Below are 1,153,433 nucleotides of genomic sequence, written 5' to 3' on the forward strand. Positions count from 1 at the left end.
GCTCGTCTTGCATCTCCCAAGACGAAAGGATGTCTGAATCCCCTGTGGAGACCACAGAGAAAGACCTAGTTCCCCACTTCATCGCGACCGGAGGCCTCACATCCTTTGAAAACTCCAGAGGGACGCGGAGATCAGTGCCTCCAAAGGAGACGATGCCTGACTCCTCGTGAAACTTGATAGGAGTCCCAGGATTACTGTGGCACGTGGAAAGGGACACTTGGTCTCCCGCCTCAGCTGGAGAGGCATCCCAATTGCCCTGCCAAGCCTCGAGGAGAATCCCGAGTTGTCCCTCACAATTAGGCAGAAGTCCTGACATCCCTGAACAAACAGGTGTGTGGAAGGGCCATCCCCGTCGTAACTCGAGAATATACCCCAGGTTCCCGCCGCAACTCGAGAAAAACCATGAGACTTCCCCTCGCAACGAGATGAGGCCCGATTCCCCTGCACTGCGTGCAGAGCAATGCCGTGTTGCACATCACACAGGAAAGGAGCCTTGATTTCCTTGATGGCACTCCAGAGAAACCCCAAGAACACTGTTTCAAGGCTAGAGGGATCCTGAGGTCACTCTAGCAACACGAAAGAGCTCCGTGGACCAAAATTCCACTCGAGATGAGAGGTTAGTCTCTGCCTTCGACTCCAGAGGAATACCACCTTACCACACGCACCTCAAGAGGAGGCTTCTCTCAGCTCTAGGTATGTGAGAGGGACCCTGAGTTTGCGGCCTCAAGTGGAATGGACACCGCGATGCCCTGACTCGAAATAAGGCCGGATATCCCTGCAGTGATTTGAATGCAGGCTCGTCTTGCATCTCCCAAGAGGAAAGGATGTCTGAATCCCCTGTGGAGACCACAGAGAAAGACCTAGTTCCCGACCTCATCGCGACCGGAGGCCTCACATCTTTTAAAAACTCCAGAGGGATGCGGAGATCAGTGCCTCCAAAGGAGACGATGCCTGACTCCTCGTGAAACTTGATAGGAGTCCCAGGATTCCTGTGGCACGTGGAAAGGGACTCTTGGCCTCCCGCCTCAGCTGGAGAGGCTTCCCAATTGCCCTGCCAAGCCTCGAGGAGAATCCCAAGTTGTCCCTCGCAACTAGGCAGGAGTCCTGACGTCGCTGAACAAACACGTGTGTGGAAGGGCCATCCCCGTCGTAACTCGAGAATATACCCCAGGTTCCCGCCGCAACTCGAGGAAAACCATGAGACTTCCCCCTCGCCGCGAGATGAGGCCCGATTCCCCTGCACTGCGTGCAGAGCAATGCCGTGTTGCACATCACACAAGAAAGGAGCCTTGATTTCCTTGATGGCACTCCAGAGTAAGCCCAAGAACACTGTTTCAAGGCTATAGGGATCCTGAGGTTACAGTAGCAACACGAAAGAGCTCCGTGGACCACAAGTCAACTCGACATGAGAGGTTATTCCCTGGCTTCGACTCCAGAGGAATACCACCTTACCACAAGCACCTCAAGAGGAGGCTTCTCTCAGCTCTAGGTATGTGAGAAGGACCCTGAGTTTGCGGCCTCAAGTGGAGTGGACACCGCAATCCCCTGACTCGAAATAAGGCCGGATATCCCTGCAGTGACTTGAATGCAGGCTCGTCTTGCATCTCCCAAGACGAAAGGATGTCTGAATCCCCTGTGGAGACCACAGAGAAAAACCTAGTTCCCCACCTCATCGCGACCGGAGGCCTCACATCCTTTGAAAACTCCAGAGGGACGCGGAGATCAGTGCCTCCAAAGGAGACGATGCCTGACTCCTCGTGAAACTTGATTGGAGTCCCAGGATTCCTGTGGCACGTGGAAAGTGACCCTTGATCTCACGCCTCAGGTGGAGAGGCGTCCCATTTGCCCTGCCAAGCCTCGAGGAGAATCCCGAGTTGTCCCTCTCCTGTAGGCAGGAGTCCTGACGTCGGTGAACAAACACGTGTGTGCAAGGGCCATCCCCGTCGTAACTCGAGAATATACCCCAGGTTCCCGCCGGAACTCGAGAAAAACCATGAGACTTCCCCCTCACCGCGAGATGAGTCCCTATTCCCCTGCACTGCATGCAGAGCAATGCCGTGTTGCACATCACACAGGAAAGGAGCCTTGATTTTCAGGATGGCACTCCAGAGAAACCCCAAGAACAATGTTTCAAGGCTAGAGGGATCCTGAGGTCATGTAGCAACACGAAAGAGCTCCGTGGACCAAAATTCCACTCGAGATGAGAGGTTAGTCCCTGGCTTCGACTCCAGAGGAATACCACCTTACCACAAGCACCACAAGAGGAGGCTTCTCTCAGCTCTAGGTATGTGAGAGGGACCCTGAGTTTGCGGCCTCAAGTGGAATGGACACCGCGATGCCCTGACTTGAAATAAGGCCGGATATGCCTGCAGTGACTTGAATGCAGGCTCGTCTTGCATATCCCAAGACGAAAGGATGTCTGAATCCCCTGTGGAGACCACAGAGAAAGACCTAGTTCCCCACCTCATCGCGACCGGAGGCCTCACATCCTTTGAAAACTCCAGAGGGATGCGGAGATCAGTGCCTCCAAAAGAGACGATGCCTGACTCCTCGTGAAACTTGATAGGAGTCCCAGGATTCCTGTGGCACGTGGAAAGGGACCCTTGGTCTCCCGTCTCAGCTGGAGAGGCGTCCCTATTGCCCTGCCAAGCCTCGAGGAGAATCCCGAGTTGTTCCTCGAAACTAGGAAGGAGTCGTGACGTCGCTGAACAAACAGGTGTGTGGAAGGGCCATCCCCGTCGTAACTCGAGAATATACCCCAGGTTCCCGGCGCAACTCGAGAAAAACCATGAGACTTCCGCCTCGCCGCGAGATGAGGCTCGAATCCCCTGTACAGCGCGCAGGGCAATGCCGTGTTGCACATCACACAGGAAAGGAGCCTTGATTTCCTTGATGGCACTCCAGAGAAACCCCAAGAACACTGTTTCAAGGACAGAGGAATCCTGAGGTCACTGTAGCAACACAAAAGAGCTCCGTGGACCAAAAGTCAACTCGAGATGAGAGGTTAGTCTCTGCCTTCGACTCCAGAGGAATACCACCTTACCACAAGCACTTCAAGAGGAGGCTTCTCTCAGCTCTAGGTATGTGAGAGGGACCCTGAGTTTGCGGCCTCAAGTGGATTGGACAGCGCGATGCCCTGACGCAAAATAAGGCCGGATATGCCTGCAGTGACTTGAATGCAGGCTCGTCTTGCATCTCCCAAGACGAAAGGATGTCTGAATCCCCTGTGGAGACCACAGAGAAAGACCTAGTTCCCCACTTCATCGCGACCGGAGGCCTCACATCCTTTGAAAACTCCAGAGGGACGCGGAGATCAGTGCCTCCAAAGGAGACGATGCCTGACTCCTCGTGAAACTTGATAGGAGTCCCAGGATTACTGTGGCACGTGGAAAGGGACACTTGGTCTCCCGCCTCAGCTGGAGAGGCATCCCAATTGCCCTGCCAAGCCTCGAGGAGAATCCCGAGTTGTCCCTCACAATTAGGCAGAAGTCCTGACATCCCTGAACAAACAGGTGTGTGGAAGGGCCATCCCCGTCGTAACTCGAGAATATACCCCAGGTTCCCGCCGCAACTCGAGAAAAACCATGAGACTTCCCCTCGCAACGAGATGAGGCCCGATTCCCCTGCTCTGCGTGCAGAGCAATGCCGTGTTGCACATCACACAGGAAAGGAGCCTTGATTTCCTTGATGGCACACCAGAGAAACCCCAAGAACACTGTTTCAAGGCTAGAGGGATCCTGAGGTCACTCTAGCAACACGAAAGAGCTCCGTGGACCAAAATTCCACTCGAGATGAGAGGTTAGTCTCTGCCTTCGACTCCAGAGGAATACCACCTTACCACACGCACCTCAAGAGGAGGCTTCTCTCAGCTCTAGGTATGTGAGAGGGACCCTGAGTTTGCGGCCTCAAGTGGAATGGACACCGCGATGCCCTGACTCGAAATAAGGCCGGATATCCCTGCAGTGATTTGAATGCAGGCTCGTCTTGCATCTCCCAAGAGGAAAGGATGTCTGAATCCCCTGTGGAGACCACAGAGAAAGACCTAGTTCCCGACCTCATCGCGACCGGAGGCCTCACATCTTTTAAAAACTCCAGAGGGATGCGGAGATCAGTGCCTCCAAAGGAGACGATGCCTGACTCCTCGTGAAACTTGATAGGAGTCCCAGGATTCCTGTGGCACGTGGAAAGGGACTCTTGGCCTCCCGCCTCAGCTGGAGAGGCTTCCCAATTGCCCTGCCAAGCCTCGAGGAGAATCCCAAGTTGTCCCTCGCAACTAGGCAGGAGTCCTGACGTCGCTGAACAAACACGTGTGTGGAAGGGCCATCCCCGTCGTAACTCGAGAATATACCCCAGGTTCCCGCCGCAACTCGAGGAAAACCATGAGACTTCCCCCTCGCCGCGAGATGAGGCCCGATTCCCCTGCACTGCGTGCAGAGCAATGCCGTGTTGCACATCACACAAGAAAGGAGCCTTGATTTCCTTGATGGCACTCCAGAGTAAGCCCAAGAACACTGTTTCAAGGCTATAGGGATCCTGAGGTTACAGTAGCAACACGAAAGAGCTCCGTGGACCACAAGTCAACTCGACATGAGAGGTTATTCCCTGGCTTCGACTCCAGAGGAATACCACCTTACCACAAGCACCTCAAGAGGAGGCTTCTCTCAGCTCTAGGTATGTGAGAAGGACCCTGAGTTTGCGGCCTCAAGTGGAGTGGACACCGCAATCCCCTGACTCGAAATAAGGCCGGATATCCCTGCAGTGACTTGAATGCAGGCTCGTCTTGCATCTCCCAAGACGAAAGGATGTCTGAATCCCCTGTGGAGACCACAGAGAAAAACCTAGTTCCCCACCTCATCGCGACCGGAGGCCTCACATCCTTTGAAAACTCCAGAGGGACGCGGAGATCAGTGCCTCCAAAGGAGACGATGCCTGACTCCTCGTGAAACTTGATTGGAGTCCCAGGATTCCTGTGGCACGTGGAAAGTGACCCTTGATCTCACGCCTCAGGTGGAGAGGCGTCCCATTTGCCCTGCCAAGCCTCGAGGAGAATCCCGAGTTGTCCCTCTCCTGTAGGCAGGAGTCCTGACGTCGGTGAACAAACACGTGTGTGCAAGGGCCATCCCCGTCGTAACTCGAGAATATACCCCAGGTTCCCGCCGGAACTCGAGAAAAACCATGAGACTTCCCCCTCACCGCGAGATGAGTCCCTATTCCCCTGCACTGCATGCAGAGCAATGCCGTGTTGCACATCACACAGGAAAGGAGCCTTGATTTTCAGGATGGCACTCCAGAGAAACCCCAAGAACAATGTTTCAAGGCTAGAGGGATCCTGAGGTCATGTAGCAACACGAAAGAGCTCCGTGGACCAAAATTCCACTCGAGATGAGAGGTTAGTCCCTGGCTTCGACTCCAGAGGAATACCACCTTACCACAAGCACCACAAGAGGAGGCTTCTCTCAGCTCTAGGTATGTGAGAGGGACCCTGAGTATGCGGCCTCAAGTGGAATGGACACCGCGATGCCCTGACTTGAAATAAGGCCGGATATGCCTGCAGTGACTTGAATGCAGGCTCGTCTTGCATATCCCAAGACGAAAGGATGTCTGAATCCCCTGTGGAGACCACAGAGAAAGACCTAGTTCCCCACCTCATCGCGACCGGAGGCCTCACATCCTTTGAAAACTCCAGAGGGATGCGGAGATCAGTGCCTCCAAAAGAGACGATGCCTGACTCCTCGTGAAACTTGATAGGAGTCCCAGGATTCCTGTGGCACGTGGAAAGGGACCCTTGGTCTCCCGTCTCAGCTGGAGAGGCGTCCCTATTGCCCTGCCAACCCTCGAGGAGAATCCCGAGTTGTTCCTCGAAACTAGGAAGGAGTCGTGACGTCGCTGAACAAACAGGTGTGTGGAAGGGCCATCCCCGTCGTAACTCGAGAATATACCCCAGGTTCCCGGCGCAACTCGAGAAAAACCATGAGACTTCCGCCTCGCCGCGAGATGAGGCTCGAATCCCCTGTACAGCGCGCAGGGCAATGCCGTGTTGCACATCACACAGGAAAGGAGCCTTGATTTCCTTGATGGCACTCCAGAGAAACCCCAAGAACACTGTTTCAAGGACAGAGGAATCCTGAGGTCACTGTAGCAACACAAAAGAGCTCCGTGGACCAAAAGTCAACTCGAGATGAGAGGTTAGTCTCTGCCTTCGACTCCAGAGGAATACCACCTTACCACAAGCACTTCAAGAGGAGGCTTCTCTCAGCTCTAGGTATGTGAGAGGGACCCTGAGTTTGCGGCCTCAAGTGGATTGGACAGCGCGATGCCCTGACGCAAAATAAGGCCGGATATGCCTGCAGTGACTTGAATGCAGGCTCGTCTTGCATCTCCCAAGACGAAAGGATGTCTGAATCCCCTGTGGAGACCACAGAGAAAGACCTAGTTCCCCACTTCATCGCGACCGGAGGCCTCACATCCTTTGAAAACTCCAGAGGGACGCGGAGATCCGTGCCTCCAAAGGAGACGATGCCTGACTCCTCGTGAAACTTGATAGGAGTCCCAGGATTACTGTGGCACGTGGAAAGGGACACTTGGTCTCCCGCCTCAGCTGGAGAGGCATCCCAATTGCCCTGCCAAGCCTCGAGGAGAATCCCGAGTTTTCCCTCACAATTAGGCAGAAGTCCTAACATCCCTGAACAAACAGGTGTGTGGAAGGGCCATCCCCGTCGTAACTCGAGAATATACCCCAGGATCCCGCCGCAACTCGAGAAAAACCATGAGACTTCCCCTCGCCACGAGATGAGGCCCAATTCCCCTGCTCTGCGTGCAGAGCAATGCCGTGTTGCACATCACACAGGAAAGGAGCCTTGATTTCCTTGATGGCACTCCAGAGAAACCCCAAGAACACTGTTTCAAGGCTAGAGGGATCCTGAGGTCACTGTAGGAAGAAGAAAAACCTCCGTGGACCAAAATTCAACTCGAGATGAGAGGTTAGTCCCTGGCTTCGACTCCAGAGAAATACCATCTTACCACAAGCACCTCAAGAGGAGGCTTCTCTCAGCTCTAGGTATGTGAGAGGGACCCTGAGTTAGCGGCCTCAAGTGGAATGGACACCGCGATGCCCTGACTCGAAATAAGGCCGAATATCCCTGCAGTGTCTTGAATGCAGGCTCGTCTTACATCTCCCAAGACGAAAGGATGTCTGAATCCCCTGTGGAGACCACAGAGAAAGACCTAGTTCCCCACCTCATCGCGACCGGAGGCCTCACATCCTTTGAAAACTCCAGAGGGTCGCGGAGATCAGTGCCTCCAAAGGAGACGATGCCTGACTCCTCGTGAAACTTGACAGGAGTCCCAGGATTCCAGTGGCACGTGGAAAGGGACCCTTGGTCTCCCGCCTCAGCTGGAGAGGCGTCCCAATTGCCCTGCCAAGCCTCGATTAGAATCCCGAGTTGTCCCTCGCAACTAGGCCAGAGTCTTGACGTCGCTGAACAAACAGGTGTGTGGAAGGGCCATCCCTGTCGTAACTCGAGAATATACCCCAGGTTCCCGCCGCAACTCGAGAAAAACCATGAGACTTCCCCCTCGCCGCGAGATGAGGCCCGATTCCCCTGCACTGAATGCAGAGCAATGCCGTGTTGCCCATCACACAGGAAAGGAGCCTTGATTTCCTTGATGGCACTCCAGAGAAACCCCAAGAACAATGTTTCAAGGCTAGAGGGATCCTGAGGTCACTGTAGCAACACTAAAGAGCTCCGTGGACCACAAATCAACTCGAAATGAGAGGTTAGTCCCTGGCTTCGACTCCAGAGGAATACCACCTTACCACAAGCACCTCAACAGGAGGCTTCTCTCACCTCTAGGTATGTGAGAGGGACCGTGAGTTTGCGGTCTCAAGTGGAATGGACACCGCGATGCCCTGACTCGAAATAAGGCAGGATATCCCTGCAGTGACTTGAATGCAGGCTCGTCTTGCATCTCCCAAGACGAAAGGATGTCTGAATTCCCTGTGGAGACCACAGAGAAAGACCTAGTTCCCCACCTCATCGCGACCGGAGGCCTCACATCCTTTGAAAACTCCAGAGGGACTTGGAGATCAGTGCCTTCAAAGGAGACGATGCCTGACTCCTCGTGAAACTTGATAGGAGTCCCAGGATTCCTGTGGCACGTGGAAAGGGACTCTTGGCCTCCCGCCTCAGCTGGAGAGGCTTCCCAATTGCCCTGCCAAGCCTCGAGGAGAATCCCAAGTTGTCCCTCGCAACTAGGCAGGAGTCCTGACGTCGCTGAACAAACACGTGTGTGGAAGGGCCATCCCCGTCGTAACTCGAGAATATACCCCAGGTTCCCGCCGCAACTCGAGGAAAACCATGAGACTTCCCCCTCGCCGCGAGATGAGGCCCGATTCCCCTGCACTGCGTGCAGAGCAATGCCGTGTTGCACATCACACAGGAAAGGAGCCTTGATTTCCTTGATGGCACTCCAGAGTAAGCCCAAGAACACTGTTTCAAGGCTATAGGGATCCTGAGGTTACAGTAGCAACACGAAAGAGCTCCGTGGACCACAAGTCAACTCGACATGAGAGGTTAGTCCCTGGCTTCGACTCCAGAGGAATACCACCTTACCACAAGCACCTCAAGAGGAGGCTTCTCTCAGCTCTAGGTATGTGAGAAGGACCCTGAGTTTGCGGCCTCAAGTGGAGTGGACACCGCAATCCCCTGACTCGAAATAAGGCCGGATATCCCTGCAGTGACTTGAATGCAGGCTCGTCTTGCATCTCCCAAGACGAAAGGATGTCTGAATCCCCTGTGGAGACCACAGAGAAAGACCTAGTTCCCCACCTCATCGCGACCGGAGGCCTCACATCCTTTGAAAACTCCAGAGGGACGCGGAGATCAGTGCCTCCAAAGGAGACGATGCCTGACTCCTCGTGAAACTTGACTGGCGTCCCAGAATTCCTGTGGCACGTGGAAAGTGACCCTTGATCTCACGCCTCAGGTGGAGAGGCGTCCCATTTGCCCTGCCAAGCCTCGAGGAGAATCCCGAGTTGTCCCTCTCCTGTAGGCAGGAGTCCTGACGTCGGTGAACAAACACGTGTGTGCAAGGGCCATCCCCGTCGTAACTCGAGAATATACCCCAGGTTCCCGCCGGAACTCGGGAAAAACCATGAGACTTCCCCCTCACCGCGAGATGAGGCCCTATTCCCCTGCACTGCATGCAGAGCAATGCCGTGTTGCACATCACACAGGAAAGGAGCCTTGATTTTCAGGATGGCACTCCAGAGAAACCCCAAGAACAATGTTTCAAGGCTAGAGGGATCCTGAGGTCATGTAGCAACACGAAAGAGCTCCGTGGACCAAAATTCCACTCGAGATGAGAGGTTAGTCCCTGGCTTCGACTCCAGAGGAATACCACCTTACCACAAGCACCACAAGAGGAGGCTTCTCTCAGCTCTAGGTATGTGAGAGGGACCCTGAGTTTGCGGCCTCAAGTGGAATGGACACCGCGATGCCCTGACTTGAAATAAGGCCGGATATGCCTGCAGTGACTTGAATGCAGGCTCGTCTTGCATATCCCAAGACGAAAGGATGTCTGAATCCCCTGTGGAGACCACAGAGAAAGACCTAGTTCCCCACCTCATCGCGACCGGAGGCCTCACATCCTTTGAAAACTCCAGAGGGATGCGGAGATCAGTGCCTCCAAAAGAGACGATGCCTGACTCCTCGTGAAACTTGATAGGAGTCCCAGGATTCCTGTGGCACGTGGAAAGGGACCCTTGGTCTCCCGTCTCAGCTGGAGAGGCGTCCCAATTGCCCTGCCAAGCCTCGAGGAGAATCCCGAGTTGTTCCTCGAAACTAGGAAGGAGTCGTGACGTCGCTGAACAAACAGGTGTGTGGAAGGGCCATCCCCGTCGTAACTCGAGAATATACCCCAGGTTCCCGGCGCAACTCGAGAAAAACCATGAGACTTCCGCCTCGCCGCGAGATGAGGCTCGAATCCCCTGTACAGCGCGCAGGGCAATGTTGTATTGCACATCACACAGGAAAGGAGCCTTTATTTCCTTGATGGCACTCCAGAGAAACCCCAAGAACACTGTTTCAAGGCTAGAGGGATCCTGAGGTCACTCTAGCAACACGAAAGAGCTCCGTGGACCAAAATTCCACTCGAGATGAGAGGTTAGTCCCTGGCTTCGACTCCAGAGGAATACCACCTTATCACACGCACCTCAAGAGGAGGCTTCTCTCAGCTCTAGGTATGTGAGAGGGACCCTGAGTTGGCGGCCTCAAGTGGAATGGACACCGCGATGCCCTGACTCGAAATAAGGCCGGATATGCCTGCAGTGACTTGAATGCAGGCTCGTCTTGCATCTCCCAAGACGAAAGGATGTCTGAATCCCCTGTGGAGACCACAGAGAAAGACCTAGTTCCCCACCTCATCCCGACCGGAGGCTTCACATCCTTTGAAAACTCCAGAAGGACGCGGAGATCAGTGCCTCCAAAGGAGACGATGCCTGACTCCTCGTGAAACTTGATAGGAGTCCCAGGATTCCTGTGGCACGTGGAAAGGGACGCTTGGTCTCCCACCTCAGCTGGAGAGGCGTCCCACTTGCCCTGCCAAGCCTCGAGGAGAATCCCGAGTTGTCCCTCGCAACTAGTCAGGAGTCCTGACGTCGCTGAACAAACACGTGTGTGGAAGGGCCATCCCCGTCGTAACTCGAGAATATACCCCAGGTTCCCGCCGCAACTCGAGAAAAACCATGAGACTTCCCCCTCGCCGCGAGATGAGGCCCGATTCCCCTGCACTGAATGCAGAGCAATGCCGTGTTGCCCATCACACAGGAAAGGAGCCTTGATTTCCTTGATGGCACTCCAGATAAACCCCAAGAACAATGTTTCAAGGCTAGAGGGATCCTGAGGTCACGGTAGCAACACGAAAGAGCTCCGTGGACCAAAAATCAACTCGAGATGAGAGGTTAGTCCCAGGCTTCGACTCCAGAGGAATACCACCTTACCACAAGCACCTCAAGAGGAGGCTTCTCTCAGCTCTAGGTATGTGAGAGGCACCCTGAGTTTGCGGCCTCAAGTGGAATGGACACCGCGATTCCCTGACTTGAAATAAGGCCGGATATCCCTGCAGTGACTTGAATGCAGGCTCGTCTTGCATCTCCCAAGACGAAAGGATGTCTGAATCCCCTGTGGAGACCACAGAGAAAGACCTAGTTCCATACCTCATCGCGACCGGAGGCCTCACATCCTTTGAAAACTCCAGAGGGACGCGAAGATCAGTGCCTCCAAAGGAGACGATGCCTGACTCCTCGAGAAACTTGACAGGAGTCCCAGGATTCCAGTGGCACGTGGAAAGGGACCCTTGGTCTCCCGCCTCAGCTGGAGAGGCGTCCCAATTGCCCTGCCAAGACTCGAGGAGAATCCCGAGTTGTCCCTCGCAACTAGGCCAGAGTCTTGACGTCGCTGAACAAACAGGTGTGTGGAAGGGCCATCCCTGTCGTAACTCGAGAATATACCCCATGTTCCCGCCGCAACTCGAGAAAAACCATGAGACTTCCCCCTCGCCGCGAGATGAGGCCCGATTCCCCTGCACTGCGTGCAGAGCAATGCCGTGTTGCACATCACACAGGAAAGGAGCCTTGATTTCCTTGATGGCACTCCAGAGAAACCCCAAGAACACTGTTTCAAGGCTAGAGGGATCCTGAGGTCACTGTAGCAACACGAAAGAGCTCCGTGGACCACAAATCAACTCGAGATGAGAGGTTAGTGCCTGGCTTCGACTCCAGAGGAATACCACGTTACCACAAGTACCTCGAGGAGGCTTCTCTCATCTCTAGGTATGTGAAAGGGACCCTGAGTTTGCGGCCTCAAGTGGAATGGACACCGCGATGCCCTGACTCGAAATAAGGCCGGATATCCCTGCAGTGACTTGAATGCAGGCTCGTCTTGCATCTCCCAAGACGAAAGGATGTCTGAATCCCCTGTAGAGACCACAGAGAAAGACCTAGTTCCCCACCTCATCGCGACCGGAGGCCTCACATCCTTTGAAAACTCCAGAGGGACGCGGAGATCAGTGCCTCCAAAGGAGACGATGCCTAACTCCTCGTGAAACAGGATAGGAGTCCCAGGATTCCTGTGGCACTTGGAAAGGGACCCTTGGTCTCCAGCCTCAGCTGGAGAGGCATCCCAATTGCCCTGCCAAGCCTCGAGGAGAATCCCGAGTTGTCCCTTGAAACTAGGCAGAAGTCCTGACGTCGCTGAACAAACAGGTGTGTGGAAGGGCCATCCCCGTCGTAACTCGAGAATATACCCCAGGTTCCCGCCGCAACTCGAGAAAAACCACGAGACTTCCCCCTCGCCGCGAGATGAGGCCCGATTCCCCTGCACTGCGTGCAGAGCAATGCCGTGTTGCACATCACACAGGAAAGGAGCCTTGATTTCCTTGATGGCACTCCAGAGAAACCCCAAGAACACTGTTTCAAGGCTAGAGGGATCCTGTGGTCACTGTAGCAACAAGAAAGAGCTCCGTGGACCAAAATTCAACTCGAGATGAGAGGTTAGTCCCTGGCTTCGACTCCAGAGGAATACCACCTTACCACAAGTACCTCAAGAGGAGGCTTCTCTCAGCTCTAGGTATGTGAGAGGGACCCTGAGTTTGCGGCCTCAAGTGGATTGGACACCGCGATGCCCTGACTTGAAATAAGGCCGGATATGCCAGCAGTGACTTGAATGCAGGCTCGTCTTGCATCTCCCAAGATGAAAGGATGTCTGAATCCCCTGTGGAGACCACAGAGAAAGACCTAGTTCCCCACCTCATCGCGACCGGAGGCCTCACAGCCTTTGAAAACTCCAGAGGGACGCGGAGATCAGTGCCTCCAAAGGAGACGATGCCTGACTCCTCGGCAAACTTGATAGGAGTCCCAGGATTCCTGTGGCACGTGGAAAGGGACCCTTGGTCCCCCCCCACAGCTGGAGAGGCGTCCCAATTGCCCTGCCAAGCCTCGAGGAGAATCCCGAATTGTCCCTCGCAACTAGGCAGGCGTCCTGACGTCGCTGAACAAACACGCGTGTGGAAGGGCCATCCCCGTCGTAATTCGAGAATATACCCCAGGTTCCCGCCGCAACTCGAGAAAAACCATGAGACTTCCCCCTCGCTGCGAGATGAGGCCCGATACCCCTGCACTGCGTGCAGAGCAATGCCGTGTTGCACATCACACAGGAAAGGAGCCTTGATTTCCTTGATGGCACTCCAGAGAAACCCCAAGAACAATGTTTCAAGGCTAGAGGGATCCTGAGGTCACTGTAGCAACACGAACGAGCTCCGTGGACCACAAATCAACTCGAGATGAGAGGTTAGTCCCTGGCTTCGAATCCAGAGGAATACCACCTTACCACAAGCACCTCAAGAGGAGGCTTCTCTCAGCTCTAGGTATGTGAGAGGCACCCTGAGTTTGCGGCCTCAAGTGGAATGGACACAGCGATGCCCTGACTCGAAATAAGGCCGGATATCCCTGCAGTGACTTGAATGCAGGCTCGTCTTGCATCTCCCAAGACGAAAGGATGTCTGAATCCCCTGTGGAGACCACAGAGAAAGACCTAGTTCCCCACCTCATCGCGACCGGAGGCCTCACATCCTTTGAAAACTCCAGAGGGACGCGGAGATCAGTGCCTCCAAAGGAGACGATGCCTGACTCCTCCTGAAACTTGATAGGAGGCCCAGGATTCCAGTGGCACGTGGAAAGGGACCCTTGGTCTCCCGCCTCAGCTGGAGAGGCGTCCCAATTGCCCTGCCAAGCCTCGAGGAGAATCCCGAGTTGTCCCTCGCAACTAGGCCGGAGTCTTGACATCGCTGAACAAACACGTGTGTGGAAGGGCCATCCCCGTCGTAACTCGAGAATATACCCCAGGTTCCCGCCGCAACTCGAGAAAAACCATGAGATTTCCCCCTCGCCGCGAGATATGGCCCGATTCCCCTGCACTGCGTGCAGAGTAATGCCGTGTTGCACCTCACACAGGAAAGGAGCCTTGATTTCCTGGATGGCACTCCAGAGAAACCCCAAGAACACTGTTTCAAAGCTAGAGGGATCCTGAGGTCACTGTAGCAACACGAAAGAGCTCCCTGGACCAAAAATCAACTCGAGATGAGAGGTTAGTCCCTGGCTTCGACTCCAGAGGAATACCACCTTACCACAAGCACCTCAAGAGGAGGCTTCTCTCAGCTCTAGGTATGTGAGAGGGACCCTGAGTTTGTGGCCTGAAGTGGAATGGACACCGCGATGCCCTGACTCGAAATATGGCCGTATATTCCTGCAGTGACTTGAATGCAGGCACGTCTTGCATCTCCCAAGACGAAAGGATGTCTGAATCCCCTGTGGAGACCACAGAAAAAGACCTAGTTTCCCACCTCATCGCGACCGGAGGCCTCACATCCTTGGAAAATTCCAGAGGGATGCGGAGATTAGTGCCTCAAAAGGAGTCGATGCCTGACTCCTCGTGAAACTTGATAGGAGTCGCAGGATTCCTGTGGCACGTGGAAAGGGACCCTTGGTCTCCCGCCTCAGCTGGAGAGGCGTCCCAATTGCCCTACCAAGCCTCGAGGAGAATGGCGAGTTGTCCCTCGCAACTAGGCAGGAGTCCTGACGTCGCTGAACAAACAGGTGTGTGGAAGGGCCATCCCTGTCGTAACTCGAGAATATACCCCAGGGTCCCGCCGCAACTCGAGAAAAACCATGAGACTTCCCCCTCGCCGCGAGATGAGGCCCGATTCCCCTGCACTGCGTGCAGAGCAATGCCGTGTTGCACATCACACAGGAAAGGAGCCTTGATTTCCTTTATGGCACTCCAGAGAAACCCCAAGAACACTGTTTCAAGGCTAGAGGGATCCTGAGGTCACTGTAGCAACAAGAAATAACTCCGTGGACCAAAATTCAACTCGAGATGAGAGGTTAGTCCCTGGCTTCGACTCCAGAGGAATACCACCTTACCACAAGCACCTCAAGAGGAGGCTTCTCTCAGCTCTAGGTATGTGAGAGGGACCCTGAGTTTGCGGCCTCAAGTGGAATGGACACAGCGATGCCCTGACTCGAAATAAGGCCGGATATCCCTGCAGTGACTTGAATGCAGGCTCGTCTTGCATCTCCCAAGACGAAAGGATGTCTGAATCCCCTGTGGAGACCACAGAGAAAGACCTAGTTCCCCACCTCATCGCGACCGGAGGCCTCACATCCTTGGAAAACTCCAGAGGGACGCAGAGATCAGTGCCTCCAAAGGAGACGATGCCTGACTCCTCCTGAAACTTGATAGGAGGCCCAGGATTCCAGTGGCACGTGGAAAGGGACACTTGGTCTCCCGCCTCAGCTGGAGAGGCGTCCCAATTGCCCTGCCAAGCCTCGAGGAGAATCCCGAGTTGTCCCTCGCAACTAGGCCGGAGTCTTGACGTCGCTGAACAAACACGTGTGTGGAAGGGCCATCCCCGTCGTAACTCGAGAATATACCCCAGGTTCCCGCCGCAACTCGAGAAAAACCATGAGATTTCCCCCTCGCCGCGAGATATGGCCCGATTCCCCTGCACTGCGTGCAGAGCAATGCCGTGTTGCACCTCACACAGGAAAGGAGCCTTGATTTCCTGGATGGCACTCCAGAGAAACCCCAAGAACAATGTTTCAAGGCTAGAGGGATCCTGAGGTCACTGTAGCAACACGAACGAGCTCCGTGGACCACAAATCAACTCGAGATGAGAGGTTAGTCCCTGGCTTCGTCTCCAGAGGAATACCACCTTACCAAAAGCACCTCAAGAGGAGGCTTCTCTCAGCTCTAGGTATGTGAGAGGCACCCTGAGTTTGCGGCCTCAAGTGGAATGGACACCGCGATGCCCTGACTCGAAATAAGGCCGGATATCCCTGCAGTAACTTGAATGCAAGCTCGTCTTACATCTCCCAAGACGAAAGGATGTCTGAATCCCATGTGGAGACCACAGAGAAAGACCTAGTTCCCCACCTTATTGCGACCGGAGGCCTCACATCCTTTGAAAACTCCAGAGGGACGCGGAGATCAGTGCCTCCAATGGATACGATGCCTGACTCCTCCTGAAACTTGATAGGAGGCCCAGGATTCCAGTGGCACGTGGAAAGGGACACTTGGTCTCCCGCCTCAGCTGGAGAGGCGTCCCAATTGCCCTGCCAAGCCTCGAGGAGAATCCCGAGTTGTCCCTCGCAACTAGGCAGGAGTCCTGACGTCGCTGAACAAACATGTGTTTGTAAGGGCCATCCCCGTCGTAACTCGAGAATATACCCCAGGTTCCCGCCGCAACTCGAGAAAAACCATGAGACGTCCCCCTCGCCGCAAGCTGAGGCCCGATTCCCCTGAACTGCGTGCACAGCAATGCCGTGTTGCACATCACAGAGGAAAGGAGCCTTGATTTCCTTGATGGCAATCCAGAGAAACCCCAAGAAAACTTTTCCAAGGCTAGAGGGATCCTGAGGTCACTGTAGCAACAGGAAAGAGCTCCCTGGACTAAAAGTCAACTCGAGATGAGAGGTTAGTCCCTGGCTTCGACTTCAGAGGAATACCACCTTACCACAAGCACCTCAAGAGGAGGCTTCTCTCAGCTCTATGTATGTGAGAGGGACCTAAGGTTTGCGGCCTCAAGTGAAATGGACACCGCGATGCCCTCACTTGAAATAAGGCCGGATATCCCTGCAGTGACTTGAATGCAGGCTCGTCTTGCATCTCCCAAGACGAAAGGATGTCTGAATCCCCTGTGGAGACCACAGAGAAAGACCTAGTTTCCCACCTCATCGCGACCGGAGGCTTCACATCCATTGAAAACTCCAGAGGGACGCGGAGATCAGTGCCTCCAAAGGAGACGATGCCTGACTCCTCCTGAAACTTGATAGGAGTCCCAGGATTCCGATGGCACGTGTAAAGGGACCCTTGGTATCCCACCTCAGCTGGAGAGGCGTCCCAATTGCCCTGCCAAGCCTCGAGGAGAATCCCGAATTGTCCCTCGCAACTAGGCAGGCGTCCTGACGTCGCTGAACAAACACGCGTGTGGAAGGGCCATCCCCGTCGTAACTCGAGAATATACCCCAGGTTCCCGCCGCAACTCGAGAAAAACAATGAGACTTCCCCCTCGCTGCGAGATGAGGCCCGATACCCCTGCACTGCGTGCAGAGCAATGCCGTGTTGCACATCAAACAGGAAAGGAGACTTGATTTCCTTGATGGCACTCAAGAGAAACCCCAAGAACAATGTTTCAAGGCGAGAGGGATCCTGAGGTCACTGTAGCAACACGAAAGAGCTCCGTGGACCACAAATCAACTCGAGATGAGAGGTTAGTCCCTGGCTTCGACTTCAGAGGAATACCACCTTACCACCAGCACCTCAAGAGGAGGCTTCTCTCAGCTCTAGGTATGTGAGAGGCACCCTGAGTTTGCGGCCTCAAGTGGAATGGACACCGCGATGCCCTGACTCGAAATAAGGCCGGATATCCCTGCAGTGACTTGAATGCAGGCTCGTGTTTTATCTCCCAAGACGAAAGGATGTCTGAATTCCCTGTGGAGACCACAGAGAAAGACCTAGTTCCCCACCTCATGGCGACCGGAGGCCTCACATCCTTTGAAAACTCCAGAGGTACGCGGAGATCAGTGCCTTCAAAGGAGACGATGCCTGACTCCTCCTGAAACTTGATAGGAGGCCCAGGATTCCAGTGGCACGTGGAAAGGGACCCTTGGTCTCCCGCCTCAGCAGGAGAGGCGTCCCAATTGCCCTGCCAAGCCTCGAGGAGAATCCCGAGTTGTCCCTCCCAACTAGGCAGGAGTCCGGACGTCGCTGAAGAAACACTTTTTTGGAAGGTCCATCCCCGTCATAATTCGACAATATACCCCAGGTTCCCGCCGCAACTCGAGAAAAACCATGAGACTTCCCCCTCGCTGCGAGATGAGGCCTGATTCCCCTGCACTACGTGTAGAACAATGCCGTATTGCATATCACACAGGAAAGGAGCCTTGATTTCCTTGATGGCACTCCAGAGAAACCCCAAGAACACTGTTTCAAGGCTAGAGGGATCCTGAGGTCACTGTAGCAACAAGAAAGAGCTCCGTGGACCACAAATCAACTCGAGATGAGAGGTTAGTCCCTCTCTTTGACTCCAGAGGAATACCACCTTAACACAAGCACCTCAAGAGGAGGCTTCTCTCAGCTCTAGGTATGTGAGAGGGACCCTGAGTTTTCGGCCTCAAGTGAAATGGAAATTGCGATGCCCTGACTCGAAATAAGGCCGGATATCCCTGCAGTGACTTGAATCCAGGCTCGTCTTGCATCTCCCAAGATGAAAGGATGTCTGAATCCCCTGTGGAGACCACAGAGAAAGACCTAGTTCCCCACCTCATCGCGACCGGAGGCCTCACATCCTTTGAAAACTCCAGAGGGACGCGGAGATCAGTGCCTCCAAAGGAGACGATGCCTGACACCTCGTGAAACTTGATAGGAGTCCCAGGATTCCTGTGGCACGTGGAAAGGGACCCCTGGTCTCCCGCCTCAGCTGGAGAGGCGTCCCAATTGCCCTGCCAAGCCTCGAGGAGAATCCCGAGTTGTCCCTCGCAACTAGGCAGGAGTCCTGACGTCGCTGAACAAACACGTGTGTGGAAGGGCCATCCCAGTCGTAAGTCGAGAATATACCCTAGGTATCCGCCGCAACTCGAGAAAAACCATGAGACTTCCCCCTCGCCGCAAACTGAGGCCCGATTCCCCTGCACTGCGTGCACAGCAATGCCGTGTTGCACATCACACAGGAAAGGAGCCTTGATTTCCTTGATGGCACTCCAGAGAAAACCCAAGAACACTGTTTCAAGGCTAGAGGGATCCTGAGGTCACTGTAGCAACACGAAAGAGCTCCGTGGACCAAAAATCAACTCTAGATGAGAGGTTAGTCCCAGGCTTCGACTCCAGAGGAATACCAGCTTAACACAAGCACCTCAAGAGGAGTCTTCTCTCAGCTCTAGGTATGTGAGAGGGACCCTGAGTTTGCAGCCTCAAGTGGAATGTACACCGCGATGCCCTGACTCGAAATAAGGCCGGATATGCCTGCAGTGACTTTAATGCAGGCTCGTCTTGCATCTCCTAAGACGAAAGCATGTCTGAATCCCCTGTGGAGACCACAGAGAAAGACCTAGTTCCCCACCTCATCGTGACCGGAGGCCTCACATCCTTGGAAAACTCCAGAGGGATGCGGAGATCAGTGCCTCCAAAGGAGACGATGCCTGACTCGTCGTGAAACTTGATAGGAGTTCCAGGATTCCTGTGGCACGTGGAAAGGGACCCTTGGTCTCCCGCCTCAGCTGGAGAAGAGTCCCAATTGCCCTGCCAAGCCTCGAGGAGAATTCCGAGTTGTCCCTCGCAACTAGGCAGGAGTCCTGACGTCGCTGAAGAAACACGTTTGTGGAAGGGCCATCCCCGTCGTAACTCGAGAATATACCCCAGGTTCCCGCCGCAACTCGAGAAAAACCATGAGACTTCCCCCTCGCCGTGAGCTGAGGCCCGATTCCCCTGCACTGCGTGCAGAGCAATGCCGTGTTGCACATCACACAGGAAAGGAGCCTTGATTTCCTTGATGGCACTCCAGAGAAACCCCAAGAACACTGTTTCAAGGCTAGAGGGATCCTGAGGTCACTGTAGCAACACGAAAGAGCTCCGTGGACCAAAAATCAACTCGAGATGAGAGGTTAGTCCCAGGCTTCGACTCCAGAGGAATACCACCTTAACACAAGCACCTCAAGAGGAGGCTTCTCTCAGCTCTAGATATGTGAGAGGGACCCTGAGTTGGCAGCCTCAAGTGGAATGGACACCACGATGCCCTGACTCGAAACAAGGCCGGTTATCCCTGCAGTGACTTGAATGCAGGCACGTCTTGCATTTCCAAAGATGAAAGGATGTCTGAATCCCCTGTGGAGACCACAGAGAAAGACCTAGTTCCCCACCTCATCGCGACCGGAGGCCTCACATCCTTTGAAAACTCCAGAGGGACGCGGAGATCAGTGCCTCCAAAGGAGACGATGCCTGACTCCTCGTGAAACTTGATAGGAGTCCCAGGATTTCTGTGGCACGTGGAAAGGGACCCTTGGTCTCCCTCCTCAGCTGGAGAGGCGTTCCAATTGCCCTGCCAAGCCTCGAGGAGAATCCCAAGTTGTCCCTCGCAACTAGGCAGGAGTCCTGACGTCGCTGAACAAACACGTGTGTGGAAGGGCCATCCCCGTCGTAAGTCGAGAATATACCCTAGGTTTCCGCCGCAACTCGAGAAAAACCATGAGACTTACCCCTCGCCGCGAGATGAGGCCCGATTTCCCGGCAATGCGTGCAGAGCAATGCTGTATTGCACATCACACAGGAAAGGAGCCTTGATTTCCTTGATGGCACTCCAGAGAAACCCCAAGAACAATGTTTCAAGGCTTGAGGGATCCTGAGGTCACTGTAGCAACACGAAAGAGCTCCGTGCACCAAAAATCAACTCGAGATGAGAGGCTAGTCCCTCTCTTCGACGCCAGAGGAATACCACCTTACCAAAAGCACCTCAAGAGGAGGCTTCTCTCAGCTCTAGGTATGTGAGAGGGACCCTGAGTTTGCGGCCTCAAGTGGAATGGACAACGAGATGCCCTGACTCGAAATAAGGCCGGATATGCCTGCAGTGACTTGAATGCAGGCTCGTCTTACATCTCCCAAGACGAAAGCATGTCTGAATCCCCTGTGCAGACCACAGAGGAAGACCTAGTTCCCCACCTCATCGCGACCGGAGGCCTCACATCCTTGGAAAACTCCAGAGGGATGCGGAGATCAGTGCCTCCAAAGGAGTCGATGCCTGACTCATCGTGAAACTTGATAGGAGGTCCAGGATGCCTGTGGCACGTGGAAAGGGACCCTTGGTCTCCCGCCTCAGCTGGAGAGGCGTCCCAATTGCCCTGCCAAGCCTCGATGAGAATCCCGAGTTGTCCCTCGCAATTAGGCAGGAGTCCTGACGTCGCTGAACAAACACGTGTGTGGAAGGGCCATCCCCGTCGTAACTCGAGAATATACCCCAGGTTCCCGCCGCAACTCGAGAAAAACCATGAGACTTCCCCCTCGCCGCGAGATGAGGCCCGATTCCCCTGCACTGCGTGCAGAGCAATGCCGTGTTGCACATCACACAGGAAAGGAGCATTGATTTCCTGGATGGCACTCCAGAGAAACCCCAAGAACACTGTTTCAAGGCTAGAGGGATCCTGAGGTCACTGTAGCAACATGAAAGAGCTCCGTGGACCAAAAGTCAAATCGAGATGAGAGGTTAGTCCCTGGCTTCGACTCCAGAGGAATACCACCTTACCACAAGCACCTCAAGAGGAGGTTTCTCTCAGCTCTAGGTATGTGAGAGGGACCCTGAGTTTGCGGCCTCAAGTGGAATGGACACCGCGATGCCCTGACTCGAAATAAGGCCGGATATGCCTGCAGTGACTTGAATGCAGGCTTGTCTTGCATCTTCCAAGACGAAATGATTTCTGAATCCCCTGTGGAGACCACAGAGAAAGACCTAGTTCCCCACCTCATCGCGACCGTAGGCCTCACATCCTTGGAAAACTCCAGAGGGATGCGGAGATCAGTGCCTCCAAAGGAGACGATGCCTGACTCATTGTGAAACTTGATAGGAGTCCCAGGATTCCTGTGGCACAAGCAAAGGGACCCTTGCTCTCCCGCCTCAGCTGGAGAGGCGTCCCAATTGCCCTGCCAAGCCTCGAGGAGAATCCCAAGTTGTCCCTCGCAACTAGGCAGGAGTCCTGACGTCGCTGAACAAACACGTGTGCGGAAGGGCCATCCCCGTCATAACTCGAGAATATACCCCAGGTTCCTGCCGCAACTCGAGAAAAACCATGAGACTTCCCCCTCGCCGCGAGATGAGGCCCGATTCCCCTGCACTGCGTGCAGAGCAATGCCGTGTTGCACATCACACAGGAAAGGAGCCTTGATTTCCTTGATGGCACTCCAGAGAAACCCCAAGAACACTGTTTCAAGGCTAGAGGGATCCTGAGGTCACTGTAGCAAGACGAAAATCCTCCATGGACCACAAATCAACTCGAGATGAGAGGTTAGTCCCTGGCTTCGACTCCAGGGGAATACCACCTTACCACAAGCACCTCAAGAGGAGGCTTCTCTCAGCTCTAGGTATGTGAGAGGGACCCTGAGTTTGCGGCCTCAAGTGGAATGGACACCGCGATGCCCTGACTCGAAATAAGGCCGGATATCCCTGCAGTGACTTGAATGCAGGCTCGTCTTGCATCTCCCAAGACGAAAGGATGTCTGAATCCCCTGTGGAGACCACAGAGAAAGACCTAGATTCCCACATCATCGCGACCGGAGGCCGCACATCCTTGGAAAACTCCAGAGGGACGCGGAGATCAGTGCCTCCAAAGGAGACGATGCCGGACTCCTCGTGAAACTTGATAGGAGTCCCAGGATTCCTGTGGCACGTGGAAAGGAACCCTTGGTCTCCCGCCTCAGCTGGAGAGGCGTCCCAATTGCCCTGCCAAGCCTCGAGGAGAATCCCGAGTTGTCCCTCGCAACTAGGCAAAAGTCCTGACGGCGCTGAACAAACATGTGTGTGGAAGGGCCATCCCCGTTGTAACTCGAGAATATACCCCAGCTTCCCGCCGCAACTCGAGAAAAACCATGAGACTTCCCCCTCGCCGCGAGATGAGGCCCGATTCCCCTGCACTGCGTGCAGAGCAATGCCGTGTTGCACATCACACAGGAAAGGAGCCTTGATTTCCTTGATGGCACTCCAGAGAAACCCCAAGAACACTGTTTCAAGGCTAGAGGGATCCTGAGGTCACTGTAGCAACACGAAAGAGCTCCGTGGACCAAAAGTCAAATCGAGATGAGAGGTTAGTCCCTGGCTTCGACTCCAGAGGAATACCACCTTACCACAAGCACCTCAAGAGGAGGTTTCTCTCAGCTCTAGGTATGTGAGAGGGACCCTGAGTTTGCGGCCTCAAGTGGAATGGACACCGCGATGCCCTGACTCGAAATAAGGCCGGATATGCCTGCAGTGACTTGAATGCAGGCTCGTCTTGCATCTTCCAAGACGAAATGATTTCTGAATCCCCTGTGGAGACCACAGAGAAAGACCTAGTTCCCCACCTCATCGTGACCGTAGGCCTCACATCCTTGGAAAACTCCAGAGGGATGCGGAGATCAGTGCCTCCAAAGGAGACGATGCCTGACTCATCGTGAAACTTGATAGGAGTCCCAGGATTCCTGTGGCACGAGCAAAGGGACCCTTACTCCCCCGCCTCAGCTGGAGAGGCGTCCCAATTGCCCTGCCAAGCCTCGAGGAGAATCCCAAGTTGTCCCTCCCAACTAGGCAGGAGTCCTGACGTCGCTGAACAAACACGTGTGCGGAAGGGCCATCCCCGTCATAACTCGAGAATATACCCCAGGTTCCTGCCGCAACTCGAGAAAAACCATGAGACTTCCCCCTCGCCGCGAGATGAGGCCCGATACCCCTGCACTGCGTGCACAGCAATGCCGTGTTGCACATCACACAGGAAAGGAGCCTTGATTTCCTTGATGGCACTCCAGAGAAACCCCAAGAACACTGTTTCAAGGCTAGAGGGATCCTGAGGTCACTGTAGCAAGACGAAAATCCTCCATGGACCACAAATCAACTCGAGATGAGAGGTTAGTCCCTGGCTTCAACTCCAGAGGAATACCACATTACCACAAGCACCTCAAGAGGAGGCTTCTCTCAGCTCTAGGTATGTGAGAGGGACCCTGAGTTTGCGGCCTCAAGTGGAATGGACACCGCGATGCCCTGACTCGAAATAAGGCCGGATATCCCTGCAGTGACTTGAATGCAGGCTCGTCTTGCATCTCCCAAGACGAAAGGATGTCTGAATCCCCTGTGGAGACCACAGAGAAAGACCTAGATTCCCACATCATCGCGACCGGAGGCCGCACATCCTTGGAAAACTCCAGAGGGACGCGGAGATCAGTGCCTTCAAAGGAGACGATGCCTGACTCCTCGTGAAACTTGATAGGAGTCCCAGGATTCCTGTGGCACGTGGAAAGGGACCCTTGGTCTCCCGCCTCAGCTGGAGAGGCGTCCCAATTGCCCTGCCAAGCCTCGAGGAGAATCCCGAGTTGTCCCTCGCAACTAGGCAAAAGTCCTGACGGCGCTGAACAAACATGTGTGTGGAAGGGCCATCCCCGTTGTAACTCGAGAATATACCCCAGCTTCCCGCCGCAACTCGAGAAAAACCATGAGACTTCCCCCTCGCCGCGAGATGAGGCCCGATTCCCCTGCACTGCGTGCACAGCAATGCCGTGTTGCACATCACACAGGAAAGGAGCCTTGATTTCCTTGATGGCACTTCAGAGAAACCCCAAGAACACTGTTTCAAGGCTAGAGGGATCCTGAGGTCACTGTTGCAAGACGAAAATCCTCCATGGACCACAAATCAACTCGAGATGAGAGGTTAGTCCCTGGCTTCGACTCCAGAGGAATACCACCTTACCACAAGCACCTCAAGAGGAGGCTTCTCTCAGCTCTAGGTATGTGAGAGGGACCCTGAGTTTGCGGCCTCAAGTGGAATGGACACCGCGATGCCCTGACTCGAAATAAGGCCGGATATGCCTGCAGTGACTTGAATGCAGGCTCGTCTTGCATCTCCCAAGACGAAAGGATGTCTGAATCCCCTGTGGAGACCACAGAGAAAGACCTAGATTCCCACATCATCGCGACCGGAGGCCGCACATCCTTGGAAAACTCCAGAGGGACGCGGAGATCAGTGCCTCCAAAGGAGACGATGCCTGACACCTCGTGAAACTTGATAGGAGTCCCAGGATTCCTGTGGCACGTGGAAAGGGACCCTTGGTCTCCCGCCTCAGCTGGAGAGGCGTCCCAATTGCCCTGCCAAGCCTCGAGGAGAATCCCGAGTTGTCCCTCGCAACTAGGCAGGAGTCCAGACGTCGCTGAACAAACACGTGTGTGGAAGGGCCATCCCCGTCGTAACTCGAGAATATACCCTAGGTTTCCGCCGCAACTCGAGAAAAACCATGAGACTTCCCCCTCGCCGCAAGCTGAGGCCCGATTCCCCTGCACTGCGTACACAGCAATGCCGTGTTGCACATCACACAGGAAAGGAGCCTTGATTTCCTTGATGGCAGTCCAGAGAAACCCCAAGAACACTGTTTCAAGGCTAAAGGGATCCTGAGGTCACTGTAGCAACACGAAAGAGCTCCGTGGACCAAAAATCAACTCTAGATGAGAGGTTAGTCCCAGGCTTCGACTCCAGAGGAATACTAGCTTAACACAAGCACCTCAAGAGGAGTCTTCTCTCAGCTCTAGGTATGTGAGAGGGATACTGAGTTTGCAGCCTCAAGTGGAATGTACACCGCGATGCCCCGACTCGAAATAAGGCCGGATATGCCTGCAGTGACTTTAATGCAGGCTCGTCTTGCATCTCCCAAGACGAAAGCATGTCTGAATCCCCTGTGCAGACCACAGAGAAAGACCTAGTTCCCCACCTCATCGCGACCGGAGGCCTCACATCCTTTGAAAACTCCAGAGGGAAGCGGAGATCAGTGCCTCCAAAGGAGACGATGCCTGACTCCTCGTGAAACTTGATAGGAGTCCCAGGATTTCTGTGGCACGTGGAAAGGGACCCTTGGTCTCCCGCCTCAGCTGGAGAGGCGTTCCAATTGCCCTGCCAAGCCTCGAGGAGAATCCCAAGTTGTCCCTCGCAACTAGGCAGGAGTCCTGACGTCGTTGAACAAACACGTGTGTGGAAGGGCCATCCCCGTCGTAAGTCGAGAATATACCCTAGGTTTCCGCCGCAACTCGAGAAAAACCATGAGACTTCCCGCTCGCCGCGAGATGAGGCCCGATTTCCCTGCAATGCGTGCAGAGCAATGCCGTATTGCACATCACACAGGAAAGGAGCCTTGATTTCCTTGATGGCACTCCAGAGAAACCCCAAGAACACTGTTTCAAGGCTAGAGGGATCCTGAGGTCACTGTAGCAACACGAAAGAGCTCCGTGCATCAAAAATCAACTCGAGATGAGAGGCTAGTCCCTCTCTTCGACTCCAGAGGAATACCACCTTACCAAAAGCACCTCAAGAGGAGGCTTCTCTCAGCTCTAGGTATGTGAGAGGGACCCTGAGTTTGCGGCCTCAAGTGGAATGGACACCGCGATGCCCTGACTCGAAATAAGGCCGGATATGCCTGCAGTGACTTGAATGCAGGCTCGTCTTGCATCTCCCAAGACGAAAGCATGTCTGAATCCCCTGTGCAGACTACAGAGGAAGACCTAGTTCCCCACCTCATCGCGACCGTAGGCCTCACATCCTTGGAAATCCAGAGGAATGCGGAGATCAGTGCCTCCAAAGGAGTCGATGCCTGACTCATCGTGAAACTTGATAGGAGGTCCAGGATTCCTGTGGCACGTGGAAAGGGACTCTTGGTCTCCCGCCTCAGCTGGAGAGGCGTTCCAATTGCCCTGCCAAGCCTCGAGGAGAATCCCGAGTTGTCCCTCGCAACTAGGCAGGAGTCCTGTCGTCGCTGAACAAACACGTGTGTGGAAGGGCCATCCCCGTCGTAAGTCGAGAATATACCCTAGGTTTCCGCCGCAATTCGAGAAAAACCATGAGACTTCCCCCTCGCCACGAGATGAGGCCCAATTTCCCTGCAATCCGTACAGAGCAATGCCGTATTGCACATCACACAGGAAAGGAGCCTTGATTTCCTTGATGGCACTCCAGAGAAACCTCAAGAACACTGTTTCATGGCTAGAGGGATCCTGAGGTCACTGTAGCAACACGAAAGAGCTCCGTGGACCACAAATCAACTCGAGATGAGAGGTTAGTCCGTCTCTTTGACTCCAGAGTAATACCACCTTAACACAAGCACCTCAAGAGGAGGCTTCTCTCAGCTCTAGGTATGTGAGAGGGACCCTGAGTTTGCGGCCTCAAGTGGAATGGACACCGCGATGCCCTGACTCGAAATAAGGCCGGATATGCCTGCAGTGACTTTAATGCAGGCTCGTCTTGCATCTCCCAAGACGAAAGCATGTCTGAATCCCCTGTGCAGACCACAGAGGAAGACCTAGTTCCCCACATCATCGCGACCGGAGGCCTCATATCCTTGGAAAACTCCAGAGGGAGGTGGAGATCAGTGCCTCCAAAGGAGACGATGCCTGACTCATTGTGAAACTTGATAGGAGGTCCAGGATTCCTCTGGCACGTGGAAAGGGACTCTTGGTCTCCCGCCTCAGCTGGAGAGGCGTCCCAATTGCCTGCCAAGCCTCGAGGAGAATCCCGAGTTGTCCCTCGCAATTAGGCAGAAGTCCTGACGTCGCTGAACAAACACCTGTGTGGAAGGACCATCCCCGTCGTAACTCGAGAATATACCCCAGCTTCCCGCCGCAACTCGAGAAAAACAATGAGACTTCCCCCTCGCCGCGAGATGAGGCCCGATTCCCCTGCACTGCGTGCAGAGCAATGCCGTGTTGCACATCACACAGGAAAGGAGCCTTGATTTCCTTGACGGCACTCCAGAGAAACCCCAAGAACACTGATTCAAGGCTAGAGGGATCCTGAGGTCACTGTAGCAGCACGAAAGAGCTCCGTGGACCAAAAATCAACTCTAGATGAGAGGTTAGTCCCAGGCTTCGACTCCAGAGGAATACCAGCTTAACACAAGCACCTCAAGAAGAGTCTTCTCTCAGCTCTAGGTATGTGAGAGGGACCCTGAGTTTGCAGACTCAAGTGGAATGGACACCGCGATGCCCTGACTCGAAATAAGGCCGGATATGCCTGCAGTGACTTAAATGCATGCTCGTCTTGCATCTCCCAAGACGAAAGCATGTCTGAATCCCCTGTGCAGACCACAGAGAAAGACCTAGTTCCCCACCTCATCGCGACCGGAGGCCTCACATCCTTGGAAAACTCCAGAGGGATGCGGAGATCAGTGCCTCCAAAGGAGACGATGCCTGACTCATCGTGAAACTTGATAGGAGTCCCAGGATTCCTGTGGCACGTGGAAAGGGACCCTTGGTCTCCCGCCTCAGCTGGAGAGGCGTCCCAGTTGCCCTGTCAAGCCTCGAGGTGAATCCCGAGTTGTCCCTCGCAACTAGGCTGGAGTCCTGATGTCGCCGAAGAAACACGTGTGTGGATGGGCCATCCCCGTCGTAACTCGAGAATATACCCCAGTTTCCCGCCGCAACTCGAGAAAAACCATGAGACTTCCCCCTCGCCGTGAGCTGAGGCCCGATGTCCCTGCAATGCGTACAGAGCAATGCCGTGTTGCACATCACACAGGAAAGGAGCCTTGATTTCCTTGATGGCACTCCAGAGAAACCCCAAGAACACTGTTTCAAGGCTAGAGGGATCCAGAGGTCACTGTAGCAACACTAAAGAGCTCCGTGCACCAAAAATCAACTCGAGATGAGAGGCTAGTCCCTCTCTTCGACTCCAGAGGAATACCACCTTACCACAAGCACCTCAAGAGGAGGCTTCTCTCAGCTCTATGTATGTGAGAGGGACCCTGAGTTTGCGGCCTCAAGTGAAATGGACACCGCGATGCCCTGACTCGAAATAAGGCCGGATATGCCTGCAGTGACTTGAATGCAGGCTCGTCTTGCATCTCCCAAGACGAAAGGATGTCTGAATCCCCTGTGGAGACCACAGAGAAAGACCTAGATTCCCACATCATCGCGACCGGAGGCCGCACATCCTTGGAAAACTCCAGAGGGACGCGGAGATCAGTGCCTCCAAAGGAGACGATGCCTGACTCCTCGTGAAACTTGATAGGAGTCCCAGGATTCCTGTGGCACGTGGAAAGGGACCCTTGGTCTCCCGCCTCAGCTGGAGAGGCGTCCCAATTGCACTGCCAAGCCTCGAGGAGAATCCCGAGTTGTCCCTCGCAACTAGGCAAAAGTCCTGACGGCGCTGAACAAACATGTGTGTGGAAGGGCCATCCCCGTTGTAACTCGAGAATATACCCCAGGTTCCCGCCGCAACTCGAGAAAAACCATGAGACTTCCCCCTCGTCGCGAGATGAGGCCCAATTCCCCTGCACTGCGTGCAGAGCAATGCCGTGTTGCACCTCACACAGGAAAGGAGCCTTGATTTCCTTGATGGCACTCCAGAGAAACCTCAAGAACACTGTTTCAAGGCTAGAGGGATCCTGAGGTCACTGTAGCAACACGAAAGAGCTCCGTGGACCACAAATCAACTCGAGATGAGAGGTTAGTCCCTGGCTTCTACTCCAGAGGAATACCACCTTACCACAAGCACCTCAAGAGGAGGCTTCTCTCAGCTCTAGGTATGTGAGAGGGACCCTGAGTTTGCGGCCTCAAGTGGAATGGACACCGCGATGCACTGACTCGAAATAAGGCCGGATATGCCTGCAGTGACTTGAATGCAGGCTCGTCTTGCATCTCCCAAGACGAAAGGATGTCTGAATCCCCTGTGGAGACCACAGAGAAAGACCTAGTTCCCGACCTCATCGCGACCGGAGGCCTCACATCCTTTGAAAACTCCAGAGGGACGTGGAGATCAGTTCCTCCAAAGGAGAAGATGGCTGACTCTTCGTGAAACTTGATAGGAGTCCCAGGATACCTGTGGCACGTGGAAAGGGACCCTTGGTCTCCCGCCTCAGCAGGAGAGGCGTCCCAATTGCCCTGCCAAGCCTCGAGGAGAATCCCGAGTTGTCCCTCCCAACTAGGCAGGAGTTCGGACGTCGCTGAAGAAACACGTGTTTGGAAGGTCCATCCCCGTCATAATTCGAGAATATACCCCAGGTTCCCGCCGCAACTCGAGGAAAACCATGAGAGTTCCCCCTCGCCGTGAGCTGAGGCCCGATTCCCCTGCACTACGTGTAGAGCAATGCCGTATTGCACATCACACAGGAAAGGAGCCTTGATTTCCTTGATGGCACTCCAGAGAAACCCCAAGAACACTGTTTCAAGGCTAGAGGGATCCTGAGGTCACTGTAGCAACACGAAAGAGCTCCGCGGACCACAAATCAACTCGAGATGAGAGGTTAGTCCCTGGCTTCGACTCCAGAGGAATACCACCTTACCACAAGCACCTCAAGGGGAGGCTTCTCTCAGCTCTAGGTATGTGAGAGGGACCCTGAGTTTGCGGCATCAAGTGGAATGGACACCGCGATGCCCTGACTCGAAATAAGGCCGGATATGCCTGCAGTGACTTGAATGCAGGCTCGTCTTGCATCTCCCAAGACGAAAGGATGTCTGAATCCCCTGTGGAGACCACAGAGAAAGACCTAGTTCCCCACCTCATCGCGACCGGAGGCCTCACATCCTTTGAAAACTCCACAGGGACGCGGAGATCAGTTCCTCCAAAGGAGACGATGCCTGACTCCTCGTGAAACTTGATAGGAGTCCCAGGATTTCTGTGGCACGTGGAAAGGGACCCTTGGTCTCCCGCCTCAGCTGGAGAGGCGTCCCAATTGCCCTGCCAAGCCTCGAGGAGAATCCCGAGTTGTCCCTCGCAACTAGGCAGGAGTCCTGACGTCGCTGAAGAAACACGTGTGTGGAAGGGCCATCCCCGTAGTAACTCGAGAATATACCCCAGGTTCCCGCCGCAACTCGAGAAAAACCATGAGACTTCCCCCTCGCCGTGAGCTGAGGCCCGATTCCCGTGCACTGCGTGCAGAGCAAAGCCGTGTTGCACATCACACAGGAAAGGAGCCTTGATTTCCTTGATGGCACTCCAGAGAAACCCCAAGAACACTGTTTCAAGGCTAGAGGGATCCTGAGGTCACTGTAGCAACACGAAAGAGATCCGTGGACCAAAAATCAACTCGAGATGAGAGGTTAGTCCCAGGCTTCGACTCCAGAGGAATACCACCTTAACACAAGCACCTCAAGAGGAGGCTTCTCTCAGCTCTAGGTATGTGAGAGGGACCCCGAGTTTGCGGCCTCAAGTGGAATGGACACCGCGATGCCCTGACTCGAAATAAGGCCGGATATGCCTGCAGTGACTTGAATGCAGGCTCGTCTTGCTTCTCCCAAGACGAAAGGATGTCTGAATCCCCTGTGGAGACCACAGAGAAAGACCTAGATTCCCACATCATCGCGACCGGAGGCCGCACATCCTTGGAAAACTCCAGAGGGACGCGGAGATCAGTGCCTCCAAAGGAGACGATGCCTGACTCCTCGTGAAACTTGATAGGAGTCCCAGGATTCCTGTGGCACGTGGAAAGGGACCCTTGGTCTCCCGCCTCAGCTGGAGAGGCGTCCCAATTGCCCTGCCAAGCCTCGAGGAGAATCCCGAGTTGTCCCTCGCAACTAGGCAAAAGTCCTGACGGCGCTGAACAAACATGTGTGTGGAAGGGCCATCCCCGTTGTAACTCGAGAATATACCCCAGGTTCCCGCCGCAACTCGAGAAAAACCATGAGACTTCCCCCTCGCCGCGAGATGAGGCCCGATTCCCCTGCACTGTGTGCACAGCAATGCCGTGTTGCACATCACACAGGAAAGGAGCCTTGATTTCCTTGATGGCAGTCCAGAGAAACCCCAAGAACACTGTTTCAAGGCTAGAGGGATCCTGAGGTCACTGTAGCAACACGAACGAGGTCCGTGGACCAAAAATCAACTCTAGATGAGAGGTTAGTCCCAGGCTTCGACTCCAGAGGAATACCAGCTTAACACAAGCACCTCAAGAGTAGTCTTTTCTCAGCTCTAGGTATGTGAGAGGGATCCTGAGTATGCGGCCTCAAGTGGAATGGACACCGCGATGCCCTGACTCTAAATAAGGCCGGATATGCCTGCAGTGACTTTAATGCAGGCTCGTCTTGCATCTCCCAAGACGAAAGCATGTCTGAATCCCCTGTGCAGACCACAGAGAAAGACCTAGTTCCCCACCTCATCGCGACCGGAGGCCTCACATCCTTGGAAAACTCCACAGGGACGCGGAGATCAGTTCCTCCAAAGGAGACGATGCCTGACTCCTCGTGAAACTTGATAGGAGTCCCAGGATTTCTGTGGCACGTGGAAAGGGACCCATGGTCTCCCGCCTCAGCTGGAGAGGCGTCCCAATTGCCCTGCCAAGCCTCGAGGAGAATCCCAAGTTGTCCCTCGCAACTAGGCAGGAGTCCTGACGTCGCTGAAGAAACACGTGTGTGGAAGGGCCATCCCCGTAGTAACTCGAGAATATACCCCAGGTTCCCGCCGCAACTCGAGAAAAACCATGAGACTTCCCCCTCGCCGTGAGCTGAGGCCCGATTCCCCTGCACTGCGTGCAGAGCAATGCCGTGTTGCACATCACACAGGAAAGGAGCCTTGATTTCCTTGATGGCACTCCAGAGAAACCCCAAGAACACTGTTTCAAGGCTAGAGGGATCCTGAGGTCACTGTAGCAACACGAAAGAGCTCCGTGGACCAGAAATCAACTCGAGATGAGAGGTTAGTCCCAGGCTTCGACTCCAGAGGAATACCACCTTAACACAAGCACCTCAAGAGGAGGCTTCTCTCAGCTCTAGGTATGTGAGAGGGACCCCGAGTTTGCGGCCTCAAGTGGAATGGACACCGCGATGCCCTGACTCGAAATAAGGCCGGATATGCCTGCAGTGACTTGAATGCAGGCTCGTCTTGCATCTCCCAAGACGAAAGCATGTCTGAATCCCCTGTGGAGAACACAGAGAAAGACCTAGTTCCCCACTTCATCGCGACCGGAGGCCTCACATCCTTTGAAAACTCCAGAGGTACGCGGAGATCAGTTCCTCCAAAGGAGACGATGCCTGACTCCTCGTGAAACTTGATAGGAGTCCCAGGATTTCTGTGGCACGTGGAAAGGGACCTTTGGTCTCCCGCCTCAGCTGGAGAGGCATCCCAATTGCCCTGCCAAGCCTCAAGGAGAATCCCGAGTTGTCCCTCGCAACTAGGCCGGAGTCCTGACGTCGCTGAACAAACACGTCTGTGGAAGGGCCATCCCCGTCGTAACTCGAGAATATACCCCAGCTTCCCGCCGCAACTCGAGAAAAACCATGAGACTTCCCCCTCGCCGCGAGATGAGGCCCGATTCCCCTGCACTGCGTGCACAGCAATGCCGTGTTGCACATCACACAGGAAAGGAGACTTGATTTCCTTGATGGCACTCCAGAGAAACCCCAAGAACACTGTTTCAAGGCTAGAGGGATCCTGAGGTCACTGTAGCAAGACGAAAATCCTCCATGGACCACAAATCAACTCGAGATGAGAGGTTAGTCCCTGGCTTCGACTCCAGAGGAATACCACCTTACCACAAGCACCTCAAGAGGAGGCTTCTCTCAGTTCTAGGTATGTGAGAGGGAGCCTGAGTTTGCGGCCTCAAGTGGAATGGACACCGCGATGCCCTGACTCGAAATAAGGCCGGATATGCCTGCAGTGACTTGAATGCAGGCTCGTCTTGCATCTCCCAAGAGGAAAGGATGTCTGAATCCCCTGTGGAGACCACAGAGAAAGACCTAGTTCCCCACCTCATCGCGACCGGAGGCCTCACATCCTTGGAAAACTCCAGAGGGATGCGGAGATCAGTTCCTCCAAAGGAAACGATGGCTGACTTCTCGTGAAACTTGATAGGAGTCCCAGGATACCTGTGGCACGTGGAAAGGGACACTTGGTCTTCCGCCTCAGCAGGAGAGGCGTCCCAATTGCCCTGCCAAGCCTCGAGGAGAATCCCGAGTTGTCCTTCGCAACTAGGCAGGAGTCCGGACGTTGCTGAAGAAACACGTGTTTGGAAGGTCCATCCCCGTCATAATTCGAGAATATACCCCAGGTTCCCGCCGCAACTCGAGAAAAACCATGAGACTTCCCCTTCGTCGTGAGATGAGGCCCGATTCCCCTGCACTACGTGTAGAGCAATGCCGTATTGCACATCACACAGGAAAGGAGCCTTGATTTCCTTGATGGCACTCCAGAGAAACCCCAAGAACACTGTTTCAAGGCTTGAGGGATCCTGAGGTCACTGTAGCAACACGAAAGAGCTCCGTGGACCACAAATCAACTCGAGATGAGAGGTTAGTCCCTCTCTTTGACTCCAGAGGAATACCACCTTACCACAAGCACCTCAAGAGGAGGCTTCTCTCAGCTCTAGGTATGTGAGAGGGACCCTGACTTTGCGGCCTCAAGTGGAATGGACATCGCGATGCCCTGACTCGAAATAAGGCCGGATATCCCTGCAGTGACTTGAATGCAGGCTCGTCTTGCATCTCCCAAGATGAAAGGATGTCTGAATCCCCTGTGGAGACCACAGAGAAAGACCTAGTTCCCCACCTCATCGCGACCGGAGGCCTCACATCCTTTGAAAACTCCAGAGGGACGTGGAGATCAGTGCCTCCAAAGGAGACGATGCCTGACACCTCGTGAAACTTGATAGGAGTTCCAGGATTCCTGTGGCACGTGGAAAGGGACCCTTGGTCTCCCGCCTCAGCTGGAGAGGCGTCCCAATTGCCCTGCCAAGCCTCGAGGAGAATCCCGAGTTGTCCCTCGCAACTAGGCAGGAGTCCTGACGTCGCTGAAGAAACACGTGTGTGGAAGGGCCATCCCCGTCGTAACTCGAGAATATACCCCAGGTTCCCGGCGCAACTCGAGAAAAACCATGAGACTTCCCCCTCGCCGTGAGCTGAGGCCCGATTCCCGTGCACTGCGTGCAGAGCAATGCCGTGTTGCACATCACACAGGAAAGGAGCCTTGATTTCCTTGATGGCACTCCAGAGAAACCCCAAGAACACTGTTTCAAGGCTAGAGGGATCCTGAGGTCACTGTAGCAACACGAAAGAGTTCCGTGGACCAAAAATCAACTCGAGATGAGAGGTTAGTCCCAGGCTTCGACTCCAGAGGAATACCACCTTAACACAAGCACCTCAAGAGGAGGCTTCTCTCAGCTCTAGGTATGTGAGAGGGACCCTGAGTTTGCGGCCTCAAGTGGAATGGACACCGCGATGCCCTGACTCGAAATAAGGCTGGTTATCCCTGCAGTGACTTGAATGCAGGCACGTCTTGCATCTCCAAAGATGAAAGGATGTCTGAATCCCCTGTGGAGACCACAGAGAAAGACCTAGTTCCCCACCTCATCGCGACCGGAGGCCTCACATCCTTTGAAAACTCCAGAGGGACGCGGAGATCAGTTCCTCCAAAGGAGACGATGCCTGACTCCTCGTGAAACTTGATAGGAGTCCCAGGATTCCTGTGGCACGTGGAAAGGGACCCTTGGTCTCCCGCCTCAGCTGGAGAGGCGTTCCAATTGCCCTGCCAAGCCTCGAGGAGAATCCCAAGTTGTCCCTCGCAACTAGGCAGGAGTCCTGACGTCGCTGAACAAACACGTGTGTGGAAGGACCATCCCCGTCGTAAGTCGAGAATATACCCCAGGTTCCCGCCGCAACTCGAGAAAAACCATGAGACTTCCCCCTCACCGCGAGCTGAGGCCCGATTCCCCTGCACTGCGTGCAGAGCAATGCCGTGTTGCACCTCACACAGGAAAGGAGCCTTGATTTCCTTGATGGCAGTCCAGAGAAACCCCAAGAACACTGTTTCAAGGCTAGAAGGATCCTGAGGTCACTGTAGCAACACGAAAGAGCTCCGTGGACCAAAAATCAACTCTAGATGAGAGGTTAGTCCCAGGCTTCGACTCCAGAGGAATACCAGCTTAACACAAGCACCTCAAGAGGAGTCTTCTCTCAGCTCTAGGTATGTGAGAGGGGCCCTGAGTTTGCAGCCTCAAGTGGAAAGGACACCGCGATGCCCTGACTCGAAATAAGGCCGGATATGCCTGCAGTGACTTTAATGCAGGCTCATCTTGCATCTCCCAAGACGAAAGCATGTCTGAATCCCCTGTGCAGACCATAGAGAAAGACATAGTTCCCCACCTCATCGCGACCGGAGGCCTCACAAACTTGGAAAACTCCAGAGGGACCCGGAGATCAGTTCCTCCAAAGGAGACGATGCCTGACTCCTCGTGAAACTTGATAGGAGTCCAAGGATTTCTGTGGCACGTGGAAAGGGACCCTTGGTCTCCCGCCTCAGCTGGAGAGGCGTTCTAATTGCCCTGCCAAGCCTCGAGGAGAATCCCAAGTTGTCCCTCGCAACTAGGCAGGAGTCCTGACGTCGCTGAACAAACAGGTGTGTGGAAGGGCCATCCCCGTCGTAACTCGAGAATATACCCCAGGTTCCCGCCGCAACTCGAGAAAAACCATGAGACTTCCCCCTCGCCGCGAGATGATTCCCGATTTCCCTGCAATGCGTGCAGACCAATGCCGTGTTGCACATCACACAGGAAAGGAGCCTTGATTTCCTTGATGGCACTCCAGAGAAACCCCAAGAACACTGTTTCAAGGCTAGAGGGATCCTGAGGTCACTGTAGCAACACGAAAGAGCTCCGTGCACCAAAAATCAACTCGAGATGAGAAGCTAGTCCCTCTCTTCGACTCCAGAGGAATACCACCTTACCACAAGCACCTCAAGAGGAGGCTTCTCTCAGTTCTAGGTATGTGAGAGGGACCCTGAGTTTGCGGCCTCAAGTGGAATGGACACCGCGATGCCCTGACTCGAAATAAGGCCGGATATGCCTGCAGTGACTTTAATGCAGGCTCGTCTTGCATCTACCAAGACGAAAGCATGTCTGAATCCCCTGTGCAGACCACAGAGGAAGACCTAGTTCCCCACCTCATCGCGACCGTAGGCCTCACATCCTTGGAAAACTCCAGAGGGATGCGGAGATCAGTGCCTCCAAAGGAGACGATGCCTGACTCATCGTGAAACTTGATAGGAGTGCGAGGATTCCTGTGGCTCGTGGAAAGGGACCCTTGGTCTCCCGCCTCAGCTGGAGAGGCGTCCCAATTGCCCTGCCAAGCCTCGAGGAGAATCCCGAGTTGTCCCTCGCAACTAGGCAGGAGTCCTGACGTCGCTGAACAAACACGTGTGTGGAAGGGCCATCCCCGTCGTAAGTCGAGAATATACCCCAGGTTCCCGCCGCAACTCGAGAAAAACCATGAGACTTCCCCCTCGCCGCGAGCTGAGGCCCGATTCCCCTGCACTGCGTGCAGAGCAATGCCGTGTTGCACCTCACACAGGAAAGGAGCCTTGATTTCCTTGATGGCAGTCCAGAGAAACCTCAAGAACACTGTTTCAAGGCTAGAGGGATCCTGAGGTCACTGTAGCAACACGAAAGAGCTCCGTGGACCAAAAATCAACTCTAGATGAGAGGTTAGTCCCAGGCTTCGACTCCAGAGGAATACCAGCTTAACACAAGCACCTTAAGAGGAGTCTTCTCTCAGCTCTAGGTATGTGAGAGGGGCCCTGAGTTTGCAGCCTCAAGTGGAAAGGACACCGCGATGCCCTGACTCGAAATAAGGCCGGATATGCCTGCAGTGACTTTAATGCAGGCTCATCTTGCATCTCCCAAGACGAAAGCATGTCTGAATCCCCTGTGCAGACCACAGAGAAAAACATAGTTCCCCACCTCATCGTGACCGGAGGCCTCACATCCTTGGAAAACTCCAGAGGGATGCGGAGATCTGTGCCTCCAAAGGAGACGATGCCTGACTCATCGTGAAACTTGATAGGAGTCCCAGAATTCCTGTGGCATGTGGAAAGGGACCCTTGGTCTCCCGCCTCAGCTGGAGAGGCGTCCCAATTGCCCTGCCAAGCCTCGAGGAGAATCCCGAGTTGTCCCTCGCAACTAGGCAGGAGTCCTGACGTCGCTGAAGAAACACGTGTGTGGAAGGGCCATCCCCGTCGTAAGTCGAGAATATACCCCAGGTTCCCGGCGCAACTCGAGAAAAACCATGAGACTTCCCCCTCGCCGTGAGCTGAGGCCCGATTCCCGTGCACTGCGTGCAGAGCAATGCCGTGTTGCACATCACACAGGAAAGGAGCCTTGATTTCCTTGATGGCACTCCAGAGACACCCCAAGAACACTGTTTCAAGGCTAGAGGGATCCTGAGGTCACTGTAGCAACACGAAAGAGTTCCGTGGACCAAAAATCAACTCGAGATGAGAGGTTAGTCCCAGGCTTCGACTCCAGAGGAATACCACCTTAACACAAGCACCTCAAGAGGAGGCTTCTCTCAGCTCTAGGTATGTGAGAGGGACCCTGAGTTTGCGGCCTCAAGTGGAATGGACACCGCGATGCCCTGACTCGAAATAAGGCTGGTTATCCCTGCAGTGACTTGAATGCAGGCACGTCTTGCATCTCCAAAGATGAAAGGATGTCTGAATCCCCTGTGGAGACCACAGAGAAAGACCTAGTTCCCCACCTCATCGCGACCGGAGGCCTCACATTCTTTGAAAACTCCAGAGGGACGCGGAGATCAGTTCCTCCAAAGGAGACGATGCCTGACTCCTCGTGAAACTTGATAGGAGTCCCAGGATTCCTGTGGCACGTGGAAAGGGACCCTTGGTCTCCCGCCTCAGCTGGAGAGGCGTTCCAATTGCCCTGCCAAGCCTCGAGGAGAATCCCAAGTTGTCCCTCGCAACTAGGCAGGAGTCCTGACGTCGCTGAACAAACACGTGTGTGGAAGGACCATCCCCGTCGTAAGTCGAGAATATACCCCAGGTTCCCGCCGCAACTCGAGAAAAACCATGAGACTTCCCCCTCACCGCGAGCTGAGGCCCGATTCCCCTGCACTGCGTGCAGAGCAATGCCGTGTTGCACCTCACACAGGAAAGGAGCCTTGATTTCCTTGATGGCAGTCCAGAGAAACCCCAAGAACACTGTTTCAAGGCTAGAAGGATCCTGAGGTCACTGTAGCAACACGAAAGAGCTCTGTGGACCAAAAATCAACTCTAGATGAGAGGTTAGTCCCAGGCTTCGACTCCAGAGGAATACCAGCTTAACACAAGCACCTCAAGAGGAGTCTTCTCTCAGCTCTAGGTATGTGAGAGGGGCCCTGAGTTTGCAGCCTCAAGTGGAAAGGACACCGCGATGCCCTGACTCGAAATAAGGCCGGATATGCCTGCAGTGACTTTAATGCAGGCTCATCTTGCATCTCCCAAGACGAAAGCATGTCTGAATCCCCTGTGCAGACCATAGAGAAAGACATAGTTCCCCACCTCATTGCGACCGGAGGCCTCACATCCTTGGAAAACTCCAGAGGGACCCGGAGATCAGTTCCTCCAAAGGAGACGATGCCTGACTCCTCGTGAAACTTGATAGGAGTCCAAGGATTTCTGTGGCACGTGGAAAGGGACCCTTGGTCTCCCGCCTCAGCTGGAGAGGCGTTCTAATTGCCCTGCCAAGCCTCGAGGAGAATCCCAAGTTGTCCCTCGCAACTAGGCAGGAGTCCTGACGTCGCTGAACAAACAGGTGTGTGGAAGGGCCATCCCCGTCGTAACTCGAGAATATACCCCAGGTTCCCGCCGCAACTCGAGAAAAACCATGAGACTTCCCCCTCGCCGCGAGATGATTCCCGATTTCCCTGCAATGCGTGCAGACCAATGCCGTGTTGCACATCACACAGGAAAGGAGCCTTGATTTCCTTGATGGCACTCCAGAGAAACCCCAAGAACACTGTTTCAAGGCTAGAGGGATCCTGAGGTCACTGTAGCAACACGAAAGAGCTCCGTGCACCAAAAATCAACTCGAGATGAGAAGCTAGTCCCTCTCTTCGACTCCAGAGGAATACTACCTTACCACAAGCACCTCAAGAGGAGGCTTCTCTCAGTTCTAGGTATGTGAGAGGGACCCTGAGTTTGCGGCCTCAAGTGGAATGGACACCGCGATGCCCTGACTCGAAATAAGGCCGGATATGCCTGCAGTGACTTTAATGCAGGCTCGTCTTGCATCTACCAAGACGAAAGCATGTCTGAATCCCCTGTGCAGACCACAGAGGAAGACCTAGTTCCCCACCTCATCGCGACCGTAGGCCTCACATCCTTGGAAAACTCCAGAGGGATGCGGAGATCAGTGCCTCCAAAGGAGACGATGCCTGACTCATCGTGAAACTTGATAGGAGTGCGAGGATTCCTGTGGCTCGTGGAAAGGGACCCTTGGTCTCCCGCCTCAGCTGGAGAGGCGTCCCAATTGCCCTGCCAAGCCTCGAGGAGAATCCCGAGTTGTCCCTCACAACTAGGCAGGAGTCCTGACGTCGCTGAACAAACACGTGTGTGGAAGGGCCATCCCCGTCGTAACTCGAGAATATACCCCAGGTTCCCGCCGCAACTCGAGAAAAACCATGAGACTTCCCCCTCGCCGCGAGCTGAGGCCCGATTCCCCTGCACTGCGTGCAGAGCAATGCCGTGTTGCACCTCACACAGGAAAGGAGCCTTGATTTCCTTGATGGCAGTCCAGAGAAACCCCAAGAACACTGTTTCAAGGCTAGAGGGATCCTGAGGTCACTGTAGCAACACGAAAGAGCTCCGTGGACCAAAAATCAACTCTAGATGAGAGGTTAGTCCCAGGCTTCGACTCCAGAGGAATACCAGCTTAACACAAGCACCTTAAGAGGAGTCTTCTCTCAGCTCTAGGTATGTGAGAGGGGCCCTGAGTTTGCAGCCTCAAGTGGAAAGGACACCGCGATGCCCTGACTCGAAATAAGGCCGGATATGCCTGCAGTGACTTTAATGCAGGCTCATCTTGCATCTCCCAAGACGAAAGCATGTCTGAATCCCCTGTGCAGACCACAGAGAAAGACATAGTTCCCCACCTCATCGTGACCGGAGGCCTCACATCCTTGGAAAACTCCAGAGGGATGCGGAGATCTGTGCCTCCAAAGGAGACGATGCCTGACTCATCGTGAAACTTGATAGGAGTCCCAGAATTCCTGTGGCATGTGGAAAGGGACCCTTGGTCTCCCGCCTCAGCTGGAGAGGCGTCCCAATTGCCCTGCCAAGCCTCGAGGAGAATCCCGAGTTGTCCCTCGCAACTAGGCAGGAGTCCTGACGTCGCTGAAGAAACACGTGTGTGGAAGGGCCATCCCCGTCGTAACTCGAGAATATACCCCAGCTTCCCGAAGCAACTCGAGAAAAACCATGAGACTTCCCCCTCGCCGTGAGCTGAGGCCCGATTCCCCTGCACTGCGTGCAGAGCAATGCCGTGTTGCACATCACACAGGAAAGGAGCCTTGATTTCCTTGATGCACTCCAGAGAAACCCCAAGAACACTGTTTCAAGGCTAGAGGGATCCTGAGGTCACTGTAGCAACACGAAAGAGCTCCGTGGACCAAAAATCAACTCTAGATGAGAGGTTAGTCCCAGGCTTCGACTCCAGAGGAATACCACCTTAACACAAGCACCTCAAGAGGAGGCTTCTCTCAGCTCTAGGTATGTGAGAGGGACCCCGAGTTAGCGGCCTCAAGTGGAATGGACACCGCGATGCCCTGACTCGAAATAAGGCCGGTTATCCCTGCAGTGACTTGAATGCAGGCACGTCTTGCATCTCCAAAGACCAAAGTATGTCTGAATCCCCTGTGGAGACCACAGAGAAAGACCTAGTTCCTCACCTCATCGCGACCGGAGGCCTCACATCCTTTGAAAACTCCAGAGGGACCCGGAGATCAGTTCCTCCAAAGGAGACGATGCCTGACTCCTCGTGAAAGTTGATAGGAGTCCCAGGATTTCTGTGGCACGTGGAAAGGGACCCTTGGTCTCCCGCCTCAGCTGGAGAGGCGTTCCAATTGCCCTGCCAAGCCTCGAGGAGAATCCCAAGTTGTCCCTCGCAACTAGGCAGGAGTCCTGACGTCGCTGAACAAACAGGTGTGTGGAAGGGCCATCCCCGTCGTAACTCGAGAATATACCCCAGGTTCCCGCCGCAACTCGAGAAAAACCATGAGACTTCCCCCTCGCCGCGAGATGATTCCCGATTTCCCTGCAATGCGTGCAGACCAATGCCGTGTTGCACATCACACAGGAAAGGAGCCTTGATTTCCTTGATGGCACTCCAGAGAAACCCCAAGAACACTGTTTCAAGGCTAGAGGGATCCTGAGGTCACTGTAGCAACACGAAAGAGCTCCGTGCACCAAAAATCAACTCGAGATGAGAAGCTAGTCCCTCTCTTCGACTCCAGAGGAATACCACCTTACCACAAGCACCTCAAGAGGAGGCTTCTCTCAGTTCTAGGTATGTGAGAGGGACCCTGAGTTTGCGGCCTCAAGTGGAATGGACACCGCGATGCCCTGACTCGAAATAAGGCCGGATATGCCTGCAGTGACTTTAATGCAGGCTCGTCTTGCATCTACCAAGACGAAAGCATGTCTGAATCCCCTGTGCAGACCACAGAGGAAGACCTAGTTCCCCACCTCATCGCGACCGTAGGCCTCACATCCTTGGAAAACTCCAGAGGGATGCGGAGATCAGTGCCTCCAAAGGAGACGATGCCTGACTCATCGTGAAACTTGATAGGAGTGCGAGGATTCCTGTGGCTCGTGGAAAGGGACCCTTGGTCTCCCGCCTCAGCTGGAGAGGCGTCCCAATTGCCCTGCCAAGCCTCGAGGAGAATCCCGAGTTGTCCCTCGCAACTAGGCAGGAGTCCTGACGTCGCTGAACAAACACGTGTGTGGAAGGGCCATCCCCGTCGTAAGTCGAGAATATACCACAGGTTCCCGCCGCAACTCGAGAAAAACCATGAGACTTCCCCCTCGCCGCGAGCTGAGGCCCGATTCCCCTGCACTGCGTGCAGAGCAATGCCGTGTTGCACCTCACACAGGAAAGGAGCCTTGATTTCCTTGATGGCAGTCCAGAGAAACCCCAAGAACACTGTTTCAAGACTAGAGGGATCCTGAGGTCACTGTAGCAACACGAAAGAGCTCCGTGGACCAAAAATCAACTCTAGATGAGAGGTTAGTCCCAGGCTTCGACTCCAGAGGAATACCAGCTTAACACAAGCACCTTAAGAGGAGTCTTCTCTCAGCTCTAGGTATGTGAGAGGGGCCCTGAGTTTGCAGCCTCAAGTGGAAAGGACACCGCGATGCCCTGACTCGAAATAAGGCCGGATATGCCTGCAGTGACTTTAATGCAGGCTCATCTTGCATCTCCCAAGACGAAAGCATGTCTGAATCCCCTGTGCAGACCACAGAGAAAGACATAGTTCCCCACCTCATCGTGACCGGAGGCCTCACATCCTTGGAAAACTCCAGAGGGATGCGGAGATCTGTGCCTCCAAAGGAGATGATGCCTGACTCATCGTGAAACTTGATAGGAGTCCCAGAATTCCTGTGGCATGTGGAAAGGGACCCTTGGTCTCCCGCCTCAGCTGGAGAGGCGTCCCAATTGCCCTGCCAAGCCTCGAGGAGAATCCCGAGTTGTCCCTCGCAACTAGGCAGGAGTCCTGACGTCGCTGAAGAAACACGTGTGTGGAAGGGCCATCCCCGTCGTAACTCGAGAATATACCCCAGCTTCCCGAAGCAACTCGAGAAAAACCATGAGACTTCCCCCTCGCCGTGAGCTGAGGCCCGATTCCCCTGCACTGCGTGCAGAGCAATGCCGTGTTGCACATCACACAGGAAACGAGCCTTGATTTCCTTGATGCACTCCAGAGAAACCCCAAGAACACTGTTTCAAGGCTAGAGGGATCCTGAGGTCACTGTAGCAACACGAAAGAGCTCCGTGGACCAAAAATCAACTCTAGATGAGAGGTTAGTCCCAGGCTTCGACTCCAGAGGAATACCACCTTAACACAAGCACCTCAAGAGGAGGCTTCTCTCAGCTCTAGGTATGTGAGAGGGACCCCGAGTTAGCGGCCTCAAGTGGAATGGACACCGCGATGCCCTGACTCGAAATAAGGCCGGTTATCCCTGCAGTGACTTGAATGCAGGCACGTCTTGCATCTCCAAAGACCAAAGTATGTCTGAATCCCCTGTGGAGACCACAGAGAAAGACCTAGTTCCTCACCTCATCGCGACCGGAGGCCTCACATCCTTTGAAAACTCCAGAGGGACGCGGTGATCATTTCCTCCAAAGGAGACGATGCCTGACTCCTCGTGAAAGTTGATAGGAGTCCCAGGATTTCTGTGGCACGTGGAAAGGGACCCTTGGTCTCCCGCCTCAGCTGGAGAGGCGTTCCAATTGCCCTGCCAAGCCTCGAGGAGAATCCCAAGTTGTCCCTCGCAACTAGGCAGGAGTCCTGACGTCGCTGAACAAACAGGTGTGTGGAAGGGCCATCCCCGTCGTAACTCGAGAATATACCCCAGGTTCCCGCCGCAACTCGAGAAAAACCATGAGACTTCCCCCTCGCCGCGAGATGATTCCCGATTTCCCTGCAATGCGTGCAGACCAATGCCGTGTTGCACATCACACAGGAAAGGAGCCTTGATTTCCTTGATGGCACTCCAGAGAAACCCCAAGAACACTGTTTCAAGGCTAGAGGGATCCTGAGGTCACTGTAGCAACACGAAAGAGCTCCGTGCACCAAAAATCAACTCGAGATGAGAAGCTAGTCCCTCTCTTCGACTCCAGAGGAATACCACCTTACCACAAGCACCTCAAGAGGAGGCTTCTCTCAGTTCTAGGTATGTGAGAGGGACCCTGAGTTTGCGGCCTCAAGTGGAATGGACACCGCGATGCCCTGACTCGAAATAAGGCCGGATATGCCTGCAGTGACTTTAATGCAGACTCGTCTTGCATCTACCAAGACGAAAGTATGTCTGAATCCCCTGTGGAGACCACCGAGAAAGACCTAGTTCCCCACCTCATCGCGACCGTAGGCCTCACATCCTTGGAAAACTCCAGAGGGATGCGGAGATCTGTGCCTCCAAAGGAGACGATGCCTGACTCATCGTGAAACTTGATAGGAGTCCCAGAATTCCTGTGGCATGTGGAAAGGGACCCTTGGTCTCCCGCCTCAGCTGGAGAGGCGTCCCAATTGCCCTGCCAAGCCTCGAGGAGAATCCCGAGTTGTCCCTCGCAACTAGGCAGGAGTCCTGACGTCGCTGAAGAAACACGTGTGTGGAAGGGCCATCCCCGTCGTAAGTCGAGAATATACCCCAGGTTCCCGGCGCAACTCGAGAAAAACCATGAGACTTCCCCCTCGCCGTGAGCTGAGGCCCGATTCCCGTGCACTGCGTGCAGAGCAATGCCGTGTTGCACATCACACAGGAAAGGAGCCTTGATTTCCTTGATGGCACTCCAGAGAAACCCCAAGAACACTGTTTCAAGGCTAGAGGGATCCTGAGGTCACTGTAGCAACACGAAAGAGTTCCGTGGACCAAAAATCAACTCGAGATGAGAGGTTAGTCCCAGGCTTCGACTCCAGAGGAATACCACCTTAACACAAGCACCTCAAGAGGAGGCTTCTCTCAGCTCTAGGTATGTGAGAGGGACCCTGAGTTTGCGGCCTCAAGTGGAATGGACACCGCGATGCCCTGACTCGAAATAAGGCTGGTTATCCCTGCAGTGACTTGAATGCAGGCACGTCTTGCATCTCCAAAGATGAAAGGATGTCTGAATCCCCTGTGGAGACCACAGAGAAAGACCTAGTTCCCCACCTCATCGCGACCGGAGGCCTCACATTCTTTGAAAACTCCAGAGGGACGCGGAGATCAGTTCCTCCAAAGGAGACGATGCCTGACTCCTCGTGAAACTTGATAGGAGTCCCAGGATTCCTGTGGCACGTGGAAAGGGACCCTTGGTCTCCCGCCTCAGCTGGAGAGGCGTTCCAATTGCCCTGCCAAGCCTCGAGGAGAATCCCAAGTTGTCCCTCGCAACTAGGCAGGAGTCCTGACGTCGCTGAACAAACACGTGTGTGGAAGGACCATCCCCGTCGTAAGTCGAGAATATACCCCAGGTTCCCGCCGCAACTCGAGAAAAACCATGAGACTTCCCCCTCACCGCGAGCTGAGGCCCGATTCCCCTGCACTGCGTGCAGAGCAATGCCGTGTTGCACCTCACACAGGAAAGGAGCCTTGATTTCCTTGATGGCAGTCCAGAGAAACCCCAAGAACACTGTTTCAAGGCTAGAAGGATCCTGAGGTCACTGTAGCAACACGAAAGAGCTCTGTGGACCAAAAATCAACTCTAGATGAGAGGTTAGTCCCAGGCTTCGACTCCAGAGGAATACCAGCTTAACACAAGCACCTCAAGAGGAGTCTTCTCTCAGCTCTAGGTATGTGAGAGGGGCCCTGAGTTTGCAGCCTCAAGTGGAAAGGACACCGCGATGCCCTGACTCGAAATAAGGCCGGATATGCCTGCAGTGACTTTAATGCAGGCTCATCTTGCATCTCCCAAGACGAAAGCATGTCTGAATCCCCTGTGCAGACCATAGAGAAAGACATAGTTCCCCACCTCATTGCGACCGGAGGCCTCACATCCTTGGAAAACTCCAGAGGGACCCGGAGATCAGTTCCTCCAAAGGAGACGATGCCTGACTCCTCGTGAAACTTGATAGGAGTCCAAGGATTTCTGTGGCACGTGGAAAGGGACCCTTGGTCTCCCGCCTCAGCTGGAGAGGCGTTCTAATTGCCCTGCCAAGCCTCGAGGAGAATCCCAAGTTGTCCCTCGCAACTAGGCAGGAGTCCTGACGTCGCTGAACAAACAGGTGTGTGGAAGGGCCATCCCCGTCGTAACTCGAGAATATACCCCAGGTTCCCGCCGCAACTCGAGAAAAACCATGAGACTTCCCCCTCGCCGCGAGATGATTCCCGATTTCCCTGCAATGCGTGCAGACCAATGCCGTGTTGCACATCACACAGGAAAGGAGCCTTGATTTCCTTGATGGCACTCCAGAGAAACCCCAAGAACACTGTTTCAAGGCTAGAGGGATCCTGAGGTCACTGTAGCAACACGAAAGAGCTCCGTGCACCAAAAATCAACTCGAGATGAGAAGCTAGTCCCTCTCTTCGACTCCAGAGGAATACTACCTTACCACAAGCACCTCAAGAGGAGGCTTCTCTCAGTTCTAGGTATGTGAGAGGGACCCTGAGTTTGCGGCCTCAAGTGGAATGGACACCGCGATGCCCTGACTCGAAATAAGGCCGGATATGCCTGCAGTGACTTTAATGCAGGCTCGTCTTGCATCTACCAAGACGAAAGCATGTCTGAATCCCCTGTGCAGACCACAGAGGAAGACCTAGTTCCCCACCTCATCGCGACCGTAGGCCTCACATCCTTGGAAAACTCCAGAGGGATGCGGAGATCAGTGCCTCCAAAGGAGACGATGCCTGACTCATCGTGAAACTTGATAGGAGTGCGAGGATTCCTGTGGCTCGTGGAAAGGGACCCTTGGTCTCCCGCCTCAGCTGGAGAGGCGTCCCAATTGCCCTGCCAAGCCTCGAGGAGAATCCCGAGTTGTCCCTCGCAACTAGGCAGGAGTCCTGACGTCGCTGAACAAACACGTGTGTGGAAGGGCCATCCCCGTCGTAAGTCGAGAATATACCCCAGGTTCCCGCCGCAACTCGAGAAAAACCATGAGACTTCCCCCTCGCCGCGAGCTGAGGCCCGATTCCCCTGCACTGCGTGCAGAGCAATGCCGTGTTGCACCTCACACAGGAAAGGAGCCTTGATTTCCTTGATGGCAGTCCAGAGAAACCCCAAGAACACTGTTTCAAGGCTAGAGGGATCCTGAGGTCACTGTAGCAACACGAAAGAGCTCCGTGGACCAAAAATCAACTCTAGATGAGAGGTTAGTCCCAGGCTTCGACTCCAGAGGAATACCAGCTTAACACAAGCACCTTAAGAGGAGTCTTCTCTCAGCTCTAGGTATGTGAGAGGGGCCCTGAGTTTGCAGCCTCAAGTGGAAAGGACACCGCGATGCCCTGACTCGAAATAAGGCCGGATATGCCTGCAGTGACTTTAATGCAGGCTCATCTTGCATCTCCCAAGACGAAAGCATGTCTGAATCCCCTGTGCAGACCACAGAGAAAGACATAGTTCCCCACCTCATCGTGACCGGAGGCCTCACATCCTTGGAAAACTCCAGAGGGATGCGGAGATCTGTGCCTCCAAAGGAGACGATGCCTGACTCATCGTGAAACTTGATAGGAGTCCCAGAATTCCTGTGGCATGTGGAAAGGGACCCTTGGTCTCCCGCCTCAGCTGGAGAGGCGTCCCAATTGCCCTGCCAAGCCTCGAGGAGAATCCCGAGTTGTCCCTCGCAACTAGGCAGGAGTCCTGACGTCGCTGAAGAAACACGTGTGTGGAAGGGCCATCCCCGTCGTAACTCGAGAATATACCCCAGCTTCCCGAAGCAACTCGAGAAAAACCATGAGACTTCCCCCTCGCCGTGAGCTGAGGCCCGATTCCCCTGCACTGCGTGCAGAGCAATGCCGTGTTGCACATCACACAGGAAAGGAGCCTTGATTTCCTTGATGCACTCCAGAGAAACCCCAAGAACACTGTTTCAAGGCTAGAGGGATCCTGAGGTCACTGTAGCAACACGAAAGAGCTCCGTGGACCAAAAATCAACTCTAGATGAGAGGTTAGTCCCAGGCTTCGACTCCAGAGGAATACCACCTTAACACAAGCACCTCAAGAGGAGGCTTCTCTCAGCTCTAGGTATGTGAGAGGGACCCCGAGTTAGCGGCCTCAAGTGGAATGGACACCGCGATGCCCTGACTCGAAATAAGGCCGGTTATCCCTGCAGTGACTTGAATGCAGGCACGTCTTGCATCTCCAAAGACCAAAGTATGTCTGAATCCCCTGTGGAGACCACAGAGAAAGACCTAGTTCCTCACCTCATCGCGACCGGAGGCCTCACATCCTTTGAAAACTCCAGAGGGACCCGGAGATCAGTTCCTCCAAAGGAGACGATGCCTGACTCCTCGTGAAAGTTGATAGGAGTCCCAGGATTTCTGTGGCACGTGGAAAGGGACCCTTGGTCTCCCGCCTCAGCTGGAGAGGCGTTCCAATTGCCCTGCCAAGCCTCGAGGAGAATCCCAAGTTGTCCCTCGCAACTAGGCAGGAGTCCTGACGTCGCTGAACAAACAGGTGTGTGGAAGGGCCATCCCCGTCGTAACTCGAGAATATACCCCAGGTTCCCGCCGCAACTCGAGAAAAACCATGAGACTTCCCCCTCGCCGCGAGATGATTCCCGATTTCCCTGCAATGCGTGCAGACCAATGCCGTGTTGCACATCACACAGGAAAGGAGCCTTGATTTCCTTGATGGCACTCCAGAGAAACCCCAAGAACACTGTTTCAAGGCTAGAGGGATCCTGAGGTCACTGTAGCAACACGAAAGAGCTCCGTGCACCAAAAATCAACTCGAGATGAGAAGCTAGTCCCTCTCTTCGACTCCAGAGGAATACCACCTTACCACAAGCACCTCAAGAGGAGGCTTCTCTCAGTTCTAGGTATGTGAGAGGGACCCTGAGTTTGCGGCCTCAAGTGGAATGGACACCGCGATGCCCTGACTCGAAATAAGGCCGGATATGCCTGCAGTGACTTTAATGCAGGCTCGTCTTGCATCTACCAAGACGAAAGCATGTCTGAATCCCCTGTGCAGACCACAGAGGAAGACCTAGTTCCCCACCTCATCGCGACCGTAGGCCTCACATCCTTGGAAAACTCCAGAGGGATGCGGAGATCAGTGCCTCCAAAGGAGACGATGCCTGACTCATCGTGAAACTTGATAGGAGTGCGAGGATTCCTGTGGCTCGTGGAAAGGGACCCTTGGTCTCCCGCCTCAGCTGGAGAGGCGTCCCAATTGCCCTGCCAAGCCTCGAGGAGAATCCCGAGTTGTCCCTCGCAACTAGGCAGGAGTCCTGACGTCGCTGAACAAACACGTGTGTGGAAGGGCCATCCCCGTCGTAAGTCGAGAATATACCACAGGTTCCCGCCGCAACTCGAGAAAAACCATGAGACTTCCCCCTCGCCGTGAGCTGAGGCCCGATTCCCGTGCACTGCGTGCAGAGCAATGCCGTGTTGCACATCACACAGGAAAGGAGCCTTGATTTCCTTGATGGCACTCCAGAGAAACCCCAAGAACACTGTTTCAAGGCTAGAGGGATCCTGAGGTCACTGTAGCAACACGAAAGAGTTCCGTGGACCAAAAATCAACTCGAGATGAGAGGTTAGTCCCAGGCTTCGACTCCAGAGGAATACCACCTTAACACAAGCACCTCAAGAGGAGGCTTCTCTCAGCTCTAGGTATGTGAGAGGGACCCTGAGTTTGCGGCCTCAAGTGGAATGGACACCGCGATGCCCTGACTCGAAATAAGGCTGGTTATCCCTGCAGTGACTTGAATGCAGGCACGTCTTGCATCTCCAAAGATGAAAGGATGTCTGAATCCCCTGTGGAGACCACAGAGAAAGACCTAGTTCCCCACCTCATCGCGACCGGAGGCCTCACATTCTTTGAAAACTCCAGAGGGACGCGGAGATCAGTTCCTCCAAAGGAGACGATGCCTGACTCCTCGTGAAACTTGATAGGAGTCCCAGGATTCCTGTGGCACGTGGAAAGGGACCCTTGGTCTCCCGCCTCAGCTGGAGAGGCGTTCCAATTGCCCTGCCAAGCCTCGAGGAGAATCCCAAGTTGTCCCTCGCAACTAGGCAGGAGTCCTGACGTCGCTGAACAAACACGTGTGTGGAAGGACCATCCCCGTCGTAAGTCGAGAATATACCCCAGGTTCCCGCCGCAACTCGAGAAAAACCATGAGACTTCCCCCTCACCGCGAGCTGAGGCCCGATTCCCCTGCACTGCGTGCAGAGCAATGCCGTGTTGCACCTCACACAGGAAAGGAGCCTTGATTTCCTTGATGGCAGTCCAGAGAAACCCCAAGAACACTGTTTCAAGGCTAGAAGGATCCTGAGGTCACTGTAGCAACACGAAAGAGCTCTGTGGACCAAAAATCAACTCTAGATGAGAGGTTAGTCCCAGGCTTCGACTCCAGAGGAATACCAGCTTAACACAAGCACCTCAAGAGGAGTCTTCTCTCAGCTCTAGGTATGTGAGAGGGGCCCTGAGTTTGCAGCCTCAAGTGGAAAGGACACCGCGATGCCCTGACTCGAAATAAGGCCGGATATGCCTGCAGTGACTTTAATGCAGGCTCATCTTGCATCTCCCAAGACGAAAGCATGTCTGAATCCCCTGTGCAGACCATAGAGAAAGACATAGTTCCCCACCTCATTGCGACCGGAGGCCTCACATCCTTGGAAAACTCCAGAGGGACCCGGAGATCAGTTCCTCCAAAGGAGACGATGCCTGACTCCTCGTGAAACTTGATAGGAGTCCAAGGATTTCTGTGGCACGTGGAAAGGGACCCTTGGTCTCCCGCCTCAGCTGGAGAGGCGTTCTAATTGCCCTGCCAAGCCTCGAGGAGAATCCCAAGTTGTCCCTCGCAACTAGGCAGGAGTCCTGACGTCGCTGAACAAACAGGTGTGTGGAAGGGCCATCCCCGTCGTAACTCGAGAATATACCCCAGGTTCCCGCCGCAACTCGAGAAAAACCATGAGACTTCCCCCTCGCCGCGAGATGATTCCCGATTTCCCTGCAATGCGTGCAGACCAATGCCGTGTTGCACATCACACAGGAAAGGAGCCTTGATTTCCTTGATGGCACTCCAGAGAAACCCCAAGAACACTGTTTCAAGGCTAGAGGGATCCTGAGGTCACTGTAGCAACACGAAAGAGCTCCGTGCACCAAAAATCAACTCGAGATGAGAAGCTAGTCCCTCTCTTCGACTCCAGAGGAATACTACCTTACCACAAGCACCTCAAGAGGAGGCTTCTCTCAGTTCTAGGTATGTGAGAGGGACCCTGAGTTTGCGGCCTCAAGTGGAATGGACACCGCGATGCCCTGACTCGAAATAAGGCCGGATATGCCTGCAGTGACTTTAATGCAGGCTCGTCTTGCATCTACCAAGACGAAAGCATGTCTGAATCCCCTGTGCAGACCACAGAGGAAGACCTAGTTCCCCACCTCATCGCGACCGTAGGCCTCACATCCTTGGAAAACTCCAGAGGGATGCGGAGATCAGTGCCTCCAAAGGAGACGATGCCTGACTCATCGTGAAACTTGATAGGAGTGCGAGGATTCCTGTGGCTCGTGGAAAGGGACCCTTGGTCTCCCGCCTCAGCTGGAGAGGCGTCCCAATTGCCCTGCCAAGCCTCGAGGAGAATCCCGAGTTGTCCCTCGCAACTAGGCAGGAGTCCTGACGTCGCTGAACAAACACGTGTGTGGAAGGGCCATCCCCGTCGTAAGTCGAGAATATACCCCAGGTTCCCGCCGCAACTCGAGAAAAACCATGAGACTTCCCCCTCGCCGCGAGCTGAGGCCCGATTCCCCTGCACTGCGTGCAGAGCAATGCCGTGTTGCACCTCACACAGGAAAGGAGCCTTGATTTCCTTGATGGCAGTCCAGAGAAACCCCAAGAACACTGTTTCAAGGCTAGAGGGATCCTGAGGTCACTGTAGCAACACGAAAGAGCTCCGTGGACCAAAAATCAACTCTAGATGAGAGGTTAGTCCCAGGCTTCGACTCCAGAGGAATACCAGCTTAACACAAGCACCTTAAGAGGAGTCTTCTCTCAGCTCTAGGTATGTGAGAGGGGCCCTGAGTTTGCAGCCTCAAGTGGAAAGGACACCGCGATGCCCTGACTCGAAATAAGGCCGGATATGCCTGCAGTGACTTTAATGCAGGCTCATCTTGCATCTCCCAAGACGAAAGCATGTCTGAATCCCCTGTGCAGACCACAGAGAAAGACATAGTTCCCCACCTCATCGTGACCGGAGGCCTCACATCCTTGGAAAACTCCAGAGGGATGCGGAGATCTGTGCCTCCAAAGGAGACGATGCCTGACTCATCGTGAAACTTGATAGGAGTCCCAGAATTCCTGTGGCATGTGGAAAGGGACCCTTGGTCTCCCGCCTCAGCTGGAGAGGCGTCCCAATTGCCCTGCCAAGCCTCGAGGAGAATCCCGAGTTGTCCCTCGCAACTAGGCAGGAGTCCTGACGTCGCTGAAGAAACACGTGTGTGGAAGGGCCATCCCCGTCGTAACTCGAGAATATACCCCAGCTTCCCGAAGCAACTCGAGAAAAACCATGAGACTTCCCCCTCGCCGTGAGCTGAGGCCCGATTCCCCTGCACTGCGTGCAGAGCAATGCCGTGTTGCACATCACACAGGAAAGGAGCCTTGATTTCCTTGATGCACTCCAGAGAAACCCCAAGAACACTGTTTCAAGGCTAGAGGGATCCTGAGGTCACTGTAGCAACACGAAAGAGCTCCGTGGACCAAAAATCAACTCTAGATGAGAGGTTAGTCCCAGGCTTCGACTCCAGAGGAATACCACCTTAACACAAGCACCTCAAGAGGAGGCTTCTCTCAGCTCTAGGTATGTGAGAGGGACCCCGAGTTAGCGGCCTCAAGTGGAATGGACACCGCGATGCCCTGACTCGAAATAAGGCCGGTTATCCCTGCAGTGACTTGAATGCAGGCACGTCTTGCATCTCCAAAGACCAAAGTATGTCTGAATCCCCTGTGGAGACCACAGAGAAAGACCTAGTTCCTCACCTCATCGCGACCGGAGGCCTCACATCCTTTGAAAACTCCAGAGGGACGCGGTGATCATTTCCTCCAAAGGAGACGATGCCTGACTCCTCGTGAAAGTTGATAGGAGTCCCAGGATTTCTGTGGCACGTGGAAAGGGACCCTTGGTCTCCCGCCTCAGCTGGAGAGGCGTTCCAATTGCCCTGCCAAGCCTCGAGGAGAATCCCAAGTTGTCCCTCGCAACTAGGCAGGAGTCCTGACGTCGCTGAACAAACAGGTGTGTGGAAGGGCCATCCCCGTCGTAACTCGAGAATATACCCCAGGTTCCCGCCGCAACTCGAGAAAAACCATGAGACTTCCCCCTCGCCGCGAGATGATTCCCGATTTCCCTGCAATGCGTGCAGACCAATGCCGTGTTGCACATCACACAGGAAAGGAGCCTTGATTTCCTTGATGGCACTCCAGAGAAACCCCAAGAACACTGTTTCAAGGCTAGAGGGATCCTGAGGTCACTGTAGCAACACGAAAGAGCTCCGTGCACCAAAAATCAACTCGAGATGAGAAGCTAGTCCCTCTCTTCGACTCCAGAGGAATACCACCTTACCACAAGCACCTCAAGAGGAGGCTTCTCTCAGTTCTAGGTATGTGAGAGGGACCCTGAGTTTGCGGCCTCAAGTGGAATGGACACCGCGATGCCCTGACTCGAAATAAGGCCGGATATGCCTGCAGTGACTTTAATGCAGGCTCGTCTTGCATCTACCAAGACGAAAGTATGTCTGAATCCCCTGTGGAGACCACCGAGAAAGACCTAGTTCCCCACCTCATCGCGACCGTAGGCCTCACATCCTTGGAAAACTCCAGAGGGATGCGGAGATCAGTGCCTCCAAAGGAGACGATGCCTGACTCCTCGTGAAACTTGATAGGAGTCCCAGGATTTCTGTGGCACGTGGAAAGGGACCCTTGGTCTCCCGCCTCAGCTGGAGAGGCGTCCCAATTGCCCTGCCAAGCCTCGAGGAGAATCCCGAGTTGTCCCTCGCAACTAGGCAGGAGTCCTGACGTCGCTGAAGAAACACGTGTGTGGAAGGGCCATCCCCGTCTTAACTCGAGAATATACCCCAGGTTCCCGCCGCAACTCGAGAAAAACCATGAGACTTCCCCCTCGCCGCGAGCTGAGGCCCGATTCCCCTGCACTGCGTGCAGAGCAATGCCGTGTTGCACTTCACACAGGAAAGGAGCCTTGATTTCCTTAATGGCACTCCAAAAAAACCCCAAGAACACTGTTTCAAGGCTAGAGGGATCCTGAGGTCACTGTAGCAACACGAAAGAGCTCCGTGGACCACAAATCAACTCGAGATGAGAGGTTAGTCCCTGTCTTCTACTCCAGAGGAATACCACCTTACCACAAGCACCTCAAGAGCAGGCTTCTCTCAGCTCTAGGTATGTGAGAGGGACCCCGAGTTAGCGGCCTAAAGTGGAATGGACACCGCGATGCCCTGACTCGAAATAAGGCCGGATATGCCTGCAGTGACTTGAATGCAGGCTCGTCTTGCATCTTCCAAGACGAAAGCATGTCTGAATCCCCTGTGCAGTTCACAGAGAAAGACCTAGTTCCCCACATCATCGCGACCGGAGGCCTCACATCCTTGGAAACCTCCAAAGGGATGCGGAGATCAGTACCTCCAAACGAGACGATGCCTGACTCATCGTGAAACTTGATAGGAGTTCCAGGATTGCTGTGGCACGTGGAAAGGGACCCTTGGTCTCCCGCCTCAGCTGGAGAGGCGTCCCAATTGCCCTGCCAAATCTCGAGGAGAATCCCGAGTTGTCCCTCGCAACTAGGCCGGAGTCCTGACGTCGCTGAACAAACACGTCTGTGGAAGGGCCATCCTCGTCGTAACTCGAGAATATACCCCAGCTTCCCGTCGCAACTCGAGAAAAACCATCAGACTTCCCCCTCACCGCGAGCTGAGGCCCGATTCCCCTGCACTGCGTGCAGAGCAATGCCGTGTTGCACATCACACAGGAAAGGAGCCTTGATTTCCTTGATGGCAGTCCAGAGAAACCCCAAGAACACTGTTTCAAGGCTAGAGGGATCCTGAGGTCACTGTAGCAACACGAACGAGCTCCGTGGACCAAAAATCAACTCTAGATGAGAGGTTAGTCCCAGGCTTCGACTCCAGAGGAATACCAGCTTAACACAAGCACCTCAAGTGGAGTCTTCTCTCAGCTCTAGGTATGTGAGAGGGACCCTGAGTAGGCGGCCTCAAGTGGAATGGACACCGCGATGCCCTGACTCTAAATAAGGCCGGATATGCCTGCAGTGACTTTAATGCAGGCTCGTCTTGCATCTCCCAAGACGAAAGCATGTCTGAATCCCCTGTGCAGACCACAGAGAAAGACCTAGTTCCCCACCTCATCGCGACCGGAGGCCTCACATTCTTTGAAAACTCCAGAGGGACGCGGAGATCAGTGCCTCCAAACGAGACGATGCCTGACTCCTCGTGAAACTTGATAGGAGTCCCAGGATTCCTGTGGCACGTGGAAAGGGACCCTTGGTCTCCCGCCTCAGCTGGAGAGGCGTCCCAATTGCCCTGCCAAGCCTCGAGGAGAATCCCGATTTGTCCCTCGCAACTAGGCAGGAGTCCTGACGTCGCTGAAGAAACACGTGTGTGGAAGGGCCATCCCCGTCGTAACTCGAGAATATACCCCAGGTTCCCCCCGCAACTCGAGAAAAACCATGAGACTTCCCCCTCGCCGTGAGCTGAGGCCCGATTCCCCTGCACTGCGTGCAGAGCAATGCCGTGTTGCACATCACACAGGAAAGGAGCCTTGATTTCCTTGATGGCACTCCAGAGAAACCCCAAGAACACTGTTTCAAGGCTAGAGGGATCCTGAGGTCACTGTAGCAACACGAAAGAGCTCCGTGGACCAAAAATCAACTCTAGATGAGAGGTTAGTCCCAGGCTTCGAATCCAGAGGAATACCACCTTAACACAAGCACCTCAAGAGGAGGTTTCTCTCAGCTCTAGGTATGTGAGAGGGACCCCGAATTAGCGGCCTCAAGTGGAATGGACACCGCGATGCCCTGACTCGAAATAAGGCCGGTTATCCCTGCAGTGACTTGAATGCAGGCACGTCTTGCATCTCCAAAGACGAAAGGATGTTTGAATCCCCTGTGCAGACCACAGAGAAAGACCTAGTTCCCCACCTCATCGCGACCGTAGGCCTCACATCCTTGGAAAACTCCAGAGGGATGCGGAGATCAGTGCCTCCAAAGGAGACGATGCCTGACTCATCGTGAAACTTGATAGGAGTCCCAGGATTCCTGTGGCTCGTGGAAAGGGACCCTTGGTCTCCCGCCTCAGCTGGAGAGGCGTTCCAATTGCCCTGCCAAGCCTCGAGGAGAATCCCAAGTTGTCCCTCGCAACTAGGCAGGAGTCCTGACGTCGCTGAACAAACAGGTGTGTGGAAGGGCCATCCCCGTCGTAACTCGAGAATATACCCCAGGTTCCCGCCGCAACTCGAGAAAAACCATGAGACTTCCCCCTCGCCGCGAGATGATTCCCGATTTCCCTGCAATGCGTGCAGACCAATGCCGTGCTGCACATCACACAGGAAAGGAGCCTTGATTTCCTTGATGGCACTCCAGAGAAACCCCAAGAACACTGTTTCAAGGCTAGAGGGATCCTGAGGTCACTGTAGCAACACGAAAGAGCTCCGTGCACCAAAAATCAACTCGAGATGAGAAGCTAGTCCCTCTCTTCGACTCCAGAGGAATACCACCTTACCACAAGCACCTCAAGAGGAGGCTTCTCTCAGTTCTAGGTATGTGAGAGGGACCCTGAGTTGGCGGCCTCAAGTGGAATGGACACCGCGATGCCCTGACTCGAAATAAGGCCGGATATGCCTGCAGTGACTTTAATGCAGGCTCGTCTTGCATCTACCAAGACGAAAGCATGTCTGAATCCCCTGTGCAGACCACAGAGGAAGACCTAGTTCCCCACCTCATCGCGACCGTAGGCCTCACATCCTTGGAAAACTCCAGAGGGATGCGGAGATCAGTGCCTCCAAAGGAGACGATGCCTGACTCCTCGTGAAACTTGATAGGAGTCCCAGGATTTCTGTGGCACGTGGAAAGGGACCCTTGGTCTCCCGCGTCAGCTGGAGAGGCGTCCCAATTGCCCTGCCAAGCCTCGAGGAGAATCCCGAGTTGTCCCTCGCAACTAGGCAGGAGTCCTGACGTCGCTGAAGAAACACGTGTGTGGAAGGGCCATCCCCGTCGTAACTCGAGAATATACCCCAGGTTCCCGCCGCAACTCGAGAAAAACCATGAGACTTCCCCCTCGCCGCGAGATGAGGCCCGATTCCCCTGCACTGTGTGCAGAGCAATGCCGTGCTGCACATCACACAGGAAAGGAGCCTTGATTTCCTTAATGGCACTCCAGAGAAACCCCAAGAACACTGTTTCAAGGCTAGAGGGATCCTGAGGTCACTGTAGCAACACGAAAGAGCTCCGTGGACCAAAAATCAACTCGAGATGAGAGGTTAGTCCCTGGCTTCGACTCCAGAGGAATACCACCTTACCACAAGCACCTCAAGAGCAGGCTTCTCTCAGCTCTAGGTATGTGAGAGGGACCCTGAGTTTGCGGCCTCAAGTGGAATGGACACCGCGATGCCCTGACTCGAAATAAGGCCGGATATGCCTGCAGTGACTTGAATGCAGGCTCGTCTTGCATCTTCCAAGACGAAAGCATGTCTGAATCCCCTGTGGAGACCACAGAGAAAAACGTAGTTCCCCACCTCATGGCGACCGGAGGCCTCATCCTTGGAAAACTCCAGAGGGACGCGGTAATCAGTGCCTCCAAAGGAGACGATGCCTGACTCCTCGTGAAACTTGATAGGAGTCCCAGGATTCCTGTGGCACGAGGAAAGGGACGCTTGGTCTCCGGCCTCAGCTGGAGAGGCGTCCCAATTGCCCTGTCAAGCCTCGAGGAGAATCTCAAGTTGTCCCTCCCAACTAGGCAGGAGTCCGGACGTCGCTGAACAAACACGTGTTTGGAAAGGCCATCCCCGTCGTAACTCCAGAATATACCCCAGCTTCCCGCCGCAACTCGAGAAAAACCATGAGACTTCCCCCTCGCCGCGAGATGAGGCCCGATTCCCCTGCACTGCGTGCAGAGCAATGCCGTATTGCACATCACACAGGAAAGGAGCCTTGATTTCCTTGATGGCACTCCAGAGAAACCCCAAGAACACTGTTTTAAGGCTAGAGGGATCCTGAGGTCACTGTAGCAACACGAAAGAGCTCCGTGGACCACAAATCATCTCGAGATGAGAGGTTAGTACCTCTGTTTGACTCCAGAGGAATACCACCTTAGCACAAGCACCTCAAGAGGAGGCTTCTCTCAGCTCTAGGTATGTGAGAGGGAGCCTGAGTTTGCGGCCTCAAGTGGAATGGACACCACGATGCCCTGACTCGAAATAAGGCCGGATATCCCTGCAGTGACTTGAATGCAGGCTTGTCTTGCATCTCCCAAGACGAAAGGATGTCTGAATCCCCTGTGGAGACCACACAGAAAGAACTAGTTCCCCACCTCATCGCGACCGGAGGCCTCACATACTTTGAAAACTTCAGAGGGACGCGGAGATCAGTGTCTCCAAAGGAGACGAAGCCTGACTCCTCGTGAAACATGATTGGAGTCCCAGGATACCTGTGGCACGTGGAAAGGGACCCTTGGTCTCCCGCCTCAGCTGGAGAGGCGTCCAAATTGCCCTGCCAAGCCTCGAGGAGAATCCCGAGTTGTCCCTCGCACCTAGGCAGGAGTCCTGACGTCGCTGAACAAACACGTGTGTGGAAGGGCCATCCCCGTCGTAACTCGAGAATATACCCCAGGTTCCCGCCGCAACTCGAGAAAAACCATGAGACTTCCCCCTCGCCGCGAGATGAGGCCCAATTCCCCTGCACTGTGTACAGAGCAATGCCGTGTTGCACCTCACACAGGAAAGGAGCCTTGATTTCCTTGATGGCACTCCAGAGAAACCCCAAGAACACTGTTTCAAGGCTAGAGGGATCCTGAGGTCACTGTAGCAACACGAAAGAGCTCCGTGGACCAAAAGTCAACTCGAGATGAGAGGTTAGTCCCTGGCTTCTACTTCACAGGAATACCACCTTAGCACAAGCACCTCAAGAGGAGGCTTCTCGCAGCTCTATGTATGTGAGAGGGACCCTGAGTTTGCGGCCTCAAGTGGAATGGACACCGCGATGCCATGACTCGAAATAAGGCCGGATATTCCTGCAGTGACTTGAATGCAGGCTCGTCTGGCATCTCCCAAGACGAATGGATGTCTGAATCCCATGTGGAGACCACAGAGAAAGAACTAGTTCCCCACCTCATCGCGACCGGAGGCCTCACATCCTTTGAAAACTCCAGAGGGACGCGGAGATCAGTGCCTCCAAAGGAGACGATGCCTGACTCCTCGTGAAACTTGATAGGAGTCCCAGGATTCCTGTGGCACGTGGAAAGGGACCCTTGGTCTCCCGCCTCAGCTGGAGAGGCGTCCCAATTGCCCTGCCAAGCCTCGAGGAGAATCCCGAGTTGTCCCTCGCAACTAGGCAGGAGTCCTGACGTCGCTGAACAAACACGTGTGTGGAAGGGCCATCCCTGTAGTAACTCGAGAATATACCCCAGGTTCCCGTCGCAACTCGAGAAAAACCATGAGACTTTCCCCTCGCCGCGAGATGAGGCCCGATTCCCCTGCACTGCGTGCAGAGCGATGCCGTGTTACACATCATAGAGGAAAGGAGCCTTGATTTCCTTGATGGCACTCCAGAGAAACCCCAAGAACACTGTTTCAAGGCTAGAGGGATCCTGAGGTCACTGTAGCAACACGAAAGAGCTCCGTGGACCAAAAGTCAACTCGAGATGAGAGGTTAGTCCCTGGCTTCCACTTCACAGGAATACCACCTTACCACAAGCACCTCAAGAGGAGGCTTCTCTCAGCTCTATGTATGTGAGAGGGACCCTGAGTTTGCGGCCTCAAGTGGAATGGACACCGCGATGCCCTGACTCGAAATAAGGCCGGATATCCCTGCAGTGACTTGAATGCAGGCTCGTCTTGCATCTCCCAAGATGAATGAATGTCTGAATCCCATGTGGAGAACACAGAGAAAGACCTAGTTCCCCACCTCATCGCGACCGGAGGCCTCACATCCTTTGAAAACTCCAGAGGGACGCGGAGATCAGTGCCTCCAAAGGAGACGATGCCTGACTCCTCGTGAAACTTGATAGGAGTCCCAGGATTCCTGTGGCACGTGGAAAGGGACCCTTGGTCTCCCGCCACAGTTGGAGAGGCGTCCCAATTGCCCTGCCAAGCCTCGAGGAGAATCCCGAGTTGTCCCTCGCAACTAGGCAAGAGTCATTACGTCGCTGAACAAACACGTGTGTGGAAGGGCCATCCCCGTCGTAACTCGAGAATATACCCCAGGTTCCGGCCGCAACTCGAAAAAAACCATGAGACTTCCCCCTCGCCGCGAGATGAGGCCCGATTCCCCTGCACTGCGTGCAGAGCAATGCCGTGTTGCACATCACACAGGAAAGGAGCCTTGATTCCCTTGATGGCACTCCAGAGAAACCCCAAGAACACTGTTTCAAGGCTAGAGGGATCCTGAGGTCACTGTACCAACATGCAAGAGCTCCGTGGACCAAAAATCAACTCGAGATGAGAGGTTAGTCCCTGGCTTCGCCTCCAGAGGAATACCACCTTACCACAAGCACCTCAAGAGGAGGCTTCTCTCAGCTCTAGGTTACTGAGAGGGACCCTGAGTTTGCCGCCTCAAGTGGAATGGACACCGCGATGCCCTGACTCGAAATAAGGCCGGATATCCCTGCAGTGACTTGAGTGCAGGCTCGTCTTTCATCTCCCAAGACGAAAGGATGTCTGAATCCCCTGTGGAGACCACAGAGAAAGACCTAGTTCCCCACCTCATCGCGACCGGAGGCCTCACATCCTTGATAAACTCCAGAGGAACGCGGAGATCAGTGCCTCCAAAGGAGACGATGCCTGACTCCTCGTGAAACTTGATAGGAGTCCCAGTATTCCTGTGGCACGTGGAAAGGGACACATGGTCTCCCGCCTCAGCTGGAGAGGCGTCCCAATTGCCCTGCCAAGCCTCGAGGAGAATCCCGAGTTGTCCCTCGCAACTAGGCAGGAGTCCTGACGTCGCTGAACAAACACGTGTGTGGAAGGGCCATCCCCGACGTAACTCGAGAATATACCCCAGCTTCCCGCCGCAACTAGAGAAAAACCATGAGACCTCTCCCTCGCCGCGAGATGAGGCCCGATTCCCCTGCACTGCGTGCAGAACAATGCCGTGTTGCACATCACACAGGAAAGGAGCCTTGATTTCCTTGATGGCACTCCAGAGAAACCCCAAGAACACTGTTTCAAGGCTAGAGGGATTCTGAGGTCACTGTAGCAACACGAAAGAGCTCCGTGGACCAGAAATCAACTCGAGATGAGAGGTTAGTCCCTGGCTTCGACTCCAGAGGAATACCACATTACCACAAGCACCTCAAGAGGAGGCTTCTCTCAGCTCTAGGTATGTGAGAGGGACCCTGAGTTTGCGGTGTCAAGTGGAATGGACACCGCGATGCCCTGACTCGAAATAAGGCCGGATATCCCTGCAGTGACTTGAATGCAGGCTCGTCTTGCATCTCCCAAGACGAAAGGATGTCTGAATCCCCTGTGGAGACCACAGAGAAAGACCTAGTTCCCCACCTCATCGCGACCGGAGGCCTCACATCCTTGGAAAACTCCAGAGGGACGCGGAGATCAGTGCCTCCAAAGGAGACGATGCCTGACTCCTCGTGAAACTTGATAGGAGTCTCAGGATTCCTGTGGCACGTGGAAAGGGACCCTTGGTCTCCCGCCTCAGCTGGAGAGGCGTCCCAATTGCCCTGCCAAGCCTCGAGGAGAATTCCGAGTTGTCCCTCGCAACTAGGCAGGAGTCCTGACGTCGCTGAACAAACACGTGTGTGGAAGGGCCATCCCCGTCGTAACTCGAGAATATACCGCAGCTTCCCGCCGCAACTCGAGAAAAACCATGAGACTTCCCCCTCGCCGCAAGATGAGGCCCGATTCCCCTGCACTGCGTGCAGAGCAATGCCGTGTTGCACATCACACAGGAAAGGAGCCTTGATTTCCTCGATGGTACTCCAGAGAAACCCCAAGAACAATGTTTCAAGGCTAGAGGGATCCTGAGGTCACTGTAGCAACACGAAAGAGCTCCGGGGACCAAAAATCAACTTGAGATGAGAGGTTAGGCCCTGGCTTCTACTCCAGAGGAATAGCACCTTACCACAAGCAACTCAAGAGGAGGCTTCTCTCAGCTCTAAGTATGTGAGAGGGACCCTGAGTTTGCGGCCTCAAGTGGAATGGACACCGCGATGCCCTGACTCGAAATAAGGCCGGATATGCCTGCAGTGACTTGAATGCAGGCTCGTCTTGCATCTCCCAAGACGAAAGGTTGTCTGAATCCCCTGTGGAGACCACAGAGAAAGACCTAGTTCCCTACCTCATCGCGACCGGAGGCCTCACATCCCTTGAAAACTCCAGAGGGACGCGGAAATCAGTGCCTCCAAAGGAGACGATGCCTGACTCCTCGAGAAACTTGTTAGGAGTCCCAGGATTCCTGTGGCACGTGGAAAGGGACACTTGGTCTCCCGCCTCAGCTGGAGAGGCGTCCCAATTGCCCTGCCAAGCCTCGAGGAGAATCCCGAGTTGTCCCTCGAATCAAGGCAGGAGTCCTTACGTCACTGAACTAACCTGTGTGGAAGGGCCAACCCCGTCGTAACTCCAGAATATACCCCAGGTTCCCGCCGCAACTCGAGAAAAACCATGAGACTTCACCCTCGCCGCGAGATGAGGCCCGATTCCCCTGCACTGCGTGCAGAGCAATGCCGTGTTGCACATCACACAGGAAAGGAGCCTTGATTTCCTTGATGGCACTCCAGAGAAACCCCAAGAACACTGTTTGAAGGCTAGAGGGATCCTGAGGTCACTGTAGCAACACGAAAGAGCTCCGTGGACCAAAAATCAACTCGAGATGAGAGGTTAGTCCCTGACTTCGACTCCAGAGGAATACCACCTTAGCACAAGCACCTCAAGAGGAGGCTTCTCTCAGCTCTAGGTATGTGAGAGGGAGCCTGAGTTTGCGGCCTCAAATGGAATGGACCCCACGATGCCCTGACTCGAAATAAGGCCGGATATCCCTGCAGTGACTTGAATGCAGGCTTGTCTTGCATCTCCCAAGAAGAAAGGATGTCTGAGTCCCATGTGGAGACCACAGAGAAAGACCTAGTTCCCCACCTCATCGCGACCGGAGGCCTCACATACTTTGAAAACTCCAGAGGGACACGTAGATCAGTGTCTCCAAAGGAGACGAAGCCTGACTCCTCGTGAAACATGATTGGAGTCCCAGGATTCCTGTGGCACGTGGAAAGGGACCCTTGGTCTCCCGCCTCAGCTGGAGAGGCGTCCCAATTGCCCTGCCAAGCTTCCAGGAGAATCCTGGGGTGTCCCTCGCAACTAGGCAGGAGTCCTGACGTCGCTGAACAAACACGTGTGTGGAAGGGCCATCCCCGACGTAACTCGAGAATATTCCCCCGGTTCCCGCCGCAACTCGAGAAAAACCATGAGACTTCACCCTCGCCGCGAGATGAGGCCCGATTCCCCTGCACTGCGTGCAGAGCAATGCCGTGTTGCACCTCACACAGGAAAGGAGCCTTGATTTCCTTGATGGCATTCCAGAGAAACCCCAAGAACAATGTTTCAAGGCTAGAGGGATCCTGAGGTCACTGTAGCAACACGAAAGAGCTCCGTAGACCAAAAATCAACTCGAGATGAGAGGTTAGTCCCTGGCTTCGACTCCAGAGGAATACCACCTTACCACAAGCACCTCAAGAGGAGGCTTCTCTCAGCTCTAGGTATGTGAGAGGGACCCTGAGTTTGCGGCCTCAAGTGGAATGGACACCGCGATGCCCTGACTCGAAATAAGGCCGGATATTCCTGCAGTGACTTGAATGCAGGCTCGTCTTGCATCTCCCAAGGCGAATGAATGTCTGAATCCCATGTGGAGACCACAGAGAAAGACCTAGTTCCCCACCTCATCGCGACCGGAGGCCTCACATCCTTTGAAAACTCCAGAGGGACGTGGAGATCAGAGCCTCCAAAGGAGACGATGCCTGACTCCTCGTGAAACTTGATAGCAGTCCCAGGATTCCTCTGGCACGTGGAAAGGGACCCTTGGTCTCCCGCCTCAGCTGGAGAGGCGTCCCAATTGCCCTGCCAAGCCTCGAGGAGAATCCCGAGTTGTCCCTCGCAACTAGGCAGGAGTCCTGACGTCGCTGAACAAACACGTGTGTGGAAGGGCCATCCCCGTCGTAACTCGAGAATATACCTCAGGTTCCCGCCGCAACTCGAGAAAAACCATGAGACTTCCCCCTCGCCGCGAGATGAGGCCCGATTCATCAGCACTGCGTGCAGAGCAATGCCGTGTTGCACTTCACACAGGAAAGGAGCCTTAATTTCCTTGATGGCACTCCAGAGAAACCCCAAGAACACTGTTTCAAGGCTGGAGAGATCCTGAGGTCACTGTAGCAACACGAAAGAGCTCCGTGGACCAAAAATCAACTCGAGATGAGAGGTTAGTCCCTGGCTTCGACTCCAGAGGAATACCACCTTACCACAAGCACCTCAAGAGGAGGCTTCTCTCAGCTCTAGGTATGTGAGAGGGACCCTGAGTTTGCGGCCTCAAGTGGAATGGACACCGCGATGCCCTGACTCGAAATAAGGCCGGATATTCCTGCAGTGACTTGAATGCAGGCTCGTCTTGCATCTCCCAAGGCGAATGAATGTCTGAATCCCATGTGGAGACCACAGAGAAAGACCTAGTTCCCCACCTCATGGCGACCGGAGGCCTCACATCCTTTGAAAACTCCAGAGGGACGCGGAGATCAGTGCCTCCAAAGGAGACGATGCCTGACTCCTCGTGAAACTTGATAGGAGTCCCAGGATTCCTGTGGCACGAGGAAAGGGACACTTGGTCTCCCGCCTCAGCTGGAGAGGCGTCCCAATTGCCCTGCCAAGCCTCGAGGAGAATCCCGAGGTGTCCCTCGCAACTAGGCAGGTGTCCTGACGTCGCTGAACAAACACGTGTGTGGAAGGGCCATCCCCGTCGTAACTCGAGAATATACCCCAGGTTCCCGTCGCAACTCGAGAAAAACCATGAGACTTCCCCCTCGCCGCGAGATGAGGCCCGATTCCCCTGCACTGCGTGCAGAGCAATGCCGTGTTACACATCACAGAGGAAAGGAGCCTTGATTTCCTTGATGGCACTCCAGAGAAAGCCCAAGAACACTGTTTCAAGGCTAGAGGGATCCTGAGGTCACTGTAGCAACACGAAAGAGCTCCCTGGACCAAAAGTCAACTCGAGATGAGAGGTTAGTCCCTGGCTTCTACTTCACAGGAATACCAGCTTACCACAAGCACCTCAAGAGGAGGCTTCTCTCAGCTCTAGGTATCTGAGAGGGACCCTGAGTTTGCGGCCTCAAGTGGAATGGACACCGCGATGCCCTGACTCGAAATAAGGCGGGATATCCCTGCAGTGACTTGAGTGCAGGCTCGTCTTGCATCTTCCAAGATGAAAGGATGTCTGAATCCCCTGTGGAGACCACAGAGAAAGACCTAGTTCCCCACCTCATCGCAACGGGAGGCCTCACATCCTTGGAAAACTCCAGAGGGATGCGGAGATTAGAGCCTCCAAAAGAGACGATGCCTGACTCCTCGTGAAACTTGATAGGAGTCCAAGGATTCCTGTGGCACGTGGAAAGGGACACGTGGAAAGGGACACTTGGCCTCCCGCCTCAGCTGGAGAGGCGTCCCAATTGCCCTACCAAGCCTCGAGGAGAATCCCGAGTTGTCCCTCGCAACTAGGCAGGAGTCCTGACGTCGCTGAACAAACACGTGTGTGGAAGGGCCATCCCTGTCGTAACTCGAGAATATACCCCAGGTTCCCGCCGCAACTCGAGAAAAACCATGAGACTTCCCCCTCGCCGCAAGATGAGGCCCGATTCCCCTGCATAGCGTGCAGAGCAATGCTGTGTTGCACATCACACAGGAAAGGAGCCTTGATTTCCTTTATGGCACTCCAGAGAAACCCCAAGAACACTGTTTCAAGGCTAGAGGGATCCTGAGGTCACTGTAGCAACAAGAAATAACTTCGTGGACCAAAATTCAACTCGAGATGAGAGGTTAGTCCCTGGCTTCGACTCCAGAGGAATACCACCTTACCACAAGCACCTCAAGAGGAGGCTTCTCTCAGCTCTAGGTATGTGAGAGGGACCCTGAGTTTGCGGCCTCAAGTGGAATGGACACCGCGATGCCCTGACTCGAAATATGGCTGTATATTCCTTCAGTGACTTGAATGCAGGCTCGTCTTGCATCTCCCAAGGCGAAAGGATGTCTGAATCCCCTGTGGAGACCACAGAGAAAGACCTAGTTCCCCACCTCATCGCGACCGGAGGCCTCACATCCTTTGAAAACTCCAGAGGGATGCGGAGATTAGTGCCTCCAAAGGAGACGTTGCCTGACTTCTCGTGAAACTTGATAGGAGTCCCAGGATTCCTGTGGCACGTGGAAAGGGACCCTTGGTCTCCCTCCTCATCTGGAGAGGCGTCCCAATTGCCCTGCCAAGCCTCGCGGAGAATCCCGAGTTGTCCCTCGCAACTAGGCAGGAGTCCTGACGTCGCTGAACAAACAGGTTTGTGGAAGGGCCATCCCTGTCGTAACTCGAGAATATACCCCAGGTTCCCGCCGCAACTCGCGAAAAACCATAAGACTTCCCCCTCGCCGCGAGATGAGGCCCGATTCCCCTGCACTGCGTGCAGAGCAATGCCGTGTTGCACATCACACAGGAAAGGAGCCTTGATTTCCTTGATGGCACTCCAGAGAAACCCCAAGAACACTGTTTCAAGGCTAGAGGGATCCTGTGGTCACTGTAGCAACAAGAAATAACTCCGTGGACCAAAAATCAACTCGAGATGAGAGGTTAGTCCCTGGCTTCGACTCCAGAGGAATACCACCTTACCACAAGCACCTCAAGAGGAGGCGTCTCTCAGCTCTAGGTATGTGAGAGGGACCCTGAGTTTGCGGCCTCAATTGGAATGGACACCGCGATGCCCTGACTCGAAATAAGGCCGGATATCCCTGCAGTGACTTGAATGCAGGCTCGTCTTACATCTCCCAAGATGAAAGGATGTCTGAATCCCCTGTGGAGACCACAGAGAAAGACCAAGTTCCCCACCTTATTGCGACCGGAGGCCTCACATTCTTTGAAAACTCCAGAGGGACGCGGAGATCAGTGCCTCCAAAGGAGACGATGCCTGACTCCTCGTGAAACTTGATAGGAGTCCCAGGATTCCTGTGGCACGTGGAAAGGGACCCTTGGTCTCCCCCCTCAGCTGGAGAGGCGTCCCAATTGCCCTGCCAAGCCTCGAGGAGAATCCCGAGTTGTCCCTCGCAACTAGGCAGGAGTCTTGACGTGGCTGAACAAACAGGTGTGTGGAAGGGCCATCCCCGTCGTAACTCGAGAATATACCCCAGGTTCCCGCCGCAACTCGAGGAAAACCATGAGACTTCCCCCTCGCCGCGAGATGAGGCCCGATTCCCCTGCACTGCGTGCAGAGCAATGCCGTGTTGTACATCACACAGGAAAGGAGCCTTGATTTCCTTGATGGCACTCCAGAGAAAACCCAAGAACAATTTTTCAAGGCTAAAGGGATCCTGAGGTCACTGTAGCAACAGGAAAGAGCTCCGTGGACCAAAAGTCAACTCGAGATGAGAGGTTAGTCCCTGGCTTCGACTTCAGAGGAATACCACCTTACCACAAGCACCTCAAGAAGAGGCTTCTCTCAGCTCTAGGTATGTGAGAGGGACCCAGAGTTTGCGGCCTCAAGTGGAATGGACACCGCGATGCCCTGACTTGAAATAAGGCCGAATATGCCTGCAGTGACTTGAATGCAGGCTCATCTTGCATCTCCCAAGACGAAAGGATGTCTGAATCTCCTGTGGAGACCACAGAGAAAGACCTAGTTCCCCACCTCATCGCGACCGGAGGCCTCACATCCTTTGAAAACTCCAGAGGGACGCGGAGATTAGTGCCTCCAAAGGAGACGATGCCTGACTCCTCGTGAAACTTGATAGGAGGCCCAGGATTCCAGTGGCACGTGGAAAGGGACCCTTGGTCTCCCGCCTCAGCTGGAGAGGCGTCCCAATTGCCCTGCCAAGCCTCGAGGAGAATCCCGAGTTGTCCCTCGCAACTAGGCAGGAGTCTTGACGTCGCTGAACAAACAGGTGTGTGGAAGGGCCATCCCTGTCGTAACTCGAGAATATACCCCAGGTTCCCGCCGCAACTCGAGAAAAACCATGAGACTTCCCCCTCGCCGCGAGATGAGGCCCGATTCCCCTGCACTGCGTGCAGAGCAATGCCGTGTTGCACATCACACAGGAAAGGAGCCTTGATTTCCCTTATGGCACTCCAGAGAAACCCCAAGAACACAGTTTCAATGCTAGAGGGATCCTGTGGTCACTGTAGCAAAAAGAAATAACTTCGTGGACCAAAATTCAACTCGAGATGAGAGGTTAGTCCCTGGCTTCAACTCCAGAGGAATACCACCTTACCACAAGCACCTCAAGAGGAGGCTTCTCTCAGCTCTAGGTATGTGAGAGGGACCCTGAGTTTGCGGCCTCAAGTGGAATGGACACCGCGATGCCCTGACTCGAAATATGGCTGTATATTCCTTCAGTGACTTGAATGCAGGCTCGTCTTGCATCTCCCAAGGCAAAAGGATGTCTGAATCCCCTGTGGAGACCACAGAGAAAGACCTAGTTCCCCACCTCAAAGCGACCGGAGGCCTCACATCCTTTGAAAGCTCCAGAGGGACGCGGAGATCAGTGCCTCCAAAGGAGACGATGCCTGACTCCTCGTGAAACTTGATAGGAGTCCCAGGATTTCTGTGGCACGTGGAAAGGGACCCTTGGTCTCCCGCCTCAGCTGGAGAGGCGTCCCAATTGCCCTGCCAAGCCTCGAGGAGAATCCCGAGTTGTCCCTCGCAACTAGGCAGGAGTCCTGACGTCGCTGAACAAACACGTGTGTGGAAGGGCCATCCCCGTCGTAAGTCGAGAATATACCCTAGGTTTCCGCCGCAACTCGAGAAAAACCATGAGACTTCCCCCTCGCCGCGAGATGAGGCCCGATTCCCCTGCACTGCGTGCACAGCAATGCCGTGTTGCACATCAAACAGTAAAGGAGCCTTGATTTCCTTGATGGCAGTCCAGAGAAACCCCAAGAACACTGTTTCAAGGCTAGAGGGATCCTGAGGTCACTGTAGCAACACGAAAGAGCTCCGTGGACCAAAAATCAACTCTAGATGAGAGGTTAGTCCCAGGCTTCGACTCCAGAGGAATACCAGCTTAACACAAGCACCTCAAGAGGAGTCTTCTCTCAGCTCTAGGTATGTGAGAGGGACCCTGAGTTTGCAGCTTCAAGTGGAATGGACACCGCGATGCCCTGACTCGAAAAAAGGCCGGATATGCCTGCAGTGACTTTAATGCAGGCTCGTCTTGCATCTCCCAAGACGAAAGCATGTCTGAATCCCCTGTGGAGACCACAGAGAAAGACCTAGATTCCCACATCATCGCGACCGGAGGCCTCACTTCCTTGGAAAACTCCAGAGGGATGCGGAGATCAGTGCCTCCAAAGGAGACGATGCCTGACTCCTCGTGAAACTTGATAGGAGTCCCAGGATTCCTGTGGCACGTGGAAAGGGACCCTTGGTCTCCCGCCTCAGCTGGAGAGGCGTCCCAATTGCCCTGCCAAGCCTCGAGGAGAATCCCGAGTTGTCCCTCGCAACTAGGCAAAAGTCCTGACGGCGCTGAACAAACATGTGTGTGGAAGGGCCATCCCCGTTGTAACTCGAGAATATACCCCAGGTTCCCGCCGCAACTCGAGAAAAACCATGAGACTTCCCCCTCGCCGCGAGATGAGGCCCGATTCCCCTGCACTGCGTGCACAGCAATGCCGTGTTGCACATCACACAGGAAAGGAGCCTTGATTTCCTTGATGGCACTCCAGAGAAACCCCAAGAACACTGTTTCAAGGCTAGAGGGATCCTGAGGTCACTGTAGCAACACGAAAGAGCTCCGTGGACCACAAATCAACTCGAGATGAGAGGTTAGTCCCTGGCTTCTACTCCAGAGGAATACCACCTTACCACAAGCACTTCAAGAGCAGGCTTCTCTCAGCTCTAGGTATGTGAGAGGGACCCTGAGTTTGCGGCCTCAAGTGGAATGGACACCGCGATGCCCTGACTCGAAATAAGGCCGGATATGCCTGCAGTGACTTGAATGCAGGCTCGTCTTGCATCTCCCAAGACGAAAGGATGTCTGAATCCCCTGTGGAGACCACAGAGAAAGACCTAGTTCCCCACCTCATCGCGACCGGAGGCCTCACATCCTTTGAAAACTCCAGAGGAACGCGGAGATCAGTGCCTCCAAAGGAGACGATGCCTGACTCATCGTGAAACTTGATAGGAGTCCCAGGATACCTGTGGCACGTGGAAAGGGACCCTTGGTCTCCCGCCTCAGCAGGAGAGGCGTCCCAATTGCCCTGCCAAGCCTCGAGGAGAATCCCGAGTTGTCCCTCCCAACTAGGCAGGAGTCCGGACGTCGCTGAAGAAACACGTGTTTGGAAGGTCCATCCCCGTCATAAATCGAGAATATACCCCAGGTTCCCGCCGCAACTCGAAAAAAACCATGAGACTTCCCCCTCGCGCGAGATAAGGCCCGATTCCCCTGCACTACGTGCACAGCAATGCCGTATTGCACATCACACAGGAAAGGAGCCTTGATTTCCTTGATGGCACTCCAGAGAAACCCCAAGAACACTGTTTCAAGGCTAGAGGGATCCTGAGGTCACTATAGCAACACGAAAGAGCTCCGTGGACCACAAATCAACTCGAGATGAGAGGTTAGTCCCTCTCTTTGACTACAGAGGAATACCACCTTACCACAAGCACCTCAAGAGGAGGCTTCTCTCAGCTCTAGGTATGTGAGAGGGACCCTGAGTTTGCGGCCTCAAGTGGAATGGACATCGCGATGCCCTGACTTGAAATAAGGCCGGATATGCCTGCAGTGACTTGAATGCAGGCTCGTCTTGCATCTCCCAAGATGAAAGGATGTCTGAATCCCCTGTGGAGACCACAGAGAAAGACCTAGTTCCCCACCTCATCGCGACCGGAGGCCTCACATTCTTTGAAAACTCCAGAGGGACGCGGAGATCAGTTCCTCCAAAGGAGACGATGCCTGACTCCTCGTGAAACTTGATAGGAGTCCCAGGATTTCTGTGGCACGTGGAAAGGGACCCTTGGTCTCCCGCCTCAGCTGGAGAGGCGTTCCAATTGCCCTGCCAAGCCTCGAGGAGAATCCCAAGTTGTCCCTCGCAACTAGGCAGGAGTCCTGACGTCGCTGAACAAACACGTGCGTGGAAGGGCCATCCCCATCGTAACTCGAGAATATACCCCAGTTTCCCGCCGCAACTCGAGAAAAACCGTGAGACTTCCCCCTCGCCGCGAGCTGAGGCCCGATTCCCCTGCACTGCGTGCACAGCAATGCCGTGTTGCACATCACACAGGAAAGGAGCCTTGATTTCCTTGATGGCAGTCCAGAGAAACCCCAAGAACAGTGTTTCAAGGCTAGAGGAATCCTGAGGTCACTGTAGCAACACGAAAGAGCTCCTTGGACCAAAAATCAACTCTAGATGAGAGGTTAGTCTCAGGCTTCGACTCCAGAGGAATACCAGCTTAACACAAGCACCTCAAGAGGAGTCTTCTCTCAGCTCTAGGTGTGTGAGAGGGACCCTGAGTTTGCGGCCTCAAGTGGAATGGACACCGCGATGCCCTGACTCGAAATAAGGCCGGATATGCCTGCAGTGACTTTAATGCAGGCTCGGCTTGCATCTCCCAAGACGAAAGGATGTCTGAATCCCCTGTGCAGACCACAGAGAAAGACCTAGTTCCCCACCTCATCGCGACCGGAGGCCTCACATCCTTTGAAAACTCCAGAGGGACGCGGTGATCATTTCCTCCAAAGGAGACGATGCCTGACTCCTCGTGAAACTTGATAGGAGTCCCAGGATTTCTGTGGCACGTGGAAAGGGACTCTTGGTCTCCCGTCTCAGCTGGAGAGGCGTTCCAATTGCCCTGCCAAGCTTCGAGGAGAATCCCAAGTTGTCCCTCGCAACTAGGCAGGAGTCCTGACGTCGCTGAACAAACACGTGTGTGGAAGGGCCATCCCCGTCGTAACTCGAGAATATACCCTAGGTTTCCGCCGTAACTCGAGAAAAACCATGAGACTTCCCCCTCGCCGCGAGATGAGGCCCGATTCCCCTGCACTGCGTGCAGAGCAATGCCGTGTTGCACATCACACAGGAAAGGAGCCTTGATTTCCTTGATGGCACTCCAGAGAAACTCCAAGAACACTGTTTCAAGGCTAGAGGGATCCTGAGGTCACTGTAGCAACACGAAAGAGTTCCGTGGACCAAAAATCATCTCGAGATGAGAGGTTAGTCCCTGGCTTCGACTCCAGAGTTATACCACCTTAACACAAGCACCTCAAGAGGAGGCTTCTCTCAGCTCTATGTATGTGAGAGGGACCCTGAGTTTGCGGCCTCAAGTGGAATGGACACCGCGATGCCCTGACTCGAAATAAGGCGGGTTATCCCTGCAGTGACTTGAATGCAGGCACGTCTTGCATCTCCAAAGATGAAAGGATGTCTGAATCCCCTGTGGAGACCACAGAGAAAGACTTAGTTCCCCACCTCATCGCGACCGGAGGCCTCACATCCTTTGAAAACTCCAGAGGGACGCGGAGATCAGTTCCTCCAAAGGAGACGATGCCTGACTCCTCGTGAAACTTGATAGGAGTCCCAGGATTTCTGTGGCACGTGGAAAGGGACCCTTGGTCTCCCGCCTCAGCTGGAGAGGCTTTCCAATTGCCCTGCCAAGCCTCAAGGAGAATCCCAAGTTGTCCCTCGCAACTAGGCAGGAGTCCTGACGACGCTGAACAAACACGTGTGTGGAAGGGCCATCCCCGTCGTAAGTCGAGAATATACCCTAGGTTTCCACCGCAACTCGAGAAAAACCGTGAGACTTCCCCCTCGCCGCGAGCTGAGGCCCGATTCCCCTGCACTGCGTGCACAGCAATGCCGTGTTGCACATCACACAGGAAAGGAGCCTTGATTTCCTTGATGGCAGTCCAGATAAACCCCAAGAACACTGTTTCAAGGCTAGAGGGATCCTGAGGTCACTGTAGCAACACGAAAGAGCTCCTTGGACCAAAAATCAACTCTAGATGAGAGGTTAGTCTCAGGCTTCGACTCCAGAGGAATACCAGCTTAACACAAGCACCTCAAGAGGAGTCTTCTCTCAGCTCTAGGTATGTGAGAGGGACCCTGAGTTTGCAGCCTCAAGTGGAATGGACACCGCGATGCCCTGACTCGAAATAAGGCCGGATATGCCTGCAGTGACTTTAATGCAGGCTCGTCTTGCATCTCCCAAGATGAAAGCATGTCTGAATCCCCTGTGCAGACCACAGAGAAAGACCTAGTTCCCCACCTCATCGCGACCGGAGGCCTCACATCCTTGGAAAACTCCAGAGGGATGCGGAGATCAGTGCCTCCAAAGGAGACGATACCTGACTCATCGTGAAACTTGATAGGAGTCCCAGGATTCCTGTGGCACGTGGAAAGGGACCCTTGGTCTCCCGCCTCAGCTGGAGAGGCGTCCCAATTGCCCTGCCAAGCCTCGAGGAGAATCCCGAGTTGTCCCTCGCAACTAGGCAGGAGTCCTGATGTCGCTGAAGAAGCACGTGTGTGGATGGGCCATCCCCGTCGTAACTCGAGAATATACCCCAGGTTACCGCCGCAACTCGAGAAAAACCATGAGACTTCAGCCTCACCGTGAGATGAGGCCCGATTCCCATGCACTGCGTGCAGAGCAATGCCGTGTTGCACATCACACAGGAAAGGAGCCTTGATTTCCTTGATGGCACTCCAGAGAAACCCCAAGAACACTGTTTCAAGGCTAGAGGGATCCTGAGGTCACTGTAGCAACACGAAAGAGCTCCGTGGACCAAAAATCAACTCGAGATGAGAGGTTAGTCCCAGGCTTCGACTCCAGAGGAATACCACCTTAACACAAGCACCTCAAGAGGAGGCTTCTCTCAGCTCTAGGTATGTGAGAGGGACCCCGAGTTTGCGGCCTCAAGTGGAATGGACACCGCGATGCCATGACTCGAAATAAGGCTGGTTATCCCTGCAGTGACTTGAATGCAGGCACGTCTTGCATCTCCAAAGATGAAAGCATGTCTGAATCCCCTGTGGAGACCACAGAGAAAGACCTAGTTCCCCACCTCATCGCGACCGGAGGCCTCACATCCTTTGAAAACTCCAGAGGGACGCGGAGATCAGTTCCTCCAAAGGAGACGATGCCTGACTCCTCGTGAAACTTGATAGGAGTCCCAGGATTTCTGTGGCACGTGGAAAGGGACCCTTGGTCTCCCGCCTCAGCTGGAGAGGCGTCCCAATTGCCCTGCCAAGCCTCGAGGAGAATCCAGAGTTGTCCCTCGCAACTAGGCAGGAGTCCTGACGGCGCTGAACAAACACGTGTGTGGAAGGGCCATCCCCGTCGTAACTGGAGAATATACCCCAGATTCGCGCCGCAACTCGAGAAAAACCATGAGACTTCCCCCTCGCCGCGAGATGAGGCCCGATTCCCCTGCACTGCGTGCAGAGCAATGCCGTGTTGCACATCACACAGGAAAGGAGCCTTGATTTCCTTGATGGCACTCCAGAGAAACCCCAAGAACACTGTTTCAAGGCTAGAGGGATCCTGAGGTCTCTGTAGCAATACGAAAGAGCTCCGTGGACCAAAAATCAACTCTAGATGAGAGGTTAGTCCCAGGCTTCGACTCCAGAGGAATACCAGCTTAACACAAGCACCTCAAGAGGAGTCTTCTCTCAGCTCTAGGTATGTGAGAGGGACCCTGAGTTTGCGGCCTCAAGTGGAATGGACACCGCGATGCCCTGACTCGAAATAAGGCCGGATTTGCCTGCAGTGACTTGAATGCACGCTCGTCTTGCATCTCCCAAGACGAAAGCATGTCTGAATCCCCTGTGCAGACCACAGAGAAAGACCTAGTTCCCCACCTCATCGCGACCGGAGGCCTCACATCCTTGGAAAACTCCAGAGGGATGCGGAGATCAGTGCCTCCAAAGGAGACGATACCTGACTCATCGTGAAACTTGATAGGAGTCCCAGGATTCCTGTGGCACGTGGAAAGGGACCCTTGGTCTCCCGCCTCAGCTGGAGAGGCGTCCCAATTGCCCTGCCAAGCCTCGAGGAGAATCCCGAGTTGTCCCTCGCAACTAGGCAGGAGTCCTGATGTCGCTGAAGAAGCACGTGTGTGGATGGGCCATCCCCGTCGTAACTCGAGAATATACCCCAGGTTACCGCCGCAACTCGAGAAAAACCATGAGACTTCAGCCTCACCGTGAGATGAGGCCCGATTCCCATGCACTGCGTGCAGAGCAATGCCGTGTTGCACATCACACAGGAAAGGAGCCTTGATTTCCTTGATGGCACTCCAGAGAAACCCCAAGAACACTGTTTCAAGGCTAGAGGGATCCTGAGGTCACTGTAGCAACACGAAAGAGCTCCGTGGACCAAAAATCAACTCGAGATGAGAGGTTAGTCCCAGGCTTCGACTCCAGAGGAATACCACCTTAACACAAGCACCTCAAGAGGAGGCTTCTCTCAGCTCTAGGTATGTGAGAGGGACCCCGAGTTTGCGGCCTCAAGTGGAATGGACACCGCGATGCCATGACTAGAAATAAGGCTGGTTATCCCTGCAGTGACTTGAATGCAGGCACGTCTTGCATCTCCAAAGATGAAAGCATGTCTGAATCCCCTGTGGAGACCACAGAGAAAGACCTAGTTCCCCACCTCATCGCGACCGGAGGCCTCACATCCTTGGAAAACTCCAGAGGGATGCGGAGATCAGTGCCTCCAAAGGAGACGATGCCTGACTCATCGTGAAACTTGATAGGAGTCCCAGGATTCCTGTGGCACGTGGAAAGGGACCCTTGGTCTCCCGCCTCAGCTGGAGAGGTGTCCCAATTGCCCTGCCAAGCCTCGAGGAGAATCCCGAGTTGTCCCTCGCAACTAGGCAGGAGTCCTGATGTCGCTGAAGAAGCACGTGTGTGGATGGGCCATCCCCGTCGTAACTCGAGAATATACCCCAGATTCGCGCCGCAACTCGAGAAAAACCATGAGACTTCCCCCTCGCCGCGAGATGAGGCCCGATTCCCCTGCACTGCGTGCAGAGCAATGCCGTGTTGCACATCACACAGGAAAGGAGCCTTGATTTCCTTGATGGCACTCCAGAGAAACCCCAAGAACACTGTTTCAAGGCTAGAGGGATCCTGAGGTCTCTGTAGCAACACGAAAGAGCTCCGTGGACCAAAAATCAACTCTAGATGAGAGGTTAGTCCCAGGCTTCGACTCCAGAGGAATACCAGCTTAACACAAGCACCTCAAGAGGAGTCTTCTCTCAGCTCTAGGTATGTGAGAGGGACCCTGAGTTTGCGGCCTCAAGTGGAATGGACACCGCGATGCCCTGACTCGAAATAAGGCCGGATTTGCCTGCAGTGACTTGAATGCACGCTCGTCTTGCATCTCCCAAGACGAAAGCATGTCTGAATCCCCTGTGCAGACCACAGAGAAAGACCTAGTTCCCCACCTCATCGCGACCGGAGGCCTCACATCCTTGGAAAACTCCAGAGGGATGCGGAGATCAGTGCCTCCAAAGGAGACGATGCCTGACTCATCGTGAAACTTGATAGGAGTCCCAGGATTCCTGTGGCACGTGGAAAGGGACCCTTGGTCTCCCGCCTCAGCTGGAGAGGCGTCCCAATTGCCCTGCCAAGCCTCGAGGAGAATCCCGAGTTGTCCCTCGCAACTAGGCAGGAGTCCTGACGTCGCTGAACAAACACGTGTGTGGAAGGGCCATCCCCGTCATAACTCGAGAATATACCCCACGTTCCTGCCGCAAGTCGAGAAAAACGATGAGACTTCCCCCTCGCCGCGAGAGGAGGCCCGATTCCCCTGCACTGCGTGCACAGCAATGCCGTGTTGCACATCACACAGGAAAGGAGCCTTGATTTCCTTGATGGCACTCCAGAGAAACCCCAAGAACACTGTTTCAAGGCTAGAGGGATCCTGAGGTCACTGTAGCAACACGAAAGAGCTCCGTGGACCACAAATGAACTCGAGATGAGAGGTTAGTCCCTGGCTTCTACTCCAGAGGAATACCACCTTACCACAAGCACCTCAAGAGCAGGCTTCTCTCAGCTCTAGGTATGTGAGAGGGACCCTGAGTTTGCGGCCTCAAGTGGAATGGACACCGCGATGCCCTGACTCGAAATAAGGCCGGATATGCCTGCAGTGACTTGAATGCAGGCTCGTCTTGCATCTCCCAAGACGAAAGGATGTCTGAATCCCCTGTGGAGACCACAGAGAAAGACCTAGTTCCCCACCTCATCGCGACCGGAGGCCTCACATCCTTTGAAAACTCCAGAGGGACGCGGAGATCAGTTCCTCCAAAGGAGACGATGCCTGACTCCTCGTGAAACTTGATAGGAGTCCCAGGATACCTGTGGCACGTGGAAAGGGACCCTGGTCTCCCGCCTCAGCAGGAGAGGCGTCCCAATGGCCCTGCCAAGCCTCGAGGAGAATCCCGAGTTGTCCCTCCCAACTAGGCAGGAGTCCGGACGTCGCTGAAGAAACACGTGTTTGGAAGGTCCATCCCCGTCATAATTCGAGAATATACCCCAGGTTCCCGCCGCAACTCGAAGAAAACCATGAGACTTCCCCCTCGCCGTGAGATGAGGCCCGATTCCCCTGCACTACGTGTAGAGCAATGCCGTATTGCACATCACACAGGAAAGGAGCCTTGATTTCCTTGATGGCACTCCAGAGAAACCCCAAGAACACTGTTTCATGGCTAGAGGGATCCTGAGGTCACTGTAGCAACACGAAAGAGCTCCGTGGACCACAAATCAACCCGAGATGAGAGGTTAGTCCCTCTCTTTGACTCCAGAGGAATACCACCTTCCCACAAGCACCTCAAGAGGAGGCTTCTCTCAGCTCTAGGTATGTGAGAGGGACCCTGAGTTTGCGGCCTCAAGTGGAATGGACACCGCGATGCCCTGACTCGAAATAAGGCCGGATATGCCTGCAGTGACTTGAATGCAGGCTTGTCTGGCATCTCCCAAGACGAAAGGATGTCTGAATCCCCTGTGGAGACCACAGAGAAAGACCTAGTTCCCCACCTCATCGCGACCGGAATCCTCACATCCTTTGAAAACTCCAGAGGGACGCGGAGATTAGTTCCTCCAAAGGAGACGATGGCTGACTCCTCGTGAAACTTGATAGGAGTCCCAGGATACCTGTGGCACGTGGAAAGGGACCCTTGGTCTCCCGCCTCAGCAGGAGAGGCGTCCCAATTGCCCTGCCAAGCCTCGAGGAGAATCCCGAGTTGTCCCTCCCAACTAGGCAGGAGTCCGGACGTCGCTGAAGAAACACGTGTTTGGAAGGTCCATCCCCGTCATAATTCGAGAATATACCCCAGGTTCCCGCCACAATTCGAGAAAAACCATGAGACTTCCCCTTCGCCGTGAGTTGAGGCCCGATTCCCCTGCACTACGTGTAGAGCAATGCCGTATTGCACATCACACAGGAAAGGAGCCTTGATTTCCTTGATGGCACTCCAGAGAAACCCCAAGAACACTGTTTCAAGGCTAGAGGGATCCTGAGGTCACTGTAGCAACACGAAAGATCTCCGAGGACCACAAATCAACTCGAGATGAGAGGTTAGTCCCTCTCTTTGACTCCAGAGGAATACCACCTTACCACAAGCACCTCAAGAGGAGGCTTCTCTCAGCTCTAGGTATGTGAGAGGGACCCTGAGTTTGCGGCCTCAAGTGGAATGGACATCGCGATGCCCTGACTCGAAATAAGGCCGGATATCCCTGCAGTGACTTGAATGCAGGCTCGTCTTGCATCTCCCAAGATGAAAGGATGTCTGAATCCCCTGTGGAGACCACAGAGAAAGACCTAGTTCCCCATCTCATCGCGACCGGAGGCCTCACATCCTTGGAAAACTTCAGAGGGACGCGGAGATCAGTGCCTCCAAAGGAGACGATGCCTGACACCTCGTGAAACTTGATAGGAGTCCCAGGATTCCTGTGGCACGTGGAAAGGGACTCTTGGTCTCCCGCCTCAGCTGGAGAGGCGTCCCAATTGCCCTGCCAAGCCTCGAGGAGAATCCCGAGTTGTCCCTCACAACTAGGCAGGAGTCCTGACGTCGCTGAACAAACACGTGGGTGGAAGGGCCATCCCCGTCGTAAGTCGAGAATATACCCTAGGTTTCCGCCGCAACTCGAGAAAAACCATGAGACTTCCCCCTCGCCGCGAGCTGAGGCCCGATTCCCCTGCACTGCGTGCAGAGCAATGCCGTGTTGCACATCACACAGGAAAGGAGCCTTGATTTCCTTGATGGCAGTCCAGAGAAACCCCAAGAACACTGTTTCAAGGCTAGAGGGATTCTGAGGTCACTGTAGCAACACGAAAGAGCTCCGTGGACCAAAAATCAACTCTTGATGAGAGGTTAGTCCCAGGCTTCGACTCCAGAGGAATACCAGCTTAACACAAGCACCTCAAGAGGAGTCTTCTCTCAGCTCTAGGTATGTGAGAGGGACCCTGAGTTTGCAGCCTCAAGTGGAATGGACACCGCGATGCCCTGACTCGAAATAAGGCCGGATATGCCTGCAGTGACTTGAATGCACGGTCGTCTTGCATCTCCCAAGACGAAAGCATGTCTGAATCCCCTGTGGAGACCACAGAAAAAGATCTAGTTCCCCACCTCATCGCGACCGGAGGCCTCACATCCTTGGAAAACTCCAGAGGGACGCGGAGATCAGTGCCTCCAAAGGAGACGATGCCTGACTCATCGTGAAACTTGATAGGAGTTCCAGGATTCCTGTGGCACGTGCAAAGGGACCCTTGGTCTCCCGCCTCAGCTGGAGAGGCGTCCCAATTGCCCTGCCAAGCCTCGAGGAGAATCCCGAGTTGTCCCTCGCAACTAGGCAGGAGTCCTGACGTCGCTGAACAAACACGTGTGTGGAAGGGCCATCCCCGTCGTAACTCGAGAATATACCCCAGGTTCCCGCCGCAACTCGAGAAAAACCATGAGACTTCCCACTCGCCGTGAGCTGAGGCCCGATTCCCCTGCACTGCGTGCAGAGCAATGCCGTGTTGTACATCACACAGGAAAGGAGCCTTGATTTCCTTGATGGCACTCCAGAGAAACCCCAAGAACACTGTTTCAAGGCTAGAGGGATCCTGAGGTCACTGTAGCAACACGAAAGAGTTCCGTGGACAAAAAATCAACTCGAGATGAGAGGTTAGTCACAGGCTTCGACTCCAGAGGAATACCACCTTAACACAAGCACCTCAAGAGGAGGCTTCTCTCAGCTCTAGGTATGTGAGAGGGACCCTGAGTTTGTGGCCTCAAGTGGAATGGACACCGCGATGCCCTGACTCGAAATAAGGCCGGTTATCCCTGCAGTGACTTGAATGCAGGCACGTCTTGCATCTCCAAAGATGAAAGGATGTCTGCATCCCCTGTGGAGACCACAGAGAAAGACCTAGTTCCCCACCTCATCGCGACCGGAGGCCTCACATCCTTTGAAAACTCCAGAGGGACGCGGAGATCAGTTCCTCCAAAGGAGACGATGCCTGACTCCTCGTGAAACTTGATAGGAGTCCCAGGATTTCTGTGGCACGTGGAAAGGGACACTTGGTCTCCCGCCTCAGCTGGAGAGGCGTTCCAATTGCCCTGCCAAGCCTCGAGGAGAATCCCAAGTTGTCCCTCGCAACTAGGCAGGAGTCCTGACGTCGCTGAACAAACACGTGTGTGGAAGGGCCATCCCCGTCGTAAGTCGAGAATATACCCCAGGTTTCCGCCGCAACTCGAGAAAAACCATGAGACTTCCCCCTCGCCGCGAGATGAGGCCCGATTCCCCTGCACTGCGTGCACAGCAATGCCGTGTTGCACATCACACAGGAAAGGAGCCTTGATTTCCTTGATGGCACTCCAGAGAAACCCCAAGAACACTGTTTCAAGGCTAGAGGGATCCTGAGGTCACTGTAGCAAGACGAAAATCCTCCATGGACCACAAATCAACTCGAGATGAGAGGTTAGTCCCTGGCTTCTACTCCAGAGGAATACCACCTTACCACAAGCACCTCAAGAGGAGGCTTCTCTCAGCTCTAGGTATGTGAGAGGGACCCTGAGTTTGCGGCCTCAAGTGGAATGGACACAGCGATACCCTGACTCGAAATAAGGCCGGATATGCCTGCAGTGACTTGAATGCAGGCTCGTCTTGCATCTCCAAAGACGAAAGGATGTCTGAATCCCCTGTGGAGACCACAGAGAAAGACCGAGATTCCCACATCATCGCGACCGGAGGCCGCACATCCTTGGAAAACTCCAGAGGGACGCGGAGATCAGTGCCTCCAAAGGAGACGATGCCTGACTCCTCGTGAAACTTGATAAGAGTCCCAGGATTCCTGTGGCACGTGGAAAGGGACCCTTGGTCTCCCGCCTCAGCTGGAGAGGCGTCCCAATTGCCCTGCAAAGCCTCGAGGAGAATCCCGAGTTGTCCCTCGCAACTAGGCAAAAGTCCTGACGGCGCTGAACAAACATGTGTGTGGAAGGGCCATCCCCGTTGTAACTCGAGAATATACCACAGGTTCCCGCCGCAACTCGAGAAAAACCATGAGACTTCCCCCTCGCCGCGAGATGAGGCCCGATTCCCCTGCACTGCGTGCAGAGCAATGCCGTGTTGCACATCACACAGGAAAGGAGCCTTGATTTCCTTGATGGCACTCCAGAGAAACCCCAAGAACACTGTTTCAAGGCTAGAGGGATCCTGAGGTTACTGTAGCAACACGAAAGAGCTCCGTGGACCACAAATCAACTCGAGATGAGATGTTAGTCCCTCTGTTTGACTCCAGAGGAACACCACCTTACCACAAGCACCTCAAGAGGAGGCTTCTCTCAGCTCTAGGTATGTGAGAGGGTCCCTGAGTTTGCGGCCTCAAGTGGAATGGACACCGCAATGCCCTGACTCGAAATAAGGCCGGATATGCCTGCAGTGACTTGAATGCAGGCTCGTCTTGCATCTCCCAAGACGAAAGGATGTCTGAATCCCCTGTGCAGACCACAGAGAAATACCTAGTTCCCCACCTCATCGCGACCGGAGGCCTAACATCCATTGAAAACTCCAGAGGGACACGGAGATCAGTTCCTCCAAAGGAGACGATGCCTGACTCCTCGTGAAAATTGATAGGAGTCCCAGGATACCTGTGGCACGTGGAAAGGGACACTTGGTCTCCCGCCTCAGCTGGAGAGGCGTCCCAATTGCCCTGCCAAGCCTCGAGGAGAATCCCGAGTTGTCCCTCGCAACTAGGCAGGAGTCCTGACGTCGCTGAAGAAACACGTGGGTGGAAGGGTTATCCCCGTCGTAACTCGAGAATATACCCCAGGTTCCCGCCGCAACTCGAGAAAAACCATGAGACTTCCCCCTCGCCGCGAGCTGAGGCCCGATTCCCCTGCACTGCGTGCAGAGCAATGCCGTGTTGCACCTCACACAGGAAAGGAGCCTTGATTTACTTGATGGCACTCCAGAGAAACCCCAAGAACACTGTTTCAAGGCTCGAGGGATCCTGAGGTCACTGTAGCAACACGAAAGCGCTCCGTGGACCAAAAATCAACTCGAGATGAGAGGTTAGTCCCTGGCTTCGACTCCAGAGGAATACCACCTTAGAACAAGCACCTCAAGAGGAGGCTTCTCTCAGCTCTAGGTATGTGAGAGGGACCCTGAGTTTGTGGCCTCAAGTGGAATGGACATCGCGATGCCCTGACTCGAAATAAGGCCGTATATCCCTGCAGTGACTTGAATGCAGGCTCAGCTATCATCTCCCAAGTCGAATGGATGTCTGAATCCCCTGTGGAGAGCAAAGAGAAAGACCTAGTTCCCCACCTCTTCGCGACCAGAGGCCTCACATACTTTGAAAACTCCAGAGGGACGCGGAGATCAGTGCCTCCAAAGGAGACGATGTCTGACTCCTCGTGAAACTTGATAGGAGTCCCAGGATTACTGTGGCACGTGGAAAGGGACCCTTGGTCTCCCGCCTCAGCTGGAGAGGCGTCCCAATTGCCCTGCCAAGCGTCCAGGAGAATCCTGAGTTGTCCCTCGCAACTAGGCCGGAGTCTTGATGTCGCTGAACAAACACGTGTGTGGAAGGGCCATCCCCGTCGTAACTCGAGAATATACCCCCGGTTCCCACCGCAACTCGAGAAAAACCATGAGACTTCCCCCTCGCCGTGAGATGAGGCCCGATTCCCCTGCACTGCGTGCAGTGCAATGCCGTGTTGCACTTCACACAGGAAAGGAGCCTTGATTTCCTTGATGGCACTCCAGAGAAACCCCAAGAACACTGTTTCAAGGCTGAAGGGATCCTGAGGTCACTGTAGCAACACGAAAGAGCTCCGTGGACCAAAAATCAACTCGAGATGAGAGGTTAGTCCCTGGCTTCGACTCCAGAGGAATACCACCTTAGCACAAGCACCTCAAGAGGAGGCTTCTCTCAGCTCTAGGTATATGAGAGGGAGCCTGAGTTTGCGGCCTCAAGTGGAATGGACACCACGATGCCCTGAATCGAAATAAGGCCGGATATCCCTGCAGTGACTTGAATGCAGGCTTGTCTTGCATCTCCCAAGACGAATGGATGTCTGAATCACCTGTGGAGAGCACAGAGAAAGACCTAGTTCCCCACCTCATCGCGACCGGAGGCCTCACATCCTTGATAAACTCCAGAGGGACGCGGAGATCAGTGTCTCCAAAGGAGACGATGCCTGACTCCTCGTGAAACTTGATAGGAGTCCCAGGATTCCTGTGGCACGTGGAAAGGGACCCTTGGGCTCCCGCCTCAGCTGGAGAGGCGTCCCAATTGCCCTGCCAAGCCTCGAGGAAAATCCCGAGTTGTCCCTCGCAATTAGGCAGGAGTCCTGACGTCGCTGAACAAACACGTGTGTGGAAGGGCCATCCCCGTCGTAACTCGAGAATATACCCCAGGTTCCCGCCGCAACGAGAGAAAAACCATGAGACCTCTCCTTCGCCGCGAGATGAGGCCCGATTCCCCTGCACTGCGTGCAGAGCAATGCCGTGTTGCACATCACACAGGAAAGGAGCCTTGATTTCCTTGATGGCACTCCAGAGAAACCCCAAGAACACTGTTTCAAGGCTAGAGGGATCCTGAGGTCACTGTAGCAACACGTAAGAGCTCCGAGGACCACAAATCAACTCGACATGAGAGGTTAGTCCCTGGCTTCTACTTCACAGGAATACCACCTTATCACCAGCACCTCAAGAGGAGGCTTCTCTCAGCTCTAGGTATGTGAGAGGGACCCTGAGTTTGCAGCCTAAAGTGAAATGGACACCGCGATCCCTGACTCGAAATAATGCCGGATATCCCTGCAGTGACTTGAATGCATGCTCGTCTTGCATCTCCCAAGACGAAAGGATGTCTGAATCCCCTGTGGAGACCACAGAGAAAGACCTAGTTCCCCACCTCATCGCGACCGGAGGCCTCACATACTTGGAAAACTCCAGAGGGACGCGGAGATCAGTTCCTCCAAAGGAGACGATGCCTGACTCCTCGTGAAACTTGATAGGAGTCCCAGGATTCCTGTGGCACGTGGAATGGGAACCTTGGTCTCCCGCCTCAGCTGGAGAGGCATCCCAATTGCCCTGCCAAGCCTCGAGGAGAATCCCGAGTTGTCCCTCACAACTAGGCACGAGTCCTGACGTCGCTGAACAAACACGTGTGTGGAAGGGCCATCCCCATCGTAACTCAAGAATATACCCCAGGTTCCCGCCGCAACTCGAGAAAAACCATGAGACTTCCCCCTCGCCGCGAGATGAGGCCCGATTCCCCTGCACTGCGTGCAGAGCAATGCCGTGTTGCACATCACACAGGAAAGGAGCCTTGATTTCCTTGATGGCACTCCAGAGAAACCCCAAGAACACTGTTTCAAGGCTAGAGGGATCCTGAGGTCACTGTAGCAACACGAAAGAGCTCCGTGGACCAAAAATCAACTCGAGATGAGAGGTTAGTCCCTGGCTTCGACTCCAGAGGAATACCACCTTACCACAAGCACCTCAAGGGGAGGCTTCTCTCAGCTCTAGGTATGTGAGCGGGACCCTGAGTTTGCGGCCTCAAGTGGAATGGACACCGCGATGCCCTGACTCGAAATAAGCCCGGATATGACTGCAGCGACTTGAATGCAGGCTCGTCTTGCATCTCCCAAGACGAAAGGATGTCTGAATCCCGTGTGGAGACCACAGAGAAAGACCTAGTTCCCCACCTCATCGCGACCGGAGGCCTCACATCCTTGGAAAACTCCAGAGGGACGCGGAGATCAGTGCCTCCAAAGGAGACGATGCCTGACTCCTCGTGAAACTTGATAGGAGTCCCAGGATTCCTGTGGCACGTGGAAAGGGACCCTTGGTCTCCCGCCTCAGCTGGAGAGGCGTCCCAATTGCACTGCCAAGCCTCGAGGAGAATTCCGAGTTGTCCCTCGCAACTAGGCAGGAGTCCTGACGTCGCTGAACAAACACGTGTGTGGAAGGGCCATCCCCGTCGTAACTCGAGAATATACCCCAGGTTCCGACCGCAACTCGAGAAAAACCATGAGACTTCCCCCTCGCCGCGAGATGAGGCCCGATTCCCCTGCACTGCGTGCAGAGCAATGCCGTGTTGCACATCACACAAGAAGGAGCCTTGATTTCCTACTCCAGAGAACTCCAGAGAAACCCCAAGAAAACTGTTTCAAGGCTAGAGGGATCCTGAGGTCACTGTAGCAACACGAAAGAGCTCCGTGGACCAAAAATAAACTCGAGATGAGAGGTCAGTCCCTGGCTTCGACTCCAGAGGGATACCACCTTACCACAAGCACCTCAAGAGGAGGCTTCTCTCAGCTCTAGGTATGTGAGAGGGACCCTGAGTTTGCTGCCTCAAATGGAATGGACACCGCGATGCCCTGACTTGAAATAAGGCCGGTTATGCCTGCAGTGACTTGAATGCAGGCTCGTCTTGCATCTCCCAAGACGAAAGGATGTCTGAATCCCCTGTGGAGACCACAGAGAAAGACCTAGTTCCCCACATCATCGAGAACGGAGGCCTCACATCCTTGGAAAACTCCAGAGGGACGCGGAAATCAGTGCCTCCAAAGGAGACGATGCCTGACTCCTCGTGAAACTTGATAGGAGTCCCAGGATTCCTGTGGCACGTGGAAAGGGACCCTTGGTCTCCCGCCTCAGCTGGAGAGGCGTCCCAATTGCCCTGCCAAGCCTCGAGGAGAATCCCGAGTTGTCTCTCGCAACTAGGCAAGAGTCCTGACGTCGCTGAACAAACACGTGTGTGGAAGGGCCATCCCAGTCGTAACTCGAGAATATACCCCAGGTTCCAGCCGCAACTCGAGAAAAACCATGAGACTTCCCCTTCGCCGCGAGATGAGGCCCGATTCCCCTGCACTGCGTGCAGAGCAATGCCGTGTTGCACATCACACAGGAAAGGAGCCTTGATTTCCTTGATGGCACTCCAGAGAAACCCCAAGAACACTGTTTCAAGGCTAGAGGGATCCTGAGGTCACTGTAGTAACATGAAAGAGCTCCGTGGACCAAAAATCAACTCGAGATGAGAGGTTAGTCCCTGGCTTCGCCTCCAGAGGAATACCACCTTACCACAAGCACCTCAAGAGCAGGCTTCTCTCAGCTCTAGGTATCTGAGAGGGACCCTGAGTTTGCCGCCTCAAGTGGAATGGACACCGCGATGCCCTGACTCGAAATAAGGCCGGATATCCCTGCAGTGACTTGAGTGCAGGCTCGTCTTGCATCTTCCAAGATGAAAGGATGTCTGAATCCCCTGTGGGGACCACAGAGAAAGACCTTGTTCCCCACCTCATCGCGACCGGAGGCCTCACATCCTTGATAAACTCCAGAGGGACGCGAAGATCAGTGCCTCCAAAGGAGATGATGCCTGACTCCTCGTGAAACTTGATAGGAGTCCCAGGATTCCTGTGGCACGTGAAAGGGACCCTTGGTCTCCCGCCTCAGCTGGAGAGGCGTCCCAATTGCCCTGCCAAGCCTCGAGGAGAATACCGAGTTGTCCCTCGCAACTAGGCAGGAGTCCTGACGTCGCTGAACAAACACGTGTGTGGAAGGCCCATCCCCGTCGTAACTCGAGAATATACCCCAGCTTCCCGAAGCAACTAGAGAAAAACCATGGGACCTCTCCCTCGCTGCGAGATGAGGCCCGATTCCCCTGCACTGCGTGCAGAGCAATGCCGTGTTGCACATCACATAGGAAAGGAGCCTTGATTTCCTTGATTGCACTCCAGAGAAACCCCAAGAACACTGTTTCAAGGCTAGAGGGATTCTGAGGTCACTGTAGCAACACGAAAGAGCTCCGTGGACCAAAAATCAACTCGAGATGAGAGGTTAGTCCCTGGCTTCGACTCCAGAGGAATACCACCTTACCATAAGCACCTCAAGAGGAGGCTTCTCTCAGCTCTAGGTATGTGAGAGGGACCCTGAGTTTGCGGCCTCAAGTGGAATGGACACCGCGATACCCTGACTCGAAATAAGGCCGAATCCATGCAGTGACTTGAATGCAGGCTCGTCTTGCATCTCCGAAGACGAAAGGATGTCTGAATCCCCTGTGGAGACCACAGAGAAAGACCTAGTTCCCCACCTCATCGCGACCGGAGGCCTCACATCCTTTGAAAATTCCAGAGGGGACGCGGAGATCAGTGCCTCCATAGGTGACGATGCCTGACTCCTCGTGAAACTTGATAGGAGTCCCAGGATTCCTATGGCACGTGGAAAGGGACCCTTGGTCTCCGGCCTCAGCTGGAGATGCGTCCCAATTGCCCTGCCAAGCCTCGAGGAGAATCCCGAGTTGTCCCTCGCAACTAGGCAGGAGTCCTGACGTCGCTGAACAAACACGTGTGTGGAAGGGCCATCCCCGTCGTAACTCGAAAATATACCCCAGGTTCCCGCCGCAACTCGAGAAAAACCATGAGACTTCCCCATCGCCGCGAGATAAGGCTCGATTCCCTGCACTGCGTGCAGAGTAATGCCGTGTTGCACATCAAACAGGAAAGGAGCCTTGATTTCCTTGATTGCACTCCAGAGAAACACCAAGAACACTGTTTCAAGGCTAGAGGGATCCTGAGGTCACTGTAGCAACACGAAAGATCTCCGAGGACCACAAATCAACTCGAGATGAGAGGTTAGTCCCTGGATTCGACTCCAGAGGAATACCACCTTATCACAAGCACCTCAAGAGGAGGCTTCTCTCAGCTCTAGATATGTGAGAGGGACCCTGAGTTTGCAGCCTCAAGTGAAATGGACACCGCGATCCCTGACTCGAAATAAGGCCGGATATGCCTGCAGTGACTTGAATGCATGCTCGTCTTGCATCTCCCAAGACGAAAGGATGTCTGAATCCCCTGTGGAGACCACAGAGAAAGACCTAGTTCCCCACCTCATCGCGACCGGAGGCCTCACATACTTGGAAAACTCCAGAGGGACGCGGAGATCAGTGCCTCCAAAGGAGACGATGCCTGACTCCTCGTGAAACTTGATAGGAGTCCCAGGATTCCTGTGGCACGTGGAATGGGAACCTTGGTCTCCCGCCTCAGCTGGAGAGGCATCCCAATTGCCCTGCCAAGCCTCGAGGAGAATCCCGAGTTGTCCCTCACAACTAGGCACGAGTCCTGACGTCGCTGAACAAACACGTGTGTGGAAGGGCCATCCCCATCGTAACTCAAGAATATACCCCAGGTTTCCGCCGCAACTCGAGAAAAACCATGAGACTTCCCCCTCGCCGCGAGATGAGGCCCGATTCCCCTGCACTGCGTGCAGAGCAATGCCGTGTTGCACATCACACAGGAAAGGAGCCTTGATTTCCTTGATGGCACTCCAGAGAAACCCCAAGAACACTGTTTCAAGGCTAGAGGGATCCTGAGGTCACTGTAGCAACACGAAAGAGCTCCGTGGACCAAAAATCAACTCGAGATGAGAGGTTAGTTCCTGGCTTCGACTCCAGAGGAATACCACCTTACCACAAGCACCTCAAGGGGAGGCTTCTCTCAGCTCTAGGTATGTGAGAGGGACCCTGAGTTTGCGGCCTCAAGTGGAATGGACACCGCGATGCCCTGACTCGAAATAAGCCCGGATATGACTGCAGCGACTTGAATGCAGGCTCGTCTTGCATCTCCCAAGACGAAAGGATGTCTGAATCCCGTGTGGAGACCACAGAGAAAGACCTAGTTCCCCACCTCATCGCGACCGGAGGCCTCACATCCTTGGAAAACTCCAGAGGGACGCGGAGATCAGTGCCTCCAAAGGAGATGATGCCTGACTCCTCGTGAAACTTGATAGGAGTCCCAGGATTCCTGTGGCACGTGGAAAGGGGACACTTGGTCTCCCGCCTCAGCTGGAGAGGCGTCCCAATTGCACTGCCAAGCCTCGAGGAGAATCCAGAGTTGTCCCTCGCAACTAGGCAGGAGTCCTGACGTCGCTGAACAAACACGTGTGTGGAAGGGCCATCCCCGTCGTAACTCGAGAATATACCCCAGGTTCCGACCGCAACTCGAGAAAAACCATGAGACTTCCCCCATCGCCGCAAGATGAGGCCCGATTCCCCTGCACTGCGTGCAGAGCAATGCCGTGTTGCACATCACACAAGAAGGAGCCTTGATTACCTTGATGGCACTCCAGAGAAACCCCAAGAACACTGTTTCAAGGCTAGAGGGATCCTGAGGTCACTGTAGCAACACGAAAGAGCTCCGTGGACCAAAAATAAACTCGAGATGAGAGGTCAGTCCCTGGCTTCGACTCCAGAGGGATACCACCTTACCACAAGCACCTCAAGAGGAGGCTTCTCTCAGCTCTAGGTATGTGAGAGGGACCCTGAGTTTGCTGCCTCAAATGGAATGGACACCACGATGCCCTGACTTGAAATAAGGCCGGTTATGCCTGCAGTGACTTGAATGCAGGCTCGTCTTGCATCTCCCAAGACGAAAGGATGTCTGAATCCCCTGTGGAGACCACAGAGAAAGACCTAGTTCCCCACATCATCGAGAACGGAGGCCTCACATCCTTGGAAAACTCCAGAGGGACGCGGAAATCAGTGCCTCCAAAGGAGACGATGCCTGACTCCTCGTGAAACTTGATAGGAGTCCCAGGATTCCTGTGGCACGTGGAAAGGGACCCTTGGTCTCCCGCCTCAGCTGGAGAGGCGTCCCAATTGCCCTGCCAAGCCTCGAGGAGAATCCCGAGTTGTCTCTCGCAACTAGGCAAGAGTCCTGACGTCGCTGAACAAACACGTGTGTGGAAGGGCCATCCCAGTCGTAACTCGAGAATATACCCCAGGTTCCAGCCGCAACTCGAGAAAAACCATGAGACTTCCCCTTCGCCGCGAGATGAGGCCCGATTCCCCTGCACTGCGTGCAGAGCAATGCCGTGTTGCACATCACACAGGAAAGGAGCCTTGATTTCCTTGATGGCACTCCAGAGAAACCCCAAGAACACTGTTTCAAGGCTAGAGGGATCCTGAGGTCACTGTAGTAACATGAAAGAGCTCCGTGGACCAAAAATCAACTCGAGATGAGAGGTTAGTCCCTGGCTTCGCCTCCAGAGGAATACCACCTTACCACAAGCACCTCAAGAGCAGGCTTCTCTCAGCTCTAGGTATCTGAGAGGGACCCTGAGTTTGCCGCCTCAAGTGGAATGGACACCGCGATGCCCTGACTCGAAATAAGGCCGGATATCCCTGCAGTGACTTGAGTGCAGGCTCGTCTTGCATCTTCCAAGATGAAAGGATGTCTGAATCCCCTGTGGGGACCACAGAGAAAGACCTTGTTCCCCACCTCATCGCGACCGGAGGCCTCACATCCTTGATAAACTCCAGAGGGACGCGAAGATCAGTGCCTCCAAAGGAGATGATGCCTGACTCCTCGTGAAACTTGATAGGAGTCCCAGGATTCCTGTGGCACGTGGAAAGGGACCCTTGGTCTCCCGCCTCAGCTGGAGAGGCGTCCCAATTGCCCTGCCAAGCCTCGAGGAGAATACCGAGTTGTCCCTCGCAACTAGGCAGGAGTCCTGACGTCGCTGAACAAACACGTGTGTGGAAGGCCCATCCCCGTCGTAACTCGAGAATATACCCCAGCTTCCCGAAGCAACTAGAGAAAAACCATGGGACCTCTCCCTCGCCGCGAGATGAGGCCCGATTCCCCTGCACTGCGTGCAGAGCAATGCCGTGTTGCACATCACATAGGAAAGGAGCCTTGATTTCCTTGATTGCACTCCAGAGAAACTCCAAGAACACTGTTTCAAGGCTAGAGGGATTCTGAGGTCACTGTAGCAACACGAAAGAGCTCCGTGGACCAAAAATCAACTCGAGATGAGAGGTTAGTCCCTGGCTTCGACTCCAGAGGAATACCACCTTACCATAAGCACCTCAAGAGGAGGCTTCTCTCAGCTCTAGGTATGTGAGAGGGACCCTGAGTTTGCGGCCTCAAGTGGAATGGACACCGCGATACCCTGACTCGAAATAAGGCCGAATCCATGCAGTGACTTGAATGCAGGCTCGTCTTGCATCTCCGAAGACGAAAGGATGTCTGAATCCCCTGTGGAGACCACAGAGAAAGACCTAGTTTCCCACCTCATCGCGACCGGAGGCCTCACATCCTTTGAAAATTCCAGAGGGACGCGGAGATCAGTGCCTCCATAGGTGACGATGCCTGACTCCTCGTGAAACTTGATAGGAGTCCCAGGATTCCTATGGCACGTGGAAAGGGACCCTTGGTCTCCGGCCTCAGCTGGGGATGCGTCCCAATTGCCCTGCCAAGCCTCGAGGAGAATCCCGAGTTGTCCCTCGCAACTAGGCAGGAGTCCTGACGTCGCTGAACAAACACGTGTGTGGAAGGGCCATCCCCGTCGTAACTCGAAAATATACCCCAGGTTCCCGCCGCAACTCGAGAAAAACCATGAGACTTCCCCATCGCCGCGAGATAAGGCTCGATTCCCCTGCACTGCGTGCAGAGTAATGCCGTGTTGCACATCAAACAGGAAAGGAGCCTTGATTTCCTTGATTGCACTCCAGAGAAACACCAAGAACACTGTTTCAAGGCTAGAGGGATCCTGAGGTCACTGTAGCAACACGAAAGATCTCCGAGGACCACAAATCAACTCGAGATGAGAGGTTAGTCCCTGGATTCGACTCCAGAGGAATACCACCTTATCACAAGCACCTCAAGAGGAGGCTTCTCTCAGCTCTAGATATGTGAGAGGGACCCTGAGTTTGCAGCCTCAAGTGAAATGGACACCGCGATCCCTGACTCGAAATAAGGCCGGATATGCCTGCAGTGACTTGAATGCATGCTCGTCTTGCATCTCCCAAGACGAAAGGATGTCTGAATCCCCTGTGGAGACCACAGAGAAAGACCTAGTTCCCCACCTCATCGCGACCGGAGGCCTCACATACTTGGAAAACTCCAGAGGGACGCGGAGATCAGTGCCTCCAAAGGAGACGATGCCTGACTCCTCGTGAAACTTGATAGGAGTCCCAGGATTCCTGTGGCACGTGGAATGGGAACCTTGGTCTCCCGCCTCAGCTGGAGAGGCATCCCAATTGCCCTGCCAAGCCTCGAGGAGAATCCCGAGTTGTCCCTCACAACTAGGCACGAGTCCTGACGTCGCTGAACAAACACGTGTGTGGAAGGGCCATCCCCATCGTAACTCAAGAATATACCCCAGGTTTCCGCCGCAACTCGAGAAAAACCATGAGACTTCCCCCTCGCCGCGAGATGAGGCCCGATTCCCCTGCACTGCGTGCAGAGCAATGCCGTGTTGCACATCACACAGGAAAGGAGCCTTGATTTCCTTGATGGCACTCCAGAGAAACCCCAAGAACACTGTTTCAAGGCTAGAGGGATCCTGAGGTCACTGTAGCAACACGAAAGAGCTCCGTGGACCAAAAATCAACTCGAGATGAGAGGTTAGTTCCTGGCTTCGACTCCAGAGGAATACCACCTTACCACAAGCACCTCAAGGGGAGGCTTCTCTCAGCTCTAGGTATGTGAGAGGGACCCTGAGTTTGCGGCCTCAAGTGGAATGGACACCGCGATGCCCTGACTCGAAATAAGCCCGGATATGACTGCAGCGACTTGAATGCAGGCTCGTCTTGCATCTCCCAAGACGAAAGGATGTCTGAATCCCGTGTGGAGACCACAGAGAAAGACCTAGTTCCCCACCTCATCGCGACCGGAGGCCTCACATCCTTGGAAAACTCCAGAGGGACGCGGAGATCAGTGCCTCCAAAGGAGATGATGCCTGACTCCTCGTGAAACTTGATAGGAGTCCCAGGATTCCTGTGGCACGTGGAAAGGGACACTTGGTCTCCCGCCTCAGCTGGAGAGGCGTCCCAATTGCACTGCCAAGCCTCGAGGAGAATTCCGAGTTGTCCCTCGCAACTAGGCAGGAGTCCTGACGTCGCTGAACAAACACGTGTGTGGAAGGGCCATCCCCGTCGTAACTCGAGAATATACCCCAGGTTCCGACCGCAACTCGAGAAAAACCATGAGACTTCCCCCTCGCCGCAAGATGAGGCCCGATTCCCCTGCACTGCGTGCAGAGCAATGCCGTGTTGCACATCACACAAGAAGGAGCCTTGATTTCCTTGATGGCACTCCAGAGAAACCCCAAGAACACTGTTTCAAGGCTAGAGGGATCCTGAGGTCACTGTAGCAACACGAAAGAGCTCCGTGGACCAAAAATAAACTCGAGATGAGAGGTCAGTCCCTGGCTTCGACTCCAGAGGGATACCACCTTACCACAAGCACCTCAAGAGGAGGCTTCTCTCAGCTCTAGGTATGTGAGAGGGACCCTGAGTTTGCTGCCTCAAATGGAATGGACACCACGATGCCCTGACTTGAAATAAGGCCGGTTATGCCTGCAGTGACTTGAATGCAGGCTCGTCTTGCATCTCCCAAGACGAAAGGATGTCTGAATCCCCTGTGGAGACCACAGAGAAAGACCTAGTTCCCCACATCATCGAGAACGGAGGCCTCACATCCTTGGAAAACTCCAGAGGGACGCGGAAATCAGTGCCTCCAAAGGAGACGATGCCTGACTCCTCGTGAAACTTGATAGGAGTCCCAGGATTCCTGTGGCACGTGGAAAGGGACCCTTGGTCTCCCGCCTCAGCTGGAGAGGCGTCCCAATTGCCCTGCCAAGCCTCGAGGAGAATCCCGAGTTGTCTCTCGCAACTAGGCAAGAGTCCTGACGTCGCTGAACAAACACGTGTGTGGAAGGGCCATCCCAGTCGTAACTCGAGAATATACCCCAGGTTCCAGCCGCAACTCGAGAAAAACCATGAGACTTCCCCTTCGCCGCGAGATGAGGCCCGATTCCCCTGCACTGCGTGCAGAGCAATGCCGTGTTGCACATCACACAGGAAAGGAGCCTTGATTTCCTTGATGGCACTCCAGAGAAACCCCAAGAACACTGTTTCAAGGCTAGAGGGATCCTGAGGTCACTGTAGTAACATGAAAGAGCTCCGTGGACCAAAAATCAACTCGAGATGAGAGGTTAGTCCCTGGCTTCGCCTCCAGAGGAATACCACCTTACCACAAGCACCTCAAGAGCAGGCTTCTCTCAGCTCTAGGTATCTGAGAGGGACCCTGAGTTTGCCGCCTCAAGTGGAATGGACACCGCGATGCCCTGACTCGAAATAAGGCCGGATATCCCTGCAGTGACTTGAGTGCAGGCTCGTCTTGCATCTTCCAAGATGAAAGGATGTCTGAATCCCCTGTGGGGACCACAGAGAAAGACCTTGTTCCCCACCTCATCGCGACCGGAGGCCTCACATCCTTGATAAACTCCAGAGGGACGCGAAGATCAGTGCCTCCAAAGGAGATGATGCCTGACTCCTCGTGAAACTTGATAGGAGTCCCAGGATTCCTGTGGCACGTGGAAAGGGACCCTTGGTCTCCCGCCTCAGCTGGAGAGGCGTCCCAATTGCCCTGCCAAGCCTCGAGGAGAATACCGAGTTGTCCCTCGCAACTAGGCAGGAGTCCTGACGTCGCTGAACAAACACGTGTGTGGAAGGCCCATCCCCGTCGTAACTCGAGAATATACCCCAGCTTCCCGAAGCAACTAGAGAAAAACCATGGGACCTCTCCCTCGCCGCGAGATGAGGCCCGATTCCCCTGCACTGCGTGCAGAGCAATGCCGTGTTGCACATCACATAGGAAAGGAGCCTTGATTTCCTTGATTGCACTCCAGAGAAACTCCAAGAACACTGTTTCAAGGCTAGAGGGATTCTGAGGTCACTGTAGCAACACGAAAGAGCTCCGTGGACCAAAAATCAACTCGAGATGAGAGGTTAGTCCCTGGCTTCGACTCCAGAGGAATACCACCTTACCATAAGCACCTCAAGAGGAGGCTTCTCTCAGCTCTAGGTATGTGAGAGGGACCCTGAGTTTGCGGCCTCAAGTGGAATGGACACCGCGATACCCTGACTCGAAATAAGGCCGAATCCATGCAGTGACTTGAATGCAGGCTCGTCTTGCATCTCCGAAGACGAAAGGATGTCTGAATCCCCTGTGGAGACCACAGAGAAAGACCTAGTTTCCCACCTCATCGCGACCGGAGGCCTCACATCCTTTGAAAATTCCAGAGGGACGCGGAGATCAGTGCCTCCATAGATGACGATGCCTGACTCCTCGTGAAACTTGATAGGAGTCCCAGGATTCCTATGGCACGTGGAAAGGGACCCTTGGTCTCCGGCCTCAGCTGGAGATGCGTCCCAATTGCCCTGCCAAGCCTCGAGGAGAATCCCGAGTTGTCCCTCGCAACTAGGCAGGAGTCCTGACGTCGCTGAACAAACACGTGTGTGGAAGGGCCATCCCCGTCGTAACTCGAAAATATACCCCAGGTTCCCGCCGCAACTCGAGAAAAACCATGAGACTTCCCCATCGCCGTGAGATAAGGCTCGATTCCCCTGCACTGCGTGCAGAGTAATGCCGTGTTGCACATCAAACAGGAAAGGAGCCTTGATTTCCTTGATTGCACTCCAGAGAAACACCAAGAACACTGTTTCAAGGCTAGAGGGATCCTGAGGTCACTGTAGCAACACGAAAGATCTCCGAGGACCACAAATCAACTCGAGATGAGAGGTTAGTCCCTGGATTCGACTCCAGAGGAATACCACCTTATCACAAGCACCTCAAGAGGAGGCTTCTCTCAGCTCTAGATATGTGAGAGGGACCCTGAGTTTGCAGCCTCAAGTGAAATGGACACCGCGATCCCTGACTCGAAATAAGGCCGGATATGCCTGCAGTGACTTGAATGCATGCTCGTCTTGCATCTCCCAAGACGAAAGGATATCTGAATCCCCTGTGGAGACCACAGAGAAAGACCTAGTTCCCCACCTCATCGCGACCGGAGGCCTCACATACTTGGAAAACTCCAGAGGGACGCGGAGATCAGTGCCTCCAAAGGAGACGATGCCTGAATCCTCGTGAAACTTGATAGGAGTCCCAGGATTCCTGTGGCACGTGGAATGGGAACCTTGGTCTCCCGCCTCAGCTGGAGAGGCATCCCAATTGCCCTGCCAAGCCTCGAGGAGAATCCCGAGTTGTCCCTCACAACTTGGCAAGAGTCCTGACGTCGCTGAACAAACACGTGTGTGGAAGGGCCATCCCCATCGTAACTCAAGAATATACCCCAGGTTCCCGCCGCAACTCGAGAAAAACCATGAGACTTCCCCCTCGCCGCGAAATGAGGCCCGATTCCCCTGCACTGCGTGCAGAGCAATGCCGTGTTGCACATCACACAGGAAAGGAGCCTTGATTTCCTTGATGGCACTCCAGAGAAACCCCAAGAACACTGTTTCAAGGCTAGAGGGATCCTGAGGTCACTGTAGCAACACGAAAGAGCTCCGTGGACCAAAAATCAACTCGAGATGAGAGGTTAGTCCCTGGCTTCGACTCCAGAGGAATACCACCTTACCACAAGCACCTCAAGAGGAGGCTTCTCTCAGCTCTAGGTATGTGAGAGGGACCCTGAGTTTGCGGCCTCAAGTGGAATGGACACCGCGATGCCCTGACACGAAATAAGGCCGGATATGACTGCAGCGACTTGAATGCAGGCTCGTCTTGCATCTCCCAAGACGAAAGGATGTCTGAATCCCGTGTGGAGACCACAGAGAAAGACCTAGTTCCCCACCTCATCGCGACCAGAGGCCTCACATCCTTGGAAAACTCCAGAGGGACGCGGAGATCAGTGCCTCGAAAGGAGATGATGCCTGACTCCTCGTGAAACTTGATAGGAGTCCCAGGATTCCTGTGGCACGTGGAATGGGAACCTTGGTCTCCCGCCTCAGCTGGAGAGGCGTCCCAATTGCCCTGCCAAGCCTCGAGGAGAATTCCGAGTTGTCCCTCGCAACTAGGCAGGAGTCCTGACGTCGCTGAACAAACACGTGTGTGGAAGGGCCATCCCCGTCGTAACTCGAGAATATACCCCAGATTCCCGCCGCAACTCGAGAAAAACCATGAGACTTCCCCCTCGCTGCGAGATGAGGCCCGATTCCCCTGCACTGCGTGCAGAGCAATGCCGTGTTGCACATCACACAGGAAAGGAGCCTTGATTTCCTTGATGGCACTCCAGAGAAACCCCAAGAACACTGTTTCAAGGCTAGAGGGATCCTGAGGTCACTGTAGAAACACGTAAGAGCTCCGAGGACCACAAATCAACTCGACATGAGAGGTTAGTCCCTGGATTCGACTCCAGAGGAATACCACCTTATCACAAGCACCTCAAGAGGAGGCTTCTCTCAGCTCTAGGTATGTGAGAGGGACCCTGAGTTTGTGGCCTCAAGTGAAATGGACACCGTGATCCCTGACTCGAAATAAGGACGGATATCCCTGCAGTGACTTGAATGCATGCTAGTCTTGCATCTCCGAAGACGAAAGGATGTCTGAATCCCCTGTGGAGACCACAGAGAAAGACCTAGTTCCCCACCTCATCGCGACCGGAGGCCTCACATACTTGGAAACCTCCAGAGGGACGCGGAGATCAGTGCCTCCAAAGGAGACGATGCCTGACTCCTCGTGAAACTTGATAGGAGTCCCAGGATTCCTGTGGCACGTGGAATGGGAACCTTGGTCTCCCGCCTCAGCTGGAGAGGCATCCCAATTGCCCTGCCAAGCCTCGAGGAGAATCCCGAGTTGTCCCTCACAACTAGGCACGAGTCCTGACGTCGCTGAACAAACACGTGTGTGGAAGGGCCATCCCCATCGTAACTCAAGAATATACCCCAGGTTCCCGCCGCAACTCGAGAAAAACCATGAGACTTCCCCCTCGCCAAGAGATGAGGCCCGATTCCCCTGCACTGCGTGCAGAGCAATGCCGTGTTGCACATCACACAGGAAAGGGGCCTTGATTTCCTTGATGGCACTCCAGAGAAACCCCAAGAACACTGTTTCAAGGCTAGAGGGATCCTGAGGTCACTGTAGCAACACGAAAGAGCTCCGTGGACCAAAAATCAACTCGAGATGAGAGGTTAGTCCCTGGCTTCGACTCCAGAGGAATACCACCTTACCACAAGCACCTCAAGGGAAGGCTTCTCTCAGCTCTAGGTATGTGAGAGTGACCCTGAGTTTGCGGCCTCAAGTGGAATGGACACCGCGATGCCCTGACTCGAAATAAGGCCGGATATGCCTGCAGTGACTTGAATGCAGGCTCGTCTTGCATCTCCCAAGACGAAAGGATGTCTGAATCCCGTGTGGAGACCACAGAGAAAGACCTAGTTCCCCACCTCACCGCGACCGGAGGCCTCACATCCTTGGAAAACTCCAGAGGGACGCGGAGATCAGTGCCTCCAAAGGAGATGATGCCTGACTCCTCGTGAAACTTGATAGGAGTCCCAGGATTCCAGTGGCACGTGGAAAGGGACACTTGGTCTCCCGCCTCAGCTGGAGAGGCGTCCCAATTGCCCTGCCAAGCCTCGAGGAGAATTCCGAGTTGTCCCTCGCAACTAGGCAGGAGTCCTGACGTCGCTGAACAAACACGTGTGTGGAAGGGCCATCCCCGTCGTAACTCGAGAATATACCCCAGGTTCCGACCGCAACTCGAGAAAAACCATGAGACTTCCCCCTCGCCGCAAGATGAGGCCCGATTCCCCTGCACTGCGTGCAGAGCAATGCCGTGTTGCACATCACACAAGAAGGAGCCTTGATTTCCTTGATGGCACTCCAGAGAAACCCCAAGAACACTGTTTCAAGGCTAGAGGGATCCTGAGGTCACTGTAGCAACACGAAAGAGCTCCGTGGACCAAAAATAAACTCGAGATGAGAGGTCAGTCCCTGGCTTCGACTCCAGAGGGATACCACCTTACCACAAGCACCTCAAGAGGAGGCTTCTCTCAGCTCTAGGTATGTGAGAGGGACCCTGAGTTTGCTGCCTCAAATGGAATGGACACCGCAATGCCCTGACTTGAAATAAGGCCGGATATGCCTGCAGTGACTTGAATGCAGGCTCGTCTTGCATCTCCCAAGACGAAAGGATGTCTGAATCCCCTGTGGAGACCACAGAGAAAGACCTAGTTCCCCACATCATCGAGAACGGAGGCCTCACATCCTTTGAAAACTCCAGAGGGACGCGGAAATCAGTGCCTCCAAAGGAGACGATGCCTGACTCCTCGTGAAACTTGATAGGAGTCCCAGGATTCCTGTGGCACGTGGAAAGGGACCCTTGGTCTCCCGCCTCAGCTGGAGAGGCGTCCCAATTGCCCTGCCAAGCCTCGAGGATATTCCCGAGTTGTCTCTCGCAACTAGGCAAGAGTCCTGACGTCGCTGAACAAACACGTGTGTGGAAGGGCCATCCCCGTCGTAACTCGAGAATATACCCAAGGTTCCCGCCGCAATTCGAGAAAAACCATGAGACTTCCCCCTCGCCGCGAGATGAGGCCCGATTCCCCTGCACTGCGTGCAGACCAATGCCGTGTTGCACATCACACAGGAAAGGAGCCTTGATTTCAGTGATGGCACTCCAGAGAAACCCCAAGAACACTGTTTCAAGGCTAGAGGGATCCTGAGGTCACTGTAGTAACATGCAAGAGCTCCGTGGACCAAAAATCAACTCGAGATGAGAGGTTAGTCCCTGGCTTCGCCTCCAGAGGAATACCACCTTACCACAAGCACCTCAAGAGCAGGCTTCTCTCAGCTCTAAGTATCTGAGAGGGACCCTGAGTTTGCCGCCTCAAGTGGAATGGACACCGCGTTGCCCTGACTCGAAATAAGGCCGGATATCCCTGCAGTGACTTGAGTGCAGGCTCGTCTTGCATCTTCCAAGATGAAAGGATGTCTGAATCCCCTGTGGGGACCACAGAGAAAGACCTTGTTCCCCACCTCATCGCGACCGGAGGCCTCACATCCTTGATAAACTCCAGAGGGACGCGAAGATCAGTGCCTTCAAAGGAGATGATGCCTGACTCCTCGTGAAACTTGATAGGAGTCCCAGGATTCCTGTGGCACGTGGAAAGGGACCCTTGGGCTCCCGCCTCAGCTGGAGAGGCGTCCCAATTGCCCTGCCAAGCCTCGAGGAGAATACCGAGTTGTCCCTCGCAACTAGGCAGGAGTCCTGACGTCGCTGAACAAACACGTGTGTGGAAGGGCCATCCCCGTCGTAACTCGAGAATATACCCCAGCTTCCCGAAGCAACTAGAGAAAAGCCATGAGACCTCTCCCTCGCCGCGAGATGAGGCCCGATTCCCCTGCACTGCGTGCAGAGCAATGCCGTGTTGCACATCACATAGGAAAGGAGCCTTGATTTCCTTGATGGCACTCCAGAGAAACCCCAAGAACACTGTTTCAAGGCTAGAGGGATTCTGAGGTCACTGTAGCAACACGAAAGAGCTCCGTGGACCAAAAATCAACTCGAGATGAGAGGTTAGTCCCTGGCTTCGACTCCAGAGGAATACCACCTTACCACAAGCACCTCAAGAGGAGGCTTCTCTCAGCTCCAGGTATGTGAGAGGGACCCTGAGTTTGCGGCCTCAAGTGGAATGGACACCGCGATACCCTGACTCGAAATAAGGCCGGATCCATGCAGTGACTTGAATGCAGGCTCGTCTTGCATCTCCGAAGACGAAAGGATGTCTGAATCCCCTGTGGAGACCACAGAGAAAGACCTAGTTCCCCACCTCATCGCGACCGGAGGCCTCACATCCTTTGAAAATTCCAGAGGGACGCGGAGATCAGTGCCTCCATAGGTGACGATGCCTGACTCCTCGTGAAACTTGATAGGAGTCCCAGGATTCCTATGGCACGTGGAAAGGGACCCTTGGTCTCCCGCCTCAGCTGGAGAGGCGTCCCAATTGCCCTGCCAAGCCTCGAGGGGAATCCCGAGTTGTCCCTCGCAACTAGGCAGGAGTCCTGACGTCGCTGAACAAACACGTGTGTGGAAGGGCCATCCCCGTCGTAACTCGAGAATATACCCCAGGTTTCCGCCGCAACTCGAGAAAAACCATGAGACTTCCCCATCGCCGCGAGATGAGGCCCGATTCCCCTGCACTGCGTGCACAGCAATGCCGTGTTGCACATCACACAGGAAAGGAGACTTGATTTCCTTGATGGCACTCCAGAGAAACCCCAAGAACACTGTTTCAAGGCTAGAGGGATCCTGAGGTCACTGTAGCAAGACGAAAATTCTCCATGGACCACAAATCAACTCGAGATGAGAGGTTAGTCCCTGGCTTCGACTCCAGAGGAATACCACCTTACCACAAGCACCTCAAGAGGAGGCTTCTCTCAGCTCTAGGTATGTGAGAGGGACCCTGAGTTTGCGGCCTCAAGTGGAATGGACACCGCGATGCCCTGACTCGAAATAAGGCCGGATATGCCTGCAGTGACTTTAATGCAGTCTCGTTTTGCATCTCCCAAGACGAAAGCATGTCTGAATCCCCTGTGCAGACCACAGAGGAAGACCTAGTTCCCTACCTCATCGCGAGCGTAGGCCTCACATCCTTGGCAAACTCCAGAGGGATGCGAAGATCAGTGCCTCCAAAGAAGACGATGCCTGACTCATCGTGAAACTTGATAGGAGTCCCAGGATTCCTGTGGCACGAGGAAAGGGACCCTTGCTCTCCCGCGTCAGCTGGAGAGGCGTCCCAATTGCCCTGCCAAGCCTCGAGGAGAATCCCGAGTTGTCCCTCCCAACTAGGCAGGAGTCCTGACGTCGCTGAACAAACACGTGTGTGGAAGGGCCATCCCCGTCGTAACTCGAGAATATACCCCATGTTCCTGCCGCAACTCGAGAAAAACCATGAGACTTCCCCCTCGCCGCGAGATGAGGCCCGATTCCCCTGCACTGCGTGCACAGCAATGCCGTGTTGCACATCACACAGGAAAGGAGACTTGATTTCCTTGATGGCACTCCAGAGAAACCCCAAGAACACTGTTTCAAGGCTAGAGGGATCCTGAGGTCACTGTAGCAAGACGAAAATTCTCCATGGACCACAAATCAACTCGAGATGAGAGGTTAGTCCCTGGCTTCGACTCCAGAGGAATACCACCTTACCACAAGCACCTCAAGAGGAGGCTTCTCTCAGCTCTAGGTATGTGAGAGGGACACTGAGTTTGCGGCCTCAAGTGGAATGGACACAGCGATACCCTGACTCGAAATAAGGCCGGATATGCCTGCAGTGACTTGAATGCAGGCTCGTCTTGCATCTCCCAAGACGAAAGGATGTCTGAACACCCTGTGGAGACCACAGAGAAAGACCTAGATTCCCACATCATCGCGACCGGAGGCCGCACATCCTTGGAAAATTCCAGAAGGACGCGGAGATCAGTGCCTCCAAAGGAGACGATGCCTGACTCCTCGTGAAACTTGATAGGAGTCCCAGGATTCCTGTGGCACGTGGAAAGGGACCCTTGCTCTCCCGTCTCAGCTGGAGAGGCGTCCCAATTGCCCTGCCAAGCCTCGAGGAGAATCCCGAGTTGTCCCTCGCAACTAGGCAGGAGTCCTGACGTCGCTGAACAAACACGTGTGTGGAAGGGCCATCCCCGTCATAACTCGAGAATATACCCCACGTTCCTGCCGCAACTCGAGAAAAACCATGAGACTTCCCCCTCGCCGCGAGATGAGGCCCGATTCCCCTGCACTGCGTGCACAGCAATGCCGTGTTGCACATCACACAGGAAAGGAGCCTTGATTTCCTTGATGGCACTCCAGAGAAACCCCAAGAACACTGTTTCAAGGCTAGAGGGATCCTGAGGTCACTGTAGCAAGACGAAAATCCTCCATGGACCACAAATCAACTCGAGATGAGAGGTTAGTCCCTGGCTTCAACTCCAGAGGAATACCACCTTACCACAAGCACCTCAAGAGGAGGCTTCTCTCAGCTCTAGGTATGTGAGAGGGACCCTGAGTTTGCGGCCTCAAGTGGAATGGACACAGCGATACCCTGACTCGAAATAAGGCCGGATATGCCTGCAGTGACTTGAATGCAGGCTCGTCTTGCATCTCCAAAGACGAAAGGATGTCTGAATCCCCTGTGGAGACCACAGAGAAAGACCGAGATTCCCACATCATCGCGACCGGAGGCCGCACATCCTTGGAAAACTCCAGAGGGACGCGGAGATCAGTGCCTCCAAAGGAGACGATGACTGACTCCTCGTGAAACTTGATAGGAGTCCCAGGATTCCTGTGGCACGTGGAAAGGGACCCTTGGTCTCCCGCCTCAGCTGGAGAGGCGTCCCAATTGCCCTGCCAAGCCTCGAGGAGAATCCCGAGTTGTCCCTCGCAACTAGGCAAAAGTCCTGACGGCGCTGAACAAACATGTGTGTGGAAGGGCCATCCCCGTTGTAACTCGAGAATATACCACAGGTTCCCGCCGCAACTCGAGAAAAACCATGAGACTTCCCCCTCGCCGCGAGATGAGGCCCGATTCCCCTGCACTGCGTGCAGAGCAATGCCGTGTTGCACATCACACAGGAAAGGAGCCTTGATTTCCTTGATGGCACTCCAGAGAAACCCCAAGAACACTGTTTCAAGGCTAGAGGGATCCTGAGGTTACTGTAGCAACACGAAAGAGCTCCGTGGACCACAAATCAAATCGAGATGAGATGTTAGTCCCTCTGTTTGACTCCAGAGGAACACCACCTTACTACAAGCACCTCAAGAGGAGGCTTCTCTCAGCTCTAGGTATGTGAGAGGGTCCCTGAGTTTGCGGCCTCAAGTGGAATGGACACCGCACTGCCCTGACTCGAAATAAGGCCGGATATGCCTGCAGTGACTTGAATGGAGGCTCGTCTTGCATCTCCCAAGACGAAAGGATGTCTGAATCCCCTGTGCAGACCACAGAGAAAGACCTAGTTCCCCACCTCATCGCGACCGGAGGCCTAACATCCATTGAAAACTCCAGAGGGACACGGAGATCAGTTCCTCCAAAGGAGACGATGCCTGACTCCTCGTGAAACTTGATAGGAGTCCCAGGATACCTGTGGCACGTGGAAAGGGACACTTGGTCTCCCGCCTCAGCTGGAGAGGCGTCCCAATTGCCCTGCCAAGCGTCCAGGAGAATCCTGAGTTGTCCCTCGCAACTAGGCCGGAGTCTTGATGTCGCTGAACAAACACGTGTGTGGAAGGGCCATCCCCGTCGTAACTCGAGAATATACCCCCGGTTCCCACCGCAACTCGAGAAAAACCATGAGACTTCCCCCTCGCCGTGAGATGAGGCCCGATTCCCCTGCACTGCATGCAGTGCAATGCCGTGTTGCACTTCACACAGGAAAGGAGCCTTGATTTCCTTGATGGCACTCCAGAGAAACCCCAAGAACACTGTTTCAAGGCTAGAGGGATCCTGAGGTCACTGTAGCAACACGAAAGAGCTCCGTGGACCAAAAATCAACTCGAGATGAGAGGTTAGTCCCTGGCTTCGACTCCAGAGGAATACCACCTTAGCACAAGCACCTCAAGAGGAGGCTTCTCTCAGCTCTAGGTATATGAGAGGGAGCCTGAGTTTGCGGCCTCAAGTGGAATGGACACCACGATGCCCTGAATCGAAATAAGGCCGGATATCCCTGCAGTGACTTGAATGCAGGCTTGTCTTGCATCTTCCAAGACGAAAGGATGTCTGAATCCCCTGTGGAGACCACAGAGAAAGACCTAGTTCCCCACCTCATCGCGACCGGAGGCCTCACAGACTTTGAAAACTCCAGAGGGATGCGGAGATCAGTGCCTCCAAAGGAGACGATGCCTGACTCCTCGTGAAACATGATTGGAGTCCCAGGATTCCTGTGGCACGTGGAAAGGGACCCTTGGTCTCCCGCCTCAGCTGGAGAGGCGTCCCAATTGCCCTGCCAAGACTCGAGGAGAATCCCGAGTTGTCCCTCACAACTAGGCAGGAGTCCTGACGTCGCTGAACAAACACGTGTGTGGAAGGGCCATCCCCATCATAACTCGAGAATATAGCCCAGGTTCCCGCCGCAACTCGAGAAAAACCATGAGCCTTCCCCTCGTCGTGAGATGAGGCCCGATTCCCCTGCACTGCGTGCAGAACAATGCCGTGTTGCACCTCACACAGGAAAGGAGCCTTGATTTCCTTGATGGCACTCCAGAGAAACCCCAAGAACACTGTTTCAAGGCTAGAGGGATCCTGAGGTCACTGTAGCAACACGAAAGAGCTCCGTGGACCAAAAATCAACTAGAGATGAGAGGTTAGTCCCTGGCTTCGACTCCAGAGGAATACCACCTTAGAACAAGCACCTCAAGAGGAGGCTTCTCTCAGCTCTAGGTATGTGAGAGGGACCCTGAGTTTGCGGCCTCAAGTGGAATGGACACCGCGATGCCCTGACTCGAAATAAGGCTGGATATTCCTGCAGTGACTTGAATGCAGGCTCGTCTTGCATCTCCCAAGACGAATGGATGTCTGAATCACCTGTGGAGAGCACAGAGAAAGACCTAGTTCCCCACCTCATCGCGACCGGAGGCCTCACATCCTTGATAAACTCCAGAGGGACGCGGAGATCAGTGTCTCCAAAGGAGACGATGCCTGACTCCTCGTGAAACTTGATAGGAGTCCCAGGATTCCTGTGGCACGTGGAAAGGGACCCTTGGGCTCCCGCCTCAGCTGGAGAGGCGTCCCAATTGCCCTGCCAAGCCTCGAGGAGAATCCCGAGTTGTCCCTCGCAACTAGGCAGGAGTCCTGATTTCGCTGAACAAACACGTGTGTGGAAGGGCCATCCCCGTCGTAACTCGAGAATATACCCCAGGTTCCCGCCGCAACTCGAGAAAAACCATGAGACCTCTCCTTCGCCGCGAGATGAGGCCCGATTCCCCTGCACTGCGTGCAGAGCAATGCCGTGTTGCACATCACACAGGAAAGGAGCCTTGATTTCCTTGATGGCACTCCAGAGAAACCCCAAGAACACTGTTTCAAGGCTAGAGGGATCCTGAGGTCACTGTAGCAACACGTAAGAGCTCCGAGGACCACAAATCAACTCGACATGAGAGGTTAGTCCCTGGCTTCTACTTCACAGGAATACCACCTTATCACAAGCACCTCAAGAGGAGGCTTCTCTCAGCTCTAGGTATGTGAGAGGGACCCTGAGTTTGCAGCCTAAAGTGAAATGGACACCGCGATCCCTGACTCGAAATAATGCCGGATATCCCTGCAGTGACTTGAATGCATGCTCGTCTTGCATCTCCCAAGACGAAAGGATGTCTGAATCCCCTGTGGAGACCACAGAGAAAGACCTAGTTCCCCACCTCATCGCGACCGGAGGCCTCACATACTTGGAAAACTCCAGAGGGACGCGGAGATCAGTTCCTCCAAAGGAGACGATGCCTGACTCCTCGTGAAACTTGATAGGAGTCCCAGGATTCCTGTGGCACGTGGAATGGGAACCTTGGTCTCCCGCCTCAGCTGGAGAGGCATCCCAATTGCCCTGCCAAGCCTCGAGGAGAATCCCGAGTTGTCCCTTACAACTAGGCACGAGTCCTGACGTCGCTGAACAAACACGTGTGTGGAAGGGCCATCCCCATCGTAACTCAAGAATATACCCCAGGTTCCCGCCGCAACTCGAGAAAAACCATGAGACTTCCCCCTCGCCGCGAGATGAGGCCCGATTCCCCTGCACTGCGTGCAGAGCAATGCCGTGTTGCACATCACACAGGAAAGGAGCCTTGATTTCCTTGATGGCACTCCAGAGAAACCCCAAGAACACTGTTTCAAGGCTAGAGGGATCCTGAGGTCACTGTAGCAACACGAAAGAGCTCCGTGGACCAAAAATCAACTCGAGATGAGAGGTTAGTCCTTGGCTTCGACTCCAGAGGAATACCACCTTACCACAAGCACCTCAAGGGGAGGCTTCTCTCAGCTCTAGGTATGTGAGAGGGACCCTGAGTTTGCGGCCTCAAGTGGAATGGACACCGCGATGCCCTGACTCGAAATAAGGCCGGATATGACTGCAGCGACTTGAATGCAGGCTCGTCTTGCATCTCCCAAGACGAAAGGAAGTCTGAATCCCGTGTGGAGACCACAGAGAAAGACCTAGTTCCCCACCTCATCGCGACCGGAGGCCTCACATCCTTGGAAAACTCCAGAGGGACGCGGAGATCAGTGCCTCCAAAGGAGATGATGCCTGACTCCTCGTGAAAGTTGATAGGAGTCCCAGGATTCCTGTGGCACGTGGAAAGGGACACTTGGTCTCCCGCCTCAGCTGGAGAGGCGTCCCAATTGCACTGCCAAGCCTCGAGGAGAATTCCGAGTTGTCCCTCGCAACTAGGCAGGAGTCCTGACGTCGCTGAACAAACACGTGTGTGGAAGGGCCATCCCCGTCGTAACTCGAGAATATACCCCAGCTTCCCGCCGCAACTCGAGAAAAACCATGAGACTTCCCCCTCGCCGCAAGATGAGGCCCGATTCCCCTGCACTGCGTGCAGAGCAATGCCGTGTTGCACATCACACAAGAAGGAGCCTTGATTTCCTTGATGGCACTCCAGAGAAACCCCAAGAACACTGTTTCAAGGCTAGAGGGATCCTGAGGTCACTGTAGCAACACGAAAGAGCTCCGTGGACCAAAAATAAACTCGAGATGAGAGGTCAGTCCCTGGCTTCGACTCCAGAGGGATACCACCTTACCACAAGCACCTCAAGAGGAGGCTTCTCTCAGCTCTAGATATGTGAGAGGGACCCTGAGTTTGCTGCCTCAAATGGAATGGAAACCGCGATGCCCTGACTTGAAATAAGGCCGGATATGCCTGCAGTGACTTGAATGCAGGCTCGTCTTGCATCTCCCAAGACGAAAGGATGTCTGAATCCCCTGTGGAGACCACAGAGAAAGACCTAGTTCCCCACATCATCGAGAACGGAGGCCTCACATCCTTTGAAAACTCCAGAGGAACGCGGAAATCAGTGCCTTCAAAGGAGACGATGCCTGACTCTTCGTGAAACTTGATAGGAGTCCCAGGATTCCTGTGGCACGTGGAAAGGGACCCTTGGTCTCCCGCCTCAGCTGGAGAGGCGTCCCAATTGCCCTGCCAAGCCTCGAGGAGAATCCCGAGTTGTCTCTCGCAACTAGGCAAGAGTCCTGACGTCGCTGAACAAACACGTGTGTGGAAGGGCCATCCCAGTCGTAACTCGAGAATATACCCCAGGTTCCGGCCGCAACTCGAGAAAAACCATGAGACTTCCCCCTCGCCGCGAGATGAGGCCCGATTCCCCTGCACTGCGTGCAGAGCAATGCCGTGTTGCACATCACACCGGAAAGGAGCCTTGATTTCCTTGATGGCACTCCAGAGAAACCCCAAGAACACTGTTTCAAGGCTAGAGGGATCCTGAGGTCACTGTAGTAACATGCAAGAGCTCCGTGGACCAAAAATCAACTCGAGATGAGAGGTTAGTCCCTGGCTTCGCCTCCAGAGGAATACCACCTTACCACAAGCACCTCAAGAGCAGGCTTCTCTCAGCTCTAGGTATCTGAGAGGGACCCTGAGTTTGCCGCCTCAAGTGGAATGGACACCGCGATGCCCTGACTCGAAATAAGGCCGGATATCCCTGCAGTGACTTGAGTGCAGGCTCGTCTTGCATCTTCCAAGATGAAAGGATGTCTGAATCCCCTGTGGAGACCACAGAGTAAGACCATGTTCCCCACCTCATCGCGACTGGAGGCCTCACATCCTTGATAAACTCCAGAGGGATGCGGAGATCAGTGCCTCCAAAGGAGACGATGCCTGACTCCTCGTGAAACTTGATAGGAGTCCCAGGATTCCTGTGGCACGTGGAAAGGGACCGTTGGTCTCCCGCCTCAGCTGGAGAGGCGTCCCAATTGCCCTGCCAAGCCTCGAGGAGAATACCGAGTTGTCCCTCGCAACTAGGCAGGAGTCCTGACGTCGCTGAACAAACACGTGTGTGGAAGGGCCATCCCCGTCGTAACTCGAGAATATACCCCAGCTTCCCGAAGCAACTAGAGAAAAACCATGAGACCTCTCCCTCGCCGCGAGATGAGGCCCGATTCCCCTGCACTGCGTGCAGAGCAATGCCGTGTTGCACATCACATAGGAAAGGAGCCTTGATTTCCTTGATGGCACTCCAGAGAAACCCCAAGAACACTGTTTCAAGGCTAGAGTGATTCTGAGGTCACTGTAGCAACACGAAAGAGCTCCGTGGACCAAAAATCAACTCGAGATGAGAGGTTAGTCCCTGGCTTCGACTCCAGCGGAATACCACCTTACCACAAGCACCTCAAGAGGAGGCTTCTCTCAGCTCTAGGTATGTGAGAGGGACCCTGAGTTTGCGGTCTCAAGTGGAATGGACACCGCGATACCCTGACTCGAAATAAGGCCGGATCCCTGCAGTGACTTGAATGCAGGCTCGTCTTGCATCTCCCAAGACGAAAGGATGGCTGAATCCCCTGTGGAGACCACAGAGAAAGACCTTGTTCCCCACCTCATCGCGACCGGAGGCCTCACATCCTTTGAAAATTCCAGAGGGACGCGGAGATCAGTGCCTCCAAAGGAGACGATGCCTGACTCCTCGTGAAACTTGATAGGAGTCCCAGGATTCCTATGGCACGTGGAAAGGGACCCTTGGTCTCCGGCCTCAGCTTTAGAGCTGTCCCAATTGCCCTGCCAAGCCTCGAGGAGAATCCCGAGTTGTCCCTCGCAACTAGGCAGGAGTCCTGACGTCGCTGAACAAACACGTGTGTGGAAGGGCCATCCCCGTCGTAACTCGAGAATATACCCCAGGTTCCCGCCGCAACTCGAGAAAAACCATGAGACTTCCCCATCGCCGCGAGATCAGGCCCGATTCCCCTGCACTGCGTGCAGAGAAATGCCGTGTTGCACATCACACAGGAAAGGAGCCTTGATTTCCTTGATGGCACTCCAGAGAAACCCCAAGAACACTGTTTCAAGGCTAGAGGGATCCTGAGGTCACTGTAGCAACACGAAAGAGCTCCGTGGACCAAAAATCCACTCGAGATGAGAGGTTAGTCCCTGGCTTCGACTCCAGAGGAATACCACCTTACCACAAGCACCTCAAGAGGAGGCTTCTCTCAGCTCTAGGTATGTGAGAGGGACCCTGAGTTTGCGGCCTCAAGTGGAATGGACACCGCGATGCCCTGACTCGAAATAAGGCCGGATATGACTGCAGCGACTTGAATGCAGGCTCGTCTTGCATCTCCCAAGACGAAAGGATGTCTGAATCCCCTGTAGAGACCTCAGGGAAAGACCTAGTTCCCCACCTCATCGCGACCGGAGGCCTCACATCCTTGGAAAACTCCAGAGGGATGCGGAGATCAGTGCCTCCAAAGGAGACGATGCCTGACACCTCGTGAAACTTGATAGGATTCCCAGGATTCCTGTGGCACGTGGAAAGGGACCCTTGGTCTCCCGCCTCAGCTGGAGACGCGTCCCAATTGCCCTGCCATGCCTCGAGCAGAATCCTGAGTTGTCCCTCGCAACTAGGCCGGAGTCATGACGTCGCTGAACAAACAGGTGTGTGGAAGGGCCATCCCCGTCGGAACTCGAGAATATACCCCAGCTTTCCGTGCAACTCGAGAAAAACCATGAGACTTCCCCCTCGCCACAAGATGAGGCCCGATTCCCCTGCACTGCGTGCAGAGCAATGCCGTGTTGCACATCACACAGGAAAGGAGCCTTGATTTCCTTGATGGCACTCCAGAGAAACCCCAAGAACACTGTTTCAAGGCTAGAGGGATCCTGAGGTCACTGTAGCAACAAGAAAGCGCTTCGTGGACCAAAAGTCAACTCGAGATGAGAGGTTAGTCCCTGGCTTCGACTCCAGAGGAATACCACCTTACCACAAGCCCCTCAAGAGGAGGCTTCTCTCACCTCTAGGTATGTGAGAGGGACCCTGAGTTTTTGGCCTAAAGCGGAATGGACACCGCGATGCCCTGACTCGAAATAAGGCCGGATATCCCTGCAGTGGCTTGAATGCAGGCTCGTCTTGCATCTCCCAAGACGAAAGGATATCTGAATCCCCTGTGGAGACCACAGAAAAAGACCCAGTTCCCCACTTCATCGCGACCGGAGGCCTCACATTCTTTGAAAACTCCAGTGGGAGGCGGAGATCAGTGCCTCCAAAGGAGACGATGCCTGACTCCTCGTGAACTTGATAGGAGTCCCAGAATTCCTGTGGCACGTGGAAAGGGACCCTTGGTCTCCCGCCTCATTTGGAGAGGCGTCCCAATTGCCCTGCCAAGCCTCCAGGAGAATCCCGTGTTGTCCCTCGCAACTAGGCAGGAGTCCTGACGTCGCTGAACAAACACGTGTGTGGAAGGGCGATCCCCGTCGTAACTCGAGAATATACGCCAGGTTCCCGCCGCAACTCGAGAAAAACCATGAGACTTTCCCCTCGCCGCGAGATGAGGCCCGATTCCCCTGCACAGCGTGCAGAGCAATGCCGTGTTGCACATCACACAGGAAAGGATCCTTGATTTCCTTGATGGCACTGCAGAGAAACCCCAAGAACACTGTTTCAAGGCTAGAGGGATCCAGAGGTCACTGTAGCAACAAAAAAGAGCTCCGTGGACCACAAATCAACTGGAGATGAGAGGTTAGTGCCTGGCTTCGACTCCAGAGGAATACCACCTTACCACAAGCACCTCAAGAGGAGGCTTTTCTCAGCTCTAGGTATGTGAGAGGACCCTGATTTTGCGGCCTCAAATGGAGTGGACACCGCGATGCCCTGACTCGAAGTAAGGCCGGATATCCCTGCAGTGACTTGAATGGAGGCTCGTCTTGCATCTCTAAAGACGAAAGGAGGTCTGAATCCCCTGTGGAGACCACAGAGAAAGACCTAGTTCCCCACCTCATCGCAACCGGAGGCCTCACATCCTTGGAAAACTCCAGAGGGACGCGGAGATCAGTGCCTCCAAAGGAGACGATGCCTGACTCCTCGTGAAACTTGATAGGATTCCCAGGATTACTGTGGCACGTGGAAAGGGACCCTTGGTCTCCCGCCTCAGCTGGAGAGGTGTCCCAATTGCCCTGCCAAGCCTCGAGGAGAATCCCGAGTTGTCCCTCGCAACTAGGCCGGAGTCCTGACGTCGCTGAACAAACACGTGTGTGGAAGGGCCATCCCCGTCGTAACTCGAGATTATACCCCAGGTTCCTGGGGCAATTCGAGAAAAACCATGAGACTTCCCCCTCGCCGCTAGATGTGGCCGGATTCCCCTGCACTGCATGCAGAGCAATGCCGTGTTGCACATCACACAGGAAAGGAGCCTTGATTTCCTTGATGGCACTCCAGAGAAACCCCAAGAACACTGTTTCAAGGCTAGAGGGATCCTGAGGTCACTGTAGCAACACGCAAGAGCTCCGTGGACCAAAAATCAACTCGAGATGAGAGGTTAGTCCCTGGCTTCGACTCCAGAGGAACACCACCTTACCACAAGCACCTCAAAAGGAAGCTTCTCTCAGCTCTAGGTATGTGAGAGGGACCCTGAGTAGGCGGCCTCAGTGGAATGGACAGCGCGATGCACTGTCTCGAAATAAGGCCGGATATGCCTGCAGTGACTTGAATGTAGGCTCGTCGTGCATCTCCCAAGACGAAAGGATGTCTGAATCCCCTTTGAAGACCACAGAGAAAGACCTAGTTCCCCACCTCATCGCGACCGGAGGCCTCACATCCTTTGAAAACTCCAAAGGGACGCGGAGATCAGTGCCTCCAAAGGAGACGATGCCTGACTCCTCGTGACACTTGATAGGAGTCCCAGGATTCCTGTGGCACGTGGAAAGGGACCCTTCGTCTCCCGGCTCAGCTGGAGAGGCGTCCCAATTACCCTGCCAAGCCTCGAGGAGAATCCCGAGTTGTCCCTCGCAACTAGGCCGAGTCCTGACGTCGCTGAACAAACACGTGTGTGGAAGGGCCATCCCCGTCGTAACTCGAGAATATACCCCAGGTTCCCGCCGCAGCTCGAGAAAAACCAGGAGACTTCCCCCTTGCCGCGAGATGTGGCCCGATTCCTCTGCACTGCGTGCAGAGCAATGCCGTGTTGCACATCACACAGGAAAGGAGCCTTGATTTCCTTCATGGCACTCCAGAGAAATCCCAAGAACACTCTTTCAAGGCTAGAGGGATCCTGAGGTCACTGTAGCAACACGAAAGAGCTCCGTGGACCAAAAATCAACTCGAGATGAGAGGTTAGTCCCTGGCTTCGACTCCAGAGGAATACCACCTTACCACAAGCACCTCAAGAGGAGGCTTCTCTCAGCTCTAGGTATGTGAGAGGGACCCTGAGTTTGCGGCCTCAAGTGGAATGAACACCGCGATGCCCTGACTCGAAGTAAGGCCGGATATCCCTGCAGTGACTTGAATGGAGGCTCGTCTTGCATCTCTAAAGACGAAAGGAGGTCTGAATCCCCTGTGGAGACCACAGAGAAAGACCTACTTCCCCACCTCATCGCAACCGGAGGCCTCACATCCTTGGAAAACTCCAGTGGGACGCGGAGATCAGTGCCTCCAAAGGAGACGATGCCTGACTCCTCGTGAAACTTGATAGGATTCCCAGGATTACTGTGGCACGTGGAAAGGGACCCTTGGTCTCCCGCCTCAGCTGGAGACGCGTCCCAATTGCCCTGCCATGCCTCGAGGAGAATCCTGAGTTGTCCCTCGCAACTAGGCAGGAGTCCTGACGTCGCTGAACAAACACGTGTGTGAAAGGGCCATCCCCGTCGTAACTCAAGAATATACCCCAGGTTCCCGCCGCAACTCGAGAAAAACCATGAGACTTCCCCCTCACCGCGAGATCAGGCCCGATTCCAATGCACTGCGTGCAGAGCAATGCCGTGTTGCACATCACACAGGAAAGGAGCCTTGATTTCCTTGATGGCACTCCAGAGAAAGCCCAAGAACACTGTTTCAAGGCTAGAGGGATCCTGAGGTCACTGTAGCAACACGTAAGAGCTCCGTGGAGCAAAAATCAACTCGAGATGAGAGGTTAGTCCCTGGCTTCGACTCCAGAGGAATACCACCTTACCACAAGCACCCCAAGAGGAGGCTTCTCTCAGCTCTAGGTATGTGAGAGGGACCCTGAGTTTGCGGCCTCAAGTGGAATGGACACCGCGATGCCCTGACTCGAAATAAGGCCGGATATGCCTGCAGTGACTTGAATGCAGGCTCGTCTTGCATCTCCCAAGACGAAAGGATGTCTGAATCCCCTGTAGAGACCACAGGGAAAGACCTAGTTCAACACCTCATCGCGACCGGAGGCCTCACATCCTTTGAAAACTCCAGAGAGACGCGGAGATCAGTGCCTCCAAAGGAGACGATGCCTGACTCCTCGTGAAACTTGATAGGAGGCCCAGGATACCTGTGGCACGTGGAAAGGGACCCTTGGTCTCCCGCCTCAGCTGGAGAGGCCTCCCAATTGCCCTGCCAAGCCTCGAGGAGAATCCCGAGTTGTCCCTCGCAACTAGGCCGAGTCCTGACGTCGCTGAACAAACACGTGTGTGGAAGGGCCATCCCCGTCGTAACTCGAGAATATACCCCAGGTTCCCGCCGCAGCTCGAGAAAAACCATGAGACTTCCCCCTCGCCGCGAGATGAGGCCCGATTCCTCTGCACTGCGTGCAGGGCAATCCCGTGTTGCACATCACACAGGAAAGGAGCCTTGATTTCCTTGATGGCACTCCAGAGAAAGCCCAAGAACACTGTTTCAAGGCTAGAGGGATCCTGAGGTCACTGTAGCAACACGAAAGAGCTCCGTGGACCAAAAATCAACTCGAGATGAGAGGTTAGTCCCTGGCTTCGACTCCAGAGGAATACCACCTTACCACAAGCACCTCAAGAGGAGGCTTCTCTCAGCTCTAGGTATGTGAGAGGGACCCTGAGCTTGCGGCCTCAAGTGGAATGAACACCGCGATGCCCTGACTCGAAGTAAGGCCGGATATCCCTGCAGTGACTTGAATGCACGCTCGTCTTGCATCTCTAAAAACGAAAGGAGGTCTGAATACCCTGTGGAGACCACAGAGAAAGACCTAGTTCCCCACCTTATCGCGACCGGAGGCCTCACATCCTTGGAAAACTCCAGAGGGACGCGGAGATCAGTGCCTCCAAAGGAGACGATGCCTGACTCCTCGTGAAACTTGATAGGAGTCCCAGGATTTCTGTGGCACGTGGAAAGGGACACTTGGTCTCCCGCCTCAGCTGGAGAGGCGTCCCAATTGCCCTGCCAAGCCTCGAGCAGAATCCCGAGTTGTCCCTCGCAACTAGGCCGGAGTCCTGACGTCGCTGAACAAACAGGTGTGTGGAAGGGCCATCCCCGTCGGAACTCGAGAATATACCCCAGCTTTCCGAGCAACTCGAGAAAAACCATGAGACTTCCCCCTCGCCACAAGATGAGGCCCGATTCCCCTGCACTGCATGCAGAGCAATGCCGTGTTGCACATCACACAGGAAAGGAGCCTTGATTTCCTTGATGGCACTCCAGAGAAACCCCAAGAACACTCTTTCAAGGCTAGAGGGATCCTGAGGTCACTGTAGCAACAAGAAAGCGCTTCGTGGACCAAAAGTCAACTCGAGATGAGAGGTTAGTCCCTGGCTTCGACTCCAGAGGAATACCACCTTACCACAAGCACCTCAAGAGGAGGCTTCTCTCAGCTCTAGGTATGTGAGAGGGACCCTGAGTTTTTGGCCTCAAGCGGAATGGACACCGCGATGCCCTGACTCGAAATAAGGCCGGATATCCCTGCAGGGGCTTGAATGCAGGCTCGTCTTGCATCTCCCAAGACGAAAGGATGTCTGAATCCCCTGTGGAGACCACAGAGAAAGACCCAGTTCCCCACTTCATCGCGACCGGAGGCCTCACATCCTTTGAAAACTCCAGTGGGAGGCGGAGATCAGTGCCTCCAAAGGAGACGATGCCTGACTCCTCGTGAAACTTGATAGGAGTCCCAGGATTCCTGTGGCACGTGGAAAGGGACCTTTGGTCTCCCGCCTCAGCTGGAGAGGCGTCCCAATTGCCCTGCCAAGCCTCGAGGAGAATCCCGAGTTGTCCCTCCCAAGTAGGCAGGAGTCCTGACGTCGCTGAACAAACACGTGTGTGGAAGGGCCATCCCCGTCGTAACTCGAGAATATAAACCAGGTTCCCGCCGCAACTCGAGAAAAACCATGAGACTTACCCTTCACCGCGAGATGAGGCCCGATTCCCCAGCACTGCGTGCAGAGCAATGCCGTGTTGCACATCACACGGGAAAGGAGCCTTGAAATCCTTGATGGCACTCCAGAGAAAGCCCAAGAACACTGTTTCAAGGCTAGAGGGATCCTGAGGTCACTGTAGCAACACGAAAGAGCTCCGTGGACCAAAAATCAACTCGAGATGAGAGGTTAGTCCCTGGCTTCGACTCCAGAGGAATACCACCTTACCACAAGCACCTCAAGAGGAGGCTTCTCTCAGCTCTAGGTATGTGAGAGGGACCCTGAGCTTGCGGCCTCAAGTGGAATGAACACCGCGATGCCCTGACTCGAAGTAAGGCCGGATATCCCTGCAGTGACTTGAATGCACGCTCGTCTTGCATCTCTAAAAACGAAAGGAGGTCTGAATACCCTGTGGAGACCACAGAGAAAGACCTAGTTCCCCACCTTATCGCGACCGGAGGCCTCACATCCTTGGAAAACTCCAGAGGGATGCGGAGATCAGTGCCTCCAAAGGAGACGATGCCTGACTCCTCGTGAAACTTGATAGGAGTCCCAGGATTTCTGTGGCACGTGGAAAGGGACACTTGGTCTCCCGCCTCAGCTGGAGAGGCGTCCCAATTGCCCTGCCAAGCCTCGAGCAGAATCCCGAGTTGTCCCTCGCAACTAGGCCGGAGTCCTGACGTCGCTGAACAAACAGGTGTGTGGAAGGGCCATCCCCGTCGGAACTCGAGAATATACCCCAGCTTCCCGAGCAACTCGAGAAAAACCATGAGACTTCCCCCTCGCCACAAGATGAGGCCCGATTCCCCTGCACTGCGTGCAGAGCAATGCCGTGTTGCACATCACACAGGAAAGGAGCCTTGATTTCCTTGATGGCACTCCAGAGAAACCCCAAGAACACTCTTTCAAGGCTAGAGGGATCCTGAGGTCACTGTAGCAACAAGAAAGCGCTTCGTGGACCAAAAGTCAACTCGAGATGAGAGGTTAGTCCCTGGCTTCGACTCCAGAGGAATACCACCTTACCACAAGCACCTCAAGAGGAGGCTTCTCTCAGCTCTAGGTATGTGAGAGGGACCCTGAGTTTTTGGCCTCAAGCGGAATGGACACCGCGATGCCCTGACTCGAAATAAGGCCGGATATCCCTGCAGGGGCTTGAATGCAGGCTCGTCTTGCATCTCCCAAGACGAAAGGATGTCTGAATCCCCTGTGGAGACCACAGAGAAAGACCCAGTTCCCCACTTCATCGCGACCGGAGGCCTCACATCCTTTGAAAACTCCAGTGGGAGGCGGAGATCAGTGCCTTCAAAGGAGACGATGCCTGACTCCTCGTGAAACTTGATAGGAGTCCCAGGATTCCTGTGGCACGTGGAAAGGGACCCTTGGTCTCCCGCCTCAGCTGGAGAGGCGTCCCAATTGCCCTGCCAAGCCTCGAGGAGAATCCCGAGTTGTCCCTCCCAAGTAGGCAGGAGTCCTGACGTCGCTGAACAAACACGTGTGTGGAAGGGCCATCCCCGTCGTAACTCGAGAATATAAACCAGGTTCCCGCCGCAACTCGAGAAAAACCATGAGACTTACCCTTCACCGCGAGATGAGGCCCGATTCCCCAGCACTGCGTGCAGAGCAATGCCGTGTTGCACATCACACAGGAAAGGAGCCTTGAAATCCTTGATGGCACTCCAGAGAAAGCCCAAGAACACTGTTTCAAGGCTAGAGGGATCCTGAGGTCACTGTAGCAACACGAAAGAGCTCTGTGGACCACAAATCAACTCGAGATGAGAGGTTCGTCCCTGGCATCGACTCCAGAGGAATACCACCTTACCACAAGCACCTCAAGAGGAGGCTTCTCTCTGCTCTAGGTATGTGAGAGGGACCCTGAGTTTGCGGTCTCACGTAGAATGGACAACGCGATGCCCTGACTCGAAAGAAGGCCGGATATCACAGCCGTGATTGAATGCCAGCTCGTCTTGCATCTCCAGAGACGAAAGGATGTCTGAATCCCCTGTGGAGACCACAGAGAAAGACCTAGTTCCCCACCTCATCGCGACCGGAGGCCTGACATCCTTGGAAAATTCCAGAGGGACGCAGAGATCACTGCCTTCAAAGGAGACGATGCCTGACTACTCGTGAAACTTGATAGGAGTTCCAGGATTCCTGTGGCACATGGAAAGGGACCCTTGGTTTCCCGCCTCAGCTGGAGAGGCGTCCCAATTGCCCTGCCAAGCCTCGAGGGGAAGAATACCGAGTTGTCCCTCGCAACTAGGCAGGAGTCCTGACGTCGCTGAACAAACACGTGTGTGGAAGGGCCATCCCCGTTGTAACTCGAGAATATACCCCAGGTTCCCGCTACAACTCGAGAAAACCCATGAGACTTCCCCCTCGCCGTGAGATAAGGCCCGATTTCCCTGCACTGCGTGCAGAGCAATGTCCTGTTGCAAATCAAACTGGAAAGGAGCCTTGTTTTCATTGTTGGCACTCCAGAGAAACCCCAAGAACACTGTTTCAAGGCTAGAGGGATCCTGAGGTCACTGTAGCAACACGAAAGAGCTCCGTGGACCAAAAATCAATTCGAGATGAGAGGTTAGTCCCTGGCTTCGACTCCAGAGGAATACCACCTTACCACAAGCACCTCAAGAGGAGGCTTCTCTCAGCTCTAGGTATGTGAGAAGGACCCTGAGTTTGCGGCCTCAAGTGGAATGGACACCGCGATGCCCTGACTCTAAATAAGGCCGGATATGCCTGCAGTGACTTGAATGGAGGCTCGTCTTGCATCTCCCAAGACGAAAGGATGTCTGAATCCCCTGTGGAGACCACAGGGAAAGACCTAGTTCAACACCTCATCGCGACCGGAGGCCTCACATCCTTTGAAAACTCCAGAGGGACGCGGAGATCAGTGCCTCCAAAGGAGACGATGCCTGACTCCTCGTGAAACTTGATAGGAGTCCCAGGATTATTGTGGCACGTGGAAAGGGACACTTGGTCTCCCCCCTCAGCTGGAGAGGCGTCGAAATTGCCCTGCCAAGCTTCGAAGAGAATCCCGTGTTGTCCCTCGCAACTAGGCAGGAGTCCTGACGACGCTGAACATACACGTCTGTGGAAGTGCCATCCCCGTCGTAACTCGAGATTATACCCCAGGTTCCCGCTGCAACTCGAGAAAAACCATGAGACTTCCCCCTCGCCACGAGATGAGGCCCGATTCCGCTGCACTGCGTGCAGACCAATGCCGTGTTGCACATCACACAGGAAAGGAGCCTTGATTTCCTTGATGGCACTCCAGAGAAACACCAAGAACACTGTTTCAAGGCCAGAGGGATCCTGAGGATACTGTAGCAACACGAAAGAGCTCCGTGGACCAGAAATCAACTCGAGATGAGAGGTTAGTCCCTCTCTTCGACTCCAGAGGAATACCACCTTACCACAAGCACCTCAAGAGGAGGCTTCTCTCAGCTCTAGGTATGTGAGAGGGACCCTGAGTTTGCGGCCTCAAGTGGAATGGACACCGCGATGCCCTGACTCGAAATAAGGCCGGATATGCCTGCAGTGACTTGAATGCAGGCTCGTCTTGCATCTCCCAAGACGAAAGGATGTCTGAAATCCCTGTGGAGACCACAGAGAAAGACCTAGTTCCCCACCTCATCGCGACCGGAGGCCTCACATCGTTGGAAAACTCCAGAGGGACGCGGAGATCAGTGCCTCCAAAGGAGACGATGCCTGACTCCTCGTGAAACTTGAAGGAGTCCCAGGATTCCTGTGGCACATGGAAAGGGACACTTGGTCTCCTGCCTCAGCTGGAGAGGAGTCCCAATTGCCCTGCCAAGCCTCGAGGAGAATCCCGAGTTGTCCCTCCCAAGTAGGCAGGAGTCCTGACGTCGCTGAACAAACACGTGTGTGGAAGGGCCATCCCCGTCGTAACTCGAGAATATAAACCAGGTTCCCGCCGCAACTCGAGAAAAACCATGAGACTTCCCCCTCGCCGCGAGATGAGGCCCGATTCCCCTGCACTGCGTGCAGAGCAATGCCGTGTTGCACATCACACAGGAAAGGAGCCTTGATTTCCTTGATGGCACTCCAGAGAAACCCCAAGAACAATGTTTCAAGGCTAGAGGGACCCTGAGGTCACTGTAGCAACACGAAAGAGCTCCGTGGACCAGAAATCAACTCGAGATGAGAGGTTAGTCCCTCTCTTCGACTCCAGGGGAATACCACCTTACCACAAGCACCTGAAGAGGAGGCTTCCCTCAGCTCTAGGTATGTGAGAGGGACCCTGAGTTTGCGGCCTCAAGTGGAATGGACACCGCGATGCCCTGACTCAAAATAAGGCCGGATATGCCTGCAGTGACTTGAATGCAGGCTTGTCTTGCATCTCCCAAGACGAAAGGATGTCTGAATCCCCTGTGGAGACCACAGAGAAAGACCTAGTTCCCCACCTCATCGCGACAGGAGGCCTGACATCCTTGGAAAATTCCAGAGGGACGCGGAGATCAGTGCCTCCAAAGAAGACGATGCCTGACTCCTCGTGAAACTTGATAGGAGTCCCAGGATTCCTGTGGCACGTGGAAAGGGACCCTTGGTATCCCGCCTCAGCTGGAGAGGAGTCCCAATTGCCCTGCCATGTCTCGAGGAGAATCCCGAGTTGTCCCTGGCAACTAGGCAGGAGTCCTGACGTCGCTGAACAAACACGTGTGTGGAAGGGCCATCACCGTCATAACTCGAGAATATACCCCAGGTTCCCGCCGCAACTCGAGAAAAACCATGAGACTTCCCCCTCGCCGCGAGATGAGGCCCGATTCCCCTGCACTGCGTGCAGAGCAATGCCGTGTTGCACATCACACAGGAAAGGAGCCTTGATTTCCTTGATGGCAGTCCAGAGAAAGCCCAAGAACACTGTTTCAAGGCTAGAGGGATCCTGAGGTCACTGTAGCAACACGAAAGAGCTCCGTGGACCAAAAATCAACTCTAGATGAGAGGTAAGTCCCTGGCTTCGACTCCAGAGGAATACCACCTTACCACAAGCACCTCAAGAGGAGGCTTCTCTCAGCTCTAGGTATGTGAGAGGGATCCTGAGTTTGCGGCCTCAAGTGGAATGGACACCGCAATGCCCTGACTCGACATAAGGCCGGATATGACTGCAGTGACTTGAATGCAGGCTCGTCTTGCATCTCCCAAGACTAAAGGATGTTTGAATCCCCTGTGGAGACCACAGAGAAAGACCTAGTTCACCACCTCATCGCGACCGGAGGCCTCACATCCTTTGAAAACTCCAGAGGGACGCGGAGATCAGTGCCTCCAAAGGAGACGATGCCTGATTCCTCGAGAAACTTGATAGGAGTCCCAGGATTCCTGTGGCACGTGGAAAGGGACCCTTGGTCTCCCGCCTCAGCTGGAGAGGCGTCCCAATTGCCCTGCCATGTCTCGAGGAGAATCCCGAGTTGTCCCTCGCAACTAGGCAGGAGTCCTGACGTCGCTGAACAAACACGTGTGTGAAAGGGCCATCCCCGTCTGAACTCGAGAATATACCCCAGGTTCCTGCCACAACTCGAGAAAAACCATGAGACTTCCCCCTCGCCGCGAGACGAGGCCGGATTCCCCTGCACTGCGTGCAGAGCAATGCCGTGTTGCACATCACACAGGAAAAGAGCCTTGATTTCCTTGATGGCACTCCAGAGAAACCCGAAGAACACTGTTTCAAGGCTAGAGGGATCTTGAGGTCACTGTAGCAACACGAAAGAGCTCCGTGGACCAAAAATCAACTCGAGATGAGAGGTTCCTCCCTGGCTTCGACTCCAGAGGAATACCACCTTACCACAAGCACCTCAAGAGGAGGCTTCTCTCAGCTCTAGGTATGTGAGAGGGACCCTGAGTTTGTGGCCTCAAGTGGAATGGACAACGCGATGCCCTGACTCGAAAGAAGGCCGGATATCCCAGCCGTGATTGAATGCAGGCTCGTCTTGCATCTCCCAGGACGAAAGGATGTCTGAATCCCCTGTGGAGACCACAGAGAAAGACCTAGTTCCCCAACTCATCGCGACCGGAGGCCTGACATCCTTGGAAAACTCCAGAGGGACGCAGAGATCACTGCCTTCAAAGGAGACGATGCCTGCCTACTCGTGAAACTTGATAGGAGTCCCAGGATTCCTGTGGCACGTGGAAAGGGACCCTTGGTCTCCCGCCTCAGCTGGAGAGGCGTCCCAATTGCCCTGCCAAGCCTCGAGGAGAAGAATACCGAGTTGTCCCTCGCAACTAGGCAGGAGTCCTGACGTCGCTGAACAAACACGTGTGTGGAAGGGCCATCCCCGTTGTAACTCGAGAATATACCCCAGGTTCCCGCCGCAACTCGAGAAAAACCATGAGACTTCCCTCTCGCCGCGAGATGAGGCCCGATTCCCCTGCACTGCGTGCAGAGCAATGCCGTGTTGCACATCACACCGGAAAGGAGCCTTGATTTCCTTGATGGCACTCCAGAGAAACCCCAAGAACACTGTTTCAAGGCTAGAGGGATCCTGAGGTCACTGTAGCAACACCAAAGAGTTCCGTGGACCACAAATCAACTCGATATGAGAGGTTAGTGCCTGGCTTCGACTCCAGAGGAATACCACCTTACCACAAGCACCTCAAGAGGAGGCTTGCTCACCTCTAGGTATGTGAGAGGGACCCAGAGTTTGCGGCCTCAAGTGGAATGGACACCGCGATGCCCTGACTCGAAATAAGGCCGGATATGCCTGCAGTGACTTGTTGCAGGCTCGTCTTGCATCTCCCAAGACGAAAGGATGTCTGAATTCCCTGTGGAGACCACAGAGAAAGACCTAGTTCCCCACCTCATCGCGACCGGAGGCCTCACATCCTTTAAAAACTCCAGAGGGACGCGGAGATCAGTGCCTCCAAAGGAGACGATGCCTGACTCCTCGTGAAACTTGATAGGAATCCCAGGATTCCTGTGGCACGTGGAAAGGGACCCTTGGTCTCCCGCCTCAGCTGGAGAGGCGTCCCAATTGCCCTGCCAAGCCTCGAGGAGAATCCCGAGTTGTCCCTCGCAACTAGGCAAAAGTCCTGACGTCACTGAACAAACACGTGTGTGGAAGGGCCATCCCCGTCCTAACTCGAGAATATACCCCAAGTTCCCGCCGCAACTCGAGAAAAACCATGAGACTTCCCCCTCGCCGCGAGATGAGGCCCGATTCCCCTGCACTGCGTGCAGAGCAATGCCGTGTTGCACATCACACAGGAAAGGAGCCTTGATTTCCTTGATGGCACTCCAGAGAAACCCTAAGAACACTGTTTCAAGGCTAGAGGAATCCTGAGGTCACTGTAGCAACACGAAAGAGCTCCGTGGACCAAAAATCAACTCGAGATGAGAGGTTAGTGCCTGGCTTCGACTCCAGAGGAATACCACCTTACCACAAGCACCTCAAGAGGAGGCTTCTCTCAGCTCTAGGTATGTGAGAGGGCCCCTGAGTTTGCGGCCTCAAGTGGAATGGACACCATGATGCCCTGACTCGAAATAAGGCCGGATATGCCTGCAGTGACTTGAATGGAGGCTCGTCTTGCATCTCCCAAGACGAAAGGATGTCTGAATCCCCTGTGGAGACCACAGAGAAAGACCTAGTTCCCCACCTAATCGCGACCGGAGGCCTCACATCCTTTGAAAACTCCAGAGGGACACGGAGATCAGTGCCTCCAAAGGAGACGATGCCTGACTCCTCGTGAAACTTGATAGGAGTCCCAGGATTTCTGTGGCACGTGGAAAGGGACCCTTGGTCTCCTGCCTCAGCTGGAGAGGTGTCCCAACTGCCCTGCCAAGCCTCGAGGAGAATCCCGAGTTGTCCCTCGCAACTAGGCAGGAGTACTGACGTCGCGGAACAAACAGGTGTGTGGCAGGGCCATCCTCGTCGTAACTCGAGAATATACCCCAGCTTCCCGCCGCAACTCGAGAAAAACCATGAGACTTCCCCCTCGCCGCGAGATGAGGCCCGATTCCCCTGCACTGCGTGCAGAGCAATGCCCTGTTGCACATCACACAGGAAAGGAGCCTTGATTTCCTTGATGGTACTCCAGAGAAACCCCAAGAACACAGTTTCAAGGCTAGAGGGATCCTGAGGTCACTGTAGCAACACAAAAGAGCTCCGTGGAGCAAAAATCAACTCGAGATGAGAGGTTAGTCCCTGGCTTCGACTCCAGAGGAATACCACCTTACCACAAGCACCTCAAGAGGAGCCTTCTCTCAGCTCTAGGTATGTGAGAGGGACCCTGATTTTGCGGCCTCAAGTGGAATGGACACCACGATGCCCTGACTCGAAATAAGGCCGGATATGCCTGCAGTGACTTGAATGCAGGCTCGTCTTGCATCTCCAAGACGAAAGGATGTCTCAATCCCCTGTGGAGACCACAGAGAAAGACCTAGTTCCCCACCTCATTGCGACCGGAGGCCTCACATACTTTGAAAACTCCAGAGGGACGCGAAGATCAGTGCCTCCAAAGGAGACGATGCCTGACTCCTCATGAAACTTGATAGGAGTCCCAGGATTCCTGTGGCACGTGGAAAGGGACCCTTGGTCTCCCGCCTCAACTGGAGAGGCGTCCCAATTGCCCTGCCAAGCCTCGAGGAGAATCCCGAGTTGTCCCTCGCAACTAGGCAGGAGTCCTGACGTCGCTGAACAAACAGGTGTGTGGAAGGGCCATCCCCGTCATAACTCGAGAATATACCCCAGGTTCCCGCCGCAACTCGAGAAAAACCATGAGACTTCCCCCTCGCCGCGAGATGAGGCCCGATTCCCCTGCACTGCGTGCAGAACAATGTCGTGTTGCATATCACATAGGAAAGGAGCCTTGATTTCCTTGATGGCAATCCAGAGAAAGCCCATGAAAACTGTTTCAAGGCTAGAGGGATCCTGAGGTCACTGTAGCAACACGAAAGAGCTCCGTGGACCACAAATCAACTCGAGATGAGAGGTTAATGCCTGGCTTCGACTCCAGAGGAATACCACGTTACCACAAGCACCTAAGAGGAGCCTTCTCTCATCTCTATGTATGTGAGAGGGACCCTGACTTTGTGGCCTCAAGTGGAATGGACACCGCGATGCCCTGACTCGAAATAAGGCCGGATATGCCTGCAATGACTTGAATGCAGGCTCGTCTTGCATCTCCCAAGACGAAAGGATGTCTGAATCCCCTGTGGAGACCACAGAGAAAGACCTAGTTCCCCACCTCATCGCGACCGGAGGCCTCACATCCTTTGAAAACTCCAGAGGGACGCGAAGATCAGTGCCTCCAAAGGAGACGATGCCTGACTCCTAATGAAACTTAATAGAAGTCCCAGGATTCCTGTGGCACGTGGAAAGGGACACTTGGTCTCCCGCCTCAGCTGGAGAGGCGTCCCAATTGCCCTGCCAAGCCTCGAGGAGAACCCCGAGTTGTCCCTCGCAACTAGGCAGGAGTCCTTACGACGCTGAACAAACACGTGTGTGGAAGGGCCATCCCCGTCATAACTCGAGAATATACCCCAGGTTCCCACCGCAAGTCGAGAAAAACCATGAGACTTCCCCCTCGCCGCGAGATGAGGCCCGATTCCCCTGCACTGCGTGCAGAGCAATGCCGTGTTGCACATCACACAGGAAAGGAGCCTTGATTTCCTTGATGGCACTCCAGAGAAACCCCAAGAACACTGTTTCAAGGCTAGAGGGATCTTGAAGTCACTGTAGCAACACGAAAGAGCTCCGTGGACCAAAAATCAACTCGAGATGAGAGGTTCCTCCCTGGCTTCGACTCCAGAGGAATACCACCTTACCACAAGCACCTCAAGAGGAGGCTTCTCTCAGCTCTAGGTATGTGAGAGGGACCCTGAGTTTGTGGCCTCAAGTGGAATGGACAACGCGATACCTGACTCGAAAGAAGGCCGGATATCCCAGCCGTGATTGAATGCAGGCTCGTCTTGCATCTCCCAGGACGAAAGGATGTCTGAATCCCCTGTGGAGACCACAGAGAAAGACCTAGTTCCCCACCTCATCGCGACCGGAGGCCTGACATCCTTGGAAAACTCCAGAGGGACGCAGAGATCACTGCCTTCAAAGGAGACGATGCCTGCCTACTCGTGAAACTTGATAGGAGTCCCAGGATTCCTGTGGCACGTGGAAAGGGACCCTTGGTCTCCCGCCTCAGCTGGAGAGGTGTCCCAATTGCCCTGCCAAGCCTCGAGGAGAAGAATACCGAGTTGTCCCTCGCAACTAGGCAGGAGTCCTGACGTCGCTGAACAAACACATGTGTGGAAGGGCCATCCCCGTTGTAACTCGAGAATATACCCCAGGTTCCCGCCGCAACTCGAGAAAAACCATGAGACTTCCCTCTCGCCGCGAGATGAGGCCCGATTCCCCTGCACTGCGTGCAGAGCAATGCCGTGTTGCACATCACACCGGAAAGGAGCCTTGATTTCCTTGATGGCACTCCAGAGAAACCCCAAGAACACTGTTTCAAGGCTAGAGGGATCCTGAGGTCACTGTAGCAACACGAAAGAGCTCCGTGGACCACAAATCAACTCGATATGAGAGGTTAGTGCCTGGCTTCGACTCCAGAGGAATACCACCTTACCACAAGCACCTCAAGAGGAGGCTTGCTCACCTCTAGGTATGTGAGAGGGACCCTGAGTTTGCGGCCTCAAGTGGAATGGACACCGCGATGCCCTGACTCGAAATAAGGCCGGATATGCCTGCAGTGACTTGTTGCAGGCTCGTCTTGCATCTCCCAAGACGAAAGGATGTCTGAATCCCCTGTGGAGACCACAGAGAAAGACCTAGTTCCCCACCTAATCGCGACCGGAGGCCTCACATCCTTTGAAAACTCCAGAGGGACGCGGAGATCAGTGCCTCCAAAGGAGACGATGCCTGACTCCTCGTGAAACTTGATAGGAGTCCCAGGATTCCTGTGGCACGTGGAAAGGGACACTTGGTCTCCTGCCTCAGCTGGAGAGGTGTCCCAATTGCCCTGCCAAGCCTCGAGGAGAATCCCGAGTTGTCCCTCGCAACTAGGCAGGAGTACTGACGTCGCTGAACAAACAGGTGTGTGGCAGGGCCATCCTCGTCGTAACTCGAGAATATACCCCAGGTTCCCGCCGCAACTTGAGAAAAACCATGAGACTTCCCCCTCGCCGCGAGATGAGGCCCGAGTCCCCTGCACTGCGTGCAGAGCAATGCCCTGTTGCACATCACACAGGAAAGGAGCCTTGATTTCCTTGATGGCACTCCAGAGAAACCCCAAGAACACTGTTTCAAGGCTAGAGGGATCCTGAGGTCACTGTAGCAACACAAAAGAGCTCCGTGGAGCAAAAATCAACTCGAGATGAGAGGTTAGTCCCTGGCTTCGACTCCAGAGGAATACCACCTTACCACAAGCACCTCAAGAGGAGCCTTCTCTCAGCTCTAGGTATGTGAGAGGGACCCTGAGTTTGCGGCCTCAAGTGGAATGGACACAACGATGCCCTGACTCGAAATAAGGCCGGATATGCCTGCAGTTACTTGAATGCAGGCTCGTCTTGCATCTCCAAGACGAAAGGATGTCTCAATCCCCTGTGGAGACCACAGAGAAAGACCTAGTTCCCCACCTCATTGCGACCGGAGGCCTCACATACTTTGAAAATTCCAGAGGGACGCGAAGATCAGTGCCTCCAAAGGAGACGATGCCTGACTCCTCATGAAACTTGATAGGAGTCCCAGGATTCCTGTGGCACGTGGAAAGGGACCCTTGGTCTCCCGCCTCAACTGGAGAGGCGTCCCAATTGCCCTGCCAAGCCTCGAGGAGAATCCCGAGTTGTCCCTCGCAACTAGGCAGGAGTCCTGACGTCGCTGAACAAACAGGTGTGTGGAAGGGCCATCCCCGTCATAACTCGAGAATATACCCCTGGTTCCCGCCGCAACTCGAGAAAAACCATGAGACTTCCCCCTCGCCGCGAGATGAGGCCCGATTCCCCTGCACTGCGTGCAGAACAATGCCGTGTTGCACATCACATAGGAAAGGAGCCTTGATTTCCTTGATGGCAATCCAGAGAAAGCCCATGAAAACTGTTTGAAGGCTAGAGGGATCCTGAGGTCACTGTAGCAACACGAAAGAGCTCCGTGGACCACAAATCAACTCGAGATGAGAGGTTAATGCCTGGCTTCGACTCCAGAGGAATACCACCTTACCACAAGCACCTCAAGAGGAGCCTTCTCTCATCTCTATGTATGTGAGAGGGACCCTGAGTTTGCGGCCTCAAGTGGAATGGACACCGCGATGCCCTGACTCGAAATAACGCCGGATATGCCTGCAGTGACTTGAATGCAGGCTCGTCTTGCATCTCCCAAGACGAAAGGATGTCTGAATCCCCTGTGGAGACCACAGAGAAAGACCTAGTTCCCCACCTAATCGCGACCGGAGGCCTCACATCCTTTGAAAACTCCAGAGGGACGCGGAGATCAGTGCCTCCAAAGGAGACGATGCCTGACTCCTCGTGAAACTTGATAGGAGTCCCAGGATTCCTGTGGCACGTGGAAAGGGACCCTTGGTCTCCCGCCTCAGCTGGAGAGGCGTCCCAATTGCCCTGCCAAGCCTCGAGGAGAATCCCGAGTTGTCCCTCGCAACTAGGCATGAGTCCTGACGTCACTGAACAAACACGTGTGTGGAAGGGCCATCCCCGTCGTAACTCGAGAATATACCCCAGGTTCCCGCCGCAACTCGAGAAAAACCATGAGACTTCCCCCTCGCCGCGAGATGAGGCCCGATTCCCCTGCACTGGGTACAGAGCAATGCCGTGTTGCACATCACAGAGGAAAGGAGCCTTGATTTCCTTGATGGCACTCCAGAGAAACCCCAAGAACACTGTTTCAAGGCTAGAGGGATCCTGAGGTCACTGTAGCAACACGAAAGAGCTCCGTGGACCACAAATCAACTCGAGATGAGAGGTTAGTCCCTGGCTTCGACACCAGAGGAATACCACCTTACCACAAGCACCTCAAGAGGAGCCTTCTCTCAGCTCTATGTATGTGAGAGGGACCCTGAGTTTGCGGCCTCAAGTGGAATGGACACCGCGATGCCCTGAATCGAAATAAGGCCGGATATGCCTGCAGTGACTTGAATGCAGGCTCGTCTTTCATCTCCCAAGACGAAAGGATGTCTGAATCCCCTGTGGAGACCACAGAGAAAGACCTAGTTCCCCACCTCATCGCGACCGGAGGCCTCACATCCTTTGAAAACTCCAGAGGGACGCGAAGATCAGTGCCTCCAAAGGAGACGATGCCTGACTCCTAATGAAACTTGATAAGAGTCCCAGGATTCCTGTGGCACGTGGAAAGGGACCCTTGGTCTCCCGCCTCAGCTGGAGAGGCGTCCCACTTGCCCTGCCAAGCCTCGAGGAGAATCCCGAGTTGTCCCTCGCAACTAGGCAGGAGTCCTGACGTCGCTGAACACACAGGTGTGTGGAAGGGCCATCCCCGTCATAACTCGAGAATATACCCCTGGTTCCCGCCGCAACTCGAGAAAAATCATGAGACTTCCCCCTCGCCGTGAGATGAGGCCCGATTCCCCTGCACTGCGTGCAGAGCAATGCCGTGTTGCACATCACACAGGAAAGGAGCCTTGATTTCCTTGATGGCACTCCAGAGAAAGCCCATGAACACTGTTTCAAGGCTAGAGGGATACTGAGGTCACTGTAGCAACACGAAACAGCTCCGTGGACCGAAAATCAACTCGAGATGAGAGCTTAGTCCCTGGCTTCGACTCCAGAGGAATACCACCTTACCACAAGCACCTCAAGAGGAGGCTTCTCTCAGCTCTAGGTATGTGAGAGGGACCCTGAGTTTGCGGCCTCAAGTGGAATGGACACCGCGATGCCCTGACTCGAAATAAGGCCGGATATGCCTGCAGTGACTTGAATGCAGGCTCGTCTTGCATCTCCCAAGACGAAAGGATGTCTGAATCCCCTGTGGAGACCACAGAGAAAGACCTAGTTCCCCACCTCATTGCGACCGGAGGCCTCACATCCTTTGAAAACACCAGAGGGACGCGGAGATCAGTGCCTCCAAAGGAGACGATGCCTGACTCCTCGTGAAACTTGATAGGAGTCCCAGGATTCCTGTGGCAGGTGGAAAGGGACCCTTTGTCTCCCGCCTCAGCTGGAGAGGCGTCCCAATTGCCCTGCCAAGCCTCGAGGAGAATCCCGAATTGTACCTCGCAACTATGCAGGAGTCCTGACGTCGCTGAACAAACACGTGTGTGGAAGGGCCATCCCCATTGTAACTCGAGAATATAACTCAGTTGCCCGCCGCAACTCGAGAAAAACCATGAGACTTCCCCCTCGCCGCGAGATGAGGCCCGATTCCCCTGCACTGCATGCAGAGCAATGTCCTGTTGCAAATCACACAGGAAAGGAGCCTTGTTTTCCTTGTTGGCACTCCAGAGAAACCCCAAGAACACTGTTTCAAGGATAGAGGGATCCTGAGGTCACTGTAGCAACACGAAAGAGCTCCGTGGATCACAAATCAACTCGAGATGAGAAGTTAATCCCAGGCTTCGACTCCAGAGGAATACCACCTTCCCAGAAGCACCTCAAGAGGAGGCTTCTCTCAGCTCTAGGTATGTGAGAGGGACCCTGAGTTTGCGGCCTCAAGTGGAATGGACACCGCGATGCCCTAACTCGAAATAAGGCCGGATATGCCTGCAGTGACTTGAATTCAGTCTCGTCTTGCATCTCCCAAGACGAAAGGATGTCTGAATCCCCTGTGGAGACCACAGAGAAAGACCTAGTTCCCCACCTCATCGCGACCGGAGGCCTCACATCCTTTGAAAATTCCAGAGGGACGCGAAGATCAGTGCCTCCAAAGGAGAAGATGCCTGACTCCTCGTGAAACTTGATAGGAGTCCCAGGATTCCTGTGGCACGTAGAAAGGGACCCTTGGTCTCCCGCCTCAGCTGGAGAGGCGTCCCAATTGCCCTGCCAAGCCTCGAGGAGAATACCGAGTTGTCCCTCGCAACTAGGCAGGAGTCCAGACGTCGCTGAACAAACACGTGTGTGGAAGGGCCATCCCCGTCGTAACTCGAGAATATACCCCAGCTTCCCGCCGCAACTCGAGAAAAACCATGAGACTTGACCCTCGCCGCCAGATGAGGCCCGATTCCCCTGCACTGCGTGCAGAGCAATGCCCTGTTGCACATCACACAGGAAAGGAGCCTTGATTTCCTTGATGGCACTCCAGAGAAACCCCAAGAACACTGTTTCAAGGATAGAGGGATCCTGAGGTCACTGTAGCAACACGAAAGAGCTCCGTGGACCACAAATCAACTCGAGATGAGAGGTTAGTCCCTGGCTTCGACTCCAGAGGAATACCACCTTACCACAAGCACCTCAAGAGGAGGCTTCTCTCAGCTCTAAGTATGTGAGAGGGACCCTGAGTTTGCGGCCTCAAGTGGAATGGACACCGCGATGCCCTGACTCGAAATAAGGCCGGATATGCCTGCAGTGACTTGAATGCAGGCTCGTCTTGCATCTCCCAAGACGAAAGGATGTCTGAATCCCCTTTGAAGACCACAGCGAAACACCTAGTTCCCCACCTCATCGCGACCGGAGGCCTTACATCCTTTGAAAACTCCAGAGGGACGCGGAGATCAGTGCCTCCAAAGGAGACGATGCCTGACTCCTCGTGAAACTTGATAGGAGTCCCAGGATTCCTGTGGCACGTGGATCGGCACCCTTGTCTCCCGCCTCATCTGGAGAGGCCTCCCAATTGCCCTGCCAAGCCTCGAGGAGAATCCCGAGTTGTCCCTCGCAACTAGGCTGGAGTCCTGACGTCGCTGAACAAACACGTGTGTGGAAGGGCCATCCTCGTCGTAACTCGAGAATATACCCCAGGTTCCCGCCGCAACTCGAGAAAAACCATGAGACTTCCCCCTCGCCGCGAGATGAGGCCCGATACCCCTGCAATGCGTGCAGAGCAATGCCGTGTTGCACATCACACAGGAAAGGAGCCTTAATTTCCTTGATGGCACTCTAGAGAAAGCCCAAGAACACTGTTTCAAGGCTAGAGGGATCCTGAGGTCACTGTAGCAACACCAAAGAGCTCCGTGGACCACAAATCAACTCGAGATGAGAGGTTAATGCCTGGCTTCGACTCCAGAGGAATACCACCTTACCACAAGCACCTCAAGAGGAGGCTTCTCTCAGCTCTAAGTATGTGTCAGGGACCCTGAGTTTGCGGCCTCAAGTGGAATGGACACCGCGATGCCCTGACTCGAAATAAGGCCGGATATGCCTGCAGTGACTTGAATGCAGGCTCGTCTTGCATCTCCCAAGACGAAATGATGTCTGAATCCCCTGTGGAGACCACAGAGAAAGAGCTAGTTCCCCACCTCATCGCGACCTGAGGCCTCATTTCCTTTGAAAACTCCAGAGGGATGCGGAGATCAGTGCCTCCAAAGGAGACGATGCCTGACTCCTCGTGAAACTTGATAGGAGTCCCAGGATTCCTCTGGCACGTGGATAGGGACCCTTGGTCTCCCGCCTCAGCTGGAGAGGCCTCCCAATTGCCCTGCCAAGCCTCGAGGAGAATCCCGAATTGTCCCTCGCAACTAGGCAGGAGTCCTGACGTCGCTGAACAAACACGTGTGTGGAAGGGCCATCCCCGTCATAACTCGAGAATATACCCCAGGTTCCCGCCGCAACTCGAGAAAAACCATGAGACTTCCCCCTCGCCGCGAGATGAGGCCCGATTCCCCTGCACTGCGTGCAGAGCAATGCCGTGTTGCACATCACACAGGAAAGGAGCCTTGATTTCCTTGATGGCACTCCAGAGAAAGCCCAAGAACACTGTTTCAAGGCTAGAGGGATCCTGAGGTCACTGTAGCAACACGAAAGAGCTCCGTGGACCACAAATCAACTCGAGATGAGAGTTTAGTGCCTGGCTTCGACTCCAGAGGAATACCACCTTACCACAAGCACCTCAAGAGGAGGCTTCTCTCAGCTCTAGGTATGTGAGAGGGACCCTGAGTTTGCGGCCTCAAGTGGAATGGACACCGCGATGCCCTGACTAGAAATAAGGCCGGATATGCCTGCAGTGACTTGAATGCAGGCTCGTCTTGCATCTCCCAAGACGAAAGGATATCTGAATCCCCTGTGGAGACCACAGAGAAAGACCTAGTTCCCCACCTCATCGCGACCGGAGGCCTCACATCCTTTGAAAACTCCAGAGGGACGCGGAGATCATTGCCTCCAAAGAGACGATGCCTGACTCCTCGTGAAACCTGATAGGAGTCCCAGGATTCATGTGGCCCGTGGAAAGGGACCCTTGGTCTCCCGCCTCAGCTGGAGAGGCGTCCCAATTGCCCTGCCAAGCCTCGAGGAGAATTCCGAGTTGTCCCTCGCAACTAGGCAGGATTCCTGACATCGCTGAACAAACACGTGTGTGGAAGGGCCATCCCCGTCGTAACTCGAGAATATACCCCAGGTTCCCGCCGCAACTCGAGAAAAATCATGAGACTTCCCCCTCGCTGCGAGATGAGGCCCGATTCCCCTGCACTGCGTGCAGAGCAATTCCGTGTTGCACATCAAACATGAAAGGAGCCTTGATTTCCTTGATGGCACTCCAGAGAAAGCCCAAGAACACTGTTTCAAGGCTCGAGGGATCCTGAGGTCACTGTAGCAACAGGAAAGAGCTCCCTGGACCACAAATCAACTCGAGATGAGAGGTTAGTGCCTGGCTTCGACTCCAGAGGAATACCACCTTACCACAAGCACCTCAAGAGGAGGCTTCTCTCAGCTCTAGGTATGTGAGAGGGACCCTGAGTTTGCGGCAACAAGTGGAATGGACACCGCGATGCCCTGACTCGAAATAAGGCCGGATATGCCTGCAGTGACTTGAATGCTGGCTGGTCTTGCATCTCCCAAGACGAAAGGATGTCTGAATCCCCTGTGGACACCACAGAGAAAGACCTAGTTCCCCACTTCATCGCGACCGGAGGCCTCACATCCTTTGAAAACTCCAGAGGGACGCGGAGATCAGTTCCTCCAAAGGAGACGATGCCTGACTCCTCGTGAAACTTGATAGGAGTCCCAGGATTCCTGTGGCACATGGAAAGGAACACTTGGTCTCCCGCCTCAGCTGGAGAGCCGTCCCACTTGCCCTGCCAAGCCTCGAGGAGAATCCCGAGTTGTCCCTCGCAACTAGGCAGGAGTCCTGACGTCGCTGAACAAACAGGTGTGTGGAAGGGCCATCCTCGTCGTAACTCGAGAATATACCCCAGGTTCCCGCCGCAACTCGAGAAAAACCATGAGACTTCCCCATCGCCGCGAGATGAGGCCCGATTCCCCTGCACTGCGTGCAGAGCAATGCCGTGTTGCACATCACACAGGAAAGGAGCCTTGATTTCCTTGATGGCACTCCAGAGAAACCCCAAGAACATTGTTTCAAGGCTAGAGGGATCCTGAGGTCACTGTAACAACACGAAAGAGCTTCGTGGACCACAAATCAACTCGAGATGAGAGGTTAGTATCTCTCTTCGACTCCAGAGGAATACCACCTTTCCACAAGCACCTCAAGAGGAGGCTTCTCTCAGCTCTAGGTATGTGAGAGGGACCCTGAGTTTGCGGCCTCAAGTGGAATGGACACCGCGATGCCCTGACTCGAAATAAGGCCGTACATGCCTGCAGTGACTTAAATGCAGGCTCGTCTTGCATCTCCTAAGACGAAAGGATGTCTGGATCCCCTGTGGAGACCACAGAGAAAGACCTAGTTCCCCACCTCATCGCGACCGGAGGCCTCACATCCTTTGAAAACTCCAGAGGGATGCGGAGATCAGTGCCTCCAAAGGAGACGATGCCTGACTCCTCCTGAAACTTGATAGGAGTCCCAGGATTCCTCTGGCACGTGGAAAGGGACTCTTGGTCTCCCGCCTCAGCTGGAGAGGCGTCCCAATTGCCCTGCCAAGCCTCGAGGAGAAACCTGAGTTGTCCCTCCAACTAGGCAGGAGTCCTGACGTCGCTGAACAAACTCGTGTGTGGAAGGGCCATCCCCGTCGTAACTCGAGAATATACCCCAGGTTCCCACCTCAACTCGAGAAAAACCATGAGACTTCCCCCTCGCCGCGAGATGAGGCCCGATTCCCCTGCACTGCGTGCAGAGCAATGCCGTGTTGCACATCACACAGGAAAGGATCCTTGATTTCCTTGATGGCACTCCAGAGAAACCCCAAGAACACTGTTTCAAGGCTAGAGGGATCCTGAGGTCACTGTAGCAACAAGAAAGAGCTCCGTGGACCACAAATCAACTCGAGATGAGAGGTTAGTCCCTGGCTTTGACTCCAGAGGAATACCACCTTACCACAAGCACCTCAAGAGGAGGCTTCTCTCAGCTCTAGGTATGTGAGAGAGACCCTGAGTTTGCAGCCTCAAGTGGAATGGACACCGCGATGCTCTAACTCGAAATAAGGCCAAATATCCCTGCAGTGACTTGAATGCAGGCTCGTCTTGCATCTCCCAAGACGAAAGGATGTCTAAATCCCCTGTGGAGACCAAAAAGAAAGACCTAGTTCCCCACCTAATCGCAACCGGAGGCCTCACATCCTTTGAAAACTCCAGAGGGACTCGGAGATCAGTGTCTCCAAAGGAGATGATGCCTGACTCCTCGTGAAACTTGATAGGAGTCACAGGATTCATGTGGCACGTGGAAAGGGACACTTGGTCTCCCGCCTCAGCTGGAGAGGCGTCCCAATGCCCTGCCAAGCCTCGAGGAGAATCCCGAGTTGTCCCTCCCAACTAGACAGGAGTCCTGACGTCGCTGAACAAACACGTGTGTGGAAGGGCCATCCCCGTCGTAACTCGAGAATATACCCCCGGTTCCCACCGCAACACGAGACAAATAATGAGACTTCCCCGTTGCCGCGAGATGAGGCCAGATTCCCCTGAACTGCATGCAGAGCAATTCCGTTTTGCACATCACACAGGAAAGGAGCCTTGATTTCCTTGATGGCACTCCAGAGAAAGCCCAAGAACACTGTTTCAAGGCTAGAGGGATCCTGAGGTCACTGTAGCAACACGAAAGAGCTCCGTGGACCAAAAATCAACTCGAGATGAGAGGTTAGTCCCTGGCTTTGACTCCAGAGGAATACTACCTTACCACAAGCACCTCAAGAGGAGGCTTCTCTCAGCTCTAGGTATGTGAGAGGGACCCTGAGTTTGCGGCCTCAAGTGTAATGGACACCGTGATGCCCTGACTCGAAAGAAGGCTGGATAACCCTGCAGTGAATTGAATGCAGGCTCGTCTTGCATCTCCCAAGACGAAAGGATGTCTGAATCCCCTCTGGAGACCACAGAGAAAGACCTAGTTCCCCACCTCATCGCGACCGGAGGCCTCACATCCTTGGAAAACTCCAGAGGGACGCGGAGATCAGTGCCTCCAAAGGAGACAATGCCTGACTCCTCGTGAAACTTGATAGGAGTCCCAGGATTCCTGTGGCACGTGGAAAGGGACCCTTGGTCTCCCGCCTCATTTGGAGAGGCGTCCCAATTGCCCTTTCAAGCCTCGAGGAGTATCCCGAGTTGTCCCTCGCAACTAGGCAGGAGTCCTGACGTCGCTGAACAAACACGTGTGTGGAAGGATCATCCCCGTCCTAACTCGAGAATATACCCCAGGTTCCCACCTCAACTCGAGAAAAACCATGAGACTTCCCCCTCGCCGCGAGATGAGGCCCGATTCCCCTGCACTGCGTGCAGAGAAACTCCGTGTTGCACATCACACATGAAAGGAGCCTTGATTTCCTTGATGGCACTCCAGAGAAACACCAAGAACACTGTTTCAAGGCTAGAGGGATCCTGAGGTCACTGTAGCAACACGAAAGAGCTCCGTGGACCAAAAATCAACTCTAGATGAGAGGTTAGTCCCTGGCTTCGACTCCAGAGGAATACCACCTTACCACAAGCACCTCAAGAGGAGGCTTCACTCAGATCTAGGTGTGTGAGAGGGACCCTGAGTATACGGCCTCATGTGGAATGGACACCGCAAAGCCCTGACTCGAAATAAGGCCGGATATCCCTGCAGTGACTTGAATGCAGACTCGTCTTGCATCTCCCAAGACGAAAGGATGTCTCAATCCCCTGTGAAGACCACAGAGAAAGTCCTAGTTCCCCACCTCATCGCGACCGGAGGCCTCACATCCTTTGAAAACTCCAGAGGGACGCAGAGATCAGTGCCTCCAAAGGAGACGATGCCTGACTCCTCGTGAAACTTGATAGGAGTCCCAGGATTCCTGTGGCACGTGGAAAGGGACCCTTGGTCTCCCGCCTCAGCTGGAGAGGCGTCCCACTTGCCCTGCCAAGCCTCGAGGAGAATCCCGAGTTGTCCCTCGCAACTAGGCAGGAGTCCTGACGTCGCTGAACAAACACGTGTGTGGAAGGGCCATCCTCGTCGTAACTCGAGAATATACCCCAGGTTCCCGCCGTAACTCGAGAAAAACCATGAGACTTCCCCCTCGCCGCGAGATGAGGCCCGATACCCCTGCAATGCGTGCAGAGCAATGCCGTGTTGCACATCACACAGGAAAGGAGCCTTAATTTCCTTGATGGCACTCTAGAGAAAGCCCAAGAACACTGTTTCAAGGCTAGAGGGATCCTGAGGTCACTGTAGCAACACCAAAGAGCTCCGTGGACCACAAATCAACTCGAGATGAGAGGTTAGTCCCTGGCTTCGACTCCAGAGGAATACCACCTTACCACAAGCACCTCAAGAGGAGGCTTCTCTCAGCTCTAAGTATGTGTCAGGGACCCTGAGTTTGCGGCCTCAAGTGGAATGGACACCGCGATGCCCTGACTCGAAATAAGGCCGGATATGCCTGCAGTGACTTGAATGCAGGCTCGTCTTGCATCTCCCAAGACGAAATGATGTCTGAATCCCCTGTGGAGACCACAGAGAAAGAGCTAGTTCCCCACCTCATCGCGACCTGAGGCCTCATTTACTTTGAAAACTCCAGAGGGATGCGGAGATCAGTGCCTCCAAAGGAGACGATGCCTGACTCCTCGTGAAACTTGATAGGAGTCCCAGGATTCCTCTGGCACGTGGATAGGGACCCTTGGTCTCCCGCCTCAGCTGGAGAGGCCTCCCAATTGCCCTGCCAAGCCTCGAGGAGAATCCCGAATTGTCCCTCGCAACTAGGCAGGAGTCCTGACGTCGCTGAACAAACACGTGTGTGGAAGGGCCATCCCCGTCATAACTCGAGAATATACCCCAGGTTCCCGCCGCAACTCGAGAAAAACCATGAGACTTCCCCCTCGCCGGGAGATGAGGCCCGATTCCCCTGCACTGCGTGCAGAGCAATGCCGTGTTGCACATCACACAGGAAAGGAGCCTTGATTTCCTTGATGGCACTCCAGAGAAAGCCCAAGAACACTGTTTCAAGGCTAGAGGGATCCTGAGGTCACTGTAGCAACATGAAAAAGCTCCGTGGACCACAAATCAACTCGAGATGAGAGTTTAGTGCCTGGCTTCGACTCCAGAGGAATACCACCTTACCACAAGCACCTCAAGAGGAGGCTTCTCTCAGCTCTAGGTATGTGAGAGGGACCCTGAGTTTGCGGCCTCAAGTGGAATGGACGCCGCGATGCCCTGACTCGAAATAAGGCCGGATATGCCTGCAGTGACTTGAATGCAGGCTCGTCTTGCATCTCCCAACATGAAAGGATGTCTGAATGCCCTGTGGAGACCACAGAGAAAGACCTAGTTCCCCACCTCATCGCGACCGGAGGCCTCACATCCTTTGAAAACTCCAGAGGGACGCGGAGATCAGTGCCTCCAAAGGAGACGATGCCTGCCTACTCGTGAAAATTGATAGAAGTCCCAGGATTCCTGTGGCACGTGGAAAGGGACACTTGGTCTCCCGCCTCAGCAGGAGAGGCGTCCCAATTGCCCTGCCAAGCCTCGAGGAGAATCCCGAGTTGTCCCTCGCAACTAGGTAGGAGTCCTGAAATCGCTGAACAAACACGTGTGTGGAAGGGCCATCCCCGTCGTAACTCGAGAATATACCCCAGGTTCCCACCGCAACTCGAGAAAAACCATGAGACTTACCCTCGCCGCGAGATGAGGCCCGATTCCCCTGCACTGCGTGCAGAACAATGCCGTATTGCACATCACACAGGAAAGGAGCCTTGATTTCCTTGATGGCACTCCAGAGAAAGCCCAAGAACACTGTTTCAAGGCTAGAGGGATCCTGACGTCACTGTAGCAACAGGAAAGAGCTCCCTGGACCACAAATCAACTCGAGATGAGAGGTTAGTGCCTGGCTTCGACTCCAGAGGAATACCACCTTACCACAAGCACCTCAAGAGGAGGCTTCTCTCAGCTCTAGGTATGTGAGAGGGACCCTGAGTTTGCGGCAACAAGTGGAATGGACACCGCGATGCCCTGACTCGAAATAAGGCCGGATATGCCTGCAGTGACTTGAATGCTGGCTGGTCTTGCATCTCCCAAGACTTAAGGATGTCTGAATCCCCTGTGGACACCACAGAGAAAGACCAAGTTCCCCACCTCATCACGACCGGAGGCCTCACATCCTTTGAAAACTCCAGAGGGACGCGGAGATCAGTGCCTCCAAAGGAGACGATGCCTGACTCCTCGTGAAACTTGATAGGAGTCCCAGGATTCCTGTGGCACGTGGAAAGGGACACTTGGTCTCCCGCCTCAGGTGGAGAGGCGTCCCAATTTCCCTTTCAAGCCTCGAGGAGTATTCCGAGTTGTCCCTCGCAACTAGGCAGGAGTCCTGACGTCGCTGAACAAACACGTGTGTGGAAGGATCATCCCCGTCCTAACTCGAGAATATACCCCAGGTTCCCGCCGCAACTCGAGAAAAGCCATGAGACTTCCCCCTCGCCGCGAGATGAGGCCCGATTCCCCTGCACTGCGTGCAGAGAAACTCCGTGTTGCACATCACACAGGAAAGGAGCCTTGATTTCCTTGATGGCACTCCAGAGAAACACCAAGAACACTGTTTCAAGGCTAGAGGGATCCTGAGGTCACTGTAGCAACACGAAAGAGCTCCGTGGACCAAAAATCAACTTGAGATGAGAGGTTAGTCCCTGGCTTCGACTCCAGAGGAATACCACCTTACCACAAGCACCTCAAGAGGAGGCTTCTCTCAGATCTAGGTGTGTGAGAGGGACCCTGAGTATACGGCCTCAAGTGGAATGGACACCGCAAAGCCCTGACTCGAAATAAGGCCGGATATCCCTGCAGTGACTTGAATGCAGGCTCGTCTTGCATCTCCCAAGACGAAAGGATGTCTGAATCCCCTGTGGAGAACACACAGAAAGACTTATTTCCCCACCTCATCGCGACCGGAGGACTCACAACCTTTGAAAACTCCAGAGGGATGCGGAGATCAGTGCGTCCAAAGGAGACGAAGCCTGACTCCTCGTGAAACTTGATGGGAGTCCCAGGATTCCTGTGGCACGTGGAAAGGGACACTTTGTCTCCCGCCTCAGCTGCAGAGGCGTCCCAATTGCTCTGGCAAGCCTCGAGGAGAATCCTGATTTGTCCCTCGCAGCTAGGCAGGAGTCCTGAAGTCGCTGAACAAACACGTGTGTGGAAGGGCCATCCCCGTCGTAACTCGAGAATATACCCCAGGTTCCCGCCGCAATTCGAGAAAAACCATGAGACTTCCCCCTCGCGGCGAGATGAGGCCCGATTCCCCTTCACTGCGTGCAGAGCAATGCCGTGTTGCACATCACACAGTAAAGGAGCCTTGATTTCCTTGATGGCACTCCAGAGAAAACCCAAGAACACTCTTTCAAGGCTAGAGGGATAATGAGGTCACTGTAGCAACACGAAAGAGCTCAGTGGATCAAAAAACAACTCGAGATGAGAGGTTAGTCCCTGGATTCGACTCCAGAGGAATACCACCTTACCACAACCACCTCAAGAGGAGGCTTCTCTCAGCTCTAGGTATGTGAGAGGGACCCTGAGTTTGCGGCCTCAAGTGGAATGGACACGGTGATGTCCTGACTCGAAATAAGGCCGGATATGCCTGCAGTGACTTGAATGCAGGCTCGTCTTGCATCTGGCAAGACGAAAGGATGTCTGAATCCCCTGTGGAGACCACAGAGAAAGACCTAGTTCCCCACCTCATCGCGACCGGAGGCCTCACATCCTTTGAAAACTCCAGAGGGACGCGGAGATCAGTGCCTCCAAAGGAGACGATACCTGACTCCTCGTGAAACTTGATAAGAGTCCTAGGACTCCTGTGGCACTTGGAAAGGGACCCTTGGTCTCCTGCCTCAGCTGCAGAGGCGTCCCAATTGCCCTTTCAAGCCTCGAGGAGAATCCCGAGTTGTCCCTCGCCACTAGGCAGGAGTCCTGACGTCGCTGAACAAACACGTGTGTGGAAGGGCCATCCCCGTCGTAACTCGAGAATATAACCCAGGTTCCCGCCGCAACTCGAGAAAAACCATGAGACTTCCCACTCGCCGCGAGATGAGGCACAATTCCCCTGCACTGCATGCAGAGAAATTCCGTGTTGCACATCACACATGAAAGGAGCCTTGATTTCCTTGATGGAATTCCAGGGAATCCCCAAGAACACTGTTTCAAGCCTAGACGGATCCTGAGGTCACTGTAGCAACACGAAAGAGCTTCGTGGACCAAAAATCAACTCGAGGTGAGAGGTTAGTCCCTGGCTTCGACTCCAGAGGAATACCACCTTACCACAAGCACCTCAAGAGGAGGCTCTCTCAGCTCTAAGTATGTGAGAGGGACCCTGAGTTTGTGGCCTCAAGTGGAATGGACACCACGATGCCCTGACTCGAAATATGGCCGGATATCTCTTCAGTGACTTGAATATAGGCTCGTCTTGCATCTCCCAAGACGAAAGGATGTCTGAATCCCCTGTGGAGACCACAGAGAAAGACCTAGTTCCCCACCTCATCGCGACCGGAGGCCTCACATCGTTTGAAAACTCCAGAGGGACTCGGAGATCAGTGTCTCCAAAGGAGACGATGCCTGACTCCTCGTGAAACTTGATAGGAGTTCCAGGATTCCTGTGGCACGTGGAAATGGACCCTTGGTCTCCCGCCTCAGCTGGAGAGGCGTCCCAATTGCCCTGCCAAGCCTCGAGGAGAATTCCGAGTTGTCCTTCGCAACTAGGCAGGAGTCCTGACGTCGCTGAACAAACACGTGTGTGGAAGTGCCATCCGCGTCGAAACTCGATAATATACCCCAGGTTCCCGCCGTAACTCGAGAAAAACCATGAGACTTCCGCCTCGCCCCGAGATGAGGCCCGAGTGCCCTGCACTGCGTTCAGAGCAATTCTGTGTTGCACATCACACATGAAAGGAGCCTTGATTTCCTTGATGACACTCCAGAGAAACCCCAAGAATACTGTTTCAATTCTAGAGGGATCCTGAGGTCACTGTAGCAACACGAAAGAGCTCCGTGGACCAAAAATCAACTCGAGATGAGAGGTTAGTCCCTGGCTTTGACTCCAGAGGAATACCACCTTACCACAAGCACCTCAAGAGGAGGCTTCTCTCAGCTCTAGGTATGTGAGAGGGACCCTGAGTTTGCGGCCTCAAGTGGAATGGACACCGCGATGCCCTGACTTGAAATAAGGCCGGATATGCCTGCAGTGACTTGAATGCTGGCTCGTCTTGCATCTCCCAAGACGAAAAGATGTCTGAATCCCCTGTGCAAACCACAGAGAAAGACCTAGTTCCCCACCTCATCGCGACCGGAGACCTCACTTCCTTTGAGAACTCCAGAGGTACGCGGAGATCAGTGCCTCCAAAGGCGACGATGCCTGACACCTCGTGAAACTTGATAGGAGTCCCAGGATTACTGTGGCACGTGCAAAGGGACCCTTGGTCTCCGGCCTCAGATGGAGAGGCGTCCCAATTGCCCTGCCAAGCCTCGAGGAGAATCCCGAGTTGTCCCTCGCAACTAGGCAAGAGTCCTGACGTCGCTGAACAAACACGTGTGTGGAAGGATCATCCCCGTCCTAACTCGAGAATATACCCCTGGTTCCCGCCGCAACTCGAGAAAAGCCATGAGACTTCGCCCTCGCCGCAAGATGAGGCCCCATTCCCCTGCACTGCGTGCAGAGAAACTCCGTGTTGCACATCACACATGAAAGGAGCCTTGATTTCCTTGATGGCACTCCAGAGAAACACCAGGAACACTCTTTCAAGGCTAGAGGGATCCGGAGGTCACTGTAGCAACACGAAAGAGCTCCGTGGACAACAAATCAACTCGAGATGAGAGGTTAGTCCCTGGCTTCGACTCCAGAGGAATACCACCTTACCACAAGCACCTGAAGAGGAGGCTTCTCTCAGATCTAGGTGTGTGAAAGGGACCCTGAGTATGCGGCCTCAAGTGGAATGGACACCGCGATGCCCTGACTAGAAATAAGTCCGGATGTGCCTGCAGTGACTTGAATGCAGCCTCGTCTTGCATCTCCCAAGACGAAAGGATGTCTGAATCCCCTGTGGAGACCACAGAGAAAGACCTAGTTCCCCACCTCATCGCGCCCGGAGGCCTCACATCCTTTGAAAACTCCAGAGGGACGCCGAGATCAGTGCCTCCAAAGGGAACGATGCCTGACTCCTCGTGAAACTTGATAGGATTCCCAGGATTCCTGTGGCACGTGGAAAGGGACCCTTGGTCTCCCGCCTCAGGTGGAGAGGCGTCCCAATTGCCCTGCCAAGCCTCGAGGAGAATCCCGAGTTGTCCCTCGCAACTAGGCAGGAGTCCTGACATCGCAGAACAAACACGTGTGTGGAAGGGCCATCCCCATCGTAACTCGAGAATATACCCCAGGTTCCCGCCGCAACTCGAGAAAAACCATGAGACTTCCCCCTCGCCGCGAGATGAGGCCCGATTCCCTTGCACTGCGTGCAGAGCAATGCCGTGTTGCACATCACACAGGAAAGGAGCCTTGATTTCCTTGATGGCCCTCCAGAGAAACCCCAAGAACACTGTTTCAAGGCTAGAGGGATCCTGAGGTCACTGTAGCAACACGAAAGAGCTCCGTGAACCAAAAATCAACTCGAGATGCGAGGTTAGTCCCTGGCTTCGACTCCAGAGGAATACCACCTTACCACAAGCACCTCAAGAGGAGGCTTCTCTCAGCTCTAGGTATGTGAGAGGGACTCTGAGTTTGCGGCCTCAAGTGGAATGGACACCACGATGCCCTGACTCGAAATAAGGCCGGATATTCCTGCAGTGACTTGAATGCAGGCTAGTCTTGCATCTCCCAAGACGAAAGGATGTCTGAATCCCCTGTGGAGACCACAGAGAAAGACCTAGTTCCCCACCTCATCGCGACCGGAGGCCTCACATCCTTTGAAAATTCCAGAGGGACGCGGAGATCAGTGCCTCCAAAGGTGACGATGCCTGAATCCTCGTGAAACTTGATAGGAGTCCCAGTATTCCTGTGGCACGTGGAAAAGGACCCTTGGTCTCCCGCCTCAGCTGGAGAGGCGTCCCAATTGCCCTGCCAAGCCTCGAGGAGAATCCCGAGTCGTCCCGCGACACTAGGCAGGAGTCCTGACGTCGCTGAACAAACACGTGTGTGGAAGGGCCATCCCCGTCGTAACTCGAGAATATAGCCCAGGTTCCCGCCGCAACTCGAGAAAAGCCATTAGACTTCCCCCTCGCCGCGAGATGAGGCCCGAATCCCCTGCACTGCGTGCAGAGAAACTCCTTGTTGCACATCACACATGAAAGGAGCCTTGATGTCCTTGATGGCAATCCAGAGAAACACCAAGAACACTGTATCAAGGCTAGAGGGATCCTGAGGTCACTGTAGCAACACGAAAGAGCTCCGTGGACCAAAAATCAACTCGAGATGAGAGGTTATTCCCTGGCTTTGACTCCAGAGGAATACCACCTTACCACAAGCACCTCAAGAGGAGGCTTCTCTCAGCTCTAGGTATGTGAGAGGGACCCTGAGTTTGTGGCCTCAAGTGGAATGGACACCGCGATGCCCTGACTCGAAATAAGGCCGGATATGCCTGCAGTGACTTGAATGCAGGCTCGTCTTGCATCTCCCAAGACGAAAGGATGTCTGAATTCCCTGTGGAGACCACAGAGAAAGACCTAGTTCCCCACCTCATCGCGACCGGAGGCCTCACATCCTTTGAAAACACCAGAGGGACGCGGAGATCAGTGCCTCCAAAGGAGACGATACCTGACTCCTCGTGAAACTTGATAAGAGTCCTAGGACTCCAGTGGCACTGGGAAAGGGACACTTGGTCTCCTGCCTCAGCTGCAGAGGCGTCCCAATTTCCCTTTCAAGCCTCCAGGAGAATCGCGAGTTTTCCCTCGCAACTAGGCAGGAGTCCTGACGTCGCTGAACATACACGTGTGTGGAACGGCCATCCCCATCGTAACTCGAGAATATACCCCAGGTTCCCGCTGCAACTCGAGAAAAACCATGAGACTTCCCACTCGCCGTGAGATGAGGCCCAATTCCCCTGCACTGCATGCAGAGCAATTCCGTGTTGCACATCACACATGAAAGGAGCCTTGATTTCCTTGATGGCATTCCAGGGAATCCCCAAGAACACTGTTTCAAGCCTAGAGGGATCCTGAGGTCACTGGAGCAACACGAAAGAGCTTCGTAGACCAAAAATCAACTCGAGGTGAGAGGTTAGTCCCTGGCTTCGACTCCAGAGGAATACCACCTTACCACAAGCACCTCAAGAGGAGGCCTCTCTCAGCTCTAGGTATGTGATAGGGACCCTGAGTTTGCGGCCTCAAGTGGAATGGACACGGTGATGCCCTGACTCGAAATAAGGCCGGATATCTCTGCAGTGACGTGAATGCAGGCTCGTCTTGCATCTCCCAAGACAAAAGGATGTCTGAACCCCTGTGGAGACCACAGAGAAAGACCTAGTTCCCCACCTCATCGCGACCGGAGGCCTCACATCCTTTGAAAACTCCAGAGGGCCTCAGAGATCAGTGTCTCCAAAGGAGACGATGCCTGACTCCTCGTGAAACTTGATAGGAGTTCCATGATTCCTGTGGCACGTGGAAAGGGACCCTTGGTCTCCCGCCTCAGGTGGAGAGGCGTCCCAATTGCCCTGCCAATCCTCGAGGAGAATCCCGAGTTGTCCCTCGCAACTAGGCAGGAGTCCTGACATCGCAGAACAAACACGTGTGTGGAAGGGCCATCCCCATCGTAACTCGAGAATATACCCCAGGTTCCTGCCGCAACTCGAGAAAAACCATGAGACTTTCCCCTCGCCGCGAGATGAGGCCCGATTCCCCTGCACTGCGTGCACAGCAATGCCGTGTTGCACATCACACAGGAAAGGAGCCTTGATTTCCTTGATGGCCCTCCAGAGAAAGCCCAAGAACACTGTTTCAAGGCTAGAGGGATCCTGAGGTCACTGTAGCAACACGAAAGAGCTCCGTGGACCAAAAATCAACTCGAGATGCGAGGTTAGTCCCTGGCTTCGACTCCAGAGGAATACCACCTTACCACAAGCACCTCAAGAGGAGGCTTCTCTCAGCTCTAGGTATGTGAGAGGGACTCTGAGTTTGCGGCCTCAAGTGGAATGGACACCACGATGCCCTGACTCGAAATAAGGCCGGATATGCCTGCAGTGACTTTAATGCAGGCTCGTCTTGCATCTCCCAAGACGAAAGGATGTCTGAATCCCCTGTGGAGACCACAGAGAAAGACCTAGTTCCCCACCTCATCGCGACCGGAGGCCTCACATCCTTTGAAAATTCCAGAGGGACGCGGAGATCAGTGCCTCCAAAGGAGACGATGCCTGACACAACGTGAAACTTGATAGGAGTCCCAGGATTCCTGTGGCACGTGGAAAGGGACCCTTGGTCTCCCGCCTCAGCTGGAGAGGCGTCCCAATTGCCCTGCCAAGCCTCGAGGAGAATCCCGAGTCGTCCCTCGACACTAGGCAGGAGTCCTGACGTCGCTGACCAAACACGTGTGTGGAAGGGCCATCCCCGTCGTAACTCGAGAATATACCCCAGGTTCCCGCCGCAACTCGAGAAAAGCCATGAGACTTCCCCCTTGCCGCGAGATGAGGCCCGAATCCCCTGCACTGCGTGCAGAGAAACTCCGTGTTGCACATCACACATGAAAGGAGCCTTGATGTCCTTGATGGCAATCCAGAAAAACACCAAGAACACTCTTTCAAGGCTAGAGGGATCCTGAGGTCACTGTAGCAACACGAAAGATCTCCGTGGACCAAAAATCAACTCGAGATGAGAGGTTATTCCCTGGCTTTGACTCCAGAGGAATACCACCTTACCACAAGCACCTCAAGAGGAGGCTTCTCTCAGCTCTAGGTATGTGAGAGCGACCCTGAGTTTGCGGCCTCAAGTGGAATGGACACCGTGATGCCCTGACTCGTAATAAGCCCGGATATGCCTGCAGTGACTTGAATGCAGGCTCTTCTTGCATCTTCCAAGACGAAAGGATGTCTGAATCCCCTGTGGAGACCACAGAGAAAGACCTAGTTCCCCACCTCATCGCGACCGGAGGCCTCACATCCTTTGAAAATTCCAGAGGGACGCGGAGATCAGTGCCTCCAAAGGTGACGATGCCTGACACAACGTGAAACTTGATAGGAGTCCCAGTATTCCTGTGGCACGTGGAAAGGGACCCTTGGTCTCCCGCGTCACCTGGAGAGGCGTCCCAATTGCCCTGCCAAGCCTCGAGGAGAATCCCGAGTTGTCCCTCGCAACGAGGCAGGAGTCCTGACGTCGCTGAACAAACACGTGTGTGGAAGGGCCATCCCCGTCCTAACTCGAGAATATACCCCAGGTTCCCGCCGCAACTCGAGAAAAACCATGAGACTTCCCCCTCGCCGCGAGATGAGGCCCGATTCCCCTGCACTGCGTGCAGAGCAAAGCCCTGTTGCACATCACACAGGAAAGGAGCCTTGATTTCCTTGATGGCACTCAAGAGAAACCCCAAGAACTCTGTTACAAGGCTAGAGGGATCCTGAGGTCACTGTAGCAACACGAAAGAGCTCCGTGGACCAAAAATCAACTCGAGATGAGAGGTTAGTCCCTGGCTTCGACTCCAGAGGAATACCACCTTACCACAAGCACCTCAAGAGGAGGCTTCTGTCAGCTCTAGGTATGTGAGAGGGACCCTGAGTTTGCGGCCTCAAGTGGAATGGACACCGCGATGCCCTGACTCGAAATAAGGCCGGATATCCCTGCAGTGACTTGAATGCAGGCTCGTCTTGCATCTCCCAAGACGAAAGACTGTCTGAATCCCCTGTGGAGACCACAGAGAAAGACCTAGTTCCCCACCTCATCGCGGCCGGAGGCCTCACATCCTTTGAAAACTCCAGAGGGACGCGGAGATCAGTGCCTCCAAAGGAGACGATGCCTGACTCCTCGTGAAACTTGATACTAGTCCCAGGATTCCAGTAACACGTGGAAATGAAACCTTGGTCTCCCCCCTCAGCTGGAGAGGCGTCCCAATTGCCCTGCCAAGCCTCGAGGAGAAACCTGAGTTGTCCCTCCAACTAGGCAGGAGTCCTGACGTCGCTGAACAAACTCGTATGTGGAAGGATCATCCCCGTCCTAACTCGAGAATATACCCCTGGTTCCCGCCGCAACTCGAGAAAAGCCATGAGACTTCGCCCTCGCCGCGAGATGAGGCCCCATTCCCCTGCACTGCGTGCAGAGAAACTCCATGTTGCACATCACACATGAAAGGAGCCTTGATTTCCTTGATGGCACTCCAGAGAAACACCAGGAACACTCTTTCAAGGCTAGAGGGATCCGGAGGTCACTGTAGCAACACGAAAGAGCTCCGTGGACAACAAATCAACTCGAGATGAGAGGTTAGTCCCTGGCTTCGACTCCAGAGGAATACCACCTTACCACAAGCACCTCAAGAGGAGGCTTCTCTCAGATCTAGGTGTGTGAAAGGGACCCTGAGTATGCGGCCTCAAGTGGAATGGACAGCGCAATGCCCTGACTCGAAATAAGGCCGGATATCCCTGCAGTGACTTGAATGCAGGCTCGTCTTGCATCTCCCAAGACGAAAGGATGTCTGAATCCCCTGTGGAGACCACAGAGAAAGACTTACTTCCCCACCTCATCGCGACCAGAGTACTCACATCCTTTGAAAACTCCTGAGGGATGCTGAGATCAGTGCGTCCAAAGGAGATGATGCCTGACTCGTCGTGAAACTTGATAGGAGGCCCAGGATTCCTGTGGCACCTGGAAAGGGACCCTTGGTCTCCCGCCTCAGGTGGAGAGGCGTCCCAATTGCCCTGCCAAGCCTCGAGGAGAATCCCGAGTTGTCCCTCGCAACTAGGCAGGAGTCCTGACGTGCCTGAACAAACACGTGTGTGGAAGGGCCATCCCCATCGTAACTCGAGAATATACCCCAGGTTCCCGCCGCAACTCGAGAAAAACCATGAGATTTCCCCTCGCCGCGAGATGAGGCCCGATTCCCCTTCACTGCGTGCAGAGCAATGCCGTGTTGCACATCACACAGGAAAGGAGCCTTGATTTCCTTGATGGCCCTCCAGAGAAAGCCCAAGAACACTGTTTCAAGGCTAGAGGGATCCTGAGGTCACTGTAGCAACACGAAAGAGCTCCGTGGACCAAAAATCAACTCGAGATGCGAGGTTAGTCCCTGGCTTCGACTCCAGAGGAATACCACCTTACCACAAGCACCTCAAGAGGAGGCTTCTCTCAGCTCTAGGTATGTGAGAGGGACTCTGAGTTTGCGGCCTCAAGTGGAATGGACACCACGATGCCCTGACTCGAAATAAGGCCGGATATCCCTGCAGTGACTTGAATGCAGGCTCGTCTTGCATCTCCCAAGACGAAAGGATGTCTGAATGCCCTGTGGAGACCACAGAGAAAGACCTAGTTCCCCACCTCATCGCGACCGGAGGCCTCAAGCCTTTGAAAATTCCAGAGGGACGCGGAGATCAGTGCCTCCAAAGGTGACGATGCCTGACACAACGTGAAACTTGATAGGAGTCCCAGTATTCCTGTGGCACGTGGAAAGGGACCCTTGGTCTCCCGCCTCAGCTGGAGAGGCGTCCCAATTGCCCTGCCAAGCCTCGAGGAGAATCCCGAGTCGTCCCTCGACACTAGGCAGGAGTCCTGACGGCGCTGACCAAACACGTGTGTGGAAGGGCCATCCCCGTCGTAACTCGAGAATATAGCCCAGGTTCCCGCCGCAACTCGAGAAAAGCCCTGAGACTTCGCCCTCGCCGCGAGACGAGGCCCCGTTCCCCTGCACTGCGTGCAGAGAAACTCCGTGTTGCACATCACACATGAAAGGAGACTTGATTTCCTTGATGGCACTCCAGAGAAACACCAGGAACACTCTTTCAAGGCTAGAGGGATCCTGAGGTCACTGTAGCAACACGAAAGAGCTCCGTGGACCACAAATCAACTCGAGATGAGAGGTTAGTCCCTGGCTTCGACTCCAGAGGAATACCACCTTACCACAAGCACCTCAAGAGGAGGCTTCTCTCAGATCTAGGTGTGTGAGAGGGACCCTGAGTATGCGGCCTCAAGTGGAATGGACACCGCGATGCCCTGACTCGAAATAAGGCCGGATATCCCTGCAGTGACTTGAATGCAGGCTCGTATTGCATCTCCCAAGACCAAAGGATGTCTGAAACACCTGTTGAGACCACAGAGAAAGACCTAGTTCCCCACCTCATCACGACCGGAGGCCGCACATCCTTTGAAAACTCCAGAGGGACGCGGAGATCAGTGCCTCCAAAGGAGACGATACCTGACTCCTCGTGAAACTTGATAAGAGTCCTAGGACTCCTGTGGCACTTGGAAAGGGACCCTTGGTCTCCTGCCTCAGCTGCAGAGGCGTCCCAATTGCCCTTTCAAGCCTCGAGGAGAATCCCGAGTTGTCCCTCGCAACTAGGCAGGAGTCCTGACGTCGCTGAACAAACACGTGTGTGGAAGGGCCATCCCCATCGTAACTCGAGAATATAACCCAGGTTCCCGCCGCAACTCGAGAAAAACCATGAGACTTCCCACTCGCCGCGAGATGAGGCGCAATTCCCCTGCACTGCATGCAGAGCAATTCCGTGTTGCACATCACACATGAAAGGAGCCTTGATTTCCTTGATGACACTCCAGAGAAACCCCAAGAATACTGTTTCAATTCTAGAGGGATCCTGAGGTCACTGTAGCAACACGAAAGAGCTCCGTGGACCAAAAATCAACTCGAGATGAGAGGTTAGTCCCTGGCTTTGACTCCAGAGGAATACCACCTTACCACAAGCACCTCAAGAGGAGGCTTCTCTCAGCTCTAGGTATGTGAGAGGGACCCTGAGTTTGCGGCCTCAAGTGGAATGGACACCGCAATGCCCTGACTCGAAATAAGGCTGGATATCCCTGCAGTGACTTAAATGCTGGCTTGTCTTGCATGTCCCAAAACGAAAGGATGTCTGAATCCCCTCTGGAGACCACAGAGAAAGACCTAGTTCCCCACCTCATCGCGACCGGAGGCCTCACATCCTTTGAAAACTCCAGAGGGAAGCGGAGATCAGTGCCTCCAAAGGAGACAATGCCTGACTACACGTGAAACTTGATAGGAGTCCCAGGATTCCTGTGGCACTTGGAAAGGTACACTTGGTCTCCCGCCTCAGCTGGAGAGGCGTCCCCATTGCCCTGGCAAGCCTCGAGGAGAATCCCGAATTGTCCGTCGCAACTAGGCAGGAGTCCTGACGTCGTTGAACAAACACGTGTGTGGAAGGGCCATCCCCGTCGTAACTCGAGAATATACCCAGGTTCCCGCCGCAACTCGAGAAAAACCATGAGACTTCCCCCTCACCACGAGATGAGGCCCGATTCCCCTGCACTGCGTGCAGAGCACCTCCGTGTTGCACATCACACAGGAAAGGAGCCTTGATTTCCTTGATGGCACTCCAGAGAAACCCCAAGAACACTGTTTCAAGCCTAGAGGGATCCTGTGGTCACTGTAGCAAGAAGTAATAACTCCGTGGACCAAAATTCAACTCGAGATGAGAGGTTAGTCCCTGGCTTCGACTCCAGAGGAATACCACCTTACCACAAGCACCTCAAGAGGAGGCTTCTCTCAGCTCTAGGTATGTGAGAGGGACCCTGAGTTTGCGGCCTCAAGTGGAATGGACACCGCGATGCCCTGACTTGAAATAAGGCCGGATATGCCTGCAGTGACTTGAATGCTGGCTCGTCTTGCATCTCCCAAGACGAAAGGATGTCTGAATCCCCTGTGCAAACCACAGAGAAAGACCTAGTTCCCCACCTCATCGCGACCGGAGACCTCACTTCCTTTGAGAACTTCAGAGGTACGCGGAGATCAGTGTCTCCAAAGGCGACGATGCCTGACTCCTCGTGAAACTTGATAGGAGTCCCAGGATTCCTGTGGCACGTGGAAAGGGACCCTTGGTCTCCGGCCTCAGATGGAGAGGCGTCCCAATTGCCCTGCCAAGCCTCGAGGAGAATCCCGAGTTGTCCCTCGCAACTAGGCAAGAGTCCTGACGTCGCTGAACAAACACGTGTGTGGAAGGATCATCCCCGTCCTAACTCGAGAATATACCCCTGGTTTCCGACGCAACTCGAGAAAAGCCATGAGACTTCGCCCTTGCCGCAAGATGAGGCCCCATTCCCCTGCACTGCGTGCAGAGTAACTCCGTGTTGCACATCACACATGAAAGGAGCCTTGATTTCCTTGATGGCACTCCAGAGAAACACCAGGAACACTCTTTCAAGGCTAGAGGGATCCGGAGGTCACTGTAGCAACACGAAAGAGCTCCGTGGACAACAAATCAACTCGAGATGAGAGGTTAGTCCCTGGCTTCGACTCCAGAGGAATACCACCTTACCACAAGCACCTCAAGAGGAGGCTTCTCTCAGATCTAGGTGTGTGAAAGGGACCCTGAGTATGCGGCCTCAAGTGGAATGGACACCGCAATGCCCTGACTCGAAATAAGGCCGGATATCCCTGCAGTGACTTGAATGCAGGCTCGTCTTGCATCTCCCAAGACGAAAGGATGTCTGAATCCCCTGTGGAGACCACAGAGAAAGACTTACTTCCCCACCTCATCGCGACCAGAGGACTCACATCCTTTGAAAACTCCTGAGGGATGCTGAGATCAGTGCGTCCAAAGGAGATGATGCCTGACTCGTCGTGAAACTTGATAGGAGGCCCAGGATTCCTGTGGCACGTGGAAAGGGACCCTTGGTCTCCCGCCTCAGGTGGAGAGTCGTCCCAATTGGCCTGCCAATCCTCGAGGACAATCCTGATTTGTCCCTCGCAGCTAGGCAGGAGTCCTGACGTCGCTGAACAAACATGTGTGTGGAAGGACCATCCCCGTCGTAACTCGAGAATATACCCCAGGTTCCCGCCGCAACTCGAGAAAAGCCATGAGACTTCCCCCTCGCCGCGAGATGAGGCCCCATTCCCCTGCACTGCGTGCAGAGCAATTCCGTGTTGCACATCACACATGAAAGGAGCCTTGATTTCCTTGATGGCACTCCAGAGAAAATTCAAGAACTCTGTTTCAAGGCTAGAGGGATCCTGAGGACACTGTAGGAACAAGAAAGAGCTCCGTGGATCAAAAATAAACTCGAGATGAGAGGTTAGTCCCTGGATTGGAGTCCAGAGGAATACCACCTTACCACAAGCACCTCAAGAGGCGGCTTCTCTCAGCTCTAGGTATGTGAGAGGGACCCTGATTTTGCGGCCTAAAGTGGAATGGACACCGCAATGCCCTGACTCGAAATAAGGCCGGATATCCCTGCAGTGACTTGAATGCAGGTTCGACTTGCATCTCCCAAGACGAAAGCATGTCTGAATCCCCTGTGGAGATCACAGAGAAAGACCTAGTTCGCCACCTCATGGCGACCGGAGGCCTCACATCCTTTGAAAACTACAGAGGGACGCAGAGATCAGTGCCTCCAAAGGAGACGATGCCTGACTCCTCGTGAAACTTGATAGGAGTCCCAGGATACCTGTGGCACGTGGAAAGGGACCCTTGCTCTCCCGCCTCAGCTGGAGAGGCGTCCCAATTGCCCTGCCAAGCCTAGAGGAGAATCCCGAGTTGTCCCTCGCAACTAGGCAGGAGTTTTGACGTCGCTGAACAAACACGTGTGTGGAAGGGCCATCCCCGTCGTAACTCGAAAATATACCCCAGGTTCCCGCCGAAATTCGAGAAAAACCATGAGACTTCCCCCTCGCCGCGAGATGAGGCCCGATTCCACTGCACTGCGTGCAGAGCAATGCCGTGTTGCACATCACACAGGAAAGGAGCCTTGATTTCCATGATGGCACTCCAGAGAAAGCCCAAGAACACTGTTTCAAGGCTAGAGGGTTCCTGAGGTAACTGTTGCAAGACGAAAGAGCTCCATGGACCAGAAATCAACTCGAGATGAGAGGTTAGTCCCTGGTTTCGACTCCAGAGGAATACCACCTTACCACAAGCACCTCAAGAGGAGGCTTCTCTCAGCTCTAGGTATGTGAGAGGGACACTGAGTTTGCGGCTTCAAGTGGAAGGAACACCACGATGCCCTGACTCGAAGTAAGGCCGGGTATCCCTGCAGTGACTTGAATGCAGGCTCGTCTTGCATCTCCCAAGATGAAAGGATGTCTGAATCCCCTGTGGAGACCACAGAGAAAGACCTACTTGCCCACCTTATCGTGACCGGAGACCTCACATACTTTGAAAACTCCAGAGGTACGCGGAGATCAGTTCTTCCAAAGGCGACGATGCCTGACTCCTCGTGAAACTTGATAGGAGTCCCAGGATTCCTGTGGCACGTGGAAAGGGACCCTTGGTCTCCCGCCTCAGATGGAGAGGCGTCCCAATTGCCCTGCCAAGCCTCGAGGAGAATCCCGAGTTGTCCCTCGCAACTAGGCAGGAGTCCTGACGTCGCTGAACAAACACGTGTGTGGAAGGATCATCCCCGTCCTAACTCGAGAATATACCCCATGTTCCTGCCGCAACTCGAGAAAAGCCATGAGACTTCGCCCTCGCCGCGAGATGAGGCCCCATTCCCCTGCACTGCGTGCAGAGAAACTCCGTGTTGCACATCACACATGAAAGGAGCCTTGATTTCCTTGCTGGCACTCCAGAGAAACACCAAGAACACTCTTTCAAGGCTAGAGGGATCCTGAGGTCACTGTAGCAACACGAAAGAGCTCCGTGGACCACAAATCAACTCGAGATGAGAGGTTAGTCCCTGGTTTCGACTCCAGAGGAATACCACCTTACCACAAGCACCTCAAGAGGAGGCTTCTCTCAGATCTAGGTGTGTGAGAGTGACCCTGAGTATGCGGCCTCAAGTGGAAAGGACACCGCAATGCCCTGACTCGAAATAAGGCCGGATATCCCTGCAGTGACTTGAATGCAGGCTCGTCTTGCATCTCCCAAGACGAAAGGATGTCTGAATCCCCTGTGGAGACCACAGAGAAAGACTTACTTCCCCACCTCATCGCGACCGTAGGACTCACATCCTTTGAAAACTCCACAGGATGCGGAGATCAGTGCCTCCAAAGGAGACGATGCCTGACTCCTCGTGAAACTTGATAGGAGTCCCAGGATTCCTGTGGCACGTGGAAAAGGACCCTTGGTCTCACGCCTCAGCTGGAGAGGCGTCCCAATTGCCCTGCCAAGCCTCGAGGAGAATCGCGAGTTTTCCCTCGCAACTAGGCAGGAGTCCTGACATCGCAGAACAAACACGTGTGTGGAAGGGCCATCCCCATCGTAACTCGAGAATATACCCCAGGTTCCCGCCGCAACTCGAGAAAAACCATGAGACTTCCCCCTCGCCGCGAGATGAGGCCCGATTCCCTTGCACTGCGTGCAGAGCAATGCCGTGTTGCACATCACACAGGAAAGGAGCCTTGATTTCCTTGATGGCCCTCCAGAGAAAGCCCAAGAACACTGTTTCAAGGCTAGAGGGATCCTGAGGTCACTGTAGCAACACGAAAGAGCTCCGTGGACCAAAAAGCAACTCGAGATGCGAGGTTAGTCCCTGGCTTCGACTCCAGAGGAATACCACCTTACCACAAGCACCTCAAGAGGAGGCTTCTCTCAGCTCTAGGTATGTGAGAGGGACTCTGAGTTTGCGGCCTCAAGTGGAATGGACACCACTATGCCCTGACTCGAAATAAGGCCGGATATCCCTGCAGTGACTTGAATGCAGGCTAGTCTTGCATCTCCCAAGACGAAAGGATGTCTGAATCACCTGTGGAGACCACAGAGAAAGACCTAGTTCCCCACCTCATCGCGACCGGAGGCCTCACATCCTTTGAAAATTCCAGAGGGACGCGGAGATCAGTGCCTCCAAAGGTGACGATGCCTGAATCCTCGTGAAACTTGATAGGAGTCCCAGTATTCCTGTGGCAAGTGGAAAGGGACCCTTGGTCTCCCGCCTCAGCTGGAGAGGCGTCCCAATTGCCCTGCCAATCCTCGAGGAGAATCCCGAGTCGTCCCGCGACACTAGGCAGGAGTCCTGACGTCGCTGAACAAACACGTGTGTGGAAGGGCCATCCCCGTCGTAACTCGAGAATATAGCCCAGGTTCCCGCCGCAACTCGAGAAAAGCCATGAGACTTCCCCCTTGCCGCGAGATGAGGCCCGAATCCCCTGCACTGCGTGCAGAGAAACTCCTTGTTGCACATCACACATGAAAGGAGCCTTGATGTCCTTGATGGCAATCCAGAGAAACACCAAGAACACTGTATCAAGGTTAGAGGGATCCTGAGGTCACTGTAGCAACACGAAAGAGCTCCGTGGACCAAAAATCAACTCGAGATGAGAGGTTATTCCCTGGCTTTGACTCCAGAGGAATACCACCTTACCACAAGCACCTCAAGAGGAGGCTTCTCTCAGCTCTAGGTATGTGAGAGGGACCCTGAGATTGCGGCCTCAAGTGGAATGGACACCGCGATGCCCTGACGCGAAATAAGGCCGGATATGCCTGCAGTGACTTGAATGCAGGCTCGTCTTGCATCTCCCAAGACGAAAGGATGTCTGAATTCCCTGTGGAGACCACAGAGAAAGACCTAGTTCCCCACCTCATCGCGACCGGAGGCCTCACATCCTTTGAAAACACCAGAGGGACGCGGAGATCAGTGCCTCCAAAGGAGACGATACCTGACTCCTCGTGAAACTTGATAAGAGTCCTAGGACTCCTGTGGCACTGGGAAAGGAACCCATGGTCTCCCGCCTCAGCTGGAGAGGGGTCCCAATTTCCCTTTCAAGCCTCCAGGAGAATCCCGAGTTGTCCCTCGCAACTAGGCAGGAGTCCTGACGTCGCTGAACATACACGTGTGTGGAACGGCCATCCCCATCGTAACTCGAGAATATACCCCAGGTTCCCGCTGCAACTCGAGAAAAACCATGAGACTTCCCACTCGCCGTGAGATGAGGCCCAATTCCCCTGCACTGCATGCAGAGCAATTCCGTGTTGCACATCACACATGAAAGGAGCCTTGATTTCCTTGATGGCATTCCAGGGAATCCCCAAGAACACTGTTTCAAGCCTAGAGGGATCCTGAGGTCACTGGAGCAACACGAAAGAGCTTCGTAGACCAAAAATCAACTCGAGGTGAGAGGTTAGTCCCTGGCTTCGACTCCAGAGGAATACCACCTTACCACAACCACCTCAAGAGGAGGCTTCTCTCAGCTCTAGGTATGTGAGAGGGACCCTGTTTTTGCGGCCTCAAGTGGAATGGACACGGTGATGCCCTGACTCGAAATAAGGCCGGATATCTCTGCAGTGACGTGAATGCAGGCTCGTCTTGCATCTCCCAAGACGAAAGGATGTCTGAATCCCCTGTGGAGACCACAGAGAAAGACCTAGTTCCCCACCTCATCGCGACCGGAGGCCTCACATCCTTTGAAAACTCCAGAGGGACTCAGAGATCAGTGTCTCCAAAGGAGACGATGCCTGACTCCTCGTGAAACTTGATAGGAGTTCCAGGATTCCTGTGGCACGTGGAAAGGGACCCTTGGTCTCCCGCCTCAGGTGGAGAGGCGTCCCAATTGCCCTGCCAATCCTCGAGGAGAATCCCGAGTTGTCCCTCGCAACTAGGCAGGAGTCCTGACATCGCAGAACAAACACGTGTGTGGAAGGGCCATCCCCATCGTTACTCGAGAATATACCCCAGGTTCCTGCCGCAACTCGAGAAAAACCATGAGACTTCCCCCTCGCCGCGAGATGAGGCCCGATTCCCCTGCACTGCGTGCAGAGCAATGCCGTGTTGCACATCACACAGGAAAGGAGCCTTGATTTACTTGATGGCCCTCCAGAGAAAGCCCAAGAACACTGTTTCAAGGCTAGAGGGATCCTGAGGTCACTGTAGCAACACGAAAGAGCTCCGTGGAACAAAAATCAACTCGAGATGCGAGGTTAGTCCCTGGCTTCGACTCCAGAGGAATACCACCTTACCACAAGCACCTCAAGAGGAGGCTTCTCTCAGCTCTAGGTATGTGAGAGGGACCCTGAGTTTGCGGCCTCAAGTGGAATGGACACCGCGATGCCCTGACTAGAAATAAGTCCGAATATGCCTGCAGTGACTTGAATGCAGCCTCGTCTTGCATCTCCCAAGACGAAAGGATGTCTGAATCCCCTGTGGAGACCACAGAGAAAGACCTAGTTCCCCACCTCATCGCGACCGGAGGCCTCACATCCTTTGAAAACTCCAGAGGGACGCCGAGATCAGTGTCTCCAAAGGGGACGATGCCTGACTCCTCGTGAAACTTGATAGGAGTCCCAGGATTCCTGTGGCACGTGGAAAGGGACCCTTGGTCTCCCGCCTCAGGTGGAGAGGCGTCCCAATTGCCCTGCCAAGCCTCGAGGAGAATCGCGAGTTCTCCCTCGCAACTAGGCAGGAGTCCTGACATCGCAGAACAAACACGTGTGTGGAAGGGCCATCCCCATCGTAACTCGAGAATATACCCCAGGTTCCCGCCGCAACTCGAGAAAAACCATGAGACTTCCCCCTCGCCGCGAGATGAGGCCCGATTCCCTTGCACTGCGTGCAGAGCAATGCCGTGTTGCACATCACACAGGAAAGGAGCCTTGATTTCCTTGATGGCCCTCCAGAGAAAGCCCAAGAACACTGTTTCAAGGCTAGAGGGATCCTGAGGTCACTGTAGCAACACGAAAGAGCTCCGTGGACCAAAAATCAACTCGAGATGCGAGGTTAGTCCCTGGCTTCGACTCCTGAGGAATACCACCTTACCACAAGCACCTCAAGAGGAGGCTTCTCTCAGCTCTAGGTATGTGAGAAGGACTCTGAGTTTGCGGCCTCAAGTGGAATGGACACCACGATGCCCTGACTCGAAATAAGGCCGGATATCCCTGCAGTGACTTGAATGCAGGCTAGTCTTGCATCTCCCAAGACGAAAGGATGTCTGAATCACCTGTGGAGACCACAGAGAAAGACCTAGTTCCCCACCTCATCGCGACCGGAGGCCTCACATCCTTTGAAAATTCCAGAGGGACGCGGAGATCAGTGCCTCCAAAGGTGACGATGCCTGAATCCTCGTGAAACTTGATAGGAGTCCCAGTATTCCTGTGGCACGTGGAAAGGGACCCTTGGTCTCCCGCCTCAGCTGGAGAGGCGTCCCAATTGCCCTGCCAAGCCTCGAGGAGAATCCCGAGTCGTCCCTCGACACTAGGCAGGAGTCCTGACGTCGCTGACCAAACACGTGTGTGGAAGGGCCATCCCCGTCGTAACTCGAGAATATAGCCCAGGTTCCCGCCGCAACTCGAGAAAAGCCATGAGACTTCCCCCTTGCCGCGAGATGAGGCCCGAATCCCCTGCACTGCGTGCAGAGAAACTCCTTGTTGCACATCACACATGAAAGGAGCCTTGATGTCCTTGATGGCAATCCAGAGAAACACCAAGAACACTGTATCAAGGTTAGAGGGATCCTGAGTTCACTGTAGCAACACGAAAGAGCTCCGTGGACCAAAAATCAACTCGAGATGAGAGGTTATTCCCTGGCTTTGACTCCAGAGGAATACCACCTTACCACAAGCACCTCAAGAGGAGGCTTCTCTCAGCTCTAGGTATGTGAGAGGGACCCTGAGTTTGCGGCCTCAAGTGGAATGGACACCGCGATGCCCTGACTCGAAATAAGGCCGGATATGCCTGCAGTGACTTGAATGCAGGCTCGTCTTGCATCTCCCAAGACGAAAGGATGTCTGAATTCCCTGTGGAGACCACAGAGAAAGACCTAGTTCCCCACCTCATCGCGACCGGAGGCCTCACATCCTTTGAAAACACCAGAGGGACGCGGAGATCAGTGCCTCCAAAGGAGACGATACCTGACTCCTCGTGAAACTTGATAAGAGTCCTAGGACTCCTGTGGCACTGGGAAAGGGACACTTGGTCTCCCGCCTCAGCTGGAGAGGGGTCCCAATTTCCCTTTCAAGCCTCCAGGAGAATCCCGAGTTGTCCCTCGCAACTAGGCAGGAGTCCTGACGTCGCTGAACATACACGTGTGTGGAACGGCCATCCCCATCGTAACTCGAGAATATACCCCAGGTTCCCGCTGCAACTCGAGAAAAACCATGAGACTTCCCACTCGCCGTGAGATGAGGCCCAATTCCCCTGCACTGCATGCAGAGCAATTCCGTGTTGCACATCACACATGAAAGGAGCCTTGATTTCCTTGATGGCATTCCAGGGAATCCCCAAGAACACTGTTTCAAGCCTAGAGGGATCCTGAGGTCACTGGAGCAACACGAAAGAGCTTCGTAGACCAAAAATCAACTCGAGGTGAGAGGTTAGTCCCTGGCTTCGACTCCAGAGGAATACCACCTTACCACAACCACCTCAAGAGGAGGCTTCTCTCAGCTCTAGGTATGTGAGAGGGACCCTGAGTTTGCGGCCTCAAGTGGAATGGACACGGTGATGCCCTGACTCGAAATAAGGCCGGATATCTCTGCAGTGACGTGAATGCAGGCTCGTCTTGCATCTCCCAAGACGAAAGGATGTCTGAATCCCCTGTGGAGACCACAGAGAAAGACCTAGTTCCCCACCTCATCGCGACCGGAGGCCTCACATCCTTTGAAAACTCCAGAGGGACTCAGAGATCAGTGTCTCCAAAGGAGACGATGCCTGACTCCTCGTGAAACTTGATAGGAGTTCCAGGATTCCTGTGGCACGTGGAAAGGGACCCTTGGTCTCCCGCCTCAGGTGGAGAGGCGTCCCAATTGCCCTGCCAATCCTCGAGGAGAATCCCGAGTTGTCCCTCGCAACTAGGCAGGAGTCCTGACATCGCAGAACAAACACGTGTGTGGAAGGGCCATCCCCATCGTTACTCGAGAATATACCCCAGGTTCCTGCCGCAACTCGAGAAAAACCATGAGACGTCCCCCTCGCCGCGAGATGAGGCCCGATTCCCCTGCACTGCGTGCAGAGCAATGCCGTGTTGCACATCACACAGGAAAGGAGCCTTGATTTCCTTGATGGCCCTCCAGAGAAAGCCCAAGAACACTGTTTCAAGGCTAGAGGGATCCTGAGGTCACTGTAGCAACACGAAAGAGCTCCGTGGACCAAAAATCAACTCGAGATGCGAGGTTAGTCCCTGGCTTCGACTCCAGAGGAATACCACCTTACCACAAGCACCTCAAGAGGAGGCTTCTCTCAGCTCTAGGTATGTGAGAGGGACTCTGAGTTTGCGGCCTCAAGTGGAATGGACACCACGATGCCCTGACTCGAAATAAGGCCGGATATCCCTGCAGTGACTTGAATGCAGGCTCATCTTGCATCTCCCAAGACGAAAGGATGTCTGAATCCCCTGTGGAGACCACAGAGAAAGACCTAGTTCCCCACCTCATCGCGACCGGAGGCCTCACATCCTTTGAAAACTCCAGAGGGACGCGGAGATCAGTGCCTCCAAAGGTGACGATGCCTGACACAACGTGAAACTTGATAGGAGTCCCAGTATTCCTGTGGCACGTGGAAAGGGACCCTTGGTCTCCCGCCTCAGCTGGAGAGGCGTCCCAATTGCCCTGCCAAGCCTCGAGGAGAATCCCGAGTCGTCCCTCGACACTAGGCAGGAGTCCTGACGTCGCTGACCAAACACGTGTGTGGAAGGGCCATCCCCGTCGTAACTCGAGAATATAGCCCAGGTTCCCGCCGCAACTCGAGAAAAGCCATGAGACTTCCCCCTCGCCGCGAGATGAGGCCCGAATCCCCTGCACTGCGTGCAGAGAAACTCCGTGTTGCACATCATACATGAAAGGAGCCTTGATGTCCTTGATGGCAATCCAGAAAAACACCAAGAACACTCTTTCAAGGCTAGCGGGATCCAGAGGTCACTGTAGCAACACGAAAGAGCTCCGTGGACCAAAAATCAACTCGAGATGAGAGGTTATTCCCTGGCTTTGACTCCAGAGGAATACCACCTTACCACAAGCACCTCAAGAGGAGGCTTCTCTCAGCTCTAGGTATGTGAGAGCGACCCTGAGTTTGCGGCCTCAAGTGGAATGGACACCACGATGCCCTGACTCGAAATAAGCCCGGATATGCCTGCAGTGACATGAATGCAGGCTCTTCTTGCATCTTCCAAGAAGAAAGGATGTCTGAATCCCCTGTGGAGACCACAGAGAAAGACCTAGTTCGCCACCTCATCGCGACCGGAGGCCTCACCTCATTTGAAAACTCCAGAGGGACGCGGAGATCAGTGCCTCCAAAAGCGACGATGCCTGACTCCTCGTGAAACTTGATAGGAGTCCCAGGATTCCTGTGGCACATGGAAAGGGACCCTTGGTCTCCCGCGTCACCTGGAGAGGCGTCCCAATTGCCCTGCCAAGCCTCGAGGAGAATCCCGAGTTGTCCCTCGCAACGAGGCAGGAGTCCTGACGTCGCTGAACAAACACGTGTGTGGAAGGGCCATCCCCGTCGTAACTCGAGAATATACCCCAGGTTCCCGCCGCAACTCGAGAAAAACCATGAGACTTCCCCCTCGCCGCGAGATGAGGCCCGATTCCCCTGCACTGCGTGCAGAGCAAAGCCCTGTTGCACATCACACAGGAAAGGAGCCTTGATTTACTTGATGGCACTCAAGAGAAACCCCAAGAACACTGTTTCAAGGCTAGAGGGATCCTGAGGTCACTGTAGCAACACGAAAGAGCTCCGTGGACCAAAAATCAACTCGAGATGAGAGGTTAGTCCCTGGCTTCGAATCCAGAGGAATACCACCTTACCACAAGCACCTCAAGAGGAGGCTTCTGTCAGCTCTAGGTATGTGAGAGGGACCCTGAGTTTGCGGCCTCAAGTGGAATGGACACCGCGATGCCCTGACTCGAAATAAGGCCGGATATCCCTGCAGTGACTTGAATGCAGGCTCGTCTTGCATCTACCAAGACGAAAGACTGTCTGAATCCCCTGTGGAGACCACAGAGAAAGACCTAGTTCCCCACCTCATCGCGGCCGGAGGCCTCACATCCTTTGAAAACTCCAGAGGGAAGCGGAGATCAGTGCCTCCAAAGGAGACGATGCCTGACTCCTCATGAAACTTGATACTAGTCCCAGGATTCCAGTAGCACGTGGAAATGAAACCTTGGTCTCCCACCTCAGCTGGAGAGGCGTCCCAATTGCCCTGCCAAGCCTCGAGGAGAAACCTGAGTTGTCCCTCCAACTAGGCAGGAGTCCTGACGTCGCTGAACAAACTCGTGTGTGGAAGGGCCATCCCCGTCGTAACTCGAGAATATACCCCAGGTTCCCACCTCAACTCGAGAAAAACCATGAGACTTCCCCCTCGCCGTGAGATGAGGCCCGATTCCCCTGCACTGCGTGCAGAGCAATGCCGTGTTTCACATCACACAGGAAAGGAGCCTTGATTTCCTTGATGGCACTCCAGAGAAACCCCAAGAACACTGTTTCAAGGCTAGAGGGATCCTGAGGTCACTGTAGCAACAAGAAAGAGCTCCGTGGACCACAAATCAACTCGAGATGAGAGGTTAGTCCCTGGCTTTGACTCCAGAGGAATACCACCTTACCACAAGCACCTCAAGAGGAGGCTTCTCTCAGCTCTAGGTATGTGAGAGAGACCCTCAGTTTGCGGCCTCAAGTGGAATGGACACCGCGATGCTCTACCTCGAAATAAGGCCAAATATCCCTGCAGTGACTTGAATGCAGGCTCGTCTTGCATCTCCCAAGACGAAAGGATGTCTGAATCCCCTGTGGAGACCAAAGAGAAAGACCTAGTTCCCCACCTCATCGCGACCGGAGGCCTCACATCGTTTGAAAACTCCAAAGGGACTCGGAGATCAGTGTCTCCAAAGGAGATGATGCCTGACTCCTCGTGAAACTTGATAGGAGTCACAGGATTCATGTGGCACGTGGAAAGGGACCCTTGGTCTCCCGCCTCAGCTGGAGAGGCGTCCCAATTGCCCTGCCAAGCCTCGAGGAGAATCCCGAGTTGTCCCTCCCAACTAGGCAGGAGTCCTGACGTCGCTGAACAAACACGTGTGTGGAAGGGCCATCCCCGTCGTAACTCGAGAATATACCCAGGTTCCCGCCGCAACTCGAGATAAACCATGAGACTTCCCCCTCACCACGAGATGAGGCCCGATTCCCCTGCACTGCGTGCAGAGCACCTCCGTGTTGCACATCACACATGAAAGGAGCCTTGATTTCCTTGATGGCACTCCAGAGAAAACCCAAGAGCGCTGTTTCAAGGCTAGAGGGATCCTGAGATCACTGTAGCAACACAAAAGAGCTCCGTGGACCACAAATCAACTCGAGATGAGAGGTTAGTCCCTGGCTTTGACTCCAGAGGAGTATCACCTTACCACAAGCACCTCAAGAGGAGGCTTCTCTCAGCTCTAGGTATGTGAGAGGGACCCTGAGTTTGCGGCCTCAAGTGGAATGAACACCGCGATGCCCTGACTTGAAATAAGGCCGGATATGCCTGCAGTGACTTGAATGCTGGCTCGTCTTGCATCTCCCAAGACGAAAGGATGTCTGAATCCCCTGTGCAAACCACAGAGAAAGACCTAGTTCCCCACCTCATCGCGACCGGAGACCTCACTTCCTTTGAGAACTCCAGAGGTACGCGGAGATCAGTGCCTCCAAAGGCGACGATGCCTGACACCTCGTGAAACTTGATAGGAGTCCCAGGATTCCTGTGGCACGTGGAAAGGGACCCTTGGTCTCCGGCCTCAGATGGAGAGGCGTCCCAATTGCCCTGCCAAGCCTCGAGGAGAATCCCGAGTTGTCCCTCGCAACTAGGCAAGAGTCCTGACGTCGCTGAACAAACACGTGTGTGGAAGGATCATCCCCGTCCTAACTCGAGAATATACCCCTGGTTCCCGCCGCAACTCGAGAAAAGCCATGAGACTTCGCCCTCGCCGCGAGATGAGGCCCCATTCTCCTGCACTGCGTGCAGAGAAACTCCGTGTTGCACATCACACATGAAAGGAGCCTTGATTTCCTTGATGGCACTCCAGAGAAACACCAGGAACACTCTTTCAAGGCTAGAGGGATCCGGAGGTGACTGTAGCAACACGAAAGAGCTCCGTGGACAACAAATCAACTCGAGGTGAGAGGTTAGTCCCTGGCTTCGACTCCAGAGGAATACCACCTTACCACAAGCACCTCAAGAGGAGGCTTCTCTCAGATCTAGGTGTGTGAAAGGGACCCTGAGTATGCGGCCTCAAGTGGAATGGACACCACAATGCCCTGACTCGAAATAAGGCCGGATATCCCTGCAGTGACTTGAATGCAGGCTCGTCTTGCATCTCCCAAGACGAAAGGATGTCTGAATCCCCTGTGGAGACCACAGAGAAAGACTTACTTCCCCATCTCATCGCGATCAGAGGACTCACATCCTTTGAAAACTCCTGAGGGATGCTGAGATCAGTGCGTCCAAAGGAGATGATGCCTGACTCGTCGTGAAACTTGATAGGAGGCCCAGGATTCCTGTGGCACCTGGAAAGGGACCCTTGGTCTCCCGCCTCAGGTGGAGAGGCGTCCCAATTGGCCTGCCAATCCTCGAGGACAATCCTGATTTGTCCCTCGCAGCTAGGCAGGAGTCCTGACGTCGCTGAACAAACACGTGTGTGGAAGGACCATCCCCGTCATAACTCGAGAATATACCCCAGGTTCCCGCCACAACTCGAGAAAAGCCATGAGACTTCCCCCTCGCCGCGAGATGAGGCCCGATTCCCCTGCACTGCGTGCAGAGCAATTCCGTGTTGCACATCACACATGAAAGGAGCCTTGATTTCCTTGATGGCACTCCAGAGAAAATCCAAAAACTCTGTTTCAAGGCTAGAGGGATCCTGAGGACACTGTAGGAACAAGAAAGAGCTACGTGGATCAAAAATAAACTCGAGATGAGAGGTTAGTCCCTGGATTGGAGTCCAGAGGAATACCACCTTACCACAAGCACCTCAAGAGGCGGCTTCTCTCAGCTCTAGGTATGTGAGAGGGACCCTGATTTTGCGGCCTAAAGTGGAATGGACACCGCGATGCCCTGACTCGAAATAAGGCCGGATATCCCTGCAGTGACTTGAATGGAGGTTCGTCTTGCATCTCCCAAGCCGAAAGCATGTCTGAATCCCCTGTGGAGACCACAGAGAATGACCTAGATCCCCACCTCATCGCGACCGGAGGCGTCACATCCTTTGAAAACTCCAGAGGGACTCAGAGATCAGTGTCTCCAAAGGAGACGATGCCTGAATCCTCGTGAAACTTGATCGGAGTTCCAGGATTCCTGTGGCACGTGGAAAGGGACCCTTGGTCTCACGCCTCAGGTGGAGTGGCGTCCCAATTGCCCTGCCAAGCCTCGAGGAGAATCCCGAGTTGTCCCTCGCAACTAGGCAGGAGTCCTGACGTGCCTGAACAAACACGTGTGTGGAAGGGCCATCCCCATCGTAACTCGAGAATATACCCCAGGTTCCCGCCGCAACTCGAGAAAAACCATGAGACTTCCCCTCGCCGCGAGATGAGGCCCGATTCCCCTTCACTGCGTGCAGAGCAATGCCGTGTTGCACATCACACAGGAAAGGAGCCTTGATTTCCTTGATGGCCCTCCAGAGAAACCCCAAGAACACTGTTTCAAGGCTAGAGGGATCCTGAGGTCACTGTAGCAACACGAAAGAGCTCCGTGGACCAAAAATCAACTCGAGATGCGAGGTTAGTCCCTGGCTTCGACTCCAGAGGAATACCACCTTACCACAAGCACCTCAAGAGGAGGCTTCTCTCAGCTCTAGGTATGTGAGAGGGACTCTGAGTTTGCGGCCTCAAGTGGAATGGACACCACGATGCCCTGACTCGAAATAAGGCCGGATATCCCTGCAGTGACTTGAATGCAGGCTCGTCTTGCATCTCCCAAGACGAAAGGATGTCTGAATCCCCTGTGGAGACCACAGAGAAAGACCTAGTTCCCCACCTCATCGCGACCGGAGGCCTCACATCGTTTGAAAATTCCAGAGGGACGCGGAGATCAGTGCCTCCAAAAGTGACGATGCCTGACACAACGTGAAACTTGATAGGAGTCCCAGTATTCCTGTGGCACGTGGAAAGGGACCCTTGGTCTCCCGCCTCAGCTGGAGAGGCATCCCAATTGCCCTGCCAAGCCTCGAGGAGAATCCCGAGTCGTCCCTCGACACTAGGCAGGAGTCCTGACGTCGCTGACCAAACACGTGTGTGGAAGGGCCATCCCCGTCGTAACTCGAGAATATAGCCCAGGTTCCCGCCGCAACTCGAGAAAAGCCATGAGACTTCGCCCTCGCCGCGAGACGAGGCCCCGTTCCCCTGCACTGCGTGCAGAGAAACTCCGTGTTGCACATCACACATGAAAGGAGACTTGATTTCCTTGATGGCACTCCAGAGAAACACCAGGAACACTCTTTCAAGGCTAGAGGGATCCTGAGGTCACTGTAGCAACACGAAAGAGCTCCGTGGACCACAAATCAACTCGAGATGAGAGGTTAGTCCCTGGCTTCGACTCCAGAGGAATACCACCTTACCACAAGCACCTCAAGAGGAGGCTTCTCTCAGATCTAGGTGTGTGAGAGGGACCCTGAGTATGCGGCCTCAAGTGGAATGGACACCGCGATGCCCTGACTCGAAATAAGGCCGGATATCCCTGCAGTGACTTGAATGCAGGCTCGTCTTGCATCTCCCAAGACCAAAGGATGTCTGAAACACCTGTTGAGACCACAGAGAAAGACCTAGTTCCCCACCTCATCACGACCGGAGGCCGCACATCCTTTGAAAACTCCAGAGGGACGCGGAGATCAGTGCCTCCAAAGGAGACGATACCTGACTCCTCGTGAAACTTGATTAGAGTCCTAGGACTCCTGTGGCACTTGGAAAGGGACCCTTGGTCTCCTGCCTCAGCTGCAGAGGCCTCCCAATTGCCCTTTCAAGCCTCGAGGAGAATCCCGAGTTGTCCCTCGCAACTAGGCAGGAGTCCTGACGTCGCTGAACAAACACGTGTGTGGAAGGGCCATCCCCATCGTAACTCGAGAATATAACCCAGGTTCCCGCCGCAACTCGAGAAAAACCATGAGACTTCCCACTCGCCGCGAGATGAGGCGCAATTCCCCTGCACTGCATGCAGAGCAATTCCGTGTTGCACATCACACATGAAAGGAGCCTTGATTTCCTTGATGGCATTCCCGGGAATCCCCAAGAACACTGTTTCAAGCCTAGACGGATCCTGAGGTGACTGTAGCAACACGAAAGAGCTCCGAGGACCAAAAATCAACTCGAGGTGAGAGGTTAGTCCCTGGCTTCGACTTCAGAGGAATACCACCTTACCACAAGCACCTCAAGAGGAGGCTTCTCTCAGCTCTAAGTATGTGAGAGGGACCCTGAGTTTGTGGCCTCAAGTGGAATGGACACCACGATTCCCTGACTTGAAATATGGCCGGATATCCCTTCAGTGACTTGAATACAGGCTCGTCTTGCATCTCCCAAGACGAAAGGATGTCTGAATCCCCTGTGGAGACCACAGAGAAAGACCTAGTTCCCCACCTCATCGCGACCGGAGGCCTCACATCGTTTGAAAACTCCAGAGGGACTCGGAGATCAGTGTCTCCAAAGGAGAGGATGCCTGACTCCTCGTGAAACTTGATAGGAGTTCCAGGATTCCTGTGGCACGTGGAAAGGGAGCCTTGGTCTCCCGCCTCAGCTGGAGAGGCGTCCCAATTGCCCTGCCAAGCCTCGAGGAGAATTCCGAGTTGTCCTTCGCAACTAGGCAGGAGTCCTGACGTCGCTGAACAAACACGTGTGTGGAAGGGCCATCCGCGTCGAAACTCCATAATATACCCCAGGTTCCCGCCGTAACTCGAGAAAAACCATGAGACTTCCGCCTCGCCCCGAGATGAGGCCCGAGTGCCCTGCACTGCGTTCAGAGCAATTCCGTGTTGCACATCACACATGAAAGGAGCCTTGATTTCCTTGATGACACTCCAGAGAAACCCCAAGAATACTGTTTCAATTCTAGAGGGATCCTGATGTCACTGTAGCAACACGAAAGAGCTCCATGGACCAAAAATCAACTCGAGATGAGAGGTTAGTCCCTGGATTGGAGTCCAGAGGAATACCACCTTACCACAAGCACCTCAAGAGGCGGCTTCTCTCAGCTCTAGGTATGTGAGAGGGACCCTGATTTTGCGGCCTAAAGTGGAATGGACACCGCGATGCCCTGACTCGAAATAAGGCCGGATATCCCTGCAGTGACTTGAATGCAGGTTCGTCTTGCATCTCCCAAGACGAAAGCATGTCTGAATCCCCTGTGGAGACCACAGAGAATGACCTAGTTCCCCACCTCATCGCGACCAGAGGCCTCACATCCTTTGAAAACTCCAGAGGGACTCAGAGATCAGTGTCTCCAAAGGAGACGATGCCTGACTCCTCGTGAAACTTGATCGGAGTTCCAGGATTCCTGTGGCACGTGGAAAGGGACCCTTGGTCTCCCGCCTCAGGTGGAGAGGCGTCCCAATTGCCCTGCCAAGCCTCGAGGAGAATCCCGAGTTGTCCCTCGCAACTAGGCAGGAGTCCTGACGTGCCTGAACAAACACGTGTGTGGAAGGGCCATCCCCATCGTAACTCGAGAATATACCCCAGGTTCCCGCCGCAACTCGAGAAAAACCACGAGACTTCCCCCTCGCCGCGAGATGAGGCCCGTTTCCCCTGCACTGCGTGCAGAGCAATGCCGTTTTGCACATCACACAGGAAAGGAGCCTTGATTTCCTTGATGGCACCCCAGAGAAACCCCCAGAACACTGTTTCAAGGCTAGAGGGATCCTGAGGTCACTGTAGCAACAAGAAAGAGCTCCGTGGACCCCAAATCAACTCGAGATGAGAGGTTAGTCCCTGGCTTCGACTCCAGAGGAATACCATCTTACCACAAGCACCTCAAGCGGAGGCTTCTCTCAGCTCTAGGTATGTGAGAGGGACCCTGAGTTTGCGGCCTCAAGTGGAATGGACACCGCAATGCCCTGACTCGAAATAAGGCCGGATATCCCTGCAGTGACTTGAATGCAGGCTCGTCTTGCATCTCCCAAGACAAAAGGATGTCTGAATCCCCTGTGGAGACCACAGAGAAAGACCTAGTTCCCCACCTCATCGTGACCGGAGGCCTCACATCCTTTGAAAACTCCAGAGGGACGCGGAGATCAGTGCCTCCAATGGAGACGATGCCTGACTTCTCGTGAAACTTGATAGGAGTCCCAGGATTCCTGTGGCACGTGGAAAGGGACCCTTGGTCTCCCGCCTCAGGTGGAGAGGCATCCCAATTTCCCTGCCAAGCCTCGAGGAGAATCCCGAGTTGTCCCTCGCAACAAGGCAGGAGTCCTGACGTCGCTGAACAAACACGTGTGTGGAAGGGCCATCCCCGTCGAAACTCGAGAATATAGCCCAGGTTCCCGCCGCAACTCGAGAAAAACCATGAGACTTCCCCCTCGCCGCCAGATGAGGCCCGATTCCCCTGCACTGCGTGCAGAGCAATGCCGTGTTGCACATCACACAGGAAAGGAGCCTTGATTTCCTTGATGGCACACCAGAGAAAGCCCAAGAACACTGTTTCAAGGCTAGAGGGATCCTGAGGTCACTGTAGCAACACGAAAGAGTTCTGTGGACCCCAAATCAACTCGACATGAGAGGTTAGTCCCTGGCTTCGACTCCAGAGCAATACCACCTTACCACAAGCACCTCAAGAGGAGGCTTCTCTCAGCTCTAGGTATGTGAGAGGGACCCTGAGTTTGCGGCCTCAAGTGGAATGGACACCGCGATGCCCTGTCTCGAAATAAGGCCGGATATTCCTTCACTGACTTGAATGCAGGCCCGTCTTGCATCTCCCAAGACGAAAGGATGTCTGAATCCCCTGTGGAGACCACAGAGAAAGACCTAGTTCCCCACCTCATCGCGACCGGAGGCCTCACATCCTTTGAAAACTCCAGAGAGACGTGGAGATCAGTACCTCCAAAGGAGACGATGCCTGACATCTCGTGAAACTTGATAGGAGTCGCAGGATTCCTGTGGCACGTGGAAAGGGACCCTTGGTCTCCCGCCTCAGCTGGAGAGGCGTCCCAATTGCCCTGCCAAGCCTCGAGGAGAATCCCGAGTTTTCCCTCGCAAATAGGCAGGAGTCCTGACGTCGCTGAACAAACACGTGTGTGGAAGGGCCATCCCCGTCGTAACTCGAGAATATACCCCAGGTTCCCGCCGCAACTCGAGAAAAACCATGAGACTTCCCCCTCGCCGCGAGATGAGCCCCGATTCCCCTGCACTGCGTGCAGAGCAATGCCGTGTTGCACATCACACAGGAAAGGAGCCTTGATTTCCTCGATGGCACTCTAGAGAAACCCCAAGAACACTGTTTCAAGGCTAGAGGCATCCTGAGGTCACTGTAGCAACACGAAAGAGCTCCGTGGACCGCAAATCAACTCGAGATGAGAGTTTTGTCCCTGGCTTCGACTCCAGAGGAATACCACCTTACCACAAGCACCTCAATGGGAGGCTTCTCTCAGCTTAGGTATGTGAGAGGGACCCTGAGTTTACGGCCTCAAGTGGAATGGACACCGCGATGCCCTGACTCGAAATAAGGCCGGATATCCCTTCAGTGTCTTGAATGCTGGCTCGTCTTGCATCTCCCAAGACCAAAGGATGTCTGAAACCCCTGTGGAGACCACAGAGAAAGACCTAGTTCCCCACCTCATCACGACCGGAGGCCTCACATCCTTTGAAAACTCCAGATTGATGCAGAGATCAGTGCCTCCAAAGGAGACGATGCCTGACTCCTCCTGAAACCTGATAGGAGTCTCAGGATACCTGTGGCACGTGGAAAGGGACCCTTGGTCTCCCGCCTCAGCTGGAGAGGCGTCCCAATTGCCCTGCCAAGCCTCGAGGAGAATCCCGAGCTGTCCCTGGCAACTAGGCAGGAGTCCTAATGTCGCTGAACGAACACGTGTGTGGAAGGGCCATCCCCGTCGTAACTCGAGAATATACCCCAGGTTCCCACCGCAACTCGAGAAAAACCATGAGACTTCCCCCTCGCCGCGAGATGAGGCCCGATTCCCCTGCACTGCGTGCAGAGCAATGCCGTGTTGCACATCACACATGAAAGGAGCCTTGATTTCCTTGATGGCACTCCAGAGAAAATCCAAGTACTCTGTTTCAAGGCTAGAGGGATCCTGAGGACACTGTAGCAACAAGAAAGAGCTCCGTGGATCAAAAATAAACTCGAGATGAGAGGTTAGTCCCTGGATTGGAGTCCAGAGGAATACCACCTTACCACAAGCACCTCAAGAGGCGGCTTCTCTCAGCTCTAGGTATGTGAGAGGGACCCTGAGTATGCGGCCTCAAGTGGAATGTACACCGCGATGCCCTGACTTGAAATAAGGCCGGATATCCCTGCAGTGACTTGAATGCTGGCTCGTCTTGCATCTCCCAAGACGAAAGGATGTCTGAATCCCCTGTGCAGACCACAGAGAAAGACCTAGTTCCCCACCTCATCGCGACCGGAGACCTCACATCCTTTGAGAACTCCAGAGGTACGCGGAGATCAGCGCCTCCAAAGGAGACGATGCCTGACTCCTCGTGAAACTTGATAGGAGACCCAGGATTCCTGTGGCACGTGGAAAGGAACCCATGGTCTCCCGCCTCAGCTGGAGAGGCGTCCCAATTGCCCTGCCAAGCCTCGAGGAGTATCCCGAGTTGTCCTTGGCAAATAGGCAGGAGTCCTCACGTCGCTGAAAAAAACACGTGTGTGGAAGGGCCTTCCCCGTCATAACTCGAAAATATACGCCAGGTTCCCGCCGCAACTCGAGAATAACCATGAGTCTTCCCCCTCGCCGCGAGTTGAGGCCCGATTCTCCTGCACTGCGTGAGGAGTAACTCCGTGTTGCACATCACTCATGAAATGAGCCTTGATTTCCTTGATGGCACTCCAGAGAAACACCAAGAACACTGTTTCAAGGCTAGAGGGATGCTGAGGTCACTCTAGCAACACGAAAGAGCTCCGTGGACCAAAAATCAACTCAAGATGAGAGGTTAGTCCCTGGCTTCCACTCCAGACGAATACAACCTTAACACAGCACCTCAAGAGGAGGCTTCTCTCAGCTCTAGGTATGTGAGAGGGACACTGAGTTTGCGGCTTCAAGTGGAATGGACACCACGATGCCCTGACTCGAAATAAGGCCGGGTATCCCTGCAGTGACTTGAATGCAGTTTCGTCTTGCATCTCCCAAGATGAAAGGATGTCTGAATCCCCTGTGGAGACCACAGAGAATGACCTACTTGCCCACCTCATCTCGACCGGAGACCTTACATACTTTGAAAACTCCAGAGGTACGCGGAGATCAGTTCTTCCAAAGGCGACGATGCCTGACTCCTCGTGAAACTTGATAGGAGTCCCAGGATTCCTGTGGTACGTGGAAAGGGACCCTTGGTCTCCCGCCTCAGATGGAGAGGCGTCCCAATTGCCCTGCCAAGCCTCGAGGAGAATCCCGAGTTGTCCCTCGCAACTAGGCAGGAGTCCTGACGTCGCTGAACAAACACGTGTGTGAAAGGATCATCCCCGTCCTAACTCGAGAATATACCCCAGGTTCCCGCCGCAACTCGAGAAAAGCCATGAGACTTCCCCCTCGCCGCGAGATGAGGCCCGATTCCCCTGCACTGCCTGCAGAGCAATGCCGTCTTGCACATCACACAGGAAAGGAGCCTTGATTTCCTTGATGGCACTCCAGAGAAACCCCAAGAACACTGTATCAAGGCTAGAGGGATCCTGAGGTCACTGTAGCAACACGAACGAGCTCCGTGGACCAAAAATCAACTTGAGATGAGAGGTTAGTCCCTGGCTTCAACTCCAGAGGAATACCACCTTACCACAAGCACCTCAAGAGGAGGCTTCTCTCAGCTCTAGGTATGTGATAGGGACCCTGAGTTTGCGGCCTCAAGTGGAATGGACACCGCAATGCCCTGACTCGAAATAAGGCCGGATATCCCTGCAGTGACTTGAATGCAGGCTCGTCTTGCATCTCCCAAGATGAAAGGATGTCTGAATCCCCTGTGGAGACCACAGAGAAAGACCTAGTTCCCCACCTCATCGCGACCGGAGGGATCACATCCTTTGAAAACTCCACAGGATGCGGAGATCAGTGCCTCCAAAGGAGACGATGCCTGACTCCTCGTGAAACTTGATAGGAGTCCCAGGATTCCTGTGGCACGTGGAAAGGGAATCTTGGTCTCACTCCTTAGCTGGAGAGGCGTCCCAATTGCCTTGCCAAGCCTCGAGGAGAATCCCGAGTTGTCCCTCGCAACTAGGCAGGAGTCCTGACGTCGCTGAAGAAACACGTCTGTGGAAGGGCCATCCCCGTCCTAACTCGAGAATATACTCCAGGTTCCCGCCGCAACTCGAGAAAAGCCATGAGACTTCGCCCTCGCCGCGAGATGAGGCCCCGTTCCCCTGCACTGCATGCAGAGAAACTCCGTGTTGCACATCACACATGAAAGGAGACTTGATTTCCTTTATGGCACTCCAGAGAAACACCAAGAACACTCTTTCAAGGCTAGAGGGATCCTGAGGTCACTGTAGCAACACGAAAGAGCTCCGTGGACCACAAATCAACTCGAGATGAGAGGTTAGTGCCTGACTTCGACTCCAGAGGAATACCACCTTACCACAAGCACCTCAAGAGGAGGCTTCTCTCAGATCTAGGTGTGTGAGAGGGACCCTGAGTATGCGGCCTCCAGTGGAATGGACACCGCGATGCCCTGACTCGAAATAAGGCCGGATATCCCTGCAGTGACTTGGATGCAGGCTCGTCTTGCATCTCCCAAGACGAAAGGATGTCTGAATCCCCTGTGGAGACCACAGAGAAAGACTTACTTCCACACCTCATCGCGACCGGAGGACTCACATCCTTTGAAAATTCCTGAAGGATGCTGAGATCAGTGCGTCCAAAGGAGACGATGCCTGACTCGTCGTGAAACTTGATAGGAGTCCCAGGATTCCTGTGGCACCTGGAAAGGGACCCTTGGTCTCCCGCCTCAGCTGGAGAGGCGTCCCAATTGCCCTGCCAAGCCTCGAGGAGAATCCCGAGTTGTCCCTCGCAACTAGGCCGGAGTCCTGACGTCGCTGAACAAACAGGTGTGTGGAAGGGCCTTCCCCGTCGTATCTCGATAATATACCCCAGGTTCCCGCCGCAATTCGAGAAAAACCATGAGACTTCCCCCTCGCCGCGAGATGAGGCCCGTTTCCCCTGCACTGCGTGCAGAGCAATGCCGTGTTGCACATCACACAGGAAAGGAGCCTTGATTTCCTTGATGGCACTCCAGAGAAACCCCCAGAACACTGTTTCAAGGCTAGAGGGATCCTGAGGTCACTGTAGCAACAAGAAAGAGCTCCGTGGACCCCAAATCAACTCGAGATGAGAGGTTAGTCCCTGGCTTCGACTCCAGAGGAATACCACTTTACCACAAGCACATCAAGAGGAGGCTTCTCTCAGCTCTAGGTATGTGAGAGGGACCCTGAGTTTGCGGCCTCAAGTGGAATGGACACCGCCATGCCCTGACTCGAAATAAGGCCGGATATCCCTGCAGTAACTTGAATGCAGGCTCGTCTTGCATCTCCCAAGACGAAAGGATGTCTGAATCCCCTGTGGAGACCACAGAGAAAGACCTAGTTCCCGACCTCATCGCGACCGGAGGCCTCACATCCTTTGAAAACTCCAGAGGGACGCGGAGATCAGTGCCTCCAAAGGAGACGATGCCTGACTCCTCGTGAAACTTGATAGGAGTCCCAGGATTCCTGTGGCACGTGGAAAGGGACCCTTGGTCTCACTCCTTAGCTGGAGAGGCGTCCCAATTGCCTTGCCAAGCCTCGAGGAGAATCCCGAGTTGTCCCTCGCAACTAGGCAGGAGTCCTGACGTCGCTGAACAAACACGTGTGTGGAAGGATCATCCCTTTCCTAACTCGAGAATATACCCCAGGTTCCCGCCGCAACTCGAGAAAAGCCATGAGACTTCGCCCTCGCCGCGAGATGAGGCCCCGTTCCCCTGCACTGCGTGCAGAGCAATGCCGTGTTGCACATCACACATGAAAGGAGACTTGATTTCCTTGACGGCACTCCAGAGAAACACCAAGAACACTCTTTCAAGGCTAGAGGGATCCTGAGGTCACTGTAGTAACACGAAAGAGCTCCGTGGACCACAAATCAACTCGAGATGAGAGGATAGTCTCTGGCTTCGACTCCAGAGGAATACCACCTTACCACAAGCACCTCAAGAGGAGGCTTCTCTCAGATCTAGGTGTGTGAGAGGGACCCTGAGTATGCGGCCTCAAGTGGAATGGACACCGCGATGCCCTGACTCGAAATAAGGCCGGATATCCCTGCAGTGACTTGAATGCAGGCTCGTCTTGCATCTCCCGAGACGAAAGGATGTCTGAATCCCCTGTGGAGACCACAGAGAAAGACTTACTTCCCCACCTCATCGCGACCGGAGGACTCACATCCTTTGAAAATTCCTGAGGGATGCTGAGATCAGTGCGTCCAAAGGAGACAATGCCTGACTCGTCGTGAAACTTCATAGGAGTCCCAGGATTCCTGTGGCACGTGAAAAGGGACCCTTGGTCTCCCGCCTCAGCTGGAGAGGCGTCCCAATTGCCCTGCCAAGCCTCGAGGAGAATCCCGAGTTGTCGCTCGCATCTAGGCCGGAGTCCTGACGTCGCTGAACAAACAGGTGTGTGGAAGGGCCTACCCCGTCGTATCTCGATAATATACCCCAGGTTCCCGCCGCAATTCGAGAAAAACCATGAGACTTCCCCCTCGCCGCGAGATGAGGCCCGTTTCCCCTGCACTGCGTGCAGAGCAATGCCGTGTTGCACATCACACAGGAAAGGAGCCTTGATTTCCTTTATGGCACTCCAGAGAAACCCCCAGAACACTGTTTCAAGGCTAGAGGGATCCTGAGGTCACTGTAGCAACAAGAAAGAGCTCCGTGGACCCCAAATCAACTCGAGATGAGAGGTTAGTCCCTGGCTTCGACTCCAGAGGAATACCACTTTACCACAAGCACATCAAGAGGAGGCTTCTCTCAGCTCTAGGTATGTGAGAGGGACCCTGAGTTTGCAGCCTCAAGTGGAATGGACACCGCCATGCCCTGACTCGAAATAAGGCCGGATATCCCTGCAGTGACTTGAATGCAGGCTCGTCTTGCATCTCCCAAGACGAAAGGATGTCTGAATTCCCTGTGGAGACCACAGAGAAAGACCTAGTTCCCGACCTCATCGCGACCGGAGGCCTCACATCCTTTGAAAACTCCAGAGGGACGCGGAGATCAGTGCCTCCAAAGGAGACGATGCCTGACTCCTCGTGAAACTTGATAGGAGTCCCAGGATTCCTGTGGCACGTGGAAAGGGACCCTTGGTCTCCCGCCTCAGCTGGAGAGGCGTCCCAATTGCCCTGCCAAGCCTCGAGGAGAATCCTGAGTTGTCACTCGTAACTAGGCAGGAGTCCTGATGTCGCTGAACAAACACGTGTGTGGAAGGGCCATCCCCGTCGTAACTCGAGAATATAGCCCAGGTTCCCGCCGCAATTCGAGAAAAACCATGAGACTTCCCCCTCGCCGCGAGATGAGGCCCGATTCCCCTGCACTGCGTGCAGAGCAATGCCGTGTTGCACATCACACAGGAAAGGAGCCTTGATTTCCCTGATGGCACACCAGAGAAAGCCCAAGAACACCTTTTCAAGGCTAGAGGGATCCTGAGGTCACTTAGCAACACGAAAGAGTTCTGTGGACCCCAAGTCAACTCGACATGAGAGGTTAGTCCCTAGCTTCGACTCCAGAGGAATACCACCTTACCACAAGCACCTCAAGAGGAGGCTTCTCTCAGCTCTAGGTATGTGAGAGGGACCCTGAGTTTGCGGCCTCAAGTGGAATGGACACCGCGATGCCCTGACTCGAAATAAGGCCGGATATGCCTGCAGTGACTTGAATGCAGGCCCGTCTTGCATCTCCCAAGACGAAAGGATGTCTGAATCCCCTGTGGAGACCACAGAGAAAGACCTAGTTCCCCACCTCATCGCGACCGGAGGCCTCACATCCTTTGAAAACTCCAGAGAGACGTGGAGATGAGTACCTCCAAAGGAGACGATGCCTGACTCCTCCTGAAACTTGATAGGAGTCCCAGGATTCCTGTGGCACGTGGAAAGGGACCCTTCGTCTCCCGCCTCAGCTGGAGAGGCGTCCCAATTGCCCTGCCAAGCCTCGAGGAAAATCCCGAGTTGTCCCTCGCAACTAGGCAGGAGTCCTGACGTCGCTGAACAAACACGTGTGTGGAATGGCCATCCCCGTCATAATTCGAGAATATACCCCAGGTTCCCGCCGCAACACTAGAAAAGCCATGAGACTTCCCGCTCGCCGCGAGATGAGGCCCGATTCCCCTGCACTGCGTGCAGAGCAATGCCGTGTTGCACATCACACAGGAAAGGAGCCTTGATTTCCTTGATGGCACTCCAGAGAAACCCCAAGAACACTGTATCAAGGCTAGAGGGATCCTGAGGTCACTGTAGCAACACGAAAGAGCTCCGTGGACCAAAAATCAACTTGAGATGAGAGGTTAGTCCCTGGCTTCGACTCCAGAGGAATACCACCTTACCACAAGCACCTCAAGAGGAGGCTTCTCTCAGCTCTAGGTATGTGTGAGGGACCCTGAGTTTGCGGCCTCAAGTGGAATGGACACCGTGATGCCCTGACTCGAAATAAGTCCGGATATCCCTGCAGTGACTTGAATGCAGGCTCGTCTTGCACCTCCCAAGACGAAAGGATGTCTGAATCCCCTGTGGAGACCACAGAGAAAGACCTAGTTCCCCACCTCATCACGACCGGAGGGCTCACATCCTTTGAAAACTCCACAGGATGCGGAGATCAGTGCCTCCAAAGGAGACGATGCCTGACGACTCGTGAAACTTGATAGGAATCCCAGGATTCCTGTGGCACGTGGAAAGGGACCCTTGGTCTCACTCCTTAGCTGGAGAGGCGTCCCAATTGCCTTGCCAAGCCTCGAGGAGAATCCCGAGTTGTCCCTCGCAACTAGGCAGGAGTCCTGACGTCGCTGAACAAACACGTGTGTGGAAGGATCATCCCTTTCCTAACTCGAGAATATACCCCAGGTTCCCGCCGCAACTCGAGAAAAGCCATGAGACTTCGCCCTCGCCGCGAGATGAGGCCCCGTTCCCCTGCACTGCATGCAGAGAAACTCCGTGTTGCACATCACACATGAAAGGAGACTTGATTTCCTTGATGGCACTCCAGAGAAACACCAAGAACACTCTTTCAAGGCTAGAGGGATCCTGAGGTCACTGTAGCAACACGAAAGAGCTCCGTGGACCACAAATCAACTCGAGATGAGAGGATAGTCCCTGGCTTCGACTCCAGAGGAATACCACCTTACCACAAGCACCTCAAGAGGAGGCTTCTTTCAGATCTAGGTGTGTGAGAGGGACCCTGAGTATGCGGCCTCAAGTGGAATGGACACCGCGATGCCCTGACTCGAAATAAGGCCGGATATCCCTGCAGTGACTTGAATGCAGGCTCGTCTTGCATCTCCCAAGATGAAAGGATGTCTGAATCCCCTGTGGAGACCACAGAGAAAGACTTACTTCCCCACCTCATCGCGACCGGAGGACTCACATCCTTTGAAAATTCCTGAGGGATGCTGAGATCAGTGCGTCCAAAGGAGACAATGCCTGACTCGTCGTGAAACTTGATAGGAGTCCCAGGATTCCTGTGGCACGTGAAAAGGGACCCTTGGTCTCCCGCCTCAGCTGGAGAGGCGTCCCAATTGCCCTGCCAAGCCTCGAGGAGAATCCCGAGTTGTCCCTCGCATCTAGGCGGGAGTCCTGACGTCGCTGAACAAACAGGTGTGTGGAAGGGCCTTCCCCGTCGTATCTCGAGAATATACCCCAGGTTCCCGCCGCAATTCGAGAAAAACCATGAGACTTCCCCCTCGCCGCGAGATGAGGCCCGTTTCCCCTGCACTGCGTGCAGAGCAATGCCGTGTTGCACATCACACAGGAAAGGAGCCTTGATTTCCTTGATGGCACTCCAGAGAAACCCCCAGAACACTGTTTCAAGGCTAGAGGGATCCTGAGGTCACTGTAGCAACAAGAAAGAGCTCCGTGGATCCCAAATCAACTCGAGATGAGAGGTTAGTCCCTGGCTTCGACTCCAGAGGAATACCACCTTACCACAAGCACCTCAAGAGGAGGCTTCTCTCAGCTCTAGGTATGTGAGAGGGACCCTGAGTTTGCGGCCTCAAGTGGAATGGACACCGCCATGCCCTGACTCGAAATAAGGCCGGATATGCCTGCAGTGACTTGAATGCAGGCTCGTCTTGCATCTCCCAAGACGAAAGGATGTCTGAATCCCCTTTGGAGACCACAGAGAAAAACCTAGTTCCCGACCTCATCGCGACCGGAGGCCTCACAACCTTTGAAAACTCCAGAGAGACGTGGAGATCACTGCCTCCAAAGGAGACAATGCCTGACTCCTCGTGAAAATTGATAGGAGTCCCAGGATTCCTGTGGCACGTGGAAAGGGACCCTTGGTCTCCCGCCTCAGCTGGAGAGGCGTCCCAATTGCCCTGCCAAGCCTCGAGGAGAATCCCGAGTTGTCCCTCACAACTAGGCAGGAGTCCTGACGTCCCTGAACAAACACGTGTGTGGAAGGGCCATCCCCGTCGTAACTGGAGAATATACCCCAGGTTCCCACCGCAACTCGAGAAAAACCATGAGACTTCCCCCTCGCCGCGAGATGAGGCCCGATTCCCCTGCACTGCGTGCAGAGCAATGCCGTGTTGCACATCACACATGAAAGGAGCCTTGATTTCCTTGATGGCACTATAGAGAAAGCACAAGAACTCTGTTTCAAGGCTAGAGGCATCCTGAGGTCACTGTAGCAACACGAAGGAGCTCCGTGGACCACAAATCAACTGGAGATGAGAGTTTTGTCCCTGGCTTCGACTCCAGAGGAATACCACCTTACCACAAGCACCTCAAGAGGAGGCTTCTCTCAGCTCTAGGTATGTGAGAGGGACCCTGAGTTTGCGGCCTCAAGTGGAATGGACACCGCCATGCCCTGACTCGAAATAAGGCCGGATATCCCTGCAGTGACTTGAATGCTGGCTCGTCTTGCATCTCCCAAGATGAAAGGATGTCTGAATCCCCTGTGCAGACCAAAGAGAAAGGCCTAGTTCCCCACCTCATCGCGACCGGAGACCTCACATCCTTTGAGAACTCCAGAGGTACGCGGAGATCAGTGCCTCCAAAGGAGACGATGCCTGACTCCTCGTGAAACTTGATAGGAGACCCGGGATTCCTGTGGCACGTGGAAAGGAACCCATGGTCTCCCGCCTCAGCTGGAGAGGGGTCCCAATTGCCTTGCCAAGCCTCGAGGAGTATCCCGAGTTGTCCTTGGCAAAAAGGCAGGGGTCCTCACGTCGCTGAACAAACACGTGTGTGGAAGGGCCTTCCCCGTCATAACTCGAAAATATACGCCAGGTTCCCACCGCAACTCGAGAAAAACCATGAGACTTCCCCCTCGCCGCGAGTTGAGGCCCGATTCTCCTGCACTGCGTGCAGAGTAACTCCGTGTTGCACATCACTCATGAAATGAGCCTTGATTTCCTTGATGGCACTCCAGAGAAACCCCAAGAACACTGTTTCAAGGCTAGAGGGATCCTGAGGTCACTGTAGCAACATGAAAGAGCTCCGTGGACCAAAAATCAACTCGAGATGAGAGGTTAGTCCCTGGCTTCCACTCCAGACGAATACCACCTTACCACAAGCACCTCAAGAGGAGGCTTCTCTCAGCTCTAGGTATGTGAGAGGGACACTGAGTTTGCGGCTTCAAGTCGAATGGACACCACGATGCCCTGACTCGAAATAAGGCCGGGTATCCCTGCAGTGACTTGAATGCAGTTTCGTCTTGCATCTCCCAAGATGAAAGGATGTCTGAATCCCCTGTGGAGACCACAGAGAAAGACCTACTTGCCCACCTCATCGCGACCGGAGACCTCACATACTTTGAAAACTCCAGAGGTATGCGGAGATCAGTTCTTCCAAAGGCGACGATGCCTGACTCCTCGTGAAACTTGATAGGAGTACCAGGATTCCTGTGGTACGTGGAAAGGGACCCTTGGTCTCCCGCCTCAGCTGGAGAGGCGTCCCAATTGCCCTGCCAAGCCTCGAGGAGAATCCCAAGTTGTCCCTCGCAACTAGGCAGGAGTCCTGACGTCGCTGAACAAACACGTGTGTGGAAGGATCATCCCCGTCCTAACTCGACAATATACCCCAGGTTCCCGCCGCAACTCGAGAAAAGCCATGAGACTTCCCGCTCGCAGCGAGATGAGGCCCGATTCCCCTGCACTGCGTGCAGAGTAATGCCGTGTTGCACATCACACAGGAAAGGAGCCTTGATTTCCTTGATGGCACTCCAGAAAAACCCCAAGAACACTGTATCAAGGCAAGAGGGATCCTGAGGTCACTGTAGCAACACGAAAGAGCTCCGTGGACCAAAAATCAACTCGAGATGCGAGGTTAGTCCCTGGCTTCGACTCCAGAGGAATACCACCTTACCACAAGCACCTCAAGAAGAGGCTTCTCTCAGCTCTAGGTATGTGAGAGGGACCCTGAGTTTGCGGCCTCAAGTGGAATGGACACCACGATGCCCTGACTCGAAATAAGGCCTGATATCCCTGCAGTGACTTGAATGCAGGCTCGAATTGCATCTCCCAAGACGAAAGGATGTCTGAATCCCCTGTGGAGACCACAGAGAAAGACCTAGTTCCCAACCTCTTCACGACCGGAAGCCTCACATCCTTTGAAAACTCCAGAGGGACACGTAGATCAGTGCCTCCAAAGGAGACGATGCCTGACTCCTCGTGAAAGTTGTTAGGAGTCCCAGGATTCCTGTGGCACGTGGAAAGGGACCCTTGGTCTCCCGCCTCAGATGGAGAGGCGTCCCAATTGCCCTGCCAAGCCTCGAGGAGTATCCCGAGTTGTCCTTGGCAAATAGGCAGGAGTCCTCACGTCGCTGAACAAACACGTGTGTGGAAGGGCCTTCCCCGTCATATCTCGAAAATATACTCCAGGTTCCCGCCGCAACTCGAGAATAACCATGAGACTTCCCCCTCGCCGCGAGTTGAGGCCCGATTCTCCTGCACTGCGTGAGGAGTAACTCCGTGTTGCACATCACTCATGAAATGAGCCTTGATTTCCTTGATGGCACTCTAGAGAAACACCAAGAACACTGTTTCAAGGCTAGAGGGATGCTGAGGTCACTCTAGCAACACGAAAGAGCTCCGTGGACCAAAAATCAACTCAAGATGAGAGGTTAGTCCCTGGCTTCCACTCCAGACGAATACAACCTTAACACAGCACCTCAAGAGGATGCTTCTCTCAGCTCTAGGTATGTGAGAGGGACACTGAGTTTGCGGCTTCAAGTCGAATGGACACCACGATTCCCTGACTCGAAATAAGGCCGGGTATCCCTGCAGTGACTTGAATGCAGTTTCGTCTTGCATCTCCCAAGATGAAAGGATGTCTGAATCCCCTGTGGAGACCACAGAGAATGACCTACTTGCCCACCTCATCTCGACCGGAGACCTCACATACTTTGAAAACTCCAGAGGTACGCGGAGATCAGTTCTTCCAAAGGCGACGATGCCTGACTCCTCGTGAAACTTGATAGGAGTCCCAGGATTCCTGTGGTACGTGGAAAGGGACCCTTGGTCTCCCGCCTCAGATGGAGAGGCGTCCCAATTGCCCTGCCAAGCCTCGAGGAGAATCCCGAGTTGTCCCTCGCAACAAGGCAGGAGTCCTGACGTCGCTGAACAAACACGTGTGTGAAAGGATCATCCCCGTCGTAACTCGAGAATATACCCCAGGTTCCCGCCGCAACTCGAGAAAAGCCATGAGACTTCCCCCTCGCCGCGAGATGAGGCCCGATTCCCCTGCACTGCCTGCAGAGCAATGCCGTCTTGCACATCACACAGGAAAGGAGCCTTGATTTCCTTGATGGCACTCCAGAGAAACCCCAAGAACACTGTATCAAGGCTAGAGGGATCCTGAGGTCACTGTAGCAACACGAAAGAGCTCCGTGGACCAAAAATCAACTTGAGATGAGAGGTTAGTCCCTGGCTTCGACTCCAGAGGAATACCACCTTACCACAAGCACCTCAAGAGGAGGCTTCTCTCAGCTCTAGGTATGTGAGAGGGACCCTGAGTTTGCGGCCTCAAGTGGAATGGACACCGCAATGCCCTGACTCGAAATAAGGCCGGATATCCCTGCAGTGACTTGAATGCAGGCTCGTCTTGCATCTCCCAAGATGAAAGGATGTCTGAATCCCCTGTGGAGACCACAGAGAAAGACCTAGTTCCCCACTTCATCGCGACCGGAGGGATCACATCCTTTGAAAACTCCACAGGATGCGGAGATCAGTGCCTCCAAAGGAGACGATGCCTGACTCCTCGTGAAACTTGATTGGAGTCCCAGGATTCCTGTGGCACGTGGAAAGGGAATCTTGGTCTCACTCCTTAGCTGAAGAGGCGTCCCAATTGCCTTGCCAAGCCTCGAGGAGAATCCCGAGTTGTCCCTCGCAACTAGGCAGGAGTCCTGACGTCGCTGAAGAAACACGTGTGTGGAAGGATCATCCCCGTCCTAACTCGAGAATATACTCCAGGTTCCCGCCGCAACTCGAGAAAAGCCATGAGACTTCGCCCTCGCCGCGAGATGAGGCCCCGTTCCCCTGCACTGCGAGCAGAGAAACTCCGTGTTGCACATCACACATGAAAGGAGACTTGATTTCCTTTATGGCACTCCAGAGAAACACCAAGAACACTCTTTCAAGGCTAGAGGGATCCTGAGGTCACTGTAGCAACACGAAAGAGCTCCGTGGACCACAAATCAACTCGAGATGAGAGGTTAGTGCCTGGCTTCGACTCCAGAGGAATACCACCTTACCACAAGCACCTCAAGAGGAGGCTTCTCTCAGATCTAGGTGTGTGAGAGGGACCCTGAGTATGCGGCCTCCAGTGGAATGGACACCGCGATGCCCTGACTCGAAATAAGGCCGGATATCCCTGCAGTGACTTGAATGCAGGCTCGTCTTGCATCTCCCAAGACGAAAGGATGTCTGAATCCCCTGTGGAGACCACAGAGAAAGACTTACTTCCACACCTCATCGCGACCGGAGGACTCACATCCTTTGAAAATTCCTGAAGGATGCTGAGATCAGTGCGTCCAAAGGAGACGATGCCTGACTCGTCGTGAAACTTGATAGGAGTCCCAGGATTCCTGTGGCACCTGGAAAGGGACCCTTGGTCTCCCGCCTCAGCTGGAGAGGCGTCCCAATTGCCCTGCCAAGCCTCGAGGAGAATCCCGAGTTGTCGCTCGCATCTAGGCCGGAGTCCTGACGTCGCTGAACAAACAGGTGTGTGGAAGGGCCTTCCCCGTCGTATCTCGATAATATACCCCAGGTTCCCTCCGCAATTCGAGAAAAACCATGAGACTTCCCCGTCGCCGCGAGATGAGGCCCGTTTCCCCTGCACTGCGTGCAGAGCAATGCCGTGTTGCACATCACACAGGAAAGGAGCCTTGATTTCCTTGATGGCACTCCAGAGAAACCCCAAGAACACTGTTTCAAGGCTAGAGGGATACTGCGGTCACTGTAGCAACAAGAAAGAGCTCCGTGGACCCCAAATCAACTCGAGATGAGAGGTTAGTCCCTGGCTTCGACTCCAGAGGAATACCACTTTACCACAAGCACATCAAGAGGAGGCTTCTCTCAGCTCTAGGTATGTGAGAGGGACCCTGAGTTTGCGGCCTCAAGTGGAATGGACACCGCCATGCCCTGACTCGAAATAAGGCCGGATATCCCTGCAGTGACTTGAATGCAGGCTTGTCTTGCATCTCCCAAGACGAAAGGATGTCTGAATCCCCTGTGGAGACCACAGAGAAAGACCTAGTTCCCGACCTCATCGCGACCGGAGGCCTCATATCCTTTGAAAACTCCAGAGGGACGCGGAGATCAGTGCCTCCAAAGGAGACGATGCCTGACTCCTCGTGAAACTTGATAGGAGTCCCAGGATTCCTGTGGCACGTGGAAAGGGACCCTTGGTCTCCCGCCTCAGCTGGAGAGGCGTCCCAATTGCCCTGCCAAGCCTCGAGGAGAATCCTGAGTTGTCACTCGTAACTAGGCAGGAGTCCTGATGTCGCTGAACAAACACGTGTGTGGAAGGGCCATCCCCGTCGTAACTCGAGAATATAGCCCAGGTTCCCGCCGCATTCGAGAAAAACCATGAGACTTCCCCCTCGCCGCGAGATGAGGCCCGATTCCCCTGCACTGCGTGCAGAGCAATGCCGTGTTGCACATCACACAGGAAAGGAGCCTTGATTTCCCTGATGGCACACCAGAGAAAGCCCAAGAACACTGTTTCAAGGCTAGAGGGATCCTGAGGTCACTTAGCAACACGAAAGAGTTCTGTGGACCCCAAATCAACTCGAAATGAGAGGTTAGTCCCTGGCTTCGACTCCAGAGGAATACCACCTTACCACAAGCACCTCAAGAGGAGGCTTCTCTCAGCTCTAGGTATGTGAGAGGGACACTGAGTTTGCAGCCTCAAGTGGAATGGACACCGCGATGCCCTGACTCGAAATAAGGCCGGATATCCCTTCAGTGACTTGAATGCAGGCCCGTCTTGCATCTCCCAAGACGAAAGGATGTCTGAATCCCCTGTGGAGACCACAGAGAAAGACCTAGTTCCCCACCTCATCGCGACCGGAGGCCTCACATCCTTTGAAAACTCCAGAGAGACGTGGAGATCAGTACCTCCATAGGAGACGATGCCTGACTCCTCGTGAAACTTGATAGGAGTCCCAGGATTCCTGTGGCACGTGGAAAGGGACCCTTGGTCTCCCGCCTCACCTGGAGAGGCGTCCCAATTGCCCTGCCAAGCCTCGAGGAGAATCCCGAGTTGTCCCTCGCAACTAGGCAGGAGTCCTGACGTCGCTGAACAAACACGTGTGTGGAATGGCCATCCCCGTCATAATTCGAGAATATACCCCAGGTTCCCGCCGCTACTCTAGAAAAGCCATGAGACTTCTCGCTCGCCGCGAGATGAGGCCCGATTCCCCTGCACTGCCTGCAGAGCAATGCCGTGTTGCACATCACACAGGAAAGGAGCCTTGATTTCCTTGATGGCACTCCAGAGAAACCCCAAGAACACTGTATCAAGGCTAGAGGGATCCTGAGGTCACTGTAGCAACACGAAAGAGCTCCGTGGACCAAAAATCAACTTGAGATGAGAGGTTATTCCCTGGCTTCGACTCCAGAGGAATACCACCTTACCACAAGCACCTCAAGAGGAGGCTTCTCTCAGCTCTAGGTATGTGTGAGGGACCCTGAGTTTGCGGCCTCAAGTGGAATGGACACCGTGATGCCCTGACTCGAAATAAGTCCGGATATCCCTGCAGTGACTTGAATGCAGGCTCGTCTTGCATCTCCCAAGACGAAAGGATGTCTGAATCCCCTGTGGAGACCACAGAGAAAGACCTAGTTCCCCACCTCATCACGACCGGAGGGCTCACATCCTTTGAAAACTCCACAGGATGCGGAGATCAGTGCCTCCAAAGGAGACGATGCCTGACGACTCGTGAAACTTGATAGGAGTCCCAGGATTCCTGTGGCACGTGGAAAGGGACCCCTGGTCTCACTCCTTAGCTGGAGAGGCGTCCCAATTGCCTTGCCAAGCCTCGAGGAGAATCCCGAGTTGTCCCTCGCAACTAGGCAGGAGTCCTGACGTCGCTGAACAAACACGTGTGTGGAAGGATCATCCCTTTCCTAACTCGAGAATATACCCCAGGTTCCCGCCGCAACTCGAGAAAAGCCATGAGACTTCGCCCTCGCCGCGAGATGAGGCCCCGTTCCCCTGCACTGCGTGCAGAGAAACTCCGTGTTGCACATCACACATGAAAGGAGACTTGATTTCCTTGATGGCACTCCAGAGAAACACCAAGAACACTCTTTCAAGGCTAGAGGGATCCTGAGGTCACTGTAGCAACACGAAAGAGCTCCGTGGACCACAAATCAACTCGAGATGAGAGGTTAGTCCCTGGCTTCGACTCCAGAGGAATACCACCTTACCACAAGCACCTCAAGAGGAGGCTTCTCTCAGATCTAGGTGTGTGAGAGGGACCCTGAGTATGCGGCCTCCAGTGGAATGGACACCGCGATGCCCTGACTCGAAATAAGGCCGGATATCCCTGCAGTGACTTGAATGCAGGCTCGTCTTGCATCTCCCAAGACGAAAGGATGTCTGAATCCCCTGTGGAGACCACAGAGAAAGACTTATTTCCCCACCTCATCGCGACCGGAGGACTCACATCCTTTGAAAATTCCTGAGGGATGCTGAGATCAGTGCGTCCAAAGGAGACAATGCCTGACTCGTCGTGAAACTTGATAGGAGTCCCAGGATTCCTGTGGCACGTGAAAAGGGACCCTTGGTCTCCCGCCTCAGCTGGAGAGGCGTCCCAATTGCCGTGCCAAGCCTCGAGGAGAATCCCGAGTTGTCCCTCGCATCTAGGCGGGATTCCTGACGTCGCTGAACAAACAGGTGTGTGGAAGGGCCTTCCCCGTCGTATCTCGAGAATATAGCCCAGGTTCCCGCCGCAATTCGAGAAAAACCATGAGACTTCCCCCTCGCCACGAGATGAGGCCCGATTCCCCTGCACTGCGTGCAGAGCAATGCGGTGTTGCACATCAAACAGGAAAGGAGCCTTGATTTCCTTGATGGCACTCCAGAGAAACCCCCAGAACACTGTTTCAAGGCTAGAGGGATCCTGAGGTCACTGTAGCAACAAGAAAGAGCTCCGTGGATCCCAAATCAACTCGATATGAGAGGTTAGTCCCTGGCTTCGACTCCAGAGGAATACCACCTTACCACAAGCACCTCAAGAGGAGGCTTCTCTCAGCTCTAGGTATGTGAGAGGGACCCTGAGTTTGCGGCCTCAAGTGGAATGGACACCGCGATGCCCTGACTCGAAATAAGGCCGGATATCCCTGCAGTGACTTGAATGCAGGCTCGTCTTGCATCTCCCAAGATGAAAGGATGTCTGAATCCCCTGTGGAGACCACAGAGAAAAACCTAGTTCCCCACCTCATCGCGACCGGAGGCCTCACAACCTTTGAAAATTCCAGAGAGACGTGGAGATCACTGCCTCCAAAGGAGACGATGCCTGACTCCTCGTGAAAATTGATAGGAGTCCCAGGATTCCTGTGGCACGTGGAAAGGGACCCTTGGTCTCCCGCCTCAGCTGGAGAGGCGTCCCAATTGCCCTGCCAAGCCTCGAGGAGAATCCCGAGTTGTCCCTCACAACTAGGCAGGAGTCCTGACGTCCCTGAACAAACACGTGTGTGGAAGGGCCATCCCCGTCGTAACTGGAGAATATACCCCAGGTTCCCACCGCAACTCGAGAAAAACCATGAGACTTCCCCCTCGCCGCGAGATGAGGCCCGATTCCCCTGCACTGCGTGCAGAGCAATGGCGTGTTGCACATCACACAGGAAAGGAGCCTTGATTTCCTTGATGGCACTCTAGAGAAACCACAAGAACTCTGTTTCAAGGCTAGAGGCATCCTGAGGTCACTGTAGCAACACGAAGGATCTCCGTGGACCACAAATCAACTGGAGATGAGAGTTTTGTCCCTGGCTTCGACTCCAGAGGAATACCACCTTACCACAAGCACCTCAAGAGGAGGCTTCTCTCAGCTCTAGGTATGTGAGAGGGACCCTGAGTTTGCGGCCTCAAGTGGAATGGACACCGCGATGCCCTGACTCGAAATAAGGCCGGATATCCCTGCAGTGACTTGAATGCTGGCTCGTCTTGCATCTCCCAAGACCAAAGGATGTCTGAAACCCCTGTGGAGACCACAGAGAAAGACCTAGTTCCCCACCTCATCACGACCGGAGGCCTCACATCCTTTGAAAACTCCAGATTGACGCAGAGATCAGTGCCTCCAAAGGAGACGATGCCTGACTCCTCCTGAAACCTGATAGGAGTCTCAGGATTCCTGTGGCACGTGGAAAGGGACCCTTGGTCTCCCGCCTCAGATGGAGAGGCGTCCCAATTGCCCTGCCAAGCCTCGAGGAGAATCCCGAGCTGTCCCTGGCAACTAGGCAGGAGTCCTGATGTCACTGAACAAACACGTGTGTAAAAGGGCCATCCCCGTCGTAACTCGAGAATATACCCCAGGTTCCCGCCGCAACTCGAGTAAAACCATGAGACTTCCCGCTCGCCGCGAGATGAGGCCCGATTCCCCTGCACTGCGTTCAGAGCAATGCCGTGTTGCATATCACACAAGAAAGGAGCCTTGATTTCCTTGATGGCACTCCAGAGAAAATCCAAGTACTCTGTTTCAAGGCTAGAGGGATCCTGAGGACACTGTAGCAACAAGAAAGAGCTCCGTGGATCAAAAATAAACTCGAGATGAGAGGTTAGTCCCTGGATTGAAGTCCAGAGGAATACCACCTTACCACAAGCACCTCAAGAGGCGGCTTCTCTCAGCTCTAGGTATGTGAGAGGGACCCTGAGTATGCGGCCTCAAGTGGAATGTACACCGCGATGCCCTGACTTGAAATAAGGCCGGATATCCCTGCAGTGACTTGAATGCAGGCTCGTCTTGCATCTCCCAAGACGAACGGATGTCTGAATCCCCTGTGGAGACCACAGAGAAAGACCTAGTTCCCCACCTCATCGCGAGCGGAGGCCTCACATCCTTTGAAAACTCTAGAGGTACGCGGAGATCAGTGCCTCCAAAGGAGACGATGCCTGACTCCTCGTGAAACTTGATAGGAGTCCCAGGATTCCTGTCGCACGTAGAAAGGGAACCTTGTCTCCCGCTTCAGCTGAAGAGGCGTCCCAATTGCCCTGCCAAGCCTCGAGGAAATCCCGAGTTGTCCCTCGCAACTAGGCAGGAGTCCTGACGTCGCTGAACAAACACGTGTGTGGAAGGGCCATCCACATCGTAACTCGAGAATATACCCCAGGATCCCGCCGCAACACGAGAAAACCCATGAGACTTCCCCCTCGCAGTGAGATGAGGCCCGATTCCACTGCAATGCGTGCAGAGCAATTCCGTGTTGCACATCACACATGAAAGCAGCCTTGATTTCCTTGATGGCACTCCAGGGAAAGCCCAAGAACACTGTCTCAATGCTTGAGGGATCCTGAGGTCACTGTAGCAAAAAGAAAGAGCTCCGTGGACCAATAATCAACTCGAGATGAGAGGTTAGTCCCTGGCTTCGACTCCAGAGGAATACCACCTTACCAGAAGCACCTCAAGAGGAGGCTTCTCTCAGCTCTAGGTATGTGAGAGGGACCCTGAGTTTGCGGCCTCAAGTGGAATGGAAACGGGGATGCCCTGACTCGAAATAATGCCGGATATTCCTGTAGTGACTTGAATGCAGGCTCGTCTTGCTTCTTCCAAGACGAAAGGATGTCTGAATCCCCTGTGGAGACCACAGAGAAAGACCTAGTTCCCCACCTCATCGCCAGTGGAGGCCTGACATCCTTTGAAAACTCCAGAGGTACGGGGAGATGAGTGCCTCCAAAGGAGACGATGCCTGACTCGTCGTGAAACTTAATAGGAGTCCCAGGATTCCTGTGGCACGTGGAAAGGGACACTTGGTCTCCCGCCTCAGCTGGCGAGGCGTCCCAATTGCCCTGCCAAGCCTAGAGGAGAATCCCGAGTTGTCCCTCGCAACTAGGCAGGAGTCTTGACGTCGTTGAACAAACACGTGTGTGGAAGGGCCATCCCCGTCGTAACTCGAGAATATATCCCAGGTTGCCTCCACAACTCGAGAAAAAACATGAGACTTCCGCCTCGCCGCGAGATGAGGACCGATTCCCCTGCACTGCGTGCAGAGCAATTCCGTGTTGCACATCACACATGAAAGGAGCCTTGATTTCCTCGATGGCACTCCAGAGAAACCCCAAGAACACTGTTTCAAGGCTAGAGGGATCCTGAGGTCACTGTAGCAACACAAAAGAGCTCCGTGGACCACAAATCAACTCGAGATGAGAAGTTAGTCCCTGGCTTCGACTCCAGAGGAATACCACCTTACCACAATCACGTCAAGAGGAGGCTTCTCTCAGCTCTAGGTATGTGAGAGGGACCCTGAGTTTGCGGCCTCAAGTAGAATGGACACGGGGATGCCATGACTCGAAATAAGGCCGGATATCCCTGCAGTGACTTGAATGCAGGCTGGTCTTGCATCTCCCAAGACGAAAGGATGTCTGAACCCCTGTGGAGACCACAGAGAAAGAACTAGTTCCCCACCTCATCGCGACCGGAGGCCTCACATCCTTTGAAAACTCCAGAGGGACACGGAGATCAGTGCCTTCAAAGGAGACGATGCCTGACTCCTCATGAATCTTGATAGGAGTCCCAGGATTCTTGTGGCACGTGGAAAGGGACCCTTGGTCTCCCGCCTCAGCTGGAGAGGCGTCCCAATTGCCCTGCCAAGCCTCGAGGAGAATCCCGAGGTGTCCCTCGCAACTAGGCAGGAGTCCTGACGTCGCTGAACAAACACTTGTGTGGAAGGGCCATCCCCGTCGTAACTCGAGAATATACCCAAGGTTGCCGCCGCAACTCGAGAAAAACCATGAGACTTCCCCCTCGCAGCGAGATGAGGCCCGATTCCCCTGCACTGCGTGCAAACCAATACCGTGTTGCACATCACACAAGAAAGGAGCCTTGATTTCCTTGATGGCACTCCAGGGAAAGCCCAAGAACACTGTCTCAAGGCTGGAGGGATCCTGAGGTCACTGTAGCAACAAGAAAGAGCTCCGTGGACCAATAATCAACTCGAGATGAGAGGTTAGTCCCTGGCTTCGACTCCAGAGGAATTCCACCTTACCAGAAGCACCTCAAGAGGAGGCTTCTCTCAGCTCTAGGAATGTGAGAGGGACCCTGAGTTTGCGGCCTCAAGTGGAATGGAAACGGGGATGCCCTGACTCGAAATAAGGCCGGATATTCCTGTAGTGACTTGATGCAGGCTCGTCTTGCTTCTCCCAAGACGAAAGGATGTCTGAATCCCCTGTGGAGACCACAGAGAAAGACCTAGTTCCCCACCTCATCGCCAGCGGACGCCTGACATCCTTTGAAAACTCCAGAGTTACGCGGAGATCAGTGCCTCCAAAGGAGACGATGCCTGACTCGTCGTGAAACTTAATAGGAGTCCCAGGATTCCTGTGGCACGTGGAAAGGGACCCTTCGTCTCCCGCCTCAGCTGGAGAGGCGTCCCAATTGCCCTGCCAAGCCTCGAGGAGAATCCCGAGTTGTCCCTCGCAACTAGGCAGGAGTCTTGACGTCGTTGAACAAACACGTGTGTGGAAGGGCCATCCCCGTCGTAACTCGAGTATATATCCCAGGTTGCCTCCACAACTCGAGAAAAAACATGAGACTTCCGCCTCGCCGCGAAATGAGGACCGATTTCCCTGCACTGCGTGCAGAGCAATTCCGTGTTGCACATCGCACATGAAAGGAGCCTTGATTTCCTTTTTGGCACTCAGGAGAAACCCCAAGAACGCTGTTCCATGGCTGGAGGGATCCTGAGGTCACTGTAGCAACACGAAAGAGCTCCGTGGACCAAAAATCAACTCGAGATGAGAGGTTAGTCCCTGGCTTCGACTCCAGAGGAATACCACCTTACCACAACCACCTCAAGAGCAGGCTTCTCTCAGCTTTAGGTATGTGAGAGGGACCCTGAGATTGTGGCCGCAAGTGGAATGGACACCGCGATGCCCTGACTCGAAATAAGGCCGAATATCCCTGCAGTGACTTGAATGCAGGCTCGTCTTGCATCTCCCAAGACGATAGGATGTTTGAATCCCCTGTGGAGACCACAGAGAAAGACCTAGTTCCCCATCTCATCGCGACCGGAGGCCTGACATCTTTGAAAACTCCAGAGGGACGCGGAGATCAGTGCCTCCAAAGGAGACGATGCCTGACTCCTCGTGAAACTTGATAGGAGTCCCAGGATTCCTGTGGCACGTGGAAAGGGACCCTTGGTCTCCCGCTTCAGGTGGAGAGGCGACTTAATTGCCCTGCCAAGCCTCGAGGAGAATCCCGAGTTGTCCCTCGCAACTAGGCAGGAGTCCTGACATCGCTGAACAAACACGTGTGTGGAAGGGCCATCCCCGTCGTAACTCGAGAATATACCCCAGGTTCCCGCCGCAACTCGAGAAAAACCATGAGACTTCCCCCTCGCCGCGAGATGAGGCCCGATTCCCCTGCACTGCGTGCAGAGCAATGCCGTCTTGCACATCACACAGGAAAGGAGAATTGATTTCCTTAATGGCACTCCAGAGAAACCCCAAGAACACTGTTTCATGGCTAGAGGGATCCTGAGGTCACTGTAGCTACAGAAAAGAGCTCCATGGACCAAAAGTCAATTCGAGATGAGAGGTTAGTCCCTGGCTTCGACTCCAGAGAAATACCAGCTTACCACAAGCACCTCAAGAGGAGGCTTCTCTCAGCTCTAGTTTTGTGAGAGGGTCCCTGAGTTTGCGGCCTCAAGTGGAATGGACACCGTGATGCCCTGACTCGAAATAAGGCCTAATATCCCTGCAGTGACTTGAATGCAGGCTCGTCTTGCATCTCCCAGGACGAAAGGATGTCTGAATCCCCTGTGGAGACCACAGAGAAAGACCTACTTCCAAACCTCAACGCGACCGGAAGCCTCACATCCTTTGAAAACTCCAGAGGGACGCTGAGATCAGTGCCTCCAAAGGAGACGATGCCTGACTCCTCGTGAAACTTGATAGGAGTCCCAGGATTCCTGTGGCACGTGGAAAGGGACCCTTGGTCTCCCGCCTCAGCTGGAGAGGCGTCCCAATTGCCCTGCCAAGCCTCGAGGAGAATCCCGAGTTGTCCCTCGCAACTAGGCAGGAGTCCTGACGTCGCTGAACAAACACGTGTGTGGAAGGGCCATCCCCGTCGTAATTCGCTAATATACCCCAGGTTCCCGCCGCAACTCGAGAAAAACCATGAGACTTCCTCCTCGCAGCGAGATGAGGCCCGATTCCCCTGCACTGCGTACCGAGCAATGCCGTGTTGCACATCACACAGGAAAGGAGCCTTGATTTCCTTGATGGAACTCCAGAGAAAGCCCAAGAGCACTGTTTCAAGGCTAGAGGGATCCTGAGGTCGCTGTAGCAACACGAAAGAGCTCCGTGTACCAAAAATCAACTCGAGATGAGAGGTTAGTCCTTGGCTTTGACTCCAGAGGAATACCACCTTACCACAAGCACCTCAAGAGGCGGCTTCTCTCAGCTCTAGGTATGTGAGAGGGACCCTGAGTATGCGGCCTCAAGTGGAATGTACACCGCGATGCCCTGACTTGAAATAAGGCCGGATATCCCTGCAGTGACTTGAATGCAGGCTCGTCTTGCATCTCCCAAGACGAACGGATGTCTGAATCCCCTGTGGAGACCACAGAGAAAGACCTAGTTCCCCACCTCATCGCGAGCGGAGGCCTCACATCCTTTGAAAACTCTAGAGGTACGCGGAGATCAGTGCCTCCAAAGGAGACGATGCCTGACTCCTCGTGAAACTTGATAGGAGTCCCAGGATTCCTGTCGCACGTAGAAAGGGAACCTTGTCTCCCGCTTCAGCTGAAGAGGCGTCCCAATTGCCCTGCCAAGCCTCGAGGAAATCCCGAGTTGTCCCTCGCAACTAGGCAGGAGTCCTGACGTCGCTGAACAAACACGTGTGTGGAAGGGCCATCCACATCGTAACTCGAGAATATACCCCAGGATCCCGCCGCAACACGAGAAAACCCATGAGACTTCCCCCTCGCAGTGAGATGAGGCCCGATTCCACTGCAATGCGTGCAGAGCAATTCCGTGTTGCACATCACACATGAAAGCAGCCTTGATTTCCTTGATGGCACTCCAGGGAAAGCCCAAGAACACTGTCTCAATGCTTGAGGGATCCTGAGGTCACTGTAGCAAAAAGAAAGAGCTCCGTGGACCAATAATCAACTCGAGATGAGAGGTTAGTCCCTGGCTTCGACTCCAGAGGAATACCACCTTACCACAAGCACCTCAAGAGGAGGCTTCTCTCAGCTCTAGGTATGTGAGAGGGACCCTGAGTTTGCGGCCTCAAGTGGAATGGAAACGGGGATGCCCTGACTCGAAATAATGCCGGATATTCCTGTAGTGACTTGAATGCAGGCTCGTCTTGCTTCTTCCAAGACGAAAGGATGTCTGAATCCCCTGTGGAGACCACAGAGAAAGACCTAGTTCCCCACCTCATCGCCAGTGGAGGCCTGACATCCTTTGAAAACTCCAGAGGTACGGGGAGATGAGTGCCTCCAAAGGAGACGATGCCTGACTCGTCGTGAAACTTAATAGGAGTCCCAGGATTCCTGTGGCACGTGGAAAGGGACACTTGGTCTCCCGCCTCAGCTGGCGAGGCGTCCCAATTGCCCTGCCAAGCCTCGAGGAGAATCCCGAGTTGTCCCTCGCAACTAGGCAGGAGTCTTGACGTCGTTGAACAAACACGTGTGTGGAAGGGCCATCCCCGTCGTAACTCGAGAATATATCCCAGGTTGCCTCCACAACTCGAGAAAAAACATGAGACTTCCGCCTCGCCGCGAGATGAGGACCGATTCCCCTGCACTGCGTGCAGAGCAATTCCGTGTTGCACATCACACATGAAAGGAGCCTTGATTTCCTCGATGGCACTCCAGAGAAACCCCAAGAACACTGTTTCAAGGCTAGAGGGATCCTGAGGTCACTGTAGCAACACAAAAGAGCTCCGTGGACCACAAATCAACTCGAGATGAGAAGTTAGTCCCTGGCTTCGACTCCAGAGGAATACCACCTTACCACAATCACGTCAAGAGGAGGCTTCTCTCAGCTCTAGGTATGTGAGAGGGACCCTGAGTTTGCGGCCTCAAGTAGAATGGACACGGGGATGCCATGACTCGAAATAAGGCCGGATATCCCTGCAGTGACTTGAATGCAGGCTGGTCTTGCATCTCCCAAGACGAAAGGATGTCTGAACCCCTGTGGAGACCACAGAGAAAGAACTAGTTCCCCACCTCATCGCGACCGGAGGCCTCACATCCTTTGAAAACTCCAGAGGGACACGGAGATCAGTGCCTTCAAAGGAGACGATGCCTGACTCCTCATGAATCTTGATAGGAGTCCCAGGATTCTTGTGGCACGTGGAAAGGGACCCTTGGTCTCCCGCCTCAGCTGGAGAGGCGTCCCAATTGCCCTGCCAAGCCTCGAGGAGAATCCCGAGGTGTCCCTCGCAACTAGGCAGGAGTCCTGACGTCGCTGAACAAACACTTGTGTGGAAGGGCCATCCCCGTCGTAACTCGAGAATATACCCAAGGTTGCCGCCGCAACTCGAGAAAAACCATGAGACTTCCCCCTCGCAGCGAGATGAGGCCCGATTCCCCTGCACTGCGTGCAAACCAATACCGTGTTGCACATCACACAAGAAAGGAGCCTTGATTTCCTTGATGGCACTCCAGGGAAAGCCCAAGAACACTGTCTCAAGGCTGGAGGGATCCTGAGGTCACTGTAGCAACAAGAAAGAGCTCCGTGGACCAATAATCAACTCGAGATGAGAGGTTAGTCCCTGGCTTCGACTCCAGAGGAATTCCACCTTACCAGAAGCACCTCAAGAGGAGGCTTCTCTCAGCTCTAGGAATGTGAGAGGGACCCTGAGTTTGCGGCCTCAAGTGGAATGGAAACGGGGATGCCCTGACTCGAAATAAGGCCGGATATTCCTGTAGTGACTTGATGCAGGCTCGTCTTGCTTCTCCCAAGACGAAAGGATGTCTGAATCCCCTGTGGAGACCACAGAGAAAGACCTAGTTCCCCACCTCATCGCCAGCGGACGCCTGACATCCTTTGAAAACTCCAGAGTTACGCGGAGATCAGTGCCTCCAAAGGAGACGATGCCTGACTCGTCGTGAAACTTAATAGGAGTCCCAGGATTCCTGTGGCACGTGGAAAGGGACCCTTCGTCTCCCGCCTCAGCTGGAGAGGCGTCCCAATTGCCCTGCCAAGCCTCGAGGAGAATCCCGAGTTGTCCCTCGCAACTAGGCAGGAGTCCTGACATCGCTGAACAAACACGTGTGTGGAAGGGCCATCCCCGTCGTAACTCGAGAATATACCCCAGGTTCCCGCCGCAACTCGAGAAAAACCATGAGACTTCCCCCTCGCCGCGAGATGAGGCCCGATTCCCCTGCACTGCGTGCAGAGCAATGCCGTCTTGCACATCACACAGGAAAGGAGAATTGATTTCCTTAATGGCACTCCAGAGAAACCCCAAGAACACTGTTTCATGGCTAGAGGGATCCTGAGGTCACTGTAGCTACAGAAAAGAGCTCCATGGACCAAAAGTCAATTCGAGATGAGAGGTTAGTCCCTGGCTTCGACTCCAGAGAAATACCAGCTTACCACAAGCACCTCAAGAGGAGGCTTCTCTCAGCTCTAGTTTTGTGAGAGGGTCCCTGAGTTTGCGGCCTCAAGTGGAATGGACACCGTGATGCCCTGACTCGAAATAAGGCCTAATATCCCTGCAGTGACTTGAATGCAGGCTCGTCTTGCATCTCCCAGGACGAAAGGATGTCTGAATCCCCTGTGGAGACCACAGAGAAAGACCTACTTCCAAACCTCAACGCGACCGGAAGCCTCACATCCTTTGAAAACTCCAGAGGGACGCTGAGATCAGTGCCTCCAAAGGAGACGATGCCTGACTCCTCGTGAAACTTGATAGGAGTCCCAGGATTCCTGTGGCACGTGGAAAGGGACCCTTGGTCTCCCGCCTCAGCTGGAGAGGCGTCCCAATTGCCCTGCCAAGCCTCGAGGAGAATCCCGAGTTGTCCCTCGCAACTAGGCAGGAGTCCTGACGTCGCTGAACAAACACGTGTGTGGAAGGGCCATCCCCGTCGTAATTCGCTAATATACCCCAGGTTCCCGCCGCAACTCGAGAAAAACCATGAGACTTCCTCCTCGCAGCGAGATGAGGCCCGATTCCCCTGCACTGCGTACCGAGCAATGCCGTGTTGCACATCACACAGGAAAGGAGCCTTGATTTCCTTGATGGAACTCCAGAGAAAGCCCAAGAGCACTGTTTCAAGGCTAGAGGGATCCTGAGGTCGCTGTAGCAACACGAAAGAGCTCCGTGTACCAAAAATCAACTCGAGATGAGAGGTTAGTCCTTGGCTTTGACTCCAGAGGAATACCACCTTACCACAAGCACCTCAAGAGGCGGCTTCTCTCAGCTCTAGGTATGTGAGAGGGACCCTGAGTATGCGGCCTCAAGTGGAATGTACACCGCGATGCCCTGACTTGAAATAAGGCCGGATATCCCTGCAGTGACTTGAATGCAGGCTCGTCTTGCATCTCCCAAGACGAACGGATGTCTGAATCCCCTGTGGAGACCACAGAGAAAGACCTAGTTCCCCACCTCATCGCGAGCGGAGGCCTCACATCCTTTGAAAACTCTAGAGGTACGCGGAGATCAGTGCCTCCAAAGGAGACGATGCCTGACTCCTCGTGAAACTTGATAGGAGTCCCAGGATTCCTGTCGCACGTAGAAAGGGAACCTTGTCTCCCGCTTCAGCTGAAGAGGCGTCCCAATTGCCCTGCCAAGCCTCGAGGAAATCCCGAGTTGTCCCTCGCAACTAGGCAGGAGTCCTGACGTCGCTGAACAAACACGTGTGTGGAAGGGCCATCCACATCGTAACTCGAGAATATACCCCAGGATCCCGCCGCAACACGAGAAAACCCATGAGACTTCCCCCTCGCAGTGAGATGAGGCCCGATTCCACTGCAATGCGTGCAGAGCAATTCCGTGTTGCACATCACACATGAAAGCAGCCTTGATTTCCTTGATGGCACTCCAGGGAAAGCCCAAGAACACTGTCTCAATGCTTGAGGGATCCTGAGGTCACTGTAGCAAAAAGAAAGAGCTCCGTGGACCAATAATCAACTCGAGATGAGAGGTTAGTCCCTGGCTTCGACTCCAGAGGAATACCACCTTACCAGAAGCACCTCAAGAGGAGGCTTCTCTCAGCTCTAGGTATGTGAGAGGGACCCTGAGTTTGCGGCCTCAAGTGGAATGGAAACGGGGATGCCCTGACTCGAAATAATGCCGGATATTCCTGTAGTGACTTGAATGCAGGCTCGTCTTGCTTCTTCCAAGACGAAAGGATGTCTGAATCCCCTGTGGAGACCACAGAGAAAGACCTAGTTCCCCACCTCATCGCCAGTGGAGGCCTGACATCCTTTGAAAACTCCAGAGGTACGGGGAGATGAGTGCCTCCAAAGGAGACGATGCCTGACTCGTCGTGAAACTTAATAGGAGTCCCAGGATTCCTGTGGCACGTGGAAAGGGACACTTGGTCTCCCGCCTCAGCTGGCGAGGCGTCCCAATTGCCCTGCCAAGCCTCGAGGAGAATCCCGAGTTGTCCCTCGCAACTAGGCAGGAGTCTTGACGTCGTTGAACAAACACGTGTGTGGAAGGGCCATCCCCGTCGTAACTCGAGAATATATCCCAGGTTGCCTCCACAACTCGAGAAAAAACATGAGACTTCCGCCTCGCCGCGAGATGAGGACCGATTCCCCTGCACTGCGTGCAGAGCAATTCCGTGTTGCACATCACACATGAAAGGAGCCTTGATTTCCTCGATGGCACTCCAGAGAAACCCCAAGAACACTGTTTCAAGGCTAGAGGGATCCTGAGGTCACTGTAGCAACACAAAAGAGCTCCGTGGACCACAAATCAACTCGAGATGAGAAGTTAGTCCCTGGCTTCGACTCCAGAGGAATACCACCTTACCACAATCACGTCAAGAGGAGGCTTCTCTCAGCTCTAGGTATGTGAGAGGGACCCTGAGTTTGCGGCCTCAAGTAGAATGGACACGGGGATGCCATGACTCGAAATAAGGCCGGATATCCCTGCAGTGACTTGAATGCAGGCTGGTCTTGCATCTCCCAAGACGAAAGGATGTCTGAACCCCTGTGGAGACCACAGAGAAAGAACTAGTTCCCCACCTCATCGCGACCGGAGGCCTCACATCCTTTGAAAACTCCAGAGGGACACGGAGATCAGTGCCTTCAAAGGAGACGATGCCTGACTCCTCATGAATCTTGATAGGAGTCCCAGGATTCTTGTGGCACGTGGAAAGGGACCCTTGGTCTCCCGCCTCAGCTGGAGAGGCGTCCCAATTGCCCTGCCAAGCCTCGAGGAGAATCCCGAGGTGTCCCTCGCAACTAGGCAGGAGTCCTGACGTCGCTGAACAAACACTTGTGTGGAAGGGCCATCCCCGTCGTAACTCGAGAATATACCCAAGGTTGCCGCCGCAACTCGAGAAAAACCATGAGACTTCCCCCTCGCAGCGAGATGAGGCCCGATTCCCCTGCACTGCGTGCAAACCAATACCGTGTTGCACATCACACAAGAAAGGAGCCTTGATTTCCTTGATGGCACTCCAGAGAAAGCCCATGAACACTGTTTCAAGGTTAGAGGGATCCTCAGGTCACTGTAGCAACACGAAAGAGCTCCGTGGACCACAAATCAACTCGAGATGAGAGGTTAGTCCCTGGATTCGACTCCAGAGGCAAACCACCTTACCACAAGCACCTCAAGAGGAGGCTTCTCTCAGCTCTAGGTATGTGAGAGGGACCTGAGTATGCGGCCTCAAGTGGAATGTATACCGCGATGCCCTGACAAGAAATAAGGCGGATATCCCTGCAGTGACTTGAATGCAGGCTCGTCTTGCATCTCCCAAGACGAAAGGATGTCTGAATCCCATGTGGAGACCACAGAGAAAGACCTAGTTCCCCACCTCATAGCGACCGGAGGCCTCACATCCTTTGAAAACTCCACAGGGACGCGGAGATCAGTGCCTCCAAAGGAGACGATGCCTGACTTCTCGTGAAACTTCATAATAGTCCCAGGATTCCTGTGGCACGTGGAAAGGGAACCTTGGTCTCCCGCCTCAGCTGGAGAGGCGTCCCAATTGCCTTGCCAAGCCTCGAGCAGAATCCCGAGTTGTCCCTCGCAACTAGGCAGGAGTCCTGACATCGCTGATTAAACACATGTGTGGAAGGGCCATCCCCGTCGTAACTCGAAAATATACCCCAGGTTCCCGCCTCAACTCGAGAAAAACCATGAGACTTCCCCCTCGCCGCGAGATGAGGCCCTATTCTCCTGCACTGTGTGCAGAGCAATGCCGAGTTGCACATCACACAAGAAAGGAGCCTTGATTTCCTTGATGGCACTCCAGAGAAAGCCCAAGAACACTGTTTCAAGGCTAGAGGGATCCTGAAGTCACTGTAGCAACACGAAAGTGCTCTGTGGACAAAAAATCAACTCGAGATGATAGGTTAGTCCCTGGCTTCGACTCCAGAGGAATACCACCTTACAACAAGCACCTCAGGAGGAGGCTTTTCTCAGCTCTAGGTATGTGAGAGGGACTCTGAGTTTGTGGCCTCAAGTGGAATGGACACCGCGATGCCCTGACTCGAAATAAGGCCGGATATCCCTGCAGTGACTTGAATGCAGCTCGTCTTGCATCTCCCAGGACGAAAGGATGCCTGAATCCCCTGTGGAGCCCACAGAGAAAGACCTAGCTCCCCACGTCATTGCGACCGGAGGCCTCACATCCTTTGAAAACTCCAGAGGGACGCGGAGATCAGTGCCTCCAAAGGAGACGAGGCCTGACTCCTCGTGAAACTTGATAGGAGTCCCAGGATTCCTGTGGCACGTGGAAAGGGAAACTTGGTCTCACTTCTTAGCTGGAGAGGCGTCCCAATTGCCTTGCAAAGCCTCGAGCAGAATCCCGAGTTGTCCCTCGCAACTAGGCAGGAGTCCTGACATTGCTGAAGAAACACGTGTGTGAAAGGGCTATCCCCGTCGTAACTCGAGAATATACCCCAGGTTCCCGCCTCAACTCGAGAAAAACCATGAGACTTCCCCCTCGCCGCGAGATGAGGCCCGATTCTCCTGCACTGTGTGCAGAGCAATGCCGTGTTGCACATCACACAGGAAAGGAGCCTTGATTTCCTTGATGGCACTCCAGAGAAAGCCCAAGAACACTGTTTCAAGGCTAGAGGGATCCTGAAGTCACTGTAGCAACACGAAAGAGCTCCGTGGACCAAAAATCAACTCGAGATGATAGGTTAGTCCCTGGCTTCGACTCCAGAGGATTCCCACCTTACCACAAGCACCTCAGGAGGAGGCTTCTCTCAGCTCTCGGTATGTGAGAAGGACCCTGAGTTTGCGGCCTCAGGTGGAATGGACACCGCGATGCCCTGACTCGAAATAAGGCCGGATATCCCTGCAGTGACTTGAATGCAGGCTCGTCTTGCATCTCCCAAGACAAAAGGATGTCTGAATCCCCTTTGGAGACACAGAGAAAGACCTAGTTCCCAACCTCATCGCGACCGGAGGTCTCACATCTTTGGAAAACCCCAGATGGACGCGGAGATCAGTGCCTCCAAAGGAGACCATGCCTGACTGCTCGTGAAACTTGATAGGAGTCCCAGGATTCCTGTGGCACGTGGAAAGGGAACCTTGGTCTCCCGCCTCAGCTGGAGAGGCCTCCCAATTGTCCTGCCCAGCCTAGAGGAGAATACCGAGTTTTCCCTCGCAACTAGGCAGGAGTCCTGACGTCGCTGAACAAACACGTGTGTGGAAGGGCCATCCCCGAAGTAACTCGAGAATATACCCCAGGTTCCCGCCGCAACTCGAGAAAAACCATGAGACTTCCCCCTCGCCGCGAGATGAGGCCCGATTCCCCTGCACTGCATGCAGAGCAATGCCGTGTTGCACATCACACAGGAAAGGAGCCTTGATTTCCTTGATGGCACTCCAGAGAAAGCGCAAGAACAGAGTTTCAAGGCTAGAGGGATCCTGAGGTCACTGTAGCAACACGAAAGAGCTCCGTGGACCACAAATCATCTCGAGATGAGAGGTTAGTCCCTGGCTTCGACTGCAGAGGAATCCCACCTTACCAGAAGCACCTCAAGAGGAGGCTTCTCTCAGCTCTAGGTGTGTGAGAGGGACCCTGAGTTTGTGGCCTCAAGTGGAATGGACACCGCGATGCCCTGACTCGAAATAAGGCCGGATATCCCTGCAGTGACTTGAATGCAGGCTCGTCTTGCATCTCCCAAGACGAAAGGATGTCTGAATCCCCTGTGGAGCCCACAGAGAAAGACCTAGCTCCCCACGTCATCACGACCGGAGGCCTCACATCCTTGGAAAACTCCAGAGGGACGCGGAGATCAGTGCCTCCAAAGGAGTCGATGCCTGACTCCTCGTGAAACTTGATAGGAGTGCCAGGATTCCTGTGCTACGTGGAAAGGGACCCTTGGTCTCCCGGCTCAGCTGGAGAGGCGTCCCAATTGCCCTGCCAAGCCTCGAGGAGAATCCCGAGTTGTCCCTCGCAACTAGGCAGGAGTCCTGACGTCGCTGAACAAAAACGTGTGTGGAAGGGCCATCCCCGTCGTAACTCGAGAATATAACCCAGGTTCCCACCGCAACTCGAGAAAAACCATGAGACTTCCCACTCGCCGCGAGATGAGGCCCGATTCCCCTGCACTGCGTGCAGAGTAATGCAGTGTTGCCCATCACACAGGAAAGGAACCTTGATTTCCTTGATGGCACTCCAGAGGAAACCCAAGAACACTGTTTCAAGGCTAGAGGGATCCTCAGGTCACTGTAGCAACACGAAAGAGCTCCGTGGACCAAAAATCAACTCGAGATGAGAGGTTAGTCCCTGGCTTCGACTCCAGAGGAATACCACCTTACCACAAGCACCTCAAGAGGAGGCTTCTCTCAGCTCTAGGTATGTGAGAGGGACCCTGAGTTTGGGGCCTCAAGTGGAATGTATACCACGATGCCCTGACAAGAAATAAGGCGGATATCCCTGCAGTGACTTGAATGCAGGCTCGTCTTGCATCTCCCAAGACGAGAGGATGTCTGAATCCCCTGTGGAGACCACAGAGAAAGACCTAGTTCCCCACCTCATCGCGACCGGAGGACTCACATCCTTGGAAAACTCCAGAGGGACGCGGATATCAGTGCCTCCAAAGGAGACGATGCGTGACTCTTCGTGAAACTTGATAGGAGTTCCAGGATTCCTGTGGCACGTGGAAAGGGAACCTTGGTCTCCCGCCTCAGCTGGAGAGGCGTCCCAATTGCCCTGCCAAGCCTCGAGGAGAATCCCGAGTTGTCCCTCGCAACTAGGCAGGAGTCCTGACGTCGCTGAACAAACACGTGTGTGGAAGGGCCATCCCCGTCGTAACTCGAGAATATACCCCATGTTCCTGCCGCAACTCGAGAAAAACCATGAGACTTCCCCCTCGCCGCGAGATGAGGCCCGATTCCCCTGCACTGCGTGCAGAGAAATGCCGTGTTGCACATCACACAGGAAAAGACCCTTGATTTCCTTGATGGCACTCCAGAGAAAGCCCAAGAACACTGTTTCAAGGCTAGAGGGATCCTGAGATCACTGTAGCAACACGAAAGAGCTCCGTGGAACACAAAACAACTCGAGATGAGAGGTTAGTCGCTGGCTTCGACTCCAGAGGAATACCACCTTACCACAAGCACCTCAAGAGGAGGCTTCTCTGAGCTCTAGGTATGTGAGAGGGACTCTGAGTTTGCGGCCTCAAGTGGAATGGACACCGCGATGCCCTGACTCGAAATAAGGCCGGATATCCCTGCAGCGACTTGAATGCAGGCTCGTCTTGCATCTCCCAAGACGAGAGGATGTCTGAATCCCCTGTGGAGACCACAGAGAAAGACCTAGTTCCCCACCTCATCGCGACCGGAGGACTCACATCCTTGGAAAACTCCAGAGGGACGCGGATATCAGTGCCTCCAAAGGAGACGATGCGTGACTCTTCGTGAAACTTGATAGGAGTTCCAGGATTCCTGTGGCACGTGGAAAGGGAACCTTGGTCTCCCGCCTCAGCTGGAGAGGCGTCCCAATTGCCCTGCCAAGCCTCGAGGAGAATCCCGAGTTGTCCCTCGCAACTAGGCAGGAGTCCTGTCGTCGCTGAACAAACACGTGTGTGGAAGGGCATCCCTGTCGTAACTCGAGAATATACCCCATGTTCCCGCCGCAACTCGTGAAAAACCATGAGACTTCCCCCTCGCCGCGAGATGAGGCCCGATTCCCCTGCACTGCGTGCAGAGCAATGCCGTGTTGCACATCACACAGGAAAGGAGCCTTGATTTCCTTGATGGCACTCCAGAGAAAGCCAAAGAACACTGTTTCAAGGCTAGAGGAATCCTGAAGTCACTGTAGCAACAGGAAAGAGCTCTGTGGACCAAAAATCAACTCGAGATGAGAGGTTAGTCCCTGGCTTTGACTCCAGAGGAATACCACCTTACCAAAAGCACCTCAAGAGGAGGCTTCTCTCAGCTCTAGGTGTGTGAGAGGGACCCTGAGTTTGTGGCCTCAAGTGGAATGGACACCGCGATGCCCTGACTCGAAATAAGGCCGGATATCCCTGCAGTGACTTGAATGCAGGCTCGTCTTGCATCTCCCAAGACGAAAGGATGTCTGAATCCCCTGTGGAGCCCACAGAGAAAGACCTAGCTCCCCACGTCATCACGACCGGAGGCCTCACATCCTTGGAAAACTCCAGAGGGACGCGGAGATCAGTGCCTCCAAAGGAGTCGATGCCTGACTCCTCGTGAAACTTGATAGGAGTCCCAGGATTCCTGTGGTACGTGGAAAGGGACCCTTGGTCTCCCGGCTCAGCTGGAGAGGCGTCCCAATTGCCCTGCCAGCCTCGAGGAGAATCCCGAGTTGTCCCTCGCAACTAGGCAGGGGTCCTGACGTCGCTGAACAAACACGTGTGTGGAAGGGCCATCCCCGTCGTAACTCGAGAATATAACCCAGGTTCCTGCCGCAACTCGAAAAAAACGATGAGACTTCCCACTCGCCGCGAGATGAGGCCCGATTCCCCTGCACTGCGTGCAGAGTAATGCAGTGTTGCCCATCACACAGGAAAGGAACCTTGATTTCCTTGATGGCACTCCAGAGGAAACCCAAGAACACTGTTTCAAGGCTAGAGGGATCCTCAGGTCACTGTAGCAACACGAAAGAGCTCCGTGGACCAAAAATCAACTCGAGATGAGAGGTTAGTCCCTGGCTTCGACTCCAGAGGAATACCACCTTACCACAAGCACCTCAAGAGGAGGCTTCTCTCAGCTCTAGGTATGTGAGAGGGACCCTGAGTTTGCGGCCTCAAGTGGAATGTATACCACGATGCCCTGACAAGAAATAAGGCGGATATCCCTGCAGTGACTTGAATGCAGGCTCGTCTTGCATCTCCCAAGACGAGAGGATGTCTGAATCCCCTGTGGAGACCACAGAGAAAGACCTAGTTCCCCACCTCATCGCGACCGGAGGACTCACATCCTTGGAAAACTCCAGAGGGACGCGGATATCAGTGCCTCCAAAGGAGACGATGCGTGACTCTTCGTGAAACTTGATAGGAGTTCCAGGATTCCTGTGGCACGTGGAAAGGGAACCTTGGTCTCCCGCCTCAGCTGGAGAGGCGTCCCAATTGCCCTGCCAAGCCTCGAGGAGAATCCCGAGTTGTCCCTCGCAACTAGGCAGGAGTCCTGTCGTCGCTGAACCAACACGTGTGTGGAAGGGCATCCCTGTCGTAACTCGAGAATATACCCCATGTTCCCGCCGTAACTCATGAAAAACCATGAGACTTCCCCCTCGCCGCGAGATGAGGCCCGATTCCCCTGCACTGCGTGCAGAGCAATGCCGTGTTACACATCACACAGGAAAGGAGCCTTGATTTCCTTGATGGCACTCCAGAGAAACCTCAAGAACACTGTTTTAAGGCTAGAGGGATCCTAAGGTCACTGTAGCAACACGAAAGAGCTCCGTGGACCAAAAATCACTCGAGATGAGAGGTTAGTCCCTGGCTTCGACTCCAGAGGAATACCACCTTACCAGAAGCACCTCAAGAGGAGGCTTCTCTCAGCTCTAGGTATGTGAGAGGGACCCTGAGTTTGCGGCCTCAAGTGGAATGGACACCGCGATGCCCTGACTCGAAATAAGGCCGGATATGCCTGCAGTGACTTGAATGCAGGCTCGTCTTGTATCTCCCAAGATGAAAGGATGTCTGAATCCCCTGTGGAGACCACAGAGAAAGACCTAGTTCCCCACCTCATCGCGACCGGAGGCCTCACATCCTTTGAAAACTCCAGAGGGACGCGGAGATCAGTGCCTCCAAAGGAGACGATGCCTGACTCCTCGTGAAACTTGATAGGAGTCCCAGGATTCCTGTGGCACGTGGAAAGGGACCCTTGGTCTCCCGCCTCAGCTGGAGAGGCGTCCCAATTGCCCTGCCAAGCCTCGAGGAGAATCGCGAGTTGTCCCTCGCAAATAGGCAGGAGTCCTGAAGTCGCTGAGCAAACAGGTGTGTGGAAGGGCCATCCCCGTCGTAACTCGAGAATATACCCCAGGTTCCCGCCGCAACTCGAGAAAAGCCATGAGACTTCCCCCTCGCCGCGAGATGAGGCCCGATTCCCCTGCACTGCATGCAGAGCAGTACCGTGTTGCACATCACACAGGAAAGGAGCCTTGATTTCCTTGATGGCACTCCAGAGAAAGTCCAAGAACACTGTTTCAAGGCTAGAGGGATCCTGAGGTCACTATAGCAACACGAAAGAGCTCCGTGGACCAGAAATCAACTCGAGAAGAGAGGTTAGTCCCTGGCTTCCGCTCCAGAGGAATACCACCTTACCACAAGCACCTCAAGAGGAGGCTTCTCTGAGCTTTAGGTATGTGAGAGGGACCCTGAGTTTGCGGCCTCAAGTGGAATGGACACCGCGATGCCCTGACTCGAAATAAGGCCGGATATCCCTGCAGTGACTTGAATGCAGGCTCGTCTTGCATCTCCCATGATGAAAGGATGTCTGAATCCCCTGTGGAGACCACAGAGAAAGACCTAGTTCCCCCCCTCATCGCGACCGGAGGCCTCACATCCTTGGAAAACTCCAGAGGGACGCAGAGATCAGTGCCGACAAAGGAGACGATGCCTGACTCCTCGTGAAACTTCATAGGAGTCCCAGGATTCCTATGGATCGTGGAAGGGAAGCCTTGGTCTCCCGCCTCAGCTGGAGAGGCGTCCCAATTGCCCTGCCAAGCCTCGAGGAGAATCCCGAGTTGTCCCTCGCAACTAGGCAGGAGTCCTGACGTCGCTGAACAAACACGTGTGTGGAAGGGCCATCCCCGTCGTAACTCGAGAATATACCCCATGTTCCTGCCGCAACTCGAGAAAAACCATGAGACTTCCCCCTCGTCGCGAGATGAGGCCCGATTCCCCTGCACTGCGTGCAGAGAAATGCCGTGTTGCACATCACACAGGAAAGGACCCTTGATTTCCTTGATGGCACTCCAGAGAAAGCCCAAGAACACTGTTTCAAGGCTAGAGGGATCCTGAGGTCACTGTAGCAACACGAAAGAGCTCCGTGGAACACAAAACAACTCGAGATGAGAGGTTAGTCGCTGGCTTCGACTCCAGAGGAATACCACCTTACCACAAGCACCTCAAGAGGAGGCTTCTCTCAGCTCTAGGTATGTGAGAGGAACCCTGAGTTTGCGGCCTCAAGTGGAATGGACACCGCGATGCCCTGACTCGAAATAAGGCCGGATATCCCTGCAGTGACTTGAATGCAGGCTCGTCTTGCATCTCCCAAGACGAAAGGATGTCTGAAAGCCCTTTGTAGACCACAGAGAAAGACCTAGTTCCCCACCTCATCGCGACCGGAGGTCTCACATCTTTGGAAAACCAAAGATGGACGCGGAGATCAGTGCCTCCAAAGGAGACCATGCCTGACTGCTCGTGAATCTTGATAGGAGTCCCAGGATTCCTGTGGCACGTGGAAAGGGAACCTTGGTCTCCCGCCTCAGCTGGAGAGGCCTCCCAATTGCCCTGCCCAGCCTAGAGGAGAATACTGAGTTGTTCCTCGCAACTAGGCAGGAGTCCTGACGTCGCTGAACAAATACATGTGTGGAAGGGCCATCCCCATAGTAACTCGAGAATTTAACCCAGGTTCCCTCCGCAACTCGAGAAAAACCATGAGACTTCCCCCTCGCCTCGAGATGAGGCCCGATTCCCCTGCACTGCGTGCAGAGCAATGCCATGTTGCACAACACACAGGAAAGGAGCCTTGATTTCCGTGATGGCACTCCAGAGAAACCCCAAGAACACTGTTTCAAGGCAGAGGGATCCTGAGGTCACTATAGAAACAAGAAAGAGCTCCGTTGATCCAGAAATCAACTCGAGATGAGAGGTTAGTCCCTTGCTTCGACTCCAGGGGAATACCACCTTACCACAAGCACCTCAAGAGGAGGCTTCTCTCAGCTCTAGGTATGTGAGAGGGACCCTGAGGTTGCGGCCTCAAGTGGAATGGACACCGCGATGCCCTGACTCGAAATAAGGCCGGATATCCCTGCAGTGACTTGAATGCAGGCTCGTCTTTCATCTCCCAAGACGAAAGGATGTTTGAATCCCCTGTGGAGACCACAGAGAAAGACCTAGTTCCCCACCGTATGGCGACCGGAGGCCTCACATCCTTGGAAAACTCCAGAGGGACTCGCAGATCAGTGCCTCCAAAGGAGACGATGCCTGACTCTTCGTGAAACTTGATAGGAGTCCCAGGATTCCTGTGGCACGTGGAAAGGGACCCTTGGTCTCCCGCCTCAGCTGGAGAGGCGTCCCAATTGCCCTGCCAAGCCTCGAGGAGAATCCCGAGTTGTCCCTCGCAACTAGGCAGGAGTCCTGACGTCGCTGAACAAACACGTGTGTGGAAGGGCCATCCCCGTCTTAACTCGAGAATCTACCCCAGGTTCCCACCGCAACTCGAGAAAAACCATGAAACTTCCCTCTCGCCGCGAGATGAGGCCCGATTCCCCTGCACTGCGTGCACAGCAATGCTGTGTTGCACATCACACAGGAAAGGAGCCTTCATTTCCTTGATGGCACTCCAGAGACAGCCCAAGAACACTGTTTCAAGGTTAGAGGGATCCTGAGGTCACTGTAGCAACACGAAAGAACTCCGTGGACCACAAATCAACTCGAGATGAGAGGTTAGTCCCTGGATTCGACTCCAGAGGCAAACCACCTTACCACAAGCACCTCAAGAGGAGGCTTCTCTCAGCTCTAGGTATGTGCGAGGGACCCTGAGTTTGCGGCCTCAAGTGGAATGGACACCGCGATACCCTGACAAGAAATAAGGCGGATATCCCTGCAGTGACTTGAATGCAGGCTCGTCTTGCATCTCCCAAGACGAAAGGATGTCTGAATCCCATGTGGAGACCACAGAGAAAGACCTAGTTAACCACCTCATCGCGACCGGAGGCCTCACATCCTTTGAAAACTCCAGAGGGACGCGGAGATCAGTGCCTCCAAAGGAGACGATGCCTGACTTCTTGTGAAACTTGATAGGAGTCCCAAGATTCCTGTGGCATGTGGAAAGGGACCCTTGGTCTCCCGCCTCAGGTGGAGAGGCTTCCCAATTGCCCTGCCAAGCCTCCAGGAGAATCCCGAGTTGTCCCTCGCAACTAGGCAGGAGTCCTGACGTCGCTGAACAAACACGTGTGTGGAAGGGCCATCCCCGTCGTAACTCGAGAATATAACCCAGGTTCCCGCCGCAACTCGAGAAAAACCATGAGACTTCTGCCTCCCCGCGAGATGAGGCCCGATTCCCTGCACTGCGTGCAGAGCAATGCCGTGACGCACATCACACAGGAAAGGAGCCTTGATTTCCTTGATGGCACTCCAGAGAAACCCAAAGAACACTGTTTCAAGGCAGAGGGATCCTGAGGTCACTGTAGTAACACGAAAGAGCTCCGTGGATCCAAAAATCAACTCGAGATGAGAGGTTAGTCCCTGGCTTCGACTCCAGAGGAATACCACCTTACCACAAGCACCTCAAGAGGAGGCTTCTCTCAGCTATAAGTATGTGAGAGGGACCCTGAGTTTGCGGCCTCAAGTGGAATGGACACCGATTTGCCCTGACTGAAAATAAGGCCGGATATCCCTGCAGTGACTTGAATGCAGGCTCGTCTTGCATCTCCCAAGACGAAAGGATGTCTGAATCCCCTGTGGAGACAACAGAGAAAGACCTAGTTACCCACCTCATCGCCACCGGAGGCCTCACATGCTTTGAAAACTCCAGAGGGACGCGGAGATCAGTGCCTCCAAACGAGACGATGCCAGACTCCTCGTGAAACTTGGTAGGAGTCCCAGGATTCCTGTGGCACGTGAAAAGGGACCCTTGGTCTCCCGCCTCAGCAGGAGCGGCGTCCCAATTGCCCTGCCAAGCCTGAAGGAGAATCCCGAGTTTTCCCTCGGAAGTAGGCAGGAGTCCTGACGTCGCTGAACAAACACGTGTGTGGAAAGGCCATCCCCGTCGTAACTCGAGAATATAGCCCCGGTTCCCGCCGCAACTCGAGAAAAACCATGAGACTTCCCCCTCGCTGTGAGATGAGGCCCGATTCCCCTGCACTGCGTGCAGAGCAATGCCGTGTTGCACATCACACAGGAAAGGATCCTTGATTTCCTTGATGGCACTCCAGAGAAACCGCAGGAACACTGTTTCAAGGCTAGAGGGATCCTGAGGTCACTGTAGCAACACGAAAGAGCGCCGTGGACCACAAATCAACTCGAGATGAGAGGTTAGTCCCTGTCTTCGACTCCAGAGGAATACCACCTTACCACAAGCACCTCAAGAGGAGGCTTCTCTCAGCTCTAGGTATGTGAGAGGGACCCTGAGTTTGCGGCCTCAAGTGGAATGGACACCGCGATGCCGTGACTCGAAATAAGGCAGGATATCCCTGCAGTGACTTGAATGCAGGCTCGTCTTGCATCTCCCAAGACGAAAGGATGTCTGAATCCCTTTCGGAGACCACAGAGAAAGACCTAGTTCCCCACCTCATCGCGACTGGAGGTCACACATCCTTGGAAAACCCCAGAGGGACGCGGAGATCAGTGCCTCCAAAGGAGCCGATGCCTGACTCCTCGTGAAACTTGATAGGAGTCCCAGGATTCCTGTGGCACGTGGAAAGGGACCCTTGGTCTCCCGCCTCAGCTGGAGAGGCGTCCCAATTGCCCTGCCAAGCCTCGAGGAGAATCCCGAGTTGTCCCTCGCAACTAGGCAGGAGTCCTGACGTCGCTGAACAAACACGTGTGTGGAAGGGCCATCCCCGTCGTAACTCGAGAATATACCCCAGGTTCCCGCCGCAACTCGAGAAAAACCATGAGACTTCCCCCTCGCCGCGAGATGAGGCCCGATTCCCCTGCACTGCGTGCAGAGCAATGCCGTGTTGCACATCACACAGGAAAGGAGCCTTGATTTCCTTGATGGCACTCCAGAGAAAGCCCAAGAACATTGTTTCAAGGCTAGAGGGATCCTGAGGTCACTGTAGCAACACGAAAGAGCTCCGTGGACCAAAAATCAACTCGAGATGAGAGGTTAGTCCCTGGCTTCGACTCCAGAGGAATACCACTTTACCACAAGCACCTCAAGAGGAGGCTTCTCTCAGCTCTAGGTATGTGAGAGGGACCCTGAGTTTGCGGCCTCAAGTCGAATGGACACCGCGATGCCCTGACTCGAAATAAGGCCGGTTATCCCTGCAGTGACTTGAATGCAGGCTCGTCTTGCATCTCCCAAGACGAAAGGATGTCTGAATCCCCTGTGGAGACCACAGAGAAAGACCTAGTTCCCCACCTCATCGCGACAGGAGGCCTCACATCCTTTGAAAACACCAGAGAGACGCGGAGATCAGTGCCTCCAAAGGAGACGATGCCTGACTCCTCGTGAAACTTGATAGGAGTCCCAGGATTCCTGTGGCACGTGGAAAGGGACCCTTGGTCTCCCGCCTCAGCTGGAGAGGCGTCCCAATTGCCCTGCCAAGCCTCGAGGAGAATCCCGAGTTGTCCCTCGCAACTAGGCAAGAGTCTTGACATCGCTGAACAAACACGTGTGTGGAAGGACCATTCCCGTCGTAACTCGAAAATATACCCCAGGTTCCCGCCGCAACTCGAGAAAAACCATGAGACTTCCCCCTAGCCGCGAGATGAGGCCCGATTCCCCTGCACTGCGTGCAGAGCAATGCCGTGTTACACATCACACATGAAAGGAGCCTTGATTTCCTTGATGGCACTCCAGAGAAACCTCAAGAACACTGTTTCAAGGCTAGAGGGATCCTGAGGTCACTATAGCAACACGAAAGAGCTCCGTGGACCAGAAATCAACTCGAGAAGAGAGGTTAGTCCCTGGCTTCAACTCCAGAGGAATACCACCTTACCACAAGCACCTCAAGAGGAGGCTTCTCTGAGCTTTAGGTATGTGAGAGGGACCCTGAGTTTGCGGCCTCAAGTGGAATGGACACCGCGATGCCCTGACTCGAAATAAGGCCGGATATCCCTGCAGTGACTTGAATGCAGGCTCGTCTTGCATCTCCCATGATGAAAGGATGTCTGAATCCCCTGTGGAGACCACAGAGAAAGACCTAGTTCCCGCCCTCATCGCGACCGGAGGCCTCACATCCTTGGAAAACTCCAGAGGGACGCGGAGATCAGTGCCTCCAAAGGAGACGATGCCTGACTCCTCGTGAAACTTGATAGGAGTCCGAGGATTCCTGTGGCACGTGGAAAGGGACCCTTGGTCTCCCGCCTCAGCTGGAGAGGCGTCCCAATTGCCCTGCCAAGCCTCGAGGAGAATCCCGAGTTGTCCCTCACAACTAGGCAGGAGTCCTGACGTCGCTGAACAAACACGTGTGTGGAAGGGCCATCCCCGTCTTAACTCGAGAATATACCCCAGGTTCCCGCCGCAACTCGAGAAAAACCATGAGACTTCCCCCTCGCCGCGAGATGAGGCCTGATTCCCCTGCACTGCGTGCAGTGCAATGCCGTGTTGCACATCACACAGGAAAGAAGCCTTGATTTCCTTGATATCACTCCAGAGAAACCCCAAGAACACTGTTTCAAGGCTAGAGGGTTCCTGAGGTCACTGTAGAATCCCGAAAGAGCTCCGCGGACCACAAATCAACTCGAGATGAGAGGTTAGTCCCTGGCTTGGACTCCAGAGGAATACCACCTTACCACAAGCACCTCAAGAGGAGGCTTCTCTCAGCTCTAGGTATGTGAGAGGGACCCTGAGTTTGTGGCCTCAAGTGGAATGGACACCGTGATGCCCTGACTCGAAATAAGGCCGGATATCCCTGCAGTGACTTGAATGCAGACTCGTCTTGCATCTCCCAAGACGAAAGGATGTCTGAATCCCCTGTGGAAACCACAGAGAAAGAATCTATTTCCCCACCTCATCGCGACCGGAGGCCTCACATCCTTTGAAAACTCCTGAGGGACGCGGAGATCAATGCCTCCAAAGGAGACGATGCCTGACTCCTGGTGAAACTTGATAGGAGTCCCAGGATTCCTGTGGCACGTGGAAAGGGACCCTTGGTCTCCCGCCTCAGCTGGAGAGGCGTCCCAATTGCCCTGCCAAGCCTCGAGGAGAATCCCGAGTTGTCCCTCACAAGTAGGCAGGAGTCCTGACGGCGCTGAACAAACACGTGTGTGGAAGGGCCATCCCCGTCGTAACTCGAGAATATACACCAGGTTCCCGCCGCAACTCGAGAAAAACCATGAGACTTCCCCCTCGCTGCGAGATGAGGCCCGATTCCCCTGCACTGCGTGCAGAGCAATGCCGTGTTGCACATCACACAGGAAAGGAGCCTAGATTTCCTTGATGGCACTACAGGGAAACCCTCAGTACACTGTTTCAAGGCTAGAGCGATCCTGAGGTCACTGTAGCAACACGAAAGAGCTCCGTGGACCACAAATCAACTAGAGATGAGAGGTTAGTCCCTGGCTTCGACTCCAAAGGAATACCACCTTACCACAAGCACCTCAAGAGGAGGCTTCTCTCAGCTCTAGGTATGTGAGAGGGACCCTGAGTATGCGGCCTCAAGTGGAATGGACACCGCGATGCCCTGACTCGAAATAAGGCCGCATATCCCTGCAGTGACTTGAATGCAGGCTCGTCTTGCATCTTCCAAGACGAAAGGATGTCTGAATCCCCTGTGGAGACCACAGAGAAAGACCTAGTTCCCCAACTCATCACGACCGGAGGCCTCACATCCTTGAAAAACTCCAGAGGGACGCGGAGATTAGTGCCTCCAAAGGAGACGATGCCTGACTCCTCGTGAAAGTTGATAGGAGTCCCAGGATTCCGGTGGCACGTGGAAAGGGACCCTTGGTCTCCCGCCTCAGCTGGAGAGGCGTCCCAATTGCCGTGCGAAGCCTCGAGGAGAATCCCGAGTTGTCCCTCGCATCTATGCCGGTGTCCTGACGTCGCTGAACAAATAGGTGTGTGGAAGGGCCATCCCCGTCGTATCTCGATAATATACTCCAGGTTCCCACCGCAACTCGAGAAAAACCATGAGACTTCCCCCTCGCCGCGAGATGAGGCCCGATTCCCCTGCACTGCGTGCAGAGCAATGTCGTGTTGCACATCAGACAGGAAAGGAGCCTTGATTTCCTTGATGGCACTCCAGAGAAGGCCCAAGAACACTGTTTCAAGGCTAGAGGGATCCTGAGGTCACTGTAGCAACACGAAAGGGCTCCGTGGACCAAACATCAACTAGAGATGAGATGTTAGTTCCTGGCTTCGACTTCAGAAGAATACCTCCTTACCACAAGCACCTCAAGAGGAGGCTTCTCTCAGCTCTAGGTATGTGAGAGGGACCCTGAGTTTGCGGCCTCAAGTGGAATGGACACCGCGATGCCCTGACTCAAAATAAGGCCGGATATGCCTGCAGTGACTTGAATGCAGGCTCGTCTTGCATCTCCCAAGACGAAAGGATGTCTGAATCCCCCGTGGAGACAACAGAGAAAGACCTAGTTCCCCACCTCATCGCCACCGGAGGCCTCACATGCTTTGAAAACTCCAGAGGGACGCGGAGATCAGTGCCTCCAAAGGAGACGATGCCTGACTCCTCGTGAAACTTGATAGGAGTCCCAGGATTCCTGTGGCACGTGAAAAGGGACCCTTGGTCTCCCGCCTCAGCTGGAGCGGCGTCCCAATTGCCCTGCCAAGCCTGGAGGAGAATCCCGAGTTTTCCCTCGCAAGTAGGAAGGAGTCCTGACGTCGCTGAACAAACACGTGTGTGGAAAGTCCATCCCCGTCGTAACTCGAAAATATACCCCAGGTTCCCGCCGCAACTCGAGAAAAACCATGAGACTTCCCCCTCGCCGTGAGATGAGGCCCGATTCCCCTGCACTGTGTGCAGAGCAATGCCGTGTTGCACATCACACAGGAAAGGATCCTTGATTTCCTTGATGGCACTCCAGAGAAACCCCAGGAACACTGTATCAAGGCTAGAGGGATCCTGAGGTCACTGTAGCAACACGAAAGAGCTCCGTGGACCAAAAATCAACTCGAGATGAGAGGTTAGTCCCTGGCTTCGACTCCAGAGGAATACCACTTTACCACAAGCACATCAAGAGGAGGCTTCTCTCAGCTCTAGGTATGTGAGAGGGACCCTGAGTTTGCGGCCTCAAGTGGAATGGACACCGCGATGCCCTGACTCGAAATAAGGCCGGATATGCCAGCAGTGACTTGAATGCAGGCTCGTCTTGCATCTCCCAAGACGAAAGGATGTCTGAATCCCCTGTGGAGACCACAGAGAAAGACCTAGTTCCCCACCTCATCGCGACCGGAGGCCTCACATCCTTTGAAAACTCCAGAGGGACGCGGAGATCAATGCCTCCAAAGGAGACGATGCCTGACTCCTCGTGAAAATTGATAGGAGTCCCAGGATTCCTGTGGCACTTGGAAAGGGACCCTTGGTCTCCCACCTCAGCTGGAGAGGCGTCCCAATTGCCCCGCCAAGCCTCGAGGAGAATCCCGTGTTGTCCCTCGCAACTAGGCAGGAGTCCTGACATCGCTGAACAAACACGTGTGTGGAATGGCCATCCCCGTCGTAAGTCGAAAATATACTACAGGTTCCCACCACAACTCGAGAAAAACCATGAGACTTCCCCCTCGCCGCAAGATGAGGCCCAATTCCCCTGCACTGCGTGCAGAGCAATGACGTCTTGCACATCACACAGGAAAGAGCTCCGTGGACCACAAATCAACTCGAGATGAGAGGTTAGTCCCTGGCTTCGACTCCAGAGGAATTCCACCTTACCACAAGCACCTCAAGAGGAGGCTTCTTTCAGCTCTAGGTATGTGAGAGGGACCCTGAATTTGCGGCCTCAAGTGGAATGGACACCGCGATGCCCTAACTGGAAATACGGCCGGATATGCCTGCAGTGACTTGAATGCAGGCTCGTCTTGCATCTCCCAAGACGAAAGGATGTCTGAACGCCCTTTGGAGACCACAGAGAAAGACCTAGTTCCCCACCTCATCGCCACCGGAGGCCTCACATCCTTGGAAAACTCCAGAGGGACGCGGAGATCAGTGCCTCCAAGGAGACGATGCCTGACTCCTCGTGAAACTTGATAGGAGTCCCAGGATTCCTGTGGCACGTGGAAAGGGACCCTTGGTCTGCCGCCTCAGCTGGAGAGGCGTCCCAATTGCCCTGCCAAGCCTCGAGGAGAATCCCGAGTTGTCCCTTGCAACTAGGCAGGAGTCCTGAGGTCGCTGAACAAACACGTGTGTGGAAGGGCCATCCCCGTCGTAACTCGAGAATATACCCCAGTTTCCTGCCGCAAGTCGAGAAAAACCATGAAACTTCCCCCTCACCGTGAGATGAGGCCCGATTCTCCTGCACTGCGTGCAGAGCAATGCCGTTTTGCACATCACACAGGAAAGGAGCCTTGATTTCCTTGATGGCACTCCAGAGAAAGCCCAAGAACACTGTTTCAAGGCTAGAGGGATCCTGAGGTCACTGTCGCAACACGAAAGAGCTCCGTGGACCAAAAGTCAACTCGAGATGAGAGGTTAGTCCCTGGCTTGGACTCCAGAGGAATACCACCTTACCACAAGCACCTCAAGAGGAGGCTTCTCTGAGCTCTAGGTATGTGAGAGGGACTCTGAGTTTGTGGCCTCAAGTGGAATGGACACCGCGATGCCCTGACTCGAAATAAGGCCGGATATCCCTGCAGTGACTTGAATGCAGGCTCGTCTTGCATCTCCCAAGAAGAAAGGATGTCTGAATCCCCTGTGGAGACCACAGAGAAAGACCTAGTTCCCCACCTCATCGCGACCGGAGGCCTCACATCCTTTGAAAACTCCAGAGGTACGCGGAGATCAGTGCCTCCAAAGGAGACGATGCCTGACTCCTCGTGAAAATTGATAGGAGTCCCAGGATTCCTGTGGCACTTGGAAAGGGACCCTTGGTCTCCCGCCTCAGCTGGAGAGGCGTCCCAATTGCCCCGCCAAGCCTCGAGGAGAATCCCGAGTTGTCCCTCGCAACTAGGCAGGAGTCCTGACATCGCTGAACAAACACGTGTGTGGAATGGCCATCCCCGTCGTAAGTCGAGAATATACTACAGGTTCCCACCACAACTCGAGAAAAACCATGAGACTTTCCCCTCGCCGCAAGATGAGGCCCAATTCCCCTGCACTGCGTGCAGAGCAATGACGTCTTGCACATCACACAGGAAAGAGCTCCGTGGACCAAAAATCAACTCGAGATGAGAGGTTAGTCCCTGGCTTCGACTCCAGAGGAATACCACCTTACCACAAGCACCTCAAGAGGAGGCTTCTCTGAGCTTTAGGTATGTGAGAGGGACCCTGAATTTGCGGCCTCAAGTGGAATGGACACCGCGATGCCCTAACTGGAAATACGGCCGGATATGCCTGCAGTGACTTGAATGCAGGCTCGTCTTGCATCTCCCAAGACGAAAGGATGTCTGAATCCCTTTCGGAGACCACAGAGAAAGACCTAGTTCCCCACCTCATCGCGACCGGAGGCCTCACATCCTTGGAAAACTCCAGAGGGACGCGGAGATCAGTGCCTCCAAAGGAGCCGATACCTGACTCCTCGTGAAACTTGATAGGAGTCCCAGGATACCTGTGGCACGTGGAAAGGGACCCTTGGTCTCCCGCCTCAGCTGGAGAGGCGTCCCAATTGCCCTGCCCAGCCTAGAGGAGAATACTGAGTTGTCCCTCGCAACTAGGCAGGAGTCCTGACGTCGCTGAACAAATACATGTGTGGAAGGGCCATCCCCATAGTAACTCGAGAATATACCCCAGGTTCCCACCGCAACTCGAGAAAAACCATGAGACTTACCCCTCGCCGCGAGATGAGGCCCGATTCGCCTGCACTGCGTGCAGAGCAATGCCATGTTGCACAACACACAGGAAAGGAGCCTTGATTTCCTTGATGGCACTCCAGAGAAACCCCAAGAACACTGTTTCAAGGCAGAGGGATCCTGAGGTCACTATAGTAACAAGAAAGAGCTCCGTGGATCCAAAAATCAACTCGAGATGAGAGGTTAGTCCCTTGCTTCGACTCCAGAGGAATACCACCTTACCACAAGCACCTCAAGAGGAGGCTTCTCTCAGCTCTAGGTATGTGAGAGGGACCCTGAGTTTGCGGCCTCAAGTGGAATGGACACCGCGATGCCCTGACAAGAAATAGGGCGGATATCCCTGCAGTGACTTGAATCTAGGCTCGTCTTGCATTTCCCAAGACGAAAGGATGTCTGAATCCCTTTCGGAGACCACAGAGAGAGACCTAGTTCCCCAGCTCATTGCGACTGGAGGTCTCACATCCTTGGAAAACCCCAGAGGGACGCGGAGATCAGTGCCTCCAAAGGAGCCGATGCCTGACTCCTCGTGAAACTTGATAGGAGTCCCAGGATTCCTGTGGCAAGTGGAAAGGGACCCTTGGTCTCCCGCCTCAGCTGGAGAGGCGTCCCAATTGCCCTGCCAAGCCTCGAGGAGAATCCCGAGTTGTCCCTCGCAAATAGGCAGGAGTCCTGAAGTCGCTGAGCAAACAGGTGTGTGGAAGGGCCATCCGCGTCGTAACTCGAGAATATACCCCAGGTTCCCGCCGCAACTCGAGAAAAGCCATGAGACTTCCCCCTCGCCGCGAGATGAGGCCCGATTCCCCTGCACTGCATGCAGAGTAGTACCGTGTTGCACATCACACAGGAAAGGAGCCTTGATTTCCTTGATGGCACTCCAGAGAAAGTCCAAGAACACTGTTTCAAGGCTAGAGGGATCCTGAGGTCACTATAGCAACACGAAAGAGCTCCGTGGACCAAAAATCAACTCGAGATGAGAAGTTAGTCCCTGGCTTCAACTCCAGAGGAATACCACCTTACCACAAGCACCTCAAGAGGAGGCTTCTCTCAGCTCTAGGTATGTGAGAGGGACCCTGAGTTTGCGGCCTCAAGTGGAATGGACACCGCGATGCCCTGACTCGAAATACGGCCGGATATGCCTGCAGTGACTTGAATGCAGGCTCGTCTTGCATCTCCCAAGAAGAAAGGATGTCTGAATCCCCTGTGGAGACCACAGAGAAAGACCTAGTTCCCCACCTCATCGCGACCGGAGGCCTCACATCCTTGGAAAACTCCAGAGGGACGCGGAGATCAGTGCCTCCAAGGAGACGATGCCTGACTCCTCGTGAAACTTGATAGGAGTCCCAGGATTCCTGTAGCACGTGGAAAGGGACCCTTGGTCTCCCGACTCAGCTGGAGAGGCGTCCCAATGGCCCTGCCAAGCCTCGAGGAGAATCCCGAGTTGTCCCTGGCAACTAGGCAGCACTCCTGCCGTCGCTGAACAAACACGTGTGTGGAAGGGCCATCCCCGTCGTAACTCGAGAATATACCCCAGGTTTCAGCCGCAACTCGAGAAAAACCATGAGACTTCCACCTCGCCGCGAGATGAGGCCCGATTCCCCTGCACTGCGTGCAGAGCAATGCCGTGTTGCACATCACACAGGAAAGGAGCCTTGATTTCCTTCATGGCACTCCAGAGAAACCCCAAGAACAGTGTTTCAAGGCTAGAGGGATCCTGAGGTCACTGTAGCAACACGAAATAGCTCCGTGGACCAAAAATCAACTCGAGATGAGAGGTTAGTCCCTGGCTTCGACTCCAGAGGAATACCACCTTACCACAAGCACCTCAAGAGGAGGCTTTTCTCAGCTCTAGGTATGTGAGAGGGACCCTGAGTTTGCGGCCTCAAGTGGAATGGACACCGCGATGCCCTGACTCGAAATACGGCCGGATATGCCTGCAGTGACTTGAATGCAGGCTCGTCTTGCATCTCCCAAGACGAAAGGATGTCTGAATCCCTTTCGGAGACCACAGAGAAAGACCTAGTTCCCCACCTCATCGCGACCGGAGGCCTCACATCCTTGGAAAACTCCAGAGGGACGCGGAGATCAGTGCCTCCAAAGGAGCCGATGCCTGACTCCTCGTGAAACTTGATAGGAGTCCCAGGATACCTGTGGCACGTGGAAAGGGACCCTTGGTCTCCCGCCTCAGCTGGAGAGGCGTCCCAATTGCCCTGCCAAGCCTCGAGGAGAATCGCGAGTTGTCCCTCGCAAATAGGCAGGAGTCCTGAAGTCGCTGAACAAACACGTGTGTGGAAGGGCCATCCCCGTCGTAACTCGAGAATATACCCCAGGTTCCCGCCGCAACTCGAGAAAAACCATGAGAATTCCCCTTCGCCGCGAGATGAGGCCCGATTCCCCTGCACTTCGTGCAGAGAAATGCCGTGTTGCACATCACACAGGAAAGGAGCCTTGATTTCCTTGATGGCACTCCAGAGAAAGCCCAAGAACACTGTTTCAAGGCTAGAGGGATCCTGAGGTCACTGTAGCAACACGAAAGAGCTCCGTGGACCAAAAATCAACTCGAGATGAGAGGTTAGTCCCTGGCTTCAACTCCAGAGGAATACCACCTTACCACAAGCACCTCAAGAGGAGGCTTCTCTCAGCTCCTAGGTATGTGAGAGGGACCCTGAGTTTGCGGCCTCAAGTGGAATGGACACCGCGATGCCCTGACTCGAAATAAGGCCGGATATCCCTGCAGTGACTTGAATGCAGGCTCGTCTTGCATCTCCCAAGACGAAAGGATGTCTGAATCCCCTGTGGAGACCACAGAGAAAGACCTAGTTCCCCACCTCATCGCGAACGGAGGCCTGACATCCTTTGAAAACTCCAGAGGGACGCGGAGATCAGTGGCTCCAAAGGAGACGATGCCTGACTCCTCGTGAAACTTGATAGGAGTCCCAGGATTCCTGTGGCACGTGGAAAGGGACCCTTGGTCTCCCGCCTCAGCTGGAGAGGCGTCCCAATTGCCCTGCCAAGCCTCGAGGAGAATCCCGAGTTGTCCCTTGCAACTAGGCAGGAGTCCTGAGGTCGCTGAACAAACACGTGTGTGGAAGGGCCATCCCTGTCGTAACTCGAGAATATACCCCAGTTTCCCGCCGCAACTCGAGAAAAACCATGAGACTTCCCCCTCACCGCGAGATGAGGCCCGATTCCCCTGCACTGCGTGCAGAGCATTGCCGTTTTGCACATCACACAGGAAAGGAGCCTTGATTTCCTTGATGGCACTCCAGAGAAAGCCCAAGAACACTGTTTCAAGGCTAGAGGGATCCTGAGGTCACTGTCGCAACACGAAAGAGCTCCGTGGACCAAAAGTCAACTCGAGATGAGAGGTTAGTCCCTGGCTTGGACTCCAGAGGAATACCACCTTACCACAAGCACCTCAAGAGGAGGCTTCTCTCAGCTCTAGGTATGTGAGAGGGACTCTGAGTTTGTGGCCTCAAGTGGAATGGACACCGCGATGCCCTGACTCGAAATAAGGCCGGATATCCCTGCAGTGACTTGAATGCAGGCTCGTCTTGCATCTCCCAAGAAGAAAGGATGTCTGAATCCCCTGTGGAGACCACAGAGAAAGACCTAGTTCCCCACCTCATCGCGACCGGAGGCCTCACATCCTTTGAAAACTCCTGAGGGACGCGGAGATCAATGCCTCCAAAGGAGACGATGCCTGACTCCTCGTGAAACTTGATAGGCGTCCCAGGATTCCTGTGGCACGTGGAAAGGGACCCTTGGTCTCCCGCCTCAGCTGGAGAGGCGTCCCAATTGCCCTGCCAAGCCTCGAGGAGAATCCCGAGTTGTCCCTCGCAACTAGGCAGGAGTCCTGACGTCGCTGAACAAACACGTGTGTGGAAGGGCCATCCCCGTCGTAACTCGAGAATATACCCCAGGTTCCCGCCACAACTCGAGAAAAACCATGAGACTTCCCCCTCGCTGGAGATGAGGCCCGATTCCCCTGCACTTCGTGCAGAGAAATGCCGTGTTGCACATCACACAGGAAAGGAGACTTGATTTCCTTGATGGCACTCCAAAGAAACCCCAAGAACACTGTTTCAAGGCTAGAGGGATCCTGAGGTCACTGTCGCAACACGAAAGAGCTCCGTGGACCAAAAGTCAACTCGAGATGAGAGGTTAGTCACTGGCTTCGCCTCCAGAGGAATACCACCTTACCACAAGCACCTCAAGAGGAGGCTTCTCTCAGCTCTAGGTATGTGAGAGGAACCCTGAGTTTGCGGCCTCAAGTGGAATGGACACCGCGATGCCCTGACTCGAAATAAGGCCGGATATCCCTGCAGTGACTTGAATGCAGGCTCGTCTTGCATCTCCCAAGACGAAAGGATGACTGAATCCCCTGTGGAGACCACAGAGAAAGACCTAGTTCCCCACCTCATCGCGACCGGAGGCCTCACATCCTTTTAAAACTCCAGAGGGAGGCGGAGATCAATGCCTCCAAAGGAGACGATGCCTGACTCCTCGTGAAACTTGATAGGAGTCCCAGGATTCCTGTGGCACGTGGAAAGGGACCCTTGGTCTCCCGCCTCAGCTGAAGAAACGTCCCAATTGCTCTGCCAAGCCTCGAGGAGAATCCCGAGTTGTCCCTCGCAACTAGCCAGGAGTCCTGCCGTCGCTGAACAAACACGTGTGTGGAAGGGCCATCCCCGTCGTAACTCGAGAATATACCCCAGGTTCCCGCCGCAACTCGAGAAAAACCATGAGACTTCCCCCTCGCCGCGAGATGAGGCCCGATTCCCCTGCACTGCGTGCAGAGCAATGCCGTGTTGCACATCACACAGGAAAGGAGCCTTGATTTCCTTGATGGCACACCAGAGAAAGCCCAAGAACACTGTTTCAAGGCTAGAGGGATCCTGAGGTCACTGTCGCAACACGAAAGAGCTCCGTGGACCACAAATCAACTAGAGATGAGAGTTTAGTCCCTGGCTTGGACTCCAGAGGAATACCACCTTACCACAAGCACCTCAAGAGGAGGCTTCTCTGAGCTCTAGGTATGTGAGAGGGACCCTGATTTGCGGCCTCAAGTGGAATGGACACCGCGATGCCCTGACTCGAAATAAGGCCGGATATCCCTGCAGTGACTTGAATGCAGGCTCGTCTTGCATCTCCCAAGACGAAAGGATGTTTGAATCCCCTGTGGAGACCACAGAGAAAGACCTAGTTCCCAACCTCATCGCGACCGGAGGCCTCACATCCTTTGAAAACTCCAGAGGGACGCGGAGATCAGTGCCTCCAAAGGAGACGATGCCTGACTCCTCGTGAAACTTGATAGGAGTCCCAGGATTCCTGTGGCACGTGGAAAGGGACCCTTGGTCTCCCGCCTCAGCTGGAGAGGCGTCCCAATTGCCCTGCCAAGCCTCGAGGAGAATCCCGAGTTGTCCCTCGCAACTAGGCAGGAGTACTGACGTCGCTGAACAAACACGTGTGTGGAAGGGCCATCCCCGTCGTAACTCGAGAATATACCCCAGGTTCCCGCCGCAACTCGAGAAAAACCATGAGACTTCCCCCTCGCAGCGAGATGAGGCCCGATTCCCCTGCACTGCGTGCAGAGCAATGCCGTGTTGCACATCACACAGGAAAGGAGCCTTGATTTCCTTGATGGCCCTCCAGAGAAAGCTCAAGAACACTGTTTCAAGGCGAGAGGGATCCTGAGGTCACTGTAGCAACACGAAAGAGCTCCGTGGACCACAAATCAACTCGACATGAGAGGTTAGTCCTTGGCTTCGACTCCAGAGGAATACCATCTTACCACAAGCACCTCAAGAGGAGGCTTCTCACAGCTCTAGGTATGTGAGAGGGACCCTGAGTTTGCGGCCTCAAGTGGAATGGACACCGCGATGCCCTGTCTCGAAATAAGGGCGGATATGCCTGCAGTGACTTGAATGCAGGCTCGTCTTGCATCTCCCAGGATGAAAGGATGTCTGAATCCCGTGTGGAGACCACAGAGAAAGACCTAGTTCCCCACCTCATCGCGACCGGAGGCCTCACATCCTTTGAAAACTCCAGAGGGACGCGGAGATCAGTGCCTCCAAAGGAGACGATGCCTGACTCCTCGTGAAACTTGATAGGAGTCCCAGGATTCCTGTGGCATGTGGAAAGGGACACTTGCTCTACCGCCTCAGCTGGAGAGGCGTCCCAATTGCCCTGCCAACCTCGAGGAGACTCCCGAGTTGTCCCTCGCAACTAGGCAGGAGTCCTGACGTCGCTGAACAAACACGTGTGTGGAAGGGCCATCCCCGTCGTAACTCGAGAATATACCCCAGGTTCCCGCCGCAACTCCAGAAAAACCATGAGACTTCCACCTCGCCGCGAGATGAGGCTCGATTCCCCTGCACTGCGTGCAGAGCATTGCTGTGTTGCACATCACACAGGAAAGGAGCCTTGATTTCCTTGATGGCACTCCAGAGATAGCCCAAGAACACTGTTTCAAGGCTAGAGGGTTCCTGAGGTCACTGTAGCAACATGAAAAAGCTCCTTGGATCACAAATCAACTCGAGATGAGAGGTTAGTCCCTGGCTTCGACTCCAGAGGAATACCACCCTACCACAAGCACCTCAAGAGGAGGCTTCTCTCAGCTCTAGGTATGTGAGAGGGCCCCTGAGTTTGCAGCCTCAAGTGGAGTGGACATCACGATGCCCTGTCTCGAAATAAGGGCGGATATGCCTGCAGTGACTTGAATGCAGGCTCGTCTTGCATCTCCCAAGACGAAGGGATGTCTGAATCCCCTGTGGAGACCACAGAGAAAGACCTAGTTCCCCACCTCATCGCGACCGGAGGCCTCACATCCTTTTAAAACTCCAGAGGGACGCGGAGATCAGTGCCTGTAAAGGAGACGATGCCTGACGCCTCGTGAAACTTGATAGGAGTCCCAGGATTCCTGTGGCACGTGGAAAGGGACCCTTGGTCTCCCGCCTCAGCTGGAGAGGCGTCCCAATTGCCCTGCCAAGCCTCGAGGAGAATCCCGAGTTGTCCCTCGCAACTAGGCAGGAGTCCTGACGTCGCTGAACAAACACGTGTGTGGAAGGGCCATCCCCGTCGGAATTCGAGAGTATACCCCAGGTTCCCGCCGCAACTCGAGAAAAACCATGAGACTTCCCCCTCGTCGCGACATGAGGCCCGATTCCCCTGCACTGCGTGCAGAGCAATTCCGTGTTGCACATCACACATGAAACTAGCCCTGATTTCCTTGATGGCACTCCAGAGAAAACCCAAGAACACTGTTTCAAGGCTAGAGGGATCCTGAGGTCACTGTAGCAACACGAAAGAGATCCGTGGACCACAAATCAACTCAAGATGACAGGTTAGTTCCTGACTTCGACTCCAGAGGAATACCACCTTACAACAAGCACCTCAAGAGGAGGCTTCACTATGCTCTATGTTTCTGAGAGGGACCCTGAGTTTGCGGCCTCAAGTGGAATGGACATGGGATGCCCTGACTCGAAATAAGGCTGGATATCCCTGCAGTGACTTGAATGCAGGCTCATCTTGCATCTCCCAAGACGAAAGGATGTTTGAATCCCCTGTGGAGACCACAGAGAAAGACCTAGTTCCCCACCTCATCGAGACCGGAGGCCTCACATCCTCTGAAAACTTCAGAGGTATGCGGAGATCAGTGCATCGAAAGAAGACGATGCCTGACTCTTCGTGAAACTTGATAGGAGTCCCAGGATTCCTTTGGCACGTGGAAAGGGACCCTTGGTCTCCCGCCTCAGCTGAAGAAACGTCCCAATTGCTCTGCCAAGCCTCGAGGAGAATCCCGAGTTGTCCCTAGCAACTAGGCAGGAGTCCTGACGTCGCTGAACAAACACTTGTGTGGAAGGGCCATCCCCGTCGTAACTCGAGAATATACCCCAGGTTCCCGCCGCAACTCGAGAAAAACCATGAGCCTTCCCCCTCGCCGCGAGATGAGGCCCGATTCCCCTGCACTGCGTGCAGAGCAATTCCGTGTTGCACATCACACTGGAAAGGAGCCTTGATTTCCTTGATTGCACTCCAGAGAAAGGCCAAACACTGTTTCAAGGCTAGAGGGATCCTGAGGTCACTGTAGCAACATGAAAGAGCTCCGTGGATCAAAAATCAACTAGAGATGAGAGGTTAGTCCCTGGCGTCGACTCCAGAGGAATACCACCTTATCACAAGCAGCTCAAGAGGAGGCTTCTCTCAGCTCTAGGTATGTGAGAGGGACCCTGAGTTTGCGGCCTCAAGGGGAATGGACACCGCCATGCCCTGACTTGAAATAAGGCTGGATATCCCTGCAGTGACTTGAATGCAGGCTCGTCTTTCATCTCCCAAGAGGAAAGGATGTCTGAATCCCCTGTGGAGACCACAGAGAAAGACCTAGTTCCCCACCTCATCGCGACCGGAGGCCTCACATCCTTTGAAAACTCCAGAGGGACGCGGAGATCAGTGCCTCCAGAGGAGACGATGCCTGACTCCTCGAGAAACTTGATAGGAGTCCCAGGATTCCTTGGCACGTGGAAAGGGACCCTTGGTCTCCCGCCTCAGCTGGAGAGGCGTCCCAATTGCCCTGCCAAGCCTCGAGGAGAATCCCGAGTTGTCCCTCACAACTAGGCAGGAGTCCTGACGTCGCTGAACAAACACGTGTGTGGAAGGGCCATCCCCGTCTTAACTCGAGAATATACCCCAGGTTCCCGCCGCAACTCGAGAAAAACCATGAGACTTCCCCCTCGCCGCGAGATGAGGCCTGATTCCCCTGCACTGCGTGCAGTGCAATGCCGTGTTGCACATCACACAGGAAAGAAGCCTTGATTTCCTTGATATCACTCCAGAGAAACCCCAAGAACACTGTTTCAAGGCTAGAGGGATCCTGAGGTCACTGTAGAATCTCGAAAGAGCTCCGCGGACCACAAATCAACTCGAGATGAGAGGTTAGTCCCTGGCTTGGACTCCAGAGGAATACCACCTTACCACAAGCACCTCAAGAGGAGGCTTCTCTGAGCTCTAGGTATGTGAGAGGGACCCTGAGTTTGTGGCCTCAAGTGGAATGGACACCGTGATGCCCTGACTCGAAATAAGGCCGGATATCCCTGCAGTGACTTGAATGCAGACTCGTCTTGCATCTCCCAAGACGAAAGGATGTCTGAATCCCCTGTGGAGACCACAGAGAAAGAATCTATTTCCCCACCTCATCGCGACCGGAGGCCTCACATCCTTTGAAAACTCCTGAGGGACGCAGAGATCAATGCCTCCAAAGGAGACGATGCCTGACTCCTGGTGAAACTTGATAGGAGTCCCAGGATTCCTGTGGCACGTGGAAAGGGACCCTTGGTTTCCCGCCTCAGCTGAAGAGGCGTCCCAATTGCCCTGCCAAGCCTCGAGGAGAATCCCGAGTTGTCCCTCACAAGTAGGCAGGAGTCCTGACGGCGCTGAACAAACACGTGTGTGGAAGGGCCATCCCCGTCGTAACTCGAGAATATACACCAGGTTCCCGCCGCAACTCGAGAAAAACCATGAGACTTCCCCCTCGCTGCGAGATGAGGCCCGATTCCCCTGCACTGTGTGCAGAGCAATGCCGTGTTGCACATCACACAGGAAAGGAGCCTAGATTTCCTTGATGGCACTACAGGGAAACCCTCAGAACACTGTTTCAAGGCTAGAGGGATCCTGAGGTCACTGTAGCAACACGAAAGAGCTCCGTGGACCACAAATCAACTAGAGATGAGAGGTTAGTCCCTGGCTTCGACTCCAGAGGAATACCACCTTACCACAAGCACCTCAAGAGGAGGCTTCTCTCAGCTCTAGGTATGTGAGAGGGACCCTGAGTATGCGGCCTCAAGTGGAATGGACACCGCGATGCCCTGACTCGAAATAAGGCCGCATATCCCTGCAGTGACTTGAATGCAGGCTCGTCTTGCATCTCCCAAGACGAAAGGATGTCTGAATCCCCTGTGGAGACCACAGAGAAAGACCTAGTTCCCCAACTCATCACGACCGGAGGCCTCACATCCTTGAAAAACTCCAGAGGGACGCGGAGATTAGTGCCTCCAAAGGAGACGATGCCTGACTCCTCGTGAAACTTGATAGGAGTCCCAGGATTCCGGTGGCACGTGGAAAGGGACCCTTGGTCTCCCGCCTCAGCTGGAGAGGCGTCCCAATTGCCGTGCGAAGCCTCGAGGAGAATCCCGAGTTGTCCCTCGCATCTATGCCGGTGTCCTGACGTCGCTGAACAAATAGGTGTGTGGAAGGGCCATCCCCGTCGTATCTCGAGAATATACTCCAGGTTCCCACCGCAACTCGAGAAAAACCATGAGACTTCCCCCTCGCCGCGAGATGAGGCCCGATTCCCCTGCACTGCGTGCAGAGCAATGTCGTGTTGCACATCAGACAGGAAAGGAGCCTTGATTTCCTTGATGGCACTCCAGAGAAGGCCCAAGAACACTGTTTCAAGGCTAGAGGGATCCTGAGGTAACTGTAGCAACACGAAAGGGCTCCGTGGACCAAACATCAACTCGAGATGAGAGGTTAGTTCCTGGCTTCGACTTCAGAGGAATACCTCCTTACGACAAGCACCTCAAGAGGAGGCTTCTCTCAGCTCTAGGTATGTGAGAGGGACCCTGAGTTTGCGGCCTCAAGTGGAATGAACACCGCGATGCCCTGACTCAAAATAAGGCCGGATATGCCTGCAGTGACTTGAATGCAGGCTCGTTTTGCATCTCCCAAGACGAAAGGATGTCTGAATCCCCCGTGGAGACAACAGAGAAAGACCTAGTTCCCCACCTCATCGCCACCGGAGGCCTCACATGCTTTGAAAACTCCAGAGGGACGCGGAGATCAGGGCCTCCAAAGGAGACGATGCCTGACTCCTCGTGAAACTTGATAGGAGTCCCAGGATTCCTGTGGCACGTGAAAAGGGACCCTTGGTCTCCCGCCTCAGCTGGAGCGGCGTCCCAATTGCCCTGCCAAGCCTGGAGGAGAATCCCGAGTTTTCCCTCGCAAGTAGGAAGGAGTCCTGACGTCGCTGAACAAACACGTGTGTGGAAAGTCCATCCCCGTCGTAACTCGAGAATATACCCCAGGTTCCCGCCGAAACTCGAGAAAAACCATGAGACTTCCCCCTCGCCGTGAGATGAGGCCCGATTCCCCTGCACTGTGTGCAGAGCAATGCCGTGTTGCACATCACACAGGAAAGGATCCTTGATTTCCTTGATGGCACTCCAGAGAAACCCCAGGAACACTGTTTCAAGGCTAGAGGGATCCTGAGGTCACTGTAGCAACACGAAAGAGCTCCGTGGACCAAAAATCAACTCGAGATGAGTGGTTAGTCCGTGGCTTCGACTCCAGAGGAATACCACTTTACCACAAGCACATCAAGAGGAGGCTTCTCTCAGCTCTAGGTATGTGAGAGGGACCCTGAGTTTGCGGCCTCAAGTGGAATGGACACCGCGATGCCCTGACTCGAAATAAGGCCGGATATGCCAGCAGTGACTTGAATGCAGGCTCGTCTTGCATCTCCCAAGACGAAAGGATGTCTGAATCCCCTGTGGAGACCACAGAGAAAGACCTAGTTCCCCACCTCATCGCGACCGGAGGCCTCACATCCTTTGAAAACTCCAGAGGGACGCGGAGATCAATGCCTCCAAAGGAGACGATGCCTGACTCCTCGTGAAAATTGATAGGAGTCCCAGGATTCCTGTGGCACTTGGAAAGGGACCCTTGATCTCCCGCCTCAGCTGGAGAGGCGTCCCAATTGCCCCGCCAAGCCTCGAGGAGAATCCCGAGTTGTCCCTCGCAACTAGGCAGGAGTCCTGACATCGCTGAACAAACACGTGTGTGGAATGGCCATCCCCGTCGTAACTCGAGAATATACTACAGGTTCCCACCACAACTCGAGAAAAACCATGAGACTTCCCCCTCGCCGCAAGATGAGGCCCAATTCCCCTGCACTGCGTGAGGAGCAATGACGTCTTGCACATCACACAGGAAAGAGCTCCGTGGACCAAAAATCAACTCGAGATGAGAGGTTAGTCTCTGGCTTCGACTCCAGAGGAATACCACCTTACCACAAGCACCTCAAGAGGAGGCTTCTCTCAGCTCTAGGTATGTGAGAGGGACCCTGAATTTGCGGCCTCAAGTGGAATGGACACCGCGATGCCCTAACTGGAAATACGGCCGGATATGCCTGCAGTGACTTGAATGCAGGCTCGTCTTGCATCTCCCAAGACGAAAGGATGTCTGAACGCCCTTTGGAGACCACAGAGAAAGACCTAGTTCCCCACCTCATCGCCACCGGAGGCCTCACATCCTTGGAAAACTCCAGAGGGACGCGGAGATCAGTGCCTCCAAGGAGACGATGCCTGACTCCTCGTGAAACTTGATAGGAGTCCCAGGATTCCTGTGGCACGTGGAAAGGGACCCTTGGTCTGCCGCCTCAGCTGGAGAGGCGTCCCAATTGCCCTGCCAAGCCTCGAGGAGAATCCCGAGTTGTCCCTTGCAACTAGGCAGGAGTCCTGAGGTCGCTGAACAAACACGTGTGTGGAAGGGCCATCCCCGTCGTAACTCGAGAATATACCCCAGTTTCCCGCCGCAACTCGAGAAAAACCATGAAACTTCCCCTTCACCGTGAGATGAGGCCCGATTCTCCTGCACTGCGTGCAGAGCAATGCCGTTTTGCACATCACACAGGAAAGGAGCCTTGATTTCCTTGATGGCACTCCAGAGAAAGCCCAAGAACACTGTTTCAAGGCTAGAGGGATCCTGAGGTCACTGTCGCAACACGAAAGAGCTCCGTGGACCAAAAGTCAACTCGAGATGAGAGGTTAGTCCCTGGCTTGGACTCCAGAGGAATACCACCTTACCACAAGCACCTCAAGAGGAGGCTTCTCTGAGCTCTAGGTATGTGAGAGGGACTCTGAGTTTGTGGCCTCAAGTGGAATGGACACCGCGATGCCCTGACTCGAAATAAGGCCGGATATCCCTGCAGTGACTTGAATGCAAGCTCGTCTTGCATCTCCCAAGAAGAAAGGATGTCTGAATCCCCTGTGGAGACCACAGAGAAAGACCTAGTTCCCCACCTCATCGCGACCGGAGGCCTCACATCCTTTGAAAACTCCAGAGGGACGCGGAGATCAATGCCTCCAAAGGAGACGATGCCTGACTCCTCGTGAAAATTGATAGGAGTCCCAGGATTCCTGTGGCACTTGGAAAGGGACCCTTGGTCTCCCGCCTCAGCTGGAGAGGCGTCCCAATTGCCCCGCCAAGCCTCGAGGAGAATCCCGAGTTGTCCCTCGCAACTAGGCAGGAGTCCTGACATCGCTGAACAAACACGTGTGTGGAATGGCCATCCCCGTCGTAAGTCGAGAATATACTACAGGTTCCCACCACAACTCGAGAAAAACCATGAGACTTCCCCGTCGCCGCAAGATGAGGCCCAATTCCCCTGCACTGCGTGCAGAGCAATGACGTCTTGCACATCACACAGGAAAGAGCTCCGTGGACCAAAAATCAACTCGAGATGAGAGGTTAGTCCCTGGCTTCGACTCCAGAGGAATACCACCTTACCACAAGCACCTCAAGAGGAGGCTTCTCTGAGCTTTAGGTATGTGAGAGGGACCCTGAATTTGCGGCCTCAATTGGAATGGACACCGCGATGCCCTAACTGGAAATACGGCCGGATATGCCTGCAGTGACTTGAATGCAGGCTCGTCTTGCATCTCCCAAGACGAAAGGATGTCTGAATCCCTTTCGGAGACCACAGAGAAAGACCTAGTTCCCCACCTCATCGCGACCGGAGGCCTCACATCCTTGGAAAACTCCAGAGGGACGCGGAGATCAGTGCCTCCAAAGGAGCCGATACCTGACTCCTCGTGAAACTTGATAGGAGTCCCAGGATACCTGTGGCACGTGGAAAGGGACCCTTGGTCTCCCGCCTCAGCTGGAGAGGCGTCCCAATTGCCCTGCCAAGCCTCGAGGAGAATCCCGAGTTGTCCCTCGCAACTAGGCAGGAGTCCTACCGTCGCTGAACAAACACGTGTGTGGAAGGGCCATCCCCGTCTAACTCGAGAATATACCCCAGGTTCCCGCCGCAACTCGAGAAAAACCATGAGACTTCCCCCTCGCCGCGAGATGAGGCCCGATTCCCCTGCACTGCGTGCAGAGCAATGGCGTGTTGCACATCACACAGGAAAGGAGCCTTGATTTCCTTGATGGCACTCCAGAGAAAGCCCAAGAACACTGTTTCAAGGCTAGAGGGATCCTGAGGTCACTGTAGCAACACGAAAGAGCTCCGTGGACCACAAATCAACTCGAGATGAGAGGTTCGTCCTTGGCTTCAACTCCAGAGGAATACCACCTTACCACAAGCACCTCAAGAGGAGGCTTCTCTGAGCTTTATGTATGTGAGAGGGACCCTGAGTTTGCGGCCTCAAGTGGAATGGACACCGCGATGCCCTGACTCGAAATAAGGCCGGATATCCCTGCAGTGACTTGAATGCAGGCTCGTCTTGCATCTCCCAAGACGAAAGGATGTCTGAAAGCCCTTTGGAGACCACAGAGAAAGACCTAGTTCCCCACCTCATCGCGACCGGAGGCCTCACATCCTTGGAAAACTCCAGAGGGACGCGGAGATCAGTGCCTCCAAGGAGACGATGCCTGACTCCTCGTGAAACTTGATAGGAGTCCCAGGATTCCTGTGGCACGTGGAAAGGGACCCTTGGTCTGCCGCCTCAGCTGGAGAGGCGTCCCAATTGCCCTGCCAAGCCTCGAGGAGAATCCCGAGTTGTCCCTTGCAACTAGGCAGGAGTCCTGAGGTCGCTGAACAAACACGTGTGTGGAAGGGCCATCCCCGTCGTAACTCGAGAATATACCCCAGTTTCCCGCCGCAACTCGAGAAAAACCATGAAACTTCCCCCTCACCGTGAGATGAGGCCCGATTCTCCTGCACTGCGTGCAGAGCAATTCCGTTTTGCACATCACACAGGAAAGGAGCCTTGATTTCCTTGATGGCACTCCAGAGAAAGCCCAAGAACACTGTTTCAAGGCTAGAGGGATCCTGAGGTCACTGTCGCAACACGAAAGAGCTCCGTGGACCAAAAGTCAACTCGAGATGAGAGGTTAGTCCCTGGCTTGGACTCCAGAGGAATACCACCTTACCACAAGCACCTCAAGAGGAGGCTTCTCTGAGCTCTAGGTATGTGAGAGGGACTCTGAGTTTGTGGCCTCAAGTGGAATGGACACCGCGATGCCCTGACTCGAAATAAGGCCGGATATCCCTGCAGTGACTTGAATGCAGGCTCGTCTTGCATCTCCCAAGAAGAAAGGATGTCTGAATCCCCTGTGGAGACCACAGAGAAAGACCTAGTTCCCCACCTCATCGCGAACGGAGTCCTCACATCCTTTGAAAACTCCAGAGGGACGCGGAGATCAATGCCTCCAAAGGAGACGATGCCTGACTCCTCGTGAAAATTGATAGGAGTCCCAGGATTCCTGTGGCACTTGGAAAGGGACCCTTGGTCTCCCGCCTCAGCTGGAGAGGCGTCCCAATTGCCCCGCCAAGCCTCGAGGAGAATCCCGAGTTGTCCCTCGCAACTAGGCAGGAGTCCTGACATCGCTGAACAAACACGTGTGTGGAATGGCCATCCCCGTCGTAAGTCGAGAACATACTACAGGTTCCCACCACAACTCGAGAAAAACCATGAGACTTCCCCGTCGCCGCAAGATGAGGCCCAATTCCCCTGCACTGCGTGCAGAGCAATGACGTCTTGCACATCACACAGGAAAGAGCTCCGTGGACCAAAAATCAACTCGAGATGAGAGGTTAGTCCCTGGCTTCGACTCCAGAGGAATACCACCTTACCACAAGCACCTCAAGAGGAGGCTTCTCTGAGCTTTAGGTATGTGAGAGGGACCCTGAATTTGCGGCCTCAAGTGGAATGGACACCGCGATGCCCTAACTGGAAATACGGCCGGATATGCCTGCAGTGACTTGAATGCAGGCTCGTCTTGCATCTCCCAAGACGAAAGGATGTCTGAATCCCTTTCGGAGACCACAGAGAAAGACCTAGTTCCCCACCTCATCGCGACCGGAGGCCTCACATCCTTGGAAAACTCCAGAGGGACGCGGAGATCAGTGCCTCCAAAGGAGCCGATACCTGACTCCTCGTGAAACTTGATAGGAGTCCCAGGATACCTGTGGCACGTGGAAAGGGACCCTTGGTCTCCCGCCTCAGCTGGAGAGGCGTCCCAATTGCCCTGCCAAGCCTCGAGGAGAATCCCGAGTTGTCCCTCGCAACTAGGCAGGAGTCCTACCGTCGCTGAACAAACACGTGTGTGGAAGGGCCATCCCCGTCTAACTCGAGAATATACCCCAGGTTCCCGCCGCAACTCGAGAAAAACCATGAGACTTCCCCCTCGCCGCGAGATGAGGCCCGATTCCCCTGCACTGCGTGCAGAGCAATGGCGTGTTGCACATCACACAGGAAAGGAGCCTTGATTTCCTTGATGGCACTCCAGAGAAAGCCCAAGAACACTGTTTCAAGGCTAGAGGGATCCTGAGGTCACTGTAGCAACACGAAAGAGCTCCGTGGACCACAAATCAACTCGAGATGAGAGGTTAGTCCCTGGCTTCAACTCCAGAGGAATACCACCTTACCACAAGCACCTCAAGAGGAGGCTTCTCTGAGCTTTATGTATGTGAGAGGGACCCTGAGTTTGCGGCCTCAAGTGGAATGGACACCGCGATGCCCTGACTCGAAATAAGGCCGGATATCCCTGCAGTGACTTGAATGCAGGCTCGTCTTGCTTCTCCCAAGACGAAAGGATGTCTGAATCCCCTGTGGAGACCACAGAGAAAGACCTAGTTCCACACCTCATCGCGACCGGAGGCCTCACATCCTTTGAAAACTCCAGAGGGAGGCGGAGATCAATGCCTCCAAAGGAGACGATGCCTGACTCCTCGTGAAACTTGATAGGAGTCCCAGGATTCCTGTGGCACGTGGAAAGGGACCCTTGGTCTCCCGCCTCAGCTGGAGAAGCGTCCCAATTGCCCTGCCAAGCCTCGAGGAGAATCCCGAGTTGTCCCTCGCAACTAGCCAGGAGTCCTGCCGTCGCTGAACAAACACGTTTGTGGAAGGGCCATCCCCGTCGTAACTCGAGAATATACCCCAGGTTCCCGCCGCAACTCGAGAAAAACCATGAGACTTACCCCTCGCCGCGAGATGAGGCCCGATTCCCCTGCACTGCGTGCAGAGCAATGCCGTGTTGCACATCACACAGGAAAGGAGCCTTGATTTCCTTGATGGCCCTCCAGAGAAAGCCCAAGAACACTGTTTCAAGGCTAGAGGGATCCTGGGGTCACTGTAGCAACACGAAAGAGCTCCGTGGACCAAAAATCAACTCGAGGTGAGAGGTTAGTCCCTGGCTTCGACTCCAGAGGAATACTACCTTACCACAAGCACCTCAAGAGGAGTCTTCTCTCAGCTCTAGGTATGTGAGTGGGACCCTGAGTTTCCGGCCTCAAGTGGAATGGACACCGTGATGCCCTGACTCGAAATAAGGCCGGATATGCCTGCAGTGACTTGAATGCAGGCTCGTCTTGCATCTCCCAAGACGAAAGGATGTCTGAATCCCCTGTGGAGACCACAGAGAAAGACGTAGTTATCGTGACCGGAGGCCTCACATCCTTGGAAAACTCCAGAGGGACGCAGAGATCAGTGCCGACAAAGGAGACGATGCCTGACTCCTCGTGAAACTTCATAGGAGTCCCAGGATTCCTGTGGATCGTGGAAGGGAAGCCTTGGTCTCCCGCCTCAGCTGGAGAGGCGTCCCAATTGCCCTGCCAAGCCTCGAGGAGAATCCCGAGTTGTCCCTCGCAACTAGGCAGGAGTCCTGACGTCGCTGAACAAACACGTGTGTGGAAGGGCCATCACCGACGTAACTCGAGAATATACCCGATGTTCCTTCCGCAACTCGAGAAAAACCATGAGACTTCCCCCTCGTCGCGAGATGAGGCCCGATTCCCCTGCACTGCGTGCAGAGAAATGCCGTGTTGCACATCACACATGAAAGGAGCCTTGATTTCCTTGATGGCACTCCAGAGAAACCCCAAAAACACTGTTTCAAGGCTAGAGGGATCCTGAGGTCACTGTAGCAACACGAAAGAGCTCCGTGGAACACAAAACAACTCGAGATGAGAGGTTAGTCGCTGGCTTCGATTCCAGAGGAATACCACCTTACCACAAGCACCTCAAGAGGAGGCTTCTCTCAGCTCTAGGTATGTGAGAGGGACCCTGAGTTTGCGGCCTCAAGTGAAATGGACACCGCGATGCCCTGACTCGAAATAAGGCCGGAAATCCCTGCAGTGACTTGAATGCAGGCTCGTCTTGCATCTCCCAAGACGAAAGGATGTCTGAAAGCCCTTTGGAGACCACAGAGAAAGACCTAGTTCCCCACCTCATCGCGACCGGAGGTCTCACATCTTTGGAAAACCAAAGATGGACGCGGAGATCAGTGCCTCCAAAGGAGACGATGCCTGACTGCTCGTGAATCTTGATAGGAGTCCCAGGATTCCTGTGGCACGTGGAAAGGGACCCTTGGTCTCCCGCCTCAGCTGGAGAGGCGTCCCAATTGCCCTGCCAAGCCTCGAGGAGAATCCCGAGTTGTCCCTCGCAACTAAGCAGGAGTCCTGACGTCGCTGAACAAACACGTGTGTGGAAGGGCCATCCCCGTCGTAACTCGAGATTATACCCAAGGTTCCCGCCGCAACTCGTGAAAAACCATGAGACTTACCCCTCGCTGCGAGGTGAGGCCCGATTCACCTGCAATGCGTGCAGAGGAATTCCGTGTTGCACATCACACAGGAAAGGAGCCTTGATTTCCTAGATGGCACTCCAGAGAAACCCCAAGAACACTGTTTCAAGGCTAGAGGGATCCTGAGGTCACTGTAGCAAGACGAAAGAGCTCCGTGGACCAAAAATCAACTCGAGAAAATAGGTTAGTCCCTGGCTTCGACTCCAGAGGAATACCACCTTACCAGAAGCACGTAAAGAGGAGGATTCTCTCAGCTCTAGGTATGTGAGAGGGACCCTGAGTTTGTGGCCTCAAGTGGAATGGACACCGTGATACCCTGACTCGAAATAAGGCCGGATATCCCTGCAGTGACTTGAATGCAGGCTCGTCTTGCATCTCCCAAGACGAAAGGATGTCTGAATCCCCTGTGGAGACGACAGAGAAAGACCTAGTTCCCCACCTCATCGCGACTGGAGGCCTCACATCCTTTGAAAACTCCAGAGGGACGCGGAGATCAGTGCCTCCAAAGGAGACGATGCCTGACTCCTCGTGAAACTTGATAGGAGTCCCAGGATTCCTGTGGCACGTGGAAAGGGACCCTTGGTCTCCCGCCTCAGATGGAGAGGGGTCCCAATTGCCCTGACAAGCCTCCAGGAGAATACCGAGTTTTCCATCACAACTAGGCAGAAGTCCTGCCGTCGCTGAACAAACACGTGTGTGGAAGGGCCATCCCCATCGTAACTCGAGAATATACCCCAGGTTCCCGCCGCAACTCGATAAAAACCATGAGACTTCCCCCTCGCCGCGAGATGAGGCCCGATTCCCCTGCACTGCGTGCAGAGCAATTCCTTGTTGCACATCACACATGAAAGGAGCCTTGATTTACTTGATGGCACTCCAGAGAAACCCCAGAACACTGTTTCAAGCCTAGAGGGATCCTGAGGTCACTGTAGCAACACGAAAGAGCTCCGTGGACCACGAATCAACTCGAGAAGAGAGGTTAGTCCCTGGCTTCAACTCCAAAGGAATACCACCTTACCACAAGCACCTCAAGAAGAGGCTTCTCTCAGCTCTAGGTATGTGAGAGGGACCCTGAGTTTGCGACCTCAAGTGGAATGTACACCGCGATGCCATGACTCGAAATAAGGCCGGATATCCCTGCAGTGACTTGAATGCAGGCTCGTCTTGCATCTCCCAAGACGAAAGGATGTCTGAATTCCCTGTGGAGACCACAGAGAAAGACCTAGTTCCCCACCTCATCGCGACCGGAGGCCTCACATCCTTTGAAAACTCCAGAGGGACGCGGAGATCAGTGCCTCCAAAGGAGACGATGCCTGACTCCTCGTGAGACTTGATAGGAGTCCCAGGATTCCTGTGGCTCGTGGAAAGGGACACTTGGTCTCACGCCTCAGCTGGAGAGGCATCCCAATTGCCCTGCCAAGCGTCGAGGTCAATCCCAGTTGTCCCTCGTAACAAGGCAGGAGTCCTGACGTTGCTGAACAAACACGTTTGTGGAAGGGCCATCCCCGTCGTAACTTGAGAATATACCCCAGGTTCCCGCCACAACTCGAGAAAACCATGAGACTTCCCCCTCGCCGCGAGATGAGGCCCGATTCCCCTGCACTGCGTGCAGAGCAATTCCGTGTTGCACATCACACATGAAAGGAGCCTTGATTTCCTTGATGGCACTCCAGAGAAACCCAAAGAAGATGGTTTCAAGGCTAGAGGGATCCTGCGGTCACTGTAGCAACACGAAAGAGCTCCGTGGACAAAAATCAACTCGAGATGAAAGGTTAGTCCCTGGCTTCGTTTCCAAGGGAATACCACCTTACCACAAGCACCTCAAGAGGAGGCTTCTCTCAGCTCTAGGTATGTGAGATGGACCCTGAGTTTGCGGCCTCAAGTGGAATGGACACCGCGATGCCCTGTCTCGAAAAAAGGCCGGATGTCCCTGCAGTGACTTGAATGCAGGCTCGTCTTGAATCTCCCAAGACGAAAGGATGTCTGAATGCCCTGTGGAGACCACAGAGAAAGACCTCGTTCCCCACCTCATCGCGACCGGAGGCCTCACATCCTTTGAAAACTCCAGAGGTACGCGGAGATCAGTGCCTCCAAAGGAGATGATGCCTGACTCCTCGTGAAACTTGATAGGAGTCCCAGGATTCCTGTGGCACGTGGAAAAGGACACTTGGTCTCCCGCCTCAGCTGGAGAGGCGTCCCAATTGCCCTGCCAAGCCTCGAGGAGAATCCCGAGTTGTCCCTCGCAACTAGGCATGAGTCCTGACGTCGCTGAATTAACACGTGTGTGGAAGGGAAATCCCCGCCGCAACTCGAGAAAAACCATGAGACTTCCCCCTTGCCGCGAGATGAAGCCCATTTCCCCTGGACGGCGTGCAGAGCAATTCCGTGATGCACATCACACATGAAACGAGCCTTGATTTCCTTGATGGCACTCCAGAGAAACCCCAAGAACACTGTTTCAAGGCTAGAGGGATCCTGAGGTCACTGGAGCAACACGAAAGAGCTCCGTGGACCCAGAATCAACTCGAGATGAGAGGTTAGTCCCTGGCTTCGACTCCAGAGAAATACCACCTTACCACAAGCACCTCAAGAGGAGGCTTCTCTCAGCTCTAGGTATGTGAGAGGGACCCTGAGTTCGCGGCCTCAAGTGGAATGAACACCGTGATACCCTGACTCGAAATAAGGCCGGATATCCCTGCAGTGACTTGAATGCAGGCTCGTCTTGCATCTCCCAATACGAAACGACGTCTGAATCCCCTGTGGAGACCACAGAGAAAGACCTAGTTCCCCACCTCATCGCGACCGGAGGCCTCACATCCCTTGAAAACTCCAGAGGAACGCGGAGATCAGTGCCTCCAAGAGACGATGCCTGACTCCTCGTGAAACTGGATAGGAGTCCCAGGATTCCTGTGGCACGTGGAAAGGGACACTTGGTCTCCCGCCTCAGCTGGAGAGGCGTCCCACTTGCCCTGCCAAGCCTCGAGGAGAATCCCGAGTCATCCGTCGCAACTAGGCAGGAGTCCTGACGTCGCTGAACAAACACGGGTTTGGAAGGGCCATCCCCGTCGTAACTCGAGAATATACCCCAGGTTCCCGCCGTAACTCGAGAAAAAACATTAGACTTCCCCCTCGCCGCGAGATGAGGCCCGATTCCCCTGCACTGCGTGCAGAGCAATGCCGTTTTGCACATCACACAGGAAAGGAGCCTTGATTTCCTTGATGGCACTCCAGAGAAAGCCCAAGAACACTGTTTCAAGGCTAGAGGGATCCTGAGGTCACTGTGGCAACACGAAAGAGCTCCGTGGACCAAAAATCAACTCGAGATGAGAGGTTAGTCCCTGGCTTCGACTCCAGAGGAATACCTCCTTACCACAAGCACCTCAAGAGGAGGCTTCTCTCAGCCTTAGGTATGTGAGAGGGACCCTGAGTTTGCGGCCTCAAGTGGAATGGAAACCGTGATGCCCTGACTCGAAATAAGGCTGGATATCCCTGCAGTGACTTGAATGCAGGCTCGTCTTGCATCTCCCAAGACGAAAGGATGTCTGAATCCCCTGTGGAGACCACAGAGAAAGACCTAGTTCCCCACCTCATCGCGACCGGAGGACTCACATCCTTTGAAAACTCCAGAGGGAGGCGGAGATCTGTGCCCCAAAGGAGACTATGCCTGACTCCTCGTGAAACTTGATAGGAGTCCCAGGATTCCTTTGGCACGTGGAAAGAGACCCTTGGTCTCCCGCCTCATCTGGAGAGGCGTCCCAATTGCCCTGCCAAGCCTCGAGGAGAATCCTGAGTTGTCCCTCGCAACTAGGCAGGAGTCCTGACCTCACTGAACAAACACGTGGGTGGAAGGGCCATCCCCGTCGCAACTCGAGATATTACCCCAGGTTCCCGCCGCAACTCGAGAAAAACCATGAGACTTACCCCTCGCCACGAGATGAGGCTTGATTCCCCTGCACTGCGTGCAGAGCAATTTCGTGTTGCACATCACACATGAAAGGAGCCTTAATTTCCTTGATGGCACTCCAGAGAAACCCCAAGAACACTGTTTCAAGGCTAGAGGGATCCTGACGTCACTGTAGCAACACGAAAGAGCGCCGTGGACCAAGAATCAACTCGAGATGAGAGGTTAGTCCCTGGCTTCGACACCAGAGAAATACCACCCTACCACAAGCACCTCAAGAGGAGGCTTCTCTCAGCTCTAGGTATGTGAGAGGGACCCTGAGTTTGCGACCTCAAGTGGAATGTACACCGCGATGCCATGACTCGAAATAAGGCCGGATATCCCTGCAGTGACTTGAATGCAGGCTCGTTTTGCATCTCCCAAGACGAAACGATCACTGAATCCCCTGTGGAGACCACAGAGAAAGACCTAGTTCCCCACCTCATCGCGACCGGAGGCCTCACATCCTTTGAAAACTCCAGAGGTACGCGGAGATCAGTGCCTCTAAAGGAGACGATGCCTGACTACTTGTGAAACTTGATAGGAGTCCCAGAATTCCTGTGGCACGTGGAAAGGGACACTTGGTCTCCTGCCTCAGCTGGAGAGGCTTCCCAATTGCCCTGCCAAGCCTCGAGGAGAATCCCGAGTCATCCGTCGCAACTAGGCAGGAATCCTGACGTAGCGGAACAAACACTTGTGTGGAAGGGCCATCCCCGTCGTAACTCGAGAATATACCCCAGGTTCCCGCCGCAACTCGTGAAAAACCATGAGACTTCCCCCTCGCCACAAGATGAGGCCCGATTCCCCTGCACTGCGTGCAGAGCAATATCGTGTTGCACATCACACAGGAAAGGAGCCTTGATTTCCTTGATGGCCCTCCAGAGAAAGCCCAAGAACACTGTTTCAAGGCTAGAGGGATCCTGAGGTCACTGTAGCAACACGAAAGAGCTCCGTGGACCACAAATCAACTCGAGATGACAGGTTAGTCATTGGCTTCGACTCCAGAGGAATACCACGTTACCACAAGCACCTCAAGAGGAGGCTTCTCTCAGCTCTAGGTATGTGAGAGGGACCCTGAGTTTGCGGCCTCAAGTGGAATGGACACCGCGATGCCCTGACTCGAAATAAGGCCGGATATCCCTGCAGTGACATGAATGCAGGCTCGTCTTGCATCTCCCAAGACGAAAGGATGTCTGAATCCCCTGTGGAGACCACAGAGAAAGACCTAGTTCCCCACCTCATTGCGACCAGAGGCCTCACATCCTTTGAAAATTCCAGAGGGACGCAGAGATCAGTGCCTCCAAAGGAGACAATGCCTGACTCCTCGTGAAACTTGATCGGAGTCCCAGGATTCCTGTGGCACGTGGAAAGGGACCCTTGGTCTCCCGCCTCAGCTGGAGAGGCGTCCCAATTGCCCTGCCAAGCCTCGAGGACAATCCCGAGTTGTCCCTCGCAACTAGGCAGGAGTCCTGACGTCGCTGAACAAACACGTGTGTGGAACGGCCACCCCGTCGTAACTCGAGAGTATACCCCAGGTTCCCGCCGCACCTCGAGAAAAACCATGAGACTTCCCCCTCGCCGCGAGATGAGGCCCGATTCCCCTGCACTGCGTGCAGAGCAATTCCTTGTTGCACATCACACATGAAAGGAGCCTTGATTTCCTTCATGGCACTCCAGAGAAAGTCCAAGAACACTGTTTCAAGGCTAGAGGGATCCTGAGGTCACTGTAGCAACACGAAAGAGCTCCGTGGACCAAGAATCAACTCGAGATGAGAGGTTAGTCCCTGGCTTCGACACCAGAGGAATACCACCCTACCACAAGCACCTCAAGAGGAGGCTTCTCTCAGCTCTAGGTATGTGAGAGGGACCCTGAGTTTGCGACCTCAAGTGGAATGTACACCGCGATGCCATGACTCGAAATAAGGCCGAATATCCCTGCAGTGACTTGAATGCAGGCTCGTCTTGCATCTCCCAAGACGAAAGGATGTCTGAATCCCCTGTGGAGACCACAGAGAAAGACCTAGTTCCCCACCTCATCACGACTGGAGGCCGCACATCCTTTGAAAACTCCAGAGGGACGTGGAGATCAGTGCCTCCAAAGGAGACGATGCCTGACTCCTCGTGAAACTTGATAGGAGTCCCAGGATTCCTGTGGCACGTGGAAAGGGACACTTGGTCTCCCGCCTCAGCTGGAGAGGCGTCCCAATTGCCCTGCCAAGCCTCGAGGAGAATCCCGAGTTGTCCCTCGCATCAAGGCAGGAGTCCTGACGTCGCTGAACAAACACGTGTGTGGAAGGGCCATCCCTTTCGTAACTCGAGAATATACCCCAGGATCCCGCCGCAACTCAAGAAAAACCATGAGACTTCCACCTCGCCGCGAAATGAGGCCCTATTCCCCTGGACTGCGTGCAGAGCAATGCCATGTTGCACATCACACAGGAAAGGAGCCTTGATTTCCTTGATGGCACTCCAGAGAAAGCCCAAGAACACTGTTTCAAGGATAGAGGGATCCTGAGGTCACTGTGGCAACACGAATGAGCTCCGTGGACCAAAAATCAACTCGAGATGAGAGGTTAGTCCCTGGCTTCGACTCCAGAGGAATACCTCCTTACCACAAGCACCTCAAGAGGAGGCTTCTCTCAGCTCTAGGTATGTGAGAGGGACCCTGAGTTTGCGGCCTCAATTGGAATGGACACCGCAATTCCCTGACTCCAAATAATGCCGTATATCCCTGCAGTGACTTGAATGCAGGCTCGTCATGCATCTCCCAAGGGGAAAGGATGTCTGAATCCACTGTGGAGACCACAGAGAAAGACCTAGTTCCCCACCTCATCGGGACCGGAGGCCTCACATCCTTTGAAAACTCCAGAGGTACGCGGAGATCAATGCCTCCAAAGGAGAGATGCCTGACTCCTCGTGAAACTTGATAGGAGTCCCAGGATTCCTGTGGCACGTGGAAAGGGACCCTTGTTCTCAAGCCTCAGTTGGAGAGGCGTCCCAATTGCCCTGCCAAGCCTCGAGGAGAATCCCGAGTTGTCCCTCACAACTAGGCAGGAGTCCTGACGTTGCTGAACTAACACGTGTGTGGAAGGGCCATCCCTGTCGTAACTTGAGAATACGCCCCAGGTTCCCGCCGCAACTCGAGAAAAATCATGAGACTTCCCCCTCGCCACGAGACGAGGCCCGATTCCCCTGCACTGCGTGCAGAGCAATTCCGTGTTGCACATCACGCATGAAAGGAGCCTTGATTTCCTTGATGGCACTCGAGAGAATGCCCAAGAACACTGTTTCAAGGCTAGAGGGATCCTGAGGTCACTGGAGCAGCACGAAAGAACTCCGTGGACCAGAAATCAACTCGAGATGACAGTTTTGTCCCTGGCTTCGACTCCAGAGGAATACCACCTTACCACAAGTACCTCAAGAGAAGGCTTCTCTCAGCTCTAGGTATGTGAGAGGGACCCTGAGTTTGCGGCCTCAAGTGGAATGGACACCGAGATGCCCTGACTGGAAATAAGGCTGGATATCCCTGCAGTGACTTGAATGCAGGCTCGTCTTGCATCTCCCAAGACGAAAGGATGTCTGAATCCCCTGTGGAGACCACAGAGAAAGACCTAGTTCCCCACCTCATCGCGACCGGAGGCCTCACATCCTTTGAAAAGTCCAGAGGTACGCGGAGATAAGTGCTTATAAAGGAGACGATGCCTGACTCCTCGTGAAACTTGATAGGAGTCCCAGGATTCCTGTGGCACGAAGGGACCCTTGGTCTCCCGCCTCAGCTGGAGAGGCGTCCCAATTGCCCTGCCAAGCCTCGAGGAGAATCCCGAGTTGTCCCTCGCAACTAGGCAGGAGTCCTGACGTCGCTGAACAAACACGTGTGTGGAAGGGCCATCCCCGTCGTAACTCGAGATATACAAAAGGTTCCCGCCGCAACTCGTGAAAAACCATGAGACTTACCCCTCGCTGCGAGGTGAGGCCCGATTCACCTGCAATGCGTGCAGAGCAATTCCGTGTTGCACATCACACAGGAAAGGAGCCTTGATTTCCTTGATGGCACTCCAGAGAAACCCCAAGAACACTGTTTCAAGGCTAGAGGCATCCTGAGGTCACTGTAGCAAGACGAAAGAGCTCCGTGGACCAAAAATCAACTCGAGAAAATAGGTTAGTCCCTGGCTTCGACTCCAGAGGAATACCACCTTACCAGAAGCACCTAAAGAGGAGGATTCTCTCAGCTCTTGTTATGTGAGAGGGACTCTGAGTTTGCGGCCTCAAGAGGAATGGACACCGCAATGCCCTGACTCGAAATAAGGCCGGATATCACTGCAGTGACTTGAATGCGGGCTCGTCTTGCATCTCCCAAGACGAAAGGATGTCTGAATCCCCTGTGGAGACCACACAGAAAGATTGTGTTCCCCACCTCATCGCGACCGGAGGCCTCACATCCTTTGCAAACTCCAGAGGGACGTGGAGATCAGTTCCTCCGAAGGAGACGATGCCTGACTCCTCGTGAAACTTGATAGGAGTCCCAGGATTCCTGTGGCACGTGGAAAGGGACCCTTGGTCTCCCGCCTCAGCTGGAGAGGCGTCCCAATTACCCTGCCAAGCCTCGAGGAGAATCCCGAGATGTCCCTCGCAAATAGGCACGAGTCCTGACGTCGCTGAACAAACACGTGTGTGGAAGGGCCTTCCTCGTCATAACTCGAGAATATTCCCCAGGTTCCCGCCGCAACTCGAGAAAAACCATGAGACTTCCCCCTCGCCGCGAGATGAGGCGCAATTCCCCTGCCCTGCGTGCAGAGCAATGCCGTTTTGCACATCACACAGGAAAGGAGCCTTTATTTCCTTGATGGCACTCCAGAGAAACCCCAAGAACACAGTTTCAAGGCTAGAGGGATCCTTAGGTCACTGTAGCAGCACAAAAGAGCTCCGTGGACCAAAAATCAACTCGAGATGAGTGGTTAGGCCCTGGTTTCGACTGCAGAGGAATACCACCTTACCACAAGCACCTCAAGAAGAGGCTTCTCTCAGCTCTAGGTATGTGAGAGGGACCCTGAGTTTCCGCCCTCAAGTGGAATGGACACCGCGACGCCCTGACTCGAAATAAGGCCGGACATCCCTGCAGTGAATTGAATGCAGGCTCATCTTGCATCTCCCAAGACGAAAGGATGTCTGAGTCCCCTGTGGAGACCACAGAGAAATACCTAGTTCCCCACCTCATCGCAACCGGAGGCCTCACATCCTTTGAAAACTCCAGAGGTACGCGGAGATCAGTGCCTCCAAAGGAGACGATGCCTGACCCCTCGTGAAACTTTATAGGAGTCCCAGGATTCCTGTGGCACGTGGAAAGGGACACTTGGTCTCCCGCCTCAGCTGGAGAGGCGTCCCAATTGCCCTGCCAAGCCTCGAGGAGAACCCGAGTTGTCCATCACAACTAGGCAGGAGTCCTGACGTCGCTGAACAAACACGTGTGTGGAAGGGCCATCCCCGTCGTAACTCGAGAATATACCCCAGGTTCCCACCGCAACTCGAGAAAAACCATGAGACTTCCCCCTCGCCGCGAGATGAGGCCCGATTCCCCTGCACTGCGTGCAGAGCAATGCCGAGTTGCACATCACACAGGAAAGGAGCCTTGATTTCCTTGATGGCACTCGAGAGAATCCCCAAGAACAGTGTTTCAAGGCTAGAGGGATCCTGAGGTCACTGTAGCAACACGAAAGAGCTCCATGGACCAAGAATCAACTCGAGATGAGAGTTTAGTCCCTGGCTTCGACTCTATAGGAATACCACCTTACCACAAGCACCTCAAGAGGAGGCTTTTCTCAGCTCTAGGTATGTGAGAGGGACCCAGAGTTTGCGGCCTCAAGTGGAATGGACACCACGATGTCCTGACTCGAAATAATGCCGGATATCCCTGCAGTGACTTGAATGCAGGCTCGCCTTGCATCTCCCAAGAGGAAAGGATGTCTGAATCCCCTGTGGAGACCACAGAGAATGACCTAGTTCCCCACCTCATCGCGACCTGAGGCCTCACATCCTTTGAAAATTCCAGAGTTACGCGGAGATCAGTGCCTCCAAAGGAGACGATGCCTGACTCCTCGTAAAACTTGATAGGAGTCCCAGGATTCCTGTGGCACGTGGAAAGGGACCCTTGTTCTCAAGCCTCAGCTGGAGAGGCGTCCCAATTGCCCTGCCAAGCATCGAGGAGAATCCCGAGTTGTCCCTCACAACTAGGCAGGAGTCCTGACGTTGCTGAACTAACACGTGTGTGGAAGGGCCATCCCTGTCGTAACTTGAGAATACGCCCCAGGTTCCCGCCGCAACTCGAGAAAAATCATGAGACTTCCCCCTCGCCACGAGACGAGGCCCGATTCCCCTGCACTGCGTGCAGAGCAATTCCGTGTTGCACATCACGCATGAAAGGAGCCTTGATTTCCTTGATGGCACTCGAGAGAATGCCCAAGAACACTGTTTCAAGGCTAGAGGGATCCTGAGGTCACTGGAGCAGCACGAAAGAACTCCGTGGACCAGAAATCAACTCGAGATGACAGTTTTGTCCCTGGCTTCGACTCCAGAGGAATACCACCTTACCACAAGTACCTCAAGAGAAGGCTTCTCTCAGCTCTAGGTATGTGAGAGGGACCCTGAGTTTGCGGCCTCAAGTGGAATGGACACCGAGATGCCCTGACTGGAAATAAGGCTGGATATCCCTGCAGTGACTTGAATGCAGGCTCGTCTTGCATCTCCCAAGACGAAAGGATGTCTGAATCCCCTGTGGAGACCACAGAGAAAGACCTAGTTCCCCACCTCATCGCTACCGGAGGCCTCACATCCTTTGAAAAGTCCAGAGGTACGCGGAGATAAGTGCTTATAAAGGAGACGATGCCTGACTCCTCGTGAAACTTGATAGGAGTCCCAGGATTCCTGTGGCACGAAGGGACCCTTGGTCTCCCGCCTCAGCTGGAGAGGCGTCCCAATTGCCCTGCCAAGCCTCGAGGAGAATCCCGAGTTGTCCCTCGCAACTAGGCAGGAGTCCTGACGTCGCTGAACAAACACGTGTGTGGAAGGGCCATCCCCGTCGTAACTCGAGATATACAAAAGGTTCCCGCCGCAACTCGTGAAAAACCATGAGACTTACCCCTCGCTGCGAGGTGAGGCCCGATTCACCTGCAATGCGTGCAGAGCAATTCCGTGTTGCACATCACACAGGAAAGGAGCCTTGATTTCCTTGATGGCACTCCAGAGAAACCCCAAGAACACTGTTTCAAGGCTAGAGGCATCCTGAGGTCACTGTAGCAAGACGAAAGAGCTCCGTGGACCAAAAATCAACTCGAGAAAATAGGTTAGTCCCTGGCTTCGACTCCAGAGGAATACCACCTTACCAGAAGCACCTAAAGAGGAGGATTCTCTCAGCTCTTGTTATGTGAGAGGGACTCTGAGTTTGCGGCCTCAAGAGGAATGGACACCGCAATGCCCTGACTCGAAATAAGGCCGGATATCCCTGCAGTGACTTGAATGCGGGCTCGTCTTGCATCTCCCAAGACGAAAGGATGTCTGAATCCCCTGTGGAGACCACACAGAAAGATTGTGTTCCCCACCTCATCGCGACCGGAGGCCTCACATCCTTTGCAAACTCCAGAGGGACGTGGAGATCAGTTCCTCCGAAGGAGACGATGCCTGACTCCTCGTGAAACTTGATAGGAGTCCCAGGATTCCTGTGGCACGTGGAAAGGGACCCTTGGTCTCCCGCCTCAGCTGGAGAGGCGTCCCAATTACCCTGCCAAGCCTCGAGGAGAATCCCGAGATGTCCCTCGCAAATAGGCACGAGTCCTGACGTCGCTGAACAAACACGTGTGTGGAAGGGCCTTCCTCGTCATAACTCGAGAATATTCCCCAGGTTCCCGCCGCAACTCGAGAAAAACCATGAGACTTCCCCCTCGCCGCGAGATGAGGCGCAATTCCCCTGCCCTGCGTGCAGAGCAATGCCATTTTGCACATCACACAGGAAAGGAGCCTTTATTTCCTTGATGGCACTCCAGAGAAACCCCAAGAACACAGTTTCAAGGCTAGAGTGATCCTGAGGTCACTGTAGAAACATGAAAAAGTTCCATGGACCAAAAATCAACTCGAGATGAGAGGATAGTCCCTGGCTTCGACTCCAGAGGAATACCACCTTACCACCATCACTTCAAGGGGATTCTTCTCTCAGCTCTAGGTCTGTGAGAGGGACCCTGAGTTTGCGGCCTCAAGTGGAATGGACACCGCGATGCCGTGACCCGAAATAAGGCCGGATATGCCTGCAGTGACTTGAATGCAGGCTCGTCTTGCATCTCCCAAGACGAAAGGATGTCTGAATCCCCTGTGGAGACCACAGAGAAAGACCTAGTTCCCCACCTCATCGCGACCGGAGGCCTCACATCCTTTGAAAACTCCAGAGGTACGCGGAGATCAGTGCCTCCAAAGAAGACGATGCCTGACTCCTCGTGTAACTTGATAGGAGTCCCAGGATTCCTGTGGCACGTGAAAAGGGACCCTGGGTCTTCCCCCTCAGCTGGAGAGGCGTCCCAATTGCCCTGCAAAGCCTCGAGGAGAATTCCGAGGTGTCCCTCTCAACTAGGCAGGAGTCCTGACGTTGCTGAACAAACACGTGTGTGGAAGGGCCATCCCCGTCGTAACTCGAGAATATACCCCAGGTTCCCGCCGCAACTCGAGAAAAACCATGAGACTTCCCCCTCGCCGCGAGATGAGGCCCGATTCCCCTGCACTGCGTGCAGAGCAATTCCCTGTTGCACATCACACAGGAAAGGAGCCTTGATTTCCTTGATGGCACTCCAGAGAAACCCAAGAACACTGTTTCAAGGCTAGAGGGATCCAGAGGTCACTGTAGCAACACAAAAGAGCTCCGTGGAACAAAAATCAACTCGAGATGAGAGGTTAGTCCCTGGCTTCGACTCCAGAGGAATCCCACCTTACCACAAGCACCTCAAGAGGAGGCTTCTCTCAGCTCTAGGTATGTGAGAGGGACCCTGAGTTTGCGGCCTCAAGTGGAATGGACACCGCGATGCCGTGACTCGAAATAAGACCGGATATTCCTGCAGTGACTTAAATGCAGGCTCGTCTTGCATCTCCCAAGACGAAAGGATGTCTGAATCCCCTCTTGAGACCAGAGAGAAAAACCTAGTTCCCCACCTCATCGCGACCGGAGGCCTCACATCCTTTGAAAACTCCAGAGGGACGCGGAGATCAGTGCCTCCAAAGAAGACGATGCCTGACTCCTCGTGTAACTTGATAGGAGTCCCAGGATTCCTGTGGCACGTGGAAAGGGACCCTGGGTCTTCCGCCTCAGCTGGAGAGGCGTCCCAATTGCCCTGCCAAGCCTCGAGGAGAATCCCGAGGTGTCCCTCTCAACTAGGCAGGAGTCCTGACGTTGCTGAACAAACACGTGTGTGGAAGGGCCATCCCCGTCGTAACTCGAGAATATACCCCAGGTTCCCGCCGAAACTCGAGAAAAACCATGAGACTTCCCCCTCACCGCGAGATGAGGCCCGATTCCCCTGCACTGCGTGCAGAGCAATTCCGTGTTGCACATCACACATGAAAGGAGCCTTGATTTCCTTGATGGCACTCCAGAGAAACCCCAAGAACACTGTTTCAAGGCTGGAGGGATCCTGAGGTCACTGTAGCAACACGAAAGAGCTCCGTGGACCAAATATCAACTCGAGATGAGAGGTTTTTCCCTGGCTTCGAGGAATACCACCTTACCACAAGCACCTCAAGAGGAGGCTTCTCTCAGCTCTAGGTATGTGAGAGGGACCCTGAGTTTGCGGCCTCAAGTGGAATGGATACAGCTATGCCCTGACTCGAAATATGGCGGATATTCCTGCAGTGACTTGAATGCAGGCTCGTCTTGCATCTCCCAAGACGAAAGGATGTCTGAATCCCCTGTGGAGACCACAGAGAAAGACCTAGTTCCCCACCTCATTGCGACCGGAGGCCTCACATCCTTTGAAAAGTCCAGAGGTACGCGGAGATAAGTGCTTATAAAGGAGTCGATGCCTGACTCCTCGTGAAACTTGATAGGAGTCCCAGGATTCCTGTGGCACGAAGGGACCCTTGGTCTCCCTCCTCAGCTGGAGAGGCGTCCCAATTGCCCTGCCAAGCCTCGAGGAGAATCCCGAGTTGTCCCTCGCAACTAGGCAGGAGTCCTGACGTCGCTGAACAAACACGTGTGTGGAAGGGCCATCCCCGTCGTAACTCGAGAATATACCCCAGGTTCCCGCCGCAACTCGAGAAAAACCATTAGACTTCCCCCTCGCCGCGAGATGAGGCCCGATTCCCCTGCAGTTCGTGCAGAGCAATTCCGTGTTGCACATCACACATGAAAGGACCCTTGATTTCCTTGATGGCACTCCAGAGAAACCCCAAGAACACTGTTTCAAGGCTAGAGGGATCCTGAGGTCACTGTAGCAACACGAAAGAGCTCCGTGGACCAAAAATCAACTCGAGATGAGAGCTTAGTCCCTGGCTTCGACTCCAGAGGAATACCACCTTACCACAAGCACCTCAAGAGGAGGCTTCTCTCAGCTCTAGGTATGTGAGAGGGACCCTGAGTTTTCGTCCTCAAGTGGAATGGACACCGCTATGCACTGACTCGAAATAAGGCCGGATATCCCAGCAGTGACTTGAATGCAGGCTCGTCTTGCATCTCCCAAGACGAAAAGATGTCTGAATCCCCTGTGGAGACCCCAGAGATAGACCTAGTTCCCCACCTCATCGCGACCGGAGGCCTCACATCATTTGAAAACTCCAGAGGTACGCGGAGATCAGTGCCTCCAAAGGAGACGTTGCCTGACTCCTCGTGAAACTTGATAGGAGTCCCAGGATTCCTGTGTCACATGGAAAGGGATTCTTGGTCTCCCGCCTCATCTGGAGAGGCATCGCAATTGCCCTGCCAAGCCTCGAGGAGAATCCCGAGTTGTCCCTCGCAAGTAGGCAGGAGTCCTGACGTCGCTGAACAAACACGTGTGTGGAAGGGCCATCCCCGTTGTAACCCGAGAATATACCCCAGGTTCCCACCGCAACTCGAGAAAAACTATGAGACTTCCCCTCGCTTCGAGATGAGGCCCGATTCCCCTGCACTGCGTGCAGAGCAATGCCGTGTTTCACATCACACATGAAAGGAGCCTTGATTTCCTTGATGGCACTCCAGAGAAACGCCAAGAACACTGTTTCAAGGCTAGAGGGATCCTGAGGTCACTGTAGCAACACTAAACAGCTCCGTGGACCAAAAATCAACTCGAGATGAGAGGTTAGGCCCTGGCTTCGACTCCAGGGGAATCCCAACTTACCACAAGCACCTCAAGAGGAGGCTTCTCTCAGCTCTAGGTATGTGAGAGGGACCCTGAGTTAGCAGCCTCAAGTGGAATGGACACCGCGATGCCCTGACTCGAATTAAGGCCGGATATCCCTGCAGTGACTTGAATGCAGGCTCGTCTTGAATCTCCCCAGACGAAAGGATGTCTGAATCCCCTGTGGAGACCACAGAGAAAGACCTAGTTCCCCACCTCATCGCGACCGGAGGCCTCACATCCTTTGAAAACTCCAGAGGTACGCGGAGATCAGTGCCTCCAAAGGAGACGATGCCTGACTCTTCGTGAAACTTGATAGGAGTCCCAGGATTCCTGTGGCTCGTGGAAAGGGACCCTTGGTCTCCCGCCTCAGCTGGAGAGGCATCCCAATTGCCCTGCCAAGCCTCGAGGAGAATCCCGAGTTGTCCCTCGCAACTAGGCAGGAGTCCTGACGTCGCTGAACAAACACGTGTGTGGAAGGGCCATCCCCATCGTAACTCAAGAATATACCCCAGGTTCCCGCCGCAACTCGAGAAAAACCATGAGACTTCCCCCTCGCCAAGAGATGAGGCCTGATTCCCCTGCACTGCGTGCAGAGCAATGCCGTGTTGCACATCACACAGGATAGGAGCCTTGATTTCCTTGATGGCACACCAGAGAAAGCCCAAGAACACTGTTTCAAGGCTAGAGGGATCCTGAGGTCGCTGTAGCAACACTAAAGAGCTCCGTGGACCACAAATCAACTCGAGATGAGAGGTTAGACCCTGGGTTCGACTTCAGAGGAATACCACCTTACCACAAGCACCTCAAGAGGAGGCTTCTCTCAGCTCTAGGTATGTGAGAGGGACCCTGAGTTTGCGGCCTCAAGTGGAATGGACACCGCGATGCCCTGACTCGAAAAAAGTCCGGATATCCCTGCAGTGACTTGAATGCAGGCTCGTCTTGCATCTCCCAAGACGAAAGGATGTCTGAATTCCCTGTGGAGACCACAGAGAAAGACCTAGTTCCCCACCTCATCGCGAACGGAGGCCTCACATCCTTTGAAAACTCCAGAGGTACGCGGAGATCAGTGCCTCCAAAGGAGACGATGCCTGACTCCTCGTGAAAATTGATAGGAGTCCCAGGATTCCTGTGGCACGTGGAAAGGGACCCTTGGTTTCCCGCCTCAGCTGGAGAGGCGTCCCAATTGCCCTGCCAAGCCTCGAGGAGAATCCCCAGTTGTCCCTCGCAACTAGGCAGGAGTCCTGACGTCGCTGAAGAAACACGTGTGTGGAAGGGCCATCCCCGTCGTAACTCGAGAATATACCCCAGGTTCCCGCCGCAACTCGAGAAAAACCATGAGACTTCCCCCTCGCCGCGAGATGAGGCCCGATTCCCCTGCACTGCGTGCAGAGCATTGCCGTGTTGCACATCACACAAGAAAGGAGCCTTGATTTCCTTGATTGCACTACAGAGAAACCCAAAGAACACTGTTTCAAGGCTAGAGGGATCCTGAGGTCACTATAGCAACACGAAGGAGCTCCGTGGATGAAAAATCAACTCGAGATAGAGGTTAGTCCCTGGCTTTGACTCCAGAGGAATACCACCCTACCACAAGCACCTCAAGAGGAGGCTACTCTCAGCTCTAGGTATGTGAGAGGGACCCTGAGTTTGCGGCCTCAAGTGGAATGGACACCGCGATGCCCTGACTCGAAATAAGGCCGGATATCCCTGCAGTGACTTGAATGCAGGCTCGTCTTGCATCTCCCAAGACGAAAGGATGTCTGAATTCCCTGTGGAGACCACAGAGAAAGACCTAGTTCCCCACCTCATCGCGACCGGAGGCCTCACATCCTTGGAAAACTCCAGAGGGACGCGGAGATCAGTGCCTCCAAAGGAGACAATGCCTGACTCCTCGTGACACTTGATAGGAGTCCCAGGATTCCTGTGGCACGTGGAAAGGGACCCTTCGTCTCCCGCCTCAGGTTGAGAGGCGTCCCAATTGCCCTGCCAAGCCTCGAGGAGAATCCCGAATTGTCCCTCGCAACTAGGCAGGAGTCCTGACGTCGCTGAACAAACAAGTGGGTGGAAGGGCCATCCCGGTCGTAACTCGAGAATATACCCCAGGTTCCCGCTGCAACTCGAGAAAAACCATGAGACTTCCCCCTCGCAGCGAGATGAGGCCCGATTCCCCTGCACTACGTGCAGAGCAATGTCGTGTTGCACATCACACAGGAAAGGAGCCTTGATTTCCTTGATGGCACTCCACAGAAACCCCAAGAACAGTGTTTCAAGGCTAGAGGGATCCTGAGGTCACTGTAGCAACATGAAAGAGCTCCGTGGACCAAAAATAAACTCGAGATGAGAGGTTAGTCCCTGGCTTCGACTCCAGAGGAATACCACCTTACCACAAGCACCTCAAGAGGAGGCTTCTCTCAGCTCTAGGTATGTGAGAGAGACCCTGAGTTTGCGGACTCAATTGCAATGGACACCGCGATGCCCTGACTGGAAATAAGGCCGGATATCCCTGCAGTGACTTGAATGCAGGCTCGTCTTGCATTTCCCAAAACGAAAGGATGTCTGAATCCCCTGTGGAGACCACAGAGAAAGATCTAGTTCCCCACCTCATGGGGACCGGAGGCCTCACATCCTTTGAAAACTCCAGAGGGACGCGGAGATCAGTGCCTCCAAAGGAGACGATGCCTGACTCCTCGTGAAACTTGATAGGAGTCCCAGGATTCCTGTGGCACGTGGAATGGGAATCTTGGTCTCCCGCCTCAGCTGGAGAGGCGTCCCAATTGCCCTGCCAAGCCTCGAGGAGAATCCCGAGTTGTCCCTCGCAACTAGGCAGGAGTCCTGACGTCGCTGAACAAACACGTGTGTGGAAGGGCCATCCCCGTCGTAACTCGAGAATATACCCCTGGTTCCCGCCGCAACTCGAGAAAAACCACGAGACTGCCCCCTCGCCGCGAGATGAGGCCCAATTCCCCTGCACTGCGTGCAGAGCAATGCCGTGTTGCACATCACACAGGAAAGGAGCCTTGATTTCCTTGATGGCACTCCAGAGAAAGCCCAAGAACACTGTTTCAAGGCTGGAGGGATCCTGAGGTCACTGTAGCAACACTAAAGATCTCCGTGGACCACAAATCAACTCGAGATGAGAGGTTAGTCCCTGGCTTCGACTCCAGAGGAATACCACCTTACCACAAGCACCTCAAGAGAAGGCTTCTCTCAGCTCTAGGTATGTGAGAGGGACCCTGAGTTTGCGGCCTCAAGTGGAATGGACACCAGGATGCCCTGACTCGAAGTAAGGCCGGATATCCCTGCAGTGACTCGAATGCAGGCTCGTCTTGCATCTCCCAAGACGAAAATATGTCTGAATCCCCTGTGGAGACCACAGAGAAAGACCTAGTTCCCCACCTCATCGCGACCGGAGGCCTCACATCCTGTGAAAACTCCAGAGGGACGCGGAGATCAGTGCCTCCAAAGGAGACGATGCCTGACTCCTCGTGAAACTTGATAGGAGTCCCAGGATTTCTGTGGCACGTGGAAAGGGACCCTTGGTCTCCCGCCTCAGCTTGAGAGGCGTCCCAATTGCCTTGCCAAGGCTCGAGGAGAATCCCGAGTTGTCCCTCGCAACTAGGCAGGAGTCCTGACGTCGCTGAACAAACACGTGTGTGGAAGGGCCATCCCCGTCGTAACTAGAGAATGTACCCCAGGTGCCGCCGCAACTCGAGTAAAACCACGAGACTTCCCCCTCGCCGCGAGATGAGGCCCGATTTCCCTGCACTGCGTGCAGAGCAATGCCGTGTTGCACATCACACAGGAAAGGAGCCTTGATTTCCTTGATGGCACTCGAGAGAAAGCCCAAGAACACTGTTTCAAGGCTAGGGGGATCCAGAGGTCACTGTAGCAACAGGAAAGAGCTTCGTGGACCAAAAATCAACTCGAGATGAGAGGTGAGCCCCTGGCTTCGACTCCAGAGGAATACCATCTTACCACAAGCACCTCAAGAGGAGGCTTCTCTCAGCTCTAGGTATCTGAGAGGGACGCTGAGTTTGCGGCCTCAAGTGGAATGGACACCGCGATGCCCTAACTCAAAATAAGGCCGGATATGCATGCAATGACTTGAATGCAGGCTCGACTTGCATCACCCAAGACGAACGGATGTCTGAATCCCCTGTGGAGACCACAGAGGAAGACCTAGTTCCCCAACTCATCGCGACCGAAGGCCTCACATCCTCTGAAAACTCCAGAGGGACGCGGAGATCAGTGCCTCCAAAGGAGACGATGCCTGACTCCTCGTGAAACTTGATAGGAGTCCCAGGATTCCTGTGGCATGTGGAAAGGGACACTTGATCTCCCGCCTCAGCTGGAGAGGCGTCCCGATTGCCCTGCCAAGCCTCGAGGAGAATCCCGAGTTGTCCCTCGCAACTAGGCAGGAGTCCTGACGTCGCTGAACAAACAGGTGTGTGGAAGGGCCATCCCCGTCGTAACTCGAGAATATACCCCAGGTTCCCCCCGCAACTCGAGAAAACCCATGAGACTGCCCCCTCGCCGTGAGATGAGGCCCGATTCGCCTGCACTGCGTGCAGAGCAATGCCGTGTTGCACATCACACAGGAAAGGAGCCTTGATTTCCTTGATGGCAATCCAGAGAAAGCCCAAGAACACTGTTTCAAGGCTAGAGGGATCCTGAGGTCACTGTAGCAACACAAAAGAACTTCGTGGACCACAAATCAACTAGATATGAAGGTTAGTCCCTGGCTTCGACTCCAGAGGAATACCACCTAACCAAAAGCACCTCAAGAGGAGGCTTCTCTCAGCTCTAGGTATGTGAGAGGGACCCTGAGTTTGCGGCCTCAAGTGGAATGGACACCGCGATGCCTTGACTCAAAATAAGGCCGGATATGCCTGCAATGACTTGAATGCAGGCTCGTCTTGCATCTCCCAAGACGAAAACCTGTCTGAATCCCCTGTGGAGACCACAGAGAAAGACCTAGTTCCCCACCTCATCGCGACCGGAGGCCTCACATCCTTTGAAAACTCCAGAGGGACGCGGAGATCAGTGCCTCCAAGGGAGACGATGCCTGACTCCTCGTGACACTTGATAGGAGTCCCAGGATTCCTGTGGCACATGGAAAGGGACCCTTGGTCTCCCGCCTTAGCTGGAGAAGCATCACAATTGCCCTGCCAAGCCTCGAGGAGAATCCCGAGTTGTCCCTCGCAACTAGGCAGGAGTCCTGACGTCGCTGAACAAACACGTGTGTGGAAGGGACATCCCCGTCGTAACTCGAAAATATACCCCAGGTTCCCGCCGCAACTCGAGAAAAACCATGAGACTTCCCCCTCGCTGCGAGATGAGGCCCGATTCCCCTGCACTGCATGCAGAGCAATGCCGTGTTGACCATCACACAGGAGAGGAGCCTTGATTTCCTTGATGGCACTCCAGAGAAAGCCCAAGAATACTGTTACAAGGCTAGAGGGATCCTGAGGTCACTGTAGCAACACGAAAGAGCTCCGTGGCCCACAAATCAACTCAAGATGAGAGGTTAGTCCCTGGCTTCGACTCCAGAGGAATACCACCTTACCACAAGCACCTCAAGAAGAGGCTTCTCTCAGCTCTGGGTATGTGAGAGGGACCCTGAGTTTGCGGCCTCAAGTGTAATGGACACCGCGATGCCCTGACTCGAAATAAGGCCGGATATGCCTGCAGTGACTTGAATGCAGGCTCGTCTTGCATCTCCCAAGACGAAAGGATGTCTGAATCCCCTGTGGAGACCACAGAGAAAGACCTAGTTCCCCACCTCATCGCGACCGGAGGCCTCACGTCCTTTGAAAACTGAAGAGGGAGGCGGAGATCAGTGCCTCCAAAGGAGACGATGCCTGACTCCTCGTGAAACTTGATAGGAGTCCCAGGATTCCTGTGGCACGTGGAAAGGGACACTTGGTCTCCCACCTCAGCTGGAGAGGCGTCCCAATTGCCCTGCCAAGCCTCGAGGAGAATCCCGAGTTGTCCCCCGCAACTAGGCAGGAGTCCTGACGTCGCTGAACAAACAGGTGTGTGGAAGGGCCATCCCCGTCGTAACTCGAGAATATACCCCAGGTTCCCGCCGCAACTCGAGAAAAACCATGAGACTTCCCCCTCGCCGCGAGATGAGGCCCGATTCCCCTGCACTGCGTGCAGAACAATGCCGTGTTGCATATCACACAGGAAAGGAGCCTTAATTTCCTTGATGGCACTCCAGAGAAACCCCAAGAACACTGTTTCAAGGCTAGAGGGATCCTGAGGTCACTGTAGCAACACAAAAGAGCTCCGTGGACCACAAATCAACTCGAGATGAGAGGTTTGTCCCTGGCTTCGACTCCAGAGGAATACCACCTTACCACAAGCACCTCAAGAGGAGGCTTCTCTCAGCTCTAGGTATGTGAGAGGGACCCTGAGTTTGCGGCCTCAAGTGGAATGGACACCACGATGCCCTGACTCGAAGTAAGGCCGGATATCCCTGCAGTGACTCGAATGCAGGCTCGTCTTGCATCTCCCAAGACGAAAATATGTCTGAATCCCCTGTGGAGACCACAGAGAAAGACCTAGTTCCCCACCTCATCGCGACCGGAGGCCTCACATCCTGTGAAAACTCCAGAGGGACGCGGAGATCAGTGCCTCCAAAGGAGACGATGCCTGACTCCTCGTGAAACTTGATAGGAGTCCCAGGATTTCTGTGGCACGTGGAAAGGGACCCTTGGTCTCCCGCCTCAGCTTGAGAGGCGTCCCAATTGCCTTGCCAAGGCTCGAGGAGAATCCCGAGTTGTCCCTCGCAACTAGGCAGGAGTCCTGACGTCGCTGAACAAACACGTGTGTGGAAGGGCCATCCCCGTCGTAACTAGAGAATGTACCCCAGGTGCCGCCGCAACTCGAGTAAAACCACGAGACTTCCCCCTCGCCGCGAGATGAGGCCCGATTTCCCTGCACTGCGTGCAGAGCAATGCCGTGTTGCACATCACACAGGAAAGGAGCCTTGATTTCCTTGATGGCACTCGAGAGAAAGCCCAAGAACACTGTTTCAAGGCTAGGGGGATCCAGAGGTCACTGTAGCAACAGGAAAGAGCTTCGTGGACCAAAAATCAACTCGAGATGAGAGGTGAGCCCCTGGCTTCGACTCCAGAGGAATACCATCTTACCACAAGCACCTCAAGAGGAGGCTTCTCTCAGCTCTAGGTATCTGAGAGGGACGCTGAGTTTGCGGCCTCAAGTGGAATGGACACCGCGATGCCCTAACTCAAAATAAGGCCGGATATGCATGCAATGACTTGAATGCAGGCTCGACTTGCATCACCCAAGACGAACGGATGTCTGAATCCCCTGTGGAGACCACAGAGGAAGACCTAGTTCCCCAACTCATCGCGACCGAAGGCCTCACATCCTCTGAAAACTCCAGAGGGACGCGGAGATCAGTGCCTCCAAAGGAGACGATGCCTGACTCCTCGTGAAACTTGATAGGAGTCCCAGGATTCCTGTGGCATGTGGAAAGGGACACTTGATCTCCCGCCTCAGCTGGAGAGGCGTCCCGATTGCCCTGCCAAGCCTCGAGGAGAATCCCGAGTTGTCCCTCGCAACTAGGCAGGAGTCCTGACGTCGCTGAACAAACAGGTGTGTGGAAGGGCCATCCCCGTCGTAACTCGAGAATATACCCCAGGTTCCCCCCGCAACTCGAGAAAACCCATGAGACTGCCCCCTCGCCGTGAGATGAGGCCCGATTCGCCTGCACTGCGTGCAGAGCAATGCCGTGTTGCACATCACACAGGAAAGGAGCCTTGATTTCCTTGATGGCAATCCAGAGAAAGCCCAAGAACACTGTTTCAAGGCTAGAGGGATCCTGAGGTCACTGTAGCAACACAAAAGAACTTCGTGGACCACAAATCAACTAGATATGAAGGTTAGTCCCTGGCTTCGACTCCAGAGGAATACCACCTAACCAAAAGCACCTCAAGAGGAGGCTTCTCTCAGCTCTAGGTATGTGAGAGGGACCCTGAGTTTGCGGCCTCAAGTGGAATGGACACCGCGATGCCTTGACTCAAAATAAGGCCGGATATGCCTGCAATGACTTGAATGCAGGCTCGTCTTGCATCTCCCAAGACGAAAACCTGTCTGAATCCCCTGTGGAGACCACAGAGAAAGACCTAGTTCCCCACCTCATCGCGACCGGAGGCCTCACATCCTTTGAAAACTCCAGAGGGACGCGGAGATCAGTGCCTCCAAGGGAGACGATGCCTGACTCCTCGTGACACTTGATAGGAGTCCCAGGATTCCTGTGGCACATGGAAAGGGACCCTTGGTCTCCCGCCTCAGCTGGAGAGGCGTACCAATTGCCCTGCCAAGCCTCGAGGAGAATCCCGAGTTGTCCCTCGCAACTAGGCAGGAATCCTGACGTCGCTGAACAAACAGGTATGTGGAAGGGCCATCCCCGTCGTAACTCGAGAATATACCCCAGTTTCCCGCCGCAACTCGAGAAAAACCATGAGACTTCCCCCTTACCGCGAGATGAGGCCCGATTCCCCTGCACTGCGTGCAGAGCAATGCCGTGTTGCACATCACACAGGAAAGGAGCCTTGATTTACTTGATGGCACTCCAGAGAAACCCCAAGAACACTGTTTCAAGGCTAGAGGGATCCTGAGGTCACTGTAGCAACACGAAAGAGCTCCGTGGACCACAAATCAACTCGAGATGAGAGGTTACTGCCTGGCTTCCACTCCAGAGGAATACCACCTTACCACAAGCACCTCAAGAGGAGGCTTCTCTCAGCTCTAGGTATGTGAGAGGGACCCTGAGTTTGCGGCCTCAAGTGGAATGGACACCGTGATGCCCTGACTCAAAATAAGGCCGGATATGCCTGCAATGACTTGAATGCAGTCACCTTGCATCTCCCAAGACGAAAGGATGTCTGAATCCCCTGTGGAGACCACAGAGAAAGACCTAGTTCCCCACCTCAATGTGACCGGAGGCCCCACATCCTTTGAAAACTGAAGAGGGACGCGGAAATCAGTTCCTCCAAAGGAGACGATGCCTGACTCCTCGTGAAACTTGATAGGAGTCCCAGGATTCCTGTGGCACGTGGAAAGGGACCCATGGTTTCCCGCCTCAGCTGGAGAAGCATCACAATTGCCCTGCCAAGCCTCGAGGAGAATCCCGAGTTGTCCCTCGCAACTAGGCAGGAGTCCTGACGTCACTGAACAAACACGTGTGTGGAAGGGACATCCCCGTCGTAACTCGAAAATATACCCCAGGTTCCCGCCGCAACTCGAGAAAAACCATGAGACTTCCCCCTCGCTGCGAGATGAGGCCCGATTCCCCTGCACTGCATGCAGAGCAATGCCGTGTTGCACATCACACAGGAGAGGAGCCTTGATTTCCTTGATGGCACTCCAGAGAAAGCCCAAGAATACTGTTACAAGGCTAGAGGGATCCTGAGGTCACTGTAGCAACACGAAAGAGCTCCGTGGCCCACAAATCAACTCAAGATGAGAGGTTAGTCCCTGGCTTCGACTCCAGAGGAATACCACCTTACCACAAGCACCTCAAGAAGAGGCTTCTCTCAGCTCTGGGTATGTGAGAGGGACCCTGAGTTTGCGGCCTCAAGTGTAATGGACACCGCGATGACCTGACTCGAAATAAGGCCGGATATGCCTGCAGTGACTTGAATGCAGGCTCGTCTTGCATCTCCCAAGACGAAAGGATGTCTGAATCCCCTGTGGAGACCACAGAGAAAGACCTAGTTCCCCACCTCATCGCGACCGGAGGCCTCACGTCCTTTGAAAACTGAAGAGGGACGCGGAGATCAGTGCCTCCAAAGGAGACGATGCCTGACTCCTCGTGAAACTTGATAGGAGTCCCAGGATTCCTGTGGCACGTGGAAAGGGACACTTGGTCTCCCACCTCAGCTGGAGAGGCGTCCCAATTGCCCTGCCAAGCCTCGAGGAGAATCCCGAGTTGTCCCCCGCAACTAGGCAGGAGTCCTGACGTCGCTGAACAAACAGGTGTGTGGAAGGGCCATCCCCGTCGTAACTCGAGAATATACCCCAGGTTCCCGCCGCAACTCGAGAAAAACCATGAGACTTCCCCCTCGCCGCGAGATGAGGCCCGATTCCCCTGCACTGCGTGCAGAACAATGCCGTGTTGCATATCACACAGGAAAGGAGCCTTAATTTCCTTGATGGCACTCCAGAGAAACCCCAAGAACACTGTTTCAAGGCTAGAGGGATCCTGAGGTCACTGTAGCAACACAAAAGAGCTCCGTGGACCACAAATCAACTCGAGATGAGAGGTTTGTCCCTGGCTTCGACTCCAGAGGAATACCACCTTACCACAAGCACCTCAAGAGGAGGCTTCTCTCAGCTCTAGGTATGTGAGAGGGACCCTGAGTTTGCGGCCTCAAGTGGAATGGACACCACGATGCCCTGACTCGAAATAAGGCCGGATATGCCTGCAGTGACTTGAATGCAGGCTCGTTTTGCATCTCCCAAGACGAAAGGATGTCTGATTCCCCTGTGGAGACCACAGAGAAAGACCTAGTTCCCCACCTCATCACGACCGGAGGCCTCACATCCTTTGAAAACTCCAGAGGGACGTGGAGATCAGTGCCTCCAAAGGAGACGATGCCTGACTCCTCGTGAAACTTGATAGGAGTCCCAGGATTCCTGTGGCACGTGGAAAGGGACACTTGGCCTCCCACCTCAGCTGGAGAGGCGTCCCAACTGCCCTGCCAAGCCTCGAGGAGAATCGCAAGCTGTCCCTCGCAAGTAGGCAGGAGTCCTGACTTCGCTGAACAAACACGTGTGTGGAAGGGCCATCCCCGTCGCAACTCGAGAATATACCCCAGGTTCTCGCCGCAACTCGAGAAAAACCATGAGACTTCCCCCTCGCCGCGAGATGAGGCCCGATTCCCCTGCACTGCATGCAGAGCAATGCCCTGCTGCACATCACACAGAAAGGAGCCTTGATTTCCTTGATGGCACTCCAGAGAAACCCCAAGAACACTGTTTCAAGGCCAGAGGGATCCTGAGGTCACTGTAGCAACACGAAAGAGCTCCGTGGACCAAAAATCAACTCGAGATGAGAGGTTAGTCCCTGGCTTCGACTCCAGAGGATTACCACCTTACCACAAGCACCTCAAGAGGAGGCTTCTCTCAGCTCTAGGTATGTGAGAGGGACCCTGAGTTTGCGGCCTCAAGTGGAATGGACACCGAGATGACCTGACTCGAAATAAGGCCGGATATGCCTACAGTGACTTGAATGCAGGCTCGTCTTGCATCTCCCAAGACGAAAGGATGTCTGAATCCCCTGTGGAGACCACAGAGAAAGACCTAGTTCCCCACCTCATCGTGACCGGAGGCCTCACATCCTTTGAAAACTGAAGAGGGATGCGGAGATCAGTGTCTCCAAAGGAGACGATGCCTGACTCCTCGTGAAACTTGATAGGAGTCCCAGGATTCCTGTGGCACGTGGAAAGGGACATTTGGTCTCCCGCCTCAGCTGGAGAGGCGTCCCAATTGCCCTGCCAAGCCTCGAGGAGAATCCTGAGTTGTCCCTCGCAACTAGGCAGGAGTCCTGACGTCGCTGAACAAACAGGTGTGTGGAAGGGCCATCCCCGTCGTAACTCGAGAATATATCCCAGGTTCCTGCCGCAACTCGAGAAAAACCATGAGACTGCCCCCTCACCGTGAGATGAGGCCCGATTCGCCTGCACTGCGTGCAGAGCAATGCCGTGTTGCACATCACACAGGAAAGGAGCCTTGATTTCCTTGATGGCAATCCAGAGAAAGCCCAAGAACACTGTTTCAAGGCTAGAGGGATCCTGAGGTCACTGTAGCAACACAAAAGAGCTTCGTGGACCACAAATCAACTAGATATGAAGGTTAGTCCCTGGCTTCGACTCCAGAGGAATACCACCTAACCAAAAGCACCTCAAGAGGAGGCTTCTCTCAGCTCTAGGTATGTGAGAGGGACCCTGAGTTTGCGGCCTCAAGTGGAATGGATACCGTGATGCCTTGACTCAAAATAAGGCCGGATATGCCTGCAATGACTTGAATGCAGGCTCGTCTTGCATCTCCCAAGACGAAAACCTGTCTGAATCCCCTGTGGAGACCACAGAGAAAGACCTAGTTCCCCACCTCATCGCGACCGGAGGCCTCACATCCTTTGAAAACTCCAGAGGGACGCGGAGATCAGTGCCTCCAAGGGAGACGATGCCTGACTCCTCGTGACACTTGATAGGAGTCCCAGGATTCCTGTGGCACGTGGAAAGGGACCCTTGGTCTCCCGCCTCAGCTGGAGAGGCGTACCAATTGCCCTGCCAAGCCTCGAGGAGAATCCCGAGTTGTCCCTCGCAACTAGGCAGGAATCCTGACGTCGCTGAACAAACAGGTGTGTGGAAGGGCCATCCCCGTCGTAACTCGAGAATATACCCCAGTTTCCCGCCGCAACTCGAGAAAAACCATGAGACTTCCCCCTTACCGCGAGATGAGGCCCGATTCCCCTGCACTGCGTGCAGAGCAATGCCGTGTTGCACATCACACAGGAAAGGAGCCTTGATTTCCTTGATGGCACTCCAGAGAAACCCCAAGAACACTGTTTCAAGGCTAGAGGGATCCTGAGGTCACTGTAGCAACACGAAAGAGCTCCGTGGACCACAAATCAACTCGAGATGAGAGGTTACTGCCTGGCTTCCACTCCAGAGGAATACCACCTTACCACAAGCACCTCAAGAGGAGGCTTCTCTCAGCTCTAGGTATGTGAGAGGGACCCTGAGTTTGCGGCCTCAAGTGGAATGGACACCGCGATGACCTGACTCGAAATAAGGCCGGATATGCCTACAGTGACTTGAATGCAGGCTCGTCTTGCATCTCCCAAGACGAAAGGATGTCTGAATCCCCTGTGGAGACCACAGAGAAAGACCTAGTTCCCCACCTCATCGTGACCGGAGGCCTCACATCCTTTGAAAACTGAAGAGGGATGCGGAGATCAGTGTCTCCAAAGGAGACGATGCCTGACTCCTCGTGAAACTTGATAGGAGTCCCAGGATTCCTGTGGCACGTGGAAAGGGACATTTGGTCTCCCGCCTCAGCTGGAGAGGCGTCCCAATTGCCCTGCCAAGCCTCGAGGAGAATCCTGAGTTGTCCCTCGCAACTAGGCAGGAGTCCTGACGTCGCTGAACAAACAGGTGTGTGGAAGGGCCATCCCCGTCGTAACTCGAGAATATATCCCAGGTTCCCGCCGCAACTCGAGAAAAACCATGAGACTTCCCCCTTACCGCGAGATGAGGCCCGATTCCCCTGCACTGCGTGCAGAGCAATGCCGTGTTGCACATCACACTGGAAAGGAGCCTTGATTTCCTTGATGGCACTCCACAGAAACCCCAAGAACACTGTTTCAAGGCTAGAGGGATTCTGAGGTCACTGTAGCAACACAAAAGAGCTCCGTGGACCACAAATCAACTCGAGATAAGAGGTTTGTCCCTGGCTTCGACTCCAGAGGAATACCACCTTACCACAAGCACCTCAAGAGGAGGCTTCTCTCAGCTCTAGGTATGTGAGAGGGACCCTGAGTTTGCGGCCTCAAGTGGAATGAACACCAAGATGCCCTGACTCGAAATAAGGCCGGATATGCCTGCAGTGACTTGAATGCAGGCTCGTCTTGCATCTCCCAAGACGAAAGGATGTCTGAATCCCCTGTGGAGACCACAGAGAAAGACCTAGTTCCCCACCTCATCGCGACCGGAGGCCTCACATCCTTGAAAATTCAAGAGGGACGCGGAGATCAGTGTCTCCAAAGGAGACGATGCCTGACTCCTCGTGAAACTTGATAGGAGTCCCAGGATTCCTGTGGTACGTGGAAAGGGACCCTTGTTCTCCCGCCTCAGCTGGAGAGGCGTCCCACTTGCCCTGCCAAGCCTCGAGGAGAATCCCGAGTTGTCCCTCGCAACTAGGCAGGAGTCCTGACGTCGCTGAACAAACACGTGTGTGGAAGGGCCATCCCCGTCTTAACTCGAGAATATACCCCAGGTTCCCGCCGCAACTGGAGAAAAACCATGAGACTTCCCCCTCGCCGCGAGATGAGGCCCGATTCCCCTGCACTGCGTGCAGAGCAATGCCATGTTGCACATCACACAGGAAAGGAGCCTTGATTTCCTTGATGGCACTCCAGAGAAACCCCAAGAACACTGTTTCAAGGCCAGAGGGATCCTGAGGTCACTGTAGCAAAACGAAAGAGCTCCGTGGACCAAAAATCAACTCGAGATAAGAGGTTAGTCCCTGGCTTCGACTCCAGAGGAATACCACCTTACCATAAGCACCTCAAGAGGAGGCTTCTCTCAGCTCTAGGTATGTGAGAGGGACCCTGAGTTTGCGGCCTCAAGTGGAATGGACACCGCGATGCCCTGACTCGAAATAAGGCCGGATATGCCTGCAGTGACTTGAGTGCAGGCTCGTCTTGCATCTCCCAAGACGAAAGGATGTCTGAATACCCTGTGGAGACAACAGAGAAAGACCTAGTTCCCCACCTCATCGCGACCGGAGGCCTCACATCCTTTGAAAACTCCAGAGGGACGCGGAGATCAGTGCCTCCAAAGGAGACGATGCCTGACTCCTCGTGAAACTTGATAGGAGTCCCAGGATTCCTGTGGCACGTGGAAAGGGACCCTTGGTTTCCCGCCTCAGCTGGAGAGGCATCACAATTGCCCTGCCAAGCCTCGAGGGGAATCCCGAGTTGTCCCTCGCAACTAGGCAGGAGTCCTGACGTCGCTGAACAAACACGTGTGTGGAAGGGACATCCCCGTCGTAACTCGAGAATATACCCCAGGTTACCGCCGCAACTCGAGAAAAACCATGAGACTTCCCCCTCGCCGCGAGATGAGGCCCGATTCCCCTGCACTGCATGCAAAGCAATGCCGTGTTGCACATCACACAGGAGAGGAGCCTTGATTTCCTTGATGGCAGTCCAGATAGAGCGCATGAAAACTGTTTCAAGGCTAGAGGGATCCTGAGGTCACTGTAGCAACACGAAAGAGCTCCGTGGACCCCAAATCAACTCGAGATGAGAGGTTAGTCCCTGGCTTCGACTCCAGAGGAATACCACCTTACCACAAGCACCTCAAGAGGAGGCTTCTCTCAGCTCTAGGTATGTGAGAGGGACCCTGAGTTTGCAGCCTCAAGTGGAATGGACACCGCGATGCCCTGACTCGAAATAAGGCCGGATATGCCTGCAGTGACTTGAATGCAGGCTCGTCTTGCATCTCCCAAGACGAAAGGATGTCTGAATCCCCTGTGGAAACCACAGAGAAAGACCTAGTTCCCCACCTCATCGCGACCGGAGGCCTCACATCCTTTGAAAACTCCAGAGGGACGCATAGATCAGTGCCTCCAAAGGAGACGATGCCTGACTCCTCGTGAAACTTGATAGGAGTCCCAGGATTCCTGTGGCACGTGGAAAGGGACCCTTGGTTTCCCGCCTCAGCTGGAGAAGCATCACAATTGCCCTCCCAAGCCTCGAGGAGAATCCCGAGTTGTCCCTCGCAACTAGGCAGGAGTCCTGACGTCGCTGAACAAACACGTGTGTGGAAGGGCCATCCCCGTCGTAACTCGAGAATATACCCCAGGTTCCCGCCGCAACTCGAGAAAAACCATGAGACTTCCCCCTCGCCGCGAGATGAGGCCCGATTCCCCTGCACTGCGTGCAGAGCAATGCCGTGTTGCACATGACACAGGAAAGGAGCCTTGATTTCCTTGATGGCACTCCAGAGAAACCCCAAGAACACTGTTTCAAGGCCAGAGGGATCCTGAGGTCACTGTAGCAACACGAAAGAGCTCCATGGACCACAAATCAACTCGAGATGAGAGGTTAGTCCCTGGCTTCAGCTCCAGAGGAATACCACCTTACCACAAGCACCTCAAGAGGAGGCTTCTCTCAGCTCTATGTATGTGAGAGGGACCCTGAGTTTGCGGCCTCAAGTGGAATGGACACCGCGATGTCCTGACTCGAAATAAGGCCGGATATGCCTGCAGTGACTTGAATGCAGGCTCGTCTTGCATCTCCCAAGACGAAAGGATGTCTGAATCCTCTGTGGAGACCACAGAGAAAGACCTAGTTCCCCACCTCATTGCGACCGGAGGCCTCACATCCTTTGAAAACTCCAGAGGGACGCGAATATCAGTGCCTCTACAGGAGACGATGCCTGACTCCTCGTGAAACTTGATAGGAGTCCCAGGATTCCTTTGGCACGTGGAAAGGGACCCTTGGTCTCCCGCCTCAGCTGGAGAGGCGTCCCAGTTGCCCTGCCAAGCCTCGAGGAGAATCCCGAGTTGTCCCTCGCAACTAGGCAGGAGTCCTGACGTCGCTGAAAAAACACGTGTGTGGAAGGGCCATCCTCATCGTAACTCGAGAATATACCCCAGGTTCCCGCCGCAACTCGCGAAAAACCATGAGACTTCCCCCTCGCCGCGAGATGAGGCCCGATTCCCCTGCACTGCATGTAGAGCAATGCCCTATTGTACATCACACAGGAAAGGAGCCTTGATTTCCTTGATGGCAGTCCAGATAGAGCGCATGAACACTGTTTCAAGGCTAGAGGGATCCTGAGGTCACTGTAGCAACACGAAAGAGCTCCGTGGACCAAAAATCAACTCGAGATGAGAGGTTAGTCCCTGGCTTCGACTCCAGAGGAATACCACCTTACCACAAGCACCTCAAGAGGAGGCTTCTCTCAGCTCTAGGTATGTGAGAGGGACCCTGAGTTTGCGGCCTCAAGTGGAATGGACACCGCGATGACCTGACTCGAAATAAGGCCGGATATGCCTGCAGTGACTTGAATGCAGGCTCGTCTTGCATCTCCCAAGACGAAAAGATGTCTGAATCCCCTGTGGAGACCACAGAGAAAGACCTAGTTCCCCACCTCATCGCGACCGGAGGCCTCACATCCTTGAAAATTCAAGAGGGACGCGGAGATCAGTGTCTCCAAAGTAGACGATGCCTGACTCCTCGTGAAACTTGATAGGAGTCCCAGGATTCCTGTGGCACGTGGAAAGGGACCCTTGTTCTCCCGCCTCAGCTGGAGAGGCGTCCCACTTGCCCTGCCAAGCCTCGAGGAGAATCCCGAGTTGTCCCTCGCAACTAGGCAGGAGTCCTGACGTCGCTGAACAAACACGTGTGTGGAAGGGCCATCCCCGTCCTAACTCGAGAATATACCCCAGGTTCCCGCCGCAACTCGAGAAAAACCATGAGACTTCCACCTCGCCGCGAGATGAGGCCCGATTCCCCTGCACTGCGTGCAGAGCAATGCCGTGTTGCACATCACACAGGAAAGGAGCCTTGATTTCCTTGATGGCACTCCAGAGAAACCCCAAGAACACTGTTTCAAGGCTAGAGGGATCCTGAGGTCACTGTAGCAACACGAAAGAGCTCCGTGGACCACAAATCAACTCGAGATGAGAGGTTAGTCCCTGGCTTCGACTCCAGAGGAATACCACCTTACCACAAGCACCTCAAGAGGAGGCTTCTCTCAGCTCTAGGTATGTGAGAGGGACCCTGAGTTTGCAGCCTCAAGTGGAATGGACACCGCGATGCCCTGACTCGAAATAAGGCCGGATATGCCTGCAGTGACTTGAATGCAGGCTCGTCTTGCATCTCCCAAGACGAAAGGATGTCTGAGTCCCCTGTGGAGATCACAGAGAAAGACCTAGTTCCCCACCTGATCGTGACCGGAGGCCTCACATCCTTTGAAAACTGAAGAGGGACGCGGAGATCAGTGCCTCCAAAGGAGACGATGCCTGACTCCTCGTGAAACTTGATAGGAGTCCCAGGATTCCTGTGGCACGTGGAAAGGGACACTTGGTCTCCCGCCTCAGCTGGAGAGGCGGCCCAATTGCCCTGCCAAGCCTCGAGGAGAATCCCGAGTTGTCCCTCGCAACTAGGCAGGAGTCCTGACGTCGCTGAACAAACACGTGTGTGGAAGGGCCATCCCCGTCGCAACTCGAGAATATACCCCAGGTTCCCGCCGCAACTCGAGAAAAACCATGAGACTTCCCCCTCGCAGCGAGATGAGGCCCGATTCCCCTGCACTGCATGCAGAGCAATGCCCTGTTGCACATCACACAGGAACGGAGCCTTGATTTCCTTGATGGCACTCCAGAGAAACCCCAAGAACACTGTTTCAAGGCTAGAGGGATCCTGAGGTCACTGTAGCAACACGAAAGAGCTCCGTGGACCAAAAATCAACTCGAGATGAGAGGTTAGTCCCTGGCTTCGACTCCAGAGGAATACCACCTTACCACAAGCACCTCAAGAGGAGGCTTCTCTCATCTAGGTATGTGAGAGGGACCCTGAGTTTGCGGCCTCAAGTGGAATGGACACCGCGATGACCTGACTCGAAATAAGGCCGGATATACCTCCAGTGACTTGAATGCAGGCTCGTCTTGCATCTCCCAAGACGAAAGGATCTCTGAATCCCCTCTGGAGACCACAGAGAAAGACCTAGTTCCCCACCTCATCGCGACCGGAGGCCTCACATCCTTGAAAATTCCAGAGGGACGCGGAGATCAGTGCCTCCAAAGTAGACGATGCCTGACTCCTCGTGAAACTTGATAGGAGTCCCAGAATTCCTGTGGCACGTGGAAAGGGACACTTGGTCTCCCGCCTCAGCTGGAGAGGCGTCCCAATTGCCCTGCCAAGCCTCGAGGAGAATCCCGAGTTGTCCCTCGCAACTAGGCAGGAGTCCTGACTTCGCTGAACAAACACGTGTGTGGAAGGGCCATCCCCGTCGTAACTCGAGAATATACCCCAGGTTCCCGCCGCAACTCGAGAAAAACCATGAGACTTCCCCCTCGCAGCTAGATGAGGCCCGATTCCCCTGCACTGCGTGCAGAGCAATGCCGTGTTGCACATCACACAGGAAAGGAGCCTTGATTTCCTTGATGGCACTCCAGAGAAACCCCAAGAACACTGTTTCAAGGCCAGAGGGATCCTGAGGTCACTGTAGCAACACGAAAGAGCTCCGTGGACCAAAAATCAACTCGAGATGAGAGGTTAGTCCCTGGCTTCGACTCCAGAGGAATACCACCTTACCACAAGCACCTCAAGAGGAGGCTTCTCTCAGCTCTAGGTATGTGAGAGGGACCCTGAGTTTGCGGCCTCAAGTGGAATGGACACCGCGATGCCCTGACTCGAAATAAGGCCGGATATGCCTGCAGTGACTTGAATGCAGGCTCGTCTTGCACCTCCAAGACGAAAGGATGTCTGAATCCCCTGTGGAGACCACAGAGAAAGACCCAGTTCCCCACCTCATTGCGACCGGAGGCCTCACATCCTTTGAAAACTCCAGAGGGAAGCGAAGATCAGTGCCTCTAAAGGAGACGATGCCTGACTCTTCGTGAAACTTGATAGGAGTCCCAGGATTCCTGTGGCACATGGAAAGGGACCCTTGGTCTCCCGCCTCAGCTGGAGAGGCGTCCCACTTGCCCTGCCAAGCTTCGAGGAGAATCCCGAGTTGTTCCTCGCAACTAGGCAGGAGTCCTGACGTCGCTGAACAAACACGTGTGTGGAAGGGCCATCCCCATCGTAACTCGAGAATATACCCCAGGTTCCCGCCGCAACTCGCGAAAAACCATGACACTTCCCCCTCGCCGAGAGATGAGGCCCGATTTCCCTGCACTGTGTGTAGAGCAATGCCCTGTTGCACATCACACAGGAAAGGAGCCTTGATTTCCTTGATGGCAGTCCAGATAGAGCGCATGAACACTTTTTCAAGGCTAGAGGGATCCTGAGGTCACTGTAGCAACACGAAAGAGCTCCGTGGACCAAAAATCAACTCGAGATGAGAGGTTAGTCCCTGGCTTCGACTCCAGATGAATACCACCTTACCACAAGCACCTCAAGAGGAGGCTTCTCTCAGCTCTAGGTATGTGAGAGGGACCCTGAGTTTGCGGCCTTAAGTGGAATGGACACCACGATGCCCTGACTCGAAATAAGGCCGGATATGCCTGCAGTGACTTGAATGCAGGCTCGTCTTGCATCTCCCAAGACAAAAGGATGTCTGAATCCCCTGCGGAGACCACAGAGAAAGACTTAGTTCCCCACCTCATCGCGACCGGAGGCCTCACATCCTTTGAAAACTCCAGAGGGACGCGGAGATCAGTGCCTCCAAAGGAGACGATGCCTGACTCCTCGTGAAACTTGATAGGAGTCCCAGGATTCCTGTGGCACGTGGAAAGGGACCCTTGGTCTCCCGCCTCAGCTGGAGAGGCGTCCCAACTGCCCTGCCAAGCCTCGAGGAGAATCACGAGCTGTCCCTCGCAACTAGGCAGGAGTCCTGACGTCGCTGAACAAACAGGTGTGTGGAAGGGACATCCCCGTCGTAACTCGAGATTATACGCCGGGTTACCGCCGCAACTCGAGAAAAACCATGAGACTTCCCACTCGCCGCGAGATGAGGCCCGATTCCCCTGCACTGCATGCAGAGCAATGCCGTGTTGCACATCACACAGGAGAGGAGCCTTGATTTCCTTGATGGCACTCCAGAGAAAGCCCAAGTATACTGTTTCAAGGCTACAGGGATCCTGAGGTCACTGTAGCAACACGAAAGAGCTCCGTGGACCACAAATCAACTCGAGTTGAGAGGTTAGTTCCTGGCTTCGACTCCAAAGGAATACCACCTTACCACAAGCACCTCAAGAGGAGGCTTCTCTCAGCTCTAGGTATGTGAGAGGGACCCTGAGTTTGCGGCCTCAAGTGGAATGGACACCGCGATGACCTGACTCGAAATAAGGCCGGATATGCCGGCAGTGACTTGAATGCAGGCTCGTCTTGCATCTCCCAAGACGAAAGGATGTCTGAATCCCCTGTGGAGACCACAGAGAAAGACCTAGTTCCCCACCTCATCGTGACCGGAGGCCTCACATCCTTTGAAAACTGAAGAGGGACGCGGAGATCAGTGCCTCCAAAGGAGAAGATGCCTGACTCCTCGTGAAACTTGATAGGAGTCCGAGGATTACTGTGGCACGTGGAAAGGGACCCTTGGTCTCCCGCCTCAGCTGGAGAGGCGTCCCAATTGCCCTGCCAAGCCTCGAGGAGAATCCCGAGTTGTCCCTCGCAACTAGGCAGGAGTCCTGACGTCGCTGAACAAACACGTGTGTGGAAGGGCCATCCCCGTCGTAACTCGAGAATATACCCCAGGTTCCCGCCGCAACTCGCGAAAAACCATGAAACTTCCCCCTCGCTCCGAGATGAGGCCCGATTCCCCTGCACTGCGTGCAGAGCAATGCCGTGTTGCACATCACACAGGAGAGGAGCCTTGATTTCCTTGATGACACTCCAGAGAAACCCCAAGAACACTGTTTCTAGGCTAGAGGGATCCTGAGGTCACTGTAGCAACACGAAAGAGTTCCGTGGACCAAAAATCAACTCGAGATGAGAGGTTAGTCCCTGGCTTCGACTCCAAAGAAATACCACCTTACCACAAGCACCTCAAGAGGAGGCTTCTCTCAGCTCTAGGTATGTGAGAGGGACCCTGAGTTTGCGGCCTCAAGTGGAATGGACACCGCGATGCCCTGACTCGAAATAAGGCCGGATATGCCTGCAGTGACTTGAATGCAGGCTCGTCTTGCATCTCCCAAGACGAAAGGATGTCTGAATCCCCTGTGGAGACCACAGAGAAAGACCTAGTTCCCCACCTCATCGCGACCGGAGGCATGACATCCTTTGAAAACTCCAGAGGGAAGCGGAGATCATTGCCTCCAAAGGAGTCGATGCCTGACTCCTCGTGAAACTTGATAGGAGTCCCAGGATTCTTGTGGCACGTGGAAAGGGATGCTTGGTCTTCCGCCTCAGCTGGAGAGGCGTCCCAATTGCCCTGCCAAGCCTCGAGGAGAATCCCGAGTTTTCCCTCGCAACTAGGCGGGAGTCCTGACGTCGCTGAACAAACACGTGTGTGGAAGGGCCATCCCCGTCGTAACTCGAGAATATACCCCAGGTTCCCACCGCAACTCGAGAAAAACCATGAGACTTCCCCCTCGCCGCGAGATGAGGCCCGATTCTCCTGCACTGCGTGCGGAGCAATGCCGTGTTGCACATCACACATGAAAGGAGCCTTGATTTCCTTGATGGCACTCCAGAGAAACCCCAAGAACACTGTTTCAAGTCTAGAGGGATCCTGAGGTCACTGTAGCAACACGAAAGCGCTCCGAGGACCAAAAATCAACTCGAGATGAGAGATTATTCCCTGGCTTCGACTCCAGAGGAATACCACCTTACCACAAGCACCTCAAGAGGAGGCTTCTCTCAGCTCTAGGTATGTGAGAGGGACCCTGAGTTTGCGGCCTCAAGTGGAATGGACACCGCGATGCCCTGACACGAAATAAGGCCGGATATGCCTCAGTGACTTGAATACAGGCTCGTCTTGCATCTCCCAAGACGAAAGGATGTCTGAATCCCCTGTGGAGACCACAGAGAAAGACCTAGTTCCCCACCTCATCACGACTGGAGGCCGCACATCCTTTGAAAACTCCAGAGGGACGTGGAGATCAGTGCCTCCAAAGGAGACGATGCCTGACTCCTCGTGAAACTTGATAGGAGTCCCAGGATTCCTGTGGCACGTGGAAAGGGACCCTTGGTCTCCCGCCTCAGCTGGAGAGGCGTCCCAATTGCCCTGCCAAGCCTCGAGGAGAATCCCGAGTTGTCCCTCGCAACTAGGCAGTAGTCCTGACGTTGCTGAAGAAACACGTGTGTGGAAGGGCCATCCCCGTCGTAACTCGAGAATATACCCCAGGTTCCCTCCGCAACTCAAGAAAAACCATGAGACTTCCGACTCGCCGCGAGATGAGGCCCGAATCCCCTGCACTGCGTGCAGAGCAATGCCGTGTTGCAAATCACACAGGAAATGAGCCTTGATTTCCTTGATGGCACTCCAGAGAAAGCCCAAGAACACTGTTTCAAGGCTAGAGGGATCCTGAGGTCACTGTAGCAACACGATAGAGCTCTGTGGACCACAAATCAACTTGAGATGAGAGGGTGGTCCCTGGCTTTGATTCCAGAGGAATACCACCTTACCACAAGCACCTCAGGAGGAGGCTTCTGTCAGCTCTAGGTATGAGAGAGGGATCCTGAGTTTGCGGCCTCAAGTGGAATGGACACCGCAATGCCCTGACTCGAAATAAGGCTGGATATGCCTGCAGTAACTTGAATGCCGGCTCGTCTTGCATCTCCCAAGACGAAAGGATGTCTGAATCCCCTGTGGAGACCACAGAGAAAGACCTAGTTCCCCACCTCATCGCGACCGGAGGCCTCATATCCTTTGAAAACTAAAGAGGGAAGCGGAGATCAGTGCCTCCAAAGGAGACGATGCCTGACTCCTTGTGAAACTTGATAGGAGTCCCAGGATTCCTGTGGCACGTGCAAAGGGACCCTTGGTCTCCCGCCTCAGCTGGAGAGGCGTCCCAATTGCTCTGCCAAGATTCGAGGAGATTCCCGAGCTGTCCGTCGCAACTAGGCAGAAGTCCTGACATCGCTGAACAAACACGTGTTTGGAAGGGCCATCCCTGTTGTAACTCGAGAATATACCCCAGGTTCCCGCCACAACTCGAGAAGAACCATGAGACTTCCCCCTCGCCGCGAGATGAGGCCCGATTCCCCTGCACTGCGTGCAGAGCAATGCCGTGTTGCACATCACACAGGAGAGGAGCCTTGATTTCCTTGATGACACTCCAGAGAAACCCCAAGAACACTGTTTCTAGGCTAGAGGGATGCTGAGGTCACTGTAGCAACACGAAAGAGTTCCGTGGACCAAAAATCAACTCGAGATGAGAGGTTAGTCCCTGGCTTCGACTCCAAAGGAATACCACCTTACCACAAGCACCTCAAGAGGAGGCTTCTCTCAGCTCTAGGTATGTGAGAGGGACCCTGAGTTTGCGGCCTCAAGTGGAATGGACACCGCGATGCCCTGACTCGAAATAAGGCCGGATATGCCTGCAGTGACTTGAATGCAGGCTCGTCTTGCATCTCCCAAGAAGAAAGGATGTCTGAATCCCCTGTGGAGACCACAGAGAAAGACCTAGTTCCCCACCTCATCGCGACCGAGGCCTCACATCCTTTGAAAACTCCAGAGGTACGCGGAGATCAGTGCCTCCAAAGGAGACGATGCCTGACTCCTCGTGAAACTTGATAGGAGTCCCAGGATTCCTGTGGCACGTGGAAAGGGACCCTTGGTCTCCCGCCTCAGCTGGAGAGGCGTCCCAATTGCCCTGCCAAACCTCGAGGAGAAGAATCCCGAGTTGTCCCTTGCAACTAGGCAGGAGTCCTGATGTCGCTGAACAAACACCTGTATGGAAGTGCCATCCCCGTCGTAACTCGAGAATATACCCCAGGTTCCCACCGCACCTCGAGAAAAACCATGAGACTTCCCCCTCGCCACCAGATGAGGCCCGATTCCCCTGCACTGCGTGCAGAGCAATGCCGTGTTGCACACCTCACAAGAAAGGAGCCTTGATTTCCTTGATGGCACTCCAGAGAAACCCCAAGAACACTGTTTCAAGGCTAGAGGGATCCTGAGGTCACTGTAGCAACACGAAAGAGCTCCGTGGACCACAAATCAACTCGAGATGAGAGGTTATTCCCTGGCTTCGACTCCAGAGGAATACCACCTTACCACAAGCACCTCAAGAGGAGGCTTCTCTCAGCTCTAGGTATGTGAGAGGGACCCTGAGTTTGCGGCCTCAAGTGGAATGGACACCGCGATGCCCTGACTCGAAATAAGGCCGGATATGCCTGCAGTGACTTGAATGCAGGCTCGTCTTGCATCTGCCAAGACGAAAGGATGTCTGAATCCCCTGTGGAGACCACAGAGAAAGACCTAGTTCCCCACCTCATCACGACCGGAGGCCTGACATCCTTTGAAAACTCCAGAGGGACGCGGAGATCATTGCCTCCAAAGGAGTCGATGCCTGACTCCTCGTGAAACTTGAGAGGAGTCCCAGGATTCTTGTGGAACGTGGAAAGGGATGCTTGGTCTTCCGCCTCAGCTGGAGAGGCGTCCCAATTGCCCTGCCAAGCCTCGAGGAGAATCCCGAGTTTTCCCTCGCAACTAGGCGGGAGTCCTGACGTCGCTGAACAAACACGTGTGTGGAAGGGCCATCCCCGTCGTAACTCGAGAATATACCCCAGGTTCCCACCGCAACTCGAGAAAAACCATGAGACTTCCCCCTCGCCGCGAGATGAGGCCCGATTCCCCTGCACTGCGTGCAGAGCAATGCCGTGTTGCACATCACACAGGAAAGGAGCCTTAATTTCCTCAATGGCACTGCAGAGAAACCCCAAGAACACTGTTTCAAGGCTAGAGGGATCCTGAGGTCACTGTAGCAACATGAAAGAGCTCCGTGGACCAAAAGTCAACTCGAGATGAGAGGTTAGTCCCTGGCTTCGACTCCAGAGGAATACCACCTTACCACAAGCACCTCAAGAGGAGGCTTCTCTCAGCTCTAGGTATGTGAGAGGGAGCCTGAGTTTGCGACCTCAAGTGGAATGGACACCGCGATGCCCTGACTCGAAATAAGGCCAGACATCCCTGCAGTGACTTGAATGCAGGCTCGTTTTGCATCTCCCAAGACGAAAGGATGTCTGAATCCCCTGTGGAGACCACAGAGATAGACATAGTTCCCCACCTCATCGCGACCGGAGGCCTCACATCCTTTGAAAACTAAAGAGGGAAGCGGAGATCAGTGCCTCAAAAGGAGACGATGCCTGACTCCTCGTGAAACTTGATAGGAGTCCCAGGATTCCTGTGGCACATGGAAAGGGACCCTTGGTCTCCCGCCTCAGCTGGAGAGGCGTCCCAATTGCCCTGCCAAGCCTCGAGGAGAATCCCGAGTTGTCCGTCGCAACTAGGCAGGAGTCCTGACATCGCTGAACAAACACGTGTGTGGAAGGGCCATTCCCGTCGTAACTCGAGAATATACCCCAGGTTCCCGCCGCAACTCGAAAAAAACCATGAGACTTCCCCCTCGCCGCGAGATGAGGCCCGATTCCCCTGCACTGCGTGCAGAGCAATGCCGTGTTGCACATCACACAGGAGAGGAGCCTTGATTTCCTTGATGGCACTCCAGAGAAACCCCTAGAACACTGTTTCAAGGCTAGAGGGATCCTGAGGTCACTGTAGCAACACGAAAGAGCTCCGTGGACCAAAAATCAACTCGAGATGAGAGGTTAGTCCCTGGCTTCTACTCCAGAGGAATACCACTTTTCCACAAGCACCTCAAGAGGAGGCTTCTCTCAGCTCCAGGTATGTGAGAGCGACACTGAGTTTGCGTCCTCAAGTGGAATTGACACCGCGATGCCCTGACTCGAAATAAGGCAGGATATGCCTGCAGTGACTTGAATGCAGGCTCGACTTGCATCTCCCAAGACGAAAGAATGTCTGAATCCCCTGTGGAGACCACAGAGAAAGACCTAGTTCCCCACCTCATCGCGACCGGAGGCCTCATATCCTTTGAAAACTCCAGAGAGAAGCGGAGATCAGTGCCTCCAAAGGAGACGATGCCTGACTCCTCATTAAACTTGATAGGAGTCCCAGGATTCCTGTGGCACGTGGAAAGGGACCCTTCGTCTCCCGCCTCAGGTGCAGAGGCGTCCCAATTGCCCTGCCAAGCCTCGAGGAGAATCCCGAGTTGTCCCTCGCAACTAGGCAGGAGTCCTGACGGCGCTGAACAAACACGTGTGTGGAAGGGCCATCCCCGTCGTACCTCGAGAATATACCCCAGGTTCCCACTGCAACTCGAGAAAAACCATGAGACTTCCCCCTCGCCACGAGATGAGGCCCGATTCCCCTGCACTGTGTGCAGAGCAATGCCGTGTTGCACATCACACAGGAAAGGAGCATTGATTTCCTTGATGGCACTCCAGAGAAACCCCAAGAACACTGTTTCAAGGCTAGAGGGATCCGGAGATTACTGTAGCAACATGAAAGAACTCCGTGGACCAAAAATCAACTCGAAATGAGAGGTTATTCCCTGGCTACGACTCCAGAGGAATACCACCTTACCACAAGCACCTCAAGAGGAGGCTTCTCTCAGCTCTAGGTATGTGAGAGGGACCCTGAGTTTGCGGCCTCAAGTGGAATGGACACCGCGATGCCCTGACTCGAAATAAGGCCGGATATGTCTGCAGTGACTTGAATGCAGGCTCGTCTTGCATCTCCCAAGACGAAAGGATGTCTGAATCCCCTGTGGAGACCACAGAGAAAGACCTAGTTCCCCACCTCATCGCGACCGAAGGCCTGACATCCTTTGAAAACTCCAGAGGGACGCGGAGATCATTGCCTCCAAAGGAGTCGATGCCTGACTTCTCGTGAAACTTGATAGGAGTCCCAGGATTCTTGTGGCACGTGGAAAGGGATGCTTGGTCTTCCGCCTCAGCTGGAGAGGCGTCCCAATTGCCCTGCCAAGCCTCGAGGAGAATCCCGAGTTTTCCCTCGCAACTAGGCGGGAGTCCTGACGTCGCTGAACAAACACGTGTGTGGAAGGGCCATCCCCGTCGTAACTCGAGAATATACCCCAGGTTCCCACCGCAACTCGAGAAAAAACATGAGACTTCCCCCTCGCCGCGAGATGAGGCCCGATTCCCCTGCACTGCGTGCAGAGCAATGCCGTGTTGCACATCACACAGGACAGGAGCCTTAATTTCCTTAATGGCACTGCAGAGAAACCCTAAGAACACTGTTTCAAGGCTAGAGGGATCCTGAGGTCACTGTAGCAACACGAAAGAGCTCCGTGGACCAAAAATCAACTCGAGATGAGAGGTTAGTCCCTGGCTTCGACTCCAGAGGAATACCACCTTACCACAAGCACCTCAAGAGGAGGCTTCTCTCAGCTCTAGGTATGTGAGAGGGACCCTGAGTTTGCGACCTCAAGTGGAATGGACACCGCGATGCCCTGACTCGAAATAAGGCCAGACATCCCTGCAGTGACTTGAATGCAGGCTCGTCTTGCATCTCCCAAGACGAAAGGATGTCTGAATCCCCTGTGGAGACCACAGAGAAAGACCTAGTTCCCCACCTCATCGCGACCGGAGGCCTCACATCCTTTGAAAACTCCAGAGGGACGCGAAGATCAGTGCCTCCAAAGGAGTCGATGCCTGACTCCTCGTGAAACTTGATAGGAGTCCCAGGATTCCTGTGGCACGTGGAAAGGGACCCTTGGTCTCCCGCCTCAGGTGGAGAGGCGTCCCAATTGCCCTGCCAAGCCTCGAGGAGAATCCCGAGTTGTCCCTCGCAACTAGGCATGAGTCCTGACGGCGCTGAACAAACACGTGTGTGGAAGGGACATCCCCGTCCTAACTCGAGAATATACCCCAGGTTCCCACCGCAACTCGAGAAAAACCATGAGACTTCCCCCTCGCCGCGAGATGAGGCCCGATTCCCCTGCACTGCGTGCAGAGCAATGCCGTGTTGCACATCACACAGGAAAGGAGCCTTGATTTCCTTGATGGCACTCCAGATAAACCCCAAGAACAGTGTTTCAAGGCTAGAGGGATCCTCAGGTCACTGTAGAAACACGAAAGAGCTCCGTGGACCAAAAATCAACTCGAGATGAGAGGTTAGTCCCTGGCTTCGACTCCAGTGGAACACCACCTTTCCAGAAGCACCTCAAGAGGAGGCTTCTGTCAGCTCTAGGTATGTGAGAGGGACCCTGAGTTTGCGGCCTCAAGTGGAATGGACACCGCGATGCCCTGACTCGAAATAAGGCCAGATATCCCTGCAGTGACTTGAATGCAGGCTCGTCTTGCATCTCCCAAGACGAAAGGATGTCTGAATCCCCTGTGGAGACCACAGAGAAAGACCTAGTTCCCCACCTCATCGCAACCGGAGGCCTCACATCCTTTGAAAACTAAAGAGGGAAGCGGAGATCAGTGCCTCAAAAGGAGACGATGCCTGACTCCTCGTGAAACTTGATAGGAGTCCCAGGATTCCTGTGGCACATGGAAAGGGACCCTTGGTCTCCCGCCTCAGCTGGAGAGGCGTCCCAATTGCCCTGCCAAGCCTCGAGGAGAATCCCGAGTTGTCCGTCGCAACTAGGCAGGAGTCCTGACATCGCTGAACAAACACGTGTGTGGAAGGGCCATTCCCGTCGTAACTCGAGAATATACCCTAGGTTCCCGCCGCAACTCGAAAAAAACCATGAGACTTCCCCCTCGCCGCGAGATGAGGCCCGATTCCCCTGCACTGCGTGCAGAGCAATGCCGTGTTGCACATCACACAGGAGAGGAGCCTTGATTTCCTTGATGGCACTCCAGAGAAACCCCTAGAACACTGTTTCAAGGCTAGAGGGATCCTGAGGTCACTGTAGCAACACGAAAGAGCTCCGTGGACCAAAAGTCAACTCGAGATGAGAGGTTAGTCCCTGGCTTCTACTCCAGAGGAATACCACTTTTCCACAAGCACCTCAAGAGGAGGCTTCTCTCAGCTCCAGGTATGTGAGAGCGACACTGAGTTTGCGGCCTCAAGTGGAATTGACACCGCGATGCCCTGACTCGAAATAAGGCAGGATATGCCTGCAGTGACTTGAATGCAGGCTCGACTTGCATCTCCCAAGACGAAAGGATGTCTGAATCCCCTGTGGAGACCACAGAGAAAGACCTAGTTCCCCACCTCATCGCGACCGGAGGCCTCACATCCTTTGAAAACTCCAGAGAGAAGCGGAGATCAGTGCCTCCAAAGGAGACGATGCCTGACTCCTCATTAAACTTGATAGGAGTCCCAGGATTCCTGTGGCACGTGGAAAGGGACCCTTCGTCTCCCGCCTCAGCTGCAGAGGCGTCCCAATTGCCCTGCCAAGCCTCGAGGAGAATCCCGAGTTGTCCCTCGCAACTAGGCAGGAGTCCTGACGTCGCTGAACAAACACGTGTGTGGAAGGGCCATCCCCGTCGTACCTCGAGAATATACCCCAGGTTCCCACTGCAACTCGAGAAAAACCATGAGACTTCCCCCTCGCCACGAGATGAGGCCCGATTCCCCTGCACTGTGTGCAGAGCAATGCCGTGTTGCACATCACACAGGAAAGGAGCATTGATTTCCTTGATGGCACTCCAGAGAAACCCCAAGAACACTGTTTCAAGGCTAGAGGGATCCGGAGATTACTGTAGCAACATGAAAGAACTCCGTGGACCAAAAATCAACTCGAAATGAGAGGTTATTCCCTGGCTACGACTCCAGAGGAATACCACCTTACCACAAGCACCTCAAGAGGAGGCTTCTCTCAGCTCTAGGTATGTGAGAGGGACCCTGAGTTTGCGGCCTCAAGTGGAATGGACACCGCGATGCCCTGACTCGAAATAAGGCCGGATATGTCTGCAGTGACTTGAATGCAGGCTCGTCTTGCATCTCCCAAGACGAAAGGATGTCTGAATCCCCTGTGGAGACCACAGAGAAAGACCTAGTTCCCCACCTCATCGCGACCGAAGGCCTGACATCCTTTGAAAACTCCAGAGGGACGCGGAGATCATTGCCTCCAAAGGAGTCGATGCCTGACTCCTCGTGAAACTTGATAGGAGTCCCAGGATTCTTGTGGCACGTGGAAAGGGATGCTTGGTCTTCCGCCTCAGCTGGAGAGGCGTCCCAATTGCCCTGCCAAGCCTCGAGGAGAATCCCGAGTTTTCCCTCGCAACTAGGCGGGAGTCCTGACGTCGCTGAACAAACACGTGTGTGGAAGGGCCATCCCCGTCGTAACTCGAGAATATACCCCAGGTTCCCACAGCAACTCGAGAAAAAACATGAGACTTCCCCCTCGCCGCGAGATGAGGCCCGATTCCCCTGCACTGCGTGCAGAGCAATGCCGTGTTGCACATCACACAGGAAAGGAGCCTTAATTTCCTTAATGGCACTGCAGAGAAACCCTAAGAACACTGTTTCAAGGCTAGAGGGATCCTGAGGTCACTGTAGCAACACGAAAGAGCTCCGTGGACCAAAAATCAACTCGAGATGAGAGGTTAGTCCCTGGCTTCGACTCCAGAGGAATACCACCTTACCACAAGCACCTCAAGAGGAGGCTTCTCTCAGCTCTAGGTATGTGAGAGGGACCCTGAGTTTGCGACCTCAAGTGGAATGGACACCGCGATGCCCTGACTCGAAATAAGGCCAGACATCCCTGCAGTGACTTGAATGCAGGCTCGTCTTGCATCTCCCAAGACGAAAGGATGTCTGAATCCCCTGTGGAGACCACAGAGAAAGACCTAGTTCCCTACCTCATCGCGACCGGAGGCCTCACATCCTTTGAAAACTCCAGAGGGACGCGGAGATCAGCGCCACCAAAGTAGACGATGCCTGACTCCTCGTGAAACTTGATAGGAGTGCCAGGATTCCTGTGGCACGTGCAAAGGGACACTTGGTTTCCCACTTCAGCTGGAGAGGCGTCCCAATTGCCCTGCCAAGCCTCGAGGAGAATCCCAAGTTGTCCCTCGCAACTAGGCAGGAGTCCTGACGTCGCTGAACAAACATGTGTGTGGAAGGGCCATCCCCGTCGTAACTCGAGAATATACCCCAGGTTCCAGCCGCAACTCGAGGAAAACCATTAGACTTCCCCCTCGCCGCGAGATGAGGCCCGATTCCCCTGCACTGCGTGCGGAGCAATGCCGTGTTGCACATCACACATGAAAGGAGCCTTGATTTCCTTGATGGCACTCCAGAGAAACCCCAAGAACACTGTTTCAAGTCTAGAGGGATCCTGAGGTCACTGTAGCAACACGAAAGCGCTCCGAGGACCAAAAATCAACTCGAGATGAGAGATTATTCCCTGGCTTCGACTCCAGAGGAATACCACCTTACCACAAGCACCTCAAGAGGAGGCTTCTCTCAGCTCTAGGTATGTGAGAGGGACCCTGAGTTTGCGGCCTCAAGAGGAATGGACACCGCGATGCCCTGACACGAAATAAGGCCGGATATGCCTCAGTGACTTGAATACAGGCTCGTCTTGCATCTCCCAAGACGAAAGGATGTCTGAATCCCCTGTGGAGACCACAGAGAAAGACCTAGTTCCCCACCTCATCGCGACCGGAGGCCTCACATCCTTTGAAACTCCAGAGGGACGCGGAGATCAGTGCCTCCAACGGAGATGATTCCTGACTCCTCGTGAAACTTGATAGGAGTCCCAGGATTCCTGTGGCACGTGGAAAGGGACCCTTGGTCTCCCGCCTCAGCTGGAGAGGCGTCCCAATTGCCCTGCCAAGCCTCGAGGAGAATCCCGAGTTGTCCCTCGCAACTAGGCAGTAGTCCTGACGTTGCTGAAGAAACACGTGTGTGGAAGGGCCATCCCCGTCGTAACTCGAGAATAAACCCCAGGTTCCCTCCGCAACTCAAGAAAAACCATGAGACTTCCGACTTGCCGCGAGATGAGGCCCGAATCCCCTGCACTGCGTGCAGAGCAATGCCGTGTTGCAAATCACACAGGAAATGAGCCTTGATTTCCTTGATGGCACTCCAGAGAAAGCCCAAGAACACTGTTTCAAGGCTAGAGGGATCCTGAGGTCACTGTAGCAACACGATAGAGCTCTGTGGACCACAAATCAACTTGAGATGAGAGGGTGGTCCCTGGCTTTGATTCCAGAGGAATACCACCTTACCACAAGCACCTCAAGAGGAGGCTTCTGTCAGCTCTATGTATGAGAGAGGGATCCTGAGTTTGCGGCCTCAAGTGGAATGGACACCGCAATGCCCTGACTCGAAATAAGGCTGGATATGCCTGCAGTAACTTGAATGCCGGCTCGTCTTGCATCTCCCAAGACGAAAGGATGTCTGAATCCCCTTTGGAGACCACAGAGAAAGACCTAGTTCCCCACCTCATCGCGACCGGAGGCCTCATATCCTTTGAAAACTAAAGAGGGAAGCGGAGATCAGTGCCTCCAAAGGAGACGATGCCTGACTCCTTGTGAAACTTGATAGGAGTCCCAGGATTCCTGTGGCACGTGCAAAGGGACCCTTGGTCTCCCGCCTCAGCTGGAGAGGCGTCCCAATTGCTCTGCCAAGATTCGAGGAGATTCCCGAGCTGTCCGTCGCAACTAGGCAGGAGTCCTGACATCGCTGAACAAACACGTGTTTGGAAGGGCCATCCCTGTTGTAACTCGAGAATATACCCCAGGTTCCCGCCGCAACTCGAGAAGAACCATGAGACTTCCCCCTCGCCGCGAGATGAGGCCCGATTCCCCTGCACTGCGTGCAGAGCAATGCCGTGTTGCACATCACACAGGAGAGGAGCCTTGATTTCCTTGATGACACTCCAGAGAAACCCCAAGAACACTGTTTCAAGGCTAGAGGGATCCTGAGGTCACTGTAGCAACACGAAAGAGTTCCGTGGACCAAAAATCAACTCGAGATGAGAGGTTAGTCCCTGGCTTCGACTCCAAAGGAATACCACCTTACCACAAGCACCTCAAGAGGAGGCTTCTCTCAGCTCTAGGTATGTGAGAGGGACCCTGAGTTTGCGGCCTCAAGTGGAATGGACACCACGATGCCCTGACTCGAAATAAGGCCGGATATGCCTGCAGTGACTTGAATGAAGGCTCGTCTTGCATCTCCCAAGAAGAAACGATGTCTGAATCCCCTGTGGAGACCACAGAGAAAGACATAGTTCCCCACCTCATCGCGACCGAGGCCTCACATCCTTTGAAAACTCCAGAGGTACGCGGAGATCAGTGCCTCCAAAGGGGACGATGCCTGACTCCTCATTAAACTTGATAGGAGTCCCAGGATTCCTGTGGCACGTGGAAAGGGACTCTTGGTCTCCCGCCTCAGCTGGAGAGGCGTCCCAATTGCCCTGCCAAGCCTCGAGGAGAATCCCGAGTTGTCCCTCCCAACTAGGCAGGAGTCCTGACGTCGCTGAACAAACACGTGTGTGGAAGGGCCATCCCCGTCGTAACTCGAGAATATACCCCAGGTTCCCGCCGCAACTCGGGAAAAACCATGAGACTTCCCCCTCGCCACGAGATGAGGCTCGATTCCCCTGCACTGCGTGCAGAGCAATGCCGTTTTGCACATCACACAGGAACGGAGCATTGATTTCCTTGATGGCACTCCAGAGAAACCCCAAGAACACTGTTTCAAGGCTAGAGGGATCCTGAGGTCACTGTAGTAACACGAAAGAGCTCCGTGGACCAAAAATCAACTCGAGATGAGAGGTTATTCCCTGGCTTCGACTCCAGAGGAATACCACCTTACCACAAGTACATCAAGAGGAGGCTTCTCTCAGCTCTTGGTATCTGAGAGGGACCCTGAGTTTGCGGCCTCAAGTGGAATGGACACCGCGATGCCCTGACTTGAAATAAGGCCTGATATCCCTGCAGTGACTTGAATGCAGGCTCGTCTTGCATCTCCCAAGACGAAAGGATGCCTGAATCCCCTGTGGAGATCACAGAGAAAGACCTAGTTCCCCACCTCATCGCGACCGGAGGCCTCACATCCTTTGAAAACTCCAGAGGGACGCGAAGATCAGTGCCTCCAAAGGAGTCGATGCCTGACTTCTCGTGAAACTTGATAGGAGTCCCAGGATTCCTGTGGCACGTGGAAAGGGACCCTTGGTCTCCCGCCTCAGGTGGAGAGGCGTCCCAATTGCCCTGCCAAGCCTCGAGGAGAATCCCGAGTTGTCCCTCGCAACTAGGCAGGAGTCCTGACGGCGCTGAACAAACACGTGTGTGGAAGGGACATCCCCGTCGTAACTCGAGAATATACCCCAGGTTCCCACCGCAACTCGAGAAAAACCATGAGACTTCCCCCTCGCCGCGAGATGAGGCCCGATTCCCCTGCACTGCGTGCAGAGCAATGCCGTGTTGCACATCACACAGGAAAGGATCCTTGATTTCCTTGATGGCACTCCAGAGAAACCCCAAGAACACTGTTTCAAGGCTAGAGGGATCCTGAGGTCACTGTAGAAACACGAAAGAGCTCCGTGGACCAAAAATCAACTCGAGATGAGAGGTTAGTCCCTGGCTTCGACTCCAGTGGAACACCACCTTACCACAAGCACCTCAAGAGGAGGCTTCTGTCAGCTCTAGGTATGTGAGAGGGACCCTGAGTTTGCGGCCTCAAGTGGAATGGACACCGCGATGCCCTGACTCGAAATAAGGCCGAATATCCCTGCAGTGACTTGAATGCAGGCTCGTCTTGCATCTCCCAAGACGAAAGGATGTCTGAATCCCCTGTGGAGACCACAGAGAAAGACCTAGTTTCCCACCTCATCGCGACCGGAGGCCTCACATCCTTTGAAAACTAAAGAGGGAAGCGGAGATCAGTGCCTCAAAAGGAGACGATGCCTGACTCCTCGTGAAACTTGATAGGAGTCCCAGGATTCCTGTGGCACATGGAAAGGGACCCTTGGTCTCCCGCCTCAGCTGGAGAGGCGTCCCAATTGCCCTGCCAAGCCTCGAGGAGAATCCCGAGTTGTCCGTCGCAACTAGGCAGGAGTCCTGACATCGCTGAACAAACACGTGTGTGGAAGGGCCATCCCCGTCGTAACTCGAGAATATACCCTAGGTTCCCGCCGCAACTCGAAAAAAACCATGAGACTTCCCCCTCGCCGCGAGATGAGGCCCGATTCCCCTGCACTGCGTGCAGAGCAATGCCGTGTTGCACATCACACAGGAGAGGAGCCTTGATTTCCTTGATGGCACTCCAGAGAAACCCCTAGAACACTGTTTCAAGGCTAGAGGGATCCTGAGGTCACTGTAGCAACACGAAAGAGCTCCGTGGACCAAAAATCAACTCGAGATGAGAGGTTAGTCCCTGGCTTCTACTCCAGAGAAATACCACTTTTCCACAAGCACCTCAAGAGGAGGCTTCTCTCAGCTCCAGGTATGTGAGAGCGACACTGAGTTTGCGGCCTCAAGTGGAATTGACACCGCGATGCCCTGACTCGAAATAAGGCCGGATATGCCTGCAGTGACTTGAATGCAGGCTCGACTTGCATCTCCCAAGACGAAAGGATGTCTGAATCCCCTGTGGAGACCACAGAGAAAGACCTAGTTCCCCACCTCATCGCGACCGGAGGCCTCACATCCTTTGAAAACTCCAGAGGGACGCGGAGATCAGTGCCTCCAAAGGAGACGATGCCTGACTCCTCATTAAACTTGATAGGAGTCCCAGGATTCCTGTGGCACGTGGAAAGGGACCCTTCGTCTCCCGCCTCAGCTGCAGAGGCGTCCCAATTGCCCTGCCAAGCCTCGAGGAGAATCCCGAGTTGTCCCTCGCAACTAGGCAGGAGTCCTGACGGCGCTGAACAAACACGTGTGTGGAAGGGCCATCCCCGTCGTACCTCGAGAATATACCCCAGGTTCCCACTGCAACTCGAGAAAAACCATGAGACTTCCCCCTGGCCGCGAGATGAGGCCCGATTCCCCTGCACTGCGTGCAGAGCAATGCCGTGTTGCACATCACACAGGAAAGGAGCATTGATTTCCTTGATGGCACTCCAGAGAAACCCCAAGAACACTGTTTCAAGGCTAGAGGGATCCGGAGATTACTGTAGCAACATGAAAGTACTCCGTGGACCAAAAATCAACTCGAAATGAGAGGTTATTCCCTGGCTACGACTCCAGAGGTATACCACCTTACCACAAGTACATCAAGAGGAGGCTTCTCTCAGCTCTAGGTATGTGAGAGGGACCCTGAGTTTGCGGCCTCAAGTGGAATGGACACCGCGATGCCCTGACTTGAAATAAGACCGGATATCCCTGCAGTGACTTGAATGCAGGCTCGTCTTGCATCTCCCAAGATGAAAGGATGTCTGAATCCCCTGTGGAGACCACAGAGAAAGACCTAGTTCCCCACCTCATCGCGATCGGAGGCCTCACATCCTTTGAAAATCCCAGAGGGACGCGGAGATCATTGCCTCCAAAGCAGTCGATGCCTGACTCCTCGTGAAACTTGATAGGAGTCCCAGGATTCCTGTGGCACGTGGAAAGGGACCCTTGGTCTCCCGCCTCAGCTGGAGAGGCGTCCCAATTGCCCTGCCAAACCTCGAGGAGAAGAATCCCGAGTTGTCCCTTGCAACTAGGCAGGAGTCCTGATGTCGCTGAACAAACACCTGTATGGAAGGGCCATCCCCGTCGTAACTCTAGAATATACCCCAGGTTCCCGCCGCAACTCGAGAAAAACCATGAGACTTCCCCCTCGCCGCGAGATGAGGCCCGATTCCCCTGCACTGCGTGCAGAGCAATGCCGTGTTGCACATCACACAAGAAAGGAGCCTTGATTTCCTTGATGGCACTCCAGAGAAACCCCAAGAACACTGTTTCAAGGCTAGAGGGATCCTGAGGTCACTGTAGCAACACGAAAGAGCTCCGTGGACCACAAATCAACTCGAGATGAGAGGTTAGTCCCTGGCTTCGACTCCAGAGGAATACCACCTTACCACAAGCACCTCAAGAGGAGGCTTCTCTCAGCTCTAGGTATGTCAGAGGGACCCTGAGTTTGCGGCCCCAAGTGGAATGGACACCGCGATGCCCTGACTCGAAATAAGGCCGGATATGCCTGCAGTGACTTGAATGCAGGCTCGTCTTGCATCTCCCAAGACGAAAGGATGTCTGAATCCCCTGTGGAGACCACAGAGAAAGACCTAGTTCCCCACCTCATCGCGACCGGAGGCCTCACATCCTTTGAAAACTCCAGAGGGAAGCGGAGATCATTGCCTCCAAAGGAGTCGATGCCTGACTCCTCGTGAAACTTGATAGGAGTCCCAGGATTCCTGTGGCACGTGGAAAGGGATGCTTGGTCTTCCGCCTCAGCTGGAGAGGCGTCCCAATTGCCCTGCCAAGCCTCGAGGAGAATCCCGAGTTTTCCCTCGCAACTAGGCGGGAGTCCTGACGTCGCTGAACAAACACGTGTGTGGAAGGGCCATCCCCGTCGTAACTCGAGAATATACCCCAGGTTCCCGCCGCAACTCGAAAAAAACCATGAGACTTCCCCCTCGCCGCGAGATGAGGCCCGATTCCCCTGCACTGCGTGCAGAGCAATGCCGTGTTGCACATCACACAGGAAAGGAGCCTTAATTTCCTTAATGGCACTGCAGAGAAACCCCAAGAACACTGTTTCAAGGCTAGAGGGATCCTGAGGTCACTGTAGCAACACGAAAGAGCTCCGTGGACCAAAAGTCAACTCGAGATGAGAGGTTAGTCCCTGGCTTCGACTCCAGAGGAATACCACCTTACCACAAGCACCTCAAGAGGAGGCTTCTCTCAGCTCTAGGTATGTGAGAGGGACCCTGAGTTTGCGGCCTCAAGTGGAATGGACACCGCGATGCCCTGACTCGAAATAAGTCCTGATATGTCTGCAGTGACTTGAATGCAGGCTCGTCTTGCATCTCCAAAGACGAAAGGATGTCTGAATCCCCTGTGGAGACCACAGAGAAAGACCTAGTTCCCCACCTCATCGCGATCGGAGGCCTCACATCCTTTGAAAATTCCAGAGGGACGCGGAGATCATTGCCTCCAAAGCAGTCGATGCCTGACTCCTCGTGAAACTTGATAGGAGTCCCAGGATTCCTGTGGCACGTGGAAAGGGACCCTTGGTCTCCCGCCTCAGCTGGAGAGGCGTCCCAATTGCCCTGCCAAACCTCGAGGAGAAGAATCCCGAGTTGTCCCTTGCAACTAGGCAGGAGTCCTGATGTCGCTGAACAAACACCTGTATGGAAGGGCCATCCCCGTCGTAACTCGAGAATATACCCCAGGTTCCCGCCGCAACTCGAGAAAAACCATGAGACTTCCCCCTCGCCGCGAGATGAGGCCCGATTCCCCTGCACTGCGTGCAGAGCAATGCCGTGTTGCACATCACACAAGAAAGGAGCCTTGATTTCCTTGATGGCACTCCAGAGAAACCCCAAGAACACTGTTTCAAGGCTAGAGGGATCCTGAGGTCACTGTAGCAACACGAAAGAGCTCCGTGGACCACAAATCAACTCGAGATGAGAGGTTAGTCCCTGGCTTCGACTCCAGAGGAATACCACCTTACCACAAGTACATCAAGAGGAGGCTTCTCTCAGCTCTAGGTATGTGAGAGGGACCCTGAGTTTGCGGCCTCAAGTGGAATGGACACCGCGATGCCCTGACTCGAAATAAGACCGGATATCCCTGCAGTGACTTGAATGCAGGCTCGTCTTGCATCTCCCAAGATGAAAGGATGTCTGAATCCCCTGTGGAGACCACAGAGAAAGACCTAGTTCCCCACCTCATCGCGATCGGAGGCCTCACATCCTTTGAAAATTCCAGAGGGACGCGGAGATCATTGCCTCCAAAGCAGTCGATGCCTGACTCCTCGTGAAACTTGATAGGAGTCCCAGGATTCCTGTGGCACGTGGAAAGGGACCCTTGGTCTCCCGCCTCAGCTGGAGAGGCGTCCCAATTGCCCTGCCAAACCTCGAGGAGAAGAATCCCGAGTTGTCCCTTGCAACTAGGCAGGAGTCCTGATGTCGCTGAACAAACACCTGTATGGAAGTGCCATCCCCGTCGTAACTCGAGAATATACCCCAGGTTCCCGCCGCAACTCGAGAAAAACCATGAGACTTCCCCCTCGCCACGAGATGAGGCCCGATTCCCCTGCACTGCGTGCAGAGCAATGCCGTGTTGCACATCACACAAGAAAGGAGCCTTGATTTCCTTGATGGCACTCCAGAGAAACCCCAAGAACACTGTTTCAAGGCTAGAGGGATCCTGAGGTCACTGTAGCAACACGAAAGAGCTCCGTGGACCACAAATCAACTCGAGATGAGAGGTTAGTCCCTGGCTTCGACTCCAGAGGAATACCACCTTACCACAAGCACCTCAAGAGGAGGCTTCTCTCAGCTCTAGGTATGTGAGAGGGACTCTGAGTTTGCGGCCTCAAGTGGAATGGACACCGCGATGCCCTGACTCGAAATAAGGCCGGATATGCCTGCAGTGACTTGAATGCAGGCTCGTCTTGCATCTCCCAAGACGAAAGGATGTCTGAATTCCCTGTGGAGACCACAGAGAAAGACTTAGTTCCCCACCTCATCGCGACCGGAGGCCTGACATCCTTTGAAAACTCCAGAGGGAAGCGGAGATCATTGCCTCCAAAGGAGTCGATGCCTGACTCCTCGTGAAACTTGATAGGAGTCCCAGGATTCCTGTGGCACGTGGAAAGGGATGCTTGGTCTTCCGCCTCAGCTGGAGAGGCGTCCCAATTGCCCTGCCAAGCCTCGAGGAGAATCCCGAGTATTCCCTCGCAACTAGGCGGGAGTCCTGACGTCGCTGAATAAACACGTGTGTGGAAGGGCCATCCCCGTCGTAACTCGAGAATATACCCCAGGTTCCCACCGCAACTCGAGAAAAACCATGAGACTTCCCCCTCGCCGCGAGATGAGGCCCGATTCCCCTGCACTGCGTGCAGAGCAATGCCGTGTTGCACATCACACAGGAAAGGAGCCTTAATTTTCTTAATGGCACTGCAGAGAAACCCCAAGAACACTGTTTCAAGGCTAGAGGGATCCTGAGGTCACTGTAGCAACATGAAAGAGCTCCGTGGACCAAAAGTCAACTCGAGATGAGAGGTTAGTCCCTGGCTTCGACTCCAGAGGAATACCACCTTACCACAAGCACCTCAAGAGGAGGCTTCTCTCAGTTCTAGGTATGTGAGAGGGACCCTGAGTTTGCGACCTCAAGTGGAATGGACACCGCGATGCCCTGACTCGAAATAAGGCCAGACATCCCTGCAGTGACTTGAATGAAGGCTCGTCTTGCAGCTCCCAAGACAAAAGGATGTCTGAATCCCCTGTGGAGACCACAGAGAAAGACATAGTTCCCCACCTCATCGCGACCGGAGGCCTCACATCCTTTGAAAACTCCAGAGGGACGCGGAGATCAGCGCCACCAAAGGCGAAGATGCCTGACTCCTCGTGAAACTTGATAGGAGTCCCAGGATTCCTGTGGCACGTGCAAAGGGACCCTTGGTATCCCACTTCAGCTGGAGAGGCGTCCCAATTGCCCTGCCAACCTCGAGGAGAATCCCGAGTTGTCCCTCGCAACTAGGCAGGAGTCCTAACGTCGCTGAACAAACATGTGTGTGGAAGGGCCATCCCCGTCGTAACTCGAGAATATACCCCAGGTTCCCGCCGCAACTCGAGGAAAACCATTAGACTTCCCCCTGGCCGCGAGATGAGGCCCGATTCCCCTGCACTGCATGCGGAGCAATGCCGTGTTGCACATCACACATGAAAGGAGCCTTGATTTCCTTGATGGCACTCCAGAGAAACCCCAAGAACACTGTTTCAAGTCTAGAGGGATCCTGAGGTCACTGTAGCAACACGAAAGCGCTCCGAGGACCAAAAATGAACGCGAGATGAGAGATTATTCCCTGGCTTCGACTCCAGAGGAATACCACCTTACCACAAGCACCTCAAGAGGAGGCTTCTCTCAGCTCTAGGTATGTGAGAGGGACCCTGAGTTTGCGGCTTCAAGTGGAATGGACACCGCGATGCCCTGACACGAAATAAGGCCGGATATGCCTCAGTGACTTGAATACAGGCTCGTCTTGCATCTCCCAAGACGAAAGGATGTCTGAATCCCCTGTGGAGACCACAGAGAAAGACCTAGTTCCCCACCTCATCGCGACCGGAGGCCTCACATCCTTTGAAACTCCAGAGGGACGCGGAGATCAGTGCCTCCAACGGAGATGATTCCTGACTCCTCGTGAAACTTGATAGGAGTCCCAGGATTCCTGTGGCACGTGGAAAGGGACCCTTGGTCTCCCGCCTCAGCTGGAGAGGCGTCCCAATTGCCCTGCCAAGCCTCGAGGAGAATCCCAAGTTGTCCCTCGCAACTAGGCAGTAGTCCTGACGTTGCTGAAGAAACACGTGTGTGGAAGGGCCATCCCCGTCGTAACTCGAGAATATACCCCAGGTTCCCTCCGCAACTCAAGAAAAACCATGAGACTTCCGACTCGCCGCGAGATGAGGCCCGAATCCCCTGCACTGCGTGCAGAGCAATGCCGTGTTGCAAATCACACAGGAAATGAGCCTTGATTTCCTTGATGGCACTCCAGAGAAAGCCCAAGAACACTGTTTCAAGGCTAGAGGGATCCTGAGGTCACTGTAGCAACACGAAAGAGCTCTGTGGACCACAAATCAACTTGAGATGAGAGGGTGGTCCCTGGCTTTGATTCCAGAGGAATACCACCTTACCACAAGCACCTCAAGAAGAGGCTTCTGTCAGCTCTAGGTATGAGAGAGGGATCCTGAGTTTGCGGCCTCAAGTGGAATGGACACCGCAATGCCCTGACTCGAAATAAGGCTGGATATGCCTGCAGTAACTTGAATGCCGGCTCGTCTTGCATCTCCCAAGACGAAAGGATGTCTGAATCCCCTGTGGAGACCACAGAGAAAGACCTAGTTCCCCACCTCATCGCGACCGGAGGCCTCACATCCTTTGAAAACTAAAGAGGGAAGCGGAGATCAGTGCCTCCAAAGGAGACGATGCCTGACTCCTCGTGAAACTTGATAGGAGTCCCAGGATTCCTGTGGCACGTGGAAAGGGACCCTTGGTCTCCCGCCTCAGCTGGAGAGGCGTCCCAATTGCCCTGCCAAACCTCGAGGAGAAGAATCCCGAGTTGTCCCTTGCAACTAGGCAGGAGTCCTGATGTCGCTGAACAAACACCTGTATGGAAGTGCCATCCCCGTCGTAACTCGAGAATATACCCCAGGTTCCCGCCGCAACTCGAGAAAAACCATGAGACTTCCCCCTCGCCACGAGATGAGGCCCGATTCCCCTGCACTGCGTGCAGAGCAATGCCGTGTTGCACATCACACAAGAAAGGAGCCTTGATTTCCTTGATGGCACTCCAGAGAAACCCCAAGAACACTGTTTCAAGGCTAGAGGGATCCTGAGGTCACTGTAGCAACACGAAAGAGCTCCGTGGACCACAAATCAACTCGAGATGAGAGGTTAGTCCCTGGCTTCGACTCCAGAGGAATACCACCTTACCACAAGCACCTCAAGAGGAGGCTTCTCTCAGCTCTAGGTATGTGAGAGGGACTCTGAGTTTGCGGCCTCAAGTGGAATGGACACCGCGATGCCCTGACTCGAAATAAGGCCGGATATGCCTGCAGTGACTTGAATGCAGGCTCGTCTTGCATCTCCCAAGACGAAAGGATGTCTGAATTCCCTGTGGAGACCACAGAGAAAGACCTAGTTCCCCACCTCATCGCGACCGGAGGCCTGACATCCTTTGAAAACTCCAGAGGGAAGCGGAGACCATTGCCTCCAAAGGAGTCGATGCCTGACTCCTCGTGAAACTTGATAGGAGTCCCAGGATTCCTGTGGCACGTGGAAAGGGATGCTTGGTCTTCCGCCTCAGCTGGAGAGGCGTCCCAATTGCCCTGCCAAGCCTCGAGGAGAATCCCGAGTATTCCCTCGCAACTAGGCGGGAGTCCTGACGTCGCTGAACAAACACGTGTGTGGAAGGGCCATCCCCGTCGTAACTCGAGAATATACCCCAGGTTCCCACCGCAACTCGAGAAAAACCATGAGACTTCCCCCTCGCCGCGAGATGAGGCCCGATTCCCCTGCACTGCGTGCAGAGCAATGCCGTGTTGCACATCACACAGGAAAGGAGCTTTAATTTCCTTAATGGCACTGCAGAGAAACCCCAAGAACACTGTTTCAAGGCTAGAGGGATCCTGAGGTCACTGTAGCAACATGAAAGAGCTCCGTGGACCAAAAGTCAACTCGAGATGAGAGGTTAGTCCCTGGCTTCGACTCCAGAGGAATACCACCTTACCACAAGCACCTCAAGAGGAGGCTTCTCTCAGTTCTAGGTATGTGAGAGGGACCCTGAGTTTGCGACCTCAAGTGGAATGGACACCGCGATGCCCTGACTCGAAATAAGGCCAGACATCCCTGCAGTGACTTGAATGAAGGCTCGTCTTGCAGCTCCCAAGACAAAAGGATGTCTGAATCCCCTGTGGAGACCACAGAGAAAGACATAGTTCCCCACCTCATCGCGACCGGAGGCCTCACATCCTTTGAAAACTCCAGAGGGACGCGGAGATCAGCGCCACCAAAGGCGAAGATGCCTGACTCCTCGTGAAACTTGATAGGAGTCCCAGGATTCCTGTGGCACGTGCAAAGGGACCCTTGGTATCCCACTTCAGCTGGAGAGGCGTCCCAATTGCCCTGCCAAGCCTCGAGGAGAATCCCGAGTTGTCCCTCGCAACTAGGCAGGAGTCCTGACGTCGCTGAACAAACATGTGTGTGGAAGGGCCATCCCCGTCGTAACTCGAGAATATACCCCAGGTTCCCGCCGCAACTCGAGGAAAACCATTAGACTTCCCCCTGGCCGCGAGATGAGGCCCGATTCCCCTGCACTGCGTGCGGAGCAATGCCGTGTTGCACATCACACATGAAAGGAGCCTTGATTTCCTTGATGGCACTCCAGAGAAACCCCAAGAACACTGTTTCAAGTCTAGAGGGATCCTGAGGTCACTGTAGCAACACGAAAGCGCTCCGAGGACCAAAAATGAACTCGAGATGAGAGATTATTCCCTGGCTTCGACTCCAGAGGAATACCACCTTACCACAAGCACCTCAAGAGGAGGCTTCTCTCAGCTCTAGGTATGTGAGAGGGACCCTGAGTTTGCGGCTTCAAGTGGAATGGACACCGCGATGCCCTGACACGAAATAAGGCCGGATATGCCTCAGTGACTTGAATACAGGCTCGTCTTGCATCTCCCAAGACGAAAGGATGTCTGAATCCCCTGTGGAGACCACAGAGAAAGACCTAGTTCCCCACCTCATCGCGACCGGAGGCCTCACATCCTTTGAAACTCCAGAGGGACGCGGAGATCAGTGCCTCCAACGGAGATGATTCCTGACTCCTCGTGAAACTTGATAGGAGTCCCAGGATTCCTGTGGCACGTGGAAAGGGACCCTTGGTCTCCCGCCTCAGCTGGAGAGGCGTCCCAATTGCCCTGCCAAGCCTCGAGGAGAATCCCGAGTTGTCCCTCGCAACTAGGCAGGAGTCCTGACGTCGCTGAACAAACAGGTGTGTGGAAGGGCCATCCCCGTCGTAACTCGAGAATATACCCCAGGTTCCCGCCGCAACTCGGGAAAAACCATGAGACTTCCCCCTCGCCACGAGATGAGGCTCGATTCCCCTGCACTGCGTGCAGAGCAATGCCGTGTTGCACATCACACAGGAAAGGAGCATTGATTTCCTTAATGGCACTCCAGAGTAACCCCAAGAACACTGTTTCAAGGCTAGAGGGATCCTGAGGTCACTGTAGCAACACGAAAGAGCTCCGTGGACCAAAAATCAACTCGAGATGAGAGGTTATTCCCTGGCTTCGACTCCAGAGGAATACCACCTTACCACAAGTACATCAAGAGGAGGCTTCTCTCAGCTCTTGGTATCTGAGAGGGACCCTGAGTTTGCGGCCTCAAGTGGAATGGACACCGCGATGCCCTGACTTGAAATAAGGCCTGATATCCCTGCAGTGACTTGAATGCAGGCTCGTCTTGCATCTCCCAAGACGAAAGGATGTCTGAATCCCCTGTGGAGACCACAGAGAAAGACCTAGTTCCCCACCTCATCGCGACCGGAGGCCTCACATCCTTTGAAAACTCCAGAGGGACGCGAAGATCAGTGCCTCCAAAGGAGTCGATGCCTGACTCCTCGTGAAACTTGATAGGAGTCCCAGGATTCCTGTGGCACGTGGAAAGGGACCCTTGGTCTCCCGCCTCAGGTGGAGAGGCGTCCCAATTGCCCTGCCAAGCCTCGAGGAGAATCCCGAGTTGTCCCTCGCAACTAGGCAGGAGTCCTGACGTCGCTGAACAAACACGTGTGTGGAAAGGCCATCCCCGTCGTAACTCGAGAATATACCCCAGGTTCCCGCCGCAACTCGGGAAAAACCATGAGACTTCCCCTCGCCACGAGATGAGGCTCGATTCCCCTGCACTGCGTGCAGAGCAATGCCGTGTTGCACATCACACAGGAAAGGAGCATTGATTTCCTTGATGGCACTCCAGAGAAACCCCAAGAACACTGTTTCAAGGCTAGAGGGATCCTGAGGTCACTGTAGCAACACGAAAGAGCTCCGTGGACCAAAAATCAACTCGAGATGAGAGGTTATTCCCTGGCTTCGACTCCAGAGGAATACCACCTTACCACAAGTACATCAAGAGGAGGCTTCTCTCAGCTCTTGGTCTCTGAGAGGGACCCTGAGTTTGCGGCCTCAAGTGGAATGGACACCGCGATGCCCTGACTTGAAATAAGGCCTGATATCCCTGCAGTGACTTGAATGCAGGCTCGTCTTGCATCTCCCAAGACGAAAGGATGTCTGAATCCCCTGTGGAGACCACAGGGAAAGACCTAGTTCCCCACCTCATCGCGACCGGAGGCCTCACATCCTTTGAAAACTCCAGAGGGACGCATAGATCAGTGCCTCCAAAGGAGACGATGCCTGACTCCTCGTGAAACTTGATAGGAGTCCCAGGATTCCTGTGGCACATGGAAAGGGACCCTTGGTCTCCCGCCTCAGCTGTAGAGGCGTCCCAATTGCCCTGCCAAGCCTCGAGGAGAATCCCGAGTTGTCCCTCGCAACTAGGCAGGAGTCCTAACATCGCTGAACAAACACGTGTGTGGAAGGGCCATCCCCGTCGTAACTCGAGAATATACCCCAGGTTCCCACCGCAACTCGAGAAAAACCATGAGACTTCCCCCTCGCCACGAGATGAGGCCCGATTCCCCTGCACTGAGTGCAGAGCAATGCCGTGTTGCACATCACACAGGAGAGGAGCCTTGATTTCCTTGATGGCACTCAAGAGAAACCCCTAGAACACTGTTTCAAGGCTAGAGGGATCCTGAGGTCACTGTAGCAACACGAAAGAGCTCCGTGGACCAAAAATCAACTCGAGATGAGAGGTTAGTCCCTGGCTTCTACTCCAGAGGAATACCACCTTTCCACAAGCACCACAAGAGGAGGCTTCTCTCAGCTCCAGGTATGTGAGAGCGACACTGAGATTGCGGCCTCAAGTGGAATTGACACCGCGATGCCCTGACTCGAAATAAGGCAGGATATGCCTGCAGTGACTTGAATGCAGGCTCGACTTGCATCTCCCAAGACGAAAGGATGTCTGAATCCCCTGTGGAGACCACAGAGAAAGACCTAGTTCCCCACCTCATCGCGACCGGAGGCCTCACATCCTTTGAAAACTCCAGAGGAACGCGGAGATCAGTGCCTCCAAAGGAGACGATGCCTGACTCCTCGTGAAACTTGATAGGAGTCCCAGGATTGCTGTGGCACATGGAAAGGGACCCTTGGTCTCCCGCCTCAGCTGGAGAGGCGTCCCAATTGCCCTGCCAAACCTCGAGGAGAAGAATCCCGAGTTGTCCCTTGCAACTAGGCAGGAGTCCTGATGTCGCTGAACAAACACGTGTATGGAAGGGCCATCCCCGTCGTAACTCGAGAATATACCCCAGGTTCTCGCCGCAACTCGAGAAAAACCATGAGACTTCCCCCTCGCCGCGAGATGAGGCCCGATTCCCCTGCACTGCGTGCAGAGCAATGCCGTGTTGCACATCACACAGGAAAGGAGCCTTAATTTCCTTAATGGCACTGCAGAGAAACCCCACGAACACTGTTTCAAGGCTAGAGGGATCCTGAGGTCACTGTAGCAACACGAAAGAGCTCCGTGGACCAAAAGTCAACTCGAGATGAGAGGTTAGTCCCTGGCTTCGACTCCAGAGGAATACCACCTTACCACAAGCACCTCAAGAGGAGGCTTCTCTCAGCTCTAGGTATGAGAGAGGGACCCTGAGTTTGCGGCCACAAGTGCAATGGACACCGCGATGCCCTGACTCGAAATAAGGCCGGATATCCCTGCAGTGACTTGAATGCCGGCTCGTCTTGCATCTCCCAAGACGAAAGGATGTCTGAATCCCCTGTGGAGACCACAGAGAAAGACCTAGTTCCCCACCTCATCGCGACCGGAGGCCTCACATCCTTTGAAAACTAAAGAGGGAAGCGGAGATCAGTGCCTCCAAAGGAGATGATGCCTGACTCCTCGTGAAACTTGATAGGAGTCCCAGGATTCCTGTGGCACATGGAAAGGGACACTTGGGCTCCCGCTTCAGCTGGAGAGGAGTCCCAATTGCTCTGCCAAGCCTCGAGGAGAATCCCGAGCTGTCCGTCGCAACTAGGCAGGAGTCCTGACATCGCTGAACAAACACGTGTTTGGAAGGGCCATCCCCGTTGTAACTCGAGAATATACCCCAGGTTCCGGCCGCAACTCGAGAAGAACCAAGAGACTTCCCCCTCGCCGCGAGATGAGGCCCGATTCCCCTGCACTGCGTGCAGAGCAATGCCGTGTTGCACATCACACAGGAGAGGAGCCATGATTTCCTTGATGGCACTCCAGAGAAACCCCAAGAACACTGTTTCAAGGTTAGAGGGATCCTGAGGTCACTGTAGCAACATGAAAGAGCTCCGTGGACCAAAAATCAACTCGAGATGAGAGTTTAGTCCCTTCCTTCTACTCCAGAGGAATACCACCTTACCACAAGCACCTCAAGAGGAGGCTTCTCTCAGCTCTAGGTATGTGAGAGGGACCCTGAGTTTGCGACCTCAAGTGGAATGGACACCACGATGCCCTGACTTGAAATAAGGCCGGATATGCCTGCAGTGACTTGAATGCAGGCTCGTCTTGCATCTCCCAAGACGAAAGGATGTCTGAATCCCCTGTGGAGACCACAGAGAAAGACCTAGTTCCCAACCTCATCGCGACCGGAGGCCTCACATCCTTGAAAAACTCCAGAGGGAAGCGGAGATCAGTGCCTACAAAGGAGACGATGCCTGACTCCTCGTGAAACTTGATAGGAGTCCCAGGATTCCTGTGGCACGTGGAAAGGGACCCTTGATCTCGTGCCTCAGCTGGAGAGGCGTCCCAATTGCCCTGCCAAGCCTCGAGGAGAATCCCGAGTTGTCCCTCCCAACTAGGCAGGAGTCCTGACGTCGCTGAACAAACACCTGTGTGGAAGGCCCATCCCTGTCGTAACTCGAGAATATACACCAGGTTCCCGCCGCAACTCGAGAAAAACCATGAGACTTGCCCCTCGCCGCGAGATGAGGCCCGAATCCCCTGCACTGCGTGCCGAGCAATGCCGTGTTTCACATCACACAGGAAAGGAGCCTTGATTTCCTTGATGGCACTCCAGAGAAAGCCCAAGAATACTGTTTCAAGTCTAGAGGGATCCTGAGGTCACTGTAGCAACACGAAAGAGCTCCGTGGACCAAAAATCAACTCGAGATGAGAGGTTAGTCCCTGGCTTCGACTCCAGAGGAATACCACCTTACCACAAGCACCTCAAGAGGAGGCTTCTCTCAGCTCTAGATATGTGAGAGGGACCCTGAGTTTGCGGCCTCAAGTGGAATGGACACCGCGATGCTCTGACTCGAAATAAGGACGGATATGCCTGCAGTGACTTGAATGCAGGCTCGTCTTGCATCTCCCAAGACGAAAGGATGTCTGAATCCCCTGTGGAGACCACAGAGAAAGACCTAGTTCCCCACCTCATCACGACCGGAGGCCTCACATCCTTTGAAAACTCCAGAGGGACGCGAAGATCAGTGCCTCCAAAGGAGTCGATGCCTGACTCCTCGTGAAACTTGATAGGAGTCCCAGGATTCCTGTGGCACGTGGAAAGGGACCCTTGGTCTCCCGCCTCAGGTGGAGAGGCGTCCCAATTGCCCTGCCAAGCCTCGAGGAGAATCCCGAGTTGTCCCTCGCAACTAGGCAGGAGTCCTGACGGCGCTGAACAAACACGTGTGTGGAAGGGACATCCCCGTCGTAACTCGAAAATATACCCCAGGTTCCCGCCGCAACTCGAGAAAAACCATGAGACTTCCCCCTCGCCGCGAGATGAGGCCCGATTCCCCTGCACTGCGTGCAGAGCAATGCGTGTTGCACATCACACAGGAAAGGAGCCTTGATTTCCTTGATGGCACTCCAGAGAAACCCTAAGAACACTGTTTCAAGGCTAGAGGGATCCTGAGGTCACTGTAGCAACACGAAAGAGCTCCGTGGACCAAAAATCAACTCGAGATGAGAGGTTAGTCCCTGGCTTCGACTCCAGTGGAACACCACCTTACCACAAGCACCTCAAGAGGAGGCTTCTGTCAGCTCTAGGTATGTGAGAGGGGACCCTGAGTTTGCGGCCTCAAGTGGAATGGACACCGCGATGCCCTGACTCGAAATAAGGCCGGATATCCCTGCAGTGACTTGAATGCAGGCTCGTCTTGCATCTCCCAAGACGAAAGGATGTCTGAATCCCCTGTGGAGACCACAGAGAAAGACCTAGTTCCCCACCTCATCGCGACTGGAGGCCTCACATCCTTTGAAAACTAAAGAGGGAAGCGGAGATCAGTGCCTCAAAAGGAGACGATGCCTGACTCCTCGTGAAACTTGATAGGAGTCCCAGGATTCCTGTGGCACATGGAAAGGGACCCTTGGTCTCCCGCCTCAGCTGGAGAGGCGTCCCAATTGCCCTGCCAAGCCTCGAGGAGAATCCCGAGTTGTCCGTCGCAATTAGGCAGGAGTCCTGATGTCGCTGAACAAACACCTGTATGGAAGGGCCATCCCCGTCGTAACTCGAGAATATACCCCAGGTTCCCGCCGCAACTCGAGAAAAACCATGAGACTTGCCCCTCGCCGCGAGATGAGGCCCGAATCCCCTGCACTGCGTGCCGAGCAATGCCGTGTTGCACATCACACAGGAAAGGAGCCTTGATTTCCTTGATGGCACTCCAGAGAAAGCCCAAGAACACTGTTTCAAGTCTAGAGGGATCCTGAGGTCACTGTAGCAACACGAAAGAGCTCCGTGGACCAAAAATCAACTCGAGATGAGAGGTTAGTCCCTGGCTTCGACTCCAGAGGAATACCACCTTACCAAAAGCACCTCAAGAGGAGGCTTCTATCAGCTCTAGGTATGTGAGAGGGACCCTGAGTTTGCGGCCTCAAGTGGAATGGACACCGCGATGCCCTGACTCGAAATAAGGACGGATATGCCTACAGTGACTTGAATGCAGGCTCGTCTTGCATCTCCCAAGACGAAAGGATGTCTGAATCCCCTGTGGAGACCACAGAGAAAGACCTAGTTCCCCACCTCATCGGGACCGGAGGCCTCACATCCTTTGAAAACTAAAGAGGGAAGCGGAGATCAGTGCCTCCAAAGGAGACGATGCCTGACTCCTCGTGAAACTTGATAGGAGGCCCAGGATTCCTGTGGCACATGGAAAGGGACCCTTGGTCTCCCGCTTCAGCTGGAGAGGAGTCCCACTTGCTCTGCCAAGCCTCGAGAAGAATCCCGAGCTGTCCGTCACAACTAGGCAGTAGTCCTGACATCGCTGAACAAACACGTGTGTGGAAGGGCCATCCCCGTTGTAACTCGAGAATATACCCCAGGTTCCCGCCGCAACTCGAGAAGAACCAAGAGACTTCCCCCTCGCCGCGAGATGAGGCCCGATTCCCCTGCACTGCGTGCAGAGCAATGCCGTGTTGCACATCACACAGGAGAGGAGCCTTAATTTCCTTGATGGCACTTCAGAGAAACCCCAAGTACACTGTTTCAAGGTTAGAGGGATCCTGAGGTCACTGTAGCAACATGAAAGAGCTCCGTGGATCAAAAATCAACTCGAGATGAGAGTTTAGTGCCTGGCTTCGACTCCAGAGGAATACCACCTTACCACAAGCACCTCAAGAGGAGGCTTCTCTCAGCTCTAGGTATGTGAGAGGGACCCTGTTTGCGGCCTCAAGTGGAATGGACACCGCGATGCTCTGACTCGAAATAAGGCCGGATATGCCTGCAGTGACTTGAATGCAGGCTCGTCTTGCATCTCCCAACACGAAAGGATGTCTGAATCCCCTGTGGAGACCACAAAGAAAGACCTAGTTCCCCACCTCATCGTGACCGGGAGGCCTCACATCCTTGAAAACTCCAGAGGGACGCGGAGATCAGTTGCCTCCAAAGGAGACGATGCCTGACTCCTCGTGAAACTTGAGAGGAGTCCCAGGATTCCTGTGGCACGTGGAAAGAGACTCTTGGTCTCCCGCCTCAGCTGGAGAGGCGTCCCACTTGCCCTGCCAAGCCTCGAGGAGAATCCCGAGTTGTCCCTCGCAACTAGGCAGGAGTCCTGACGGCGCTGAACAAACTCGTGTGTGGAAGGGCCATCCCTGTCGTAACTCGAGAATATACCCCAGGTTCCCGCCGCAACTCGAGAAAAACCATGAGACTTCCCCCTCACCGCGAGATGAGGCCCGATTCCCCTGCACTGCGTGCAGAGTAATGCCGTTTTGCACATCACACAGGAAAGGAGCCTTGATTTCCTTGATGGCACTTCAAAGAAACCCCAAGAACACTGTTTCAAGGCTAGAGGGATCCTGAGGTCACTGTAGCAACACGAAAGAGCTCCGTGGACCACAAATCAACTGAAGATGAGAGGTTAGTCCCTGGCTTCGACTCTAGAGGAATACCACCTTACCACAAGCACCTCAAGAGGAGTCTTCTCTCAGCTCTAGGTATGTGAGAGGGACCCTGAGTTTGCGGCCTCAAGTGGAATGGACACCGCGATGCCCTGACTCGAAATAAGGCCGGATATGCCTGCAGTGACTTGAATGCAGGCTCATCTTGCATCTCCCAAGACGAAAGGATGTCTGAATTCCCTGTGGAGACCACAGAGAAAGACCTAGTTCCCCACCTCATCGCGACCGGAGGCCTCACATCCTTTGAAAACTCCAGAGGGACGCGGAGATCAGTGCCTTCAAAGGAGATGATGCCTGACTCCTCGTGAAACTTGATAGGAGTCCCAGGATTCCTGTGGCACGTGGAAAGGGACCCTTGGTCTCCCGCCTCAGCTGGAGAGGCGTCCCAATTGCCCTGCCAAGCCTCGAGGAGAATCCCGAGTTGTCCGTCGCAACTAGGCAGGAGTCCTGACATCGCTGAACAAACACGTGTGTGGAAGGGCCATCCCCGTTGTAACTCGAGAATATACCCCAGGTTTCCGCCGCAACTCGAGAAGAACCAAGAGACTTCCCCCTCGCCGCGAGATGAGGCCCGATTCCCCTGCACTGCGTGCAGAGCAATGCCGTGTTGCACATCACACAGGAGAGGAGCCATGATTTCCTTGATGGCACTCCAGAGAAACCCCAAGAACACTGTTTCAAGGTTAGAGGGATCCTGAGGTCACTGTAGCAACATGAAAGAGCTCCGTGGACCACAAATCAACTCGAGATGAGAGGTTAGTCCCTGGCTTCGACTCCAGAGGAATACGACCTTACCAAAAGCACCTCAAGAGGAGGCTTCTCTCAGCTCTTTGTATGTGAGAGGGACCCTGAGTTTGCGGCCTCAAGTGGAATGGACACCGCGATGCCCTGACTCGAAATAAGGCCGGATATGCCTGCAGTGACTTGAATGCAGGCTCGTCTTGCATCTCCCAAGGCTAAAGGATGTCTGAATCCCCTGTGGAGACCACAGAGAAACACCTACTTCCCCACCTCATCGCGACCGGAGGCCTCACATCCTTTGAAAACTCCAGAGGTACGCGGAGATCAGTGCCTCCAAAGGAGACGATGCCTGACTCCTCGTGAAACTTGATAGGAGTCCCAGGATTCCTGTGGCAGGTGGAAGGGGACCCTTGGGCTCCCGCCTCAGCTGGAGAGGCGTCCCACTTGCCCTACCAAGCCACGAGGAGAATCCTGAGTTGTCCCTCCCAACTAGGCAGGAGTCCTTACGTCGCTGAACAAACACGTGTGTGGAAGGGCCATCCCCGTCGTAACTCGAGAATATACCCCAGGTTCCCGCCGCAACTCGCGAAAAAATATGAGACTTCCCCCTCGCCGCGAGATGAGGCCCGATTCCCCTGCACTGCGTGCAGAACAATGCCGTGTTGCACATCACACAGGAAAGGAGCCTTGATTTCCTTGATTACACTCCAGAGAAAGCCCAAGAACACTGTTTCAAGGCTAGAGGGATCCTGAGGTCACTGTAGCAACAAGAAAGAGCTCCGTGGACCACAAATCAACTCGAGATGAGAGGTTGGTCCCTGGCTTTGATTCCAGAGGAATACCACCTTACCACAAGCACCTCAAGAGGAGGCTTCTGTCAGCTCTAGGTATGAGAGAGGGACCCTGAGTTTGCGGCCTCAAGTGCAATGGACACCGCGATGCCCTGACTCGAAATAAGGCCGGATATCCCTGCAGTGACTTGAATGCCGGCTTGTCTTGCATCTCCCAAGACGAAAGGATGTCTGAATCCCCTGTGGAGACCACAGAGAAAGACCTAGTTCCCCACCTCATCGCGACCGGAGGCCTCACATCCTTTGAAAACTAAAGAGGGAAGCGGAGATCAGTGCCTCCAAAGGAGACGATGCCTGACTCCTCGTGAAACTTGATAGGAGTCCCAGGATTCCTGTGGCACGTGGAAAGGGACCCTTGGTCTCCCGCCTCAGCTGGAGAGGCGTCCCAATTGCCCTGCCAAGCCTCGAGGAGAATCCCGAGTTGTCCCTCGCAACTAGGCAGGAGTCCTGACGTCGCTGAACAAACACGTGTGTGGAAGGGCCATCCCTGTCGTAACTCGAGAATATACTCCAGGTTCCCGCTGCAACTCGGGAAAACCATGAGACTTCCCCCTCGCCGCGAGATGAGGCCCGATTCCCCAGCACTGCGTTCAGAGCAATGCCATGTTGCACATCACACAGGAAAGGAACCTTGATTTCCTTGATGGCACTCCAGAGAAAGCCCAAGAACACTGTTTCAAGGCTAGAGGGATCCTGAGGTCACTGTAGCAACACGAAAGAGCTCCGTGGACCACAAATCAACTCGAGATGAGAGGTTAGTCCCTGGCTTCGACTCTAGAGGAATACCACCTTACCACAAGCACCTCAAGAGGAGGCTTCTGTCAGCTCTAGGTATGTGAGAGGGACCCTGAGTTTGCGGCCTCCAGTGGAATGGACACCGCGATGCCCTGACTCGAAATAAGGCCGGATATGCCTGCAGTGACTTGAATGCAGGCTCGTCTTGCATCTCCCAAGGCTAAAGGATGTCTGAATCCCCTGTGGAGACCACAGAGAAACACCTACTTCCCCACCTCATCGCGACCGGAGGCCTCACATCCTTTGAAAACTTCAGAGGTACGCGGAGATCAGTGCCTCCAAAGGAGACGATGCCTGACTCCTCGTGAAACTTGATAGGAGTCCCAGGATTCCTGTGGCAGGTGGAAGGGGACCCTTGGGCTCCCGCCTCAGCTGGAGAGGCGTCCCACTTGCCCTACCAAGCCTCGAGGAGAATCCCGAGTTGTCCCTCGCAACTAGGCAGGAGTCCTTACGTCGCTGAACAAACACGTGTGTGGAAGGGCCATCCCCGTCGTAACTCGAGAATATACCCCAGGTTCCCGCCGCAACTCGAGAAAAACCATGAGACTTCCCCCTCGCCACGAGATGAGGCCCGATTCCCCTGCACTGCGTGCAGAACAATGCCGTGTTGCACATCACACAGGAAAGGAGCCTTGATTTCCTTGATGGCACTCCAGAGAAAGCCCAAGAACACTGTTTCAAGGCTAGAGGGATCCTGAGGTCACTGTAGCAACAAGAAAGAGCTCCGTGGACCACAAATCAACTCGAGATGAGAGGTTGGTCCCTGGCTTTGATTCCAGAGGAATACCACCTTACCACAAGCACCTCAAGAGGAGGCTTCTGTCAGCTCTAGGTATGAGAGAGGGACCCTGAGTTTGCGGCCTCAAGGGCAATGGACACCGCGATGCCCTGACTCGAAATAAGCCCGGATATCCCTGCAGTGACTTGAATGCCGGCTTGTCTTGCATCTCCCAAGACGAAAGGATGTCTGAATCCCCTGTGGAGACCACAGAGAAAGACCTAGTTCCCCACCTCATCGCGACCGGAGGCCTCACATCCTTTGAAAACTAAAGAGGGAAGCAGAGATCAGTGCCTCCAAAGGAGACGATGCCTGACTCCTCGTGAAACTTGATAGGAGTCCCAGGATTCCTGTGGCACATGGAAAGGGACCCTTGGTCTCCCGCTTCAGCTGGAGAGGAGTCCCACTTGCTTTGCCAAGCCTCGAGGAGAATCCCGAGCTGTCCGTCGCAACTAGGCAGTAGTCCTGACATCGCTGAACAAACACGTGTGTGGAAGGGCCATCCCCGTTGTAACTCGAGAATATACCCCAGGTTCCCGCCACAACTCGAGAAGAACCAAGAGACTTCCCCCTCGCCGCGAGATGAGGCCCGATTCCCCTGCACTGCGTGCAGAGCAATGCCGTGTTGCACATCACACAGGAAAGGAGCCTTGATTTCCTTGATGGCACTCCAGAGAAACCCCAAGAACACTGTTTCAAGGTAAGAGGGATCCTGCGGTCACTGTAGCAACATGAAAGAGCTCCGTGGACCAAAAATCAACTCGAGATGAGAGTTTAGTGCCTGGCTTCGACTCCAGAGGAATACCACCTTACCACAAGCACCTCAAGAGGAGGCTTCTCTCAGCTCTAGGTATGTGAGAGGGACCCTGAGTTTGCGGCCTCAAGTGGAATGGACACCGCGATTCCCAGACTCGAAATAAGGCTGGATATGCCTGCAGTGACTTGAATGCATGCTCGTCTTGCATCTCCCAAGACGAAAGGATGTCTGAATCCCCTGTGGAGACCACAAAGAAAGACCTAGTTCCCCACCGCATCGCGACCGGAGGCCTCACATCCTTTGAAAACTCCAGAGGGACGCGGAGATCAGTGCCTCCAAAGGAGACGATGCCTGACTCCTCGTGAAACTTGATAGGAGTCCCAGGATTCCTGTGGCACGTGGAAAGAGACTCTTGGTCTCCCGCCTCAGCTGGAGAGGCGTCCCACTTGCCCTGCCAAGCCTCGAGGAGAATCCCGAGTTGTCCCTCGCAACTAGGCAGGAGTCCTGACGGCGCTGAACAAACTCGTGTGTGGAAGGGCCATTCCTGTCGTAACTCGAGAATATACCCCAGGTTCCTGCCGCAACTCGAGAAAAACCATGAGACTTCCCCCTCGCCACGAGATGAGGCCCGATTCCCCTGCACTGCGTGCAGAGCAATGCCGTTTTGCACATCACACAGGAAAGGAGCCTTGATTTCCTTGATGGCACTCCAAAGAATCCCCAAGAACACTGTTTCAAGGCTAGAGGGATCCTGAGGTCACTGTCGCAACACGAAAGAGCTCCGTGGACCACAAATCAACTGAAGATGAGAGGTTAGTCCCTGGCTTCGACTCTAGAGGAATACCACCTTATGACAAGCACCTCAAGAGGAGGCTTCTGTCAGCTCTAGGTATGTGAGAGGGACCCTGAGTTTGCGGCCGCAAGTGGAATGGACACCGCGATGCCCTGACTCGAAATAAGGCCGGATATGCCAGCAGTGACCTGAATGCAGGCTCGTCTTGCATCTCCCAAGACGAAAGGATGTCTGAATCCCCTGTGGAGACCACAGAGAAAGACCTAGTTCCCCACCTCATCGCGACCGGAGGCCTCACATCCTTTGAAAACTCCAGAGGGACGCGGAGATCAATGCCTCCAAAGGAGACGATGCCTGACTCCTCGTGAAAATTGATAGGAGTCCCAGGATTCCTGTGGCACTTGGAAAGGGACCCTTGGTCTCCCACCTCAGCTGGAGAGGCGTCCCAATTGCCCCGCCAAGCCTCGAGGAGAATCCCGAGTTGTCCCTCGCAACTAGGCAGGAGTCCTGACATCGCTGAACAAACACGTGTGTGGAATGGCCATCCCCGTCGTAAGTCGAAAATATACTACAGGTTCCCACCACAACTCGAGAAAAACCATGAGACTTCCCCCTCGCCGCAAGATGAGGCCCAATTCCCCTGCACTGCGTGCAGAGCAATGACGTCTTGCACATCACACAGGAAAGAGCTCCGTGGACCACAAATCAACTCGAGATGAGAGGTTAGTCCCTGGCTTCGACTCCAGAGGAATTCCACCTTACCACAAGCACCTCAAGAGGAGGCTTCTTTCAGCTCTAGGTATGTGAGAGGGACCCTGAATTTGCGGCCTCAAGTGGAATGGACACCGCGATGCCCTAACTGGAAATACGGCCGGATATGCCTGCAGTGACTTGAATGCAGGCTCGTCTTGCATCTCCCAAGACGAAAGGATGTCTGAACGCCCTTTGGAGACCACAGAGAAAGACCTAGTTCCCCACCTCATCGCCACCGGAGGCCTCACATCCTTGGAAAACTCCAGAGGGACGCGGAGATCAGTGCCTCCAAGGAGACGATGCCTGACTCCTCGTGAAACTTGATAGGAGTCCCAGGATTCCTGTGGCACGTGGAAAGGGACCCTTGGTCTGCCGCCTCAGCTGGAGAGGCGTCCCAATTGCCCTGCCAAGCCTCGAGGAGAATCCCGAGTTGTCCCTTGCAACTAGGCAGGAGTCCTGAGGTCGCTGAACAAACACGTGTGTGGAAGGGCCATCCCCGTCGTAACTCGAGAATATACCCCAGTTTCCTGCCGCAAGTCGAGAAAAACCATGAAACTTCCCCCTCACCGTGAGATGAGGCCCGATTCTCCTGCACTGCGTGCAGAGCAATGCCGTTTTGCACATCACACAGGAAAGGAGCCTTGATTTCCTTGATGGCACTCCAGAGAAAGCCCAAGAACACTGTTTCAAGGCTAGAGGGATCCTGAGGTCACTGTCGCAACACGAAAGAGCTCCGTGGACCAAAAGTCAACTCGAGATGAGAGGTTAGTCCCTGGCTTGGACTCCAGAGGAATACCACCTTACCACAAGCACCTCAAGAGGAGGCTTCTCTGAGCTCTAGGTATGTGAGAGGGACTCTGAGTTTGTGGCCTCAAGTGGAATGGACACCGCGATGCCCTGACTCGAAATAAGGCCGGATATCCCTGCAGTGACTTGAATGCAGGCTCGTCTTGCATCTCCCAAGAAGAAAGGATGTCTGAATCCCCTGTGGAGACCACAGAGAAAGACCTAGTTCCCCACCTCATCGCGACCGGAGGCCTCACATCCTTTGAAAACTCCAGAGGTACGCGGAGATCAGTGCCTCCAAAGGAGACGATGCCTGACTCTTCGTGAAAATTGATAGGAGTCCCAGGATTCCTGTGGCACTTGGAAAGGGACCCTTGGTCTCCCGCCTCAGCTGGAGAGGCGTCCCAATTGCCCCGCCAAGCCTCGAGGAGAATCCCGAGTTGTCCCTCGCAACTAGGCAGGAGTCCTGACATCGCTGAACAAACACGTGTGTGGAATGGCCATCCCCGTCGTAAGTCGAGAATATACTACAGGTTCCCACCACAACTCGAGAAAAACCATGAGACTTTCCCCTCGCCGCAAGATGAGGCCCAATTCCCCTGCACTGCGTGCAGAGCAATGACGTCTTGCACATCACACAGGAAAGAGCTCCGTGGACCAAAAATCAACTCGAGATGAGAGGTTAGTCCCTGGCTTCGACTCCAGAGGAATACCACCTTACCACAAGCACCTCAAGAGGAGGCTTCTCTGAGCTTTAGGTATGTGAGAGGGACCCTGAATTTGCGGCCTCAAGTGGAATGGACACCGCGATGCCCTAACTGGAAATACGGCCGGATATGCCTGCAGTGACTTGAATGCAGGCTCGTCTTGCATCTCCCAAGACGAAAGGATGTCTGAATCCCTTTCGGAGACCACAGAGAAAGACCTAGTTCCCCACCTCATCGCGACCGGAGGCCTCACATCCTTGGAAAACTCCAGAGGGACGCGGAGATCAGTGCCTCCAAAGGAGCCGATACCTGACTCCTCGTGAAACTTGATAGGAGTCCCAGGATACCTGTGGCACGTGGAAAGGGACCCTTGGTCTCCCGCCTCAGCTGGAGAGGCGTCCCAATTGCCCTGCCCAGCCTAGAGGAGAATACTGAGTTGTCCCTCGCAACTAGGCAGGAGTCCTGACGTCGCTGAACAAATACATGTGTGGAAGGGCCATCCCCATAGTAACTCGAGAATATACCCCAGGTTCCCACCGCAACTCGAGAAAAACCATGAGACTTACCCCTCGCCGCGAGATGAGGCCCGATTCCCCTGCACTGCGTGCAGAGCAATGCCATGTTGCACAACACACAGGAAAGGAGCCTTGATTTCCTTGATGGCACTCCAGAGAAACCCCAAGAACACTGTTTCAAGGCAGAGGGATCCTGAGGTCACTATAGTAACAAGAAAGAGCTCCGTGGATCCAAAAATCAACTCGAGATGAGAGGTTAGTCCCTTGCTTCGACTCCAGAGGAATACCACCTTACCACAAGCACCTCAAGAGGAGGCTTCTCTCAGCTCTAGGTATGTGAGAGGGACCCTGAGTTTGGGGCCTCAAGTGGAATGGACACTGCGATGCCCTGACTGGAAATACGGCCGGATATCCCTGCAGTGACTTGAATGCAGGCTCGTCTTGCATCTCCCAAGATGAAAGGATGTCTGAATCCCCTGTGGAGACCACAGAGAAAGACCTAGTTCCCCACCTCATCGTGACCGGAGGCCTCACATCCTTTGAAAACTCCAGAGGGACGCGGAGATCAGTGCCTCCAAAGGAGACGATGCCTGACTCCTCGAGAAACTTGATAGGAGTCCCAGGATTCCTTGGCACGTGGAAAGGGACCCTTGGTCTCCCGCCTCAGCTGCAGAGGCGTCCCAATTGCCCTGCCAAGCCTCGAGGAGAATCCCGAGTTGTCCCTCGCAACTAGGCAGGAGTCCTGACTTCGCTGAACAAACACGTGTATGGAAGGGCCATCCCCGTCATAACTCGAGAATATACCCAAGGTTCCCGCGGCAACTCGAGAAAAACCATGAGACTTCCCCCTCGCCGTGAGATGAGGCCCGATTCCCCTGCACTGCGTGCAGAGCAATGCCGTGTTGCACATCACACAGGAAAGGAGCCTTAATTTCCTTGATGGCACTCCAGAGAAAGCCCAAGAACACTGTTTCAAGGCTAGAGGGATCCTGAGGTCACTGTAGCAACACCAAAGAGCTCCGTGGACCACAAATCAACTCGAGATGAGAGGTTAGTCCCTGGCTTCGACTCCAGAGGAATACCACCTTACCACAAACACCTCAAGAGGAGGCTTCTCTCAGCTCTAGGTATGTGAGAGGGACCCTGAGTTTGCGGCCTCAAGTGGAATGGACACCGCGATGCCCTGACTCGAAATAAGGCCGGATATCCCTGCAGTGACTTGAATGCAGGCTCGTCTTGCAACTCCCATGACGAAGGGATGTCTGAATCCCCTGTGGAGACCACAGAGAAAGACCTAGTTCCCCACCTCATCGTGACCGGAGGCCTCACATCCTTTGAAAACACCAGAGGGACGCGGAGATCAGTGCCTCCAAAGGAGACAATGCCTGACTCCTCGTGAAACTTGATAGGAGTCCCAGGATTCCTGTGGCACGTGGAAAGGGAACCTTGGTATCCCACCTCAGCTGGAGAGGCCTCCCAATTGTCCTGCCTAGCCTCGAGGAGAATCCCGAGTTGTCCCTCGCAACTAGACACGAGTCCTGACGTGGCTGAACAAACACGTGTGTGGAAGGGCCATCGCCGTCGTAACTGGAGAATATACCCCAGGTTACCGCCGCAACTCGACAAAAACCATGAGACTTCCTCCCGCCGCGAGATGAGGCCCGATTCCCCTGCACTGCGTGCAGAGCAATGCCGTGTTGCACATCACACAAGAAAGGAGCCTTGATTTCCTTGATGGCACTCCAGAGAAACCCCAAGAACACTGTTTCAAGGCTAGAGGGATCCTGAGGTCACTGTAGCAACACGAAAGACCTCCGTGGACCAAAAATCAACTCGAGATGAGAGGTTAGTCCCTGGCTTCGAATCCAGAGGATTACTACCTTACCACAAGCACCTCAAGAGGAGGCTTCTCTCAGCTCTAGGTATGTCAGAGGGACCCTGAGTTTGCGGCCTCAAGTGGAATGGACACCGCGATGCCCTGACTCGAAATACGGCCGGATATCCCTGCAGTGACTTGAATGCAGGCTCGTCTTGCATCTCCCCAGACGAAAGGATGTCTGAATCCCCTGTGGAGACCACAGAGAAAGACCTAGTTCCCCACCTCATCGCGACCGGAGGCCTCACATCCTTTGAAAACTCCAGAGGGACGCGGAGATCAGTGCCTCCAAAGGAGACGATGCCTGACTCCTCGTGAAATTTGATAGGAGTCCCAGGACTGCTGTGGCACGTGGAAAGGGACCCTTGGTCTCCCGCCTCAGCTGGAGAGGCGTCCCAATTTCCGTGCCAAGCCTCGAGGAGAATCCCGAGTTGTCCCTCACAACTAGGCAGGAGTTCTGACGTCGCTGAACAAACACGTGTGTGGAAGGGCCATCGCCGTCGTAACTCGAGAATATCCCCCAGGTTCCCGAAGCAACTCGAGAAAAACCATGAGACTTCCCCCTCGCCGTGAGATGAGGCCCGATTCCCCTGCATTGCTTGCAGAGCAATGACGTGTTGCACATCACACAGGAAAAGAGCCTTGATTACCTTGATGGCACTCCAGAGAAACCCCAAGAACACTGTTTCAAGGCTAGAGGGATCCTGAGGTCACTGTAGCAACACGAAAGAGCTCCGTGGAGCAAAAATCAACTCGAGATGAGAGGTAAGTCCCTGGCTTCGACTCCAGAGGAATACCACCTTACCACAAGCACCTCAAGAAGAGGCTTCTCTCAGCGCTAGGTTTGTGAGAAAGACCCTGAGTTTGCGGCCTCAAGTGGAATGGACACCGCGATGCCCTGACTCGAAATAAGGCCGGATATCCCTGCAGTGACTTGAATGCAGGCTCGTCTTGCATCTCCCAAGACGAAAGGATGTCTGAATCCCCTGTGGAGACCACAGAGAAAGACCTAGTTCCCCACCTCATCGCGACCGGGGGCCTCACATCCTTTGAAAACTCTAGAGGGACGCAGAGATCAGTGCCTCCAAAGGAGACGATGCCTGACTCCTCGTGAAACTTGATAGGAGTCCCAGGATTCCTGTGGCACGTGGAAAGGGACCCTTGGTCTCCCGCCTCAGCTGGAGAGGCGTCCCAATTGCCCTGCCAAGCCTCGAAGAGAATCCCGAGCTGTCCCTCGCAACTACGCAGGAGTCCTGACGTCGCTGAACAAACACGTGTGTGGAAGGGCCATCACCATCGTAACTCGAGAATATACCCCAGGATCCCACCGCAACTCGAGAAAAACCATGAGACTTCCCCCTCGCCGCGAGATGAGGCCCGATTTCCCTGCACTGCGTTCAGAGCAATGCCGTGTTGCATATCACACAGGAAAGGAGCCTTGATTTCCTTGATCACACTCCACAGAAAGCCCAAGAACACTGTTTCAAGTCTAGAGGGATCCTGAGGTCACTGTAGCAACACGAAAGAGCTCGGTGGACCACAAATCAACTCGAGATGAGAGGTTAGTCCCTGGGTTCGACTCCAGAGCAATACCACCTTACCACAAGCATCTGAAGAGGAGGCTTCTCTCAGCTCTAGGTATGTGAGAGGGACCCTGAGTTTGCGGTCTCAAGTGGAATGGACACCGCGATGCCCTGACTCGAAATAAGGCCGGATATCCCTGCAGTGACTTGAATGCAGGCTCGTCTTGCATCTCCCAAGACGAAAGGATGTCTGAATCCCCTGTGGAGACCTCAGAGAAAGACCTAGTTCCCCAACTCATCGCGACCGGAGGCCTCACATCCTTTGAAAACTCCAGAGGGACACGGAGATCAGTGTCTCCAAAGGAGACGATGACTGACTCCTCGTGAAACTTGATAGGAGTCCCAGGATTCCTGTGGCACGTGGAAAGGGACCCTTGGTCTCCCGCCTCAGCTGGAGAGGCGTCTCAATTGCCCTGCCAAGCCTCGAGGAGAATCCCGAGTTGTCCCTCGCAACTAGGCCGGAGTCCTGACGTGCCTGAACAAACACGTGTGTGGAAGGGCCATCCCCGGCGTAACTCGAGAATATACCCCAGGTTCCCGCCGCAACTCGAGAAAAACCATGAGACTTCCCCCTCGCCCCGAGATGAAGCCCGATTCCCCTGCACTGCGTGCAGAGCAATGCCGTTTTGCACATCACACAGGAAAGGAGCCTTGATTTCCATGATGGCACTCCAGAGAAAGCCCGAGAACACTGTTTCAAGGCTAGAGGGATCCTGAGGTCACTGTAGCAACACGAAAGAGCTCCGTGGACCAAAAATCAACTCGAGATGAGAGGTTAGTCCCTGGCTTCGACTCCAGAGGAATACCACATTACCACACGCACCTCAAGAGGAGGCTTCTCTCTGCTCTAGGTATGTGAGAGGGACCCTGAGTTTGCGGCCTCAAGTGGAAGGGACACCGCGATGCCATGACTCAAAATAAGGCCGGATATCCCTGCAGTGACTTGAATGCAGGCTCGTCTTGCATCTCCCAAGGCGAAAGGATGTCTGAATCCCCTGTGGAGACCACAGAGAAAGACCTAGTTCCCCACCTCATCGCGACCGGAGGCCTCACATCCATTGAAAACTCCAGAGGGAGGCTGACATCAGTGCCTCCAACGGAGACGGTGCATGACACCTCATCAAACTTGATAGGTGTCCAGGATTACTGTGGCACATGGAAAGGAACCCTTGGTCTCCCGCCTCAGCTGGAGAGGCGTCCCAATTGCCCTGCCAAGCCTCGAGGAGAATCCCGAGTTGTCCCTCGCAACTATGCAGGAGTCCTGACGTCCTTGAACAAACACGTGTGTGGAAGGGCCATCCCCGTCGTTACTCGAGAATATACCCCAGGTTCCTGCCTCAACTCGAGAAAAACCATGAGACTTCCCCCTCGTCACGAGATGAGGCCCGATTCCCCTGCACTGCGTGCAGAGCAATGCCGTGTTGCACATCACACAGGATAGGAGCCTTGATTTCCTTGATCGCACTCCAGAGAAAGCCCAAGAACACTGTTTCAAGGCTAGAGGGATCCTGAGGTCACTGTAGCAACACGGAAGAGCTCCGTGGACCAAAACTCAACTGGAGATGGGAGGTTAGTCCCTGGGTTCGAGTCCAGAGCAATACCACCTTACCACAAGCATCTCAAGAGGAGGCTTCTCTCAGCTCTAGGTATGTGAGAGGGACCCTGAGTTTGCGGCCTCAAGTGGAATGGACACCGCGATGCCCTGACTCGAAATAAGGCCGGATATCCCTGCAGTGACTTGAATGCAGGCTCGTCTTGCATCTTCCAAGACGAAAGGATGTCTGAATCCCCTGTGGAGACCACAGAGAAAGACCTAGTTCCTCACCTCATCGCGACCGGAGGCCTCACATCCTTTGAAAATTCCAGAGGGACGCGGAGATCAGTGTCTCCAAAGGAGGCGATGACTGACTCCTCGTGAAACTTGATAGGAGTCCCAGGATTCCTGTGGCACGTGGAAAGGGACACTTGGTCTCCCGCCTCAGCTGGAGAGGCGTCCCAATTGCCCTGCCAAGCCTCGATGAGAATCCCGAGTTGTCCCTCGCAACTAGGCAGGAGTCCTGACGTGCCTGAACAAACACGTGTGTGGAATGGCCATCCCCGGCGTAACGCGAGAATATACCCCAGGTTCCCGCCGCAACTCGAGAAAAACCATGAGACTTCCACCTCGCAGCGAGACGAGGCCCAATTCCCCTGCACTGCGTGCAGAGCAATGCCGTGTTGCACATCACACAGGAAAGGAGCCTTGATTTCTTTGATGGCACTCCAGAGAAAGCCCAAGAACACTGTTTCAAGGCTAGAGGGATCCTGAGGTCACTGTAGCAACACGAAAGAGCTCCGTGGACCAAAAATCAACTCGATATGAGAGGTTAGTCCCTGGCTTCGACTCCAGAGGAATACCACCTTACCACAAGCACCTCAAGAGGAGTCTTCTCTCAGCTCTAGGTATGTGAGAGGGACCCTGAGTTTGCGGCCTCAAGTGGAATGGACACCGCGATGCCCTGACTCGAAATAAGGCCGGATATGCCTGCAGTGACGTGAATGCAGGCTCGCCTTGCATCTCCCAAGACGAAAGGATGTCTGAATCCCCTGTGGAGACCACAGAGAAAGACATAGTTCCCCACCTCATTGCGACCGGAGGCCTCACATCTTGGAAAACTCCAGAGGACGTGGAGATCAGTGCCTCCAAAGGAGACGATGCCTGACTCCACGTGAAACTTGATAGGAGTCCCAGGATTTCTGTGGCACGTGGAAAGGGACACTTGGTCTCTCGCCTCAGCTGGAGAGGCGTCCCAATTGTCCTGCCAAACCTCGAGGAGAATCCCGAGTTGTTCCTCGCAACTAGGCAGGAGTCCTTACGTCGCTGAACAAACACGTGTGTGGAAGGGTCATCGCCGTTTTAACTCGAGAATATACCCCATGTTCACGCCGCAACTCGAGAAAAACCATGAGACTTCCAGCTCGCCGCGAGATGAGGCCCGATTCCCCTGCACTGGGTGCAGAGCAATGCCGTGTTGCACATCACACAGGAAAGGAGCCTTGATTTCCTTGATGGCAGTCCAGAGAAAGCCCAAGAACACTGTTTCAAGGCAGGAGGGATCCTGAGGTCACTGTAGCAACACGAAAGAGCTCCGTGGATCAAAAATCAACTCGAGATGTGAGGTTAGTCCCTGGCTTCGACTCCAGAGGAATACCACCTTACCACAAGCACCTCAAGAGGAGGCTTCTCTCAGCTCTAGGTATGTGAGAGGGACCCTGAGTTTGCGGCCTCAAGTGGAATGGACACTGCGATGCCCTGACTCGAAATCAGGCCGGATATCCCTGCAGTGACTTAAATGCAGGCTCTCCTTGCATCTCCCAAGATGAAACGATGTCTGAATCCCCTGTGGAGACCACAGAGAAAGACCTAGTTCCCCACCTCATCGCGACCAGGAGGCCTCACATCCTTTGAAAACTCCAGAGGGATGCGGGGATCAGTGCCTCCAAAAGAGACGTTGCCTGACTCCTCGTGAAATTTGATAGGAGCCCCAGGATTACTGTGGAACGTGGAAAGGGAACCTTGGTCTCCCGCCTCAGCTGGAGAGGCGTCCCAATTGCCCTGCCAAGCCTCGAGGAGAATCCCGAGTTGTCCCTCGCAACTAGGCAGGAGTCCTTACGTCGCTGAACAAACACGTGTGTGGAAGGGCCATCCCCGTCGTAACTCGAGAATATATCCCAGGTTCCCGCCGCAACTCGAGAAAAACCATGAGACTTCCCCCTCGCAGCGCGATGAGGCCCGATTCCCCTGCACTGCGTGCAGAGCAATGCCGTGTTGCACATCACACAGGAAAGGAGCCTTGATTTCCTTGATGGCACTCCAGAGAAACCCCAAGAACACTGTTTCAAGGCTAGAGGGATCCTGAGGTCACTGTAGCAACAAGAAAGAGCTCCGTGGACCAAAAATCAACTCGAGATGAGAGGTTAGTCCCTGGCCTCGACTCCAGAGGAATACCACGTTACCACAAGCACCTCAAGAGGAGGCTTCTCTCAGCTCTTTGTATGTGAGAGGGACCCTGAGTTTGCGGCCTCAAGTGGAATGGACACCGCGATGCCCTGACTCGAAATAAGGCCGGATATGTCTGCAGTGACTTGAATGTAGGCTCGTCTTGCATCTCCCAAGACGAAAGGATGTCTGAATCCCCTGTGGAGACCACAGAGAAAGACCTAGTTCCCCACCTTATCGCGACCGGAGGCCTCACATCCTTCGAAAACTCCAGAGGGACGCGGAGATCAGTTCCTCCAAAGGAGACGATGCCTGACTCCTCTTGAAACTTGATAGGAGTCCCAGGATTCCTGTGGCACGTGGAAAGGGACCCTTGGTCTCCCGCCTCAGCTGGAGAGGCGTCCCAATTGCCCTGCCAAGCCTCGAGGAGAATCCCGAGTTGTCCCTCGCAACTAGGCAGGAGTCCTGACGTCGCTGAACAAACACGTGTGTGGAAGGGCCATCCCCGTCGTAACTCGAGAATATACCCCAGGTTCCCGCCGCAACTCGAGAAAAACCATGAGACTTCCCCCTCGCCGCAGGACGAGGCCCGATTCCCCTGCACTGCGTGCAGACCAATGCCGTGTTGCACATCACACAGGAAAGGAGCCTTGATTTCTTTGATGGCACTGCAGAGAAAGCCCAAGAACACTGTTTCAAGGCTAGAGGGATCCTGAGGTCACTGTAGCAACACGAAAGAGCTCGGTGGACCAAAAATCAACTCGACATGAGAGGTTAGTCCCTGCCTTCGACTCCAGAGGAATACCACCTTACCACAAGCACCTCAAGAGGAGGCTTCTCTCAGCTCTAGGTGTGTGAGAGGGACCCTGAGTTTGCGGCCTCAAGTGGAATGGACACCGCGATGCCCTGACTCGAAAGAAGGCCGGATATTCCTGCAGTGACTTGTATGCAGGCTCATCTTGCATATCCCAAGACGAAAGGATGTCTGAATTCCCTGTGGAGACCACAGAGAAAGACCTATTTCCCCACCTCATCGCGACCGAAGGCCTCACATCCTTTGAAAATTCCAATGGGACGCGGAGATCAGTGCATCCAAAGGAGACGATGCCTGACTCCTCATCAAACTAGATAGGAGTCCCAGGATTCCCGTGGCACGTGGAAAGAGACACTTGGTCTCCCGCTTTAGCTGGAGAGGCGTCCCAATTGCCCTGCCAAGCTTCGAGGAGAATCCCGGGTTGTCCCTCGCAACCAGGCAGGAGGCCTGACGTCGCTGAACAAACACGTGTTTGGAAGTGCCATCCCCCTCGTAACTCGAGAATATACCCCACGTTACCGCCGCTGCTCGAGAAAAACCATGAGACTTCCCCCTCGCCGCGAGATGAGGCCCGATTCCCCTGCACTGCGTGCAGAGCAATGCTGTGTTGCACATCACACAGTAAAGGAGCCTTGATTTCCTTTATGGCACTCCACAAAAAGCCCAAGAACACTGTTTCAAGGCTAGAGGGATCCTGAGGTCACTGTAGCAACACGAAAGAGCTCCGTAGACCACAAATCAACTCGAGATGAGAGGTTAGTCCCTGGCTTCGACTCCAGAGGAATACCACCTTACCACAAGCACCTCAAGAGGAGGCTTCTCTCAGCTCTAGGTATGTGAGAGGGACCCTGAGTTTGCGGCCTCAAGTGGAATGGACACCGCGGTGCCCTGACTCGAAATAAGGCCGGATATCCCCGCAGTGACTTGAATGCAGGCTCTTCTTGCGTCTCCCAAGAAGAAAGAATGTCTGAATCCCCTGTGGAGACCACAGAGAAAGACCTAGTTCCCCACCTCATCGCGACCGGAGGACTCACATCCTTGGAAAACTCCAGAGGACGTGGAGATCAGTGCCTCCAAAGGAGACGATCCCTGACTCCTCGTGAAACTTGATAGGAGTCCCAGGATTCCTGTGGCACGTGGAAAGGGACCCTTGGTCTCCCGCCTCAGCTGGAGAGGCGTCCCAATTGCCCTGCCAAACCTCGAGGAGAATCCCGAGTTGTCCCTCGCAACTAGGCAGGAGTCCTGACGTCGCTGAACAAACACGTGGTTGGAAGGGTCATCGCCGTTTTAACTCGAGAATATACCCCAGGTTCACGCCGCAACTCGAGAAAAACCATGAGATTCCCGCTCGCCGCGAGATGAGGCTCGATTCCCGTGCACTGCGTGCAGAGCAATGCCGTGTTGCACATCACACAGGAAAGGAGCCTTGATTTCTTTGATGGCACTCCAGAGAAAGCCCAAGAACACTCTTTCAAGGCTACAGGGATCCTGAGGTCACTGTAGCAACACGAAAGACCTCCGTGGACCAAAAATCAACTCGAGATGAGAGGTTAGGCCCTGGCTTCAACTCCAGAGGAATACCACCTTACCACAAGCACCTCAAGAGTAGGCTTCTGTCAGCTCTAGGTATGTGAGAGGGACCCTGAGTTTGCGGCCTCAAGTGGAATGGACACCGCGATGCCCTGACTCGAAATCAGGCCGGATATCCCTGCAGTGACTTGAATGCAGGCTCGCCTTGCATTTCCCAAGACGAAACGATGTCTGAATGCCCTGTGGAGACCACAGAGAAAGACCTAGTTCCCCGCCTCATCGCGACCAGGAGGCCTCACATTCTTTGAAAACTCCAGAGGGATGCGGGGATCAGTGCCTCCAAAAGAGACGATGCCTGACTCCTCGTGAAACTTGATAGGAGCCCCAGGATTATTGTGGCACGTGGAAAGGGACGCTTGTTCTCCCGCCTCAGCTGGAGAGGCGTCCCAATTGCCCTGCCAAGCCTCGAGGAGAATCCCGAGTTGTCACTCGCAACTAGGCAGGAGTCCTGACGTCGCTGAACAAACACGTGTATGGAAGGGTCATCGCCGTTTAAACTCGAGAATATACCCCAGGTTCCCACTGCAACTCGAGAAAAACCATGAGACTTCCCCCTCGCCGCCAGATGAGGCCCGATTCCCCTGCACTGCGTGCAGAGCAATGCCGTGTTGCACATCACACAGGAAAGGAGCCTTGATTTCCTTGATGGCACTCCAGAGAAACCCCAAGAACACTGTTTCAAGGCTAGAGGGATCCTGAGGTCACTGTAGCAACAAGAAAGAGCTCCGTGGACCAAAAATCAACTCGAGATGAGAGGTTAGTCCCTGGCCTCGACTCCAGAGGAATACCACGTTACCACAAGCACCTCAAGAGGAGGCTTCTCTCAGCTCTTTGTATGTGAGAGGGACCCTGAGTTTGCGACCTAAAGTGAAATGGACACCGCGATGCCCTGACTCGAAATAAGGCCGGATATGTCTGCAGTGACTTGAATGTAGGCTCGTCTTGCATCTCCCAAGACGAAAGGATGTCTGAATCCCCTGTGGAGACCACAGAGAAAGACCTAGTTCCCCACCTTATCGCGACCGAAGGCCTCACATCCTTCGAAAACTCCAGAGGGACGCGGAGATCAGTGCCTCCAAAGGAGACGATGCCTGACTCCTCGGGAAACTTCATAGGAGTCCCAGGATTCCTGTGGCAGGTGGAAAGGGACCCTTGGTCTCCCGCCTCAGCTGGAGAGGCGTCCCAATTGCCCTGCCAAGCCTCGAGGAGAATCCCGAGTTGTCCCTCCCAACTAGGCAGGAGTCCTGACGTCGCTGAACAAACACGTGTGTGGAAGGGCCATCCCCGTCGTAACTCGAGAATATACCCCAGGTTCCCGCCGCAACTCGAGAAAAACCATGAGACTTCCCCCTCGCCGCAGGACGAGGCCCGATTCCCCTGCACTGCGTGCAGACCAATGCCGTGTTGCACATCACACAGGAAAGGAGCCTTGATTTCTTTGATGGCACTGCAGAGAAAGCCCAAGAACACTGTTTCAAGGCTAGAGGGATCCTGAGGTCACTGTAGCAACACGAAAGAGCTCGGTGGACCAAAAATCAACTCGACATGAGAGGTTAGTCCCTGCCTTCGACTCCAGAGGAATACCACCTTACCACAAGCACCTCAAGAGGAGGCTTCTCTCAGCTCTAGGTGTGTGAGAGGGACCCTGAGTTTGCGGCCTCAAGTGGAATGGACACCGCGATGCCCTGACTCGAAAGAAGGCCGGATATCCCTGCAGTGACTTGTATGCAGGCTCATCTTGCATATCCCAAGACGAAAGGATGTCTGAATTTCCTGTGGAGACCACAGAGAAAGACCTATTTCCCCACCTCATCGCGACCGAAGGCCTCACATCCTTTGAAAATTCCAATGGGACGCGGAGATCAGTGCATCCAAAGGAGACGATGCCTGACTCCTCATCAAACTAGATAGGAGTCCCAGGATTCCCGTGGCACGTGGAAAGGGACACTTGGTCTCCCGCTTTAGCTGGAGAGGCGTCCCAATTGCCCTGCCAAGCTTCGAGGAGAATCCCGGGTTGTCCCTCGCAACCAGGCAGGAGGCCTGACGTCGCTGAACAAACACGTGTTTGGAAGTGCCATCCCCCTCGTAACTCGAGAATATACCCCAGGTTACCGCCGCTGCTCGAGAAAAACCATGAGACTTCCCCCTCGCCGCGAGATGAGGCCCGATTCCCCTGCACTGCGTGCAGAGCAATGCTGTGTTGCACATCACACAGGAAAGGAGCCTTGATTTCCTTGATGGCACTCCAGAGAAATCCCAAGAACACTGTTTCAAGGCTAGAGGGATCCTGAGGTCACTGTAGCAACACGAAAGAGCTCCGTGGACCAAAAGTCAACTCGCGATGAGAGGTTAGTCCCTGGCTTCGACTCCAGAGGAATACCACCTTACCACAATCACCTCAAGAGGAGGCTTCTCTCAGCTCTAGGTATGTGAGAGGGACCCTGAGTTTGCGGCCTCAAGCAGAATGGACACCGGGATGCCCTGACTCAAAATAAGGCCGAATATCCCTGCAGTGACTTGAATGCAGGCTCGTCTTCCATCTGCCAACACGAAAGGATGTCTGAATCCCCTGTGGAGACCACAGAGAAAGACCCAGTTCCCCACCTCATTGCGACCGGAGGCCTCACATCCTTTGAAAACTCCAGAGGGACGCGGAGATCAGTGCCTCCAAAGGAGACGATGCCTGACTCCTCGTGAAACTTGATAGGAGGCCCAGGATTCCTGTGGCACGAGGAAAGGGACCCTTAGTCTCCCGCCTCAGCTGGAGAGGCGTCCCAATTGCCCTGCCAAGCCTCGAGGAGAATCCTGAGTTGTCCCTCGCAACAAGGCAGGAGTCCTGACGTCGCTGAACAAACACGTGTGTGGAAGGGCCATCCCCGTCGTAACTCGAGAATATACCCCAGGTTCCCGCCGCAACTCGAGAAAAACCATGAGACTTCCCCTTCGCCGCGAGATGAGGCCCGATTCCCCTGCACTGCGTGCAGAGCAATGCCGTGTTGCACATCACAGATGAAAGGAGCCTTGATTTCCTTGATGGCACTCCACAGAAAGCCCAAGAACACTGTTTCAAGGCTAGAGGGATCCTGAGGTCATTGTAGCAACACGATAGAGCTCCGTGGACCACAAATCAACTCGAGATGAGAGGTTAGTCCCTGGCTTCGACTCCAGAGGAATACCACCTTACCACAAGCACCTCAAGAGGAGGCTTCTGTCAGCTCTAGGTATGTGAGAGGGACCCTGAGTTTGCGGCCTCAAGTGGAATGGACACCGCGATGCCCTGACTCAAAATAAGGCCGGATATGCCTGCAGTGACTTGAATGCAGGCTCGTCTTGCATCTCCCAAGACGAAAGGATGTCTGAATCCCCTGTGGAAGCCACAAAGAAAGACCTAGTTCCCCACCTCATCGTGACCGGAAGCCTCATATCCTTTGAAAAGTCAAGAGGAACGCGGAGATCAGTGCCTCCATAGGAGACGATGCCTGACTCCTCGTGAAACTTGATAGGAGTCCCAGGATTCCTGTGGCACGTGGAAAGGGACCCTTGGTCTCCCGCCTCAACTGGAGAGGCGTCCCTATTGCCCTGCCAAGCCTCGAGGAGAATCCTAAGTTGTCCCTCGCAACTAGGCAGGAATCCTGACGTCGCTGAATAAACAGGTGTGTGGAAGGGCTATCCCCGTCGTAACTCAAGAATATACCCCAGGTTCCCGCCGCAACTCGAGAAAAACCATGAGACTTCCCCCTCGCCGCGAGATGAGGCCCGATTTCCCTGCACTGCGTTCAGAGCAATGCCGTGTTGCATATCACACAGGAAAGGAGCCTTGATTTCCTTGATCACACTCCACAGAAAGCCCAAGAACACTGTTTCAAGTCTAGAGGGATCCTGAGGTCACTGTAGCAACACGAAAGAGCTCGGTGGACCACAAATCAACTCGAGATGAGAGGTTAGTCCCTGGGTTCGACTCCAGAGCAATACCACCTTACCACAAGCATCTGAAGAGGAGGCTTCTCTCAGCTCTAGGTATGTGAGAGGGACCCTGAGTTTGCGGTCTCAAGTGGAATGGACACCGCGATGCCCTGACTCGAAATAAGGCCGGATATCCCTGCAGTGACTTGAATGCAGGCTCGTCTTGCATCTCCCAAGACGAAAGGATGTCTGAATCCCCTGTGGAGACCTCAGAGAAAGACCTAGTTCCCCATCTCATCGCGACCGGAGGCCTCACATCCTTTGAAAACTCCAGAGGGACACGGAGATCAGTGTCTCCAAAGGAGACGATGACTGACTCCTCGTGAAACTTGATAGGAGTCCCAGGATTCCTGTGGCACGTGGAAAGGGACCCTTGGTCTCCCGCCTCAACTGGAGAGGCGTCTCAATTGCCCTGCCAAGCCTCGAGGAGAATTCCGAGTTGTCCCTCGCAACTAGGCAGGAGTCCTGACGTGCCTGAACAAACACGTGTGTGGAAGGGCCATCCCCGGCGTAACTCGAGAATATCCCCCAGGTTCCAGCCGCAACTCGAGAAAAACCATGAGACTTCCCCCTCGCCCCGAGATGAAGCCCGATTCCCCTGCACTGCGTGCAGAGCAATGCCGTTTTGCACATCACACAGGAAAGGAGCCTTGATTTCCATGATGGCACTCCAGAGAAAGCCCGAGAACACTGTTTCAAGGCTAGAGGGATCCTGAGGTCACTGTAGCAACACGAAAGAGCTCCGTGGACCAAAAATCAACTCGAGATGAGAGGTTAGTCCCTGGCTTCGACTCCAGAGGAATACCACATTACCACACGCACCTCAAGAGGAGGCTTCTCTCTGCTCTAGGTATGTGAGAGGGACCCTGAGTTTGCGGCCTCAAGTGGAAGGGACACCGCGATGCCATGACTCAAAATAAGGCCGGATATCCCTGCAGTGACTTGAATGCAGGCTCGTCTTGCATCTCCCAAGGCGAAAGGATGTCTGAATCCCCTGTGGAGACCACAGAGAAAGACCTAGTTCCCCACCTCATCGCGACCGGAGGCCTCACATCCATTGAAAACTCCAGAGGGAGGCTGACATCAGTGCCTCCAACGGAGACGGTGCATGACACCTCATCAAACTTGATAGGTGTCCAGGATTACTGTGGCACATGGAAAGGAACCCTTGGTCTCCCGCCTCAGCTGGAGAGGCGTCCCAATTGCCCTGCCAAGCCTCGAGGAGAATCCCGAGTTGTCCCTCGCAACTATGCAGGAGTCCTGACGTCCTTGAACAAACACGTGTGTGGAAGGGCCATCCCCGTCGTTACTCGAGAATATACCCCAGGTTCCTGCCTCAACTCGAGAAAAACCATGAGACTTCCCCCTCGTCACGAGAAGAGGCCCGATTTCCCTGCACTGCGTGCAGAGCAATGCCGTGTTGCACATCACACAGGATAGGAGCCTTGATTTCCTTGATCGCACTCCAGAGAAAGCCCAAGAACACTGTTTCAAGGCTAGAGGGATCCTGAGGTCACTGTAGCAACACGGAAGAGCTCCGTGGACCAAAACTCAACTCGAGATGAGAGGTTAGTCCCTGGGTTCGAGTCCAGAGCAATACCACCTTACCACAAGCATCTCAAGAGGAGGCTTCTCTCAGCTCTAGGTATGTGAGAGGGACCCTGAGTTTGCGGCCTCAAGTGGAATGGACACCGCGATGCCCTGACTCGAAATAAGGCCGGATATCCCTGCAGTGACTTGAATGCAGGCTCGTCTTGCATCTTCCAAGACGAAAGGATGTCTGAATCCCCTGTGGAGACCACAGAGAAAGACCTAGTTCCTCACCTCATCGCGACCGGAGGCCTCACATCCTTTGAAAATTCCAGAGGGACGCGGAGATCAGTGTCTCCAAAGGAGGCGATGACTGACTCCTCGTGAAACTTGATAGGAGTCCCAGGATTCCGGTGGCACGTGGAAAGGGACACTTGGTCTCCCGCCTCAGCTGGAGAGGCGTCCCAATTGCCCTGCCAAGCCTCGATGAGAATCCCGAGTTGTCCCTCGCAACTAGGCAGGAGTCCTGACGTGCCTGAACAAACACGTGTGTGGAATGGCCATCCCCGGCGTAACGCGAGAATATACCCCAGGTTCCCGCCGCAACTCGAGAAAAACCATGAGACTTCCCCCTCGCAGTGAGACGAGGCCCAATTCCCCTGCACTGCGTGCAGAGCAATGCCGTGTTGTACATCACACAGGAAAGGAGCCTTGATTTCTTTGATGGCACTCCAGAGAAAGCCCAAGAACACTGTTTCAAGGCTAGAGGGATCCTGAGGTCACTGTAGCAACACGAAAGAGCTCCGTGGAACAAAAATCAACTCGATATGAGAGGTTAGTCCCTGGCTTCGACTCCAGAGGAATACCACCTTACCACAAGCACCTCAAGAGGAGTCTTCTCTCAGCTCTAGGTATGTGAGAGGGACCCTGAGTTTGCGGCCTCAAGTGGAATGGACACCGCGATGCCCTGACTCGAAATAAGGCCGGATATGCCTGCAGTGACGTGAATGCAGGCTCGCCTTGCATCTCCCAAGACGAAAGGATGTCTGAATCCCCTGTGGAGACCACAGAGAAAGACATAGTTCCCCACCTCATTGCGACCGGAGGCCTCACATCTTGGAAAACTCCAGAGGACGTGGAGATCAGTGCCTCCAAAGGAGACGATGCCTGACTCCACGTGAAACTTGATAGGAGTCCCAGGATTCCTGTGGCACGTGGAAAGGGACACTTGGTCTCTCGCCTCAGCTGGAGAGGCGTCCCAATTGTCCTGCCAAACCTCGAGGAGAATCCCGAGTTGTTCCTCGCAACTAGGCAGGACTCCTTACGTCGCTGAACAAACACGTGTGTGGAAGGGTCATCACCGTTTTAACTCGAGAATATACCCCAGGTTCACGCCGCAACTCGAGAAAAACCATGAGACTTCCAGCTCGCCGCGAGATGAGGCCCGATTCCCCTGCACTGCGTGCAGAGCAATGCCGTGTTGCACATCACACAGGAAAGGAGCCTTGATTTCCTTGATGGCAGTCCAGAGAAAGCCCAAGAACACTGTTTCAAGGCAGGAGGGATCCTGAGGTCACTGTAGCAACACGAAAGAGCTCCGTGGACCAAAAATCAACTCGAGATGTGAGGTTAGTCCCTGGCTTCGACTCCAGAGGAATACCACCTTACCACAAGCACCTCAAGAGGAGGCTTCTCTCAGCTCTAGGTATGTGAGAGGGACCCTGAGTTTGCGGCCTCAAGTGGAATGGACACCGCGATGCCCTGACTCGAAATAAGGCCGGATATGTCTGCAGTGACTTGAATGTAGGCTCGACTTGCATCTCCCAAGACGAAAGGATGTCTGAATCCCCTGTGGAGACCACAGAGAAAGACCTAGTTCCCCACCTTATCGCGACCGGAGGCCTCACATCCTTCGAAAACTCCAGAGGGACGCGGAGATCAGTGCCTCCAAAGGAGACGATGCCTGACTCCTCTTGAAACTTGATAGGAGTCCCAGGATTCCTGTGGCACGTGGAAAGGGACCCTTGGTCTCCCGCCTCAGCTGGAGAGGCGTCCCAATTGCCCTGCCAAGCCTCGAGGAGAATCCCGAGTTGTCCCTCGCAACTAGGCAGGAGTCCTGACGTCGCTGAACAAACACGTGTGTGGAAGGGCCATCCCCGTCGTAACTCGAGAATATACCCCAGGTTCCCGCCGCAACTCGAGAAAAACCATGAGACTTCCCCCTCGCCGCAGGACGAGGCCCGATTCCCCTGCACTGCGTGCAGACCAATGCCGTGTTGCACATCACACAGGAAAGGAGCCTTGATTTCTTTGATGGCACTGCAGAGAAAGCCCAAGAACACTGTTTCAAGGCTAGAGGGATCCTGAGGTCACTGTAGCAACACGAAAGAGCTCGGTGGACCAAAAATCAACTCGACATGAGAGGTTAGTCCCTGCCTTCGACTCCAGAGGAATACCACCTTACCACAAGCACCTCAAGAGGAGGCTTCTCTCAGCTCTAGGTGTGTGAGAGGGACCCTGAGTTTGCGGCCTCAAGTGGAATGGACACCGCGATGCCCTGACTCGAAAGAAGGCCGGATATTCCTGCAGTGACTTGTATGCAGGCTCATCTTGCATATCCCAAGACGAAAGGATGTCTGAATTCCCTGTGGAGACCACAGAGAAAGACCTATTTCCCCACCTCATCGCGACCGAAGGCCTCACATCCTTTGAAAATTCCAATGGGACGCGGAGATCAGTGCATCCAAAGGAGACGATGCCTGACTCCTCATCAAACTAGATAGGAGTCCCAGGATTCCCGTGGCACGTGGAAAGGGACACTTGGTCTCCCGCTTTAGCTGGAGAGGCGTCCCAATTGCCCTGCCAAGCTTCGAGGAGAATCCCGGGTTGTCCCTCGCAACCAGGCAGGAGGCCTGACGTCGCTGAACAAACACGTGTTTGGAAGTGCCATCCCCCTCGTAACTCGAGAATATACCCCAGGTTACCGCCGCTGCTCGAGAAAAACCATGAGACTTCCCCCTCGCCGCGAGATGAGGCCCGATTCCCCTGCACTGCGTGCAGAGCAATGCTGTGTTGCACATCACACAGTAAAGGAGCCTTGATTTCCTTTATGGCACTCCACAAAAAGCCCAAGAACACTGTTTCAAGGCTAGAGGGATCCTGAGGTCACTGTAGCAACACGAAAGAGCTCCGTGGACCACAAATCAACTCGAGATGAGAGGTTAGTCCCTGGCTTCGACTCCAGAGGAATACCACCTTACCACAAGCACCTCAAGAGGAGGCTTCTCTCAGCTCTAGGTATGTGAGAGGGACCCTGAGTTTGCAGCCTCAAGTGGAATGGACACCGCGGTGCCCTGACTCGAAATAAGGCCGGATATCCCCGCAGTGACTTGAATGCAGGCTCTTCTTGCGTCTCCCAAGAAGAAAGAATGTCTGAATCCCCTGTGGAGACCACAGAGAAAGACCTAGTTCCCCACCTCATCGCGACCGGAGGACTCACATCCTTGGAAAACTCCAGAGGACGTGGAGATCAGTGCCTCCAAAGGAGACGATCCCTGACTCCTCGTGAAACTTGATAGGAGTCCCAGGATTCATGTGGCACGTGGAAAGGGACCCTTGGTCTCCCGCCTCAGCTGGAGAGGCGTCCCAATTGCCCTGCCAAACCTCGAGGAGAATCCCGAGTTGTCCCTCGCAACTAGGCAGGAGTCCTGACGTCGCTGAACAAACACGTGGTTGGAAGGGTCATCGCCGTTTTTACTCGAGAATATACCCCAGGTTCACGCCGCAACTCGAGAAAAACCATGAGATTCCCGCTCGCCGCGAGATGAGGCCCGATTCCCCTGCACTGCGTGCAGAGCAATGCCGTGTTGCACATCACACAGGGAAGGAGCCTTGATTTCTTTGATGGCACTCCAGAGAAAGCCCAAGAACACTCTTTCAAGGCTACAGGGATCCTGAGGTCACTGTAGCAACACGAAAGACCTCCGTGGACCAAAAATCAACTCGAGATGAGAGGTTAGTCCCTGGCTTCAACTCCAGAGGAATACCACCTTACCACAAGCACCTCAAGAGTAGGCTTCTGTCAGCTCTAGGTATGTGAGAGGGACCCTGAGTTTGCGGCCTCAAGTGGAATGGACACCGCGATGCCCTGACTCGAAATCAGGCCGGATATGCCTGCAGTGACTTGAATGCAGGCTCGCCTTGCATTTCCCAAGACGAAACGATGTCTGAATGCCCTGTGGAGACCACAGAGAAAGACCTAGTTCCCCACCTCATCGCGACCAGGAGGCCTCACATTCTTTGAAAACTCCAGAGGGATGCGGGGATCAGTGCCTCCAAAAGAGACGATGCCTGACTCCTCGTGAAACTTGATAGGAGCCCCAGGATTATTGTGGCACGTGGAAAGGGACGCTTGTTCTCCCGCCTCAGCTGGAGAGGCGTCCCAATTGCCCTGCCAAGCCTCGAGGAGAATCCCGAGTTGTCACTCGCAACTAGGCAGGAGTCCTGACGTCGCTGAACAAACACGTGTATGGAAGGGTCATCGCCGTTTAAACTCGAGAATATACCCCAGGTTCCCACTGCAACTCGAGAAAAACCATGAGACTTCCCCCTCGCCGCCAGATGAGGCCCGATTCCCCTGCACTGCGTGCAGAGCAATGCCGTGTTGCACATCACACAGGAAAGGAGCCTTGATTTCCTTGATGGTACTCCAGAGAAACCCCAAGAACACTGTTTCAAGGCTAGAGGGATCCTGAGGTCACTGTAGCAACAAGAAAGAGCTCCGTGGACCAAAAATCAACTCGAGATGAGAGGTTAGTCCCTGGCCTCGACTCCAGAGGAATACCACGTTACCACAAGCACCTCAAGAGGAGGCTTCTCTCAGCTCTTTGTATGTGAGAGGGACCCTGAGTTTGCGACCTAAAGTGAAATGGACACCGCGATGCCCTGACTCGAAATAAGGCCGGATATGTCTGCAGTGACTTGAATGTAGGCTCGTCTTGCATCTCCCAAGACGAAAGGATGTCTGAATCCCCTGTGGAGACCACAGAGAAAGACCTAGTTCCCCACCTTATCGCGACCGAAGGCCTCACATCCTTCGAAAACTCCAGAGGGACGCGGAGATCAGTGCCTCCAAAGGAGACGATGCCTGACTCCTCGTGAAACTTCATAGGAGTCCCAGGATTCCTGTGGCAGGTGGAAAGGGACCCTTGGTCTCCCGCCTCAGCTGGAGAGGCGTCCCAATTGCCCTGCCAAGCCTCGAGGAGAATCCCGAGTTGTCCCTCCCAACTAGGCAGGAGTCCTGACGTCGCTGAACAAACACGTGTGTGGAAGGGCCATCCCCGTCGTAACTCGAGAATATACCCCAGGTTCCCGCCGCAACTCGAGAAAAACCATGAGACTTCCCCCTCGCCGCAGGACGAGGCCCGATTCCCCTGCACTGCGTGCAGACCAATGCCGTGTTGCACATCACACAGGAAAGGAGCCTTGATTTCTTTGATGGCACTGCAGAGAAAGCCCAAGAACACTGTTTCAAGGCTAGAGGGATCCTGAGGTCACTGTAGCAACACGAAAGAGCTCGGTGGACCAAAAATCAACTCGACATGAGAGGTTAGTCCCTGCCTTCGACTCCAGAGGAATACCACCTTACCACAAGCACCTCAAGAGGAGGCTTCTCTCAGCTCTAGGTGTGTGAGAGGGACCCTGAGTTTGCGGCCTCAAGTGGAATGGACACCGCGATGCCCTGACTCGAAAGAAGGCCGGATATCCCTGCAGTGACTTGTATGCAGGCTCATCTTGCATATCCCAAGACGAAAGGATGTCTGAATTCCCTGTGGAGACCACAGAGAAAGACCTATTTCCCCACCTCATCGCGACCGAAGGCCTCACATCCTTTGAAAATTCCAATGGGACGCGGAGAGCAGTGCATCCAAAGGAGACGATGCCTGACTCCTCATCAAACTAGATAGGAGTCCCAGGATTCCCGTGACACGTGGAAAGGGACACTTGGTCTCCCGCTTTAGCTGGAGAGGCGTCCCAATTGCCCTGCCAAGCTTCGAGGAGAATCCCGGGTTGTCCCTCGCAACCAGGCAGGAGGCCTGACGTCGCTGAACAAACACGTGTTTGGAAGTGCCATCCCCCTCGTAACTCGAGAATATACCCCAGGTTACCGCCGCTGCTCGAGAAAAACCATGAGACTTCCCCCTCGCCGCGAGATGAGGCCCGATTCCCCTGCACTGCGTGCAGAGCAATGCTGTGTTGCACATCACACAGGAAAGGAGCCTTGATTTCCTTGATGGCACTCCAGAGAAATCCCAAGAACACTGTTTCAAGGCTAGAGGGATCCTGAGGTCACTGTAGCAACACGAAAGAGCTCCGTGGACCAAAAGTCAACTCGCGATGAGAGGTTAGTCCCTGGCTTCGACTCCAGAGGAATACCACCTTACCACAATCACCTCAAGAGGAGGCTTCTCTCAGCTCTAGGTATGTGAGAGGGACCCTGAGTTTGCGGCCTCAAGCAGAATGGACACCGGGATGCCCTGACTCAAAATAAGGCCGAATATCCCTGCAGTGACTTGAATGCAGGCTCGTCTTCCATCTGCCAACACGAAAGGATGTCTGAATCCCCTGTGGAGACCACAGAGAAAGACCCAGTTCCCCACCTCATTGCGACCGGAGGCCTCACATCCTTTGAAAATTCCAGAGGGACGCGGAGATCAGTGCCTCCAAAGGAGACGATGCCTGACTCCTCGTGAAACTTGATAGGAGGCCCAGGATTCCTGTGGCACGAGGAAAGGGACCCTTAGTCTCCCGCCTCAGCTGGAGAGGCGTCCCAATTGCCCTGCCAAGCCTCGAGGAGAATCCTGAGTTGTCCCTCGCAACAAGGCAGGAGTCCTGACGTCGCTGAAGAAACACGTGTGTGGAAGGGCCATCCCCGTCGTAACTCGAGAATATACCCCAGGTTCCCGCCGCAACTCGAGAAAAACCATGAGACTTCCCCTTCGCCGCGAGATGAGGCCCGATTCCCCTGCACTGCGTGCAGAGCAATGCCGTGTTGCACATCACAGATGAAAGGAGCCTTGATTTCCTTGATGGCACTCCACAGAAAGCCCAAGAACACTGTTTCAAGGCTAGAGGGATCCTGAGGTCATTGTAGCAACACGATAGAGCTCCGTGGACCACAAATCAACTCGAGATGAGAGGTTAGTCCCTGGCTTCGACTCCAGAGGAATACCACCTTACCACAAGCACCTCAAGAGGAGGCTTCTGTCAGCTCTAGGTATGTGAGAGGGACCCTGAGTTTGCGGCCTCAAGTGGAATGGACACCGCGATGCCCTGACTCAAAATAAGGCCGGATATGCCTGCAGTGACTTGAATGCAGGCTCGTCTTGCATCTCCCAAGACGAAAGGATGTCTGAATCCCCTGTGGAAGCCACAAAGAAAGACCTAGTTCCCCACCTCATCGTGACCGGAAGCCTCATATCCTTTGAAAAGTCAAGAGGAACGCGGAGATCAGTGCCTCCATAGGAGACGATGCCTGACTCCTCGTGAAACTTGATAGGAGTCCCAGGATTCCTGTGGCACGTGGAAAGGGACCCTTGGTCTCCCGCCTCAACTGGAGAGGCGTCCCTATTGCCCTGCCAAGCCTCGAGGAGAATCCTAAGTTGTCCCTCGCAACTAGGCAGGAATCCTGACGTCGCTGAATAAACAGGTGTGTGGAAGGGCTATCCCCGTCGTAACTCAAGAATATACCCCAGGTTCCCGCCGCAACTCGAGAAAAACCATGAGACTTCCCCCTCGCCGCGAGATGAGTCCCGATTCCCCTGCACTGCATGCAGACCAATGCCGTGTTGCACATCACATAGGAAAGGAGAATTGATTTCCTTGACTGTACTCCAGAGAAACCCCAAGAGGACTGTTTCAAGGCTAGAGGGATCCTGAGGTCACTGTAGCAACACGAAAGAGCTCCGTGGACCAAAAATCAACTTGATATGAGAGGTTAGGCCCTGGCTTCGATTCCAGAGGAATACCACCTTACCACAAGCACCTCAAGAGGAGGCTTCTCTCAGCTCTAGGTATGTGAGAGGGATCCTGAGTTTGCGGCCTCAAGTGGAATGGACACCGCGATGGCCTGACTCGAAATAAGGCCGGATGTCCCTGCAGTGACTTGAATGCAGGCTCATCTTGCATCTCCCAAGACGAAAGGATGTCTGAATCCCCTGTGGAGACCACAGAGAAATACCTAGTTCCCCACCTCATCGCGACTGGAGGCCTCACATCCTTTAAAAACTCCAGAGGGACGCAGAGATCAGTGCCTCCAAAGGAGACGATGCCTGACTCCTCGTGAAACTTGATAGGAGTCCCAGGAGTCCTGTGGCACGTGGAAAGGGACCCTTGGTCTCCCGCCTCAGCTGGAGAGGCGTCCCAATTGATCTGCCAAGCCTCGAGGAGAATCCTGAGTTGTCCCTCGCAACTAGGCAGGAGTCCTGATGTCGCTGAACTAACACGTGTGTGGAAGGGCCATCCTCGTCGTAACTCAAGAATATACCCCAGGTTCCCGCCGCAACTCGAGAAAAACGATGAAACTTCCCCCTCGCCGCCAGATGAGGCCCGATACCCCTGCACTGCGTGCAGAGCAATGCCGTGTTGCACATCACACAGGAAAGGAGCCTTGATTTCCTTGATGGCACTCCAGAGAAACCCCAAGAACACTGTTTCAAGGCTAGAGGGATCCTGAGGTCACTGTAGCAACACGATAGAGCTCCGTGGACCACAAATCAACTCGAGATGAGAGGTTAGTCCCTGGCTTCGACTCCAGAGGAATACCACCTTACCACAAGCACCTCAAGAGGAGGCTTCTCTCAGCTCTAGGTATGTGAGAGGGACCCTGAGTTTGCGGCCTCAAGTGGAATGGACACCGCGATGCCCTGACTCGAAATCAGGCTGGATATCCCTGCAGTGACTTGAATGCAGGCTCGTCTTGCATCTCCCAAGACAAAAGGATGTCTGAATCCCCTGTGGAGACCACAGAGAAAGACCCAGTTCCCCACCTCATCGTCACCGGAGGCCTCACATCCTTTGAAAACTCCAGAGGGACGCGGAGATCAGTGCCTCCAAAGGAGACGATGCCTGACTCCTCGTGAAATTTGATAGGAGTCCCAGGATTCCTGTGGCACGTGGAAAGGGACACTTGGTCTTCCGCCTCAGCTGGAGAGGCGTCCCAATTGCCCTGCCAAGCCTCGAGGAGAATCCCGAGTTGTCCCTCGCAACTAGGCAGGGTCCTGACGTGGCTGAACAAACACATGTGTGGAAGGGCCATCCCCGTCGTAACTCGAGAATATACCCCAGGTTCCCGCCGCAACTCGAGAAAAACCATGAGACTTCCCCCTCGCAGCGAGACGAGGCCCGATTCCCCTGCACTGCGTGCAGAGCAATGCCGTGCTGCACATCACACAGGAAAGGAGCCTTGATTTCTTTGATGGCACTCCAGAGAAAGCCCAAGAACACTGTTTCAAGGCTAGAGGGATCCTGAGGTCACTGTAGCAACATGAAAGAGCTCCGTGGACCAAAAATGAACTCGAGATGAGAGGTTAGTCCCTGGCTTCGAATCCAGAGGAATACCACCTTACCACAAGCACCTCAAGAGGAGGCTTCTCTCAGCTCTAGGTGTGTGAGAGGGACCCTGAGTTTGCGGCCTCAAGTGCAATGGACACCGCGATGCCCTGAGTCGAAATAAGGCCGGATATGCCTGCAGTGACTTGAATGCAGGCTTGCCTTGCATCTCCCAAGACGAAAGGATGTCTGAATCCCCTGTGGAGACCACAGAGAAAGACATAGTTCCCCACCTCATTGCGACCGGAGGCCTCACATCTTGGAAAACTCCAGAGGACGTGGAGATCAGTGCCTCCAAAGGAGAGGATGCCTGACTCCACGTGAAACTTGATAGGAGTCCCAGGATTCCTGTGGCACGTGGAAAGGGACACTTGGTCTCTCGCCTCAGCTGGAGAGGCGTCCCAATTGTCCTGCCAAACCTCGAGGAGAATCCCGAGTTGTTCCTCGCAACTAGGCAGGAGTCCTTACGTCGCTGAACAAACACGTGTGTGGAAGGGTCATCGCCGTTTTAACTCGAGAATATACCCCAGGTTCACGCCGCAACTCGAGAAAAACCATGAGACTTCCAGCTCGCCGCGAGATGAGGCCCGATTCCCCTGCACTGCGTGCAGAGCAATGCCGTGTTGCACATCACACAGGAAAGGAGCCTTGATTTCCTTGATGGCAGTCCAGAGAAAGCCCAAGAACACTGTTTCAAGGCTGGAGGGATCCTGAGGTCACTGTAGCAACACGAAAGAGCTCCGTGGACCAAAAATCAACTCGAGATGTGAGGTTAGTCCCTGGCTTCGACTCCAGAGGAATACCACCTTACCACAAGCACCTCAAGAGGAGGCTTCTCTCAGCTCTAGGTATGTGAGAGGGACCCTGAGTTTGCGGCCTCAAGTGGAATGGACACCGCGATGCCCTGACTCGAAATCAGGCCGGATATCCCTGCAGTGACTTGAATGCAGGCTCTCCTTGCATCTCCCAAGATGAAACGATGTCTGAATCCCCTGTGGAGACCACAGAGAAAGACCTAGTTCCCCACCTCATCGCGACCAGGAGGCCTCACATCCTTTGAAAACTCCAGAGGGATGCGGGGATCAGTGCCTCCAAAAGAGACGTTGCCTGACTCCTCGTGAAACTTGATAGGAGCCCCAGGATTACTGTGGAACGTGGAAAGGGAACCTTGCTCTCCCGCCTCAGCTGGAGAGGCGTCCCAATTCCCCTGCCAAGCCTCGAGGAGAATCCCGAGTTGTCCCTCGCAACTAGGCAGGAGTCCTTACGTCGCTGAACAAACACGTGTGTGGAAGGGCCATCCCCGTCGTAACTCGAGAATATATCCCAGGTTCCCGCCGCAACTCGAGAAAAACCATGAGACTTCCCCCTCGCAGCGCGATGAGGCCCGATTCCCCTGCACTGCGTGCAGAGCAATGCCGTGTTGCACATCACACAGGAAAGGAGCCTTGATTTCTTTGATGGCACTCCAGAGAAAGCCCAAGAACACTGTTTCAAGGCTAGAGGGATCCTGAGGTCACTGTAGCAACACGAAAGAGCTCCGTGGACCAAAAATCAACTCGAGATGAGAGGTTAGTCCCTGGCTTCGAATCCAGAGGAATACCACCTTACCACAAGCACCTCAAGAGGAGGCTTCTCTCAGCTCTAGGTATGTGAGAGGGACCCTGAGTTTGCGGCCTCAAGTGGAATGGACACCGCGATGCCCTGACTCGAAATAAGGCCGGATATCCCTGCAGTGACGTGAATGCAGGCTCGCCTTGCATCTCCCAAGACGAAAGGACGTCTGAATCCCCTGTGGAGACCACAGAGAAAGACCTAGTTTCCCACCTCATCGCGACCAGGAGGCCTCACATTCTTTGAAAACTCCAGAGGGATGCGGGGATCAGTGCCTCCAAAAGAGACGATGCCTGACTCCTCGTGAAACTTGATAGGAGCCCCAGGATTATTGTGGCACGTGGAAAGGGACGCTTGTTCTCCCGCCTCAGCTGGAGAGGCGTCCCAATTGCCCTGCCAAGCCTCGAGGAGAATCCCGAGTTGTCACTCGCAACTAGGCAGGAGTCCTGACGTCGCTGAACAAACACGTGTATGGAAGGGTCATCGCCGTTTAAACTCGAGAATATACCCCAGGTTCCCACTGCATCTCGAGAAAAACCATGAGACTTCCCCCTCGCCGCCAGATGAGGCCCGATTCCCCTGCACTGCGTGCAGAGCAATGCCGTGTTGCACATCACACAGGAAAGGAGCCTTGATTTCCTTGATGGCACTCCAGAGAAACCCCAAGAACACTGTTTCAAGGCTAGAGGGATCCTGAGGTCACTGTCGCAACAGGAAAGAGCTCCGTGGACCAAAAATCAACTCGAGATGAGAGGTTAGTCCCTGGCCTCGACTCCAGAGGAATACCACGTTACCACAAGCACCTCAAGAGGAGGCTTCTCTCAGCTCTTTGTATGTGAGAGGGACCCTGAGTTTGCGGCCTCAAGTGAAATGGACACCGCGATGCCCTGACTCGAAATAAGGCCGGATATGTCTGCAGTGACTTGAATGTAGGCTCGTCTTGCATCTCCCAAGACGAAAGGATGTCTGAATCCCCTGTGGAGACCACAGAGAAAGACCTAGTTCCCCACCTTATCGGGACCGGAGGCCTCACATCCTTCGAAAACTCCAGAGGGACGCGGAGATCAGTGCCTCCAAAGGAGACGATGCCTGACTCCTCTTGAAACTTGATAGGAGTCCCAGGATTCCTGTGGCACGTGGAAAGGGACCCTTGGTCTCCCGCCTCAGCTGGAGAGGCGTCCCAATTGCCCTGCCAAGCCTCGAGGAGAATCCCGAGTTGTCCCTCCCAACTAGGCAGGAGTCCTGACGTCGCTGAACAAACACGTGTGTGGAAGGGCCATCCCCGTCGTAACTCGAGAATATACCCCAGGTTCCCGCCGCAACTCGAGAAAAACCATGAGACTTCCCCCTCGCCGCAGGACGAGGCCCGATTCCCCTGCACTGCGTGCAGACCAATGCCGTGTTGCACATCACACAGGAAAGGAGCCTTGATTTCTTTGATGGCACTGCAGAGAAAGCCCAAGAACACTGTTTCAAGGCTAGAGGGATCCTGAGGTCACTGTAGCAACACGAAAGAGCTCGGTGGACCAAAAATCAACTCGAGATGAGAGGTTAGTCCCTGGCCTCGACTCCAGAGGAATACCACCTTACCACAAGCACCTCAAGAGGAGGCTTCTCTCAGCTCTAGGTGTGTGAGAGGGACCCTGAGTTTGCGGCCTCAAGTGGAATGGACACCGCGATGCCCTGACTCGAAAGAAGGCCGGATATCCCTGCAGTGACTTGTATGCAGGCTCATCTTGCATATCCCAAGACGAAAAGATGTCTGAATTCCCTGTGGAGACCACAGAGAAAGACCTATTTCCCCACCTCATCGCGACCGAAGGCCTCACATCCTTTGAAAATTCCAATGGGACGCGGAGATCAGTGCATCCAAAGGAGACGATGCCTGACTCCTCATCAAACTAGATAGGAGTCCCAGGATTCCCGTGGCACGTGGAAAGGGACACTTGGTCTCCCGCTTTAGCTGGAGAGGCGTCCCAATTGCCCTGCCAAGCTTCGAGGAGAATCCCGGGTTGTCCCTCGCAACCAGGCAGGAGGCCTGACGTCGCTGAACAAACACGTGTTTGGAAGTGCCATCCCCCTCGTAACTCGAGAATATACCCCAGGTTACCGCCGCTGCTCGAGAAAAACCAGGAGACTTCCCCCTCGCCGCGAGATGAGGCCCGATTCCCCTGCACTGCGTGCAGAGCAATGCTGTGTTGCATATCACACAGTAAAGGAGCCTTGATTTCCTTTATGGCACTCCACAAAAAGCCCAAGAACACTGTTTCAAGGCTAGAGGGATCCTGAGGTCACTGTAGCAACACGAAAGAGCTCCGTGGACCACAAATCAACTCGAGATGAGAGGTTAGTCCCTGGCTTCGACTCCAGAGGAATACCACCTTACCACAAGCACCTCAAGAGGAGGCTTCTCTCAGCTCTAGGTATGTGAGAGGGACCCTGAGTTTGCGGCCTCAAGTGGAATGGACACCGCGGTGCCCTGACTCGAAATAAGGCCGGATATCCCCGCAGTGACTTGAATGCAGGCTCTTCTTGCGTCTCCCAAGAAGAAAGAATGTCTGAATCCCCTGTGGAGACCACAGAGAAAGACCTAGTTCCCCACCTCATCGCGACCGGAGGACTCACATCCTTGGAAAACTCCAGAGGACGTGGAGATCAGTGCCTCCAAAGGAGACGATCCCTGACTCCTCGTGAAACTTGATAGGAGTCCCAGGATTCATGTGGCACGTGGAAAGGGACCCTTGGTCTCCCGCCTCAGCTGGAAAGGCGTCCCAATTGCCCTGCCAAACCTCGAGGACAATCCCGAGTTGTCCCTCGCAACTAGGCAGGAGTCCTGACGTCGCTGAACAAACACGTGGTTGGAAGGGTCATCGCCGTTTTAACTCGAGAATATACCCCAGGTTCACGCCGCAACTCGAGAAAAACCATGAGATTCCCGCTCGCCGCGAGATGAGGCCCGATTCCCCTGCACTGCGTGCAGAGCAATGCCGTGTTGCACATCACACAGGAAAGGAGCCTTGATTTCTTTGATGGCACTCCAGAGAAAGCCCAAGAACACTCTTTCAAGGCTACAGGGATCCTGAGGTCACTGTAGCAACACGAAAGAGCTCCGTGGACCAAAAATCAACTCGAGATGAGAGGTTAGTCCCTGGCTTCAACTCCAGAGGAATACCACCTTACCACAAGCACCTCAAGAGTAGGCTTCTGTCAGCTCTAGGTATGTGAGAGGGACCCTGAGTTTGCGGCCTCAAGTGGAATGGACACCGCGATGCCCTGACTCGAAATCAGGCCGGATATCCCAGCAGTGACTTGAATGCAGGCTCGCCTTGCATTTCCCAAGACGAAACGATGTCTGAATGCCCTGTGGAGACCACAGAGAAAGACCTAGTTCCCCACCTCATCGCGACCAGGAGGCCTCACATTCTTTGAAAACTCCAGAGGGATGCGGGGATCAGTGCCTCCAAAAGAGACGATGCCTGACTCCTCGTGAAACTTGATAGGAGCCCCAGGATTATTGTGGCACGTGGAAAGGGACGCTTGTTCTCCCGCCTCAGCTGGAGAGGCGTCCCAATTGCCCTGCCAAGCCTCGAGGAGAATCCCGAGTTGTCCCTCGCAACTAGGCAGGAGTCCTGACGTCGCTGAACAAACATGTGTATGGAAGGGTCATCGCCGTTTAAACTCGAGAATATACCCCAGGTTCCCACTGCAACTCGAGAAAAACCATGAGACTTCCCCCTCGCCGCCAGATGAGGCCCGATTCCCCTGCACTGCGTGCAGAGCAATGCCGTGTTGCACATCACACAGGAAAGGAGCCTTGATTTCCTTGATGGCACTCCAGAGAAACCCCAAGAACACTGTTTCAAGGCTAGAGGGATCCTGAGGTCACTGTAGCAACAAGAAAGAGCTCCGTGGACCAAAAATCAACTCGAGATGAGAGGTTAGTCCCTGGCCTCGACTCCAGAGGAATACCACGTTACCACAAGCACCTCAAGAGGAGGCTTCTCTCAGCTCTTTGTATGTGAGAGGGACCCTGAGTTTGCGACCTAAAGTGAAATGGACACCGCGATGCCCTGACTCGAAATAAGGCCGGATATGTCTGCAGTGACTTGAATGTAGGCTCGTCTTGCATCTCCCAAGACGAAAGGATGTCTGAATCCCCTGTGGAGACCACAGAGAAAGACCTAGTTCCCCACCTTATCGCGACCGAAGGCCTCACATCCTTCGAAAACTCCAGAGGGACGCGGAGATCAGTGCCTCCAAAGGAGACGATGCCTGACTCCTCGTGAAACTTCATAGGAGTCCCAGGATTCCTGTGGCAGGTGGAAAGGGACCCTTGGTCTCCCGCCTCAGCTGGAGAGGCGTCCCAATTGCCCTGCCAAACCTCGAGGAGAATCCCGAGTTGTCCCTCGCAACTAGGCAGGAGTCCTGACGTCGCTGAACAAACACGTGTGTGGAAGGGCCATCCCCGTCGTAACTCGAGAATATACCCCAGGTTCCCGCCGCAACTCGAGAAAAACCATGAGACTTCCCCCTCGCCGCAGGACGAGGCCCGATTCCCCTGCACTGCGTGCAGACCAATGCCGTGTTGCACATCACACAGGAAAGGAGCCTTGATTTCTTTGATGGCACTGCAGAGAAAGCCCAAGAACACTGTTTCAAGGCTAGAGGGATCCTGAGGTCACTGTAGCAACACGAAAGAGCTCGGTGGACCAAAAATCAACTCGACATGAGAGGTTAGTCCCTGCCTTCGACTCCAGAGGAATACCACCTTACCACAAGCACCTCAAGAGGAGGCTTCTCTCAGCTCTAGGTGTGTGAGAGGGACCCTGAGTTTGCGGCCTCAAGTGGAATGGACACCGCGATGCCCTGACTCGAAAGAAGGCCGGATATCCCTGCAGTGACTTGTATGCAGGCTCATCTTGCATATCCCAAGACGAAAGGATGTCTGAATTCCCTGTGGAGACCACAGAGAAAGACCTATTTCCCCACCTCATCGCGACCGAAGGCCTCACATCCTTTGAAAATTCCAATGGGACGCGGAGATCAGTGCATCCAAAGGAGACGATGCCTGACTCTTCATCAAACTAGATAGGAGTCCCAGGATTCCCGTGACACGTGGAAAGGGACACTTGGTCTCCCGCTTTAGCTGGAGAGGCGTCCCAATTGCCCTGCCAAGCTTCGAGGAGAATCCCGGGTTGTCCCTCGCAACCAGGCAGGAGGCCTGACGTCGCTGAACAAACACGTGTTTGGAAGTGCCATCCCCCTCGTAACTCGAGAATATACCCCAGGTTACCGCCGCTGCTCGAGAAAAACCATGAGACTTCCCCCTCGCCGCGAGATGAGGCCCGATTCCCCTGCACTGCGTGCAGAGCAATGCTGTGTTGCACATCACACAGGAAAGGAGCCTTGATTTCCTTGATGGCACTCCAGAGAAATCCCAAGAACACTGTTTCAAGGCTAGAGGGATCCTGAGGTCACTGTAGCAACACGAAAGAGCTCCGTGGACCAAAAGTCAACTCGCGATGAGAGGTTAGTCCCTGGCTTCGACTCCAGAGGAATACCACCTTACCACAATCACCTCAAGAGGAGGCTTCTCTCAGCTCTAGGTATGTGAGAGGGACCCTGAGTTTGCGGCCTCAAGCAGAATGGACACCGGGATGCCCTGACTCAAAATAAGGCCGAATATCCCTGCAGTGACTTGAATGCAGGCTCGTCTTCCATCTGCCAACACGAAAGGATGTCTGAATCCCCTGTGGAGACCACAGAGAAAGACCCAGTTCCCCACCTCATTGCGACCGGAGGCCTCACATCCTTTGAAAATTCCAGAGGGAAGCGGAGATCAGTGCCTCCAAAGGAGACGATGCCTGACTCCTCGTGAAACTTGATAGGAGGCCCAGGATTCCTGTGGCACGAGGAAAGGGACCCTTAGTCTCCCGCCTCAGCTGGAGAGGCGTCCCAATTGCCCTGCCAAGCCTCGAGGAGAATCCTGAGTTGTCCCTCGCAACAAGGCAGGAGTCCTGACGTCGCTGAACAAACACGTGTGTGGAAGGGCCATCCCCGTCGTAACTCGAGAATATACCCCAGGTTCCCGCCGCAACTCGAGAAAAACCATGAGACTTCCCCTTCGCCGCGAGATGAGGCCCGATTCCCCTTCACTGCGTGCAGAGCAATGCCGTGTTGCACATCACAGATGAAAGGAGCCTTGATTTCCTTGATGGCACTCCACAGAAAGCCCAAGAACACTGTTTCAAGGCTAGAGGGATCCTGAGGTCATTGTAGCAACACGATAGAGCTCCGTGGACCACAAATCAACTCGAGATGAGAGGTTAGTCCCTGGCTTCGACTCCAGAGGAATACCACCTTACCACAAGCACCTCAAGAGGAGGCTTCTGTCAGCTCTAGGTATGTGAGAGGGACCCTGAGTTTGCGGCCTCAAGTGGAATGGACACCGCGATGCCCTGACTCAAAATAAGGCCGGATATGCCTGCAGTGACTTGAATGCAGGCTCGTCTTGCATCTCCCAAGACGAAAGGATGTCTGAATCCCCTGTGGAAGCCACAAAGAAAGACCTAGTTCCCCACCTCATCGTGACCGGAAGCCTCATATCCTTTGAAAAGTCAAGAGGAACGCGGAGATCAGTGCCTCCATAGGAGACGATGCCTGACTCCTCGTGAAATTTGATAGGAGTCCCAGGATTCTTGTGGCACGTGGAAAGGGACACTTGGTCTTCCGCCTCAGCTGGAGAGGCGTCCCAATTGCCCTGCCAAGCCTCGAGGAGAATCCCGAGTTGTCCGTCGCAACTAGGCAGGGTCCTGACGTCGCTGAACAAACACATGTGTGGAAGGGCCATCCCCGTCGTAACTCGAGAATATACCCCAGGTTCCCGCCGCAACTCGAGAAAAACCATGAGACTTCCCCCTCGCAGCGAGACGAGGCCCGATTCCCCTGCACTGCGTGCAGAGCAATGCCGTGCTGCACATCACACAGGAAAGGAGCCTTGATTTCTTTGATGGCACTCCAGAGAAAGCCCAAGAACACTGTTTCAAGGCTAGAGGGATCCTGAGGTCACTGTAGCAACATGAAAGAGCTCCGTGGACCAAAAATGAACTCGAGATGAGAGGTTAGTCCCTGGCTTCGAATCCAGAGGAATACCACCTTACCACAAGCACCTCAAGAGGAGGCTTCTCTCAGCTCTAGGTGTGTGAGAGGGACCCTGAGTTTGCGGCCTCAAGTGCAATGGACACCGCGATGCCCTGACTCGAGATAAGGCCGGATATCCCTGCAGTGACGTGAATGCAGGCTCGTCTTGCATCTCCCAAGACGAAAGGATGTCTGAATCCCCTGTGGAGACCACAGAGAAAGACCTAGTTCCCCACCTCATCGCGACCGGAAGCCTCATATCCTTTGAAAAGTCAAGAGGTACGCGGAGATCAGTGTCTCCATAGGAGACGATGCCTGACTCCTCGTGAAACTTGATAGGAGTCCCAGGATTCCTGTGGCACGTGGAAAGGGACCCTTGGTCTCCCGCCTCAGCTGGAGAGGCGTCCCAATTGCCCTGCCAAGCCTCGAGGAGAATCCCGAGTTGTCCCTCGCAACTAGGCAGGAATCTTGACGTCGCTGAACAAACACGTGTGTGGAAGGGCCATCCCCGTCGTAACTCGAGAATATACCCCAGGTTCCCGCCGCAATTCGAGAAAAACCATGAGACTTCCCCCTCGCCGCGAGATGAGGCCCGATTCCCCTGCACTGCATGCAGACCAATGCCGTGTTGCACATCACATAGGAAAGGAGACTTGATTTCCTTGACTGTACTCCAGAGAAACCCCAAGAGGACTGTTTCAAGGCTAGAGGGATCCTGAGGTCACTCTAGCAACACGAAAGAGCTCCGTGGACCAAAAATCAACTTGAGATGAGAGGTTAGGCCCTGGCTTCGATTACAGAGGAATACCACCTTACCACAAGCACCTCAAGAGGAGGCTTCTCTCAGCTCTAGGTATGTGAGAGGGATCCTGAGTTTGCGGCCTCAAGTGGAATGGACACCGCGATGGCCTGACTCGAAATAAGGCCGGATGTCCCTGCAGTGACTTGAATGCAGGCTCATCTTGCATCTCCCAAGACGAAAGGATGTCTGAATCCCCTGTGGAGACCACAGAGAAATACCTAGTTTCCCACCTCATCGCGACTGGAGGCCTCACATCCTTTAAAAACTCCATAGGGACGCAGAGATCAGTGCCTCCAAAGGAGACGATGCCTGACTCCTCGTGAAACTTGATAGGAGTCCCAGGAGTCCTGTGGCACGTGGAAAGGGACCCTTGGTCTCCCGCCTCAGCTGGAGAGGCGTCCCAATTGATCTGCCAAGCCTCGAGGAGAATCCTGAGTTGTCCCTCGCAACTAGGCAGGAGTCCTGATGTCGCTGAACTAACACGTGTGTGGAAGGGCCATCCTCGTCGTAACTCAAGAATATACCCCAGGTTCCCGCCGCAACTCGAGAAAAACCATGAAACTTCCCCCTCGCCGCCAGATGAGGCCCGATACCCCTGCACTGCGTGCAGAGCAATGCCGTGTTGCACATCACACAGGAAAGGAGCCTTGATTTCCTTGATGGCACTCCAGAGAAAGCCCAAGAACACTGTTTCAAGGCTAGAGGGATCCTGAGGTCACTGTAGCAACACGAAAGAGCTCCGTGGACCAAAGATCAACTCGAGATGAGAGGTTAGTCCCTGGCTTCGACTCCAGAGGAATACCACCTTACCACAAGCACCTCAAGAGGAGGCTTCTCTCAGTTCTAGGTATGTGAGAGGGACCCTGAATTTGTGGCCTCAAGTGGAATGGACACCGCGATGCCCTGACTCGAAATAAGGCTGGATATCCCTGCAGTGACTTGAATGCAGGCTCGTCTTGCATCTCCCAAGACGAAAGTATGTCTGAATCCCCTGTGGAGACCACAGAGAAAGACCTAGTTCCCAAGGTCATTGGGACAGGAGGCCTCACATCCTTTGAAAACTCCAGAGGGACGCGGAGATCAGTGCCTCCAAAGGAGACGATGTCTGACTCCTCGTGAATTTTTATAGGAGTCCCAGGATTCCTGTGGCACGTGGAAAGGGACCCTTGGTCTCCCGCCTCAGCTGGAGAAGCGTCCCAATTGCCCTGCCAAGCCTCGAGGAGAATCCCGAGTTGTCCCTCGCAACTAGGCAGGAGTCCTGACGTCGCTGAACAAACACGTGTTTGGAACGGCCATCCCGTCGCAACTCGAGAAAAACCATGAGACTTCCCCCTCGCCGCGAGATGAGGCCCGATACCCCTGCACTGCGTGCAGAGCAATGCCGTGTTGCACATCACAGAGGAAAGGAGCCTTGATTTCCTTGATGGCACTCCAGAGAAACCCCAAGAACACTCTTTTAAGGCTAGAGGGATCCTGAGGTCACTGTAGCAACACGATAGAGCTCCATGGACCACAAATCAACTCTAGATGAGAGGTTAGTCCCTGGCTTCGAATCCAGAGGAATACCACCTTATCACAAGCACCTCAAGAGGAGGCTTCTCTCAGCTCTAGGTATGTGAGAGGGACCCTGAGTTTGCGGCCTGAAGTGGAATGGACACCGCGATGCCCTGACTCGAAATAAGGCCGGATATCCCTGCAGTGACTTGAATGCAGGCTCGTCTTGCATCTCCCAAGACGAAAGGATGTCTGAATCCCCTATGGAGACCACAGAGAAAGACCTAGTTCCCCACCTCATCGCGACCGGAGGCCTCACATCCTTTGAAAACTCCAGAGGGACGCGCAGGTCAGTGCCTCCAAAGGAGACGATGCCTGACTCCTCGTGAAACTTGATAGGAGTCCCAGGAGTCCTGTGGCACGTGGAAAGGGACCCTTGGTCTCCCGCCTCAGCTGGAGAGGCGACCCAATTTCCCTACCAAGCCTCGAGGAGAATCCCGAGTTGTCCATCGCAACTACGCAGGAGTCCTGACGTCGCTGAACAAACACGTGTGTGGAAGGGCCATCCCCGTCGTTACTCGAGAATATACCCCAGGTTCCCGCCACAACTCGAGAAAAACCATGAGACTTCCCCCTCGCCGCGAGATGAGGCCCGATTCCCCTGCACTGCGTGCAGAGCAATGCCGTGTTGCACATCACACAGGAAAGGAGCCTTGATTTCCTTGATGGCACTCCAGAGAAATCCCAAGAATACTGTTTCAAGGCTAGAGGGATCCTGAGGTCACTCTAGCAACAGGAAAGAGCTCCGTGGTCCAAAAATCAACTCGAGATGAGAGGTTAGTCCCTGGCTTCGACTCCAGAGAAGTACCACCTTACCACAAGCACCTCAAGAGGAGGCTTCTCTCAGCTCTAGGTATGTGAGAGGGACCCTGAGTTTGCGGCCTCAAGTGGAATGGACACTGCGATGCCCTGACTCGAAACAAGGCCGGATATCCCTGCAGTGACTTGAATGGAGGAACTTCTTGCATCTCCCAAGACGAAAGTATGTCTGAATCCCCTGTGGAGACCACAGAGAAAGACCTAGTTCCCCACCTCATCGCGATCGGAAGCCGCACATCCTTTGAAAAGTCCAGAGGGATGAAGAGATCAGTGCCTCCAAAGGAGACGATGCCTGACTCCTCGTGAAATTTGATAGGAGTCCAGGATGCCTGTGGCACGTGGAAACGGACCCTTGGTCTCCCGCCTCAGCTGGAGAGGCGTTCCAATTGCCCTGCCAAGCCTCAAGGAGAATCCCGAGTTGTCCCTCGCAACTAGGCAGGAGTCCTGACCTCGCTGAACAAACACGTGTGTGGAAGGGCCATCCCCGTCGTAACTCGAGAATATACCCCAGGTTCCCACCGCAACTCGAGAAAAACCATGAGACTTCCCCCTCACCGCGAGATGAGGCCCGATTCCCCTGCACTGCGTGCAGAGCAATGCCGTGTTGCACATCACACAGGAAAGGAGCCTTGATTTCCTTGATGGCACTCCAGAGAAACCCCAAGAACACTGTTTCAAGGCTAGAGGGATCCTGAGGAAACTGTAGCAAAACGAAAGCGCTCCGTGGACCACAATTCAACTCGAGATGAGAGGTTAGTCCCTGGCTTCGACTCCAGAGGAATACCACCTTACCACAAGCACCTCAAGAGGAGGCTTCTCTCAGCTCTAGGTATGTGAGAGGGACCCTGAGTTTGCGGCCTCAAGTGGAATGGACACCGCGATGCCCTGACTCGAAATAAGGCCGGATATCCCTGCAGTGACTTGAATGCAGGCTCGTCTTGCATCTCCCAAGACGAAAGGATGTCTGAATCCTTTGTGGAGACCGCAGACAAAGACCTGGTTCGCCACCTCATCGCGACCCGAGGCCTCACATCCTTTGAAAACTCCAGAGGGACGCGGAGATCAGTGCCTCCAAAGGAGACGATGCCTGACTCCTCGTGAAACTTGATAGGAGTCCCAGGATTCCTGTGGCACGTGGAAAGGGACCCTTGGTCTCCCGCCTCAGCTGGAGAGGCGTCCCAATTGCCCTGCCAAGCCTCGAGGAGAATCCCGAGTTGTCCCTCGCAACTAGGCAGGAGTCCTGACGTCGCTGAACAAACACGTGTGTGGAAGGGCCATCCCCGTCGTAACTCGAGAATCTACCCCAGGTTCCCGCCGCAACTCGAGAAAAACCATGAGACTTCCCCCTCGCCGCGAGATGAGGCCCGATTCCCCTGCACTGCGTGCAGAGCAGTGCCGTATTGCACATCACACAGGAAAGGAGCCTTGATTTCCTTGATGGCACTCCAGAGAAACCCCAAGAACACTGTTTCAAGGCTAGAGGGATCCTGAGGTCACTGTAGCAACACGAAAGAGCTCCGTGGACCAAAAATCAACTCGAGATGAGAGGTTAGTCGCTGGCTTCGACTCCAGAGGAATACCACCTTACCACAAGCACCTCAAGAGTAGGCTTCTCTCAGCTCTAGGTATGTGAGAGGGACCCTGAGTTTGCGGCCTCAAGTGGAATGGACACCGCGATGCCCTGACTCGAAATAAGGCCGGATATGCCTGCAGTGACTTGAATGCAGGCTCGTCTTGCATCTCCCAAGACGAAAGGATGTCTGAATCCCCTGTGGAGACCACAGAGAAAGACCTAGTTCCCCACCTCATCTCGACCGTGAGAGGGTAACAGGCAGGAAGGCCAGGGGTCTCCAAATGGAGGAAAGAGGCTGTAAGTGCCAGACATTTTTCTCTCTCTTAAATGGCAAGAAGAAACAAACCAGCGATCTGTTTTTCATTCTCTATACAAATTTAAAAGGAGGTTTCTCTTAACATTCTGTGTTGCCATGACACCTGGTCTCACCTAAAGCTAACCACTCTCAAACTTTGAGTTAACCAATACATGCCTTTTTCGTATGGAAATGTGGTCTTAAGCTATGTTAACGAACCCCAGACTCAATCTTCAAGTTGGTTCTGCTAAAAGGCCTAACTTACTTCCTCAGGTATTGTTCTCCTAATCTATGTAAACGGAACTATTTGTTGGTATTCTGCCCTTCTAAAAGATTCAAGTCAATCGTTTTATGGCCGGGGATGAATTATCTGATGCCATTCTAAATTTTATGACATTCCTTTCATTTCATTAACAGACTGTGAGTGACTATATAACATACAGCTAAAGACTAGGAGGGGGGTACTCTTTTGCCCCCTTCTGATGCCTATGTCAGAAGCTTTCCCTATCTCCTTTATACTTTAATAAAACTTTATTACACAAAAGCTCTGAGCGATCCAGCCTCGTCTCTGGCCCCGGATTGAATTCGTCTCCTCCGGAGGCCAAGAATCCCGCGTCTTATCGTTCAGCAACAACCTTTCATCTTGGGGGCTCGTCCGGGATCCTTCAGGACAAGGTAAGGATGCTTGGAGCTCTAGTTCTTTGTTCTCCTAGCGAACACGTTTTCCGCTGTACTTTACTAACTCTATGGTGTTCTTGTGTAAATGAATGGAACGCCCTGCGCGAATCAAGTGAGGAGCCCTGCTCTGTGGTCCCGCGGTGACCTCATAAGGCTATGGCAAAAACCTGTCGGGGGTTTATACCGACCTGCCAACGCCAAGAGGCAACCAATGTCTCCTTCGGGAACTGACCAGAAACGGGCAAAGCGTGTGGACCGAACTCTCCTTTCTCGGTCAAACTTTTCGGTCTCTTTGACCATTTCATAGCTCCTTGGGAATTAGAAGTACTAACCTTATCTATCGGATGATAGACTTTCAAGGGACTTGTGACCTATGTTACTGCTATACTGTGGTCTAGGTCTCAAACTTGGATTGGTAGTCAGGAAGCGCCTAGCCTCACAAGGCATGGAAAGTTTAGAAGCTAGATGGAGCTCTAACTCCCAGAGCATCTCTGAGGTTAAAGGTTACTCGGATTGGAACTGCAATGTTTTTTTCCTTTGGTAACACTGGCTCTTAGTGGACCAGAGGAGGCTCTTATACCGGTGTGGTGACGCTTGGAAGGAACATCTCAGTTTCATGTTTGTATCGGTCTTATTGCGGTCAGGAATGTACTGAGGGTCGTGCACAGGCACTCAGGTGATGAATGTGTCCCCCAGAGGCCTTAGTTTGGGAAGCATTCCAGAAGGTTACTCTGATTGCGCCCCGGGTGGCATCAGAGGCAAGCGAGGTGAAGGGCTGGACGTCAGTCAGGGATACCATCAGGTCTACCCCTGGTGCATCCCCACCCCGTCTTGGTGGTAGAACCGTGAGGGACGAGTGTGACGCCTGCGTCGGTAAGAGACAGACTAAGTCCGACCAGGAAGGAAAAGCTTCTGGTGTAACGTCTGTCTACACCCCCATCTAGAGCAGGGAGGGACGCCTCCGGTAGAAAAAATGGCGCTGGTCGCTTTTTTTTCTCTCTTACAGATGGGAGCTAACAATTCCAGCCTCACTCTTTTGAACTGTATCCTAAAAAACTGGGATAGATTTGATCCCCAGGGCTTAAAGAAGACACACCTGGTCTTCCTATGTGATACTGCATGGCCGCGGTCCCCACTGGGAGTCAGGCGGTCCCAGCTACAGAACCAGACTGGGACTATAACACTGCTAAAGGAAGATGGGATCAGAGTCATTTTGTCAGATGTATTCTTGAAGGACTCAGACAGGCGCGTTCTAAGACTTTAAACTATGGCAAACTGGCAGACATAGAAAAGGAGGAGAAAGAAGCTCCTGGTAAATTCCTAGATAGACTGAGAGAAGCCCTTCGCAGATTCACTGAGATTGATCCCGAAAGTGAAGAGGGGAAAGTGATCTTAAAGGATAGATTTCTCACTCAGTCGGCTCCAGATATTCGCCGTAAGTTATCAAAACGGGCGTATGGACCAAATCAGTCTTTAGATAATCTGTTACAACTGGCTCAGACAGTCTATTATGGTAGGGAATATGAGGAAAAGAAAGAAAGGCAGAGAAAGACGAAGGAAAAGGCGGAAGCCCTCGCAATGGCTATGAAAACCGTTCTTAAGCAGCCTGAGAAAAATGCCCAGAGGGACCCAGGTGAAAAGGGATGGGCTTGCTATTGCTGTGGAAAGGAGGGGCATCTCAAGCGGGATTGCCCTCAGGCATCTAAGCCGCCCCCGGCTCCATGTCCGGTCTGCAAGGGACCACACTGGAGGAGAGACTGCCCCCAGAGGCGTAGGTCTCAGGGGTCTGACTCTCAAGACAATCAGGACTGAAGGTGCCCGGGGGTCCCCACACAAGCTCCCGTCCTAATTACACCTGAGGAACCCCGGGTATTAATAACAGTGGGAGGCCAATCCGTCAATTTCCTTTTAGATACTGGGGCAACTTACTCCGTGCTTACTGAAGCCCCTGGCCCACTTTCTTCCCGATCCGCTTCCGTAATGGGACTGTCTGGACGAGCCAAAAGGTATTACTTCAGTTATTCTCTATCATGCAACTGGGATTCTGTGCTATTTTCACACGAGTTTCTTATCGTGCCAGAATCACCCTCACCCCTTTTGGGGAGGGATATACTGAGCAAAGTCCATGCCTCTGTTTTCATGAATATGGAGCCTTCCCTTTCTCTCCCTTTACTTGAACAAAATGTGAATCCTAGAGTATGGGCTGATGGAAAATCTGTGGGTCGAGCACAAAATGCTATTCCTGTAGTTGTCAAGCTCAAGGACCCACACTTATTCCCACATAAGAAGCAGTATCGACTGAAACCTGAGGTTAAGGAAGGGTTAAAACCCATCATTGAGAATTTAAAGGAACAGGGACTATTAGTTCCCTGTAACAGTCCATGCAACACTCCTGTTTTGGGTGTAAAAAAATCAAATGATAAATGGAGATTAGTTCAAGATTTACGAATAATAAATGAGGCTGTGGTTCCTTTACACCCTGTGGTGCCTAATCCTTATACTCTACTGTCTGAAATTCCTGAACGAGCCAAATATTTTTCAGTAATTGATTTAAAAGATGCCTTCTATTCAGTGCCTTTGGCGGAGGAAAGTCAATTTCTATTTGCCTTTGAAGACCCCACACAGCCAGCTTCCCAGTTAACCTGGACAGTTTTGCCGCAGGGATTTCGTGACAGTCCTCACTTATTTGGACAAAGTTTGTCACGAGATCTACAAAACTTTAATAGCTCTGAAGCGGTAGTGTTACAATATGTAGATGATATTTTGCTCTGTGCTGAGACAGAGGAAGCTTGTTCACGAGCCTCAGAAGATTTCTTAAACTTTCTGGCAGGCTGCGGTTACAAGGCATCAAGAGAAAAGGCTCAGCTTTGTCAACAATCTGTTAGATATCTGGGCCTAATCATCTCAGAAGGGACTAGGGCCATAGGCCCTGAGAGAATTAAACCTATACTAAACCATCCCCTACCTATGACTTTAAGACAATTGAGAGGATTTTTGGGAATCACAGGCTACTGTCGTATTTGGATTCCGAGCTATGGGGAACTTGCCCGGCCTTTATATAAACTTATAGCTGAAACTCAGCAGGCCCAAACCGACAAACTGGTTTGGTCTCCAGATACTCAAAAGGCTTTTAAGGTTCTTCAGACTGCTCTCCTGCAAGCTCCAGCTTTGAGTTTGCCCACAGGGTCAGAATTTAACCTGTTTGTCACTGAAAGAAAAGGTATGGCCTTGGGAGTTTTGACACAACCCTGGGGGCCTCACCAGCAACCTATTGCTTATCTAAGCAAAGAATTAGATGTAATTGCACGTGGGTGGCCCCACTGCCTAAGAGTAATTGGGGCAACGGCTTTATTAGCACCTGAAGCTTTAAAAATAATTAATGGGCGAAACCTTACCGTACTGACTTCTCATGATGTGAGTGGAATCTTAAATTCTAAGGTTAATATTTGGATGACAGACAGTAGGCTTCTTAAATATCAGTCACTGTTGTTAGAAGGACCAGTAACTAAGCTTAAAGTTTGTGGAAATTTAAATCCTGCCACTTTCCTTCCTGAGAAGGAAGATGAAACACCTGATCACGATTGTTCCCAATTCCTAACCTTAAACTATGCAGCTCGGGAGGATCTAATGGATACCCCATTAGACAATCCTGACATGGAAATATTTACAGACGGCAGTTCTTTTGTTCGGGATGGAAAGTGCAAAGCAGGTTACGCTGTGGTGACTGCTGAACAGGTTTTAGAAGCAAAATCTCTCCCCCAGGGAACCAGTGCCCAGTTAGCGGAGCTTGTGGCTCTGACCCGAGCTCTAGAGTTAAGCAAAGGGCAGCGAGTGAATATCTACACTGATTCTAAGTATGCTTATTTGACTTTACATGCTCATGCTGCAATATGGAAAAAAAGACAGTTTAAAACAGCAACAGGAGAACCTATTAAGCATTTCAGAGAGATTGAGAGACTTTTAACTGCTATCTATTGTCCTAAAGAAGTAGCGGTTATGCATTGCAAAGGGCACAACAGGGATGGGAGTAAAGTAGCTGCCGGTAACCTGTTAGCTGACTCTCAAGCCAAAAAAGTGGCACTTTACGAAACCCCCTCCCTACATATGCCTTTGATCTGGACAGGTCCTGTGGAACAGGAAAAACCACAATATACTGAGGAAGAATTAGAAAGATATGAGAAAAGAGGAGCAAAGATTACTGATAAAGGATGGTTACAGTCCGAGGATGGACGATTAATAATTCCTGAAAATGCTCAGTGGAAAATTCTTAAGGGTTTACACCAGAGTTTTCATTTGGGTGTAGAAAGTACTTACCAGATGGCTTCTCGTTTGTTTGAAGGTAAAAATATAATGAAAACTTTAAAGAACATTATCAAACGGTGTGAGGTATGTCAGAAAAATAACCCAAAGACTGAAAAACTAGCAAAATCTGGATTACAACGAAAGGGAAAGTATCCTGGAGAAGACTGGGAAATTGATTTTACTCATATGCCAAAAGCTAATGGATATTCTTGCTTACAAGTTTGGGTGGATACTTTTACTGGATGGATTGAGGCGTTCCCCTGTCGTAGTGAACAAGCTAAAGAGGTTATAAAGATTTTAATCCATGAAATTATCCCCAGGTTTGGGCTGCCACGGAGCCTTCAGAGCGACAATGGTTCTGCCTTTAAAGCTGCTGTAACTCAGGGGGTGTCTAAAGCTCTAGGAATAGAGTATCACTTACACTGTTCCTGGAGACCCCAATCCTCAGGAAAGGTTGAAAAAGCTAATGACATTATCAAAAGACATCTGCGCAAATTAACTCAAGAAACGCAGGACAACTGGATTAAAGTCCTACCCATAGCTTTAATGAGGGCTCGAACTGCCCCAAAAAAGGAGGGACTGTCCCCCTTTGAATGTATTTATGGAAGGCCTTTCTTACGCACAGACATTGTTATAGATCCTGAGGCCTTAGAGTTAACTAATTATGTAACTCAACTCTCAGCTTTTCAACAGGCATTAAAAGAACTCCGAGAGACGACTCCTGACCCAGCCTCTGAATCCAACAAGCCTCTATTTGAGCCAGGAACCGAGGCCCTCATAAAAACATTGGGATCTGGGGGCTCATCCCTCTAGCCCCTCTGGGAAGGCCCTTACCAGGTTATTCTTTCTTCTCCCACAGCTGTCAAAGTCCCAGGAATTGATTCGTGGGTACATCACACTCGAGTCAAGAGGTGGCACCCTGACCAGAACTAAGTGATGTCATTTTATGTTTTACTTTCTATGCTCTGACTTTGTATGTTTCAGATGGGCCTGATAATCTATGTGAGCCTACTTCTGCTGACTCCAGAAATCCTGAGTCTGCCCTTTGATCCTCAAGACAATGCCTTCCTGTCCTGGGCTCACTCCTATGCTGCATTCCACAATCGGTCTAACTGCTGGGTCTGTGGAGCACTCCCCTCTTCATCAGTGGAAGGCTTCCCGTGGTGGACATCTCCACTTCAAGGAAAAGACTTTCTCCAAGTCTGCGAATACCTTCGACAACAATCACATGTGATGCCTCTTCTTCGTCTGATGACATCTAACAACCCTAGAATGGACTGGTGCAATACTTTGTACCTTAACTATGGACATAATGTGACTTTTAATTTTGATTATACACTGTCTCAGTTTGATCACTATTTTGCTGCACATAAGACAAATAGGTCTAGATCTGATGGTTTTTTACCTGACGTTTATCAAATATGGGATGAGGTTATATGGCTAACTCCTGAAAAGGGACGTCTAATATCTACTGCCCCTATATGCTGGGAACAAGCAGAGCCATCCCCCAAAGTTAGCCAGCAACTTAATTACACTGATTGGAAACAATTGGGATTTTTACCTCAAGAAATATGTAACGTAATCATTCCCGTGTTTTCCAATCCCAGTTCAGGACCTCCCTTTGTCTGGCCAGGCACTAATTGGGACTGGGTATCTCAGTCACGCTGGCTTGCCCCAAACGGGACTTACTGGATATGTGGCTCTTAACTATGGGCTTGGCTTCCCCCTGGCTGGATAGGGAAATTCACCCTGGGTCTAGCCTTTACTCATGGTTTTATATTTTCAGAGCTTCCAGAAAAGCCTGCTAATTTACCCCACCTTAAAACTCGGTGGGCAAGGTCTGTATTTCACTGGTATGATTATTTGGCTGCAGTATTTGTCCCCTCTTTGGGAACTACAGATGTTATGCTACGAGTAGATGCTTTGACTAATTTTACTCAACAGGCATTACAAGATTCTCAAAAAGCTATTTCAGCTCTTAATGCTGAACAAGCACAAATCAGAAAGGTGGTTTTACAAAACAGATTGGCTTTAGATATTCTGACAGCTGCACAAGTAGGAACTTGTGCCATCATTCATACTCAATGCTGCACATATATACCTGATATGAGCACTAATGTTACTCATTTTACTAAACACATGAACAAGATGATTGGGGCCATGGATACTCCTGAAGACTCAATTGCCTCACTTTGGGAGACGTTAACTAGTTCCCCATGGTGGAAAACTATCTTAATTACAATAATTCTGATTGTTTTGTTTTTGCTGTTTGCTCCCTGCATCTGTAACTGTGTAACTAGATTTGTTTCTAGTCGCATGAAAGCTTTTAAGTTACAAATGGTTGCTCAAACTCCTGCTATCACTGCAGCTTCTTCCGACTACTATTTGGGGCCCCTGGATCAGACATCCTCATTATGAGGATTAGGAGAATATGTTGCCTCACCAATTTAGGGACAACGCCCCTTGTCAGCTCGGAAGCAGTTATGGAATGGAAATGACGCCCCTTTTCCCTAGGCAACATAATTCTCCTAAAAGAAAAGCGGGGAATGAGAGGGTAACAGGCAGGAAGGCCAGGGGTCTCCAAATGGAGGAAAGAGGCTGTAAGTGCCAGACATTTTTATCTCTCTTAAATGGCAAGAAGAAACAAACCAGCGATCTGTTTTTCATTCTCTATACAAATTTAAAAGGAGGTTTCTCTTAACATTCTGTGTTGCCATGACACCTGGTCTCACCTAAAGCTAACCACTCTCAAACTTTGAGTTAACCAATACATGCCTTTTTCGTATGGAAATGTGGTCTTAAGCTATGTTAACGAACCCCAGACTCAATCTTCAAGTTGGTTCTGCTAAACGGCCTAACTTACTTCCTCAGGTATTGTTCTCCTAATCTATGTAAACGGAACTATTTGTTGGTATTCTGCCCTTCTAAAAGATTCAAGTCAATCGTTTTATGGCCGGGGATGAATTATCTGATGCCATTCTAAATTTTATGACATTCCTTTCATTTCATTAACAGACTGTGAGTGACTATATAACATACAGCTAAAGACTAGGAGGGGGGTACTCTTTTGCCCCCTTCTGATGCCTATGTCAGAAGCTTTCCCTATCTCCTTTATACTTTAATAAAATTTTATTACACAAAAGCTCTGAGCGATCCAGCCTCGTCTCTGGCCCCGGATTGAATTCGTCTCCTCCGGAGGCCAAGAATCCCGCGTCTTATCGTTCAGCAACAACCTTTCAACCGGAGGCCTCACATCCTTGGAAAACTCCAGAGGGATGCGGAGATCAGTGCCTCCAAAGGAGACGATGCCTGACCCCTCGTGAAACTTGATAGGAGTCCCAGGATTCCTGTGGCATGTGGAAAGGGACGCTTAGTCTCCCGCCTCAGCTGGAGAGGCGTCCCAATTGCCCTGCCAAGCCTCGAGGAGAATCCCGAGTTGTCCGTCGCAACTAGGCAGGAGACCTGACGTCGCTGAACAAACACGTGTGTGGAAGGGCCATCCCCGTCGTAACTCGAGAGTATACCCCAGGTTCCCGCCGCAACTCGAGAAAAACCATGAGACTTACCCCTCGCCGCGAGATGAGGCCCGATTCCCCTGCACTGCGTGCAGAGCAATGCCGTGTTGCACATGACACAGGAAAGGAGCCTTGATTTCCTTGATGGCACTCCAGAGAAAGCCCAAGAACACTGTTTCAAGGATAGAGGGATCCTGAGGTCACTGTAGCAACACGAAAGAGCTCCGTGGACCAAAAATCAACTCGAGATGAGAGGTTAGTCCCTGGCTTCGACTCCAGAGGAATACCACCTTACCACAAGCACCTCAAGAGGAGGCTTCTCTCAGCTCTAGGTATGTGAGAGGGACCCTGAGTTTGCGGCCTCAAGTGGAATGGACACCGCGATGCCCTGACTCGAAATAACGCCGGATATGCCTGCAGTGACTTGAATGCAGGCTCGTCTTGCATCTCCCAAGACGAAAGGATGTCTGAATCCCCTGTGCAGACCACAGAGAAAGAACTAGTTCCCCACCTCATCGCAACCGGAGGCCTCACATCCTTTGAAAACTCCAGAGGGAAGCGGAGATCAGTGCCTCCAAAGGAGACGATGCCTGACTCCTCGTGAAACTTGATAGGAGTCCCAGGATTCCTGTGGCACGGGGAAAGGGACCCTTGGTCTCCCGCCTCAGCTGGAGAGGCGTCCCAATTGCCCTGCCAAGCCTCGAGGAGAATCCCAAGTTGTCCCTCGCAACTAGGCAGGAGTTCTGACGTCGCTGAACAAACACGTGTGTGGAAGGGCCATCCCCGTCGTAACTCGAGAATATACCCCAGGTTCCCGCCGCAACTCGAGAAAAACCATGAGACTTCCCGCTCGCCGCGAGATGAGGCCCGATTCCCCTGCACTGCGTGCAGAGCAATGCCGTGTTGCACATCACACAGGAAAGGAGCCTTGATTTCCTTGATGGCACTCCAGAGAAAACCCAAGAACACTGTTTCAAGGCTAGAGGGATCCTGAGGTCACTGTAGCAACACAAAAGAGCTCCGTGGACCACAAATCAACTCGAGATGAGAGGTTAGTCCCTGGCTTCGGCTCAAGAGGAATACCACCTTACCACAAGCACCTCAAGAGGAGGCGTCTCGCAGCTCTAGGTATGTGAGAGGGACCCTGAGTTTGCGGCCTCAAGTGGAATGGACACCGCGATGCCCTGACTCGAAATAAGGCCGGATATGCCTGCAGTGACTTGAATGCAGGCTCGTCTTGCATCTCCCAAGACGAAAGGATGTCTGAATCCCCTGTGGAAACCACAGAGAAAGACCTAGTTCCCCACCTCATCGCGACCGGAGGCCTCACATCCTTTGAAAACTCCAGAGGGACGCGGAGATCAGTGCCTCCAAAGGAGACGATGCCTGACTCCTCGTGAAACTTGATAGGAGTCCCAGGATTCCTGTGGCACGTGGAAAGGGACCCTTGGTCTCCAGCCTCAGCTGGAGAGGCGTCCCAATTGCCCTGCCAAGCCTCGAGGAGAATCCCGAGTTGTCCCTCGCAACTAGGCAGGAGTCCTGACGTCGCTGAACAAACACGTGTGTGGAAGGGCCATCCCCGTCGTAACTCGAGAATATACCCCAGGTTCCCGCCGCAACTCGAGAAAAACCATGAGACTTCCCCCTCGCCGCGAGATGAGGCCCGATTCCCCTGCACTGCGTGCAGAGCAATGCCGTGTTGCACATCACACAGGAAAGGAGCCTTGATTTCCTTGATGGCACTCCAGAGATACCCCAAGAACACTGTTTCAAGGCTAGAGGGATCCTGAGGTCACTGTACCAACACGAAAGAGCTCCGTGGACGAAAAATCAACTCGAGATGAGAGGTTAGTCCCTGGCTTTGACTCCAGAGGAATACCACCTTACCAAAAGCACCTCAAGAGGAGGCTTCTATCAGCTCTAGGTATGTGAGAGGGACCCTGAGTTTGCGGCCTCAAGTGGAATGGACACCGCGATGCCCTGACTCGAAATAAGGCCGGATATCCCTGCAGTGACTTGAATGCAGGCTCGTCTTGCATCTCCCGAGATGAAAGGATGTCTGAATCCCCTGTGAAGACCACCGAGAAAGACCTAGTTCGCCACCTCATCGCGACCGGAGGCCTCACATCCTTTGAAAACTCCAGAGGGACGCGGAGATCAGTGCCTCCAAAGGAGACGATGCCTGATTCCTCGTGAAACTTGATAGGAGTCCCAGGATTCCTGTGGCATGTGGAAAGGGACCCTTGGTCTCCCGCCTCAGCTGGCGAGGCGTCCCAATTGCCCTGCCAAGGCTCGAGGAGAATCCCGAGTTGTCCCTCGCAACTAGGCAGGAGTCCTGACGTCGCTGAACAAACACGTGTGTGGAAGGGCCATCCCCGTCTTAACTCGAGAATATACCCCAGGTTCCCGCCGCAACTCGAGAAAAACCATGAGACTTCCCCCTCGCCGCGAGATGAGGCCCGATTCCCCTGCACTGCATGCAGAGCAATGCCGTATTGCACATCACACAGGAAAGGAGCCTTGATTTCCTTGATGGCACTCCAGAGAAACCCCAAGAACACTGTTTCAAGGCTAGAGGGATCCTGAGGTCACTGTAGCAACACGAAAGAGCTCCGTGGACCACAAATCAACTCGAGATGCGAGGTTAGGCCCTGGCTTCTACTCCAGAGGAATACCACCTTACCACAAGCACCTCAAGAGGAGGCTTCTCTCAGCTCTAGGTATGTGAGAGGGACCCTGAGTTTGCGGACTAAAGAGGAATGGACACCGCGATGCCCTGACTCGAAATAAGGCCGGATATTCCTGCAGTGACTAGAATGCAGGCTCGTCTTGCATCTCCCAAGACGAAAGGATGTCTGAATCCCCTATGGAGACCACAGAGAAAGACCTAGTTCCCCACCTCATCGCGACCGGAGGCCTCACAGCCTTTGAAAACTCCAGAGGGACGCGGAGATCAGTGCCTCCAAAAGAGACGATGCCTGACTCCTCGTGAAACTTGATAGGAGTCCCAGGATTCCTGTTGCACGTGGAAAGGGACCCTTGGTCTCCCGCCTCAGCTGGAGAGGCGTCCCAATTGCCCTGCCAAGCCTCGAGGAGAATCCCGAGTTGTCTCTCGCAACTAGGCAGGAGTCCAGACGTCGCTGAACAAACACGTGTGTGGAAGGGCCATCCCCGTCGTAACTCGAGAATATACCCCACGTTCCCACCGCAACTCGAGAAAAACCATGAGACTTCCCCCTCGCCGCGAGATGAGGCCCGATTGCCTTGCACTGCGTGCAGAGCAATGCCGTGTTGCACATCACACAGGAAAGGAGCCTGGATTTCCTTGATGGCACTCCAGAGAAACCCCAAGAACACTGTTTCAAGGCTGGAGGGATCCTGAGGTCACTGTAGCAACACAAACAGCTCCGTGGACCAAAAATCAACTCGAGATGAGAGGTTAGTCCCTGGCTTCGACTCCAGAGGAATACCACCTAACCACAAGCACCTCAAAAGGAGGCTTCTCTCAGCTCTAGGTATGTGAGTGGGACCCTGAGTTTGCGGCCTCAAGTGGAATGGACACCGCGAGGCCCTGACTCGAAATAAGGGCAGATATCCCTGCAGTGACTTGAATGCAGGCTCGTCTTGCATCTCCCAAGACGAAAGGATGTCTGAATTCGCTGTGGAGACCACAGAGAAAGACCTAGTTCCCCACCTCATCGCGACCGGAGGCCTCACATCCTTGGAAAACTCTAGAGGGATGCGAAGATCAGTGTCTCCAAAGGAGACGATGCCTGACTCCTCGTGAAACTTGATAGGAGTCCCAGGATTGCTGGGGCAGTTGGAAAGGGTCACTTGGTCTCCCGACTCAGCTGGAGAGGCGTCCCAATTGCTCTGCTAAGCCTCGAGGAGAATCCAGAGTTGTCCCTCGCAACTAGGCAGGAGTCCTGACGTCGCTGAACAAACACGTGTGTGGAAGGGCCATCCCCGTCGTAACTCGAGAATATACCCCAGGTTCCCGCCGCAACTCGAGAAAAACCATGAGGCTTCCCCCTCGCCGGGAGATAAGGCCTGATTCCCCTGCACTGCGTGCAGAGCAATGCCGTGTTGCACATCACACAGGAAAGGAGCCTGGATTTCCTTGATGGCACTCCAGAGAAACCCCAAGAACACTGATTCAAGGCTAGAGGGATCCTGAGGTCACTGTAGCAACACGAAAGAGCTCCTTGGAACAAAAATCAACGCGAGATGAGAGGTTAGTCCCTGGCTTCGACTCCAGAGGAATACCACCTTACCACAAGCACCTCAAGAGGAGGCTTCTCTCAGCTCTAGGTATGTGAGAGGGACCCTGAGTTTGCGGACTCAAGTGGAATGGACACCGCGATGCCCTGACTCGAAATAAGGCCGGATATCCCTGCAGTGACTTGAATGCAGGCTTGTCTTGCATCTCCCAAGACGAAAGGATGTCTGAATCCCCTGTGGAGACCACAGAGAAAGACCTAGTTCCCCACCTCATCCCGACCGGAGGCCTCACATCCTTGGACAACTCCAGAGGGACGCAGAGATCAGTGCCTCCAAAGGAGACGATGCCTGACTCCTCGTGAAACTTGATAGGAGTCCCAGGATTACTGTGGCACGTGGAAAGGGACCCTTGGTCTCCCGCCTCAGCTGAAGAGGCGTCCCAATTGCCCTCCCAGCCTCGAGGAGAATCCCGAGTTGTCCCTCGCAACTAGGCAGGAGTCCTGACGTCGCTGAACAAACACGTGTGTGCAAGGGCCTTCCCCGTCGTAACTCGAGAATATACCCCAGGTTCCCGCCGCAACTCGAGAAAAACCATGAGACTTCCCCCTCGCCGCAAGATGAGGCCCGATTCCCCTGCACTGCATGCAGAGCAATGCCTTGTTGCACATCACAAAGGAAAGGAGCCTTGATTTCCTTGATTGGACTCCAGAGAAAGCCCAAGAACACTGTTTCAAGGCTCGAGGGATCCTGAGGTCACTGTAGCAACACGAAAGAGTTCCGTGGACCAAAAATCAACTCGAGATGAGAGGTTAGTCCCTGGCTTCGACTCCAGAGGAATACCACCTTACCACAAGCACCCCAAGAGGAGGCTTCTCTCAGCTCTAGGTATGTGAGAGGGACCCTGAGTTTGCGGCCTCAAGTGGAATGGACACCGCGATGCCCTGACTCGAAATAAGGCCGGATATGCCTGCAGTGACTTGAATGCAGGCTCGTCTTTTATCTCCCAAGACGAAAGGATGTCTGAATCCCCTGTGGAGACCACAGAGAAAGACCTAGTTCCCCACCTCATTGCGACCGGAGGCCTCACAGCCTTTGAAAACTCCAGAGGGACGCGGAGATCAGTGCCTCCAAAGGAGACAATGCCTGACTCCTCGTGAAACTTGATAGGAGTCCCAGGATTCCTGTGGCACGTGGAAAGGGAACCTTGGTCTCCCGCCTCAGCTGGAGAGGCGTCCCAATTGCCCTGCCAAGCCTCGAGGAGAATCCCGAGTTGTCCCTCGCAACTAGGCAGGAGTCCTGACGTCGCTGAACAAACACGTGTGTGGAAAGGCCATCCCCGTCGTAACTCGAGAATATACCCCAGGTTCCTGCCGCAAATCGAGAAAAACCATGAGACTTCCCCCTCGCCGCGCGATGAGGCCCGATTCCCCTGCACTGCGTGCAGAGCAATGCCGTGTTGCACATCACACAGGAAAGGAGCCTTGATTTCCTTGATGGCACTCCAGAGAAAGCCCAAGAACACTGTTTCAAGGCTCGAGGGATCCTGAGGTCACGGTAGCAACACAAAAGAGCTCCGTGGACCAAAAATCAACTCGAGATGAGAGGTTAGTCCCTGGCCTCGACTCCAGAGGAATACCACCTTACCACAAGCACCTCAAGAGGAGGCTTCTCTCAGCTCTAGGTATGTGAGAAGGACCCTGAGTTTGCAGCCTCAAGTGGGATGGACACCGCGATGCCCTGACTCGAAATAAGGCCGGATATCTCTGCAGTGACTTGAATGCAGGCTCGTCTTGCATCTTCCAAAACGAAAGGATGTCTGAATCCCCTGTGGAGACCACAGAGAAAGACCTAGTTCCCCACCTCATCGCGACCGGAGGCCTCACATCCTTGGAAAACTCCAGAGGGACGCGGAGATCAGTGCCTCCAAAGGAGACGATGCCTGACTCCTCGTGAAACTTGATAGGAGTCCCAGGATTCCTGTGGCACGTGGAAAGGGACCCTTGGTCTCCCACCTCAGCTGGAGAGGCGTCCCAATTGCCCTGCCAAGCCTCGAGGAGAATCCCGAGTTGTCCCTCGCAACTAGGCAGGAGTCCTGACGTCGCTGAACAAACACGTGTGTGGAAGGGCCATCCCCGTCGTAACTCGAGAATATACCCCAGGTTCCCGCCGCAACTCGAGAAAAACCATGAGGCTTCCCCCTCGCCGCGAGATGAGGCCCGATTCCCCTGCACTGCGTGCAGAGCAATGCCGTGTTGCATATCACACAGGAAAGGAGCCTGGATTTCCTTGATGGCACTCCACAGAAAGCCCAAGAACACTGATTCAAGGCTAGAGGGATCCTGAGGTCACTGTAGCAACACAAAGAGCTCCGTGGACCAAAAATCAACTCGAGATGAGAGGTTAGTCCCTGGCTTCGACTCCAGAGGAATACCACCTAACCACAAGCACCTCAAAAGGAGGCTTCTCTCAGCTCTAGGTATGTGAGTGGGACCCTGAGTTTGCGGCCTCAAGTGGAATGGACACCGCGAGGCCCTGACTCGAAATAAGGGCAGATATCCCTGCAGTGACTTGAATGCAGGCTCGTCTTGCATCTCCCAAGACGAAAGGATGTCTGAATTCGCTGTGGAGACCACAGAGAAAGACCTAGTTCCCCACCTCATCGCGACCGGAGGCCTCACATCCTTGGAAAACTCTAGAGGGATGCGAAGATCAGTGTCTCCAAAGGAGACGATGCCTGACTCCTCGTGAAACTTGATAGGAGTCCCAGGATTCCTGTGGCACGTGGAAAGAGTCACTTGGTCTCCCGCCTCAGCTGGAGAGGCGTCCCAATTGCCCTGCCAAGCCTCGAGGAGAATCCAGAGTTGTCCCTCGCAACTAGGCAGGAGTCCTGACGTCGCTGAACAAACACGTGTGTGGAAGGGCCATCCCCGTCGTAATTCGAGAATATACCCCAGGTTCCCGCCGCAACTCGAGAAAAACCATGAGCCTTCCCCCTCGCCGGGAGATAAGGCCTGATTCCCCTGCACTGCGTGCAGAGCAATGCCGTGTTGCACATCACAAAGGAAAGGAGCCTGGATTTCCTTGATGGCACTCCAGAGAAACCCCAAGAACACTGATTCAAGGCTAGAGGGATCCTGAGGTCACTGTAGCAACACGAAAGAGCTCCGTGGAACAAAAATCAACGCGAGATGAGAGGTTAGTCCCTGGCTTCGACTCCAGAGGAATACCACCTTACCACAAGCACCTCAAGAGGAGGCTTCTCTCAGCTCTAGGAATGTGAGAGGGACCCTGAGTTTGCGGACTCAAGTGGAATGGACACCGCGATGCCCTGACTCGAAGTAAGGCCGGATATCTCTGCAGTGACTTAAATGCAGGCTCATCTTTCATCTCCCAAGACGAAAGGATGTCTTAATCCCCTGTGGAGACCACAGAGAATGACCTAGTTCCCCACCTCATCCCGACCGGAGGCCTCACATCCTTGGAAAACTCCAGAGCGATGCAGAGATCAGTGCCTCCAAAGGAGACGATGCCTGACTCCTCGTGAAACTTGATAGGAGTCCCAGGATTCCTGTGGCACGTGGAAAGGGACCCTTGGTCTCCCGCCTCAGCTGAAGAGGCGTCCCAATTGCCCTGCCAAGCCTCGAGGAGAATCCCGAGTTGTCCCTCGCAACTAGGCAGGAGTCCTGACGTCGCTGAACAAACACGTGTGTGCAAGGGCCATCCCCGTCGTAACTCGAGAATATACCCCAGGTTCCCGCCGCAACTCGAGAAAAACCATGAGACTTCCCCCTCGCCGCAAGATGAGGCCCGATTCCCCTGCACTGCATGCAGAGCAATGCCTTGTTGCACATCACAAAGGAAAGGAGCCTTGATTTCCTTGATGGGACTCCAGAGAAAGCCCAAGAACACTGTTTCAAGGCTCGAGGGATCCTGAGGTCACTGTAGCTACACGAAAGAGTTCCGTGGACCAAAAATCAACTCGAGATGAGAGGTTAGTCCCTGGCTTCGACTCCAGAGGAATACCACCTTACCACAAGCACCTCAAGAGGAGGCTTCTCTCAGCTCTAGGTATGTGAGAGGGACCCTGAGTTTGCGGCCTCTAGTGGAATGGACACCGCGATGCCCTGACTCGAAATAAGGCCGGATATCCGTGCAGTGACTTGAATGCAGGCTCGTCTTGCATCTCCCAAGACGAAAGGATGTCTGAATCCCCTGTGGAGACGACAGAGAAAGACCTAGTTCCCCACCTCATCGCGACCGGAGGCCTCAAGCCTTTGAAAACTCCAGAGGGACGCGGAGATCAGTGCCTCCAAAGGAGACAGATGCCTGACTCCTCGTGAAACTTGATAGGAGTCCCAGGATTCCTGTGGCACGTGGAAAGGGACCCTTGGTCTCCCGCCTCAGCTGGAGAGGCGTCCCAATTGTCCTGCCAAGCCTCGAGGAGAATCCCGAGTTGTCCCTCGCAACTAGGCAGGAGTCCTGACGTCGCTGAACAAACACGTGTGTGGAAAGGCCATCCCCGTCGTAACTGGAGAATATACCCCAGGTTCCCGCCGCAACTCGAGAAAAACCATGAGGCTTTCCCCTCGCCGCGAGATGAGGCCCGATTCCCCTGCACTGCGTTCAGAGCAATGCCGTGTTGCACATCACACAGGAAAGGAGCCTTGATTTCCTTGATGGCACTCCAGAGAAAGCCCAAGAACACTGTTTCAAGGCTAGAGCTATCCTGAGGTCAATGTAGCAACACCAAAGAGCTCCGTGGACCAAAAATCAACTCGAGATGAGAGGTTAGTCCCTGGCTTGGACTCCAGAGGTATACCACCTTACCACAAGCACCTCAAGAGGAGGCTTCTCTCAGCTCTAGGTATGTGAGAGGGACCCTGAGTTTGCGGCCTCAAGTGGAATGGACGCCGCGATGCCCTGACTCGAAATAAGGGCAGATATCCCTGCAGTGACTTGAATGCAGGCTCGTCTTGCATCTCCCAAGACGAAAGGACGTCTGAATCCCCTGTGGAGACCACAGAGAAAGACCTAGTTTCCCACCTCATCGCGACCGGAGGCCTCACATCCTTGGAAAACTCCAGAGGGATGCGGAGATCAGTGCCTGCAAAGGAGACAATGCCTGACTCCTCGTGAAACTTGATAGGAGTCCCAGGATTCCTGTGGCACGTGGAAAGGGACCCTTGGTCTCCCACCTCAGCTGGAGAGGCGTCCCAATTGCCCTGCCAAGCCTCGAGGAGAATCCCGAGTTGTCCCTCGCAACTAGGCAGGAGTCCTGACGTCGCTGAACAAACACGTGTGTGGAAGGGCCATCCCCGTCGTAACTCGAGAATATACCCCAGGTTCCCGCCGCAACTCGAGAAAAACCATGAGGCTTCCCCCTCGCCGCGAGATGAGGCCCGATTCCCCTGCACTGCGTGCAGAGCAATGCCGTGTTGCATATCACACAGGAAAGGAGCATGGATTTCCTTGATGGCACTCCACAGAAAGCCCAAGAACACTGATTCAAGGCTAGAGGGATCCTGAGGTCACTGTAGCAACACAAAAGAGCTCCATGGACCAAAAATCAACTCGAGATGAGAGGTTAGTCCCTGGCTTCGACTCCAGAGGAATACCACCTAACCACAAGCACCTCAAAAGGAGGATTCTCTCAGCTCTAGGTATGTGAGTGGGACCCTGAGTTTGCGGCCTCAAGTGGAATGGAAACCGCGAGGCCCTGACTCGAAATAAGCGCAGATATCCCTGCAGTGACTTGAATGCAGGCTCGTCTTGCTTCTCCCAAGACGAAAGGATGTCTGAATTCGCTGTGGAGACCACAGAGAAAGACCTAGTTCCCCACCTCATCGCGACCGGAGGCCTCACATCCTTGGAAAACTCTAGAGGGATGCGAAGATCAGTGTCTCCAAAGGAGACGATGCCTGACTCCTCGTGAAACTTGATAGGAGTCCCAGGATTCCTGTGGCACGTGGAAAGGGTCACTTGGTCTCCCGCCTCAGCTGGAGAGGCGTCCCAATTGCCCTGCCAAGCCTCGAGGAGAATCCAGAGTTGTCCCTCGCAACTAGGCAGGAGTCCTGACGTCGCTGAACAAACACGTGTGTGGAAAGGCCATCCCCGTCGTAACTCGAGAATATACCCAAGGTTCCCGCCGCAACTCGAGAAAAACCATGAGACTTCCCCCTCGCCGCGAGATGAGGCCCGATTCCCCTGCACTGCGTGCAGAGCAATGCCTTGTTGCACATCACACAGGAAAGGAGCCTGGATTTCCTTGATGGGACTCCAGAGAAAGCCCAAGAACACTGTTTCAAGGCTCGAGGGATCCTGAGGTCACTGTAGCAACACGAAAGAGCTCCGTGGACCAATAATCAACTCGAGATGAGAGGTTAGTCCCTGGCTTCGACTCCAGAGGAATAGCACCTTACCACAAGCACCTCAAGAGGAGGCTTCTCTCAGCTCTAGGTATGTGAGAGGGACCCTGAGTTTGCGGCCTCAAGTGGAATGGACACCGCGATGCCCTGACTCGAAATAAGGCCGGATATCCCTGCAGTGACTTGAATGCAGGCTCGTCTTGCATCTCCCAAGACGAAAGGATGTCTGAATCCCCTGTGGAGACCACAGAGAAAGACCTAGTTCCCCACCTCATCGCGACCGGAGGCCTCAAGCCTTTGAAAACTCCAGAGGGACGCGGAGATCAGTGCCTCCAAAGGAGACAGATGCCTGACTCCTCGTGAAACTTGATAGGAGTCCCAGGATTCCTGTGGCACGTGGAAAGGGACTCTTGGTCTTCCGCCTCAGCTGGAGAGGCGTCCCAATTGTCCTGCCAAGCCTCGAGGAGAATCCCGAGTTGTCCCTCGCAACTAGGCAGGAGTCCTGACGTCGCTGAACAAACACGTGTGTGGAAAGGCCATCCCCGTGGTAACTGGAGAATATTCCCCAGGTTCTCGCCGCAACTCGAGAAAAACCATGAGGCTTCCCCCTCGCTGCGAGATGAGGCCCGATTCCCCTGCACTGCGTGCAGAGCAATGCCGTGTTGCACATCACACAGGAAAGGAGCCTTGATTTCCTTGATGGCACTCCAGAGAAACCCCAAGAACACTGTTTCAAGGCTAGAGGGATCCTGAGGTCACTGTAGCAACACGAAAGAGCTCCGTGGACCAAAAATCAACTCGAGATGAGAGGTTAGTCCCTGGCTTCGACTCCAGAGGAATACCACCTTACCACAAGCACCTCAAGAGGAGGCTTCTCTCAGCTCTAGGTATGTGAGAGGGACCCTGAGTTTGCGGCCTCAAGTGGAATGGACACCGCGATGCCCTGACTCGAAATAAGGTCAGATATCCCTGCAGTGACTTGAATGCAGGCTCGTCTTGCATCTCCCAAGACGAAAGGACGTCTGAAACCCCTGTGGAGACCACAGAGAAAGACCAAGTTCCCCACCTCATCGCGAACGGAGGCCTCACATCCTTGGAAAATTCCAGAGGGACGTGGAGATCAGTGCCTCCAAAGGAGACGATGCCTGACTCCTCGTGAAACTTGATAGAAGTCCCAGGATTCATTTGGCACGTGGAAAGGGTCACTTGGTCTCCCGCCTCAGCTGGAGAGGCGTCCCAATTGCCCTGCCAAGCCTCGAGGAGAATCCCGAGTTGTCCCTCGTAATTAGGCTGCAGTCCTGACGTCGCTGAATAAACACGTGTGTGGAAGGGCCATCCCCGTCGTAATTCGAGAATATACCACAGGTTCCCGCCGCAAATCGAGAAAAACCATGAGACTTCCACCTCGCTGCGAGATGAGGCCCGATTCCCCTGCAGTGCGTGCAGAGCACTGCCGTGTTGCACATCACACAGGAAAGGAGCCCTGATTTCCTTGATGGCACTCCAGAGAAAGCCCAAGAACATTGTTTCAAGGCTCGAGGGATCCTGAGGTCACTGTAGCAACACAAAAGAGCTCCGTGGACCAAAAATCAACTCGACATGAGAGGTTAGTCCCTGGTCTCGACTCCAGAGGAATACCACCTTACCACGAGCACCTCAAGAGGAGGCTTCTCTCAGCTCTAGGTATGTGAGAAGGACCCTGAGTTTACGGCCTCAAGCGAAATGGACACCGAGATGCCCTGACTCGAAATAAGGTCGGATATCCCTGCAGTGACTTGAATGCAGGCTCGTCTTGCATCTCCCAAGACGAAAGGATGTCTGAATCCCCTGTGGAGACTACAGAGAAAGACCTAGTTCCCCACCTCATCGCGACCGGAGGCCTCACATCCTTTGAAAACTCCAGAGGGACGCGGAGATCAGAGCCTCCAAAGGAGACAATGCCTGACTCCTCCTGAAACTTGATAGGAGTCCCAGGATTCCTGTGGCACGTGGAAAGGGACCCTTGGTCTCCCGCCTCAGCTGGAGAGGCGTCCCAATTGCCCTGCTAAGCCTCGAGGAGAATCCCGAATTGTCCCTCGCAACTAGGCAGGAGTTCTGACGTCGCTGAACAAACACGTGTGTGGAAAGGCCATCCCCGTCGAAACTCGAGAATATACCCCAGATTCCTGCCGCAACTCGAGAAAAACCATGAGGCTTCCCCCTCGCCGCGAGATGAGGCCCGATTCCCCTGCACTGCGTGCAGAGCAATTCCGTGTTGCACATCACACAGGAAAGGAGCCTGGATTTCCTTGATGGCACTCCAGACAAACCCCAAGAACACTGCTTCACGGCTACAGGGATCCTGAGGTCACAGTAGCAACACGAAAGAGCTCCGTGGAACAAAAATCAACGCGAGATGAGAGGTTAGTCCCTTGCTTCGACTCCTGAGGAATATCACTTTACCACAAGCACTTCAAGACGAGGCTTCTCTCAGCTCTAGGTATGTGAGAGGGACCCTGAGTTTGCGGCCTCAAGTGGAATGGACACCGCGATGCCCTGACTCGAAATAAGGCCGGATATCCCTGCAGTGACTTGAATGCAGGCTCGTCTTGCATCTCCCAAGAAGAAAGGATGTCTGAATCCCCTGTGGAGACCACAGAGAAAGACCTAGTTCCCCACCTCATCGCGACCGGAGGCCTCACAGCCTTTGAAAACTCCAGAGGGACGCGGAGATCAGTGCCTCCAAAGGAGACGATGCCTGACTACTCGTGAAACTTGATAGGAGTCCCAGGATTCCTGTGGCACGTAGAAAGGGACCCTTGGTCTCCCGCCTCAGCTGGAGAGGCGTCCCAATTTCCCTGCCAAGCCTCGAGGAGAATCCCGCGTTGTCCCTCGCAACTAGGCAGGAATCCTGACGTCGCTGAACAAACACGTGTGTGGAAAGGCCATCCCCATCGTAACTCGAGAATATACCCCAGATTCCCGCCGCAACTCGAGAAAAACCATGAGGCTTCCCCCTCGCCGCGAGATGAGGCCCGATTCCCCTGCACTGCGTGCAGAGCAATGCCGTGTTGCACATCACACAGGAAAGGAGCCTGGATTTCCTTGATGGCACTCCAGAGAAACCCCAAGAACACTGCTTCACGGCTACAGGGATCCTGAGGTCACTGTAGCAACACGAAAGAGCTCCGTGGAACAAAAATCAACGCGAGATGAGAGGTTAGGCCCTGGCTTCGACTCCAGAGGAATTCCACTTTACCACAAGCACCTCAAGAGGAGGCTTCTCTCAGCTCTAGGTATGTGAGAGGGACCCTGAGTTTGCGGCCTCAAGTGGAATGGACACCGCGATGCCCTGACTCGAAATAAGGCCGGATATCCCTGCAGTGACTTGAATGCAGGCTCGTCTTGCATCTCCCAAGAGGAAAGGATGTCTGAATCCCCTGTGGAGACACAGAGAAAGACCTAGTTCCCCACCTCATCGCGACCGGAGGCCTCACAACCTTTGAATACTCCAGAGGGACGCGGAGATCAGTGCCTCCAAAGGAGACGATGCCTGACTCCTCCTGAAACTTGATAGGAGTCCCAGGATTCCTGTGGCACGTGGAAAGGGACCCTTGGTCTCCCGCCTCAGCTGGAGAGGCGTCCCAATTGCCCTGCCAAGCCTCGAGGAGAATCCCGAGTTGTCCCTCGCAACTAGGCAGGAGTCCTGACGTCGCTGAACAAACACGTGTGTGGAAGGGCCATCCCCGTCGTAACTCGAGAATATACCACAGGTTCCCGCCGCAAATCGAGAAAAACCATGAGACTTCCACCTCGCTGCGAGATGAGGCCCGATTCCCCTGCAGTGCGTGCAGAGCACTGCCGTGTTGCACATCACACAGGAAAGGAGCCCTGATTTCCTTGATGGCACTCCAGAGAAAGCCCAAGAACATTGTTTCAAGGCTCGAGGGATCCTGAGGTCACTGTAGCAACACAAAAGAGCTCCGTGGACCAAAAATCAACTCGACATGAGAGGTTAGTCCCTGGTCTCGACTCCAGAGGAATACCACCTTACCACGAGCACCTCAAGAGGAGGCTTCTCTCAGCTCTAGGTATGTGAGAAGGACCCTGAGTTTACGGCCTCAAGCGGAATGGACACCGAGATGCCCTGACTCGAAATAAGGTCGGATATCCCTGCAGTGACTTGAATGCAGGCTCGTCTTGCATCTCCCAAGACGAAAGGATGTCTGAATCCCCTGTGGAGACTACAGAGAAAGACCTAGTTCCCCACCTCATCGCGACCGGAGGCCTCACATCCTTTGAAAACTCCAGAGGGACGCGGAGATCAGAGCCTCCAAAGGAGACAATGCCTGACTCCTCCTGAAACTTGATAGGAGTCCCAGGATTCCTGTGGCACGTGGAAAGGGACCCTTGGTCTCCCGCCTCAGCTGGAGAGGCGTCCCAATTGCCCTGCTAAGCCTCGAGGAGAATCCCGAATTGTCCCTCGCAACTAGGCAGGAGTTCTGACGTCGCTGAACAAACACGTGTGTGGAAAGGCCATCCCCGTCGAAACTCGAGAATATACCCCAGATTCCTGCCGCAACTCGAGAAAAACCATGAGGCTTCCCCCTCGCCGCGAGATGAGGCCCGATTCCCCTGCACTGCGTGCAGAGCAATTCCGTGTTGCACATCACACAGGAAAGGAGCCTGGATTTCCTTGATGGCACTCCAGACAAACCCCAAGAACACTGCTTCACGGCTACAGGGATCCTGAGGTCACAGTAGCAACACGAAAGAGCTCCGTGGAACAAAAATCAACGCGAGATGAGAGGTTAGTCCCTTGCTTCGACTCCAGAGGAATATCACTTTACCACAAGCACTTCAAGACGAGGCTTCTCTCAGCTCTAGGTATGTGAGAGGGACCCTGAGTTTGCGGCCTCAAGTGGAATGGACACCGCGATGCCCTGACTCGAAATAAGGCCGGATATCCCTGCAGTGACTTGAATGCAGGCTCGTCTTGCATCTCCCAAGAAGAAAGGATGTCTGAATCCCCTGTGGAGACCACAGAGAAAGACCTAGTTCCCCACCTCATCGCGACCGGAGGCCTCACAGCCTTTGAAAACTCCAGAGGGACGCGGAGATCAGTGCCTCCAAAGGAGACGATGCCTGACTACTCGTGAAACTTGATAGGAGTCCCAGGATTCCTGTGGCACGTAGAAAGGGACCCTTGGTCTCCCGCCTCAGCTGGAGAGGCGTCCCAATTTCCCTGCCAAGCCTCGAGGAGAATCCCGCGTTGTCCCTCGCAACTAGGCAGGAATCCTGACGTCGCTGAACAAACACGTGTGTGGAAAGGCCATCCCCATCGTAACTCGAGAATATACCCCAGATTCCCGCCGCAACTCGAGAAAAACCATGAGGCTTCCCCCTCGCCGCGAGATGAGGCCCGATTCCCCTGCACTGCGTGCAGAGCAATGCCGTGTTGCACATCACACAGGAAAGGAGCCTGGATTTCCTTGATGGCACTCCAGAGAAACCCCAAGAACACTGCTTCACGGCTACAGGGATCCTGAGGTCACTGTAGCAACACGAAAGAGCTCCGTGGAACAAAAATCAACGCGAGATGAGAGGTTAGTCCCTGGCTTCGACTCCAGAGGAATTCCACTTTACCACAAGCACCTCAAGAGGAGGCTTCTCTCAGCTCTAGGTATGTGAGAGGGACCCTGAGTTTGCGGCCTCAAGTGGAATGGACACCGCGATGCCCTGGCTCGAAATAAGGCCGGATATCCCTGCAGTGACTTGAATGCAGGCTCGTCTTGCATCTCCCAAGAGGAAAGGATGTCTGAATCCCCTGTGGAGACACAGAGAAAGACCTAGTTCCCCACCTCATCGCGACCGGAGGCCTCACAACCTTTGAATACTCCAGAGGGACGCGGAGATCAGTGCCTCCAAAGGAGACGATGCCTGACTCCTCCTGAAACTTGATAGGAGTCCCAGGATTCCTGTGGCACGTGGAAAGGGACCCTTGGTCTCCCGCCTCAGCTGGAGAGGCGTCCCAATTGCCCTGCCAAGCCTCGAGGAGAATCCCGAGTTGTCCCTCGCAACTAGGCAGGAGTCCTGACGTCGCTGAACAAACACGTGTGTGGAAGGGCCATCCCCGTCGTAACTCGAGAATATACCCCAGGTTCCCGCCGCAACTCGAGAAAAACCATGAGGCTTCCCCCTCGCCGCGAGATGAGGCCCGATTCCCCTGCACTGCGTGCAGAGCAATTCCGTGTTGCACATCACACAGGAAAGGAGCCTTGATTTCCTTGATGGCACTCCAGAGAAACCCCAAGAACACTGTTTCAAGGCTACAGGGATCCTGAGGTCACTGTAGCAACACGAAAGAGCTCCGTGGACCAAAAATCAACTCGAGATGAGAGGTTAGTCCCTGGCTTCGACTCAAGAGGAATACCACCTTACCACAAGCACCTCAAGAGGAGGCTTCTCTCAGCTCTAGGTATGTGAGAGGGACCGTGAGTTGGCGGCCTCAAGTGAAATGGACACCGCGATGCCCTGACTCGAAATAAGGCCGGATATCTCTGCAGTGACTTGAATGCAGGCTCGTCTTGCATCTCCCAAGACGAAAGGATGTCTGAATCCCCTGTGGAGACCATAGAGAAAGACCTAGTTCCCCACCTCATCGCGACCGAAGGCCTCACATCATTGGAAATCTCCAGAGGGATGCGGAGATCAGTGCCTCCAAAGGAGACGATGCCTGACTCCTCGTGAAACTTGATAGGAGTCCCAGGATTCCTGTGGCACGTGGAAAGGGACCCTTAGTCTCCCGCCTAAGCTGGAGATGCGTCCCAATTGCCCTGCCAAGCCTCGAGGAGAATCCCGAGTTGTCTCTGGCAACTAGGCAGGAGTCCTGACGTCGCTGAAAAAACACGTGTGTGGAAAGGCCATCCCCGTCGTAACTCGAGAATATCCCACAGGTTCCCGCCACAACTCGAGAAAAACCATGAGATTTCCCCCTCACCGCGAGATGAGGCCCGATTCCCCTGCACTGCATGCAGAGCAATTCCTTGTTGCACATCACAAAGGAAAGGAGCCTTGATTTCCTTGTTGGGACTCCAGAGAAAGCCCAAGAATACTGTTTCAAGGCTCGAGGGATCCTGAGGTCACTGTAGCAACACGAAAGAGCTCCGTGGACCACAAATCAACTCGAGATGAGAGGTTAGTCCCTGGCTTCGACTCCAGAGAAATACCACCTTACCACAAGCACCTCAAGAGGAGGCTTCTCTCAGCTCTAGGTATGTGAGAGGGACCCTGAGTTTGCGGCCTCAAGTTGAATGGACACCGCGATGCCCTGACTCGAAATAAGGCCGGATATCCCTGCAGTGACTTGAATGCAGGCTCATCTTGCATCTCCCAAGACGAAAGGATGTCTGAATCCCCTGTGGAGACCACAGAGAAAGACCTAGTTCCCCACCTCATCGCGACCGGAGGCCGCACAGCCTTTGAAATCTCCAGAGGGACGCGGAGATCAGTGCCTCCAAAGGAGACGATGCCTGACTCCTCGTGAAACTTGATAGGAGTCCCAGGATTCATGTGGCACGTGGAAAGGGACCCTTGGTCTCCCGCCTCAGCTGGAGAGGCGTCCCAATTGCCCTGCCAAGACTCGAGGAGAATCCCGAGTTGTCCTTCGCAACTAGGCAGGAGTCCTGACGTCGCTGAACAAACACGTGTGTAGAAGGGCCATCCCTGTCGTAACTCGAGAATATACCCCAGGTTTCCGCCGGAACTCGAGAAAAACCATGAGACTTTCCCCTCGCCGCGAGATGAGGCCTGATTCCCCTGCACTGCGTGCAGAGCAATGCTGTGTTGAACATCACAAAGGAAAGGAGCCTTGATTTCCTTGATGGCACTCCAGAGATACCCCAAGAACACTGTTTCAAGGCTAGAGGGATCCTGAGGTCACTGAAGCAACACGAAAGAGCTCCGTGGACCACAAATCAACTCGAGCTGAGAGGTTAGTCCCTGGCTTCGACTCCAGAGGAATACCACCTAACCACAAGCACCTCAAGAGGAGGCTTCTCTCAGCTCTAGGTATGTGAGAGGGACCCTGAGTTTGCGGCCTCAAGTGGAATGGACACCGCGATGCCCTGACTCGAAGTAAGGCCAGATATCCCTGCAGTGACTTGAATGCAGGCTCGTCTTTTATCTCCCAAGACGAAAGGATGTCTGAATCCCCTGTGGAGACCACAGAGAAAGACCTAGTTCCCCACCTCATCGCGACCGGAGACCTCACATCCTTTGTAAACTCCAGAGGGACGCGGAGATCAGTGCCTCCAAAGGAGACGATGCCTGACTCCTCGTGAAAATTGATAGCAGTCCCAGGATTCCTGTGGCACGTGGAAAGGGGCCCTTGGTCACCCGCCTCAGCTGGAGAGGCGTCCCATTTGCCCTGCCAAGCCTCGAGGAGAATCCCGAATTGTCCCTCACAACTAGGCAGGAGTCCTGACGTCGCAGAACAAACACATGTGTGGAAGGGCCATCCCCGTCGTAACTCGAGAATATACCCCAGGTTCCCGACGCAACTCGCGAACAACCATGAGATTTCCCCCTCCCCGCGAGATGAGGCCCGATTCCATTGCACTGCATGCAGAGTAATTCCGTGTTGCACATCACACATGAAAGGAGACTTGATTTCCTTGATGGCACTCCAGAGAAACCCCAAGAACACGGTTTCAAGGCTAGAGGGATCCTGAGGTCACTGTCGCAACACGAAAGAGCTCCGTGGAACACAAATCAACTCGAGATGAGAGGTTAGTCCCTGGTTTCGACTCCAGACAAATCCCACCTTACCACAAGCACCTCAAGAGGAGGCTTCTCTCAGCTCTAGGTATGTGAGAGGGACCCTGAGTTTGTGGCCTCAAGTGGAATGGACACCGCAATGCCCTGACTCGAAATAAGGCCAGATATCCCTGCAGTGACTTGAATGCAGGCTCGTCTTGCATCTCCCAAGAAGAAAGGATGTCTGAATCCCCTGTGGAGACCACAGAGAAAGACCTAGTTCCCCACTTCAACGCAACCGGAGGCCTCACATCCTCTGGAAACTGCGGAAGTATGCGGAGATCAGTGCCTGAAAAGGAGATGATGCCTGACTCCTCGGGAAACTTGATAGGAGTCCCAGGATTCCTGTGGCACGTGGAAAGGGACCCTTGGTCTCCCGCCTCAGCTGGAGAGGCGTCCCAATTGCCCTGCCAAGCCTCGAGGAGAATCCCGAGTTGTCCCTCGCAACTAGGCAGGAGTTCTGACGTCGCTGAACAAACACGTGTGTGGAAAGGCCATCCCCGTCGAAACTCGAGAATATACCCCAGATTCCTGCCGCAACTCGAGAAAAACCATGAGGCTTCCCCCTCGCCGCGAGATGAGGCCCGATTCCCCTGCACTGCGTGCAGAGCAATTCCGTGTTGCACATCACACAGGAAAGGAGCCTGGATTTCCTTGATGGCACTCCAGACAAACCCCAAGAACACTGCTTCACGGCTACAGGGATCCTGAGGTCACAGTAGCAACACGAAAGAGCTCCGTGGAACAAAAATCAACGCGAGATGAGAGGTTAGTCCCTTGCTTCGACTCCTGAGGAATATCACTTTACCACAAGCACTTCAAGACGAGGCTTCTCTCAGCTCTAGGTATGTGAGAGGGACCCTGAGTTTGCGGCCTCAAGTGGAATGGACACCGCGATGCCCTGACTCGAAATAAGGCCGGATATCCCTGCAGTGACTTGAATGCAGGCTCGTCTTGCATCTCCCAAGAAGAAAGGATGTCTGAATCCCCTGTGGAGACCACAGAGAAAGACCTAGTTCCCCACCTCATCGCGACCGGAGGCCTCACAGCCTTTGAAAACTCCAGAGGGACGCGGAGATCAGTGCCTCCAAAGGAGACGATGCCTGACTACTCGTGAAACTTGATAGGAGTCCCAGGATTCCTGTGGCACGTAGAAAGGGACCCTTGGTCTCCCGCCTCAGCTGGAGAGGCGTCCCAATTTCCCTGCCAAGCCTCGAGGAGAATCCCGCGTTGTCCCTCGCAACTAGGCAGGAATCCTGACGTCGCTGAACAAACACGTGTGTGGAAAGGCCATCCCCATCGTAACTCGAGAATATACCCCAGATTCCCGCCGCAACTCGAGAAAAACCATGAGGCTTCCCCCTCGCCGCGAGATGAGGCCCGATTCCCCTGCACTGCGTGCAGAGCAATGCCGTGTTGCACATCACACAGGAAAGGAGCCTGGATTTCCTTGATGGCACTCCAGAGAAACCCCAAGAACACTGCTTCACGGCTACAGGGATCCTGAGGTCACTGTAGCAACACGAAAGAGCTCCGTGGAACAAAAATCAACGCGAGATGAGAGGTTAGGCCCTGGCTTCGACTCCAGAGGAATTCCACTTTACCACAAGCACCTCAAGAGGAGGCTTCTCTCAGCTCTAGGTATGTGAGAGGGACCCTGAGTTTGCGGCCTCAAGTGGAATGGACACCGCGATGCCCTGACTCGAAATAAGGCCGGATATCCCTGCAGTGACTTGAATGCAGGCTCGTCTTGCATCTCCCAAGAGGAAAGGATGTCTGAATCCCCTGTGGAGACACAGAGAAAGACCTAGTTCCCCACCTCATCGCGACCGGAGGCCTCACAACCTTTGAATACTCCAGAGGGACGCGGAGATCAGTGCCTCCAAAGGAGACGATGCCTGACTCCTCCTGAAACTTGATAGGAGTCCCAGGATTCCTGTGGCACGTGGAAAGGGACCCTTGGTCTCCCGCCTCAGCTGGAGAGGCGTCCCAATTGCCCTGCCAAGCCTCGAGGAGAATCCCGAGTTGTCCCTCGCAACTAGGCAGGAGTCCTGACGTCGCTGAACAAACACGTGTGTGGAAGGGCCATCCCCGTCGTAACTCGAGAATATACCACAGGTTCCCGCCGCAAATCGAGAAAAACCATGAGACTTCCACCTCGCTGCGAGATGAGGCCCGATTCCCCTGCAGTGCGTGCAGAGCACTGCCGTGTTGCACATCACACAGGAAAGGAGCCCTGATTTCCTTGATGGCACTCCAGAGAAAGCCCAAGAACATTGTTTCAAGGCTCGAGGGATCCTGAGGTCACTGTAGCAACACAAAAGAGCTCCGTGGACCAAAAATCAACTCGACATGAGAGGTTAGTCCCTGGTCTCGACTCCAGAGGAATACCACCTTACCACGAGCACCTCAAGAGGAGGCTTCTCTCAGCTCTAGGTATGTGAGAAGGACCCTGAGTTTACGGCCTCAAGCGGAATGGACACCGAGATGCCCTGACTCGAAATAAGGTCGGATATCCCTGCAGTGACTTGAATGCAGGCTCGTCTTGCATCTCCCAAGACGAAAGGATGTCTGAATCCCCTGTGGAGACTACAGAGAAAGACCTAGTTCCCCACCTCATCGCGACCGGAGGCCTCACATCCTTTGAAAACTCCAGAGGGACGCGGAGATCAGAGCCTCCAAAGGAGACAATGCCTGACTCCTCCTGAAACTTGATAGGAGTCCCAGGATTCCTGTGGCACGTGGAAAGGGACCCTTGGTCTCCCGCCTCAGCTGGAGAGGCGTCCCAATTGCCCTGCTAAGCCTCGAGGAGAATCCCGAATTGTCCCTCGCAACTAGGCAGGAGTTCTGACGTCGCTGAACAAACACGTGTGTGGAAAGGCCATCCCCGTCGAAACTCGAGAATATACCCCAGATTCCTGCCGCAACTCGAGAAAAACCATGAGGCTTCCCCCTCGCCGCGAGATGAGGCCCGATTCCCCTGCACTGCGTGCAGAGCAATTCCGTGTTGCACATCACACAGGAAAGGAGCCTGGATTTCCTTGATGGCACTCCAGACAAACCCCAAGAACACTGCTTCACGGCTACAGGGATCCTGAGGTCACAGTAGCAACACGAAAGAGCTCCGTGGAACAAAAATCAACGCGAGATGAGAGGTTAGTCCCTTGCTTCGACTCCAGAGGAATATCACTTTACCACAAGCACTTCAAGACGAGGCTTCTCTCAGCTCTAGGTATGTGAGAGGGACCCTGAGTTTGCGGCCTCAAGTGGAATGGACACCGCGATGCCCTGACTCGAAATAAGGCCGGATATCCCTGCAGTGACTTGAATGCAGGCTCGTCTTGCATCTCCCAAGAAGAAAGGATGTCTGAATCCCCTGTGGAGACCACAGAGAAAGACCTAGTTCCCCACCTCATCGCGACCGGAGGCCTCACAGCCTTTGAAAACTCCAGAGGGACGCGGAGATCAGTGCCTCCAAAGGAGACGATGCCTGACTACTCGTGAAACTTGATAGGAGTCCCAGGATTCCTGTGGCACGTAGAAAGGGACCCTTGGTCTCCCGCCTCAGCTGGAGAGGCGTCCCAATTTCCCTGCCAAGCCTCGAGGAGAATCCCGCGTTGTCCCTCGCAACTAGGCAGGAATCCTGACGTCGCTGAACAAACACGTGTGTGGAAAGGCCATCCCCATCGTAACTCGAGAATATACCCCAGATTCCCGCCGCAACTCGAGAAAAACCATGAGGCTTCCCCCTCGCCGCGAGATGAGGCCCGATTCCCCTGCACTGCGTGCAGAGCAATGCCGTGTTGCACATCACACAGGAAAGGAGCCTGGATTTCCTTGATGGCACTCCAGAGAAACCCCAAGAACACTGCTTCACGGCTACAGGGATCCTGAGGTCACTGTAGCAACACGAAAGAGCTCCGTGGAACAAAAATCAACGCGAGATGAGAGGTTAGTCCCTGGCTTCGACTCCAGAGGAATTCCACTTTACCACAAGCACCTCAAGAGGAGGCTTCTCTCAGCTCTAGGTATGTGAGAGGGACCCTGAGTTTGCGGCCTCAAGTGGAATGGACACCGCGATGCCCTGGCTCGAAATAAGGCCGGATATCCCTGCAGTGACTTGAATGCAGGCTCGTCTTGCATCTCCCAAGAGGAAAGGATGTCTGAATCCCCTGTGGAGACACAGAGAAAGACCTAGTTCCCCACCTCATCGCGACCGGAGGCCTCACAACCTTTGAATACTCCAGAGGGACGCGGAGATCAGTGCCTCCAAAGGAGACGATGCCTGACTCCTCCTGAAACTTGATAGGAGTCCCAGGATTCCTGTGGCACGTGGAAAGGGACCCTTGGTCTCCCGCCTCAGCTGGAGAGGCGTCCCAATTGCCCTGCCAAGCCTCGAGGAGAATCCCGAGTTGTCCCTCGCAACTAGGCAGGAGTCCTGACGTCGCTGAACAAACACGTGTGTGGAAGGGCCATCCCCGTCGTAACTCGAGAATATACCCCAGGTTCCCGCCGCAACTCGAGAAAAACCATGAGGCTTCCCCCTCGCCGCGAGATGAGGCCCGATTCCCCTGCACTGCGTGCAGAGCAATTCCGTGTTGCACATCACACAGGAAAGGAGCCTTGATTTCCTTGATGGCACTCCAGAGAAACCCCAAGAACACTGTTTCAAGGCTACAGGGATCCTGAGGTCACTGTAGCAACACGAAAGAGCTCCGTGGACCAAAAATCAACTCGAGATGAGAGGTTAGTCCCTGGCTTCGACTCAAGAGGAATACCACCTTACCACAAGCACCTCAAGAGGAGGCTTCTCTCAGCTCTAGGTATGTGAGAGGGACCGTGAGTTGGCGGCCTCAAGTGAAATGGACACCGCGATGCCCTGACTCGAAATAAGGCCGGATATCTCTGCAGTGACTTGAATGCAGGCTCGTCTTGCATCTCCCAAGACGAAAGGATGTCTGAATCCCCTGTGGAGACCATAGAGAAAGACCTAGTTCCCCACCTCATCGCGACCGAAGGCCTCACATCATTGGAAATCTCCAGAGGGATGCGGAGATCAGTGCCTCCAAAGGAGACGATGCCTGACTCCTCGTGAAACTTGATAGGAGTCCCAGGATTCCTGTGGCACGTGGAAAGGGACCCTTAGTCTCCCGCCTAAGCTGGAGATGCGTCCCAATTGCCCTGCCAAGCCTCGAGGAGAATCCCGAGTTGTCTCTGGCAACTAGGCAGGAGTCCTGACGTCGCTGAAAAAACACGTGTGTGGAAAGGCCATCCCCGTCGTAACTCGAGAATATCCCACAGGTTCCCGCCACAACTCGAGAAAAACCATGAGATTTCCCCCTCACCGCGAGATGAGGCCCGATTCCCCTGCACTGCATGCAGAGCAATTCCTTGTTGCACATCACAAAGGAAAGGAGCCTTGATTTCCTTGTTGGGACTCCAGAGAAAGCCCAAGAATACTGTTTCAAGGCTCGAGGGATCCTGAGGTCACTGTAGCAACACGAAAGAGCTCCGTGGACCACAAATCAACTCGAGATGAGAGGTTAGTCCCTGGCTTCGACTCCAGAGAAATACCACCTTACCACAAGCACCTCAAGAGGAGGCTTCTCTCAGCTCTAGGTATGTGAGAGGGACCCTGAGTTTGCGGCCTCAAGTTGAATGGACACCGCGATGCCCTGACTCGAAATAAGGCCGGATATCCCTGCAGTGACTTGAATGCAGGCTCATCTTGCATCTCCCAAGACGAAAGGATGTCTGAATCCCCTGTGGAGACCACAGAGAAAGACCTAGTTCCCCACCTCATCGCGACCGGAGGCCGCACAGCCTTTGAAATCTCCAGAGGGACGCGGAGATCAGTGCCTCCAAAGGAGACGATGCCTGACTCCTCGTGAAACTTGATAGGAGTCCCAGGATTCATGTGGCACGTGGAAAGGGACCCTTGGTCTCCCGCCTCAGCTGGAGAGGCGTCCCAATTGCCCTGCCAAGACTCGAGGAGAATCCCGAGTTGTCCTTCGCAACTAGGCAGGAGTCCTGACGTCGCTGAACAAACACGTGTGTAGAAGGGCCATCCCTGTCGTAACTCGAGAATATACCCCAGGTTTCCGCCGGAACTCGAGAAAAACCATGAGACTTTCCCCTCGCCGCGAGATGAGGCCTGATTCCCCTGCACTGCGTGCAGAGCAATGCTGTGTTGAACATCACAAAGGAAAGGAGCCTTGATTTCCTTGATGGCACTCCAGAGATACCCCAAGAACACTGTTTCAAGGCTAGAGGGATCCTGAGGTCACTGAAGCAACACGAAAGAGCTCCGTGGACCACAAATCAACTCGAGCTGAGAGGTTAGTCCCTGGCTTCGACTCCAGAGGAATACCACCTAACCACAAGCACCTCAAGAGGAGGCTTCTCTCAGCTCTAGGTATGTGAGAGGGACCCTGAGTTTGCGGCCTCAAGTGGAATGGACACCGCGATGCCCTGACTCGAAGTAAGGCCAGATATCCCTGCAGTGACTTGAATGCAGGCTCGTCTTTTATCTCCCAAGACGAAAGGATGTCTGAATCCCCTGTGGAGACCACAGAGAAAGACCTAGTTCCCCACCTCATCGCGACCGGAGACCTCACATCCTTTGTAAACTCCAGAGGGACGCGGAGATCAGTGCCTCCAAAGGAGACGATGCCTGACTCCTCGTGAAAATTGATAGCAGTCCCAGGATTCCTGTGGCACGTGGAAAGGGGCCCTTGGTCACCCGCCTCAGCTGGAGAGGCGTCCCATTTGCCCTGCCAAGCCTCGAGGAGAATCCCGAATTGTCCCTCACAACTAGGCAGGAGTCCTGACGTCGCAGAACAAACACATGTGTGGAAGGGCCATCCCCGTCGTAACTCGAGAATATACCCCAGGTTCCCGACGCAACTCGCGAACAACCATGAGATTTCCCCCTCCCCGCGAGATGAGGCCCGATTCCCTTGCACTGCATGCAGAGTAATTCCGTGTTGCACATCACACATGAAAGGAGACTTGATTTCCTTGATGGCACTCCAGAGAAACCCCAAGAACACGGTTTCAAGGCTAGAGGGATCCTGAGGTCACTGTCGCAACACGAAAGAGCTCCGTGGAACACAAATCAACTCGAGATGAGAGGTTAGTCCCTGGTTTCGACTCCAGACAAATCCCACCTTACCACAAGCACCTCAAGAGGAGGCTTCTCTCAGCTCTAGGTATGTGAGAGGGACCCTGAGTTTGTGGCCTCAAGTGGAATGGACACCGCAATGCCCTGACTCGAAATAAGGCCAGATATCCCTGCAGTGACTTGAATGCAGGCTCGTCTTGCATCTCCCAAGAAGAAAGGATGTCTGAATCCCCTGTGGAGACCACAGAGAAAGACCTAGTTCCCCACTTCAACGCAACCGGAGGCCTCACATCCTCTGGAAACTGCGGAAGTATGCGGAGATCAGTGCCTGAAAAGGAGATGATGCCTGACTCCTCGGGAAACTTGATAGGAGTCCCAGGATTCCTGTGGCACGTGGAAAGGGACCCTTGGTCTCCCGCCTCAGCTGGAGAGGCGTCCCAATTGCCCTGCCAAGCCTCGAGGAGAATCCCGAGTTGTCCCTTGCAACTAGGCAGGAGTCCTGACGTCACTGAACAAACACGTGTGTGGAAGGGCCATCCCCGTCGTAACTCGAGAATATACCCCAGGTTCCCACCGCAACTCGAGAAAAACCATGAGACTTCCCGCTCGCCGCGAGATGAGGCCCGATTCCCCTGCACTGCGTGCAGAGCAATGCCGTGTTGCACATCACACAGGAAAGGAGCCTTGATTTACTTGATGGCACTCCAGAGAAAGCCCAAGAACACTGTTTCAAGGCTAGAGGGATTCTGAGGACACTGTAGCAACACGAAAGAGTTCCGTGGACCAAAAATCAACTCGAGATGAGAGGTTAGTCCCTGGCTTGGACTCCAGAGGAACACCACCTTACCACAAGCACCTCAAGAGGAGGCTTCTCTCAGCTCTAGGTATGTGAGAGGGACCCTGAGTTTGCGGCCTCAAGTGGAATGGACACCGCGATGCCCTGACTCGAAGTAAGGCCAGATATCCCTGCAGTGACTTGAATGCAGGCTCGTCTTGCATCTCCCAAGACGAAAGGATGTCTGAATCCCCTGTGGAGACCACAGAGAAAGACCTAGTTCCCCACCTTATTGCGACCGGAGGCCTCACATCCTTGGAAAACTCCAGAGGGATGCGGAGATCAGTGCCTCCAAAGGAGACGATGTCTGACTCCTAGTGAATACTGAGAGGAGTCCCAGGATTCCTGTGGCACGTGGAAAGGGACCCTTTGTCTCCCGCCTCAGCTGGAGAGTCGTCCCAATTGCCCTGCCAAGCCTCGAGGAGAATCCCGAATTGTCCCTCACAACTAGGCAGGAGTCCTGACGTCGCTGAACAAACACGTGTGTGGAAGGGCCATCCCCGTCGTAACTCGAGAATATACCCCAGGTTCCCGCTGCAACTCGAGAAAAACCATGAGACTTTCCCCTCGCCGCGAGATGAGGCCCGATTCCCCTGCACTGCGTGCAGAGCAATGCCGTGTTGCACATCACACAGGCAAGGAGCTTTGATTTCCTTGATGGCACTCCAGAGAAAGCCCAAGAACACTGTTTCAAGGCTAGAGGGATCCTGAGGTCACTGTAGCAAGACGAAAAACCTCCGTGGACCAAAAATCAACTCGATATGAGAGGTTAGTCCCTGGCTTCGACTCCAGAGGAATACCACCTTACCACAGGCACCTCAAGAGGAGGCTTCTCTCAGCTCCAGGTATGTAAGAGGGACCCTGAGTTTGCGGCCTCAAGTGGAATGGATACCGCAATGCCCTGACTCGAAATAAGGCCGGATATCCCTGCAGTGACTTGAATGCAGGCTCGTTTTGCATCTGCCAAGACGAAAGTATATCTGAATCCCCTGTGGAGACCACAGAGAAAGACCTAGTTCCCCACCTCATGGCGACCGGAGGCCGCACATTCTTTGAAAACTCCAGAGGGTCGCGGAGATCAGTGCCTCCAAAGGAGACGATGCCTGACTCCTCGTGAAACTTGATAGGAGTCCCAGGATTCCTGTGGCACGGGGAAAGGGACCCTTGGTCTCCCGCCTCAGCTGGAGAGGCGTCCCAATTGCCCTGCCAAGCCTCGAGGAGAATCCCGAGTTGTCCCTCGCAACTAGGCAGGAGTCCTGACGTCGCTGAACAAACACGTGTGTGGAAGGGCCATCCCCGTCGTAACTCGAGAATATACCCCAGGTTCCCGCCGCAACTCGAGAAAAACCATGAGACTTAACCCCTCGCCACGAGATGAGGCCCGATTCCCTGCACTGCGTGCAGAGCAATGCCGTGTTGCACATCACACAGGAAAGGAGCCTTGATTTCCTTGATGGCACTCCAGAGAAACCCTAAGAACACTGTTTCAAGGCTAGAGGGATCCTGAGGTCACGGTAGCAACACGAAAGAGCTCCGTGGACCAAAAATCAACTCGAGATGAGAGGTTAGTCCCTGGCTTCGACTCCAGAGGAATACCACCTTACCACAAGCACCTCAAGAGGAGGCTTCTCTCAGCTCTAGGTATGTGAGAGGGACCCTGAGTTTGCGGCCTCAAGTGGAATGGACACCGCGATGCCCTGACTCGAAGTAAGGCCAGATATCCCTGCAGTGACTTGAATGCAGGCTCGTCTTGCATCTCCCAAGACGAAAGGATGTCTGAATCCCCTGTGGAGACCACAGAGAAAGACCTAGTTCCCCACCTTATTGCGACCGGAGGCCTCACATCCTTGGAAAACTCCAGAGGGACGCGGAGATCAGTGCCTCCAAAGGAGACGATGTCTGACTCCTAGTGAAAATTGAGAGGAGTACCAGGATTCCTGTGGCACGTGGAAAGGGACCCTTGGTCTCCCGCCTCAGCTGGAGAGGCGTCCCAATTGCCCTGCCAAGCCTCGAGGAGAATCCCGAATTGTCCCTCACAACTAGGCAGGAGTCCTGACGTCGCTGAACAAACACGTGTGTGGAAGGGCCATCCCCATCGTAACTCGAGATTATACCCCAGGTTCACGCCGCAACTCGAGTAAAACCATGAGACTTCCCCCTCGCCCAGAGATGAGGCCCGATTCCCCTGAGCTGCGTGCAGAGCAATGCCGTGTTGCACATCACACAGGAAAGGAGCCTTGATTTACTTGATGGCACACCAGAGAAAGCCCACGAACACTGTTTCAAGGCTAGCGGGATCCTGAGGTCACTGTAGCAACACGAAAGAGCTCCATGGACCAAAAATCAACTCGAGATGAGAGGTTAGTCCCTGGCTTCGACTCCAGAGGAATACCACCTTACGAGAAGCACCTCAAAAGGTTGCTTCTCTCAGCTCTACGTATGTGAGAGTGACCCTGAGTTTGCGACCTCAAGTGAAATGGACACTGAAATGCCCTGACTCGAAATAAGGCCGGATATTCGTGCAGTGACTTGAATGCAGGCTCGTCTTGCATCTCCCAAGACGAAAGGATGTCTGAATCCCCTGTGGAGACCACAGAGAAAGACCTAGTTCCCCACCTCATCGCGACCGGAGGCCTCAAGCCTTTGAAAACTCCAGAGGGACGCGGAGATCAGTGCCTCCAAAGGAGACAGATGCCTGACTCCTCGTGAAACTTGATAGGAGTCCCAGGATTCCTGTGGCACGTGGAAAGGGACTCTTGGTCTTCCGCCTCAGCTGGAGAGGCGTCCCAATTGTCCTGCCAAGCCTCGAGGAGAATCCCGAGTTGTCCCTCGCAACTAGGCAGGAGTCCTGACGTCGCTGAACAAACACGTGTGTGGAAAGGCCATCCCCGTGGTAACTGGAGAATATTCCCCAGGTTCTCGCCGCAACTCGAGAAAAACCATGAGGCTTCCCCCTCGCTGCGAGATGAGGCCCGATTCCCCTGCACTGCGTGCAGAGCAATGCCGTGTTGCACATCACACAGGAAAGGAGCCTTGATTTCCTTGATGGCACTCCAGAGAAACCCCAAGAACACTGTTTCAAGGCTAGAGGGATCCTGAGGTCACTGTAGCAACACGAAAGAGCTCCGTGGACCAAAAATCAACTCGAGATGAGAGGTTAGTCCCTGGCTTCGACTCCAGAGGAATACCACCTTACCACAAGCACCTCAAGAGGAGGCTTCTCTCAGCTCTAGGTATGTGAGAGGGACCCTGAGTTTGCGGCCTCAAGTGGAATGGACGCCGCGATGCCCTGACTCGAAATAAGGTCAGATATCCCTGCAGTGACTTGAATGCAGGCTCGTCTTGCATCTCCCAAGACGAAAGGACGTCTGAAACCCCTGTGGAGACCACAGAGAAAGACCAAGTTCCCCACCTCATCGCGAACGGAGGCCTCACATCCTTGGAAAATTCCAGAGGGACGTGGAGATCAGTGCCTCCAAAGGAGACGATGCCTGACTCCTCGTGAAACTTGATAGAAGTCCCAGGATTCATTTGGCACGTGGAAAGGGTCACTTGGTCTCCCGCCTCAGCTGGAGAGGCGTCCCAATTGCCCTGCCAAGCCTCGAGGAGAATCCCGAGTTGTCCCTCGTAATTAGGCTGGAGTCCTGACGTCGCTGAATAAACACGTGTGTGGAAGGGCCATCCCCGTCGTAATTCGAGAATATACCACAGGTTCCCGCCGCAAATCGAGAAAAACCATGAGACTTCCACCTCGCTGCGAGATGAGGCCCGATTCCCCTGCAGTGCGTGCAGAGCACTGCCGTGTTGCACATCACACAGGAAAGGAGCCCTGATTTCCTTGATGGCACTCCAGAGAAAGCCCAAGAACATTGTTTCAACGCCAGGGGGATCCTGAGGTCACTGTAGCAACACAAAAGAGCTCCGTGGACCAAAAATCAACTCGACATGAGAGGTTAGTCCCTGGTCTCGACTCCAGAGGAATACCACCTTACCACGAGCACCTCAAGAGGAGGCTTCTCTCAGCTCTAGGTATGTGAGAAGGACCCTGAGTTTACGGCCTCAAGCGGAATGGACACCGAGATGCCCTGACTCGAAATAAGGTCGGATATCCCTGCAGTGACTTGAATGCAGGCTCGTCTTGCATCTCCCAAGACGAAAGGATGTCTGAATCCCCTGTGGAGACTACAGAGAAAGACCTAGTTCCCCACCTCATCGCGACCGGAGGCCTCACATCCTTTGAAAACTCCAGAGGGACGCGGAGATCAGAGCCTCCAAAGGAGACAATGCCTGACTCCTCGTGAAACTTGATAGGAGTCCCAGGATTCCTGTGGCACGTGGAAAGGGACCCTTGGTCTCCCGCCTCAGCTGGAGAGGCGTCCCAATTGCCCTGCTAAGCCTCGAGGAGAATCCCGAATTGTCCCTCGCAACTAGGCAGGAGTTCTGACGTCGCTGAACAAACACGTGTGTGGAAAGGCCATCCCCGTCGAAACTCGAGAATATACCCCAGATTCCTGCCGCAACTCGAGAAAAACCATGAGGCTTCCCCCTCGCCGCGAGATGAGGCCCGATTCCCCTGCACTGCGTGCAGAGCAATTCCGTGTTGCACATCACACAGGAAAGGAGCCTGGATTTCCTTGATGGCACTCCAGACAAACCCCAAGAACACTGCTTCACGGCTACAGGGATCCTGAGGTCACAGTAGCAACACGAAAGAGCTCCGTGGAACAAAAATCAACGCGAGATGAGAGGTTAGTCCCTTGCTTCGACTCCAGAGGAATATCACTTTACCACAAGCACTTCAAGACGAGGCTTCTCTCAGCTCTAGGTATGTGAGAGGGACCCTGAGTTTGCGGCCTCAAGTGGAATGGACACCGCGATGCCCTGACTCGAAATAAGGCCGGATATCCCTGCAGTGACTTGAATGCAGGCTCGTCTTGCATCTCCCAAGAAGAAAGGATGTCTGAATCCCCTGTGGAGACCACAGAGAAAGACCTAGTTCCCCACCTCATCGCGACCGGAGGCCTCACAGCCTTTGAAAACTCCAGAGGGACGCGGAGATCAGTGCCTCCAAAGGAGACGATGCCTGACTACTCGTGAAACTTGATAGGAGTCCCAGGATTCCTGTGGCACGTAGAAAGGGACCCTTGGTCTCCCGCCTCAGCTGGAGAGGCGTCCCAATTGCCCTGCCAAGCCTCGAGGAGAATCCCGCGTTGTCCCTCGCAACTAGGCAGGAATCCTGACGTCGCTGAACAAACACGTGTGTGGAAAGGCCATCCCCATCGTAACTCGAGAATATACCCCAGATTCCCGCCGCAACTCGAGAAAAACCATGAGGCTTCCCCCTCGCCGCGAGATGAGGCCCGATTCCCCTGCACTGCGTGCAGAGCAATGCCGTGTTGCACATCACACAGGAAAGGAGCCTGGATTTCCTTGATGGCACTCCAGAGAAACCCCAAGAACACTGCTTCACGGCTACAGGGATCCTGAGGTCACTGTAGCAACACGAAAGAGCTCCGTGGAACAAAAATCAACGCGAGATGAGAGGTTAGTCCCTGGCTTCGACTCCAGAGGAATTCCACTTTACCACAAGCACCTCAAGAGGAGGCTTCTCTCAGCTCTAGGTATGTGAGAGGGACCCTGAGTTTGCGGCCTCAAGTGGAATGGACACCGCGATGCCCTGACTCGAAATAAGGCCGGATATCCCTGCAGTGACTTGAATGCAGGCTCGTCTTGCATCTCCCAAGAGGAAAGGATGTCTGAATCCCCTGTGGAGACACAGAGAAAGACCTAGTTCCCCACCTCATCGCGACCGGAGGCCTCACAACCTTTGAATACTCCAGAGGGACGCGGAGATCAGTGCCTCCAAAGGAGACGATGCCTGACTCCTCCTGAAACTTGATAGGAGTCCCAGGATTCCTGTGGCACGTGGAAAGGGACCCTTGGTCTCCCGCCTCAGCTGGAGAGGCGTCCCAATTGCCCTGCCAAGCCTCGAGGAGAATCCCGAGTTGTCCCTCGCAACTAGGTAGGAGTCCTTACGTCGCTGAACAAACACGTGTGTGGAAGGGCCATCCCCGTCGTAACTCGAGAATATACCCCAGGTTCCCGCCGCAACTCGAGAAAAACCATGAGACTTCCCCCTCGCCGCGAGATGAGGCCCGATTCCCCTGCACTGCGTGCAGAGCAATTCCGTGTTGCACATCACACAGGAAAGGAGCCTTGATTTCCTTGATGGCACTCCAGAGAAACCCCAAGAACACTGTTTCAAGGCTACAGGGATCCTGAGGTCACTGTAGCAACACGAAAGAGCTCCGTGGACCAAAAATCAACTCGAGATGAGAGGTTAGTCCCTGGCTTCGACTCAAGAGGAATACCACCTTACCACAAGCACCTCAAGAGGAGGCTTCTCTCAGCTCTAGGTATGTGAGAGGGACCGTGAGTTGGCGGCCTCAAGTGAAATGGACACCGCGATGCCCTGACTCGAAATAAGGCCGGATATCTCTGCAGTGACTTGAATGCAGGCTCGTCTTGCATCTCCCAAGACGAAAGGATGTCTGAATCCCCTGTGGAGACCATAGAGAAAGACCTAGTTCCCCACCTCATCGCGACCGAAGGCCTCACATCATTGAAAATCTCCAGAGCGATGCGGAGATCAGTGCCTCCAAAGGAGACGATGCCTGACTCCTCGTGAAACTTGATAGGAGTCCCAGGATTCCTGTGGCACGTGGAAAGGGACCCTTAGTCTCCCGCCTAAGCTGGAGATGCGTCCCAATTGCCCTGCCAAGCCTCGAGGAGAATCCCGAGTTGTCTCTGGCAACTAGGCAGGAGTCCTGACGTCACTGAAAAAACACGTGTGTGGAAAGGCCATCCCCGTCGTAACTCGAGAATATCCCACAGGTTCCCGCCACAACTCGAGAAAAACCATGAGATTTCCCCCTCGCCGCGAGATGAGGCCCGATTCCCCTGCACTGCATGCAGAGCAATGCCTTGTTGCACATCACAAAGGAAAGGAGCCTTGATTTCCTTGTTGGGACTCCAGAGAAAGCCCAAGAATACTGTTTCAAGGCTCGAGGGATCCTGAGGTCACTGTAGCAACACGAAAGAGCTCCGTGGACCACAAATCAACTCGAGATGAGAGGTTAGTCCCTGGCTTCGACTCCAGAGAAATACCACCTTACCACAAGCACCTCAAGAGGAGGCTTCTCTCAGCTCTAGGTATGTGAGAGGGACCCTGAGTTTGCGGCCTCAAGTTGAATGGACACCGCGATGCCCTGACTCGAAATAAGGCCGGATATCCCTGCAGTGACTTGAATGCAGGCTCATCTTGCATCTCCCAAGACGAAAGGATGTCTGAATCCCCTGTGGAGACCACAGAGAAAGACCTAGTTCCCCACCTCATCGCGACCGGAGGCCGCACAGCCTTTGAAATCTCCAGAGGGACGCGGAGATCAGTGCCTCCAAAGGAGACGATGCCTGACTCCTCATGAAACTTGATAGGAGTCCCAGGATTCATGTGGCACGTGGAAAGGGACCCTTGGTCTCCCGCCTCAGCTGGAGAGGCGTCCCAATTGCCCTGCCAAGACTCGAGGAGAATCCCGAGTTGTCCTTCGCAACTAGGCAGGAGTCCTGACATCGCTGAACAAACACGTGTGTAGAAGGGCCATCCCTGTCGTAACTCGAGAATATACCCCAGGTTTCCGCCGGAACTCGAGAAAAACCATGAGACTTTCCCCTCGCCGCGAGATGAGGCCTGATTCCCCTGCACTGCGTGCAGAGCAATGCTGTGTTGAACATCACAAAGGAAAGGAGCCTTGATTTCCTTGATGGCACTCCAGAGATACCCCAAGAACACTGTTTCAAGGCTAGAGGGATCCTGAGGTCACTGAAGCAACACGAAAGAGCTCCGTGGACCACAAATCAACTCGAGCTGAGAGGTTAGTCCCTGGCTTCGACTCCAGAGGAATACCACCTAACCACAAGCACCTCAAGAGGAGGCTTCTCTCAGCTCTAGGTATGTGAGAGGGACCCTGAGGTTGCGGCCTCAAGTGGAATGGACACCGCGATGCCCTGACTCGAAGTAAGGCCAGATATCCCTGCAGTGACTTGAATGCAGGCTCGTCTTGCATCTCCCAAGACGAAAGGATGTCTGAATCCCCTGTGGAGACCACAGAGAAAGACCTAGTTCCCCACCTCATCGCGACCGGAGACCTCACATTCTTTGAAAACTCCAGAGGGACGCGGAGATCAGTGCCTCCAAAGGAGACGATGCCTGACTCCTCGTGAAAATTGATAGCAGTCCCAGGATTCCTGTGGCACGTGGAAAGGGGCCCTTGGTCACCCGCCTCAGCTGGAGAGGCGTCCCATTTGCCCTGCCAAGCCTCGAGGAGAATCCCGAATTGTCCCTCACAACTAGGCAGGAGTCCTGACGTCGCAGAACAAACACATGTGTGGAAGGGCCATCCCCGTCGTAACTCGAGAATATACCCCAGGTTCCCGACGCAACTCGCGAACAACCATGAGATTTCCCCCTCCCCGCGAGATGAGGCCCGATTCCCTTGCACTGCATGCAGAGTAATTCCGTGTTGCACATCACACATGAAAGGAGACTTGATTTCCTTGATGGCACTCCAGAGAAACCCCAAGAACACGGTTTCAAGGCTAGAGGGATCCTGAGGTCACTGTAGCAACACGAAAGAGCTCCGTGGAACACAAATCAACTCGAGATGAGAGGTTAGTCCCTGGTTTCGACTCCAGACAAATCCCACCTTACCACAAGCACCTCAAGAGGAGGCTTCTCTCAGCTCTAGGTATGTGAGAGGGACCCTGAGTTTGTGGCCTCAAGTGGAATGGACACCGCAATGCCCTGACTCGAAATAAGGCCAGATATCCCTGCAGTGACTTGAATGCAGGCTCGTCTTGCATCTCCCAAGAAGAAAGGATGTCTGAATCCCCTGTGGAGACCACAGAGAAAGACCTAGTTCCCCACTTCAACGCAACCGGAGGCCTCACATCCTCTGGAAACTGCGGAAGTATGCGGAGATCAGTGCCTCAAAAGGAGATGATGCCTGACTCCTCGGGAAACTTGATAGGAGTCCCAGGATTCCTGTGGCACGTGGAAAGGGACCCTTGGTCTCCCGCCTCAGCTGGAGAGGCGTCCCAATTGCCCTGCCAAGCCTCGAGGAGAATCCCGAGTTGTCCCTTGCAACTAGGCAGGAGTCCTGACGTCACTGAACAAACACGTGTGTGGAAGGGCCATCCCCGTCGTAACTCGAGAATATACCCCAGGTTCCCACCGCAACTCGAGAAAAACCATGAGACTTCCCGCTCGCCGCGAGATGAGGCCCGATTCCCCTGCACTTCATGCAGAGCAATGCCGTGTTGCACATCACACATGAAAGGAGCCTTGATTTCCTTGATGGCACTCCAGAGAAAGCCCAAGAACACTGTTTCAAGGCTCGAGGGATTCTGAGGTCACTGTAGCAACACGAAAGAGCTCCGTGGACCAAAAATCAACTCGAGATGAGAGGTTAGTCCCTGGCTTCGACTCCAGAGGAATACCACCTTACCACAAGCACCTCAAGAGGAGGCTTCTCTCAGCTCTAGGTATGTGAGAGGGACCCTGAGTTTGAGGCCTCAAGTGGAATGGACACCGCGATGTCCTGACTCGAAATAAGGCCGGATATCCCTGCAGTGACTTGAATGCAGGCTCGTCTTGCATCTCCCAAGAGGAAAGGATGTCTGAATCCCCTGTGGAGACTACAGAGAAAGACCTAGTTCCCCACCTCATCGCGACCGGAGGCCTCATATCCTTTGAAAACTCCAGAGGTACGCGGACATCAGTGCCTCCAAAGGAGACGATGCCTGACTCCTCGTGAAAATTGATAGGAGTCCCAGGATTACTGTGGCACGTGGAAAGGGACCCTTGGTCTCCCGCCTCAGCTGGAGAGGCGTCCCAATTGCCCTGCCAAGCCTCGAGGAGAATCCCGAGTTGTCCCTCGCAACTAGGCAGGAGTCCTGACGTCGCTGAACAAACGCGTGTGTGGAAGGGCCATCCCCGTCGCAACTCAAGAATATACCCCAGGTTCCCGCCGCAACTCGAGAAAAACCATGAGACTTCCCCCTCGCCGCGAGATGAGGCCCGATTCCCCTGCACTGCGTGCAGAGCAATTCCGTGTTGCACATCACACAGGAAAGGAGCCTGGATTTCCTTGATGGCACTCCAGACAAACCCCAAGAACACTGCTTCACGGCTTCAGGGATCCTGAGGTCACAGTAGCAACACGAAAGAGCTCCGTGGAACAAAAATCAACGCGAGATGAGAGGTTAGTCCCTTGCTTCGACTCCAGAGGAATATCACTTTACCACAAGCACTTCAAGACGAGGCTTCTCTCAGCTCTAGGTATGTGAGAGGGACCCTGAGTTTGCGGCCTCAAGTGGAATGGACACCGCGATGCCCTGACTCGAAATAAGGCCGGATATCCCTGCAGTGACTTGAATGCAGGCTCGTCTTGCATCTCCCAAGAAGAAAGGATGTCTGAATCCCCTGTGGAGACCACAGAGAAAGACCTAGTTCCCCACCTCATCGCGACCGGAGGCCTCACAGCCTTTGAAAACTCCAGAGGGACGCGGAGATCAGTGCCTCCAAAGGAGACGATGCCTGACTACTCGTGAAACTTGATAGGAGTCCCAGGATTCCTGTGGCACGTAGAAAGGGACCCTTGGTCTCCCGCCTCAGCTGGAGAGGCGTCCTAATTGCCCTGCCAAGCCTCGAGGAGAATCCCGCGTTGTCCCTCGCAACTAGGCAGGAATCCTGACGTCGCTGAACAAACACGTGTGTGGAAAGGCCATCCCCATCGTAACTCGAGAATATACCCCAGATTCCCGCCGCAACTCGAGAAAAACCATGAGGCTTCCCCCTCGCCGCGAGATGAGGCCCGATTCCCCTGCACTGCGTGCAGAGCAATGCCGTGTTGCACATCACACAGGAAAGGAGCCTGGATTTCCTTGATGGCACTCCAGAGAAACCCCAAGAACACTGCTTCACGGCTACAGGGATCCTGAGGTCACTGTAGCAACACGAAAGAGCTCCGTGGAACAAAAATCAACGCGAGATGAGAGGTTAGTCCCTGGCTTCGACTCCAGAGGAATTCCACTTTACCACAAGCACCTCAAGAGGAGGCTTCTCTCAGCTCTAGGTATGTGAGAGGGACCCTGAGTTTGCGGCCTCAAGTGGAATGGACACCGCGATGCCCTGACTCGAAATAAGGCCGGATATCCCTGCAGTGACTTGAATGCAGGCTCGTCTTGCATCTCCCAAGAGGAAAGGATGTCTGAATCCCCTGTGGAGACACAGAGAAAGACCTAGTTCCCCACCTCAGCGCGACCGGAGGCCTCACATCCTTTGAATACTCCAGAGGGACGCGGAGATCAGTGCCTCCAAAGGAGACGATGCCTGACTCCTCCTGAAACTTGATAGGAGTCCCAGGATTCCTGTGGCACGTGGAAAGGGACCCTTGGTCTCCCGCCTCAGCTGGAGAGGCGTCCCAATTGCCCTGCCAAGCCTCGAGGAGAATCCCGAGTTGTCCCTCGCAACTAGGTAGGAGTCCTTACGTCGCTGAACAAACACGTGTGTGGAAGGGCCATCCCCGTCGTAACTCGAGAATATACCCCAGGTTCCCGCCGCAACTCGAGAAAAACCATGAGACTTCCCCCTCGCCGCGAGATGAGGCCCGATTCCCCTGCACTGCGTGCAGAGCAATTCCGTGTTGCACATCACACAGGAAAGGAGCCTTGATTTCCTTGATGGCACTCCAGAGAAACCCCAAGAACAGTGTTTCAAGGCTACAGGGATCCTGAGGTCACTGTAGCAACACGAAAGAGCTCCGTGGACCAAAAATCAACTCGAGATGAGAGGTTAGTCCCTGGCTTCGACTCAAGAGGAATACCACCTTACCACAAGCACCTCAAGAGGAGGCTTCTCTCAGCTCTAGGTATGTGAGAGGGACCGTGAGTTGGCGGCCTCAAGTGAAATGGACACCGCGATGCCCTGACTCGAAATAAGGCCGGATATCTCTGCAGTGACTTGAATGCAGGCTCGTCTTGCATCTCCCAAGACGAAAGGATGTCTGAATCCCCTGTGGAGACCATAGAGAAAGACCTAGTTCCCCACCTCATCGCGACCGAAGGCCTCACATCATTGAAAATCTCCAGAGCGATGCGGAGATCAGTGCCTCCAAAGGAGACGATGCCTGACTCCTCGTGAAACTTGATAGGAGTCCCAGGATTCCTGTGGCACGTGGAAAGGGACCCTTAGTCTCCCGCCTAAGCTGGAGATGCGTCCCAATTGCCCTGCCAAGCCTCGAGGAGAATCCCGAGTTGTCACTGGCAACTAGGCAGGAGTCCTGACGTCGCTGAAAAAACACGTGTGTGGAAAGGCCATCCCCGTCGTAACTCGAGAATATCCCACAGGTTCCCGCCACAACTCGAGAAAAACCATGAGATTTCCCCCTCGCCGCGAGATGAGGCCCGATTCCCCTGCACTGCATGCAGAGCAATGCCTTGTTGCACATCACAAAGGAAAGGAGCCTTAATTTCCTTGTTGGGACTCCAGAGAAAGCCCAAGAATACTGTTTCAAGGCTCGAGGGATCCTGAGGTCACTGTAGCAACACGAAAGAGCTCCGTGGACCACAAATCAACTCGAGATGAGAGGTTAGTCCCTGGCTTCGACTCCAGAGAAATACCACCTTACCACAAGCACCTCAAGAGGAGGCTTCTCTCAGCTCTAGGTATGTGAGAGGGACCCTGAGTTTGCGGCCTCAAGTTGAATGGACACCGCGATGCCCTGACTCGAAATAAGGCCGGATATCCCTGCAGTGACTTGAATGCAGGCTCATCTTGCATCTCCCAAGACGAAAGGATGTCTGAATCCCCTGTGGAGACCACAGAGAAAGACCTAGTTCCCCACCTCATCGCGACCGGAGGCCGCACAGCCTTTGAAATCTCCAGAGGGACGCGGAGATCAGTGCCTCCAAAGGAGACGATGCCTGACTCCTCGTGAAACTTGATAGGAGTCCCAGGATTCATGTGGCACGTGGAAAGGGACCCTTGGTCTCCCGCCTCAGCTGGAGAGGCGTCCCAATTGCCCTGCCAAGACTCGAGGAGAATCCCGAGTTGTCCTTCGCAACTAGGCAGGAGTCCTGACGTCGCTGAACAAACACGTGTGTAGAAGGGCCATCCCTGTCGTAACTCGAGAATATACCCCAGGTTTCCGCCGGAACTCGAGAAAAACCATGAGACTTTCCCCTCGCCGCGAGATGAGGCCTGATTCCCCTGCACTGCGTGCAGAGCAATGCTGTGTTGAACATCACAAAGGAAAGGAGCCTTGATTTCCTTAATGGCACTCCAGAGATACCCCAAGAACACTGTTTCAAGGCTAGAGGGATCCTGAGGTCACTGAAGCAACACGAAAGAGCTCCGTGGACCACAAATCAACTCGAGCTGAGAGGTTAGTCCCTGGCTTCGACTCCAGAGGAATACCACCTAACCACAAGCACCTCAAGAGGAGGCTTCTCTCAACTCTAGGTATGTGAGAGGGACCCTGAGTTTGCGGCCTCAAGTGGAATGGACACCGCGATGCCCTGACTCGAAGTAAGGCCAGATATCCCTGCAGTGACTTGAATGCAGGCTCGTCTTGCATCTCCCAAGACGAAAGGATGTCTGAATCCCCTGTGGAGACCACAGAGAAAGACCTAGTTCCCCACCTCATCGCGACCGGAGACCTCACATCCTTTGAAAACTCCAGAGGGACGCGGAGATCAGTGCCTCCAAAGGAGACGATGCCTGACTCCTCGTGAAAATTGATAGCAGTCCCAGGATTCCTGTGGCACGTGGAAAGGGGCCCTTGGTCACCCGCCTCAGCTGGAGAGGCGTCCCATTTGCCCTGCCAAGCCTCGAGGAGAATCCCGAATTGTCCCTCACAACTAGGCAGGAGTCCTGACGTCGCAGAACAAACACATGTGTGGAAGGGCCATCCCCGTCGTAACTCGAGAATATACCCCAGGTTCCCGACGCAACTCGCGAACAACCATGAGATTTCCCCCTCCCCGCGAGATGAGGCCCGATTCCCTTGCACTGCATGCAGAGTAATTCCGTGTTGCACATCACACATGAAAGGAGACTTGATTTCCTTGATGGCACTCCAGAGAAACCCCAAGAACACGGTTTCAAGGCTAGAGGGATCCTGAGGTCACTGTAGCAACACGAAAGAGCTCCGTGGAACACAAATCAACTCGAGATGAGAGGTTAGTCCCTGGTTTCGACTCCAGACAAATCCCACCTTACCACAAGCACCTCAAGAGGAGGCTTCTCTCAGCTCTAGGTATGTGAGAGGGACCCTGAGTTTGTGGCCTCAAGTGGAATGGACACCGCAATGCCCTGACTCGAAATAAGGCCAGATATCCCTGCAGTGACTTGAATGCAGGCTCGTCTTGCATCTCCCAAGACGAAAGGATGTCTTAATCCCCTGTGGAGACCACAGAGAAAGACCTAGTTCCCCACTTCAACGCAACCGGAGGCCTCACATCCTCTGGAAACTGCGGAAGTATGCGGAGATCAGTGCCTCAAAAGGAGATGATGCCTGACTCCTCGGGAAACTTGATAGGAGTCCCAGGATTCCTGTGGCACGTGGAAAGGGACCCTTGGTCTCCCGCCTCAGCTGGAGAGGCGTCCCAATTGCCCTGCCAAGCCTCGAGGAGAATCCCGAGTTGTCCCTTGCAACTAGGCAGGAGTCCTGACGTCACTGAACAAACACGTGTGTGGAAGGGCCATCCCCGTCGTAACTCGAGAATATACCCCAGGTTCCCACCGCAACTCGAGAAAAACCATGAGACTTCCCGCTCGCCGCGAGATGAGGCCCGATTCCCCTGCACTTCATGCAGAGCAATGCCGTGTTGCACATCACACATGAAAGGAGCCTTGATTTCCTTGATGGCACTCCAGAGAAAGCCCAAGAACACTGTTTCAAGGCTCGAGGGATTCTGAGGTCACTGTAGCAACACGAAAGAGCTCCGTGGACCAAAAATCAACTCGAGATGAGAGGTTAGTCCCTGGCTTCGACTCCAGAGGAATACCACCTTACCACAAGCACCTCAAGAGGAGGCTTCTCTCAGCTCTAGGTATGTGAGAGGGACCCTGAGTTTGAGGCCTCAAGTGGAATGGACACCGCGATGTCCTGACTCGAAATAAGGCCGGATATCCCTGCAGTGACTTGAATGCAGGCTCGTCTTGCATCTCCCAAGAGGAAAGGATGTCTGAATCCCCTGTGGAGACTACAGAGAAAGACCTAGTTCCCCACCTCATCGCGACCGGAGGCCTCATATCCTTTGAAAACTCCAGAGGTACGCGGACATCAGTGCCTCCAAAGGAGACGATGCCTGACTCCTAGTGAAAATTGATAGGAGTCCCAGGATTACTGTGGCACGTGGAAAGGGACCCTTGGTCTCCCGCCTCAGCTGGAGAGGCGTCCCAATTGCCCTGCCAAGCCTCGAGGAGAATCCCGAGTTGTCCCTCGCAACTAGGCAGGAGTCCTGACGTCGCTGAACAAACGCGTGTGTGGAAGGGCCATCCCCGTCGCAACTCAAGAATATACCCCAGGTTCCCGCCGCAACTCGAGAAAAACCATGAGACTTCCCCCTCGCCGCGAGATGAGGCCCGATTCCCCTGCACTGCGTGCAGAGCAATGCCGTGTTGCACATCACACAGGAAAGGAGCCTTGATTTACTTGATGGCACTCCAGAGAAATCCCAAGAACACTGTTTCAAGGCTAGAGGGATTCTGAGGACACTGTAGCAACACGAAAGAGTTCCGTGGACCAAAAATCAACTCGAGATGAGAGGTTAGTCCCTGGCTTGGACTCCAGAGGAACACCACCTTACCACAAGCACCTCAAGAGGAGGCTTCTCTCAGCTCTAGGTATGTGAGAGGGACCCTGAGTTTGCGGCCTCAAGTGGAATGGACACCGCGATGCCCTGACTCGAAGTAAGGCCAGATATCCCTGCAGTGACTTGAATGCAGGCTCGACTTGCATCTCCCAAGACGAAAGGATGTCTGAATCCCCTGTGGAGACCACAGAGAAAGACCTAGTTCCCCACCTTATTGCGACCGGAGGCCTCACATCCTTGGAAAACTCCAGAGGGATGCGGAGATCAGTGCCTCCAAAGGAGACGATGTCTGACTCCTAGTGAAAACTGAGAGGAGTCCCAGGATTCCTGTGGCACGTGGAAAGGGACCCTTTGTCTCCCGCCTCAGCTGGAGAGTCGTCCCAATTGCCCTGCCAAGCCTCGAGGAGAATCCCGAATTGTCCCTCACAACTAGGCAGGAGTCCTGACGTCGCTGAACAAACACGTGTGTGGAAGGGCCATCCCCGTCGTAACTCGAGAATATACCCCAGGTTCCCGCTGCAACTCGAGAAAAACCATGAGACTTTCCCCTCGCCGCGAGATGAGGCCCGATTCCCCTGCACTGCGTGCAGAGCAATGCCGTGTTGCACATCACACAGGCAAGGAGCTTTGATTTCCTTGATGGCACTTCAGAGAAAGCCCAAGAACACTGTTTCAAGGCTAGAGGGATCCTGAGTTCACTGTAGCAAGACGAAAAACCTCCGTGGACCAAAAATCAACTCGAGATGAGAGGTTAGTTCCTGGCGTCGACTCCAGAGTAATACCACCTTAGCAAAAGCACATCAAGAGGAGGCTTCTCTCAGCTCTAGGTATGTGAGAGGGACCCTGAGTTTGCGGCCTCAAGTGGAATGGACACCGCAATGCCCTGACTCGAAATAAGGCCGGATATCCCTGCAGTGAATTGAATGCAGGCTCGTTTGCATCTCCCAAGACGAAAGGATGTCTGAATCCCCTCTGGAGATCACAGACAAAGACCTAGTTCCCCACCTCAACGCGACCGGAGGCATCACATACTTTGAAAACTCCAGAGGGACGCGGAGATCAGTACCTCCAAAGAAGACGATGCCTGACTCCACGGGAAACTTGATAGGAGTCCCAGGATTCCTGTAGCACGTGGAAAGGGACCCTTGGTCTCCCGCCTCAGTTGGAGAGGCGTCCCAATTGCCCTGCCAAGGATCGAGGGGAATCCCGAGTTGTCCCTCGCAACTAGGCAGGAGTCCTGACGTCGCTGAACAAACACGTGTGTGCAAGGGCCATCCCTGTCGTCACTCGAGAATATACCCCAGGTTCCCGCCGCAACTCGAGAAAAACCATGAGACTTCCCCCTCGCCGCGAGATGAGGCCCGATTCCCTTGTACTGCGTGCAGAGCAATTCCGTGTTGCACATCACACATGAAAGGAGCCTTGATTTAATTGATGGCACTACAGAGAATCCCCAAGAACAATGTTTCAAGGCTAGAGTGATCCTGAGGTCACTGTAACAACACGAAAGAGATCCGTGGACCAAAAATCAACTCGATATGAGAGGTTAGTCCCTGGCTTCGACTCCAGAGGAATACCACCTTACCACAGGCACCTCAAGAGGAGGCTTCTCTCAGCTCCAGGTATGTAAGAGGGACCCTGAGTTTGCGGCCTCAAGTGGAATGGATACCGCAATGCCCTGACTCGAAATAAGGCCGGATATCCCTGCAGTGACTTGAATGCAGGCTCGTTTTGCATCTGCCAAGACGAAAGTATATCTGAATCCCCTGTGGAGACCACAGAGAAAGACCTAGTTCCCCACCTCATGGCGACCGGAGGCCGCACATTCTTTGAAAACTCCAGAGGGTCGCGGAGATCAGTGCCTCCAAAGGAGACGATGCCTGACTCCTCGTGAAACTTGATAGGAGTCCCAGGATTCCTGTGGCACGGGGAAAGGGACCCTTGGTCTCCCGCCTCAGCTGGAGAGGCGTTCCAATTGCCCTGCCAAGCCTCGAGGAGAATCCCGAGTTGTCCCTCGCAACTAGGCAGGAGTCCTGACGTCGCTGAACAAACACGTGTGTGGAAGGGCCATCCCCGTCGTAACTCGAGAATATACCCCAGGTTCCCGCCGCAACTCGAGAAAAACCATGAGACTTCCCCCTCGCCACGAGATGAGGCCCGATTCCCTACACTGCGTGCAGAGCAATGCCGTGTTGCACATCACACAGGAAAGGAGCCTTGATTTCCTTGATGGCACTCCAGAGAAACCCTAAGAACACTGTTTCAAGGCTAGAGGGATCCTGAGGTCACGGTAGCAACACGAAAGAGCTCCGTGGACCAAAAATCAACTCGAGATGAGAGGTTAGTCCCTGGCTTCGACTCCAGAGGAATACCACCTTACCACAAGCACCTCAAGAGGAGGCTTCTCTCAGCTCTAGGTATGTGAGAGGGACCCTGAGTTTGCGGCCTCAAGTGGAATGGACACCGCGATGCCCTGACTCGAAGTAAGGCCAGATATCCCTGCAGTGACTTGAATGCAGGCTCGTCTTGCATCTCCCAAGACGAAAGGATGTCTGAATCCCCTGTGGAGACCACAGAGAAAGACCTAGTTCCCCACCTTATTGCGACCGGAGGCCTCACATCCTTGGAAAACTCCAGAGGGACGCGGAGATCAGTGCCTCCAAAGGAGACGATGTCTGACTCCTAGTGAAAATTGAGAGGAGTACCAGGATTCCTGTGGCACGTGGAAAGGGACCCTTGGTCTCCCGCCTCAGCTGGAGAGGCGTCCCAATTGCCCTGCCAAGCCTCGAGGAGAATCCCGAATTGTCCCTCACAACTAGGCAGGAGTCCTGACGTCGCTGAACAAACACGTGTGTGGAAGGGCCATCCCCATCTTAACTCGAGATTATACCCCAGGTTCACGCCGCAACTCGAGTAAAACCATGAGACTTCCCCCTCGACCAGAGATGAGGCCCGATTCCCCTGAACTGCGTGCAGAGCAATGCCGTGTTGCACATCACACAGGAAAGGAGCCTTGATTTACTTGATGGCACACCAGAGAAAGCCCACGAACACTGTTTCAAGGCTAGCGGGATCCTGAGGTCACTGTAGCAACATGAAAGAGCTCCATGGACCAAAAATCAACTCGAGATGAGAGGTTAGTCCCTGGCTTCGACTCCAGAGGAATACCACCTTACGAGAAGCACCTCAAAAGGTTGCTTCTCTCAGCTCTACGTATGTGAGAGTGACCCTGAGTTTGCGACCTCAAGTGAAATGGACACTGAAATGCCCTGACTCGAAATAAGGCCGGATATTCGTGCAGTGACTTGAATGCAGGCTCGTCTTGCATCTCCCAAGACGAAAGGATGTCTGAATCCCCTGTGGAGACCACAGAGAAAGACCTAGTTCCCCACCTCATTGCGACCGGAGGCCTCACATCCTCTGGAAACTGCGGAGGTATGCGGAGATCAGTGCCTCAAAATGAGACGACGCCTGACTCCTCGGGAAACTTGATAGGAGTCCCAGGATTCCTGTGGCACGTGGAAAGGGGCCCTTGGTCTCCCGCCTCAGCTGCAGAGGCGTCCCAATTGCCCTGCCAAGCCTCGAGGAGAATCCGGAGTTGTCCCTCGCAACTAAGCAGGAGTCCTGACGTCGCTGAACAAACACGTGTGTGCAAGGGCCATCCCCGTCGTCACTCGAGAATATACCCCAGGTTCCCACCGCAACTCGAGAAAAACCATGAGACTTCCCCCTCGCCGCGAGATGAGGCCCGATTCCCCTGCACTTCATGCAGAGCAATTCCGTGTTGCACATCACACATGAAAGGAGTCTTAATTTCCTTGATGGCCCTCCAGAGAAAGCCCAAGAACACTGTTTCAAGGCTAGAGGGATTCTGAGGTCACTGTAGCAACACGAAAGAGTTCCGTGGACCAAAAATCAACTCGAGATGAGAGGTTAGTCCCTGGCTTCGACTCCAGAGGAATACCACTTTACCACAAGCACCTCAAGAGGAGGCTTCTCTCAGCTCTAGGTATGTGAGAGGGACCCAGAGTTTGCGGCCTCAAGTGGAATGGACACCGCAATGCCCTGACTCGAAATAAGGCCGAATATCCCTGCAGTGACTTGAATGCAGGCTCGTCTTGCATCTCCCAAGTCGAAAGGATGTCTGAATCCCCTGTGGAGACCACAGAGAAAGACCTAGTTCCCCACCTCATCGCGACCGGAGGCCTCACATCCTTTGAAAAGTCCAGAGGGACCCGGAGATCAGTGCCTCCAAAGGAGACGATGCCTGACTCCTCGTGAAACTTGATAGGAGTCCCAGGATTCCTGTGGCATGTGGAAAGGGGCCCTTAGTCTACCGCCTCAGCTGCAGAGGCGTCCCAATTGCCCTGCCAAGCCTCGAGGAGAATCCCGAGTTGTCCCTCGCAACTAGGCAGGAGTCCTGACGTCGCTGAACAAACACGTGTGTGGAAGGGCCATCCCCGTCACAACTCGAAAATATACCCCAGGTTCCCGCAGCAACTCGAGAAAAACCATGAGACTTCCCCCTCGCCGCGAGATGAGGCCCGATTCCCCTGCACTGCGTGCAGAGCAATGCCGTGTTGCACATCACACAGGAAAGGAGCCTTGATTTCCTTGATGGCACACCAGAGAAAGCCCAAGAACACTGTTTCAAGGCTAGCGGGATCCTGAGGTCACTGTAGCAACACAAAAGAGTTCCGTGGACCAAAAATCAACGCGAGATGAGAGGTTAGTCCCTGGCTTCGACTCCAGAGGAATACCACCTTACGAGAAGCACCTTAAAAGGAGGCTTCTCTCAGCTCTAGGTATGTGAGAGTGACCCTGAGTTTGCGACCTCAAGTGAAATGGACACTGAAATGCCCTGACTCGAAATAAGGCCGGATATTCGTGCAGTGACTTGAATGCAGGCTCGTCTTTCATCTCCCAAGACGAAAGGATGTCTGAATCCCCTGTGGAGACCACAGAGAAAGACCTTGTTCCCCACCTCATCGCGACCGGAGGCCTCACATCCTCTGGAAACTGCGGAGGTATGCGGAGATCAGTGCCTCAAACGGAGACGACGCCTGACTCCTCGGGAAACTTGATAGGAGTCCCAGGATTCCTGTGGCACGTGGAAAGGGGCCCTTGGTCTCCCGCCTCAGCTGGAGAGGCGTCCCAATTGCCCTGCCAAGCCTCGAGGAGAATCCCGAATTGTCCCTCACAACTAGGCAGGAGTCCTGACGTCGCTGAACAAACACGTGTGTGGAAGGGCCATCCCAGTCGTAACTCGAGAGTATACCCCAGGTTCCCGCCGCAACTCGAGAAAAACCATGAGACTTTCCCCTCGCCGCGAGATGAGGCCCGATTCCCCTGCACTGCGTGCAGTGCAATGCCGTGTTGCACATCACACAGGCAAGGAGCTTTGATTTCCTTGATGGCACTCCAGAGAAAGCCCAAGAACACTGTTTCAAGGCTAGAGGGATCCTGAGGTCACTGTAGCAAGAAGAAAAACCTCCGTGGACCAAAAATCAACTCGAGATGAGAGGTTAGTCCCTGGCGTCGACTCCAGAGGAATACCACCTTACCACAAGCACCTCAAGAGGAGGCTTCTCTCAGCTCTAGGTATGTGAGAGGGACCCTGAGTTTGCGGCCTCAAGTGGAATGGACACCGCGATGCCCTGACTCGAAATAAGGCCAGATATGCCTGCAGTGCCTTGAATGCAGGCTCGTCTTGCATCTCCCAAGACGAAAGTATGTCTGAATCCCCTGTGGAGACCACAGAGAAAGACCTAATTCCCCACTTCATCGTGACCGGAGGCCTCACATCCTTGGAAAACTCCAGAGGGACGCGGAGATCAGTGCCTCCAAAGGAGACGATGTCTGACTCCTAGTGAAAATTGAGAGGAGTACCAGGATTCCTGTGGCACGTGGAAAGGGACCCTTGGTCTCCCGCCTCAGCTGGAGAGGCGTCCCAATTGCCCTGCCAAGCCTCGAGGAGAATCCCGAATTGTCCCTCACAACTAGGCAGGAGTCCTGACGTCGCTGAACAAACACGTGTGTGGAAGGGCCATCCCCATCTTAACTCGAGATTATACCCCAGGTTCACGCCGCAACTCGAGTAAAACCATGAGACTTCCCCCTCGACCAGAGATGAGGCCCGATTCCCCTGAACTGCGTGCAGAGCAATGCCGTGTTGCACATCACACAGGAAAGGAGCCTTGATTTACTTGATGGCACACCAGAGAAAGCCCACGAACACTGTTTCAAGGCTAGCGGGATCCTGAGGTCACTGTAGCAACATGAAAGAGCTCCATGGACCAAAAATCAACTCGAGATGAGAGGTTAGTCCCTGGCTTCGACTCCAGAGGAATACCACCTTACGAGAAGCACCTCAAAAGGTTGCTTCTCTCAGCTCTACGTATGTGAGAGTGACCCTGAGTTTGCGACCTCAAGTGAAATGGACACTGAAATGCCCTGACTCGAAATAAGGCCGGATATTCGTGCAGTGACTTGAATGCAGGCTCGTCTTGCATCTCCCAAGACGAAAGGATGTCTGAATCCCCTGTGGAGACCACAGAGAAAGACCTAGTTCCCCACCTCATTGCGACCGGAGGCCTCACATCCTCTGGAAACTGCGGAGGTATGCGGAGATCAGTGCCTCAAAATGAGACGACGCCTGACTCCTCGGGAAACTTGATAGGAGTCCCAGGATTCCTGTGGCACGTGGAAAGGGGCCCTTGGTCTCCCGCCTCAGCTGCAGAGGCGTCCCAATTGCCCTGCCAAGCCTCGAGGAGAATCCGGAGTTGTCCCTCGCAACTAAGCAGGAGTCCTGACGTCGCTGAACAAACACGTGTGTGCAAGGGCCATCCCCGTCGTCACTCGAGAATATACCCCAGGTTCCCACCGCAACTCGAGAAAAACCATGAGACTTCCCCCTCGCCGCGAGATGAGGCCCGATTCCCCTGCACTTCATGCAGAGCAATTCCGTGTTGCACATCACACATGAAAGGAGTCTTAATTTCCTTGATGGCCCTCCAGAGAAAGCCCAAGAACACTGTTTCAAGGCTAGAGGGATTCTGAGGTCACTGTAGCAACACGAAAGAGTTCCGTGGACCAAAAATCAACTCGAGATGAGAGGTTAGTCCCTGGCTTCGACTCCAGAGGAATACCACTTTACCACAAGCACCTCAAGAGGAGGCTTCTCTCAGCTCTAGGTATGTGAGAGGGACCCAGAGTTTGCGGCCTCAAGTGGAATGGACACCGCAATGCCCTGACTCGAAATAAGGCCGAATATCCCTGCAGTGACTTGAATGCAGGCTCGTCTTGCATCTCCCAAGTCGAAAGGATGTCTGAATCCCCTGTGGAGACCACAGAGAAAGACCTAGTTCCCCACCTCATCGCGACCGGAGGCCTCACATCCTTTGAAAAGTCCAGAGGGACCCGGAGATCAGTGCCTCCAAAGGAGACGATGCCTGACTCCTCGTGAAACTTGATAGGAGTCCCAGGATTCCTGTGGCATGTGGAAAGGGGCCCTTAGTCTACCGCCTCAGCTGCAGAGGCGTCCCAATTGCCCTGCCAAGCCTCGAGGAGAATCCCGAGTTGTCCCTCGCAACTAGGCAGGAGTCCTGACGTCGCTGAACAAACACGTGTGTGGAAGGGCCATCCCCGTCACAACTCGAAAATATACCCCAGGTTCCCGCAGCAACTCGAGAAAAACCATGAGACTTCCCCCTCGCCGCGAGATGAGGCCCGATTCCCCTGCACTGCGTGCAGAGCAATGCCGTGTTGCACATCACACAGGAAAGGAGCCTTGATTTCCTTGATGGCACACCAGAGAAAGCCCAAGAACACTGTTTCAAGGCTAGCGGGATCCTGAGGTCACTGTAGCAACACAAAAGAGTTCCGTGGACCAAAAATCAACGCGAGATGAGAGGTTAGTCCCTGGCTTCGACTCCAGAGGAATACCACCTTACGAGAAGCACCTTAAAAGGAGGCTTCTCTCAGCTCTAGGTATGTGAGAGTGACCCTGAGTTTGCGACCTCAAGTGAAATGGACACTGAAATGCCCTGACTCGAAATAAGGCCGGATATTCGTGCAGTGACTTGAATGCAGGCTCGTCTTTCATCTCCCAAGACGAAAGGATGTCTGAATCCCCTGTGGAGACCACAGAGAAAGACCTTGTTCCCCACCTCATCGCGACCGGAGGCCTCACATCCTCTGGAAACTGCGGAGGTATGCGGAGATCAGTGCCTCAAACGGAGACGACGCCTGACTCCTCGGGAAACTTGATAGGAGTCCCAGGATTCCTGTGGCACGTGGAAAGGGGCCCTTGGTCTCCCGCCTCAGCTGGAGAGGCGTCCCAATTGCCCTGCCAAGCCTCGAGGAGAATCCCGAATTGTCCCTCACAACTAGGCAGGAGTCCTGACGTCGCTGAACAAACACGTGTGTGGAAGGGCCATCCCAGTCGTAACTCGAGAGTATACCCCAGGTTCCCGCCGCAACTCGAGAAAAACCATGAGACTTTCCCCTCGCCGCGAGATGAGGCCCGATTCCCCTGCACTGCGTGCAGTGCAATGCCGTGTTGCACATCACACAGGCAAGGAGCTTTGATTTCCTTGATGGCACTCCAGAGAAAGCCCAAGAACACTGTTTCAAGGCTAGAGGGATCCTGAGGTCACTGTAGCAAGAAGAAAAACCTCCGTGGACCAAAAATCAACTCGAGATGAGAGGTTAGTCCCTGGCGTCGACTCCAGAGGAATACCACCTTACCACAAGCACCTCAAGAGGAGGCTTCTCTCAGCTCTAGGTATGTGAGAGGGACCCTGAGTTTGCGGCCTCAAGTGGAATGGACACCGCGATGCCCTGACTCGAAATAAGGCCAGATATGCCTGCAGTGCCTTGAATGCAGGCTCGTCTTGCATCTCCCAAGACGAAAGTATGTCTGAATCCCCTGTGGAGACCACAGAGAAAGACCTAATTCCCCACTTCATCGTGACCGGAGGCCTCACATCCTCTGGAAACTGCGGAGGTATGCGGAGATCAGTGCCTCAAAAGGAGATGACGCCTGACTCCTCGGGAAACTTGATAGGAGTCCCAGGATTCCTGTGGCACGAGGAAAGGGGCCCTTGGTCTACCGCCTCAGCTGCAGAGGCGTCCCAATTGCCCTGCCAAGCCTCGAGGAGAATCCCGAATTGTCCCTCACAACTAGGCAGGAGTCCTGACGTCGCTGAACAAACACGTGTGTGGAAGGGCCATCCCCGTCGTAACTCGAGAATATACCCCAGGTTCCCGCCGCAATTAGAGAAAAACCATGAGACTTCCCCCTCGCCGCGAGATGAGGCCCGATTCCCCTGCACTGCGTGCAGAGCAATGCCGTGTTGCACATCACACAGGAAAGGAGCCTTGATTTCCTTGATTGCACAACAGAGAAAGCCCAAGAACACTGTTTCAAGGCTAGAGGGATCCTGAGATCACTGTAGCAACATGAAAGAGCTCCGTGGACCAAAAATCAACTCGAGATGAGAGGTTAGTCCCTGGCTTCGACTCCAGAGGAATACCACCTTACCACAGGCACCTCAAGAGGAGGCTTCTCTCAGCTCAAGGTATGTAAGAGGGACCCTGAGTTTGCGGCCTCAAGTGGAATGGATACCGCAATGCCCTGACTCGAAATAAGGCCGGATATCCCTGCAGTGACTTGAAGGCAGGCTCGTTTTGCATCTGCTAAGACGAAAGGATATCTGAATCCCCTGTGGAGACCACAGAGAAAGACCTAGTTCCCCACCTCATCACGACCGGAGGCCGCACATCCTTTGAAAACTCCAGAGGGACGCGGAGATCAGTGCCTCCAAAGGAGACGATGCCTGACTCCTCGTGAAACTTGATAGGAGTCCCAGGATTCCTGTGTCACGTGGAAAGGGACCCTTGGTCTCCCGCCTCAGCTGGAGAGGCGTCCCAATTGCCCTGCCAAGCCTCGAGGAGAATCCCGAGTTGTCCCTCGCAACTAGGCAGGAGTCCTGACGTCGCTGAACAAACACGTGTGTGGAAGGGCCATCCCCGTCGTAACTCGAGAATATACCCCAGGTTCCCGCCGCAACTCGAGAAAAACCATGAGACTTCCCCCTCGCCACGAGATGAGGCCCGATTCCCTACACTGCGTGCAGAGCAATGCCGTGTTGCACATCACACAGGAAAGGAGCCTTGATTTCCTTGATGGCACTCCAGAGAAACCCTAAGAACACTGTTTCAAGGCTAGAGGGATCCTGAGGTCACGGTAGCAACACGAAAGAGCTCCGTGGACCAAAAATCAACTCGAGATGAGAGGTTAGTCCCTGGCTTCGACTCCAGAGGAATACCACCTTACCACAAGCACCTCAAGAGGAGGCTTCTCTCAGCTCTAGGTATGTGAGAGGGACCCTGAGTTTGCGGCCTCAAGTGGAATGGACACCGCGATGCCCTGACTCGAAGTAAGGCCAGATATCCCTGCAGTGACTTGAATGCAGGCTCGTCTTGCATCTCCCAAGACGAAAGGATGTCTGAATCCCCTGTGGAGACCACAGAGAAAGACCTAGTTCCCCACCTTATTGCGACCGGAGGCCTCACATCCTTGGAAAACTCCAGAGGGACGCGGAGATCAGTGCCTCCAAAGGAGACGATGTCTGACTCCTAGTGAAAATTGAGAGGAGTACCAGGATTCCTGTGGCACGTGGAAAGGGACCCTTGGTCTCCCGCCTCAGCTGGAGAGGCGTCCCAATTGCCCTGCCAAGCCTCGAGGAGAATCCCGAATTGTCCCTCACAACTAGGCAGGAGTCCTGACGTCGCTGAACAAACACGTGTGTGGAAGGGCCATCCCCATCTTAACTCGAGATTATACCCCAGGTTCACGCCGCAACTCGAGTAAAACCATGAGACTTCCCCCTCGACCAGAGATGAGGCCCGATTCCCCTGAACTGCGTGCAGAGCAATGCCGTGTTGCACATCACACAGGAAAGGAGCCTTGATTTACTTGATGGCACACCAGAGAAAGCCCACGAACACTGTTTCAAGGCTAGCGGGATCCTGAGGTCACTGTAGCAACATGAAAGAGCTCCATGGACCAAAAATCAACCCGAGATGAGAGGTTAGTCCCTGGCTTCGACTCCAGAGGAATACCACCTTACGAGAAGCACCTCAAAAGGTTGCTTCTCTCAGCTCTACGTATGTGAGAGTGACCCTGAGTTTGCGACCTCAAGTGAAATGGACACTGAAATGCCCTGACTCGAAATAAGGCCGGATATTCGTGCAGTGACTTGAATGCAGGCTCGTCTTGCATCTCCCAAGACGAAAGGATGTCTGAATCCCCTGTGGAGACCACAGAGAAAGACCTAGTTCCCCACCTCATTGCGACCGGAGGCCTCACATCCTCTGGAAACTGCGGAGGTATGCGGAGATCAGTGCCTCAAAATGAGACGACGCCTGACTCCTCGGGAAACTTGATAGGAGTCCCAGGATTCCTGTGGCACGTGGAAAGGGGCACTTGGTCTCCCGCCTCAGCTGCAGAGGCGTCCCAATTGCCCTGCCAAGCCTCGAGGAGAATCCGGAGTTGTCCCTCGCAACTAAGCAGGAGTCCTGACGTCGCTGAACAAACACGTGTGTGCAAGGGCCATCCCCGTCGTCACTCGAGAATATACCCCAGGTTCCCACCGCAACTCGAGAAAAACCATGAGACTTCCCCCTCGCCGCGAGATGAGGCCCGATTCCCCTGCACTTCATGCAGAGCAATTCCGTGTTGCACATCACACATGAAAGGAGTCTTAATTTCCTTGATGGCCCTCCAGAGAAAGCCCAAGAACACTGTTTCAAGGCTAGAGGGATTCTGAGGTCACTGTAGCAACACGAAAGAGTTCCGTGGACCAAAAATCAACTCGAGATGAGAGGTTAGTCCCTGGCTTCGACTCCAGAGGAATACCACTTTACCACAAGCACCTCAAGAGGAGGCTTCTCTCAGCTCTAGGTATGTGAGAGGGACCCAGAGTTTGCGGCCTCAAGTGGAATGGACACCGCAATGCCCTGACTCGAAATAAGGCCGAATATCCCTGCAGTGACTTGAATGCAGGCTCGTCTTGCATCTCCCAAGTCGAAAGGATGTCTGAATCCCCTGTGGAGACCACAGAGAAAGACCTAGTTCCCCACCTCATCGCGACCGGAGGCCTCACATCCTTTGAAAAGTCCAGAGGGACCCGGAGATCAGTGCCTCCAAAGGAGACGATGCCTGACTCCTCGTGAAACTTGATAGGAGTCCCAGGATTCCTGTGGCATGTGGAAAGGGGCCCTTAGTCTACCGCCTCAGCTGCAGAGGCGTCCCAATTGCCCTGCCAAGCCTCGAGGAGAATCCCGAGTTGTCCCTCGCAACTAGGCAGGAGTCCTGACGTCGCTGAACAAACACGTGTGTGGAAGGGCCATCCCCGTCACAACTCGAAAATATACCCCAGGTTCCCGCAGCAACTCGAGAAAAACCATGAGACTTCCCCCTCGCCGCGAGATGAGGCCCGATTCCCCTGCACTGCGTGCAGAGCAATGCCGTGTTGCACATCACACAGGAAAGGAGCCTTGATTTCCTTGATGGCACACCAGAGAAAGCCCAAGAACACTGTTTCAAGGCTAGCGGGATCCTGAGGTCACTGTAGCAACACAAAAGAGTTCCGTGGACCAAAAATCAACGCGAGATGAGAGGTTAGTCCCTGGCTTCGACTCCAGAGGAATACCACCTTACGAGAAGCACCTTAAAAGGAGGCTTCTCTCAGCTCTAGGTATGTGAGAGTGACCCTGAGTTTGCGACCTCAAGTGAAATGGACACTGAAATGCCCTGACTCGAAATAAGGCCGGATATTCGTGCAGTGACTTGAATGCAGGCTCGTCTTTCATCTCCCAAGACGAAAGGATGTCTGAATCCCCTGTGGAGACCACAGAGAAAGACCTTGTTCCCCACCTCATCGCGACCGGAGGCCTCACATCCTCTGGAAACTGCGGAGGTATGCGGAGATCAGTGCCTCAAACGGAGACGACGCCTGACTCCTCGGGAAACTTGATAGGAGTCCCAGGATTCCTGTGGCACGTGGAAAGGGGCCCTTGGTCTCCCGCCTCAGCTGGAGAGGCGTCCCAATTGCCCTGCCAAGCCTCGAGGAGAATCCCGAATTGTCCCTCACAACTAGGCAGGAGTCCTGACGTCGCTGAACAAACACGTGTGTGGAAGGGCCATCCCAGTCGTAACTCGAGAGTATACCCCAGGTTCCCGCCGCAACTCGAGAAAAACCATGAGACTTTCCCCTCGCCGCGAGATGAGGCCCGATTCCCCTGCACTGCGTGCAGTGCAATGCCGTGTTGCACATCACACAGGCAAGGAGCTTTGATTTCCTTGATGGCACTCCAGAGAAAGCCCAAGAACACTGTTTCAAGGCTAGAGGGATCCTGAGGTCACTGTAGCAAGAAGAAAAACCTCCGTGGACCAAAAATCAACTCGAGATGAGAGGTTAGTCCCTGGCGTCGACTCCAGAGGAATACCACCTTACCACAAGCACCTCAAGAGGAGGCTTCTCTCAGCTCTAGGTATGTGAGAGGGACCCTGAGTTTGCGGCCTCAAGTGGAATGGACACCGCGATGCCCTGACTCGAAATAAGGCCAGATATGCCTGCAGTGCCTTGAATGCAGGCTCGTCTTGCATCTCCCAAGACGAAAGTATGTCTGAATCCCCTGTGGAGACCACAGAGAAAGACCTAATTCCCCACTTCATCGTGACCGGAGGCCTCACATCCTCTGGAAACTGCGGAGGTATGCGGAGATCAGTGCCTCAAAAGGAGATGACGCCTGACTCCTCGGGAAACTTGATAGGAGTCCCAGGATTCCTGTGGCACGAGGAAAGGGGCCCTTGGTCTACCGCCTCAGCTGCAGAGGCGTCCCAATTGCCCTGCCAAGCCTCGAGGAGAATCCCGAATTGTCCCTCACAACTAGGCAGGAGTCCTGACGTCGCTGAACAAACACGTGTGTGGAAGGGCCATCCCCGTCGTAACTCGAGAATATACCCCAGGTTCCCGCCGCAATTAGAGAAAAACCATGAGACTTCCCCCTCGCCGCGAGATGAGGCCCGATTCCCCTGCACTGCGTGCAGAGCAATGCCGTGTTGCACATCACACAGGAAAGGAGCCTTGATTTCCTTGATTGCACAACAGAGAAAGCCCAAGAACACTGTTTCAAGGCTAGAGGGATCCTGAGATCACTGTAGCAACATGAAAGAGCTCCGTGGACCAAAAATCAACTCGAGATGAGAGGTTAGTCCCTGGCTTCGACTCCAGAGGAATACCACCTTACCACAGGCACCTCAAGAGGAGGCTTCTCTCAGCTCAAGGTATGTAAGAGGGACCCTGAGTTTGCGGCCTCAAGTGGAATGGATACCGCAATGCCCTGACTCGAAATAAGGCCGGATATCCCTGCAGTGACTTGAAGGCAGGCTCGTTTTGCATCTGCTAAGACGAAAGGATATCTGAATCCCCTGTGGAGACCACAGAGAAAGACCTAGTTCCCCACCTCATCACGACCGGAGGCCGCACATCCTTTGAAAACTCCAGAGGGACGCGGAGATCAGTGCCTCCAAAGGAGACGATGCCTGACTCCTCGTGAAACTTGATAGGAGTCCCAGGATTCCTGTGTCACGTGGAAAGGGACCCTTGGTCTCCCGCCTCAGCTGGAGAGGCGTCCCAATTGCCCTGCCAAGCCTCGAGGAGAATCCCGAGTTGTCCCTCGCAACTAGGCAGGAGTCCTGACGTCGCTGAACAAACACGTGTGTGGAAGGGCCATCCCCGTCGTAACTCGAGAATATACCCCAGGTTCCTGCCGCAACTCGAGAAAAACCATGAGACTTCCCCCTCGCCGCGAGATGAGGCCCGATTCCCTGCACTGCATGCAGAGCAATGCCGTGTTGTACATCACACAGGAAAGGAGCCTTGATTTCCTTGATGGCACTCCAGAGAAACCCCAAGAACACTGTTTCAAGGCTAGAGGGATCCTGAGGTCACGGTAGCAACACGAAAGAGCTCCGTGAACCAAAAATCAACTCGAGATGAGAGGTTAGTCCCTGACTTCGACTCCAGAGGAATACCACCTTACCACAAGCACCTCAAGAGGAGGCTTCTCTCAGCTCTAGGTATGTGAGAGGGACCCTGAGTTTGCGGCCTCAAGTGGAATGGACACCGCGAGGCCCTGACTCGAAATAAGGCCAGATATCCCTGCAGTGACTTGAATGCAGGCTCGTATTGCATCTCCCAAGACGAAAGGATGTCTGAATCCCCTGTGGAGACCACAGAGAAAGACCTAGTTCCCCACCTTATTGCGACCGGAGGCCTCACATCCTTGGAAAACTCCCGAGGGACGCGGAGATCAGTACCTCCAAAGGAGACGATGTCTGACTCCTAATGAAAATTGAGAGGAATACCAGGATTCCTGTGGCACGAGGAAAGGGGCCCTTGGTCTCCCGCCTCAGCTGCAGAGGCGTTCCAATTGCCCTGCCAAACCTCGAGGAGAATCCGGAGTTGTCCCTCGCAACTAAGCAGGAGTCCTGACGTCGCTGAACAAACACGTGGCTGGAAGGGCCATCCCTGTCTTCACTCGAGAATATACCCCAGGTTCCCACCGCAACTCGGGAAAAACCATGAGACTTCCCCCTCGCCGCGAGATGAGGCCCGATTCCCCTGCACTTCATGCAGAGCAATTCTGTGTTGCAAATCACACATGAAAGGAGCCTTGATTGCCTTGATGGCACTCCAGAGAAAGCCCAAGAACACTGTTTCAAGGCTAGAGGGATCCTGAGGTCACTGTAGCAACAGGAAAGAAATCCGTGGACCAAAAATCAACTCGATATGAGAGTTTAGTCCCTGGCTTCAACTCCAGAGGAATACCACCTTACCACAAGCACCTCAAGAGGAGGCTTCTCTCAGCTCTAGGTATGTGAGAGGGACCCTGAGTTTGCGGCCTCAAGTGGAATGGACACCGCGATGCCCTGACTCGAAATAAGGCCGGATATCCCTGCAGTGACTTGAATGCAGGCTCGTCTTGCATCTCCCAAGACGAAAGGATGTCTGAATCCCCTGTGGAGACCTCAGAGAAAGACCTAGTTCCCCACCTCATCGCGACCGAAGGCTTCACATCCTTTGAAAACTCCAGAGGGACGCGGAGATCAGTGCCTCCAAAGGAGACGATGCCTGACTCCTCGTGAAACTTGATAGGAGTCCCAGGATTCCTGTGGCACGTGGAAAGGGATCCTTGGTCTCCCGCCTCAGCTGGAGAGGCGTCCCAATTGCCCTGCCAAGCCTGGAGGAGAATCCCGAGTTGTCCCTCGCAACTAGGCAGGAGTCCTGACGTCGCTGAACAAACACGTGTGTGGAAGAGCCATCCCCGTCGTAACTCGAGAATATACCCCAGGTTCCCGCATCAACTCGAGAAAAACCATGAGACTTCCCCCTCGCCGCGAGATGAGGCCCGATTCCCCTGCACTGCGTGCAGAGCAATGCCGTGTTGCACATCACACAGGAAAGGAGCCTTGATTTCCTTGATGGCACTCCAGAGAAACCCCAAGAACACTGTTTCAAGGCTAGACGGATCCTGAGGTCACTGTAGCAACACGAAAGAGCTCCGTGGACCAAAAATCAACTCGAGATGAGAGGTTAGTCCCTGGCTTCGACTCCAGAGGAATACCACCTTACCACAAGCACCTCAAGAGGAGGCTTCTCTCAGCTCTAGGTATGTGAGAGGGACCCTGAGTTTGCGGCCTCAAGTAGAATGGACACCGCGATGCCCTGACTCGAAATAAGGCCGGATATCCCTGCAGTGACTTGAATGCAGGCTCGTCTTTCATCTCCCAAGACGAAAGGATGTATGAATCCCCTGTGGAGACCACAGAGAAAGACCTAGTTCCCCACCTCATCCCGCCCGGAGGCCTCACATCCTTTGAAATCTCCAGAGGGATGCGGAGATCAGTGCCTCCAAAGGAGACGATGCCTGACTCCTCGTGAAATTTGATAGGAGTCCCAGGATTCCTGTGGCACGTGGAAAGGGACACTTGGTCTCCCGCCTCAGCTGGAGAGGCGTCCCAATGGCCCTGCCAAGCCTCGAGGAGAATCCCGAGTTGTCCCTCGCAACCTGGCAGGAGCCCTGACGTCGCTGAACAAACACGTGTGTGGAAGGGCCATACCCGTCGTAACTCGAGAATATACCCCAGGTTTCCGCCGCAACTCGAGAAAAACCATGAGACTTCCCTCTCGCCGTGAGATGTGGCCCGATTCCCCTGCACTGCATGCAGAGCAATGCCGTGTTGCACATCACACAGGAAAGGAGCCTTGATATCCTTTATGGCACTCCAGAGAAACCCCAAGAACACTGTTTCAAGGCTAGAGGGATCCTGAGGTCACTGTAGCAACATGAAAGAGCTCCGTGGACCACAAATCAACTCGAGATGAGAGGTGAGTCCCTTGCTTCGACTCCAGAGGAATACCACCTTACGACAAGCACCTCAAGAGGAGGCTTCTTTCAGCTCTAGGTATGTGATAGGGACCCTGAGTTTGCGGCCTCAAGTGGAATGGACACCGCGATGCCCTGACTCGAAATAAGGCCGGATATCCCTGCAGTGACTTGAATGCAGGCTCGTCTTGCATCTCCCAAGATGAAAGGATGTCTGAATCCCCTGTGGAGACCACAGAGAAAAACCTAGTTCCCCACCTCATCGCGAGCGGAGGCCTCACATCCTTTGAAAACTCCAGAGGGACGCGGAGATCAGTGCCTCCAAAGGAGACGATGCATGACTCCTCGTGAAACTTGATAGGAGTCCCAGGATTTTTGTGGCACGTGGAAAGGGACACTTGGTCTCCCGCTTGAGCTGGAAAGGCGTCCCTATGGCCCTGCCAAGCCTCGAGGAGAATCCCGAGTTGTCCCTCGCAACCAGGCAGGAGTCCTGACTTAGCTGAACAAACACCTGTGTGGAAGGGCCATCCCCGTCGTAACTCGAGAATATACCCCAGGTTTCCGCCGGAACTCGAGAAAAACCATGAGACTTCCCCCTGGCCACGAGATGTGGCCCGATTCCCCTGCACTGCGTGTAGAGCAATGCCGTGTTGCACATCACACAGGAAAGGAGCCTTCATTTCCTAGATGGCACTCCAGAGAAACCCGAAGAACACTGTTTCAAGGCTCGAGGGATCCTGAGGTCACTGTAGCAACACGAAAGAGATCCGTGGACCAAAAATCAACTCGAGATGAGAGGTTAGTCCCTGGCTTCGACTCCAGAGGAATACCACCTGACCACAAGCACCTCAAGAGGAGGCTTCTCTCAGCTCTAGGTATGTGAGAGGGACCCTGAGTTTGCGTCCTCAAGTGGAATGGACACCGCGATGCCCTGACTCGAAATAAGGCCGGATATGCCTGCAGTGACTTGAATGAAGGCTCGTCTAGCATCTCCCAAGACGAAAGGATGTCTGAATCCCCTGTGGAGACCACAGAGAAAGACCTAGTTCCCCACCTCATCACGCCCGGAGGCCTCACATACTTTGAAAACTCCAGAGGGACGCGGGGATCAGTGCCTCCAAAGAAGACGATGCCTGATTCCTCGTGAAACTTGATAGGAGTCACAGGATTCCTTTGACACGTGGAAAGGGACACTTGGTCTACCGCCTCAGCTGGAGAGGCGTCCCAATTGCCGTGCCAAGCCTCGAGGAGAATCCCGAGTTGTCCGTCGCAACTAGGCAGGAGTCCTGACATCACTGAACAAACACGTGTGTGGAAGGGTCATCCCCGTCCTAACTCGAGAATAAACCCCAGGTTCCCGCCGCAACTCGAGAAAAACCATGAGACTTCCCCCTGGCAACGAGATGTGGCCCGATTCCCCTGCACTGCATGCCGAGCAATGCCGTGTTGCACATCACACAGGAAAGGAGCCTTGATTTCCATGATGGCACTCCAGAGAACCCCGAAGAACACTGTTTCAAGGCTAGAGGGATCCTGAGGTCACTGTAGCAACACGAAAGATCTCCGTGGACCAAAAATCAACTCGAGATGAGAGGTTAATCCCTGGCTTCGACTCCAGAGGAATACAACCTTACCACAAGCACCTCAAGAGGAGGCTTCTCTCAGCTCTAGGTATGTGAGAGGGACCCTGAGTTTGCGGCCTTAAGTGGAATGGACACCGCGATGCCCTGACTCGAAATAAGGCCGGATATGCCTGCAGTGACTTGAATACAGGCTCGTCTTGCATCTCCCAAGACGAAAGGATGTCTGAATCCCCTGTGGAGACCACAGAGAAAGACCTAGTTCCCCACCTCATCGCGACTGGAGGCCTCACATCCTTTGAAAACTCCAGAGGGACTCGGAGATCAGTGCCTCCCAAGGAGACGATGCCTGACTCCTCGTGAAATTTGGTAGGAGTCCCAGGATTCCTGACGCACGTGGAAAGGGACCCTTGGTCTCCCGCCTCAGCTGGAGAGGCGTCCCACTTGCCCTGCCAAGCCTCGGGGAGAATCCCGAGTTGTCCCTCGCAACTAGGCAGGAGTCCTGACATCGCTGAACAAACACCTGTGTGGAAGGGCCATCCCCGTCGTAACTCGAGAATATACCCCAGGTTTCCGCCGCAACTCGAGAAAAACCATGAGACTTCCACCTGGACACGAGTTGTGGACCGATTCCCCTGCACTGCGTGCAGAGCAATGCCGTGTTGCACATCACACAGGAAAGGAGCCTTGATTTCCTTGATGGCACTCCAGAGAAACCCGAAGAACACTGTTTCAAGGCTCGAGGGATCCTGAGGTCACTGAGGCAACACAAAAGAGATCCGTGGACCACAAATCAACTCGAGATGAGAGGTTAGTCCCTGGCTTCGACTCCAGAGGAATACCACCTTACCACAAGCACCTCAAGAGGAGGCTTCTCAGCTCTAGGTATGTGAGAGGGACCCTGAGTTTGCGTCCTCAAGTGGAATGGACACCGCGATGCCCTGACTCGAAATAAGGCCGGATATCCATGCAGTGACTTGAATGCAGGCTCGTCTTGCATCTCCCAAGACGAAAGGATGTCTGAATCCCCTGTGGAGACCCCAGAGAAAGACCTAGTTCCCCACCTCATCGCGACCGGAGGTCTCACATCCTTGGAAAACTCCAGAGGGACGCGGAGATCAGTGCCTGCAAAGGAGATGATGCCTGACTCTTCGTGAAACTTGATAGGAGTCCCAGGATTCCTGTGGCAGGTGGAAAGGGACCCTTGGTCTCCCGCCTTAGCTGGAGAGGCGTCCCACTTGCCCTGCCAAGCCTCGGGGAGAATCCCGAGTTGTCCCTCGCAACTAGGCAGGAGTCCTGACATCGCTGAACAAACACGTGTGTGGAAGGGCCATCCCCGTCGTAACTCGAGAATATACCCCAGTTTACCACTGCAACTCGAGAAAAACCATGAGACTTCCCCCTCGCCACGAGATGAGGCCCGATTCCCCTGCACTGCGTGCAGAGCAATGCCGTGTTGCACATCACACATGAAAGGAGCCTTGATTTCCTTGATGGCACTCCAGAGAAACCCCAAGAACACTGTTTCAAAGCTAGAGGGATCCTGAGGTCACTGTAGCAACACGAAAGAGCTCCGTGGACCAAAAATCAACTCGAGATGAGAGGTTCGTCCCTGGCTTCGACTCCAGAGGAATACCACCTTACCACAAGCACCTCAAGAGGAGGCTTCTCTCAGCTCTAGGTATGTGAGAGGGACCCTGAGTTTGCGGCCTCAAGTGGAATGGACACCGCGATGCCCTGACTCGAAATAAGGCCGGATATCCCTGCAGTGACTTGAATGCAGGATCGTCTTGCATCTCCAAAAGACGAAAGGATGTCTGAATCCCCTGTGGAGACCACAGAGAAAGACCTAGTTCCCCACCTCATCGCGACCGGAGGCTTCACATCCTTTGAAAACTCCAGAGGGACGCGGAGATCAGTGCCTCCATAGGAGACGATGCCTGACTCCTCGTGAAATTTGATAGGAGTCACAGGATTCCTTTGGCACGTGGAAAGGGAACCTTGGTCTCCCGCATCAGCTGGAGAGGCGTCCCAATTGCCCTGCCAAGCCTCGAGGAGAATCCCGAGTTGTCCGTCGCCACTAGGCAGGAGTCCTGGCTTCGCTGAACAAACACGGGTGTGGAAGGGGCATCCCCGTCGTAACTCGAGAATATACCCCAGGTTCCCGCCGCAACTCGAGAAAAACCATGAGACTTCACCCTCGCCGGGAGATGAGGCCCGATTCCCCTGCAATGCGTGCAGAGCAATGCCGTGTTGGACATCACACAGGAAAGGAGCCTTGATTTCCTTGATGGCACTCCAGAGAAAGCCCAAGAAAACTGTTTCAAGGCTAGAGGGATCCTGAGGTCACTGTAGCAACACAAAAGAGCTCCGTGGACCAAAAATCAACTCGAGATGAGAGGTTAGTCCCTGGCTTCGACTACAGAGGAATACCACCTTACCACAAGCACCTCAAGAGGAGGCTTCTCTCAGCTCTAGGTATGTGAGAGGGACCCTGAGTTTGCGGCCTCAAGTGGAATGAACACCGCTATATGCTGACTCGAAATAAGGCCGGATATGCCTGCAGTGACTTGAATACAGGCTCGTCTTGCATCTCCCAAGACGAAAGGATGTCTGAATCCCCTGTGGAGACCACAGAGAAAGACCTAGTTCCCCACCTCATCGCGACCGGAGGCCTCACATCCTTTGAAAACTCCAGAGGGATGCGGAGATCATTGCCTCCAAAGGAGACGATGCCTGACTCCTCATTAAACTTAATAGGAGTCCCAGGATTCCTGTGGCACGTGAAAAGGGACCCTTGGTTTCCCGCTTCAGCTGGAGAGGCGTCCCAATTGCCCTGCCAAGCCTCGAGGAGAATCCCGAGTTGTCCCTCGCAATTAGGCAGGAGTCCTGACGTCGCTGAACAAACAGGTGTGTGGAAGGCCCATCCCCGTCGTAACTCGAGAATATATCCCAGGTTCCCGCCGCAACTCGAGAAAAACCATGAGACTTCCCCCTCGCCGTGAGATGAGGCCTGATTCCCCTGCACTGCGTGCAGAGCAATGACCTGTTGCACATCACACAGGAAAGGAGCCTTGATTTCTTTGATGGCACTCCAGAGAAAACGCAAGAACACTGTTTCAAGGCTAGAGGGATCCTGAGGTCACTGTAGCAACAGGAAAGAGCTCCGTGGACCAAAAATCAACTCGAGATGAGAGGTTAGTCCCTCTCTTCGACTCCAGAGGAATACCACCTTACCACAAGTACCTCAAGAGGAGGCTTCTCTCAGCTCTAGGTATGTGAGAGGGACCCTGAGTTTGCGGCCTCAAGTGGAATGGACACCGCGATGCCCTGACTCGAAATAAGGCCGGATATGCCTGCAGTGACATGAATGCAGGCCCGTCTTGCATCTCCCAAGAAGATAGGATGTCTGAATCCCCTATGGAGACCACAGAGAAAGACATAGTTCCCCACCTCATCACGACCGGAGGCCTCACATCCTTTGAAAACTCCAGAGGGACGCGGAGATCAGTGCCTCCAAAGGAGACGATGCCTGACTCCTCGTGAAACTTGATAGGAGTCCCAGGATTCCTGTGGCACGTGGAAAGGGACCCTTGGTCTCCCGCCTCAGCTGGAGAGGCGTCCCAATTGCCCTGCCAAGCCTCAAGGAGAATCCCGAGTTGTCCCTCGCAACTAGGCAGGAGTCCTGACGTCGCTGAACATACACGTGTGTGGAAGGGCCATCCCCGTCTTAACTCGAGATTATACCCCAGGTTCCCGCCGCAACTCAAGAAAAACCATGAGACTTCCCCCTCGCAGCGAGATGAGGCCCGATTCCCCTGCACTGCATGCGGAGCAATGCCGTGTTGCACATCACACAGGAAAGGAGCCTTGATTTCCTTGATGGTACTCCAGAGAATGCCCAAGAACACTGTTTCAAGGCTAGAGGGATCCTGAGGTCACTGTAGCAACAGGAAAGAGCTCCGTGTACCAAAAATCAACTCGAGATGAGAGGTTAGTCCCTCTCTTCGACTCCAGAGGAATACCGCCTTACCACAAGCACCTCAAGAGGAGGCTTCTCTCAGCTCTAGGTATGTGAGAGGGACCCTGAGTTTGCGGCCTCAAGTGGAATGGACACCACGATGCCCTGACTCGAAATAAGGCCGGATATGCCTGCAGTGACATGAATGCAGGCTCGTCTTGCATCTCCCAAGAAGAAAGGATGTCTGAATCCCCTGTGGAGACCACAGAGAAAGACCTAGTTCCCCACATCATCGCGACCGGAGGCCTCACATCCTTTGAAAACTCCAGAGGGACGCGGAGATCAGTGCCTCCAAAGGAGACGATGCCTGACTCCTCGTGAAACTTGATAGGAGTCCCTGGATTCCTGTGGCACGTGGAAAGGGACCCTTGGTCTCCCGCCTCAGCTGGAGAGGCGTCCCAATTGCCCTGCCAAGCCTCGAGGAGAATCCCGAGTTGTCCCTCGCAACTAGTCAGGAGTCCTGACGTCGCTGAACAAACACGTGTGTGGAAGGGCCATCCCCGTCTTAACTCGGGATTATACCCCAGGTTCCCACTGCAACTCGAGAAAAACGATGAGACTTCCCCCTCGCCGCGAGATGAGGCCCGATTCCCCTGCACTGCGTGCGGAGCAATGCCGTGTTGCATATCACACAGGAAAGGAGCCTTGATTTCCTTGATGGCACTCCAGAGAAAGCCCAGGAACACTGTTTCAAGGCTTGAGGGATCCTGAGGTCACTGTAGCAACACGAAAGAGCTCCGTGGACCACAAATCAACTCGAGATGAGAGGTTAGTACCTGGCTTCGACTCCAGAGGAATACCACCTTACCACAAGCACCTCAAGAGGAGGCTTCTCTCAGCTCTAGGTATGTGAGAGGGACCCTGAGTTTGCGGCCTAAAGTGGAATGGGCACCGCGATGCCCTGACTCGAAATAAGGCCTGATATGTCTGCAGTGACTTGAATGCAGGCTCGTCTTGCATCTCCCAAGACGAAAGGATGTCTGAATCCCCTGTGGATTCGACAGAGAAAGACCTAGTTCTCCACCTCAAAGCGACCGGAGGCCTCACATCCTTTGAAAACTCCAGAGGGACGCAGAGATCAGTGCCTCCAAAGGAGACGATGCCTGACTCCTCGTGAAACTTGATAGGAGTCCCAGGATTCCTGTGGCACGTGGAAAGGGACCCTTGGTCTCCCGCCTCAGCTGGAGAGGCGTCCCAATTGCCCTGCCAAGCCTCGAGGAGAATTCCGAGTTGTCCCTCGCAACTAGGCAGGAGTCCTGACGTCGCTGAACAAACAGGTGTGTGGAAGGCCCATCCCCGTCGTAACTCGAGAATATACCCCAGGTTCTCTTCGCAACTCGAGAAAAGCCATGAGACTTCCCCCTTGTCGCGAGATGAGGCCCGATTCCCCTGCACTGCGTGCAGAGCAATGCCGTGTTGCATATCACACAGGAAAGGAGCCTTGATTTCCTTGATGGCACTCCAGAGAAACCCCAAGAACACTGTTTCAACGCCAGGGGGACGCTGAGGTCACTGTAGCAACACGAAAGAGCTCCGTGGACCAAAAATCAACTCGAGATGAGAGGTTAGTCCCTGGCTTGGACTCCAGAGGAATACCACCTTACCACAAGCACCTCAAGAGGAGGCTTCTCTCAGCTCTAGGTCTGTGAGAGGGACCCTGAGTTTGCAGCCTCAAGTGGAATGGACACCGCGATGCCCTGACTGATATAAGGCCGGATATGCCTGCAGGGACTTGAATGCAGGCTCGTTTGCATCCCCCAAGACGAAAGGATGTCTGAATCCCCTGTGGAGACCACAGAGAAAGACCTAGTTCCCCACCTCATCGCGACCGGAGGCCTCACATCCTTTGAAAACTCCAGAGGGACGCGGAGATCAGTGCCTCCAAAGGAGACGATGCCTGACTCCTCGTGAAACTTGATAGGAGTCCCAGGATTCCTGTGGCACGTGGAAAGGGACCCTTGGTCTCCCGCCTCAGCTGGAGAGGCGTCCCAATTGCCCTGCCAAGCCTCGAGGAGAATCCCGAGTTGTCCCTCGCAATTAGGCAGGAGTCCTGACGTCGCTGAACAAACACGTGTGTGGAAGGGCCATCCCCGTTGTAACTCGAGAATATACCCCAGGTTCATGCCGCAACTCGAGAAAAACCATGAGACTTCCCCCTCGCCGCGAGATGAGTCCTGATTCCCCTGCACTGAGTGCAGAGCAATGACCTGTTGCACATCACACAGGAAAGGAGCCTTGATTTCCTTGATGGCACTCCAGAGAAACCCCAAGAACAGTGTTTCAAGGCTAGAGGGATCCTGAGGTCACTGTATCAACACGAAAGAGCTCCGTGGACCAAAAATCAACTCGGGATGAGAGGTTAGTCCCTGGCTTCGACTCTAGAGGAATACCACCTTACCACAAGCACCTCAAGAGGAGGCTTCTCTCAGCTCTAGGTATGTGAGAGGGACCCTGAGATTGCGGCCTCAAGTGGAATGGACACCGCGATGCCCTGACTCGAAATAAGGCCGGATATGCCTGCAGTGACTTGAATGCAGGCTCGTCTTGCATCTCCCAAGAGGAAAGGATGTCTGAATCCCCTGTGGAGACCACAGAGAAAGACCTAGTTCCCCACCTCAAAGCGACCGGAGGCCTCACATCCTTTGAAAGCTCCAGAGGGACGCGGAGATCAGTGCCTCCAAAGGAGACGATGCCTGACTCCTCGTGAAACTTGATAGGAGTCCCAGGATTCCTGTGGCACGTGGAAAGGGAACCTTGGTCTCCCGCCTCAGCTGGAGAGGCGTCCCAATTGCCCTGCCAAGCCTCGAGGAGAATCCCGAGTTGTCCCTCGCAACTAGGCAGGAGTCCTGACGTCGCTGAACAAACACGTGTGTGGAAGGGCCTTCCCCGTCGTAACTCGAGAATATACCCCAGGTTCCCGCCGCAACTCGAGAAAAACCATGAGACTTCCCCCTCACCGTAAGATGAGGCCCGATTCCCCTGCACTGCGTGCAGAGCAATGCCCTGTTGCATATCACACAGGAAAGGAGCCTTGATTTCCTTGATGGTACTCCAGAGAAAGCCCAGGAACACTGTTTCAAGGCTTGAGGGATCCTGAGGTCACTGTAGCAACACGAAAGAGCTCCGTGGACCACAAATCAACTCGAGATGAGAGGTTAGTGCCTGGCTTCGACTCCAGAGGAATACCACCTTACCACAAGCACCTCAAGAGGAGGCTTCTCTCAGCTCTAGGTATGTGAGAGGGACCCTGAGTTTGCGGCCTAAAGTGGAATGGGCACCGCGATGCCCTGACTCGAAATAAGGCCTGATATGTCTGCAGTGACTTGAATGCAGGCTCGTCTTGCATCTCCCAAGAAGAAAGGATGTCTGAATCCCCTGTGGAGACGACAGAGAAAGACCTAGTTCCCCACCTCATCGCGACCGGAGGCCTCACATCCTTTGAATACTCCAGAGGGACGCAGAGATCAGTGCCTCCAAAGGAGACGATGTCTGACTCCTCGTGAAACTTGATAGGAGTCCCAGGATTCCTGTGGCACGTGGAAAGGGACCCTTGGTCTCCCGCCTCAGCTGTAGAGGCGTCCCAATTGCCCTGCCAAGCCTCGAGGAGAATCCCGAGTTGTCCCTCGCAACTAGGCAGGAGTCCTGACGTCGCTGAACAAACACGTGTGTGGAAGGCCCATCCCCGTCGTAACTCGAGAATATACCCCAGGTTCCCTCCGCAACTCGAGAAAAACCATGAGACTTCCCCCTTGCCGCGAGATGAGGCCCGATTCCCCTGCACTGCGTGCAGAGCAATGCCGTGTTGCATATAACACAGGAAAGGAGCCTTGATTTCTTTGATGGCACTCCAGAGAAACCCCAAGAACACTGTTTCAAGGCCAGTGGGACGCTGAGGTCACAGTAGCAACACGAAAGAGCTCCGTGGACCAAAAATCAACTCGAGATGAGAGGTTAGTCCCTGGCTTGGACTCCAGAGGAATACCACCTTACCACAAGCACCTCAAGAGGAGGCTTCTCTCAGCTCTAGGTCTGTGAGAGGGACCCTGAGTTTGCGGCCTCAAGTGGAATGGACACCGCGAAGCCCTGACTCGAAATAAGGCCGGATATGCCTGCAGTGACTTGAATGCAGGGTCGTCTTGCATCTCCCAAGAAGAAAGGATGTCTGAATCCCCTGTGGAGCCCACAGAGAAAGACCTAGTTCTCCACCTCAAAGCGACCGGAGGCCTCACATCCTTTGAAAACTCCAGAGGGACGCGGAGATCAGTGCCTCCAAAGGAGACGATGCCTGACTCCTCGTGAAACTTGATAGGAGTCCCAGGATTCCTGTGGCACGTGGAAAGGGACCCTTGGTCTCCCGCCTCAGCTGGAGAGGCGTCCCAATTGCCCTGCCAAGCCTCGAGGAGAATTCCGAGTTGTCCCTCGCAACTAGGCAGGAGTCCTGACGTCGCTGAACAAACAGGTGTGTGGAAGGCCCATCCCCGTCGTAACTCGAGAATATACCCCAGGTTCCCTACGCAACTCGAGAAAAACCATGAGACTTCCCCCTTGCCGCGAGATGAGGCCCGATTCCCCTGCACTGCGTGCAGAGCAATGCCGTGTTGCATATCACACAGGAAAGGAGCCTTGATTTCCTTGATGGCACTCCAGAGAAACCCCAAGAACACTGTTTCAACGCCAGGGGGATCCTGAGGTCACTGTAGCAACACGAAAGAGCTCCGTGGACCAAAAATCAACTCGAGATGAGAGGTTAGTCCCTGGCTTGGACTCCAGAGGAATACCACCTTACCACAAGCACCTCAAGAGGAGGCTTCTCTCAGCTCTAGGTCTGTGAGAGGGACCCTGAGTTTGCAGCCTCAAGTGGAATGGACACCGCGATGCCCTGAGTGATATAAGGCCGGATATGCCTGCAGGGACTTGAATGCAGGCTCGTTTGCATCTCCCAAGACGAAAGGATGTCTGAATCCCCTGTGGAGACCACAGAGAAAGACCTAGTTCCCCACCTCATCGCGACCGGAGGCCTCACATCCTTTGAAAACTCCAGAGGGACGCGGAGATCAGTGCCTCCAAAGGAGACGATGCCTGACTCCTCGTGAAACTTGATAGGAGTCCCAGGATTCCTGTGGCACGTGGAAAGGGACCCTTGGTCTCCCGCCTCAGCTGGAGAGGCGTCCCAATTGCCCTGCCAAGCCTCGAGGAGAATCCCGAGTTGTCCCTCGCAATTAGGCAGGAGTCCTGACGTCGCTGAACAAACACGTGTGTGGAAGGGCCATCCCCGTCGTAACTCGAGAATATACCCCAGGTTCCTGCCGCAACTCGAGAAAAACCATGAGACTTCCCCCTCGCCGCGAGATGAGTCCTGATTCCCCTGCACTGAGTGCAGAGCAATGACCTGTTGCACATCACACAGGAAAGGAGCCTTGATTTCCTTGATGGCACTCCAGAGAAACCCCAAGAACAGTGTTTCAAGGCTAGAGGGATCCTGAGGTCACTGTATCAACACGAAAGAGCTCCGTGGACCAAAAATCAACTCGGGATGAGAGGTTAGTCCCTGGCTTCGACTCTAGAGGAATACCACCTTACCACAAGCACCTCAAGAGGAGGCTTCTCTCAGCTCTAGGTATGTGAGAGGGACCCTGAGATTGCGGCCTCAAATGGAATGGACACCGCGATGCCCTGACTCGAAATAAGGCCGGATATGCCTGCAGTGACTTGAATGCAGGCTCGTCTTGCATCTCCCAAGAGGAAAGGATGTCTGAATCCCCTGTGGAGACCACAGAGAAAGACCTAGTTCCCCACCTCAAAGCGACCGGAGGCCTCACATCCTTTGAAAGCTCCAGAGGGACGCGGAGATCAGTGCCTCCAAAGGAGACGATGCCTGACTCCTCGTGAAACTTGATAGGAGTCCCAGGATTTCTGTGGCACGTGGAAAGGGAACCTTGGTCTCCCGCCTCAGCTGGAGAGGCGTCCCAATTGCCCTGCCAAGCCTCGAGGAGAATCCCGAGTTGTCCCTCGCAACTAGGCAGGAGTCCTGACGTCGCTGAACAAACACGTGTGTGGAAGGGCCTTCCCCGTCGTAACTCGAGAATATACCCCAGGTTCCCGCCGCAACTCGAGAAAAACCATGAGACTTCCCCCTCGCCGCGAGATGAGGCCCGATTCCCCTGCACTGCGTGCAGAGCAATGCCATGTTGCATATCACACAGGAAAGGAGCCTTGATTTCCTTGATGGCACTCCAGAGAAACCCCAAGAACACTGTTTCAAGGCCAGGGGGATCCTGAGGTCACTGTAGCAACACGAAAGAGCTCCGTGGACCAAAAATCAACTCGAGATGAGAGGTTAGTCCCTGGCTTGGACTCCAGAGGAATACCACCTTACCACAAGCACCTCAAGAGGAAGCTTCTCTCAGCTCTAGGTATGTGAGAGGGACCCTGAGTTTGCGGCCTCAAGTGGAATGGACACTGCGATGCCCTGACTCGAAATAAGGCCGGATATGCCTGCAGTGACTTGAATGCAGGGTCGTCTTGCATCTCCCAAGAAGAAAGGATGTCTGAATCCCCTGTGCAGACCACAGAGAAAGACATAGTTCCCCACCTCATTGCGACCGGAGGCCTCACATCCTTTGAAAACTCCAGAGGGACGCGGAGATCAGTGCCTCCAAAGGAGACGATGCCTGACTCCTCGTGAAACTTGATAGGAGTCCCAGGATTCCTGTGGCACGTGGACAGGGACCCTTGGTCTCCCGCCTCAGCTGGAGAGGCGTCCCAATTGCCCTGCCAAGCCTCGAGGAGAATCCCGAGTTGTCCCTCGCAACTAGGCAGGAGTCCTGACGTCGCTGAACAAACACGTGTGTGGAAGGGCCATCCCCGTCGTACTTCGAGAATATACCCCAGGTTCCCGCCGCAACTCGAGAAAAACCATGAGACTTCCCCCTTGCCGTGAGATGAGGCCCGATTCCCCTGCACTGCGTGCAGAGCAATGCCTTGTTGCATATCACACAGGAAAAGAGCCTTGATTTCCTTGATGGCACTCCAGAGAATCCCCAAGAACACTGTTTCAAGGCCAGCGGGATCCTGAGGTCACTGTAGCAACAGGAAAGAGCTCCGTGGACCAAAAATCAACTCGAGATGAGAGGTTAGTCCCTGGCTTGGACTCCAGAGGAATACCACCTTACCACAAGCACCTCAAGAGGAGGCTTCTCTCAGCTCTAGGTCTGTGAGAGGGACCCTGAGTTTGCGGCCTCAAGTGGAATGGACACCGCGAAGCCCTGACTCGAAATAAGGCCGGATATGCCTGCAGTGACTTGAATGCAGGCTCGTCTTGCATCTCCCAAGACTAAAGGATTTCTGAATCCCCTGTGGAGACCACAGAGAAAGACCTAGTTCTCAACATCATCGCGACCGGAGGCCTCACATCCTTTGAAAACTCCAGAGGGACACGGAGATCAGTGCCTCCAAAGGAGACGATGCCTGACTCCTCGTGAAACTTGATAGGAGTCCCAGGATTCCTGTGGCACGTGGAAAGGGAACCTTGGTCTCCCGCCTCAGCTGGAGAGGCGTCCCAATTGCCCTGCCAAGCCTCGAGGAGAATCCCGAGTTGTCCCTCGCAACTAGGCAGGAGTCCTGACGTCGCTGAACAAACACGTGTGTGGAAGGGCCATCCCCGTCGTACTTCGAGAATATACCCCAGGTTCCCGCCGCAACTCGAGAAAAACCATGAGATTTCCCCCTCGCCGCGAGATGAGGCCCGATTCCCCTGCACTGCGTGCAGAGCAATGCCCTGTTGCACATCACACAGGAAAGGAGCCTTGATTTCCTTGATGGCACTCCAGAGAAAGCCCAAGAACACTGTTTCAAGGCTAGAGGGATCCTTTGGTCACTGTAGCAACACGAAAGAGCTCCATGGACCACAAATCAATTCGAGATGAGAGGTTAGTGCCTGGCTTCGACTCCAGAGGAATACCACCTTACCAGAAGCACCTCAGGAGGAGGCTTCTCTCAGCTCTAGGTATGTGAGAGGGACCCTGAGTTTGCGGCCTCAAGTGGAATGGACACCGCGATGCCCTGTCTCGAAATAAGTCCTGATATGTCTGCAGTGACTTGAATGCAGGCTCGTCTTGCATCTCCAAAGACTAAAGGATGTCTGAATCCCCTGTGGAGACCACAGAGAAAGACCTACTTCCCCACCTCATCGCGACCGGAGGCCTCACATCCTTTGAAAACTCCAGAGGGACGCGGAGATCAGTGCCTCCAAAGGAGACGATGCCTGACTCCTCGTGAAACTTGATAGGAGTCCCAGGATTCCTGTGGCACGTGGAAAGGGAACCTTGGTCTCCCGCCTCAGCTGGAGAGGCGTCCCAATTGCCCTGCCAAGCCTCGAGGAGAATTCCGAGTTGTCCCTCGCAACTAGGCAGGAGTCCTGACGTCGCTGAACAAACAGGTGTGTGGAAGGCCCATCCCCGTCGTAACTCGAGAATATACCCCAGGTTTCCTCCGCAACTCGAGAAAAACCATGAGACTTCCCCCTTGCCGCGAGATGAGGCCCGATTCCCCTGCACTGCGTGCAGAGCAATGCCGTGTTGCATATCACACAGGAAAGGAGCCTTGATTTCCTTGATGGCACTCCAGAGAAACCCCAAGAACACTGTTTCAACGCCAGGGGGATCCTGAGGTCACTGTAGCAACACGAAAGAGCTCCGTGGACCAAAAATCAACTCGAGATGAGAGGTTAGTCCCTGGCTTGGACTCCAGAGGAATACCACCTTACCACAAGCACCTCAAGAGGAGGCTTCTCTCAGCTCTAGGTCTGTGAGAGGGACCCTGAGTTTGCAGCCTCAAGTGGAATGGACACCGCGATGCCCTGACTGATATAAGGCCGGATATGCCTGCAGGGACTTGAATGCAGGCTCGTTTGCATCTCCCAAGACGAAAGGATGTCTGAATCCCCTGTGGAGACCACAGAGGAAGACCTAGTTCCCCACCTCATCGCGACCGGAGGCCTCACATCCGTTGAAAACTCCAGAGGGACGCGGAGATCAGTGCCTCCAAAGGAGACGATGCCTGACTCCTCGTGAAACTTGATAGGAGTCCCAGGATTCCTGTGGCACGTGGAAAGGGACCCTTGGTCTCCCGCCTCAGCTGGAGAGGCGTCCCAATTGCCCTGCCAAGCCTCGAGGAGAATCCCGAGTTGTCCCTCGCAACTAGGCAGGAGTCCTGACGTCGCTGAACAAACACGTGTGTGGAAGGGCCATCCCCGTCGTACTTCGAGAATATACCCCAGGTTCCCGCCGCAACTCGAGAAAAACCATGAGACTTCCCCCTTGCCGTGAGATGAGGCCCGATTCCCCTGCACTGCGTGCAGAGCAATGCCTTGTTGCATATCACACAGGAAAAGAGCCTTGATTTCCTTGATGGCACTCCAGAGAATCCCCAAGAACACTGTTTCAAGGCCAGCGGGATCCTGAGGTCACTGTAGCAACAGGAAAGAGCTCCGTGGACCAAAAATCAACTCGAGATGAGAGGTTAGTCCCTGGCTTGGACTCCAGAGGAATACCACCTTACCACAAGCACCTCAAGAGGAGGCTTCTCTCAGCTCTAGGTCTGTGAGAGGGACCCTGAGTTTGCGGCCTCAAGTGGAATGGACACCGCGAAGCCCTGACTCGAAATAAGGCCGGATATGCCTGCAGTGACTTGAATGCAGGCTCGTCTTGCATCTCCCAAGACTAAAGGATTTCTGAATCCCCTGTGGAGACCACAGAGAAAGACCTAATTCCCAACATCATCGCGACCGGAGGCCTCACATCCTTTGAAAACACCAGAGGGACACGGAGATCAGTGCCTCCAAAGGAGACGATGCCTGACTCCTCGTGAAACTTGATAGGAGTCCCAGGATTCCTGTGGCACGTGGAAAGGGAACCTTGGTCTCCCGCCTCAGCTGGAGAGGCGTCCCAATTGCCCTGCCAAGCCTCGAGGAGAATCCCGAGTTGTCCCTCGCAACTAGGCAGGAGTCCTGACGTCGCTGAACAAACACGTGTGTGGAAGGGCCATCCCCGTCGTACTTCGAGAATATACCCCAGGTTCCCGCCGCAACTCGAGAAAAACCATGAGATTTCCCCCTCGCCGCGAGATGAGGCCCGATTCCCCTGCACTGCGTGCAGAGCAATGCCCTGTTGCACATCACACAGGAAAGGAGCCTTGATTTCCTTGATGGCACTCCAGAGAAACCCCAAGAACACTGTTTCAAGGCTAGAGGGATCCTGAGGTCACTGTAGCAACACGAAAGAGCTCCGTGGACCACAAATCAACTCGAGATGAGAGGTTAGTGCCTGGCTTCGACTCCAGAGGAATACCACCTTACCAGAAGCACCTCAGGAGGAGGCTTCTCTCAGCTCTAGGTATGTGAGAGGGACCCTGAATTTGCGGCCTCAAGTGGAATGGACACCGCGATGCCCTGACTCGAAATAAGTCCTGATATGTCTGCAGTGACTTGAATGCAGGGTCGTCTTGCATCTCCAAAGACGAAAGGATGTCTGAATCCCCTGTGGAGACCACAGAGAAAGACCTAGTTCCCCACCTCATCGCGACCGGAGGCCTCACATCCTTTGAAAACTCCAGAGGGACGCGGAGATCAGTGCCTCCAAAGGAGACGATGCCTGACTCCTCGTGAAACTTGATAGGAGTCCCAGGATTCCTGTGGCACGTGGAAAGGGAACCTTGGTCTCCCGCCTCAGCTGGAGAGGCGTCCCAATTGCCCTGCCAAGCCTCGAGGAGAATTCCGAGTTGTCCCTCGCAACTAGGCAGGAGTCCTGACGTCGCTGAACAAACAGGTGTGTGGAAGGCCCATCCCCGTCGTAACTCGAGAATATACCCCAGGTTCCCTCCGCAACTCGAGAAAAACCATGAGACTTCCCCCTTGCCGCGAGATGAGGCCCGATTCCCCTGCACTGCGTGCAGAGCAATGCCGTGTTGCATATCACACAGGAAAGGAGCCTTGATTTCCTTGATGGCACTCCAGAGAAACCCCAAGAACACTGTTTCAACGCCAGGGGGATCCTGAGGTCACTGTAGCAACACGAAAGAGCTCCGTGGACCAAAAATCAACTCGAGATGAGAGGTTAGTCCCTGGCTTGGACTCCAGAGGAATACCACCTTACCACAAGCACCTCAAGAGGAGGCTTCTCTCAGCTCTAGGTCTGTGAGAGGGACCCTGAGTTTGCAGCCTCAAGTGGAATGGACACCGCGATGCCCTGACTGATATAAGGCCGGATATGCCTGCAGGGACTTGAATGCAGGCTCGTTTGCATCTCCCAAGACGAAAGGATGTCTGAATCCCCTGTGGAGACGACAGAGGAAGACCTAGTTCCCCACCTCATCGCGACCGGAGGCCTCACATCCGTTGAAAACTCCAGAGGGACGCGGAGATCAGTGCCTCCAAAGGAGACGATGCCTGACTCCTCGTGAAACTTGATAGGAGTCCCAGCATTCCTGTGGCACGTGGAAAGGGACCCTTGGTCTCCCGCCTCAGCTGGAGAGGCGTCCCAATTGCCCTGCCAAGCCTCGAGGAGAATCCCGAGTTGTCCCTCGCAATTAGGCAGGAGTCCTGACGTCGCTGAACAAACACGTGTGTGGAAGGGCCATCCCCGTCGTAACTCGAGAATATACCCCAGGTTCCTGCCGCAACTCGAGAAAAACCATGAGACTTCCCCCTTGCCGCGAGATGAGGCCCGATTCCCCTGCACTGCGTGCGGAGCAATTCCGTGTTGCACATCACACAGGAAAGGAGCCTTGATTTCCTTGATGGTACTCCAGAGAAACCCCAAGAACACTGTTTCAAGGCTAGAGGGATCCTGAGGTCACTGTAGCAACACGAAAGAGCTCCGTGGACCAAAAATCAACTCAGGATGAGAGGTTAGTCCCTGGCTTCGACTCTAGAGGAATACCACCTTACCACAAGCACCTCAAGAGGAGGCTTCTCTCAGCTCTAGGTATGTGAGAGGGACCCTGAGATTGCGGCCTCAAATGGAATGGACACCGCGATGCCCTGACTCGAAATAAGGCCGGATATGCCTGCAGTGACTTGAATGCAGGCTCGTCTTGCATCTCCCAAGAGGAAAGGATGTCTGAATCCCCTGTGGAGACCACAGAGAAAGACCTAGTTCCCAACATCATCGCGACCGGAGGCCTCACATCCTTTGAAAACTCCAGAGGGACGCGGAGATCAGTGCCTCCAAAGGAGACGATGCCTGACTCCTCGTGAAACTTGATAGGAGTCCCAGGATTCCTGTGGCACGTGGAAAGGGACCCTTGGTCTCCCGCCTCAGCTGGAGAGGCGTCCCAATTGCCCTGCCAAGCCTCGAGGAGAATCCCGAGTTGTCCCTCGCAACGAGGCAGGAGTCCTGACGTCGCTGAACAAACACGTGTGTGGAAGGGCCATCCCCGTCGTACTTCGAGAATATACCCCAGGTTCCCGCCGCAACTCGAGAAAAACCATGAGATTTCCCCCTCGCCGCGAGATGAGGCCCGATTCCCCTGCACTGCGTGCAGAGCAATGCCCTGTTGCACATCACACAGGAAAGGAGCCTTGATTTCCTTGATGGCACTCCAGAGAAACCCCAAGAACACTGTTTCAAGGCTAGAGGGATCCTGAGGTCACTGTAGCAACACGAAAGAGCTCCGTGGACCACAAATCAATTCGAGATGAGAGGTTACTGCCTGGCTTCGACTCCAGAGGAATACCACCTTACCAGAAGCACCTCAAGAGGAGGCTTCTCTCAGCTCTAGGTATGTGAGAGGGACCCTGAGTTTGCGGCCTCAAGTGGAATGGACACCGCGATGCCCTGACTCGAAAAAAGGCCGGATATCTCTGCAGTGACTTGAATGCAGGCTCATCTTGCATCTCCCAAGACGAAAGGATGTCTGAATTCCCTGTGGAGACCACAGAGAAAGAACTAGTTCCCCACCTCATCGCGACCGGAGGCCTCACATCCTTTGAAAACTCCAGAGGGACGCGGAGATCAGTGCCTCCAAAGGAGACGATGCCTGACTCCTCGTGAAACTTGATAGGAGTCCCAGGATTCATTTGGAACGTGGAAAGGGACACTTGGTCTCCCGCCTCAGCTGGAGAGGCGTGCCAATTGCCCTGCCAAGCCTTGAGGAGAAACCCGAGTTGTCCCTCGCAACTAGGCAGGAGTCCTGACGTCGCTGAACAAACACGTGTGTGGAAGGGCCATCCCCGTCGTAACTCGAGAATATACCCCAGGTTCCCGCCGCAACTCGAGAAAAACCATGAGACTTCCCCCTCGCCACGAGATGAGGCCCGATTCCCCTGCACTGCGTGCAGAGCAATGACGTGTTGCACATCACACAGGACAGGAGACTTGATTTCCTTGATGGCACTCCAGAGAAACCCCAAGAACACTGTTTCAAGGCTAGAGGGATCCTGAGGTCACTGTAGCAACACGAAAGAGCTCCGTGGACAAAAAGTCAACTCGAGATGAGAGGTGAGTCCCTGGCTTCGACTCCAGAGGAATACCACCTTACCACAAGCACCTCAAGAGGATGCTTCTCTCAGCTCTAGTTATGTGAAAGGGACCCTGAGTTTGCGGCCTCAAGTGGAATGGACACCGCGATGCCCTGACTCGAAATAAGGCCGAATATGTCTGCAGTGACTTGAATGCAGGCTAGTCTTGCATCTCCCAAGACGCAAGGATGTCTGAATCCCCTGTGGAGACGACAGAGAAAGACCTAGTTCCCCACCTCATGGCGACTGGAGGCCTCACATCGTTGGAAAACTCCAGAGGGATGCGGAGATCAGTTCCTCCAAAGGAGAGGATGCCTGATTCCTCGTGAAACTTGATAGGAGTACCAGGATTCCTGTGGCACGTGGAAAGGGACCCTTGGTCTCCCGCCTCAGCTGGAGAGGCGTCCCAATTGCTCTGCCAAGCCTCGAGGAGAATCCTGAGTTGTCCCTCGCAACTAGGCAGGAGTCCTGACGTCGCTGAACAAACACGTGTGTGGAAGGGCCATCCCCGTCCTAACTCGAGAATATAACCCAGGTTCCCGCCGCAACTCGAGAAAAACCATGAGACTTCCCCCTCGCCGCGAGATGAGGCCCGATTCCCCTGCACTGCGTGCAGAGCAATGCCGTGTTTCACATCACACAGGAAAGGAGCCTTGATTTCCTTGATGGCACTCCAGAGAAAGCCCAAGAACACTGTTTCAAGGCTAGAGGGATCCTGAGGTCACTGTAGCAACACGAAAGAGCTCCGTGGACCACAAATCAACTCGAGATGAGAGGTTAGTGCCTGGCTTCAACTCCAGAGGAATACCACCTTACCACAAGCACCTCAAGAGGAGGCTTCTCTCAGCTCTAGGTATGTGAAAGGGACCCTGAGTTTGCGGCCTCAAGAGGAATGGACTCCGTGAGGCCCTGACTCGAAATAAGGCCGGATATGCCTGCAGTGACTTGAATGCAGGCTCGTCTTGCATCTCCCAAGACAAAAGGATGCCTGAATCCCCTGTGGAGACCACAGAGAAAGACCTAGTTCCCCACCTCATCGCGACCGGAGGCCTCACATCCTTTGAAAACTCCAGAGGGACGCGGAGAACAGTGCCTCCAAAGGAGACGATGCCTGACTCCTCGTGAAACTTGATAGGAGTCCCAGGATTCCTGTGGCACGTGGAAAGGGAACCTTGGTCTCCCGCCTCAGCTGGAGAGGCGTCCCAATTGCCCTGCCAAGCCTCGAGGAGAATCCCGAGTTGTCCCTCGCAACTAGGCAGGAGTCCTGACGTCGCTGAACAAACACGTGTGTGGAAGGGCCATCCCCTTCGTACTTCGAGAATATACCCCAGGTTCCCGACGCAACTCGAGAAAAACCATGAGATTTCCCCCTCGCCGCGAGATGAGGCCCGATTCCCTTGCACTGCGTGCAGAGCAATGCCCTGTTGCACATCACACAGGAAAGGAGCCTTGATTTTCTTGATGGCACTCCAGAGAAACCCCAAGAACACTGTTTCAAGGCTAGAGGGATCCTGAGGTCACTGTAGCAACACGAAAGACTCCGTGGACCACAAATCAACTCGAGATGAGAGGTTAGTGCCTGGCTTCGACTCCAGAGGAATACCACCTTACCAGAAGCACCTCAAGAGGAGGCTTCTCTCAGCTCTAGGTATGTGAGAGGGACCCTGAGTTTGCGGCCTCAAGTGGAATGGACACCGCGATGCCCTGACTCGAAATAAGGCCTGATATGTCTGCAGTGACTTGAATGCAGTCTCGTCTTGCATCTCCCAAGACGAAAGGATGTCTGAATTCCCTGTGGAGACCACAGAGAAAGACCTAGTTCCCCACCTCATCGTGACCGGAGGCCTCACATCCTTTGAAAACTCCAGAGGGACGCGGAGATCAGTGCCTCCAAAGGAGACGATGCCTGACTCCTCGTGAAACTTGATAGGAGTCCCAGGATTCCTGTGGCACGTGGAAAGGGACCCTTGGTCTCCCGCCTCAGCTGGAGAGGCGTGCCAATTGCCCTGCCAAGCCTTGAGGAGAAACCCGAGTTGTCCCTCGCAACTAGGCAGGACTCCTGACGTCGCTGAACAAACACGTGTGTGGAAGGGCCATCCCCGTCGTAACTCGAGAATATACCCCAGGTTCCCGCCGCAACTCGAGAAAAACCATGAGACTTCCCCCTCGCCGTGAGATGAGGCCCGATTCCCCTGCACTGCATGCAGAGCAATGCCGTGTTGCACATCACACAGGACAGGAGCCTTTATTTCCTTGATGGCACTCCAGAGAAACCCCAAGAACACTGTTTCAAGGCTGGAGGGATCCTGAGGTCACTGTAGCAAGACGAAAGAGCTCCGTGGACAAAAAGTCAACTCGAGATGAGAGGTGAGTCCCTGGCTTCGACTCCAGAGGAATACCACCTTACCACAAGCACTTCAAGAGGAGGCTTCTCTCAGCTCTAGGTATGTGAGAGGGACCCTGAGTTTGCGGCCTCAAGTGGAATGGACACCGCGATGCCCTGACTTGAAATAAGGCCGGATATGCCTGCAGTGACTTGAATGCAGGCTCGTCTTGCATCTCCTAAGACGAAAGGATGCCTGAATCCCCTGTGGAGACCACAGAGAAAGACCTAGTTCCCCACCTCATCGCGACCGGAGGCCGCACATCCTTTGAAAACTCCAGAGGGACGTGGAGATCAGTGCCTGTAAAGGAGACGATGCCTGACTCCTCGTGAAACTTGATAGGAGTCCCAGGATTCCTGTGTCACGTGGAAAGGGACCCTTGGTCTCCCGCCTCAGCTGGAGAGGCGTCCCAATTTCCCTGCCAAGCCTCGAGGAGAATCCCGAGTTGTCCCTCGCAACTAGGCAGGAGTCCTAACGTCGCTGAACAAACACGTGTGTGGAAGGGCCATCCCCGTCGTAACTCGAGAATATACCCCATGTTTCCGCCGCAACTCGAGAAAAACCATGAGACTTCCCCCTCCCCGCGAGATGAGGCCCGATTCCCCTGCACTGCGTGCAGAGCAATGCCCTGTTGCACATCACACAGGAAAGAAGCCTTGATTTCTTTGATGGCACTGTAGAGAAACCCCAAGAACACTGTTTCAAGGCTAGAGGGATCCTGAGGTCACTGTAGCAACACGAAAGTGCTCCGTGGACCACAAATCAACTCGAGATGAGAGGTTAGTCCCTCTCTTCGACTCCAGAGGAATACCACCTTACCACAAGCACCTCAACAGGAGGCTTCTCTCAGCTCTAGGTATGTGAGAGGGACCCTGAGTTTGCGGCCTCAAGTGGAATGGACACCACGATGCTCTGACTAGAAATAAGGCCCTATATGCCTGCAGTGACTTGAATGCAGGCTCGTCTTGCATCTCCCAAGACGAAAGGATGTCTGAATTCCCTCTGGAGACCACAGAGAAAGACCTAGTTCCCCACCTCATCGCGACCGGAGGCCTCACATCCTTTGAAAACTCCAGAGGGACGCGGAGATCAGTGCCTCCAAAGGAGACGATGCCTGACTCCTCGTGAAACTTGATAGGAGTCCCAGGATTCCTGTGGCACGTGGAAAGGGACCCTTGGTCTCCCGCCTCAGCTGGAGAGGCGTCCCAATTGCACTGCCAAGCCTCGAGGAGAATCCCGAGTTGTCCCTCACAACTAGGCAGGAGTCCTGACGTCGCTGAACAAACACGTGTGTGGAAGGGCCATCCCCATCATAACTCGAGAATATACCCCAGGTTCCCGCCGCAACTCGAGAAAAACCATGAGACTTCCCCCTCGCCGCGAGATGAGGCCCAATTCCCCTGCACTGCGTGCAGAGCAATACCGTGTTGCACATCACACAGGGAAGGAGCCTTGATTTCCTTGATGACACTCCAGAGAAAGCCCAAGAACACTGTTTCAAGGCTAGAGGGATCCTGAGGACACTGTAGCAACACGAAAGAGCTCCGTGGACCACAAATCAACTCGAGATGAGAGGTTAGTCCCTGGCTTCGACTCCAGAGGAATACCACCTTACCACAAGCACCTCAAGAGGAGGCTTCTCTCAGCTCTAGGTATGTGAGAGGGACCCTAAGTGTGCGGCCTCAAGTGAAATGGACACCACGATGCCCTGACTCGAAATAAGGATGGATATGCCTGCAGTGACTTGATGCAGGCTCGTCTTGCATCTCCCAAGACGAAAGGATGTCTGAATCCCCTGGGAGACCACAGAGAAAGAACTAGTTCCCCACCTCATCGCGACCGGAGGCCTCACATCCTTTGAAAACTCCAGAGGGACGCAGAGATCAGTGCCTAAAAAGGAGACGATGCCTGACTCCTCGTGAAACCTGACAGGAGTCCAGGGATTCATGTGGCAAGTGGAAAGGGACATTTGGTCTCCCGCCTCAGCTGGAGAGGCGTCCCAGTTGCCCTGCCAAGCCTTGAGGAGAATCCCTAGTTGTCCCTCGCAACTAGGCAGGAGTCCTGACGTCGCTGAACAAACACGTGTGTGGAAGGGCCATCCCCGTCGTAACTCGAGAATATACCCCAGGTTCCCGCCGCAACTCGAGAAAAACGATGAGACTTCCCCATCGCCGCAAGATGAGGCCCGATTCCCCTGTACTGCGTGCAGAGCAATGCCGTGTTGCACATCACACAGGAAAGGAGCCTTGATTTCCTTGATAGCACTCCAGAGAAACCCCAAGAACACTGTTTCAAGGCTAGAGGGATCCTGAGGTCACTGTAGCAACACGAAATAGCTCCATGTACCAAAAATCAACTCGAGATGAGAGGTTAGTCCCTAGCTTCGACTCCAGAGGAATACCACCTTACCACAAGCACCTCAAGAGGAGGCTTCTCTCAGCTCTAGGTATGTGAGAGGGACCCTGAGTTTGCGGCCTCAAGTGGAATGGACTCCGCGATGCCCTGATTCGAAATAAGGCCGGATATGCCTGCAGTGACTTGAATGCAGGCTCGTCTTGCATCTCCTAAGACGAAAGGATGCCTGAATCCCCTGTGGAGACCACAGAGAAAGACCTAGTTTCCCACCTCATCGCGACCGGAGGCCTCACAACCTTGGAAACCTCCAGAGGGACGCGGAGATCAGTGCCTCTAAAGGAGACGATGCCTGACTCCTCGTGAAACTTGATAGGAGTCCCAGGATTCCTGGGTCAGGTGGAAAGGACCCTTGGTCTCCCGCCTCAGCTGGAGAGGCTTCCCAATTTCCCTGCCAAGCCTCGAGGTGAATACCCACTTGTCCCTCGCAACTAGGCAGGAGTCCTGACGTCGCTGAACAAACACGTGTGTGGAAGGGCCATCCCCGTCGTAACTCGAGAATATACCCCAAGTTCCCGCCGAAACTCGAGAAAAACCATGAGACTTCCCCCTCGCCGCGAGATGAGGCCCGATTTCCCTGCACTGCGTGCAGAGCAATGCCGTGTTGCATATCACACAGGAAAGGAGCCTTGATTTCCATGATGGCACTCCAGAGAAACCCCAAGAACACTGTTTCAAGGCTAGAGGGATCCTGAGGTCACTGTAGCAACACGAAAGAGCTCCGTGGACCAAAGATCAACTCGAGATGAGGGGTTAGTCCCTGGCTTCGACTCCAGAGGAATACCACCTTACCACAAGCACCTCAAGAGGAGGCTTCTCTGAGCTCTAGGTATGTGAGAGGGACACTGAGCTTGCGGCCTCAAGTGGAATGGACACCGCGATGCCCTGACTCGAAATAAGGCCGGATATGCCTGCAGTGACTTGAATGCAGGCTCGTCTTGCATGTCCCAAAACGAAAGGATGTCTGAATCCCCTGTGGAGACCACAGAGAAAGACCTAGTTCCCCACCTCATCGCGAGCGGAGGCCTCACATCCTTTGAAAACTCCAGAGGGACGCGGAGATCAGTGCCTCCAAAGGAGACGATGCCTGACTCCTCGTGAAACTTGATAGGAGTCCCAGGATTCCTGTGGCACGTGGAAAGGGATCCTTGGTCTCCCGCCTCAGTTGGAGAGGCGTCCCACTTGCCCTGCCAAGCCTCGAGGAGAATCCCAAGTTGTCCCTCGCAACTAGGCAGGAGTCCTGACGTCGCTGAACAAACACGTGTGTGGAAGGGCCATCCCCGTCGTAACTCGAGAATATACCCCAGGTTCCCGCCGCAACTCGAGAAAAACCATGAGACTTCCCCCTCGCCGCGAGATGAGGCCCGATTCCCCTGCACTGCGTGCAGAGCAATGCCGTGTTGCACATCACACAGGAAAGGAGCCTTGATTTCCTTGATGGCACTCCAGAGAAACCCCAAGAACACTGTTTCAAGGCTAGAGGGATCCTGAGGTCACTGTAGCAACACGAAAGAGCTCCGTGGACCAAAAGTCAACTCGAGATGAGAGGTGATTCCCTGGCTTCGATTCCAGAGGAATACCACCTTACCACAAGCACCTCAAGAGGAGGCTTCTCTCAGCTCTAGGTCTGTGAGAGGGACCCTGAGCTTGCGGCCTCAAGTGGAATGGACACCGCGATGCCCTGACTCGAAATAAGGCCGGATATCCCTGCAGTGACTTGAATGCAGGCTCGTCTTGCATCTCCCAAGACGAAAGGATGTCTGAATCCCCTGTGCAGACCACAGAGAAAGACATAGTTCCCCACTTCATCACGACCGGAGGCCTTACATCCTTTGAAAACTCCAGAGGGACGCGGAGATCAGTGCCTCCAAAGGAGACGATGCCTGACTTCTCATTAAACTTAATAGGAGTCCCAGGATTCCTGTGGCAGGTGGAAAGGGACACTTGGTCTCCCGCCTCAGCTGGAGAGGCGTCCCAATTGCCCTGCCAAGCCTCGAGGAGAATCCCGAGTTGTCCCTCGCAACTAGGCAGGAGTCCTGACGTCGCTGAACAAACACGTGTGTGGAAGGGCCATCCCCGTCGTAACTCGAGAATATACCCCAGGTTCCCGACGCAACTCGAGAAAAACCATGAGACTTACCCCTCGCCGCGAGATGAGGCCCATTTCCCCTGCACTGCGTGCAGAGCAATGCCGTGTTGCACATCACACAGGAAAGGAGCCTTGATTTCCTTGATGGTACTCCAGAGAAAGCCCAAGAACACTGTTTCAAGGCTAGAGGGATCCTGAGGTCACTGTAGCAACACGAAAGAGCTCCGTGGACCACAAATCAACTCGAGATGAGAGGTTAGTGCCTGGCTTCGAATCCAGAGGAATACCACCTTACCACAAGCACCTCAAGAGGAGGCTTCTGTCAGCTCTAGGTATGTGAGAGGGACCCTGAGTTTGCGGCCTCAAGTGGAATGGACACCACGATGCCCTGACTCGAAATAAGGCCGGATATTCCTGCAGTGACTTGAATGCAGGCTCGTCTTGCATCTCCCAAGACGAAAGGATGTCTGAATCCCCTGTGGAGACCACAGAGAAAGACCTAGTTCCCCACCTCATCGCGACCGGAGGCCTCACATCCTTTGAAAACTCCAGAGGGACGCGGAGATCAGTGCCTCCAAAGGAGACGATGCCTGACTCCTCGTGAAACTTGATAGGAGTCCCAGGATTCCTGTGGCACGTGGAAAGGGACTCTTGGTCTCCCGCCTCAGCTGGAGAGGCGTGCCAATTGCCCTGCCAAGCCTTGAGGAGAATCCCGAGTTGTCCCTTGCAACTAGGCAGGAGTCCTGACGTCGCTGAACAAACACGCGTGTGGAAGGGCCATCCCCGTCGTAACTCGAGAATATACCCCAGGTTCCCACCGCAACTCGAGAAAAACCATGAGACTTCCCCCTCGCCGCGAGATGAGGCCCGATTCCCCTGCACTGCGTGCAGAGCAATGCCGTGTTGCACATCACACAGGACAGGGCCTTGATTTCCTTGATGGCACTCCAGAGAAACCCCAAGAACACTGTTTCAAGGCTAGAGGGATCCTGAGGTCACTGTAGCAACACGAAAGAGCTCCGTGGACCACAAATCAACTCGAGATGAGAGGTTAGTGCCTGGCTTGGACTCCAGAGGAATACCACCTTACCACAAGCACCTCAAGAGGAGGCTTCTCTCAGCTCTAGGTATGTGAGAGGGACCCTGAGTTTGCAGCCTCAAGTGGAATGGACACCGCGATGCCCTGACTTGAAATAAGGCCGGATATCCCTGCAGTGACTTGAATGCAGGCTCGTCTTGCATCTCCGAAGACGAAAGAATGTCTGAATCCCCTGTGGAGACCACAGAGAAAGACCTAGTTCCCCACCTCATCGCGACCGGAGGCCTCACATTCTTGGAAAACTCCAGAGGGACGCGGAGATCAGTGCCTCCAAAGGAGAGGATGCCTGATTCCTCGTGAAACATGATAGGAGTCCCAGGATTCCTGTGGCACGTGGGAAGGGACCCTTGGTCTCCCGCCTCAGCTGAAGAGGCGTCCCAATTGCCCTGCCAAGCCTCGAGGAGAATCCCGAGTTGTCCCTCGCTACTAGGCAGGAGTCCTGACGTCGCTGAAGAAACACGTGTGTGGAAGGGCCATCCCCGTCGTAACTCAAGAATATACCCCAGGTTCCCACCGCAACTCGAGAAAAACCATGAGACTTCCCCCTCACCGCGAGATGAGGCCCGATTCCCCTGCACTGCGTGCAGAGCAATGCCGTGTTGCACATCACACAGGAAAGGAGCCTTGATTTCCTTGATGGCACTCCAGAGAAAGCCCAAGAACACTGTTTCAAGGCTAGAGGAATCCTGAGGTCACTGTAGCAACACGAAAGAACTCCGTGGACCAAAAATCAACTCGAGATGAGAGGTTAGTCCCTGGCTTCGACTCCAGAGGAATACCACCTTACCACAAGCACCTCAAGAGCAGGCTTCTCTCAGCTCTAGGTATGTGAGAGGGACCCTGAGTTTGCGGCCTCAAGTGGAATGGACATCGCGATGCCCTGACTCGAAATAAGGCCGGATATCCCTGCAGTGACTTGAATGCAGGCTCGTCTTGCTTCTCCCAAGACGAAAGGATGTCTGAATCCCCTGTGGAGACCACAGAGAAAGACCTAGTTCCCCACCTCATCGCGAAAGGAGGCCTCACATCCTTGGAAAACTCCAGAGGGACGCGGAGATCAGTGCCTCCAAAGGAGACGATGCCTGACTACTCGTGAAACTTGATAGGAGTCCCAGGATTCCTGTGGCACGTGGGAAGGGACCCTTGGTCTCCCGCCTCAGCTGGAGAGGCGTCCCAATTGCCCTGCCAAGCCTCGAGGAGAATCCCGAGTTGTCCCTCGCTACTAGGCAGGAGTCCTGACGTCACTGAAGAAACATGTGTGTGGAAGGGCCATCCCCGGCGTAACTCGAGAATATACCCCAGGTTCCCGCCACAACTCGAGAAAAACCATGAGACTTCCCCATGGCCACGAAATGAGGCCCGATTCCCCTGCACTGCGTGCAGAGCAATGCCGTGTTGCACATCACACAGGAAAGGAGCCTTGACTTCCTTGATGGCACTCCAGAGAAACCCCAAGAACACTGTTTCAAGGCTAGAGGGATCCTGAGGTCACTGTAGCAACACGAAAGAGCTCCGTGGACCAAAAATCAACTCGAGATGAGAGGTTAGTCCCTGGCTTCGACTCCAGAGGAATACCACCTTACCACAAGCACCTCAAGAGGCGGCTTCTCTCAGCTCTAGGTATGTGAGAGGGACAGTGAGCTTGCGGCCTCAAGTGGAATGGACACCGCGATGCCCTGACTCTAAATAAGGCCGGATATGCCTGCAGTGACTTGAATGCAGGCTCGTCTTGCATGTCCCAAAACGAAAGGATGTCTGAATCCCCTGTGGAGACCACAGAGAAAGACCTAGTTCCCCACCTCATCGCTACCGGAGGCCTCACATCCTTTGAAAACTCCAGAGGGACGCGGAGATCAGTGCCTCCAAAGGAGACGATGCCTGACTCCTCGTGAAACTTGATAGGAGTCCCAGGATTCCTGTGGCACGTGGAAAGGGATCCTTGGTCTCCCGCCTCAGCTGGAGAGGCCTCCCACTTGCCCTGCCAAGCCTCGAGGAGAATCCCAAGTTATCCCTCGCAACTAGGCAGGAGTCCTGACGTCGCTGAACAAACACGTGTGTGGAAGGGCCATCCCCGTCGTAACTCGAGAATATACCCCAGGTTCCCGCCGCAACTCGAGAAAAACCATGAGACTTACCCCTCGCCGCCAGATGAGGCCCGATTCCCCTGCACTGCGTGCAGAGAAATGCCGTGTTGCACATCACACAGGAAAGGATCCTTGATTTCCTTGATGGCACTCCAGAGAAACCCCAAGAACACTGTTTCAAGGCTAGAGGGATCCTGAGGTCACTGTAGCAACACGAAAGAGCTCCGTGGACCAAAAGTCAACTCGAGATGAGAGGTGAGTCCCTGGATTCGATTCCAGAGGAAAACCACCTTACCACAAGCACCTCAAGAGGAAGCTTCTCTCAGCTCTAGGTATGTGAGAGGGACCCTGAGTTTGCAGCCTCAAGTGGGATGGACACCGCGATGCCCTGACTCGAAATAAGGCCGGATATCTCTGCAGTGACTTGAATGCAGGCTCGTCTTGCATCTTCCAAAACGAAAGGATGTCTGAATCCCCTGTGGAGACCACAGAGAAAGACCTAGTTCCCCACCTCATCGCGACCGGAGACCTCACATCCTTGGAAAACTCCAGAGGGACGCGGAGATCAGTGCCTCCAAAGGAGACGATGCCTGACTCCTCGTGAAACTTGATAGGAGTCCCAGGATTCCTGTGGCACGTGGAAAGGGACCCTTGGTCTCCCACCTCAGCTGGAGAGGCGTCCCAATTGCCCTGCCAAGCCTCGAGGAGAATCCCGAGTTGTCCCTCGCAACTAGGCAGGAGTCCTGACGTCGCTGAACAAACACGTGTGTGGAAGGGCCATCCACGTCGTAACTCGAGAATATACCCCAGGTTCCCGCCGCAACTCGAGAAAAACCATGAGGCTTCCCCCTCGCCGCGAGATGAGGCCCGATTCCCCTGCACTGCGTGCAGAGCAATGCCGTGTTGCACATCACACAGGAAAGGAGCCTGGATTTCCTTGATGGCACTCCACAGAAAGCCCAAGAACACTGATTCAAGGCTAGAGGGATCCTGAGGTCACTGTAGCAACACAAAGAGCTCCGTGGACCAAAAATCAACTCGAGATGAGAGGTTAGTCCCTGGCTTCGACTCCAGAGGAATACCACCTAACCACAAGCACCTCAAAAGGAGGCTTCTCTCAGCTCTAGGTATGTGAGTGGGACCCTGAGTTTGCGGCCTCAAGTGGAATGGACACCGCGAGGCCCTGACTCGAAATAAGGGCAGATATCCCTGCAGTGACTTGAATGCAGGCTCGTCTTGCATCTTCCAAGACGAAAGGATGTCTGAATTCGCTGTGGAGACCACAGAGAAAGACCTAGTTCCCCACCTCATCGCGACCGGAGGCCTCACATCCTTGGAAAACTCTAGAGGGATGCGAAGATCAGTGTCTCCAAAGGAGACGATGCCTGACTTCTCGTGAAACTTGATAGGAGTCCCAGGATTCCTGTGGCACGTGGAAAGGGTCACTTGGTCTCCCGACTCAGCTGGAGAGGCGTCCCAATTGCCCTGCTAAGCCTCGAGGAGAATCCAGAGTTGTCCCTCGCAACTAGGCAGGAGTCCTGACGTCGCTGAACAAACACGTGTGTGGAAGGGCCATCCCCGTCGTAACTCGAGAATATACCCCAGGTTCCCGCCGCAACTCGAGAAAAACCATGAGCCTTCCCCCTCGCCGGGAGATAAGGCCTGATTCCCCTGCACTGCGTGCAGAGCAATGCCGTGTTGCACATCACAAAGGAAAGGAGCCTGGATTTCCTTGATGGCACTCCAGAGAAACCCCAAGAACACTGATTCAAGGCTAGAGGGATCCTGAGGTCACTGTAGCAACACGAAAGAGCTCCGTGGAACAAAAATCAACGCGAGATGAGAGGTTAGTCCCTGGCTTCGACTCCAGAGGAATACCACCTTACCACAAGCACCTCAAGAGGAGGCTTCTCTCAGCTCTAGGAATGTGAGAGGGACCCTGAGTTTGCGGACTCAAGTGGAATGGACACCGCGATGCCCTGACTCGAAGTAAGGCCGGATATCTCTGCAGTGACTTAAATGCAGGCTCATCTTTCATCTCCCAAGACGAAAGGATGTCTTAATCCCCTGTGGAGACCACAGAGAATGACCTAGTTCCCCACCTCATCCCGACCGGAGGCCTCACATCCTTGGAAAACTCCAGAGGGACGCAGAGATCAGTGCCTCCAAAGGAGACGATGCCTGACTCCTCGTGAAACTTGATAGGAGTCCCAGGATTCCTGTGGCACGTGGAAAGGGACCCTTGGTCTCCCGCCTCAGCTGAAGAGGCGTCCCAATTGCCCTGCCAAGCCTCGAGGAGAATCCCGAGTTGTCCCTCGCAACTAGGCAGGAGTCCTGACGTCGCTGAACAAACACGTGTGTGCAAGGGCCATCCCCGTCGTAACTCGAGAATATACCCCAGGTTCCCGCCGCAACTCGAGAAAAACCATGAGACTTCCCCCTCGCCGCAAGATGAGGCCCGATTCCCCTGCACTGCATGCAGAGCAATGCCTTGTTGCACATCACAAAGGAAAGGAGCCTTGATTTCCTTGATGGGACTCCAGAGAAAGCCCAAGAACACTGTTTCAAGGCTCGAGGGATCCTGAGGTCACTGTAGCTACACGAAAGAGTTCCGTGGACCAAAAATCAACTCGAGATGAGAGGTTAGTCCCTGGCTTCGACTCCAGAGGAATACCACCTTACCACAAGCACCTCAAGAGGAGGCTTCTCTCAGCTCTAGGTATGTGAGAGGGACCCTGAGTTTGCGGCCTCTAGTGGAATGGACACCGCGATGCCCTGACTCGAAATAAGGCCGGATATTCCTGCAGTGACTTGAATGCAGGCTCGTCTTTCATCTCCCAAGACGAAAGGATGTCTGAATCCCCTGTGGAGACCACAGAGAAAGACCTAGTTCCCCACCTCATTGCGACCGGAGGCCTCACAGCCTTTGAAAACTCCAGAGGGACGCGGAGATCAGTGCCTCCAAAGGAGACGATGCCTGACTCCTCGTGAAACTTAATAGGAGTCCCAGGATTCCTGTGGCACGTGGAAAGGGACTCTTGGTCTCCCGCCTCAGCTGCAGAGGCGTCCCAATTGCCCTGCCAAGCCTCGAGGAGAATCCCGAGTTGTCCCTCGCAACTAGGCAGGAGTCCTGACGTCGCTGAACAAACACGTGTGTGGAAAGGCCATCCCCGTCGTAACTCGAGAATATACCCAAGGTTCCCGCCGCAACTCGAGAAAAACCATGAGACTTCCCCCTCGCCGCGAGATGAGGCCCGATTCCCCTGCACTGCGTGCAGAGCAATGCCTTGTTGCACATCACACAGGAAAGGAGCCTGGATTTCCTTGATGGGACTCCAGAGAAAGCCCAAGAACACTGTTTCAAGGCTCGAGGGATCTTGAGGTCACTGTAGCAACACGAAAGAGCTCCGTGGACCAATAATCAACTCAAGATGAGAGGTTAGTCCCTGGCTTCGACTCCAGAGGAATAGCACCTTACCACAAGCACCTCAAGAGGAGGCTTCTCTCAGCTCTAGGTATGTGAGAGGGACCCTGAGTTTGCGGCCTCAAGTGGAATGGACACCGCGATGCCCTGACTCGAAATAAGGCCGGATATCCGTGCAGTGACTTGAATGCAGGCTCGTCTTGCATCTCCCAAGACGAAAGGACGTCTGAATCCCCTGTGGAGACCACAGAGAAAGACCTAGTTCCCCACCTCATCGCGAGCGGAGGCCTCACATCCTTTGAAAACTCCAGAGGGACGCGGAGATCAGTGCTTCCAAAGGAGACGATGCCTGACTCCTCGTGAAACTTGATAGGAGTCCCAGGATTCCTGTGGCACGTGGAAAGGGATCCTTGGTCTCCCGCCTCAGCTGGAGAGGCGTCCCACTTGCCCTGCCAAGCCTCGAGGAAAATCCCAAGTTATCCCTCGCAACTAGGCAGGAGTCCTGACGTCGCTGAACAAACACGTGTGTGGAAGGGCCATCCCCGTCGTAACTCGAGAATATACCCCAGGTTCCCGCCGCAACTCGAGAAAAACCATGAGACTTACCCCTCGCCGCCAGATGAGGCCCGATTCCCCTGCACTGCGTTCAGAGCAATGCCGTGTTGCACATCACACAGGAAAGGATCCTTGATTTCCTTGATGGCACTCCAGAGAAACCCCAAGAACACTGTTTCAAGGCTAGAGGGATCCTGAGGTCACTGTAGCAACACGAAAGAGCTCCGTGGACCAAAAGTCAACTCGAGATGAGAGGTGAGTCCCTGGATTCGATTCCAGAGGAAAACCACCTTACCACAAGCACCTCAAGAGGAAGCTTCTCTCAGGTCTAGGTATGTGAGAGGGACCCTGAGTTTGCAGCCTCAAGTGGGATGGACACCGCGATGCCCTGACTCGAAATAAGGCCGGATATCTCTGCAGTGACTTGAATGCAGGCTCGTCTTGCATCTTCCAAAACGAAAGGATGTCTGAATCCCCTGTGGAGACCACAGAGAAAGACCTAGTTCCCCACCTCATCGCGACCGGAGGCCTCACATCCTTGGAAAACTCCAGAGGGACGCGGAGATCAGTGCCTCCAAAGGAGACGATGCCTGACTCCTCGTGAAACTTGATAGGAGTCCCAGGATTCCTGTGGCACGTGGAAAGGGACCCTTGGTCTCCCACCTCAGCTGGAGAGGCGTCCCAATTGCCCTGCCAAGCCTCGAGGAGAATCCCGAGTTGTCCCTCGCAACTAGGCAGGAGTCCTGACGTCGCTGAACAAACACGTGTGTGGAAGGGCCATCCCCGTCGTAACTCGAGAATATACCCCAGGTTCCCGCCGCAACTCGAGAAAAACCATGAGGCTTCCCCCTCGCCGCGAGATGAGGCCCGATTCCCCTGCACTGCGTGCAGAGCAATGCCGTGTTGCATATCACACAGGAAAGGAGCCTGGATTTCCTTGATGGCACTCCACAGAAAGCCCAAGAACACTGATTCAAGGCTAGAGGGATCCTGAGGTCACTGTAGCAACACAAAGAGCTCCGTGGACCAAAAATCAACTCGAGATGAGAGGTTAGTCCCTGGCTTCGACTCCAGAGGAATACCACCTAACCACAAGCACCTCAAAAGGAGGCTTCTCTCAGCTCTAGGTATGTGAGTGGGACCCTGAGTTTGCGGCCTCAAGTGGAATGGACACCGCGAGGCCCTGACTCGAAATAAGGGCAGATATCCCTGCAGTGACTTGAATGCAGGCTCGTCTTGCATCTCCCAAGACGAAAGGATGTCTGAATTCGCTGTGGAGACCACAGAGAAAGACCTAGTTCCCCACCTCATCGCGACCGGAGGCCTCACATCCTTGGAAAACTCTAGAGGGATGCGAAGATCAGTGTCTCCAAAGGAGACGATGCCTGACTCCTCGTGAAACTTGATAGGAGTCCCAGGATTCCTGTGGCACGTGGAAAGGGTCACTTGGTCTCCCGACTCAGCTGGAGAGGCGTCCCAATTGCCCTGCTAAGCCTCGAGGAGAATCCAGAGTTGTCCCTCGCAACTAGGCAGGAGTCCTGACGTCGCTGAACAAACACGTGTGTGGAAGGGCCATCTCCGTCGTAACTCGAGAATATACCCCAGGTTCCCGCCGCAACTCGAGAAAAACCATGAGCCTTCCCCCTCGCCGGGAGATAAGGCCTGATTCCCCTGCACTGCGTGCAGAGCAATGCCGTGTTGCACATCACAAAGGAAAGGAGCCTGGATTTCCTTGATGGCACTCCAGAGAAACCCCAAGAACACTGATTCAAGGCTAGAGGGATCCTGAGGTCACTGTAGCAACACGAAAGAGCTCCGTGGAACAAAAATCAACGCGAGATGAGAGGTTAGTCCCTGGCTTCGACTCCAGAGGAATACCACCTTACCACAAGCACCTCAAGAGGAGGCTTCTCTCAGCTCTAGGAATGTGAGAGGGACCCTGAGTTTGCGGACTCAAGTGGAATGGACACCGCGATGCCCTGACTCGAAGTAAGGCCGGATATCTCTGCAGTGACTTAAATGCAGGCTCATCTTTCATCTCCCAAGACGAAAGGATGTCTTAATCCCCTGTGGAGACCACAGAAAATGACCTAGTTCCCCACCTCATCACGACCGGAGGCCTCACATCCTTGGAAAACTCCAGAGGGACGCAGAGATCAGTGCCTCCAAAGGAGACGATGCCTGACTCCTCGTGAAACTTGATAGGAGTCCCAGGATTCCTGTGGCACGTGGAAAGGGACCCTTGGTCTCCCGCCTCAGCTGAAGAGGCGTCCCAATTGCCCTGCCAAGCCTCGAGGAGAATCCCGAGTTGTCCCTCGCAACTAGGCAGGAGTCCTGACGTCGCTGAACAAACACGTGTGTGGAAGGGCCATCCCCGTCGTAACTCGAGAATATACCCCAGGTTCCCGCCGCAACTCGAGAAAAACCATGAGACTTCCCCCTCGCCGCAAGATGAGGCCCGATTCCCCTGCACTGCATGCAGAGCAATGCCTTGTTGCACATCACAAGGGAAAGGAGCCTTGATTTCCTTGATGGGACTCCAGAGAAAGCCCAAGAACACTGTTTCAAGGCTCGAGGGATCCTGAGGTCACTGTAGCTACACGAAAGAGTTCCGTGGACCAAAAATCAACTCGAGATGAGAGGTTAGTCCCTGGCTTCGACTCCAGAGGAATACCACCTTACCACAAGCACCTCAAGAGGAGGCTTCTCTCAGCTCTAGGTATGTGAGAGGGACCCTGAGTTTGCGGCCTCTAGTGGAATGGACACCGCGATGCCCTGACTCGAAATAAGGCCGGATATTCCTGCAGTGACTTGAATGCAGGCTCGTCTTTCATCTCCCAAGACGAAAGGATGTCTGAATCCCCTGTGGAGACCACAGAGAAAGACCTAGTTCCCCACCTCATTGCGACCGGAGGCTTCACAGCCTTTGAAAACTCCAGAGGGACGCGGAGATCAGTGCCTCCAAAGGAGACGATGCCTGACTCCTCGTGAAACTTAATAGGAGTCCCAGGATTCCTGTGGCACGTGGAAAGGGAACCTTGGTCTCCCGCCTCAGCTGCAGAGGCGTCCCAATTGCCCTGCCAAGCCTCGAGGAGAATCCCGAGTTGTCCCTCGCAACTAGGCAGGAGTCCTGACGTCGCTGAACAAACACGTTTGTGGAAAGGCCATCCCCGTCGTAACTCGAGAATATACCCAAGGTTCCCGCCGCAACTCGAGAAAAACCATGAGACTTCCCCCTCGCCGCGAGATGAGGCCCGATTCCCCTGCACTGCGTGCAGAGCAATGCCTTGTTGCACATCACACAGGAAAGGAGCCTGGATTTCCTTGATGGGACTCCAGAGAAAGCCCAAGAACACTGTTTCAAGGCTCGAGGGATCTTGAGGTCACTGTAGCAACACGAAAGAGCTCCGTGGACCAATAATCAACTCAAGATGAGAGGTTAGTCCCTGGCTTCGACTCCAGAGGAATAGCACCTTACCACAAGCACCTCAAGAGGAGGCTTCTCTCAGCTCTAGGTATGTGAGAGGGACCCTGAGTTTGCGGCCTCAAGTGGAATGGACACCGCGATGCCCTGACTCGAAATAAGGCCGGATATCCGTGCAGTGACTTGAATGCAGGCTCGTCTTGCATCTCCCAAGACGAAAGGATGTCTGAATCCCCTGTGGAGACCACAGAGAAAGACCTAGTTCCCCACCTCATCGCGACCGGAGGCCTCAAGCCTTTGAAAACTCCAGAGGGACGCGGAGATCAGTGCCTCCAAAGGAGACAGATGCCTGACTCCTCGTGAAACTTGATAGGTGTCCCAGGATTCCTGTGGCACTTGGAAAGGGACCCTTGGTCTCCCGCCTCAGCTGGAGAGGCGTCCCAATTGTCCTGCCAAGCCTCGAGGAGAATCCCGAGTTGTCCCTCGCAACTAGGCAGGAGTCCTGACGTCGCTGAACAAACACGTGTGTGGAAAGGCCATCCCCGTCGTAACTGGAGAATATACCCCAGGTTCCCGCCGCAACTCGAGAAAAACCATGAGGCTTCCCCCTCGCCGCGAGATGAGGCCCGATTCCCCTGCACTGCGTTCAGAGCAATGCCGTGTTGCACATCACACAGGAAAGGAGCCTTGATTTCCTTGATGGCACTCCAGAGAAAGCCCAAGAACACTGTTTCAAGGCTAGAGCTATCCTGAGGTCAATGTAGCAACACGAAAGAGCTCCGTGGACCAAAAATCAACTCGAGATGAGAGGTTAGTCCCTGGCTTCGACTCCAGAGGAATACCACCTTACCACAAGCACCTCAAGAGGAGGCTTCTCTCAGCTCTAGGTATGTGAGAGGGACCCTGAGTTTGCGGCCTCAAGTGGAATGGACGCCGCGATGCCCTGACTCGAAATAAGGTCAGATATCCCTGCAGTGACTTGAATGCAGGCTCGTCTTGCATCTCCCAAGACGAAAGGACGTCTGAATCCCCTGTGGAGACCACAGAGAAAGACCTAGTTTCCCACCTCATCGCGACCGGAGGCCTCACATCCTTGGAAAACTCCAGAGGGATGCGGAGATCAGTGCCTCCAAAGGAGACAATGCCTGACTCCTCGTGAAACTTGATAGGAGTCCCAGGATTCCTGTGGCACGTGGAAAGGGACCCTTGGTCTCCCACCTCAGCTGGAGAGGCGTCCCAATTGCCCTGCCAAGCCTCGAGGAGAATCCCGAGTTGTCCCTCGCAACTAGGCAGGAGTCCTGACGTCGCTGAACAAACACGTGTGTGGAAGGGCCATCCCCGTCGTAACTCGAGAATATACCCCAGGTTCCCGCCGCAACTCGAGAAAAACCATGAGCCTTCCCCCTCGCCGGGAGATAAGGCCTGATTCCCCTGCACTGCGTGCAGAGCAATGCCGTGTTGCACATCACAAAGGAAAGGAGCCTGGATTTCCTTGATGGCACTCCAGAGAAACCCCAAGAACACTGATTCAAGGCTAGAGGGATCCTGAGGTCACTGTAGCAACACGAAAGAGCTCCGTGGAACAAAAATCAACGCGAGATGAGAGGTTAGTCCCTGGCTTCGAATCCAGAGGAATACCACCTTACCACAAGCACCTCAAGAGGAGGCTTCTCTCAGCTCTAGGAATGTGAGAGTGACCCTGAGTTTGCGGACTCAAGTGGAATGGACACCGCGATGCCCTGACTCGAAGTAAGGCCGGATATCTCTGCAGTGACTTAAATGCAGGCTCATCTTTCATCTCCCAAGACGAAAGGATGTCTTAATCCCCTGTGGAGACCACAGAGAATGACCTAGTTCCCCACCTCATCCCGACCGGAGGCCTCACATCCTTGGAAAACTCCAGAGGGACGCAGAGATCAGTGCCTCCAAAGGAGACGATGCCTGACTCCTCGTGAAACTTGATAGGAGTCCCAGGATTCCTGTGGCACGTGGAAAGGGACCCTTGGTCTCCCGCCTCAGCTGAAGAGGCGTCCCAATTGCCCTGCCAAGCCTCGAGGAGAATCCCGAGTTGTCCCTCGCAACTAGGCAGGAGTCCTGACGTCGCTGAACAAACACGTGTGTGCAAGGGCCATCCCCGTCGTAACTCGAGAATATACCCCAGGTTTCCGCCGCAACTCGAGAAAAACCATGAGACTTCCCCCTCGCCGCAAGATGAGGCCCGATTCCCCTGCACTGCATGCAGAGCAATGCCTTGTTGCACATCACAAAGGAAAGGAGCCTTGATTTCCTTGATGGGACTCCAGAGAAAGCCCAAGAACACTGTTTCAAGGCTCGAGGGATCCTGAGGTCACTGTAGCTACACGAAAGAGTTCCGTGGACCAAAAATCAACTCGAGATGAGAGGTTAGTCCCTGGCTTCGACTCCAGAGGAATACCACCTTACCACAAGCACCTCAAGAGGAGGCTTCTCTCAGCTCTAGGTATGTGAGAGGGACCCTGAGTTTGCGGCCTCTAGTGGAATGGACACCGCGATGCCCTGACTCGAAATAAGGCCGGATATTCCTGCAGTGACTTGAATGCAGGCTCGTCTTTCATCTCCCAAGACGAAAGGATGTCTGAATCCCCTGTGGAGACCACAGAGAAAGACCTAGTTCCCCACCTCATTGCGACCGGAGGCCTCACAGCCTTTGAAAACTCCAGAGGGACGGGGAGATCAGTGCCTCCAAAGGAGACGATGCCTGACTCCTCGTGAAACTTAATAGGAGTCCCAGGATTCCTGTGGCACGTGGAAAGGGAACCTTGGTCTCCCGCCTCAGCTGCAGAGGCGTCCCAATTGCCCTGCCAAGCCTCGAGGAGAATCCCGAGTTGTCCCTCGCAACTAGGCAGGAGTCCTGACGTCGCTGAACAAACACGTGTGTGGAAAGGCCATCCCCGTCGTAACTCGAGAATATACCCAAGGTTCCCGCCGCAACTCGAGAAAAACCATGAGACTTCCCCCTCGCCGCGAGATGAGGCCCGATTCCCCTGCACTGCGTGCAGAGCAATGCCTTGTTGCACATCACACAGGAAAGGAGCCTGGATTTCCTTGATGGGACTCCAGAGAAAGCCCAAGAACACTGTTTCAAGGCTCGAGGGATCTTGAGGTCACTGTAGCAACACGAAAGAGCTCCGTGGACCAATAATCAACTCAAGATGAGAGGTTAGTCCCTGGCTTCGACTCCAGAGGAATAGCACCTTACCACAAGCACCTCAAGAGGAGGCTTCTCTCAGCTCTAGGTATGTGAGAGGGACCCTGAGTTTGCGGCCTCAAGTGGAATGGACACCGCGATGCCCTGACTCGAAATAAGGCCGGATATCCGTGCAGTGACTTGAATGCAGGCTCGTCTTGCATCTCCCAAGACGAAAGGATGTCTGAATCCCCTGTGGAGACCACAGAGAAAGACCTAGTTCCCCACCTCATCGCGACCGGAGGCCTCAAGCCTTTGAAAACTCCAGAGGGACGCGGAGATCAGTGCCTCCAAAGGAGACAGATGCCTGACTCCTCGTGAAACTTGATAGGAGTCCCAGGATTCCTGTGGCACGTGGAAAGGGACCCTTGGTCTCCCGCCTCAGCTGGAGAGGCGTCCCAATTGTCCTGCCAAGCCTCGAGGAGAATCCCGAGTTGTACCTCGCAACTAGGCAGGAGTCCTGACGTCGCTGAACAAACACGTGTGTGGAAAGGCCATCCCCGTCGTAACTGGAGAATATACCCCAGGTTCCCGCCGCAACTCGAGAAAAACCATGAGGCTTCCCCCTCGCCGCGAGATGAGGCCCGATTCCCCTGCACTGCGTTCAGAGCAATGCCGTGTTGCACATCACACAGGAAAGGAGCCTTGATTTCCTTGATGGCACTCCAGAGAAAGCCCAAGAACACTGTTTCAAGGCTAGAGCTATCCTGAGGTCAATGTAGCAACACGAAAGAGCTCCGTGGACCAAAAATCAACTCGAGATGAGAGGTTAGTCCCTGGCTTCGACTCCAGAGGAATACCACCTTACCACAAGCACCTCAAGAGGAGGCTTCTCTCAGCTCTAGGTATGTGAGAGGGACCCTGAGTTTGCGGCCTCAAGTGGAATGGACGCCGCGATGCCCTGACTCGAAATAAGGTCAGATATCCCTGCAGTGACTTGAATGCAGGCTCGTCTTGCATCTCCCAAGACGAAAGGACGTCTGAATCCCCTGTGGAGACCACAGAGAAAGACCTAGTTTCCCACCTCATCGCGACCGGAGGCCTCACATCCTTGGAAAACTCCAGAGGGATGCGGAGATCAGTGCCTCCAAAGGAGACAATGCCTGACTCCTCGTGAAACTTGATAGGAGTCCCAGGATTCCTGTGGCACGTGGAAAGGGACCCTTGGTCTCCCACCTCAGCTGGAGAGGCGTCCCAATTGCCCTGCCAAGCCTCGAGCAGAATCCCGAGTTGTCCCTCGCAACTAGGCAGGAGTCCTGACGTCGCTGAACAAACACGTGTGTGGAAGGGCCATCCCCGTCGTAACTCGAGAATATACCCCAGGTTCCCGCCGCAACTCGAGAAAAACCATGAGGCTTCCCCCTCGCCGCGAGATGAGGCCCGATTCCCCTGCACTGCGTGCAGAGCAATGCCGTGTTGCATATCACACAGGAAAGGAGCCTGGATTTCCTTGATGGCACTCCACAGAAAGCCCAAGAACACTGATTCAAGGCTAGAGGGATCCTGAGGTCACTGTAGCAACACAAAGAGCTCCGTGGACCAAAAATCAACTCGAGATGAGAGGTTAGTCCCTGGCTTCGACTCCAGAGGAATACCACCTAACCACAAGCACCTCAAAAGGAGGCTTCTCTCAGCTCTAGGTATGTGAGTGGGACCCTGAGTTTGCGGCCTCAAGTGGAATGGACACCGCGAGGCCCTGACTCGAAATAAGGGCAGATATCCCTGCAGTGACTTGAATGCAGGCTCGTCTTGCATCTCCCAAGACGAAAGGATGTCTGAATTCGCTGTGGAGACCACAGAGAAAGACCTAGTTCCCCACCTCATCGCGACCGGAGGCCTCACATCCTTGGAAAACTCTAGAGGGATGCGAAGATCAGTGTCTCCAAAGGAGACGATGCCTGACTCCTCGTGAAACTTGATAGGAGTCCCAGGATTCCTGTGGCACGTGGAAAGGGTCACTTGGTCTCCCGACTCAGCTGGAGAGGCGTCCCAATTGCCCTGCTAAGCCTCGAGGAGAATCCAGAGTTGTCCCTCGCAACTAGGCAGGAGTCCTGACGTCGCTGAACAAACACGTGTGTGGAAGGGCCATCCCCGTCGTAACTCGAGAATATACCCCAGGTTCCCGCCGCAACTCGAGAAAAACCATGAGCCTTCCCCCTCGCCGGGAGATAAGGCCTGATTCCCCTGCACTGCGTGCAGAGCAATGCCGTGTTGCACATCACAAAGGAAAGGAGCCTGGATTTCCTTGATGGCACTCCAGAGAAACCCCAAGAACACTGATTCAAGGCTAGAGGGATCCTGAGGTCACTGTAGCAACACGAAAGAGCTCCGTGGAACAAAAATCAACGCGAGATGAGAGGTTAGTCCCTGGCTTCGAATCCAGAGGAATACCACCTTACCACAAGCACCTCAAGAGGAGGCTTCTCTCAGCTCTAGGAATGTGAGAGGGACCCTGAGTTTGCGGACTCAAGTGGAATGGACACCGCGATGCCCTGACTCGAAGTAAGGCCGGATATCTCTGCAGTGACTTAAATGCAGGCTCATCTTTCATCTCCCAAGACGAAAGGATGTCTTAATCCCCTGTGGAGACCACAGAGAATGACCTAGTTCCCCACCTCATCCCGACCGGAGGCCTCACATCCTTGGAAAACTCCAGAGGGACGCAGAGATCAGTGCCTCCAAAGGAGACGATGCCTGACTCCTCGTGAAACTTGATAGGAGTCCCAGGATTCCTGTGGCACGTGGAAAGGGACCCTTGGTCTCCCGCCTCAGCTGGAGAGGCGTCCCAATTGCCCTGCCAAGCCTCGAGGAGAATCCCGAGTTGTCCCTCGCAACTAGGCAGGAGTCCTGACGTCGCTGAACAAACACGTGTGTGCAAGGGCCATCCCCGTCGTAACTCGAGAATATACCCCAGGTTCCCGCCGCAACTCGAGAAAAACCATGAGACTTCCCCCTCGCCGCAAGATGAGGCCCGATTCCCCTGCACTGCATGCAGAGCAATGCCTTGTTGCACATCACAAAGGAAAGGAGCCTTGATTTCCTTGATGGGACTCCAGAGAAAGCCCAAGAACACTGTTTCAAGGCTCGAGGGATCCTGAGGTCACTGTAGCTACACGAAAGAGTTCCGTGGACCAAAAATCAACTCGAGATGAGAGGTTAGTCCCTGGCTTCGACTCCAGAGGAATACCACCTTACCACAAGCACCTCAAGAGGAGGCTTCTCTCAGCTCTAGGTATGTGAGAGGGACCCTGAGTTTGCGGCCTCTAGTGGAATGGACACCGCGATGCCCTGACTCGAAATAAGGCCGGATATTCCTGCAGTGACTTGAATGCAGGCTCGTCTTTCATCTCCCAAGACGAAAGGATGTCTGAATCCCCTGTGGAGACCACAGAGAAAGACCTAGTTCCCCACCTCATTGCGACCGGAGGCCTCACAGCCTTTGAAAACTCCAGAGGGACGCGGAGATCAGTGCCTCCAAAGGAGACGATGCCTGACTCCTCGTGAAACTTAATAGGAGTCCCAGGATTCCTGTGGCACGTGGAAAGGGAACCTTGGTCTCCCGCCTCAGCTGCAGAGGCGTCCCAATTGCCCTGCCAAGCCTCGAGGAGAATCCCGAGTTGTCCCTCGCAACTAGGCAGGAGTCCTGACGTCGCTGAACAAACACGTGTGTGGAAAGGCCATCCCCGTCGTAACTCGAGAATATACCCAAGGTTCCCGCCGCAACTCGAGAAAAACCATGAGACTTCCCCCTCGCCGCGAGATGAGGCCCGATTCCCCTGCACTGCGTGCAGAGCAATGCCTTGTTGCACATCACACAGGAAAGGAGCCTGGATTTCCTTGATGGGACTCCAGAGAAAGCCCAAGAACACTGTTTCAAGGCTCGAGGGATCTTGAGGTCACTGTAGCAACACGAAAGAGCTCCGTGGACCAATAATCAACTCAAGATGAGAGGTTAGTCCCTGGCTTCGACTCCAGAGGAATAGCACCTTACCACAAGCACCTCAAGAGGAGGCTTCTCTCAGCTCTAGGTATGTGAGAGGGACCCTGAGTTTGCGGCCTCAAGTGGAATGGACACCGCGATGCCCTGACTCGAAATAAGGCCGGATATCCGTGCAGTGACTTGAATGCAGGCTCGTCTTGCATCTCCCAAGACGAAAGGATGTCTGAATCCCCTGTGGAGACCACAGAGAAAGACCTAGTTCCCCACCTCATCGCGACCGGAGGCCTCAAGCCTTTGAAAACTCCAGAGGGACGCGGAGATCAGTGCCTCCAAAGGAGACAGATGCCTGACTCCTCGTGAAACTTGATAGGAGTCCCAGGATTCCTGTGGCACGTGGAAAGGGACCCTTGGTCTCCCGCCTCAGCTGGAGAGGCGTCCCAATTGTCCTGCCAATCCTCGAGGAGAATCCCGAGTTGCCCCTCGCAACTAGGCAGGAGTCCTGACGTCGCTGAACAAACACGTGTGTGGAAAGGCCATCCCCGTCGTAACTGGAGAATATACCCCAGGTTCCCGCCGCAACTCGAGAAAAACCATGAGGCTTTCCCCTCGCCGCGAGATGAGGCCCGATTCCCCTGCACTGCGTTCAGAGCAATGCCGTGTTGCACATCACACAGGAAAGGAGCCTTGATTTCCTTGATGGCACTCCAGAGAAAGCCCAAGAACACTGTTTCAAGGCTAGAGCTATCCTGAGGTCAATGTAGCAACACGAAAGAGCTCCGTGGACCAAAAATCAACTCGAGATGAGAGGTTAGTCCCTGGCTTCGACTCCAGAGGAATACCACCTTACCACAAGCACCTCAAGAGGAGGCTTCTTTCAGCTCTAGGTATGTGAGAGGGACCCTGAGTTTGCGGCCTCAAGTGGAATGGACACCGCGAGGCCCTGACTCGAAATAAGGGCAGATATCCCTGCAGTGACTTGAATGCAGGCTCGTCTTGCATCTCCCAAGACGAAAGGATGTCTGAATTCGCTGTGGAGACCACAGAGAAAGACCTAGTTCCCCACCTCATCGCGACCGGAGGCCTCACATCCTTGGAAAACTCTAGAGGGATGCGAAGATCAGTGTCTCCAAAGGAGACGATGCCTGACTCCTCGTGAAACTTGATAGGAGTCCCAGGATTCCTGTGGCACGTGGAAAGGGTCACTTGGTCTCCCGCCTCAGCTGGAGAGGCGTCCCAATTGCCCTGCCAAGCCTCGAGGAGAATCCAGAGTTGTCCCTCGCAACTAGGCAGGAGTCCTGACGTCGATGAACAAACACGTGTGTGGAAAGGCCATCCCCGTCGTAACTCGAGAATATACCCAAGGTTCCCGCCGCAAATCGAGAAAAACCATGAGACTTCCCCCTCGCCGCGAGATGAGGCCCGATTCCCCTGCACTGCGTGCAGAGCAATGCCTTGTTGCACATCACACAGGAAAGGAGCCTGGATTTCCTTGATGGGACTCCAGAGAAAGCCCAAGAACACTGTTTCAAGGCTCGAGGGATCCTGAGGTCACTGTAGCAACACGAAAGAGCTCCGTGGACCAATAATCAACTCGAGATGAGAGGTTAGTGCCTGGCTTCGACTCCAGAGGAATAGCACCTTACCACAAGCACCTCAAGAGGAGGCTTCTCTCAGCTCTAGGTATTTGAGAGGGACCCTGAGTTTGCGGCCTCAAGTGGAATGGACTCCGCGATGCCCTGACTCGAAATAAGGCCGGATATCCCTGCAGTGACTTGAATGCAGGCTCGTCTTGCATCTCCCAAGACGAAAGGATGTCTGAATCCCCTGTGGAGACCACAGAGAAAGACCTAGTTCCCCACCTCATCGCGACCGGAGGCCTCAAGCCTTTGAAAACTCCAGAGGGACGCGGAGATCAGTGCCTCCAAAGGAGACAGATGCCTGACTCCTCGTGAAACTTGATAGGAGTCCCAGGATTCCTGTGGCACGTGGAAAGGGACTCTTGGTCTTCCCCCTCAGCTGGAGAGGCGTCCCAATTGTCCTGCCAAGCCTCGAGGAGAATCCCGAGTTGTCCCTCGCAACTAGGCAGGAGTCCTGACGTCGCTGAACAAACACGTGTGTGGAAAGGCCATCCCCGTGGTAACTGGAGAATATTCCCCAGGTTCTTGCCGCAACTCGAGAAAAACCATGAGGCTTCCCCCTCGCCGCGAGATGAGGCCCGATTCCCCTGCACTGCGTGCAGAGCAATGCCGTGTTGCACATCACACAGGAAAGGAGCCTTGATTTCCTTGATGGCACTCCAGAGAAACCCCAAGAACACTGTTTCAAGGCTAGAGGGATCCTGAGGTCACTGTAGCAACACGAAAGTGCTCCGTGGACCAAAAATCAACTCGAGATGAGAGGTTAGTCCCTGGCTTCGACTCCAGAGGAATACCACCTTACCACAAGCACCTCAAGAGGAGGCTTCTCTCAGCTCTAGGTATGTGAGAGGGACACTGAGTTTGCGGCCTCAATTGGAATGGACGCCGCGATGCCCTGACTCGAAATAAGGTCAGATATCCCTGCAGTGACTTGAATGCAGGCTCGTCTTGCATCTCCCAAGACGAAAGGACGTCTGAAACCCCTGTGGAGACCACAGAGAAAGACCAAGTTCCCCACCTCATCGCGAACGGAGGCCTCACATCCTTGGAAAATTCCAGAGGGACGTGGAGATCAGTGCCTCCAAAGGAGACGATGCCTGACTCCTCGTGAAACTTGATAGAAGTCCCAGGATTCATTTGGCACGTGGAAAGGGTCACTTGGTCTCCCGCCTCAGCTGGAGAGGCGTCCCAATTGCCCTGCCAAGCCTCGAGGAGAATCCCGAGTTGTCCCTCGTAATTAGGCTGGAGTCCTGACGTCGCTGAATAAACACGTGTGTGGAAGGGCCATCCCCGTCGTAATTCGAGAATATACCACAGGTTCCCGCCGCAAATCGAGAAAAACCATGAGACTTCCCCCTCGCCGCGAGATGAGGCCCGATTCCCCTGCACTGCGTGCAGAGCAATGCCTTGTTGCACATCACACAGGAAAGGAGCCTGGATTTCCTTGATGGGACTCCAGAGAAAGCCCAAGAACACTGTTTCAAGGCTCGAGGGATCTTGAGGTCACTGTAGCAACACGAAAGAGCTCCGTGGACCAATAATCAACTCAAGATGAGAGGTTAGTCCCTGGCTTCGACTCCAGAGGAATAACACCTTACCACAAGCACCTCAAGAGGAGGCTTCTCTCAGCTCTAGGTATGTGAGAGGGACCCTGAGTTTGCGGCCTCAAGTGGAATGGACACCGCGATGCCCTGACTCGAAATAAGGCCGGATATCCGTGCAGTGACTTGAATGCAGGCTCGTCTTGCATCTCCCAAGACGAAAGGATGTCTGAATCCCCTGTGGAGACCACAGAGAAAGACCTAGTTCCCCACCTCATCGCGACCGGAGGCCTCAAGCCTTTGAAAACTCCAGAGGGACGCGGAGATCAGTGCCTCCAAAGGAGACAGATGCCTGACTCCTCGTGAAACTTGATAGGAGTCCCAGGATTCCTGTGGCACGTGGAAAGGGACCCTTGGTCTCCCGCCTCAGCTGGAGAGGCGTCCCAATTGTCCTGCCAATCCTCGAGGAGAATCCCGAGTTGCCCCTCGCAACTAGGCAGGAGTCCTGACGTCGCTGAACAAACACGTGTGTGGAAAGGCCATCCCCGTCGTAACTGGAGAATATACCCCAGGTTCCCGCCGCAACTCGAGAAAAACCATGAGGCTTCCCCCTCGCCGCGAGATGAGGCCCGATTCCCCTGCACTGCGTTCAGAGCAATGCCGTGTTGCACATCACACAGGAAAGGAGCCTTGATTTCCTTGATGGCACTCCAGAGAAGGCCCAAGAACACTGTTTCAAGGCTAGAGCTATCCTGAGGTCAATGTAGCAACACGAAAGAGCTCCGTGGACCAAAAATCAACTCGAGATGAGAGGTTAGTCCCTGGCTTCGACTCCAGAGGAATACCACCTTACCACAAGCACCTCAAGAGGAGGCTTCTTTCAGCTCTAGGTATGTGAGAGGGACCCTGAGTTTGCGGCCTCAAGTGGAATGGACACCGCGAGGCCCTGACTCGAAATAAGGGCAGATATCCCTGCAGTGACTTGAATGCAGGCTCGTCTTGCATCTCCCAAGACGAAAGGATGTCTGAATTCGCTGTGGAGACCACAGAGAAAGACCTAGTTCCCCACCTCATCGCGACCGGAGGCCTCACATCCTTGGAAAACTCTAGAGGGATGCGAAGATCAGTGTCTCCAAAGGAGACGATGCCTGACTCCTCGTGAAACTTGATAGGAGTCCCAGGATTCCTGTGGCACGTGGAAAGGGTCACTTGGTCTCCCGCCTCAGCTGGAGAGGCGTCCCAATTGCCCTGCCAAGCCTCGAGGAGAATCCAGAGTTGTCCCTCGCAACTAGGCAGGAGTCCTGACGTCGCTGAACAAACACGTGTGTGGAAAGGCCATCCCCGTGGTAACTGGAGAATATTCCCCAGGTTCTTGCCGCAACTCGAGAAAAACCATGAGGCTTCCCCCTCGCCGCGAGATGAGGCCCGATTCCCCTGCACTGCGTGCAGAGCAATGCCGTGTTGCACATCACACAGGAAAGGAGCCTTGATTTCATTGATGGCACTCCAGAGAAACCCCAAGAACACTGTTTCAAGGCTAGAGGGATCCTGAGGTCACTGTAGCAACACGAAAGTGCTCCGTGGACCAAAAATCAACTCGAGATGAGAGGTTAGTCCCTGGCTTCGACTCCAGAGGAATACCACCTTACCACAAGCACCTCAAGAGGAGGCTTCTCTCAGCTCTAGGTATGTGAGAGGGACACTGAGTTTGCGGCCTCAATTGGAATGGACGCCGCGATGCCCTGACTCGAAATAAGGTCAGATATCCCTGCAGTGACTTGAATGCAGGCTCGTCTTGCATCTCCCAAGACGAAAGGACGTCTGAAACCCCTGTGGAGACCACAGAGAAAGACCAAGTTCCCCACCTCATCGCGAACGGAGGCCTCACATCCTTGGAAAATTCCAGAGGGACGTGGAGATCAGTGCCTCCAAAGGAGACGATGCCTGACTCCTCGTGAAACTTGATAGAAGTCCCAGGATTCATTTGGCACGTGGAAAGGGTCACTTGGTCTCCCGCCTCAGCTGGAGAGGCGTCCCAATTGCCCTGCCAAGCCTCGAGGAGAATCCCGAGTTGTCCCTCGTAATTAGGCTGGAGTCCTGACGTCGCTGAATAAACACGTGTGTGGAAGGGCCATCCCCGTCGTAATTCGAGAATATACCACAGGTTCCCGCCGCAAATCGAGAAAAACCATGAGACTTCCCCCTCGCTGCGAGATGAGGCCCGATTCCCCTGCAGTGCGTGCAGAGCACTGCCGTGTTGAACATCACACAGGAAAGGAGCCCTGATTTCCTTGATGGCACTCCAGAGAAAGCCCAAGAACATTGTTTCACGGCTACAGGGATCCTGAGGTCACTGTAGCAACACGAAAGAGCTCCGTGGAACAAAAATCAACGCGAGATGAGAGGTTAGTCCCTGGCTTCGACTCCAGAGGAATTCCACTTTACCACAAGCACCTCAAGAGGATGCTTCTCTCAGCTCTAGGTATGTGAGAGGGACCCTGAGTTTGCGGCCTCAAGTGGAATGGACACCGCGATGACCTGACTCGAAATAAGGCCGGATATCCCTGCAGTGACTTGAATGCAGGCTCGTCTTGCATCTCCCAAGAGGAAAGGATGTCTGAATCCCCTGTGGAGACACAGAGAAAGACCTAGTTCCCCACCTCATCGCGACCGGAGGCCTCACAACCTTTGAATACTCCAGAGGGACGCGGAGATCAGTGCCTCCAAAGGAGACGATGCCTGACTCCTCCTGAAACTTGATAGGAGTCCCAGGATTCCTGTGGCACGTGGAAAGGGACCCTTGGTCTCCCGCCTCAGCTGGAGAGGCGTCCCAATTGCCCTGCCAAGCCTCGAGGAGAATCCCGAGTTGTCCCTCGCAACTAGGTAGGAGTCCTTACGTCGCTGAACAAACACGTGTGTGGAAGGGCCATCCCCGTCGTAACTCGAGAATATACCCCAGGTTCCCGCCGCAACTCGAGAAAAACCATGAGACTTCACCCTCGCCGCGAGATGAGGCCCGATTCCCCTGCACTGCGTGCAGAGCAATTCCGTGTTGCACATCACACAGGAAAGGAGCCTTGATTTCCTTGATGGCACTCCAGAGAAACCCCAAGAACACTGTTTCAAGGCTACAGGGATCCTGAGGTCACTGTAGCAACACGAAAGAGCTCCGTGGACCAAAAATCAACTCGAGATGAGAGGTTAGTCCCTGGCTTCGACTCAAGAGGAATACCACCTTACCACAAGCACCTCAAGAGGAGGCTTCTCTCAGCTCTAGGTATGTGAGAGGGACCGTGAGTTGGCGGCCTCAAGTGAAATGGACACCGCGATGCCCTGACTCGAAATAAGGCCGGATATCTCTGCAGTGACTTGAATGCAGGCTCGTCTTGCATCTCCCAAGACGAAAGGATGTCTGAATCCCCTGTGGAGACCATAGAGAAAAACCTAGTTCCCCACCTCATCGCGACCGAAGGCCTCACATCATTGAAAATCTCCAGAGGGATGCGGAGATCAGTGCCTCCAAAGGAGACGATGCCTGACTCCTCGTGAAACTTGATAGGAGTCCCAGGATTCCTGTGGCACGTGGAAAGGGACCCTTAGTCTCCCGCCTAAGCTGGAGATGCGTCCCAATTGCCCTGCCAAGCCTCGAGGAGAATCCCGAGTTGTCTCTGGCAACTAGGCAGGAGTCCTGACGTCGCTGAAAAAACACGTGTGTGGAAAGGCCATCCCCGTCGTAACTCGAGAATATCCCACAGGTTCCCGCCACAACTCGAGAAAAACCATGAGATTTCCCCCTCGCCGCGAGATGAGGCCCGATTCCCCTGCACTGCATGCAGAGCAATGCCTTGTTGCACATCACAAAGGAAAGGAGCCTTGATTTCCTTGTTGGGACTCCAGAGAAAGCCCAAGAATACTGTTTCAAGGCTCGAGGGATCCTGAGGTCACTGTAGCAACACGAAAGAGCTCCGTGGACCACAAATCAATTCGAGATGAGAGGTTAGTCCCTGGCTTCGACTCCAGAGGAATACCACCTTACCACAAGCACCTCAAGAGGAGGCTTCTCTCAGCTCTAGGTATGTGAGAGGGACCCTGAGTTTGCGGCCTCAAGTTGAATGGACACCGCGATGCCCTGACTCGAAATAAGGCCGGATATCCCTGCAGTGACTTGAATGCAGGCTCATCTTGCATCTCCCAAGACGAAAGGATGTCTGAATCCCCTGTGGAGACCACAGAGAAAGACCTAGTTCCCCTCCTCATCGCGACCGGAGGCCGCACAGCCTTTGAAATCTCCAGAGGGACGCGGAGATCAGTGCCTCCAAAGGAGACGATGCCTGACTCCTCGTGAAACTTGATAGGAGTCCCAGGATTCATGTGGCAAGGTGGAAAGGGACCCTTGGTCTCCCGCCTCAGCTGGAGAGGCGTCCCAATTGCCCTGCCAAGACTCGAGGAGAATCCCGAGTTGTCCTTCGCAACTAGGCAGGAGTCCTGACATCGCTGAACAAACACGTGTGTAGAAGGGCCATCCCTGTCGTAACTCGAGAATATACCCCAGGTTTCCGCCGGAACTCGAGAAAAACCATGAGACTTTCCCCTCGCCGCGAGATGAGGCCCGATTCCCCTGCACTGCGTGCAGTGCAATGCCGTGTTGCACATCACACAGGCAAGGAGCTTTGATTTCCTTGATGGCACTCCAGAGAAAGCCCAAGAACACTGTTTCAAGGCTAGAGGGATCCTGAGGTCACTGTAGCAAGAAGAAAAACCTCCGTGGACCAAAAATCAACTCGAGATGAGAGGTTAGTCCCTGGCGTCGACTCCAGAGGAATACCACCTTACCACAAGCACCTCAAGAGGAGGCTTCTCTCAGCTCTAGGTATGTGAGAGGGACCCTGAGTTTGCGGCCTCAAGTGGAATGGACACCGCGATGCCCTGACTCGAAATAAGGCCAGATATGCCTGCAGTGCCTTGAATGCAGGCTCGTCTTGCATCTCCCAAGACGAAAGGATGTCTGAATCCCCTGTGGAGACCACAGAGAAAGACCTAATTCCCCACTTCATCGTGACCGGAGGCCTCACATCCTCTGGAAACTGCGGAGGTATGCGGAGATCAGTGCCTCAAAAGGAGATGACGCCTGACTCCTCGGGAAACTTGATAGGAGTCCCAGGATTCCTGTGGCACGAGGAAAGGGGCCCTTGGTCTCCCGCCTCAGCTGGAGAGGCGTCCCAATTGCCCTGCCAAGCCTCGAGGAGAATCCCGAGTTGTCCCTCGCAACTAGGCAGGAGTCCTGACGTCGCTGAACAAACACGTGTGTGGAAGGGCCATCCCCGTCACAACTCGAAAATATACCCCAGGTTCCCGCAGCAACTCGAGAAAAACCATGAGACTTCCCCCTCGCCGCGAGATGAGGCCCGATTCCCCTGCACTGCATGCGGAGCAATGCCGTGTTGCACATCACACAGGAAAGGAGCCTTGATTTCCTTGATTGCACAACAGAGAAAGCCCAAGAACACTGTTTCAAGGCTAGAGGGATCCTGAGATCACTGTAGCAACACGAAAGAGCTCCGTGGACCAAAAATCAACTCGAGATGAGAGGTTAGTCCCTGGCTTCGACTCCAGAGGAATACCACCTTACCACAGGCACCTCAAGAGGAGGCTTCTCTCAGCTCCAGGTATGTAAGAGGGACCCTGAGTTTGCGGCCTCAAGTGGAATGGATACCGCAATGCCCTGACTCGAAATAAGGCCGGATATCCCTGCAGTGACTTGAAGGCAGGCTCGTTTTGCATCTGCCAAGACGAAAGGATATCTGAATCCCCTGTGGAGACCACAGAGAAAGACCTAGTTCCCCTCCTCATCACGACCGGAGGCCGCACATCCTTTGAAAACTCCAGAGGGACGCGGAGATCAGTGCCTCCAAAGGAGACGATGCCTGACTCCTCGTGAAACTTGATAGGAGTCCCAGGATTCCTGTGGCACGTGGAAAGGGACCCTTGGTCTCCCGCCTCAGCTGGAGAGGCGTCCCAATTGCCCTGCCAAGCCTCGAGGAGAATCCCGAGTTGTCCCTCGCAACTAGGCAGGAGTCCTGACGTCGCTGAACAAACACGTGTGTGGAAGGGCCATCCCCGTCGTAACTCGAGAATATACCCCAGGTTCCTGCCGCAACTCGAGAAAAACCATGAGACTTCCCCCTCGCCGCGAGATGAGGCCCGATTCCCTGCACTGCATGCAGAGCAATGCCGTGTTGTACATCACACAGGAAAGGAGCCTTGATTTCCTTGATGGCACTCCAGAGAAACCCCAAGAACACTGTTTCAAGGCTAGAGGGATCCTGAGGTCACGGTAGCAACACGAAAGAGCTCCGTGGACCAAAAATCAACTCGAGATGAGAGGTTAGTCCCTGACTTCGACTCCAGAGGAATACCACCTTACCACAAGCACCTCAAGAGGAGGCTTCTCTCAGCTCTAGGTATGTGAGAGGGACCCTGAGTTTGCGGCCTCAAGTGGAATGGACACCGCGAGGCCCTGACTCGAAGTAAGGCCAGATATCCCTGCAGTGACTTGAATGCAGGCTCGTATTGCATCTCCCAAGACGAAAGGATGTCTGAATCCCCTGTGGAGACCACAGAGAAAGACCTAGTTCCCCACCTTATTGCGACCGGAGGCCTCACATCCTTGGAAAACTCCAGAGGGACGCGGAGATCAGTACCTCCAAAGGAGACGATGTCTGACTCCTAGTGAATTGAGAGGAGTACCAGGATTCCTGTGGCACGTGGAAAGGGACACTTGGTCTCCCGCCTCAGCTGGAGAGGCGTCCCAATTGCCCTGCCAAGCCTCGAGGAGAATCCCGAATTGTCCCTCACAACTAGGCAGGAGTCCTGACGTCGCTGAACAAACACGTGTGTGGAAGGGCCATCCCAGTCGTAACTCGAGAGTATACCCCAGGTTCCCGCCGCAACTCGAGAAAAACAATGAGACTTTCCCCTCGCCGCGAAATGAGGCCCGATTCCCCTGCACTGCGTGCAGTGCAATGCCGTGTTGCACATCACACAGGCAAGGAGCTTTGATTTCCTTGATGGCACTCCAGAGAAAGCCCAAGAACACTGTTTCAAGGCTAGAGGGATCCTGAGGTCACTGTAGCAAGAAGAAAAACCTCCGTGGACCAAAAATCAACTCGAGATGAGAGGTTAGTCCCTGGCGTCGACTCCAGAGGAATACCACCTTACCACAAGCACCTCAAGAGGAGGCTTCTCTCAGCTCTAGGTATGTGAGAGGGACCCTGAGTTTGCGGCCTCAAGTGGAATGGACACCGCGATGCCCTGACTCGAAATAAGGCCAGATATGCCTGCAGTGCCTTGAATGCAGGCTCGTCTTGCATCTCCCAAGACGAAAGGATGTCTGAATCCCCTGTGGAGACCACAGAGAAAGACCTAATTCCCCACTTCATCGTGACCGGAGGCCTCACATCCTCTGGAAACTGCGGAGGTATGCGGAGATCAGTGCCTCAAAAGGAGATGACGCCTGATTCCTCGGGAAACTTGATAGGAGTCCCAGGATTCCTGTGGCACGAGGAAAGGGGCCCTTGGTCTCCCGCCTCAGCTGCAGAGGCGTCCCAATTGCCCTGCCAAACCTCGAGGAGAATCCGGAGTTGTCCCTCGCAACTAAGCAGGAGTCCTGACGTCGCTGAACAAACACGTGGCTGGAAGGGCCATCCCTGTCTTCACTCGAGAATATACCCCAGGTTCCCACCGCAACTCGAGAAAAACCATGAGACTTCCCCCTCGCCGCGAGATGAGGCCCGATTCCCCTGCACTTCATGCAGAGCAATTCTGTGTTGCAAATCACACATGAAAGGAGCCTTGATTGCCTTGATGGCACTCCAGAGAAAGCCCAAGAACACTGTTTCAAGGCTAGAGGGATTCTGAGGTCACTGTAGCAACACGAAAGAGTTCCGTGGACCAAAAATCAACTCGAGATGAGAGGTTAGTCCCTGGCTTCGACTCCAGAGGAATACCACCTTACCACAAGCACCTCAAGTGGAGGCTTCTCTCAGCTCTAGGTATGTGAGAGGGACCCTGAGTTTGCGGCCTCAAGTGGAATGGACACCGCGATGCCCTGACTCGAAATAACTCCGGATATCCCTGCAGTGACTTGAATGCAGGCTCGTCTTGCATCTCCCAAGACGAAAGGATGTCTGAATCCCCTGTGGAGACCACAGAGAAAGACCTAGTTCCCCACCTCATCGCGACCGGAGACCTCACATCCTTTGAAAACTCCAGAGGGACGCGGAGATCAGTGCCTCCAAAGGAGACGATGCCTGACTCCTCGTGAAAATTGATAGCAGTCCCAGGATTCCTGTGGCACGTGGAAAGGGGCCCTTGGTCTCCCGCCTCAGCTGGAGAGGCGTCCCAATTGCCCTGCCAAGGCTCGAGGGAATCCCGAGTTGTCCCTCGCAACTAGGCAGGAGTCCTGACGTCGCTGAACAAACACGTGTGTGCAAGGGCCATCCCCGTCGTCACTCGAAAATATACCCCAGGTTCCCGCCGCAACTCGAGAAAAACCATGAGAATTCCCCCTCGCCGCGAGATGAGGCCCGATTCCCTTGTACTGCGTGCAGAGCAATTCCGTGTTGCACATCACACAGGAAAGGAGCCTTGATTTCCTTGATGGCACACCAGAGAAAGCCCAGGAACACTGTTTCAAGGCTAGCGGGATCCTGAGGTCACTGTAGCAACACAAAAGAGCTCCGTGGACCAAAAATCAACTCGAGATGAGAGGTTAGTCCCTGGCTTCGACTCCAGAGGAATACCACCTTACCACAAGCACCTCAAAAGGAGGCTTCTCTCAGCTCTAGCTATGTGAGAGTGACCCTGAGTTTGCGACCTCAAGTGAAATGGACACTGAAATGCCCTGACTCGAAATAGGCCGGATATGCCTGCATGACTTGAATGCAGGCTCGTCTTGCATCTCCCAAGACGAAAGGATGTCTGAATCCCCTGTGGAGACCACAGAGAAAGACCTAGTTCCCCACCTCATCGCGACCGGAGGCGTCACATTCTCTGGAAACTGCGGAGGTATGCGGAGATCAGTGCCTCAAAAGGAGTCGACGCCTGACTCCTCGGGAAACTTGATAGGAGTCCCAGGATTCCTGTGGCACGTGGAAAGGGGCCCTTGGTCTCCCGCCTCAGCTGCAGAGGCGTCCCAATTGCCCTGCCAAGCCTCGAGGAGAATCCCGAGTTGTCCCTCGCAACTAAGCAGGAGTCCTGACGTCGCTGAACAAACAAGTGTGTGGAAGGCCCATCCCCGTCGTCACTCGAGAATATACCCCAGGTTCCCACCGCAACTCGAAAAAAACCATGAGACTTCCCCCTCGCCGCGAGATGAGGCCCGATTCCCCTGCACTTCATGCAGAGCAATACCGTGTTGCACATCACACATGAAAGGAGCCTTGATTTCCTTGATGGCACTCCAGAGAAAGCCCAAGAACACAGTTTCAAGGCTAGAGGGATCCTGAGGTCACTGTAGCAAGACGAAAAACCTCCGTGGACCAAAAATCAACTCGAGATGAGAGGTTAGTCCCTGGCGTCAACTCCAGAGGAATACCACCTTAGCACAAGCATCTCAAGAGGAGGCTTCTCTCAGCTCTAGGTATGTGAGAGGGACCCTGAGTTTGCGGCCTCAAGTGGAATGGACACCGCGATGCCCTGACTCGAAATAAGGCCGGATATCCCTGCAGTGACTTGAATGCAGGCTCGTCTTGCATCTCCCAAGACGAAAGGATGTCTGAATCCCCTGTGGAGACCACAGAGAAAGACCTAGTTCCCCACTTCATCGCGACGGAGGCCTCACATCCTTTGAAAACTCCAGAGGGACACGGAGATCAGTGCCTCCAAAGGAGACGATGCCTGACTCCTCGTGAAAATTGATAGCAGTCCCAGGATTCCTGTGGCACGTGGAAAGGGACCCTTGGTCTCCCGCCTCAGCTGGAGAGGCGTCCCAATTGCCCTGCCAAGGCTCGAGGGTAATCCCGAGTTGTCCCTCGCAACTAAGCAGGAGTCCTGACGTCGCTGAACAAACACGTGTGTGCAAGGGCCATCCCTGTCGTCACTCGAGAATATACCCCAGGTTCGCGCCGCAACTCGAGAAAAACCATGAGACTTCCCCCTCGCCGCGAGATGAGGCCCGATTCCCTTGTACTGCGTGCAGAGCAATTCCGTGTTGCACATCACACATGAAAGGAGCCTTGATTTACTTGATGGCACTCCAGAGAAACCCCAAGAACAATGTTTCAAGGCTAGAGGGATCCTGAGGTCACTGTAGCAACACGAAAGAGATCTGTGAACCAAAAATCAACTCGATATGAGAGGTTAGTCCCTGGCTTCGACTCCAGAGGAATACCACCTTACCACAAGCATCTCAAGAGGAGGCTTCTCTCAGCTCTAGGTATGTGAGAGGGACCCTGAGTTTGCGGCCTCAAGTGGAATGGATACCGCAATGCCCTGACTCGAAATAAGGCCGAATATCCCTGCAGTGACTTGAATGCAGGCTAGTCTTGCATCTCCCAATTCGAAAGGATGTCTGAATCCCCTGTGGAGACCACAGAGAAAGACCTAGTTCCCCACCTCATCGCGACCGGAGGCCTCACATCCTTTGAAAAGTCCAGAGGGACGTGGAGATCAGTGCCTCCAAAGGAGACGATGCCTGACTCCTCGTGAAACTTGATAGGAGTCCCAGGATTCCTGTGGCACGTGGAAAGGGACCCTTGGTCTCCCGCCTCAGCTGGAGAGGCGTCCCAATTGCCCTGCCAAGCCTCGAGGAGAATCCCGAGTTGTCCCTCGCAACTAGGCAGGAGTCCTGACGTTGCTGAACAAACACGTGTGTGGAAGGGCCATCCCCGTCGCAACTCGAGAATATACCCCAGGTTCCCACCGCAACTCGAGAAAAACCATGAGACTTCCCCCTCGCCGCGAGATGAGGCCCGATTCCCCTGTACTGCGTGCAGAGCAATGCCGTGTTGCACATCACACAGGAAAGGAGCCTTGATTTCCTTGATGGCACACCAGAGAAAGCCCAAGAACACTGTTTCAAGGCTAGCGGGATCCTGAGGTCACTGTAGCAACACGAAAGAGCTCCGTGGACCAAAAATCAACTCGAGATGAGAGGTTAGTCCCTGGCTTCGACTCCAGAGGAATACCACCTTACCACAAGCACCTCAAGAGGAGGCTTCTCTCAGCTCTACGTATGTGAGAGTGACCCAGAGTTTGCGACCTTAAGTGAAATGGACACTGAAATGCCCTGACTCGAAATAAGGCCGGATATGCCTGCAGTGACTTGAATGCAGGCTCGTCTTGCATCTCCCAAGACGAAAGGATGTCTGAATCCCCTGTGGAGACCACAGAGAAAGACCTAGTTCCCCACCTAATCGCGACCGGAGGCCTCACATCCTCTGGAAACTGCGGAGGTATGCGGAGATCAGCGCCTCAAAAGGAGACGACGCCTGACTCCTCGGGAAACTTGATAGGAGTCCCAGGATTCCTGTGGCACGTGGAAAGGGGCCCTTGGTCTCCCGCCTCAGCTGCAGAGGCGTCCCAATTGCCCTGCCAAGCCTCGAGGAGAATCCGGAATTTTCCTTCGCAACTAAGCAGGCGTCCTGACGTCGCTGAACAAACACGTGTGTGCAAGGGCCATCCCCGTCGTCACTCGAGAATATACCCCAGGTTCCCACCGCAACTCGAGAAAAACCATGAGACTTCCCCCTCGCCGCGAGATGAGGCCCGATTCCACTGCACTTCATGCAGAGCAATTCTGTGTTGCACATCACACATGAAAGGAGCCTTGATTTCCTTGATGGCACTCCAGAGAAAGCCCAAGAACACTGTTTCAAGGCTAGAGGGATTCTGAGGTCACTGTAGCAACACGAAAGAGTTCCGTGGACCAAAAATCAACTCGAGATGAGAGGTTAGTCCCTGGCTTCGACTCCAGAGGAATACCAACTTACCACAAGCACCTCAAGAGGAGGCTTCTCTCAGCTCTAGGTATGTGAGAGGGACCCTGAGTTTGCGGCCTCAAGTGGAATGGACACCGCGATGCCCTGACTCGAAATAACTCCGGATATCCCTGCAGTGACTTGAATGCAGGCTGCTCTAGCATCTCCCAAGACGAAAGGATGTCTGAATCCCCTGTGGAGACCACAGAGAAAGACCTAGTTCCCCACCTCATCGCGACCAGAGACCTCACATCATTTGAAAACTCCAGAGGGATGCGGAGATCAGTGCCTCCAAAGGAGACGATGCCTGACTCCTCGTGAAAATTGATAGGAGTCCCAGGAATCCTGTGGCACGTGGAAAGGGGCCCTTGGTCTCCCGCCTCAGCTACAGAGGCGTCCAAATTGCCCTGCCAAGGCTTGAAGGAATCCCGAGTTGTCCCTCGCAACTAGGCAGGAGTCCTGACGTCGCTGAACAAACACGTGTGTAGAAGGGCCATCCCCGTCGTCACTCGAGAATATACCCCAGGTTCCCGCCGCAACTCGAGAAAAACCATGAGAATTCCCCCTCGCCGCGAGATGAGGCCCGATTCCCTTGTACTGCGTGCAGAGCAATTCCGTGTTGCACATCACACATGAAAGGAGCCTTGATTTACTTGATGGCACTACAGAGAAACTCCAAGAACACTGTTTCAAGGCTAGAGGGATCCTGAGGTCACTGTAGCAACAGGAATGAGATCCGTGGACCAAAAATCAACTCGATATGAGAGTTTAGTCCCTGGCTTCAACTCCAGAGGAATACCACCTTACCACAAGCACCTCAAGAGGAGGCTTCTCTCAGCTCTAGGTATGTGAGAGGGACCCTGAGTTTGCGGCCTCAAGTGGAATGGACACCGCGATGCCCTGACTCGAAATAAGGCCGGATATCCCTGCAGTGACTTGAATGCAGGCTCGTCTTGCATCTCCCAAGACGAAAGGATGTCTGAATCCCCTGTGGAGACCTCAGAGAAAGACCTAGTTCCCCACCTCATCGCGACCGGAGGCTTCACATCCTTTGAAAACTCCAGAGGGACGCGGAGATCAGTGCCTCCAAAGGAGACGATGCCTGACTCCTCGTGAAACTTGATAGGAGTCCCAGGATTCCTGTGGCACGTGGAAAGGGATCCTTGGTCTCCCGCCTCAGCTGGAGAGGCGTCCCAATTGCCCTGCCAAGCCTGGAGGAGAATCCCGAGTTGTCCCTCGCAACTAGGCAGGAGTCCTGACGTCGCTGAACAAACACGTGTGTGGAAGAGCCATCCCCGTCGTAACTCGAGAATATACCCCAGGTTCCCGCATCAATTCGAGAAAAACCATGAGACTTCCCCCTCGCCGCGAGATGAGGCCCGATTCCCCTGCACTGCGTGCAGAGCAATGCCGTGTTGCACATCACACAGGAAAGGAGCCTTGATTTCCTTGATGGCACTCCAGAGAAACCCCAAGAACACTGTTTCAAGGCTAGACGGATCCTGAGGTCACTGTAGCAACACGAAAGAGCTCCGTGGACCAAAAATCAACTCGAGATGAGAGGTTAGTCCCTGGCTTCGACTCCAGAGGAATACCACCTTACCACAAGCACCTCAAGAGGAGGCTTCTCTCAGCTCTAGGTATGTGAGAGGGACCCTGAGTTTGCGGCCTCAAGTAGAATGGACACCGCGATGCCCTGACTCGAAATAAGGCCGGATATCCCTGCAGTGACTTGAATGCAGGCTCGTCTTTCATCTCCCAAGACGAAAGGATGTATGAATCCCCTGTGGAGACCACAGAGAAAGACCTAGTTCCCCACCTCATCCCGCCCGGAGGCCTCACATCCTTTGAAAACTCCAGAGGGATGCGGAGATCAGTGCCTCCAAAGGAGACGATGCCTGACTCCTCGTGAAATTTGATAGGAGTCCCAGGATTCCTGTGGCACGTGGAAAGGGACACTTGGTCTCCCGCCTCAGCTGGAGAGGCGTCCCAATGGCCCTGCCAAGCCTCGAGGAGAATCCCGAGTTGTCCCTCGCAACCTGGCAGGAGCCCTGACGTCGCTGAACAAACACGTGTGTGGAAGGGCCATACCCGTCGTAACTCGAGAATATACCGCAGGTTTCCGCCGCAACTCGAGAAAAACCATGAGACTTCCCTCTCGCCGTGAGATGTGGCCCGATTCCCCTGCACTGCATGCAGAGCAATGCCGTGTTGCACATCACACAGGAAAGGAGCCTTGATATCCTTGATGGCACTCCAGAGAAACCCCAAGAACACTGTTTCAAGGCTAGAGGGATCCTGAGGTCACTGTAGCAACATGAAAGAGCTCCGTGGACCACAAATCAACTCGAGAAGAGAGATGAGTCCCTTGCTTCGACTCCAGAGGAATACCACCTTACGACAAGCACCTCAAGAGGAGGCTTCTTTCAGCTCTAGGTATGTGATAGGGACCCTGAGTTTGCGGCCTCAAGTGGAATGGACACCGCGATGCCCTGACTCGAAATAAGGCCGGATATCCCTGCAGTGACTTGAATGCAGGCTCGTCTTGCATCTCCCAAGATGAAAGGATGTCTGAATCCCCTGTGGAGACCACAGAGAAAAACCTAGTTCCCCACCTCATCGCGAGCGGAGGCCTCACATCCTTTGAAAACTCCAGAGGGACGCGGAGATCAGTGCCTCCAAAGGAGACGATGCATGACTCCTCGTGAAACTTGATAGGAGTCCCAGGATTTTTGTGGCACGTGGAAAGGGACACTTGGTCTCCCGCTTGAGCTGGAAAGGCGTCCCTATGGCCCTGCCAAGCCTCGAGGAGAATCCCGAGTTGTCCCTCGCAACCAGGCAGGAGTCCTGACTTCGCTGAACAAACACCTGTGTGGAAGGGCCATCCCCGTCGTAACTCGAGAATATACCCCAGGTTTCCGCCGGTACTCGAGAAAAACCATGAGACTTCCCCCTGGCCACGAGATGTGGCCCGATTCCCCTGCACTGCGTGCAGAGCAATGCCGTGTTGCACATCACACAGGAAAGGAGCCTTGATTTCCTTGATGGCACTCCAGAGAAACCCGAAGAACACTGTTTCAAGGCTCGAGGGATCCTGAGGTCACTGGGGCAACACAAAAGAGATCCGTGGACCACAAATCAACTCGAGATGAGAGGTTCGTGCCTGGCTTCGACTCCAGAGGAATACCACCTTACCACAAGCACCTCAAGAGGAGGCTTCTCAGCTCTAGGTATGTGAGAGGGACCCTGAGTTTGCGTCCTCAAGTGGAATGGACACCGCGATGCCCTGACTCGAAATAAGGCCGGATATCCATGCAGTGACTTGAATGCAGGCTCGTCTTGCATCTCCCAAGACGAAAGGATGTCTGAATCCCCTGTGGAGACCCCAGAGAAAGACCTAGTTCCCCACCTCATCGCGACCGGAGGTCTCACATCCTTGGAAAACTCCAGAGGGACGCGGAGATCAGTGCCTGCAAAGGAGATGATGCCTGACTCTTCGTGAAACTTGATAGGAGTCCCAGGATTCCTGTGGCAGGTGGAAAGGGACCCTTGGTCTCCCGCCTTAGCTGGAGAGGCGTCCCACTTGCCCTGCCAAGCCTCGGGGAGAATCCCGAGTTGTCCCTCGCAACTAGGCAGGAGTCCTGACATCGCTGAACAAACACATGTGTGGAAGGGCCATCCCCGTCGTAACTCGAGAATATACCCCAGTTTACCGCTGCAACTCGAGAAAAACCATGAGACTTCCCCCTCGCCGCGAGATGAGGCCCGATTCCCCTGCACTGCGTGCAGAGCAATGCCGTGTTGCACATCACACATGAAAGGAGCCTTGATTTCCTTGATGGCACTCCAGAGAAACCCCAAGAACACTGTTTCAAGGCTAGAGGGATCCTGAGGTCACTGTAGCAACACGAAAGAGCTCCGTGGACCAAAAATCAACTCGAGATGAGAGGTTCGTCCCTGGCTTCGACTTCAGAGGAATACCACCTTACCACAAGCACCTCAAGAGGAGGCTTCTCTCAGCTCTAGGTATGTGAGAGGGACCCTGAGTTTGCGGCCTCAAGTGGAATGGACACCGCGATGCCCTGACTCGAAATAAGGCCGGATATGCCTGCAGTGACTTGAATGCAGGCTCGTCTTGCATCTCCCAAGACGAAAGGATGTCTGAATCCCCTGTGGAGCCCACAGAGAAAGACCTAGTTCCCCACCTGAAAGCGACCGGAGGCCTCACATCCTGTGAAAACTCCAGAGGGACGCAGAGATCAGTGCCTCCAAAGGAGACGATGCCTGACTCCTCGTGAAATTTGATAGGAGTCCCAGGATTCCTGTGGCACGTGGAAAGGGACCCTTGGTCTCCCGCCTCAGCTGGAGAGGCGTCCCAATTGCCCTGCCAAGCCTCGAGGAGAATCCCGAGTTGTCCCTGGCAACTAGGCAGGAGTCCTGACGTCGCTGAACAAACAGGTGTGTGGAAGGCCCATCGCCGTCGTAACTCGAGAATATACCCCAGGTTCTCTCCGCAACTCGAGAAAAACCATGAGACTTCCCCCTCGCCGCGAGATGAGGCCCGATTCCCCTGCACTGCGTGCCCAGTTATGCCGTGTTGCACATCACACAGGAAAGGAGCCTTGATTTCCTTGATGGTACTCCAGAGAAACCCGAAGAACACTGTTTCAAGGCTAGAGGGATCCTGAGGTCACTGTATCAACACGAAAGAGCTCCATGGACCAAAAATCAACTCGGGATGAGAGGTTAGTCCCTGGCTTCGACTCCAGAGGAATACCACCTTACCAGAAGCACCTCAAGAGGAGGCTTCTCTCAGCTCTAGGTCTGTGAGAGGGACCCTGAGTTTGCAGCCTCAAGTGGAATGGACACTGCGAAGCCCTGACTGAAATAAGGCCGGATATCCGTGCAGTGATTTGAATGCAGGCTCGTTTTGCATCTCCCAAGACGAAAGGATGTCTGAATCCCCTGTGGAGACCACAGAGAAAGACCTAGTTTCCCACCTCATCACGACCGGAGGCCTCACATCCTTTGACAACTCCAGAGGGACGCGGAGATCAGTGCCTCCAAAGGAGACGATGCCTGACTCCTCGTGAAACTTGATAGGAGTCCCAGGATTCCTGTGGCACGTGGAAAGGGACCCTTGGTCTCCCGCCTCATCTGGAGAGGCGTCCCAATTGCCCTGCCAAGCCTCGAGGAGAATCCCGAGTTGTCCCTCGCAATTAGGCAGGAGTCCTGACGTCGCTGAACAAACAGGTGTGTGGAAGGCCCATCCCCGTCGTAACTCGAGAATATATCCCAGGTTCCCGCCGCAACTCGAGAAAAACCATGAGACTTCCCCCTCGCCGTGAGATGAGGCCTGATTCCCCTGCACTGCGTGCAGAGCAATGACCTGTTGCACATCACACAGGAAAGGAGCCTTGATTTCTTTGATGGCACTCCAGAGAAAACGCAAGAACACTGTTTCAAGGCTAGAGGGATCCTGAGGTCACTGTAGCTACACGAAAGAGCTCCGTGGACCAAAAATCAACTCGAGATGAGAGGTTAGTCCCTCTCTTCGACTCCAGAGGAATACCACCTTACCACAAGCACCTCAAGAGGAGGCTTCTCTCAGCTCTAGGTATGTGAGAGGGACCCTGAGTTTGCGGCCTCAAGTGGAATGGACACCGCGATGCCCTGACTCGAAATAAGGCCGGATATGCCTGCAGTGACATGAATGCAGGCCCGTCTTGCATCTCCCAAGAAGAAAGGATGTCTGAATCCCCTGTGGAGACCACAGAGAAAGACATAGTTCCCCACCTCATCACGACCGGAGGCCTCACATCCTTTGAAAACTCCAGAGGGACGCGGAGATCAGTGCCTCCAAAGGAGACGATGCCTGACTCCTCGTGAAACTTGATAGGAGTCCCAGGATTCCTGTGGCACGTGGAAAGGGACCCTTGGTCTCCCGCCTCAGCTGGAGAGGCGTCCCAATTGCCCTGCCAAGCCTCAAGGAGAATCCCGAGTTGTCCCTCGCAACTAGGCAGGAGTCCTGACGTCGCTGAACATACACGTGTGTGGAAGGGCCATCCCCGTCTTAACTCGAAATTATACCCCAGGTTCCCGCCGCAACTCGAGAAAAACCATGAGACTTCCCCCTCGCAGCGAGATGAGGCCCGATTCCCCTGCACTGCATGCGGAGCAATGCCGTGTTGCACATCACACAGGAAAGGAGCCTTGATTTCCTTGATGGTACTCCAGAGAATGCCCAAGAACACTGTTTCAAGGCTAGAGGGATCCTGAGGTCACTGTATCAACACGAAAGAGCTCCGTGGACCAAAAATCAACTCGAGATGAGAGGTTAGTCCCTGGCTTCGACTCCAGAGAAATACCACCTTACCACAAGCACCTCAAGAGGAGGCTTCTCTCAGCTCTAGGTATGTGAGAGGGACCCTGAGTTTGCGGCCTCAAGTGGAATGGACACCGCGATGCCCTGACTCGAAATAAGGCCGGATATGCCTGCAGTGACTTGAATGCAGGCTCGTCTTGCATCTCCTAAGACGAAAGGATGCCTGAATCCCCTGTGGAGACCACAGAGAAAGACCTAGTTCCCCACCTCATCGCGACCGGAGGCCTCACATCATTTGAAAACTCCAGAGGGACGCGGATATCAGTGCCTCGAAAGGAGACGATGCCTGACTCCTCGTGAAACTTCATAGGAGTCCCAGGATTGCTGTGTCACGTGGAAAGGGACCCTTGGTCTCCCGCCTAAGCTGGAGAGGCGTCCCAATTGCCTTGCCAAGCCTCGAGGAGAATCCCGAGTTGTCCCTCGCAACTAGGCAGGAGTCCTAACGTCGCTGAACAAACACGTGTGTGGAAGGGCCATCCCCGTCGTAACTCGAGAATATACCCCAGGTTCCCGCCGCAACTCGAGAAAAACCATGAGACTTCCCCCTCGCCGCGAGATGAGGCCGATTCCCCTGCACTGCGTGCAGAGCAATGCCCTGTTGCATATCACACAGGAAAGGAGCCTTGATTTCCTTGATGGTACTCCAGAGAAAGCCCAGGAACACTGTTTCAAGGCTTGAGGGATCCTGAGGTCACTGTAGCAACACGAAAGAGCTTCGTGGACCACAAATCAACTCGAGATGAGAGGTTAGTCCCTGGCTTGGACTCCAGAGGAATACCACCTTACCACAAGCACCTCAAGAGGAGGCTTCTCTCAGCTCTAGGTCTGTGAGAGGGACCCTGAGTTTGCAGCCTCAAGTGGAATGGACACTGCGAAGCCCTGACTGAAATAAGGCCGAATATGCCTGCAGTGACTTGAATGCAGGCTCGTCTTGCATCTCCCAAGACGAAAGGATGTCTGAATCCCCTGTGGAGACCACAGAGAAAGACCTAGTGTCCCAACTCATCGCGACCGGAGGCCTCACATCCTTTGAAAACTCCAGAGGGACGCGGAGATCAGTGCCTCCAAAGGAGACGATGCCTGACTCCTCGTGAAACTTCATAGGAGTCCCAGGATTCCTGTGGCACGTGGAAAGGGACCCTTGGTCTCCCGCCTCAGCTGGAGAGGCGTCCCAATTGCCCTGCCAAGCCTCGAGGAGAATCCCGAGTTGTCCCTCGCAACTAGGCAGGAGTCCTGACGTCGCTTAACAAACACGTGTGTGGAAGGGCCATCCCCGTCGTAACTCGAGAATATACCCCAGGTTCCCGCCGCAACTCGAGAAAAACCATGAGACTTCCTCCTCGCCGCGAGATGAGGCCTGATTCCCCTGCACTGCGTGCAGAGCAATGACCTGTTGCACATCACACAGGAAAGGAGCCTTGATTTCTTTGATGGCACTCCAGAGAAACCGCAAGAACACTGTTTCAAGGCTAGAGGGATCCTGAGGTCACTGTAGCAACAGGAAAGAGCTCCGTGGACCAAAAATAAACACAAGATGAGAGGTTAGTCCCTCTCTTCGACTCCAGAGGAATACCGCCTTACCACAAGCACCTCAAGAGGAGGCTTCTCTCAGCTCTAGGTATGTGAGAGGGACCCTGAGTTTGCAGCCTCAAGTGGAATGGACACCACGATGCCCTGACTCGAAATAAGGCCGGATATGCCTGCAGTGACATGAATGCAGGCTCGTCTTGCATCTCCCAAGAAGAAAGGATGTCTGAATCCCCTGTGGAGCCCACAGAGAAAGACCTAGTTCCCCACCTCATCGCGACCGGAGGCCTCACATTCTTTGAAAACTCCAGAGGGACGCGGAGATCAGTGCCTCCAAAGGAGACGATGCCTGACTCCTCGTGAAACTTGATAGGAGTCCCTGGATTCCTGTGGCACGTGGAAAGGGACCCTTGGTCTCCCGCCTCAGCTGGAGAGGCGTCCCAATTGCCCTGCCAAGCCTCGAGGAGAATCCCGAGTTGTCCCTCGTAACTAGTCAGGAGTCCTGACGTCGCTGAACAAACACGTGTGTGGAAGGGCCATCCCCGTCTTAACTCGAGATTATACCCCAGGTTCCCACCGCAACTCGAGAAAAACCATGAGACTTCCCCCTCGCCGCGAGATGAGGCCCGATTCCCCTGCACTGCGTGCCCAGTTATGCCGTGTTGCACATCACACAGGAAAGGAGCCTTGATTTCCTTGATGGTACTCCAGAGAAACCCGAAGAACACTGTTTCAAGGCTAGAGGGATCCTGAGGTCACTGTATCAACACGAAAGAGCTCCATGGACCAAAAATCAACTCGGGATGAGAGGTTAGTCCCTGGCTTCGACTCCAGAGGAATACCACCTTACCAGAAGCACCTCAAGAGGAGGCTTCTCTCAGCTCTAGGTCTGTGAGAGGGACCCTGAGTTTGCAGCCTCAAGTGGAATGGACACTGCGAAGCCCTGACTGAAATAAGGCCGGATATGCCTGCAGTGATTTGAATGCAGGCTCGTTTTGCATCTCCCAAGACGAAAGGATGTCTGAATCCCCTGTGGAGACCACAGAGAAAGACCTAGTTTCCCACCTCATCGCGACCGGAGGCCTCACATCCTTTGAAAACTCCAGAGGGACGCGGAGATCAGTGCCTCCAAAGGAGACGATGCCTGACTCCTCGTGAAACTTGATAGGAGTCCCTGGATTCCTGTGGCACGTGGAAAGGGACCCTTGGTCTCCCGCCTCAGCTGGAGAGGCGTCCCAATTGCCCTGCCAAGCCTCGAGGAGAATCCCGAGTTGTCCCTCGCAACTAGTCAGGAGTCCTGACGTCGCTGAACAAACACGTGTGTGGAAGGGCCATCCCCGTCTTAACTCGGGATTATACCCCAGGTTCCCACCGCAACTCGAGAAAAACGATGAGACTTCCCCCTCGCCGCGAGATGAGGCCCGATTCCCCTGCACTGCGTGCGGAGCAATGCCGTGTTGCATATCACACAGGAAAGGAGCCTTGATTTCCTTGATGGCACTCCAGAGAAAGCCCAGGAACACTGTTTCAAGGCTTGAGGGATCCTGAGGTCACTGTAGCAACACGAAAGAGCTCCGTGGACCACAAATCAACTCGAGATGAGAGGTTAGTGCCTGGCTTCGACTCCAGAGGAATACCACCTTACCACAAGCACCTCAAGAGGAGGCTTCTCTCAGCTCTAGGTATGTGAGAGGGACCCTGAGTTTGCGGCCTAAAGTGGAATGGGCACCGCGATGCCCTGACTCGAAATAAGGCCTGATATGTCTGCAGTGACTTGAATGCAGGCTCGTCTTGCATCTCCCAAGACGAAAGGATGTCTGAATCCCCTGTGGAGACGACAGAGAAAGACCTAGTTCCCCACCTCATCGCGACCGGAGGCCTCACATCCTTTGAAAACTCCAGAGGGACGCAGAGATCAGTGCCTCCAAAGGAGACGATGCCTGACTCCTCGTGAAACTTGATAGGAGTCCCAGGATTCCTGTGGCACGTGGAAAGGGACCCTTGGTCTCCCGCCTCAGCTGTAGAGGCGTCCCAATTGCCCTGCCAAGCCTCGAGGAGAATCCCGAGTTGTCCCTCGCAACTAGGCAGGAGTCCTGACGTCGCTGAACAAACAGGTGTGTGGAAGGCCCATCCCCGTCGTAACTCGAGAATATACCCCAGGTTCCCTCCGCAACTCGAGAAAAACCATGAGACTTCCCCCTTGCCGCGAGATGAGGCCCGATTCCCCTGCACTGCGTGCAGAGCAATGCCGTGTTGCATATAACACAGGAAAGGAGCCTTGATTTCTTTGATGGCACTCCAGAGAAACCCCAAGAACACTGTTTCAAGGCCAGTGGGACGCTGAGGTCACTGTAGCAACACGAAAGAGCTCCGTGGACCAAAAATCAACTCGAGATGAGAGGTTAGTCCCTGGCTTGGACTCCAGAGGAATACCACCTTACCACAAGCACCTCAAGAGGAGGCTTCTCTCAGCTCTAGGTCTGTGAGAGGGACCCTGAGTTTGCGGCCTCAAGTGGAATGGACACCGCGAAGCCCTGACTCGAAATAAGGCCGGATATGCCTGCAGTGACTTGAATGCAGGCTCGTCTTGCATCTCCCAAGACGAAAGGATGTCTGAATCCCCTGTGGAGCCCACAGAGAAAGACCTAGTTCTCCACCTCAAAGCGACCGGAGGCCTCACATCCTTTGAAAACTCCAGAGGGACGCGGAGATCAGTGCCTCCAAAGGAGACGATGCCTGACTCCTCGTGAAACTTGATAGGAGTCCCAGGATTCCTGTGGCACGTGGAAAGGGACCCTTGGTCTCCCGCCTCAGCTGGAGAGGCGTCCCAATTGCCCTGCCAAGCCTCGAGGAGAATTCCGAGTTGTCCCTCGCAACTAGGCAGGAGTCCTGACGTCGCTGAACAAACAGGTGTGTGGAAGGCCCATCCCCGTCGTAACTCGAGAATATACCCCAGGTTCCCTCCGCAACTCGAGAAAAACCATGAGACTTCCCCCTCGCCGCGAGATGAGGCCCGATTCCCCTGCACTGCGTGCAGAGCAATGCCGTGTTGCATATCACACAGGAAAGGAGCCTTGATTTCCTTGATGGCACTCCAGAGAAACCCCAAGAACACTGTTTCAACGCCAGGGGGATCCTGAGGTCACTGTAGCAACACGAAAGAGCTCCGTGGACCAAAAATCAACTCGAGATGAGAGGTTAGTCCCTGGCTTGGACTCCAGAGGAATACCACCTTACCACAAGCACCTCAAGAGGAGGCTTCTCTCAGCTCTAGGTCTGTGAGAGGGACCCTGAGTTTGCAGCCTCAAGTGGAATGGACACCGCGATGCCCTGACTGATATAAGGCCGGATATGCCTGCAGGGACTTGAATGCAGGCTCGTTTGCATCTCCCAAGACGAAAGGATGTCTGAATCCCCTGTGGAGACCACAGAGAAAGACCTAGTTCCCCACCTCATCGCGACCGGAGGCCTCACATCCTTTGAAAACTCCAGAGGGACGCGGAGATCAGTGCCTCCAAAGGAGACGATGCCTGACTCCTCGTGAAACTTGATAGGAGTCCCAGGATTCCTGTGGCACGTGGAAAGGGACCCTTGGTCTCCCGCCTCAGCTGGAGAGGCGTCCCAATTGCCCTGCCAAGCCTCGAGGAGAATCCCGAGTTGTCCCTCGCAATTAGGCAGGAGTCCTGACGTCGCTGAACAAACACGTGTGTGGAAGGGCCATCCCCGTCGTAACTCGAGAATATACCCCAGGTTCCTGCCGCAACTCGAGAAAAACCATGAGACTTCCCCCTCGCCGCGAGATGAGTCCTGATTCCCCTGCACTGAGTGCAGAGCAATGACCTGTTGCACATCACACAGGAAAGGAGCCTTGATTTCCTTGATGGCACTCCAGAGAAACCCCAAGAACAGTGTTTCAAGGCTAGAGGGATCCTGAGGTCACTGTATCAACACGAAAGAGCTCCGTGGACCAAAAATCAACTCGGGATGAGAGGTTAGTCCCTGGCTTCGACTCTAGAGGAATACCACCTTACCACAAGCACCTCAAGAGGAGGCTTCTCTCAGCTCTAGGTATGTGAGAGGGACCCTGAGATTGCGGCCTCAAATGGAATGGACACCGCGATGCCCTGACTCGAAATAAGGCCGGATATGCCTGCAGTGACTTGAATGCAGGCTCGTCTTGCATCTCCCAAGAGGAAAGGATGTCTGAATCCCCTGTGGAGACCACAGAGAAAGACCTAGTTCCCCACCTCAAAGCGACCGGAGGCCTCACATCCTTTGAAAGCTCCAGAGGGACGCGGAGATCAGTGCCTCCAAAGGAGACGATGCCTGACTCCTCGTGAAACTTGATAGGAGTCCCAGGATTTCTGTGGCACGTGGAAAGGGAACCTTGGTCTCCCGCCTCAGCTGGAGAGGCGTCCCAATTGCCCTGCCAAGCCTCGAGGAGAATCCCGAGTTGTCCCTCGCAACTAGGCAGGAGTCCTGACGTCGCTGAACAAACACGTGTGTGGAAGGGCCTTCCCCGTCGTAACTCGAGAATATACCCCAGGTTCCCGCCGCAACTCGAGAAAAACCATGAGACTTTTCCCCTCGCCGCGAGATGAGGCCCGATTCCCATGCACTGCGTGCAGAGCAATGCCGTGTTGCATATCACACAGGAAAGGAGCCTTGATTTCCTTGATGGCACTCCAGAGAAAGCCCAGGAACACTGTTTCAAGGCTTGAGGGATCCTGAGGTCACTGTAGCAACACGAAAGAGCTCCGTGGACCACAAATCAACTCGAGATGAGAGGTTAGTGCCTGGCTTCGACTCCAGAGGAATACCACCTTACCACAAGCACCTCAAGAGGAGGCTTCTCTCAGCTCTAGGTATGTGAGAGGGACCCTGAGTTTGCGGCCTAAAGTGGAATGGGCACCGCGATGCCCTGACTCGAAATAAGGCCTGATATGTCTGCAGTGACTTGAATGCAGGCTCGTCTTGCATCTCCCAAGACGAAAGGATGTCTGAATCCCCTGTGGAGACCACAGAGAAAGACCTAGTTCCCCACCTCATCGCGACCGGAGGCCTCACATCCTTTGAAAACTCCAGAGGGACGCAGAGATCAGTGCCTCCAAAGGAGACGATGCCTGACTCCTCGTGAAACTTGATAGGAGTCCCAGGATTCCTGTGGCACGTGGAAAGGGACCCTTGTGTCCCGCCTCAGCTGTAGAGGCGTCCCAATTGCCCTGCCAAGCCTCGAGGAGAATCCCGAGTTGTCCCTCGCAACTAGGCAGGAGTCCTGACGTCGCTGAACAAACAGGTGTGTGGAAGGCCCATCCCCGTCGTAACTCGAGAATATACCCCAGGTTCCCTCCGCAACTCGAGAAAAACCATGAGACTTCCCCCTTACCGCGAGATGAGGCCCGATTCCCCTGCACTGCGTGCAGAGCAATGCCGTGTTGCATATAACACAGGAAAGGAGCCTTGATTTCTTTGATGGCACTCCAGAGAAACCCCAAGAACACTGTTTCAAGGCCAGTGGGACGCTGAGGTCACTGTAGCAACAAGAAAGAGCTCCGTGGACCAAAAATCAACTCGAGATGAGAGGTTAGTCCCTGGCTTGGACTCCAGAGGAATACCACCTTACCACAAGCACCTCAAGAGGAGGCTTCTCTCAGCTCTAGGTCTGTGAGAGGGACCCTGAGTTTGCGGCCTCAAGTGGAATGGACACCGCGAAGCCCTGACTCGAAATAAGGCCGGATATGCCTGCAGTGACTTGAATGCAGGCTCGTCTTGCATCTCCCAAGACGAAAGGATGTCTGAATCCCCTGTGGAGCCCACAGAGAAAGACCTAGTTCTCCACCTCAAAGCGACCGGAGGCCTCACATCCTTTGAAAACTCCAGAGGGACGCGGAGATCAGTGCCTCCAAAGGAGACGATGCCTGACTCCTCTTGAAACTTGATAGGAGTCCCAGGATTCCTGTGGCACGTGGAAAGGGACCCTTGGTCTCCCGCCTCAGCTGGAGAGGCGTCCCAATTGCCCTGCCAAGCCTCGAGGAGAATTCCGAGTTGTCCCTCGCAACTAGGCAGGAGTCCTGACGTCGCTGAACAAACAGGTGTGTGGAAGGCCCATCCCCGTCGTAACTCGAGAATATACCCCAGGTTCCCTCCGCAACTCGAGAAAAACCATGAGACTTCCCCCTTGCCGCGAGATGAGGCCCGATTCCCCTGCACTGCGTGCAGAGCAATGCCGTGTTGCATATCACACAGGAAAGGAGCCTTGATTTCCTTGATGGCACTCCAGAGAAACCCCAAGAACACTGTTTCAACGCCAGGGGGATCCTGAGGTCACTGTAGCAACACGAAAGAGCTCCGTGGACCAAAAATCAACTCGAGATGAGAGGTTAGTCCCTGGCTTGGACTCCAGAGGAATACCACCTTACCACAAGCACCTCAAGAGGAGGCTTCTCTCAGCTCTAGGTCTGTGAGAGGGACCCTGAGTTTGCAGCCTCAAGTGGAATGGACACCGCGATGCCCTGACTGATATAAGGCCGGATATGCCTGCAGGGACTTGAATGCAGGCTCGTTTGCATCTCCCAAGACGAAAGGATGTCTGAATCCCCTGTGGAGACCACAGAGAAAGACCTAGTTCCCCACCTCATCGCGACCGGAGGCCTCACATCCTTTGAAAACTCCAGAGGGACGCGGAGATCAGTGCCTCCAAAGGAGACGATGCCTGACTCCTCGTGAAACTTGATAGGAGTCCCAGGATTCCTGTGGCACGTGGAAAGGGACCCTTGGTCTCCCGCCTCAGCTGGAGAGGCGTCCCAATTGCCCTGCCAAGCCTCGAGGAGAATCCCGAGTTGTCCCTCGCAATTAGGCAGGAGTCCTGACGTCGCTGAACAAACACGTGTGTGGAAGGGCCATCCCCGTCGTAACTCGAGAATATACCCCAGGTTCCTGCCGCAACTCGAGAAAAACCATGAGACTTCCCCCTCGCCGCGAGATGAGTCCTGATTCCCCTGCACTGAGTGCAGAGCAATGACCTGTTGCACATCACACAGGAAAGGAGCCTTGATTTCCTTGATGGCACTCCAGAGAAACCCCAAGAACAGTGTTTCAAGGCTAGAGGGATCCTGAGGTCACTGTATCAACACGAAAGAGCTCCGTGGACCAAAAATCAACTCGGGATGAGAGGTTAGTCCCTGGCTTCGACTCTAGAGGAATACCACCTTACCACAAGCACCTCAAGAGGAGGCTTCTCTCAGCTCTAGGTATGTGAGAGGGACCCTGAGATTGCGGCCTCAAATGGAATGGACACCGCGATGCCCTGACTCGAAATAAGGCCGGATATGCCTGCAGTGACTTGAATGCAGGCTCGTCTTGCATCTCCCAAGAGGAAAGGATGTCTGAATCCCCTGTGGAGACCACAGAGAAAGACCTAGTTCCCCACCTCAAAGCGACCGGAGGCCTCACATCCTTTGAAATCTCCAGAGGGACGCGGAGATCAGTGCCTCCAAAGGAGACGATGCCTGACTCCTCGTGAAACTTGATAGGAGTCCCAGGATTTCTGTGGCACGTGGAAAGGGAACCTTGGTCTCCCGCCTCAGCTGGAGAGGCGTCCCAATTGCCCTGCCAAGCCTCGAGGAGAATCCCGAGTTGTCCCTCGCAACTAGGCAGGAGTCTTGACGTCGCTGAACAAACACGTGTGTGGAAGGGCCTTCCCCGTCGTAACTCGAGAATATACCCCAGGTTCCCGCCGCAACTCGAGAAAAACCATGAGACTTCCCCCTCGCCGCGAGATGAGGCCCGATTCCCCTGCACTACGTGCAGAGCAATGCCATGTTGCATATCACACAGGAAAGGAGCCTTGATTTCCTTGATGGCACTCCAGAGAAACCCCAAGAACACTGTTTCAAGGCCAGGGGGATCCTGAGGTCACTGTAGCAACACGAAAGAGCTCCGTGGACCAAAAATCAACTCGAGATGAGAGGTTAGTCCCTGGCTTGGACTCCAGAGGAATACCACCTTACCACAAGCACCTCAAGAGGAAGCTTCTCTCAGCTCTAGGTATGTGAGAGGGACCCTGAGTTTGCGGCCTCAAGTGGAATGGACACCGCGATGCCCTGACTCGAAATAAGGCCGGATATGCCTGCAGTGACTTGAATGCAGGGTCGTCTTGCATCTCCCAAGAAGAAAGGATGTCTGAATCCCCTGTGCAGACCACAGAGAAAGACATAGTTCCCCACCTCATTGCGACCGGAGGCCTCACATCCTTTGAAAACTCCAGAGGGACGCGGAGATCAGTGCCTCCAAAGGAGACGATGCCTGACTCCTCGTGAAACTTGATAGGAGTCCCAGGATTCCTGTGGCACGTGGAAAGGGACCCTTGGTCTCCCGCCTCAGCTGGAGAGGCGTCCCAATTGCCCTGCCAAGCCTCGAGGAGAATCCCGAGTTGTCCCTCGCAACTAGGCAGGAGTCCTGACGTCGCTGAACAAACACGTGTGTGGAAGGGCCATCCCCGTCGTACTTCGAGAATATACCCCAGGTTCCCGCCGCAACTCGAGAAAAACCATGAGACTTCCCCCTTGCCGTGAGATGAGGCCCGATTCCCCTGCACTGCGTGCAGAGCAATGCCTTGTTGCATATCACACAGGAAAAGAGCCTTGATTTCCTTGATGGCACTCCAGAGAATCCCCAAGAACACTGTTTCAAGGCCAGCGGGATCCTGAGGTCACTGTAGCAACAGGAAAGAGCTCCGTGGACCAAAAATCAACTCGAGATGAGAGGTTAGTCCCTGGCTTGGACTCCAGAGGAATACCACCTTACCACAAGCACCTCAAGAGGAGGCTTCTCTCAGCTCTAGGTCTGTGAGAGGGACCCTGAGTTTGCGGCCTCAAGTGGAATGGACACCGCGATGCCCTGACTGATATAAGGCCGGATATGCCTGCAGGGACTTGAATGCAGGCTCGTTTGCATCTCCCAAGACGAAAGGATGTCTGAATCCCCTGTGGAGACCACAGAGAATGACCTAGTTCCCCACCTCATCGCGACCGGAGGCCTCACATCCGTTGAAAACTCCAGAGGGACGCGGAGATCAGTGCCTCCAAAGGAGACGATGCCTGACTCCTCGTGAAACTTGATAGGAGTCCCAGGATTCCTGTGGCACGTGGAAAGGGACCCTTGGTCTCCCGCCTCAGCTGGAGAGGCGTCCCAATTGCCCTGCCAAGCCTCGAGGAGAATCCCGAGTTGTCCCTCGCAACTAGGCAGGAGTCCTGACGTCGCTGAACAAACACGTGTGTGGAAGGGCCATCCCCGTCGTACTTCGAGAATATACCCCAGGTTCCCGCCGCAACTCGAGAAAAACCATGAGACTTCCCCCTTGCCGTGAGATGAGGCCCGATTCCCCTGCACTGCGTGCAGAGCAATGCCTTGTTGCATATCACACAGGAAAAGAGCCTTGATTTCCTTGATGGCACTCCAGAGAATCCCCAAGAACACTGTTTCAAGGCCAGCGGGATCCTGAGGTCACTGTAGCAACAGGAAAGAGCTCCGTGGACCAAAAATCAACTCGAGATGAGAGGTTAGTCCCTGGCTTGGACTCCAGAGGAATACCACCTTACCAGAAGCACCTCAAGAGGAGGCTTCTCTCAGCTCTAGGTCTGTGAGAGGGACCCTGAGTTTGCGGCCTCAAGTGGAATGGACACCGCGAAGCCCTGACTCGAAATAAGGCCGGATATGCCTGCAGTGACTTGAATGCAGGCTCGTCTTGCATCTCCCAAGACTAAAGGATTTCTGAATCCCCTGTGGAGACCACAGAGAAAGACCTAGTTCCCAACATCATCGCGACCGGAGGCCTCACATCCTTTGAAAACTCCAGAGGGACACGGAGATCAGTGCCTCCAAAGGAGACGATGCCTGACTCCTCGTGAAACTTGATAGGAGTCCCAGGATTCCTGTGGCACGTGGAAAGGGAACCTTGGTCTCCCGCCTCAGCTGGAGAGGCGTCCCAATTGCCCTGCCAAGCCTCGAGGAGAATCCCGAGTTGTCCCTCGCAACTAGGCAGGAGTCCTGACGTCGCTGAACAAACACGTGTGTGGAAGGGCCATCCCCGTCGTACTTCGAGAATATACCCCAGGTTCCCGCCGCAACTCGAGAAAAACCATGAGATTTCCCCCTCGCCGCGAGATGAGGCCCGATTCCCCTGCACTGCGTGCAGAGCAATGCCCTGTTGCACATCACACAGGAAAGGAGCCTTGATTTCCTTGATGGCACTCCAGAGAAAGCCCAAGAACACTGTTTCAAGGCTAGAGGGATCCTGAGGTCACTGTAGCAACACGAAAGAGCTCCGTGGACCACAAATCAATTCGAGATGAGAGGTTCGTGCCTGGCTTCGACTCCAGAGGAATACCACCTTACCAGAAGCACCTCAAGAGGAGGCTTCTCTCAGCTCTAGGTATGTGAGAGGGACCCTGAGTTTGCGGCCTCAAGTGGAATGGACACCGCGATGCCCTGACTCGAAATAAGTCCTGATATGTCTGCAGTGACTTGAATGCAGGCTCGTCTTGCATCTCCAAAGACGAAAGGATGTCTGAATCCCCTGTGGAGACCACAGAGAAAGACCTAGTTCCCCACATCATCGCGACCGGAGGCCTCACATCCTTTGAAAACTCCAGAGGGACGCGGAGATCAGTGCCTCCAAAGGAGACGATGCCTGACTCCTCGTGAAACTTGATAGGAGTCCCAGGATTCCTGTGGCACGTGGAAAGGGACCCTTGGTCTCCCGCCTCAGCTGGAGAGGCGTCCCAATTGCCCTGCCAAGCCTCGAGGAGAATTCCGAGTTGTCCCTCGCAACTAGGCAGGAGTCCTGACGTCGCTGAACAAACAGGTGTGTGGAAGGCCCATCCCCGTCGTAACTCGAGAATATACCCCAGGTTCCCTCCGCAACTCGAGAAAAACCATGAGACTTCCCCCTTGCCGCGAGATGAGGCCCGATTCCCCTGCACTGCGTGCAGAGCAATGCCGTGTTGCATATCACACAGGAAAGGAGCCTTGATTTCCTTGATGGCACTCCAGAGAAACCCCAAGAACACTGTTTCAACGCCAGGGGGATCCTGAGGTCACTGTAGCAACACGAAAGAGCTCCGTGGACCAAAAATCAACTCGAGATGAGAGGTTAGTCCCTGGCTTGGACTCCAGAGGAATACCACCTTACCACAAGCACCTCAAGAGGAGGCTTCTCTCAGCTCTAGGTCTGTGAGAGGGACCCTGAGTTTGCAGCCTCAAGTGGAATGGACACCGCGATGCCCTGACTGATATAAGGCCGGATATGCCTGCAGGGACTTGAATGCAGGCTCGTTTGCATCTCCCAAGACGAAAGGATGTCTGAATCCCCTGTGGAGCCCACAGAGAAAGACCTAGTTCCCCACCTCATCGCGACCGGAGGCCTCACATCCGTTGAAAACTCCAGAGGGATGCGGAGATCAGTGCCTCCAAAGGAGACGATGCCTGACTCCTCGTGAAACTTGATAGGAGTCCCAGGATTCCTGTGGCACGTGGAAAGGGACCCTTGGTCTCCCGCCTCAGCTGGAGAGGCGTCCCAATTGCCCTGCCAAACCTCGAGGAGAATCCCGAGTTGTCCCTCGCAACTAGGCAGGAGTCCTGACGTCGCTGAACAAACACGAGTGTGGAAGGGCCATCCCCGTCGTACTTCGAGAATATACCCCAGGTTCCCGCCGCAACTCGAGAAAAACCATGAGACTTCCCCCTTGCCGTGAGATGAGGCCCGATTCCCCTGCACTGCGTGCAGAGCAATGCCTTGTTGCATATCACACAGGAAAAGAGCCTTGATTTCCTTGATGGCACTCCAGAGAATCCCCAAGAACACTGTTTCAAGGCCAGCGGGATCCTGAGGTCACTGTAGCAACAGGAAAGAGCTCCGTGGACCAAAAATCAACTCGAGATGAGAGGTTAGTCCCTGGCTTGGACTCCAGAGGAATACCACCTTACCACAAGCACCTCAAGAGGAGGCTTCTCTCAGCTCTAGGTCTGTGAGAGGGACCCTGAGTTTGCGGCCTCAAGTGGAATGGACACCGCGATGCCCTGACTGATATAAGGCCGGATATGCCTGCAGGGACTTGAATGCAGGCTCGTTTGCATCTCCCAAGACGAAAGGATGTCTGAATCCCCTGTGGAGACCACAGAGAAAGACCTAGTTCCCCACCTCATCGCGACCGGAGGCCTCACATCCGTTGAAAACTCCAGAGGGACGCGGAGATCAGTGCCTCCAAAGGAGACGATGCCTGACTCCTCGTGAAACTTGATAGGAGTCCCAGGATTCCTGTGGCACGTGGAAAGGGACCCTTGGTCTCCCGCCTCAGCTGGAGAGGCGTCCCAATTGCCCTGCCAAGCCTCGAGGAGAATCCCGAGTTGTCCCTCGCAACTAGGCAGGAGTCCTGACGTCGCTGAACAAACACGTGTGTGGAAGGGCCATCCCCGTCGTACTTCGAGAATATACCCCAGGTTCCCGGCGCAACTCGAGAAAAACCATGAGACTTCCCCCTTGCCGTGAGATGAGGCCCGATTCCCCTGCACTGCGTGCAGAGCAATGCCTTGTTGCATATCACACAGGAAAAGAGCCTTGATTTCCTTGATGGCACTCCAGAGAATCCCCAAGAACACTGTTTCAAGGCCAGCGGGATCCTGAGGTCACTGTAGCAACACGAAAGAGCTCCGTGGACCAAAAATCAACTCGAGATGAGAGGTTAGTCCCTGGCTTGGACTCCAGAGGAATACCACCTTACCACAAGCACCTCAAGAGGAGGCTTCTCTCAGCTCTAGGTCTGTGAGAGGGACCCTGAGTTTGCGGCCTCAAGTGGAATGGACACCGCGAAGCCCTGACTCGAAATAAGGCCGGATATGCCTGCAGTGACTTGAATGCAGGCTCGTCTTGCATCTCCCAAGACTAAAGGATTTCTGAATCCCCTGTGGAGACCACAGAGAAAGACCTAGTTCCCAACATCATCGCGACCGGAGGCCTCACATCCTTTGGAAACTCCAGAGGGACACGGAGATCAGTGCCTCCAAAGGAGACGATGCCTGACTCCTCGTGAAACTTGATAGGAGTCCCAGGATTCCTGTGGCACGTGGAAAGGGAACCTTGGTCTCCCGCCTCAGCTGGAGAGGCGTCCCAATTGCCCTGCCAAGCCTCGAGGAGAATCCCGAGTTGTCCCTCGCAACTAGGCAGGAGTCCTGACGTCGCTGAACAAACACGTGTGTGGAAGGGCCATCCCCGTCGTACTTCGAGAATATACCCCAGGTTCCCGCCGCAACTCGAGAAAAACCATGAGATTTCCCCCTCGCCGCGAGATGAGGCCCGATTCCCCTGCACTGCGTGCAGAGCAATGCCCTGTTGCACATCACACAGGAAAGGAGCCTTGATTTCCTTGATGGCACTCCAGAGAAAGCCCAAGAACACTGTTTCAAGGCTAGAGGGATCCTGAGGTCACTGTAGCAACACGAAAGAGCTCCGTGGACCACAAATCAATTCGAGATGAGAGGTTCGTGCCTGGCTTCGACTCCAGAGGAATACCACCTTACCAGAAGCACCTCAGGAGGAGGCTTCTCTCAGCTCTAGGTATGTGAGAGGGACCCTGAGTTTGCGGCCTCAATTGGAATGGACACCGCGATGCCCTGACTCGAAATAAGTCCTGATATGTCTGCAGTGACTTGAATGCAGGCTCGTCTTGCATCTCCAAAGACGAAAGGATGTCTGAATCCCCTGTGGAGACCACAGAGAAAGACCTAGTTCCCCACATCATCGCGACCGGAGGCCTCACATCCTTTGAAAACTCCAGAGGGACGCGGAGATCAGTGCCTCCAAAGGAGACGATGCCTGACTCCTCGTGAAACTTGATAGGAGTCCCAGGATTCCTGTGGCACGTGGAAAGGGACCCTTGGTCTCCCGCCTCAGCTGGAGAGGCGTCCCAATTGCCCTGCCAAGCCTCGAGGAGAATTCCGAGTTGTCCCTCGCAACTAGGCAGGAGTCCTGACGTCGCTGAACAAACAGGTGTGTGGAAGGCCCATCCCCGTCGTAACTCGAGAATATACCCCAGGTTCCCTCCGCAACTCGAGAAAAACCATGAGACTTCCCCCTTGCCGCGAGATGAGGCCCGATTCCCCTGCACTGCGTGCAGAGCAATGCCGTGTTGCATATCACACAGGAAAGGAGCCTTGATTTCCTTGATGGCACTCCAGAGAAACCCCAAGAACACTGTTTCAACGCCAGGGGGATCCTGAGGTCACTGTAGCAACACGAAAGAGCTCCGTGGACCAAAAATCAACTCGAGATGAGAGGTTAGTCCCTGGCTTGGACTCCAGAGGAATACCACCTTACCACAGGCACCTCAAGAGGAGGCTTCTCTCAGCTCTAGGTCTGTGAGAGGGACCCTGAGTTTGCGGCCTCAAGTGGAATGGACACCGCGATGCCCTGACTGATATAAGGCCGGATATGCCTGCAGGGACTTGAATGCAGGCTCGTTTGCATCTCCCAAGACGAAAGGATGTCTGAATCCCCTGTGGAGACCACAGAGGAAGACCTAGTTCCCCACCTCATCGCGACCGGAGGCCTCACATCCTTTGAAAACTCCAGAGGGACGCGGAGATCAGTGCCTCCAAAGGAGACGATGCCTGACTCCTCGTGAAACTTGATAGGAGTCCCAGGATTCCTGTGGCACGTGGAAAGGGACCCTTGGTCTCCCGCCTCAGCTGGAGAGGCGTCCCAATTGCCCTGCCAAGCCTCGAGGAGAATCCCGAGTTGTCCCTCGCAACTAGGCAGGAGTCCTGACGTCGCTGAACAAACACGTGTGTGGAAGGGCCATCCCCGTCGTACTTCGAGAATATACCCCAGGTTCCCGCCGCAACTCGAGAAAAACCATGAGACTTCCCCCTTGCCGTGAGATGAGGCCCGATTCCCCTGCACTGCGTGCAGAGCAATGCCTTGTTGCATATCACACAAGAAAAGAGCCTTGATTTCCTTGATGGCACTCCAGAGAATCCCCAAGAACACTGTTTCAAGGCCAGCGGGATCCTGAGGTCACTGTAGCAACAGGAAAGAGCTCCGTGGACCAAAAATCAACTCGAGATGAGAGGTTAGTCCCTGGCTTGGACTCCAGAGGAATACCACCTTACCACAAGCACCTCAAAAGGAGGCTTCTCTCAGCTCTAGGTCTGTGAGAGGGACCCTGAGTTTGCGGCCTCAAGTGGAATGGACACCGCGATGCCCTGACTGATATAAGGCCGGATATGCATGCAGGGACTTGAATGCAGGCTCGTCTTGCATCTCCAAAGACGAAAGGATGTCTGAATCCCCTGTGGAGACCACAGAGAAAGACCTAGTTCCCCACCTCATCGCGACCGGAGGCCTCACATCCTTTGAAAACTCCAGAGGGACGCGGAGATCAGTGCCTCCAAAGGAGACGATGCCTGACTCCTCGTGAAACTTGATAGGAGTCCCAGGATTCCTGTGGCACGTGGAAAGGGAACCTTGGTCTCTCGCCTCAGCTAGAGAGGCGTCCCAATTGCCCTGCCAAGCCTCGAGGAGAATTCCGAGTTGTCCCTCGCAACTAGGCAGGAGTCCTGACGTCGCTGAACAAACAGGTGTGTGGAAGGCCCATCCCCGTCGTAACTCGAGAATATACCCCAGGTTCCCTCCGCAACTCGAGAAAAACCATGAGACTTCCCCCTTGCCGCGAGATGAGGCCCGATTCCCCTGCACTGCGTGCAGAGCAATGCCGTGTTGCATATCACACAGGAAAGGAGCCTTGATTTCCTTGATGGCACTCCAGAGAAACCCCAAGAACACTGTTTCAACGCCAGGGGGATCCTGAGGTCACTGTAGCAACACGAAAGAGCTCCGTGGACCAAAAATCAACTCGAGATGAGAGGTTAGTCCCTGGCTTGGACTCCAGAGGAATACCACCTTACCACAAGCACCTCAAGAGGAGGCTTCTCTCAGCTCTAGGTCTGTGAGAGGGACCCTGAGTTTGCAGCCTCAAGTGGAATGGACACCGCGATGCCCTGACTGATATAAGGCCGGATATGCCTGCAGGGACTTGAATGCAGGCTCGTTTGCATCTCCCAAGACGAAAGGATGTCTGAATCCCCTGTGGAGACGACAGAGAAAGACCAAGTTCCCCACCTCATCGCGACCGGAGGCCTCACATCCGTTGAAAACTCCAGAGGGACGCGGAGATCATTGCCTCCAAAGGAGACGATGCCTGACTCCTCGTGAAACTTGATAGGAGTCCCAGGATTCCTGTGGCACGTGGAAAGGGACCCTTGGTCTCCCGCCTCAGCTGGAGAGGCGTCCCAATTGCCCTGCCAAGCCTCGAGGAGAATCCCGAGTTGTCCCTCGCAATTAGGCAGGAGTCCTGACGTCGCTGAACAAACACGTGTGTGGAAGGGCCATCCCCGTCGTAACTCGAGAATATACCCCAGGTTCCTGCCGCAACTCGAGAAAAACCATGAGACTTCCCCCTCGCCGCGAGATGAGGCCCGATTCCCCTGCACTGCGTGCGGAGCAATTCCGTGTTGCACATCACACAGGAAAGGAGCCTTGATTTCCTTGATGGTACTCCAGAGAAACCCCAAGAACACTGTTTCAAGGCTAGAGGGATCCTGAGGTCACTGTAGCAACACGAAAGAGCTCCGTGGACCAAAAATCAACTCAGGATGAGAGGTTAGTCCCTGGCTTCGAATCTAGAGGAATACCACCTTACCACAAGCACCTCAAGAGGAGGCTTCTCTCAGCTCTAGGTATGTGAGAGGGACCCTGAGATTGCGGCCTCAAATGGAATGGACACCGCGATGCCCTGACTCGAAATAAGGCCGGATATGCCTGCAGTGACTTGAATGCAGGCTCGTCTTGCATCTCCCAAGAGGAAAGGATGTCTGAATCCCCTGTGGAGACCACAGAGAAAAACCTAGTTCCCAACATCATCGCGACCGGAGGCCTCACATCCTTTGAAAACTCCAGAGGGACGCGGAGATCAGTGCCTCCAAAGGAGACGATGCCTGACTCCTCGTGAAACTTGATAGGAGTCCCAGGATTCCTGTGGCACGTGGAAAGGGACCCTTGGTCTCCCGCCTCAGCTGGAGAGGCGTCCCAATTGCCCTGCCAAGCCTCGAGGAGAATCCCGAGTTGTCCCTCGCAACTAGGCAGGAGTCCTGACGTCGCTGAACAAACACGTGTGTGGAAGGGCCATCCCCGTCGTACTTCGAGAATATACCCCAGGTTCCCGCCGCAACTCGAGAAAAACCATGAGATTTCCCCCTCGCCGCGAGATGAGGCCGGATTCCCCTGCACTGCGTGCAGAGCAATGCCCTGTTGCACATCACACAGGAAAGGAGCCTTGATTTCCTTGATGGCACTCCAGAGAAACCCCAAGAACACTGTTTCAAGGCTAGAGGGATCCTGAGGTCACTGTAGCAACACGAAAGAGCTCCGTGGACCACAAATCAATTCGAGATGAGAGGTTAGTGCCTGGCTTCGACTCCAGAGGAATACCACCTTACCACAAGCACCTCAAGAGGAGGCTTCTCTCAGCTCTAGGTATGTGAGAGGGACCCTGAGTTTGCGGCCTCAAGTGGAATGGACACCGCGATGCCCTGACTCGAAAAAAGGCCGGATATCTCTGCAGTGACTTGAATGCAGGCTCATCTTGCATCTCCCAAGACGAAAGGATGTCTGAATTCCCTGTGGAGACCACAGAGAAAGAACTAGTTCCCCACCTCATCGCGACCGGAGGCCTCACATCCTTTGAAAACTCCAGAGGGACACGGAGATCAGTGCCTCCAAAGGAGACGATGCCTGACTCCTCGTGAAACTTGATAGGAGTCCCAGGATTCATTTGGAACGTGGAAAGGGACCCTTGGTCTCCCGCCTCAGCTGGAGAGGCGTGCCAATTGCCCTGCCAAGCCTTGAGGAGAAACCCGAGTTGTCCCTCGCAACTAGGCAGGAGTCCTGACGTCGCTGAACAAACACGTGTGTGGAAGGGCCATCCCCGTCGTAACTCGAGAATATACCCCAGGTTCCCGCCGCAACTCGAGAAAAACCATGAGACTTCCCCCTCGCCGCGAGATGAGGCCCGATTCCCCTGCACTGCATGCAGAGCAATGCCGTGTTGCACATCACACAGGACAGGAGACTTGATTTCCTTGATGGCACTCCAGAGAAACCCCAAGAACACTGTTTCAAGGCTAGAGGGATCCTGAGGTCACTGTAGCAACACGAAAGAGCTCCGTGGACAAAAAGTCAACTCGAGATGAGAGGTGAGTCCCTGGCTTCGACTCCAGAGGAATACCACCTTACCACAAGCACCTCAAGAGGATGCTTCTCTCAGCTCTAGTTATGTGAAAGGGACCCTGAGTTTGCGGCCTCAAGTGGAATGGACACCGCGATGCCCTGACTCGAAATAAGGCCGAATATGTCTGCAGTGACTTGAATGCAGGCTAGTCTTGCATCTCCCAAGACGCAAGGATGTCTGAATCCCCTGTGGAGACGACAGAGAAAGACCTAGTTCCCCACCTCATGGCGACTGGAGGCCTCACATCGTTGGAAAACTCCAGAGGGATGCGGAGATCAGTTCCTCCAAAGGAGAGGATGCCTGATTCCTCGTGAAACTTGATAGGAGTACCAGGATTCCTGTGGCACGTGGAAAGGGACCCTTGGTCTCCCGCCTCAGCTGGAGAGGCGTCCCAATTGCTCTGCCAAGCCTCGAGGAGAATCCCGAGTTGTCCCTCGCAACTAGGCAGGAGTCCTGACGTCGCTGAACAAACACGTGTGTGGAAGGGCCATCCCCGTCCTAACTCGAGAATATAACCCAGGTTCCCGCCGCAACTCGAGAAAAACCATGAGACTTCCCCCTCGCCGCGAGATGAGGCCCGATTCCCCTGCACTGCGTGCAGAGCAATGCCGTGTTGCACATCACACAGGAAAGGAGCCTTGATTTCCTTGATGGCACTCCAGAGAAAGCCCAAGAACACTGTTTCAAGGCTAGAGGGATCCTGAGGTCACTGTAGCAACACGAAAGAGCTCCGTGGACCACAAATCAACTCGAGATGAGAGGTTAGTGCCTGGCTTCAACTCCAGAGGAATACCACCTTACCACAAGCACCTCAAGAGGAGGCTTCTCTCAGCTCTAGGTATGTGAAAGGGACCCTGAGTTTGCGGCCTCAAGAGGAATGGACTCCGTGAGGCCCTGACTCGAAATAAGGCCGGATATCCCTGCAGTGACTTGAATGCAGGCTCGTCTTGCATCTCCCAAGACAAAAGGATGCCTGAATCCCCTGTGGAGACCACAGAGAAAGACCTAGTTCCCCACCTCATCGCGACCGGAGGCCTCACATCCTTTGAAAACTCCAGAGGGACGCGGAGAACAGTGCCTCCAAAGGAGACGATGCCTGACTCCTCGTGAAACTTGATAGGAGTCCCAGGATTCCTGTGACACGTGGAAAGGGAACCTTGGTCTCCCGCCTCAGCTGGAGAGGCGTCCCAATTGCCCTGCCAAGCCTCGAGGAGAATCCCGAGTTGTCCCTCGCAACTAGGCAGGAGTCCTGACGTCGCTGAACAAACACGTGTGTGGAAGGGCCATCCCCTTCGTACTTCGAGAATATACCCCAGGTTCCCGCCGCAACTCGAGAAAAACCATGAGATTTCCCCCTCGCCGCGAGATGAGGCCCGATTCCCTTGCACTGCGTGCAGAGCAATGCCCTGTTGCACATCACACAGGAAAGGAGCCTTGATTTTCTTGATGGCACTCCAGAGAAACCCCAAGAACACTGTTTCAAGGCTAGAGGGATCCTGAGGTCACTGTAGCAACACGAAAGACTCCGTGGACCACAAATCAACTCGAGATGAGAGGTTAGTGCCTGGCTTCGACTCCAGAGGAATACCACCTTACCAGAAGCACCTCAAGAGGAGGCTTCTCTCAGCTCTAGGTATGTGAGAGGGACCCTGAGTTTGCGGCCTCAAGTGGAATGGACACCGCGATGCCCTGACTCGAAATAAGGCCTGATATGTCTGCAGTGACTTGAATGCAGTCTCGTCTTGCATCTCCCAAGACGAAAAGATGTCTGAATTCCCTGTGGAGACCACAGAGAAAGACCTAGTTCCCCACCTCATCGTGACCGGAGGCCTCACATCCTTTGAAAACTCCAGAGGGACGCGGAGATCAGTGCCTCCAAAGGAGACGATGCCTGACTCCTCGTGAAACTTGATAGGAGTCCCAGGATTCCTGTGGCACGTGGAAAGGGACCCTTGGTCTCCCGCCTCAGCTGGAGAGGCGTGCCAATTGCCCTGCCAAGCCTTGAGGAGAAACCCGAGTTGTCCCTAGCAACTAGGCAGGACTCCTTACGTCGCTGAACAAACACGTGTGTGGAAGGGCCATCCCCGTCGTAACTCGAGAATATACCCCAGGTTCCCGCCGCAACTCGAGAAAAACCATGAGACTTCCCCCTCGCCGCGAGATGAGGCCCGATTCCCCTGCACTGCATGCAGAGCAATGCCGTGTTGCACATCACATAGGACAGGAGCCTTGATTTCCTTGATGGCACTCCAGAGAAACCCCAAGAACACTGTTTCAAGGCTAGAGGGATCCTGAGGTCACTGTAGCAAGACGAAAGAGCTCCGTGGACAAAAAGTCAACTCGAGATGAGAGGTGAGTCCCTGGCTTCGACTCCAGAGGAATACCACCTTACCACAAGCACCTCAAGAGGAGGCTTCTCTCAGCTCTAGGTATGTGAGAGGGACCCTGAGTTTGCGGCCTCAAGTGGAATGGACACCGCGATGCCCTGACTTGAAATAAGGCCGGATATGCATGCAGTGACTTGAATGCAGGCTCGTCTTGCATCTCCTAAGACGAAAGGATGCCTGAATCCCCTGTGGAGACCACAGAGAAAGACCTAGTTCCCCACCTCATCGCGACCGGAGGCCGCACATCCTTTGAAAACTCCAGAGGGACGTGGAGATCAGTGCCTGTAAAGGAGACGATGCCTGACTCCTCGTGAAACTTGATAGGAGTCCCAGGATTCCTGTGTCACGTGGAAAGGGACCCTTGGTCTCCCGCCTCAGCTGGAGAGGCGTCCCAATTTCCCTGCCAAGCCTCGAGGAGAATCCCGAGTTGTCCCTCGCAACTAGGCAGGAGTCCTAACGTCGCTGAACAAACACGTGTGTGGAAGGGCCATCCCCGTCGTAACTCGAGAATATACCCCAGGTTCCCGCCGCAACTCGAGAAAAACCATGACACTTCCCCCTCCCCGCGAGATGAGGCCCGATTCCCCTGCACTGCGTGCAGAGCAATGCCCTGTTGCACATCACACAGGAAAGAAGCCTTGATTTCTTTGATGGCACTGTAGAGAAACCCCAAGAACACTGTTTCAAGGCTAGAGGGATCCTGAGGTCACTGTAGCAACACGAAAGTGCTCCGTGGACCACAAATCAACTCGAGATGAGAGGTTAGTCCCTCTCTTCGACTCCAGAGGAATACCACCTTACCACAAGCACCTCAAGAGGAGGCTTCTCTCAGCTCTAGGTATGTGAGAGGGACCCTGAGTTTGCGGCCTCAAGTGGAATGGACACCACGATGCCCTGACTAGAAATAAGGCCCTATATGCCTGCAGTGACTTGAATGCAGGCTCGTCTTGCATCTCCCAAGACGAAAGGATGTCTGAATTCCCTCTGGAGACCACAGAGAAAGACCTAGTTCCCCACCTCATCGCGACCGGAGGCCTCACATCCTTTGAAAACTCCAGAGGGACGCGGAGATCAGTGCCTCCAAAGGAGACGATGCCTGACTCCTCGTGAAACTTGATAGGAGTCCCAGGATTCCTGTGGCACGTGGAAAGGGACCCTTGGTCTCCCGCCTCAGCTGGAGAGGCGTCCCAATTGCACTGCCAAGCCTCGAGGAGAATCCCGAGTTGTCCCTCACAACTAGGCAGGAGTCCTGACGTCGCTGAACAAACACGTGTGTGGAAGGGCCATCCCCGTCGTAACTCGAGAATATACCCCAGGTTCCCGCCGCAACTCGAGAAAAACCATGAGACTTCCCCCTCGCCGCGAGATGAGGCCCAATTCCCCTGCACTGCGTGCAGAGCAATACCGTGTTGCACATCACACAGGGAAGGAGCCTTGATTTCCTTGATGACACTCCAGAGAAAGCCCAAGAACACTGTTTCAAGGCTAGAGGGATCCTGAGGTCACTGTAGCAACACGAAAGAGCTCCGTGGACCACAAATCAACTCGAGATGAGAGGTTACTCCCTGGCTTCGACTCCAGAGGAATACCACCTTACCACAAGCACCTCAAGAGGAGGCTTCTCTCAGCTCTAGGTATGTGAGAGGGACCCTAAGTGTGCGACCTCAAGTGAAATGGACACCACGATGCCCTGACTCGAAATAAGGCCGGATATGCCTGCAGTGACATGAATGCAGGCCCGTCTTGCATCTCCCAAGAAGAAAGGATGTCTGAATCCCCTGTGGAGACCACAGAGAAAGAACTAGTTCCCCACCTCATCGCGACCGGAGGCCTCACATCCTTTGAAAACTCCAGAGGGACGCAGAGATCAGTGCCTAAAAAGGAGACGATGCCTGACTCCTCGTGAAACCTGACAGGAGTCCAGGGATTCATGTGGCAAGTGGAAAGGGACATTTGGTCTCCCGCCTCAGCTGGAGAGGCGTCCCAGTTGCCCTGCCAAGCCTTGAGGAGAATCCCTAGTTGTCCCTCGCAACTAGGCAGGAGTCCTGACGTCGCTGAACAAACACGTGTGTGGAAGGGCCATCCCCGTCGTAACTCGAGAATATACCCCAGGTTCCCGCCGCAACTCGAGAAAAACCATGAGACTTCCCCATCGCCGCAAGATGAGGCCCGATTCCCCTGTACTGCGTGCAGAGCAATGCCGTGTTGCACATCACACAGGAAAGGAGCCTTGATTTCCTTGATGGCACTCCAGAGAAACCCCAAGAACACTGTTTCAAGGCTAGAGGGATCCTGAGGTCACTGTAGCAACACGAAATAGCTCCATGTACCAAAAATCAACTCGAGATGAGAGGTTAGTCCCTGGCTTCGACTCCAGAGGAATACCACCTTACCACAAGAACCTCAAGAGGAGGCTTCTCTCAGCTCTAGGTATGTGAGAGGGACCCTGAGTTTGCGGCCTCAAGTGGAATGGACTCCGCGATGCCCTGATTCGAAATAAGGCCGGATATGCCTGCAGTGACTTGAATGCAGGCTCGTCTTGCATCTCCTAAGACGAAAGGATGCCTGAATCCCCTGTGGAGACCACAGAGAAAGACCTAGTTTCCCACCTCATCGCGACCGGAGGCCTCACAACCTTGGAAACCTCCAGAGGGACGCGGAGATCAGTGCCTCTAAAGGAGACGATGCCTGACTCCTCGTGAAACTTGATAGGAGTCCCAGGATTCCTGGGTCAGGTGGAAAGGACCCTTGGTCTCCCGCCTCAGCTGGAGAGGCTTCCCAATTTCCCTGCCAAGCCTCGAGGTGAATACCCACTTGTCCCTCGCAACTAGGCAGGAGTCCTGACGTCGCTGAACAAACACGTGTGTGGAAGGGCCATCCCCGTCGTAACTCGAGAATATACCCCAAGTTCCCGCCGAAACTCGAGAAAAACCATGAGACTTCCCCCTCGCCGCGAGATGAGGCCCGATTTCCCTGCACTGCGTGCAGAGCAATGCCGTGTTGCATATCACACAGGAAAGGAGCCTTGATTTCCATGATGGCACTCCAGAGAAACCCCAAGAACACTGTTTCAAGGCTAGAGGGATCCTGAGGTCACTGTAGCAACACGAAAGAGCTCCGTGGACCAAAGATCAACTCGAGATGAGGGGTTAGTCCCTGGCTTCGACTCCAGAGGAATACCACCTTACCACAAGCACCTCAAGAGGAGGCTTCTCTGAGCTCTAGGTATGTGAGAGGGACACTGAGCTTGCGGCCTCAAGTGGAATGGACACCGCGATGCCCTGACTCGAAATAAGGCCGGATATGCCTGCAGTGACTTGAATGCAGGCTCGTCTTGCATGTCCCAAAACGAAAGGATGTCTGAATCCCCTGTGGAGACCACAGAGAAAGACCTAGTTCCCCACCTCATCGCGAGCGGAGGCCTCACATCCTTTGAAAACTCCAGAGGGACGCGGAGATCAGTGCCTCCAAAGGAGACGATGCCTGACTCCTCGTGAAACTTGATAGGAGTCCCAGGATTCCTGTGGCACGTGGAAAGGGATCCTTGGTCTCCCGCCTCAGTTGGAGAGGCGTCCCACTTGCCCTGCCAAGCCTCGAGGAGAATCCCAAGTTGTCCCTCGCAACTAGGCAGGAGTCCTGACGTCGCTGAACAAACACGTGTGTGGAAGGGCCATCCCCGTCGTAACTCGAGAATATACCCCAGGTTCCCGCCGCAACTCGAGAAAAACCATGAGACTTCCCCCTCGCCGCGAGATGAGGCCCGATTCCCCTGCACTGCGTGCAGAGCAATGCCGTGTTCAACATCACACAGGAAAGGAGCCTTGATTTCCTTGATGGCACTCCAGAGAAACCCCAAGAACACTGTTTCAAGGCTAGAGGGATCCTGAGGTCACTGTAGCAACACGAAAGAGCTCCGTGGACCAAAAGTCAACTCGAGATGAGAGGTGAGTCCCTGGCTTCGATTCCAGAGGAATACCACCTTACCACAAGCACCTCAAGAGGAGGCTTCTCTCAGCTCTAGGTATGTGAGAGGGACCCTGAGTTTGCGGCCTCAAGTGGAATGGACACCGCGATGCCCTGACTCGAAATAAGGCCGGATATCCCTGCAGTGACTTGAATGCAGGCTCGTCTTGCATCTCCCAAGACGAAAGGATGTCTGAATCCCCTGTGCAGACCACAGAGAAAGACATAGTTCCCCACTTCATCACGACCGGAGGCCTTACATCCTTTGAAAACTCCAGAGGGACGCGGAGATCAGTGCCTCCAAAGGAGACGATGCCTGACTTCTCATTAAACTTAATAGGAGTCCCAGGATTCCTGTGGCATGTGGAAAGGGACACTTGGTCTCACGCCTCAGCTGGAGAGGCGTCCCAATTGCCCTGCCAAGCCTCGAGGAGAATCCCGAGTTGTCCCTCGCAACTAGGCAGGAGTCCTGACGTCGCTGAACAAACACGTGTGTGGAAGGGCCATCCCCGTCGTAACTCGAGAATATACCCCAGGTTCCCGCCGCAACTCGAGAAAAACCATGAGACTTCCCCCTCACCGCGAGATGAGGCCCATTTCCCCTGCACTGCGTGCAGAGCAATGCCGTGTTGCACATCACACAGGAAAGGATCCTTGATTTCCTTGATGGTACTCCAGAGAAAGCCCAAGAACACTGTTTCAAGGCTAGAGGGATCCTGAGGTCACTGTAGCAACACGAAAGAGCTCCGTGGACCACAAATCAACTCGAGATGAGAGGTTAGTGCCTGGCTTGGACTCCAGAGGAATACCACCTTACCACAAGCACCTCAAGAGGAGGCTTCTCTCAGCTCTAGGTATGTGAGAGGGACCCTGAGTTTGCAGCCTCAAGTGGAATGGACACCGCGATGCCCTGACTTGAAATAAGGCCGGATATCCCTGCAGTGACTTGAATGCAGGCTCGTCTTGCATCTCCGAAGACGAAAGAATGTCTGAATCCCCTGTGGAGACCACAGAGAAAGACCTAGTTCCCCACCTCATCGCGACCGAAGGCCTCACATTCTTGGAAAACTCCAGAGGGACGCGGAGATCAGTGCCTCCAAAGGAGAGGATGCCTGATTCCTCGTGAAACATGATAGGAGTCCCAGGATTCCTGTGGCACGTGGGAAGGGACCCTTGGTCTCCCGCCTCAGCTGAAGAGGCGTCCCAATTGCCCTGCAAAGCCTCGAGGAGAATCCCGAGTTGTCCCTCGCTACTAGGCAGGAGTCCTGACGTCGCTGAAGAAACACGTGTGTGGAAGGGCCATCCCCGTCGTAACTCAAGAATATACCCCAGGTTCCCACCGCAACTCGAGAAAAACCATGAGACTTCCCCCTCACCGTAAGATGAGGCCCGATTCCCCTGCACTGCGTGCAGAGCAATGCCGTGTTGCACATCACACAGGAAAGGAGCCTTGATTTCCTTGATGGCACTCCAGAGAAAGCCCAAGAACACTGTTTCAAGGCTAGAGGGATCCTGAGGTCACTGTAGCAACACGAAAGAACTCCGTGGACCAAAAATCAACTCGAGATGAGAGGTTAGTCCCTGGCTTCGACTCCAGAGGAATACCACCTTACCACAAGCACCTCAAGAGCAGGCTTCTCTCAGCTCTAGGTATGTGAAAGGGACCCTGAGTTTGCGGCCTCAAGTGGAATGGACATCGCGATGCCCTGACTCGAAATAAGGCCGGATATCCCTGCAGTGACTTGAATGCAGGCTCGTCTTGCTTCTCCCAAGACGAAAGGATGTCTGAATCCCCTGTGGAGACCACAGAGAAAGACCTAGTTCCCCACCTCATCGCGAAAGGAGGCCTCACATCCTTGGAAAACTCCAGAGGGACGCGGAGATCAGTGCCTCCAAAGGAGACGATGCCTGACTACTCGTGAAACTTGATAGGAGTCCCAGGATTCCTGTGGCACGTGGGAAGGGACCCTTGGTCTCCCGCCTCAGCTGGAGAGGCGTCCCAATTGCCCTGCCAAGCCTCGAGGAGAATCCCGAGTTGTCCCTCGCTACTAGGCAGGAGTCCTGACGTCACTGAAGAAACATGTGTGTGGAAGGGCCATCCCCGTCGTAACTCGAGAATATACCCCAGGTTCCCGCCACAACTTGAGAAAAACCATGAGACTTCCCCATGGCCACGAAATGAGGCCCGATTCCCCTGCACTGCGTGCAGAGCAATGCCGTGTTGCACATCACACAGGAAAGGAGCCTTGACTTCCTTGATGGCACTCCAGAGAAACCCTAAGAACACTGAATCAAGGCTAGAGGGATCCTGAGGTCACTGTAGCAACACGAAAGAGCTCCGTGGACCAAAAATCAACTCGAGATGAGAGGTTAGTCCCTGGCTTCGACTCCAGAGGAATACCACCTTACCACAAGCACCTCAAGAGGCGGCTTCTCTCAGCTCTAGGTATGTGAGAGGGACACTGAGCTTGCGGCCTCAAGTGGAATGGACACCGCGATGCCCTGACTCTAAATAAGGCCGGATATCCCTGCAGTGACTTGAATGCAGGCTCGTCTTGCATGTCCCAAAACGAAAGGATGTCTGAATCCCCTGTGGAGACCACAGAGAAAGACCTAGTTCCCCACCTCATCGCGACCGGAGGCCTCACATCCTTTGAAAACTCCAGAGGGACGCGGAGATCAGTGCCTCCAAAGGAGACGATGCCTGACTCCTCGTGAAACTTGATAGGAGTCCCAGGATTCCTGTGGCACGTGGAAAGGGATCCTTGGTCTCCCGCCTCAGCTGGAGAGGCGTCCCACTTGCCCTGCCAAGCCTCGAGGAGAATCCCAAGTTATCCCTCGCAACTAGGCAGGAGTCCTGACGTCGCTGAACAAACACGTGTGTGGAAGGGCCATCCCCGTCGTAACTCGAGAATATACCCCAGGTTCCCGCCGCAACTCGAGAAAAACCATGAGACTTACCCCTCGCCGCCAGATGAGGCCCGATTCCCCTGCACTGCGTGCAGAGCAATGCCGTGTTGCACATCACACAGGAAAGGATCCTTGATTTCCTTGATGGCACTCCAGAGAAACCCCAAGAACACTGTTTCAAGGCTAGAGGGATCCTGAGGTCACTGTAGCAACACGAAAGAGCTCCGTGGACCAAAAGTCAACTCGAGATGAGAGGTGAGTCCCTGGATTCGATTCCAGAGGAAAACCACCTTACCACAAGCACCTCAAGAGGAAGCTTCTCTCAGCTCTAGGTATGTGAGAGGGACCCTGAGTTTGGGGCCTCAAGTGGAATGGACACCGTGATGCCCTGACTCGAAATAAGGCCGGATATGCCTGCAGTGACTTGAATGCAGGCTCGTCTTGCATCTCCCAAGACGAAAGGATGTCTGAATCCCCTGTGCAGACCACAGAGAAAGACATAGTTCCCCACTTCATCACGACCGGAGGCCTTACATCCTTTGAAAACTTCAGAGGGACGCGGAGATCAGTGCCTCCAAAGGAGACGATGCCTGACTCCTCATTAAACTTAAAAGGAGTCCCAGGATGCCTGTGGCACGTGGAAAGGGACCCTTGGTCTCCCGCCTCAGCTGAAGAGGCGTCCCAATTGCCCTGCCAAGCCTCGAGGAGAATCCCGAGTTGTCCCTCGCAACTAGGCAGGAGTCCTGACGTCGCTGAACAAACACGTGTGTGGAAGGGCCATCCCCGTCGTAACTCGAGAATATACCCCAGGTTCCCGCCGCAACTCGAGAAAAACCATGAGACTTCCCCCTCTCCGCGAGATGAGGCCCATTTCCCCTGCACTGCGTGCAGAGCAATGCCGTGTTGCACATCACACAGGAAAGGAGCCTTGATTACCTTGATGGTACTCCAGAGAAAGCCCAAGAACACTGTTTCAAGGCTAGAGGGATACTGAGGTCACTGTAGCAACACGAAAGAGCTCCGTGGACCACAAATCAACTCGAGATGAGAGGTTAGTGCCTGGCTTCGACTCCAGAGGAATACCACCTTACCACAAGCACCTCAAGAGGAGGCTTCTCTCAGCTCTAGGTATGTGAGAGGGACCCTGAGTTTGCGGCCTCAAGTGGAATGGACACCGCGATGCCCTGACTTGAAATAAGGCCGGATATGCATGCAGTGACTTGAATGCAGGCTCGTCTTGCATCTCCTAAGACGAAAGGATGCCTGAATCCCCTGTGGAGACCACAGAGAAAGACCTAGTTCCCCACCTCATCGCGACCGGAGGCCGCACATCCTTTGAAAACTCCAGAGGGACGTGGAGATCAGTGCCTGTAAAGGAGACGATGCCTGACTCCTCGTGAAACTTGATAGGAGTCCCAGGATTCCTGTGTCACGTGGAAAGGGACCCTTGGTCTCCCGCCTCAGCTGGAGAGGCGTCCCAATTTCCCTGCCAAGCCTCGAGGAGAATCCCGAGTTGTCCCTCGCAACTAGGCAGGAGTCCTAACGTCGCTGAACAAACACGTGTGTGGAAGGGCCATCCCCGTCGTAACTCGAGAATATACCCCAGGTTCCCGCCGCAACTCGAGAAAAACCATGACACTTCCCCCTCCCCGCGAGATGAGGCCCGATTCCCCTGCACTGCGTGCAGAGCAATGCCCTGTTGCACATCACACAGGAAAGAAGCCTTGATTTCTTTGATGGCACTGTAGAGAAACCCCAAGAACACTGTTTCAAGGCTAGAGGGATCCTGAGGTCACTGTAGCAACACGAAAGTGCTCCGTGGACCACAAATCAACTCGAGATGAGAGGTTAGTCCCTCTCTTCGACTCCAGAGGAATACCACCTTACCACAAGCACCTCAAGAGGAGGCTTCTCTCAGCTCTAGGTATGTGAGAGGGACCCTGAGTTTGCGGCCTCAAGTGGAATGGACACCACGATGCCCTGACTAGAAATAAGGCCCTATATGCCTGCAGTGACTTGAATGCAGGCTCGTCTTGCATCTCCCAAGACGAAAGGATGTCTGAATTCCCTGTGGAGACCACAGAGAAAGACCTAGTTCCCCACCTCATCGCGACCGGAGGCCTCACATCCTTTGAAAACTCCAGAGGGACGCGGAGATCAGTGCCTCCAAAGGAGACGATGCCTGACTCCTCGTGAAACTTGATAGGAGTCCCAGGATTCCTGTGGCACGTGGAAAGGGACCCTTGGTCTCCCGCCTCAGCTGGAGAGGCGTCCCAATTGCACTGCCAAGCCTCGAGGAGAATCCCGAGTTGTCCCTCACAACTAGGCAGGAGTCCTGACGTCGCTGAACAAACACGTGTGTGGAAGGGCCATCCCCGTCGTAACTCGAGAATATACCCCAGGTTCCCGCCGCAACTCGAGAAAAACCATGAGACTTCCCCCTCGCCGCGAGATGAGGCCCAATTCCCCTGCACTGCGTGCAGAGCAATACCGTGTTGCACATCACACAGGGAAGGAGCCTTGATTTCCTTGATGACACTCCAGAGAAAGCCCAAGAACACTGTTTCAAGGCTAGAGGGATCCTGAGGTCACTGTAGCAACACGAAAGAGCTCCGTGGACCACAAATCAACTCGAGATGAGAGGTTACTCCCTGGCTTCGACTCCAGAGGAATACCACCTTACCACAAGCACCTCAAGAGGAGGCTTCTCTCAGCTCTAGGTATGTGAGAGGGACCCTAAGTGTGCGACCTCAAGTGAAATGGACACCACGATGCCCTGACTCGAAATAAGGCCGGATATGCCTGCAGTGACATGAATGCAGGCCCGTCTTGCATCTCCCAAGAAGAAAGGATGTCTGAATCCCCTGTGGAGACCACAGAGAAAGAACTAGTTCCCCACCTCATCGCGACCGGAGGCCTCACATCCTTTGAAAACTCCAGAGGGACGCAGAGATCAGTGCCTAAAAAGGAGACGATGCCTGACTCCTCGTGAAACCTGACAGGAGTCCAGGGATTCATGTGGCAAGTGGAAAGGGACATTTGGTCTCCCGCCTCAGCTGGAGAGGCGTCCCAGTTGCCCTGCCAAGCCTTGAGGAGAATCCCTAGTTGTCCCTCGCAACTAGGCAGGAGTCCTGACGTCGCTGAACAAACACGTGTGTGGAAGGGCCATCCCCGTCGTAACTCGAGAATATACCCCAGGTTCCCGCCGCAACTCGAGAAAAACCATGAGACTTCCCCATCGCCGCAAGATGAGGCCCGATTCCCCTGTACTGCGTGCAGAGCAATGCCGTGTTGCACATCACACAGGAAAGGAGCCTTGATTTCCTTGATGGCACTCCAGAGAAACCCCAAGAACACTGTTTCAAGGCTAGAGGGATCCTGAGGTCACTGTAGCAACACGAAATAGCTCCATGTACCAAAAATCAACTCGAGATGAGAGGTTAGTCCCTGGCTTCGACTCCAGAGGAATACCACCTTACCACAAGCACCTCAAGAGGAGGCTTCTCTCAGCTCTAGGTATGTGAGAGGGACCCTGAGTTTGCGGCCTCAAGTGGAATGGACTCCGCGATGCCCTGATTCGAAATAAGGCCGGATATGCCTGCAGTGACTTGAATGCAGGCTCGTCTTGCATCTCCTAAGACGAAAGGATGCCTGAATCCCCTGTGGAGACCACAGAGAAAGACCTAGTTTCCCACCTCATCGCGACCGGAGGCCTCACAACCTTGGAAACCTCCAGAGGGACGCGGAGATCAGTGCCTCTAAAGGAGACGATGCCTGACTCCTCGTGAAACTTGATAGGAGTCCCAGGATTCCTGGGTCAGGTGGAAAGGACCCTTGGTCTCCCGCCTCAGCTGGAGAGGCTTCCCAATTTCCCTGCCAAGCCTCGAGGTGAATACCCACTTGTCCCTCGCAACTAGGCAGGAGTCCTGACGTCGCTGAACAAACACGTGTGTGGAAGGGCCATCCCCGTCGTAACTCGAGAATATACCCCAAGTTCCCGCCGAAACTCGAGAAAAACCATGAGACTTCCCCCTCGCCGCGAGATGAGGCCCGATTTCCCTGCACTGCGTGCAGAGCAATGCCGTGTTGCATATCACACAGGAAAGGAGCCTTGATTTCCATGATGGCACTCCAGAGAAACCCCAAGAACACTGTTTCAAGGCTAGAGGGATCCTGAGGTCACTGTAGCAACACGAAAGAGCTCCGTGGACCAAAGATCAACTCGAGATGAGGGGTTAGTCCCTGGCTTCGACTCCAGAGGAATACCACCTTACCACAAGCACCTCAAGAGGAGGCTTCTCTGAGCTCTAGGTATGTGAGAGGGACACTGAGCTTGCGGCCTCAAGTGGAATGGACACCGCGATGCCCTGACTCGAAATAAGGCCGGATATGCCTGCAGTGACTTGAATGCAGGCTCGTCTTGCATGTCCCAAAACGAAAGGATGTCTGAATCCCCTGTGGAGACCACAGAGAAAGACCTACTTCCCCACCTCATCGCGAGCGGAGGCCTCACATCCTTTGAAAACTCCAGAGGGACGCGGAGATCAGTGCCTCCAAAGGAGACGATGCCTGACTCCTCGTGAAACTTGATAGGAGTCCCAGGATTCCTGTGGCACGTGGAAAGGGATCCTTGGTCTCCCGCCTCAGTTGGAGAGGCGTCCCACTTGCCCTGCCAAGCCTCGAGGAGAATCCCAAGTTGTCCCTCGCAACTAGGCAGGAGTCCTGACGTCGCTGAACAAACACGTGTGTGGAAGGGCCATCCCCGTCGTAACTCGAGAATATACCCCAGGTTCCCGCCGCAACTCGAGAAAAACCATGAGACTTCCCCCTCGCCGCGAGATGAGGCCCGATTCCCCTGCACTGCGTGCAGAGCAATGCCGTGTTCAACATCACACAGGAAAGGAGCCTTGATTTCCTTGATGGCACTCCAGAGAAACCCCAAGAACACTGTTTCAAGGCTAGAGGGATCCTGAGGTCACTGTAGCAACACGAAAGAGCTCCGTGGACCAAAAGTCAACTCGAGATGAGAGGTGAGTCCCTGGCTTCGATTCCAGAGGAATACCACCTTACCACAAGCACCTCAAGAGGAGGCTTCTCTCAGCTCTAGGTATGTGAGAGGGACCCTGAGTTTGCGGCCTCAAGTGGAATGGACACCGCGATGCCCTGACTCGAAATAAGGCCGGATATCCCTGCAGTGACTTGAATGCAGGCTCGTCTTGCATCTCCCAAGACGAAAGGATGTCTGAATCCCCTGTGCAGACCACAGAGAAAGACATAGTTCCCCACTTCATCACGACCGGAGGCCTTACATCCTTTGAAAACTCCAGAGGGACGCGGAGATCAGTGCCTCCAAAGGAGACGATGCCTGACTTCTCATTAAACTTAATAGGAGTCCCAGGATTCCTGTGGCATGTGGAAAGGGACACTTGGTCTCACGCCTCAGCTGGAGAGGCGTCCCAATTGCCCTGCCAAGCCTCGAGGAGAATCCCGAGTTGTCCCTCGCAACTAGGCAGGAGTCCTGACGTCGCTGAACAAACACGTGTGTGGAAGGGCCATCCCCGTCGTAACTCGAGAATATACCCCAGGTTCCCGCCGCAACTCGAGAAAAACCATGAGACTTCCCCCTCACCGCGAGATGAGGCCCATTTCCCCTGCACTGCGTGCAGAGCAATGCCGTGTTGCACATCACACAGGAAAGGATCCTTGATTTCCTTGATGGTACTCCAGAGAAAGCCCAAGAACACTGTTTCAAGGCTAGAGGGATCCTGAGGTCACTGTAGCAACACGAAAGAGCTCCGTGGACCACAAATCAACTCGAGATGAGAGGTTAGTGCCTGGCTTGGACTCCAGAGGAATACCACCTTACCACAAGCACCTCAAGAGGAGGCTTCTCTCAGCTCTAGGTATGTGAGAGGGACCCTGAGTTTGCAGCCTCAAGTGGAATGGACACCGCGATGCCCTGACTTGAAATAAGGCCGGATATCCCTGCAGTGACTTGAATGCAGGCTCGTCTTGCATCTCCGAAGACGAAAGAATGTCTGAATCCCCTGTGGAGACCACAGAGAAAGACCTAGTTCCCCACCTCATCGCGACCGAAGGCCTCACATTCTTGGAAAACTCCAGAGGGACGCGGAGATCAGTGCCTCCAAAGGAGAGGATGCCTGATTCCTCGTGAAACATGATAGGAGTCCCAGGATTCCTGTGGCACGTGGGAAGGGACCCTTGGTCTCCCGCCTCAGCTGAAGAGGCGTCCCAATTGCCCTGCAAAGCCTCGAGGAGAATCCCGAGTTGTCCCTCGCTACTAGGCAGGAGTCCTGACGTCGCTGAAGAAACACGTGTGTGGAAGGGCCATCCCCGTCGTAACTCAAGAATATACCCCAGGTTCCCACCGCAACTCGAGAAAAACCATGAGACTTCCCCCTCACCGTAAGATGAGGCCCGATTCCCCTGCACTGCGTGCAGAGCAATGCCGTGTTGCACATCACACAGGAAAGGAGCCTTGATTTCCTTGATGGCACTCCAGAGAAAGCCCAAGAACACTGTTTCAAGGCTAGAGGGATCCTGAGGTCACTGTAGCAACACGAAAGAACTCCGTGGACCAAAAATCAACTCGAGATGAGAGGTTAGTCCCTGGCTTCGACTCCAGAGGAATACCACCTTACCACAAGCACCTCAAGAGCAGGCTTCTCTCAGCTCTAGGTATGTGAAAGGGACCCTGAGTTTGCGGCCTCAAGTGGAATGGACATCGCGATGCCCTGACTCGAAATAAGGCCGGATATCCCTGCAGTGACTTGAATGCAGGCTCGTCTTGCTTCTCCCAAGACGAAAGGATGTCTGAATCCCCTGTGGAGACCACAGAGAAAGACCTAGTTCCCCACCTCATCGCGAAAGGAGGCCTCACATCCTTGGAAAACTCCAGAGGGACGCGGAGATCAGTGCCTCCAAAGGAGACGATGCCTGACTACTCGTGAAACTTGATAGGAGTCCCAGGATTCCTGTGGCACGTGGGAAGGGACCCTTGGTCTCCCGCCTCAGCTGGAGAGGCGTCCCAATTGCCCTGCCAAGCCTCGAGGAGAATCCCGAGTTGTCCCTCGCTACTAGGCAGGAGTCCTGACGTCACTGAAGAAACATGTGTGTGGAAGGGCCATCCCCGTCGTAACTCGAATATACCCCAGGTTCCCGCCACAACTTGAGAAAAACCATGAGACTTCCCCATGGCCACGAAATGAGGCCCGATTCCCCTGCACTGCGTGCAGAGCAATGCCGTGTTGCACATCACACAGGAAAGGAGCCTTGACTTCCTTGATGGCACTCCAGAGAAACCCTAAGAACACTGAATCAAGGCTAGAGGGATCCTGAGGTCACTGTAGCAACACGAAAGAGCTCCGTGGACCAAAAATCAACTCGAGATGAGAGGTTAGTCCCTGGCTTCGACTCCAGAGGAATACCACCTTACCACAAGCACCTCAAGAGGCGGCTTCTCTCAGCTCTAGGTATGTGAGAGGGACACTGAGCTTGCGGCCTCAAGTGGAATGGACACCGCGATGCCCTGACTCTAAATAAGGCCGGATATCCCTGCAGTGACTTGAATGCAGGCTCGTCTTGCATGTCCCAAAACGAAAGGATGTCTGAATCCCCTGTGGAGACCACAGAGAAAGACCTAGTTCCCCACCTCATCGCGACCGGAGGCCTCACATCCTTTGAAAACTCCAGAGGGACGCGGAGATCAGTGCCTCCAAAGGAGACGATGCCTGACTCCTCGTGAAACTTGATAGGAGTCCCAGGATTCCTGTGGCACGTGGAAAGGGATCCTTGGTCTCCCGCCTCAGCTGGAGAGGCGTCCCACTTGCCCTGCCAAGCCTCGAGGAGAATCCCAAGTTATCCCTCGCAACTAGGCAGGAGTCCTGACGTCGCTGAACAAACACGTGTGTGGAAGGGCCATCCCCGTCGTAACTCGAGAATATACCCCAGGTTCCCGCCGCAACTCGAGAAAAACCATGAGACTTACCCCTCGCCGCCAGATGAGGCCCGATTCCCCTGCACTGCGTGCAGAGCAATGCCGTGTTGCACATCACACAGGAAAGGATCCTTGATTTCCTTGATGGCACTCCAGAGAAACCCCAAGAACACTGTTTCAAGGCTAGAGGGATCCTGAGGTCACTGTAGCAACACGAAAGAGCTCCGTGGACCAAAAGTCAACTCGAGATGAGAGGTGAGTCCCTGGATTCGATTCCAGAGGAAAACCACCTTACCACAAGCACCTCAAGAGGAAGCTTCTCTCAGCTCTAGGTATGTGAGAGGGACCCTGAGTTTGGGGCCTCAAGTGGAATGGACACCGTGATGCCCTGACTCGAAATAAGGCCGGATATGCCTGCAGTGACTTGAATGCAGGCTCGTCTTGCATCTCCCAAGACGAAAGGATGTCTGAATCCCCTGTGCAGACCACAGAGAAAGACATAGTTCCCCACTTCATCACGACCGGAGGCCTTACATCCTTTGAAAACTTCAGAGGGACGCGGAGATCAGTGCCTCCAAAGGAGACGATGCCTGACTCCTCATTAAACTTAAAAGGAGTCCCAGGATGCCTGTGGCACGTGGAAAGGGACCCTTGGTCTCCCGCCTCAGCTGAAGAGGCGTCCCAATTGCCCTGCCAAGCCTCGAGGAGAATCCCGAGTTGTCCCTCGCAACTAGGCAGGAGTCCTGACGTCGCTGAACAAACACGTGTGTGGAAGGGCCATCCCCGTCGTAACTCGAGAATATACCCCAGGTTCCCGCCGCAACTCGAGAAAAACCATGAGACTTCCCCCTCTCCGCGAGATGAGGCCCATTTCCCCTGCACTGCGTGCAGAGCAATGCCGTGTTGCACATCACACAGGAAAGGAGCCTTGATTACCTTGATGGTACTCCAGAGAAAGCCCAAGAACACTGTTTCAAGGCTAGAGGGATACTGAGGTCACTGTAGCAACACGAAAGAGCTCCGTGGACCACAAATCAACTCGAGATGAGAGGTTAGTGCCTGGCTTCGACTCCAGAGGAATACCACCTTACCACAAGCACCTCAAGAGGAGGCTTCTCTCAGCTCTAGGTATGTGAGAGGGACCCTGAGTTTGCGGCCTCAAGTGGAATGGACACCGCGATGCCCTGACTCGAAATAAGGCCGGATATGCCTGCAGTGACTTGAATGCAGGCTCGTCTTGCATCTCCCAAGACGAAAGGATGTCTGAATTCCCTGTGGAGACCACAGAGAAAGACCTAGTTCCCCACCTCATCGCGACCGGAGGCCTCACATCCTTTGAAAACTCCAGAGGGACGCGGAGATCAGTGCCTCCAAAGGAGACGATGCCTGACTCCTCGTGAAACTTGATAGGAGTCCCAGGATTCCTGTGGCACGTGGAAAGGGACCCTTGGTCTCCCGCCTCAGCTGGAGAGGCGTCCCAATTGCCCTGCCAAGCCTCGAGGAGAATCCCGAGTTGTCCCTCGCAACTAGGCAGGAGTCCTGACGTCGCTGAACAAACACGTGTGTGGAAGGGCCATCCCCGTCGTAACTCGAGAATATACCCCAGGTTCCCGACGCAACTCGAGAAAAACCATGAGATTTCCCCCTCGCTGCGAGATGAGGCCCGATTCCCCTGCACTGCGTGCAGAGCAATGCCCTGTTGCACATCACACAGGAAAGGAGCCTTGATTTCCTTGATGGCACTCCAGAGAAAGCCCAAGAACACTGTTTCAAGGCTAGAGGGATCCTGAGGTCACTGTCGCAACACGAAAAAGCTCCGTGGACCACAAATCAACTCGAGATGAGAGGTTAGTGCCTGGCTTCGACTCCAGAGGAATACCACCTTACCACAAGCACCTCAAGAGGAGGCTTCTCTCAGCTCTAGGTATGTGAGAGGGACCCTGAGTTTGCGGCCTCAAGTGGAATGGACACCGCGATGCCCTGACTCGAAATAAGGCCGGATATCCTTGCAGTGACTTGAATGCAGGCTCGTCTTGCATCTCCCAAGACGAAAGGATGTCTGAATCCCCTGTGGAGACCACAGAGAAAGACCTAGTTCCCCACCTCATCGCAACCAGAGGCCTCACATCCTTTGAAAACTCCAGAGGAACACGGAGATCAGTGCCTCCAAAGGAGACGATGCATGACTCCTCGTGAAACTTGATAGGAGTCCCAGGATTCCTGTGGCATATGGAAAGGGACCCTTCGTCTCCCGCCTCAGCTGGAGAGGCGTCCCAATTGCCCTGCCAAGCCTCGAGGAGAATCCCGAGTTGTCCCTGCAACTAGGCAGGAGTCCTGTCGTCGCTGAACAAACATGTGTTTTAAAGGGCCATCCCCGTCTTAACTCGAGAATATACCCCAGGTTCCCGCCGCAACTGGAGAAAAACCATGAGACTTCCCCCTCGCCGCAAGATGAGGCCCGATTCCACTGCACTACGTGCAGAGGAATGCCGTGTTGCACATCACACAGGAAAAGGGCCTGGATTTCCTTGATGGCACTCCAGAGAAACCCCAAGAACACTGCTTCAAGGCTACAGGGATCCTGAAGTCACTGTAGCAACACGAAAGAGCTCCGTGGACCAAAAATCAACTCGAGATGAGAGGTTAGTCCCTGGCTTCGACTCCAGAGGAATACCACTTTACCACAAGCACCTCAAGAGGAGGCTTCTCTCAGCTCTATGTATGTGAGAGGGACCCTGAGTTTGCGGCCTCAAGTGGAATGGGCACCGCGATGCCCTGACTCGAAATAAGACCGGATATCCCTGCAGTGACTTGAATGCAGGCTCGTCTTGCATCTCCCAAGACGAAAGGATGTCTGAATCCCCTGTGGAGACCACAGAGAAAGACCTAGTTCCCCACCTCATCGCGACAGGAGGCCTCACATCCTTGGAAAACTCCAGAGGGACACGGAGATCAGTGCCTCCAAAGGAGACGATGCCTGAGTCCTCATGAAACTTGATAGGAGTACCAGGATTCCTGTGGCACGTGGAAAGGGACCCTTGGTCTCCCGCCTCAGCTGGAGAGGCGTCCCAATTGCCCTGCCAAGCCTCGAGGAGAATCCCGAGTTGTCCCTCACAACTAGGAAGGTGTCCTCACGTCGCTGAACAAACACGTGTGTGGAAGGGCCATCCCCGTCGTAACTCGAGAATATACCCCAGGTTCCCACCGCAACTCGAGGAAAACCATGAGACTTCCCCCTCGCCGCGAGATGAGGCCCGATTCCCCTGCACTGCGTGCAGAGCAATGCCGTGTTGCCCATCACACAGGAAAGGAGCCTTGACTCCCTTGATGGCACTCCAGAGAAAGCCCAAGAACACTGTATCAAGGCTAGAGGGATCCTGAGGTCACTGTAGCAACAAGAAAGAGCTCCGTGGACCAAAAATCAACTCGAGATGAGAGGTTAGTCCCTGGCTTCGACTCCAGAGGAATACCACCTTAACACAAGCACCTCAAGTGGAGGCTTCTCTCAGCTCTAGGTATGTGAGAGGGACCCTGAGTTTTTGGCCTCAAGCGGAATGGACATTGCGATGCCCTGACTCGAAATAAGGCCGGATATGCCTGCAGTGACTTGAATGCAGGCTCGTCTTGCATCTCCCAAGACGAAAGGATGTCTGAATCCCCTGTGGAGCCCACAGAGAAAGACCTAGTTCCCCACCTCATCGCGACCGGAGGCCTCACATCCTTGGAAAACTCCAGAGGGACGCGGAGATCAGTGCCTCCAAAGGAGACGATGCCTGACTACTCGTGAAACTTGCTAGGAGTCCCAGGATTCCTGTGGCACGTGGGAAGGGACCCTTGGTCTCCCGCCTCAGCTGGAGAGGCGTCCCAATTGCCCTGCCAAGCCTCGAGGAGAATCCCGAGTTGTCCCTCGCAACTAGGCAGGTGTCCTGACGTCGCTGAAGAAACATGTGTGTGGAAGGGCCATCCCCGTCTTAACTCGAGAATATACCCCAGGTTCCCGCCGCAACTCGAGAAAAACCATGAGACTTCCCCATCGCCACGATATGAGGCCCGATTCCCCTGCACTGCGTGCAGAGCAATGCCGTGTTGCACATCACACAGGAAAGGAGCCTTGGCTTCCTTGATGGCACTCCAGAGAAAGCCCAAGAACACTGTATCAAGGCTAGAGGGATCCTGAGGTCACTGTAGCAAAACGAAAGAGCTCCGTGGAACAAAAATCAACTCGAGATGAGAGGTTAGTCCCTGGCTTCGACTCCAGAGGAATACCACCTTACCACAAGCACCTCAAGAGGAGGCTTCTCTCAGCTCTAGGTATGTGAGAGGGACCCTGAGTTTGCGGCCTCAAGTGGAATGGACACCGCGATGCCCTGACTCGAAATAAGGCCGGATATCCCTGCAGTGACTTGAATGCAGGCCCGTCTTGCATCTCCCAAGACGAAAGGATGTCTGAATCCCCTGTGGAGACCACAGAGAAAGACTTAGTTTACCACCTCATCGCGACCGGAGGCCTCACATCCTTTGAAAACTCCAGAGGGATACAGAGATCAGTGCCTCCAAAGGAGACGATGCCTGACTCCTCGTGAAACTTGATAGGAGTCCCAGGATTCCTGTGGCACGTGGAAAGGGACACTTGGTCTCCCGCCTCAGCTGGAGAGGCGTCCCAATTGCCTTGACAAGCCTCGAGGAGAATCCCGAGTTGTCCCTCGCAACTAGGCAGGAGTCCTGACGTCGCTGAACAAACATTTGTGTGGAAGGGCCATCCCCGTCTTAACTCGAGAATATACCCCAGGTTCCCGCCGCAACTCGAGAAAAACCATGAGACTTCCCCCTCGCCGCGAGATGAGGCCCGATTCCCCTGCACTGCGTGCAGAGCAATGCCGTGTTGCACATCACACAGGAAAGGAGCCTTGATTTCCTTGATGGCACTCCAGAGAAACCCCAAGAACACTGTTTCAAGGCTAGAGGGATCCTGATGTCACAGTAGCAACAATAAAGAGCTCCGTGGACCAAAAATCAACTCGAGATGAGAGGTTAGTCGCTGGCTTCAACTCCAGAGGAATACCACCTTACCACAAGCACCTCAAGAGGAGGCTTCTCTCAGCTCTAGGTATGTGAGAGGGACCCTGAGTTTGCGGCCTCAAGTGGAATGGACACCGCGATGCCCTGACTCGAAATAAGGCCGGATATCCTTGCAGTGACTTGAATGCCGGCTCGTCTTGCATCTCCCAAGACGAAAGGATGTCAGAATCCCTTGTGGAGACCACAGAGAAAGACCTAGTTCCCCACCTCATCGCGACCGGAGGCCTCACATCCTTTGAAAACTCCAGAGGAACACGGAGATCAGTGCCTCCAAAGGAGACGATGCATCACTCCTCGTGAAACTTGATAGGAGTCCCAGGATTCCTGTGGCATATGGAAAGGGACCCTTGGTCTCCCGCCTCAGCTGGAGAGGCGTCCCAATTGCCCTGCCAAGCCTCGAGGAGAATCCCGAGTTGTCCCTGCAACTAGGCAGGAGTCCTGACGTTTCTGAACAAACATGTGTGTTGAAGGGCCATCCCCGTCTTAACTCGAGAATATACCCCAGGTTCCCGCCGCAACTGGAGAAAAACCATGAGACTTCCCCCTCGCCGCAAGATGAGACCCGATTCCCCTGCAGTGCGTGCAGAGCAATGCCGTGTTGCACATCACACAGGAAAGGAGCCTTGATTTCCTTGATGGCACTCCACAGAAACCCCAAGAACACTGTTTCAAGGCTAGAGGGATCCTGAGGTAACTGTAGCAACATGAAAGAGCTCCGTGAATCAAAAATCAACTCGAGATGAGAGGTTAGTCCCTGGCTTCGACTCCAGAGGAATACCACCTTACCACAAGCACCTCAAGAGGAGGCTTCTCTCAGCTCTAGGTATGTGAGAGGGACCCTGAGTTTGCGGCCTCAAGTGGAATGGACACCGCGATGCCCTGACTCGAAATAAGGCCGGATATGTCTGCAGTGACTTGAATGCAGGCTCGTCTTGCATCTCCCAAGACGAAAGGATGTCTGAATCCCCTGTGGAGACCACAGAGAAAGACCTAGTTCCCCACCTCATCGCGACCGGAGGCCTCACATCCTTGGAAAACTCCAGAAGGACGGGGAGATCAGTGCCTCCAAAGGAGACGATGCCTGACTTCTCGTGAAAATTGATAGGAGTTCCAGGATTACTGTGGCACGTGGAAAGGGACCCTTGGTCTCCCGCCTCAGCTGGAGAGGCATCTTAATTGCCCTGCCAAGGCACGAGGAGAATCCCGAGTTGTCCCTCACAACTAGTCAGGAGTCCTGACGTCGCTGACAAACACGTGTGTGGAAGGGCCATCCCCGTCGTAACTCGAGATTATACCCCAGGTTCCCGCCGCAACTCAAGAAAAGCCATGAGACTTCCCCCTCGCCGCGAGATGAGGCCCGATTCCCCTGCACTGCGTGCAGAGCAATGGCGTGTTGCACATCACACAGGAAAGGAGCCTTGATTTCCTTGATGGCACTCCAGAGAAACCCCAAGAACACTGTTTAAAGGGAGAGGGATACTGAGGTCACTGTAGCAACACGAAAGAGCTCCGTGGACCAAAAATCAACTCGAGATGAGAGGTTATTCCCAGGCTTCAACTTCAGAGGAATACCACCTTACCATAGCACCTCAAGAGGAGGCTTCTCTCAGCTCTAGGTATGTGAGAGGGACCCTGAGTTTGCGGCCTCAAGTGGAATGGACACCGCGATGCCCTGACTCGAAATAATGCCGGATATCCCTGCAGTGACTTGAATGCAGGCTCGTCTTGCATCTCCCAAGAAGAAAGGATGTCTGAATCCCCTGTGGAGACCACAGAGAAAGACCTAGTTCACCACCTCATCGCGACCGGAGGCCTCACATCCTTTGAAAACTCCAGAGGAACACGGAGATCAGTGCCTCCAAAGGAGACGATGCCTGACCCCTCGTGAAACTTGCTAGGAGTCCCAGGATACCTGTGGCACGTGGAAAGGGACCTTTGGTCTCCCACCTCAGCTGGAGAGGCGTCCCAATTGCCCTGCCAAGCCTCGAGGAGAATCCCGAGTTGTCCCTCGCAACTAGGTAGGAGTACTGACGTTGCTGAACAAACACGTGTGTGGAAGGACCATCCCCGTCGTAACTCGAGAATATACCAAAGGTTCCCGCCGCAATTCGAGAAAAACCATGAGACTTCCCCCTTGCCGCAAGATGAGGCCTGTTTCCCCTGAACTGCGTGCAGAGCAATGCCGAGTTGCACATCACACTGGAAAGGAGCCTTGATTTCCTTGATGGCACTCCAGAGAAACCCCAATAACACTGTTTCAAAGCTAGAGGGATCCTGAGGTCACTGTAGCAACACAAAAGAGCTCCGTGGACCAAACATCAACTCGAGATGAGAGGTTAGTCCCTGGCTTCGACTCCAGAGGAATACCACCTTACCACAAGCACCTCAAGAGGAGGCTTCTGTCAGCTCTTGGTATGTGAGAGGGACCCTGAGTTTGCGGCCTCAAGTGGAATGGACACCGCGATGCCCTGACTCGAAATAAGGCCGGATATCCCTGCAGTGACTTGAATGCAGGCTCGTCTTGCATCTCCCAAGACGAAAGGATGTCTGAATCCCCTGTGGAGACCACAGAGAAAGACCTAGTTCCCCACCTCATCGCGACCGGAGGCCTCACATCCTTTGAAAAATCCAGAGGGATGCGGCGATCAGTGCCTCCAAAGGAGACGATGCCTGACTCCTCGTGAAACTTGATAGGAGTCCCAGGAATCCTGTGGCACGTGGAAAGGGAGCCTTGGTCTCCCGCCTCAGCTGGAGAGGCGTCCCAATTGCCCTGCCAAGCCTCGAGGAGAATCCCGAGTTGTCCCTCGCAACTAGGCAGGAGTCCTGACGTCGCTGAACAAACACGGGTGTGGAAGGGGCATCCCCGTCGTAACTCGAGAATATACCCCAGGTTCCCGCCGCAACTCGAGAAAAACCATGAGACTTCCCCCTCGCCGCGAGATGAGGCCCGATTCCCCTGCACTGCGTGCAGAGCAATGCCGTGTTGCACATCACACAGGAAAGGAGCCTTGATTTCCTTGATGGCACTCCAGAGAAAGCCCAAGAACACTGTTTCAAGGGAGACGGATCCTGAGGTCACTGTAGCAACACGAAAGAGCTCCGTGGACCAAAAATCAACTCGAGATGAGAGGCTATTCCTTGGCTTCAACTCCAGAGGAATACCACCTTACCACAAGCACCTCAAGAGGAGGCTTCTGTCTGCTCTAGGTATGTGGGAGAGACCCTGAATTTGCGGCCTCAAGTGGAATGGACACCGCGATGCCCTGACTCGAAATAAGGCCGGATATCCCTGCAGTGACTTGAATGCAGGCTCGTCTTGCATCTCCCAAGACGAAAGGATGTCTGAATCCCCTATGGAGACCACAGAGAAAGACCTAGTTCACCACCTCATGCGACGGGAGGCCTCACATCCTTTGAAAACTGCAGAGGGACGCGGCGATCAGTGCCTCCAAAGGAGACGATGCCTGACTCCTCGTGAAACTTGATAGGAGTCCCAGGATTCCTGTGGCACGTGGAAAGGGACCCTTGGTCTCCCGCCTCAGCTGGAGAGGCGTCCCAATTGCCCTGCCAAGCCTCGAGGAGAATCCCGTGTTGTCCCTCGCAACTAGGAAGGAGTCCTGACGTTGCTGAACAAACACGTGTGTGGAAGGGCCATCCCCGTCGTAACTCGAGAATATACCCCAGGTTCCCGCCGCAATTCGAGAAAAACCATGAGACTTCCCCCTTGCCGCGAGATGAGGCCTGTTTCCCGTGCACTGCATGCAGAGCAATGCCGTTTTGCACATCACAATGGAAAGGAGCCTTGATTTCCTTGATGGCACTCCAGAGAAACCCCAATAACACTGTTTCAAAGCTAGAGGGATCCTGAGGTCACTGTAGCAACTAGAAAGAGCGCCGTGGACCACAAATCAACTCGAAATGAGAGGTTAGTCCCTGGCGTCGACTCCAGAGGAATACCACCTTACCACAAGCACCTCAAGAGGAGGCTTCTCTCAGCTCTAGGTATGTGAGAGGGACCCTGAGTTTGCGGCCTCAAGTGGAATGGACACCGCGATGCCCTGACTCGAAATAAGGCCGGATATGCCTGCAGTGACTTGAATGCAGGCTCCTCTTGCATCTCCCAAGACGAAAGGATGTCTGAATCCCCTGTGGAGACCACAGAGAAAGACCTAGTTCCCAACCTCATCACGACCGGAGGCCTCACATCCTTTGAAAACTCCAGAGGGTCGCGGAGATCAGGGCCTCCAAAGGAGACGATGCCTGACTCCTCGTGAAACTTGATAGGAGTTCCAGGATTCCTGTGGCACGTCGAAAGGGACCCTTGGTCTCCCGCCTCAGCTGGAGAGGCGTCCCAATTGCCCTGCCAAGCCTGAGGAGAATCCCGAGTTGTCCCTCGCAACTAGGCAGGAGTCCTGCCGTCGCTGTACAAACACGTGTGTGAAGGGCCATCCCCGTCGTAACTCGAGAATATACCCCAGATTCCTGGCGCAACTCGAGGAAAACCATGAGAATTCCCCCTCGCCGCCAGATGAGGCCCGATTCGCCTGCACTGCGTGCAGAGCAATGCCGTGCTGCACATCACACAGGAAAGGAGCCTTGATTTCCTTGATGGCACTCCAGAGAAAGCCCAAGAACACTGTTTCAAGGCTAGAGGGATCCTGAGGTCACTGTAGCAACACGAAAGAGCTCCGTGGACCAAAAATCAACTCGAGATGAGAGGTTAGTCACTGGCTTCGACTCCAGAGGTAGACCACCTTACCACAAGCACCTCAAGAGGAGGCTTCTCTCAGCTCTAGGTATGTGAGAGGGATCCTGAGTTTGCGACCTCAAGTGGAATGGACACCGCGATGCCCTGACTCGAAATAAGGCCGGATATCCCTGCTGTGACTTGAATGCAGGCTCGTCTTGCATCTCCCAAGACGAAAGGATGCCTGAATCCCCTGTGGAGACCACAGAGAAAAACCTAGTTCCCCACGTTATCGCGAACGGAGGCCTCACATCCTTTGAAAACTCCAGAGGGACGCGGAGATCAGTGCCTCCAAAGGAGACGATGCCTGACTCCTCATGAAACTTGATAGGAGTTCTAGGATTCCTGTGGCTCGTGGAAAGGGACCCTTGGTCTCCCGCCTCAGCTGGAGAGGCGTCCCAATTGCCCTGCCAAGCCTGAGGAGAATCCCGAGTTGTCCCTCGCAACTAGGCAGGAGTCCTGCCGTCGCTGTACAAACACGTGTGTGAAGGGCCATCCCCGTCGTAACTCGAGAATATACCCCAGGTTCCCGGCGCAACTCGAGGAAAACCATGAGAATTCCCCCTCGCCGCCAGATGAGGCCCGATTCCCCTGCACTGCGTGCAGAGCAATGCCGTGATGCACATCACACAGGAAAGGAGCCTTGGTTTCCTTGATGGCACTCCAGAGAAAGCCCAAAAACACTGTTTCAAGGCTAGAGGAATCCTGAGGTCATTGTAGCAACACGAAAGAGCTCCGTGGACCACAAATCAACTCGAGATGAGAGGTTAGTCCCTGGCTTCGACTCCAGAGGAATAGCACCTGACCACAAGCACCTCAAGAGGAGGCTTCTCTCAGCTCTATGTATGTGAGAGGGACCCTGAGTTTGCGGCCTCAAGTGGAATGGACACCGCGACGCCCTGACTGGAAATAAGGCCGGATATCCCTGCAGTGACTTGAATGCAGGCTCCTCTTGCATCTCCCAAGACGAAAGGATGTCTGAATCCCCTGTGGAAACCACAGAGAAAGACCTAGTTCCCAACCTCATCGCGACCGGAGGCCTCACATTCTTTGAAATCTCCAGAGGGTCGCGGAGTTCAGGGCCTCCAAAGGAGACGATGCCTGATTCCTCGTGAAACTTGATAGGAGTTCCAGGATTCCTGTGGCACGTGGAAAGGGACCCTTGGTCTCCCGCCTCAGCTGGAGAGTTTTCCCAATTGCCCTGCCAAACCTCGAGGAGAATCCCGAGTTGTGCCTTGCAACTAGGCAGGAGTCCTGACGTCGCTGAACAAACACGTGTGTGAAAGGGCCATCACCGTGCTAACTCGAGAATATACCCCAGGTTCCCGCCGCAACTCGAGAAAAACCATGAGACTTCCCCCTCGCCCCGAGATGAGGCCCGATTCCCCTGCACTGCGTGTAGAGCAATGCCGTGTTGCACATCACACAGGAAAGGAGCCTTGATTTCCTTGATGGCACTCCAGAGAAACCCCAAGAACACTGTTTCAAGGCTAGAGGGATCCTGAGGTCACTGTAGCAACAAGAAAGGGCTGCGTGGACCACAAATCAACTCGAGATGAGAGGTTATTCCCTGGTTTCGACTCCAGAGGAATACCACATTACTACAAGCACCTCAAGAGGAAGCTTCTCTCAGCTCTAGGTATGTGAGAGGGACCCTGAGTTTGCGGCCTCAAGTGGAATGGACACCGCGATGCTCTGACTCGATATAAGGCCGGATATCCCTGCAGTCACTTGAATGCAGGCTCGTCTTGCATCTCCCAAGACGAAAGGATGCCTGAATCCCCAGTGGAGACCACAGAGAAAGACCTAGTTCCCCACCTCATCGCGACCGGAGGCCTCAAATCCTTTGAAAACTCCAGAGGGACGCGGAGATCAGTGCCTCCTAAGGAGACGATGCCTGACTCCTCGTGAAACTTGATAGGAGTCCCAGGATTCCTGTGGCACGTGGAAAGGGACCCTTGGTCTCACGCCTCAGCTGGAGAGGCATCCCAATTGCCCTGCCAAGCCTCGAGGAGAATCACGAGTTGTCCCTCACAACTAGGCAGGAGTCCTGACATCGCTGAACAAACACTTATGTGGAAGGGCCATCGCCGTCGGAACTCGAGATTATACCCCAGTTTCCCACCGCAACTCGAGAAAAACCATGAGACTTCCCCCTCGCCGCGAGATGAGGCCCAATTCCCCTGCACTGCGTGCAGAGCAATGCCGTGTTCCACATCACACAGGAAAGGAGCCTTGATTTCCTTTATGGCACTCGAGAGAAACCTCAAGAACACTGTTTCAAGGCTAGAGGGATCCTGAGGTCACTGTAGCAACACGAAAGAGCGCCGGGCACCACAAATCAACTCGAGATGAGAGGTTAGTCCCTGGCTTCGACTTCAGAGGAATACCACCTTACCAAAAGCACCTCAAGAGGAGGCTTCTCTCAGCTCTAGGTATGTGAGAGGGACCCTGAGTTTGCGGCCTCAAGGGGAATGGACACCGCGATGCCCTGACTCGAAATAATGACGGATATCCCTGCAGTGACTTGAATGCAGGCTCGTCTTGCATCTCCCAAGACGAAAGGATGTCTGAATCCCCTGTGCAGACCACAGAGAAAGACCTAGTTCCCCACCTCGTCGCGACCGGAGGCCTCACATCCTTTGAAAACTCCAGAGGGACGCGGAGATCAGTGCCTCCAAAGGAGACGATGCCTGACTCCTCGTGAAACTTGATAGGAGTCCCAGGATTCCTGTGGCATGTGGAAAGGGACACTTGGTCTCCCGCCTCAGCTGGAGAGGCATCCCAATTGCCCTGCCAAGCGTCGAGGACAATCCCGAGTTGTCCCTCGCAACTAGGCAGGAGTCCTGACGTCGCTGAACAAACACGTGTGTGGAAGGGCCATCCCCGTTGTAACTCGAGAATATACCCCAGGTTCCCGCCGCAACTCGAGAAAAACCATGAGAATTCCCCCTCGCCGCGAGATGAGGCCCGATTCCCCTGCACTGCATGCACAGCAATGCCGTGTTGCACATCACACAGGAAAGGAGCCTTGGTTTCCTTGATGGCACTCCAGAGAACGCCCAGGAACAGTGTTTGAAGGCTAGAGGGATCCAGAGGTCACTGTAGCAACACGAAAGAGCTCCGTGGACCAAAAATCAACTCGAGATGAGAGGTTAGTCCCTGGATTCGACTCCAGAGGAATACCACCTTACCACAAGCACCTCTAGAGGAGGCTTCTCTCAGCTCTAGGTATGTGAGAGGGACCCTGAGTTTGCGGCCTCAAGTGGAATGGGCACCGCGATGCCCTGACTCGAAATAATGCCGGGTATCCCTGCAGTGACTTGAATGCAGGCTCGTCTTGCATCTCCCAAGACGAAAGGATGTCTGAATCCCCTGTGGAGACCACAGAGAAAGACCTAGTTCCCCACCTCGTCGCGACCGGAGGCCTCACATCCTTTGAAAACTCCAGAGGGACGCGGAGATCAGTGCCTCCAAAGGAGACGATGCCTGACTCCTCGTGAAACTTGATAGGAGTCCCAGGATTCCTGTGGCACGTGGAATGGGACGCTTCGTCTCTTGCCTCAGCTGGAGAGGCGTCCCAATTGCCCTGCCAAGCCCCGAGGAGAATCCCGAGTTGTCCCTCGCAACTAGGCAGGAGTCCTGACGTCGCTGAACAAACACGTGTTTGGAAGGGCCATCCCCGTCGTAACTCGAGAATATACCCCAGGTTTCCGCCGCAACTCGAGGAAAACATGCAACTTCGCACTCGCCGCGAGATGAGGCTCGATTCCCCTGCACTGCGTGCAGAGCAATGCCGTGTTGCACATCACACAGGAAAGGAGCCTTGATTTCCTTGATGGCACTCCAGAGAAAGCCCAAGATCACTGTTTCAAAGCTAGAGGGATCCTGAGGTCACTGTAGCAACATGAAAGAGCTCCGTGGACCAAAAATCAACTGGAGATGAGAGGTTAGTCCCTGGCTTCGACTCCAGAGGAATACCACCTTACCACAAGCACCTCAAGAGGAGGCTTCTCTCAGCTCTAGGTATGTGAGATGGACCCTGAGTTTGCGGCCTCAAGTGGAATGGACACCGTAAGGCCCTGACTCGAAATAAGGCCTGATATGTCTGCAGTGACTTGAATGCAGGCTCGTCTTGCATCTCCCAAGACGAAAGGATGACTGAATCCCCTGTGGAGACCACAGAGAAAGACCTAGTTCCCCACCTCATCGCGAGCGGAGTCCTCACATCCTTGGAAAACTCCAGAAGGACGGGGAGATCAGTGCCTCCAAAGGAGACGATGCCTGACTCCTCGTGAAACTTGATAGGAGTCCCAGGATTCCTCTGGCACGGGGAAAGGGACCTTTGGTCTCCCGCCTCAGCTGGAGAGGCATCCCAATTGCCCTGCCAAGGCTCGAGGAGAATCCCGAGTTGTCCCTCGCAACTAGGCAGGAGTCCTGACGTCGCTGAACAAACACGTGTGTGGAAGGGCCATCCCCGTCGTAACTCGAGAATATACCCCAGGTTCCTGCCGCAACTCGAGAAAAACCATGAGACTTCCCCCTCGCCGCGAGATGAGGCCCGATTCCCCTGCACTGCGTGCAGAGCAATGCCGTGTTGCACATCACACATGAAAGGAGCCTTGATTTCCTTAATGGCACTCGAGAGAAACCTCAAGAACACTGTTTCAAGGCTAGAGGGATCCTGAGGTCACTGTAGCAACACGAAAGAGCGCCGTGGACCAAAAATCACCTCGAGATGAGAGGTTAGTCCCTGGCCTCGACTCCAGAGGAATACCACCTTACCACAAGCACGTCAAGAGGAGGCTTCTCCAGCTCTAGGTATGTGAGAGGGACCCTGAGTTTGCGGCCTCAAGTGGAATGGACACCGCGATGCCCTGACTTGAAATAAGGGCGGATATCCCTGCAGTGACTTGAATGCAGGCTCGTCTTGCATCTCCCAAGACGAAAGGATGTCTGAATCCCCTGTGGAGACCACAGAGAAAGACATAGTTCACCACCTCATCGCGACCGGAGGCCTCACATATTTTGAAAACTCCAGAGGGTCGCGGAGATCATTGCCTCCAAAGGAGACGATGCCTGACTCCTCGTGAAACTTGATAGGAGTCCCAGGATTCCTGTGGAACGTGGAAAGGGACCCTTGGTCTCCCGCCTCAGCTGGAGAGGCGTCCCAATTACCCTGCCAAGCCTCGAGGAGAATCCCGAGTTGTCCCTCGCAACTAGGCAGGAGTCCTCACGTCGCTGAAGAAACACGTGTGTGGAAGGGCCATCCCCGTTGTAACTTGAGAATATACCCCAGGTTCCCGCCGCAACTCGAGAAAAACCATGAGAATTCCCCCTCGCCGCGAGATGAGGCCCGATTCCCCTGCACTGCGTGCACAGCAATGCCGTGTTGCACATCACACAGGAAAGGAGCCTTGGTTTCCTTGATGGCACTCCAGAGAACGCCCAGGAACAGTGTTTCAAGGCTAGAGGGATCCAGAGGTCACTGTAGCAACACGAAAGAGCTCCGTGGACCAAAAATCAACTCGAGATGAGAGGTTAGTCCCTGGATTCGACTCCAGAGGAATACCACCTTACCACAAGCACCTCAAGAGGAGGCTTCTGTCAGCTCTAGGTATGAGAGAGGGACCCTGAGTTTGCGGCCTCTAGTGGAATGGACACCACGATGCCCTGACTCGAAATAAGGCCGGATATCCCTGCAGTGACTTGAATGCAGGCTCGTCTTGCATCTCCCAAGACGAAAGGATGTCTGAATCCCCTGTGGAGACCACAGAGAAAGACCTAGTTCCCCACCTCATCGCGACCGGAGGCCTCACATCCTTGAAAAACTCCAGAGGGACGCGGAGATCAGTGCCTCCAAAGGAGACAATGTCTGACACCTCGTGAAACTTGATAGGAGTCCCAGGATTCCTGTGGCAGGTGGAAAGGGACACTTGGTCTCCCGCCTCAGCTGGAGAGGCGTCCCAATTGCCCTGCCAAGCCTCGAGGAGAATACCGAGTTGTCCCTCGCAACTAGGCAGGAGTCCTGACGTCGCTGAACAAACACGTGTGTGGAAGGGCCATCCCCGTCGTAACTCGAGAATATACCCCAGGTTCCTGCCGCAACTCGGAAAAACCATGAGACTTCCCCCTCGCCACGAGATGAGGCCCGATTCCCCTGCACTGCATACAGAACAATGAAGTGTTGCACATCACACAGGAAAGGAGCCTTGATTTCCTTGATGGCACTCCAGAGAAACCCCCAGAACACTGTTTCAAGGCTAGAGGGATCCTGAGGTCACTGTAGCAACACGAAAGAGCTCCGTGGACCAAAAATCAACTCGAGATGAGAGGTTAGTCCCTGGCTTCGACTCCAGAGGAATACCACCTTACCACAAGCACCTCAAGAGGAGGCTTCTCTCAGCTCTAGGTATGTGAGAGGGACCCTGAGTTTGCGGCCTGAAGTGGAATGGACACCGCGATGCCCTGACACGAAATAAGGCCGGATATGCCTGCAGTGACTTGAATACAGGCTCGTCTTGCATCTTCCAAGATGAAAGGATGTCTGAATCCCCTGTGGAGACCACAGAGAAAGACCTAGTTCCCCACCTCATCACGACCGGAGGACTCACACCCTTGGAAAACTCCAGAGGGATGCGGAGAACAGTGCCTCCAAAGGAGACGATGCCTGACTCCTCGTGAAACTTGATAGGAGTCCCAGGATTCCTGTGGCACGTGGAAAGGGACCCTTGGTCTCCCGCCTCAGCTGGAGAGGCGTCCCAATTGCCCTGCCAAGCCTCGAGGAGAATCCCGAGTTGTCCCTCGCAACTAGGCAGGAGTCCTGACGTCGCTGAAGAAACACGTGTGTCGAAGGGCCATCCCCGTCGTAACTCGAGAATATACCAAAGGTTCCCTCCGCAACTCGAGAAAAACCATGAGACTTCCCCCTCGCCACGAGATGAGGCTCGAATCCCCTGCACTGCGTGCAGAGCAATGCCGTGTTGCACATCACACAAGAAATGAGCCTTGATTTCCTTGATGGCACTCCAGAGAAACCCCAAGAACACTGTTTCAAGGCTAGAGGGATCCTGAGGTCACTGTAGCAACAAGAAAGAGCTCCGTGGCCACAAATCAACTCGACACGAGAGGTTGGTCCCTGGCTTCGACTCCAGAGGAATACCACCTTACCACAAGCACCTCAAGAGGAGGCTTCTCTCAGCTCTAGGTATGTGAGAGGGACCCTGACTTTGCGGCCTCAAGTGGAATGGACACCGGGATGCCCTGACTCGAAATAAGGCCGGATATCCCTGCAGTGACTTGAATGCAGGCTCGACTTGCATCTCCCAAGATGAAAGGATGTCTGAATTCCCTGTGGAGACCACAGAGAAAAACCTAGTTCCCCACCTCATCGCGACAGGAGGCCTCACATCCTTTGAAAACTCCAGAGGGACGCGGATATCATTGCCTTCAAAGGAGACGATGCCTGACTTCTCCTGAAAATTGATAGGAGTCCCAGGATTCCTGTGGCACGTGGAAAGGGACCCTGGGTCTCCCGATTTAGCTGGAGAGGCGTCCCAATTGCCCTGCCAATCCTCGAGGAGAAGAATCCCGAGTTGTCCCGCTCAACAAGGCAGGAGTCCTGACGTCGCTGAACAAACACCTGTGTGGAAGGGCCATCCCCGTCGTAACTCGAGAATATACCCCAGGTTCCCGCCGCAACTCGAGAAAAACCATGAGACTTCCCCCTCGCCGCGAGATGAGGCCCGATTCCCCTGCACTGCATGCAGAGCAATGCCGTGTTGCACATCACACAGGAAAGAAGCCTTGATTTCCTTGATGGCACTCCAGAGAAACACCAAGAACACTGTTTCAAGGCTAGAGGGATCCTGAGGTCACTGTAGCAACAGGAAAGAGCTCTGTGGACCAAAAATCAACTCGAGATGAGAGGTTAGTCCCTGACTTCGACTCCAGAGGAATACCACCTTACCACAAGCACCTCTAGAGGAGGTTTCTCTCAGGTCTAGGTATGTGAGAGGGACCCTGAGTTTGCGGCCTCAAGTGGAATGGACACCGCGATGCCCTGACTCGAAATAAGGCCGGATATGCCTGCAGTGACTTGAATGCAGGCTCGTCTTGCATCTCCCAAGACGAAAGGATGCCTGAATCCCCTGTGGAGACCACAGAGAAAGACCTAGTTCCCCACCTCATCGCGACCGGAGGCCTCACATCCTTGGAAAACTCCAGAGGGTCGCGGAGATCAGTGCCTCCAAAGGAGAAGATGCCTGACTCCTCGTGAAACATGATAGGAGTCCCAGGATTCCTGTGGCACGTGGAAAGGGACGCTTCGTCTCCCGCCTCAGCTGGAGAGGCGTCCCAATTGCCCTGCCAAGCCCCGAGGAGAATCCCGAGTTGTCCCTCGCAACTAGGCAGGAGTCCTGACGTCGCTGAACAAACACGTGTGTGGAAGGGCCATCCCCGTCGTAACTCGAGAATATACCCCAGGTTCCCGCCGCAACTCGAGAAAAACCATGCGACTTCCCCCTCGCCGCGAGATGAGGCCCGATTCCCCTGCACTCCGTGCAGAGCAATGCCGTGTTGCACTTCACACAGGAAAGGAGCCTTGATTTCCTTGATGGCACTTCAGAGAAAGCCCAAGAACACTGTTTCAAGGCTAGAGGGATCCTGAGGTCACTGTAGCAACAGGAAAGGGCTCCGTGGACCAAAAATCAACTCGAGATGAGAGGTTAGTCCCTGCCTTCGACTCCAGAGGAATACCACCTTAACACAAGCACCTCAAGAGGAGGCTTCTCTGAGCTCTAGGTATGTGAGAGGGACCCTGAGTTTGCGGCCACAAGGGGAATGGACACCGCGATGCCATGATTCGAAATAAGGCCGGATATGCCTGCAGTGACTTGAAAGCAGGCTCGTCTTGCATCTCCCAAGACGAAAGGATGTCTGAATCCCCTGTGGAGCCCACAGAGAAAGACCTAGTTCCCAACCTCATCGCGACCGGAGGCCTCACATCCTTTGAAAACTCCAGAGGGTCGCGGAGATCAGTGCCTCCAAAGGAGAAGATGCCTGACTCCTCGTGAAACTTGATAGGAGTTCCAGGATTCCTGTGGCACGTGGAAAGGGACCCTTGGTCTCCCGCCTCAGCTGGAGAGGCGTCCCAATTGATCTGCCAAGCCTCGAGGAGAATCCCGAGTTGTGCCTCGCAACTAGGCAGGAGTCCTGACGTCGCTGAACAAACACGTGTGTGGAAGGGCCATCCCCGTCCTAACTCGAGAATATACCCCAGGTTCCCGCCGCAACTCGAGAAAAACCATGAGACTTCCCCCTCGCCCCGAGATGAGGCCCGATTCCCCTGCACTGCGTGTAGAGCAATGCCGTGCTGCACGTCACACAGAAAAGGAGCCTTGATTTCCTTGATGGCACTCCAGAGAAACCCCAAGAACACTGTTTCAAGGCTAGAGGGATCCTGAGGTCACTGTAGCAACAAGAAAGGGCTGCGTGGACCACAAATCAACTAGAGATGAGAGGTTAGTCCCTGGCTTCGACTCCAGAGGAATACCACCCTACCACAAGCACCTCAAGAGGAAGATTCTCTCAGCTCTAGGTATGTGAGAGGGACCCTGAGTTTGCGGCCTCAAGTGGAATGGACACCGCGATGCCCTGACTCGAAATAAGGCCGAATATGCCTGTAGTGACTTGAATGCAGGCTCGCCTTGCATCTCCCAAGACGAAAGAATGCCTGAATCCCCAGTGGAGACCACAGAGAAAGACCTAGTTCCCCACCTCATCGCGACCGGAGGCCTCACATCCTTTGAAAACTCCAGAGGGACGCGGAGATCAGTGCCTCCAAAGGAGACGATGCCTGACTCCTCGTGAAACTTGATAGGAGTCCCAGGATTCCTGTGGCACGTGGAAAGGGACCCTTGGTCTCCCGCCTCAGCTGGAGAGGCGTCCCAATTGCCCTGCCAAGCCTCGAGGAGAATCCCGAGTTGTCTCTCGCAACTAGGCAGGAGTCCTGACGTCGCTGAACAAACACGTGTGTGGAAGGGGCATCCCCGTCTGAACTCGAGAATATACCCCAGGTTCCCGCCGCAACTCGAGAAAAACCATGAGAATTCCCCCTCGCCGTGAGATGAGGCCCGATTCCCCTGCACTGCGTGCAGAGCAATGCCGTGTTGCACATCACACAGGAAAGTAGCCTTGATTTCCTGGATGGCACTCCAGAGAAACCCCAATAACACTGTTTCAAGGCTAGAGGAATCCTGAGGTCACTGTAGCAACACGAAAGAGCTCCGTGGACCACAAAGCAACTCGAGATGAGAGGTTAGTCCTTGGCTTCGACTCCAGAGGAATACCAGCTTACCACAAGCACCTCAAGTGGAGGCTTCTCTCAGCTCGAGGTATGTGAGAGGGACCCTGAGTTTGCGGCCTCAAGTGGAATGGACACCGCGATGCCCTGACTGGAAATAAGGCCGGATATCCCTGCAGTGACTTGAATGCAGGCTCGTCTTGCATCTCCCAAGACGAAAGGATGTCTGAATCCCCTGTGGAGACCACAGAGAAAGACCTAGTTCCCCACCTCATCGCGACCGGAGGCCTCACATCCTTGGAAAATTCCAGGGGGTCGCGGAGATCAGTGCCTCCAAAGGAGACGATGCCTGACTCCTCGTGAAACTTGATAGGAGTCCCAGGATTCCTGTGGCACGTGGAAAGGGACCCTTGGTCTCCCGCCTCAGCTGGAGAGGCATCCCAATTGCCCTGCCAAGCCTCGAGGACAATCCCGAGTTGTCCCTCGCAACTAGGCAGGAGTCCTGACGTCGCTGAACAAACACGTGTGTGGAAGGGCCATCCCCGTTGTAACTCGAGAATATACCCCAGGTTCCCGCCGCAACTCGAGAAAAACCATGAGACTTCCCCCTCGCCGCGAGATGAGGCCCGATTCCCCTGCACTGCGTGCAGAGCAATACCGTGTTGCACATCACACAGGAAAGGAGCCTTGATTTCCTTGATGGCACTCCAGAGAAAACGCAAGAACACTGTTTCAAGGCTAGAGGGATCCTGAGGTCACTGTAGCAACACGAAGGAGCTCCGTGGATCAAAAATCAACTCGAGATGAGAGGTAAGTCCCCGGCTTCGACTCCAGAGGAATACCACCTTACCACAAGCACCTCAAGAGGAGGCTTCTCCCAGCTCTAGGTATGTGAGAGGGACCCTGAGTTTGCGGCCTCAAGTGGAATGGACACCGCGATGCCCTGACTGAAAATAAGGCCGGATATCCCTGCAGTGACTTGAATGCAGGCTCGTCTTGCATCTTCCAAGACGAAAGGATGTCTGAATCGCATGTGGAGACCACAGAAAAAGACCTAGTTCCCCACCTCATGGCGACCGAAGGCCTCACATCCTTGGAAAACTCCAGAGGGACGGGGAGATCAGTGCCTCCAAAGGAGACGATGCCTGACTCCTCGTGAAACTTGATAGGAGTCCCAGGATTCCTGTGGCACGTGGAAAGGGACACTTCGTTTCCCAGCTCAGCTGGAGAGGCGTCCAAATTGCCCTGCCAAGCCTCGAGGAGAATCCCGAGTTGTCCCTCGCAGCTAGGCAGGAGTCCTGACGTCGCTGAACAAACACGTGTGTGGAAGGGCCATCCCCGTCGTAACTCGAGAATTTACCCCAGGTTCCTGTCGCAATTCGACAAAAACCATGAGACTTCCCCCTCGCCGGACATGAGTCCCGATTCCCCTGCACTGTGTGCAGAGCAATGCCGTGTTGCACATCACACAGGAAAGGAGCCTTGGTTTCCTTGATGGCACTCCAGAGAACGCCCAGGAACAGTGCTTCAAGGCTAGAGGGATCCTGAGGTCACTGTAGCAACAGGAAAGAGCTCTGTGGACCAAAAATCAACACGAGATGAGAGGTTAGTCCCTGACTTCGACTCCAGAGGAATACCACCTTACCACAAGCACCTCTAGAGGAGGTTTCTCTCAGGTCTAGGTATGTGAGAGGGACCCTGAGTTTGCGGCCTCAAGTGGAATGGACACCGCGATGCCCTGACTCGAAATAAGGCCGGATATCCCTGCAGTGACTTGAATGCAGGCTCGTCTTGCATCTCCCAAGACGAAAGGATGTCTGATTCCCCTGTGGAGACCACAGAATAAGACCTAGTTCCCCACCTCATCGCGACCGGAGGCCTCACATCCTTTGAAATCTCCAGAGGGACGCGGAGATCAGTGCCTCCAAAGGAGACGATGCCTGACTCCTCGTGAAACTTGATAGGAGTCCCAGGATTCCTGTGGAACGTGGAAAGGGACGCTTCGTCTCCCGCCACAGCTGGTGAGGCGTCCCAATTGCCCTGCCAAGCCCCGAGGAGAATCCCGAGTTGTCCCTCGCAACTAGGCAGGAGTCCTGACGTCGCTGAACAAACACGTGTGTGGAAGGGCCATCCCCGTCGTAACTCGAGAATATACCCCAGGTTCCCGCCGCAACTCGAGAAAAACCATGCGACTTCCCCCTCGCCGCGAGATGAGGCCCGATTCCCCTGCACTCCGTGCAGAGCAATGCCGTGTTGCACTTCACACAGGAAAGGAGCCTTAATTTCCTTGATGGCACTTCAGAGAAAGCCCAAGAACACTGTTTCAAGGCTAGAGGGATCCTGAGGTCACTGTAGCAACAGGAAAGGGCTCCGTGGACCAAAAATCAACTCGAGATGAGAGGTTAGTCCCTGCCTTCGAACCCAGAGGAATACCACCTTACCACAAGCACCTCAAGAGGAGGCATCTCTGAGCTCTAGGTATGTGAGAGGGACCCTGAGTTTGCGGCCACAAGGGGAATGGACACCGCGATGCCGTGACTCGAAATAAGGCCGGATATCCCTGCAGTGACTTGAATGCAGGCTCGTCTTGCATCTCCCAATACGAAATGATGTCTGAATCCCCTGTGGAGCCCACAGAAAAAGACCTAGTTCCCAACCTCATCGCGACCGGAGGCCTCACATCCTTTGAAAACTCCAGAGGGTCGCGGAGATCAGTGCCTCCAAAGGAGACGATGCCTGACTCCTCGTGAAACTTGATAGGAGTCCCAGGATTCCTGTGGCACGTGGAAAGGGACCCTTGGTCTCCCGCCTCAGCTGGAGAGGTTTCCCAATTGCCCTGCCAAGCCTCGAGGAGAATCCCGAGTTGTGCCTCGCAACTAGGCAGGAGTCCTGACGTCGCTGAAGAAACACGTGTGTGGAAGGGCCATCCCCGTCCTAACTCGAGAATATACCAAAGGTTCCCGCCGCAACTCGAGAAAAACCATGAGACTTCCCCCTCGCCCCGAGATGAGGCCCGATTCCCCTGCACTGCGTGTAGAGCAATGCCGTGCTGCACGTCACACAGGAAAGGAGCCTAGATTTCCTTTATGGCACTCCAGAGAAACCCCAAGAATACTGTTTCAGGGCTAGAGGGATCCTGAGGTCACTGTAGCAACAAGAAAGGGCTGCGTGGACCACAAATCAACTAGAGATGAGAGGTTAGTCCCTGGCTTCGACTCCAGAGGAATACCACCCTACCACAAGCACCTCAAGAGGAAGCTTCTCTCAGCTCTAGGTATGTGAGAGGGACCCTGAGTTTGCGGCCTCAAGTGGAATGGACACCGCGATGCCCTGACTCGAAATAAGGCCGGATATGCCTGTAGTGACTTGAATGCAGGCTCGTCTTGCATCTCCCAAGACGAAAGGATGCCTGAATCCCCAGTGGAGACCACAGAGAAAGACCTAGTTCCCCACCTCATCGCGACCGGAGGCCTCACATCCTTTGAAAACTCCAGAGGGACGCGGAGATCAGTGACTCCAAAGGAGACGATGCCTGACTCCTCATGAATCTTGATAGGAGTCCCAGGATTCCTGTGGCACGTGGAAAGGGACCCTTGGTCTCCCGCCTCAGCTGGAGAGGCGTCCCAATTGCCCTGCCAATCCTCGAGGAGAATCCCGAGTTGTCTCTCGCAACTAGGCAGGAGTCCTGACGTCGCTGAACAAACACGTGTGTGGAAGGGCCATCCCCGTCTGAACTCGAGAATATACCCCAGGTTCCCGCCGCAACTCGAGAAAAACCATGAGAATTCCCCCTCGCCGCGAGATGAGGCCCGATTCCCCTACACTGCGTGCACAGCAATGCCGTGTTGCACATCACACAGGAAAGGAGCCTTGATTTCCTGGATGGCACTCCAGAGAAACCCCAATAACACTGTTTCAAAGCTCGAGGGATCCTGAGGTCACTGTAGCAACACGAAAGAGCTCCGTGGACCACAAAGCAACTCGAGATGAGAGGTTAGTCCTTGGCTTCGACTCCAGAGGAATACCAGCTTACCACAAGCACCTCAAGTGGAGGCTTCTCTCAGCTCGAGGTATGTGAGAGGGACCCTGAGTTTACGGCCTCAAGTGGAATGGACACCGCGATGCCCTGACTCGAAATAAGGCCGGATATCCCTGCAGTGACTTGAATGCAGGCTCGTCTTGCATCTCCCAAGACGAAAGGATGCCTGAATCCCCTGTGGAGACCACAGAGAAAGACCTAGTTCCCCACCTCATCGCGACCGGAGGCCTCACATCCTTGGAAAATTCCAGGGGGTCGCGGAGATCAGTGCCTCCAAAGGAGACGAAGCCTGACTCCTCGTGAAACTTGATAGGAGTCCCAGGATTCCTGTGGCACGTGGAAAGGGACGCTTCGTCTCCCGCCTCAGCTGGAGAGGCGTCCCAATTGCCCTGCCAAGCCCCGAGGAGAATCCCGAGTTGTCCCTCGCAACTAGGCAGGAGTCCTGACGTCGCTGAACAAACACGTGTGTGGAAGGGCCATCCCCGTCGTAACTCGAGAATATACCCCAGGTTCCCGCCGCAACTCGAGAAAAACCATGCGACTTCCCCCTCGCCGCGAGATGAGCCCCGATTCCCCTGCACTCCGTGCAGAGCAATGCCGTGTTGCACTTCACACAGGAAAGGAGCCTTGATTTCCTTGATGGCACTTCAGAGAAAGCCCAAGAACACTGTTTCAAGGCTAGAGGGATCCTGAGGTCACTGTAGCAACAGGAAAGGGCTCCGTGGACCAAAAATCAACTCGAGATGAGAGGTTAGTCCCTGCCTTCGACCCCCGAGGAATACCACCTTACCACAAGCACCTCAAGAGGAGGCTTCTCTGAGCTCTAGGTATGTGAGAGGGACCCTGAGTTTGCGGCCACAAGGGGAATGGACACCGCGATGCCGTGACTCGAAATAAGGCCGGATATCCCTGCAGTGACTTGAATGCACGCTCGTCTTGCATCTCCCAATACGAAATGATGTCTGAATCCCCTGTGGAGCCCACAGAAAAAGACCTAGTTCCCAACCTCATCGCGACCGGAGGCCTCACATCCTTGGAAAACTCCAGAGGGTCGCGGAGATCAGTGCCTCCAAAGGAGACGATGCCTGACTCCTCGTGAAACTTGATAGGAGTCCCAGGATTCCTGTGGCACGTGGAAAGGGACCCTTGGTCTCCCGCCTCAGCTGGAGAGGTTTCCCAATTGCCCTGCCAAGCCTCGAGGAGAATCCCGAGTTGTGCCTCGCAACTAGGCAGGAGTCCTGACGTCGCTGAAGAAACACGTGTGTGGAAGGGCCATCCCCGTCCTAACTCGAGAATATACCAAAGGTTCCCGCCGCAACTCGAGAAAAACCATGAGACTTCCCCCTCGCCCCGAGATGAGGCCCGATTCCCCTGCACTGCGTGTAGAGCAATGCCGTGCTGCACGTCACACAGGAAAGGAGCCTTGATTTCCTTTATGGCACTCCAGAGAAACCCCAAGAATACTGTTTCAGGGCTAGAGGGATCCTGAGGTCACTGTAGCAACAAGAAAGGGCTGCGTGGACCACAAATCAACTAGAGATGAGAGGTTAGTCCCTGGCTTCGACTCCAGAGGAATACCACCCTACCACAAGCACCTCAAGAGGAAGCTTCTCTCAGCTCTAGGTATGTGAGAGGGACCCTGAGTTTGCGGCCTCAAGTGGAATGGACACCGCGATGCCCTGACTCGAAATAAGGCCGGATATGCCTGTAGTGACTTGAATGCAGGCTCGTCTTGCATCTCCCAAGACGAAAGGATGCCTGAATCCCCAGTGGAGACCACAGAGAAAGACCTAGTTCCCCACCTCATCGCGACCGGAGGCCTCACATCCTTTGAAAACTCCAGAGGGACGCGGAGATCAGTGACTCCAAAGGAGACGATGCCTGACTCCTCATGAATAGGAGTCCCAGGATTCCTGTGGCACGTGGAAAGGGACCCTTGGTCTCCCGCCTCAGCTGGAGAGGCGTCCCAATTGCCCTGCCAATCCTCGAGGAGAACCCCGAGTTGTCTCTCGCAACGAGGCAGGAGTCCTGACGTCGCTGTACAAACACGTGTGTGGAAGGGCCATCCCCGTCTGAACTCGAGAATATACCCCAGGTTCCCGCCGCAACTCGAGAAAAACCATGAGAATTCCCCCTCGCCGCGAGATGAGGCCCGATTCCCCTACACTGCGTGCACAGCAATGCCGTGTTGCACATCACACAGGAAAGGAGCCTTGATTTCCTGGATGGCACTCCAGAGAAACCCCAATAACACTGTTTCAAAGCTCGAGGGATCCTGAGGTCACTGTAGCAACACGAAAGAGCTCCGTGGACCACAAAGCAACTCGAGATGAGAGGTTAGTCCTTGGCTTCGACTCCAGAGGAATACCAGCTTACCACAAGCACCTCAAGTGGAGGCTTCTCTCAGCTCGAGGTATGTGAGAGGGACCCTGAGTTTACGGCCTCAAGTGGAATGGACACCGCGATGCCCCTGACTCGAAATAAGGCCGGATATCCCTGCAGTGACTTGAATGCAGGCTCGTCTTGCATCTCCCAAGACGAAAAGGATGTCTGAATCCCCTGTGGAGACCACAGAGAAAGACCTAGTTCCCCACCTCATCGCGACCGGAGGCCTCACATCCTTGGAAAATTCCAGGGGGGTCGCGGAGATCAGTGCCTCCAAAGGAGACGAAGCCTGACTCCTCGTGAAACTTGATAGGAGTCCCAGGATTCCTGTGGCACGTGGAAAGGGACGCTTCGTCTCCCGCCTCAGCTGGAGAGGCGTCCCAATTGCCCTGCCAAGCCCCGAGGAGAATCCCGAGTTGTCCCTCGCAACTAGGCAGGAGTCCTGACGTCGCTGAACAAACACGTGTGTGGAAGGGCCATCCCCGTCGTAACTCGAGAATATACCCCAGGTTCCCGCCGCAACTCGAGAAAAACCATGCGACTTCCCCTCGCCGCGAGATGAGGCCCGATTCCCCTGCACTCCGTGCAGAGCAATGCCGTGTTGCACTTCACACAGGAAAGGAGCCTTGATTTCCTTGATGGCACTTCAGAGAAAGCCCAAGAACACTGTTTCAAGGCTAGAGGGATCCTGAGGTCACTGTAGCAACAGGAAAGGGCTCCGTGGACCAAAAATCAACTCGAGATGAGAGGTTAGTCCCTGCCTTCGACCCCAGAGGAATACCACCTTACCACAAGCACCTCAAGAGGAGGCTTCTCTGAGCTCTAGGTATGTGAGAGGGACCCTGAGTTTGCGGCCACAAGGGGAATGGACACCGCGATGCCGTGACTCGAAATAAGGCCGGATATCCCTGCAGTGACTTGAATGCAGGCTCGTCTTGCATCTCCCAATACGAAAATGATGTCTGAATCCCCTGTGGAGCCCACAGAAAAAGACCTAGTTCCCAACCTCATCGCGACCGGAGGCCTCACATCCTTTGAAAACTCCAGAGGGTCGCGGAGATCAGTGCCTCCAAAGGAGACGATGCCTGACTCCTCGTGAAACTTGATAGGAGTTCCAGGATTCCTGTGGCACGTGGAAAGGGACCCTTGGTCCTCCCGCCTCAGCTGGAGAGGTTTCCCAATTGCCCACTAAGCCTCGAGGAGAATCCCGAGTTGTCCCTCGCAACTAGGCAGGAGTCCTGACGTCGCTGAACAAACACGTGTGTGGAAGGGCCATCCCCGTCCTAACTCGAGAATATACCAAAGGTTCCGCGCCGCAACTCGAGAAAAACCATGAGACTTCCCCCTCGCCCCGAGATGAGGCCCGATTCCCCTGCACTGCGTGTAGAGCAATGCCGTGCTGCACGTCACACAGGAAAGGAGCTTTGATTTCCTTTATGGCACTCCAGAGAAACCCCAAGAATACTGTTTCAGGGCTAGAGGGATCCTGAGGTCACTGTAGCAACAAGAAAGGGCTGCGTGGACCACAAATCAACTAGAGATGAGAGGTTAGTCCCTGGCTTCGACTCCAGAGGAATACCACCCTACCACAAGCACCTCAAGAGGAAGCTTCTCTCAGCTCTAGGTATGTGAGAGGGACCCTGAGTTTGCGGCCTCAAGTGGAATGGACACCGCGATGCCCTGACTCGAAATAAGGCCGGATATGCCTGTAGTGGACTTGAATGCAGGCTCGTCTTGCATCTCCCAAGACGAAAGGATGCCTGAATCCCCAGTGGAGACCACAGAGAAAGACCTAGTTCCCCACCTCATCGCGACCGGAGGCCTCACATCCTTTGAAAACTCCAGAGGGACGCGGAGATCAGTGACTCCAAAGGAGACGATGCCTGACTCCTCATGAATCTTGATAGGAGTCCCAGGATTCCTGTGGCACGTGGAAAGGGACCCTTGGTCTCCCGCCTCAGCTGGAGAGGCGTCCCAATTGCCCTGCCAATCCTCGAGGAGAATCCCGAGTTGTCTCTCGCAACTAGGCAGGAGTCCTGACGTCGCTGAACAAACACGTGTGTGGAAGGGCCATCCCCGTCTGAACTCGAGAATATACCCCAGGTTCCCGCCGCAACTCGAGAAAAACCATGAGAATTCCCCCTCGCCGCGAGATGAGGCCCGATTCCCCTACACTGCGTGCACAGCAATGCCGTGTTGCACATCACACAGGAAAGGAGCCTTGATTTCCTGGATGGCACTCCAGAGAAACCCCAATAACACTGTTTCAAAGCTCGAGGGATCCTGAGGTCACTGTAGCAACACGAAAGAGCTCCGTGGACCACAAAGCAACTCGAGATGAGAGGTTAGTCCTTGGCTTCGACTCCAGAGGAATACCAGCTTACCACAAGCACCTCAAGTGGAGGCTTCTCTCAGCTCGAGGTATGTGAGAGGGACCCTGAGTTTACGGCCTCAAGTGGAATGGACACCGCGATGCCCTGACTCGAAATAAGGCCGGATATCCCTGCAGTGACTTGAATGCAGGCTCGTCTTGCATCTCCCAAGACGAAAGGATGCCTGAATCCCCTGTGGAGACCACAGAGAAAGACCTAGTTCCCCACCTCATCGTGACCGGAGGCCTCACATCCTTGGAAAATTCCAGGGGGTCGCGGAGATCAGTGCCTCCAAAGGAGACGAAGCCTGACTCCTCGTGAAACTTGATAGGAGTCCCAGGATTCCTGTGGCACGTGGAAAGGGACGCTTCGTCTCCCGCCTCAGCTGGAGAGGCGTCCCAATTGCCCTGCCAAGCCCCGAGGAGAATCCCGAGTTGTCCCTCGCAACTAGGCAGGAGTCCTGACGTCGCTGAACAAACACGTGTGTGGAAGGGCCATCCCCGTCGTAACTCGAGAATATACCCCAGGTTCCCGCCGCAACTCGAGAAAAACCATGCGACTTCCCCCTCGCCGCGAGATGAGGCCCGATTCCCCTGCACTCCGTGCAGAGCAATGCCGTGTTGCACTTCACACAGGAAAGGAGCCTTGATTTCCTTGATGGCACTTCAGAGAAAGCCCAAGAACACTGTTTCAAGGCTAGAGGGATCCTGAGGTCACTGTAGCAACAGGAAAGGGCTCCGTGGACCAAAAATCAACTCGAGATGAGAGGTTAGTCCCTGCCTTCGAACCCAGAGGAATACCACCTTACCACAAGCACCTCAAGAGGAGGCATCTCTGAGCTCTAGGTATGTGAGAGGGACCCTGAGTTTGCGGCCACAAGGGGAATGGACACCGCGATGCCGTGACTCGAAATAAGGCCGGATATCCCTGCAGTGACTTGAATGCAGGCTCGTCTTGCATCTCCCAATACGAAATGATGTCTGAATCCCCTGTGGAGCCCACAGAAAAAGACCTAGTTCCCAACCTCATCGCGACCGGAGGCCTCACATCCTTTGAAAACTCCAGAGGGTCGCGGAGATCAGTGCCTCCAAAGGAGACGATGCCTGACTCCTCGTGAAACTTGATAGGAGTCCCAGGATTCCTGTGGCACGTGGAAAGGGACCCTTGGTCTCCCGCCTCAGCTGGAGAGGTTTCCCAATTGCCCTGCCAAGCCTCGAGGAGAATCCCGAGTTGTGCCTCGCAACTAGGCAGGAGTCCTGACGTCGCTGAAGAAACACGTGTGTGGAAGGGCCATCCCCGTCCTAACTCGAGAATATACCAAAGGTTCCCGCCGCAACTCGAGAAAAACCATGAGACTTCCCCCTCGCCCCGAGATGAGGCCCGATTCCCCTGCACTGCGTGTAGAGCAATGCCGTGCTGCACGTCACACAGGAAAGGAGCCTAGATTTCCTTTATGGCACTCCAGAGAAACCCCAAGAATACTGTTTCAGGGCTAGAGGGATCCTGAGGTCACTGTAGCAACAAGAAAGGGCTGCGTGGACCACAAATCAACTAGAGATGAGAGGTTAGTCCCTGGCTTCGACTCCAGAGGAATACCACCCTACCACAAGCACCTCAAGAGGAAGCTTCTCTCAGCTCTAGGTATGTGAGAGGGACCCTGAGTTTGCGGCCTCAAGTGGAATGGACACCGCGATGCCCTGACTCGAAATAAGGCCGGATATGCCTGTAGTGACTTGAATGCAGGCTCGTCTTGCATCTCCCAAGACGAAAGGATGCCTGAATCCCCAGTGGAGACCACAGAGAAAGACCTAGTTCCCCACCTCATCGCGACCGGAGGCCTCACATCCTTTGAAAACTCCAGAGGGTCGCGGAGATCAGTGCCTCCAAAGGAGAAGATGCCTGACTCCTCGTGAAACTTGATAGGAGTTCCAGGATTCCTGTGGCACGTGGAAAGGGACCCTTGGTCTCCCGCCTCAGCTGGAGAGGTTTCCCAATTGCCCACTAAGCCTCGAGGAGAATCCCGAGTTGTGCCTCGCAACTAGGCAGGAGTCCTGACGTCGCTGAACAAACACGTGTGTGGAAGGGCCATCCCCGTCCTAACTCGAGAATATACCAAAGGTTCCCGCCGCAACTCGAGAAAAACCATGAGACTTCCCCCTCGCCCCGAGATGAGGCCCGATTCCCCTGCACTGCGTGTAGAGCAATGCCGTGCTGCATGTCACACAGGAAAGGAGCCTTGATTTCCTTTATGGCACTCCAGAGAAACCCCAATAACACTGTTTCAAGGCTAGAGGAATCCTGAGGTCACTGTAGCAACACGAAAGAGCTCCGTGGACCACAAAGCAACTCGAGATGAGAGGTTAGTCCTTGGCTTCGACTCCAGAGGAATACCAGCTTACCACAAGCACCTCAAGTGGAGGCTTCTCTCAGCTCGAGGTATGTGAGAGGGACCCTGAGTTTGCGGCCTCAAGTGGAATGGACACCGCGATGCCCTGACTGGAAATAAGGCCGGATATCCCTGCAGTGACTTGAATGCAGGCTCGTCTTGCATCTCCCAAGACGAAAGGATGTCTGAATCCCCTGTGGAGACCACAGAGAAAGACCTAGTTCCCCACCTCATCGCGACCGGAGGCCTCACATCCTTGGAAAATTCCAGGGGGTCGCGGAGATCAGTGCCTCCAAAGGAGACGATGCCTGACTCCTCGTGAAACTTGATAGGAGTCCCAGGATTCCTGTGGCACGTGGAAAGGGACCCTTGGTCTCCCGCCTCAGCTGGAGAGGCATCCCAATTGCCCTGCCAAGCCTCGAGGACAATCCCGAGTTGTCCCTCGCAACTAGGCAGGAGTCCTGACGTCGCTGAACAAACACGTGTGTGGAAGGGCCATCCCCGTTGTAACTCGAGAATATACCCCAGGTTCCCGCCGCAACTCGAGAAAAACCATGAGACTTCCCCCTCGCCGCGAGATGAGGCCCGATTCCCCTGCACTGCGTGCAGAGCAATACCGTGTTGCACATCACACAGGAAAGGAGCCTTGATTTCCTTGATGGCACTCCAGAGAAAACCCAAGAACACTGTTTCAAGGCTAGAGGGATCCTGAGGTCACTGTAGCAACACGAAGGAGCTCCGTGGATCAAAAATCAACTCGAGATGAGAGGTAAGTCCCCGGCTTCGACTCCAGAGGAATACCACCTTACCACAAGCACCTCAAGAGGAGGCTTCTCCCAGCTCTAGGTATGTGAGAGGGACCCTGAGTTTGCGGCCTCAAGTGGAATGGACACCGCGATGCCCTGACTGAAAATAAGGCCGGATATCCCTGCAGTGACTTGAATGCAGGCTCGTCTTGCATCTTCCAAGACGAAAGGATGTCTGAATCGCATGTGGAGACCACAGAAAAAGACCTAGTTCCCCACCTCATGGCGACCGAAGGCCTCACATCCTTGGAAAACTCCAGAGGGACGGGGAGATCAGTGCCTCCAAAGGAGACGATGCCTGACTCCTCGTGAAACTTGATAGGAGTCCCAGGATTCCTGTGGCACGTGGAAAGGGACACTTCGTTTCCCACCTCAGCTGGAGAGGCGTCCAAATTGCCCTGCCAAGCCTCGAGGATAATCCCGAGTTGTCCCTCGCAGCTAGGCAGGAGTCCTGACGTCGCTGAACAAACACGTGTGTGGAAGGGCCATCCCCGTCGTAACTCGAGAATTTACCCCAGGTTCCTGTCGCAATTCGACAAAAACCATGAGACTTCCCCCTCGCCGGACATGAGTCCCGATTCCCCTGCACTGCGTGCAGAGCAATGCCGTGTTGCACATCACACAGGAAAGGAGCCTTGGTTTCCTTGATGGCACTCCAGAGAACGCCCAGGAACAGTGCTTCAAGGCTAGAGGGATCCTGAGGTCACTGTAGCAACAGGAAAGAGCTCTGTGGACCAAAAATCAACACGAGATGAGAGGTTAGTCCCTGACTTCGACTCCAGAGGAATACCACCTTACCACAAGCACCTCTAGAGGAGGTTTCTCTCAGGTCTAGGTATGTGAGAGGGACCCTGAGTTTGCGGCCTCAAGTGGAATGGACACCGCGATGCCCTGACTCGAAATAAGGCCGGATATCCCTGCAGTGACTTGAATGCAGGCTCGTCTTGCATCTCCCAAGACGAAAGGATGTCTGATTCCCCTGTGGAGACCACAGAATAAGACCTAGTTCCCCACCTCATCGCGACCGGAGGCCTCACATCCTTTGAAATCTCCAGAGGGACGCGGAGATCAGTGCCTCCAAAGGAGACGATGCCTGACTCCTCGTGAAACTTGATAGGAGTCCCAGGATTCCTGTGGAACGTGGAAAGGGACGCTTCGTCTCCCGCCACAGCTGGTGAGGCGTCCCAATTGCCCTGCCAAGCCCCGAGGAGAATCCCGAGTTGTCCCTCGCAACTAGGCAGGAGTCCTGACGTCGCTGAACAAACACGTGTGTGGAAGGGCCATCCCCGTCGTAACTCGAGAATATACCCCAGGTTCCCGCCGCAACTCGAGAAAAACCCTGCGACTTCCCCCTCGCCGCGAGATGAGGCCCGATTCCCCTGCACTCCGTGCAGAGCAATGCCGTGTTGCACTTCACACAGGAAAGGAGCCTTAATTTCCTTGATGGCACTTCAGAGAAAGCCCAAGAACACTGTTTCAAGGCTAGAGGGATCCTGAGGTCACTGTAGCAACAGGAAAGGGCTCCGTGGACCAAAAATCAACTCGAGATGAGAGGTTAGTCCCTGCCTTCGAACCCAGAGGAATACCACCTTACCACAAGCACCTCAAGAGGAGGCATCTCTGAGCTCTAGGTATGTGAGAGGGACCCTGAGTTTGCGGCCACAAGGGGAATGGACACCGCGATGCCGTGACTCGAAATAAGGCCGGATATCCCTGCAGTGACTTGAATGCAGGCTCGTCTTGCATCTCCCAATACGAAATGATGTCTGAATCCCCTGTGGAGCCCACAGAAAAAGACCTAGTTCCCAACCTCATCGCGACCGGAGGCCTCACATCCTTTGAAAACTCCAGAGGGTCGCGGAGATCAGTGCCTCCAAAGGAGACGATGCCTGACTCCTCGTGAAACTTGATAGGAGTCCCAGGATTCCTGTGGCACGTGGAAAGGGACCCTTGGTCTCCCGCCTCAGCTGGAGAGGTTTCCCAATTGCCCTGCCAAGCCTCGAGGAGAATCCCGAGTTGTGCCTCGCAACTAGGCAGGAGTCCTGACGTCGCTGAAGAAACACGTGTGTGGAAGGGCCATCCCCGTCCTAACTCGAGAATATACCAAAGGTTCCCGCCGCAACTCGAGAAAAACCATGAGACTTCCCCCTCGCCCCGAGATGAGGCCCGATTCCCCTGCACTGCGTGTAGAGCAATGCCGTGCTGCACGTCACACAGGAAAGGAGCCTAGATTTCCTTTATGGCACTCCAGAGAAACCCCAAGAATACTGTTTCAGGGCTAGAGGGATCCTGAGGTCACTGTAGCAACAAGAAAGGGCTGCGTGGACCACAAATCAACTAGAGATGAGAGGTTAGTCCCTGGCTTCGACTCCAGAGGAATACCACCCTACCACAAGCACCTCAAGAGGAAGCTTCTCTCAGCTCTAGGTATGTGAGAGGGACCCTGAGTTTGCGGCCTCAAGTGGAATGGACACCGCGATGCCCTGACTCGAAATAAGGCCGGATATGCCTGTAGTGACTTGAATGCAGGCTCGTCTTGCATCTCCCAAGACGAAAGGATGCCTGAATCCCCAGTGGAGACCACAGAGAAAGACCTAGTTCCCCACCTCATCGCGACCGGAGGCCTCACATCCTTTGAAAACTCCAGAGGGACGCGGAGATCAGTGACTCCAAAGGAGACGATGCCTGACTCCTCATGAATCTTGATAGGAGTCCCAGGATTCCTGTGGCACGTGGAAAGGGACCCTTGGTCTCCCGCCTCAGCTGGAGAGGCGTCCCAATTGCCCTGCCAATCCTCGAGGAGAATCCCGAGTTGTCTCTCGCAACTAGGCAGGAGTCCTGACGTCGCTGAACAAACACGTGTGTGGAAGGGGCATCCCCGTCTGAACTCGAGAATATACCCCAGGTTCCCGCCGCAACTCGAGAAAAACCATGAGAATTCCCCCTCGCCGCGAGATGAGGCCCGATTCCCCTACACTGCGTGCACAGCAATGCCGTGTTGCACATCACACAGGAAAGGAGCCTTGATTTCCTGGATGGCACTCCAGAGAAACCCCAATAACACTGTTTCAAAGCTCGAGGGATCCTGAGGTCACTGTAGCAACACGAAAGAGCTCCGTGGACCACAAAGCAACTCGAGATGAGAGGTTAGTCCTTGGCTTCGACTCCAGAGGAATACCAGCTTACCACAAGCACCTCAAGTGGAGGCTTCTCTCAGCTCGAGGTATGTGAGAGGGACCCTGAGTTTACGGCCTCAAGTGGAATGGACACCGCGATGCCCTGACTCGAAATAAGGCTGGATATCCCTGCAGTGACTTGAATGCAGGCTCGTCTTGCATCTCCCAAGACGAAAGGATGCCTGAATCCCCTGTGGAGACCACAGAGAAAGACCTAGTTCCCCACCTCATCGCGACCGGAGGCCTCACATCCTTGGAAAATTCCAGGGGGTCGCGGAGATCAGTGCCTCCAAAGGAGACGAAGCCTGACTCCTCGTGAAACTTGATAGGAGTCCCAGGATTCCTGTGGCACGTGGAAAGGGACGCTTCGTCTCCCGCCTCAGCTGGAGAGGCGTCCCAATTGCCCTGCCAAGCCCCGAGGAGAATCCCGAGTTGTCCCTCGCAACTAGGCAGGAGTCCTGACGTCGCTGAACAAACACGTGTGTGGAAGGGCCATCCCCGTCGTAACTCGAGAATATACCCCAGGTTCCCGCCGCAACTCGAGAAAAACCATGCGACTTCCCCCTCGCCGCGAGATGAGGCCCGATTCCCCTGCACTCCGTGCAGAGCAATGCCGTGTTGCACTTCACACAGGAAAGGAGCCTTGATTTCCTTGATGGCACTTCAGAGAAAGCCCAAGAACACTGTTTCAAGGCTAGAGGGATCCTGAGGTCACTGTAGCAACAGGAAAGGGCTCCGTGGACCAAAAATCAACTCGAGATGAGAGGTTAGTCCCTGCCTTCGACCCCCGAGGAATACCACCTTACCACAAGCACCTCAAGAGGAGGCTTCTCTGAGCTCTAGGTATGTGAGAGGGACCCTGAGTTTGCGGCCACAAGGGGAATGGACACCGCGATGCCGTGACTCGAAATAAGGCCGGATATCCCTGCAGTGACTTGAATGCAGGCTCGTCTTGCATCTCCCAATACGAAATGATGTCTGAATCCCCTGTGGAGCCCACAGAAAAAGACCTAGTTCCCAACCTCATCGCGACCGGAGGCCTCACATCCTTTGAAAACTCCAGAGGGTCGCGGAGATCAGTGCCTCCAAAGGAGACGATGCCTGACTCCTCGTGAAACTTGATAGGAGTCCCAGGATTCCTGTGGCACGTGGAAAGGGACCCTTGGTCTCCCGCCTCAGCTGGAGAGGTTTCCCAATTGCCCTGCCAAGCCTCGAGGAGAATCCCGAGTTGTGCCTCGCAACTAGGCAGGAGTCCTGACGTCGCTGAAGAAACACGTGTGTGGAAGGGCCATCCCCGTCCTAACTCGAGAATATACCAAAGGTTCCCGCCGCAACTCGAGAAAAACCATGAGACTTCCCCCTCGACCAGAGATGAGGCCCGATTCCCCTGAACTGCGTGCAGAGCAATGCCGTGCTGCACGTCACACAGGAAAGGAGCCTTGATTTCCTTTATGGCACTCCAGAGAAACCCCAAGAATACTGTTTCAGGGCTAGAGGGATCCTGAGGTCACTGTAGCAACAAGAAAGGGCTGCGTGGACCACAAATCAACTAGAGATGAGAGGTTAGTCCCTGGCTTCGACTCCAGAGGAATACCACCCTACCACAAGCACCTCAAGAGGAAGCTTCTCTCAGCTCTAGGTATGTGAGAGGGACCCTGAGTTTGCGGCCTCAAGTGGAATGGACACCGCGATGCCCTGACTCGAAATAAGGCCGGATATGCCTGTAGTGACTTGAATGCAGGCTCGTCTTGCATCTCCCAAGACGAAAGGATGCCTGAATCCCCAGTGGAGACCACAGAGAAAGACCTAGTTCCCCACCTCATCGCGACCGGAGGCCTCACATCCTTTGAAAACTCCAGAGGGACGCGGAGATCAGTGACTCCAAAGGAGACGATGCCTGACTCCTCATGAATCTTGATAGGAGTCCCAGGATTCCTGTGGCACGTGGAAAGGGACCCTTGGTCTCCCGCCTCAGCTGGAGAGGCGTCCCAATTGCCCTGCCAATCCTCGAGGAGAATCCCGAGTTGTCTCTCGCAACGAGGCAGGAGTCCTGACGTCGCTGTACAAACACGTGTGTGGAAGGGCCATCCCCGTCTGAACTCGAGAATATACCCCAGGTTCCCGCCGCAACTCGAGAAAAACCATGAGAATTCCCCCTCGCCGCGAGATGAGGCCCGATTCCCCTACACTGCGTGCACAGCAATGCCGTGTTGCACATCACACAGGAAAGGAGCCTTGATTTCCTGGATGGCACTCCAGAGAAACCCCAATAACACTGTTTCAAAGCTCGAGGGATCCTGAGGTCACTGTAGCAACACGAAAGAGCTCCGTGGACCACAAAGCAACTCGAGATGAGAGGTTAGTCCTTGGCTTCGACTCCAGAGGAATACCAGCTTACCACAAGCACCTCAAGTGGAGGCTTCTCTCAGCTCGAGGTATGTGAGAGGGACCCTGAGTTTACGGCCTCAAGTGGAATGGACACCGCGATGCCCTGACTCGAAATAAGGCCGGATATCCCTGCAGTGACTTGAATGCAGGCTCGTCTTGCATCTCCCAAGACGAAAGGATGCCTGAATCCCCTGTGGAGACCACAGAGAAAGACCTAGTTCCCCACCTCATCGCGACCGGAGGCCTCACATCCTTGGAAAATTCCAGGGGGTCGCGGAGATCAGTGCCTCCAAAGGAGACGAAGCCTGACTCCTCGTGAAACTTGATAGGAGTCCCAGGATTCCTGTGGCACGTGGAAAGGGACGCTTCGTCTCCCGCCTCAGCTGGAGAGGCGTCCCAATTGCCCTGCCAAGCCCCGAGGAGAATCCCGAGTTGTCCCTCGCAACTAGGCAGGAGTCCTGACGTCGCTGAACAAACACGTGTGTGGAAGGGCCATCCCCGTCGTAACTCGAGAATATACCCCAGGTTCCCGCCGCAACTCGAGAAAAACCATGCGACTTCCCCCTCGCCGCGAGATGAGGCCCGATTCCCCTGCACTCCGTGCAGAGCAATGCCGTGTTGCACTTCACACAGGAAAGGAGCCTTGATTTCCTTGATGGCACTTCAGAGAAAGCCCAAGAACACTGTTTCAAGGCTAGAGGGATCCTGAGGTCACTGTAGCAACAGGAAAGGGCTCCGTGGACCAAAAATCAACTCGAGATGAGAGGTTAGTCCCTGCCTTCGACCCCAGAGGAATACCACCTTACCACAAGCACCTCAAGAGGAGGCTTCTCTGAGCTCTAGGTATGTGAGAGGGACCCTGAGTTTGCGGCCACAAGGGGAATGGACACCGCGATGCCGTGACTCGAAATAAGGCCGGATATCCCTGCAGTGACTTGAATGCAGGCTCGTCTTGCATCTCCCAATACGAAATGATGTCTGAATCCCCTGTGGAGCCCACAGAAAAAGACCTAGTTCCCAACCTCATCGCGACCGGAGGCCTCACATCCTTTGAAAACTCCAGAGGGTCGCGGAGATCAGTGCCTCCAAAGGAGACGATGCCTGACTCCTCGTGAAACTTGATAGGAGTTCCAGGATTCCTGTGGCACGTGGAAAGGGACCCTTGGTCTCCCGCCTCAGCTGGAGAGGTTTCCCAATTGCCCACTAAGCCTCGAGGAGAATCCCGAGTTGTGCCTCGCAACTAGGCAGGAGTCCTGACGTCGCTGAACAAACACGTGTGTGGAAGGGCCATCCCCGTCCTAACTCGAGAATATACCAAAGGTTCCCGCCGCAACTCGAGAAAAACCATGAGACTTCCCCCTCGCCCCGAGATGAGGCCCGATTCCCCTGCACTGCGTGTAGAGCAATGCCGTGCTGCACGTCACACAGGAAAGGAGCTTTGATTTCCTTTATGGCACTCCAGAGAAACCCCAAGAATACTGTTTCAGGGCTAGAGGGATCCTGAGGTCACTGTAGCAACAAGAAAGGGCTGCGTGGACCACAAATCAACTAGAGATGAGAGGTTAGTCCCTGGCTTCGACTCCAGAGGAATACCACCCTACCACAAGCACCTCAAGAGGAAGCTTCTCTCAGCTCTAGGTATGTGAGAGGGACCCTGAGTTTGCGGCCTCAAGTGGAATGGACACCGCGATGCCCTGACTCGAAATAAGGCCGGATATGCCTGTAGTGACTTGAATGCAGGCTCGTCTTGCATCTCCCAAGACGAAAGGATGCCTGAATCCCCAGTGGAGACCACAGAGAAAGACCTAGTTCCCCACCTCATCGCGACCGGAGGCCTCACATCCTTTGAAAACTCCAGAGGGACGCGGAGATCAGTGACTCCAAAGGAGACGATGCCTGACTCCTCATGAATCTTGATAGGAGTCCCAGGATTCCTGTGGCACGTGGAAAGGGACCCTTGGTCTCCCGCCTCAGCTGGAGAGGCGTCCCAATTGCCCTGCCAATCCTCGAGGAGAATCCCGAGTTGTCTCTCGCAACTAGGCAGGAGTCCTGACGTCGCTGAACAAACACGTGTGTGGAAGGGCCATCCCCGTCTGAACTCGAGAATATACCCCAGGTTCCCGCCGCAACTCGAGAAAAACCATGAGAATTCCCCCTCGCCGCGAGATGAGGCCCGATTCCCCTACACTGCGTGCACAGCAATGCCGTGTTGCACATCACACAGGAAAGGAGCCTTGATTTCCTGGATGGCACTCCAGAGAAACCCCAATAACACTGTTTCAAAGCTCGAGGGATCCTGAGGTCACTGTAGCAACACGAAAGAACTCCGTGGACCACAAAGCAACTCGAGATGAGAGGTTAGTCCTTGGCTTCGACTCCAGAGGAATACCAGCTTACCACAAGCACCTCAAGTGGAGGCTTCTCTCAGCTCGAGGTATGTGAGAGGGACCCTGAGTTTACGGCCTCAAGTGGAATGGACACCGCGATGCCCTGACTCGAAATAAGGCCGGATATCCCTGCAGTGACTTGAATGCAGGCTCGTCTTGCATCTCCCAAGACGAAAGGATGCCTGAATCCCCTGTGGAGACCACAGAGAAAGACCTAGTTCCCCACCTCATCGCGACCGGAGGCCTCACATCCTTGGAAAATTCCAGGGGGTCGCGGAGATCAGTGCCTCCAAAGGAGACGAAGCCTGACTCCTCGTGAAACTTGATAGGAGTCCCAGGATTCCTGTGGCACGTGGAAAGGGACGCTTCGTCTCCCGCCTCAGCTGGAGAGGCGTCCCAATTGCCCTGCCAAGCCCCGAGGAGAATCCCGAGTTGTCCCTCGCAACTAGGCAGGAGTCCTGACGTCGCTGAACAAACACGTGTGTGGAAGGGCCATCCCCGTCGTAACTCGAGAATATACCCCAGGTTCCCGCCGCAACTCGAGAAAAACCATGCGCCTTCCCCCTCGCCGCGAGATGAGGCCCGATTCCCCTGCACTCCGTGCAGAGCAATGCCGTGTTGCACTTCACACAGGAAAGGAGCCTTGATTTCCTTGATGGCACTTCAGAGAAAGCCCAAGAACACTGTTTCAAGGCTAGAGGGATCCTGAGGTCACTGTAGCAACAGGAAAGGGCTCCGTGGACCAAAAATCAACTCGAGATGAGAGGTTAGTCCCTGCCTTCGACCCCAGAGGAATACCACCTTACCACAAGCACCTCAAGAGGAGGCTTCTCTGAGCTCTAGGTATGTGAGAGGGACCCTGAGTTTGCGGCCACAAGGGGAATGGACACCGCGATGCCGTGACTCGAAATAAGGCCGGATATCCCTGCAGTGACTTGAATGCAGGCTCGTCTTGCATCTCCCAATACGAAATGATGTCTGAATCCCCTGTGGAGCCCACAGAAAAAGACCTAGTTCCCAACCTCATCGCGACCGGAGGCCTCACATCCTTTGAAAACTCCAGAGGGTCGCGGAGATCAGTGCCTCCAAAGGAGAAGATGCCTGACTCCTCGTGAAACTTGATAGGAGTTCCAGGATTCCTGTGGCACGTGGAAAGGGACCCTTGGTCTCCCGCCTCAGCTGGAGAGGTTTCCCAATTGCCCACTAAGCCTCGAGGAGAATCCCGAGTTGTGCCTCGCAACTAGGCAGGAGTCCTGACGTCGCTGAACAAACACGTGTGTGGAAGGGCCATCCCCGTCCTAACTCGAGAATATACCAAAGGTTCCCGCCGCAACTCGAGAAAAACCATGAGACTTCCCCCTCGCCCCGAGATGAGGCCCGATTCCCCTGCACTGCGTGTAGAGCAATGCCGTGCTGCATGTCACACAGGAAAGGAGCCTTGATTTCCTTTATGGCACTCCAGAGAAACCCCAAGAATACTGTTTCAGGGCTAGAGGGATCCTGAGGTCACTGTAGCAACACGAAAGAGCTCCGTGGACCACAAAGCAACTCGAGATGAGAGGTTAGTCCTTGGCTTCGACTCCAGAGGAATACCAGCTTACCACAAGCACCTCAAGTGGAGGCTTCTCTCAGCTCGAGGTATGTGAGAGGGACCCTGAGTTTACGGCCTCAAGTGGAATGGACACCGCGATGCCGTGACTCGAAATAAGGCCGGATATTCCTGCAGTGACTTGAATGCAGGCTCGTCTTGCATCTCCCAAGACGAAAGGATGCCTGAATCCCCTGTGGAGACCACAGAGAAAGACCTAGTTCCCCACCTCATCGCGACCGGAGGCCTCACATCCTTGGAAAATTCCAGGGGGTCGCGGAGATCAGTGCCTCCAAAGGAGACGATGCCTGACACCTCGTGAAACTTGATAGGAGTCCCAGGATTCCTGTGGCACGTGGAAAGGGACTCTTGGTCTCCACCCTCAGCTGGAGAGGCGTCCCAATTGCCCTGCCAAGCCTTGAGGAGAATCCCGAGTTGTCCCTCGCAACTAGGCAGGAGTCCTGACGTCGCTGAACAAACACGTGTGTGGAAGGGCCATCCCCGTCGTAACTCGAGAATATACCCCAGGTTCCCGCCGCAACTCGAGAAAAACCATGAGACTTCCCCCTCGCCGCGAGATGAGGCCCGATTCCCCTACACTGCGTGCACAGCAATGCCGTGTTGCACATCACACAGGAAAGGAGCCTTGATTTACTTGATGGCACTCCAGAGAACGCCCAGGAACAGTGTTTCAAGGCTAGAGGGATCCAGAGGTCACTGCAGCAACACGAAAGAGCTCCGTGGACCAAAAATCAACTCGAGATGAGAGGTTAGTCCCTGGATTCGACTCCAGAGGAATACCACCTTACCACAAGCACCTCTAGAGGAGGTTTCTCTCAGCTCTAGGTATGTGAGAGGGACCCTGAGTTTACGGCCTCAAGTTGAATGGACACCGCGATGCCCTGACTCGAAATAATGCCGGATATCCCTGCAGTGACTTGAATGCAGGCTCGTCTTGCATCTCCCAAGACGAAAGGATGTCTGAATCCCCTGTGGAGACCACAGAGAAAGACCTAGTTCCCCACCTCATCGCGAGCGGAGTCCTCACATCCTTGGAAAACTCCAGAAGGACGGGGAGATCAGTGCCTCCAAAGGAGACGATGCCTGACACCTCGTGAAACTTGATAGGAGTCCCAGGATTCCTGTGGCATGGGGAAAGGGACCCTTGGTCTCCTGCCTCAGCTGGAGAGGCATCCCAATTGCCCTGCCAAGTCTCGAGGAGAATCCCGAGTTGTCCCTCGCAACTAGGCAGGAGTCCTGACGTCGCTGAACAAACACGTGTGTGGAAGGGCCATCCCCGTCGTAACTCGAGAATATACCCCAGGTTCCCGCCGCAACTCGAGAAAAACCATGAGACTTCCCCCTCGCCGCGAGATGAGGCCCGATTCCCCTGCTCTGCGTGCAGAGCAATGCCGTCTTGCACATCACACAGGAAAGGAGCCTTGATTTCCTTAATGGCACGCGAGAGAAACCTCAAGAACACTGTTTCAAGGCTAGAGGGATCCTGAGGTCACTGTAGCAACACGAAAGAGCTCCGTGGACCAAAAATCAACTCGAGATGAGAGGTTAGTCCCTGGCTTCGAATTCAGAGGAATACCACCTTACCACAAGAACCTCAAGAGGAGGCTTCTCTCAGCTCTAGGTATGTGAGAGGGACCCTGAGTTTGCGGCCTCAAGGGGAATGGACGCCGCGATGCCCTGACTCGAAATAAGGCCGGATATCCCTGCAGTGACTTGAATGCAGGCTCGTCTTGCATCTCCCAAGACGAAAGGATGTCTGAATCCCCTGTGGAGACCACAGAGAAAGACCTAGTTCCCAACCTCATCGCGACCGGAGGCCTGACATCCTTTGAAAACTCCAGAGGGTCGCGGAGATCAGTGCCTCCAAAGGAGACGATGCCTGACTCCTCGTGAAACTTGATAGGAGTCCCAGGATTCCTGTGGCACGTGGAAAGGGACCCTTGGTCTCCCGCCTCAGCTGGAGAGGTTTCCCATTTGCCCTGCCAAGCCTCGAGGAGAATCCCGAGTTGTGCCTCGCAACTAGGCAGGAGTCCTGACGTCGCTGAACAAACACATGTGTGGAAGGGCCATCCCCGTTGTAACTCGAGAATATACCCCAGGTTCCCGCCGCAACTCGAGAAAAACCATGAGACTTCCCCCTCGCCCCGAGAAGAGGCCCGGTTCCCCTGCACTGCGTGTAGAGCAATGCCGTGCTGCACGTCACACAGGAAAGGAGCCTTGATTTCCTTTATGGCACTCCAGAGAAACCCCAAGAACACTGTTTCAAGGCTAGAGGGATCCTGAGGTCACTGAAGCAACACGAAAGAGCTGCGTGTACCACAAATCAACTCGAGATGAGAGGTTAGTCCCTGGCTTCGACTCCAGAGGAATACCACCTTAACACAAGCACCTCAAGAGGAAGCTTCTCTCAGCTCTAGGTATGTGAGAGGGACCCTGAGTTTGCGGCCTCAAGTGGAATGGACACCGCGATGCCCTGACTCGAAATAAGGCCGGATATGCCTGTAGTGACTTGAATGCAGGCTCGTCTTGCATCTCCCAAGACGAAAGGATGCCTGAATCCCCAGTGGAGACCACAGAGAAAGACCTAGTTCCCCACATCATCGCGACCGGAGGCCTCACATCCGTTGAAAACTCCAGAGGGACGCGGAGATCATTGCCTCCAAAGGAGACGATGCCTGACTTCTCCTGAAAATTGATAGGAGTCCCAGGATTCCTGTGGCACGTGGAAAGAGACCCTGGGTCTCCCGATTTAGCTGGAGAGGCGTCCCAATTGCCCTGCCAAGCCTCGAGGAGAAGAAACCCGAGTTGTCCCTCGCAACTAGGCAGGAGTCCTGCCGTCGTTGAACAAACACCTGTGTGGAAGGGCCATCCTCGTCGTAACTCGAGAATATACCCCAGGTTCCCGCCGCAACTCGAGAAAAACCATGAGACTTCCCCCTCGGCGCGAGATGAGTCCTGATTCCCCTGCACTGCATGCAGAGCAATGCCGTGTTGCACCTCACACAGGAAAGGAGCCTTGATTTCCTTGATGGCACTCCAGAGAAACCCCAAGAACACTGTTTCAAGGCTAGAGGGATCTTGAGGTCACTGTAGCAACACGAAAGAGGTCCGTGGACCACAAATGAACTCGAGATGAGAGGTTAGTCCCTGTCCTCGACTCCAGAGGAATACCACCTTACCACAAGCACGTCAAGAGGAGGCTTCTCCAGCTCTAGGTATGTGAGAGGGACCCTGAGTTTGCAGCCTCAAGTGGAATGGACACCGCGATGCCCTGACTCGAAATAAGGCCGGATATCTCTGCAGTGACTTGAATGCAGGCTCGTCTTGCATCTCCCAAGACGAAAGGATGTCTGAATCCCCTGTGGAGACCACAGAGAAAGACCTAGTTCCCCACCTCATCGCGACCGGAGGCCTCACATCCTTGGAAAACTCCAGAGGGACGCGGAGATCAGTGCCTCCAAAGGAGACGATGCCTGACTACTCGTGAAACTTGATAGGAGTCCCAGGATTCCTGTGGCACGTGGAAAGGGACCCTTAGTCTCCCGCCTCAGCTGGAGAGGCGTCCCAATTGCCCTGCCAAGCCTCGAGGAGAATCCTGCGTTGTCCCTCGCAACTAGGCAGGAGTCCTGACGTCGCTGAACAAACTCGTGTGTGGAAGGGCCATCCCCGTCGTAACTCGAGAATATACCCCAGGTTCCCGCCGCAACTCGAGAAAAACCATGAGACTTCCCCCTCGCCGTGAGATGAGGCCCAATTCCCCTGCACTGCGTGCAGAGAAATGCCGTGTTGCACATCACACAGGAAAGGTGCCTTGATTTCCTTGATGGCACTCCAGAAAACACCAAGAACACTGTTTCAAGGCTAGAGGGATCCTGAGGTCACTGTAGGAAGACGAAAAAGCTCCGTGGACCAAAGTTCAACTCGAGATGAAATGTTAGTCCTTGGCTTCGACTCCAGAGGAATACCACCTTACCACAAGCACCTCAAGAGGAGGCTACTCTCAGCTCTAGGTATGTGAGAGGGACCCTGAGTTTGTGGCCTCAAGTGCAATGGACACCGCGATGCCCTGACTCGAAATAAGGCCGGATTTCCCTTCAGTGACTTGAATGCAGGCTCGTCTTGCATCTCCCAAGACGAAAGGATGTCTGAATCCCCTGTGGAGACCACAGAGAAAGACCTAGTTCCCCACCTCATCGCGACCGGAGGCCTCACATCCTTTGAAAACTCCAGAGGGACGCGGAGATCAGTGCCTCCAAAGGAGATGATGCCTGATTCCTCGTGAAACTTGATAGGAGTCCCAGGATTCCTGTGGCACGTGGAAAGGGACCCTTGGTCTCCCGCCTCAGCTGGAGAGGCGTCCCAATTGCCCTGCCAAGCATCGAGGAGAATCCCGAGTTGTCGCTCGCAACTAGGCAGGAGTCCTGATGTCGCTGAACAAACACGTGTGTGGAAGGGCTATCCCCGTCGTAACTCGAGAATATACCCCAGGTTCCCGCCGCAACTCGAGAAAAACCATGAGCCTTCCCCCTCGCCGCGAGATGAGGCCCGATTCCCCTGCACTGCGTGCAGAGCAATGCCGTGTTGCACATCACACAGGAAAGTAGCCTTGATTTCCTTGATGGCACTCCAGAAAACACCAAGAACACTGTTTCAAGGCTAGAGGGATCCTTAGGTCACTGTAGCAAGAAGAAAAAGCTCCGTGGACCAAATATCAACTCGAGATGAGATGTTAGTCCTTGGCTTCGACTCCAGAGGAATACCACCTTACCACAAGCACCTCAAGAGGAGACTTCTCTCAGCTCTAGGTATGTGAGAGGGACCCTGAGTTTGCGGCCTCAAGTGCAATGGACACCGCGATGCCCTGACTCGAAATAAGGCCGGATTTCCCTGCAGTGACTTGAATGCAGGCTCGTCTTGCATCTCCCAAGACGAAAGGATGTCTGAATCCCCTGTGGAGACCACAGAGAAAGACCTAGTTCCCCACCTCATCGCGACCGTAGGCCTCACATCCTTTGAAAACTCCAGAGGGACGCGGAGATCAGTGCCTCCAAAGGAGACGATACCTGACTCCTCGAGAAACTTGATAGGAGTCCCAGGATTCCTGTGGCACGTGGGAAGGGACCCTTGGTCTCCCGCCTCAGCTGGAGAGGCGTCCCAATTGCCCTGCCAAGCCTCGAGGAGAATCCCGACTTGTCCCTCGCAACTAGGCAGGAGTCCTCACGTCGCTGAACAAACACGTGTGTGGAAGGGCCATCCCCGTCGTAACTCGAGAATATACCCCAGGTTCCCGCCGCAACTCGAGAAAAACCATGAGACTTCCCCCTCGCCGCGAGATGAGGCCCGATTCCCCTGCACTCCGTGCAGAGCAATGCCGTGTTGCACTTCACACAGGAAAGGAGCCTTGATTTCCTTGATGGCACTTCAGAGAAACCCCAAGAACACTGTTTCAAGGCTAGAGGGATCTTGAGGTCACTGTAGCAAACACGAAAGAGCTCCGTGGACCACAAATCAACTCGAGATGAGAGGTTAGTCCCTGGCCTCGACTCCAGAGGAATACCACCTAACCACAAGCACCTCAAGAGGAGGCTTCTCTCAGCTCTAGGTATGTGAGAGTGACACTGATTTTGCGGCCTGAAGTGGAATGGACACCGCGATGCCCTGACTCGAAATAAGGCCGGATATGCCTGCAGTGACTTGAATGCAGGCTCGTCTTGCATCTCCCAAGACGAAAGGATGTCTGAATTCCCTGTGGAGACCAGAAAGAAAGACATAGTTCCCCACCTCATCGCGACCGGAGGCCTCACATCCTTTGAAAACTCCAGAGGGACGCGGAGATCAGTGCCTCCAAAGGAGACGATGCCTGACTCCTCGTGAAACTTGATAGGAGTCCCAGGATTCCTGTGGCACGTGGAAAGGGACCCTTGGTCTCCCACCTCAGCTGGAGAGGCGTCCCAATTGCCCTGCCAAGCCTCGAGGAGAATCCCCAGTTGTCCCTCGCAACTAGGCAGGAGTCCTGACGTCGCTGAACAAACACGTGTGTGGAAGGGCCATCCCCGTCGTAACTCGAGAATATACCCCAGGTTCCCGCCGCAACTCGAGAAAAACCATGAGACTCACCCCTTGCGCAAGATGAGGCCCGATTTCCCTGCACTGCCTGCAGAGCAATGCTGTGTTGCACATCACACAGGAAAGGAGCCTTGATTTCCTTGATGGCACTCCAGAGAATCCCCAAGAACACTGTTTCAAGGCTAGAGGGATCCTGAGGTCACTGTAGCAACACGAAAGAGCTCCGTGGACCACAAATCAACTCGAGATGAGAGGTTAGTCACTGGCTTCGACTCCAGAGAAACACCACCTTACCACAGGCACCTCAAGAGGAGGCTTCTCTCAGCTCTAGGTACATGAGAGGGACCCTGAGTTTGCGGCCTCAAGTGGAATGGACACCGCGATGCCCTGACTCGAAATAAGGCCGGATATGCCTGCAGTGACTTGAATGAAGGCTCGTCTTGCATCTCCCAAGACGAAAGGATGTCTGAATCCCCTGTGGAGACCACAGAGAAAGACCTAGTTCCCCACCTCATCGCGACCGGAGGCCTGACATCCTTTGAAAACTCCACAGGGACGCGGAGATCAGTGCCTCCAAAGGAGACGATGCCTGACTCCTCCTGAAACTTGATAGGAGTCCCAGGATTCCTGTGGCACGTGGAAAGGGAGCCGTGGTCTCCCGCCTCAGCTGGAGAGGCGTCCCAATTGCCCTGCCAAGCCTCGAGGAGAATCCCGAGTTGTCCCTCGCAACTAGGCAGGAGTCCTGACGTCGCTGAACAAACACGTGTGTGGAAGGGCCATCCCCGTCGTAACTCGAGAATATACCCCAGGTTCCCGCCGCAACTCGAGAAAAACCATGAGACTTCCCCCTCGCCGCGAGATGAGGTCCGATTCCCCTGCACTGCGTGCAGAGCAATGCCGTGTTGCACAACACACAGGAAAGGAGCCTTCATTTCCTTGATGGCACTCCAGAGAAGCCGAAGAACACTGTTTCAAGGCTAGAGGAATCCTGAGGTCACTGTAGCAACACGAAAGAGCTCTGTGGACCACAAACCAACTCGAGATGAGAGGTTAGTCCTTGGCTTCGACTCCAGAGGAATACCAACTTACCACAAGCACCTCAAGAGGAGGCTTCTCTCAGCTCTAGGTATGTGAGAGGGACCCTGAGTTTGCGGCCTCAAGTGGAATGGACACCGCGATGCCCTGACTCGAAATAAGGCCGGATATTCCTGCAGTGACTTGAATGCAGGCTCGTCTTGCATCTCCCAAGAGGAAAGGATGTTTGAATCACCTGTGGAGACCAAGAGAAAGACCTAGTTCCCCACCTCATCGGGACCGGAGGCCTCACATCCTTTGAAAACTCCACAGGGACGCGGAGATCAGTGCCTCCAAAGGAGACGATGCCTGACTCCTCGTGAAACTTGATAGGAGTCCCAGGATTACTGTGGCACGTGGAAAGGGACACTTGATCTCCCACCTCAGCTGGAGAGGCGTCCCAATTGCCCTGCCAAGCCTTGAGGAGAATCCCGAGTTGTCCCTCTCAACTAGGCAGGAGTCCTGACGTCACTGAACAAACACGTGTGTGGAAGGGCCATCCCCATCGTAAGTCGAGAATATACCCCAGGTTCCGCCGCAACTCGAGAAAAACCATGAGACTTCCCCCTCGCCGCGAGATGAATCCCGATTCCCCTGCACTGCGTGCAGAGCAATGCCGTGTTGCACATCACACAGGAAAGGAGCCTTGATTTCCTTGATGGCACTCCAGAGAAAGCCCAAGAACACTCTTTCAAGGCTAGAGGGATCCTGAGGTCACTGTAGCAACACGAAAGTGCTCCGTGGACCAAAAATCAACTCGAGATGAGAGGTTAGTCCCTGGCTTCGACTCCAGAGGAATAGCACCTTACCACAAGCACCTCAAGAGGAGGATTCTCTCAGCTCTAGGTATGTGAGAGGGACCCTGAGTTTGCGGCCTCAAGTTGAATGGACACCACAATGCCCTGACTCGAAATAAGGCCGGATATCTCTGCAGTGACTTGAATGCAGGCTCGCCTTGCATCTCCCAAGACGAAAGGATGTCTGAATCCCCTGTGGAGACCACAGAGAAAGACCTAGTTCCCCACCTCATCGCGACCGGAGGCCTCACATCCTTGGAAAACTCCAGAGGGACGCGGAGATCAGTGCCTCCAAAGGAGACGATGCCTGACTCCTCGTGAAACTTGATAGGAGTCCCAGGATTCCTGTGGCACGTGGAAAGGGACCCTTGCTCTCCCGCCTCAGCTGGAGAGGCGTCCCAATTGCCCTGCCAAGCCTCGAGGAGAATCCCGAGTTGTCCCTGGCAACTAGGCAGGAGTCCTGACGTCGCTGAACAAACAGGTGTGTGGAAGGGCCATCCCCGTCGTAACTCGAGAATATAACCCAGGTTCCCGCCGCAACTCGAGAAAAACCATGAGACTTCCCCCTCGCCGCGAGATGAGGTCCGATTCCCCTGCACTGCGTGCAGAGCAATGCCGTGGTGCACATCACACAGGAAAGGAGCCTTCATTTCCTTGATGGCACTCCAGAGAAACCCCAAGAACACTGTTTCAAGGCTAGAGGGATCCTGAGGTCATAGTAGCAACACCAAAGAGCTCCGTGGATCAAGAATCAACTAGAGATGAAAGGTTAGTCCCTGGCTTCGACTCCAGAGGAATACCACCTTACCACAAGCACCTCAAGAGGAGGCTTCTCTCAGCTCTATGTATGTGAAAGGGACGCTGAGTTTGCGGCCTCAAGTTGAATGGACACCGCAATGCCCTGACTCGAAATAAGGCCGGATATCCCTGCAGTGACTTGAATGCAGGCTCTCCTTGCATCTCCCAAGACGAAAGGATGTCTGAATCCCCTGTGGAGACCACAGAGAAAGACCTAGTTCCCCACCTGATCGCGACCGGAGGCCTCACATCCTTGGAAAAATCCACAGGGACGCGGAGATCAGTGCCTCCAAAGGAGACGATGCCTGACTCCTCGTGAAACTTGATATGAGTCCCAGGATTCCTGTGTCACGTGGAAAGGGAGCCGTGGTCTCCCGCCTCAGCTGGAGAGGCGTCCCAATTGCCCTGCCAAGCCTCGAGGAGAATCCCAAGTTGTCCCTCGCAACTAGGCAGGAGTCCTGACGTCGCTGAACAAACACGTGTGTGGAAGGGCCATCCCCGTCGTAACTCGAGAATATACCCCAGGTTCCCGACGCAACTCGAGAAAAACCATGAGACTTCCCCCTCGCCGCGAGATGAGGTCCGATTCCCCTGCACTGCGTGCAGAGCAATGCCGTGTTGCACAACACACAGGAAAGGAGCCTTCATTTCCTTGATGGCACTCCACAGAAGCCGAAGAACACTGTTTCAAGGCTAGAGGAATCCTGAGGTCACTGTAGCAACACGAAAGAGCTCCGTGGACCACAAACCAACTGGAGATGAGAGGTTAGTCCTTGGCTTCGACTACAGAGGAATACCACCTTACCACAAGCACCTCAAGAGGAGGCTTCTCTCATTTCTAGGTATGTGAGAGGGACCCTGAGTTTGCGGCCTCAAGTGGAATGGACACCGCGATGCCCTGACTCGAAATAAGGCCGGATATCCCTGCAGTGACTTGAATGCAGGCTCGTCTTGCATCTCCCAAGAGGAAAGGATGTTTGAATCACCTGTGGAGACCAAGAGAAAGACATAGTTCCCCACCTCATCGCGACCGGAGGCCGAACATCCTTTGAAAACTCCACAGGGACGCGGAGATCAGTGCCTTCAAAGAAGACGTTGCCTGACTCCTCGTGAAACTTGATAGGAGTCCCAGGATTACTGTGGCACGTGGAAAGAGACACTTGATCTCCCGCCTCAGCTGGAGAGGCGTCCCAATTGCCCTGCCAAGCCTTGAGGAGAATCCCGAGTTGTCCCTCTCAACTAGGCAAGAGTCCTGACGTCGCTGAACAAACACGTGTGTGGAAGGGCCATCCCCGTCGTAAGTCGAGAATATACCCCAGGTTCCGCCGCAACTCGAGAAACCATGAGACTTCCCCCTCGCCGCGAGATGAAGCCCGATTCCCCTGCACTGTGTGCAGAACAGTGCCGTGTTGCACATCACACAGGAAAGGAGCCTTGATTTCCTTGATGGCACTCCAGAGAAACCCCAAGAACACTGTTTCAAGGCTAGAGGGATCCTGAGGTCACTGTAGCAACACGAAAGAGCTCCGTGGACCAAAAATCACCTCGAGATGAGAGGTTAGTACCTGGCTTCGACTCCAGAGGAATACCACCGTATCACAAGCAGCTCAAGAGGAGGCTTCTCTCAGCTCTAGGTATGTGAGAGGGTACCTGAGTTTGCAGCCTCAAGTTGAATGGACACCACAATGCCGTGACATGAAATAAGGCCGGATATCCCTGCAGTGACTTGAATGCAGGCTCGTCTTGCATCTCCCAAGACGAAAGGATGTCTGAATCCACTGTGGAGACCACAGAGAAAGACCTAGTTCCCCACCTCATCGCGACCGGAGGCCTCACATCCTTGGAAAACTCCAGAGGGACGCGGAGATCAGTGCCTCCAAAGGAGACGATGCCTGACTCCTCGTGAAACTTGATAGGAGTCCCAGGATTCCTGTGGCACGTGGAAAGGGAGCCGTGGTCTCCCGCCTCAGCTGGAGAGGCGTCCCAATTGCCCTGCCAAGCCTCGAGGAGAATCCCGAGTTGTCCCTGCAACTAGGCAGGAGTCCTGACGTCGCTGAACAAACACGTGGGTGGAAGGGTCATCCCCGTCGTAAGTCGAGAATATACCCCAGGTTCCGCCGCAACTCGAGAAACCATGAGACATCCCCCTCGCCGCGAGATGAAGCCCGATTCCCCTGCACTGCGTGCATAGCAATGCCGTGTTGCATATCACACAGTAAAGGAGCCTTGATTTTCTTGATGGCACTCCAGAGAAAGCCCAAGAACACTGTTGCAAGGCTAGAGGGATCCTGAGGTCAGTGTAGCAACACGAAAGTGCTCCGTGGAGAAAAAATCAACTCGAGATGAGAGGTTAGTCCCTGGCTTCGACTCCAGAGGAATAGCACCTTACCACAAGCACCTCAAGAGGAGGCTTCTCTCAGCTCTAGGTATGTGAAAGGGACCCTGAGTTTGCGGCCTCAAGTCGAATGGACACCGCAATGCCCTCACTCGAAATAAGGCCGGATATCCCTGCAGTGACTTGAATGCAGGCTCGCCTTGCATCTCCCAAGACGAAAGGATGTCTGAATCCCCTGTGGAGACCACAGAGAAAGACCTAGTTCCCCACCTCATCGCGACCGGAGGCCTCACATCCTTTGAAAACTCCAGAGGGACGCGGAGATCAGTGCCTCCAAAGGAGACGTTGCCTGACTCCTCCTGAAACTTGATAGGAGTCCCAGGATTCCTGTGGCACGTGGAAAGGGAGCCGTGGTCTCCCGCCTCAGCTGGAGAGGCGTCCCAATTGCCCTGCCAAGCCTCGAGGAGAATCCCGAGTTGTCCCTCGCAACTAGGCAGGGGTCCTGATGTCGCTGAACAAACACGTGTGTGAAAGGGCCACCCCCGTCGTAAGTCGAGAATATACCCCATGTTCCGCCGCAACTCGAGAAACCATGAGACTTCCCCCTCGCCGCGAGATGAAGCCCGATTCCCCTGCACTGCGTGCAGAGCAATGCCGTGTTGCACATCACACAGGAAAGGAGCCTTGATTTCCTTGATGGCACTCCAGAGAAAGCCCAAGAACACTGTTTCAAGGCTAGAGGGATCCTGAGGTCACTGTAGCAACACGAAAGTGCTCCGTTGACCAAAAATCAACTCGAGATGAGAGGTTAGTCCCTGGCTTCGACTCCAGAGGAATACCACCTTACCACAAGCACCTCAAGAGGAGGCTTCTCTCAGCTCTAGGTATGTGAGAGGGACCCTGAGTTTGCGGCCTCAAGTGGAATGGACACCGCAATGCCCTGACTCGAAATAAGGCCGGATATCCCTGCAGTGACTTGAATGCAGGCTCGCCTTGCATCTCCCAAGACGAAAGGATGTCTGAATCCCCTGTGGAGACCACAGAGAAAGACCTAGTTAACCACCTCATCGCGACCGGAGGCCTCACATCTTGGAAAACTCCAGAGGGACGCGGAGATCAGTGCCTCCAAAGGAAACGATGCCTGACTCCTCGGGAAACTTGATAGGAGTCCCAGGATTCCTGTGGAACGTGGAAAGGGACACTTGGTCTCCCGCCTCAGCTGGAGAGGCGTCCCAATTGCCCTGCCAAGCCTCGAGTAGAATCCCGAGTTGTCCCTCGCAACTAGGCAGGAGTCCGGATGTCGCTGAACAAACACGTGTGTGGAAGGGCCATCCCCGTCGTAACTCGAGAATATACCCCAGGTTCCGTGGCAACTCGAGAAAACCCATGAGACTTCCCCCTCGCCGCGAGATGAAGCCCGATTCCCCTGCACTGTGTGCAGAACAGTGCCGTGTTGCACATCACACAGGAAAGGAGCCTTGATTTCCTTGATGGCACTCCAGAGAAACCCCCAGAACACTGTTTCACGGCTAGAGGGATCCTGAGGTCACTGTAGCAACACGAAAGAGCTCCGTGGACCAAAAATCACCTCGAGATGAGAGGTTAGTACCTGGCTTCGACTCCAGAGGAATACCACCGTATCACAAGCAGCTCAAGAGGAGGCTTCTCTCAGCTCTAGGTATGTGAGAGGGAACCTGAGTTTGCGGCCTCAAGTTGAATGGACACCACAATGCCGTGACATGAAATAAGGCCGGATATCCCTGCAGTGACTTGAATGCAGGCTCGTCTTGCATCTCCCAAGACGAAAGGATGTCTGAATCCCCTGTGGAGACCACAGAGAAAGACCTAGTTCCCCACCTCATCGCGACCGGAGGCCTCACATCCTTGGAAAACTCCAGAGGGACGCGGAGATCAGTGCCTCCAAAGGAGACGATGCCTGACTCCTCCTGAAACTTGATAGGAGTCCCAGGATTCCTGTGGCACGTGGAAAGGGACCCTTGGTCTCCCGCCTCAGCTGGAGAGGCGTCCCAATTGCCCTGCCAAGGCTCGAGGAGAATCCCGAGTTGTCCCTGCAACTAGGCAGGAGTCCTGACGTCGCTGAACAAACACGTGTGTGGAAGGGCCATCCCCGTCGTAAGTCGAGAATATACCCCAGGTTCCGCCGCAACTCGAGAAACCATGAGACATCCCCCTCGCCGCGAGATGAAGCCCGATTCCCCTGCACTGCGTGCAGAGCAATGCCGTGTTGCATATCACACAGTAAAGGAGCCTTGATTTTCTTGATGGCACTTCAGAGAAAGCCCAAGAACACTGTTGCAAGGCTAGAGGGATCCTGAGGTCAGTGTAGCAACACGAAAGTGCTCCGTGGACCAAAAATCAACTCGAGATGAGAGGTTAGTCCCTGGCTTCGACTCCAGAGGAATAGCACCTTACCACAAGCACCTCAAGAGGAGGCTTCTCTCAGCTCTAGGTATGTGAAAGGGACCCTGAGTTTGCGGCCTCAAGTCGAATGGACACCGCAATGCCCTCACTCGAAATAAGGCCGGATATCCCTGCAGTGACTTGAATGCAGGCTCGCCTTGCATCTCCCAAGACGAAAGGATGTCTGAATCCCCTGTGGAGACCACAGAGAAAGACCTAGTTCCCCACCTCATCGCGACCGGAGGCCTCACATCCTTTGAAAACTCCAGAGGGACGCGGAGATCAGTGCCTCCAAAGGAGACGATGCCTGACTCCTCCTGAAACTTGATAGGAGTCCCAGGATTCCTGTGGCACGTGGAAAGGGAGCCGTGGTCTCCCGCCTCAGCTGGAGAGGCGTCCCAATTGCCCTGCCAAGCCTCGAGGAGAATCCCGAGTTGTCCCTCGCAACTAGGCAGGAGTCCTGACGTCGCTGAACAAACACGTGTGTGGAAGGGCCATCCCCGTCGTAACTCGAGAATATACCCCAGGTTCCCGCCGCAACTCGAGAAAAACCATGAGACTTCCCCCTCGCCGCGAGATGAGGTCCGATTCCCCTGCACTGCGTGCAGAGCAATGCCGTGTTGCACAACACACAGGAAAGGAGCCTTCATTTCCTTGATGGCACTCCAGAGAAGCCGAAGAACACTGTTTCAAGGCTAGAGGAATCCTGAGGTCACTGTAGCAACACGAAAGAGCTCTGTGGACCACAAACCAACTCGAGATGAGAGGTTAGTCCTTGGCTTCGACTCCAGAGGAATACCAACTTACCACAAGCACCTCAAGAGGAGGCTTCTCTCAGCTCTAGGTATGTGAGAGGGACCCTGAGTTTGCGGCCTCAAGTGGAATGGACACCGCGATGCCCTGACTCGAAATAAGGCCGGATATTCCTGCAGTGACTTGAATGCAGGCTCGTCTTGCATCTCCCAAGAGGAAAGGATGTTTGAATCACCTGTGGAGACCAAGAGAAAGACCTAGTTCCCCACCTCATCGGGACCGGAGGCCTCACATCCTTTGAAAACTCCACAGGGACGCGGAGATCAGTGCCTCCAAAGGAGACGATGCCTGACTCCTCGTGAAACTTGATAGGAGTCCCAGGATTACTGTGGCACGTGGAAAGGGACACTTGATCTCCCACCTCAGCTGGAGAGGCGTCCCAATTGCCCTGCCAAGCCTTGAGGAGAATCCCGAGTTGTCCCTCTCAACTAGGCAGGAGTCCTGACGTCACTGAACAAACACGTGTGTGGAAGGGCCATCCCCATCGTAAGTCGAGAATATACCCCAGGTTCCGCCGCAACTCGAGAAAAACCATGAGACTTCCCCCTCGCCGCGAGATGAAGCCCGATTCCCCTGCACTGCGTGCAGAGCAATGCCGTGTTGCACATCACACAGGAAAGGAGCCTTGATTTCCTTGATGGCACTCCAGAGAAAGCCCAAGAACACTCTTTCAAGGCTAGAGGGATCCTGAGGTCACTGTAGCAACACGAAAGTGCTCCGTGGACCAAAAATCAACTCGAGATGAGAGGTTAGTCCCTGGCTTCGACTCCAGAGGAATAGCACCTTACCACAAGCACCTCAAGAGGAGGATTCTCTCAGCTCTAGGTATGTGAGAGGGACCCTGAGTTTGCGGCCTCAAGTTGAATGGACACCACAATGCCCTGACTCGAAATAAGGCCGGATATCTCTGCAGTGACTTGAATGCAGGCTCGCCTTGCATCTCCCAAGACGAAAGGATGTCTGAATCCCCTGTGGAGACCACAGAGAAAGACCTAGTTCCCCACCTCATCGCGACCGGAGGCCTCACATCCTTGGAAAACTCCAGAGGGACGCGGAGATCAGTGCCTCCAAAGGAGACGATGCCTGACTCCTCGGGAAACTTGATAGGAGTCCCAGGATTCCTGTGGCACGTGGAAAGGGACCCTTGCTCTCCCGCCTCAGCTGGAGAGGCGTCCCAATTGCCCTGCCAAGCCTCGAGGAGAATCCCGAGTTGTCCCTGGCAACTAGGCAGGAGTCCTGACGTCGCTGAACAAACAGGTGTGTGGAAGGGCCATCCCCGTCGTAACTCGAGAATATAACCCAGGTTCCCGCCGCAACTCGAGAAAAACCATGAGACTTCCCCCTCGCCGCGAGATGAGGTCCGATTCCCCTGCACTGCGTGCAGAGCAATGCCGTGGTGCACATCACACAGGAAAGGAGCCTTCATTTCCTTGATGGCACTCCAGAGAAACCCCAAGAACACTGTTTCAAGGCTAGAGGGATCCTGAGGTCATAGTAGCAACACCAAAGAGCTCCGTGGATCAAGAATCAACTAGAGATGAAAGGTTAGTCCCTGGCTTCGACTCCAGAGGAATACCACCTTACCACAAGCACCTCAAGAGGAGGCTTCTCTCAGCTCTATGTATGTGAAAGGGACGCTGAGTTTGCGGCCTCAAGTTGAATGGACACCGCAATGCCCTGACTCGAAATAAGGCCGGATATCCCTGCAGTGACTTGAATGCAGGCTCTCCTTGCATCTCCCAAGACGAAAGGATGTCTGAATCCCCTGTGGAGACCACAGAGAAAGACCTAGTTCCCCACCTGATCGCGACCGGAGGCCTCACATCCTTGGAAAAATCCACAGGGACGCGGAGATCAGTGCCTCCAAAGGAGACGATGCCTGAATCCTCGTGAAACTTGATATGAGTCCCAGGATTCCTGTGTCACGTGGAAAGGGAGCCGTGGTCTCCCGCCTCAGCTGGAGAGGCGTCCCAATTGCCCTGCCAAGCCTCGAGGAGAATCCCAAGTTGTCCCTCGCAACTAGGCAGGAGTCCTGACGTCGCTGAACAAACACGTGTGTGGAAGGGCCATCCCCGTCGTAACTCGAGAATATACCCCAGGTTCCCGACGCAACTCGAGAAAAACCATGAGACTTCCCCCTCGCCGCGAGATGAGGTCCGATTCCCCTGCACTGCGTGCAGAGCAATGCCGTGTTGCACAACACACAGGAAAGGAGCCTTCATTTCCTTGATGGCACTCCACAGAAGCCGAAGAACACTGTTTCAAGGCTAGAGGAATCCTGAGGTCACTGTAGCAACACGAAAGAGCTCCGTGGACCACAAACCAACTGGAGATGAGAGGTTAGTCCTTGGCTTCGACTACAGAGGAATACCACCTTACCACAAGCACCTCAAGAGGAGGCTTCTCTCATTTCTAGGTATGTGAGAGGGACCCTGAGTTTGCGGCCTCAAGTGGAATGGACACCGCGATGCCCTGACTCGAAATAAGGCCGGATATCCCTGCAGTGACTTGAATGCAGGCTCGTCTTGCATCTCCCAAGAGGAAAGGATGTTTGAATCACCTGTGGAGACCAAGAGAAAGACATAGTTCCCCACCTCATCGCGACCGGAGGCCGAACATCCTTTGAAAACTCCACAGGGACGCGGAGATCAGTGCCTTCAAAGAAGACGTTGCCTGACTCCTCGTGAAACTTGATAGGAGTCCCAGGATTACTGTGGCACGTGGAAAGGGACACTTGATCTCCCGCCTCAGCTGGAGAGGCGTCCCAATTGCCCTGCCAAGCCTTGAGGAGAATCCCGAGTTGTCCCTCTCAACTAGGCAAGAGTCCTGACGTCGCTGAACAAACACGTGTGTGGAAGGGCCATCCCCGTCGTAAGTCGAGAATATACCCCAGGTTCCGCCGCAACTCGAGAAACCATGAGACTTCCCCCTCGCCGCGAGATAAAGCCCGATTCCCCTGCACTGCGTGCAGAGCAATGCCGTGTTGCATATCACACAGTAAAGGAGCCTTGATTTCCTTGATGGCACTCCAGAGAAAGCCCAAGAACACTGTTGCAAGGCTAGAGGGATCCTGAGGTCAGTGTAGCAACACGAAAGTGCTCCGTGGAGAAAAAATCAACTCGAGATGAGAGGTTAGTCCCTGGCTTCGACTCCAGAGGAATAGCACCTTACCACAAGCACCTCAAGAGGAGGCTTCTCTCAGCTCTAGGTATGTGAAAGGTACCCTGAGTTTGCGGCCTCAAGTCGAATGAACACCGCAATGCCCTCACTCGAAATAAGGCCGGATATCCCTGCAGTGACTTGAATGCAGGCTCGCCTTGCATCTCCCAAGACGAAAGAATGTCTGAATCCCCTGTGGAGACCACAGAGAAAGAACGAGTTAACCACCTCATCGCGACCGGAGGCCTCACATCCTTGGAAAACTCCAGAGGGACGCGGAGATCAGTGCCTCTAAAGGAGACGATGCCTGACTCCTCGTGAAACTTGATAGGAGTCCCAGGATTCCTGTGGAACGTGGAAAGGGACACTTGGTCTCCCGCCTCAGCTGGAGAGGCGTCCCAATTGCCCTGCCAAGCCTCGAGTAGAATCCCGAGTTGTCCCTCGCAACTAGGCAGGAGTCCTGATGTCGCTGAACAAACACGTGTGTGGAAGGGCCATCCCCGTCGTAACTCGAGAATATACCCCAGGTTCCGCGGCAACTCGAGAAAACCCATGAGACTTCCCCCTCGCCGCGAGATGAAGCCCGATTCCCCTGCACTGTGTGCAGAACAGTGCCGTGTTGCACATCACACAGGAAAGGAGCCTTGATTTCCTTGATGGCACTCCAGAGAAACCCCAAGAACACTGTTTCAAGGCTAGAGGGATCCTGAGGTCACTGTAGCAACACGAAAGAGCTCCGTGGACCAAAAATCACCTCGAGATGAGAGGTTAGTACCTGGCTTCGACTCCAGAGGAATACCACCTTACCACAAGCACCTCAAGAGGAGGATTCTCTCAGCTCTAGGTATGTGAGAGGGAACCTGAGTTTGCAGCCTCAAGTTGAATGGACACCACAATGCCGTGACATGAAATAAGGCCGGATATCCCTGCAGTGACTTGAATGCAGGCTCGTCTTGCATCTCCCAAGACGAAAGGATGTCTGAATCCACTGTGGAGACCACAGAGAAAGACCTAGTTACCCACCTCATCGCGACCGGAGGCCTCACATCCTTGGAAAACTCCAGAGGGACGCGGAGATCAGTGCCTCCAAAGGAGACGATGCCTGACTCCTCGTGAAACTTGATAGGAGTCCCAGGATTCCTGTGGCACGTGGAAAGGGACCCTTGGTCTCCCGCCTCAGCTGGAGAGGCGTCCCAATTGCCCTGCCAAGCCTCGAGGAGAATCCCGAGTTGTCCCTGCAACTAGGCAGGAGTCCTGACGTCGCTGAACAAACACGTGGGTGGAAGGGTCATCCCCGTCGTAAGTCGAGAATATACCCCAGGTTCCGCCGCAACTCGAGAAACCATGAGACATCCCCCTCGCCGCGAGATGAAGCCCGATTCCCCTGCACTGCGTGCATAGCAATGCCGTGTTGCATATCACACAGTAAAGGAGCCTTGATTTTCTTGATGGCACTCCAGAGAAAGCCCAAGAACACTGTTGCAAGGCTAGAGGGATCCTGAGGTCAGTGTAGCAACACGAAAGTGCTCCGTGGACCAAAAATCAACTCGAGATGAGAGGTTAGTCCCTGGCTTCGACTCCAGAGGAATAGCACCTTACCACAAGCACCTCAAGAGGAGGCTACTCTCAGCTCTAGGTATGTGAAAGGGACCCTGAGTTTGCGGCCTCAAGTCGAATGGACACCGCAATGCCCTCACTCGAAATAAGGCCGGATATCCCTGCAGTGACTTGAATGCAGGCTCGCCTTGTATCTCCCAAGACGAAAGGATGTCTGAATCCCCTGTGGAGACCACAGAGAAAGACCTAGTTCCCCACCTCATCGCGACCGGAGGCCTCACATCCTTTGAAAACTCCAGAGGGACGCGGAGATCAGTGCCTCCAAAGGAGACGATGCCTGACTCCTCCTGAAACTTGATAGGAGTCCCAGGATTCCTGTGGCACGTGGAAAGGGAGCCGTGGTCTCCCGCCTCAGCTGGAGAGGCGTCCCAATTGCCCTGCCAAGCCTCGAGGAGAATCCCGAGTTGTCCCTCGCAACTAGGCAGGAGTCCTGATGTCGCTGAACAAACACGTGTGTGAAAGGGCCATCCCCGTCGTAAGTCGAGAATATACCCCATGTTCCGCCGCAACTCGAGAAACCATGAGACTTCCCCCTCGCCGCGAGATGAAGCCCGATTCCCCTGCACTGCGTGCAGAGCAATGCCGTGTTGCACATCACACAGGAAAGGAGCCTTGATTTCCTTGATGGCACTCCAGAGAAAGCCCAAGAACACTGTTTCAAGGCTAGAGGGATCCTGAGGTCACTGTAGCAACACGAAAGTGCTCCGTTGACCAAAAATCAACTCGAGATGAGAGGTTAGTCCCTGGCTTCGACTCCAGAGGAATAGCACCTTACCACAAGCACCTCAAGAGGAGGCTTCTCTCAGCTCTAGGTATGTGAGAGGGACCCTGAGTTTGCGGCCTCAAGTGGAATGGACACCGCAATGCCCTGACTCGAAATAAGGCCGGATATCCCTGCAGTGACTTGAATGCAGGCTCGCCTTGCATCTCCTAAGACGAAAGGATGTCTGAATCCCCTGTGGAGACCACAGAGAAAGACCTAGTTAACCACCTCATCGCGACCGGAGGCCTCACATCCTTGGAAAACTCCAGAGGGACGCGGAGATCAGTGCCTCCAAAGGAAACGATGCCTGACTCCTCGTGAAACTTGATAGGAGTCCCAGGATTCCTGTGGAACGTGGAAAGGGACACTTGGTCTCCCGCCTCAGCTGGAGAGGCGTCCCAATTGCCCTGCCAAGCCTCGAGTAGAATCCCGAGTTGTCCCTCGCAACTAGGCAGGAGTCCTGATGTCGCTGAACAAACACGTGTGTGGAAGGGCCATCCCCGTCGTAACTCGAGAATATACCCCAGGTTCCGCGGCAACTCGAGAAAACCCATGAGACTTCCCCCTCGCCGCGAGATGAAGCCCGATTCCCCTGCACTGTGTGCAGAACAGTGCCGTGTTGCACATCACACAGGAAAGGAGCCTTGATTTCCTTGATGGCACTCCAGAGAAACCCCCAGAACACTGTTTCACGGCTAGAGGGATCCTGAGGTCACTGTAGCAACACGAAAGAGCTCCGTGGACCAAAAATCACCTCGAGATGAGAGGTTAGTACCTGGCTTCGACTCCAGAGGAATACCACCGTATCACAAGCAGCTCAAGAGGAGGCTTCTCTCAGCTCTAGGTATGTGAGAGGGAACCTGAGTTTGCGGCCTCAAGTTGAATGGACACCACAATGCCGTGACATGAAATAAGGCCGGATATCCCTGCAGTGACTTGAATGCAGGCTCGTCTTGCATCTCCCAAGAAGAAAGGATGTCTGAATCCCCTGTGGAGACCACAGAGAAAGACCTAGTTCCCCACCTCATCGCGACCGGAGGCCTCACATCCTTGGAAAACTCCAGAGGGACGCGGAGATCAGTGCCTCCAAAGGAGACGATGCCTGACTCCTCCTGAAACTTGATAGGAGTCCCAGGATTCCTGTGGCACGTGGAAAGGGACCCTTGGTCTCCCGCCTCAGCTGGAGAGGCGTCCCAATTGCCCTGCCAAGCCTCGAGGAGAATCCCGAATTGTCCCTGCAACTAGGCAGGAGTCCTGACGTCGCTGAACAAACACGTGTGTGGAAGGGCCATCCCCGTCGTAAGTCGAGAATATACCCCAGGTTCCGCCGCAACTCGAGAAACCATGAGACATCCCCCTCGCCGCGAGATGAAGCCCGATTCCCCTGCACTGCGTGCAGAGCAATGCCGTGTTGCATATCACACAGTAAAGGAGCCTTGATTTTCTTGATGGCACTTCAGAGAAAGCCCAAGAACACTGTTGCAAGGCTAGAGGGATCCTGAGGTCAGTGTAGCAACACGAAAGTGCACCGTGGACCAAAAATCAACTCGAGATGAGAGGTTAGTCCCTGGCTTCGACTCCAGAGGAATAGCACCTTACCACAAGCACCTCAAGAGGAGGCTTCTCTCAGCTCTAGGTATGTGAAAGGGACCCTGAGTTTGCGGCCTCAAGTCGAATGGACACCGCAATGCCCTCACTCGAAATAAGGCCGGATATCCCTGCAGTGACTTGAATGCAGGCTCGCCTTGAATTTCCCAAGACGAAAGGATGTCTGAATCCCCTGTGGAGACCACAGAGAAAGACCTAGTTCCCCACCTCATCGCGACCGGAGGCCTCACATCCTTTGAAAACTCCAGAGGGACGCGGAGATCAGTGCCTCCAAAGGAGACGATGCCTGACTCCTCCTGAAACTTGATAGGAGTCCCAGGATTCCTGTGGCACGTGGAAAGGGAGCCGTGGTCTCCCGCCTCAGCTGGAGAGGCGTCCCAATTGCCCTGCCAAGCCTCGAGGAGAATCCCGAGTTGTCCCTCGCAACTAGGCAGGAGTCCTGACGTCGCTGAACAAACACGTGTGTGGAAGGGCCATCCCCGTCGTAACTCGAGAATATACCCCAGGTTCCCGCCGCAACTCGAGAAAAACCATGAGACATCCCCCTCGCCGCGAGATGAGGTCCGATTCCCCTGCACTGCGTGCAGAGCAATGCCGTGTTGCACAACACACAGGAAAGGAGCCTTCATTTCCTTGATGGCACTCCAGAGAAGCCGAAGAACACTGTTTCAAGGCTAGAGGAATCCTGAGGTCACTGTAGCAACACGAAAGAGCTCCGTGGACCACAAACCAACTCGAGATGAGAGGTTAGTCCTTGGCTTCGACTCCAGAGGAATACCAACTTACCACAAGCACCTCAAGAGGAGGCTTCTCTCAGCTCTAGGTATGTGAGAGGGACCCTGAGTTTGCGGCCTCAAGTGGAATGGACACCGCGATGCCCTGACTCGAAATAAGGCCGGATATTCCTGCAGTGACTTGAATGCAGGCTCGTCTTGCATCTCCCAAGAGGAAAGGATGTTTGAATCACCTGTGGAGACCAAGAGAAAGACCTAGTTCCCCACCTCATCGGGACCGGAGGCCTCACATCCTTTGAAAACTCCACAGGGACGCGGAGATCAGTGCCTCCAAAGGAGACGATGCCTGACTCCTCGTGAAACTTGATAGGAGTCCCAGGATTACTGTGGCACGTGGAAAGGGACACTTGATCTCCCACCTCAGCTGGAGAGGCGTCCCAATTGCCCTGCCAAGCCTTGAGGAGAATCCCGAGTTGTCCCTCTCAACTAGGCAGGAGTCCTGACGTCGCTGAACAAACACGTGTGTGGAAGGGCCATCCCCGTCGTAAGTCGAGAATATACCCCAGGTTCCGCCGCAACTCGAGAAACCATGACACTTCCCCCTCGCCGCGAGATGAAGCCCGATTCCCCTGCACTGCGTGCAGAGCAATGCCGTGTTGCACATCACACAGGAAAGGAGCCTTGATTTCCTTGATGGCACTCCAGAGAAAGCCCAAGAACACTGTTTCAAGGCTAGAGGGATCCTGAGGTCACTGTAGCAACACGAAAGTGCTCCGTGGACCAAAAATCAACTCGAGATGAGAGGTTAGTCCCTGGCTTCGACTCCAGAGGAATAGCACCTTACCACAAGCACCTCAAGACGAGGCTTCTCTCAGCTCTAGGTATGTGAGAGGGACCCTGAGTTTGCGGCCTCAAGTCGAATGGACACCGCAATGCCCTGACTCGAAATAAGGCCGGATATCCCTGCAGTGACTTGAATGCAGGCTCGCCTTGCATCTCCCAAGACGAAAGGATGTCTGAATCCCCTGTGGAGACCACAGAGAAAGACCTAGTTCCCCACCTCATCGCGACTGGAGGCCTCACATCCTTGGAAAACTCCAGAGGGACGCGGAGATCAGTGCCTCCAAAGGAGACGATGCCTGACTCCTCGTGAAACTTGATAGGAGTCCCAGGATTACTGTGGCACGTGGAAAGGGACACTTGGTCTCCCGCCTCAGCTGGAGAGGCGTCCCAATTGCCCTGCCAAGCCTCGAGTAGAATCCCGAGTTATCCCTCGCAACTAGGCAGGAGTCCTGATGTCGCTGAACAAACACGTGTGTGGAAGGGCCATCCCCGTCGTAACTCGAGAATATACGCCAGGTTCCGGGGCAACTCGAGAAAACCCATGAGACTTCCCCCTCGCCGCGAGATGAAGCCCGATTCCCCTGCACTGTGTGCAGAACAATGCCGTGTTGCACATCACACAGGAAAGGAGCCTTGATTTCCTTGATGGCACTCCAGAGAAACCCCAAGAACACTGTTTCAAGGATAGAGGGATCAAGAGGTCATTGTAGCAACACGAAAGAGCTCCGTGGACCAAAAATCACCTCGAGATGAGAGGTTAGTACCTGGCTTCGACTCCAGAGGAATACCACCGTATCACAAGCAGCTCAAGAGGAGGCTTCTCTCAGCTCTAGGTATGTGAGAGGGACCCTGAGTTTGCGGCCTCAAGTTGAATGGACACCACAATGCCGTGACTTGAAATAAGGCCGGATATCCCTGCAGTGACTTGAATGCAGGCTCGCCTTGCATCTCCCAAGAGGAAAGGATGTCTGAATCCCCTGTGGAGACCACAGAGAAAGACCTAGTTCCCCACCTCATCGCGACCGGAGGCCTCACATCCTTTGAAAACTCCAGAGGGACGCGGAGATCAGTGCCTCCAAAGGAGACGATGCCTGACTCCTCGTGAAACTTGATAGGAGTCCCAGGATTCCTGTGGCACGTGGAAAGGGAGCCTTGGTATCCCGCCTCAGCTGGAGAGGCGTCCCAATTGCCCTGCCAAGCCTCGAGGAGAATCCCGAGTTGTCCCTCGCAACTAGGCAGGAGTCCTGACGTCGCTGAACAAACACGTGTGTGGAAGGGCCATCCCCGTCGTAACTCGAGAATATACTCCAGATTCCCGCCGCAACTCGAGAAAAACCATGAGACTTCACCCTCGCAACGAGATGAGGCCCGATTCCCCTGCACTGCATGCAGAGCAATGCCGTGTTGCACATCACACAGGAAAGGAGCCTGGATTTCCTTGATGGCACTCCAGAGAAACCTCAAGAACACTGTTTCAAGGCTAGAGGGTTCCTGAGGTCACTGTAGCAACACGAAAGAGCTCCGTTGACCAAAAATCAACTCGAGATGAGAGGTTAGTCCCTGGCTTCGAATCCAGAGGAATACCACCTTACCAGAAGCACCTCAAAAGGCTTCTCTCAGCTCTAGGTATGTGAGAGGGACCCTGAGTTTGCGGCCTCAATTGGAATGGACACCGCGATGCCCTGACTCGAAATAAGCCGGGTATCCCTGCAGTGACTCGAATGCAGGCTCGTCTTGCATCTCCCAAGACGAAAGCATGTCTGAATCCCCTGTGGAGACCACAGAGAAAGACCTAGTTCCCCACCTCATCGCGACCGGAGGCCTCACATCCTTTGAAAACTCCAGAGGGACGCGGAGATCTGTGCCTCCAAAGGAGACGATGCCTGACTCCTCGTGAAACTTGATAGGAGTCCCAGGATTCCTGTGGCACGTGGAAAGGGACCCTTGGTCTCCCGCCTCAGCTGGAGAGGCGTCCCAATTGCCCTGCCAAGCCTCGAGGAGAATCCCGAGTTGTCCCTCGCAACTAGGCAGTAGTCCTGACGTCGATGGACAAACACGTGTGTGGAAGGGCCATCCCCGTCGTAACTCGAGATTATACCCCAGGTTCCCGCCGCAACTCGAGAAAAACCATGAGACTTCCCCCTCGCCGCGAGATGAGGCCCGATTCCCCTGCACTGCGTGCAGAGCAATGCCGTGTTGCACATCACACAGGAAAGGAGCCTTGATTTCCTTGATGGCACTCCAGAGAAATCCCAAGAACACTGTTTCAAGGCTAGAGGGATCCTGAGGTCACTGTAGCAACACGAAAGAGCTCCGAGGACCAAATATCAACTCGAGATGAGAGGTTAGTCCCTTGCTTCGACTCCAGAGGAATACCACCTTACCACAAGCACCTCAAGAGGAGGCTTCTCTCAACTCTAGGTATGTGAGAGGGACCCTGAGTGTGCGGCCTCAAGTGGAATGGACACCGCGATGCCCTGACTGGAAATAAGGCCGGATATCTCTGCAGTGACTTGAATGCAGGCTCCTCTTGCATCTCCCAAGATGAAAGGATGTCTGTATCCCCTGTGGACACCACAGAGAAAGACCTAGCTCCCCACTTCATCGCGACCAGAGGCCTCACATCCTTTGAAAACTCCAGAGGGACGCGGAGATCAGTGCCTCCAAAGGAGACGATGCCTTACTCCTCGTGAAACTGGATAGGAGTCCCAGGATTCCTGTGGCACGTGGAAAGGGACAGTTGGTCTCCCGCCTCAGCTGGAGAGGCGTCCCAATTGCCCTGCCAAGCCTCGAGGAGAATCCCGAGTTGTCCCTCGCAACTAGGCAGGAGTCCTGACGACGCTGAACAAACACGTGTGTGGAAAGGCCATCCCGTCGTAACTCGAGAATATACCCAAGTTTCCCGCCGCAACTCGAGAAAAACCATGAGACTTCCCCCTCGCCGCGAGATGAGGCCCGATTCCCCTGCACTGCGTGCAGAGCAATGCCGTGTTGCACATCACACAGGAAAGAAGCCTTGATTTCCTTGATGGCACTCCAGAGAAAGCCCAAGAACACTGTTTCAAGGCTAGAGGGATCCTGAGGTCACTGTAGCAACACGAAAGAGCTCCGTGGACCACAAAACAACTCGAGATGAGAGGTTAGTCCCTGGCTTCGACTCCAGAGGAATACCACCTTACCACAAGCACCTCAAGAGGAGGCTTCTCTGAGCTCTAGGTATGTGAGAGGGACCCTGAGTTTGAGCCTCAAGGGGAATGGACACCGCGATGCCCTGACTCAAAATAAGGCCGGATATGCCTGCAGTGACTTGAATGCAGGCTCGTCTTGCATCTCCCAAGACGAAAGGATGTCTGAATCCCCTGTGGAGACCACAGAGAAAGACCTAGTTCCCCACCTCATCGCGACCGGAGGCCTCACATTCTTTGAAAACTCCAGAGGGATGCGGAGATCAGTGCCTCCAAAGGAGACGATGCCTGACTCCTCGGGAAACTTGATAGGAGTCCCAGGATTTCTGTGGCACGTGCAAAGGGACACTTGGTCTCCCGCCTCAGCTTCAGAGGCGTCCCAATTGCCCTGCCAAGCCTCGAGTAGAATCCCGAGTTTTCCCTCGCAACTAAGCAGGAGTCCTGACGTCGCTGAACAAACGGGTGTGTGGAAGGGCCATCCCCGTCGTAACTCGAGAATATACCCCAGGTTCCCGCCGCAACTCGAGAAAAACCATGAGACTTCCCCCTCGCCGTGAGATGAGGCCCGATTCCCCTGCACTGCGTGCAGAGCAATGCCGTGATGCACATCACACAGGAAAGGAGCCTTGATTTCCTTGATGGCACTCCAGAGAAACCCCAAGAACACTGTTTCAAGGCTAGAGGGATCCTGAGGTCACTGTAGCAACACGAAAGAGCTCCGTGGACCAAAAATCAACTCGAGATGAGAGGTTAGTCCCTGGCTTCGACTCCAGAGGAATACCACCTTACCACAAGCACCTCAAGAGGAGGCTTCTCTCAGCTCTACGTATGTCAGAATGGACCCTGAGTTTGCGGCCTCAAGTGGAATGGACACCGCGATGCCCTGACTCGAAATAAGGCCGGATATCCCTGCATTGACTTGAATGCAGGCTCATCTAGCATCTCCCAAGACGAAAGGATGTCTGAATCCCCTGTGGAGACCACAGAGAAAGACCTAGTTCCCCACCTCATCGCGACCGGAGGCCTCACATCCTTTGAAAACTCCAGAGGGACGCGGAGATCAGTGCCTCCAAAGAAGACGATGCCTGACTCCTCGTGAAACTTGATAGGAGTCCCAGGATTCCTGTGGCACGTGGAAAGGGACCCTTGGTCTCCCGCCTCAGCTGGAGAGGCGTCCCAATTGCCCTGCCAAGCCTCGAGGAGAATCCCGAGTTGTCCCTCGCAACTAGGCAGTAGTCCTGACGTCGCTGGACAAACGGGTGTGTGGAAGGGCCATCCCCGTCGTAACTCGAGATTATACCCCAGGTTCCCGCCGCAACTCGAGAAAAACCATGAGACTTCCCCCTCGCCGCGAGATGAAGCCCGATTTCACTGCACTGCGTGCAGAGCAATGCCGTGTTGCACATCACACAGGAAAGGAGCCTTGATTTCCTTGATGGCACTCCAGAGAAATCCCAAGAACACTGTTTCAAGGCTAGAGGGATCCTGAGGTCACTGTAGCAACACGAAAGAGCTCCGAGGACCAAATATCAACTCGAGATGAGAGGTTAGTCCCTTGCTTCGACTCAAGAGGAATACCACCCTACCACAAGCACATCAAGAGGAGGCTTCTCTCAACTCTAGGTATGTGAGAGGGACCCTGAGTGTGCGGCCTCAAGTAGAATGGACACCGCGATGCCCTGACTGGAAATAAGGCCGAATATCTCTGCAGTGACTTGAATGCAGGCTCGTCTTGCATCTCCCAAGATGAAAGGATGTCTGAATCCCCTGTGGACACCACAGAGAAAGACCTAGCTCCCCACTTCATCGCGACCAGAGGTCTCACATCCTTTGAAAACTCAAGAGGGACGCAGAGATCAGTGCCTCCAAAGGAGACGAAGCCTGACTCCTCGTGAAACTTGATAGGAGTCCCAGGATTCCTGTGGCACGTGGAAAGGGACCCTTGGTCTCCCGCCTCAGCTGGAGAGGCGTCCCAATTGCCCTGCCAAGCCTTGAGGAGAATCCCGAGTTGTCCCTCGCAACTAGGCAGGAGTCCTGACGACGCTGAACAAACACGTGTGTGGAAAGGCCATCCCCGTCGTAACTCGAGAATATACCCCAGGTTCCCGCCGCAACTCGAGAAAAACCATGAGACTTCCCCCTCGCCGCGAGATGAGGCCCGATTCCCCTGCACTGCGTGCAGAGCAATGCCGTGTTGCACATCACACAGGAAAGAAGCCTTGATTTCCTTGATGGCACTCCAGAGAAAGCCCAAGAACACTGTTTCAAGGCTAGAGGGATCCTGAGGTCACTGTAGCAACACGAAAGAGCTCCGTGGACCACAAAACAACTCGAGATGAGAGGTTAGTCCCTGGTTTCGACTCCAGAGGAATACCACCTTACCACAAGCACCTAAAGAGGAGGCTTCTCTGAGCTCTAGGTATGTGAGAGGGACCCTGAGTTTGAGCCTCAAGTGGAATGGACACCGCGATGCCCTGACTCAAAATAAGGCCGGATATGCCTGCAGTGACTTGAATGCAGGCTCGTCTTGCATCTCCCAAGACGAAAGGATGTCTGAATCCCCTGTGGAGACCACAGAGAAAGACCTAGTTCCCCACCTCATCGCGACCGGAGGCCTCACATCCTTTGAAAACTCCAGAGAGAAGCGGAGATCAGTGCCTCCAAAGGAGACGATGCCTGACTCCTCGTGAAACTTGATAGGAGTCCCAGGATTCCTGTGGCACGTGGAAAGGGAGCCTTGGTCTCCCGCCTCAGCAGGAAAGGCGTCCCAATTGCCCTGCCAAGCCTCGAGGAGAATCCCGAGTTGTCCCTCGCAACTAGGCAGGAGTCCTGACGTCGCTGAACAAACACGTGTGTGGAAGGGCCATCCCCATCGTAACTCGAGAATATACCCCAGGTTCCCACCGCATCTCGAGAAAAACGATGAGACTTCTCCCTCGCCGCGAGATGAGGCCCGATTCCCTGCACTGCGTGCAGAGCAATTCCGTGATGCACATCACAAAGGAAAGGAGCCTTGATTTCCTTGATGGCACTCCAGAGAAACACCAAGAACACTGTTTCAAGGCTAGAGGGATCCTGAGGTCACTGTAGTAACTCGAAAGAGCTCCGTGGACAAAAAATCAACTCGAGATGAGAGGTTTGTCCCTGGCTTCGACTTTAGAGGAATACCACCTTACCACAAGCACCTCAAGAGGAGGCTTCTCTCAGCTCTAGGTATGTGAGAGGGACCCTGAGTTTGCGGTCTCAAGTGGAATGGACACCGCGATTCCCTGACTCTAAATAAGGCCGGATATCCCTGCAGTGACTTGAATGCAGGCTCGTCTTGCATCTCCCAAGACGAAAGGATGTCTGAATCCCCTGTGGAGACCACAGAGAAAGACCTAGTTCCCCACCTCATCGCGACCGGAGGCCTCACATTCTTTGAAAACTCCAGAGGGACGCGGAGATCAGTGCCTCCAAAGGAGACGATGCCTGACTCCTCGGGAAACTTGATAGGAGTCCCAGGATTCCTGTGGCACGTGCAAAGGGACACTTGGTCTCCCGCCTCAGCTGGAGAGGCGTCCCAATTGCCCTGCCAAGCCTCGAGGAGAATCCCGAGTTTTCCCTCGCAACTAGGCAGGAGTCCTTACGTCGCTGAACAAACGGGTGTGTGGAAGGGCCATCCCCGTCCTAACTCGAGAATATACCCCAGGTTCCCGCCGCAACTCGAGGAAAACCATGAGACTTCCCCCTCGCCGTGAGATGAGGCCCGATTCCCCTGCACTGCGTGCAGAGCAATGCCGTGTTGCACATCACACAGGAAAGGAGCCTTGATTAAGAACACTGTTTCAAGGCTAGAGGGATCCCTGAGGTCACTGTAGCAACACGAAAGAGCTCCGTGGACCAAAATCAACTCGAGATGAGAGGTTAGTCCCTGGCTTCGACTCCAGAGGAATACCACCTTACCACAAGCACCTCAAGAGGAGGCTTCTCTCAACTCTAGGGTATGTGAGAGGGACCACTGAGTGTGCGGCCTCAAATGGAATGGAAACCGCGATGCCCTGACTCGAAATAAGGCCGGATATGCCTGCAGTGACTTGAATGCAGGCTCGTCTTGCATCTCCCAAGACGAAAGGATGTCTGAATCCCCTGTGGAGACCACAGAGAAAGACCTAGTTCCCCACCTCATCGCGACCGGAGGCCTCACATCCTTTGAAAACTCCAAGAGAGACGCGGAGATCAGTGCCTCCAAAGGAGACGAATGCCTGACTCCTCGTGAAACATTGATAGGAGTCCCAGGATTCCTGTGGCACGTGGAAAGGGGACACTTGGTCTCAAACCTCAGATCGAGAGGTGTCCCAATTGCCCATGCCAAGCTGGAGGAGAATCCTGAGTTGTCCCTCACAACTAGGCAGGAGTCCTAACGTCGGCTGAACAAACACGTGTGTGGAAAGGCCATCCCCGTCGTAACTCGAGAATATACCCCAGGTTTCCCGCCACAACTCGAGAAAAACCATGAGACTTCCCCCCTCACCGTAAGATGAGGCCCCGATTCCCCTGCACTGCGTGCAGAGCAATGCCGTGTTGCACATCACAGAGGAGAGAGGAGCCTTGATTTCCTTGATGGCACTCCAGAGAAAGCCCAAGAACACTGTTTCAAGGCTAGAGGGATCCTGAGGTCACTGTCGCAACACAAAGAGCTCCGTGGGACCAAAAATCAACTAGAGATGAGAGAGGTTAGTCCCTGGCTTCGATTCCAGAGGAATAACCACCTTACCACAAACACCTCAAGAGGAGGCTTCTCTCAGCTCTAGGTATGTGAGAGGGACCTGAGTTTGCGGCCTCAAGTGGAATGGACACCGCGATGCCCTGACTCGAAATAAGGTCGGATATACCTGCAGTGACTTGAATGCAGGCTCGTCTTGCATCTCCCAAGATGAAAGGATGTCTGAATCCCCTGTGGAGACCACAGAGAAAGAACTCGTGTCCCCACCTCATGTCGCGACACAGGCCTCACATCCTTTGAAAACTCCAGAGGGGACGCGGAGATCAGTGCCTCCAAAGGAGACGATGCCTGACTCCTCGTGAAACTTGATAGGAGTCCCAGGATTCCTATGGCAGGTGGAAAGGGACCCTTGGTCTCCCGCCTCAGCTTGGAGAGGCGTCCCAATTGCCCTGCCAAGCCTCAAGGAGAATCACGAGTTGTCCCTCGCAACTAGGCAGGAGTCTTGATGTCGCTGAACAAACACGTGTGTGTGAAGAGCCATCCCCATCGTAACTCGAGAATATACCCCAGGTTCTCACCGCAACTCGAGAAAAACCATAAGGACTTCCCCACTCTCGCGAGATGAGGCGCCGATTCCCGTGCACTGCATGCAGAGCAATGCCGTGTTGCACATCACAGAGGAAAGGAGCCTTGATTTCCTTGATGGCACTCCAGACAAAGCCCAAGAACACTGTTTCAAGGCTAGAGGGATCCTGAGGTCACTGTAGTAACACGAAAGAGCTTCGTGGACCAAAAATCAACTCGAGAATGAGAGGTTAGTCCCCTGGCTTCGATGCGAGAGGAATACCACCCTACCACAAGCACCTCTACAGGAGGCTTCTCTCAGCTCTAGGAATGTGAGATGGGACCCAGAGTTTGCGGTCTCAAGTGGAATGGACACCGCGATGCCCTGACTAGAAATAAGGCCGGATATCCCTGCAGTGACTTGAATGCGAGGCTCGTCTTGCAATCTCCAAGACGAAAGGATGTCTGAATCCCTGTGGAGACCACAGAGAAAGACCTAGTTCCCCACCTCATCGCGACCGGAGGCCTCCACATTCTTTGAAAACTCCAGAGGGAAGCGGAGATCAGTGCCTCCAAAGGAGACGATGCCTGACTCCTCGGGAAAATTGATAGGAGTCCCAGGATTCCTGTGGGCACGTGAAGAAAGGGACCCTTGGTCTCCCGCCTCAGCTGGAGACGCGTCCCAATTGCCCTGCCTAGCCTCGAGGAGAATCCCGAATTTTCCCTCGCAACTAGGCAGGAGTCCTGACGTCGCTGAACAAACACGTGTGTGGAAGGGCCATCCCTGTCGTAACTCGAGAATATACCCCAGGTTCCCGCCGCAACTCGAGAAAAACCATGAGACTTCCCCCTCGCCGCGAGATGAGGCCCGATTCCCCTGCACTGCGTGCAGAGCAATTCCGTGTTCCACATCACAAAGAAAGGAGACTTGATTTCCTTGATGGCACTCCAGAGAAACCCCAAGAACACTGTTTCAAGGCTAGAGGGATCCTGAGGTCACTGTAGAAAATGAAAGAGCTCGTGGACCAAAAATCAAATCGAGATGAGAGTTAGTCCCTGGCTTCGACTTCACAAAATACCACCTTACACAAGCACTTCAAGAGGAGGCTTCTCTCAGCCCTAGTTATGTGAGAGGGGACCCTGAGTTACGGCCTCAAGTGGAATGGACACCGCGATGCCCTGACTCGAAATAAGGCCGGATTTCCCCTGCAGTGACTGAATGCAGGCTTTGTCTTGCATCTTCCAAGACGTAAGGATGGTCTGAATCCCCTGTGGAGACCACAGAGGAAAGACCTAGTTCCCCACCTCATCGCGGACCGAGGCCTCTCATCCTTGCAAAAACTCCAGAGGGACGCGGAGATCAGTGCCTCCAAAGGAGATGATGCCTGACTCCTCGTGAAACTTGATAGGAGTCCCAGGATTCCTGTGGCACGTGGAAAGGAACCCTTGGTCTCCCGCCATCAGCTGAGATGCGTCCCAATTGCCCTGCCAAGATTCGAGGAGAATCCCGAGTTCTCCCTCGCAACTAGGCAGGAGTCCTGACGTCGCTGAACAAACACGTGTGTGGAAGGGCCAACCCCGTCGTAACTCGAGAATATAACCCCAGGTTCCCGCCGCAACTCGAGAAAAACCATGAGAATTCCCCCTCGCCGCGAGATGAGGCCCGAGTTCCCCTGCACTGCGTGCAGAGCAATGCCGTGTTGCACATCACACAGGAAAGGAGCCTTGATTCCTTGATGGCCCTCCAGAGAAACCCCAAGAACACTGTTTCCAGGCAGAGGGATCCTGAGGTCACTGTAGCAACACAAAAGAGCTCCGAGGACCAAAATCAACTCGAGATGAGAGGTTAGTCCCTGGCTTCGACTCCAGAGGAATACCACCTTACCACAAGCACCTCAAGAGGAGGCTTCTGTCAGCTCTAGGTATGTGAGAGGGACCCTGAGTTTGCGGCCTCAAGTGGAATGGACACCGCGATGCCCTGACTCGAAATAAGGCCGGATATGGCCTGCAGTGACTTGAATGCAGGCTCGTCTTGCATTTCCAAGACGAAAGGATGTCTGAATCCCCTGTGGAGACCACAGAGAAAGACCTAGTTCCCCACTCATCGCGACCGGAGGTCTCACATTCTTTGAAAACTCCAGAGGGGACGCGGAGATCAGTGCCTCCAAAGGAGACGATGCCTGACTCCTCGGAAACTTGATAGGAGTCCCAGGATTCCTGTGGCACGTGCAAAGGGACACTTGGTCTCCCGCCTCAGCTGGAGAGGCGTCCCAATTGCCCTGCCAAGCCTCGAGAGAATCCCGAGTTTTCCCTCGCAACTAGGCAGGAGTCCTTACGTCGCTGAACAAACGGGTGTGTGGAAGGGCCATCCCCGTCGTAACTCGAGATATACCCCAGGTTCCGCCGCAACTCGAGAAAAACCATGAGACTTCCCCCTCGCCGTGAGATGAGGCCCGATTCCCCTGCACTGCGTGCAGAGCAATGCCGTGTTGCACATCACACAGGAAAGGAGCCTTGATTTCCTTGATGGCACTCCAGAGAAAGCCCAAGAACACTGTTTCAAGGCTAGAGGGATCCTGAGGTCACTGTAGCCAACACGAAAGAGCTCCGTGGACCAAAAATCAACTCGAGATGAGAGGTTAGTCCCTGGCTTCGACTCCAGAGGAATACCACCTTACCACAAGCACCTCAAGAGGAGGCTTCTCTCAACTCTAGGTATGTGAGAGGGACCCTGAGTGTGCGGCCTCAAATGGAATGGAAACCGCGATGGCCCTGACTCGAAATAAGGCCGGATATGCCTGCAGTGACTTGAATGCAGGCTCGTCTTGCATCTCCCAAGACGAAAGGATGTCTGAATCCCTGTGGAGACCACAGAGAAAGACCTAGTTCCCCACCTCATCGCGACCGGAGGCCTCACATCCTTTGAAAACTCCAGAGAGACGCGGAGATCAGTGCCTCCAAAGGAGACGATGCCTGACTCCTCGTGAAACTTGATAGGAGTCCCAGGATTCCTGTGGCACGTGGAAAGGGACACTTGGTCTCAAACCTCAGATCGAGAGGTGTCCCAATTGCCCTGCCAAGCCTGGAGGAGAATCCTGAGTTGTCCCTCACAACTAGGCAGGAGTCCTAACGTCGCTGAACAAACACGTGTGTGGAAGGCCATCCCCGTCGTAACTCGAGAATATACCCCAGGTTCCCGCCACAACTCGAGAAAAACCATGAGACTTCCCCCTCACCGTAAGATGAGGCCCGATTCCCCTGCACTGCGTGCAGAGCAATGCCGTGTTGCACATCACAGAGGAAAGGAGCCTTGATTTCCTTGATGGCACTCCAGAGAAAGCCCAAGAACACTGTTTCAAGGCTAGAGGGATCCTGAGGTCACTGTCGCAACACAAAAGAGCTCCGTGGACCAAAAATCAACTAGAGATGAGAGGTTAGTCCCTGGCTTCGATTCCAGAGGAATACCACCTTACCACAAACACCTCAAGAGGAGGCTTCTCTCAGCTCTAGGTATGTGAGAGGGACCCTGAGTTTGCGGCCTCAAGTGGAATGGACACCGCGATGCCCTGACTCGAAATAAGGTCGGATATACCTGCAGTGACTTGAATGCAGGCTCGTCTTGCATCTCCCAAGATGAAAGGATGTCTGAATCCCCTGTGGAGACCACAGAGAAAGAACTCGTTCCCCACCTCATCGCGACCACAGGCCTCACATCCTTTGAAAACTCCAGAGGGACGCGGAGATCAGTGCCTCCAAAGGAGACGATGCCTGACTCCTCGTGAAACTTGATAGGAGTCCCAGGATTCCTATGGCAGGTGGAAAGGGACCCTTGGTCTCCCGCCTCAGCTTGGAGAGGCGTCCCAATTGCCCTGCCAAGCCTCAAGGAGAATCACGAGTTGTCCCTCGCAACTAGGCAGGAGTCTTGATGTCGCTGAACAAACACGTGTGTGGAAGAGCCATCCCCATCGTAACTCGAGAATATACCCCAGGTTCTCACCGCAACTCGAGAAAAACCATAAGACTTCCCCCTCTCCGCGAGATGAGGCCCGATTCCCGTGCACTGCATGCAGAGCAATGCCGTGTTGCACATCACAGAGGAAAGGAGCCTTGATTTCCTTGATGGCACTCCAGACAAAGCCCAAGAACACTGTTTCAAGGCTAGAGGGATCCTGAGGTCACTGTAGTAACACGAAAGAGCTTCGTGGACCAAAAATCAACTCGAGATGAGAGGTTAGTCCCTGGCTTCGATGCGAGAGGAATACCACCTTACCACAAGCACCTCTACAGGAGGCTTCTCTCAGCTCTAGGAATGTGAGAGGGACCCAGAGTTTGCGGTCTCAAGTGGAATGGACACCGCGATGCCCTGACTAGAAATAAGGCCGGATATCCCTGCAGTGACTTGAATGCAGGCTCGTCTTGCATCTCCCAAGACGAAAGGATGTCTGAATCCCCTGTGGAGACCACAGAGAAAGACCTAGTTCCCCACCTCATCGCGACCGGAGGCCTCACATTCTTTGAAAACTCCAGAGGGAAGCGGAGATCAGTGCCTCCAAAGGAGACGATGCCTGACTCCTCGGGAAAATTGATAGGAGTCCCAGGATTCCTGTGGCACGTGAAAAGGGACCCTTGGTCTCCCGCCTCAGCTGGAGACGCGTCCCAATTGCCCTGCCTAGCCTCGAGGAGAATCCCGAATTTTCCCTCGCAACTAGGCAGGAGTCCTGACGTCGCTGAACAAACACGTGTGTGGAAGGGCCATCCCTGTCGTAACTCGAGAATATACCCCAGGTTCCCGCCGCAACTCGAGAAAAACCATGAGACTTCCCCCTCGCCGCGAGATGAGGCCCGATTCCCCTGCACTGCGTGCAGAGCAATTCCGTGTTCCACATCACAAAGAAAGGAGACTTGATTTCCTTGATGGCACTCCAGAGAAACCCCAAGAACACTGTTTCAAGGCTAGAGGGATCCTGAGGTCACTGTAGAAAATGAAAGAGCTCCGTGGACCAAAAATCAAATCGAGATGAGAGTTTAGTCCCTGGCTTCGACTTCACAAAATACCACCTTACACAAGCACTTCAAGAGGAGGCTTCTCTCAGCCCTAGTTATGTGAGAGGGACCCTGAGTTTACGGCCTCAAGTGGAATGGACACCGCGATGCCCTGACTCGAAATAAGGCCGGATTTCCCTGCAGTGACTTGAATGCAGGCTTGTCTTGCATCTTCCAAGACGTAAGGATGTCTGAATCCCCTGTGGAGACCACAGAGAAAGACCTAGTTCCCCACCTCATCGCGACCGGAGGCCTCTCATCCTTGCAAAACTCCAGAGGGACGCGGAGATCAGTGCCTCCAAAGGAGATGATGCCTGACTCCTCGTGAAACTTGATAGGAGTCCCAGGATTCCTGTGGCACGTGGAAAGGAACCCTTGGTCTCCCGCCTCAGCTGGAGATGCGTCCCAATTGCCCTGCCAAGATTCGAGGAGAATCCCGAGTTCTCCCTCGCAACTAGGCAGGAGTCCTGACGTCGCTGAACAAACACGTGTGTGGAAGGGCCAACCCCGTCGTAACTCGAGAATATAACCCAGGTTCCCGCCGCAACTCGAGAAAAACCATGAGAATTCCCCCTCGCCGCGAGATGAGGCCCGATTCCCCTGCACTGCGTGCAGAGCAATGCCGTGTTGCACATCACACAGGAAAGGAGCCTTGATTTCCTTGATGGCCCTCCAGAGAAACCCCAAGAACACTGTTTCCAGGCCAGAGGGATCCTGAGGTCACTGTAGCAACACAAAAGAGCTCCGAGGACCAAAAATCAACTCGAGATGAGAGGTTAGTCCCTGGCTTCGACTCCAGAGGAATACCACCTTACCACAAGCACCTCAAGAGGAGGCTTCTGTCAGCTCTAGGTATGTGAGAGGGACCCTGAGTTTGCGGCCTCAAGTGGAATGGACACCGCGATGCCCTGACTCGAAATAAGGCCGGATATGCCTGCAGTGACTTGAATGCAGGCTCGTCTTGCATTTCCCAAGACGAAAGGATGTCTGAATCCCCTGTGGAGACCACAGAGAAAGACCTAGTTCCCCACCTCATCGCGACCGGAGGCCTCACATCCTTTGAAAACTCTAGAGAAAAGCGGAGATCAGTGCCTCCAAAGGAGACGATGCCTGACTCCTCGTGAAACTTGATAGGAGTCCCAGGATTCCTGTGGCACGTGGAAAGGGAGCCTTGGTCTCCCGCCTCAGCTGGAGAGGCGTCCCAATTGCCCTGCCAAGCCTCGAGGAGAATCCCGAGTTGTCCCTCGCAACTAGGCAGGAGTCCTGACGTCGCTGAACAAACACGTGTGTGGAAGGGCCATCCCCATCGTAACTCGAGAATATACCCCAGGTTCCCACCGCATCTCGAGAAAAACGATGAGACTTCTCCCTCGCCGCGAGATGAGGCCCGATTCCCTGCACTGCGTGCAGAGCAATTCCGTGTTGCACATCACAAAGGAAAGGAGCCTTGATTTCCTTGATGGCACTCCAGAGAAACACCAAGAACACTGTTTCAAGGCTAGAGGGATCCTGAGGTCACTGTAGCAACACGAAAGAGCTCCGTGGACGAAAAATCAACTCGAGATGAGAGGTTAGTCCCTGGCTTCGACTCCAGAGGAATACCACCTTACCACAAGCACCTCAAGAGGAGGCTTCTCTCAACTCTAGGTATGTGAGAGGGACCCTGAGTGTGCGGCCTCAAATGGAATGGAAACCGCGATGCCCTGACTCGAAATAAGGCCGGATATGCCTGCAGTGACTTGAATGCAGGCTCGTCTTGCATCTCCCAAGACGAAAGGATGTCTGAATCCCCTGTGGAGACCACAGAGAAAGACCTAGTTCCCCACCTCATCGCGACCGGAGGCCTCACATCCTTTGAAAACTCCAGAGAGACGCGGAGATCAGTGCCTCCAAAGGAGACGATGCCTGACTCCTCGTGAAACTTGATAGGAGTCCCAGGATTCCTGTGGCACGTGGAAAGGGACACTTGGTCTCAAACCTCAGATCGAGAGGTGTCCCAATTGCCCTGCCAAGCCTGGAGGAGAATCCTGAGTTGTCCCTCACAACTAGGCAGGAGTCCTGACGTCGCTGAACAAACACGTGTGTGGAAAGGCCATCCCCGTCGTAACTCGAGAATATACCCCAGGTTCCCGCCACAACTCGAGAAAAACCATGAGACTTCCCCCTCACCGTAAGATGAGGCCCGATTCCCCTGCACTGCGTGCAGAGCAATGCCGTGTTGCACATCACAGAGGAAAGGAGCCTTGATTTCCTTGATGGCACTCCAGAGAAAGCCCAAGAACACTGTTTCAAGGCTAGAGGGATCCTGAGGTCACTGTCGCAACACAAAAGAGCTCCGTGGACCAAAAATCAACTAGAGATGAGAGGTTAGTCCCTGGCTTCGATTCCAGAGGAATACCACCTTACCACAAACACCTCAAGAGGAGGCTTCTCTCAGCTCTAGGTATGTGAGAGGGACCCTGAGTTTGCGGCCTCAAGTGGAATGGACACCGCGATGCCCTGACTCGAAATAAGGTCGGATATACCTGCAGTGACTTGAATGCAGGCTCGTCTTGCATCTCCCAAGATGAAAGGATGTCTGAATCCCCTGTGGAGACCACAGAGAAAGAACTCGTTCCCCACCTCATCGCGACCACAGGCCTCACATCCTTTGAAAACTCCAGAGGGACGCGGAGATCAGTGCCTCCAAAGGAGACGATGCCTGACTCCTCGTGAAACTTGATAGGAGTCCCAGGATTCCTATGGCAGGTGGAAAGGGACCCTTGGTCTCCCGCCTCAGCTTGGAGAGGCGTCCCAATTGCCCTGCCAAGCCTCAAGGAGAATCACGAGTTGTCCCTCGCAACTAGGCAGGAGTCTTGATGTCGCTGAACAAACACGTGTGTGGAAGAGCCATCCCCATCGTAACTCGAGAATATACCCCAGGTTCTCACCGCAACTCGAGAAAAACCATAAGACTTCCCCCTCTCCGCGAGATGAGGCCCGATTCCCGTGCACTGCATGCAGAGCAATGCCGTGTTGCACATCACAGAGGAAAGGAGCCTTGATTTCCTTGATGGCACTCCAGACAAAGCCCAAGAACACTGTTTCAAGGCTAGAGGGATCCTGAGGTCACTGTAGTAACACGAAAGAGCTTCGTGGACCAAAAATCAACTCGAGATGAGAGGTTAGTCCCTGGCTTCGATGCGAGAGGAATACCACCTTACCACAAGCACCTCTACAGGAGGCTTCTCTCAGCTCTAGGAATGTGAGAGGGACCCAGAGTTTGCGGTCTCAAGTGGAATGGACACCGCGATGCCCTGACTAGAAATAAGGCCGGATATCCCTGCAGTGACTTGAATGCAGGCTCGTCTTGCATCTCCCAAGACGAAAGGATGTCTGAATCCCCTGTGGAGACCACAGAGAAAGACCTAGTTCCCCACCTCATCGCGACCGGAGGCCTCACATTCTTTGAAAACTCCAGAGGGAAGCGGAGATCAGTGCCTCCAAAGGAGACGATGCCTGACTCCTCGGGAAAATTGATAGGAGTCCCAGGATTCCTGTGGCACGTGAAAAGGGACCCTTGGTCTCCCGCCTCAGCTGGAGACGCGTCCCAATTGCCCTGCCTAGCCTCGAGGAGAATCCCGAATTTTCCCTCGCAACTAGGCAGGAGTCCTGACGTCGCTGAACAAACACGTGTGTGGAAGGGCCATCCCTGTCGTAACTCGAGAATATACCCCAGGTTCCCGCCGCAACTCGAGAAAAACCATGAGACTTCCCCCTCGCCGCGAGATGAGGCCCGATTCCCCTGCACTGCGTGCAGAGCAATTCCGTGTTCCACATCACAAAGAAAGGAGACTTGATTTCCTTGATGGCACTCCAGAGAAACCCCAAGAACACTGTTTCAAGGCTAGAGGGATCCTGAGGTCACTGTAGAAAATGAAAGAGCTCCGTGGACCAAAAATCAAATCGAGATGAGAGTTTAGTCCCTGGCTTCGACTTCACAAAATACCACCTTACACAAGCACTTCAAGAGGAGGCTTCTCTCAGCCCTAGTTATGTGAGAGGGACCCTGAGTTTACGGCCTCAAGTGGAATGGACACCGCGATGCCCTGACTCGAAATAAGGCCGGATTTCCCTGCAGTGACTTGAATGCAGGCTTGTCTTGCATCTTCCAAGACGTAAGGATGTCTGAATCCCCTGTGGAGACCACAGAGAAAGACCTAGTTCCCCACCTCATCGCGACCGGAGGCCTCTCATCCTTGCAAAACTCCAGAGGGACGCGGAGATCAGTGCCTCCAAAGGAGATGATGCCTGACTCCTCGTGAAACTTGATAGGAGTCCCAGGATTCCTGTGGCACGTGGAAAGGAACCCTTGGTCTCCCGCCTCAGCTGGAGATGCGTCCCAATTGCCCTGCCAAGATTCGAGGAGAATCCCGAGTTCTCCCTCGCAACTAGGCAGGAGTCCTGACGTCGCTGAACAAACACGTGTGTGGAAGGGCCAACCCCGTCGTAACTCGAGAATATAACCCAGGTTCCCGCCGCAACTCGAGAAAAACCATGAGAATTCCCCCTCGCCGCGAGATGAGGCCCGATTCCCCTGCACTGCGTGCAGAGCAATGCCGTGTTGCACATCACACAGGAAAGGAGCCTTGATTTCCTTGATGGCCCTCCAGAGAAACCCCAAGAACACTGTTTCCAGGCCAGAGGGATCCTGAGGTCACTGTAGCAACACAAAAGAGCTCCGAGGACCAAAAATCAACTCGAGATGAGAGGTTAGTCCCTGGCTTCGACTCCAGAGGAATACCACCTTACCACAAGCACCTCAAGAGGAGGCTTCTGTCAGCTCTAGGTATGTGAGAGGGACCCTGAGTTTGAGCCTCAAGTGGAATGGACACCGCGATGCCCTGACTCGAAATAAGGCCGGATATGCCTGCAGTGACTTGAATGCAGGCTCGTCTTGCATTTCCCAAGACGAAAGGATGTCTGAATCCCCTGTGGAGACCACAGAGAAAGACCTAGTTCCCCACCTCATCGCGACCGGAGGCCTCACATCCTTTGAAAACTCTAGAGAAAAGCGGAGATCAGTGCCTCCAAAGGAGACGATGCCTGACTCCTCGTGAAACTTGATAGGAGTCCCAGGATTCCTGTGGCACGTGGAAAGGGAGCCTTGGTCTCCCGCCTCAGCTGGAGAGGCGTCCCAATTGCCCTGCCAAGCCTCGAGGAGAATCCCGAGTTGTCCCTCGCAACTAGGCAGGAGTCCTGACGTCGCTGAACAAACACGTGTGTGGAAGGGCCATCCCCATCGTAACTCGAGAATATACCCCAGGTTCCCACCGCATCTCGAGAAAAACGATGAGACTTCTCCCTCGCCGCGAGATGAGGCCCGATTCCCTGCACTGCGTGCAGAGCAATTCCGTGTTGCACATCACAAAGGAAAGGAGCCTTGATTTCCTTGATGGCACTCCAGAGAAACACCAAGAACACTGTTTCAAGGCTAGAGGGATCCTGAGGTCACTGTAGCAACACGAAAGAGCTCCGTGGACGAAAAATCAACTCGAGATGAGAGGTTAGTCCCTGGCTTCGACTCCAGAGGAATACCACCTTACCACAAGCACCTCAAGAGGAGGCTTCTCTCAGCTCTAGGTATGTCAGAATGGACCCTGAGTTTGCGGCCTCAAGTGGAATGGACACCGCGATGCCCTGACTCGAAATAAGGCCGGATATCCCTGCATTGACTTGAATGCAGGCTCATCTAGCATCTCCCAAGACGAAAGGATGTCTGAATCCCCTGTGGCGACCACAGAGAAAGACCTAGTTCCCCACCTCATCGCGACCGGAGGCCTCACATCCTTTGAAAACTCCAGAGGGACAGGGAGATCAGTGCCTCCAAAGAAGACGATGCCTGACTCCTCGTGAAAGTTGATAGGAGTCCCAGGATTCCTGTGGCACGTGGAAAGGGACCCTTGGTCTCCCGCCTCAGCTGGAGAGGCGTCCCAATTGCCCTGCCAAGCCTCAAGGAGAATCACGAGTTGTCCCTCGCAACTAGGCAGTAGTCCTGACGTCGATGGACAAACACGTGTGTGGAAGGGCCATCCCCGTCGTAACTCGAGATTATACCCCAGGTTCCCGCCGCAACTCGAGAAAAACCATGAGACTTCCCCCTCGCCGCGAGATGAAGCCCGATTTCACTGCACTGCGTGCAGAGCAATGCCGTGTTGCACATCACACAGGAAAGGAGCCTTGATTTCCTTGATGGCACTCCAGAGAAATCCCAAGAACACTGTTTCAAGGCTAGAGGGATCCTGAGGTCACTGTAGCAACACGAAAGAGCTCCGAGGACCAAATATCAACTCGAGATGAGAGGTTAGTCCCTTGCTTCGTCTCCAGAGGAATACCACCTTACCACAAGCACCTCAAGAGGAGGCTTCTCTCAACTCTAGGTATGTGAGAGGGACCCTGAGTGTGCGGCCTCAAGTAGAATGGACACCGCGATGCCCTGACTGGAAATAAGGCCGGATATCTCTGCAGTGACTTGAATGCAGGCTCGTCTTGCATCTCCCAAGATGAAAGGATGTCTGAATCCCCTGTGGACACCACAGAGAAAGACCTAGCTCCCCACTTCATCACGACCAGAGGCCTCACATCCTTTGAAAACTCCAGAGGGACGCAGAGATCAGTGCCTCCAAAGGAGATGATGCCTGACTCCTCGTGAAACTGGATAGGAGTCCCAGGATTCCTGTGGCACGTGGAAAGGGACCCTTGGTCTCCCGCCTCAGCTGGAGAGGCGTCCCAATTGCCCTGCCAAGCCTTGAGGAGAATCCCGAGTTGTCCCTCGCAACTAGGCAGGAGTCCTGACGACGCTGAACAAACACGTGTGTGGAAAGGCCATCCCCGTCGTAACTCGAGAATATACCCCAGGTTCCCGCCGCAACTCGAGAAAAACCATGAGACTTCCCCCTCGCCGCGAGATGAGGCCCGATTCCCCTGCACTGCGTGCAGAGCAATGCCGTGTTGCACATCACACAGGAAAGAAGCCTTGATTTCCTTGATGGCACTCCAGAGAAAGCCCAAGAACACTGTTTCAAGGCTAGAGGGATCCTGAGGTCACTGTAGCAACACGAAAGAGCTCCGTGGACCACAAAACAACTCGAGATGAGAGGTTAGTCCCTGGCTTCGACTCCAGAGGAATACCACCTTACCACAAGCACCTAAAGAGGAGGCTTCTCTGAGCTCTAGGTATGTGAGAGGGACCCTGAGTTTGAGCCTCAAGTGGAATGGACACCGCGATGCCCTGACTCAAAATAAGGCCGGATATGCCTGCAGTGACTTGAATGCAGGCTCGTCTTGCATCTCCCAAGAGGAAAGGATGTCTGAATCCCCTGTGGAGACCACAGAGAAAGACCTAGTTCCCCACCTCATCGCGACCGGAGGCCTCACATCCTTTGAAAACTCCAGAGAGAAGCGGAGATCAGTGCCTCCAAAGGAGACGATGCCTGACTCCTCGTGAAACTTGATAGGAGTCCCAGGATTCCTGTGGCACGTGGAAAGGGAGCCTTGGTCTCCCGCCTCAGCTGGAGAGGCGTCCCAATTGCCCTGCCAAACCTCGAGGAGAATCCCGAGTTGTCCCTTGCAACTAGGCAGGAGTCCTGACGTCGCTGAACAAACACGTGTGTGGAAGGGCCATCCCCATCGTAACTCGAGAATATACCCCAGGTTCCCACCGCATCACGAGAAAAACGATGAGACTTCTCCCTCGCCGCGAGATGAGGCCCGATTCCCTGCACTGCGTGCAGAGCAATTCCGTGATGCACATCACAAAGGAAAGGAGCCTTGATTTCCTTGATGGCACTCCAGAGAAACACCAAGAACACTGTTTCAAGGCTAGAGGGATCCTGAGGTCACTGTAGTAACTCGAAAGAGCTCCGTGGACCAAAAATCAACTCGAGATGAGAGGTTTGTCCCTGGCTTCGACTTTAGAGGAATACCACCTTACCACAAGCACCTCAAGAGGAGGCTTCTCTCAGCTCTAGGTATGTGGGAGGGACCCTGAGTTTGCGGTCTCAAGTGGAATGGACACCGCGATGCCCTGACTCGAAATAAGGCCGGATATCCCTGCAGTGACTTGAATGCAGGCTCGTCTTGCATCTCCCAAGACGAAAGGATGTCTGAATCCCCTGTGGAGACCACAGAGAAAGACCTAGTTCCCCACCTCATCGCGACCGGAGGCCTCACATTCTTTGAAAACTCCAGAGGGACGCGGAGATCAGTGCCTCCAAAGGAGACGATGCCTGACTCCTCGGGAAACTTGATAGGAGTCCCAGGATTCCTGTGGCACGTGCAAAGGGACACTTGGTCTCCCGCCTCAGCTGGAGAGGCGTCCCAATTGCCCTGCCAAGCCTCGAGGAGAATCCCGAGTTTTCCCTCGCAACTAGGCAGGAGTCCTTACGTCGCTGAAAAAACGGGTGTGTGGAAGGGCCATCCCCGTCGTAACTCGAGAATATACCCCAGGTTCCCGCCGCAACTCGAGAAAAACCATGAGACTTCCCCCTCGCCGCGAGATGAGGCCCGATTCCCCTGCACTGCGTGCAGAGCAATGCCGTGTTGCACATCACATAGGAAAGGAGCCTTGATTTCCTTGATGGCACTCCAGAGAAAGCCCAAGAACACTGTTTCAAGGCTAGAGGGATCCTGAGGTCACTGTAGCAACACGAAAGAGCTCCGTGGACCAAAAATCAACTCGAGATGAGAGGTTAGTCCCTGGCTTCGACTCCAGAGGAATACCACCTTACCACAAGCACCTCAAGAGGAGGCTTCTCTCAACTCTAGGTATGTGAGAGGGACCCTGAGTGTGCGGCCTCAAATGGAATGGAAACCGCGATGCCCTGACTCGAAATAAGGCCGGATATGCCTGCAGTGACTTGAATGCAGGCTCGTCTTGCATCTCCCAAGACGAAAGGATGTCTGAATCCCCTGTGGAGACCACAGAGAAAGACCTAGTTCCCCACCTCATCGCAACCGGAGGCCTCACATCCTTGGAAAACTAAAGAGGGACGCGGAGATCAGTGCCTCCAAAGGAGACGATGCCTGACTCCTCGTGAAACTTGATAGGAGTCCCAGGATTCCTGTGGCACGTGGAAAGGGACACTTGGTCTCAAACCTCAGATGGAGAGGTGTCCCAATTGCCCTGCCAAGCCTCGAGGAGAATCCTGAGTTGTCCCTCACAACTAGGCAGGAGTCCTGACGTCGCTGAACAAACACGTGTGTGGAAAGGCCATCCCCGTCGTAACTCGAGAATATACCCCAGGTTCCCGCCACAACTCGAGAAAAACCATGAGACTTCCCCCTCGCCGCGAGATGAGGCCCGATTCCCCTGCACTGCGTGCAGAGCAATGCCGTGTTGCACATCACAGAGGAAAGGAGCCTTGATTTCCTTGATGGCACTCCAGAGAAAGCCCAAGAACACTGTTTCAAGGCTAGAGGGATCCTGAGGTCACTGTCGCAACACAAAAGAGCTCCGTGGACCAAAAATCAACTCGAGATGAGAGGTTAGTCCCTGGCTTCGATTCTAGAGGAATACCACCTTACCACAAACACCTCAAGAGGAGGCTTCTCTCAGCTCTAGGTATGTGAGAGGGACCCTGAGTTTGCGGCCTCAAGTGGAATGGACACCGCGATGCCCTGACTCGAAATAAGGTCGGATATACCTGCAGTGACTTGAATGCAGGCTCGTCTTGCATCTCCCAAGATGAAAGGATGTCTGAATCCCCTGTGGAGACCACAGAGAAAGAACTCGTTCCCCACCTCATCGCGACCACAGGCCTCACATCCTTTGAAAACTCCAGAGGGACGCGGAGATCAGTGCCTCCAAAGGAGTCGATGCCTGACTCCTCGTGAAACTTGATAGGAGTCCCAGGATTCCTATGGCAGGTGGAAAGGGACCCTTGGTCTCCCGCCTCAGCTTGGAGAGGCGTCCCAATTGAGCTGCCAAGCCTCAAGGAGAATCCCGAGTTGTCCCTCGCAACTAGGCAGGAGTCTTGATGTCGCTGAACAAACACGTGTGTGGAAGAGCCATCCCCATCGTAACTCGAGAATATACCCCAGGTTCTCACCGCAACTCGAGAAAAACCATGAGACTTCCCCCTCTCCGCGAGATGAGGCCCGATTCCCGTGCACTGCATGCAGAGCAATGCCGTGTTGCACATCACAGAGGAAAGGAGCCTTGATTTCCTTGATGGCACTCCAGAGAAAGCCCAAGAACACTGTTTCAAGGCTAGAGGGATCCTGAGGTCACTGTAGTAACACGAAAGAGCTTCGTGGACCAAAAATCAACTCGAGATGAGAGGTTAGTCCCTGGCTTCGATTCGAGAGGAATACCACCTTACCACAAGCACCTCTACAGGAGGCTTCTCTCAGCTCTAGAAATGTGAGAGGGACCCAGAATTTGCGGTCTCAAGTGGAATGGACACCGCGATGCCCTGACTAGAAATAAGGCCGGATATCCCTGCAGTGACTTGAATGCAGGCTCGTCTTGCATCTCCCAAGACGAAAGGATGTCTGAATCCCCTGTGGAGACCACAGAGAAAGACCTAGTTCCCCACCTCATCGCGACCGGAGGCCTCACATTCTTTGAAAACTCCAGAGGGACGCGGAGATCAGTGCCTCCAAAGGAGACGATGCCTGACTCCTCGGGAAAATTGATAGGAGTCCCAGGATTCCTGTGGCACGTGAAAAGGGACCCTTGGTCTCCCGCCTCAGCTGGAGACGCGTCCCAATTGCCCTGCCTAGCCTCGAGGAGAATCCCGAATTTTCCCTCGCAACTAGGCAGGAGTCCTGACGTCGCTGAACAAACACGTGTGTGGAAGGGCCATCCCTGTTGTAATTCGAGAATATACCCCAGGTTCCCGCCGCAACTCGAGAAAAACCATGAGACTTCCCCCTCGCCGCGAGATGAGGCCCAATTCCCTTGCACTGCGTGCAGAGCAATTCCGTGTTCCACATCACAAAGAAAGGAGACTTGATTTCCTTGATGGCACTCCAGAGAAACCCCAAGAACACTGTTTCAAGGCTAGAGGGATCCTGAGGTCACTGTAGAAAATGAAAGAGCTCCGTGGACCAAAAATCAACTCGAGATGAGAGTTTAGTCCCTGGCTTCGACTTCACAAAATACCACCTTACCACAAGCACCTCAAGAGGAGGCTTCTCTCAGCCCTAGTTATGTGAGAGGGACCCTGAGTTTACGGCCTCAAGTGGAATGGACACCGCGATGCCCTGACTCGAAATAAGGCCGGATTTCCCTGCAGTGACTTGAATGCAGGCTTGTCTTGCATCTTCCAAGACGTAAGGATGTCTGAATCCCCTGTGGAGACCACAGAGAAAGACGTAGTTCCCCACCTCATCGCGACCGGAGGCCTCTCATCCTTGCAAAACTCCAGAGGGACGCGGAGATCAGTGCCTCCAAAGGAGATGATGCCTGACTCCTCGTGAAACTTGATAGGAGTCCCAGGATTCCTGTGGCACGTGGAAAGGAACCCTTGGTCTCCCGCCTCAGCTGGAGATGCGTCCCAATTGCCCTGCCAAGATTCGAGGAGAATCCCGAGTTCTCCCTCGCAACTAGGCAGGAGTCCTGACGTCGCTGAACAAACACGTGTGTGGAAGGGCCAACCCCGTCGTAACTCGAGAATATAACCCAGGTTCCCGCCGCAACTCGAGAAAAACCATGAGAATTCCCCCTCGCCGCGAGATGAGGCCCGATTCCCCTGCACTGCGTGCAGAGCAATGCCGTGTTGCACATCACACAGGAAAGGAGCCTTGATTTCCTTGATGGCCCTCCAGAGAAACCCCAAGAACACTGTTTCCAGGCCAGAGGGATCCTGAGGTCACTGTAGCAACACAAAAGAGCTCCGTGGACCAAAAATCAACTCGAGATGAGAGGTTAGTCCCTGGCTTCGACTCCAGAGGAATACCACCTTACTACAAGCACCTCAAGAGGAGGCTTCTGTCAGCTCTAGGTATGTGAGAGGGACCCTGAGTTTGCGGCCTCAAGTGGAATGGACACCGCGATGCCCTGACTCGAAATACGGCCGGATATCCCTGCAGTGACTTGAATGCAGGCTCGTCTTGCATCTCCCAAGACGAAAGGATGTCTGAATCCCCTGTGGAGACCACAGAGAAAGACCTAGTTCCCCACCTCATCGCGACCGGAGGCCTCACATCCTTTGAAAACTCCAGAGAGAAGCGGAGATCAGTGCCTCCAAAGGAGACGATGCCTGACTCCTCGTGAAACTTGATAGGAGTCCCAGGATTCCTGTGGCACGTGGAAAGGGAGCCTTGGTCTCCCGCCTCAGCTGGAGAGGCGTCCCAATTGCCCTGCCAAGCCTCGAGGAGAATCCCGAGTTGTTCCTCACAACTAGGCAGTAGTCCTGACGTCGATGGACAAACACGTGTGTGGAAGGGCCATCCCCGTCGTAACTCGAGATTATACCCCAGGTTCCCGCCGCAACTCGAGAAAAACCATGAGACTTCCCCCTCGCAGCGAGATGAGGCCCGATTCCCCTGCACTGCGTGCAGAGCAATGCCGTGTTGCACATCACACAGGAAAGGAGCCTTGATTTCCTTGATGGCACTCCAGAGAAATCCCAAGAACACTGTTTCAAGGCTAGAGGGATCCTGAGGTCACTGTAGCAACATGAAAGAGCTCCGAGGACCAAATATCAACTCGAGATGAGAGGTTAGTCCCTTGCTTCGACTCCAGAGGAATACCACCTTACCACAAGCACATCAAGAGGAGGCTTCTCTCAACTCTAGGTATGTGAGAGGGACCCTGAGTGTGCGGCCTCAAGTGGAATGGACACCGCGATGCCCTGACTGAAAATACGGCCGGATATCTCTGCAGTGACTTGAATGCAGGCTCGTCTTGCATCTCCCAAGATGAAAGGATGTCTGAATCCCCTGTGGACACCACAGAGAAAGACCTAGCTCCCCACTTCATCGCGACCAGAGGCCTCACATCCTTTGAAAACTCCAGAGGGACGCGGAGATCAGTGCCTCCAAAGGAGACGATGCCTGACTCCTCGTGAAACTGGATAGGAGTCCCAGGATTCCTGTGGCACGTGGAAAGGGACCCTTGGTCTCCCGCCTCAGCTTGGAGAGGCGTCCCAATTGCCCTGCCAAGCCTTGAGGAGAATCCCGAGTTGTCCCTCGCAACTAGGCAGGAGTCCTGACGACGCTGAACAAACACGTGTGTGGAAAGGCCATCCCCGTCGTAACTCGAGAATATACCCAAGGTTCCCGCCGCAACTCGAGAAAAACCATGAGACTTCCCCCTCGCCGCGAGATGAGGCCCGATTCCCCTGCACTGCGTGCAGAGCAATGCCGTATTGCACATCACACAGGAAAGAAGCCTGGATTTCCTTGATGGCACTCCAGAGAAAGCCCAAGAACACTGTTTCAAGGCTAGAGGGATCCTGAGGTCACTGTAGCAACACGAAAGAGCTCCGTGGACCAAAAATCAACTCGAGATGAGAGGTTAATCCCTGGCTTCGACTCCAGAGGAATACCACCTTACCACAAGCACCTCAAGAGGAGGCTTCTCTCAGCTCTAGGTATGTGAGAGGGACCCTGAGTTAACGGCCTCAAGTGGAATGGACACCGCGATGCCCTGACTCGAAATAAGGCCGGATATGCCTGCAGTGACTTGAATGCAGGCACGTCTTGCATCTCGCAAGACGAAAGGATGTCTGAATCCCCTGTGGAGCCCACAGAGAAAGACCTAGTTCCCCACCTCATTGCGACCGGAGGCCTCACATCCTTTGAAAACTCCAGAGGGACGCGGAGATCAGTGCCTCCAAAGGAGACGATGCCTGACTCCTCGTGAAACTTGATAGGAGTCCCAGGATTCCTGTGGCATGTGGAAAGGGACCCTTGGTCTCCCGCCTCAGCTGGAGAGGCATCCCAATTGCCCTGCCAAGCCTCAAGGAGAATCCCGAGTTGTCCCTCGCAACTAGGCAGTAGTCCTGACGTCGCTGAACAAACACGTGTGTGGAAGGGCCATCCCCTTCGTAACTCGAGAATAGACCCCAGGTTCCCGCCGAAACTCGAGAAAAACCATGAGACTTCCCCCTCGCCGCGAGATGAGGCCCGATTCCCCTGCACTGCGTGCAGAGCAATGCCGTGTTGCACATCACACAGGAAAGGAGCCTTGATTACCTTGATGGCACTCCAGAGAAACCTCAAGAACACTGTTTCAAGGCTAGAGGGATCCTGAGGTCACTGTAGCAACACGAAAGAGCTCCGTGGACCAAAAGTCAACTCGAGATGAGAGGTTAGTTCCTGGCTTCGACTCCAGAGGAATACCACCTTACCACAAGCACCTCAAGAGGAGGATTCTCTCAGCTCTAGGTATGTGAGAGGGACCCTGAGTTTACGGCCTCAAGTGGAATGGACACCGCGATGCCCTGACTCGAAATAAGGCCGGATTTCCCTTCAGTGACTTGAATGCAGGCTTGTCTTGCATCTCCCAAGACGTAAGGATGTCTGAATCCCCTGTGGAGACCACAGAAAAAGACCTAGTTCCCCACCTCATCGCGACCGGAGGCCGAACATCCTTGGAAAACTCCAGAGGGACGCGGAGATCAGTGCCTCCAAAGGAGACGATGCCTGACTCCTCGTGAAACTTGATAGGAGTCCCAGGATTCCTGTGGCACGTGGAAAGGGACCCTTGGTCTCCCGTCTCAGCTGGAGAGGCGTCCCAATGGCCCTGCCAAGTCTCGAGGAGAATCCCGAGTTGTCCCTCGCAACTAGGCAGGAGTCCTGACATCGCCGAACAAACACGTGTGTGGAAGGGGCATCCCCATCGTAACTCGAGAATATACCCCAGGTTCCCGCCGCAACTCGAGAAAAACAATGAGACTTCCCCCTCGCCGCGAGATGAGGCCCGATTCCCCTGCACTGCGTGCAGAGCAATGCAGTGTTGCACATCACACAGGAAAGGAGTCTTGATTTCCTTGATGGCACTCCAGAGAAAACCCAAGAACACTGTTTCAAGGCCAGAGGGATCCTGAGGTCACTGTAGCAACACAAAAGAGCTCCGTGGACCAAAAATCAACTCGAGATGAGAGGTTAGTCCGTGGCTTCGACTCCAGAGGAATACCACCTTACCACAAGCACCTCAAGAGGAGGCTTCAATCAGCTCTAGGTGTGTGAGAGGGACCCTGAGTTTGCGGCCTCAAGTGCAATGGACACCGCGATGCCCTGACTCGAAATAAGGCCGGATATGCCTGCAGTGACTTGAATGCAGGCTCGTCTTGCATCTCCCAAGACGAAAGGATGTCTGAATCCCCTGTGGAGACCACAGAGAAAGACCTAGTTCCCCACCTCATCGCGATCGGAGGCCTCACATCCTTTGAAAATTCCAGAGGGACGCAGAGATCAGTGCCTCCAAAGGAGACGATGCCTGACTCCTCGTGAAACTTGATAGGAGTCCCAGGATTCCTGTGGCACGTGGAAAGGGAACCTTGGTCTCCCGCCTCAGCTGGAGAGGCGTCCCAATTGCCCTGCCAAGCCTCGAGGAGAATCCCGAGTTGTCCCTCGCAACTAGGCCGGAGACCTGACGTCGATGAACAAACACGTGTGTGGAAGGGCCATCCCCATCGTAACTCGAGAGTATACCCCAGGTTCCCGCCGCAACTCAAGAAAAACAATGAGACTTCCCCCTCGCCGCGAGATGAGGCCCGATTCCCCAGCACTGCGTGCAGAGCAATGCCGTGTTGCACATCACACAGGAAACGAGCCTTGATTTCCTTGATGGCACTCCAGAGAAAGCCCAAGAACACTGTTTCAAGGCTAGAGGGATCCTGAGGTCACTGTAGCAACACGAAAGAGCTCCGTGGACCAAAAATCAACTCGAGATGAGAGGTTAATCCCTGGCTTCGACTCCAGAGGAATACCACCTTACCACAAGCACCTCAAGAGGAGGCTTCTCTCAGCTCTAGGTATGTGAGAGGGACCCTGAGTTAACGGCCTCAAGTGGAATGGACACCTCGATGCCCTGACTCGAAATAAGGCCGGATATGCCTGCAGTGACTTGAATGCAGGCACGTCTTGCATCTCGCAAGACGAAAGGATGTCTGAATCCCCTGTGGAGCCCACAGAGAAAGACCTAGTTCCCCACCTCATTGCGACCGGAGGCCTCACATCCTTTGAAAACTCCAGAGGGTCGCGGAGATCAGTGCCTCCAAAGGAGACGATGCCTGACTCCTCGTGAAACTTGATAGGAGTCCCAGGATTCCTGTGGCATGTGGAAAGGGACCCTTGGTCTCCCGCATCAGCTGGAGAGGCATCCCAATTGCCCTGCCAAGCCTCAAGGAGAATCCCGAGTTGTCCCTCGCAACTAGGCAGTAGTCCTGACGTCGCTGAACAAACACGTGTGTGGAAGGGCCATCCCCTTCGTAACTCGAGAATAGACCCCAGGTTCCCGCCGCAACTCGAGAAAAACCATGAGACTTCCCCCTCGCCGCGAGATGAGGCCCGATTCCCCTGCACTGCGTGCAGAGCAATGCCGTGTTGCACATCACACAGGAAAGGAGCCTTGATTACCATGATGGCACTCCAGAGAAACACCAAGAACACTGTTTCAAGGCTAGAGGGATCCTGAGGTCACTGTAGCAACACGAAAGAGCTCCGTGGACCAAAAGTCAACTCGAGATGAGAGGTTAGTTCCTGGCTTCGACTCCAGAGGAATACCACCTTACCACAAGCACCTCAAGAGGAGGATTCTCTCAGCTCTATGTATGTGAGAGGGACCCTGAGTTTACGGCCTCAAGTGGAATGGACACCGCGATGCCCTGACTCGAAATAAGGCCGGATTTCCCTTCAGTGACTTGAATGCAGGCTTGTCTTGCATCTCCCAAGACGTAAGGATGTCTGAATCACCTTTGGAGACCACAGAGAAAGACCTAGTTCCCCACCTCATCGCGACTGGAGGCCTCTCATCCTTGCAAAACTCCAGAGGGACGCGGAGATCAGTGCCTCCAAAGGAGATGATGCCTGACTCCTCGTGAAACTTGATAGGAGTCCCAGGATTCCTGTGGCACGTGGAAAGGGACCCTTGGTCTCCCGCCTCAGCTGGAGATGCGTCCCAATTGCCCTGCCAAGATTCGAGGAGAATCCCGAGTTCTCCCTCGCAACTAGGCAGGAGTCCTGACGTCGCTGAACAAACACGTGTGTGGAAGGGCCAACCCCGTCGTAACTCGAGAATATAACCCAGGTTCCCGCCGCAACTCGAGAAAAACCATGAGAATTCCCCCTCGCCGCGAGATGAGGCCCGATTCCCCTGCACTGCGTGCAGAGCAATGCCGTGTTGCACATCACACAAGAAAGGAGCCTTGATTTCCTTGATGGCCCTCCAGAGAAACCCCAAGAACACTGTTTCAAGGCCAGAGGGATCCTGAGGTCACTGTAGCAACACAAAAGAGCTCCGTGGACCAAAAATCAACTCGAGATGAGAGGTTAGTCCCTGGCTTCGACTCCAGAGGAATACCACCTTACCACAAGCACCTCAAGAGGAGGCTTCTGTCAGCTCTAGGTATGTGAGAGGGACCCTGAGTTTGCAGCCTCAAGTGGAATGGACACCGCGATGCCCTGACTCGAAATAAGGCCGGATATCCCTGCAGTGACTTGAATGCAGGCTCGTCTTGCATCTCCCAAGACGAAAGGATGTCTGAATCCCCTGTGGAGACCACAGAGAAAGACCTAGTTCCCCACCTCATCACGACCGGAGGCCTCACATCCTTTGAAAACTCCAGAGGGACGCGGAGATCAGTGCCTCCAAAGGAGACGATGCCTGACTCCTCGTGAAACTTGATAGGAGTCCCAGGATTCCTGTGGCACGTGGAAAGAAACCCTTGGTCTCCCGCCTCAGCTGGAGACGCGACCCAATTGCCCTTCCAAGCCTCGAGGAGAATCCCGAGTTGTCCCTCGCAACTAGGCAGGAGTCCTGACGTCGCTGAACAAACAGGTGTGTGGAAGGGCCATCCCCGTCGTAACTCGAGAATATACCCCAGGTTCCCGCCGAAACTCGAGAAAAACCATGAGACTTCCCCCTCGCCGCGAGATGAGGCCCGATTCCCCTGCACTGCGTGCAGAGCAATGCCGTGTTGCACATCACACAGGAAAGGAGCCTTGATTACCTTGATGGCACTCCAGAGAAACCCCAAGAACACTGTTTCAAGGCTAGAGGGATCCTGAGGTCACTGTAGCAACACGAAAGAGCTCCGTGGATCAAAAGTCAACTCGAGATGAGAGGTTAGTTCCTGGCTTCGACTCCAGAGGAATACCACCTTACCACAAGCACCTCAAGAGGAGGATTCTCTCAGCTCTAGGTATGTGAGAGGGACCCTGAGTTTACGGCCTCAAGTGGAATGGACACCGCGATGCCCTGACTCGAAATAAGGCCGGATTTCCCTGCAGTGACTTGAATATAGGCTTGTCTTGCATCTCCCAATACGTAAGGATGTCTGAATCCCCTGTGGAGACCACAGAGAAAGACCTAGTTCCCCACCTCATCGCGACCGGAGGCCGAACATCCTTGGAAAACTCCAGAGGGACGCGGAGATCAGTGCCTCCAAAGGAGACGATGCCTGACTCCTCGTGAAACTTGATAGGAGTCCCAGGATTCCTGTGGCACGTGGAAAGGGACCCTTGGTCTCCCGCCTCAGCTGGAGAGGCGTCCCAATTGCCCTGCCAAGCCTCGAGGAGAATCCCGAGTTGTCCCTCGCAACTAGGCCGGAGACCTGACGTCGATGAACAAACACGTGTGTGGAAGGGCCATCCCCATCGTAACTCGAGAATATACCCCAGGTTCCCACCGCAACTCAAGAAAAACAATGAGACTTCCCCCTCGCCGCGAGATGAGGCCCGATTCCCCTGCACTGCGTGCAGAGCAATGCCGTGTTGCACATCACACAGGAAACGAGCCTTGATTTCCTTGATGGCACTCCAGAGAAAGCCCAAGAACACTGTTTCAAGGCTGGAGGGATCCTGAGGTCACTGTAGCAACACGAAAGAGCTCCGTGGACCAAAAATCAACTCGAGATGAGAGGTTAATCCCTGGCTTCGACTCCAGAGGAATACCACCTTACAACAAGCACCTCAAGAGGAGGCTTCTCTCAGCTCTAGGTATGTGAGAGGGACCCTGAGTTAACGGCCTCAAGTGGAATGGACACCGCGATGCCCTGACTCGAAATAAGGCCGGATATGCCTGCAGTGACTTGAATGCAGGCACGTCTTGCATCTCGCAAGACGAAAGGATGTCTGAATACCCTGTGGAGCCCACAGAGAAAGACCTAGTTCCCCACCTCATTGCAACCGGAGGCCTCACATCCTTTGAAAACTCCAGAGGGACGCGGAGATCAGTGCCTCCAAAGGAGACGATGCCTGACTCCTCGTGAAACTTGAAAGGATTCCCAGGATTCCTGTGGCATGTGGAAAGGGACCCTTGGTCTCCCGCCTCAGCTGGAGAGGCATCGCAATTGCCCTGCCAAGCCTCAAGGAGAATCCCGAGTTGTCCCTCGCAACTAGGCAGTAGTCCTGACGTCGCTGAACAAACACGTGTGTGGAAGGGCCATCCCCTTCGTAACTCGAGAATATACCCCAGGTTCCCGCCGAAACTCGAGAAAAACTATGAGACTTCCCCCTCGCCGCGAGATGAGGCCCGATTCCCCTGCACCGCGTGCAGAGCAATGCCGTGTTGCACATCACACAGGAAAGGAGCCTTGATTACCTTGATGGCACTCCAGAGAAACCCCAAGAACACTGTTTCAAGGATAGATGGATCCTGAGGTCACTGTAGCAACACGAAAGAGCTCCGTGGACGAAAAATCAACTCGAGATGAGAGGTTAGTCCCTGGCTTCGACTCCAGAGGAATACCACCTTACCACCAGCACCTCAAGAGGAGGCTTCTCTCAGCTCTAGGTATGTGAGAGGGACCCTGAGTTTGCGGCCTCAAGTGGAATGAACACCGCGATGCCCTGACTCGAAGTAAGGCCGGATATCCCTGCAGTGACTTGAATGCAGGCTTGTCTTGCATCTCCCAATACGTAAGGATGTCTGAATCCCCTGTGGAGACCACAGAGAAAGACCTAGTTCCCCACCTTATCGCGACCGGAGGCCGAACATCCTTGGAAAACTCCAGAGGGACGCGGAGATCAGTGCCTCCAAAGGAGACGATGCCTGACTCCTCGTGAAACTTGATAGGAGTCCCAGGATTCCTGTGGCACGTGGAAAGGGACCCTTGGTCTCCCGCCTCAGCTGGAGAGGCGTCCCAATTGCACTGCCAAGCCTCGAGGAGAATCCCGAGTTGTCCCTCGCAACTAGGCCGGAGACCTGACGTCGATGAACAAACACGTGTGTGGAAGGGCCATCCCCATCGTAACTCGAGAATATACCCCAGGTTCCCACCGCAACTCAAGAAAAACAATGAGACTTCCCCCTCGCCGCGAGATGAGGCCCGATTCCCCTGCACTGCGTGCAGAGCAATGCCGTGTTGCACATCACACAGGAAACGAGCCTTGATTTCCTTGATGGCACTCCAGAGAAAGCCCAAGAACACTGTTTCAAGGCTGGAGGGATCCTGAGGTCACTGTAGCAACACGAAAGAGCTCCGTGGACCAAAAATCAACTCGAGATGAGAGGTTAATCCCTGGCTTCGACTCCAGAGGAATACCACCTTACAACAAGCACCTCAAGAGGAGGCTTCTCTCAGCTCTAGGTATGTGAGAGGGACCCTGAGTTAACGGCCTCAAGTGGAATGGACACCGCGATGCCCTGACTCGAAATAAGGCCGGATATGCCTGCAGTGACTTGAATGCAGGCACGTCTTGCATCTCGCAAGACGAAAGGATGTCTGAATACCCTGTGGAGCCCACAGAGAAAGACCTAGTTCCCCACCTCATTGCAACCGGAGGCCTCACATCCTTTGAAAACTCCAGAGGGACGCGGAGATCAGTGCCTCCAAAGGAGACGATGCCTGACTCCTCGTGAAACTTGAAAGGATTCCCAGGATTCCTGTGGCATGTGGAAAGGGACCCTTGGTCTCCCGCCTCAGCTGGAGAGGCATCCCAATTGCCCTGCCAAGCCTCAAGGAGAATCCCGAGTTGTCCCTCGCAACTAGGCAGTAGTCCTGACGTCGCTGAACAAACACGTGTGTGGAAGGGCCATCCCCTTCGTAACTCGAGAATATACCCCAGGTTCCCGCCGAAACTCGAGAAAAACTATGAGACTTCCCCCTCGCCGCGAGATGAGGCCCGATTCCCCTGCACCGCGTGCAGAGCAATGCCGTGTTGCACATCACACAGGAAAGGAGCCTTGATTACCTTGATGGCACTCCAGAGAAACCCCAAGAACACTGTTTCAAGGATAGATGGATCCTGAGGTCACTGTAGCAACACGAAAGAGCTCCGTGGACGAAAAATCAACTCGAGATGAGAGGTTAGTCCCTGGCTTCGACTCCAGAGGAATACCACCTTACCACCAGCACCTCAAGAGGAGGCTTCTCTCAGCTCTAGGTATGTGAGAGGGACCCTGAGTTTGCGGCCTCAAGTGGAATGAACACCGCGATGCCCTGACTCGAAGTAAGGCCGGATATCCCTGCAGTGACTTGAATGCAGGCTCGTCTTGCATCTCCCAAGACGAAAGGATGTCTGAATCCCCTGTGGAGACCACAGAGAAAGACCTAGTTCCCCACCTCATCGCGACCGGAGGCCGAACATCCTTGGAAAACTCCAGAGGGACGCGGAGATCAGTGCCGCCAAAGGAGACGATGCCTGACTCCTCGTGAAACTTGATAGGAGTCCCAGGATTCCTGTGGCACGTGGAAAGGGACCCTTGGTCTCCCGTCTCAGCTGGAGAGGCGTCCCAATGGCCCTGCCAAGTCTCGAGGAGAATCCCGAGTTGTCCCTCGCAACTAGGCAGGAGACCTGACGTCGCTGAACAAACACGTGTGTGGAAGGGCCAACCCCGTCGTAACTCGAGAATATACCCCAGGTTCCCGCCGCAACTCGAGAAAAACCATGAGAATTCCCCCTCGCCGCGAGATGAGGCACGATTCCCCTGCACTGCGTGCAGAGCAATGCCGTGTTGCACATCACACAGGAAAGGAGACTTGATTTCCTTGATGGCCCTCCAGAGAAACCCCAAGAACACTGTTTCAAGGCCAGAGGGATCCTGAGGTCACTGTAGCAACACAAAAGAGCTCCGTGGACCAAAAATCAACTCGAGATGAGAGGTTAGTCCCTGGCTTCGACTCCAGAGGAATACCACCTTACCACAAGCACCTCAAGAGGAGGCTTCTGTCAGCTCTAGGTATGTGAGAGGGACCCTGAGTTTGCGGCCTCAAGTGGAATGGACACCGCGATGCCCTGACTCGAAATAAGGCCGGATATCCCTGCAGTGACTTGAATGCAGGCTCGTCTTGCATCTCCCAAGACGAAAGGATGTCTGAATCCCCTGTGGAGACCACAGAGAAAGACCTAGTTCCCCACCTCATCACGACCGGAGGCCTCACATCCTTTGAAAACTCCAGAGGGACGCGGAGATCAGTGCCTCCAAAGGAGACGATGCCTGACTCCTCGTGAAACTTGATAGGAGTCCCAGGATTCCTATGGCACGTGGAAAGAAACCCTTGGTCTCCCGCCTCAGCTGGAGACGGGACCCAATTGCCCTGCCAAGCCTCGAGGAGAATCCCGAGTTGTCCCTGGCAACTAGGCAGGAGTCCTGACGTCGCTGAACAAACACGTGTGTGGAAGGGCCATCCCCATCGTAACTCGAGAATATACCCCAGGTTCCCGCCGCAACTCAAGAAAAACAATGAGACTTCCCCCTCGCCGCGAGATGAGGCCCGATTCCCCTGCACTGCGTGCAGAGCAATGCCGTGTTGCACATCACACAGGAAACGAGCCTTGATTTCCTTGATGGCATTCCAGAGAAAGCCCAAGAACACTGTTTCAAGGCTGGAGGGATCCTGAGGTCACTGTAGCAACACGAAAGAGCTCCGTGGACCAAAAATCAACTCGAGATGAGACGTTAATCCCTGGCTTCGACTCCAGAGGAATACCACCTTACAACAAGCACCTCAAGAGGAGGCTTCTCTCAGCTCTAGGTATGTGAGAGGGACCCTGAGTTAACGGCCTCAAGTGGAATGGACACCGCGATGCCCTGACTCGAAATAAGGCCGGATATGCCTGCAGTGACTTGAATGCAGGCACGTCTTGCATCTCGCAAGACGAAAGGATGTCTGAATCCCCTGTGGAGCCCACAGAGAAAGACCTAGTTCCCCACCTCATTGCAACCGGAGGCCTCACATCCTTTGAAAACTCCAGAGGGACGCGGAGATCAGTGCCTCCAAAGGAGACGATGCCTGACTCCTCGTGAAACTTGATAGGAGTCCCAGGATTCCTGTGGCATGTGGAAAGGGACCCTTGGTCTCCCGCCTCAGCTGGAGAGGCATCCCAATTGCCCTGCCAAGCCTCAAGGAGAATCCCGAATTGTCCCTCGCAACTAGGCAGTAGTCCTGACGTCGCTGAACAAACACGTGTGTGGAAGGGCCATCCCCTTCGTAACTCGAGAATATACCCCAGGTTCCCGCCGAAACTCGAGAAAAACCATGAGACTTCCCCCTCGCCGCGAGATGAGGCCCGATTCCCCTGCACTGCGTGCAGAGCAATGCCGTGTTGCACATCACACAGGAAAGGAGCCTTGATTACCTTGATGGCACTCCAGAGAAACCCCAAGAACACTGTTTCAAGGCTAGAGGGATCCTGAGGTCACTGTAGCAACACGAAAGAGCTCCGTGGACCAAAAGTCAACTCGAGATGAGAGGTTAGTCCCTGGCTTCGACTCCAGAGGAATACCACCTTACCACAAGCACCTCAAGAGGAGGATTCTCTCAGCTCTAGGTATGTGAGAGGGACCCTGAGTTTACGGCCTCAAGTGGAATGGACACCGCGATGCCCTGACTCGAAATAAGGCCGGATATCCCTGCAGTGACTTGAATGCAGGCTCATCTTGCATCTCCCAAGACGAAAGGATGTCTGAATCCCCTGTGGAGACCACAGAGAAAGACCTAGTTCCCCACCTCATCACGACCGGAGGCCTCACATCCTTTGAAAACTCCAGAGGGACGCGGAGATCAGTGCCTCCAAAGGAGACGATGCCTGACTCCTCGTGAAACTTGATAGGAGTCCCAGGATTCCTGTGGCACGTGGAAAGGGACCCTTGGTCTCCCGCCTCAGCTGGAGAGGCGTCCCAATTGCCCTGCCAAGCCTCGAGGAGAATCCCGAGTTGTTCCTCACAACTAGGCAGTAGTCCTGACGTCGATGGACAAACACGTGTGTGGAAGGGCCATCCCCGTCGTAACTCGAGATTATACCCCAGGTTCCCGCCGCAACTCGAGAAAAACCATGAGACTTCCCCCTCGCCGCGAAATGAGGCCCGATTCCCCTGCACTGCGTGCAGAGCAATGCCGTGTTGCACATCACACAGGAAAGGAGCCTTGATTTCCTTGATGGCACTCCAGAGAAATCCCAAGAACACTGTTTCAACGCTAGAGGGATCCTGAGGTCACTGTAGCAACACGAAAGAGCTCCGAGGACCAAATATCAACTCGAGATGAGAGGTTAGTCCCTTGCTTCGACTCCAGAGGAATACCACCTTACCACAAGCACCTCAAGAGGAGGCTTCAATCAGCTCTAGGTGTGTGAGAGGGACCCTGAGTTTGCGGCCTCAAGTGCAATGGACACCGCGATGCCCTGACTCGAAATAAGGCCGGATATGCCTGCAGTGACTTGAATGCAGGCTCGTCTTGCATCTCCCAAGACGAAAGGATGTCTGAATCCCCTGTGGAGACCACAGAGAAAGACCTAGTTCCCCACCTCATCGCGACCGGAGGCCTCACATCCTTTGAAAATTCCAGAGGGACGCAGAGATCAGTGCCTCCAAAGGAGACGATGCCTGACTCCTCGTGAAACTTGATAGGAGTCCCAGGATTCCTGTGGCACGTGGAAAGGGAACCTTGGTCTCCCGCCTCAGCTGGAGAGGCGTCCCAATTGCCCTGCCAAGCCTCGAGGAGAATCCCGAGTTGTCCCTCGCAACTAGGCCGGAGACCTGACGTCGATGAACAAACACGTGTGTGGACGGGCCATCCCCATCGTAACTCGAGAGTATACCCCAGGTTCCCGCCGCAACTCAAGAAAAACAATGAGACTTCCCCCTTCCGCGAGATGAGGCCCGATTCCCCAGCACTGCGTGCAGAGCAATGCCGTGTTGCACATCACACAGGAAACGAGCCTTGATTTCCTTGATGGCACTCCAGAGAAAGCCCAAGAACACTGTTTCAAGGCTAGAGGGATCCTGAGGTCACTGTAGCAACACGAAAGAGTTCCGTGGACCAAAAATCAACTCGAGATGAGAGGTTAATCCCTGGCTTCGACTCCAGAGGAATACCACCTTACCACAAGCACCTCAAGAGGAGGCTTCTCTCAGCTCTAGGTATGTGAGAGGGACCCTGAGTTAACGGCCTCAAGTGGAATGGACACCTCGAAGCCCTGACTCGAAATAAGGCCGGATATGCCTGCAGTGACTTGAATGCAGGCACGTCTTGCATCTCGCAAGACGAAAGGATGTCTGAATCCCCTGTGGAGCCCACAGAGAAAGACCTAGTTCCCCACCTCATCGCGACCGGAGGCCTCACATCCTTTGAAAACTCCAGAGGGACGCGGAGATCAGTGCCTCCAAAGGAGACGATGCCTGACTCCTCGTGAAACTTGATAGGAGTCCCAGGATTCCTGTGGCATGTGGAAAGGGACCCTTGGTCTCCCGCATCAGCTGGAGAGGCATCCCAATTGCCCTGCCAAGCCTCAAGGAGAATCCCGAGTTGTCCCTCGCAACTAGGCAGTAGTCCTGACGTCGCTGAACAAACACGTGTGTGGAAGGGCCATCCCCTTCGTAACTCGAGAATAGACCCCAGGTTCCCGCCGAAACTCGAGAAAAACCATGAGACTTCCCCCTCGCCGCGAGATGAGGCCCGATTCCCCTGCACTGCGTGCAGAGCAATGCCGTGTTGCACATCACACAGGAAAGGAGCCTTGATTACCATGATGGCACTCCAGAGAAACCCCAAGAACACTGTTTCAAGGCTAGAGGGATCCTGAGGTCACTGTAGCAACACGAAAGAGCTCCGTGGACCAAAAGTCAACTCGAGATGAGAGGTTAGTTCCTGGCTTCGACTCCAGAGGAATACCACCTTACCACAAGCACCTCAAGAGGAGGATTCTCTCAGCTCTAGGTATGTGAGAGGGACCCTGAGTTTACGGCCTCAAGTGGAATGGACACCGCGATGCCCTGACTCGAAATAAGGCCGGATTTCCCTTCAGTGACTTGAATGCAGGCTTGTCTTGCATCTCCCAAGACGTAAGGATGTCTGAATCACCTTTGGAGACCACAGAGAAAGACCTAGTTCCCCACCTCATCGCGACTGGAGGCCTCTCATCCTTGCAAAACTCCAGAGGGACGCGGAGATCAGTGCCTCCAAAGGAGACGATGCCTGACTCCTCGTGAAACTTGATAGGAGTCCCAGGATTCCTGTGGCACGTGGAAAGAAACCCTTGGTCTCCCGCCTCAGCTGGAGACGCGACCCAATTGCCCTGCCAAGCCTCGAGGAGAATCCCGAGTTGTCCCTGGCAACTAGGCAGGAGTCCTGACGTCGCTGAACAAACAGGTGTGTGGAAGGGCCATCCCCGTCGTAACTCGAGAATATACCCCAGGTTCCCGCCGAAACTCGAGAAAAACCATGAGACTTCCCCCTCGCCGCGAGATGAGGCCCGATTCCCCTGCACTGCGTGCAGAGCAATGCCGTGTTGCACATCACACAGGAAAGGAGCCTTGATTACCTTGATGGCACTCCAGAGAAACCCCAAGAACACTGTTTCAAGGCTAGAGGGATCCTGAGGTCACTGTAGCAACACGAAAGAGCTCCGTGGACCAAAAGTCAACTCGAGATGAGAGGTTAGTTCCTGGCTTCGACTCCAGAGGAATACCACCTTACCACAAGCACCTCAAGAGGAGGCTTCTCTCAGCTCTAGGTATGCGAGAGGGACCCTGAGTTTACGGCCTCAAGTGAAATGGACACCGCGATGCCCTGACTCGAAATAAGGCCGGATTTCCCTGCAGTGACTTGAATGCAGGCTTGTCTTGCATCTCCCAATACGTAAGGATGTCTGAATCCCCTGTGGAGACCACAGAGAAAGACCTAGTTCCCCACCTCATCGCGACCGGAGGCCGAACATCCTTGGAAAACTCCAGAGGGACGCGGAGATCAGTGCCTCCAAAGGAGACGATGCCTGACTCCTCGTGAAACTTGATAGGAGTCCCAGGATTCCTGTGGCACGTGGAAAGGGACCCTTGGTCTCCCGCCTCAGCTGGAGAGGCGTCCCAATTGCCCTGCCAAGCCTCGAGGAGAATCCCGAGTTGTCCCTCGCAACTAGGCCGGAGACCTGACGTCGATGAACAAACACGTGTGTGGAAGGGCCATCCCCATCGTAACTCGAGAATATACCCCAGGTTCCCGCCGCAACTCAAGAAAAACAATGAGACTTCCCCCTCGCCGCGAGATGAGGCCCGATTCCCCTGCACTGCGTGCAGAGCAATGCCGTGTTGCACATCACACAGGAAACGAGCCTTGATTTCCTTGATGGCACTCCAGAGAAAGCCCAAGAACACTGTTTCAAGGCTGGAGGGATCCTGAGGTCACTGTAGCAACACGAAAGAGCTCCGTGGACCAAAAATCAACTCGAGATGAGAGGTTAATCCCTGGCTTCGACTCCAGAGGAATACCACCTTACAACAAGCACCTCAAGAGGAGGCTTCTCTCAGCTCTAGGTATGTGAGAGGGACCCTGAGTTAACGGCCTCAAGTGGAATGGACACCGCGATGCCCTGACTCGAAATAAGGCCGGATATGCCTGCAGTGACTTGAATGCAGGCACGTCTTGCATCTCGCAAGACGAAAGGATGTCTGAATCCCCTGTGTAGCCCACAGAGAAAGACCTAGTTCCCCACCTCATTGCAACCGGAGGCCTCACATCCTTTGAAAACTCCAGAGGGACGCGGAGATCAGTGCCTCCAAAGGAGACGATGCCTGACTCCTCGTGAAACTTGAAAGAATTCCCAGGATTCCTGTGGCATGTGGAAAGGGACCCTTGGTCTCCCGCCTCAGCTGGAGAGGCATCCCAATTGCCCTGCCAAGCCTCAAGGAGAATCCCGAGTTGTCCCTCGCAACTAGGCAGTAGTCCTGACGTCGCTGAACAAACACGTGTGTGGAAGGGCCATCCCCTTCGTAACTCGAGAATATACCCCAGGTTCCCGCCGAAACTCGAGAAAAACTATGAGACTTCCCCCTCGCCTCGAGATGAGGCCCGATTCCCCTGCACTGCGTGCAGAGCAATGCCGTGTTGCACATCACACAGGAAAGGAGCCTTGATTACCTTGATGGCACTCCAGAGAAAGCCCAAGAACACTGTTTCAAGGCTAGAGGGATCCTGAGGTCACTGTAGCAACACGAAAGAGCTCCGTGTACCAAAAATCAACTCGAGATGAGAGGTTAGTCCCTGGCTTCGACTCCAGAGGAATACCACCTTACCACAAGCACCTCAAGAGGAGGATTCTCTCAGCTCTAGGTATGTGAGAGGGACCCTGAGTTTACGGCCTCAAGTGGAATGGACACCGCGATGCCCTGACTCGAAATAAGGCCGGATATGCCTGCAGTGACTTGAATGCAGGCACGTCTTGCATCTCGCAAGACGTAAGGATGTCTGAATCCCCTGTGGAGACCACAGAGAAAGACCTAGTTCCCCACCTCATCGCGACCGGAGGCCGAACATCCTTGGAAAACTCCAGAGGGACGCGGAGATCAGTGCCTCCAAAGGAGACGATGCCTGACTCCTCGTGAAACTTGATAGGAGTCCCAGGATTCCTGTGGCACGTGGAAAGGGACCCTTGGTCTCCGGCCTAAGCTGGAGAGGCGTCCCAATTGCCCTGCCAAGTCTCGAGGAGAATCCCGAGTTGTCCCTCGCAACTAGGCAGGAGTCCTGACATCGCCGAACAAACACGTGTGTGGAAGGGGCATCCCCGTCCTAACTCGAGAATATACCCCAGGTTCCCGCCGAAACACGAGAAAAACCATGAGACTTCCCCCTCGCCACGAGATGAGGCCCGATTCCCCTGCACTGCATGCAGAGCAATGCCGTGTTGCACATCACACATGAAAGGTGCCTTGATTTCCTTGATGGCACTCCAGAGAAACCCCAAGAACACTGTTTCAAGGCTAGATGGATCCTGAGGTCACTGTAGCAACACGAAAGAGCTCCGTGGACGAAAAATCAACTCGAGATGAGAGGTTAGTCCCTGGCTTCGACTCCAGAGGAATACCACCTTACCACCAGCACCTCAAGAGGAGGCTTCTCTCAGCTCTAGGTATGTGAGAGGGACCCTGAGTTTGCGGCCTCAAGTGGAATGAACACCGCAATGCCCTGACTCGAAGTAAGGCCGGATATCCCTGCAGTGACTTGAATGCAGGCTCGTCTTGCATCTCCCAAAACGAAAGGATGTCTGAATCCCCTGTGGAGACCACAGAGAAAGACCTAGTTCCCCACCTCATCGCGACCGGAGGCCTCACATCCTTGGAAAACTCCAGAGGGACGCGGAGATCAGTGCCTCCAAAGGAGACGATGCCTGACTCCTCGTGAAACTTGATAGGAGTCCCAGGATTCCTGTGGCACGTGGAAAGGGACCCTTGGTCTCCCGTCTCAGCTGGAGAGGCGTCCCAATGGCCCTGCAAAGTCTCGAGGAGAATCCCGAGTTGTCCCTCGCAACTAGGCAGGAGTCCTGACATCGCCGAACAAACACGTGTGTGGAAGGGGCATCCCCATCGTAACTCGAGAATATACCCCAGGTTCCCGCCGCAACTCGAGAAAAACCATGAGACTTCCCCCTCGCCACGAGATGAGGCCCGATTCCCGTGCACTGCGTGCAGAGCAATGCCGTGTTGCACATCACACAGGAAAGGAGTCTTGATTTCCTTGATGGCACTCCAGAGAAAACCCAAGAACACTGTTTCAAGGCCAGAGGGATCCTGAGGTCACTGTAGCAACACAAAAGAGCTCCGTGGACCAAAAATCAACTCGAGATGAGAGGTTAGTCCCTGGCTTGGACTCCAGAGGAATACCACCTTACCACAAGCACCTCAAGAGGAGGCTTCAATCAGCTCTAGGTGTGTGAGAGGGACCCTGAGTTTGCGGCCTCAAGTGGAATGGACACCGCGATTCCCTGACTCGAAATAAGGCCGGATATGCCTGCAGTGACTTGAATGCAGGCTCGTCTTGCATCTCCCAAGACGAAAGGATGTCTGAATCCCCTGTGGAGACCACAGAGAAAGACCTAGTTACCCACCTCATCGCGACCGGAGGCCTCACATCCTTTGAAAATTCCAGAGGGACGCAGAGATCAGTGCCTCCAAAGGAGACGATGCCTGACTCCTCGTGAAACTTGATAGGAGTCCCAGGATTCCTGTGGCACGTGGAAAGGGAACCTTAGTCTCCCGCCTCAGCTGGAGAGGCGTCCCAATTGCCCTGCCAAGCCTCGAGGAGAATCCCGATTTGTCCCTCGCAACTAGGCCGGAGACCTGACGTCGATGAACAAACACGTGTGTGGAAGGGCCATCCCCATCGTAACTCGAGAGTATACCCCAGGTTCCCGCCGCAACTCAAGAAAAACAATGAGACTTCCCCCTCGCCGCGAGATGAGGCCCGATTCCCCAGCACTGCGTGCAGAGCAATGCCGTGTTGCACATCACACAGGAAACGAGCCTTGATTTCCTTGATGGCACTCCAGAGAAAGCCCAAGAACACTGTTTCAAGGCTAGAGGGATCCTGAGGTCACTGTAGCAACACGAAAGAGCTCCGTGGACCAAAAATCAACTCGAGATGAGAGGTTAATCCCTGGCTTCGACTCCAGAGGAATACCACCTTACCACAAGCACCTCAAGAGGAGGCTTCTCTCAGCTCTAGGTATGTGAGAGGGACCCTGAGTTAACGGCCTCAAGTGGAATGGACACCTCGATGCCCTGACTCGAAATAAGGCCGGATATGCCTGCAGTGACTTGAATGCAGGCACGTCTTGCATCTCGCAAGACGAAAGGATGTCTGAATCCCCTGTGGAGCCCACAGAGAAAGACCTAGTTCCCCACCTCATCGCGACCGGAGGCCTCACATCCTTTGAAAACTCCAGAGGGACGCGGAGATCAGTGCCTCCAAAGGAGACGATGCCTGACTCCTCGTGAAACTTGATAGGAGTCCCGGGATACCTGTGGCATGTGGAAAGGGACCCTTGGTCTCCCGCATCAGCTGGAGAGGCATCCCAATTGCCCTGCCAAGCCTCAAGGAGAATCCCGAGTTGTCCCTCGCAACTAGGCAGTAGTCCTGACGTCGCTGAACAAACACGTGTGTGGAAGGGCCATCCCCTTCGTAACTCGAGAATAGACCCCAGGTTCCCGCCGCAACTCGAGAAAAACCATGAGACTTCCCCCTCGCCGCGAGATGAGGCCCGATTCCCCTGCACTGCATGCAGAGCAATGCCGTGTTGCACATCACACAGGAAAGGAGCCTTGATTACCATGATGGCACTCCAGAGAAACCCCAAGAACACTGTTTCAAGGCTAGAGGGATCCTGAGGTCACTGTAGCAACACGAAAGAGCTCCGTGGACCAAAAGTCAACTCAAGATGAGAGGTTAGTTCCTGGCTTCGACTCCAGAGGAATACCACCTTACCACAAGCACCTCAATAGGAGGATTCTCTCAGCTCTAGGTATGTGAGAGGGACCCTGAGTTTACGGCCTCAAGTGGAATGGACACCGCGATGCCCTGACTCGAAATAAGGCCGGATTTCCCTTCAGTGACTTGAATGCAGGCTTGTCTTGCATCTCCCAAGACGTAAGGATGTCTGAATCCCCTTTGGAGACCACAGAGAAAGACCTAGTTCCCCACCTCATCGCGACTGGAGGCCTCTCATCCTTGCAAAACTCCAGAGGGACGCGGAGATCAGTGCCTCCAAAGGAGATGATGCCTGACTCCTCGTGAAACTTGATAGGAGTCCCAGGATTCCTGTGGCATGTGGAAAGGGACCCTTGGTCTCCCGCCTCAGCTGGAGATGCGTCCCAATTGCCCTGCCAAGATTCGAGGAGAATCCCGAGTTCTCCCTTGCAACTAGGCAGGAGACCTGACGTCGCTGAACAAACACGTGTGTGGAAGGGCCAACCCTGTCGTAACTCGAGAATATACCCCAGGTTCCCGCCGCAACTCGAGAAAAACCATGAGAATTCCCCCTCGCCGCGAGATGAGTCCCGATTCCCCTGCACTGCGTGCAGAGCAATGCCGTGTTGCACATCACACAGGAAAGGAGCCTTGATTTCCTTGATGGCCCTCCAGAGAAACCCCAAGAACACTGTTTCAAGGCCAGAGGGATCCTGAGGTCACTGTAGCAACACAAAAGAGCTCCGTGGACCAAAAATCAACTCGAGATGAGAGGTTAGTCCCTGGCTTCCACTCCAGAGGAATACCACCTTACCACAAGCACCTCAAGAGGAGGCTTCTGTCAGCTCTAGGTATGTGAGAGGGACCCTGAGTTTGCAGCCTCAAGTGGAATGGACACCGCGATGCCCTGACTCGAAATAAGGCCGGATATCCCTGCAGTGACTTGAATGCAGGCTCGTCTTGCATCTCCCAAGACGAAAGGATGTCTGAATCCCCTGTGGAGACCACAGAGAAAGACCTAGTTCCCCACCTCATCACGACCGGAGGCCTCACATCCTTTGAAAACTCCAGAGGGACGCGGAGATCAGTGCCTCCAAAGGAGACGATGCCTGACTCCTCGTGAAACTTGATAGGAGTCCCAGGATTCCTGTGGCACGTGGAAAGGGACCCTTGGTCTCCCGCCTCAGCTGGAGAGGCGTCCCAATTGCCCTGCCAAGCCTCGAGGAGAATCCCGAGTTGTCCCTCGCAACTAGGCCGGAGACCTGACGTCGATGAACAAACACGTGTGTGGAAGGGCCATCCCCATCGTAACTCGAGAATATACCCCAGGTTCCCGCCGCAACTCAAGAAAAACAATGAGACTTCCCCCTCGCCGCGAGATGAGGCCCGATTCCCCTGCACTGCGTGCAGAGCAATGCCGTGTTGCACATCACACAGGAAACGAGCCTTGATTTCCTTGATGGCACTCCAGAGAAAGCCCAAGAACACTGTTTCAAGGCTGGAGGGATCCTGAGGTCACTGTAGCAACACGAAAGAGCTCCGTGGACCAAAAATCAACTCGAGATGAGAGGTTAATCCCTGGCTTCGACTCCAGAGGAATACCACCTTACAACAAGCACCTCAAGAGGAGGCTTCTCTCAGCTCTAGGTATGTGAGAGGGACCCTGAGTTAACGGCCTCAAGTGGAATGGACACCGCGATGCCCTGACTCGAAATAAGGCCGGATATGCCTGCAGTGACTTGAATGCAGGCACGTCTTGCATCTCGCAAGACGAAAGGATGTCTGAATCCCCTGTGTAGCCCACAGAGAAAGACCTAGTTCCCCACCTCATTGCAACCGGAGGCCTCACATCCTTTGAAAACTCCAGAGGGACGCGGAGATCAGTGCCTCCAAAGGAGACGATGCCTGACTCCTCGTGAAACTTGAAAGAATTCCCAGGATTCCTGTGGCATGTGGAAAGGGACCCTTGGTCTCCCGCCTCAGCTGGAGAGGCATCCCAATTGCCCTGCCAAGCCTCAAGGAGAATCCCGAGTTGTCCCTCGCAACTAGGCAGTAGTCCTGACGTCGCTGAACAAACACGTGTGTGGAAGGGCCATCCCCTTCGTAACTCGAGAATATACCCCAGGTTCCCGCCGAAACTCGAGAAAAACTATGAGACTTCCCCCTCGCCTCGAGATGAGGCCCGATTCCCCTGCACTGCGTGCAGAGCAATGCCGTGTTGCACATCACACAGGAAAGGAGCCTTGATTACCTTGATGGCACTCCAGAGAAAGCCCAAGAACACTGTTTCAAGGCTAGAGGGATCCTGAGGTCACTGTAGCAACACGAAAGAGCTCCGTGTACCAAAAATCAACTCGAGATGAGAGGTTAGTCCCTGGCTTCGACTCCAGAGGAATACCACCTTACCACAAGCACCTCAAGAGGAGGATTCTCTCAGCTCTAGGTATGTGAGAGGGACCCTGAGTTTACGGCCTCAAGTGGAATGGACACCGCGATGCCCTGACTCGAAATAAGGCCGGATATGCCTGCAGTGACTTGAATGCAGGCACGTCTTGCATCTCGCAAGACGTAAGGATGTCTGAATCCCCTGTGGAGACCACAGAGAAAGACCTAGTTCCCCACCTCATCGCGACCGGAGGCCGAACATCCTTGGAAAACTCCAGAGGGACGCGGAGATCAGTGCCTCCAAAGGAGACGATGCCTGACTCCTCGTGAAACTTGATAGGAGTCCCAGGATTCCTGTGGCACGTGGAAAGGGACCCTTGGTCTCCGGCCTAAGCTGGAGAGGCGTCCCAATTGCCCTGCCAAGTCTCGAGGAGAATCCCGAGTTGTCCCTCGCAACTAGGCAGGAGTCCTGACATCGCCGAACAAACACGTGTGTGGAAGGGGCATCCCCGTCCTAACTCGAGAATATACCCCAGGTTCCCGCCGAAACACGAGAAAAACCATGAGACTTCCCCCTCGCCACGAGATGAGGCCCGATTCCCCTGCACTGCATGCAGAGCAATGCCGTGTTGCACATCACACATGAAAGGTGCCTTGATTTCCTTGATGGCACTCCAGAGAAACCCCAAGAACACTGTTTCAAGGCTAGATGGATCCTGAGGTCACTGTAGCAACACGAAAGAGCTCCGTGGACGAAAAATCAACTCGAGATGAGAGGTTAGTCCCTGGCTTCGACTCCAGAGGAATACCACCTTACCACCAGCACCTCAAGAGGAGGCTTCTCTCAGCTCTAGGTATGTGAGAGGGACCCTGAGTTTGCGGCCTCAAGTGGAATGAACACCGCAATGCCCTGACTCGAAGTAAGGCCGGATATCCCTGCAGTGACTTGAATGCAGGCTCGTCTTGCATCTCCCAAAACGAAAGGATGTCTGAATCCCCTGTGGAGACCACAGAGAAAGACCTAGTTCCCCACCTCATCGCGACCGGAGGCCTCACATCCTTGGAAAACTCCAGAGGGACGCGGAGATCAGTGCCTCCAAAGGAGACGATGCCTGACTCCTCGTGAAACTTGATAGGAGTCCCAGGATTCCTGTGGCACGTGGAAAGGGACCCTTGGTCTCCCGTCTCAGCTGGAGAGGCGTCCCAATGGCCCTGCAAAGTCTCGAGGAGAATCCCGAGTTGTCCCTCGCAACTAGGCAGGAGTCCTGACATCGCCGAACAAACACGTGTGTGGAAGGGGCATCCCCATCGTAACTCGAGAATATACCCCAGGTTCCCGCCGCAACTCGAGAAAAACCATGAGACTTCCCCCTCGCCACGAGATGAGGCCCGATTCCCGTGCACTGCGTGCAGAGCAATGCCGTGTTGCACATCACACAGGAAAGGAGTCTTGATTTCCTTGATGGCACTCCAGAGAAAACCCAAGAACACTGTTTCAAGGCCAGAGGGATCCTGAGGTCACTGTAGCAACACAAAAGAGCTCCGTGGACCAAAAATCAACTCGAGATGAGAGGTTAGTCCCTGGCTTGGACTCCAGAGGAATACCACCTTACCACAAGCACCTCAAGAGGAGGCTTCAATCAGCTCTAGGTGTGTGAGAGGGACCCTGAGTTTGCGGTCTCAAGTGGAATGGACACCGCGATTCCCTGACTCGAAATAAGGCCGGATATGCCTGCAGTGACTTGAATGCAGGCTCGTCTTGCATCTCCCAAGACGAAAGGATGTCTGAATCCCCTGTGGAGACCACAGAGAAAGACCTAGTTACCCACCTCATCGCGACCGGAGGCCTCACATCCTTTGAAAATTCCAGAGGGACGCAGAGATCAGTGCCTCCAAAGGAGACGATGCCTGACTCCTCGTGAAACTTGATAGGAGTCCCAGGATTCCTGTGGCACGTGGAAAGGGAACCTTAGTCTCCCGCCTCAGCTGGAGAGGCGTCCCAATTGCCCTGCCAAGCCTCGAGGAGAATCCCGATTTGTCCCTCGCAACTAGGCCGGAGACCTGACGTCGATGAACAAACACGTGTGTGGAAGGGCCATCCCCATCGTAACTCGAGAGTATACCCCAGGTTCCCGCCGCAACTCAAGAAAAACAATGAGACTTCCCCCTCGCCGCGAGATGAGGCCCGATTCCCCAGCACTGCGTGCAGAGCAATGCCGTGTTGCACATCACACAGGAAACGAGCCTTGATTTCCTTGATGGCACTCCAGAGAAAGCCCAAGAACACTGTTTCAAGGCTAGAGGGATCCTGAGGTCACTGTAGCAACACGAAAGAGCTCCGTGGACCAAAAATCAACTCGAGATGAGAGGTTAATCCCTGGCTTCGACTCCAGAGGAATACCACCTTACCACAAGCACCTCAAGAGGAGGCTTCTCTCAGCTCTAGGTATGTGAGAGGGACCCTGAGTTAACGGCCTCAAGTGGAATGGACACCTCGATGCCCTGACTCGAAATAAGGCCGGATATGCCTGCAGTGACTTGAATGCAGGCACGTCTTGCATCTCGCAAGACGAAAGGATGTCTGAATCCCCTGTGGAGCCCACAGAGAAAGACCTAGTTCCCCACCTCATCGCGACCGGAGGCCTCACATCCTTTGAAAACTCCAGAGGGACGCGGAGATCAGTGCCTCCAAAGGAGACGATGCCTGACTCCTCGTGAAACTTGATAGGAGTCCCGGGATACCTGTGGCATGTGGAAAGGGACCCTTGGTCTCCCGCATCAGCTGGAGAGGCATCCCAATTGCCCTGCCAAGCCTCAAGGAGAATCCCGAGTTGTCCCTCGCAACTAGGCAGTAGTCCTGACGTCGCTGAACAAACACGTGTGTGGAAGGGCCATCCCCTTCGTAACTCGAGAATAGACCCCAGGTTCCCGCCGCAACTCGAGAAAAACCATGAGACTTCCCCCTCGCCGCGAGATGAGGCCCGATTCCCCTGCACTGCATGCAGAGCAATGCCGTGTTGCACATCACACAGGAAAGGAGCCTTGATTACCATGATGGCACTCCAGAGAAACCCCAAGAACACTGTTTCAAGGCTAGAGGGATCCTGAGGTCACTGTAGCAACACGAAAGAGCTCCGTGGACCAAAAGTCAACTCAAGATGAGAGGTTAGTTCCTGGCTTCGACTCCAGAGGAATACCACCTTACCACAAGCACCTCAATAGGAGGATTCTCTCAGCTCTAGGTATGTGAGAGGGACCCTGAGTTTACGGCCTCAAGTGGAATGGACACCGCGATGCCCTGACTCGAAATAAGGCCGGATTTCCCTTCAGTGACTTGAATGCAGGCTTGTCTTGCATCTCCCAAGACGTAAGGATGTCTGAATCCCCTTTGGAGACCACAGAGAAAGACCTAGTTCCCCACCTCATCGCGACTGGAGGCCTCTCATCCTTGCAAAACTCCAGAGGGACGCGGAGATCAGTGCCTCCAAAGGAGATGATGCCTGACTCCTCGTGAAACTTGATAGGAGTCCCAGGATTCCTGTGGCATGTGGAAAGGGACCCTTGGTCTCCCGCCTCAGCTGGAGATGCGTCCCAATTGCTCTGCCAAGATTCGAGGAGAATCCCGAGTTCTCCCTTGCAACTAGGCAGGAGACCTGACGTCGCTGAACAAACACGTGTGTGGAAGGGCCAACCCTGTCGTAACTCGAGAATATACCCCAGGTTCCCGCCGCAACTCGAGAAAAACCATGAGAATTCCCCCTCGCCGCGAGATGAGTCCCGATTCCCCTGCACTGCGTGCAGAGCAATGCCGTGTTGCACATCACACAGGAAAGGAGCCTTGATTTCCTTGATGGCCCTCCAGAGAAACCCCAAGAACACTGTTTCAAGGCCAGAGGGATCCTGAGGTCACTGTAGCAACACAAAAGAGCTCCGTGGACCAAAAATCAACTCGAGATGAGAGGTTAGTCCCTGGCTTCCACTCCAGAGGAATACCACCTTACCACAAGCACCTCAAGAGGAGGCTTCTGTCAGCTCTAGGTATGTGAGAGGGACCCTGAGTTTGCAGCCTCAAGTGGAATGGACACCGCGATGCCCTGACTCGAAATAAGGCCGGATATCCCTGCAGTGACTTGAATGCAGGCTCGTCTTGCATCTCCCAAGACGAAAGGATGTCTGAATCCCCTGTGGAGACCACAGAGAAAGACCTAGTTCCCCACCTCATCACGACCGGAGGCCTCACATCCTTTGAAAACTCCAGAGGGACGCGGAGATCAGTGCCTCCAAAGGAGACGATGCCTGACTCCTCGTGAAACTTGATAGGAGTCCCAGGATTCCTGTGGCACGTGGAAAGAAACCCTTGGTCTCCCGCCTCAGCTGGAGACGCGACCCAATTGCCCTGCCAAGCCTCGAGGAGAATCCCGAGTTGTCCCTGGCAACTAGGCAGGAGTCCTGACGTCGCTGAACAAACACGTGTGTGGAAGGGCCATCCCCATCGTAACTCGAGAATATACCCCAGGTTCCCGCCGCAACTCAAGAAAAACAATGAGACTTCCCCCTCGCCGCGAGATGAGGCCCGATTCCCCTGCACTGCGTGCAGAGCAATGCCGTGTTGCACATCACACAGGAAACGAGCCTTGATTTCCTTGATGGCATTCCAGAGAAAGCCCAAGAACACTGTTTCAAGGCTGGAGGGATCCTGAGGTCACTGTAGCAACACGAAAGAGCTCCGTGGACCAAAAATCAACTCGAGATGAGAGGTTAATCCCTGGCTTCGACTCCAGAGGAATACCACCTTACAACAAGCACCTCAAGAGGAGGCTTCTCTCAGCTCTAGGTATGTGAGAGGGACCCTGAGTTAACGGCCTCAAGTGGAATGGACACCGCGATGCCCTGACTCGAAATAAGGCCGGATATGCCTGCAGTGACTTGAATGCAGGCTCGTCTTGCATCTCCCAAGACGAAAGGATGTCTGAATCCCCTGTGGAGACCACAGAGAAAGACCTAGTTCCCCACCTCATCGCGACCGGAGGCCTCACATCCTTGGAAAACTCCAGAGGGACGCGGAGATCAGTGCCTCCAAAGGAGACGATGCCTGACTCCTCGTGAAACTTGATAGGAGTCCCAGGATTCCTGTGGCACGTGGAAAGGGACACTTTTACTCCGGCCTCACCTGGAGAGGCATCCCAATTGCACTGCCAAGCCTCGAGGAGAATCCCGAGTTGTCCCTCGTAACTAGGCAGGAGTCCTGACTTACTGAACAAACACGTGTGTGGAAGGGCCATCCCCGTCTTAACTCGAGAATATACCCCAGGTTCCCGCCGCAACTCGAGAAAAACCATGAGACTTTCCCCTCGCCGCGAGATGAGGCCCGATTCCCCTGCACTGCGTGCAGAACAATGCCGTTTGGCACCTCACACAGGAAAGGAGCCTTGATTTCCTTGATGGCACTCCAGAGAAAGCCCAAGAACACTGTTTCAAGGCTAGAGGGATCCTGAGGTCACTGTAGCAACACGAAAGAGCTCCGTGGACCAAAAATCAACGAGATGAGAGGTTAGTCCCTGGCTTCGACTCCAGAGAAATACCACCTTAACACAAGCAACTCAAGAAGAGGCTTCTCTCAGCTCTAGGTATGTGAGAGGGACCCTGAGTTTGTGGCTTCAAGTGAAATGGACACCGCGATGCCCTGACTCGAAATAAGGCCGGATATCCCTGCAGTGACTTGAATGCAGGCTCGTCTTGCATCTCCCATGACGAAAGGATGTCTGAATCCCCTGTGGAGACCACAGAGAAAGACCTAGTTCCCCACCTCATCGCGACCGGAGGCCTCACATCCTTTGAAAACTCCACAGGGACGCGGAGATCAGTGCCTCCAAAGGAGACGATGCCTGACTCCTCGTGAAACATGATAGGAGTCCCAGGATTCCTGTGGCACGTGGAAAGGGACACTTGGTCTCCCGCCTCAGCTTCAGAGGCGTCCCAATTGCCCTGCCAAGCCTCGAGGAGAATCCCGAGTTGTCCCTCGCAACTAGGCAGGAGTCCTGACGTCGCTGAACAAACAGGTGTGTGGAAGGGCCATCCCCGTCGTAACTCAAGAATATACCACAGGTTCCTGCCGCAACTCGAGAAAAACCATGAGACTTCCCCCTCGCCGCGAGATGAGGCCCGATTCCCCTGCACTGCATGCAGAGCAATGCCTTGTTGCACATCACACAGGAAAGGAGCCTTGATTTCCTTGATGGCACTCCAGAGAAACCCCAAGAACACTGTTTCAAGGCTAGAGGGATCCTGAGGTCACTGTAGCAACACGAAAGAGCTCCGTGGACCAAAAGTCAACTCGAGATGAGAGGTTAGTCCCTGGCTTCGACTCCAGAAGAATACCACCTTACCACAAGCACCTCAAGAGGAGGCTTCTCTCAGTTCTAGGTATGTGAGAGTGACCCTGAGTTTGCGTCCTCAAGTGGAATGGACACCGCGATGCCCTGACTCGAAATAAGGCTGGATATGCCTGCAGTGACTTCAATTCAGGCTCGTCTTGCATCTCCCAAGACGAAAGGATGTCTGAATCTCCTGTGGAGACCACAGAGAAAGACCTAGTTCGCCACCTCATCGCGACCGGAGGCCTCACATCCTTTGAAAACTCCAGAGGGACGCGGAGATCAGTGCCTCCAAAGGAGACGATGCCTAACTCATCGTGAAACTTGATAGGAGTCCCAGGATTCCTGTGGCACGTGGAAAGGGACTCTTGGTCTCCCGCCTCAGCTGGAGAGGCGTCCCAATTGCCCTGCCAAGCCTCGAGGAGAATCCCGAGTTGTCCCTAGCAACTAGGCAGAAGTCCTGACGTTGCGGAACAAACATGTGTGTGGAAGGGCCATCCCCGTCGTAACTCGAGAATATACCCCAGGTTCCCGCCGCAACTCGAGAAAAACCATGAGACTTCCCCCTCGCCGCGAGATGAGGCCCGATTCCCCTGCACTGCGTGCAGAGCAATGCCCTGTTGCACATCACACAGGAAAGGAGCCTTGATTTCCTTGTTGGCACTCCAGAGAAACCCCAAGAACACTGTTTCAAGGCTAGAGGGATCCTGAGGTCACTGTAGCAACACGAAAGAGCTCCGTGGACCAAAAATCAACTCGAGATGAGAGGTTAGTCCCTGGCTTCGACTCCAGAGCAATACCACCTTACCACCAGCACCTCAAGAGGAGGCTTCTCTCAGCTCTAGGTATGTGAGAGTGACCCTGAGTTTGCGACCTCAGGTGGAATGGACACCGCGATGCCCTGACTCGAAATAAGGCCGGATATCCCTGCAGTGACTTGAATGCAGGCTCGTCTTGCATCTCCCAAGACGAAAGGATGTCTGAATCTCCTGTGGAGACCACAGAGAAAGAACTAGTTCCCCACATCATCCCGACCGGAGGCCTCACATCCTTTGAAAACTCCAGAGGGACGCGGAGATCAGTGCCTCCAAAGGAGAGGATGCCTGACTCATCGTGAAACTTGATAGGAGTCCCAGGATTCCTGTGGCACGTGGAAAGGGACACTTGGTCTCCCTTCTCGGCTGGTGAGTCGTCCAAATTGCCCTGCCAAGACTCGAGGAGAATCCCGAGTTGTCCCTCGCAACTAGGCAGGAGTACTGACGTCGCTGATGAAACACGTGTGTGGAAGGGCCATCCCCGTCGTAACTCGAGAATATACCCCAGGTTCCCGCCGCAACTCGAGATAAACCATGAGACTTCACTCTCGCCGCGAGATGAGTCCCGATTCCCCTGCACTGCGTGCAGAGCAATGCCGTGCTGCACATCACACAGGAAAGGAGCCTTGATTTCCTTGATGGCACTCCAGAGAAACCCCAATAACACTGTTTCAAGGCTAGAGGGATCCTGAGCTCACTGTAGCAACAAGAAACAGCTCCGTGGACCAAAAATCAACTCGAGATGAGAGGTTAGTCCCTGGCTTCGACTCCAGAGGAATACCGCCTTACAACAAGCAACTCAAGAGGAGGCTTCTCTCAGCTCTAGGTATGTGAGAGGGACCCTGAGTTTGCGGCCCCAAGTGGAATGGACACCGCGATGCCCTGACTCGAAATAAGGCAGGATATGCCTGCAGTGACTTGAATGCAGGCTCGTCTTACATCTCCCAAGACGAAAGGATGTCTGAATCCCCTGTGGAGACCACAGAGAAAGACTTAGTTCCCCACCTCATCGCGACCGGAGGCCTCACATCCTTTGAAAACTCCAGAGGGACGCGGAGATCAGTGCCTCCAAAGGAGACGATGCCTGACTCCTCATGAAATTTGATAGGAGTCCCAGGATTCCTGTGGCACGTGGAAAGGGACCCTTGGTCTCCCGCCTCAGCTGGAGAGGCGTCCCAATTGCACTGCCAAGCCTCGAGGAGAAGAATCCCGAGTTGTCCCTCGCAACTAGGAAGGAGTCCTTACGATTCTGAACAAACACGTGTGTGGAAGGGCCATCCCCGTCGTAACTCGAGAATATACCCCAGGTTCCCACCGCAACTCGAGAAAAACCATGAGACTTCCCCCTCGCCGCGAGATGAGGCCCGATTCCCCTGCACTGCGTGCAGAGCAATGCCGTGTTGCACATCACACAGGAAAGGAGCCTTGATTTTCTTGATTGCACTGCAGAGAAAGCCCAAGAACACTGTTTCAAGGCTAGAGGGATCCTGAGGTCACTGTAGCAACACGAAAGAGCTCCATGGACCAAAAGTCAACTCGAGATGAGAGGTTAGTCCCTGGCTTCGACTCCAGAGGAATACCACCTTACCACAAGCACCTCAAGAGGAGGCTTCTCTCAGCTTTAGGTATGTGAGAGGAACCCTGAGTTTGCGGCCTCAAGTGGAATGGACTCCGCGATGCCCTGACTCGAAATAAGGCCGGATATCCCTGCAGTGACTTGAATGCAGGCTAGTCTTACATCTCCCAAGACGAAAGGATGTCTGAATCCGCTGTGGAGACCACAGAGAAAGACCTAGTTCCCCACCTCATCGCGACCGGAGGCCTCACATCATTTGAAAACTTCAGAGGGACGCGGAGATCAGTTCCTCCAAAGGAGACGATGCCTGACTCCTCATGAAACTTGATAGGAGTCCCAGGATTCCTGTGGCACGTGGAAAGGGACCCTTGGTCTTCCGCCTCACCTGGAGAGGCGTCCCAATTGCCCTGCCAAGCCTCGAGGAGAAGAATCCCGAGTTGTCCCTCGCAACTAGGCAGGAGTCCTGCCGTCGCTGAACAAACACGTGTTTGGAAGGGCCATCCCCATCGTAACTCGAGAATATACCCCAGGTTCCCGCCGCAACTCGAGAAAAACCATGAGACTTCCCCTTCGCCACGAGATGACGTCCGATTCACTACACTGCGTGCAGAGCAATGCGGTCTTGCACATCACACAGGAAAGGAGCCTTGATTTCCTTGATGGCACTCCAGACAAACCCCAAGAACACTGTTTCAAGGCCAGAGGGATCCTCAGGTCACTGTAGCAACAGGAAAGAGCTCCATGGACCAAAAGTCAACTCGAGATGAGAGGTTAGTCCCTGGCTTCGATTCCAGAGGTATACCACCTTACCACAAGCACCTCAAGAGGAGGCTTCTCTCAGCTCTAGGTATGTGAGAGGGACCCTGAGTTTGTGGCCTCAAGTGCAATGGACACCGCGATGCCCTGACTCGAAATAAGGCCGAATTTCCCTGCAGTGACTTGAATGCAGGCTCGTCTTGCATCTCCCAAGACGAAAGGATGTCTGAATCCCCAGTGGAGACCACAGAGAAAGACCTAGTTCCCCACCTCATCGCGACCGGAGGCCTCACATCCTTTGAAAACTCCAGAGGGACGCGGAGATCAGTGCCTCCAAAGGACACGATGCCTGACTCCTCGTGAAAATTGATAGGAGTCCCAGGATTCCTGTGGCACGTGGAAAGGGACCCTTGGTCTCCCGCCTCAGCTGGAGAGGCATCCCAATTGCCCTGCCAAGCCTCGAGGAGAATCCCGAGTTGTCCCTCGCAACTAGGCAGGAGTCCTGACGTCGATGAATAAACAGGTGTGTGGAAGGGCCATCCCTGTCGTAACTCGAGAATATACTCCAGGTTCCCGCCGGAACTCGAGATAAACCATGAGACTTCCCCCTCGCCGCCAGGTGAGGCGCGATTCCCCTGCACTGCGTGCAGAGCAATGCTGTGTTGCACATCACACAGGAAAAGAGCCTTAATTTCCTTGATGGCACTCCAGAGAAACCCCAAGAACACTGTTTCAAGGCTAGAGGGATCCTGAGGTCACTGTAAGAACACGAAAGAGCTCCGTGGACCACAAATCAACTCGAGATGAGAGGTTAGTCCCTGGCTTCGACTCCAGAGGAATACCACCTTACCACAAGCACCTCAAGAGGAGGCTTCTCTCAGCTCTAGGTATGTGAGAGTGACCCTGAGTTTGCGTCCTCAAGTGGAATGGACACCGCGATGACCTGACTCGAAATAAGGCTGGATATGCCTGCAGTGACTTCAATTCAGGCTCGTCTTGCATCTCCCAAGACGAAAGGATGTCTGAATCTCCTGTGGAGACCACAGAGAAAGACCTAGTTCGCCACCTCATTGCGACCGGAGGCCTCACATCCTTTGAAAACTCCAGAGGGACGCGGAGATCAGTGCCTCCAAAGGAGACGATGCCTAACTCATCGTGAAACTTGATAGGAGTCCCAGGATTCCTGTGGCACGTGGAAAGGGACTCTTGGTCTCCCGCCTCAGCTGGAGAGGCGTCCCAATTGCCCTGCCAAGCCTCGAGGAGAATCCCGAGTTGTCCCTAGCAACTAGGCAGAAGTCCTGACGTTGCGGAACAAACATGTGTGTGGAAGGGCCATCCCCGTCGTAACTCGAGAATATACCCCAGGTTCCCGCCGCAACTCGAGAAAAACCATGAGACTTCCCCCTCGCCGCGAGATGAGGCCCAATTCCCCTGCACTGCGTGCAGAGCAATGCAGTGTTGCACATCACACAGGAAAGGAGCCTTGATTTCCTTGTTGGCACTCCAGAGAAACCCCAAGAACACTGTTTCAAGGCTAGAGGGATCCTGAGGTCACTGTAGCAACACGAAAGAGCTCCATGGACCAAAAGTCAACTCGAGATGAGAGGTTAGTCCCTGGCTTCGACTCCAGAGGAATACCACCTTACCACAAGCACCTCAAGAGGAGGCTTCTCTCAGCTTTAGGTATGTGAGAGGAACCCTGAGTTTGCGGCCTCAAGTGGAATGGACTCCGCGATGCCCTGACTCGAAATAAGGCCGGATATCCCTGCAGTGACTTGAATGCAGGCTAGTCTTACATCTCCCAAGACGAAAGGATGTCTGAATCCGCTGTGGAGACCACAGAGAAAGACCTAGTTCCCCACCTCATCGCGACCGGAGGCCTCACATCATTTGAAAACTTCAGAGGGACGCGGAGATCAGTTCCTCCAAAGGAGACGATGCCTGACTCCTCATGAAACTTGATAGGAGTCCCAGGATTCCTGTGGCACGTGGAAAGGGACCCTTGGTCTTCCGCCTCACCTGGAGAGGCGTCCCAATTGCCCTGCCAAGCCTCGAGGAGAAGAATCCCGAGTTGTCCCTCGCAACTAGGCAGGAGTCCTGCCGTCGCTGAACAAACACGTGTTTGGAAGGGCCATCCCCATCGTAACTCGAGAATATACCCCAGGTTCCCGCCGCAACTCGAGAAAAACCATGAGACTTCCCCTTCGCCACGAGATGACGTCCGATTCACTACACTGCGTGCAGAGCAATGCGGTCTTGCACATCACACAGGAAAGGAGCCTTGATTTCCTTGATGGCACTCCAGACAAACCCCAAGAACACTGTTTCAAGGCCAGAGGGATCCTCAGGTCACTGTAGCAACAGGAAAGAGCTCCATGGACCAAAAGTCAACTCGAGATGAGAGGTTAGTCCCTGGCTTCGATTCCAGAGGTATACCACCTTACCACAAGCACCTCAAGAGGAGGCTTCTCTCAGCTCTAGGTATGTGAGAGGGACCCTGAGTTTGTGGCCTCAAGTGCAATGGACACCGCGATGCCCTGACTCGAAATAAGGCCGAATTTCCCTGCAGTGACTTGAATGCAGGCTCGTCTTGCATCTCCCAAGACGAAAGGATGTCTGAATCCCCAGTGGAGACCACAGAGAAAGACCTAGTTCCCCACCTCATCGCGACCGGAGGCCTCACATCCTTTGAAAACTCCAGAGGGACGCGGAGATCAGTGCCTCCAAAGGACACGATGCCTGACTCCTCGTGAAAATTGATAGGAGTCCCAGGATTCCTGTGGCACGTGGAAAGGGACCCTTGGTCTCCCGCCTCAGCTGGAGAGGCATCCCAATTGCCCTGCCAAGCCTCGAGGAGAATCCCGAGTTGTCCCTCGCAACTAGGCAGGAGTCCTGACGTCGATGAATAAACAGGTGTGTGGAAGGGCCATCCCTGTCGTAACTCGAGAATATACTCCAGGTTCCCGCCGGAACTCGAGATAAACCATGAGACTTCCCCCTCGCCGCCAGGTGAGGCGCGATTCCCCTGCACTGCGTGCAGAGCAATGCTGTGTTGCACATCACACAGGAAAAGAGCCTTAATTTCCTTGATGGCACTCCAGAGAAACCCCAAGAACACTGTTTCAAGGCTAGAGGGATCCTGAGGTCACTGTAAGAACACGAAAGAGCTCCGTGGACCACAAATCAACTCGAGATGAGAGGTTAGTCCCTGGCTTCGACTCCAGAGGAATACCACCTTACCACAAGCACCTCAAGAGGAGGCTTCTCTCAGCTCTAGGTATGTGAGAGTGACCCTGAGTTTGCGTCCTCAAGTGGAATGGACACCGCGATGACCTGACTCGAAATAAGGCTGGATATGCCTGCAGTGACTTCAATTCAGGCTCGTCTTGCATCTCCCAAGACGAAAGGATGTCTGAATCTCCTGTGGAGACCACAGAGAAAGACCTAGTTCGCCACCTCATTGCGACCGGAGGCCTCACATCCTTTGAAAACTCCAGAGGGACGCGGAGATCAGTGCCTCCAAAGGAGACGATGCCTAACTCATCGTGAAACTTGATAGGAGTCCCAGGATTCCTGTGGCACGTGGAAAGGGACTCTTGGTCTCCCGCCTCAGCTGGAGAGGCGTCCCAATTGCCCTGCCAAGCCTCGAGGAGAATCCCGAGTTGTCCCTAGCAACTAGGCAGAAGTCCTGACGTTGCGGAACAAACATGTGTGTGGAAGGGCCATCCCCGTCGTAACTCGAGAATATACCCCAGGTTCCCGCCGCAACTCGAGAAAAACCATGAGACTTCCCCCTCGCCGCGAGATGAGGCCCAATTCCCCTGCACTGCGTGCAGAGCAATGCAGTGTTGCACATCACACAGGAAAGGAGCCTTGATTTCCTTGTTGGCACTCCAGAGAAACCCCAAGAACACTGTTTCAAGGCTAGAGGGATCCTGAGGTCACTGTAGCAACACGAAAGAGCTCCGTGGACCAAAAATCAACTCGAGATGAGAGGTTAGTCCCTGGCTTCGACTCCAGAGGAATACCACCTTACCACCAGCACCTCAAGAGGAGGCTTCTCTCAGCTCTAGGTATGTGAGAGTGACCCTGAGTTTGCGACCTCAGGTGGAATGGACACCGCGATGCCCTGACTCGAAATAAGGCCGGATATCCCTGCAGTGACTTGAATGCAGGCTCGTCTTGCATCTCCCAAGACGAAAGGATGTCTGAATCTCCTGTGGAGACCACAGAGAAAGACCTAGTTCCCCACATCATCCCGACCGGAGGCCTCACATCCTTTGAAAACTCCAGAGGGACGCGGAGATCAGTGCCTCCAAAGGAGAGGATGCCTGACTCATTGTGAAACTTGATAGGAGTCCCAGGATTACTGTGGCACGTGGAAAGGGACACTTGGTCTCCCTTCTCGGGTGGAGAGTCGTCCAAATTGCCCTGCCAAGACTCGAGGAGAATCCCGACTTGTCCCTCGCAACCAAGCAGGAGTCCTGACGTCGCTGATGAAACACGTGTGTGGAAGGGCCATCCCCGTCGTAACTCGAGAATATACCCCAGGTTCCCGCCGCAACTCGAGAAAAACCATGAGACTTCACTCTCGCCGCGAGATGAGTCCCGATTCCCCTGCACTGCATGCAGAGCAATGCCGTGCTGCACATCACACAGGAAAGGAGCCTTGATTTCCTTGATGGCACTCCAGAGAAACCCCAATAACACTGTTTCAAGGCTAGAGGGATCCTGAGGTCACTGTAGCAACAAGAAACATCTCCGTGGACCAAAAATCAACTCGAGATGAGAGGTTAGTCCCTGGCTTCGACTCCAGAGGAATACCGCCTTACAACAAGCAACTCAAGAGGAGGCTTCTCTCAGCTCTAGGTATGTGAGAGGAACCCTGAGTTTGCGGCCTCAAGTGGAGTGAACACCGCGATGCCCTGACTCGAAGTAAGGCCGGATATCCCTGCAGTGACTTGAATGCTGGCTGGTCTTGCATCTCCCAAGACGAAAGGATGTCTGTATCCCCTGTGGAGACCACAGAGAAAGACCTAGTTACCCACCTCATCGCGACCGGAGGCCTCACATCCTTTGAAAACTCCAGAGGGACGCAGAGATCAGTGCCTCCAAAGGAGACGATGCCTGACTCCTCGTGAAACTTGATAGGAGTCCCAGGATTCCTGTGGCACGTGGAAAGGGACCCTTGGTCTCCCGCCTCAGCTGGAGAGGCGTCCCAATTGCCCTGCCAAGCCTCGAGGAGAATCCCGAGTTGTCCCTCGCAACTAGGCCGGAGACCTGACGTCGATGAACAAACACGTGTGTGGAAGGGCCATCCCCATCGTAACTCGAGAATATACCCCAGGTTCCCGCCGCAACTCAAGAAAAACAATGAGACTTCCCCCTCGCCGCGAGATGAGGCCCGATTCCCCTGCACTGCGTGCCGAGCAATGCCGTGTTGCACATCACACAGGAAACGAGCCTTGATTTCCTTGATGGCACTCCAGAGAAACCCCAAGAACACTGTTTCAAGGCTAGAGGGATCCTGAGGTCACTGTAGCAACACGAAAGAGCTCCGTGGACCAAAAGTCAACTCGAGATGAGAGGTTAGTCCCTGGCTTCGACTCCAGAGGAATACCACCTTACCACAAGCACCTCAAGAGGAGGATTCTCTCAGCTCTAGGTATGTGAGAGGGACCCTGAGTTTACGGCCTCAAGTGGAATGGACACCGCGATGCCCTGACTCGAAATAAGGCCGGATATGCCTGCAGTGACTTGAATGCAGGCACGTCTTGCATCTCGCAAGACGTAAGGATGTCTGAATCCCCTCTGGAGACCACAGAGAAAGACCTAGTTCCCCACCTCATCGCGACCGGAGGCCGAACATCCTTGGAAAACTCCAGAGGGACGCGGAGATCAGTGCCTCCAAAGGAGACGATGCCTGACTCCTCGTGAAACTTGATAGGAGTCCCAGGATTCCTGTGGCACGTGGAAAGGGACCCTTGGTCTCCGGCCTCAGCTGGAGAGGCGTCCCAATTGCCCTGCCAAGTCTCGAGGAGAATCCCGAGTTGTCCCTCGCAACTAGGCAGGAGTCCTGACATCGCCGAACAAACACGTGTGTGGAAGGGGCATCCCCATCGTAACTCGAGAATATACCCCAGGTTCCCGCCGCAACACGAGAAAAACCATGAGACTTCCCCCTCGCCACGAGATGAGGCCCGATTCCCCTGCACTGCATGCAGAGCAATGCCGTGTTGCACATCACACATGAAAGGTGCCTTGATTTCCTTGATGGCACTCCAGAGAAACCCCAAGAACACTGTTTCAAGGCTAGATGGATCCTGAGGTCACTGTAGCAACACGAAAGAGCTCCGTGGACGAAAAATCAACTCGAGATGAGAGGTTAGTCCCTGGCTTCGACTCCAGAGGAATACCACCTTACCACCAGCACCTCAAGAGGAGGCTTCTCTCAGCTCTAGGTATGTGAGAGGGACCCTGAGTTTGCGGCCTCAAGTGGAATGAACACCGCGATGCCCTGACTCGAAGTAAGGCCGGATATCCCTGCAGTGACTTGAATGCAGGCTCGTCTTGCATCTCCCAAGACGAAAGGATGTCTGAATCCCCTGTGGAGACCACAGAGAAAGACCTAGTTCCCCACCTCATCGCGACCGGAGGCCTCACATCCTTGGAAAATTCCAGAGGGACGCGGAGATCAGTGCCTCCAAAGGAGACGATGCCTGACTCCTCGTGAAACTTGATAGGAGTCCCAGGATTCCTGTGGCACGTGGAAAGGGACACTTTTCCTCCGGCCTCACCTGGAGAGGCATCCCAATTGCACTGCCAAGCCTCGAGGAGAATCCCGAGTTGTCCCTCGTAACTAGGCAGGAGTCCTGACTTACTGAACAAACACGTGTGTGGAAGGGCCATCCCCGTCTTAACTCGAGAATATACCCCAGGTTCCCGCCGCAACTCGAGAAAAACCATGAGACTTCCCCCTCGCCGCGAGATGAGGCCCGATTCCCCTGCACTGCGTGCAGAGCAATGCCGTGTTGCACATCACACAGGAAAGGAGCCTTGATTTCCTTGATGGCACTCCAGAGAAAGCCCAAGAACACTGTTTCAAGGCTAGAGGGATCCTGAGGTCACTGTAGCAACACGAAAGAGCTCCGTGGACCAAAAATCAACGAGATGAGAGGTTAGTCCCTGGCTTCGACTCCAGAGAAATACCACCTTACCACAAGCACCTCAAGAAGAGGCTTCTCTCAGCTCTAGGTATGTGAGAGGGACCCTGAGTTTGTGGCTTCAAGTGAAATGGACACCGCGATGCCCTGACTCGAAATAAGGCCGGATATCCCTGCAGTGACTTGAATGCAGGCTCGTCTTGCATCTCCCATGACGAAAGGATGTCTGAATCCCCTGTGGAGACCACAGAGAAAGACCTAGTTCCCCACCTCATCGCGACCGGAGGCCTCACATCCTTTGAAAACTCCAGAGGGACGCGGAGATCAGTGTCTCCAAAGGAGACGATGCCTAACTCATCGTGAAACTTGATAGGAGTCCCAGGATTCCTGTGGCACGTGGAAACGGACTCTTGGTCTCCCGCCTCAGCTGGAGAGGTGTCCCAATTGCCCTGCCAAGCCTCGAGGAGAATCCCGAGTTGTCCCTAGCAACTAGGCAGAAGTCCTGACGTTGCGGAACAAACATGTGTGTGGAAGGGCCATCCCCGTCGTAACTCGAGAATATACCCCAGGTTCCCGCCGCAACTCGAGAAAAACCATGAGACTTCACTCTCGCCGCGAGATGAGTCCCGATTCCCCTGCACTGCGTGCAGAGCAATGCCGTGCTGCACATCACACAGGAAAGGAGCCTTGATTTCCTTGATGGCACTCCAGAGAAACCCCTATAACACTGTTTCAAGGCTAGAGGGATCCTGAGCTCACTGTAGCAACAAGAAACAGCTCCGTGGACCAAAAATCAACTCGAGATGAGAGGTTAGTCCCTGGCTTCGACTCCAGAGGAATACCGCCTTACAACAAGCAACTCAAGAGGAGGCTTCTCTCAGCTCTAGGTATGTGAGAGGGACCCTGAGTTTGCGGCCTCAAGTGGAATGAACACCGCGATGCCCTGACTCGAAGTAAGGCCGGATATCCCTGCAGTGACTTGAATGCTGGCTCGTCTTGCATCTCCCAAGACGAAAGGATGTCTGTATCCCCTGTGGAGACCACAGAGAAAGACCTAGTTACCCACCTCATCGCGTCCGGAGGCCTCACATCCTTTGAAAACTCCAGAGGGACGCAGAGATCAGTGCCTCCAAAGGAGACGATGCCTGACTCCTCGTGAAACTTGATAGGAGTCCCAGGATTCCTGTGGCACGTGGAAAGGGACCCTTGGTCTCCCGCCTCAGCTGGAGAGGCGTCCCAATTGCCCTGCCAAGCCTCGAGGAGAATCCCGAGTTGTCCCTCGCAACTAGGCAGGAGTCCTGACGTCGCTGAACAAACACGTGTGTGGAAGGGCCATCCCCGTCGTAACTCGAGAATATACCCCAGGTTCCCGCCGCAACTCGAGAAAAACCATGAGACTTCCCCCTCGCCGCGAGATGAGGCCCGATTCCCCTGCTCTGCGTGCAGAGCAATGCCGTCTTGCACATCACACAGGAAAGGAGCCTTGATTTCCTTAATGGCACGCGAGAGAAACCTCAAGAACACTGTTTCAAGGCTGGAGGGATCCTGAGGTCACTGTAGCAACACGAAAGAGCTCCGTGGACCAAAAATCAACTCGAGATGAGAGGTTAATCCCTGGCTTCGACTCCAGAGGAATACCACCTTATAACAAGCACCTCAAGAGGAGGCTTCTCTCAGCTCTAGGTATGTGAGAGGGACCCTGATTTAACGGCCTCAAGTGGAATGGACACCGCGATGCCCTGACTCGAAATAAGGCCGGATATGCCTGCAGTGACTTGAATGCAGGCTCGTCTTGCATCTCCCAAGACGAAAGGATGTCTGAATCCCCTGTGGAGACCACAGAGAAAGACTTAGTTCCCCACCTCATCGCGACCGGAGGCCTCACATCCTTTGAAAACTCCAGAGGGACGCGGAGATCAGTGCCTCCAAAGGAGACGATGCCTGACTCCTCATGAAATTTGATAGGAGTCCCAGGATTCCTGTGGCACGTGGAAAGGGACCCTTGGTCTCCCGCCTCAGCTGGAGAGGCGTCCCAATTGCACTGCCAAGCCTCGAGGAGAAGAATCCCGAGTTGTCCCTCGCAACTAGGAAGGAGTCCTGACGATTCTGAACAAACACGTGTGTGGAAGGGCCATCCCCGTCGTAACTCGAGAATATACCCCAGGTTCCCACCGCAACTCGAGAAAAACCATGAGACTTCCCCCTCGCCGCGAGATGAGGCCCGATTCCCCTGCACTGCGTGCAGAGCAATGCCGTGTTGCACATCACACAGGAAAGGAGCCTTGATTTTCTTGATTGCACTGCAGAGAAAGCCCAAGAACACTGTTTCAAGGCTAGAGGGATCCTGAGGTCACTGTAGCAACACGAAAGAGCTCCATGGACCAAAAGTCAACTCGAGATGAGAGGTTAGTCCCTGGCTTCGACTCCAGAGGAATACCACCTTACCACAAGCACCTCAAGAGGAGGCTTCTCTCAGCTTTAGGTATGTGAGAGGAACCCTGAGTTTGCGGCCTCAAGTGGAATGGACTCCGCGATGCCCTGACTCGAAATAAGGCCGGATATCCCTGCAGTGACTTGAATGCAGGCTAGTCTTACATCTCCCAAGACGAAAGGATGTCTGAATCCGCTGTGGAGACCACAGAGAAAGAACTAGTTCCCCACCTCATCGCGACCGGAGGCCTCACATCATTTGAAAACTTCAGAGGGACGCGGAGATCAGTTCCTCCAAAGGAGACGATGCCTGACTCCTCATGAAACTTGATAGGAGTCCCAGGATTCCTGTGGCACGTGGAAAGGGACCCTTGGTCTTCCGCCTCAGCTGGAGAGGCGTCCCAATTGCCCTGCCAAGCCTCGAGGAGAAGAATCCCGAGTTGTCCCTCGCAACTAGGCAGGAGTCCTGCCGTCGCTGAACAAACACGTGTTTGGAAGGGCCATCCCCATCGTAACTCGAGAATATACCCCAGGTTCCCGCCGCAACTCGAGAAAAACCATGAGACTTCCCCTTCGCCACGAGATGACGTTCGATTCACTACACTGCGTGCAGAGCAATGCGGTCTTGCACATCACACAGGAAAGGAGCCTTGATTTCCTTGATGGCACTCCAGACAAACCCCAAGAACACTGTTTCAAGGCCAGAGGGATCCTCAGGTCACTGTAGCAACAGGAAAGAGCTCCATGGACCAAAAGTCAACTCGAGATGAGAGGTTAGTCCCTGGCTTCGATTCCAGAGGTATACCACCTTACCACAAGCACCTCAAGAGGAGGCTTCTCTCAGCTCTAGGTATGTGAGAGGGACCCTGAGTTTGTGGCCTCAAGTGCAATGGACACCGCGATGCCCTGACTCGAAATAAGGCCGGATTTCCCTGCAGTGACTTGAATGCAGGCTCGTCTTGCATCTCCCAAGACGAAAGGATGTCTGAATCCCCAGTGGAGACCACAGAGAAAGACCTAGTTCCCCACCTCATCGCGACCGGAGGCCTCACATCCTTTGAAAACTCCAGAGGGACGCGGAGATCAGTGCCTCCAAAGGACACGATGCCTGACTCCTCGTGAAAATTGATAGGAGTCCCAGGATTCCTGTGGCACGTGGAAAGGGACCCTTGGTCTCCCGCCTCAGCTGGAGAGGCATCCCAATTGCCCTGCCAAGCCTCGAGGAGAATCCCGAGTTGTCCCTCGCAACTAGGCAGGAGTCCTGACGTCGATGAATAAACAGGTGTGTGGAAGGGCCATCCCTGTCGTAACTCGAGAATATACTCCAGGTTCCCGCCGGAACTCGAGATAAACCATGAGACTTCCCCCTCGCCGCCAGGTGAGGCGCGATTCCCCTGCACTGCGTGCAGAGCAATGCTGTGTTGCACATCACACAGGAAAAGAGCCTTAATTTCCTTGATGGCACTCCAGAGAAACCCCAAGAACACTGTTTCAAGGCTAGAGGGATCCTGAGGTCACTGTAAGAACACGAAAGAGCTCCGTGGACCACAAATCAACTCGAGATGAGAGGTTAGTCCCTGGCTTCGACTCCAGAGGAATACCACCTTACCACAAGCACCTCAAGAGGAGGCTTCTCTCAGCTCTAGGTATGTGAGAGTGACCCTGAGTTTGCGTCCTCAAGTGGAATGGACACCGCGATGACCTGACTCGAAATAAGGCTGGATATGCCTGCAGTGACTTCAATTCAGGCTCGTCTTGCATCTCCCAAGACGAAAGGATGTCTGAATCTCCTGTGGAGACCACAGAGAAAGACCTAGTTCGCCACCTCATTGCGACCGGAGGCCTCACATCCTTTGAAAACTCCAGAGGGACGCGGAGATCAGTGCCTCCAAAGGAGACGATGCCTAACTCATCGTGAAACTTGATAGGAGTCCCAGGATTCCTGTGGCACGTGGAAAGGGACTCTTGGTCTCCCGCCTCAGCTGGAGAGGCGTCCCAATTGCCCTGCCAAGCCTCGAGGAGAATCCCGAGTTGTCCCTAGCAACTAGGCAGAAGTCCTGACGTTGCGGACAAACATGTGTGTGGAAGGGCCATCCCCGTCGTAACTCGAGAATATACCCCAGGTTCCCGCCGCAACTCGAGAAAAACCATGAGACTTCCCCCTCGCCGCGAGATGAGGCCCAATTCCCCTGCACTGCGTGCAGAGCAATGCAGTGTTGCACATCACACAGGAAAGGAGCCTTGATTTCCTTGTTGGCACTCCAGAGAAACCCCAAGAACACTGTTTCAAGGCTAGAGGGATCCTGAGGTCACTGTAGCAACACGAAAGAGATCCGTGGACCAAAAATCAACTCGAGATGAGAGGTTAGTCCCTGGCTTCGACTCCAGAGGAATACCACCTTACCACCAGCACCTCAAGAGGAGGCTTCTCTCAGCTCTAGGTATGTGAGAGTGACCCTGAGTTTGCGACCTCAGGTGGAATGGACACCGCGATGCCCTGACTCGAAATAAGGCCGGATATCCCTGCAGTGACTTGAATGCAGGCTCGTCTTGCATCTCCCAAGACGAAAGGATGTCTGAATCTCCTGTGGAGACCACAGAGAAAGACCTAGTTCCCCACATCATCCCGACCGGAGGCCTCACATCCTTTGAAAACTCCAGAGGGACGCGGAGATCAGTGCCTCCAAAGGAGAGGATGCCTGACTCATTGTGAAACTTGATAGGAGTCCCAGGATTACTGTGGCACGTGGAAAGGGACACTTGGTCTCCCTTCTCGGGTGGAGAGTCGTTCAAATTGCCCTGCCAAGACTCGAGGAGAATCCCGACTTGTCCCTCGCAACCAAGCAGGAGTCCTGACGTCGCTGATGAAACACGTGTGTGGAAGGGCCATCCCCGTCGTAACTCGAGAATATACCCCAGGTTCCCGCCGCAACTCGAGAAAAACCATGAGACTTCACTCTCGCCGCGAGATGAGTCCCGATTCCCCTGCACTGCATGCAGAGCAATGCCGTGCTGCACATCACACAGGAAAGGAGCCTTGATTTCCTTGATGGCACTCCAGAGAAACCCCAATAACACTGTTTCAAGGCTAGAGGGATCCTGAGCTCACTGTAGCAACAAGAAACAGCTCCGTGGACCAAAAATCAACTCGAGATGAGAGGTTAGTCCCTGGCTTCGACTCCAGAGGAATACCGCCTTACAACAAGCAACTCAAGAGGAGGCTTCTCTCAGCTCTAGGTATGTGAGAGGAACCCTGAGTTTGCGGCCTCAAGTGGAATGAACACCGCGATGCCCTGACTCGAAGTAAGGCCGGATATCCCTGCAGTGACTTGAATGCTGGCTCGTCTTGCATCTCCCAAGACGAAAGGATGTCTGTATCCCCTGTGGAGACCACAGAGAAAGACCTAGTTACCCACCTCATCGCGACCGGAGGCCTCACATCCTTTGAAAACTCCAGAGGGACGCAGAGATCAGTGCCTCCAAAGGAGACGATGCCTGACTCCTCGTGAAACTTGATAGGAGTCCCAGGATTCCTGTGGCACGTGGAAACGGACCCTTGGTCTCCCGCCTCAGCTGGAGAGGCGTCCCAATTGCCCTGCCAAGCCTCGAGGAGAATCCCGAGTTGTCCCTCGCAACTAGGCCGGAGACCTGACGTCGATGAACAAACACGTGTGTGGAAGGGCCATCCCCATCGTAACTCGAGAATATAGCCCAGGTTCCCGCCGCAACTCAAGAAAAACAATGAGACTTCCCCCTCGCCGCGAGATGAGGCCCGATTCCCCTGCACTGCGTGCAGAGCAATGCCGTGTTGCACATCACACAGGAAACGAGCCTTGATTTCCTTGATGGCACTCCAGAGAAACCCCAAGAACACTGTTTCAAGGCTAGAGGGATCCTGAGGTCACTGTAGCAACACGAAAGAGCTCCGTGGACCAAAAGTCAACTCGAGATGAGAGGTTAGTCCCTGGCTTCGACTCCAGAGGAATACCACCTTACCACAAGCACCTCAAGAGGAGGATTCTCTCAGCTCTAGGTATGTGAGAGGGACCCTGAGTTTACGGCCTCAAGTGGAATGGACACCGCGATGCCCTGACTCGAAATAAGGCCGGATATGCCTGCAGTGACTTGAATGCAGGCACGTATTGCATCTCGCAAGACGTAAGGATGTCTGAATCCCCTCTGGAGACCACAGAGAAAGACCTAGTTCCCCACCTCATCGCGACCGGAGGCCGAACATCCTTGGAAAACTCCAGAGGGACGCGGAGATCAGTGCCTCCAAAGGAGACGATGCCTGACTCCTCGTGAAACTTGATAGGAGTCCCAGGATTCCTGTGGCACGTGGAAAGGGACCCTTGGTCTCCGGCCTCAGCTGGAGAGGCGTCCCAATTGCCCTGCCAAGTCTCGAGGAGAATCCCGAGTTGTCCCTCGCAACTAGGCAGGAGTCCTGACATCGCCGAACAAACACGTGTGTGGAAGGGGCATCCCCATCGTAACTCGAGAATATACCCCAGGTTCCCGCCGCAACACGAGAAAAACCATGAGACTTCCCCCTCGCCACGAGATGAGGCCCGATTCCCCTGCACTGCATGCAGAGCAATGCCGTGTTGCACATCACACATGAAAGGTGCCTTGATTTCCTTGATGGCACTCCAGAGAAACCCCAAGAACACTGTTTCAAGGCTAGATGGATCCTGAGGTCACTGTAGCAACACGAAAGAGCTCCGTGGACGAAAAATCAACTCGAGATGAGAGGTTAGTCCCTGGCTTCGACTCCAGAGGAATACCACCTTACCACCAGCACCTCAAGAGGAGGCTTCTCTCAGCTCTAGGTATGTGAGAGGGACCCTGAGTTTGCGGCCTCAAGTGGAATGAACACCGCGATGCCCTGACTCGAAGTAAGGCCGGATATCCCTGCAGTGACTTGAATGCAGGCTCGTCTTGCATCTCCCAAGACGAAAGGATGTCTGAATCCCCTGTGGAGACCACAGAGAAAGACCTAGTTCCCCACCTCATCGCGACCGGAGGCCTCACATCCTTGGAAGACTCCAGAGGGACGCGGAGATCAGTGCCTCCAAAGGAGACGATGCCTGACTCCTCGTGAAACTTGATAGGAGTCCCAGGATTCCTGTGGCACGTGGAAAGGGACACTTTTCCTCCGGCCTCACCTGGAGAGGCATCCCAATTGCACTGCCAAGCCTCGAGGAGAATCCCGAGTTGTCCCTCGTAACTAGGCAGGAGTCCTGACTTACTGAACAAACACGTGTGTGGAAGGTCCATCCCCGTCTTAACTCGAGAATATACCCCAGGTTCCCGCCGCAACTCGAGAAAAACCATGAGACTTCCCCTTCGCCGCGAGATGAGGCCCGATTCCCCTGCACTGCGTGCAGAGCAATGCCGTGTTGCACATCACACAGGAAAGGAGCCTTGATTTCCTTGATGGCACTCCAGAGAAAGCCCAAGAACACTGTTTCAAGGCTAGAGGGATCCTGAGGTCACTGTAGCAACACGAAAGAGCTCCGTGGACCAAAAATCAACGAGATGAGAGGTTAGTCCCTGGCTTCGACTCCAGAGAAATACCACCTTACCACAAGCACCTCAAGAAGAGGCTTCTCTCAGCTCTAGGTATGTGAGAGGGACCCTGAGTTTGTGGCTTCAAGTGAAATGGACACCGCGATGCCCTGACTCGAAATAAGGCCGGATATCCCTGCAGTGACTTGAATGCAGGCTCGTCTTGCATCTCCCATGACGAAAGGATGTCTGAATCCCCTGTGGAGACCACAGAGAAAGACCTAGTTCCCCACCTCATCGCGACCGGAGGCCTCACATCCTTTGAAAACTCCAGAGGGACGCGGAGATCAGTGTCTCCAAAGGAGACGATGCCTAACTCATCGTGAAACTTGATAGGAGTCCCAGGATTCCTGTGGCACGTGGAAACGGACTCTTGGTCTCCCGCCTCAGCTGGAGAGGTGTCCCAATTGCCCTGCCAAGCCTCGAGGAGAATCCCGAGTTGTCCCTAGCAACTAGGCAGAAGTCCTGACGTTGCGGAACAAACATGTGTGTGGAAGGGCCATCCCCGTCGTAACTCGAGAATATACCCCAGGTTCCCGCCGCAACTCGAGAAAAACCATGAGACTTCCCCCTCGCCGCGAGATGAGGCCCGATTCCCCTGCACTGCGTGCAGAGCAATGCCGTGCTGCACATCACACAGGAAAGGAGCCTTGATTTCCTTGATGGCACTCCAGAGAAACCCCTATAACACTGTTTCAAGGCTAGAGGGATCCTGAGCTCACTGTAGCAACAAGAAACAGCTCCGTGGACCAAAAATCAACTCGAGATGAGAGGTTAGTCCCTGGCTTCGACTCCAGAGGAATACCGCCTTACAACAAGCAACTCAAGAGGAGGCTTCTCTCAGCTCTAGGTATGTGAGAGGGACCCTGAGTTTGCGGCCTCAAGTGGAATGAACACCGCGATGCCCTGACTCGAAGTAAGGCCGGATATCCCTGCAGTGACTTGAATGCTGGCTCGTCTTGCATCTCCCAAGACGAAAGGATGTCTGTATCCCCTGTGGAGACCACAGAGAAAGACCTAGTTACCCACCTCATCGCGTCCGGAGGCCTCACATCCTTTGAAAACTCCAGAGGGACGCAGAGATCAGTGCCTCCAAAGGAGACGATGCCTGACTCCTCGTGAAACTTGATAGGAGTCCCAGGATTCCTGTGGCGCGTGGAAAGGGACCCTTGGTCTCCCGCCTCAGCTTTAGAGGCGTCCCAATTGCCCTGCCAAGCCTCGAGGAGAATCCCGAGTTGTCCCTCGCAACTAGGCCGGAGACCTGACGTCGATGAACAAACACGTGTGTGGAAGGGCCATCCCCATCGTAACTCGAGAATATACCCCAGGTTCCCGCCGCAACTCAAGAAAAACAATGAGACTTCCCCCTCGCCGCGAGATGAGGCCCGATTCCCCTGCACTGCGTGCAGAGCAATGCCGTGTTGCACATCACACAGGAAAGGAGCCTTGATTACCTTGATGGCACTCCAGAGAAACCCCAAGAACACTGTTTCAAGGCTAGAGGGATCCTGAGGTCACTGTAGCAACACGAAAGAGCTCCGTGGACCAAAAGTCAACTCGAGATGAGAGGTTAGTCCCTGGCTTCGACTCCAGAGGAATACCACCTTACCACAAGCACCTCAAGAGGAGGATTCTCTCAGCTCTAGGTATGTGAGAGGGACCCTGAGTTTACGGCCTCAAGTGGAATGGACACCGCGATGCCCTGACTCGAAATAAGGCCAGATATGCCTGCAGTGACTTGAATGCAGGCACGTCTTGCATCTCGCAAGACGTAAGGATGTCTGAATCCCCTCTGGAGACCACAGAGAAAGACCTAGTTCCCCACCTCATCCCGACCGGAGGCCGAACATCCTTGGAAAACTCCAGAGGGACGCGGAGATCAGCGCCTCCAAAGGAGACGATGCCTGACTCCTCGTGAAACTTGATAGGAGTCCCAGGATTCCTGTGGCACGTGGAAAGGGACCCTTGGTCTCCGGCCTCAGCTGGAGAGGCGTCCCAATTGCCCTGCCAAGTCTCGAGGAGAATCCTGAGTTGTCCCTCGCAACTAGGCAGGAGTCCTGACATCGCCGAACAAACACGTGTGTGGAAGGGGCATCCCCATCGTAACTCGAGAATATACCCCAGGTTCCCGCCGCAACACGAGAAAAACCATGAGACTTCCCCCTCGCCACGAGATGAGGCCCGATTCCCCTGCACTGCATGCAGAGCAATGCCGTGTTGCACATCACACATGAAAGGTGCCTTGATTTCCTTGATGGCACTCCAGAGAAACCCCAAGAACACTGTTTCAAGGCTAGATGGATCCTGAGGTCACTGTAGCAACACGAAAGAGCTCCGTGGACGAAAAATCAACTCGAGATGAGAGGTTAGTCCCTGGCTTCGACTCCAGAGGAATACCACCTTACCACCAGCACCTCAAGAGGAGGCTTCTCTCAGCTCTAGGTATGTGAGAGGGACCCTGAGTTTGCGGCCTCAAGTGGAATGAACACCGCGATGCCCTGACTCGAAGTAAGGCCGGATATCCCTGCAGTGACTTGAATGCAGGCTCGTCTTGCATCTCCCAAGACGAAAGGATGTCTGAATCCCCTGTGGAGACCACAGAGAAAGACCTAGTTCCCCACCTCATCGCGACCGGAGGCCTCACATCCTTGGAAAACTCCAGAGGGACGCGGAGATCAGTGCCTCCAAAGGAGACGATGCCTGACTCCTCGTGAAACTTGATAGGAGTCCCAGGATTCCTGTCGCACGTGGAAAGGGACACTTTTACTCCGGCCTCACCTGGAGAGGCATCCCAATTGCACTGCCAAGCCTCGAGGAGAATCCCGAGTTGTCCCTCGTAACTAGGCAGGAGTCCTGACTTACTGAACAAACACGTGTGTGGAAGGGCCATCCCCGTCTTAACTCGAGAATATAGCCCAGGTTCCCGCCGCAACTCGAGAAAAACCATGAGACTTTCCCCTCGCCGCGAGATGAGGCCCGATTCCCCTGCACTGCGTGCAGAACAATGCCGTTTGGCACCTCACACAGGAAAGGAGCCTTGATTTCCTTGATGGCACTCCAGAGAAAGCCCAAGAACACTGTTTCAAGGCTAGAGGGATCCTGAGGTCACTGTAGCAACACGAAAGAGCTCCGTGGACTAAAAATCAATGAGATGAGAGGTTAGTCCCTGGCTTCGACCCCAGAGAAATACCACCTTACCACAAGCACCTCAAGAAGAGGCTTCTCTCAGCTCTAGGTATGTGAGAGGGACCCTGAGTTTGTGGCTTCAAGTGAAATGGACACCGCGATGCCCTGACTCGAAATAAGGCCGGATATCCCTGCAGTGACTTGAATGCAGGCTCGTCTTGCATCTCCCATGACGAAAGGATGTCTGAATCCCCTGTGGAGACCACAGAGAAAGACCTAGTTCCCCACCTCATCGCGACCGGAGGCCTCACATCCTTTGAAAACTCCACAGGGACGCGGAGATCAGTGCCTCCAAAGGAGACGATGCCTGACTCCTCGTGAAACATGATAGGAGTCCCAGGATTCCTGTGGCACGTGGAAAGGGACACTTGGTCTCCCGCCTCAGCTTCAGAGGCGTCCCAATTGCCCTGCCAAGCCTCGAGGAGAATCCCGACTTGTCCCTCGCAACTAGGCAGGAGTCCTGACGTCGCTGAACAAACAGGTGTGTGGAAGGGCCATCCCCGTCGTAACTCAAGAATATACCACAGGTTCCTGCCGCAACTCGAGAAAAACCATGAGACTTCCCCCTCGCCGCGAGATGAGGCCCGATTCCCCTGCACTGCGTGCAGAGCAATGCCTTGTTGCACATCACACAGGAAAGGAGCCTTGATTTCCTTGATGGCACTCCAGAGAAACCCCAAGAACACTGTTTCAAGGCTAGAGGGATCCTGAGGTCACTGTAGCAACACGAAAGAGCTCCGTGGACCAAAATTCAACTCGAGATGAGAGGTTAGTCCCTGGCTTCGACTCCAGAAGAATACCACCTTACCACAAGCACCTCAAGAGGAGGCTTCTCTCAGCTATAGGTATGTGAGAGTGACCCTGAGTTTGCGTCCTCAAGTGGAATGGACACCGCGATGCCCTGACTCGAAATAAGGCTGGATATGCCTGCAGTGACTTCAATTCAGGCTCGTCTTGCATCTCCCAAGACGAAAGGATGTCTGAATCTCCTGTGGAGACCACAGAGAAAGACCTAGTTCGCCACCTCATCGCGACCGGAGGCCTCACATCCTTTGAAAACTCCAGAGGGACGCGGAGATCAGTGCCTCCAAAGGAGACGATGCCTAACTCATCGTGAAACTTGATAGGAGTCCCAGGATTCCTGTGGCACGTGGAAAGGGACTCTTGGTCTCCCGCCTCAGCTGGAGAGGCGTCCCAATTGCCCTGCCAAGCCTCGAGGAGAATCCCGAGTTGTCCCTAGCAACTAGGCAGAAGTCCTGACGTTGCGGAACAAACATGTGTGTGGAAGGGCCATCCCCGTCGTAACTCGAGAATATACCCCAGGTTCCCGCCGCAACTCGAGAAAAACCATGAGACTTCCCCCTCGCCGCGAGATGAGGCCCGATTCCCCTGCACTGCGTGCAGAGCAATGCCCTGTTGCACATCACACAGGAAAGGAGCCTTGATTTCCTTGTTGGCACTCCAGAGAAACCCCAAGAACACTGTTTCAAGGCTAGAGGGATCCTGAGGTCACTGTAGCAACACGAAAGAGCTCCGTGGACCAAAAATCAACTCGAGATGAGAGGTTAGTCCCTGGCTTCGACTCCAGAGGAATACCACCTTACCACCAGCACCTCAAGAGGAGGCTTCTCTCAGCTCTAGGTATGTGAGAGTGACCCTGAGTTTGCGACCTCAGGTGGAATGGACACCGCAATGCCCTGACTCGAAATAAGGCCGGATATCCCTGCAGTGACTTGAATGCAGGCTCGTCTTGCATCTCCCAAGACGAAAGGATGTCTGAATCTCCTGTGGAGACCACAGAGAAAGAACTAGTTCCCCACATCATCCCGACCGGAGGCCTCACATCCTTTGAAAACTCCAGAGGGACGCGGAGATCAGTGCCTCCAAAGGAGAGGATGCCTGACTCATCGTGAAACTTGATAGGAGTCCCAGGATTACTGTGGCACGTGGAAAGGGACACTTGGTCTCCCTTCTCGGCTGGAGAGTCGTCCATATTGCCCTGCCAAGACTCGAGGAGAATCCCGAGTTGTCCCTCGCAACTAGGCAGGAGTCCTGACGTCGCTGATGAAACACGTGTGTGGAAGGGCCATCCCCGTCGTAACTCGAGAATATACCCCAGGTTCCCGCCGCAACTCGAGAAAAACCATGAGACTTCACTCTCGCCGCGAGATGAGTCCCGATTACCCTGCACTGCGTGCAGAGCAATGCCGTGTTGCACATCACACAGGAAAGGAGCCTTGATTTCCTTGATGGCACTCCAGAGAAACCCCAATAACACTGTTTCAAGGCTAGAGGGATCCTGAGCTCACTGTAGCAACAAGAAACAGCTCCGTGGACCAAAAATCAACTCGAGATGAGAGGTTAGTCCCTGGCTTCGACTCCAGAGGAATACCGCCTTACAACAAGCAACTCAAGAGGAGGCTTCTCTCAGCTCTAGGTATGTGAGAGGGACCCTGAGTTTCGGCCTCAAGTGGAATGGACACCGCGATGCCCTGACTCGAAATAAGGCAGGATATGCCTGCAGTGACTTGAATGCAGGCTCGTCTTGCATCTCCCAAGACGAAAGGATGTCTGAATCTCCTGTGGAGACCACAGAGAAAGACTTAGTTCCCCACCTCATCGCGACCGGAGGCCTCACATCCTTTGAAAACTCCAGAGGGACGCGGAGATCAGTGCCTCCAAAGGAGACGATGCCTGACTCCTCATGAAATTTGATAGGAGTCCCAGGATTCCTGTGGCACGTGGAAAGGGACCCTTGGTCTCCCGCCTCAGCTGGAGAGGCGTCCCAATTGCACTGCCAAGCCTCGAGGAGAAGAATCCCGAGTTGTCCCTCGCAACTAGGAAGGAGTCCTGACGATTCTGAACAAACACGTGTGTGGAAGGGCCATCCCCGTCGTAACTCGAGAATATACCCCAGGTTCCCACCGCAACTCGAGAAAAACCATGAGACTTCCCCCTCGCCGCGAGATGAGGCCCGATTCCCCTGCACTGCGTGCAGAGCAATGCGGTGTTGCACATCACACAGGAAAGGAGCCTTGATTTTCTTGATTGCACTGCAGAGAAAGCCCAAGAACACTGTTTCAAGGCTAGAGGGATCCTGAGGTCACTGTAGCAACACGAAAGAGCTCCATGGACCAAAAGTCAACTCGAGATGAGAGGTTAGTCCCTGGCTTCGACTCCAGAGGAATACCACCTTACCACAAGCACCTCAAGAGGAGGCTTCTCTCAGCTCTAGGTATGTGAGAGGAACCCTGAGTTTGCGGCCTCAAGTCGAATGGACTCCGCGATGCCCTGACTCGAAATAAGGCCGGATATCCCTGCAGTGACTTGAATGCAGGCTAGTCTTACATCTCCCAAGACGAAAGGATGTCTGAATCCGCTGTGGAGACCACAGAGAAAGACCTAGTTCCCCACCTCATCGCGACCGGAGGCCTCACATCATTTGAAAACTTCAGAGGGACGCGGAGATCAGTTCCTCCAAAGGAGACGATGCCTGACTCCTCATGAAACTTGATAGGAGTCCCAGGATTCCTGTGGCACGTGGAAAGGGACCCTTGGTCTTCCGCCTCAGCTGGAGAGGCGTCCCAATTGCCCTGCCAAGCCTCGAGGAGAAGAATCCCGAGTTGTCCCTCGCAACTAGGCAGGAGTCCTGACGTCGCTGAACAAACACGTGTTTGGAAGGGCCATCCCCATCGTAACTCGAGAATATACCCCAGGTTCCCGCCGCAACTCGAGAAAAACCATGAGACTTCCCCTTCGCCACGAGATGACGTCCGATTCACTACACTGCGTGCAGAGCAATGCGGTCTTGCACATCACACAGGAAAGGAGCCTTGATTTCCTTGATGGCACTCCAGACAAACCCCAAGAACACTGTTTCAAGGCCAGAGGGATCCTCAGGTCACTGTAGCAACAGGAAAGAGCTCCATGGACCAAAAGTCAACTCGAGATGAGAGGTTAGTCCCTGGCTTCGATTCCAGAGGTATACCACCTTACCACAAGCACCTCAAGAGGAGGCTTCTCTCAGCTCTAGGTATGTGAGAGGGACCCTGAGTTTGTGGCCTCAAGTGCAATGGACACCGCGATGCCCTGACTCGAAATAAGGCCGGATTTCCCTGCAGTGACTTGAATGCAGGCTCGTCTTGCATCTCCCAAGACGAAAGGATGTCTGAATCCCCTGTGGAGACCACAGAGAAAGACCTAGTTCCACACCTCATCGCGACCGGAGGCCTCACATCCTTTGAAAACTCCAGAGGGACGCGGAGATCAGTGCCTCCAAAGGACACGATGCCTGACTCCTCGTGAAAATTGATAGGAGTCCCAGGATTCCTGTGGCACGTGGAAAGGGACCCTTGGTCTCCCGCCTCAGCTGGAGAGGCGTCCCAATTGCCCTGCCAAGCCTCGAGGAGAATCCCGAGTTGTCCCTAGCAACTAGGCAGGAGTCCTGACGTCGCTGAATAAACAGGTGTGTGGAAGGGCCATCCCTGTCGTAACTCGAGAATATACTCCAGGTTCCCGCCGGAACTCGAGATAAACCATGAGACTTCCCCCTCGCTGCCAGGTGAGGCGCGATTCCCCTGCACTGCGTGCAGAGCAATGCTGTGTTGCACATCACACAGGAAAAGAGCCTTAATTTCCTTGATGGCACTCCAGAGAAACCCCAAGAACACTGTTTCAAGGCTAGAGGGATCCTGAGGTCACTGTAGCAACACGAAAGAGCTCCGTGGACCACAAATCAACTCGAGATGAGAGGTTAGTCCCTGGCTTCGACTCCAGAGGAATACCACCTTACCACAAGCACCTCAAGAGGAGGCTTCTCTCAGCTCTAGGTATATGAGAGGGACCCTGAGTTTGAGGCCTCAAGTGGAATGGACACCGCGATGCTCTGACTCGAAATAAGGCCAGATATACTTGCAGTGACTTGAATGCAGGCTCATCTTGCATCTCCCAAGACGAAAGGATGTCTGAATCCCCTGTGGAGACCACAGCGAAAGACCTAGTTCCCCACCTCATCGCGACCGGAGGCCTCACATCCTTTGAAAACTCCAGAGGGACGCGGAGATCAGTGCCTCCAAAGGAGACGATGCCTGACTCCTCGTGAAACTTGATAGGAGTCCCAGGATTCCTGTGGCACGTGGAAAGGGACACTTGGTCTCCCTTCTCGGCTGGAGAGGCGTCCAAATTGCCCTACCAAGCCTCGAGGAGAATCCCGACTTGTCCCTCGCAACTAGGCTGGAGTCCTGACGTCGATGAACAAACACGTGTTTGGAAGGGCCATCCCCGTCGTAACTCGAGAATATACCCCAGGATCCCGCCGCAACTCGAGAAAAACCATGAGACTTCCCCCTCGCCGCGAATGAGACCCGGTTCCCCTGCACTGCGTGCAGAGCAATGCTGTGTTGCACATCACACAGGAAAGGAGCCTGGATTTCCTTGTTGGCACTCCAGAGAAACCCCAAGAACACTGTTTCAAGGCTAGAGGGATCCTGAGGTCACTGTAGCAACACGAAAGAGCTCCGTGGACCAAAAATCAACTCGAGATGAGAGGTTAGTCCCTGGCTTCGACTCCAGAAGAATACCACCTTACCACAAGCACCTCAAGAGGAGGCTTTTCTCAGCTCTAGGTATGTGAGAGTGACCCTGAGTTTGCGGCCTCAAGTGGAATGGACACCGCGATGCCCTGACTCTAAATAAGGCCGGATATCCCTGCAGTGACTTGAATGCAGGCTCGTCTTGCATCTCCCAAGACGAAAGGATGTCTGAATCCCCTGTGGAGACCACAGAGAAAGACCTATTTCCCCACCTCATCGCGACCGGAGGCCTCACATCCTTTGAAAACTCCAGAGGGACGCGGAGATCAGTGCCTCCAAAGGAGACGATGCCTGACTCCTCGTGAAACTTGATAGGAGACCCAGGATTCCTGAGGCAAGTGTAAAGGGACCCTTGGTCTCCCGCCTCAGCTCGAGAGGCATCCCAATTGCCCTGCCAAGCCTCGAGGAGAATCCCTAGTTGTCCCTCGCAACTAGGCAGGAGTTCTGACGTCGCTGAACAAACACGTGTGTGGAAGGGCCATCCCCGTCGTAACTCGAGAATATACCCCAGGTTCCCGCCGCAACTCGAGAAAAACCATGAGACTTCCCCCTCGCCGCGAGATGAGGCCCGATTCCCCTGCACTGCGTGCAGAGCAATGCCGTGTTGCACATCACACAGGAAAGGAGCCTTGATTTCCTTGATGGCACTCCAGAGAAACCCCAAGAACACTGTTTCAAGGCTAGAGGGATCCTGAGGTCACTGTAGCAACACGAAAGAGCTCCGTGGACCAAAAGTCAACTCGAGATGAGAGGTTAGTCCCTGGCTTCGACTTCAGAGGAATACCACCTTACCACAAGCACCTCAAAAGGAGGCTTCTCTCAGCTCTAGGTATGTGAGAGGGACCCTGAGTTTGCGGCCTCAAGTGGAATGGACACCGCGATGCCCTGACTCGAAATAAGGCCGGATATGCCTGCAGTGACTTGAATGCAGGCTCTCCTTGCATCTCCCAAGATGAAAGTATGTCTGAATCCCCGGTGGAGACCACAGAGAAAGACTTAGTTCCCCACCTCATCGCGACCTGAAGCCTCACATCCTTCGAAAACTCCAGAGGGACGCGGAGATCAGTGCCTCCAAAGGAGACGATGCCTGACTCCTCGTGAAACTTGATAGGAGTCCCAGGATTCCTGAGGCACGTGGAAAGGGACCCTTGGACTCCCGCCTCAGCTGGAGAGGCATCCCAATTGCCCTGCCAAGCCTCGAGGAGAATCCCGAGTTGTCCCTCGCAACTAGGCAGGAGTCCTGACGTCGCTGAACAAACACGTGTGTGGAAGGGCCATCCCCGTCGTAACTCGAGAATATACCCCAGGTTGCCGCCGCAACTCGAGAAAAACCATGAGACTTCCCCCTCGCCACGAGATGAGGTCCGATTCCCCTGCACTGCGTGCAGAGCAATGCCGTGTTGCCCATCACACAGGAAAGGAGCATTGATTTCCTTGATGGCACTCCAGAGAAACCCCAAGAACACTGTTTCTAGGCCAGAGGGATCCTGAGGTCACTGTAGCAACACGAAAGCGCTCCGTGGACCACAAATCAAATCGAGATGAGAGGTTAGTGCCTGGCTTCGACTCCAGAGGAATACCCCCTTAACACAAGCACCTCAAGAGGAGGCTTCTCTCAGCTCTAGGTATGTGAGAGGGACCCTGACTTTGCGGCCTCAAGTGGAATGGACACCGCGATGCCCTGACTCGAAATAAGGCCGGATATGCCTGCAGTGACTTGAATGCAGGCTCGTCTTGCATCTCCCAAAACAAAAGGATGTTTGAATCCCCTGTGGAGACCACAGAGAAAGACCTAGTTCCCCACCTCATCGCGACCGGAAGCCTCACATCCTTTGAAAACTCCAGAGGGACGTGGAGATCAGTGCCTCCAAAGGAGACGATGCCTGACTCCTCGTGAAACTTGATTGGAGTCCCAGGATTCCTGAGGCACGTGGAAAGGGACCCTTGGTCTCCCGCCTCAGCTGGAGAGGCGTCCCAATTGCCCTGCCAAGCCTCGAGGAGAATCCCGAGTTGTCCCTCGCAACTAGGCAGGAGTCCTGACGTCACTGAACAAACACGTGTGTGGAAGGGCCATCCCCGTCGTAACTCGAGAATATACCCCAGGTTCCCGCCGCAACTTGAGAAAAACAATGAGACTTCCCCCTCGCCGCGAGATGAGGCCCGATTCCCCTGCTCTGCGTGCAGAGCAATGCCGTGTTGCACATCACACAGGAAAGGAGTCTTGATTTCCTTGATGGCACTCCAGAGAAACCCAAGGACACTGTTTCAAGGCTAGAGGGATCCTGAGGTCACTGTAGCAATACGAAAGAGCTCCTTGGACCACAAATCAACTCGAGATGAGAGGTTAGTGCCTGGCTTCGACTCCAGAGGAATACCACCTTACCACAAGCACCTCAAGAGGAGGCTTCTCTCAGCTCTAGGTATGTGAGAGGGACCCTGAGTTTGCGGCCTCAAGTGGAATGGACACCGGGATGCCCTGACTCAAAATAAGGCCGGATATGCCTGCAATGACTTGAATGCAGGCTCGTCTTGCATCTCCCAAGACGAAAGGATGTCTGAATCACCTGTGGAGACCACAGAGAAAGACCTAGTTCCCCACCTCATCGCGACCGGAGGCCGAACATCCTTGGAAAACTCCAGAGGGACGCGGAGATCAGTGCCTCCAAAGGAGACGATGCCTGACTCCTCGTGAAACTTCATAGGAGTCCCAGGATTCCAGTGGCACGTGGAAAGGGACCCTTCGTCTCCCCCCTCAGCTGGAGAGACGTCCCATTTGCCCTGCCAAGCCTCGAGGAGAATCCCGAGTTGTCCCTCGCAACTAGGCAGGAGTCTTGACGTCGCTGAACAAACAGGTGTGTGGAAGGGCCATCCCCGTCGTAACTCGAGAATATACCCCAGGTTCCCGCCGCAACTCGAGAAAAAGCATGAGACTTCCCCCTCGCGGCGAGATGAGGCCCGATTCCCCTGCACTGCGTGCAGAGCAATGCCGTGTTGCACATCACACAGGAAAGGAGCCTTGATTTCCTTGATGGCACTCCAGAGAATCCCCAAGAACACTGTTTCAAGGCTAGAGGGATCCTGAGGTCACTGTAGCAACACGAAAGAGCTCCGTGGACCAAAAATCAACTCGAGATGAGAGGTTACGCCCTGGCTTCCACTCCAGAGGAATACCACCTTACCACAAGCACCTCAAGAGGAGGCTTCTCTCAGCTCTAGGTATGTGAGAGGGACCCTGAGTTTGTGGCCTCAAGTGGAATGGACACCGCGATGCCCTGCCTCGAAATAAGCCCGGATATCCCTGCAGTGACTTGAATGCAGGCTCGTCTTGCATCTCCCAAGACGAAAGGATGTCTGAATCCCCTGTGGAGACCACAGAGAAAGACCTAGTTCCCCACCTCATCGCGACCGGAGGCCTCACATCCTTTGAAAACTTCAGAGGGACGCGGAGATCAGTGCCTCCAAAGGAGACGATGCCTGACTCCTCGTGAAACTTGATAGGAGTCCCAGGATTCCTGTGGCACGTGGAAAGGGACCCTTGGTTTCCCGCCTCAGCTGAAGAGGCGTCCCAATTGCCCTGCCAAGCCTCGAGGAGAATCCCGAGTTGTCCGTCGTAACTAGGCAGGAGTCTTGACGTCGCTGAACAACAGGTGTGTGGAAGGGCCATCCCCGTCGTAACTCGAGAATATACCCCAGGTTCCCGCCGCAACTCGAGAAAAACCATGAGACTTCCCCCTCGCCGTGAGATGAGGCCCGATTCCCCTGCACTGCGTGCAGAGCAATGCCGTGTTGCACATCACACAGGAAAGGAGCCTTGATTTCCTTGATGGCACTCCAGAGAAACCCCAAGAACACTGCTTCAAGTCTAGAGGGATCCTGAGGTCACTGTAGCAACACGAAAGAGCTCCGTGGACCACAAATCAACTCGAGATGAGAGGTTAGTCCCTCTCTTCGACTCCAGAGGAATACCACCTTACCACAAGCACGTCAAGAGGAGGCTTCTCTCAGCTCTAAGTATGTGAGAGGGACCCGGAGTTTGCGGCCTCAAGTGGAATGGACACCACAATGCCCTGACTCGAAATAAGGCCGGATATGCCTGCAGTGACTTGAATGCAGGCTCGTCTTGCATCTCCCAAGACGAAAGGATGTTTGAATCCCCTGTGGAGACCACAGAGAAAGACCTAGTTCCCCACCTCATCGCGACCGGAGGCCGCACATCCTTTGAAAACTCCAGAGGGACGTGGAGATCAGTGCCTCTAAAGGAGACGATGGCTGACTTCTCGTGAAACTTGATACGAGTCCCAGGATTCCTGTGTCACGTGGAAAGGGAGCCGTGGTCTCCCGCCTCAGCTGGAGAGGCGTCCCAATTGCCCTGCCAAGCCTCGAGGAGAATCCCGAGTTATCCCTCGCAACTAGGCAGGAGTCCTGACGTCACTGAACAAACACGTGTGTGGAAGGGCCATCCCCGTCGTAACTCGAGAATATACCCCAGGTTCCCGCCGCAACTCGAGAAAAAACATGAGACTTCCCCCTCGCCACGAGATGAGGTCCGATTCCCCTGCACTGCGTGCAGAGCAATGCCGTGTTGCACATCACACAGGAAAGGAGCCTTGATTTCCTTGATGGCACTCCAGAGAAACCCCAAGAACACTGTTTCTAGGCCAGAGGGATCCTGAGGTCACTGTAGCAACACGAAAGCGCTCCGTGGACCACAAATCAACTCGAGATGAGAGGTTAGTGCCTGGCTTCGACTCCAGAGGAATACCCCCTTAACACAAGCACCTCAAGAGGAGGCTTCTCTCAGCTCTAGGTATGTGAGAGGGACCCTGACTTTGTGGCCTCAAGTGGAATGGACACCGCGATGCCCTGACTCGAAATAAGGCCGGATATGCCTGCAGTGACTTGAATGCAGGCTCGTCTTGCATCTCCCAAAACAAAAGGATGTTTGAATCCCCTGTGGAGACCACAGAGAAAGACCTAGTTCCCCACCTCATCGCGACCGGAAGCCTCACATCCTTTGAAAACTCCAGAGGGACGCGGAGATCAGTGCCTCCAAAGGAGACGATGCCTGACTCCTCGTGAAACTTGATTGGAGTCCCAGGATTCCTGAGGCACGTGGAAAGGGACCCTTGGTCTCCCGCCTCAGCTGGAGAGGCGTCCCAATTGCCCTGCCAAGCCTCGAGGAGAATCCCGAGTTGTCCCTCGCAACTAGGCAGGAGTCCTGACGTCACTGAAGAAACACGTGGGTGGAAGGGCCATCCCCGTCGTAACTCGAGAATATACCCCAGGTTCCCGCCGCAACTTGAGAAAAACAATGAGACTTCCCCCTCGCCGCGAGATGAGGCCCGATTCCCCTGCTCTGCGTGCAGAGCAATGCCGTGTTGCACATCACACAGGAAAGGAGTCTTGATTTCCTTGATGGCACTCCAGAGAAACCCAAGGACACTGTTTCAAGGCTAGAGGGATCCTGAGGTCACTGTAGCAATACGAAAGAGCTCCTTGGACCACAAATCAACTCGAGATGAGAGGTTAGTGCCTGGCTTCGACTCCAGAGGAATACCACCTTACCACAAGCACCTCAAGAGGAGGCTTCTCTCAGCTCTAGGTATGTGAGAGGGACCCTGAGTTTGCGGCCTCAAGTGGAATGGACACCGCGATGCCCTGACTCAAAATAAGGCCGGATATGCCTGCAATGACTTGAATGCAGGCTCGTCTTGCATCTCCCAAGACGAAAGGATGTCTGAATCACCTGTGGAGACCACAGAGAAAGACCTAGTTCCCCACCTCATCCCGACCGGAGGCCGAACATCCTTGGAAAACTCCAGAGGGACGCGGAGATCAGTGCCTCCAAAGGAGACGATGCCTGACTCCTCGTGAAACTTCATAGGAGTCCAAGGATTCCTGTGGCACGTGGAAAGGGACCCTTCGTCTCCCCCCTCAGCTGGAGAGACGTCCCATTTGCCCTGCCAAGCCTCGAGGAGAATCCCGAGTTGTCCCTCGCAACTAGGCAGGAGTCTTGACGTCGCTGAACAAACAGGTGTGTGGAAGGGCCATCCCCGTCGTAACTCGAGAATATACCCCAGGTTCCCGCCGCAACTCGAGAAAAAGCATGAGACTTCCCCCTCGCGGCGAGATGAGGCCCGATTCCCCTGCACTGCGTGCAGAGCAATGCCGTGTTGCACATCACACAGGAAAGGAGCCTTGATTTCCTTGATGGCACTCCAGAGAAACCCCAAGAACACTGTTTCAAGGCTAGAGGGATCCTGAGGTCACTGTAGCAACACGAAAGAGCTCCGTGGACCAAAAATCAACTCGAGATGAGAGGTTAGTCCCTGGCTTTGACTCCAGAGGAATACCACCTTACCACAAGCACCTCAAGAGGAGGCTTCTCTCAGCTCTAGGTATGTGAGAGGGACCCTGAGTTTGTGGCCTCAAGTGGAATGGACACCGCGATGCCCTGACTCGAAATAAGCCCGGATATCCCTGCAGTGACTTGAATGCAGGCTCGTCTTGCATCTCCCAAGACGAAAGGATGTCTGAATCCCCTGTGGAGACCACAGAGAAAGACCTAGTTCCCCACCTCATCGCGACCGGAGGCCTCACATCCTTTGAAAACTTCAGAGGGACGCGGAGATCAGTGCCTCCAAAGGAGACGATGCCTGACTCCTCGTGAAACTTGATAGGAGTCCCAGGATTCCTGTGGCACGTGGAAAGGGACCCTTGGTTTCCCGCCTCAGCTGAAGAGGCGTCCCAATTGCCCTGCCAAGCCTCGAGGAGAATCCCGAGTTGTTCGTCGTAACTAGGCAGGAGTCTTGACGTCGCTGAACAACAGGTGTGTGGAAGGGCCATCCCCGTCGTAACTCGAGAATATACCCCAGGTTCCCGCCGCAACTCGAGAAAAACCATGAGACTTCCCCCTCGCCGTGAGATAAGGCCCGATTCCCCTGCACTGCGTGCAGAGCAATGCCGTGTTGCACATCACACAGGAAAGGAGCCTTGATTTCCTTGATGGCACTCCAGAGAAACCCCAAGAACACTGCTTCAAGTCTAGAGGGATCCTGAGGTCACTGTAGCAACACGAAAGAGCTCCGTGGACCAAAAGTCAACTCGAGATGAGAGGTTAGTCCCTGGCTTCGACTCCAGAGGAATACCACCTTACCACAAGCACCTCAAGAGGAGGCTTCTCTCAGCTCTAGGTATGTAAGAGGGACCCTGACTTTGCGGCCTCAAGTGGAATGGACACCGCGATGCCCTGACTCGAAATAAGGCCGGATATCCCTGCAGTGATTTGAATGCAGGCTCGTCTTACATCTCCCAAGACGAAAGGATTTCTGAATCCCCTGTGGAGACCACAGAGAAAGACCTAGTTCCCCACCTCATCGCGACCAGACGCCTCACATCCTTTGAAAACTCCAGAGGGACGCGGAGATCAGTGCCTCCAAAGGAGACGATGCCTGACTCCTCGTGAAACTTGATAGGAGTCCCAGGATTCCTGTGGTACGTGGAAAGGGACCCTTGGTCTCCCCCCTCAGCTGGAAAGGCGTCCCATTTGCCCTGCCAAGCCTCGAGAAGAATCCCGAGTTGTCCCTCGCAACTAGGCAGGAGTCTTGACGTCGCTGAACAAACAGGTGTGTGGAAGGGCCATCCCCGTCGTAACTCGAGAATATACCCCAGGTTCCCGCCGCAACTCGAGAAAAAGCATGAGACTTCCCCCTCGCCGTGAGATGAGGCCCGATTCCCCTGCACTGCGTGCAGAGCAATGCCGTGTTGCACATCACACAGGAAAGGAGCCTTGATTTCCTTGATGGCACTCCAGAGAAACCCCAAGAACACTGTTTCAAGGCTAGAGGGATCCTGAGGTCACTGTAGCAACACGAAAGAGCTCCGTGGACCACAAATCAACTCGAGATGAGAGGTTAGTCCCTGGCTTCGACTCCAGAGGAATACCACCTTACCACAAGCACCTCAAGAGGAGGCTTCTCTCAGCTCTAGGTATGTGAGAGGGACCCTGAGTTTGCGGCCTCAAGTGGAATGGACACCGCGATGCCCTGACTCGAAATAAGGCCGGATATCCCTGCAGTGACTTGAATGCAGGCTCGTCTTGCATCTCCCAAGACGAAAGGATGTCTGAATCCCCTGTGGAGACCACAGAGAAAGACCTAGTTCCCCACCTCATCGCGACCGGAGGCCTCACATCCTTTGAAAACTCCAGAGGGAAGAGGAGATCAATGCCTCCAAAGGAGACGATGCCTGACTCCTCGTGAAACTTGATAGGAGTCCCAGGATTTCTGTGGCACGTGGAAAGGGACACTTGGTCTCCCGCCTCAGCTGGAGAGGCGTCCCAATTGCCCTGCCAAGCCTCGAGGAGAATCCCGAGTTGTCCCTTGCAAGTAGGCCGGAATCAACGTCGCTGAACAAACAGGTGTGTGGAAGGGCCATCCCCGTCGTAACTCGAGAATATACCCCAGGTTCCCGCAGCAACTCGAGAAAAACCATGAGACTTCCCCCTCGCCGCGAGATGAGGCCCGATTCCCCTGCACTGCGTGCAGAGCAATGCCGTGTTGCACATCACACAGGAAAGGAGCCTTGATTTCCTTGATGGCACTCCAGAGAAACCCCAAGAACACTGTTTCAAGGCTAGAGGGATCCTGAGGTCACTGTAGCAACACGAAAGTGCTCCGTGGAACAAAAATCAACTCGAGATGGGAGGTTAGTCCCTGGCTTCGACTCCAGAGGAATACCACCTTACCACAAGCACGTCAAGAGGAGGCTTCTCTCAGCTCTAGGTATGTGAGAGGGACCCTGAGTTTGCGGCCTCAAGTGGAATGGACACCGCGATGCCCTGACTTGAAGTAAGGCTGGATATGCTTGCAGTGACTTGAATGCAGGCTCGACTTGCCTCTCCCAAGACGAAAGGATGTCTGAATCCCCTGTGGAGACCACAGAGAAAGACCTAGTTCCCCACCTCATCGCGACCAGAGGCATCACATCCTTTGAAAAATCCAGAGGGACGCGGAAATCAGTGCCTCCAAAGAAGACGATTCCAGACTCCTCGTCAAACTTGATAGGAGTCCCAGAATTCCTGTGGCACGTGGAAAGGGACCCTTGGTCTCCCGCCTCAGCTCGTGAGGCGTCCCAATTGCCCTGCTAAGCCTCGAGGAGAATCCCGAGTTTTCCCTCGCAACTAGGCAGGAGTCCTGACGTCGCTGAACAAACACGTGTGTGGAAAGGCCATCCCTGTTGTAACTCGAGAATATACCCCAGGTTCCCGCCGCAACTCGAGAAAAACCATGAGACTTCCCCCTTGCCGCGAGATGAGGCCCGATTCCCCTGCACTGCGTGCAGAGCAATGCCGTGTTGCACATCACACAGGAAAGGAGCCTTGATTTCCTTGTTGGCACTCCAGAGAAACCCCAAGAACACTGTTTCAAGGCTAGAGGAATCCTGAAGTCACTGTAGCAACACGAAAGATCTCCGTGGACCAAAAATCAACTCGAGATGAGTGGTTAGTCCCTGGCTTCAACTCCAGAGAAATACCACCTTACCATAAGCAACTCACGAGGAGGCTTCTCTCAGCTCTAGGTATGTGAGAGGGACCCTGAGATTGCGGCCTCAAGTGGAATGGACACCGCGATGCCCTGACTCGAAATAAGGCCGGATATGCCTGCAGTGACTTGAATCCAGGCTCGTCTTGCATCTCCCAAGACGAAAGGATGTTTGAATCCCCTGTGGAGACCACAGAGAAAGACCTAGTTCCCCACCTCATCGCGACCGGAGGCCTCACATCCTTTGAAAACTCCAGAGGGACGTGGAGATCAGTGCCTAGAAAGGAGACGATGCCTGACTCCTCGTGAAACTTGATAGGAGTCCCAGGATTCCTGTGGTACGTGGAAAGGGACACTTGGTCTCCCGCCTCAGCTGGAGAGGCGTCCCAATTGCCCTGCCAAGCCTCGAGGAGAATCCCGAGTTGTCCCTCGCAACTAGGCAGGAGTCCTGACGTCGCTGAACAAACACGTGTGTGGAAGGGCCATCCCCGTCGTAACTCGAGAATATACCCCAGGTTCCCGCCGCAACTCAAGAAAAACCATGAGACTTCCCCTTCGCCACGAGATGACGCCCGATTCCCTGCACTGCATGCAGAGCAATGCGGTCTTGCACATCACACAGGAAAGGAGCCTTGATTTCCTTGATGGCACTCCAGAGAAACCCCAAGAACACTGTTTCAAGGCCAGAGGGATCCTGAGGTCACTGTAGCAACACGAAAGAGCTCCATGGACCAAAAATCAACTCGAGATGAGAGGTTAGTCCCTGGCTTCGACTCCACAGGAATACCACCTTACCACAAGCACCTCAAGAGGAGGCTTCTCTCAGCTCTAGGTATGTGAGAGGGACCCTGAGTTTGCGGCCTCAAGTGGAATGGACACCGCGGTGATCTGACTCGAAATAAGGCCGGATATCCCTGCAGTGACTTGAATTCAGGCTCGTCTTGCATCTCCCAAGACGAAAGGATGTCTGAATCCCCTGTGGAGACCACAGAGAAAGACGTAGTTCGGACCTCATCGCGACCGGACACCTCACATCCTTTGAAAACTCCAGAGGGACGTGGAGATCAGTGCCTCCAAAGGAGACGATGCCTGACTCCTCGTGAAACTTGACAGGAGTCCCAGGATTCCTGTGCCACGTGGAAAGGGACCCTTGGTCTCCCGCCTCAGCTGGAGAGGCTTCCCACTTGCCCCACCAAGCCTCGTGGAGAATCCCGAGTTGTCCCTCTCAACTAGGCAGGAGTCCTGACGTCGCTGAACAAACACGTGTGTGGAAGGGCCATCCCCGTCTTAACTCGTGAATATACCCCAGGTTCCGGCCGCAACTTGAGAAAAACCATGAGACTTCCCCCTCGCCGCGAGATGAGGCCCGATTCCCCTGCACTGCGTGCAGTGTAATGCCCTGATGCACATCACATAGGAAAGGAGCCTTGATTTCCTTGATGCCACTCCAGAGAAACCCTAAGAACACTGTTTCAAGGCTAGAGGGATCCTGAGGTCACTGTAGGAACACGAAAGAGCTCCGTGGACCACAAATCAACGCGAGATGAGAGGTTAGTCCCTCTCTTCGACTCCAGAGGAATACCACCTTACCACAAGCACCTCAAGAGGAGGCTTCTCTCAGCTCTAGGTATGTGAGAGGGACCCTGAGTTTGCGGCCTCAAGTGGAATGGACACCGCCACGCCCTGACTCAAAATAAGGCCGGATATGCCTGCAGTGACTTGAATGCAGGCTCGTCTTGCATCTCCCAAGACGAAAGGATGTCTGAATCCCCTGTGGAGACCACAGAGAAAGACCTAGTTCCCCACCTCATCGCGACCGGACGCCTCACATTCTTCGAAAATTCCAGAGGGACGCGGAGATCAGTGCCTCCAAAGGACACGATGCCTGACTCCTCGAGAAACTTGATAGGAGTCCCAGGATTCCTGTGGCACGTGGAAAGGGACCCTTGGGCTCCCGCCTCGGCTGGAGAGGCGTCCCAATTGCTCTGCCAAGCCTCGAGGTGAATCCCGAGTTGTCCCTCGCAACTAGGCAGGAGTCTTGACGTCGCTGAACAAACAGTTGTGTGGAACGGCCATCCCCGTCGTAACTCGAGAATATACCCCAGGTTCCCGCCGCAACTCGAGAAAAAGCATGAGACTTCCCCCTCGCCGCGAGATGAGGCCCGATTCCCCTGCACTGCGTGCAGAGCAATGCCGTGTTGCACATCACACAGGAAAGGAGCCTTGATTTCCTTGATGGCACTCTAGGGAAACCCCAAGAACACTGTTTCAAGGCTAGAGGGATCCTGAGGTCACTGTAGCAACACGAAAGAGCTCCGTGGACCACAAATCAACTCGAGATGAGAGGTGAGTCCCTGGCTTCGACTCCAGAGGAATACCACCTTACCACAATCACCTCAAGAGGAGGCTTCTCTCAGCTCTAGGTATGTGAGAGGGACCCTGAGTTTGCGGCCTCAAGTGGAATGGACACCGCGATGCCCTGACTCGAAATAAGCCCGGATATCCCTGCAGTGACTTGAATGCAGGCTCGTCTTGCATCTCCCAAGATGAAAGGATGTCTGAATCCCCTGTGGAGACCACAGAGAAAGACCTAGTTCCCCACCTCATCGCGACCGGAGGCCTCACATCCTTTGAAAACTCCAGAGGGACGTGGAGATCAGTGCCTAGAAAGGAGACGATGCCTGACACCTCGTGAAACTTGATAGGAGTCCCAGGGTTCCTGTGGCACGTGGAAAATGACACTTGGTCTCCCACCTCAGCTGGAGAGGCGTCCCAATTGCCCTGCCAAGCCTCGAGGAGAATCCCGAGTTGTCCCTCGCAACTAGGCAGGAGTCCTGACGTCGCTGAACAAACACGTGTGTGGAAGGGCCATCCCCCTCGTAACTCGAGAATATACCCCAGGTTCCCGCCGCAACTCGAGAAAACCATGAGACTTCCCCCTCACTGCGAGATGAGGCCCGATTCCCCTGCACTGCGTGCAGAGCAATGCCCTGTTGCACATCACACAGGAAAGGAGCCTTGATTTCCTTGATGGCACTCCAGAGAAAGCCCAAGAACACTGTTTCAAGGCTAGAGGGATCCTGAGGTCACTGTAGCAACAGGAAAGAGCTCCGTGGACCAAAAATCAACACGAGATGAGAGGTTAGTCCCTCTCTTCGACTCCAGAGGAATACCACCTTACCACAAGCACCTCAAGAGGAGGCTTCTCTCAGCTCTAGGTATGTGAGAGGGACCCTGAGTTTGCGGCCTCAAGTGGAATGGACACCGCGATGATCTGACTCGAAATAAGGCCGGATATCCCTGCAGTGACTTGAATTCAGGCTCGTCTTGCATCTCCCAAGACGAAAGGATGTCTGAATCCCCTGTGGAGACCACAGAGAAAGACGTAGTTCGGACCTCATCGCGACCGGACACCTCACATCCTTTGAAAACTCCAGAGGGACGTGGAGATCAGTGCCTCCAAAGGAGACGATGCCTGACTCCTCGTGAAACTTGACAGGAGTCCCAGGATTCCTGTGCCACGTGGAAAGGGACCCTTGGTCTCCCGCCTCAGCTGGAGAGGCTTCCCACTTGCCCCACCAAGCCTCGTGGAGAATCCCGAGTTGTCCCTCTCAACTAGGCAGGAGTCCTGACGTCGCTGAACAAACACGTGTGTGGAAGGGCCATCCCCGTCTTAACTCGTGAATATACCCCAGGTTCCGGCCGCAACTTGAGAAAAACCATGAGACTTCCCCCCTCGCCGCGAGATGAGGCCCGATTCCCCTGCACTGCGTGCAGTGTAATGCCCTGATGCACATCACATAGGAAAGGAGCCTTGATTTCCTTGATGCCACTCCAGAGAAACCCTAAGAACACTGTTTCAAGGCTAGAGGGATCCTGAGGTCACTGTAGGAACACGAAAGAGCTCCATGGACCACAAATCAACGCGAGATGAGAGGTTAGTCCCTCTCTTCGACTCCAGAGGAATACCACCTTACCACAAGCACCTCAAGAGGAGGCTTCTCTCAGCTCTAGGTATGTGAGAGGGACCCTGAGTTTGCGGCCTCAAGTGGAATGGACACCGCCACGCCCTGACTCAAAATAAGGCCGGATATGCCTGCAGTGACTTGAATGCAGGCTCGTCTTGCATCTCCCAAGACGAAAGGATGTCTGAATCCACTGTGGAGACCACAGAGAAAGACCTAGTTCCCCACCTCATCGCGACCGGACGCCTCACATTCTTCGAAAATTCCAGAGGGACGCGGAGATCAGTGCCGCCAAAGGACACGATGCCTGACTCCTCGAGAAACTTGATAGGAGTCCCAGGATTCCTGTGGCACGTGGAAAGGGACCCTTGGTCTCCCGCCTCGGCTGGAGAGGCGTCCCAATTGCTCTGCCAAGCCTCGAGGTGAATTCCGAGTTGTCCCTCGCAACTAGGCAGGAGTCTTGACGTCGCTGAACAAACAGGTGTGTGGAACGGCCATCCCCGTCGTAACTCGAGAATATACCCCAGGTTCCCGCCGCAACTCGAGAAAAAGCATGAGACTTCCCCCTCGCCGCGAGATGAGGCCCGATTCCCCTGCACTGCGTGCAGAGCAATGCCGTGTTGCACATCACACAGGAAAGGAGCCTTGATTTCCTTGATGGCACTCTAGGGAAACCCCAAGAACACTGTTTCAAGGCTAGAGGGATCCTGAGGTCACTGTAGCAACACGAAAGAGCTCCGTGGACCACAAATCAACTCGAGATGAGAGGTGAGTCCCTGGCTTCGACTCCAGAGGAATACCACCTTACCACAATCACCTCAAGAGGAGGCTTCTCTCAGCTCTAGGTATGTGAGAGGGACCCTGAGTTTGCGGCCTCAAGTGGAATGGACACCGCGATGCCCTGACTCGAAATAAGCCCGGATATCCCTGCAGTGACTTGAATGCAGGCTCGTCTTGCATCTCCCAAGACGAAAGGATGTCTGAATCCCCTGTGGAGACCACAGAGAAAGACCTAGTTCCCCACCTCATCGCGACCGGAGGCCTCACATCCTTTGAAAACTCCAGAGGGACGTGGAGATCAGTGCCTAGAAAGGAGACGATGCCTGACACCTCGTGAAACTTGATAGGAGTCCCAGGGTTCCTGTGGCACGTGGAAAATGACCCTTGGTCTCCCGCCTCAGCTGGAGAGGCGTCCCAATTGCCCTGCCAAGCCTCGAGGAGAATCCCGAGTTGTCCCTCGCAACTAGGCAGGAGTCCTGACGTCGCTGAACAAACACGTGTGTGGAAGGGCCATCCCCCTCGTAACTCGAGAATATACCCCAGGTTCCCGCCGCAACTCGAGAAAACCATGAGACTTCCCCCTCACTGCGAGATGAGGCCCGATTCCCCTGCACTGCGTGCAGAGCAATGCCCTGTTGCACATCACACAGGAAAGGAGCCTTGATTTCCTTGATGGCACTCCAGAGAAAGCCCAAGAACACTGTTTCAAGGCTAGAGGGATCCTGAGGTCACTGTAGCAACAGGAAAGAGCTCCGTGGACCAAAAATCAACTCGAGATGAGAGGTTAGTCCCTCTCTTCGACTCCAGAGGAATACCACCTTACCACAAGCACCTCAAGAGGAGGCTTCTCTCAGCTCTAGGTATGTGAGAGGGACCCTGAGTTTGCGGCCTTAAGTGGAATGGACACCGCGATGCCCTGACTCGAAATAAGGCCGGATATCCCTGCAGTGACTTGAATGCAGGCTCGTCTTGCATCTCCCAAGACGAAAGGATGTCTGAATCCCCTGTGGAGACCACAGAGAAAGACCTAGTTCCCTACCTCATCGCGACTGGAGGCCTCACATCCTTTGAAAACTCCAGAGGGACGCGGAGATCAGTGCCTCCAAAGGAGACGATGCCTGACTCCTCGTGAAACTTGATAGGAGTCCCAGGATTCCTGTGGCACGTGGAAAGTGACCCTTGGTCTCCCGACTCAGCTGGAGAGGCGTCCCAATTGCCCTGCCAAGCCTCGAGGAGAATCCCGAGTTGTCCCTCGCAACTAGGCAGGAGTCCTGACGTCGCTGAACAAACACGTGTGTGGAAGGGCCATCCCCGTCGTAACTCGAGAATACACCCCAGGTTCCCGCCGCAACTCGAGAAAAACCATGAGACTTCCCCCTCGCCGCGAGATGAGGCCTGATTCCCCTGCACTGCGTGCAGAGCAATGTCCTGTTGCACATCACACAGGAAAGGAGCCTTGATTTCCTTGATGGCACTCCAGAGAAACCCCAAGAACACTGTTTCAAGGCTAGAGGGATCCTGAGGTCACTGTAGCAACACGAAAGAGCTCCGTGGACCACAAATCAACTCGAGATGAGAGGTTAGTGCCTGGCTTCGACTCCAGAGGCATACCACCTTACCACAAGCACCTCAAGAGGAGGCTTCTCTCAGCTCTAGGTATGTGAGAGGGACCCTGAGTTTGCGGCCTCAAGTGGAATGGACACCGCGATGCCCTGACTCGAAATAAGGCCGGATATGCCTGCAGTGACTTGAATGCAGTCTCGCCTTGCATCTCCCAAGACGAAAGGATGTCTGAATCCCCTGTGGAGACCACAGAGAAAGACTTAGTTCCCCACCTCATCGCGACCGGACGCCTGACATCCTTTGAAAACTCCAGAGGGACGCGGAGATCATTGCCTCCAAAGGAGACGATGCCTGACTCCTCGTGAAACTTGATAGGAGTCCCAGGATTCCTGTGGCACTTGGAAAGGGACCCTTGGTCTCCCGCCTCAGCTGGAGAGGCATCCCAATTGCCCTGCCAAGCCTCGAGGAGAAGAATCCCGAGTTGTCCCTCGCAACTAGGCAGGAGTCCTGACGTCGCTGAACAAACATGTGTGTGGAAGGGCCATCCCCGTCGTAACTCGAGAATATACCCCAGGTTCCCGCCGCAACTCGAGAAAAACCATGAGACTTCCAACTCGCCGCGAGATGAGGCCCGATTCCCCTGCACTATATGTAGAGCAATGCCGTGTTGCGCATCACACACGAAAGGAGCCTTGATTTCCTTGATGACACTCCAGAGAAACCCCAAGAACACTGTTTCAATGCTAGAGGGATCCTGAGGTCACTGTAGCAACACGAAAGAGCTCCGTGGACCACAAATCAACTCGAGATGAGAGGTGAGTCCCTGGCTTCGACTCCAGAGGAATGCCACCTTACCACAAGCACCTCAAGAGGAGGCTTCTCTCAGCTCTAGGTATGTGAGAGGGACCCTGAGTTTGCGGCCTCAAGTGGAATGGACACCGCCACGCCCTGAATCAAAATAAGGCCGGATATGCCTGCAGTGACTTGAATGCAGGCTCGCCTTGCATCTCCCAAGACGAAAGGATGTCTGAATCCCCTGTGGAGACCACAGAGAAAGACCTAGTTCCCCACCTCATCGCGACCGTACGCCTCACATCCTTCGAAAATTCCAGAGGGACGCGGAGATCAGTGCCTCCAAAGGAGACGATGCCTGACTCCTCGAGAAACTTGATAGGAGTCCCAGGATTCCTGTGGCACGTGGAAAGGGACCCTTGGGCTCCCGCCTCAGCTGGAGAGGCGTCCCAATTGCTCTGCCAAGCCTCGAGGTGAATCCCGAGTTGTCCCTCGCAACTAGGCAGGAGTCTTGACGTCGCTGAACAAACAGGTGTGTGGAAGGGCCATCCCCGTCATAACTCGAGAATATACCCCAGGATCCCGCCGCAACTCGAGAAAAAGCATGAGACTTCCCCCTCGCCGCGAGATGAGGCCCGATTCCCCTGCACTGCGTGCAGAGCAATGCCGTGTTGCACATCACACAGGAAAGGAGCCTTGATTTCCTTGATGGCACTCCAGAGAAAGCCCAAGAACACTGTTTCAAGGCTAGAGGGATCCTGAGGTCACTGTAGCAACACGAAAGAGCTCCGTGGACCAAAAATCAACTCGAGATGAGAGGTTAGTCCCTGGCTTCGACTCCAGAGGAATACCACCTTACCACCAGCACCTCAAGAGGAGGCTTCTCTCAGCTCTAGGTATGTGAGAGGGACCCTGAGTTTGCGGCCCCAAGTGGAATGGACACCGCGATGCCCTGACTCGAAATAAGGCCGGATATGCCTGCAGTGACTTGAATGCAGGCACGTCTTGCATCTCCCAAGACGAAAGGATGTTTGAATCCCCTGTGGAGACCACAGAGAAAGACCTAGTTCCCCACCTCATCGCGACCGGAGGCCTCACATCCTTTGAAAACTCCAGAGGGACGTGGAGATCAGTGCCTAGAAAGGAGACGATGCCTGACTCCTCGTGAAACTTGATAGGAGTCCCAGGATTCCTGTGGCACGTGGAAAGGGACCCTTGGTCTCCCGCCTCAGCTGGAGAGGCGTCCCAATTGCCCTGCCAAGCCTCGAGGAGAATCCCGAGTTGTCCCTCGCAACTAGGCAGGAGTCCTGACGTCGCTGAACAAACACGTGTGTGGAAGGGCCATCCCCGTCGTAACTCGAGAATATACCCCAGGTTCCCGCCGCAACTCAAGAAAAACCATGAGACTTCCCCTTCGCCACGAGATGACGCCCGATTCCCTGCACTGCGTGCAGAGCAATGAGGTCTTGCACATCACACATGAAAGGAGCCTTGATTTCCTTGATGGCACTCCAGATAAACCCCAAGAACACTGTTTCAAGGCCAGAGGGATCCTCAGGTCACTGTAGCAACACGAAAGAGCTCCATGGACCAAAAATCAACTCGAGATGAGAGGTTAGTCCCTGGCTTCGACTCCACAGGAATACCACCTTACCACAAGCACCTCAAGAGGAGGCTTCTCTCAGCTCTAGGTATGTGAGAGGGACCCTGAGTTTGCGGCCTCAAGTGGAATGGACACCGCGATGATCTGACTCGAAATAAGGCCGGATATCCCTGCAGTGACTTGAATTCATGCTCGTCTTGCATCTCCCAAGACGAAAGGATGTCTGAATCCCCTGTGGAGACAACAGAGAAAGACGTAGTTCGGACCTCATCGCAACCGGACGCCTCACATTCTTTGAAAACTCCAGAGGGACGTGGAGATCAGTGCCTCCAAAGGAGACGATGCCTGACTCCTCGTGAAACTTGACAGGAGTCCCAGGATTCCTGTGCCACGTGGAAAGGGACCCTTGGTCTCCCGCCTCAGCTGGAGAGGCTTCCCACTTGCCCCGCCAAGCCTCGTGGAGAATCCCGAGTTGTCCCTCTCAACTAGGCATGAGTCCTGACGTCGCTTAACAAACACGTGTGTGGAAGGGCCATCCCCGTCTTAACTCGTGAATATACCCCAGGTTCCGGCCGCAACTTGAGAAAAACCATGAGACTTCCCCCTCGCCGCCAGATGAGGCCCGATTCCCCTGCACTGCGTGCAGAGCAATGCCCTGATGCACATCACATAGGAAAGGAGCCTTGATTTCCTTGATGGCACTCCAGAGAAACCCTAAGAACACTGTTTCAAGGCTAGAGGGATCCTGAGGTCACTGTAGCAACACGAAAGAGCTCCGTGGACCACAAATCAACTCGAGATGAGAGGTTAGTCCCTCTCTTCGACTCCAGAGGAATACCACCTTACCACAAGCACCTCAAGAGGAGGCTTCTCTCAGCTCTAGGTATGTGAGAGGGACCCTGAGTTTGCGGCCTCAAGTGGAATGGACACCGCCACGCCCTGACTCAAAATAAGGCCGGATATGCCTGCAGTGACTTGAATGCAGGCTCGTCTTGCATCTCCCAAGACGAAAGGATGTCTGAATCCCCTGTGGAGACAACAGAGAAAGACCTAGTTCCCCACCTCATCGCGACCGGAGGCCTCACATCCTTTGAAAACTTCAGAGGGACGCGGAGATCAGTGCCTCCAAAGGAGACGATGCCTGACTCCTCGTGAAACTTGATAGGAGTCCCAGGATTCCTGTGGCACGTGGAAAGGGACCCTTGGTCTCCCGCCTCAGCTGGAGAGGCGTCCCAATTGCCCTGCCAAGCCTCGAGGAGAATCCCGAGTTGTCCCTCGCAACTAGGCAGGAGTCCTGACGTCGCTGAACAAACACGTGTGTGGAAGGGCCATCCCCGTCGTAACTCGAGAATATACCCCAGGTTGCCGCCGCAACTCGAGAAAAACCATGAGACTTCCCCCTCGCCACGAGATGAGGTCCGATTCCCCTGCACTGCGTGCAGAGCAATGCCGTGTTGCCCATCACACAGGAAAGGAGCATTGATTTCCTTGATGGCACTCCAGAGAAACCCCAAGAACACTGTTTCTAGGCCAGAGGGATCCTGAGGTCACTGTAGCAACACGAAACTGCTCCGTGGAACAAAAATCAACTCGAGATGGGAGGTTAGTCCCTGGCTTCGACTCCAGAGGAATACCACCTTACCACAAGCACCTCAAGAGGAGGCTTCTCTCAGCTCTAGGTATGTGAGAGGGACGCTGAGTTTGCAGCCTCAGTGGAATGGACACCGCGATGCCCTGACTTGAAGTAAGCTGGATATGCTTGCAGTGACTTGAATGCAGGCTCGACTTGCCTCTCCCAAGACGAAAGGATGTCTGAATCCCCTGTGGAGACCACAGAGAAAGACCTAGTTCCCCACCTCATCGCGACCAGAGGCCTCACATCCTTTGAAAAATCCAGAGGGACGCGGAAATCAGTGCCTCCAAAGGAGACGATGCCTGACTCCTCGTGAAACTTGATAGGAGTCCCAGAATTTCTGTGGCACGTGGAAAGGGACCCTTGGTCTCCCGCCTCAGCTCGAGAGGCGTCCCAATTGCCCTGCTAAGCCTCGAGGAGAATCCCGAGTTTTCCCTCGCAACTAGGCAGGAGTCCGGACGTCGCTGAACAAACACGTGTGTGGAAAGGCCATCCCTGTTGTAATTCGAGAATATACCCCAGGTTCCCGCCGCAACTTGAGAAAAACCATGAGACTTCCCCCTTGCCGCGAGATGAGGCCCGATTCCCCTGCACTGCGTGCAGAGCAATGCCGTGTTGCACATCACACAGGAAAGGAGCCTTGATTTCCTTGTTGGCACTCCAGAGAAACCCCAAGAACACTGTTTCAAGGCTAGAGGGATCCTGAGATCACTGTAGCAACACGAAAGATCTCCGTGGACCAAAAATCAACTCGAGATGAGTGGTTAGTCCCTGGCTTCAACTCCAGAGAAATACCACCTTACCATAAGCAACTCAGGAGGAGGCTTCTCTCAGCTCTAGGTATGTGAGAGGGACCCTGAGATTGCGGCCTCAAGTGGAATGGACACCGCGATGCCCTGACTCGAAATAAGGCCGGATATGCCTGCAGTGACTTGAATGCAGGCACGTCTTGCATCTCCCAAGACGAAAGGATGTTTGAATCCCCTGTGGAGACCACAGAGAAAGACCTAGTTCCCCACCTCATCGCGACCGGAGGCCTCACATCCTTTGAAAACTCCAGAGGGACGTGGAGATCAGTGCCTAGAAAGGAGACGATGCCTGACTCCTCGTGAAACTTGATAGGAGTCCCAGGATTCCTGTGGCACGTGGAAAGGGACCCTTGGTCTCCCGCCTCAGCTGGAGAGGCGTCCCAATTGCCCTGCCAAGCCTCGAGGAGAATCCCGAGTTGTCCCTCGCAACTAGGCAGGAGTCCTGACGTCGCTGAACAAACACGTGTGTGGAAGGGCCATCCCCGTCGTAACTCGAGAATATACCCCAGGTTCCCGCCGCAACTCAAGAAAAACCATGAGACTTCCCCTTCGCCACGAGATGACGCCCGATTCCCTGCACTGCGTGCAGAGCAATGAGGTCTTGCACATCACACATGAAAGGAGCCTTGATTTCCTTGATGGCACTCCAGATAAACCCCAAGAACACTGTTTCAAGGCCAGAGGGATCCTCAGGTCACTGTAGCAACACGAAAGAGCTCCATGGACCAAAAATCAACTCGAGATGAGAGGTTAGTCCCTGGCTTCGACTCCACAGGAATACCACCTTACCACAAGCACCTCAAGAGGAGGCTTCTCTCAGCTCTAGGTATGTGAGAGGGACCCTGAGTTTGCGGCCTCAAGTGGAATGGACACCGCGATGATCTGACTCGAAATAAGGCCGGATATCCCTGCAGTGACTTGAATTCATGCTCGTCTTGCATCTCCCAAGACGAAAGGATGTCTGAATCCCCTGTGGAGACCACAGAGAAAGACGTAGTTCGGACCTCATCGCAACCGGACGCCTCACATTCTTTGAAAACTCCAGAGGGACGTGGAGATCAGTGCCTCCAAAGGAGACGATGCCTGACTCCTCGTGAAACTTGACAGGAGTCCCAGGATTCCTGTGCCACGTGGAAAGGGACCCTTGGTCTCCCGCCTCAGCTGGAGAGGCTTCCCACTTGCCCCGCCAAGCCTCGTGGAGAATCCCGAGTTGTCCCTCTCAACTAGGCAGGAGTCCTGACGTCGCTTAACAAACACGTGTGTGGAAGGGCCATCCCCGTCTTAACTCGAGAATATACCCCAGGTTCCGGCCGCAACTTGAGAAAAACCATGAGACTTCCCCCTCGCCGCCAGATGAGGCCCGATTCCCCTGCACTGCGTGCAGAGCAATGCCCTGATGCACATCACATAGGAAAGGAGCCTTGATTTCCTTGATGGCACTCCAGAGAAACCCTAAGAACACTGTTTCAAGGCTAGAGGGATCCTGAGGTCACTGTAGCAACACGAAAGAGCTCCGTGGACCACAAATCAACTCGAGATGAGAGGTTAGTCCCTCTCTTCGACTCCAGAGGAATACCACCTTACAACAAGCACCTCAAGAGGAGGCTTCTCTCAGCTCTAGGTATGTGAGAGGGACCCTGAGTTTGCGGCCTCAAGTGGAATGGACACCGCCACGCCCTGACTCAAAATAAGGCCGGATATGCCTGCAGTGACTTGAATGCAGGCTCGTCTTGCATCTCCCAAGACGAAAGGATGTCTGAATCCCCTGTGGAGACAACAGAGAAAGACCTAGTTCCCCACCTCATCGCGACCGGAGGCCTCACATCCTTTGAAAACTTCAGAGGGACGCGGAGATCAGTGCCTCCAAAGGAGATGATGCCTGACTCCTCGTGAAACTTGATAGGAGTCCCAGGATTCCTGTGGCACGTGGAAAGGGACCCTTGGTCTCCCGCCTCAGCTGGAGAGGCGTCCCAATTGCCCTGCCAAGCCTCGAGGAGAATCCCGAGTTGTCCCTCGCAACTAGGCAGGAGTCCTGACGTCGCTGAACAAACACGTGTGTGAAAGGGCCATCCCCGTCGTAACTCGAGAATATACCCCAGGTTCCCGCCGCAACTCAAGAAAAACCATGAGACTTCCCCTTCGCCACGAGATGACGTCCGATTCCCTGCACTGCGTGCAGAGCAATGCGGTCTTGCACATCACACAGGAAAGGAGCCTTGATTTCCTTGATGGCACTCCAGAGAAACCCCAAGAACACTGTTTCAAGGCCAGAGGGATCCTCAGGTCACTGTAGCAACACGAAAGAGCTCCATGGACCAAAAATCAACTCGAGATGAGAGGTTAGTCCCTGGCTTCGACTCCAGAGGAATACCACCATACCACAAGCACCTCAAGCGGAGGCTTCTCTCAGCTCTAGGTATGTGAGAGGGACCCTGAGTTTGCGGCCTCAAGTGGAATGGACACCGCGATGATCTGACTCGAAATAATGCCGGATATCCCTGCAGTGACTTGAATTCAGGCTCGTCTTGCATCTCCCAAGACGAAAGGATGTCTGAATCCCCTGTGGAGACCACAGAGAAAGACCTAGTTCGCACCTCATCGCGACCGGACGCCTCACATCCTTTGAAAACTCCAGAGGGACGTGGAGATCAGTGCCTCCAAAGGAGACGATGCCTGACTCCTCGTGAAACTTGACAGGAGTCCCAGGATTCCTGTGCCACGTGGAAAGGGACCCTTGGTCTCCCGCCTCAGCTGGAGAGGCTTCCCAGTTGCCCCGCCAAGCCTCGTGGAGAATCCCGAGTTGTCCCTCTCAACTAGGCAGGAGTCCGGACGTCGCTGAACAAACACGTGTGTGGAAGGGCCATCGCCGTCTTAACTCGTGAATATACCCCAGGTTCCGGCCGCAACTTGAGAAAAACCATGAGACTTCCCCCTCGCCGCCAGATGAGGCCCGATTCCCCTGCACTGCGTGCAGAGCAATGCCCTGATGCACATCACATAGGAAAGGAGCCTTGATTTCCTTGATGGCACTCCAGAGAAACCCTAAGAACACTGTTTCAAGGCTAGAGTGATCCTGAGGTCACTGTAGCAACACGAAAGAGCTCCGTGGACCACAAATCAACTCGAGATGAGAGGTTAGTCCCTCTCTTCGATTCCAGAGGAATACCACCTTACCACAAGCACCTCAAGAGGAGGCTTCTCTCAGCTCTAGGTATGTGAGAGGGACCCTGAGTTTGCGGCCTCAAGTGGAATGGACACCGCCACGCCCTGACTCAAAATAAGGCCGGATATGCCTGCAGTGACTTGAATGCAGGCTCGTCTTGCATCTCCCAAGACGAAAGGAAGTCTGAATCACCTGTGGAGACCACAGAGAAAGACCTACTTCCTCACCTCATCGCGACCGGACGCTTCAAATCCTTTGAAAAATCCAGAGGGACGCGGAAATCAGTGCCTCCAAAGGAGACGATGCCTGACTCCTCGTGAAACTTGATAGGAGTCCCAGGATTTCTGTGGCACGTGGAAAGGGACCCTTGGTCTCCCGTCTCAGCTCGAGAGGCGTCCCAATTGCCCTGCTAAGCCTCGAGGAGAATCCCGAGTTTTCCCTCGCAACTAGGCAGGAGTCCTGACGTCGCTGAACAAACACGTGTGTGGAAAGGCCATCCCTGTTGTAACTCGAGAATATACCCCAGGTTCCCGCCGCAACTCGAGAAAAACCATGAGACTTCCCCCTCGCCGCGAGATGAGGCCCGATTCCCCTGCACTGCGTGCAGAGCAATGCCGTGTTGCACATCACACAGGAAAGTAGCCTTGATTTCCTTGATGGCACTCCAGAGAAACACCAAGAACACTGTTTCAAGGCTAGAGGGATCCTGAGGTCACTGTAGCAACAAGAAAGAGACCCGTGGACCAAAAATCAACTCGAGATGAGAGGTTATTCCCTGGCTTCGACTCCAGAGGAATATCACCTTACCACAAGTACCTCAAGAGGAGGCTTCTCTCAGCTCTAGGTATGTGAGAGGGACCCTGAGTTTGCGGCCTCAAGTGGAATGGACACCGTGATGCCCTGACTGGAAATAAGGCCGGATATCCCTGCAGTGACTTGAATGCAGGCTAGTCTTGCATCTCCCAAGATGAAAGGATGTCTGAATCCCCTGTGGAGACCACAGAGAAAGACCTAGTTCCCCACCTCATCGCGATCAGAGGCCTCACATCCTTTGAAAATTCCAGAGGGACGCGGAGATCAGTGCCTCCAAAGGAGACGATGCCTGACTCCTCGTGAAACTTGATAGGAGTCCCAGGATTCCTGTGGCACGTGGAAAGGGACCCTTGGGCTCCTGCCTCAGCTGAAGAGGCGTCCCAATTGCCCTGCCAAGCCTCAAGGAGAATCACGAGTTGTCCCTCGCAACTAGGCAGGAGTCTTGACGTCGCTGTACAAACAGGTGTGTGGAAGGGCCATCCCCGTCGTAACTCGAGTATATACGCCAGGTTCCCGCCACAACTCGAGAAAAAGCATGAGACTTCCCCCTCGCCGCGAGATGAGGCCCGATTCCCCTGCACTGCATGCAGAGCAATGCCGTGTTGCACATCACACAGGAAAGGAGCCTTGATTTCCTTGATGGCACTCCAGAGAAACCCCAAGAACACTGTTTCAAGGCTAGAGGGATCCTGAGTTCACTGTAGCAACACGAAAGAGCTCCGTGGACCACAAATCAACTCGAGATGAGAGGTTAGTCCCTCTCTTCGACTCCAGAGGAATACCACCTTACCACAAGCACCTCAAGAGGAGGCTTCTCTCAGCTCTAGGTATGTGAGAGGGACCCTGAGTTTGCGGCCTCAAGTGGAATGGTCACCGCTATGCCCTGACTCGAAATAAGGCCGGACATCCCTGCAGTGACTTGAATGCAGGCTAGACTTGCATCTCCCAAGATGAAAGGATGTCTGAATCCCCTGTGGAGACCACAGAGAAAGACCTAGTTCCCCACCTCATCGCGATCAGAGGCCTCACATCCTTTGAAAATTCCAGAGGGACGCGGAGATCAGTGCCTCCAAAGGAGACGATGCCTGACTCCTCGTGAAACTTGATAGGAGTCCCAGGATTCCTGTGGCACATGGAAAGGGACCCTTGGTCTCCCGCCTCAGCTGAAGAGGCGTCCCAATTGCCCTGCCAACCCTCGAGGAGAATCCCGAGTTGTCCCTCGCAACTAGGCAGGAGTCCTGACGTCACTGAACAAACAGGTGTGTGGAAGGGCCATCCCCGTCGTAACTCGAGAATATACCCCAGGTTCCCGCCGCAACTCGAGAAAAACCATGAGACTTCCAACTCGCCGCGAGATGAGGCCCGATTCCCCTGCACTGCCTGCAGAGCAATGCCCTGTTGCACATCACACAGGAAAGGAGCCTTGATTTCCTTTATGGCACTCCAGAGAAACCCCAAGAACACTGATTCAAGGCTAGAGGGATCCTGAGGTCACCGTAGCAACACGAAAGATCTCCGTGGACCAAAAATCAACTCGAGATGAGTGGTTAGTCCCTGGCTTCAACTCCAGAGGAATACCACCTTACCACAAGCAACTCAGGAGGAGGCTTCTCTCAGCTCTAGGTATGTGAGAGGGACCCTGAGATTGCGGCCTCAAGTGGAATGGACACCGCGATGCCCTGACTCGAAATAAGGCCGGATATGCCTGCAGTGACTTGAATGCAGGCTCGTCTTGCATCTCCCAAGACGAAAGGATGTTTGAATCCCCTGTGGAGACCACAGAGAAAGACCTAGTTCCCCACCTCATCGCGACCGGAGGCCTCACATCCTTTGAAAACTCCAGAGGGACGTGGAGATCAGTGCCTAGAAAGGAGACGATGCCTGACACCTCGTGAAACTTGATAGGAGTCCCAGGATTCCTGTGGCACGTGGAAAATGACCCTTGGTCTCCCGCCTCAGCAGGAGAGGCGTCCCAATTGCCCTGCCAAGCCTCGAGGAGAATCCCGAGTTGTCCCTCGCAACTAGGCAGGAGTCCTGACGTCGCTGAACAAACACGTGTGTGGAAGGGCCATCCCCCTCGTAACTCGAGAATATACCCCAGGTTCCCGCCGCAACTCGAGAAAACCATGAGACTTCCCCCTCACTAGGAGATGAGGCCCGATTCCCCTGCACTGCGTGCAGAGCAATTCCCTGTTGCACATCACACAGGAAAGGAGCCTTGATTTCCTTGATGGCACTCCAGAGAAAGCCCAAGAACACTGTTTCAAGGCTAGAGGGATCCTGAGGTCACTGTAGCAACAGGAAAGAGCTCCGTGGACCAAAAATCAACTCGAGATGAGAGGTTAGTCCCTCTCTTCGACTCCAGAGGAATACCACCTTACCACAAGCACCTCAAGAGGAGGCTTCTCTCAGCTCTAGGTATGTGAGAGGGACCCTGAGTTTGCGGCCTTAAGTGTAATGGACACCGCGATGCCCTGACTCGAAATAAGGCCGGATATCCATGCAGTGACTTGAATGCAGGCTCGTCTTGCATCTCCCAAGACGAAAGGATGTCTGAATCCCCTGTGGAGACCACAGAGAAAGACCTAGTTCCCTACCTCATCGCGACTGGAGGCCTCACATCCTTTGAAAACTCCAGAGGGACGCGGAGATCAGTGCCTCCAAAGGAGACGATGCCTGACTCCTCGTGAAACTTGATAGGAGTCCCAGGATTCCTGTGGCACGTGGAAAGGGACCCTTGGTCTCCCGACTCAGCTGGAGAGGCGTCCCAATTGCCCTGCCAAGCCTCGAGGAGAATCCCGAGTTGTCCCTCGCAACTAGGCAGGAGTCCTGACGTCGCTGAACAAACACGTGTGTGGAAGGGCCATCCCCGTCGTAACTCGAGAATACACCCCAGGTTCCCGCCGCAGCTCGAGAAAAACCATGAGACTTCCCCCTCGCCGCGAGATGAGGCCTGATTCCCCTGCACTGCGTGCAGAGCAATGTCCTGTTGCACATCACACAGGAAAGGAGCCTTGATTTCCTTGATGGCACTCCAGAGAAAGCCCAAGAACACTGTTTCAAGGCTAGAGGGATCCTGAGGTCACTGTAGCAACACGAAAGAGCTCCGTGGACCACAAATCAACTCGAGATGAGAGGTTAGTGCCTGGATTCGACTCCAGAGGCATACCACCTTACCACAAGCACCTCAAGAGGAGGCTTCTCTCAGCTCTAGGTATGTGAGAGGGACCCTGAGTTTGCGGCCTCAAGTGGAATGGACACCGCGATGCCCTGACTCGAAATAAGGCCGGATATGCCTGCAGTGACTTGAATGCAGGCTCGCCTTGCATCTCCCAAGACGAAAGGATGTCTGAATCCCATTTGGAGACCACAGAGAAAGACTTAGTTCCCCACCTCATCGCGACCGGAGGCCTGACATCCTTTGAAAACTCCAGAGGGACGCGGAGATCATTGCCTCCAAAGGAGACGATGCCTGACTCCTCGTGAAACTTGATAGGAGTCCCAGGATTCCTGTGGCACTTGGAAAGGGACCCTTGGTCTCCCGCCTCAGCTGGAGAGGCATCCCAATTGCCCTGCCAAGCCTCGAGGAGAAGAATCCCGAGTTGTCCCTCGCAACTAGGCAGGAGTCCTGACGTCGCTGAACAAACATGTGTGTGGAAGGGCCATGCCCGTCGTAACTCGAGAATATACCCCAGGTTCCCGCCGCAACTCGAGAAAAACCATGAGACTTCCAACTCGCCGCGAGATGAGGCCCGATTCCCCTGCACTACATGTAGAGCAATGCCGTGTTGCGCATCACACAGGAAAGGAGCCTTGATTTCCTTGATGACACTCCAGAGAAACCCCAAGAACACTGTTTCAATGCTAGAGGGATCCTGAGGTCACTGTAGCAACACGAAAGAGCTCCGTGGACCACAAATCAACTCGAGATGAGAGGTGAGTCCCTGGCTTCGACTCCAGAGGAATTCCACCTTACCACAAGCACCTCAAGAGGAGGCTTCTCTCAGCTCTATGTATGTGAGAGGGACCCTGAGTTTGAGGCCTCAAGTGGAATGGACACCGCGATGCCCTGACTCGAAATAAGGCCGGATATGCCTGCAGTGACTTGAATGCAGGCTCGCCTTGCAACTCCCAAGACGAAAGGATGTCTGAATCCCCTGTGGAGACCACAGAGATAGACCTAGTTCCCCACCTCATCGCGACAGGAGGCCTCACATCCTTTGAAAACTCCAGAGGGACGCGGAGATCAGTGCCTCCAAAGGAGACGATGCCTGACTCCTCGTGAAACTTGATAGGAGTCCCAGGATTCCTGTGGCACGTGGAAAGGGACCCTTGGTCTCTCACCTCAGCTGGAGAGGCGTCCCAATTGCCCTGCCAAGCATCGAGGAGAATCCCGAGTTGTCCCTCGCAACTAGGCAGGAGTCCTGACGTCACAGAACAAACACGTGTGTGGAAGGGCCATACCCGTCGTAACTCGAGAATATACCCCAGGTTCCCGCCGCAACTCGAGAAAAAGCATGAGACTTCCCCCTCGCCGCGAGATGAGGCCCGATTCCCCTGCACTGCGTGCAGAGCAATGCCGTGTTGCACATCACACAGGAAAGGAGCCTTGATTTCCTTGATGGCACTCCAGAGAAACCCCAAGAACAATGTTTCAATGCTAGAGGGATCCTGAGGTCACTGTAGCAACACGAAAGAGCTCCGTGGACCATAAATCAACTCGAGATAAGAGGTGAGTCCCTGGCTTCGACTCCAGAGGAATACCACCTTACCACAAGCACCTCAAGAGGAGGCTTCTCTCAGCTCTAGGTATGTGAGAGGGACCCTGAGTTTGCGGCCTCAAGTGGAATGGACACCGCGATGCCCTGACTTGAAATAAGGCCGGATATGCCTGCAGTGACTTTAATGCAGGCTCGTCTTGCATCTCCCAATACAAAAAGATGTCTGAATCCCCTGTGGAGACCACAAAGAAAGACCTAGTTCCCCACCTCATCGCCAACGGAGGCGTCACATCCTTTGAAAATTCCAGAGGGACGCGGAGATCATTGCCTTCAAAGGAGACGATGCCTGACTCCTCGTGAAGCTTGATAGGTGTCCCAGGATTCCTGTGACACGTGGAAAGGGACCCTTGGTCTCCCGCCTCAGCTGGAGAGGCGTCCCAATTGCCGTGCCAAGCCTCGAGGAGAAGAATCCTGAGTTGTCCCTCGCAACTAGGCAGGAGTCCTGACGTCGCTGAACAAACACATGTGTGGAAGGGCCATCCCCGTCGAAACTCGAGAATATACCCCAGGTTGCCGCCGCAACTCGAGAAAAACCATGAGACTTCCCCCTCGCCGCCAGATGAGGCCCGATTCCCCTGCACTGCGTGCAGAGCAATGCCGTGTTGCACATCACACAGGAAAGGAGCCTTGATGTCCTTCATGGCACTCCAGAGAAACCCAAATAACACTGTTTCAAGGCTAGAGGGATCCTGAGGTCACTGTAGCAACACGAAAGAGCTCCGTGGACCAAAAATCAACTCGAGATGAGAGGTTAGTCCCTGGCTTCGACTCCAGAGGAATACCACCTTACCACAAGCACATCAAGAGGAGGCTTCTCTCAGCTCTAGGTATGTGAGAGGGACCCTGAGTTTGCGGCCTCAAGTGGAATGGACACCGCGATGCCCTGACTCGAAATAAGGCCGGATATTCCTGCAGTGACTTGAATGCAGGCTCGTCTTGCATCTCCCAAGACGAAAGGATGTCTGAATCCCCTGTGGAGACCACAGAGAAAGACCTAGTTCCCCACCTCATCGCGACCGGAAGCCTCACATCCTTTGAAAACTCCAGAGGGACGCGGAGATCAGTGCCTCCAAAGGAGACGATGTCTGACTCCTCGTGAAACTTGATAGGAGTCCCAGGATTCCTGTGGCACTTGGAAAGGGACCCTTGGTCTCCCGCCTCAGCTGGAGAGGCGTCCCAATTGCCCTGCCAAGCCTCGAGGAGAATCCCGAGTTGTCCCTCGCAACTAGGCAGGAGTCCTGACGTCGCTGAACAAACACTTGTGTGGAAGGGCCATCCCTGTTGTAACTCGAAAATATACCCCAGGTTCCCGCCGCAGCTCGAGAAAATGCATGAGACTTCCCCCTCGCCGCGAGATGAGGCCCGATTCCCCTGCACTGCGTGCAGAGCAATGCCGTGTTGCACATCACACAGGAAAAAAACCTTGATTTCCTTGATGGCACTCCAGAGAAACCCCAAGAACACTGTTTCAAGGCTAGAGGAATCCTGAGGTCACTGTAGCAACACGAAAGAGCTCCGTGGACCAAAAATCAACTCGAGATGAGAGGTTAGTCCCTGGCTTCGACTCCAGAGGAATACCACCTTACCACAAGCACCTCAAGAGCAGGCTTCTCTCAGCTCTAGGTATGTGAGAGGGACCCTGAGTTTGCGGCCTCAAGTGGAATGGACACCGCAATGCCCTGACTCGAAATTGGGGCGAATATGCCTGCAGTGACTTGAATGCAGGCTCGTCTTGCATCTCCCAAGACGAAAGGATGTCTGAATCCCCTGTGGAGACCACAGAGAAAGACCTAGTTTCCCACCTCATCGCGACCGGAGGCCTCACATCCTTTGAAAACTCCAGAGGTACGCGGAGATCAGTGCCTCCAAAGGAGACGATGCCTGACTCCTCGAATAACTTGATAGGAGTCCCAGGATTCCTGTGGCACGTGGAAAGGGACCCTTGGTCTCCCGCCTCAGCTGGAGAGGCGTCCCAATTGCCCTGCCAAGCCTCGAAGAGAATCCCGAGTTGTCCCTCGCAACTAGGCAGGAGTCCTGACGTCGCTGAACAAACACTTGTGTGGAAGGGACATCCCCGTCGTAACTCGAGAATATACCCCAGGTTCCCGCCGCAACTCGAGAAAAACCATGAGACTTCCCCCTCGCCGCGAGTTGAGGCCCGATTCCCCTGCACTGCGTGCAGAGCAATGCCGTGTTGCACATCACACATGAAAGGAGCCTTGATTTCCTTGATGGCACTCCACAGAAACCCCAAGAACCCTGTTTCAATGCTAGAGGGATCCTGTGGTCACTGTAGCAACACGAAAGAGCTCCGTGGACCACAAATCAACTGGAGATGAGAGGTTAGTCCCTGGCTTCGACTCCAGAGGAATACCCCCTTACCACAAGCACCTCAAGAGGAGGCTTCTCTGAGCTCTAGGTATGTGAGAGGGACCCTGAGTTTGCGGGCTCAAGTGGAATGGACACCACGATGCCCTGACTCGAAATAAGGCCGGATATCCCTGCTGTGACTTGAATGCAGGTGCGTCTTGCATCTCCCAAGACGAAAGGATGTCTGAATCCCCTGTGGAGACCACAGAGAAAGACCTAGTTCCCCACCTCATCGCGACCGGAGGCCTCACATCCTTTGAAAACTCCAGAGGGACGCGGAGATCAGTGCCTCCAAAGGAGACGATGCCTGACTCCTCGTGAAACTTGATAGGAGTCCCAGGATTCCTGTGGCACGTGGAAAGGGACCCTTGGTCTCCCGCCTCAGCTGGAGAGGCGTCCCAATTGCCCTGCCAAGCCTCGAGGAGAATCCCGAGTTGTCCCTCGCAACTAGGCAGGAGTCCTAACGTCGCTGAAGAAACACGTGTGTGGAAGGGCCATCCCGGTCGTAACTCGAGAATATACCCCAGGTTCCCGCCACAACTCGAGAAAAACCATGAGACTTTCCCCTCGCCGCCAGATGAGGCCCGATTCCCCTGAACTGCGTGCAGAGCAATTCCGTGTTGCACATCAAACAGAAAGTAGCCTTGATTTCCTTGATGGCACTCCAGAGAAACCCCAAGAACACTGTTTCAAGGCTAGAGGGATCCTTTGGTCACTGTAGCAACACGAAAGAGCTCCATGGACCAAAAGTCAACTCGAGATGAGAGGTTAGTCCCGGGCTACGACTCCAGAGGAATACCACCTTACCAGAAGCACCTCAAGAGGAGGCTTCTCTCAGCTCTAGGTATGTGAGAGGGACCCTGAGTTTGCGGCCTCAAGTGGAATGGACACCGCGATGCCCTGACTCGAATAAGGCCGGCTATGCCTGCAGTGACTTGAATGCAGGCTCGTCTTGCATCTCCCAAGACGAGAGGATGTCTGAATCCCCGGTGGAGACCACAGAGAAAGACCTAGTTCCCCACCTCATTGCAACCGGAAGCCTCACATCCTTTGAAAACTCCAGAGGGATGCGGGGATCAGTGCCTCCAAAGGAGACGATGCCTGACTCCTCGTGAAACTTGATAGGAGTCCCAGGATTCCTGTGGAACGTGGAAAGGGACCCTTGGTCTCCCGCCTCAGCTGGAGAGGCGTCCCAATTGCCCTGCCAAGCCTCGAGGAGAATCCCGAGTAGTCCCTCGCAACTAGGCAGGAGTCCTGACGTCGCTGAACAAACACGTGTGTGGAAGGGCCATCCCCGTCGTAACTCGAGAATATACCCCAGGTTCCCGCCGCAACTCGAGAAAAACCATGAGACTTCCCCCTCACCGCGAGATGAGGCCCGATTCCCCTGCACTGCGTGCACAGCAATGCGTGTTGCACATCACACAGGAAAGGAGCCTTGATTTCCTTGATGGCACTCCAGAGAAAGCCCAAGAACACTGTTTCAAGGCTAGAGGGATCCTGAGGTCACTGTAGCAACACGAAACAGCTCCGTGGACCAAAAATCAACTCAAGATGAGAGGTTAGTCCCTGGCTTCGACTCCAGAGGAATACCACCTTACCACAAGCACCTCAAGAGGAGGCTTCTCTCAGCTCTAGGTATGTGAGAGGGACCCTGAGTTTAGAGCCTCAAGTGGAATGGACACCGCAATGCCCTGACTCGAAATAAGGCCGGCTATGCCTGCAGTGACTTGAATGCAGGCTCGTATTGCATCTCCCAAGACGAAAGGATGTCTGAATCCCCTGTGGAGACCACAAAGAAATACCTAGTTCCCCACCTCATCGCGACCGGAGGCCTCACATCCTTTGAAAACTCCAGAGGGACGCGGAGATCAGTGCCTTCAAAGGAGACGATGCCTGACTCCTCGAGAAACTAGATAGGAGTCCCAGGATTCCTGTGGCACGTGGAAAGGGACCCTTGGTCTCCCGCCTCAGCTGGAGAGGCATCCCAATTGCCCTGCCAAGCCTCGAGGAGAATCCAGAGTTGTCCCTCGCAACTAGGCAGGAGTCCTGACGTCGCTGAACAAACACGTGTGTGGAAGGGCCATCCCCGTCGTAACTCGAGAATATACCCCAGGTTCCCGCCGCAACTCGAGAAAAACCATGAGACTTCCCCCTCGCCGCGAGATGAGGCCCGATTCCCCTGCACTGCGTGCAGAGCAATGCGTGGTGCACATCACACAGGAAAGGAGCCTTGATTTCCTTGATGGCACTCCAGAGAAAGCCCAAGAACACTGTTTCAAGGCTAGAGGGATCCTGAGGTCACTGTAGCAACACGAAAAAGCTCCCTGGACCAAAAATCAACTCGAAATGAGAGGTTAGTCCCTGGCTTCGACTCCAGAGGAATACCACCTTACCACAAGCACCTCAAGAGGAGGCTTCTCTCAGCTCTAGGTATGTGAGAGGGACCCTGAGTTTACAGCCTCAAGTGGAATGGACACCGCGATGCCCTGACTCGAAATAAGGCCGGATATGCCTGCAGTGACTTGAATGCAGGCTCGTCTTGCATCTCCCAAGACGAAAGGATGTCTGAATCCCCTGTTTAGACAACAGAGAAAGACCTAGTTCCCCACCTCATCGCGACCGGAAGCCTCACATCCTTTGAAAACTCCAGAGGGACGCGGAGATCAGTGCCTCCAAAGGAGACGATGCCTGACTCTTTGTGAAACTTGATAGGAGTCCCAGGATTCCTGTGGCACGTGGAAAGGGACCCTTGGTCTCCCGGCTCAGCTGGAGAGGCATCACAATTGCCCTGCCAAGCCTCGAGGAGAATCCCGAGTTGTCCCTCGCAACTAGGCAGGAGTCCTGACGTCGCTGAACAAACACGTGTGTCGAAGGGCCATCCCCGTCGTAACTCGAGAATATACCCCAGGTTCCCGCCGCAACTCAAGAAAAACCATGAGACTTCCCCCTCACCGCGAGATGAGGCCCGATTCCCCTGCACTGCGTGCAGAGAAATGCCGTGTTGCACATCACACAGGAAAGGAGCCTTGATTTCCTTGATGGCCCTCCAGAGAAAACACAAGAACACTGTTTCAAGGCTAGAGGGATCCTGAGGTCACTGTAGCAACACGAAAGAGCTCCGTGGACCAAAAATCAACTCGAGATGAGAGGTTAGTCCCTGGCTTCGACTCCAGAGGAATACCACCTTACCACAAGCACCTCAAGAGGTGGCTTCTCTCAGCTCTAGGTATGTGAGAGGGACCCTGAGTTTGCGGCCTCAAGTGGAATGGACACCACGATGCCCTGACTCGAAATAAGGCCGGCTATGCCTGCAGTGACTTGAATGCAGGCTCGTCTTGCATCTCCCAAGACGAAAGGATGTCTGAATCCCCTGTTTAGACCACAGAGAAAGACCTAGTTCCCCACCTCATCGCGACCGGAAGCCTCACATCCTTTGAAAACTCCAGAGGTATGCGGAGATCAGTGCCTCCAAAGGAGACGATGCCTGACTCCTTGTGAAACTTGATAGGAGTCCCAGGATTCCTGTGGCACGTGGAAAGGGACCCTTGGTCTCCCGCCTCAGCTGGAGAGGCATCACAATTGCCCTGCCAAGCCTCGAGGAGAATCCTGAGTTGTCCCTCGCAACTAGGCAGGAGTCCTGACGTCGCTGAACAAACACGTGTGTGGAAGGGCCATCCCCGTCGTAACTCGAGAATATACCCCAGGTTCCCGCCGCAACTCGAGAAAAACCATGAGACTTCCCCCTCACCGCGAGATGAGGCCCGATTCCCCTGCACTGCGTGCAGAGCAATGCCGTGTTGCACATCACACAGGAAAGGAGCCTTGATTTCCTTGATGGCACTCCAGAGAAAGCCCAAGAACACTGTTTCAAGGCTAGAGGGATCCTGAGGTCACTGTAGCAACACGAAACAGCTCCGTGGACCAAAAATCAACTCAAGATGAGAGGTTAGTCCCTGGCTTCGACTCAAGAGGAATACCACCTTACCACAAGCACCTCAAGAGGTGGCTTCTCTCAGCTCTAGGTATGTGAGAGGGACCCTGAGTTTGCGGCCTCAAGTGGAATGGACACCACGATGCCCTGACTCAAAATAAGGCCGGCTATGCCTGCAGTGACTTGAATGCAGGCTCGTCTTGCATCTCCCAAGACGAAAGGATGTCTGAATCCACTGTGGAGACCACAGAGAAAGACCTAGTTCCCCACCTCATCGCGATTGGAGGCCTCACATCCTTTGAAAACTCCAGAGGGACGCGGAGATCAGTGCCTCCAAAGGAGACGATGCCTGACTCCTCGTGAAACTTGATAGGAGTCTCAGGATTCCTGTGGCACGTGGAAAGGGACCCTTGGTCTCCCGCCTCAGCTGGAGAGGCGTCCCAATTGCCCTGCCAAGCCTCGAGGAGAATCCCGAGTTGTCCCTCGCAACTAGGCAGTAGTCCTGACGTCGCTGAACAAACACGTGTGTCGAAGGGCCATCCACGTCGTAAATCGAGAATATATCCCAGGTTCCCGCCACAACTCGAGAAAAACAATTAGACTTCCCCCTCGCCACGAGATGAGGCCCAATTCCCCTGCACTGCGTGCAGAGCAATGCCGTGTTGCACATCACACAGGAAAGGAGCCTTGATTTCCTTGATGGTACTCCAGAGAAACCCCAAGAACACTGTTTCAAGGCTAGAGGGATCCTGAGGTCACTGTAGCAACACGAAAGAGCTCCGTGGACCACAAATCAACTCGAGATGAGAGGTTAGTCCCTGGCTTCGACTCCAGAGGAATACCACCTTACCACAAGCACCTCAAGAGGAGGCTTCTCTCAGCTCTAGGTATGTGAGAGGAACCCTGAGTTTGCGGCCTCAAGTGGAATGGACACCGCGATGCCCTGTATCGAAATAAGGCCAGATATGCCTGCAGTGACTTGAATGCATGCTCGTCTTGCCTCTCTAAAGACGAAAGGATGTCTGAATCCCCTGTGGAGACCACAGAGAAAGACCTAGTTCCCCACCTCATCGCGACCGGAGGCCTCACATCCTTTGAAAACTCCAGAGGGACGCGGAGATCAGTGCCTCCAAAGGAGACGATGCCTGACTCCTCGTGAAACTTGATAGGAGTCCCAGGATTCCTATGGCACGTGGAAAGGGACCCTTGGTCTCCCGCCTCAGCTGGAGAGGCGTCCCAATTGCCCTGCCAAGCCTCGAGGAGAATCCCGAGTTGTCCATCGCAACTAGGCAGGAGTCCTGACGTCGCTGAACAAACGCGTGTGTGGAAGGGCCATCCCCGTCGTAACTCGAGAATATACCCCAGGTTCCTGCCGTAACTCGAGAAAAACCATGAGACTTCCCCCTCGCCGCGAGATGAGGCCCGATTCCCCTGCACTGCGTGCAGAGCAATGCGTGTTGCACATCACACAGGAAAGGAGCCTTGATTTCCTTGATGACACTCCAGAGAAAGCCCAAGAACACTGTTTCAAGGCTAGAGGGATCCTGAGGTTGACTGTAGCAACACGAAAAAGCTCCGTGGACCAAAAATCAACTCGAGATGAGAGGTTAGACCCTGGCTTCGACTCCAGAGGAATACCACCTTAACACAAGCACGTCAAGAGGAGGCTTCTCTCAGCTCTAGGTATGTGAGAGGGACCCTGAGTTTGCGGCCTCAAGTGTAATGGACAGCGCGATGCCCTGACTCGAAATAAGGCCGGATATCCCAGCAGTGACTTGAATGCAGGCTCGTCTTGCATCTCCCAAGATGAAAGGTTGTCTGAATCCCCTGTGGAGACCACAGAGAAAGACCTAGTTCCCCACCTCATTGCAACCGGAAGCCTCACATCCTTTGAAAACTCCAGAGGGATGCGGAGATCAGTGCCTCCAAAGGAGACGATGCCTGACTCCTCGTGAAACTTGATAGGAGTCCCAGGATTCCTGTGGCACGTGGAAAGGGACCCTTGGTCTCCCGCCTCAGCTGGCGAGGAGTCCCAAATGCCCTGCCAAGCCTCGATGAGAATCCCGAGTTGTCCCTCGCAACTAGGCAGGAGTCCTGACGTCGCTGAACAAACACGTGTGTGGAAGGGCCATCCCCGTCGTAACTCGAGAATATACACCAGGTTCCCGCCGCAACTCGAGAAAAACCATGAGACTTCCCCTTCGCCGCGAGATGAGGCCCGATTCCCCTGCACTGCGTGCAGAGCAATGCCGTGTTGCACATCACACAGTAAAGGAGCCTTGATTTCCTTGATGGCACTCCAGAGAAAACCCAAGAACACTGTTTCAAGGCTAGAGGGATCCTGAGGTCACTGTAGCAACACGAAAGAGCTCCGTGGACCACAAATCAACTCGAGATGAGAGGTTAGTCCCTGGCTTCGACTCCAGAGGAATACCACCTTACCACAAGCACCTCAAGAGGAGGCTTCTCACAGCCCGAGGTATGTGACAGGGACCCTGAGTTTGCGGCCTCAAGTGGAATGGACACCGCGATGCCCTGACTCGAAATAAGACCAGATATGCCTGCAGTGACTTGAATGCAGGCTCGTCTTGCATCTCCCAAGACGAAAGGATGTCTGAATCCCCTGTGGAGACCACAGAGAAAGACCTAGTTCCCCACCTCATCGCGACCGGAGGCCTCACATCCTTTGAAAACTCCAGAGGGACGCGGAGATCAGTGCCTCCAAAGGAGACGATGCCTGACTCCTCGTGAAACTTGATAGGAGTCCCAGGATTCCTGTGGCACGTGGAAAGGGACCCTTGGTCTCCCGCCTCAGCTGGAGAGGCGTCCCAATTGCCCTGCCAAGCCTCGAGGAGAATCCCGAGTTGTCCCTCGCAACTAGGCAGAAGTCCTCACGTCGCTGAACAAACACGTGTGTGGAAGGGCCATTCCCGTCGTAACTCGAGAATATACCCGAGGTTCCCGCCGCAACTCGAGAAAAACCATGAGATTTCCCCTCGCCGCGAGATGAGGCCCGATTCCCCTGCACTGCATGCAGAGCAATGCCGTGTTACACATCACACAGGAAAGGAGCCTTGATTTCCTTGATGGCACTCCAGAGAATCCCCAAGAACACTGTTTCAAGGCTAGAGGGATCCTGAGGTCACTGTAGCAAGAAGAAAAAGCTCCGTGGACCACAAATCAACTCGAGATGAGAGGTTAGTTCCTGGCTTTGACTCCAGAGGAATACCACCTTAACACAAGGACCTCAACAGGAGGCTTCTCTCAGCTCTATGTATGTGAGAGTGACCCTGAGTTTGCGGCCTCAAGTGGAATGGACACCGCGATGCCCTGACTCGAAATAAGGCCGGATATCCCAGCAGTGACTTGAATGCAGGCTCGTCTTGCATCTCCCAAGATGAAAGGTTGTCTGAATCCCCTATGGAGACCACAGAGAAAGACCCAGTTCCCCACCTCATTGCAACCGGAAGCCTCACATCCTTTGAAAACTCCAGAGGGATGCGGAGATCAGTGCCTCCAAAGGAGACGATGCCTGACTCCTCGTGAAACTTGATAGGAGACCCAGGATTCCTGTGGCACGTGGAAAGGGACCCTTGGTCTCCCGCCTCAGCTGGAGAGGCATCACAATTGCCCTGCCAAGCCTCGAGGAGAATCCCGAGTTGTCCCTCGCAACTAGGCAGGAGTCCTGACGTCGCTGAACAAACACGTGTGTCGAAGGGCCATCCCCGTCGTAACTCGAGAATATACCCCAGGTTCCCGCCGCAACTCGAGAAAAACCATGAGACTTCCCCCTCGCCGCGAGATGAGGCCCGATTCCCCTGCACTGCGTGCAGAGCAATGCCGTGTTGCACATCACACAGGAAAGGAGCCTTGATTTCCTTGATGGCCCTCCAGAGAAACCCCAAGAACACTGTTTCAAGGCTAGAGGGATCCTGAGGTCACTGTAGCAACACGAAAGAGCTCCGTGGACCAAAAATCAACTCGAGATGAGAGGTTAGTCCCTGGCTTCGACTCAAGAGGAATACCACCTTACCACAAGCACCTCAAGAGGTGGCTTCTCTGAGCTCTAGGTATGTGAGAGGGACCCTGAGTTTGCGGGCTCAAGTGGAATGGACACCACGATGCCCTGACTCGAAATAAGGCCGGCTATGCCTGCAGTGACTTGAATGCAGGCTCGTCTTGCATCTCCCAAGACGAAAGGATGTCTGAATCCCCTGTTTAGACCACAGAGAAAGACCTACTTCCCCACCTCATCGCGACCGGAAGCCTCACATCCTTTGAAAACTCCAGAGGGACGCGGAGATCAGTGCCTCCAAAGGAGACGATGCCTGACTCCTTGTGAAACTTGATAGGAGTCCCAGGATTCCTGTGGCACGTGTTAAGGGACCCTTGGTCTCCCGCCTCAGCTGGAGAAGCGTCCCAATTGCCCTGCCAAGCCTCGAGGAGAATCCCGAGTTGTCCCTCGCAACTAGGCAGTAGTCCTGACGTCGCTGAACAAACACGTGTGTGGAAGGGCCATCCACGTCGTAAATCGAGAATATATCCCAGGTTCCCGCCGCAACTCGAGAAAAACCATGAGACTTCCCCCTCGCCACGAGATGAGGCCCAATTCCCCTGCACTGCGTGCAGAGCAATGCCGTGTTGCACATCACACAGGAAAGGAGCCTTGATTTCCTTGATGGTACTCCAGAGAAACCCCAAGAACACTGTTTAAAGGCTAGAGGGATCCTGAGGTCACTGTAGCAACACGAAAGAGCTCCGTGGACCACAAATCAACTCGAGATGAGAGGTTAGTCCCTGGCTTCGACTCCAGAGGAATACCACCTTACCACAAGCACCTCAAGAGGAGGCTTCTCTCAGCTCTAGGTATGTGAGAGGGACCCTGAGTTTGCGGCCTCAAGTGGAATGGACACCGCGATGCCCTGTATCGAAATAAGGCCAGATATGCCTGCAGTGACTTGAATGCATGCTCGTCTTGCCTCTCTAAAGACGAAAGGATGTCTGAATCCCCTGTGGAGACCACAGAGAAAGACCTAGTTCCCCACCTCATCGCGACCGGAGGCCTCACATCCTTTGAAAACTCCAGAGGGACGCGGAGATCAGTGCCTCCAAAGGAGACGATGCCTGACTCCTCGTGAAACTTGATAGGAGTCCCAGGATTCCTATGGCACGTGGAAAGGGACCCTTGGTCTCCCGCCTCAGCTGGAGAGGCGTCCCAATTGCCCTGCCAAGCCTCGAGGAGAATCCCGAGTTGTCCATCGCAACTAGGCAGGAGTCCTGAGGTCGCTGAACAAACACGTGTGTGGAAGGGCCATCCCCGTCGTAACTCGAGAATATACCCCAAGTTCCCGCGGTAACTCGAGAAAAACCATGAGACTTCCCCCTCGCCGCGAGATGAGGCCCGATTTCCCTGCGCTGCGTGCAGAGCAATGCCGTGTTGCACATTACACAGGAAAGGAGCCTTGATTTCCTTGATGGCACTCCAGAGAAAGCCCAAGAACACTGTTTCAAGGCTAGAGGGATCCTGAGGTTGACTGTAGCAACACGAAAAAGCTCCGTGGACCAAAAATCAACTCGAGATGAGAGGTTAGTCCCTGGCTTCGACTCCAGAGGAATACCACCTTACCACAAGCACCTCAAGAGGAGGCTTCTCTCAGCTCTAGGTATGTGAGAGGGACCCTGAGTTTGCGGCCTCAAGTGGAATGGACACCGCGATGCCCTGACTCGAAATAAGGCCGGATATCCCAGCAGTAACTTGAATGCAGGCTCGCCTTGCATCTCCCAAGATGAAAGGTTGTCTGAATCCCCTGTGGAGACCACAGAGAAAGACCTAGTTCCCCACCTCATTGCAACCGGAAGCCTCACATCCTTTGAAAACTCCAGAGGGATGCAGAGATCAGTGCCTCCAAAGGAGACGATGCCTGACTCCTCGTGAAACTTGATAGGAGTCCCAGGATTCCTGTGGCACGTGGAAAGGGACCCTTGGTCTCCCGCCTCAGCTGTAGAGGCGTCCCAATTTCCCTGCCAAGCCTCGAGGAGAATCCCGAGTTGTCCCTCGCAACTAGGCAGGAGTCCTCACGTCGCTGAACAAACACGTGTGTGGAAGGTCCATCCCCGTCGTAACTCGAGAATATACACCAGGTTCCCGCCGCAACTCGAGAAAAACCATGAGACTTCCCCTTCGCCGCGAGATGAGGCCCGATTCCCCTGCACTGCGTGCAGAGCAATGCCGTGTTGCACATCACACAGTAAAGGAGCCTTGATTTCCTTGATGGCACTCCAGAGAAAACCCAAGAACACTGTTTCAAGGCTAGAGGGATCCTGAGGTCACTGTAGCAACACGAAAGAGCTCCGTGGACCACAAATCAACTCGAGATGAGAGGTTAGTCCCTGGCTTTGACTCCAGAGGAATACCACCTTAACACAAGGACCTCAACAGGAGGCTTCTCTCAGCTCTATGTATGTGAGAGTGACCCTGAGTTTGCGGCCTCAAGTGGAATGGACACCGCGATGCCCTGACTCGAAATAAGGCCGGATATCCCAGCAGTGACTTGAATGCAGGCTCGTCTTGCATCTCCCAAGATGAAAGGTTGTCTGAATCCCCTATGGAGACCACAGAGAAAGACCCAGTTCCCCACCTCATTGCAACCGGAAGCCTCACATCCTTTGAAAACTCCAGAGGGATGCGGAGATCAGTGCCTCCAAAGGAGACGATGCCTGACTCCTCGTGAAACTTGATAGGAGACCCAGGATTCCTGTGGCACGTGGAAAGGGACCCTTGGTCTCCCGCCTCAGCTGGAGAGGCATCACAATTGCCCTGCCAAGCCTCGAGGAGAATCCCGAGTTGTCCCTCGCAACTAGGCAGGAGTCCTGACGTCGCTGAACAAACACGTGTGTCGAAGGGCCATCCCCGTCGTAACTCGAGAATATACCCCAGGTTCCCGCCGCAACTCGAGAAAAACCATGAGACTTCCCCTTCGCCGCGAGATCAGGCCCGATTCCCCTGCACTGCGTGCAGAGCAATGCCGTGTTGCACATCACACAGGAAAGGAGCCTTGATTTCCTTGATGGCCCTCCAGAGAAACCCCAAGAACACTGTTTCAAGGCTAGAGGGATCCTGAGGTCACTGTAGCAACACGAAAGAGCTCCGTGGACCAAAAATCAACTCGAGATGAGAGGTTAGTCCCTGGCTTCGACTCAAGAGGTATACCACCTTACCACAAGCACCTCAAGAGGTGGCTTCTCTGAGCTCTAGGTATGTGAGAGGGACCCTGAGTTTGCGGGCTCAAGTGGAATGGACACCACGATGCCCTGACTCGAAATAAGGCTGGCTATGCCTGCAGTGACTTGAATGCAGGCTCGTCTTGCATCTCCCAAGATGAAAGGATGTCTGAATCCCCTGTTTAGACCACAGAGAAAGACCTAGTTCCCCACCTCATCGCGACCGGAAGCCTCACATCCTTTGAAAACTCCAGAGGGACGCGGAGATCAGTGCCTCCAAAGGAGACGATGCCTGACTCCTCGTGAAACTTGATAGGAGTCCCAGGATTCCTGTGGCACGTGTTAAGGGACCCTTGGTCTCCCGCCTCAGCTGGAGAGGCATCACAATTGCCCTGCCAAGCCTCGAGGAGAATCCTGAGTTGTCCCTCGCAACTAGGCAGGAGTCCTGACGTCGCTGAACAAACACGTGTGTGGAAGGGCCATCCCCGTCGTAACTCGAGAATATACCCCAGGTTCCCGCCGCAACTCGAGAAAAACCATGAGACTTCCCCCTCACCGCGAGATGAGGCCCGATTCCCCTGCACTGCATGCAGAGCAATGCCGTGTTGCACATCACACAGGAAAGGAGCCTTGATTTCCTTGATGGCACTCCAGAGAAAGCCCAAGAACACTGTTTCAAGGCTAGAGGGATCCTGAGGTCACTGTAGCAACACGAAAGAGCTCCGTGGACCAAAAATCAACTCGAGATGAGAGGTTAGTCCCTGGCTTCGACTCAAGAGGAATACCACCTTACCACAAGCACCTCAAGAGGTGGCTTCTCTCAGCTCTAGGTATGTGAGAGGGACCCTGAGTTTGCGGCCTCAAGTGGAATGGACACCACGATGCCCTGACTCGAAATAACGCCGGCTATGCCTGCAGTGACTTGAATGCAGGCTCGTCTTGCATCTCCCAAGACGAAAGGATGTCTGAATCCCCTGTGGAGACCACAGAGAAAGACCTAGTTCCCCACCTCATCGCGATCGGAGGCCTCACATCCTTTGAAAACTCCAGAGGGACGCGGAGATCAGTGCCTCCAAAGGAGACGATGCCTGACTCCTCGTGAAACTTGATAGGAGTCTCAGGATTCCTGTGGCACGTGGAAAGGGACCCTTGGTCTCCCGCCTCAGCTGGAGAGGCGTCCCAATTGCCCTGCCAAGCCTCGAGGAGAATCCCGAGTTGTCCCTTGCAACTAGGCAGTAGTCCTGACGTCGCTGAACAAACACGTGTGTCGAAGGGCCATCCCCGTCGTAAATCGAGAATATATCCCAGGTTCCCGCCGCAACTCGAGAAAAACCATGAGACTTCCCCCTCGCCACGAGATGAGGCCCAATTCCCCTGCACTGCGTGCAGAGTAATGCCGTGTTGCACATCACACAGGAATGGAGCCTTGATTTCCTTGATGGTACTCCAGAGAAACCCCAAGAACACTGTTTAAAGGCTAAAGGGATCCTGAGGTCACTGTAGCAACACGAAAGAGCTCCGTGGACCACAAATCAACTCGAGATGAGAGGTTAGTCCCTGGCTTCGACTCCAGAGGAATACCACTTTACCACAAGCACCTCAAGAGGAGGCTTCTCTCAGCTCTAGGTATGTGAGAGGGACCCTGAGTTTGCGGCCTCAAGTGGAATGGACACCGCGATGCCCTGTATCGAAATAAGGCCAGATATGCCTGCAGTGACTTGAATGCAGGCTCGTCTTGCCTCTCTAAAGACGAAAGGATGTCTGAATCCCCTGTTTAGACCACAGAGAAAGACCTAGTTCCCCACCTCATCGCGACCGGAGGCCTCACATCCTTTGAAAACTCCAGAGGGACGCGGAGATCAGTGCCTCCAAAGGAGACGATGCCTGACTCCTCGAGAAACTTGATAGGAGTCCCAGGATTCCTGTGGCACGTGGAAAGGGACCCTTGGTCTCCCGCCTCAGCTGGAGAGGCGTCCCAATTGCCCTGCCAAGCCTCGAGGAGAATCCCGAGTTGTCCATCGCAACTAGGCAGGAGTCCTGACGTCGATGGACAAACACGTGTGTGGAAGGGCCATCCCCGTCGTAACTCGAGAATATACCCCAGGTTCCCGCCATAACTCGAGAAAAACCATGAGACTTCCCCCTCGCCGCGAGATGAGGCCCGATTCCCCTGCACTTCGTGCAGAGCAATGCGTGTTGCACATCACACAGGAAAGGAGCCTTGATTTCCTTGATGGCACTCCAGAGAAAGCCCAAGAACACTGTTTCAAGGCTAGAGGGATCCTGAGGTTGACTGTAGCAACACGAAAAAGCTCCGTGGACCAAAAATCAACTCGAGATGAGAGGTTAGTCCCTGGCTTCGACTCCAGAGTAATACCACCTTACCACAAGCACCTCAAGAGGAGGCTTCTCTCAGCTCTAGGTATGTGAGAGGGACCCTGAGTTTGTGGCCTCAAGTGGAATGGACACCGCGATGCCCTGACTCGAAATAAGGCCGGATATCCCAGCAGTGACTTGAATGCAGGCTCGTCTTGCATCTCCCAAGATGAAAGGTTGTTTGAATCACCTGTGGAGACCACAGAGAAAGACCTAGTTCCCCACCTCATTGCAACCGGAAGCCTCACATCCTTTGAAAACTCCAGAGGGATGCGGAGATCAGTGCCTCCAAAGGAGACGATGCCTGACTCCTCGTGAAACTTGATAGGAGTCCCAGGATTCCTGTGGCACGTGGAAAGGGACCCTTGGTCTCCCGCCTCAGCTGGAGAGGAGTCCCAATTGCCCTGCCAAGCCTCGATGAGAATCCCGAGTTGTCCCTCGCAACTAGGCAGGAGTCCTGACGTCGCTGAACAAACACGTGTGTGGAAGGGCCATCCCCGTCGTAACTCGAGAATATACACCAGGTTCCCGCCGCAACTCGAGAAAAACCATGAGACTTCCCCTTCGCCGCGAGATGAGGCCCGATTCCCCTGCAGTGCGTGCAGAGCAATGCCGTGTTGCACATCACACAGTAAAGGAGCCTTGATTTCCTTGATGGCACTCCAGAGAAAACCCAAGAACACTGTTTCAAGGCTAGAGGGATCCTGAGGTCACTGTAGCAACACGAAAGAGCTCCGTGGACCACAAATCAACTCGAGATGAGAGGTTAGTCCCTGGCTTCGACTCCAGAGGAATACCACCTTACCACAAGCACCTCAAGAGGAGGCTTCTCTCAGCCCGAGGTATGTGACAGGGACCCTGAGTTTGCGGCCTCAAGTGGAATGGACACCGCGATGCCCTGACTCGAAATAAGGCCGGCTATGCCTGCAGTGACTTGAATGCCGGCTCGTCTTGCATCTCCCAAGACGAAAGGATGTCTGAATCCCCTGTGGAGACCACAGAGAAAGACCTAGTTCCCCACCTCATCGCGACTGGAGGCCTCACATCCTTTGAAAACTCCAGAGGGACGCGGAGATCAGTGCCTCCAAAGGAGACGATGCCTGACTCCTCGTGAAACGTGATAGGATTCCCAGGATTCCTGTGGCACGTGGAAAGGGACCCTTGGTCTCCCGCCTCAGCTGGAGAGGCGTCCCAATTGGCCTGCGAAGCCTCGAGGAGAATCCCGAGTTTTCCCTCGCAACTAGGCAGGAGTCCTGACGTCGCTGAACAAACACGTGTGTGGAAGGGCCATCCCCGTTGTAACTCGAGAATATACCCCAGGTTCCCGCCGCAACTCGAGAAAAACCATGAGACTTCCCCCTCGCCGCGAGATGAGGCCCGATTCCCCTGCACTGCGTGCAGAGCAATGCCGTATTGCACATCACACAGGAAAGGAGCCTTGATTTCCTTGATGGCACTCCAGAGAAAGCCCAAGAACACTGTTTCAAGGCTAGAGGGATCCTGAGGTCATTGTAGCAACACGAAAGAGCTCTGTGGACCACAAATCAACTCGAGATGAGAGGTTAGTCCCTGGCTTCGACTCCAGAGGAATACCACCTTACCACAAGCACCTCAAGAGGAGGCTTCTCTCAGCTCTAGGTATGTGAGAGGGACCCTGAGTTTGCGGCCTCAAGTGGAATGGACACCGCGATGCCCTGACTCGAAATAAGGCCGGATATGCCTGCAGTGACTTGAATGCAGGCTCGTCTTGCATCTCCCAAGATGAAAGGTTGTCTGAATCCACTGTGGAGACCACAGAGAAAGACCTAGTTCCCCACCTCATCGCGACCGGAGGCCTCACATCCTTTGAAAACTCCAGAGGGACGCGGAGATCAGTGCCTCCAAAGGAGACGATGCCTGACTCCTCGAGAAACTTGATTGGAGTGCCAGGATTCCTGTGGCACGTGGAAAGGGACCCTTGGTCTCCCGCCTCAGCTGGAGAGGCGTCCCAATTGCCCTGCCAAGCCTCGAGGAGAATCCCGAGTTGTCCCTCGCAACTAGGCAGGAGTCCTGACGTCGCTGAACAAACACGTGTGTGGAAGGGCCATCCCCGTCGTAACTGGAGAATATACCCCAGGTTCCCGCCGCAACTCGAGAAAAACCATGAGACTTCCCCCTCGCCGCGAGATCAGGCCCGATTCCACTGCACTGCGTGCAGAGCAATGCGTGTTGCACATCACACAGGAAAGGAGCCTTGATTTCCTTGATGGCACTCCAGAGAAACCCCAAGAACACTTTTTCAAGGCTAGAGGGATCTTGAGGTGACTGTAGCAACACGAAAAAGCTCCGTGGACCAAAAATCAACGCGAGATGAGAGGTTAGTCCCTGGCTTCGACTCCAGAGGAATACCACCTTACCACAAGCACCTCAAGAGGAGGCTTCTCTCAGCTCTAGGTATGTGAGAGGGACCCTGAGTTTACAGCCTCAAGTGGAATGGACACCGCGATGCCCTGACTCGAAATAAGGCCGGCTATGCCTGCAGTGACTTGACTGCAGGCTCGTCTTGCATCTCCCAAGACGAAAGGATGTCTGAATCCCCTGTTTAGACCACAGAGAAAGACCTAGTTCCCCACCTCATCGCGACCGGAAGCCTCACATCCTTTGAAAACTCCAGAGGGACGCGGAGATCAGTGCCTCCAAAGGAGACGATGCCTGACTCCTCGTGAAAGTTGATAGGAGTCCCAGGATTCCTGTGGCACGTGGAAAGGGACCCTTGGTCTCCCGCCTCGGCTGGAGAGGCGTCCCAATTGCCCTGCCAAGCCTCGAGGAGAATCCCGAGTTGTCCCTCGCAACTAGGCAGGAGTCCTGACGTCGCTGAACAAACACGTGTGTGGAAGGGCCATCCCCATCGTAAGTCGAGAATATACCCCAGGTTCCCGCCGCAACTCGAGAAAAACCATGAGACTCCCCCCTCGACGCAAAATGAGGCCCGATTCCCCAGCACTGCATGCAGAGCAATGCCGTGTTGCACATCACACAGGAAAGGAGCCTTGATTTCCTTGATGGCACTCCAGAGAAAGCCCAAGAATACTGTTTCAAGGCTCGAGGGATCCTGAGGTCACTGTAGCAACACGAAAGAGCTCCGTCGACCACAAATCAACTCAAGATGAGAGGTTAGTCCCTGGCTTCGACTCCAGAGGAATACCACCTTACCACAAGCACCTCAACAGGAGGCTTCTCTCAGTCCTTGGTATGTGAGAGGGACCCTGAGTTTGCGGCCTCAAGTGGAATGGACACCGCGATGCCCTGACTCGAAATAAGGCCGGATATGCCTGCAGTGACTTGAATGCAGGCTCGTCTTGAATCTCCCAAGACGAAAGGATGTCTGAATCCCCTGTGGAGACCACAGAGAAAGACCTAGTTCCCCACCTCATCGCGATCGGAGGCCTCACATCCTTTGAAAACTCCAGAGGGACGCGGAGATCAGTGCCTCCAAAGGAGACGATGCCTGACTCCTCGTGAAACTTGATAGGAGTCCCAGGATTCCTGTGGCACGTGGAAAGGGACCCTTGGTCTCCCGCCTCAGCTGGAGAGGCGTCCCAATTGCCCTGCCAAGCCTCGAGGAGCATCCCGAGTTGTCCCTCGCAAATAGGCAGGAGTCCTGACATCGCCGAACAAACACGTGTGTGGAAGGGCCATCCCCGTCGTAAATCGAGAATATACCCCAGGTTCCCGCCGCAACTCGAGAAAAACCATGAGACTTCCCCCTCGCCACGAGATGAGGCCCAATTCCCCTGCACTGCGTGCAGAGCAATGCCGTGTTGCACATCACACAGGAAAGGAGCCTTGATTTCCTTGATGGTACTCCAGAGAAACCCCAAGAACACTGTTTAAAGGCTAGAGGGATCCTGAGGTCACTGTAGCAACACGAAAGAGCTCCGTGGACCACAAATCAACTCGAGATGAGAGGTTAGTCCCTGGCTTCGACTCCAGAGGAATACCACCTAACCACAAGCACCTCAAGAGGAGGCTTTTCTCAGCTCTAGGTATGTGAGAGGGACCCTGAGTTTGCGGCCTCAATTGGAATGGACACCGCGATGCCCTGACTCGAAATAAGGCCAGATATGCCTGCAGTGACTTGAATGCAGGCTCGTCGTGCATCTCTAAAGACGAAAGGATGTCTGAATCCCCTGTGGAGACCACAGAGAAAGACCTAGTTCCCCACCTCATCGCGACCGGAGGCCTCACATCCTTTGAAAACTCCAGAGGGACGCGGAGATCAGTGCCTCCAAAGGAGACGATGCCTGACTCCTCGAGAAACTTGATAGGAGTCCCAGGATTCCTGTGGCACGTGGAAAGGGACCCTTGGTCTCCCGCCTCAGCTGGAGAGGCGTCCCAATTGCCCTGCCAAGCCTCGAGGAGAATCCCGAGTTGTCCCTCGCAACTAGGCAGGAGTCCTGACGTCGCTGAACAAACACGTGTGTGGAAGGGCCATCCCCGTTGTAACTCGAGAATATACCCCAGGTTCCCGCCGCAACTCGAGAAAAACCATGAGACTTCCCCCTCGCCGCGAGATGAGGCCCGATTCCCCTGCACTGCGTGCAGAGCGATGCGTGTTGCACATCACACAGAAAAGGAGCCTTGATTTCCTTGATGGCACTCCAGAGAAACCCCAAGAACACTGTTTCAAAGCTAGAGGGATCCTGAGGTGACTGTAGCAACACGAAAAAGCTCCATGGACCAAAAATCAACTCGAGATGAGAGGTTAGTCCCTGGCTTCGACTCCAGAGGAATACCACCTTACCACAAGCACCTCAAGAGGAGGCTTCTCTCAGCTCTAGGTTTGTGAGAGGGACCCTGAGTTTACAACCTCAAGTGGAATGGACACCGCGATGCCCTGACTCGAAATAAGGCCGGCTATGCCTGCAGTGACTTGAATGCAGGCTCGTCTTGCATCTCCCAAGACGAAAGGATGTCTGATTCCCCTGTTTAGACCACAGAGAAAGACCTAGTTCCCCACCTCATCGCGACCGAAAGCCTCACATCCTTTGAAAACTCCAGAGGGACGCGGAGATCAGTGCCTCCAAAGGAGACGATGCCTGACTCCTCGTGAAACTTGATAGGAGTCCCAGGATTCCTGTGGCACGTGGAAAGGGACCCTTGGTCTCCCGCCTCGGCTGGAGAGCCGTCCCAATTGCCCTGCCAAGCCTCGAGGAGAATCCCGAGTTGTCCCTCGCAACTAGGCAGGAGTCCTGACGTCGCTGAACAAACACGTGTGTGGAAGGGCCATCCCCGTCATAACTCGAGAATATACCCCAGGTTCCCGCCGCAACTCGAGAAAAACAATGAGACTTCCCCCTCGCCGCGAGATGAGGCCCGATTCCCCTGCACTGCGTGCAGAGCAATGCCGTGTTGCACATCACACAGGAAAGGAGCCTTGATTTCCTTGATGGCACTCCAGAGAAAGCCCAAGAACACTGTTTCAAGGCTAGAGGGATCCTGACGTCACTGTAGCAACACGAAAGAGCTCCATGGACGAAAAATCAATTCGAGATGAGAGGTTAGTCCCTGGCTTCGACTCCAGAGGAATACCACCTTCCACAAGCACCTCAAGAGGAGGCTTCTCTCAGCTCTAGGTATGTGAAAGGGACCCTGAGTTTGCGGCCTCAAGTGGAATGGACACCACGATGCCCTGACTCGAAATAAGGCCGAATATCCCAGCAGTTACTTGAATGCAGGCTCGTCTTGCATCTCCCAAGATGAAAGGTTGTCTGAATCCCCTGTGCAGACCACAGAGAAAGACCTAGTTCCCCACCTCATCGCGACCGGAGGCCTCACATCCTTTGAAAACTCCAGAGGGACGCGGAGATCAGTGCCTCCAAAGGAGACGATGCTTGACTCCTCGTGAAACTTGATAGGAGTCCCAGGATTCCTGTGGCACGTGGAAAGGGACCCTTGGTCTCCCGCCTCAGCTGGAGAGGCGTCCCAATTGCCCTGCCAAGCCTCGAGGAGAATCCCGAGTTGTCCCTCGCAACTAGGCAGGAGTCCTGACATCGCTGAACAAACACGTGTGTGGAAGGGCCATCCCCGTCGTAACTCGAGAATATACACCAGGTTCTCGCCGCAACTGGAGAAAAACCATGAGACTTCCCCCTCGCCGCGAGATCAGGCCCAATTCCCCTGCACCGCGTGCAGAGCAATGCCGTGTTGCACATCACACAGGAAAGGAGCCTTGATTTCCTTGATGGTACTCCAGAGAAACCCCAAGAACACTGTTTAAAGGCTAGAGGGATCCTGAGGTCACTGTAGCAACACGAAAGAGCTCCGTGGACCACAAATCAACTCGAGATGAGAGGTTAGTCCCTGGCTTCGACTCCAGAGGAATACCACCTTACCACAAGCACCTCAAGAGGAGGCTTCTCTCAGCTCTAGGTATGTGAGAGGGACCCTGAGTTTGCGGCCTCAATTGGAATGGACACCGCGATGCCCTGACTCGAAATAAGGCCGGCTATGCCTGCAGTGACTTGAATGCAGGCTCGTCTTGCATCTCCCAAGACGAAAGGATGTCTGAATCCCCTGTTTAGACCACAGAGAAAGACCTAGTTCCCCACCTCATCGCGACCGGAAGCCTCACATCCTTTGAAAACTCCAGAGGGACGCGGAGATCAGTGCCTCCAAAGGAGACGATGCCTGACTCCTCGTGAAACTTGATAGGAGTCCCAGGATTCCTGTGGCACGTGGAAAGGGACCCTTGGTCTCCCGCCTCAGCTGGAGAGCCGTCCCAATTTCCCTGCCAAGCCTCGAGGAGAATCCCGAGTTGTCCCTCGCAACTAGGCAGGGTCCTGACGTCGCTGAACAAACACGTGTGTGGAAGGGCCATCCCCGTCGTAACTCGAGAATATACCCCAGGTTCCCGCCGCAACTCGAGAAAAACCATGAGACTTCCCCCTCGCCGCGAGATGAGGCCCGATTCCCCTGCACTGCGTGCAGAGCAATGCCGTGTTGCACATCACACAGGAAAGGAGCCTTGATTTCCTTGATGGCACTCCAGAGAAAACCCAAGAACACTGTTTCAAGGCTAGAGGGATCCTGAGGTCACTGTAGCAACACGAAAGAGCTCCATGGACGAAAAATCAATTCGAGATGAGAGGTTAGTCCCTGGCTTCGACTCCAGAGGAATACCACCTTACCACAAGCACCTCAAGAGGAGGCTTCTCTCAGCTCTAGGTATGTGAGAGGGACCCTGAGTTTGCGGCCTCAAGTGGAATGGACACCACGATGCCCTGACTCGAAATAAGGCCGGATATCCCATCAGTGACTTGAATGCAGTAACGTCTTGCATCTCCCAAGATGAAAGGTTGTCTGAATCCCCTGTGGAGACCACAGAGAAAGACCTAGTTCCCCACCTCATCGCGACCGGAGGCCTCACATCCTTTGAAAATTCCAGAGGGACGCGGAGATCAGTGCCTCCAAAGGAGACGATGCCTGACTCCTCGTGAAACTTGATAGGAGTCCCAGGATTCCTGTGGCACGTGGAAAGGGACCCTTGGTCTCCCGCCTCAGCTGGAGAGGCGTCCCAATTGCCCTGCCAAGCCTCGAGGAGAATCCCGAGTTGTCCCTCGCAACTAGGCAGGAGTCCTGACGTCGCTGAACAAACACGTGTGTGGAAGGGCCATCCCCGTCGTAACTCGAGAATATACACCAGGTTCCCGCCGCAACTCGAGAAAAACCATGAGACTTCCCCCTCGCCGCGAGATCAGGCCCGATTCCCCTGCACCGCGTGCAGAGCAATGCCGTGTTGCACATCACACAGGAAAGGATCCTTGATTTCCTTGATGGCACTCCAGAGAAAGCCCAAGAATACTGTTTCAAGGCTAGAGGGATCCTGAGGTCACTGTAGCAACACGAAAGAGCTCCGTGGACCACAAATCAACTCAAGATGAGAGGTTAGTCCCTGGCTTCGACTCCAGAGGAATACCACCTTACCACAAGCACCTCAACAGGAGGCTTCTCTCAGTCCTTGGTATGTGAGAGGGACCCTGAGTTTGCGGCCTCAAGTGGAATGGACACCGCGATGCCCTGACTCGAAATAAGGCCGGATATGCCTGCAGTGACTTGAATGCAGGCTCGTCTTGCTTCTCCCAAGACGAAAGGATGTCTGAATCCCCTGTGGAGACCACAGAGAAAGACCTAGTTCCCCACCTCATCGCGACCAGAGGCCTCACAACCTTTGAAAACTCCAGAGGGACGCGGAGATCATTGCCTCCAAAGGAGACGCTGCCTGACTCCTCGTGAAACTTGATAGGAGTCCAAGGATTCCTGTGGCACGTGGAAAGGGACTCTTGGTCTCGCGCCTCAGCTGGAGAGGCGTCCCAATTGCCCTGCCAAGCCTCGAGGAGAATCCCGAGTTGTCCCTCGCAACTAGGCCGGAGTCCTGACGTCGCTGAACAAACACGTGTGTGGAAGGGCCATCTCCGTCGTAACTCGAGAATATACCCCAGGTTCCCGCCGCAACTCGAGAAAAACCATGAGACTTCCCCCTCGCCGCGAGATGAGGTCCGATTCCCCTGCACTGCGTGCAGAGCAATGTCGTGTTGCACAACACACAGAAAAGGAGCCTTGATTTCCTTGATGGCACTCCAGAGAAACCCCAAGAACACTGTTTCAAGGCTAGAGGGATCCTGAGGTCATTGTAGCAACACGAAAGAGCTCCGTGGACCACAAATCAACTGGAGATGAGAGGTTACGCCCTACTTCGACTCCAGAGGAATACCACCTTACCACAAGCACCTCAAGAGGTGGCTTCTCTCAGCTCTAGGTATGTGAGAGGGACCCTGAGTTTGCGGCCTCAAGTGGAATGGACACCACGATGCCCTGACTCGAAATAAGGCCAGCTATGCCTGCAGTGACTTGAATGCAGGCTCGCCTTGCATCTCCCAAGACGAAAGGATGTCTGAATCCCCTGTGGAGACCACAGAGAAAGACCTAGTTCCCCACCTCATCGCGACCGGAGGCCTCACATCCTTTGAAAACTCCAGAGGGACGCGGAGATCAGTGCCTCCAAAGGAGACGATGCCTGACTCCTCATGAAACTTGATAGGAGTCCCAGGATTCCTGTGGCACGTGGAAAGGGACACTTGGTCTCCCGCCTCAGCTGGAGAGGCGTCCCAATTGCCCTGCCAAGCCTCGAGGAGAATCCCGAGTAGTCCCTCGCAACTAGGCAGGAGTCCTGACGTCGCTGAACAAACACGTGTGTGGAAGGGCCATCCATGTCGTAACTCGAGAATATACCCCAGGTTACCGCCGCAACTCGAGAAAAACCACGAGACGTCCCCTTCGGCGCGAGATGAGGCCCGATTCCCCTGCACTGCGTGCAGAGCAATTCACTGTTCCACATCACACAGGAAAGGAGCCTTGATTTCCTTGATGGCACTCCAGCGTAACCCCAGAACACTGTTTCCAGGCTAGAGGGATCCTGAGGTCAATGTAGCAACACGAAAGAGCTCCGTGGACCACAAATCAACTCGAGATGAGAGGTTAGTCCCTGGCTTCGATTCCAGAGGAATACCACCTTACCAAAAGCACCTCAAGAGGAGACTTCTCTCAGCTCTAGGTATGTGAGAGGGACCCTGAGTTTGCGGCCTCAATTGGAATGGACACCGCGATGCCCTGACTCGAAATAAGGCCGGCTATGCCTGCAGTGACTTGAATGCAGGCTCGTCTTGCATCTCCCAAGACGAAAGGATGTCTGAATCCCCTGTTTAGACCACAGAGAAAGACCTAGTTCCCCACCTCATCGCGACCGGAAGCCTCACATCCTTTGAAAACTCCAGAGGGACGCGGAGATCAGTGCCTCCAAAGGAGACGATGCCTGACTCCTCGTGAAACTTGATAGGAGTCCCAGGATTCCTGTGGCACGTGGAAAGGGACCCTTGGTCTCCCGCCTCAGCTGGAGAGCCGTCCCAATTTCCCTGCCAAGCCTCGAGGAGAATCCCGAGTTGTCCCTCGCAACTAGGCAGGGTCCTGACGTCGCTGAACAAACACGTGTGTGGAAGGGCCATCCCCGTCGTAACTCGAGAATATACCCCAGGTTCCCGCCGCAACTCGAGAAAAACCATGAGACTTCCCCCTCGCCGCGAGATGAGGCCCGATTCCCCTGCACTGCGTGCAGAGCAATGCCGTGTTGCACATCACACAGGAAAGGAGCCTTGATTTCCTTGATGGCACTCCAGAGAAAACCCAAGAACACTGTTTCAAGGCTAGAGGGATCCTGAGGTCACTGTAGCAACACGAAAGAGCTCCATGGACGAAAAATCAATTCGAGATGAGAGGTTAGTCCCTGGCTTCGACTCCAGAGGAATACCACCTTACCACAAGCACCTCAAGAGGAGGCTTCTCTCAGCTCTAGGTATGTGAGAGGGACCCTGAGTTTGCGGCCTCAAGTGGAATGGACACCACGATGCCCTGACTCGAAATAAGGCCGGATATCCCATCAGTGACTTGAATGCAGTAACGTCTTGCATCTCCCAAGATGAAAGGTTGTCTGAATCCCCTGTGGAGACCACAGAGAAAGACCTAGTTCCCCACCTCATCGCGACCGGAGGCCTCACATCCTTTGAAAATTCCAGAGGGACGCGGAGATCAGTGCCTCCAAAGGAGACGATGCCTGACTCCTCGTGAAACTTGATAGGAGTCCCAGGATTCCTGTGGCACGTGGAAAGGGACCCTTGGTCTCCCGCCTCAGCTGGAGAGGCGTCCCAATTGCCCTGCCAAGCCTCGAGGAGAATCCCGAGTTGTCCCTCGCAACTAGGCAGGAGTCCTGACGTCGCTGAACAAACACGTGTGTGGAAGGGCCATCCCCGTCGTAACTCGAGAATATACACCAGGTTCCCGCCGCAACTCGAGAAAAACCATGAGACTTCCCCCTCGCCGCGAGATCAGGCCCGATTCCCCTGCACCGCGTGCAGAGCAATGCCGTGTTGCACATCACACAGGAAAGGATCCTTGATTTCCTTGATGGCACTCCAGAGAAAGCCCAAGAATACTGTTTCAAGGCTAGAGGGATCCTGAGGTCACTGTAGCAACACGAAAGAGCTCCGTGGACCACAAATCAACTCAAGATGAGAGGTTAGTCCCTGGCTTCGACTCCAGAGGAATACCACCTTACCACAAGCACCTCAACAGGAGGCTTCTCTCAGTCCTTGGTATGTGAGAGGGACCCTGAGTTTGCGGCCTCAAGTGGAATGGACACCGCGATGCCCTGACTCGAAATAAGGCCGGATATGCCTGCAGTGACTTGAATGCAGGCTCGTCTTGCTTCTCCCAAGACGAAAGGATGTCTGAATCCCCTGTGGAGACCACAGAGAAAGACCTAGTTCCCCACCTCATCGCGACCAGAGGCCTCACAACCTTTGAAAACTCCAGAGGGACGCGGAGATCATTGCCTCCAAAGGAGACGCTGCCTGACTCCTCGTGAAACTTGATAGGAGTCCAAGGATTCCTGTGGCACGTGGAAAGGGACTCTTGGTCTCGCGCCTCAGCTGGAGAGGCGTCCCAATTGCCCTGCCAAGCCTCGAGGAGAATCCCGAGTTGTCCCTCGCAACTAGGCCGGAGTCCTGACGTCGCTGAACAAACACGTGTGTGGAAGGGCCATCTCCGTCGTAACTCGAGAATATACCCCAGGTTCCCGCCGCAACTCGAGAAAAACCATGAGACTTCCCCCTCGCCGCGAGATGAGGTCCGATTCCCCTGCACTGCGTGCAGAGCAATGTCGTGTTGCACAACACACAGAAAAGGAGCCTTGATTTCCTTGATGGCACTCCAGAGAAACCCCAAGAACACTGTTTCAAGGCTAGAGGGATCCTGAGGTCATTGTAGCAACACGAAAGAGCTCCGTGGACCACAAATCAACTGGAGATGAGAGGTTACGCCCTACTTCGACTCCAGAGGAATACCACCTTACCACAAGCACCTCAAGAGGTGGCTTCTCTCAGCTCTAGGTATGTGAGAGGGACCCTGAGTTTGCGGCCTCAAGTGGAATGGACACCACGATGCCCTGACTCGAAATAAGGCCAGCTATGCCTGCAGTGACTTGAATGCAGTCTCGCCTTGCATCTCCCAAGACGAAAGGATGTCTGAATCCCCTGTGGAGACCACAGAGAAAGACCTAGTTCCCCACCTCATCGCGACCGGAGGCCTCACATCCTTTGAAAACTCCAGAGGGACGCGGAGATCAGTGCCTCCAAAGGAGACGATGCCTGACTCCTCATGAAACTTGATAGGAGTCCCAGGATTCCTGTGGCACGTGGAAAGGGACACTTGGTCTCCCGCCTCAGCTGGAGAGGCGTCCCAATTGCCCTGCCAAGCCTCGAGGAGAATCCCGAGTAGTCCCTCGCAACTAGGCAGGAGTCCTGACGTCGCTGAACAAACACGTGTGTGGAAGGGCCATCCATGTCGTAACTCGAGAATATACCCCAGGTTACCGCCGCAACTCGAGAAAAACCACGAGACGTCCCCTTCGGCGCGAGATGAGGCCCGATTCCCCTGCACTGCGTGCAGAGCAATTCACTGTTCCACATCACACAGGAAAGGAGCCTTGATTTCCTTGATGGCACTCCAGCGTAACCCCAGAACACTGTTTCCAGGCTAGAGGGATCCTGAGGTCAATGTAGCAACACGAAAGAGCTCCGTGGACCACAAATCAACTCGAGATGAGAGGTTAGTCCCTGGCTTCGATTCCAGAGGAATACCACCTTACCAAAAGCACCTCAAGAGGAGACTTCTCTCAGCTCTAGGTATGTGAGAGGGACCCTGAGTTTGCGGCCTCAAGTGGAATGGACACCACGATGCCCTGACTCGAAATAAGGCCGGATATCCCAGCAGTGACTTGAATGCAGGCTCGTCTTGCATCTCCCAAGATGAAAGGTTGTCTGAATCCCCTGTGGAAACCACAGAGAAAGACCTAGTTCCCCACCTCATTGCAACCGGAAGCCTCACATCCTTTAAAAACTCCAGAGGGATGCGGAGATCAGTGCCTCCAAAGGAGACGATGCCTGACTCCTCGTGAAACTTGATAGGAGTCCCAGGATTCCTGTGGCACGTGGAAAGGGACCCTTGGTCTCCCGCCTCAGCTGGAGAGGCGTCCCAATTGCCCTGCCAAGCCTCGAGGAGAATCCCGAGTTGTCCCTCGCAACTAGGCAGGAGTCCTGACGTCGCTGAACAAACACGTGTGTGGAAGGGCAATCCCCGTCGTAACTCGAGAATATACACCAGGTTCCCGCCGCAACACGAGAAAAACCATGAGACTTCCCCTTCGCCGCGAGATGAGGCCCGATTCCCCTGCACTGCGTGCAGAGCAATGCCGTGTTGCACATCACACAGTAAAGGAGCCTTGATTTCCTTGATGGCACTCCAGAGAAACCCCAAGAACACTGTTTCAAGGCTAGAGGGATCCTGAGGTCACTGTAGCAACACGAAAGAGCTTCGTGGACCACAAATCAACTCGAGATGAGAGGTTAGTCCCTGGCTTCGACTCCAGAGGAATACCACCTTACCACAAGCACCTCAAGAGGAGGCTTCTCTCAGCTCTAGGTATGTGACAGGGACCCTGAGTTTGCGGCCTCAAGTGGAATGGACACCGCGATGCCCTGACTCGAAATAAGACCGGCTATGCCTGCAGTGACTTGAATGCCGGCTCGTCTTGCATCTCCCAAGACGAAAGGATGTCTGAATCCCCTGTGGAGACCACAGAGAAAGACCTAGTTCCCCACCTCATCGCGACTGGAGGCCTCACATCCTTTGAAAACTCCAGAGGGACGCGGAGATCAGTGCCTCCAAAGGAGACGATGCCTGACTCCTCGTGAAACGTGATAGGATTCCCAGATTTCCTGTGGCACGTGGAAAGGGACCCTTGGTCTCCCGCCTCAGCTGGAGAGCCGTCCCAATTGCCCTGCCAAGCCTCGAGGAGAATCCCGAGTTGTCCCTCGCAACTAGGCAGGGTCCTGACGTCGCTGAACAATCACGTGTGTCGAAGGGCCATCCCCGTCGTAACTCGAGAATATACACCAGGTTCCCGCCGCAACTCGAGAAAAACAATGAGACTTCCCCCTCGCCGCGAGATGAGGCCCGATTCCCCTGCACTGCGTGCCGAGCAATGCCGTGTTGCACATCACACAGGAAAGGAGCCTTGATTTCCTTGATGACACTCCAGAGAATCCCCAAGAACACTGTTTCAAGGCTAGAGGGATCCTGAGGTCACTGTAGCAACACGAAAGAGCTCCATGGACGAAAAATCAATTCGAGATGAGAGGTTAGTCCCTGGCTTCGACTCCAGAGGAATACCACCTTACCACAAGCACCTCAAGAGGAGGCTTCTCTCAGCTCTAGGTATATGAGAGGGACCCTGAGTTTGCGGCCTCAAGTGGAATGGACACCGCGATGCCCTGACTCGAAATAAGGCCGGATATGCCTGCAGTGACTTGAATGCAGGCTCGTCTTGCATCTCCCAAGATGAAAGGTTGTCTGAATCCCCTGTTTAGACCACAGAGAAAGACCTAGTTCCCCACCTCATCACGACCGGAGGCCTCACATCCTTTGAAAACTCCAGAGGGACGCGGAGATCAGTGCCTCCAAAGGAGACGATGCCTGACTCCTCGTGAAACTTGATAGGAGTCCCAGGATTCCTGTGGCACGTTGAAAGGGACCCTTGGTCTACCGCCTCAGCTGGAGAGCCGTACCAATTGCCCTGCCAAGCCTCGAGGAGAATCCCGAGTTGTCCCTCGCAACTAGGCAGGGTCCTGACGTCGCTGAACAAACACGTGTGTCGAAGGGCCATCCCCGTCGTAACTCGAGAATATACACCAGGTTCCCGCCGCAACTCGAGAAAAACAATGAGACTTCCACCTCGCCGCGAGATGAGGCCCGATTCCCCTGCACTGCGTGCCGAGCAATGCCGTGTTGCACATCACACAGGAAAGGAGCCTTGATTTCCTTGATGACACTCCAGAGAATCCCCAAGAACACTGTTTCAAGGCTAGAGGGATCCTGAGGTCACTGTAGCAACACGAAAGAGCTCCATGGACGAAAAATCAATTCGAGATGAGAGGTTAGTCCCTGGCTTCGACTCCAGAGGAATACCACCTTACCACAAGCACCTCAAGAGGAGGCTTCTCTCAGCTCTAGGTATATGAGAGGGACCCTGAGTTTGCGGCCTCAAGTGGAATGGACACCGCGATGCCCTGACTTGAAATAAGGCCGGATATGCCTGCAGTGACTTGAATGCAGGCTCGTCTTGCATCTCCCAAGACGAAAGGATGACTGAATCCCCTGTGGAGACCACAGAGAAAGACCTAGTTCCCCACCTCATCGCGACCAGAGGCCTCACATCCTTTGAAAACTCCAGAGGGACGCGGAGATCATTGCCTCCAAAGGAGACGATGCCTGACTCCTCGTGAAACTTGATAGGAGTCCAAGGATTCCTGTGGCACGTGGAAAGGGACTCTTGGTCTCCCGCCTCAGCTGGAGAGGCGTCCCAATTGCCCTGCCAAGCCTCGAGGAGAATCCCGAGTTGTCCCTCGCAACTAGGCCGGAGTCCTGACGTCGCTGAACAAACACGTGTGTGGAAGGGCCATTTCCGTCGTAACTCGAGAATATACCCCACGTTCCCGCCTCAACTCGAGAAAAATCATGAGCCATCCCCCTCGCCACGAGATGAGGCCCGATTCCCCTGCACTGCGTGCAGAGCAATGTCGTGTTGCACAACACACAGAAAAGGAGCCTTGATTTCCTTGATGGCACTCCAGAGAAACCCCAAGAACACTGTTTCAAGGCTAGAGGGATCCTGAGGTCACTGTAGCAACAAGAAAGAGCTCCGTGGACCAAAAATCAACTCGAGATGAGAGGTTAGTTCCTGGCTTCGACTCCAGAGGAATACCACCTTACCACAAGCACCTCAAGAGGTGGCTTCTCTCAGCTCTAGGTATGTGAGAGGGACCCTGAGTTTGCGGCCTCAAGTGGAATGGACACCACGATGCCCTGACTCGAAATAAGGCCGGCTATGCCTGCAGTGACTTGAATGCAGGCTCGCCTTACATCTCCCAAGACGAAAGGATGTCTGAATCCCCTGTGGAGACCACAGAGAAAGACCTAGTTCCCCACCTCATCGCGATCGGAGGCCTCACATCCTTTGAAAACTCCAGAGGGACGCGGAGATCATTGCCTCCAAAGGAGACGATGCCTGACTCCTCGTGAAACTTGATAGGAGTCCCAGGATTCCTGTGGCACGTGGAAAGGGACCCTTGGTCTCCCGCCTCAGCTGGAGAGGCGTCCCAATTGCCCTGCCAAGACTCGAGGAGAATCCCGAGTAATCCCTCGCAACTAGGCAGAAGTCCTGACGTCGCTGAACAAACACGTGTGTGGAAGGGCCATCCCGGTCGTAACTCGAGAATATACCCCAGGTTACCGCCGCAACTCGAGAAAAACCATGAGACTTCCCCCTCGCCACGAGATGAGGCCCAATTCCCCTGCACTGCGTGCAGAGCAATGCCGTGTTGCATATCACACAGGAAAGGAGCCTTGATTTCCTTGATGGTACTCCAGAGAAACCCCAAGAACACTGTTTAAAGGCTAGAGGGATCCTGAGGTCACTGTAGCAACACGAAAGAGCTCCGTGGACCACAAATCAACTCGAGATGAGAGGATAGTCCCTGGCTTCGACTCCAGAGGAATACCACCTTACCACAAGCACCTCAAGAGGAGGCTTCTCTCAGCTCTAGGTATGTGAGAGGGACCCTGAGTTTGCGGCCTCAATTGGAATGGACACCGCGATGCCCTGACTCGAAATAAGGCCGGCTATGCCTGCAGTGACTTGAATGCAGGCTCGTCTTGCATCTCCCAAGACGATAGGATGTCTGAATCCCCTGTTTAGACCACAGAGAAAGACCTAGTTCCCCACCTCATCGCGACCGGAAGCCTCACATCCTTTGAAAACTCCAGAGGGACGCGGAGATCAGTGCCTCCAAAGGAGACGATGCCTGACTCCTCGTGAAACTTGATAGGAGTCCCAGGATTCCTGTGGCACGTGGAAAGGGACCCTTGGTCTCCCGCCTCAGCTGGAGAGCCGTCCCAATTTCCCTGCCAAGCCTCGAGGAGAATCCCGAGTTGTCCCTCGCAACTAGGCAGGGTCCTGACGTCGCTGAACAAACACGTGTGTGGAAGGGCCATCCCCGTCGTAACTCGAGAATATACCCCAGGTTCCCGCCGCAACTCGAGAAAAACAATGAGACTTCCCCCTCGCCGCGAGATGAGGCCCGATTCCCCTGCACTGCGTGCAGAGCAATGCCGTGTTGCACATCACACAGGAAAGGAGCCTTGATTTCCTTGATGGCACTCCAGAGAATCCCCAAGAACACTGTTTCAAGGCTAGAGGGATCCTGAGGTCACTGTAGCAACACGAAAGAGCTCCATGGACGAAAAATCAATTCGAGATGAGAGGTTAGTCCCTGGCTTCGACTCCAGAGGAATACCACCTTACCACAAGCACCTCAAGAGGAGGCTTCTCTCAGCTCTAGGTATGTGAGAGGGACCCTGAGTTTGCGGCCTCAAGTGGAATGGACACCACGATGCCCTGACTCGAAATAAGGCCAGATATCCCATCAGTGACTTGAATGCAGTAACGTCTTGCATCTACCAAGATGAAAGATTGTCTGAATCCCCTGTGGAGACCACAGAGAAAGACCTAGTTCCCCACCTCATCGCGACCGGAGGCCTCACATCCTTTGAAAATTCCAGAGGGACGCGGAGATCAGTGCCTCCAAAGGAGACGATGCCTGACTCCTCGTGAAACTTGATAGGAGTCCCAGGATTCTTGTGGCACGTGGAAAGGGACCCTTGGTCTCCCGCCTCAGCTGGAGAGGCGTCCCAATTGCCCTGCCAAGCCTCGAGGAGAATCCCGAGTTGTCCCTCGCAACTAGGCAGGAGTCCTGACGTCGCTGAACAAACACGTGTGTGGAAGGGCCATCCCCGTCGTAACTCGAGAATATACACCAGGTTCCCGCCGCAACTCGAGAAAAACCAGGAGACTTCCCCCTCGCCGCGAGATCAGGCCCGATTCCCCTGCACCGCGTGCAGAGCAATGCCGTGTTGCACATCACACAGGAAAGGATCCTTGATTTCCTTGATGGCACTCCAGAGAAAGCCCAAGAATACTGTTTCAAGGCTAGAGGGATCCTGAGGTCACTGTAGCAACACGAAACAGCTCCGTGGACCACAAATCAACTCAAGATGAGAGGTTAGTCCCTGGCTTCGACTCCTGAGGAATACCACCTTACCACAAGCACCTCAAGAGGAGGCTTCTCTCAGTCCTTGGTATGTGAGAGGGACCCTGAGTTTGCGGCCTCAAGTGGAATGGACACCGCGATGCCCTGACTCGAAATAAGGCCGGATATGCCTGCAGTGACTTGAATGCAGGCTCGTCTTGCTTCTCCCAAGACGAAAGGATGTCTGAATCCCCTGTGGAGACCACAGAGAAAGACCTAGTTCCCCACCTCATCGCGACCAGAGGCCTCACAACCTTTGAAAACTCCAGAGGGACGCGGAGATCATTGCCTCCAAAGGAGACGCTGCCTGACTCCTCGTGAAACTTGATAGGAGTCCAAGGATTCCTGTGGCACGTGGAAAGGGACTCTTGGTCTCGCGCCTCAGCTGGAGAGGCGTCCCAATTGCCCTGCCAAGCCTCGAGGAGAATCCCGAGTTGTCCCTCGCAACTAGGCCGGAGTCCTGACGTCGCTGAACAAACACGTGTGTGGAAGGGCCATCTCCGTCGTAACTCGAGAATATACCCCAGGTTCCCGCCGCAACTCGAGAAAAACCATGAGACTTCCCCCTCGCCGCGAGATGAGGCCCGATTCTCCTGCACTGCGTGCAGAGCAATGTCGTGTTGCACAACACACAGAAAAGGAGCCTGGATTTCCTTGATGGCACTCCAGAGAAACCCCAAGAACACTGTTTCAAGGCTAGAGGGATCCTGAGGTCACTGTAGCAACACGAAAGAGCTCCGTGGAGCACAAATCAACTCGAGATGAGAGGTTAGTTCCTGGCTTCGACTCCAGAGGAATACCACCTTACCACAAGCACCTCAAGAGGTGGCTTCTCTCAGCTCTAGGTATGTGAGAGGGACCCTGAGTTTGCAGCCTCAAGTGGAATGGACACCACGATGCCCTGACTCGAAATAAGGCCGGCTATGCCTGCAGTGACTTGAATGCAGGCTCGCCTTACATCTCCCAAGACGAAAGGATGTCTGAATCCCCTGTGGAGACCACAGAGAAAGACCTAGTTCCCCACCTCATCGCGATCGGAGGCCTCACATCCTTTGAAAACTCCAGAGGGACGCGGAGATCATTGCCTCCAAAGGAGACGATGCCTGACTCCTCGTGAAACTTGATAGGAGTCCCAGGATTCCTGTGGCACGTGGAAAGGGACCCTTGGTCTCCCGCCTCAGCTGGAGAGGCGTCCCAATTGCCCTGCCAAGACTCGAGGAGAATCCCGAGTAATCCCTCGCAACTAGGCAGGAGTCCTGACGTCGCTGAACAAACACGTGTGTGGAAGGGCCATCCCGGTCGTAACTCGAGAATATACCCCAGGTTACCGCCGCAACTCGAGAAAAACCATGAGACTTCCCCCTCGCCACGAGATGAGGCCCAATTCCCCTGCACTGCGTGCAGAGCAATGCCGTGTTGCATATCACACAGGAAAGGAGCCTTGATTTCCTTGATGGTACTCCAGAGAAACCCCAAGAACACTGTTTAAAGGCTAGAGGGATCCTGAGGTCACTGTAGCAACACGAAAGAGCTCCGTGGACCACAAATCAACTCGAGATGAGAGGTTAGTCCCTGGCTTCGACTCCAGAGGAATACCACCTTACCACAAGCACCTCAAGAGGAGGCTTCTCTCAGCTCTAGGTATGTGAGAGGGACCCTGAGTTTGCGGCCTCAATTGGAATGGACACCGCGATGCCCTGACTCGAAATAAGGCCGGCTATGCCTGCAGTGACTTGAATGCAGGCTCGTCTTGCATCTCCCAAGACGATAGGATGTCTGAATCCCCTGTTTAGACCACAGAGAAAGACCTAGTTCCCCACCTCATCGCGACCGGAGGCCTCACATCCTTTGAAAACTCCAGCGGGATGCGGAGATCAGTGCCTCCAAAGGAGACGATGCCTGACTCCTCGTGAAACTTGATAGGAGTCCCAGGATTCCTGTGGCACGTGGAAAGGGACCCTTGGTCTCCCGCCTCAGCTGGAGAGGCGTCCCAATTGCACTGCCAAGCCTCGAGGAGAATCCCGAGTTGTCCCTCGCAACTAGGCAGGAGTCCTGACGTCGCTGAACAAACACGTGTGTGGAAGGGCCATTCCCGTCGTAACTCGAGAATATACACCAGGTTCCCGCCCCAACTCGAGAAAAACCATGAGACTTCCCCCTCGCCGCGAGATCAGGCCCGATTCCCCTGCACCGCGTGCAGAGCAATGCCGTGTTGCACATCACACAGGAAAGGAGCCTTGATTTCCTTGATGGCACTCCAGAGAAAGCCCAAGAATACTGTTTCAAGGCTAGAGGGATCCTGAGGTCACTGTAGCAACACGAAAGAGCTCCGTGGACCACAAATCAACTCAAGATGAGAGGTTAGTCCCTGGCTTCGACTCCAGAGGAATACCACCTTACCACAAGCACCTCAACAGGAGGCTTCTCTCAGTCCTTGGTATGTGAGAGGGACCCTGAGTTTGCGGCCGCAAGTGGAATGGACACCGCGATGCCCTGACTCGAAATAAGGCCGGATATGCCTGCAGTGACTTGAATGCAGGCTCGTCTTGCTTCTCCCAAGACGAAAGGATGTCTGAATCCCCTGTGGAGACCACAGAGAAAGACCTAGTTCCCCACCTCATCGCGACCAGAGGCCTCACATCCTTTGAAAACTCCTGAGGGACGCGGAGATCATTGCCTCCAAAGCAGACGCTGCCTGACTCCTCGTGAAACTTGATAGGATTCCCAGGATTCCTGTGGCACGTGGAAAGGGACTCTCGGTCTCCCGCCTCAGGTGGAGAGGCGTCCCAATTGCCCTGCCAAGCCTCGAGGAGAATCCCGAGTTGTCCCTCGCAACTAGGCCGGAGTCCTGACATCGCTGAACAAACACTTGTGTGGAAGGGCCATCTCCGTCGTAACTCGAGAATATACCCCAGGTTCCCGCTACAACTCGAGAAAAACCATGAGACTTCCCCCTCGCCGCGAGATGAGGCCCGATTCCCCTGCACTGTGTGCAGAGCAATGTCGTGTTGCACAACACACTGAAAAGGAGCCTTGATTTCCTTGATGGCACTCCAGAGAAACCCCAAGAACACTGTTTCAAGGCTAGAGGGATCCTGAGGTTACTGTAGCAACACGAAAGAGCTCCGTGGACCAAAAATCAACTCGAGATGAGAGGTTAGTTCCTGGCTTCGACTCCAGAGGAATACCACCTTACCACAAGCACCTCAAGAGGTGGCTTCTCTCAGCTCTAGGTATGTGAGAGGGACCCTGAGTTTGCGGGCTCAAGTGGAATGGACACCACGATGCCCTGACTCGAAATAAGGCCGGCTATGCCTGCAGTAACTTGAATGCAGGCTCGCCTTACATCTCCCAAGACTAAAGGATGTCTGAATCCCCTGTGGAGACCACAGAGAAAGACCTAGTTTTCCACCTCATCGCGACCGGAGGCGTCACATCCTTTGAAAACTCCAGAGGGACGCGGAGGTCAGTGCCTCCAAAGGAGACGATGCCTGACTCCTCGTGAAACTTGATAGGAGTCCCAGGATTCCTGAGGCACGTGGAAAGGGACCCTTGGTCTCCCGCCTCAGCTGGAGAGGCGTCCCAATTGCCATGCCAAGCCTCGAGGAGAATCCCGAGATGTCCCTCGCAACTAGGCAGGAGTCCTGACGTTGCTGAACAAACACGTGGGTGGAAGGGCCATCCCCGTCGTAACTCGAGAATATAACCCAGGTTCCCGCCGCAACTCGAGAAAAACCATGAGACTTCCCCCTCACCGTGAGATGAGGCCCGATTCCCCTACACTGCATGCAGAGCAATGCAGTGTTGCACATCACACAGGAAAGGAGACATTATTTCCTTGATGGCACTCCAGAGAAAGCCCAAGAACACTGTTTCAAGGTTAGAGGGATCCTGAGGTCACTGTAGCAACAAGAAACAGCTCTGTGGACCAAAAATCAACTCGAGATGAGAGGTTATTCCCCGGCTTCGGCTCCAGAGGAATACCACCTTACCACAAGCACCTCAAGAGGAGGCTTCTCTCAGCTCTAGGTATGTGAGAGGGACCCTGAGTTTGCGGCATCAAGTGGAATGGACACCGCGATGCCCTGACTCGAAATAAGGCCTGATATCCCTGCAGTGACTTGAATGCAGGCTCGTCTTGCATCTCCCAAGATGAAAGGATGTCTAAATCCCCTGTGGAGACCACAGAGAAAGACCTAGTTCCCCACCTCATGGCGACCGGAGGCCTCACATCCTTTGAAAAGTCCAGAGGTACGCGGAGATCAGTGCCTCCAAAGGAGACGATGCCTGACTCCTCGTGAAAGGTGATAGGATTCCCAGGATTCCTGTGGCACGTGGAACGGGACCCTTGGTCCCCCGCCTCAGCTGGAGAGGCGTCCCAATTGCCCTGCCAAGCCTCGAGGAGAATCCCGAGTTGTCCCTCACAACTAGGCCGGAGTCCTGACGTCGCTGAACAAACACGTGTGTGGAAGGGAAATCCCCATCGTAACGCAAGAATATACCCCAGGTTCCCGCCTCAACTCGAGAAAAACCATGAGACTTCCCCCTCGCCGCGAGATGAGGCCCGATTCCCCTGCACTGCGTGCAGAGCAATGCCGTGTTGCACATCACACAGGAAAGGAGCCTTGATTTCCTTGATGGCACTCCACAGAAACCCCAAGAACACTGTTTCAAGGCTAGAGGGATCCTGAGGTCACTGTAGCAACACGAAAGAGCTCCGTGGACCACAAATCAACTCGAGATGAGAGGTTAGTCCCTGGCTTCGACTCCAGAGGAATACCACCTTACCACAAGCACCTCAAGAGGAGGCTTCTCTCAGCTCTAGGTATGTGAGAGGGACCCTGAGTTTGCGGCCTCAAGTGGAATGGACACCGGGATGCCCTGACTTGAAATAAGGTCGGTTATCCCTGCAGTGACTTAAATGCAGGCTCGTCTTGCATCTCCCAAGACGAAAGCTTGTCTGAATCCCCTGTGGAGAGCACAGAGAAAGACCTATTTCCCCACCTCATCGCGATCGGAGGCCTCACATTCTTTGAAAACTCCAGAGGGACGCGGAGATCAGTGCCTCCAAAGGAGACGATGCCTGACTCCTCGTGAAACTTGATAGGAGTCTCAGGATTCCTGTGGCACGTGGAAAGGGACCCTTGGTCTCCCGCCTCAGCTGGAGAGGCGTCCCACTTGCCCTGCCAAGCCTCGAGGAGAATCCCGAGTTGTCCCTCGCAACTAGGCAGGAGTCCTGACGTCGCTGAACAAACACGTGTGTCGAAGGGCCATCCCCGTCGTAAATCGAGAATATATCCCAGGTTCCCGCCGCAACTCGAGAAAAACCATGAGTCTTCCCCCTCGCCACGAGATGAGGCCCAATTCCCCAGCACTGCGTGCAGAGCAATGCCGTGTTGCACATCACACAGGAAAGGAGCCTTGATTTCCTTGATGGTACTCCAGAGAAACCCCAAGAACACTGTTTAAAGGCTAGAGGGATCCTGAGGTCACTGTAGCAACACGAAAGAGCTCCGTGGACCACAAATCAACTCGAGATGAGAGGTTAGTCCCTGGCTTCGACTCCAGAGGAATACCACCTTACCACAAGCACCTCAAGAGGAGGCTTCTCTCAGCTCTAGGTATGTGAGAGGGACCCTGAGTTTGCGGCCTCAAGTGGAATGGACACCGCGATGCCCTGTATCGAAATAAGGCCAGATATGCCTGCAGTGACTTGAATGCAGGCTCGTCTTGCCTCTCTAAAGACGAAAGGATGTCTGAATCCCCTGTGGAGACCACAGAGAAAGACCTAGTTCCCCACCTCATCGCGACCGGAGGCCTCACATCCTTTGAAAACTCCAGAGGGACGCGGAGATCAGTGCCTCCAAAGGAGACGATGCCTGACTCCTCGTGAAACTTGATAGGAGTCCCAGGATTCCTGTGGCACGTGGAAAGGGACTCTTGGTCTCCCGCCTCAGCTGGAGAGGCATCCCAATTGCCCTGCCAAGCCTCGAGGAGAATCCCGAGTTGTCCCTCGCAACTAGGCAGGAGTCCTGACGTCGCTGAACAAACACGTGTGTGGAAGGGCCATCCCCGTCGTAACTCGAGAATATACACCAGGTTCCCGCCGCAACTCGAGAAAAACCTTGAGACTTCCCCTTCGCCGCGAGATGAGGCCCGATTCCCCTGCACTGCGTGCAGAGCAATCCCGTGTTGCACATCACACAGGAAAGGAGCCTTGATTTCCTTGATGGCACTCCAGAGAAACCCCAAGAACACTGTTTCAAGGCTAGAGGGATCCTGAGGTCACTGTAGCAACACGAAAGAGCTCCGTGGACCACAAATCAACTCGAGATGAGAGGTTAGTCCCTGGCTTCGACTCCAGAGGAATACCACCTTACCACAAGCACCTCAAGAGGAGGCTTCTCTCTGCCCTAGGTATGTGACAGGGACCCTGAGTTTGCGGCCTCAAGTGGAATGGACACCGCGATGCCCTGACTCGAAATAAGGCCGGATATGCCTGCAGTGACTTGAATGCAGGCTCCTCTTTCATCTCCCAAGACGAAAGGATGTCTGAATCCCCTGTGGAGACCACAGAGAAAGACCTAGTTCCCCACCTCATCGCGACCGGAGGCCTCACATCCTTGGAAAACTCCAGAGGGACGCGGAGATCAGTGCCTCCAAAGGAGACGATGCCTCACTCCTGGTGAAACGTGATAGGATTCCCAGGATTCCTGTGGCACGTGGAAAGGGACCCTTGGTCTCCCGCCTCAGCTGGAGAGTCGTCCCAATTGGCCTGCGAAGCCTCGAGGAGAATCCCGAGTTTTCCCTCGCAACTAGGCAGCAGTCCTGACGTCGCTGAACAAACACGTGTGTGGAAGGGCCATCCCCGTCGTAACTCGAGAATATACACCAGGTTCCCGCCGCAACTCGAGAAAAACCATGAGACTTCCCCCTCGCCGCGAGATGAGGCCCGATTCCCTTGCACTGCGTCCAGAGAAATGACGTGTTGCACATCACACATGAAAGGAGCCTTGATTTCCTTGATGGCACTCCAGAGAAACCTCAAGAACACTGTTTCAAGGCTAAAGGGATCCTGAGGTCATTGTAGCAACACGAAAGAGCTCTGTGGACCACAAATCAACTCGAGATGAGAGGTTAGTCCCTGGCTTCGACTCCAGAGGAATACCACCTTACCACAAGCACCTCAACAGGAGGCTTCTCTCAGTCCTTGGTATGTGAGAGGGACCCTGAGTTTGCGGCCTCAAGTGGAATGGAAACCGCGATACCCTGACTCGAAATAAGGCCGGATATCCCTGCAGTGACTTGAATGCAGGCTCGTCTTGCATCTCCCAAGACGAAAGGATGTCTGAATCCCCTTTGGAGACCACAGAGAAAGACCTAGTTCCCCACCTCATCGCGACCAGAGGCCTCACATCCTTTGAAAACTCCAGAGGGACGCGGAGATCAGTGCCTCCAAAGGAGACGATGCCTGACTCCTCGTGAAACTTGATAGGAGTCCCAGGATTCCTGTGGCACGTGGAAAGGGACCCTTGGTCTCCCGCCTCAGCTGGAGAGGCATCCCAATTGCCCTGCCAAGCCTCGAGGAGAATCCCGAGTTGTCCATCGCAACTAGGCAGGAGTCCTGACGTCGCTGAACAAACACGTGTGTGGAAGGGCCATCCCCGTCGTAACTCGAGAATATACCCCAGGTTCCCGCCGCAACTCGAGAAAAACCATGAGACTTCCCCCTCTCCGCGAGATGAGGCCCGATTCCCCTGCACTGCGTGCAGAGCAATGCCGTGTTGCACATCACACAGGAAAGGAGCCTTGATTTCCTTGCTGGCACTCCAGAGAAAGCCCAAGAACACTGTTTCAAGGCCAGAGGGATCCTGAGGTTGACTGTAGCAACACGAAAAAGCTCCGTGGACCAAAAATCAACTCGAGATGAGAGGTTAGTCCCTGGCTTCGACTCCAGAGGTATACCACCTTACCACAAGCACCTCAAGAGGAGGCTTCTCTCAGCTCTAGGTATATGAGAGGGACCCTGTGTTTGCGGCCTCAAGTGGAATGGACACCGCGATGCCCTGACTCGAAATAAGGCCGGATATCCCAGCAGTGACTTGAATGCAGGCTCGTCTTGCATCTCCCAAGATGAAAGGTTGTCTGAATCCCCTGTGGAAACCACAGAGAAAGACCTAGTTCCCCACCTCATTGCAACCGGAAGCCTCACATCCTTTAAAAACTCCAGAGGGATGCGGAGATCAGTGCCTCCAAAGGAGACGATGCCTGACTCCTCGTGAAACTTGATAGGAGTCCCAGGATTCCTGTGGCACGTGGAAAGGGACCCTTGGTCTCCCGCCTCAGCTGGAGAGGCGTCCCAATTGCCCTGCCAAGCCTCGAGGAGAATCCCGAGTTGTCCCTCGCAACTAGGCAGGAGTCCTGACGTCGCTGAACAAACACGTGTGTGGAAGGGCAATCCCCGTCGTAACTCGAGAATATACACCAGGTTCCCGCCGCAACACGAGAAAAACCATGAGACTTCCCCTTCGCCGCGAGATGAGGCCCGATTCCCCTGCACTGCGTGCAGAGCAATGCCGTGTTGCACATCACACAGTAAAGGAGCCTTGATTTCCTTGATGGCACTCCAGAGAAACCCCAAGAACACTGTTTCAAGGCTAGAGGGATCCTGAGGTCACTGTAGCAACACGAAAGAGCTCCGTGGACCACAAATCAACTCGAGATGAGAGGTTAGTCCCTGGCTTCGACTCCAGAGGAATACCACCTTACCACAAGCACCTCAAGAGGAGGCTTCTCTCAGCTCTAGGTATGTGAGAGGGACCCTGAGTTTGCGGTCTCAAGTGGAATGGACACCGCGATGCCCTGACTCGAAATAAGGCCGGCTATGCCTGCAGTGACTTGAATGCCGGCTCGTCTTGCATCTCCCAAGACGAAAGGATGTCTGAATCCCCTGTGGAGACCACAGAGAAAGACCTAGTTCCCCACCTCATCGCGACTGGAAGCCTCACATCCTTTGAAAACTCCAGAGGGACGCGGAGATCAGTGCCTCCAAAGGAGACGATGCCTGACTCCTCGTGAAACGTGATAGGATTCCCAGGATTCCTGTGGCACGTGGAAAGGGACCCTTGGTCTCCCGCCTCAGCTGGAGAGCCGTCCCAATTGCCCTGCCAAGCCTCGAGGAGAATCCCGAGTTGTCCCTCGCAACTAGGCAGGGTCCTGACGTCGCTGAACAACCACGTGTGTCGAAGGGCCATCCCCGTCGTAACTCGAGAATATACACCAGGTTCCCGCCGCAACTCGAGAAAAACAATGAGACTTCCCCCTCGCCGCGAGATGAGGCCCGATTCCCCTGCACTGCGTGCCGAGCAATGCCGTGTTGCACATCACACAGGAAAGGAGCCTTGATTTCCTTGATGACACTCCAGAGAATCCCCAAGAACACTGTTTCAAGGCTAGAGGGATCCTGAGGTCACTGTAGCAACACGAAAGAGCTCCATGGACGAAAAATCAATTCGAGATGAGAGGTTAGTCCCTGGCTTCGACTCCAGAGGAATACCACCTTACCACAAGCACCTCAAGAGGAGGCTTCTCTCAGCTCTAGGTATATGAGAGGGACCCTGAGTTTGCGGCCTCAAGTGGAATGGACACCGCGATGCCCTGACTCGAAATAAGGCCGGATATGCCTGCAGTGACTTGAATGCAGGCTCGTCTTGCATCTCCCAAGATGAAAGGTTGTCTGAATCCCCTGTTTAGACCACAGAGAAAGACCTAGTTCCCCACCTCATCGCGACCGGAGGCCTCACATCCTTTGAAAACTCCAGAGGGACGCGGAGATCAGTGCCTCCAAAGGAGACGATGCCTGACTCCTCGTGAAAGTTGATAGGAGTCCCAGGATTCCTGTGGCACGTGGAAAGGGACCCTTGGTCTCCCGCCTCAGCTGGAGAGGCTTCCCAATTGCCCTGCCAAGCCTCGAGGAGAATCCCGAGTTGTCCCTCGCAACTAGGCAGGAGTCCTGACGTCGCTGAACAAACACGTGTGTCGAAGGGCCATCCCCGTCGTAAATCGAGAATATACCCCAGGTTCCCGCCGCAACTCGAGAAAAACCATGAGACTTCCCCCTCGCCACGAGATGAGGCCCAATTCCCCTGCACTGCGTGCAGAGCAATGCCGTGTTGCACATCACACAGGAAAGGAGCCTTGATTTCCTTGATGGTACTCCAAAGAAACCCCAAGAACACTGTTTAAAGGCTAGAGGGATCCTGAGGTCACTGTAGCAACACGAAAGAGCTCCGTGGACCACAAATCAACTCGAGATGAGAGGTTAGTCCCTGGCTTCGACTCCAGATTAATACCACCTTACCACAAGCACCTCAAGAGGAGGCTTCTCTCAGCTCTAGGTATGTGAGAGGGACCCTGAGTTTGCGGCCTCAATTGGAATGGACACCGCGATGCCCTGACTCGAAATAAGGCCAGATATGCCTGCAGTGACTTGAATGCAGGCTCGTCTTGCATCTCTAAAGAGGAACGGATGTCTGAATCCCCTGTGGAGACCACAGAGAAAGACCTAGTTCCCCACCTCATCGCGACCGGAAGCCTCACATCCTTTGAAAACTCCAGAGGGACGCGGAGATCAGTGCCTCCAAAGGAGACGATGCCTGACTCCTCGTGAAACTTGATAGGAGTCCCAGGATTCCTGTGGCACGTTGAAAGGGACCCTTGGTCTACCGCCTCAGCTGGAGAGCCGTCCCAATTGCCCTGCCAAGCCTCGAGGAGAATCCCGAGTTGTCCCTCGAAACTAGGCAGGGTCCTGACGTCGCTGAACAAACACGTGTGTCGAAGGGCCATCCCCGTCGTAACTCGAGAATATACCCCAGGTTCCCGCCGCAACTCGAGAAAAACCATGAGACTTCCCCCTCGCCGCGAGATGAGGCCCGATTCCCCTGCACTGCGTGCAGAGCAATGCCGTGTTGCACATCACACAGGAAAGGAGCCTTGATTTCCTTGATGGCACTCCAGAGAATCCCCAAGAACACTGTTTCAAGGCTAGAGGGATCCTGAGGTCACTGTAGCAACACGAAAGAGCTCCATGGACGAAAAATCAATTCGAGATGAGAGGTTAGTCCCTGGCTTCGACTCCAGAGGAATACCACCTTACCACAAGCACCTCAAGAGGAGGCTTCTCTCAGCTCTAGGTATGTGAGAGGGACCCTGAGTTTGCGGCCTCAAGTGGAATGGACACCACGATGCCCTGACTCGAAATAAGGCCGGATATCCCATCAGTGACTTGAATGCAGTAACGTCTTGCATCTCCCAAGATGAAAGGTTGTCTGAATCCCCTGTGGAGACCACAGAGAAAGACCTAGTTCCCCACCTCATCGCGACCGGAGGCCTCACATCCTTTGAAAATTCCAGAGGGACGCGGAGATCAGTGCCTCCAAAGGAGACGATGCCTGACTCCTCGTGAAACTTGATAGGAGTCCCAGGATTCCTGTGGCACGTGGAAAGGGACCCTTGGTCTCCCGCCTCAGCTGGAGAGGCGTCCCAATTGCCCTGCCAAGCCTCGAGGAGAATCCCGAGTTGTCCCTCGCAACTAGGCAGGAGTCCTGACGTCGCTGAACAAACACGTGTGTGGAAGGGCCATCCCCGTCGTAACTCGAGAATATACACCAGGTTCCCGCCGCAACTCGAGAAAAACCATGAGACTTCCCCCTCGCCGCGAGATCAGGCCCGATTCCCCTGCACCGCGTTCAGAGCAATGCCGTGTTGCACATCACACAGGAAAGGATCCTTGATTTCCTTGATGGCACTCCAGAGAAAGCCCAAGAATACTGTTTCAAGGCTAGAGGGATCCTGAGGTCACTGTAGCAACACGAAAGAGCTCCGTGGACCACAAATCAACTCAAGATGAGAGGTTAGTCCCTGGCTTCGACTCCAGAGGAATACCACCTTACCACAAGCACCTCAACAGGAGGCTTCTCTCAGTCCTTGGTATGTGAGAGGGACCCTGAGTTTGCGGCCTCAAGTGGAATGGACACCGCGATGCCCTGACTCGAAATAAGGCCGGATATGCCTGCAGTGACTTGAATGCAGGCTCGTCTTGCTTCTCCCAAGACGAAAGGATGTCTGAATCCCCTGTGGAGACCACAGAGAAAGACCTAGTTCCCCACCTCATCGCGACCAGAGGCCTCACAACCTTTGAAAACTCCAGAGGGACGCGGAGATCATTGCCTCCAAAGGAGACGCTGCCTGACTCCTCGTGAAACTTGATAGGAGTCCAAGGATTCCTGTGGCACGTGGAAAGGGACTCTTGGTCTCGCGCCTCAGCTGGAGAGGCGTCCCAATTGCCCTGCCAAGCCTCGAGGAGAATCCCGAGTTGTCCCTCGCAACTAGGCCGGAGTCCTGACGTCGCTGAACAAACACGTGTGTGGAAGGGCCATCTCCGTCGTAACTCGAGAATATACCCCAGGTTCCCGCCGCAACTCGAGAAAAACCATGAGACTTCCCCCTCGCCGCGAGATGAGGTCCGATTCCCCTGCACTGCGTGCAGAGCAATGTCGTGTTGCACAACACACAGAAAAGGAGCCTTGATTTCCTTGATGGCACTCCAGAGAAACCCCAAGAACACTGTTTCAAGGCTAGAGGGATCCTGAGGTCATTGTAGCAACACGAAAGAGCTCCGTGGACCACAAATCAACTGGAGATGAGAGGTTACGCCCTACTTCGACTCCAGAGGAATACCACCTTACCACAAGCACCTCAAGAGGTGGCTTCTCTCAGCTCTAGGTATGTGAGAGGGACCCTGAGTTTGCGGCCTCAAGTGGAATGGACACCACGATGCCCTGACTCGAAATAAGGCCAGCTATGCCTGCAGTGACTTGAATGCAGGCTCGCCTTGCATCTCCCAAGACGAAAGGATGTCTGAATCCCCTGTGGAGACCACAGAGAAAGACCTAGTTCCCCACCTCATCGCGACCGGAGGCCTCACATCCTTTGAAAACTCCAGAGGGACGCGGAGATCAGTGCCTCCAAAGGAGACGATGCCTGACTCCTCATGAAACTTGATAGGAGTCCCAGGATTCCTGTGGCACGTGGAAAGGGACACTTGGTCTCCCGCCTCAGCTGGAGAGGCGTCCCAATTGCCCTGCCAAGCCTCGAGGAGAATCCCGAGTAGTCCCTCGCAACTAGGCAGGAGTCCTGACGTCGCTGAACAAACACGTGTGTGGAAGGGCCATCCATGTCGTAACTCGAGAATATACCCCAGGTTACCGCCGCAACTCGAGAAAAACCACGAGACGTCCCCTTCGGCGCGAGATGAGGCCCGATTCCCCTGCACTGCGTGCAGAGCAATTCACTGTTCCACATCACACAGGAAAGGAGCCTTGATTTCCTTGATGGCACTCCAGCGTAACCCCAGAACACTGTTTCCAGGCTAGAGGGATCCTGAGGTCAATGTAGCAACACGAAAGAGCTCCGTGGACCACAAATCAACTCGAGATGAGAGGTTAGTCCCTGGCTTCGATTCCAGAGGAATACCACCTTACCAAAAGCACCTCAAGAGGAGACTTCTCTCAGCTCTAGGTATGTGAGAGGGACCCTGAGTTTGCGGCCTCAAGTGGAATGGACACCACGATGCCCTGACTCGAAATAAGGCCGGATATCCCAGCAGTGACTTGAATGCAGGCTCGTCTTGCATCTCCCAAGATGAAAGGTTGTCTGAATCCCCTGTGGAAACCACAGAGAAAGACCTAGTTCCCCACCTCATTGCAACCGGAAGCCTCACATCCTTTAAAAACTCCAGAGGGATGCGGAGATCAGTGCCTCCAAAGGAGACGATGCCTGACTCCTCGTGAAACTTGATAGGAGTCCCAGGATTCCTGTGGCACGTGGAAAGGGACCCTTGGTCTCCCGCCTCAGCTGGAGAGGCGTCCCAATTGCCCTGCCAAGCCTCGAGGAGAATCCCGAGTTGTCCCTCGCAACTAGGCAGGAGTCCTGACGTCGCTGAACAAACACGTGTGTGGAAGGGCAATCCCCGTCGTAACTCGAGAATATACACCAGGTTCCCGCCGCAACACGAGAAAAACCATGAGACTTCCCCTTCGCCGCGAGATGAGGCCCGATTCCCCTGCACTGCGTGCAGAGCAATGCCGTGTTGCACATCACACAGTAAAGGAGCCTTGATTTCCTTGATGGCACTCCAGAGAAACCCCAAGAACACTGTTTCAAGGCTAGAGGGATCCTGAGGTCACTGTAGCAACACGAAAGAGCTTCGTGGACCACAAATCAACTCGAGATGAGAGGTTAGTCCCTGGCTTCGACTCCAGAGGAATACCACCTTACCACAAGCACCTCAAGAGGAGGCTTCTCTCAGCTCTAGGTATGTGACAGGGACCCTGAGTTTGCGGCCTCAAGTGGAATGGACACCGCGATGCCCTGACTCGAAATAAGACCGGCTATGCCTGCAGTGACTTGAATGCCGGCTCGTCTTGCATCTCCCAAGACGAAAGGATGCCTGAATCCGCTGTGGAGACCACAGAGAAAGACCTAGTTCCCCACCTCATCGCGACTGGAGGCCTCACATCCTTTGAAAACTCCAGAGGGACGCGGAGATCAGTGCCTCCAAAGGAGACGATGCCTGACTCCTCGTGAAACGTGATAGGATTCCCAGATTTCCTGTGGCACGTGGAAAGGGACCCTTGGTCTCCCGCCTCAGCTGGAGAGCCGTCCCAATTGCCCTGCCAAGCCTCGAGGAGAATCCCGAGTTGTCCCTCGCAACTAGGCAGGGTCCTGACGTCGCTGAACAATCACGTGTGTCGAAGGGCCATCCCCGTCGTAACTCGAGAATATACACCAGGTTCCCGCCGCAACTCGAGAAAAACAATGAGACTTCCCCCTCGCCGCGAGATGAGGCCCGATTCCCCTGCACTGCGTGCCGAGCAATGCCGTGTTGCACATCACACAGGAAAGGAGCCTTGATTTCCTTGATGACACTCCAGAGAATCCCCAAGAACACTGTTTCAAGGCTAGAGGGATCCTGAGGTCACTGTAGCAACACGAAAGAGCTCCATGGACGAAAAATCAATTCGAGATGAGAGGTTAGTCCCTGGCTTCGACTCCAGAGGAATACCACCTTACCACAAGCACCTCAAGAGGAGGCTTCTCTCAGCTCTAGGTATATGAGAGGGACCCTGAGTTTGCGGCCTCAAGTGGAATGGACACCGCGATGCCCTGACTCGAAATAAGGCCGGATATGCCTGCAGTGACTTGAATGCAGGCTCGTCTTGCATCTCCCAAGATGAAAGGTTGTCTGAATCCCCTGTTTAGACCACAGAGAAAGACCTAGTTCCCCACCTCATCACGACCGGAGGCCTCACATCCTTTGAAAACACCAGAGGGACGCGGAGATCAGTGCCTCCAAAGGAGACGATGCCTGACTCCTCGTGAAACTTGATAGGAGTCCCAGGATTCCTGTGGCACGTTGAAAGGGACCCTTGGTCTACCGCCTCAGCTGGAGAGCCGTACCAATTGCCCTGCCAAGCCTCGAGGAGAATCCCGAGTTGTCCCTCGCAACTAGGCAGGGTCCTGACGTCGCTGAACAAACACGTGTGTCGAAGGGCCATCCCCGTCGTAACTCGAGAATATACACCAGGTTCCCGCCGCAACTCGAGAAAAACAATGAGACTTCCACCTCGCCGCGAGATGAGGCCCGATTCCCCTGCACTGCGTGCCGAGCAATGCCGTGTTGCACATCACACAGGAAAGGAGCCTTGATTTCCTTGATGACACTCCAGAGAATCCCCAAGAACACTGTTTCAAGGCTAGAGGGATCCTGAGGTCACTGTAGCAACACGAAAGAGCTCCATGGACGAAAAATCAATTCGAGATGAGAGGTTAGTCCCTGGCTTCGACTCCAGAGGAATACCACCTTACCACAAGCACCTCAAGAGGAGGCTTCTCTCAGCTCTAGGTATATGAGAGGGACCCTGAGTTTGCGGCCTCAAGTGGAATGGACACCGCGATGCCCTGACTTGAAATAAGGCCGGATATGCCTGCAGTGACTTGAATGCAGGCTCGTCTTGCATCTCCCAAGACGAAAGGATGACTGAATCCCCTGTGGAGACCACAGAGAAAGACCTAGTTCCCCACCTCATCGCGACCAGAGGCCTCACATCCTTTGAAAACTCCAGAGGGACGCGGAGATCATTGCCTCCAAAGGAGACGATGCCTGACTCCTCGTGAAACTTGATAGGAGTCCAAGGATTCCTGTGGCACGTGGAAAGGGACTCTTGGTCTCCCGCCTCAGCTGGAGAGGCGTCCCAATTGCCCTGCCAAGCCTCGAGGAGAATCCCGAGTTGTCCCTCGCAACTAGGCCGGAGTCCTGACGTCGCTGAACAAACACGTGTGTGGAAGGGCCATTTCCGTCGTAACTCGAGAATATACCCCACGTTCCCGCCTCAACTCGAGAAAAATCATGAGCCATCCCCCTCGCCACGAGATGAGGCCCGATTCCCCTGCACTGCGTGCAGAGCAATGTCGTGTTGCACAACACACAGAAAAGGAGCCTTGATTTCCTTGATGGCACTCCAGAGAAACCCCAAGAACACTGTTTCAAGGCTAGAGGGATCCTGAGGTCACTGTAGCAACAAGAAAGAGCTCCGTGGACCAAAAATCAACTCGAGATGAGAGGTTAGTTCCTGGCTTCGACTCCAGAGGAATACCACCTTACCACAAGCACCTCAAGAGGTGGCTTCTCTCAGCTCTAGGTATGTGAGAGGGACCCTGAGTTTGCGGCCTCAAGTGGAATGGACACCACGATGCCCTGACTCGAAATAAGGCCGGCTATGCCTGCAGTGACTTGAATGCAGGCTCGCCTTACATCTCCCAAGACGAAAGGATGTCTGAATCCCCTGTGGAGACCACAGAGAAAGACCTAGTTCCCCACCTCATCGCGATCGGAGGCCTCACATCCTTTGAAAACTCCAGAGGGACGCGGAGATCATTGCCTCCAAAGGAGACGATGCCTGACTCCTCGTGAAACTTGATAGGAGTCCCAGGATTCCTGTGGCACGTGGAAAGGGACCCTTGGTCTCCCGCCTCAGCTGGAGAGGCGTCCCAATTGCCCTGCCAAGACTCGAGGAGAATCCCGAGTAATCCCTCGCAACTAGGCAGAAGTCCTGACGTCGCTGAACAAACACGTGTGTGGAAGGGCCATCCCGGTCGTAACTCGAGAATATACCCCAGGTTACCGCCGCAACTCGAGAAAAACCATGAGACTTCCCCCTCGCCACGAGATGAGGCCCAATTCCCCTGCACTGCGTGCAGAGCAATGCCGTGTTGCATATCACACAGGAAAGGAGCCTTGATTTCCTTGATGGTACTCCAGAGAAACCCCAAGAACACTGTTTAAAGGCTAGAGGGATCCTGAGGTCACTGTAGCAACACGAAAGAGCTCCGTGGACCACAAATCAACTCGAGATGAGAGGATAGTCCCTGGCTTCGACTCCAGAGGAATACCACCTTACCACAAGCACCTCAAGAGGAGGCTTCTCTCAGCTCTAGGTATGTGAGAGGGACCCTGAGTTTGCGGCCTCAATTGGAATGGACACCGCGATGCCCTGACTCGAAATAAGGCCGGCTATGCCTGCAGTGACTTGAATGCAGGCTCGTCTTGCATCTCCCAAGACGATAGGATGTCTGAATCCCCTGTTTAGACCACAGAGAAAGACCTAGTTCCCCACCTCATCGCGACCGGAAGCCTCACATCCTTTGAAAACTCCAGAGGGACGCGGAGATCAGTGCCTCCAAAGGAGACGATGCCTGACTCCTCGTGAAACTTGATAGGAGTCCCAGGATTCCTGTGGCACGTGGAAAGGGACCCTTGGTCTCCCGCCTCAGCTGGAGAGCCGTCCCAATTTCCCTGCCAAGCCTCGAGGAGAATCCCGAGTTGTCCCTCGCAACTAGGCAGGGTCCTGACGTCGCTGAACAAACACGTGTGTGGAAGGGCCATCCCCGTCGTAACTCGAGAATATACCCCAGGTTCCCGCCGCAACTCGAGAAAAACAATGAGACTTCCCCCTCGCCGCGAGATGAGGCCCGATTCCCCTGCACTGCGTGCAGAGCAATGCCGTGTTGCACATCACACAGGAAAGGAGCCTTGATTTCCTTGATGGCACTCCAGAGAATCCCCAAGAACACTGTTTCAAGGCTAGAGGGATCCTGAGGTCACTGTAGCAACACGAAAGAGCTCCATGGACGAAAAATCAATTCGAGATGAGAGGTTAGTCCCTGGCTTCGACTCCAGAGGAATACCACCTTACCACAAGCACCTCAAGAGGAGGCTTCTCTCAGCTCTAGGTATGTGAGAGGGACCCTGAGTTTGCGGCCTCAAGTGGAATGGACACCACGATGCCCTGACTCGAAATAAGGCCAGATATCCCATCAGTGACTTGAATGCAGTAACGTCTTGCATCTACCAAGATGAAAGATTGTCTGAATCCCCTGTGGAGACCACAGAGAAAGACCTAGTTCCCCACCTCATCGCGACCGGAGGCCTCACATCCTTTGAAAATTCCAGAGGGACGCGGAGATCAGTGCCTCCAAAGGAGACGATGCCTGACTCCTCGTGAAACTTGATAGGAGTCCCAGGATTCTTGTGGCACGTGGAAAGGGACCCTTGGTCTCCCGCCTCAGCTGGAGAGGCGTCCCAATTGCCCTGCCAAGCCTCGAGGAGAATCCCGAGTTGTCCCTCGCAACTAGGCAGGAGTCCTGACGTCGCTGAACAAACACGTGTGTGGAAGGGCCATCCCCGTCGTAACTCGAGAATATACACCAGGTTCCCGCCGCAACTCGAGAAAAACCATGAGACTTCCCCCTCGCCGCGAGATCAGGCCCGATTCCCCTGCACCGCGTGCAGAGCAATGCCGTGTTGCACATCACACAGGAAAGGATCCTTGATTTCCTTGATGGCACTCCAGAGAAAGCCCAAGAATACTGTTTCAAGGCTAGAGGGATCCTGAGGTCACTGTAGCAACACGAAACAGCTCCGTGGACCACAAATCAACTCAAGATGAGAGGTTAGTCCCTGGCTTCGACTCCTGAGGAATACCACCTTACCACAAGCACCTCAACAGGAGGCTTCTCTCAGTCCTTGGTATGTGAGAGGGACCCTGAGTTTGCGGCCTCAAGTGGAATGGACACCGCGATGCCCTGACTCGAAATAAGGCCGGATATGCCTGCAGTGACTTGAATGCAGGCTCGTCTTGCTTCTCCCAAGACGAAAGGATGTCTGAATCCCCTGTGGAGACCACAGAGAAAGACCTAGTTCCCCACCTCATCGCGACCAGAGGCCTCACAACCTTTGAAAACTCCAGAGGGACGCGGAGATCATTGCCTCCAAAGGAGACGCTGCCTGACTCCTCGTGAAACTTGATAGGAGTCCAAGGATTCCTGTGGCACGTGGAAAGGGACTCTTGGTCTCGCGCCTCAGCTGGAGAGGCGTCCCAATTGCCCTGCCAAGCCTCGAGGAGAATCCCGAGTTGTCCCTCGCAACTAGGCCGGAGTCCTGACGTCGCTGAACAAACACGTGTGTGGAAGGGCCATCTCCGTCGTAACTCGAGAATATACCCCAGGTTCCCGCCGCAACTCGAGAAAAACCATGAGACTTCCCCCTCGCCGCGAGATGAGGCCCGATTCCCCTGCACTGCGTGCAGAGCAATGTCGTGTTGCACAACACACAGAAAAGGAGCCTGGATTTCCTTGATGGCACTCCAGAGAAACCCCAAGAACACTGTTTCAAGGCTAGAGGGATCCTGAGGTCACTGTAGCAACACGAAAGAGCTCCGTGGAGCACAAATCAACTCGAGATGAGAGGTTAGTTCCTGGCTTCGACTCCAGAGGAATACCACCTTACCACAAGCACCTCAAGAGGTGGCTTCTCTCAGCTCTAGGTATGTGAGAGGGACCCTGAGTTTGCAGCCTCAAGTGGAATGGACACCACGATGCCCTGACTCGAAATAAGGCCGGCTATGCCTGCAGTGACTTGAATGCAGGCTCGCCTTACATCTCCCAAGACGAAAGGATGTCTGAATCCCCTGTGGAGACCACAGAGAAAGACCTAGTTCCCCACCTCATCGCGATCGGAGGCCTCACATCCTTTGAAAACTCCAGAGGGACGCGGAGATCATTGCCTCCAAAGGAGACGATGCCTGACTCCTCGTGAAACTTGATAGGAGTCCCAGGATTCCTGTGGCACGTGGAAAGGGACCCTTGGTCTCCCGCCTCAGCTGGAGAGGCGTCCCAATTGCCCTGCCAAGACTCGAGGAGAATCCCGAGTAATCCCTCGCAACTAGGCAGGAGTCCTGACGTCGCTGAACAAACACGTGTGTGGAAGGGCCATCCCGGTCGTAACTCGAGAATATACCCCAGGTTACCGCCGCAACTCGAGAAAAACCATGAGACTTCCCCCTCGCCACGAGATGAGGCCCAATTCCCCTGCACTGCGTGCAGAGCAATGCCGTGTTGCATATCACACAGGAAAGGAGCCTTGATTTCCTTGATGGTACTCCAGAGAAACCCCAAGAACACTGTTTAAAGGCTAGAGGGATCCTGAGGTCACTGTAGCAACACGAAAGAGCTCCGTGGACCACAAATCAACTCGAGATGAGAGGTTAGTCCCTGGCTTCGACTCCAGAGGAATACCACCTTACCACAAGCACCTCAAGAGGAGGCTTCTCTCAGCTCTAGGTATGTGAGAGGGACCCTGAGTTTGCGGCCTCAATTGGAATGGACACCGCGATGCCCTGACTCGAAATAAGGCCGGCTATGCCTGCAGTGACTTGAATGCAGGCTCGTCTTGCATCTCCCAAGACGATAGGATGTCTGAATCCCCTGTTTAGACCACAGAGAAAGACCTAGTTCCCCACCTCATCGCGACCGGAGGCCTCACATCCTTTGAAAACTCCAGCGGGATGCGGAGATCAGTGCCTCCAAAGGAGACGATGCCTGACTCCTCGTGAAACTTGATAGGAGTCCCAGGATTCCTGTGGCACGTGGAAAGGGACCCTTGGTCTCCCGCCTCAGCTGGAGAGGCGTCCCAATTGCACTGCCAAGCCTCGAGGAGAATCCCGAGTTGTCCCTCGCAACTAGGCAGGAGTCCTGACGTCGCTGAACAAACACGTGTGTGGAAGGGCCATTCCCGTCGTAACTCGAGAATATACACCAGGTTCCCGCCCCAACTCGAGAAAAACCATGAGACTTCCCCCTCGCCGCGAGATCAGGCCCGATTCCCCTGCACCGCGTGCAGAGCAATGCCGTGTTGCACATCACACAGGAAAGGAGCCTTGATTTCCTTGATGGCACTCCAGAGAAAGCCCAAGAATACTGTTTCAAGGCTAGAGGGATCCTGAGGTCACTGTAGCAACACGAAAGAGCTCCGTGGACCACAAATCAACTCAAGATGAGAGGTTAGTCCCTGGCTTCGACTCCAGAGGAATACCACCTTACCACAAGCACCTCAACAGGAGGCTTCTCTCAGTCCTTGGTATGTGAGAGGGACCCTGAGTTTGCGGCCGCAAGTGGAATGGACACCGCGATGCCCTGACTCGAAATAAGGCCGGATATGCCTGCAGTGACTTGAATGCAGGCTCGTCTTGCTTCTCCCAAGACGAAAGGATGTCTGAATCCCCTGTGGAGACCACAGAGAAAGACCTAGTTCCCCACCTCATCGCGACCAGAGGCCTCACATCCTTTGAAAACTCCTGAGGGACGCGGAGATCATTGCCTCCAAAGCAGACGCTGCCTGACTCCTCGTGAAACTTGATAGGATTCCCAGGATTCCTGTGGCACGTGGAAAGGGACTCTCGGTCTCCCGCCTCAGGTGGAGAGGCGTCCCAATTGCCCTGCCAAGCCTCGAGGAGAATCCCGAGTTGTCCCTCGCAACTAGGCCGGAGTCCTGACATCGCTGAACAAACACTTGTGTGGAAGGGCCATCTCCGTCGTAACTCGAGAATATACCCCAGGTTCCCGCTACAACTCGAGAAAAACCATGAGACTTCCCCCTCGCCGCGAGATGAGGCCCGATTCCCCTGCACTGTGTGCAGAGCAATGTCGTGTTGCACAACACACTGAAAAGGAGCCTTGATTTCCTTGATGGCACTCCAGAGAAACCCCAAGAACACTGTTTCAAGGCTAGAGGGATCCTGAGGTTACTGTAGCAACACGAAAGAGCTCCGTGGACCAAAAATCAACTCGAGATGAGAGGTTAGTTCCTGGCTTCGACTCCAGAGGAATACCACCTTACCACAAGCACCTCAAGAGGTGGCTTCTCTCAGCTCTAGGTATGTGAGAGGGACCCTGAGTTTGCGGGCTCAAGTGGAATGGACACCACGATGCCCTGACTCGAAATAAGGCCGGCTATGCCTGCAGTAACTTGAATGCAGGCTCGCCTTACATCTCCCAAGACTAAAGGATGTCTGAATCCCCTGTGGAGACCACAGAGAAAGACCTAGTTTTCCACCTCATCGCGACCGGAGGCGTCACATCCTTTGAAAACTCCAGAGGGACGCGGAGATCAGTGCCTCCAAAGGAGACGATGCCTGACTCCTCGTGAAACTTGATAGGAGTCCCAGGATTCCTGAGGCACGTGGAAAGGGACCCTTGGTCTCCCGCCTCAGCTGGAGAGGCGTCCCAATTGCCATGCCAAGCCTCGAGGAGAATCCCGAGATGTCCCTCGCAACTAGGCAGGAGTCCTGACGTTGCTGAACAAACACGTGGGTGGAAGGGCCATCCCCGTCGTAACTCGAGAATATAACCCAGGTTCCCGCCGCAACTCGAGAAAAACCATGAGACTTCCCCCTCACCGTGAGATGAGGCCCGATTCCCCTACACTGCATGCAGAGCAATGCAGTGTTGCACATCACACAGGAAAGGAGACATTATTTCCTTGATGGCACTCCAGAGAAAGCCCAAGAACACTGTTTCAAGGTTAGAGGGATCCTGAGGTCACTGTAGCAACAAGAAACAGCTCCGTGGACCAAAAATCAACTCGAGATGAGAGGTTATTCCCCGGCTTCGGCTCCAGAGGAATACCACCTTACCACAAGCACCTCAAGAGGAGGCTTCTCTCAGCTCTAGGTATGTGAGAGGGACCCTGAGTTTGCGGCATCAAGTGGAATGGACACCGCGATGCCCTGACTCGAAATAAGGCCTGATATCCCTGCAGTGACTTGAATGCAGGCTCGTCTTGCATCTCCCAAGATGAAAGGATGTCTAAATCCCCTGTGGAGACCACAGAGAAAGACCTAGTTCCCCACCTCATGGCGACCGGAGGCCTCACATCCTTTGAAAAGTCCAGAGGTACGCGGAGATCAGTGCCTCCAAAGGAGACGATGCCTGACTCCTCGTGAAAGGTGATAGGATTCCCAGGATTCCTGTGGCACGTGGAACGGGACTCTTGGTCCCCCGCCTCAGCTGGAGAGGCGTCCCAATTGCCCTGCCAAGCCTCGAGGAGAATCCCGAGTTGTCCCTCACAACTAGGCCGGAGTCCTGACGTCGCTGAACAAACACGTGTGTGGAAGGGAAATCCCCATCGTAACGCAAGAATATACCCCAGGTTCCCGCCTCAACTCGAGAAAAACCATGAGACTTCCCCCTCGCCGCGAGATGAGGCCCGATTCCCCTGCACTGCGTGCAGAGCAATGCCGTGTTGCACATCACACAGGAAAGGAGCCTTGATTTCCTTGATGGCACTCCACAGAAACCCCAAGAACACTGTTTCAAGGCTAGAGGGATCCTGAGGTCACTGTAGCAACACGAAAGAGCTCCGTGGACCACAAATCAACTCGAGATGAGAGGTTAGTCCCTGGCTTCGACTCCAGAGGAATACCACCTTACCACAAGCACCTCAAGAGGAGGCTTCTCTCAGCTCTAGGTATGTGAGAGGGACCCTGAGTTTGCGGCCTCAAGTGGAATGGACACCGGGATGCCCTGACTTGAAATAAGGTCGGTTATCCCTGCAGTGACTTAAATGCAGGCTCGTCTTGCATCTCCCAAGACGAAAGCTTGTCTGAATCCCCTGTGGAGAGCACAGAGAAAGACCTATTTCCCCACCTCATCGCGATCGGAGGCCTCACATCCTTTGAAAACTCCAGAGGGACGCGGAGATCAGTGCCTCCAAAGGAGACGATGCCTGACTCCTCGTGAAACTTGATAGGAGTCTCAGGATTCCTGTGGCACGTGGAAAGGGACCCTTGGTCTCCCGCCTCAGCTGGAGAGGCGTCCCACTTGCCCTGCCAAGCCTCGAGGAGAATCCCGAGTTGTCCCTCGCAACTAGGCAGGAGTCCTGACGTCGCTGAACAAACACGTGTGTCGAAGGGCCATCCCCGTCGTAAATCGAGAATATATCCCAGGTTCCCGCCGCAACTCGAGAAAAACCATGAGTCTTCCCCCTCGCCACGAGATGAGGCCCAATTCCCCAGCACTGCGTGCAGAGCAATGCCGTGTTGCACATCACACAGGAAAGGAGCCTTGATTTCCTTGATGGTACTCCAGAGAAACCCCAAGAACACTGTTTAAAGGCTAGAGGGATCCTGAGGTCACTGTAGCAACACGAAAGAGCTCCGTGGACCACAAATCAACTCGAGATGAGAGGTTAGTCCCTGGCTTCGACTCCAGAGGAATACCACCTTACCACAAGCACCTCAAGAGGAGGCTTCTCTCAGCTCTAGGTATGTGAGAGGGACCCTGAGTTTGCGGCCTCAAGTGGAATGGACACCGCGATGCCCTGTATCGAAATAAGGCCAGATATGCCTGCAGTGACTTGAATGCAGGCTCGTCTTGCCTCTCTAAAGACGAAAGGATGTCTGAATCCCCTGTGGAGACCACAGAGAAAGACCTAGTTCCCCACCTCATCGCGACCGGAGGCCTCACATCCTTTGAAAACTCCAGAGGGACGCGGAGATCAGTGCCTCCAAAGGAGACGATGCCTGACTCCTCGTGAAACTTGATAGGAGTCCCAGGATTCCTGTGGCACGTGGAAAGGGACTCTTGGTCTCCCGCCTCAGCTGGAGAGGCATCCCAATTGCCCTGCCAAGCCTCGAGGAGAATCCCGAGTTGTCCCTCGCAACTAGGCAGGAGTCCTGACGTCGCTGAACAAACACGTGTGTGGAAGGGCCATCCCCGTCGTAACTCGAGAATATACACCAGGTTCCCGCCGCAACTCGAGAAAAACCTTGAGACTTCCCCTTCGCCGCGAGATGAGGCCCGATTCCCCTGCACTGCGTGCAGAGCAATCCCGTGTTGCACATCACACAGGAAAGGAGCCTTGATTTCCTTGATGGCACTCCAGAGAAACCCCAAGAACACTGTTTCAAGGCTAGAGGGATCCTGAGGTCACTGTAGCAACACGAAAGAGCTCCGTGGACCACAAATCAACTCGAGATGAGAGGTTAGTCCCTGGCTTCGACTCCAGAGGAATACCACCTTACCACAAGCACCTCAAGAGGAGGCTTCTCTCTGCCCTAGGTATGTGACAGGGACCCTGAGTTTGCGGCCTCAAGTGGAATGGACACCGCGATGCCCTGACTCGAAATAAGGCCGGATATGCCTGCAGTGACTTGAATGCAGGCTCCTCTTTCATCTCCCAAGACGAAAGGATGTCTGAATCCCCTGTGGAGACCACAGAGAAAGACCTAGTTCCCCACCTCATCGCGACCGGAGGCCTCACATCCTTGGAAAACTCCAGAGGGACGCGGAGATCAGTGCCTCCAAAGGAGACGATGCCTCACTCCTGGTGAAACGTGATAGGATTCCCAGGATTCCTGTGGCACGTGGAAAGGGACCCTTGGTCTCCCGCCTCAGCTGGAGAGTCGTCCCAATTGGCCTGCGAAGCCTCGAGGAGAATCCCGAGTTTTCCCTCGCAACTAGGCAGCAGTCCTGACGTCGCTGAACAAACACGTGTGTGGAAGGGCCATCCCCGTCGTAACTCGAGAATATACACCAGGTTCCCGCCGCAACTCGAGAAAAACCATGAGACTTCCCCCTCGCCGCGAGATGAGGCCCGATTCCCTTGCACTGCGTCCAGAGCAATGCCGTGTTGCACATCACACATGAAAGGAGCCTTGATTTCCTTGATGGCACTCCAGAGAAACCTCAAGAACACTGTTTCAAGGCTAAAGGGATCCTGAGGTCATTGTAGCAACACGAAAGAGCTCTGTGGACCACAAATCAACTCGAGATGAGAGGTTAGTCCCTGGCTTCGACTCCAGAGGAATACCACCTTACCACAAGCACCTCAACAGGAGGCTTCTCTCAGTCCTTGGTATGTGAGAGGGACCCTGAGTTTGCGGCCTCAAGTGGAATGGAAACCGCGATACCCTGACTCGAAATAAGGCCGGATATCCCTGCAGTGACTTGAATGCAGGCTCGTCTTGCATCTCCCAAGACGAAAGGATGTCTGAATCCCCTTTGGAGACCACAGAGAAAGACCTAGTTCCCCACCTCATCGCGACCAGAGGCCTCACATCCTTTGAAAACTCCAGAGGGACGCGGAGATCAGTGCCTCCAAAGGAGACGATGCCTGACTCCTCGTGAAACTTGATAGGAGTCCCAGGATTCCTGTGGCACGTGGAAAGGGACCCTTGGTCTCCCGCCTCAGCTGGAGAGGCATCCCAATTGCCCTGCCAAGCCTCGAGGAGAATCCCGAGTTGTCCATCGCAACTAGGCAGGAGTCCTGACGTCGCTGAACAAACACGTGTGTGGAAGGGCCATCCCCGTCGTAACTCGAGAATATACCCCAGGTTCCCGCCGCCACTCGAGAAAAACCATGAGACTTCCCCCTCTCCGCGAGATGAGGCCCGATTCCCCTGCACTGCGTGCAGAGCAATGCCGTGTTGCACATCACACAGGAAAGGAGCCTTGATTTCCTTGCTGGCACTCCAGAGAAAGCCCAAGAACACTGTTTCAAGGCCAGAGGGATCCTGAGGTTGACTGTAGCAACACGAAAAAGCTCCGTGGACCAAAAATCAACTCGAGATGAGAGGTTAGTCCCTGGCTTCGACTCCAGAGGTATACCACCTTACCACAAGCACCTCAAGAGGAGGCTTCTCTCAGCTCTAGGTATATGAGAGGGACCCTGTGTTTGCGGCCTCAAGTGGAATGGACACCGCGATGCCCTGACTCGAAATAAGGCCGGATATCCCAGCAGTGACTTGAATGCAGGCTCGTCTTGCATCTCCCAAGATGAAAGGTTGTCTGAATCCCCTGTGGAAACCACAGAGAAAGACCTAGTTCCCCACCTCATTGCAACCGGAAGCCTCACATCCTTTAAAAACTCCAGAGGGATGCGGAGATCAGTGCCTCCAAAGGAGACGATGCCTGACTCCTCGTGAAACTTGATAGGAGTCCCAGGATTCCTGTGGCACGTGGAAAGGGACCCTTGGTCTCCCGCCTCAGCTGGAGAGGCGTCCCAATTGCCCTGCCAAGCCTCGAGGAGAATCCCGAGTTGTCCCTCGCAACTAGGCAGGAGTCCTGACGTCGCTGAACAAACACGTGTGTGGAAGGGCAATCCCCGTCGTAACTCGAGAATATACACCAGGTTCCCGCCGCAACACGAGAAAAACCATGAGACTTCCCCTTCGCCGCGAGATGAGGCCCGATTCCCCTGCACTGCGTGCAGAGCAATGCCGTGTTGCACATCACACAGTAAAGGAGCCTTGATTTCCTTGATGGCACTCCAGAGAAACCCCAAGAACACTGTTTCAAGGCTAGAGGGATCCTGAGGTCACTGTAGCAACACGAAAGAGCTCCGTGGACCACAAATCAACTCGAGATGAGAGGTTAGTCCCTGGCTTCGACTCCAGAGGAATACCACCTTACCACAAGCACCTCAAGAGGAGGCTTCTCTCAGCTCTAGGTATGTGACAGGGACCCTGAGTTTGCGGTCTCAAGTGGAATGGACACCGCGATGCCCTGACTCGAAATAAGGCCGGCTATGCCTGCAGTGACTTGAATGCCGGCTCGTCTTGCATCTCCCAAGACGAAAGGATGTCTGAATCCCCTGTGGAGACCACAGAGAAAGACCTAGTTCCCCACCTCATCGCGACTGGAAGCCTCACATCCTTTGAAAACTCCAGAGGGACGCGGAGATCAGTGCCTCCAAAGGAGACGATGCCTGACTCCTCGTGAAACGTGATAGGATTCCCAGGATTCCTGTGGCACGTGGAAAGGGACCCTTGGTCTCCCGCCTCAGCTGGAGAGCCGTCCCAATTGCCCTGCCAAGCCTCGAGGAGAATCCCGAGTTGTCCCTCGCAACTAGGCAGGGTCCTGACGTCGCTGAACAACCACGTGTGTCGAAGGGCCATCCCCGTCGTAACTCGAGAATATACACCAGGTTCCCGCCGCAACTCGAGAAAAACAATGAGACTTCCCCCTCGCCGCGAGATGAGGCCCGATTCCCCTGCACTGCGTGCCGAGCAATGCCGTGTTGCACATCACACAGGAAAGGAGCCTTGATTTCCTTGATGACACTCCAGAGAATCCCCAAGAACACTGTTTCAAGGCTAGAGGGATCCTGAGGTCACTGTAGCAACACGAAAGAGCTCCATGGACGAAAAATCAATTCGAGATGAGAGGTTAGTCCCTGGCTTCGACTCCAGAGGAATACCACCTTACCACAAGCACCTCAAGAGGAGGCTTCTCTCAGCTCTAGGTATATGAGAGGGACCCTGAGTTTGCGGCCTCAAGTGGAATGGACACCGCGATGCCCTGACTCGAAATAAGGCCGGATATGCCTGCAGTGACTTGAATGCAGGCTCGTCTTGCATCTCCCAAGATGAAAGGTTGTCTGAATCCCCTGTTTAGACCACAGAGAAAGACCTAGTTCCCCACCTCATCGCGACCGGAGGCCTCACATCCTTTGAAAACTCCAGAGGGACGCGGAGATCAGTGCCTCCAAAGGAGACGATGCCTGACTCCTCGTGAAAGTTGATAGGAGTCCCAGGATTCCTGTGGCACGTGGAAAGGGACCCTTGGTCTCCCGCCTCAGCTGGAGAGGCTTCCCAATTGCCCTGCCAAGCCTCGAGGAGAATCCCGAGTTGTCCCTCGCAACTAGGCAGGAGTCCTGACGTCGCTGAACAAACACGTGTGTCGAAGGGCCATCCCCGTCGTAAATCGAGAATATACCCCAGGTTCCCGCCGCAACTCGAGAAAAACCATGAGACTTCCCCCTCGCCACGAGATGAGGCCCAATTCCCCTGCACTGCGTGCAGAGCAATGCCGTGTTGCACATCACACAGGAAAGGAGCCTTGATTTCCTTGATGGTACTCCAAAGAAACCCCAAGAACACTGTTTAAAGGCTAGAGGGATCCTGAGGTCACTGTAGCAACACGAAAGAGCTCCGTGGACCACAAATCAACTCGAGATGAGAGGTTAGTCCCTGGCTTCGACTCCAGATTAATACCACCTTACCACAAGCACCTCAAGAGGAGGCTTCTCTCAGCTCTAGGTATGTGAGAGGGACCCTGAGTTTGCGGCCTCAATTGGAATGGACACCGCGATGCCCTGACTCGAAATAAGGCCAGATATGCCTGCAGTGACTTGAATGCAGGCTCGTCTTGCATCTCTAAAGAGGAACGGATGTCTGAATCCCCTGTGGAGACCACAGAGAAAGACCTAGTTCCCCACCTCATCGCGACCGGAAGCCTCACATCCTTTGAAAACTCCAGAGGGACGCGGAGATCAGTGCCTCCAAAGGAGACGATGCCTGACTCCTCGTGAAACTTGATAGGAGTCCCAGGATTCCTGTGGCACGTTGAAAGGGACCCTTGGTCTACCGCCTCAGCTGGAGAGCCGTCCCAATTGCCCTGCCAAGCCTCGAGGAGAATCCCGAGTTGTCCCTCGAAACTAGGCAGGGTCCTGACGTCGCTGAACAAACACGTGTGTCGAAGGGCCATCCCCGTCGTAACTCGAGAATATACACCAGGTTCCCGCCGCAACTCGAGAAAAACCATGAGACTTCCCCCTCGCCGCGAGATGAGGCCCGATTCCCCTGCACTGCGTGCCGAGCAATGCCGTGTTGCACATCACACAGGAAAGGAGCCTTGATTTCCTTGATGACACTCCAGAGAATCCCCAAGAACACTGTTTCAAGGCTAGAGGGATCCTGAGGTCACTGTAGCAACACGAAAGAGCTCCATGGACGAAAAATCAATTCGAGATGAGAGGTTAGTCCCTGGCTTCGACTCCAGAGGAATACCACCTTACCACAAGCACCTCAAGAGGAGGCTTCTCTCAGCTCTAGGTATATGAGAGGGACCCTGAGTTTGCGGCCTCAAGTGGAATGGACACCACGATGCCCTGACTCGAAATAAGGCCGGATATCCCAGCAGTGACTTGAATGCAGGCTCGTCTTGCATCTCCCAAGATGAAAGGTTGTCTGAATCCCCTGTGGAGACCACAGAGAAAGACCTAGTTCCCCACCTCATCGCGACCGGAGGCCTCACATCCTTTGAAAACTCCAGAGGGACGCGGAGATCAGTGCCTCCAAAGGAGACGATGCCTGACTCCTCGTGAAACTTGATAGGAGTCCCAGGATTCCTGTGGCACGTGGAAAGGGACCCTTGGTCTCCCGCCTCAGCTGGAGAGGCGTCCCAATTGCCCTGCCAAGCCTCGAAGAGAATCCCGAGTTGTCCCTCGCAACTAGGCAGGAGTCCTGACGTCGCTGAACAAACACGTGTGTGGAAGGGCCATCCCCGTCGTAACTCGAGAATATACACCAGGTTCCCGCCGCAACTCGAGAAAAACCATGAGACTTCCCCCTCGACGCAAAATGAGGCCCGATTCCCCAGCACTTCATGCAGAGCAATGCCGTGTTACACATCACACAGGAAAGGAGCCTTGATTTCCTTGATGGCACTCCAGAGAAACCCCAAGAACACTGTTTCAAGGCTAGAGGGATCCTGAGGTCACTGTAGCAACACGAAAGAGCTCCGTGGACCAAAAATCAACTTGAGATGAGAGGTTAGTCCCTGGCTTCGACTCCAGAGGAATACCACCTTACCACAAGCACCTCAAGAGGAGGCTTCTCTCATCTCTAGGTATGTGAGAGGAACCCTGAGTTTGCGGCCTCAAGTGGAATGGACACCGCGATGCCCTGACTCGAAATAAGGCCGGATATGCCTGCAGTGACTTGAATGCAGTCTCGCCTTGCATCTCCCAAGACGAAAGGATGTCTGAATCCCCTGTGGAGACCACAGAGAAAGACCTAGTTCCCCACCTCATCGCGATCGGAGGCCTCACATCCTTTGAAAACTCCAGAGGGACGCGGAGATCAGTGCCTCCAAAGGAGACGATGCCTGACTCCTCGTGAAACTTGATAGGAGTCCCAGGATTCCTGTGGCACGTGGAAAGGGACCCTTGGTCTCCCTCCTCAGCTGGAGAGGCGTCCCAATTGCCCTGCCAAGCCTCGAGGAGAATCCCGAGTTGTCCCTCGCAACTAGGCAGGAGTTCTGACGTCGCTGAACAAACACGTGTGTGGAAGGGCCATCCCCGTCGTAACTCGAGAATATACCCCAGGGTCCCGCCGCAACTCGAGAAAAACCATGAGACTTCCCCCTCGCCGCGAGATGAGGCCCGATTCCCATGCACTGCGTGCAGAGCAATGCGTGTTGCACATCACACAGGAAAGGAGCCTTGATTTCCTTGTTGGCACTCCAGAGAAACCCCAAGAACACTGTTTCAAGGCTAGAGGGATCCTGAGGTCACTGTAGCAACACGAAAAAGCTCCGTGGACCAAAAATCAACTCGAGATGAGAGGTTAGTCCCTGGCTTCGACTCCAGAGGAATACCACCTTACCACAAGCACCTCAAGAGGAGGCTTCTCTCAGCTCTAGGTATGTGAGAGGGACCCTGAGTTTACAGCCTCAAGTGGAATGGACACCGCGATGCCCTGACTCGAAATAAGGCCGGCTATGCCTGCAGTGACTTGAATGCAGGCTCGTCTTGCATCTCCCAAGACGAAAGGATGTCTGAATCCCCTGTTTAGACCACAGAGAAAGACCTAGTTCCCCACCTCATCGTGACCGGAATCCTCACATCCTTTGAAAACTCGAGAGGGACACGGAGATCAGTGCCTCCAAAGGAGACGATGCCTGACTCCTCGTGAAACTTGATAGGAGTCCCAGGATTCCTGTGGCACGTTGAAAGGGACCCTTGGTCTCCCGCCTCAGCTGGAGAGCCGTCCCAATTGCCCTGCCAAGCCTCGAGGAGAATCCCGAGTTGTCCCTCGCAACTAGGCAGGGTCCCGACGTCGCTGAACAAACACGTGTGTGGAAGGGCCATCCCCATCGTAACTCGAGAATATACACCAGGTTCCCGCCGCAACTCGAGAAAAACCATGAGACTTCCCCCTCGCCGCGAGATGAGGCCCGATTCCCCTGCACTGCGTGCAGAGCAATGCCGTGTTGCACATCACACAGGAAAGGAGCCTTGATTTCCTTGATGGCACTCCAGAGAAAGCCCAAGAATACTGTTTCAAGGCTAGAGGGATCCTGAGGTCACTGTAGCAACACGAAAGAGCTCCGTGGACCACAAATCAACTCAAGATGAGAGGTTAGTCCCTGGCTTTGTCTCCAGAGGAATACCACCTTACCACAAGCACCTCAACAGGAGGCTTCTCTCAGTCCTTGGTATGTGAGAGGGACCCTGAGTTTGCGGCCTCAAGTGGAATGGACACCGCGATGCCCTGACTCGAAATAAGGCTGGATATGCCTGCAGTGACTTGAATGCAGGCTCGTCTTGCATCTCCCAAGACGAAAGGATGTCTGAATCCCCTGTGGAGACCACAGAGAAAGACCTAGTTCCCCACCTCATCGCGACCAGAGGCCTCACATCCTTTGAAAACTCCAGAGGGACGCGGAGATCATTGCCTCCAAAGGAGACGATGCCTGACTCCTCGTGAAACTTGATAGGAGTCCAAGGATTCCTGTGGCACGTGGAAAGGGACTCTTGGTCTCCCGCCTCAGCTGGAGAGGCGTCCCAATTGCCCTGCCAAGCCTCGAGGAGAATCCCGAGTTGTCCCTCGCAACTAGGCCGGAGTCCTGACGTCGCTGAACAAACACTTGTGTGGAAGGGCCATCTCCGTCGTAACTCGAGAATATACCCCAGGTTCCCGCCGCAACTCGAGAAAAACCATGAGACTTCCCCCTCGCCGCGAGATGAGGCCCGATTCCCATGCACTGCGTGCAGAGCAATGTCGTGTTGCACAACACACAGAAAAAGAGCCTTGATTTCCTTGATGGCACTCCAGAGAAACCCCAAGAACACTGTTTCAAGGCTAGAGGGATCCTGAGGTCACTGTAGCAACACGAAAGAGCTCCGTGGACCAAAAATCAACTCGAGATGAGAGGTTAGTTCCTGGCTTCGACTCCAGAGGAATACCACCTTACCACAAGCACCTCAAGAGGTGGCTTCTCTCAGCTCTAGGTATGTGAGAGGGACCCTGAGTTTGCGGCCTCAAGTGGAATGGACACCACGATGCCCTGACTCGACATAAGGCCGGCTATGCCTGCAGTGACTTGAATGCAGGCTCGCCTTGCATCTCCCAAGACGAAAGGATGTCTGAATCCCCTGTGGAGACCACAGAGAAAGACCTAGTTCCCCACCTCATCGCGATCGGAGGCCTCACATCCTTTGAAAACTCCAGAGGGACGCGGAGATCAGTGCCTCCAAAGGAGACGATGCCTGACTCCTCGTGAAACTTGATAGGAGTCCCAGGATTCCTGTGGCCCGTGGAAAGGGACACTTGGTCTCCCGCCTCAGCTGGAGAGGCGTCCCAATTGCCCTGCCAAGCCTCGAGGAGAATCCCGAGTAGTCCCTCGCAACTAGGCAGGAGTCCTGACGTCGCTGAACAAACACGTTTGTGGAAGGGCCATCCCTGTCGTAACTCGAGAATATACCCCAGGTTACCGCCGCAACTCGAGAAAAACCACGAGACGTCCCCTTCGGCGAGAGATGAGGCCCGATTCCCCTGCACTGCGTGCAGAGCAATTCACTGTTCCACATCACACAGGAAAGGAGCCTTGATTTCCTTGATGGCACTCCAGAGAAACCCCAAGAACACTGTTTCAAGGCTAGAGGGATCCTGAGGTCACTGTAGCAACACGAAAAAGCTCCGTGGACCAAAAATCAACTCGAGATGAGAGGTTAGTCCCTGGCTTCGACTCCAGAGGAATACCACCTTACCACAAGCACCTCAAGAGGAGGCTTCTCTCAGCTCTAGGTATGTGAGAGGGACCCTGAGTTTACAGCCTCAAGTGGAATGGACACCGCGATGCCCTGACTCGAAATAAGGCCGGCTATGCCTGCAGTGACTTGAATGCAGGCTCGTCTTGCATCTCCCAAGACGAAAGGATGTCTGAATCCCCTTTTTAGACCACAGAGAAAGACCTAGTTCCCCACCTCATCGCGATCGGAGGCCTCACATCCTTTGAAAACTCCAGAGGGACACGGAGATCAGTGCCTCCAAAGGAGACGATGCCTGACTCCTCGTGAAACTTGATAGGAGTCCCAGGATTCCTGTGGCACGTGGAAAGGGACCCTTGGTCTCCCGCCTCAGCTGGAGAGGCGTCCCAATTGCACTGCCAAGCCTCGAGGAGAATCCCGAGTTGTCCCTCGCAACTAGGCAGGAGTCCTGATGTCGCTGAACAAACACGTGTGTCGAAGGGCCATCCCCGTCGTAAATCGAGAATATACCCCAGGTTCCCGGCGCAACTCGAGAAAAACCATGAGACTTCCCCCTCGCCACGAGATGAGGCCCAATTCCCCTGCACGGCGTGCAGAGCAATGCCGTGTTGGACATCACACAGGAAAGGAGCCTTGATTTCCTTGATGGTACTCCAGAGAAACCCCAAGAACACTGTTTCAAGGCTAGAGGGATCCTGAGGTCACTGTAGCAACACGAAAGAGCTCCGTGGACCCCAAATCAACTCGACATGAGAGGTTAGTCCCTGGCTTCGACTCCAGAGGAATACCACCTTACCACAAGCACCTCAAGAGGAGGCTTCTCTCAGCTCTAGGTATGTGAGAGGGACCCTGAGTTTGCGGCCTCGAGTGGAATGGACACCGCGATGCCCTGGCTCGAAATAATGCCGGATATGTCTGCAGGGACTTGAATGCAGGGTCGTCTTGCATCTCCCAAGACGAAAGGATGTCTGAATCCCCTGTGGAGACCACAGAGAAAGACCTAGTTCCCCACCTCATCGCGACCGGAGGCCTCACATCCTTTGAAAACTCCAGAGGGACGCGGAGATCAGTGCCTCCAAAGGAGATGATGCCTCACTCCTCGTGAAACTTGATAGGAGTCCCAGGATTCCTGTGGCACGTGGAAAGGGACTCTTGGTCTCCCGCCTCAGCTGGAGAGGCGTCCCAATTGCCCTGCCAAACTTCGAGGAGAATCCCGAATTGTCCCTCGCAACTAGGCAGGAGTCCTGACGTCGCTGAACAAACACGTGTGTGGAAGGGCCATCCCCGTCGTAACTCGAGAATATACCCCAGGTTCCCGCCGCAACTCGAGAAAAACCATGAGACTTCCCCCTCGCCGCGAGATGAGGCCCGATTCCCCTGCACTGCGTGCAGAGCAATGCCGTGTTGCACATCACACAGGAAAAAGCCTTGATTTCCTTGATGGCACTACAGAGAAACCCCAAGAACACTGTTTCAAGGCTAGAGGGATCGTGAGGTCACTGTAGCAACACGAAAGAGCTCCGTGGACCACAAATCAACTCGAGATGAGAGGTTAGTCCCTGGCTTCGACTCCAGAGGAATACCACCTTACCACAAGCACCTCAAGAGGAGGCTTCTCTCAGCTCTAGGTATGTGAGAGGGACCCTGAGTTTGCGGCCTCAAGTGGAATGGACACCGCGATGCCCTGACTCGAAATAAGTCCGGATAGGCCTGCAGTGACTTGAATGCAGGCTCGTCTTGCATCTCCCAAGACGAAAGGATGTCTGAATTACCTGTGGAGACCACAGAGAAAGACCTAGTTCCCCACCTCATCACGACCGGAGGCCTCACATCCTTTGAAAACTCCAGAGGGACGCGGAGATCAGTGCCTCCAAAGGAGATGATGCCTGACTCCTCTTGAAACTTGATAGGAGTCCCAGGATTCCTGTGGCACGTGGAAATGGACCCTTGGTCTCCCGCCTCAGCTGGAGAGGCGTCCCAATTGCCCTGCCAAGCCTCGAGGAGAATCCCGAGTTGTCCCTCGCAACTAGGCAGGAGTCCTCTCGTCGCTGAACGAACAGGTGTGTGGAAGGGCCATCCCCATCGTAACTCGAGAATATAAACCAGGTTCCCACGGCAACTCGAGAAAAACCATGAGACTTCCCCCTCGCCGCGAGATGACGCCCGATTCCCCTGCACTGCTTGGAGAGCAATGCCGTGTTGCACATCACACAGGAAAGGAGCCTTGATTTCCTTGATGGCACTACAGAGAAAGCCCAAGAACACTGTTGCAAGGCTAGAGGGATCCTGAGGTCACTGTAGCAACACGAAAGAGCTCCGTAGACCACAAATCAACTCGAGATGAGAGGTTAGTGCCTGGATTCGACTCCAGAGGAATACCACCTTACCACAAGCACATCAAGAGGAGGCTTCTCTCAGCTCTAGGTATGTGAGAGGGACCCTGAGTTTGCGGCCTCAAGTGGAATGGACACCGCGATGCCCTGACTCGAAATAAGGCCGGATATGCCTGCAGTGACTTGAATGCAGGCTCGTCTTGCATCTCCCAAGACGAAAGGATGTCTGAATTACATGTGGAGACCACAGAGAAAGACCTAGTTCCCCACCTCATCGCGACAGGAGGCCTCACATCCTTTGAAAACTCCAGAGGGACACGGAGATCAGTGCCTCCAAAGCAGACGATGCCTGACTCCTCGTGAAACTTGATAGGAGTCCCAGGATTCCTGTGGCACGTGGAAAGGGACCCTTGGTCTCCCGCCTCAGCTGGAGAGGCGTCCCAATTGCCCTGCCAAGCCTCGAGGAGCATCCCGAGTTGTCCCTCACAACTAGGCAGGAGTCCTCTCGTCGCTGAACAAACAGGTGACTGGAAGGGCCATCCCCGTCGTAACTCGAGAATATAACCCAGGTTCCCGCCGCAACTCGAGAAAAACCATGCGACTTCCCCCTCGCCGCGAGATGAGGCCCGATTCCCCTGCACTGCGTGCAGAGCAATGCCCTGTTACACATCACACAGGAAAGGAGCCTTGATTTCCTTGATGGCACTCCAGAGAAAGCCCAAGAACACTGTTTCAAGGCTAGAGGGATCCTGAGGTCACTGAAGCAACACGAAAGAGCTCCGTAGACCACAAATCAACTCGAGATGAGTGGTTAGTGCCTGGCTTCGACTCCAGAGGAATACCACCTTACCACAAGCACCTCAAGTGGAGGCTTCTCTCAGCTCTAGGTATGTAGGAGGGACCCTGAGTTTGCGGCCTCAAGTGGAATGGACACCGCGATGCCCTGACTCGAAATAAGGCCGGATATGCCAGCAGTGACTTGAATGCAGGCTCGTCTTGCATCTCCCAAGACGAAAGGATGTCTGAATCCCCTGTGGAGACCACAGAGAAAGACCTAGTTCCCCACCTCATCTCGACCGGAGGCCTCACATCCTTTGAAAACTCCAGAGGGACGCGGAGATCAGTGCCTCCAAAGGAGACGATGCCTGACTCCTCGTGAAACTTGATAGGAGTCCCAGGATTCCTGTGGCTCGTGGAAAGGGACCCTTGGTCTCCCGCCTCAGCTGGAGAGGCGTCCCAATTGCCCTGCCAAGCCTCGAGGAGAATCCCGAGTCGTCCCTCGCAACTAGGCAGGAGTCCTGACGTCGCTGAACAAACGCATGTGTGGAAGGGCCATCCCCGTCGTAACTCGAGAATATACCCCAGGTTCCCGCCGCAACTCGAGAAAAACCATGAGACTTCCCCCTCGCCGCGAGATGAGGCCCGATTCCCCTGCACTGCGTGCAGAGCAATGCCGTGTTGCACATCACACAGGAAAGGAGCCTTGATTTCCTTGATGGCACTCCAGAGGAAGCCCAAGTACACTGTTTCAAGGCTAGAGGGATCCTGAGGTCACTATAGCAACACGAAAGAGCTCCGTGGACCACAAATCAACTTGAGATGAGAGGTTAGTGCCTGGCTTCGACTCCAGAGGAATACCACCTTACCACAAGCACCTCAAGAGGAGGCTTCTCTCAGCTCTAGGTATGTGAGAGGGACCCTGAGTTTGCGGGCTCAAGTGGAATGGACACCGCGATGCCCTGACTCGAAATAAGGCCGGATATGCCTGCAGTGACTTGAATGCAGGCTCGTCTTGCATCTCCCAAGACGAAAGGATGTCTGAATCCCCTGTGGAGACCACAGAGAAAGACCTAGTTCCCCACCTCATCGCGACCGGAGGCCTCACATCCTTTGAAAACTCCAGAGGGACGCGGAGATCAGTGCCTCCAAAGGAGACGATGCCTGACTCCTCGTGAAACTTGATAGGAGTCCCAGGATTCCTGTGGCTCGTGGAAGGGACCCTTGGTCTCCCGCCTCAGCTGGAGAGGCGTCCCAAATGCTCTACCAAGCCTCGAGGAGAATCCCGAGTTGTCCCTCGCAACTAGGCAGGAGTCCTGACGTCGCTGAACAAACACGTGTGTGGAAGGGCCATCCCCGTCGTAACTCGAGAATATACCCCAGGTTCCCGGCGCAACTCGAGAAAAACCATGAGACTTCCGCCTCGCCGCGAGATGAGGCCCGATTCCCCTGCACTGCATGCAGAGCAATGCCGTGTTGCACATCACACAGGAAAGGAGCCTTGATTTCCTTGATGGCACTCCAGAGAAACCCCAAGAACACTGTTTCAAGGCTAGAGGGATCCTGAGGTCACTGTAGCAACACGAAAGAGGTCCGTGGACTACAAATCAACTCGAGATGAGAGGTTAGTCCCTGGCTTCGACTCCAGAGGAATACCACCTTACCACAAGCACCTCAAGAGGAGGCCTCTCTCAGCTCTACGTATGTGAGAGGGACCCTGAGTTAGCGGCCTCAAGTGGAATGGACACTTCGATGACCTGACTCGAAATAAGGCCGGAAATGCCTGCAGTGACTTGAATGCAGGCTCGTCTTGCATCTCCCAAGACGAAAGATGTCTGAATTACCTGTGGAGACAACAGAGCAAGACCTAGTTCCCCTCCTCATCGCGACCGGAGGCCTCACATCCTTTGAAAACTCCAGAGGTTCGCGGAGATCAGTGCCTCCAAAGGAGACGATGCCTGACTCCTCGTGAAACTTGATAGGAGTCCCAGGATTCCTGTGGCACGTGGAAAGGGACACTTGGTCTCCCGCCTCAGCTGGAGAGGCGTCCCAATTGCCCTGTCAAGCCTCGAGGAGAATCCCAAGTTGTCCCTCGCAACTAGGCAGGTGTCCTGACGTCGATGAACAAACACGTGTGTGGAAGGGCCATCCCCGTCGTAACTCGAGAATATACCCCAGGTTCCCGCCGCAACTCGAGAAAAACCATGAGACTTCCCCCTCGCCGCGAGATGAGGCCCGATTCCCCTGCACTGCGTGCAGAGCAATGCCGTGTTGCACATCACACAGGAAAGGAGCCTTGATTTCCTTGATGGCACTCCAGAGAAACCCCAAGAACACTGTTTCAAGGCTAGAGGGATCCTGAGGTCACTGTAGCAACACGAAAGAGCTCCGTGGACCACAAATCAACTCGAGATGAGAGGTTAGTCCCTCTCTTCGACTCCAGAGGAATACCACCTTACCACAAGCACCTCAAGAGGAGGCTTCTCTCAGCTCTAGGTATGTGAGAGGGACCCTGAGTTTGCGGCCTCAATTGGAATGGAAATCGCGATGCCCTGACTCGAAATAAGGCCGGATATCCCTGCAGTGACTTGAATGCAGGCTTGTCTTGCATCTCCCAAGACGAAAGGATGTCTGAATCCCATGTGGAGACCACAGAGAAAGACTAGTTCCCCACCTCATCGCGACCGGAGGCCTCACATCCTTTGAAAACTCCAGAGGGACGCGGAGATCAGTGCCTCCAAAGGAGACGATGCCTGACTCCTCGTGAAACTTGATAGGAGTCCCAGGATTCCTGTGGCACGTGGAAAGGGACCCTTGGTCTCCCCCCTCAGCTGGAGAGGCGTCCCAATTGCCCTGCCAAGCCTCGAGGAGAATCCCGAGTTGTCCCTCGCAACTAGGCAGGAGTCCTGACGTCGATGAACAAACACGTGTGTGGAAGGGCCATCCCCGTCGTAACTCGAGAATATACCCCAGGTTCCCGCCGCAACTCGAGAAAAACCATGAGACTTCCCCCTCACGGCGAGATGAGGCCCGATTCCCCTGCACTGCGTGCAGAGCAATGCCGTGTTGCACTTCACTCAGGAAAGGAGCCTTGATTTCCTTGATGGCACTCCAGAGAAAGCCCAAGAACACTGTTCCGAGGCTAGAGGGATCCTGAGGTCACTGTAGCAACAGGAAAGAGCTCCGTGGACCACAAATCAACTCGAGATGAGAGGTTAGTCCCTGGCTTCGACTCCAGAGGAATACCACCTTACCACAAGCACCTCAAGAGGAGGCTTCTCTCAGCTCTAGGTATGTGAGAGGGACCCTGAGATTGCGGCCTCAAGTGGAATGGACACCGCGATGCCCTGACTCGAAATAAGGCCGGATATGCCTGCAGTGACTTGAATGCAGGCTCGTCTTGCATCTCCCAAGACGAAAGGATGTCTGAATCCCCTGTGGAGACCACAGAGAAAGACCTAGTTCCCCACCTCATCGCGACCGGAGGCCTCACATCCTTTGAAAACTCCAGTGGGACGCGGAGATCCATGCCTCCAAAGGAGACGATGCCTGACTCCTCGTGAAACTTGATAGGACTCCCAGGATACCTGTGGCACATGGAAAGGGACTCTTGGTCTCCTGCCTCAGCTGGAGAGGCGTCCCAATTGTCCTGCCAAGCCTCGAGGAGAATCCCGAGTTGTCCCTCGCAACTAGGCAGGAGTCCTGACGTCGCTGAACAAACGGGTGTCTGGAAGGGCCATCCCAGTCGTAACTCGAGAATATACCCCAGGTTCCCGCCGCAACTCGCGAAAAACCATGAGACTTCCCCCTCGCCGCGAGATGAGGCCCGATTCCCGTGCACTGCATGCAGAGCAATGCCGTTATGCACATCACACAGGAAAGGAGCCTTGATTTCCTTGATGGTACTCCAGAGAAAGCCCAAGAACACTGTTTCAAGGCTAGAGGGATCCTGAGGTCACTGTAACAACACAAAAGAGCTCCGTAGACCACAAATCAACTCGAGATGAGAGGTTAGTGCCTGGCTTCAACTCCAGAGGAATACCACCTTACCACAAGCACCTCAAGAGGAGGCTTCTCTCAGCTGTAGGTATGTGAGAGGGACCCTGAGTTTGCGGCCTCAAGTGGAATGGACACCGCGATGCCCTGACGCGAAATAAGGCCGGATATCCCTGCAGTGACTTGAATGCAGGCTCGTCTTCCATCTCACAAGACGAAAGGATGTCTGAATCCCCTGTGGAGACCACAGAGAAAGACCTAGTTCCCCACCTCATCGCGACCGGAGGCCTCACATCCTTTGAAAACTCCAGAGGGACGCCGAGATCAGTGCCTCCAAAGGAGACGATGCCTGACTCCTCGTGAAACTTGATAGGAGTCCCAGGATTCCTGTGGCACGTGTAAAGGGACCCTTGGTCTCCCGCCTCAGCTGGAGAGGCGTCCCAAATGCCCTGCCAAGCCTCGAGAAGAATCCCGAGTTGTCCCTCACAACTAGGCAGGAGTCCTGACGTCGCTGAACAAACACGTGTGTGAAAGGGCCATCTCCGTCGTAACTCGAGAATATACCCCAGGTTCCCGCCGCAACTCGAGAAAAACCATGAGACTTCGCCCTCTCCGCGAGATGAGGCCCGATTCCCCTGCACTGCTTGCAGAGCAATGCCGTGTTGTACATCACACAGGAAAGGAGCCTTGATTTCCTTGATGGCACTCCAGAGAAACCCCATGAACAGTGTTTCAAGGCTAGAGGGATTCTGAGGTCCCTTTAGCAACAAGAAAGAGCTCCGTGGACCACAGATCAACACGAGATGAGAGGTTAATCCCTCTCTTCGACTCCAGAGGAATACCACCTTACCACAAGCACCTCAAGAGGAGGCTTCTCTCACCTCTAGGTATGTGAGAGGGACCCTGAGTTTGCGGCCTCAAGTGGAATGGACAACGCGATGCCCTGACTCGAAATAAGGCCGGATATGCCTGCAGTGACTTGAATGCAGGCTCGTCTTGCATCTCCCAAGACGAAAGGATGTCTGCATCCCCTGTGGAGACCACAGAGAAAGACCTAGTTCCCCACCTCATCGCGACCGGAGGCCTCACATCCTTTGAAAACTCCAGAGGGACGCGGAGATCAGTGCCTCCAAAGGAGACGATGCCTGACTCCTCGTGAAACTTGATAGGAGTCCCAGGATTCCTGTGGCACGTGGAAAGGGACCCTTGGTCTCCCGCCTCAGCTGGAGAAGCGTCCCAAATGCCTGCCAAGCCTCGAGGAGAATCCCGAGTTGTCCCTCGCAACTAGGCAGGAGTCCTGACGTCGCTGAACAAACACGTGTGTCGTAGGGCCATCCCCGTCGTAACTCGAGAATATACCCCAGGTTCCCGCCGCAACTCGAGAAAAACCATGAGGCTTTCCCCTCGCCACGAGATGAGGCCCGATTCCCCTGCACTGCGTGCAGAGCAATGCCGTGTTGCACATCACACACGAAAGGAGCCTTGATTTCCTTGATGGCACTCCAGAGAAACCCCAAGAACACTGTTTCAATGCTAGAGGGATCCTGAGGTCACTGTAGCAACACGAAAGAGCTCCGTGGACCACAAATCAACTCGAGATGAGAGGTTAGTCCCTCTCTTCGACTCCAGAGGAATACCACCTTACCACAAGTACCTCAAGAGGAGGCTTCTCTCAGCTCTAGGTATGTGAGAGGGACCTTGAGTTTGCGGCCTCAAGTGGAATGGACACCGCGATGCCCTGACTCGAAATAAGGCTGAATATGCCTGCAGTGACATGAATGCAGGCTCGTCTTGCATCTCCCAAGACGAAAGGATGTCTGAATCCCCTGTGGAGACCACAGAGAAAGACCTAGTTTCCCACCTCATCGCGACCGGAGGCCTCACATCCTTTGAAAACTCCAGAGGGACACGGAGATCAGTGCCTCCAAAGGAGACGATGCCTGACTCCTCGTGAAACTTGATAGGAGACCCAGGATTCCTGTGGCACGTGGAAAGGGACCCTTGGTCTCCCGCCTCAGCTGCAGAGGCGTCCCAATTGCCCTGCCAAGCCTCGAGGAGAATCCCGAGTTGTCCCTCGTAACTAGGCAGGAGTCCAGACGTCGCTGAACAAACACGTGTGTCGAAGGGCCATCCCCGTCGTAACTCGAGAATATATCCCAGGTTCCCGCCGCAACTCGAGAAAAACCATGAGACTTCCCCCTTGCCGTGAGATGAGGCCCGATTCCCCTGCACTGCGTGCAGAGTAATGCCGTGTTGCACATCACACAGGAAAGGAGCCTTGATTTCCTTGATGGCACTCCAGAGAAACCCCAAGAACACTGTTTCAAGGCTAGAGGGATCCTGAGGTCACTGTAGCAACAAGAAAGAGCGCCGTGGACCACAAATCAAATCGAGATGAGAGGTTAGTCCCTCTCTTCGACTCCAGAGGAATACCACCTTACCACAAGCACCTCAAGAGGAGGCTTCTCTCAGCTGTAGGTATTTGAGAGGGACCCTGAGTTTGCGGCCTCAATTGGAATGGACACCGCGATGCCCTGACTCTAAATAAGGCTGGATATGCCTGCAGTGACATGAATGCAGGCTCGTCTTGTATCTCCCAAGACGAAAGGATGTCTGAATCCCCTGTGGAGACCACAGAGAAAGACCTAGTTTCCCACCTCATCGCGACCGGATGCCTCACATCCTTTGAAAACTCCAGAGGGACACGGAGATCAGTGCCTCCAAAGGAGAGGATGCCTGACTCCTCGTGAAACTTGATAGGAGTCCCAGGATTCCTGTGGCACGTGGAAAGGGACCCTTGGTCTCCCGCCTCAGCTGGAGAGGCGTCCCAATTGCCCTGCCAAGCCTCGAGGAGAATCCCGAGTTGTCCCTCGTAACTAGGCAGGAGTCCAGACGTCGCTGAACAAACACGTGTGTCGAAGGGCCATCCCCGTCGTAACTCGAGAATATACCCCAGGTTCCCGCCGCAACTCGAGAAAAACCATGAGACTTCCCCCTCGCCGTGAGATGAGGCCCGATTCCCCTGCACTGCGTGCAGAGCAATTCCGTGTTGCACATCACACAGGAAAGGAGCCTTGATTTCCTTGATGGCACTCCAGAGAAACCCCAAGAACACTGTTTCAAGGCTAGAGGGATCCTGAGGTCACTGTAGCAACACGAAAGAGCTCCGTGGACCAAAAATCAACTCGAGATGAGAGGTTAGTCCCTGGCTTCGACTCCAGAGGAATACCACCTTACCACAAGCACCTCAAGAGGAGGCTTCTCTCAGCTCTAGGTATGTGAGAGGGACCCTGAGTTTGCGGCCTCAAGTGGAATGGACACCGCGATGCCCTGACTCGAAATAAGGCCGGTTATGCCTGCAGTGACTTGAATGCAGGCTCGTCTTGCATCTCCCAAGACGAAAGGATGTCTGAATCCCCTGTGGAGACCACAGAGAAAGACCTAGTTCCCCACCTCATCACGACCGGAGGCCTCACATCCTTTGAAAACTCCAGAGGGACGCGGAGATCAGTGCCTCCAAAGGAGACGATGCCTGACTCCTCGTGAAACTTGATAGGAGTCCCAGGATTCCTGTGGCACGTGGAAAGGGACCCTTGGTCTCCCGCCTCAGCTGGAGAGGCGTCCCAATTGCCCTGCCATGCCTCGAGTAGAATCCCCAGTTGTCCTTCGCAACTAGGCAGGAGTCCTGACGTCGCTGAACAAACACGTGTGTGGAAGGGCCATCCCCATCGTAACTCGAGAATATACCCCAGGTTCCCGCCGCAACTCGAGAAAAACCATGAGACTTCCCCCTCGCCGGGAGATGAGGGCCGATTCCCCTGCACTGCGTGCAGAGCAATGCCGTGTTGCACATCACACAGGAAAGGAGCCTTGATTTCCTTGATGGCACTCCAGAGAAAGCCCAAGAACACTGTTTCAAGGCTAGAGGGATCCTGAGGTCACTGTAGCAACACGAAAGAGCTCCGTGGACCACAAATCAATTCGAGATGAGAGGTTAGTGCCTGGCTTCGACTCGAGAGGAATACCACCTTACCACAAGCACCTCAAGAGGAGGCTTCTCTCAGCTCTAGGTATGTGAGAGGGACCCTGAGTTTGCGGCCTCAAGTGGAATGGACACCGCGACACCCTGACACGAAATAAGGCCGGATATGCCTGCAGTGACTTGAATGCAGCCTCGTGTTGCATCTCCCAAGACGAAAGGATGTCTGAATCCCCTGTGGAGACCACAGAGAAAGACCTAGTTCCCCACCTCATCGCGACCGGAGGCCTCACATCCTTTGAAAACTCCAGAGGGACGCGGAGATCAGTGCCTCCAAAGGAGACGATGCCTGACTCCTCGTGAAACTTGATAGGAGTCCCAGGATTCCTGTGGCACGTTGAAAGGGACCCTTGGTCTCCCGCCTCAGCTGGAGAGGCGTCCCAATTGCCCTGCCAAGCCTCGAGGAGAATCCCGAGTTGTCCCTCGCAACTAGGCAGGAGTCCTGACATCGCTGAACAAACACGTGTGTGGAAGGGCCATCCCCGTCGTACCTCGAGAATATACCCCAGGTTCCCGACGTAACTCGAGAAAAACCATGAGACTTCCCCCTTGCCGCGAGATGAGGCCCGATTCCCCTGCACTGCGTGCAGTGCAGTGCCGTGTTGCACATCACACAGGAAAGGAGCCTTGATTTCCTTGATGGCACTGCAGAGAAACCCGAAGAACACTGTTTCAAGGCTAGAGGGTTCCTGAGGTCACTGTAGCAACACGAAAGAGCTCCGTGGACCACAAATCAACTCGAGATGAGAGGTTAGTCCCTCTCTTCGACTCCAGAGGAATACCACCTTACCAGAAGCCCTGAAGAGGAGGCTTATCTCACCTCTAGGTATGTGAGAGGGACCCTGAGTTTGCGGCCTCAAGTGGAATGGACATCGCGATGCCCTGACTCGAAATAAGGCCGGATATGCCTGCAGTGACTTGAATGCAGGCTCGTCTTGCATCTCCCAGGACGAAAGGATGTCTGAATCCCCTGTGGAGACCACAGAGAAAGACCTAGTTCCCCACCTCATCGCGACCGGAGGCCTCACATCCTTTGAAAACTCCAGAGGGACGTGGAGATCAGTGCCTCCAAAGAAGATGATGCCTGACTCCTCGTGCAACTTGATAGGAGTCCCAGGATTCCTGTGGCACGTGGAGAGGGACACTTGATCTCCCACCTCAGCTGGAGAGGCGTCCCAATTGCCCTGCCAAGCCTCGAGGAGAATCCAGAGTTGTCCCTCCCAACTAGGCAGGAGTCCTGACGTCGCTGAACAAACACGTGTGTGGAAGGGCCATCCCCGTCGTAACTCGAGAATATACCCCAGGTTCCCGCCGCAACTCGAGAAAAACAATGAGACTTCCCCCTCGCCGCGAGATGAGGCCCGATTCCCCTGCACTGCGTGCAGAGCAATGCCGGGTTGCACATCACACAGGAAAGGAGCCTTGATTTCCTTCATGGCACTCCATAGAAACCCCAAGAACACTGTTTCAAGGCTAGAGGGATCCTGAGGTCACTGTAGCAACACGAAAGAGCTCCGTGGACCAAAAATCAACTCGAGATGAGAGGTTAGTTCCTGGCTTCGACTCCAGAGGAATACCACCTTACCACAAGCACCTCAAGAGGTGGCTTCTCTCAGCTCTAGGTATGTGAGAGGGACCCTGAGTTTGCGGCCTCTAGTGGAATGGACACCGCGATGCCCTGACTCGAAATAAGGCCGGATATGCCTGCAGTGACTTGAATGCAGGCTCGTCTTGCATCCCCCAAAATGAAAGGACGTCTGAATCCCCTGTGGAGACCACAGAGAAAGACCTAGTTCCCCACCTTATCGCGACTGGAGGCCTCACATCCTTTGAAAACTCCAGAGGGATGCGGAAATCAGTGCCTCCAAAGGAGACGATGCCTGACTCCTCGTGAAACTTGATAGGAGTCCCAGGATTCCTGTGGCACGTGGAAAGGGACCCTTGGTCTCCCGCCTCAGCTGGAGAGGCGTCCCAATTGCCCTGCCAAGCCTCGAGGAGAATCCCGAGTTGTCCCTCGCAACTAGGCAGGAGTCCTGACGTCACTGAACAAACACGTGTGTGGAAGGGCCATCCCCGTCGTAAGTCGAGAATATACCCGAGGTTCCCGCCGCAACTCGAGAAAAACCATGAGACTTCCCCCTCGCCGCGAGATGAGGCCCGATTCCCCTGCACTGCGTGTAGAGCAATGCCCTGTTGAACATCACACAGGAAAGGAGCCTTGATTTCCTTGATGGCACTGCAGAGAAACCCGAAGAACACTGTTTCAAGGCTAGAGGGATCCTGAGGTCACTGTAGCAACACGAAAGAGCTCCGTGAAACACAAATCAACTCGAGATGAGAGGTTAGTCCCTCTCTTCGACTCCAGAGGAATACCACCTTACCAGAAGCCCTGAAGAGGAGGCTTATCTCACCTCTAGGTATGTGAGAGGGACCCTGAGTTTGCGGCCTCAAGTGGAATGGACATCGCGATGCCCTGACTCGAAATAAGGCCGGATATGCCTGCAGTGACTTGAATGCAGGCTCGTCTTGATCTCCCAGGACGAAAGGATGTCTGAATCCCCTGTGGAGACCACAGAGAAAGACCTAGTTCCCCACCTCATCGCGACCGGAGGCCTCACATCCTTTGAAAACTCCAGAGGGACGTGGAGATCAGTGCCTCCAAAGGAGACGATGCCTGACTCCTCGTGAAACTTGATAGGAGTCCCAGGATTCCTGTGGCACGTGGAGAGGGACACTTGATCTCCCACCTCAGCTGGAGAGGCGTCCCAATTGCCCTGCAAAGCCTCGAGGAGAATCCCGAGTTGTCCCTCGCAACTAGGCAGGAGTCCTGACGTCGCTTAACAAACACGTGTGTGGAAGGGCCATCCCCGTCGTAACTCGAGAATATACCCCAGGTTCCCGCCGCAACTCGAGAAAAACCATGAGACTTCCCCCTCGCCGCGAGATGAGGCCCGATTCCCCTGCACTGCGTGCAGAGCAATGCCGGGTTGCACATCACATAGCAAAGGAGCCTTGATTTCCTTGATGGCACTCCATAGAAACCCCAAGAACACTGTTTTAAGGCTAGAGGGATCCTGAGGTCACTGTAGCAACACGAAAGAGCTCCGTGGACCAAAAATCAACTCGAGATGAGAGGTTAGTCCCTGGCTTCGACTCCAGAGGAATACCACCTTACCACAAGCACCTCAAGAGGAGGCTTCTCTCAGCTCTAGGTATGTGAGAGGGACCCTGAGTTTGCGGCCTCAAGTGGAATGGACACCGCGATGCCCTGACTCGTTATAAGGCCGGATATCCCTGCAGTCACTTGAATGCAGGCTCGTCTTGCATCTCCCAAGACGAAAGGATGTCTGAATCCCCTGTGTAGGCCACAGAGAAAGAACTAGTTCCCCACCTCATCGTGAACGGAGGCCTCACATCCTTTGAAAACTCTAGAGGGTTGCGCAGATCAGTGCCTTCAAAGGAAACGATGCTTGACTCCTCGTGAAAATTGATAGGAGTCCCAGGATTCCTGTGGCACGTGGAAAGCGACCCTTGGTCTCCCGCCTCAGCTGGAGAGGTGTCCCAATTTTCCTGCCAAGCCTCGTGGAGAATCCCGAGTTGTCCCTCGCAACTAGGCAGGAGTCCTGACGTCACTGAACAAACACGTGTGTGGAAGGGCCATCCCCGTCGTAAGTCGAGAATATACCCGAGGTTCCCGCCGCAACTCGAGAAAAACCATGAGACTTCCCCCTCGCCGCGAGATGAGGCCCGATTTCCCTGCACTTCGTGTAGAGCAATGCCCTGTTGAACATCACACAGGAAAGGAGCCTTGATTTCCTTGATGGCACTGCAGAGAAACCCGAAGAACACTGTTTCAAGGCTAGAGGGATCCTGAGGTCACTGTAGCAACACGAAAGAGCTCCGTGAAACACAAATCAACTCGAGATGAGAGGTTAGTCCCTCTCTTCGACTCCAGAGGAATACCACCTTACCAGAAGCCCTGAAGAGGAGGCTTATCTCACCTCTAGGTATGTGAGAGGGACCCTGAGTTTGCAGCCTCAAGTGGAATGGACATCGCGATGCCCTGACTCGAAATAAGGCCGGATATGCCTGCAGTGACTTGAATGCAGGCTCGTCTTGATCTCCCAGGACGAAAGGATGTCTGAATCCCCTGTGGAGACCACAGAGAAAGACCTAGTTCCCCACCTCATCGCGACCGGAGGCCTCACATCCTTTGAAAACTCCAGAGGGACGTGGAGATCAGTGCCTCCAAAGGAGACGATGCCTGACTCCTCGTGAAACTTGATAGGAGTCCCAGGATTCCTGTGGCACGTGGAGAGGGACACTTGATCTCCCACCTCAGCTGGAGAGGCGTCCCAATTGCCCTGCAAAGCCTCGAGGAGAATCCCGAGTTGTCCCTCGCAACTAGGCAGGAGTCCTGACGTCGCTTAACAAACACGTGTGTGGAAGGGCCATCCCCGTCGTAACTCGAGAATATACCCCAGGTTCCCGCCGCAACTCGAGAAAAACCATGAGACTTCCCCCTCGCCGCGAGATGAGGCCCGATTCCCCTGCACTGCGTGCAGAGCAATGCCGGGTTGCACATCACACAGCAAAGGAGCCTTGATTTCCTTGATGGCACTCCATAGAAACCCCAAGAACACTGTTTTAAGGCTAGAGGGATCCTTAGGTCACTGTAGCAACACGAAAGAGCTCCGTGGACCAAAAATCAACTCGAGATGAGAGGTTAGTCCCTGGCTTCGACTCCAGAGGAATACCACCTTACCACAAGCACCTCAAGAGGAGGCTTCTCTCAGCTCTAGGTATGTGAGAGGGACCCTGAGTTTGCGGCCTCAAGTGGAATGGACACCGCGATGCCCTGACTCGTTATAAGGCCGGATATCCCTGCAGTCACTTGAATGCAGGCTCGTCTTGCATCTCCCAAGACGAAAGGATGTCTGAATCCCCTGTGTAGGCCACAGAGAAAGAACTAGTTCCCCACCTCATCGTGAACGGAGGCCTCACATCCTTTGAAAACTCTAGAGGGTTGCGCAGATCAGTGCCTTCAAAGGAAACGATGCTTGACTCCTCGTGAAAATTGATAGGAGTCCCAGGATTCCTGTGGCACGTGGAAAGCGACCCTTGGTCTCCCGCCTCAGCTGGAGAGGTGTCCCAATTTTCCTGCCAAGCCTCGTGGAGAATCCCGAGTTGTCCCTCGCAACTAGGCAGGAGTCCTGACGTCACTGAACAAACACGTGTGTGGAAGGGCCATCCCCGTCGTAAGTCGAGAATATACCCGAGGTTCCCGCCGCAACTCGAGAAAAACCATGAGACTTCCCCCTCGCCGCGAGATGAGGCCCGATTTCCCTGCACTTCGTGTAGAGCAATGCCCTGTTGAACATCACACAGGAAAGGAGCCTTGATTTCCTTGATGGCACTGCAGAGAAACCCGAAGAACACTGTTTCAAGGCTAGAGGGATCCTGAGGTCACTGTAGCAACACGAAAGAGCTCCGTGAAACACAAATCAACTCGAGATGAGAGGTTAGTCCCTCTCTTCGACTCCAGAGGAATACCACCTTACCAGAAGCCCTGAAGAGGAGGCTTATCTCACCTCTAGGTATGTGAGAGGGACCCTGAGTTTGCAGCCTCAAGTGGAATGGACATCGCGATGCCCTGACTCGAAATAAGGCCGGATATGCCTGCAGTGACTTGAATGCAGGCTCGTCTTGATCTCCCAGGACGAAAGGATGTCTGAATCCCCTGTGGAGACCACAGAGAAAGACCTAGTTCCCCACCTCATCGCGACCGGAGGCCTCACATCCTTTGAAAACTCCAGAGGGACGTGGAGATCAGTGCCTCCAAAGGAGACGATGCCTGACTCCTCGTGAAACTTGATAGGAGTCCCAGGATTCCTGTGGCACGTGGAGAGGGACACTTGATCTCCCACCTCAGCTGGAGAGGCGTCCCAATTGCCCTGCAAAGCCTCGAGGAGAATCCCGAGTTGTCCCTCGCAACTAGGCAGGAGTCCTGACGTCGCTTAACAAACACGTGTGTGGAAGGGCCATCCCCGTCGTAACTCGAGAATATACCCCAGGTTCCCGCCGCAACTCGAGAAAAACCATGAGACTTCCCCCTCGCCGCGAGATGAGGCCCGATTCCCCTGCACTGCGTGCAGAGCAATGCCGGGTTGCACATCACACAGCAAAGGAGCCTTGATTTCCTTGATGGCACTCCATAGAAACCCCAAGAACACTGTTTTAAGGCTAGAGGGATCCTGAGGTCACTGTAGCAACACGAAAGAGCTCCGTGGACCAAAAATCAACTCGAGATGAGAGGTTAGTCCCTGGCTTCGACTCCAGAGGAATACCACCTTACCACAAGCACCTCAAGAGGAGGCTTCTCTCAGCTCTAGGTATGTGAGAGGGACCCTGAGTTTGCGGCCTCAAGTGGAATGGACACCGCGATGCCCTGACTCGTTATAAGGCCGGATATCCCTGCAGTCACTTGAATGCAGGCTCGTCTTGCATCTCCCAAGACGAAAGGATGTCTGAATCCCCTGTGTAGGCCACAGAGAAAGAACTAGTTCCCCACCTCATCGTGAACGGAGGCCTCACATCCTTTGAAAACTCTAGAGGGTTGCGCAGATCAGTGCCTTCAAAGGAAACGATGCTTGACTCCTCGTGAAAATTGATAGGAGTCCCAGGATTCCTGTGGCACGTGGAAAGCGACCCTTGGTCTCCCGCCTCAGCTGGAGAGGTGTCCCAATTTTCCTGCCAAGCCTCGTGGAGAATCCCGAGTTGTCCCTCGCAACTAGGCAGGAGTCCTGATGTCACTGAACAAACCCGTGTGTGGAAGGGCCATCCCCGTCGTAACTCGAGAATATACCCCAGGTTCCCGCCGCGACTCGAGAAAAACCATGAGACTTCCCCCTTGCCGCGATATGAGGGCAGATTCCCCTGCCCTGCGTGCAGAGCAATGCCATGTTGCACATCACACAGGAAAGGAGCCTTGATTTCCTTGATGGCACTCCAGAGAAAGCCCAAGAACACTGTTTCAAGGCTAGAGGGATCCTGAGGTCACTGTAGCAACACGAAAGAGCTCCGTGGACCAAAAATCAACTCGAGAAGAGAGGTTAGTCCCTGGCTTCGACTCCAGAGGAATAAAACTTTACCACAAGCACCTCAAAGGAGGCTTCTCTCAGCTCTAGGTTTTTGAGAGGGACCCTGAGTTTGCGGCCTCAAGTGGAATGGACACCGCGATGCCCTGACTCGAAATAAGGCCGGATATGCCTACAGTGACTTGAATGCAGGCTCGTCTTGCATCTCCCAATTCGAAAGGATGTCTGCATTCCCTGTGGAGACCACAGAGAAAGACCTAGTTCCCCACCTCATCGCGACCGGAGGCCTCACATCCTTTGAAAACTCCAGAGGGACTCGGAGATCAGTGCCTCCAAAGGAGACGATGCCTGACTCCTCGTGAAACTTGATAGGAGTCCCAGGATTCCTGTGGCACGTGTAAAGGGACCCTTGGTCTCCCGCCTCAGCTGGAGAAGCGTCCCAAATGCCTGCCAGGCCTCGAGGAGAATTCCGAGTTGTCCCTTGCAACTAGGCAGGAGTCCTGACGTCGCTGAACAAACACGTGTGTCGAAGGGCCATCCCCGTCGTAACTCGAGAATATACCCCAGGTTCCCGCCGCAACTCGAGAAAAACCATGAGGCTTTCCCCTCGCCGCGAGATGAGGCCCGATTCCCCTGCACTGCGTGCAGAGCAATGCCGGGTTGCACATCACACACGAAAGGAGCCTTGATTTCCTTGATGGCACTCCAGAGAAACCCCAAGAACACTGTTTCAAGGCTAGAGGGATCCTGAGGTCACTGTAGCAACACGAAAGAGCTCCGTGGACCACAAATCAATTCGAGATGAGAGGTTAGTCCCTCTCTTCGACTCCAGAGGAATACCACTTTACCACAAGCACCTCAAGAGGAGGCTTCTCTCAGCTCTAGGTATGTGAGAGGGACCTTGAGTTTGCGGCCTCCAGTGGAATGGACACCGCGATGCCCTGACTCGAAATAAGGCTGAATATGCCTGCAGTGACATGAATGCAGGCTCGTCTTGCATCTCCCAAGACGAAAGGATGTCTGAATCCCCTGTGGAGACCACAGAGAAAGACCTAGTTTCCCACCTCATCGCGACCGGAGGCCTCACATCCTTTGAAAACTCCAGAGGGACACGGAGATCAGTGCCTCCAAAGGAGACGATGCCTGACTCCTCGTGAAACTTGATAGGAGTCCCAGGATTCCTGTGGCACGTGGAAAGGGACACTTGGTCTCCCGCCTCAGCTGCAGAGGCGTCCCAATTGCCCTGCCAAGCCTCGAGGAGAATCCCGAGTTGTCCCTCGTAACTAGGCAGGAGTCCAGACGTCGCTGAACAAACACGTGTGTCGAAGGGCCATCCCCGTCGTAACTCGAGAATATACCCCAGGTTCCCGCCGCAACTCGAGAAAAACCATGAGACTTCCCCCTTGCCGCGAGATGAGGCCCGATTCCCCTGCACTGCGTGCAGAGCAATGCCGTGTTGCACATCATACAGGAAAGGAGCCTTGATTTCCTTGATGGCACTCCAGAGAAACCCCAAGAACACTGTTTCAAGGCTAGAGGGATCCTGAGGTCACTGTAGCAACAAGAAAGAGCGCCGTGGACCACAAATCAAATCGAGATGAGAGGTTAGTCCCTCTCTTCGACTCCAGAGGAATACCACCTTACCACAAGCACCTCAAGAGGAGGCTTCTCTCAGCTCTAGGTATGTGAGAGGGACCCTGAGTTTGCGGCCTCAATTGGAATGGACACCGCGATGCCCTGAATCGAAATAAGGCTGGATATGCCTGCAGTGACATGAATGCAGGCTCGTCTTGCATCTCCCAAGACGAAAGGATGTCTGAATCCCCTGTGGAGACCACAGAGAAAGACCTAGTATCCCACCTCATCGCGACCGGAGGCCTCACATCCTTTGAAAACTCCAGAGGGACACGGAGATCAGTGCCTCCAAAGGAGACGATGCCTGACTCCTCGTGAAACTTGATAGGAGTCCCAGGATTCCTGTGGCACGTCGAAAGGGACCCTTGGTCTCCCGCCTCAGCTGGAGAGGAGTCCCAATTGCCCTGCCAAGCCTCGAGGAGAATCCCGAGTTGTCCCTCGTAACTAGGCAGGAGTCCAGACGTCGCTGAACAAACACGTGTTTCGAAGGGCCATCCCCGTCGTAACTCGAGAATATACCCCAGGTTCCCGCCTCAACTCGAGAAAAACCATGAGACTTCCCCCTCGCCGCGAGATGAGGCCCGATTCCCTTGCACTGCGTGCAGAGCAATGCCGTGTTGCACATCACACAGGAAAGGAGCCTTGATTTCCTTGATGGCACTCCAGAGAAACCCCAAGAACACTGTTTCAAGGCTAGAGGGATCCTGAGGTCACTGTAGCAACACGAAAGAGCTCCGAGGACCAAATATCAACTCGAGATGAGACGTTAGTCCCTGGCTTCGACTCCAGAGGAATACCACCTTACCACAAGCACCTCAAGAGGAGGCTTCTCTCAGCTGTAGGTATGTGAGAGGGACCCTGAGTTTGCGGCCTCAAGTGGAATGGACACGGCGATGCCCTGACTCGAAATAAGGCCGGATATGCCTGCAGTGACTTCAATGCAGGCTCGTCTTGCATCTCCCAAGACGAAAGGATGTCTGAATCCCCTGTGGAGACCACAGAGAAAGACCTAGTTCCCCACCTCATCACGACCGGAGGCCTCACATCCTTTGAAAAATCCAGAGGGACGCGGAGATCAGTGCCTCCAAAGGAGACGATGCCTGACTCCTCGTGAAACTTGATAGGAGTCCCAGGATTCCTGTGGCACGTGGAAAGGGACCCTTGGTCTCCCGCCTCAGCTGGAGAGGCGTCCCAATTGCCCTGCCATGCCTCGAGTAGAATCCCCAGTTGTCCTTCGCAACTAGGCAGAAGTCCTGACGTCGCTGAACAAACACTTGTGTGGAAGGGCCATCCCCGTCGTAACTCGAGAATATACCCCAGGTTCCTGCCGTAACTCGAGAAAAACCATGAGACTTCCCCCTCGCCGGGAGATGAGGGCCGATTCCCCTGCACTGCCTGCAGAGCAATGCCGTGTTGCACATCACACAGGAAAGGAGCCTTGATTTCCTTGATGGCACTCCAGTAAAAGCCCAAGAATACTGTTTCAAGGCTAGAGGGATCCTGAGGTCACTGTAGCAACACGAAAGAGCTCCGTGGACCACAAATCAATTCGAGATGAGAGGTTAGTCCCTGGCTTCGACTCGGGAGGAATACTACCTTACCACAAGCACCTCAAGAGGAGGCTTCTCTCAGCTCTAGGTATGTGAGAGGGACCCTGAGTTTGCGGCCTCTAGTGGAATGGACACCGCGATACCCTGACTCGAAATAAGGCCGGATATGCCTGCAGTGACTTGAATGCAGCCTCGTGTTGCATCTCCCAAGACGAAAGGATGTCTGCATCCCCTGTGGAGACCACAGAGAAAGACCTAGTTCCCCACCTCATCGCGACTGGAGGCCTCACATCCTTTGAAAACTCCAGAGGGACGCGGAGATCAGTGCCTCCAAAGGAGACGATGCCTGACTCATCGTGAAACTTGATAGGAGTCCCAGGATTCCTGTGGCACGTGGAAAGGGACCCTTGGTCTCCCGCCTCAGCTGGAGAGGCGTCCCAATTGCCCTGCCAAGCCTCGAGGAGAATCCCCAGTTGTCCCTCGCAACTAGGCAGGAGTCCTGAGGTCGCCGAAAAAACACGTGTGTGGAAGGGCCATCCCCGTCGTAACTCGAGAATATACCCCAGGTTCCCGCCGCAACTCGAGAAAAACCATGAGACTTCCCCCTCGCCGCGAGATGAGGCCCGATTCCCCTGCACTGCGTGCAGAGCAATGCCGTGTTGCACATCACACAGGAAAGGAGCCTTGATTTCCTTGATGGCACTCCAGAGAAACCCCAAGAACACTGTTTCAAGGCTAGAGGGATCCTGAGGTCACTGTAGCAACACGAAAGAGCTCCGGGGACCAAAAATCAACTCGAGATGAGAGGTTAGTCCCTGGCTTCGACTCCAGAGGAATACCACCTTACCACAAGCAGATCAACAGGAGGCTTCTCTCAGCTCTAGGTATGTGAGAGGGACCCTGAGTTTGCGGCCTCAAGTCGAATGGACACCAGGATGCCCTGACTCGAGATAAGGCCGGATATGCCTGCAGTGACTTGATGCAGGCTCGTCTTGCATCTCCCAAGAGGAAAGGATGTCTGAATCCCCTGTGGAGTCCACAGTGAAAGAACTAGTTCCCCACCTCATCGCGACCAGAGGCCTCACATCCTTTGAAAACACCAGAGGGACGCGGAGATCAGTGCCTCCAAAGGAGACGAAGCCTGACTCCTCGTGAAACTTGATAGGAGTCCCAGGATTCCTGTGGCACGTGGAAAGGGACACTTGGTCTCCCGCCTCAGCTTGAGAGGCGTCCCAATTGCCCTGCCAAGCCTCGAGGAGAATCCCGAGTTGTCCCTCGCAACTAGGCAGGAGCCCTGACATCGCTGAACAAACACGTGTGTGGAAGGGCCATCCCCGTCGTACCTCGAGAATATACCCCAGGTTCCCGCCGCAACTCGAGAAAAACCATGAGACTTCCCCCTCGCCGCGAGATGAGGCCCGATTCTCCTGCACTGTGTGCAGTGCAGTGCCGTGTTGCACATCACACAGGAAAGGAGCCTTGATTTCCTTGATGGCACTGCAGAGAAACCCGAAGAACACTGTTTCAAGGCTAGAGGGATCCTGAGGTCACTGTAGCAACACGAAAGAGCTCCGTGAAACACAAATCAACTCGAGATGAGAGGTTAGTCCCTCTCTTCGACTCCAGAGGAATACCACCTTACCTCAAGCACCTCAAGAGGAGGCTTCTCTCAGCTCTAGGTATGTGAGAGGTACCCTGATTTTGCGGCCTCAAGTGGAATGGACACCGCGATGCCCTGACGCGAAATAAGGCCAGATATCCCAGCAGTGACTTGAATGCAGGCTCGTCTTGCATCTCCCAAGACGAAAGGATGTCTGAATCCCCTGTGGAGACCACCGAGAAAGACCTAGTTCCCCACCTCATCGCGACCGGAGGCCTCACATCCTTTGAAAACTCCAGAGGGACGCAGAGATCAGTGCCTCCAAAGGAGACGATGCCTGACTACTCGTGAAACTTGATAGGAGTCCCAGGATTCCTGTGTCACGTGGAAAGGGACCCTTGGTCTCCCACCTCAGCTGGAGAGGCGTCCCAATTGCCCTGCCAAGCCTCGAGGAGAATCCTGAGTTGTTCCTCGCAACTAGACAGGAGTCCTGACGTCGCTGAACAAACAGGTGTGTGGAAGGGCCATCCCCGTCGTAACTCGAGAATATACCCCAGGTTCCCGCCGCAACTCGAGAAAAACCATGAGACTTCCCCCTCGCCGCGAGATGAGGCCCGATTCCCCTGCACTGCGTGCAGAGCAATGCCGTGTTGCACATCTCACAGGAAAGGAGCCTTGATTTCCTTGATGGCACTCCAGAGAAACCCCAAGAACACTGTTTCAAGGCTAGAGGGATCCTGAGGTCACTGTAGCAACACGAAAGAGCTCCGTGGACCACAAATCAACTGGAGATGAGAGGTTACGCCCTGGCTTCGACTCCAGAGGAATACCACCTTACCACAAGCACCTCAAGAGGAGGCTTCTCTCAGCTGTAGGTATGTGAGAGGGACCCTGAGTTTGCGGCCTCAAGTGGAATGGACACCGCAATGCCCTGACTCGAAATAAGGCCGGATATCCCTGCTGTGACTTGAATACAGGCTCGACTTGCATCTCCCAAGACGAAAGGATGTCTGAATCCCATGTGGAGACCACAGAGAAAGACCTAGTCCCCACCTCATTGCGACCGGAGGCCCTACATCCTTGGAAAACTCCAGAGGGACACGGAGATCAGTGCCTCCAAGGGGAACGATGCCTGACTCCTCGTGAAACTTGATAGGAGTCCCAGGATTCCTGTGGCACGTGGAAAGGGAGCCTTGGTCTCCCGCCTCAGCTGGAGAGGCGTCCCAATTGCCCTGCCAAGCCTCGAGGAGAATCCCGAGTTGTCCCTCGCAACTAGGCAGGAGTCCTGACGTCGCTGAACAAACAGGTGTGTGGAAGGGCCATCCCCGTCGTAACTCGAGAATATACCCCAGGTTCCCGCCGCAACTCGAGAAAAACCATGAGACTTCCTCCTCGCCGCGAGATGAGGCCCGATTCCCCTGCACTGCGTGCAGAGCAATGCCGTGTTGCACATCACACAGGAAAGGAGCCTTGATTTCCTTGATGGCACTCCAAGGAAAGCCCAAGAACACTGTTTCAAGGCTGGAGGGATCCTGAGGTCACTGTAGCAACACGAAAGAGCTCCGTGGACCACAAATCAACTCGAGATGAGAGGTTAGTGCCTGGCTTCGACTGCAGAGGAATACCACCTTACCACAAGCACCTGTAGAGGAGGCTTCTCTCAGCTCTAGGTATGTGAGAGGGACCCTGAGTTTGCGGGCTCAAGTGGAATGGACACCGCGATGCCCTGACTCGAAATATGGCCGGATATGCCTGCAGTGACTTGAATGCAGGCTCCTCTTGCATCTCCCAAACCAAAGGATGTCTGAATCCCCTGTGGAGACCACAGAGAAAGACCTAGTTCCCCAGCTCATCGCGACCGGAGGCCTCACATCCTTTGAAAACTCCAGAGGGACGCGGAGATCACTGCCTCCAAAGGAGACGATGCCTGACTCCTCGTGAAACTTGATAGGAGTCCCAGGATTCCTGTGGCACGTGGAAAAGGACCCTTGGTCTCCCGCCTCAGCTGGAGAGGCGTCCCAATTGCCCTGCCAAGCCTCGAGTAGAATCCCGAGGTGTCCCTCGCAACTAGGCAGGAGTCCTGACGTCGCTGAACAAACACGTGTGTGGAAGGGCCATCCCCGTCGTAACTCGAGAATATACCCCAGGTTCCCACCGCAACTCGAGAAAAACCATGAGACTTCCCCCTCGCCGCGAGATCAGGCCCGATTCCACTGCACTGCTTGCAGAGCAATGCCCTGTTGCACATCACACAGGAAAGGAGCCTTGATTTCCTTGATGGCACTCCAGAGAAACCCCAAGAACACTGTTTCAAGGCTAGAGGGATCCTGAGGTCACTGTAGCAACACGAAAGAGCTCCGTGGACCAAAAATCAACTCGAGATGAGAGGTTAGTCCCTGGCTTCGACTCCAGAGGAATACCACATTACCACAAGCAGCTCAAGAGGAGGCTTCTCTCAGCTCTAGGTATGTGAGAGGGACCCTGAGTTTTCGGCCTCAAGTGGAATGGACACCGCGATGCCCTGACTCGAAATAAAGCCGGATATGCCTGCAGTGACTTGAATGCAGGCTCGTCTTGCATCTCCCAAGACGAAAGGATGTCTGAATTCCCATGGGAGACCATAGAGAAAGACCTAGTTCCCCACCTCTTCGCAACCGGAGGCCTCACATCCTTTGAAAACTCCAGAGGGACGCAGAGATCAGTGCCTCCAAAGGAGACGATGCCTGACTCCTCGTGAAACTTGATAGGAGTCCCAGGATTCCTGTGACACGTGGAAAGGGACCCTTGGTCTCCCACCTCAGCTGGAGAGGCGTCCCAATTGCCCTGCCAAGCCTCGAGGAGAATCCTGAGTTGTTCCTCGCAACTAGACAGGAGTCCTGACGTCGCTGAACAAACAGGTGTGTGGAAGGGCCATCCCCGTCGTAACTCGAGAATATACCCCAGGTTCCCGCCGCAACTCGAGAAAAACCATGAGACTTCCCCCTCGCCGCGAGATGAGGCCCGATTCCCCTGCACTGCGTGCAGAGCAATGCCGTGTTGCACATCACACAGGAAAGGAGCCTTGATTTCCTTGATGGAACTCCAGAGAAACCCCAAGAACACTGTTTCAAGGCTAGAGGGATCCTGAGGTCACTGTAGCAACACGAAAGAGCTCCGTGGACCACAAATCAACTGGAGATGAGAGGTTACGCCCTGGCTTCGACTCCAGAGGAATACCACCTTACCACAAGCACCTCAAGAGGAGGCTTCTCTCAGCTGTAGGTATGTGAGAGGGACCCTGAGTTTGCGGCCTCAAGTGGAATGGACACCGCAATGCCCTGACTCGAAATAAGGCCGGATATCCCTGCTGTGACTTGAATACAGGCTCGACTTGCATCTCCCAAGACGAAAGGATGTCTGAATCCCATGTGGAGACCACAGAGAAAGACCTAGTCCCCACCTCATTGCGACCGGAGGCCCTACATCCTTGGAAAACTCCAGAGGGACGTGGAGATTAGTGCCTCCAAGGGGAACGATGCCTGACTCCTCGTGAAACTTGATAGGAGTCCCAGGATTCCTGTGGCACGTGGAAAGGGACCCTTGGTCTCCCGCCTCAGCTGGAGAGGCGTCCCAATTGCCCTGCCAAGCCTCGAGGAGAATCCCGAGTTGTCCCTCGCAACTAGGCAGGAGTCCTGACGTCGCTGAACAAACAGGTGTGTGGAAGGGCCATCCCCGTCGTAACTCGAGAATATACCCCAGGTTCCCGCCGCAACTCGAGAAAAACCATGAGACTTCCCCCTCGCCGCGAGATGAGGCCCGATTCCCCTGCACTGCGTGCAGAGCAATGCCGTGTTGCACATCTCACAGGAAAGGAGCCTTGATTTCCTTGATGGCACTTCAGAGAAACCCCAAGAACACTGTTTCAAGGCTAGAGGAATCCGGAGGTCACTGTAGCAACACGAAAGAGCGCCGTGGACCAAAAATCAACTCGAGATGAGAGGTTAGTCCCTGTCTTCGACTCCAGAGGAATACCCCCTTACCACAAGCACCTCAAGAGGAGGCTTCTCTCAGCTCTAGGTATGTGAGAGGGACCCTGATTTTGCGGCCTCAAGTGGAATGGACACCGCGATGCCCTGACTCGAAATAAGGCCGGATATCCCTGCAGTGACTTGAATGCAGGCTCGTCTTGCATCTCCCAAGACGAAAGGATGTCTGAATCCCCTGTGGAGACCACAGAGAAAGACCTAGTTCCCCACCTCATCGCGACCGGAGGCCTCACATCCTTTGAAAACTCCAGAGGGACGCGGAGATCAGTGCCTCCAAAGGAGACGATGCCTGACTCCTCGTGAAACTTGATAGGAGTCCCAGGATTCCTGTGACACGTGGAAAGGGACCCTTGGTCTCCCCCCTCAGCTGGAGAGGCGTCCCAATTGCCCTGCCAATCCTCGAGGAGAATCCCGAGTTGTCCCTCGCAACTAGGCAGGAGTCCTGACGTCTCTGAACAAACACGTGTGTGGAAGGGCCATCCCCGTCGTAACTCGAGATTATACCCCAGGTTCCCGCCGCAACTCAAGAAAAACCATGAGACTTCCCCCTCGCCGTAAGATGAGGCCCGATTCCCCTGCACTGCGTGCAGAGCAATGCAGTGTTGCACATCACACAGGAAAGGAGCATTGATTTCCTTGATGGCACTCCAGAGAAACCCCAAGAACACTGTTTCAAGGCTAGAGGGATCCTGAGGTCACTGTAGCAACACGAAAGAGCTCCGTGGACCAAAAATCAACTCGAGATGAGAGGTTAGTCCATGGCTTCGACTCCAGAGGAATACCACCTTACCACAAGCACCTCAAGAGGAGGCTTCTCTCAGCTCTAGGTATGTGAGAGGGACCCTGAGTTTGCGGCCTCAAGTAGAATGGACACCGCGATGCCCTGACTCGAAATAAGGCCGGATATCCCTGCAGTGACTTGAATGAAGGCTCGTCTTGCATCTCCCAAGACGAAAGGATGTCTGAATCCCCTGTGGAGACCACAGAGAAAGACCTAGTTCTGCACTTCATCGCGACCGGAGGCCTCACATCCTTTGAAAACTCCAGAGGGACGCGGAGATCAGTGCCTCCAAAGGAGACGATGCCTGACTCCTCCTGAAACTTGATAGGAGTCCCAGGATTCCTGTGGCACGTGAAAAGGGATCCTTGGTCTCCCGCCTCAGCTGGAGAGGCGTCCCAATTGCCCTGAGAAGCCTCGAGGAGAATCCCGAGTTGTCCCTCGCAACTAGGCAGGAGTCCTGACGTCGCTGAATAAACACGTGTGTGGAAGGGCCATCCCCGTCGTAACTCGAGAATATACCCCAGGTTCCGGGCGCAACTAGAGAAAAACCATAAGACTTCCCCCTCGCCCCGAGATGACACCCGATTCTGCTGCACTGCGTGCAGGGAAATTCCGTGTTGCACATCTCACAGGAAAGGAGCCTTGATTTCCTTGATGGCACTTCAGAGAAACCCCAAGAACACTGTTTCAAGGCTAGAGGAATCCTGAGGTCACTGTAGCAACACGAAAGAGCGCCGTGGACCACAAATCAACTCGAGATGAGAGGTTAGTCCCTGGCTTCGACTCCAGAGGAATACCCCCTTACCACAAGCACCTCAAGAGGAGGCTTCTCTCAGCTCTAGGTATGTGAGAGGGACCCTGATTTTGCGGCCTAAAGTGGAATGGACACCGCGATGCCCTGACTCGAAATAAGGCCGGATATCCCTGCAGTGACTTGAATGCAGGCTCGTCTTGCATCTCCCAAGACGAAAGGATGTCTGAATCCCCTTTGGAGACCACAGAGAAAGACCTAGTTCCCCACCTCATCGCGACCGGAGGCCTCACATCCTTTGAAAACTCCAGAAGGACGTGGAGATCAGTGCCTCCAAAGGAGACGATGCCTGACTCCTCGTGAAACTTGATAGGAGTCCCAGGATTCCTGTGACACGTGGAAAGGGACCCTTGGTCTCCCGCCTCAGCTGGAGAGGCGTCCCAATTGCCCTGCCAAGCCTCGAGGAGAATCCTGAGTTGTTCCTCGCAACTAGACAGGAGTCCTGACGTCGCTGAACAAACAGGTGTGTGGAAGGGCCATCCCCGTCGTAACTCGAGAATATACCCCAGGTTCCCGCCGCAACTCGAGAAAAACCATGAGACTTCCCCCTCGCCGCGAGATGAGGCCCGATTCCCCTGCACTGCGTGCAGAGCAATGCCGTGTTGCACATCACACAGGAAAGGAGCCTTGATTTCCTTGATGGCACTCCAGAGAAACCCCAAGAACACTGTTTCAAGGCTAGAGGGATCCTGAGGTCACTGTAGCAACACGAAAGAGCTCCGTGGACCACAAATCAACTGGAGATGAGAGGTTACGCCCTGGCTTCGACTCCAGAGGATTACCACCTTACCACAAGCACCTCAAGAGGAGGCTTCTCTCAGCTGTAGGTATGTGAGAGGGACCCTGAGTTTGCGGCCTCAAGTGGAATGGACACCGCAATGCCCTGACTCGAAATAAGGCCGGATATCCCTGCTGTGACTTGAATACAGGCTCGACTTGCATCTCCCAAGACGAAAGGATGTCTGAATCCCATGTGGAGACCACAGAGAAAGACCTAGTCCCCACCTCATTGCGACCGGAGGCCCTACATCCTTGGAAAACTCCAGAGGGACGTGGAGATTAGTGCCTCCAAGGGGAACGATGCCTGACTACTCGTGAAACTTGATAGGAGTCCCAGGATTCCTGTGGCACGTGGAAAGGGAGCCTTGGTCTCCCGCCTCAGCTGGAGAGGCGTCCCAATTGCCCTGCCAAGCCTCGAGGAGAATCCCGAGTTGTCCCTCGCAACTAGGCAGGAGTCCTTACGTCGCTGAACAAACACGTGTGTGGAAGGGCCATCCCCGTCGTAACTCGAGAATATACCCCAGGTTCCCGCCGCAACTCGAGAAAAACCATGAGACTTCCCCCTCGCCGCGAGATGAGGCCCGATTCCCCTGCACTGCGTGCAGAGCAATGCCGTGTTGCACATCACACAGAAAAGGAGCCTTGATTTCCTTGATGGCACTCCAGAGAAAGCCCAAGAACACTGTTTCAAGGCTGGAGGGATCCTGAGGTCACTGTAGCAACACGAAAGAGCTCCGTGGACCAAAAGTAAACTCGAGATGAGAGGTTAGTCCCTGGCTTCGACTCCAGAGGAATACCACCTTACCACAAGCACCTCAAGAGGAGGCTTCTCTCAGCTCTAGGTATGTGAGAGGGACCCTGAGTTTGCGGCCTCAAGTAGAGTGGACACCGCGATGCCCTGACTCGAAATAAGGCCGGATATCCCTGCAGTGACTTGAATGAAGGCTCGTCTTGCATCTCCCAAGACGAAAGGATGTCTGAATCCCCTGTGTAGACCACAGAGAAAGACCTAGTTCTGCACTTCATCGCGACCGGAGGCCTCACATCCTTTGAAAACTCCAGAGGGACGCGGAGATCAGTGCCTCCAAAGGAGACGATGCCTGATTCCTCCTGAAACTTGATAGGAGTCCCAGGATTCCTGTGGCACGTGAAAAGGGATCCTTGGTCTCCCGCCTCAGCTGGAGAGGCGTCCCAATTGCCCTGCGAAGCCTCGAGGAGAATCCTGAGTTGTTCCTCCCAACTAGACAGGAGTCCTGACGTCGCTGAACAAACACGTGTGTGGAAGGTCCATCCCCGTCGTAACTCGAGAATATACCCCAGGTTCCCGCCGCAACTCGAGAAAAACCATGAGACTTCCCCCTCGCCGCGAGATGAGGCCCGATTCCCCTGCAGTGCGTGCAGAGCAATGCCGTGTTGCACATCACACAGGAAAGGAGCCTTGATTTCCTTGATGGCACTCCAAAGAAACCCCAAGAACACTGTTTCATGGCTAGAGGGATCCTGAGGTCACTGTAGCAACACGAAAGAGCTCCGGGGACCACAAATCAACTGGAGATGAGAGGTTACGCCCTGGCTTCGACTCCAGAGGAATACCACCTTACCACAAGCACCTCAAGAGGAGGCTTCTCTCAGCTCTAGGTATGTGAGAGGGACTCTGAGTTTGCGGCCTCAAGTGGAATGGACACCGCGATGCCCTGACTCGAAATAAGGCCGGATATGCCTGCAGTGACTTGAATGCAGGCTCGTCTTGCATCTCCCAAGATGAAAGGATGTCTGAATCCCCTGTGGAGACCGAGAGAAAGACCTAGTTCCCCACCTCATCGCGACCGAAGGCCTCACATCCTTTGAAAACTCCAGAGGGACGCGGAGATCAGTGCCTCCAAAGCAGACGATGCCTGACTCCTCGTGAAACTTGATAGGAGTCCCAGGATTCCTGTGGCACGTGGAAAGGGAGCCTTGTTCTCCCGCCTCAGCTGTAGAGGCGTCCCAATTGCCCTGCCAAGCCTCGAGGAGAATCCCGAGTTGTCCCTCGCAACTAGGCAGGAGTCCTGACGTCGCGGAACAAACACGTGTGTGGAAGGGCCATCCCCGTCGTAACTCGAGATTATAACCCAGGTTCCCTCCGCAACTCGAGAAAAATCATGAGACATCCCCCTCGCCGCGAGATGAGGCCCGATTCCCCTGCACTGCGTGCAAAGCATTGCCGAGTTGCACATCACACAAGAACGGAGCCTTGATTTCCTTGATGGCACTCCAGAGAAAGCCCAAGAACACTGTTTCAAGGCTAGAGGGATCCTGAGGTCACTGTAGCAACATGAAAGTGCTCCGTGGACCCAAAATCAAGTCGAGATGAGAGGTTAGTCCCTGGCTTCGACTCCAGAGGAATATCACCTTACCACAAGCACCTCAAGCGGAGGCTTCTCTCAGCTCTAGGTATGTGAGAGGGACCCTGAGTTTGCGGCCTCAAGTGGAATGGACACCGCGATGCCCTGACTCAAAATAAGGCCGGATATCCCTGCAGTGACTTGAATGCAGGCTCGTCTTGCATCTCCCAAGTCGAAAGGATGTCTGAATCCCCTGTGTAGACCACAGAGAAAGACCTAGTTCCCCACCTCATCGCGACCGGAGGCATCACATCCTTTGAAAACTCCAAAGGGACGCGGAGATCAGTGCCTCCAAAGGAAACGATGCCTGACTCCTCGTGAAACTTGATAGGAGTCCCAGGATTCCTGTGGCACGTGGAAAGGGAGCCTTGGTCTCCCGCATCAGCTGGAGAGGCGTCCCAATTGCCCTGCCAAGCCTCGAGGAGAATCCCGATTTGTCCCTCACAACTAGGCCGGAGTCCTGACGTCGCTGAACAAACACGTGTGTGGAAGGGCCATCCCTATCGTAACTCGAGAATATACCCCAGGTTCCCGCCGCAACTCGAGAAAAACAATGAGACTTCCCCCTCGCCGCGAGATGAGGCCCGATTCCCCTGCACTGCGTGCAGAGCAATGCCGTGTTGCACATCACACAGGAAAGGAGCCTTGATTTCCTTGATGGCCCTCCAGAAAAACCCCAAGAACACTGTTTCAAGGCTAGAGGGATCCTGAGGTCACTGTAGCAACACGAAAGAGCTCCGTGGACCACAAATCAACTGGAGATGAGAGGTTAGGCCCTGGCATCGACTCCAGAGGAATACCACCTTACCACAAGCACCTCAAGAGGAGGTTTCTCTCAGCTCTAGGTTTGTGAGAGGGACCCTGAGTTTGCTGCCTCAAGTGGAATGGACACCGCAATGCCCTAACTCGAAATAAGGCCGGATATGCCTGCAGTGACTTGAATGCAGGCTCGTTTTGCATCTCCGAAGACGAAACGATGTCTGAATCCCCTGTGGAGACCACAGAGAAAGACCTAGTCCCCACCTCATCGCGACCGGATGCCTCACATCCTTGGAAAACTCCAGAGGGATGCGGAGATCAGTGCCTCCAAAGGGAACGATGCCTGACTCCTCGTGAAACTTGATAGGAGTCCCAGGATTCCTGTGGCACGTGGAAAGGGAGCCTTGGTCTCCCGCCTCAGCTGGAGAGGCGTCCCAATTGCCCTGCCAAGCCTCGAGGAGAATCCCGAGTTGTCCCTCGCAACTAGGCAGGAGTCCTGACGTCGCTGAACAAACACTTGTGTGGAAGGGCCATCCCCGTCGTAACTCGAGAATATACCCCAGGTTCCCACCGCAACTCGAGAAAAACCATGAGACTTCCCCATCGCCGCGAGTTGAGGCCTGATTCCCCTGCACTGCGTGCAGAGCAATGCCGTGTTGCACATCACACAGGAAAGGAGCCTTGATTTCCTTGATGGCACTCCACAGAAACCCCAGGAACCCTGTTTCAATGCTAGAGGGATCCTGCGGTCACTGTAGTAACACGAAAGAGCTCTGTGGACCACAAATCAACTCGAGATGAGAGGTTAGTCCCTGGCTTCGACTCCAGAGGAATACCACCTTACCACAAGCACCTCAAGAGGAGGCTTCTCTCAGCTCTAGGTATGTGAGAGGGACCCTGAGTTTGCGGGCTCAAGTGGAATGGACACCACGATGCCCTGACTCGAAATAAAGCCGGATATCCCTGCTGTGACTTGAATGCGGGTGCGCCTTCCATCTCCCAAAACGAAATGATGTCTGAATTCCCTGTGGAGACCACAGAGAAAGACCGAGTTCCCCACCTCATCGCCACCGGAGGCCTCACATCCTTTGAAAACTCCAGAGGGACGCGGAGATCTGTGCCTCCAAAGGAGACGATGCCTGACTCCTCGTGAAACTTGATAGGAGTCCCAGGATTCCTGTGGCACGTGTAAAGGAACTCTTGGTCTCCCACCTCAGCTGAAGAGGCGTCCTAATTGCCCTGCCATGCCTCGAGGAGAATCCCGAGTTGTCCCTCGCAACTAGGCAGGAATCCTGACGTCGCTGAACAAACACGTGTGTGGAAGGGCCATCCCGATCGTAACTTGAGAATATACCCCAGGTTCCCGCCACAACTCGAGAAAAACCATGAGACTTCCCCCTCGCCGCCAGATGAGGCCCGATTCCCCTGAACTGCATGCAGAGCAATTCCGTGTTGCACATCAAACAGGAAAGTAGCCTTGATTTCCTTGATGGCACTCCAGAGAAACCCCAAGAACACTGTTTCAAGGCTAGAGGGATCCTGTGGTCACTGTAGCAACACGAATGAGCTCCGTGGACCAAAAATCAACTCGAGATGAGAGGTTAGGCCCTGGCTTCGACTTCAGAGGTATACCACCTTACCACAAGCACCTCAAGAGGAGGCTTCTCTCAGCTCTAGGTATGTGAGAGGTACCCTGAGTTGGCGGCCTCAAGTGGAATGGACACCGCGATACCCTGACTTGAAATAAGGCCGGATATCCCTGCAGTGACTTGAATGCAGGCTCGTCTTGCATCTCCCAAGACGAAAGGATGTCTGAATCCCCTGTGGAGACCACAGAGAAAGACCTAGTTCCCCACCTCATCGCGACCGGAGGCTTCACATCCTGTGAAAACGCCAGAGGAACGCGGAGATCAGTGCCTCCAAAGGAGACGATGCGTGACTCCTCGTGAAACTTGATAGGAGTCCCAGAATTCCTGTGGCACGTGGAGAGGGACACATGATCTCCCACCTCAGCTGGAGAGGCGTCCCAATTGCCCTGCCAAGCCTCGAGGAGAATCCCGAGTTGTCCCTCGCAACTAGGCAGGAATCCTGACGTCGCTGAACAAACACGTGTTTGGAAGGGCCATCCCCGTCGTAACTCGAGAATATACCCCAGGTTCCCGCCGCAACTCGAGAAAAACCTTGAGACTTCCCCCTCGCCGCCAGATGAGGCGCGATTCCCCTGCACTGAGTGCAGAGCAATTCCGAGTTGCACATCACACAGGAAAGGAGCCTTGATTTCCTGGATGGCACTCCAGAGAAACCCCAAGAACACTGTTTCCAGGCTAGAGAGATACTGAGGTCACTGTAGCAACACGAAAGAGCTCCATGGAACAAAAATCAACTCGAGATGAGAGGTTATTCCCTGGTTTTGACTCCAGCGGAATACCACCTTACCACAAGCACCTCAAGAGGAGGCTTCTCTCAGCTCTAGGTATGTGAGAGGGACCCTGAGTTGGCGGCCTGAAGGTGAATGGACACCGCGATGGCCTGAGTCGAAATATATACGGATATTCCTGCAGTGACTTGAATGCAGGCTCGTCTTGCATCTCCCAAGACGAAAGGATGTCTGAATCCCCTGTGGAGACCACAGAGAAAGACCTAGTTTCCCACCTCTTTGCTACCGGAGGCTTCACATCCTTTGAAAACTCCAGAGGGACCAGGGATCAGTGCCTCCAAAGGAGACGATGCCTGACTCCTCGTGAAACTTGATAGGAGTCCCAGGATTCCTGTGGCACGTGGAGAGGGACACTTTTTCTTCCGCCTTAGCCGGAGAGGCCTCCCAAATGCCCTGCCAAGCCTCGAGGAGAATCCCGAGTTGTCCCTCGCAACTAGGCAGGAGTCATGAGGTCGCTGAACAAACACGTGTGTGGAAGGGTCATCCCCTTCTTAACTCGAGAATATACCCCAGGTTCCCGCCGCAACTCGAGAAAAACCATGAGACATCCCCCTTGCCGCCGGATGAGGCGAGATTCCCCTGCACTGCTTGCACAGCAATTCCTTGTTGCACATTTCACAGGAAAGGAGCCTTGATTTCCTTGATGGCACTCCAGAGAAACCCCAAGAACACTGTTTCAAGGCTAGAGATATCCTGAGGTCACTGTAGCAACACGAAAGAGCACCGTGGACCAAAAATCAACTCGAGATGAGAGGTTAGTCCCTGGTTTTGACTCCAGAGGAATACCCCCTTACCACAAGCACCTCAAGAGGAGGCTTCTCTCAGTCTAGGTATGTGAGAGGGACCCTGAGTTGGCGGCCTCAAGTGGAAGGGACACCGCGATGCCCTGACTCGAAATAAGGCCAGATATCCCTGCAGTGACTTGAATGCAGGCTCTCCTTGCATCTCCCAAGATGAAAGGATGTCTGAATCCCCTGTGGAGAGCACAGAGAAAGACCTAGTTCCCCACCTCATCGCGACCAGAGGCCTCACATGCTTTGAAAACTCCAGAGGGACGTGGAGATCAGTGCCTCCACAGGAGACGATGCCTGACTCCTCGTCAAACTTGATAGGAGTCCCAGGATTCCTGTGGCACGTGGAAAGGGAGCCTTGGTCTCCCGCCTCAGCTGGAGAGGCGTCCCAATTGCCCTGCCAAGCCTCGAGGAGAATCCCGAGTTGTCCCTGGCAACTAGGCAGGAGTCCTGACGTCGCTGAACAAACACTTGTGTGGAAGGGACATCCCCGTCGTAACTCGAGAATATACCCCAGGTTCCCGCCGCAACTCGAGAAAAACCATGAGACTTCCCCCTCGCCGCGAGATGAGGCCCGATTCCCCTGCACTGCGTGCAGAGCAATGCCGTGTTGCACATCACACAGGAAAGGAGCCTTGATTTCCTTGATGGCACTCCACAGAAACCCCAAGAACACTGTTTCAATGCTAGAGGGATCCTGCGGTCACTGTAGCAACACGAAAGAGCTCCGTGGACCACAAATCAACTCGAGATGAGAGGTTAGTCCCTGGCTTCGACTCCAGAGGAATACCACCTTACCACAAGCACCTCAAGTGGAGGCTTCTCTGAGCTCTAGGTATGTGAGAGGGACCCTGAGTTTGCGGCCTAAAGTGGAATGGACACCACGACGCCCTGAGTCGAAATAAGGCCGGATATCCCTGCTGTAACTTGAATGCAGGCTCGTCTTGCATCTCCCAAGACGAAAGGATGTCTGAATTCCCTGTGGAGACCACAGAGAAAGACCTAGTTCCCCACCTCATCGCGACCGGAGGCCTCACATCCTTTGAAAACTCCAGAAGTACAAGGGATCAGTGCCTCCAAAGTAGACGATGCCTGACTCCTCGTGAAACTTGATAGGAGTCCCAGTATTCCTGTGGCACGTGGAGAGGGACACTTTTTCTTCCGCCTTAGCCGGAGAGGCCTCCCAAATGCCCTGCCAAGCCTCTAGGAGAATCCCGAGTTGTCCCTCGCACCTAGGCAGGAGTCGTGACGTCGCTGAACAACACGTGTGTGAAAGGGCCATCCCCGTCGTAACTCGAGAATATACCCCAGGTTCCCGCCGCAACTCGAGAAAAACCATGAGACTTCCCCCTCGCCGCCAGATGAGGCACGATTCCCCTGGATTGCGTGCAGAGCAATTTCGTGTTGCACATCACACATGGAAGGAGCCTTGATTTCCTTGATGGCACTCCAGAGAAACCCCAAGAGCACTGTTTCATGGCTAGAGGGATCCTGAGGTCACTGAAGCAACACGAAAGAGCTCCGTGGACCAAAAATCAACTCGAGATGAGAGGTTAGTCCCTGGCTTAGACTCCAGAGGAATACCACCTTACCTCAAGCACCTCAAGAGGAGGCTTCTCTCAGCTCTAGGTATGTGAGAGGTACCCTGAGTTGGCGGCCTCAAGTGGAATGGACCCCGCGATACCCTGACTCAAAATAAGGCCGGATATCCCTGCAGTGACTTGAATGCAGGCTCGTCTTGCATCTCCCAAGACGGAAGGCTGTCTGAATCCCCTGTGGAGACCACAGAGAAAGACCTAGTTCCCCACCTCATCGCCACCGGAGGCCTCACATCCTTTGAAAACTCCAGAGGGACGCGGAGATGAGTGCTTCCAATAGACACCATGCCTGACTCCTCGCAAAACTTGATAGGAGTCCCAGGATTCCTGTGGCACGTGGAAAGTGACCCTTGGTCTGCCGCCTCAGTGGAGAGGCGTCCCAATTGCCCTGCCAAGCCTCGAAGAGAATCCCGAGTTGTCCCTCGCAACTAGGCAGGAGGCCTGACTTCGCTGAACAAACACTTGTGTGGAAGGGCCATCCCCGTCGTAACTCGAGAATATACCCCAGGTTCCCGCCGCAACTCGAGAAAAACCATGAGACTTCCCCCTCGCCGCGAGATGAGGCCCGATTCCCCTGCACTGCGTGCAGAGCAATTCCGTGTTGCACATCACACATGAAAGGAGCCTTGATTTCCTTGATGGCACTCCAGAGAAACCCCAAGAACACTGTTTCAAGGCTAGAGGGATCCTGAGGTCACTGTAGCAACACGAAAGAGCTCCGTGGACCAAAAATCAACTCAAGATGTGAGGTTAGTCCCTGGCTTCGACTCCAGAGGAATACCACCTTACCACAAGCACCTCAAGAGGAGGCTTCTCTCAGCTCTAGGTATGTGAGAGGGACCCTGAGTTTGCGGCCTGAAGTGGAATGGACACCGCGATGTCCTGAATCGAAATAAGGCCGGATATCCCTGCAGTGACTTGAATGCAGGCTCGGCTTGCATCTCCCAAGTCGAAAGGATGTCTGAATCCCCTGTGGAGAACACAGAGAAAGACTTACTTCCCCACCTCATCACGACCGGAGGACTCACATCCTTTGAAAACTCCAGAGGGACGCGGAGATCAGTGCCTCCAAAGGAGACGATGCCTGACTCCTCGTGAAATTTGATAGGAGTCCCAGGATTCCTGTGGACCGTGGAAAGGGACACTTGGTCTCCCGCCTCAGCTGTAGAGGCGTCCCAATTGCCCTGCCAAGCCTCGAGGAGAATCCCGAGTTGTCCCTCGCAACTAGGCAGGAGTCCTGACGTCGCTGAACAAACACGTGGGTGGAAGGGCCATCCCCGGCGTAACTCGAGAATATACCCCAGGCTCCCGCCGCAACTCGAGAAAAACCATGAGACTTCCCCCTCGCCGCGAGATGAGGCCCGATTCCCCTGCACTGCGTGCAGAGCAATGCCATGTTTCACATCACACAGGAAAGGAGACTTGATTTCCTTGATGGCACTCCAGAGAAAGCCCAAGAACATTGTTCAAAGGCTAGAGGGATCCTGAGGTCACTGTAGCAACACGAAAGAGCTCCGTGGATCAAAAAACAACTTGAGATGAGAGGTTAGTCCCTGGCTTCGACTCCAGAGGAATACCACCTTACCACAAGCACCTCAAGAGGAGGCTTCTCTGAACTCTAGGTATTTGAGAGGGACCCTGTGTTTGCGGCCTCAAGTGGAATGGACTCTGCGATGCCCTGACTCGAAATAAGGCCGGATATCCCTGCAGGGACTTGAATGCAGGTTCGTCTTGCATCTCCCAAGACGAAAGGATGTCTGAATCCCCTGTGGAGACCACAGAGAAAGACCTAGTTCCCCACCTCATCGCGACCGGAGGCCTCACATCCTTGGAAAACTCCAGAGAGACGGGGAGATCAGTGCCTCCAAAGGACACGATGCCTGACTCCTCATGAAACTTGATAGGAGTCCCAGGATTCCTGTGGCACGTGGAAAGGGACCCTTGGTCTCCCGCCTCAGCTGGAGAGGCGTCCAAATTGCCCTGCCAAGCCTCGAGGAGAATTCCGAGTTGTCCCTCGCAACTAGACAGGAGTCCTGACGTCGCTGAACAAACACGTGTGTGGAAGGGCCATCCCCGTCGTAACTCGAGAATATACCCCAGGTTCCGGCCGCAACTCAAGAAAAACCATGAGACTTCCCCCTCGCCGCGAGATGAGGCCCGATTCCCCTGCACTGCATGCAGAGCAATGCCGTGTTGCACATCACACAGGAAAGGAGCCTTGATTTCGTTGATGTCACTCCAGAGATATGCCAACAACACTGTTTCAAGGCTAGAGGGATCCTGAGGTCACTGTAGCAACATGAAAGAGCTCCGTGGACCAAAAATCAACTCGAGATGACAGGTTAGTCCCTGGCTTCGACTCCAGGGGAATACCACCTTACCACAAGCACCTCAAGAGGAGGCTTCTCTCAGGTCTAGGTATGTGAGAGAGACCCTGAGTTTGCGGCTTCAAGTGGAATGGACACCGCGATGCCCTGACTCGAAATAAGGCTGGATATCCCTGCAGTGACTTGAATGCAGGCTCGTCTTGCATCAGCCAAGACGAAAGGATGTCTGAATCCCCTGTGGAGACCACAGAGAAAGACCTAGTTCCCCACCTCATCGCCACCGGAGGCCTCACATCCTTTGAAAACTCCAGAGGGACGCGGAGATGAGTGCTTCCAATAGACACCATGCCTGACTCCTCGCAAAACTTGATAGGAGTCCCAGGATTCCTGTGGCACGTGGAAAGTGACCCTTGGTCTCCCGCCTCAGTGGAGAGGCGTCCCAATTGCCCTGCCAAGCCTCGAAGAGAATCCCGAGTTGTCCCTCGCAACTAGGCAGGAGGCCTGACTTCGCTGAACAAACACTTGTGTGGAAGGGCCATCCCCGTCGTAACTCGAGAATATACCCCAGGTTCCCGCCGCAACTCGAGAAAAACCATGAGACTTCCCCCTCGCCGCGAGATGAGGCCCGATTGCCCTGCACTGCGTGCAGAGCAATGCCGTCTTGCACATCACACAGGAAAGGACCCTTGATTTCCTTGATGGCACTCCAGAGAAACCCCAAGAACACTGTTTCAAGGCTAGAGGGATCCTGAGGTCACTGTAGCAACACGAAAGAGCTCCGTGGACCAAAAATCAACTCAAGATGTGAGGTTAGTCCCTGGCTTCGACTCCAGAGGAATACCACCTTACCACAAGCACCTCAAGAGGAGGCTTCTCTCAGCTCTAGGTATGTGAGAGGGACCCTGAGTTTGCGGCCTGAAGTGGAATGGACACCGCGATGTCCTGAATCGAAATAAGGCCGGATATCCCTGCAGTGACTTGAATGCAGGCTCGGCTTGCATCTCCCAAGTCGAAAGGATGTCTGAATCCCCTGTGGAGAACACAGAGAAAGACTTACTTCCCCACCTCATCACGACCGGAGGCCTCACATCCTTTGAAAACTCCAGAGGGACGCGGAGATCAGTGCCTCCAAAGGAGACGATGCCTGACTCCTCGTGAAATTTGATAGGAGTCCCAGGATTCCTGTGGACCGTGGAAAGGGACACTTGGTCTCCCGCCTCAGCTGTAGAGGCGTCCCAATTGCCCTGCCAAGCCTCGAGGAGAATCCCGAGTTGTCCCTCGCAACTAGGCAGGAGTCCTGACGTCGCTGAACAAACACGTGGGTGGAAGGGCCATCCCCGGCGTAACTCGAGAATATACCCCAGGCTCCCACCGCAACTCGAGAAAAACCATGAGACTTCCCCCTCGCCGCGAGATGAGGCCCGATTCCCCTGCACTGCGTGCAGAGCAATGCCATGTTCCACATCACACAGGAAAGGAGACTTGATTTCCTTGATGGCACTCCAGAGAAAGCCCAAGAACATTGTTCAAAGGCTAGAGGGATCCTGAGGTCACTGTAGCAACACGAAAGAGCTCCGTGGATCAAAAAACAACTTGAGATGAGAGGTTAGTCCCTGGCTTCGACTCCAGAGGAATACCACCTTACCACAAGCACCTCAAGAGGAGGCTTCTCTCAGCTCTAAGTATGTGAGAGGGACCCTGAGTTTGCGGCCTCAAGTGGAATGGACACCGCGATGCCCTGATTCGAAATAAAGCCGGATATCCCTGCAGTGACTCTAATGCAGGCTCGTCTTGCATCTCCCAAGACGAAAGGATGTCTGAATCCCCTGTGGAGACCACAGAGAAAGACCTAGTTCCCCAACTCATGGCGACCGGAGGCCTCACATCCTTTGAAAACTCCAGAGGTATGCAGAGATCAGTGCCTCCAAAGGAGACGATTCGAGACTCCTCGTGAAACTTGATAGGAGTCCCAGGATTCCTGTGGCACGTGGAAAGGGACCCTTGGTCTCCCGCCTCAGCTGGAGAGGCGTCCCAATTGCCCTGCCAAGCCTCGAGGAGAATCCCGAGTTGTCCCTCGCAACTAGGCAGGAGTCCTGACGTCGCTGAACAAACACGTGGTTGGAAGGGCCATCCCCATCGTAACTCGAGAATATATCCCAGGTTCCCGCCGCAACTCGAGAAAAACCATGAGACTTCCCCCTCGCCGCGAGATGAGGCCCGATTCCCCTACACTGCGTCCAGAGCAATTCCGTGTTGCACATCACACATGAAAGGAGCCTTGATTTCCTTGATGGCACTCCAGAGAAACCCCAAGAACACTGTTTCAAGGCTAGAGGGATCCTGAGGTCACTGTAGCAGCACGAAAGAGCTCCGTGGACCAAAAATCAACTCGAGATGAGAGGTTAGTCCCTGGCTTCGACTCCAGAAGAATACCACCTTACCACAAGTACCTCAAGAGGAGGCTTCTCTCAGCTCTAGGTATGTGAGAGGGACCCTGAGTTTGCGGCCTCAAGTGGAATGGACACCATGATGCCCTGACTCGAAATAAGGCTGGATATGCCTGCAGTGACTTGAATGCAGGCTCGTCTTGCATCTCCCAACACGAAAGGATGTCTTAATCCCCTGTGGAGACCACAGAGAAAGACCTAGTTCCCCACCTCATCGTGACCGGAGGCCTCACATCCTTTGAAAACTCCAGAGGGATGCGAAGATCAGTGCCTCCAAAGGAGACGATGCCTGACTCCTCGTGAAACTTGATAGGAGTCCCAGGATTCCTGTGCCACCTGGAAAGAAACCCTTGGTCTCCCGCCTCAGCTGGAGAGGCGTCCCAATTGCCCTGCCAAGCCTCGAGGAGAATCCCGAGTTGTCCCACACAACTAGGCAGGAGTCCTGACGTCGCTGAACAAACAGGTGTGTGGAAGGGCCATCCCCGTCGTAACTCGAGAATATACCCCAGGTTCCCGCCGCAACTCGAGAAAAACCATGAGACTTCCCCCTCGCCGCGAAATGAGGCCCGATTCCCCTGCACTGCGTGCAGAGTAATGCCGTGTTGCACATCACACAGGAAAGGAGCCTTGATTTTCTTGATGGCACTCCAGAGAAACCCCAAGAACAATGTTTCAAGGCTAGAGGGATCCTGAGGTCACTGTAGCAACACGAAAGTGCTCCGGGGACCACAAATCAACTCAAGATGAGAGGTAAGTCCCTGACTTCGACTCCAGAGGAATACCACCTTACCACAAGTACCTCAAGAGGAGGCTTCTCTCAGCTCTAGGTATGTGAGAGGGACCCTGAGTTTGCGGCCTCAAGTGGAATTGACACTGCAATGCCCTAACTCGAAATAAGGCCAGATATGCCTGCAGTGACTTGAATGCAGGCTCGTCTTGCATCTCCCAAGACGAAAGGATGTCTGAATCACCTGTGGAGACCACAGAGAAAGACCTAGTTCCCCACCTCATCGCGACCGGAGGCCTCACATCCTTTGAAAACTCCAGAGGGACGCGGAGATCACTGCCTCCAAAGGAGACGATGCCTGACTCCTCGTGAAACTTGATAGGAGTCCCAGGATTCCTGTGGCACGTGAAAGGGACCCTTGGTCTCCCGCCTCAGCTGGAGAGGCGTCCCAATTGTCGTGCCAAGCCTCGAGGAGAATCCCGAGTTGTCCCTCGCAACTAGGCCGGAGTCTTGACGTCACTGAACACACAGGTGTGTGGAAGGGCCATCCCCGTCGTAACTCGAGAATATACCCCAGGTTCCCGCCGCAACTCGAGAAAAACCATGAGACTTCCCCCTTGCCGCGAGATAAGCCCGGATTCCCCTGCACTGCGTGCAGAGCAATGCCGTGTTGCACATCACACAGGAAAGGAGCCTTGACTTCCTTGATGGCACTCCAGAGAAACCCCAAGAACACTGTTTCAAGGCTAGAGGGATCCTGAGGTCACTGTAGCAACACGAAAGAGCTCCGTGGACCAAAAATCAACTCGAGATAAGAGGTTAGTCCCTGGCTTCGACTCCAGAGGAATACCACCATACCACAAGTACCTCAAGAGGAGGCTTCTCTCAGCTCTAGGTATATGAGAGGGACCCTGAGTTTGCGGCCTCATGTGGAATGGACACGGCGATGCCCTGACTCAAAATAAGGCTGGATTTCCCTGCAGTGACTAGAATGCAGGCTCGTCTTGCATCTCCCAAGACGAAAGGATGAGTGAATCCCCTGTGGAGAACACAGAGAATGACCTAATTCCCCACCTCATCGTGACCGGAGGCCTCACACCCTTCAAAAACTTCAGAGGGACTCGGAGATCAGTGCCTCCAAAGGAGACGATGCCTGACTCCTCGTGAATCTTGATAGGAGTCCCAGGATTCCTGTGGCAGGAGGAAATGGACCGTTGGTCTCCCGACTCAGCTGAAGAGGCGTCCCAATTGCCCTGCCAAGCCTCCAGGAGAATCCCGATTTGTCCCTCGCAACTAGGCAGGAGTCCTTACGTCGCTGAACAAACACGTGTGTGGATGGGCCGTCCCCGTCGTAACTCGAGAATATACCCCAGGTTCCCGCCGCAACTCGAGAAAAACCATGAGACTTCCCCCTCGCCGCGACATGAGGCCCGATTCCCCTGCACTGCGTGCAGATCAATGCCGTGTTGCACATTACACAGGAGAGGAGCCTTGATTTCCTTGATGGCACTCCAGGGAAACCCCAAGAACACTGTTTCAAGGCTAGAGGGATCCTGAGGTCACTGTAGCAACACGAAAGAGCTCCGTGGACCACAAATCAACTCGAGATGAGAGGTTAGTCCCTGGCTTCGACTCCAGAGGGATACCACCTTACCACAAGCACCTCAAGAGGAGGCTTCTCTCTGCTCTAGGTATGTGAGAGGGACCCTGAGGTTTTGGCCTCAAGTGGAATGGACACCGCGATGCCGTGACTTGAAATAAGGCCAGATATCCCTGCAGTGACTTGAATGCAGGCTCGTCTTGCATCTCCCAAGACGAAAGGATGTCTGAATCCCCTGTGGAGACCACAGAGAAAGACCTAGTTCCCCACCTCATCGCGACCGGAGGCATCACATCCTTTGAAAACTCCAGAGGGACGCGGAGATCAGTGCCTCCAAAGGAGACGATGCCTGACTCCTCGTGAAACTTGATAGGAGTCCCAGGATTCCTGTGGCACGTGGAAAGGGACCCTTCGTCTCCCGCCTCAGCTGGAGAGGCTTCCCAATTGCCCTGCCAAGCCTCGAGGAGAATCCCGAGTTGTCCCTCGCAACTAGGCAGGAGTCCTGACCTCGCTGAACAAACACGTGGGTGGAAGGTCCATCCCCGTCGTAACTCGAGAATATACCCCAGGTTCCCGCGCAACTCCAGAAAAACCATGAGACTTCCCCCTCGCCGCGAGATGAGGCCCGATTCCCCTGCACTGCGTGCAGAGCAATGCCGTGTTGCACATCACGCAGGAAAGGAGCCTTGATTTCCTTGATGGCACTCCAGAGAAACCCCAAGAACACTGTTTCAAGGCTAGAGGGATCCTGAGGTCACTGTAGCAACACGAAAGATCTCCGTGGACCAAAAATCAACTCGAGATGAGAGGTTAGTCCCTGGCTTCAACTCCAGAAGAATATCACCTTACCACAAGTACCTCAAGAGGAGGCTTCTCTCAGCTCTAGGTATGTGAGAGGGACCCTGAGTTTGCGGCCTCAAGTGGAATGGACACCGCGATGCCCTGACTCGAAATAAGGCTGGATATGCCTGCAGTGACTTGAATGCAGGCTCGTCTTGCATCTCCCAAGACGAAAGGATGTCTGCATCCCCTGTGGAGACCACAGAGAAAGACCTAGTTCCCCACCTCATCGTGACCGGAGGCCTCACATCCTTTGAAAACTCCAGAGGGATGCGGAGATCAGTGCCTCCAAAGGAGACGATGCCTGACTCCTCGTGAAACTTGCTAGGAGTCCCACGATTCCTGTGGCACGTGAAAGGGACCCTTGGTCTCCCGCCTCAGCTGGAGAGGCGTCCCAATTGTCGTGCCAAGCCTCGAGGAGAATCCCGAGTTGTCCCTCGCAACTAGGCAGGAGTCTTGACGTCACTGAACACACAGGTGTGTGGAAGGGCCATCCCCGTCGTAACTCGAGAATATACCCCAGGTTCCCGCCGCAACTCGAGAAAAACCATGAAACTTCCCCCTCGCCGCGAGATAAGCCCGGATTCCCCTGCACTGCGTGCAGAGCAATGAGGTGTTGCACATCACAGAGGAAAGGAGACTTGACTTCCTTGATGGCACTCCAGAGAAACCCCAAGAACACTGTTTCAAGGCTAGAGGGATCCTGAGGTCACTGTAGCAACATGAAAGAGCTCCGTGGACCAAAAATCAACTCGAGATAAGAGGTTAATCCCTGGCTTCGACTCCAGAGGAATACCACCATACCACAAGTACCTCAAGAGGAGGCTTTTCCCAGCTCTAGGTATGTGAGAGGGACCCTGAGTTTGCGGCCTTATGTGGAATGGACACGGCGATGCCCTGACTCAAAATAAGGCTGGATATCCCTGCAGTGACTAGAATGCAGGCTCGTCTTGCATCTCCCAAGACGAAAGGATGACTGAATCCCCTGTGGAGAACACAGAGAATGACCTAATTCCCCACCTCATCGTGACCGGAGGCCTCACACCCTTCAAAAACTCCAGAGGGACTCGGAGATAAGTGCCTCCAAAGGAGACGATGCCTGACTCCTCGTGAAACTTGATAGGAGTCCCAGGATTCCTGTGGCACGAGGAAATGGACCGTTGGTCTCCCGACTCAGCTGAAGAGGCGTCCCAATTGCCCTGCCAAGCCTCCAGGAGAATCCCGATTTGTCCCTCGCAACTAGGCAGGAGTCCTTACGTCGCTGAACAAACACGTGTGTGGATGGGCCGTCCCCGTCGTAACTCGAGAATATACCCCAGGTTCCCGCCGCAACTCGATAAAAACCATGAGACTTCCCCCTCGCCGCGACATGAGGCCCGATTCCCCTGCACTGCGTGCAGATCAATGCCGTGTTGCACATTACACAGGAGAGGAGCCTTGATTTCCTTGATGGCACTCCAGGGAAACCCCAAGAACACTGTTTCAAGGCTAGAGGGATCCTGAGGTCACTGTAGCAACATGAAAGAGCTCCGTGGACCACAAATCAACTCGAGATGAGAGGTTAGTCCCTGGCTTCGACTCCAGAGGAATACCACCTTACCACAAGCACCTCAAGAGGAGGCTTCTCTCTGCTCTAGGTATGTGAGAGGGACCCTGAGGTTTGGGCCTCAAGTGGAATGGACACCGCAATGCCGTGACTTGAAATAAGGCCAGATATCCCTGCAGTGACTTGAATGCAGGCTCGTCTTGCATCTCCCAAGACGAAAGGATGTCTGAATCCCCTGTGGAGACCACAGAGAAAGACCTAGTTCCCCACCTCATCGCGACCGGAGGCATCACATCCTTTGAAAACTCCAGAGGGACGCGGAGATCAGTGCCTCCAAAGGAGACGATGCCTGACTCCTCGTGAAACTTGATAGGAGTCCCAGGATTCCTGTGGCACGTGGAAAGGGACCCGTCGTCTCCCGCCTCAGCTGGAGAGGCGTCCCAATTACCCTGCCAAGCCTCGAGGAGAATCCCGAGTTGTCCCTCGCAACTAGGCAGGAGTCCTGATGTCGCGGAGCAAACACGAGTGTGGAAGGGCCATCACCTGCGTAACTCGAGAATATACCCCAGGTTCCCGCCGCAACTCGAGAAAAACCATGAGACTTCCCCCTCGCAGCGAGATGAGGCCCGATTCCCCTGCACTGCGTGCAGAGCAATGCCGTGTTGCACATCACACAGGAAAGGAGCCTTGATTTCCTTGATGGCCCTCCAGAGAAACCCCAAGAACACTGTTTCAAGGCTAGAGGGATCCTGAGGTCACTGTAGCAACACGAAAGAGCTCTGTGGACCAAAAATCAACTCGAGATGAGAGATTAGTCCCTGGCTTCAACTCCAGAGGAATACCACCTTACCACAAGCACCTAAAGAGGAGGCTTCTGTCAGCTCTAGGTATGTGAGAGGGACCCTGAGTTTGCGGCCTCAAGTGGAATGGAGCCCGCGATGCCCTGACTCAAAGTAAGACGGGATATGCCTGCAGTGACTTGAATGCAGGCTCGTCTTGCATCTCCGAAGACGAAAGGATGTCTGAATCCCCTGTGGAGACCACAGAGAAAGACCTAGTTCCCCACCTCATCGTGACCGGAGGCCTCACACCCTTTGAAAACTCCAGAGGGAAGCGGAGATCAGTGCCTCCAAAGGAGACGATGCCTGACTCCTCGTGAAATTTGAAAGGAGTCCCAGGATTCCTGTGGCACGTGGAAAGGGACTCTTGGTCTCCCGCCTCAGCTGGAGAGGCATCCCAATTGCCCTGCCAAGCCTCGAGGAGAATCCCGAGTTGTCCCTCACAACTAGGCCGGAGTCCTGACGTCACTGAACAAACACGTGTGTGGAAGGGCCATCCCCGTCGTAACTCGAGAATATACCCCAGGTTCCCACCGCAATTCGAGAAAAACCATGAGACTTCCCCCTCGCTGTGAGATGAGGCCCGATTCCCCTGCACTGCGTGCAGAGCAATGCCGTGTTGCACATCACACAGGAAAGGAGCCTTGATTTCCTTGATGGCACTCCAGAGAATCCCCAAGAACAATGTTTCAAGGCTAGAGGGATCCTGAGGTCACTGTAGCAACACGGAAGGGCTCCGTGGACCAAAAATCAACTCGAGATGAGACGTTAGTCCCTGGCTTCGACTCAAGAGGAATACCACATTACCACAAGCACCTCAAGAGGAGGCTTCTCTCAGCTCTAGGTATGTGAGAGGGACCCTGAGTTTGCGGCCTCAAGTGGAATGGACACCGCGATGCCCTGACTCGAAATAAGGCCGGATATGCCTACAGTGACTTGAATGCAGGCTCGTCTTGCATCTCCCAAGACGAAAGGATGTCTGAATCCCCTGTGGAGACCACAGAGAAAGACCTAGTTCCCCACCTCATCGCGACCGGAGGCGTCACATCCTTGGAAAACTCCAGAGGGACGCGGAGATCAGTGCCTCCAAAGGAGACGATGCCTGACTCCTCGTGAAACTTGATAGTAATCCCAGGATTTCTGTGGCACGTGGAAAGGGACAGTTGGTCTCCCGTCTCAGCTGGAGAGGCGTCCCAATTGCCCTGCCAAGCCTCGAGGAGAATCCCGAGTTGTCCCTCGCAACTAGGCAGGAGTCCTGACGTCGTTGAACAAATACGTGTGTGGATGGGCCATCTCCGTCGTAACTCGAGAATATACCCCAGGTTCCCGCCGCAACTAGAGAAAAACCATGACAGTTCCCCCTCGCCGCGAGATGAGGCCCGATTCCCCTGCACTGCGTGCAGAGCAATGCCGTGTTGCACATCACACAGGAAAGGAGCCTTGATTTCCTTGATGGCACTCCAGAGAAACACCAAAAACACTGTTTCAAGGCTAGAGGAATCCTAAGGTCACTGTAGCAACAAGAAAGAGCTCCGTGGACCACAAATCAACTCGAGATGAGAGGTTAGTCCCTGGCTTCGACTCCAGAGGAATACCACCTTACCACAAGTACCTCAAGAGGAGGCTTCTCTCAGCTCTAGGTATGTGAGAGGGACCCTGAGTTTGCGGCCTCAAGTGGAATGGACACCGCGATGCCCTGACTCGAAATAAGGCCGGATATGCCTGCAGTGACTTGAATGCAGGATCGTCTTGCATCTCCCAAGACGAAAGGATGTCTGAATCCCCTGTGGAGACCACAGAGAAAGACCTAGTTCCCCACCTCATTGCGACCGGAGGCCTCACATTCTTTGAAAACTCCAGCGGGATGCGGAGATCAGTGCCTCCAAAGGAGACGATGCCTGACTCCTCGTGAAACTTGATAGGAGTCCCAGGATTCCTGTGGCACGTGGAAAGGGACCCTTGGTCTCCCGCCTCAGCTCGAGAGGCGTCCCAATTGCCCTGCCAAGCCTCGAGGAGAATCCCGAGTTGTCCCTCGCAACTAGGCAGGAGTCCTGACGTCGCTGAACAAACAGGTGTGTGGAAGGGCCATCCCCGTCGTAACTCGAGAATATACCCCAGGTTCCCGCCGCAACTCGAGAAAAACCATGAGACTTCCCCCTCGCCGCGAGATGAGGCCCGATTCCCCTGCACTGCGTGCAGAGCAATGCCGTGTTGCACATCACACAGGAAAGGAGCCTTGATTTCCTTGATGGCACTCCAGAGAAGCCCCAAGAACAATGTTTCAAGGCTAGAGGAATCAGGAGTTCACTGTAGCAACACGAAAATGCTCGGTGGACCAAAAGTCAACTCGAGATGAGAGGTTAGTCCCTGGCTTCGACTCCAGAGCAATACCACCTTACCACAAGCACCTCAAGAGGAGGCTTCTCTCAGCTCTAGGTGTGTGAGAGGGACCCTGAGTTTGCGGCCTCAAGTGGAATGGACACCGCGATGCCTTGACTCGAAATAAGGCCGAATATCCCTGCAGTGACTTGAATGCAGGCTCGTCTTGCATCACCCAAGTCGAAAGGATGTCTGAATCCCCTGTGGAGACCACAGAGAAAGACCTAGTTCCCCACCTCATCGCGACCGGAGGCCTCACATCCTTTGAAAACTCCAGAGGGACGCGGAGATAAGTGCCTCCAAAGGAGACGATGCCTGACTCCTCGTGAAACTTGATAGGAGTCCCAGGATTCCTGTGGCACGTGGAAAGGGACCCTTGGTCTCCCGCCTCAGCTGGAGAGGCGTCCCAATTGCCCTGCCAAGCCTCGAGGAGAATCCCGAGTTGTCCTTCGCAACTAGGCAGGAGTCCTGACGTCGCTGAACAAACACGTGTTTGGAAGGGCCATCCCCGTCTTAACTCGAGAATATACCCCAGGTTCCCGCCGCAACTCGAGAAAAACCATGAGACTTCCCCCTCGCCGCGAGATGAGGCCCGATTCCCCTGCACTGCGTGCAGAGCAATGCCGTGTTGAACATCACACAGGAAAGAAGCCTTGATTTTCTGGATGGCACTCCAGAGAAACCCCAAGAACACTGTGTCAAGGCTAGAGGGATCCTGAGGTCACTGTAGCAACACAATAGAGCTCCGTGGACCAAAAATCAACTCGAGATGAGAGGTTAGTCCCGGGCTTCAACTCCAGAGGAATACCACCTTACCTCAAGTACCTCAAGAGGAGGCATCTCTCAGCTCTAGGTATGTGAGAGGGACTCTGAGTTTGCGGCCTCAAGTGGAATGAATACCGCGATGCCCTGACTCGAAATAAGGGCGGATATGCCTGCAGTGACTTAAATGCAGGCTCGTCTTTCATCTCCCAAGACGAAAGGATGTCTGAATCCCCTGTGGAGACCACAGAGAAAGACCTAGTTCCCCACCTCATCGTGACCGGAGGCCTCACATCCTTTGAAAACTCCAGAGGGACGCGGAGATCAGTGCCCAGAAAGGAGACGATGCCTGACTCCTCGTGAAACTTGATAGGAGTCCCAGGATTCCTGTGGGACGTGGAAAGGGACCCTTGCTCTCCCGCCTCAGCTGGAGAGGCTTCCCAATTGCCCTGCCAAGCCTCGAGGAGAATCCCGAGTTGTCCCTCGCAACTAGGCAGGAGTCCTGACCTCGCTGAACAAACACGTGGGTGGAAGGCCCATCCCCGTTGTAACTCGAGAACGTACCCCAGGTTCCCGCCGCATCTCGAGAAAAACCATGAGACTTCCCCCTCGCCGCGAGATGAGGCCCGATTCCCCTGCACTTCGTGCAGAGTAATGCCGTTTTGCACATCACACAGGAAAGGAGCCTTAATTTCCTTGATGGCACTCCAGAGAAAGCCCAAGAACACTGTTTCAAGGCTCGAGGGATCCTGAGGTCACTGTAGCAACACGAAAGAGCTCCGGGGACCAAAAATCAACTCGAGATGAGAGGTTAGTCCCTGGCTTCGACTCCAGAGGAATACCACCTTACCACAAGCACCTCAAGAGGAGGCTTCTCTCAGCTCTAGGTATGTGAGAGGGACCCTGATTTTGCGGCCTCAAGTGGAATGGACACCGCGATGCCCTGACTCGAAATAAGGCCGGATATGCCTGCAGTGACTTGAATGCAGGCTCGTCTTGCATCTCGCAAGACGAAAGGATGCCTGAATCCCCTGTGGAGACCACAGAGAAAGACCTAGTTCCCCACCTCATCGCGACCGGAGGCCTCACATCCTTGAAAAATTCCAGAGGGACGCGGAGATCAGTGCCTCCAAAGGAGACGATGCCTGACTCCTCGTGAAACTTGATAGGAGTCCCAGGATTCCTGTGGCACGTGGAAAGGGACCCTTGGTCTCCCGCCTCAGCTGGAGAGGCGTCCCAATTGCCCTGCCAAGCCTCGAGGAGAATCCCGAGTTGTCCCTCGCAACTAGGCAGGAGTCCTGACGTCGCTGAACACACAGGTGTGTGGAAGGGCCATCCCCGTCGTAACTCGAGAATATACCCCAGGTTCCCGCCGCAACTCGAGAAAAACCATGAGACTTCCCCCTCGCCGCGAGATAAGCCCGGATTCCCCTGCACTGCGTGCAGAGCAATGCCGTGTTGCACATCACACAGGAAAGGAGCCTTGACTTCCTTGATGGCACTCCAGAGAAACCCCAAGAACACTGTTTCAAGGCTAGAGGGATCCTGAGGTCACTGTAGCAACACGAAAGAGCTCCGTGGACCAAAAATCAACTCGAGATAAGAGGTTAATCCCTGGCTTCGACTCCAGAGGAATACCACCATACCACAAGTACCTCAAGAGGAGGCTTCTCTCAGCTCTAGGTATGTGAGAGGGACCCTGAGTTTGCGGCCTCATGTGGAATGGACACGGCAATGCCCTGACTCAAAATAAGGCTGGATATCCCTGCAGTGACTAGAATGCAGGCTCGTCTTGCATCTCCCAAGACGAAAGGATGACTGAATCCCCTGTGGAGAACACAGAGAATGACCTAATTCCCCACCTCATCGTGACCGGAGGCCTCACACCCTTAAAAAACTCCAGAGGGACTCGGAGATCAGTGCCTCCAAAGGAGACGATGCCTGACTCCTCGTGAAACTTGATAGGAGTCCCAGGATTCCTGTGGCACGAGGAAATGGACCGTTGGTCTCCCGACTCAGCTGAAGAGGCGTCCCAATTGCCCTGCCAAGCCTCCAGGAGAATCCCGAGTTGTCCCTCGCAACTAGGCAGGAGTCCTTACGTCGCTGAACAAACACGTGTGTGGATGGGCCGTCCCCGTAGTAACTCGAGAATATACCCCAGGTTCCCTGCGCAACTCGAGAAAAACCATGAGACTTCCCCCTCGCCGCGAAATGAGGCCCGATTCCCCTGCACTGCGTGCAGAGTAATGCCCTGTTGCACATCACACAGGAAAGGAGCCTTGATTTTCTTGATGGCACTCCAGAGAAACCCCAAGAACAATGTTTCAAGGCTAGAGGGATCCTGAGGTCACTGTAGCAACACGAAAGAGCTCCGTGGACCACAAATCAACTCAAGATGAGAGGTAAGTCCCTGGCTTCGACTCCAGAGGAATACCACCTTACCACAAGTACCTCAAGAGGAGGCTTCTCTCAGCTCTAGGTATGTGAGAGGGACCCTGAGTTTGCGGCCTCAAGTGGAATTGACACCGCAATGCCCTAACTCGAAATAAGGCCGGATATGCTTGCAGTGACTTGAATGCAGGCTCGTCTTGCATCTCCCAAGACGAAAGGATGTCTGAATCCCCTGTGGAGACCACAGAGAAAGACCTAGTTCCCCACCTCATCGCGACCGGAGGCCTCACATCCTTTGAAAACTCCAGAGGGACGCGGAGATCACTGCCTCCAAAGGAGACGATGCCTGACTCCTCGTGAAACTTGATAGGAGTCCCAGGATTCCTGTGGCACGTGAAAGGGACCCTTGGTTTCCCGCCTCAGCTGGAGAGGCGTCCCAATTGCCCTGCCAAGCCTCGAGGAGAATCCCGAGTTGTCCCTCGCAACTAGGCAGGAGTCCTGACGTCGCTGAACAAACACGTGGGTAGAAGGCCCATCCCCGTTGTAACTCGAGAACGTACCCCAGGTTCCCGCCGCATCTCGAGAAAAACCATGAGACTTCCCCCTCGCCTCGAGATGAGGCCCGATTCCCCTGCACTTCGTGCAGAGTAATGCCGTGTTGCACATCACACAGGAAAGGAGCCTTAATTTCCTTGATGGCACTCCAGAGAAAGCCCAAGAACACTGTTTCAAGGCTCGAGGGATCCTGAGGTCACTGTAGCAACACGAAAGAGCTCCGGGGACCAAAAATCAACTCGAGATGAGAGGTTAGTCCCTGGCTTCGACTCCAGAGGAATACCACCTTACCACAAGCACCTCAAGAGGAGGCTTCTCTCAGCTCTAGGTATGTGAGAGGGACCCTGAGTTTGCGGCCTCAAGTGGAATGGACACCGCGATGCCCTGACTCGAAATAAGGCCGGATATGCCTGCAGTGACTTGAATGCAGGCTCGTCTTGCATCTCGCAAGACGAAAGGATGCCTGAATCCCCTGTGGAGACCACAGAGAAAGACCTAGTTCCCCACCTCATCGCGACCGGAGGCCTCACATCCTTGAAAAATTCCAGAGGGACGCGGAGATCAGTGCCTCCACAGGAGACGATGCCTGACTCCTCGTGAAACTTGATAGGAGTCCCAGGATTCCTGTGGCACGTGGAAAGGGACCCTTGGTCTCCCGCCTCAGCTGGAGAGGCGTCCCAATTGCCCTGCCAAGCCTCGAGGAGAATCGCGAGTTGTCCCTCGCAACTAGGCAGGAGTCCTGACGTCGCTGAACAAACACGTGGTTGGAAGGGCCATCCCCATCGTAACTCGAGAATATACCCCAGGTTTCCGCCGCAACTCGAGAAAAACCATGAGACTTCCCCCTCGCCGCGAGATGAGGCCCGATTCCCCTACACTGCGTCCAGAGCAATTCCGTGTTGCACATCACACATGAAAGGAGCCTTGATTTCCTTGATGGCACTCCAGAGAAACCCCAAGAACACTGTTTCAAGGCTAGAGGGTTCCAGAGGTCACTGTAGCAACACGAAAGAGATCCGTGGACCAAAAATCAACTCCAGATGAGGGGTTAGTTCCTGGCTTCGACTACAGAGGAATACCACCTTACCACAAGCACCTCAAGAGGAGGCTTCTCTCAGCTCTAGGTATGTGAGAGGGACCCTGAGTTTGCGGCCTCAAGTGGAATGGACACTGCGATGCCCTGACGCGAAATAAGGCCGGATATCCCTGCAGTGACTTGAATGCAGGCTCGTCTTGCATCTCCCAAGACGAAAGGATGTCTGAATCCCCTGTGGAGACCACAGAGAAAGACCTAGTTCCCCACCTCATGACGACCGGAGGCCTCACATCCTTTGAAAACTACAGAGGTACGCGGAGATCAGTGCCTCCAAAGGAGACGATGCATGACTCCTCCTGAAACTTGATAGGAGTTCCAGGATTCCTGTGGCACGTGGAAAGGGACGCTTGGTCTCCCGTCTCAGCTGGAGAGGCGTCCCAATTGCCCTGCCAAGCCTCGAGGAGAATCCCGAGTTGTCCCTCGCAACTAGGCAGGAGTCCTGCCGTCGCTGAACAAACACGTGAGTGGAAGGGCTATCCCCGTCGTAACTCGAGAATATACCCCAGGTTCCCGTCGCAACTCGAGAAAAACCATGAGATTTCCCCCTCGCCGCGAGATGAGGGCCGATTCCCCTGCACTGCGTGCAGAGCAATTCCGTGTTGCACATCAAACATGAAAGGAGCCTTGATTTCCTTGATGGCACTCCAGAGAAACCCCAAGAACACTGTTTCAAGGCTAGAGGGATCCTGAGGTCACTGTAGCAACACGAAAGAGCTCCGTGGACCAAAAATCAACTCGATTTGAGAGGTTAGTCCCTGGCTTCGACTCCAGAGGAATACCACCTTACCACAAGCACCTCAAGAGGAGGCTTCTCTCAGCTCTAGGTATGTGAGAGGGACCCTGAGTTTGCGGCCTCAAGTGGAATGGACATCGCGATGCCCTGGCTCGAAATAAGGCCGGATATCCCTGCAGTGACTTGAATGCAGGCTCGTCTTGCATCTCCCAAGACGAAAGGATGTCTGAATCCCCTGTGGAGACCACAGAGAAAGACCTAGTTCCCCACCTCATCGCGACCGGAGGCCTCACATCCTTTGAAAACTCCAGAGGTACGCGGAGATCAGTGCCTCCAAAGGAGACGATGCCTGACTCCTCGTGAAACCTGATAGGAGTCCCAGGATTCCTGTGGCACGTGGAAAGGGACCCTTGGTCTACCGCCACAGATGGAGAGGCGTCCCAATTGCCCTGCCCAGCCTCGAGGAGAATCCCGAGTTGTCCCTCGCAACTAGGCAGGAGTCCTGCCGTCGCTGAACAAACACGTGGGTGGAAGGGCCATCGCCGTCGTATCTCGAGAATATACCCCAGGTTCCCGTCGCAACTCGAGAAAAACCATGAGAGTTCCCCCTCGCCGCGAGATGAGGGCCGATTCCCCTGCACTGCGTGCAGAGCAATTCCGTGTTGCACATCAAACATGAAAGGAGCCTTGATTTCCTTGATGGCACTCCAGAGAAACCCCAAGAACACTGTTTCAAGGCTAGAGGGATCCTGAGGTCACTGTAGCAACACGAAACAGCTCCGTGGACCAAAAATCAACTCGAGATGAGGGGTTAGTCCCTGGCTTCGACTCCAGAGGAATACCACCTTACCACAAGCACCTCAAGAGGAGGCTTCCCTGAGCTCTAGGTATGTGAGAGGGACCCTGAGTTTGCGGCCTCAAGTTGAATGGACACTGTGATGCCCTGACGCGAAATAAAGCCGGATATCCCTGCAGTGACTTGAATGCAGGCTCGTCTTGCATCTCCCAAGACGAAAGGATGTCTGAATCCCCTGTGGAGACCACAGAGAAAGACCTAGTTCCCCACCTCATCGCGACCGGAGGCCTCACATCCTTTGAAAACTCCAGAGGTACGCGGAGATGAGTGCCGCCAAAGGAGACGATGCCTGACTCCTCGTGAAACTTGATAGGAGTCCCAGGATTCCTGTGGCACGTGGAAAGGGACACTAGGTCTCCCGCCTCAGCTGGAGAGGCGTCCCAATTGCCCTGCCAAGCCTCGAGGAGAATCCCGAGTTGTCCCTTGCAACTAGGCAGGAGTCCTGCCGTCGCTGAACAAACACGAGGGTGGAAGGGCCATCCCCGTCATAACTCGAGAATATATCCCAGGTTCCCGCTGCAACTCGAGAAAAACAATGAGACTTCCCCTTCTCCGCAAAATGAGGCCCGATATCCTGCACTGCGTGCAGAGCAATTCCGTGTTGCACATCACACATGAAAGGAGCCTTGATTTCCTTGATGGCACTCCAGAGAAACCCCAAGAACAATGTTTCAAGGCTAGAGGGATCCAGAGGTCACTGTAGCCACACGAAAGAGCTCCGTGGACCAAAAATGAACTCGAGATGAGAGGTTAGTCCCTGGCTTCGACTCCAGAGGAATACCACCTTACCACAAGCACCTCAAGAGGAGGCTTCTCTCAGCTCTAGGTATGTGAGAGGGACCCTGATTTGCGGCCTCAAGTGGAATGGACACCGCGATGCCCTGACTCGAAATAAGGCTGGATATCCCTGCAGTGACTTGAATGCAGGCTCGTCTTGCATCTCCCAAGATGAAAGGATGTCTGAATCCCCTGTGGAGACCACAGAGAAAGACCTAGTTCCCCACCTCATCACGACCGGAGGCCTTACATCATTTGAAAACTCCAGAGGTACGCGCAGATCAGTGCCTCCAAAGGAGACGATGCCTGACTCCTCGTGAAACTTGATAGGAGTCCCAGGATTCCAGTGGCACGTGGAAAGGGACCCTTGGTCTCCCGCCTCAGCTGGAGAGGCTTCCCAATTGCCCTGCCAAGCCTCGAGGAGAATCCCGAGTTGTCCCTCGCAACTAGGCAGGAGTCCTGACGTCGCTGAACAAACACGTGTGTGTAAGGGCCATCCCGGTCGTAACTCGAGAATATACCCCAGGTTCCCGCCGCAACTCGAGAAAAACCATGAGACTTCCCCCTCGCCGCGAGATGAGGCCCGATTCCCCTGCACTGCGTGCAGAGCAATTCGGTGTTGCACATCACACGTGAAAGGAGCCTTGATTTCCTTGATGGCACTCCAGAGAAGCCCCAAGAACACTGTTTCAAGGCTAGAGGGCTCCTGAGGTCACTGTAGCAACACGAAAGAGCTCCGTGGACCAAAAATCAACTCGATTTGAGAGGTTAGTCCCTGGCTTCGACTCCAGAGGAATACCACCTTACCACAAGCACCTCAAGAGGAGGCTTCTCTCAGCTTTAGGTATGTGAGAGGGATCCTGAGATTGCAGCCTCAAGTGGAATGGACACCTCGATGCCCTGACTCGAAATAAGGCCAGATATCCCTGCAGTGACTTGAATGCAGGCTCGTCTTGCATCTCCCAAGATGAACGGATGTCTGAATCCCCTGTGGAGACCACAGAGAAAGACCTAGCTCCCCACCTCATGGCGACCGGAGGCCTCACATCCTTTGAAAACTCCAGAGGTACGCGGAGATGAGTGCCTCCAAAGGAGACGATGCCTGACTCCTCGTGAAACTTGATAGGAGTCCCAGGATTCCTGTGGCACGTGGAAAGGGACCCTTGGTCTCCCGCCTCAGCTGGAGAGGCGTCCCAATTGCCCTGCCAAGCCTCGAGGAGAATCCCGAGTTGTCCCTCGCAATTAGGCAGGAGTCCTGACGTCGCTGAACAAACACGTGTGTGGAAGGGCCATCCCCGTCGTAAGTCGAGAATATACCCCAGGTTCCCGCCGCAACTCGAGAAAAACCATGAGACTTCCCCCTCGCCGCCAGATGAGGCCCGATTCCCCTGCACTGCGTGCAGAGCAATTCCGTGTTGCACATCACACATGAAAGGAGCCTTGATTTCCTTGATGGCACACCAGAGAAACCCCAAGAACACTATTTCAAGGCTAGAGGGATCCTGAGGTCACTGTAGCAACACGAAAGAGCTCCGTGGACCAAAAATCAACTCGAGATGAGAGGTTAGTCCCTGGCTTCGACTCCAGAGGAATACCACCTTACCACAAGCACCTCAAGAGGAGGCTTCTCTCAGCTCTAGGTATGTGAGAGGGACCCTGAGTTTGCGGCCTCAAGTGGAGTGGACACCGCGATGCCCTGGCTCGAAATAAGGCCGGATATATCTGCAGTGACTTGAATGCAGGCTCGTCTTGCATCTCCCAAGACGAAAGGATGTCTGAATCCCCTGTGGAGACCACAGAGAAAGACCTAGTTCCCCACCTCATCGCGACCGGAGGCCTCACATCCTTTGAAAACTCCAGAGGTACGCGGAGATCAGTGCCTCCAAAGGAGACGATGCCTGACTCCTCGTGAAACTTGATAGGAGTCCCAGGATTCCTGTGGCACGTGGAAAGGGACTCTTGGTCTCCCGCCTCAGCTGGAGAGGCGTCCCAATTGCCCTGCCAAGCCTCGAGGAGAATCTCGAGTTGTCCCTCGCAACTAGGCAGGAGTCCTGACGTCGCTGAACAAACACGTGGCTGAAAGGGCCATCCCCGTCGAAACTCGAGAATATACCCCAGGTTCCCGCCGCAACTCGAGAAAAACCATGAGACTTCCCCCTCGCCGCGAGATGAGGCCCGATTCCCCTGCACTGCGTGCAGAGCAATTCCGTGTTGCACATCACACATGAAAGGAGCCTTGATTTCCTTGATGGCACTCCAGAGAAACCCCAAGAAGACTGTTTCAAGGCTAGAGGGATCCTGATGTCACTGTAGCAACACGAAAGAGCTCCATGGACCAAAAATCAACTCCAGATGAGAGGTTAGTCCCTGGCTTCGACTCCAGAGGAATACCACCTTACCACAAGCACCTCAAGAGGAGGCTTCTCTCAGCTCTAGCTATGTGAGAGGGACCCTGAGTTTGCGGCCTCAAATGGAATGGACACCGCGATGCCCTGACTCGAAATAAGGCCGGATATCCCTGCAGTGACTTGAATGCAGGCTCGTCTTGCATCTCCCAAGACGAAAGGATGTCTGAATCCCCTGTGGAGACCACAGAGAAAGACCTAGTTCCCCACCTCATCGTGACCGGAGGCCTCACATCCTTTGAAAACTCCAGAGGTACGCGGAGATCAGTGCCTCCAAAGGAGACGATGCCTGACTCCTCGTGAAACTTGATAGGAGTCCCAGGATTCCTGTGGCTCGTGGAAAGGGACCCTTGGTCTCCCGCCTCAGCTGGAGAGGCGTCCCAATTGCCCTGCCAAGCCTCGAGGAGAATCCCGAGTTGTCCCTCGAAACTAGGCAGGAGTCCTGACGTCGCTGAACAAACACGTGGGTGGAAGGGCCATCCCCGTCGTAACTCGAGAATATACCCCAGGTTCCCGCCGCAACTCGAGAAAAACCATGAGACTTCCCGCTTGCCGCGAGATGAGGCCCGATTCCCCTGCCCTGCGTGCAGAGCAATTCCGTGTTGCACATCACACATGAAAGGAGCCTTGATTTCCTTGGTAGCACTCCAGAGAAACCCCAAGAACAACGTTTCAAGGCTAGAGGGATCCTGAGGTCACTGTAGCAACACGAAAGAGCTCCGTGGACCAAAAATCAACTCGAGATGAAAGGTTAGTCCCTGGCTTCGACTCCAGAGGAATAACACCTCACCACAAGCACCTCAAGAGGAGTCTTCTCTCAGCTCTAGGTATGTGAGAGGGACCCTGAGTTTGAGGCCTCAAGTGGAATGGACACCGCGATGCCCTGACTCGAAATAAGGCCGGATATCCCTGCAGTGACTTGAATGCAGGCTCGTCTTGCATCTCCCAAGATGAAAGGATGTCTGAATCCCCTGTGGAGACCACAGAGAAAGACCTAGTTTCCCACCTCATGGCGACCGGAGGCCTCACATCCTTTGAAAACTCCAGAGGGACGCGGAGATCAGTGCCTCCACAGGAGACGATGCCTGACTCCTCGTGAAACTTGATAGGAGTCCCAGGATTCCTGTGGCACATGGAAAGGGACCCTTGGTCTCCCGCCTCAGCTGGAGAGGCGTCCCAATTGCCCTGCCCAGCCTCGAGGAGAATCCCGAGATGTCCCTCGCAACTAGGCAGGAGTCCTGACGGCGCTGAACAAACACGTGTGTGGAAGGGCCATTCCCGTCGTAACTCGAGAATATACCCCAGGTTCCCGCCGCAACTCGAGAAAAACCATGAGCCTTCCCCCTCGCCGCGAGATGACGCCCCATTCCCCTGCACTGCATGCAGAGCAATTCCGTTTTGCACATCACACATGAAAGGAGCCTTGATTTCCTTGATGGCACTCCAGAGAAACCCCAAGAACACTGTTTCAAGGCTAGAGGGAAACTGAGGTCACTGTAGCAACACGAAAGAGCTCCGTGGGCCAAAAATCAACTCGAGATGAGAGGTTAGTCCCTGGCTTCTACTCCAGAGTAATAACACCTCACCACAAGCACCTCAAGAGGAGTCTTCTCTCAGTTCTAGGTATGTGAGAGGGACCCTGAGTTTGCGGCCTCAAGTGGAATGGACACCGCGATGCCCTGACTCGAAATAAGGCCGGATATCCCTGCAGTGACTTGAATGCAGGCTCGTCTTGCATCTCCCAAGATGAAAGGATGTCTGAATCCCCTGTGTAGATCACAGAGAAAGACCTAGTTCCCCACCTCATCCCGACCGGAGGCCTCATATCCTTTGACAACTCCAGAGGTACGCGAAGATCAGTGCCTGCAAAGGAGACGATGCCTGACTCTTCGTGAAAATTGATAGGAGTCCCAGGATTCCTGTGGAACGTGGAAAGGGACCCTTGGTCTCCCGCCTCAGCTGGAGAGGCATACCAATGGCCCTGCCAAGCCTCGAGGAGAATCCCGAGTTGTCCCTCGCAACTAGGAAGGAGTCCTGACGTCGCTGAACAAACACGTGCGTGGAAGGGCCATCCCCAACGTAGTTCGTGAATATACCCCAGGTTCCCGCCATAACTCGAGAAAAACCATGAGACTTCCCCCTCGCCCCGAGATGAGGCCCAATTCCCCTGCACTGCGTGCAGAGCAATTCCGTGTTGCACATCACACATGAAAGGAGTCTTAATTTCCTTGATGGCACTTCAGAGAAACCCAAAGAACACTGTTTCAAGGCTAGAGGGATCCTGAGGTCACTGTAGCAACACGAAAGAGCTCCGTGGACCAAGAATCAACTCGAGATGAGAGGTTAGTCCCTGGCTTCGACTCCAGAGGAATACCACCTTACCACAAGCACCTCAAGAGGAGGCTTCTCTCAGCTCTAGGTATGTGAGAGGGACCCTGATTTTGCGGCCTCCAGTGGAATGGACACTGCGATGCCCTGACGCGAAATAAGGCCGGATATCCGTGCAGTAACTTGAATGCAGGCTCGTCTTGCATCTCCCAAGACGAAAGGATGTCTGAATCCCCTGTGGAGACCACAGAGAAAGACCTAGTTCCCCACCTCATCGCGACCGGAGGCCTCACATCCTTTGAAAACTCCAGAGGTACGCGGAGATGAGTGCCGCCAAAGGAGACGATGCCTGACTCCTCGTGAAACTTGATAGGAGTCCCAGGATTCCTGTGGCACGTGGACAGGGACACTAGGTCTCCCGCCTCAGCTGGAGAGGCGTCCCAATTGCCCTGCCAAGCCTCGAGGAGAATCCCGAGTTGTCCCTCGAACTAGGCAGGAGTCCTGACGTCGCTGAACAAACACGAGGGTGGAAGGGCCATCCCCGTCATAACTCGAGAATATATCCCAGGTTCCCGCTGCAACTCGAGAAAAACAATGAGACTTCCCCTTCTCCGCAAAATGAGGCCCGATATCCTGCACTGCGTGCAGAGCAATTCCGTGTTGCACATCACACATGAAAGGAGCCTTGATTTCCTTGATGGCACTCCAGAGAAACCCCAAGAACAATGTTTCAAGGCTAGAGGGATCCAGAGGTCACTGTAGCCACACGAAAGAGCTCCGTGGACCAAAAATGAACTCGAGATGAGAGGTTAGTCCCTGGCTTCGACTCCAGAGGAATACCACCTTACCACAAGCACCTCAAGAGGAGGCTTCTCTCAGCTCTAGGTATGTGAGAGGGACCCTGATTTGCGGCCTCAAGTGGAATGGACACCGCGATGCCCTGACTCGAAATAAGGCTGGATATCCCTGCAGTGACTTGAATGCAGGCTCGTCTTGCATCTACCAAGATGAAAGGATGTCTGAATCCCCTGTGGAGACCACAGAGAAAGACCTAGTTCCCCACCTCATCGCGACCGGAGGCCTTACATCATTTGAAAACTCCAGAGGTACGCGCAGATCAGTGCCTCCAAAGGAGACGATGCCTGACTCCTCGTGAAACTTGATAGGAGTCCCAGGATTCCAGTGGCACGTGGAAAGGGACCCTTGGTCTCCCGCCTCAGCTGGAGAGGCTTCCCAATTGCCCTGCCAAGCCTCGAGGAGAATCCCGAGTTGTCCCTCGCAACTAGGCAGGAGTCCTGACGGCGCTGAACAAACACGTGTGTGTAAGGGCCATCCCGGTCGTAACTCGAGAATATACCCCAGGTTCCCGCCGCAACTCGAGAAAAACCATGAGACTTCCCCCTCGCCGCGAGATGAGGCCCGATTCCCCTGCACTGCGTGCAGAGCAATTCGGTGTTGCACATCACACGTGAAAGGAGCCTTGATTTCCTTGATGGCACTCCAGAGAAGCCCCAAGAACACTGTTTCAAGGCTAGAGGGCTCCTGAGGTCACTGTAGCAACACGAAAGAGCTCCGTGGACCAAAAATCAACTCGATTTGAGAGGTTAGTCCCTGGCTTCGACTCCAGAGGAATACCACCTTACCACAAGCACCTCAAGAGGAGGCTTCTCTCAGCTTTAGGTATGTGAGAGGGATCCTGATATTGCAGCCTCAAGTGGAATGGACACCTCGATGCCCTGAGTCGAAATATGGCCAGATATCCCTGCAGTGACTTGAATGCAGGCTCGTCTTGCATCTCCCAAGACGAAAGGATGTCTGAATCCCCTGTGGAGACCACAGAGAAAGACCTAGCTCCCCACCTCATGGCGACCGGAGGCCTCACATCCTTTGAAAACTCCAGAGGTACGTGGAGATGAGTGCCTCCAAATGAGACGATGCCTGACTCCTCGTGAAACTTGATAGGAGTCCCAGGATTCCTGTGGCACGTGGAAAGGGACCCTTGGTCTCCCGCCTCAGCTGGAGAGGCGTCCCAATTGCCCTGCCAAGCCTCGAGGAGAATCCCGAGTTGTCCCTCGCAACTAGGCAGGAGTCCTGACGTCGCTGAACAAACACGTGTGTGGAAGGGCCATCCCCGTCGTAAGTCGAGAATATACCCCAGGTTCCCGCCGCAACTCGAGAAAAACCATGAGACTTCCCCCTCGCCGCGAGATGAGGCCCGATTCCCCTGCACTGCATGCAGAGCAATTCCGTGTTGCACATCACACATGAAAGGAGCCTTGATTTCTTTGATGGCACACCAGAGAAACCCCAAGAACACTATTTCAAGGCTAGAGGGATCCTGAGGTCACTGTAGCAACACGAAAGAGCTCCGTGGACCAAAAATCAACTCGAGATGAGAGGTTAGTCGCTGGCTTCGACTCCAGAGGAATACCACCTTACCACAAGCACCTCAAGAGGAGGCTTCTCTCAGCTCTAGGTATGTGAGAGGGACCCTGAGTTTGCGGCCTCAAGTGGAGTGGACACCGCGATGCCCTGGCTCGAAATAAGGCCGGATATATCTGCAGTGACTTGAATGCAGGCTCGTCTTGCATCTCCCAAGACGAAAGGATGTCTGAATCCCCTGTGGAGACCACAGAGAAAGACCTAGTTCCCCACCTCATCGCGACCGGAGGCCTCACATCCTTTGAAAACTCCAGAGGTACGCGGAGATCAGTGCCTCCAAAGGAGACGATGCCTGACTCCTCGTGAAACTTGATAGGAGTCCCAGGATTCCTGTGGCACGTGGAAAGGGACTCTTGGTCTCCCGCCTCAGCTGGAGAGGCGTCCCAATTGCCCTGCCAAGCCTCGAGGAGAATCTCGAGTTGTCCCTCGCAACTAGGCAGGAGTCCTGACGTCGCTGAACAAACACGTGGCTGAAAGGGCCATCCCCGTCGAAACTCGAGAATATACCCCAGGTTCCCGCTGCAACTCGAGAAAAACCATGAGACTTCCCCCTCGCCGCGAGATGAGGCCCGATTCCCCTGCACTGCGTGCAGAGCAATTCCGTGTTGCACATCACACATGAAAGGAGCCTTGATTTCCTTGATGGCACTCCAGAGAAACCCCAAGAAGACTGTTTCAAGGCTAGAGGGATCCTGATGTCACTGTAGCAACACGAAAGAGCTCCATGGACCAAAAATCAACTACAGATGAGAGGTTAGTCCCTGGCTTCGACTCCAGAGGAATACCACCTTACCACAAGCACCTCAAGAGGAGGCTTCTCTCAGCTCTAGCTATGTGAGAGGGACCCTGAGTTTGCGGCCTCAAATGGAATGGACACCGCGCTGCCCTGACTCGAAATAAGGCCGGATATTCCTGCAGTGACTTGAATGCAGGCTCGTCTTGCATCTCCCAAGACGAAAGGATGTCTGAATCCCCTGTGGAGACCACAGAGAAAGACCTAGTTCCCCACCTCATCGCGACCGGAGGCCTCACATCCTTTGAAAACTCCAGAGGTACGCGGAGATCAGTGCCTCCAAAGGAGACGATGCCTGACTCCTCGTGAAACTTGATAGGAGTCCCAGGATTCCTGTGGCTCGTGGAAAGGGACCCTTGGTCTCCCGCCTCAGCTGGAGAGGCGTCCCAATTGCCCTGCCAAGCCTCGAGGAGAATCCCGAGTTGTCCCTCGCAACTAGGCAGGAGTCCTGACGTCGCTGAACAAACACGTGTGTGGAAGGGCCATCCCCGTCGTAAGTCGAGAATATACCCCAGGTTCCCGCCGCAACTCGAGAAAAACCATGAGACTTCCCCCTCGCCGCGAGATGAGGCCCGATTCCCCTGCACTGCGTGCAGAGCAATTCCGTGTTGCACATCACACATGAAAGGAGACTTGATTTCCTTGATGGCACACCAGAGAAACCCCAAGAACACTATTTCAAGGCTAGAGGGATCCTGAGGTCACTGTAGCAACACGAAAGAGCTCCGTGGACCAAAAATCAACTCGAGATGAGAGGTTAGTCCCTGGCTTCGACTCCAGAGGAATACCACCTTACCACAAGCACCTCAAGAGGAGGCTTCTCTCAGCTCTAGGTATGTGAGAGGGACCCTGATTTTGCGGCCTCCAGTGGAATGGACACTGCGATGCCCTGACGCGAAATAAGACCGGATATCCGTGCAGTAACTTGAATGCAGGCTCGTCTTGCATCTCCCAAGACGAAAGGATGTCTAAATCCCCTGTGGAGACCACAGAGAAAGACCTAGTTCCCCACCTCGTCGCGACCGGAGGCCTCACATCCTTTGAAAACTCCAGAGGTACGCGGAGATGAGTGCCGCCAAAGGAGACGATGCCTGACTCCTCGTGAAACTTGATAGGAGTCCCAGGATTCCTGTGGCACGTGGAAAGGGACACTAGGTCTCCCGCCTCAGCTGGAGAGGCGTCCCAATTGCCCTGCCAATCCTCGAGGAGAATCCCGAGTTGTCCCTCGCAACTAGGCAGGAGTCCTGACGTCGCTGAACAAACACGAGGGTGGAAGGGCCATCCCCGTCATAACTCGAGAATATATCCCAGGTTCCCGCTGCAACTCGAGAAAAACAATGAGACTTCCCCTTCTCCGCAAAATGAGGCCCGATATCCTGCACTGCGTGCAGAGCAATTCCGTGTTGCACATCACACATGAAAGGAGCCTTGATTTCCTTGATGGCACTCCAGAGAAACCCCAAGAACAATGTTTCAAGGCTAGAGGGATCCAGAGGTCACTGTAGCCACACGAAAGAGCTCCGTGGACCAAAAATGAACTCGAGATGAGAGGTTAGTCCCTGGCTTCGACTCCAGAGGAATACCACCTTACCACAAGCACCTCAAGAGGAGGCTTCTCTCAGCTCTAGGTATGTGAGAGGGACCCTGATTTGCGGCCTCAAGTGGAATGGACACCGCGATGCCCTGACTCGAAATAAGGCTGGATATCCCTGCAGTGACTTGAATGCAGGCTCGTCTTGCATCTACCAAGATGAAAGGATGTCTGAATCCCCTGTGGAGACCACAGAGAAAGACCTAGTTCCCCACCTCATCGCGACCGGAGGCCTTACATCATTTGAAAACTCCAGAGGGACGCGGAGATCACTGCCTCCAAAGGAGACGATGCCTGACTCCTCGTGAAACTTGATAGGAGTCCCAGGATTCCAGTGGCACGTGGAAAGGGACCCTTGGTCTCCCGCCTCAGCTGGAGAGGCTTCCCAATTGCCCTGCCAAGCCTCGAGGAGAATCCCGAGTTGTCCCTCGCAACTAGGCAGGAGTCCTGACGTCGCTGAACAAACACGTGTGTGTAAGGGCCATCCCGGTCGTAACTCGAGAATATACCCCAGGTTCCCGCCGCAACTCGAGAAAAACCATGAGACTTCCCCCTCGCCGCGAGATGAGGCCCGATTCCCCTGCACTGCGTGCAGAGCAATTCGGTGTTGCACATCACACGTGAAAGGAGCCTTGATTTCCTTGATGGCACTCCAGAGAAGCCCCAAGAACACTGTTTCAAGGCTAGAGGGATCCTGAGGTCACTGTAGCAACACGAAAGAGCTCCGTGGACCAAAAATCAACTCGATTTGAGAGGTTAGTCCCTGGCTTCGACTCCAGAGGAATACCACCTTACCACAAGCACCTCAAGAGGAGGCTTCTCTCAGCTCTAGGTATGTGAGAGGGACGCTGAGTTTGTGGCCTCAAGTGGAATGGACATTGCGATGCCCTGACGCGAAATAAGGCCGGATATCCCTGCAGTGACTTGAATGCAGGCTCGTCTTGCATCTCCCAAGACGAAAGGATGTCTGAATCCCCTGTGGAGACCACAGAGAAAGACCTAGCTCCCCACCTCATGGCGACCGGAGGCCTCACATCCTTTGAAAACTCCAGAGGTAGGCGGAGATGAGTGCCTCCAAAGGAGACGATGCCTGACTCCTCGTGAAACTTGATAGGAGTCCCAGGATTCCTGTGGCACGTGAAAGGGACCCTTGGTCTCCCGCCTCAGCTGGAGAGGCGTCCCAATTGCCCTGCCAAGCCTCGAGGAGAATCCCGAGTTGTCCCTCGCAACTAGGCAGGAGTCCTGAGGTCGCTGAACAAACACGTGTGTGGAAGGGCCATCCCCGTCGTAAGTCGAGAATATACCCCAGGTTCCCGCCGCAACTCGAGAAAAACCATGAGACTTCCCCCTCGCCGCGAGATGAGGCCCGATTCCCCTGCACTGCGTGCAGAGCAATTCCGTGTTGCACATCACACATGAAAGGAGCCTTGATTTCCTTGATGGCACACCAGAGAAACCCCAAGAACACTATTTCAAGGCTAGAGGGATCCTGAGGTCACAGGAACAACACGAAAGAGCTCCGTGGACCAAAAATCAACTCGAGATGAGAGGTTAGTCGCTGGCTTCGACTCCAGAGGAATACCACCTTACCACAAGCACCTCAAGAGGAGGCTTCTCTCAGCTCTAGGTATGTGAGAGGGACCCTGAGTTTGCGGCCTCAAGTGGAGTGGACACCGCGATGCCCTGGCTCGAAATAAGGCCGGATATATCTGCAGTGACTTGAATGCAGGCTCGTCTTGCATCTCCCAAGACGAAAGGATGTCTGAATCCCCTGTGGAGACCACAGAGAAAGACCTAGTTCCCCACCTCATCGCGACCGGAGGCCTCACATCCTTTGAAAACTCCAGAGGTACGCGGAGATCAGTGCCTCCAAAGGAGACGATGCCTGACTCCTCGTGAAACTTGATAGGAGTCCCAGGATTCCTGTGGCACGTGGAAAGGGACTCTTGGTCTCCCGCCTCAGCTGGAGAGGCGTCCCAATTGCCCTGCCAAGCCTCGAGGAGAATCTCGATTTGTCCCTCGCAACTAGGCAGGAGTCCTGACGTCGCTGAACAAACACGTGGCTGAAAGGGCCATCCCCGTCGAAACTCGAGAATATACCCCAGGTTCCCGCCGCAACTCGAGAAAAACCATGAGACTTCCCCCTCGCCGCGAGATGAGGCCCGATTCCCCTGCACTGCGTGCAGAGCAATTCCGTGTTGCACATCACACATGAAAGGAGCCTTGATTTCCTTGATGGCACTCCAGAGAAACCCCAAGAAGACTGTTTCAAGGCTAGAGGGATCCTGATGTCACTGTAGCAACACGAAAGAGCTCCATGGACCAAAAATCAACTCCAGATGAGAGGTTAGTCCCTGGCTTCGACTCCAGAGGAATACCACCTTACCACAAGCACCTCAAGAGGAGGCTTCTCTCAGCTCTAGCTATGTGAGAGGGACCCTGAGTTTGCGGCCTCAAATGGAATGGACACCGCGATGCCCTGACTCGAAATAAGGCCGGATATTCCTGCAGTGACTTGAATGCAGGCTCGTCTTGCATCTCCCAAGACGAAAGGATGTCTGAATCCCCTGTGGAGACCACAGAGAAAGACCTAGTTCCCCACCTCATCGCGACCGGAGGCCTCACATCCTTTGAAAACTCCAGAGGTACGCGGAGATCAGTGCCTCCAAAGGAGACGATGCCTGACTCCTCGTGAAACTTGATAGGAGTCCCAGGATTCCTGTGGCACGTGGAAAGGGACTCTTGGTCTCCCGCCTCAGCTGGAGAGGCGTCCCAATTGCCCTGCCAAGCCTCGAGGAGAATCTCGAGTTGTCCCTCGCAACTAGGCAGGAGTCCTGACGTCGCTGAACAAACACGTGGCTGAAAGGGCCATCCCCGTCGAAACTCGAGAATATACCCAGGTTCCCGCCGCAACTCGAGAAAAACCATGAGACTTCCCCCTCGCCGCGAGATGAGGCCCGATTCCCCTGCACTGCGTGCAGAGCAATTCCGTGTTGCACATCACACATGAAAGGAGCCTTGATTTCCTTGATGGCACTCCAGAGAAACCCCAAGAAGACTGTTTCAAGGCTAGAGGGATCCTGATGTCACTGTAGCAACACGAAAGAGCTCCATGGACCAAAAATCAACTCCAGATGAGAGGTTAGTCCCTGGCTTCGACTCCAGAGGAATACCACCTTACCACAAGCACCTCAAGAGGAGGCTTCTCTCAGCTCTAGCTATGTGAGAGGGACCCTGAGTTTGCGGCCTCAAATGGAATGGACACCGCGATGCCCTGACTCGAAATAAGGCCGGATATCCCTGCAGTGACTTGAATGCAGGCTCGTCTTGCATCTCCCAAGACGAAAGGATGTCTGAATCCCCTGTGGAGACCACAGAGAAAGACCTAGTTCCCCACCTCATCGCGACCGGAGGCCTCACATCCTTTGAAAACTCCAGAGGTACGCGGAGATCAGTGCCTCCAAAGGAGACGATGCCTGACTCCTCGTGAAACTTGATAGGAGTCCCAGGATTCCTGTGGCTCGTGGAAAGGGACCCTTGGTCTCCCGCCTCAGCTGGAGAGGCGTCCCAATTGCCCTGCCAAGCCTCGAGGAGAATCCCGAGTTGTCCCTCGAAACTAGGCAGGAGTCCTGACGTCGCTGAACAAACACGTGGGTGGAAGGGCCATCCCCGTCGTAACTCGAGAATATACCCCAGGTTCCCGCCGCAACTCGAGAAAAACCATGAGACTTCCCCCTTGCCGCGAGATGAGGCCCGATTCCCCTGCCCTGCGTGCAGAGCAATTCCGTGTTGCACATCACACATGAAAGGAGCCTTGATTTCCTTGGTAGCACTCCAGAGAAACCCCAAGAACAACGTTTCAAGGCTAGAGGGATCCTGAGGTCACTGTAGCAACACGAAAGAGCTCCGTGGACCAAAAATCAACTCGAGATGAGAGGTTAGTCCCTGGCTTCGACTCCAGAGGAATAAGACCTCACCACAAGCACCTCAAGAGGAGTCTTCTCTCAGCTCTAGGTATGTGAGAGGGACCCTGAGTTTGAGGCCTCAAGTGGAATGGACACCGCGATGCCCTGACTCGAAATAAGGCCCGATATCCCTGCAGTGACTTGAATGCAGGCTCGTCTTGCATCTCCCAAGATGAAAGAATGTCTGAATCCCCTGTGGAGACCACAGAGAAAGACCTACTTCCCCACCTCATCGCCACCGGAGGCCTCACATCCTTTGAAAACTCCAGAGGTACGCGCAGATCAGTGCCTCCAAAGGAGACGATGCCTGACTCCTCGTGAAACTTGATAGGAGTCCAAGGATTACTGTGGAACGTGGATAGGGACCCTTGGTCTCCCGCCTCAGCTGGAGAGGCGTCCCAATTACCCTGCCAAGCCTCGAGGAGAATCCCGAGTTGTCCCTGGCAACTAAGCAGGAGTCCTGACGTCGCTGAACAAACACGTGGGTGGAAGGGCCATCCCCGTCGTAACTCGAGAATATACCCCAGGTTCCCGCTGCAACTCGAGAAAAACCATGAGACTTCCCCCTCACCGCGAGATGTGGCCTGATTCCCCTGCACTGCGTGCAGAGGAATTCCGTGTTGCACATCACACATGAAAGGAGCCTTGATTTCCTTGATGGCACTCCAGAGAAACCCCAAGAACACTGTTTCAAGGCTAGAGGGATCCTGAGGTCACTGTAGCAACACGAAAGAGCTCCGTGGACCAAAAATCAACTCGAGATGAGAGGTTAGTCCCTGACTTCGACTCCAGAGGAATACCACCTTACCACAAGCACCTCAAGAGGAGGCTTCTCTCAGCTCTAGGTATGTGAGAGGGACCCTGAGTTTGCGGCCTCAAGTGGAATGGACACCGCGATGCCCTGACTCGAAATAAGGCCGGATATCCCTGCAGTGACTTGAATGCAGGCTCGTCTTGTATCTCCCAAGATGAAAGGATGTCTGAATCCCCTGTGTAGATCACAGAGAAAGACCTAGTTCCCCACCTCATCCCGACCGGAGGCCTCATATCCTTTGACAACTCCAGAGGTACGTGAAGATCAGTGCCTGCAAAGGAGACGATGCCTGACTCTTCGTGAAAATTGATAGGAGTCCCAGGATTCCTGTGGAACGTGGAAAGGGACCCTTGGTCTCCCGCCTCAGCTGGAGAGGCATACCAATGGCCCTGCCAAGCCTCGAGGAGAATCCCGAGTTGTCCCTCGCAACTAGGAAGGAGTCCTGACGTCGCTGAACAAACACGTGCGTGGAAGGGCCATCCCCATCGTAGTTCGAGAATATACCCCAGGTTCCCGCCATAACTCGAGATAAACCATGAGACTTCCCCCTCGCCCCGAGATGAGGCCCAATTCCCCTGCACTGCGTGCAGAGCATTTCCGTGTTGCACATCACACATGAAAGGAGTCTTAATTTCCTTGATGGCACTTCAGAGAAACCCAAAGAACACTGTTTCAAGGCTAGAGGGATCCTGAGGTCACTGTAGCAACACGAAAGAGCTCCGTGGACCAAGAATCAACTCGAGATGAGAGGTTAGTCCCTGGCTTCGACTCCAGAGGAATACCACCTTACCACAAGCACCTCAAGAGGAGGCTTCTCTCAGCTCTAGGTATGTGAGAGGGACCCTGATTTTGCGGCCTCCAGTGGAATGGACACTGCGATGCCCTGACGCGAAATAAGACCGGATATCCGTGCAGTGACTTGAATGCAGGCTCGTCTTGCATCTCCCAAGACGAAAGGATGTCTGAATCCCCTGTGGAGACCACAGAGAAAGACCTAGTTCCCCACCTCATCGCGACCGGAGGCCTCACATCCTTTGAAAACTCCAGAGGTACGCGGAGATGAGTGCCGCCAAAGGAGACGATGCCTGACTCCTCGTGAAACTTGATAGGAGTCCCAGGATTCCTGTGGCACGTGGAAAGGGACACTAGGTCTCCCGCCTCAGCTGGAGAGGCGTCCCAATTGCCCTGCCAAGCCTCGAGGAGAATCCCGAGTTGTCCCTCGCAACTAGGCAGGAGTCCTGACGTCGCTGAACAAACACGAGGGTGGAAGGGCCATCCCCGTCATAACTCGAGAATATATCCCAGGTTCCCGCTGCAACTCGAGAAAAACAATGAGACTTCCCCTTCTCCGCAAAATGAGGCCCGATATCCTGCACTGCGTGCAGAGCAATTCCGTGTTGCACATCACACATGAAAGGAGCCTTGATTTCCTTGATGGCACTCCAGAGAAACCCCAAGAACAATGTTTCAAGGCTAGAGGGATCCAGAGGTCACTGTAGCCATACGAAAGAGCTCCGTGGACCAAAAATGAACTCGAGATGAGAGGTTAGTCCCTGGCTTCGACTCCAGAGGAATACCACCTTACCACAAGCACCTCAAGAGGAGGCTTCTCTCAGCTCTAGGTATGTGAGAGGGACCCTGATTTGCGGCCTCAAGTGGAATGGACACCGCGATGCCCTGACTCGAAATAAGGCTGGATATCCCTGCAGTGACTTGAATGCAGGCTCGTCTTGCATCTACCAAGATGAAAGGATGTCTGAATCCCCTGTGGAGACCACAGAGAAAGACCTAGTTCCCCACCTCATCGCGACCGGAGGCCTTACATCATTTGAAAACTCCAGAGGTACGCGGAGATGAGTGCCTCCAAAGGAGACGATGCCTGACTCCTCGTGAAACTTGATAGGAGTCCCAGGATTCCTGTGGCACGTGGAAAGGGACCCTTGGTCTCCCGCCTCAGCTGGAGAGGCGTCCCAATTGCCCTGCCAAGCCTCGAGGAGAATCCCGAGTTGTCCCTCGCAACTAGGCAGGAGTCCTGACGTCGCTGAACAAACACGTGTGTGGAAGGGCCATCCCCGTCGTAAGTCGAGAATATACCCCAGGTTCCCGCCGCAACTCGAGAAAAACCATGAGACTTCCCCCTTGCCGCGAGATGAGGCCCGATTCCCCTGCACTGCGTGCAGAGCAATTCCGTGTTGCACATCACACAAGAAAGGAGCCTTGATTTCCTTGATGGCACACCAGAGAAACCCCAAGAACACTATTTCAAGGCTAGAGGGATCCTGAGGTCACTGTAGCAACACGAAAGAGCTCCGTGGACCAAAAATCAACTCGAGATGAGAGGTTAGTCGCTGGCTTCGACTCCAGAGGAATACCACCTTACCACAAGCACCTCAAGAGGAGGCTTCTCTCAGCTCTAGGTATGTGAGAGGGACCCTGAGTTTGCGGCCTCAAGTGGAGTGGACACCGCGATGCCCTGGCTCGAAATAAGGCCGGATATATCTGCAGTGACTTGAATGCAGGCTCGTCTTGCATCTCCCAAGACGAAAGGATGTCTGAATCCCCTGTGGAGACCACAGAGAAAGACCTAGTTCCCCACCTCATCGCGACCGGAGGCCTCACATCCTTTGAAAACTCCAGAGGTACGCGGAGATCAGTGCCTCCAAAGGAGACGATGCCTGACTCCTCGTGAAACTTGATAGGAGTCCCAGGATTCCTGTGGCACGTGGAAAGGGACTCTTGGTCTCCCGCCTCAGCTGGAGAGGCGTCCCAATTGCCCTGCCAAGCCTCGAGGAGAATCTCGAGTTGTCCCTCGCAACTAGGCAGGAGTCCTGACGTCGCTGAACAAACACGTGGCTGAAAGGGCCATCCCCGTCGAAACTCGAGAATATACCCCAGGTTCCCGCCGCAACTCGAGAAAAACCATGAGACTTCCCCCTCGCCGCGAGATGAGGCCCGATTCCCCTGCACTGCGTGCAGAGCAATTCCGTGTTGCACATCACACATGAAAGGAGCCTTGATTTCCTTGATGGCACTCCAGAGAAACCCCAAGAAGACTGTTTCAAGGCTAGAGGGATCCTGATGTCACTGTAGCAACACGAAAGAGCTCCATGGACCAAAAATCAACTCCAGATGAGAGGTTAGTCCCTGGCTTCGACTCCAGAGGAATACCACCTTACCACAAGCACCTCAAGAGGAGGCTTCTCTCAGCTCTAGCTATGTGAGAGGGACCCTGAGTTTGCGGCCTCAAATGGAATGGACACCGCGATGCCCTGACTCGAAATAAGGCCGGATATTCCTGCAGTGACTTGAATGCAGGCTCGTCTTGCATCTCCCAAGACGAAAGGATGTCTGAATCCCCTGTGGAGACCACAGAGAAAGACCTAGTTCCCCACCTCATCGCGACCGGAGTCCTCACATCCTTTGAAAACTCCAGAGGTACGCGGAGATCAGTGCCTCCAAAGGAGACGATGCCTGACTCCTCGTGAAACTTGATAGGAGTCCCAGGATTTCTGTGGCTCGTGGAAAGGGACCCTTGGTCTCCCGCCTCAGCTGGAGAGGCGTCCCAATTGCCCTGCCAAGCCTCGAGGAGAATCCCGAGTTGTCCCTCGAAACTAGGCAGGAGTCCTGACGTCGCTGAACAAACACGTGGGTGGAAGGGCCATCCCCGTCGTAACTCGAGAATATACCCCAGGTTCCCGCCGCAACTCGAGAAAAACCATGAGTCTTCCCCCTTGCCGCGAGATGAGGCCCGATTCCCCTGCCCTGCGTGCAGAGCAATTCCGTGTTGCACATCACACATGAAAGGAGCCTTGATTTCCTTGGTAGCACTCCAGAGAAACCCCAAGAACAACGTTTCAAGGCTAGAGGGATCCTGAGGTCACTGTAGCAACACGAAAGAGCTCCGTGGACCAAAAATCAACTCGAGATGAGAGGTTAGTCCCTGGCTTCGACTCCAGAGGAATAACACCTCACCACAAGCACCTCAAGAGGAGTCTTCTCTCAGCTCTAGGTATGTGAGAGGGACCCTGAGTTTGAGGCCTCAAGTGGAATGGACACCGCGATGCCCTGACTCGAAATAAGGCCGGATATCCCTGCAGTGACTTGAATGCAGGCTCGTCTTGCATCTCCCAAGACGAAAGGATGTCTGAATCCCCTGTGGAGACCACAGAGAAAGACCTAGTTCCCCACCTCATCGCGACCTGAGGCCTTACATCCTTTAAAAACTCCAGAGGTACGCGGAGATGAGTGCCGCCAAAGGAGACGATGCCTGACTCCTCGTGAAACTTGATAGGAGTCCCAGGATTCCTGTGGCACGTGGAAAGGGACACTAGGTCTCCCGCCTCAGCTGGAGAGGCGTCCCAATTGCCCTGCCAAGCCTCGAGGAGAATCCCGAGTTGTCCCTCGCAACTAGGCAGGAGTCCTGACGTCGCTGAACAAACACGAGGGTGGAAGGGCCATCCCCGTCATAACTCGAGAATATATCCCAGGTTCCCGCTGCAACTCGAGAAAAACAATGAGACTTCCCCTTCTCCGCAAAATGAGGCCCGATATCCTGCACTGCGTGCAGAGCAATTCCGTGTTGCACATCACACATGAAAGGAGCCTTGATTTCCTTGATGGCACTCCAGAGAAACCCCAAGAACAATGTTTCAAGGCTAGAGGGATCCAGAGGTCACTGTAGCCACACGAAAGAGCTCCGTGGACCAAAAATGAACTCGAGATGAGAGGTTAGTCCCTGGCTTCGACTCCAGAGGAATACCACCTTACCACAAGCACCTCAAGAGGAGGCTTCTCTCAGCTCTAGGTATGTGAGAGGGACCCTGATTTGCGGCCTCAAGTGGAATGGACACCGCGATGCCCTGACTCGAAATAAGGCTGGATATCCCTGCAGTGACTTGAATGCAGGCTCGTCTTGCATCTCCCAAGATGAAAGGATGTCTGAATCCCCTGTGGAGACCACAGAGAAAGACCTAGTTCCCCACCTCATCGCGACCGGAGGCCTTACATCATTTGAAAACTCCAGAGGTACGCGCAGATCAGTGCCTCCAAAGGAGACGATGCCTGACTCCTCGTGAAACTTGATAGGAGTCCCAGGATTCCAGTGGCACGTGGAAAGGGACCCTTGGTCTCCCGCCTCAGCTGGAGAGGCTTCCCAATTGCCCTGCCAAGCCTCGAGGAGAATCCCGAGTTGTCCCTCGCAACTAGGCAGGAGTCCTGACGTCGCTGAACAAACACGTGTGTGTAAGGGCCATCCCGGTCGTAACTCGAGAATATACCCCAGGTTCCCGCCGCAACTCGAGAAAAACCATGAGACTTCCCCCTCGCCGCGAGATGAGGCCCGATTCCCCTGCACTGCGTGCAGAGCAATTCGGTGTTGCACATCACACGTGAAAGGAGCCTTGATTTCCTTGATGGCACTCCAGAGAAGCCCCAAGAACACTGTTTCAAGGCTAGAGGGCTCCTGAGGTCACTGTAGCAACAAGAAAGAGCTCCGTGGACCAAAAATCAACTCGATTTGAGAGGTTAGTCCCTGGCTTCGACTCCAGAGGAATACCACCTTACCACAAGCACCTCAAGAGGAGGCTTCTCTCAGCTTTAGGTATGTGAGAGGGATCCTGAGATTGCAGCCTCAAGTGGAATGGACACCTCGATGCCCTGACTCGAAATAAGGCCAGATATCCCTGCAGTGACTTGAATGCAGGCTCGTCTTGCATCTCCCAAGACGAAAGGATGTCTGAATCCCCTGTGGAGACCACAGAGAAAGACCTAGCTCCCCACCTCATGGCGACCGGAGGCCTCACATCCTTTGAAAACTCCAGAGGTACGCGGAGATGAGTGCCTCCAAAGGAGACGATGCCTGACTCCTCGTGAAACTTGATAGGAGTCCCAGGATTCCTGTGGCACGTGGAAAGGGACCCTTGGTCTCCCGCCTCACGTGGAGAGGCGTCCCAATTGCCCTGCCAAGCCTCGAGGAGAATCCCGAGTTGTCCCTCGCAACTAGGCAGGAGTCCTGACGTCGCTGAACAAACACGTGGGTGGAAGGGCCATCCCCGTCGTAAGTCGAGAATATACCCCAGGTTCCCGCCGCAACTCGAGAAAAACCATGAGACTTCCCCCTCGCCGCGAGATGAGGCCCGATTCCCCTGCACTGCATGCAGAGCAATTCCGTGTTGCACATCACACATGAAAGGAGCCTTGATTTCCTTGATGGCACACCAGAGAAACCCCAAGAACACTATTTCAAGGCTAGAGGGATCCTGAGGTCACTGTAGCAACACGAAAGAGCTCCGTGGACCAAAAATCAACTCGAGATGAGAGGTTAGTCGCTGGCTTCGACTCCAGAGGAATACCACCTTACCACAAGCACCTCAAGAGGAGGCTTCTCTCAGCTCTAGGTATGTGAGAGGGACCCTGAGTTTGCGGCCTCAAGTGGAGTGGACACCGCGATGCCCTGGCTCGAAATAAGGCCGGATATATCTGCAGTGACTTGAATGCAGGCTCGTCTTGCATCTCCCAAGATGAAAGGATGTCTGAATCCCCTGTGGAGACCACAAAGAAAGACCTAGTTCCCCACCTCATCGCGACCGGAGGCCTCACATCCTTTGAAAACTCCAGAGGGACGCGGAGATCAGTGCCTCCAAAGGAGACGATGCCTGACTCCTCGTGAAACTTGATAGGAGTCCCAGGATTCCTGTGGCACGTGGAAAGGGACTCTTGGTCTACCGCCTCAGCTGGAGATGCGTCCCAATTGCCCTGCCAAGCCTCGAGGAGAATCTCGAGTTGTCCCTCGCAACTAGGCAGGAGTCCTGACGTCGCTGAACAAACACGTGGCTGAAAGGGCCATCCCCATCGAAACTCGAGAATATACCCCAGGTTCCCGCCGCAACTCGAGAAAAACCATGAGACTTCCCCCTCGCCGCGAGATGAGGCCCGATTCCCCTGCACTGCGTGCAGAGCAATTCCGTGTTGCACATCACACATGAAAGGAGCCTTGATTTCCTTGATGGCACTCCAGAGAAACCCCAAGAAGACTGTTTCAAGGCTAGAGGGATCCTGATGTCACTGTAGCAACACGAAAGAGCTCCATGGACCAAAAATCAACTCCAGATGAGAGGTTAGTCCCTGGCTTCGACTCCAGAGGAATACCACCTTACCACAAGCACCTCAAGAGGAGGCTTCTCTCAGCTCTAGCTATGTGAGAGGGACCCTGAGTTTGCGGCCTCAAATGGAATGGACACCGCGATGCCCTGACTCGAAATAAGGCCGGATATCCCTGCAGTGACTTGAATGCAGGCTCGTCTTGCATCTCCCAAGACGAAAGGATGTCTGAATCCCCTGTGGAGACCACAGAGAAAGACCTAGTTCCCCACCTCATCGCGACCGGAGGCCTCACATCCTTTGAAAACTCCAGAGGTACGCGGAGATCAGTGCCTCCAAAGGAGACGATGCCTGACTCCTCGTGAAACTTGATAGGAGTCCCAGGATTCCTGTGGCTCGTGGAAAGGGACCCTTGGTCTCCCGCCTCAGCTGGAGAGGCGTCCCAATTGCCCTGCCAAGCCTCGAGGAGAATCCCGAGTTGTCCCTCGAAACTAGGCAGGAGTCCTGACGTCGCTGAACAAACACGTGGGTGGAAGGGCCATCCCCGTCGTAAGTCGAGAATATACCCCAGGTTCCCGCCGCAACTCGAGAAAAACCATGAGACTTCCCCCTTGCCGCGAGATGAGGCCCGATTCCCCTGCCCTGCGTGCAAAGCAATTCCGTGTTGCACATCACACATGAAAGGAGCCTTGATTTCCTTGGTAGCACTCCAGAGAAACCCCAAGAACAACGTTTCAAGGCTAGAGGGATCCTGAGGTCACTGTAGCAACACGAAAGAGCTCCGTGGACCAAAAATCAACTCGAGATGAGAGGTTAGTCCCTGGCTTCGACTCCAGAGGAATAACACCTCACCACAAGCACCTCAAGAGGAGTCTTCTCTCAGCTCTAGGTATGTGAGAGGGACCCTGAGTTTGAGGCCTCAAGTGGAATGGACACCGCGATGCCCTGACTCGAAATAAGGCCGGATATCCCTGCAGTGACTTGAATGCAGGCTCGTCTTGCATCTCCCAAGATGAAAGAATGTCTGAATCCCCTGTGGAGACCACAGAGAAAGACCTACTTCCCCACCTCATCGCCACCGGAGGCCTCACATCCTTTGAAAACTCCAGAGGTACGCGGAGATCAGTGCCTCCAAAGGAGACGATGCCTGACTCCTCGTGAAACTTGATAGGAGTCCAAGGATTACTGTGGAACGTGGATAGGGACCCTTGGTCTCCCGCCTCAGCTGGAGAGGCGTCCCAATTACCCTGCCAAGCCTCGAGGAGAATCCCGAGTTGTCCCTGGTAACTAAGCAGGTGTCCTGACGTCGCTGAACAAACACGTGGGTGGAAGGGCCATCCCCGTCGTAACTCGAGAATATACCCCAGATTCCCGCTGCAACTCGAGAAAAACCATGAGACTTCCCCCTCACCGCGAGATGTGGCCTGATTCCCCTGCACTGCGTGCAGAGGAATTCCGTGTTGCACATCACACATGAAAGGAGCCTTGATTTCCTTGATGGCACTCCAGAGAAACCCCAAGAACACTGTTTCAAGGCTAGAGGGATCCTGAGGTCACTGTAGCAAAACGAAAGAGCTCCGTGGACCAAAAATCAACTCGAGATGAGAGGTTAGTCCCTGACTTCGACTCCAGAGGAATACCACCTTACCACAAGCACCTCAAGAGGAGGCTTCTCTCAGCTCTAGGTATGTGAAAGGGACCCTGAGTTTGCGGCCTCAAGTGGAATGGACACCGCGATGCCCTGACTCGAAATAAGGCCGGATATCCCTGCAGTGACTTGAATGCAGGCTCGTCTTGCATCTCCCAAGATGAAAGGATGTCTGAATCCCCTGTGGAGACCACAGAGAAAGACCTAGTTTCCCACCTCATGGCGACCGGAGGCCTCACATCCTTTGAAAACTCCAGAGGGACGCGGAGATCAGTGCCTCCACAGGAGACGATGCCTGACTCCTCGTGAAACTTGATAGGAGTCCCAGGATTCCTGTGGCACATGGAAAGGGACCCTTGGTCTCCCGCCTCAGCTGGAGAGGCGTCCCAATTGCCCTGCCCAGCCTCGAGGAGAATCCCGAGTTGTCCCTCGCAACTAGGCAGGAGTCCTGACGGCGCTGAACAAACACGTGTGTGGAAGGGCCATTCCCGTCGTAACTCGAGAATATACCCCAGGTTCCCGCCGCAACTCGAGAAAAACCATGAGCCTTCCCCCTCGCCGCGAGATGACGCCCCATTCCCCTGCACTGCATGCAGAGCAATTCCGTTTTGCACATCACACATGAAAGGAGCCTTGATTTCCTTGATGGCACTCCAGAGAAACCCCAAGAACACTGTTTCAAGGCTAGAGGGAATCTGAGGTCACTGTAGCAACACGAAAGAGCTCCGTGTACCAAAAATCAACTCGAGATGAGAGGTTAGTCCCTGGCTTCTACTCCAGAGTAATAACACCTCACCACAAGCACCTCAAGAGGAGTCTTCTCTCAGTTCTAGGTATGTGAGAGGGACCCTGAGTTTGCGGCCTCAAGTGGAATGGACACCGCGATGCCCTGACTCGAAATAAGGCCGGATATCCCTGCAGTGACTTGAATGCAGGCTCGTCTTGCATCTCCCAAGATGAAAGGATGTCTGAATCCCCTGTGTAGATCACAGAGAAAGACCTAGTTCCCCACCTCATCGCGAACGGAGGCCTCATATCCTTTGACAACTCCAGAGGTACGCGAAGATCAGTGCCTGCAAAGGAGACGATGCCTGACTCTTCGTGAAAATTGATAGGAGTCCCAGGATTCCTGTGGAACGTGGAAAGGGACCCTTGGTCTCCCGCCTCAGCTGGAGAGGCATACCAATGGCCCTGCCAAGCCTCGAGGAGAATCCCGAGTTGTCCCTCGCAACTAGGAAGGAGTCCTGACGTCGCTGAACAAACACGTGCGTGGAAGGGCCATACCCATCGTAGTTCGAGAATATACCCCAGGTTCCCGCCGTAACTCGAGAAAAACCATGAGACTTCCCCCTCGCCCCGAGATGAGGCCCAATTCCCCTGCACTGCGTGCAGAGCAATTCCGTGTTGCACATCACACATGAAAGGAGTCTTAATTTCCTTGATGGCACTTCAGAGAAACCCAAAGAACACTGTTTCAAGGCTAGAGGGATCCTGAGGTCACTGTAGCAACACGAAAGAGCTCCGTGGACCAAGAATCAACTCGAGATGAGAGGTTAGTCCCTGGCTTCGACTCCAGAGGAATACCACCTTACCACAAGCACCTCAAGAGGAGGCTTCTCTCAGCTCTAGGTATGTGAGAGGGACCCTGATTTTGCGGCCTCAAGTGGAATGGACACTGCGATGCCCTGACGCGAAATAAGGCCGGATATCCGTGCAGTGACTTGAATGCAGGCTCGTCTTGCATCTCCCAAAATGAACGAATGTCTGAATCCCCTGTGGAGACCACAGAGAAAGACCTAGTTCCCCACCTCGTCGCGACTGGAGGCCTCACATCCTTTGAAAACTCCAGAGGTACGCGGAGATCAGTGCCTCCAAAGGAGACGATGCCTGACTCCTCGTGAAACTTGATAGGAGTCCCAGGATTCCTGTGGCACGTGGAAAGGGACCCTTGGTCTCCCGCCTCAGCTGGAGAGGCGTCCCAATTGCCCTGCCAAGCCTCGAGGAGAATCCCGAGTTGTCCCTCGCAACTAGGCAGGAGTCCTGACGTCGATGAACAAACACGAGGGTGGAAGGGCCATCCCCGTTGTAACTCGAGAATATACCCCAGGTTCCCGCCGCAACTCGAGAAAAACCATGAGACTTCACCCTCGCTGTGAGATGAGGCCCGATTCCCCTGCACTGCATGCAGAGCAACTTCGTGTTGCACATCACACATGAAAGGAGCCTTGATTTCCTTGATGGCACTCCAGAGAAACCCCAAGAACACTGTTTCAAGGCTAGAGGAATCCTGACGTCACTGTAGCAACACGAAAGAGCTCCGTCAACCAAAAATCAACTCGAGATTAGAGGTTAGTCCCTGGCTTCGACTCCAGAGGAATACCACCTTACCACAAGCACCTCAAGAGGAGGCTTCTCTCAGCTCTAGCTATGTGAGAGGGACCCTGAGTTTGCGGCCTCAAATGGAATGGACACCGCGATGCCCTGACTCGAAATAAGGCCGGATATTCCTGCAGTGACTTGAATGCAGGCTCGTCTTGCATCTCCCAAGACGAAAGGATGTCTGAATCCCCTGTGGAGACCACAGAGAAAGACCTAGTTCCCCACCTCATCGCGACCGGAGGCCTCACGTCCTTTGAAAACTCCAGAGGGACGCGGAGATCAGTGCCTCCACAGGAGACGATGCCTGACTCCTCGTGAAACTTGATAGGAGTCCCAGGATTCCTGTGGCACATGGAAAGGGACCCTTGGTCTCCCGCCTCAGCTGGAGAGGCGTCCCAATTGCCCTGCCCAGCCTCGAGGAGAATCCCGAGTTGTCCCTCGCAACTAGGCAGGAGTCCTGACGTCGCTGAACAAACACGTGTGTGGAAGGGCCATTCCCGTCGTAACTCGAGAATATACCCCAGGTTCCCGCCGCAACTCGAGAAAAACCATGAGCCTTCCCCCTTGCCGCGAGATGAGGCCCGATTCCCCTGCCCTGCGTGCAGAGCAATTCCGTGTTGCACATCACACATGAAAGGAGCCTTGATTTCCTTGGTAGCACTCCAGAGAAACCCCAAGAACAACGTTTCAAGGCTAGAGGGATCCTGAGGTCACTGTAGCAACACGAAAGAGCTCCGTGGACCAAAAATCAACTCGAGATGAGAGGTTAGTCCCTGGCTTCGACTCCAGAGGAATAACACCTCACCACAAGCACCTCAAGAGGAGTCTTCTCTCAGCTCTAGGTATGTGAGAGGGACCCTGAGTTTGAGGCCTCAAGTGGAATGGACACCGCGATGCCCTGACTCGAAATAAGGCCGGATATCCCTGCAGTGACTTGAATGCAGGCTCGTCTTGCATCTCCCAAGACGAAAGGATGTCTGAATCCCCTGTGGAGACCACAGAGAAAGACCTAGTTCCCCACCTCATCGCGACCGGAGGCCTCACATCCTTTAAAAACTCCAGAGGTACGCGGAGATGAGTGCCGCCAAAGGAGACGATGCCTGACTCCTCGTGAAACTTGATAGGAGTCCCAGGATTCCTGTGGCACGTGGAAAGGGACACTAGGTCTCCCGCCTCAGCTGGAGAGGCGTCCCAATTGCCCTGCCAAGCCTCGAGGAGAATCCCGAGTTGTCCCTCGCAACTAGGCAGGAGTCCTGACGTCGCTGAACAAACACGAGGGTGGAAGGGCCATCCCCGTCATAACTCGAGAATATATCCCAGGTTCCCGCTGCAACTCGAGAAAAACAATGAGACTTCCCCTTCTCCGCAAAATGAGGCCCGATATCCTGCACTGCGTGCAGAGCAATTCCGTGTTGCACATCACACATGAAAGGAGCCTTGATTTCCTTGATGGCACTCCAGAGAAACCCCAAGAACAATGTTTCAAGGCTAGAGGGATCCAGAGGTCACTGTAGCCACACGAAAGAGCTCCGTGGACCAAAAATGAACTCGAGATGAGAGGTTAGTCCCTGGCTTCGACTCCAGAGGAATACCACCTTACCACAAGCACCTCAAGAGGAGGCTTCTCTCAGCTCTAGGTATGTGAGAGGGACCCTGATTTGCGGCCTCAAGTGGAATGGACACCGCGATGCCCTGACTCGAAATAAGGCTGGATATCCCTGCAGTGACTTGAATACAGGCTCGTCTTGCATCTCCCAAGATGAAAGGATGTCTGAATCCCCTGTGGAGACCACAGAGAAAGACCTAGTTCCCCACCTCATCGCGACCGGAGGCCTTACATCATTTGAAAACTCCAGAGGTACGCGCAGATCAGTGCCTCCAAAGGAGACGATGCCTGACTCCTCGTGAAACTTGATAGGAGTCCCAGGATTCCAGTGGCACGTGGAAAGGGACCCTTGGTCTCCCGCCTCAGCTGGAGAGGCTTCCCAATTGCCCTGCCAAGCCTCGAGGAGAATCCCGAGTTGTTCCTCGCAACTAGGCAGGAGTCCTGACGTCGCTGAACAAACACGTGTGTGTAAGGGCCATCCCGGTCGTAACTCGAGAATATACCCCAGGTTCCCGCCGCAACTCGAGAAAAACCATGAGACTTCCCCCTCGCCGCGAGATGAGGCCCGATTCCCCTGCACTGCGTGCAGAGCAATTCGGTGTTGCACATCACACGTGAAAGGAGCCTTGATTTCCTTGATGGCACTCCAGAGAAGCCCCAAGAACACTGTTTCAAGGCTAGAGGGCTCCTGAGGTCACTGTAGCAACACGAAAGAGCTCCGTGGACCAAAAATCAACTCGATTTGAGAGGTTAGTCCCTGGCTTCGACTCCAGAGGAATACCACCTTACCACAAGCACCTCAAGAGGAGGCTTCTCTCAGCTTTAGGTATGTGAGAGGGATCCTGAGATTGCAGCCTCAAGTGGAATGGACACCTCGATGCCCTGACTCGAAATAAGGCCAGATATCCCTGCAGTGACTTGAATGCAGGCTCGTCTTGCATCTCCCAAGACGAAAGGATGTCTGAATCCCCTGTGGAGACCACAGAGAAAGACCTAGCTCCCCACCTCATGGCGACCGGAGGCCTCACATCCTTTGAAAACTCCAGAGGTACGCGGAGATGAGTGCCTCCAAAGGAGACGATGCCTGACTCCTCGTGAAACTTGATAGGAGTCCCAGGATTCCTGTGGCACGTGGAAAGGGACCCTTGGTCTCCCGCCTCACGTGGAGAGGCGTCCCAATTGCCCTGCCAAGCCTCGAGGAGAATCCCGAGTTGTCCCTCGCAACTAGGCAGGAGTCCTGACGTCGCTGAACAAACACGTGGGTGGAAGGGCCATCCCCGTCGTAAGTCGAGAATATACCCCAGGTTCCCGCCGCAACTCGAGAAAAACCATGAGACTTCCCCCTCGCCGCGAGATGAGGCACGATTCCCCTGCACTGCGTGCAGAGCAATTCCGTGTTGCACATCACACATGAAAGGAGCCTTGATTTCCTTGATGGCACTCCAGAGAAACCCCAAGAAGACTGTTTCAAGGCTAGAGGGATCCTGATGTCACTGTAGCAACACGAAAGAGCTCCATGGACCAAAAATCAACTCCAGATGAGAGGTTAGTCCCTGGCTTCGACTCCAGAGGAATACCACCTTACCACAAGCACCTCAAGAGGAGGCTTCTCTCAGCTCTAGCTATGTGAGAGGGACCCTGAGTTTGCGGCCTCAAATGGAATGGACACCGCGATGCCCTGACTCGAAATAAGGCCGGATATCCCTGCAGTGACTTGAATGCAGGCTCGTCTTGCATCTCCCAAGACGAAAGGATGTCTGAATCCCCTGTGGAGACCACAGAGAAAGACCTAGTTCCCCACCTCATCGCCACCGGAGGCCTCACATCCTTTGAAAACTCCAGAGGTACGCGGAGATCAGTGCCTCCAAAGGAGACGATGCCTGACTCCTCGTGAAACTTGATAGGAGTCCAAGGATTACTGTGGAACGTGGATAGGGACCCTTGGTCTCCCGCCTCAGCTGGAGAGGCGTCCCAATTACCCTGCCAAGCCTCGAGGAGAATCCCGAGTTGTCCCTGGTAACTAAGCAGGTGTCCTGACGTCGCTGAACAAACACGTGGGTGGAAGGGCCATTCCCGTCGTAACTCGAGAATATACCCCAGGTTCCCGCCGCAACTCGAGAAAAACCATGAGCCTTCCCCCTCGCCGCGAGATGACGCCCCATTCCCCTGCACTGCATGCAGAGCAATTCCGTTTTGCACATCACACATGAAAGGAGCCTTGATTTCCTTGATGGCACTCCAGAGAAACCCCAAGAACACTGTTTCAAGGCTAGAGGGAATCTGAGGTCACTGTAGCAACACGAAAGAGCTCCGTGTACCAAAAATCAACTCGAGATGAGAGGTTAGTCCCTGGCTTCTACTCCAGAGGAATAACACCTCACCACAAGCACCTCAAGAGGAGTCTTCTCTCAGTTCTAGGTATGTGAGAGGGACCCTGAGTTTGCGGCCTCAAGTGGAATGGACACCGCGATGCCCTGACTCGAAATAAGGCCGGATATCCCTGCAGTGACTTGAATGCAGGCTCGTCTTGCATCTCCCAAGATGAAAGGATGTCTGAATCCCCTGTGTAGATCACAGAGTAAGACCTAGTTCCCCACCTCATCGCGAACGGAGGCCTCATATCCTTTGACAAATCCAGAGGTACGCGAAGATCAGTGCCTGCAAAGGAGACGATGCCTGACTCTTCGTGAAAATTGATAGGAGTCCCAGGATTCCTGTGGAACGTGGAAAGGGACCCTTGGTCTCCCGCCTCAGCTGGAGAGGCATACCAATGGCCCTGCCAAGCCTCGAGGAGAATCCCGAGTTGTCCCTCGCAACTAGGAAGGAGTCCTGACGTCGCTGAACAAACACGTGCGTGGAAGGGCCATACCCATCGTAGTTCGAGAATATACCCCAGGTTCCCGCCGTAACTCGAGAAAAACCATGAGACTTCCCCCTCGCCCCGAGATGAGGCCCAATTCCCCTGCACTGCGTGCAGAGCAATTCCGTGTTGCACATCACACATGAAAGGAGTCTTAATTTCCTTGATGGCACTTCAGAGAAACCCAAAGAACACTGTTTCAAGGCTAGAGGGATCCTGAGGTCACTGTAGCAACACGAAAGAGCTCCGTGGACCAAGAATCAACTCGAGATGAGAGGTTAGTCCCTGGCTTCGACTCCAGAGGAATACCACCTTACCACAAGCACCTCAAGAGGAGGCTTCTCTCAGCTCTAGGTATGTGAGAGGGACCCTGATTTTGCGGCCTCAAGTGGAATGGACACTGCGATGCCCTGACGCGAAATAAGGCCGGATATCCGTGCAGTGACTTGAATGCAGGCTCGTCTTGCATCTCCCAAAATGAACGAATGTCTGAATCCCCTGTGGAGACCACAGAGAAAGACCTAGTTCCCCACCTCGTCGCGACTGGAGGCCTCACATCCTTTGAAAACTCCAGAGGTACGCGGAGATCAGTGCCTCCAAAGGAGACGATGCCTGACTCCTCGTGAAACTTGATAGGAGTCCCAGGATTCCTGTGGCACGTAGAAAGGGACCCTTGGTCTCCCGCCTCAGCTGGAGAGGCGTCCCAATTGCCCTGCCAAGCCTCGAGGAGAATCCCGAGTTGTCCCTCGCAACTAGGCAGGAGTCCTGACGTCGATGAACAAACACGAGGGTGGAAGGGCCATCCCCGTTGTAACTCGAGAATATACCCCAGGTTCCCGCCGCAACTCGAGAAAAACCATGAGACTTCACCCTCGCTGTGAGATGAGGCCCGATTCCCCTGCACTGCATGCAGAGCAACTTCGTGTTGCACATCACACATGAAAGGAGCCTTGATTTCCTTGATGGCACTCCAGAGAAACCCCAAGAACACTGTTTCAAGGCTAGAGGAATCCTGACGTCACTGTAGCAACACAAAAGAGCTCCGTCAACCAAAAATCAACTCGAGATTAGAGGTTAGTCCCTGGCTTCGACTCCAGAGGAACACCACCTTACCACAAGCACCTCAAGAGGAGGCTTCTCTCAGCTCTAGGTATGTGAGAGGGACCCTGAGTTTGCGGCCTCAAGTGGAATGGACACCGCGATACCCTGACTCGAAATAAGGCCGGATATCCCTGCAGTGACTTGAATGCAGGCTCGTCTTGCATCTCCCAAGACAAAAGGATGTCTGAATCCCCTGTGGAGACCACAGAGAAAGACCTAGTTCCCCACCTCATGGCGACCGGAGGCCTCACGTCCTTTGAAAACTCCAGAGGTACGCGGAGATCAGTGCCTCCAAAGGAGACGATGCCTGACTCCTCGTGAAACTTGATAGGAGTCCCAGGATTCCTGTGGCTCGTGGAAAGGGACCCTTGGTCTCCCGCCTCAGCTGGAGAGGCGTCCCAATTGCCCTGCCAAGCCTCGAGGAGAATCCCGAGTTGTCCCTCGAAACTAGGCAGGAGTCCTGACGTCGCTGAACAAACACGTGGGTGGAAGGGCCATCCCCGTCGTAACTCGAGAATATACCCCAGGTTCCCGCCGCAACTCGAGAAAAACCATGAGACTTCCCCCTTGCCGCGAGATGAGGCCCGATTCCCCTGCCCTGCGTGCAGAGCAATTCCGTGTTGCACATCACACATGAAAGGAGCCTTGATTTCCTTGGTAGCACTCCAGAGAAACCCCAAGAACAACGTTTCAAGGCTAGAGGGATCCTGAGGTCACTGTAGCAACACGAAAGAGCTCCGTGGACCAAAAATCAACTCGAGATGAGAGGTTAGTCCCTGGCTTCGACTCCAGAGGAATAACACCTCACCACAAGCACCTCAAGAGGAGTCTTCTCTCAGCTCTATGTATGTGAGAGGGACCCTGAGTTTGAGGCCTCAAGTGGAATGGACACCGCGATGCCCTGACTCGAAATAAGGCCGGATATCCCTGCAGTGACTTGAATGTAGGCTCGTCTTGCATCTCCCAAGATGAAAGGATGTCTGAATCCCCTGTGGAGACCACAGAGAAAGACCTAGTTCCCCACCTCATCGCCACCGGAGGCCTCACATCCTTTGAAAACTCCAGAGGTACGCGGAGATCAGTGCCTCCAAAGGAGACGATGCCTGACTCCTCGTGAAACTTGATAGGAGTCCAAGGATTACTGTGGAACATGGATAGGGACCCTTGGTCTCCCGCCTCAGCTGGAGAGGCGTCCCAATTACCCTGCCAAGCCTCGAGGAGAATCCCGAGTTGTCCCTCGCAACTAGGCAGGAGTCCTGACGTCGCTGAACAAACACGTGGGTGGAAGGGCCATTCCAGTCGTAACTCGAGAATATACCCCTGGTTCCCGCCGCAACTCGAGAAAAACCATGAGACTTCCCCCTCGCCGCGAGATGACGCCCGATTCCCTACACTGCGTGCAGAGCAATTCCGTTTTGCACATCACACATGAAAGGAGCCTTGATTTCCTTGGTGGCACTCCAGAGAAACCCCAAGAACACTGTTTCAATGCTAGAGGGATCCTGAGGTCACTGTAGCAACACGAAAGAGCTCCGTGGACCACAAATCAACTCGAGATGAGAGGTTAGTCCCTGGCTTCGACTCCAGAGGAATACCACCTTACCACAAGCACCTCAAGAGGAGGCTTCTCTCAGCTCTATGTATGTGAGAGGGACACTGAGTTTGCGGCCTCAAGTGGAATGGACACCGCGATGCCCTGACTCGAAATAAGGCCGGATATCCCTGCAGTGACTTGAATGCAGGCTCGTCTTGCATCTCCCAAGACGAAAGGATGTCTGAATCCCCTGTGGAGACCACAGAGAAAGACCTAGTTCCCCACCTCATCGCGACCAGAGGCCTCACATCCTTTGAAAAATCCAGAGGTACGCCGAGATCAGTGCCTCCAAAGGAGACGATGCCTGACTCCTCGGGAAACTTGATAGGAGCCCCAGGATTCCTGTGACACGTGGAAAGGGACCCTTGGTCTCCCGCCTCAGCTGGAGAGGCGTCCCAATTGCCTTGCCAAGCCTAGAGGAGAATCCCGAGTTGTCCCTCGCAACTAGGCAGGAGTCCTGCCGTCGCTGAACAAACACGTGGGTGGAAGGGCCATCCCCTTCGTAACTCGAGAATATACCCCAGGTCCCCGCCGCAACTCGAGAAAAACCATGAGACTTCCCCCTCGCCGCGAGATGAGGCCCGATTCCCCTGCACTGCGTGCAGAGCAATTCCGTGTTGCACATCACACATGAAAGGAGCCTTGATTTCCTTGATGGCACTCCAGAGAAACCCCAAGAACACTGTTTCAAGGCTCGAGGGATCCTGAGGTCACTGTAGCAACACGAAAGAGCTCCGTGGACCAAGAATCAACTCGAGATGAGAGGTTAGTCCCTAACTTCGACTCCAGAGGAATACCACCTTACCACAAGCACCTCAAGAGGAGGCTTCTCTCAGCTCTAGGTATGTGAGAGGGACCCTGAGTTTGCGGCCTCAAGTGGAATGGACACCGCGATGCCCTGACTCGAAATAAGGCCGGATATCCCTGCAGTGACTTGAATGCAGGCTCGTCTTGCATCTCCCAAGACGAAAGGATGTCTGAATCCCCTGTGGAGACCACAGAGAAAGACCTAGTTCCCCACCTCATCGCGACTGGAGGCCTCACATCCTTTGAAAACTCCAGAGGTACGCGGAGATCAGTGCCTCCAAAGGAGACGATTTCTGACTCCTCGTGAAACTTGATAGGAGTCCCAGGATTCCTGTGGCACGTGGAAAGGGACCCTTGGTCTCCCGACTCAGCTGGAGAGGCGTCCCAATTGCCCTGCCAAGCCTCGAGGAGAATCCCGAGTTGTCCCTCGCAACTAGGCAGGAGTCCTGACGTCGCTGAACAAACACGTGGGTGGACGGGCCATCCCCATTGTAACTCGAGAATATACCCCAGGTTCCCGCCGCAACTCGAGAAAAACCATGAGACTTCCCCCTCGCCGCGAGATGAGGCCCGATTCCCCTACACTGCGTGCAGAGCAATGCCGTGTTGCACATCACACAGGAAAGGAGCCTTGATTTCCTTGGTGGCACTCCAGAGAAACCCCAAGAACACTGTTTCAAGGCCAGAGGGATCCTGAGGTCACTGTAGCAACACGAAAGAGCTCCGTGGACCAAAAATCAACTCGAGCTGAGAGGTTAGTCCCTGGCTTCGACTCCAGAGGAATACCACCTTACCACAAGCACCTCAAGAGGAGGCTTCTCTCAGGTCTAGCTATGTACTGAGTTTGCGGCCTCTTGTGGAACGGACACCGCGATGCCCTGACTCGAAATAAGGCCCGATATCCCTGCAGTGACTTGAATGCAGGCTCGTCTTGCATCTCCCAAGACGAAAGGATGTCCGAATCCCCTGTGGAGACCACAGAGAAAGACCTAGTTCCCCACCTCATCGCGACCGGAGGCCTCACATCCTTTGAAAACTCCAGAGGTACGCGGAGATCAGTGCCTCCAAAGGAGACGATGCCTGACTCCTCGTGAAACTTGATAGGAGTCCCAGTCTTCCTGTGGCACGTGAAATGGGACCCTTGGTCTCCCGCCTCAGCTGGAGAGGCGTCCCAATTGCCCTGCCAAGACTCGAGGAGAATCCCGAGTTGTCCGTCGCAACTAGGCAGGAGTCCTGACGTCGCTGAACAAACACGTGGGTGGAAGGGCCATCCCCGTCGTAACTCGAGAATATACCCCAGGTTCCCGCCGCAACTCGAGAAAAACCATGAGACTTCCCCCTCGCCGCGAGATGAGGCCCGATTACCCCCACTGCGTGCAGACCAATTCAGTGTTGCACATCACACATGAAAGGAGCCTTGATTTCCTTGATGGCACTCCAGTGAAACCCCAAGAACACTGTTTCAAGGCCAGAGGGATCCTGAGGTCACTGTAGCAACACGAAAGAGCTCCGTGGACCAACAATCAACTCGAGATGAGAGGTTAGTCCCTGGCTTGGACTCCAGAGGAATACCACCTTACCACAAGCACCTCAAGAGGAGATTTGTCTCAGCTCTAGCTATGTGCTGAGTTTGCGGCCTCAAGTGGAATGGACACCACGATGCCCTGACTCGAAATAAGGCCGGATATCCCTGCAGTGACTTGAATGCAGGCTCGTCTTGCATCTCCCAAGATGAAAGGATGTCTGAATCCCCTGTGGAGACCACAGAGAAAGACCTAGTTCCCCACCTCATCGCGACCGGAGGCCTCACATCCTTTGAAAACTCCAGAGGTACGCGGAGATCAGTGCCTCCAAAGGAGACGATGCCTGACTCCTCGTGAAACTTGATAGGAGTCCAAGGATTACTGTGGAACGTGGATAGGGACCCTTGGTCTCCCGCCTCAGGTGGAGAGGCGTCCCAATTACCCTGCCAAGCCTCGAGGAGAATCCCGAGTTGTCCCTCGCAACTAGGAAGGAGTCCTGACTTCGCTGAACAAACACGTGTGTGGAAGGGCCATCCCCGTCGTAACTCGAGAATATACCCCAGGTTCCCGCCGCAAATCGAGAAAAACCATGAGACTTTCCCCTCATCGCGAGATGAGGCCCGATTCCCCTACACTGCGTGCAGAGCAATTCCGTTTTGCACATCACACATGAAAGGAGCCTTGATTTCCTTGGTGGCACTCCAGAGAAACCCCAAGAACACTGTTTCAAGGATAGAGGGATCCTGAGGTCACTGTAGCAACACGAAAGAGCTCCGTGGACCAAAAATCAACTCGAGATGAGAGGTTAGTCCCTGGCTTCGACTCCAGAGGAATACCACCTTACCACAAGCACCTCAAGAGGAGGCTTCTCTCAGCTCTATGTATGTGAGAGGGACACTGAGTTTGCGGCCTCAAGTGGAATGGACACCGCGATGCCCTGACTCGAAATAAGGCCAGATATCCCTGCAGTGACTTGAATGCAGGCTCGTCTTGCATCTCCCAAGACGAAAGGATGTCTGAATCCCCTGTGGAGGCCACAGAGAAAGACCTAGTTCCCCACATCTTGGCCACCGGAGGCCTCACATCCTTTGAAAACTCCAGAGGTACGCGGAGATCAGTGCCTCCAAAGGAGACGATGCCTGACTCCTCGTGAAACTTGATAGGAGTCCCAGGATTCCTGTGGCACGTGGAAAGGGACCCTTGGTCTCCCGCCTCAGCTGGAGAGGCGTCCCAATTGCCCTGCCAAGCCTCGAGGAGAATCCCGAGTTGTCCCTCGCAACTAGGCAGGAGTCCTGACGTCGCTGAACAAACACGTGTGTGGAAGGGCCATCCCCATCGTAACTCGAGAATATACCCCAGGTTCCCGCCGCAACTCGAGAAAAACCATGAGCCTTCCCCCTCGCCGCGAGATGACGCCCGATTCCCCTGCACTGCATGCAGAGCAATTCCGTTTTGCACATCACACATGAAAGGAGCCTTGATTTCCTTGATGGCACTCCAGAGAAACCCCAAGAACACTGTTTCAAGGCTAGAGGGAAACTGAGGTCACTGTAGCAACACGAAAGAGCTCCGTGGACCAAAAATCAACTCGAGATGAGAGGTTAGTCCCTGGCTTCTACTCCAGAGGAATAACACCTCACCACAAGCACCTCAAGAGGAGTCTTCTCTCAGTTCTAGGTATGTGAGAGGGACCCTGAGTTTGCGGCTTCAAGTGGAATGGACACCGCGATGCCCTGACTCGAAATAAGGCCGGATATCCCTGCAGTGACTTGAATGCAGGCTCGTCTTGCATCTCCCAAGACGAAAGGATGTCTGAATCCCCTGTGGAGACCACAGAGAAAGACCTAGTTCCCCACCTCATCGCGACCAGAGGCCTCACATCCTTTGAAAAATCCAGAGGTACGCCGAGATCAGTGCCTCCAAAGGAGACGATGCCTGACTCCTCGGGAAACTTGATAGGAGCCCCAGGATTCCTGTGACACGTGGAAAGGGACCCTTGGTCTCCCGCCTCAGCTGGAGAGGCGTCCCAATTGCCTTGCCAAGCCTAGAGGAGAATCCCGAGTTGTCCCTCGCAACTAGGCAGGAGTCCTGCCGTCGCTGAACAAACACGTGGGTGGAAGGGCCATCCCCTTCGTAACTCGAGAATATACCCCAGGTCCCCGCCGCAACTCGAGAAAAACCATGAGACTTCCCCCTCGCCGCGAGATGAGGCCCGATTCCCCTGCACTGCGTGCAGAGCAATTCCGTGTTGCACATCACACATGAAAGGAGCCTTGATTTCCTTGATGGCACTCCAGAGAAACCCCAAGAACACTGTTTCAAGGCTCGAGGGATCCTGAGGTCACTGTAGCAACACGAAAGAGCTCCGTGGACCAAGAATCAACTCGAGATGAGAGGTTAGTCCCTAACTTCGACTCCAGAGGAATACCACCTTACCACAAGCACCTCAAGAGGAGGCTTCTCTCAGCTCTAGGTATGTGAGAGGGACCCTGAGTTTGCGGCCTCAAGTGGAATGGACAGCGCGATGCCCTGACTCGAAATAAGGCCGGATATCCCTGCAGTGACTTGAATGCAGGCTCGTCTTGCATCTCCCAAGACGAAAGGATGTCTGAATCCCCTGTGGAGACCACAGAGAAAGACCTAGTTCCCCACCTCATCGCGACTGGAGGCCTCACATCCTTTGAAAACTCCAGAGGTACGCGGAGATCAGTGCCTCCAAAGGAGACGATTTCTGACTCCTCGTGAAACTTGATAGGAGTCCCAGGATTCCTGTGGCACGTGGAAAGGGACCCTTGGTCTCCCGACTCAGCTGGAGAGGCGTCCCAATTGCCCTGCCAAGCCTCGAGGAGAATCCCGAGTTGTCCCTCGCAACTAGGCAGGAGTCCTGACGTCGCTGAACAAACACGTGGGTGGACGGGCCATCCCCATTGTAACTCGAGAATATACCCCAGGTTCCCGCCGCAACTCGAGAAAAACCATGAGCCTTCCCCCTCGCCGCGAGATGAGGCCCGATTCCCCTACACTGCGTGCAGAGCCATTCCGTGTTGCACATCACACAGGAAAGGAGCCTTGATTTCCTTGGTGGCACTCCAGAGAAACCCCAAGAACACTGTTTCAAGGCCAGAGGGATCCTGAGGTCACTGTAGCAACACGAAAGAGCTCCGTGGACCAAAAATCAACTCGAGATGAGAGGTTAGTCCCTGGCTTCGACTCCAGAGGAATACCACCTTACCACAAGCACCTCAAGAGGAGGCTTCTCTCAGGTCTAGCTATGTACTGAGTTTGCGGCCTCATGTGGAACGGACACCGCGATGCCCTGACTCGAAATAAGGCCCGATTTCCCTGCAGTGACTTGAATGCAGGCTCGTCTTGCATCTCCCAAGACGAAAGGATGTCCGAATCCCCTGTGGAGACCACAGAGAAAGACCTAGTTCCCACCTCATTGCGACCGGAGGCCTCACATCCTTTGAAAACTCCAGAGGTACGCGGAGATCAGTGCCTCCAAAGGAGACGATGCCTGACTCCTCGTGAAACTTGATAGGAGTCCCAGGATTCCTGTGGCACGTGGAATGGGACCCTTGGTCTCCCGCCTCAGCTGGAGAGGCGTCCCAATTGCCCTGCCAAGACTCGAGGAGTATCCCGAGCTGGCCCTCGTAACTAGGCAGGAGTCCTGACGTCGCTGAACAAACACGTGGGTGGAAGGGCCATCCCCGTCGTAACTGGAGAATATACCCCAGGTTCCCGCCGCAACTCGAGATAAACCATGAGACTTCCCCCTCGCCGCGAGGTGAGGCCCGATTCCCCTGCACTGCGTGCAGACCAATTCAGTGTTGCACATCACACATGAAAGGAGCCTTGATTTCCTTGATGGCACTCCAGAGAAACCCCAAGAACACTTTTTCAAGGCCAGAGGGATCCTGAGGTCACTGTAGCAACACGAAAGAGCTCCGTGGACCAACAATCAACTCGAGATGAGAGGTTTGTCCCTGGCTTGGACTCCAGAGGAATACCACCTTACCACAAGCACCTCAAGAGGAGATTTGTCTCAGCTGTAGCTATGTGCTGAGTTTGCGGCCTCAAGTGGAATGGACAACGCGATGCCCTGACGCGAAATAAGGCCGGATATCCCTGCAGTGACTTGAATGCAGGCTCGTCTTGCTTCTCCCAAGATAAAAGGATGTCTGAATCCCCTGTGTAGATCACAGAGAAAGACCTAGTTCCCCACCTCATCGCGACCGGAGGCCTCATATCCTTTGACAACTCCAGAGGTACGCGAAGATCAGTGCCTGCAATGGAGACGATGCCTGACTCCTTGTGAAAATTGATAGGAGTCCCAGGATTCCTGTGGAACGTGGAAAGGGACCCTTGGTCTCCCGCCTCAGCTGGAGAGGCATACCAATGGCCCTGCCAAGCCTCGAGGAGAATCCCGAGTTGTCCCTCGCAACTAGGCAGGAGTCCTGACGTCGCTGAACAAACACGTGCGTGGAAGGGCCATCCCCATCGTAATTCGAGAACATACCCGAGGTTCCCGCCGCAACTCGAGAAAAACCATGAGACTTCCCCCTCGCCGGGAGATGAGGCCCGATTCCCCTGCACTGCGTGCAGAGCAATTCCGTGTTGCACATCACACATGAAAGGAGCCTTGATTTCCTTGATGGCACTCCAGAAAAACCCCAAGAACACTGTTTCAAGGCTAGAGGGATCCTTAGGTCACTGTAGCAACAAGAAAGAGCTCCGTGGACCAAAAATCAACTCGAGATGAGAGGTTAGTCCCTGACTTCGACTCCAGAGGAATACCACCTTACCACAAGCACCTCAAGAGGAGGCTTCTCTCAGCTCTAGGTATGTGAGAGGGACCCTGAGTTTGCGGCCTCAAGTGGAATGGACACCGCGATGCCCTGACTCGAAATAAGGCCGGATATCCCTGCAGTGACTTGAATGCAGGCTCGTCTTGCATCTCCCAAGACGAAAGGATGTCTGAATCCCCTGTGGAGAACACAGAGAAAGACCTAGTTCCCCACCTCATCGAGACCGGAGGCCTCACATCCTTTGAAAACTCCAGAGGGACGCGGAGATCAGTGCCTCCAAAGGAGACGATGTCTGACTCCTCGTGAAACTTGATAGGAGTCCCAGGATTCCTGTGCACGTGGAAAGGGACCCTTGGTCTCCCGCCTCAGCTGGAGAGGCGTCCCAATTGCCCTGCCAAGGCTGGAGGAGAATCCCGAGTTGTCCCTCGCAACTAGGCAGGAGTCCTGAAGTCGCTGAACAAACACGTGTGTGGAAGGGCCATCCCCGTCGTAACTCGAGAATATACCCCAGGTTCTCGCCGCAACTCGAGAAAAACCATGAGACTTCCCCCTCGCCGCGATATGAGGCCCGATTCCCCTGCACTGCGTGCAGAGCAATTCCGTGTTGCACATCACACATGAAAGGAGCCTTGATTTCCTTGATGGCACTCCAGAGAAACCCCAAGAACACTGTTTCAAGGCCAGAGGGATCCTGAGGTCACTGTAGCAACACGAAAGAGCTCCGTGGACCAACAATCAACTCGAGATGAGAGGTTAGTCCCTGGCTTCGACTCCAGAGGAATACCACCTTACCACAAGCACCTCAAGAGGAGGCTTCTCTCAGCTCTAGGTATGTGAGAGGGACCCTGATTTTGCGGCCTCAAGTGGAATGGACACCGCGATGCCCTGACGCGAAATAAGGCCAGATATCCCTGCAGTGACTTGAATGCAGGCTCGTCTTGCATCTCCCAAGACGAAAGGATGTCTGAATCCCCTGTGGAGACCACAGAGAAAGACCTAGTTCCCCACCTCATGACGACCGGAGGCCTCACATCCTTTGAAAACTCCAAAGGTACGTGGAGATCAGTGCCTCCAAAGGAGACGATGCCTGACTCCTCGTGAAACTTGATAGGAGTCCCAGGATTCCTGTGGCACGTGGAAAGGGACCCTGGTCTCCCGCCTCAGCTGGAGAGGCGTCCCAATTGCCCTGCCAAGCCTCGAGGAGAATCCCAAGTTGTCCCTCGCAACTAGGCAGGAGTCCTGCCATCGCTGAACAAACACGTGTGTGGAAGGGCCATCCCCGTCGTAACTCGAGAATATACCCCAGGTCCCCGCCGCAACTCGAGAAAAACCATGAGACTTCCCCCTCGCCGCGAGATGAGGCCCGATTTCCCTGCACTGCGTGCAGAGCAATTCCGTGTTGCACATCACACATGAAAGGAGCCTCGATTTCCTTGATGGCACTCCAGAGAAACCCCAAGAACACTGTTTCAAGGCTAGAGGGATCCTGAGGTCACTGTAGTAACAAAAAGAGCTCCGTGGACCAAAAATCAACTCGAGATGAGAGGTTAGACCCTGGCTTCGACTCCAGGGGAATACCACCTTACCACAAGCACCTCAAGAGGTGTCTTCTCTCAGCTCTAGTTATGTGAGAGGGACCCTGATTTTGCGACCTCAAGTGGAATGGACGCTGCAATGCCCTGACGCGAAATAAGGCCGTATATCCCTGCAGTGACTTGAATGCAGGCTCGTCTTGCATCTCCCAAGATGAACGGATGTCTGAATCCCCTGTGGAGACCGCAGAGAAAGACCTAGTTCCCCACCTCATCGCGACCGGAGGCCTCACATCCTTTGAAAACTCCAGAGGTACGCGGAGATCAGTGCCTCCAAAGGAGACTATGCCTGACTCCTCGTGAAACTTGATGGGAGTCCCAGGATTCCTGTGGCACGTGGAAAGGGACCCTTGGTCTCCCGCCTCAGCTGGAGAGGCGTCCCAATTGCCCTGCCAAGCCTCGAGGAGAATCCCGAGTTGTCCCTCGCAACTAGGCTGGAGTCTGACGTCGCTGAACAAACACGTGTGTGGAAGGGCCATCCCCGTCGTAACTCGAGAATATACCCCAGGTTCCAAACACAACTCGAGAAAAACCATTAGAATTCCCCCTCGCCGCAAAATGAGGCCCGATACCCTGCACTGCGTGCAGAGCAATTCCGTGTTGCACATCACACATGAAAGGAGCCTTGATTTCCTTGATGGCACTCCAGAGAAACCCCAAGAACACTGTTTCAAGGCTCGAGGGATCCTGAGGTCACTGTAGCAACACGAAAGAGCTCCGTGGACCAAGAATCAACTCGAGATGAGAGGTTAGTCCCTAACTTCGACTCCAGAGGAATACCACCTTACCACAAGCACCTCAAGAGGAGGCTTCTCTCAGCTCTAGGTATGTGAGAGGGACCCTGAGTTTGCGGCCTCAAGTGGAATGGACAGCGCGATGCCCTGACTCGAAATAAGGCCGGATATCCCTGCAGTGACTTGAATGCAGGCTCGTCTTGCATCTCCCAAGACGAAAGGATGTCTGAATCCCCTGTGGAGACCACAGAGAAAGACCTAGTTCCCCACCTCATCGCGACTGGAGGCCTCACATCCTTTGAAAACTCCAGAGGTACGCGGAGATCAGTGCCTCCAAAGGAGACGATTTCTGATTCCTCGTGAAACTTGATAGGAGTCCCAGGGTTCCTGTGGCACGTGGAAAGGGACCCTTGGTCTCCCGACTCAGCTGGAGAGGCGTCCCAATTGCCCTGCCAAGCCTCGAGGAGAATCCCGAGGTGTCCCTCGCAACTAGGCAGGAGTCCTGACGTCGCTGAACAAACACGTGGGTGGACGGGCCATCCCCATTGTAACTCGAGAATATACCCCAGGTTCCCGCCGCAACTCAAGAAAAACCATGAGACTTCCCCCTCGCCGCGAGATGAGGCCCGATTCCCCTACACTGCGTGCAGAGCAATGCCGTGTTGCACATCACACAGGAAAGGAGCCTTGATTTCCTTGGTGGCACTCCAGAGAAACCCCAAGAACACTGTTTCAAGGCCAGAGGGATCCTGAGGTCACTGTAGCAACACGAAAGAGCTCCGTGGACCAACAATCAACTCGAGATGAGAGGTTAGTCCCTGGCTTCGACTCCAGAGGAATACCACCTTACCACAAGCTCCTCAAGAGGAGGCTTCTCTCAGGTCTAGCTATGTACTGAGTTTGCGGCCTCATGTGGAACGGACACCGCGATGCCCTGACTCGAAATAAGGCCGGATATCCCTGCAGTGACTTGAATGCAGGCTCGTCTTGCATCTCCCAAGATGAAAGGATGTCTGAATCCCCTGTGTAGATCACAGAGAAAGACCTAGTTCCCCACCTCATCGCGACCGGAGGCCTCATATCCTTAGACAACTCCAGAGGTACGCGAAGATCAGTGCCTGCAAAGGAGACGATGCCTGACTCCTCGTGAAAATTGATAGGAGTCCCAGGATTCCTGTGGAACGTGGAAAGGGACCCTTGGTCTCCCGCCTCAGCTGGGGAGGCATACCAATGGCCCTGCCAAGCCTCGAGGAGAATCCCGAGTTGTCCCTCGCAACTAGGCAGGAGTCCTGACGTCGCTGAACAAACACGTGCGTGGAAGGGCCATCCCCATCGTAACTCGAGAATATACCCCAGGTTCCCGCCGCAACTCGAGAAAAACCATGAGACTTCCCCCTCGCCGGGAGATGAGGCCCGATTCCCCTGCACTGCGTGCAGAGCAATTCCGCGTTGCACATCACACATGAAAGGAGCCTTGATTTCCTTGATGGCACTCCAGAAAAACCCCAAGAACACTCTTTCAAGGCCAGAGGGATCCTGAGGTCACTGTAGCAACACGAAAGAGCTCCGTGGACCAAAAATCAACTCGAGATGAGAGGTTAGTCCCTGGCTTCGACTCCAGAGGAATACCACCTTACCACAAGCACCTCAAGAGGAGGCTTCTCTCAGCTCTAGGTATGTGAGAGGGACCCTGAGTTTGCGGCCTCAAGTGGAATGGACACCGCGATGCCCTGACGCGAAATAAGGCCGGATATCCCTGCAGTGACTTGAATGCAGGCTCGTCTTCCATCTCCCAACATGAAAGGATGTCTGAAACCCCTGTGGAGACCACAGAGAAAGACCTAGTTCCCCACCTCATCGGGACCGGAGGCCTCACATCCTTTGAAAACTTCAGAGGTATGCGGTGATCAGTGCCTCCAAAGGAGACGATGCTTGACTCCTCGTGAAACTTGATAGGAGTCCCAGGATTCCTGTGGCACGTGGAAAGGGACCCTTGGTCTCCCGCCTCAGCTGGAGAGGCGTCCCAATTGCCCTGCCAAGCCTCGAGGAGAATCCCGAGTTGTCCTTGGCAACTAGGCAGGAGTCCTGCCGTCGCTGAACAAACACGTAGTTGGAAGGGCCATCCCCGTCGTAACTCGAGAATATACCCCAGGTTCCCGCCGCAACTCGAGAAAAACCATGAGACTTCCCCCTCGCCCCGAGATGAGGCCCGATTCCCCTGCACTGCGTGCAGAGCAATTCCATGTTGCACATCACACATGAAAGGAGTCTTAATTTCCTTGATGGCACTCCAGAGAAACCCAAAGAACACTGTTTCAAGGCTAGAGGGATCCTGAGGTCACTGTAGCAACACGAAAGAGCTCCGTGGACCAAGAATCAACTCGAGATGAGAGGTTAGTCCCTGGATTCGACTCCAGAGGAATACCACCTTACGACAAGCACCTCAAGAGGAGGCTTCTCTCAGCTCTAGGTATGTGAGAGGGACCCTGATTTTGCGGCCTCAAGTGGAATGGACACTGCGATGCCCTGACGCGAAATAAGGCCGGATATCAATGCAGTGACTTGAATGCAGGCTCGTCTTGCATCTCCCAAAATGAACGAATGTCTGAATCCAGTGTGAAGACCACAGAGAAAGACCTAGTTTCCCACCTCATGGCGACCGGAGGCCTCACATCCTTTGAAAACTCCAGAGGTACGCGGAGATCAGTGCCTCCAAAGGAGACGATGCCTGACTCCTCGTGAAACTTGATAGGAGTCCCAGGATTCCTGTGGCACGTGGAAAGGGACCCTTGGTCTCCTGCCTCAGCTGGAGAGGCGTCCCAATTGCCCTGCCAAGCCTCGAGGAGAATCTCAAGTTGTCCCTCGCAACTAGGCAGGAGTCCTGCCATCGCTGAACAAACACGTGTGTGGAAGGGCCATCCCCATCGTAACTCGAGAATATACCCCAGGTTCCTGCCGCAACTCGAGAAAAACCATGAGTCTTCCCCCTCGCCGGGAGATGAGGCCCGATTCCCCTGCACTGCGTGCAGAGCAATTCCGTGTTGCACATCACACATGAAAGGAGCCTTGATTTCCTTGATGGCACTCCAGAAAAACCCTAAGAACACTGTTTCAAGGTTAGAGGGATCCTGAGGTCACTGTAGCAACACGAAAGAGCTCCGTGGACCAAAAATCAACTCGAGATGAGAGGTTAGTCCCTGACTTCGACTCCAGAGGAATACCACCTTACCACAAGCACCTCAAGAGGAGGCTTCTCTCAGCTCTAGGTATGTGAGAGGGACCCTGAGTTTGCGGCCTCAAGTGGAATGGACACCGCGATGCCCTGACTCGAAATAAGGCCGGATATCCCTGCAGTGACTTGAATGCAGGCTCGTCTTGCATCTCCCAAGACGAAAGGATGTCTGAATCCCCTGTGGAGACCACAGAGAAAGACCTAGTTCCCCACCTCATCGGGACCGGAGGCCTCACATCCTTTGAAAACTCCAGAGGGACGCGGAGATCAGTGCCTCCAAAGGAGACGATGTCTGACTCCTCGTGAAACTTGATAGGAGTCCCAGGATTCCTGTGGAACGTGGAAAGGGACCCTTGGTCTCCCGCCTCAGCTGGAGAGGCGTCCCAATTGCCCTGCCAAGCCTCGAGGAGAATCCCGAGTTGTCCCTCGCAACTAGGCAGGAGTCCTGAAGTCGCTGAACAAACACGTGGTTGGAAGGGCCATCCCCGTCGTAACTCGAGAATATACCCCAGGTTCCCGCCGCAACTCGAGAAAAACCATGAGACTTCCCCCTCGCCGCGATATGAAGCCCGATTCCCCTTCACTGCGTGCAGAGCAATTCCGTGTTGCACATCACACATGAAAGGAGCCTTGATTTCCTTGATGGCACTCCAGAGAAACCCCAAGAACACTGTTTCAAGGCCAGAGGGATCCTGAGGTCACTGTAGCAACACGAAAGAGCTCCGTGGACCAACAATCAACTCGAGATGAGAGGTTAGTCCCTGGCTTCGACTCCAGAGGAATACCACCTTACCACAAGCACCTCAAGAGGAGGCTTCTCTCAGCTCTAGCTATGTGCTGAGTTTGCGGCCTCAAGTGGAATGGACACCGCGATGCCCTGACTCGAAATAAGCCCGGATATCCCTGCAGTGACTTGAATGCAGGCTCGTCTTGCATTTCCCAAGACGAAAGGATGTCTGAATCCCCTGTGGAGACCACAGAAGAAGACTTAGTTCCCCACCTCATCGCGACCGGAGGCCTCACATCCTTTGAAAACTCCAGAGGTACGCGGAGATCAGTGCCTCCAAAGGAGACGATGCCTGACTCCTCGTGAAACTTGATAGGAGTCCCAGGATTCCTGTGGCACGTGGATAGGGACCCTTGGTCTCCCGCCTCAGCTGGAGAGGCGTCCCAATTGCCCTGCCAAGCCTCGAGGAGAATCCCGAGTTGTCCCTCGCAACTAGGTAGGAGTCCTGCCATCGCTGAACAAACACGTGGGTAGAAGGGCCATCCCCGTCGTAACTCGAGAATATACCCCAGGTTCCCGCCGCAACTCGAGAAAAACCATGAGACTTCCCCCTCGCCGCGAGATGAGGCCTGATTCCCCTGCACTGCGTACAGAGCAATTCTGTGTTGCACATCACACATGAAAGGAGCCTTGATTTCCTTGGTGGCACTCCAGAGAAACCCCAAGAACACTGTTTCAAGGCTAGAGGAATCCTGAGGTCACTGTAGCAACACGAAAGAGCTCCGTGGACCAAAAATCAACTCGAGATGAGAGGTTATACCCTAACTTCGACTCCATAGGAAAACCACCTTACAACAAGCACCTCAAGAGGAGGCTTCTCTCAGCTCTAGGTATGTGAGAGGGACCCTGATTTTGCGGCCTCAAGTGGAATGGACACCGCGATGCGCTGACGCGAAATAAGGCCGGATATCCCTGCAGTGACTTGAATGCAGGCTCGTCTTGCATCTCCCAAGACGAAAGGATGTCTGAATCCCCTGTGGAGACCACAGAGAAAGACCTAGCTCCCCAACCTCATGACGACCGGAGGCCTCACATCCTTTGAAAACTCCAAAGGTACGCGGAGATCAGTGCCTCCAAAGGAGACGATGCCTGACTCCTCGTGAAACTTGATAGGAGTCCCAGGATTCCTGTGGCACGTGGAAAGGGACCCTTGGTCTCCCGCCTCAGCTGGAGAGGCGTCCCAATTGCCCTGCCAAGCCTCGAGGAGAATCCCAAGTTGTCCCTCGCAACTAGGCAGGAGTCCTGCCATCGCTGAACAAACACGTGTGTGGAAGGGCCATCCCCGTCGTAACTCGAGAATATACCCCAGGTTCCCGCCGCAACTCGAGAAAAACCATGAGACTTCCCCCTCGCCGCGAGATGAGGCCCGATTTCCCTGCACTGCGTGCAGAGCAATTCCGTGTTGCACATCACACATGAAAGGAGCCTCGATTTCCTTGATGGCACTCCAGAGAAACCCCAAGAACACTGTTTCAAGGCTAGAGGGATCCTGAGGTCACTGTAGTAACAAAAAGAGCTCCGTGGACCAAAAATCAACTCGAGATGAGAGGTTAGTCCCTGGCTTCGACTCCAGGGGAATACCACCTTACCACAAGCACCTCAAGAGGTGGCTTCTCTCAGCTCTAGGTATGTGAGAGGGACCCTGATTTTGCGGCCTCAAGTGGAATGGACGCTGTAATGCCCTGACGCGAAATAAGGTCGTATATCCCTGCAGTGACTTGAATGCAGGCTCGTCTTGCATCTCCCAAGATGAACGGATGTCTGAATCCCCTGTGGAGACCGCAGAGAAAGACCTAGTTCCCCACCTCATCGCGACCGGAGGCCTCACATCCTTTGAAAACTCCAGAGGTACGCGGAGATCAGTGCCTCCAAAGGAGACTATGCCTGACTCCTCGTGAAACTTGATGGGAGTCCCAGGATTCCTGTGGCACGTGGAAAGGGACCCTTGGTCTCCCGCCTCAGCTGGAGAGGCGTCCCAATTGCCCTGCCAAGCCTCGAGGAAAATCCCGAGTTGTCCGTCGCAACTAGGCAGGAGTCCTGACGTCGCTGAACAAACACGTGGGTGGAAGGGCCATCCCCGTCGTAACTCGAGAATATACCCCAGGTTCCCGCCGCAACTCGAGAAAAACCATGAGACTTCCCCCCCTCGCCGCGAGATGAGGCCCGATTCCCCTGCACTGCGTGCAGAGCAATTCCGTGTTGCACATCACACATGAAAGGAGCCTTGATTTCCTTGATGGCACTCCAGAGAAACCCCAAGAACACTGTTTCAAGGCTAGAGGGATCCTGAGGTCACTGTAGCAACACGAAAGAGCTCCGTGGACCAAAAATCAACTCGAGATGAGAGGTTAGTCCCTGGCTTCGACTCCAGAGGAATACCACCTTACCACAAGCACCTAAAGAGGAGGCTCCTCTCAGCTCTATGTATGTGAGAGGGACCCTGAGTTTGCGGCCTCAAATGGAATGGACACCGCGATGCCCTGACTCGAAATAAGGCCGGATATCCCTGCAGTGACTTGAATGCAGGCCCGTCTTGCATCTCCCAAGACGAAAGGATGTCTGAATCCCCTGTGGAGACCACAGAGAAAGACCTAGTTCCCCACCTCATCGCGACCGGAGGCCTCACATCCTTTGAAAACTCCAGAGGTACGCGGAGATCAGTGCCTCCAAAGGAGACGATGCCTGACTCCTCGTGAAACTTGATAGGAGTCCCAGGATTCCTGTGGCACGTGGAAAGGGACCCTTGGTCTCCCGCCTCAGCTGGAGAGGCGTCCCAATTGCCCTGCCAAGCCTCGAGGAGAATCCCGAGTTGTCCCTCGCAACTAGGCAGGAGTCCTGACGTCGCTGAACAAACACGTGGGTGGAAGGGCCATCCCCGTCGTAACTCGAGAATATACCCCAGGTTCCCGCCGCAACTCGAGAAAAACCATGAGACTTCCCCCTCGCCGCGAGATGAGGCCCGATTCCCCTGCACTGCGTGCAGAGCAATTCCGTTTTGCACATCACACATGAAAGGAGCCTTGATTTCCTTGATGGCACTCCAGAGAAACCCCAAGAACACTGTTTCAAGGCTAGAGGGATCCTGAGGTCACTGTAGCAACACGAAAGAGCTCCGTGGACCAAAAATCAACTCGAGATGAGAGGTTAGTCCCTGGCTTCGACTCCAGAGGAATACCACCTTACCACAAGCACCTCAAGAGGAGGCTTCTCTCAGCTCTAGGTATGTGAGAGTGACCCTGAGTTTGCGGCCTCAAGTGGAATGGACACCGCGATGCCCTGACGCGAAATAAGGCCGGATATCCCTGCAGTGACTTGAATGCAGGCTCGTCTTGCATCTCCCAAGACGAAAGGATGTCTGAATCCCCTGTGGAGACCACAGAGAAAGACCTAGTTCCCCACCTCATCGCGACCGGAGGCCTCACATCCTTTGAAAACTCCAGAGGTACGCGGAGATCAGTGCCTCCAAAGGAAACGAGGCCTGACTCCTCGTGAAACTTGATAGGAGTCCCAGGATTCCTGTGGAACGTGGAAAGGGACCCTTGGTCTCCCGCCTCAGCTGGAGAGGCGTCCCAATTGCCCTGCCAAGACTCGAGGAGAATCCCGAGTTGTCCCTCGCAACTAGGCAGGAGTCCTGACGTCGCTGAACAAACACGTGGGTGGAAGGGCCATCCCCGTCGTAACTCGAGAATATACCCCAGGTTCCCGCCGCAACTCGAGAAAAACCATGAGACTTCCCCCTCGCCGCGAGATGAGGCCCGATTCCCCTGGACTGCGTGCAGAGCAATTCAGTGTTGCACATCACACATGAAAGGAGCCTTGATTTCCTTGATGGCACTCCAGAGAAACCCCAAGAACACTGTTTCAAGGCTAGAGGGATCCTCAGGTCCCTGTAGCACCACGAAAGAGCTCCGTGGACCAAGAATCAACTCGAGATGAGAGGTTAGTCCCTGGCTTCGACTCCAGAGGAATACCACCTTACCACAAGCACCTCAAGAGGAGGCTTCTCTCAGCTCTAGGTATGTGAGAGGGACCCTGAGTTTGCGGCCTCAAGTGGAATGGACACCGCGATGCCCTGACGCGAAATAAGGCCGGATATCCCTGCAGTGACTTGAATGCAGGCTCGTCTTGCATCTCTCAAGACGAAAGGATGTCTGAATCCCCTGTGGCGACCACAGAGAAAGACCTAGTTCCCCACCTCATGGCGACCGGAGGCCTCACATCCTTTGAAAACTCCAGAGGTACGCGGAGATCAGTGCCTCCAAAGGAGACGATGCCTGACTCCTCGAGAAACTTGATAGGAGTCCCAGGATTCCTGTGGCACGTGGAAAGGGACCCTTGGTCTCCCGCCTCAGCTGGAGAGGCGTCCCAATTGCCCTGCCAAGCCTCGAGGAGAATCCCGAGTTGTCCCACGCAACTAGGCAGGAGTCCTGCCTTCGCTGAACAAACACGTGTGTGGAAGGGCCATCCCCGTCGTAACTCGAGAATATACCCCAGGTTCCCGCCGCAACTCGAGAAAAACCATGAGACTTCCCCCTCGCCGCGAGATGAGGCCCGATTCCCCTGCACTGCGTGCAGAGCAATTCCGTGTTGCACATCACACATGAAAGGAGCCTTGATTTCCTTGATGGCACTCCAGAGAAACCCCAAGAACACTGTTTCAAGGTTGAGGGATCCTGAGGTCACTGTAGCAACACGAAAGAGCTCCGTGGACCAACAATCAACTCGAGATGAGAGGTTAGTCCCTGGATTCGACTCCAGAGGAACACCACCCTACCACAAGCACCTCAAGAGGAGGCTTCTCTCAGCTCTAGGTATGTGAGAGGGACCCTGATTTTGCGGCCTCAAGTGGAATGTACACTGCGATGCCCTGACGCGAAATAAGGCCGGATATCAATGCAGTGACTTGAATGCAGGCTCGTCTTGCATCTCCCAAAATGAACGAATGTCTGAATCCCCTGTGGAGACCACAGAGAAAGACCTAGTTTCCCACCTCATGGCGACCGGAGGCCTCACATCCTTTGAAAACTCCAGAGGTACGCGGAGATCAGTGCCTCCAAAGGAGATGATGCCTGACTCCTCGAGAAACTTGATAGGAGTCCCAGGATTCCTGTGGCACGTGGAAAGGGACCCTTGGTCTCCCGCCTCAGCTGGAGAGGCGTCCCAATTGCCCTGCCAAGCCTCGAGGAGAATCTCAAGTTGTCCCTCGCAACTAGGCAGGAGTCCTGCCATCGCTGAACAAACACGTGTGTGGAAGGGCCATCCCCATCGTAACTCGAGAATATACCCCAGGTTCCTGCCGCAACTCGAGAAAAACCATGAGTCTTCCCCCTCGCCGGGAGATGAGGCCCGATTCCCCTGCACTGCGTGCAGAGCAATTCCGTGTTGCACATCACACATGAAAGGAGCCTTGATTTCCTTGATGGCACTCCAGAAAAACCCCAAGAACACTGTTTCAAGGCTAGAGGGATCCTGAGGTCACTGTAGCAACACGAAAGAGCTCCGTGGACCAAAAATCAACTCGAGATGAGAGGTTAGTCCCTGACTTCGACTCCAGAGGAATACCACCTTACCACAAGCACCTCAAGAGGAGGCTTCTCTCAGCTCTAGGTATGTGAGAGGGACCCTGAGTTTGCGGCCTCAAGTGGAATGGACACCGCGATGCCCTGACTCGAAATAAGGCCGGATATCCCTGCAGTGACTTGAATGCAGGCTCGTCTTGCATCTCCCAAGACGAAAGGATGTCTGAATCCCCTGTGGAGACCACAGAGAAAGACCTAGTTCCCCACCTCATCGCGACCGGAGGCCTCACATCCTTTGAAAACTCCAGAGGGACGCGGAGATCAGTGCATCCAAAGGAGACGATGTCTGACTCCTCGTGAAACTTGATAGGAGTCCCAGGATTCCTGTGGCACGTGGAAAGGGACCCTTGGTCTCCCGCCTCAGCTGGAGAGGCGTCCCAATTGCCCTGCCAAGCCTCGAGGAGAATCCCGAGTTGTCCCTCGCAACTAGGCAGGAGTCCTGACGTCGCTGAACAAACACGTGGGTGGAAGGGCCATCCCCGTCGTAACTCGAGAATATACCCCAGGTTCCCGCCGCAACTCGAGAAAAACCATGAGACTTCCCCCTCGCCGCGAGATGAGGCCTGATTCCCCTGCACTGCGTACAGAGCAATTCTGTGTTGCACATCACACATGAAAGGAGCCTTGATTTCCTTGATGGCACTCCAGAGAAACCCCAAGAACACTGTTTCAAGGCTAGAGGAATCCTGAGGTCACTGTAGCAACACGAAAGAGCTCCGTGGACCAAAAATCAACTCGAGATGAGAGGTTATACCCTAACTTCGACTCCATAGGAAAACCACCTTACAACAAGCACCTCAAGAGGAGGCTTCTCTCAGCTCTAGGTATGTGAGAGGGACCCTGATTTTGCGGCCTCAAGTGGAATGGACACCGCGATGCGCTGACGCGAAATAAGGCCGGATATCCCTGCAGTGACTTGAATGCAGGCTCGTCTTGCATCTCCCAAGACGAAAGGATGTCTGAATCCCCTGTGGAGACCACAGAGAAAGACCTAGCTCCCCAACCTCATGACGACCGGAGGCCTCACATCCTTTGAAAACTCCAAAGGTACGCGGAGATCAGTGCCTCCAAAGGAGACGATGCCTGACTCCTCGTGAAACTTGATAGGAGTCCCAGGATTCCTGTGGCACGTGGAAAGGGACCCTTGGTCTCCCGCCTCAGCTGGAGAGGCGTCCCAATTGCCCTGCCAAGCCTCGAGGAGAATCCCAAGTTGTCCCTCGCAACTAGGCAGGAGTCCTGCCATCGCTGAACAAACACGTGTGTGGAAGGGCCATCCCCGTCGTAACTCGAGAATATACCCCAGGTTCCCGCCGCAACTCGAGAAAAACCATGAGACTTCCCCCTCGCCGCGAGATGAGGCCCGATTTCCCTGCACTGCGTGCAGAGCAATTCCGTGTTGCACATCACACATGAAAGGAGCCTCGATTTCCTTGATGGCACTCCAGAGAAACCCCAAGAACACTGTTTCAAGGCTAGAGGGATCCTGAGGTCACTGTAGTAACAAAAAGAGCTCCGTGGACCAAAAATCAACTCGAGATGAGAGGTTAGTCCCTGGCTTCGACTCCAGGGGAATACCACCTTACCACAAGCACCTCAAGAGGTGGCTTCTCTCAGCTCTAGGTATGTGAGAGGGACCCTGATTTTGCGGCCTCAAGTGGAATGGACGCTGTAATGCCCTGACGCGAAATAAGGTCGTATATCCCTGCAGTGACTTGAATGCAGGCTCGTCTTGCATCTCCCAAGATGAACGGATGTCTGAATCCCCTGTGGAGACCGCAGAGAAAGACCTAGTTCCCCACCTCATCGCGACCGGAGGCCTCACATCCTTTGAAAACTCCAGAGGTACGCGGAGATCAGTGCCTCCAAAGGAGACTATGCCTGACTCCTCGTGAAACTTGATGGGAGTCCCAGGATTCCTGTGGCACGTGGAAAGGGACCCTTGGTCTCCCGCCTCAGCTGGAGAGGCGTCCCAATTGCCCTGCCAAGCCTCGAGGAAAATCCCGAGTTGTCCGTCGCAACTAGGCAGGAGTCCTGACGTCGCTGAACAAACACGTGGGTGGAAGGGCCATCCCCGTCGTAACTCGAGAATATACCCCAGGTTCCCGCCGCAACTCGAGAAAAACTATGAGACTTCCCCCTCGCCGCGAGATGAGGCCCGATTCCCCTGCACTGCGTGCAGAGCAATTCCGTGTTGCACATCACACATGAAAGGAGCCTTGATTTCCTTGATGGCACTCCAGAGAAACCCCAAGAACACTGTTTCAAGGCTAGAGGGATCCTGAGGTCACTGTAGCAACACGAAAGAGCTCCGTGGACCAAAAATCAACTCGAGATGAGAGGTTAGTCCCTGGCTTCGACTCCAGAGGAATACCACCTTACCACAAGCACCTCAAGAGGAGGCTCCTCTCAGCTCTATGTATGTGAGAGGGACCCTGAGTTTGCGGCCTCAAGTGGAATGGACACCGCGATGCCCTGACTCGAAATAAGGCCGGATATCCCTGCAGTGACTTGAATGCAGGCCCGTCTTGCATCTCCCAAGACGAAAGGATGTCTGAATCCCCTGTGGAGACCACAGAGAAAGACCTAGTTCCCCACCTCATCGCGACCGGAGGCCTCACATCCTTTGAAAACTCCAGAGGTACGCGGAGATCAGTGCCTCCAAAGGAGACGATGCCTGACTCCTCGTGAAACTTGATAGGAGTCCCAGGATTCCTGTGGCACGTGGAAAGGGACCCTTGGTCTCCCGCCTCAGCTGGAGAGGCGTCCCAATTGCCCTGCCAAGCCTCGAGGAGAATCCCGAGTTGTCCCTCGCAACTAGGCAGGAGTCCTGACGTCGCTGAACAAACACGTGGGTGGAAGGGCCATCCCCGTCGTAACTCGAGAATATACCCCAGGTTCCCGCCGCAACTCGAGAAAAACCATGAGACTTCCCCCTCGCCGCGAGATGAGGCCCGATTCCCCTGCACTGCGTGCAGAGCAATTCCGTTTTGCACATCACACATGAAAGGAGCCTTGATTTCCTTGATGGCACTCCAGAGAAACCCCAAGAACACTGTTTCAAGGCTAGAGGGATCCTGAGGTCACTGTAGCAACACGAAAGAGCTCCGTGGACCAAAAATCAACTCGAGATGAGAGGTTAGTCCCTGGCTTCGACTCCAGAGGAATACCACCTTACCACAAGCACCTCAAGAGGAGGCTTCTCTCAGCTCTAGGTATGTGAGAGTGACCCTGAGTTTGCGGCCTCAAGTGGAATGGACACCGCGATGCCCTGACGCGAAATAAGGCCGGATATCCCTGCAGTGACTTGAATGCAGGCTCGTCTTGCATCTCCCAAGACGAAAGGATGTCTGAATCCCCTGTGGAGACCACAGAGAAAGACCTAGTTCCCCACCTCATCGCGACCGGAGGCCTCACATCCTTTGAAAACTCCAGAGGTACGCGGAGATCAGTGCCTCCAAAGGAAACGAGGCCTGACTCCTCGTGAAACTTGATAGGAGTCCCAGGATTCCTGTGGAACGTGGAAAGGGACCCTTGGTCTCCCGCCTCAGCTGGAGAGGCGTCCCAATTGCCCTGCCAAGACTCGAGGAGAATCCCGAGTTGTCCCTCGCAACTAGGCAGGAGTCCTGACGTCGCTGAACAAACACGTGGGTGGAAGGGCCATCCCCGTCGTAACTCGAGAATATACCCCAGGTTCCCGCCGCAACTCGAGAAAAACCATGAGACTTCCCCCTCGCCGCGAGATGAGGCCCGATTCCCCTGGACTGCGTGCAGAGCAATTCAGTGTTGCACATCACACATGAAAGGAGCCTTGATTTCCTTGATGGCACTCCAGAGAAACCCCAAGAACACTGTTTCAAGGCTAGAGGGATCCTCAGGTCCCTGTAGCACCACGAAAGAGCTCCGTGGACCAAGAATCAACTCGAGATGAGAGGTTAGTCCCTGGCTTCGACTCCAGAGGAATACCACCTTACCACAAGCACCTCAAGAGGAGGCTTCTCTCAGCTCTAGGTATGTGAGAGGGACCCTGAGTTTGCGGCCTCAAGTGGAATGGACACCGCGATGCCCTGACGCGAAATAAGGCCGGATATCCCTGCAGTGACTTGAATGCAGGCTCGTCTTGCATCTCTCAAGACGAAAGGATGTCTGAATCCCCTGTGGCGACCACAGAGAAAGACCCAGTTCCCCACCTCATGGCGACCGGAGGCCTCACATCCTTTGAAAACTCCAGAGGTACGCGGAGATCAGTGCCTCCAAAGGAGACCATGCCTGACTCCTCGAGAAACTTGATAGGAGTCCCAGGATTCCTGTGGCACGTGGAAAGGGACCCTTGGTCTCCCGCCTCAGCTGGAGAGGCGTCCCAATTGCCCTTCCAAGTCTCGAGGAGAATCCCGAGTTGTCCCTCGCAACTAGGCAGGAGTCCTGCCTTCGCTGAACAAACACGTGTGTGGAAGGGCCATCCCCGTCGTAACTCGAGAATATACCCCAGGTTCCCGCCGCAACTCGAGAAAAACCATGAGACTTCCCCCTCGCCGCGAGATGAGGCCCGATTCCCCTGCACTGCGTGCAGAGCAATTCCGTGTTGCACATCACACATGAAAGGAGCCTTGATTTCCTTGATGGCACTCCAGAGAAACCCCAAGAACACTGTTTCAAGGTTGAGGGATCCTGAGGTCACTGTAGCAACACGAAAGAGCTCCGTGGACCAACAATCAACTCGAGATGAGAGGTTAGTCCCTGGATTCGACTCCAGAGGAACACCACCCTACCACAAGCACCTCAAGAGGAGGCTTCTCTCAGCTCTAGGTATGTGAGAGGGACCCTGATTTTGCGGCCTCAAGTGGAATGTACACTGCGATGCCCTGACGCGAAATAAGGCCGGATATCAATGCAGTGACTTGAATGCAGGCTCGTCTTGCATCTCCCAAAATGAACGAATGTCTGAATCCCCTGTGGAGACCACAGAGAAAGACCTAGTTTCCCACCTCATGGCGACCGGAGGCCTCACATCCTTTGAAAACTCCAGAGGTACGCGGAGATCAGTGCCTCCAAAGGAAACGAGGCCTGACTCCTCGTGAAACTTGATAGGAGTCCCAGGATTCCTGTGGCACGTGGAAAGGGACCCTTGGTCTCCCGCCTCAGCTGGAGAGGCGTCCCAATTGCCCTGCCAAGCCTCGAGGAGAATCTCAAGTTGTCCCTCGCAACTAGGCAGGAGTCCTGCCATCGCTGAACAAACACGTGTGTGGAAGGGCCATCCCCATCGTAACTCGAGAATATACCCCAGGTTCCTGCCGCAACTCGAGAAAAACCATGAGTCTTCCCCCTCGCCGGGAGATGAGGCCCGATTCCCCTGCACTGCGTGCAGAGCAATTCCGTGTTGCACATCACACATGAAAGGAGCCTTGATTTCCTTGATGGCACTCCAGAAAAACCCCAAGAACACTGTTTCAAGGCTAGAGGGATCCTGAGGTCACTGTAGCAACACGAAAGAGCTCCGTGGACCAAAAATCAACTCGAGATGAGAGGTTAGTCCCTGACTTCGACTCCAGAGGAATACCACCTTACCACAAGCACCTCAAGAGGAGGCTTCTCTCAGCTCTAGGTATGTGAGAGGGACCCTGAGTTTGCGGCCTCAAGTGGAATGGACACCGCGATGCCCTGACTCGAAATAAGGCCGGATATCCCTGCAGTGACTTGAATGCAGGCTCGTCTTGCATCTCCCAAGACGAAAGGATGTCTGAATCCCCTGTGGAGACCACAGAGAAAGACCTAGTTCCCCACCTCATCGCGACCGGAGGCCTCACATCCTTTGAAAACTCCAGAGGGACGCGGAGATCAGTGCATCCAAAGGAGACGATTTCTGACTCCTGGTGAAACTTGATAGGAGTCCCAGGATTCCTGTGGCACGTGGAAAGGGACCCTTGGTCTCCCGCCTCAGCTGGAGAGGCGTCCCAATTGCCCTGCCAAGCCTCGAGGAGAATCCCGAGTTGTCCCTTGCAACTAGGCAGGAGTCCTGACGTCGCTGAACAAACACGTGGGTGGAAGGGCCATCCCCGTCGTAACTCGAGAATATACCCCAGGTTCCCGCCGCAACTCGAGAAAAACCATGAGACTTCCCCCTCACCGCGATATGAGGCCCGATTCCCCTGCACTGCGTGCAGAGCAATTTCGTGTTGCACATCACACATGAAAGGAGCCTTGATTTCCTTGATGGCACTCCAGAGAAACCCCAAGAACACTGTTTCAAGGCCAGAGGGATCCTGAGGTCACTGTAGCAACACGAAAGAGCTCCGTGGACCAACAATCAACTCGAGATGAGAGGTTAGTCCCGGGCTTCGACTCCAGAGGAATACCACCTTACCACAAGCACCTCAAGAGGAGGCTTCTCTCAGCTCTAGGTATGTGAGAGTGACCCTGAGTTTGCGGCCTCAAGTGGAATGGACACCGCGATGCCCTGACGCGAAATAAGGCCGGATATCCCTGCAGTGACTTGAATGCAGGCTCGTCTTGCATCTCCCAAGACGAAAGGATGTCTGAATCCCCTGTGGAGACCACAGAGAAAGACCTAGTTCCCCACCTCATCGCGACCGGAGGCCTCACATCCTTGGAAAACTCCAGAGGTACGCGGAGATCAGTGCCTCCAAAGGAGACGAGGCCTGACTCCTCGTGAAACTTGATAGGAGTCCCAGGATTCCTGTGGCACGTGGATAGGGACCCTTGGTCTCCCGCCTCAGCTGGAGAGGCGTCCCAATTGCCCTGCCAAGCCTCGAGGAGAATCCCGAGTTGTCCCTCGCAACTAGGTAGGAGTCCTGCCATCGCTGAACAAACACGTGGGTAGAAGGGCCATCCCCGTCGTAACTCGAGAATATACCCCAGGTTCCCGCCGCAACTCGAGAAAAACCATGAGACTTCCCCCTCGCCGCGAGATGAGGCCTGATTCCCCTGCACTGCGTGCAGAGCAATTCTGTGTTACACATCACACATGAAAGGAGCCTTGATTTCCTTGATGGCACTCCAGAGAAACCCCAAGAACACTGTTTCAAGGCTAGAGGAATCCTGAGGTCAATGTAGCAACACGAAAGAGCTCCGTGGACCAAAAATCAACTCGAGATGAGAGGTTATACCCTAACTTCGACTCCATAGGAATACCACCTTACAACAAGCACCTCAAGAGGAGGCTTCTCTCAGCTCTAGGTATGTGAGAGGGACCCTGATTTTGCGGCCTCAAGTGGAATGGACACCGCGATGCCCTGACGCGAAATAAGGCCAGATATCTCAGCAGTGACTTGAATGCAGGCTCGTCTTGCATCTCCCAAGACGAAAGGATGTCTTAATCCCCTGTGGAGACCACAGAGAAAGACCTAGTTCCCCACCTCATGACGACCGGAGGCCTCACATCCTTTGAAAACTCCAAAGGTACGCGGAGATCAGTGCCTCCAAAGGAGACGATGCCTGACTCCTCGTGAAACTTGATAGGAGTCCCAGGATTCCTGTGGCACGTGGAAAGGGACCCTTGGTCTCCCGCCTCAGCTGGAGAGGCGTCCCAATTGCCCTGCCAAGCCTCGAGGAGAATCCCAAGTTGTCCCTCGCAACTAGGCAGGAGTCCTGCCATCGCTGAACAAACACGTGTGTGGAAGGGCCATCCCCGTCGTAACTCGAGAATATACCCCAGGTTCCCGCCGCAACTCGAGAAAAACCATGAGACTTCCCCCTCGCCGCAAGATGAGGCCCGATTTCCCTGCACTGCGTGCAGAGCAATTCCGTGTTGCACATCACACATGAAAGGAGCCTCGATTTCCTTGATGGCACTCCAGAGAAACCCCAAGAACACTGTTTCAAGGCTAGAGGGATCCTGAGGTCACTGTAGCAACACGAAAGAGCTCCGTGGACCAAAAATCAACTCGAGATGAGAGGTTAGTCCCTGGCTTCGACTCCAGGGGAATACCACCTTACCACAAGCACCTCAAGAGGTAGCTTCTCTCAGCTCTAGGTATGTGAGAGGGACCCTGATTTTGCGGCCTCAAGTGGAATGGACGCTGCAATGCCCTGACGCGAAATAAGGCCGTATATCCCTGCAGTGACTTGAATGCAGGCTCGTCTTGCATCTCCCAAGATGAACGGATGTCTGAATCCCCTGTGGAGACCGCAGAGAAAGACCTAGTTCCCCACCTCATCGCGACCGGAGGCCTCACATCCTTTGAAAACTCCAGAGGTACGCGGAGATCAGTGCCTCCCAAGGAGACTATGCCTGACTCCTTGTGAAACTTGATGGGAGTCCCAGGATTCCTGTGGCACGTGGAAAGGGACCCTTGGTCTCCCGCCTCAGCTGGAGAGGCGTCCCAATTGCCCTGCCAAGCCTCGAGGAGAATCCCGAGTTGTCCCTCGCAACTAGGCTGGAGTCTGACGTCGCTGAACAAACACGGGTGTGGAAGGGCCATCCCCGTCGTAACTCGAGAATATACCCCAGGTTCCAATCACAACTCGAGAAAAACCATTAGAATTCCCCCTCGCCGCAAAATGAGGCCCGATACCCTGCACTGCGTGCAGAGCAATTCCGTGTTGCACATCACACATGAAAGGAGCCTTGATTTCCTTGATGGCACTCCAGAGAAACCCCAAGAACACTGTTTCAAGGCTAGAGGGATCCTGAGGTCCTGTAGCAGCACGAAAGAGCTCCGTGGACCAAGAATCAACTCGAGATGAGAGGTTAGTCCATGGCTTCGACTCCAGAGGAATACCACCTTACCACAAGCACCTCAAGAGGAGGCTTCTCTCAGCTCTAGGTATGTGAGAGGGACCCTGAGTTTGCGGCCTCAAGTGGAATGGACACCGCGATGCCCTGACTCGAAATAAGGCCGGATATCCCTGCAGTGACTTGAATGCAGGCTCGTCTTGCATCTCCCAAGACGAAAGGATGTCTGAATCCCCTGTGGAGACCACAGAGAAAGACCTAGTTCCCCACCTCATCGGGAGCGGAGGCCTCACATCCTTTGAAAACTCCAGAGGGACGCGGAGATCAGTGCCTCCAAAGGAGACGATGTCTGACTCCTCGTGAAACTTGATAGGAGTCCCAGGATTCCTGTGGCACGTGGAAAGGGACCCTTGGTCTCCCGCCTCAGCTGGAGAGGCGTCCCAATTGCCCTGCCAAGCCTCGAGGAGAATCCCGAGTTGTCCCTCGCAACTAGGCAGGAGTCCTGACGTCGCTGAACAAACACGTGGGTGGAAGGGCCATCCCCGTCGTAACTCGAGAATATACCCCAGGTTCCCGCCGCAACTCGAGAAAAACCATGAGACTTCCCCCTCGCCGCGATATGAGGCCCGATTCCCCTGCACTGCGTGCAGAGCAATTCCGTGTTGCACATCACACATGAAAGGAGCCTTGATTTCCTTGATGGCACTCCAGAGAAACCCCAAGAACACTGTTTCAAGGCGAGAGGGATCCTGAGGTCACTGTAGCAACACGAAAGAGCTCCGTGGACCAACAATCAACTCGAGATGAGAGGTTAGTCCCTGGCTTCGACTCCAGAGGAATACCACCTTACCACAAGCACCTCAAGAGGAGGCTTCTCTCAGCTCTAGCTATGTGCTGAGTTTGCGGCCTCAAGTGGAATGGACACCGCAATGCCCTGACTCGAAATAAGCCCGGATATCCCTGCAGTGACTTGAATGCAGGCTCGTCTTGCATTTCCCAAGACGAAAGGATGTCTGAATCCCCTGTGGAGACCACAGAAGAAGACTTAGTTCCCCACCTCATCGCGACCGGAGGCCTCACATCCTTTGAAAACTCCAGAGGTACGCGGAGATCAGTGCCTCCAAAGGAGACGATGCCTGACTCCTCGTGAAACTTGATAGGAGTCCCAGGATTCCTGTGGCACGTGGATAGGGACCCTTGGTCTCCCGCCTCAGCTGGAGAGGCGTCCCAATTGCCCTGCCAAGCCTCGAGGAGAATCCCGAGTTGTCCCTCGCAACTAGGTAGGAGTCCTGCCATCACTGAACAAACACGTGGGTAGAAGGGCCATCCCCGTCCTAACCCGAGAATATACCCCAGGTTCCCGCCGCAACTCGAGAAAAACCATGAGACTTCCCCCTCGCCGCGAGATGAGGCCTGATTCCCCTGCACTGCGTGCAGAGCAATTCTGTGTTGCACATCACACATGAAAGGAGCCTTGATTTCCTTGATGGCACTCCAGAGAAACCCCAAGAACACTATTTCAAGGCTAGAGGAATCCTGAGGTCAATGTAGCAACACAAAAGAGCTCCGTGGACCAAAAATCAACTCGAGATGAGAGGTTATACCCTAACTTCGACTCCATAGGAATACCACCTTACAACAAGCACCTCAAGAGGAGGCTTCTCTCAGCTCTAGGTATGTGAGAGGGACCCTGATTTTGCGGCCTCAAGTGGAATGGACACCGCAATGCCCTGACGCGAAATAAGGCCAGATATCCCAGCAGTGACTTGAATGCAGGCTCGTCTTGCATCTCCCAAGACGAAAGGATGTCTGAATCCCCTGTGGAGACCACAGAGAAAGACCTAGTTCCCCACCTCATGACGACCGGAGGCCTCACATCCTTTGAAAACTCCAAAGGTACGCGGAGATCAGTGCCTCCAAAGGAGACGATGCCTGACTCCTCGTGAAACTTGATAGGAGTCCCAGGATTCCTGTGGCACGTGGAAAGGGACCCTTGGTCTCCCGCCTCAGCTGGAGAGGCGTCCCAATTGCCCTGCCAAGCCTCGAGGAGAATCCCAAGTTGTCCCTCGCAACTAGGCAGGAGTCCTGCCATCGCTGAACAAACACGTGTGTGGAAGGGCCATCCCCGTCGAAACTCGAGAATATACCCCAGGTTCCCGCCGCAACTCGAGAAAAACCATGAGACTTCCCCCTCGCCGTGAGATGAGGCCCGATTCCCCTGCACTGCGTGCAGAGCAATTCCGTGTTGCACATCACACATGAAAGGAGCCTCGATTTCCTTGATGGCACTCCAGAGAAACCCCAAGAACACTGTTTCAAGGCTAGAGGGATCCTGAGGTCACTGTAGCAACACGAAAGAGCTCCGTGGACCAAAAATCAACTCGAGATGAGAGGTTAGTCCCTGGCTTCGACTCCAGGGGAATACCACCTTACCACAAGCACCTCAAGAGGTGGCTTCTCTCAGCTCTAGGTATGTGAGAGGGACCCTGATTTTGCGGCCTCAAGTGGAATGGACGCTGCAATGCCCTGACGCGAAATAAGGCCGTATATCCCTGCAGTGACTTGAATGCAGGCTCGTCTTGCATCTCCCAAGATGAACGGATGTCTGAATCCCCTGTGGAGACCGCAGAGAAAGACCTAGTTCCCCACCTCATCGCGACCGGAGGCCTCACATCCTTTGAAAACTCCAGAGGTACGCGGAGATCAGTGCCTCCAAAGGAGACTATGCCTGACTCCTTGTGAAACTTGATGGGAGTCCCAGGATTCCTGTGGCACGTGGAAAGGGACCCTTGGTCTCCCGCCTCAGCTGGAGAGGCGTCCCAATTGCCCTGCCAAGCCTCGAGGAGAATCCCGAGTTGTCCCTCGCAACTAGGCTGGAGTCTGACGTCGCTGAACAAACACGGGTGTGGAAGGGCCATCCCCGTCGTAACTCGAGAATATACCCCAGGTTCCAATCACAACTCGAGAAAAACCATTAGAATTCCCCCTCGCCGCAAAATGAGGCCCGATACCCTGCACTGCGTGCAGAGCAATTCCGTGTTGCACATCACACATGAAAGGAGCCTTGATTTCCTTGATGGCACTCCAGAGAAACCCCAAGAACACTGTTTCAAGGCTAGAGGGATCCTGAGGTCCCTGTAGCAGCACGAAAGAGCTCCGTGGACCAAGGATCAACTCGAGATGAGAGGTTAGTCCATGGCTTCGACTCCAGAGGAATACCACCTTACCACAAGCACCTCAAGAGGAGGCTTCTCTCAGCTCTATGTAAGTGAGAGGGACCCTGAGTTTGCGGCCTCAAGTGGAATGGACAACGCGATTCCCTGACGCGAAATAAGGCCGGATATCCCTGCAGTGACTTGAATGCAGGCTCGTCTTGCATCTCCCAAGACGAAAGGATGTCTGAATCCCCTGTGTAGGCCACAGAGAAAGACCTAGTTCCCCACCTCATCGCGACCGGAGGCCTCACATCCTTTGAAAACTCCAGAGGTACGCCGAGATCAGTGCCTCCAAAGGAGACGATGCCTGACTCCTCGTGAAATTTGATAGGAGTCCCAGGATTCCTGTGGCACGTGGAAAGGGACCCTTGGTCTCCCGCCTCAGCTGGAGAGGCGTCCCAATTGCCCTGCCAAGCCTCGAGGAGAATCCCGAGTTGTCCGTCGCAACTAGGCAGGAGTCCTGACGTCGCTGAACAAACACGTGTGTGGAAGGGCCATCCCCGTCGTAACTCGAGAATATACCCCAGGTTCCCGCCGCAACTCGAGAAAAACCATGAGACTTCCCCCTCGCCGCGAGATGAGGCCCGATTCCCCTGCACTGCGTGCAGAGCAATTCCGTGTTGCACATCACACATGAAAGGAGCCTTGATTTCCTTGATGGCACTCCAGAGAAACCCCAAGAACACTGTTTCAAGGCTAGAGGGATCCTGAGGTCACTGTAGCAACACGAAAGAGCTCCGTGGACCAAAAATCAACTCGAGATGAGAGGTTAGTCCCTGGCTTCGACTCCAGAGGAATACCACCTTACCACAAGCACCTCAAGAGGAGGCTCCTCTCAGCTCTATGTATGTGAGAGGGACCCTGAGTTTGCGGCCTCAAGTGGAATGGACACCGCGATGCCCTGACTCGAAATAAGGCCGGATATCCCTGCAGTGACTTGAATGCAGGCCCGTCTTGCATCTCCCAAGACGAAAGGATGTCTGAATCCCCTGTGGAGACCACAGAGAAAGACCTAGTTCCCCACCTCATCGCGACCGGAGGCCTCACATCCTTGGAAAACTCCAGAGGGACGCGGAGATCAGTGCCTCCAAAGGAGACGATGCCTGACTCCTCGTGAAACTTGATAGGAGTCCCAGGATTCCTGTGGCACGTGGAAAGGGACCCTTGGTCTCCCGCCTCAGCTGGAGAGGCGTCCCAATTGCCCTGCCAAGCCTCGAGGAGAATCCCGAGTTGTCCCTCGCAACTAGGCAGGAGTCCTGACGTCGCTGAACAAACACGTGGGTGGAAGGGCCATCCCCGTCGTAACTCGAGAATATACCCCAGGTTCCCGCCGCAACTCGAGAAAAACCATGAGACTTCCCCCTCGCCGCGAGATGAGGCCCGATTCCCCTGCACTGCGTGCAGAGCAATTCCGTTTTGCACATCACACATGAAAGGAGCCTTGATTTCCTTGATGGCACTCTAGAGAAACCCCAAGAACACTGTTTCAAGGCTAGAGGGATCCTGAGGTCACTGTAGCAACACGAAAGAGCTCCGTGGACCAAAAATCAACTCGAGATGAGAGGTTAGTCCCTGGCTTCGACTCCAGAGGAATACCACCTTACCACAAGTACCTCAAGAGGAGGCTTCTCTCAGCTCTAGGTATGTGAGAGTGACCCTGAGTTTGCGGCCTCAAGTGGAATGGACACCGCGATGCCCTGACGCGAAATAAGGCCGGATATCCCTGCAGTGACTTGAATGCAGGCTCGTCTTGCATCTCCCAAGACGAAAGGATGTCTGAATTCCCTGTGGAGACCACAGAGAAAGACCTAGTTCCCCACCTCATCGCGACCGGAGGCCTCACATCCTTTGAAAACTCCAGAGGTACGCGGAGATCAGTGCCTCCAAAGGAGACGAGGCCTGACTCCTCGTGAAACTTGATAGGAGTCCCAGGATTCCTGTGGAACGTGGAAAGGGACCCTTGGTTTCCCGCCTCAGCTGGAGAGGCGTCCCAATTGCCCTGCCAAGTCTCGAGGAGAATCCCGAGTTGTCCCTCGCAACTAGGCAGGAGTCCTGACGTCGCTGAACAAACACGTGGGTGGAAGGGCCATCCCCGTCGTAACTCGAGAATATACCCCAGGTTCCCGCCGCAACTCGAGAAAAACCATGAGACTTCCCCCTCGCCGCTAGATGAGGCCCGATTCCCCTGGACTGCGTGCAGAGCAATTCAGTGTTGCACATCACACATGAAAGGAGCCTTGATTTCCTTGATGGCACTCCAGAGAAACCCCAAGAACACTGTTTCAAGGCTAGAGGGATCCTCAGGTCCCTGTAGCACCACGAAAGAGCTCCGTGGACCAAGAATCAACTCGAGATGAGAGGTTAGTCCCTGGCTTCGACTCCAGAGGAATACCACCTTACCACAAGCACCTCAAGAGGAGGCTTCTCTCAGCTCTAGGTATGTGAGAGGGACCCTGACTTTGCGGCCTCAAGTGGAATGGACACCGCGATGCCCTGACTCGAAATAAGGCCGGATATCCCTGCAGTGACTTGAATGCAGGCTCGTCTTGCATCTCTCAAGACGAAAGGATGTCTGAATCCCCTGTGGCGACCACAGAGAAAGACCTAGTTCCCCACCTCATGGCGACCGGAGGCCTCACATCATTTGAAAACTCCAGAGGTACCAGGAGATCCGTGCCTCCAAAGGAGACGATGCCTGACTCCTCGAGAAACTTGATAGGAGTCCCAGGATTCCTGTGGCACGTGGAAAGGGACCCTTGGTCTCCCGCCTCAGCTGGAGAGGCGTCCCAATTGCCCTGCCAAGCCTCGAGGAGAATCCCGAGTTGTCCCTCGCAACTAGGCAGGAGTCCTGCCTTCGCTGAACAAACACGTGTGTGGAAGGGCCATCCCCGTCGTAACTCGAGAATATACCGCAGGTTCCCGCCGCAACTCGAGAAAAACCATGAGACTTCCCCCTCGCCGCGAGATGAGGCCCGATTCCCCTGCACTGTGTGCAGAGCAATTCCGTGTTGCACATCACACATGAAAGGAGCCTTGATTTCCTTGATGGCACTCCAGAGAAACCCCAAGAACACTGTTTCAAGGTTGAGGGATCCTGAGGTCACTGTAGCAACACGAAAGAGCTCCGTGGACCAAAAATCAACTCGAGATGAGAGGTTAGTCCCTGGGTTCGACTCCAGAGGAATACCACCTTACCACAAGCACCTCAAGAGGAGGCTTCTCTCAGCTCTATGTATGTGAGAGGGACCCTGAGTTTGCGTCCTCAAGTGGAATGGACACCGCGATGCCCTGACTCGAAATAAGGCCGGATATCCCTGCAGTGACTTGAATGCAGGCTCGTCTTGCATCTCCCAAGACGAAAGGATGTCTGAATCCCCTGTGGAGACCACAGAGAAAGACCTAGTTCCCCACCTCATCGCGACCGGAGGCCTCACATCCTTGGAAAACTCCAGAGGGACGCGGAGATCAGTGCCTCCAAAGGAGACGATGCCTGACTCCTCGTGAAACTTAATAGGAGTCCCAGGATTCCTGTGGCACGTGGAAAGGGACCCTTGGTCTCCCGCCTCAGCTGGAGAGGCGTCCCAATTGCCCTGCCAAGACTCGAGGAGAATCCCGAGTTGTCCCTCGCAACTAGGCAGGAGTCCTGACGTCGCTGAACAAACACGTGGGTGGAAGGGCCATCCCCGTCGTAACTCGAGAATATACCCCAGGTTCCCGCCGCAACTCGAGAAAAACCATGAGACTTCCCCCTAGCCGCGAGAAGAGGCCCGATTCCCCTGCACTGCGTGCAGAGCAATTCCGTGTTGCACATCACACATGAAAGGAGCCTTGATTTCCTTGATGGCACTCCAGAGAAACCCCAAGAACACTGTTTCAAGGCTAGAGGGATCCTGAGGTCACTGTAGCAACACGAAAGAGCTCCGTGGACCAAAAATCAACTCGAGATGAGAGGTTAGTCCCTGGCTTCGACTCCAGAGGAATACCAGCTTACCACAAGCACCTCAAGAGGAGGCTTCTCTCAGCTCTAGCTATGTGAGAGGGACCCTGAGTTTGCGGCCTCAAGTGGAATGGACACCGCGATTCCCTGACGCGAAATAAGGCCGGATATCCCTGCAGTGACTTGAATGCAGGCTCGTCTTGCATCTCCCAAGACGAAAGGATGTCTGAATCCCCTGTGGAGACCACAGAGAAAGACCTAGTTACCCACCTCATCGCGACCGGAGGCCTCACATCCTTTGAAAACTCCAGAGGTACGCGGAGATCAGTGCCTCCAAAGGAGACGATGCCTGACTCCTCGAGTAACTTGATAGGAGTCCCAGGATTCCTGTGGCACATGGAAAGGGACCCTTGGTCTCCCGCCTCAGCTGGAGAGGCGTCCCAATTGCCCTGCCAAGCCTCGAGGAGAATCCCGAATTGTCCCTCGCAACTAGGCAGGAGTCCTGACGTCGCTGAACAAACACGTGGGTGGAAGGGCCATCCCCGTCGTAACTCGAGAATATACCCCAGGTTCCCGCCGCAACTCGAGGAAAACCATTAGACTTCCCCCTCGCTGCGAGATGAGGCCCGATTCCCCTGCACTGCGTGCAGAGCAATTCCGTGTTGCACATCACACATGAAAGGAGCCTTGATTTCCTTGATGGCACTCCAGAGAATCCCCAAGAACACTGTTTCAAGGCTGGAGGGATCCTGAGGTTCCTGTAGCAGCACGAAAGAGCTCCGTGGACCAAAAATCAACTCGAGATGAGAGGTTAGTCCCTGGCTTCGACTCCAGAGGAATACCACCTTACCACAAGCACCTCAAGAGGAGGCTTCTCTCAGCTCTAGCTATGTGATAGGGACCCTGAGTTTGCGGCCTCAAGTGGAATGGACACCGCGATGCCCTGACCCGAAATAAGGCGGGATATCCCTGCAGTGACTTGAATGCAGGCTCCTCTTGCATCTCCCAAGACGAAAGGATGTCTGAATCCCCTGTGGAGACCACAGAGAAAGACCTAGTTCCCCACCTCATCGCGACCGGAGGCCTCACATCCTTTGAAAACTCCAGAGGTACGCGCAGATCAGTGCCTCCAATGGAGACGATGCCTGACTCCTCGTGAAACTTGATAGGAGTCCCAGGATTCCTGTGGCACGTGGAAAGGGACCCTTGGTCTCCCGCCTCAGCTGGAGAGGCGTTCCAATTGCCCTGCCAAGCCTCGAGGAGAATCCCGAGTTGTCCCTCGCAACTAGGCAGGAGTCCTGACGTCGCTGAACAAACACGTGGGTGGAAGGGCCATCCCAGTCGTAACTCGAGAATATACCCCAGGTTCCCGCCGCAACTCGAGAAAAACCATGAGACTTCCCCCTCGCCGCGAGATGAGGCCCGATTCCCCTGCACTGCGTGCAGAGCAATTCCGTGTTGCACATCACACATGAAAGGAGCCTTGATTTCGTTGATTGCACTCCAGAGAAACCCCAAGAACACTGTTTCAAGGCTGGAGGGATCCTGAGGTCCCTGTAGCAGCACGAAAGAGCTCCGTGGACCAAAAATCAACTCGAGATGAGAGGTTAGTCCCTGGTTTCGACTCCAGAGGAATACCACCTTACCAAAGCACCTCAAGAGGAGGCTTCTCTCAGCTCTACATGTGTGAGAGGGACCCTGAGTTTGCGGCCTCAAGTGGAATGGAGACCGGGATGCCCTGACTTGAAATAAGGCCGGATATCCCTGCAGTGACTTGAATGCAGGCTCGTCTTGCATCTCCCAAGATGAAAGCATGTCTGAATTCCCTTTGGAGACCACAGAGAAAGACCTAGTTCCTCACCTCATCGCGACCGGAGGCCTCACATCCTTTGAAAACTCCAGAGGTATGCGGAGATCAGTGCCTCCAAAGGAGACGATGCCTGACTCCTCGTGAAACTTGATAGGAGTCCCAGGATTCCTGTGGCACATGGAAAGGGACCCTTGGTCTCCCGCCTCAGCTGGAGAGGCATCCCAATTGCCCTGCCAAGGCTCGAGGAGAATCCCGAGTTGTCCCTCGCAACTAGGCAGGAGTCCTGACGTCGCTGAACAAACACGTGGGTGGAAGGGCCATCCCCGTCGTAACTCGAGAATATACCCCAGGTTCCAATCGCAACTCGAGAAAAACCATGAGACTTCCCCCTCGCCGCGAGATAAGGCCCGATTCCCCTGCACTGCGTGCAGAGCAATTCCGTGTTTCACATCACACATGAAAGGAGCCTTGATTTCCTTGATGGCACTCCAGAGAAACCCCAAGAACACTGTTTCAAGGCGAGAGGGATCCGGAGGTCACTGTAGCAACACGAAAGAGCTCCGTGGACCAAAAATCAACTCGAGATGAGAGGTTAGTCCCTGGCTTCGACTCCAGAGGAATACCACCTTACCACAATCACCTCAAGAGGAGGCTTCTCTTAGCTCTAGGTATGTGAGTGGGACCCTGAGTTTGCGGCCTCAAGTGGAATGGAAACCGCGATGCACTGACTGGAAATAAGGCCGGATATCCCTGCAGTGACTTGAATGCAGGCTCGTCTTGCATCTCCCAAGACGAAAGGATGTCTGAATCCCCTGTGGGGAGCACAGAGAAAGACCTAGTTCCCCACCTCATCGCGACCGGAGGCCTGACATATTTTGAAAACTCCAGAGGTACGCGGAGATCAGTGCCTCCAAAGGAGACGATGCCTGACTCCTCGTGAAACTTGATAGAAGTTCCAGGATTCCTGTGGCAGGTGTAAAGGGACACTTGGTCTCCCGCCTCAGCTGGAGAGGCGTCCCAATTGCCCTGCCAAGCCTTGAGGGGAATCCCGAGTAGTCCCTCCCAACTAGGGAGGAGTCCTGACGTCGCTGAACAAACACGTGTGTGGAAGGGCCATCCCCGTCGTAACTCGAGAATATACCCCAGGTTCCCGCCGCAACTCGAGAAAAACCATGAGACTTCCCCCTCGCCGCGAGATGAGGCCCGATTCCCCTGCACTGCATGCAGAGCAATTCCGTTTTGCACATCAAACATGGAAGGAGCCTTGATTTCCTTGATGGTACTCCAGAGAAACCCCAAGAACACTGTTTCAAGGCTAGAGGGATCCTGAGGTCACTGTAGCAACACGAAAGAGATCCGTGGCCCAAAAGTCAACTCGAGATGAGAGGTTAGTCCCTGGCTTCGACTCCAGAGGTATACCACCTTACCACAAGCACCTCAAGAGGAGGCTTCTCTCAGGTCTAGGTATGTGAGAGGGACCCTGATTTTGCAGCCTCAAGTGGAATGGACACTGTGATACCCTGACGCGAAATAAGGCCGGATATCCCTGCAGTGACTTGAATGCAGGCTCGTCTTCCATCTCCCAAGACGAAAGGATGTCTGAATCTCCTGTGGAGACCACAGAGAAATAACTTGTTCCCAAGCTCATTGCGACCGGAGGCCTCACATCCTTTGAAAACTCCAGAGGTACGCGGAGATCAGTGCCTCTAAAGGAGACGATGCCTGACTCCTCGTGAAACTTGATAGGAGTCCCAGGATTCCTTTGGCACGTGGAAAGGGACCCTTGGTCTCCCGCCTCAGCTGGAGAGGCGTCCCAATTGCCCTGCCAAGCCTCGAGGAGAATCCCGAGTTGTCCCTCGCAACTAGGCAGGAGTCCTGCCTTCGCTGAACAAACACGTGTGTGGAAGGGCCATCCCCGTCGTAACTCTAGAATATACCGCAGGTTACCGCCGCAACTCGAGAAAAACCATGAGACTTCCCCCTCGCCGCGAGATGAGGCCCGATTCCCCTGCACTGTGTGCAGAGCAATTCCGTGTTGCACATCACACATGAAAGGAGCCTTGATTTCCTTGATGGCACTCCAGAGAAACCCCAAGAACACTGTTTCAAGGTTGAGGGATCCTGAGGTCACTGTAGCAACACGAAAGAGCTCCGTGGACCAAAAATCAACTCGAGATGAGAGGTTAGTCCCTGGGTTCGACTCCAGAGGAATACCACCTTACCACAAGCACCTCAAGAGGAGGCTTCTCTCAGCTCTATGTATGTGAGAGGGACCCTGAGTTTGCGTCCTCAAGTGGAATGGACACCGCGATGCCCTGACTCGAAATAAGGCCGGATATCCCTGCAGTGACTTGAATGCAGGCTCGTCTTGCATCTCCCAAGACGAAAGGATGTCTGAATCCCCTGTGTAGACCACAGAGAAAGACCTAGTTCCCCACCTCATCGCGACCGGAGGCCTCACATCCTTGGAAAACTCCAGAGGGACGCGGAGATCAGTGCCTCCAAAGGAGACGATGCCTGACTCCTCGTGAAACTTAATAGGAGTCCCAGGATTCCTGTGGCACGTGGAAAGGGACCCTTGGTCTCCCGCCTCAGCTGGAGAGGCGTCCCAATTGCCCTGCCAAGACTCGAGGAGAATCCCGAGTTGTCCCTCGCAACTAGGCAGGAGTCCTGACGTCGCTGAACAAACACGTGGGTGGAAGGGCCATCCCCGTCGTAACTCGAGAATATACCCCAGGTTCCCGCCGCAACTCGAGAAAAACCATGAGACTTCCCCCTAGCCGCGAGAAGAGGCCCGATTCCCCTGCACTGCGTGCAGAGCAATTCCGTGTTGCACATCACACATGAAAGGAGCCTTGATTTACTTGACGGCACTTCAGAGAAACCCCAAGAACACTGTTTCAAGGCTAGAGGGATCCTGAGGTCACTGTAGCAACACGAAAGAGCTCCATGGACCAAAAATCAACTCGAGATGAGAGGTTAGTCCCTGGCTTCGACTCCAGAGGAATACCACCTTACAACAAGCACCTCAAGAGGAGGCTTCTCTCACCTCTAGCTATGTGAGAGGGACCCTGAGTTTGCAGCCTCAAGTGGAATGGACACCACGATGCCCTGACTCGAAATAAGGCAGGATATCCCTGCAGTGACTTGAATGCAGGCTTGTCTTGCATCTCCCAAGACGAAAGGATGTCTGAATCCCCTGTGGAGACCACAGAGAAAGACCTAGTTCCCCACCTCATCGCGACCGGAGGCCTGACATATTTTGAAAACTCCAGAGGTACGCGGAGATCAGTGCTTCCAAAGGAGACGATGCCTGACTCCTCGTGAAACTTGATACGAGTCCCAGGATTCCTGTGGCACGTGGAAAGGGACCCTTCGTCTCCCGCCTCAGATGGAGAGGCGTCCCAATTGCCCTGCCAAGCCTCGAGGAGAATCCCGAGTTGTCCCTCGCAACTAGGCAGGAGACCTGACGTCGCTGAACAAACACGTGTGTGGAAGGGCCATCCCCGTCGTAACTCGAGAATATACCCCAGGTTCCCGCTGCAACTCGAGAAAAACCATGAGACTTCCTCCTCACCGCGAGATGAGGCCCGATTTCCCTGCACTGCGTGCAGAGCAATTCCGTGTTGCACATCACACATGAAAGGAGCCTTGATTTCCTTCATGGCACTCCAGAGAAACCCCAAGAACACTGTTTCAAGGCTAGAGGGATCCTGAGGTCACTGTAGCAACACAAAAGAGCTCCGAGTACCAAAAATCAACTCGAGATGAGAGGTTAGTCCCTGGCTTCGACTCCAGAGGAATACCACCTTACCACAAGCACCTCAAGAGGAGGCTTCTCTCAGCTCAAGGTATGTGAGAGGGACCCTAAGTTTGCGGCCTCAAGTGGAATGGACACCGCGATGCCCTGACTCGAAATAAGGCCGGATATCCCTGCAGTGACTTGAATGCAGGCTCGTCTTGCATCTCCCAAGACGAAAGGATGTCTGAATCCCCTGTGGAGACCGCAGTGAAATACCAAGTTCCAAACCACATCGCGACCGGAGGCCTCACATCCTTTGAAAACTCCAGAGGTACACGGAGATCAGTGCCTCCAAAGGGGACGATGCCTGACTCCTCGTCAAACTTGATAGGAGTCCCAGGATTCCTGTGGCACCTGGAAAGGGACTCTTGGTCTCCCGCCTTCAGCTGGAGAGGCGTCCCAATTGCCCCTCCAAGCCTCGAGGAGAATCCCGAGTTGTCCCTCGCAACTAGGCAGGAGTCCTGACGTCGCTGAACAAACACGTGTGTGGAAGGGCCATCCCCGTCGTAACTCGAGAATATACCCCAGATTCCCGCCGCAACTCGAGAAAAACCATGAGACTTCCCCCTCGCCGCGAGATGAGGCCCGATTCCCCTGCACTGCGTGCAGAGCAATTCCGTGTTGCACATCACACATGAAAAGAGACTTGATTTCCTTGATGGCACTCCAGAGAAACTCCACGAACACTGTTTCAAGGCTAGAGGGATCCTGAGGTAACTGTAGCAACACGAAAGAGCTCCGTGGACCAAAAATCAACTCGAGATGAGAGGTTAGTCCCTGGCTTCTACTCCAGAGAAATACCACCTTACCACAAGCACCTAAAGAGGAGGCTTCTCTCAGCTCTAAGTATGTGAGAGGGACCCTGAGTTTGCGGCCTCAAGTGGAATGGACACCGCGATGCCCTGACTCGAAATAAGGCCGGATATTCCTGCAGTGACTTGAATGCAGGCTCGTCTTGCATCTCCCAAGACAAAAGGATGTCTGAATCCCCTGTGGAGACCACAGAGAAAGACCTAGTTCCCCACCTCATCGCGACCGGAGGCCTCACATCCCTTGAAAACTCCAGAGGTAGGCGGAGATCAGTGCCTCCAAAGGAGACGATGCCTGACTCCTCGTGAAACTTGATAGGAGTCCCAGGATCCCTGTGGCACGTGGAAAGGGATCCTTGGTCTCCCGTCTCAGATGGAGAGTCGTCCCAATTGCCCTGCCAAGGCTGGAGGAGAATCCCGAGTTGTCCCTCGCAACTAGGCAGGAGTCTGACGTTGCTGAACAAACACGTGGGTGGAAGGGCCATCCCCGTCGTAACACGAGAATATACCCCAGGTTCCAATCGCAACTCGAGAAAAACCATTAGATTTACCCCTCGCCGCAAAATGAGGCCCGATACCCTGCACTGCGTGCAGAGCAATTCCGTGTTGCACATCACACATGAAAGGAGCCTTGATTTCCTTCATGGCACTCCAGAGAAACCCCAAGAACACTGTTTCAAGGCTAGAGGGATCCTGAGGTCACTGTAGCAACACGAAAGAGCTCCGTGGACCAAAAATCAACTCGAGCTGAGAGGTTAGTCCCTGGCTTCGACTCCAGAGGAATACCACCTTACGACAAGCACCTCAAGAGGAGGCGTCTCTTAGCTATAGGTATGTGAGAGGGACCCTGATTTTGCGGCCTCAAGTGGAATGGACACCGCGATGCCCTGACTCGAAATCAGGCCGGATATCCCTGCAGTGACTTGAATGAAGGCTCGTCTTACATCTCCCAAGACGAAAGGATGTCTAAATCCCCTGTGGAGACCACAGAGAAAGACCTAGTTCCCACCTTATCGCGACCGGAGGCCTCACATCCCTTGAAAACTCCAGAGGTACGCGGAGATCAGTGCCTCCAAAGGAGACGATGCCTGACTCCTCGTGAAACTTGATAGGAGTCCCAGGATTCCTGTGGCACGTGGAAAGGGACCCTTGGTCTCCCGCCTCAGCTGGAGAGGCGTCCCAATTGCCCTGCCAAGCCTCGAGGAGAATCCCGAGTTGTCCCTCGCAACTAGGCAGGAGTCTGACGTCGCTGAACAAACACGTGTGTGGAAGGGCCATCCCCGTCGTAATTCGAGAATATAGCCCAGGTTCCCGCCGCAATTCGAGAAAAACCATGAGACTTCCCTCTCGCCGCGAGATGAGGCCCGATTCCCCTGCACTGCGTGCAGAGCAATTCCGTGTTGCACATCACACATGAACGGAACCTTGATTTCCTTGATGGCACTCCAGAGAAACCCTAAGAACACTGTTTCAAGGCTAGAGGGATCCTGAGGTCACTGTAGCAACACGAAAGAGCTCCGTGGACCAAAAGTCAACTCGAGATGAGAGGTTAGTCCCTGGCTTCGACTCCAGGGGAATACCACCTTACCACAAGCACTTCAAGAGGAGGCTTCTCTCAGCTCTAGGTATGTGAGAGGGACCCTGATTTTGCGGCCTCAAGTGGAATGGACACTGCGATGCCCTGACGCGAAATAAGGCCGGATATCCCTGCAGTGACTTGAATGCAGGCTCGTCTTGCATCTCCAAAGACGAAAGGATGTCTGAATCCCCTGTGGAGACCACAGAGAAAGACCTAGTTCCCCACCTCATGGCGACCGGAGGCCTCACATCCTTTGAAAACTCCAGAGGTACGCGGCGATCAGTGCCTCCAAAGGAGACGATGCCTGACTCCTCGTGAAACTTGATAGGAGTCCCAGGATTCCTGTGGCACGTGGAAAGGGACCCTTGGTCTCCCGCCTCAGCTGGAGAGGCGTCCCAATTGCCCTGCCAAGCCTCGAGGAGAATCCCGAGTTGTCCCTCGCAACTAGGCAGGAATCTGACGTCGCTGAACAAACACGTGTGTGGAAGGGCCATCCCCGTCGTAACTCGAGAATATACCCCAGGTTACCATCGCAACTCGAGGAAAACCATTAGACTTCCCCCTCGCCGCAAAATGAGGTTCGATACCCTGCACTGCGTGCAGAGCAATTTCGTGTTGCACATCACACATGAAAGGAGCCTTGATTTCCTTGATGGCACTCCAGAGAAACCCCAACAACACTGTTTCAAGGCGAGAGGGATCCGGAGGAAACTGTAGCAAAAAGAAAGAACTCCGTGGACCAAAATCAACTCGAGATGAGAGGTTAGTCCCTGGCTTCGACTCCAGAGGAATACCACCTTACCACAAGCACCTCAAGAGGAGGCTTCTCTCAGCTCTAAGTATGTGAGAGGGACCCTGAGTTTGCGGCCTCAAGTGGAATGGACACCGCGATGCCCTGATTCGAAATAAAGCCGGATATCCCTGCAGTGACTCTAATGCAGGCTCGTCTTGCATCTCCCAAGACGAAAGGATGTCTGAATCCCCTGTGGAGACCACAGAGAAAGACCTAGTTCCCCAACTCATGGCGACCGGAGGCCTCACATCCTTTGAAAACTCCAGAGGTATGCAGAGATCAGTGCCTCCAAAGGAGACGATTCGAGACTCCTCGTGAAACTTGATAGGAGTCCCAGGATTCCTGTGGCACGTGGAAAGGGACACTTGATCTCCCGCCTCAGCTGGAGAGGCGTCCCTATTGCCCTGCCAAGCCTCGAGGAGAATCTCGAGTTGTCCCTCGCAACTAGGCAGGAGTCCTGACGTCGCTGAACAAACACGTGGGTGGAAGGGCCATTCCCGTCGTAACTCGAGAATATACCGCAAGTTCCAGTCGCAACTCGAGAAAAACCATGAGACGTCCCCTTCGCCGCGAGATGAGGCCCGATTCCCCTGCACTGCGTGCAGAGCAATTCCGTGTTGCACATCACACATGAAAGGAGCCTTGATTTCCTTGATGGCACTCCAGAGAAACCCCAAGAGCACTGTTTCAAGACTAGAGGGATCCTCAGGTCACTGTAACAATAAGAAAGAGATCCGTGGGCCAAAATCAACTCGAGATGAGAGGTTAGTCCCTGGCTTCGACTCCAGAGGAATACCACCTAACCACAAGCACCTCAAGAGGAGGCTTCTCTCAGCTCTAGGTATGTGAGAGGGACCCTGAGTTTGCGGCCTCAAGTGGAATGGACACCGCGATGCCCTGACTCGAAATAAGGCCGGATATCCCTGCAGTGACTTGAATGCAGGCTCGTCTTGCATCTCCCAAGACGAAAGGATGTCTGAATCCCCTGTGGAAACCACAGAGAAAGACCTAGTTCCCCACCTCATCGCGACCGGAGGCCTCACATCCTTTGAAAACTCCAGAGGTACGCGGAGATCAGTGCCTCCAAAGAAGACGATGCCTGACTCCTCGTGAAACTTGATAGGAGTCCCAGGATTCCTGTGGCACGTGGAAAGGGACCCTTGGTCTCCCGCCTCAGCTGGACAGGCGTCCCAATTGCCCTGCCAAGCCTCGAGGAGAATCCCGAGTTGTCCCTCGCAACTAGGCAGGAGTCCTGACGTCGCTGAACAAACACGTGTGTGGAAGGGCCATCCCCGTCGTAACACGGGAATATACCCCAGGTTCCCGCCGCAACTCGAGAAAAACCATGAGACTTCCCCCTCGCCGCGATGTGAGGCCCAATTCCCCTGCACTGCGTGCAGAGCAATCAGTGTTGCACATCACACATGAAAGGAGCCTTGATTTCCTTGATGGCACTCCAGAGAAACCCCAAGAACACTGTTTCAAGGCTAGAGGGATCCTGAGGTCACTGTAGCTACATGAAAGAGCTCCGTGGACCAAAAATCAACTCGAGATGAGAGGTTAGTCCCTGGCTTCGACTCCAGAGGAATACCACCTAACCACAAGCACCTCAAGAGGAGGCTTCTCTCAGCTCTAAGTATGTGAGAGGGACCCTGAGTTTGCGGCCCCAAGTGGAATGGACACCGCGATGCCCTGACTCGAAATAAGGCCGGATATCCCTGCAGTGACTTGAATGCAGGCTCGTCTTGCATCTCCCAAGACGAAAGAATGTCTGAATCCCCTGTGTAGACCACAGAGAAAGACCTAGTTCCCCACCTCATCGCGACCGGAGGCCTCACATCCTTTGAAAACTCCAGAGGTACGCGGAGATCAGTGCCTCCAAAGGAGACGATGCCTGACTCCTCGTGAAACTTGATAGGAGTCCCAGGATTCCTGTGGCACGTGGAAAGGGACCCTTGGTCTCCCGCCTCAGCTGGAGAGGTATCCCAATTGCCCTGCCAAGCCTCGAGGAGAATCCCGAGTTGTCCCTCGCAACTAGGCGAGAGTCCTGCCGTCGCTGAACAAACACGTGTGTGGAAAGGCCATCCCCGTCTTAACTCGAGAATATACCCCAGGTTCCCGCCGAAACTCGAGAAAAACCATGAGACTTCCCCCTCGCCGCGAGACGAGGCCCGATTCCCCTGCACTGCGTGCAGAGCAATTCCGTGTTGCACATCACACATGAAAGGAGCCTTGATTTCCTTGAAGGCACTCCAGAGAAACCCCAAGAACACTGTTTCAAGGCTAGAGGGATCCTCAGGTCACTGTAACAATAAGAAAGAGCTCCGTTGACCAAAAATCAACTCGAGAAGAGATGTTAGTCCCTGTCTTCGACTCCAGAGGAATACCACCTTACCACAAGCACCTCAAGAGGAGGCTTCTCTCAGCTCTAGGTATGTGAGAGGGACCCTGAGTTTGCGGCCTCAAGTGGAATGGACACCGCGATGCCCTGACTCGAAATCAGGCCGGATATCCCTGCAGTGACTTGAAGGCAGGCTCGGCTTGCATCTCCCAAGACGAAAGGATGTCTGAATCCCCTGTGGAGACCACAGAGAAAGACCTAGTTCCCCACCTCATCGCGACCGGAGGCCTCACATCCTTTGAAAACTCCAGAGGTACGCGGAGATCAGTGCCTCCAAAGGAGACGATGCCTGACCCCTCGTGAAACTTGATACGAGTCCCAGGATTCCTGTGGCACGTGGAAAGGGACCCTTGGTCTCCCGCTTCAGCTGGAGAGGCATCCCAATTGCCCTGCCAAGCCTCGAGGAGAATCCCGAGTTGTCCCTCGCAACTAGGCAGGAGTCCTGACGTCCCTGAACAAACACGTGTGTGGAAGGTTCATCCCCGTCGGAACTCGAGAATATACCCCAGGTTCCCGCCGCAACTCGAGAAAAACCATGAGATTTCCCCCTCGCCGCGAGATGAGGCCCGATTCCCCTGCACTGCGTGCAGAGCAATTCCGTGTTGCACATCACACATGAAAGGAGCCTTGATATCCTTGATGGCACTCCAGGAAACCCCAAGAACACTGTTTCCAGGCTAGAGGGATCCTGAGGTCACTGTAGTAACACGAAAGAGCTCCGTGGACCAAAAATCAACTCGAGATGAGAGGTTAGTCCCTGGCTTCGACTCCAGAGGAATACCACCTTACCACAAGCACCTCAAGAGGAGGCTTCTCTCAGCTCTAGCTATGTGAGAGGGACCCTGAATTTGCGGCCTCAAGTGGAAAGGACACCGCGATGCCCTGACGTGAAATAAAGCCGGACATCCCTGCAGTGACTTGAATGCAGGCTCGTCTTGCATCTCCCAAGGCGAAAGGATGTCTGAATCCCCTGTGCAGACCACAGAGAAAGATCTAGTTCCCCACCTCATCGCGACCAGAGGCCTCACATCCTTTGAAAACTCCAGAGGTACGCGGAGATCAGTGCCTCCAAAGGGGACGATGCCTGACTCCTCGACAAACTTGATAGGAGTCCCAGGATTCCTGTGGCACCTGGAAAGGGACCCTTGGTCTCCCGCCTTCAGCTGGAGAGGCGTCCCAATTGCCCCTCCAAGCCTCGAGGAGAATCCCGAGTTGTCCCTCGCAACTAGGCAGGAGTCCTGACGTCGCTGAACAAACACGTGTGTGGAAGGGCCATCCCCGTCGTAACTCGAGAATATACCCCAGGTTCCCGCCGCAACTCGAGAAAAACCATGAGACTTCCCCCTCGCCGCGAGATGAGGCCCGATTCCCCTGCACTGCGTGCAGAGCAATTCCGTGTTGCACATCACACATGAAAAGAGACTTGATTTCCTTGATGGCACTCCAGAGAAACTCCACGAACACTGTTTCAAGGCTAGAGGGATCCTGAGGTCACTGTAGCAACACGAAAGAGCTCCGTGGACCAAAAATCAACTCGAGATGAGAGGTTAGTCCCTGGCTTCTACTCCAGAGAAATACCACCTTACCACAAGCACCTCAAGAGGAGGCTTCTCTCAGCTCTAAGTATGTGAGAGGGACCCTGAGTTTGCGGCCTCAAGTGGAATGGACACCGCGATGCCCTGACTCGAAATAAGGCCGGATATCCCTGCAGTGACTTGAATGCAGGCTCGTCTTGCATCTCCCAAGACAAAAGGATGTCTGAATCCCCTGTGGAGACCACAGAGAAACACCTAGTTTTCCACCTCATCGCGACCGGAGGCCTCACATCCTTTGAAAACTCCAGAGGTACGTGGAGATCAGTGCCTCCAAAGGAGACGATGCCTGACTCCTCGTGAAACTTGATAGGAGTCCCAGGATTCCTGTGGCACGTGGAAAGGGACCCTTGGTCTCCCGCCTCAGCTGGAGAGGCGTCCCAATTGCCCTGCCAAGCCTCGAGGAGAATCCCGAGTTGTCCCTCGCAACTAGGTAGGAGTCCTGACGTTGCTGAACAAACACGTGGGTGGAAGGGCCATCCCCGTCGTAACTCGAGAATATACCCCAGCTTCCCGCCGCAACTCGAGAAAAACCATGAGACTTCCCCCTCGCCGCGAGATGAGGCCCGATTTCCCTGCACAGCGTGCAGAGCAATTCCGTGGTGCACATCACACATGAAAAGAGCCTTGATTTCCTTGATGGCACTCCAGAGTAACCCCAAGAACCTGTTTCAAGGCTAGAGGCATCCTGAGGTCACTGTAGCCACACGAAAGAGTTCCGTGGACCAAAAATCAACTCGAGATGAGAGGTTAGTCCCTGGCTTCGACTCCAGAGGAATACCTCCTTACCACAAGCACCTCAAGAGGAGGCTTCTCTCAGCTCTAGGTATGTGAGAGGGACCCTGATTTTGCGGCCTCAAGTGGAATGGACACTGCGATGCCCTGACGCGAAATAAGGCCGGATATCCCTGCAGTGACTTGAATGCAGGCTCGTCTTGCATCTCCCAAGACGAAAGGATGTCTGAATCCCCTGTGGAGACCACAGAGAAAGACCTAGTTCCCCACCTCATCGCGACCGGAGGCCTCACATCCTTTGAAAACTCGAGAGGTACGCGGAGATCAGTGCCTCCAAAGGAGACGATGCCTGACTCCTCGTGAAACTTGATAGGAGTCCGAGGATTCCTGTGGCACGTGCAAAGGGACACTTGGTCTACCGCCACAGATGGAGTGGCGTCCCAATTGCCCTGCCCAGCCTCGAGAAGAATCCCGAGTTGTCCCTCGCAACTAGGCAGGAGTCCTGACGTGTCTGAACAGACACGTGCGTGGAATGGCCATCCCCGTGGTAACTCGAGAATATACCCCAGGTTCCCGCCGCAACTTGAGAAAAACCATGAGACTTCCCCCTCACCACGAGATGAGGCCCGATTCCCCTGCACTGCGTGCAGAGCAATTCCGTGTTGCACATCACACATGAAAGGAGCCTTGATTTCCTTGATGGCACTCTAGAGAAACCCCAAGAACACTGTTTCCAGGCTAGAGGGATCCTGAGGTCACTGTAGCAACACGAAAGTGCTCCGTGGACCAAAAATCAACTCGAGATGAGAGGTTAGTCCCTGGCTTCGACTCCAGAGGAATACCACCTTACCACAAGCACCTCAAGAGGAGGCTTCTCTCAGCTCTAGGTATGTGAGAGGGACCCTGAGTTTGCGGCCTCAAGTGGAATGGACACCGCGATGCCCTGACTCGAAATAAGGCCGGATATCCCAGCAGTGACTTGAATGCAGGCTCGTCTTGCATCTCCCAAGATGAAAGGATGTCTGAATCCCCTGTGGAGACCACAGAGAAAGACCTAGTTCCCCACCTCATCGCGACCGGAGGCCTCACATCCTTTGAAAACTTCAGAGGTACGCGGCGATCAGTGCCTCCAAAGGAGACGATGCCTGACTCCTCGTGAAACTTGATAGGAGTCCCAGGATTCCTGTGGCACGTAGAAAGGGACCCTTGGTCTCCCGCCTCAGCTGGAGAGGCATCCCAATTGCCCTGCCAAGCCTCGAGGAGAATCTCGAGTTGTCCCTCGCAACTAGGCAGGAGTCCTGACGTCGCTGAACAAACACGTGTGTGGAAGGGCCATCCCCGTCGTAACTCGAGAATATACCCCAGGTTGCCGCCCCAACTCGAGAAAAACCATGAGACTTCCCGCTCGCCGCGAGATGAGGCCCAATTCCCCTGCACTGCGTGCAGAGCAATTCCGTGTTGCACATCACACATGAAAGGAGCCTTGATTTCCTTAATGGCACTCCAGAGAAACGCCAAGAACACTGTTTCAAGGCTAGAGGGATCCTGAGGTCACTGTAGCCACACGAAAGAGCTCCGTGGACCAAAAATCAACTCGAGATGAGAGGTTAGTCCCTGGCTTCGACTCGAGAGGAATACCACCTTACCACAAGCACCTCAAGAGGAGGATTCTCTCAGCTCTAGGTATGTGAGAGGGACCCTGATTTTGCGGCCTCAAGTGGAATGGACACCGCGATGCCCTGACTCGAAATGAGGCCGGATATCCCTGCAGTGACTTGAATGCAGGCTCGTCTTGCATCTCCCAAGACGAAAGAATGTCTGAATCCCCTGTGGAGACCACAGAGAAAGACCTAGTTCCCCACTTCATCGCGACCGAAGGCCTCACATCCTTTGAAAACTCCAGAGGTACGCGGAAATCACTGCCTCCAAAGCAGACGATGCCTGACTCCTCGTGAAACTTGATAGGAGTCCCAGGATTCCTGTGGCACGTGGAAAGGGACACTTGGTCTCCCGCCTCAGCTGGAGAGGCGTCCCAATTGCCCTGCCAAGCCTCGAGGAGAATCCCGAGTTGTCCCTCGCAACGAGGCAGGAGTCCTGACGTCGCTGAACAAACACCTGGGTGGAAGGGCCATCCCCGTCGTAACTCGAGAATATACCCCAGGTTCCCGGCGCAACTCGAGAAAAACCTTGAGACTTCCCCCTCGCCGCGAGATGAGGCCTGATTCCCCTTCACTGAGTGCAGAGCCATTCCGTGTTGCACATCACACATGAAAGGAGCCTTGATTTCCTTGATGGCACTCCAGAGAAACCCCAAGAACACTGTTTCAAGGCTAGAGGGATCCTGAGGTCACTGTAATAACACGAAAGAGCTCCGTGACCAAAAATCAACTCGAGATGAGAGGTTAGTCCCTGGGTTCGACTCCAGAGGAATACCACCTTACCACAAGCACCTGAAGTGGAGGCTTCTCTCAGCTCTAGGTATGTAAGAGGGACCCTGAGTTTGCGGCCTCAAGTGGAATGGACACCGCGATGCCCTGACGTGAAATAAGGCCGGATATCCCTGCAGTGACTTGAATGCAGGCTCGTCTTGCATCTCCCAAGACGAAAGGATGTCTGATTCCCCTGTGGAGACCACAGAGAAAGACCTAGTTCCCCACCTCATCGCGACCGGAGGCCTCACATCCTTTGAAAACTCCAGAGGTACGCGGAGATCAATGCCTCCAAAGGAGAGGATGCCTGACTCCTCGTGAAACTTGATAGGAGTCCCAGGATTCCTGTGGCACGTGGAAAGGGACCCTTGGTCTCCCGCCTCAGCTGGAGAGGCATCCCAATTGCCCTGCCAAGCCTCGAGGAGAATCCCGAGTTGGCCCTCGCAACTAGGCAGGAGTCCTGACGTCGCTGAACAAACACGTGTGTGGAAGGGCCATCCCCGTCGTAACTCGAGAATATACCCCAGCTTCCCTCCGCAACTCGAGAAAAACCATGAGACTTCCCCCTCGCCGCGAGATGAGGCCCGATTCCCCTACACGGCATGCAGAGCAATTCCGTGTTGCACATCAAACATGAAAGGAGCCTTGATTTCCTTGATGGCACTCCAGAGAAACCCCAAGAACACTGTTTCAAGGCTAGAGGGATCCTGAGGTCACTGTAGCAACACGAAAGTGCTCCGTGGACCAAAAATCAACTCGAGATGAGAGGTTAGTCCCTGGCTTCGACTCCAGAGGAATACCACCTTACCACAAGCACCTCAAGAGGAGGCTTCTCTCAGCTCTAGCTATGTGAGAGGGACCCTGAGTTTGCGGCCTCAAGTGGAATGGACACCGCGATGCCCTGACTCGAAATAAGGCCGGGTATCCCTGCAGTGACTTGAATGCAGGCTCGTCTTCCATCTCCCAAGACGAAAGGATGTCTGAGTCCCCATTGGAGACCACAGAGAAAGACCTAGTTCCCCACCTCATCGCGACCGGAGGCCTCACATCCTTTGAAAACTCCAGAGGTACGCGGAGATCAGTGCCTCCAAAGGAGACGATGCCTGACTCCTCGTGAAACTTGATAGGAGTCCAGGATTCCTGTGGCACGTGGAAAGGGACCCTTGGTCTCCCGCCTCAGCTGGAGAGGCGTCCCAATTGCCCTGCCAAGCCTCGAGGAGAATCCCGAGTTGTCCCTCGCAACGAGGCAGGAGTCCTGACGTCGCTGAACAAACACGTGTGTGGAAGGGCCATCCCCGTCGTAACTCGAGAATATTCCCCAGGTTCCCGCCGCAACTCGAGAAAAACCATGAGACTTCCCCCTCGCCGCGAGATGAGGCCTGATTCCCCTGCACTGAGTGCAGAGCCATTCCGTGTTGCACATCACACATGAAAGGAGCCTTGATTTCCTTGATGGCACTCCAGAGAAACCCCAAGAACACTGTTTCAAGGCTAGAGGGATCCTGAGGTCACTGTAACAACACGAAAGAGCTCCGTGGACCAAAAATCAACTCGAGATGGGAGGTTAGTCCCAGGCTTCGACTCCAGAGGAATACCACCTTACCACAAGCACCTCAAGAGGAGGCTTCTCTAAGCTCTAGGTATGTGAGAGGGACCCTGAGTTTGCGGCCTCAAGTGGAATGGACACCGCGATGCCCTGACGTGAAATAAGGCCGGATATCCCTGCAGTGACTTGAATGCAGGCTCGTCTTGCATCTCCCAAGACGAAAGGATGTCTGAATCCCCTGTGGAGACCACAGAGAAAGACCTAGTTCCCCACCTCATCGCGACCGGAGGCCTCACATCCTTTCAAAACTCCAGAGGTACGCGGAGATCAATGCCTCCAAAGGAGACGATGCCTGACTCATCGTGAAACTTGATAGGAGTCCCAGGATTCCTGTGGCACGTGGAAAGGGACCCTTGGTCTCCCGCCTCAGCTGGAGAGGCATCCCAATTGCCCTGCCAAACCTCGAGGAGAATCCCGAGTTGTCCCTCGCAACTAGGCAGGAGTCCTGACGTCACTGAACAAACACGTGGGTGGAAGGGCAATCCCCGTCGTAACTCGAGAATATACCCCAGGTTCCCGCCGCAACTCGAGAAAAACCATGAGACTTCCCCCTCGCCGCAAAATGAGGCCCGATAACCTGCACTGTGTGCAGAGCAATTCCGTGTTGCACATCACACATGAAAGGAGCCTTGATTTCCTTGATGGCACTCCAGAGAAACCCCAAGAACACTGTTTCAAGGCCAGAGGGATCCTGAGGTCACTGTAGCAACACGAAAGAGCTCCGTGGACCAACAATCAACTCGAGATGAGAGGTTAGTCCCTGGCTTCGACTCCAGAGGAATACCACCTTACCACAAGCACCTCAAGAGGAGGCTTCTCTCAGCTCTAGCTATGTGCTGAGTTTGCGGCCTCAAGTGGAATGGACACCGCGATGCCCTGACTCGAAATAAGCCCGGATATCCCTGCAGTGACTTGAATGCAGGCTCGTATTGCGTTTCCCAAGACGAAAGGATGTCTGAATCCCCTGTGGAGACCACAGAAGAAGACTTAGTTCCCCACCTCATCGCGACCGGAGGCCTCACATCCTTTGAAAACTCCAGAGGTACGCGGAGATCAGTGCCTCCAAAGGAGACGATGCCTGACTCCTCGTGAAACTTGATAGGAGTCCCAGGATTCCTGTGGCACGTGGATAGGGACCCTTGGTCTCCCGCCTCAGCTGGAGAGGCGTCCCAATTGCCCTGCCAAGCCTCGAGGAGAATCCCGAGTTGTCCCTCGCAACTAGGTAGGAGTCCTGCCATCGCTGAACAAACACGTGGGTAGAAGGGCCATCCCCGTCGTAACTCGAGAATATACCCCAGGTTCCCGCCGCAACTCGAGAAAAACCATGAGACTTCCCCCTCGCCGCGAGATGAGGCCTGATTCCCCTGCACTGCGTGCAGAGCAATTCTGTGTTGCACATCACACATGAAAGGAGCCTTGATTTCCTTGATGGCACTCCAGAGAAACCCCAAGAACACTGTTTCAAGGCTAGAGGAATCCTGAGGTCAATGTAGCAACACGAAAGAGCTCCGTGGACCAAAAATCAACTCGAGATGAGAGGTTATACCCTAACTTCGACTCCATAGGAATACCACCTTACAACAAGCACCTCAAGAGGAGGCTTCTCTCAGCTCTAGGTATGTGAGAGGTACCCTGATTTTGCGGCCTCAAGTGGAATGGACACCGCGATGCCCTGACGCGAAATAAGGCCAGATATCCCAGCAGTGACTTGAATGCAGGCTCGTCTTGCATCTCCCAAGACGAAAGGATGTCTGAATCCCCTGTGGAGACCACAGAGAAAGACCTAGTTCCCCACCTCATGACGACCGGAGGCCTCACATCCTTTGAAAACTCCAAAGGTACGCGGAGATCAGTGCCTCCAAAGGAGACGATGCCTGACTCCTCGTGAAACTTGATAGGAGTCCCAGGATTCCTGTGGCACGTGGAAAGGGACCCTTGGTCTTCCGCCTCAGCTGGAGAGGCGTCCCAATTGCCCTGCCAAGCCTCGAGGAGAATCCCAAGTTGTCCCTCGCAACTAGGCAGGAGTCCTGCCATCGCTGAACAAACACGTGTGTGGAAGGGCCATCCCCGTCGTAACTCGAGAATATACCCCAGGTTCCCGCCGCAACTCGAGAAAAACCATGAGACTTCCCCCTCGCCGCAAGATGAGGCCCGATTTCCCTGCACTGCGTGCAGAGCAATTCCGTGTTGCACATCACACATGAAAGGAGCCTCGATTTCCTTGATGGCACTCCAGAGAAACCCCAAGAACACTGTTTCAAGGCTAGAGGGATCCTGAGGTCACTGTAATAACACGAAAGAGCTCCGTGGACCAAAAATCAACTCGAGATGAGAGGTTAGTCCCTGGCTTCGACTCCAGGGGAATACCACCTTACCACAAGCACCTCAAGAGGTGGCTTCTCTCAGCTCTAGGTATGTGAGAGGGACCCTGATTTTGCGGCCTCAAGTGGAATGGACGCTGCAATGCCCTGACGCGAAATAAGGCCGTATATCCCTGCAGTGACTTGAATGCAGGCTCGTCTTGCATCTCCCAAGATGAACGGATGTCTGAATCCCCTGTGGAGACCGCAGAGAAAGACCTAGTTCCCCACCTCATCGCGACCGGAGGCCTCACATCCTTTGAAAACTCCAGAGGTACGCGGAGATCAGTGCCTCTAAAGGAGACTATGCCTGACTCCTTGTGAAACTTGATGGGAGTCCCAGGATTCCTGTGGCACGTGGAAAGGGACCCTTGGTCTCCCGCCTCAGCTGGAGAGGCGTCCCAATTGCCCTGCCAAGCCTCGAGGAGAATCCCGAGTTGTCCCTGGCAACTAGGCTGGAGTCTGACGTCGCTGAACAAACACGGGTGTGGAAGGGCCATGCCCGTCGTAACTCGAGAATATACCCCAGGTTCCAATCACAACTCGAGAAAAACCATTAGAATTCCCCCTCGCCGCAAAATGAGGCCCGATACCCTGCACTGCGTGCAGAGCAATTCCGTGTTGCACATCACACATGAAAGGAGCCTTGATTTCCTTGATGGCACTCCAGAAAAACCCCAAGAACACTGTTTCAAGGCTAGAGGGATCCTGAGGTCATGTAGCAGCACGAAAGAGCTCCGTGGACCAAGGATCAACTCGAGATGAGAGGTTAGTCCATGGCTTTGACTCCAGAGGAATACCACCTTACCACAAGCACCTCAAGAGGAGGCTTCTCTCAGCTCTAGGTATGTGAGAGGGACCCTGAGTTTGCGGCCTCAAGTGGAATGGACACCGCGATGCCCTGACTCGAAATAAGGCCGGATATCCCTGCAGTGACTTGAATGCAGGCTCGTCTTGCATCTCCCAAGACGAAAGGATGTCTGAATCCCCTGTGGAGACCACAGAGAAAGACCTAGTTCCCCACCTCATCGCGACCGGAGGCCTCACATCCTTTGAAAACTCCAGAGGGACGCGGAGATCAGTGCCTCCAAAGGAGACGATGTCTGACTCCTCGTGAAACTTGATAGGAGTCCCAGGATTCCTGTGGCACGTGGAAAGGGACCCTTGGTCTCCCGCCTCATCTGGAGAGGCGTCCCAATTGCCCTGCCAAGCCTCGAGGAGAATCCCGAGTTGTCCCTCGCAACTAGGCAGGAGTCCTGACGTCGCTGAACAAACACGTGTGTGGAAGGGCCATCCCCGTCGTAACTCGAGAATATACCCCAGGTTCCCGCCGCAACTCGAGAAAAACCATGAGACTTCCCCCTCGCCGCGATATGAGGCCCGATTCCCCTGCACTGCGTGCAGAGCAATTCCGTGTTGCACATCACACATGAAAGGAGCCTTGATTTCCTTGATGGCACTCCAGAGAAACCCCAAGAACACTGTTTCAAGGCCAGAGGGATCCTGAGGTCACTGTAGCAACACGAAAGAGCTCCGTGGACCAACAATCAACTCGAGATGAGAGGTTAGTCCCTGGCTTCGACTCCAGAGGAATACCACCTTACCACAAGCACCTCAAGAGGAGGCTTCTCTCAGCTCTAGCTATGTGCTGAGTTTGCGGCCTCAAGTGGAATGGACACCGCGATGCCCTGACTCGAAATAAGCCCGGATATCCCTGCAGTGACTTGAATGCAGGCTCGTCTTGCATTTCCCAAGACGAAAGGATGTCTGAATCCCCTGTGGAGACCACAGAAGAAGACTTAGTTCCCCACCTCATCGCGACCGGAGGCCTCACATCCTTTGAAAACTCCAGAGGTACGCGGAGATCAGTGCCTCCAAAGGAGACGATGCCTGACTCCTCGTGAAACTTGATAGGAGTCCCAGGATTCCTGTGGCACGTGGATAGGGACCCTTGGTCTCCCGCCTCAGCTGGAGAGGCGTCCCAATTGCCCTGCCAAGCCTCGAGGAGAATCCCGAGTTGTCCCTCGCAACTAGGTAGGAGTCCTGCCATCGCTGAACAAACACGTGGGTAGAAGGGCCATCCCCGTCGTAACTCGAGAATATACCCCAGGTTCCCGCCGCAACTCGAGAAAAACCATGAGACTTCCCCCTCGCCGCGAGATGAGGCCTGATTCCCCTGCACTGCGTGCAGAGCAATTCTGTGTTGCACATCACACATGAAAGGAGCCTTGATTTCCTTGATGGCACTCCAGAGAAACCCCAAGAACACTGTTTCAAGGCTAGAGGAATCCTGAGGTCAATGTAGCAACACGAAAGAGCTCCGTGGACCAAAAATCAACTCGAGATGAGAGGTTATACCCTAACTTCGACTCCATAGGAATACCACCTTACAACAAGCACCTCAAGAGGAGGCTTCTCTCAGCTCTAGGTATGTGAGAGGGACCCTGATTTTGCGGCCTCAAGTGGAATGGACACCGCGATGCCCTGACGCGAAATAAGGCCAGATATCCCAGCAGTGACTTGAATGCAGGCTCGTCTTGCATCTCCCAAGATGAACGGATGTCTGAATCCCCTGTGGAGACCGCAGAGAAAGACCTAGTTCCCCACCTCATCGCGACCGGAGGCCTCACATCCTTTGAAAACTCCAGAGGTACGCGGAGATCAGTGCCTCCAAAGGAGACTATGCCTGACTCCTTGTGAAACTTGATGGGAGTCCCAGGATTCCTGTGGCACGTGGAAAGGGACCCTTGGTCTCCCGCCTCAGCTGGAGAGGCGTCCCAATTGCCCTGCCAAGCCTCGAGGAGAATCCCGAGTTGTCCCTCGCAACTAGCCAGGAGTCTGACGTCGCTCAACAAACACGGGTGTGGAAGGGCCATCCCCGTCGTAACTCGAGAATATACCCCAGGTTCCAATCACAACTCGAGAAAAACCATTAGAATTCCCCCTCGCCGCAAAATGAGGCCCGATACCCTGCACTGCGTGCAGAGCAATTCCGTGTTGCACATCACACATGAAAGGAGCCTTGATTTCCTTGATGGCACTCCAGAGAAACCCCAAGAACACTGTTTCAAGGCTAGAGGGATCCTGAGGTCCTGTAGCAGCACGAAAGAGCTCCGTGGACCAAGGATCAACTCGAGATGAGAGGTTAGTCCATGGCTTCGACTCCAGAGGAATACCACCTTACCACAAGCACCTCAAGAGGAGGCTTCTCTCAGCTCTAGGTATGGGAGAGGGACCCTGAGTTTGCGGCCTCAAGTGGAATGGACACCGCGATGCCCTGACTCGAAATAAGGCCGGATATCCCTGCAGTGACTTGAATGCAGGCTCGTCTTGCATCTCCCAAGACGAAAGGATGTCTGAATCCCCTGTGGAGACCACAGAGAAAGACCTAGTTCCCCACCTCATCGGGACCGGAGGCCTCACATCCTTTGAAAACTCCAGAGGGACGCGGAGATCAGTGCCTCCAAAGGAGACGATGTCTGACTCCTCGTGAAACTTGATAGGAGTCCCAGGATTCCTGTGGCACGTGGAAAGGGACCCTTGGTCTCCCGCCTCAGCTGGAGAGGCGTCCCAATTGCCCTGCCAAGCCTCGAGGAGAATCCCGAGTTGTCCCTCGCAACTAGGCAGGAGTCCTGACGTCGCTGAACAAACACGTGGGTGGAAGGGCCATCCCCGTCGTAACTCGAGAATATACCCCAGGTTCCCGCCGCAACTCGAGAAAAACCATGAGACTTCCCCCTCGCCGCGATATGAGGCCCAATTCCCCTGCACTGCGTGCAGAGCAATTCCGTGTTGCACATCACACATGAAAGGAGCCTTGATTTCCTTGATGGCACTCCAGAGAAACCCCAAGAACACTGTTTCAAAGCCAGAGGGATCCTGAGGTCACTGTAGCAACACGAAAGAGCTCCGTGGACCAACAATCAACTCGAGATGAGAGGTTAGTCCCTGGCTTCGACTCCAGAGGAATACCACCTTACCACAAGCACCTCAAGAGGAGGCTTCTCTCAGCTCTAGCTATGTGCTGAGTTTGCGGCCTCAAGTGGAATGGACACCGCGATGCCCTGACTCGAAATAAGCCCGGATATCCCTGCAGTGACTTGAATGCAGGCTCGTCTTGCATTTCCCAAGACGAAAGGATGTCTGAATCCCCTGTGGAGACCACAGAAGAAGACTTAGTTCCCCACCTCATCGCGACCGGAGGCCTCACATCCTTTGAAAACTCCAGAGGTACGCGGAGATCAGTGCCTCCAAAGGAGACGATGCCTGACTCCTCGTGAAACTTGATAGGAGTCCCAGGATTCCTGTGGCACGTGGATAGGGACCCTTGGTCTCCCGCCTCAGCTGGAGAGGCGTCCCAATTGCCCTGCCAAGCCTCGAGGAGAATCCCGAGTTGTCCCTCGCAACTAGGTAGGAGTCCTGCCATCGCTGAACAAACACGTGGGTAGAAGGGCCATCCCCGTCGTAACTCGAGAATATACCCCAGGTTCCCGCCGCAACTCGAGAAAAACCATGAGACTTCCCCCTCGCCGCGAGATGAGGCCTGATTCCCCTGCACTGCGTGCAGAGCAATTCTGTGTTGCACATCACACATGAAAGGAGCCTTGATTTCCTTGATGGCACTCCAGAGAAACCCCAAGAACACTGTTTCAAGGCTAGAGGAATCCTGAGGTCAATGTAGCAACACGAAAGAGCTCCGTGGACCAAAAATCAACTCGAGATGAGAGGTTATACCCTAACTTCGACTCCATAGGAATACCACCTTACAACAAGCACCTCAAGAGGAGGCTTCTCTCAGCTCTAGGTATGTGAGAGGGACCCTGATTTTGCGGCCTCAAGTGGAATGGACACCGCGATGCCCTGACGCGAAATAAGGCCAGATATCCCAGCAGTGACTTGAATGCAGGCTCGTCTTGCATCTCCCAAGACGAAAGGATGTCTGAATCCCCTGTGGAGACCACAGAGAAAGACCTAGTTCCCCACCTCATGACGACCGGAGGCCTCACATCCTTTGAAAACTCCAAAGGAACGCGGAGATCAGTGCCTCCAAAGGAGACGATGCCTGACTCCTCGTGAAACTTGATAGGAGTCCCAGGATTCCTGTGGCACGTGGAAAGGGACCCTTGGTCTCCCGCCTCAGCTGGAGAGGCGTCCCAATTGCCCTGCCAAGCCTCGAGGAGAATCCCAAGTTGTCCCTCGCAACTAGGCAGGAGTCCTGACGTCGCTGAACAAACACGTGTGTGGAAGGGCCATCCCCGTTGAAACTCGAGAATATACCCCAGGTTCCCGCCGCAACTCGAGAAAAACCATGAGACTTCCCCCTCGCCGCGAGATGAGGCCCGATTCCCCTGCACTGCGTGCAGAGCAATTCCGTGTTGCACATCACACATGAAAGGAGCCTCGATTTCCTTGATGGCACTCCAGAGAAACCCCAAGAACACTGTTTCAAGGCTAGAGGGATCCTGAGGTCACTGTAGCAACACGAAAGAGCTCCGTGGACCAAAAATCAACTCGAGATGAGAGGTTAGTCCCTGGCTTCGACTCCAGGGGAATACCACCTTACCACAAGCACCTCAAGAGGTGGCTTCTCTCAGCTCTAGGTATGTGAGAGGGACCCTGATTTTGCGGCCTCAAGTGGAATGGACGCTGCAATGCCCTGACGCGAAATAAGGCCGTATATCCCTGCAGTGACTTGAATGCAGGCTCGTCTTGCATCTCCCAAGATGAACGGATGTCTGAATCCCCTGTGGAGACCGCAGAGAAAGACCTAGTTCCCCACCTCATCGCGACCGGAGGCCTCACATCCTTTGAAAACTCCAGAGGAACGCAGAGATCAGTGCCTCCAAAGGAGACTATGCCTGACTCCTTGTGAAACTTGATGGGAGTCCCAGGATTCCTGTGGCACGTGGAAAGGGACCCTTGGTCTCCCGCCTCAGCTGGAGAGGCGTCCCAATTGCCCTGCCAAGCCTCGAGGAGAATCCCGAGTTGTCCCTCGCAACTAGGCTGGAGTCTGACGTCGCTGAACAAACACGGGTGTGGAAGGGCCATGCCCGTCGTAACTCGAGAATATACCCCAGGTTCCAATCACAACTCGAGAAATACCATTAGAATTCCCCCTCGCCGCAAAATGAGGCCCGATACCCTGCACTGCGTGCAGAGCAATTCCGTGTTGCACATCACACATGAAAGGAGCCTTGATTTCCTTGATGGCACTCCAGAGAAACCCCAAGAACACTGTTTCAAGGCTAGAGGGATCCTGAGGTCCCTGTAGCAGCACGAAAGAGCTCCGTGGACCAAGGATCAACTCGAGATGAGAGGTTAGTCCATGGCTTCGACTCCAGAGGAATACCACCTTACCACAAGCACCTCAAGAGGAGGCTTCTCTCAGCTCTATGTAAGTGAGAGGGACCCTGAGTTTGCGGCCTCAATTGGAATGGACACCGCGATTCCCTGACGCGAAATAAGGCCGGATATCCCTGCAGTGACTTGAATGCAGGCTCGTCTTGCATCTCCCAAGACGAAAGGATGTCTGAATCCCCTGTGGAGGCCACAGAGAAAGACCTAGTTCCCCACCTCATCGCGACCGGAGGCCTCACATCCTTTGAAAACTCCAGAGGTACGCGGAGATCAGTGCCTCCAAAGGAGACGATGCCTGACTCCTCGTGAAACTTGATAGGAGTCCCAGGATTCCTGTGGCACGTGGAAAGGGACCCTTGGTCTCCCGCCTCAGCTGGAGAGGCGTCCCAATTGCCCTGCCAAGCCTCGAGGAGAATCCCGAGTTGTCCGTCGCAACTAGGCAGGAGTCCTGACGTCGCTGAACAAACACGTGGGTGGAAGGGCCATCCCCGTCGTAACTCGAGAATATACCCCAGGTTCCTGCCGCAACTCGAGAAAAACCATGAGACTTCCCCCTCGCCGCGAGATGAGGCCCGATTCCCCTGCACTGCGTGCAGAGCAATTCCGTGTTGCACATCACACATGAAAGGAGCCTTGATTTCCTTGATGGCACTCCAGAGAAACCCCAAGAACACTGTTTCAAGGCTAGAGGGATCCTGAGGTCACTGTAGCAACACGAAAGAGCTCCGTGGACCAAAAATCAACTCGAGATGAGAGGTTAGTCCCTGGCTTCGACTCCAGAGGAATACCACCTTACCACAAGCACCTCAAGAGGAGGCTCCTCTCAGCTCTATGTATGTGAGAGGGACCCTGAGTTTGCGGCCTCAAGTGGAATGGACACCGCGATGCCCTGACTCGAAATAAGGCCGGATATCCCTGCAGTGACTTGAATGCAGGCCCGTCTTGCATCTCCCAAGACGAAAGGATGTCTGAATCCCCTGTGGAGACCACAGAGAAAGACCTAGTTCCCCACCTCATCGCGACCGGAGGCCTCACATCCTTGGAAAACTCCAGAGGGACGCAGAGATCAGTGCCTCCAAAGGAGACGATGCCTGACTCCTCGTGAAACTTGATAGGAGTCCCAGGATTCCTGTGGCACGTGGAAAGGGACCCTTGGTCTCCCGCCTCAGCTGGAGAGGCGTCCCAATTGCCCTGCCAAGCCTCGAGGAGAATCCCGAGTTGTCCCTCGCAACTAGGCAGGAGTCCTGACGTCGCTGAACAAACACGTGGGTGGAAGGGCCATCCCCGTCGTAACTCGAGAATATACCCCAGGTTCCCGCCGCAACTCGAGAAAAACCATGAGACTTCCCCCTCGCCGCGAGATGAGGCCCGATTCCCCTGGACTGCGTGCAGAGCAATTCCGTGTTGCACATCACACATGAAAGGAGCCTTGATTTCCTTGATGGCACTCCAGAGAAACCCCAAGAACACTGTTTCAAGGCTAGAGGGATCCTCAGGTCCCTGTAGCACCACGAAAGAGCTCCGTGGACCAAGAATCAACTCGAGATGAGAGGTTAGTCCCTGGCTTCGACTCCAGAGGAATACCACCTTACCACAAGCACCTCAAGAGGAGGCTTCTCTCAGCTCTAGGTATGTGAGAGGGACCCTGAGTTTGCGGCCTCAAGTGGAATGGACACCGCGATGCCCTGACGCGAAATAAGGCCGGATATCCCTGCAGTGACTTGAATGCAGGCTGGTCTTGCATCTCCCAAGACGAAAGGATGTCTGAATCCCCTGTGGCGACCACAGCGAAAGACCTAGTTCCCCACCTCATGGCGACCGGAGGCCTCACATACTTTGAAAACTCCAGAGGTACGCGGAGATCCGTGCCTCCAAAGGAGACGATGCCTGACTCCTCGAGAAACTTGATAGGAGTCCCAGGATTCCTGTGGCACGTGGAAAGGGACCCTTGGTCTCCCGCCTCAGCTGGAGAGGCGTCCCAATTGCCCTGCCAAGCCTCGAGGAGAATCCCGAGTTGTCCCTCGCAACTAGGCAGGAGTCCTGACGTCGCTGAACAAACACGTGGATGGAAGTGCCATCCCCGTCGTAACTCGAGAATATACCCCAGGTTCCCGCCGCAACTCGAGAAAAACCATGAGACTTCCCCCTCGCCGCTAGATGAGGCCCGATTCCCCTGCACTGCGTGTAGAGCAATTCCGTGTTGCACATCACACATGAAAGGAGCCTTGATTTCCTTGATGGCACTCCAGAGAAATCCCACGAACACTGTTTCAAGGCTAGAGGGATCCTGAGGTCACTGTAACAACACGAAAGAGCTCTGTGGACCAAAAATCAACTCGAGATGTGAGGTTAGTCCCTGGCTTCGACTCCAGAGGAATACCACCTTACCACAAGCACCTCAAGAGGAAGCTTCTCTCAGCTCTAGGTATGTGAGAGGGACCCTGAGTTTGCGGCCTCAAGTGGAATGGAGACCGCGATGCCCTGACTCGAAATAAGGCCGGATATCCCTGCAGTGACTTGAATGCAGGCTCGTCTTGCATCTCCCAAGATGAAAGGATGTCTGAATCCCCTGTGGAGACCACAGAGAAAGACCTAGTTCCCCACCTCATCGCGACCGGAGGCCTCACATCCTTGGAAAACTCCAGAGGGACGCGGAGATCAGTGCCTCCAAAGGAGACGATGCCTGACTCCTCGTGAAACTTAATAGGAGTCCCAGGATTCCTGTGGCACGTGGAAAGGGACCCTTGGTCTCCCGCCTCAGCTGGAGAGGCGTCCCAATTGCCCTGCCAAGACTCGAGGAGAATCCCGAGTTGTCCCTCGCAACTAGGCAGGAGTCCTGACGTCGCTGAACAAACACGTGGGTGGAAGGGCCATCCCCGTCGTAACTCGAGAATATACCCCAGGTTCCCGCCGCAACTCGAGAAAAACCATGAGACTTCCCCCTAGCCGCGAGAAGAGGCCCGATTCCCCTGCACTACATGCAGAGCAATTCCGTGTTGCACATCACACATGAAAGGAGCCTTGATTTCCTTGATGGCACTCCAGAGAAACCCCAAGAACACTGTTTCAAGGCTAGAGGGATCCTGAGGTCACTGTAGCAACACGAAAGTGCTCCGTGGACCAAAAATCAACTCGAGATGAGAGGTTAGTCCCTGGCTTCGACTCCAGAGGAATACCAGCTTACCACAAGCACCTCAAGAGGAGGCTTCTCTCAGCTCTAGCTATGTGAGAGGGACCCTGAGTTTGCGGCCTCAAGTGGAATGGACACCGCGATTCCCTGACGCGAAATAAGGCCGGATATCCCTGCAGTGACTTGAATGCAGGCTCGTCTTGCATCTCCCAAGACGAAAGGATGTCTGAATCCCCTGTGGAGACCACAGAGAAAGACCTAGTTACCCACCTCATCGCGACCGGAGGCCTCACATCCTTTGAAAACTCCAGAGGTACGCGGAGATCAGTGCCTCCAAAGGAGACGATGCCTGACTCCTCGAGAAACTTGATAGGAGTCCCAGGATTCCTGTGGCACATGGAAAGGGACCCTTGGTCTCCCGCCTCAGCTGGAGAGGCGTCCCAATTGCCCTGCCAAGCCTCGAGGAGAATCCCGAGTTGTCCCTCGCAACTAGGCAGGAGTCCTGCCTTCGCTGAACAAACACGTGTGTGGAAGGGCCATCCCCGTCGTAACTCGAGAATATACCGCAGGTTCCCGCCGCAACTCGAGAAAAACAATGAGACTTCCCCCTCGCCGGGAGATGAGGCCCAATTCCCCTGCACTGTGTGCAGAGCAATTCCGTGTTGCACATCACACATGAAAGGAGCCTTGATTTCCTTGATGGCACTCCAGAGAAACCCCAAGAACACTGTTTCAAGGTTGAGGGATCCTGAGGTCACTGTAGCAACACGAAAGAGCTCCGTGGACCAAAAATCAACTCGAGATGAGAGGTTAGTCCCTGGCTTCGACTCCAGAGGAATACCACCTTACCACAAGCACCTCAAGAGGAGGCTTCTCTCAGCTCTATGTATGTGAGAGGGACCCTGAGTTTGCGTCCTCAAGTGGAATGGACACCGCGATGCCCTGACTCGAAATAAGGCCGGATATCCCTGCAGTGACTTGAATGCAGGCTCGTCTTGCATATCCCAAGACGAAAGGATGTCTGAATCCCCTGTGAAGACCACAGAGAAAGACCTAGTTCCCCACCTCATCGCGACCGGAGGCCTCACATCCTTTGAAAACTCCAGAGGTACGCGGAGATCAGTGCCTCCAAAGGAGACGATGCCTGACTCCTCGTGAAACTTGATAGGAGTTCCAGGATTCCTGTGGCACGTGGAAAGGGACCCTTGGTCTCCCGCCTCAGCTGGAGAGGCGTCCCAATTGCCCTGCCAAGCCTCGAGGAGAATCCCGAGTTGTCCCTCGCAACTAGGCATGAGTCCTGACGTCGCTGAACAAACACGTGGATGGAAGTGCCATCCCCGTCGTAACTCGAGAATATACCCCAGGTTCCCGCCGCAACTCGAGAAAAACCATGAGACTTCCCCCTCGCCGCTAGATGAGGCCCGATTCCCCTGCACTGCGTGCAGAGCAATTCCGTGTTGCACATCACACATGAAAGGAGCCTTGATTTCCTTGATGGCACTCCAGAGAAATCCCACGAACACTGTTTCAAGGCTAGAGGGATCCTGAGGTCACTGTAACAACACGAAAGAGCTCCGTGGACCAAAAATCAACTCGAGATGTGAGGTTAGTCCCTGGCTTCGACTCCAGAGGAATACCACCTTACCACAAGCACCTCAAGAGGAAGCTTCTCTCAGCTCTAGGTATGTGAGAGGGACCCTGAGTTTGCGGCCTCAAGTGGAATGGAGACCGCGATGCCCTGACTCGAAATAAGGCCGGATATCCCTGCAGTGACTTGAATGCAGGCTCGTCTTGCATCTCCCAAGACGAAAGGATGTCTGAATCCCCTGTGGAGACCACAGAGAAAGACCTAGTTCCCCACCTCATCGCGACCGGAGGCCTCACATCCTTGGAAAACTCCAGAGGGACGCGGAGATCAGTGCCTCCAAAGGAGACGATGCCTGACTCCTCGTGAAACTTAATAGGAGTCCCAGGATTCCTGTGGCACGTGGAAAGGGACCCTTGGTCTCCCGCCTCAGCTGGAGAGGCGTCCCAATTGCCCTGCCAAGACTCGAGGAGAATCCCGAGTTGTCCCTCGCAACTAGGCAGGAGTCCTGACGTCGCTGAACAAACACGTGGGTGGAAGGGCCATCCCCGTCGTAACTCGAGAATATACCCCAGGTTCCCGCCGCAACTCGAGAAAAACCATGAGACTTCCCCCTAGCCGCGAGAAGAGGCCCGATTCCCCTGCACTGCGTGCAGAGCAATTCCGTGTTGCACATCACACATGAAAGGAGCCTTGATTTCCTTGATGGCACTCCAGAGAAACCCCAAGAACACTGTTTCAAGGCTAGAGGGATCCTGAGGTCACTGTAGCAACACGAAAGTGCTCCGTGGACCAAAAATCAACTCGAGATGAGAGGTTAGTCCCTGGCTTCGACTCCAGAGGAATACCAGCTTACCACAAGCACCTCAAGAGGAGGCTTCTCTCAGCTCTAGCTATGTGAGAGGGACCCTGAGTTTGCGGCCTCAAGTGGAATGGACACCGCGATTCCCTGACGCGAAATAAGGCCGGATATCCCTGCAGTGACTTGAATGCAGGCTCGTCTTGCATCTCCCAAGACGAAAGGATGTCTGAATCCCCTGTGGAGACCACAGAGAAAGACCTAGTTCCCCACCTCATGGCGACCGGAGGCGTCACATCCTTGGAAAACTCCAGAGGGACGCGGAGATCAGTGCCTCCAAAGGAGACGATGCCTGACTCCTCGAGAAACTTGATAGGAGTCCCAGGATTCCTGTGGCACATGGAAAGGGACCCTTGGTCTCCCGCCTCAGCTGGAGAGGCGTCCCAATTGCCCTGCCAAGCCTCGAGGAGAATCCCGAATTGTCCCTCGCAACTAGGCAGGAGTCCTGACGTCGCTGAACAAACACGTGGGTGGAAGGGCCATCCCCGTCGTAACTCGAGAATATACCCCAGGTTCCCGCCGCAATTCGAGAAAAACCATGAGACTTCCCCCTCGCCGCGAGATGAGGCCCGATTCCCCTGCACTGCGTGCAGAGCAATTCCGTGTTGCACATCACACATGAAAGGAGCCTTGATTTCCTTGATGGCACTCCAGAGAATCCCCAAGAACACTGTTTCAAGGCTGGAGGGATCCTGAGGTTCCTGTAGCAGCACGAAAGAGCTCCGTGGACCAAAAATCAACTCGAGATGAGAGGTTAGTCCCTGGCTTCGACTCCAGAGGAATACCACCTTACCACAAGCACCTCAAGAGGAGGCTTCTCTCAGCTCTAGGTATGTGAGAGGGACCCTGAGTTTGCGGCCTCAAGTGGAATGGACACCGCGATTCCCTGACACGAAATAAGGCCGGATATCCCTGCAGTGACTTGAATGCAGGCTCGTCTTGCATCACCCAAGACAAAAGGATGTCTGAATCCCCTGTGGAGACCACAAAGAAAGACCTAGTTCCCCACCTCATGGCGACCGGAGGCCTCACATACTTTGAAAACTCCAGAGGTACGCGGAGATCAGTGCCTCCAAAGGAGACGATGCCTGACTCCTCGTGAAACTTGATAGGAGTCCCAGGATTCCTGTGGCACGTGGAAAGGGACCCTTGGTCTCCCGCCTCAGCTGGAGAGGCGTCCCAATTGCCCTGCCAAGCCTCGAGGAGAATCCCGAGTTGTCCCTCGCAACTAGGCAGGAGTCCTGACGTCGCTGAACAAACACGTGTGTGGAAGGGCCATCCCCGTCGTAACTCGAGAATATACCCCAGGTTCCCGCCGCAACTCGAGGAAAACCATGAGACTTCCCCCTCGCCGCGAGATGAGGCCCGATTCCCCTGCACTGCGTGCAGAGCAATTCCGTGTTGCACATCACACATGAAAGGAGCCTTGATTTCCTTGATGGCACTCCAGAGAAACTCCAAGATCACTGTTTCAAGGCTGGAGGGATCCTGAGGTTCCTGTAGCAGCACGAAAGAGTTCCGTGGACCAAAAATCAACTCGAGATGAGAGGTTAGTCCCTGGCTTCGACTCCAGAGGAATACCACCTTACCACAAGCACCTCAAGAGGAGGCTTCTCTCAGCTCTAGGTATGTGAGAGGGACCCTGAGTTTGCGGCCTCAAGTGGAATGGAGACCGCGATGCCCCGACGCGAAATAAGGCCGGATATCCCTGCAGTGACTTGAATGCAGGCTCGTCTTGCATCTCCCAAGACGAAAGGATGTCTGAATCCCCTGTGGAGACCACAGAGAAAGACCTAGTTCCCCACCTCATGGCGAACGGAGGCCTCACATCCTTTGAAAACTCCAGAGGTACGCGGATATCAGTGCCTCCAAAGGAGACGATGCCTGACTCCTCGTGAAACTTGATAGGAGTCCCAGGATTCCTGTGGCACGTGGAAAGGGACCCTTGGTCTCCCGCCTCAGCTGGAGAGGCGTCCCAATTGCCCTGCCAAGCCTCGAGGAGAATCCCGAGTTGTCCCTCGCAACTAGGGAGGAGTCCTGACGTCGCTGAACAAACACGTGGGTGGAAGGGCCATCCCCGTCGTAACTCGAGAATATAGAGCAGGTTCCCGCCGCAACTCGAGATAAACCATGAGACTTCCCCCTCGCCGCGAGATGAGGCCCGATTCCCCTGCACTGCGTGCAGAGCAATTCCGTGTTGCACATCACACATGAAAGAAGCCTTGATTTCCTTGATGGCACTCCAGAGAAACCCCAAGAACACTGTTTCAAGGTTGAGGGATCCTGAGGTCACTGTAGCAACACGAAAGAGCTCCGTGGACCAAAAATCAACTCAAGATGAGAGGTTAGTCCCTGGCTTCGACTCCAGAGGAATACCACCTTACCACAAGCACCTCAAGAGGAGGCTTCTCTCAGCTCTAGGTATGTGAGAGGGACCCTGAGTTTGCGGCCTCAAGTGGAATGGACACCGCGATTCCCTGACACGAAATAAGGCCGGATATCCCTGCAGTGACTTGAATGCAGGCTCGTCTTGCATCACCCAAGACAAAAGGATGTCTGAATCCCCTGTGGAGACCACAAAGAAAGACCTAGTTCCCCACCTCATGGCGACCGGAGGCCTCACATACTTTGAAAACTCCAGAGGTACGCGGAGATCAGTGCCTCCAAAGGAGACGATGCCTGACTCCTCGTGAAACTTGATAGGAGTCCCAGGATTCCTGTGGCACGTGGAAAGGGACCCTTGGTCTCCCGCCTCAGCTGGAGAGGCGTCCCAATTGCCCTGCCAAGCCTCGAGGAGAATCCCGAGTTGTCCCTCGCAACTAGGCAGGAGTCCTGACGTCGCTGAACAAACACGTGTGTGGAAGGGCCATCCCCGTCGTAACTCGAGAATATACAGCAGGTTCCCGCCGCAACTCGAGATAAACCATGAGACTTCCCCCTCGCCGCGAGATGAGGCCCGATTCCCCTGCACTGCGTGCAGAGCAATTCCGTGTTGCACATCACACATGAAAGGAGCCTTGATTTCCTTGATGGCACTCCAGAGAAACCCCAAGAACACTGTTTCAAGGTTGAGGGATCCTGAGGTCACGGTAGCAACACGAAAGAGCTCCGTGGACCAAAAATCAACTCAAAATGAGAGGTTAGTTCCTGGCTTCGACTCCAGAGGAATACCACCTTACCACAAGCACCTCAAGAGGAGGCTTCTCTCAGCTCTATGTATGTGAGAGGGACCGTGAGTTTGCGGCCTCAAGTGGAATGGACACCGCGATGCCCTGACTCGAAATAAGGCCGCATATCCCTGCAGTGACTTGAATGCAGGCTCGTCTTGCATCTCCCAAGACGAAAGGATGTCTGAATTCCCTGTGCAGACCACAGAGAAAGACCTAGTTCCCCACCTCATCGCGACCGGAGGCCTCACATCTTTTGAAAACTCCAGAGGTACGCGGAGATCAGTGCCTCCAAAGGAGACGATGCCTGACTCCTCGAGAAACTTGATAGGAATCCCAGGATTCCTGTGGCACATGGAAAGGGACCCTTGGTCTCCCGCCTCAGCTGGAGAGGCGTCCCAATTGCCCTGCCAAGCCTCGAGGAGAATCCCGAGTTGTCCCTCACAACTAGGCAGCAGTCCTGACGTCGCTGAACAAACACGTGAGTGGAAGGGCCATCCCCGTCGTAACTCGAGAATATACCCCAGGTTCCCGCCGCAACTCGAGAAAAACCATGAGACTTCCCCCTCGCCGCGAGATGAGGCCCGATTCCCCTGCACTGCGTGCAGAGCAATTCCGTGTTGCACATCACACATGAAAGGAGCCTTGATTTCCTTGATGGCACTCCAGAGAAACCCCAAGAACACTGTTTCAAGGCTGGAGGGATCCTGAGGTTCCTGTAGCAGCACGAAAGAGCTCCGTGGACCAAAAATCAACTCGAGATGAGAGGTTAGTCCCTGGCTTCGACTCCAGAGGAATACCACCTTTCCACAAGCACCTCAAGAGGAGGCTTCTCTCAGCTCTAGGTATGTGAGAGGGACCCTGAGTTTGCGGCCTCAAGTGGAATGGAGACCGCGATGCCCTGACGCGAAATAAGGCCGGATATCCCTGCAGTGACTTGAATGCAGGCTCGTCTTGCATCTCCCAAGACGAAAGGATGTCTGAATCCCCTGTGGAGACCACAGAGAAAGACCTAGTTCCCCACCTCATCGGGACCGGAGGCCTCACATCCTTGGAAAACTCCAGAGGGATGCGGATATCAGTGCCTCCAAAGGAGACGATGCCTGACTCCTCGTGAAACTTGATAGGAGTCACAGGATTCCTGTGGCACGTGGAAAGGGACCCTTGGTCTCCCGCCTCAGCTGGAGAGGCGTCCCAATTGCCCTGCCAAGCCTCGAGGAGAATCCCGAGTTGTCCCTCGCAACTAGGGAGGAGTCCTGACGTCGCTGAACAAACACGTGGGTGGAAGGGCCATCCCCGTCGTAACTCGAGAATATAGAGCAGGTTCCCGCCGCAACTCGAGATAAACCATGAGACTTCCCTCTCGCCGCGAGATGAGGCCCGATTCCCCTGCACTGCGTGCAGAGCAATTCCGTGTTGCACATCACACATGAAAGAAGCCTTGATTTCCTTGATGGCACTCCAGAGAAACCCCAAGAACACTGTTTCAAGGTTGAGGGATCCTGAGGTCACTGTAGCAACACGAAAGAGCTCCGTGGACCAAAAATCAACTCAAGATGAGAGGTTAGTCCCTGGCTTCGACTCCAGAGGAATACCACCTTACCACAAGCACCTCAAGAGGAGGCTTCTCTCAGCTCTAGTTATGTGATAGGGACCCTGAGTTTGCGGCCTCAAGTGGAATGGACACCGCGATGCCCTGACCCGAAATATGGCGGGATATCCCTGCAGTGACTTGAATGCAGGCTCCTCTTGCATCTCCCAAGACGAAAGGATGTCTGAATCCCCTGTGGAGACCACAGAGAAAGACCTAGTTCCCCACCTCATCGCGACCGGAGGCCTCACATCCTTTGAAAACTCCAGAGGTACGCGGAGATCAGTGCCTCCAAAGGAGACGATGCCTGACTCCTCATGAAACTTGATAGGAGTCCCAGGATTCCTGTGGCACATGGAAAGGGACCCTTGGTCTTCCGCCTCAGCTGGAGAGGCGTCCCAATTGCCCTGCCAAGCCTCGAGGAGAATCCCGAGTTGTCCCTCGCAACTAGGCAGGAGTCCTGACGTCGCTGAACAAACACGTGGGTGGAAGGGCCATCCCCGTCGTAACTCGAGAATATACCCCAGGTTCCCGCCGCAACTCGAGAAAAACCATGAGACTTCCCCCTCGCCGCGAGATGAGGCCCGATTCCCCTGCACTGCGTGCAGAGCAATTCCGTGTTGCACATCACACATGAAAGGAGCCTTGATTTCCTTGATGGCACTCCAGAGAAACCCCAAGAACACTGTTTCAAGGCTGGAGGGATCCTGAGGTTCCTGTAGCAACACGAAAGAGCTCTGTGGACCAAAAATCAACTCGAGATGAGAGGTTAGTCCCTGGCTTGGACTCCAGAGGAATACCACCTTACCACAAGCACCTCAAGAGGAGGCTTCTCTCAGCTCTACATGTGTGAGAGGAACCCTGAGTTTGCGGCCTCAAGTGGAATGGAGACCGCGATGCCCTGACGCGAAATAAGGCCGGATATCCCTGCAGTGACTTGAATGCAGGCTCGTCTTGCATCTCCCAAGACGAAAGGATGTCTGAATCCCCTGTGGAGACCACAGAGAAAGACCTAGTTCCCCACCTCATCGCGACCGGAGGCCTCACATCCTTCGAAAACTCCAGAGGTACGCGCAGATCAGTGCCTCCAATGGAGACGATGCCTGACTCCTCGTGAAACTTCATAGGAGTCACAGGATTCTTGTGGCACGTGGAAAGGGACACTTGGTCTCCCGCCTCAGCTGCAGAGGCGTCCCAATTGCCCTGCCAAGCCTCGAGGAGAATCCCGAGTTGTCCCTCGCAACTAGGCAGGAGTCCTGACGTCGCTGAACAAACACGTGGGTGAAAGGGCCATCCCCGTCGTAACTCGAGAATATACCCCAGGTTCCCGCCGCAACTCGAGAAAAACCATGAGACTTCCCCCTCGCCGCGAGATGAGGCCCGATTCCCCTGCACTGCGTGCAGAGCAATTCCGTGTTGCACATCACACATGAAAGGAGCCTTGATTTCCTTGATTGCACTCCAGAGAAACCCCAAGAACACTGTTTCAAGGCTGGAGGGATCCTGAGGTCCCTGTAGCAGCACGAAAGAGCTCGTGGACCAAAAATCAACTCGAGATGAGAGGTTAGTCCCTGGCTTCGACTCCAGAGGAATATCACCTTACCACAAGCACCTCAAGAGGAAGCTTCTCTCAGCTCTAGGTATGTGAGAGGGACCCTGAGTTTGCGGCCTCAGGTGGAATGGAGACCGCGATGCCCTGACGCGAAATAAGGCCGGATATCCCTGCAGTGACTTGAATGCAGGCTCGTCTTGCATCTCCCAAGACGAAAGGATGTCTGAATCCCCTGTGGAGACCACAGAGAAAGACCTAGTTCCCCACCTCATGGCGACCGGAGGCCTCACATCCTTTGAAAACTCCAGAGGTACGCGGAGATCAGTGCCTCCAAAGGAAACGATGCCTGACTCCTCGTGAAACTTGATAGGAGTCCCAGGATTCCTGTGTCACGTGGAAAGGGACCCTTGGTCTCCCGCCTCAGCTGGAGAGGCGTCCCAATTGCCCTGCCAAGCCTCGAGGAGAATCCCGAGTTGTTCCTCGCAACTAGGCAGGAGTCCTGACGTCGCTGAACAAACACGTGGGTGGAAGGGCCATCCCCGTCGTAACTCGAGAATATACAGCAGGTTCCCGCCGCAACTCGAGATAAACCGTGAGACTTCCCCCTCGCCGCGAGATGAGGCCCGATTCCCCTGCACTGCGTGCAGAGCAATTCCGTGTTGCACATCACACATGAAAGGAGCCTTGATTTCCTTGATGGCACTCCAGAGAAACCCCAAGAACACTGTTTCAAGGCTAGAGGGATCCTGAGGTCACTGTAGCCACACGAAAGAGCTCCGTGGACCAAAAATCAACTCGAGATGAGAGGTTAGTCCCTGGCTTCGACTCCAGAGGAATACCACCTTACCACAAGCACCTCAAGAGGAGGCTTCTCTCAGCTCTAGCTATGTGAGAGGGACCCTGAGTTTGCGGCCTCAAGTGGAATGGACACCGCGATTCCCTGACGCGAAATAAGGCGGGATATCCCTGCAGTGACTTGAATGCAGGCTCGCCTTGCATCTCCCAAGACGAAAGGATGTCTGAATCCCCTGTGGAGACCACAGAGAAAGACCTAGTTCCCCACCTCATCGCGACCGGAGGCCTCACATCCTTCGAAAACTCCAGAGGTACGCGCAGATCAGTGCCTCCAATGGAGACGATGCCTGACTCCTCGTGAAACTTGATAGGAGTCACAGGATTCTTGTGGCACGTGGAAAGGGACACTTGGTCTCCCGCCTCAGCTGCAGAGGCGTCCCAATTGCCCTGCCAAGCCTCGAGGAGAATCCCGAGTTGTCCCTCGCAACTAGGCAGGAGTCCTGACGTCGCTGAACAAACACGTGGGTGAAAGGGCCATCCCCGTCGTAACTCGAGAATATACCCCAGGTTCCCGCCGCAACTCGAGAAAAACCATGAGACTTCCCCCTCGCCGCGAGATGAGGCCCGATTCCCCTGCACTGCGTGCAGAGCAATTCCGTGTTGCACATCACACATGAAAGGAGCCTTGATTTCCTTGATTGCACTCCAGAGAAACCCCAAGAACACTGTTTCAAGGCTGGAGGGATCCTGAGGTCCCTGTAGCAGCACGAAAGAGCTCGTGGACCAAAAATCAACTCGAGATGAGAGGTTAGTCCCTGGCTTCGACTCCAGAGGAATATCACCTTACCACAAGCACCTCAAGAGGAAGCTTCTCTCAGCTCTAGGTATGTGAGAGGGACCCTGAGTTTGCAGCCTCAGGTGGAATGGAGACCGCGATGCCCTGACGCGAAATAAGGCCGGATATCCCTGCAGTGACTTGAATGCAGCCTCGTCTTGCATCTCCCAAGACGAAAGGATGTCTGAATCCCCTGTGGAGACCACAGAGAAAGACCTAGTTCCCCACCTCATGGCGACCGGAGGCCTCACATCCTTTGAAAACTCCAGAGGTACGCGGAGATCAGTGCCTCCAAAGGAAACGATGCCTGACTCCTCGTGAAACTTGATAGGAGTCCCAGGATTCCTGTGTCACGTGGAAAGGGACCCTTGGTCTCCCGCCTCAGCTGGAGAGGCGTCCCAATTGCCCTGCCAAGCCTCGAGGAGAATCCCGAGTTGTTCCTCGCAACTAGGCAGGAGTCCTGACGTCGCTGAACAAACACGTGGGTGGAAGGGCCATCCCCGTCGTAACTCGAGAATATACAGCAGGTTCCCGCCGCAACTCGAGATAAACCGTGAGACTTCCCCCTCGCCGCGAGATGAGGCCCGATTCCCCTGCACTGCGTGCAGAGCAATTCCGTGTTGCACATCACACATGAAAGGAGCCTTGATTTCCTTGATGGCACTCCAGAGAAACCCCAAGAACACTGTTTCAAGGCTAGAGGGATCCTGAGGTCACTGTAGCCACACGAAAGAGCTCCGTGGACCAAAAATCAACTCGAGATGAGAGGTTAGTCCCTGGCTTCGACTCCAGAGGAATACCACCTTACCACAAGCACCTCAAGAGGAGGCTTCTCTCAGCTCTAGCTATGTGAGAGGGACCCTGAGTTTGCGGCCTCAAGTGGAATGGACACCGCGATTCCCTGACGCGAAATAAGGCGGGATATCAATGCAGTGACTTGAATGCAGGCTCGCCTTGCATCTCCCAAGACGAAAGGATGTCTGAATCCCCTGTGGAGACCACAGAGAAAGACCTAGTTCCCCACCTCATCGCGACCGGAGGCCTCACATTCTTTGAAAACTCCAGAGGTACGCGGAGATCAGTGCCTCCAAAGGAGACGATGCCTGACTCCTCGTGAAACTTGATAGGAGTCCCAGGATTCCTGTGGCACGTGGAAAGGGACCCTTGGTCTCCCGCCTCAGCTGGAGAGGCGTCCCAATTGCCCTGCCAAGCCTCGAGGAGAATCCCGAGTTGTCCCTCGCAACTAGGCAGGAGTCCTGACGTCGCTTAACAAACACGTGGGTGGAAGGGCCATCCCCGTCGGAACTCGAGAATATACCCCAGGTTCCCGCCGCAACTCGAGAAAAACCATGAGACTTCCCCCTCGCCGCGAGATGAGGCCCGATTCCCCTGCACTGCGTGCAGAGCAATTCCGTGTTGCACATCACACATGAAAGAAGCCTTGATTTCCTTGATGGCACTCCAGAGAAACCCCAAGAACACTGTTTCAAGGCTGGAGGGATCCTGAGGTCCCTGTAGCAACACGAAAGAGCTCCGTGGACCAAAAATCAACTTGAGATGAGAGGTTAGTCCCTGGTTTCGACTCCAGAGGAATACCACCTTACCACAAGCACTTCAAGAGGAGGCTTCTCTCAGCTCTAGGTATGTGAGAGGGACCCTGAGTTTGCGGCCTCAAGTGGAATGGAGACCGCGATGCCCTGACTCGAAATAAGGCCGAATATCCCTGCAGTGACTTGAATGCAGGCTCGCCTTGCATCTCCCAAGACGAAAGGATGTCTGAATCCCCTGTGGAGACCACAGAGAAAGACCTAGTTCCCCACCTCATCGCGACCGGAGGCCTCACATCCTTTGAAAACTCCAGAGGTACGCGGAGATCAGTGCCTCCAAAGGAGACGATGCCTGACTCCTCGTGAAACTTGATAGGAGTCCCAGGATTCCTGTGGCACGTGGAAAGGGACCCTTGGTCTCCCGCCTCAGCTGGAGAGGCGTTCCAATTGCCCTGCCAAGCCTCGAGGAGAATCCCGAGTTGTCCCTCGCAACTAGGCAGGAGTCCTGACGTCGCTGAACAAACACGTGGGTGGAAGGGCCATCCCAGTCGTAACTCGAGAATATACCCCAGGTTCCCGCCGCAACTCGAGAAAAACCATGAGACTTCCCCCTCGCCGCGAGATGAGGCCCGATTCCCCTGCACTGCGTGCAGAGCAATTCCGTGTTGCACATCACACATGAAAGGAGCCTTGATTTCCTTGATGGCACTCCAGAGAAACCCCAAGAACACTGTTTCAAGGCGAGAGGGATCCTGAGGTTCCTGTAGCAGCACGAAAGAGCTCCGTGGACCAAAAATCAACTCGAGATGAGAGGTTAGTCCCTGGCTTCGACTCCAGAGGAATACCACCTTACCACAAGCACCTCAAGAGGAGGCTTCTCTCAGCTCTAGGTATGTGAGAGGGACCCTGAGTTTGCGGCCTCAAGTGGAATGGAGACCGCGATGCCCTGACTCGAAATAAGGCCGGATATCCCTGCAGTGACTTGAATGCAGGCTCGCCTTGCATCTCCCAAGACGAAAGGATGTCTGAATCCCCTGTGGAGACCACAGAGAAAGACCTAGTTCCCCACCTCATCGCGACCGGAGGCCTCACATCCTTTGAAAACTCCAGAGGTACGCGGAGATCAATGCCTCCAAAGGAGACGATGCCTGACTCCTCGTGAAACTTGATAGGAGTCCCAGGATTCCTGTGGCACGTGGAAAGGGACCCTTGGTCTCCCGCCTCAGCTGGAGAGGCGTCCCAATTGCCCTGCCAAGCCTCGAGGAGAATATCGAGTTGTCCCTCGCAACTAGGCAGGAGTCCTGACGTCGCTGAACAAACACGTGGGTGGAAGGGCCATCCCAGTCGTAACTCGAGAATATACCCCAGGTTCCCGCCGCAACTCGAGAAAAACCATGAGACTTCCCCCTCGCCGCGAGATGAGGCCCGATTCCCCTGCACTGCGTGCAGAGCAATTCCGTGTTGCACATCACACATGAAAGGAGCCTTGATTTCCTTGATTGCACTCCAGAGAAACCCCAAGAACACTGTTTCAAGGCTGGAGGGATCCTGAGGTCCCTGTAGCAGCACGAAAGAGCTCCGTGGACCAAAAATCAACTCGAGATGAGAGGTTAGTCCCTGGTTTCGACTCCAGAGGAATACCACCTTACCAAAGCACCTCAAGAGGAGGCTTCTCTCAGCTCTACATGTGTGAGAGGGACCCTGAGTTTGCGGCCTCAAGTGGAATGGAGACCGGGATGCCCTGACTTGAAATAAGGCCGGATATCCCTGCAGTGACTTGAATGCAGGCTCGTCTTGCATCTCCCAAGATGAAAGGATGTCTGAATTCCCTTTGGAGACCACAGAGAAAGACCTAGTTCCCCACCTCATCGCGACCGGAGGCCTCACATCCTTTGAAAACTCCAGAGGTATGCGGAGATCAGTGCCTCCAAAGGAGACGATGCCTGACTCCTCGTGAAACTTGATAGGAGTCCCAGGATTCCTGTGGCACATGGAAAGGGACCCTTGGTCTCCCGCCTCAGCTGGAGAGGCATCCCAATTGCCCTGCCAAGGCTCGAGGAGAATCCCGAGTTGTCCCTCGCAACTAGGCAGGAGTCCTGACGTCGCTGAACAAACACGTGGGTGGAAGGGCCATCCCCGTCGTAACTCGAGAATATACCCCAGGTTCCAATCGCAACTCGAGAAAAACCATGAGACTTCCCCCTCTCCGCGAGATGAGGCCCGATTCCCCTGCACTGCGTGCAGAGCAATTCCGTGTTTCACATCACACATGAAAGGAGCCTTGATTTCCTTGATGGCACTCCAGAGAAACTCCAAGAACACTGTTTCAAGGCGAGAGGGATCCGGAGGTCACTGTAGCAACACGAAAGAGCTCCGTGGACCAAAAATCAACTCGAGATGAGAGGTTAGTCCCTGGCTTCGACTCCAGAGGAATACCACCTTACCACAAGCACCTCAAGAGGAGGCTTCTCTTAGCTCTAGGTATGTGAGTGGGACCCTGAGTTTGCGGCCTCAAGTGGAATGGAAACCGCGATGCCCTGACTCGAAATAAGGCCGGATATCCCTGCAGTGACTTGAATGCAGGCTCGTCTTGCATCTCCCAAGACGAAAGGATGTCTGAATCCCCTGTGGGGAGCACAGAGAAAGACCTAGTTCCCCACCTCATCGCAACCGGAGGCCTCACATCCCTTGAAAACTCCAGAGGTACGCGGAGATCAGTGCCTCCAAAGGAGACGATGCCTGACTCCTCGTGAAACTTGATAGGAGTCCCAGGATCCCTGTGGCACGTGGAAAGGGATCCTTGGTCTCCCGTCTCAGATGGAGAGTCGTCCCAATTGCCCTGCCAAGGCTGGAGGCGAATCCCGAGTTGTCCCTCGCAACTAGGCAGGAGTCTGACGTTGCTGAACAAACACGTGGGTGGAAGGGCCATCCCCGTCGTAACACGAGAATATACCCCAGGTTCCAATCGCAACTCGAGAAAAACCATTAGATTTCCCCCTCGCCGCAAAATGAGGCCCGATACCCTGCACTGCGTGCAGAGCAATTCCGTGTTGCACATCACACATGAAAGGAGCCTTGATTTCCTTCATGGCCCTCCAGAGAAACCCCAAGAACACTGTTTCAAGGCTAGAGGTATCCTGAGGTCACTGTAGCAACACGAAAGAGCTCCGTGGACCAAAAATCAACTCGAGCTGAGAGGTTAGTCCCTGGCTTCGACTCCAGAGGAATACCACCTTACGACAAGCACCTCAAGAGGAGGCGTCTCATAGCTATAGGTATGTGAGAGGGACCCTGATTTTGCGGCCTCAAGTGGAATGGACACCGCGATGCCCTGACTCGAAATCAGGCCGGATATCCCTGCAGTGACTTGAATGAAGGCTCGTCTTGCATCTCCCAAGACGAAAGGATGTCTAAATCCCCTGTGGAGACCACAGAGAAAGACCTAGTTCCCACCTTATCGCGACCGGAGGCCTCACATCCCTTGAAAACTCCAGAGGTACGCGGAGATCAGTGCCTCCAAAGGAGACGATGCCTGACTCCTCGTGAAACTTGATAGAAGTTCCAGGATTCCTGTGGCAGGTGTAAAGGGACACTTGGTCTCCCGCCTCAGCTGGAGAGGCGTCCCAATTGCCCTGCCAAGCCTTGAGGGGAATCCCGAGTAGTCCCTCCCAACTAGGGAGGAGTCCTGACGTCGCTGAACAAACACGTGTGTGGAAGGGCCATCCCCGTCGTAACTCGAGAATATACCCCAGGTTCCCGCCGCAACTCGAGAAAAACCATGAGACTTCCCCCTCGCCGCGAGATGAGGCCCGATTCCCCTGTACTGCATGCAGAGCAATTCCGTTTTGCACATCAAACATGGAAGGAGCCTTGATTTCCTTGATGATACTCCAGAGAAACCCCAAGAACACTGTTTCAAGGCTAGAGGGATCCTGAGGTCACTGTAGCAACACGAAAGAGATCCGTGGCCCAAAAGTCAACTCGAGATGAGAGGTTAGTCCCTGGCTTCGACTCCAGAGGAATACCACCTTACCACAAGCACCTCAAGAGGAGGCTTCTCTCAGGTCTAGGTATGTGAGAGGGACCCTGATTTTGCAGCCTCAAGTGGAATGGACACTGCGATACCCTGACGCGAAATAAGGCCGGATATCCCTGCAGTGACTTGAATGCAGGCTCGTCTTGCATCTCCCAAGACGAAAGGATGTCTGAATCTCCTGTGGAGACCACAGAGAAATAACTTGTTCCCAAGCTCATTGCGACCGGAGGCCTCACATCCTTTGAAAACTCCAGAGGTACGCGGAGATCAGTGCCTCTAAAGGAGACGATGCCTGACTCCTCGTGAAACTTGGTAGGAGTCCCAGGATTCCTTTGGCACGTGGAAAGGGACCCTTGGTCTCCCGCCTCAGCTGGAGAGGCGTCCCAATTGCCCTGCCAAGCCTCGAGGAGAATCCCGAGTTGTCCCTCGCAACTAGGCAGGAGTCCTGACGTCGCTGAACAAACACGTGTGTGGAAGGGCCATCCCCGTCGGAACTCGAGAATATACCCCAGGTTCCCGCCGCAACTCGAGAAAAACCATGAGACTTCCCCCTCGCCGCGAGATGAGGCCCGATTCCAATGCACTGCGTGCAGAGCAATTCCGTGTTGCACATCACACATGAAAGGAGCCTTGATTTACTTGACGGCACTTCAGAGAAACCCCAAGAACACTGTTTCAAGGCTAGAGGGATCCTGAGGTCACTGTAGCAACACAAAAGAGCGCCATGGACCAAAAATCAACTCGAGATGAGAGGTTAGTCCCTGGCTTCGACTCCAGAGGAATACCACCTTACAACAAGCACCTCAAGAGGAGGCTTCTCTCACCTCTAGCTATGTGAGAGGGACCCTGAGTTTGCAGCCTCAAGTGGAATGGACACCACGATGCCCTGACTCGAAATAAGGCAGGATATCCCTGCAGTGACTTGAATGCAGGCTTGTCTTGCATCTCCCAAGACGAAAGGATGTCTGAATCCCCTGTGGAGACCACAGAGAAAGACCTAGTTCCCCACCTCATCGCGACCGGAGGCCTCACATCCTTTGAAAACTCCAGAGGTACGCGGAGATCAGTGCTTCCAAAGGAGACGATGCCTGACTCCTCGTGAAACTTGATACGAGTCCCAGGATTCCTGTGGCACGTGGAAAGGGACCCTTTGTCTCCCGCCTCAGCTGGAGAGGCGTCCCAATTGCCCTGCCAAGCCTCGAGGAGAATCCCGAGTTGTCCCTCGCAACTAGGCAGGAGACCTGACGTCGCTGAACAAACACGTGTGTGGAAGGGCCATCCCCGTCGTAACTCGAGAATATACCCCAGGTTCCCGCTGCAACTCGAGAAAAACCATGAGACTTCCTCCTCACCGCGAGATGAGGCCCGATTTCCCTGCACTGCCTGCAGAGCAATTCCGTGTTGCACATCACACATGAAAGGAGCCTTGATTTCCTTCATGGCACTCCAGAGAAACCCCAAGAACACTGTTTCAAGGCTAGAGGGATCCTGAGGTCACTGTAGCAACACAAAAGAGCTCCGAGTACCAAAAATCAACTCGAGATGAGAGGTTAGTCCCTGGCTTCGACTCCAGAGGAATACCACCTTACCACAAGCACCTCAAGAGGAGGCTTCTCTCAGCTCAAGGTATGTGAGAGGGACCCTAAGTTTGCGGCCTCAAGTGGAATGGACACCGCGATGCCCTGACTCGAAATAAGGCCGGATATCCCTGCAGTGACTTGAATGCAGGCTCGTCTTGCATCTCCCAAGACGAAAGGATGTCTGAATCCCCTGTGGAGACCGCAGTGAAAGACCAAGTTCCAAACCTCATCGCGACCGGAGGCCTCACATCCTTTGAAAACTCCAGAGGTACGCGGAGATCAGTGCCTCAAAAGGAGACGATGCCTGACTCCTCGTGAAACTTGATAGGAGTCCCAGGATTCCTGTGGCACCTGGAAAGGGACTCTTGGTCTCCCGCCTTCAGCTGGAGAGGCGTCCCAATTGCCCCTCCAAGCCTCGAGGAGAATCCCGAGTTGTCCCTCGCAACTAGGCAGGAGTCCTGACGTCGCTGAACAAACACGTGTGTGGAAGGGCCATCCCCGTCGTAACTCGAGAATATACCCCAGGTTCCCGCCGCAACTCGAGAAAAACCATGAGACTTCCCCCTCGCCGCGAGATGAGGCCCGATTCCCCTGCACTGCGTGCAGAGCAATTCCGTGTTGCACATTACACATGAAAAGAGACTTGATTTCCTTGATGGCACTCCAGAGAAACTCCACGAACACTGTTTCAAGGCTAGAGGGATCCTGAGGTCACTGTAGCATCACGAAAGAGCTCCGTGGACCAAAAATCAACTCGAGATGAGAGGTTAGTCCCTGGCTTCTACTCCAGAGGAATACCACCTTACCACAAGCACCTCAAGAGGAAGCTTCTCTCAGCTCTAAGTATGTGAGAGGGACCCTGAGTTTGCGGCCTCAAGTGGAATGGACACCGCGATGCCCTGACTCGAAATAAGGCCGGATATCCCTGCAGTGACTTGAATGCAGGCTCGTCTTGCATCTCCCAAGACAAAAGGATGTCTGAATCCCCTGTGGAGACCACAGAGAAACACCTAGTTCTCCACCTCATCGCGACCGGAGGCCTCACATCCTTTGAAAACTCCAGAGGTACGTGGAGATCAGTGCCTCCAAAGGAGACGATGCCTGACTCCTCGTGAAACTTGATAGGAGTCCCAGGATTCCTGTGGCACGTGGAAAGGGACCCTTGGTCTCCCGCCTCAGCTGGAAAGGCGTCCCAATTGCCCTGCCAAGCCTCGTGGAGAATCCCGAGTTGTCCCTCGCAACGAGGCAGGAGTCCTGACGTCGCTGAACAAACACGTGGGTGGAAGGGCCATCCCCGTCGTAACTCGAGAATATAACCCAGGTTCCCGCAGCAACTCGAGAAAAACCATGAGACTTCCCCCTCGCCGCGAGATGAGGCCCGATTCCCCTGCACTGCGTGCAGAGCAATTCCGTGTTGCACATCACACATGAAAGGAGCCTTGATTTCCTTGATGGCACTCCAGAGAAACCCCAAGAACACTGTTTCAAGGCTAGAGGGATCCTGAGGTCACTGTAGCAACACGAAAGAGCTCCGTGGACCAAAAATCAACTCGAGATGAGAGGTTAGTCCCTGGCTTCGACTCCAGAGGAATACCACCTTACCACAAGCACCTCAAGAGGAGGCTTCTCTCAGCTCTAGGTATGTGAGAGGGACCCTGATTTTCCGGCCTCAAGTGGAATGGACACCGCGATGCGCTCACTCGAAATAAGGCCGGATATCCCTGCAGTGACTTGAATGCAGGCTCGTCTTGCATCTCCCAAGACGAAAGGATGTCTGAATCCCCTGTGGAGACCACAGAGAAAGACCTAGTTCCCCACCTCATCGCGACCGGAGGCCTCACATCCTTTGAAAACTCCAGAGGTAGGCGGAGATCAGTGCCTCCAATGGAGACGATGCCTGACTCCTCGTGAAACTTGATAGCAGTCCCAGGATTCCTGTGGCACGTGGAAAGGGACCCTTGATCTCCCGCCTCAGCTGGAGAGGCGTCCCAATTGCCCTGCCAAGCCTCGAGGGGAATCCCGAGTTGACGCTCGCAACTAGGTAGGAGTCCTGACGTTGCTGAACAAACACGTGGGTGGAAGGGCCATCCCCGTCGTAACTCGAGAATATACCCCAGCTTCCCGCCGCAACTCGAGAAAAACCATGAGACTTCCCCCTCGCCGCGAGATGAGGCCCGATTCCCCTGCACAGCGTGCAGAGCAATTCCGTGGTGCACATCACACATGAAAAGAGCCTTGATTTCCTTGATGGCACTCCAGAGTAACCCCAAGAACCTGTTTCAAGGCTAGAGGCATCCTGAGGTCACTGTAGCCACACGAAAGAGTTCCGTGGACCAAAAATCAACTCGAGATGAGAGGTTAGTCCCTGGCTTCGACTCCAGAGGAATACCACCTTACCACAAGCACCTCAAGAGGAGGCTTCTCTCAGCTCTAGGTATGTGAGAGGGACCCTGATTTTGCGGCCTCAAGTGGAATGGACACTGCGATGCCCTGACGCGAAATAAGGCCGGATATCCCTGCAGTGACTTGAATGCAGGCTCGTCTTGCATCTCCCAAGACGAAAGGATGTCTGAATACCCTGTGGAGACCACAGAGAAAGACCTAGTTCCCCACCTCATCGCGACCGGAGGCCTCACATCCTTTGAAAACTCGAGAGGTACGCGGAGATCAGTGCCTCCAAAGGAGACGATGCCTGACTCCTCGTGAAACTTGATAGGAGTCCGAGGATTCCTGTGGCACGTGCAAAGGGACACTTGGTCTACCGCCACAGATGGAGTGGCGTCCCAATTGCCCTGCCCAGCCTCGAGGAGAATCCCGAGTTGTCCCTCGCAACTAGGCAGGAGTCCTGACGTGTCTGAACAGACACGTGCGTGGAATGGCCATCCCCGTGGTAACTCGAGAATATACCCCAGGTTCCCGCCGCAACTTGAGAAAAACCATGAGACTTCCCCCTCACCACGAGATGAGGCCCGATTCCCCTGCACTGCGTGCAGAGCAATTCCGTGTTGCACATCACACATGAAAGGAGCCTTGATTTCCTTGATGGCACTCTAGAGAAACCCCAAGAACACTGTTTCCAGGCTAGAGGGATCCTGAGGTCACTGTAGCAACACGAAAGTGCTCCGTGGACCAAAAATCAACTCGAGATGAGAGGTTAGTCCCTGGCTTCGACTCCAGAGGAATACCACCTTACCACAAGCACCTCAAGAGGAGGCTTCTCTCAGCTCTAGGTATGTGAGAGGGACCCTGAGTTTGCGGCCTCAAGTGGAATGGACACCGCGATGCCCTGACTCGAAATAAGGCCGGATATCCCAGCAGTGACTTGAATGCAGGCTCGTCTTGCATCTCCCAAGATGAAAGGATGTCTGAATCCCCTGTGGAGACCACAGAGAAAGACCTAGTTCCCCACCTCATCGCGACCGGAGGCCTCACATCCTTTGAAAACTTCAGAGGTACGCGGAGATCAGTGCCTCCAAAGGAGACGATGCCTGACTCCTCGTGAAACTTGATAGGAGTCCCAGGATTCCTGTGGCACGTAGAAAGGGACCCTTGGTCTCCCGCCTCAGCTGGAGAGGCATCCCAATTGCCCTGCCAAGCCTCGAGGAGAATCTCGAGTTGTCCCTCGCAACTAGGCAGGAGTCCTGACGTCGCTGAACAAACACGTGTGTGGAAGGGCCATCCCCGTCGTAACTCGAGAATATACCCCAGGTTCCCGCCGCAACTCGAGAAAAACCATGAGACTTCCCAGTCGTCGCGAGATGAGGCCCGATTCCCCTGCACTGCGTGCAGAGCAATTCCGTGTTGCACATCACACATGAAAGGAGCCTTGATTTCCTTGATGGCACTCCAGAGAAACCCCAAGAACACTGTTTCAAGGCTAGAGGGATCCTGAGGTCACTGTAGCAACACGAAAGAGCTCCGTGGACCAAAAATCAACTCGAGATGAGAGGTTAGTCCCTGGCTTCGACTCCAGAGGAATACCACCTTACCACAAGCACCTCAAGAGGAGGCTTCTCTCAGCTCTAGGTATGTGAGAGGGACCCTGATTTTGCGGCCTCAAGTGGAATGGACACTGCGATGCCCTGACGCGAAATAAGGCCGGATATCCCTGCAGTGACTTGAATGCAGGCTCGTCTTGCATCTCCCAAGACAAAAGGATGTCTGAATACCCTGTGGAGACCACAGAGAAAGACCTAGTTCCCCACCTCATCGCGACCGGAGGCCTCACATCCTTTGAAAACTCGAGAGGTACGCGGAGATCAGTGCCTCCAAAGGAGACGATGCCTGACTCCTCGTGAAACTTGATAGGAGTCCGAGGATTCCTGTGGCACGTGCAAAGGGACACTTGGTCTACCGCCACAGATGGAGTGGCGTCCCAATTGCCCTGCCCAGCCACGAGGAGAATCCCGAGTTGTCCCTCGCAACTAGGCAGGAGTCCTGACGTGTCTGAACAGACACGTGCGTGGAATGGCCATCCCCGTGGTAACTCGAGAATATACCCCAGGTTCCCGCCGCAACTTGAGAAAAACCATGAGATTTCCCCCTCACCACGAGATGAGGCCCGATTCCCCTGCACTGCGTGCAGAGCAATTCCGTGTTGCACATCACACATGAAAGGAGCCTTGATTTCCTTGATGGCACTCTAGAGAAAACCCAAGAACACTGTTTCCAGGCTAGAGGGATCCTGAGGTCACTGTAGCAACACGAAAGTGCTCCGTGGACCAAAAATCAACTCGAGATGAGAGGTTAGTCCCTGGCTTCGACTCCAGAGGAATACCACCTTACCACAAGCACCTCAAGAGGAGGCTTCTCTCAGCTCTAGGTATGTGAGAGGGACCCTGAGTTTGCGGCCTCAAGTGGAATGGACACCGCGATGCCCTGACTTGAAATAAGGCCGGATATCCCAGCAGTGACTTGAATGCAGGCTCGTCTTGCATCTCCCAAGATGAAAGGATGTCTGAATCCCCTGTGGAGACCACAGAGAAAGACCTAGTTCCCCACCTCATCGCGACCGGAGGCCTCACATCCTTTGAAAATTCCAGAGGTACGCGGAGATCAGTGCTTCCAAAGGAGACGATGCCTAACTCCTCGTGAAACTTGATAGCAGTCCCAGGATCCCTGTGGCACTTGGAAAGGGACCCTTAGTCTACCGCCACAGATGGAGAGGCGTCCCAATTGCCCTGCCAAGCCTCGAGGAGAATCTCGAGTTGTCCCTCGCAACTAGGCAGGAGTCCTGACGTCGCTGAACAAACACGTGTGTGGAAGGGCCATCCCCGTCGTAACTCGAGAATATACCCCAGGTTCCCGCCGCAACTCGAGAAAAACCATGAGATTTCCCCCTCGCCGCGAGATGAGGCCCGATTCCCCTGCACTGCGTGCAGAGCAATTCCGTGTTGCACATCACACATGAAGGAGCCTTGATTTCCTTGATGGCACTCCAGAGCAACCCCAAGAACACTGTTTCAAGGCTAGAGGGAACCTGAGGTCACTGTAGCAACACGAAAGAGCTCCGTGGACCAAAAATCAACTCGAGATGAGAGGTTAGTCCCTGGCTTCGACTCCAGAGGAATACCACCTTACCACAAGCACCTCAAGAGGAGGCTTCTCTCAGCTCTAGGTATATGAGAGGGACCCTGAGTTTGCGGCCTAAAGTGGAATGGACACCGCGATGCCCTGACTCGAAATAAGGCCGGATATCCCTGCAGTGACTTGAATGCAGGCTCGTCTGGCATCTCCCAAGACGAAAGGATGTCTGAATCCCCTGTGGAGACCACAGAGAAAGACCTAGTTCCCCACCTCATCGCGACCGGAGGCCTCACATCCTTTGAAAACTCCAGAGGTACGCGGAGATCAGTGCCTCCAAAGGAGACGATGCCTGACTCCTCGTGAAACTTGATAGGAGTCCCAGGATTCCTGTGGCATGTGGAAAGGGACACTTGGTCTCCCGCCTCAGCTGGAGAGGCGTCCCAATTGCCCTGCCAAGCCTCGAGGAGAATCCCGAGTTGTCCCTCGCAACTAGGCAGGAGTCCTGACGTCGCTGAACAAACACGTGGGTGGAATGGCCATCCCCGTCGTAACTCGAGAATATACCCCAGGTTCCCGCCGCAACTCGAGAAAACCCATGAGACTTCCAACTCACCACGAGATGAGGCCCGATTCCCCTGCACTGCGTGCAGAGTAATTCCGTGTTGCACATCACACATGAAAGGAGCCTTGATTTTCTTGATGGCACTCTAGAGAAACCCTAAGAACACTGTTTCCACGCTAGAGGGATCCTGAGGTCACTGTAGCAACATGAAAGTGGTCCGTGGACCAAAAATCAACTCGAAATGAGAGGTTAGTCCCTGGCTTCGACTCCAGAGGAATACCACCTTACCACAAGCACCTCAAGAGGAGGCTTCTCTCAGCTCTAAGTATTTGAGAGGGACCCTGAGTTTGCGGCCTCAAGTGGAATGGACACCGCGATGCCCTGACTCGAAATAAGGCCGGATATCCCTGCAGTGACTTGAATGCAGGCTCGTCTTGCATCTCCCAAGACGAAAGGATGTCTGAATCCCCTGTGGAGACCACAGAGAAACACCTAGTTCCCCACCTCATCGCGACCGGAGGCCTCACATCCTTTGAAAACTCCAGAGGTACGTGGAGACCAGTGCCTAAAAAGGAGACGATGCCTGACTCCTCGTAAAACTTGATAGGAGTCCCAGGATTCCTGTGGCACGTGGAAAGGGACCCTTGGTCTCCCGCCTCAGCTGGAGAGGCGTCCCAATTGCCCTGCCAAGCCTCGCGGAGAATCCCGAGTTGTCCCTCGCAACTAGGCAGGAGTCCTGACGTCGCTGAACAAACACGTGGGTGGATGGGCCATCCCCGTCGTAACTCGAGAATATAACCCAGGTTCCCGCCGCAACTCGAGAAAAACCATGAGACTTCCCCCTCGCAGCGAGATGAGGCCCGATTCCCCTGCACTGCGTGCAGAGCAATTCCGTGTTGCACATCACACATGAAAGGAGCCTTGATTTCCTTGATGGCACTCCAGAGAAACCCCAAGAACACTGTTTCAAGGCTAGAGGGATCCTGAGGTCACTGTAGCAACACGAAAGAGCTCCGTGGACCAAAAATCAACTCAAGATGAGAGGTTAGTCCCTGGCTTCGACTCCAGAGGAATACCACCTTACCACAAGCACCTCAAGAGGAGGCTTCTCTCAGCTCTAGGTATGTGAGAGGGACCCTGATTTTCCGGCCTCAAGTGGAATGGACACCGCGATGCGCTCACTCGAAATAAGGCCGGATATCCCTGCAGTGACTTGAATGCAGGCTCGTCTTGCATCTCCCAAGACGAAAGGATGTCTGAATCCCCTGTGGAGACCACAGAGAAAGACCTAGTTCCCCACCTCATCGCGACCGGAGGCCTCACATCCTTTGAAAACTCCAGAGGTAGGCGGAGATCAGTGCCTCCAATGGAGACGATGCCTGACTCCTCGTGAAACTTGATAGGAGTCCGAGGATTCCTGTGGCACGTGCAAAGGGACACTTGGTCTACCGCCACAGATGGAGTGGCGTCCTAACTGCCCTGCCCAGCCTCGAGGAGAATCCCGAGTTTCCCTCGCAACTAGGCAGGAGTCCTGACGTGTCTGAACAGACACGTGCGTGGAATGGCCATCCCCGTGGTAACTCGAGAATATACCCCAGGTTCCCGCCGCAACTTGAGAAAAACCATGAGACTTCCCCCTCACCACGAGATGAGGCCCGATTCCCCTGCACTGCGTGCAGAGCAATTCCGTCTTGCACATCACACATGAAAGGAGCCTTGATTTCCTTGATGGCACTCTAGAGAAACCCCAAGAACACTGTTTCCAGGCTAGAGGGATCCTGAGGTCACTGTAGCAACACGAAAGTGCTCCGTGGACCAAAAATCAACTCGAGATGAGAGGTTAGTCCCTGGCTTCGACTCCAGAGGAATACCACCTTACCACAAGCACCTCAAGAGGAGGCTTCTCTCAGCTCTAGGTATGTGAGAGGGACCCTGATTTTCCGGCCTCAAGTGGAATGGACACCGATATGCGCTCACTCGAAATGAGGCCGCATATCCCTGCAGTGACTTGAATGCAGGCTCGTCTTGCATCTCCCAAGACGAAAGGATGTCTGAATCCCCTGTGGAGACCACAGAGAAAGACCTAGTTCCCCACCTCATCGCGACCGGAGGCCTCACATCCTTTGAAAACTCCAGAGGTACGCGGAGATCAGTGCCTCCAATGGAGACGATGCCTGACTCCTCGTGAAACTTGATAGGACTCCCAGGATTCCTGCGGCACGTGGAAAGGGACTCTTGATCTCCCGCCTCAGCTGGAGAGGCGTCCCAATTGCCCTGCCAAGCCTCGAGGAGAATCCCGAGTTGACCCTCGCAACTAGGTAGGAGTCCTGACGTTGCTGAACAAACACGTGGGTGGAAGGGCCATCCCCGTCGTAACTCGAGAATATACCCCAGGTTCCCGCCGCAACTCGAGAAAAACCATGAGACTTCCCCCTCGCCGCGAGATGAGGCCCGATTCCCCTGCACAGCGTGCAGAGCAATTCCGTGGTGCACATCACACATGAAAAGAGCCTTGATTTCCTTGATGGCACTCCAGAGAAACCCCAAGAACACTGTTTGAAGGCTAGAGGCATCCTGAGGTCACTGTAGCCACACGAAAGAGCTCCGTGGACCAAAAATCAACTCGAGATGAGAGGTTAGTCCCTGGCTTCGACTCCAGAGGAATACCACCTTACCACAAGCACCTCAAGAGGAGGCTTCTCTCAGCTCTAGGTATGTGAGAGGGACCCTGATTTTGCGGCCTCAAGTGGAATGGACACTGCGATGCCCTGACGCGAAATAAGGCCGGATATCCCTGCAGTGACTTGAATGCAGGCTCGTCTTGCATCTCCCAAGACGAAAGGATGTCTGAATCCCCTGTGGAGACCACAGAGAAAGACCTAGTTCCCCACCTCATCGCGACCGGAGGCCTCACATCCTTTGAAAACTCGAGAGGTATGCGGAGATCAGTGCCTCCAAAGGAGACGATGCCTGACTCCTCGTGAAACTTGATAGGAGTCCGAGGATTCCTGTGGCACGTGCAAAGGGACACTTGGTCTACCGCCACAGATGGAGTGGCGTCCCAATTGCCCTGCCCAGCCTCGAGGAGAATCCCGAGTTGTCCCTCGCAACTAGGCAGGAGTCCTGACGTCGCTGAACAAACACGTGCGTGGAATGGCCATCCCCGTGGTAACTCGAGAATATACCCCAGGTTCCCGCCGCAACTTGAGAAAAACCATGAGACTTCCCCCTCACCACGAGATGAGGCCCGATTCCCCTGCACTGCGTGCAGAGCAATTCCGTGTTGCACATCACACATGAAAGGAGCCTTGATTTCCTTGATGGCACTCTAGAGAAACCCCAAGAACACTGTTTCCAGGCTAGAGGGATCCTGAGGTCACTGTAGCAACACGAAAGAGCTCCGTGGACCACAAATCAACTCGAGATGAGAGGTTAGTCCCTGGCTTCGACTCCAGAGGAATACCACCTTACCACAAGCACCTCAAGAGAAGGCTTCTCTCAGCTCTAGCTATGTGAGAGGGACCCTGAGTTTGCGGCCTCAAGTGGAATGGACACTGCGATGCCCTGACTCGAAATAAGGCCGAATATCCCTGCAGTGACTTGAATGCAGGCTCGTCTTGCATCTCCCAAGACGAAAGGATGTCTGAATCACCTGTGTAGACCACAGAGAAAGACCTAGTTCCCCACCTCATCGCGACCGGAGGCCTCACATCCTTTGAAAACTCCAAAGTTTCGCGGAGATGAGTGCCTCTAAAGGAGCCGATGCCTGACTCCTCATGAAACTTGATAGGAGTCCCAGGATTCCTGTGGCACGTGGAAAGGGACCCTTGGTCTCCCGCCTCAGCTGGAGAGGCGCCCCAATTGCCCTACCAAACCTCGAGGAGAATCCCGAGTTGTCCCTCGCAACTAGGCAGGAGTCCTGACGTCACTGAACAAACACGTGTGTGGAAGGGCCATCCCCGTCGTAACTCGAGAATATACCCCAGGTTGCCGCCCCAACTCGAGAAAAACCATGAGACTTCCCCCTCGCCGTGAGATGAGGCTCGATTCCCCTGCACTGCAGGTAGAGCAATTCCGTGTTGCACATCAAACATGAAAGGAGCCTTGATTTCCTTAATGGCACTCCAGAGAAACGCCAAGAACACTGTTTCAAGGATAAAGGGATCCTGAGGTCACTGTAGCCACACGAAAGAGCTCCGTGGACCAAAAATCAACTCGAGATGAGAGGTTAGTCCCTGGCTTCGACTCCAGAGGAATACCACCTAACCACAAGCACCTCAAGAGGAGGATTCTCTCAGCTCTAGGTATGTGAGAGGGACCCTGATTTTGCGGCCTCAAGTGGAATGGACACCGCGATGCCCTGACTCGAAATGAGGCCGGATATCCCTGCAGTGACTTGAATGCAGGCTCGTCTTGCATCTCCCAAGACGAAAGAATGTCTGAATCCCCTGTGGAGACCACAGAGAAAGACCTAGTTCCCCACTTCATCGCGACCGAAGGCCTCACATCCTTTGAAAACTCCAGAGGTACGCGGAAATCACTGCCTCCAAAGGAGACGATGCCTGACTCCTCGTGAAACTTGATAGGAGTCCCAGGATTCCTGTGGCACGTGGAAAGGGACACTTGGTCTCCCGCCTCAGCTGGAGAGGCGTCCCAATTGCCCTGCCAAGCCTCGAGGAGAATCCCGAGTTGTCCCTCGCAGCGAGGCAGGAGTCCTGATGTCGCTTAACAAACACCTGGGTGGAAGGGCCATCCCCGTCGTAACTCGAGAATATACCCCAGGTTCCCGCCGCAACTCGAGAAAAACCTTGAGACTTCCCCCTCGCCGCGAGATGAGGCCTGATTCCCCTTCACTGAGTGCAGAGCCATTCCGTGTTGCACATCACACATGAAAGGAGCCTTGATTTCCTTGATGGCACTCCAGAGAAAACCCAAGAACACTGTTTCAAGGCTAGAGGGATCCTGAGGTCACTGTAATAACACGAAAGAGCTCCGTGGACCAAAAATCAACTCGAGATGAGAGGTTAGTCCCTGGGTTCGACTCCAGAGGAATACCACCTTACCACAAGCACCTGAAGTGGAGGCTTCTCTCAGCTCTAGGTATGTGAGAGGGACCCTGAGTTTGCGGCCTCAAGTGGAATGGACACCGCGATGCCCTGACTCGAAATAAGGCCGGATATCCCTGCAGTAACTTGAATGCAGGCTCGTCTTGTATCTCCCAAGACGAAAGGATGTCTGAATCCCCTGTGGAGACCACAGAGAAAGACCTAGTTCCCCACCTCATCGCGACCGGAGGCCTCACATCCTTTGAAAACTCCAGAGGTACGCGGAGATCAATGCCTCCAAAGGAGAGGATGCCTGACTCCTCGTGAAACTTGATAGGAGTCCCAGGATTCCAGTGGCACGTGGAAAGGGACCCTTGGTCTCCCGCCTCAGCTGGAGAGGCATCCCAATTGCCCTGCCAAGCCTCGAGGAGAATCCCGAGTTGGCCCTCGCAACTAGGCAGGAGTCCTGACGTCGCTGAACAAACACGTGTTTGGAAGGGCCATCCCCGTCGTAACTCGAGAATATACCCCAGCTTCCCTCCGCAACTCGAGAAAAACCATGAGACTTCCCCCTCGCCGCGAGATGAGGCCCGATTCCCCGACACGGCATGCAGAGCAATTCCGTGTTGCACATCAAACATGAAAGGAGCCTTGATTTCCTTGATGGCACTCCAGAGAAACCCCAAGAACACTGTTTCAAGGCTAGAGGGATCCTGAGGTCACTGTAGCAACACGAAAGAGCTCCGTGGACCACAAATCAACTGGAGATGAGAGGTTAGTCCCTGGCTTCGACTCCAGAGGAATACCACCTTACCACAAGCACCTCAAGAGGAGGCTTCTCTCAGCTCTAGCTATGTGAGAGGGACCCTGAGTTTGCGGCCTCAAGTGGAATGGACACCGCGATGCCCTGACTCGAAATAAGGCCGGATATCCCTGCAGTGTCTTGAATGCAGGCTCGTCTTGCATCTCGCAAGATGAAAGGATGTCTGAATCCCCTGTGGAGACCACAGAAAGACCTAGTTCCCCACCTCATCGCGACCGGAGGCCTCACATTCTTTGAAAACTCCAGAGGTACGCGGAGATCAGTGCCTCCAAAGGAGACGATGCCTGATTCCTCGTGAAACTTGATAGGAGTCCGAGGATTCCTGTGGCACGTGCAAAGGGACACTTGGTCTACCGCCACAGATGGAGTGGCGTCCCAATTGCCCTGCCCAGCCTCGAGGAGAATCCCGAGTTGTCCCTCGCAACTAGGCAGGAGTCCTGACGTCGCTGAACAAACACGTGCGTGGAATGGCCATCCCCGTGGTAACTCGAGAATATACCCCAGGTTCCCGCCGCAACTTGAGAAAAACCATGAGACTTCCCCCTCACCACGAGATGAGGCCCGATTCCCCTGCACTGCGTGCAGAGCAATTCCGTGTTGCACATCACACATGAAAGGAGCCTTGATTTCCTTGATGGCACTCTAGAGAAACCCCAAGAACACTGTTTCCAGGCTAGAGGGATCCTCAGGTCACTGTAGCAACACGAAAGTGCTCCGTGGACCAAAAATCAACTCGAGATGAGAGGTTAGTCCCTGGCTTCGACTCCAGAGGAATACCACCTTACCACAAGCACCTCAAGAGGAGGCTTCTCTCAGCTCTAGGTATGTGAGAGGGACCCTGAGTTTGCGGCCTCAAGTGGAATGGACACCGCGATGCCCTGACTCGAAATAAGGCCGGATATCCCAGCAGTGACTTGAATGCAGGCTCGTCTTGCATCTCCCAAGATGAAAGGATGTCTGAATCCCCTGTGGAGACCACAGAGAAAGACCTAGTTCCCCACCTCATCGCGACCGGAGGCCTCACATTCTTTGAAAACTCCAGAGGTACGCGGAGATCAGTGCCTCCAAAGGAGACGATGCCTGACTCCTCGTGAAACTTGATAGGAGTCCCAGGATTCCTGTGGCACGTGGAAAGGGACCCTTGGTCTCCCGCCTCAGCTGGAGGGGCGTCCCAATTGCCCTGCCAAGCCTCGAGGAGAATACCGAGTTGTCCCTCACAACTAGGCAGGAGTCCTGACATCGCTGAACAAACACGTGTGTGAAAGGGCCACCCCCGTCGTAACTCGAGAATATACCCCAGGTTCCCGCCGCAACTCGAGAAAAATCATGAGACTTCCCCTTTGCTGCGAGATTAGGCCCGATTCCCCTGCACTGCGTGCAGAGCAATTCCGTGTTGCACATGACACATGAAAGGAGCCTTGATTTCCTTGATGGAACTCCAGAGAAACCCCAAGAACACTGTTTCAAAGCTAGAGGGATCCTGAAGTCACTGTAGCAACACGAAAGAGCTCCGTCGATCAAAAATCAACTCGAGATGAGCGGTTAGTCCCTGGCTTCGACTCCAGAGGAATACCACCTTACCACAAGCACCTCAAGAGAAGGCTTCTCTCAGCTCTAGCTATGTGAGAGGGACCCTGAGTTTGCGGCCTCAAGTGGAATGGACACTGCGATGCCCTGACTCGAAATAAGGCCGAATATCCCTGCAGTGACTTGAATGCAGGCTCGTCTTGCATCTCCCAAGACGAAAGGATGTCTGAATCACCTGTGTAGACCACAGAGAAAGACCTAGTTCCCCACCTCATCGCGACCGGAGGCCTCACATCCTTTCAAAACTCCAAAGTTTCGCGGAGATGAGTGCCTCTAAAGGAGCCGATGAATGACTCCTCATGAAACTTGATAGGAGTCCCAGGATTCCTGTGGCACGTGGAAAGGGACCCTTGGTCTCCCGCCTCAGCTGGAGAGGCGCCCCAATTGCCCTACCAAACCTCGAGGAGAATCCCGAGTTTTCCCTCGCAACTAGGCAGGAGTCCTGACGTCACTGAACAAACACGTGTGTGGAAGGGCCATCCCCGTCGTAACTCGAGAATATACCCCAGGTTCCCGCCCCAACTCGAGAAAAACCATGAGACTTCCCCCTCGCCGTGAGATGAGGCTCGATTCCCCTGCACTGCAGGCAGAGCAATTCCGTGTTGCACATCAAACATGAAAGGAGCCTTGATTTCCTTAATGGCACTCCAGAGAAACGCCAAGAACACTGTTTCAAGGATAAAGGGATCCTGAGGTCACTGTAGCCACACGAAAGAGCTCCGTGGACCAAAAATCAACTCGAGATGAGAGGTTAGTCCCTGGCTTCGACTCCAGAGGAATACCACCTAACCACAAGCACCTCAAGAGGAGGATTCTCTCAGCTCTAGGTATGTGAGAGGGACCCTGATTTTGCGGCCTCAAGTGGAATGGACACCGCGATGCCCTGACTCGAAATGAGGCCGGATATCCCTGCAGTGACTTGAATGCAGGCTCGTCTTGCATCTCCCAAGACGAAAGAATGTCTGAATCCCCTGTGGAGACCACAGAGAAAGACCTAGTTCCCCACTTCATCGCGACCGAAGGCCTCACATCCTTTGAAAACTCCAGAGGTACGCGGAAATCACTGCCTCCAAAGGAGACGATGCCTGACTCCTCGTGAAACTTGATAGGAGTCCCAGGATTCCTGTGGCACGTGGAAAGGGACACTTGGTCTCCCGCCTCAGCTGGAGAGGCGTCCCAATTGCCCTGCCAAGCCTCGAGGAGAATCCCGAGTTGTCCCTCGCAACGAGGCAGGAGTCCTGACGTCGCTGAACAAACACCTGGGTGGAAGGGCCATCCCCGTCGTAACTCGAGAATATACCCCAGGTTCCCGCCGCAACTCGAGAAAAACCATGAGACTTCCCCCTCGCCGCGAGATGAGGCCTGATTCCCCTTCACTGAGTGCAGAGCCATTCCGTGTTGCACATCACACATGAAAGGAGCCTTGATTTCCTTGATGGCACTCCAGAGAAACCCCAAGAACACTGTTTCAAGGCTAGAGGGATCCTGAGGTCACTGTAATAACACGAAAGAGCTCCGTGGACCAAAAATCAACTCGAGATGAGAGGTTAGTCCCTGGGTTCGACTCCAGAGGAATACCACCTTACCACAAGCACCTGAAGTGGAGGCTTCTCTCAGCTCTAGGTATGTGAGAGGGACCCTGAGTTTGCGGCCTCAAGTGGAATGGACACCGCGATGCCCTGACGTGAAATAAGGCCGGATATCCCTGCAGTGACTTGAATGCAGGCTCGTCTTGCATCTCCCAAGACGAAAGGATGTCTGAATCCCCTGTGGAGACCACAGAGAAAGACCTAGTTCCCCACCTCATCGCGACCGGAGGCCTCACATCCTTTGAAAACTCCAGAGGTACGCGGAGATCAATGCCTCCAAAGGAGAGGATGCCTGACTCCTCGTGAAACTTGATAGGAGTCCCAGGATTCCTGTGGCACGTGGAAAGGGACCCTTGGTCTCCCGCCTCAGCTGGAGAGGCATCCCAATTGCCCTGCCAAGCCTCGAGGAGAATCCCGAGTTGGCCCTCGCAACTAGGCAGGAGTCCTGACGTCGCTGAACAAACACGTGTGTGGAAGGGCCATCCCCGTCGTAACTCGAGAATATACCCCAGCTTCCCTCCGCAACTCGAGAAAAACCATGAGACTTCCCCCTCGCCGCGAGATGAGGCCCGATTCCCCTACACGGCATGCAGAGCAATTCCGTGTTGCACATCAAACATGAAAGGAGCCTTGATTTCCTTGATGGCACTCCAGAGAAACCCCAAGAACACTGTTTCAAGGCTAGAGGGATCCTGAGGTCACTGTAGCAACACGAAAGAGCTCCGTGGACCACAAATCAACTGGAGATGAGAGGTTAGTCCCTGGCTTCGACTCCAGAGGAATACCACCTTACCACAAGCACCTCAAGAGGAGGCTTCTCTCAGCTCTAGCTATGTGAGAGGGACCCTGATTTTGCGGCCTCAAGTGGAATGGACACTGCGATGCCCTGACTCGAAATAAGGCCGGATATCCCTGCAGTGTCTTGAATGCAGGCTCGTCTTGCATCTCGCAAGATGAAAGGATGTCTGAATCCCCTGTGGAGACCACAGAAAGACCTAGTTCCCCACCTCATCGCGACCGGAGGCCTCACATTCTTTGAAAACTCCAGAGGTACGTGGAGATCAGTGCCTCCAAAGGAGACGATGCCTGACTCCTCGTGAAACTTGATAGGAGTCCCAGGAATCCTGCGGCACCTGGAAAGGGACCCTTGGTCTCCCGCCTCAGCTGGAGGGGCGTCCCAATTGCCCAGCCAAGCCTCGAGGAGAATCCCGAGTTGTCCCTCACTACTAGGCAGGAGTCCTGCCGTCGCTGAACAAACACGTGTGTGAAAGGGCCATCCCCGTCGTAACTCGAGAATATACCCCAGGTTCCCGCCGCAACACGAGAAAAATCATGAGACTTCCCCTTCGCTGCGAGATGAGGCCCGATTCCCCTGCACCGCGTGCAGAGCAATTCCGTGTTGCACATCACACATGAAAGGAGCCTTGATTTCCTTGATGGCACTCCAGGAAACCCCAAGAACACTGTTTCAAAGCTAGAGGGATCCTGAGGTCACTGTAGCAACACGAAAGAGCTCCGTCGACCAAAAATCAACTCGAGATGAGCGGTTAGTCCCTGGCTTCGACTCCAGAGGAATACCACCTTACCACATGCACCTCAAGCGGAGGCTTCTCTCAGCTCTAGCTATGTGAGAGGGACCCTGAGTTTGCGGCCTCAAGTGGAATGGACACCGCGATGCCCTGACTCGAAATAAGGCCGGGTATCCCTGCAGTGACTTGAATGCAGGCTCGTCTTCCATCTCCCAAGACGAAAGGATGTCTGAATCCCCATTGGAGACCACAGAGAAAGACCTAGTTCCCCACCTCATCGCGACCGGAGGCCTCACATCCTTTGAAAACTCCAGAGGTACGCGGATATCAGTGCCTCCAAAGGAGACGATGCCTGACTCCTCGTGAAACTTGATAGGAGTCCAGGATTCCTGTGGCACGTGGAAAGGGACCTTTGGTCTCCCGCCTCAGCTGGAGAGGCGTCCCAATTGCCCTGCCAAGCCTCGAGGAGAATCCCGAGTTGTCCCTCGCAACGAGGCAGGAGTCCTGACGTCGCTGAACAAACACGTGGGTGGAAGGGCCATCCCCGTCGTAACTCGAGAATATTCCCCAGGTTCCCGCCGCAACTCGAGAAAAACCATGAGACTTCCCCCTCGCCGCGAGATGAGGCCCGATTCCCCTGCACTGAGTGCAGAGCCATTCCTTGTTGCACATCACACATGAAAGGAGCCTTGATTTCCTTGATGGCACTCCAGAGAAACCCCAAGAACACTGTTTCAAGGCTAGAGGGATCCTGAGGTCACTGTAACAACATGAAAGAGCTCCGTGGACCAAAAATCAACTCGAGATGGGAGGTTAGTCCCAGGCTTCGACTCCAGAGGAATACCACCTTACCACAAGCACCTCAAGAGGAGGCTTCTCTAAGCTCTAGGTATGTGAGAGGGACCCTGAGTTTGCGGCCTCAAGTGGAATGGACACTGCGATGCCCTGACGTGAAACAAGGCCGGATATCCCTGCAGTGACTTGAATGCAGGCTCGTCTTGCATCTCCCAAGACGAAAGGATGTCTGAATCCCCTGTGGAGACCACAGAGAAAGACCTAGTTCCCCACCTCATCGCGACCGGAGGCCTCACATCCTTTCAAAACTCCAGAGGTACGCGGAGATCAATGCCTCCAAAGGAGACGATGCCTGACTCCTCGTGAAACTTGATAGGAGTCCCAGGATTCCTGTTGCACGTGGAAAGGGACCCTTGGTCTCCCGCCTCAGCTGGAGAGGCATCCCAATTGCCCTGCCAAACCTCGAGGAGAATCCCGAGTTGTCCCTCGCAACTAGGCAGGAGTCCTGACGTCACTGAACAAACACGTGGGTGGAAGGGCAATCCCCGTCGTAACTCGAGAATATACCCCAGGTTACCGCCGCAACTCGAGAAAAACCATGAGACTTCCCCCTCGCCGCAAAATGAGGCCCGATACCCTGCACTGTGTGCAGAGCAATTCCGTGTTGCACATCACACATGAAAGGAGCCTTGATTTCCTTGATGGCACTCCAGAGAAACCCCAAGAACACTGTTTCAAGGCTAGAGTGTTCCTCAGGTCACTGTAGCAACACGAAAGAGCTCCGTGGACCAAAATGAACTCGAGGTGAGAGGTTAGTCCCTGGCTTCGACTCCAGAGGAATACCACCTTACCACAAGCACCTCAAGAGGAGGCTTCTCTCAGCTCTAAGTATGTGAGAGGGACCCTGAGTTTGCGGCCTCAAGTGGAATGGACACCGCGATGCCCTGACTCGAAATAAGGCCGGGTATCCCTGCAGTGACTTGAATGCAGGCTCGTCTTCCATCTCCCAAGACGAAAGGATGTCTGAATCCCCATTGGAGACCACAGAGAAAGACCTAGTTCCCCACCTCATCGCGACCGGAGGCCTCACATCCTTTGAAAACTCCAGAGGTACGCGGAGATCAGTGCCTCCAAAGGAGACGATGCCTGACTCCTCGTGAAACTTGATAGGAGTCCCAGGATTCCTGTGGCACGTGGAAAGGGACCCTTGGTCTCCCGCCTCAGCTGGAGAGGCGTCCCAATTGCCCTGCCAAGCCTCGAGGAGAATCCCGAGTTGTCCCTCGCAACGAGGCAGGAGTCCTGACGTCGCTGAACAAACACGTGGGTGGAAGGGCCATCCCCGTCGTAACTCGAGAATATTCCCCAGGTTCCCGCCGCAACTCGAGAAAAACCATGAGACTTCCCCCTCGCCGCGAGATGAGGCCTGATTCCCCTGCACTGAGTGCAGAGCCATTCCGTGTTGCACATCACACATGAAAGGAGCCTTGATTTCCTTGATGGCACTCCAGAGAAACCCCAAGAACACTGTTTCAAGGCTAGAGGGATCCTGAGGTCACTGTAACAACACGAAAGAGCTCCGTGGACCAAAAATCAACTCGAGATGAGAGGTTAGTCCCTGGGTTCGACTCCAGAGAAATACCACCTTACCACAAGCACCTCAAGAGGAGGCTTCTCTCAGCTCTAGGTATGTGAGAGGGACCCTGAGTTTGTGGCCTCAAGTGGAATGGACACCGCGATGCCCTGACGTGAAACAAGGCCGGATATCCCTGCAGTGACTTGAATGCAGGCTCGTCTTGCATCTCCCAAGACGAAAGGATGTCTGAATCCCCTGTGGAGACCACAGAGAAAGACCTAGTTCCTCACCTCATCGCGACCGGAGGCCTCACATCCTTTCAAAACTCCAGAGGTACGCGGAGATCAATGCCTCCATAGGAGACGATGCCTGACTCCTCGTGAAACTTGATAGGAGTCCCAGGATTCCTGTGGCACGTGGAAAGGGACCGTTGGTCTCCCGCCTCAGCTGGAGAGGCGTCCCAATTGCCCTGCCAAGCCTCGAGGAGAATCCCGAGTTGGCCCTCGCAACTAGGCAGGAGTCCTGACGTCGCTGAACAAACACGTGTGTGGAAGGGCCATCCCCGTCGTAACTCGAGAATATACCCCAGCTTCCCTCCGCAACTCGAGAAAAACCATGAGACTTCCCCCTCGCCGCGAGATGAGGCACGATTCCCCTACACTGCGTGCAGAGCAATTCCGTGTTGCACATCACACATGAAAGGAGCCTTGATTTCCTTGATGGCACTCCAGAGAAACCCCAAGAACACTGTTTCAAAGCTAGAGGGATCCTGAGGTCACTGTAGCAACACGAAAAAGCTCCGTCGACCAAAAATCAACTCGAGATGAGCGGTTAGTCCCTGGCTTCGACTCCAGAGGAATACCACCTTACCACAAGCACCTCAAGAGGAGGCTTCTCTCAGCTCTAGGTATGTGAGAGGGACCCTGAGTTTGCGGCCTCAAGTGGAATGGACACTGCGATGCCCTGACTCGAAATAAGGCTGAATATCCCTGCAGTGACTTGAATGCAGGCTCGTCTTGCATCTCCCAAGACGAAAGGATGTCTGAATCACCTGTGTAGACCACAGAGAAAGACCTAGTTCCCCACCTCATCGCGACCGGAGGCCTCACATCCTTTCAAAACTCCAAAGTTTCGCGGAGATGAGTGCCTCTAAAGGAGCGGATGCCTGACTCCTCGTGAAACTTGATAGGAGTCCCAGGATTTCTGTGGCACTTGGAAAGGGACCCTTGGTCTCCCACCTCAGCTGGAGAGGCGCCCCAATTGCCCTACCAAACCTCGAGGAGAATCCCGAGTTGTCCCTCGCAACTAGGCAGGAGTCCTGACGTCACTGAACAAACACGTGGGTGGAAGGGCAATCCCCGTCGTAACTCGAAAATATACCCCAGGTTCCCGCCGCAACTCGAGAAAAACCATGAGACTTCCCCCTCGCCGCAAAATGAGCCCGATACCCTGCACTGTGTGCAGAGCAATTCCGTGTTGCACATCACACATGAAAGGAGCCTTGATTTCCTTGATGGCACTCCAGAGAAACCCCAAGAACACTGTTTCAAGGCTAGAGTGTTCCTGAGGTCACTGTAGCAACACGAAAGAGCTCTGTGGACCAAAAATCAACTCGAGATGAGAGGTTCGTCCCTGGCTTCGACTCCAGAGGAATACCACCTTACCACAAGCACCTCAAGAGGAGGCTTCTCTCAGCTCTAGGTATGTGAGAGGGACCCTGATTTTGCGGCCTCAAGTGGAATGGACACCGCGATGCCCTGACTCGAAATAAGGCCGGGTATCCCTGCAGTGACTTGAATGCAGGCTCGTCTTCCATCTCCCAAGACGAAAGGATGTCTGAATCCCCATTGGAGACCACAGAGAAAGACCTAGTTCCCCACTTCATGGCGACCGGAGGCCTCACATCCTTTGAAAACTCCAGAGGTACGTGGAGATCAGTGCCTCCAAAAGAGACGATGCCTGACTCCTCGTGAAATTTGATAGGAGTCCCAGGATTCCTGTGGCACGTGGAAAGGGACCCTTGGTCTCCCGCCTCAGCTGGAGAGGCGTCCCAATTGCCCTGCCAAGCCTCGAGGAGAATCCCGAGTTGTCCCTCGAAACTAGGCAGGAGTCCTGACATCGCTGAAGAAACACGTGTGTGGAAGGGCCATCCCCGTCGTAACTCGAGAATATACCCCAGGTTCCCGGGGCAACTCGAGAAAAACCATGAGACTTCCTCCTCGCCGCGAGATGAGGCCTGATTCCCCTGCACTGAGTGCAGAGCCATTCCGTGTTGCACATCACACATGAAAGGAGCCTTGATTTCCTTGATGGCACTCCAGAGAAACCCCAAGAACACTGTTTCAAAGCTAGAGGGATCCTGATGTCACTGTAGCAACACGAAAGAGCTCCGTCGAGCAAAAATCAACTCGAGATGAGAGGTTAGTCCCTGGCTTCGACTCCAGAGGAATACCACCTTACCACAAGCACCTCAAGAGGAGGCTTCTCTCAGCTCTAGCTATGTGAGAGGAACACTGAGTTTGCGGCCTCAAGTGGAATGGACACTGCGATGCCCTGACTCGAAATAAGGCCGAATATCCCTGCAGTGACTTGAATGCAGGCTCGTCTTGCATCTCCTAAGACGAAAGGATGTCTGAATCACCTGTGTAGACCACAGAGAAAGACCTAGTTCCCCACCTCATCGCGACCAGAGGCCTCACATCCTTTCAAAACTCCAAAGTTTCGCGGAGATGAGTGCCTCTAAAGGAGCCGATGCCTGACTCCTCTTGAAACTTGATAGGAGTCCCAGGATTCCTGTGGCACGTGGAAAGGGACCCTTGGTCTCCCGCCTCAGCTGGAGAGGCGTCCCAATTGCCCTGCCAAGCCTCGAGGAGAATCCCGAATTGTCCCTCGCAACTAGGCAGGAGTCCTGACGTCACTGAACAAACACGTGGGTGGAAGGGCAATCCCCGTCGTAACTCGAGAATATACCCCAGGTTCCCGCCGCAACTCGAGAAAAACCATGAGACTTCCCCCTCGCCGCAAAATGAGGCCCGATACCCTGCACTGTGTTCAGAGCAATTCCGTGTTGCACATCACACATGAAAGGAGCCTTGATTTCCTTGATGGCACTCCAGAAAAACCCCAAGAACACTGTTTCAAGGCTAGAGGGTTCCTGAGGTCACTGTAGCAACACGAAAGAGCTCCGTGGACCAAAAATCAACTCGAGATGAGAGGTTAGTCCCTGGCTTCGACTCCAGAGGAATACCACCTTACCACAAGCACCTCAAGAGGAGGCTTCTCTCAGCTCTAAGTATGTGAGAGGGACCCTGAGTTTGCGGCCTCAAGTGGAATGGACACCGCGATGCCCTGACTCGAAATAAGGCCGGGTATCCCTGCAGTGACTTGAATGCAGGCTCGTCTTCCATCTCCCAAGACGAAAGGATGTCTGAATCCCCATTGGAGACCACAGAGAAAGACCTAGTTCCCCACCTCATCGCGACCGGAGGCCTCACATCCTTTGAAAACTCCAGAGGTACGCGGAGATCAGTGCCTCCAAAGGAGACGATGCCTGACTCCTCGTGAAACTTGATAGGAGTCCCAGGATTCCTGTGGCACGTGGAAAGGGACCCTTGGTCTCCCGCCTCAGCTGGAGAGGCGTCCCAATTGCCCTGCCAAGCCTCGAGGAGAATCCCGAGTTGTCCCTCGAAACTAGGCAGGAGTCCTGACATCGCTGAAGAAACACGTGTGTGGAAGGGCCATCCCCGTCGTAACTCGAGAATATACCCCAGGTTCCCGGGGCAACTCGAGAAAAACCATGAGACTTCCTCCTCGCCGCGAGATGAGGCCTGATTCCCCTGCACTGAGTGCAGAGCCATTCCGTGTTGCACATCACACATGAAAGGAGCCTTGATTTCCTTGATGGCACTCCAGAGAAACCCCAAGAACACTGTTTCAAAGCTAGAGGGATCCTGATCTCACTGTAGCAACACGAAAGAGCTCCGTCGAGCAAAAATCAACTCGAGATGAGAGGTTAGTCCCTGGCTTCGACTCCAGAGGAATACCACCTTACCACAAGCACCTCAAGAGGAGGCTTCTCTCAGCTCTAGCTATGTGAGAGGAACACTGAGTTTGCGGCCTCAAGTGGAATGGACACTGCGATGCCCTGACTCGAAATAAGGCCGAATATCCCTGCAGTGACTTGAATGCAGGCTCGTCTTGCATCTCCTAAGACGAAAGGATGTCTGAATCACCTGTGTAGACCACAGAGAAAGACCTAGTTCCCCACCTCATCGCGACCAGAGGCCTCACATCCTTTCAAAACTCCAAAGTTTCGCGGAGATGAGTGCCTCTAAAGGAGCCGATGCCTGACTCCTCTTGAAACTTGATAGGAGTCCCAGGATTCCTGTGGCACGTGGAAAGGGACCCTTGGTCTCCCGCCTCAGCTGGAGAGGCGTCCCAATTGCCCTGCCAAGCCTCGAGGAGAATCCCGAATTGTCCCTCGCAACTAGGCAGGAGTCCTGACGTCACTGAACAAACACGTGGGTGGAAGGGCAATCCCCGTCGTAACTCGAGAATATACCCCAGGTTCCCGCCGCAACTCGAGAAAAACCATGAGACTTCCCCCTCGCCGCAAAATGAGGCCCGATACCCTGCACTGTGTTCAGAGCAATTCCGTGTTGCACATCACACATGAAAGGAGCCTTGATTTCCTTGATGGCACTCCAGAAAAACCCCAAGAACACTGTTTCAAGGCTAGAGGGTTCCTGAGGTCACTGTAGCAACACGAAAGAGCTCCGTGGACCAAAAATCAACTCGAGATGAGAGGTTAGTCCCTGGCTTCGACTCCAGAGGAATACCACCTTACCACAAGCACCTCAAGAGGAGGCTTCTCTCAGCTCTAAGTATGTGAGAGGGACCCTGAGTTTGCGGCCTCAAGTGGAATGGACACCGCGATGCCCTGACTCGAAATAAGGCCGGGTATCCCTGCAGTGACTTGAATGCAGGCTCGTCTTCCATCTCCCAAGACGAAAGGATGTCTGAATCCCCATTGGAGACCACAGAGAAAGACCTAGTTCCCCACCTCATCGCGACCGGAGGCCTCACATCCTTTGAAAACTCCAGAGGTACGCGGAGATCAGTGCCTCCAAAGGAGACGATGCCTGACTCCTCGTGAAACTTGATAGGAGTCCCAGGATTCCTGTGGCACGTGGAAAGGGACCCTTGGTCTCCCGCCTCAGCTGGAGAGGCGTCCCAATTGCCCTGCCAAGCCTCGAGGAGAATCCCGAGTTGTCCCTCGCAACTAGGCCGGAGTCCTGACATCGCTATAGAAACACGTGTGTGGAAGGGCCATCCCCGTCGTAACTCGAGAATATACCCCAGGTTCCCGGCGCAACTCGAGAAAAACCATGAGACTTCCCCCTCGCCGTGAGATGAGGCTCGATTCCCCTGCACTGTAGGCAGAGCAATTCCGTGTTGCACATCAAACATGAAAGGAGCCTTGATTTCCTTGATGGCACTCCAGAGAAACCCCAAGAACACTGTTTCAAGGCTAGAGGGATCCTGAGGTCACTGTAGCAACACAAAAGAGCTCCGTGGACGAAAAATCAACTCGAGATGAGAGGTTAGTCCCTGGCTTCGACTCCAGAGGAATACCACCTTACCACAAGCACCTGAAGTGGAGGCTTCTCTCAGCTCTAGGTATGTGAGAGGGACCCTGAGTTTGCGGCCTCAAGTGGAATGGACACTGCGATGCCCTGACTCGAAATAAGGCCGTATATCCTGCAGTGACTTGAATGCAGGCACGTCTTGCATCTCACAAGACGAAAGGATGTCTGAATCACCTGTGTAGACCACAGAGAAAGACCTAGTTCCCCACCTCATCGCGACCGGAGGCCTCACATCCTTTCAAAACTCCAAAGTTTCGCGGAGATGAGTGCCTCTAAAGGAGCCGATGCCTGACTCCTCGTGAAACTTGATAGGACTCCCAGGATTCCTGTGACACGTGGAAAGGGACCCTTGGTCTCCCGCCTCAGCTGGAGGGGCGCCCCAGTTTCCCTGCCAAGCCTCTAGGAGAATCCCGAGTTGTCCCTCGCAACTAGGCAGGAGTCCTGACGTCACTGAACAAACACGTGGGTGGAAGGGCAATCCCCTTCGTAACTCGAGAATATACCCCAGGTTCCCGCTGCAACTCGAGAAAAACCATGAGACTTCCCCCTCGCCGTGAGATGAGGCTCGATTCCCCTGCACTGGAGGCAGAGCAATTCCGTGTTGCCCATCAAACATGAAAGGAGCCTTGATTTCCTTGATGGCACTCCAGAGAAACCCCAAGAACACTGTTTCAAGGCTAGAGGGTTCCTGAGGTCACTGTAGCAACACGAAAGAGCTCCGTGGACCAAAAATCAACTCGAGATGAGAGGTTAGTCCCTGGCTTCGACTCCAGAGGAATACCACCTTACCACAAGCACCTCAAGAGGAGGCTTCTCTCAGTTCTAAGTATGTGAGAGGGACCCTGAGTTTGCAGCCTCAAGTGGAATGGACACCGCGATGCCCTGACTCGAAATAAGGCCGGATATCCCTGCAGTGACTTGAATGCAGGCTCGTCTTCCATCTCCCAAGACGAAAGGATGTCTGAATCCCCATTGGAGACCACAGAGAAAGACCTAGTTCCCCACCTCTTGGCGACCGGAGGCCTCACATCCTTTGAAAACTCCAGAGGTACGCGGAGATCAGTGCCTCCAAAGGAGACGATGCCTGACTCCTCGTGAAACTTGATAGGAGTCCCAGGATTCCTGTGGCACGTGGAAAGGGACCCTTGGTCTCCCGCCTCAGCTGGAGAGGCGTCCCAATTGCCCTGCCAAGCCTCGAGGAGAATCCCGAGTTGTCCCTCGCAACTAGGCAGGAGTCCTGCCGTCGCTGAACAAACACGTGGGTGGAAGGGCCATCCCCGTCGCAACTCGAGAATATACCCCAGGTTCCCGCCGCAACTCGAGAAAAACCATGAGACTTCCCCCTCACCGCGAGATGAGGCCCGATTCCCCTGCACTGTGTGCAGAGCAATTCCTTGTTGCACATCACACATGAAAGGAGCCTTGATTTCCTTGATGGCACTCCAGAGAAACCCCAAGAACACTGTTTCAAGGCTAGAGGGATCCTGAGGTCACTGTAGCAACACGAAAGAGCTCCGTGGACCAAAAATCAACTCGAGATGAGAGGGTAGTCCCTGGCTTCGACTCCAGAGGAATACCACCTTACCACAAGCACCTCAAGAGGAGGCTTCTCTCAGCTCTAGGTAAGTGAGAGGGACCCTGAGTTTGCGGCCTCAAGTGGAATGGACACCGCGATGCCCTGACTCGAAATAAGGACAGATATCTCTGCCTTGACTTGAATGCCAGCTCGTCTTGCATCTCCCAAGATGAAAGGATGTCTGAATCCCCTGTTAAGACCACAGAGAAAGACCTAGTTCCCCACCTCATCGCGACCGGAGTCCTCACATCCTTTGAAAACTCCAGAGGTACGCGGAGATCAGTGCCTCCAAAGGAGACGATGCCTGACTCCTCGTGAAACTTGATAAGAGTCCCAGGATTCCTGTGGCACGTGGAAAGGGACCCTTGGTCTCCCGCCTCAGCTGGAGAGGCGTCCCAATTGCCCTGCCAAGCCTCGAGGAGAATCCCGAGTTGTCCCTCGCAACTAGGCAGGAGTCCTGACGTCGCTGAATAAACACGTGTGTGGAAGGGCCATCCCCGTCGTAACTCGAGAATATACCCCAGGTTCCCGCCGCAACTCGAGAAAAACCATGAGACTTCCCCCTCGCCGCAAGATGATGCCCGATTCCCCTGCACTGCATTCAAAGCAATTTCGTATTGCACATCAAACATGAAAGGAGCCTTGATTTCCTTAATGGCACTCCAGAGAAACCCCAAGAACACTGTTTCAAGGCTAGAGGGATCCTGAGGTCACTGTAGCAACACGAAAGAGCTCCGTGGACCAAAAATCAACTCGAGATGAGAGGTTAGTCCCTGGCTTCGACTCCAGAGGAATACCACCTTACCACAAGCACCTCAGGAGGAGGCTTCTCTCAGCTCTAGGTATGTGAGAGGGACCCTGAGTTTGCGGCCTCAAGTGGAATGGAGACCGCGATGCCCTGACTCGAATTAAGGCCGGATATCCCTGCAGTGTCTTGAATGCAGGCTCGTCTTGCATCTCCCAAGAGGAAAGGATGTCTGAATCCCCTCTGCAGACCACAGAGAAAGACCGAGTTCTCCACCTCATCGCGACCGGAGACCTCACATCCTTTGAAAACTCCAGAGGTATGCGGAGATCAGTGCCTTCAAAGGAGACGATGCCTGACTCCTCGAGATATTTGATAAAAGTCCTAGGATTCCTGTGGCACGTGGAAAGGGACACTTGGTCTCCCGCCTCAGCTGGAGAGGCGTCCCAGTTGCCCTGCCAAGCCTCGAGGAGATTCCCGAGTTCTCCCTCGCAACTAGGCAGGAGTCCTGACGTCGCTGAACAAACACGTTGTGGAAGGGCCATCCCCGTCGTAACTCGAGAATATACCCCATGTTCCCGCCGCAATTCAAGAAAAACAATGAGACTTCCCCTTCGCCGCGAGATGAGGCCCGATTCCCCTGCACTGCGTGCAGAGCAATTCCGTGTTGCACATCACACATGAAAGGAGCCTTGATTTCCTTGATGGCACTCCAGAGAAACCCCAAGAACACTGTTTAAAGGCTAGAGGGATCCTGAGGTCACTGTAGCAACACGAAAGAGCTCCGAGGACCAAAAATCAACTCGAGATGAGAGGTTCGTCCCTGGCTTCGACTCCAGAGGAAAACCACCTTACCACAAGCACCTCAAGAGGAGGCTTCTCTCAGCTCTAGGTATGTGAGAGGGACCCTGGGTTTGCGGCCTCAAGTGGAATGGACACCGCAATGCCCTGACTCGAAATAAGGCCGCACATCCCAGCACTGACTTGAATGCAGGCTCGTCTTGCATCTCCCAAGACGAAAGGATGTCTGAATCCCCTTTGGAGACCACAGAGAAAGACTCAGTTCCCCACATCATCACGACCGGAGGCCTCACATCCTTTGAAAACTCCAGAGGTACGCGGAGATCAGTGCCTCCAAAGGAGACGATGCCTGACTCCTCGTGAAACTTGATAGGAGTCCCAGGATTCCTGTGGCACGTGGAAAGGGACCCTTGGTCTCCCGCCTCAGCTGGAGAGGCGTCCCAATTGCCCTGCCAAGCCTCGAGGAGAATCCCGAGTTGTCCCTCGCAACTAGGCTGGAATCCTGAGGAGGGTGAACAAACACGTGGGTGGAATGACCATCCCCGTCGTAACTCGAGAATGTACCCCAGGTTCCCGCCGCAACTCGAGAAAAACCATGAGACTTCCCCTTCGCCGCGAGATGAGGCCCGATTCCCCTGCACTGCATGCAGAGCAATTCCGTGTTGCACATCACGCATGAAAGGAGCTTTGATTTCCTTGATGGCACTCCAGAGAAACCCCAAGAACACTGTTTCAAGGCTAGAGGGATCATGAGGTCACTGTAGCTACACGAAAGAGCTCTGTGGACCAAAAATCAACTCGAGATGAGAGGTTAGTCCCTGGCTTCGACTCCAGAGGAATACCACCTTACCACAAGCACCTCAAGAGGAGGCTTCTCTCAGCTCTAGGTATGGGAGAGGGACCCTGAATTTGCGGCCTCAAGTGGAATGGACACCGCGATGCCCTGACTCGAAATAAGGCCGGATATCTCTGCAGTGACTTGAATGCCAGCTCGTCTTGCATCTCCCAAGACGAAAGGATGTCTGAATCCCCTGTGGAGACCACAGAGAAAGACCTACTTCCCACCTCATCGCGACCGGAGTACTCACATCCTTTGAAAACTCCAGAGGTACGCGGAGATAAGTGCCTCCAAAAGGGACGATGCCTGAATCCTCGTGAAACTTGATAGGAGTCCCAGGATTCCTGTGGCACGTGGAAAGGGACACTTGGTTTCCCGCCTCAGCTGGAGAGGCGTCCCAATTGCCCTGCCAAGCCTCGAGGAGAATCCCGAGTTGTCCCTCACAACTAGGCAGGAGTCCTGACTTCGCTGAACAAACACGTGGGTGGAAGGGCCATCCTCGTCGTAACTCGAGAATATACCCCAGGTTCCCGCCGCAACTCGAGAAAAACCATGAGACTTCCCCCTCGCCGTGAGATGAGGCCCGATTCCCCTGCACTGCGTGCAGAGCAATTCCGTGTTGCACATCACACATGAAAGGAGCCTTGATTTCCTTGATGGCACTCCAGAGAAACCCCAAGAACACTGTTTCAAGGAGGGAGTGAACCTGAGGTCACTGTAGCAACACGAAAGAGCGCCGTGGACCAAAAATCAACTCAAGATGAGAGGTTAGTCCCTGGCTTCGTCTCCAGAGGAATACCACCTTACCACAAGCACCTCAAGAGGAGGCTTCTCTCAGCTCTGGGTATGTGAGAGGGACCCTGAGTTTGCGGCCTCAAGTGGAATGGACACCGCGATGCCCTGACTCGAAATAAGGCCGGATATCCCTGCAGTGACTTGAATGCAGGCTCGTCTTGCATCTCCCAAGACGAAAGGATGTCTGAATCCCCTGTGGAGACCACAGAGAAAGTCTTAGTTCCCCACCTCATCGTGACCGGAAGCCTCACATACTTTGAAAACTCCAGAGGTACGCGGAGATCAGTGCCTCCAAAGGAGGCGATGCCTGACTCCTCGTGAAATTTGATAGGAGTTCCAGGATTCCTGTGGCACGTGGAAAGGGACCCTTGGTCTCCGGCCTCAGCTGGAGAGGCGTCCCAATTGCCCTGCCAAGCCTCGAGGGGAATCCCGAGTTGTCCCTCGCGACTAGGCAGGAGTACTGACGTCGCTGAACAAACACGTGTGTGGAAAGGCCATCCCCGTCGTTACTCGAGCATATACCCCAGGTTCCCGCCGCAACTCGAGAAAAACCATGAGACTTCCCCCTCGCCGCAAGATGATGCCCGATTCCCCTGCACTGCATTCAAAGCAATTCCGTATTGCACATCAAACATGAAAGGAGCCTTGATTTCCTTGATGGCACTCCAGAGAATCCCCAAGAACACTGTTTCAAGGCTAGAGGGATCCTGAGGTCACTGTAGCAACACGAAAGAGCTCCGGGGACCAAAAATCAACTCGAGATGAGAGGTTAGTCCCTGGCTTCGACTCCAGAGGAATACCACCTTACCACAAGCACCTCAAGAGGAGGCTTCTCTCAGCTCTAGGTATGTGAGAGGGACCCTGAGTTTGCAGCCTCAAGTGGAATGGACACTGCGATGCCCTGACGCGAAATAACGCCGGATATCCCTGCAGTGCCTTGAATGCAGGCTCGTCTTGCATCTCCCAAGACGAAAGGATGTCTGAATCCCCTGTGGAGACCACAGAGAAAGACCTAGTTCCCCACCTCATCGCGACCGGAGGCCTCACATCCTTTGAAAACTCCAGAGGTACGCAGAGATCAGTGACTCCAAGGGAGACGATGCCTGACTCCTCGTGAAACTTGATAGGAGTCCCAGGATTCCTGTGGCACGTGGAAAGGGACCCTTGGTCTCCCGCCTCAGCTGGAGAGGCGTCCCAATTGCCCTGCCAAGCCTCGAGGAGAATCCCGAGTTTTCCCTCGCAACTAGGCAGGAGTCCTGCCGTCGCTGAACAAACACGTGGGTGGAAGGGCCATCCCCGTCGTAACTCGAGAATATACCCCAGGTTCCCGCCGCAACTCGAGAAAAACCATAAGACTTCCCCCTCGCCGCGAGATGAGGCCCGATTCCCCTGCACTGTGTGCAGAGCAATTCCGTGTTGCACATCAAGGAGACTTGATTTCCTTGATGGCACTCCAGAGAAACCCCAAGAACACTGTTTCAAGGCTAGAGGGATCATGAGGTCACTGTAGCAACACCAAAGAGCTCCGTGGACCAAAAATCAACTCGAGATGAGAGGGTAGTCCCTGGCTTCGACTCCAGAGGAATACCACCTTACCACAAGCACCTCAAGAGGAGGCTTCTCTCAGCTCTAGGTAAGTGAGAGGGACCCTGAGTTTGCGGCCTCAAGTGGAATGGACACCGCGATGCCCTGACTCGAAATAAGGACAGATATCTCTGCCTTGACTTGAATGCCAGCTCGTCTTGCATCTCCCAAGACGAAAGGATGTCTGAATCTCCTGTGGAGACCACAGAGAAAGACCTACTTCCCACCTCATCGCGATCGGAGGCATCAAATCCTTTGAAAACTCCAGAGGTACGCGGAGATGAGTGCCTCCAAAAGGGACGATGCCTGACTCCTCGTGAAACTTGATAGGAGTCCCAGGATTTCTGTGGCACATGGAAAGGGACCCTTGGTCTCCCGCCTCAGCTGCAGAGGCGTCCCAATTGCCCTGCCAAGCCTCGAGTAGAATCCCGAGTTGTCCCTCGCAACTAGGCAGGAGTCCTGACGTCGCTGAACAAACACGTGTGTGGAAGGGCCATCCCTGTCGTAACTCGAGAATATACCCCAGGTTCCCGCCGCAACTAGAGAAAAACCATGAGACTTCCCCCTCGCCGCAAGATGAGGCCCGATTCCCCTGCACTGCATTCAAAGCAATTCCGTATTGCACATCAAACATGAAAGGAGCCTTGATTTCCTTGATGGCACTCCAGAGAAACCCCAAGAACACTGTTTCAAGGCTAGAGGGATCCTGAGGGCACTGTAGCCACACGAAAGAGCTCCGTGGACCAAAAATCAACTCGAGATGAGAGGTTAGTCCCTGGCTTCGACTCCAGAGGAATACCACCTTACCACAAGCACCTCAAGAGGAGGCTTCTCTCAGCTCTAGGTATGTGAGAGGGACCCTGAGTTTGCAGCCTCAAGTGGAATGGACACTGCGATGCCCTGACGCGAAATAACCTCGGATATCCCTGCAATGCCTTGAATGCAGGCTCGTCTTGCATCTCCCAATACGAAAGGATGTCTGAATCCCCTGTGGAGACCACAGAGAAAGACCTAGTTCCCCACCTCATCGCGACCGGAGGCCTCACATCCTTTGAAAACTCCAGAGGTACGCAGTGATCAGTGCCTGCAAGGGAGACGATGCCTGACTCCTCGTGAAACTTGATAGTAGTCCCAGGATTCCTGTGGCACGTGGAAAGTGACCCTTGGTCTCCCGCCTCAGCTGGAGAGGCGTCCCAATTGCCCTGCCAAGCCTCGAGGAGAATCCCGAGTTTTCCCTCGCAACTAGGCAGGAATCCTGCCGTCGCTGAACAAACACGTGGGTGGAAGGGCCATCCCCGTCGTAACTCGAGAATATACCCCAGGTTCCCGCCGCAACTCGAGAAAAACCATGAGACTTCCCCCTCGTCGTGAGATGAGGCCCGATTCCCCTGCACTGCGTGCAGAGCAATTCCGTGTTGCACATCACACATGAAAGGAGCCTTGATTTCCTTGATGGCACTCCAGAGAAACCCCAAGAACACTGTTTCAAGGCTAGAGAGATCCTGAGGTCACTGTAGCAACACGAAAGAGCTCCGTGGACCAAAAATCAACTGGAGATGAGAGGTTAGTCCCTGGCTTCAACTCCAGAGGAATACCACCTTACCACAAGCACCTCAAGAGGAAGCTTCTCTCAGCTCTAGGTATGTGAGAGGGACCCTGAGTTTGCGGCCTCAAGTGGAATGGACACCGCGATGCCCTGACTCGAAATAAGGCCGGATATCTCTGCAGTGACTTGAATGCAAGCTCGTCTTGCATCTCCCAATACGAAAGGATGTCTGAATCCCCTGTGGAGACCACAGAGAAAGACCTAGTTCCCCACCTCATCGCGACCGGAGGCCTCACATTCTTTCAAAACTCCAGAGGTACGCGGAGATCAGTGCCTCCAAAGGAGACGATGCCTGACTCCTCGTGAAACTTGATAGGAGTCCCAGGATTCCTGTGGCACGTGGAAAGGGACCCTTGGTCTCCCGCCTCAGCTGGAGAGGCGTTCCAATTGCCCTGCCAAGCCTCGAGGAGAATCCCGAGTTGTCTCTCGCAACTAGGAAGGAGTCCTGACGTCCCTGAACAAACACGTGGGTGGAAGGGCCATCCCCGTCGTAACTCGAGAATATACCCCAGGTTCTCACCGCAACTCGAGAAAAACCATGAGACTTCCCCCTCGCCGTGAGATGAGGCTCGATTCCCCTACACTGCATGCAGAGCAATTCCGTGTTGCACATCAAACATGAAAGAAGCCTTGATTTCCTTGATGGCACTCCAGAGAAACCCCAAGAACACTGTTTCAAGGCTAGAGGGATCCTGAGGTCACTGTAGCCACACGAAAGAGCTCCGTGGAACAAAAATCAACTCGAGATGAGAGGTTAGTCCCTGGCTTCGACTCCAGAGGAATACCACCTTACCACAAGCACCTCAAGAGGAGGCTTCTCTCAGCTCTAGGTATGTGAGAGGGACCCTGATTTTGCAGCCTCAAGTGGAATGGACACCGCGATGCCCTGACGCGAAATAAGGCGGGATATCCCTGCAGTGACTTGAATGCAGGCTCGTTTTGCATCTCACAAGATGAAAGGATGTCTGAATCCCCTGTGGAGACCACAGAGAAAGACCTAGTTCCCCACCTCATCGCGACCGGAGGCCTCACATCCTTTGAAAACTCCAGAGGTACGCGGAGATCAGTGCCTCCAAAGGAGAAGATGCCTGACTCCTCGTGAAACTTGATAGGAGTCCCAGGATTCCTGTGGCACGTGGAAAGGGACCCTTGGTCTCCCGCCTCAGCTGGAGAGGCGTCCCAATTGCCCTGCCAAGCCTCGAGGAGAATCCCGAGTTGTCCCTCGCAACTAGGCAGGAGTCCTAACGTCGCTGAATAAACACGTGGGTGGAAGGTCCATCCCCGTCGTAACTCGAGAATATACCCCAGGTTCCCGCCGCAACTCGAGAAAAACCATGAGACTTCCCCCTCGCCGCGAGATGAGGCCCGATTCCCCTGCACTGCATTCAAAGCAATTCCGTATTGCACATCAAACATGAAAGGAGCCTTGATTTCCTTGATGGCACTCCAGAGAAACCCCAAGAACACTGTTTCAAGGCTAGAGGGATCCTGAGGTCACTGTAGCCACACGAAAGAGCTCCGTGGACCAAAAATCAACTCGAGATGAGAGGTTAGTCCCTGGCTTCGACTCCAGAGGAATACCACCTTACCACAAGCACCTCAAGAGGAGGCTTCTCTCAGCTCTAGGTATGTGAGAGGGACCCTGAGTTTGCAGCCTCAAGTGGAATGGACACTGCGATGCCCTGACGCGAAATAAGGCCGGATATCCCTGCAGTGACTTGAATGCAGGCTCGTCTTGCATCTCCCAAGACGAAAGGATGTCTGAATCCCCTGTGGAGACCACAGAGAAAGACCTAGTTCCCCAGCTCATCGCGACCGGAGGCCTCACATCCTTTGAAAACTCCAGAGGTACGCAGAGATCAGTGACTCCATGGGAGACGATGCCTGACTCCTCGTGAAACTTGATAGGAGTCCCAGGATTCCTGTGGCACGTGGAAAGGGACCCTTGGTCTCCCGCCTCAGCTGGAGAGGCGTCCCAATTGCCCTGCCAAGCCTCGAGGAGAATCCCGAGTTGTCCCTCGAAACTAGGCAGGAGTCCTGCCGTCGCTGAACAAACACGTGGGTGGAAGGGCCATCCCCGTCGTAACTCGAGAATATACCCCAGGTTCCCGCCGCAACTCGAGAAAAACCATAAGACTTCCCCCTCGCCGCGAGATGAGGCCCGATTCCCCTGCACTGCGTGCAGAGCAATTCCGTGTTGCACATCAAGGAGACTTGATTTCCTTGATGGCACTCCAGAGAAACCCCAAGAACACTGTTTCAAGGCTAGAGGGATCCTGAGGTCACTGTAGCAACACGAAAGACTCCGTGGACCAAAAATCAACTCGAGATGAGAGGGTAGTCCCTGGCTTCGACTCCAGAGGAATACCACCTTACCACAAGCACCTCAAGAGGAGGCTTCTCTCAGCTCTAGGTAAGTGAGAGGGACCCTGAGTTTGCGGCCTCAAGTGGAATGGACACCGCGATGCCCTGACTCGAAATAAGGACAGATATCTCTGCCTTGACTTGAATGCCAGCTCGTCTTGCATCTCCCAAGACGAAAGGATGTCTGAATCTCCTGTGGAGACCACAGAGAAAGACCTACTTCCCACCTCATCGCGACCGGAGGCATCAAATCCTTTGAAAACTCCAGAGGTACGCGGAGATGAGTGCCTCCAAAAGGGACGATGCCTGACTCCTCGTGAAACTTGATAGGAGTCCCAGGATTTCTGTGGCACGTGGAAAGGGACCCTTGGTCTCCCGCCTCAGCTGCAGAGGCGTCCCAATTGCCCTGCCAAGCCTCGAGTAGAATCCCGAGTTGTCCCTCGCAACTAGGCAGGAGTCCTGACGTCGCTGAACAAACACGTGTGTGGAAGGGCCATCCCTGTCGTAACTCGAGAATATACCCCAGGTTCCCGCCGTAACTAGAGAAAAACCATGAGACTTCCCCCTCGCCGCAAGATGAGGCCCGATTCCCCTGCACTGCATTCAAAGCAATTCCGTATTGCACATCAAACATGAAAGGAGCCTTGATTTCCTTGATGGCACTCCAGAGAAACCCCAAGAACACTGTTTCAAGGCTAGAGGGATCCTGAGGGCACTGTAGCCACACGAAAGAGCTCCGTGGACCAAAAATCAACTCGAGATGAGAGGTTAGTCCCTGGCTTCGACTCCAGAGGAATACCACCTTACCACAAGCACCTCAAGAGGAGGCTTCTCTCAGCTCTAGGTATGTGAGAGGGACCCTGAGTTTGCAGCCTCAAGTGGAATGGACACTGCGATGCCCTGACGCGAAATAACCTCGGATATCCCTGCAATGCCTTGAATGCAGGCTCGTCTTGCATCTCCCAATTCGAAAGGATGTCTGAATCCCCTGTGGAGACCACAGAGAAAGACCTAGTTCCCCACCTCATCGCGACGTGAGGCCTCACATCCTTTGAAAACTCCAGAGGTACGCAGTGATCAGTGCCTCCAAGGGAGACGATGCCTGACTCCTCGTGAAACTTGATAGTAGTCCCAGGATTCCTGTGGCACGTGGAAAGTGACCCTTGGTCTCCCGCCTCAGCTGGAGAGGCGTCCCAATTGCCCTGCCAAGCCTCGAGGAGAATCCCGAGTTTTCCCTCGCAACTAGGCAGGAATCCTGCCGTCGCTGAACAAACACGTGGGTGGAAGGGCCATCCCCGTCGTAACTCGAGAATATACCCCAGGTTCCCGCCGCAACTCGAGAAAAACCATGAGACTTCCCCCTCGTCGTGAGATGAGGCCCGATTTCCGTGCACTGCGTGCAGAGCAATTCCGTGTTGCACATCACACATGAAAGGAGCCTTGATTTCCTTGATGGCACTCCAGAGAAACCCCAAGAACACTGTTTCAAGGCTAGAGAGATCCTGAGGTCACTGTAGCAACACAAAAGAGCTCCGTGGACCAAAAATCAACTAGAGATGAGAGGTTAGTCCCTGGCTTCAACTCCAGAGGAATACCACCTTACCACAAGCACCTCAAGAGGAGGCTTCTCTCAGCTCTAGGTATGTGAGAGGGACCCTGAGTTTGCGGCCTCAAGTGGAATGGACACCGCGATGCCCTGACTCGAAATAAGGCCGGATATCTCTGCAGTGACTTGAATACAAGCTCGTCTTGCATCTTCCAATACGAAAGGATGTCTGAATCCCCTGTGGAGACCACAGAGAAAGACCTAGTTCCCCACCTCATCGCGACCGGAGGCCTCACATCCTTTGAAAACTCCAGAGGTACGCGGAGATCAGTGCCTCCAAAGGAGACGATTCCTGACTCCTCGTGAAACTTGATAGGAGTCCCAGGATTCCTGTGGCACGTGGAAAGGGACCCTTGGTCTCCCGCCTCAGCTGGAGAGGCGTTCCAATTGCCCTGCCAAGCCTCGAGGAGAATCCCGAGTTGTCCCTCGCAACTAGGAAGGAGTCCTGACGTCCCTGAACAAACACGTGGGTGGAAGGGCCATCCCCGTCGTAACTCGAGAATATACACCAGGTTCTCACCGCAACTCGAGAAAAACCATGAGACTTCCCCCTCGCCGTGAGATGAGGCTCGATTCCCCTACACTGCATGCAGAGCAATTCCGTGTTGCACATCAAACATGAAAGAAGCCTTGATTTCCTTGATGGCACTCCAGAGAAACCCCAAGAACACTGTTTCAAGGCTAGAGGGATCCTGAGGTCACTGTAGCCACACGAAAGAGCTCCGTGGAACAAAAATCAACTCGAGATGAGAGGTTAGTCCCTGGCTTCGACTCCAGAGGAATACCACCTTACCACAAGCACCTCAAGAGGAGGCTTCTCTCAGCTCTAGGTATGTGAGAGGGACCCTGATTTTGCAGCCTCAAGTGGAATGGACACCGCGATGCCCTGACGCGAAATAAGGCGGGATATCCCTGCAGTGACTTGAATGCAGGCTCGTTTTGCATCTCACAAGATGAAAGGATGTCTGAATCCCCTGTGGAGACCACAGAGAAAGACCTAGTTCCCCACCTCATCGCGAACGGAGGCCTCACATCCTTTGAAAACTCCAGAGGTACGCGGAGATCAGTGCCTCCAAAGGAGAAGATGCCTGACTCCTCGTGAAACTTGATAGGAGTCCCAGGATTCCTGTGGCACGTGGAAAGGGACCCTTGGTCTCCCGCCTCAGCTGGAGAGGCGTCCCAATTGCCCTGCCAAGCCTCGAGGAGAATCCCGAGTTGTCCCTCGCAACTAGGCAGGAGTCCTAATGTCGCTGAATAAACACGTGGGTGGAAGGTCCATCCCCGTCGTAACTCGAGAATATACCCCAGGTTCCCGCCGCAACTCGAGAAAAACCATGAGACTTCCCCCTCGCCGCAAGATGATGCCCTATTCCCCTGCACTGCATTCAAAGCAATTCCGTATTGCACATCAAACATGAAAGGAGCCTTGATTTCCTTGATGGCACTCCAGAGAAACCCCAAGAACACTGTTTCAAGGCTAGAGGGATCCTGAGGTCACTGTAGCCACACGAAAGAGCTCCGTGGACCAAAAATCAACTCGAGATGAGAGGTTAGTCCCTGGCTTCGACTCCAGAGGAATACCACCTTACCACAAGCACCTCAAGAGGAGGCTTCTCTCAGCTCTAGGTATGTGAGAGGGACCCTGAGTTTGCAGCCTCAAGTGGAATGGACACTGCGATGCCCTGATGCGAAATAACGCCGGATATCCCTGCAGTGACTTGAATGCAGGCTCGTCTTGCATCTCCCAAGACGAAAGGATGTCTGAATCCCCTGTGGAGACCACAGAGAAAGACCTAGTTCCCCACCTCATCGCGACCGGAGGCCTCACATCCTTTGAAAACTCCAGAGGTACGCAGAGATCAGTGACTCCATGGGAGACGATGCCTGACTCCTCGTGAAACTTGATAGGAGTCCCAGGATTCCTGTGGCACGTGGAAAGGGACCCTTGGTCTCCCGCCTCAGCTGGAGAGGCGTCCCAATTGCCCTGCCAAGCCTCGAGGAGAATCCCGAGTTTTCCCTCGCAACTAGGCAGGAGTCCTGCCGTCGCTGAACAAACACGTGGGTGGAAGGGCCATCCCCGTCGTAACTCGAGAATATACCCCAGGTTCCCGCCGCAACTCGAGAAAAACCATGAGACTTCCCCCTCGCCGTGAGATGAGGCCCGATTCCCCTGCACTGCGTGCAGAGCAATTCCGTGTTGCACATCACACATGAAAGGAGCCTTGATTTCCTTGATGGCACTCCAGAGAAACCCCAAGAACACTGTTTCAAGGCTAGAGGGATCCTGAGGTCACTGTAGCCACACGAAAGAGCTTCGTGGACCAAAAATCAACTCAAGATGAGAGGTTAGTCCCTGGCTTCGACTCCAGAGGAATACCACCTTACCACAAGCACCTCAAGAGGAGGCTTCTCTCAGCTCTAGGTATGTGAGAGGGACGCTGAGTTTGTGGCCTCAAGTGGAATGGACATCGCGATGCCCTGACGCGAAATAAGGCCGGATATCCCTGCACTGACTTGAATGCAGGCTCGTCTTGCATCTCCCAAGATGAAAGGATGTCTGAATCCCCTGTGGAGACCACAGAGAAAGACCTAGTTCCCCACCTCATCGCGACCGGAGGCCTCACATCCTTTGAAAACTCCAGAGGTACACGGATATCAGTGCCTCCAAAGGAGACGATGCCTGACTCCTCGTGAAACTTGATAGGAGTCCCAGGATTCCTGTGGCACGTGGAAAGGGACCCTTGGTCTCCCGCCTCAGCTGGAGAGGCGTCCCAATTGCCCTGCCAAGCCTCGAGGAGATTCCCGAGTTCTCCCTCGCAACTAGGCAGGAGTCCTGACGTCGCTGAACAAACACGTTGTGGAAGGGCCATCCCCGTCGTAACTCGAGAATATACCCCATGTTCCCGCCGCAACTCGAGAAAAACAATGAGACTTCCCCTTCGCCGCGAGATGAGGCCCGATTCCCCTGCACTGCGTGCAGAGCAATTCCGTGTTGCACATCACACATGAAAGGAGCCTTGATTTCCTTGATGGCACTACAGAGAAACCCCAAGAACACTGTTTCAAGGCTAGAGGGATCCTGAGGTCACTGTAGCAACACGAAAGAGCTCCGTGGACCAAAAATCAACTCGAGATGAGAGGTTCGTCCCTGGCTTCGACTCCAGAGGAAAACCACCTTACCACAAGCACCTCAAGAGGAGGCTTCTCTCAGCTCTAGGTATGTGAGAGGGACCCTGGGTTTGCGGCCTCAAGTGGAATGGACACCGCAATGCCCTGACTCGAAATAAGGCCGCACATCCCAGCACTGACTTGAATGCAGGCTCGTCTTGCATCTCCCAAGACGAAAGGATGTCTGAATCCCCTTTGGAGACCACAGAGAAATCCTTAGTTCCCCACCTCATCGCGACCGGAGGCCTCACATCCTTTGAAAACTCCAGAGGTACGCGGAGATCAGTGCCTCCAAAGGAGACGATGCCTGACTCCTCGTGAAACTTGATAGGAGTCCCAGGATTCCTGTGGCACGTGGAAAGGGACCCTTGGTCTCCCGCCTCAGCTGGAGAGGCGTCCCAATTGCCCTGCCAAGCCTCGAGGAGAATCCCGAGTTGTCCCTCGCAACTAGGCTGGAATCCTGACGAGGGTGAACAAACACGTGGGTGGAATGACCATCCCCGTCCTAAATCGAGAATGTACCCCAGGTTCCCGCCGCAACTCGAGAAAAACCATGAGACTTCCCCCTCGCCGCGAGATGAGGCCCGATTCCCCTGCACTGCATGCAGAGCAATTCCGTGATGCACATCACGCATGAAAGGAGCTTTGATTTCCTTGATGGCACTCCAGAGAAACCCCAAGAACACTGTTTCAAGGCTAGAGGGATCATGAGGTCACTGTAGCTACACGAAAGAGCTCTGTGGACCAAAAATCAACTCGAGATGAGAGGTTAGTCCCTGGCTTCGACTCCAGAGGAATACCACCTTACCACAAGCACCTCAAGAGGAGGCTTCTCTCAGCTCTAGGTATGGGAGAGGGACCCTGAATTTGCGGCCTCAAGTGGAATGGACACCGCGATGCCCTGACTCGAAATAAGGCCGGATATCTCTGCAGTGACTTGAATGCCAGCTCGTCTTGCATCTCCCAAGACGAAAGGATGTCTGAATCCCCTGTGGAGACCACAGAGAAAGACCTACTTCCCACCTCATCGCGACCGGAGTACTCACATCCTTTGAAAACTCCAGAGGTAGGCGGAGATAAGTGCCTCCAAAAGGGACGATGCCTGAATCCTCGTGAAACTTGATAGGAGTCCCAGGATTCCTGTGGCACGTGGAAAGGGACACTTGGTTTCCCGCCTCAGCTGGAGAGGCGTCCCAATTGCCCTGCCAAGCCTCGAGGAGAATCCCGAGTTGTCCCTCGCAACTAGGCAGGAGTCCTGACTTCGCTGAACAAACACGTGGGTGGAAGGGCCATCCTCGTCGTAACTCGAGAATATACCCCAGGTTCCCGCCGCAACTCGAGAAAAACCATGAGACTTGCCCCTCGCCGGAAAATGAGGCCCGATACCCCTGCACTGCGTGCAGAGCAATTCCGTGTTGCACATCACACATGAAAGGAGCCTTGATTTCCTTGATGGCACTCCAGAGAAACCCCAAGAACACTGTTTCAAGGAGGGAGTGAACCTGAGGTCACTGTAGCAACACGAAAGAGCGCCGTGGACCAAAAATCAACTCAAGATGAGAGGTTAGTCCCTGGCTTCGTCTCCAGAGGAATACCACCTTACCACAAGCACCTCAAGAGGAGGCTTCTCTCAGCTCTGGGTATGTGAGAGGGACCCTGAGTTTGCGGCCTCAAGTGGAATGGACACCGCGATGCCCTGACTCGAAATAAGGCCGGATATCCCTGCAGTGACTTGAATGCAGGCTCGTCTTGCATCTCCCAAGACGAAAGGATGTCTGAATCCCCTGTGGAGACCACAGAGAAAGTCTTAGTTCCCCACCTCATCGTGACCGGAAGCCTCACATACTTTGAAAACTCCAGAGGTACGCGGAGATCAGTGCCTCCAAAGGAGGCGATGCCTGACTCCTCGTGAAATTTGATAGGAGTTCCAGGATTCCTGTGGCACGTGGAAAGGGACCCTTGGTCTCCCGCCTCAGCTGGAGAGGCGTCCCAATTGCCCTGCCAAGCCTCGAGGGGAATCCCGAGTTGTCCCTCGCGACTAGGCAGGAGTCCTGACGTCGCTGAACAAACACGTGTGTGGAAAGGCCATCCCCGTCGTAACTCGAGAATATACCCCAGGTTCCCGCCGCAACTCGAGAAAAACCATGAGACTTCCCCCTCGCCGCGAGATGAGGCCCGATTTCCCTGCACTGCGTGCACAGCAATTCCGTGTTTCACATCACACATGAAAGGAGCCTTGATTTCCTTGATGGCACTCCAGAGAAACACCAAGAACACTGTTTCAAGGCTAGAGGGATCCTGAGGTCACTGTAGCAACACGAAAGAGCTCCGTGGACCAAAAATCAACTCGAGATGAGAGGTTAGTCCCTGGCTTCGACTCCAGAGGAATACCACCTTACCACAAGCACCTCAAGAGGAGGCTTCTCTCAGCTCTAGGTATGTGAGAGGGACCCTGAGTTTGCGGCCTCAAGTGGAATGGACACCGCTATGCCCTGACTCGAAATAAGGCCAGATATCTCTGCAGTGACTTGAATGCCAGCTCGTCTTGCATCTCCCAAGATGAAAGGATGTCTGAATCCCCTGTGGAGGCCACAGAGAAAGACCTAGTTTCCCACCTCATCGCGACCGGAGGCATCAAATCCTTTGAAAACTCCAGAAGTACGCGCAGATCAGTACTTCCAAAAGGGACGATGCCTGACTCATAGTGACACTTGATAGGAGTCCCAGGATTCCTGTGGCACGTGGAAAGGGACCCTTGGTCTCCCGCCTCAGCTGGAGAGGCATCCCAATTGCCCTGCCAAGCCTCGAGGAGAATCCCGAGTTGTCCCTCGCAACTAGGCAGGAGTCCTGACGTCGCTGAATAAACACGTGGGTGGAAGGTCCATCCCCGTCGTAACTCGAGAATATACCCCAGGTTCCCGCCGCAACTCGAGAAAAACCATGAGACTTCCCCCTCCCCGCAAGATGATGCCCGATTCCCCTGCACTGCATTCAAAGCAATTCCGTATTGCACATCAAACATGAAAGGAGCCTTGATTTCCTTGATGGCACTCCAGAGAAACCCCAAGAGCACTGTTTCAAGGCTAGAGGGATCCTGAGGTCACTGTAGCAACACGAAAGAGCTCCGGGGACCAAAAATCAACTCGAGATGAGAGGTTAGTCCCTGGCTTCGACTCCAGAGGAATACCACCTTACCACAAGCACCTCAAGAGGAGGCTTCTCTCAGCTCTAGGTATGTGAGAGGGACCCTGAGTTTGCAACCTCAAGTGGAATGGACACTGCGATGCCCTGACGCGAAATAACGCCGGATATCCCTGCAGTGCCTTGAATGCAGGCTCGTCTTGCATCTCCCAAGATGAAAGGATGTCTGAATCCCCTGTGGAGACCACAGAGAAAGACCTAGTTCCCCACCTCATCGCGACCGGAGGCCTCACATCCTTTGAAAACTCCAGAGGTACGCAGAGATCAGTGACTCCAAGGGAGACGATGCCTGACTCCTCGTGAAACTTAATAGGACTCCCAGGATTCCTGTGGCACGTGGAAAGGGACCCTTGGTCTCCCGCCTCAGCTGGAGAGGCGTCCCAATTGCCCTGCCAAGCCTCGAGGAGAATCCCGAGTTTTCCCTCGCAACTAGGCAGGAGTCCTGCCGTCGCTGAACAAACACGTGGGTGGAAGGGCCATCCCCATCGTAACTCGAGAATATACCCCAGGTTCCCGCCGCAACTCGAGAAAAACCATAAGACTTCCCCCTCGCCGCGAGATGAGGCCCGATTCCCCTGCACTGCGTGCAGAGCAATTCCGTGTTGCACATCAAGGAGACTTGATTTCCTTGATGGCACTCCAGAGAAACCCCAAGAACACTGTTTCAAGGCTAGAGGGATCCTGAGGTCACTGTAGCAACACGAAAGAGCTCCGTGGACCAAAAATAAACTCGAGATGAGAGGGTAGTCCCTGGCTTCGACTCCAGAGGAATACCACCTTACCACAAGCACCTCAAGAGGAGGCTTCTCTCAGCTCTAGGTAAGTGAGAGGGACCCTGAGTTTGCGGCCTCAAGTGGAATGGACACCGCGATGCCCTGACTCGAAATAAGGACAGATATCTCTGCCTTGACTTGAATGCCAGCTCGTCTTGCATCTCCCAAGACGAAAGGATGTCTGAATCTCCTGTGGAGACCACAGAGAAAGACCTACTTCCCACCTCATCGCGATCGGAGGCATCAAATCCTTTGAAAACTCCAGAGGTACGCGGAGATGAGTGCCTCCAAAAGGGACGATGCCTGACTCCTCGTGAAACTTGATAGGAGTCCCAGGATTTCTGTGGCACGTGGAAAGGGACCCTTGGTCTCCCGCCTCAGCTGCAGAGGCGTCCCAATTGCCCTGCCAAGCCTCGAGTAGAATCCCGAGTTGTCCCTCGCAACTAGGCAGGAGTCCTGACGTCGCTGAACAAACACGTGTGTGGAAGGGCCATCCCTGTCGTAACTCGAGAATATACCCCAGGTTCCCGCCGCAACTAGAGAAAAACCATGAGACTTCCCCCTCGCCGCAAGATGAGGCCCGATTCCCCTGCACTGCATTCAAAGCAATTCCGTATTGCACATCAAACATGAAAGGAGCCTTGATTTCCTTGATGGCACTCCAGAGAAACCCCAAGAACACTGTTTCAAGGCTAGAGTGATCCTGAGGGCACTGTAGCCACACGAAAGAGCTCCGTGGACCAAAAATCAACTCGAGATGAGAGGTTAGTCCCTGGCTTCGACTCCAGAGGAATACCACCTTACCACAAGCACCTCAAGAGGAGGCTTCTCTCAGCTCTAGGTATGTGAGAGGGACCCTGAGTTTGCAGCCTCAAGTGGAATGGACACTGCGATGCCCTGACGCGAAATAACCTCGGATATCCCTGCAATGCCTTGAATGCAGGCTCGTCTTGCATCTCCCAATACGAAAGAATGTCTGAATCCCCTGTGGAGACCACAGAGAAAGACCTAGTTCCCCACCTCATCGCGACCGGAGGCCTCACATCCTTTGAAAACTCCAGAGGTACGCAGTGATCAGTGCCTCCAAGGGAGACGATGCCTGACTCCTCGTGAAACTTGATAGTAGTCCCAGGATTCCTGTGGCACGTGGAAAGTGACCCTTGGTCTCCCGCCTCAGCTGGAGAGGCGTCCCAATTGCCCTGCCAAGCCTCGAGGAGAATCCCGAGTTTTCCCTCGCAACTAGGCAGGAATCCTGCCGTCGTTGAACAAACACGTGGGTGGAAGGGCCATCCCCGTCGTAACTCGAGAATATACCCCAGGTTCCCGCCGGAACTCGAGAAAAACCATGAGACTTCCCCCTCGTCGTGAGATGAGGCCCGATTCCCGTGCACTGCGTGCAGAGCAATTCCGTGTTGCACATCACACATGAAAGGAGCCTTGATTTCCTTGATGGCACTCCAGAGAAACCCCAAGAACACTGTTTCAAGGCTAGAGAGATCCTGAGGTCACTGTAGCAACACGAAAGAGCTCCGTGGACCAAAAATCAACTGGAGATGAGAGGTTAGTCCCTGGCTTCAACTCCAGAGGAATACCACCTTACCACAAGCACCTCAAGAGGAGGCTTCTCTCAGCTCTAGGTATGTGAGAGGGACCCTGAGTTTGCGGCCTCAAGTGGAATGGACACCGCGATGCCCTGACTCGAAATAAGGCCGGATATCTCTGCAGTGACTTGAATGCAAGCTCGTCTTGCATCTCCCAATACGAAAGGATGTCTGAATCCCCTGTGGAGACCACAGAGAAAGACCTAGTTCCCCACCTCATCGCGACCGGAGGCCTCACATCCTTTGAAAACTCCAGAGGTACGCGGAGATCAGTGCCTCCAAAGGAGACGATTCCTGACTCCTCGTGAAACTTGATAGGAGTCCCAGGATTCCTGTGGCACGTGGAAAGGAACCCTTGGTCTCCCGCCTCAGCTGGAGAGGCGTTCCAATTGCCCTGCCAAGCCTCGAGGAGAATCCCGAGTTGTCCCTCGCAACTAGGAAGGAGTCCTGACGTCCCTGAACAAACACGTGGGTGGAAGGGCCATCCCCGTCGTAACTCGAGAATATACCCCAGGTTCTCACCGCAACTCGAGAAAAACCATGAGACTTCCCCCTCGCCGTGAGATGAGGCTCGATTCCCCTACACTGCATGCAGAGCAATTCCGTGTTGCACATCAAACATGAAAGAAGCCTTGATTTCCTTGATGGCACTCCAGAGAAACCCCAAGAACACTGTTTCAAGGCTAGAGGGATCCTGAGGTTACTGTAGCCACACGAAAGAGCTCCGTGGAACAAAAATCAACTCGAGATGAGAGGTTAGTCCCTGGCTTCGACTCCAGAGGAATACCACCTTACCACAAGCACCTCAAGAGGAGGCTTCTCTCAGCTCTAGGTATGTGAGAGGGACCCTGATTTTGCAGCCTCAAGTGGAATGGACACCGCGATGCCCTGACGCGAAATAAGGCTGGATATCCCTGCAGTGACTTGAATGCAGGCTCGTTTTGCATCTCACAAGATGAAAGGATGTCTGAATCCCCTGTGGAGACCACAGAGAAAGACCTAGTTCCCCACCTCATCGCGACCGGAGGCCTCACATCCTTTGAAAACTCCAGAGGTACGCGGAGATCAGTGCCTCCAAAGGAGAAGATGCCTGACTCCTCGTGAAACTTGATAGGAGTCCCAGGATTCCTGTGGCACGTGGAAAGGGACCCTTGGTCTCCCGCCTCAGCTGGAGAGGCGTCCCAATTGCCCTGCCAAGCCTCGAGGAGAATCCCGAGTTGTCCCTCGCAGCTAGGCAGGAGTCCTAACGTCGCTGAATAAACACGTGGGTGGAAGGTCCATCCCCGTCGTAACTCGAGAATATACCCCAGGTTCCCGCCGCAACTCGAGAAAAACCATGAGACTTCCCCCTCGCCGCAAGATGATGCCCGATTCCCCTGCACTGCATTCAAAGCAATTCCGTATTGCACATCAAACATTAAAGGAGCCTTGATTTCCTTGATGGCACTCCAGAGAAACCCCAAGAACACTGTTTCAAGGCTAGAGGGATCCTGAGGTCACTGTAGCCACACGAAAGAGCTCCGTGGACCAAAAATCAACTCGAGATGAGAGGTTAGTCCCTGGCTTCGACTCCAGAGGAATACCACCTTACCACAAGCACCTCAAGAGGAGGCTTCTCTCAGCTCTAGGTATGTGAGAGGGACCCTGAGTTTGCAGCCTCAAGTGGAATGGACACTGCGATGCCCTGACGCGAAATAACGCCGGATATCCCTGCAGTGACTTGAATGCAGGCTCGTCTTGCATCTCCCAAGACGAAAGGATGTCTGACTTCCCTGTGGAGACCACAGAGAAAGACCTAGTTCCCCAGCTCATCGCGACCGGAGGCCTCACATCCTTTGCAAACTCCAGAGGTACGCAGAGATCAGTGACTCCATGGGAGACGATGCCTGACTCCTCGTGAAACTTGATAGGAGTCCCAGGATTCCTGTGGCACGTGGAAAGGGACCCTTGGTCTGCCGCCTCAGCTGGAGAGGCGTCCCAATTGCCCTGCCAAGCCTCGAGGAGAATCCCGAGTTTTCCCTCGCAACTAGGCAGGAGTCCTGCCGTCGCTGAACAAACACGTGGGTGGAAGGGCCATCCCCGTCGTAACTCGAGAATATACCCCAGGTTCCCGCCACAACTCGAGAAAAACCATAAGACTTCCCCCTCGCCGCGAGATGAGGCCCGATTCCCCTGCACTGCGTGCAGAGCAATTCCGTGTTGCACATCAAGGAGACTTGATTTCCTTGATGGCACTCCAGAGAAACCCCAAGAACACTGTTTCAAGGCTAGAGGGATCCTGAGGTCACTGTAGCAACACGAAAGAGCTCCGTGGACCAAAAATCAACTCGAGATGAGAGGGTAGTCCCTGGCTTCAACTCCAGAGGAATACCACCTTACCACAAGCACCTCAAGAGGAGGCTTCTCTCAGCTCTAGGTAAGTGAGAGGGACCCTGAGTTTACGGCCTCAAGTGGAATGGACACCGCGATGCCCTGACTCGAAATAAGGACAGATATCTCTGCCTTGACTTGAATGCCAGCTCGTCTTGCATATCCCAAGACGAAAGGATGTCTGAATCTCCTGTGGAGACCACAGAGAAAGACCTAGTTACCCACCTCATCGCGACCGGAGGCCTCACATCCTTTGAAAACTCCAGAGGTACGCGGAGATGAGTGCCTCCAAAAGGGACTATGCCTGACTCCTCGTGAAACTTGATAGGAGTCCCAGGATTTCTGTGGCACGTGGAAAGGGACGCTTGGTCTCCCGCCTCAGCTGCAGAGGCGTCCCAATTGCCCTGCCAAGCCTCGAGTAGAATCCCGAGTTGTCCCTCGCAACTAGGCAGGAGTCCTGACGTCGCTGAACAAACACGTGTGTGGAAGGGCCATCCCTGTCGTAACTCGAGAATATACCCCAGGTTCCCGCCGCAACTCGAGAAAAACCATGAGACTTCCCCCTCGTCGTGAGATGAGGCCCGATTCCCGTGCACTGCGTGCAGAGCAATTCCGTGTTGCACATCACACATGAAAGGAGCCTTGATTTCCTTGATGGCACTCCAGAGAAACCCCAAGAACACTGTTTCAAGGCTAGAGAGATCCTGAGGTCACTATAGCAACACGAAAGAGCTCCGTGGACCAAAAATCAACTGGAGATGAGAGGTTAGTCCCTGGCTTCAACTCCAGAGGAATACCACCTTACCACAAGCACCTCAAGAGGAGGCTTCTCTCAGCTCTAGGTATGTGAGAGGGACCCTGAGTTTGCGGCCTCAAGTGGAATGGACACCGCGATGCCCTGACTCGAAATAAGGCCGGATATCTCTGCAGTGACTTGAATGCAAGCTCGTCTTGCATCTCCCAATACGAAAGGATGTCTGAATCCCCTGTGGAGACCACAGAGAAAGACCTAGTTCCCCACCTCATCGCGACCGGAGGCCTCACATCCTTTGAAAACTCCAGAGGTACGCGGAGATCAGTGCCTCCAAAGGAGACGATTCCTGACTCCTCGTGAAACTTGATAGGAGTCCCAGGATTCCTGTGGCACGTGGAAAGGGACCCTTGGTCTCCCGCCTCAGCTGGAGAGGCGTTCCAATTGCCCTGCCAAGCCTCGAGGAGAATCCCGAGTTGTCCCTCGCAACTAGGAAGGAGTCCTGACGTCCCTGAACAAACACGTGGGTGGAAGGGCCATCCCCGTCGTAACTCGAGAATATACCCCAGGTTCTCACCGCAACTCGAGAAAAACCATGAGACTTCCCCCTCGCCGTGAGATGAGGCTCGATTCCCCTACACTGCTTGCAGAGCAATTCCGTGTTGCACATCAAACATGAAAGAAGCCTTGATTTCCTTGATGGCACTCCAGAGAAACCCCAAGAACACTGTTTCAAGGCTAGAGGGATCCTGAGGTCACTGTAGCCACACAAAAGAGCTCCGTGGACCAAAAATCAACTCGAGATGAGAGGTTAGTCCCTGGCTTCGACTCCAGAGGAATACCACCTTACCACAAGCACCTCAAGAGGAGGCTTCTCTCAGCTCTAGGTATGTGAGAGGGACCCTGAGTTTGCAGCCTCAAGTGGAATGGACACTGCGATGCCCTGACGCGAAATAACGCCGGATATCCCTGCAGTGACTTGAATGCAGGCTCGTCTTGCATCTCCCAAGACGAAAGGATGTCTGAATCCCCTGTGGAGACCACAGAGAAAGACCTAGTTCCCCAGCTCATCGCGACCGGAGGCCTCACATCCTTTGAAAACTCCAGAGGTACGCAGAGATCAGTGACTCCATGGGAGACGATGCCTGACTCCTCGTGAAACTTGATAGGAGTCCCAGGATTCCTGTGGCACGTGGAAAGGGACCCTTGGTCTCCCGCCTCAGCTGGAGAGGCGTCCCAATTGCCCTGCCAAGCCTCGAGGAGAATCCCGAGTTTTCCCTCGCAACTAGGCAGGAGTCCTGCCGTCGCTGAAGAAACACGTGTGTGGAAGGGCCATCCCCGTCGTAACTCGAGAATATACCCCAGGTTCCCGCCGCAACTCGAGAAAAACCATGAGAATTCCACCTCGCCGCGAGATGAGGCCCGATTCCCCTGCACTGCGTGCAGAGCAATTCCGTGTTGCACATCACACATGAAAGGAGCCTTGATTTCCTTGATGACACTCCAGAGAAACCCCAAGAACACTGTTTCAAGGCTAGAGGGATCCTGAGGTCACTGTAGCCACACGAAAGAGCTCCGTGGACCAAAAATCAACTCAAGATGAGAGGTTAGTCCCTGGCTTCGACTCCAGAGGAATACCACCTTACCACAAGCACCTCAAGAGGAGGCTTCTCTCAGCTCTAGGTATGTGAGAGGGACGCTGAGTTTGTGGCCTCAAGTGGAATGGACATCGCGATGCCCTGACGCGAAATAAGGCCGGATATCCCTGCAGTGACTTGAATGCAGGCTCGTCTTGCATCTCCCAAGATGAAAGGATGTCTGAATCCCCTGTGGAGACCACAGAGAAAGACCTAGTTCCCCACCTCATCGCGACCGGAGGCCTCACATCCTTTGAAAACTCCAGAGGTACGCGGAGATCAGTGCCTCCAAAGGAGACGATGCCTGACTCCTCGTGAAACTTGATAGGAGTCCCAGGATTCCTGTGGCACGTGGAAAGGGACCCTTGGTCTCCCGCCTCAGCTGGAGAGGCGTCCCAATTGCCCTGCCAAGCCTCGAGGAGAATCCCGAGTTGTCCCTCGCAACTAGGCAGGAGTCCTGACGTCGCTCAACAAACACGTGGGTGGAAGGGCCATCCCCGTGGTAACTCGAGAATATACCCCAGGTTCCCGCCGCAACTCGAGGAAAACCATGAGACTTCCCCCTCGCCGCGAGATGAGGCCCGATTCCCCTGCACTGCGTGCAGAGCAATTCCGTGTTGCACATCAAACATGAAAGGAGCCTTGATTTCCTTGATGGCACTCCAGAGAAACCCCAAGAACACTGTTCCAAGGCTAGAGGGATCCTGCGGTCACTATAGCAACACGAAAGAGCTCCGTGGACCAAAAATCAACTCGAGATGAGAGGTTAGTCCCTGGCTTCGACTCCAGAGGAATACCACCTTACCACAAGCTCCTCAAGAGGAGGCTTCTCTCAGCTCTAGGAATGTGAGAGGGACCCTGAGTTTGCGGCCTCAAGTGGAATGGAGACCGCGATGCCCTGACTCGAAATAAGGCCGGATATCCCTGCAGTGTCTTGAATGCAGGCTCGTCTTGCATCTCCCAAGAGGAAAGGATGTCTGAATCCCCTGTGGAGACCACAGAGAAAGACCGAGTTCTCCACCTCATCGCGACCGGAGACCTCACATCCTTTGAAAACTCCAGAGGTATGCGGAGATCAGTGCCTTCAAAGGAGACGATGCCTGACTCCTCGAGATATTTGATAAAAGTCCCAGGATTCCTGTGGCACGTGGAAAGGGACACTTGGTCTCCCGTCTCACTTGGAGAGGCATCCCAATTGCCCTGCAAGCATCGAGGAGATTCCCGAGTTCTCCCTCGCAACTAGGCAGGAGTCCTGACGTCGCTGAACAAACACGTGGTTGAAAGGGCCATCCCCGTCATAACTCGAGAATATACCCCATGTTCCCGCCGCAACTCGAGAAAAACAATGAGACTTCCCCTTCGCCGCGAGATGAGGCCCGATTCCCCTGCACTGCGTGCAGAGCAATTCCGTGTTGCACATCACACATGAAAGGAGCCTTGATTTCCTTGATGGCACTCCAGAGAAACCCCAAGAACACTGTTTCAAGGCTAGAGGGATCCTGAGGTCACTGTAGCAACACGAAAGAGCTCCGTGGACCAAAAATCAACTCGAGATGAGAGGTTCGTCCCTGGCTTCGATTCCAGAGGAAAACCACCTTACCACAAGCACCTCAAGAGGAGGCTTCTCTCAGCTCTAGGTATGTGAGAGGGACCCTGGGTTTGCGGCCTCAAGTGGAATGGACACCGCAATGCCCTGACTCGAAATAAGGCCGCACATCCCAGCACTAACTTGAATGCAGGCTCGTCTTGCATCTCCCAAGACGAAAGGATGTCTGAATCCCCTTTGGAGAGCACAGAGAAAGACTTAGTTCCCCACCTTATCGCGACCGGAGGCTTCAAATCCTTTGAAAACTCCAGAGGTACGCGGAGATGAGTGCCTCCAAAAGGGACGATGCCTGACTCCTCGTGAAACTTGATAGGAGTCCCAGGATTCCTGTGGCACGTGGAAAGGGACCCTTGGTCTCCCGCCTCAGCTGGAGAGGCTTCCCAATTGCCCTGCCAAGCCTCGAGGAGAATCCCGAGTTGTCCCTCGCAACTAGGCAGGAGTCCTGCCGTCGCTGAACAAACACGTGGGTGGAAGGGCCATCCCCGTCGTAACTCGAGAATATACCCCAGGTTCCCCCGGCAACTCGAGAAAAACCATGAGACTTCCCCCTCGCCGCGAGATGAGGCCCGATTCCCCTGCACTGCGTGCAGAGCAATTGCGTGTTGCACATCACACATGAAAGGAGCCTTGATTTCCTTGATGGCACTCCAGAGAAACCCCAAGAACACTGTTTCAATGCTAGAGGGATCCTGAGGTCACTGTAGCCACACGAAAGATCTCCGTGGACCAAAAATCAACTCAAGATGAGAGGTTAGTCCCTGGCTTCGACTCCAGAGGAATACCACCTAACCACAAGCACCTCAAGAGGAGGCTTCTCTCAGCTCTAGGTATGTGAGAGGGACGCTGAGTTTGTGGCCTCAAGTGGAATGGACATTGCGATGCCCTGACGCGAAATAAGGCCGGATATCCCTGCAGTGACTTGAATGCAGGCTCGTCTTGCATCTCCCAAGATGAAAGGATGTCTGAATCCCCTGTGGAGACCACAGAGAAAGACCTAGTTCCCCACCTCATCGCGACCGGAGGCCTCACATCCTTTGAAAACTACAGAGGTACGCGGATATCAGTGCCTCCAAAGGAGACGATGCCTGACTCCTCGTGAAACTTGATAGGAGTCCCAGGATTCCTGTGGCACGTGGAAAGGGACCCTTGGTCTCCCGCCTCAGCTGGAGAGGCGTCCCAATTGCCCTGCCAAGCCTCGAGGAGAATCCCGAGTTGTCCCTCGCGACTAGGCAGGAGTCCTGACGTCGCTGAACAAATACGTGGGTGGAAGGGCCATCCCCGTCGTAACTCGAGAATATACCCCAGGTTCCCGCCGCAACTCGAGGAAAACCATGAGACTTCCCCCTCGCCGCTAGATGAGGCCCGATTCCCCTGCACTGCGTGCAGAGCAATTCCGTGTTGCACATCAAACATGAAAGGAGCCTTGATTTCCTTGATGGCACTCCAGAGAAACCCCAAGAACACTGTTCCAAGGCTAGAGGGATCCTGAGGTCACTGTAGCAACACGAAAGAGCTCCGTGGACCAAAAATCAACTCGAGATGAGAGGTTAGTCCCTGGCTTCGACTCCAGAGGAATACCACCTTACCACAAGCTCCTCAAGAGGAGGCTTCTCTCAGCTCTAGGTATGTGAGAGGGACCCTGAGTTTGCGGCCTCAAGTGGAATGGAGACCACGATGCCCTGACTCGAAATAAGGCCGGATATCCCTGCAGTGTCTTGAATGCAGGCTCGTCTTGCATCTCCCAAGAGGAAAGGATGTCTGAATCCCCTGTGGAGACCACAGAGAAAGACCTAGTTCCCCACCTCATCGCGACCGGAGGCCTCACATCCTTTGAAAACTCCAGAGGTACGCGGAGATCAGTGCCTCCAAAGGAGAAGATGCCTGACTCCTCGTGAAACTTGATAGGAGTCCCAGGATTCCTGTGGCACGTGGAAAGGGACCCTTGGTCTCCCGCCTCAGCTGGAGAGGCGTCCCAATTGCCCTGCCAAGCCTCGAGGAGAATCCCGAGTTGTCCCTCGCAACTAGGCAGGAGTCCTAACGTCGCTGAATAAACACGTGGGTGGAAGGTCCATCCCCGTCGTAACTCGAGAATATACCCCAGGTTCCCGCCGCAACTCGAGAAAAACCATGAGACTTCCCCCTCGCCGCGAGATGAGGCCCGATTCCCCTGCACTGCATTCAAAGCAATTCCGTATTGCACATCAAACATGAAAGGAGCCTTGATTTCCTTGATGGCACTCCAGAGAAACCCCAAGAACACTGTTTCAAGGCTAGAGGGATCCTGAGGTCACTGTAGCCACACGAAAGAGCTCCGTGGACCAAAAATCAACTCGAGATGAGAGGTTAGTCCCTGGCTTCGACTCCAGAGGAATACCACCTTACCACAAGCACCTCAAGAGGAGGCTTCTCTCAGCTCTAGGTATGTGAGAGGGACCCTGAGTTTGCAGCCTCAAGTGGAATGGACACTGCGATGCCCTGACGCGAAATAAGGCCGGATATCCCTGCAGTGACTTGAATGCAGGCTCGTCTTGCATCTCCCAAGACGAAAGGATGTCTGAATCCCCTGTGGAGACCACAGAGAAAGACCTAGTTCCCCAGCTCATCGCGACCGGAGGCCTCACATCCTTTGAAAACTCCAGAGGTACGCAGAGATCAGTGACTCCATGGGAGACGATGCCTGACTCCTCGTGAAACTTGATAGGAGTCCCAGGATTCCTGTGGCACGTGGAAAGGGACCCTTGGTCTCCCGCCTCAGCTGGAGAGGCGTCCCAATTGCCCTGCCAAGCCTCGAGGAGAATCCCGAGTTGTCCCTCGAAACTAGGCAGGAGTCCTGCCGTCGCTGAACAAACACGTGGGTGGAAGGGCCATCCCCGTCGTAACTCGAGAATATACCCCAGGTTCCCGCCGCAACTCGAGAAAAACCATAAGACTTCCCCCTCGCCGCGAGATGAGGCCCGATTCCCCTGCACTGCGTGCAGAGCAATTCCGTGTTGCACATCAAGGAGACTTGATTTCCTTGATGGCACTCCAGAGAAACCCCAAGAACACTGTTTCAAGGCTAGAGGGATCCTGAGGTCACTGTAGCAACACGAAAGACTCCGTGGACCAAAAATCAACTCGAGATGAGAGGGTAGTCCCTGGCTTCGACTCCAGAGGAATACCACCTTACCACAAGCACCTCAAGAGGAGGCTTCTCTCAGCTCTAGGTAAGTGAGAGGGACCCTGAGTTTGCGGCCTCAAGTGGAATGGACACCGCGATGCCCTGACTCGAAATAAGGACAGATATCTCTGCCTTGACTTGAATGCCAGCTCGTCTTGCATCTCCCAAGACGAAAGGATGTCTGAATCTCCTGTGGAGACCACAGAGAAAGAACTACTTCCCACCTCATCGCGACCGGAGGCATCAAATCCTTTGAAAACTCCAGAGGTACGCGGAGATGAGTGCCTCCAAAAGGGACGATGCCTGACTCCTCGTGAAACTTGATAGGAGTCCCAGGATTTCTGTGGCACGTGGAAAGGGACCCTTGGTCTCCCGCCTCAGCTGCAGAGGCGTCCCAATTGCCCTGCCAAGCCTCGAGTAGAATCCCGAGTTGTCCCTCGCAACTAGGCAGGAGTCCTGACGTCGCTGAACAAACACGTGTGTGGAAGGGCCATCCCTGTCGTAACTCGAGAATATACCCCAGGTTCCCGCCGTAACTAGAGAAAAACCATGAGACTTCCCCCTCGCCGCAAGATGAGGCCCGATTCCCCTGCACTGCATTCAAAGCAATTCCGTATTGCACATCAAACATGAAAGGAGCCTTGATTTCCTTGATGGCACTCCAGAGAAACCCCAAGAACACTGTTTCAAGGCTAGAGGGATCCTGAGGGCACTGTAGCCACACGAAAGAGCTCCGTGGACCAAAAATCAACTCGAGATGAGAGGTTAGTCCCTGGCTTCGACTCCAGAGGAATACCACCTTACCACAAGCACCTCAAGAGGAGGCTTCTCTCAGCTCTAGGTATGTGAGAGGGACCCTGAGTTTGCAGCCTCAAGTGGAATGGACACTGCGATGCCCTGACGCGAAATAACCTCGGATATCCCTGCAATGCCTTGAATGCAGGCTCGTCTTGCATCTCCCAATTCGAAAGGATGTCTGAATCCCCTGTGGAGACCACAGAGAAAGACCTAGTTCCCCACCTCATCGCGACGTGAGGCCTCACATCCTTTGAAAACTCCAGAGGTACGCAGTGATCAGTGCCTCCAAGGGAGACGATGCCTGACTCCTCGTGAAACTTGATAGTAGTCCCAGGATTCCTGTGGCACGTGGAAAGTGACCCTTGGTCTCCCGCCTCAGCTGGAGAGGCGTCCCAATTGCCCTGCCAAGCCTCGAGGAGAATCCCGAGTTTTCCCTCGCAACTAGGCAGGAATCCTGCCGTCGCTGAACAAACACGTGGGTGGAAGGGCCATCCCCATCGTAACTCGAGAATATACCCCAGGTTCCCGCCGCAACTCGAGAAAAACCATGAGACTTCCCCCTCGTCGTGAGATGAGGCCCGATTTCCGTGCACTGCGTGCAGAGCAATTCCGTGTTGCACATCACACATGAAAGGAGCCTTGATTTCCTTGATGGCACTCCAGAGAAACCCCAAGAACACTGTTTCAAGGCTAGAGAGATCCTGAGGTCACTGTAGCAACACAAAAGAGCTCCGTGGACCAAAAATCAACTAGAGATGAGAGGTTAGTCCCTGGCTTCAACTCCAGAGGAATACCACCTTACCACAAGCACCTCAAGAGGAGGCTTCTCTCAGCTCTAGGTATGTGAGAGGGACCCTGAGTTTGCGGCCTCAAGTGGAATGGACACCGCGATGCCCTGACTCGAAATAAGGCCGGATATCTCTGCAGTGACTTGAATACAAGCTCGTCTTGCATCTTCCAATACGAAAGGATGTCTGAATCCCCTGTGGAGACCACAGAGAAAGACCTAGTTCCCCACCTCATCGCGACCGGAGGCCTCACATCCTTTGAAAACTCCAGAGGTACGCGGAGATCAGTGCCTCCAAAGGAGACGATTCCTGACTCCTCGTGAAACTTGATAGGAGTCCCAGGATTCCTGTGGCACGTGGAAAGGGACCCTTGGTCTCCCGCCTCAGCTGGAGAGGCGTTCCAATTGCCCTGCCAAGCCTCGAGGAGAATCCCGAGTTGTCCCTCGCAACTAGGAAGGAGTCCTGACGTCCCTGAACAAACACGTGGGTGGAAGGGCCATCCCCGTCGTAACTCGAGAATATACACCAGGTTCTCACCGCAACTCGAGAAAAACCATGAGACTTCCCCCTCGCCGTGAGATGAGGCTCGATTCCCCTACACTGCATGCAGAGCAATTCCGTGTTGCACATCAAACATGAAAGAAGCCTTGATTTCCTTGATGGCACTCCAGAGAAACCCCAAGAACACTGTTTCAAGGCTAGAGGGATCCTGAGGTCACTGTAGCAACACGAAAGAGCTCCGTGGAACAAAAATCAACTCGAGATGAGAGGTTAGTCCCTGGCTTCGACTCCAGAGGAATACCACCTTACCACAAGCACCTCAAGAGGAGGCTTCTCTCAGCTCTAGGTATGTGAGAGGGACCCTGATTTTGCAGCCTCAAGTGGAATGGACACCGCGATGCCCTGACGCGAAATAAGGCGGGATATCCCTGCAGTGACTTGAATGCAGGCTCGTTTTGCATCTCACAAGATGAAAGGATGTCTGAATCCCCTGTGGAGACCACAGAGAAAGACCTAGTTCCCCACCTCATCGCGAACGGAGGCCTCACATCCTTTGAAAACTCCAGAGGTACGCGGAGATCAGTGCCTCCAAAGGAGAAGATGCCTGACTCCTCGTGAAACTTGATAGGAGTCCCAGGATTCCTGTGGCACGTGGAAAGGGACCCTTGGTCTCCCGCCTCAGCTGGAGAGGCGTCCCAATTGCCCTGCCAAGCCTCGAGGAGAATCCCGAGTTGTCCCTCGCAACTAGGCAGGAGTCCTAATGTCGCTGAATAAACACGTGGGTGGAAGGTCCATCCCCGTCGTAACTCGAGAATATACCCCAGGTTCCCGCCGCAACTCGAGAAAAACCATGAGACTTCCCCCTCGCCGCAAGATGATGCCCTATTCCCCTGCACTGCATTCAAAGCAATTCCGTATTGCACATCAAACATGAAAGGAGCCTTGATTTCCTTGATGGCACTCCAGAGAAACCCCAAGAACACTGTTTCAAGGCTAGAGGGATCCTGAGGTCACTGTAGCCACACGAAAGAGCTCCGTGGACCAAAAATCAACTCGAGATGAGAGGTTAGTCCCTGGCTTCGACTCCAGAGGAATACCACCTTACCACAAGCACCTCAAGAGGAGGCTTCTCTCAGCTCTAGGTATGTGAGAGGGACCCTGAGTTTGCAGCCTCAAGTGGAATGGACACTGCGATGCCCTGATGCGAAATAACGCCGGATATCCCTGCAGTGACTTGAATGCAGGCTCGTCTTGCATCTCCCAAGACGAAAGGATGTCTGAATCCCCTGTGGAGACCACAGAGAAAGACCTAGTTCCCCACCTCATCGCGACCGGAGGCCTCACATCCTTTGAAAACTCCAGAGGTACGCAGAGATCAGTGACTCCATGGGAGACGATGCCTGACTCCTCGTGAAACTTGATAGGAGTCCCAGGATTCCTGTGGCACGTGGAAAGGGACCCTTGGTCTCCCGCCTCAGCTGGAGAGGCGTCCCAATTGCCCTGCCAAGCCTCGAGGAGAATCCCGAGTTTTCCCTCGCAACTAGGCAGGAGTCCTGCCGTCGCTGAACAAACACGTGGGTGGAAGGGCCATCCCCGTCGTAACTCGAGAATATACCCCAGGTTCCCGCCGCAACTCGAGAAAAACCATGAGACTTCCCCCTCGCCGTGAGATGAGGCCCGATTCCCCTGCACTGCGTGCAGAGCAATTCCGTGTTGCACATCACACATGAAAGGAGCCTTGATTTCCTTGATGGCACTCCAGAGAAACCCCAAGAACACTGTTTCAAGGCTAGAGGGATCCTGAGGTCACTGTAGCCACACGAAAGAGCTTCGTGGACCAAAAATCAACTCAAGATGAGAGGTTAGTCCCTGGCTTCGACTCCAGAGGAATACCACCTTACCACAAGCACCTCAAGAGGAGGCTTCTCTCAGCTCTAGGTATGTGAGAGGGACGCTGAGTTTGTGGCCTCAAGTGGAATGGACATCGCGATGCCCTGACGCGAAATAAGGCCGGATATCCCTGCACTGACTTGAATGCAGGCTCGTCTTGCATCTCCCAAGATGAAAGGATGTCTGAATCCCCTGTGGAGACCACAGAGAAAGACCTAGTTCCCCACCTCATCGCGACCGGAGGCCTCACATCCTTTGAAAACTCCAGAGGGACGCGGAGATCAGTGCCTCCAAAGGAGACGATGCCTGACTCCTCGTGAAACTTGATAGGAGTCCCAGGATTCCTGTGGCACGTGGAAAGGGACCCTTGGTCTCCCGCCTCAGCTGGAGAGGCGTCCCAATTGCCCTGCCAAGCCTCGAGGAGATTCCCGAGTTCTCCCTCGCAACTAGGCAGGAGTCCTGACGTCGCTGAACAAACACGTTGTGGAAGGGCCATCCCCGTCGTAACTCGAGAATATACCCCATGTTCCCGCCGCAACTCGAGAAAAACAATGAGACTTCCCCTTCGCCGCGAGATGAGGCCCGATTCCCCTGCACTGCGTGCAGAGCAATTCCGTGTTGCACATCACACATGAAAGGAGCCTTGATTTCCTTGATGGCACTACAGAGAAACCCCAAGAACACTGTTTCAAGGCTAGAGGGATCCTGAGGTCACTGTAGCAACACGAAAGAGCTCCGTGGACCAAAAATCAACTCGAGATGAGAGGTTCGTCCCTGGCTTCGACTCCAGAGGAAAACCACCTTACCACAAGCACCTCAAGAGGAGGCTTCTCTCAGCTCTAGGTATGTGAGAGGGACCCTGGGTTTGCGGCCTCAAGTGGAATGGACACCGCAATGCCCTGACTCGAAATAAGGCCGCACATCCCAGCACTGACTTGAATGCAGGCTCGTCTTGCATCTCCCAAGACGAAAGGATGTCTGAATCCCCTTTGGAGACCACAGAGAAATCCTTAGTTCCCCACCTCATCGCGACCGGAGGCCTCACATCCTTTGAAAACTCCAGAGGTACGCGGAGATCAGTGCCTCCAAAGGAGACGATGCCTGACTCCTCGTGAAACTTGATAGGAGTCCCAGGATTCCTGTGGCACGTGGAAAGGGACCCTTGGTCTCCCGCCTCAGCTGGAGAGGCGTCCCAATTGCCCTGCCAAGCCTCGAGGAGAATCCCGAGTTGTCCCTCGCAACTAGGCTGGAATCCTGACGAGGGTGAACAAACACGTGGGTGGAATGACCATCCCCGTCCTAAATCGAGAATGTACCCCAGGTTCCCGCCGCAACTCGAGAAAAACCATGAGACTTCCCCCTCGCCGCGAGATGAGGCCCGATTCCCCTGCACTGCATGCAGAGCAATTCCGTGATGCACATCACGCATGAAAGGAGCTTTGATTTCCTTGATGGCACTCCAGAGAAACCCCAAGAACACTGTTTCAAGGCTAGAGGGATCATGAGGTCACTGTAGCTACACGAAAGAGCTCTGTGGACCAAAAATCAACTCGAGATGAGAGGTTAGTCCCTGGCTTCGACTCCAGAGGAATACCACCTTACCACAAGCACCTCAAGAGGAGGCTTCTCTCAGCTCTGGGTATGTGAGAGGGACCCTGAGTTTGCGGCCTCAAGTGGAATGGACACCGCGATGCCCTGACTCGAAATAAGGCCGGATATCCCTGCAGTGACTTGAATGCAGGCTCGTCTTGCATCTCCCAAGACGAAAGGATGTCTGAATCCCCTGTGGAGACCACAGAGAAAGTCTTAGTTCCCCACCTCATCGTGACCGGAAGCCTCACATACTTTGAAAACTCCAGAGGTACGCGGAGATCAGTGCCTCCAAAGGAGGCGATGCCTGACTCCTCGTGAAATTTGATAGGAGTTCCAGGATTCCTGTGGCACGTGGAAAGGGACCCTTGGTCTCCCGCCTCAGCTGGAGAGGCGTCCCAATTGCCCTGCCAAGCCTCGAGGGGAATCCCGAGTTGTCCCTCGCGACTAGGCAGGAGTCCTGACGTCGCTGAACAAACACGTGTGTGGAAAGGCCATCCCCGTCGTAACTCGAGAATATACCCCAGGTTCCCGCCGCAACTCGAGAAAAACCATGAGACTTCCCCCTCGCCGCGAGATGAGGCCCGATTTCCCTGCACTGCGTGCACAGCAATTCCGTGTTTCACATCACACATGAAAGGAGCCTTGATTTCCTTGATGGCACTCCAGAGAAACACCAAGAACACTGTTTCAAGGCTAGAGGGATCCTGAGGTCACTGTAGCAACACGAAAGAGCTCCGTGGACCAAAAATCAACTCGAGATGAGAGGTTAGTCCCTGGCTTCGACTCCAGAGGAATACCACCTTACCACAAGCACCTCAAGAGGAGGCTTCTCTCAGCTCTAGGTATGTGAGAGGGACCCTGAGTTTGCGGCCTCAAGTGGAATGGACACCGCTATGCCCTGACTCGAAATAAGGCCAGATATCTCTGCAGTGACTTGAATGCCAGCTCGTCTTGCATCTCCCAAGATGAAAGGATGTCTGAATCCCCTGTGGAGGCCACAGAGAAAGACCTAGTTTCCCACCTCATCGCGACCGGAGGCATCAAATCCTTTGAAAACTCCAGAAGTACGCGCAGATCAGTACTTCCAAAAGGGACGATGCCTGACTCATAGTGACACTTGATAGGAGTCCCAGGATTCCTGTGGCACGTGGAAAGGGACCCTTGGTCTCCCGCCTCAGCTGGAGAGGCATCCCAATTGCCCTGCCAAGCCTCGAGGAGAATCCCGAGTTGTCCCTCGCAACTAGGCAGGAGTCCTGACGTCGCTGAATAAACACGTGGGTGGAAGGTCCATCCCCGTCGTAACTCGAGAATATACCCCAGGTTCCCGCCGCAACTCGAGAAAAACCATGAGACTTCCCCCTCCCCGCAAGATGATGCCCGATTCCCCTGCACTGCATTCAAAGCAATTCCGTATTGCACATCAAACATGAAAGGAGCCTTGATTTCCTTGATGGCACTCCAGAGAAACCCCAAGAGCACTGTTTCAAGGCTAGAGGGATCCTGAGGTCACTGTAGCAACACGAAAGAGCTCCGGGGACCAAAAATCAACTCGAGATGAGAGGTTAGTCCCTGGCTTCGACTCCAGAGGAATACCACCTTACCACAAGCACCTCAAGAGGAGGCTTCTCTCAGCTCTAGGTATGTGAGAGGGACCCTGAGTTTGCAACCTCAAGTGGAATGGACACTGCGATGCCCTGACGCGAAATAACGCCGGATATCCCTGCAGTGCCTTGAATGCAGGCTCGTCTTGCATCTCCCAAGATGAAAGGATGTCTGAATCCCCTGTGGAGACCACAGAGAAAGACCTAGTTCCCCACCTCATCGCGACCGGAGGCCTCACATCCTTTGAAAACTCCAGAGGTACGCAGAGATCAGTGACTCCAAGGGAGACGATGCCTGACTCCTCGTGAAACTTAATAGGACTCCCAGGATTCCTGTGGCACGTGGAAAGGGACCCTTGGTCTCCCGCCTCAGCTGGAGAGGCGTCCCAATTGCCCTGCCAAGCCTCGAGGAGAATCCCGAGTTTTCCCTCGCAACTAGGCAGGAGTCCTGCCGTCGCTGAACAAACACGTGGGTGGAAGGGCCATCCCCATCGTAACTCGAGAATATACCCCAGGTTCCCGCCGCAACTCGAGAAAAACCATAAGACTTCCCCCTCGCCGCGAGATGAGGCCCGATTCCCCTGCACTGCGTGCAGAGCAATTCCGTGTTGCACATCAAGGAGACTTGATTTCCTTGATGGCACTCCAGAGAAACCCCAAGAACACTGTTTCAAGGCTAGAGGGATCCTGAGGTCACTGTAGCAACACGAAAGAGCTCCGTGGACCAAAAATAAACTCGAGATGAGAGGGTAGTCCCTGGCTTCGACTCCAGAGGAATACCACCTTACCACAAGCACCTCAAGAGGAGGCTTCTCTCAGCTCTAGGTAAGTGAGAGGGACCCTGAGTTTGCGGCCTCAAGTGGAATGGACACCGCGATGCCCTGACTCGAAATAAGGACAGATATCTCTGCCTTGACTTGAATGCCAGCTCGTCTTGCATCTCCCAAGACGAAAGGATGTCTGAATCTCCTGTGGAGACCACAGAGAAAGACCTACTTCCCACCTCATCGCGATCGGAGGCATCAAATCCTTTGAAAACTCCAGAGGTACGCGGAGATGAGTGCCTCCAAAAGGGACGATGCCTGACTCCTCGTGAAACTTGATAGGAGTCCCAGGATTTCTGTGGCACGTGGAAAGGGACCCTTGGTCTCCCGCCTCAGCTGCAGAGGCGTCCCAATTGCCCTGCCAAGCCTCGAGTAGAATCCCGAGTTGTCCCTCGCAACTAGGCAGGAGTCCTGACGTCGCTGAACAAACACGTGTGTGGAAGGGCCATCCCTGTCGTAACTCGAGAATATACCCCAGGTTCCCGCCGCAACTAGAGAAAAACCATGAGACTTCCCCCTCGCCGCAAGATGAGGCCCGATTCCCCTGCACTGCATTCAAAGCAATTCCGTATTGCACATCAAACATGAAAGGAGCCTTGATTTCCTTGATGGCACTCCAGAGAAACCCCAAGAACACTGTTTCAAGGCTAGAGTGATCCTGAGGGCACTGTAGCCACACGAAAGAGCTCCGTGGACCAAAAATCAACTCGAGATGAGAGGTTAGTCCCTGGCTTCGACTCCAGAGGAATACCACCTTACCACAAGCACCTCAAGAGGAGGCTTCTCTCAGCTCTAGGTATGTGAGAGGGACCCTGAGTTTGCAGCCTCAAGTGGAATGGACACTGCGATGCCCTGACGCGAAATAACCTCGGATATCCCTGCAATGCCTTGAATGCAGGCTCGTCTTGCATCTCCCAATACGAAAGAATGTCTGAATCCCCTGTGGAGACCACAGAGAAAGACCTAGTTCCCCACCTCATCGCGACCGGAGGCCTCACATCCTTTGAAAACTCCAGAGGTACGCAGTGATCAGTGCCTCCAAGGGAGACGATGCCTGACTCCTCGTGAAACTTGATAGTAGTCCCAGGATTCCTGTGGCACGTGGAAAGTGACCCTTGGTCTCCCGCCTCAGCTGGAGAGGCGTCCCAATTGCCCTGCCAAGCCTCGAGGAGAATCCCGAGTTTTCCCTCGCAACTAGGCAGGAATCCTGCCGTCGTTGAACAAACACGTGGGTGGAAGGGCCATCCCCGTCGTAACTCGAGAATATACCCCAGGTTCCCGCCGGAACTCGAGAAAAACCATGAGACTTCCCCCTCGTCGTGAGATGAGGCCCGATTCCCGTGCACTGCGTGCAGAGCAATTCCGTGTTGCACATCACACATGAAAGGAGCCTTGATTTCCTTGATGGCACTCCAGAGAAACCCCAAGAACACTGTTTCAAGGCTAGAGAGATCCTGAGGTCACTGTAGCAACACGAAAGAGCTCCGTGGACCAAAAATCAACTCGAGATGAGAGGTTAGTCCCTGGCTTCAACTCCAGAGGAATACCACCTTACCACAAGCACCTCAAGAGGAGGCTTCTCTCAGCTCTAGGTATGTGAGAGGGACCCTGAGTTTGCGGCCTCAAGTGGAATGGACACCGCGATGCCCTGACTCGAAATAAGGCCGGATATCTCTGCAGTGACTTGAATGCAAGCTCGTCTTGCATCTCCCAATACGAAAGGATGTCTGAATCCCCTGTGGAGACCACAGAGAAAGACCTAGTTCCCCACCTCATCGCGACCGGAGGCCTCACATCCTTTGAAAACTCCAGAGGTACACGGAGATCAGTGCCTCCAAAGGAGACGATTCCTGACTCCTCGTGAAACTTGATAGGAGTCCCAGGATTCCTGTGGCACGTGGAAAGGAACCCTTGGTCTCCCGCCTCAGCTGGAGAGGCGTTCCAATTGCCCTGCCAAGCCTCGAGGAGAATCCCGAGTTGTCCCTCGCAACTAGGAAGGAGTCCTGACGTCCCTGAACAAACACGTGGGTGGAAGGGCCATCCCCGTCGTAACTCGAGAATATACCACAGGTTCTCACCGCAACTCGAGAAAAACCATGAGACTTCCCCCTCGCCGTGAGATGAGGCTCGATTCCCCTACACTGCATGCAGAGCAATTCCGTGTTGCACATCAAACATGAAAGAAGCCTTGATTTCCTTGATGGCACTCCAGAGAAACCCCAAGAACACTGTTTCAAGGCTAGAGGGATCCTGAGGTCACTGTAGCCACACGAAAGAGCTCCGTGGAACAAAAATCAACTCGAGATGAGAGGTTAGTCCCTGGCTTCGACTCCAGAGGAATACCACCTTACCACAAGCACCTCAAGAGGAGGCTTCTCTCAGCTCTAGGTATGTGAGAGGGACCCTGATTTTGCAGCCTCAAGTGGAATGGACACCGCGATGCCCTGACGCGAAATAAGGCTGGATATCCCTGCAGTGACTTGAATGCAGGCTCGTTTTGCATCTCACAAGATGAAAGGATGTCTGAATCCCCTGTGGAGACCACAGAGAAAGACCTAGTTCCCCACCTCATCGCGACCGGAGGCCTCACATCCTTTGAAAACTCCAGAGGTACGCGGAGATCAGTGCCTCCAAAGGAGAAGATGCCTGACTCCTCGTGAAACTTGATAGGAGTCCCAGGATTCCTGTGGCACGTGGAAAGGGACCCTTGGTCTCCCGCCTCAGCTGGAGAGGCGTCCCAATTGCCCTGCCAAGCCTCGAGGAGAATCCCGAGTTGTCCCTCGCAACTAGGCAGGAGTCCTAACGTCGCTGAATAAACACGTGGGTGGAAGGTCCATCCCCGTCGTAACTCGAGAATATACCCCAGGTTCCCGCCGCAACTCGAGAAAAACCATGAGACTTCCCCCTCGCCGCAAGATGATGCCCGATTCCCCTGCACTGCATTCAAAGCAATTCCGTATTGCACATCAAACATTAAAGGAGCCTTGATTTCCTTGATGGCACTCCAGAGAAACCCCAAGAACACTGTTTCAAGGCTAGAGGGATCCTGAGGTCACTGTAGCCACACGAAAGAGCTCCGTGGACCAAAAATCAACTCGAGATGAGAGGTTAGTCCCTGGCTTCGACTCCAGAGGAATACCACCTTACCACAAGCACCTCAAGAGGAGGCTTCTCTCAGCTCTAGGTATGTGAGAGGGACCCTGAGTTTGCAGCCTCAAGTGGAATGGACACTGCGATGCCCTGACGCGAAATAACGCCGGATATCCCTGCAGTGACTTGAATGCAGGCTCGTCTTGCATCTCCCAAGACGAAAGGATGTCTGACTTCCCTGTGGAGACCACAGAGAAAGACCTAGTTCCCCAGCTCATCGCGACCGGAGGCCTCACATCCTTTGCAAACTCCAGAGGTACGCAGAGATCAGTGACTCCATGGGAGACGATGCCTGACTCCTCGTGAAACTTGATAGGAGTCCCAGGATTCCTGTGGCACGTGGAAAGGGACCCTTGGTCTGCCGCCTCAGCTGGAGAGGCGTCCCAATTGCCCTGCCAAGCCTCGAGGAGAATCCCGAGTTTTCCCTCGCAACTAGGCAGGAGTCCTGCCGTCGCTGAACAAACACGTGGGTGGAAGGGCCATCCCCGTCGTAACTCGAGAATATACCCCAGGTTCCCGCCACAACTCGAGAAAAACCATAAGACTTCCCCCTCGCCGCGAGATGAGGCCCGATTCCCCTGCACTGCGTGCAGAGCAATTCCGTGTTGCACATCAAGGAGACTTGATTTCCTTGATGGCACTCCAGAGAAACCCCAAGAACACTGTTTCAAGGCTAGAGGGATCCTGAGGTCACTGTAGCAACACGAAAGAGCTCCGTGGACCAAAAATCAACTCGAGATGAGAGGGTAGTCCCTGGCTTCAACTCCAGAGGAATACCACCTTACCACAAGCACCTCAAGAGGAGGCTTCTCTCAGCTCTAGGTAAGTGAGAGGGACCCTGAGTTTACGGCCTCAAGTGGAATGGACACCGCGATGCCCTGACTCGAAATAAGGACAGATATCTCTGCCTTGACTTGAATGCCAGCTCGTCTTGCATATCCCAAGACGAAAGGATGTCTGAATCTCCTGTGGAGACCACAGAGAAAGACCTACTTCTCACCTCATCGCGACCGGAGGCATCAAATCCTTTGAAAACTCCAGAGGTACGCGGAGATGAGTGCCTCCAAAAGGGACTATGCCTGACTCCTCGTGAAACTTGATAGGAGTCCCAGGATTTCTGTGGCACGTGGAAAGGGACGCTTGGTCTCCCGCCTCAGCTGCAGAGGCGTCCCAATTGCCCTGCCAAGCCTCGAGTAGAATCCCGAGTTGTCCCTCGCAACTAGGCAGGAGTCCTGACGTCGCTGAACAAACACGTGTGTGGAAGGGCCATCCCTGTCGTAACTCGAGAATATACCCCAGGTTCCCGCCGCAACTCGAGAAAAACCATGAGACTTCCCCCTCGTCGTGAGATGAGGCCCGATTCCCGTGCACTGCGTGCAGAGCAATTCCGTGTTGCACATCACACATGAAAGGAGCCTTGATTTCCTTGATGGCACTCCAGAGAAACCCCAAGAACACTGTTTCAAGGCTAGAGAGATCCTGAGGTCACTATAGCAACACGAAAGAGCTCCGTGGACCAAAAATCAACTGGAGATGAGAGGTTAGTCCCTGGCTTCAACTCCAGAGGAATACCACCTTACCACAAGCACCTCAAGAGGAGGCTTCTCTCAGCTCTAGGTATGTGAGAGGGACCCTGAGTTTGCGGCCTCAAGTGGAATGGACACCGCGATGCCCTGACTCGAAATAAGGCCGGATATCTCTGCAGTGACTTGAATGCAAGCTCGTCTTGCATCTCCCAATACGAAAGGATGTCTGAATCCCCTGTGGAGACCACAGAGAAAGACCTAGTTCCCCACCTCATCGCGACCGGAGGCCTCACATCCTTTGAAAACTCCAGAGGTACGCGGAGATCAGTGCCTCCAAAGGAGACGATTCCTGACTCCTCGTGAAACTTGATAGGAGTCCCAGGATTCCTGTGGCACGTGGAAAGGGACCCTTGGTCTCCCGCCTCAGCTGGAGAGGCGTTCCAATTGCCCTGCCAAGCCTCGAGGAGAATCCCGAGTTGTCCCTCGCAACTAGGAAGGAGTCCTGACGTCCCTGAACAAACACGTGGGTGGAAGGGCCATCCCCGTCGTAACTCGAGAATATACCCCAGGTTCTCACCGCAACTCGAGAAAAACCATGAGACTTCCCCCTCGCCGTGAGATGAGGCTCGATTCCCCTACACTGCTTGCAGAGCAATTCCGTGTTGCACATCAAACATGAAAGAAGCCTTGATTTCCTTGATGGCACTCCAGAGAAACCCCAAGAACACTGTTTCAAGGCTAGAGGGATCCTGAGGTCACTGTAGCCACACAAAAGAGCTCCGTGGACCAAAAATCAACTCGAGATGAGAGGTTAGTCCCTGGCTTCGACTCCAGAGGAATACCACCTTACCACAAGCACCTCAAGAGGAGGCTTCTCTCAGCTCTAGGTATGTGAGAGGGACCCTGAGTTTGCAGCCTCAAGTGGAATGGACACTGCGATGCCCTGACGCGAAATAACGCCGGATATCCCTGCAGTGACTTGAATGCAGGCTCGTCTTGCATCTCCCAAGACGAAAGGATGTCTGAATCCCCTGTGGAGACCACAGAGAAAGACCTAGTTCCCCAGCTCATCGCGACCGGAGGCCTCACATCCTTTGAAAACTCCAGAGGTACGCAGAGATCAGTGACTCCATGGGAGACGATGCCTGACTCCTCGTGAAACTTGATAGGAGTCCCAGGATTCCTGTGGCACGTGGAAAGGGACCCTTGGTCTCCCGCCTCAGCTGGAGAGGCGTCCCAATTGCCCTGCCAAGCCTCGAGGAGAATCCCGAGTTTTCCCTCGCAACTAGGCAGGAGTCCTGCCGTCGCTGAAGAAACACGTGTGTGGAAGGGCCATCCCCGTCGTAACTCGAGAATATACCCCAGGTTCCCGCCGCAACTCGAGAAAAACCATGAGAATTCCACCTCGCCGCGAGATGAGGCCCGATTCCCCTGCACTGCGTGCAGAGCAATTCCGTGTTGCACATCACACATGAAAGGAGCCTTGATTTCCTTGATGACACTCCAGAGAAACCCCAAGAACACTGTTTCAAGGCTAGAGGGATCCTGAGGTCACTGTAGCCACACGAAAGAGCTCCGTGGACCAAAAATCAACTCAAGATGAGAGGTTAGTCCCTGGCTTCGACTCCAGAGGAATACCACCTTACCACAAGCACCTCAAGAGGAGGCTTCTCTCAGCTCTAGGTATGTGAGAGGGACGCTGAGTTTGTGGCCTCAAGTGGAATGGACATCGCGATGCCCTGACGCGAAATAAGGCCGGATATCCCTGCAGTGACTTGAATGCAGGCTCGTCTTGCATCTCCCAAGATGAAAGGATGTCTGAATCCCCTGTGGAGACCACAGAGAAAGACCTAGTTCCCCACCTCATCGCGACCGGAGGCCTCACATCCTTTGAAAACTCCAGAGGTACGCGGAGATCAGTGCCTCCAAAGGAGACGATGCCTGACTCCTCGTGAAACTTGATAGGAGTCCCAGGATTCCTGTGGCACGTGGAAAGGGACCCTTGGTCTCCCGCCTCAGCTGGAGAGGCGTCCCAATTGCCCTGCCAAGCCTCGAGGAGAATCCCGAGTTGTCCCTCGCAACTAGGCAGGAGTCCTGACGTCGCTCAACAAACACGTGGGTGGAAGGGCCATCCCCGTGGTAACTCGAGAATATACCCCAGGTTCCCGCCGCAACTCGAGGAAAACCATGAGACTTCCCCCTCGCCGCGAGATGAGGCCCGATTCCCCTGCACTGCGTGCAGAGCAATTCCGTGTTGCACATCAAACATGAAAGGAGCCTTGATTTCCTTGATGGCACTCCAGAGAAACCCCAAGAACACTGTTCCAAGGCTAGAGGGATCCTGCGGTCACTATAGCAACACGAAAGAGCTCCGTGGACCAAAAATCAACTCGAGATGAGAGGTTAGTCCCTGGCTTCGACTCCAGAGGAATACCACCTTACCACAAGCTCCTCAAGAGGAGGCTTCTCTCAGCTCTAGGAATGTGAGAGGGACCCTGAGTTTGCGGCCTCAAGTGGAATGGAGACCGCGATGCCCTGACTCGAAATAAGGCCGGATATCCCTGCAGTGTCTTGAATGCAGGCTCGTCTTGCATCTCCCAAGAGGAAAGGATGTCTGAATCCCCTGTGGAGACCACAGAGAAAGACCGAGTTCTCCACCTCATCGCGACCGGAGACCTCACATCCTTTGAAAACTCCAGAGGTATGCGGAGATCAGTGCCTTCAAAGGAGACGATGCCTGACTCCTCGAGATATTTGATAAAAGTCCCAGGATTCCTGTGGCACGTGGAAAGGGACACTTGGTCTCCCGTCTCACTTGGAGAGGCATCCCAATTGCCCTGCAAGCATCGAGGAGATTCCCGAGTTCTCCCTCGCAACTAGGCAGGAGTCCTGACGTCGCTGAACAAACACGTGGTTGAAAGGGCCATCCCCGTCATAACTCGAGAATATACCCCATGTTCCCGCCGCAACTCGAGAAAAACAATGAGACTTCCCCTTCGCCGCGAGATGAGGCCCGATTCCCCTGCACTGCGTGCAGAGCAATTCCGTGTTGCACATCACACATGAAAGGAGCCTTGATTTCCTTGATGGCACTCCAGAGAAACCCCAAGAACACTGTTTCAAGGCTAGAGGGATCCTGAGGTCACTGTAGCAACACGAAAGAGCTCCGTGGACCAAAAATCAACTCGAGATGAGAGGTTCGTCCCTGGCTTCGATTCCAGAGGAAAACCACCTTACCACAAGCACCTCAAGAGGAGGCTTCTCTCAGCTCTAGGTATGTGAGAGGGACCCTGGGTTTGCGGCCTCAAGTGGAATGGACACCGCAATGCCCTGACTCGAAATAAGGCCGCACATCCCAGCACTAACTTGAATGCAGGCTCGTCTTGCATCTCCCAAGACGAAAGGATGTCTGAATCCCCTTTGGAGAGCACAGAGAAAGACTTAGTTCCCCACCTTATCGCGACCGGAGGCTTCAAATCCTTTGAAAACTCCAGAGGTACGCGGAGATGAGTGCCTCCAAAAGGGACGATGCCTGACTCCTCGTGAAACTTGATAGGAGTCCCAGGATTCCTGTGGCACGTGGAAAGGGACCCTTGGTCTCCCGCCTCAGCTGGAGAGGCGTCCCAATTGCCCTGCCAAGCCTCGAGGAGAATCCCGAGTTGTCCCTCGCAACTAGGCAGGAGTCCTGCCGTCGCTGAACAAACACGTGGGTGGAAGGGCCATCCCCGTCGTAACTCGAGAATATACCCCAGGTTCCCCCGGCAACTCGAGAAAAACCATGAGACTTCCCCCTCGCCGCGAGATGAGGCCCGATTCCCCTGCACTGCGTGCAGAGCAATTGCGTGTTGCACATCACACATGAAAGGAGCCTTGATTTCCTTGATGGCACTCCAGAGAAACCCCAAGAACACTGTTTCAAGGCTAGAGGGATCCTGAGGTCACTGTAGCCACACGAAAGATCTCCGTGGACCAAAAATCAACTCAAGATGAGAGGTTAGTCCCTGGCTTCGACTCCAGAGGAATACCACCTAACCACAAGCACCTCAAGAGGAGGCTTCTCTCAGCTCTAGGTATGTGAGAGGGACGCTGAGTTTGTGGCCTCAAGTGGAATGGACATTGCGATGCCCTGACGCGAAATAAGGCCGGATATCCCTGCAGTGACTTGAATGCAGGCTCGTCTTGCATCTCCCAAGATGAAAGGATGTCTGAATCCCCTGTGGAGACCACAGAGAAAGACCTAGTTCCCCACCTCATCGCGACCGGAGGCCTCACATCCTTTGAAAACTACAGAGGTACGCGGATATCAGTGCCTCCAAAGGAGACGATGCCTGACTCCTCGTGAAACTTGATAGGAGTCCCAGGATTCCTGTGGCACGTGGAAAGGGACCCTTGGTCTCCCGCCTCAGCTGGAGAGGCGTCCCAATTGCCCTGCCAAGCCTCGAGGAGAATCCCGAGTTGTCCCTCGCGACTAGGCAGGAGTCCTGACGTCGCTGAACAAATACGTGGGTGGAAGGGCCATCCCCGTCGTAACTCGAGAATATACCCCAGGTTCCCGCCGCAACTCGAGGAAAACCATGAGACTTCCCCCTCGCCGCTAGATGAGGCCCGATTCCCCTGCACTGCGTGCAGAGCAATTCCGTGTTGCACATCAAACATGAAAGGAGCCTTGATTTCCTTGATGGCACTCCAGAGAAACCCCAAGAACACTGTTCCAAGGCTAGAGGGATCCTGAGGTCACTGTAGCAACACGAAAGAGCTCCGTGGACCAAAAATCAACTCGAGATGAGAGGTTAGTCCCTGGCTTCGACTCCAGAGGAATACCACCTTACCACAAGCTCCTCAAGAGGAGGCTTCTCTCAGCTCTAGGTATGTGAGAGGGACCCTGAGTTTGCGGCCTCAAGTGGAATGGAGACCACGATGCCCTGACTCGAAATAAGGCCGGATATCCCTGCAGTGTCTTGAATGCAGGCTCGTCTTGCATCTCCCAAGAGGAAAGGATGTCTGAATCCCCTGTGGAGACCACAGAGAAAGACCGAGTTCTCCACCTCATCGCGACCGGAGACCTCACATCCTTTGAAAACTCCAGAGGTATGCGGAGATCAGTGCCTTCAAAGGAGACGATGCCTGACTCCTCGAGATATTTGATAAAAGTCCCAGGATTCCTGTGGCACGTGGAAAGGGACACTTGGTCTCCCGTCTCACTTGGAGAGGCATCCCAATTGCCCTGCCAAGCCTCGAGGAGATTCCCGAGTTCTCCCTCGCAACTAGGCAGGAGTCCTGACGTCGCTGAACAAACACGTTGTGGAAGGGCCATCCCCGTCGTAACTCGAGAATATACCCCAGGTTCCCGCCGCAACTCGAGAAAAACAATGAGACTTCCCCTTCGCCGCGAGATGAGGCCCGATTCCCCTGCACTGCGTGCAGAGCAATTCCGTGTTGCACATCACACATGAAAGGAGCCTTGATTTCCTTGATGGCACTCCAGAGAAACCCCAAGAACACTGTTTCAAGGCTAGAGGGATCCTGAGGTCACTGTAGCAACACGAAAGAGCTCCGTGGACCAAAAATCAACTCGAGATGAGAGGTTCGTCCCTGGCTTCGACTCCAGAGGAAAACCACCTTACCACAAGCACCTCAAGAGGAGGCTTCTCTCAGCTCTAGGTATGTGAGAGGGACCCTGGGTTTGCGGCCTCAAGTGGAATGGACACCGCAATGCCCTGACTCGAAATAAGGCCGCACATCCCAGCACTAACTTGAATGCAGGCTCGTCTTGCATCTCCCAAGACAAAAGGATGTCTGAATCCCCTTTGGAGACCACAGAGAAAGACTTAGTTCCCCACCTCATCGCGACCGGAGGCTTCAAATCCTTTGAAAACTCCAGAGGTACGCGGAGATAAGTGCCTCCAAAAGGGACGATGCTTGAATCCTCGTGAAACTTGATAGGAGTCCCAGGATTCCTGTGGCACGTGGAAAGGGACACTTGGTCTCCCGCCTCAGCTGGAGAGGCGTCCCAATTGCCCTGCAAAGCCTCGAGGAGAATCCCGAGTTGTCCCTCGCAACTAGGCAGGAGTCCTGACTTCGCTGAACAAACACGTGGGTGGAAGGGCCATCCCCCTCGTAACTCGAGAATATACCCCAGGTTCCCACCGCAATTCGAGAAAAACCATGAGACTTGCCCCTCGCCGGAAAATGAGGCCCGATTCCCCTGCACTGCGTGCAGAGCAATTCCGTGTTGCACATCACACATGAAAGGAGCCTTGATTTCCTTGATGGCACTCCAGAGAAACCCCAAGAACACTGTTTCAAGGAGGGAGTGAACCTGAGGTCACTGTAGCAACACGAAAGAGCTCCGTGGACCAAAAATCAACTCAAGATGAGACGTTAGTCCCTGGCTTCGTCTCCAGAGGAATACCACCTTACCACAAGCACCTCAAGAGGAGGCTTCTCTCAGCTCTAGGTATGTGAGAGGGACCCTGAGTTTGCGGCCTCAAGTGGAATGGACACCGCGATGCCCTGACTCGAAATAAGGCCGGATATCCCTGCAGTGACTTGAATGCAGGCTCGTCTTGCATCTCCCAAGACGAAAGGATGTCTGAATCCCCTGTGGAGACCACAGAGAAAGTCTTAGTTCCCCACCTCATCGTGACCGGAGGCCTCACATACTTTGAAAACTCCAGAGGTACGCGGAGATCAGTGCCTCCAAAGGAGGCGATGCCTGACTCCTCGTGAAATTTGATAGGGGTTACAGGATTCCTGTGGCACGTGGAAAGGGACCCTTGGTCTCCTGCCTCAGCTGGAGAGGCGTCCCAATTGCCCTGCCAAGCCTCGAGGAGAATCCCGAGTTGTCCCTCGCGACTAGGCAGGAGTCCTGACGTCGCTGAACAAATACGTGTGTGGAAGGGCCATCCCCGTCGTAACTCGAGAATATACCCCAGGTTCCCGCCGCAACTCGAGAAAAACCATGAGACTTCCCCCTCGCCGCGAGATGAGGCCCGATTCCCCTGCACTGCGTGCACAGCAATTCCGTGTTTCACATCACACATGAAAGGAGCCTTGAATTCCTTGATGGCACTCCAGAGAAACCCCAAGAACACTGTTTCAAGGCTAGAGGGATCCTGAGGTCACTGTAGCAACACGAAAGAGCTCCGTGGACCAAAAATCAACTCGAGATGAGAGGTTAGTCCCTGGCTTCGACTCCAGAGGAATACCACCTTACCACAAGCTCCTCAAGAGGAGGCTTCTCTCAGCTCTAGGTATGTGAGAGGGACCCTGAGTTTGCGGCCTCAAGTGGAATGGAGACCGCGATGCCCTGACTCGAAATAAGGCCGGATATCCCTGCAGTGTCTTGAATGCAGGCTCGTCTTGCATCTCCCAAGAGGAAAGGATGTCTGAATCCCCTGTGGAGACCACAGAGAAAGACCGAGTTCTCCACCTCATCGCGACCGGAGACCTCACATCCTTTGAAAACTCCAGAGGTATGCGGAGATCAGTGCCTTCAAAGGAGACGATGCCTGACTCCTCGAGATATTTGATAAAAGTTCCAGGATTCCTGTGGCACGTGGAAAGGGACACTTGGTCTCCCGTCTCACTTGGAGAGGCATCCCAATTGCCCTGCCAAGCCTCGAGGAGATTCCCGAGTTCTCCCTCGCAACTAGGCAGGAGTCCTGACGTCGCTGAACAAACACGTTGTGGAAGGGCCATCCCCGTCGTAACTCGAGAATATACCCCAGGTTCCCGCCGCAACTCGAGAAAAACCATGAGACTTCCCCTTCGCCGCGAGATGAGGCCCGATTCCCCTGCACTGCGTGCAGAGCAATTCCGTGTTGCACATCACACATGAAAGGAGCCTTGATTTCCTTGATGGCACTCCAGAGAAACCCCAAGAACACTGTTTCAAGGCTAGAGGGATCCTGAGGTCACTGTAGCAACACGAAAAAGCTCCGTGGACCAAAAATCAACTAGAGATGAGAGGTTCGTCCCTGGCTTCGACTCCAGAGGAAAACCACCTTACCACAAGCACCTCAAGAGGAGGCTTCTCTCAGCTCTAGGTATGTGAGAGGGACCCTGGGTTTGCGGCCTCAAGTGGAATGGACACCGCAATGCCCTGACTCGAAATAAGGCCGCACATCCCAGCACTAACTTGAATGCAGGCTCGTCTTGCATCTCCCAAGACGAAAGGATGTCTGAATCCCCTTTGGAGAGCACAGAGAAAGACTTAGTTCCCCACCTCATCGCGACCGGAGGCTTCAAATCCTTTGAAAACTCCAGAGGTACGCGGAGATCAGTGCCACCAAAGGAGACGATGCCTGACTCCTCGTGAAACTTGATAGGAGTCCCAGGATTCCTGTGGCACGTGGAAAGGGACCCTTGGTCTCCCGCCTCAGCTGGAGAGGCGTCCCAATTGCCCTACCAAGCCTCGAGGAGAATCCCGAGTTGTCCCTCGCAACTAGGCAGGAGTCCTGCCGTCGCTGAACAAACACGTGGGTGGAAGGGCCATCCCCGTCGTAACTCGAGAATATACCCCAGGTTCCCCCGGCAACTCGAGAAAAACCATGAGACTTCCCCCTCGCCGTGAGATGAGGCCCGATTCCCCTGCACTGCGTGCAGAGCAATTGCGTGTTGCACATCACACATGAAAGGAGCCTTGATTTCCTTGATGGCACTCCAGAGAAACCCCAAGAACACTGTTTCAAGGCTAGAGGGATCCTGAGGTCACTGTAGCCACACGAAAGATCTCCGTGGACCAAAAATCAACTCAAGATGAGAGGTTAGTCCCTGGCTTCGACTCCAGAGGAATACCACCTAACCACAAGCACCTCAAGAGGAGGCTTCTCTCAGCTCTAGGTATGTGAGAGGGACGCTGAGTTTGTGGCCTCAAGTGGAATGGACATTGCGATGCCCTGACGCGAAATAAGGCCGGATATCCCTGCAGTGACTTGAATGCAGGCTCGTCTTGCATCTCCCAAGATGAAAGGATGTCTGAATCCCCTGTGGAGACCACAGAGAAAGACCTAGTTCCCCACCTCATCGCGACCGGAGGCCTCACATCCTTTGAAAACTACAGAGGTACGCGGATATCAGTGCCTCCAAAGGAGACGATGCCTGACTCCTCGTGAAACTTGATAGGAGTCCCAGGATTCCTGTGGCACGTGGAAAGGGACCCTTGGTCTCCCGCCTCAGCTGGAGAGGCGTCCCAATTGCCCTGCCAAGCCTCGAGGAGAATCCCGAGTTGTCCCTCGCGACTAGGCAGGAGTCCTGACGTCGCTGAACAAATACGTGGGTGGAAGGGCCATCCCCGTCGTAACTCGAGAATATACCCCAGGTTCCCGCCGCAACTCGAGGAAAACCATGAGACTTCCCCCTCGCCGCTAGATGAGGCCCGATTCCCCTGCACTGCGTGCAGAGCAATTCCGTGTTGCACATCAAACATGAAAGGAGCCTTGATTTCCTTGATGGCACTCCAGAGAAACCCCAAGAACACTGTTCCAAGGCTAGAGGGATCCTGAGGTCACTGTAGCAACACGAAAGAGCTCCGTGGACCAAAAATCAACTCGAGATGAGAGGTTAGTCCCTGGCTTCGACTCCAGAGGAATACCACCTTACCACAAGCTCCTCAAGAGGAGGCTTCTCTCAGCTCTAGGTATGTGAGAGGGACCCTGAGTTTGCGGCCTCAAGTGGAATGGAGACCGCGATGCCCTGACTCGAAATAAGGCCGGATATCCCTGCAGTGTCTTGAATGCAGGCTCGTCTTGCATCTCCCAAGAGGAAAGGATGTCTGAATCCCCTGTGGAGACCACAGAGAAAGACCGAGTTCTCCACCTCATCGCGACCGGAGACCTCACATCCTTTGAAAACTCCAGAGGTATGCGGAGATCAGTGCCTTCAAAGGAGACGATGCCTGACTCCTCGAGATATTTGATAAAAGTCCCAGGATTCCTGTGGCACGTGGAAAGGGACACTTGGTCTCCCGTCTCACTTGGAGAGGCATCCCAATTGCCCTGCCAAGCCTCGAGGAGATTCCCGAGTTCTCCCTCGCAACTAGGCAGGAGTCCTGACGTCGCTGAACAAACACGTTGTGGAAGGGCCATCCCCGTCGTAACTCGAGAATATACCCCAGGTTCCCGCCGCAACTCGAGAAAAACAATGAGACTTCCCCTTCGCCGCGAGATGAGGCCCGATTCCCCTGCACTGCGTGCAGAGCAATTCCGTGTTGCACATCACACATGAAAGGAGCCTTGATTTCCTTGATGGCACTCCAGAGAAACCCCAAGAACACTGTTTCAAGGCTAGAGGGATCCTGAGGTCACTGTAGCAACACGAAAGAGCTCCGTGGACCAAAAATCAACTCGAGATGAGAGGTTCGTCCCTGGCTTCGACTCCAGAGGAAAACCACCTTACCACAAGCACCTCAAGAGGAGGCTTCTCTCAGCTCTAGGTATGTGAGAGGGACCCTGGGTTTGCGGCCTCAAGTGGAATGGACACCGCAATGCCCTGACTCGAAATAAGGCCGCACATCCCAGCACTAACTTGAATGCAGGCTCGTCTTGCATCTCCCAAGACAAAAGGATGTCTGAATCCCCTTTGGAGACCACAGAGAAAGACTTAGTTCCCCACCTCATCGCGACCGGAGGCTTCAAATCCTTTGAAAACTCCAGAGGTACGCGGAGATAAGTGCCTCCAAAAGGGACGATGCTTGAATCCTCGTGAAACTTGATAGGAGTCCCAGGATTCCTGTGGCACGTGGAAAGGGACACTTGGTCTCCCGCCTCAGCTGGAGAGGCGTCCCAATTGCCCTGCAAAGCCTCGAGGAGAATCCCGAGTTGTCCCTCGCAACTAGGCAGGAGTCCTGACTTCGCTGAACAAACACGTGGGTGGAAGGGCCATCCCCCTCGTAACTCGAGAATATACCCCAGGTTCCCACCGCAATTCGAGAAAAACCATGAGACTTGCCCCTCGCCGGAAAATGAGGCCCGATTCCCCTGCACTGCGTGCAGAGCAATTCCGTGTTGCACATCAAACATGAAAGGAGCCTTGATTTCCTTGATGGCACTCCAGAGAAACCCCAAGAACACTGTTTCAAGGAGGGAGTGAACCTGAGGTCACTGTAGCAACACGAAAGAGCTCCGTGGACCAAAAATCAACTCAAGATGAGACGTTAGTCCCTGGCTTCGTCTCCAGAGGAATACCACCTTACCACAAGCACCTCAAGAGGAGGCTTCTCTCAGCTCTAGGTATGTGAGAGGGACCCTGAGTTTGCGGCCTCAAGTGGAATGGACACCGCGATGCCCTGACTCGAAATAAGGCCGGATATCCCTGCAGTGACTTGAATGCAGGCTCGTCTTGCATCTCCCAAGACGAAAGGATGTCTGAATCCCCTGTGGAGACCACAGAGAAAGTCTTAGTTCCCCACCTCATCGTGACCGGAGGCCTCACATACTTTGAAAACTCCAGAGGTACGCGGAGATCAGTGCCTCCAAAGGAGGCGATGCCTGACTCCTCGTGAAATTTGATAGGGGTTCCAGGATTCCTGTGGCACGTGGAAAGGGACCCTTGGTCTCCTGCCTCAGCTGGAGAGGCGTCCCAATTGCCCTGCCAAGCCTCGAGGAGAATCCCGAGTTGTCCCTCGCGACTAGGCAGGAGTCCTGACGTCGCTGAACAAATACGTGTGTGGAAGGGCCATCCCCGTCGTAACTCGAGAATATACCCCAGGTTCCCGCCGCAACTCGAGAAAAACCATGAGACTTCCCCCTCGCCGCGAGATGAGGCCCGATTCCCCTGCACTGCGTGCACAGCAATTCCGTGTTTCACATCACACATGAAAGGAGCCTTGAATTCCTTGATGGCACTCCAGAGAAACCCCAAGAACACTGTTTCAAGGCTAGAGGGATCCTGAGGTCACTGTAGCAACACGAAAGAGCTCCGTGGACCAAAAATCAACTCGAGATGAGAGGTTAGTCCCTGGCTTCGACTCCAGAGGAATACCACCTTACCACAAGCTCCTCAAGAGGAGGCTTCTCTCAGCTCTAGGTATGTGAGAGGGACCCTGAGTTTGCGGCCTCAAGTGGAATGGAGACCGCGATGCCCTGACTCGAAATAAGGCCGGATATCCCTGCAGTGTCTTGAATGCAGGCTCGTCTTGCATCTCCCAAGAGGAAAGGATGTCTGAATCCCCTGTGGAGACCACAGAGAAAGACCGAGTTCTCCACCTCATCGCGACCGGAGACCTCACATCCTTTGAAAACTCCAGAGGTATGCGGAGATCAGTGCCTTCAAAGGAGACGATGCCTGACTCCTCGAGATATTTGATAAAAGTCCCAGGATTCCTGTGGCACGTGGAAAGGGACACTTGGTCTCCCGTCTCACTTGGAGAGGCATCCCAATTGCCCTGCCAAGCCTCGAGGAGATTCCCGAGTTCTCCCTCGCAACTAGGCAGGAGTCCTGACGTCGCTGAACAAACACGTTGTGGAAGGGCCATCCCCGTCGTAACTCGAGAATATACCCCAGGTTCCCGCCGCAACTCGAGAAAAACCATGAGACTTCCCCTTCGCCGCGAGATGAGGCCCGATTCCCCTGCACTGCGTGCAGAGCAATTCGGTGTTGCACATCACACATGAAAGGAGCCTTGATTTCCTTGATGGCACTCCAGAGAAACCCCAAGAACACTGTTTCAAGGCTAGAGGGATCCTGAGGTCACTGTAGCAACACGAAAAAGCTCCGTGGACCAAAAATCAACTCGAGATGAGAGGTTCGTCCCTGGCTTCGACTCCAGAGGAAAACCACCTTACCACAAGCACCTCAAGAGGAGGCTTCTCTCAGCTCTAGGTATGTGAGAGGGACCCTGGGTTTGCGGCCTCAAGTGGAATGGACACCGCAATGCCCTGACTCGAAATAAGGCCGCACATCCCAGCACTAACTTGAATGCAGGCTCGTCTTGCATCTCCCAAGACGAAAGGATGTCTGAATCCCCTTTGGAGAGCACAGAGAAAGACTTAGTTCCCCACCTCATCGCGACCGGAGGCTTCAAATCCTTTGAAAACTCCAGAGGTACGCGGAGATCAGTGCCACCAAAGGAGACGATGCCTGACTCCTCGTGAAACTTGATAGGAGTCCCAGGATTCCTGTGGCACGTGGAAAGGGACCCTTGGTCTCCCGCCTCAGCTGGAGAGGCGTCCCAATTGCCCTACCAAGCCTCGAGGAGAATCCCGAGTTGTCCCTCGCAACTAGGCAGGAGTCCTGCCGTCGCTGAACAAACACGTGGGTGGAAGGGCCATCCCCGTCGTAACTCGAGAATATACCCCAGGTTCCCCCGGCAACTCGAGAAAAACCATGAGACTTCCCCCTCGCCGTGAGATGAGGCCCGATTCCCCTGCACTGCGTGCAGAGCAATTGCGTGTTGCACATCACACATGAAAGGAGCCTTGATTTCCTTGATGGCACTCCAGAGAAATCCCAAGAACACTGTTTCAAGGCTAGAGTGATCCTGAGGTCACTGTAGCCACACGAAAGATCTCCGTGGACCAAAAATCAACTCAAGATGAGAGGTTAGTCCCTGGCTTCGACTCCAGAGGAATACCACCTAACCACAAGCACCTCAAGAGGAGGCTTCTCTCAGCTCTAGGTATGTGAGAGGGACCCTGAGTTTGTGGCCTCAAGTGGAATGGACATTGCGATGCCCTGACGCGAAATAAGGCCGGATATCCCTGCAGTGACTTGAATGCAGGCTCGTCTTGCATCTCCCAAGATGAAAGGATGTCTGAATCCCCTGTGGAGACCACAGAGAAAGACCTAGTTCCCCACCTCATCGCGACCGGAGGCCTCACATCCTTTGAAAATTACAGAGGTACGCGGATATCAGTGCCTCCAAAGGAGACGATGCCTGACTCCTCGTGAAACTTGATAGGAGTCCCAGGATTCCTGTGGCACGTGGAAAGGGACCCTTGGTCTCCCGCCTCAGCTGGAGAGGCGTCCCAATTGCCCTGCCAAGCCTCGAGGAGAATCCCGAGTTGTCCCTCGCGACTAGGCAGGAGTCCTGACGTCGCTGAACAAATACGTGGGTGGAAGGGCCATCCCCGTCGTAACTCGAGAATATACCCCAGGTTCCCGCCGCAACTCGAGGAAAACCATGAGACTTCCCCCTCGCCGCTAGATGAGGCCCGATTCCCCTGCACTGCGTGCAGAGCAATTCCGTGTTGCACATCAAACATGAAAGGAGCCTTGATTTCCTTGATGGCACTCCAGAGAAACCCCAAGAACACTGTTGCAAGGCTAGAGGGATCCTGAGGTCACTGTAGCAACACGAAAGAGCTCCGTGGACCAAAAATCAACTCGAGATGAGAGGTTAGTCCCTGGCTTCGACTCCAGAGGAATACCACCTTACCACAAGCTCCTCAAGAGGAGGCTTCTCTCAGCTCTAGGAATGTGAGAGGGACCCTGAGTTTGCGGCCTCAAGTGGAATGGAGACCGCGATGCCCTGACTCGAAATAAGGCCGGATATCCCTGCAGTGTCTTGAATGCAGGCTCGTCTTGCATCTCCCAAGAGGAAAGGATGTCTGAATCCCCTGTGGAGACCACAGAGAAAGACCGAGTTCTCCACCTCATCGCGACCGGAGACCTCACATCCTTTGAAAACTCCAGAGGTATGCGGAGATCAGTGCCTTCAAAGGAGACGATGCCTGACTCCTCGAGATATTTGATAAAAGTCCCAGGATTCCTGTGGCACGTGGAAAGGGACACTTGGTCTCCCGTCTCACTTGGAGAGGCATCCCAGTTGCCCTGCCAAGCATCGAGGAGATTCCCGAGTTCTCCCTCGCAACTAGGCAGGAGTCCTGACGTCGCTGAACAAACACGTTGTGGAAGGGCCATCCCCGTCGTAACTCGAGAATATACCCCAGGTTCCCGCCGCAACTCGAGAAAAACAATGAGACTTCCCCTTCGCCGCGAGATGAGGCCCGATTCCCCTGCACTGCGTGCAGAGCAATTCCGTGTTGCACATCACACATGAAAGGAGCCTTGATTTCCTTGATGGCACTCCAGAGAAACCCCAAGAACACTGTTTCAAGGCTAGAGGGATCCTGAGGTCACTGTAGCAACACGAAAGAGCTCCGTGGACCAAAAATCAACTCGAGATGAGAGGTTCGTCCCTGGCTTCGACTCCAGAGGAAAACCACCTTACCACAAGCACCTCAAGAGGAGGCTTCTCTCAGCTCTAGGTATGTGAGAGGGACCCTGGGTTTGCGGCCTCAAGTGGAATGGACACCGCAATGCCCTGACTCGAAATAAGGCCGCACATCCCAGCACTAACTTGAATGCAGGCTCGTCTTGCATCTCCCAAGACAAAAGGATGTCTGAATCCCCTTTGGAGACCACAGAGAAAGACTTAGTTCCCCACCTCATCGCGACCGGAGGCTTCAAATCCTTTGAAAACTCCAGAGGTACGCGGAGATAAGTGCCTCCAAAAGGGACGATGCTTGAATCCTCGTGAAACTTGATAGGAGTCCCAGGATTCCTGTGGCACGTGGAAAGGGACACTTGGTCTCCCGCCTCAGCTGGAGAGGCGTTCCAATTGCCCTGCAAAGCCTCGAGGAGAATCCCGAGTTGTCCCTCGCAACTAGGCAGGAGTCCTGACTTCGCTGAACAAACACGTGTGTGGAAGGGCCATCCCCCTCGTAACTCGAGAATATACCCCAGGTTCCCACCGCAATTCGAGAAAAACCATGAGACTTGCCCCTCGCCGGAAAATGAGGCCCGATTCCCCTGCACTGCGTGCAGAGCAATTCCGTGTTGCACATCACACATGAAAGGAGCCTTGATTTCCTTGATGGCACTCCAGAGAAACCCCAAGAACACTGTTTCAAGGAGGGAGTGAACCTGAGGTCACTGTAGCAACACGAAAGAGCTCCGTGGACCAAAAATCAACTCAAGATGAGACGTTAGTCCCTGGCTTCGTCTCCAGAGGAATACCACCTTACCACAAGCACCTCAAGAGGAGGCTTCTCTCAGCTCTAGGTATGTGAGAGGGACCCTGAGTTTGCGGCCTCAAGTGGAATGGACACCGCGATGCCCTGACTCGAAATAAGGCCGGGTATCCCTGCAGTGACTTGAATGCAGGCTCGTCTTGCATCTCCCAAGACGAAAGGATGTCTGAATCCCCTGTGGAGACCACAGAGAAAGTCTTAGTTCCCCACCTCATCGTGACCGGAGGCCTCACATACTTTGAAAACTCCAGAGGTACGCGGAGATCAGTGCCTCCAAAGGAGGCGATGCCTGACTCCTCGTGAAATTTGATAGGGGTTCCAGGATTCCTGTGGCACGTGGAAAGGGACCCTTGGTCTCCTGCCTCAGCTGGAGAGGCGTCCCAATTGCCCTGCCAAGCCTCGAGGAGAATCCCGAGTTGTCCCTCGCGACTAGGCAGGAGTCCTGACGTCGCTGAACAAATACGTGTGTGGAAGGGCCATCCCCGTCGTAACTCGAGAATATACCCCAGGTTCCCGCCGCAACTCGAGAAAAACCATGAGACTTCCCCCTCGCCGCGAGATGAGGCCCGATTCCCCTGCACTGCGTGCACAGCAATTCCGTGTTTCACATCACACATGAAAGGAGCCTTGAATTCCTTGATGGCACTCCAGAGAAACCCCAAGAACACTGTTTCAAGGCTAGAGGGATCCTGAGGTCACTGTAGCAACACGAAAGAGCTCCGTGGACCAAAAATCAACTCGTGATGAGAGGTTAGTCCCTGGCTTCGACTCCAGAGGAATACCACCTTAACACAAGCGCCTCAAGAGGAGGCTTCTCTCAGCTCTAGGTATGTGAGAGGGGCCCTGAGTTTGCGGCCTCAAGTGGAATGGACACCGCGATGCCCTGGCTCGAAATAAGGCCGGATATCCCTGCAGTGACTTGAATGCAGGCTCGCCTTGCATCTCCCAAGACGAAAGGATGTCTGAATTCCCTGTGGAGACCACAGAGAAAGACCTAGTTCCCCACCTCATCGCGACCGGATTACTTATATCCTTTGAAAACTCCAGAGGAACGCGGAGATCAGTGCCTCCAAAGGAGACGATGCCTGACTCCTCGTGAAACTTGATAGGAGTCCCAGGATTCCTGTGGAACGTGGAAAGGGACACTTGGTCTCCTGCCTCAGCTGGAGAGGCGTCCCAATTGCCCTGCCAAGCCTCGAGGAGAATCCCGAGTTGTCCCTCGCAACTAGGCAGGAGTCCTGACGTCGCTGAACAAACACGTGGCTGGAAGGGCCATCCACGTTGTAACTCGAGAATATACCCCAGGTTCCCGAGGCAACTCGAGAAAAACCATGAGACTTACCCCTCGCCGCGAGATGAGGCCCGATTCCCCTGCACTGCGTGCAGAGCAATTCCATGTTGCACATCACACATGAAAGGAGCCTTAATTTCCTTGGTGGCACTCCAGAGAAACCCCAAGAACACTGTTTCAAGGCTAGAGGGATCCTGAGGTCACTGTAGCAACACGAAAGAGCTCCGTGGACCAAAAATCAACTTGAGATGGGAGGTTAGTCCCTGGCTTCCACTCCACAGGAATACCACCTTACCACAAGCACATCAAGAGGAGGCTTCTCTCAGCTCTAGCTATGTGAGAGGGACCCTGAGTTTGCGGCCTCAAGTGGAATGGACACCGCGATGCCCTGACTCGAAATAAGGCTGGATATCCCTGCAGTGACTTGAATGCAGGCTCGTCTTACATCTCCCAAGACGAAAGGATGTCTGAATCCCCTGTGTAGACTACAGAGAAAGACCTAGTTCCCCACCTCATCGCGACCGGAGGCCTCACATCCTTTGAAAACTCCAGAGGTACACGGAGATCAGTGCGTCCAAAGGAGACGATGCCTGACTCCTCGTGAAACTTGATAGGAGTCCCAGGATTCCTGTGGCACATGGAAAGGGACCCTTGGTCTCCCGCCTCAGCTGGAGAGGCGTCCCAATTGCCCTGCCAAGCCTCGAGGAGAATCCCGAGTTGTCCCTCGCAACTAGGCTGGAGTCCTGACGTCGCTGAACAAACACGTGTGTGGAAGGGCCATTCCCGCTGTAAGTCGAGAATATACCCCAGGTTCCCGCCGCAACTCGAGAAAAACCATGAGACTTCCCCCTCGCCGCGAGATGAGGCCCGATTCCCCTGCACTGCGTGCAGAGCAATTCCGTGTTGCACATCAAACATGAAAGGAGCCTTGATTTCCTTGATGGCACTCCAGAGAAACCCCAAGAACACTGTTTCAAGGCTAGAGGGATCCTGAGGTCACTGTAGCCACACGAAAGAGCTCCGTGGACCAAAAATCAACTCGAGATGAGAGGTTAGTCCCTGGCTTCGACTCCAGAGGAATACCACCTTACCACAAGCACCTCAAGAGGAGGCTTCTCTCAGCTCTAGGTATGTGAGAGGGACCCTGAGTTTGCGGCCTCAAGTGGAATGGACACCGCGATGCCCTGACTCGAAATAAGGCCAGATATCCCTGCAGTGACTTGAATGCAGGCTCGTATTGCATTTCCCAAGATGAAAGGATGTCTGAATCCCTTGTGGAGACCACAGAGAAAGACCTAGTTCCCCACCTCATCGCGACCGGATGCCTCACATCCATTGAAAATTTAAGAGGTTCGCGGAGATCAGTGCCTCCAAAGGAGACGATGCCTGACTCCTCGTGAAACTTGATAGGAGTCCCAGGATTCCTGTTCACGTGGAAAGGGAACCTTGGTCTCCCGCCTCAGCTGGGGAGGTGTTCCAATTGCCCTGCCAAGCCTCGAGGAGAATCCCGAGTTGTCCCTCGCAACTAGGCAGCAGTCCGGCCGTCGCTGAACAAACACGTGTGTGGAAGGGACATCCCCGTCGTAACTCGAGAATATACCCCAGGTTCCCGCCGCAACTCGAGAAAAACCATGAGATTTCCCCCTCGCCGCGAGATGAGGCCCGATTCCCCTGCACTGCGTGCAGAGCAATTCCGTGTTGCACATCACATATGAAAGGAGCCTTGATTTCCTGGATGGCACTCCAGAGAAACCCCAAGAACACTGTTTCCAGGCTAGAGGGATCCTGAGGTCACTGTAGCAACACGAAAGAGCTCCGTGGACCAAAAATCAACTCGAGATGAGAGGTTAGTCCCTGGCTTCGACTCCAGAGGAATACCACCTTACCACAAGCACCTCAAGAGGAGGCTTCTCTCAGCTCTAGGTATGTGAGAGGGACCCTGAGTTTGCAGCCTCAAGTGGAATGGACACCGCGATGCCCTGACTCGAAATAAGGCCGGATATCCCTGCAGTGACTTGAATGCAGGCTCGTCTTGCATCTCCCAAGACGAAAGGATGTCTGAATCCCCTGTGGAAACCACAGAGAAAGACCTAGTTCCCCACCTCATCGCGACCGGAGGCCTCACATCCTTTGAAAATTCCAGAGGAACGCAGAGATCAGTGCCTCCAAAGGAGACAATGCCTGACTCTTCGTGAAGCTTGATAGGAGTCCCAGGATTCCTGTGGCACGTGGAAAGGGACCCTTGGTCTCCCGCCTCAGCTGGAGAGGCGTCCCAATTGCCCTGCCAAGCCTCGAGGAGAATCCCGAGTTGTCCCTCGCAACTAGGCAGGAGTCCTGCCGTCGCTGAACAAACACGTGTGTGGAAGGGCCATCCCCGAGGTAACTCGAGAATATACCCCAGGTTCCCGCCGCAACTCGAGAAAAACCATGAGACTTCCCCCTCGCCGCGAGATGAGGCCCGATTCCCCTGCACTGCGTGCAGAGCAATTCCGTGTTGCACATCACACATGAAAGGAGCCTTGATTTCCTTGATGGCACTCCAGAGAAACCCCAAGAACACTGTTTCAAGGCTAGAGGGATCCTGAGGTCACTGTAGCAACACGAAAGAGCTCCGTGGACCAAAAATCAACTCGAGATGAGAGGTTAGTCCCTGGCTTCGACTCCAGAGGAATACCACCTAACCACAAGCACCTCAAGAGGAGGCTCCTCTCAGCTCTAGGTATGTGAGAGGGACCCTGAGTTTGCGGCCTCAAGTAGAATGGACACCGCGATGCCCTGACTCGAAATAAGGCCGGATATCCCTGCAGTGACTTGAATGCAGGCTCGTCTTGCATCTCCCAAGACGAAAGGATGTCTGAATCCCCTGTGGAGACCACAGAGAAAGACCTAGTTCCCCATCTCATCGCGACCGGAGGCCTCACATCATTTGAAAACTCCAGAGGTACGCGGAGATCAGTGCCTCCAAAGGAGACGATGCCTGACTCCTCTTGAAACTTCACAGGAGTCCCAGGATTCCTGTGGCACGTGGAAAGGGACCCTTGGTCTCCCGCCTCAGCTGGAGAGGCGTCCCAATTGCCCTGCCAAGCCTCGAGGAGAATCCCGAGTTGTCCCTCGCAACTAGGCACGAATCCTGACGTGGCTGAACAAACACGTGGGTGGAAGGGCCATCCCCGTCGTAACTCGAGAATATACCCCAGGTTCCCGCCGCAACTCGAGAAAAACCATGAGACTTCCCCCTCGCCGCGAGATGAGGCCCGATTCTCTTGCACTGCGTGCAGAGCAATTCCGTGTTGCACATCACATATGAAAGGAGCCTTGATTTCCTTGATGGCACTCCAGAGAAACCCCAAGAACACTGTTTCCAGGCTAGAGGGATCCTGAGGTCACTGTAGCAACACGAAAGAGCTCCGTGGACCAAAAATCAACTCGAGATGAGAGGTTAGTCCCTGGCTTCGACTCCAGAGGAATACCACCTTAACACAAGCACCTCAAGAGGAGGCTTCTCTCAGCTCTAGGTATGTGAGAGGGACCCTGATTTTGCGGCCTCAAGTGGAATGGACACTGCGATGCCCTGACTCTAAATAAGGCCGGATATCCCTGCAGTGACTTGAATGCAGGCTCGTCTTGCATCTCCCAAGACAAAAGGATGTCTGAATCCCCTGTGGAGACCACAGAGAAAGACCTAGTTCCCCACCTCATCGCGACTGGAGGCCTCACATCCTTTGAAAATTCCAGAGGAACGCAGAGATCAGTGCCTCCAAAGGAGACGATGCCTGACTCCTCGTGAAACTTGATAGGAGTCCCAGGATTCCTGTGGCACGTGGAAAGGGACCCTTGGTCTCCCGCCTCAGCTGGAGAGGCGTCCCAATTGCCCTGCCAAGCCTCGAGGAGAATCCCGAGTTGTCCCTCGCATCTAGGCACGAGTCCTGACGTGGCTGAACAAACACGTGGGTGGAAGGGCCATCCCCGTCGTAACTCGAGAATATACCCCAGGTTCCCGCCGCAACTCGAGAAAAACCATGAGACTTCCCCCGAGCCGCGAGATGAGGCCCGATTTCCCTGCACTGCATGCAGAGCAATTCCGTGTTGCACATCACACATGAAAGGAGCCTTGATTTCCTTGATGGCACTCCAGAGAAACCCCAAGAACACTGTTTCAAGGCTAGAGGGATCCTGAGGTCACTGTAACAACACGAAAGAGCTCCGTGGACCAAAAATCAACTCGAGATGAGAGGTTAGTCCCTGGCTTCGACTCCACAGGAATACCACCTTACCACAAGCACCTCAAGAGGAGGCTTCTCTCAGCTCTAGGTATGTGAGAGGGACCCTGAGTTTGCGGCCTCAAGTGGAATGGACACCGCGATGCCCTGACTCGAAATAAGGCCGGATATCCCTGCAGTGACTAGAATGCAGGCTCCTCTTGCATCTCCCAAGATGAAAGGATGTGTGAATCCCCTGTGGAGAACACAGAGAAAGACCTAGTTCCCCACCTCATCGCGACAGGAGGCCTCACATTCTTTGAAAACTCCAGAGGTTCGCAGAGATCAGTGCCTCCAAAGGAGACGATGCCTGACTCCTCGTGAAACTTGATAGGAGTCCCAGGATTCCTGTGGCACGTGGACAGGGACCCTTGGTATCCCGCCTCAGCTGGAGAGGCGTCCCAATTGCCCTGCCAAGCCTCGAGGAGAATCCCGAGTTGTCCCTCGCAACTAGGCAGGATTCCTGCCGTCGCTGAACAAGCACGTGTGTGGAAGGGCCATCCCCGTCGTAACTCAAGAATATACCCCAGGTTCCCGCCGCAACTCGAGAAAAACCATGAGACTTCCCCCTCGTCGTGAGATGAGGCCCGATTCCCCTGCACTGCGTGCAGAGCCATTCCGTGTTGCACATCACACATGAAAGGAGCCTTGATTTCCTTGATGGCACTCCAGAGAAACCCCAGGAACACTGTTTCAAGGCTAGAGGGATCCTGAGGTCACTGTAGCAACATGAAAGACCTCCGTTGACCAAAAATCAACTCGAGATGAGAGGTTAATCCCTGGCTTCGACTCCTGAGGAATACCACCATACCACAAGCACCTCAAGAGGAGGCTTCTCTCAGCTCTAGGTATGTGAGAGGGACCCTGAGTTTGCGGCCTCAAGTGGAATCCACACCGCGATGCCCTGACTCGAAATAAGGCCGGATATCCCTGCAGTGACTTGAATGCAGGCTCGTCTTACATCTTCCAAAACGAAAGGATACCTGAATCCCCTGTGGAGACCACAGAGAAAGACCTAGTTTCCCACCTCATCGCGACCGGAGGCCTCACATTCTTTGAAAACTCCAGAGGTACGCAGAGATCAGTGCCTCCAAAGGAGACGATTCGTGACTCCTCGTGAAACTTGATAGGAGTCTCAGGATTCCTGTGGCACGTGGAAAGGGACCCTTGGTCTCCTGCCTCAGCGGGAGATGCGTCCCAATTGCCCTGCCAAGCCTCGAGGAGAATCCTGAGTTGTCCCTCGCAACTAGGCAGGAGTCCTGCCGTCGCTGAACAAACACGTGTGTGGATGGGCCATCCCCGTCGTAACTCGAGAATATACCCCAGGTTCCCGCCGCAACTCGAGAAAAACCATGAGACTACCCCCTCGCCGCGAGATGAGGCCCGATTCCCCTGCACTGCATGCAGAGCAATTCCGTGTTTCACATCACACATGAAAGGAGCCTTGATTTCCTTGGTGGCACTCCAGAGAAACCCCAAGAACACTGTTTCAAGGCTAGACGGATCCTGAGGTCACTGTAGCTACACGAAAGAGTTCCGTGTACCAAAAATCAACTCGAGATGAGATGTTAGTCCCTGGCTTCGACTCCAGAGGAATATCACCTTACCACAAGCACCTCAAGAGGAGGCTTCTCTCAGCTCTAGGTATGTGAGAGGGACCCTGAGTTTGCGGCCTCAAGTGGAATGGACACCGCGACGCCCTGACACGAAATAAGGCCGGATATCCCTGCAGTGACTTGAATGCAGGCTCGTCTTGCATCTCCCAAGACGAAAGGATGTCTGAATCCCCTGTGGAGACCACAGAGAAAGACCTAGTTCCCCACCTCATCGAGACCGGAGGCCTTACATCCTTTGAAAACTCCAGAGGTACGCGGAGATCAGTGCCTCCAAAGCAGACGATGCCTGACTCCTCGTGAAACTTGATAGGAGTCCCAGGATTCCTGTGGCACGTGGAAAGGGAACCTTGGTCTCCCGCCTCAGCTGGAGAGGCGTCCCAATTGCACTGCCAAGCCTCGAGGAGAATCCCGAGTTGTCCCTCGAAACTAGGCAGGAGTCCTGACGTCGCTGAAGAAACACGTGTGTGGAAGGGCCATCCCCGTCGTAACTCGAGAATATACCCCAGGTTCCCGCCGCAACTCGAGAAAAACCATGAGACATCCCCCTCGCCGCGAGATGAGGCCCGATTCCCCTGCACTGCGTGCAGAGCAATACCGTGTTGCACATCACACATGAAAGGAGCCTTGATTTCCTTGATGGCACTCCAGAGAAACCCCAAGAACATTGTTTCAAGGCTAGAGGGATCCTGAGGTCACAGTAGCAACACAAAAGAGCTCCGTGGACGAAAAATCAACTCGAGATGAGAGGTTATTCCCTGGCTTCGACTCCAGAGGAATACCACCTTACCACAAGCACCTCAAGAGGAGGCTTCTCTCAGCTCTAGGTATGTGAGAGGGACCCTGAGTTTGCGGCCTCAAGTGGAATGAACAACGCGATTCCCTGGCTCGAAATAAGGCCGGATATCCCTGCCGTGACTTGAATGCAGGCTCGTCTTGCATCTCACAAGACGAAAGGATGTCTGAATCCCCTGTGGATACCACAGAGAAAGACCTAGTTCCCCATCTCATCGCGACCGGAGGCCTCACATCCTTTGAAAACTCCAGAGGTACGCGGAGATCAGTGCCTCCAAAGGAGATGATGCCTGACTCCTCGTGAAACTTGAAAGGAGTCCCCGGATTCCTGTGGCACATGGAAAGGGACACTTGGTCTCCCGCCTCAGCTGGAGAGGCGTCCCAATTGCCCTGCCAAGCCTCGAGGAGAATCCCGCGTTGTCCCTCGCAACTAGGCAGGAGTCCTGACGTCGCTGAAGAAACACGTGTGTGGAAGGGCCATCCCCGTCGTAACTCGAGAATATACCCCAGGTTCCCGCCGCAACTCGAGAAAAACCATGAGACTTCCCCCTCGCCGCGAGATGAGGCCCGATTCCCCTGCACTGCATGCAGAGCAATTCCGTGTTGCACATCACACATGAAAGGAGCCTTGATTTCCTTGATGGCACTCCAGAGAAACCCCAAGAACACTGTTTCAAGGCTAGAGGGATCCTGAGGTCACTGTAGCAACACGAAAGAGCTCCGTGGACCAAAAATCAACTCGAGATGAGAGGTTAGTCCCTGGCTTCGACTCCAGAGGAATACCACCTTACCACAAGCACCTCAAGAGGAGGCTTCTCTCAGCTCTAGGTATGTGAGAGGGACCCTGATTTTGCGGTCTCAAGTGGAATGGACACTGCGATGCTCTGATTGGAAATAAGGCCGTATATCCCCGCAGTGACTTGAATGCAGGCTCGTCTTGCATCTCCCAAGACGAAAGGATGTCTGAATCCCCTGTGGAGACCACAGAGAAAGACCTAGTTCCCCACCTCATGGCGACCGGAGGCCTAACATCCTTTGAAAACTCCAGAGGTACGCGGAGATCAGTGCCTCCAAAGGAGACGATGCCTGACTCCTGGTGAAACTTTATAGGAGTCCCAGGATTCCTGTGGCACGTGGAAAGGGACCCTTGGTCTCCCGCTTCAGCTGGAGAGGCATCCCAAATGCCCTGCTAAGCCTCGAGGAGAATCCCGAGTTGTCCCTCGCAACTAGGCAGGAGTCCTGACGTCGCTGAACAAACACGTGGTTGGAAGGGCCATCCCCGTCGTAACTCGAGAATATACCCCAGGTTCCCGCCGCAACTCGAGAAAAACCATGAGACTTCCCCCTCGCCGCGAGATGAGGCCCGATTCCCCTGCACTGCGTGCAGAGCAATTCCGTGTTGCACATCACACATGAAAGGAGCCTTGATTTCCTTGCTGGCACTCCAGAGAAAACCCAAGAACACTGTTTCAAGGCTAGAGGGATCCTGAGGTCACTGTAGCAACACGAAAGAGCTCCGTGGACCAAAAATCAACTCGAGATGAGAGGTTAGTCCCTGGCTTCGACTCCAGAGGAATACCACCTTACCACAAGCACATCAAGAGGAGGCTTCTCTCAGCTCTAGGTATGTGAGAGGGACCCTGAGTTTGCGGCCTCAAGTGGAATGAACACCGCGATGCCCTGACTCGAAATAAGGCTGGATATCCCTGCAGTGACTTGAATGCAGGCTCGTCTTGCATCTCCCAAGACGAAAGGATGTCTGAATCCCCTGTGGAGACAACAGAGAAAGACCTAGTTCCCCACCTCATCGCGAACGGAGGCCTCACATCCTTTGAAAACTCCAGAGGTACACGGAGATCAGTGCCTCCAAAGGAGACGATGCCTGACTCCTCGTGAAACTTGATAGGAGTCCCAGGATTCCTGTGGCACGTGGAAAGGGACCCTTGGTCTCCCGCCTCAGCTGGAGAGGCGTCCCAATTGCCCTGCCAAGCCTCGAGGAGAATCCCGAGTTGTCCCTCGCCACTAGGCAGGAGTCCTGATGTCGCTGAACAAACACGTGGGTGGAAGGGCCATCCCCGTCATAACTCGAGAATATACCCCAGGTTCCCGCCGCAACTCGAGAAGAACCATGAAACTTCCCCCTCGCCGCGAGATGAGGCCCGATTCCCCTGCAATGCATGCAGAGCAATTCCGTATTGCACATCAAACATGGAAGGAGCCTTGATTTCCTTGATGGCATTCCAGAGAAACCCCAAGAACACTGTTTCAAGGCTAGAGGGATCCTGAGGTCACTGTAGCAACACGAAAGAGCTCCGTGGACCAAAAATCAACTCGAGATGAGAGGTTAGTCCCTGGCTTTGACTCCAGAGGAATACCACCTTACCACAAGCACCTCAAGAGGAGGCTTCTCTCAGCTCTAGGTATGTGAGAGGGACCCTGAGTTTGTGGCCTCAAGTGGAATGGACACCGCGATGCCCTGGCTCGAAATAAGGCCGGATATCCCTGCAGTGACTAGAATGCAGGCTCGTCTTGCATCTCCCAAGACGAAAGGTTGTCTGAATCCCCTGTGGAGACCACAGAGAAAGACCTAGTTCCCCATCTCATCGCGACCGGAGGCCTCACATCCTTTGAAAACTCCAGAGGTATGCGGAGATCAGTGCCTCCAAAGGAGATGATGCCTGACTCCTCGTGAAACTTGATAGGAGTCCCAGGATTCCTGTGGCACATGGAAAGGGACACTTGGTCTCCCACCTCACCTGGAGAGGCGTCCAAATTGCCCTGCCAAGCCTCGAGGAGAATCCCGAGTTGTCCCTCGCAACTAGGCAGGAGTCCTGACGTCGCTGAAGAAACACGTGGGTGGAAGGGCCATCCCCGTCGTAACTCGAGAATATACCCCAGGTTCCCGCCGCAACTCGAGAAAAACCATGAGACTTCCCCCTCGCCGCGAGATGAGGCCCGATTCTCTTGCACTGCGTGCAGAGCAATTCCGTGTTGCACATCACATATGAAAGGAGCCTTGATTTCCTTGATGGCACTCCAGAGAAACCCCAAGAACACTGTTTCCAGGCTAGAGGGATCCTGAGGTCACTGTAGCAACACGAAAGAGCTCCGTGGACCAAAAATCAACTCGAGATGAGAGGTTAGTCCCTGGCTTCGACTCCAGAGGAATACCACCTTAACACAAGCACCTCAAGAGGAGGCTTCTCTCAGCTCTAGGTATGTGAGAGGGACCCTGATTTTGCGGCCTCAAGTGGAATGGACACTGCGATGCCCTGACTCGAAATAAGGCCGGATATCCCTGCAGTGACTTGAATGCAGGCTCGTCTTGCATCTCCCAAGACAAAAGGATGTCTGAATCCCCTGTGGAGACCACAGAGAAAGACCTAGTTCCCCACCTCATCGCGACTGGAGGCCTCACATCCTTTGAAAATTCCAGAGGAACGCAGAGATCAGTGCCTCCAAAGGAGACGATGCCTGACTCCTCGTGAAACTTGATAGGAGTCCCAGGATTCCTGTGGCACGTGGAAAGGGACCCTTGGTCTCCCGCCTCAGCTGGAGAGGCGTCCCAATTGCCCTGCCAAGCCTCGAGGAGAATCCCGAGTTGTCCCTCGCATCTAGGCACGAGTCCTGACGTGGCTGAACAAACACGTGGGTGGAAGGGCCATCCCCGTCGTAACTCGAGAATATACCCCAGGTTCCCGCCGCAACTCGAGAAAAACCATGAGACTTCTCCCGAGCCGCGAGATGAGGCCCGATTCCCCTGCACTGCGTGCAGAGCAATTCCGTGTTGCACATCACACATGAAAGGAGCCTTGATTTCCTTGATGGCACTCCAGAGAAACCCCAGGAACACTGTTTCAAGGCTAGAGGGATCCTGAGGTCACTGTAGCAACATGAAAGACCTCCGTTGACCAAAAATCAACTCGAGATGAGAGGTTAATCCCTGGCTTCGACTCCTGAGGAATACCACCATACCACAAGCACCTCAAGAGGAGGCTTCTCTCAGCTCTAGGTATGTGAGAGGGACCCTGAGTTTGCGGCCTCAAGTGGAATCCACACCGCGATGCCCTGACTCGAAATAAGGCCGGATATCCCTGCAGTGACTTGAATGCAGGCTCGTCTTACATCTTCCAAAACGAAAGGATACCTGAATCCCCTGTGGAGACCACAGAGAAAGACCTAGTTCCCCACCTCATCGCGACCGGAGGCCTCACATTCTTTGAAAACTCCAGAGGTACGCGGAGATCAGTGCCTCCAAAGGAGACGATTCGTGACTCCTCGTGAAACTTGATAGGAGTCTCAGGATTCCTGTGGCACGTGGAAAGGGACCCTTGGTCTCCCGCCTCAGCGGGAGAGGCGTCCCAATTGCCCTGCCAAGCCTCGAGGAGAATCCTGAGTTGTCCCTCGCAACTAGGCAGGAGTCCTGCCGTCGCTGAACAAACACGTGTGTGGATGGGCCATCCCCGTCGTAACTCGAGAATATACCCCAGGTTCCCGCCGCAACTCGAGAAAAACCATGAGACTACCCCCTCGCCGCGAGATGAGGCCCGATTTCCCTGCAGTGCATGCAGAGCAATTCCGTGTTTCACATCACACATGAAAGGAGCCTTGATTTCCTTGGTGGCACTCCAGAGAAACCCCAAGAACACTGTTTCAAGGCTAGACGGATCCTGAGGTCACTGTAGCTACACGAAAGAGTTCCGTGTACCAAAAATCAACTCGAGATGAGATGTTAGTCCCTGGCTTCGACTCCAGAGGAATATCACCTTACCACAAGCACCTCAAGAGGAGGCTTCTCTCAGCTCTAGGTATGTGAGAGGGACCCTGAGTTTGCGGCCTCAAGTGGAATGGACACCGCGATGCCCTGACACGAAATAAGGCCGGATATCCCTGCAGTGACTTGAATGCAGGCTCGTCTTGCATCTCCCAAGACGAAAGGATGTCTGAATCCCCTGTGGAGACCACAGAGAAAGACCTAGTTCCCCACCTCATCGAGACCGGAGGCCTTACATCCTTTGAAAACTCCAGAGGTACGCGGAGATCAGTGCCTCCAAAGCAGACGATGCCTGACTCCTCGTGAAACTTGATAGGAGTCCCAGGATTCCTGTGGCACGTGGAAAGGGAACCTTGGTCTCCCGCCTCAGCTGGAGAGGCGTCCCAATTGCACTGCCAAGCCTCGAGGAGAATCCCGAGTTGTCCCTCGAAACTAGGCAGGAGTCCTGACGTCGCTGAACAAACACGTGTGTGGAAGGGCCATCCCCGTCGTAACTCGAGAATATACCCCAGGTTCCCGCCGCAACTCGAGAAAAACCATGAGACATCCCCCTCGCCGCGAGATGAGGCCCGATTCCCCTGCACTGCGTGCAGAGCAATACCGTGTTGCACATCACACATGAAAGGAGCCTTGATTTCCTTGATGGCACTCCAGAGAAACCCCAAGAACATTGTTTCAAGGCTAGAGGGATCCTGAGGTCACAGTAGCAACACAAAAGAGCTCCGTGGACGAAAAATCAACTCGAGATGAGAGGTTAGTCCCTGGCTTCGACTCCAGAGGAATACCACCTTACCACAAGCACCTCAAGAGGAGGCTTCTCTCAGCTCTAGGTATGTGAGAGGGACCCTGAGTTTGCGGCCTCAAGTGGAATGGACAACGCGATGCCCTGGCTCGAAATAAGGCCGGATATCCCTGCCGTGACTTGAATGCAGGCTCGTCTTGCATCTCCCAAGACGAAAGGATGTCTGAATCCCCTGTGGATACCACAGAGAAAGACCTAGTTCCCCATCTCATCGCGACCGGAGGCCTCACATCCTTTGAAAACTCCAGAGGTACGCGGAGATCAGTGCCTCCAAAGGAGATGATGCCTGACTCCTCGTGAAACTTGAAAGGAGTCCCAGGATTCCTGTGGCACATGGAAAGGGACACTTGGTCTCCCGCCTCAGCTGGAGAGGCGTCCCAATTGCCCTGCCAAGCCTCGAGGAGAATCCCGCGTTGTCCCTCGCAACTAGGCAGGAGTCCTGACGTCGCTGAATAAACACGTGTGTGGAAGGGCCATCCCCGTCGTAACTCGAGAATATACCCCAGGTTCCCGCCACAACTCGAGAAAAACCATGAGACTTCCCCCTCGCCGCGAGATGAGGCCCGATTCCCCTGCACTGCATGCAGAGCAATTCCGTGTTGCACATCACACATGAAAGGAGCCTTGATTTCCTTGATGGCACTCCAGAGAAACCCCAAGAACACTGTTTCAAGGCTAGAGGGATCCTGAGGTCACTGTAGCAACACGAAAGAGCTCCGTGGACCAAAAATCAACTCGAGATGAGAGGTTAGTCCCTGGCTTCGACTCCAGAGGAATACCACCTTACCACAAGCACCTCAAGAGGAGGCTTCTCTCAGCTCTAGGTATGTGAGAGGGACCCTGATTTTGCGGTCTCAAGTGGAATGGACACTGCGATGCTCTGATTGGAAATAAGGCCGTATATCCCCGCAGTGACTTGAATGCAGGCTCGTCTTGCATCTCCCAATACGAAAGGATGTCTGAATCCCCTGTGGAGACCACAGAGAAAGACCTAGTTCCCCACCTCATGGCGACCGGAGGCCTAACATCCTTTGAAAACTCCAGAGGTACGCGGAGATCAGTGCCTCCAAAGGAGACGATGCCTGACTCCTGGTGAAACTTTATAGGAGTCCCAGGATTCCTGTGGCACGTGGAAAGGGACCCTTGGTCTCCCGCTTCAGCTGGAGAGGCATCCCAAATTCCCTGCTAAGCCTCGAGGAGAATCCCGAGTTGTCCCTCGCAACTAGGCAGGAGTCCTGACGTCGCTGAACAAACACGTGGTTGGAAGGGCCATCCCCGTCGTAACTCGAGAATATACCCCAGGTTCCCGCCGCAACTCGAGAAAAACCATGAGACTTCCCCCTCGCCGCGAGATGAGGCCCGATTCCCCTGCACTGCGTGCAGAGCAATTCCGTGTTGCACATCACACATGAAAGGAGCCTTGATTTCCTTGGTGGCACTCCAGAGAAAACCCAAGAACACTGTTTCAAGGCTAGAGGGATCCTGAGGTCACTGTAGCAACACGAAAGAGCTCCGTGGACCAAAAATCAACTCGAGATGAGAGGTTAGTCCCTGGCTTCGACTCCAGAGGAATACCACCTTACCACAAGCACCTCAAGAGGAGGCTTCTCTCAGCTCTAGGTATGTGAGAGGGACCCTGAGTTTGCGGCCTCAAGTGGAATGAACACCGCGATGCCCTGACTCGAAATAAGGCTGGATATCCCTGCAGTGACTTGAATGCAGGCTCGTCTTGCATCTCCCAAGACGAAAGGATGTCTGAATCCCCTGTGGAGACAACAGAGAAAGACCTAGTTCCCCACCTCATCGCGAACGGAGGCCTCACATCCTTTGAAAACTCCAGAGGTACACGGAGATCAGTGCCTCCAAAGGAGACGATGCCTGACTCCTCGTGAAACTTGATAGGAGTCCCAGGATTCCTGTGGCACGTGGAAAGGGACCCTTGGTCTCCCGCCTCAGCTGGAGAGGCGTCCCAATTGCCCTGCCAAGCCTCGAGGAGAATCCCGAGTTGTCCCTCGCCACTAGGCAGGAGTCCTGATGTCGCTGAACAAACACGTGGGTGGGAGGGCCATCCCCGTCGTAACTCGAGAATATACCCCAGGTTCCCGCCGCAACTCGAGAAGAACCATGAAACTTCCCCCTCGCCGCGAGATGAGGCCCGATTCCCCTGCAATGCATGCAGAGCAATTCCGTATTGCACATCAAACATGGAAGGAGCCTTGATTTCCTTGATGGCACTCCAGAGAAACCCCAAGAACACTGTTTCAAGGCTAGAGGGATCCTGAGGTCACTGTAGCCACACAAAAGAGCTCCGTGGACCAAAAATCAACTCGAGATGAGAGGTTAGTCCCTGGCTTTGACTCCAGAGGAATACCACCTTACCACAAGCACCTCAAGAGGAGGCTTCTCTCAGCTCTAGGTATGTGAGAGGGACCCTGAGTTTGTGGCCTCAAGTGGAATGGACACCGCGATGCCCTGGCTCGAAATAAGGCCGGATATCCCTGCAGTGACTAGAATGCAGGCTCGTCTTGCATCTCCCAAGACGAAAGGTTGTCTGAATCCCCTGTGGAGACCACAGAGAAAGACCTAGTTCCCCATCTCATCGCGACCGGAGGCCTCACATCCTTTGAAAACTCCAGAGGTATGCGGAGATCAGTGCCTCCAAAGGAGATGATGCCTGACTCCTCGTGAAACTTGATAGGAGTCCCAGGATTCCTGTGGCACATGGAAAGGGACACTTGGTCTCCCACCTCACCTGGAGAGGCGTCCAAATTGCCCTGCCAAGCCTCGAGGAGAATCCCGAGTTGTCCCTCGCAACTAGGCAGGAGTCCTGACGTCGCTGAAGAAACACGTGGGTGGAAGGGCCATCCCCGTCGTAACTCGAGAATATACCCCAGGTTCCCGACGCAACTCGAGAAAAACCATGAGACTTCCCCCTCGCTGTGAGATGAGGCCCGATTCCCCTGCACTGCGTGCAGAGCAATTCCGTCTTGCACATCACACATGAAAGGAGCCTTGATTTCCTTGATGGCACGCCAGAGAAACCCCAAGAACACTGTTTCAAGGCTAGAGGGATCCTGAGGTCACTGTAGCAACATGAAAGAGCTCCATGGACCAAAAATCAACTCGAGATGAGAGGTTAGTCCCTGGCTTCGACTCCAGAGGAATACCACCTTACCACAAGCACCTCAAGAGGAGGCTTCTCTCAGCTCTAGGTATGTGAGAGGGACCCTGAGTTTGCGGCCTCAAGTGGAATGGACACCGCGATGCCCTGACTCGAAATAAGGCCGGATATCCCTGCAGTGACTTGAATGCAGGCTCGTCTTGCATCTCCCAAGACGAAAGGATGTCTGAATCCCCTGTGGAGACCACAGAGAAACACCTAGTTCCCCACCTCATCGCGACCGGATGCCTCACATCCTTTGAAAACTCCAGAGGTACGCGGAGATCAGTTCCTCCAAAGGAGACGATGCCTGACTCCTCGTGAACCTTGATAGGAGTCCCAGGATTCCTGTGGCACGTGGAAAGGGACACTTGGTCTCCTGCCTCAGCTGGAGAGGCGTCCCAATTGCCCTGCGAAGCCTCGAGGAGAATCCCGAGTTGTCCCTGGCAACTAGGCACGAGTCCTGCCATCGCTGAACAAACACGTGTGTGGAAGGGCCATCCCCGTCGTAACTCGTGAATATACCCCAGGTTCCCGCCGCAACTCGAGAAAAACCATGAGACTTCCCCCTCGCCGCGAGATGAGGCCCGATTCCCCTGCACTGCGTGCAGAGCAATTCCGTGTTGCACATCACACATGAAAGGAGCCTTAATTTCCTTGGTGGCACTCCAGAGAAAACCCAAGAACACTGTTTCAAGGCTAGAGGGATCCTGAGGTCACTGTAGCAACACGAAAGAGCTCCGTGGACCAAAAATCAACTCGAGATGAGAGGTTAGTTCCTGGCTTCCACTCCACAGGAATACCACCTTACCACAAGCACCTCAAGAGGAGGCTTCTCTCAGCTCTAGGTATGTGAGAGGGACCCTGAGTTTGCGGCCTCAAGTGGAATGGACACCGCGATGCCCTGGCTCGAAATAAGGCCGGATATCCCTGCAGTGACTTGAATGCAGGCTCGTCTTGCATCTCCCAAGACGAAAGGATGTCTGAATCCCCTGTGGAGACCACAGAGAAACACCTAGTTCCCCACCTCATCGCGACCGGAGGCCTCACATCCTTTGAAAACTCCAGAGGTACGCGGAGATCAGTGCCTCCAAAGGGGATGATGCCTGACTCCTCGTGAAACTTGATAGGAGTCCCAGGATTCCTGTGCACGTGGAAAGGGAACCTTGGTCTCCCGCCTCAGCTGGAGAGGCGTCCCAATTGCCCTGCCAAGCCTCGAGGAGAATCCCGAGTTGTCCCTCGCAACTAGGCAGGAGTCCTGACGTCGCTGAACAAACACGTGGTTGGAAGGGCCATTCCCGTCTTAACTCGAGAATATACCCCAGGTTCCCGCCGCAACTCGAGAAAAACCATGAGACTTCCCCCTCGCCGCGAGATGAGGCCCGATTCCCCTGCACTGCGTGCAGAGCAATTCCGTGTTGCAAATCACACATGAAAGGAGCCTTGATTTCCTTGGTGGCACTCCAGAGAAACCCCAAGAACACTGTTTCAAGGCTAGAGGGATCCTGAGGTCACTGTAGCCACACGAAAGAGCTCCGTGGACCAAAAATCAACTCGAGATGAGAGGTTAGTCCCTGGCTTCGACTCCAGAGGAATACCACCTTACCACAAGCACCTCAAGAGGAGGCTTCTCTCAGCTCTAGGTATGTGAGAGGGACCCTGAGTTTGCGGCCTCAAGTGGAATGGACACCGCGATGCCCTGACTCGAAATAAGGCCGGATATCCCTGCAGTGACTTGAATGCAGGCTCGTCTTGCATCTCCCAAGACGAAAGGATGTCTGAATCCCCTGTGGAGACCACAGAGAAACACCTAGTTCCCCACCTCATCGCGACCGGATGCCTCACATCCTTTGAAAACTCCAGAGGTACGCGGAGATCAGTGCCTCCAAAGGAGACGATGCCTGACTCCTCGTGAAACTTGATAGGAGTCCCAGGATTCCTGTGGCACGTGGAAAGGGAACCTTGGTCTCCCGCCTCAGCTGGAGAGGTGTCCCAATTGCCCTGCCAAGCCTCGAGGAGAATCCCGAGTTGTCCCTCGCAACTAGGCAGCAGTCCGGCCGTCGCTGAACAAACACGTGTGTGGAAGGGACATCCCCGTCGTAACTCGAGAATATACCCCAGGTTCCCGCCGGAACTCGAGAAAAACCATGAGACATCCCCCTCGCCGCGAGATGACGCCCGATTCCCCTGCACTGCATGCAGAGCAATTCCGTGTTGCACATCACACATGAAAGGAGTCTTGATTTCCTTGATGGCACTCCAGAGAAACCCCAAGAACACTGTTTCAAGGCTAGAGGGATCCTAAGGTCAATGTAGCAACACGAAAGAGCTCCGTGGACCAAGAATCAACTCGAGATGAGAGGTTAGTCCCTGGCTTCGACTCCAGAGGAATACCACCTTACCACAAGCACCTCAAGAGGAGGCTTCTCTCAGCTCTAGGTATGTGAGAGGGACCCTGAGTTTGCGGCCTCAAGTGGAATGGACACCGCGATTCCCTGACTCGAAATAAGGCCGGATATCCCTGCAGTGACTTGAATGCAGGCTCGTCTTGCATCTCCCAATACGAAAGGATGTCTGAATCCCCTGTGGAGACCACAGAGAAACACCTAGTTCCCCACCTCATCGCGACCGGAGACCTCACATCCTTTGAAAACTCCAGAGGTACGCGGAGATCAGTGCCTCCAAAGGAGACGATGCCTGACACCTCGTGAAACTGGATAGGAGTCCCAGGATTCCTGTGCACGTGGAAAGGGAACCTTGGTCTCCCGCCTCAGCTGGAGAGGCGTCCCAATTGCCCTGCCAAGCCTCGAGGAGAATCCCGAGTTGTCCCTCGCAACTAGGCAGGAGTCCTGACGTCGCTGAACAAACACGTGGTTGGAAGGGCCATTCCCGTCTAAACTCGAGATTATACCCCAGGTTCCCGCCGCAACTCGAGAAAAACCATGAGACTTCCTCCTCGCCGCGAGATGAGGCCCGATTCCCCTGCACTGCATACAGAGCAATTCCGTGTTGCACATCACACATGAAAGGAGCCTTGATTTCCTTGATGGCACTCCAGAGAAACCCCCAGAACACTGTTTCAAGGCTAGAGGGATCCTGAGGTCAATGTAGCAACACGAAAGAGCTCCGTGGACCAAAAATCAACTCGAGATGAGAGGTTAGTCCCTGGCTTCGACTCCAGAGGAATACTACCTTACCACAAGCACCTCAAGAGGAGGCTTCTCTCAGCTCTAGGTATGTGAGAGGGACCCTGAGTTTGCGGCCTCAAGTGGAATGGACACCGCGATGCCCTGACTCGAAATAAGGCCGGATATCCCTGCAGTGACTTGAATGCAGGCTCGTCTTGCATCTCCCAAGACGAAAGGATGTCTGAATCCCCTGTGGAGACCACAGAGAAACACCTAGTTCCCCACCTCATCGCGACCGGAGGCCTCACATCTTTTGAAAATTCCAGAGGTACGCGGAGATCAGTGCCTCCAAAGGAGACGATGCCTGACTCCTCGTGAAACTTGATAGGAGTCCCAGGATTCCTGTGCACGTGGAAAGGGAATCTTGGTCTCCCGCCTCAGCTGGAGAGGCGTCCCAATTGCCCTGCCAAGCCTCGAGGAGAATCCCGAGTTGTCCCTCGCCACTAGGCAGGAGTCCTGATGTCGCTGAACAAACACGTGGGTGGGAGGGCCATCCCCGTCGTAACTCGAGAATATACCCCAGGTTCCCGCCGCAACTCGAGAAGAACCATGAAACTTCCCCCTCGCCGCGAGATGAGGCCCGATTCCCCTGCAATGCATGCAGAGCAATTCCGTATTGCACATCAAACATGGAAGGAGCCTTGATTTCCTTGATGGCACTCCAGAGAAACCCCAAGAACACTGTTTCAAGGCTAGAGGGATCCTGAGGTCACTGTAGCAACACGAAAGAGCTCCGTGGACCAAAAATCAACTCGAGATGAGAGGTTAGTCCCTGGCTTTGACTCCAGAGGAATACCACCTTACCACAAGCACCTCAAGAGGAGGCTTCTCTCAGCTCTAGGTATGTGAGAGGGACCCTGAGTTTGTGGCCTCAAGTGGAATGGACACCGCGATGCCCTGGCTCGAAATAAGGCCGGATATCCCTGCAGTGACTAGAATGCAGGCTCGTCTTGCATCTCCCAAGACGAAAGGTTGTCTGAATCCCCTGTGGAGACCACAGAGAAAGACCTAGTTCCCCATCTCATCGCGACCGGAGGCCTCACATCCTTTGAAAACTCCAGAGGTATGCGGAGATCAGTGCCTCCAAAGGAGATGATGCCTGACTCCTCGTGAAACTTGATAGGAGTCCCAGGATTCCTGTGCACGTGGAAAGGGAATCTTGGTCTCCCGCCTCAGCTGGAGAGGCGTCCCAATTGCCCTGCCAAGCCTCGAGGAGAATCCCGAGTTGTCCCTCGCCACTAGGCAGGAGTCCTGATGTCGCTGAACAAACACGTGGGTGGGAGGGCCATCCCCGTCGTAACTCGAGAATATACCCCAGGTTCCCGCCGCAACTCGAGAAGAACCATGAAACTTCCCCCTCGCCGCGAGATGAGGCCCGATTCCCCTGCAATGCATGCAGAGCAATTCCGTATTGCACATCAAACATGGAAGGAGCCTTGATTTCCTTGATGGCACTCCAGAGAAACCCCAAGAACACGGTTTCAAGGCTAGAGGGATCCTGAGGTCACTGTAGCAACACGAAAGAGCTCCGTGGACCAAAAATCAACTCGAGATGAGAGGTTAGTCCCTGGCTTTGACTCCAGAGGAATACCACCTTACCACAAGCACCTCAAGAGGAGGCTTCTCTCAGCTCTAGGTATGTGAGAGGGACCCTGAGTTTGTGGCCTCAAGTGGAATGGACACCGCGATGCCCTGGCTCGAAATAAGGCCGGATATCCCTGCAGTGACTAGAATGCAGGCTCGTCTTGCATCTCCCAAGACGAAAGGTTGTCTGAATCCCCTGTGGAGACCACAGAGAAAGACCTAGTTCCCCATCTCATCGCGACCGGAGGCCTCACATCCTTTGAAAACTCCAGAGGTATGCGGAGATCAGTGCCTCCAAAGGAGATGATGCCTGACTCCTTGTGAAACTTGATAGGAGTCCCAGGATTCCTGTGGCACATGGAAAGGGACACTTGGTCTCCCACCTCACCTGGAGAGGCGTCCAAATTGCCCTGCCAAGCCTCGAGGAGAATCCCGAGTTGTCCCTCGCAACTAGGCAGGAGTCCTGACGTCGCTGAAGAAACACGTGGGTGGAAGGGCCATCCCCGTCGTAACTCGAGAATATACCCCAGGTTCCCGACGCAACTCGAGAAAAACCATGAGACTTCCCCCTCGCTGTGAGATGAGGCCCGATTCCCCTGCACTGCGTGCAGAGCAATTCCGTCTTGCACATCACACATGAAAGGAGCCTTGATTTCCTTGATGGCACGCCAGAGAAACCCCAAGAACACTGTTTCAAGGCTAGAGGGATCCTGAGGTCACTGTAGCAACATGAAAGAGCTCCATGGACCAAAAATCAACTCGAGATGAGAGGTTAGTCCCTGGCTTCGACTCCAGAGGAATACCACCTTACCACAAGCACCTCAAGAGGAGGCTTCTCTCAGCTCTAGGTATGTGAGAGGGACCCTGAGTTTGCGGCCTCAAGTGGAATGGACACCGCGATGCCCTGACTCGAAATAAGGCCGGATATCCCTGCAGTGACTTGAATGCAGGCTCGTCTTGCATCTCCCAAGACGAAAGGATGTCTGAATCCCCTGTGGAGACCACAGAGAAACACCTAGTTCCCCACCTCATCGCGACCGGATGCCTCACATCCTTTGAAAACTCCAGAGGTACGCGGAGATCAGTTCCTCCAAAGGAGACGATGCCTGACTCCTCGTGAACCTTGATAGGAGTCCCAGGATTCCTGTGGCACGTGGAAAGGGACACTTGGTCTCCTGCCTCAGCTGGAGAGGCGTCCCAATTGCCCTGCGAAGCCTCGAGGAGAATCCCGAGTTGTCCCTGGCAACTAGGCACGAGTCCTGCCATCGCTGAACAAACACGTGTGTGGAAGGGCCATCCCCGTCGTAACTCGTGAATATACCCCAGGTTCCCGCCGCAACTCGAGAAAAACCATGAGACTTCCCCCTCGCCGCGAGATGAGGCCCGATTCCCCTGCACTGCGTGCAGAGCAATTCCGTGTTGCACATCAAACATGAAAGGAGCCTTAATTTCCTTGGTGGCACTCCAGAGAAAACCCAAGAACACTGTTTCAAGGCTAGAGGGATCCTGAGGTCACTGTAGCAACACGAAAGAGCTCCGTGGACCAAAAATCAACTCGAGATGAGAGGTTAGTTCCTGGCTTTCACTCCACAGGAATACCACCTTACCACAAGCACCTCAAGAGGAGGCTTCTCTCAGCTCTAGGTATGTGAGAGGGACCCTGAGTTTGCGGCCTCAAGTGGAATGGACACCGCGATGCCCTGGCTCGAAATAAGGCCGGATATCCCTGCAGTGACTTGAATGCAGGCTCGTCTTGCATCTCCCAAGACGAAAGGATGTCTGAATCCCCTGTGGAGACCACAGAGAAACACCTAGTTCCCCACCTCATCGCGACCGGAGGCCTCACATCCTTTGAAAACTCCAGAGGTACGCGGAGATCAGTGCCTCCAAAGGGGATGATGCCTGACGCCTCGTGAAACTTGATAGGAGTCCCAGGATTCCTGTGCACGTGGAAAGGGAACCTTGGTCTCCCGCCTCAGCTGGAGAGGCGTCCCAATTGCCCTGCCAAGCCTCGAGGAGAATCCCGAGTTGTCCCTCGCAACTAGGCAGGAGTCCTGACGTCGCTGAACAAACACGTGGTTGGAAGGGCCATTCCCGTCTTAACTCGAGAATATACCCCAGGTTCCCGCCGCAACTCGAGAAAAACCATGAGACTTCCCCCTCGCCGCGAGATGAGGCCCGATTCCCCTGCACTGCGTGCAGAGCAATTCCGTGTTGCAGATCACACATGAAAGGAGCCTTGATTTCCTTGGTGGCACTCCAGAGAAACCCCAAGAACACTGTTTCAAGGCTAGAGGGATCCTGAGGTCAATGTAGCAACACGAAAGAGCTCCGTGGACCAAAAATCAACTCGAGATGAGAGGTTAGTCCCTGGCTTCGACTCCAGAGGAATACCACCTTACCACAAGCACCTCAAGAGGAGGCTTCTCTCAGCTCTAGGTATGTGAGAGGGACCCTGAGTTTGCGGCCTCAAGTGGAATGGACACCGCGATGCCCTGACTCGAAATAAGGCCGGATATCCCTGCAGTGACTTGAATGCAGGCTCGTCTTGCATCCACCAAGACGAAAGGATGTCTGAATCCCCTGTGGAGACCACAGAGAAACACCTAGTTCCCCACCTCATCGCGACCGGATGCCTCACATCCTTTGAAAACTCCAGAGGTACGCGGAGATCAGTGCCTCCAAAGGAGACGATGCCTGACTCCTCGTGAAACTTGATAGGAGTCCCAGGATTCCTGTGGCACGTGGAAAGGGAACCTTGGTCTCCCGCCTCAGCTGGAGAGGTGTCCCAATTGCCCTGCCAAGCCTCGAGGAGAATCCCGAGTTGTCCCTCGCAACTAGGCAGCAGTCCGGCCGTCGCTGAACAAACACGTGTGTGGAAGGGACATCCCCGTCGTAACTCGAGAATATACCCCAGGTTCCCGCCGGAACTCGAGAAAAACCATGAGACATCCCCCTCGCCGCGAGATGACGCCCGATTCCCCTGCACTGCATGCAGAGCAATTCCGTGTTGCACATCACACATGAAAGGAGTCTTGATTTCCTTGATGGCACTCCAGAGAAACCCCAAGAACACTGTTTCAAGGCTAGAGGGATCCTGAGGTCAATGTAGCAACACGAAAGAGCTCCGTGGACCAAGAATCAACTCGAGATGAGAGGTTAGTCCCAGGCTTCGACTCCAGAGGAATACCACCTTACCACAAGCACCTCAAGAGGAGGCTTCTCTCAGCTCTAGGTATGTGAGAGGGACCCTGAGTTTGCGGCCTCAAGTGGAATGGACACCGCGATTCCCTGACTCGAAATAAGGCCGGATATCCCTGCAGTGACTTGAATGCAGGCTCGTCTTGCATCTCCCAATACGAAAGGATGTCTGAATCCCCTGTGGAGACCACAGAGAAACACCTAGTTCCCCACCTCATCGCGACCGGAGACCTCACATCCTTTGAAAACTCCAGAGGTACGCGGAGATCAGTGCCTCCAAAGGAGACGATGCCTGACACCTCGTGAAACTGGATAGGAGTCCCAGGATTCCTGTGCACGTGGAAAGGGAACCTTGGTCTCCCGCCTCAGCTGGAGAGGCGTCCCAATTGCCCTGCCAAGCCTCGAGGAGAATCCCGAGTTGTCCCTCGCAACTAGGCAGGAGTCCTGACGTCGCTGAACAAACACGTGGTTGGAAGGGCCATTCCCGTCTAAACTCGAGATTATACCCCAGGTTCCCGCCGCAACTCGAGAAAAACCATGAGACTTCCTCCTCGCCGCGAGATGAGGCCCGATTCCCCTGCACTGCATACAGAGCAATTCCGTGTTGCACATCACACATGAAAGGAGCCTTGATTTCCTTGATGGCACTCCAGAGAAACCCCCAGAACACTGTTTCAAGGCTAGAGGGATCCTGAGGTCAATGTAGCAACACGAAAGAGCTCCGTGGACCAAAAATCAACTCGAGATGAGAGGTTAGTCCCTGGCTTCGACTCCAGAGGAATACTACCTTACCACAAGCACCTCAAGAGGAGGCTTCTCTCAGCTCTAGGTATGTGAGAGGGACCCTGAGTTTGCGGCCTCAAGTGGAATGGACACCGCGATGCCCTGACTCGAAATAAGGCCGGATATCCCTGCAGTGACTTGAATGCAGGCTCGTCTTGCATCTCCCAAGACGAAAGGATGTCTGAATCCCCTGTGGAGACCACAGAGAAACACCTAGTTCCCCACCTCATCGCGACCGGAGGCCTCACATCTTTTGAAAACTCCATAGGTACGCGGAGATCAGTGCCTCCAAAGGAGACGATGCCTGACTCCTCGTGAAACTTGATAGGAGTCCCAGGATTCCTGTGCACGTGGAAAGGGAATCTTGGTCTCCCGCCTCAGCTGGAGAGGCGTCCCAATTGCCCTGCCAAGCCTCGAGGAGAATCCCGAGTTGTTGCTCGCAACTAGGCAGGAGTCCTGACGTCGCTGAACAAACACGTGGTTGGAAGGGCCATTCCCGTCTTAACTCGAGAATATACCCCAGGTTCCCGCCGCAACTCGAGAAAAACCATGAGACTTCCCCCTGGCCGCGAGATGAGGTCCGATTCCACTGCACTGCGTGCAGAGCAATTCCGTGTTGCACATCACACATGATAGGAGCCTTGATTTCCTTGGTGGCACTCCAGAGAAACCCCAAGAACACTGTTTAAAGGCTAGAGGGATCCTGAGGTCACTGTAGCAACACGAAAGAGCTCCGTGGACCAAAAATCAACTCGAGATGAGAGGTTAGTCCCTGGCTTCGACTCCAGAGGAATACCACCTTACCACAAGCACCTCAAGAGGAGGCTTCTCTCAGCTCTAGGTATGTGAGAGGGACCCTGAGTTTGCGGCCTCAAGTGGAATGGACACCGTGATGCCCTGAATCGAAATAAGGCCGGGTATCCCTGCAGTGACTTGAATGCAGGCTCATCTTGCATCTCCCAAGACGAAAGGATGTCTGAATCCCCTGTGGAGACCACAGAGAAAGACCTAGTTCCCCACCTCATCACGACCGTAGGCCTCACATCCTATGAAAACTCCAGAGGTACGCGGAGATGAGTGCCTCCAAAGGAGACGATGCCTGACTCCTCGTGAAACTTGATAGGAGACCCAGGATTCCTGTCGCACGTGGAAAGGGACACTTGGTCTCCTGCCTCAGCTGGAGAGGCGTCCCAATTGCCCTGCGAAGCCTCGAGGAGAATCCCGAGTTGTCCCTGGCAACTAGGCACGAGTCCTTCCATCCCTGAACAAACACGTGTGTGGAAGGGCCATCCCCGTCGTAACTCGAGAATATACCCCAGGTTCCCGCCGCAACTCGAGAAAAACCATGAGACTTCCCCCTCGCCGCGAGATGAGGCCCGATTCCCCTGCACTGCGTGCAGAGCAATTCCGTGTTGCACATCACACATGAAAGGAGCCTTAATTTCCTTGGTGGCACTCCAGAGAAAACCCAAGAACACTGTTTCAAGGCTAGAGGGATCCTGAGGTCACTGTAGCAACACGAAAGAGCTCCGTGGACCAAAAATCAACTCGAGATGAGAGGTTAGTCCCTGGCTTCCACTCCACAGGAATACCACCTTACCACAAGCACCTCAAGAGGAGGCTTCTCTCAGCTCTAGGTATGTGAGAGGGACCCTGAGTTTGCGGCCTCAAGTGGAATGGACACCGTGATTCCCTGGCTCGAAATAAGGCCGGATATCCCTGCAGTGACTTGAATGCAGGCTCGTCTTGCATCTCCCAAGACGAAAGGATGTCTGAATCCCCTGTGGAGACCACAGAGAAACACCTAGTTCCCCACCTCATCGCGACCGGAGGCCTCACATCCTTTGAAAACTCCAGAGGTACGCGGAGATCAGTGCCTCCAAAGGAGACGATGCCTGACTCCTCGTGAAACTTGATAGGAGTCCCAGGATTCCTGTGCACGTGGAAAGGGAAACTTGGTCTCCCGCCTCAGCTGGAGAGGCGTCCCAATTGCCCTGCCAAGCCTCGAGGAGAATCCCGAGTTGTCCCTCGCAACTAGGCAGGAGTCCTGACGTCGCTGAACAAACACGTGGTTGGAAGGGCCATTCCCGTCTTAACTCGAGAATATACCCCAGGTTCCCGCCGCAACTCGAGAAAAACCATGAGACTTCCCCCTCGCCGCGAGATGAGGCCCGATTCCCCTGCACTGCGTGCAGAGCAATTCCGTGTTGCACATCACACATGAAAGGAGCCTTGATTTCCTTGGTGGCACTCCTGAGAAACCCCAAGAACACTGTTTCAAGGCTAGAGGGATCCTGAGGTCAATGTAGCAACACGAAAGAGCTCCGTGGACCAAAAATCAACTCGAGATGAGAGGTTAGTCCCTGGCTTCTACTCCAGAGGAATACCACCTTACCACAAGCACCTCAAGAGGAGGCTTCTCTCAGCTCTAGGTATGTGAGAGGGACCCTGAGTTTGCGGCCTCAAGTGGAATGGACACCGCGATGCCCTGACTCGAAATAAGGCCGGATATCCCTGCAGTGACTTGAGTGCAGGCTCGTCTTGCATCTCCCAAGACGAAAGGATGTCTGAATCCCCTGTGGAGACCACAGAGAAACACCTAGTTCCCCACCTCATCGCGACCGGATGCCTCACATCCTTTGAAAACTCCAGAGGTACGCGGAGATCAGTGCCTCCAAAGGAGACGATGCCTGACTCCTCGTGAAACTTGATAGGAGTCCCAGGATTCCTGTGGCACGTGGAAAGGGACACTTGGTCTCCTGCCTCAGCTGGAGAGGCGTCCCAATTGCCCTGCGAAGCCTCGAGGAGAATCCCGAGTTGTCCCTGGCAACTAGGCACGAGTCCTGCCATCGCTGAACAAACACGTGTGTGGAAGGGCCATCCCCGTCGTAACTCGAGAATATACCCCAGGTTCCCGCCGCAACTCGAGAAAAACCATGAGACTTCCCCCTCGCCGCGAGATGAGGCCCGATTCCCCTGCACTGCGTGCAGAGCAATTCCGTGTTGCACATCAAACATGAAAGGAGCCTTGATTTCCTTGGTGGCACTCCAGAGAAACCCCAAGAACACTGTTTCAAGGCTAGAGGGATCCTGACGTCACTTTAGCAACACGAAAGAGCTTCGTGGACCAAAAATCAACTCGAGATGAGAGGTTAGTCCCTGGCTTCGACTCCAGAGGAATACCACCTTACCACAAGCGCCTCAAGAGGAGGCTTCTCTCAGCTCTAGGTATGTGAGATGGGCCCTGAGTTTGCGGCCTCAAGTGGAATGGACACCGCGATGCCCTGGCTCGAAATAAGGCCGGATATCCCTGCAGTGACTTGAATGCAGGCTCGCCTTGCATCTCCCAAGACGAAAGGATGTCTGAATTCCCTGTGGAGACCACAGAGAAAGACCTAGTTCCCCACCTCATCGCGACCGGAGACCTCACATCCTTTGAAAACTCCAGAGGTACGCGGAGATCAGTGCCTCCAAAGGAGACGATGCCTGACTCCTCGTGAAACTTGATAGGAGTCCCAGGATTCCTGTGCACGTGGAAAGGGAACCTTGGTCTCCCGCCTCAGCTGGAGAGGCGTCCCAATTGCCCTGCCAAGCCTCGAGGAGAATCCCGAGTTGTCCCTCGCAACTAGGCAGGAGTCCTGACGTCGCTGAACAAACACGTGGTTATAAGGGCCATTCCCGTCTTAACTCGAGATTATACCCCAGGTTCCCGCCGCAACTCGAGAAAAACCATGAGACTTCCCCCTCGCCACGAGATGAGGCCCGATTCCCCTGCACTGCGTGCAGAGCAATTCCGTGTTGCACATCACACATGAAAGGAGCCTTGATTTCCTTGGTGTCACTCCAGAGAAACCCCAAGAACACTCTTTCAAGGCTAGAGGGATCCTGAGGTCAATGTAGCAACACGAAAGAGCTCCGTGGACCAAAAATCAACTTGAGATGAGAGGTTAGTCCCTGGCTTCGACTCCAGAGGAATACCACCTTACCACAAGCACCTCAAGAGGAGGCTTCTCTCAGCTCTAGGTATGTGAGAGGGACCCTGAGTTTGCGGCCTCAAGTGGAATGGACACCGCGATGCCCTGACTCGAAATAAGGCCGGATATCCCTGCAGTGACTTGAATGCAGGCTTGTCTTGCATCTCCCAAGACGAAAGGATGTCTGAATCCCCTGTGGAGACCACAGAGAAACACCTAGTTCCCCACCTCATCGCGACCGGATGCCTCACATCTTTTGAAAACTCAGAGGTACGCGGAGATCAGTGCCTCCAAAGGAGACGATGCCTGACTCCTCGTGAAACTTGATAGGAGTCCCAGGATTCCTGTGCACGTGGAAAGGGAATCTTGGTCTCCCGCCTCAGCTGGAGAGGCGTCCCAATTGCCCTGCCAAGCCTCGAGGAGAATCCCGAGTTGTTGCTCGCAACTAGGCAGGAGTCCTGACGTCGCTGAACAAACACGTGGTTGGAAGGGCCATTCCCGTCTTAACTCGAGAATATACCCCAGGTTCCCGCCGCAACTCGAGAAAAACCATGAGACTTCCCCCTGGCCGCGAGATGAGGTCCGATTCCACTGCACTGCGTGCAGAGCAATTCCGTGTTGCACATCACACATGAAAGGAGCCTTGATTTCCTTGGTGGCACTCCAGAGAAACCCCAAGAACACTGTTTAAAGGCTAGAGGGATCCTGAGGTCACTGTAGCAACACGAAAGAGCTCCGTGGACCAAAAATCAACTCGAGATGAGAGGTTAGTCCCTGGCTTCGACTCCAGAGGAATACCACCTTACCACAAGCTCCTCAAGAGGAGGCTTCTCTCAGCTCTAGGTATGTGAGAGGGACCCTGAGTTTGCGGCCTCAAGTGGAATGGACACCGTGATGCCCTGAATCGAAATAAGGCCGGGTATCCCTGCAGTGACTTGAATGCAGGCTCATCTTGCATCTCCCAAGACGAAAGGATGTCTGAATCCCCTGTAGCGACCACAGAGAAAGACCTAGTTCCCCACCTCATCACGACCGTAGGCCTCACATCCTATGAAAACTCCAGAGGTACGCGGAGATGAGTTCCTCCAAAGGAGACGATGCCTGACTCCTCGTGAAACTTGATAGGAGACCCAGGATTCCTGTCGCACGTGGAAAGGGACACTTGGTCTCCGACCTCAGCTGGAGAGGCGTCCCAATTGCCCTGTCAAGCTTCGAGGAGAATCCCGAGTTGTCCCTCGCAACTAGGCAGGAGTCCTGACGTCGCTGAACAAACACTTGGGTGGAAGGGCCATCCCCGTCGTAACTCGAGATTATACCCCAGGTTCCCGCTGCAACTCGAGAAAAACCATGAGACTTCCCCCTCGCCGCGAGATGAGGCCCGATTCCCCTGCAATGCATGCAGAGCAATTCCGTGTTGCACATCACACATGAAAGGAGCCTTGATTTCCTTGATGGCACTCCAGAGAAACCCCAAGAACACTGTTTCAAGGCTAGAGGGATCCTGAGGTCACTGTAGCAACACGAAAGAGCTCCGTGGACCAAAAATCAACTCGAGATGAGAGGTTAGTCCCTGGCTTCGACTCCAGAGGAATACCACCTTACCACAAGCACCTCAAGAGGAGTCTTCTCTCAGCTCTAAGTACGTGAGAGGGACCCTGATTTTGCGGCCTAAAGTGGAATGGACACCGCGATGCCCTGACTCGAAATAAGGCCGGATATCCCTGCAGTGACTTGAATGCAGGCTCGTCTTGCATCTCCCAAGATGAAGGGATGTCTGAATCCCCTGTGGAGACCACAGAGAAAGACCTAGTTCCCCACCTCATGGCGACCGGAGGCCTCACATACTTTGAAAACTCCAGAGGTACGCGGAGATCAGTGCCTCCAAAGGAGACGATGCCTGACTCCTCGTGAAACTTGATAGGAGTCCCAGGATTCCTGTGGCACATGGAAAGGGACCCTTGGTCTCCCTCCTCAGCTGGAGAGGCGTCCCAATTGCCCTGCCAAGCCTCGAGGAGAATCCCGAGTTGTCCCTCGCAACTAGGCAGGAGTCCTGAAGTCGCTGAACAAATACGAGGGTGGAAGGCCCATCCTCGTCATAACTCGAGAATATACCCCAGGGTCCTGCCGCAACTCGAGAAAAACCATGAGACTTCCCCCTCGCCGCGAGATGAGGCTCGATTCTCCTGCACTGCATGCAGAGCAATTCCGTGTTGCACATCAAACATGAAAGGAGCCTTGATTTCCTTGATGGCACTCCAGAGAAATCCCAAGAACACTGTTTCAAGGCTAGAGGGATCCTGAGGTTACTGTAGCAACACGAAAGAGCTCCGTGGACCAAAAATCAACTCGAGATGAGAGGTTAGTCCCTGGCTTCGACTCCAGAGGAATACCACCTTACCACAAGCACCTCAAGAGGAGGCTTCTCTCAGCTCTAGGTTTGTGAGAGGGACCCTGAGTTTGCGGCCTCAAGTGGAATGGACACTGCGATGCCCTGCCGCGAAATAAGGCCGGATATCCCTGCAGTGACTTGAATGCAGGCTCGTTTTGCATCTCCCAGGATGAAAGGATGTCTGAATCCCCTGTGGAGACCACAGAGAAACACCTAGTTCCCCACCTCATCGCGACCGGAGGCCTCACATCCTTTGAAAACTCCAGAGGTACGCGGAGATCAGTGCCTCCAAAGGAGCCGATGCCTGACTCCTCGTGAAACTTGATAGGAGTCCCAGGATTCCTGTGCACGTGGAAAGGGAACCTTGGTCTCCCGCCTCAGTTGGAGAGGCGTCCCAATTGCCCTGCCAAGCCTCGAGGAGAATCCCGAGTTGTCCCTCGCAACTAGGCAGGAGTCCTGACGTCGCTGAACAAACACGTGGTTGGAAGGGCCATTCGCGTCTTACCTCGAGAATATACCCCAGGTTCCCGCCGCACCTCGAGAAAAACCATGAGACTTCCCCCTCGCCGCGAGATGAGGTCCGATTCCCCTGCACTGCGTGCAGAGCAATTCCGTGTTGCACATCACACATGAAAGGAGCCTTGATTTCCTTGGTGCCACTCCAGGGAAACCCCAAGAACACTGTTTCAAGGCTAGAGGGATCCTGAGGTCACTGTAGCTACACGAAAGAGCTCCGTGGACCAAAAATCAACTCGAGATGAGAGGTTAGTCCCTGGCTTCGACTCCAGAGGAATACCACCTTACCACAAGCACCTCAAGAGGAGGCTTCTCTCAGCTCTAGGTATGTGAGAGGGACCCTGAGTTTGCGGCCTCAAGTGGAATGGACACCGTGATGCCCTGAATCGAAATAAGGCCGGGTATCCCTGCAGTGACTTGAATGCAGGCTCATCTTGCATCTCCCAAGACGAAAGGATGTCTGAATCCCCTGTAGCGACCACAGAGAAAGACCTAGTTCCCCACCTCATCGCGACCGGAGGCCTCACATCCTATGAAAACTCCAGAGGTACGCGGAGATGAGTGCCTCAAAGGAGACGATGCCTGACTCCTTGTGAAATTTGATAGGAGACCCAGGATTCCTGTCGCACGTGGAAAGGGACCCTTGGTCTCCGACCTCAGCTGGAGAGGCGTCCCAATTGCCCTGTCAAGCTTCGAGGAGAATCCCGAGTTGTCCCTCGCAACTAGGCAGGAGTCCTGACGTCGCTGAACAAACACGTGGGTGGAAGGGCCTTCCCCGTCGTAACTCGAGATTATACCCCAGGTTCCCGCTGCAACTCGAGAAAAACCATGAGACTTCCCCCTCGCCGCGAGATGAGGCCCGATTCCCCTGCACTGCGTGCAGAGCAATTCCGTGTTGCACATCACACATGAAAGGAGCCTTGATTTCCTTGATGGCACTCCCGAGAAACCCCAAGAACACTGTTTCAAGGCTAGAGGGATCCTGAGGTCACTGAAGCAACACGAAAGAGCTCCGTGGACCAAAAATCAACTCGAAATGAAAGGTTAGTCCCTGGCTTCGACTCCAGAGGAATACCACCTTACCACAAGCACCTCAAGAGGAGTCTTCTCTCAGCTCTAGGTATGTGAGAGGGACCCTGAGTTTGCGGCCTCAAGTGGAATGGACACCGCGATGCCCTGACTCGAAATAAGGCTGGATTTCCCAGCAGTGACTTGAATGCAGGCTCGTCTTACATCTCCCAAGATGAAGGGATGTCTGAATCCCCTGTGCAGACCACAGAGAAAGACCTAGTTCCCCACGTCATGGCGACCGGAGGCCTCACATACTTTGAAAACTCCAGAGGTACGCGGAGATCAGTGCCTCCAAAGGAGACGATGCCTGACTCCTCGTGAAACTTGATAGGAGTCCCAGGATTCCTATGGCACATGGAAAGGGACCCTTGGTCTCCCTCCTCAGCTGGAGAGGCGTCCCAATTGCCCTGCCAAGCCTCGAGGAGAATCCCGAGTTGTCCCTCGCAACTAGGCAGGAGTCCTGAAGTCGCTGAACAAACACGAGGGTGGAAGGCCCATCCCCTTCATAACTCGAGAATATACCCCAGGGTCCCGCCGCAACTCGAGAAAAACCATGAGACTTCCCCCTCGCCGCGAGATGAGGCTCGATTCTCCTGCACTGCATGCAGAGCAATTCCGTGTTTCACATCAAACATGAAAGGAGCCTTGATTTCCTTGATGGCATTCCAGAGAAACCCCAAGAACACTGTTTCAAGGCTAGAGGGATCCTTAGGTTACTGTAGCAACAAGAAAGAGCTCCGTGGACCAAAATTCAACTCGAGATGAGAGGTTAGTCCCTGGCTTCGACTCCAGAGGAATACCACCTTACCACAAGCACCTCAAGAGGAGGCTTCTCTCAGCTCTAGGTATGTGAGACGGACCCTGAGTTTGCGGCCTCAAGTGGAATGGACACCGCGATGCCCTGACTCGAAATAAGGCGGGATATCCCTGCAGTGACTGAATGCAGGCTCGTCTTGCATCTCCCAAGACGAAAGAATGTCTGAATCCCCTGTGGAGACCACAGAGAAAGACCTAGTTTCCCACCTCATCACGACCGGAGGCCTCACATCCTTTGAAAACTCCAGAGGTACGTGGAGATCTGTGCCTCCAAAGGAGACGATGCCTGACTCCTCGTGAAACTTGATAGGAGTCCCAGGATTCCTGTGGCACGTGGAAAGGGACCCTTGGTCTCCCGCCTCAGTTGGAGAGGCGTCACAATTGCCCTGCCAAGCCTCGAGGAGAATCCCGAGTTGTCCCTCGTAACTAGGCAGGAGTCCTGACGTCGCTGAACAGACACGTGTGTGGAAGGGCCATCCCCGTCGTAACTCGAGAATATACCCCAGGTTCCCGCCGCAACTCGAGAAAAACCATGAGACTTCCCCCTCGCCGCGAGATGAGGCCCGGTTCCCCTGCACTGCGTGCAGAGCAATTCCGTCTTGCACATCACACATGAAAGGAGCCTTGATATCCTTGATGGCACACCAGTGAAACCCCAAGAACACTGTTTGAAGTCTAGAGGGATCCCTAGGTCACTGTAGCAACACGAAAGAGCTCCGTGGACCAAAAATCAACTCGAGATGAGAGGTTAGTCCCTGGCTTCGACTCCAGAGGAATACCACCTTACCACAAGCACCTCAAGAGGAGGCTTCTCTCAGCTCTAGTTATGTGAGAGAGACCCTGAGTTTGTGGCCTGAAGTGGAATGGACACCGCGATGCCCTGACTCGAAATAAGGCCGGACATCCCTGCAGGGACTTGAATGCAGGCTCGTCTTGCATCTCCCAAGAAGAAAGGATGTCTAAATCCCCTGTGGAGACCACAGAGAAAGACCTAGTTCCCCACCTCATCACGACCGGAGGCCTCACGTCCTTTGAAAACTCCAGAGGTACGCGGAGATCAGTGCCTCCAAAGGAGACGATGCCTGTCTCCCCGTCAAACATGATAGGAGTCCCAGGTTTCCTGTGGCACGTGGAAAGGGACACTTGGTCTCCCGCCTCAGCTGGAGACGCGTCCCAATTGCCCTGCCAAGCCTCGAGGAGAATCCTGAGTTGTCCCTCGCAACTATGCAGGAGTCCTGACGTCGCTGAACAAACACGTGGGTGGAAGGGCCATCCCCGTCGTAACTCGAGAATATACCCCAAGTTCCCGCCGCAACTCGAGCAAAACCATGAGACTTCCCCCTCGCTGCAAAATGAGGCCCGATTCCCCTTCACTGCGTGCAGACCAATTCCGTGTTGACATCACACATGAAAGGAGCCTTGATTTCCTTGATGGCACTCCAGAGTTACCCCAAGAACAGTGTTTCAAGGCTAGAGGGATCCTGAGGTCACTGTAGCAACACGAAAGAGCTCCGTGGCCCAAAAATCAACTCGAGATGAGAGGTTAGTCCCTGGCTTCGACTCCAGAGGAATACCACCTTACCACAAGCACCTCAAGAGGAGGCTTCTCTCAGCTCTAGGTATGTGAGAGGGACCCTGATTTTGCGGCCTCAAGTGGAATGGACACCGGGATACCCTGACTCGATATAAGGCCGGATATCCCTGCAGTGACTTGAATGCAGGCTCGTCTTGCATTTCCCATGATGAAAGGATGTCTGAATGGCCTGCGGAGACCACAGAGAAAGACCTAGTTCCCCACCTCATCGCGACCGGAGGCCTTACATCCTTTGAAAACTACAGCGGTACACGGAGATCAGTGCCTCCAAAGGAGACGATGCCTGACTCCTCGTGAAACTTGATAGGAGTCCCAGGATTCATGTGGCACGGGGAAAGGGACCCTTGGTCTCCCGCCTCAGCTGGAGAGGCGTCCCAATTGCCCTGCCAAGCCTCGAGGGGAATCCCGAGTTGTCCCTCACAACTACGCAGGAGTCCTGACGTGGCTGAACAAACACGAGGGTGGAAGGGTCATCCCCGTCGTAACTCGAGAATATACCCCAGGTTCCCGCCGCAACTCGAGAAAAACCATGAGACTTCCCCCTCGCCGTGAGATGAGGCCCGATTCCCCGGCACTGCATGCAGAGCAATTCCGTGTTGCACATCAAACATGAAAAGAGCCTTGATTTCCTTGATGGCACTCCAGAGAAACCCCAAGAACACTGTTTCAAGGCTAGAGGGATCCTGAGGTCACTGTAGCAACACGAAAGAGCTCCGTGGACCAAAAATCAACTCCAGATGAGAGGTTAGTCCCTGGCTTCGACTCCAGAGGAATACCACCTTACCACAAGCACCTCAAGAGGAGGCTGCTCTCAGCTCTAGGTATGTGAGAGGGACCCAGATTTTGCGGCCATAAGTGGAATGGACACTGCGATGCCCTGACTCGAAATAAGGCCGGATATCCCTGCAGTGACTTGAATGCAGGCTCGTCTTGCATCTCCCAAGAGGAAAGGATGTCTGAATCCACTGTGGAGACCACAGAGAAAGACCTAGTTCCCCACCTCATCGCGACCGGAGGCCTCACATCCTTTGAAAATTCCAGAGGTACGCGGAGATCAGTGCCTCCAAAGGAGACGATGCCTGACTCCTCGTGAAACTTGATAGGAGTCCCAGGATTCCTGTGGCACGTGGAAAGGGACCCTTGGTCTCCCGCCTCAGCTGGAGAGGCATCCCAATTGCCCTGCCAAGCTTCGAGGAGAATCCCGAGTTGTCCCTCGCAACTAGGCAGGAGTCCTGACGTCGCTGAACAAACACGAGGCTGGAAGGGCTATCCCAGTCGTAACTCGAGAATATACCCCAGGTTCCCACCGCAACTCGAGAAAAACCATCAGACTTCCCCTTCGCCGCGAGATGAGGCGCGATTCCCCTGCACTGAGTGCAGAGCAATTCCGTGTTGCACATCACACATGAAAGGAGCCTTGATTTCCTTGATGGCACTCCAGAGAAACCCCAAGAACACTGTTTCAAGACTAGAGGGATCCTGAGGTCACTGTAGCAACACGAAAGAGCTCCGTGGACCAAAAATCAACTCGAGATGAGAGGTTAGTCCCTGGCTTCGACTCCAGAGGAATACAACCTTAAAACAAGCACCTCAAGAGGAGGCTTCTCTCAGCTCTAGCTATGTGAGAGAGACCCTGAGTTAGCGGCCACAAGTGGAACGGACACCGCGATGCCCTGACTCGAAATAAGGCCGGATATCCCTGCAGTGACTTGAATGCAGGCTCGTCTTGCATCTCCCAAGACGAAAGGATTTCTGAATCCCCTGTGGAGACCACAGAGAAAGACCTACTTCCCCACCTCATCGCGACTGGAGGCCTCACATCCTTTAAAAACTTCAGAAGTACGCGGAGATCAGTGCCTCCAAAGGAGACGATGCCTGACTCCTCGTGAAACTTGATAGGAGTCCCAGGATTCCTGTGGCACGTGGAAAGGGACCCTTGTTCTCCCGCCTCAGATGGAGAGGCGTCCCAATTGCCCTGCCAAGCCTCGAGGAGAATCCCGAGTTGTCCCTCGCAACTAGGCAGGAGTCCTGACGTCGCTGAACAAACACGTGGCTGGAAGGGCCATCCCCGTCGTAACTCGAGAATATACCCCAGGTTCCCGCCGCAACTCGAGAAAAACCATGAGACTTCCCCCTCGCCGCGAGATGAGGCCCGATTCCCCTGCACTGCGTGCAGAGCAATTCCGTGTTGCACATCACACATGAAAGGAGCCTTGATTTCCTTGATGGCACTCCAGAGAAACCCCAAGAACACTTTTTCAAGGCTAGAGGGATCCTGAGGTCACTGTAGCCACTCAAAAGAGCTCCGTGGACCAAAAATCAACTCGAGATGAGAGGTTAGTCCCTGGCTTCGACTCCAGAGGAATATCACCTTACCACAAGCACTTCAAGAGGAGGCTTCTCTCAGCTCTAGGTATGTGAGAGGGACCCTGATTTTGCGGCCTCAAGTGGAATGGACACGGAATGCCCTGACTCGAAATAAGGCCGGATATCCCTGCAGTGAGTTGAATGCAGGCCCGTCTTGCATCTCCCAAGACGAAAGGATATCTGAATCCCCTGTGGAGGCCACAGAAAAATACCTAGTTCCCCACCTCATCGCGACCGGTGGCCTCACATTCTTTGAAAACTCCAGAGGTACGCGGAGATCAGTGCCTCCAAAGGAGACGATGCCTGAGTCCTCGTGAAACTTGATAGGAGTCCCAGGATTCCTGTGGCACGTGGAAAGGGACCCTTGGTCTCCCGCCTCAGCTGGAGAGGCGTCCCAATTGCCCTGCCAAGCCTCGAGGAGAATCCCGAGTTGTCCCTCACAACTACGCAGGAGTCCTGACGTGGCTGAAAAAACACGTGTGTGGAAAGGCCATCGCTGTCGTAACTCGAGAATATACCCCAGGTTCCCGTCGCAACTCGAGAAAAACCATGAGACTTCCCCCTCGCCGCGAGATGAGGCCCGATTCCCCTGCACTGCGTTCAGAGCAATTCCGTCTTGCACATCACACATCAAAGGAGCCTTGACTTCCTTGATGGCACTCCAGAGAAACCCCAAGAACACTGTTTCAAGGATAGAGGGATCCTGAGGTCACTGTAGCCACACGAAAGAGCTCCGTGGACCAAAAATCAACTCGAGATGAGAGGTTAGTCCCTGGCTTCGACTCCAGAGGAATACCACCTTAACACAAGCACCTCAAGAGGAGGCTTCTCTCAGCTTTAGCTATGTGAGAGGGACCCTGAATTTGCGGCCTCAAGTGGAATGGAGACCGCGATGCCCTGACTCGAAATAAGGCCGAATATCCCTGCAGTGACTTGAATGCAGGCTCGTCTTGCATCTCCCAAGACGAAATGATGTCTGAATCCCCTGTGGAGACCACAGAGAAAGACCTAGTTCCCCACCTCATATCGACCGGAAGCCTCACATCCTTTGAAAACTCCAGAAGTACGCGGAGATCAGTGCCTCCAAAGGAGACGATGCCTGACTCCTCTTGAAACTTGATAGGAGTCCCAGGATTCCTGTGCACGTGGAAAGGGACCCTTGATCTCCCGCCTCAGCTGGAGAGGCGTCCCAATTGCCCTGCCAAGCCTCAAGGAGAATCCCGAGTTGTCCCTCACAACTACGCAGGAGTCCTGACGTGGCTGAAAAAACACGTGGGTGGAAGGGCCATCCCCGTCGTAACTCGAGAATATACCCCAGGTTCCCGCCGCAACTCGAGAAAAACCATCAGACTTCCCCCTCGCCGCGAGATGAGGCCCGATTCCCCTGCACTGAGTGCAGAGCAATTCCGTGTTGCACATCACACATGAAAGGAGCCTTGATTTCCTTGATGGCACTCCAGAGAAACCCCAAGAACACTGTTTGAAGGCTAGAGGGATCCTGAGGTCACTGTAACAACACGAAAGAGCTCCGTGGACCAAAAATCAACTCGAGATGAGAGGTTAGTCCCTGGCTTCGAATCCAGAGGAGTACCACCTTACCACAAGCACCTCAAGAGGAGGCTTCTCTCAGCTCTAGGTATGTGAGAGGGACCCTGAGTTTGCGGCCTCAAGTGGAATGGACCCGCGATGCCCTGACGTGAAATAAGGCCGGATATCCCTGCAGTGACTTGAATGCAGGCTCGTCTTGCATCTCCCAAGACGAAAGGATGTCTGAATCCCCTGTGGAGACCACAGAGAAAGACCTAGTTCCCCACCTCATCGCGACGGGAGGCCTCACATCCTTTGAAAACTCCAGAGGTACGCGGAGATCAATGCCTCCAAAGGAGACGATGCCTGACTCCTCGTGAAACTTGATAGGAGTCCCAGGATTCCTGTGGCAAGTGGAAAGGGACCCTTGGTCTCCCGCCTCAGCTGGAGAGGCGTCCCAATTGCCCTGCCAAGCCTCGAGGAGAATCCCCAGTTGTCCCTCGCAACTAGGCAGGAGTCCTGACGTCGCTGAACAAACACGTGGGTGGAAGGGCCATCCCCGTCGTAACTCGAGAATATACCCCAGGTTCCCACCGCAACTCGAGAAAAACCATGAGACTTCCCCCTCGCCGCGAGATGAGGCCCGATTCCCCGGCACTGCGTGCAGAGCAATTCCGTGTTGCATATCAAACATGAAAAGAGCCTTCATTTCCTTGATGGCACTCCAGAGAAAACCCAAGAACACTGTTTCAAGGCTAGAGGGATCCTGAGGTCACTGTAACAACACGAAAGAGCTCCGTGGACCAAAAATCAACTCGAGATGAGAGGTTAGTCCCTGGCTTCGAATCCAGAGGAGTACCACCTTACCACAAGCACCTCAAGAGGAGGCTTCTCTCAGCTCTAGGTATGTGAGAGGGACCCTGAGTTTGCGGCCTCAAGTGGAATGGACCCGCGATGCCCTGACGTGAAATAAGGCCGGATATCCCTGCAGTGACTTGAATGCAGGCTCGTCTTGCATCTCCCAAGACGAAAGGATGTCTGAATCCCCTGTGGAGACCACAGAGAAAGACCTAGTTCCCCACCTCATCGCGACCGGAGGCCTCACATCCTTTGAAAACTCCAGAGGTATGCGGAGATCAATGCCTCCAAAGGAGACGATGCCTGACTCCTCGTGAAACTTGATAGGAGTTCCAGGATTCCTGTGGCAAGTGGAAAGGGACACTTGGTCTCCCGCCTCAGCTGGAGAGGCGTCCCAATTGCCCTGCCAAGCCTCGAGGAGAATCCCCAGTTGTCCCTCGCAACTAGGCAGGAGTCCTGTCGTCGCTGAACAAACACGTGGGTGGAAGGGCCATCCCCGTCGTAACTCGAGAATATACCCCAGGTTCCCGCCGCAACTCGAGAAAAACCATGAGACTTCCCCCTCGCCGTGAGATGAGGCCCGATTCCCCGGCACTGCATGCAGAGCAATTCCGTGTTGCATATCAAACATGAAAAGAGCCTTTATTTCCTTGATGGCACTCCAGAGAAACCCCAAGAACACTGTTTCAAGGCTAGAGGGATCCTGAGGTCACTGTAGCAACACGAAAGAGCTCCGTGGACCAAAAATCAACTCGAGATTAGAGGTTAGTCCCTGGCTTCGACTCCAGAGGAATACCACCTTACCACAAGCACCTCAAGAGGAGGCTGCTCTCAGCTCTAGGTATGTGAGAGGGACCCAGATTTTGCGGCCTCAAGTGGAATGGACACCGCGATGCCCTGACTCGAAATAAGGCCGGATATCCCTGCAGTGACTTGAATGCAGGCTCGTCTTGCATCTCCCAAGAGGAAAGGATGTCTGATTCCCCTGTGGAGACCACAGAGAAAGACCTAGTTCCCCACCTCATCGCGACCGGAGGCCTCACATCCTTTGAAAACTCCAGAGGTACGCGGAGATTAGTGCCTCCAAAGGAGACGATGCCTGACTCCTCGTGAAACTTGATAGGAGTCCCAGGATTCCTGTGGCACGTGGAAAGGGACCCTTGGTCTCCCGCCTCAGCTGGAGAGGCATCCCAATTGCCCTGCCAAGCTTCGAGGAGAATCCCGAGTTGTCCCTCGCAACTAGGCAGGAGTCCTGACGTCGCTGAACAAACACGTGAGTGGAAGGGCCATCAAAGTCGTAACTCGAGAATATACCCCAGGTTCCCACCGCAACTCGAGAAAAACCATGAGACTTCCCCTTCGCCGTGAGATGAGGCCCGATTCCCCTGCACTGAGTGCAGAGCAATTCCGTGTTGCACATCACACATGAAAGGAGCCTTGATTTCCTTGATGGCACTCCAGAGAAACCCCAAGAACACTGTTTCAAGGCTAGAGGGATCCTGAGGTCACTGTAGCAACACGAAAGAGCTCCGTGGACCAAAAATCAACTCCAGATGAGAGGTTAGTCCCTGGCTTCGACTCCAGAGGAATACCACCTTACCACAAGCACCTCAAGAGGAGGCTTCTCTCAGCTCTAGCTATGTGAGAGAGACCCTGAGTTTGCGGCCTCAAGTGGAATGGACACCGCGATGCCCTGACTCGAAATAAGGCCGAATATCCCTGCAGTGACTTGAATGCAGGCTCGTCTTGCATCTCCCAAGACGAAAGGATGTCTGAATCCCCTGTGGAGACCACAGAGAAAGACCTACTTCCCCACCTCATCGCGACCGGAGGCCTCACATCCTTTAAAAACTTCAGAGGTACGCGGAGATCAGTGCCTCCAAAGGAGACGATGCCTGACTCCTCGTGAAACTTGATAGGAGTCCCAGGATTCCTGTGGCACGTGGAAAGGGACCCTTGGTCTCCCGCCTCAGATGGAGAGGCGTCCCAATTGCCCTGCCAAGCCTCGAGGAGAATCCCGAGTTGTCCCTCGCAACTAGGCAGGAGTCCTGACGTCGCTGAACAAACACGTGTGTGGAAGGGCCATGCCCGTCGTAACTCGAGAATATACCCCAGGTTCCCGCCGCAACTCGAGAAAAACCATGAGACTTCCCCCTCGCCGCGAGATGAGGCCCGATTCCCCTGCACTGCGTGCAGAGCAATTCCGTGTTGCACATCACACATGAAAGGAGCCTTGATTTCCTTGATGGCACTCCAGAGAAACCCCAAGAACACTGTTTCAAGGCTAGAGGGATCCTGAGGTCACTATAGCCACTCAAAAGAGCTCCGTGGACCAAAAATCAACTCGAGATGAGAGGTTAGTCCCTGGCTTCGACTCCACAGGAATATCACCTTACCACAAGCACTTCAAGAGGAGGCTTCTCTCAGCTCTAGGTATGTGAGAGGGACCCTGATTTTGCGGCCTCAAGTGAAATGGACACGGAATGCCCTGACTCGAAATAAGGCCGGATATCCCTGCAGTGAGTTGAATGCAGGCCCGTCTTGCATCTCCCAAGACGAAAGGATGTCTGAATCCCCTGTGGAGGCCACAGAAAAATACCTAGTTCCCCACCTCATCGCGACCGGTGGCCTCACATTCTTTGAAAACTCCAGAGGTACGCGGAGATCAGTGCCTCCAAAGGAGACGATGCCTGACTCCTCTTGAAACTTGATAGGAGTCCCAGGATTCCTGTGGCACGTGGAAAGGGACCCTTGGTCTCCCGCCTCAGCTGGAGAGGCGTCCCAATTGCCCTGCCAAGCCTCGAGGAGAATCCCGAGTTGTCCCTCACAACTACGCAGGAGTCCTGACGTGGCTGAAAAAACACGTGTGTGGAAGGGCCATCGCCGTTGTAACTCGAGAATATACCCCAGGTTCCCGTCGCAACTCGAGAAAAACCATGAGACTTCCCCCTCGCCCCGAGATGAGGCCCGATTCCCCTGCACTGCGTGCATAGCATTTCCGTGTTGCACATCACACATGAAAGGAGCCTTGATTTCCTTGATGGCACTCCAGAGAAACCCCAAGAACACTGTTTCAAGGCTAGAGGGATCCTGAGGTCACTGTAGCAACACGAAAGAGCTCCGTGGACCAAAAATCAACTCGAGATGAGAGGTTAGTCCCTGGCTTCGACTCCAGAGGAATACCACCTTACCACAAGCACCTCAAGAGGAGGCTTCTCTCAGCTCTAGCTATGTGAGAGAGACCCTGAGTTTGCGGCCTCAAGTGGAATGGACACCGCGATTCCCTGACTCGAAATAAGGCCGGATATCCCTGCAGTGACTTGAATGCAGGCTCGTCTTGCATCTCCCAAGACGAAAGGATGTCTGAATCCCCTGTGGAGACCACAGAGAAAGACCTACTTCCCCACCTCATCGCGACCGGAGGCCTCACATCCTTTAAAAACTTCAGAGGTACGCGGAGATCAGTGCCTCCAAAGGAGACGACGCCTGACTCCTCTTCAAACTTGATAGGAGTACCAGAATTGCAGTGGCACGTGGAAAGGGTCCCTTGGTCTCCAGCCTCAGCTGGAGAGGCGTCCCAATTGCCCTGCCAAGCCTCGAGGAGAATCCCGAGTTGTCCCTCGCAACTAGGCAGGAGTCCTGACGTCGCTGAACAAACACGTGGCTGGAAGGGCCATCCCCGTCGTAACTCGAGAATATACCCCAGGTTCCCGTCGCATCTCGAGAAAAACCATGAGACTTCCCCCTCGCCGCGAGATGAGGCTCGATTCTCCTGCACTGCATGCAGAGCAATTCCGTGTTGCACATCAAACATGAAAGGAGCCTTGATTTCCTTGATGGCACTCCAGAGAAACCCCAAGAACACTGTTTCAAGGCTAGAGGGATCCTGAGGTTACTGTAGCAACACGAAAGAGCTCCGTGGACCAAAAATCAACTCGAGATGAGAGGTTAGTCCCTGGCTTCGACTCCAGAGGAATACCACCTTACGACAAGCACCTCAAGAGGAGGCTTCTCTCAGCTCTAGGTTTGTGAGAGGGACCCTGAGTTTGCGGCCTCAAGTGGAATGGACACTGCGATGCCCTGCCGCGAAATAAGGCCGGATATCCCTGCAGTGACTTGAATGCAGGCTCGTTTTGCATCTCCCAGGATGAAAGGATGTCTGAATCCCCTGTGGAGACCACAGAGAAAGACCTAGTTCCCCACCTCATCGCGACCGGAGGGCTCACATCCTTTGAAAACTCCAGAGGTACGTGGAGATCAGTGCCTCCAAAGGAGACGATGCCTGACTCCTCGTGAAACTTGATAGGAGTCCCAGGATTTCTGTGGCACGTGGTAAGGGACCCTTGGTCTCCCGCCTCAGTTGGAGAGGCGTCCCAATTGCCCTGCCAAGCCTCGAGGAGAATCCCGAGTTGTCCCTCGTAACTAGGCAGGAGTCCTGACGTCGCTGAACAGACACGTGTGTGGAAGGGCCATCCCCGTCGTAACTCGAGAATATACCCCAGGTTCGCGCCGCAACTCGAGAAAAACCATGAGACTTCCCCCTCGCCGCGAGATGAGGCCTCATTCCCCTACACTGCATGCAGAGCAATTCCGTGTTGCACATCACACATGAAAGGAGTCTTGATTTCCTTGATGGCACTCCAGAGAAACCCCAAGAACACTGTTTCAAGGCTAGAGGGATCCTGAGGTCACTGTAGCCACACGAAATAGCTTCGTGGACCAAAAATCAACTCGAGATGAGAGGTTAGTCCCTGGCTTCGACTCCACAGGAATACCACCTTACCACAAGCACCTCAAGAGGAGGCTTCTCTCAGCTCTAGGTATGTGAGAGGGACCCTGAGTTTGCGGCCTCAAGTGGAATGGACACCGCGATGCCCTGACTCGAAATAAGGCCGGATATCCCTGCAGTGACTTGAATGCAGGCTCGTCTTGCATCTCCCAAGACGAAAGGATGTCTGAATCCCCTGTGGAGACCACAGAGAAACACCTAGTTCCCCACCTCATCGCGACCGGATGCCTCACATCCTTTGAAAACTCCAGAGGTACGCGGAGATCAGTGCCTCCAAAGGAGACGATGCCTGACTCCTCGTGAAACTTGATAGGAGTCCCAGGATTCCTGTGCACGTGGAAAGGGAACCTTGGTCTCCCGCCTCAGTTGGAGAGGCGTCCCAATTGCCCTGCCAAGCCTCGAGGAGAATCCCGAGTTGTCCCTCGCAACTAGGCAGGAGTCCTGACGTCGCTGAACAAACACGTGGTTGGAAGGGCCATTCGCGTCTTACCTCGAGAATATACCCCAGGTTCCCGCCGCAACTCGAGAAAAACCATGAGACTTCCCCCTCGCCGCGAGATGAGGTCCGATTCCCCTGCACTGCGTGAAGAGCAATTCCGTGTTGCACATCACACATGAAAGGAGCCTTGATTTCCTTGGTGCCACTCCAGGGAAACCCCAAGAACACTGTTTCAAGGCTAGAGGGATCCTGAGGTCACTGTAGCTACACGAAAGAGCTCCGTGGACCAAAAATCAACTCGAGATGAGAGGTTAGTCCCTGGCTTCGACTCCAGAGGAATACCACCTTACCACAAGCACCTCAAGAGGAGGCTTCTCTCAGCTCTAGGTATGTGAGAGGGACCCTGAGTTTGCGGCCTCAAGTGGAATGGACACCGTGATGCCCTGAATCGAAATAAGGCCGGGTATCCCTGCAGTGACTTGAATGCAGGCTCATCTTGCATCTCCCAAGACGAAAGGATGTCTGAATCCCCTGTAGCGACCACAGAGAAAGACCTAGTTCCCCACCTCATCGCGACCGGAGGCCTCACATCCTATGAAAACTCCAGAGGTACGCGGAGATGAGTGCCTCAAAGGAGATGATGCCTGACTCCTTGTGAAATTTGATAGGAGACCCAGGATTCCTGTCGCACGTGGAAAGGGACACTTGGTCTCCGACCTCAGCTGGAGAGGCGTCCCAATTGCCCTGTCAAGCTTCGAGGAGAATCCCGAGTTGTCCCTCGCAACTAGGCAGGAGTCCTGACGTCGCTGAACAAACACGTGGGTGGAAGGGCCTTCCCCGTCGTAACTCGAGAATATACCCCAGGTTCCCGCCGCAACTCGAGAAAAACCATGAGACTTCCCCCTCGCCGCGAGATGAGGCCCGATTCCCCTGCACTGCGTGCAGAGCAATTCCGTGTTGCACATCACACATGAAAGGAGCCTTGATTTCCTTGATGGCACTCCAGAGAAACCCCAAGAACACTTTTTCAAGGCTAGAGGGATCCTGAGGTCACTGTAGCCACTCAAAAGAGCTCCGTGGACCAAAAATCAACTCGAGATGAGAGGTTAGTCCCTGGCTTCGACTCCAGAGGAATATCACCTTACCACAAGCACTTCAAGAGGAGGCTTCTCTCAGCTCTAGGTATGTGAGAGGGACCCTGATTTTGCGGCCTCAAGTGGAATGGACACCGCGATGCCCTGACTCGAAATAAGGCCGAATATCCCTGCAGTGACTTGAATGCAGGCTCGTCTTGCATCTCCCAAGACGAAAGGATGTCTGAATCCCCTGTGGAGACCACAGAGAAAGACCTACTTCCCCACCTCATCGCGACCGGAGGCCTCACATCCTTTAAAAACTTCAGAGGTACGCGGAGATCAGTGCCTCCAAAGGAGACGATGCCTGACTCCTCGTGAAACTTGATAGGAGTCCCAGGATTCCTGTGGCACGTGGAAAGGGACCCTTGTTCTCCCGCCTCAGATGGAGAGGCGTCCCAATTGCCCTGCCAAGCCTCGAGGAGAATCCCGAGTTGTCCCTCGCAACTAGGCAGGAGTCCTGACGTCGCTGAACAAACACGTGGCTGGAAGGGCCATCCTCGTCGTAACTCGAGAATATACCCCAGGTTCCCGCCGCAACTCGAGAAAAACCATGAGACTTCCCCCTCGCCGCGAGATGAGGCCCGATTCCCCTGCACTGCGTGCAGAGCAATTCCGTGTTGCACATCACACATGAAAGGAGCCTTGATTTCCTTGATGGCACTCCAGAGAAACCCCAAGAACACTGTTTCAAGGCTAGAGGGATCCTGAGGTCACTGTAGCCACTCAAAAGAGCTCCGTGGACCAAAAATCAACTCGAGATGAGAGGTTAGTCCCTGGCTTCGACTCCACAGGAATATCACCTTACCACAAGCACTTCAAGAGGAGGCTTCTCTCAGCTCTAGGTATGTGAGAGGGACCCTGATTTTGCGGCCTCAAGTGAAATGGACACGGAATGCCCTGACTCGAAATAAGGCCGGATATCCCTGCAGTGAGTTGAATGCAGGCCCGTCTTGCATCTCCCAAGACGAAAGGATGTCTGAATCCCCTGTGGAGGCCACAGAAAAATATCTAGTTCCCCACCTCATCGCGACCGGTGGCCTCACATTCTTTGAAAACTCCAGAGGTACGCGGAGATCAGTGCCTCCAAAGGAGACGATGCCTGACTCCTCTTGAAACTTGATAGGAGTCCCAGGATTCCTGTGGCACGTGGAAAGGGACCCTTGGTCTCCCGCCTCAGCTGGAGAGGCGTCCCAATTGCCCTGCCAAGCCTCGAGGAGAATCCCGAGTTGTCCCTCACAACTACGCAGGAGTCCTGACGTGGCTGAAAAAACACGTGTGTGGAAGGGCCATCGCCGTTGTAACTCGAGAATATACCCCAGGTTCCCGTCGCAACTCGAGAAAAACCATGAGACTTCCCCCTCGCCCCGAGATGAGGCCCGATTCCCCTGCACTGCGTGCATAGTATTTCCGTGTTGCACATCACACATGAAAGGAGCCTTGATTTCCTTGATGGCACTCCAGAGAAACCCCAAGAACACTGTTTCAAGGCTAGAGGGATCCTGAGGTCACTGTAGCAACACGAAAGAGCTCCGTGGACCAAAAATCAACTCGAGATGAGAGGTTAGTCCCTGGCTTCGACTCCAGAGGAATACCACCTTACCACAAGCACCTCAAGAGGAGGCTTCTCTCAGCTCTAGCTATGTGAGAGAGACCCTGAGTTTGCGGCCTCAAGTGGAATGGACACCGCGATTCCCTGACTCGAAATAAGGCCGGATATCCCTGCAGTGACTTGAATGCAGGCTCGTCTTGCATCTCCCAAGACGAAAGGATGTCTGAATCCCCTGTGGAGACCACAGAGAAAGACCTACTTCCCCACCTCATCGCGACCGGAGGCCTCACATCCTTTAAAAACTTCAGAGGTACGCGGAGATCAGTGCCTCCAAAGGAGACGACGCCTGACTCCTCTTCAAACTTGATAGGAGTACCAGAATTGCTGTGGCACGTGGAAAGGGTCCCTTGGTCTCCAGCCTCAGCTGGAGAGGCGTCCCAATTGCCCTGCCAAGCCTCGAGGAGAATCCCGAGTTGTCCCTCGCAACTAGGCAGGAGTCCTGACGTCGCTGAACAAACACGTGGCTGGAAGGGCCATCCCCGTCGTAACTCGAGAATATACCCCAGGTTCCCGTCGCATCTCGAGAAAAACCATGAGACTTCCCCCTCGCCGCGAGATGAGGCTCGATTCTCCTGCACTGCATGCAGAGCAATTCCGTGTTGCACATCAAACATGAAAGGAGCCTTGATTTCCTTGATGGCACTCCAGAGAAACCCCAAGAACACTGTTTCAAGGCTAGAGGGATCCTGAGGTTACTGTAGCAACACGAAAGAGCTCCGTGGACCAAAAATCAACTCGAGATGAGAGGTTAGTCCCTGGCTTCGACTCCAGAGGAATACCAACTTACGACAAGCACCTCAAGAGGAGGCTTCTCTCAGCTCTAGGTTTGTGAGAGGGACCCTGAGTTTGCGGCCTCAAGTGGAATGGACACTGCGATGCCCTGCCGCGAAATAAGGCCGGATATCCCTGCAGTGACTTGAATGCAGGCTCGTTTTGCATCTCCCAGGATGAAAGGATGTCTGAATCCCCTGTGGAGACCACAGAGAAAGACCTAGTTCCCCACCTCATCGCGACCGGAGGGCTCACATCCTTTGAAAACTCCAGAGGTACGTGGAGATCAGTGCCTCCAAAGGAGACGATGCCTGACTCCTCGTGAAACTTGATAGGAGTCCCAGGATTTCTGTGGCACGTGGTAAGGGACCCTTGGTCTCCCGCCTCAGTTGGAGAGGCGTCCCAATTGCCCTGCCAAGCCTCGAGGAGAATCCCGAGTTGTCCCTCGTAACTAGGCAGGAGTCCTGACGTCGCTGAACAGACACGTGTGTGGAAGGGCCATCCCCGTCGTAACTCGAGAATATACCCCAGGTTCCCGCCGCAACTCGAGAAAAACCATGAGACTTCCCCCTCGCCGCGAGATGAGGCCTCATTCCCCTACACTGCATGCAGAGCAATTCCGTGTTGCACATCACACATGAAAGGAGTCTTGATTTCCTTGATGGCACTCCAGAGAAACCCCAAGAACACTGTTTCAAGGCTAGAGGGATCCTGAGGTCACTGTAGCCACACGAAATAGCTCCGTGGACCAAAAATCAACTCGAGATGAGAGGTTAGTCCCTGGCTTCGACTCCACAGGAATACCACCTTACCACAAGCACCTCAAGAGGAGGCTTCTCTCAGCTCTAGGTATGTGAGAGGGACCCTGAGTTTGCGGCCTCAAGTGGAATGGACACCGCGATGCCCTGACTCGAAATAAGGCCGGATATCCCTGCAGTGACTTGAATGCAGGCTCGTCTTGCATCTCCCAAGACGAAAGGATGTCTGAATCCCCTGTGGAGACCACAGAGAAACACCTAGTTCCCCACCTCATCGCGACCGGATGCCTCACATCCTTTGAAAACTCCAGAGGTACGCGGAGATCAGTGCCTCCAAAGGAGACGATGCCTGACTCCTCGTGAAACTTGATAGGAGTCCCAGGATTCCTGTGCACGTGGAAAGGGAACCTTGGTCTCCCGCCTCAGTTGGAGAGGCGTCCCAATTGCCCTGCCAAGCCTCGAGGAGAATCCCGAGTTGTCCCTCGCAACTAGGCAGGAGTCCTGACGTCGCTGAACAAACACGTGGTTGGAAGGGCCATTCGCGTCTTACCTCGAGAATATACCCCAGGTTCCCGCCGCAACTCGAGAAAAACCATGAGACTTCCCCCTCGCCGCGAGATGAGGTCCGATTCCCCTGCACTGCGTGAAGAGCAATTCCGTGTTGCACATCACACATGAAAGGAGCCTTGATTTCCTTGGTGCCACTCCAGGGAAACCCCAAGAACACTGTTTCAAGGCTAGAGGGATCCTGAGGTCACTGTAGCTACACGAAAGAGCTCCGTGGACCAAAAATCAACTCGAGATGAGAGGTTAGTCCCTGGCTTCGACTCCAGAGGAATACCACCTTACCACAAGCACCTCAAGAGGAGGCTTCTCTCAGCTCTAGGTATGTGAGAGGGACCCTGAGTTTGCGGCCTCAAGTGGAATGGACACCGTGATGCCCTGAATCGAAATAAGGCCGGGTATCCCTGCAGTGACTTGAATGCAGGCTCATCTTGCATCTCCCAAGACGAAAGGATGTCTGAATCCCCTGTAGCGACCACAGAGAAAGACCTAGTTCCCCACCTCATCGCGACCGGAGGCCTCACATCCTATGAAAACTCCAGAGGTACGCGGAGATGAGTGCCTCAAAGGAGATGATGCCTGACTCCTTGTGAAATTTGATAGGAGACCCAGGATTCCTGTCGCACGTGGAAAGGGACCCTTGGTCTCCGACCTCAGCTGGAGAGGCGTCCCAATTGCCCTGTCAAGCTTCGAGGAGAATCCCGAGTTGTCCCTCGCAACTAGGCAGGAGTTCTGACGTCGCTGAACAAACACGTGGGTGTAAGGGCCTTCCCCGTCGTAACTCGAGAATATACCCCAGGTTCCCGCCGCAACTCGAGAAAAACCATGAGACTTCCCCCTCGCCGCGAGATGAGGCCCGATTCCCCTGCACTGCGTGCAGAGCAATTCCGTGTTGCACATCACACATGAAAGGAGCCTTGATTTCCTTGATGGCACTCCAGAGAAACCCCAAGAACACTTTTTCAAGGCTAGAGGGATCCTGAGGTCACTGTAGCCACTCAAAAGAGCTCCGTGGACCAAAAATCAACTCGAGATGAGAGGTTAGTCCCTGGCTTCGACTCCAGAGGAATATCACCTTACCACAAGCACTTCAAGAGGAGGCTTCTCTCAGCTCTAGGTATGTGAGAGGGACCCTGATTTTGCGGCCTCAAGTGGAATGGAGACCGCGATGCCCTGACTCGAAATAAGGCCGAATATCCCTGCAGTGACTTGAATGCAGGCTCGTCTTGCATCTCCCAAGACGAAAGGATGTCTGAATCCCCTGTGGAGACAACACAGAAAGACCTAGTTCCCCACCTCATCGCGACCGGAAGCCTCACATCCTTTGAAAACTCCAGAAGTACGCGGAGATCAGTGCCTCCAAAGGAGACGATGCCTGACTCCTCTTGAAACTTGATAGGAGTCCCAGGATTCCTGTGGCACGTGGAAAGGGACCCTTGATCTCCCGCCTCAGCTGGAGAGGCGTCCCAATTGCCCTGCCAAGCCTCGAGGAGAATCCCGAGTTGTCCCTCACAACTACGCAGGAGTCCTGACGTGGCTGAAAAAACACGTGGGTGGAAGGGCCATCCCCGTCGTAACTCGAGAATATACCCCAGGTTCCCGCCGCAACTCGAGAAAAACCATCAGACTTCCCACTCGCCGCGAGATGAGGCCCGATTCCCCTGCACTGAGTGCAGAGCAATTCCGTGTTGCACATCACACATGAAAGGAGCCTTGATTTCCTTGATGGCACTCCAGAGAAACCCCAAGAACACTGTTTGAAGGCTAGAGGGATCCTGAGGTCACTGTAACAACACGAAAGAGCTCCGTGGACCAAAAATCAACTCGAGATGAGAAGTTAGTCCCTGGCTTCGAATCCAGAGGAGTACCACCTTACCACAAGCACCTCAAGAGGAGGCTTCTCTCAGCTCTAGGTATGTGAGAGGGACCCTGAGTTTGCGGCCTCAAGTGGAATGGACCCGCGATGCCCTGACGTGAAATAAGGCCGGATATCCCTGCAGTGACTTGAATGCAGGCTCGTCTTGCATCTCCCAAGACGAAAGGATGTCTGAATCCCCTGTGGAGACCACAGAGAAAGACCTAGTTCCCCACCTCATCCCGACCGGAGGCCTCACATCCTTTGAAAACTCCAGAGGTACGCGGAGATCAATGCCTCCAAAGGAGACGATGCCTGACTCCTCGTGAAACTTGATAGGAGTTCCAGGATTCCTGTGGCAAGTGGAAAGGGACCCTTGGTCTCCCGCCTCAGCTGGAGAGGCGTCCCAATTGCCCTGCCAAGCCTCGAGGAGAATCCCCAGTTGTCCCTCGCAACTAGGCAGGAGTCCTGACGTCGCTGAACAAACACGTGGGTGGAAGGGCCATCCCCGTCGTAACTCGAGAATATACCCCAGGTTCCCGCCGCAACTCGAGAAAAACCATGAGACTTCCCCCTCGCCGTGAGATGAGGCCCGATTCCCCGGCACTGCATGCAGAGCAATTCCGTGTTGCATATCAAACATGAAAAGAGCCTTTATTTCCTTGATGGCACTCCAGAGAAAACCCAAGAACACTGTTTCAAGGCTAGAGGGATCCTGAGGTCACTGTAGCAACACGAAAGAGCTCCGTGGACCAAAAATCAACTCGAGATTAGAGGTTAGTCCCTGGCTTCGACTCTAGAGGAATACCACCTTACCACAAGCACCTCAAGAGGAGGCTGCTCTCAGCTCTAGGTATGTGAGAGGGACCCAGATTTTGCGGCCTCAAGTGGAATGGACACCGCGATGCCCTGACTCGAAATAAGGCCGGATATCCCTGCAGTGACTTGAATGCAGGCTCGTCTTGCATCTCCCAAGAGGAAAGGATGTCTGATTCCCCTGTGGAGACCACAGAGAAAGACCTAGTTTCCCACCTCATCGCGACCGGAGGCCTCACATCCTTTGAAAACTCCAGAGGTACGCGGAGATTAGTGCCTCCAAAGGAGACGATGCCTGACTCCTCGTGAAACTTGATAGGAGTCCCAGGATTCCTGTGGCACGTGGAAAGGGACCCTTGGTCTCCCGCCTCAGCTGGAGAGGCATCCCAATTGCCCTGCCAAGCTTCGAGGAGAATCCCGAGTTGTCCCTCGCAACTAGGCAGGAGTCCTGACGTCGCTGAACAAACACGTGAGTGGAAGGGCCATCAAAGTCGTAACTCGAGAATATACCCCAGGTTCCCACCGCAACTCGAGAAAAACCATGAGACTTCCCCTTCGCCGTGAGATGAGGCCCGATTCCCCTGCACTGAGTGCAGAGCAATTCCGTGTTGCACATCACACATGAAAGGAGCCTTGATTTCCTTGATGGCACTCCAGAGAAACCCCAAGAACACTGTTTCAAGGCTAGAGGGATCCTGAGGTCACTGTAGCAACACGAAAGAGCTCCGTGGACCAAAAATCAACTCCAGATGAGAGGTTAGTCCCTGGCTTCGACTCCAGAGGAATACCACCTTACCACAAGCACCTCAAGAGGAGGCTTCTCTCAGCTCTAGCTATGTGAGAGAGACCCTGAGTTTGCGGCCTCAAGTGGAATGGACACCGCGATGCCCTGACTCGAAATAAGGCCGAATATCCCTGCAGTGACTTGAATGCAGGCTCGTCTTGCATCTCCCAAGACGAAAGGATGTCTGAATCCCCTGTGGAGACCACAGAGAAAGACCTACTTCCCCACCTCATCGCGACCGGAGGCCTCACATCCTTTAAAAACTTCAGAGGTACGCGGAGATCAGTGCCTCCAAAGGAGACGATGCCTGACTCCTCGTGAAACTTGATAGGAGTCCCAGGATTCCTGTGGCACGTGGAAAGGGACCCTTGTTCTCCCGCCTCAGATGGAGAGGCGTCCCAATTGCCCTGCCAAGCCTCGAGGAGAATCCCGAGTTGTCCCTCGCAACTAGGCAGGAGTCCTGACGTCGCTGAACAAACACGTGGCTGGAAGGGCCATCCCCGTCGTAACTCGAGAATATACCCCAGGTTCCCGCCGCAACTCGAGAAAAACCATGAGACTTCCCCCTCGCCGCGAGATGAGGCCCGATTCCCCTGCACTGCGTGCAGAGCAATTCCGTGTTGCACATCACACATGAAAGGAGCCTTGATTTCCTTGATGGCACTCCAGAGAAACCCCAAGAACACTGTTTCAAGGCTAGAGGGATCCTGAGGTCACTGTAGCCACTCAAAAGAGCTCCGTGGACCAAAAATCAACTCGAGATGAGAGGTTAGTCCCTGGCTTCGACTCCACAGGAATATCACCTTACCACAAGCACTTCAAGAGGAGGCTTCTCTCAGCTCTAGGTATGTGAGAGGGACCCTGATTTTGCGGCCTCAAGTGAAATGGACACGGAATGCCCTGACTCGAAATAAGGCCGGATATCCCTGCAGTGAGTTGAATGCAGGCCCGTCTTGCATCTCCCAAGACGAAAGGATGTCTGAATCCCCTGTGGAGGCCACAGAAAAATACCTAGTTCCCCACCTCATCGCGACCTGTGGCCTCACATTCTTTGAAAACTCCAGAGGTACGCGGAGATCAGTGCCTCCAAAGGAGACGATGCCTGACTCCTCTTGAAACTTGATAGGAGTCCCAGGATTCCTGTGGCACGTGGAAAGGGACCCTTGGTCTCCCGCCTCAGCTGGAGAGGCGTCCCAATTGCCCTGCCACGCCTCGAGGAGAATCCCGAGTTGTCCCTCACAACTACGCAGGAGTCCTGACGTGGCTGTAAAAACACGTGTGTGGAAGGGCCATCGCCGTTGTAACTCGAGAATATACCCCAGGTTCCCGTCGCAACTCGAGAAAAACCATGAGACTTCCCCCTCGCCCCGAGATGAGGCCCGATTCCCCTGCACTGCGTGCATAGTATTTCCGTGTTGCTCATCACACATGAAAGGAGCCTTGATTTCCTTGATGGCACTCCAGAGAAACCCCAAGAATACTGTTTCAAGGCTAGAGGGATCCTGAGGTCACTGTAGCAACACGAAAGAGCTCCGTGGACCAAAAATCAACTCGAGATGAGAGGTTAGTCCCTGGCTTCGACTCCAGAGGAATACCACCTTACCACAAGCACCTCAAGAGGAGGCTTCTCTCAGCTCTAGCTATGTGAGAGAGACCCTGAGTTTGCGGCCTCAAGTGGAATGGACACCGCGATTCCCTGACTCGAAATAAGGCCGGATATCCCTGCAGTGACTTGAATGCAGGCTCGTCTTGCATCTCCCAAGACGAAAGGATGTCTGAATCCCCTGTGGAGACCACAGAGAAAGACCTACTTCCCCACCTCATCGCGACCGGAGGCCTCACATCCTTTAAAAACTTCAGAGGTACGCGGAGATCAGTGCCTCCAAAGGAGACGATGCCTGACTCCTCGTGAAACTTGATAGGAGTCCCAGGATTCCTGTGGCACGTGGAAAGGGACCCTTGGTTTCCCGCCTCAGCTGGAGAGGCGTCCCAATTGCCCTGCCAAGCCTCGAGGAGAATCCCGAGTTGTCCCTCGCAACTAGGCAGGAGTCCTGACGTCGCTGAACAAACACGTGGCTGGAAGGGCCATCCCCGTCGTAACTCGAGAATATACCCCAGGTTCCCGTCGCATCTCGAGAAAAACCATGAGACTTCCCCCTCGCCGCGAGATGAGGCCTGATTCCCCTGCACTGCGTGCAGAGCAATTCCGTGTTGCACATCACACATGAAAGGAGCCTTGATTTCCTTGATGGCACTCCAGAGAAACCCCAAGAACACTGTTTCAAGGCTAGAGGGATCCTGAGGTCACTGTAGCCACTCAAAAGAGCTCCGTGGACCAAAAATCAACTCGAGATGAGAGGTTAGTCCCTGGCTTCGACTCCACAGGAATATCACCTTACCACAAGCACTTCAAGAGGAGGCTTCTCTCAGCTCTAGGTATGTGAGAGGGACCCTGATTTTGCGGCCTCAAGTGAAATGGACACGGAATGCCCTGACTCGAAATAAGGCCGGATATCCCTGCAGTGAGTTGAATGCAGGCCCGTCTTGCATCTCCCAAGACGAAAAGATGTCTGAATCCCCTGTGGAGGCCACAGAAAAATACCTAGTTCCCCACCTCATCGCGACCGGTGGCCTCACATTCTTTGAAAACTCCAGAGGTACGCGGAGATCAGTGCCTCCAAAGGAGACGATGCCTGACTCCTCTTGAAACTTGATAGGAGTCCCAGGATTCCTGTGGCACGTGGAAAGGGACCCTTGGTCTCCCGCCTCAGCTGGAGAGGCGTCCCAATTGCCCTGCCAAGCCTCGAGGAGAATCCCGAGTTGTCCCTCACAACTACGCAGGAGTCCTGACGTGGCTGAAAAAACACGTGTGTGGAAGGGCCATCGCCGTTGTAACTCGAGAATATACCCCAGGTTCCCGTCGCAACTCGAGAAAAACCATGAGACTTCCCCCTCGCCCCGAGATGAGGCCCGATTCCCCTGCACTGCGTGCATAGCATTTCCGTGTTGCACATCACACATGAAAGGAGCCTTGATTTCCTTGATGGCACTCCAGAGAAACCCCAAGAACACTGTTTCAAGGCTAGAGGGATCCTGAGGTCACTGTAGCAACACGAAAGAGCTCCGTGGACCAAAAATCAACTCGAGATGAGAGGTTAGTCCCTGGCTTCGACTCCAGAGGAATACCACCTTACCACAAGCACCTCAAGAGGAGGCTTCTCTCAGCTCTAGCTATGTGAGAGAGACCCTGAGTTTGCGGCCTCAAGTGGAATGGACACCGCGATTCCCTGACTCGAAATAAGGCCGGATATCCCTGCAGTGACTTGAATGCAGGCTCGTCTTGCATCTCCCAAGACGAAAGGATGTCTGAATCCCCTGTGGAGACCACAGAGAAAGACCTACTTCCCCACCTCATCGCGACCGGAGGCCTCACATCCTTTAAAAACTTCAGAGGTACGCGGAGATCAGTGCCTCCAAAGGAGACGACGCTTGACTCCTCTTCAAACTTGATAGGAGTACCAGAATTGCTGTGGCACGTGGAAAGGGTCCCTTGGTCTCCAGCCTCAGCTGGAGAGGCGTCCCAATTGCCCTGCCAAGCCTCGAGGAGAATCCCCAGTTGTCCCTCGCAACTAGGCAGGAGTCCTGACGTCGCTGAACAAACACGTGGCTGGAAGGGCCATCCCCGTCGTAACTCGAGAATATACCCCAGGTTCCCGTCGCATCTCGAGAAAAACCATGAGACTTCCCCCTCGCCGCGAGATGAGGCTCGATTCTCCTGCACTGCATGCAGAGCAATTCCGTGTTGCACATCACACATGAAAGGAGCCTTGATTTCCTTGATGGCACTCCAGAGAAACCCCAAGAACACTGTTTCAAGGCTAGAGGGATCCTGAGGTTACTGTAGCAACACGAAAGAGCTCCGTGGACCAAAAATCAACTCGAGATGAGAGGTTAGTCCCTGGCTTCGACTCCAGAGGAATACCACCTTAACACAAGCACCTCAAGAGGAGGCTTCTCTCAGCTTTAGCTATGTGAGAGGGACCCTGAATTTGCGGCCTCAAGTGGAATGGAGACCGCGATGCCCTGACTCGAAATAAGGCCGAATATCCCTGCAGTGACTTGAATGCAGGCTCGTCTTGCATCTCCCAAGACGAAAGGATGTCTGAATCCCCTGTGGAGACCACAGAGAAAGACCTAGTTCCCCACCTCATCGCGACCGGAAGCCTCACATCCTTTGAAAACTCCAGAAGTACGCGGAGATCAGTGCCTCCAAAGGAGACGATGCCTGACTCCTCTTGAAACTTGATAGGAGTCCCAGGATTCCTGTGGCACGTGGAAAGGGACCCTTGATCTCCCGCCTCAGCTGGAGAGGCGTCCCAATTGCCCTGCCAAGCCTCGAGGAGAATCCCGAGTTGTCCCTCACAACTACGCAGGAGTCCTGACGTGGCTGAAAAAACACGTGGGTGGAAGGGCCATCCCCGTCGTAACTCGAGAATATACCCCAGGTTCCCGCCGCAACTCGAGAAAAACCATCAGACTTCCCACTCGCCGCGAGATGAGGCCCGATTCCCCTGCACTGAGTGCAGAGCAATTCCGTGTTGCACATCACACATGAAAGGAGCCTTGATTTCCTTGATGGCACTCCAGAGAAACCCCAAGAACACTGTTTGAAGGCTAGAGGGATCCTGAGGTCACTGTAACAATACGAAAGAGCTCCGTGGACCAAAAATCAACTCGAGATGAGAAGTTAGTCCCTGGCTTCGAATCCAGAGGAGTACCACCTTACCACAAGCACCTCAAGAGGAGGCTTCTCTCAGCTCTAGGTATGTGAGAGGGACCCTGAGTTTGCGGCCTCAAGTGGAATGGACCCGCGATGCCCTGACGTGAAATAAGGCCGGATATCCCTGCAGTGACTTGAATGCAGGCTCGTCTTGCATCTCCCAAGACGAAAGGATGTCTGAATCCCCTGTGGAGACCACAGAGAAAGACCTAGTTCCCCACCTCAACGCGATCGGAGGCCTCACATCCTTTGAAAACTCCAGAGGTACGCGGAGATCAATGCCTCCAAAGGAGACGATGCCTGACTCCTCGTGAAACTTGATAGGAGTTCCAGGATTCCTGTGGCAAGTGGAAAGGGACCCTTGGTCTCCCGCCTCAGCTGGAGAGGCGTCCCAATTGCCCTGCCAAGCCTCGAGGAGAATCCCCAGTTGTCCCTCGCAACTAGGCAGGAGTCCTGACGTCGCTGAACAAACACGTGGGTGGAAGGGCCATCCCCGTCGTAACTCGAGAATATACCCCAGGTTCCCGCCGCAACTCGAGAAAAACCATGAGACTTCCCCCTCGCCGTGAGATGAGGCCCGATTCCCCGGCACTGCATGCAGAGCAATTCCGTGTTGCATATCAAACATGAAAAGAGCCTTTATTTCCTTGATGGCACTCCAGAGAAAACCCAAGAACACTGTTTCAAGGCTAGAGGGATCCTGAGGTCACTGTAGCAACACGAAAGAGCTCCGTGGACCAAAAATCAACTCGAGATTAGAGGTTAGTCCCTGGCTTCGACTCCAGAGGAATACCACCTTACCACAAGCACCTCAAGAGGAGGCTGCTCTCAGCTCTAGGTATGTGAGAGGGACCCAGATTTTGCGGCCTCAAGTGGAATGGACACCGCGATGCCCTGACTCGAAATAAGGCCGGATATCCCTGCAGTGACTTGAATGCAGGCTCGTCTTGCATCTCCCAAGAGGAAAGGATGTCTGATTCCCCTGTGGAGACCACAGAGAAAGACCTAGTTCCCCACCTCATCGCGACCGGAGGCCTCACATCCTTTGAAAACTCCAGAGGTACGCGGAGATTAGTGCCTCCAAAGGAGACGATGCCTGACTCCTCGTGAAACTTGATAGGAGTCCCAGGATTCCTGTGGCACGTGGAAAGGGACCCTTGGTCACCCGCCTCAGCTGGAGAGGCATCCCAATTGCCCTGCCAAGCTTCGAGGAGAATCCCGAGTTGTCCCTCGCAACTAGGCAGGAGTCCTGACGTCGCTGAACAAACACGTGAGTGGAAGGGCCATCAAAGTCGTAACTCGAGAATATACCCCAGGTTCCCACCGCAATTCGAGAAAAACCATGAGACTTCCCCTTCGCCGTGAGATGAGGCCCGATTCCCCTGCACTGAGTGCAGAGCAATTCCGTGTTGCACATCACACATGAAAGGAGCCTTGATTTCCTTGATGGCACTCCAGAGAAACCCCAAGAACACTGTTTCAAGGCTAGAGGGATCCTGAGGTCACTGTAGCAACACGAAAGAGCTCCGTGGACCAAAAATCAACTCCAGATGAGAGGTTAGTCCCTGGCTTCGACTCCAGAGGAATACCACCTTACCACAAGCACCTCAAGAGGAGGCTTCTCTCAGCTCTAGCTATGTGAGAGAGACCCTGAGTTTGCGGCCTCAAGTGAAATGGACACGGAATGCCCTGACTCGAAATAAGGCCGGATATCCCTGCAGTGAGTTGAATGCAGGCCCGTCTTGCATCTCCCAAGACGAAAGGATGTCTGAATCCCCTGTGGAGGCCACAGAAAAATACCTAGTTCCCCACCTCATCGCGACCGGTGGCCTCACATTCTTTGAAAACTCCAGAGGTACGCGGAGATCAGTGCCTCCAAAGGAGACGATGCCTGACTCCTCTTGAAACTTGATAGGAGTCCCAGGATTCCTGTGGCACGTGGAAAGGGACCCTTGGTCTCCCGCCTCAGCTGGAGAGGCGTCCCAATTGCCCTGCCAAGCCTCGAGGAGAATCCCGAGTTGTCCCTCACAACTACGCAGGAGTCCTGACGTGGCTGAAAAAACACGTGTGTGGAAGGGCCATCGCCGTTGTAACTCGAGAATATACCCCAGGTTCCCGTCGCAACTCGAGAAAAACCATGAGACTTCCCCCTCGCCCCGAGATGAGGCCCGATTCCCCTGCACTGCGTGCATAGTATTTCCGTGTTGCTCATCACACATGAAAGGAGCCTTGATTTCCTTGATGGCACTCCAGAGAAACCCCAAAAACACTGTTTCAAGGCTAGAGAGATCCTGAGGTCACTGTAGCAACACGAAAGAGCTCCGTGGACCAAAAATCAACTCGAGATGAGAGGGTAGTCCCTGGCTTAGACTCAGGAGGATTACCACCTTACCACAAGCACCTCAAGAGGAGGTTTCTCGCAGCTCTAGCTATGTGAGAGGGACCCTGAGTTTGCGGCCTCAAGTGGAATATACACCGCGATGCCCTGACTCGAAATAAGGCCAGATATCCCTGCAGTGACTTGAATGCAGGCTCGTCTTGCATCTCCCAAGACGAAAGGATGTCTGAATCCCCTGTGGAGACAACAGAGAAAGACCTACTTCCCCACCTCATCGCGACCGGAGGCCTCATATTTTTTAAAAACTTCAAAGGCACGCGGCGATCAGTGCCTCCAAAGGAGACGATGCCTGACTCCTCCTGAAACTTGATAGGAGTCCCAGGATTTCTGTGGCACGTGGAAAGGGACCCTTGGTCTCCCCCCTTAGCTGGAGAGGCGTCCCAATTGCCCTGCCAAGCCTCGAGGAGAATCCCGAGTTTTCCCTCGCAACTAGGCAGGAGTCCTGCCGTCGCTGAACTAACACGTGTGTGGAAGGGCCATCCCAGTCTTAACTCGAGAATATAGCCCAGGTTCCCGCCGCAACTCGAGAAAAACCATGAGATTCCCCCTCGCCGCGAGATGAGGCCCGATTCCCCGGTACTGCGTGCAGAGCAATTCCGTGTTGCACATCACACATGGAAGAAGCCTTGATTTCCTTGATGGCACTTCAGAGAAACCCCAAGAACACTGTTTCAAGGCTAGAGGTATCCCGAGGTCAATATAGCAACACAAAAGAGCTCCGTGGACCAAAAATTAACTCGAGATGAGAGGTTAGTCCCTGGCTTCGACTCCAGAGGAATACCACCTTACCACAAGCACCTCAAGAGGAGGCTTCCCTCAGCTCTAGCTATGTGAGAGAGACCCTGAGTTTGCGGCCTCAAGTGGAATGGACACCGTGATGCCCTGAATCGAAATAAGGCCGGGTATCCCTGCAGTGACTTGAATGCAGGCTCGTCTTGCATCTCCCAATACGAAAGGATGTCTGAATCCCCTGTGGAGACCACAGAGAAAGACCTAGTTCCCCACCTCATCGCGACCGGAGGCCTCACATCCTTTAAATACTTCAGAGGTACGCGGAGATCACTGCCTCCAAAGGAGACAATGCCTGACTCCTCGTGAAACTTGATAGGAGTCCCAGGATTCCCGTGGCACGTGGAAAGGGACCCTTGTTATCCTACCTCAGCTGGAGAGGCGTCCCAATTGCCCTGCCAAGTCTCGAGGAGAATCCCGAGTTGTCCCTCGCAACTAGGCAGGAGTCCTGACGTGGCTGAACAAACACGTGGGTGGAAGGGCCATCCCCGTCGTAACTCGAGAATATACCCCAGGTTCCAGCCGCAACTCGAGAAAAACCATGAGACTTCCCCCTCGCCGCGAGATGAGGCCCGATTCCCCTGCACTGCGTGCAGAGCAATTCCGTGTTGCACATCACACATGAAAGGAGCCTTGATTTCCTTGATGGCACTCCAGAGAAACCCCAAGAACACTCTTTCAAGGCTAGAGGCATCCCGAGGTCACTGTAGCCCCACGAAAGAGCTCCGTGGACCAAAAATCAACTCGAGATGAGAGGTTAGTCCCTGGCTTCGACTACAGAGGAATACCACCTTACCACAAGCACCTCAAGAGGAAGCTTCTCTCAGCTCTAGCTATGTGAGAGGGACCCTGAGTTTGCGGCCTCAAGTGGAATGGACACCGCGATGCCCTGACTCGAAATAAGGCCAGACATCCCTGCAGTGACTTGAATGCAGGCTCGTCTTGCATCTCCCAAGACGAAAGGATGTCTGAATCCCCTGTGGAGACCACAGAGAAAGACATACTTCCCCACCTCATCGCGACCGGAGGCCTCACATTCTTTAAAAACTTCAGAGGCATGCGGAGATCAGTGCCTCCAAAGGAGACGATGCCTGACTCCTCGTGAAACTTGATAGGAGTCCCAGGATTCCTGTGGCACGTGGAAAGGAACCCTTGGTCTCCCGCCTCAGCTGGAGAGGCGTCCCAATTGCCCTGCCAAGCCTCGAGGAGAATCCCGAGTTGTCCCTCACAACTAGGCAGGAGTCCTGACGTCGCTGAACAAGCACGTGTGTGGAAGGGCCATCCCCGTCGTAACTCGAGAATATACCCCAAGTTCCCGCCGCAACTCGAGAAAAACCATGAGACTTCCCCCTCGCTGCAAAATGAGGCCCGATTCCCCTTCACTGCGTGCAGACCAATTCCGTGTTGCACATCACACATGAAAGGAGCCTTGATTTCCTTGGTGGCACTCCAGAGAAACCCCAAGAACAGTGTTTCAAGGCTAGAGAAATCCTGAGGTCACTGTAGCAACACGAAAGAGCTTCGTGGCCCAAAAATCAACTCGAGATGAGAGGTTAGTCCCTGGCTTCGACTCCAGAGGAATACCACCTTACCACAAGCACCTCAAGAGGAGGCTTCTCTCAGCTCTAGGTATGTGAGAGGGACCCTGATTTTGCGGCCTCAAGTGGAATGGACACCGGGATACCCTGCCTCGAAATAAGGCCGGATATCCCTGCAGTGACTTGAATGCAGGCTCGTCTTGCATTTCCCAAGACGAAAGGATGTCTGAATGCCTTGTGGAGACTACAGAGAAAGACCTAGTTCCCCACCTCATCGCGACCGGAGGCCTCACATCCTTTGAAAACTAAAGAGATACACGGAAATCAGTGCCTACAAACGAGACGATGCCTGACTCCTCGTGAAACTTGATAGGAGTCTCAGGATTGCTGTGGCACGTGGAAAGGGACCCTTGGTCTCCCGCCTCAGATTGAGAGGAGTCCCAATTGCCCTGCCAAGTCTCGAGGAGAATCCCGAGTTGTCCCTCGCAACTAGGCAGGAGTCCTGACGTCGCTGAACAAACACGTGGGTGGAAGGGCCATCCCCGTCGTAACTCGAGAATATACCCCAGGTTCCCGCCGCAACTCGAGAAAAACCATGAGACTTCCCCCTCGCCGCGAGATGAGGCCCGATTCCCCTGCACTGCGTGCAGAGCAATTCCGTGTTGCACATCACACATGAAAGGAGCCTTGATTTCCTTGATGGCACTCCAGAGAAACCCCAAGAACACTGTTTCAAGGCTAGAGGGATCCTGAGGTCACTGTAGCAACACGAAAGAGCTCCGTGGTCCAAATATCAACTCGAGATGAGAGCTTAGCCCCTGGCTTCGACTCCAGAGGAATACCACCTTACCACAAGCACCTCAAGAGGAGGCTTCTCTCAGCTCTAGGTATGTGAGAGGGACCCTGAGTTTGCGGCCTCAAGTGGAATGGACACCGCGATGCCCTGACTCGAAATAAGGCCGGATATCCCTGCAGTGACTTGAATGCAGGCTCGTCTTGCATCTCCCAAGACGAAAGGATGTCTGAATCCCCTGTGGAGACCACAGAGAAAGAATTAGTTCCCCACCTCATCGCGACTGGAGGCCTCACATCCTTTAAAAACTCCAGAGGTACGCGGAGATCAGTGCCTCCAAAGGAGACGATGCCTGACTCCTCTTGAAACTTGATAGGAGTCCCAGGATTCCTGTGGCACGTGGAAAGGGACCCTTGGTCTCCCGCCTCAGCTGGAGAGGCGTCCCAATTGCCCTGCCAAGCCTCGAGGAGAATCCCGAGTTGTCCCTCACAACTACGCAGGAGTCCTGACGTGGCTGTAAAAACACGTGTGTGGAAGGGCCATCGCCGTTGTAACTCGAGAATATACCCCAGGTTCCCGTCGCAACTCGAGAAAAACCATGAGACTTCCCCCTCGCCCCGAGATGAGGCCCGATTCCCCTGCACTGCGTGCATAGTATTTCCGTGTTGCTCATCACACATGAAAGGAGCCTTGATTTCCTTGATGGCACTCCAGAGAAACCCCAAGAACACTGTTTCAAGGCTAGAGGGATCCTGAGGTCACTGTAGCAACACGAAAAAGCTCCGTGGACCAAAAATCAACTCGAGATGAGAGGTTAGTCCCTGGCTTCGACTCCAGAGGAATACCACCTTACCACAAGCACCTCAAGAGGAGGCTTCTCTCAGCTCTAGCTATGTGAGAGAGACCCTGAGTTTGCGGCCTCAAGTGGAATGGACACCGCGATTCCCTGACTCGAAATAAGGCCGGATATCCCTGCAGTGACTTGAATGCAGGCTCGTCTTGCATCTCCCAAGACGAAAGGATGTCTGAATCCCCTGTGGAGACCACAGAGAAAGACCTACTTCCCCACCTCATCGCGACCGGAGGCCTCACATCCTTTAAAAACTTCAGAGGTACGCGGAGATCAGTGCCTCCAAAGGAGTCGATGCCTGACTCCTCGTGAAACTTGATAGGAGTCCCAGGATTCCTGTGGCACGTGGAAAGGGACCCTTGGTTTCCCGCCTCAGCTGGAGAGGCGTCCCAATTGCCCTGCCAAGCCTCGAGGAGAATCCCGAGTTGTCCCTCGCAACTAGGCAGGAGTCCTGACGTCGCTGAACAAACACGTGGCTGGAAGGGCCATCCCCGTCGTAACTCGAGAATATACCCCAGGTTCCCGTCGCATCTCGAGAAAAACCATGAGACTTCCCCCTCGCCGCGAGATGAGGCCTGATTCCCCTGCACTGCATGCAGAGCAATTCCGTGTTGCACATCACACATGAAAGGAGCCTTGATTTCCTTGATGGCACTCCAGAGAAACCCCAAGAACACTGTTTCAAGGCTAGAGGGATTCTGAGGTCACTGTAGCCACATAAAAGAGCTCCGTGGACCAAAAATCAACTCGAGATGAGAGGTTAGTCCCTGGCTTCGACTCCAGAGGAATATCACCTTACCACAAGCACTTCAAGAGGAGGCTTCTCTCAGCTCTAGGTATGTGAGAGGGACCCTGAGTTTGCGGCCTCAAGTGGAATGGACACGGAATGCCCTGACTCGAAATAAGGCCGGATATCCCTGCAGTGAGTTGAATGCAGGCTCGTCTTGCATCTCCCAAGATGAAAGGATGTCTGAATCCCCTGTGGAGGCCACAGAAAAATACCTAGTTCCCCACCTCATCGCGACCGGAAGCCTCACATTCTTTGAAAACTCCAGAGGTACGCGGAGATCAGTGCCTCCAAAGGAGACGATGCCTGACTCCTCTTGAAACTTGATAGGAGTCCCAGGATTCCTGTGGCACGTGGAAAGGGACCATTGGTCTCCCGCCTCAGCTGGAGAGGCGTCCCAATTGCCCTGCCAAGCCTCGAGGAGAATCCCGAGTTGTCCCTCACAACTACGCAGGAGTCCTGACGTGGCTGAAAAAACACGCGGGTGGAAGGGCCATCCCCGTCGTAGCTCGAGAATATACCCCAGGTTCCCGCCGCAACTCGAGAAAAACCATGAGACTTCCCCCTCGCCGCGAGATGAGGCCCGATTCCCCTGCACTGAGTGCAGAGCAATTTCGTGTTGCACATCACACATGAAAGGAGCCTTGATTTCCTTGATGGCACTCCAGAGAAACCCCAAAAACACTGTTTCAAGGCTAGAGGGATCCTGAGGTCACTGTAGCAACACGAAAGAGCTCCGTGGACCAAAAATCAACTCGAGATGAGAGGGTAGTCCCTGGCTTAGACTCAGGAGGATTACCACCTTACCACAAGCACCTCAAGAGGAGGTTTCTCGCAGCTCTAGCTATGTGAGAGGGACCCTGAGTTTGCGGCCTCAAGTGGAATATACACCGCGATGCCCTGACTCGAAATAAGGCCAGATATCCCTGCAGTGACTTGAATGCAGGCTCGTCTTGCATCTCCCAAGACGAAAGGATGTCTGAATCCCCTGTGGAGACAACAGAGAAAGACCTACTTCCCCACCTCATCGCGACCGGAGGCCTCATATTTTTTAAAAACTTCAAAGGCACGCGGCGATCAGTGCCTCCAAAGGAGACGATGCCTGACTCCTCCTGAAACTTGATAGGAGTCCCAGGATTTCTGTGGCACGTGGAAAGGGACCCTTGGTCTCCCCCCTTAGCTGGAGAGGCGTCCCAATTGCCCTGCCAAGCCTCGAGGAGAATCCCGAGTTTTCCCTCGCAACTAGGCAGGAGTCCTGCCGTCGCTGAACTAACACGTGTGTGGAAGGGCCATCCCAGTCTTAACTCGAGAATATAGCCCAGGTTCCCGCCGCAACTCGAGAAAAACCATGAGATTCCCCCTCGCCGCGAGATGAGGCCCGATTCCCCGGTACTGCGTGCAGAGCAATTCCGTGTTGCACATCACACATGGAAGAAGCCTTGATTTCCTTGATGGCACTTCAGAGAAACCCCAAGAACACTGTTTCAAGGCTAGAGGTATCCCGAGGTCAATATAGCAACACAAAAGAGCTCCGTGGACCAAAAATTAACTCGAGATGAGAGGTTAGTCCCTGGCTTCGACTCCAGAGGAATACCACCTTACCACAAGCACCTCAAGAGGAGGCTTCCCTCAGCTCTAGCTATGTGAGAGAGACCCTGAGTTTGCGGCCTCAAGTGGAATGGACACCGTGATGCCCTGAATCGAAATAAGGCCGGGTATCCCTGCAGTGACTTGAATGCAGGCTCGTCTTGCATCTCCCAATACGAAAGGATGTCTGAATCCCCTGTGGAGACCACAGAGAAAGACCTAGTTCCCCACCTCATCGCGACCGGAGGCCTCACATCCTTTAAATACTTCAGAGGTACGCGGAGATCACTGCCTCCAAAGGAGACAATGCCTGACTCCTCGTGAAACTTGATAGGAGTCCCAGGATTCCCGTGGCACGTGGAAAGGGACCCTTGTTATCCTACCTCAGCTGGAGAGGCGTCCCAATTGCCCTGCCAAGTCTCGAGGAGAATCCCGAGTTGTCCCTCGCAACTAGGCAGGAGTCCTGACGTGGCTGAACAAACACGTGGGTGGAAGGGCCATCCCCGTCGTAACTCGAGAATATACCCCAGGTTCCAGCCGCAACTCGAGAAAAACCATGAGACTTCCCCCTCGCCGCGAGATGAGGCCCGATTCCCCTGCACTGCGTGCAGAGCAATTCCGTGTTGCACATCACACATGAAAGGAGCCTTGATTTCCTTGATGGCACTCCAGAGAAACCCCAAGAACACTCTTTCAAGGCTAGAGGCATCCCGAGGTCACTGTAGCCCCACGAAAGAGCTCCGTGGACCAAAAATCAACTCGAGATGAGAGGTTAGTCCCTGGCTTCGACTACAGAGGAATACCACCTTACCACAAGCACCTCAAGAGGAAGCTTCTCTCAGCTCTAGCTATGTGAGAGGGACCCTGAGTTTGCGGCCTCAAGTGGAATGGACACCGCGATGCCCTGACTCGAAATAAGGCCAGACATCCCTGCAGTGACTTGAATGCAGGCTCGTCTTGCATCTCCCAAGACGAAAGGATGTCTGAATCCCCTGTGGAGACCACAGAGAAAGACATACTTCCCCACCTCATCGCGACCGGAGGCCTCACATTCTTTAAAAACTTCAGAGGCATGCGGAGATCAGTGCCTCCAAAGGAGACGATGCCTGACTCCTCGTGAAACTTGATAGGAGTCCCAGGATTCCTGTGGCACGTGGAAAGGAACCCTTGGTCTCCCGCCTCAGCTGGAGAGGCGTCCCAATTGCCCTGCCAAGCCTCGAGGAGAATCCCGAGTTGTCCCTCACAACTAGGCAGGAGTCCTGACGTCGCTGAACAAGCACGTGTGTGGAAGGGCCATCCCCGTCGTAACTCGAGAATATACCCCAAGTTCCCGCCGCAACTCGAGAAAAACCATGAGACTTCCCCCTCGCTGCAAAATGAGGCCCGATTCCCCTTCACTGCGTGCAGACCAATTCCGTGTTGCACATCACACATGAAAGGAGCCTTGATTTCCTTGGTGGCACTCCAGAGAAACCCCAAGAACAGTGTTTCAAGGCTAGAGAAATCCTGAGGTCACTGTAGCAACACGAAAGAGCTTCGTGGCCCAAAAATCAACTCGAGATGAGAGGTTAGTCCCTGGCTTCGACTCCAGAGGAATACCACCTTACCACAAGCACCTCAAGAGGAGGCTTCTCTCAGCTCTAGGTATGTGAGAGGGACCCTGATTTTGTGGCCTCAAGTGGAATGGACACCGGGATACCCTGCCTCGAAAAAAGGCCGGATATCCCTGCAGTGACTTGAATGCAGGCTCGTCTTGCATTTCCCATGATGAAAGGATGTCTGAATGCCTTGTGGAGACTACAGAGAAAGACCTAGTTCCCCACCTCATCGCGACCGGAGGCCTCACATCCTTTGAAAACTAAAGAGATACACGGAAATCAGTGCCTACAAACGAGACGATGCCTGACTCCTCGTGAAACTTGATAGGAGTCTCAGGATTGCTGTGGCACGTGGAAAGGGACCCTTGGTCTCCCGCCTCAGATTGAGAGGAGTCCCAATTGCCCTGCCAAGTCTCGAGGAGAATCCCGAGTTGTCCCTCGCAACTAGGCAGGAGTCCTGACGTCGCTGAACAAACACGTGGGTGGAAGGGCCATCCCCGTCGTAACTCGAGAATATACCCCAGGTTCCCGCCGCAACTCGAGAAAAACCATGAGACTTCCCCCTCGCCGCGAGATGAGGCCCGATTCCCCTGCACTGCGTGCAGAGCAATTCCGTGTTGCACATCACACATGAAAGGAGCCTTGATTTCCTTGATGGCACTCCAGAGAAACCCCAAGAACACTGTTTCAAGGCTAGAGGGATCCTGAGGTCACTGTAGCAACACGAAAGAGCTCCGTGGTCCAAATATCAACTCGAGATGAGAGCTTAGCCCCTGGCTTCGACTCCAGAGGAATACCACCTTACCACAAGCACCTCAAGAGGAGGCTTCTCTCAGCTCTAGGTATGTGAGAGGGACCCTGAGTTTGCGGCCTCAAGTGGAATGGACACCGCGATGCCCTGACTCGAAATAAGGCCAGATATCCCTGCAGTGACTTGAATGCAGGCTCGTCTTGCATCTCCCAAGACGAAAGGATGTCTGAATCCCCTGTGGAGACCACAGAGAAAGAATTAGTTCCCCACCTCATCGCGACTGGAGGCCTCACATCCTTTAAAAACTTCAGAGGTACGCGGAGATCAGTGCCTCCAAAGGAGACGATGTCTGACTTCTCGTGAAACTTGATAGGAGTCCCAGGATTCCTGTGGCACGTGGAAAGGGACCCTTGGTCTTCCGCCTCAGCTGAAGAGGCGTCCCAATTGCCCTGCCAAGCCTCGAGGAGAATCCCGAGTTGTCCCTCGCAACTAGGCAGGAGTCCTGACGTCGTTGAAGAAACACGTGGTTGGAAGGGCCATCCCCGTCCTAACTCGAGAATATACCCCAGGTTCCCGCCGCAACTCGAGAAGAACCATGAGACTTTCCCCTCGCCGCGAGATGAGGCCCGATTCCCCTTCACTGCGTGCAGACCAATTCCGTGTTGCACATCACACATGAAAGGAGCCTTGACTTCCTTGATGGCACTCCAGAGAAACCCCAAGAACAGTGTTTCAAGGCTAGAGGGATCCTGAGGTCACTGTAGCAACACGAAAGAGCTCCGTGGCCCAAAAATCAACTCGACATGAGAGGTTAGTCCCTGGCTTCGACTCCAGAGGAATACCACCTTACCACAAGCACCTCAAGAGGAGGCTTCTCTCAGCTCTAGATATGTGAGAGGGACCCTGATTTTGCGGCCTCAAGTGGAATGGACACCGGGATACCCTGACTCGAAATAAGGCCGGATATCCCTGCAGTGACTTGAATGCAGGCTCGTCTTGCATTTCCCATGATGAAAGGATGTCTGAATGCCCTGTGGAGACCACAGAGAAAGACCTAGTTCCCCACCTCATCGCGACCGGAGGCCTCACATCCTTTGAAAACTACAGAGGTACACCGAGATCAGTGCCTCCAAAGGAGTCGATGCCTGACTCCTCGTGAAACTTGATAGGAGTCTCAGGATTGCTGTGGCAGGTGGAACGGGACCCTTGGTCTCCCGCCTCAGCTGGAGAGGCGTCCCAGTTGCCCTGCCAAGCCTCGAGGAGAATCCCGAGTTGTCCCTCGCAACTAGGCAGGAGTCCTGACGTCGCTGAACAAACACTTGGGTGGAAGGGCCATCCCCGTCGTAACTCGAGAATATACCCCAGGTTCCCGCCGCAACTCGAGAAAAACCATGAGACTTCCCCCTCGCCGCGAGATGAGGCCCGATTCCCCTGCACTGCGTGCAGAGTAATTCCGTGTTGCACATCACACATGAAAGGAGCCTTGATTTCCTTGGTGGCACTCCAGAGAAACCCCAAGAACACACTTTCAAGGCTAGAGGGATCCTGAGGTCACTGTAGCCACACGAAAGAGCTCCGTGGACCAAAAATCAACTTGAGATGAGAGGTTAGTCCCTGGCTTCGACTCCAGAGGAATATCACCTTACCACAAGCACCTCAAGAGGAGGCTTCTCTCAGCTCTAGGTATCTGAGAGGGACCCTGATTTGCGGAGTCAAGTGGAATGGACACCGCGATGCCCTGACTCGAAATAAGGCCGGATATCCCTGCAGTGACTTGAATGCAGGCTCGTCTTGCATCTCCCAAGACGAAAGGATGTCTGAATCCCCTGTGAGACCACAGAAAAATACCTAGTTCCCCACCTCATCGCGATCGGAGGCCTCACATTCTTTGAAAACTCCAGAGGTACGCGGAGATCAGTGCCTCCAAAGGAGACGATGCCTGACTCCTCGTGAAACTTGATAGGAGTCCCAGGATTCCTGTGGCACGGGAAAGGGACCCTTGGTCTCCCGCCTCAGCTGGAGAGGCGTCCCAATTTCCCTGCCAAGCCTCGAGGAGAATCCCGAGTTGTCCCTCAAAACAACGCAGGAGTCCTGACGTGGCTGAACAAACACGTGGGTGGAAGGGCCATCCCCGTCGTAACTCGAGAATATACCCTAGGTTCCCGCCGCAACTCGAGAAAAACCATGAGACTTCCCCCTCGCCGCGAGATGAGGCCCGATTCCCCTGCACTGCGTGCAGAGCAATTCCGTCTTGCACATCACACATCAAAGGAGCCTTGATTTCCTTGATGACACTCCAGAGAAACCCCAAGAACACTGTTTCAAGGATAGAGGGATCCTGAGGTCACTGTAGACACACGAAAGAGCTCCGTGGACCAAAAATCAACTCGAGTTGAGAGGTTTCTCCCTGGCTTCGACTCCAGAGGAATATCACCTTACCAGAAGCACCTCAAGAGGAGGCTTCTCTCAGCTCTAGGTATGTGAGAGGGACCCTGATTTGCGGCCTCAAGTGAAATGGACACCGCGATGCCCTGACTCAAAATAAGGCCGAATATCCCTTCAGTGACTTGAATGCAGGCTCGTCTTGCATCTCCCAAGACGAAAGGATGTCTGAATCCCCTGTGGAGACCACAGAGAAAGACCTAGTTCCCCACCTCATCGCGACCGGAGGCCTCACATTCTTTGAAAACTCCAGAGGTATGCGGAGATCAGTGCCTCCAAAGGAGACGATGCCTGACTCCTCGTGAAACTTGATAGGAGTCCCAGGATTCCTGTGGCACGGGGAAAGGGACCCTTGGTCTCCCGCCTCAGCTGGAGAGGCGTCCCAATTGCCCTGCCAAGCCTCGAGGAGAATCCCGAGTTGTCCCTCGCAACTAGGCAGGAGTCCTGACGTCGCTGAACAAACACGTGGGTGGAAGGGCCATCCCCGTCGTAACTCGAGAATATACCCCAGGTTCCCACCACAACTCGAGAAAAACCATGAGACTTCCCCCTCGCCGCGAGATGAGGCCCGATTCCCCTGCACTGCGTGCAGAGCAATTCCGTGTTGCACATCACACATGCAAGGAGCCTTGATTTCCTTGATGGCACTCCAGAGAAACCCCACGAACACTGTTGCAAGACTAGAGGTATCCCGAGGTCACTGTAGCAACAAGAAAGAGCTCCGTGGACCAAAAATCAACTCGAGATGAGAGGTTAGTCCCTGGCTTCGACTCCAGAGGAATGCCACCTTACCACCAGCACCTCAAGAGGAGGCTTCTCTCAGCTCTAGCTATGTGAAAGAGACCCTGAGTTTGCGGCCTCAAGTGGAATGGACACCGCGATGCCCTGACTCGAAATAAGGCCGGATATCCCTGCAGTGACTTGAATGCAGGCTCGTCTTGCATCTCCCAAGACGAAAGGATGTCTGAATCCCCTGTGGAGACCACAGAGAAAGACCTAGTTCCCCACCTCATCGCGACCGGAGGCGTCACATCCTTTGAAAACTCCAGAGGTACGCGGAGATCAGTGCCTCCAAAGGAGACGATGCCTGACTCCTCGTGAAACTTGATAGGAGTCCCAGGTTTCCTGTGGCACGTGGAAAGGGACACTTGGTCTCCCGCCTCAGCTGGAGAGGCGTCCCAATTGCCCTGCCAAGCCTCGAGGAGAATCCTGAGTTGTCCCTCGCAACTAGGCAGGAGTCCTGACGTCGCTGAACAAGCACGTGTGTGGAAGGGCCATGCCCGTCGTAACTCGAGAATATACCCCAAGTTCCCGCCGCAACTCGAGCAAAACCATGAGACTTCCCCCTCGCTGCAAAATGAGGCCCGATTCCCCTTCACTGCGTGCAGACCAATTCCGTGTTGCACATCACACATGAAAGGAGCCTTGATTTCCTTGATGGCACTCCAGAGAAACACCAAGAACAGTGTTTCAAGGCTAGAGGGATCCTGAGGTCACTGTAGCAACACGAAAGAGCTCCGTGGCCCAAAAATCAACTCGAGATGAGAGGTTAGTCCCTGGCTTCGACTCCAGAGGAATACCACCTTACCACAAGCACCTCAAGAGGAGGCTTCTCTCAGCTCTAGGTATGTGAGAGAGACCCTGAGTTTGTGGCCTGAAGTGGAATGGACACCGCGATGCCCTGACTCGAAATAAGGCCGGACATCCCTGCAGGGACTTGAATGCAGGCTCGTCTTGCATCTCCCAAGACGAAAGGATGTCTAAATCCCCTGTGGAGACCACAGAGAAAGACCTAGTTCCCCACCTCATCGCGACCGGAGGCGTCACATCCTTTGAAAACTCCAGAGGTACGCGGAGATCAGTGCCTCCAAAGGAGACGATGCCTGACTCCTCGTCAAACTTGACAGGAGTCCCAGGTTTCCTGTGGCACGTGGAAAGGGACACTTGGTCTCCCGCCTCAGCTGGAGAGGCGTCCCAATTGCCCTGCCAAGCCTCGAGGAGAATCCTGAGTTGTCCCTCGCAACTAGGCAGGAGTCCTGACGTCGCTGAACAAGCACGTGTGTGGAAGGGCCATCCCCGTCGTAACTCGAGAATATACCCTAAGTTCCCGCCGCAACTCGAGAAAAACCATGAGACTTCCCCCTCGCCGCGAGATGAGGCCCGATTCCCCTGCACTGCGTGCAGAGCAATTCCGTGTTGCACATCACACATGAAAGGAGCCTTGATTTCCTTGATGGCACTCCAGAGAAACCCCAAGAACACTCTTTCTAGGCTAGAGGGATCCTGAAGTCACTGTAGCCACACGAAAGAGCTCAGTGGACCAAAAATCAACTCGAGATGAGAGGTTAGTCCCTGGCTTCGACTCCAGAGGAATACCACCTTAACACAAGCACTTCAAGGGGAGGCTTCTCTCAGCTCTAGGTATGTGAGAGGGACCCTGATTTGCGGCCTCAAGTGGAATGGACACCGCGATGCCCTGACTCGAAATAAGGCCGGATATCCCTGCAGTGAGTTGAATGCAGGCTCGTCTTGCATCTCCCAAGACGAAAGGATGTCTGAATCCCCTGTGAGACCACAGAAAAATACCTAGTTCCCCACCTCATCGCGACCGGAGGCCTCACATTCTTTGAAAACTCCAGAGGTACGCGGAGATCAGGGCCTCCAAAGGAGACGATGCCTGACTCCTCGTGAAACTTGATAGGAGTCCCAGGATTCCTGTTGCACGGGAAAGGGACCCTTGGTCTCCCGCCTCAGCTGGAGAGGCGTCCCAATTGCCCTGCCAAGCCTCGAGGAGAATCCCGAGTTGTCCCTCAAAACTACGCAGGAGTCCTGACGTGGCTGAACAAACACGTGGGTTGAAGGGCCATCCCCGTCGTAACTCGAGAATATACCCCAGGTTCCCGCTGCAACTCGAGAAAAACCATGAGACTTCCCCCTCGCCGCGAGATGAGGCCCGATTCCCCTGCACTGCGTGCAGAGCAATTCCGTGTTGCACATCACACATGAAAGGAGCCTTGATTTCCTTGATGGCACTCCAGAGAAACCCCAAGAACACTGTTTCAAGGCTAGAGGGAAACTGAGGTCACTGTAGCAACACAAAAGAGCTCCGGGGACCAAGAATCAACTCGAGATGAGACGATAGTCCCTGGCTTCGACTCCAGAGGAATACCACCTTACCACAAGCACCTCAAGAGGAGGCTTCTCTCAGCTCTAGGTATGTGAGAGGAAACCTGATTTTGCGGCCTCAAGTGGAATGGACACCGCGATGCCCTGACTCGAAATAAGGCCAGATATCCCTGCAGTGACTTGAATGCAGGCTCGTCTTGCATCTCCCAAGATGAAAGGATGTCTGAATCCCTTGTGGAGACCACAGAGAAAGACCTAGTTCCCCACCTCATCGCGACCGGAGGCCTCACATCCTTTGAAAACTACAGAGGTACACGGAGATCAGTGCCTCCAAAGGAGACGATGCCTGACTCCTCGTGAAACTTGATAGGAGTCCCAGGATTCCTGTGGCACATGGAAAGGGACCCTTTGTCTCCCGCCTCAGATTGAGAGGCGTCCCAATTGCCCTGCCAAGCCTCGAGGAGAATCCCGAGTTGTCCCTCGCAACTAGGCAGGAGTCCTGCCGTCGCTGAACAAACACGTGGGTGGAAGGGCCATCCCCGTCGTAACTCGAGAATATACCCCAGGTTCCCGCCGCCACTCGAGAAAAAGCATGAGACTTCCCCCTCGCCGCGAGATGAGGCCCGATTCCACTGCACTGCATGCAGAGCAATTCCGTGTTGCACATCACACATGAAAGGAGCCTTGATTTCTTTGATGGCACTCCAGAAAAACCCCAAGAACACTGTTTCAAGGCTAGAGGGATCCTGAGGTCACTGTAGCAACACGAAAGAGCTTCGTGGACCAAAAATCAACTCGAGATGAGAGGTTAGTCCCTGGCTTCGACTTCAGAGGAATATCACATTACCAGAAGCACCTCAAGAGGAGGCTTCTTTCAGCTCTAGGTATCTGAGAGGGACCCTGATTTGCGGCCTCAAGTGGAATGGACACCGCGATGCCCTGACTCGAAATAAGGCCAGATATCCCTGCAGTGACTTGAATGCAGGCTCGTCTTGCATCTCCCAAGACGAAAGGATGTCTGAATCCCCTGTGGAGACAACAGAAAAAGACCTAGTTCCCCACCTCATCGCGACCGGAGGCCTCACATTCTTTGAAAACTCCAGAGGTACGCGGAAATCAGTGTCTCCAAAGGAGACGATGTCTGACTCCTCGTGAAACTTGATAGGAGTCCCAGGATTCCTGTGGCACGGGGAAAGGGACCCTTGGTCTCCCGCCTCAGCTGGAGAGGCGTCCCAAATGCCCTGCCAAGCCTCGAGGAGAATCCCGAGTTGTCCCTCGCAACTAGGCAGGAGTCCTGACGTCGCTGAACAAACACGTGTGTGGAAGGGCCATCCCCATCGTAACTCGAGAATATACCCCAAGTTCCCACAGCAACTCGAGAAAAACCATGAGACTTCCCCCTCGCCGTGAGATGAAGGGGGATTCCCTTGCACTGTGTGCAGAGCAATTCCGTGTTGCACATCAAACATGAAAGGAGCCTTGATTTCCTTGATGGCACTCCAGAGAAACCCCAAGAAAACTGTTGCAAGGCTAGAGGTATCCCGAGTTCACTGTAGCAACACGAAAGAGCTCCGTGGACCAAAAATCAACTCGAGATGAGAGGTTAGTCCCTGGCTTTGACTCCAGAGGAATACCACCTTACCACAAGCACCTCAAGAGGAGGCTTCTCTCAGCTCTAGGTATGTGAGAGAGACCCTGTGTTTGCGGCCTCAAGTGGAATGGACACCGCGATGCCCTGACTCGAAATAAGGCCGGATATCCCTGCAGTGACTTGAATGCAGGCTCGTCTTGCATCTCCCAAGACGAAAGGATGTCTGAATCCCCTGTGGAGACCACAGAGAAAGACCTAGTTCCCCCCCTCAATGCGACCGGAGGCCTCACATCCTTTGAAAACTCCAGAGGTACGCGGAGATCAGTGCCTCCAAAGGAGACGATGCCTGACTCCTCGTCAAACTTGATAGGAGTCCCAGGTTTCCTGTGGCACGTGGAAAGGGAAGCTTGGTCTCCCGCCTCAGCTGGAGAGGCGTCCCAATTGCCCTGCCAAGCCTCGAGGAGAATCCCGAGTTGTCCCTCACATCTGTTCGGGAGTCCTGACGTCGCTGAAGAAGCACGTGTGTGGAAGGGCCATCGCCGTCTTAACTCGGGAATATACCCCAGGTTCCCACAGCAACTCGAGAAAAACCATGAGACTTCCCCCTCGCCGCGAGATGAGGTCCGATTCCCCTGCACTGCGTGCAGAGCAATTCCGTGTTGCACATCACACATGAAAGGAGCCTTGATTTCCTTGATGGCACTCCAGAGAAACCCCAAGAACACTGTTTCAAGGCAAGAGGGATCCTGAGGTCACTGTAGCAACACGAAAGAGCTCCGTGGCCCAAGAATCAACTCGAGATGAGAGGTTAGTCCCTGGCTTCGACTCCAGAGGAATACCACCTTACCACAAGCACCTCAAGAGGAGGCTTCTCTCAGCTCTAGGTATATGAGAGGAACCCTGATTTTGCGGCCTCAAGTGGAATGGACACCGCAATGCCCTGACTCGATATAAGGCCGGATATCCCTGCAGTGACTTGAATGCAGGCTCGTCTTGCATCTCCCAAGATGAAAGGATGTCTGAATCCCTTGTGGAGACCACAGAGAAAGACCTAGTTCCCCACCTCAACGCGACCGGAGGCCTCACATCCTTTGAAAACTCCAGAGGTACGCGGAGATCAGTGCCTCCAAAGGAGACGATGCCTGACTCCTCGTGAAACTTGATAGGAGTCCCAGGATTCCTGTGGCATGTGGAAAGGGACCCTTGGTCTCCCGTCTCAGCTGGAGAGGCATCCCAATTGCCCTGCCAAGCCTCGAGGAGAATCCCGAGTTGTCCCTCGCAACTAGGCAGGAGTCCTGACGTCGCTGACCAAACACGTAGGTGGAAGGGCCATCCCCGTCGTAACTCGAGAATATAGCCCAGGTTCCCACAGCAACTCGAGAAAAACCATGAGACTTCCGCCTCGCCGCGAGATGAGGCCCGATTCCCCTGCACTGCGTGCAGAGCAATTCCGTGTTGCACATCACACATGAAAGGAGCCTTGATTTCCTTGATGGCAGTCCAGAGAAACCCCAAGAACACTGTTTCAAGGCTAGAGGGATCCTGAGGTCACTGTAGCAACACGAAAGAGCTCCGTGGACCAAAAATCAACTCGAGATGAGAGGTTAGTCCCTGGCTTCGACTCCAGAGGAATACCACCTTACCACAAGCACCTCAAGAGGAGGCTTCTCTCAGCTCTAGGTATGTGAGAGGGACCCTGATTTTGCGGCCTCAAGTGGAATGGACACTGCGATGCCCTGACGCGAAATAAGGCCGGATATCCGTGCAGTGACTTGAATGCAGGCTCGTCTTGCATCTCCCAAAATGAACGAATGTCTGAATCCCCTGTGGAGACCACAGAGAAAGACCTAGTTCCCCACCTCGTCGCGACTGGAGGCCTCACATCCTTTGAAAACTCCAGAGGTACGCGGAGATCAGTGCCTCCAAAGGAGACGATGCCTGACTCCTCGTGAAACTTGATAGGAGTCCCAGGATTCCTGTGGCACGTGGAAAGGGACCCTTGGTCTCCCGCCTCAGCTGGAGAGGCGTCCCAATTGCCCTGCCAAGCCTCGAGGAGAATCCCGAGTTGTCCCTCGCAACTAGGCAGGAGTCCTGACGTCGATGAACAAACACGAGGGTGGAAGGGCCATCCCCGTTGTAACTCGAGAATATACCCCAGGTTCCCGCCGCAACTCGAGAAAAACCATGAGACTTCACCCTCGCTGTGAGATGAGGCCCGATTCCCCTGCACTGCATGCAGAGCAACTTCGTGTTGCACATCACACATGAAAGGAGCCTTGATTTCCTTGATGGCACTCCAGAGAAACCCCAAGAACACTGTTTCAAGGCTAGAGGAATCCTGACGTCACTGTAGCAACACGAAAGAGCTCCGTCAACCAAAAATCAACTCGAGATTAGAGGTTAGTCCCTGGCTTCGACTCCAGAGGAATACCACCTTACCACAAGCACCTCAAGAGGAGGCTTCTCTCAGCTCTAGCTATGTGAGAGGGACCCTGAGTTTGCGGCCTCAAATGGAATGGACACCGCGATGCCCTGACTCGAAATAAGGCCGGATATTCCTGCAGTGACTTGAATGCAGGCTCGTCTTGCATCTCCCAAGACGAAAGGATGTCTGAATCCCCTGTGGAGACCACAGAGAAAGACCTAGTTCCCCACCTCATCGCGACCGGAGGACTCACATCCTTTGAAAACTCCAGAGGGACGCGGAGATCAGTGCCTCCACAGGAGACGATGCCTGACTCCTCGTGAAACTTGATAGGAGTCCCAGGATTCCTGTGGCACATGGAAAGGGACCCTTGGTCTCCCGCCTCAGCTGGAGAGGCGTCCCAATTGCCCTGCCCAGCCTCGAGGAGAATCCCGAGTTGTCCCTCGCAACTAGGCAGGAGTCCTGACGTCGCTGAACAAACACGTGTGTGGAAGGGCCATTCCCGTCGTAACTCGAGAATATACCCCAGGTTCCCGCCGCAACTCGAGAAAAACCATGAGCCTTCCCCCTTGCCGCGAGATGAGGCCCGATTCCCCTGCCCTGCGTGCAGAGCAATTCCGTGTTGCACATCAAACATGAAAGGAGCCTTGATTTCCTTGGTAGCACTCCAGAGAAACCCCAAGAACAACGTTTCAAGGCTAGAGGGATCCTGAGGTCACTGTAGCAACATGAAAGAGCTCCGTGGACCAAAAATCAACTCGAGATGAGAGGTTAGTCCCTGGCTTCGACTCCAGAGGAATAACACCTCACCACAAGCACCTCAAGAGGAGTCTTCTCTCAGCTCTAGGTATGTGAGAGGGACCCTGAGTTTGAGGCCTCAAGTGGAATGGACACCGCGATGCCCTGACTCGAAATAAGGCCGGATATCCCTGCAGTGACTTGAATGCAGGCTCGTCTTGCATCTCCCAAGACGAAAGGATGTCTGAATCCCCTGTGGAGACCACAGAGAAAGACCTAGTTCCCCACCTCATCGCGACCGGAGGCCTCACATCCTTTAAAAACTCCAGAGGTACGCGGAGATGAGTGCCGCCAAAGGAGACGATGCCTGACTCCTCGTGAAACTTGATAGGAGTCCCAGGATTCCTGTGGCACGTGGAAAGGGACACTAGGTCTCCCGCCTCAGCTGGAGAGGCGTCCCAATTGCCCTGCCAAGCCTCGAGGAGAATCCCGAGTTGTCCCTCGCAACTAGGCAGGAGTCCTGACGTCGCTGAACAAACACGAGGGTGGAAGGGCCATCCCCGTCATAACTCGAGAATATACCCCAGGTTCCCGCCGCAACTCGAGAAAAACCATGAGACTTCCCCCTCGCCGCGAGATGAGGCCCGATTCCCCTGCACTGCGTGCAGAGCAATTCCGTGTTGCACATCACACATGAAAGGAGCCTTGATTTCCTTGATGGCACACCAGAGAAACCCCAAGAACACTATTTCAAGGCTAGAGGGATCCTGAGGTCACTGTAGCAACACGAAAGAGCTCCGTGGACCAAAAATCAACTCGAGATGAGAGGTTAGTCGCTGGCTTCGACTCCAGAGGAATACCACCTTACCACAAGCACCTCAAGAGGAGGCTTCTCTCAGCTCTAGGTATGTGAGAGGGACCCTGAGTTTGCGGCCTCAAGTGGAGTGGACACCGCGATGCCCTGGCTCGAAATAAGGCCGGATATATCTGCAGTGACTTGAATGCAGGCTCGTCTTGCATCTCCCAAGACGAAAGGATGTCTGAATCCCCTGTGGAGACCACAGAGAAAGACCTAGTTCCCCACCTCATCGCGACCGGAGGCCTCACATCCTTTGAAAACTCCAGAGGTACGCGGAGATCAGTGCCTCCAAAGGAGACGATGCCTGACTCCTCGTGAAACTTGATAGGAGTCCCAGGATTCCTGTGGCACGTGGAAAGGGACTCTTGGTCTCCCGCCTCAGCTGGAGAGGCGTCCCAATTGCCCTGCCAAGCCTCGAGGAGAATCCCGAGTTGTCCCTCGCAACTAGGCAGGAGTCCTGACGTCGCTGAACTAACACGTGGCTGAAAGGGCCATCCCCATCGAAACTCGAGAATATACCCCAGGTTCCCGCCGCAACTCGAGAAAAACCATGAGACTTCCCCCTCGCCGCGAGATGAGGCCCGATTCCCCTGCACTGCGTGCAGAGCAATTCCGTGTTGCACATCACACATGAAAGGAGCCTTGATTTCCTTGATGGCACTCCAGAGAAACCCCAAGAACACTGTTTCAAGGCTAGAGGGATCCTGAGGTCACTGTAGCAACACGAAAGAGCTCCGTGGTCCAAATATCAACTCGAGATGAGAGCTTAGCCCCTGGCTTCGACTCCAGAGGAATACCACCTTACCACAAGCACCTCAAGAGGAGGCTTCTCTCAGCTCTAGGTATGTGAGAGGGACCCTGAGTTTGCGGCCTCAAGTGGAATGGACACCGCGATGCCCTGACTCGAAATAAGGCCAGATATCCCTGCAGTGACTTGAATGCAGGCTCGTCTTGCATCTCCCAAGACGAAAGGATGTCTGAATCCCCTGTGGAGACCACAGAGAAAGAATTAGTTCCCCACCTCATCGCGACTGGAGGCCTCACATCCTTTAAAAACTCCAGAGGTACGCGGAGATCAGTGCCTCCAAAGGAGACGATGCCTGACTCCTCTTGAAACTTGATAGGAGTCCCAGGATTCCTGTGGCACGTGGAAAGGGACCCTTGGTCTCCCGCCTCAGCTGGAGAGGCGTCCCAATTGCCCTGCCAAGCCTCGAGGAGAATCCCGAGTTGTCCCTCACAACTACGCAGGAGTCCTGACGTGGCTGTAAAAACACGTGTGTGGAAGGGCCATCGCCGTTGTAACTCGAGAATATACCCCAGGTTCCCGTCGCAACTCGAGAAAAACCATGAGACTTCCCCCTCGCCCCGAGATGAGGCCCGATTCCCCTGCACTGCGTGCATAGTATTTCCGTGTTGCTCATCACACATGAAAGGAGCCTTGATTTCCTTGATGGCACTCCAGAGAAACCCCAAGAACACTGTTTCAAGGCTAGAGGGATCCTGAGGTCACTGTAGCAACACGAAAGAGCTCCGTGGACCAAAAATCAACTCGAGATGAGAGGTTAGTCCCTGGCTTCGACTCCAGAGGAATACCACCTTACCACAAGCACCTCAAGAGGAGGCTTCTCTCAGCTCTAGCTATGTGAGAGAGACCCTGAGTTTGCGGCCTCAAGTGGAATGGACACCGCGATTCCCTGACTCGAAATAAGGCCGGATATCCCTGCAGTGACTTGAATGCAGGCTCGTCTTGCATCTCCCAAGACGAAAGGATGTCTGAATCCCCTGTGGAGACCACAGAGAAAGACCTACTTCCCCACCTCATCGCGACCGGAGGCCTCACATCCTTTAAAAACTTCAGAGGTACGCGGAGATCAGTGCCTCCAAAGGAGTCGATGCCTGACTCCTCGTGAAACTTGATAGGAGTCCCAGGATTCCTGTGGCACGTGGAAAGGGACCCTTGGTTTCCCGCCTCAGCTGGAGAGGCGTCCCAATTGCCCTGCCAAGCCTCGAGGAGAATCCCGAGTTGTCCCTCGCAACTAGGCAGGAGTCCTGACGTCGCTGAACAAACACGTGGCTGGAAGGGCCATCCCCGTCGTAACTCGAGAATATACCCCAGGTTCCCGTCGCATCTCGAGAAAAACCATGAGACTTCCCCCTCGCCGCGAGATGAGGCCTGATTCCCCTGCACTGCATGCAGAGCAATTCCGTGTTGCACATCACACATGAAAGGAGCCTTGATTTCCTTGATGGCACTCCAGAGAAACCCCAAGAACACTGTTTCAAGGCTAGAGGGATTCTGAGGTCACTGTAGCCACATAAAAGAGCTCCGTGGACCAAAAATCAACTCGAGATGAGAGGTTAGTCCCTGGCTTCGACTCCAGAGGAATATCACCTTACCACAAGCACTTCAAGAGGAGGCTTCTCTCAGCTCTAGGTATGTGAGAGGGACCCTGAGTTTGCGGCCTCAAGTGGAATGGACACGGAATGCCCTGACTCGAAATAAGGCCGGATATCCCTGCAGTGAGTTGAATGCAGGCTCGTCTTGCATCTCCCAAGATGAAAGGATGTCTGAATCCCCTGTGGAGGCCACAGAAAAATACCTAGTTCCCCACCTCATCGCGACCGGAAGCCTCACATTCTTTGAAAACTCCAGAGGTACGCGGAGATCAGTGCCTCCAAAGGAGACGATGCCTGACTCCTCTTGAAACTTGATAGGAGTCCCAGGATTCCTGTGGCACGTGGAAAGGGACCATTGGTCTCCCGCCTCAGCTGGAGAGGCGTCCCAATTGCCCTGCCAAGCCTCGAGGAGAATCCCGAGTTGTCCCTCACAACTACGCAGGAGTCCTGACGTGGCTGAAAAAACACGCGGGTGGAAGGGCCATCCCCGTCGTAGCTCGAGAATATACCCCAGGTTCCCGCCGCAACTCGAGAAAAACCATGACACTTCCCCCTCGCCGCGAGATGAGGCCCGATTCCCCTGCACTGAGTGCAGAGCAATTTCGTGTTGCACATCACACATGAAAGGAGCCTTGATTTCCTTGATGGCACTCCAGAGAAACCCCAAAAACACTGTTTCAAGGCTAGAGGGATCCTGAGGTCACTGTAGCAACACGAAAGAGCTCCGTGGACCAAAAATCAACTCGAGATGAGAGGGTAGTCCCTGGCTTAGACTCAGGAGGATTACCACCTTACCACAAGCACCTCAAGAGGAGGTTTCTCGCAGCTCTAGCTATGTGAGAGGGACCCTGAGTTTGCGGCCTCAAGTGGAATATACACCGCGATGCCCTGACTCGAAATAAGGCCAGATATCCCTGCAGTGACTTGAATGCAGGCTCGTCTTGCATCTCCCAAGACGAAAGGATGTCTGAATCCCCTGTGGAGACAACAGAGAAAGACCTACTTCCCCACCTCATCGCGACCGGAGGCCTCATATTTTTTAAAAACTTCAAAGGCACGCGGCGATCAGTGCCTCCAAAGGAGACGATGCCTGACTCCTCCTGAAACTTGATAGGAGTCCCAGGATTTCTGTGGCACGTGGAAAGGGACCCTTGGTCTCCCCCCTTAGCTGGAGAGGCGTCCCAATTGCCCTGCCAAGCCTCGAGGAGAATCCCGAGTTTTCCCTCGCAACTAGGCAGGAGTCCTGCCGTCGCTGAACTAACACGTGTGTGGAAGGGCCATCCCAGTCTTAACTCGAGAATATAGCCCAGGTTCCCGCCGCAACTCGAGAAAAACCATGAGATTCCCCCTCGCCGCGAGATGAGGCCCGATTCCCCGGTACTGCGTGCAGAGCAATTCCGTGTTGCACATCACACATGGAAGAAGCCTTGATTTCCTTGATGGCACTTCAGAGAAACCCCAAGAACACTGTTTCAAGGCTAGAGGTATCCCGAGGTCAATATAGCAACACAAAAGAGCTCCGTGGACCAAAAATTAACTCGAGATGAGAGGTTAGTCCCTGGCTTCGACTCCAGAGGAATACCACCTTACCACAAGCACCTCAAGAGGAGGCTTCCCTCAGCTCTAGCTATGTGAGAGAGACCCTGAGTTTGCGGCCTCAAGTGGAATGGACACCGTGATGCCCTGAATCGAAATAAGGCCGGGTATCCCTGCAGTGACTTGAATGCAGGCTCGTCTTGCATCTCCCAATACGAAAGGATGTCTGAATCCCCTGTGGAGACCACAGAGAAAGACCTAGTTCCCCACCTCATCGCGACCGGAGGCCTCACATCCTTTAAATACTTCAGAGGTACGCGGAGATCACTGCCTCCAAAGGAGACCATGCCTGACTCCTCGTGAAACTTGATAGGAGTCCCAGGATTCCCGTGGCACGTGGAAAGGGACCCTTGTTATCCTACCTCAGCTGGAGAGGCGTCCCAATTGCCCTGCCAAGTCTCGAGGAGAATCCCGAGTTGTCCCTCGCAACTAGGCAGGAGTCCTGACGTGGCTGAACAAACACGTGGGTGGAAGGGGGATCCCCGTCGTAACTCGAGAATATACCCCAGGTTCCAGCCGCAACTCGAGACAAACCATGAGACTTCCCCCTCGCCGCGAGATGAGGCCCGATTCCCCTGCACTGCGTGCAGAGCAATTCCGTGTTGCACATCACACATGAAAGGAGCCTTGATTTCCTTGATGGCACTCCAGAGAAACCCCAAGAACACTCTTTCAAGGCTAGAGGCATCCCGAGGTCACTGTAGCCCCACGAAAGAGCTCCGTGGACCAAAAATCAACTCGAGATGAGAGGTTAGTCCCTGGCTTCGACTACAGAGGAATACCACCTTACCACAAGCACCTCAAGAGGAAGCTTCTCTCAGCTCTAGCTATGTGAGAGGGACCCTGAGTTTGCGGCCTCAAGTGGAATGGACACCGCGATGCCCTGACTCGAAATAAGGCCAGACATCCCTGCAGTGACTTGAATGCAGGCTCGTCTTGCATCTCCCAAGACGAAAGGATGTCTGAATCCCCTGTGGAGACCACAGAGAAAGACATACTTCCCCACCTCATCGCGACCGGAGGCCTCACATTCTTTAAAAACTTCAGAGGCATGCGGAGATCAGTGCCTCCAAAGGAGACGATGCCTGACTCCTCGTGAAACTTGATAGGAGTCCCAGGATTCCTGTGGCACGTGGAAAGGAACCCTTGGTCTCCCGCCTCAGCTGGAGAGGCGTCCCAATTGCCCTGCCAAGCCTCGAGGAGAATCCCGAGTTGTCCCTCACAACTAGGCAGGAGTCCTGACGTCGCTGAACAAGCACGTGTGTGGAAGGGCCATCCCCGTCGTAACTCGAGAATATACCCCAAGTTCCCGCCGCAACTCGAGAAAAACCATGAGACTTCCCCCTCGCTGCAAAATGAGGCCCGATTCCCCTTCACTGCGTGCAGACCAATTCCGTGTTGCACATCACACATGAAAGGAGCCTTGATTTCCTTGGTGGCACTCCAGAGAAACCCCAAGAACAGTGTTTTAAGGCTAGAGAAATCCTGAGGTCACTGTAGCAACAGGAAAGAGCTTCGTGGCCCAAAAATCAACTCGAGATGAGAGGTTAGTCCCTGGCTTCGACTCCAGAGGAATACCACCTTACCACAAGCACCTCAAGAGGAGGCTTCTCTCAGCTCTAGGTATGTGAGAGGGACCCTGATTTTGCGGCCTCAAGTGGAATGGACACCGGGATACCCTGCCTCGAAAAAAGGCCGGATATCCTTGCAGTGACTTGAATGCAGGCTCGTCTTGCATTTCCCATGATGAAACGATGTCTGAATGCCTTGTGGAGACTACAGAGAAAGACCTAGTTCCCCACCTCATCGCGACCGGAGGCCTCACATCCTTTGAAAACTAAAGAGATACACGGAAATCAGTGCCTACAAACGAGACGATGCCTGACTCCTCGTGAAACTTGATAGGAGTCTCAGGATTGCTGTGGCACGTGGAAAGGGACCCTTGGTCTCCCGCCTCAGATTGAGAGGAGTCCCAATTGCCCTGCCAAGTCTCGAGGAGAATCCCGAGTTGTCCCTCGCAACTAGGCAGGAGTCCTGACGTCGCTGAACAAACACGTGGGTGGAAGGGCCATCCCCGTCGTAACTCGAGAATATACCCCAGGTTCCCGCCGCAACTCGAGAAAAACCATGAGACTTCCCCCTCGCCGCGAGATGAGGCCCGATTCCCCTGCACTGCGTGCAGAGCAATTCCGTGTTGCACATCACACATGAAAGGAGCCTTGATTTCCTTGATGGCACTCCAGAGAAACCCCAAGAACACTGTTTCAAGGCTAGAGGGATCCTGAGGTCACTGTAGCAACACGAAAGAGCTCCGTGGTCCAAATATCAACTCGAGATGAGAGCTTAGCCCCTGGCTTCGACTCCAGAGGAATACCACCTTACCACAAGCACCTCAAGAGGAGGCTTCTCTCAGCTCTAGGTATGTGAGAGGGACCCTGAGTTTGCGGCCTCAAGTGGAATGGACACCGCGATGCCCTGACTCGAAATAAGGCCAGATATCCCTGCAGTGACTTGAATGCAGGCTCGTCTTGCATCTCCCAAGACGAAAGGATGTCTGAATCCCCTGTGGAGACCACAGAGAAAGAATTAGTTCCCCACCTCATCCCGACTGGAGGCCTCACATCCTTTAAAAACTCCAGAGGTACGCGGAGATCAGTGCCTCCAAAGGAGACGATGTCTGACTTCTCGTGAAACTTGATAGGAGTCCCAGGATTCCTGTGGCACGTGGAAAGGGACCCTTGGTCTTCCGCCTCAGCTGAAGAGGCGTCCCAATTGCCCTGCCAAGCCTCGAGGAGAATCCCGAGTTGTCCCTCGCAACTAGGCAGGAGTCCTGACGTCGTTGAAGAAACACGTGGTTGGAAGGGCCATCCCCGTCCTAACTCGAGAATATACCCCAGGTTCCCGCCGCAACTCGAGAAGAACCATGAGACTTTCCCCTCGCCGCGAGATGAGGCCCGATTCCCCTTCACTGCGTGCAGACCAATTCCGTGTTGCACATCACACATGAAAGGAGCCTTGACTTCCTTGATGGCACTCCAGAGAAACCCCAAGAACAGTGTTTCAAGGCTAGAGGGATCCTGAGGTCACTGTAGCAACACGAAAGAGCTCCGTGGCCCAAAAATCAACTCGAGATGAGAGGTTAGTCCCTGGCTTCGACTCCAGAGGAATACCACCTTACCAGAAGCACCTCAAGAGGAGGCTTCTCTCAGCTCTAGATATGTGAGAGGGACCCTGATTTTGCGGCCTCAAGTGGAATGTACACCGGGATACCCTGACTCGAAATAAGGCCGGATATCCCTGCAGTGACTTGAATGCAGGCTCGTCTTGCATTTCCCATGATGAAAGGATGTCTGAATGCCCTGTGGAGACCACAGAGAAAGACCTAGTTCCCCACCTCATCGCGACCGGAGGCCTCACATCCTTTGAAAACTACAGAGGTACACCGAGATCAGTGCCTCCAAAGGAGTCGATGCCTGACTCCTCGTGAAACTTGATAGGAGTCTCAGGATTGCTGTGGCAGGTGGAAAGGGACCCTTGGTCTCCCGCCTCAGCTGGAGAGGCGTCCCAGTTGCCCTGCCAAGCCTCGAGGAGAATCCCGAGTTGTCCCTCGCAACTAGGCAGGAGTCCTGACGTCGCTGAACAAACACTTGGGTGGAAGGGCCATCCCCGTCGTAACTCGAGAATATACCCCAGGTTCCCGCCGCAACTCGAGAAAAACCATGAGACTTCCCCCTCGCCGCGAGATGAGGCCCGATTCCCCTGCACTGCGTGCAGAGTAATTCCGTGTTGCACATCACACATGAAAGGAGCCTTGATTTCCTTGGTGGCACTCCAGAGAAACCCCAAGAACACACTTTCAAGGCTAGAGGGATCCTGAGGTCACTGTAGCCACACGAAAGAGCTCCGTGGACCAAAAATCAACTCGAGATGAGAGGTTAGTCCCTGGCTTCGACTCCAGAGGAATATCACCTTACCACAAGCACCTCAAGAGGAGGCTTCTCTCAGCTCTAGGTATCTGAGAGGGACCCTGATTTGCGGAGTCAAGTGGAATGGACACCGCGATGCCCTGACTCGAAATAAGGCCGGATATCCCTGCAGTGACTTGAATGCAGGCTCGTCTTGCATCTCCCAAGACGAAAGGATGTCTGAATCCCCTGTGAGACCACAGAAAAATACCTAGTTCCCCACCTCATCGCGATCGGAGGCCTCACATTCTTTGAAAACTCCAGAGGTACGCGGAGATCAGTGCCTCCAAAGGAGACGATGCCTGACTCCTCGTGAAACTTGATAGGAGTCCCAGGATTCCTGTGGCACGGGAAAGGGACCCTTGGTCTCCCGCCTCAGCTGGAGAGGCGTCCCAATTTCCCTGCCAAGCCTCGAGGAGAATCCCGAGTTGTCCCTCAAAACAACGCAGGAGTCCTGACGTGGCTGAACAAACACGTGGGTGGAAGGGCCATCCCCGTCGTAACTCGAGAATATACCCTAGGTTCCCGCCGCAACTCGAGAAAAACCATGAGACTTCCCCCTCGCCGCGAGATGAGGCCCGATTCCCCTGCACTGCGTGCAGAGCAATTCCGTCTTGCACATCACACATCAAAGGAGCCTTGATTTCCTTGATGACACTCCAGAGAAACCCCAAGAACACTGTTTCAAGGATAGAGGGATCCTGAGGTCACTGTAGACACACGAAAGAGCTCCGTGGACCAAAAATCAACTCGAGTTGAGAGGTTTCTCCCTGGCTTCGACTCCAGAGGAATATCACCTTACCAGAAGCACCTCAAGAGGAGGCTTCTCTCAGCTCTAGGTATGTGAGAGGGACCCTGATTTGCGGCCTCAAGTGAAATGGACACCGCGATGCCCTGACTCAAAATAAGGCCGAATATCCCTTCAGTGACTTGAATGCAGGCTCGTCTTGCATCTCCCAAGACGAAAGGATGTCTGAATCCCCTGTGGAGACCACAGAGAAAGACCTAGTTCCCCACCTCATCGCGACCGGAGGCCTCACATTCTTTGAAAACTCCAGAGGTATGCGGAGATCAGTGCCTCCAAAGGAGACGATGCCTGACTCCTCGTGAAACTTGATAGGAGTCCCAGGATTCCTGTGGCACGGGGAAAGGGACCCTTGGTCTCCCGCCTCAGCTGGAGAGGCGTCCCAATTGCCCTGCCAAGCCTCGAGGAGAATCCCGAGTTGTCCCTCGCAACTAGGCAGGAGTCCTGACGTCGCTGAACAAACACGTGGGTGGAAGGGCCATCCCCGTCGTAACTCGAGAATATACCCCAGGTTCCCACCACAACTCGAGAAAAACCATGAGACTTCCCCCTCGCCGCGAGATGAGGCCCGATTCCCCTGCACTGCGTGCAGAGCAATTCCGTGTTGCACATCACACATGCAAGGAGCCTTGATTTCCTTGATGGCACTCCAGAGAAACCCCAGGAACACTGTTGCAAGACTAGAGGTATCCCGAGGTCACTGTAGCAACAAGAAAGAGCTCCGTGGACCAAAAATCAACTCGAGATGAGAGGTTAGTCCCTGGCTTCGACTCCAGAGGAATGCCACCTTACCACAAGCACCTCAAGAGGAGGCTTCTCTCAGCTCTAGCTATGTGAAAGAGACCCTGAGTTTGCGGCCTCAAGTGGAATGGACACCGCGATGCCCTGACTCGAAATAAGGCCGGATATCCCTGCAGTGACTTGAATGCAGGCTCGTCTTGCATCTCCCAAGACGAAAGGATGTCTGAATCCCCTGTGGAGACCACAGAGAAAGACCTAGTTCCCCACCTCATCGCGACCGGAGGCGTCACATCCTTTGAAAACTCCAGAGGTACGCGGAGATCAGTGCCTCCAAAGGAGACGATGCCTGACTCCTCGTGAAACTTGATAGGAGTCCCAGGTTTCCTGTGGCACGTGGAAAGGGACACTTGGTCTCCCGCCTCAGCTGGAGAGGCGTCCCAATTGCCCTGCCAAGCCTCGAGGAGAATCCTGAGTTGTCCCTCGCAACTAGGCAGGAGTCCTGACGTCGCTGAACAAGCACGTGTGTGGAAGGGCCATGCCCGTCGTAACTCGAGAATATACCCCAAGTTCCCGCCGCAACTCGAGCAAAACCATGAGACTTCCCCCTCGCTGCAAAATGAGGCCCGATTCCCCTTCACTGCGTGCAGACCAATTCCGTGTTGCACATCACACATGAAAGGAGCCTTGATTTCCTTGATGGCACTCCAGAGAAACACCAAGAACAGTGTTTCAAGGCTAGAGGGATCCTGAGGTCACTGTAGCAACACGAAAGAGCTCCGTGGCCCAAAAATCAACTCGAGATGAGAGGTTAGTCCCTGGCTTCGACTCCAGAGGAATACCACCTTACCACAAGCACCTCAAGAGGAGGCTTCTCTCAGCTCTAGGTATGTGAGAGAGACCCTGAGTTTGTGGCCTGAAGTGGAATGGACACCGCGATGCCCTGACTCGAAATAAGGCCGGACATCCCTGCAGGGACTTGAATGCAGGCTCGTCTTGCATCTCCCAAGACGAAAGGATGTCTAAATCCCCTGTGGAGACCACAGAGAAAGACCTAGTTCCCCACCTCATCGCGACCGGAGGCGTCACATCCTTTGAAAACTCCAGAGGTACGCGGAGATCAGTGCCTCCAAAGGAGACGATGCCTGACTCCTCGTCAAAGTTGACAGGAGTCCCAGGTTTCCTGTGGCACGTGGAAAGGGACACTTGGTCTCCCGCCTCAGCTGGAGAGGCGTCCCAATTGCCCTGCCAAGCCTCGAGGAGAATCCTGAGTTGTCCCTCGCAACTAGGCAGGAGTCCTGACGTCGCTGAACAAGCACGTGTGTGGAAGTGCCATCCCCGTCGTAACTCGAGAATATACCCTAAGTTCCCGCCGCAACTCGAGAAAAACCATGAGACTTCCCCCTCGCCGCGAGATGAGGCCCGATTCCCCTGCACTGCGTGCAGAGCAATTCCGTGTTGCACATCACACATGAAAGGAGCCTTGATTTCCTTGATGGCACTCCAGAGAAACCCCAAGAACACTCTTTCTAGGCTAGAGGGATCCTGAAGTCACTGTAGCCACACGAAAGAGCTCAGTGGACCAAAAATCAACTCGAGATGAGAGGTTAGTCCCTGGCTTCGACTCCAGAGGAATACCACCTTAACACAAGCACTTCAAGGGGAGGCTTCTCTCAGCTCTAGGTATGTGAGAGGGACCCTGATTTGCGGCCTCAAGTGGAATGGACACCGCGATGCCCTGACTCGAAATAAGGCCGGATATCCCTGCAGTGAGTTGAATGCAGGCTCGTCTTGCATCTCCCAAGACGAAAGGATGTCTGAATCCCCTGTGAGACCACAGAAAAATACCTAGTTCCCCACCTCATCGCGACCGGAGGCCTCACATTCTTTGAAAACTCCAGAGGTACGCGGAGATCAGGGCCTCCAAAGGAGACGATGCCTGACTCCTCGTGAAACTTGATAGGAGTCCCAGGATTCCTGTTGCACGGGAAAGGGACCCTTGGTCTCCCGCCTCAGCTGGAGAGGCGTCCCAATTGCCCTGCCAAGCCTCGAGGAGAATCCCGAGTTGTCCCTCAAAACTACGCAGGAGTCCTGACGTGGCTGAACAAACACGTGGGTTGAAGGGCCATCCCCGTCGTAACTCGAGAATATACCCCAGGTTCCCGCTGCAACTCGAGAAAAACCATGAGACTTCCCCCTCGCCGCGAGATGAGGCCCGATTCCCCTGCACTGCGTGCAGAGCAATTCCGTGTTGCACATCACACATGAAAGGAGCCTTGATTTCCTTGATGGCACTCCAGAGAAACCCCAAGAACACTGTTTCAAGGTTAGAGGGATCCTGAGGTCACTGTAGCAACACGAAAGAGCTCCGTGGACCAAAAATCAACTCGAGATGAGAGCTTAGTCCCTGGCTTCGACTCCAGAGGAATACCACCTTACCACAAGCACCTCAAGAGGAGGCTTCTCTCAGCTCTAGATATGTGAGATGGACCCTGAGTTTGCGGCCTCAAGTGGAGTGGACACCGCGATGCCCTGATTCGAAATAAGGCCGGATATCCCTGCAGTGACTTGAATGCAGGCTCGTCTTGCATCTCCCAAGACGAGAGGATGTCTGAATCCCCTGTGGAGACCACAGAGAAAGACCTAGTTCCCCCCCTCATCGCGACCGGAGGCCTCACATCCTTTGAAAACTCCAGAGGTACGCGGAGATCAGTGCCTCCAAAGGAGACGATGCCTGACTTCTCGTGAAACTTGATAGGAGTCCCAGGATTCCTGTGGCACGTGGAAAGGAACCCTTGGTCTCCCGTCTCAGCTGGAGAGGCATCCCAATTGCCCTGCCAAGCCTCGAGGAGAATCCCGAGTTGTCCCTCGCAACTAGGCAGGAGTCCTGACGTCGCTGAACAAACACGTGGGTGGAAGGGCCATCCCCGTCGTAACTCGAGAATATACCCCAGGTTCCCACAGCAACTCGAAAAAAACCATGAGACTTCCCCCTCACCGCAAAAGGAGGTCCGATACCCTGAACTGCGTGCAGAGCAATTCCGTGTTGCACATCACACATGAAAGGAGCCTTGATTTCCTTGATGGCACTCCAGAGAAACCCCAAGAACACTGTTTCAAGGCTAGAGGGAAACTGAGGTCACTGTAGCAACACAAAAGAGCTCCGGGGACCAAGAATCAACTCGAGATGAGACGATAGTCCCTGGCTTCGACTCCAGAGGAATACCACCTTACCACAAGCACCTCAAGAGGAGGCTTCTCTCAGCTCTAGGTATGTGAGAGGAAACCTGATTTTGCGGCCTCAAGTGGAATGGACACCGCGATGCCCTGACTCGAAATAAGGCCAGATATCCCTGCAGTTACTTGAATGCAGGCTCGTCTTGCATCTCCCAAGATGAAAGGATGTCTGAATCCCTTGTGGAGACCACAGAGAAAGACCTAGTTCCCCACCTCATCGCGACCGGAGGCCTCACATCCTTTGAAAACTACAGAGGTACACGGAGATCAGTGCCTCCAAAGGAGACGATGCCTGACTCCTCGTGAAACTTGATAGGAGTCCCAGGATTCCTGTGGCACATGGAAAGGGACCCTTGGTCTCCCGCCTCAGATTGAGAGGCGTCCCAATTGCCCTGCCAAGCCTCGAGGAGAATCCCGAGTTGTCCCTCGCAACTAGGCAGGAGTCCTGCCGTCGCTGAACAAACACGTGGGTGGAAGGGCCATCCCCGTCGTAACTCGAGAATATACCCCAGGTTTCCGCCGCCACTCGAGAAAAAGCATGAGACTTCCCCCTCGCCGCGAGATGAGGCCCGATTCCACTGCACTGCATGCAGAGCAATTCCGTGTTGCACATCACACATGAAAGGAGCCTTGATTTCTTTGATGGCACTCCAGAAAAACCCCAAGAACACTGTTTCAAGGCTAGAGGGATCCTGAGGTCACTGTAGCAACACGAAAGAGCTTCGTGGACCAAAAATCAACTCGAGATGAGAGGTTAGTCCCTGGCTTCGACTTCAGAGGAATATCACATTACCAGAAGCACCTCAAGAGGAGGCTTCTTTCAGCTCTAGGTATCTGAGAGGGACCCTGATTTTCGGCCTCAAGTGGAATGGACACCGCGATGCCCTGACTCGAAATAAGGCCAGATATCCCTGCAGTGACTTGAATGCAGGCTCGTCTTGCATCTCCCAAGACGAAAGGATGTCTGAATCCCCTGTGGAGACAACAGAAAAAGACCTAGTTCCCCACCTCATCGCGACCGGAGGCCTCACATTCTTTGAAAACTCCAGAGGTACGCGGAAATCAGTGTCTCCAAAGGAGACGATGTCTGACTCCTCGTGAAACTTGATAGGAGTCCCAGGATTCCTGTGGCACGGGGAAAGGGACCCTTGGTCTCCTGCCTCAGCTGGAGAGGCGTCCCAAATGCCCTGCCAAGCCTCGAGGAGAATCCCGAGTTGTCCCTCGCAACTAGGCAGGAGTCCTGACGTCGCTGAACAAACACGTGTGTGGAAGGGCCATCCCCATCGTAACTCGAGAATATACCCCAAGTTCCCACAGCAACTCGAGAAAAACCATGAGACTTCCCCCTCGCCGTGAGATGAAGGGGGATTCCCTTGCACTGCGTGCAGAGCAATTCCGTGTTGCACATCAAACATGAAAGGAGCCTTGATTTCCTTGATGGCACTCCAGAGAAACCCCAAGAAAACTGTTGCAAGGCTAGAGGTATCCCGAGTTCACTGTAGCAACACGAAAGAGCTCCGTGGACCAAAAATCAACTCGAGATGAGAGGTTAGTCCCTGGCTTTGACTCCAGAGGAATACCACCTTACCACAAGCACCTCAAGAGGAGGCTTCTCTCAGCTCTAGGTATGTGAGAGAGACCCTGTGTTTGCGGCCTCAAGTGGAATGGACACCGCGATGCCCTGACTCGAAATAAGGCCGGATATCCCTGCAGTGACTTGAATGCAGGCTCGTCTTGCATCTCCCAAGACGAAAGGATGTCTGAATCCCCTGTGGAGACCACAGAGAAAGACCTAGTTCCCCCCCTCAATGCGACCGGAGGCCTCACATCCTTTGAAAACTCCAGAGGTACGCGGAGATCAGTGCCTCCAAAGGAGACGATGCCTGACTCCTCGTCAAACTTGATAGGAGTCCCAGGTTTCCTGTGGCACGTGGAAAGGGAAGCTTGGTCTCCCGCCTCAGCTGGAGAGGCGTCCCAATTGCCCTGCCAAGCCTCGAGGAGAATCCCGAGTTGTCCCTCACATCTGTTCGGGAGTCCTGACGTCGCTGAAGAAGCACGTGTGTGGAAGGGCCATCGCCGTCTTAACTCGGGAATATACCCCAGGTTCCCACAGCAACTCGAGAAAAACCATGAGACTTCCGCCTCGCCGCGAGATGAGGTCCGATTCCCCTGCACTGCGTGCAGAGCAATTCCGTGTTGCACATCACACATGAAAGGAGCCTTGATTTCCTTGATGGCACTCCAGAGAAACCCCAAGAACACTGTTTCAAGGCAAGAGGGATCCTGAGGTCACTGTAGCAACACGAAAGAGCTCCGTGGCCCAAGAATCAACTCGAGATGAGAGGTTAGTCCCTGGCTTCGACTCCAGAGGAATACCACCTTACCACAAGCACCTCAAGAGGAGGCTTCTCTCAGCTCTAGGTATATGAGAGGAACCCTGATTTTGCGGCCTCAAGTGGAATGGACACCGCAATGCCCTGACTCGATATAAGGCCGGATATCCCTGCAGTGACTTGAATGCAGGCTCGTCTTGCATCTCCCAAGATGAAAGGATGTCTGAATCCCTTGTGGAGACCACAGAGAAAGACCTAGTTCCCCACCTCAACGCGACCGGAGGCCTCACATCCTTTGAAAACTCCAGAGGTACGCGGAGATCAGTGCCTCCAAAGGAGACGATGCCTGACTCCTCGTGAAACTTGATAGGAGTCCCAGGATTCCTGTGGCATGTGGAAAGGGACCCTTGGTCTCCCGTCTCAGCTGGAGAGGCATCCCAATTGCCCTGCCAAGCCTCGAGGAGAATCCCGAGTTGTCCCTCGCAACTAGGCAGGAGTCCTGACGTCGCTGACCAAACACGTAGGTGGAAGGGCCATCCCCGTCGTAACTCGAGAATATAGCCCAGGTTCCCACAGCAACTCGAGAAAAACCATGAGACTTCCGCCTCGCCGCGAGATGAGGCCCGATTCCCCTGCACTGCGTGCAGAGCAATTCCGTGTTGCACATCACACATGAAAGGAGCCTTGATTTCCTTGATGGCACTCCAGAGAAACCCCAAGAACACTGTTTCAAGGCTAGAGGGATCCTGAGGTCACTGTAGCAACACGAAAGAGCTCCGTGGACCAAAAATCAACTCGAGATGAGAGGTTAGTCCCTGGCTTCGACTCCAGAGGAATACCACCTTACCACAAGCACGTCAAGAGGAGGCTTCTCTCAGCTTTAGGTATGTGAGAGGAACCCTGATTTTGCGGCCTCAAGTGGAATGGACACCGCGATGCCCTGACTCGATATAAGGCCGGATATCCCTGCAGTGACTTGAATGCAGGCTCGTCTTGCATCTCCCAAGATGAAAGGATGTTTGAATCCCTTGTGGAGACCACAGAGAAAGACCTAGTTCCCCACCTCATCGCGACCGGAGGCCTCACATCCTTTGAAAACTACAGAGGTTCACGGAGATCAGTGCCTCCAAAGGAGACGATGCCTGACTCCTCGTGAAACTTGATAGGAGTCCCAGGATTCCTGTGGCACGTGGAAAGGGACCCTTGGTCTCCAGCCTCAGATTGAGAGGCCTCCCAATTGCCCTGCCAAGCCTCGAGGAGAATCCCAAGTTGTCCCTCACAACTAGGCAGGAGTCCTGACGTCGCTGAACAAACACGTGTGTGGAAGGGCCATCCCCGTCTTAACTCGAGAATATACCCCAGGTTCCCGCCAAAACTCGAGAAAAACCATGAGAATTCCCCCTCGCCGTGAGATGAGGCCCGATTCCCCTGCACTGCGTGCAGGGCAATTCCGTGTTGCACATCACACATGAAAGGAGCCTTGATTTCCTTGATGGCACTCCAGAGAAACCCCAAGAACACTGTTGCAAGGCTAGAGGTATCCCGAGGTCACTGTAGCAACACGAAAGAGCTCCGTGGACCAAAAATCAACTCGAGATGAGAGGTTAGTCCCTGGCTTCGACTCCAGAGGAATACCACCTTACCACAACCACCTGAAGAGGAGGCTTCTCTCAGCTCTAGCTATGTGAGAGAGACCCTGAATTTTCGGCCTCAAGTGGAATGGACACCGCGATGCCCTGACTCGAAATAAGGCCGGATATCCCTGCAGTGACTTGAATGCAGGCTCGTCTTGCATCTCCCAAGACGAAAGGATGTCTGAATCCCCTGTGGAGACCACAGAGAAAGACCTAGTTCCCCCCCTCATCGCGACCGGAGGCCTCACATCCTTTGAAAACTCCAGAGGTACGCGGAGATCAGTTCATCCAAAGGAGACGATGCCTGACTCCTCGTGAAACTTGATAGGAGTCCCAGGATTCCTGTGGCACGTGGAAAGGGACCCTTGGTCTCCCGTCTCAGCTGGAGAGGCATCCCAATTGCCCTGCCAAGCCTCGAGGAGAATCCCGAGTTGTCCCTCGCAACTAGGCAGGAGTCCTGACGTCGCTGAACAAACACGTGGGTGGAAGGGCCATCCCCGTCGTAACTCGAGAATATACCCCAGGTTCCCACAGCAACTCGAGAAAAACCATGAGACTTCCCCCTCACCGCAAAATGAGGCCCGATACTCTGCACTGCGTGCAAAGCAATTCCGTGTTGCACATCACACATGAAAGGAGCCTTGATTTCCTTGATGGCACTCCAGAGAAACCCCAGGAACACTGTTTCAAGGCTAGAGGGAAACTGAGGTCACTGTAGCAAAACGAAAGAGCTCCGTGGACCAAGAATCAACTCGAGATGAGAGGTTAGTCCCTGGCTTCGACTCCAGAGGAATACCACCTTACCACAAGCACGTCAAGAGAAGGCTTCTCTCAGCTCTAGGTATGTGAGAGGAACCCTGATTTTGCGGCCTCAAGTGGAATGGACACCGCGATGCCCTGACTCGATATAAGGCCGGATATCCCTGCAGTGACTTGAATGCAGGCTCGTCTTGCATTTCCCAAGATGAAAGGATGTCTGAATCCCTTGTGGAGACCACAGAGAAAGACCTAGTTCCCCACTTCATCGCGACCGGAGGCCTCACATCCTTGGAAAACTACAGAGGTACACGGAGATCAGTGCCTCCAAAGAAGACGATGCCTGACTCCTCCTGAAACTTGATAGGAGTCCCAGGATTCCGGTGGCACGTGGAAAGGGACCCTTGGTCTCCCGCCTCAGATTGAGAGGAATCCCAATTGCCCTGCCAAGCCTCGAGGAGAATCCCGAGTTGTCCCTCGCAACTAAGCAGGAGTCCTGACGTCGCTGAACAAACACGTGGGTGGAAGGGCCATCCCCGTCGTAACTCGAGAATATACCCCAGGTTCCCACCGCAACTCGAGAAAAAGCATGAGACTTCCCCCTCGCCGCGAGTTGAGGCCCGATTCCCCTGCACTGCGTGCAGAGCAATTCCGTGTTACACATCACACATGAAAGGAGCCTTGATTTCCTTGATGGCACTTCACAAAAACCCCAAGAACACTGTTTCAAGGCTAGAGGGATCCTGAGGTCACTGTAGCCACATGAAAGAGCTCCGTGGAATAAAAATCAACTCGAGATGAGAGGTTAGTCCCTGGCTTCGACTCCAGAGGAATATCACCTTACCAGAAGCACCTCAAGAGGAGGCTTCTCTCAGCTCTAGGTATCTGAGAGGGACCCTGATTTGCGGCCTCAAGTGGAATGGACACCGCGATGCCCTGACTCGAAATAAGGCCGGATATCCCTGCAGTGACTTGAATGCAGGCTCGTCTTGCATCTCCCAAGACGAAAGGATGTCTGAATCCCCTGTGGAGACCACAGAAAAAGACCTAGTTCCCCACCTCATCGCGACCGGAGGCCTCACATCCTTTGAAAACTCCAGAGGTACGCGGAGATCAGTGCCTCCAAAGGAGACGATGCCTGACTCCTCGTGAAACTTGATAGGAGTCCCAGGATTCCTGTGGCACGGGGAAAGGGACCCTTGGTCACCCGCCTCAGATTGAGAGGCGTCCCAATTGCCCTGCCAAGCCTCGAGGAGAATCCCGAGTTGTCCCTCGCAACTAGGCAGGAGTCCTGACGTCGCTGAACAAACACGTGTGTGGACGGGCCATCCCCGTCGTAACTCGAGAATATTCCCCAGGTTCGCATCGCAACTCGAGAAAAACCATGAGACTTCCCCCTCGTCACAAAATGAGGCCCGATACCCTGCACTGCGTGCAGAGCAATTCCGTGTTGCACATCACACATGAAAGGAGCCTTGATTTCCTTGATGGCACTCCAGAGAAACCCCAGGAACACTGTTTCAAGGCTAGAGGGAAACTGAGGTCACTGTAGCAACCCGAAAGAGCTCCGTGGACCAAGAATCAACTCGAGATGAGAGGTTAGTCCCTGGCTTCGACTCCAGAGGAATACCACCTTACCACAAGCACGTCAAGAGAAGGCTTCTCTCAGCTCTAGGTATGTGAGAGGAACCCTGATTTTGCGGCCTCAAGTGGAATGGACACCGCGATGCCCTGACTCGATATAAGGCCGGATATCCCTGCAGTGACTTGAATGCACGCTCGTCTTGCATTTCCCAAGATGAAAGGATGTCTGAATCCCTTGTGGAGACCACAGAGAAAGACCTAGTTCCCCACCTCATCGCGACCGGAGGCCTCACATCCTTGGAAAACTACAGAGGTACACGGAGATCAGTGCCTCCAAAGGAGACGATGCCTGACTCCTCCTGAAACTTGATAGGAGTCCCAGGATTCCGGTGGCACGTGGAAAGGGACCCTTGGTCTCCCGCCTTAGATTGAGAGGAATCCCAATTGCCCTGCCAAGCCTCGAGGAGAATCCCGAGTTGTCCCTCGCAACTAGGCAGGAGTCCTGACGTCGCTGAACAAACACGTGGGTGGAAGGGCCATCCCCGTCGTAACTCGAGAATATACCCCAGGTTCCCGCCGCAACTCGAGAAAAAGCATGAGACTTCCCCCTCGCCGCGAGTTGAGGCCCGATTCCCCTGCACTGCGTGCAGAGCAATTCCGTGTTACACATCACACAAGAAAGGAGCCTTGATTTCCTTGATGGCACTCCAGAAAAACCCCAAGAACACTGTTTCAAGGCTAGAGGGATCCTGAGGTCACTGTAGCCACACGAAAGAGCTCCGTGGAATAAAAATCAACTCGAGATGAGAGGTTAGTCCCTGGTTTCGACTCCAGAGGAATATCACCTTACCAGAAGCACCTCAAGAGGAGGCTTCTCTCAGCTCTAGGTATCTGAAAGGGACCCTGATTTGCGGCCTCAAGTGGAATGGAAACCGCGATGCCCTGACTCGAAATAAGGCCGGATATCCCTGCAGTGACTTGAATGCAGGCTCGTCTTGCATCTCCCAAGACGAAAGGATGTCTGAATCCCCTGTGGAGACCACAGAAAAAGACCTAGTTCCCCACCTCATCGCGACCGGAGGCCTCACATCCTTTGAAAACTCCAGAGGTACGCGGAGATCAGTGCCTCCAAAGGAGACGATGCCTGACTCCTCGTCAAACTTGATAGGAGTCCCAGGATTCCTGTGGCACGGGGAAAGGGACCCTTGGTCACCTGCCTCAGCTGGAGAGGCGTCCCAATTGCCCTGCCAAGCCTCGAGGAGAATCCCGAGTTGTCCCTCGCAACTAGGCAGGAGTCCTGACGTCGCTGAACAAACACGTGTGTGGACGGGCCATCCCCGTCGTAACTCGAGAATATACCCCAGGTTCGCATCGCAACTCGAGAAAAATCATGAGACTTCCCCCTCGTCATAAAATGAGGCCCGATACCCTGCACTGCATGCAGAGCAATTCCGTTTTGCACATCACACATGAAAGGAGCCTTGATTTCCTTGATGGCACTCCAGAGAAAGCCCAAGAACACTGTTGCAAGGCTAGAGGTATCCCGAGGTCACTGTAGCAACACGAAAGAGCTCCTTGGACCAAAAATCAACTCGAGATGAGAGGTTAGTCCCTGGCTTCGACTCCAGAGGAATACCACCTTACCACAAGCACCTCAAGAGGAGGCTTCTATCAGCTCTTGGTATGTGAAAGGGACCCTGAGTTTGCGGCATCAAGTGGAATGTACACCGCGATGCCCTGACTCGAAATAAGGCCGGATATCCCTGCAGTGACTTGAATGCACGCTCGTCTTGCCTCTCCCAAGACGAAACGATGTTTGAATCCCCTGTGGATACCACAGAGAAGGACCTTGTTCACCACCTCATCGCGACCGGAGGCCTCACATCCTTTGAAAACTCCAGAGGTACGCGGAGATCAGTGCCTCCAAAGGAGACGATGCCTGACTCCTCGTGAAACTTGATAGGAGTCCCAGGATTCCTGTGGCACGTGGAAAGGGACCCTTGGTCTCCCGCCTCAACTGGAGAGACGTCCCAATTGCCCTGCCAAGCCTCGAGGAGAATTCCGAGTTGTCCCTTGCAACTAGGCAGGAGTCCTGACGTCGCTGAATAAACACGTGTGTGGAAGGGCCATTCCCGTCGTAACTCGAGAATATACCCCAGGTTCCCGCCTCAACTCGAGAAAAACCATGAGACTTCCCCCTCACCGCGAGATGAGGCCCGATTCCCCTGCACTGCGTGCAGAGCAATTCCGTGTTGCACATCACACATGAAAGGAGCCTTGATTTCCTTGATGGCACTCCAGAGAAACCCCCAGAACACTGTTTCAAGGCTAGAGGGATCCTGAGGTCACTGTAGCAACACGAAAGAGCACCGTGGACCAAAATTCAACTCGAGATGAGAGGTTAGTCCCTGGCTTCGACTCCAGAGGAATACCACCTTACCACAAGTACCTCAAAAGGAGGCTTCTCGCAGCTCTAGGTATGTGAGAGGGACCCTGAGTTTGCGGCCTCAAGTGGAATGGACACCGCGATGCCCTGACTCGAAATAAGGCCGGATATCCCTGCAGTGACTTGAATGCAGGCTCGTCTTGCATCTCCCAAGACGAAAGGATGTTTGAATCCCCTGTGGATACCACAGAGAAAGACCTTGTTCACCACCTCATCGCGACCGGAGGCCTCACATCCTTTGAAAACTCCAGAGGTACGCGGAGATCAGTGCCTCCAAAGGAGACGACGCCTGACTCCTCTTCAAACTTGCTAGGAGTCCCAGAATTGCTGTGGCACGTGGAAAGGGTCCCTTGGTCTCCAGCCTCAGCTGGAGAGGCGTCCCAATTGCCCTGCCAAGCCTCGAGGAGAATCCCGAGTTGTCCCTCGCAACTAGGCAGGAGTCCTGACATGACTGAACAAACACGTGGGTGGAAGGGCCATCCCCGTCGTAACTCGAGAATATACCCCAGGTTCCCGCCGCAACTCGAGAAAAACCATGAGACGTCCCCCTCGCCGCAAAATAAGGCCCGATTCCCCGGCACTGCATGCAGAGTAATTCCGTGTTGCACATCACACATGAAAGGAGCCTTGATTTCCTTGATGGCACTCCAGAGAAACCCCAAGAACACTGTTCCAAGGCTAGAGGGATCCTGAGGTCACTGTAGCCACACGAAAGAGCTCCGTGGACCAAAAATCAACTCGAGATGAGAGGTTAGTCCCTGGCTTCGACTCCAGAGGAATACCACCTTACCACAAGCACCTCAAGAGGAGGCTTCTCTCAGCTCTAGGTCTGAGAGGGACCCTGAGTTTTCGGCCTCCAGTGGAATGGACACCGCGATGCCCTGACTCGAAATAAGGCCGGATATCCCTGCAGTGACTTGAATGCAGGCTCGTCTTGCATGTCCCAAGATGAAAGGATGTTTGAATCCCCTGTGGAGACCACAGAGAAAGACCTAGTTCCCCACCTCATCGCGACCGGAGGCCTCACATCATTTGAAAACTCCAGAGGTACGCGGAGATCAGTGCCTCCAAAGGAGACGATGCCTGACTCCTCGTGAAACTTGATAGGAGTCCCAGGATTCCTGTGGCACGTGGAAAGGAACCCTTGGTCTCCCGCCTCAGCTGGAGAGGCGTCCCAATTGCCCTGCCAAGCCTCGAGGAGAATCCCGAGTTGTCCCTCGCAACTAGGCAGGAGTCCTGACGTCGCTGAACAAACACGTGTGTGGACGGGCCATCCCCGTCGTAACTCGAGAATATACCCCAGGTTCACGCCGCAACTCGAGAAAAACCATGAGACTTCCCCTTCGCCACAAAATGAGGCCCGATACCCTGCACTGCGTGCAGAGCAATTCCGTGTTGCACATCACACATGAAAGGAGCCTTGATTTCCTTGATGGCACTCCAGAGAAACCCCAAGAACACTGTTTCAAGGCTAGAGGGATCCTGAGGTCACTGTAGCAACACGAAAGAGTTCCGTGGACCAAAAATCAACTCGAGATGAGAGGTTAGTCCCTGGCTTCGACTCCAGAGGAATACCACCTTACCACAAGCACCTCAAGAGGAGGCTTCTCTCAGCTCTAGGTATGTGAGAGGGACCCTGAGTTTGTGGCATCAAGTGGAATGTACACCGCGATGCCCTGACTCGAAATAAGGCCGGATATCCCTGCAGTGACTTGAATGCAGGCTCGTCTTGCATCTCCCAAGACGAAAGGATGTTTGAATCCCCTGTGGATACCACAGAGAAAGACCTTGTTCACCACCTCATCGCGACCGGAGGCCTCACATCCTTTGAAAACTCCAGAGGTACGCGGAGATCAGTGCCTCCAAAGGAGACGACGCCTGACTCCTCTTCAAACTTGCTAGGAGTCCCAGAATTGCTGTGGCACGTGGAAAGGGACCCTTCGTCTCCCGCCTCAGCTGGAGAGGCATCCCAATTGCCCTGCCAAGCCTCGAGGAGAATCCCGAATTGTCCCTCGCAACTAGGCAGGAGTCCTGACGTCGCTGAACAAACACGTGGGTGGAAGGGCCATCTCCGTCGTAATTCGAGAATATACCCCAGGTTCCCGCCTCAACTCGAGAAAAACCATGAGAATTCCCCCTCGCCGCGAGATGAGGCCCGATTCCCCTGCACTGCATGCAGAGCAATTCCGTGTTGCACATCACACATGAAAGGAGCCTTGATTTCCTTGATGGCACTCCAGAGAAACCCCAAGAACACTGTTTCAAGGCTAGAGGGATCCTGAGGTCACTGTAGCAACACAAAAGAGCTCCGTGGACCAAAAATCAACTCGAGATGAGAGGTTAGTCCCTGGCTTCGACTCCAGAGGAATACCACCTTACCACAAGCACCTCAAGAGGAGGCTTCTCTCAGCTCTAGGTATGTGAGAGGGACCCTGAGTTTGCGGCATCAAGTGGAATGTACACCGCGATGCCCTGACTCGAAATAAGGCCGGATATCCCTGCAGTGACTTGAATGCAGGCTCGTCTTGCATCTCCCAAGACGAAACGATGTTTGAATCCCCTGTGGATACCACAGAGAAAGACCTTGTTCACCACCTCATCGCGACCGGAGGCCTCACATCCTTTGAAAACTCCAGAGGTACGCGGAGATCAGTGCCTCCAAAGGAGACGATGCCTGACTCCTCGTGAAACTTGATAGGAGTCCCAGGATTCCTGTGGCACGTGGAAAGGGACCCTTGGTCTCCCGCCTCAACTGGAGAGGCGTCCCAATTGCTCTGCCAAGCCTCGAGGAGAATTCCGAGTTGTCCCTTGCAACTAGGCAGGAGTCCTGACGTCGCTGAATAAACACGTGTGTGGAAGGGCCATTCCCGTCGTAACTCGAGAATATACCCCAGGTTCCCGCCGCAACTCGAGAAAAACCATGAGACTTCCCCCTCACCGCGAGATGAGGCCCGATTCCCCTGCACTGCGTGCAGAGCAATTTCGTGTTGCACATCACACATGAAAGGAGCCTTGATTTCCTTGATGGCACTCCAGAGAAACCCCCAGAACACTGTTTCAAGGCTAGAGGGATCCTGAGGTCACTGTAGCAACACGAAAGAGCACCGTGGACCAAAAATCAACTCGAGATGAGAGGTTAGTCCCTGGCTTCGACTCCAGAGGAATACCACCTTACCACAAGCACCTCAAGAGGAGGCTTCTCTCAGCTCTAGGTATGTGAGAGGGACCCTGAGTTTGCGGCCTCAAGTGGAATGGACACTGCGATGCCCTGACGCGAAATAAGGCCGGATATCCCTGCAGTGACTTGAATGCAGGCTCGTCTTGCATCTCCCAAGACGAAAGGATGTCTGAATCCCCTGTGGAGACCAGAGAGAAACACCTAGTTCCCCACCTCATCGCGACCGGAGGCCTCACATCCTTTGAAAACTCCAGAGGTACGCGGAGATCAGTGCCTCCAAAGGAGACGACGCCTGACTCCTCTTCAAACTTGATAGGAGTCCCAGAATTGCTGTGGCACGTGGAAAGGGTCCCTTGGTCTCCAGCCTCAGCTGGAGAGGCGTCCCAATTGCCCTGCCAAGCCTCGAGGAGAATCCCGAGTTGTCCCTCGCAACTAGGCAGGAGTCCTGACATGACTGAACAAACACGTGGGTGGAAGGGCCATCCCCGTCGTAACTCGAGATTATACCCCAGGTTCCCGCCGCAACTCGAGAAAAACCATGAGACGTCCCCCTCGCCGCAAAATAAGGCCCGATTCCCTGGCACTGCATGCAGAGTAATTCCGTGTTGCACATCACACATGAAAGGAGCCTTGATTTCCTTGATGGCACTCCAGAGAAACCCCAGGAACACTGTTTCAAGGCTAGAGGGAAACTGAGGTCACTGTAGCAAAACGAAAGAGCTCCGTGGACCAAGAATCAACTCGAGATGAGAGGTTAGTCCCTGGCTTCGACTCCAGAGGAATACCACCTTACCACAAGCACGTCAAGAGAAGGCTTCTCTCAGCTCTAGGTATGTGAGAGGAACCCTGATTTTGCGGCCTCAAGTGGAATGGACACCGCGATGCCCTGACTCGATATAAGGCCGGATATCCCTGCAGTGACTTGAATGGAGGCTCGTCTTGCATTTCCCAAGATGAAAGGATGTCTGAATCCCTTGTGGAGACCACAGAGAAAGACCTAGTTCCCCACTTCATCGCGACCGGAGGCCTCACATCCTTGGAAAACTACAGAGGTACACGGAGATCAGTGCCTCCAAAGAAGACGATGCCTGACTCCTCCTGAAACTTGATAGGAGTCCCAGGATTCCGGTGGCACGTGGAAAGGGACCCTTGGTCTCCCGCCTCAGATTGAGAGGAATCCCAATTGCCCTGCCAAGCCTCGAGGAGAATCCCGAGTTGTCCCTCGCAACTAGGCAGGAGTCCTGACGTCGCTGAACAAACACGTGGGTGGAAAGGCCATCCCCGTCGTAACTCGAGAATATACCCCAGGTTCCCGCCGCAACTCGAGAAAAAGCATGAGACTTCCCCCTCGCCGCGAGTTGAGGCCCGATTTCCCTGCACTGCGTGCAAAGCAATTCCGTGTTACACATCACACATGAAAGGAGCCTTGATTTCCTTGATGGCACTCCACAAAAACCCCAAGAACACTGTTTCAAGGCTAGAGGGATCCTGAGGTCACTGTAGCCACATGAAAGAGCTCCGTGGAATAAAAATCAACTCGAGATGAGAGGTTAGTCCCTGGCTTCGACTCCAGAGGAATATCACCTTACCAGAAGCACCTCAAGAGGAGGCTTCTCTCAGCTCTAGGTATCTGAGAGGGACCCTGATTTGCGGCCTCAAGTGGAATGGACACCGCGATGCCCTGACTCGAAATAAGGCCGGATATCCCTTCAGTGACTTGAATGCAGGCTCGTCTTGCATCTCCCAAGACGAAAGGATGTCTGAATCCCCTGTGGAGACCACAGAAAAAGACCTAGTTCCCCACCTCATCGCGACCGGAGGCCTCACATCCTTTGAAAACTCCAGAGGTACTCGGAGATCAGTGCCTCCAAAGGAGACGATGCCTGACTCCTCGTGAAACTTGATAGGAGTCCCAGGATTCCTGTGGCACGGGGAAAGGGACCCTTGGTCACCCGCCTCAGCTGGAGAGGCGTCCCAATTGCCCTGCCAAGCCTCGAGGAGAATCCCGAGTTGTCCCTCGCAACTAGGCAGGAGTCCTGACGTCGCTGAACAAACACGTGTGTGGACGGGCCATCCCCGTCGTAACTCGAGAATATACCCCAGGTTCGCATCGCAACTCGAGAAAAACCATGAGACTTCCCCCTCGTCACAAAATGAGGCCCGATACCCTGCACTGCGCGCAGAGCAATTCCGTGTTGCACATCACACATGAAAGGAGCCTTGATTTCCTTCATGGCACTCCAGAGAAACCCCAGGAACACTGTTTCAAGGCTAGAGGGAAACTGAGGTCACTGTAGCAACCCGAAAGAGCTCCGTGGACCAAGAATCAACTCGAGATGAGAGGTTAGTCCCTGGCTTCGACTCCAGAGGAATACCACCTTACCACAAGCACGTCAAGAGAAGGCTTCTCTCAGCTCTAGGTATGTGAGAGGAACCCTGATTTTGCGGCCTCAAGTGGAATGGACACCGCGATGCCCTGACTCGATATAAGGCCGGATATCCCTGCAGTGACTTGAATGCACGCTCGTCTTGCATTTCCCAAGATGAAAGGATGTCTGAATCCCTTGTGGAGACCACAGAGAAAGACCTAGTTCCCCACCTCATCGCGACCTGAGGCCTCACATCCTTGGAAAACTACAGAGGTACACGGAGATCAGTGCCTCCAAAGGAGACGATGCCTGACTCCTCCTGAAACTTGATCGGAGTCCCAGGATTCCGGTGGCACGTGGAAAGGGACTCTTGGTCTCCCGCCTCAGATTGAGAGGAATCCCAATTGCCCTGCCTAGCCTCGAGGAGAATCCCGAGTTGTCCCTCGCAACTAGGCAGGAGTCCTGACGTCGCTGAACAAACACGTGGGTGGAAGGGCCATCCCCGTCGTAACTCGAGAATATACCCCAGGTTCCCGCCGCAACTCGAGAAAAAGCATGAGACTTCCCCCTCGCCGCGAGTTGAGGCCCGATTCCCCTGCACTGCGTGCAGAGCAATTCCGTGTTACACATCACACATGAAAGGAGCCTTGATTTCCTTGATGGCACTCCAGAAAAACCCCAAGAACACTGTTTCAAGGCTAGAGGGATCCTGAGGTCACTGTAGCCACATGAAAGAGCTCCGTGGAATAAAAATCAACTCGAGATGAGAGGTTAGTCCCTGGCTTCGACTCCAGAGGAATATCACCTTACCACAAGCACCTCAAGAGGAGGCTTCTCTCAGCTCTAGGTATCTGAGAGGGACCCTGATTTGCGGCCTCAAGTGGAATGGACACCGCGATGCCCTGACTCGAAATAAGGCCGGATATCCCTGCAGTGACTTGAATGCAGGCTCGTCTTGCATCTCCCAAGACGAAAGGATGTCTGAATCCCCTGTGGAGACCACAGAAAAAGACCTAGTTCCCCACCTCATCGCGACCGGAGGCCTCACATCCTTTGAAAACTCCAGAGGTACGCGGAGATCAGTGCCTCCAAAGGAGACGATGCCTGACTCCTCGTGAAACTTGATAGGAGTCCCAGGATTCCTGTGGCACGGGGAAAGGGACCCTTGGTCACCTGCCTCAGCTGGAGAGGCGTCCCAATTGCCCTGCCAAGCCTCGAGGAGAATCCCGAGTTGTCCCTCGCAACTAGGCAGGAGTCCTGACGTCGCTGAACAAACACGTGTGTGGACGGGCCATCCCCGTCGTAACTCGAGAATATACCCCAGGTTCGCATCGCAACTCGAGAAAAATCATGAGACTTCCCCCTCGTCACAAAATGAGGCCCGATACCCTGCACTGCGTGCAGAGCAATTCCGTGTTGCACATCACACATGAAAGGAGCCTTGATTTCCTTGATGGCACTCCAGAGAAACCCCAAGAACACTGTTGCAAGGCTAGAGGTATCCCGAGGTCACTGTAGCAACACGAAAGAGCTCCGTGGACCAAAAATCAACTCGAGATGAGAGGTTAGTCCCTGGCTTCGACTCCAGAGGAATACCATCTCACCACAACCACCTCAAGAGAAGGCTTCTCTCAGCTCTAGGTATGTGAGAGGAACCCTGATTTTGCGGCCTCAAGTGGAATGGACACCGCGATGCCCTGACTCGATATAAGGCCGGATATCCCTGCAGTCACTTGAATGCAGGCTCGTCTTGCATTTCCCAAGATGAAAGGATGTCTGAATCCCTTGTGGAGACTACAGAGAAAGACCTAGTTCCCCACCTCATCGCGACCGGAGGCCTCACATCCTTTGAAAACTCCAGAGGTACGCGGAGATCAGTGCCTCCAAAGGAGACGATGCCTGACTCCTCGTGAAACTTGATAGGAGTCCCAGGATTCCTGTGGCACGGGGAAAGGGACCCTTGGTCTCCCGCCTCAGCTGGAGAGGCGTCCCAATTGCCCTGCCAAGCCTCGAGGAGAAACCCGAGTTGTCCCTCGCAACTAGGCAGGAGTCCTGACGTCGCTGAACAAACACTTGGGTGGAAGGGCCATCCCAGTCGTAACTCGAGAATATACCCCAGGTTCCCGCCGCAACTCGAGAAAAACCATGAGACTTACCCCTCGCCGCGAGATGAGGCCCGATTCCCCTGCACTGCTTGCAGAGCAATTCCGTGTTGCACATCACACATGAAAGGAGCCTTGATTTCCTTGATGGCACTCCAGAGAAACCCCAAGAACACTGTTTCAAGGCTGGAGGGATCCTGAGGTCACTGTAGCAAAACGAAAGAGCTCCGTGGACCAAAAATCAACTCGAGATGAGAGGTTAGTCCCTGGCTTCGACTCCAGAGGAATACCACCTTACCACAAGCACCTCAAGAGGAGGCTTCTCGCAGCTCTAGGTATGTGAGAGGGACCCTGAGTTTGCGGCCTCAAGTGGAATGGACACCGCGATGCCCTGACTCGAAATAAGGCCGGATATCCCTGCAGTGACTTGAATGCAGGCTCGTCTTGCATCTCCCAAGACGAAAGGATGTCTGAATCCCCTGTGGATACCACAGAGAAAGACCTTGTTCACCACCTCATCGCGACCGGAGGCCTCACATCCTTTGAAAACTCCAGAGGTACGCGGAGATCAGTGCCTCCAAAGGAGACGATGCCTGACGCCTCATGAAACTTGATAGGAGTCCCAGGATTCCTGTGGCACGTGGAAAGGGACCCTTGGTCTCCCGCCTCAACTGGAGAGGCGTCCCAATTGCCCTGCCAAGCCTCGAGGAGAATTCCGAGTTGTCCCTTGCAACTAGGCAGGAGTCCTGACGTCGCTGAATAAACACGTGTGTGGAAGGGCCATCCCCGTCGTAACTCGAGAATATACCCCAGGTTCCCGCCGCAACTCGAGAAAAACCATGAGACTTCCCCCTCACCGCGAGATGAGGCCCGATTCCCCTGCACTGCGTGCAGAGCAATTCCGTGTTGCACATCACACATGAAAGGAGCCTTGATTTCCTTGATGGCACTCCAGAGAAACCCCCAAGAACACTGTTTCAAGTCTAGAGGGATCCTGAGGTCACTGTAGCAACACGAAAGAGCACCGTGGACCAAAAATCAACTCGAGATGAGAGGTTAGTCCCTGGCTTCGACTCCAGAGGAATACCACCTTACCACAAGCACCTCAAAAGGAGGCTTCTCGCAGCTCTAGGTATGTGAGAGGGACCCTGAGTTAGCGGACTCAAGTGGAATGGTCACCGCGATGCCCTGACTCGAAATAAGGCCGGATATCCCTGCAGTGACTTGAATGCAGGCTCGTCTTGCATCTCCCAAGACGAAAGGATGTCTGAATCCCCTGTGGAGACCAGAGAGAAACACCTAGTTCCCCACCTCATCGCGACCGGAGGCCTCACATCCTTTGAAAACTCCAGAGGTACGCGGAGATCAGTGCCTCCAAAGGAAACGACGCCTGACTCCTCGTCAAACTTGATAGGAGTCCCAGGATTCCTGTGGCACGTGGAAAGGGACCCTTGGTCTCCCGCCTCAGCTGGAGAGGCATCCCAATTGCCCTGCCAAGCCTCGATGAGAATCCCGAGTTGTCCCTCGCAACTAGGCAGGAGTCCTGACATGACTGAACAAACACGTGGGTGGAAGGGCCATCCCCGTCGTAACTCGAGAATATACCCCAGGTTCCCGCCGCAACTCGAGAAAAACCATGAGACTTCCCACACGCCGCAAAATGAGGCCCGATTCCCCTGCACTGCATGCAGAGCAATTCCGTGTTGCACATCACACATGAAAGGAGCCTTGATTTCCTTGATGGCACTCCAGAGAAACCTCAAGAACACTGTTCCAAGGCTAGAGGGATCCTGAGGTCACTGTAGCAACATGAAAGAGCTCCGTGGACCAAAAATCAACTCGAGATGAGAGGTTAGTCCCTGGCATCGACTCCAGAGGAATACCACCTTACCACAAGCACCTCAAGAGGAGGCTTCACTCAGCTCTAGGTCTGAGAGGGACCCTGAGTTTTCGGCCTCAAGTGGAATGGACATCGTGATACCCTGACTCGAAATAACACCGGATATCCTTGCAGTGACTGGAATGCAGGCTCGTCTTGCATCTCCCAAGACGAAAGGATGTCTGAATCCCCTGTGGAGACCACAGAGAAAGACCTAGTTCCCCACCTCATCACGACCAGAGGCGTCACATCCTTTGAAAACTCCAGAGGTACGCGGAGATCAGTGCCTCCAAAGGAGACGATGGCTGACTCCTCGTGAAACTTGATAGGAGTCCCAGGATTCCTGTGGCACGTGGAAAGGGACACTTCGTCTCCCGCCTCTACTGGAGAGGCGTCCCAATTGCCCTGCCAAGCCTCGAGGAGAATCCCGAGTTGTCCCTCGCAACTAGGGAGGATTCCTGACGTCGCTGAACAAACCCGTGGGTGGAAGGGCCATCCCCGTCGTAACTCGAGAATATACCCCAGGTTCCCGCCGCAAGTCGAGAAAAACCATGAGAATTCCCCCTCGCCGGGTGATGAGGCCCGATTCCCCTGCACTGCATGCAGAGCAATTCCGTGTTGCACATCACACATGAAAGGAGCCTTGATTTCCTTGATGGCACTCCAGAGAAACCCCAAGAACACTGTTTCAAGGCTAGAGGGATCCTGACGTCACTGTAGCAACACGAAAGAGCTCCGTGAACCAAAAATCAACTCGAGATGAGAGGTTAGTCCCTGGCTTCGACTCCAGAGGAATACCACCTTACCACAAGCACGTCAAGAAGAGGCTTCTCTCAGCTCTAGGTATGTGAGAGGGACCCTGAGTTTGCGGCCTCAAGTGGAATGGACACTGCGATGCCCTGACGTGAAATAAGGCCGGATATCCCTGCAGTGACTTGAATGCAGGCTCGTCTTGCATCTCCCAAGACGAAAGGATGTCTGAATCCCCTGTGGAGACCATAGAAAAAGACCTAGTTCCCCACCTCATCACGACCAGAGGCGTCACATCCTTTGAAAACTCCAGAGGTACGCGGAGATCAGTGCCTCCAAAGGAGACGATGGCTGACTCCTCGTGAAACTTGATAGGAGTCCCAGGATTCCTGTGGCACGTGGAAAGGGACCCTTGGTCTCCCGCCTCAGCTGGAGAGGCGTCCCAATTGCCCTGCCAAGCCTCGAGGAGAATCCCGAGTTGTCCCTCGCAACTAGGGAGGATTCCTGACGTCGCTGAACAAACCCGTTGGTGGAAGGGCCATCCCCGTCGTAACTCGAGAATATACCCCAGGTTCCCGCCGCAACTCGAGAAAAACCATGAGAATTCCCCCTCCCGGGAGATGAGGCCCGATTCCCCTGCACTGCATGCAGAGCAATTCCGTGTTGCACATCACACATGAAAGGAGCCTTGATTTCCTTGGTGGCACTCCAGAGAAACCCCAAGAACACTGTTTCAAGGCTAGAGGGATCCTGACGTCACTGTAGCAACACGAAAGAGCTCCGTGGACCAAAAATCAACTCGAGATGAGAGGTTAGTCCCTGGCTTCGACTCCAGAGGAATACCACCTTACCACAAGCACGTCAAGAAGAGGCTTCTCTCAGCTCTAGGTATGTGAGAGGGACCCTGAGTTTGCGGCCTCAAGTGGAATGGACACTGCGATGCCCTGACGTGAAATAAGGCCGGATATCCCTGCAGTGACTTGAATGCAGGCTCGTCTTGCATCTCCCTTGATGAAAGGATGTCTGAATCCCCTGTGGAGACCACAGAGAAAGACCTAGTTCCCCACCTCATCGCGACCAGAGGCCTCACATCCTTTGAAAAATCCAGACTTACGCGGAGATCAGTGCCTCCAAAGGAGACGATGCCTGACTCCTCGTGAAACTTGATAGGAGTCCCAGGATCCCTGTGGCACGTGGAAAGGGACCCTTGGTCTCCCGCCTCAGCTGGAGAGGCGTCCCAATTGCCCTGCCAAGCCTCGAGGAAAATCGCGAGTTGTCCCTCGCAACTAGGCAGGAGTCCTGCCGTCGCTGAACAAACACGTGGGTGGAAGGGCCATCCCCGTCGTAACTCGAGAATATACCCCAGGTTCCCGCCGCAACTCGAGAAAAACCATGAGACTTCCCCCACGCCGCAAAATGAGGCCCGATTCCCCTGCACTGCATGCAGAGTAATTCCGTGTTGCACATCACACATGAAAGGAGCCTTGATTTCCTTGATGGCACTCCAGAGAAACCCCGAGAACACTGTTCCAAGGCTAGAGGGATCCTGAGGTCACTGTAGCAACATGAAAGAGCTCCGTGGACCAAAAATCAACTCGAGATGAGAGGTTAGTCCCTGGCATCGACTCCAGAGGAATACCACCTTACCACAAGCACCTCAAGAGGAGGCTTCACTCAGCTCTAGGTCTGAGAGGGACCCTGAGTTTTCGGCCTCAAGTGGAATGGACATCGTGATACCCTGACTCGAAATAACACCGGATATCCTTGCAGTGACTGGAATGCAGGCTCGTCTTGCATCTCCCAAGACGAAAGGATGTCTGAATCCCCTGTGGAGACCATAGAAAAAGACCTAGTTCCCCACCTCATCACGACCAGAGGCGTCACATCCTTTGAAAACTCCAGAGGTACGCGGAGATCAGTGCCTCCAAAGGAGACGATGGCTGACTCCTCGTGAAACTTGATAGGAGTCCCAGGATTCCTTTGGCACGTGGAAAGGGACCCTTGGTCTCCCGCCTCAGCTGGAGAGGCGTCCCAATTGCCCTGCCAAGCCTCGAGGAGAATCGCGAGTTGTCCCTCGCAACTAGGCAGGAATCCTGACGTCGCTCAACAAACACGTGTGTGGAAGGGCCATCCACGTCGTAACTCGAGAATATACCCCAGGTTCCCGCCGCAACTCGAGAAAAACCATGAGACTTCCCCCTCGCTGCGAGGTGAGGCCCGATTCCCCTGCACTGCGTGCAGAGCAATTCCGTGTTGCACATCACACATGAAAGGAGCCTTGATTTCCTTGATGGCACTCCAGAGAAACCCCAAGAACACTGTTTCAAGGCTAGAGGGACCCTGAGGTCACTGTAACAACACGAAAGAGCTCCGTGGACCAAAAATCAACTCGAGATGAGAGGTTAGTCCCTGGCTTCGACTCCAGAGGAATACCACCTTACCACAAGCACGTCAAGAAGAGGCTTCTCTCTGCTCTAGCTATGTGAGAGGGACCCTGAGTTTGCGGCCTCAAGTGGAATGGACACCGCGATACCCTCACTCGAAATAAGGCCGGATATTCCTGCAGTGACTTGAATGCAGGCTACTCTTGCATCGCTCAAGACGAAAGGATGTGTGAATCCCCTGTGGAGACCACAGAGAAAGACCTAGTTCCCCACCTCATCGTGATCGGAGGCCTCACATACTTTGAAAACTCCAGAGGTATGCGGAGATCAGTGCCTCCAAAGGAGACGATGCCTGACTCCTCGTCAAACTTGATAGGAGTCCCAGGATTCCTGTGGCACGTGGAAAGGGACCCTTGGTCTCCTGCCTCAGCAGAAGAGGCGTCCCAATTGCCCTGCCAAGCCTCGAGGAGAATCGCGAGTTGTCCCTCGAAACTAGGCAGGAGTCCTGCCGTCGCTGAACAAACACGTGGGTGGAAGGGCCATCCCCGTCGTAACTCGAGAATATACCCCAGGTTCCCGCCGCAAGTCGAGAAAAACCATGAGACTTCCCCCTCGCCGCGAGAAGAGGCCCGATTCCCCTGCACTGCGTGCAGAGCAATTCCGTCTTGCACATCACACATGAAAGGAGCCTTGATTTCCTTGATGGCACTCCAGAGAAACCCCAAGAACACTGTTTCAAGGCTAGAGGGATCCTGAGGTCACTGTAGCAACACAAAAGAGCTCCGTGGACCAAAAATCAACTCGAGATGAGAGGTTAGTCCCTGGCTTTGACTCCAGAGGAATACCACCTTACCACAAGCACCTCAAGAGGAGGCTTCTCTCAGCTCTAGGTATGTGAGAGGGACCCTGAGTTTGCGGCCTCAAGTGGAATGGACACTGCGATGCCCTGACGCGAAATAAGGCCGGATATCCCTGCAGTGACTTGAATGCAGGCTCGTCTTGCATCTCCCAAGACGAAAGGATGTCTGAATCCCCTGTGGAGACCACAGAGAAAGACCTAGTTCCCCACCTCATCCAGACCGGAGGCCTCACATCCTTTGAAAACTCCAGAGGTACGCGGAGATCAGTGCCTCCAAAGGAGACGATGCCTGACTCCTCGTGAAACTTGATAGGAGTCGCAGGATTCCTGTGGCACGTGGAAAGGGACCCTTGGTCTCCCGCCTCAGCTGGAGAGGCGTCCCAATTGCCCTGCCAAGCCTCGAGGAGAATCCCGAGTAGTCGCTCGCAACTATGCAGGAGTCCTGACGTCGCTGAAGAAACACGTGGGTGGACGGGCCATCCCCGTCGTAACTTGACAATATATCCAAGGTTCCCGCCGCAACTCGAGAAAAACCATGAGACTTCCCCCTCGCCAAGAGATGAGGCCCGATTCCCCTGCACTGCGTGCAGAGCAATTCCGTCTTGCACATCACACATGAAAGGAGCCTTGATTTCCTTGATGGCGCTCCAGAGAAACCCCAAGAACACTGTTTCAAGGCTAGAGGGAAACTGAGGTCACGTTAGCAACACGAAAGAGCTCCGTGGACCAAAAATCAACTCGAGATGAGAGGTTAGTCCCTGACTTCGACTCCAGAGGAATACCACCTTACCACAAGCACCTCAAGAGGAGGCTTCTCTCAGCTCTAGGTATGTGAGAGGGACCCTGAGTTTGCGGCCTCAAGTGGAATGGACACCGCGATGCCCTGACTCGAAATAAGGCCGGATATCCCTGCAGTAACTTGAATGCAGGCTCTTCTTGCATCTCCCAAGACGAAAGGATGTCTGAATCCCCTGTGGAGACCACAGAGAAAGACCTAGTTCCCCAGCTTATCGCGACCGGAGGCCTCACATTCTTTGAATACTCCAGAGGTACGCGGAGATCAGTGCCTCCAAAGGAGACGATGCCTGACTCCTCGTGAAACTTGATAGGAGTCCCAGGATTCCTGTGGCACGTGGACAGGGACCCTTGGTCTCCCGCCTCAGCTGGAGAGGCGTCCCAATTGCCCTGCCCAGCCTCGAGGAGAATCCCGAGTTGTCCCTCGCACCTAAGCAGGAGTCCTGACGTCGCTGACCAAACACGTGTATGGAAGGGCCATCCCCGTCGTAACTCGAGAATATACCCCAGGTTCCCGCCGCAACTCGAGAAAAACCATGAGAATTCCCCCTCGCCGCAAAATGAGGCCCGATTCCCCTGCACTGCGTGCAGAGCAATTCCGTGTTGCACATCACACATGAAAGGAGCCTTGATTTCCTTGATGGCACTCCAGAGAAACCCCAAGAACACTGTTTCAAGGCTAGAGGGATCCTGAGGTCACTGTAGCAACACGAAAGAGCTCCGTGGACCAAAAATCAACTCGAGATGAGAGGTTAGTCCCTGGCTTCGACTCCAGAGGAATACCACCTTACCACAAGCACCTCAAGAGGAGGCTTCTCTCAGCTCTAGGTATGTGAGAGGGACCCTGAGTTTGCGGCCTCAAGTGGAATGGACACCGCGATGCCCTGGCTCGAAATAAGGCCGAATATCCCTGCAGTGACTTGAATGCAGGCTCGTCTTGCATCTCCCAAGACGAAAGGATGTGTGAATCCCCTGTGGAGACCACAGAGAAAGACCTAGTTCCCCAACTCATGGCGACCGGAGGCCTCACATCCTTTGAAAAATCCAGAGGTACGCGGAGATCATTGCCTCCAAAGGAGACGATTCGTGACTCCTCCTGAAACTTGATAGGAATCCCAGGATTCCGGTGGCACGTGGAAAGGGACCCTTGGTCTCCTGACTCAGCTGGAGAGGCGTCCCAATTGCCCTGCCAAGCCTCGAGGAGAATCGCGAGTTGTCCCTCGCAACTAGGCAGGAGTCCTGCCGTCGCTGAACAAACACGTGTGTGGAAGGGCCATCCCCGTCGTAACTCGAGAATATACCCCAGGTTCTCACCGCAACTTGAGAAAAACCATGAGACTTCCGCCTCGCCGCGAGATGAGGCCTGATTCCCCTGCACTGCGTGCAGAGCAATTCCGTGTTGCACATCACACAAGAAAGGAGCCTTGATTTCCTTGATGGCACTCCAGAGAAAACCCAAGAACACTGTTTCAAGGCTAGAGGGATCCTGAGGTCACTGTAGCAACACGAAAGAGCTCCGGGGACCAAAAATCAACTCGAGATGAGAGGTTAGTCCCTGGCTTCGACTCCAGAGGAATACCACCTTACCACAAGCACGTCAAGAAGAGGCTTCTCTCAGCTCTAGGTATGTGAGAGGGACCCTGAGTTTGCGGCCTCAAGTGGAATGGACACCGCGGTGCCCTGACGCGAAATAAGGCCGGATATCCCTGCAGTGACTTGAATGCAGGCTCGTCTTGCATCTCCCAAGACGAAAGGATGTGTGAATCCCCTGTGGAGACCACAGAGAAAGACCTAGTTCCCCACCTCATCGCGACCGGAGGCCTCACATCCTTTGAAAACTCCAGAGGTACGCGGAGATCAGTGCCTCCAAAGGAGACGATGCCTGACTCCTCGTGAAACTTGATAGGAGACCCAGGATTCCTGTGGCACGAGGAAAGGGAACCTTAGTCTCCCGCCTCAGCTGGAGAGGCGTCCCAATTGCCCTGCCAAGCCTCGAGGAGAATCCCGAGTTGTCCCTCGCAACTAGGCAGGAGTCCTGCCGTCGCTGAACAAACACGTGTATGGAAGGGCCATCCCCGTCGTAACTCGAGAATATACCCCAGGTTCCCGCCGCAACTCGAGAAAAACCATGAGACTTCCCCCTCACCGCAAAATGAGGCCCGATACTCTGCACTGCGTGCAAAGCAATTCCGTGTTGCACATCACACATGAAAGGAGCCTTGATTTCCTTGATGGCACTCCAGAGAAACCCCAGGAACACTGTTTCAAGGCTAGAGGGAAACTGAGGTTACTGTAGCAACCCGAAAGAGCTCCGTGGACCAAGAATCAACTCGAGATGAGAGGTTAGTCCCTGGCTTCGACTCCAGAGGAATACCACCTTACCACAAGCACGTCAAGAGGAGGCTTCTCTCAGCTCTAGGTATGTGAGAGGAACCCTGATTTTGCGGCCTCAAGTGGAATGGACACCGCGATGGCCTGACTCGAAATAAGGCCGGATATCCCTGCAGTGACTTGAATGCAGGCTCGTCTTGCATCTCCCAAGACGAAAGGATGTCTGAATCCCCTGTGGAGACCACAGAAAAAGACCTAGTTCCCCACCTCATCGCGACCGGAGGCATCACATTCTTTGAAAACTCCAGAGGTACGCGGAGATCAGTGCCTCCAAAGGAGACGATGCCTGACTCCTCGTGAAACTTGATAGGAGTCCCAGGATTCCTGTGGCACGGGGAAAGGGACCCTTGGTCTCCCGCCTCAGCTGGAGAGGCGTCCCAATTGCCCTGCCAAGCCTCGAGGAGAATCCCGAGTTGTCCCTCGCAACTAGGCAGGAGTCCTGACGTCGCTGAACAAACACGTGTGTGGACGGGCCATCCCCGTCGTAACTCGAGAATATACCCCAGGTTCGCATCGTAACTCGAGAAAAACCATGAGACTTCCCCCTCGCCACAAAATGAGGCCCGATACCCTGCACTGCGTGCAGAGCAATTCCGTGTTGCACATCACACATGAAAGGAGCCTTGATTTCCTTGATGGCACTCCAGAGAAACCCCAAGAACACTGTTTCAAGGCTAGAGGGATCCTGAGGTCACTGTAGCCACACGAAATAGCTCCGTAGACCAAAAATCAACTCGAGATGAGAGGTTAGTCCCTGGCTTCGACTCCAGAGGAATACCACCTTACCACAAGCACCTCAAGAGGAGGCTTCTCTCAGCTCTAGTTATGTGAGAGGGACCCTGAGTTTGCGGCCTCAAGTGGAATGGACACCGCGATGCCCTGACTCGAAATAAGGCCGGATATCCCTGCAGTGACTTGAATGCAGGCTCGTCTTGCATCTCCCAAGACGAAAGGATGTCTGAATCCCCTGTGGAGACCACAGAGAAAGACCTAGTTCCCCAGCTTATCGCGACCGGAGGCCTCACATCCTTTGAAAACTCCAGAGGTATGCGGAGATCAGTGCCTCCAAAGGAGACGATGCCTGACTCCTCGTCAAACTTGATAGGAGTCCCAGGATTCCTGTGGCACGTGGAAAGGGACCCTTGGTCTCCCGCCTCAGCTGGAGAGGCGTCCCAATTGCCCTGCCAAGCCTCGAGGAGAATCCCGAGTTGTCCCTCGCAACTAAGCAGGAGTCCTCCCGTCGCTGACCAAACACGTGTATGGAAGGGCCTTCCCCGTCGTAACTCGAGAATATACCCCAGGTTCCCGCCGCAACTCGAGAAAAACCATGAGAATTCCCCCTCGCCGCAAAATGAGGCCCGATTCCCCTGCACTGCGTGCAGAGCAATTCCGTGTTGCACATCACACATGAAAGGAGCCTTGATTTCCTTGATGGCACTCCAGAGAAACCCCAAGAACACTGTTTCAAGGCTAGAGGGATCCTGAGGTCACTGTAGCAACACGAAAGAGCTCCGTGGACCAAAAATCAACTCGAGATGAGAGGTTCGTCCCTGGCTTCGACTCCAGAGGAATACCACCTTACCACAAGCACCTCAAGAGGAGGCTTCTCTCAGCTCTAGGTATGTGAGAGGGACCCTGAGTTTGCGGCCTCAAGTGGAATGGACACCGCGATGCCCTGGCTCGAAATAAGGCCGAATATCCCTGCAGTGACTTGAATGCAGGCTCGACTTGCATCTCCCAAGACGAAAGGATGTGTGAATCCCCTGTGGAGACCACAGAGAAAGACCTAGTTCCCCAACTCATGGCGACCGGAGGCCTCACATCCTTTGGAAAATCCAGAGGTACGCGGAGATCAGTGCCTCCAAAGGAGACGATTCGTGACTCCTCCTGAAACTTGATAGGAGTCCCAGGATTCCTGTGGCACGTGGAAAGGGACCCTTGGTCTCCTGACTCAGCTGGAGAGGCGTCCCAATTGCCCTGCCAAGCCTCGAGGAGAATCGCGAGTTGTCCCTCGCAACTAGGCAGGAGTCCTGCCGTCGCTGAACAAACACGTGTGTGGAAGGGCCATCCCCGTCGTAACTCGAGAATATACCCCAGGTTCCCTCCGCAACTCGAGAAAAAGCATGAGACTTCCCCCTCGCCGCGAGATGAGGCCCGATTCCCCTACACTGCGTGCAGAGCAATTCCGTGTTACACATCACACATGATAGGAGCCTTGATTTCCTTGATGGCACTCCAGAAAAAGCCCAAGAACACTGTTTCAAGGCTAGAGGGATCCTGAGGTCACTGTAGCCACACGAAAGAGCTCCGTGGAATAAAAATCAACTCGAGATGAGAGGTTAGTCCCTGGCTTCGACTCCAGAGGAATATCACCTTACCAGAAGCACCTCAAGAGGAGGCTTCTCTCAGCTCTAGGTATGTCTGAGGGACTCTGATTTTGCGGCCTCAAGTGGAATGGACACCGCGATGGCCTGACTCGAAATAAGGCCGGATATCCCTGCAGTGACTTGAATGCAGGCTCGTCTTGCATCTCCCAAGACGAAAGGATGTCTGAATCCCCTGTGGAGACCACAGAGAAAGACCTAGTTCCCCACCTCATCGCGACCGGAGGCATCACATTCTTTGAAAACTCCAGAGGTACGCGGAGATCAGTGCCTCCAAAGGAGACGATGCCTGACTCCTCGTGAAACTTGATAGGAGTCCCAGGATTCCTGTGGCACGGGGAAAGGGACCCTTGGTCTCCCGCCTCAGCTGGAGAGGCGTCCCAATTGCCCTGCCAAGCCTCGAGGAGAATCCCGAGTTGTCCCTCGCAACTAGGCAGGAGTCCTGACGTCGCTGAACAAACACGTGTGTGGACGGGCCATCCCCGTCGTAACTCGAGAATATACCCCAGGTTCGCATCGCAACTCGAGAAAAACCATGAGACTTCCCCCTCGCCACAAAATGAGGCCCGATACCCTGCACTGCGTGCAGAGCAATTCCGTGTTGCACATCACACATGAAAGGAGCCTTGACTTCCTTGATGGCACTCCAGAGAAACCCCCAGAACACTGTTTCAAGGCTAGAGGGATCCTGAGGTCACTGTAGCCACACGAAATAGCTCCGTAGACCAAAAATCAACTCGAGATGAGAGGTTAGTCCCTGGCTTCGACTCCAGAGGAATACCACCTTACCACAAGCACCTCAAGAGGAGGCTTCTCTCAGCTCTAGGTATGTGAGAGGGACCCTGAGTTTGCGGCATCAAGTGGAATGTACATCGCGATGCCCTGACTCGAAATAAGGCCGGATATCCCTGCAGTGACTTGAATGCAGGCTCGTCTTGCATCTCCCAAGACGAAACGATGTTTGAATCCCCTGTGGATACCACAGAGAAAGACCTTGTTCACCACCTCATCGCGACCGGAGGCCTCACATCCTTTGAAAACTCCAGAGGTACACGGAGATCAGTGCCTCCAAAGGAGACGATGCCTAACTCCTCGTGAAACTTGATAGAAGTCCCAGGATTCCTGTGACACGTGGAAAGGGACCCTTAGTCTCCCGCCTCAACTGGAGAGGCGTCCCAATTTCCCTGCTAAGCCTCGAGGAGAATTCCGAGTTGTCCCTTGCAACTAGGCAGGAGTCCTGACGTCGCTGAATAAACACGTGTGTGGAAGGGCCATTCCCGTCGTAACTCGAGAATATACCCCAGGTTCCCGCCGCAACTCGAGAAAAACCATGAGACTTCCCCCTCACCCCGAGATGAGGCCCGATTCCCCTGCACTGCGTGCAGAGCAATTCCGTGTTGCACATCACACATGAAAGGAGCCTTGATTTCCTTGATGGCACTCCAGAGAAACCCCCAGAACAATGTTTCAAGGCTAGAGGGATCCTGAGGTCACTGTAGCAACACGAAAGAGCACCGTGGACCAAAAATCAACTCGAGATGAGAGGTTAGTGCCTGGCTACGACTCCAGAGGAATACCACCTTACCACAAGTACCTCAAAAGGAGGCTTCTCGCAGCTCTAGGTATGTGAGAGGGACCCTGAGTTTGCGGCCTCAAGTGGAATGGACACTGCGATGCCCTGACGCGAAATAAGGCCGGATATCCCTGCAGTGACTTGAATGCAGGCTCGTCTTGCATCTCCCAAGACGAAAGGATGTCTGAATCCCCTGTGGAGACCAGAGAGAAACACCTAGTTCCCCACCTCACGCGACCGGAGGCCTCACATCCTTTGAAAACTCCAGAGGTACGCGGAGATCAGTGCCTCCAAAGGAGACGACGCCTGACTCCTCTTCAAACTTGATAGGAGTCCCAGAATTGCTGTGGCACGTGGAAAGGGACCCTTGGTCTCCAGCCTCAGCTGGAGAGGCGTCCCAATTGCCTGCCAAGCCTCGAGGAGAATCCCGAGTTGTCCTTCGCAACTAGGCAGGAGTCCTGACATGACTGAACAAACACGTGGGTGGAAGGGCCATCCCCGTCGTAACTCGAGAATATACCCCAGGTTCCCGCCGCAACTCGAGAAAAACCATGAGACTTCCCCCTCGCCGCGAGATGAGGCCGATTCCCCTGCACTGCGTGAAGATCAATTCCGTGTTGCACATCACACATGAAAGGAGCCTTGATTTCCTTGATGGCACTCCAGAGAAACCCCAAGAACACTGTTTCAAGGCTAGAGGGATCCTGACGTCACTGTAGCTACACAAAAGAGCTCCGTGGACGAAAAATCAACTCGAGATGAGAGGTTAGTCCCTGGCTTCGACTCCAGAGGAATACCACCTTACCACAAGCACCTCAAGAGGAGGCTTCTCTCAGCTCTAGGTATGTGAGAGGGACCCTGAGTTTGCGGCCTCAAGTGGAATGGACACCGCGATGCCCTGGCTCGAAATAAGGCCAGATATCCCTGCAGTGACTTGAATGCAGGCTCGTCTTGCATCTCCCAAGACGAGAGGATGTGTGAATCCCCTGTGGAGACCACAGAGAAAGACCTAGTTCCCCAACTCATGGCGACCGGAGGCCTCACATCCTTTGAAAACTCCAGAGGTACGCGGAGATCAGTGCCTCCAAAGGAGACGATTCGTGACTCCTGCTGAAACTTGATAGGAGTCCCAGGATTCCTGTGGCACGTGGAATAGGACCCTTGGTCTCCTGACTCAGCTGGAGAGGCGTCCCAATTGCTCTGCCAAGCCTCGAGGAGAATCGCGAGTTGTCCCTCGCAACTAGGCAGGAGTCCTGCCGTCGCTGAACAAACACGTGTGTGGAAGGGCCATCCCCGTCGTAACTCGAGAATATACCCCAGGTTCTCACCGCAACTTGAGAAAAACCATGAGACTTCCGCCTCGCCGCGAGATGAGGCCTGATTCCCCTGCACTGAGTGCAGAGCAATTCCGTGTTGCACATCACATATGAAAGGAGCCTTGATTTCCTTGATGGCACTCCAGAGAAAACCCAAGAACACTGTTTCAAGGCTAGAGGGATCCTGAGGTCACTGTAGCAACACGAAAGAGCTCCGGGGACCAAAAATCAACTCGAGATGAGAGGTTAGTCCCTGGCTTCGACTCCAGAGGAATACCACCTTACCACAAGCACGTCAAGAAGAGGCTTCTCTCAGCTCTAGGTATGTGAGAGGGACCCTGAGTTTGCGGCCTCAAGTGGAATGGACACCGCGGTGCCCTGACTCGAAATAAGGCCGGATATCCCTGCAGTGACTTGAATGCAGGCTCGTCTTGCATCTCCCAAGACGAAAGGATGTGTGAATCCCCTGTGGAGACCACAGAGAAAGACCTAGTTCTCCACCTCATCGCGACCGGAGGCCTCACATCCTTTGAAAACTCCAGAGGTACGCAGAGATCAGTGCCTCCAAAGGAGACGATGCCTGACTCCTCATGAACCTTGATAGGAGTCCCAGGATTCCTGTGGCACGTGGAAAGGGACCCTTGGTCTCCCGCCTTAGCTGGAGAGGCATCCCAATTGCCCTGCAAAGCCTCGAGGAGAATCCCGAGTTGTCCCTCGCAACTAGGCAGGAGTCCTGACGTCGATGAACAAACACGTGTGTGGAAGGGCCATCCCCGTCGTAACACGAGAATATAGCCCAGGTTCTCGCCGCAACTCGAGAAAAACCATGAGACTTCCCCCTCGCCGCGAGATGAGGCCCGATTCCCCTGCACTGCGTGCAGAGCAATTCCGTGTTGTACATCACACATGAAAGGAGCATTGATTTCCATGATGGCAATCCAGAGAAACCCCAAGAACACTGTTTCCAGGCTAGAGGGATCCTGAGGTCACTGTAGCAACACGAAAGAGCTCCGTGGACCAAAAATCAACTCGAAATGAGAGGTTAGTCCCTGGCTTCGACTCCAGAGCAATACCACCTTACCACAAGCACCTCAAGAGGAGGCTTCTCTAAGCTCTAGGTATGTGACAGGGACCCTGAGTTTGCGGCCTCAAGTGGAATGGACACTGCGATGCCCTGAATCGAAATAAGGCCGGATATCCCTGCAGTGACTTGAATGCAGGCTCGTCTTGCATCTCCCAAGACGAAAGGATGTCTGAATCCCCTGTGCAGACCACAGAGAAAGACCTAGTTCCCCACCTCATCGCGACCGGAGGCCTCACATCCTTTGAAAACTCCAGAGGTACGCGGAGATCAGTGCCTCCAAAGGAGACGATGCCTGACTCCTCGTGAAACTTGATAGGAGTCCCAGGATTCCTGTGGCACGTGCAAAGGGACCCTTGGTCTCCCGCCTCAGCTGGAGAGGCGTCCCAATTGCCCTGCCAAGCCTCGAGGAGAATCCCGAGTTGTCCCTCGCAACTAGGCAGGAGTCCTGAAGTCGCTGACCAAACACGTGTATGGAAGGGCCATCCCCGTCGTAACTCGAGAATATACCCCAGGTTCCCGCCGCAACTCGAGAAAAACCATGAGACTTCCCCCTCGCCGCGAGATGAGGCCCGATTCCCCTGCACTGCGTGCAGAGCAATTCCGTGTTGCACATCACACATGAAAGGAGCCTTGATTTCCTTGATGGCACTCCAGAGAAACCCCAAGAACACTGTTTCAAGGCTAGAGGGATCCTGACGTCACTGTAGCAACACAAAAGAGCTCCGTGGACGAAAAATCAACTCGAGATTAGAGGTTAGTCCCTGGCTTCGACTCCAGAGGAATACCACCTTACCACAAGCACCTCAAGAGGAGGCTTCTCTCAGCTCTAGGTATGTGAGAGGGACCCTGAGTTTGCGGCCTCAAGTGGAATGGACACCGCGATGCCCTGGCTCGAAATAAGGCCGAATATCCCTGCAGTGACTTGAATGCAGGCTCGACTTGCATCTCCCAAGACGAAAGGATGTGTGAATCCCCTGTGGAGACCACAGAGAAAGACCTAGTTCCCCAACTCATGGCGACCGGAGGCCTCACATCCTTTGGAAAATCCAGAGGTACGCGGAGATCAGTGCCTCCAAAGGAGACGATTCGTGACTCCTCCTGAAACTTGATAGGAGTCCCAGGATTCCTGTGGCACGTGGAAAGGGACCCTTGGTCTCCTGACTCAGCTGGAGAGGCGTCCCAATTGCCCTGCCAAGCCTCGAGGAGAATCGCGAGTTGTCCCTCGCAACTAGGCAGGAGTCCTGCCGTCGCTGAACAAACACGTGTGTGGAAGGGCCATCCCCGTCGTAACTCGAGAATATACCCCAGGTTCCCTCCGCAACTCGAGAAAAAGCATGAGACTTCCCCCTCGCCGCGAGATGAGGCCCGATTCCCCTACACTGCGTGCAGAGCAATTCCGTGTTACACATCACACATGATAGGAGCCTTGATTTCCTTGATGGCACTCCAGAAAAAGCCCAAGAACACTGTTTCAAGGCTAGAGGGATCCTGAGGTCACTGTAGCCACACGAAAGAGCTCCGTGGAATAAAAATCAACTCGAGATGAGAGGTTAGTCCCTGGCTTCGACTCCAGAGGAATATCACCTTACCAGAAGCACCTCAAGAGGAGGCTTCTCTCAGCTCTAGGTATGTCTGAGGGACTCTGATTTTGCGGCCTCAAGTGGAATGGACACCGCGATGGCCTGACTCGAAATAAGGCCGGATATCCCTGCAGTGACTTGAATGCAGGCTCGTCTTGCATCTCCCAAGACGAAAGGATGTCTGAATCCCCTGTGGAGACCACAGAGAAAGACCTAGTTCCCCACCTCATCGCGACCGGAGGCATCACATTCTTTGAAAACTCCAGAGGTACGCGGAGATCAGTGCCTCCAAAGGAGACGATGCCTGACTCCTCGTGAAACTTGATAGGAGTCCCAGGATTCCTGTGGCACGGGGAAAGGGACCCTTGGTCTCCCGCCTCAGCTGGAGAGGCGTCCCAATTGCCCTGCCAAGCCTCGAGGAGAATCCCGAGTTGTCCCTCGCAACTAGGCAGGAGTCCTGACGTCGCTGAACAAACACG

This window comes from Cervus elaphus, chromosome X, assembly GCF_910594005.1.
Source record: "Cervus elaphus chromosome X, mCerEla1.1, whole genome shotgun sequence".
Classification (NCBI taxonomy): domain Eukaryota; kingdom Metazoa; phylum Chordata; class Mammalia; order Artiodactyla; family Cervidae; genus Cervus; species Cervus elaphus.